The sequence below is a fragment of the Armigeres subalbatus genome, chromosome 1 (genome assembly GCF_024139115.2).
Source record: "Armigeres subalbatus isolate Guangzhou_Male chromosome 1, GZ_Asu_2, whole genome shotgun sequence".
NCBI classification, from domain to species: domain Eukaryota; kingdom Metazoa; phylum Arthropoda; class Insecta; order Diptera; family Culicidae; genus Armigeres; species Armigeres subalbatus.
This window is the reverse complement of record NC_085139.1, coordinates 182,834,156-183,893,765: the sequence shown is the minus strand read 5'-3', so window position 1 is coordinate 183,893,765 and position 1,059,610 is coordinate 182,834,156. Positions and strand designations below refer to the sequence as shown.

General features: G+C 40.4%; 12 protein-coding genes, 3 long non-coding RNA genes, 10 other non-coding genes and 3 pseudogenes across 43 annotated transcripts in view; 13 read left to right on the top strand and 15 right to left on the bottom strand.

The window, feature by feature from the left end:
* The window catches only part of LOC134205591 (uncharacterized), a 340,754-nt gene extending 302,152 nt beyond the window's left edge, over positions 1-38,602 (top strand). Inside the window, exon 4 of one of the 2 annotated variants that reach the window (XR_009978157.1) lies at positions 37,488-38,602. This is a non-coding gene — a long non-coding RNA (uncharacterized LOC134205591). The remainder of the gene's footprint in view (positions 1-37,487) is intronic. The other variant, XR_009978158.1, reaches the window with a different exon arrangement.
* On the top strand, positions 9,060-10,685 carry LOC134218458 (uncharacterized protein K02A2.6-like). Its single transcript, XM_062697471.1, is given in 3 exon segments — positions 9,060-9,069; positions 9,111-9,871; positions 9,873-10,685. Coding segments are annotated over 3 exon segments (1,584 nt in total).
* On the bottom strand, positions 32,626-32,700 carry Trnat-agu (transfer RNA threonine (anticodon AGU)). Its single transcript has one exon. It is a non-coding gene; the product is annotated as a tRNA-Thr (tRNA).
* Positions 38,603-85,004: 46,402 nt separating the features above from the next.
* Positions 85,005-777,284, top strand: LOC134205589 (sex determination protein fruitless). Of its 12 annotated transcripts, XM_062680960.1 has the most exons (8): positions 85,005-85,022; positions 643,584-643,731; positions 663,519-663,719; positions 663,796-664,293; positions 666,400-666,555; positions 711,437-711,571; positions 721,629-721,758; positions 747,887-748,612. In XM_062680960.1, exons 2-8 carry the CDS (start codon positions 643,606-643,608, stop codon positions 748,471-748,473), a joined length of 1,833 nt encoding a protein of 610 aa, XP_062536944.1. In that variant the 5' UTR covers positions 85,005-85,022; positions 643,584-643,605; the 3' UTR covers positions 748,474-748,612. The 12 variants fall into 12 exon arrangements, with proteins under 12 accessions (XP_062536944.1, XP_062536943.1, XP_062536947.1 ...); XM_062680965.1 differs by lacking the exons at positions 85,005-85,022; positions 711,437-711,571; positions 721,629-721,758; positions 747,887-748,612 and adding exons at positions 521,697-521,953; positions 540,984-542,093; positions 667,505-668,789; XM_062680964.1 differs by lacking the exons at positions 85,005-85,022; positions 711,437-711,571; positions 721,629-721,758; positions 747,887-748,612 and adding exons at positions 522,801-523,175; positions 540,984-542,093; positions 667,505-668,789.
* LOC134209018 (uncharacterized) lies at positions 96,198-97,345 on the top strand. The gene is made up of 3 exons (XR_009978713.1): positions 96,198-96,409; positions 96,483-96,825; positions 96,898-97,345. It is a non-coding gene; the product is annotated as an uncharacterized LOC134209018 (long non-coding RNA).
* LOC134209011 (uncharacterized) lies at positions 97,842-98,841 on the bottom strand (annotated as a pseudogene).
* LOC134206805 (uncharacterized) lies at positions 99,083-100,470 on the bottom strand (annotated as a pseudogene).
* On the bottom strand, positions 220,758-223,041 carry LOC134206804 (uncharacterized protein K02A2.6-like). Its single transcript, XM_062682534.1, has 5 exons — positions 222,056-223,041; positions 221,733-221,958; positions 221,502-221,680; positions 221,068-221,431; positions 220,758-220,997 (listed from the first exon to the last, which is right to left on the bottom strand). Exons 1-5 carry the CDS (start codon positions 223,039-223,041, stop codon positions 220,758-220,760), a joined length of 1,995 nt encoding a protein of 664 aa, XP_062538518.1.
* Positions 223,149-227,269, bottom strand: LOC134206802 (uncharacterized protein K02A2.6-like). Its single transcript, XM_062682533.1, has 2 exons — positions 227,121-227,269; positions 223,149-224,145 (listed from the first exon to the last, which is right to left on the bottom strand). The coding sequence occupies exons 1-2, from the start codon at positions 227,267-227,269 to the stop codon at positions 223,149-223,151; spliced, it is 1,146 nt and encodes a 381-aa protein (XP_062538517.1).
* On the bottom strand, positions 231,141-232,768 carry LOC134209001 (uncharacterized). Its single transcript, XM_062684976.1, has 2 exons — positions 232,507-232,768; positions 231,141-232,435 (listed from the first exon to the last, which is right to left on the bottom strand). The coding sequence occupies exons 1-2, from the start codon at positions 232,712-232,714 to the stop codon at positions 231,339-231,341; spliced, it is 1,305 nt and encodes a 434-aa protein (XP_062540960.1). The 5' UTR covers positions 232,715-232,768; the 3' UTR covers positions 231,141-231,338.
* LOC134206801 (uncharacterized) lies at positions 253,625-254,185 on the top strand. Its single transcript, XM_062682532.1, has one exon. The coding sequence runs from the start codon at positions 253,625-253,627 to the stop codon at positions 254,183-254,185; it is 561 nt and encodes a 186-aa protein (XP_062538516.1).
* On the top strand, positions 566,435-566,506 carry Trnad-auc (transfer RNA aspartic acid (anticodon AUC)). The gene has a single exon. It is a non-coding gene; the product is annotated as a tRNA-Asp (tRNA).
* Positions 777,285-852,833: 75,549 nt separating the features above from the next.
* On the top strand, positions 852,834-1,006,836 carry LOC134205587 (mitochondrial protein C2orf69 homolog). 3 transcript variants are annotated; one of them, XM_062680955.1, is made up of 6 exons: positions 852,834-853,062; positions 986,972-987,365; positions 987,429-987,661; positions 989,288-989,429; positions 989,490-990,369; positions 1,006,105-1,006,836. In XM_062680955.1, exons 2-5 carry the CDS (start codon positions 987,030-987,032, stop codon positions 990,288-990,290), a joined length of 1,512 nt encoding a protein of 503 aa, XP_062536939.1. In that variant the 5' UTR covers positions 852,834-853,062; positions 986,972-987,029; the 3' UTR covers positions 990,291-990,369; positions 1,006,105-1,006,836. The 3 variants fall into 3 exon arrangements, with proteins under 3 accessions (XP_062536939.1, XP_062536937.1, XP_062536938.1); XM_062680953.1 differs by having other exon boundaries at positions 1,005,968-1,006,836; XM_062680954.1 differs by lacking the exon at positions 852,834-853,062 and adding an exon at positions 891,394-891,418 and having other exon boundaries at positions 1,005,968-1,006,836.
* Positions 866,731-869,768, bottom strand: LOC134206800 (uncharacterized). The gene is made up of 2 exons (XM_062682531.1): positions 869,410-869,768; positions 866,731-869,329 (listed from the first exon to the last, which is right to left on the bottom strand). The coding sequence occupies exons 1-2, from the start codon at positions 869,766-869,768 to the stop codon at positions 866,731-866,733; spliced, it is 2,958 nt and encodes a 985-aa protein (XP_062538515.1).
* LOC134205585 (protein aubergine-like) lies at positions 871,761-875,364 on the bottom strand. Its single transcript, XM_062680952.1, has 4 exons — positions 873,445-875,364; positions 873,172-873,381; positions 872,167-873,105; positions 871,761-872,099 (listed from the first exon to the last, which is right to left on the bottom strand). Exons 1-4 carry the CDS (start codon positions 875,259-875,261, stop codon positions 871,835-871,837), a joined length of 3,231 nt encoding a protein of 1,076 aa, XP_062536936.1. The 5' UTR covers positions 875,262-875,364; the 3' UTR covers positions 871,761-871,834.
* LOC134206796 (large ribosomal subunit protein eL20-like) lies at positions 918,460-922,320 on the bottom strand (annotated as a pseudogene).
* On the bottom strand, positions 923,067-923,139 carry Trnav-aac (transfer RNA valine (anticodon AAC)). Its single transcript has one exon. It is a non-coding gene; the product is annotated as a tRNA-Val (tRNA).
* Positions 923,638-937,734, bottom strand: LOC134205588 (two pore potassium channel protein sup-9). Of its 3 annotated transcripts, none has more exons than XM_062680957.1 (2): positions 937,373-937,734; positions 923,638-925,126 (listed from the first exon to the last, which is right to left on the bottom strand). In XM_062680957.1, the coding sequence occupies exon 2, from the start codon at positions 924,828-924,830 to the stop codon at positions 923,787-923,789; it is 1,044 nt and encodes a 347-aa protein (XP_062536941.1). In that variant the 5' UTR covers positions 924,831-925,126; positions 937,373-937,734; the 3' UTR covers positions 923,638-923,786. The 3 variants fall into 3 exon arrangements, with proteins under 3 accessions (XP_062536941.1, XP_062536940.1, XP_062536942.1); XM_062680956.1 differs by having other exon boundaries at positions 923,638-925,092; XM_062680958.1 differs by having other exon boundaries at positions 923,638-925,092; positions 937,393-937,734.
* Positions 956,227-956,298, bottom strand: Trnah-gug (transfer RNA histidin (anticodon GUG)). The gene has a single exon. It is a non-coding gene; the product is annotated as a tRNA-His (tRNA).
* On the top strand, positions 956,683-956,754 carry Trnah-gug (transfer RNA histidin (anticodon GUG)). Its single transcript has one exon. It is a non-coding gene; the product is annotated as a tRNA-His (tRNA).
* Positions 959,078-959,149, bottom strand: Trnah-gug (transfer RNA histidin (anticodon GUG)). Its single transcript has one exon. It is a non-coding gene; the product is annotated as a tRNA-His (tRNA).
* On the top strand, positions 959,528-959,599 carry Trnah-gug (transfer RNA histidin (anticodon GUG)). The gene has a single exon. It is a non-coding gene; the product is annotated as a tRNA-His (tRNA).
* Trnah-gug (transfer RNA histidin (anticodon GUG)) lies at positions 964,490-964,561 on the top strand. The gene has a single exon. It is a non-coding gene; the product is annotated as a tRNA-His (tRNA).
* Positions 965,375-965,446, top strand: Trnah-gug (transfer RNA histidin (anticodon GUG)). Its single transcript has one exon. It is a non-coding gene; the product is annotated as a tRNA-His (tRNA).
* Trnat-agu (transfer RNA threonine (anticodon AGU)) lies at positions 965,643-965,716 on the bottom strand. The gene has a single exon. It is a non-coding gene; the product is annotated as a tRNA-Thr (tRNA).
* A 17,708-nt stretch (positions 1,006,837-1,024,544) lies between the features above and the next one.
* LOC134208997 (uncharacterized) lies at positions 1,024,545-1,025,145 on the top strand. Its single transcript, XR_009978712.1, has 3 exons — positions 1,024,545-1,024,609; positions 1,024,684-1,024,803; positions 1,024,891-1,025,145. It is a non-coding gene; the product is annotated as an uncharacterized LOC134208997 (long non-coding RNA).
* An 8,028-nt stretch (positions 1,025,146-1,033,173) lies between these two features.
* LOC134208982 (uncharacterized) lies at positions 1,033,174-1,034,421 on the top strand. 3 transcript variants are annotated; one of them, XM_062684964.1, is made up of 3 exons: positions 1,033,174-1,033,521; positions 1,033,588-1,033,756; positions 1,033,916-1,034,421. In XM_062684964.1, the coding sequence occupies exons 1-3, from the start codon at positions 1,033,365-1,033,367 to the stop codon at positions 1,034,253-1,034,255; spliced, it is 666 nt and encodes a 221-aa protein (XP_062540948.1). In that variant the 5' UTR covers positions 1,033,174-1,033,364; the 3' UTR covers positions 1,034,256-1,034,421. The 3 variants fall into 3 exon arrangements, with proteins under 3 accessions (XP_062540948.1, XP_062540953.1, XP_062540944.1); XM_062684969.1 differs by having other exon boundaries at positions 1,033,176-1,033,494; XM_062684960.1 differs by having other exon boundaries at positions 1,033,177-1,033,756.
* Positions 1,034,422-1,048,116: 13,695 nt separating this feature from the next.
* Positions 1,048,117-1,059,610, bottom strand: part of LOC134205584 (transmembrane emp24 domain-containing protein bai) — a 21,094-nt gene continuing 9,600 nt past the window's right edge. Inside the window, exons 4-5 of the mRNA XM_062680951.1 lie at positions 1,048,845-1,048,971; positions 1,048,117-1,048,786 (exon numbers count right to left, since the gene is read on the bottom strand). Coding sequence (XP_062536935.1) covers positions 1,048,668-1,048,786; positions 1,048,845-1,048,971 — 246 coding nt within the window. The 3' untranslated portion in view covers positions 1,048,117-1,048,667. The remainder of the gene's footprint in view (positions 1,048,787-1,048,844; positions 1,048,972-1,059,610) is intronic.

Genomic DNA, 1,059,610 nt, shown 5'->3' with positions numbered 1-1,059,610 from the left:
TCGATCCAACACCAGGATTAGGCTAATGCGCTTTGAGTGGCATACGGTCGCTTTGATAGGGCCTGCTTGAGGACACATGCAGCTTTTTATAGAAGTTCAACAGAGCCCACTGTCGAACCCCACCACATCCTAGGCAGACCATACAGGACGCACCCTCTCACTCTAGCTGATCTCAGAAAGACAACAGTGCCCAGGCTACACTACCAGCGAAGTACGCAACCCTTATCTGGCGGTCAATTGTCATCGGAAGACCCGTGGAAGCGTGAGTATTGGAACTTGTGAGGACCAGAGCTATGTTAGGCGCTCCTTCCCGGATGTCAATTCACTATTTCGTAGACCATGGACCAAATACCCTTAGAACAAATTTATATGAACTTATATTGGAAAATCATGAAGTTTTACACGAAAGACGTGTTTCCGGCTTGATCAGGCAGTAATCATTTTTCCGAACCGGGAGGTTAGCCTAGCCATTTGCAAAACGATGACCAATGTCCATGAAACTATAGGAATTTTGTGATCGATTGCAGAAAACAGAACTAAATTCCGATGCAAGACTGCTGAGAACCATCATTTTGAAAATTTAGTTTTTCGTGAAATTGGGGGTCAGGTAAGTAAGTGTTAAAAAACTATGGTTTGAAGAAATACAAAAGAGTAGACAACATCGTTAATTATCAGGAATTTAGATTTATTGTTTATAATTAGGATTTTCGGCTTTCAGTCACATGAAAATGTTGATAATTTTAATTTTAATTCATTGCCAACGTTTCGATCCAGAAGTTTGGATCATCATCAGGGCTCGAAATTATCAACATGACACTCCACTAGTCATCATACCCTTTAATAATTTCTCACACTTTCGATCGATGGACAGGGACGATTCAAATATGACGTACACTACTTTTCTAGATTGCTGGAACCCCCTTCCCCGCTGTCACGCTTTTTTGTATACCTAGTATATGCAGTGTCACAAAATCTTAGATCCGCTCCCCCTAAAACCTGTGACATCATTGTTGAATGACCCCACAACGAACGCACGAACGCTCAAAGCCGTTCGTTGACATGAATTAAGTCTCAGCAATTCTAGGCCGAGACCTCAAATTGCAATGCACACATTTTTAGTGCCACTTACTAAGTTGTGCTGGCTCCAATGGCCTTCTCTTATTACATTGGCTTTGACTGTCTCCCGAAGGTAAAACTGTATTTGAGAATGGTTAATAAAACGTTCCAACCGTTCATGAATCAACACGTTCTTGGGAATTGTTCTTGGTGACACGGGGTCCCAAACAACCACCACATGGCGACCGTGACAGGACACGAAATTGCAATATTCGAATGATGATGATCCAAACTTCCGAACAATGAATTAAAAGTATCAACATTTGTATGTGACTGAAAGCTGAAAATCCTGATTATAAGTAAACAACATCATCAGGCAATATTCAACAAGTGTTGTTTAAATATTTTTTCAAACACATTTAGGCAAGAAAAAAAGAGTAAAGGAGAGGAGTAATGTAGTGATACAATGTTATAATAAGATCATGGACTATGTGGTTATACAATGCACATTAATAGCAATGATACATGATTCTTCAAAAATTGATTAAAACATATGTTAGGGGCCCTCCTTAGCCGTGCGGTAAGACGCGTGGCTACAAAGCAAGACCATGCTGAGGGTGGCTGGGTTCGATTCCCGGTGCCGGTCTAGGCGATTTTCGGATTGGAAATTGTCTCGACTTCCCTGGGCATAAAAGTATCATCGTGTTAGCCTCATGATATACGAATACAAAAATGGTAACCTGGCTTAGAAACCTCGCAGTTAATAACTGTGGAAATGCTTAATGAACACTAAGCTGCGAGGCGGCTCTGTCCCAGTGTGGGGATGTAATGCCAATAAGAAGAAGAAGATATGTTAGAAATGTGATTAAGAAAATGATAAAAAATAAACAAAGTTACCCATGAAAATGTAAATAATAGAATAGAAGAATAGATGAAAATTATCGATCCTTCAATCACCAGTCTTACAACAAAGCTATATGAACAAAGGCCTCTTTTGAAAGATTTGTTTGTCAAGGTTACCAAGAAGATGGAAAAATATGAATTTGATTAGATACCTCCGGTCACAACAATATACAGTCGCCTCTCCACATCTTGATATTGAAGGGATCATCGAGATAGAAAGATATTGACGAATGGAAGGAAAATTGAAATGGGTACCAGATCCATAAAAGCTCGTTGCTATGAAAAACGACAACAAAACAAATGTCGTTTCCTGTTGTTTTCCAAAAGAGCATAACATGTTGTTATTGAAATACCTACCATAAAATGACTTGTTACATGTTTGATATTGTAATAACAGAGTATGTTATGCATGAAGTATTGTCTTCTGCGCGGGAAAAAACATATTGAGGAAATATTTTCAAACATTTCAAACATTAAATTAATGATTTCGTGTGTGTTACTTCTACGTGAAGTTAAACGATTTACAATGATATGGAAATGCTAATATCATCTTCCAAACTTGGACGTACATGTTCATGATAGCATTAGAGGCGAAAGTATAGAATTGATAGATAGGGAGCTTGGCAGAAGGAAGGTCGTGCGATATATGCCATCACAAATATTGCCCTCCGCTCGCTTTCAAATCGACTTCTATAAAAACATTCTTCATGCCTGCCGTATCCTAACGGAACTATCAATTCTATACTTTCGCCTCTAATGCTATCATGAACATGTACGTCCAAGTTTGGAAGATGATATTAGCATTTCCATATCATTTCAAACATCAAAATTAGTTAGTCTTATGGCAAAAGAAGACATTCCAGTGCGATTTTGTAAATAAATTTAGTTTTTCAAAAACAACTGTTTTTAAAAACTTCTACACAGTCTATTTTGCATAACTTCATTCCCGATATTTCTGAACAGCCAACATAAATCAAATTCGTCTCAGTCTAAAAAAAACTACACTCCAAAAACGGTTAACAACGTCCCTACCAAACAAAACTTTTTTATATATATCTTTATTAAGGAGACTTTCAGCCCAAGGCTGGCTCGTCTCGCAAACAAAACTTTTTTACACAGAATCAATGTTGATCAAACATGTTATTATATCTGCATTGGATGGAGGGTTATCATTCAGCAATAATCCTTTTCACTAAAAATCGGAAAGCCAATTATCATAAACCAATAGTTGCAAATCCCTTGCAAACCTGCAGAGCTTCAATCGAAAACCGATTCAATATTTTCAAACTTAATTTTCCAATCTTAATGCACGACCACACAAATAAATGTCCAGCTTCCCCACACCATCCAATTAAACGTGGGAATTTATGTACTCCATTGCTTCCGGCCACTCAGTACATTACTTAATCACGAACAAACTAACAACTGTGCTAAATCCCGTCAGCCGTAGTTTTCTAACGTCGTAACTCGTCCTGCCGCACGAAGCGAAGCAACAAGTGGTTTTCAATCCCAACCGTTCAACCGACAGATGCCCACTCGACGGAGCCCGAAATACTCCAAAGCGACACCCCGTTGATTCGATAAAACCAATTCGCCTTAAATGGAATCTTAGCCTCCGCTCTCCCAGCTCCCAATGGACTTCAATTTCCTCCAGCATTCTCATAACGAAGGGAGACTTCTACGAGGACGACGACGACGATAGAGGAAAAAACTTTCCACCAACTGGCGACCAGTGGTCGCATCAATTATCAAAACAATTCTCCACTTCGGTCGGTGCTGCCATTCCGCGAATACCGTTCCTCCTTCCGCCTCCGTGGAGTGAATTTCCCAGATTGGGTTAGTTACAAGAAAAGTCCGAGAATGTCTCGCTTCCAGCCACTTGCTCCCAAGCCGCAGTAGCGTCCAGGAAACGGAAACAGGAAATCAGTTCCCGGAACAGAAGCTCGTGCTTCAGTGCACAGCATCTCAATGAAAGCGGCCACAGTGTTGCCAGTTTCTGCGACTGGATTGTACCCATGCCATTGGGTACCGCCGTCCCTCAATGATTGGCATCATCGTCTCGCTCGTCAGCTTGCGCCAATCGAAAAGTGAAACTAACGAGAATATTGGGTTCGAGCTTTGGCGAGTGGCTTTGGCTTTTGCTTTCTCGTCTAAGTTTCATTCCGTTCTCTAGAAACGGAATACGATTGACGTTGGATTTTCGGAATTGTGAATAGAGGAGAGCATGCTATCATTGCCATTATCGGTTCCATAGTCGTCAATTTGATGTCAGGCTGAATTGGTTTTGGGAAATCGATATCTTTGAGTAAACGAAGAAATGGATCTACTTTATGGCCTCAGATATGGAAGATAATGTCCTCACTTTCGATCAAAATATGACATATGAATGCACAAAAGTAACGATCACTATGCTACACTTCTTCTTTATTTGCTTTATATTACAAATGAAACATAGATTTCAATAACAATTGAACAAATTTCCCGTGAAAAATATACAGAATCTACTGAAAAATTGCTCGTAGATATTTAAACGAAATTTACGTTTGTTTCGACCAAGATATTGTTAATAACGATCATCAGACTACTGAAAAGCAAAGAATTTTGAGAAACATAGTGATCCTTACAACAATCTTACAGATTCGATACATGAACTGCAACAAAATAATAATACCATTTTTTGTGTGACGTACTTAATCCGAAACATGAAGATCAAATTATTATGCATGCTTTCCAGCTTATCAGTTTGAGTACAAAAAGTGTAAACAATGATTCCAACATCTTTATTATACTGAAGCTGTTTGATTCATCCACCTTAATGTACTATCATCACTTCCACGTGCCCACTTCAATTATAAACCCATAAAAGAATCACCAGCAATAAGAAATCTCCCCTACAACTTCATCAACGGTGCACTGAAAGCAACGTGTGGAACGTATGATATCGCCCTGATTTCCAACCACTTTGCCTGCTGTCGACCCCATGTTGATGTTGCGCCCAATTATTCCACCATTTGCAGTCAATATTTGTCGGATAGTGATTACACAAATTAATTGCATTGCCGGGCGGGAATGGACAATTCACTCCGCCCGGTTGGTCTCTGCCTTTCCTGGTGCACTACGCCCGTGTGAATAAAGCTGAAAAAGGATTGAGTGTGGACGGGATAGATTTGTGGGTGGTTTGGGTAGGTGTCGCTCTCGCATGCTGATAATCATTGTCGAAAATTACAGCACTGGCGTTCCCACCGTTGGCGTTGTCGTCGTCGTCGTCGCCGTTGTAGTCGACGACATCAGCGCCATCATCGTTGGTCGTGGAGGATTGGTAAAAGGTACCCAATTGTTGCTTCTGGGTAAGGCACCTAGCGGGTAAGGTCGTACCTAGTAGTTATGGCAATAACCACTTTCACACTTCATCTTTGCTCGAACAACCGAACGATGGGCACCCCAACAACCCCTCCTGTAAGCTATCGCCGGTTGCGATCACGCTAATGGTTCGATGGGCGTGTTGTTTCCCGTTGCTACTCGTCGATGATTTTACAGCCACAAGCATGGGATACGATACCGTATTTTGGCAAACTTATCTAGATCAGTGCTGGTACCTGACGAGTCGCGCTGCCGGTCCCGGTTTCCGGGTTTTGTACGCTAGGAAGCTATCGCAACGAAATGCTGGTCTTGTCCTGCCGTGCATTGGGACACAAAAACGGTTACACGGTTTTTCGTTTTCGTTCTTCCTCGAAGCAGGTGTTGCATGTTGCTCGGCAATAAAGAGATTAATTCGAGTTGATAATAAAATTATATATCTGTTAAAAATTAAAAGCGCGCTAGAGCAGACCGTGCGCTCTGCTCGTGACACTGAAGGCTTAGATACGAGAATGGAAAGGAGTGATTTTAAAACCACTTAAACGATAGGAAGGAACTTATTTTGTGCATTGAGTATGTATTGTGTTCGACTTGTATTGAACATGTTTTATCATATCGTCTGGCATAACGTGGGATAATTAATTAATGCTCAGCGTAATTGAGTCAATCACACAGTGAGTATTTAACTATTTTTCTTTGAATTGACAACAAAATGATACAGAAAGGCTATTTTTCCAAGCACTGGCGGCGCCATAGTTCTGGTAATGGTGGGACACCAGCATTTTTGGCGTAATTGGTTCATTTATAATTTGGCATTAGTAGTAAGAACTATGATTGGAGGCGTTAATCTGTCAGGCAGTTTCAAGTATTACGAAATTTTAGTGCATTTTATCGTCTGTAATTGAAGTCAGAACCGGGTTTTACTTTAGACCAGAATTCTCCAGATGTTCTCAAGAATTTCTTAGGAATTAACTTCTAGCATTGGTTCATGAATATCCTAAAAAAATCTTTTGAAAATACCACTGGGATTGTTAAAAAAAACTCGAGAAAACTGCCAGAACTCTTTCGAAAATTATTTCAGTAATTCTTTCAAATAGTTTCTCCAGAATTTCCAACAAGAAATCTGAACTGAATTTCCAAAGGAACTATTTAAGGTGTTTCCAATATTCCTAAACTTTTTCCAAGAATTTCTTTGTACATTCCTCCAAGACTTCTTTCGGAATTTCATTTATAGATTTTTCTCTGGAAATAACTTCGAAGATATATCCAGAAATTCCTTTTGAAATTCGAAGAAGAAATTCCGAATATTTTGAAAATTTCTTCGGAGAATTCTTTACGAAATCTTTTAGAAATTTCTTCAGAAATTATTTTAGACATTCCTTTATGAATTCTTTTAAAATTCCTTTGAAAATTTCTTCAGAGATACCTAAGGAAAATCCTTCGGATATTCCTCCAGGAATATCTACAGAAATTGTTTTAGGAATACCTACGAAAAGTCCTTCAGGAGAAATCCTTCAGAAATTTCTATAGCAACTTTTTTGAAAACTCCTTCAGGAATTCGGAAATTGATCTAGAATTGTCTTCGGGATATGTTTTAGGAAATCCACCTGAAATTCTTTCGAGAATTTATCCAGGAATTAATTCATGGAATAATTAAGAAAATACGTCAGAAATTGGCAAATGCTGGATAAAGCGTACCATTGGTACTTCGCGTACCTGAAGGAATAAAATAGACTCAATCTCGCGGTCCTTAGCCGTAGTAAAATCGGGTAACCAACGAAATAGGGTCGTATTTTGACAGGGAAGGGGGGGTTATGCTTCTCTCCGGAGGTGCAAATCTTACCGAGCGTCTGTTCTCCATGTCAGGGACGGCTGACCATAGCAACTTAATGTGCAAATTGATTACTTTGTACCCAACCATCCTAGAATAAAGTCGTATCTAAAGTACAACATTTTGGCGACGAGGAATTTTTTTCAAGAATTCAACGCTTTGGAGGAAGAGCTGCAGTTCTCAAGATGCCTGGATCCGGCGACTTTCAAGTAATCTACCAGCAAATCCTTCGGCAGAATAAAGCGATGGCGGAGCAAAACACTCGGCTGATGGAGATGATGGAACGTTTCGGCAATCAAGAAAACGTTTCCAATCGGTCGGCGGGCAGCCCGGGGTTCATCATCGAATCTCTGGCCTCCAACATCCGGGAGTTCGTCTACGATCCAGACAACGGGCTCGTTTTCGACCGGTGGTACCGGAAGTACGAAGACCTTTTCCTCAGGGACGGAGCGAAGTTGGACGATGCGGCGAAAGTGCGGAAGCTGTTGAGAAGCCTCAGCGTGACAGTGAACGACAAGTACGTCAACTTCGTGCTCCCAAAGCACCCCCGTGAGTACTCGTTCGATGAGACGGTGAAGAAGCTGACAGAGCTGTTCAGCGTCCGAATCTCCCTGTTCAGCAAGCGGTACCAGTGCTTCCAGCTAACGAAGCACGATGCGGACGACTTTCTAACGTACGCTGGGACGGTCAACCGATGCTGTGAAGACTTCGAGCTCAGCAAGATCACGGCGGACCAATTCAAGAGCCAGATTTTCATTTTTGTGGGCTCCGATCGTCGAAGGACGCAGACATCCGAACGTGACTCCTATCCAAGCTTGAGGCTAACGCGGCGGATGAATGCACTCTGGAATCACTCATCACGGAGTGTCAACGTCTGCAAAACCTCAAGCACGACACGGCCATGGTGGAACACAAGAAATCGGTGAGTACAATCTGCGCAGTCAAGCAGAACAAGCCTCCACCGATGACACCGAGTTCCAAAGAGAAGAAGAAGACGAAGTCCGAAGGTCCAAAAAAACCCTGCTGGCAGTGTGGCGGAATGACTACGTCCGGGACTGCACCTACACGAAGCACGTTTGTCGGGACTGCAAGCAAACCGGCCACAAAGAAGGGTATTGTGGCAGCTACACATCGAAGGCGGCACTCAAGAAGAAGAAGCACGTGAACGGAATTTTCTCCATCAACCAGGTCAGCTGCACTTCTAGACGGAAGTTCCTAACGGTGGATATCAACGGGTCTCAAGTCACTCTGCAGTTGGACACCGCGTCCGACATCACCATCGTTTCGAAGAAGCAGTGGAAGAAGAACCTGGGCTCGCCAACGCTGACTCCTACAACACGGACTGCCCGGACTGCGTCGGGTGACGCTTTTCATCAACTTGGTGAACTCCGATACCCAATCAAACTTGGAGGTGTCACCAAAACCGCAACTTTCTACGTGACCAACAACAGCATCAACCTGATCGGTCTGGACTGGATCGAGCTGTTCAAGCTGTGGGTTCAAGCACCCCGCTATCTGCAATCTGCAACCAGGTCCACGTTTCCGATGGTCAAGTCAATCAAATCCAAGTGTACAAAGCTGCGTATCCCGAAGTGTTCCAGAACGGCCTCGGACACTGCAAGAAGATGAAGGTCCGACTCTATCTCAAGCCCGATGCCAAACCCGTTTTCAAGCCGAAGCGCCCATTTCCTTTCACGTCCATGGAGAAGATCGATGCGGAGCTGGACCGACTTCAATCGCTGGGCATCATCACGCATGCCGATTTCTCGCAGTGGGCGGCTCCGATCGTCGTAGTAAAGAAGCCCGGAGGAAAAGTACGAATCTGTGCCGATTACTCAACTGGAACTGAACGCTGCCCTGGAGCCCAACCATTACCCGCTACCGGTCCCTGATGACATCTTTACCAAGCTCAATGGGTGCCGGTATTTCAGCGTCATCGACCTGAGTGACGCCTAACTTCAAGTGGAAGTTGACGACGACTCGAAGCAGCTGCTCACAATCAACACGCATCGAGGTCTCTTCCGCTTCAATCGGCTCGCACCAGGAGTAAAATCCGCTCCCGGGGCCTTCCAGCAGTTGATGAACAGCGTGGTTGCCGATCTCGAAGGAGTGGACACGTTTCTGGACGACATCTTCGTGGCCAGCAAAACCGAAGAGGAGCACAACAAGATGCTCAACACACTGTTTCAACGCCTTCAAGCCTACGGTTTCGTTCTGAGGGAAGAAAAGTGCAACATTCTGCAGCCGGAGGTAAATTATTTGGCGCACATCGTAGACGAGCACGGTCTCCGTCCAGACCCATCCAAGGTGGAAGCCATTGTCAAGATGCCACTGCCCAAAGATGTCACAACTCTACGCTCGTTCCTTGGTGCGGTGAATTTCTACGCGAAGTTTGTCCCGGAGATGCACCAATTGCGGCGGCCACTCAACGCGCTGCTGAAGAAGGATGCCAAATTCGTTTGGAACAGCGAGTGCCAGAAATCTTTCAGGCGCTTCAAGGAAGTACTCCAGTCGGATTTGCTTCTGACACACTACGATCCATCACTAGACATCATAGTTGCTGCTGACGCCTCGCAGGCCGGAATCGGTGCCTGCCTTCTACACATGTTCCCCGATGGCTCACTCAAAGCTGTTGCACACGCTTCCCGCTCACTCATCCCCGCGGAGGCAAATTACGGACAGATCGAGAAGGAAGGTCTTGCACTGGTGTTTGCCGTAACGATTCGGATTCGATCGGATGCTGCTCGGACGCAAGTTCACCCTCCAGACGGATCATCAGCCACTCCTGCGGATATTCGGACAGAAGAAGGGTATTCCGGTTCACACGGCCATCCGCCTTCAACGTTGGGCCCTGACGCTTCTGTGCTACAACTTCGACATCGAGTACGTGTCCACCACGCAGTTTGGATATGCCGACGTACTGTCCCGCCTCATCAACGGTTACGTCAAACCAGAGGAGGACTTCACCATCGCATCGATTCAACTGGAAGACGACATCGAGATTCCACTCCAGGAAGCCATCAGTTCGCTGCCAGTTACGCTCAAATCGGTGCGCGACGATTCTCTCCAGTGCCCGGCTCTCCAACAAGCGATCCAGTACAACCAGCGTGGATGGCCCTCCAAAATCGATGACATCGCTAACCCTGAAGTTCACCCTTTCTTCGCTCATCGAGACGCTCTATCGGTAGTGAAGGGGTGCGTCATGATGTCCAACCGTTTGGTGATTCCGGACAGTTTTCGGCAGCGGATTCTCAAGCAACTCCACCGAGGACATTCGGGAATGGATCGGATGAAAGCTATCGCACGTAGTCACGTGTACTGGCCGAGGATCGATGACCACATTGCTGATTTTTTGAAGAGATGTGAAAGCTGTGTCACACATTCAAAGACACCGTCTAAGGTTCCGCTACAGTCGTGGCCACTCGCTAAATCTCCCTGGGAGCATATCCACATCGACTTCGCCGGCCCAATCAACGGTCTGCACTTCCTCATAGTGGTGGACGCCTTCACCAAGTGGCCGGAAATTCGCATCGTTTGATAACCGACAACATCAGCAGTGACCGAGTTCCTCGACGAGCTGTTTGCCCGTTTTGGCGTTCCCAACGTCATAGTCTCCGACAATGGAACGCAGTTCACGTCGGAACAGTTCGCGGTTTTGTGCAGGAAGAACGGCATTCAACATTTCCGGACATCGCAGTATCACCCACAGTCCAATGGCCAGGCAAAGAGATTTGCGGACACCTTCAAGAGGTCGTTGCGCAAAACCAACAAGGGGGAAAGTATCTCGGAATCGCTCCAGACGTTCCTTCAGGTCTACCGAGCTACTCCCAGTCGTGTTCTGAATGGCAGAACTCCTTTGCAGCTGATGCTTGGTCGAAACATCAAGACGGTTCTCGATCTCCTGCATCACCAACAACCGAAGCCAGTGGTTCTCAATCAACGCCAAGACGAACAGTTCAACCGGAAGCATGGCGCAACTCCTCGTGGCTTCCGAAAAGGCGACATGGTCTACGCCAAGGTCTACCGCAGCAACACCAAGTGGCAGTGGGCATCCGGCGTAATCATCGAGGTCATCGGACGGGTCAACCGGGACGGCTACTGGACGATTGGCATGGACGGAAGAAGCTCATCAGATCGCACTCCAACCAGCTCAAGCATCGTTCCAGTGAAGCAACAACCGGCGCAGCAGATTCCACACCACTGGGTATCCTGGTGGACATGTTTGGAATTCAATCTCCTGGACCAGCAGTACAGTCCGCTCAACAAGGTCAAGCCGAGCAGGAACCACTTCCTGTTCCATCAACCTCCAACGCCCGATCCCAGGTCCAGCCACGAATCGAGGTGCAAGTAGTGCCAGCGGTTTCCAACCAAGAAGTCGAAGCAGGTTCCAGTCAATTCGATGATGTTCCCGAACGCGGTCGCATCCAGACCGACCAAACAGAACCGGAACATGAAGAAGATAACCAGCCACCTATAGATCCCGTTCCAGAACCACCATCGGTCCGGCCACAGAGAGTGATCCGAATGCCGTCCTGATTCGAGCCGTACCTGTTCTGGAAATAAGAAGGGAGGAATGTTAGCCACGAACATAGTAGTCAATGATTACCACCAGTTGCGACCCTAGCGACTAGTTCAGCCATAGCAACTTAATAGTCAATAAATGTGAAAATTGAATACTTTGTACCCAACCATCCTAGAATAAAGTCGTATCTAAAGTACAACACTATTGGAAACTCGGTTCGTGGAACTGCAAATCTCTCAACTTCATCGGGAGCACACGGATACTCGCCGATGTGCTCAAGGACCGTGGATTCGGAATCGTAGCGCTGCAGGAGGTTTGTTGGAAGGGATCAATGGTGCGAACGTTTAGAGGTAATCATACCATCTATCAGAGCTGCGGCATCACACACGAGCTGGGAACAGCTTTCATAGTGATGGGCGATATGCAAAGGCGCGTGATCAAGTGGTGTCCGATCAATGAAAGAATGTGCAGGTTGAGGATCAAAGGCCGGTTCTTCAACTTCAGCATAATCAACGTCCATAGCCCACACTCCGAAAGCACTGATGATGATAAGGACGCATTCTACGCGCAGCTGGAACGTGAGTACGACAGCTGCCCAAACCACGACGTCAAAATCATCATAGGAGATTTGAACGCTCAGGTTGGCCAGAAGGAGGAGTTAAGACAGACTATTGGGTAGTTCAGCGCTCACCGACTAAGAGGGTGAGCTCGATGGGGCCTCTCTTGAATACGGCTGTAATACAGTAAAAGTAGCCACTAACGATGCAGCGGAGAACAACGTCGAGTATATGGGACGAAGTCGACGGATCGATTGGTTTGAGGAAGAGTGCAGACAGGTTCTGGAGGAGAAGGACGTAGCGCGGGCGGTCGCACTGCTGTAAGGTATCCGGCAGAACGTGGAACGTTATAGACGGAAGCGGAGACAGCAGACCCGCATTTTCCAGGAGAAGAAACGCCGCCAGAAAGAAGCGGAGTGCGAGGAGATGGAACAGCTGTGCCATTCTCAAGAAATACGCAAGTTCTATCAGAAGCTCAACGCATCCCGCAAAGGCTTCATGCCGCGAGCCGAAATGTGCCGGGATAAGGATGGGAGAATCTTGACGGACGAACGTGTGGTGATCGAAAGGTGGAATCAGTACTACGAGAAACATTTGAATGGTGCTTAGAGTACAGGCAGTGAAAGTCAAGGCAGCGGAGGAAATGACTAAATGGAAATGAAAGCCAACAAGCTCTCACCGTGTGGGAAGTTAAGGATGCCATCCAACAGCTAAAGACCAATAAAACAGCTGGTAAGCTGCCTGCACAAACTGATAGTCATAATCTGGGAAACTGAACAGCTAACGGAAGAGTGGAAGAAAGGGGTTATATGCCCCATCTACAAGAAAGGCGTTAAGCTGAAGTGTGAGAACTTTTGAGCGATCACCATCCTTAAAGCCGCCTACAAAGTGATATCCCAGATAATCTTCCGACGTCTGTCACCATTAGTGAGTTAGTTCGTGGGAAGTTATCAAGCCGGCTTCGTTGACGGCCGCTCGACAGCGGACCAGATATTTACTGTGCGGCAAATACTTCAAAACTGCCGTAAATACCGTCAACTGGGGGGGAGATGATCATTTTTAAAACAAAACATGCGATAACAATGTGTGTTTACATTTTAAATCGAAACAAATATTGATAAAACATGTACTGCTATACGTTGCAATAATCAACAACTTTAGTTTTCTGAAATGCGTTCGCATTTATAAAAATAAATTAAATCATCACACATTTTTTGAATAATTTGGTTTGGGGTGAAGTTGATCAATACAGCTCTACTAAAACCATTATGACCTAGTAGTCAAAATACACTAGGTTATTTGTATGAATGTTGAATTTACTACGTAAAGAAGTCTAAGAAGTCAATATTTGAAACGAAAATAGCGTCATTTATGACTATCTCTCTCTTTCTTCCACAAAATACATTTTCATGATTATAATCGAAAAACTCGGATTTCTACCTAGCGGTAATATTTTTTGAACGGAGCATATTGTTGACTACCGTTTCAGAAAAAAAATTGGCACTTTTGACTGATACATCAATTGATCATCTTCACCTCAATGATCATCTTCCCCCCAGTTGACGGTACCAGATCCCAACGCACCATCTGTTCATTGATTTCAAGGCGGCATACGACAGTGCACGTGGTGTGCAAAACTGTGTGAAGATTTTGGGCGAAGGTGATGGACTTTCGTGCCTGTTGTTCAACATTGCGCCATAGGTTCAGTCAATTTGTTTGTTTCGCGGATGACATGGACATTGTCGGCCGAACATTTGCAAAGGTGACCGAACTGTACACCCGCCTGAAACGTGAAGCAACAAAAGTTGGACTGGTGGTGAATGCATCGAAGACATAGTACATGCTTGTGAGTGGAACTGAGCGCGACAGGGCCCGCCTTGGAAGCAGTGTTACGATAGACGGGGATACCTTCGAAGTGCTTAAGGAATTCGTCTACTTTGGATCCTTGCTAATGGCTGATAACAATGTTGGTCGTGAAATACGATGGCGCATCATATGCGGAAGTCGGGCCTACTACGGGCTCCAGAAGAAATGGCGGTCAAAAAAAAAATCACCGCACCAAATGTGTCATGTACAAGACGTTAATAAGACCGGTAGTCCTCTACGGACATGAAACATGGACAATGCTCGAGGAGGACTTGCAAGCACTCGGAGTATTCGAGAGACGGGTGCTTAGGACCATCTTTGGCGGTGTACAAGAAGACGGTGTGTGGCGGCGAAGAATGAACCATGAGCTCGCCCAGCTCTACGGCGAACCCAGTATCCAGAAGGTAGCTAAAGCCGGTAGGGTACGATGGGCAGGGCATGTTGCAAGAATGCCGGACAGCAACCCTGCAAAGATGGTGTTCGCTTCCGATCCGGCAGGTACGAGACGACGTGGAGCGCAGCGAGCGAGATGGGCAGACCAGGTGCAGAACGACTTGGCGAGCGTGGGGCGTATTCGAGGATGGAGAGATGCGGCCTCGAACCGTGTATTGTGGCGTCAAATTGTTGATTCAGTGTTATCTGTATAGATGTAGACTAAATAAATGAAATGAATGTATATGAATTATTTGAGTGGGTAATCTAAGGAACGATGTTGATCAAGCTATTTAATTTTAATCGTAATTTTCGTTTAAATATTCGGGAATTTTTTTTATGAAAAGTCAGTAGTTACATATACTTAATGATTTCTGAATGGCAAATTTTCAACTGTGCTACCAAATGTATACATTTTGCACCGTTCAAAGTTGAATTAACAAGTTCCGGTGGTCAATTGACCTGAATCCAAATATTATCTTGGTATGCATCAAAGGAAAGAACAACACATTTTGTTAAATTATCTATATAATTCTGTACAGGATCATTACAAAATGTATACAAAAATTGGGCCATACAGAATTGCTAGATTTTTCTATGTACAAGAATGTTGGCCTATATTTTTAATGATTTTCTTCGAAATGTATAAATATTAATTTATCAAATATTCGTTGAATGAAATAATATTAGATAAATAAAATGATAATGCAATTGAAATATGAAGCAATTTGTAATGTTGCAAGAAGCAAATCTACTGAACAGAGAGATACGAAAATAAAAATAAATGAGATGGAAAGTAATCACTCACGAACTCGTGAGGATGCGAACGCAGCGTTTTGTCGATGATGGTTTTATTTAACTCTAGCGAGTTTGAGTAGTTCTGGCAAACCTACCCACGAAGCATGTAATTCACATGATTCATTCTGCTTCATACATTAATACAATAATGTTCAATTATGCAATTATAGTTAAGAAAATACGAATGTACGAAAAGAGAAGTATTTTTTTCAAATTTTCTATCGAGTGACTTCTATCCCATTTGAACGATTGATTTTGACTTTTAGTAACAAGTTTAATTTGATGAGGATTTTTTTATTACTTTTGCTAGATATAATTTTTGGCTTTCTCTTTTGGCTTACATTTGTTTAATACTTTTCTTTATCTCATTTTTTTTAAATTTATTATTCATTTGTTCGAATAGTGTTAATTAATGTTTGAATATTTGACCAGAGTTCGCGAATAAAAAATCCCAATTTTTGCTCAAGTTTTGGTGTATAAAATTCAATTGATCACATATCGTATCGTATATAATTGTTGTGCTTACTATTGAAAGTCTTAATATGCATTTAATAATTTTTGCTGTGCTAAGATTTTGTTGATAGTCATTATCCAAATTATGTAAATAAGTCACATAAACTGTTTGACAAAACAAGGTATAACTTTCTTGAGTTTTCATGGAATTCATAAGAAAATTATTTTGAGCTTTTTAGTGGAATGTTTTCACCTGTCATAAGACGAGTTTATACAATCCCATTGAATTCCACCACTTAATTGTATCTTGACAGATACGTATTTCGACCTCAACAGTAAGGCCGTCTTCAGTGTCTCGTAGTCGAGTCAAGTACGAGACACTGAAGACGGCCTTACTGTTGAAGTCGAAATACGTATCTGTCAAGATAAAATTAAGTGGTGGAATTCAATGGGATTGTATAAACTCGTCTTATGACAGATGGAATTCATGTTTTCTGATTTTCAAATAAACACCTTTATTGAATAAATTCATAAAGGGGAACTGCTCCTTGAATTCATACCATGTACCCAAATCAATACCATTCGAAAACAAAGAATCGGTGCGCAAATTGTTTTATTTCTCATTTTTGTGATTTGCTGCTGATTACAACAAAACACGATACAAATTGAGCCTAAATTGCCTGTTTCGCGAATGTTATTGATATAGGAGCATGTTATTATTAATGGAACAGATACCCTATACCTAATCACAAACATTCTGAATAATAATTATTATTAATATTTGTACCTCGTGGACGGTCATAATGCAAAGAGCATACGAGCATGTGTGTACCAAAAAAAAACAAGGGCGGACAGACAGGCAGGATGAAAACGTCAGAGAGGCAATCTACACATCTTGTTAGATTCTTCATTCTCACTGTATCGCTGTGGTGTATATGGCGTATATGATGTAAATATCAGAGAGGAGAGAAGCTTTCTCTGGTGAATTCAGGTAAAAAAATTCCACGGAGCTCGTTCACGTTCGAATGCCAAAAGCATTCTGAAAATCTGTTCACCGTGAACGACAGAGACAATGCGCAAGCATTTCAGAAGCATATCAAATGATTCAGCAGTAGCCTAATAGGCAAAACAGAAAAAGTATGCCCAAGCATTTATAACTAATATAGCTAAGACCTTGAATAAACAAATGAATCAATAAATGAATAAATAACTTGAAATTAATGGGTTGATAAATTAAAAAATTAACAATCGATTAAATTACAAAATTATTGATTTAAAAAACTAATAAATGGATACATTTTTAGATTAATAAATTCAGAAATGAATAAATTAATGAATTATTGAATCAATAAAAAATAATAAATAAAAAAATAAATAGTAAAATTATAAATAAATATTTCATAATAAATAAGTTTATAAACTTATATTAATGAATTATAAAATTAGCAAATTGATAAATAAACAAATTAATAAATTCATAAATCAATGAAATAATAAATTAATAAATTGATGAATAAAAAAATGATGAATTAATCAATTAATAATTAAAAAAATACTAAACTGCCGAAGCAAGCATAACTGTCCAATATTTACAAGATTTGCTGTCTATATGGGAAAGTTATGCTTTTATGAGCAGTAAATTAATAAATTAAAAAAAAAAAAAAACTAATAAATCAAAAATCTAATATATCAACAACAAAAAGTAATAATAATAAATATTCAAAATAATTTTGAAACCTAGTAAATCAGCTCCTCAATAAATAAGCAAATGTTCAAATTATAATTAATGAACAATAATGATGGTGTTGTAAAAAATACACGAAAAATAAATAAAATGATGTTTTTCCTTCATTGCACACAAGGTTTCAAAAGAGAAAAAAAACTTTCTTTACGGACAACTTACAGAAGAGATGAAGCGCTTATTCAAAAGGGAATTTTCCAAAGAATTTAAGAATCATGGACGTGGAATACTTCTGTATGTAGTTATGAGGCTCGTTTTGCCCCAATGTCCCATACATCACGAGTTTACATATTTTTGTCATTTTGTCTTTAGGACATTGCTCTTAATTGTGTTTATCTCTTCACTGTGGATCGACAGAAGGGCACTACATATATTTTGCTGGTAAAAGTTGAAAATTTAAGGGATTTTGTTGTTTAATAAGCGTCAATATGCATTTTATTTGAATTTTTCGGCCGCGTCGTTTTGAAATCGTCGCAAAGCAAATTGTCGCCGAAATCGTCGCCAGCAAACATGGCCATAAGATCTGTTAGATCAACTGTGAACAAAATTGTTTGAATTCAATAATCAGATTATTTCCAAAAATTGAGTACTTTTTTTGCATGTTTTAATGATTTGGCTTTGCATGATTTAAATTAAAGATATTTGCGACGATTTTAAAGGTGCAAAAAAGTGATCGATGCGTTTTGTTACCAGCGAAACTGACAATACTATTAATTCAAATGATGTTTGCCAATGATATAATAAAAATAACGAATAATCATATATTTCATTGAATGTATTGAATTATAGGGGACTTCGGGGTCATACAAGTCTAAATGATCATTAAATATATTTTTTCACAAAATAGGATAACTTTTTTCACGGACGACTCACAGAGGGGAAAGAGGGCTTATTCAAAAGGAAATTTTCAAAGAAATTCGGTGAGTGATTTTTTATAGACGCGGGATACTACTGTATGTAGTTATTGAGCTCGTTTTACTTCAATGTCCCATAAATCAAAATTTTTCATTTTTTCGTCCTTTTATCTTAAAATATTGTACTAAAATTGTATTTTCCTCTTCATCGTGGATCCTCAAAAAGTACTATGCATATTTTGTTGGTAAAAGTTGGAAATTAAAGTGATTTTGGGGTAAAATAATCATCAAAGCGCATTTTTGAGAATGTATTTGTTTGACCTCAAAAACCCCTTGGAATCAATTTTTCAATGCAATATACGAACATTTGTTATTTACATAGTATAATTGACAAATTATCATTGAATTAATATTACTCCATCATTTTTAAACTCACAATTACTGAGCTATATAATTTCATAGTGGAATTTGGGCGAAAAGCCATAAGAAAAGAATATTTCCGATCTCATCCTATCTATTGTCACATCGACTCTCAAATAATATGATAACTCTTGTCTAGTTGTGCAATCGGGTACGGTTTGGAAATGTTCGGCATCGGCTCTATTCAAAAGTTTTTAAAAATCGTGTTTTATCCAATAAATCACAAAACAAAAAGCGAAATGATTTACTTCATTAGTTATTGTTTCACAAACATTCATATTTTATAACATATTAATCTGTATAACATTTTTGGACAATTATATCAACAATTATTTGTAAATATTATTCATTTTTACAGAATACATGAAAGTTCGCAAAAATGCCTATTTGACCCCTAAATCCCTTAGATTTCTAACTTTTACCATATTTAGTGCCCCTCTATGGATCCACAGTGAAGAGATGAACACAATTTTAGAGCAATTTCCTAAAGATAAAATGACTAAAAATATGAAAATCGTGATATATGGAACATTGGGGCAAAACATGCTCAATATCTACATACAGTAGTGTTCCACATCCAATGAAACAGCACTCACTGAATTTTCTTGAGTGGCAAGTAAAATGGATACACTATACACTGGAAGGGAGCCGATAATGTTTCCAACCCGCAAACATTCTAGGCCGGACCGAGAATCGAACTCGCCATTTGGGTTGGGAATCCTACGCCTTTGCAATGGTTTTTAGTTAGCCTTGTCAGCAAAGGCGGAGTATTCTCGATTTTTGTTGCGGCCTTAAAGATTTTTTTTGGATTTTCGAGCATTCCCAACTCACTGGGCATAGCGTATCTTTGTACTTGCCACATAAGACACATATCCATGCAATTGACGGGCACAGAAATAGAAACATCAAATAATAACTGTGGAAATGTTTTTGGAACATTGAGTAAAGAAGCAGGCCAAGATTCAGTGGTAATATAGAGCCATTGAAGAGGAACTAGAAGAAGAAAAATAATGAATTTATTTTTTATGAATGAAGTAATCTATCTATCTATGAAAATATACATTTTTTGTTTGAATATACGAATGATTAAAGTATTAAAATAAAAAAAAATATTTAAAAAAATATTACCAAATCATAAAAAAAACACAATTCATTTATGAGAAACTACTGAGTTAGTTTCCTTCCGACCAAACCGATACAAGTATTAAAATGGGCGACAGCGACACACAAAGCAGGAACCCACCCGAAACCGATTCAACGAGAACAGTAAACACTCGCGGTCGATGTGAACTCCCAATCAAAATCAATCTCTTCTCCTTGTATTTTTGAATTCACCACAGCTCCACGTTCATGTTCACCGTCGCGTTTACACTTGCGGGGAGTTCACCGCAGATACGATTTCACGATGATTTCACAGGCATGACCGTGGAATGCTCATAAATCTGATATTATTGATGTTTTTCATGTTTTTATGCATCTCACTACTAAATGCAGCATCTGCCTTTCATTTGAACATGATTCCCTCACGATTTGAGTATGTATCAAGAAGTTATTATCGAAAAACAGTTTGTTCACGTTCACGTTCACGGGAGGTGTAAAATGCGCTTAACTTTCACTGCCTAATGAATTGGCAATGAGCTCTCAGAAGCCCTAGCTCACGATCGTGGGATTCTTCTTCAGCTCGAACAGCAACTCCCCATTCTGGGTACGCCTACTTTTCACCACTTTCTCACCCAAGTTCTTGAGCTCCAGGTCCTCTCTCACCTTCCTCAGGATCGCTACGTACGATGTTTTATCGCTCGCTTCGACGATCAGTGCGTCACCCTTGACTCTTGGACAGGGTGAGCGACGTTTTTCTTTTTTCTTCTGTTCCTTAATCTTTTTCACATTCTCCTTTTACTTTTCATCATCTCCCACTTGCTTTCCAAGGTCTGCCAGTCACTATCCTTGACGCGTTCCTTCAGCACGCTGGCAAAGTTTTGCACGTTCCGCTGATTTTTCGTGATTTCCTACGCTCTTTTACGTGCGCGTAATTCGCGGGTTCTTTGGTATCTGCAACTGTTGCATGCTCCGCTGCCTCTTCCAGCGCTTTTCCAGCACGTTGCGATCATCACGGGAGATCTCTGAAGCTTCTCACTTCTTGCGAAAACATTCGCCTCGCCATCTCCTTCGTTGTTTGTAGAATTTGTTTCCATGTTAAAAGACCCCCCCCACCTCCCTTCCGGGACATTACCTCTACCTTTTGTAGATAGTCGCCTATTGTGATCTCATGGGTGCCTACTACCCATCGGTATAGGTGACAGGTTTTGAGCGTGTTACCGAATGAGGTAACAATATAGTCAACTAGTGATTCCATCCTATAAAAAAACAGCTAACACACCCCTGGACATTTTCCACAACCGGTGAAATTAAATCGGGCAATTCACATTTTTTGGAGCGAAAAAGCAACAACCCGGGAACTGAACGAAAGGGGCAGCGAAGAAAGACGGAAAAAAGGGTTAATCAAGGAGTCAGTCGCAGACAGTTGAAGCGTACAGTTCTAAAAGTATTCGTATCCAACCTTCGCTCCGTGGTGAAACGTGCTTGCGAACCCGTCGGACCACAACCAAGCCAATACAACGTCTGCAAGTCCAACATCCGCTCCGGGAAATGGGCCAGCGAACCCGTTGGACGCCTAGCCAGCCACCAAAACGTCTGCGTGTCCAACCTCCCCTTCGAGGAATGGGCTATCGAACCCGTCGGACGCAATCAAGCATCATGTAAATCGTCAAGCCATCCAAGCCACGAAAATCTTTGAGTCCAAACCCCACTTCCAGGAACGGGCCAACGAACCCGTCGAAAGAACCCAGTAACGGGTATACGAACCCATCGGAAGCCTTCGGCAACCAAGCAGGTATCGTGCCGACCCTGAAAAATTGAGAGCAAAGAGAGCTAGTCAGGGAGACGTAAGGAAGCCTACTCCGCAGGCGTACGGACGTCAAAGGAGATTGTTACAAGCGTTACGGGAGACCTGCCAGGTTGTTTACCCGGACATAGACAGCCAAACTGCTACCCTGCTTGCCATTTCAAAAAGATGTTTTTTTTTTCAAAAATGGTAGCAATGCAAATCAATGCAAACACATGAAAAATGAGAAAACTCCCCTAAAGAGCTCTTTTGACCTTTCTAATGTGATTTTCTCAATATATTTCATAATGCACGAGAAAGGCATTATCACTGCTAGGTGGATTAATCTGTTTATTTTATAATTTTTGTGTGAAAATTGTTTACTTGAAATTGACCCCGCTGGTGTCAATTCATTTCAAACCCACCACTATTTTGATTTTTTTTCGCTTCTGAAAACTTACAGCTGCACCATGGTGAATGATAAACGGAAATGCAATTGAAAACACATATTTTTCTGGAGCACACACTTTTCTAAAGAATCATAAACACTTGCCACTGAAATTGATTCTACACATATTTTCCTTCTTTCTACGTACGGTTGTCTACTTACAGGCGCCCTCCAGTCGGATCAATTGTCGACTCTGGCGGGAAATTGTAAGCTATCAACCTCCATTAGAAGACCACTTCGAGCAGTTGGAATCCCTATAGTACGTATACATAAATATACAAGAAAAAGTTGAGAAAACAAGATTACAAAAGAAGCGTCCAGCATGACGTTTATTGAACGATTTTGTCGCTCATCAGCTTGTCTGGAACGATACTGGCAAGAATGTTCTCACTGCAACGGTTTCTGTAAAATATCACGTGCTTCATGTGATCTACTGGATAGCACAGATATGGCGCTTGAGACGTGACCAACAGATAGCGATGGCGCTGTAAGATAGGGGTCGTACACTTATTACGTAAGCAATTTTTCTGGGTTTTTCGACCCCCCCTCCTCCCATGTAAGATTTGTTTCATACAAACGATTTTTTATTTATATGGAGCGTAAGATATTCACCGACCCCCCCTCCCCCTATAAGTGCTTACGTAATATGTGTACGGCCCCATATAAGGGTAGATTCGCTAATTTGGTAGTAATGTGAATTTTTTCAAGCCATTTTATTCATCCATCAAACCCCCCACTGATGCAAAACGTAGATTTTCCGGCGCAGTCATAGACGGACGTCTGTAAACGAACCTTTTTAATCAATTTCTCTGTGCACTTGATTACACTGAAAATCCGTAGTAGGTCAACAGCCACTAGTCATCATCATTGACTCTTGTCCCACAAACCTTCTCTCATCTTCTTCACAGGTGAATCGCGAAGTGGAATCAAAATGATTAGTTGTTGCCAGTTCTGTTGCAGTCTGTTGACTGTACCCCTCACCGTGTATCGGTAAGAGAAACTACTCTGCAGTTCGACCCCCTGCCAAGTAAATAGAATTAGAGCGGGGGTCAGTAGTCTCAATTCGCACCCTTTCCAAACGAGCAATCAATGCATCCACCAGAGCCCTAATTATTGGCGGAGTGCAGCAATTGAGTTTAGAAATTAACACCGGCACTAGGCGACAACTCATGCGACCCCATCATATGGGGTTGCGCTAACCATTAATTAGGAGGCACGAGTTTTATTTCCCTTTTGGTGCGGTGAAGCCACCAGCCCGTGAACCACATGGTGACAGAATTACGGGACACTAAAGAGCCAGTCTGCACACTGCAGTAGTAGCTGTCCGTGAACTGAGCTGCAAATCAATGCTTCGTTAGATTAAATTGCTTAATTTATACAATTCAGATTTACGGTGTTTCCTTAGTAGTGTAATTTATATCACTTTTTTAATAGTACGTCACTGATAATTTATTTATGCTGTGCGCGTGGATAGAAGAGACCTTGCATGCAATTACATTACTTTGATATGCGTAGATGACCCATATGATGGTTCGAACGTTAAGTGGCTTATACTAATGACACACTGGTGGTATAAGTACCGTGATACAAAAATCTTGAAATGAGTGCCAGACCTATTATTGTCTTCATCAAAAATAGTCTTGGAATTATTTTACCATGGTACAAATACCACTGGTGTGTCCTTAGCATTAGATGAGACAATTCGTAGCTATTATCTGTGAAAGGGTTCAATGAGTAAGCAATGTCCCAATTGGGTGATAAAATAACAATGCTAGGAAAAATCCATTCATTGTAGCTCCAAATCAGTTTGATTTGTTGGATAGAAAGAGAGTAAACGTTTGCTCGTTCAAGCCCCTCCATTCGTTACTCACAATACCTGCTGCCAGGATCAATCGTGATGTAATCCTGAACAATCAACCATGATGTGGAGGTGGCAAACCTGGCGCATGCTGCATATTGGCTCGCAACCAGATTGATTATGCCCTATTAATTATTGAATGTGATCTGGAAATCCTGTTGGGTGTCAAGCCGTGCCCACCATTGCGCTCCCACTGACTGGTTGATTCCGATAGTGGGCAACATTCGCCTGCTGTAAAATAATAATTTCATCCATTCGTATCGACCATTCTTTCGAATTGGGAAAACAAATTGGTTTGGGATGGGGTGGACCGGTGAAAGGCGCAAAGGTGCATTGGTTGGGAATAAATTATCCTCTTTTTGCACAGTCAATGCCGAGTCAACCGCAAACCTACAAGCGGCATAGTGAGTTTGGTGGTTTATTACATGATCAGTTCGGATAATTTGTAATTTACTGCGGTTTTGGTGTAAAACGCCGATGATGATTTATGTAGTTGATGCCCTTGCGAACTGATTAGTATGACTTATCAAGCGTGACGAGTGTTGGGAAATTATAGTTGATCTGTTATAAATCATTGTGTTGACATTGCGGTCATACAAAAATTCAAAATAATTGTTTGAAAAAGATGAATCAAAAGCAATCTGTTCCTATTTGAAAAACCCAGAATGTCTGAAATGGAAATAGCGTTAATGACTGTTTAGGGAACACTCTCTATTCCAGTTCCCAATGTTTTTTATGTGCATGCAAACAGCGTTCAACATTTTGCAAGCCAATTTGGATTATGACACCCGGATATGATTTGGGGAAGCCTCAAAGGCTTCAAAATCGGTAATTTTCAAAATATCGTAAGAGATTCAGCATTTTGCAAGACAAGTTGGATTGTGACATTCAAATATGATTCTGGGGATATTGGCCACCCAAAGGACAGTCCCAAAGCCCTTGGAGGAAACCCCAAAGCACTATGGGGGATCCCCATACAAGCGAGCGGTCAAAAATAAAATTGGACTTTTAAAGTGATTTTCCACTTAGTTTTAGCTGTGTATGGTCGAAATAGCATGAATATACAATTTCCAACCCCCCCCCCTTTGGGGATCGTCTATGAATTACGTAATTATTTTTTTCATAGGTTCGATTAACGTGACAAAGCAAACCTATTTGGGAAGTTGAAATTTCAAATGCGTTTTCTTAAGGAGAAGGAAGGGGCTGTACAAAACTAAGTTCAGCAATTTATGGACATTATGGCGGCGATCATGTTAAATGACATTAATTTCATGACATTCCGTGATATTTTTTGTTCTCACTCTCATGCCTCACAATTTGTATTTAGAACAATTTGTTTGACAAAGTACTAGGATCTGAAGGATCATAAAGCATTAAATGTTAATCAAATAATCAGAATTGAAAATAACTTTTGAAAAAGGGTATTAGCAAATTAGAAATCGCAATCCCATGACATTTTTACGTGTACAAGTTATTCAAAAAATGAGATTAATATATTCTCAAAACATGTGGACATTCATTGTGGAATGTAAGAATGCTCCATTCTTCCGAAAAGCAAAATTCTTTTAATTTAAATAACAACACTATTTGAATTACTTTTGATTTGTTTTCATGATTTCTACAAGTTATATACAGCATCATTCTTTTTCTGTGTCAAGGTTTAAGTCTTCAATGATATTTTCTTCAATTCCATCAACGATGGAAGATGAGATAAATTCATCTAAAGTATTAGAAGATAAAGAACTTTTGAAAATCTTCAAATATTACAAAATTACGCATGGCATAAGAATAACTAAGTGAAAAATTTTTTCCAACGTCTCCTCGTTATCCAAATCGAGCTTAAAATGGATCTGATTCATGTAAGGCACGAAGGAAAATGTCAACATTTGCCTCTCTTGATCATTTTCTTGCATTATGAGTTCTAAATTTCTTCAACTGTTTATATTGACTTTCCGCTGGTTGTTCAGCCAGTGAACCTCAAAGTGTAGATGAGTGAATAAATATTTCCCTACCATTAGCCAGACATTCATGAACACTAGCAGGAATTTCATACGCTCCGTTCTAACTAAGATATTGTTCGTCTTTACTTTTGCAATAAACATGTCAGAATTATTGATTCCAGGAGATTTATAAATATTTACATATTATGAAATCTCATATTTAGTTCTCCATCAGTAGCTAATGAATAGCTCAGAAAATTAGGTTTAGAGAATGACTCAAACCACTCAAGCCCCAAACGCATTTCAGCGGAATGGCGACGGAAACAGTAAAATTTGACAGGAAATATATGAGCGAACTGTTAAATCCTTCCGTTACCGTTGTGCTGCATTGCATTAGGGGTTTTATTCATTTACTCCTTTGAAAAGTTAATTAAATGAGCTCAAATGGTTATAAATAAAGTCGAAGTTATTACCAATAAATGTATTTTGACCATACCCTTTGAGCGCATAGTTCAGTCTGACCCATTTTCAATAGGAAACGATGGGACTAGATTTCCCGTCGAATGAAACTTGTTGCGAGAAAATCGGACACAAATAAGTGTCTAAATGGCGATTGCGTTCTTTTGCGCACATACATACAGACGCGCATGCACACACATACAGACATCACCTCAATTCTTCGCGCTGAGTTAGTTGATATATACCACTAGGGGTCTCCGGGCCTTCTATCAAACATTCGTTTTTGGAATGAGCATTAACCTTGGAGTACGAGAGAGGCAAAACACGGTAAAAAAAAACAAATGAAAAAAAAAATCAGAGTGACTTAACTCTGTTAATTGCAAATACTGGCAAGAAATTCTTTCGGGACATTTTAGTCGAAGCTTTGTCCTTGATGTGTATCATAAAAGAACCCGGGGATTCCTGAGGAAAAAAAAGTTCTTCACTATCAAAGTTGAAAATAGCGTCGTTTTTGGAAAAAATATTGCTTCCGCATTTTTTTCAATTTTTTTTCACAGTGTAACCATTAGTTTTTGCACACCATTTAAAAGCTTATACAATAACCTTTGTATTGATGTATTAACATTGATGAAAAAACATTTAAAACATATTTCAATAAATAGTTGAAAATAAAATATTTTTTCAGAAAATTTGCTAACTTTTTTACCCATTTCTGACTTTGCCACCTTATATCTTTGGAACTAGTGCACCTAGAGACTTCAAATTCAGAATTTCTCTTAATTAGAGTATTGACAATGGAGAGAAAATATTTTAAAATAATTCGGAAGACATGACATTTTCGATTAATGACCGCCCGAAATCCTATAGTGAAAGGCATCAAGATCGGATGCCCTATTTCTCCGTGCATTACAAAATGTTGAAGTTTGATACCCATATTGTCACAGGTTGTGGTATTTTGGAAATAGGTGATGTTGATGCTTTCTAAGGCTTTTTCATGGGCCGAGGTGGCCAAAACCATTATAGGATGTCATAGTTCCACTTGCTTTGCAACATGCCACACTGTTGAAAATTCGTGAAAAACGTGATCAAAATTGTTTTGACCTCGAAAACGTCATTTTTTTGCTATGGTGTCTTCAGGACAAAAAATCTGTAAAATTTTACCTTTCTTATGGAAGTGTCACATTGGTGATTGATCCCCCTACAAATAAAAACCAAAATTGACTATTCTTATTATTTTATTTAAAAAAATTGTTATTCGCTCAAGTTGCAGATAAATTCTTTAGAAAAACTTTGCGGAAGACATGATATGTCTATCTCTTTGTTTGAATGGATTTCAGTGGAGTTTTTTTTATGGAAACCCCTTAAAAACCAGTTTTTCAGATATATTTCTACAATTTTCAAAAGAGTTGTGCGTCATGAAAAAATACACAATTTCATTAAAAACGTTTATTTTTATCTTCTAAAATGACTGAGTAATTGAGGAATTGACTTTAAAAAATGCATGACTTTGACATTGCATATCTTCCTACGCGCACGTTTGCGCAGTCTGAGATTTTCACACATAAAACTATGAAACTCTATACAATCCACATGAAACTATCTTTCCGTCGCTTTCCGTTGCATTCGAAAAAAATAAGATTGAATGAAAAACTTTTCCACTCGGATATTATTGTTTTCACAATCTGGCAACACTGCTCACGATCACGTTAATTCAACAAGCCGTTTCGTCAGACTGAAGCATCACTTACCTTGTCCATTAAGGAGTAAATCAAATGTACCAAATTTGCAATAAACATTGGAACGAATCAAATTTGTTTTTCCGAATTGTGAACTTGAACAAAATAACACGATTGTGGATAATAATTATTATAGTTTTTTTTTTGTTACCTTCAAATCGGTTACCATCAATGATTGTCAATGTCACTCAATTCGCTTTCTTCACCATCATCGTCATCTGATTTGACCAAAAGTCGCTTCGCGTCGTCGGACAAAAGATGTTCAGGTTTCTTTGGAAATCCTCTGATAGCCGTAATCAACGGATCTGATGATTCCAGCAATCGGTGCAAAAGATCGGTGTTGGTTTCGGTTCTCGAGAATTTCCTGGTATGATCCTTTCTGTATTTCCGGATGTCCTTGTTTCGCGACTCTTGTGCTTCTTCCGTCAATTGTCCAGTAGGAACAAGGAACGATGAAATCACCTTACCGCCATGAACAAGAATTTTATGAACCGATGCGGGCATCTGGTACCACCCATACAAATCAACGAATTGTTGGGCGGTGCAAAATGCATACTCCCCAAATTTCTCGCTGTCGATTTCACATCCTGTACAAAAACAACAAAGCAGTTTAATAAAAAACGAAACACTCGGAAAATTAATAATATCAGAAGCTAAGGTTTCCAGGATAATTTTGCAGCGGTAGATAGCCTTGGCATCGATTCCTGTAATCCTCGCTGAATGCTCCCACTTACGAAAAAAATACGAGCAGTGTTCCCATCGTTGCTATTGCCGCTTCCTCCTGATCGGGGCTTGTCAACAATCAGACCCATTTCCTTCTTGAATTTTCGCTGTATGTAGCATTTCCTTCTCATCACCGATTGCTTGTGCTCTGGTGTTCTTGCTTGCCATTGTCTTATTTCAAGCCGATATGATAGGTGCAGGATGTACTCAAAGAAGCGAATATAAGCATGGAGCACCGATAAGCCAAATTGAAACGCTTCCTCATTTTCGGTTCTATCTCGCAATTTTTTCAAATCATTCATTTGTGACGGTTTTGCTCCACAAATGTAGCAACACTGCGAAGACCATCTACTACCATCTACCATCGTCATCAGCATCTTGTAAACGACCTGTACGGAACGACCACAGCACCTTAGGATCAAAGGCTGAAGACCAGATATTTGATTATCCAAAATAAGTGTTTCATCTGCCATGAGATCTTTGGTTTCTTTAGCAAATTGCAAGTGTACTGGTCTACAATATTTTGTATACGAAGGACGTGGATTTTCAAAAAGAATTTTATCGTTCACCGCAATCCTGATGGGCTCCATAGATGTCGCAAAAAGCTGGCTGTCAGTTGCGGTTCCATCGTCAGCTACAAACTTTTGTTTGTACTGAGCGTGATCTCCACTACCATCACATCCGTATTTGACTGTCAAAACCAGCTCTTGATCCGAAAACTTCATCATTATTTCTTCTTTGGTGAGAAGGATACGCGTAGCTGTGTGATCCAGCAAGGCTTGAAGCTTAGTTTCCATGTCCGTTTCCGATATTTTTATTGAATCAATATCGGGCAGGCTTGTAAAATGTCATCTGCATGTCATTTGACTAATTTGCTCATAACTTTCTTTAGAAGCAAAATTTTTTCCATAATTTTGAATGTACTCATAACGCTTGAGTAGGGTTATATTTTTGTCCAAGGGTACATTGCTCTAAGTATAACATCAAAGGCTGGAGAGTGAAAACTCTCTAAAATGTCACGTGTCATTTGACATAATGTCATTTGAATGACATTTTGCCTCCCACGCCCCAGATTACATATTTACAGCAAAGTCTCGTTAGACAAAGTTGTAGGCCCATTTAACCGCTATAAGTTCGTCATACAACATGAATTGATAGCTACCTTCTGAAACAAGTTCTGGGAAAATTATACAAACGAATGCAAATGACATTTTACAACACTGATATCGGGATAGCATCTGATTTTTGCGTCCAAAACCTTTTTGTACACATTGCATTTCGAATCTTCGCTCCTTTCCGCAATTTTTCGTACTGTGCTACCGTAAGTTGTGCATCGAAAATCAAAGCCAATGTTTCGTCCGGAGAGTATGGAACACAAACAACAGGTTTGGATCTCTTCAAAGATTTCAACATACGAGTTGCTCGGGAAGGTGTTGATTGAGTTGCATTTTTAACTAGTGAAGCCGCAGCAGGTCTGCCTTCTTCACGAAGCTTCATCGCAGATGCAAAAGCCAATTCATCTGCGCTATGGTCTGACCGTAACTCAGCAATTTTGCGCCTCTTTACGCAATCAGAGCTTTCACTAAATGAAAGCTTTTTTTTGCCCCTCCTCAAACCAGAAGTTGATGGAAGATGAATAAGTACAGACTGTGGCAAAACGAAAGTTTGATTGAAATAAGCCAGCTTCAAAAGACTGTCTTCCTTGCGGCCATGCTTTTCCCACAATTTTTTGAAATATCGACTCAAATCGTAAGCACATTTTTGTACATCCGATCGAATGTCAGGAATGTCGTACAAGGAATAGCGATTAATTATTTCTTTCGTGTACATTGGGCCTTCTCTTTGAGATCGCTTTGAGCAGATCTCCACAACCGGAGCAAATCGATAAACTTATATTCACCTAAAAAATAATACATTTGTTTCAGATAACATACAGTTTGAAGTATAACCTTACCAGGGAATCAATAATCGAGCAGCGCCTTACAATATACCCTTTGTCATCACCCGAGCTGGTTAATCCCACCCGAACCTTACCTTTAACAGGAGCAGCCATGATTCGGGAGTGCTTTCAAATTTCTCTTCCTTCTTTCAAACACTGTAAATCACTTTGCGCACTGCGTCACCTTGCGTCAATGAACAAACAACAAATCGAACTGCCTAGCGATTCGTGTACATGAATGCACAGCTGACTGAACGCGAATGGGAGCAGTGTTGCCAGATATTCTGTGAAAACAATCATATCCGAGTGCAAAAGTTTTTCATTCAATCTTATTTTTTCGAATGCAACGGAAAGCGACGGAAAGATAATTTTATGTTGCTGAAGTTCTAAACCAATTTTGACATAGTTTGTAATTTGTTGGAAATTTGTCATAGTTTGCTTTATTTTGAAAATGGTCGATTTTGATGCCTCCGGAAGTCCCATTAAAAATCTAGGAACTGCTCTGGGTGATCAATATCCACATAATCATATCTGGATGTCATAACTCAACTTGTCTTGTAAAATACTAAAGTTTGATACCCATATTGCCACACACTTCTTCTTTCACCGAGATCTCAGAATGAAAAAACCTCAGATCTCAGAGATTCTTCCCGAGGTGGCCACCGTCGAGTTTCAGCATACATAATTACAACCATTTACGAGGTATTTGAGATAATAATTGACAATGAGAAATAAAATAAAAATAAGATGAGTTGACATCAAGATAATCATCAGCATGTCAATAAATTCGTAATCTGAATAGGCTTTTAGTGTGCATAGTTTGTGGTATTTTGGAAATGGCCGATTTTGATGCTCCCAGAAGCTCTCACAAGGTCCTCGGAACAGACCTCAGGTGGCCAATATCTCCAGCATCATGTTCTACCAAGCCGCACCAAGCGGTTTTTTGACTGACTTGTGATAATTTCAAAGGAGAATAGAAATCATTTTATATCAATGAATTATTGGCAGTGGCTGATTTTCTACCCACCGCTGTCACATCCAGGCGCTATAGTATATACGCAAAATAGCTAGCAAGAGTTAACCGCCAGAAATTTGTATGGCGAAAGTCATCTAACGCGGGTTTTCTCAAAATAAGAAACTTGAAAAATTATTTGGTACCGATTATGTCGATTATGTAGGAAGGTGTCCGCTACCATGCCTACCAAATATTTTTTTGGTGAAAGTGCTTAATTTTGAGAAATCGAACCTTAGATGCCTTTCGCCATACTGCTTTCAGAAAGTTAACTCCTAGTATGCCGCTGTAAGCACGCTCAAAGCAGGCGATTCATTCATTTGTTGTAGGATAGCGGTTCTCAATCTTTTCATCCAGTGGTACCCCTTCAGATCTGTACATAGCTTGAGGTACCCCCTGTTTTTTTTAAATAAAATTTATCTAGAGGCATGTAAAGCGGGTAAATGATTTTCGCTTGGCGTCTGCCAAACCGATTGAAAACTAAACAAAAAATTTGGGCTTCCGACGAATTGACGTTCAAGGATTTACGTACTTCGACTTAGCTATTAAAACAGAGATGTTTGATGTTTTCGAAAAATAAAATAGTTCCCAAAACATTAATTTTTCTGATGCAAGACCATGAGCTCCATTCCAGGTCCGCCCAAGGTTTCTTTTTGATTCCCCAGAGCATAAGAGTTTTATCGGTCTAGCAATAAAAATATCAGTTCAATCAAAGTTATTTGCCTATATACCCGGGAATATTGAACCACCCGACTTAGACATTAATTTACAATCAGATGTGAATATGTACATTATGTGGAAGATTTTGATTTGACAAGTATATTAGAGGTAACCACTTCCCTTCGATGGGACTCGAACCCACGACCCTCAGTACACTAGACTGGTGCTTTCACCAACTAAGCTACGAAGGACCTCCGTCGGCCTTTTCGCTCGTTAGCGACTACTGAATGAGCGCGAGATTCCCAAATTGGACGCATAGGCGAATCACTCACAGTCCATTTGTCAAGCTAAAGAAGGGTTGGCTTGACATATGGATCGATCCAGATGCATTATAATATGTTTATTCTTCGAAATTAAAATGTTATTCTCGACAAGGCCGACATAGAGTATGTAGAATGATTAAAACAAATTTCAATGAAAATATATCCTTTTTTGAATCAAATTCCGTTTTTCATAACAAATGAACGTGCCAAAAAAAATTCAAAAATCATATTATTTTTGCAAAGCTCATTCTACGATATCCAAACTTTTTTTTCGATTATTTGACGATGAACTGACTTTGTTTTACAGTAGTGTAAATTGATAAAAAAGGTAATTTCATTGAGTATTTATAAAGTGACTGAATCCTAATTTGTAATACAATATTGAATGTCACTGAACTACGCGGTAATTTTTTTTCAAATTAATGCTAAATTCGGTTGTCGGCACCCAAATGTGGTCGGTTGTCGGCACCACTTTTTGTGATTGAAATATCATCAGTGACGGCGTCTTATTAAACACAGGTAGCTTGTTGTTAGTTTAACCTTGTTGCTGGTTTGAAAAACTGATATATCTAGACCAACATGTGAAAAGGGCGTAACAGCAAAAGTTAGTTCTTTCCTATTTTTCGTCTACATACATAGCTATATACGTAGACAAAGAACCATAAAAAAATTTGGCTGTTACGCCCTTTTCTAATTAGATTTAGATCTAGATTTCTAGACTAACATTTGAAAAGGGCGTAAAACCAAATTTTTATCATTCCAGTTCTTTGTCTATCTACTCAATTTGCAGATGTGCCATACTAAAAGTGTGATTAAGGGAAGAGAGAGGGTTGAAAATAGTCGGTTTTGGCCTTACGTAATTAATTCATCTTTCTTTATATGGTATGGAAATACAATTATGAGCAAAAACCCTGATTAAACCACCTAGAGGTGTTTGTGCCTTTCTCGCGCGTTAGATTCACAAAAAAGAAAGAAGTGCTTTGCGTTTAAAAAAATAGTATTTTGGCCACAAATTCTGAGTCCATAGTCCGATCTGGCCAATTTCCAATAGCAAACAACTGGACAGGATTTCGCGTCGAATAAAACTTGTTGCGAGTGAATCGGTCAATGCTAAAATTCAAAAAGCGTGTTTACAAGTTTTTAACACATGCACACATACATACATTCATACATACACATATAACAGACACCACCTCAATTCGACGAACTGAGTCGATTGATATATTACACTATAGGTCTACCAGCCTCCTATAAAAAGTTCTTTTTTTTAAATTATTCTATAGCCTTTTCGTACTGTTAGTGTACAAGAAAGGCAAAATAAAAAACTTTCGGCAAGCAGCCACTTACTTTGAAATTAAGTTTAATTAAATTAATTTCATTGCCATTTGCATAGTTAATCTTGGTATTTTCAGCCATAACAACCTCAATGTATATTTTTCCGATTTTAATGTTTTTTAGGGTGCCGACAACCGAACACCTTTTTTAAAACGGCATAAAATCAACACTTAACAAAATTATTATTATTATTATTTTTACATAGAACAAATCAAATCTCTTTGCCAGCTGTTACTTATATCTGTAGGCTTCCATCGGTATGCAAATATCACCGTTTTGTGCTCCTGGACGAAAGATATGAACCGAAACCAAAAGTCATTTCTGTTATTCACGATAAATGTAGGTGCTAAATAGAATCCAACAACCATTAGCATTCTGCAAGGTTTATTCAATAAAATTCAAATGATATTCTCATAGTGAAAAACGACATTGAGCTTTGCAGAGCAAATAAAACAAATTTCTATGAAATTAATTCCGGGTTTTCACAACAGATGTAGATACGTTCTAAATGAAATTCAACAACCCATATCCATGCTATGGAACACAAACTTCATTTTCAAAGTGAGAAGCCGAAAATCAGCTTCGTAGAGGAGAGAAACCAAATTTCTATGAAAATAGGTATACCTGGATACCTGGTTGGCTACAGCGTCGATACACATATGCCTGGCGTATTGTAGAGCTCCATAATCTGCAGTCTTGGCCGATGCTTCACCAACCAGCGTGTTCGTGGCCTTCCACGAAGTCGCCGGCTTCTATCTGGTTCTCTGTTTGATATTGTTGAATATAAATTCTTTCTTCCGACAATCGCACTAAGTGACCAGCCCACTGAAGTCTGCCGTATTTTATGCGATACACTATATTTTCTTGTATACATGATACACACACCATTTTCTAGTTTCCCTCCGAGTATTGCACGCAGCACGAACACCCCGATAGCTCTCTGGTCCGCCTATTTTTTCACTTCACGGGAAAGGTTATTGACACATGTCACAATGTTCCAAGGTAAACAAATTCTTCAACAAAAACACATCCCCATCAAGCATTATCTCAGCACCAACACCACTAGGTCTTCCTTTATCTCTACCTGCCACCAATGGTTAAGCCTATCCTCACCGTCTCAAACTTCAGTGGGACAAAAACCTACACTACTGCTCTGCGATCGATTCCAATGAGGTCGATGTCGTCCGCAAAGCCCAGGAGTATATGCGACCGTGTGATGATGGTGCCGTTCCTCTGCACGCCAGATATCCTAACAGCGCCCTCGAGTGCAATGGTGAACAATAAATTCGAAAGAGCATCACACTGCTTCAATCCGCCAAAGGTCACAAACGAGGTTGACACTTCGTCTGCAATCCGAATACTTGATTTCGAGCCATCCAGCGTTGCACGTATCATATCAGTCTAATCAGTTTCGCCGAAAAACCATGTTCGGACATTATCTGCCACAACTCATTTCTTTTCACTGAATCGTACGCTGGTGAGTCTGCAAGTTGTACTCCCAGTATTTATCAAAGATCATCCGCAGGCTAAACATGTGATCCGTCGTTGATTGGCCCTCACGAAAAACCTGCCTGGTATTCGCCTACGAAAGACTCCTCAAGCGTTCTCAGTCTGTTAAACAGGATACGCAACAGAATTTTGTACGCCGAGTTCAGGAGGGTGATCCCTCTGTAATTGGCACACTCTAGTCTGTGCCCTTTCTTATAGATTGGGCATATGAGGCCATCCAACCAGCCGGCAGGCAGTTCTTCATCCTCCCATATTTTCTGGATAATATGGTGGATTGATTGATGCAGCTGCTCACTTCCGTGTTTGAGAAACTCGACCGGGATATCGTCCTTCCCAGCAAGCAAGCTGGGAAGAAAGCATTCTTAAACTCGTCCAGCGTTGGTGGTTCCACATCTTGACCGTCGCTGACTATGTCCATCCTGCTCCTTAATACACCTTCATTTTCACCGTTCAACAAATCTTCGAAGTGCTCTTTCCACCTGGCTATCACCATAGTCTTGTCTGTCAGTAAATTCCCCTCTCGACCATTGCACATGGCGGGCACTGGCGCAGTTTTATGCCGCGCGCCATTGACAGTTGCATAAAACCTCCGCATATCGTTCCTATCCATATACTCCTGCGCTTCAGCTATCACACTCTCTTCGTGTTATTTTTTTTTCTACGGTAGATTAGTTTCTCTTCTGCCCTTGCTACACTGTACCGTTCTCTGTTGAAACGGGTACGATCCACTACGACTCCTAGCAACATTTTTCTCATCCGTAACTCGCTGACACTCCTCATCAAACCAACCATTTCGTTGGCGTCGCTGTGCAGTGCCTAACATTTCCTGCGCTGTTGTAGTCACAGTGTCGTGGATACTTTCCCACAATCTGTTGACGTCGCCAGATCCGGTGGCATCTCCTATCCACTCTTCCAGCTTCTGGTGGTACTGTTCAGCAACTCCTTCAAATGACAAGCGTTGAATGCATATTATATGCAAACCAAATCAGATTCATGCAGATGATGTAGGTTCGCCTAATACACTAGTTGAGAGTTCACTAAAAATACCATTCTATATTTTTTTGTGAAACTTTAGTAAGCCGTGTTGCGTCACAGATGGTGGCGAGTGGGTATAAAGGAAATGTTACAAACAAGTCACAGAGGGACGGATAGGGGTTTAAATCTTTTTTTTGCGTTATGAAATTTGTGAATGAGCCCTATATTAACTTGTATGGACATGATGGGTTGATTTCGGACTGAATCAAGGTGTAGCTGACCTGCTGAACCAAATCATCTGAATTCCAGAACAATTTGGAGAACCTAGAACATCTGCATTAATTAATTTGAACTACTTATAATAGACAACCCGAGTAGCACGCATGTTACACATAGAACACAGTAACTTATATATGACCAGATTCTGTCATAATTAAGTTGCTACAACCAGATTTGCATGACTTGTGCTGCTTGGGAAAGGAATGAGGGACTTGTATTCATATCCATTAGCATTAGATTATCGTAACTACTTAGTATTTTATCTTATCTTAGTATTTTAACATTCAAGTGACTTCAACGCCGTCAAAGCGATGATCTCCTTCTTATGTTGTGACCAAATAATCTTTCCTAATCAAACAACAAACACCAGTAACCAGTCGATTTTGGAGGTCGTGAACTACAAATGCAACACATGAGCATCGCGAATACAAATCTATTGTTGACCAGTGTTATTATCCAAAATATCTTTCGAAACATATACATTGCCGTTAACTGTTTTGAAATGAAATGCAGTGAAAGAACAAAATCTAGCACTTGTACAAGAATATAATTCGCAGTGCCCTTATGCGATCCGCATTTCAATAATCAAACTTTTTTTTTCTCCCAACTTCTTTCAGGTCCTTCAAAATACTTCTGCAAGTACTGGACAGCATGTCTTCGCCACCTGCCATACCGCTCTATACCAGCCGGTATCCGACACTGAACGGTTACCCCCAGATCAACGGTGTCGATCCTGGCGAACCAATGGATTGCCGCAAGCTTCAGTCACACCGAAGGTATGTCCAGCGGGGGTTCCATAGAAAGAAAATCAACACGAGGAAACGCATCCTCTACCATATATGCGGATTTTAATCGTTTAACCAACTCTCTAAAATCTTGTACATTCATCATGCGAGCTTGAATCAAGGGAAACACACATATGTACTATAAAATGAAATTGAATGCTTAAACTTACCTAACATTACTCAAACAATCAAAACAAACATCAAACGAGAAACCAAATATCCTGTAAAAACGAAAAGCAGTACTAATAGGCAAATACGATAATAACTAATGATAATAATGTCAAACGTAGCAGCAATTCAGGTTAACTGTTTTATCATAATAATATATTTAAACCAATAAAACTGTAGTAAAGTGAGAAAATAATGACATATCCTTTATCTGTTTCTCATGGAGGAAGTATGTGACTGACAACTGTAAAAAGTCGTAAACAAGCGAGCTGATAAATATTGCTTTTCTACTGGAGATATACTTTATACGGATTACATAAGAAAGACTTTTTCGCTTCAGTAGAGTTTCATCGCATATAGATCCGGTAGACATGCTTTGCTTCCTGTAGTTATATGCAAGTTTATTAAAAAGTTATCCCAACTAAAATCAAAACATTATCAAGACATGTAAATGATCCGTAGAGTTTCCGAGTACAAAACGAACTTAGCTAAACAAAATCAAATGAAATGCAAACAAACAGTGAAACATAGCATCATTTAGCCCGATTAATTAACAATATAACCTACCTAGTTACGTAATTTGTACACTCAACCAAAAATATAAAATCAAAATATTTAATTCCCTTCCAACCATTAAACAAACTCCCCGCGTACAATTCGATCGAATCGAGCCAACTAAAATCCCACCGAGTAAAAATGTGACGTTTCCCTTGCAACGAAAACCGCTCAACCAAACTGGCAACGCTCCCGTGTGCGTCCACTATCGTTCCGGTTCATCGATCGACACACTCCGGGATTCGTGATCCGGCTCCATCTTCAACGAGCAATATCGAACCATCAGTCGCTCAAATGACGCACGGGAATCAGAAGCGTTTGCCAGCTCGTCTACACCGTCATCAATGTTGGGCGCACCGTGCGGTGCCCCAGCCAACGTGGAAGACCCTGGGCGGAAGTCGCTATGGTAAGTACCACGCTCTCCCCACCAAGATGAGAGAGTGAGCTTTCGACGACGATGGGTCCGCTCGTCGTTTGATGGCGGATCTGTCCCGACTCACGCCTGAGTCGGCTTTAGGGTTACGGCAGGTATTTGAGTGTGGGTTCTAATGACCGGCATACGCTCGACAATCAATAAAAGGGAATCTTTTTGGCTGTAACTTATCCGTATCAAAACGTAAGCTGATAAGGTTCTGACACAGTGGAGTTACAGAAAATTCACGTTGCTTTTATTGGTTTTAGCGCTTATAACGAGAATTAGACCATGGACAGAAACACCTGCCGAACTCCTATTACGTTTTGCTATTGTTGACACTAAGCTGTATAAGAAAGCCAACAAAAAGTTGTGCCTACCTCTCTTGCATTACCGTTTTTGATTCAATGAAAATACATATAAGAGGTGTCCCAAATCAAATTGCATCACGAAAAAACGGTATAGAAAATTACCTAATCTTCTTCAAACTTTCAGAAAATAAAAATATTACCCATTAGTAAGCTTTTGAAGTATTTATTTTATTCAACTTCTTACCATAACTAAGGTTCTGTACAACATCTGGCTGCAGCTTCTTTTGTATGGAACCCCACTTTTTGTATATGTCTTCCTCAGATTTGACTTCTTTGGGATGCTTCCGTACATGGATGCCATATACAGATGTGCTCGACTTGCGGTTAGCGGCAGCGTAGGGCCTGTGCGTTGGGTGGTTTATGTCCTTGCCCACCCAGGACAATATTTGAATAGTGACACGAAACTAGATCTGGCCAGAACATCGTAGGGCCTTCGTGTTGCTTCAATAGAGAAGGCAGACGCTTCTGTAGACACTCCTTGAGGTAGATCTCTCCGTTTACAGTCCCGGTAGTCACGAACGGCGCACTTCGTTTGCCACATGAGCAGATCGCTTGTCAAATCATGTATTTCTTGGCTGCTTAAAAGTTGCTGCTTCCTTAATTCCTCCGGAATATCTAACTTGTGCTGGGCGGTGAAGAACAGTAACCCCGGGAGATGCCGAATTTCCGCCTAACTAACTAACTAACTGACTAACCGTTGATTGCACGATTCCGAATTGTTTTCCGTTGTCCCGATAGGAGAGTTGAGAATTTTCCAGGTGCTTTTGCAAAATCAATTTGCGGCGTTGCGTTTTCGGGTAGCGCCATTTTTTTAATTATCGAAAAACTGACAGCGACAAAAAAGTGTAAACAATACGGTCTAAACTACTTTTATCCCAATTTCCAAGAGAAAATACTCAATGGCTAATTTTCTACAGCGTTTTCCGTGATGCAATTCGACGTGTGACAACCTCTACTGTGCAACTAAAGCCTAAAACTGCGCATTTTCCGATGTCTACTCAAAAGTTAGTCATTTTTCTATGTTTCATAATGTCCTAGGATAGGATGTGACAATTCAATTGAGACTGCCTTGTTGTTTTTTAGTCGGTTGCTCTGACGAGGTGGTCGCCAGCGCAGCCAAATTAATTTGGTCCAAAATCTTTCAAATATCATGTGACAAAACTTGATGTTTTTCTTTCCGTTCCATCCATCATTTATGTAAGAGAAGCGAAAGACTAGCAGATGAAAGTTTTTTGCGAATTAAAAAAGAGTTTCAAATCTAAAATGACAGAAAAGTGAATGATAATGCCTAAAATCAACAGTTTTAAGTCTATACAACCCTTGAAAATAATTTATAGGGCGTTTGCAGTTTAATATAAATTAATTTTGTGCCAAAAAACTCGAACTCAAACATTCACGTATATTGCTCAATACCAACTTTACAAACCAGCAACACGGCCAAACTAACAACATGCTGCCCTACGAAAAACGCGCCGCCGCCAATTGGCCCTGACGAAAGCGAGAAAACAAAATGGGGGCCGGCTGATGCTTTTTTATTTCACCCAGCAAGGGTTATAGGACGTCAATTTTAAAATGCTTATTAAAGCGTTAAAACAAATTTTAGCCTAAAATTGTTTACTTTTTTGGGTTAGAAATTTAATTTACTTTCATATAGGTAACACGAAAGTTGAATTATTTTGATTAAAAAAACATGTGTAGATAAGGAGCCTAACATGTAGTTTTTCAAAATTCTAATCCTACGTATTAAAAAGTTTTCAACATATCACTGTTAATAACATTTTAAAAGCATTTTAAAATATACTTCCTATGCTTCACCATGTTGAGAAACAGTGATTTCACGCACACTTCCGTCGCCGCTAGATGGCAACAGCGCGGCTGCATCAAAGCGAATCGAAGTAATCGATTGTCATTTCCAACCAATCAGTAACCGGTACGATTGTGACCGAAAATCGGTACGATTTTTAATGACTACTTGTCGCATCCTATCCTAGATAATGTCCAAATGGACGCTACGCACAATTTAGCAATTATGGTAAAGAATTTGAGTCAAATTACAATATTTCATAAACTGTTTATGAAAACGAACAGAAATGAGAACTAAGCAAAATTACACATAATTAGTAGAAAATCTGAAGTAAAGACACTTCCAAACCTTTGGGACTGTAAGGGCATCTTTAGTAGAGTTTTCATATGCATGAGAGTTAGAAAATGAAATTGAAACTGTAAAGATGCCATCTCAACAGATGTAGCAAAGACAAACAGACGTAACTCTTCATATGGATTGTTCGAAAAATTATCGTCATTCCTTTTTCAGAAAACACTAATGCCATCTATTATCAGAAACGCGAGAAACAAAGTCGACCCTGATTATTTCCCATTTGACGTGTACTCTTAATGCATACTTCTACATGAATCATCATCATCATCGTCATCAACACAGAAAACATTCAGGAGCGTATACACTAATCAAATGTCAAAGCGATTGAACACTAGCGCCTCTCTTGGCACAATCGCGTAGCACAAATGTTTTTCAAATCCACCGTTGAAAACGTGAACGATGTTGAAATGAGAAGTGTTACGTCTGTTTGTCTGTGGATGTAGTTTTAAAAATTCGAACAGATTCGTTGCAAAATTTAAAACAGGCAGACTGCTCAGTTGTATTTTTACACATACTCGAGTTTCATTTCGTTCAAAATAATAGAAGATGATCATTAGAAACAAAAAATACTGCTTCATCGACATCGTAAAACATTGACATTTGAATTGGCCTCGGAAGATTATATTTTCGTTTACCAGTATGAGAAACGTGCAGTTTAAAATTGCTACTGAAGATGTATTTCTTGTTTTATATCTTTATATCTTTGACAGTTATAAAATGTGAAACTCGTGAAAGAAATATAACTATAACTGTAACATTACTAAATATGCCCTAACAGTATTGCAGTTTGCCTTGAAACATGGATTATCGATGCACTTCGATAATCACACTTTTTTATTGCGTGTGCACAGTTGCCGACTTCTTTTTCTCGAATCTCACTAAATAATATTATTTTCTGAAGGAAATAATTATGAAAACTGCACAACTGGCAACCTTGGTCATCATTCAGAAGGAGAAAATGCAAGAAGTTGCAAAATGCGAAAATGTCAGAAGAAATTGTTCAAAACAAAAGCACGTGGTTCTCACCCCGTTTGCTTTCGTCTGACATTTATCGATGTCAAAATCCATTGTAATCGACACCGTCACACTTTTGATCACAGTTTGGAACCGTCACACTTTCAAACTGTGTTGTTCGATTTAGTGTGAACAGCGCAACAGTTGATTTTTTTTCAACGGGTAAGACATTTTCTGTAATTATATTTCGCATATACATCCGTTTGCAAGAGGAATATAATTTCCCAGAAATACAATTTGTTTTAATATACAATCACCTTCTTTGAATGTTTGATGAATGTTTGTGTCCATTTTACCATCTGGTGATCTGCTAGATATTGTGCAGCCAACACTAAAAGATCAAACTTCGGATGTCGACAGATGTTTGACAGATAACTTTTTGTTTATAGTTTTGAAGACAGAGGACGAATCGATTAAGTCACTTTTTGTTCCATTTTCAACAGATTATTGTGGTGTTTACGTATAGAAAAAAGAACGCAACTAAGAGCAATATAATTATAAAAACTGTACGACATCAAGACGCGGCTCCTAGTACCACCTCCCATTATTTACCATTATTTACTGGGAATTCTCGAAAAAAGCTCTCCTGAATCTACGGAGTAGTCGGAATCCATCATAGGCTATAGCAGCGGTTCTTAACCTTTTTCTTGGGAGGTACCTTTTCTTACTTTTGCATGCATTGAGGTACCCCTTTTCTATCGCCGTTCTTGAGCTTGAGCTTGAGCTTAATTGACTGCAAGTAGTTGCTACTCCATTGAGACCAGATCAGCTGTTCTTGCACAGAAAATTAAGAGATGTTTGCTTGGGACTAGCACTCATCTTCAATGTACAAGTACTGGTGATTCCATTTGTTATGTCACACTGGCGCCTGCTACGTCAGAATGTAAGTCAATTTAGGGAAGGGGGAGGAATTAATGATGCAATCACTCGCCCACTGCAGGCCGAATATACCTCTGCACTTGCCACGAGTTCATGCGGATTTTTTGGGTTAGGTTCAAGGGGCAGAGGTTCGTCTTGGTTCATGAGCGAGCTACTAATGTGACAGATAGGAGAAAGCAACTGATAGAATTTCTTATTGGATGTGATAAACGAGCTTTTTTTAAATTTTCAATTCTAGCAGTTTCTACTAGAATAGGCAAGTATAGAAATAGAAACGGTATGGAAGTCCATTTCCAGTTCTAGCGATTGCTAGAACATGAGAAATATAGAAAAAGATACAAAGTAGGAGAATGGAACGGACCTGAGATTGAACCCACGACCTTATGCATATGATGCAGAAGCAGTAGCCATATGACTACCAAGCCCATCCGGTGCCCCTTTTTTACGGCCATTCTTCCGCGAAAATGAGCGTTATTTCATGAAAGTTTTTTTTTAAGTTTTCTTTTGACGATTTTTAAAAAGACAAGAACACCGTCTTCGACCAGAGGTAGTACAGACTGAACACTTAACATCTAGCATGAGACAACGGACAGGACACATAACATCCAGAGGACCAGTGGAGATTTTTTCTATCACGAAAAGTTTCCTCCTTATCGCGGAGGGAATCGAACCCACACTCCCTAGCACATGCGCCTAGACGATTGACGTCGCTAACCGCACGGACACGAAGCTCACTTCTTGGAAAGATGGCTTCGAAGCGTTTGGAACGTCTGAGCCTAAAAGAAGGTGACTTCCGAGCCTCTTGAAAGGAGGCTTCCGAGCCTCTTGAAAGGAGGCTTCCGAGCCTCTTGAAAGGTGGCTTCCGAGCCTCTTGAAAAGAGGCTTCCGAGCATCTTGAAAGGAGGCTTCCGAGTCTCTTGAAAGGTGGATTCCGAGCCTCTTGAAAGGAGACTTCCGAGCCTCTTGAAAGGAGGCTTCCGAGCCTCTTGAAAGGAGGCTTCCGAGCCTCTTGAAAGGTGGCTTCCGAGCCTCTTGAAAAGAGGCTTCCGAGCATCTTGAAAGGAGGCTTCCGAGCCTCTTGAAAGGTGGATTCCGAGCCTCTTGAAAGGAGACTTCCGAGCCTCTTGAAAGGAGGCTTCCGAGCCTCTTGAAAGGAAGCTTGAGGCCTCTTGAAAGGAGGCTTCCAGACCTCTTGAAAGGAGGTTTGAGCCTCTTGAAAGGAGGCTTCCTGAGCCTCTTGAAAGGAGGCTTCCGAGCTCTTGAAAGGAGGCTTCGAGCCTCTTGAAAGGAGGCTTCCGAGCCTCTTGAAAGGAGGCTTCTGAGGCCTCTTGAAAGGAGGCTTGGAGCCTCTTGAAAGGAGGCTTCTGAGCCTCTTGAAAGGAGGCTTCTGAGCCTCTTGAAAGGAGGCTTCCTGAGCCTCTTGAAAGGAGGCTTCTGAGCCTCTTGAAAGGAGGCTTCTGAGCCTCTTGAAAGGAGGCTTCTGAGCCTCTTGAAAGGAGGCTTGAGCCTCTTGAAAGGAGGCTTCTGAGCCTCTTGAAAGGAGGCTTCCTGAGCCTCTTGAAAGGAGGCTTCCTGAGCCTCTTGAAATGAGGTTTCCGAGCATCTTGAAAGGTGGCTTCAAGTCTCTTGGAAGGAGGCTTCCTGAGCCTCTTGAAAGGAGGCTTCTGAGCCTCTTGAAAGGAGGCTTCTGAGCCTCTTGAAAGGTGGCTTCCGAGCCTCTTGAAAGGGGGGCTTCCGTGCTTCTTGAAAGGAGGCTTCTGAGACTCTTGAAAGGAGGCTTCTGAGACTCTTGAAAGGAGGCTTCCGAGCTCTTGAAAGGAGGCTTCTGAGCCTCTTGAAAGGAGGCTTCGAGCCTCTTGAAAGGAGGCTTCTGAGACTCTTGAAAGGAGGCTTCTGAGCCTCTTGAAAGGAGGCTTCCGAGCCTCTTGAAAGGAGGCTTCCGAGCCTCTTGAAAGGAGGCTTCCGAGCCTCTTGAAAGGAGGCTTCCGAGCCTCTTGAAAGGAGGCTTCCGAGCCTCTTGAAAGGAGGCTTCCGAGCCTCTTGAAAGAGGCTTCCGAGCCTCTTGAAAGGAGGCTTCCGAGCCTCTTGAAAGGAGGCTTCTGTCAATCTATTCAGGATCAACCTCTCTAACATCTTACCAAATGTGTCTAGTAGACAAATTGGTCTGTATGCCGAAGGCTCTCCCGGCTCTCCACTGGTTTGCGGTTTCCGGTTGGCATAGTCCTCCTGTCCATTGTCACGTCACATGCTCGTGTTAGGATATCGTATTACTCATCACCACTAAGGCCTAGAGCCAAATTTTTCTCACCGTAGTGATTCTTCCAGCAGATCTGGGTCGAACTGCGAGGTACGCCATCCTAGATCAGCTTTACTGACACGCCTTGTGGTTCTGTTGGGGATATAGCTGACCATAAAACGTATTTCATGATGGTCGTGCTGGTTCAGGCTCCACCGTCTATCCCGCGCTGCAGAAGTTCACATCGATGCATGACTAGCCATTCGGTCCTCTGAACGTTGCGCTTGGCCCTCGTTCAGCAGGACTACGTTCAGTATCGCTAGAGACTCTAGCAGGAAATGACCTTTAGTGTTAGTGAACCGAGAGGCCCAATCCACTGCCCACGCATTGAAGTGTTTGCTACAACTAATGGTTTAAGACCAGTTAGTCTCGCTACAAGATTATCTAACACCCTAGAATACTGCTTCATGCTCCATGTAGGAGGACAGTAGCAGCTATAAAATTAAATTCCGTTTACCTTTGCTATGACAAAATCCTCATCATCAGGAGATGACACTATCTCCTGGATGGGATACCGCCCGCAACTCCAGATGGTCACTATTTTCGATTTATCCGCAACCTAACTGCTATGTTTAGCAGTCGTGTACCGACTGTTGTAGCAGCGCTTGCGCTTCCTCGCAGTGGTTGAGATTTAGCTGAGCTACTTGCATGACCGAGCCTGTCTGGCGGCCGAACAGGCCTGCCCACCGGATGAGTGTTTGTTGTCTGTGCCAGGGCCACAGATCAAACACCTCGGTGCGGCCTGGCAGGTGTGAGCCTTGTGACCTTCAGCTCCACACCTCCTACAAAGCCAACTCCGTAATCAAAGCACTTGAAGCAGGCCTGAGGTTGTTGGTTTGCGCTCACCGAGTATACCGACCAACCCACCTTCAGCTTGACCTTATCCAGTACCTTCTTGGCTTCAGCCAGAGGTACCTGGAATGAGGCAACCTGCTTTTCAGCATAACCTTTCCGCAATTGAATCGCGGTATGCTGGATTTCAACGATACACTGATCGCTTAGTGCAGCTACCAGTTCACCGGCTTCGGTAATTTTGTCCAGGCCTCGGCATTGGATTACCTCCACTGACTGGGCATTAGGCTCTCACTTGAACCCCATCACCGAGCACCTCTTCTGACAACTTTTTATAAGCAGAACTCTTCCGCGCAGCATCCCACTTCAGGACAAAGATCATCTCGCCCTTCTGCGTTCTAAAGATGCAGTTGACACCATCCCCTAGGCCAGTGAGCTTTTTATCACCCGCAAAGCCTTCAGAACGTCAGCATAGCAGCCTTGACGATAATTGCTTCGCCTCTGTCCTTCCTGCCATGACCACTGGAAGGTGTCCTCTTTCCTCTACAAGCACTCCCCTTTCTGGCCAATGGCACCTTCACCTCCTCTGCCGCTTTTCACTTCTTTTTCGCCTTTTTGGGGTTCACAACTTCCCCCAAGGGCAGGCCTTTCTCCCGGCGAACTTCGGTAGTCCTCGGTGGGTTTGTGCATTACTACCTTATTCGACCTGATGCAAAATGCTCTTCAGGTAGTGAGAGTTGTGTCACACATAGCCTTTCGGTCAATCCGAATAAAACATCTATTGTTCTTTTCACGGAAAAACGTAATCTAATGGTATTCGTCATTACATCTTTTGTTCTGAAATCATAACGGATCAAGAAAGTACGTGGGTCTAATTTTGGATTCAAAGCTTTCCTGGACTCCTACATTGAGTTCAGAATCAAAAGTGTATGCTTTCGGCCAATGCCGACGAACCTTGGTAAAACTGGTGTCTTAAACCCAAATATATCAAATGGATTTACAAAACAGTTGTACGACCAATTTTGGCTTATGGATGTCGTGTGGTGGCAAAGGGTGAAGTGAGGACAATTCAGTCTAAATTAGGCCATTCAAGGTGATGCCTAATGGCAATGACTGGTGCGTTCTCTTCAACTCCACGGCTGCTCTCGAAGTTCTCTTCGACGTGGCCCCACTAATATCATCTCAAACAAGAAGCATTTTCTTGTACTTACTGACTATGGTACTGGTTTTATGGAGGAGAACTTAAAACCGCAGTTCTACACACACTTCGTTGTTACCGCTTATGGTTAATTGGGACAAAATTTTCCTTGCTCCAAGTGATCTCACACGTTAGTAGTTTTCCTTATGGACATTTTCAACACAATTCCTCTGCGGATGAGTGGACATCTCTATTTGGAGAGAAGTATGTCGGACAGCATTGTTTGTTACACTGACGACTCCTCCTCGAATAGTAGCAGTGCAGGCGTCTATTCGTGAGCTGAGATTGGAACAGTCACACTCACTGGGTACACTGCACTGTCTTTCAAGCGGAAATATTTGCCATCATGTGGAGTGCAATCTGCACTGCAGCAACGCATTATGGGCAAAGTATATACTTCTGTTCAAATCCGTTACGATCTTTGCAAGGACCCGTGCCTTCGTTTTACGTTGGACCCGTTTGCGGAAGTAAAATTCCGACAAGCGGTGGTAATCCTGCAGGGACACCGTTCTGGGAAAAAACCTCTTAGAAGGTCACGTCTCAACGCTCAGCAATGAGCATTAATAAAACAAGAGGAAGGGGAGTGAAATAATTCTTCTCCAATCGAACTGAGCAATCAGTTCGATTTGATTAGATGAAATTGAGCAAATCGAATATACCTCAGCCCAGGTGATTCGATTCATGCGAAAAAGCAAAGATTCCGCCAATGTGGTATCTGTTGCCGAGTTTTCTGGCTTCCGGAATGAGATTTTGAGTAACCTTCAGGGATCAAGGTTTCATTTCAGATTGCTAGGAAGGGTGACTGCCGCGTTTTGCGGATCCTTTGACGATCGCAAACGTCTTCTTCACTATTTAACTGAGAAGCGCCATAAATTCTTACATACGACGACAAACTGAGCGATTGTTCAAAGTCGTCTTAAAGGTCTCCCAGTGATGACAAATCACTGGATGAGATTAAATTGAAATTTCAATTACTTGGATTTTCACCAGTCCAAGTAATTAAGATGAAAAGAAACCCATTCTGGTTTCCCAGGGGCATTATTTTATTTAGTTCATTTTAATAAAAGTGAACTAAATAATATGAAAAGTTGAAAAGGCTGTATTATGTCCCATGTCCGTGTTACATGGGAACATTTGCAGGCCTGGAAATTCAAAACCCACCCAGTGCCGTAAGGCCAAAATGGGGTCATGGAACCAAACATTGTCACATGGATGCTAAATGCATGATTTGTGGTGGAACTCTCGCCAAGGACGCATGTCCGAGAGAAGATTCAATAAATTTAAGTGCACCATTGGGGGCAATCATAAATCCAATTTCTGGGAATGCCCTTCACGCAAAAAGTTTTGAATTGCCTGCAAAATTGATGACGGAAATTCCAATCGGATCCCAGATTCGACGGGTAGAAATTTTCAAACGCTCAAATTTTGAAACCAGTTACCGGTCGAGCAATTCATACCCACCAAATTCTAAACAAATTTTGCCGCTCGTCAACGGGAGCAAGCACTTCAGTAAATTCAATTTTTCGAATGTACCTACGTATGCAAACATCGCTGCTGGTAGACAAAATTTCTCTTCTCAAAATGAGGTTTATACCCATGTCCCAACGGAAAATATGGTCATGTTGTTCCGATTCAGGTAGCATGACGCTCTGATTGATTTTTAACTGAACAATTGCATCACAATTGATGCAATGTTCAAGCAAATACCATTCAGAAGCTGTTCAGGTGGTATAAAGTACACACAAAAATTGTTATCGGACTCCGTTTAATGGATCTAAATAATTGTGTGAAAGTTCTAAATTGGAATGCCGCTCTCTAAAGGGTAAGGAAGATGAATTATTCAGCTTCTAACAGTTCATAATGTGCATTATAACAGAAACTTATTTAAAACCTGGACTCTCCATCAAAAGAGATCCAATTTTTTTTTCCTACAGAAATGATCGTCTGGACGCCTGTGGGTCGCCATTGTCATTAATAGGCGTATCAAACATAAATTATTTCTCTTCGTTCGAAACCAAAGTTTTGAAACCTTGGGAGTTTCTGTTGAAACAAATTTTGGACAATTTTCCTTCATTGCAGCCTACTTGCCTTTTCAATGTAATGGGCAAAAGAATTTGTTGAAAGCCGATCTTCAATTGGTGTATCAGTGGAGAACACTCAACGGCTGCAGGTGTTCATTAAGATGCCTGGGTATATAATATGGCCGGGCCTGGCTACTCGGATCTCAAACAACGAGCTCCATCGTTGTCACCAGAGGCCGATAAACAACAGAAATTCGGATCGAAGTAGGGCTGGTCGCACACTCTACGTAGGGCGAAACGAAATCTGTAAGCAAGCATTAGACTGGAACCAGCGGGACATCGCAACAGAGGCAGACCCAGAGGCTCACGCGGAGAAGCCTCAATAAAGAAGAAATAAAAATCTAACTCAATAACAGGTTAAAGCGATACTGGGCATCGCTCAGGATGGAGATCTTTCAGTCGGTCCTTCACCCGGAGGTGTACAGGATCCAAAGTAAGTAAGTAAGTAAGATCTTCATTTTGACTCGCAACAAAACAAAATTCTTCGTAATTGGTTACTTCAATGCAAACACCGTTCATGGAATAATGCTCGCAATTCCAATGGTAAAATTTTATTTGAAGATTGTTCTGGATATTATACTATTCAATATCCCAATGGACCAACTTGTTTTCTTCAGTCGAAATCCTTCTACAATTGATTTAGTTTAACGGATTCAAGTCAGCTGTGGAATTGGTAACTCATGCTGACTTTGACTCTGATCACCTTCCTGTGACGTTTGAAATTTCATAAGAAGATGATAATCCAATCAGCTCTACTTTTAATTATCATAGAGCTGATTGGATTCTATAAAACGTATATCGATAGGAATTTTGATGTTGATATTCCTCTCGATACCAAAGTTTTTTTTTTTTTTATTTTTTTTTAATTTATTTTTCCCAAACTGCTAATTCCTGTTGTCTGTTAGCATTCGGGAAATCTTCATTTTTGCAAGTCGGAGAGAAATATCAACTTTTTTATAATCTATTCAATACACGAAGGTTCGCCTTAGCTGAAAGGCCCGTGTCATCTGAAACAAAGATTTTTGACACCCTGGTGGTAAATCAGTAAGTCAGAAGTAAAATGTTATCAATATGGGCCCCAGTATGCTGCCTTAGACACTATTTACAGGTAATTCATCGATTTAGTATTCTGATAGTTTACCTGCAGCGAGTTATTGATAAAATAATTTTGATCAGTTTATGACGTAATAGAGGAAAATTAAAATTCATCAATTTTACAATCAAACCTTCATGCCAAACACTGTCAAATGCTTTCTATATCAAGAAGAGCAACTCCAGTCGAATATCCTTCAGATTTGTTGAGCCGAATTAAGTTCGTAACTCTTAATAACTGATGAGTGGTTGAATGCCCATGGCGAAACCAAATTGTTTAACAGAAAAATAGAATTGTCATTATTATGAACCATCATTCATTTAAAATATCTTTTCAAACAGTTTCTTATTGAAGAAAGCAAACTGATTGAGGATAACTAGAAGCCTCAGCTGGTTTTATCACGCAAAATTAACAATTATGTTTTCATTTATCTGGAAAGTATGCCAATTGAAAACATTTGTTAAATAAATTAACCAAAAAGATAGAGCTCAGAAGTTTTATTAAGTATGTAGAAAATACCATCATCACTCCGGGCTTTTATTTTAAATTTTTGAGTGTTAGATCTACTTATCCAAATTGGTTCCTCAACGAGGTCAAAACATTCTCTTGATTGAGAATGTCTTCGAAGCTCCGTGTAACCTGATCCTCAATTGGACTAGTGAGACCTAGACTAAAATTATGGGCACTCGAACTGCTGTAAGTTTTTGAGCCTTTTCGCCATTTGTTAATAAAATTTTATTTCCTCTTTAAGCGCTGGAATTGGCTTTTGAGGTTTTTAAGAATTTTTGTTAATTTCCAAAAGGGTTTCGAACTGGGATCCAAATCAGACATTATTCTCAAAGTGGTATTTCTGATAGCAAACGTTTTTAATTTCATTTTGCAAATCTCGCCAAAACTTTCAACGCGGGATCGCGAGTTCTTTGGTATTGCCTCTTTCTCACATTTTTAAGACGGATTAGTAGCTGAAGATCGTCGTCAATAATAATGGAGTTGAATTTAACTTCAATTTTAATTGTAATGCCTCTAGCTTCGACAATTAAATTTGTCAAAGATACGAGAGCATTATCAATATCACTTTTGGTATCGAGAGGAATATCAACATCAAAATTCCTATCGATATACGTTAAGAATCCAATCAGCTCTATGATAATTAAAAGTGAGCTGATTGGATTATAAATGTCTTGTGAGATTTCAAATGTCACAGGAGGTGATCGAGTCAAAGTGCATGAGTTACCAATTGGCCACAGCTGACTTGAACTTAAAACTAAATCAATTGTAGAAGGATTTCGACTGGAAGAAAAGTTAAGTCCATTGGTATTTGATAGTATAATATCCCGCAGAACAATCTTCAAATTTTACCATTGGAATTGCTTTGAGCATTATTCCATGAACGGTGTTTGGCATTGAAGTCACCAATTACGAAGAATTTTGATTTGTTGCGAGTCAGAATTTGAAGATCAGCTTTCAACAAATTTTTGCTGCCCATTAGCATTGAAAAGGCAAGTAGGCTGCAATAGGAAAATTGTCAAAATTGTTTCAACAGAAACTCCCAAGGTTTCAAAACTTTGGTTTCAAACGAAGAAAATAATTTATGTTTGATACGTCTATTAATGCGATGACCCAGGGCTCAAGACGATCATTTCTGTAGATAAAATAGTTGGATCTCTTTATGGAGAGTCCTGGTTTTAAATACGTTTCAGTTAAGGCATATGCACATTATGAACTGAAAGGAAGTTAAATTCATCTTCCTTGCCCTTAGAGAGCGGGCATTCCAATTTAGAACTTTCACACAATTATTTGGATCCATTGAAACGGAGTCCGATAACAATTTTTTGTGTACTTTTACCAACCTGAACAGCTTCAGGAAGGTAGTTTTGAACATTGCATCAATCGGATGCAATTGTTCAGTTAAAAATCTGAAGCAGCAGCTATCAACTCGGCAAATGACCGTTATTTTCCGTTGGGACATGGGTATAAACCTCATTTAGAAGAGAAATTTTGTCTACCAGCAGCGATGTTTGCATACGTAGGTACATTCGAAAAATTGGAATTTACTGAAGTGCTTGCTACCGTTGACGAGCGGCAAAATTTGTTTGTGAATTGTGGTGGTATGAATTGCTCGACCGGTAACCGGTTTCGAAATTTGAGCGTTTGAAAATTTCTACCCGTCGAATCGGATCCGATTGAATTTCCCTTACCGGAATTAAAACTTTTTGCGTGAAGGGCATTCCAGAAATTGGATTTATGATTGCCCCACAGTTTGGCACTAAATTTATTGGAATCTTCTCTACAGGACATGCGTCCTTGTGAGAGGTTCCACCACAAATCATGCATTTAGCATCCATGTGACAATGTTTGGTTCCATGACCCACTTTTGGCACTTACGGCACTGGGTAGGGTTTTGGAAGTTTCCCCAGGCTGCGGAAATGTTCCATGTAACACGGACATGAGACATAATACAGGCCTTTTCCAACTATATTATTTAGTTACTTTTGTTAAAATGAACTAAATAAAATTCTTAGAAATGCCCTCGGGAAGTTCAGAATGGATTTTTTTCATCTTAATTACTTGGACTGAAAATCCAAGTAATTGAGAAATTTCAATTTAATCTCATCCAGTGATTTGTCATCACTGGGAGACCTTCAAGACGACTTTGAACAATCGCTCAGTTTTGTCGTCGTATGTGAAGAATTGGCGCTTCTCAGTTAAATAGTGAAGAAGACGTTTGCGATCGTCAAAGGATCCCGGCAAAACGCGGCAGTCACCCTTCCTAGCAATCTGAAAATGTCCATCCTGAAGGTTACTCAAAATCTCATTCCGAAGCCAGAAAACTCGGCAACAGATACCACAATTGGAATTTTGCTTTTGCATGAATCGAATCACCTGGGCTAGAGGTAGATTCGATTTGCTCTATTCATCATAATCAAATCGAACTGATTGCTCAGTTCGATTGGAGAAGAATTATTTCCGATATTAGAGTTAGAAGGAAATATCGAATTCTCCAGCTTCCTTCTATTTTTCCGGCTTCGGCAGGACGGTCTTGAAACTTTTTTCTTTGAAGGAAGTGGAGAATTCAGAGACTCCTTCCTCTTGTTTTATTAATGCTCATGGCTGAGCGTGGAGACGTGACCTTCTAAGAGGTTTTTCCCAGAACGGTGTCCCTGCAGGATTACCACCGCTTGTCGGAATTTTACTGCAAACGGGTCCAACGAAAACGAAGGCACGGGTCCTTGCAAAGATCGTAACGGATCAGTGGTACAAATAGCGCTAAGCACCGTTGAAATTAAAATTTCGGGTAGATAAAACTTCCTTCCGCAAAGAGAGAAAGAACCGACAGCACGAAAGCACGATGCGGTCTGACGATACCAAAAGTGATATTGATAATGCTCTCGTATCTTTGACAAATTTAATTGTAGCCAGAGGCATTGCAATTCTAAATAAATTAAATTCAACTCCATTATTATTGACGACGATCTTCAGCTACTGATCCGTCTTAAAAATGTGAGAAGAAGGCAATACAAAGAACTCGCGATCCGCGTTGAAAGTTATTTGCGAGATTTCAAATGAAATTAAAAACGTTTCGCTATTCTGAGAAATACCAACTTTGAGAATAATGTCTCGAAGTTGGATCCCAGTTCGAAACCCTTTGAAATTAAAATTCTTAAAAACCTCAAAGCCAATTCCAGCTTAAAGAGGAAATAAAATTTTATTAACAAATGGCGACAAGGCTTAAAAACTTACTCAGCAGTTCGAGAGTGCCCATATTTAGTCTAGGTCTCACTAGTCCAATTGAGGATCAGGTTCCACGGAGCTTCAAGACATTCTCAATCAAGAGAATGTTTTTGACCCTTTGTTGGGAACTAATTTGGATGAAGTGAGATCTATTACTGAAAATTTAAAATATGAAAGCCCGGTGATGATGGTATTTTCTACATACTTATCAAAAAACTTCCTGAGAGCTCTTATCCTTTTTGGTTAATTTATGTAACAATGTTTTCAATTGCATACTTCCCAGATAAATGGAAAACGCCAAAGTTGTTCCTATTTTGAAGCCGGACAAAAATCCAGCTGAGGCTTCTAGTTATGCCAATCAGTTTGCTTTCAATAAGCAAACTGTTTGAAAGATTATTTTAAATAGAATGATGGTTCATAATGACAATTCTATTTTTGCTGATGAGCAATTTGGTTTTCGCCATGCATTCAACCACCCATCAGTTATTAAGAGTAAGAATTTAATTCGGCTCAAAAATCTGAAGGATATTCGACTGGAGTTGCTCTTCTTGACATAGAGAAAGCATTTGACAGTGTTTAACATAAAGGTTGATTGTAAAGATGATGAATTTTAATTTTCCTCTGTACATCATTAACCGATCCAAAATTATTTATCAGATTGTTACTGCAGGTAAAACACTAAATTCTAAATCTGATAGATTACCAATGGGCTGGTGTCCCACAGGCATACATAGGGGCTCCATATTGTATAAATATTTTACTTGACTTACCTGATTTACGCAGAGTTGTCATTTAAACCTTCTAGTCAGATACATGTCACTATGAATGGGTTCCATAATTGGTCAGGAAGCCAAATATTTAGGACTTCATGGATCAAAATTAATTTCAAAAAATCATACTGAAGGCCTTTCAATAAATGTAGTCAAATATATTAGTGTCTATATCCACTTATAAAGAAAATCAAAACTTTCTTTAAGAACAAACTTTTGATTTACAAACAAATTTTAGACCTGCCATGTTGTATGCTGTCCAAATGGACTAGTTGCTGCAATAAGAAAGAAGGCACTCCAGAGGATTCAAAATAAAATTTTGAAAATGATTCTGAAGCTGCCTCCGTGGTATAGTACCAATGAACTCTATAGAATTTCTAATATTGAGACAATGCACTAAAGCCAACAAAATATTCACAGACAAAAATCGTTGTAATCTTCTATTGTAACGATTAGCTCCTTGACCCTTTAGTATAAATTAGGAGTTTAGTTTAAGTAGAAACATTGTAATTCCTACATGGTTTAATTCAACCAGAGGAAATATCCTAACGCTCAGAGGCAATTGAAATGTAATAATAATCAAAAGCAATAGCAAATAAGATGATATAGTGTAAAACACGGAACACCTAGTCTAAGAGATGAAACATGAGTAGATAATTAGCAAATAAAATTAGATAAAAAAAAAAAAGATGGTCCTGCAGCCGAGTTCGGTCAAAAATCTCTTGTAAGAAAAGAGATTCTCGAAGAGATTTTCAAAATTTTTCATTTTGGAATTCCGACGAAAGTGTGGAAGAAATTTTTGACAGATGAAAAGAGAAGAGAATTTAAATTTCTTCCAAACTTTTTGGGAGAAATTCGATAAGAGATTTTTCTGGGATGAAATGATTGCATAATTGAGTCTTCAATCTCATAAGTGTGTAAAATAATGTGAAAATGTTCTCGTGTCCCTGGGCATCCATTGTACTTAATAAACACTCAAAATACATACTCAAGCAATGGACATAGAAAAGCTTTCAATAAAATTGTGGAAATGCTAATATAACGCTAAGTTTAAAATCAGGCCAAGTTCCAGATGGAATATAGAGCCATTGAAGAAGATGAAGAATCACGTTTGATTGATTATTTTATTACATTTTTCAAGGCAAACACCAAAACATCCGAATTATTCAAATATCATGACACATATGTACACAATCAACTATCATAATAAAAAGTACAGATTTCAAAGCTAAATAAAGCTAAGCTAAATAAGCTAAAGTTTTGCTGTTAAAGCTGTTAAGCTAAGCTAAAGCTAATAAAGCTGCTTAAAGTGTAAATAAGCTAAAGTTAAAGCTAAGCTAAAGCTAAGCCAGTGCTGCTGAGCTAAAGCTAAGCTAAAGTTGGCTAAAGTTGCTTAAGTGTTAAAGTAATAGCTAGTTGTAAAGGTCAGTTAAGCTAAAGTGTTAAAGCTAGCGGTAAGCTAAAGCTGTTAAAGCTAACTCAGCTGCACAGCAGTAGCTGGAGTAGCAGGCAGCAGCGTAGGCAGCTGGGCAGCTGAGGCAGGCAGCTGGGTGCAGGCAGGTCAGTGGCTGCAGGCTGCGCTCAGTGCGCAGGTGGCAGACTGTGACAGGGCTGGCTCAGCGGGGCGGCGGCTGCAGCGCCTAGCTGGCTAGCAGCTGCTGGGCTAGCTGTCAGCTGGGCTAGCTGGGCGTGCTGCTCAGCTGGCCAGGGCAGCTGGGCCTAAGCTGGGCTCAGCGCTCAGCTGCTCAGCTGCTGGCCCAGCTCAGCTGGGCTGGCTGGGCTCAGCTCACGTGCTGGGCTCAGCTGGGCCAGCCTGCTCAGCCAGCTGTGCTGCTAGCTGCTCAGCTGCTCAGCTGGGCTCAGCCTGCTAAAGCGTGTGCTTAAAGCGTTAGCTGTAAGCACAGTTAGCTAAAGCTGTGCTGCTACAACTAAGCTGGTGGGGGGGCGTGTGTAAGCAGCGTAAAGCTGTAAAGCTAAACCAGTGCTTGTCAAGCTAAGCTAAAGCTGCTTGTGCTTGCTTCAAAGTTTAAAGCTGTTTAAAGCTGTTGTTCAGGCTGTGCTAGTGCGTGCTAAAGCTAGCAGTGCGTGCGAAGGTACAGCGTCGACTAAAGTGTTTAAAGCTGTGCGAAGTAGCTAAGCTAGCTAAAGCTGTTGTGTAAGCGTTAAAGCGTTAAAGCTTAAGCTAAAGCTGCTAAGCTAGAAGCTAAAGCTAAAGCTTAAGCTAAGCAGTAAGCTGTAAAGCTAAGCTAGCTAAGTGCTAGCTAGTTGCTTAAGCTAAGCTAAGCTAGCTAGCTGAAGTAGAGTTAAGCAGTAAGCTAAGCTAAGTTGCTTAAGTGCTAGCCAAAGCTGAGCCAAATGCTAATGTTCGGTGTTTTCGAGTATTGTAGAGCTTTCGTTATTTTCAGCAGTTGGAAATCACAACAATGTTGCTGTTACTGCATATTTTCATCACTAGATTGAATATATTTATCATTTCCCTATTATTTCGGTAACCATAAGCGAAAGCAAGTTTTATTTTGATGAGGATGTTGAGAATCTATGCAAATGTCAAAAGACATCTAGTGGAAAATTGAATAATATTTTCTTCGCAAGAAATTTTAGATTTTCTTCTTCAGTCTATCGGAATATGAAGAGAAGAAATTTTTGAAAGAGAAAGAGAATTTAAAAATCTCTATTTATAAAGAAATTTTAATTTTTTCTTGAGCTTCGAATTGGTGCTGAGCAGCTATTCCAATATCCAAGTGTTGGGTAGCTTTTGATCAACTCTTGCTGTCACTCAGACAAATGGATTGGAGTAGTTGATTCATGTCATCAAAAAATTGTACATCCGGAGCCATCTCCGGTAGTAGCGTATCTAGCTAATCTGTTCAAACAGAATTGCAGTGTCTTAGTCAAGGCCTTGACATCACTGTGACTGAACTATCACATGGCAAATATTCAACGCGTTGAATCATCTGTTTGTGATAGTTGTGAACTGATTAGGAACTTCTATCATCTAATATGTAACTGCCTATGCACAATTGCGCTTCCAAATTTAGTAAACACTTACTTAGTTAAATTGACTTCAGAAACCTGAACCTTCAGAGTATTTTGTTGTCTATAACCCTGTGGTAAGGAGTTATAAGCTCTTGTACGCTTATGTTATATGCCCTCTTTAGGCCCTTTTCCAAACATTCCTTTGTTCTCCCATCCACATTCCTTTCTTTTTGTTCACTTCCTTTTCCGTCAGGGGTGTGATGAAAAGGCGAAGGCGATGGCACAAATCTTCCCAAATTCAGGTGAACGCCCCTGGAGCCGACGTTCTGATACCTGATATCTTAGTATTTTAATATCTAAGTGACTTCAACGCCGCCAGCGATGATCTCCTTCTTATTTGTGACCAAATAATCTTTCCTAATCAAATAACAAACGTCAGAAACCAGTCGATTTTGGAGGTCGAGAACTACAAGCAACAATGAGCATCGCAATACAAATCTATTGTTGACAGTATTATCAAAATATCTTTCGAAACATATACATTGGGTTAACTGTTTTGAAATGAAATGCAGTGAAGAACAAAATCTAGCACTTGTACAACATATAATTGCAGTGCCCTTATGCGATCGCATTTCAATAATCAAACTTTTTTTCTCCCAACTCTTTCAGGTCCTTCAAAATACTTCTGAAGTACTGGACAGCATGTCCGCCACCGCCATACGCTCTATACCAGCCGGTATCCGACACTGAACGGTTACCCCCAGATCAACGGTGTCGATCCTGGCGAACCAATGGATTGCCGCAAGCTTCAGTCACACCGAAGGTATGTCCAGCGGGGTTCCATAGAAAGAAAATCAACAGAGGAAACGCATCTCTACCATACGGATTTTAATCGTTTAACCAACTCTCTAAATCTTGTACATTCATCATGGAGCTTGAATCAGGAAACACAATATGTACTATAAAAGAAATTGAATGCTTAAATTACCTAACATTACTCAAACAATCAAACAAACATCAAACGAGAAACCAAATATCCTGTAAAACGAAAAGCAGTACTAATAGGCAAATGATAATAACTAATGATAATAATGTCAAACGTAGCAGCAATTCAGGTTAACTGTTTTATCATAATAATATATTTAAACCAATAAATTAGTAAAAGTGGGAAAATAATGACATATCCTTTATCTGTTTCTCATGGAGGAAGTATGTGACTGATAACTGTAAAAAGTCGTAAACAAGCGAGCTGATAAATATTGCTTTTCTACTGGAGATACTTTATACGGATTACATAAGAAAGACTTTTTCGCTTCAGTAGAGTTTCATCGCATATAGATCCGGTAGACATGCTTTGCTTCCTGAGTTATATGCAAGTTTATTAAAAAGTTATCCAACTAAAATCAAAACATTATCAAGACATGTAAATGATCCGTAGAGTTTCCGAGTACAAAACGAACTTAGTAAACAAAATCAAATGAAATGCAAACAAACAGTGAAACATAGCATCATTTAGCCCGATTAATTAACAATATAACCTACCTAGTTACGTAATTTGTACACTCAACCAAAAATATAAAATCAAAATATTTAATTCCCTCCAACCATTAAACAAACTCCCCGCGTGCAATTCGATCGAATCGAGCCAACAAAATCCCACCGAGTAAAAATGTGACGTTTCCTTGCAACGAAAACCGCTCCAAACTGGCAACGCTCCGTGGCGTCACCATCGTTCCGGTTCATCATCGACACACTCGGGATCCGTGATCCGGCTCCATCTTCAACGAGCAATATCGAACCATCAATCGCTCAATGACGCACGGGAACCAAGCGTTTGCCAGCTCGTCAACCGTCATCAATGTTGGGCACCGTGCGGTGCCCCAGCCAACGTGGAAGACCCTGGCGGAAGTCGCTATGGTACCACGCTCTTCCACCAAGATGAGAGAGGAGCTGACGATGATGGGTCCGCCGTCGTTTGATGGCGGATCTGTCCTGACTCAGCCTGAGTCGGCTTTAGGGTTACGGCAGGTATTTGAGTGTGGTTCTAGACGGCATACGCTCGACAATCAATAAAGGGAATCTTTTTTTGTAACTTATCCGTATCAAAACGTAAGGAAGGTTCTGACACAGTGGAGTTACAGTAAGTTGACGTTGCCTTTATTGGTTTTAGAGCTTATGACGAGAATAGACTATGGACAGAAACATCTGCCGAGCTCCTATTACTTTTTGCTATTGTGACACTAAGATGTATAAGAAAGCCAACGAAAAGTTGTGCATACCTCTCTACATTACGTTTTGATTCAATGAAAACACATATAAGAGGTGTCCCAAATCAAATTGCATCACGAAAAAAAAAACGGTATAGAAAATAACCTAATCTTCAAACTTTCAGAAAATAAAAATATTACCCATTAGTAAGCTTTTGCAGTATTTATTTTATTCAACTTCTTACATAACTAAGGTTCTGTACAACATCTGGCTGCAGCTTCTTATGTATGGAACCCCACTTTGTGTATATGTCTTCCTCAGATTTGATCTCCTTGGGATGCTTCCGTACATGGATGCATATACAATGTGCTCTGACTTGCGGTTAGCGGCAGCGTAGGGCATGTGCGTTGGGTGGTTTATGTCCTGCCACCAGGACAATATTTGAATAGTGACACGAAACCAGATCTGGCCAGAACATTGTAGGGCCTTCGTTGTTTTTAATAGAGAAGGCAGACGCTTCTGTATCACTCCTTGAGGTAGATCTCTCTTTACTGTCCCGAAGTCACGAACGGCGCATTCGTTTGCCACATGAGAGATCGCTTGTCAAATCATGTATTTCTTGGCTGCTTAAAGTTGTTGCTTCCTTAATCTCCGGAATATTCATCTGTGCTGGGCGGTGAAGAACAGTAACCCGAGATGCGGCCGGATTTCGCCTCACTAACTGACTAATTGCACGATTCCGATTGTTTTTCGTTGTTCGATGGAGAGTTGAGGATTTTCGTGCTTTGCAAAATCAATTTGCGGCGTTGCGTTTTCGGGTAACGCCATTTTTTATTATCGAAAACTGACAGCAATAAAAGAAGTGTAAAAATACTCTAAACAACTTTGCCCAATTTCCAAGAGAAAATACTCAATGACTAATATTCTACAGCGTTTTCATCGATGCAATTCGAGTGTGACAACCTCTACTGAGCAATTAAAGCCTATAACTACGATTTTTCGATTCTACTCAAAAGTTAGTCCTTTTCTATGTTTCATAATGTCCCCAATGGACGCTATGCACAATTAATCAATTATGGTAAATAATTTGAGTATTACCTCATAAACTGTTTTGAAAACGAACAGAAATGGGAACTAAGCAAAAATACACATAATTAGTAGAAAATACGATGAAGACACTTCCAAATGTTTGGACTGTAAGGGCATCTTTAGTAGAGTTTTCAATTGCATGGGAGTTAGAAAATAAAATTGAATCTGTAAAATTCCATTTCAGTTTTCAGACGTTGTAGCTTTAACAATTCGAACAGATTTGTAGGAAATTTATAACCGAATACTGCTCAGTTGTATTTTTGCATAAATTTGCAATAGAATTTACTGAGTTTCATTTCGTTCAAAACAATAGAAGATGACGTCGTCAGATACAAAAAATACCGTTCATCGATTGACATAGTTTAACATTTGAATTGGCCTCGGAAGATAATTTTCGTTTTCCATTATGAAAAATGTGCAGTTTATATCTGCTACTAAAGATGCATTTCTTTTTTATATGTTTGACGTTTGTAAATGTGAAACTGTGAAATAAATATGACATAGGTAACTTTGGATTTTGTTTTTACACGATTTTTTTCGCTCGTATTTTGATCGTGTGACTTCAATTTGCCATCAAACTCTTTGAACATGTTTCAAAAAATCCAGAATAAATCAAAAAGAAAATCACATGCTAATTAATATACGTTAAACATTTAGGATAGAAAACAAATCGTGTAAAAACAGAATCCAATGTATTGTTGAATTTGATCCACCAAAAATTTTCTGTAATTATAATTCGCATAAAACTGTTTGCAAGAGGAATATACTTCCAGAAAAACAATTTGTTTCAATATACAATCACCTCTTTAAAATGTTTGTGTCCATTTACCATATGATCTCTAGAATTGTGCTGTCAGCACTAAGCCTCTGAGCTTTTGAAAGGGGGTTCGAGTCCCAACGAAGGGTTACCTCCAATACATTTTCCAAATAAATATCTTCCACTCAATGTACATATCCACCTATGAGTTTTCAGAACATTAGATTATCGTAACTACTTAGTATTTTATCTTATCTTAGTATTTTAACATTCAAGTGACTTCAACTAATAGGCTGTTCGGCCACATTGAGAGTTGACGTAAAGTCAATGTCAACTTCTCTCCCCGAATAGCCAAGATCGCTGTGTGGTGTCGGCAGTCAGTTATCTGGCTAAGAATAACGCCTGTTCCAGTGGGAAAAGCCCACCATACAGGTGACCCCTAATCCTCGGTGTAAAGCGGCTTTATGCTTACCGTGCCTACGAATGAATGGTTAGGGGGTCTAATAAAAACCCAACCGCTAACGGAGCCTGTGAAGCATCAGGGAACTCTTCACAGTATTGAGCCCTTACTGCGCTAATCGGAGCTATGGCGTAGTTGACTCTTTGCTTCTCCGAAATAATCGGCGACTCTTAATCAATCTCAACTTGAGGTTAAATAAGGGTGGGATTATGAGCATGTTTTTATTTAGTTTTTCAACAAATTGTCACCTATATGGATTCGCTTTATGCGTTATACACATTGTACTCTGTGTTTCGTCTTTGACTTTCTTGATAAGATACCAATTTGGTTTCATCGTTGCTGTTCATATTAATGCTGAAGTTGTGGAGTGCATTATCTTAATTTGCAATGGCTTCAGTTAAGATAGCTCAAATCAATCTTCAGCATAAAAGAACAGCAACGATTAATCTTTGTAGACTTATGCAAAATGGCAAATCCCAAGTGGCTTTGGTGCAGGAGCCCTATTTTCGCAAGGGTAGCTTCTACCTAGGTAACCTAGTGAACCCGGTTTTTGCTGCTTTCAGTAAAGAAATGGCAAACTTTCGATCAATGCCGCGTGCATGTGTGCTTGTTAACAATGCTATTGTTGCTACACTTATCTCTGAACTAACAACCAGAGATGTATGTGCTGTCACAATTGATGCAACTGGCGGAACCCCCGTCAGGAAATACGTCTATTGTTTGGTTTATTTACCACATGATGAACCATCCCCTACGGATGCTTTCAAACGAGTTGTCATATATTGCACTTCAAAAGGCCTTCCGCTAATTGTCGGCAGTGATGCTAATGCTCATCACATCATCTGGGGTAGCTCGGATATCAATCTGAGAGGCTCCAGCTTGATGGAATACTTAAGTAGTACCGACTTAACATAGGCAATCGCCCAACCTTTATGGTATCTAATAGAGCAGAGGTTTTTTTTTTTTTTTTTTATCTTTATTAAAGTGATTTTTAAGATAGTACAAAGTTCATCACTATAGAGCAGAGGTGTTAGACATAACCCTTTGCTCCAATAGAATCAGTCACGAGTTGACGAATTGGCATGTGTCAGATGAGGAATCGATATCTGACCATCGCTACATCTACTTTGATCATTTGAATGTTACTTCGCAGACCTTGCGTTTTAGAAATCCTCGTTCAACAAACTGGGATCTTTACACAGAGTTGCTCTCTACCAAATTCCATGGATATCTACCTTCTATAGAAACTCCTACCGACTTGGATGATGCAGTTAATACTACAACGTTGCACATCGTGGAAGCTTTCGAAGAAGCTTGCCCTTTACGTTCTGTAAAAACCTCAAGAGGAACCCCATGGTGGAATTTCGATTTGGCTAAGCTAAGGAAACAGTACAGAAGGAGTTGGAACAGACGCCATTCAGCTATGGGTCTTGGGCTCAAGCACGTAGAATCATAACTACTGAATCGATTCAATGGGCACTTAACAGTTTTGCTCCCTACAAATCTCCAGGGGAGGATGGGATTTATCCCGTTCTACTTCAGAGAGGTTTTGAGCATATCAAACATGTTTTGAAAAAGCTTTTAGTATGCAGTTTTGCTACTGGGTATATTCCCATATCCTGGCGGGATGTCACTGTAAAGTTTATCCCAAAAGGAGGACGTGCTTCGTATGAAGTCTGACCTCATTTCTTCTGAAATGCTTAGAACGTATTATCGATCATCACATTCGTGATGACTGTTTGGCAAACATACCTCTTCATGTTAATCAACATGCTTACCAATCTGGAAAGTCCACCGTGACTCTTCTACACAAGGTTGTGTACGATATCGAGAAAGCATTCGCTCAAAAGCAATCGTGCTTGGGTGCTTTCTTAGATATTGAAGGTGCTTTCGACAACGTGTCTTTCGATGCAATATTGGAAGCCGCACGTTATCATGGGCTACCTAATATTACTACCAAATGGATTCACCAGATGCTTAAAAACCGACATCTCTACTCGACATTACGTCAAGCAGCGATTAGGAAATTAAGTGTCTGCGGATGCCCTCAAGGGGGAGTATTATCTCCACTTTTGTGGAATCTCGTTGCAGATACGCTATTGAGGTTACTCAATAATGGCGGTTTTCCTACCTATGAATTTGCCGACGACTATCTTACATTGATAGTGGGTTTGTGCATTACTACCTTATTCGACCTGATGCAAAATGCTCTTCAGGTAGTTGAGAGTTGGTGTCGCCAATATAGCCTTTCGGTCAATCCGAATAAAACATCTATTGTTCTTTTCACGGAAAAACGTAATCGTAATGGTATTCGTCCATTACATCTTTTTGGTTCTGAAATCAATGTAACGGATCAAGTAAAGTACGTGGGTCTAATTTTGGATTCAAAGCTTTCCTGGACTCCTAACATTGAGTTCAGAATCAAAAAGGCGTGTATGGCTTTCGGCCAATGCCGACGAACCTTTGGTAAAAACTGGTGTCTTAAACCCAAATATATCAAATGGATTTACAAAACAGTTGTACGACCAATTTTGGCTTATGGATGTCTTGTGTGGTGGCAAAAGGGGGAAGTGAGGACAATTCAGTCTAAATTAGGCCATCTTCAAAGGATGTGCCTAATGGCAATGACTGGTGCGTTCTCTTCAACTCCCACGGCTGCTCTCGAAGTTCTCTTCGACGTGGCCCCACTACACATACATCTCAAACAAGAAGCATTTTCTTGTACTTACCGACTATGGGTACTCGGTTTTATGGAGGAGAATCCTATAAACCGCAGTTCTACACACACTTCGTTGTTACCGCTTATGGTTAATTGGGACAAAATTTTCCTTGCTCCAAGTGATCTCACACACGTTAGTAGTTTTCCTTATAGGACATTTTCAACACAATTCCCCTCGCGGGATGAGTGGACATCTGGCTATTTGGAGAGAAGTATGTCGGACAGCATTGTTTGTTACACTGACGACTCCCTCCTCGAAGGTAGAGCAGGTGCAGGCGTCTATTCGCGTGAGCTGAGATTGGAACAGTCACACTCACTGGGTACACACTGCACTGTCTTTCAAGCGGAAATATTTGCCATCATGTGTGGAGTGCAATCTGCACTGCAGCAACGCATTATGGGCAAAGTAATATACTTCTGTTCAAATCCCGTTACGATCTTTGCAAGGACCCGTGCCTTCGTTTTACGTTGGACCCGTTTGCGGAAGTAAAATTCCGACAAGCGGTGGTAATCCTGCAGGGACACCGTTCTGGGAAAAAACCTCTTAGAAGGTCACGTCTCAACGCTCAGCAATGAGCATTAATAAAAACAAGAGGAAGGGGGAGTCGGAAATAATTCTTCTCCAATCGAACTGAGCAATCAGTTCGATTTGATTAATGATGAAATTGAGCAAATCGAATATACCTCTAGCCCAGGTGATTCGATTCATGCGAAAAAGCAAAGGATTCCGCCAATTGTGGTATCTGTTGCCGAGTTTTCTGGCTTCCGGAATGAGATTTTGAGTAACCTTCAGGGATCAAGGTTTCATTTCAGATTGCTAGGAAGGGTGACTGCCGCGTTTTGCCGGGATCCTTTGACGATCGCAAACGTCTTCTTCACTATTTAACTGAGAAGCGCCATAAATTCTTCACATACGACGACAAAACTGAGCGATTGTTCAAAGTCGTCTTGAAGGTCTCCCCAGTGATGACAAATCACTGGATGAGATTAAAATTGAAATTTCTCAATTACTTGGATTTTCACCAGTCCAAGTAATTAAGATGAAAAGAAATCCCATTCTGGTACTTCCCAGAGGGCATTTCTCAAGAATTTTATTTAGTTCATTTTAATAAAAGTGAACTAAATAATATGAAAAGTTTCGAAAAGGCCTGTATTATGTCCCATGTCCGTGTTACATGGGAACATTTCCGCAGGCCTGGGGGAAATTTCCAAAACCCCACCCAGTGCCGTAAGTGCCAAAAATGGGGTCATGGAACCAAACATTGTCACATGGATGCTAAATGCATGATTTGTGGTGGAACCTCTCACGCCAAGGACGCATGTCCTGTGAGAGAAGATTCCAATAAATTTAAGTGCGCAAATTGTGGGGGCAATCATAAATCCAATTTCTGGGAATGCCCTTCACGCAAAAAAGTTTTGAATTGCCGTGCAAAATTGATGACGGGAAATTCCAATCGGATCCCAGATTCGACGGGTAGAAATTTTCCAAACGCTCAAATTTTGAAACCAGTTACCGGTCGAGCAATTCATACCCACCACAATTCACAAACAAATTTTGCCGCTCGTCAACGGGTAGCAAGCACTTCAGTAAATTCCAATTTTTCGAATGTACCTACGTATGCAAACATCGCTGCTGGTAGACAAAATTTCTCTTCTCAAAATGAGGTTTATACCCATGTCCCAACGGAAAATAATGGTCATGTTGCCGATTCAGGTAGCATGACTGCTTCCGATTTTGATTTTTTAACTGAACAATTGCATCACATGATTGATGCAATGTTCAAAGCAAATACCATTCCAGAAGCTGTTCAGGTTGGTATAAAGTACACACAAAAAATTGTTATCGGACTCCGTTTTAATGGATCTAAATAATTGTGTGAAAGTTCTAAATTGGAATGCCCGCTCTCTAAAGGGTAAGGAAGATGAATTATTCAGCTTCCTAACAGTTCATAATGTGCATATTGCCATTATAACAGAAACTTATTTGAAACCAGGACTCTCCATTAAAAGAGATCCAAATTATTTTATCTACAGAAATGATCGTCTCGACAGCGCCTGTGGTGGGGTCGCCATTGTCATCAATAGACGTATCAAACATAAATTATTTTCTTCGTTCGAAACCAAAGTTTTTGAAACCTTGGGAGTTTCTGTTGAAACAAATTTTGGACAATTTTCCTTCATTGCAGCCTACTTGCCTTTTCAATGTAATGGGCAGCAAAAGAATTTGTTGAAAGCCGATCTTCAATTGGTGTGTATCAGTGGAGAACACTCAACGGCTGCAGGTGTTCATTAACAGATGCCTGCGGTATATAATTCGGGCCTGGTGGCCTCACAACTGGATCTCAAACAACGAGCTCCATCGTCGTTGTCACCAGAGGCCGATAACAACAGAAATTCGGGATCGGAAGTGGGGCTGGGTCGGCCACACTCTACGTAGGGGCGGAAACGAAATCTGTAAGCAAGCATTAGACTGGAACCCAGCGGGACATCGCAACAGAGGCAGACCCAGAGGCTCACGGCGGAGAAGCCTCAATAAAGAAATAAAAGAAGTCGACCGAAATCTAACCTGGCAACAGGTTAAAGCGATAGCCGGGCATCGCTCAGGATGGAGATCTTTCAAGTCGGTCCTTTGCACCACCGGAGGTGTACAGGATCCATAAGTAAGTAAGTAAGTAAGATCTTCAATTTCTGACTCGCAACAAAACAAAATTCTTCGTAATTGGTTACTTCAATGCCAAACACCGTTCATGGAATAATGCTCAAAGCAATTCCAATGGTAAAATTTTATTTGAAGATTGTTCTGCGGGATATTATACTATTCAATATCCCAATGGACCAACTTGTTTTTCTTCCAGTCGAAATCCTTCTACAATTGATTTAGTTTTAACGGATTCAAGTCAGCTGTGTGGCCAATTGGTAACTCATGCTGACTTTGACTCTGATCACCTTCCTGTGACGTTTGAAATTTCACAAGAAGCCATTTATAATCCAATCAGCTCTACTTTTAATTATCATAGAGCTGATTGGGATTTATATAAAACGTATATCGATAGGAATTTTGATGTTGATATTCCTCTCGATACCAAAAGTTTTTTTTTTTTATTTTTTTTTTTTTTTTAACTAATTTTATTTGCTAATTATCTAATACATGCATTCATCTCTTAGACTAGGTGTTCCGTGTTTTCTTAACACTATCATCCTTATTTGCTATGTTACGCTTTTAGTTATTATTAATACATTTCAATTGCCTCTGGCAGTTAGAATTTTTTCCTCTGGTTGAATTGAACCATGTAGGAATTACAATGTTTTCTCAACTTAAACTAAACTTAACCTATTTTATACTAAGGGTACAAGGAGTTAATCGTTGCAATAGAAGATTGCAACGATTTTTGTCTAAAATTGAAATTATTGTATTGGACATATGTTACAGTGTCTCAATATTAGAAATTCAATGAAGTTCCAGATACCAGAAAGGCAACTTAGTAATCCTTTTCAAAATTTTATTTTGAATCCCTTGAAGTGCCTTCTTTCTGGTATTGCAGCAGCAACTAGTCCATATTGGCACAGCATACAACATGGCAGGTCTAAACATTTGTTTGTAAATCAAAAGTTTGTTCTTAAGACAAAGTTTTGATTTTCTGTTTATAAGTGGATATAGGCACTTAATATATTTGTTACATTTGGCTTGAAGGCCTTCAATGTGATTTTTAAAAGTTAATTTTTGATCTAGCAGAAGTCCTAAATATTTAGCTTCGCTAGACCAATTAATTGGAACCCCATTCATAGTGACAATATGTCTGCTAGAAGGTTTCAAATAAGAAGCTCTCGGCTTATGTGGGAAAATTATAAGCTGAGTTTTGAAGCATTCGGGGAAATTTTCCATTTTTGCAAGTAAGTGGAGAAAATATCCAAACTTTTTTGCAATCTACTACAAATGACACGAAGGCTTCGCCCTTTGGCTGAAAGGCCCGTGTCATCTGCAAACAAAGATTTTGACACCCTGGTGGTAAATCAGGTAAGTCAGAAGTAAAAATGTTATACAATATGGGCCCCAGTATGCTGCCTTGGGGACACCAGCCCTTACAGGTAATCTATCAGATTTAGTATTCTGATAGTTTACCTGCAGCGAGCGATCTGATAAATAATTTTGGATCAGTTTAATGATGTACAGAGGAAAATTAAAATTCATCAATTTTACAATCAAACCTTCATGCCAAACACTGTCAAATGCTTTCTCTATATCAAGAAGAGCAACTCCAGTCGAATATCCTTCAGATTTGTTGAGCCGAATTAAGTTCGTAACTCTTAATAACTGATGAGTGGTTGAATGCCCATGGCGAAAACCAAATTGCTCATCAGCAAAAATAGAATTGTCATTAATATGAACCATCATTCTATTTAAAATAATCTTTTCAAACAGTTTGCTTATTGAAGAAAGCAAACTGATTGGGCGATAACTAGAAGCCTCAGCTGGATTTTTATCCGGCTTCAAAATTGGAACAACTTTGGCGTTTTTCCATTTATCTGGAAAGTATGCCAATTGAAAACATTTGTTAAATAAATTAACCAAAAAGGATAAAGAGCTCTCAGGAAGTTTTTTGATAAGTATGTAGAAAATACCATCATCACCCGGGGCTTTCATATTTTTAAATTTTCTAGTAATAGATCTCACTTCATCCAAATTGGTTCCCAACGAAGGGTCAAAACATTCTCTTGATTGAGAATGTCTTCGAAGCTCCGTGTAACCTGATCCTCAATTGGACTAGTGAGACCTAGACTAAAATTATGGGCACTCTCGAACTGCTGTGCAAGTTTTTGAGCCTTTTCGCCATTTGTTAATAAAATTTTATTTCCCTCTTTAAGCGCTGGAATTGGCTTTTGAGGTTTTTTAAGAATTTTTGTTAATTTCCAAAAGGGTTTCGAACTGGGATCCAACTTCGAGACATTATTCTCAAAGTTGGTATTTCTCAGAATAGCGAAACGTTTTTAATTTCATTTTGCAAAATCTCGCCAAATAACTTTCAACGCGGGATCGCGAGTTCTTTGGTATTGCCTTCTTCTCACATTTTTAAGACGGATTAGTAGCTGAAGATCGTCGTCAATAATAATGGAGTTGAATTTAATTTCACATTTTGGAATTGCAATTAAATTTGTCAAAGATACGAGAGCATTATCAATATCACTTTTGGTATCGAGAGGAATATCAACATCAAAATTCCTATCGATATACGTTTTATATAATCCCAATCAGCTCTATGATAATTAAAAGTAGAGCTGATTGGATTATAAATGGCTTCTTGTGAGATTTCAAATGTCACAGGAAGGTGATCAGAGTCAAAGTCAGCATGAGTTACCAATTGGCCACACAGCTGACTTGAATCCGTTAAAACTAAATCAATTGTAGAAGGATTTCGACTGGAAGAAAAACAAGTTGGTCCATTGGGATATTGAATAGTATAATATCCCGCAGAACAATCTTCAAATAAAATTTTACCATTGGAATTGCTTTGAGCATTATTCCATGAACGGTGTTTGGCATTGAAGTCACCAATTACGAAGAATTTTGATTTGTTGCGAGTCAGAATTTGAAGATCAGCTTTCAACAAATTCTTTTGCTGCCCATTGCATTGAAAAGGCAAGTAGGCTGCAATGAAGGAAAATTGTCCAAAATTTGTTTCAACAGAAACTCCCAAGGTTTCAAAAACTTTGGTTTCAAACGAAGAAAATAATTTATGTTTGATACGTCTATTAATGACAATGGCGACCCCACCACAGGCGCTGTCAAGACGATCATTTCTGTAGATAAAATAGTTTGGATCTCTTTTAATGGAGAGTCCTGGTTTTAAATACGTTTCAGTTATAATGGCAATATGCACATTATGAACTGAAAGGAAGTTGAATAATTCATCTTCCTTACCCTTTAGAGAGCGGGCATTCCAATTTAGAACTTTCACACAATTATTTGGATCCATTGAAACGGAGTCCGATAACAATTTTTTGTGTGTACTTTATACCAACCTGAACAGCTTCAGGAATGGTATTTGCTTTGAACATTGCATCAATCATGTGATGCAATTGTTCAGTTAAAAATCAAAATCGGAAGCAGTCATGCCACCTCAATCTGCAACATCACCTTTATTTTCCGTTGGGACATGGGTATAAACCTCATTTTCAGAATAGAAATTTTGTCTACCAGCAGCGATGTTTGCATACGTAGGTACATTCGAAAATTTGAATTTACTGAAGTGCTTGCTACCCGTTGACGAGCGGCAAAATTTGTTTGTGAATTGTGGTGGGTATGAATTGCTCGACCGGTAACCGGTTTCGAAATTTGAGCGTTTGAAAAATTTCTACCCGTCGAATCTGGGATCCGATTGGAATTTCCCGTCATCAATTTTGCACGGGAATTCAAAACTTTTTTGCGTGAAGGGCATTCCCAGAAATTGGATTTATGATTGCCCCCACAGTTTGCGCACTTAAATTTATTGGAATCTTCTCTCACAGGACATGCGTCCTTGGCGTGAGAGGTTCCACCACAAATCATGCATTTAGCATCCATGTGACAATGTTTGGTTCCATGACCCCACTTTTGGCACTTACGGCACTGGGTAGGGTTTTGGAAGTTTCCCCAAGGCCTGCGGAAATGTTCCCATGTAACACGGACATGAGACATAATACAGGCCTTTTCCAACTTTTCATATTATTTAGTTCACTTTTGTTAAAATGAACTAAATAAAATTCTTGAGAAATGCCCCTCTGGGAAGTACCAGAATGGGATTTCTTTTTCATCTTAATTACTTGGACTGGTGAAAATCCAAGTAATTGAGAAATTTCAATTTTAATCTCATCCAGTGATTTGTCATCACTGGGGAGACCTTTCAAGACGACTTTGAACAATCGCTCACTTTTGTCGTCGTATGTAAAGAATTTATGGCGCTTCTCAGTTAAATAGTGAAGAAGACGTTTGCGATCGTCAAAGGATCCCGGCAAAACGCGGCAGTCACCCTTCCTAGCAATCTGAAATGAAACCTTGGTTACTCAAAATCTCATTCCGGAAGCCAGAAAACTCGGCAACAGATACCACAATTGGCGGAATCCTTTGCTTTTTCGCATGAATCGAATCACCTGGGCTAGAGGTAGATTCGATTTGCTCTATTTCATCATTAATCAAATCGAACTGATTGCTCAGTTCGATTGGAGAAGAATTATTTCCGATATTAGAGTTAGAAGGAATATCTGAATTCTCCAGCTTCCTTCTATTTTTTCCGCGCTTCGGCAGGACGGTCTTGAAACCTTGTTTCTTTGAAGGAAGTGGAGAATTCAGAGACTCCCCCTTCCTCTTGTTTTTATTAATGCTCATGGCTGAGCGTGGAGACGTGACCTTCTAAGAGGTTTTTTCCCAGAACGGTGTCCCTGCAGGATTACCACCGCTTGTCGGAATTTTACTTCCGCAAACGGGTCCAACGTAAAACGAAGGCACGGGTCCTTGCAAAGATCGTAACGGGATCAGTGGGTACAAATAGCGCTAAGAAGCACCGTTGAAATTAAAATAGCTTCGGGTAGTATTAAAAACTTCCTTCCGCAAAGAGAGAAAGAACCGCACAGCACGAAAGCACGATGCGGTCTGACGATACCAAAAGTGATATTGATAATGCTCTCGTATCTTTGACAAATTTAATTGTCGAAGCCAGAGGCATTGCAATTCCTAAATGTGAAATTAAATTCAACTCCATTATTATTGACGACGATCTTCAGCTACTGATCCGTCTTAAAAATGTGAGAAGAAGGCAATACCAAAGAACTCGCGATCCCGCGTTGAAAGTTATTTGGCGAGATTTGCAAAATGAAATTAAAAAACGTTTCGCTATTCTGAGAAATACCAACTTTGAGAATAATGTCTCGAAGTTGGATCCCAGTTCGAAACCCTTTTGGAAATTAACAAAAATTCTTAAAAAACCTCAAAAGCCAATTCCAGCGCTTAAAGAGGGAAATAAAATTTTATTAACAAATGGCGACAAGGCTTAAAAACTTACTCAGCAGTTCGAGAGTGCCCATAATTTTAGTCTAGGTCTCACTAGTCCAATTGAGGATCAGGTTCCACGGAGCTTCGAAGACATTCTCAATCAAGAGAATGTTTTTGACCCTTTGTTGGGAACTAATTTGGATGAAGTGAGATCTATTACTAGAAAATTTAAAAATATGAAAGCCCCGGGTGATGATGGTATTTTCTACATACTTATCAAAAAACTTCCTGAGAGCTCTTTATCCTTTTTGGTTAATTTATGTAACAAATGTTTTCAATTGGCATACTTCCCAGATAAATGGAAAAACGCCAAAGTTGTTCCTATTTTGAAGCCGGACAAAAATCCAGCTGAGGCTTCTAGTTATCGCCCAATCAGTTTGCTTTCTTCAATAAGCAAACTGTTTGAAAAGATTATTTTAAATAGAATGATGGTTCATATTAATGACAATTCTATTTTTGCTGATGAGCAATTTGGTTTTCGCCATGGGCATTCAACCACCCATCAGTTATTAAGAGTAACGAATTTAATTCGGCTCAACAAATCTGAAGGATATTCGACTGGAGTTGCTCTTCTTGACATAGAGAAAGCATTTGACAGTGTTTAACATAAAGGTTTGATTGTAAAGATGATGAATTTTAATTTTCCTCTGTACATCATTAAACTGATCCAAAATTATTTATCAGATCGCTTACTGCAGGTAAACTATCAGAATTCTAAATCTGATAGATTACCTGTAAGGGCTGGTGTCCCACAAGGCAGCATACTGGGGCCCATATTGTATAACATTTTTACTTCTGACTTACCTGATTTACCACCAGGGTGTCAAAAACCTTTGTTCGTAGATGACACAGGTCTCTCAGCCAAAGGGCGAAGCCTTCGTGTTATTTGTAGTAGATTGCAAAAAAGTTTGGATATTTTCTCCACTTACTTGCAAAAATGGAAAATTTCCCCGAATGCTTCCAAAACTCAGCTTATAATTTTCCCACATAAGCCGAGAGCTTCTTATTTGAAACCTTCTAGCAGACATATTGTCACTATGAATGGGGTTCCAATTAATTGGTCTAGCGAAGCTAAATATTTAGGACTTCTGCTAGATAAAAAATTAACAAATATATTAAGTGTCTATATCCACTTATAAACGGAAAATCAAAACTTTGTCTTAAGAACAAACTTTTGATTTACAAACAAATTTTTAGACCTGCCATGTTGTATGCTGTGCCAATATGGACTAGTTGCTGCAATACCAGAAAGAAGGCACTCCAGAGGATTCAAAATAAAATTTTGAAAATGATTCTGAAGCTGCCTCCGTGGTATAGTACCAATGAACTTCATAGAATTTCTAATATTGAGACAATGCATCAAATGTCCAACAAAATAATTTCCAATTTCAGACAAAAATCGTTGCAATCTTCTATTGTAACGATTAGCTCCTTGTACCCTTAGTATAAATTAGGTGAAGTTTAGTTTAAGTAGAAAACATTGTAATTCCTACATGGTTTAATTCAACCAGAGGAAATATCCTAACTGCCAGAGGCAATTGAAATGTATTAATAATAACTAAAAGCGTAACATAGCAAATAAGGATGATAGTGTTAAGAAAACACGGAACACCTAGTCTAAGAGATGAATGCATGTAGTAGATAATTAGCAAATAAAATTAGATAAAAAAAAAAAAAAAAAGATGGTCCTGCAGCCGAATTCCGGTCAAAAAATCTCTTGTAAGAAAAGAGATTCTCGAAGAGATTTTCAAAATTTTCTTATTTTGGAATTCCGACGAAAGTGTGGAAGAAATTTTTTGACAGATGAAAAAGAAAACGAGAATTTAAATTTCTTCCAACTTTTGGTGGGAGAAATTCGATAAGAGATTTTTCTGGGATGAAATTTGACGGTATAATTGAGTCTTCAATCTCATAATGTGTGTAAAATAATGTGAAAATGTTCTCGGTTCCCTGGGTATGCATCCATTGTACTTAATAAACACTCAAAATACATACTCAAGCAATGGCAAGCATAGAAAAGCTTTCAATAAATAATTGTGGAAATGCTAATAGAACGCTAAGTTTAAAATCAGGCCAAGTTCCAGATGGAATGTAGAGCCATTGAGAAAGAAGAAGAATCGTGTTTGATGGATTATTTTATTACATTTTTTCAAGGCAAACATTCCAAAACATCCGAATTATTCAAATATCATGACACATATGTACACAATCAACTATCATAATAAAAAGTACGCAGATTTCAAAAGCTAAAGCTAAAGCTAAGCTAAAGCTAAGCTAAAGCTAAGCTAAAGCTGCTAAAGCTCAGCTAAGCTAAAGCTAAGCTAAGCTAAAGCTAAGCTAAAGCTAAAGCTAAGCTCTAGCTAGCTAAGCTAAGCTGGCTAAGCTAAGTGGGCTAAGTGTTCAAACAGCTGCTAGCTGAGCTGGGGCTAAAGCTAAGCTAAAGCTAAGCTAAAGCTAACCAGCTGCTGAACAGGGCTCTGGCTGGGAACAGCTGGGGTGGTGGCTAACAGGAACAGCTTGGGGCTGCTGGGAACAGCACAGGAACAGCTGGAGCTGGGAACAGGTGGCTCAGTGGAGCTGGGGCCAGGTGGTGGGAGCTGGGCTGAACAGCAGACAGGTGGGGCTGGGGCTGGGGCTGGGCTGAACAGGCTGGTGGGGCTGGGAGCTGGGCTGGGTCAGCTGGGCTGAACAGGTGGGTGTGGTGGGCTGTGGCAGCCTGGGGAGCTGAGGTGAGGCTGAGGCTGCAGCCCGAACAGGGGTGTGGGAGTGGGAGCAGTGGGGAGCTGGGCTCAGCTCTGGGTGTGGCAGTGGGGGAGTGGTGAGCTGGAACAGCTGAACAGGTGGGAACAGGTGGGAGCTGAGCTGGTGGAACAGCCAGCTGGCCCAGTGCTCAGCTGGGAACAGCTGGGAGCTGGTGGGAACAGCTGCCTGGGGCAGCTGGGGTGGCTCAGCCTGCCTGGGGCTGCTCAGCTGAACAGGTGTGTGCTCAGAACAGGTGGGCTGGTGGGGCTGGGAGCTGGGAACAGGTGGGGCTGGGAACAGGGTGAACAGGTGGGAACAGCAGCCAGTGCTGGGGTGGGCTGGGGTGAACAGACAGTGGGGCTGAACAGGGGTGGGTGGCAGCTGAACACAGCTGGGCTAACAGCTCAGCTAAAGCTAAGCTAAGCTGGCTAAAACAGCTAAACTAAGCTAAAGCCTGCTGCTAAGCTAAAGCTGCTAAACTAAGCTAAAGTTGCTAAAAACTAAGCTAAAGCTGCTAAGCTAAAGCTTCATAAGCTAAAGCTAAGCTAAAGCTAAGCTAAAGCTAAGCTAAGCTAAAGCTAAGCTAAGCTAAAGCTAAGCTAAGCTAAAGCTAAGCTAAGCTAAAGCTAAGCTAAGCTAAAGCTAAGCTAAGCTAAAGCTAAGCTAAGCTAAAGCTAAGCTAAGCTAAAGCTAAGCTAAGCTAAAGCTGAGCCAAATGCTAATGGTTCGGTGTTTTCGAGGTATTGAAGTTAGAGCTTTCGTTATTTTCAGCCAGTTGGAAATCACAACAATGTTGCTGTTACTGCATATTTTCATCACTAGATTGAATATATTTATCATTTTTCCCCTTCATTATTTCGGTAACCATAAGCGAAAGCAAGTTTTAGTTTCGATATGAGGATGTTTTGAGCAATCGGTATGCAAATAATTGTCAAAAGACATCTAGTGGAAAATTTGTGAACTAATATTTTTCTTCGCAAGAAATTTTAGATTTTTCTTTCTCTTCAGTCTATCGGAATACGGTATGAAGAGAAGAAATTTTTGGAAAGAGAAAGAGAATTTAAAAATCTCTATTTATAAAGAAATTTTTAAATTTTTTTCTTGGAGCTTCGGAATTCGGCTGCTGAGCCAGCTATTCCAATATCCAAGTGTTGGGTGAAGCTTTTGATCAACTCTTGGGCTGTCACTCAGCACAAATGGCATTGGAGTAGTCTGGATTCATGTCATCAAACAAAATTGTACATCCGGGAGCCATCTCCGGTAGTAGCAAGCTATCTAGCTAATCTGTCTAAACAGAATTGCAGTGTCTTAGTCAAGGCCTTGACAGGTCACTGCCGACTGAACTATCACATGGCAAATATTCAACGCGTTGAATCATCTGTTTGTGATAGTTGTGAATCCGATTATGGAACTTCTTATCATCTAATATGTAACTGCCCAGTCTATGCACAATTGCGCTTCCAAATATTTAGTAAACACTTACTTAGTTAAATTGACTTCAGAAACCTGAACCTTCAGAGTATTTTGTTGTTCATAACCCGTTGTGGTAAGGAGTTATAAGCTCTTGTACGCTTATGCGTTATATGCCCTCTTTAAGGGCCCTTTTCCAAACATTCCCTTTGTTCTCCCATCCACATTCCTTTCCTTTTTGTTCACTTCCTTTTCCGTCAGGTGTGTGATGAAAAAGGCTGTGAAGGCGATGGCACAAATCTCCCAAATTCAGGTGAACGTGCCCCTGGAGCCGACGTTCTGATACCTGATATCTTAGTATTTTAACATTCAAGTGGCTTCAACGCCGCCAAAGCGATGATCTCCTTCTTACTTTGTGACCAAATAATCTTTCCTAATCAAACAACAAACACCAGTAACCAGTCGATTTTGGAGGTCGAGAACTACAAATGCAACACATGAGCATCGCGAATACAAATCTATTGTTGACCAGTGTTATTATCGAAAATATCTTTCGAAACATATACATTGGTGTTAACTGTTTTGAAATGAAATGCAGTGAAAGAACAAAATCTAGCACTTGTACAATCATATAATTCGCAGTGCCCTTATGCGATCCGCATTTCAATAATCAAACTTTTTCTTTTCTCCCAACTTCTTTCAGGTCCTTCAAAATACTTCTGAAAGTACTGGACAGCATGTCTTCGCCACCTGCCATACCGCTCTATACCAGCCGGTATCCGACACTGAACGGTTACCCCCAGATCAACGGTGTCGATCCTGGCGAACCAATGGATTGCCGCAAGCTTCAGTCACACCGAAGGTATGTCCAGCGGGGGTTCCATAGAAAGAAAATCAACACGAGGAAACGCATCCTCTACCATATACGCGGATTTTAATCGTTTAACCAACTCTCTAAATCTTGTACATTCATCATGCGAGCTTGAATCAAGGGAAACACACATATGTACTATAAAATGAAATTGAATGCTTAAATTTTACCTAACATTACTCAAACAATCAAAACAAACATCAAACGAGAAACCAAATATCCTGTAAAAACGAAAAGCAGTACTAATAGGCAAATACGATAATAACTAATGATAATAATGTCAAACGTAGCAGCAATTCAGGTTAACTGTTTTATCATAATAATATATTTAAACCAATAAATCTGTAGCAAAGTGAGAAAATAATGACATATCCTTTATCTGTTTCTCATGGAGGAAGTATGTGACTGATAACTGTAAAAAGTCGTAAACAAGCGAGCTGATAAATATTGCTTTTCTACTGGAGATATACTTTATACGGATTACATAAGAAAGACTTTTTCGCTTCAGTAGAGTTTCATCGCATATAGATCCGGTAGACATGCTTTGCTTCCTGTAGTTATATGCAAGTTTATTAAAAAAGTTATCCCAACTAAAATCAAAACATTATCAAGACATGTAAATGATCCGTAGAGTTTCCGAGTACAAAACGAACTTAGCTAAACAAAATCAAATGAAATGCAAACAAACAGTGAAACATAGCATCATTTAGCCCGATTAATTAACAATATAACCTACCTAGTTACGTAATTTGTACACTCAACCAAAAATATAAAATCAAAATATTTAATTCCTCCCAACCATTAAACGAACTCCCCGCGTACAATTCGATCGAATCGAGCCAACTAAAATCCCACCGAGTAAAAATGTGACGTTTCCCTTGCAACGAAAACCGCTCAACCAAACTGGCAACGCTCCCGTCTGCGTCAACTATCGTTCCGGTTCATCAATCGACACACTTCGGGATCCGTGATCCGGCTCCATCTTCAACGAACAATATCGAACCATCAATCGCTCAAATGACGCACGGGAACCAGAAGCGTTTGCCAGCTCGTCTACACCGTCATCAATGTTGGGCGCACCGTGCGGTGCCCCAGCCAACGTGGAAGACCCTGGGCGGAAGTCGCTATGGTAAGTACCACGCTCTCCCCACCAAGATGAGAGAGTGAGCTTTCTACGACGATGGGTCCGCTCGTCGTTTGATGGCGGATCTGTCCCGACTCACGCCTGAGTCGGCTTTAGGGTTACGGCAGGTATTTGAGTGTGGGTTCTAATGACCGGCATACGCTCGACAATCAATAAAAGGGAATCTTTTTGGCTGTAACTTATCCGTATCAAAACGTAAGCTGAGAAGGTTCTGACACAGTGGAGTTACAGTAAGTTGACGTTGCCTTTATTGGTTTTAGAGCTTATGACGAGAATTAGACTATGGACAGAAACATCTGCCGAGCTCCTATTACTTTTTGCTATTGTTGACACTAAGATGTATAAGAAAGCCAACGAAAAGTTGTGCATACCTCTCTTGCATTACCGTTTTTGATTCAATGAAAACACATATAAGAGGTGTCCCAAATCAAATTGCATCACGAAAAAACGGTAAAGAAAATTACCTAATCTTCTTCAAACTTTCAGAAAATAAAAATATTACCCATTAGTAAGCTTTTGAAGTATTTATTTTATTCAACTTCTTACCATAACTAAGGTTCTGTACAACATCTGGCTGCAGCTTCTTTTGTATGGAACCCCACTTTTTGTATATGTCTTCCTCAGATTTGACTTCCTTGGGATGCTTCCGTACATGGATGCCATATACAGATGTGCTCGACTTGCGGTTAGCGGCAGCGTAGGGCATGTGCGTAGGGAGGTTTATGTCCTTGCCCATCCAGGACAATATTTAAATAGTGACACGAAACTAGATCTGGCCAGAACATTGTAAGGCCTTCGTGTTTCTTCAATAGAGAAGGCAGACGCTTCTGTAGCCATTCCTTGAGGTAGATCTCTCCGTTTACAGTTCCGGTAGTCACGAACGGCGCACTTCGTTTGCCACATGAGCAGATCGCTTGCCAAATCATGTATTTCTTGGCAAACTTTGAAAGTTTCTGCTTCCTTACTTCCTCCGGAACATCAAACTTGTGCTGGGCGGTAAAGAGCAGTAACCCCGGGAGCGGGTGTATTTCCGCCTTGACTAACTGTTGATTGCACGATTCCGAATTGTTTTCCGTTGTATCGATGGGAGAGTTGTTGAGGATTTTCCAGGTGCTTGTTCAAAATCAATTTGCGGCGTTGCGTTTTCGGGTAACGCCATTTTTTTAATTATCGAAAAACTGACAGCGATAAAAATACAGTGTAAACAATACACTCTAAACTACTTTTACCCAAATTTCCAAGAAAAAATACTCAATGAGTAATGTTCTACAGCGTTTTCACTTGATGCAATTCGATGTGTGACAACCTCTACTGTGCAATTAAAGCCTATAACTACGTATTTTTCGATATCTACTCAAAAGTTAGTCCTTTTTCTATGTTTCATAATGTCCCAATGGACGCTACGCACAATTAAGCAGTTATGGTAAATAATTTGAGTCATATTACAATATTTCATAAACTGTTTATGAAAACGAACAGAAATGGGAACTAAGCAAAAATACACATAATTAGTAGAAAATACGATGTGAAGACACTTCCAAATGTTTGGCACTGTAAGGGCATCTTTAGTAGAGTTTTCAATTGCATGGGAGTTAGAAAATAAAATTGAATCTGTAAAAATTCCATTTCAGTTTTCAGACGTTGTAGCTTTAACAATTCGAACAGATTTGTAGGGAAATTTATAACCGGAATACTGCTCGGTTGTATTTTTGCATAAATTTGAAACAGAATTTACTCGAGTTCAAAACAATAGAAGATGACGTCGTCAGATACAAAAAAATACTGTTCATCAAGATTGACATAGTTTAACATTTGAATTGGCCTCGGAAGATAATTTTTTCGTTTTCCATTATGAAAAATGTGCAGTTTATATCTGCTACTAAAGATGCATTTCTTTTTTTATATGTTTGACCGTTTGTAAAATGTGAAACTCGTGAAATAAATATGACTATAGGTAACTTTGGATTTTGTTTTTACACGATTTTTTTTCGCTCGTATTTTTGATCGTGTGACTTCAATTTGCCATCAAACTCTTTGCAACATGTTTCAAAAAATCCAGAATAAATCAAAGAAAAATCACATGCTAATTAATATACGTTAAACATTTAGGATAGAGAAAATGTAAATCGTGTAAAAACAGAATCCAATGTATTGTTGAATTTGATCCAACGGGTAACAAATTTTCTGTAATTATAATTCGCATATAAATCCGTTTGCAAGAGGAATATAATTTCCTAGAAAAACAATTTGTTTCAATATACAATCACCTTCTTTAAATGTTTGTGTCCATTTTACCATATGATCTGCTAGATATTGTGCTGTCAGCACTAAGCCTCTTGAGCCTCTTGAAAGGAGGCTTCCAAGCCTCTTGAAAGGAGGCTTCCGAGCCTCTTGAAAGGAGGCTTCCGAGCCTCTTGAAAGGAGGCTTCCGAGCCTCTTGAAAGGAGGCTTCCGAGCCTCTTGAAAGGAGGCTGAGCCTCTTCTTGAAAGGAGGCTTCTGAGCCCTCTTGAAAGGAGGCCTGAGCCCTCTTGAAAGGAGGCTTCTGAGCCTCTTGAAAGGAGGCTTCTGAGCCTCTTGTAAGGAGGCTTCTGAGCCTCTTGAAAGGAGGCTTCTGAGCCTCTTGAAAGGAGGCTTCTGAGCCTCTTGAAAGGAGGCTTCTGAGCCTCTTGAAAGGAGGCTTCTGAGCCTCTTGAAAGGAGGCTTCCGAGCCTCTTGAAAGGAGACTTTCGAGCCTCTTGAAAGGAGGCTTCCGTGCCTCTTGGAAGGAGGCTTCCGAGCCTCTTGAAAGGAGGCTTCCGAGCCTCCTGAAAGGAGGCTTCCGAGCCTCCTGAAAGGAGGCTTCCGAGCCTCTTGAAAGGAGGCTTCCGAGCCTCTTGAAAGGAGGCTTCCGAGCTTCTTGAAAGGAGGCTTCCGTCAATCTATTCAGGATCAACCTCTCTAACATCTTACCAAATGTGTCTAGTAGACAAATTGGTCTGTATGCCGAAGGCTCTCCCTGCTCTCCACTGGTTTGCGGTTTGTCACGTCACATGCTCGTGTTAGGATATCGTATTACTCATCACCACTAAGGCCTAGAGTCAAATTTTTCTCACCGTAGTGATTCTTCCAGCAGATCTGGGTCGAACTGCGAGGTACGCCATCCTAGATCAGCTTTACTGACACGCCTTGTGGTTCTGTTGGGGATATAGCTGACCATAAAACGTATTTCGTGATGGTCGTGATGGTTCAGGCTTCACCGTCTATCCCGCGCTGCAGAAGTTCACATCGATGCATGACTCGCCATTCGGTCCTCTGAACGTTGCGCTTGGCCCTCGTTCAGCAGGACTACGTTCAGTATCGCTAGAGACTCTAGCAGGAAATGACCTTTAGTGTTAGTGAACCGAGAGGCCCAATCCACTGCCCACGCATTGAAGTGTTTGCTACAACTAATGGTTTAAGACCAGTTAGTCTCGCTACAAGATTATCTAACACCCTAGAATCCTGCTTCATGCTCCATCTAGGAGGACAGTAGCAGCTACAAAATTAAATTCCGTTTACCTTTGCTATGACAAAATCCTCATCATCAGGAGATGACACTATCTCTTGGATGGGATACCACCCGCAACTCCAGATGGTCACTATTTTCGATTTATCCGCAACCTAACTGCTATGTTTAGCAGGGAAGCGGTACGGGTCGGACAGAAAGACAACATCAGTCTTATTCTCGTGTACCGACTGTTGTAGCAGCGCTTGACATAAGATGTAGAAAGCCAACGAAAAGTTGTGCATACCTCTCTTACATTACCGTTTTTGATTCAATGAAAACACATATAAGGGTGTCCCAAATCAAATTGCATCACAAACGGTAAAAAAATTCCTAATCTTCTTCAAACTTTCAGAAAATAAAATATTACCCATAAAGCTTTTGAGTATTATTTTATTCAACTTCTTACCATAACTAAGGTTCTGTACAACATCTGGCTGCAGCTTCTTTGTAGGACCCTTTTTTATATGTCTTCCTCAGATTTGACTTCCTTGGGATGCTTCCGTACATGGATCCATATACAGATGTGCTCGACTTGCAGTTAGCGGCAGCGTAGGGCATGTGCGTTGGGTGGTTTATGTCCTTGCCCATCAGGACAATATTTAAATAGTGACACGAAACTAGATCTGCCAGAACATTGTAGTTCGTGTTGCTTTAATAGAACGAACCTTCTGTAGCCATCCTTGGTAGATCTCTCTGTTTACTGTCCGGTAGTTCACGAACGCGCACTTCGTTTGCCACATGAGTGAGATCACTTGTCTCATGTCTTGGCTGCTTAAAGTTGCTGCTTTTAATTCCTCAGAATATCTAACTGTGCTGGGCGGTGAAGACAGTAACCCGAGAGCAGCGGATTTCTGCCTTGACTAACTGCTAATTGCACGATTCCGAGTTGTTTTTCGTTGTTCCGATGGGAGAGTTGAGGATTTTCCAGGTGCTTGTGCAAAATCAATTTGCGGCGTTGCGTTTTCGGGTAACGCCATTTTTTAATTATCGGAAAACTGACAGCAATAAAGTACAGTGTAAACAATACACTCTAAACAACTTTGCCCGAATTTATAATAACTAATGATAATAATTTCAAACGTAGCAGCAATTCAGGTTAACTGTTTTATCATAATAATATATTTAAACCAATAAAACTGTAGCAAAGTGAGAAAATAATGACATATCCTTTATCTGTTTCTCATGGAGAAAGTATGTGACTGACAACTGTAAAAAGTCGTAAACAAGCGAGCTGATAAATATTGCTTTTCTACTGAGATATACTTTATACGGATTACATAAGAAAGACTTTTTTCGCTTCAGTAGAGTTTCATCGCATATAGATCCGGTAGACATGCTTTGCTTCCTGTAGTTATATGCAAGTTTATTAAAAAGTTATCCCAACTAAAATCAAAACATTATCAAGACATGTAAATGATCCGCAGAGTTTCCGAGTACAAAACGAACTTAGCTAAACAAAATCAAATGAAATGCAAACAAACAGTGAAACATAGCATCATTTAGCCCGATTAATTAACAATATAACCTACCTAGTTACGTAATTTGTACACTGAACCAAAATATAAAATCAAAATATTTAATTCCCTTCCAACCATTAAATAAACTCCCCGCGTACAATTCGATCGAATCGAGCCAACTAAAATCCCACCGAGTAAAAATGTGACGTTTCCCTTGCAACGAAAACCGCTCAACCAAACTGGCAACGCTCCCGCGTGCGTCCACTATCGTTCCGGTTCATCAATCGACACACTTCGGGATCCGAGAACCGGCTCCATCTTCAACGAGCAATATCGAACCACCAGTCGCTCAAATGACGCACGGGAATCAGAAGCGTTTGCCAGCTCGTCTACACCGTCATCAATGTTGGGCGCACCGTGCGGTGCCCCAGCCAACGTGGAAGACCCTGGGCGGAAGTCGCTATGGTAAGTACCACGCTCTCCCCACCAAGATGAGAGAGTGAGCTTTCGACGACGATAGGTCCGCTCGTCGTTTGATGGCGGGTCTGTCCCGACTCACGCCGGAGTCGGCTTTAGGGTTACGGCAGGTATTTGAGTGTGGGTTCTAATGCTTGGCGTACGCTCGACAACCAATGAAAGGGACACTTTTTGACTGTAACTTATCCGTATCAAATCGGAAGCTGAGAAGATTCTGACACAGTGGAGTTACGGAAAATTCAGGTTGCTTCTATTGGTTTTAGCGCCTATGATGAGAATTAGACCATGGACAGAAACACCTGCCGAGCTCCTATTACTTTTTGCTATTGTTAACACTAAGCTGTATTCAGTTTTCCGCGATTGGCCGTTAGCTTGCCTGCAGGTTAGTCTCTGATTTGACATTTCTGGAGGTCAATTGCACCACCGCCCCGAGCATTCTGACCAATGTGACATAAAAGATGGTCCTGATTAAGTGAATTCAAGCCTTTTTATATACCACATTGATCAAAATACTCGAACGGTGGGTGCAGTTGACCTCCAGAAAAGTCAAATCAGTGACTAACCTGCAGACAAGCTGGCGGCCATTACCGCTCGCGAAAAACTGGATAGGAAAGCCAACGAAAAGTTGTGCCTATCTCTCTTGCATTACCGTTTTTGATTCAATGAAAATACATATAAGAGTTGTCCCAAATCAAATTGCATCACGAAAAAACGGTAAAGAAAATTACCTAATCTTCTTCAAACTTTCAGAAAATAAAAATATTACTCAGTGGTAAGCTTTTGAAGTATTTATTTTATTCAACTTCTTACCATAACTAAACCATAAGGTTCTGCACAACATCTGGCTGCAGCTTATTTTGTATGGAGCCCCACTTTTTGTATACACGGAACCATGAAACAACTCACTTTTACGGTTCCTTTCACTCAAATCCGCCCTTGCGTGGAAGAAGCCAAAAATAAGTAAAATGCAAAAAAATCCGGTGAGTACTTTGCCTTTACTCCCGTGTTGAATTTTCACCCACTATGAAGTTTCACCAACTCAAATTTATGTTATTTTCACTCACTCGAAACTATGGTGAAAACAACTCAAATTTGGCTTCTTCCACGGAACAGCACACGTTGGGTCGATGCAGCTCTCTTTGTTTATAATATCATTCATGAGAGAGAGTAAGAAAACTACCTAATATTGAGTTAAAATTTGAACTGTACTCAAAGTTGAGTTCTTTAAACTTTTTTAGGTTCTTTATTTTTCTGTGTATGTCCTCAGATTTGACCTCCTTGGGATGCTTCCGTACTACCGTTAACCGCAAGTCGAGCACACACGTACATGGATGCCATATACAGATGTGCTCGACTTGCGGTTAGCGGCAGCGTAGGGCCTGTGCGTTGGGAGGTTTATGTCAGAGAAGGCAGACGTTTCTGTAGACACTTCACGTAAAAATTTAATGTTATTTATTATTAAGATTTCTAATACTTTTTTGCCAAAGCAGGCGCTTAATGATATGTATAAGAAAAAACTTATACATCGCATTAGTCACATACATCACGAAACTTATACTTTTCATTAACTTATTAATGTTATTAGCTTTTTGGTATAGGATCATTCATTAGGTGGCATAAAGAAGAGTATAAGTATTTTCGAATAGTTTTTTGCCATAACATATAAGGTTATTTTTTACGTGTTCTTGAGGTAGATCTCTCCGTTTACAGTCACGAACGGCGCACTCCGTTTACCACATGAGCAGATATCACTTGTCAAATCATGTATTTCTTGGCTGCTTAAAGTTGCTGCTTCCTTAATTCCTCCGAAACATCTAACTTGTGCTGGGCGGTGAAGAATAGTAACCACAGGAACTGCCGGATTTCCGGCTTTACTAACTGTTGATTGCACGATTCCGAGTTGTTTTCTGTTGCCCCGATAGGAGAGTTGAGGATTTTCCAGGTGCTTGTGTAAAATAAATTTGCTGCGTTGCGTTTTCGGGTAACGCTATTTTTTCAATTATCGAAAAACTGACAGTGATAAAAATACAGTGTAAACAATACACTCTTAACTACTTTTACCCAAATATCCAAGAGAAAATACTCAATGTGTAACTTTCTACAGCGTTTTCACGTGGTGCAATTCGATGTGTGACAACCTCTACTGTGCAACTAAAGCCTAAAACTGCGCAGTTTTCGATGTCTACTTAAAAGTTAGTCCTTTTTCTATGTTTCATAATGTCCCAATGGACGCTATGCACAATTAAGCAATTATGGTAAATAATTTGAGTCATATTACAATATTTCATAAACTGTTTATGAAAACGAACAGAAATCGGAACTAAGCAAAATTTCACATAATTAGTAGAAAATGTGAAGTAAAAACACTTCCAAAGCTTTGGGACTGTAAGGGCATCTTTAGTAGAGTTTTAAATTGCTCCCATTAGAAAACTAAATTGAAACTGTAAAAATGCCATCTCAACAGACATTGTAGTTTTAAAAATTCGAACAGATTCGTTGGGAAATTTAAAACCGGCATACTGCTCAGTTGTATTTTTGCACATTTTTGCAACAGAATTTACTCGAGTTCAAAACAATAGAAGTTGAAGTCATCAGATACAAAAAATACTGTTTTATTGATTTCGTAACAGTTTGACATTGGAATTGACCTCGGAAGATTATTTTTTCGCTTTCCAGTATGAAACATGTGCAGTTTAAAACTGCTACTGAAGATGCATTTTTTGTTTTATATCTTTGAATCTTTGGAAGTTATAAAATATGAAACTCGTGAAATTACTACTGTAACATAACCAAATATGCCCTAACAGTATTGTTAAATTTATTCCAACGGGTAAGACATTTTCTGTAATTATATTTCGCATATAAATCCGTTTGCAAGAGGAATATAATTTCCTAGAAATACAATTTGTTTTAATATACAATCACCTTCTTTGAATGTTTGATAAATGTTTGTGTCCATTTTACCATCTGGTGATCTGCTAGATATTGTGCAGCCAACTCTAAAAGGTCAAATTTCGGATTCTTCCGATCTTTCTTCCGAACTTTTTGTTTCACTCGTTTGACAGATAACTTTTTGTTTAACTGTACGACATCAAGACGCGGCTCCTAGTATCACCTCCCATGCGCTCTATGACTATTATTTACTGTAAATTCTCGAAAAAAGGTCTCCTGAATCTACGGAATAGTCGGAATCCATCATAGGCTATAGCAGCGGTTCTCAACCTTTTTCTTGGAAGGTATACTCTTTCTTACTTTTGCATGCATTAAGGTACCCCTTTTCTATCGCCGTTCTTGAGCTTGAGCTTAATTGATTGCCCGTAGTTGCTACTCCATTGTGACCAAATCAGCTGTTCTTGCACAGAGAAGCAAGAGATGTTTGCTTGGGACTAGTACTCATCTTCGATGTACAAGTTCTGATGATCTCATTTGTTAGGTCACAAAGAAGGAGGCTTCTGAGCTTCTTGCAAGAAGGCTTCCGAGCCTCTTGGAAGCCTCCTTCCGAGCCTCTTGGCTTTCGAGCATCCTGGAAGCAGGCTTCCGAGCCTCTTGGACAGAGGCTTCCGAGCCTCTTGGACAGAGGCTTCCGAGCCTCTTGGACAGAGGCTTCCGAGCCTCTTGGACAGAGGCTTCCGAGCCTCTTGGACAGAGGCTTCCGAGCCTCTTGGAAGAAGGCTTCTGAGCCTCTTGGAAGGAGGCTTCCGAGCCTCTTGGAAGGAGGCTTCCGAGCCTCTTGGAAGGAGGCTTCCGAGCCTCTTGGAAGGAGGCTTCCGAGCCTCTTGGAAGGAGGCCTGAGCCTCTTGGAAGGAGGCTTGAGCCTTCTTGGAAGGAGGCTTCTGAGCCTCTTGGAAGGAGGCTTCGAGCCTCTTGAAGGAGGCTTCCTGAGCCTTCTTGGAAGGAGGCTTCTGAGCCTCTTGGAAGGAGGCTTCGAGAGCCTCTTGAAGGAGGAGGCTTCTGAGCCTCTTGAAGGAGGCTCTGAGCCTCTTGGAAGGAGGCTTGAGCCTCTTGGAAGGAGGGCTTCCAGGCCTCTTGGAAGGAGGCTTCTGAGCCTCTTGAAGGAGGCTCTGAGCCTTCTTGAAAGGAGGCTTCTGAGCCTCTTGAAAGGAGGCTTCTGAGCCTCTTGAAAGGAGGCCTGGAGCCTCTTGAAAGGGAGGCCTGAGCCTCTTGAAAGGAGGCTCTGAGCCTCTTGAAAGGAGGCTCTGAGCCTCTTGAAAGGAGGCTTCTGAGCCTCTTGAAAGAAGGCTCTGAGGCCTCTTGAAAGGAGGCCTGAGCCTCTTGAAAGGAGGCTTCTGAGCCTCTTGAAAGGAGGCTTCCAGGCCTCTTGAAAGGAGGCTCTGAGGCCTCTTGAAAGGAGGCTTCTGAGCCTCTTGAAAGGAGGCTTGAGCCTCTTGAAAGGAGGCTTGAGCCTCTTGAAAGGAGGCTTCTGGAGCCTCTTGAAAGGAGGCTCTGAGCCTCTTGAAAGGAGGCTCTGAGCCTCTTGAAAGGAGGTTTGAGCTCTTGAAAGGAGGCTTCTGAGCCTCTTGAAAGGAGGCTGAGCCTCTTGAAAGGAGGCTCTGAGCCTCTTGAAAGGAGGCTTGAGCCTCTTGAAAGGTGGCTTCCAGGCCTCTTGAAAGGAGGCTTCTGAGCCTCTTGAAAGGAGGCTTCTGAGCCTCTTGAAAGGAAGCCTGAGCCTCTTGAAAGGAAGCTTCTGAGCCTCTTAAAAGGAGGCTCTGAGCCTCTTAAAGGAGGCTTGAGCCTCTTGAAAGGAGGCTGAGCTCTTGAAAGGAGGCTTTCAGGCCTCTTGAAAGGAGGCTCTGAGCCTCTTGAAAGGAGGCTTCTGAGCCTCTTGAAAGGAGGCTCTGAGCTCTCTTGAAAGGAGGCTTGAGCTCTTGAAAGGAGGCTTCCTGAGCTCTTGAAAGGAGGCTTCTGAGCCTCTTGAAAGGGAGGCCTGAGCCTCTTGAAAGGAGGCTCTGAGCCTCTTGAAAGGAGGCTCTGAGCCTCTTGAAAGGAGGCTCTGAGCCTCTTGAAAGGAGGCTTCCGAGCCTCTTGAAAGGAGGCTTCCAAGCCTCTTGAAAGGAGGCTTCCGTCAATCTATTCAGGATCACCCTCTCTAACATCTTACCAAATGTGTGTAGTAGGCAAATTGGTCTGTATGTCGAAGGCTCTCCCGGCTCTCCACTGGTTTGCGGTTGCCGGTTGGCATAGTCCTCCTGTCCATTGTCACGTCACATGCTCGTGTTAGGATATCGGATAACTCATCACCACTAAGGCCTAGAGTCCGATTTTTCTCACCGTAGTGATTCTTCCAGCAGTTCTTGGTCGAACTGCGAGGTACGCCATCCTAGATCAGCTTTACTGACACGCTTTGTGGTTCTGTTGGGGATATAGCTGACCATTAAACGTATTTCGTGATGGTCGTGATGGTTCAGGCTCCACCGTCTATCCCGCGCTGCAGAAGGTCACATCGATGCATGACTCGCCATTCGGTCCTCTGAACGTTGCGCTTGGCCCTCGTTCAGCAGGACTACGTTCAGGCTAGAGACTCTAGCAGGAAATGACCTTTAGTGTTAGTGAACCGAGAGGCCCAATCCACTGCCAACGCATTGAAGTGTTTGCTACAACTAATGGTTTAAGACCAGTTAGTCTCGCTACAAGATTATCTAACACCCTAGAATACTGCTCTATGCTCCATCTAGGAGGACAGTAGCAGCTACAAAATTAAATTCTGTTTACCTTTGCAATTACAAAACCCTCATCATAAGGAGATGACACTATCTCTTGGATGGGATACCGCCCGCAACTCCACTATTTTCGATTTATCCGCAACCTAACTGCTATGTTTAGCAGGGAAGCGGTACGGGTCGGACAGAAAGACAACATCAGTCTTATTCTCGTGTACCGACTGTTGTAGCAGCGCTTGCGCTTCCTCGCAGTGGTTGAGATTTAGCTGAGCTACTTGCATGACCGGGCCTGTCTGGCGGCCGAACAGGCCTGCCCACCGGATGAGTGTTTGTTGTATATGCCGAGGCCACAGATCAAACACCTCGGTGCGGCCTGGCAGGTGTGAGCCTTGTGACCTTCAGCTCCACACCTCCTACAAAGCCAACTCCGTAATCAAAGCCCTTGAAGCAGGCCTGAGGTTGTTGGTTTGCGCTCACCAAGCATACCGACCAACCCACCTTCAGCTTGACCTTATCCAGTACCTTTTTGACGACAGCCTGAGGTACCTGGAATGAGACAACCGACGGTCCAGCATAACCTTTCCGCAACAAAATCGCGGTTTGCTGAATTTCAACGATACACTGATTTCTCAGTGCAGCTACCAGTTCACCGGCTTCGGTAATTTTGTCCAGGCCTCGGCATTGGATTACCTCCACTGACTGGGCATATGGCTCTCACTTGAACCGCATAACCGAGCACCTCTTCTGCCAACTTTTTATACGCAGAACTCTTCCGCGCAGCATCCCACTTCAGGACGAAGATCCTCTCGCTCTTCTGCGTGCTAAGGATGCAATAGACATCATCCCCTAGGCCAGTGAGCTATTTATCGCCCGCAAAGCCTTCAGAACGTCAGCATAGCAGCCTTGACGATAATTGCTTCGCCTCTGTCCTTCCTGCCATGACCACTGGAAGGTGTCCTCTTTCCTCTACAAGCACTCCCCTTTCTGGCCAATGGCACCTTCACCTCCTCTGCCGCTTTTCACTTCTTTTTCGCCTTTTTGGGGTTCACAACTTCCCCCAAGGGCAGGCCTTCCTTCGACGAACTTCGGTAGTCCTCGTAGAAAGAGGAACAAGTTTACGTCGTTCCTTAGGGTCGGAAACCTTCTCGACCTTCTCCCGAAGGATCTCAATAGCCTTCCTCTTGTGCAGTACCGGCTTGAGGCTAGCTCCTTCAGGTCAGTTGCCATACTGACCTTACTAAACTTTGGAGTTGCTCCAGTGGCAGCCGTGCGTCTGCGAAGTTCTGCAGTCTGGCTTCTGCCAGCTGCTTTTCTTCAGTAAGAACTCGAATCTTCGAGTCGGTTTTCCTCCTGGCCTCCACCGCTTGGCTCACTGCCAACTCTTTTCTCCTCGGTAAGTTGGCAGATCTTCCGTTCCGCCTGTTCATTTGCCTGCAGCAAGGACATCAACTCCTGCTTTGCCTCTACATCCATGTTGCAGAGGGTCAGCACGGACTTCTTAAGGTCCTTGCTATACTTCCCGCCGTTTTCCATAAAGGACATGATTATTTACGTCCGTTACGTCTGTAACCACCTCCATTTTCTGGCCTCCGCTCTCCTTGTGACCCTGGTCAGGGCAGCTCCGTCCATCTTGATCTCGATGGGTGGCTCCTCCGACCTGCCATGCTCTTCTGTATCGCCTACCCCTGGCGATCGGTGTGGCGACCTGTTAAGACCACTTAGTCTGGCGAAGGGATCCTCCCTTTCGTCACACGCTTCTCCCTCTCCACTCAATTTTTTGTTTTGTTTGGTCGACATTTTGGTCCCACGAGTCGCGCGAGAAAATAGGTCTGCCTCGCTAGAGCTCCACAGTAACGCGGTAAGGGAACTTTATACTATGAGGGGTGCCTAGGTACCCCACAGGCTCCGTTAACATCCTGCTATTTATTTCACCCCTCAGACCATGCATCCTCTTGGCACGGGTCACTTGATTAGGGTTTAGGGGACGTAATATTATTAGCTGTACTGAAGTGCTCCTGATAATATGACCAGATTCATCGGATCGATGAGTTCTTCATTATCTGTTATTTATATAAATATAAATTTAACTATAAGACTACAAAATTATTAAAAATAAACAAGATACTTACTGCATTGTTCCTTTGATTATTATTGAAATTGAACGAAAAAAAAAACTTAGAATATGAGAACCTGTTTTTGTATTGATTTGAAACAGTGCGTGCGAGTGTTGCGAGAATAAATTATTTTACTCGAAATTTACATCGGAAGTGAGCAAAGTTGCCACTATGCCAGCGACCCGTTGACAATCTTCAATAATATGTGAGAACTCCTGAAACATATTTATTCATTGCTCAAAAGTGTATGAATTCATGTGTATGGATAACAAATTCAAGACCCTTCAGGCTTTTTACGTTTAGTTTCCTTTATAGTAAGGGTTCTTTCTAAAATTACGTAACACTTTTCGTATGGAAGGAAGACTAGTTGTGGTAATTCGTATTTCTAGCAGGGTTGTATGTCGGCTATAGGGATGTGCGCGCTGGTCTAATGGGATAGGCCAATAAGTATATTGGCTCCGAGAAATGTAGGAAGCGTTCCAGCGATTTGCATAAGTTTTTTTGAACTTAAGTTGCCAATTCATTTAAGTTTCTAACAAACGAGAAGTTTGCTAAAGTTTCTCAGGGAATTTCTTTAACTATTAAGAAGGAATTTCTTCGAACTCCGAGGAAAGATTCAGTTATATTTTATCAGAAAATGTATATGATTTGTCATAGGAATGAAAAGCTCTTTTAAATTGTCTCGAACAATTTGTTTTCATTTTTATGGGAAACTGCTAATAATTTACAGAAAAAATCGATACAATTTCCAGGATATATCTTTCATATTTCTGGAGAAAATCGCCGAAAATATTCAGGTGCGATTTCTTGGAGGAATTATTAATTGAGTGAGGAGTAAATTACTTTCAACCAGCATTCAACAGTGAAGAATCAGTCGGCCTGGCAGTGATCCTGCTCTCCCCCTTTATTCGTTTGTTTGTTTGGTTATATAGTACTGAATAATCTGCACTAACCATTGGAAAACCAATATTAGGATCCTTCGTAAGAATGCTTGACTGAACTCGCACCTATAAGTGGCCCGATTGGACAAAGGGTAAAGGCTCGATTGCATATGACGGTCACGTTCAATGCCCTAACCCTATTGAAACCACACAAATATCAAAACTCCCAAAGTACTAAACTCTTGAATTCCTCACTGGACCCGGAAGTTCATGATAATCCAATATATATTACTATCACACAAAGGCTTAACTTCTCTCCACAAGAAAGTAAAAATGCACTTGAAAATAGTTTCCCACACTAAGAGTGCTTCATCGCATCGTGTCCGACTATAGCAGCAAAAATCGACAAACGATGCATCTCCCTATGGTACAAAGTGTAAAACTTGTTTACCAACCCGTGTGTCCTGCCGGCCGAAAAATTTTCCGTAAACAGCAAATAACCCACTTGGTTGGCGTTCATTCGTTTTCCCCCCGCACAGACGAATTACGGTTCAGTCGAAGAAGCAGGTTGCTCTATGCCAGGTGTGCCGGACCATGTAAAGATGCATGCTTGCTGTTTTGGGCTTGATGATTTGGCGTTTCGAAAAATTCCAAACGAGCCAAGGACGAGAATAGTGGAACTTGTGTCAGTATTCTGTTACAAAATTCACATCCTAATCAGATTCATACGAAATGATAGGGGCTGAACTGGAACAAAAAAAAATTAAGGAAGGTGACATATGGATGGTCCACGTCGAAAGCCCGCCCAAGATTCTGTTCCGGATGTGGCTTTACATGTTTACGAATATGGGAACTGGATATAGAATTTACCGGTTTGTTACGGTTCCATGGCACTGGTTGGAGATAGGGGCGTACAGTTTGAGCCTTGAAATTTATTTTACGATTTTTGATTACAACGACCGGTCGTCTGCTGTACGGAGCTCAGATGTTACTGAGAACTAACCGGACAATTGAGGTATGTTAGTTATAGACCTATCATATGCAACAAGCTTGTTTTTCGGTACGAAAGGAGAGGCCGGAATAAAGCCGAGATCAACGGTATGATTGCCATAACTGGTTTATGAGGCTCGAAATCCTCCGGGTTTTGTTGCTCGACCATGCCGGAATAAAATTTTCTCCTACAACACCAAGAGCGGAACAAAAGGATGTGAGTGTTTATAGCTTCCTTTTTTATTAGGCAGGGGATAAAATTATCAGATGCCTTGGAAGAGACTACCGGTTTGTCGTTTGTCTGTTGATGTAGCAAGAGCTTTCTTTAGTAGATTTTAAGTGTGATTTTGGGCATAAATTCAGGAAGAAAACTGTAAAAGCTTGAAAGGACTTATCTGCAAAGGCCTGCAACCGTTTAAGCCCAAACAAGGAGTATAAAATCAAAAAAGGAACGATGTGTAATATGCTTGAGACATAACCACCTTTACATCAATCGATTAAAAACAATAATTTTGATAAATAAATGTCTGGAAATTATGAGATCAGTTTTCAAAATCAGTCATAGAAAATGAAACACAATGCAACACAAAAGTACACAAAACACTTTATGTTTGCGTTCGACAAAAATCCTTCGTTCGCTTCGGAAACTTTAGATATTACTTAGTACGGCCACAAAAAAAAGCCTTATGTACAACGGCTATGGGCAAAATTAATAACCGGACGAATAATTCTGTGGAAACCATAAGAATGCACTTAAACTAACAAACAAGTTAAACACATAAAATCGACATTGTTGTTTCATAAGGGCGAAAGTCGCAAATGTAAACATCGACTTCTTTTGCTGATTTAAGGAAGATTAGAGTCTTCTGGCGGTATTTTTCACTTCCGTTCGATAGAAGGCGCGGAGCGCCACCAGTTCAAAGTGGTTGTAAACTGGGAGCGGTCCTAGTTGTTGAGGAATTTGCAGGAAAAGGCATCGTTTACGTTTGCGACATTCGCCCTCATGAAACAACAGTGTCGAAATAATGTTTGTTTTGTTTTAATTATTATTGTTTTTGCATTGGTTTGACGTTTCAATCTAGGTGGCAAAAACATGGCGGCTTGGCAGCCACCTAGTTGTATGATTCTAACCCCAATGATCATAACATTGTCAGTTTTTCACCAACATACCCGCTATTCGATGCATGTTACATAAAACTGATTCGAGTTACATGGTTACTGGAATTCCGGAATCACTGGGCCAAGTCACAAAGTTTGTATAAATTGAAAATATATAGTTAACCAAATAAAGATTTTTTGCGTCATGACTGATAAACTTCGTTGGAAATTAAAAGAGTATAACTAAACTACGTTATGCAGCGTACACACCAGTAAAGCAGATTGACAAACATTGACTCCGCCCCCAAGAAAACACTTTGGTTGCTGCTTTGTTGGAACGTGTGTGAAGTTGTTCGAACAACCATTTGACAGTTGGCGGCTCGGTTGGAAAAAAAATAAAACGGTTTGTTTTTGGTTTGAGTAGAGTCCTATAAGAAGAGTAACGTCAATGTCAGAATTGGAACAATGACGATCTGTCATTGTCATTCCAAACGAGCAAATGACCTGTCAAAACCGATTTGGAAAAATGAATAAACCAGAAGTATTGTAATCGATGGGTTTCCGAAGTGAGCTAAAGGAACTGGATTTGTTTGTTTATATTCGATTATTTGAAAATACTTTCCTGATCGAAGTAGGTAAGTAATCCATTAATAATTTACGGTGTTTATACCAATTTGATTAAATACGTTGTTTTTCAAAACACTACAGGGAAATAGCGAGCAATATCACCCGCTGCTGCTGCTGCTGCTGGAATACCACGAAAGCTTGTTTCCCGTGTGAGTCCTCGGTAGGCATACTGTTCACGGACACTAGCAGCACCATAATTCGCTTCTTCCACAACCGCTTCAAAAGGATTATACGTACAGTCCAATTTATTTTCATCCGGCGAATACAGAGGGAAACAAGAGTGAACAACAACGTCATACTGTGCAGCAGGAAGCTGAAGTGCTGGAACGATTTCCCAGGTGATATGCAATTGCGCTATGACGACACAAGTGATGCCGCTTTTTCGATAAGATTTTGGACAAGGTTCGAGCGATGGAGATGGCAAGTAAGTTAGGATACACACAATTAATTACTTTTAGAAGTAAACATAATGTTATACATTTCCTTCTTTTAATAGGTCTTCGCTAGAAGGGAGTTAATTTATATTGAATCACACGGACTACAGAATAATATTCAAATCCGTCGCGAAAAGGTACAGGATGGAAAAAAGCAGCGCAAATTGGATTGAGTGGAGTGAAAACCTTTATCATTCTTGTACGATAGCGTTAGAAAAGCCGAGATGGACGAGGCGATATAATCGAAGACGTTTTGGTCCTCATATCTTTAGGATTGAAGTGAACGTAAAGTGACTGTTATGGTGCATTAGTTTAATTTATCTGCGGTTTTGAATTTATGATTATTACAAAGTAAATAGTGACCAGTGCTATAGGCAGGTGCCTTGCTAAAATAGATGATAGTAATGTCGTCATCACAAAATGAATAGTGAATGTATTGATTCTAAAGTTGGAAAGAAAATAAAATTAGTTTCTGCTGCGGATAAATAATATTGACAAAACTAATGCAATATATCTACACCTATATTGGTAATAAAATAGTTCCTCGTCTATTCAGTATTTAAGAAGACATAAAGCATCGAAAAATGTTCCTGCTCCTGGTGCAAAGGACGAAGCCCTGTCAGTTCACGTATACCGGATTCGGTTCAAGGGATGAGGGAGTCTTACCTGGTTTCAACTCTAAGAGCTCATTTACAAATTACGTAATCGAAGTGTGAAGGCATCTACAAAAAAGAGATTTGATATAACAAGTGTTTCAATACGACTGGGGGGATGGGGGTGAAAAATCATCATTTTTTGCGTCATGTAATTTGCAAATGAAACCTTAAATGAATCATGAGAAAAATTCCAGTTGTTTCTGTCTGAGTATAAGTCACATGTACAAACGCTTCGAGAGTGGTAAAGTTTGAATAAACTTTAATTAATTAGTAAATATAATCAGTATGAGTTTATATTATTTATTTTCTTATGTAGCATGAAACACCTTACAGTTGAATACCGAATATCACTATACGGCCATTGATCTGCTATCGAACCTATTTTTATGAACTTTTTCGATTCCTGAATTTTTAAACGAAAATTCAAAAGCGTCTTATGAGTTTTCGTTTTAAATCATGACAGGAGATCATGTGCGTGGCTGGAAACATACGTTGTAACAACTGTGATTCAATGTAATCAAACACGTTATTGTTTTCTAGATTCTCTAACTCGCTTCTCAACACAAGCTCTAATTTCAAAAAGAAAATGAATGTTTCTTCATTAACATAAACCAATGCCTGACCGGTAAAATCTTTTGTAATAGTGAGTTTGCTGAAATCTGATACAAAAGGTGTAGATGCTGTGCATTTTCGATACATTGGTGGCAGACTGCTCCATGTTTCGCCACTTTGTACACAATCATACCGGCAATATGGTAGATAACATTCTTTTCTGTGTCGTTCATTCTTTTTAACGCTGCCTGCTTATTTAAGCTACATAAGTTGTTCGCTACGAATGCTTTTTGTTCTACTCTCATAGTTCTGGTTTGCTTCAACTGCTTAATATTCGAAGGAAATTCTATTAGCCAATCTCTGTCATCTGTGTCATATGATGAATTACGCACCGTTGTTAGATATTGTGAAACTGACAATGATTTCAAGAAACCTTTAAATTGTAACGCAGTGGGTTTCTTTTGCCTAATTCTAATTTGAGAAAAAATATTCTCCACGCAATCTTGAGTGAAGCGTGACGTAAAAAGAAAGCTGTATCCTTTCACGTTCAAGAACATGTCTTGTAGTCTTAGTATAGAGTTTGTGGCAAGAATTATAGCTGCCTGCCAGGGTTTCCAGTACCGCTTATGTCCTACCTCTAAAGCAAAATCATTTTCCTGAAAAATTCATAGAACTCAAGCGTTTCATGATATTTCTGGATGTTAGCTGTAATGCAAAAGGAAAGAAACAATTATTTCAAATGATTTTAGTTCATTGTTTTATATGGCATAAAAACTGCTTACTTTTGCTTAAAGCCATTTTCGTCGATCTGCTTGTTGAGAGGCGAAACCATTTGGAAAGTGTTTCGATGAAGTAAGCTGTTGGGAGAAGTTCGGGTCGATTCGCAGCATTGCTGTAAAATCGAAGTGCGGCAGAAATATTCTGGTTCACGTATTTTGTGGAATTAATCACTTTCATCACATCAAAATTACTCCTCTTCTTTCCAAATTCCACATCCTCAGGCTTTAGACTGTGTGCCACTTTAAGTAAATTTTCACGTTCATAGTTTACAAGGTCTGCCAGGTGTTGCATCGTTGACTTCGTTCGTGCAAAATCCGTTAGATTTCACCACGTCTGGTGGTAGCCACAGCACTTCGTTATTTAACCACCCTTGCACTGTTGATTTGAAGACATGCACCACATCCGGAATGATTTCCAGCTTTCTGGTCGAATCCGTAGGGTGTTCAATGGGAACACTTTCCATGACGTTGTTCCTATGGAACTTCAGTTTCAGAGCATTCCACAGTTTTTTGTTATTCGGACCACAATCCGATGTGAGGAAATGGACTTTGCAACCAAAAGATTCTACTTCTCGGATAATTTTGTAGGCGACTTCTTTCAGATCATTTTCAGGTATACTATTTCCCGTCAAATGGTAACCAACAGTTTGCTTCCACCTGCCCCTGACTCCGACCAATACAAAAACTAGTGCATGACTTGCCAGTCCGGTTTGACCATCTATGGTTATATCTCCGTAGAACTTACTGTCCGAAATACAAAAACTTCTTGCTTCTTCGATAGACATTTCATCGAATACGAGTCCACAGTCGAGATCTTCTGGTAGCATTGTGCCAACTTTCAGTTTCAAAAGCTCCAATACGTCGTATAGTATTCCAGGGTTAAAATCCAAATCTTCTACCTTACGTTGTAACGTACGTTCCGATGGCAGTGGATACTTACTCCGCTGGTGCTCATATCCCTTCTTCCCACACACGAATTTCGTTTTAAGGCTTTCCGTTACCGTTTCATCACTCCATTCTCTCGGACGTTTCTTTTGGTACAAAAGCATGTCCACTTGGTCGGAGTTAAACGTCCTGTTCAGCGCGTTTAGGGCGAGCTCAGGCGTTTTTTCCTGTGCTTGAATTTTTTGCTCCTGTTCTTTGACGACGCCCTCGAGACCATTGCAGCGTTTCTTCGTTAGTTACTTCCAGGTTTAGATTGATCAAACGGTTAGAATTTTCTCAAAATTATAAGCATACATACGGACTACTTATATTATTTTTACCTCTCGAACTTCCTTTTGTTGCGGCACAAACAGCCTGATGTTCATCATGAGGGCTGCACATAACTGGGATCATGTTTTGCATAGACGCATCAGCACTAAATGCCGAAGTGTCTCCTGAATATCGTCTGTTTCAAGATCAAAGTCGGCAATTTGTGGAACGAATTCGTACACCGGATATGCCGTTCGTCGCCTCATAATTTTCCCTTGTTGGATGCAAAATATACATCTTCCTGCAGAAAATGGAACTGTTTTTCTATTTTATTTACTATGTATTCTTTGTATGCAATAATTTTGACCTACGCTGCATACTCTGCAACTAGACGTGACCTCGAAACTATCAGAAAACCCGCAAAACTTTTTCCAAATATTTTGCAGGTCATCATCCGCTGGAAACCGGAAGAACCCAATGTTCTTAAATCCTTGTGTCGTCTTATTTGTACAGAACTTGGCGAGACACTTCATTTTCGAAAAAACTCTTTCGTTTCCTCCGGGACGAACCGTAGATATTTATAGAAATAGAAACACTGAGACTTGAATTACCAGTAAGCAAAAGCACAAACGAGATATCAACAAAATTATATATTTAACAAAAGTCACTATGAGGCTGAAGCATTGTCAGTGTTGTCAGCTTTGACTATCAGTGTTGCTGAAAACATTAATTTGACAGGTGATCTCATGGCGCCACTCTCCTTATAGACACTCTAGGTTTGAGTTGTCGGGGGTGGAGTCAAGGTTCGCTGAACATGTTTGAGCATTTGTTTGGCTGCACAAACCCCCATATGTTTTTTGATGGTTGGTGCTCAAGTTGGCACTTCGGTCGTTCGTGTGTGATATTTTTGGTCGAATAAATTGATTGTTCGTGCCGCTGTTGGTAAAACTTGATGGATTGCAGGGCCATCTTTTGATTTAATCCCGGAATGGTTATTTCGGAAAAAGGTTCCCATGGGGCCTAAAGTGGCTACAAACTCATTCTGAAGAAACCCTTGCAATATGGGCAGGGTTGTAAATATTGGGAAGCACTGGATGAAGGTGTTGTTTTTTTCATATAATTTTTTTATTTTCTTCCTGCTTTCAAATCAACCACACATTCCCGGAGAGGCAGAAAAGTAAATAACAGAACTCACATCACCCACTGCCGCCGCGAAGATGAAATTTACCACAGCCACAGTGTACCACCACAGCCACAGTGTAGATTTTTCGGCTGCACTCAGTCGCACTCACCACGGTGGCGATGAAGGCGATTGCAGATTATACTGAGATCCATGTTTTTCACTGTATTAAAATATAAATATTTCTACCCTGAATATGGGCATCAAAATTCATGAAATTGTTAGGGAAGCATGATCTTACTACCTACAGTAATATCTCGATTTTATCAACCCTTTGGTGAATTTTGGGGTGATAAAATAAGGAAAGTGACAAAACCGGATTTTTTTTTTTCAATTTTTCAATCCATTTCACAAATTTGAATCAGGAAAGATAAAATGCGTGATCCAATCTTGTCAAAAATACTTAAAAAATCTCGACAGGTACTCGGAAATGATTCATAATAAACTACAGGCGCTGTAAGTTATTTCATGAACATCATTGTTGTTTGTGGAATAATTTACTAAAATAAAAAGAATGACTAAAATTTTCGTCGGCAGCGACTTATGCGACGAATAATTATTTATTTATTTATTCAGACTAAGGCCGAAGTGGCCTGTGCGGTATTTAAGAGTCTTCTCTATTCGGCTCGGTCCATGGCTACACGTCGTCAACCACCCAGTCTACGGAGGGTCCGCAAATCATCTTTCACCTGATCGGTACACCTTGCCCGCTACGCACCTCGCCTTCTCGTGCCCGTCGGTTCGTTGTCGAGAACCATTTTCACCGGATTACTGTCCGACATTCTGGCTACGTGCCCGGCCCACCGCAGTAGTCCGATTTTCGCGGTGTGAACGATGGATGTTTCTCTCAACAGCTGATGCAACTCGTGGTCTATTCGCCTGCCTCCACGTACCGCCATCTGCACCCCACCATAGATGGTACGCAACACTTTCCTTTCAAAAACTCCAAGTGCGCGTTGGTCCTCCATGAGCATCGTCCAGGTCTCGTGTCCGTAGAGGACTACCGGTCTAATGAGCATTTTGTCTAATGGAGACGCTCATTTTCTCTGCTGGTATAATTTTCGGCAGCCATCAGTGAGCTCAACATACACAAATTCTTCTACCACCTCGATTTCGTCACCACCGATGCAAACTCGCGGTGGGTGGCTCACATTGTCTTCTCTTGAACCTCTTCCGAGGCCAACGCCAGCTGGACGGACTTATTGAAAATTGTACCACTCGTGTTAATCCCTGCTCTTCGCATTACCCCTTCCAAAGCGATGTTGAATAGCAGACACGAAAGACCATCACCTTGCTGTAACCCTCTGCGGGTTTCAAAGGGTCTCGAGAATGCCCCTGAAACTCGAACTACGCACATCACCCGATCCATCGTCGCTTTGATCAACCGTGTCAGTTTATCCGGAAGCCCGTTTTCGTGCATTAGCTGCCATAGCTGGTACCCATCTATTGTATCATATGTGGCTTTGAAGTCGATGAATAGATGATGTATGGGCACGTTGTATTCGCAGCATTTCTGCAGTACTTGGCGAATGGCGAACACCTGGTCCGTGGTGGAGCGTTCGCCCATAAAACCCGCCTGGTGCTGCCCCACGAACTCCGTTGCAATTGGTGCTAGTCGACGGCATCAAATTTGGAATAGTACCTTGTAGGCGGCGTTCAACAATGTGATTTCGCGGTAGTTGCTACAATCCAGCTTATCGTCCTGTTGTAGATGGGACACATGACACCTTCCATCCACTCCTTGCGGCAAAAACTTCCTCCCTCCCAAATCTTGGTAATGACCCAGTGCAGCGCTCTAGCCAGCAGTGCCCTCACCACCATGTTTAAATAGCTCTCCTGGTAGTTGGTCAACCCTAGGGTCTTTGTTGTTCTTCAGCAGGCCAATCTCCTCCTGAATTTCCTGAGATCCGGAGCTGGTAAAATTCCTGCGCATGTTCTCCCAGGTCCATTACCATACTGCCACATCGCCATTCAGGTGTTCTTCGTAGTGCTGCCGTCACCTTTGGATCACCTCACGCTCGTTCGTAAGAAGGTACCTGTTTATGTCCTTACACATATCAGGCTGTGGCAGACGCTTGCAAATAATAATTCTCCATTTGAGAGGCATGAAGGCTTTTATTGAAAAGCTTAGTTGTTTCGTAGCAATATAAAAGAAGGATCACTCTATGCTTCTCGAAAGCCTTCTTTCAAGATGCTCGAAAACCTCCTTTCGAGAGGTTCGGAAAAGCCTTCTTTCAAGAGACTCGAAAGCCTCTTTCCAGGAGGCTTGAATTTTTCTTTCAATAGGTTTAAAGGGGTTAGGGACAAAAGGTCGAAAGACATAAGGTCGAAAAGGACAAAAGGTTGAAAGGAACAAAAGGTCGAAAGACAAAAGGTCGAACGGGACAAAAGGTCGAACGGGACAAAAGGTCGAACGGGACAAAAGGTCGAAAGGACAAAAGGTCGAAGGGGAAATGTTCATTAAGAAACAAAAGATTAATTATATCAAAATTACACAATTTTTAACAATTAATTAAAATGTATTCAGTAAGTAGACTTAATAGATGGATTTTTGGGTTTTAATTAAATGTCACAACGATCTGTCAAAATGGCGCACGCCGCACGTCAAATACAGCAATGCGTGTGCCTGCGGCGTGCCCTATTTTGACAGATCGAAGTTATGTTTAGAAAACCTTGATATCCATCTATTATTTGCACTCATTAAATGCATTTTATTTTATTGTTAAAAATAGTGAAAAATAAAAGGGCAATTTTTTAACAACTGTATAGCACAACTCTGTATCGCGCAATACAAGTTCTATTAATGTCCAAAATCAGTCTGCTTTATCTCCAACAAAACCATCTAGACATTCATAATATTGCTTCATAGTATTTCTCCTTCTTTGAAAAAGGCTCATTCTTCAACTTTGATTAATGAGATGAATATGTTATTATTTCTGCTTGAAGTTAAATGCATAGCACAAACACCCAACTTGTTCTTGATCGAAATTTTGTCCCTTTCGACGTTTTGTCCTTTTCGACCTTTTGTCCCTTTCGACCTTCTGTCTTTTTCGACCTTTTGTCCTTTTCGACCTTCTGTACCTTTCGACTTTTTGTCCTTTCGACCTTCTGACCCTTTCGACGTTTTGTCTTTTCGACCTTTTGTCTATTCGACGTTTTGTCTTTTCCATCTTTTGTCTTTCGACTTTTTTCCCTTTCGACCTTATGTCTTTTCGACCTTTTGTCATAGATTCGGTTTAAAGTCGTCCTCTTAAAGATGCTCAGAAGTGGCTTTCAAGTTGCTCGAGAGCCCCCTTCTAAGAAGATCGGACGCTTCCCTTCGAGAGGCTCGGAATTCAGGGAGTAATGAAATTTTCAGCCAACTTTGGAGAGCCATATTGCCGCCCACCACATCTCAGTCCTGTCTGTATGTGGCTTCCATAAGCATATGGAACTGACTTGCGATTAGCGGCAGCATATATCCAGTTAGTTTTCAGGTCCGTTTGTAATAAATCTTATCTACATTTATTTGCATTTATAGCAAAAAACAATAGGGGGTACCTTAAATAATGCAAAAGTTCGAAACGGTACCTCTCAAGAAAAAGGCTGATGATCCAGAAAATATAAAAACTATCTTTCGATGTATATTGACCATATATAGCTGTACTGCACATGGTAAAATACATTTAGAAACTTTGAGTGACGAAAGAGCTACTTTTGCAGATGTAGTTTTCAAGTCTCGAAATCAAGAATAGTTTGGATGACTCTTCTTCTTCTTCTTATTGGCATTACATCCGCACACTGGGACAGAGCCGCCTCACAGCTTAGTGTTCATCAAGCACTTCCACAGTTATTAACTGCGAAGTTCAATCCGCTGCCAATACACCTAATATTTTATCTTTCGTAACTTCATCGTGTTCATGGCGTTCTAAGTTGTCGTGTGGCCTTGATCGCCGAAGCCTGATATTTTTCCCTGATTGGGGAGTTAATTTCAAGCAATTTTACTGAAGATAGTGTGCACTCTTATCCATCGTGCGATTTTATGCATCTATTTTTCTGTTTGGGTCATATATGACCCCTTGGGCCTGAAAGGGTTAATATAGTCTTATTAGCCTTAGGATCAAATTATCAAAATTATGGATCATATAAAAAAAATATGGATCATATTACAGAAATTCTGGATCATCATAACGATTCAAATTGGTGCAAAGTAAGGGCTGCCCTAAGTGTATCGAAAGGCTATATGTTCGCTCCAAAAACAAGCTTTTTACAGGAGGTTCAATATTCAGTCGGGTTACATCTGTAATCCATTCTTATCGCTGAATCCGCAGCACAATCAAGTTGTTGTCGCCAATCGTGAAAAAAGCATTCTTCGCAACTCACTTCTCTTCTACGCTACCACCTTCCAGAATATCCAATACCCGAGTTTCAAGTTCTTCAACGAACAATCTCTTCACAGCTGGAGTTTCTAGTCGGAATATTTTTATTCGTCGCCAGTGCCGGTGCAATGCGTAGTCCAATCTTGCCAATAAGAAGATTATCGTCAAACGCGATGTCAGCGCTGCGTTTATTACGGACTCAATAAGGCACCGTCTCCATTACTAGTCCTGCTAACTAAATGCGGCTGTAGAGAAGTAAGCCAAACGCTGCTGGCTGCAGATGGAAGAAGCCGGTGAACTTCCAAGCCGAAGATGGGAGTAAGGCCGAAACTACCGGCGATAATCGCATCCTCCACGATATTTCAAGACGCCCGAGCGACAAGGGTCGACGACATATGTGCGACTTAATCTTGTCACATTAGAGTTGATGCAACCAAAACAGTCAGAACTGTGGTACTAGGGCGGCTGATTGGAGCAAGGACAAATCCGTGGATACCAGATAAAGTCGCAACATGTCAGTCATTCACCGATCCAACTGGTCAACTTAAACGTTGGAACGACCACTTAGAACAACTTCTTCAAGTTTTGACAACTTATCCTAATTCGGATATAGGGAAAAAATGACTGTTCTCCGACAGCAGTAGGCAGGACTCTGCCGCGGACAATAATGTGAAAACCATTCTGTCACGCTTTGCATCATCCTGGAGCAGGTCAATAAATTTCACGAAAAAGCCTTCGATCGTCTGAATCACGAAAAACTAGAGGGCGTCCCTAGAAGCAAGGGAGACAAAATCCAGAGTCCTTCACAATGGAATCGCCAGAGTGAGGCAAGGATGCATGTATTATATCTCGTATATATCACCAATCACATTGATTCGCAAGTATTAATCAACCGATGTCAACGTTCATCGAAATCCGATATCAACAGCACAGTGTAAATGGACGTAGGCCGGCCACACACCACATAAGAGCGGAGGTAAAATCTGCAAGCAAGCGCTGGACAGGAATTCGACAAGACATCGCAGCAAAGGCAAACCTAGGATCTTCAGGCGACGAAACCCTAACAGAGAAATAAACTAAATCGATAGGAATCAGACTTGGGCCGAAGTCAAGGATGGAGATTCTTTTCTGCTCTTTGATTTTATTCCATCTAAATGATTTTATAATCTTAGCTAAGTAAGTGTAGCTACTAGAAAATTATTTGAATTTTCTAAATGTCATTCTTCATCAGCAACTGTACTGATCAAGTGAGGTTGTGTGAGCTATTTGCCAGCGTACTGAGGGTCGTGGGTTCGATTCCCAACAAAGGGAAAGTGGTTACCTCCAATACATTTTTCAAATCAATATCTTCCACATAGTGTACATACTCACATATGAGTTTTCAGAACATTGTAAAATTAATGTCCAAGTCGACGAATTGAGGTGATGTCTGCATGTGTATGTATGTATGTATATGGGTGTGTGTGTGCAAAAAAATGTGAGACACACTTTTTTGTACTTAGCCTTGTCCGATTTGCTTGCCATTGGGTTCCGGAGTTACTTATTAAAACAACATTGTTGGAAGAAAATAAAAAAAAAAATTGATAATTTTAGGTTTCTGATGTATTGCTCGACATAAGCAAAAGAATAGTAATAGTTGTCAAAATTTTCTTTAGACAACGGTTGTTTGGAATGGTTGATACTTCTACTCATGCTGTTGGTAATATCGAACAAATCGTTAAAAAATACATATGTAGAAATTCGGTAGTGGCGAAACAGTCAGCACATTAAGGTTTAATTGTTCTTAGTTGCTTCAGTGCAGTAGCAACACTGTTGCTAATCACTTGGACTGCCAGAATTACATTCATTTTTTAATTCTTAAAGAAGACGTGTTGATCGCTTGATTTCGGTGCTGGCTTCAACCCAAGAACAGTTTGTTACTGATTAAGCTTCTCTATATATTCCCACTTTGCCTTCCCGTTCAATGTTAGCTACACTTTTTTGAATGTAGACTAGTGTTTCTGACGAGTTTATGCATATGAACTGGATCCAATAGAACATAAGCCTCTTGGTCAGTGAAGCTTGTCTTCGAAGATTTTGAGCTTCCTTGAACATCACATGTGTTCCATGTCCCATCGAATGTTAATGCCACGATTATCACACCAGCTGCATGTAAGCTTCCAAGGATCGTATTGACAAAATCTTTCTTTTCAGTGGCACTTAGAACTTCAACTAGGAAATAAGCGATCGGTAACCATAAGTACCGGCAACCATAATCACGAGGGCCTCTCTTGCTGCAGTTATTTGAGCTGCGGTGGGCTCATCAATTTGGATAGTTCCAGACAACTTGTTGATGTACGGCCATTTCGATCATCATTAGACAGTTTATGGCCCAAATAAATGTTTTGTACACATTCGAACATTAGCGAACCGAAGTGCTTCAACATTTATCCCTCTTTTTGCCTTTCTCGTACAACTAAGTTGTGCCGAAAGGCTATCATTTCACTCCAAATTCGAACTTTTGATAGAAGTCCCGGAGACCCATAGTGTTATATACCATTCGACTCAGCTCGATGAGGTGAACAAATGTCTGTCTGTCCGTGTGTGCGTGTGTGTGTGTGTATGTGTGTGTGTGCACAAAATGCCATAAAAACATTAGCCAAATTTTCACCTAGAAACTCTTAACCGATTTTCTTGCAACAAGTTGCATCCGACAGAGACTAAAACGCTGTTGATCACTATTGAATTTCATAATAATTGCAAATTGCAAAAATAGATAATATTAAAATAGTGATGAGACATAGTCACATAGAACAATAATGTGTTATGAAAATGCCTTGCATCTATGAATATTTTATCCGTGGCTTCCCATTAAGAGTTTCATCGCACTATAAAGATACTCGTGTTGCACGCATTTAGGCGTAAGTATGCTCTTCGTTCAGTTTCATAGTACTATGAAATTGTCCGAAAATCAAAATTCGAACATAGGAAATTCGAGAAACTTTTGGCAGCGCCATCTGTCGTCTACTAGTGTAAATTTTCTATCAACATTAGACGGTGTAACTGTTTTGCCTTTCTTGTACATCATCGAGGTGTAAGCGTAAAGGCTACATTTATTACCTTTTTGCGCGAGAAAGGCGCCATCACCGTTAGGTGGATTAATCTGTGTTTTTCAGCATAAGAAATAGTTTGAAGCCAAGAAATGCAATGCTGCCAATCCTTCAGGAATCCGTGGACCGTTTCCACCGGTTTACCAGCATATTAAATATTTAAATTTTGTATCCGTGAAAATAGCTATCACGAAAGTACACTCAACACTTAATGTTTGTGTCCGACAAAAAATCCTTCGATCGTTTTTGTTATTTCTCAGTATACGTTAGGAGAAAAGTCAAAAAAGAAAAAGTATGATTATTCATATTGTACATTAGGGTGACTCAAAAACACTTTTCGATTTTTAATGGGCCGCCTCTATTTCATTTCTATTTGATGCCCTGATGCTCTGGACAAAATTTCAGCCAAATCGGTCAACGTTGGGCAGTTAACCTGTTGAAGTTTATATGGAAAAATGTATGCAGAAACATCCAAAAACAGCGATTTGCAGTTGGTTACGATCAAGAACCATGATACTCATTCAGTTCTTGTAAAATAAAATACAGAATGTTATGCTGAAAACCGCGAGAAGATTAGAGTTTATTATGCAAAGATATTAGCATTTTACTGGAGTGTTGTAGGGGTGAATTTATTTCCTTTCAAAGGTAAAAGAAACGAAATTGGCTCCAACCCCACTGCAGAGAAATGCTAATAACTTAGCCGGGCAAACTCGAATCTTCTCGCAGTTTTCTGCATAACGTTCTGTATTAAATTCTTCAAAATCTGAATGAGTATCATAGTTCTTCATCGTAAGTTGTGTAGTTTAGCTGCAATTTACTGTTTTTGGATGTTTCTGCATACATTTTTCCATATAAACTTCCAACGAATTTAGCACCGCCCAAACGTTGGCCGATTTTGCTGAAATTTTGTCCAGAGCATCAGGGCATCAAATAGAACCGAAAAAGACGGCGGCCCATCAATAAAATTGAACAAAGTTTTTCCCATACTAATTTGAGCCACCCTATTGTACATGTATTTATTTGACCGTTAATGATACCTAATAATTTCGTTTTGTTCCAGAAAAAGATACTATTTTTGATGTTTATTGAATTTCTAATCTCGTGTAATAAACCATTAAAAAAAAACAGCTCGTAATTTTCAATAAAAAAATTTGAATTATATTGCCTATACCTTGCCGTGGTAAATTTGTGTGATTCTACTTTTTCTCTAATGATAACATTCATCCGGTTCTCCTGGCCCATTATAGTTGACTTTAGACTTGTTGCAAAAATATTGTCTATAGAGATTCACGATATATAAGGCTGTCACAGTCCGTCCACCTCGCTTACTAAGGACAAGCCTCCGGGATCCAAAACTATTGTTCGATAGCTGATGAGCGCACCACTGGTTCTTTCCTTTTCTGGACTCCGTCGGGTTTACGGCGGATAATTAATAACTTATTATCTGATCGGAAGCTTTCTTTTTTATTAGCACCTGGACTCTATCTTGATCAACTGATTACTCACAATACAGAAATAGCCAAAGTGTCATGACACCTGTTGAAAATCATTACAGTGAACTATTCATATTACGTACTAGCAAATTCAAATTATGTAGCGCGAACAACTATATTCACTCACGTTTTCAAGGGCACGCCACTCAATACGGAAGCAACGCAAAACTGTCATTTTTAATTATTTCACGCAAGCTGTGACGCAGCACAGCTGAAATAAAAGGATGACAGTTGTAGCAATTGGCTCTACCATGCAGCTACTCGACTTTTTAACTAATGCAGTGTTTCGATTTTATGTTTCAATGAGACCAAAGCAATCGTTTTTCGGGCCAAGGGAGAATATTTTCCGTTGTTTATGTTTAGGATCATCTTTCACCCATCAATCTTTTCTCTAAAATTAGCATTGGAAGATAAACGAAAATCTTGCCTATTAGATGAAAATCCTTTTTCGTTTCATCACTTTTACCTATCTCACTGATCAATCTCCAGGCTGTTTTTCTTTCCCGAAAAGCGATATCTCCCCGAAAATGTACGTGAGGGAGCATCCTGTGCCTTTGAGATTGAGTGAGCATTATGAACCCTGAATGCCAAATTTTCCAATCACCAAATTTTAATGCAACCCAAAACAGTTTTCTCGCGAAAATCAATGTTCTAGTGGGAGATACCAATAAAAAGAGGAATTCGGGGCCTTATTCATTGCAGTGGTGGCCCTAGCATTCACCGTGGTGAAATTCTATACAGAACCCTTTCCTAACGAGCGTATCTTATCCTCCTTGTAGACCTTCGAATCCTAGACTTATTTCTACTGCCGTACATTTCTGCATGAATCAAGTTCATAGAACCTGAACTCGTCACTACCTACTTGTCTCAATTTCTCAAAAGTGACGATACTCACAAAAGCTGAAGGGTGGCAGAGCGCAGAGCATGCAAACAATTGCATGTAAGAAATTGTACATGTGACCGGAACTGTGCTATGACGTGAGGACAGAAAAACCTAAACAGCTTGTTTTGGGTAGCTCGACAGGTCGAAAGGTACGGCGCGCACTAACGTAAAAGTAAGTCAAAAAGTGCAATACAAGTGCGGTCGTCGCTGGTGCAGTTTGCAATTGCAACTGTCTCTCTGTCTGCACTCATTGAACGGAGTCTTCATCATCACCTAGCATGGGGTGGCAACAATTGGATGTTGTATGTCAAATGGATTGAAAATTTATGTCAGCTTTGTTTTTTCGCCGTTTTGTTTCCCTCGTGTCATAGAGAAGAAATAAGTCTGCAGTATGGAGAGCGTGACTGTCAGCTCGATATTGTGCCTACTGTTTGGTACCATTTGATGGCAGTTGTGACTCCCAATCGAATGTGAAGACAGATTCCATGTCTTGTTCCACAGAAGAGCCCATTTCAAGCTATAAATCATACGAGCACAGATCCGCAACCTTCGTTACGTTGAACATCAATCATACTTGCTTCGCGCCCTCCGGACTATCAATAATTGGCAATTTAGCAGCCATGGTATCAAAAACTTCAAACTGCTTGAGTCATATTACCCAACAACGCAACGCACGGAGAAACTGAAACCCCCGTCCTTTTTGTCTTGCCAGAGAATTTCAATTTTGATCAGCACTAATCGCCAAGTAATCAGTTCGCTATTCATCTGACAGTTTGGCTGTCGACGATTCCTTTATGAAAACAGGATTGATAGATGATTCCTGAGCTCCTCTTCCAATAATTCGCCGCGATTTCCACTGGGAAGCTAATGAGTCCCTCGGGGCCTTCTATCGGTTGGATTCACCTCTTCCTTTCCGGGGTCCACCAGCAGCTCCAAAGCGGCACTAGGGCTCAATCTCCTATTTCACTAGAAAATCGAGACATGAAAGCGTAATCTCTATCTAATTAATTATTGAAGGGATGGTAATTGCATTGTAAATACGTAATTATATCCTCGGAATGCCAGGAAAACAATACAATCGGACACACTGGGCTGCCCTAGACACCTTTCCTGCCACCTAGCTGTGCAGTTTTGAACCGCCCCATTCTAGTTGGGAGATCCCCAACACAGCAGTAGTGTACCAGTCATTGGTTCAGCTTGAAGCATTTCACATTGCCCTTCTCAACTCAACCTTCTCAATACGGGATTAAATACTATTGAAAGGGAGAGGCACAGAGCTGACTGGCCGTATGTGCAGTCTGAGTACGTGTGTGTGCGCCCTTGCAGCCGGAGATGAGAATTATTAGATTTTGATCGTTTGTCAGCTTTTGGCATCGAACTTTCCCTTTGTAGTTGCTTCCTGGTACGTTGCTAAAGTCGTTCAAAATGCATACAGACTGGAAGTTAATCCCAAATATGTATTCGATAAGGTGGGAGTGTAATCTTCTGCAATCGATATTTTCCGTAGGGAAACGAGAAAGTTTCGCCAAACGAATGTTATTTCTGGGGTGTTGCTTGCAAACATGTGGAATACCTTTAACTGTTACAATTCAATGCTCATTTTCTGCAAATACTCTGAAGATTGGAATTGTTGGATCGTCCAACCGTCAGAATCTAGCAATTTTGCGTATGCTTAGTTCTTATACAGATTTTGGTAGATTTTCATGAGGAATTCTAAGGAAATTAACAACCATTGAGTGCACAAGTGTATTTGTGTTTAGTTCTTGAGTAATTGGTGGATTATAATTGAACAGTAATATTAAAATCATATTAAATTTTTGATTTTGAGAAAAACTTGAATAATGGAATAAATTAGGAAACTCTATTCGTTAAGGACAAGCCATCCGGAATCCAAAACACAAGAGAAATTTGTTTTGGGTTCCGCGAGGCTTGTCCTTAAAAGTGATTTCTATTATTTTGTTTTGTCATTTCTTCTCCTACGAAAAAACTTCTGCTTTCTCCTTCACCACTCGCCAGGACCCTTGAGATCTGCTTCCTCACACTTCAAATAGAGGAATCAACTGGGTGCTGAGCCGTAGCGTGGACTTCCAGTGCCATTGGCGCCCTTTTTTCACTAAGGCAAATAAAATGCGTAAATTTTACATGTATAGAATAATTTGAATCTTACCTCAACAGAAGTTAGTAGATCTGTTTAGTGGCTTAAGAATACTTTAAATAACATTCAATATTTAGTGATGTACAGGAACCTGTCATCTGAACGTTTATGGGGATTGCAGAAACCTTCTAGGAGTTTTCAAAATTTTGTGATATTTTTGCTTTTCTCGTATACAAAGTATACGTAAAGGCTATATGTTCGCTCCAAAAACAAACTTTTTTTAGAAGGTCCGGAGACCCATAGTGTTATATACCGATCAACTCAGTTCGACAAATTGAGGTGATGTCTGTGTGTGTGTATGTCTGTGCGCAAAACCCGCCATTTATCTTCAACCGATTTGCTCGCAACAAGTTGCATTCGACGCAGAGTCCTGTTCCATTGTTTTCCATTGGAAATTGGCCAGATCGGACTATGGACTCAGAAGTTATGGCTAAGTTATGGCACTTATGCTTAACCGATTTGCTCACAACATATTGCATTCGACGCAGAATCATTTCCCATTGTTTCCTATTAAAAATTGGCCACATCGGACTATGTACCCAAAAAATACTATTTTTATAAAACACGAGAAAGGCGCATTCCCCGCTAGGGTGGGTTTCATAATCTGGGTTTCTGATTATCAGATTGTGGAGTCGGGCAAATTTAAGAAAGTTCACGACTTTTTTCAGAAGCAATGCATCTTTAGATCCAGATGGGACCAACTCAAAAGTGAGTCGGTAGATGCTTGGAATCGCTATCGGAGCTATTCGGATCAACTAAAATCCTACTTAGAGTGGGTTGGTTGATGTTCGTAGGGGAACTGGGGGTTGGACGCCCACGTTAAGGAAAATGCCATTTTTATCAATGAAAACTACCATTTCAGCCAGTTTCATCAGCGCATACTAAAGAACAGCATATCTGCGACTGACTACCGATGACAGATATCTAATTGTACATTTTATTGCACAGAAATTTGATTTTTAAAAGCACCTGAAAAGAAATATTGATTTTGAAACCATGCGGGGTGAGATGCGCCAGTGGATGGGTTAAAACGCGCATGTGTTTATTGTACTGATTTTCATTTTTTTTTTTTTTTTATTTCTTTATTATAGAGGTTTGCAGCCCTTGGCTGGCTCACCTCTTAAGGTGATTTTCATTTTAATTGCCTACATTAAGGCAATTAACCGAATGTTTCAGCTGTTTCGGTCATACGAAATGAGCATGGGCGTACTGCCCCACACCGACCTCAGAAGTTTGAAGGCCCATCAAATCGTTTTAAGACCAATTTTGACGACGATTTCGTGTGGAACATAAAGAACACGAGTAAGCAGCATGGCTCATGGCTCAATTTTCAATTTACCAATGAATAACAGCGATAGAAAGACTAAATTTCACCGAGCTAGAATTGCATCAAAACACGCAAAAATATTTTTTTCTAGTTTTTCATGTGTAACTATCATGAAATATATGTATCCAATGGCAATATTTTTCATTGATTCATCGTATAGACTATTTAAAATAATCACAATGGGGGATATTTAACCTTATTCAGGGTGGCGCGTTTTAACCCCTATGGGCGTGTTACCCCCACTTCCGTAATCATCAAAAATAAAAAATCATCACTGAACTGAGTCTTCGATGGTTTAAGGACATCACTTGACCAGGCTAAGTCAATGAAATCCGGTTCTGTAGTGGGTTGATCACTGCTCGGAATCTCTATCGGATCTAGGATCAAGAAATATCCAAATCTTGGTCCGTGGTATGGAGGAACCCTATGGATTTAGTTGGGACATTTAAACCCAAATCTGGAGTTAGTTGATCGGTGGTTAGAATCGCTACTAGCCCTTGTTGGTTTAAGTGGGTTGAACAAAATCGCCATCGGAAGTACACGGGTCAAGATCTGCCGGTAGTTTGGAGGCAGTTCTGCACATAGTAGGGTTAATAAATTCCATCGCTGAAGCAGGTTGGTCGAAGGTCGCCATCCATCCGCAAGGTAAAAAAAATTCAACCCAGGACCAATCTGGATTTGATTGTTCTCCGAAGAATATAAATTAATTCCGATCTTTTCAATCAATTGATGCCCCGTTAACAAATTCAACAATGGTAATATTTACTTATCGAAATCTATCGGCGCAGATTTAGAGGTTACTCGAATACATGATTTTTTTTGTGAATATAACGAGCAAATTAATAACAAATCTACTGCTCAAGTGGTTAATTATGGATGTGATTCCTAAGGGAATCCAAATGGAAAAGCTGAATCACTCCACACATTACGATTCTGAAAGTCCCTCAGTGACCGCAAGGAACATAAAGATTTCAAAATTACTGGGGAAGGTTCTTAAGATCGCTTAGAAACACATTTATGCAAAACTCAGGAACTAATTAAGCAGATGGAACCAAATTTGACGTGCAAAGATTTTTGTTGATACGAAATGATTCTATGAAGGGTTGAAACCCCTCCTTGCTCTAGAGTGCGGCTTCTACACAAATAAATAACTAATTTCTACATAGTTCGAGAACTAATCATGTAAATATAACTCAATCTGACATCTGAAAAAAAAAAGTTTTGACGTTTGCTCTACCAAATGAAATCAAAAGGCAGGGCAAACGTTAAACTTTAATTGCGAATACTAAATAAAGGTTTGTGCTAGCTAACCAGGGTTCATACTTTTCGTTTCGGTGAGACGAAAACAAGCGATTTTCGGGCCGAGGGACCTACTTGATGAAATTCTTTTTTCGTTTCATCATTCTTACGCTTCACTCATTTTTCGCTGAAATTCTCGGTGTTATGACCGCAACGGGATTCGAGCCCAGAACACCAACAAAAATGGCACTGGGTTGCGGTCACTATACCTACCTGAATACCTGGTTGGCTACAGCGTCGATACACCTATGCCTGGCGTATTGTAGAGCTCTATAGTCGTCGGTCTTGGGCGATATTCCTCCAGTTTCCCCGAACGTTCAGGGTCCCCATGTCCGATTCCACCGCGTGCAGCCAGCGTGTTCGTGGCCTTCCACGAAGTCGCCGGCCCGTATCTGCTTCTCGGTTGAATATTGTTTTCGCTATTCTTTTTTCTGACACTCGCACTAAGTGACCAGCCCACTGAAGTCTGCCGTATTTCATACGATTCACAATATTTTCTTCTTTGTATACTTGATACAGCTCATGATTCATGCGTCTGTGCCACACACCATTTTCTAGTTTCCCTCCGAGTATTGTACGTTTGTACGCAGCACTTTTCGCTCGAAAACCACGAAAGCTCTCCGGTCCGCCTCTTTTAATGTCCATGCTTCATGTCCGTAAAGGGCCACTGGTAGAATCAGAGTTTTGTACAGAGCAAATTTCGTTTCCGTCTGAATGTTGCGGGACCTAAGCTGGTTACGTAATTCGAAGAAGGCCCTTTTCGCAGCAGAAATACATTTTTTCACTTCACGGGAAACGTCATTGTCACGAGCGTTCCAAGGTAAACAAATTATTAAACAATTTCAAACACTACTCCTGCACCAACAGCACTAGATCTTCCCCTATCTCTACCTGCCACCATGTACTTTGTCTTGGTAGAGTTAATGGTTAAGCCTTTCCTCGCCGTCTCCCTCTTCAGTGGAACAAAAGCCTCCACTACTGCTCTGCGATCGATTCCAATAAGGCCGATGTCGTCCGCAAAACCCAGGAGCATATGCAACCGTGTGATGATAGTGCCGTTCCTCTGCACGCCAGATCTCCTAATAGCACCTTCGAGTGCAATGTTGAACAATAAATTCGTCTGCAATCCGAATACTTGATTTCGAGCCATCCAGCGTTGCGCGTATCAGTCTAATCAGTTTCGCCGGAAAACCATGTTCGGACATTATCTGCCACAGCTCATTTCTTTTCACTGAATTGTACGCTGCTTTGAAATCAATGAACAGATGGTGAGTCTGCAAGTTGTACTCCCGGAATTTATCAAGGATCATTCGCAGGCTAAACATCTAATCCGTCGTTGATCGGCCCTCACGAAAACCTGCCTGGTATTCGCCGACGAAGGACTCCTCAAGCGGTCTCAGTCTGTTAAACAGGATAAGCGACAGGATTTTGTACGACGAATTCAGAATGGTGAACCCTCTGTAATTGGCACACTCTAATCTGTGCCTTTTCCTATAGATTGGGCATATGAGGCCATCCAACCAGCCGACAGGCAGTTCTGCATCCTCCCATATTTTCTGGATAATATGGTTGATTGATTGATGCAGCTGCTCACTTCCGTGTTTGAGAAGCTCGACCGGGATCTCGTCCTTCCCAGCAGCATCACTGTTTTTCAGCTCGTTTAGAGCCTTTTTTACCTCGCCCAGCGTTGGTGGTTACACAGCTTGATCGTCGCCGACTATGTCAATCCTGCTCCTTATACACCTTCATTTTCACCGTTCAACAAATCTTCGAAGTGCTCCTTCCACCTGGCTGCCACCATAGTCTTGTCTGTCAGCATATTCCCTTCTCGGTCATTGCACATGACGGGCACTGGCGCATTCTTATGCCGCGCGCCATTGACAGTTGCGTGAACCTCCGCATATCGTTTCTATCCATGTTCTCCTGCGCTTCAGCTATCACACTCTCTTCGTGTTGCCTTTTTTTCTGCGGTAGATTCGTTTCTCTTTTGCCCTTGCTATACTGTACCGCTCTCTGTTGGAACGGGTACGAGCCACTAGCATTCGACTCCTAGCACCATTTTTTCCATCCGTCACTCGCTGGCATTCCTCATCAAACCAACCATTTCGTTGGCGTCGCTGTGCAGTGCCTAACACTTCCTGCGCTGTTGTAGTCACAGCTTCGTGGATACTTTCCCACAATCTGTTGACGTCGCCAGATCCGGTGGCATCTCCAATCCGCTCGTCCAGCTTCTGATGATACTGTTCGGCAACTTCTTCAACTGACAAGCGTTGGATATTTAAACGCATCGTTCTGTTGTTTCGTGAATTCGTAACGTTGTTTCGATCAGCACGTGGTCTATCTATGAACAAGTTTCTCCACTCAGATTTTGCCAGGTGTGTTTACGGATATTCTTACGTGCAAAGTTGATACTGCTGATTGCCATCCCGCTAGCTGCAGCAAAGTTTACAAGTCGCATTATCGTTGGTATCGGAATGAAGGCTTTCCGTACCAATGACAGGGCGAAATAAATTTTCTCTTCTGATCTGCGCATTTGCATCCCCGATGACAATCTTTACATCCGTAGGCTCTAATAGAACTCATCCTTCACGTCATCAGGCTTATCGTTCGTTGGAGCATAGACGCTGATCAGGCTATAGTTGAAGAACTTGCCCTTCATTTTCAACACGCAAATGCGGTCGCTTATCGGCTTCAACCGGATAACACGCTTCATCTGCTTCCCGATCACCATGAAGCCAACTCCTCGTTCTGCTCTGTCACCGCCACTATAGTAGATGTGGTACTTGAATGACGTGTTTGCTATGGGATCCACCGCCCGGAGTTCACGTTCTCCAGTTCCGGGCCACCGTATTTCCTGGATTGCTGCCACACTCACGCCGACCGACGAGCCAGTAGCCCAACACGTGCGGGTTCATTCAAAGTTCTAACGTTCTAAAATCCTACTTTCCAATCGTTGTCCTTTATTCGTTGCCGGGTCTGTTCCCGTTGAATCAATCCGTTTACTCTACTTTTGCCTTTCTTGGTAACTGTTGAATCTTCGGTAGGTTACCTTATCAGGGTTGCGCTACCTACATCGCGTTGAAGTGGCTGCCTTCTCGATGCTGACACGATGCATGATATGCACAGTTTAGTTTAGAGTCCCTCCTCGCTGGTACTCGGACTATGTTCAGCCACCCCTAACATGGAGAACAGACGCTCGATCAGATTTGCACCTCCGGAAAGGAGCAAATCCCCCCTTCCCTGTCAGCATACGGGCATAGTTTCCACCGGGGTTGGTTACCCGATCTTCCCTAAGGTTGCTCGTATCCCGGCCAGCATGTGAAGCTACGAGGAGGTAGGGATAGGAGTTGCTGGGTAAGAGGCTAAAGACCGCGAAATGGGGTCTATGTTATTCCTTCAGGTACGCAAAATACCAATACACAGTGTTGCTTTTTGCCGATTTCGTGCGCTTTTTTAATAACATCGTTTCTGTTGATTTTTTCGCTGTAGTTTGTTTGGAGAAGACGTTAGATATGAAAAGGGCCTTTTTTTGAGAAAATCTGTAAAATGATTAATCTAAAAGTGAGATAAAAATTTTGCTTAACCATCGAAACCAGATATGAGTCTAGTGTCTTCAGGGAAGTTGTGGCGGATGATATTTCAAGCCACTTTTCCAAAGAGACCCCATACCTATGACTTATATAGTACGAGGTATGTGACATTTTCTGTGGAAGGTCCCTGAAATCAGTTTTTTGAGCATAACTTTTTTTCTATGTTTCAGGCATTTTTACCACCTTCTACAAAGTTGTTTGGCTAACAAAGATACACGTTTTTGTAGAACATTGCGAAGCTCTATCTCTTGAAATTGAAAAGTTATTTGGGAAAATGTGTTTTTTCTAGGGGTGTTTTAGAATCGTGTAACTTGTTCCGGCGCAAAATGGCGCACACAACTTTTTAGTACACTGAAACTGCTGTATGTCTACTATTATCTCGTGGTTGAAGCTTGTGTTTACACGAAATTACAAGTGAGTTATACAGATTTCAAATGTCCCACTTTTTGCTCTACGTGTACACTAAGTTTATGTAAATGCTATAGGATCACAATAAAAATTAACCTTTGATAGGTGACCAATAGGCCCATAGTATACTTGAACACTATGAATTGAGCTGATGTCTGTATGTGTGTATATTCGTGTGTAAGTGTGTATGTATAGTCATTTTATTGGAAACTATGCAAATTTCGGGTCTCCGGAAACTATACCGTGGCCCTACAAAAAAAATAAGACGTTTTCTAGATTACTCATGAGAATCTGATAAATTTGAGGTGTCGGAAGCCTAATTTGTTTTGCAGTTTTATATTGGTCTTTTTTACCGGAAATCCCGGGTTTCCGGAACCTGTTCCATGGCCATCAAATGGCCAGTTTTACCCTACCAAGAAACTAAGGCATTTTCGAAATTACTCATGAGATTCTGAGAAGTTTGAGGTGTCGGAAGCCCAATTTGTTTTGTAGTTTTATGTTGGCCGTTTTTTACCGGAAAATTCGGGTTTCCGGAATCTGTTCCATGACCATCGCATGGCCAATAACTATGGCGTTTTCTAAGTTACTTATGAGATTCAGAGAAGTTTGAGGTATCGGAAGCCCAATTTGTTTTGCAGTATTATGTTGGCCATTTTTTACCGGAAATTCCGGGTTTCCGGAACCTGTTCCATGGCCATCGCACGGCCAGTACCCTACTGAAAAACTATGGCGTTTTCTAAATTACTTATGAGATTCTGAGAAGTTTGAGGTGTCGGAAGCCTAATTTGTTTTGTTGTTTTATGTTGGCCATTTTTTACCGGAAATTTCGGGTTTCCGGAATCTGTTCCGTGGCCATCAAATGGCCAGTTTTACCCTACCAAGAAACTATGGCGTTTTCTAAGTTACCTATGAGATTCTGAGAAGTTTGAGGTGTCGGAAGACCGATATATTCGGTGATTCTATGCTGGCCTTTTATACCGGATATTCCGGGTTTCCGGAACCTATTCGGAGGTCATCCGGAGGTCAATTTATGTCTATTTGGCCATTGTTGTCAACCATTCACATTGACCATTAATTACTTATACTAAAACACCTGTTACGACGTTAAAAATTTCAAAATACTAAACATTTGCTCAAAAAATGGCTTATGCCACACTTAAAAACTCCCCCTCTAAAATAGGGAGGGCCATCCTGGGCATTTTACCCATCTACATGCTGGAACTACTATTCCCCTTGATCACAGTTGAAACCGATTGCGATTTGGTTAAAAATTGGCCGAGAACGAGCTGTTTTAAGTTGTCAAGATGCGTCCCAGCAGTTTGAGGGTTAATCAAAAAGCAAAATGGAGGCTCTCGACAGAATTGACAGTTAAAATTACACGTCATTTGGCAACATTTTTACAAAAACCCAGTTAACTCAATTATATTTAAAAATATTACCGATGTGAATTGAAGAGAGGAGCGAATTTTAAATTGCGGAACACTTCACATGCACATAAAAAGTAATGCTAGAAAGCAGTACACTGAATTAGTTTTTAAATTACTGAAATTATTTGAAATTCAGTAATCTATGTAAATGTTTCCAGTTAATGTTGTTAATATTGGGGAATATATGTCAACAATAAAGTTTTAATTATAGTTAGATAGTGGAACTATAGTTTTAATGGGCCAACTGGCTTAAAATATACCGAACAGCGAGTATGCAATTATGTGCGTAGGGGAATCGGTCCCATGGTTATCCTCCTTGAAAATAATTTCAAAAGAGAAATCTTTTGTTTTTGTTAGAGCTTAAATGTAATGTCGGGTTCTCCAGTAGCCTTGCGAGCAAAGGCGTAGGATTGCCAATCAAGAGATAGCGAGTTCGATTCTAGGTACTACTCATGCAATGGCGGGAATAGAAAAGCTTTCGATTAATAAGTGAGGAAATGCTAATAGAATACTAAATTGAAAAGCCGGCCAAGCTCCAGTAGTTCCGGTCAATAAAGAACCATAGAAGAAGAAGAAGAAGAAGAAGAAGAAGAAGAAGAAGAAGAAGAAGAAGAAGAAGAAGAAGAAGAAGAAGAAGAAGAAGAAGAAGAAGAAGAAGAAGAAAATGTAATGGCATTAATGCAAACAAATTTAAATTGATGGAAATAACGAGATCTATTTCTCTAACATGTTACTTTTTTCGAGTTTTTTTCTGCTCTAGGTTGACTCATCTCTAAAAGTGATACTTCTTAAGTGCTTATTCTCTTAATGCTTCTTACTATACACGAGAAAGTCATCCTCACCTCTAGATTGAACGCTATGGATTATTTTTCATCTCAAAGATGTGCAAACAACAAGTTTGCAATTTGATAAGTGTTCAAATTGAAAAGGTTAATTTACCGTGTGTCCCCGTTACTATTCTAATTATTCCTGTCCCGTTGGGTTGCCAAAAGTGTAATTCACGGCCACCTAAGGTGACCGCAAGCAATTTTCTAATATCATTAACAGCGTAGAACAGGAACGCTTCAGAACCAAACTCAAACCTAAGAGGCGTAAGCCATCCCACCAGAACACGACGGTGTCTAAAGTCTCAACTTTACTTCCCTTGCCGCACCAAACATTTGCGGGGCGCTAATTTTCTCGCTTGTCCTTTGCTCGGTGAAACGCAAACGGTTACAGAAACCGGTCGGCACCAAGGAACTTTGAATTCCACGTGGCAACAACGGCGGACGGTTATGACGGCACTTAAACTTCAGAGCAGCTTGTTTCTTTGTGACCACCACATGCGCGACATTCATTTGTTTTCTTGTAGTTCAACAAGGGTTTCTGAGCGCGACGAGGACGACTGCTGAAAATTACAAGTGGCTTCTGTTGGCTGTTTGTTTGCGGTTTTCCGGCATTGAAAAGTTGGTGGATGTTTGCTGCAAGAGAATATAGCCACTCCGTTCCAGCTACCATGCGTCAGCTCGATATGAGGAAATATGTGACGGATAAGCTGTTTGTATTACTCAAACAGATGAACTCGAAACGAATTCGTTTTTCGTCGAATTTAGCACAGCTAAAGCTATCCCGTGAGCAAATAGTCACTTGATCCATTCCCCTGCCAGCCGAGTCAATATCGTAAATGCAACCTGACAAATAACAGTCAAGAGCGCATTGAATGCGGGGAAAGATTTTCCGCATCACTTCAAATCTCATTCAGCTGTCTGACTATTCACAGCGTTCACTCGCCAGAATTCTGCATCCTGCCGAACCGGGAGGAGGCGGTAGTTCAACAGTGCACAAATCAACGCCTCGCAATCGATAGACAACGGAATCGGAAGAGAGTGGTTGTCAGTTGTTGGATGTTGATGCCACAGCAAATATTGGAAAGATTGACTTCCTCAATCTGATTGACGATGACACGGGGAACACTCGAAGTTCCTTTCCTCCTCTCCCGGCGAAAGCGACTATGAAAACAATGACGTTGCACAGTTGCGAGTATGGAGATGAAGAAACACAATTCACAATTCGGCTGTAATACGTGACCTGTAGAACTTTTTGAGATTTTGTTTATAAATTTATTGAGTTCAATTTGAGTTACTTCAGTAACTTCTTATTTCTTCTTCTTCATTGGCATTGCATCCCCACTGAGACATTGAGGCCTCGCAGCTTAGTGTTCATTAAGCACTTCCACAATTAATAACTGCGTGGTTTCTAAGCCAAGTTACCATTTTTGCATTCGTATATCATGAGGCTTACATGATGATACTTTTTATGCTCAGGGATGCCGAGATAATTTCCAATCCAAAATTGTCTAGACTGGCACCGGGAATTGAACCCGGCCACCCTCAGCATGGTCTTGCTTTATAGCCGCGCATCTTACCGACAGGCAAGACTTTTCACAACCTGCAGAATTCTGGAAATGAATTGCATTCAGCAGTTCTTGAAACTATTTTGGTAACAATTAATTTTGAGAAATCTTGAATTCTTAGGTATTTAAAACATCATGAAACTCATGCGGCCACCGTGTGAGTAAATGTAAAAATAAAAGAGCTCGCTTGTTATTCAACACTGGCGGTACACAATCAGCTTAGCTCGCAGGAGAGGGTATTGGTAGTCGAGCAGCCACTCTCACCGAAAAGAAGCTGCCGAAATTGACAACTTGGGGTACTTATGCTGCACCACCGCCTCGCACTCTTCCCAACTCTTTGTTGCGGAACGGAAACTGCATTTCACCACCAACAACGTCCAGGATGAACGGAGCTGAACGTGGGATGTTTCTGCTCGCTTCTCACACTTGCAAGGCAAATATTTATTATTCTATTCAGACAGCAAACGTTCGATTGTGTGTTGTGATTTCGAGCGACCCTTGTCAGCAATGGTAAACTTTTGGCGGTAAGTGGAAAACTGGATTTTTGCTTCTCGCTGGATATGATAGCGTTTTCGACGGAGTGCAGCGGGGATGATCTTCGATTCCGGTTCAACGGTATAACCCCTTGAAGACGGGACTCAGTGGGAGTGATTACTTTTCGGTATGGTTAATGTTTGAGTGGAACCATTTACTTAGCACTCTCCGACAGTGCCGTAACGGGTTTGTATTTTTCGATTCAATCAGGTTGATTGAAACTATGTTGACTCTTATTTTCCAAAATTGATTCGAAATAGACCTATCACTTTCAACAGATTAACGTGGATGAACATGAAGAAGTATAGCTCATCTAATAATTTTGTCACAGTTGTTTGGACAAATATGTATGCCATTTGGCCGAACATACTGTTATGCCAAATCCCATCTAATTGGGAAAGTTGTCACCCTTTTGGCTAAAATTCATTATAAAATGTGATTGAGCTGAAATGGACATACGACCGTAGGGCCGAACTGATGATTTAGCCGAAAATGTCGTTTGGCCGAACAGGCCATTTTTCCGAAAAACTGTTTTTCTGAATAGGTCATTTAACCAAAAATGTCGTTTGCCCGAAATGGTCGTTTTGTAGAAAGGACCATTAGGTACGACCGAATATACAATCAAACTACGGTCACCACATACACAAACTCAATTAAATTGTTTGGCTTAATGCAAATTCATCAAACCACCGCGGAGCAGATATTACAGAATTAGAATATTACAGCGTCTCAAACATCACCTGTTTCGTCCGACTCCGTATAATGTTCGATCGTAAATCATCTTGAATTATGAGTTTCTTCCAGAAAATACCACAACAACCCGATACTTCTCTAAGCAATTCTTTTCGCTAATCTAACAGTATAAACCTAGCCATCATCATTTGTATTATCCAATTTTGCAACCGAACCAGTTGAATATCAAACTAGGCTGCGTGCTGATATCAGAGCAAGCAATCTTTCCTCCGATAGCAGGTACGTCGGTATTTTGAGTTGCCGATTGATCATAGCCGGCATATCCTCTGTATATAGGAGCTCCATGTACCATTATTTATATTTCATCAATCTAAAGGACTAAGACGTCAAATTGGACACCGGTACACTTCCAGGGCACATTTTTCAACGCTGAACAGAGGACAGATGTCTGATGACGTGCGATATATCCGAACCGAAAAATAGGGAAAATGTTTTGTATGGCAAACAATTTGCTCCTGTGACTCCATATTCCACAAACAACGGTGAAAATTGAAGAAAATAATGTATCAAAAACGACTTCTAACCATCTACCGAAAGCATATGGATCCTCTATTGTTTTTGGCATCGGCTCACTACGTTTCTGCTTCGTTGGATATGCTGAAGAAGGAAAAAGTCGTTTTTGTCGAAAATGTCTAAACCACAAACTGCCCTGAACTCGTCACTCAGAAAATACTGGGCAATAATTACGCTTTCTTAAGGTAGATGGAAGAGAGGCAAGCTCTTAACTGCTCCAAGAAAATTTGGTCTCGACACAATGAAAAGTTACGGAAGAAGTTGTCAGAATCTAGAGCTGTCAAGAGAAAAGTCAGCATTCTTCAGAAAGAAAAGTAAATATCAAAATCACGTAATTTGTTCATATGTATGTTGATTGTCATTTATATAAGCAACCTTATGAATTTGTTTCATAATAAACATGTTCCTTTAAAAACAGGTGTTCACTTTCTTTAATGAACAGTCCTTACGACAATGTCAACAGAGGCGCTAGTGTGAGATGCCAAATCTAAAGTAAACGATCGCGCGTCTCAAGGTGAAACAGTACACCGATTCTGTTTTAAACGGATTTTTTTTCACGGACGTGTAAAAAACTCCTAAATTTTTGCAAAGTTGCTCCATTTTGTATGTTGTCGAGAAATCATTAAACTTATTTTACACGGATTTTGAATTTTGAACAGAAAACTTTTCACGGATCCATCCCCGTGTAAAAAAATAATCAGTTAATCGGATAAATTTAGAACGACCGTTTAGAGTTTGGACGATGGAAATATCATCAGTGTTATGTCTGTTTGTCTGTGTTTTAACGATAAAAATGCTGCTGATATTTTCCCAATCGAAAGTGTACCCACTATAGAAAAGACAGACGAGTCCTACGTCAAAGTTTACGTAAACTCTTGAAGGTGAACCCCACCTTCGTTGACAAACGTGACTTTATGGGCCCCACCCTAGAGTCTACGTGGCTTATGGTAGCCCTAATCAACAGTTCGTTTGAGAAACTCCTTTGTTACTTTTGGCAAAATGAGATTTTTATATTCTGAATCCTTGTCCAAAAATACGCATTCTGACAAAACAAGAACAAAAAATTGTTTGAAATGGAAAATTGTGTTTAGTTTGTTTGAGAAACTACAAGGGTACAAAATCTTCAACAAGCCGCTTAATTTTAGTTTTGACAAAACAGCAAAAACGACGATGAATGTCCACAATATCCCATACAAACCAAAAGGACAAAATGTTGATTCATTGTCCCCAACACGGGTCTCAGGTGAATGTTTTTCAGCCCACTTGAGACGAGTGATTGTTGATTTCGAACATAGGAAAGATAAAGATGAGTTCTCTTTATTACAAGCTATTTTGCTTGCGTTGAATAAAGGCAGCACAAACAAATGGAGAAAATCAAAACATCTTATTGAGCGTGGATTCTAATTGGCTGCATGTAAGATACCACCACACTAACTGTGAGAGTGCGCTCTAGATTCCCCCAATGGCACGTTTAACAGGGACATGCTAACAAAAATCCTATTATATGATTCGATTATTTTCCATATATTTACCATGTTGTGAACAAGTTCAGGCAAATTAAAACTATCTTAAGAACTGCAAATACAAAACAGGGGCCTGTAGCATATCAAAATTTTACTAATAATATTGCACTTCCCACTTTGGACTCCGCACTTCAAAGTGCGAGATGTCAAAATGCTTTGTTCTCCGGTTTGCGGGCTGATGAATCGGTGAATCGGGTTGGCGCCAACGAAAGTTGTTTATGTTTTCGAGTGAACACGTGGCTCAGCAGGGTTGCGTATATTTTTTCAACAAACTTAAGAAAATTAATAATGTTTTATACTGAAAGTTAATTCTTTCGCTTCTTTTAATGAGTTTGAGTTAATTGCGGAAACATAAAAATGATTGCAGTAGTGGTTCACAGAAGATTTTCCAATTTTCATACATTTAGCTCAAACTTGAAACAGTAATAAATTATGAAAATTATTTGACATCACTGCTCAAGTGCGATCTACAATATTCCAAAAATCCATCGAGAGCTGGAATTGCTATTAGTAGAGTACTGTAACTATTTTTTCCGTTGCATAATAAATCTAAGTATGCATTCACAAGACAATATTACAAGTAAACCGCACTAATATATAGTGGAATTTACAATTTATTTATTTATTCAGACTAAGGCCGAAGTGGCCTGTGCGGTATATAATAGTCTTCTCCATTCGGTCGGTCCATGACTACCGTCGCCAACCACGCAGTCACGGAGGGTCCGCAAGTCATCTTCCATCTGATCATCCACCTTGCCGCACCTCACCTTCTTGTGCCCGTCGGATCGTTGTCGAGAACATTTTACCGAGTTATTCCGACATTCTGGATCGCCCGGCCCACCGCAGTCTCCGATTTTCGAGTATGGGATGGATGGTTCTCCCAGCAGCTCAGCACCTCGTGGTTCATTCCTTCCACGACCGTCCGCCATCTGCACCCCACCATAGATGGTACGCAGCACTTTCTTTTCGAAAGTCTAAGTGCGCGTTGGTCCTTCACGAGCATCGTCCAGGTCTCGTGTTCGTGAGGACTCCGGTCTAATGAGCGTTTTGTCGGTCTAATAGGCGTCTCGAATTTCTCTGCTGGTATAATTTTCGGCAGTCACCGTGAGCCCAGTACAAATTCTTCTACCCTTCGATTACGTCACCACCGATACAAACCCGAGGTGGATGCTACTGTCTTCTCTTGAACCTCTTTCTATCATGTACTTCGGCTTCGACGTGTTGATGACTAGCCCGATCCGCTTAGCTATCCTCTTCAGTCAGGATGGCTCCATCTTCTCAAAGTTACGTGCTATAATATCTATGTCCTCGCGAAGCCAAATACCTACTGGACGGAACTTTGAAAATTGTACCACTCGTGTTAATCCCTGCTCTTCGTATTACCCTTCCAAAGCGATGTTGAGCGAACAGGTATGGGAAAAATCGGTTCATTTAGCGCTAATCTTTCACTCACACTACACACAATCGCAAATTAGGCAACTACGAGCCCTTCCACAAATTCGATTGTCTGCCGTTTGGTTTCAGTTAGTAGTATCATGCCAAAACAAACAGACAAAATTCATCCCGAACCTTTCCACAGATAGCAATGATGCATAGCCGAGTATTTGTTTACATTTGGTTCGTAAACGAATGGAATCAATTGAGTGGTGAGTGAGGATTCGGCAGAAAGAATCAGGCCAAAACAGATCATTGAGTCTAAATTGAATCAATCTTCTGAGTCCAACTCAGTGTTTTCTGCTACTCACTACATCGGTTCACCTCATCTCTCGATTTTTTTCGTACTATTTTTGGTTTCACTTCTCCCTACTGGGGGCACTCAGTAGGAAGGAATCGTTTGTTGGTTCGCTGTTGGTTTGAGTGGCATTCGTTTTGCAATCGGTGTTCGCTGATGGATAGGATTTAAAATTGGTGGTTCGTAGTGGTAGTTTTCCACAGCTGATAGCAGACACGAAATACCATCACCTTGCCGTAAACGGGTTTCGAAGGACTCGAGAATGCCCTGAAACTCGAAACGCACTTCACCCGACCCATCGTCGCTTTGATCACCGTCTCATAAAAAACCCATAAAACCCGCCTGGTACTGCCCTACGAACTCTCTTCAATTGGTGCTGTCGACGGCATAAAATTTAGGAGAGTACCTCAACTGGGAGAAGATGATCATTGAGGTGAAGATGATCAGTTGAAGTGTCAGTCATAAGTGCCAAATTTTTTATAAACGTAGATCAACAATATTCTTCGTTCAAGTAATTTACCGCTGGTAGAAATCGAGTTTTTCGATTATAATCATGAAAATGTATTTTGTGGAAGAAAGAGAGATAGTCATAAATGACGTTATTTTCGTTTCAAATATTGACTTCGTAAACTTCTTTACGTAGTAAATTCAACATTCATACAAATAACCTAGTGTATTTTGACTACTAGGTCATAAAATTTAGTGAGCTGTCTTGATCAACTTCACCAAACCAGATTACTCAAAACTGTGTGATAATTTAATTTTTTTAATAATAGCGAACGCATTTCAGAAAACTAAAGTTGTTGATTATTGCAACGTATAGCAGTACATGTTTTGAAAATATTTGTTTCGATTCAAAATGTAAACACACATTGTTTTCATGTTTTGTCTTAAAAGTCATCTTCCCCAGTTGACGGTACCTTTAGGCGGCGTTCAGCAATGTGATTGCGCGTAGTTGCTATCCAGCTTGTCGCCCTTTTGTAGATGGGACACATGACACCTTCCATCCACTCCTGCGGCAAAACTCCTCCTCCCAAATCTTGGTATGACCCATGCAGCGCTCCAGCCGTGCTCACCACCATGTTTAAACAGCTCTCCTGGTAGTTGGTCAACCCAAGGGCTTTGTTGTTCTTCAGCCGCCAATCTCCTCCTGGATTTCCTGGAGATCCGGATCCAGTAAAATCATGTCCTACGCTCGTTCTCATGGTTCATCACCATACCGCCATCTTTGTCTGCCACATCGCCATTCAGGTGTTCTTCATAGTGCTGCCGTCACCTTTGGATCACCTTACGTTCGTTCGTAAGAAGGTTTCCGTTTATGTCCTTACACTGTGGCTGTGGCACGTGGCCCTTACGTGAAAGGTTCAACTTCTCATAGAACTTTCGTGTGTTATTAGCGCGGCAGTTGCTCGTCTCTTCACAGTCTCGATCTTCCTGTTGGCACTTTAGCTCGGAAATGAGTTTTCTGCTGTTTCGCGCCCGTTTATTTCGTGCCTCGTTCGCCCTCGTGCGGTGTTGCAATCTCGCCCATGCTGCATTCTTCTCTCATCAACTAACTGCTCACATTCGCCGTCTACCAGTCGTTACTCTGATCCGGAGCCACCGTGCCTAGTGCAGCGGTTGCGGTGCCCAATGGCAAATCGAATATCTCTCAGCCATCTTTAGAGATGCCGCCTAGCTGCTCTTCCGTTGGGATGCCACTTCCAGCTGCTACGCATAGTCTTGGGCTAGTCTCCGTCAGCCGCCTAATGTTTAGCGGCGGCGATCGACTCGACGCGTGTTGTAAACCGTCGAGAGTTTTGAGCGACATCTGCAAACGAGGTAGTGGTCATTCAATATTCGCACTGCGGTAAGTGGTGCGGTAAGTGTTTTCCGTTACTTGATAAGGTGATCTCCAGTGACCTTGTGACAGTGGCGTATAGTAGGTGGTTTGGACATAACCCCCAGAGACAGCTGTGCATGGAACGCTTATTTCTCGTCGTCGGGTCTCCTTCGTGGCTGCGCACGTTGATGATGCTATTTCGAAGAACCAGCCTTTTATCCTCACGCATCCTTGCTTGATTCGCTGTCACCAATCAGCGCGTCGCATTTCTCCCATCACTTTGAAACCGGTTCCTGCTCGCTGGTGGTGCACAGCTTTGGTAGAGGTAGCCGCTCGATGCCCGCTTCCACACTTTCTGTCCTGTCCAGCAGATTTCCTGTAGCGCGCCGACGTCGCCGCCCACATTCGCCGTCACCGCTGCAACCTGCGAACCTGGCGCCTTGCAGTTCCATGTTCCAAGCTTCAATCGTGATCCTTTATTCGCCTCGGTCGTTGCCGATTCTATCGAGTCGTCTACTCTGTGGTTCGTAATGGTTGTTTTAAGGCGGCTTTGGGCCTGCGCAACTCCTATCTCGTCGGGCTTGTACGCTTTGAGCGGCACACGGTCGCTTTGGCGGACCTACTTGCGGATACATGCAGCTTTTATAGAGGTTTAACAGGGCCCTGTCAAACCCCACCACATCTAGGCAGTCGCCACAACTCGCGGATGGCATGGGAGGGATCGTCAAGCCTTGGACATAGTCTCTGCCCCCCACTCGGATGTTCCCAGGTGTGTTGCAGATATTCTTATGTGCGAAGTAGGTACTGATGATTGCCATCCCTCAGCAGCAAAGGAAGTCGCAGACCATTATCGTTGTAGCAGGAATGAAGGATTTCGTACCAATGACAGAGCAAAGAAACTTTCTCTCCGATCTGCGCATTTGCATCCTGATGACCATCTTTACATCGTATGTTGCGGCTCAGATCGCCATGATGCTGATCAGGCTATAGTAGAAGAACTTGCCTTCATTCTCAAGACGCAAATGCGTTTATCGCTCAACCGGATAACACGCTTCATCTGGTTCCATTTGCTCTACTTTTGCGCTTGGTAAGAAACTTCGGTAGGCTACCTTAGAGGTTGCGCTACATCGCGTTGAAGGGCTGCCTTCTCGATGCTGTCAAGATGCACATGGTGTCACGTTTTGTTTGAGTCTCTGCTGGCAGTCGGACGATCAGTCCTCCATGGGGAACAGGCGGTGTGGTGAGTCGATCCTAACATGGAGAACAGACGCTCGAATAGATTAACACCTCTGGAGAGGAAATCCCTATGCTCTTCAGCATAGTTCCACAGGGGTTGGTTACCCATCTTCCCTAAGGTTTTCGTATCCCGGCCACGCCACGAGGATGTTGGGATAGGAGTTGCTGGTGAGGCTGAGGACCGCAAAATGGGCCTATTTTTCCTTCGGTACGTAAAGTACCAATGGTACGCTTACCCATTATTTGCCGTGCCACAATCGGTAGCCATTACCGAGCGCAAAATACTGGTTTTGAATGCACCTCATTAATCGTTTTGAGGGGTTGTAGGTCGAAAGAACAAAAGGTCGAAAGGACAAAAGGTCGAAGGGTCAAAAGGTCGAAGGTCAAAGGTCGTAATGACAAACAGTCGAAAATCAAAAGGTCGAAATAAAAAATCTGAGCCAAAAGATCGAAGGTCAAAGGTCGAAAGGTCAAAAGGTCGAATGGTCAAAAGGTCGCAGGGAAAAAAAGTCGAAACAAAAATCTGAGTCAAAAGGTCAGTAAAAACGTCGAAGGACAAAAGATCGAAAGTAAAAGTCAAAGCACAAAAGGTAGAAATTGCGTTTGTTGGACAAACGATCAAGGAAAAACTAAAAGGTCGAAAAATTAGGAAAACGTCGAGTGCTAATCAACCTTCTTTTGCTCATTATGTTTTACCTGATAATATTTCATTGTTGATTTTTCCTTCTTTTAGTCATACGTTCTTTCGCATATTGTATTTATTTGTATTTCACCTGATTATATTTTAATGTTGAATTTTCCTTCTTTTGATCAAGGTTTGTCATTGTTTCGCACATTGATATTTATTTACCTAACCTTATTTTCATTTTGATTCTTTTATTCTTTTATCATAACCTTTTCTTGTAGTTTGCATTTTTAAACCCAAATGAAATACCAAAAACACTTGAAAACATTTCAATCCTGAATTTTCCTTTTGTTAAAACATAGGTATCTTCAAGTATTGTCAAATTAATATTTTATCAAGTATTCTAGGCTTTATCTTTATTTGTAATTCCAAAACAGTTCTTCACTCATTTTCACCAAATGATAATTCAAAATATATCATTTCAGCTTAACATAGCATCTTCTAATGCAGTAATTTTATGTTCATGCGCTCAAAAATAATACGTTTTGTTCACAAAATTTGTTTTTAAGTAACTATAAACGAATATACATTATGCATTTATTTTATTATTAGAAACCGTTACGATACGCTGTAAGTTGGGAGGGTATGGAATTCCAAAATTTGCGTTAGGAAGATCCACTAATTACGTAACGCAAAAATTGGGAATTTTCAACCTTTTGTAAGAAACATCTAAAAATTGGTATGCTTCGTCCCTTCTCAACCCCTCTAAGCGTTACGTGATTTATGGACGCTCCTTACGTGTTTGTGAACGTTTGTGTTTCATTTGAGTCAACTAGTAACCTCTAACCAAGACCGCCTTTAGACGGGAACTTTAACATTTTTTAAATTTGTAATTGCTTAGATTTCAAAATTGATTTTTGACCTTTTTTCATTTACCTTGTTATTTTTCACCTGTTTTCCTTCGACCTTTTTTATTTCAACCTTTTGTCCTTTCTATTTTTGAGTTTGGACCTTTTTCCTTTCATTTTTTAACTTTCGACCTTTTGACCTTCGACTTTTGTCCTTTCTTGTTTTGTTCTTATCATTTTATCCTTTCGACTTTTTGTTTTTTTCGATCCTTTGTCCTTTCGATCTTTTGTCCTTTCGACCTTTTATCCTTCGCCTTCGGACCTTTTGTCCTTTCGAACTTTTGCTCCTGACCTTTTGTCCTTTTGTCCTTTTGAGCTTTTGTCCTTTCGACCTTTTGCCCTTCGACCTTTTGATACAGATTCTTTTGTGGAATGTTTTTCATTGTAGACAAAGGCAAAAAAAATTCTTATTCGCGAACAATTTGAGAAACTTGAACTCGTGCAGATTAATCAAATGAAAGCAAAATGCGGATCTCGACAGAATTAACAGTTAAAATTACAGATCGTTTGACAACATTTTAACAAAACGATTCACTCAATTATATGTATTTAAAAATATTACGATGTTAATTGAAGAGGACCGAATTTTATGCAGACTTCGGTAATGCACATAAAAGTAATGCGAGAAAGCAGTACACTGACCTAGTTTAGAAATTACTGAAATTATTTGAAATTCAGTATCTATGTTGTAATATTGCGGAATATTTCAAGACAAAATTTTCAAAACGATTATCTTTTGTAAACAAAGATTCAAACGAGATTTGACGAATCTAAGCTCTCCCAAACCCCATCAACGGGTGCGGCTCCTTCTCCTACCTGTGATGGTGGGGTTTACGTAGTGAATAAATCAATCTTGTTCTAAAAACGAATAATTTGAAAATTAAAATTTTGAAATCCTTGAAAATAATTTCAAAGAGAAATCTTTTGTTTTGTTGAGACTTAAATGTATTACTGGTTCTCAGTAGCCTTGAGAAAGGCTTGGATTGTCATACTCATGCAATGGCGGGAATAGAAAAGCTTTCAATTAATATTGGTGGTCGTCTTCAGTGTCTCGTATGACTCGACTTGGAGAAACAATCATAACACTATTTATACTACGCTGGTACCTAATCTAATCTTATTTGCTACTTTTTTACCTATACTGTTAATTACCTTATTACTTAGGTAGAAACTTGAAGAGCCAAGAGCTCCGTTTCCTGATCCTTATTCAACAGCGCTGTTTGACTGTCGATAGATTTCAACTCTCAGCTACATCGCGATGTAGCAGTTTGTAATCAAAATACGTATCTGCAAAGATATTGAAATAATTGGTGGAATTAAATGGGTTACTTACTCGTCTTAGACGATTGAACTTTAAATTGATGGAAATAATGGGATCTACTTATCTAAATGTTACTTTTTCGAGTTTTTTCTGCTCTAGCCTGACTCATCTCTAAAAGTGATACAGGTATACCTCGATTATATGGACCCTCGATTATATGGACTTCGATTATATGGACTTTTTACCTCGATTATATGGACATTTTCAATTTTTCGAGTTTTGGGTTTGAAAAGCTATTAAATTTCATCATATTTACATTAATTCTATATTTATTGGTACACTGGGGCATAGGGCCAGTATGGCATGTTTTCAGATTATATATGAACGCATACTAAGATTGATTCACCATATTCACTTGCAACTTTCATTGTAATTGTATTTTCATTCATCAACAAAAGCCACGTCCTTACAAATCTGTGGGGAAAGATACGTATTTTAGGTGATCTTTATATAAGAAAACGTGAACCCGTCAGTCTGACAGTATGAGAAGCAAGTGATGAGATGATTTCGTATATAGCTGTTAACCTTTACAACCTTTCTTGCTTTTGGTGCGTGGAATTGAGTGTAGAAAAACGATGACGCATTACCATCCAGTAAATCTGAACCACTGAGACTGATTTTTAGCAGTATGTCCAGGAAACTGAAAGAGTTTTTTAATGACTGCTACTGATGATGGCTATATCTAATGCTCATATATTCATGAGCAGAAGATGCTCCACTCATCCATAAGAAATTATTTTGCGGGAAAGAAAAAAGACCTGGTGAGAGATTACTATTTTTCCCCCTCCAGTGCCGCGAAAATCTACAAGAAGACTTTCAAAAAAGTTATCAGATATCCGGTATTCGTTCTAAGCACAAAGCTTCGGATTATACTGATGCTTAAAGCCAGACAGAAATTGAATATCGGAACGAAAAATGAAGAATTACCAATGTTGCAGGCAGCAGGAATTATATCAATTTAATGAAGAATTTACATTGATAGGAAGGATTCAATTGCGACAATATAATCAAGAATATGCTCGCTAGATTTCCAATCTATAACCATGACTTCTGGTTAGGGCAGTCCAGAAACCACGTGGTCATATATGGGGAGGGGTTTGGAAAATGACCACGATAAGCCACATGGGGAGGGGGTGTTGATGTCCAACCACGTGGTTTTTTTGAAAACTTTTGTGAATACAATGGCGTGTAAAATACAAATCATTAAAATTTAATGATTTAATTATTAAACCGTCATCTTAGGGGCCGATGCTTCACGTAGCGTCTTTTCCTCAGCGTTAAAAGACGCAGGGTGCATCAAGAAAAACCAGTAACGCAGCGTCGGTCGTAACGCCGATGCATATCTGCGCTATTGAATCTTAGCCTTAGATCCGTTTTCCATAAAAAATAAACGAAAAAACTGGTTGCGATTAGTTTCAATTTCCACAACAAAAATTTGGAAAGGAAAATGGAATGGAATATATAAATAAAATTCCGCACCACCGCCAAGATGGTTTTGGTATCACGCCTCGACACTTTGCATCAACGGACTGCGCTACAAATTTGAAAAATATTCATGTTTTACAATAATCCAAGAAAAACTTCAAAAGAATTTCTTGTGGATATTCAGGAAAAATCCAGTAAAGAATTTTGCTCTAAAACTTTGACATTACTTCATATAATCCTGATAAAGTGCTGGCATTCAGAATGATTTTGAACATTCTCTCTGAACAATTTTGCTTGGAAATTTTGCACAAATTTTAATGAAAAAAAAAAAACATCTCCAGAGTAAATTACGAAAAAATTCCTTAAACTCCAAAAAATTCCATGTAATTCTGTCTGAAAATTCAAAACAGTCCGTGAAATACATATAATTTTCTGTGGAAAAAATTGTTCAAATTTTCATATATTTTTCACATTCTAATAAAATTTTCTACGACAGTTCTTTTGAATCTTCAGAAATTCTTCTTTATTTCAAAAGAAGTTTTTGAACATTTTGGAGTGAACTAAAATGTTCAGTCTCCGATTACTTTGCGAGCAAAGGCGTAGGTTGCCAACCCGGAGATGACGGTTCGATTCTCGTTCCTGTCATAGATGTGTTCGGATGAAACATTCTTGACATCCTAGTATAGTTTATCCATCGTACTAGCTACAAAAGATATATAATCGTGCAATGGCTGGCATATAAAAGCTTTCAATTTATAATGCTAATAGAATATACTAAGTTGAAAAGCAGACCAACTTCCAGTTGGAATATGGAGCCATAGAAGAAGAAGAAGACTTCTAAATTTTCTAAAACTCTTCTGAATTTCCGAAAGATATTAAACAGCCAATGCTACATGAAACACTTTGATATTTCCGTTGATTTTTGTTTTGGATTTTTTTTCAAATTGGCATTTTGAAATGAAATTTTTCAAATCTTTTTACGCTCTTTGTGAATTCTATCACATTTTAAAATTATCCAAGTATTTTTTTTCGAGGCATTATTTAGAATTTCCACGGAAGAGTCTATGGATTATCTTCAAAAATTCTTTGGATTTTCAGAAAATAAATCTTTAGAATTCTCGATTCTTGTTTTTAATTTGCTATAAATTTATTAATTTCATTCTTCTCCGGAAGTCATTTTGATTTCTTTGTAGGTTCAGCTAAACATTGCTTTTAATCTTAACCATGCAAAGATGCACAGGAAATGATTGGAAATTTTAAGGAATTTTCATAAAAATCTTTAAAATTTTGATTAATTTTTAAAGATTCCTTCAAAAGTACATTTTTTCGTTATTTTCACTTGTAAAACATCGAATTTCTCGGAAATTCATTATTATGTTTTGAATGAAGTTTTTCGATTTTCTACTGAAAATCTTAGGAATTTCCATCAAATATTATATTCAGATAATTTGTTTTGGAAATTTAAAAACTGCTGAAAATGCCTAAGAACTCTTTGGAAAACGAAAAAATCCATTGGAAATTTAGAAAATTTCCTTTGAAGTCATTAAAGTTGCCAGGATTTTGAAAAAAAATCTTTAAAGATTCTGTAAAAAAAGTAAGCTGGATTTTTTATTTAAACGAAACCTGTTAATACTTGTTAATATTGGAATGTAAACCAATTTGATGATTCTGAAACAAAACTGAATTTCTAAGAATGCTACTCAAAAGATACAACAGTAGGATGTTTTGCATCTAAGATTACATATTAACTTTGTGATTCTCTGATAAACTTTTGTTGTAAGAAGTCAGTTCAGATGCTTCGCTGAGGTTAATATATCTGATCCAGTACCTCCTGAGCCGTAGCTCCAAATACTCTTAAGATCTATAGGATATTCAGTGATGAACTTTATAATTATTTAAAAAAGTCACTAATAAAGAAATTTAAAAAATATTAATAAGGTACAGTGAGGTAAGTGAAAAAACGCAAGTATTTCACTGATGAACTACAAATTATTCAATTTAATTTCACAATCATACGGATTCAAATCAATGCGTTAAATAAGTGAAACATGAAATAATGAACCATTTCAACATGCGAGAGTAAAAGTTTATTAACCTTTTAAGTTTATCTTTTGCACAAGTTGTTTTGCGTCTCAATAAATACAAATATAATGTTGTTTTAATAACACATCAATTAGTGCATGATAGGTTGGTTTTCTTTGTAGTTTTGAATTCACCACAAAAATATTGATATGAACATCAAAAATTTGAAAAAATATTTTATTGCTTCGCCTGTTTTTTACCATGGTGGGGCAAGTGAAAATTTTCCGACACTGAATGCATTCTCTATTTTTCAAACACAAATAATTTCTAAAGCGTATATAAACAAATGATACCAATTAGACTCATTCGAAGGCTTTTGATAATTACAGTGATACGTGGTAATACTAAATCAGGAACCCAAAGTAAGCGTGTCAGTGTTTAAATAATCTATTTTGATAAACAATTCGTGAAAAATTTATTTATATAGCCTAAATACAAGAATTTCTACTATTGCAAATATATCAACAATTATGACTTATTTAGTTGAAATTTATAAAATTTATTTAATTGGTAGACTCTTACACAAATCATAAGTGGATTGTTAATGAACAATATGATTCAGGTTTGATGATTATTTCAAAGATAATTTCTCTGCATTATCGCTAAGGTTCATTATCTTACTATAAACCTGAAATAAAATGTTAGACAAATGGAGATAAGATATTAGATCTCAAAAAATCAAGTAAAGAAAACATAAAACATAAAAATCATTTAATGGGCACTCTAGTGCCTTTGACTTTCATGAAGGGTCAAAAGCATCACAACAGATCCACAGTTATGCTCTATTCAGTATAATTATCATTTGCATGAAATATATGAACAGAAAATGTGTTCTTATATTGAAAAATCCTTCTGTAAATTTTTTCACTTACCCCATATGTGGGGCAAGTGAAATTGAAACTCATTTTTTGTTTCCAAAATTTGTATCCTAAAAGTATTTTTCAAAGATCTTTTCGAGGCATATAAAAGATTGGACAGATGATTCGTTATGTCCTAATGATCAATTTCAATATTATATTCAACTTTATGACTTGATGAACATGAAATATACGATTTCCTTTACCACTTGCCCCTGTACCTTATGAGGATTTTGGAAAATTTCTAAACCATTACAATTTTTCTCGAAATTTTATACATATTCGGAGTCCACATTTTTTTATCCTCCTGATGCATCGAAGGTGTACGAGTTCTAGATATCCTAATACCCGATACACATTACAACATGATAACATCATCAAAATGTTCGAATCATGAAAATTTAAAATTTCATGCTGGCTCAGTTTGATTTTAAGCAGTTGAAATTGTCCATCTTCAAAATTGATCGTTTAACCATATGTTTGGTTACATAGGTTTTTTTAATTTTGTACTTGAGAAAACCACGTGGTCATAGGGGGAGGAAGGGTCTGCCAAATGACCACATAAGCCACATGGGGGAGGGGGTGGAAAATCTTCAAAAATATGACCACGTGGTTTCTGGATGGCCTCGGTGTCCAGCTCTTCATTCCGTTGTTCATTAGAAATTGACTGCCAATAATAAAAGCACCCAGGTACATAGTCCAAACATAAACCTCATATTCACTTTAAAGGTGTGAATGGAATTGAAATGTCACTGATAGGGGACTGAGGATCCATTTATTGCATTTAAAATAATTGTAAGAATCTCCATCAACCGCAACTTGTTGCAAGCGGATCGGTTTAAAAGTGTCAGACAAGTGTGATTGTTTATAGGCGTTTTGCATATAAAGTATTTCAGCCATAACATCAGAGCCCATGGTCCGATCGGCCAATTTCAATAGGAACTGGGAAAAAATCTCCGTCAATTCGATTTGCTGCGATCAAAACGAATATGGATAGTGCCAGTACTTCCATATAAGTTTGTTTTTGAAGCAGTATATAGCTGTTTAGATTTTTTAAACAAGTGTAATTTGTGTCACATTGAAAGCAGTAGTCTTTATTACTTCTGTTTCTCTGTACCGTGTACGAAACCTGGCTATCCGAAGATGCTCCAAACAAACCAAAATCGAGGCGGACGCCACGAAACCGTTTTCAACGTCAAACGCCCGGATGAGCATGCTTGAGAATTGTGCTTCAAATTGTCGACTGAGCCTACTAAATCAATGAACTGGTTAAAAAAGTGTTATTACTAACTTAATCTTAGAACGGTTTGAAACTAGCGACTTAAAACGGTTACGATCTTGTCTTGTGTTGTCTTGTCTTAGCACATGCACCATGTGAAAAGCATCCTGGAAATGTCGTTGTATCCCGAGCATTTTCTTGTCTGCATTAATATTTGCAGCATATCATAAATAGACAAGTATTAAAGGCCAGGCCCACCGTGCAGGACTTGAATTTGGGAAAATCCAGAACTCCCGGCAATAAGATTATTTAGTAATAAATAACATGATCAACGAAGAGTTCTGAATCTACGAAAGGAAAACGGGACAGCCATGCCAACCTTTCACATTCAGAGGGAAAGATGATTGAGTAACGTTGGGGTGACATTGCTAAGAAGATTAATGTCTCCTTGGGTCCTCAACGTCTTGGGATGGGACACAGTTTTAGTCTGGTGCCTGCTTATACACTGAGTGGCAAAGTATTCGCATAAATTCAGACAGATGACTATGAAAACTGAACAAATACTTAATGTACATCGAAGTACATATACCTAGTTTAAGCGCCATTACTCGCTCTCTGGAACGAGAAAAAGAAACAAAAAACGATGAGAAACAAGCGTCAACTCTAATCATTAAATTATATCATATTTTACTTACAACATCTCTATATTTTCCGGGCGGAATCGTTTTTAATTACCATACCATAATTAAGGCAATAAATGGATATTTTATTTTATTTATTAAAACTATTTTCATAGTTTAAAAACATTTTGAGATTTTTTTTGTTTCGATTATATGGAAAATTTGATTATATGGACTTTTTGCATCGAAAACTAAAGGTTCAGCCAATCGGTTGTACGCAAAGGTGACGTTGAACACGAGCAGTATATAATGTACAGGTTTTCGACTATTCTGTGCGATGATATCAAAGCGCGTTTTCAAGCCCAGCCTGAATTTGCTTCGATGTTTATCCTATGCTCCTGAGATTGGGTGAGCATACTGGTGATGTATATATTTTAAACCAACATTTGAAAATGAGAATAAAATAAAATTTTCAAATAATGGAGGATGAACAACACTCTCAAGCGTTCACATATCCAAATTACCAATTGATAAAACTCGCTAGAGTAAGAATCATTCGATAATTGTATCTCGATTCGAGCATTGGTTATGCCAAACATCCGATTATACTTCATTGTTGACATTAAATTGGTATTATTTAAGTTTACATTATTTATAATCGATTACACAATTTGCAAAGCACAAGCCTGGCTGATAGTATACATCTGCACCATCACCGACGCAAACTGCTACAGAGACTTACACCGTCGCAAGTCAGTCTGGTGGCTCATTAGAGGCATTCCACGGAGTTCAGTCGATCCTGAGCGACCATTTCGAAAATATTTGAAACTCTGCAGTTTTCAATTTCATCTAAATCGTCATTTTCGATATCAAATCTTCATATTGAGTAACGACTCTTTTCAAAAGGGTGTATGTGAAAATGGTTCAAAATATTTAAAAGCTGCACAGCAAAAACGGAATGATTATTTATGATTTTTCAGCAAGTTAGACAACTAATGGTGATTCTTAAGAAAATGTGCACAGTAAAAAATTTTTTGCCTTTAAAAATATCATTTGTCACAAAAACTCAAATATCTCAAAACCCTATCTTTTTTCGAACGTAATTTTTAGGAAAACGTCATTATATTAGCTATCTACCATAAAAATTTGGCGATGGTAAACTAATAAACAAAAGTTGAACATTTCAAACATTCACAATTTTCACATTTAGTAAAAAAATTTTTCTGTGTAGTTATTTCGAGTACAGTTTGATGCAGATTTTATTGTTAAGGACGTGATTTAAACAAGTTTTTTTCATGATATTTTGATTTAATTATTCATAGCATCTATAAAACTTAGACACGATCCAGTGTTGTGATCAAAAGTATTGATAGTGTCATAATTTTCATTGCGTGACTGGCGAAAAATTCTTTTAATAGTGTTGAAACCTGTTGATAATAACGTTGATAGAAACATATCAGAAATGTTATTTTTAAGACAAAAGCTGAAAATCAAAGATTTATATACCGTGTACTCTATAGTTTACCTGCAAAATATACCTCTTAGAGAATAGACTTTATGATCGGGAGACAGGTATCTTCAACAACAACAAATGCATGATAGATTTTTACCATGACAATTTACGAAAAAGCAAAAATTACTACTACTAAGGTTGTTAAAGATCTTATAGTAATTTTTTCTTCAGTCAACAAATAACACCAAACTAGTCAGTAAAAACTTAAAGTGATTTTGTTTATTGAAATATTACGAACAACATGAGTAGCCGCTTTCTCAAATGTTGTGGACCGTTGATGGAACAAAGTGTTCAAAGAGTTACGAAATCTCACCGAAAGCACCATAAACTAAAGCGACTGGTTATGCTCAATGTCCACTAGATACAATTTCGCATTTGCGTCCTGCCGTCTAAACGTTGACAAAAGAGCAATCTGTATATCATCGGTTGAGCAGAGCGCAGGAAGTTCGAAAACGCGCAACTGAGGGTCAGATGTATCGACACAACATGAGTGAAGTATTAAGTGCTGAGACCTTACCGTACCATCAGGAAATCTGTTTCAACAAATCAATCGGAAGATGAGAGTATCCAAAGGTCACATCAGCACTTTAACGAGGGCATTTGGGATAAAGATGACTCGATTAAATGGAGTAAGATGGACTACGTTTATTACCCGGAAAAAATACGTAAAGAATAAACGAAGCTGTACGAAGAAACCTCTTCAAATTAGGACCTGATGATGTGGAAAATACAGACTACGATGAGGTAATACTATATATAATAGCCCTGTTTGTCTGTCCGGTGACTAGCCAACCAGACGCAACGCGAAATTCTCAAAAAAAAAATATTTCACACTTTAATTCTTTTTACTATCAGATGCAGAAAACAAAAAGTGACACTTAGACAACCAGACACAGCATTTGATGAAAAAAATCACAGACAACAGACGTTGAAAATTTTGATTGAAAAAACACTTGCACGGGCGCTACAGCGTCCATAAATAAACTAGTTGTAAATATGAAGGAAAGGTTCTCGAATGCAGCCACGACAAGGAAGAAAAAATTGATTGTCGATGCTGCCAAGTTCTGGTCTATTCAGGATCGCCATTGATGAGTTCAAACCAAAAGAAATACAGTAAAGAGGAAAAGATTGAATAACTATCTTTCAACCAAAATACTAGGTCTAGTACTGCATTAACAGATGAGACAAAGAAATAGTAGTTCAATATTTTGAAGATGATGAATAAGTCGAGCTAGCCTGTCAAAAGATTATATCAGTAAAAAGATGGAAAGCGTCAACATCAAACTAATGATGACGACTTTGAAGAAGCGTACCACGCTCAAGGAAATTCACGATAATATAAATAGGTTTTCCTCATTGCAAAGCCTTCGGCCAAGGCAATGTAAGCTTCTTTCCAATTCAGGAACACATAATGTGTGTTGCACATGAGAATATTAATCTTATTTTACATAATTTGAAAAGAATCAATTTAACAAAGGATATTAAAATGTTAACTGGTAGTCTTTTGTGTGAAAATACAACATCAAATTGTATCTACGATCTTGTTCGGATTGTCCAGATTCTTCATCATTGGAAAATACTTTATTCCTGAGTTTGAAGAAAATATATTGATCAGTTATCATTTGACAATGGGTGACCACGGATAGGTGTGACGAAAACTATTGTAAAAAAGATGAGTTTATGTCATATTTTGGAAATTAGAAAGTTTAATCCTCACGATTTCATTAAAAGAACAATCCAGCTTTTAAAAATACGAAAATACATTTACAAAATGGTGAATTTTAGTCATTTGTGATTTTCTAGAAATTACAGCTTTGTATTGCAAGATGAAGTCAGTCCCATCACTGGAACGTACAACAACTACAATTCATCCATTCGTTTTTTATTTTAATGAAGTACAAATTGAACATTAAGTTTTATTATAATTTCCAAGATTTAGCACGATTCGAGTATCCGTAAACTTGTTCATTGAAAATGATTAACTTTTACGCGTTGATGGCATAAAAGTCAAAAGATATATTTCATGTCTGATGGAGCACGTCGCGATACAAAAATCGAGAATTTTTCGAGCCTATGTCAATTTAAATCAATGTACGAATTGATGCAGAATGGCATTTTTGCTACATCACATGCAAAGGTCCTGTGATGCTATTGGAGGAACAATAAAGCGCATAGCCACAAGAGAAGTTTAGCAAGAACGTGAGCATCCAATTAAAACTGCGAAAGAACTTTTGATTGGGCAAATCGTAGAAAAGAAAAGATTTAACCAAATTATCATTTTGTTTTACTACTACTGAAGAAGAAATAAAACTGAGCTCAGCGAGCAATTTAATAACGAAAACAGTCATAAAGGAACCCAAAATTTCACTGTTTCATTCCATTGTGAAAATAAAATTAAAGCAAAACTATACTCAAACTGTGCTGATAATAATTCAAAAGGTTTCGATATTTTAAAAATTTAAATAAAATAAATAAAAATAAGTATTAATAAACTGTTTTCATGATATCATAACCCATACCAAATTCAAACCCAAACTCTTAGAGTTTCTATAACAACATTATTAACTGCCACATTTAATTTAATCAGGATAATATTAATTCATTTTTTATTTATATATAATATTTATACATATAATATATAATATCGATGAATACATAAATATGGAATATCATACAAAGAACTTGTTTAACTCACAAGGCCTAACAATAAAATCAGCATCAAACTGCGATTCTTGAAAAAAAATACACGAATTTTTTTTGTTTTACATACGTAAATTGTGAAATGTTTGAAATGTCATAACTTTTTGTTCATTAGTTTACCATCACCAAATTTTTATGGTAGATCTAATATAATGGACCGTTCTCCAAAATTACGTTCGAAAAAGATAGGGTTTTGAGATATTTGAGTTTTTGTGACAAAAATGATATTTTAAAGGCAAAAAATTTTTTTTATTGCACCTTTTCTTAAGAATCACCATTTGTTGTCTACTTTGCTGAAAATCATAACAAACATTCCGTTTTTGCTGTGCAGCTTTTAAATATTTTTGAACCATTTTCACATACACCCTTTTGAAAAGTTATGTGACTCAATATGAAGATTTGACATCGAAAATGACGATTTAGATGAAAATTGAAAAACTGTAGCAAGTTTCACTCAATGAAAATCATGAATAAAAATTTTCTTAAATTTTGATGCTGTTGCTTGAATCTCATTACAGAAAACCCATTGCAGCTGAACTGTCAAGCGTTATTGATAATAATAATTATTCCTTCAGTGAATTGCGTCGGACTTAGCGTTTACTCCGGCAGACTACCTACGAATCAGCAAAACAGGCCAAAGAAAGTTTACTAGAACGCATTCACTGCAACAGCGAAGAAGATTCGAGCCTCACGTGCATCAACATACGAAGCCTGAATGAAACGCCCCCAAGCTTTCCAAGGAAAACGCAAGTTTGTTATAGCATACGAACTGCACCAGATAAAATTCTACAATGGTGATGAAAAAACTTTCAATGAACAACTAAAGAAATGCTAATAATATTACTAAGTTGAAAAGCAGGAAGTTCTGTTGAATGTTGCTATGGAAGAGAAGAAACTTTGCATATTACGAGATTCACTGATTCACCGAAACAAGTGCTAAACTGTTAGAAGTTTTAATAGAAAATTATTATCCATAGTATTGGAACACATAGTCGGTTTTACCGGAAGATATGGGCCGTTATAAACAACGTAAAAACCGCGTAAATCCGAAGTATGTCTGAAGGAAGCGGAAATCGAAACTCGTGAAAAAAAAATCGCATAGAATGATTCTGTAAAATCACCCACAAACGACTTCTGTACATCAGTATGAAGCGTTACTCTTCTGATCGAATGGTCCATGAAAATTGAAAATCCATCGAGAAACGGCTGAGATATAACCGATCAAGTTATCATATTTCGGACGATTTTCAATTTTTTAAATCTCAAAAGTCTTTAATAAAAAGACAGACGTAGTTCTACGTCAAAGTCCATATATTCGAGGTATCCTGTACTTCTTAAGTGCTTCTCTCAAATACTTCTTACTATGCACGAGAAAGTCACCATCATCTCTAATGCAATTATGGATTATTTCATCTCAAAGATGTACAAACAACAAGTTTGCAATTTGATATGTGTTAAATTGAAAGGTTAATTTACCGTGTCCCCGTTACTATTCTAATTATTCCTGTCCCGTGGGTTGCAAAGTGAATTCACCACCTAAGGTGACCGCAAGCAATTTTCTAATATCATTAACAGCGTAGAACAGAACGCTCAGAATCAAACTCAAACCTAAGAGGCGTAAGCCATCCCACGAGAACACGACGGTGTCTCAAGTCTCAACTTTACTTCTTGCCGCACCACATTTGCGGGGCGCTAATTTTCTCGCTTGTCCTTTGCTCGATGACGCAAACGGTTACAGAAACCGGTCGGCACCAAGGAACTTTGAATTCAGTGCAACAACGGCGGACGGTTATGACGGCCCTAAACTTAGAGCAGCTTTCTTGTGACCACCACTGCCGACATTCATTTGTTTTCTTGTAGTTCAACAAGGGTTTCAGGCGCGAGGACGACTGCTGAAAATTACAAGTGGCTTCTGTTGGCTGTTTGTTTGCGGTTTCCGGCATTGAAAAGTTGGTGGATGTTTGCTGCGAGAATATAGCCACTCCGTTCCAGCTACCATGCGTCAGCTCGATATGAGGAAATATGGACGGATAAGCTGTTTTGTATTACTCAAAGCCCTAGACACCTTTCCTGCCACCTAGCTGTGCAGTTTTGAACCCCCCCTCATTCTAGTTGGGAGATCCCCAACACAGCAGTAGTGTACCAGTCAGTGTTTCAGCTTGAAGCATTTCACATTGCCCTTCTCAACCTTCTCAATACGGGATTAAATACTATTGAAAGGGAGAGGCACAGAGCTGACTGGCCGTATGTGCAGTCTGAGTACGTGCGTGTGTGCGCACTTGCAGCCGGAGATGAGAATTATTAGATTTTGATCGTTTGTCAGCTTTTGGCATCGAACTTTCCCTTTGTAGTTGCTTCCTGGTACGTTGCTAAAGTCGTTCAAAATGCATAGACTGGAAGTTAATCCCAAATATGCATTCGATAAGGTGGGAGTGTAATCTTCTGCAATCGATATTTTCCGTAGGGAAACGAGAAAGTTTTGCCAAACGAATGTTATTTCTGGGGTGTTGCTTGCAAACATATGGAATACCTTCAACTGTTACAATTCAATGCTCTTTTGCTGCATATAATTCTACCAAAATGTGTATAATAAGAAGAACTGGGCATATGCTTGGTTTGATTTTCGGTCCGGCTATGGAAAATTTTTCAACTTCCCTGGGCATAAAATATCATCGTGTTTGCCTTTTTTTGCCTTTCTCGTACAACTAAGTTGTACCGAAAGGCTATCATTTCACTCCGAAAACGAACTTTTTATAAAAGCCTCTGAGACCCATAGTATTATATACCAATCGACTCAGCTCGACGAGCTGAGCACATGTCTGTCTGTCCGTGTGTATGTGTGTGTGTGTGTGTGTGTGTGCACAAAAGCTATGAAAAACATTAGACAACTTTTCGTATAGAAATCCTTAACCGTTTTTCTCGCAACAAGTTTCATTCGACAGGGGACAAAGCCTTGTTGATCACTATTGAATTTTATAACGATTGGTCATTGCGTTTTAAAGTTATGAAGAAAATGGTACATCGAACCATATAAACCCCATATAAGGTTGGTGTCTTAACTAAATGCGAGAAAGGCACCACCAACGCGAGGTGGATTAATTCGGGTTTTTATTAGTAGTAATGTTTTTGCTCTCGTTTGCCGTGCGGTAAGACGGGCGGCTACAAAGCAAGACCATGCTGAGGGTGGCTGGGTTCGAATCCCAGTTCCGGTTTAGGCAATTTTCGGATTGGAAATTGTCTCGACTTCCCTGGGCATAAAAGTATCATCGTGTTAGCCTCATGATATACGAATGCAAAAATGGTAACCTGGCTTAGAAACCTCGCAGTTAATAACTGTTGAAGTGCTTAATGAACACTAAGCTGCGAGGCGGCTCTGTCCCAGTGTGGGAATGTAATGCCAATAAGAAGAAGAAGAATGTTTTTGCACTGACCCAGCACACGCGCAAGCTACCACATGGCAGTGTACTGGAATGTGGGACTTTCACCTATGACTAATCCTACTCACTAAACCCAAATTTCTGCCCGCACAGGTTTTCAGCATTACTTCTCGGGGATGGGCTGTACTTAATGTACTCATTCACACAGGCACTGGCACCGTTTGAAACTTCCTTGCAAGCTCACTCCAACACTTCACTGCCATGCCTCGAGGAGTCAATAGCAGTCACTGCCCAGCTCAATAGATACTACGCTGAGACACTCCTACCTTTCGAGGAGTTATCCCATCCGCGCTAGCACGAAACACTTCTCGTCTTCCCGGATGACCAGCCCGCATCATGCCCGCAATCACGCAGGATGTGTCGTGTGTTATCGTGCGGTAGTCAGTTATCACTATGAACCATAGCAAGCGGTACGCGCTCTCCAGCTTTCTAGGATATCTGGCTACTCCCAGGGTGAGAGCTCAGGAAGGTAAGTCGTATCAAAATACGGCAACGAATGGGATTAGTTGTTTTACTATTTATAAATTGTTTGCAAACTTTCAATAATAAATAGGGGAAACCGCCAAATGTTGAACGGCTTATCTTGCCGTCTATTGTTGAACTCTCGTAAGAAATGCACGTGCGTTCAACAATAGGCGAAAAAATAGCCGTTCAACCCAAATTACCAGTTGAAATTCTGTATTTGTAAAACAATACAATGAGGCGTTGACTCATCCTTGATCGAATGGTCCAAAAATATTGGAAGTTCATCGAGAAACGGTTGAGATTTCAACCATAGACAAACAGACTTAACAGTTAGAGCAAGTTCTTGAAAAATCCATTGCCCAGTTACTTTATCACCATCTCGCGTGCATGTTGCCCGAAATGTTGTTTGGTAAGGACTGTTCATTAAAGTAAGTGGACACCTTTTTATGAATGGTTTAAGGTTAAAACTTAACGAAAAATTCGTAATTTTCGCTCTGTTTGTAAAGAAATTGTTTACTTTTGCAGCACACCTGAAAAATTTGGAAAAAACTCAGAAATTCCGAACGATAGGTCGGATCAGTTTATGAACTCGCAGATTAATTCTGCACAAATGGTATAGTGCATTTTGATGGACGACGAGATATACGTCAAATTGGACACCGGAACACTTCCAGGGCCACAATTTTCAACGCTGAACAGAGGACAGATGTGCCTGATGACGAGCAATATATCCGAACCGAAAAAAAATGGGGAAAATTTTTGATATGGCAAGCAATTTGCTCCTGTGTCTCCGTATTTCACAAACAACGGTGAAAATTGAAGAAAATAATGTATCAGAAAACGACTTCTAACCATCTACCGAAAGCATACGGATCCTCTATTGCTTTGGCCGGATCTGGCATCGGCTCACTACGTTTCTGCTACGTTGGAGATGCTGAAGAAGGAATTTTCGATTTCGTCGAAAAATGCCTAAATCCACCAAACTGCCCTGAACTGCGTCCTATCGAAAAATACTAGGCAATAATTACGCGGTTTCTTAAGGTAGATGGAAGAGAGGCAAGCTCTGTTAACTGCTCCAAGAAAATTTGGTCTGCGACACAATGAAAAGTTACGGAAGAAGTTGTGCAGAATCTAGAGCTGTCAAGAGAAAAGTCCGAGCATTCTTCAGAAAAGAAAAGTAAATATCAAAATCACGTGAATTTGTTCATATGTATGTTGATTGTCATTTATATAAAGCAACCTTATGAATTTGTTTCATAATAAACATGTTCCTTTAAAAAACAGGTGTTCACTTTCTTTAATGAACAGTCCTTACGACAATGTCAACAGAGGCGCTAGTGTGAGATGCCAAATCTAAAAGTAAACGATGCGCGCGTCTCAAGGTGTGAAACGAGTACACCCGATTCTGTTTTTAAACGGATTTTTTTTTACACGGACGTGTAAAAAAAACTCATACAAAATTTTTGCAAAGTTGCTCCATTTTGTATGATTTGTCGAGAAATCATTAAACTTATTTTACACGGATTTTCGAATTTTGAACAGAAAACTTTTTTTACACGGATCGCATCCCCCGTGTAAAAAAATAATCGGGTGTAATCGGATAAATTTAGAACGACCGTTTAGAGTTTGGACGATGGAAATATCATCAGTGTTATGTCTGTTTGTCTGTGTTTTAACGATAAAAATGGCTATGATATTTTCCCAATCGCAAAGTGTACCCCACTATAGAAAAGACAGACGTAGTCCTACGTCAAAAGTTTACGTAAACTCTTGAAGGTGAACCCCCGGCCACCTTCGTTGACAAACGTAGACTTTTATGGGCCCCCACCCCCTTAAGAGTCTACGTGGCTTATGGGTAGCCCCTAATCAAGCAGTTCGTTTGAGAAACTGCCTTTGTTACACTTTTGGCAAAAATGAGATTTTTTATATTCTGAATCCTTGTCCAAAAATACGCATTCTGACAAAACAAGAAACAAAAATTGTTTGGAAATGGAAAATTGTGTTTAGTTTGTTTGAGAAACTACAAGGGGTACAAAATCATTCAACAAGCCGGCTTGCTTAATTTTAGTTTTGACGCCAAACAGCAAAAAACGACGATGAATGTCCACAATATCCCATACAAACCAGCAAAAGGACAAAATGTTGATTCATTGTCCCCCAACACGGGTCTCAGGTGAATGTTTTTTCAGCCCACTTGAGACGAGTGATTGTTGATTTCGAACATAGGAAAGATAAAGATGTGTTGCTGTTTATATGAAAATCAGTTTTGCTTGCGTTGAATAAAGGCAGCTTGCGAACAAATGGAGAAAATCAAAACATCTTATTGAGCGTGGATTCTAATTGATTGCATGTAAGTACCACACTAACAGTGAGAGAGCGTTCTAGATTCTCACAATATCTCGCTTACCAGGGACATGCTACCAAAAATCCTATTATATGATTCGATGTTTTTTTCCAAATATTTAACATATTTGCAAGTGAACAAGTTTAGGCAAATTAAAACTATCTTAAGAACTGCATATACAAAACAGGGGCCTGTAGCATAATCAAAATTTTACTAATAATATTGCGCACTTCCCAATTGTTGGACTCCGCACTTCATAAGTGCGAGATGTCAAAATGCTTTGTTCTCCTGGTTGGCGGGCTGATGAATCGGGTGAATCGGGTTGGCGCCAACGAAAGTTGTTTATGTTTTCGAATGAACACGTGGGCTCAGCAGGGTTGCCGGTATATTTGTTTCAACAAACTCTAGAAAATTAATAATGTTTTATACTGAACCTTTCACTACTTTTTAATGAGTTATAATTTGAGTTAATAGCGGAAACATATTATGATGATTTCAGTAGTGGTTCAACAGAAGATTTTACCAACTTTCTTACATTGAGCTCAAACTTGGAACAGTAATAAATTATGAAAATCATTTGACATCGCTGCTCAAAGTGCGATATATAATATTCCCAAAAATCCATCGAGAGCTGGAATTGGCAATATTAGTAGAGTAGCTTGTAACTTGTATTTTTCCGTTGCATAATAAATCTACAAGTATGCATTCACAAGACTAATATTACAAGTAAACCGCACTAATAATATTAGTGGAATTTACAAGTATTATTATTTATTTATTCAGACTAAGGCCGAAGTGGCCTGTGCGGTATATAATAGTCTTCTCCATTCGGGTCGGTCCATGACTACACGTCGCCAACCACGCAGTCTACGGAGGGTCCGCAAGTCATCTTCCATCTGATCGATCCACCTTGCCCGCTGCGCACCTCACCTTCTTGTGCCCGTCGGATCGTTGTCGAGAACCATTTTTACCGAGTTACTGTCCGACATTCTGGATACGTGCCCGGCCCACCGCAGTCGTCCGATTTTCGAGGTATGAACGATGGATGGTTCTCCCAGCAGCTCATGCAACTCGTGGTTCATTCGCCTTCTCCACGTACCGTCCGCCATCTGCACCCCACCATAGATGGTACGCAGCACTTTCTTTTCGAAAAGTCTAAGTGCGCGTTGGTCCTTCACGAGCATCGTCCAGGTCTCGTGTTCGTAGAGGACTACCGGTCTAATGAGCGTTTTGTCGGTCTAATGAGCGTCTCCGAATTTCTCTGCTGGTATAATTTTCGGCAGTCACCAGTGAGCCCAAGTACACAAATTCTTCTACCACTTCGATTACGTCACCACCGATACAAACCCGAGGTGGATGTTTCACATTGTCTTCTCTTGAACCTCTTTCTATCATGTACTTCGGCTTCGACGTGTTGATGACTAGCCCGATCCGCTTAGCTATCCTCTTCAGTCGGATGTAGGCTTCCTCCATCTTCTCAAAGTTACGTGCTATAATATCTATGTCCTCGGCGAAGCCAAATACCTAGCTGGACGGAACTATTGAAAATTGTACCACTCGTGTTAATCCCTGCTCTTCGTATTACCCCTTCCAAAGCGATGTTGAATAGCAGACAGGTATGGGAAAAATCGGTTCATTTAGCGCTAATCTTTCACTCACAACTACACACAATCGCAAATTAGGCAACTGCACACGAGCCCTTCCAAAATTTTCAAATTCGATTGTCTGCCGTTTGGTTTCAGTTAGTAACGTATCATGCCAAAAAACAAACAGACAAAATTCATCACCGAATCTTTCCCACAGATAGCAAATGATGCATAGCCGAGTATTTGTTTACATTTGGTTCGTAAACGAATGGAATCGCAATTGAGTGGTGAGTGAGGATTCGGCAGAAAGAATCAGGCCGCAAAACGAATCATTGAGTCTAAATTGAATCAATCTTCTGAGTCCAACTCAGTGTTTTCTGCTGCACTCACTACACATCGGTTCACTCTCATCTGTCGATTTTTTTCGTACTATTTTTGGTTTCACTTCTCCCTACTGGGGGGGCACTCAGTAGGAAGGAATCGTTTGTTGGTTCGCTGTTGGTTTGAGTGGCATTCGTTTTGCAATCGCGTGTTCGCTGATGGATAGGGATTTAAAATTGGTGTGGTTCGTGTGAGTGAGTGAGTTTTCCCATAGCTGATAGCAGACACGAAATACCATCACCTTGCCGTAAACGGGTTTCGAAGGGACTCGAGAATGGCCCTGAAACTCGAACTACGCACTTCACCCGACCCATCGTCGCTTTGATCAACCGTCTCATAAAACCCAACCCATAAAACCCGCCTGGTACTGCCCTACGAACTCTCTTGCAATTGGTGCTAGTCGACGGCATAAAATTTAGGAGAGTACCGTCAACTGGGGAGAAGATGATCATTGAGGTGAAGATGATCAGTTGAAGTGTCAGTCATAAGTGCCAAATTTTTTTATGAAACGGTAGTCAACAATATTCTTCGTTCAAGTAATGTTACCGCTAGGTAGAAATCCGAGTTTTTCGATTATAATCATGAAAATGTATTTTGTGGAAGAAAGAGAGAGATAGTCATAAATGACGTTATTTTCGTTTCAAATATTGACTTCGTAAACTTCTTTACGTAGTAAATTCAACATTCATACAAATAACCTAGTGTATTTTGACTACTAGGTCATAATGATTTTAGTAGAGCTGTCTTGATCAACTTCACCCCAAACCAGATTACTCAAAAACTGTGTGATAATTTAATTTATTTTAATAAATGCGAACGCATTTCAGAAAACTAAAGTTGTTGATTATTGCAACGTATAGCAGTACATGTTTTGAAAATATTTGTTTCGATTTAAAATGTAAACACACATTGTTATTGCATGTTTTGTCTTAAAAATGATCATCTTCCCCCCAGTTGACGGTACCTTGTAGGCGGCGTTCAGCAATGTGATTGCGCGGTAGTTGCTACAATCCAGCTTATCGCCCTTTTTGTAGATGGGACACATGACACCTTCCATCCACTCCTGCGGCAAAACTCCCTCCTCCCAAATCTTGGTAATGACCCAGTGCAGCGCTCCAGCCAGTGCCTCACCACCATGTTTAAACAGCTCTCCTGGTAGTTGGTCAACCCCAAGGGCTTTGTTGTTCTTCAGCCGGCCAATCTCCTCCTGGATTTCCTGGAGATCCGGATCCAGTAAAATCATGTCCTACGCTCGTTCTCATAGGTTCATCACCATACCGCCATCTTTGTCTGCCACATCGCCATTCAGGTGTTCTTCATAGTGCTGCCGTCACCTTTGGATCACCTTACGTTCGTTCGTAAGAAGGTTTCCGTTTATGTCCTTACACTGTGGCTGTGGCACGTGGCCCTTACGTGAAAGGTTCAACTTCTCATAGAACTTTCGTGTGTTATTAGCGCGGTACAGTTGCTCCGTCTCTTCACAGTCTCGATCTTCCTGTTGGCACTTTTAGCTCCGGAAAATTGAGTTTTGTCTGTTTCGCGCCCGTTTATTTCGTGCCTCGTTCGCCCTCGTGCGGTGTTGCAGCAATCTCGCCCATGCTGCATTCTTCTCCTCATCAACTAACTGCTCACATTCGCCGTCATACCAGTCGTTACTCTGATCCGGAGCCACCGTGCCTAGTGCAGCGGTTGCGGTGCTTCCAATGGCAAATCGAATATCTCTCCAGCCATCTTTAAGAGATGCTGCGCCTAGCTGCTCTTCCGTTGGGAGTGCCACTTCCAGCTGCTACGCATAGTCTTGGGCTAGTCTACCGTCTTGTAGCCGCCTAATGTTTAGCGGCGGCGATCGACTCCGACGCGTGTTGTAAACCGTCGAGAGTTTTGAGCGCAGACATACTGCAACGAGGTAGTGGTCGGATTCAATATTCGCACTGCGGTAAGTGGTAAGCGGTAAGTGTTTTCCGTTACTTGATAAGGTGATCTCCATGTGACCTTGTGACAGTGGCGTAGCCAAGTAGGTGGTTTTGGACATAACCCCCCCCCCAGAGACAGCTGTGCATGGAACGCTTATTTCTCGTCGTCGGGTCTCCCTTCGTGTGGGCTGCGCACGTTGATGATGCTATATTCGAAGAACCAGCCTTTTATCCTCAGCATGCACATCCTTGCGTTGACTCGCTGTCACCCAATCACGCGTCGGCGCATTTCTCCCATCACTTTGAAACCGGTTCCCTGCTCGCTGGTGGTGCCACAGCTTTGGTAGAAGGTAGCCGCTCGATGCCCGCTTTTCCACACTTTCTGTCCTGTCCAGCAGATTTCCTGTAGCGCTACGACGTCGAAGTTGCCGCCCACATTCGCCGTCATACCAGCCTAGCAACCTGCGAAGCCTAGCGCCTTGCAGTTCCATGTTCCAAGCTTCCAATCGTGATCCTTTATTCGCCTCCTAGGTCGTTGCCGATTCTATCGAGTCGTATTATCTTCTATGTGGTTCGTAATGGTTGTTTTTAAAGGCGGCTTATTGGGCCTGCGCAAACCTCCTATCTCGTCGGGCTTGTACGCTTTGAGCGGCACACGGTCGCTTTGGCGGAGCCTACTTGCGGATACATGCAGCTTTTTATAGAGGTTTAACAGGGCCCACTGTCAAACCCCACCACATCGTAGGCAGTCGCCACAACTCGCGGATGGCATGGGGAGGGATCGTCAAGCCCTTGGACATAGTCTCTGCTGCCCCCACTCGGATGTTCCCAGGTGTGTTTGCAGATATTCTTATGTGCGAAGTAGGTACTGATGATTGCCATCCCTCTAGCAGCAGCAAAGGTTTCAAGTCGCAGACCATTATCGTTGGTAGCGGAATGAAGGATTTCCGTACCAATGACAGAGCGAAAGAAACTTTCTCTTCCGATCTGCGCATTTGCATCCTGATGACCATCTTTACATCGTGTGTTGGGCACCCCCGTAGGCCTTATCAAAGCTCTCATAGAACTCATCCTTCACGCCATCAGGCTTATCATTCGTTGTGGCATAGATGCTGATCAGGCTATAGTAGAAGAACTTGCCCTTCATTCTCAAGACGCAAATGCGGTCGCTTATCGGCTCCAACCGGATAACACGCTTCATCTGGTTCCATTTGCTCTACTTTTTGCCTTTCTTGGTAACTGTAGAAACTTCGGTAGGCTACCTTACCAGGGTTGCGCTACCTACATCGCGTTGAAGGGGCTGCCTTCTCGATGCTGTCAAGATGCAGCATGGTGTGCACAGTTTTGTTTGGAGTCTCTCGCTGGCAGTCGGACGATGATCAGTCGCCCCTACCATGGGGAACAGGCGGTGTGGTGAGTCGATCCTAACATGGAGAACAGACGCTCGAATAGATTAACACCTCTGGAGAGGAGCAAATCCCCTATGCATCTTCGAGCATAGTTCCCACCGGGGTTGGTTACCCGATCTTCCCTAAGGTTGCTCGTATCCCGGCCAACGCCACGAGGAGCTTGGGATAGGAGTTGCTGGGTAAGAGGCTGAGGACCGCAAAATGGGTCTATTTTATTCCTTCAGGTACGTGAAGTACCAATGGTACGCTTTACCCATTATTTGCCGTGCCAACAATCGGTAGCCATTACCAAGCGCAAAATACTGGTTTTTGAATGCACCTCATTAATCTTTTTGTGGGGTTGTAGGTCGAAAGAACAAAAGGTCGAAAGGACAAAAGGTCGAAGGGTCAAAAGGTCGAAGGTCAAAAGGTCGTAATGACAAACAGTCGAAAAATCAAAAGGTCGAAATAAAAAAAATCTGAGCCAAAAGATCGAAGGTCAAAAGGTCGAAAGGTCAAAAGGTCGAAAGGTCAAAAGGTCGAAGGGACAAAAAGTCGAAACAAAAAATCTGAGTCAAAAGGTCGAAAGTAAAAACGTCGAAGGACAAAAGATCGAAAGTAAAAAAGTCAAAGCACAAAAGGTAGAAATTGCGTTTGTTGGACAAACGATCGAAGGCCAAAAACTAAAAGGTCGAAAAATTAGGCAAAACGTCGAGTGCTAATCAACCATTCTTTTGCTCATTATGTTTTACCTGATAATATTTCATTGTTGATTTTTTCCTTCTTTTAGTCATAGGCCGTTCTTTCGCATATTTGTATTTATTTGTATTTCACCTGATTATATTTTAATGTTGAATTTTTCCTTCTTTTGATCAAAGGTTTGTCATTCGAGTTTCGCACATTGATATTTATTTACGCTTAACCTTATTTTCATTGTTGATTCTTTTTATTCTTTTATTCATAACCTTTTCTTGCGAGTTTCGCATTTTTAAACCGCAAATGAAATACCAAAAACACTTGAAAACATTTCAATCCAGAATTTTCCGTTTTGTTAAAACATAGGGTATGCTTCAGAGGTGTATTGTCAAATTAATATTTTTATCGAAGTATTGCTAGGCTTTATTAACTTTATTTGTAATTCCTGAAAACAGTTCTTCACTCATTTTCACCAAAATGATAATTCAAAATATATCATTTTAGCTTAACATAGCATCTTCTAATGACAGTAATTTTATTTTTATGTGCTCAAAAAATAATACGTTTTTGTTCACAAAATTTGTTTTTAAGTAACTATAAACGAATATACATTATACATTTATTTTTATTATTAGAAACCGTTACGTTACGCTGTAAAGTTGGGAGGGGTATGGAATTGCCAAAATTTGCGTTAGGGAAGATCCACTAATTACGTAACGCAAAAATTGGGAATTTTCAAACCCTCCCTCACTTTTTGTAAGAAACATCTAAAAAATTGGTATGCTTCGTCATACTTCGCTCAACCCCCTCTAAGCGTTACGTGATTTATGGACGCTCCCTTACGTGGTTTGTGAACGTTTGTGTTTCATTTTGAAGTCAACTAGTAACCCTCTAACGCCCAAGACCGCCTTTAGACGGGAAACTTTAACATTTTTTTTAATTTGTAATTGCTCAGATTTCAAAATTGATTTTTTGACCTGTTTTTCATTTACCCTTGTTATTTTTTCGACCCTGTTTTCCTTCGACCTTTTGTTATTTCGACCTTTTGTCCTTTCAATTTTTTGAGTTTCGACCATTTTCCTTTCATTTTTTTAACTTTCGACCTTTTGACCTTCGACTTTTTGTCCTTTCGACATTTTGTTCTTTCAACATTTTATCCTTTCGACTTTTTGTTTTCGACTATTTATCCTTTCGACCTTTTGTTCTTTCGACCTTTTATCCCTTCGGCCTTCGGACCTTTTGTCCTTTCGAACTTTTGTACTTTCGACCTTTTGTCCTTTTGTCCTTTTGAGCTTTTGTCCTTTCGACCTTTTGCCCTTCGACCATTTGATACAGATTCTTTTGTGGAATGTTTTTCATTGAACGACAAAGGCAAAAAAAAAAATTCTTATTCGCGAACAATTTGAGAAACTTGAACTCGTGCAGATTAATCAAAATGAAAGCAAAATGGCGGATCTCGACAGAATTAACAGTTAAAATTACAGATCGTTTGACAACATTTTAACAAAAACCCAGTTCACTCAATTATATGTATTTAAAAAATATTACCGATGTTAATTGAAGAGAGGACCGAATTTTAAATTGCGGAACACTTCGGTAATGCACATAAAAAGTAATGCGAGAAAGCAGTACACTGAATTAGTTTAGAAATTACTGAAATTATTTGAAATTCAGTAATCTATGTTGGTAATATTGCGGAATATTTCAAGACAAAATTTTCAAAACGACTTATCTGCTTTTGTAAACAAAGATTCAAACGACGATTTGACGAATCTGATAGCTCTCCCACGCAAACCAACACCATCAACAGGTAGCGGCATCCTTCTCCTACCTATTGATGGTGTTGGTTTGCGTGGGTGAGCTATCAGATTCGTCAAATCGTCGTTTGAATCTTTGTTTACAAAAGCAGATAAGTTTTGAAAATTAAAATTTTGAAAGTCCTTGAAAATAATTTCAAAAGAGAAATTTTTGTTTTTGTTGGAGCTTAAATGTAATGTCTGGTTCTCCAGTAGCCTTGCGAGCAAAGGCTTAGGATTGGTACATACTCATGCAATGGCGGGAATAGAAAAGCTTTCAATTAATAATGGTGGTCGTCTTCAGTGTCTCGTACTTGACTCGACTTGAAGAAAACAATCGCAGCTTACACTATTTATACTACGCTAGGTACCTAATCTAATCTTATTTGCCTACTTTATTTACCTATACAACTAATTACCTTATTGCTTAGGTAGAGCCAAGAGCTGCCGTTTCCCTGATCCTTATTCAACAGCGCTGTTTGTACCTGTCGATAGATTTCCAAACTCTCAGCTACATCGCGATGTAGCAGTTGTGGTCGAAATACGTATCTGCAAAGATATTGAAATAATTGGTGGAATTAAATGGAGTTACTTAACTCGTCTTAGACGATTGAACTTTAAATTGATGGAAATAATGGGATCTACTTATCTAAAATGTTACTTTTTTCGAGTTTTTTTTCTGCTCTAGCCTGACTCATCTCTAAAAGTGATACAGGTATACCTCGATTATATGGACCCTCGATTATATGGACTTCGATTATATGGACTTTTTACCTCGATTATATGGACATTTTTTTTTTCAACTCAATTTTTTTCGAGTTTTGGGAGTTTGAAAAGCTGTTGAATATTCCACGTCATATGTTACATTGATTCTATATTTATTAAGGTACACTGGGGCAAATTAGGGCCAGTATGGCATGTTTTCGAAGCTATATATGAAAGCGCATACTAAGATTGATTCACCATATTCACATTGCAACTTTCATTGTAATTGTGTATTTCATTCATCAACAAAAGCCACGGCCACGTCCTTACAAATCTGTGGGGGAAAGATAACACGTATTTTAGGTGATAGAAAAGAAAAGACGTGAACGAAAACGTGAACCGGCTTGTCAGTCTGACCGTATGAGAAGCAAGTGATGAGATGAGATTGCCGTATATAGCTGTTAAACCTTTACTTTCAACCTTTCTTGCTTTTGGTGCGTGGAATTGAGTGTAGAAAAACAGATGGCGCATTACCATCCAGTAAATCTGAACCACTGAGACTGATTTTTTAGCAGTATGTCCAGGAAACTGAAAGAGTTTTTTTTAATGACTGCTACCAGCGATCGTAATGCTCACATATATTCATGAGCAGAAGATGCTCACTCACATCCATATTTTCGCCGAGAAATTATTTTGCGGGAAAGAAAAAAAGACCTGGTGAGAGATTACTATTTTTCCCCCCACTGCAGTCAGTGCCGCGAAAATCTACAAGAAGACTTTCAAAAAAAGTTATCGAATATCCCGGTATTTATGTTCGTTCAGCACAAAGCTTGCGGATTATACTGATGCTTAAAGGCAGACAGAGGAATTGAATATCGGGAACGAAAAAAATGAAGAAAATTACCAATGTTGCAGGCAGCAGGAATTATATCAATTTAATGATGAATTTACATTGATAGGAAGGATTCAATTGCGACAATATAATCAAGAATATGCTCAGCTAGATTTTCCAATCATTATAACCATGACTTCTGGTTAGGGGCGGTCCAGAAACCACGTGGTCATATATGGGGGGAGGGGGGGTTTGGAAAATGACCACGATAAGCCACATGGGGGGAGGGGGTGTTGATGTCCAACCACGTGGTTTTTTTTACACGAAAAACTTTTGGTGAATAACAATAGCTGTGTAAAAAATTCAAATCATTAAAATTTGATGATTAAATCATTAAACGCAAAACGCATCTTAGGGTCGATGCCCACGTAGCGTCTTTTCAACTCAGAGTTAAAAAGACACAAGTGTGCATCAAGAAAAACCAGTAACGCAGCGTCGGTCGTAACGCCGACGCATATCTGCGCTATTTGACCATCTTAGCCTTAGATCCGTTTTCCATAAAAAAAATAAACGAAAAAACTGGTTGCGATTCAGTTTCAATTTCCACAACAAAAATTTGGAAAGGAAAAATGGAATGGAATATATAAATAAAATTCCGCCGCGCCACGCCACCGCCGCAGATGGTTTTTGGTATCACGCCGCCGACACTTTTGCATCAGCGGACTGCAGCTACAAATTTGAAAAATATTCATGTTTTTACAATAATCCAAGAAAAAAACTTCAAAAGAATTTCTTGTGGATATTCAGGAAAAATCCAATAAAGAATTTTGCTCTAAAACTTTGACATTACTTCATATAATCCTGATAAAGTGCTGGCATTCAGAATGATTTTTGAACAATTCTCTCTGAACAATTTTGCTTGGAAATTTTGCTACAAATTGTTAATGAAAAAAAAAAACCAAACATCTCCAGAGTAAATTACGAAAAAAATTCCTTAAAACTCCAAAAAAATTCCATGTGAATTCTGTCTGAAAATTCAAAACAGTCCCGTGGGAAATACATATAATTTTCTTTGGAAAAAAAAATGTTCAAATTTTCATATATTTTTTTTACATTCTAATAAAATTTTCTACGACAAGTTCGTTCGAATCTTCACCAGAAATTCTTCTTTATTTCCAAAAGAAGTTTTTTGAACATTTTAAGGAGTGAACTTCAAAATGTTCAGTCTCCAGTTAGCTTTGCGAGCAAAGGCGTAGGTTGCCAACCCGGAGATGACGAGTTCGATTCTCGTTCCTGTCTAGGATGTGTTCGGATGGGAAACATTCTTGACATCCTAGGTATAGTGTATCCATCGTACTAGCTACACAAGATATATAATCGTGCAATGGCTGGCATATAAAAGCTTTCAATTTATAACAAAGGAAATGCTAATAGAATATACTAAGTTGAAAAGCAGACCAACTTCCAGTTGGAATATGGAGCCATAGAAGAAGAAGAAGACTTCTAAATTTTTCAATAAAAACTCTTCTGAATTTCCGAAAGATATTAAACAGCCAATGCTACATGAAACACTTTGATATTTCCGTTGATTTTTTGTTTTTGGATTTTTTTTTTCAAATTTGGCATTTTGAAATGAAATTTTTTCGGAATACTTTTTTACGCTCTTTGTGAATTCTATCACATTTTTAAAAATTATCCAAGTTTTTTTTTTCGAGGCGTTATTTAGAATTTCCACGGAAGAGTCTATGGATTATCTTCAAAAAATTCTTTGGATTTTCAAAAAATAAATCTTTAGAATTTTCGGGTTCCTTGTTTTTTAATTTGTACCATAAATTCTTCCAAAATTTCATTCTTCTCCAGGAAGTCATTTTGATTTCTTTGTAGGTTCAGCTAAACATTGCTTTTAATCTTAACCATGCAAAGATGCACAGGAAATGATTTAGAAATTTTAAGGAATTTTCACATCAGAAAATCTTTAAAATTTTGATTAAATTTTTTAAGGAATTCCTTCAAAAGTACAATTTTTTCGTTATTTTCACTTGTAAAAACATCGGAATTTCCTCGGGAAATTCATTATTGGTGTTTCAGATGAACTTTTTTCGATTTTCTACTGGAAAATCTTAGGAATTTCCATCGGAAATATTATATTCCGAATAATTTGTTTTGGAAATTTAAAAAAACTGCTGAAAATGCCTAAGAATTTCTTTTGGAAAACGAAAAAAAAATCCATTGGAAATTTAGAAGAATTTCCTTTGAAGATTCATTAAAGTTGCCCAGGATTTTGAAAAAAAAATCTTTAAAGATTCTGTAAAAAAAAGTAAGCTGGATTTTTTTTTCTAATTTAAACTGAAACCTGTTAATACTTGTTAATATTGGAATGTAAACCAATTTGATGATTCTGAAAGCAAAACTGGAATTTCTACAGGAATGCTACTCAAAAGATACAACAGTAGGAGGTTTATTTGCATCTCTAAGATTACATATTAACTTTGTGATTCTCTGATAAACTTTTTGTTGTAAGAAGTCAGTTCAGATGCTTCGCTGAGGTTAATATATCTTAAGAATTTCCAGTACCTCCTGAGCCGTAGCTCCAAATACTCTTAGGAATCTATAGGGATATTCAGTGATGAACTTTATAATTATTTAAAAAAAAATCACTAATAAAAAAATTTAAAAAAAATATTAATAAGGTACAGTGGGGTAAGTGAAAAAAACGCAAGTATTTCACTGATGAACTACAGAATTATTCAATTTAATTTCACAATCATACAAGGCCATTCAAATCAATGCGTTAAATAAGTGAAACATGAAATAATGAACCATTTCAACATGCGAGAGTAAAAGTTTATTAACCTTTCAAGTTTATCTTTTGCACAAGTTGTTTTGCGTCTCAATAAATACAAATATTTTTTATGTTGGTTTTTAATAACACATCCAATTAGTGCATTGATAGGTTGGTTTTCTTTGTAGTTTTGAATTCCAGCCACAAAAATATTGATATGAACATCAAAAAATTTGGAAAAAATATTTTATTGCTTCGCCTGTTTTTTACCATGGGTGGGGCAAGTGAAAATTTTCCGACACTGAATGCATTTCTCTATTTTTCAAACACAAATAATTTCTATTAAGCGTATATAAACAAATGATACCAATTCGAACTCATTCGAAGGCTTTTGATAATTACAGTGATACGTGGTAATACTAAATCAGGAACCCAAAGTGCCAAGCGTGTCAGTGTTTTAAATAATCTATTTTTGATAAACAATTCGTGAAAAATGTTATTTATATAGCCTAAATACAAGAATTTCTACTATTGCAAATATATCAACAATTATGACTTATTTAGTTGAAATTTATAAAATTTATTTAATTGGTAATGTAGACTCTTCTACACAAATCTTAAGTGGATTGTTAATGAAACACAATATGATTCCAGGTTTGATGATTATTTCAAAGATAATTTCTCTGCATTATCGCCAAGGTTCATTATCTTACTATAAACCTGAAATAAAGTAATGTTAGACACAAATGGAGATAAGATATTATATCTCAAAAAAAATCAAGTAAAGAAAACATAAAAACATAAAAATCATTTAATGGAGGCACTCTAGTGCCCTTTGACTTTCATGAAGTGTCAAAAAGCATCACAACAGATCACAATTATGCTCTATTCAGTATAATTATCATTTGCATGAAATATATGAACAGAAAATGTGTTCTTATATTGAAAAATCCTTCTGTAAAATTATTTTTTCACTTACCCCACATGTGGGGCAAGTGAAAAATTGAAACTCATTTTTTTGTTTTCCAAATATTTTGTATCCTAAAAGTATTTTTCAAAGATCTTTTTCGCAGGCATATAAAGATTGGACAGATGATTCGTTATGTCCTAAATATGATCAATTTCAATATTATATTCAACTTTTATGACTTGATGAACATGAAATATACGATTTCCTTTACCCACTTGCCCCACTGTACCTTATAGGGATATTTTGGAAAATTTCTAAACCATTACCATTTTTCTCGAAATTTTTATAACATATTCGCGAGTCCACATTTTTTTGTATCCTCCTGATGCATCGAAGGTGTACGAGTTCTAGATATCCTAATACCCGATACACATTACAACATGATAACATCATCAAAATGTTCGAATCATGAAAATTTAAAATTTCCATGCTGGGCTCAGTTTGATTTTAAAGCAGTTGAAATTGTCCATCTTCAAAATTGATCGGTTTAACCATATGTTTTAGTTACATAAGGTTTTTTTTTTTAATTTTTGTACTTGAGAAAAAACCACGTGGTCATAGGGGGAGGGGAAGGGGGTCTGCCAAATGACCACGATAAGCCACATGGGGGGAGGGGGGTGGAAAATCTTCAAAAATATGACCACGTGGTTTCTGGATGGCCCCTTACGGTGTCCAGCTCTTCATTCCGTTGATCAGTTAGAAATTGACTGCCAATAATAAAAGCACCCAGGTACATAGTCCAAAATATAAACCTTGATATTCACTTTAAAGGTGTGAATGGAATTGAAATGTCACTGATAGGGGACTGAGGATCCATATTTATATGCATTTAAAATAATTGTAAGAATCTCCATCAACCGCAACTTGTTGCAAGCGGATCGGTTTAAAAGTGTCAGACAAGTGTGATTGTTTATAGGCGTTTTTGCATATAAAGTATTTCGGCCATAACATCAGAGCCCATAGTCCGATCCGGCCAATTTCCAATAGGAGACTATGGGAAAAAAATCTCCGTCGAATTCGATTTGCTGCGATCAAAACGAATATGGATAAGTGCCAGTACTTCCATATAAAGTTTGTTTTTGAAGCGAACATATAGCTGTATTTAGATTTTTTTAAACAAGTGTAATTTTGTGTCCACATTAAGCTTGATGAAGTCTTTATTACTTCTGTTTCTCTGTACCGTGTACCACGAAACCTGGCTATCCGAAAGATGCTCCCTAACAAACCAAAATCGAGCGTGACGCCACGCAAAACCGTTTTCAACGTCAAACGCCCGGATGAGCATGCTTGAGAATTGTGGCTCCGCAAATTGTCACACACGACTGAGCCTACTAAATCAATGAACTGGTTAAAAAAAGTGTTATTACTAACTTAATCTTAGAACGGTTTGCAAACTAGCGACTTAAAAACGGTTACGATCTTGTCTTGTGTTGTCTTGTCTTAGCACATGCACAGCCAGTATTGAAAAGCATCCTGGAAATGTCGGTTGTATCCCCGAGCATTTTCTTGTCTGCATTAATATTTGCAGCATATCATAAATATGACACAAGTATTAAAACGGCCAGGCCCACCGTGCAGGCTTGAATTTGGGAGAAAATCCAGAACTCCCCGGCAATAAGATTATTTAGTAATAAATAACATGATCAACGAAGAGTTCTGAATCTACGAAAGGAAGAAACGGGGACAGCCGTACCAACCGTTTCACATTCAGAGGGAAAGATGATTGAAGTAACGTTGGGAGTGACATTGCTAAGAAGATTAATGTACACTCCTTGGGTCCTCAACGTCTTGGGATGGGACACAGTTTTTAGTCTGGTGCCCTGGCTTATACACTGATGGGCAAAAGTATTCGCATAAATTCAGACAGATGACTATGAAAACATGACAAATACTTAATGTACATCAGTGTACATATAGGCCTAGGTTTAAGCGCCATTACTCGCTCTCTGGAACGAGAAAAAGAAAAAGAAACAAAAACGATGAGAAACAAGCGTCAACTCATAATCGATTAAATTATATCATATTTTTACTTACAACATCTCTATATTTTCCGGGCTTGGAATCGTTTTTTAATTACCATACCATAATTAAGGCAATAAATGGATATTTTATTTTATTGTATTAAAACTATTTTCATAGTTTAAAAAACATTTTGAGATTTTTTTTTTGCTTCGATTATATGGAAAATTTGATTATATGGACTTTTTTGCATCGAAAAACTAAAGGTTCAGCCCAATCGGGTTGTACGCAAAGGTGACGTTGAACTACGTAGCAGTATGTAATGTACAGGTTTTCGACTATTCTGTGCGATGATATCAAAGCAAGCGTTTTTCAAGCCCAGCCTGAATTTGCTTTCGATGTTTATCCTATGCTCCTGAGATTGGGTGAGCATAACTGGTGATGTATATAATTTTTAAACCAACATTTGAAAATGAGAATAAAAATAAAATTTTCAAATAATGGAGGATGAACAACACTCTCAAGCGTTCACGTATCCAAATTACCAATTGATAAAAACTCGCTAGAGTAAGAATCATTCGATAATTGTATCTCGATTCGAAGCATTGGTTACAATGCCAAACATCCGATTGAACTTCATTGTTGACATTAAATTGGTATTATTTAGGTTTACATTATTTTAAATGATAATCGATTACACAATTTGCAAAGCACAACCCTGGCTGATAGTATACATCTGCAACCATCACCGACGCAAACTGCTACAGAGACTTACCACCCGTCGCTAAGTCAGTCTGGTGGCTCATTAGAGGCATTCCACGGGGGGATGTCAGTCGATCCTGAGCGACCATTTCGAAAATATTTGAAACTCTGCACAGTTTTTCAATTTCATCTAAATCGTCATTTTTCTATATCAAATCTTCATATTGAGTAACGACTAACTTTTCAAAAGGGTGTATGTGAAAATGGTTCAAACATATTTAAAAAGCTGCACAGCAAAACGGAATGTTCGATTGTTATGATTTTTCAGCAAAGTTAGACAACTAAATGGTGATTCTTAAGAAAATGTGCACAGTAAAAAAATTTTTTTGCCTTTAAAAATATCATTTTGTCACAAAAACTCAAATATCTCAAAACCCTATCTTTTTCGAACGTAATTTTTTAGGAAAACGGTCCATTATATTAGCTATCTACCATAAAAATTTGGCGATGGTAAACTAATAAACAAAAAGTTATGACATTTCAAACATTTCACAATTTTCACATTTAGTAAAAAAAATTTTTCTGTGTAAGTTATTTCGAGAATTGCAGTTTGATGCAGATTTTATTGTTAAGGGACGTGATTTAAACAAGTTGTTTTCATGATATTTTGATTTAATTATTCATAGCATCTATAAGAAACTTAGACACGATCCAGTGTTGTGATCAAAAGTATTGATAGTGTCATAATTTTCATTGCACGTGACTGGCGAAAATTCTTTTAATAGTGTTGAAACCTGTTGATAATAACGTTGATAGAAACATATCAGAAATGTTATTTTTAAGACAAAAGCTGCAAAATCAAAGATTTATATACACGTGTACGTCTATAGTTTACCTGCAAAAAATATACCTCTTAGAGAATAGACTTTATGATCGGGAGGAAACGGGTATCTTCAACAACAACAAATGCATGATAGGTACATACCATGACAATGCTCACGAAAAAGCAAAAAAATTACTACTACTAAGGTTGTTAAAGATCTTATAGTAATTTTTTTCTTCAGTCAAGCAAATAACACCAAACTAGTCAGTAAAAACTTAAAAGTGATTTTGTTTATTGAAATATTACGAACAACATGAGTAGCCGCTTTCTCAAATGTTGTAGGCCGTTTGATGGAACAAAGTGTTCAAAAGAGTTACGAAATCTCACCGAAAGCACCATAGATAAACTGAAAGCGACTGGTTATGCTCCAATGTCCACATTGAATACAAATTTACGCATTTGCACGTCCTGCCGTCTAAACGTTGACAAAAGAGCAATCTGTATATCATCGGTTGAGCAGAGCGCAGGAAGTTCGAAAACGACAGCAACTGAGGAATTGCCAGATGTATCGACAACAACTGAGGAATTACCAGAAGTATTAAGTGCTGAGAGCCTTGCCACCGTACCATCAGCGAAATCTGTTTCAACAAATCAATCGGAAGATGAGAGTATCCAAAAGGTCAACATCGAACGCTTTAACGAGGGCATAGCTGGGATAAAAGTGACTCCGATTAAATGGAGTAAGATGGACTACGTTTATTACCCGGAGAAAAAATACCGTGAAATAAACGAAGCTGTACGAAGAAACCTCTTCAAATTAGGACCTGATGATGTGGAAAATACAGACTACGATGAGGTAATACTATATATAATAGCCCTGTTTGTCTGTCCGGTGACTAGCCAACCAGACGCAGCACGCGGGGAAATTCTCACAAAAAAATAAAATATTTCACACTTTAATTCTTTTTTACTATCAGATGCAGAAAACAAAACCAGTGACACCCTTAGACAACCAGACACAGCATTTGATGAAAAAAAAATCACAGACAACAGACGTTGAAAATTTTGATTGAAAAAAAACACTTGCCACGGGCGCTACAGCGTCCATAAATAAACTAGTTATAAATATGAAGGAAAGGTTCTCGAATGCAGCCACGACAAGGAAAGAAAAATTATTGATTTTGTCGATGCTGCCAAGTTCGTGGTCTATTCAGGATGCCATTGATGAGTTCAAAACCAAAAGAAATACAGTAAAAGAGGAAAAACAATTGAATAATAACTGTCTTTCAACCAAAAATACTAGGTCTAGTACTGCATTAACAGATGAGACAAAAGAAATAGTAGTTCAATATTTTGAAGATGATGAAGTAAGTCGAGCTATGCCTGGTCAAAAAGATTATGTATCAGTAAAAAAAGATGGAAAGCGTCAAGCAATCCAAAAACGATTAATGATGACGACTTTGAAAGAAGCGTACACACGCTTCAAGGAAATTCACGATAATATTAAAATAGGTTTTCCTCATTTGCAAGCCTTCGGCCAAGGCAATGTAAGCTTCTTTCCAATTCAGGAACACATAATGTGTGTGTGCACAACCCATGAGAATATTAATCTTATTTTACATAGTTTGAAAAGAATCAATTTAACAAAGGATATTAAAATGTTAACTGGTAGTCTTTTGTGTGAAAATACAACATCAAATTGCTATCTACGATCTTGTTCGGATTGTCCAGATTCTTCATCATTGGAAAATACTTTATTCGCTGAGTTTGAAGAAAATATATTGATCAGTTATCATTTGAGCAATGGGTGACCACGGATAGGTGTGACATAGAAACTATTGTAAAACCTGTAGATGAGTTTGTGTCATATTTTTGCTTGAAATTAGAAAGTTTAATCCTCACGATTTCATTAAAACAGAACAATCCAGCTTTTTAAAAATACGAAAAATACATTACAAAATGGTGAATTTTTAGTCATTTGTGATTTTTCTGAAAATTACAGCTTTGTATTGCAAGATGAAGTGCAGTCCCATCACTGGAACGTACAACAAGCTACAATTCATCCATTCGTTTTTTATTTTAATGGAAGTACGCAAATTGAACACTTAAGTTTTATTATAATTTCCGAAGATTTAAGACACGATTCAGTATCCGTAAACTTGTTCATTGAAAAAATGATTAACTTTTTACGCGTTGATAAGCATAAAGAAGTCAAAAGATATATTTCATGTCTGATGGAGCAGCGTCGCAGTACAAAAATCGTAAGAATTTTTCGAGCCTATGTCAATTTAAATCAATGTACGGAATTGATGCAGAATGGCATTTTTTGCTACATCACATGGCAAAGGTCCTTGTGATGCTATTGGAGGAACAATAAAGCGCATGGCCACAAGAGCAAGTTTAGCCAAAGAACGTGAGCATCAATTAAAACTGCGAAAGAACTTTTGATTGGGCAAATCGTAGAAAAGAAAAAGATTTAACCAAATTATCATTTTGTTTTACTACTACTGAAGAGTACGAAATAAAGGCTTCAGAGCTCAGCGAGCAATTTAATAACGCGAAAACGATCCAAGGAACCCAAAATTTCACTGTTTCATTCCATTGTCGGAAAATAAAATTAAAGCAAAACTATACTCAAACTGTGCTGATAATAATTCAAAAGTGTTCGATATTTAAAAAATTTAAATAAAAATAAATAAAAAATAAGTATTAATAAACTGTTTTCATGATATCATAACCCATACCAAAATTCAAACCCAAAACTCTTAGAGTTTCTATAACAACATTGTGTAACTGCCACATTTAATTTAATACTTAGGATAATATTAATTCATTTTTATTTATTTATACATATAATATTTATACATATAATATACATAATATCGATGAATACATAAATATGGAATATCATACAAAGAACTTGTTTAACTCACGCAAGGCCCTTAACAATAAAATCAGCATCAAACTGCGATTCTTGAAAAAAAAAATACACGGAATTTTTTTTTTGTTTACTATACGTGAAAATTGTGAAATGTTTGAAATGTCATAACTTTTTTGTTCATTAGTTTACCATCACCAAATTTTTATGGTAGATAGCTAATATAATGGACCGTTTTCCCTAAAAAAATTACGTTCGAAAAAAGATAGGGTTTTGAGATATTTGAGTTTTTGTGACAAAAATGATATTTTTAAAGGCAAAAAATTTTTTTTTATTGTGCACCTTTTCTTAAGAATCACCATTTAGTTGTCTAACTTTGCTGAAAAAATCATAACAATCGAACATTCCGTTTTGCTGTGCAGCTTTTTAAATATTTTGAACCATTTTCACATACACCCTTTTGAAAAGTTAGTCGTGACTCAATATGAAGATTTGACATCGAAAAATGACGATTTAGATGAAATTGAAAAACTGTGCAAAGTTTCAACTCAATAGAAAATCATGAATTAAAAATTTTCTTAAATTTTGATGCTGTTGCTTGGAATCGCTCATTACAGAAAAACCCATTGCGAAAGCTGGGCTGTCAACGGCGTTATTGATAATAATAATTATTCCTTCACGTGAATTGCGTCGGACTTAGCGTTTACTCCGGCAGACACCTACCTACGAATCAGCAAAAACGAGCCAAAGAAAGTTTACTAGAACGCATTCACTGCAACAGCGAAGAAGATTCCGAGCCCCTCTACGTGCATCAACATACGTAAGCCTGAAGCTACCGTCAAACGCCCCCAAGCTTTCCAAGGAAAACGCACGTTTAAGTTAGCATAAACGAACTGCACCAGCTAAAAGCCCTACAATGGCGGATATAAAAAAACTTTCAATGAATAACTAAAGAAATGCTAATAAATTTAAGTTGAAAAGCAGGCCAAGTTCTAGTTGGAATGTAGTGCTATGGAAGAAGAAGCTTGCGATGCACTTACGAGATTGACTGATTCACCGAAACCAAGTGCTAAACTGTTAGCAAGTTTTTAATAGTAAATATTATTATATATAGATATTGTAACACACTAGAGTCGGTTTTTGCGCGGAAGATATGGGCAGCGTAAATTAAAACAACGTAAAAAACCGCGTAAATCCCGAAGTATGTCTGAAGGAACCGCGGAAATCCAGAAACTCGTGTGAAAAAAAATCGCATAGAAAACGATTCCTGTAAAAACAACGACTTCAGTGTACATCAGGTATGAAGCGTTGACTCTTCCTTGATCGAATGGTCCAAGAAAATTGAAAATCCATCGAGAAACGGCTGAGATGTTAACGATCGAAGTCTATCATATTTTCGTGACGATTTTCAATTTTTTGCAATCGTAAAGTGTACCCCAATATAGAAAAGACAGACGTAGTTCTACGTCAAAAGTCCATATATTCGAGGTATGCCTGTACTTCTTAAGTGCTTCTCTCAATACTTCTTACTATGCACGAGAAAGTCACCATCACCTCTAGATGGAACGCTATGGATTATTTTTCATCTCAAAGATGTGCAAACAACAAGTTCGCAATTTGATATGTGTTTAAATTGAAATGGTTAATTTACCGTGTGTCCCCGTTACTATTCTAATTATTCCTGTCCCGTTGGGTTGCCAAAAGTGCAATTCACTGCCACCTAAGGTGACCGCAAGCAATTTTCTAATATCATTAACAGCGTAGAATAGGAACGCTCCCAAACCAAACTCAAACCTAAGAGGCGTAAGCCATCCCACCAGAACACGACGGTGTCTCAAGTCTCAACTTTACTTCCATTGCCGCACCAAACATTTTCGGGGCGCTAATTTTCTCGCTTGTCCTTTGCTCGGTGAAACGCAAACGGTTACAGAAACCGGTCGGCACCAAGGAACTTTGAATTCCACGTGGCAACAACGGCGGACGGTTATGACGGCACTTAAACTTTAGAGCAGCTTGTTTCTTGTGACCACCACATGCCGACATTCATTTGTTTTCTTGTAGTTCAACAAGGGTTTCCGAGCGCGACGAGGACGACTGCTGAAAATTACAAGTGGCTTCTGTTGGCTGTTTGTTTGCGGTTTTCCGGCATTGAAAAGTTGGTGGATGTTTGCTGCAAGAGAATATAGCCACTCCGTTCCAGCTACCATGCGTCAGCTCGATATGAGGAAATATGTGACGGATAAGCTGTTTGTATTACTCAAACAGATGAACTCGAAACGGAATTCGTTTTTCGTCGAATTTAGCACAGCTAAAGCTATCCCGTGAGCAAATAGTCACTTGATCCATTCCCCGCTAGCCGAGTCAATATCGTAAATGCAACCTGACAAATAACAGTCAAGAGCGCATTGAATGCGGGGAAAGATTTTCCGCATCACTTCAAATCTCATTCAGCTGTCTGACTATTCACAGCGTTCACTCGCCAGAATTCTGCATCCTGCCGAACCGGGAGGAGGCGGTAGTTCAACAGTGCACAAATCAACGCCTCGCAATCGATAGACAACGGAATCGGAAGAGAGTGGTTGTCAGTTGTTGGATGTTGATGCCACAGCAAATATTGGAAAGATTGACTTCCTCAATCTGATTGACGATGACACGGGGAACACTCGAAGTTCCTTTCCTCCTCTCCCGGCGAAAGCGACTATGAAAACAATGACGTTGCACAGTTGCGAGTATCGAGATGAAGAAACACAAAACATAATTCGGCTGTAATACGTGACCTGTGGAACTTTTTGAGATTTTGTTTATAAATTCATTGACTTCAATTCGAGTTACTTCAGTAACTTCTTCTTCTTCTTCTTCATTGGCATTGCATCCCCCACTGGAACATTGAGGCCTCGCAGCTTAGTGTTCATTAAGCACTTCCACAGTTATTAACTGCGTGGTTTCTAAGCCAAGTTGCCATTTTTGCATTCGTATATCATGAGGCTTACACGATGATACTTATATGCTCAGGGATGCCGCGATAATTTCCAATCCAAAAATTGTCTAGACTGGGAATTGAACCCGGCCACCCTCAGCATGGTCTTGCGTTATAGCCGCGCATCTTACCGCCAGGCTAAGGAGGACCCCAGGACCATACATCTTTCGCGAGACTTTTCACAACCTGCAGAATTCTGGAAAAGAATTGCATTCAGTAATTCCTGAAACTATGTTGGTAACAATTAATTTTGAGAAATCTTGAATTCTTATGGTATTTAAAAAAAGTCATGAAACTCATGCGGCCACCGTGTGAGTAAATGTAAAAATAAAAGAGCTCGCTTGTTATTCAACACTGGCAGTACACAATCAGCTTAGCTCGCAGGAGCGGGTATTGGTAGTCGAGCAGCCACTCTCACCGAAAAGAAGCTGCCGAAATTGACAACTTGGGGTACTTATGCTGCACCACCGCCTCGCACTCTTCCCAACTCTTTGTTGCGGAACGGAAGCTGCATTTCACCACCAACAACGTCCAGGATGAACGGAGCTGAACGTGGGATGTTTCTGCTCGCTTCTCACACTTGCAAGGCAAATATTTATTATTCTATTCAGACAGCAAACGTTCGATTGTGTGTTGTGATTTCGAGCGACCCTTGTCAGCAATGGTAAACTTTTGGCGGTAAGTGGAAAACTGGATTTTTGCTTCTCGCTGGATATGATAGCGTTTTCGACGGAGTGCACCGGGGTTGATCTTCGATTCCGGTTCAACGGTATAACCCCTTGAAGACGGTGCTACTCAGTGGGAGTGATTACTTTTCGGTATGGTTCATGTTTGAATGGAACCATTTACTTAGCACTTTCCGACAATGCCGTAACGGGTTTGTATTTTTCTATTCAATCAGGTTGACTGAAACGATGTTGACTTTTATTTTTCAAAATTGATTCGAAATAGACCCTATCACTTGCAACATATTAACGTGGATGAACATGAAGAAGTAAAGCTCATCTAATATTTTTGTCACAGTTGTTTAGACAAATATGTATGTCATTTGGCCGAACAAACTATTATGCAAAATCCCATCTAATTGGGAAAGTTGTCACCCTTTTGGCTGAAAGTCATTCAACCTAAAATGTGATTGAGCTGAAATGGACATACGACCGTAGGGTCGAACTGATGATTTAGCCGAAAATGTCGTTTGGCCGAACAGGCCATTTTTCCGAAAAACTGTTTTCCTGAATAGGTCATTTAAGCAAAAATGTCGTTTGCCCGAAATGATCGTTTTGTGAAAAGGACCATTAGGTACGATCGAATATACAATCAAACCACGGTCACCACATACACAAACTCAATTAAATACTTTGGCTCAATGCAAATTCATCAAATCACCGCGGAGCAGATATTACAGAATTTACAACACCTCGTTTGTGCCAGTTATTGTGTCGTCCATATAAGTATCCTACCGAACTGCCTTGACTGCGTGCGAAAATCTTCCTTTCTCATCGTTCGAGAGTTGCTGCAGAACCCTTGTAGCCGAAATAGGTGCTGGTTTCATGCCATGAGTTACGGTTTTCACCTCGAAAGCACAGCGTCTCAAACATCACCTGTTTCGTCCGACTCCGTATAATGATCGATCGTAAATCGTCTTGAATGATGAGTTTCTTCCAGAAAATACCACAACAACCCGATACTTCTCTAAGCAATTCTTTTCGCTAATCTAACAGTATAAAACTAGCCATCAACATTTGTATTATCCAATTTTGCAACCGAACCAGTTGAATATCAAAGTAGGCTGCGTGCTGATATCAGAGCAAGCAAACTTTCCTCCGATATCAGGTACGTCGGTATTTTGAGTTGCCGATTGATCATAGCCGACATATCCTCTGTATATAGGAGCTCCATGTACCATTATTTATATTTCATCAATCTAAAGGACTAAGAATGTTTCGAACGAAACATCTTAGAAGGGCGGAAATCCTATAGAGAATTTAAGAAAATTAGAGGATGAAAACTACTCAAGTACATTTTCAAAACTACTCAAAACTACAAAACAACAACAAACTACTTCATTACAGGCACCTAAGGATTAACATTTTCTTAATCTAAGGGGAGCATTTTAGGAGCACGGGAGTCCTGTAGACTGTAGAGGACAATTTGAGAATATTGGGGGGCGAAAGCTTCTCGACAAACCGTTCTCAGTGAGCGCAACAACTTCCAGAGATTATGTTTTAAAATGAAAAAGATTTAAATCTAAGGAGGCGCAAACAAACAGCATGAGCAGGGAATGTAAAATAACATCATTGCCAATGACAACAACATTGTCTTCTTTTGTAAATGTTGGGACAAAATCAACTCGCAATAAGCGTTTGTCCCAAACTGCAACAGAATAGGACAATGATCGCCTGCCACGTATTTTGAGAAGTAGTCGGTTTCCGATGATGTTTTTGGTTAAATAAGTATCAGTTATCATAGTTTAGACATAAACTTAACCATCTGTTGACATGTTTTACTTCTGAAATATACAAGTTATCGCAGTTTGAAAAGTTCACAACAATTACCTCTCCATGTTTGTTGCGAATAAAATGGAACGCAACAATGTCTTGTTTTTTGCATTTTCAGCGACAATTACATTTCTTGAGCATGAGAATATTAGGAGTTGGAAGCTACTCGAAAAAGCGCTAATATTGAGAGCTCTCTTCTAGAGCAGCGGTTCTCAACCTGGGGTACATGTACTCCTGGGGATACCTTTGCCGGCCCCATGGGGAACCTCGGATCAAAAAGCGTAATGGGGGATATCCTTTGAAAAGGCTTGGACGTCTTTTATCAAGAAGCACGGAAGCCTCTTCTCAAGAGGCTCGGAAGCCTATTTTAAGAAGGCTCAGAAGCCTTTTTTCAAGAGGTTTAGAAGCCTCCTTTCAAGAGGGTCGGAAATCTTTTTTTTTTTTTCAAATGGTTAGGAAGCCTCATTTTTAGAGGCTCGGAAGCCATCTATCAAGAGGTTCGGAAGCCTCCTTTCTATAGGCTCGGAAGCCTTTCTTTAAGAGACTCGGAAGCCTCCTTTTAAGAGGCTCCGAATACTATTTTCAAAAAGCTTGGAAGCCTCCTATAAAGAAGCACGGAAGCCTATTTTCAAAAGGCTCAGAAACCTATTTTCAAAAAACTCTTGCTTTTCAAGAGGCGTGAAAGCCTCCTTTCAAGAAGTACGGAAATCTTTTTTTAAAGGTTTGGAACCTCTTCCTTGAAGGCATGGAAGCTTGGAGGCCTCCTTTCAAGATGTTCGGAAGCTTGGCTTCAATAGGCTTGGAAGCCTCCTTCAAGAGGCTCGGAAGCCTCCTTTCAAGAGGCTTGGAACCTCCTTACAAATGGCATGGAAGCCTCATATCAAGAAGCACGGAAGCTTCCTTTCAAGAGGCTCGGAAGCCTTTTTCAAAGGCCCGGAAGCATCTTTTCAAGAGGCTTAAAAGCCTCCTTTCAAAAGGGTTGGAAATTTTTTTTTAATCGGTTTGGAAGCCTTCTTTCTAGAGGCTTAGAAGCATCCTTTTAAGGGGCTTGGAAGGCTTTTTTATTGAGGCTTGGAAGCCTCTTTTTAAGAGGCTTGGCAGCCTCCTTTATAAAGAGTTGGAGGCCTCCTTTCAAGAGGTTCGAAAATCTCCTTTCAAGAGTCTTGGAAGCCTCTTATCAAGAGGTTTGGAAGCCTCTTCTCAAGAGGCTTGGAAGCCTTCTTTCAAGAGAATTGGAAACCATTTTTCAAAAGGTTAGGAAGCCTCTTTTTTAGGGAATCGGAAGCCTTTCTTCAAGAGGCTTGGAAGCCTCCTATCAAAAGGCTTGGAATCCTCCTTTCTAGAGGCTCAAAAGCTTCCTTCAAGTAGCTCGGAAGCCTTTTTTCAAGAGGCTCAGAAGCCTCCTTCCAAGAGGCTCGGAAGCCTAATTTAAAGAGGCCCTCAAGCTTCCTTTCAAGAGGCTCGGAAACGGCTCGAAAGAAGCCTCTCTTCAAGAGGTTCGGAAGGCTCCATTCACGAAGCGCAGAAGCTTACATTCAATAGGCTCGGAAGCCTCCAAGGGTCATCAACATCTTATAGGAAGCTTGATACATAAACTTAATTTGAATTGCAAATGAATGTACAAGTTCGAATGACCTCAATGAATGTAAAAGTTCGAAGGGGTACCTATCAAGAAAAAGGTTGAAAACCGCTGTTCTAGAGGTTAATTTTTCTTCGTTTAAGGCGCCTGTGAATTCACATTTTATAAATCTAAGGGAGTGTATAATGTTTGCAACTTTACTATTTATGAGAGTGCAAACTCTGTACAGGACTATTTAAAAATATGACGGAGCGGAAACTACTCGAAAAAGCGCTCTTAGTGAGCTGCACATCTTCTATTTATTCTTCATTTGAGGCGCCTAAGGATTTACATTTTTTTAATCTAGGACTTAATTAGGGACAGAAGCTTGTCGAAAAAATACACGTAGGAACCATCAAATGACATTTTCGACCAAAACGATTTGGACCCAATAAACAAAGAGCAAGCAAGCAAAATCGATGGAAACGCTATCGGTGGCCTACAAAAATTTGAATCTAACATTGAAAAGGTGAACGATGAAACATCTGTTGAGTGAGACGTCTATTTCTCTGTGGTGATAACGTTGAATGTAATGGAGTAGGGAATGGCACAGGAACAACTAAAATGGTCGGTTTTTGCTATTTTTGACAAATACCGGCGTTAGGTAAAATACTGAGCGAATCATCTAATAACCCGCATCGGTTTTTTTTTGACGTAGGACTACGTCTGTGTTTTCTATATTGGGGTACACTTTAAGATTGCGAAAATCGGGGACCGTCACGAAAATATGATGGACTTTGAACTTTAATATCTAAGCCGTTTCTCGATGGATTTTCAATTTTTTTGAACCATTCGATCAAGGATGAGTCAACGCTTCTTTATATTTATTTGAAAGTACTGATTTTTAACTATTTACTATCGATATTCGATAAAAAGTTTAGAAATAGGTCAACCAACCAATCACGTACATGCATCACTAGCACAGACATCAAAAATCAATCACTTGCGGGTTTGGGTCTAATCCTCAGTTTGAACAATGTTTCACGCAGAGCAGACGCATCAAAGCGATCGCAGCGGATTGGACATAGCATCACGGAGGCGCTAATAACATTTTCAAAGGAAGTCCATCGCATTGGTGGTGGTGCTCGATGTGTTGCTGCAGATCATTCAACCTCAACGAACCAGCATTTCATATGAAGAAAGGGTTGACCATAAAAATAGCACTGTGGCGATCCCGCACCGCCAGTGCCGATGCTGAAAATTTATTACAAATTGTGGTGTCAGTTAGTTGGAAATTGGGAAAAGAAAAATTGGTTCTTCTCAGGACCAACATTTTATGAAAAGAAAGAGTGAATTGCGAAAATGGACTGTTTCGGTGGCATCGGGTTTGGCGTGGTAGCTTGGTTGCTGTTAGTGATCTCCCTCCGACGCGCTATCAAATTCGCTATTTACGATTGAGTTTTGCACTTTGAAGAAAGTTTATTTCGGATAGTCGGATCAACCTTCTTTTGCATAAAATGGTGGCTTTTGTATAAAATCAAGTAGAAACTATCTACAGCAACCACCCATCGGTGAACGTCGCTCGGACAGACAGATACCGAAAGATAATGTTTTGTAATATGAAGAAACTTCGTCTTGAGTCAAATTTCTGTTGTCATTCCTCGCAACAATACGCATCTTAGATAAACAACATCTCATAACCAAATTCAGAATCTTTCGAGAAAATTTCATAGGATTCTTAGAATTTGTCATCCTCCGAACGGTCCGTTGTCTGCGGAATCCCGATCGAAATGGGTCGCGCGCGCCGAAAAGCAGCTTTCTTATATCGAATGAAGTAATTCCATTAGCCCCGCCCCTTCATTATCTTTATGAGTGCACATTATATTTACACCCATATCAGATCACAAAGGGGCGGGGCTAAAGGGCTTAATTTATTAAATACAAGAAAGCTGCTGTTCGGCGCGCGCGAGCCATTTTAATCGGGATTCCACAGAGAGCGGTTCGACATTCGATGCAGCGGAGCGGACACAGCAGCACGAAGGAGTGGGTGACAGTGTGGCAATGCTGAAAAATTATTTCAACCTTTGGAGGCTTAGCGAAAAATCATCAAGTGGCGGTCGGACAGTTGCAACGCAAGGTGTCGACAAGCGATTGGATGCAGTTAGTTATTGGAATGGCAGTTGGGAAAAGAAAATTGGTTCTTCTCAGGACCAACATTTTATGAAAAGAAAGAGTTAATTGCGAAAATGGACTGTTTTGGTGGTATCGGGTTTGTTGTGGTAGCTTGGTTGCTGTTAGTGATTCTATCCATTAAAATTTACTACATCATCTCCCTCCGAAGCGCTATCAAATTCGCTATTTACGATTGAGTTTTGCACTTTGAAGAAAGTTTATTTCGGATAGTCGGGTCAACCTTATTTTGTATAAAATGGTAGCTTTTGTATAAAATCAATGAAGACGCCACCTCAGTGGAAACTATCTATAGCAACCACCCATCGGTGAACGTCGCTCGGACAGACAGATGTAAAGAGATAATGTTTTGTAATATGAAGAAACTTCGTCTTGAGTCAAATTTCTGTTGTTATTCCTTGCAACAATACGCATCTTAGATAACCAACATCTCATAACCAAATTCAGAATATTGCGAAAGAAATTCATAGGATTTTCAGAATCTGTTATTCTCGGAATGGTTCGTTGTCTGCGGAATCCCGATCAAAATGGCTCGCGCGCGTCGAAAAGCAGCTTTCTTATATCTAATGAAGTAATTCCATTAGCCCCGCCCCTTCGTTAATCGTTATAAGTGTACATTATATTTACACTTATATCAGATCACAAAGGGGCGGAGCTAACGGGCTTAATTTATTGAATACAAGAAAGCTGCTTTCCAGCGCGCGCGAGCTATTTTGATCGGGATTTCGTAGAGAGCGATTGAGCAAGATTTTACGCTAGGAATGGGCGTTTTTCGGAAAAATATCGATACTGCCGAATCGATGTTTTTGCCTTTCTCGTATTTATAATCGAAATATCGATGCGGCATTGAAACATCGATATTCCGATAAAATTAAAAGCACGAGCAAAAAAAGAAATAGAAAACTTTAGATTTCCCATTTTAGATCATCGAATCACACATCAAAAAATCGATAGGTCAAATGTCGAACTTAAAAAAATCGATACAAAATATCGATTAATCGGAGCGAAAATATCGATTCCCGATATATCGTATCGGTATCGCCCATTCCTATTTAACGCAGAGCGGACGCAGCGGAGCGAACACAGCAGCACGAAGGCGCTCTGGTAGCATTTTCAAAGGAAAATCATTGAATTGGTGGTGGAAGTCTGCGTTGGTGGTCGTCATTCAAGCTAAACAACAAATCAAAATCTTGTGAGGAAATTCCATTTGACTGCTACTGACGCCATCCATTTGAACAAACTCATTGCATCATCTCCCTCCGACGCGAGCTTGTGGTTGTGCTTCCAAAGGGCAACTTTCTGTTGTCGCCAAACGATGGTAACCCAGAAAAAAAATCGATATCATTTCTAATGACTAACGAAACAAAACCAAAGAATCTTGCCAGAAAATTTCACTTTCCGTCGACGACGGCCAAATCGATAAAGACGCCAGCCTAGTGAAAAATTACGTTTAGCTGCCTTAGTTTTTCAAATGGCGCATTATTAGAAACAATAAATCTTTCCAAAATCGTCATTGCACTATGGTCCAGGATACAGATTTACGCGGAAAGATGAATTTTACGCCAAAACCATATTTTCTAGAAAAACTTGTTGTTCTACAAAATTGTTCGAAGTAGTAAGGCCATCATTATGGTGCAACCAAAAAATAGGGTGGCCCATCATATAAAAAAAATTAGAAAATATTTTTTTATTTTTTGGAATATTGACATGTTATGTTCTACAAAGTTGTAGCGCAGCTTATTCCAATCAATTTTGCTAAAAAAAACTTTTTCTGTAGCTCTTAAGTTGGCTGATTTAGAGCAATTTTACCTAATTGGATTAGGGTGTACCTCAAAAAACAGTATTTTTAATCTACTTTTTTTGTTTTGGATTTCTCGAAAAAGTCGTCTTCAGGTGACTTTTAGAGCTCAAAAAAATGCAACTTTTGATGGGTAAATATGCTCAATATCTTCTACCAATCAAAAGTTATAATTGGTTTTCTGTCAAAATTACATTTTTTTCATAAGTTGATATCTCCGGTTAGGGCAGACCAAAAAAATATGTTTACACGGCATTTGAAAGAGAAATTTATATTCTTTATTATGTCAAAAAATTGGGGATATGTTATTTTTTTATCTCAAGTTTTACTAATTTTACTAAAATCATGTTTTTTTTCAAATAAATTGATATAACTCGACAATGGAAGAAGATACAGACGATATTCTTATAGCAAAATACGCGTTTTGGAAAGCCCCAAAAGTCTTCAGAAGGTGACATCCGTGAAAAATAAAAAATGAAATGAGCAGATCATAAATATTGTTTTTTGAGGGACACCCTAATTCTGGTAAGTAAAATTACTCTAAACAAGTGAGCTTAAGAGCTACATAAAAAGTTTATATAGCAAAGTTGATTGGAAAAAGCTGTGCTACAACTTTGTAGAATATTTCATGTCCAAATTCTGCAAAATAAAAAAAATAAAAATTTCGCATTTTTATAAAATGGCCCACCCTATTTTTCGGTAACCCTATAGTAAGGACCCAAGTATCCAGAACAACTGTGTAGAACAAAGTATGCTTTAGGCCGAAAATGCATCTTTTCTCGTAAATCTTGCAATACGATGATAATGATAAAACTTATAAAAAGTGTTAAAGCTGTAGATTTTTTATTTTTCATTTCTCACAAATGTCACCTTCTGAAGACTTTTAGGGCTTTCCAAAACGCGTGTTTTGCTATAAGAATATTGTCTGTATCTTCTTCCATTGTCGAGTTATATCAATTTTTTTGAAAAAACATGATTTTAGTAAAATTGGTAAAACTTGAGATAAAAAAATAATATATCTCCAATTTTTTGACGTAATAAGGAATATGAATTTCTCTTTCAAATGCCGTGTAAACATATTTTTTTGGTCTGCCCTAACCGGAGATATCGACTTATGAAAAAAATGTAATTTTGACAGAAAAACGATTATAACTTTTGATCGGAAAAAGATATTGAGCATATTTACCTATCAAACGTTGTAATTTTTAAGCTCTAAAAGTCACCTTTTTTGAGAAATCTAAAACAAAAAAATGTAGGTCAAAAATACTATTTACACCCTAATCTAATTAGGTAAAATTGCTCTGAATCAGCCAACTTAAGAGCTACAGAAAAAGTTTTTTTTGGCAAAATTGATTGGAATGAGCTGCGCTACAACTTTGTAGAACATAACATGTCAATATTCCGCGAAATAAAAAAAATATTTTATTTTTTTTTTTATATGATGGGCCACCCTATTTTTTGGTTGCACCATAATGATGGGCTTACTATTTCGAACAATTTTGTAGAATAACAGTTTTTTCTAAAAAATATGGTTTTGGCGTAAAATGCATCTTTCCGCGTAAATCTGTATCCTGGACCATAGTGCATTGTCGTTTAAACAGCCGAACAGTCTGTTTGTCTGGGTAAACAATTTTCCCCACGGTCAAAACCTCTTCTTGGATAAATAGTGTAAGCACCGACGAACCGACGTGTCACCTAATGGAAAATAATTCAAATTTGCTGCCCACGATGAAAAATGAAAAATCATCGTCTTAGCTCATTTGACAGGAGCGATCGCCCGCAAAAGCGAATGACCGTTAAAAAGTGTGAGACAATCAGAGAGCGCCAGTGACACGTCGGTTCGTCGGTGGTTTAAGTCCTGAAAAGGACTGTAATTTATTCTTCAAGTCCCGCTCACTTTGCCACCAGCGCTATAGAAAACGATGCATGTACGCTTCCATCGCCGGCGGAAGTCGAACGTTGCAAATTAATATATTTGTGTTTGGTTTCGCGCCACCTCCGATTCTGCTTATTTTTCCTTTATTCCGGACATTTTTGAGCATAATGTCTTCTAGGCTTCAGTAGCGATCCGGCCGATGAGTCGTTTCTTTTCCACGGCTGGTTCATCCAACTGGGAGCTACTTTCAGTTTCTTGATTCGGTTGACCTCCGAGCAGTTTGCACAATGCTAATAAATTTACACAAATTATGATGAAAAATACCCTCCATTTCGTATAGCTACGTAGTCCTACGTCACCTTTACGTACAACCCGATTGGGCTGCACCATTGCTTTGATCTTTTCGTAAAATTTATGGAGGAGTTAAATGATCTTTACGGGTTGTTTTGATTTGTTTTCGCCGCCTCTAAATAAACCACAGAAGAGCAAATCTCACAAAAAGTAAGAAGGATTTGCATGATTGTGACTAATGATTCATTTTTGTACGACTTTAATCCGATCATGAAGCCGCATTGAAGTGAATTGTAAAATGACGGATTTGTGCATAGGCGCGTTACCGCTTTTCCCGGTGCACATCTGCGTCTTTTCAACGCCGCTCTACGCCGCTTCAATGATTCAACTTTTTGTAGCATTTTGTATTTGTATTTGTATTCACATGAGCCAGTGCGCTTGACTTATCTCATTATACGCAAGTACTTCGACGACTGGTGGAGTTGAATTGAGAAAAATCCAGAATTCATTGGCACTAAATCCGGCATGATATAAGGTTGTATAATATGAGCTTTATGTGAAGCTCTTCCCGTTTTCTTCGTTTTTCTTCTTTTATACCACTTTGTGCATTAATTCAGGTTTCTTACTTAAAAAAACCGATACCACAATTTATTCATAATTAAGCTCGCTGTTCTATTTTTTAGAGTATTTTCAATTCCTAAGCAAAGGTAGATGCCTTCGCGTATCTAATCTTCGCGATTTATTATGTATTTAATATAATATAGTAGCATTCACATAAAACAGTATGTTCGATTGAACTGAATAGTTCATTTTTGTCCATCATAATTGATACCAATGGTGTAGATGAAGGCCCTTTGAAATGCGCTTAGAACCGGAAGTGCCATTTTTCCCTGCCGGGGTAGCCTTTTTTTCCCGGTCCGAATTCGTTGCTGATGTTGTTATTACGTTCATCCTCATGCAGCGCACCACCCCCCATCGCATTGCAGTCCAAGCTTGGCGATGGGCCTGGCCGGGTACACATGCTTTCCTGAATAAACATTATGGTGGAACATAAGGACGAAGCTCTGGACCGGCGATGTATTTACGTGTGAGTAGTTGTGGGTATGCATTTTTTTGCCCACCGCGCTGGCTGCCGGGTTCCCGTGTACTGTCGCTCAATTAAGAATGCAAAATATTTTTCCAAATGTGTTTAGCGAATGTTGCCGCTAGCTTTGTCACCGCCAAGCCACGCGTGCCACTCGACTACCCGACCAGCGCAGCAGGATTTCGAGGAGGGAGCTTTGAATGCCATTTCCGGGCGATGATGGCCAGGAGGAGGATGCAGTAAAGACACGGATATGGCAAGGGACGGCCGCGGTGGTTGGACAAAAATTGCTAGTTGGTTGGTTCGTTACGGAAATTTATTCTGCTAACTTTATTCCACCCAAGCGACTGTGCGACTGTGTTCACAAGGCGCGTACAGCCGTGGTTTGCTCTGGTTTTTTTTACTACTGCTCAGATCCTATATGGCGAATGTGCAAATGCATGGCACTAACTTAATGAACGGTCCCATATAAGTGAAGGGTACACATAAACGGTTTTACAGAGTTTTAGAAGCTAGTTTTGTAAATTTAATTCACGCCCAATCGGTTGAATGTTGGTTCACTGTTGGGTGGTGCGGTTGCGAAGGCAATTGAGAGAAACTTTTCTTCCACGTTGGTATAGCAATTGAACAGAGTTTTGTTATAATGAAGCTGTCGGCAATAATAGCTGACCAGCTTCAATAGTGGACGGAACAATATTTTAAATCGAGAGAAAAAAAATGAACAGTAGTAATGTGAAACAAGGTAATAAAAACGAATAAAAACAATAACATTATTCAAATAGATATATGTACAATAAAATGTTTGTAAATAAACGTAACTTAATTTTGAGATAAAACGTATCGTCTAGACACCAGAAATCCAAGAAGTAACTGTCAACTACTGTTGAGATCACTAATTTCATCTTACATTATTAACACTTGATGCAAAAACTGCGCTCCATAGTCAGTAGATTCTTTCGGCGTAATGTTTGAACGAATAGCTTCACAGCTCAATCAATCAACAAAGCTGTGAAAAATTCTATGAATAATTCTCTAACTTGTCAGCTCGTAGACAGCGCATCAGCCAAAGAACAACCGGGGACTTGCTGCTTCCAATGCTTTACTTAAAACAAGAAATTTGGGGGAATGGGGGCCGGAAATCTGCCATTCTATCGCGGCACTGGCACAGATGGTAGATTCGAATCTTCTTTACTTCGGGTTCGGCAGCGATCGAATTCGGCTGGGAAAAAAATAGCTGCTATCTCCATGCCTCAGCCATTTGGATGGGATGCAGAAAAAAGTACCCCGCGATGCTTTCGCATTTTGCCCCTTTTACAGAACCTGGTTGGGCTGCTTATAATTCTGCACGTTAAGAGGATTCTCCTACCAAAAGAACGCTTAACCGATTCAATACGATGTCAGAAAAAAAGCATTCCTGTCACTTCCTCACGTGCAGAGGTTGCTGCTTATGAATTTCTATTGACTGATGCATCTTTTGGCAGTGTTACCAACTGTATCGACACGTTTGGCTTCTTATATCAGCTGCCCTACTGGTCACACTTGTCGTTTGATGTATCGAAACTACTGCCGTCACTCACAGATTCTTCTTGATTACCATTTCGTTCAAGTAGTTTCCAACTACAGAAGATGTGATTGAAAAATGCCATCGAAGGATATCGAACCGCTCTACTTTTGCTTGCTAGAGACCGGAAAAAAAATTTGGCTGAGAGATGACAAAATTATCAACCCGTGATTCGGATTCGGCGTTAAGCGAATAAGATCCAACGAAAATGATTGCCATCACACCTCCCACGGTCTGTGCTCTCGCTTTTAGATACACTTTGCATAATGCTTTTAGCAGATGTATCGTTATTTAAGGTAAGCACCAGATTATTCGCACAAGTTTGATTAGGGGTCATCCATTAAGTACGACATGGTTTAAGAAAAAAATTAAAAACATTAAACGTTGTATTTCGGAGAGCGTAACAATCCACACAAAAATTATAAGACTCAGGATGTTAAATTTAAGTTTATACAAATGTTAAGTGGTTGACCGTAATTTCGAACTATTAGGACGATTATTCAAGACACGGTTTTCGTTTGGTGAAGCTCTTGAATATTCCTTTAAGCTATATAGGGTTTCTTTTCGCCTGCACATAATACTATCAGTATATTGAAAAAAATATTTCCTTATACTAATTGCCATATGCTAACTTAAAGTGGTTTGTGCTAATTTAGTGTTTTTCCAAATTAGCTCAAATTTTCGGAGGACACTAAGAATTTGAGACAGAATCAGATAAGTGCTGTGGAGCAAAATCGATTTTTTGAACTACTCTAATATTTATACTATAAATGTATTTGGTGGGCGGAAGTAATCTTGAGCACTACGGAGCAGAATTACTACTTTTTCCAGCTAATTTCAAATTGTAATACACTAAACTTTTTCTCACATCCGTAAATGTGCCGCACATTCAAGAAATTTCTGTGGTAAGGCCTTAAAGTCTACACGCTTAATTAAAAATCCGTCGGACCGTTTCAAACGTGGTACATGCGCTTTATGATACATAGGATTGAGTGTGTTCTCAGCATAGGTTCTTGTTCATTGAAAATATCCTGGAGTAAGGCCTTAAGGACAAGTCTCCCAGAATCCCAAACCAAAGGAGCACTGACTCTGATGGTGCATTTCAACTTGTTCTACACAGCTGTGCAATAACCAGCACGAAAGGAACGAAAACAAAGCAAAAATCACCATTTTTCTGTGGAGGCTGCCTATTTCACTTGTATACAAGTTTGATAAATTTGTTATCATGGCTTGTTATGATTCGGAACAGTTTTTGCCTCTCTTTTTGAGAGCGATTTCTGCAAACTCTGCACCCCATTCAAAACGAAAGCCACACACAACAGACCGCATCGTGCTTTCGTGCTGTGCGGTTTTTTCTCTCGTTTCAGAAGGAAGTGTTTCATGCTACCCGAAGGTTCCAAGACCGTCCTGCGAAAGCGCGGAAAAATAGAAGGAAGTTGGAGACTTCACATATTCCTTCTAACTCTAATATCGGGAATAATTCTTCTCCTATCGAACTGAGCAATCATTTCGATTTGATTCATGATGAAATTGAGCAAATTGAATCTACCTTTAGCCCAGGTCATTCGATCCATGCGAAAAAGTAAAAGATTCCGCTAATTGTGGTATCTTTTGCCGAGTTTTCTGGCTTTAGAAATGAGATTTTGAGTAACCTTCAGGGGATCAAGGTTTCATTTCAGATTGCTAGGAAGGGTGACAGCCGCGTTTTGCCGGGATCCTTCGACGATCGCAAACGTCTTCTTCATTATTTAACTGAGAAGCGTCATAAATTCTTCACATACGGCGACAAAACTGAGCGATTGTTCAAAGTTGTCTTGAAAGTTGTCTCCCCAGTGATGACAAATCACTGGATGAGATTAAAATTGAAATTCCTCAATTACTTGGATTTTCACCAGTCCAAGTAATTAAGATGAAAAAGAAATCTCACTCTGGTACTTCCCAGAGGGGCATTTCTCAAGAATTTTATTTAGTTCATTTTAAAAAAGTGAACTAAATAATATGAAAAGTTTGGAAAAGGCCTGTATTATGTCTCATGTCCGTGTTACATGGGAACATTTCCGCAGGCCGGGAGGAAATTTCCAAAACCCCACTCGTAGTGCCGTAATCTAATCTAATCTAATCTCATACTTGCGCAGCCAATACTTGAAAGCATCCTGGAAAATGACGGTTTCTAAATTCCGTCATTTTTCTTTTCATACGGCCAGGCCAACTACGCAGTATGTACCGCAGAGATGATTTCTAGATACTGAGCGACTTCAGAATTTGTAAACCCTTAAAGTCGATCCATACCATGAAATAGAGGGGATAGGAAGAAAGCGTGGACCTCCCGTACCAAACGCTTCCAGTTAGTATAAATAATAATCAAATATTATATTAATGAATTTTTCGTTGGGAGCGAAGCTATTTAAAAGTCATGAAATGCTCCATTCGGCAAGTGATGGTTGACGTCGTGTTCAGAATAACTACGTTCACTATAAATAAGAAAAGAAGAAGAAAATCATCATTAGTAGACGGTAACGTCAGCTTCTTTCCTCGGTAACAGATGTGATGACAATTCTGAAAATAAAAGAAGCGCTAGCACAACATTAGAAGATTGGACACTTTAATTATACTCATGTTATTTTTGAAATGCTTTTCCAGACTGCTATCAGAAATCAAGGGGGGTTAAATCCTTGATTCCAATCTAAGAAAAACAATACAGGGACATGAGTATTACTATCTGCGGTTGGGAAGCATCTAGGAAGTTGGAAGGAAGGATTAGTGTAGTATTTACTTAATGACTTAACGACAATTTCATAAGCACTACAGAATTGGAAATTGGGGAAGGTTTTCGTTGGGTCAGGATTTGCCTGTAGCTGGCAATGTGACCGTGGTAGATCTTACCCCGTAACACACCACGTAAAGGTGTCTACCCAGCATTACGGAAAAAAAACCCCACTCGTAGTGCCGTAAGTGCTAAAAGTGGGGTCACGGAACTAAACATTGTCACATGGATGATTTGTGGTTGAACCTCTCACGCCAAGGACGCCTGTCCTGTGAGAGAAGATTCCAATAAATTTAAATGTGCTAATTGTGGGAGCAATCATAAATCCATCTTCTGGGAATGCCCTTCACGCAAACAAGTTTTGAATTACCGTGCAAAATTGATGACCGGAAATTCCAATAGGATCCCAGATTCTCCGGGCAACCATTAGGCATAAACCCATCTTAGTCATTTGGCCGAATTGGTCATTTGGCTGAAAAGGTCATTTAGCCGAAAGGGTTATTCGGCCGAAAGAGTCATTTGGCTGAAAGGATCTTATGGCCGAAAGCATCATTAGGTCTAATAGGACATTTGAAAAGTTAGGAATGAGGAGTGAGAAGTGAGACGTCTTACTTCTTACTCCTCATTTTTCACTTCCTAATGTGAAAATTGAGAAGCGCGAAATGAGTAGTGAGACGTCTCGCTTCTCACTCCTCATTTCTCACTTCTCGCTCTGAAAAATGATCAGCGTGAAGTTAATAGTGAGACGTTCCACTACCTACTTCGCACTACTCACTTTTTACAAAGAGAAATGAGAAATGAGGAGTGAGAAGTTTTACGTCTCACTTCTCACTCCTCATTTCTCACTTCTCACTGTAATAAATAAAAAGCGAGAAGTGAGCAGTGAGAGGCCTCACTACCAACTTCTTATTTCTCACTGCTAACTGTAAAAAGTGAGTAGTGAGAATTTAGAGGTGAGACGTCTTCCTACTCACATCTCACATTCTTTTTCTAGTCTTTCAAATGACCTATTTGGTTAAATAACCTATTCGGCCAAATGATCTATTCGCTCAAATGACGTATGCGGCCAAATGACCCTTTCGACCAAAAGACCTTTTGGGCCAAATTACCCTTTTGACCAAATAACCCTTGCGGCCAAATGGTTTGATGGGATCGAAATTACAAAATTGATTAAAATTGAAAAGCCATAGTCTTGAGAACAATACAAAGCAAAACTATGATTTAGGTACTGTCATCGGTGGTGACAATTGGCCAAATAGGGGAGAGATTGGGTCATGTTTTCATCACCTTAAAATGTCTTTATAATGGAATTAATGTATCTGAGCACAAGGACAGTGTAGTATAAAATACCTTTTTGAGCGATTTAGATATCCGAGCTACAGACTGTTCATGAGAACAATGGCCCAATTTAGATTCGACCCACAAGCTCCAATTTCTTCAAAATTCAGCCACAAATATGCAATATGCAATCACATCCATGATTTAAACCGTTCGAGACGCGCGTATTCCTGGAACGCTCATGCAGGCTCGTTCATGTTGTGTACCATAACAGATGTGTTTTCGTTAGTGTTGTACAAAATACAACAGCACGCGTGTTTGAGTGTTAATAAACATTATTGTTCGTATGGTTGAATCACCGAATCATATGCAATTAATTGTCTTATTTTTTTCCAAGTTCGTTTATTTGGTAGGCTCAGGCGTGTATAACACTTTACGGAGCCATATTTCTTTGTGATATATACAATCAATGTCATTTTTTACAGTTAGTAAGAGAGGGATAGGAGCCAGCGTACTCGTGGTGACTCGAGGTTAGTTTACAGTATTTAAGGATGGACGAGGCTTAGGATTCGGAATCAAGGAATTTCGGCTGCTCATCCGGGCATTTGGCGTAAGGGACGATGTGGCGTGTCGTCGTGCTCGAGGATTGGTTCTACTGGGAGCGTCTTCCGGATGGCGGAGTAACGGAGATCTACGGAACATAGAGACAGAGACAGTACAAAAAAAAACTTTGACAGAAGAAAAAAAATTAGATTTTGATGTCAGAATCACAAATGAAACTATAAATGGCCTGCATATAGACCGCATCACGATCCCCCAAAACACCTCGAATTTCCCTGAAGGGTTGTTTACCTCGGGCCACTAGGGTATCCAATAGTCGCTCTCTGGAGGCGTCATTTTCCGAGCAGAACCAAACTACGTGATCGAAGTCATCATAACCGGCTCCGCACCTACATACGTTGCTATCGACAAGGTTTATTCTGTACAGATGTGCGTTTAGTGAATAGTGATTGGACATAAGTCTCGACATCACGCGAATGAAGCCTCGACTTAAGTCCTCACCTCTGAACCACGCTCGCCCAGAAACTTTTGGAACTATGGAAAATAGCCACCGTCCGAGTTCATTGTGTGTCCAATTCTTTTGCCAACTTTGAAGAGTACTCTGACGGACTAATGGGAAAAACTCGTTGCTCGAGAATTGTCTATCATAAACCTCACCTTCCTGTGCGCCCACCTTTGCAAGCGAGTCTGCCTTCTCATTGCGGTAGATTAAGCAGTGAGATGGGACCCAAACAAAGGTAATCTTGAATGATCTTTCGACCAAACCACGCATCTGCTCTCTTATGTTTGAAAGAAAGTAAGATGCGTGCTTAACAGGTTTCATCGACCGGAGTGCCTCGATAGAACTAAGACTATCCGAGAAGATGAAATAATGGTCTACGGGCTGATTGGAAATTATCCCCAAAGCGAAGTTAATTGTTGCCAGCTCAGCAACATAAACCGAACACGGTTCCTGAAGTTTTCGGAAGGTGGTTGAATTTACATTGAAGACACCGAAGCCAGTGGATCCGTTGATGCGAGAACCATCAGTGAAATATCTGTTGTTGCAATTGACATGTTCATATTTTTCAGAAAAAAGTGAGGGAATAGATATTTGTCGAAGATGATCTGGTATTCCTTGAATAGCATGTTTCATGGACAGATCATATACAATTGAGGAACTGTCGTTGGTGAAGTGAACTCGAGGTGGATTATAACACGGAAGACAAAGATCTGATGATATGTAGTTGAGATAAACTCTCAGGAATCTTGAACGACAAGTTAGTTCAAGCATATTATCGAAGTTATCTAGAACAAGTTTGTTACTTGTTCCACATTTGATGAGTATTCTAAGTGAGAGCTCCCAGTAACGGTGCTTTAAAGGAGTGACTCCAGCAAGCACCTCCAGGCTCATGTTATGCGTTGAATGCATGCAGCCAAGGGCAATACGCAAACAACGATACTGAATTCGTTCCAATTTGATCAGGTGGCAATCAGCTGCTGAGAGGAAGCAGAAGGAGCCATACTCTAAAACAGAGAGAATAGTCGTTCTATAGAGCTTGATGAGGTCTTCCGGGTGAGCACCCCACCATGTTCCGGAGATAGAACGTAGAAAATTGATCCTTTTCCGGCACTTTTGTATCAAATACTCAATGTGGAGTTTCCAGGTGCATTTGGAATCAAACACGACCCCAAGGTATTTAGAAGATAAAGATTGGTTGATGTCATCATTCAACAGCTTGAGTTTCAGTTGAGCAGGATACCGCTTCTTAGTAAACACAACCAATTGAGTTTTTTGCGGTGAAAACTCGATCCCTAAATGTCTGGCCCAAACAGTCAGATTATCTAGGGTACTTTGCAATGGTCCTTGCAAGACAGCTGCACATGGACCTCTTAGAGAGACCACGGCATCATCTGCAAGTTGTCTGAGCGTGCATTGTCCTTCCAAACAATTGTCAATATCTTTGACATAGAAATTATAAAGCAAGGGACTTAAACATGAACCTTGAGGAAGGCCCATGTAGCTAGTTCTGGAAGTTGTCAGAGTGCCGAGTGTGAAGTTCATTTGTTTTTGTGACAACAAATTGTACAAGAAATTATTCAAAATAACGGGTAATCCATTACTGTGCAGATTGTCTGACAGTACTTCTATGGAAACTGAATCAAAAGCGCCCTTAATGTCCAAGAATACTGAAGCCAATTGCTCCTTGTGCGCAAAGGCTAGTTGTATATCTGAAGAAAGCAACGCTAAGCAATCGTTTGTTTCTTTCCCTTTTCGAAATCCAAACTGAGTATTTGAAAGCAAGCAAGCAATTTTCTTCGACCCAATGGTCGACTCTTGAAAAAATCATTTTCTCCAATAATTTTCTCATGCATGATAGCATGGCAATCGGTCGGTATGAATTGTGATTAGACGCTGGTTTCCCAGGCTTTTGAATAGCTATTACTTTGACCTGTCGCCATTCAGGTGGCACAATGTTGTACTCCATGAAACAGTTGTACAGGTCAAGTAATCGTCTTTTTGCGATATCTGGGAGGTTTTTCAGAAGATTGAATTTGATGTTATCGCATCCCGGAGCAGAGTTATTCGATGAAAGAAGAGACATAGAAAGTTCCAGCATTGAGAATGGTCCACCCAAAGAACCGGGATCAGCTACTGATTCTCGAAATAACGGTTCTGCTGGTACGGAATCTGGACAGACCTTTTTTGCGAAGTTGAATATCCATCGATTGGAGTATTCTTCACTCTCGTTGGTGGAAATGCGGTTCCGCATGTTGCGAGCCGTTTTCCAAAGTGTTGTCATTGAGGTTTCTCGTGATAGTCCCTCGACAAAACGTCGCCAGTAGCTACGTTTTTTTACCTTGAGAAGAATTTTGAGTTTTCTTTCGAGCCTCAAATACTCTTCAAAAAGCTCTGACCTTCCGTGTTTACGGAAGGCCTTGAAGGCATCAGATTTCTCAGAATACAACTTAGTACATTCATCATCCCATCCAGGAGTGGCTGGTCTTCTGATGACAGATGTACTTGGAACGCGTCGTTTCTGAGCTTCTAGTGCGCTTTTTTGAATCAACTCAGTAAGGAATCGATATTCATCCAAAGGTGGAAGAGTATCAGTTGATTCAATACCAATTTTTACCGCCGATGCAAATTTTTGCCAGTCAATGTTCTTCGTGAGATCGAAAGGAACATTAACTGGCTCAGATTGTTGATAGCCACTCTTAATTGTGGTAACTATCGGCATATGATCACTACCATGGGGATCTTGAATTACCTTCCACGTGCAATCTAATGATAGTGAATTTGAACATAAAGACAGATCAATACGGCTTTGTTGACCATTTGGTCCTATTCGAGTTACTTCACCAGTGTTCAAAATATTCAAATTGAAATCGTCACACAAATCATAGAAAATAGGTGCTCTATAATCGTCATACGTTTCGCCCCATCCAATACCATGTGCGTTCATATCACCCAATATCAATACTGGAGATGATAGAAGGGAGACTGCGCTCCAAAAATGTCGACGATTAATAGAGACATTTGGAGGAATGTACACTGAAGCTATGCAAAGATCTTTATTCTTTACATTTATTTGGCAAGCGACGATCTCTAGGCCATTAACAGTCGGAATGGGAATTCTGTAGAAGGAGTAGCACTTTTTGATCCCCAAAAGAACGCCACCATAATGATCATCCCGATCTTGGCGAATAATATTAAAATCGTGGAAGTTGATTTCATCTTCAGAAGAAAGCCATGTTTCACAGAGTGCAAATATATCGCAATCGGAATTGCGAATCAAAACCTTGAACACGTCTAATTTATTTTTCAGACTATGACAGTTCCACTGCAGCACAGTGATTGTATCTTGTATGGCCGTATTATCCATCGAAAGATACAATTTCTGCAAGAAGGGGCCATGAAACAGTCAATTGCTTCAGATAACTTTCTACTGTTGGTATAAAGAGGTCAATGAGTGGCCTCAATGAATTCGGAATATTGAACAAATTCAAAAACGGTCCACGAGGTCCTTAAAGGAGATCAATCCTCGCTTGGACGGAATATTTTTTTCTGGAAGTGCGAATTGCATTTTTTCTTTCATTGACTCTCCTAACCGGATGTTTCTTGGAAACATCGGTTTTAGGCAATGGCGGGAATGTCTTGCTGCAACTAGGATCCAAAGGAGCAGTGAAGACAGATTGCTTCGGGATTTTAAATAATCCCCCATTACCTTCAGATTTTGGCAAGCTTTTATGGATGACTTTTGTTCTCTTACGGCGTGATCCCGGGGAAGACGGTTGCTTCCTCTTTTCGGGCACGTGTACCTCCGAAGAATCATCCATATCAGCTACGTCGGAGTCCAATTCATCAGTGGCAATGGAATCGTAGTAATCACTTACTCGAACGGCAGCTGAAATAGCAGCCGTGGCGGTGGTTGTGGCGGATGTGTCTTGCGACTTAACCATTTCCGCATATGACTGCTTGGAGCGCTGTACCAACGAGCGCTTCACTTTTTGGGTGCGCTTTTTTGTACACCGGGCATTCTTGCAAACCATGGGGAGGATCCATGCCACAATAAGCGCACTATGTAGCTTGTTGTTGACAGGACTCCTCCCTATGCTTTTCAAAACATTTGCCACAACGGGGCTTGTTGTCGCAAAACTCGGCAGTGTGCCCCAACTGTTTGCAGTTGGTACAATTGAACACCCTCGGCACATATTTTCAATATCTACATATTTTGGGAGAATCGAACCGGCGAACGTCACCCGAAGCGAACCTGACTTAGAATACACTCTTTTACCATCTACCATGGCAGCTGAATGCAACTCCTTGCAATCCAGAATATCCACAGTAGACTCCATTGCATTCTTTAAGCGGCCTTTTCCCGCAAGTACATCCTTGCAAGTCAGGTTCGCTGCGTTGATCACACCTTCGATTTCGACCTCCCGCGAGGGGACATAAACCAAATATTCAACATTGTAGGCCTTGTCTTTAGCGATTTCGTTTGCATCCTTGTATGTAGGTGCGGTTATGCGTAGTTTGTTCCGATTTACCTGATGGAAATCAGTTTTCGGAAAACGACGCGTCAAATCTCGCTTAATGCCGAGAAAATCTAGGCTTTTCACTTTCTGCCGAAAGTAAACAACCCAAGGCCCAGGAGAAGATGCATGGTAGAATCGTGTGCGACCACCATCTTTGGGAGGCCCACTGCCCTCCGCAGTCTCCGCCTCCATTATCACCTCGCAAGGTGTTGGAAGTATAGTTATTACAAGCTAAGAACTAATAACTATTAACTAATTAGAAAAAAAACTAATATAAAAAAACTAATTCAAACTATTATAATCAGACCCACTCTGTGGGAGCACAATACAACAATCTTTGCCACTTATCTGCGGCTGCTGCTGTAGGTAGCAGCAGTAACAATAGCCTGCTTCACTGGCGTCGCCAGAAGCAGCTACTTCCCCTCGCCGACAGTGATCGCCTTGGATCCGTAGGTAGGATACGCACCACACAATAGCACTCGCACTACCGAACACAATCCGCGATGAGACACAGCACACACGTCTGGCTCGTTCGAACTATCGGCACGAAATGATTAATTGTCTTATGTACAGCTCTGGATAACAAGGTCATTCCTACGGTACATGTTTTGGTGTTTTTTTTTCTGAAAAACAACAAAGCCCCTGGAGTTGACCAACTACCAGGAGAGTTGTTTAAACACGCTGGTGAGGCACTGGCTAGAGCGCTGCATTGGGTGATTACCAAGGTTTGGTAGGATGAGGTTCTGCTGCAGCAGTGGATGGAAGGTGTCGTGTGTCCCATCTACAAAAAGGGCGACAAGCTGGATTTTAGCAACTACCGCGCAATCACATTGCTGAACGCCGCCTATGAGGTACTCTCCCAAGTTTTATGCCGTCGACTAGCACCAAGTGCAAGGGAGTTCGTGGGGCAGTACCAGACGGGTTTTATGGGCGACGCTCCACCACGGACCAGGTGTTCGCCATTCGCCAAGTACTGCAGAAATGCCGCGAATACAACGTGCCCACGCATCATCTATTTATCGACTTCAAAGCCGCATATGACACAATCGATCGAGACCAGCTATGGCAGCTAATGCACGAAAACGGATTTCCGGATAAACTGATATGGTTAATCAAAGCGACGATGGATCGGGTGATGTGCGTAGTTCGAGTTTCAGGGGCATTCTCGAGTCCCTTCGAAACGCGTAGAGGGTTACGGCAAGGTGATGGTCTTTCGTGTCTGCTATTCAACATCGCTTTGGAGGGAGTAATATGAAGGGCAGGGATTGACACGAACACGAGTGGTACGATTTTCACGAAGTCCGTCCAGTTATTTGGTTTCGCCGATGACATTGATATCATGGCACGTAACTTTGAGAGGATGGAGGAAGCCTACATCACACTGAAAAGCGAAGCTAAACGGATTGGACTAGTCATCAACACGTCGAAGACGAAGTACATGATAGGAAGAGGCTCAAGAGAGGTCAACGTACGCACCCACCACGAGTTTCTATCGGTGGTGACGAAATCAAGGTGGTTGACGAATTCGTGTACTTGGGCTCACTGGTGACCGCCGATAACGATACCAGCAGAGAAATTCGGAGGCGCATAGTGGCTGGAAATCGTACGTACTTTAGACTCCGCAAGACGCTCCGATCGAATAGAGTTCGCCGCCGTACCAAACTGCCGATCTACAAAACGCTTATTAGACCGGAAGTTCTCTACGGACACGAGACCTGGACGATGCTCGTGGAGGACCAATGCGCACTGGGAGTTTTCGAACGGAAAGTGTTGCGTACCATCTATGGTGGGGTGAAGATGGCGGACGGTACGTGGAGGAGGCGAATGAACCACGAGTTGCATCAGCTGTTGGGAGAACCATCCATCGTTCACACCGCGAAAATCGGAAGACTGCGGTGGGCCGGGCACGTAGCCAGAATGTCGAACAGTAATCCGGTCAAAATGGTTCTCGACAACGATCCGACGGGAACAAGAAGGCGAGGTGCACAGCGGGCTAGGTGGATCGATCAGTTGGATGACGATTTGCGGACCCTCCGCAGACTGCGTGGTTGGCGAAGTGCAGCCATGGACCGAGCTGAATGAAGAAGTCTTTTATGTGCAGCACAGGCCACTCCGGCCTTAGTCTGATGATAAATATATAAATAAATAAGTATATACCTAAATTTTAGACTTATGTTAACTAGTACTATAAGCCAATAATTCCAAACTTACGACTTTGTGAATACTGGCAACGTTTTTGAGCTTCGTGAACGTTGGATATCTCATTTAACGGGTAATTCCGCTACGACTACTAAGTCAATAAATTCCAAAATAAACTTCTAAATGATAGGGTAGAGAACCATTTAGGCAGCACCTCCTATTCCCGTCAGCATCGTTCATTACTCGAGCGCATTACAACCGAATTACTTGTTTTTAGTATTACTGTTCCAGAGAAAACTTTCCCTTTTCCGGTTCAATTTATAAACTACCGCAGCTGTCACTTCATACATTTTCTCTCTCGTTTCGCATGGCATACTTCGATAACAACACCAAATATCTGGTTTTTGTTTCAGTGTTTCAAAGATTTTCAAGCCTGCGGAAGAACTTTGACAGCTGCGGAAGAACTTTACGGAATCCGCAAAATGGAAAAATTTCAAAAGATCCGCAATACATGGTTAGTTTCTGTCTATATCTAGTGATGAACAAAACAAACAAGCCATTTGTTTGAAACGCGGTTGAGTTATTAACGTTGCGGACGGGAATAGAGGGTGCTGCCAAATGGTCCCACTCCCTATTTAAGGTCACTCCTGACGGAATCTAAGTTTAAAAGTGCTCCCGTTTTCTGGGGCACACCACTCGATACGGAAACAACGCACAACTGTCATTTTTATTATTTCACGCATGCTGCGACGCAGCAAAGCTAAATCAACTAAAATGACAGTTGTGCGCCGCCTCTGAATCGAGTGATGTGCCCCCGAAAACGCGAGAACTTTGGAACTTGGATTCCGTCAGGAGTGACCTTAAGTTAACAAATTGAATTCAAATTACCTTTTGAAACAGCGTCAGGATCCAACAAATAATCTGGCAGGATTGCCAAAATGTGTGGCCCCAAATGGCCGGAGCGAATAGTTATGACAGCAGCTCTCCGTGGCGTGGGTGCGTGTGCACGCCACAGAGGTCTGACCAGAAGATGCTGCATAAAGTCTACACGAGTAACTAGAGATCAATAGGACTGTTTCGAATATGGTACATGTTTCTGTATGGTACATACAGTATTGGACAAAATATATGCAATTGGTATCTAATCAACATACAACACGCACATAATTAACAATAATTGATTTCCTGCTGTATCCTACAAAATTACTTGGTAGGATAACTTTTTATACACCTTACCTTCAAAACTCCCTCTCTAGAGGTGGTAAAACTTAGATTTCCACGTGTCTGATTCATCAAAATCTTATGTTTTCATTGTCCGATTGATCTTTTGTTACGGGTATAGATCTTGGGACCCTTTTCAATGAGTTTCTTGGATGACCATGTCATTTGGCCGAATAGTTCAGATGGAAAGTGAGAAATGAGGTGTGCAAAATGAGACGTCTCACTATTCACTTCTTATTTCACACTCCTTATTTCTCACTTCTCCCTATATAAAACGAGAAGCATGAACTGAGTAGTGAGATGTCTCACCACACACTCCGCGCTTCTCACTTTTATAGTGCGAAGTGAGAATTGAGCAGTCATTTGGCTTCTCACTCACTTCACACTGTGAAAAGTGTGAAGTGAAAAGTGAGTAGTGAGACGTCTTACTTCACACTTCTCACTGTAGAAAGTAAGAAGCGCGAAGTAAGTAGTGAGACGTCTCATCTGCGCACTACTCACTTTCTAGAGCAAGAAGTGGGAAATAAGTAGTGAGAAGTGAGGCGTCCAACTTTTCACACAGCTCATTTATCACTATCCACCTAACTTTTACCAAATGACATGTTCGGCCAAATATTCTATCCTATTGGGCCAAATGCTCTGTTTGGCCAAATGTTCTATTCAGCTAAATGTCCTATTCGGCCAAACGTCCTATTCGGCCAAATTTAGATGTAATCAAGATTCGCAAGTCGTAAGAAGTCAGCGGTAGTACGTCCAAATGCACGTTTAGCGATGGTCGTCACGAGTTTGTGAAAGGTGTATGGGACGATCCATTAATTACGTAACGCAAAAAATGACCATTTTCAACCCCCCCTCCCCCCTATGTCACAAATTTTGTATGAAGCATTTGAAAATTTTGTATGGGCTGTCACACTTTGGGCAACCCCCCTTCCCCCCTCTAAGCGTTACGTAATTTGTGGATGTTCCCTATGTTCTGCATTCGGCAAAAAGTTTGATGCATCGGAAAGAATCATTTTGAAAATGTGTTTAAATCCGGTAGTAAGCAAGTAAAAAAGTGAATGGAGAGAGTGAAATGGAAGAGTCAGAGCAATCAAACATGTTTTCTGGATACGGTAAACTGCTTGGCGTTGTTTTTTGGAAGTGGATGAGTCGATAACTTCGTCGATTCAACCACCGCGATCAGTTTCTATATCAGTTCGCGAGAAATTTGAATGAGAGTTGGAAACACTTGAACGAGATGGAATCATGCCACATGGTGGGCTGGCATCAGGAGTTCACATCTGCTTTTGGATCCGGTTTCATTGAATAAAGGCACAATTTACAATACATCACTCTGAAAGAAATACTTCCGGAGTTAGGCAAGGCGAAAGTGTTTCCGACTGTCGATGCTAAAATAAGGGTCCTCATTGTGGATCTCTTTCGACAGCCCTTTCGTATGACAGTTTGCATGGTTTGCTCGTTTCGAGTCGAGGTGGACAATGTCACCCCAGATTCTGGCATATTGTGCTCGACGAGCCAAGCAGTATGTTGACAACTTTGTGGACCGCTCAAATATAAAAAGAGCTTATTTGCCTCAAAATAAAAAGGTCCTTCAATGCAGTTGCTGATAACCTGCGTTCGACAGGGTAGGCCAGAATCCGCAGACCGAGTTCCAGATAGTGAAAAAGTTGATTTTGGTTATTTTCATGAACTATCTAACCAGGATGGCCCGATTTATCGGAGCGATCATATTTTCATAGCTCATGCGTTGAGAAAACGTCTGGTCGAAAGCTGCCATGCGTGCTAAAACAGAATGGAGGCAACGTTGAAGCTAGCTCGAGCAAAACTTTTCTAGCCTGGAATCAATTTGAAAATTTAATAAATTCAGTATTCCACTTGTGCAAAGTTACATTTAAAATCACAACATATTTTTATCTGTGTATGTAAAACAGACTTTTCGCGTCACGATTTTCTTTAGCGTGTAGTTTGTTAAAAAGGGGCAAATTTTGTAACCAATTTATGACGAAGTTTGCTTCCGCATGGGATTTCGAGGTTCACTAGTCATAAAACGATTTTGTACCATCCCTTCCACCACTTGACCTTGACAGATACGTATTTCGACCTCAACAGTAAGGTCGACTAAGTCGATTCAAGTACGAGGCATTAAAGACGACCTTACTGTTGAGGTCGAAATACGTATCTGTCAAGGTACAACCAAGTGGTGGAATTAACTCGTCTTATGACTAGTGAATACATTCCATTAAAAAGCTCAAAATAATTTTCTTAATTTCGAGGTTTTTTTACGTCCGCACCATACCATCATCGTGAAAAAGGCCAAATGTTTGACGTGAAGATCGTGAATCGCTGCCAATCCGCTCTGCATATTGAGCACCAATTTACCATTCGGATCTAAGCCATTGCAAAGGTTTTGGCCTCCAGGGCGAGAGGAAGTAGTTTAGCTTGATTGACTGTACCCATCGTAGTTGCTAGTCGTGATTGGCCGAGAAACAACAAATAATGCACAGCTCACCAATTGAATAATTTTCTCGGGACTAGAAAGCTATTCTCACTGTATATGCTTTGAAGTTTCTTCATGACGATGTAATCAACAATCCGCTGAGCTCCGGGTTGGTTCAACCGAGTGAATGTCCATTTCATCACCACAACTATGATCGCACGATAGTTTGTTATGGCCTCGAATGCGCACAGTTGAAGTTGCGACACCAGGTAATGTATTCAACTAGAATTGAAAACTTTTCATATTCAATAAAACTTCAGAATATTGGAAGAACGCTTAAAGGATTATATAATCTTGTCTATATCATTGATCTAATTCTAACTCAGCGGCGTGAGAGTAAAATTATCGTCAAATGCCTTTAATATCATAATGTTACGTAACATTTCTGTAATCGTTCTTTCATTTTCTACACTTTAAGTTTAAGAACTATTATCTGTTAGACAGAATTAAATAATCCTTCAGAAGTGGTAAAGGGGCTCCGCGATCCATGTGATTGAGTCTAGAAATAAATTAAGATGATTTTCTTATAAAAAATGAGCTCTGCTTGCGATATGCGTCAAAATTTGAGTTTGGATTAGTATCACTATTACAATATTTCGTATCCATTCAACATCTCCACACATTCGGTAAATTCGACAAATATATAAACCGGCATCGAGTGTCCCTATTGTCCAAATCCTTGTTTGTGTCGAACAGTGCATCAAATCCCCATCCAGATTATAGCATTTGCAATTGACGATTGGTTTCCTGTTCACCACGCAACTCAATCCATTTTCTAAACAACGATCCATAACTGGTCATTTCATTTCCAATCCATCTACCCATTTGGAACGCTTATCCAAAGCCCCGATATTAAAATAGATAAAACTGCGACCGCTTGTTTGAACAAAATGCATTCGATTTATGCGGTAAAAGGGGCGAATCGTGGTGGCGGAGAAGCCACAGGCCCATTCGCGGGGTGCCATCTGTTTAACCATAATAAACATGCAATTGTTCGTTTGAATAACCTATTGGAATGATATTTACCATCATCGCCCGACCCGCACCGTGGTCGCCACCGCCCCCCGCAATCATCGATTCACACCATCAACCGAGGATAGCAGCGCGGCGAGGCCAAAGTATTTGGCCATTTAACCGGATGGCGGCCACGGCGAAAAATTCCCTCCCGTGTAAAACTGGGTATTGATTAAACAAAACAAAAACCCACTCAAATTGGTGTTGATTTTCTCACCTGAATAGAAAATAACCGGTTTCAATTGTTCGAAAATGCCGGGGAAAAATCGAATGAACTAACGAATTACCTGCCAGCCACGACTACTGTCAGCACTACCGCCACCGGCTGCCTGCCATTCGCCAATGCTGCTTCTGTTGAGTGTGGCCTTCCCGTTCCACTGACTGCCCTGCAACAGCACCCCAGCAGAGCAGCGGTACCTACTTCCGATTGAGCAGTGTCAGAGTGCATTCCTCATTCTTGTTGTCTATCAAAATTCACCCCCCTTTCCGCGCCTGCTGGCGGGGTCCATCGACGAAAGGTGCAAGGATGAGCTTACTGATGTTGCACCCCGGGAAAGGCTGGCTCATCGAGTCGGTGGCAAACATGATCCTGGGTGTAATTCATATTTCGAAACAGGTTCCCATAGTCCGTCGGTGGATGGATCCAACATCGGCAAAGTGAAATGCCCCATGGCGTGAAGTGGTAGACGTTGTTTGTCTGTTTGATAGCAAATCACACATCATCACCATAGTCCTCGTCGTAGCCGGTCTCGTCTTTGTCGACATCCTGCTGAGCGTATTATCGGTGAAAGGCAGATACTCATTGCTGCTATCAAGGGTTTGATTTGGAAAACAAAACAAGCATGAACAAACGGTTTTGTAGGTTATTTGTGGAACGGGCGATGGGTTTCCGGGCGTGTATCCATGTACATACAAATGTGAGTCAAGCGGAATAAAATGGAACGAATGACTGTAATCAACAGCCCTATCACTTGTCAAAAATGATGCAGAGAGCGTTTCAACGGCCTGTTGCTTGAGGATTTCTTTTTTGATGACGAAGAAAAATGATATTTCCGGGCGAGTGGAAGGCGTGAGGTTCACATTTGATGGAATATTGAGATATTCATCCCTCAAACAGTTGCTGCGATTATATTGGGGACCATCGTGTCTGATTTATTTTGGAGATGGCTTAGGATGTGTTATAAATGGACGAACTTTTTCCATGACCAGCTTCGCTAGTGGACAAAGTGGATGTACCACAGTGAATGGTATGTCAAAATGTATTACCATCCGTTACTGTTGCGTTTCTGCAACAGGATTAATTTAAAATTCGTTGGGTGTACCTGTAAAGCCAATCGAATCACCTGGTAGAGAGAAGATATATTTCGGCAACAGTGTAGAGGTGGAACAGCTAGGGACTGAAAGCAAAAAATATTTCGGTAGTAGCTCATATTACCGTTCCGAATCAGACGCATTTTTACTAAATTTTCATGCATCTTGATACCTTTGTAAATCAATATAGGTAATTCTAAAGATACCGGGGGGGGGGGCGAAATCGGCCACCTTATGAGATATCAATGGATTAAAGGGGATTGAATGTAATTAGTTTACAAATAATTTATCTTATCCTGTTCATATACTTGACAGTAAGCTTTTAGGCCATTGAGATAGAAAGTAGGCTTTGAAATTAAAACAACACAAAACAAAAACAAATCGCCACCCACCAAACGCGGAGTTTCTGGCGCCATTTGTTTGTGTGAGAAACATAATTCCGCCAAAAATAATTGTGTTTAATAGCAAATTGCTAAGTAAGCTAAGCAGAATCTAAATCAAAGGAATGGCTTTTCAAGGTGCGTATTTAGTAAATAAGTTTGCTTGAATTTAAATATTTATTTTGAAAAATAGCTGTACGGATTTTGATACTTTGATTCAGAATCCGTCCACGGCGGACGGATTTCAGCTCAAAAGGTATTGATTTAATTCATTATTTTATTATGTTTTTAGTAGTTTCTAACGTGTAAATACATAACACTTCTTCAGTAGATCCTTTCGTGTTGCTGTATCAACGATAAACGTTTCATTTGCATTCGATTCCTATTTTCTAGACTTTTATATGACTGAGGACCTTAAGTGTACGGATTTCGATGTTCCACGGTACTACCGATGCTCTAATATTTTTTTATAATTCTGTTAGAAGAAGGCCGAATAATAATTGTTAAGGACAAAACTATTGACTATTTAAGACTGTTTCAAACCCCAGTATTGTGAATTGATCTCACTGGAGCAGATTACCGATGGTATATTTGGCCAACGCAGTGATTATACTAACAACAATAATAGTGGCAGTGTAAGAAAAGTACATTTAATTTAGTCAGGGCTTGCTTAGCCTCACTTGCATAGATCATACAAATGCGTATCTTCTTCTTCTTCTTCTTCTTCTTCTTTTTGGCATTACATCCCCCACTGGGACATTGCCGCCTCGCTACTTAGTGTTTATTCAGCATTTCCACAGTTATTAACAGCGAGGTTTCTAAGCCAAGTCACCATTTTTGCATTTGTATATCATGAGGCTAACACGATGCTACTTTTATGCCTATGCGAGACAATTTCCAAACCGAAAAAATGCCCAAACCGGCATCGGGAATGGAACCCAGCCACCCTCAGCATGGCCTTACTCTATAGCCTATAGTCCCGAAATCCAGTATCATTTTACAAATTCGTATGATAACACTGGATTTCTGAACTCATTTCTTACCGCAAGTTCCTGAACATAACGGCCACTTAGTTGGCAGTTGGAGATTGGCTTTCCAACCAAAAATTTCGTAATGTTTGACGCCAACGTATTTGAATGCATTTTATTTGTTTGATCATTTAGTAGGAGAACGGTTTGGCACTTCATCCTATAGCTCCTATTTCCATCCCATCAAAAACAGAGCAATGAAAAGGAATTTGGTTTGTTTCTTATTTTTGCTATTTTTTCAGCAGTGAGCACGTGTGTTAGCAAAAACCCCTGATTAATCCACCTAGCGGTGATGGTGCCTTTCTCGGGCATTATAAAAATAGTATTTTGGCCATTACTCTTGAGCCCAAAGTCCGATCTGACCAATTTTTAGAAAAAACACACACACATCGAAGCATAATATCAGCAAGGACCTCAAGAGGAGCTTGCAGAAACTTCGAAAGTCGATGCTGGACGCCAAGCTGGAGAGGGTGGTCGGGACGGCTAAGTGTAAACCCGTGAAATCGGTGGAGTCGAGGTCTACCCAGACTGAGGCCCAAGGATTCGTGGACTCGGGCAAGGTCGAATCGACCGAAGGCGTGCCAGCGAAGACGGTTATGCCAAAGTCTACCCAGACTGAGGCTCAAGTATTTGCGGGTACGTCGGGGGTGACTGCTCCAACGGAGCAGACACAAAAACGGGGGAGACAGTCTCCAGGGGATGAGCTCCCTGGGGGCCGCTCCAAACCTGGAAAGGTCCGTCCACTCAGGAAAGACGGTGGTAAGGGGTTACGGCAGGCTGAAAGTTCTCAGCCGCACCAGACCAGGGAAATAGAGGGGGATGACGCCTCCTGGACCCTGGTCAAGAACAAGAGGAAACCGAAGACGTCAAGGGCTGAAAAGAAGGCCCAGGCGAATGAGGGTAGCAAGAAGTCTAGGGTAGGCGCCAATTGCTCCAGGGGCGATGCCCTAGTCATCACGGCGGACGAGGCTAAGTACTTGGATGTTTTGAAGGCGATGAGGAGTGACGTCAAGCTCGGTGAACTCGGCGCCGACGTACGTCGAATAAGACGTACCCGGATGGGCGAGATAATACTCGAGCTGAAGCGGGGCGTCTCACAAAAGGGCGCCGCCTACAAGAAGTTGGCGGAGGAGGTCCTAGGCGAGACGGTCAAGGTGAGGGCACTCACGACGGAGGTGAATCTAAGGGTTAAACACCTAGACGAGATCACTGAAGTCGAAGAGCTCGTCACGGCACTGCGGCGACAGTGTGAAGTGGAGACGCCCACCGCAGCCGTTCGGCTACGGAAAGGTCCGGCAGGGACGCAGGTAGCATTGGTTCGGCTATCTGCAGCGGACGCCTCCAAGGTAGTCAAGTTAGGGAGCGTCAAGGTGGGATGGTAGGTATGCCCTGTGCGTATATACGAGCAACCAGAAGTTTGCTTCAAGTGCCTGGAACCGGGGCACAAGCAATGGGACTGCAAAGGCGCTGACAGAAGCAATCTCTGCCGACGCTGCGGATTGGAGGGACATAAGGCACAATGCTGCACGAACCCTCCCAAATGTTTGATTTGTTCCAGCAAAGCTGTGAACAGCAAGCACCCCTTGGGGGGTTCGATGTGCCCGGCGTTTAAGCGTGCTGCAAAACCAAAGTGCAGGTAACGCAGCTGACTTGCTCGGCCTCGCCCGAGTGTTTGGTGTGCGCAGGTTTAGAGGAAACGACGGAACACGTGTTGTTCGTGTGCTCACGTTTTCGCGCAATGCGTGACCACATGCTTGCCACATGTGGTCTGGACACTACCCTGGACAACCTAGTTCGGAGGATGTGTAAAGACGAAGTTGGCTGGAACGCCGTTTTATCGGCTATCGCCCAAATTGTCTCGGAGCTACACAGAAGGTGGCGCGTGGACTCAAGCATGGCTAGTTCAGGCGCAAATAAGAGGTGGTCCAAGGGATCGGAGTCGGCTTCATGGGTCATACCGGTGGTCATGCTCTGTGGTCGAAATCGATCCTTTTATAGAACAAGTGGACGCGTGAAGAACAACATGCTATCGTCGCTTTCGCGGCGTCGGTCTACCGGGCGGGTTCCGAGCCCGAGGACGGAAAGGGGTCCTCGTCAAGGCTGGGGCAGGCGTAGGCACCGCGTCGGCAAGTCCCTCTGTGTGCTGGCGAATAGGCCCTATCGCAGAATGGTCAATTTGGGATGCACGCGGCATCATCATTCTTGATACCAGTCGTGCAGAGGGAAGCAGACGCGAAGTCGACCCTGCCCACCTTCCGAGGACATAGGGCGTGGTAAGGCCACCTGGAAAGCCGGCAACGCGCTGGCACGATACCATGGTGTTCTTCTAAACAAGCGAGTTACGATGTTCGGTGCTGCAAGGACACGCAGCTAACCTCGAGGGTGCGTTGTGCACTGGCCCCCCTTTGAAGCATTACTTTCTGGTTGTACCGAAGGGACTATGGGCTTGGCGGCAATGGAAACGGTTTAGCGGGTCGGGGATGTAGTCCTGCCTCCCTCGGTGATCCCTAACCCCGCACTTCCTGGTCAACCCAGGATGTCTGTTGAGCAGATTCCCCCTCCATTGTTCAGGAAGAAAAAAAAACGCACACACACACACAGACATCACCTCAATTCGTCGAGCTGAGTCGATCGGTATATAACACTATGGGTCTCCGGGCCTTCTATAAAAAGTTTGTTTTTGGAGCGATCATATAGCCTTTACGTATACTAAGTATACGAGAAAGACAAAAAGTGACGAGATTGGTGCTGTATTTCTTTGTTTTGCGATGAGATGAATATATCGGGACCGATTTGTGATTTGGGCGTAACTTATTTTGTAAACAAACATTGTTTTGTTTAGTCCGTAGAATGCAAGCGTTTTTCTCCAAAACTAATACCCTTACCTGGTAGAAGAAAGCCTATTCTATCGGATACATGCCGTGGTTTTCTCAGGAAATGCATGCTCTAGCTGGAATTCGTCTTCCAATGTTTATTTACAAAATAAGTTACGCCCAAATCGCAAATCAGTCCCGATATGTTCGGTGAGATGGAAAACGGAACAGTTGCTAGCTCGTTATTCTTTTTGAGTTAAAATTAAACATAAAATACTTTAATTGCGTGACGCTGCGGTATACTCCCTCAATTTGATTGTGCTCAGACGATTTTTTTAAAATAAAGTTATAAGGTTTGTGAATGAGACACAATCGTATGTAGCACGTTGAATAAAGCGTCGGCCGGAAGTTCGTCAATTAGGTAATGTTGTTGGTTGTTGTTGTATTTCGTTTATTTAGGTGACCTTTTTAACTTGTCGTCATTTAAGAAACCGGAAGGTAGTATTACAATACATTCTTATAAGTTATAACTAGGCACTGCAGTTTCATTGTTTGTGTTTACCCCAGTACTGAGATTTTCATTTTCATTGAGAGAGGTCACGCGATATTTACATTTTATTCTCCCCCGCTTTCATAGAAAACATAAACAATGAAAGGAATTCCGCCAAATTTTCACAGATTTTTATTTCATGAAAGCGCATCAAACTATTGTAAACAAGCTGTTTCTTCTTAGATAATGTTACTTCTAAGTCGAAAATCAAAAACAATACAATCATTTTATCGACTAGTCATCGTTATTTGTACAGATTTTTAAAAACTATTGAGAAATTTAGATTTCAAAACAAAGCAATATTCCCATCATGACTGCTTGTGATGTGACAGGTGACCGGAAGACGGCTACATTTTCATTTGGTCTCTTGAAAATGAAAATGCAACTGTTTTCGCTTTCACATGACAGTCACGAAAACTACCAGTACTGGTTTACCCTCGATCCGGGTTCCTGTCAGGTTTGTTGTCTTGACTCCCTTATGTTGCACAGTTCGTTGGGTAGCTTATTCATCGTGTGATAGTTTTTGCTGATGTGTTAAATTTCTTGGATCAAATTCGTTTTCGCGAGGTATGTTGTTGTTTTTTTAAGTTAATTGATGTCGTTTCCTAGGGCCAAGTAGAGTGACTTGGCGATATTTCCTTCGATACGGTGTTTGGTGTATTTGGTGCATTCAAGAATGTTGTGCTTCACTGTGATTGGGGAGCCACATGTTGAGCAGCTAGGTGCGGCTTCCTTGCGGGCGTAATATCCGTGTGTAATTCTAGTTTGGCGATTCTGAGTTGGGTAGCAGGTAGCTTTACTTTCTTTTCTATTAATTGAGAAGGATGTTGACCATTTGCTTGTATCATATTTTATTTCTCCCAAGTATCCGCGGTTATTGCGCCAAACATGTAAATGATGTTGCAACATAATTGAAAATGTTTAACAACATTCATTTTAATATTTGTGTATGAAATTCATGTTTAGGGGTCACTCATAAACGATGGCTGAATTTTTTTTATATATTTAAAATCATCACCACATATCATATTTTATTTAGTTTCTTCAGTGGGTCGGGAGAAAAATATATAGAGTTTAAGAATTTTAGTAACATATTTACTAACTACTGTAAATATTGACCTACATTTAAATTACACTTATTTTAAAAAGTTATGTATAATGATGGTTTAAAATAAATGCGTATGGTGCAGTTATGACAAGAAATGAAAATGACTAGTTCCGTAGGTGACAAGCTACATGTTTACAGGAGTAAAAATGGATCACGAAAGACCAACACTAGAGAACGGATTGAATATATCTGAGAGCAAAAGAAACTTAAAATACGGTTCTTCTTTGAGCGCTATTGTTATCCGACCTGCAGGTTTTCCTTGATGACTCAATAGTACCCCCTAGACCTATTGTCACGCCCAATGATGATGAGGTATGATAAAGTTATATTCCCTGGCGCCTCGTTTTACAATACTTGACTTATATTATGCGAATGATGAGTCTAATAAAACAGAGGTATTTCGTGATTTGATGGCGGGTGTCGAATTTACCGCAACTGATACATACATACACTACATATAGGTTTCGCAGGTTGCGACAGGATGATCTACGATGAATTACATCCCCGCAATTTCGACGTCGTGGCGCTGCTGGAGATTTGCTGGACAGGACAGAAAATGTGGAAAAGCGGGCATCGAGCGGCTACCTTCTACCAAAGCTGTGGCACCACCAATGAGCTGGGAACCGGCTTCATAGTGCTGGGTAAGATGCCCCATCGTGTGATTGAGTGGAAGGGAGACCCGACGACGAGAAATAAGCGTTCCACGAACAGTCATCGGACCGGATAGCATGCACACCGTATCGAATGACAACGGCCAACGCAACGATGCATAAACTTCGCAGCCTCCCGCGGAATGGTTGTCCGAAGCACCTTCTTTCCCCGCAAAAATATCCACAAGGCCACATGGAGATCACCTAACCATGAAACGGAAAACCAAATCGACCACGTTCTAATCGACGGTAAATTCTTCTCCGACATCACGAACGTCCGCACTTACCGCAGTGCGAATATTGAATCCGACCACTACCTCGTTGCAGTATGCCTACGCTCAAAACTCTCGACGGTGTACAACATGCGTTGAAGTCGGACGCCGCGGCTTAACATTGGGCGACTACAAGACGGTAGACTAGCCCAAGAATACGCGCAGCAGCTGGAAGTGGCACTCCCAACGGAAGAGCAGTCAGGCACAGCGTCTCTTGAAGATGGCTGGAGAGATATTCGATCCGCCATTGGAAGCACCGCAACCGCTGCACTTGGCACGGTGCCCCCGGATCAGATAAACGACTGGTATGACGGCGAATGTGAGCAGTTAGTAGAAGAGAAGAATGCAGCATGGGCAAGATTGCTGCAACACCGCACGAGGGCGAACGAGGCACGATATAAACAGGCGCGGAACAGACAAAACTCGATTTTCCGGAGGAAAAAGCGCCAGCAGGAAGATCGAGACCGTGAAGAGACGGAGCAACTGTACCGCGCTAATAACACACGAAAGTTCTATGAGAAGTTAAACCATTCACGTAAGGGCCACGTGCCACAGCCTGATATGTGCAAGGACATAAACGGGAACCTTCTTACGAACGAGCGTGAGGTGATCCAAAGGTGGCGGCAGCACTACGAAGAGCACCTGAATGGCGATGTGGCAGACGAAGATGGCGGTATGGTGAAGGACCTGGAAGAACGCGTGCAGGACATAATTCTACCGGCTCCGGATCTCCAAGAAATCCAGGAGGAGATTGGCCGGCTGAAAAACAACAAAGCCCTGGGGTTGACCAACTACCAGGAGAGCTATTTAAACACGGTGGTGAGGCACTGGCTAGAGCGCTGCACTGGGTCATTACCAAGATTTTGGAGGATGAAGTTTTGCCGCAGGAGTGGATGGAAGGTGTTGTGTGTCCCATCTACAAAAAGGGCGATAAGCTGGATTGTAGCAACTATCGTGCAATCACATTGCTGAATGCCGCCTACAAGGTACTCTTCCAATTTGTATGCCGTTGACTAGCACCAATTGCAAGGGAATATGTGGGGCAGTACCAGGCGGGTTTTATGGGCGAATGCTCCACCACAGACCAGGTGTTCGCCATTCGCCAAGTACTGCAGAAATGTCGCGAATACAACGTGCCCACACATCATCTATTCATCGACTTCAAAGCCGCATATGATACAATCGATCGGGACCAGCTATGGCAGCTGATGCACGAACACGGATTTTCGGATAAACTGACACGGTTGATCAAAGCGACGATGGAATGGGGTGATGTGCGTAGTTCGAGTTTCTTCGAAACGCGCAGAGGGTTACGGCAAGGTGATGGTCTTACGTGTCTGCTATTCAACATCGCTTTGGAAGGGGTAATACGAAGAGCAGGGATTAACACGAGTGGTACAGTTTTCAATAAGTTCGTCCAGCTATTTGGCTTCGCCGACGACATAGATATTATGGCACGTAACTTTGAGAAGATGGAGGAAGCCTACATCAGACTGAAGAGGGAAGCGAAGCGGATCGGACTAGTCATCAACACGTCGAAGACGAAGTACATGATAGGAAGAGGTTCAAGAGAAGACAATGTGAGCCACCCACCGCGAGTTTGCATCGGTGGTGACGAAATCGAGGTGGTAGATGAATTTGTGTACTTGGGCTCACTGGTGACTGCCGAAAATGATACCAGCAAAGAAATTCGTAGACGCATAGTGGCTGGAAATCGTACGTACTTTGGACTCCACAAGACGCTCCGATCGTAGAGTTCGCCGCCGTACCAAACTGACAATCTACAAAACGCTTATTAGACCGGTAGTTCTCTACGGGCACGAGACCTGGACGATGCTCGTGGAGGACCAACGCGCACTTGGAGTTATCGAAAGGAAAGTTCTGCGTACCATCTATGGTGGGATGCAGATGGCGGACGGTGCGTGGAGGAGGCGAATGAGCCACGAGTTGCATGAGCTGCTGGGAGAACCATCCATCGTTCACACTGCAAAAATTGAACGAATGTGGTGGGCCGGGCACATAGCCAGAATGTCGAACAGTAACCCGGTGAAATTGGTTTTCGACAACGATCCGACGGGCACAAGAAGACGAGGTGCGCAACGTTCAAGGTGGATCGATCAAGTGGAAGATGACTTGCGGACCCTCCGTAGACTGCGTGGTTGGCGACGTGTAGCCATGGACCGAGCCGAATGGATACCGCACAGGCCACTTCGGCCTTAGTCTGAATAAATAATAAATAATAAATAATAATACGGGAGCTCCTCCGGCAGTTCCTGCAGGAATTCCTTTGGGAGATTCACTGGTAGTTTCTGTGACCATTTCTCCGGGAGCTTCACCGGCAGTTCCTCCAGGAAAAAAAATCCTGGAGGAGCTCCCGGAGGAACTCCCTCAAACACTTCCTGAGGAATTCTCAAAGGAAGCCCTGTACTAATTCTTGAAGAAGTTCATGAAGGAATTTCTGGAGAAATACCAGGAGGAATTAATGCAGAAATTCCCAGATGAAATTCTGAAAGTATTTCCAGATGAATTGCTGAAGAAATTACCGGAAGAATTCCCGGAGGTTTGTTCTGCAGACATTCCTGGAAGAACTCCTGGAAGATATCTTGGAGGAACTCTCAAATTAAATTCAGAATGAAATTCTGAAGTAAATTCCGAGTGAAGTCCGGAAAGCAGTCTTTTCTTTACTATATTCGCGGACAATTCCGCGGAAAAATTCCCGGAGAAATTCCTGAAGGAATTCCTGGAGAAGTACCTGAAGAAATTCCTGGGAAAATACCTGGAAGAATTTCCGGGGAAATACTTGGACGAACTCCTGAAGAAATTCCTATAGGAATTTCTAGAGGAATTCTTGAAGGATATTCTGAAGTAATTGCGGAAAGAATTCCAGAATGAAATCCTAGAGGATTTTACTATTGAATTTATGGAGGTATTTCCGGAAAAAATCCTGGAAGTTATCTTGTAGGAATTAAAGGAAGAGTTCCTGGAGGAATGCTCGGAGAAGTTCCTAGAAGAATTTCCGACAGAATTTCTTATAGATTTACAAATGAAATTATGGAGCGAAGTCAGAGGATTTCCGTCATAAATTTCTGTTTTTTCAGAAGTGGAATTTTGGGAGGTAATTCCGTATATATTCTTGAAGGAACTCTCGAATGTATTCCTGAAGGAAATGCCGTAGATTTTAGATTTTTCTGGAAGAATAGCCGAAGAAATGTCTAGAAGGAAAACTTGGAGAGAAGGAAACAAATCCTTAAGGAATTTCCTCATGAATTTCCTAAAAAAAGGAGAAATTACAATTACATGAGAAGGATTTTCTTACGATTTTCAGAGGAATTTGTGGATAACTTTCCGGAGGAATTTAGAAGTTGCCAGGGGAGCTTCTAGAAGGATTTCAAGGAGAATCCTAAGGCCTGAAATGTTTCGAGTTGTTTTGAACTTTCATATGTTATGGATCCTGGATACCCTAATATGCTTTTCGGAATCTTTTGAATTTAAACCACCTATTTTTGAATATGATTGGATTGTGCACATGTTTAAGGGAATTCATTTCAGTACCCGTTCAATCTTCCCACCATTTAGGGGGTGGCGACACCCCCCTCTCTCCCCTGTGGCTAAGCCCTTGGTCCAGCAAATTTCCTGCAGCGCCACGACTTCAAAGTTGCAAGGATTTGATTCATCGTACATTATCCTGTTCCAACCTGCGAAACCCAGAGACTTGCAGTTCCATGTGCCAATCTTCCAACCGTGGTCCTTTATTCGTCGCCTGGGTCTGTTTAGCGTCCCACATAACACCAGACCACGTGGGTGGTGGCGAGTCCTTGTGCTGGTGGCCGGTGTGCCCCCAAGTCATTACCGCGCCACACGTGGCGAGAGAGTGGCAGCCACAGTTTTGGTGGTGAGGGCTCTTGTGAGGTCCGGCGGGACTACCCCCGCTCACAGGCTGGCAAATCCGATGCCAAGGAACGTCATCGGAAAAAGCGGGTTTGTGCGCTTTGGACTTGGGTTTGGGCACAGGACTTGGGTTTGTGCGCTTTGAACGGCGAACGGTCGCTTTGGCGGAGCCTGCTGGCAGACACTTGCAGCTTTTTATAGAAAATTAACAGAGCCCACACAAAATGGGGCTCTCCTGAAATAACACATATTATGAGTAACTGCCATGTTACTCATTTTATTGTAACCGACGGCTGAAGATTTTCGATGAGTTCATTTCACACAGTGAGAGAGCAGTTGCGAATCGAACATATCCTCAATTATATGTTTTTAAGTTGATGCTAAAGGAAGCCAACTTTTCATACTTCATCAGAGATTTTTCCAACTGTGATGAACACTTTTAGTAATTGAAGACAATCTACTCCAGTTAATACCCTACTAACAATGTTATCCTAGATACCGAAATCCCTCAATGCAGATACTCCTTTAACAAAATAGGATGAGAGCCATTATTTAAAATACGAATCAAGGGTTTCATCCTTCTTCAGTCTCAAACTCAAATTATCACTGATAGTTACGCACGGGATGATCAAAGGCTTTGCTTTGTTTTTTCCCCATTGCACTTCAATAAATTCTGGTTTGCTGAAATGGGAAATTTCATTGGGTCAAATGAGTGTTGGGTATTACAGTTTTTTTTTGAGTACATGGTGCGGGTTAGTACCCGAGTATGTACTCCAAAGAGTAGCTTAAAACCTTCGTATGTCGTTTTAATCCATGTGCTCCTGCGTTTTAGCCATGACACCCTCTTAGCGCTGCCTTTTCTTTCTGCGGTGAATTCGTTTCTTTTCTGTTTTTGCGACACTGTTTGTACCGTTCTCCATTACATCGGGTACCAGTCGCTACCCGAGCAGGAGCGATGACCTCGATAACAGAAATTGGTATGAACTAGCCTTGCATAAGAGGTAAAATACCAAAAATAATACCAAAATTTTATATGTAAAATAATTTAAGCAAAACATATTTAGGTATATCAATACCAAACGAATAATAGTTTGTGATGCGTTTGGTATTGTAATAACAGAGTATGTTATGCCTGAAGTATTGTGCATATTAATTTTTGGTATTTTACTTCTTATGCAAGGCTAGTTCATAACAGAGTATGGTATCAATAACAGAATAAGGTATTATTGAGGTAATTTCTCCTGCTCGGGTTGCATCCAACTATTGGCAGGATGTTTCTAGTCGCTGGCATTCTTTATCTAACTAAACGTTTCGTTGGCGTCGCTGTGCAGTTTCATGGATATTTTCCCTCAATCTGTTGACATCACTATCCACTTATTCAGCTTCTGGCGGTACCGAACAACCCCTTAAACTTTGCACCGTTGGATATTAAAACGCATCGTTCTGTTATTTCACGACGTTATTTTTAGGAAATTGGTAGATAGTCGCATCCGAATTTTGCAACTAAGAAGAAGTAATCCGAGCCAACGTTAAGGCATCTTACATCTATATTCTCCGAGAAATGCCGTCCGTCAATCAGTTCGAAGTCTATCTATGAACAATTATCGTCATTGAAGTCGTTTAGAAAAAGCCCTTAATTCTAAGCTCACTCATCTTTGCATTGACATCGAGCGGCTCCGATTACAATCACTAAATATGTTCCATGGATTATTAGGATGCCCGTTTACTGACCTCGATCATCGTAAATGTAGTAAATTCACGCCGAGTTAATTTGCCACACCTCCATACTCAGTTTATGTTGTGCCCTCATAGCCTCTATGATAATCCGATATTATGGTGACACTTTCACGCGCACATTGCCGTCGATAGCTTCATTGCGGCGGCTTGTGCAATTGCCACTTCAGTGCAACGCATCCATGTCCCGTAGGTTTTATCAAAAGCCGAATTGATACCACTGGGCCGTGCGTACACACTCGTTGCGTTGTAAAAATATATACACATATTTGCTTTAAATCACAACCAACGGAACGATTTTCCACTCCTGCAGTTCCCAGGACCGCTGGGTTGGCCGGACAGCAGAAGTGCGGAAGTGAATCTCGTGTCCGCTAAAACCCATTGGTGTCGCCGTTGAAAATGTTCAACCACAAATGAACCAAACCACACTCTCCGGTTTTTTTTTCTCCCTCTCTCTCTGTCGGCTACTCGACTCACAAGCACACCGCCTGCAGTAGGGGTACCTATCTGCGTAGGACACACTGACTGTGCACGGGATGGCCGTGGATACGACGGGACGCATGACGTGAGAGAACGGCAAACCAGGATAACCATTTCCGGTTCACTCCGTGGCCACCAGTGGCCGGCGTGGACGACGACGGGTTCGGTGTGAAAAACGAAAACTGGACCAATCCAGCCGGAACTAATTTGTGAGCTCGCTTGCCAAGTGGCCAACAATCGCATGGCCCCACAAGGCCTGCGAGGTGTAGCTTTACGATTAATCGCTATAATTGGCACACGAAGGTTTACATAAGCGTCCTTTTATATGGCAGATCGGAGGGCGTATGTGCCGTGCATAACGGGAGGTTCAGCATCAGCAGAGTGCGGTTCAGTGCTTCCAATTGTAACCGCGATTCAAAAATTTTGAACCCGGTCCATTCAACACGCGCCACCAAACAAATTAAAATCCATTTCCTTGAAGTAAACCGAATTGCTGCCACTTCAGCGCACTGGAAAAGGGCTTAACTATTTTAATCAATTTCCTGTTGCTTCCGTCGTAGCCTTCGCCGTTGTCGTCGTTGTTAGCGCAGGTGTTGCCGGCGATACAAAACTTCGGAAAAAAAAAACTTTGATTAATTCTCCTAGTGGTTGGACTTAACTGAAATATGCCTTAAATGATTAATATTTGAAATATAAGTATAGGATTTCATAGTAAACAATGCAATAGCAGGTCGAAATCTATTCACAGAGTTGTGAACACAGTTGAGACATGATCACTTGTTATAAAATGCCCTAATGTCGCTTTTGGGTTGAACACCTTACTTTTCCCTGCCCTTTCGTGCATTACGAAAGACCAAACCGATTCGAAAACAGTTACGGAAGCGTGTCCCGATCGGCGGGGGCCGTCTTGCCATTGATTGCTTGGGTTCGCGCGAAAGTCGACACCGGGAATAATAAACAAAAGTCTGAAAATAGTTTTGCACTTTTCGTTTGACTTTACCTGTGTACTGTATCTACATAATACCGCCATTGAGTGGAACTCAGCGATCCCTGCTGGCGATGGGCGTTTTTTTGTGTGTTTTTCTTGCCGACACCGGTTCGGGAACAAAAGGAAGGGTGAGGAATTCGATTTTCCAGCTCGAATGGTACGGCAAAGATACGAGCGCACAATTTCGGTGTCAATTTAAGGGCGCTTTTGTTTTTATTCAAATTTGTTTCGTTTTACTGCGATTGATCAATTATCAGTTAGATTGGATGGGTTTCAATTCAATGTTTTTGGTTGGAAAGGAAAGAGCACCCTTTGTTACATTGATTAATTGCAACGGTTTGGCGGATGTAAATTTGCATTGACACTTGAAGGCGGACAGTTGTTTGTTGAAAATAGCAAAAATTCAGGACTTTTCTACTTTCTAAACTGTCCCGCTCAATTGTGATACTGATATGGTTTTCAATTTTTACCGCAACGGACTCAGTTCGACTTGTTTTTTGCATATCTTCATTAAAAAGATTTTCAGCTCAAGACTGTCTCATATCTAAGCATATGCGGTATTTCGAAAAATTTCGTTTGGTTCGAAACGAAATTCCGCGGAATTTCGCGGAATTTGAGCATGTCAGCGCGGTATTCTATGTTACCAACTATTATCATATTTAATAAAAGCAGAATCATAATACAGAGTGTAGTTACTTGTCTGTCATAGACAATATTCACACTTTGGTATGATTAGGAGATTGAAGTGCAATAATTCTGTAATTTGAATATGTACTGTATTTTGGTTGAATTATCTATTTTGCCATCGATATTTGTACAATGTTATCTCTAACATCCTTTGCTATTTTTTTCTATTATTCAAAGAATAGGTTTTAGGTTATAGTTGATTAAGGTTGCAAATTGCATATTTGATGATAATTTATTTGGATGTAATCAGGAGGAAATTCACGGTATATATGGTTGCATATTAGTGAGATATCGAACGCAAAAATCATTAAATTTGTAACTGCTATAACTTTCGATTCCCTAGATGAAAGATTTTGAAATTTTCATAGCAGACGCCTGGATATTATATCTTTCGAAAGGCGAGTTCAGAATGGATGGACATTTTTTTTCGTTAATAATGGTCACAGACACACCGTGTCTTGAACCGGGTACCTTCCCGTTGTGCAGATTGCCGCCGACCTAGACCCGTCCGCCACCCAGTTGCCATTGCCGGTAGGGATGTTGTACGGGTCGGACAGGAGGGCGACATCGGTCCTCGACTCCGAGACCGACTGCCACAGCAGTTGCTGTGCAGATGCACAGTGGTTCAGGTTCAGCTGTGTTACTTGCACGGCTTTTTCCGATTGGCTTCTCCGAAGGGACTCGCAGGCCCGCCCATAGCATGGTTCCGGGCCTGCTTCTTACTGGCGCAGATGAGGCACCTAGGTGCCTTGTCGCATTCCTGCGCCTTGTGTCCCTCCTCGCCACAGCGACGGCACATCTTGCTTCGGTCTGAGCCCTTGCAGTCATAAGACTTGTGCCCGGACTCAAGGCACCGGTAGCACCTGTCCACTGAAGGTGGCTGAAGCACGCTTACTGGGCATACTGACCAGCCGATCTTCAGCTTCCCTTTCTCAGTGACCTTTTTGGCGTCTTAAATAGGCTACCTGCGTACCAAAGAATCCCCCTCTCAGACGTACAGAGGATCGCTCAACCTCTGTGCCGCACTTCTCTTTGACGGCAGAGACGACGTCTTCCGCGGTCGTGACCTCGTCCAGTTGCTTACACTGGAGGGTCACTTCCGCACCCAGCGACCTGACCTGAGCGCCGTCACCCAAGACTTCCTGGGAAAGCTTTTTGTAAGCTACACCGCTGGATTGCGCGCCACGCTTCAGTACCAAGATCATTTCACCGTTCTTGGTACGTCTGACGCAGCGCACATCCTGGCCCTGGGCCGATAGGCTATCGGCCGCTCGCAGCGATTTGAGGACATCGGCGTATTTGTCCTTGTCGGTTTTCACTAGCAAGGCCTCGCCTCTGTCTCACACCTTCTTCGCAGGTCGAGGGGTGTTCGACTTCCGCACCCTACTGACCAGCTGCCAAGGATTTGCATCCCCTTCGGCGGATACCAATGGCTGGCTGGGGCCAGCTTGTGGCTCAGCAACTTGTGCGTGTCTAGTGCCTTTCACCTTCTTGGGCACACGCCCTTCAGGCTCCGGTGCACCATCCAGGCGACGTTTTGCCTTAATGGTAGCGCGTTTGGGTCGCTTCGAGCTTGGCGTTATCTTACCCTCACTGCCTGTAAGGGCGGTCGCCTCTTTCGCCGCAGTAACACCGCTAGGGGAGGAGAGGGGCTTGGTCTGGATACCTTTGGCTACCTTCTCTGCTGCCGCTACACGCCTGATATAAGCGTCCTGTTCTTGTCTTTGTTGTACTTTAAATACGACTTTATTCTAGGATGGTTGGGTACAAAGTAATCAATTTTCACATTTGTTGATTATCCAGTTGCTATGGCTGAACTAGTCGCTAGGGTCGCGACTGGTGGTAATCATTGACTACTATGTTCGTGGCTAACATTCCTCCCTTCTTATTTCCAGAACAGGTACGGCTCGAATCTGGACGGCATCCGGATCACTCTCTGTGGCCGGACCGATGGTGGTTCTGGAACGGGATCTATAGGTGGCTGGTTATCTTCTTCATGCTCCGGTTCTGGTTGGTCGGTCTGGATGCGACCGCGTTCGGGAACATCATCGAGTTGACTGGAACCTGCTTCGATTTCTTGGTTGGAAACCGCTTTCACTACTTGCACCTCGGTTCGTGGCTGGACCTGGAATCGGACGTTGGAGGTTGATGGAACAGGAAGTGGTTCCAGGAGATTGAATTCCAAACATGTCCACCAGGATACCCAGTGGTGTGGAATCTGCTGCGCCGGTTGTTGCTTCACTGGAACGATGCTTGAGCTGGTTGGAGTGCGATCTGATGAGCTTCTTCCGTCCATGCCAATCGTCCAGTAGCACGTTGTGATTGACCCGTCCGATGACCTCGATGATTACGCCGGATTCCCACTGCCACTTGGTGTTGCTGCGGTAGACCTTGGCGTAGACCATGTCGCCTTTTCGGAAGCCACGAGGAGTTGCGCCATGCTTCCGGTTGAACTGTTCGTCTTGGTGTTGATTGAGAACCACTGGCTTCGGTTGTTGGTGATGCAGGAGATCGAGAGCCGTCTTAATGTTTCGACCAAGCATCAGATGCGAAGGAGTTCTGCCATTCAGAACACGACTGGGAGTAGTTCGGTAGACCTGGAGGAACGTCTGGAGCGATTCCGAGATACCTTCCCCCTCGTTGCCCGAGCAGCACAAGTCGGACAAAATTGGTAGCAGTAACTTGATTGTGACTAAATCCAGCCACACATAAGTTGCGGTAGCCTATGTGAAACATGTGTGCTGCTAGGGTGATTTTGCGCAACGACCTCTTGAAGGTGTCCACAAATCTCTCCGCCTGGCCATTGGACTGTGGGTGATACGGCGATGTCCGGAAATGTTGAATGCTTCCTGCGCGAAACCGCGAACTGTTCCGACGTGAACTGCGTTCCATTGTCGGAGACTATGACGTTGGGAACGCCAAAACGGGCAAACAGCTCGTCGAGGAACTCGGTCACTGCTGATGTCGTCGGGGATCGAACGATGCGAATTTCCGGCCACTTGGTGAAGGCGTCCACCACTATGAGGAAGTGCAGACCGTTGATTGGGCCGGCGAAGCTCCCAGGGAGATTGAGCGAGTGGCCACGACTGTAGCGGAACCTTAGACGGTGTCTTCGAATGTGTGACACAGCTTTCACATCTCTTCACAAAATCAGCAATGTGGTCATCGATCCTCGGCCAGTACACGTGACTACGTGCGATAGCTTTCATCCGCTCCATTCCCGGATGTCCTCGGTGGAGTTGCTTGAGAATCCGCTGCCGAAAACTGTCCGGAATCACCAAACGGTTGGACATCATGACGCACCCCTTCACTACCGATAGAGCGTCTCGATGAGCGAAGAAAGGGCGAACTTCAGGGTTAGCGATGTCTTCGATTTTGGAGGGCCATCCACGCTGGTTGTACTGGATCATTTGTTGGAGAACCGGGCACTGAAGAGTAGCGCCGCGCCCCGATTTGAATGTAACTGGCAGCGAACTGATGGCTTCCTGGAGTGGAATCTCGATTTCGTCTTCCAGTTGAATCGATGCGATGATGAAGTCCTCCTCTGATTTGACGTAACCGTTGATGAGGCGGGACAGTACGTCAGCATATCCAAACTGTGTGGTGGACACGTACTCGATGTCGAAGTTGTAGCACAAAAGCGTCAGGGCCCAACGTTGAAGGCGGTTGGCCGTGTGAACCGGAATACCCTTCTTCTGTCCGAATATCCGCAGTAGTGGCTGATGATCCGTCTGGAGGGTGAACTTGCGTCCGAGCAGCATCCGATGGAATTTCGTTACGGCAAACACCAGTGCAAGACCTTCCTTCTCGATCTGTCCGTAATTTGCCTCCACGGGGGTGCGTGAGCGGGAAGCGTGTGCAACAGCTTTGAGTGAGCCATCGGGGAACCTGTATAGAAGGCAGCCACCGATTCCGGACTGCGAGGCGTCGGCAGCAACTATGATGTCTAGTGATGGATCGTAGTGTGTCAGAAGCAAATCCGACTGGAGTACTTCCTTGAAGCGCCTGAACGATTTCTGGCACTCGCTGTTCCAAACGAATTTGGCATCCTTCTTCAGCAGCGCGTCAAGTGGCTGCCGCAGTTGGTGCATCTCCGGGACAAACTTCGCGTAGAAATTCACCGCACCAAGGAACGAGCGTAGAGTTGTGACATCTTTGGGCGGTGGCATCTTGACAATGGCTTCCACCTTGGATGGGTCTAGACGGAGACCGTTCTCGTCTACGATGTGTGCCAAATACTTTACCTCTGGCTGCAGAATGTTGCACTTTTCTTCCCTCAGAACGAAACCGTAGGCTTGAAGGCGTTGAGCATCTTGTGGTGCTCCTCTTCGGTTTTGCTGGCCACGAAGATGTCGTCCAGAAACGTGTCCACTCCGTCGAGATCAGCAACCATGCTGTTCATCAACTGCTGGAAGGCCCCGGGAACGGATTTTACTCCTGGTGCGAGCCGGTTGAAGCGGAAGAGACCTCGATGCGTGATGATTGTGAGCAGCTGCTTCGAGTCGTCGTCAACTTCCACTTGAAGATAGGCTTCACTCAGGTCGATGACGCTGAAATACCGGCACCCATTTAGCTTGGTAAAGATGTCATAAGGAACCGGTAGCGGGTGATGGTTGGGCTCCAGGACAGCGTTCAGTCCAGTTGAGTAATCGGCACAGATTCGTACTTTTCCTCCGGGCTTCTTCACTACGACGATCGGAGCCGCCCACTGCGAGAAATCGACAGGCGTGATGATGCCCAGCGATTGAAGTCGGTCCAGCTCCGCATCGATCTTCTCCATGGACGTGAAAGGAACTGGGCGCTTCGGTTTGAAAACGGGTTTGGCATCGGGCTTGAGATAGAGTCGGACCTTCATCTTCTTGCAGTGTCCGAGGCCGTTCTTGAACACTTCGGGATACGCAGCTTTGTACACTTGGATTTGATTGTCTTGTCCGTCGGCAACGTGGACCTGGTTGCAGATTGCAGATAGCGGGGTGTCCCACAGCTTGAACAGCTCGATCCAGTCCAGACCGATCAGGTTGATGCTGTTGTTGGTCACGTAGAAAGTTGCGGTTTTGGTGACACCTCCGAGTTTGATTGGGTATCGGAGTTCACCAAGTAGATGAAAAGCGTCACCCGACGCAGTCCGGGCAGTCCGTGTTGTGGGAGTCAGCGTTGGCGAGCCCAGGTTCTTCTTCCACTGCTTCTTCGAAACGATGGTGATGTCGGACGCGGTGTCCAACTGCAGAGTGACTTGAAACCCGTTGATATCCACCGCACAGTGGTGCGTTTGGCTAAAATCGTGAACTTTTTGTTTTACCACTTTAGGGTGTTATTTTTTGGCATCGGTGTCTTCGGGAATAAATTTTAGAAAAATATGGCCCATCGAATGACGAAAAGTTGTAGTTCCAATTTTTGCCACAGGTGGCGCTGCAAAATGTAACTTCTTTAATAAACGATTTTTAAATATGGTGTCTTTGGCAAAGTTGTAGTGTAATTTATTATGAATTTTATTGCTGAAGACACCGAGTGTCCATCTATCATCGTTTTTGAAATACGGGCGTTTTTTATGGACAGACCCTAAAATAACAGTATTTAAAGATATTTTCGAAACTAACAGTTTCAGGTCAATACAATGTTCTACAAAAATGTATATATAATCAAAATAGACCACTTTCTGAAAGATACAAGGGATGGTTTTTGCAAACATGACTTGTTATCGGCGATTTAAGGTCGAAAATAGTGATATTTGAAGACTTCATATGCAACAGAGGGGCAAATTGGGGCACGGAAATCCCCACAGGATTTAAAATATCTGGTCTGTAGTTTCATATGCGTATAATTATGTCTGTCTCCACGTGTATCCAAACAAGTATTTCTAAATTTCATAAATCGGCATTTTCAACTGATATTTATATAATAATTGAGATTTCACCACACTGCATACCACGCTGTTGAATGTTAATGTCAAAAGAAGTGCAGCGTGAAGCTATTTTTCTGTTCTCTTCATCCAATCATTCCACACAATGCAAATCTGACGTCATACGCTACTAGGAATGTCGTAAAATCCCGAAAAATCGATTAGTAACTAATCGATTACTATTTATTCTTATTGAATCGATTCATCGCTGGGTAATAATCGATTTAAAATTAATAGATTATCACAACGATGAATCGATTAATCGAAGTAATCGATTAATTTGCGACATCACTATAACACTAAGCGAGAGAATGAATGAGTTGTCACCTTAACATTATACACTTACCAATGAATCCCAAGACTTCGGGTCCGAGGAAGGCAGCCAAAGCCTATTAGGGAAGTGTTGGCGGGTCTTGATCTCGAATACATGTCCTTTGTCCACCAATTTTTGAAAGTTGCTGATGTTTGACTGTAATCGTCGTCCACCCGTCCCTTTAGCTGTCGTAATTCCTTAAGAATGTATTCCTCTTGTTGTGTACCGGTAAACCTCATTCGTATGTCTTCCTCTCGTTGCTGTCTCCCAAAAAACATTTGTCTCGTTACAGAAGTGAAACATCGCCAAGGATTTCAACTGTGTGAACATCAGCATTGTAATTAATTAAGCACCTAAATTCCCTTCCTTTCCTATTGTATAATTGTATTCCCTAACCTCGACCAAACCGCGAGTCTTTCGGTTCCCCAAAACTAACATTAGTGTATAATAATCATGAAAAACTGTATTCCGGCTCCGTAACGCTTCACGGCAAATGAGCCTTCCAAATAAATGATAGTTTAAAAATGAATCCCAAGCAGTAGCTGGTTTTCTACCCACCACTGCCAGCATTCAGGCGCTATCATATGGTCGGGGTTCAGCCAAACCGCACCAAGCGGCTTTTTGACTGACTTGTGATATTTTGTTCGTACAAGGACAACGGAAATTGTTTCATAAAAATTCAAGCATGCATTTGCAGTATGATATCCTCAGTAATGGCGTTGAGGGATATGCGACACGATTTGCGATCAATTTAATTTGCTAAACGAAAGTTTGGGCAGAAAAATTAGTAATTTTTCGTTGGCGCTTGGTGTGATTTGGCTGAACCCCGACCATATATACTTTGATTAATCGATTAATCGTTGAGATAATCGAATTATTTTGAATCGATTGCTTACCAACGGTTAATCGATTCAATAATCGACAAGAATCGAGAATAATTGATAAGTTACTAATCGATTAATCGGGAATTAACGACATCTCTATTAAGTCGCAAATTAATCGATTACTTCGATTAATCGATTTATCGTTGTGATAATCGATTAATTTTAAATCGATTACTACCCAACGATGAATCGATTCAATAATCGACAAGAATAAAGAGTAATCGATTAGTTACTAATCGATTATTCGGGATTTTACGACATCTCTAGTAGCGTATGACGTCAGATTTGCATTGTGTGAAATGATTGGATGAAGAGAACAGAAAAATAGCTTCACGCTGCACTTCTTTTGACATTAACATTCAACAGCGTGGTATGCAGTGTGGTGAAATCTCAATTATTATATAAATATCAGTTGAAAATGCCGATTTATGAAATTTAGAAATACTTGTTTGGATACACGTGGAGACAGACATAATTATACGCATATGAAACTACAGACCAGATATTTTAAATCCTGTGGGGATTTCCGTGCCCCAATTTGCCCCTCTGTTGCATATGAAGTCTTCAAATATCACTGTTTTTGACCTTAAATCGCCGATAACAAGTCATGTTTGCAAAAAACATCCCTGGTATCTTCCAGAAAGTGGTCTATTTTGATTATATATACATTTTTGTAGAACATTGTATTGACCTGAAACTGTTAGTTTCGAAAATATCTTTAAATACTGTTATTTTAGGGTCTGTCCATAAAAAACGCCCGTATTTCAAAAACGATGATAGATGGACACTCGGTGTCTTCAGCAATAAAATTCATAATAAATTACACTACAACTTTGCCAAAGACACCATATTTAAAAATCGTTTATTAAAGAAGATACATTTTGCAGCGCCACCTGTGGCAAAAATTGGAACTACAACTTTTCGTCATTCGATGGGCCATATTTTCCTAAAATTTGTTCCCGAAGACACCGATGCCAAAAAATAACACCCTAAAGTGGTAAAACAAAAAGTTCACGATTTTAGCCAAACGCACCACTGTGCACCGTTAGGAACTTCCGTCTAGAAGTGCAGCTGACCTGGTTGATGGAGAAAATTCCGTCCACGTGCTTCTTCTTCTTGAGTGCCGCCTTCGATGTGTAACTGCCACAATACCCTTCTTTGTGGCCGGTTTGCTTGCAGTCCCGACAAACGTGCTTCGTGTAGGTGCAGTCCCGGACATAGTGCATTCCGCCACACTGCCAGCAGGGTGTTTTTGGACTTCCGGACTTCGTCTTCTTCTTCTCTTTGGAACTCGATGTCATCGGTGGAGGCTTGTTCTACTTGACTGCGCAGACTGTATTCACCGATTTCTTGTGTTCCACCATGGCCGTGTCGTGCTTGAGGTTTTGCAGACGTTGGCACTCCGTGATGAGTGATTCCAGAGTGCATTCATTCGCCGCGTTAGCCTCAAGCTTGGATAGGAGTCTCGTTCGGATGTCTGCGGATGTTCGGATGTCTGCGGATGTTCGGATGTCTTGAATTGGTCCGTCGTGATCTTGCTGAGCTCGAAGTCTTCACAGCATCGGTTGACCGTCCCAGCGTACGTTAGAAAGTCGTCCGCGTCGTGCTTCGTTAGCTGGAAGCACTGGTACCGCTTGCTGAACAGGGAGATTCGGACGCTGAACAGCTCTGTCAGCTTCTTCACCGTCTCATCGAACGAGTACTCACGGAGGTGCTTTGGGAGCACGAAGTAGCAAACACGTAGGAAACAAGAATAGGTCTAGAAGCCTGCTTCCATCGAAGAAATCACCAGTTTTATGAGAAGTGAGCTTTATAAAGCTGTGCGTATACGCATTTTGATTTGTTTAGTTTCCGTCTACATATTATAAATATTGAAAAAGAATAATATAGTTTAAGTTCAAAAAGCAACTAGCCATTCAATCCAACAGAAAGCCAGCAAGCAGCCTACATGAAGACTTGAGTTCATTAATTCTATTTTCTGTCAAACTGCCGTTCATGTATTGACGTTTTTTTCAACCAAAGATTCTGGCCATCATACCGGCATTCTTCATGAGGAAGGAATATTTGACCTACCCAGTTCGAGCATTTATACCGTTTTGACTCAAATCCCAAACATATTCTGAACACCGACGTTAAAGCACACTTAAACTGAAATTTCCAACAGTTTTACGTACGGGGAATCAAGATAACAAACGAATTCAATAGTTAAAATGGCCATTTACCAACGAGTGTTCGGAATATGCGTCATGTTCGGGATTTGAGTCGAAACGGTATATAATGCATAAGTTATCCCGGATTGATCCAAGAATAATCTGGTCACTTTAGTAACCCAATGTTGCAGACAATTCGCCGGAAGGATTTCCAGCTTTATCCGCCGAATAGCTGGCACTTTGCTCCATTGAGCGTCGGCGACTAGCCGAAAGTACGAAAGCACCGGCAAAATCGTCATCGGCCTACTGTGATTGAATCACACCAATCACCTCAGAAAACAGACTACAAGATGTAATTTTAAAATTTAATCAACACGTGGTGTACGCAGTGTTTGCTATGATGCCACGTGCTATTCGAATTGCAGATAAATCTTGTCCATCATATTTAATTTCTGCTGTTATATGCACAACTGTCCCCAGTGCATAGGAATTCCTGCAAATATTGAGTGACCTTAGCAACCTTGTATGGATAAATCACTCGTTCTCAGCAACTGTATTAAATATTTAACGCTCTTTGGGATTGATGGCTGCACACTCAAAGATTCCAACATAATTCAAGCTCTATCTGGTAAAAGGGCGAATGTCGCAAGACAGAATTCTCTTCTAGAGTTTCCATCCCGGGACATCCCGGGACGAAAAATCCCGGGATTTGGGAAAATTCGGGATTTCCCGATTCCCGGGATATTATTTTTGAAATCCCGAGAATCCCGGGATACCCGACAAAAAGTAATGGTTCATTTCCGGTTCGCTAACATTTAGATTTTTCTTCTTACAAAAGTTATTTGTTTTAAACGCGAAACCCAACTTAGGTGATAAACTCATATTATATTTTCATATCTCCCAACAGACAAGATTTTTCCAAGCTCGTTTATTTGGTAGGCTCAGGCATGTATACGGAGCCAAGGTTCTTTGTGATGCACAATCGATATCATCTTATTATTAAATTAGTAAGAGAGGAACAGACATGAAAATATCGGAGATAGTTAATAGAACACCTTCACAAAAAAATATTAGATTCCCCTATACCACTCAATGGAGGGCTACTGACTGATACTTTTTCCAGCAGCTACAGCTCTCTATTAATTAAACGACAAGTATCTACAGTACAAGATCAGCTACATCTATTTGGCGCCTGCTTTCTACCCATCTCCCGTCTACAGCGAGGTTGTGGACACTAGCTGATATTCGTCTTGCTAATCTCCTCGCGCCGCCCAACAATGAGACAGTCTTCCTGAGCTTATTGCCTCCAAAACAATTCTTGATCTAATTCATGTCCTTCCAATCGACGCTCGTACAACAAACTTTCCAGCACATGCGCAAGTACAAGTGGTTCGTCAACAAGCTGCAATCAATTTGTACAATTCTTATGTCTAAATTGTACACCAACTTTAATCGCGTAATCTATTAACCCCATTATCGTTAAATTATCGAACTCCGATAATAATTGAGTTGATTCATCTTTATCGCAGCAAGCGATTACGTTGAACACAATCAACTTTATCGGCGATAGCGATAAATTAACGATTAACATCAAGAGTAGGAAGCGATCTGTTCAAGATTAGGAAGAGAAGCAGCTCTTGGCAAAAGTATCAATTAGTAGCCTGCCTTGGGTTGGAGGATACTCTAGTATTGTGTTTTATTTGTGAGGGAGTTTCAATATCTTCGATAGGTTATGGGCCCAGTACGATTCTACTGCGCATCTTCCATCTTTCGTCACTAGGGTGTTGAATGCAATCCCAGCAACTGTCTAAGCTCAATCCATATTAAAACAATGCAAACAGTCAAGCCGACTTCAACCGTCAGCGAACTCTTCTTCTCGTACTCGGCGATCATATATTCCAAAAGGGTACTCTACCTTCCGAGAAAAACGTGAATATTATTTGCTTCTCGAAGTCGAAAGAATCGATTCAAATTTGAATAGAATTGAGTTCCGATTTGAAATCTGTATTATCTGGCCTTTCTAAAATATGAACTTTTCCCCTGAACATTGAATAGAATCGTTTTTAAATCAAAAAATAAGTTTCCTAAGGAAACATCGAAAAATCCCGGGATCCCGGGATTTCCCGGGATATACGAAAAAGTTCATCCCGAGTCCCGGGACAACGAAAATGGCCGGGAAATGGAAACTCTATTCTCTTCGTCAACTTCCCCTCTTTTGAATAAAAGTGACTTCCCCTGTACGAGCACCTAAAATTTCTTAGCAGTTTATCACCTCAGAATGCAAATTTGCATTGTTTTCTATCGTTCCGAGGTGATAAACCACAAAGAAATCCACTGCTTGTCACTTTTATTTAAAAGAGGGGAAGTCGACGAAGAGAATTCTCTCTTGCGACATTCGTCCTTATTCCAGATAGAGCTTGAATTGGCGCATATTAGTGGCAGTTTTTCAACGTAGTAAGTCAATAAGTTGAGCTCTTAATACATAATAATCCTATTTTACATAGAGGGTTAAAATTAAATAATTGGATTCGTTATTTTACCGAATATTAGAAGAAGAAGCGACGAAATTCGTGCTTTAATTCTTTGTTTCTTGATGAGAAGAATATATGTTCGGTGAGAAGGAAAACGGAACAGTTCCCCTTTTCCCTTATTTTTTTCTGCTCCGATTGTTTCATTTCAACTTTCATTTAAAAGGGATTATACCGTATCATCGCGATATAAATAATAAATACACATATCGCACTAACCGGTAGTGCCTGTGCGAGCTTACACAGAAGGGCGGTTTGCAAATTGTGTAACGCTGTAGGGGACTCGACGGGGTGATACCAAACGTCATGGTTCATACAAACAAATTTAACCATCCATATAAAAAGTTCCACGAGGTGGAGGGAGGGATTAAAATTGTACACTTTTGCGTTTCGTAACTTGTGAATAGTCCCAAAGGTGATAAATTTGTCCCAATGATGTGGATAATCGAAAATATGAAATTAAATCAGTCACAACACCAATCATTCTGCCATTTATTAACGATTGAATTAACCTTGACCGTCTGTGTATGTTTACCCCGAATTGACTGCTCCAGCGATTGTTCCGCTGTTACGGATGATTGCAGTTAGTTAATTCGAGCAAATTTGGTCGTGCTTTGTCAAGCCTTCTTTGAATGTAGGCTGTACAACATCCGTCAGTAGCTCTCGAAATTACAGATACTAATACCTATCCATCACACCAAACTTTCCAGCAGGTCCTTTTTCTCCTTATCCGTCGCAAAGTCGTCACTCGGTTGGCTATGGCACTCCATTTTTAACGTGTTGATGCAATACGCAATAACGACACCGTTGTCAAACAACTTGAACACCACCTTCGACACCACAATCACCAGCAGTAGAAATTTCACCACAACCGCAAATCCCGTCATGCGATGATAGATCCATCCGATATTGGCAAGTTGAAATCCAAGATGCACTATCGACTTTGCAGTCTGTTGCAGTTTACCGCCGCTGGAACACGCCGCATGGTGGCAGTTCCTCGTCATCAGGGCGCAATCAAAAACGAAAGCATTCATAAGAAGCAGCACATTCCAGATTGTCCCCAGCAGGTCGTAATCATCCTTCAAATAGCCAACCACAATCGATGTGATGACAAATTTTGCCACCAGCAACAGCACCGGAGAATTAGTGTCTCTGTTGAACAGCTTGAAAACGCAGGGTAAGTGTTCCAGCTGAGCTGCCACCAGACTGGGCTCCAAAGCGAGAAAGTAGCTGTTCATGGATCCGGAATAGTAGCAGGAAACGATTATCGGAAGTTCTGGACATTTCACCCGAATTAGGTGCTCGTACAGGGGAAGCAGGATAGTCTGATTCGCTGATGCGATATCGGATGGAAAGCATTTGAGCTCTTTAATTGCTATTAGGAACATCAATAAGATAATGGTTGATAATAAAGGCAAGGCTAGATCTTGTCCACCAAATTCAGCAGAGGTAATTTTAAGCCATATTTTAAGCATCCAAAAACTTATAAAAAGGACTTTCATGTAAATGCAGTAGCTGGGAGTCGTCCAATGAATACTACAGCAGTTAAATACTGTCAGAAGTAGGTTTGATCCTAAAGCTATAGAACGTCTCCAGTGGTGATTCGTTGCAATTATTCGAAAACGATGTTCCAACAAAATGTCCACGTATTCTACGATGATGTCGCACGCACAAAGTGTCATGTAGTGATTGCCGATCACTGATGAAAAGAATTGTATATAAACATAAGCACTCGCCAATTGAGGTCCATTCGTGGCCAGAATAAACCGAAACGATTCCACCGGATTAACTGTAAATAATTGTAAAATAATTCCAAAATCATCTCTCCACTTGGCTGCCATTTATCACTCGGTTGCTCACCTAGCTCCGAATCACGGGAACGGACGAGGTAGATGAAATGTAAAATCAACACCGTCCCATCGCTAACGAGTCGAAAATGGCTCTCTGGTGGTGCTGCTGCTGCTGCTGCTTTCAGCTGATGTTGGTCCTGCATCAGCTGGGATGCCACGCAAAGTGTGAAACTGACGGCAAACGAAGAAATCAGAAACAACCGTCCGTGTGCGTCCATTTCCGGTGGAAAACTAATTAGAGAGACGGATCCAGATTGCGCTTAAACAGTGGAACCGGCTGCAACCGCCCAAGCGCCAACCGTTTAGTCACAGACAAAAGGATATTATTTTCTGTCATTTAGAAATTAGCAACCCTATAGGGTTAACGTAACTTTTGGTAGATATCAATTGGTGCCATTCTGTATAACTAGTTTGGATTAATAACCAAAATCAAGGTACTTCAATTCTAACAAATAACATTTTTTTCCAAGTGATCTTTGATGGCAGTTGCGAAGACCACTTTGCCGTAGATTAAAAGGGGTCCGCGACGTTAGGCATGAGGACGTTAGGTATAAGTACGTTAGACATAAGTACGTTAGGCATAAGTACGTTAGGCATAATGGACGTTAGGCATAATTCTGCCTTCTTTATGTCATGGGCTGTTCTTTGGGTCATTTTATGCCAAACGTCCATTATGCCTAACGTACATTATGCCTAACGTCCGTTATGCCTAACGTACTTATGTCTAACGTACTTATGCCTAACGTACTCATGCCTAACAGGATGTACCCGATTAAAAGGGCAAACATCTCTGAAACTTGAACTACGCATATCGGGGAAGGGTCGTTTGGCCGAAACCCATTCGGTCGAAAGCCATTTGGCCGAATTCCACTAGGCCGAAAATTGTTTGGCCGAATATACCATAACAAACCGTTAGGCCGAAAGTCGTTTGGCCGAAAAAGTCGTTTGGCCGAAAGGGTCATTTGGCCGAAAGGGTCGTTTGGTTGAAAAAGTCAATTGGCCGAAAGGGTCGTTTGCCGGAGGGGTCATTTGACCGAAAGGGTCATTAGGCCGAAAGGGTCATTTGGTCGAATAGGACATTTGGCCGAATAAGACATTTGGCGAATAGGTCATTTGGCCGAATAGGTCATTTGGCCGAATAGGTAATTTGAAAAGTGAAAAATTAGGAGTAAGAAGAAAGACGTCTCAATTCTCATTCCTTATTTCTCACTTCTCACTGTTTAAAATGAGGAGCGCGTAGTGAGAAGTAAGACGTCTCACTACTCACTTTTTACAGCGAGAAGCGAGTAGTGCAAGACGTCTCTCTTCTCATTCCTATTTTCTCACTTTTCAAATGACCTATTCGGTCAAATGACCGTTTCGGCCAAATGACCCTTTCGGCCAAATGAGCCTTTTGGTCAAATGACTTTTGGCCAGATGGGTTTCGGCCTAATGATTTGTTCGTCCTAGTGCCATTCGGCCAAATGGCTTTCGGCCAAATGGGTTTTGGCCAAACGACCCTTCCCCAGTTGCTTGCAGTATCCGATGGTATTGCCCCACGAATTCTCTTGCAATTGGTGTTAGTCGATGGCATGAATTTTGGGTTGGAAGTTATCTCGACTTCTCCGGGCACAGAAATGTTAACCTCATGATACTTACTTGATACTTGATGGGCTACAGCTCTTCGATGAACCTACGCTGAATGGAGTATCCTTCTCCAGTGGACTCGATCCTCGATAGTCTCATGATATACGATTGCAAAAATGGTAACTTAGAAACCTTGCGAGTAATAACTGTGGGAGTGCTGAACGAACACTAAGCAGTGAGGAGGCAAAGTCCAAGTGGATGTAGTAGCTATAAGATGAAGAAGAAGACCTTGTAAGCGATATAACTTTGTGTTAGCTGTAGTCGATATTCGCTGTTTTTGTAGACACTTTCCATCCACCCCTTCGATAGGACCTTCTCCTTGGAAATATAGCGCACGGCTCTACTGCCCGTCTACACATAATTATCCCATGTTGAAATTGATGGAAAACCCCAAACTCGAGTAAATTTGTCCCTCAATTCCACGTCGAGCACCCGTGCGAGACAGCTGCATAGTCCGCGTACTGTCGATTATTCTTCAGGGTTTTCAAAGTCGTCAAAGTCGGGTTTTTTATTACCAAAACTGTTAACATCGTGCTATCCAGTTTCCACGAACGGTAATGGCCGCCAGTTTGCCTGCGGGTCAGTCTCTAATTTGACATTTGTGGAGGTCAACTGCACCCACCACTGTTGAATTAGTGGGACAAATTGACTCGAGTTTGAATTTTTTGATCGAAGGTAATATGGGACAATTATGCGCAGAACGGTAGTCTAGCCTCACCAACTCTCATAACACAGCAATATTTTTTGATCCAGAAACAGCTGCTATATTGCTTCACGGTTCCACTTTTTACTCCAGAAAATAGGTTTTTGTTGTGTTCACATTCGCGTCATACCAGCCATTTTTTTATTCTGATGGTTCTGACAATGGCAAATCGATTTCCTCACTAGCCATCTTCGTCAAGGCACTTACCCTAAACCGATTAGCTTGCAACAAGTTGCTATCGGCTGAGAATCCTGAACATTGACGGGATTTGTATTTGCGATCTGAAAATATGGCCAAAATATATTCATTTACACCAGAATTGCATAAAAAGCTTATCCCCAATTAATTGCATATTATTCGGCAGCACGGCCGTACGAAAATCATTTTTTGTTAAACATCTTGGCTGAGCATATGTACAGCACGTGTTTCGAAAGGGACAAATTGATATGGAATTTGCGAAAAATAATCCACGTGTCTTGGAGGGACTCGAACCCTTAACCTCCTACTCTCCAGATAGGCGTGATAACCCGTTTCGGCCAAATGATCCTTCCTGCCACGTGACCATTTCGGCACATTGAGTTATTCGGCTAACTGTTGTTTTCTTTCAGCCAAAGGAACTGTTTGACCAAATGACATTTCCGGCAAAATAATTTTAGACTAGTTGGGCTTAAGCATGGTTTTCAGCCCTTCCAACAGACGATTTTAGCTATATTTGCTGTAGAGGACTATTTTTGGTCATATAAGCGAGCTTTAGTCACCTCCAATGTTTGCTGGGTTGTGGCAAAATGGCTTTCTACCAAACGACTCTTCTCCAGAGAAATCTGACATTTCGAAAACTCGAATACCCTCCTGGTCGGACAAGAATTCTTACAATGTCCGGTTGCTTGACATAGAAAACATTGGTCCTTTAAGCCGTCATAAAACACCTTCACAATCCGGTTTCTAACTAAAATCGACGTCGAAATTACCTCATCGACAGCCAATCTGCCGTGTTTGTTGACCACCAATAACGAATATTCATCGAAAATTTCCAGTCGGAGATCAAATATCCTAACGAAGCAAATATTCTGACCTGCAGCCATCATGTACACTTGTATACGTCCGCTCGTCGTAAAATACTTTAAATATTTTGGTGCAATGAGAATTTTAGCGATTAAATTTTATTTGGCTGCTACTGATGCCAACGTCAATCACTGGATGATTTGCTGCCGACACGCTGTAGGCGCCAACCATGCTTACACATGCGCTTTCGATTCTGCTACCGACGGCAACGTTCTACCATCGGCAAGCGATTATGTTGTGCAGTTATGTTTGTATGAAAATATGGTCCTAAAAAGAAGCGATTTCTTTTCATTTTATTGCACATATTGAATCACTAATAGCAAAAAAAAAACAAAGTTATAATTTGTCGAGAAAATTCCCCTTCTTGCCGAAGGCCGCTGCTAGGACCGATACTGACGCCACGATTGTGCTACCGACACCAGGCGATTGCGTTTGGTACTTTGAAGGAGGTTCGTCTTGGGTCAATTTTCTATTGTCACTCTTCTCATTAATATGAATTTTAAATCACTTACAGCACATAACCAAACGCAGAATCTTGCTAGAAAATTTCACTGAACGAATTTGCCACAGTCACTGGTTGAACTTTGGAAAAAATCTCTCATCCTAACTTTCTTCCGAATACATTGGTGGTCCTGTCCGAATATGATGGTGATCCTGAAAAGAACGTCTCTTAATGTCTCCAATCCCTATCAGCAACCACTGCCACTCCACCATTGATGATCGCCCGCTACGCCACTGACTGTTGCGACAGCCGTTGTCGCTGGGACTGCTACCCGTCGCCTTCGTTCGCTCTCCACAAATGTGACGATGTGTGAGAGGTTTACAATAGAGAGCATATGGAGTCTGTATGATATGTGTGGTTGCGATTATACAGGGTGTGTGCATATAATTATAAATATAATTTACGAATTCATAGTGTGTAGTTCAAACTAAGTTAAGAGTGTTCTAAACATGCCGGCCGCCGTTGAAGCCGTCCGCTTCAACCATTTTCTGCAATCGTCGAAATTCGGCCAGTCACGATCTAGCAACCACGCTGTCGGTCTTGTTGTCATCTTCGGTGGATTCTGTAGGCAGGACAGCGATCTCAGTGACCGCTCGCTTGTATTGTCCGGAGGCAGTCTTGACAATGACTACCCGAACTCTTCCATCCTTGCCTGCTACAGTGTCTACAATCCGCCCCAATGGCCATTGGAGCGGGGGTACGTTCGCTTGCTTGACAAGTACTAGCTGACCAGCGCGGACATCAAACTGTGGCTGTTTCCATTTCGCTCGCTGCTAAAGTTGACTGACGTAGTCCAGTTGCCAGCAACGCCAGAGGTCTTGGACCGATTTTCGCATCTCCTGTAGACGAGACAGATGATTCGGATTGATGTCGATCAGATCGGGCTCCGGGATGGCAACGAGGGGTTCGCCAACTAGGAAGTGACCAGGAGTTAAAACGGAACAATCGTCAGGAGAATCTGTAAGCGGAGAAAGAGGACGGGAATTGAGTACCGATTCGATCTGGGCAACGACGGTTTGGAGCTGGTCCACGGAGAATGAGCGGTTGCCCATTATGCGCCGAAAGTGGTGCTTGAAGGATTTTATTCCGGCTTCCCAGATACCGCCAAAGTGTAGCGAACGAGCCGGGATAAAGCGAAATTTTATTCCACTTTCCAAGCAGAAGTTTTCCCAGTCTATGGACCGAAATTGACGACGAAACTCGTCTCGCATTGTGCGAAGTTCTCGGTCTGCTCCGACGAAAGCAGTCGCGTTGTCGCAATGTAGTTCGAGCACACGACCGCGACGACGTTTATGCAGGCAACGGAGGACAAATCTGCGACGACTTCAAGGTGCACAGCTTTAACCACGAGGCACACGAGTAGTCCGACGTACACTTTTACCGACGCGCCCCGACCACTTAACGGACGTACGAAAAACGGTCCACAGTAATCCATCCCCGAGTGTATGAACGGTCTAGCAGGTGACACGCAAACAGATGGAAGAGGTGCCATTATTTGTTGAGCTAGTCGTGGTTGACACCGGAAACAGGTAACACATTGACGTACCACTTTGCGTGCTAGTTGTCGACCCCGGACTGGCCAGAATCGCTGACGAATGGTTGCGAGTGTGAGCGTGGGACCGCCGTGAAGTGTTCGAATATGGCACGATCAGGCGATGAGCCAACTGAGTCGGTGATCAGCTGGGAGCAGTATCGGAAAGCGAGTGTCGAAGCAGGTCTTCATATTCGCAAGTCTTCCGCAAAGTCTGAGCAATCCAAACTGATCCATGAACAACTTCAGATCAGTGGTGACTTCGACATTGGCAAAACTGTAGCAGCTTGTGCACCTTGGATGTGGCTATAATGACGAACTTCCATATGGAAATTATCCAGTTGGGCTTGTTGGGACGAGGATCTTGAGTGCATGTTCATCTTCTTCAGGGTTCAGTGAACCATCGATGCGATCATTTCGAGGGAGTTTGGCATTGTTAAAGAATCGATAGCATCGTGCTACTACCCGCACTAGCTTGGCTAGGTCCCAAAAACGATCAAAGATTGTTGAGTACTGTGCATAGAATGCACTGAACAAGCTTCTTGCTGCAAATAACGAGCATCCGGCGTCGAAATCACACACTCGGACCAACTGTCGACGGGATCCTTGAGAAAACTTGGTCCATGCCACCACAAATCGTCCGTCGAGATCTGACTTGCCATCATTCCTCGAGAAATACGATCAGCTGGATTCAGTTCCGACGGGACATGCCTCCACTTGGAGCCATTGGTTAGGCACTGGATCTCTGCGAATCGGTTCGATACGAAGACTTTCCAGACATTCGACTGAGATTTCAGCCAGTGCAAAACAATATTGGAGTCCACCCAAAACGTTGGTGGTTCGACGAAATCGGTTTCCCTCCGAAGAGCGGCAGAGCGACGCACAGTTCAAGTCGAGGAATTGACTGCTTACGTAATGGAGCGACACGAGATTTAGCTGTCAGTAGATGACTATGGCATTGTCTGAATTCGTCAGTTAAGACGACGTAGATGCAGCAGCCATATTCTGCTTTCGATGCATCGCAGAAGCAGTGCAAACTGTATTGTCGATTCTTGACTGCTCTGCGTGGTACGGAGAGTGCTTGTAGCTGGTTGAGCTCCGAGCGATAGGTTGCCCACCAGGAAGCGTGTTCTTCAGACAGTTGATCGTCCCAGGACCAGTCTCAGGACTTGGACCAACATTTTAGCTTTAACAACTACAGGTTCGAGAAGACCAAGAGGGTCAAATAATTGCGACATTTCGGATACGACGAGGCGTTTAGTCGCAACTTGCAGCTGCAGATCTGGGATCTTGAACTGAAATGTGTCTGATTGGGACAACCAAAGTAGTCCTAGGGTCTTGACTGTAGGTGTGCGATCTATTTCGAGTTCTGGTTTGGTTTCCCACAATTGACGAGGTACGTTGCTGAGGACGGATGTGTCGTTTGTTGCCCATTTTCTGAGCACGAGGCCTGCTGTTTTCAGTATTTCCATTAACTGCGTTCACATCGCGTGGCGAGACTTGGTACGATGGCGAACCGATTGCTTCAGCCGATTGATCAATTACAACTGGTGTTGATTGGTTTGGTGCTGCGACAGATGTCCCAGGAACCGTAGAAGACATAAACGGTGGGAGATGCAGCAGGGAGTGGTGCTTCTTGAAGCACTGTTTACAGGAACTGCTGGAACAATCCTTCGCCATGTGCGTACCCTTCAAGCAGTTTATGCAAAGCCCATGCTTCTTGACGAACTCGAAGCGTTGTTGCGGAATCAGGCCTTGGAAACCACTGCACTGCACTGAAACAAGAGATGCGCTTGCTTGCAGTAGGTGCACATCTTCGTGTTATCTGCAGCAACATGGGCTGTAAAGCGAGATTTTGACGATTTGGGTTCATACTGGGTGTTGGTTGGGTGGGAGAGCATCAGTGATTTTATAATTCGCGATCTTTTGTGAACAAACTCAATGAGTTCTTTATAAGTGGGTCGCTCGCTATCATCCACATGGGTTTCCCACTCTCGCAGTGTGCCAGGATCTAGGCAACTGCTCAAACGCTCAACGAGAAACGAGTTCCAGTGCTCTTCAGCTGTCTCGAGTTTATTGAGTAACTGAACATGACGATCGAAACTATCGGCCAACTCTGACAGTCCCAAAGCGGATTCCCTTTTCAATGGGTTGATCGCCAATAGAGCTGACATGTGTTGCTTAAGGTCACTCCTGACGGAATCCATAGGCAGCGCACAACTGTCATTTTTGTTGATTTAGCTTTGCTGCCTCGCAGCATGCGTGAAATAATAAAAATAACAGATGTGCGTTGCTCCCGTATCGAGTGGTGTGCCCCCGAAAACGAGAGCACTTTTAATCTGGGATTCCGTCAGCTCAGGAGTAACCTTAATGAGCATATTTGGATTCTCGTAACGATATTTCAACAGATTCCACGCAACTTGATAATCGTCGGCAGAAATATCAAGTGCGGAAATCACACGAGAGGCCTCGTCTGTCAACAATGCTCGCAGATAATGCATCTTCTGTACTGCTGTCAATTGCTGATTAGAATGAGCGCGGTGACGGATTTTCAACAAAAATCGGCAAGAAAACAATTTTGTTTTTTTTTTCTCTTCGACAGTTTCTTCTACATCTACATCTAAGCACAAAATAAGAGAGAAATGTTTGTTCACATTTTTTTTTATTTTATAAATACAATCGCATTTCACGTATGCCGTGAACTGCAACTCACTGTCCCGAGTTTCGGCACCAAATAATGTTCACGATTGCAGTGCGTGTAGTGATTCACTCGCGACGAATTCGATTTCACTGTCTGTGATATGATCACGGCGAAATTCTTCGAGGGGAAAAGGTCCAAAATCACTTGCGAACCAAACCACTCGAACTGCGACAACGACGACGGGGATCTTCTTTCACCTTTAAAACGGGTTTGTTCGGATTGACCGACCGACGGAATAAATAGCAAAAGCGTGCGTTTAGTTCGAGTGCTGTATTCAACTAACTGCTGTGACGATCGTGTGAGAGGTTTACAATAGAGAGCTTATGGAGTCTGAATGATATGTGTGGTTGCGATTATACAGGGTGTGTGCATATAATTATAAATAAAACTAGTCGACCCGGCAGACGTTGTCCTGCGTAGTAGGCAAAAATGCGTGTTGTGAACTGCCCATGCGCAATTTCCATACGAATCTTTATTTTGGGTTTTCACGATTTAATCAACCCTACTCGTGATTTTCGCAAGAAGAAACATCATATAAACCCGTCGGAAACGATAACGAACATATTAGCCGAAGGAATTAAGAAAATCCGCCCAACCGTTTTCATGTTATGCGGATACGAACACAGACCATTTCATTTTTATTATATAGAAGATTTACGAATTCATAGTGTGTAGTTCAAACTAAGTTAAGAGTGTTCTAAACAAGGATATATAAATAGATATGAATATAAATGCGCTTTTAACTTCCAAAATCTTTCAAAATTTGGTAACGGTTCCCAATTTTAAAATTTTATTTTGCACCCCTTATCCGAACCTTCACATAGCTTACGTCAAAAAAATGCAAATGTCACATGACTCTCAACTGTTCGTCTACTTCACCCAACCGTGTGATAATAATGTCTTACATCTGTACGACAGATCTTCTAATCGCACCCTCGGGTGCAATGTTGAGCTGATTGAATTCATCTAAGGTCATAAATGAGGTTGACACTTCATCTGCAAAACGAATGCTTGAATTCGTGTCATCAAGCATTGCACGTATCAGGCTAATCAGTTTCGTCAGAAAACCATTTTCACAGTGCCCATTTCGTCGGAGTAAAAAAGTACACGACCTTGGCGCTCGAATCGAACAGTAAATTTCGATGCCACGTCCTCTTGTCTATGTGGTACTTCTATGTGCTAATGTCTAAACTGCATTGCTGCCGCCGCCAGTGCATCAACTAACACGTGATGCGACACACGTGGAATCGATGGTGTTGGATTATGGTGTAATAGCAATGGAAGGCCCGACAAATGGTGATGATGTTTGCAGATCGATTTCCAAAGTAAATATTTGATGCGATAGATTACAACCGCGTAATTCCGCTTGCCTTCTCACCGTTGCCGTTCGGTTTGAAACCGCATCAACACATCATTCCCTGTCGCGCGATTCATGGTTGAGCGGATTAATTTCTTGGCAGAGATGTGTTTTGTGAGTTAGTTTGTAATGGAAAGTCAATAGTAATAGATATTGTTTGAGTAGATATGATACATGCATTTATGATACCTACATCATTTATTTATACCTACTGCGGATTTCGAACGCATGATAGCTATCAACATGTAAAACTACAAGGTTAAAAGACTATTATTCTTCCATTTACTTCCACTATTAACTTTTTTATGTATCAACAAGCAGATACGTATTTCGTTTCCTACTTGGAAACTTCTTCAGTGTTTGTTATCGACTACATAAAACATACATAAAAAAGTTAATAGTGGAAGTAAATGGAAGAATAATAGTCTTTTAACCTTGTAGCATTTCCCCTAAGACGCTCTAAAATAATTAATCATAATTAATCAATGTAAAACTAATTTTATATAGAATGCCACAATCCACTATAAATATTAAAAACCATGTTTCCGTCAACTCTAAAGTATTCTGTCGCAGTTCATCTATGTGAATGTTGATACGTATTGTGTCTATATGTTCAATAAGTTTATTCGATATGAGAAAACGCATTTTCATTCAGAACATTAGAACTCTAACCCAACCAAATATTCAATAGATACGACATAACGAGCTCCACAAACTCCTGATTCGGTCATTGTTTCACTGAGCCCCCAAAAGTTAAAGCATAATTTCATAATGAACCACAAATTCCCAGGATTCACACCACGCTCGTTAATCTGTTGTTCCGCGCGAAGCTGTTGCTCCAGCGCAAGGCACCTGGAAGCTATTGTTCTTCGCTCCAGCATCCAACACTCCAACAAGCCAAACACTACTCTACCGGAGTGGAGTGGTGTCGGATGCCTGTCGCGAGCTGAATTCTGCAGGACCCCACAGGGGACAGACAAGTTTATTAGAGTTTCACTTTTTGCTGCTGCTGCTGCTGTTTCCACTCTGCACTCCTCCTGAGTTAACGGACAGAGCAACAGACTGGGGCGGCGGGTGGTGCCACGATGGCAAATCGTCCCACATCCCGTCGCGTTCGGGGGAAGTGTTTTGTTCCCCGCTGTTGTAGTGGAATTTGCGGCCAACACGGTAGCGGCAGCGGAAATAGTTGAAACATCAACAGCAACAGCGCTTCACAGAGAGCTATGTTGTCGTCATCGTCGTTGTCGTGCGCGAGAGAAGACCCTGTTGAATAGACGAGCGAAAAAAAAAATGGTTCGCATTACAACTGCGAAACTGTTTGCATAGAGTTAACAAGCACAAATAAGTTAACGATAGAGGTGGGAAACATAGCTGTAGTCGCACAACAAAAAATAGATCCTGCGAACAAATGGGAATTCCAGTGCCACTACTAACCAACAGGAGCAGTGAGACTATGGATGGCGAATGGAAAGCGTGGTTTATAATAGAGAGGAAATTGTAAAACGCTACAGCTTCCCATTGCAGCACGGTGACGGATATTTGAACAAAAATCGACAAGAATAAAAATTTTGTTTTTTTTTTTCTTTTCTCACTTCGACAGTTTCTTTATCAATTTCGTGCAATAAGTGAGCAATGTTTGTTTACATTTTTATTTAATTTTATAAATACAATCGCATTCCACGTTTGCCAAGGGGTAACAAATAGCTGTTCACTACAAAAAAAAACAAAATGGAATGGAAAAAAATGAAGTGGGTTTCGCCAACTTACAGGATGCAGAGAAGTAAGCCGGAGATATTGATTGAAGATCAGCGCAAGGTGAACTCAAGTGTTTGATTTCTAAAATTAAAAAGCTCCCTAAAGCGGGAGCTATCGTATTCTTGGATGATTTGATTTGATGTAAACCAACAGTTCGCTAGATGAGTTGTCCAGCTTTTCCGAGAAGTTGTAAAAACCAGAATGGAAGTTGATTACATGTCATTATGTTTTAATGCAAGCTTCAAGATTTTCAGTTCAAGATCATGTGAGCTGACTAACTCGGAACAAAATAAACACCCTTTCTGGGAAACAAAATTTCAGAATCATCTCGCTCGGCCCTCAGAGTGTCACCATTGTGAACTCGGGAGCACTTGTGAAATCGCCTGGGAAATACTGCACGAGGCTGGTTAATGTCGAGAACCAATACACTTTATTCCGAAGAAAAATCTTCACGGGAAGCCTGACACAAACTAACTAGATAACCGAATGATCCTGTAACCTATATAACTTGTTAACCCGCCGTTTTTCATGAGGGGCCTCAATTCCGTGCTGACATAGAGCAACGGTTAATCGTCATCGGGTACTTCTACTCAAGAACTTACTACCCCTACTTAGAGCAGTACCGTTACTATGGTGTTCGAGTAAAATGGCTTCAGCATGTGTTATTAGATTCACACATCAGCGTGTCAATCGGCGAGCAGCAAGCCATGACTTTGCCTCTTCTAGTCAGACCTCCGCGGCATGCACACGCATCCATGGAAAGTCGCTGTCCCAACTTCGTTCCGGCCATTTAGAGTCACACAGTCACGAGAACTTTATCATTTGGTGTATGTTTACCCGGGTAGAAGCCATGGCCGATTTGAAACAAATGTGGTACACATATTTTCTATCCTCAAGGAATGCTAACAAAGGGTGTGTGAGGGTCGTAGTTGAAAGGGAAGGTGGAGTGGGGAGGTTTTTTGTTCAAAAAAACGAACAATTCAGTGTAATACTCAGCCCCCTGGACCGGTTTCAGCCAAATTTTGTACACATATCAACTATAAGAAGACGTCATTTTTTCTACACCCAGGCAGGGATATTACTTAGAAAATAAAAAAATCAGCGTAACTTCTAAGCCCCTTGACCGATTTCAACCAAATCTATATAACAAAAATGAGTTGAGATTTCCTTTCTGACGATTTAGCTCTCGAACGGGTTGACCGATTTGCAAGATTTTTTCCCTAATCTATTCGTTTTGGGATCCGCAAGGTTTGTATATACAAAAAGATAGTGAATTTAATGGGGAAATGTTGAAAATCATTAGAATAAAAATTTTGGGTCACCTGTTGAGGAAACAAAACAAACGCACGGAAATTGATCTATAGTGCGTGCAGCAAATAGTTCATTTTGACATTTGCAACCCCTGGGTGAAGCTGGGTTTCTTTCGATAGTAAGAGATAAAAGAACAGGCAACAATATAAAAATTTGCACCGAAATATTATTAAAGTATCAAAATATGCTATGGGTTAGAACAAATCAATAGCACATGATATTGATCACTACTTGCAAATAATATAACTTGATACCTTCATGATATTCTGGGGCATAATATTGATATTATCGTCTGGTCTTTTATCTCTTATATCAATCATGTCCATATCTCATTTTGCTATCTTATCAAGATTTGATGTTATACAGCTATTTTCGTCGGGTCGGGTAGTCTCTGTTATGTTTCTTGTAGCTTCCTTTACAAATATAACGAGGCGCTCTATGCACCATTGAGTTTGATCGGTTTTAAAAGTAGTGGCCATATCTTATTTTTACTTCGAATTTGAAACTCTCTGAGAAGTCTAAACAAGGTAATGAGGAGTGAGAAGAGGCGTCTTTTTTGCCCAGAATACATTTTCGATATTTTTTAACCTTTGTACGGAATAATTCGGATTGATCGACCGACGGGATAAATATCAAAAAGCGTGCGTTTGGTTCGAGTGCTGCATTCAACTAGCTGCTGTGACGATTTTATGAGAGGTTTACAATCGAAAGCGTGTGGAGTCTGTATGATATGTGTGGCTGCGATTACAATACAATACAATTACAATACGGCATACGGCATACAATTTTGAAGCTAATTTACGAATTCATAGTTTGTAGTTAATGCTAAGTAAGGTGTGTTCTAAACATGCCGGCCTCCGGCATGAAGCCGTCCGCTTCAACAATTCTCTACAATTATCGGAATTCGGCCAGTCATGATCTGGCAACCACGCGGTCCGACTGGGTGCCATCTTCGATGGATTCTGCAGGCAGGACCGAGATCTTAGTGATCGTTAGCTTGCATTGTCCGGAGACAGTCTTCACAATAACTACCCGAACTGTTCCATCCTTGCCAGCTACAGTGTCGACAATCCGCCCTAGCCGAGGTACTTTCGCTTGCTTGACAAGCACTAGCTGACCAGCAGGGACATCAGACTGTGGCTGTTTGCACTTCTCTGGCAGCTGGAGCTGACTGACGTAGACCAGTTGCCAGCAACGCCAGAGGTCTTGACCCGATTTTTGCTCCTCCTGCAGACGAGATTGACGATTCGGATTGATGTCGATCAGGTCGGGCTCCGTAATGGCAACAAGGGGTTCGCCAACCAGGAAGTGGCCAGGAGTTGAAGCGGAACAATCGTCAGAAGAGTCTGTACGCTGAGAGAGAGGACGGGAATTGAGCACCGATTTGATTTGATCTGGTATGGAGCTGTTTCACGGATAATGTTGATGAGCGGTTGCTAATGATGCACCGAAAGTGGTGCTTAAAGGATTTTATTCCGGATTCCCAGATCCGCCAAAATGTGGCGAATAAGCCAGGATGAAACGAAATTAGATTCCACTTCCCAAGCAGAAGTTTTCTCAATCCGTGAACCGAAACTGACAACGAAACTCGTCTCGTATTGTGCGAAGTTGTCGGTCTGCTCCGACGAATGCAGTTGCGTTGTCGCAATGTAGTTCGAGCACACGACCGCGACGAGTCACGAAACGTTTGACGGCGTTTATGCTGGCAACGGAGCACAAATCTGCGACTTTTATCGACGCGACACGACCACTTAACGGACCTACGAAAAACGGTCCCCAGGCATCCATCCAAGAATGTATGAACGGTCTAGCAGGTGACACGCGAACAGATAGACGAAGTTCCATTACTTGTTGAGCTGGCCGTGGTTGACCTTGCGTGCTAGTTGTCGACCCCGGACTGGCCAGAATCGCTGACGGATGGTTGCGAGTGTGAGCGTGGGACCGCCGTGAAGTGTTTAAATACAATTGGGCGATGAGCCAACTGAGTCGATGATCAGCTGGGAGCAGTATCGGAAAGCATGTGTCAAAGCAGGTCCTCGTGTTCGCAAGTCTTAGCAATCCAAATTGATCCAAGGACAACAGCAGGCCCTTGAGTGGTGACTCTGACGTTGACAAAATAGTTACAGCTTGTGCACCTTGGATAATGACTATAATGGCGAACTTTCATAGGGAAATTCTCCCGTTAGGCTTGTCGTACGAGTATCTTGAGTGCATTTCCACCTTCTTCAGGGTTCAGTGAACCACCGATGCGATCACTTCGAGGGAGTTTAGCGTTGTTTATGAATCGATAGCATCGTGCTGCTACCCGAACCAGCTTGGCCAGGTCCGATCAAAGATTGTTGAGTCTATAATGGTACGAGAGCACTGGACAAGCTTCTTGCTCCAAATGATGAGCACCCGGCGTCAAAAACTCACACTTGGGCGAACTGTCGACGGGGTCCTCGAGAAAACTTAGTCCATGCCACCACAAATCGTCCGTAGAGATCTGACTTGCCATAATTCCTCGAGAAATACGATCAACTGGATTCAGTTCCGATGGGATATGTCTTCACTTGATGTCATTGGTTTGGCGCTGGATATCTGCGATTCGGTTCGATACGAGGACTTTCCAGACATTCGACTAGGATTTCAACCAGTGCAAAACAATGCTGGAGTCCACCCAAAACGTTGGTGGTTCAACGAAATCTGTTTCCCTCCGAAGAGTGTCAGCCAACTGGAGACCTAGATACCTAAATCGGCGCACAGTTCAAGGAATTGACTGCCCACGTAGTGGAGCGACACGAGATTTGGCTGTCATTAGATGGCTGTGGCATTGTCCGAATTCGTCAGTTGAGACAACGTGGATGCTGCTTTTGATACATCCCAGAAGCAGTGTAGACCTGGAGGTACTGTTGGTCCGACAAAAAGAATCTCGTTTAGCGACAAACCGGTAGAGCTACGACAGGATCTATCGGATACGATTCATTTCTTGGTAGTGAAATTCTCAGGACGAAGGATGGCATGATGGGGTAGGAAAAACTGCGGACTACACGACGCGTGTGGATTCACCTCCTGCATGTGACCTACACTTTTGTGCTCCTGCAAAAACTCATGATATGCGACGCAAAAATATTCATCAACAGCGAACCTTTTCTCCATAGACTATCATCGGCAGCATTTCCTCTCGCAGACGGCAGTATCTTCCGTCTGAGACTTGTCCAACAGTTTGTTGGAAGTGGACTTCACAGTGTTACTTGTCGGAAGTGTAGGCTTTCCCGGCGTCAAAATTGTTGATTTCCCAAAATCGTTCGAGTTGTTTGTCGAAAAGGTCGTCTGTGCAAACGTGACTAGTCTGGTCTGGACTGCTGGTAGGTCCTTGGCTGGTTCCAGCCAAGAGAAGAACAGTTCAGCACCGATGATGAGGTCGATATTTTGGCTAATAATAAACTGAGGATCGACCATTTTTGGATAACGTAGAATATTCGTGACGTCGATATGGTGACTGGGCAGTGACAGCGTTAGCTTCGGCAGTACCAGACAATGCAGAACGAAACGATGATTTCCGAAGCATGATGCAAGTGAAATGGTAACACCAAAATGAACGTTTACGGTGGACTGACCAATTCCACTAACCGGGGAATGCAGTTTGACTCGCTTCAATCAGAGTTTCTGGCAGAGTGATTCGCAAATGAAACTAGGTTGGGAGCCACTGATCATCAAGGATCTGATGAAATAGTCATTGTTGTTGGCGTAGTCTTACAGTAACCGTAGAAAACGTAAACGGTGGTAAATGTGGCAGAGAGTGATGCTTCTTGAAGCACTGTTTACAGGAACCGCTGGAGCTATCCTATGCCATGTGTGCACTATTTATGCAGTTTATACAAAGCCCGTGCTTCTTGATGCACCGAAGCGATATTGCGGAAAGAGGCCTGCACTAAAACAAGAGATGCGTTTGCTTGCAGAAGGGGTACTTTTTTGTATTATATGCAGCAGCATGCGTTTGATGTTCTGTTTTGGCAACCCTGCCCAGACCCAGCCACGTCACAACCAACATTTGGCCGATTAGGTAAATGTCAGTTCACAGCTGATATGATGGTCAGAGTGAGTGATGAAAATAAAGCGAGCGATAAGAACATGCGTCAAAGAGGTAGAGGAAAAAAAGATAAATAAATGGCCGAAGTGAGAATAGTTGATTGATAGCGAATTTATTGCAAGATTAAAGAAGTAGTTTGGAAGTTTGAAATAAAGATAGTATTAGTAGTTGGAGTGAAGTAAGTGAAGTTTGGTCAGCAGATCACAATAACGCACACTTGACGGACGACAAAGTATTGCGGACAGCCCATGGAAAAGTCTTACTCGACAATTAGACGAACGACATATAAACGAGTAGGACAGAGAGATAAGGTCAAAGAGGACGATTGAGACGGAAGTCAAAGGAGGAAAACAAACTGAAATTTTTGATCATCCTTGAGAAGCTTGATTCTCAAAAATGGTTTCGTTTAAAATCAGACCGTCCGAACAAAATCAAAAATGTTGCATCGTCTCATTTCGGAATGGGTTCCTCTCCTTCAAAAAATGTTTGTTATTTTCAATGTCGGAGGATTTCGATGGGGTCCAATGTGGGAAATGTAGGCAGTGGACTTATTTCTCCTGCGCTGGCTTAGACCAGGAGGTTGTGAAAGCCGATTGGCGCTGTCAAGTGTGTGTTTCCGCTAGTGCTCAGCAGTTGAAGGTTCCGGACACGAGAAGCAAGACGCGAGGTGGCAAGAAGACGGGACAATTTTTTTTTTAAATTTTATTAATGTGTTTTTTTAATCTATAAATTAAAGAATGATTGAAGATTAAAGAATGGGATTGTACAAACTCGTCTTATGACAAGTGACTATAGATTAAGTTCAACACTGATCGGCCAAAAAGGCGATGGAGGGTGCGATCAGGGAGTTGGTTCCGATGCAGATCCGGCTGAGAAGCAGTTGGAACTTACCAATGAGAAGGCCTTTGCAAAGCAGATGGAGGCGCGGAAGAAGCTACTTCTTCATCTTCTTCATTGGCATTACATCCCCACACTGGGACATTGCCGCCTCGCAGCTTAGTGTTCATTAAGCACTTCCACAGTTATTAACTGCGAGGTTTCTAAGCCAGGATACCATTTCTGCATTCGTATATCATGAGGCTAACACGATGATACTTTTATGCTCAGGGTAGTCGAAACAATTTCCAATCCGAAAATTGCCTAGACCGGCACCGGGAATCGAACCCAGCCACCCTCAGCATGGTCTTGCTTTGTAGCCGCGCATCTTACCGCACGGCTAAGGAGGGCCCCTGGAAGAAGCTACTCGCCAGTCAGAAAGCGTGGAAGCAGGAACAGCTGAGGCAAGAACGAGAAATGCGGGAACTGGACTGCCCATGATTTCATAGTTGACGTAACAACCAGCACCATCGATGTTGGGAAAACGCATTTTTATTAATTTTACCCAAATCATCATATCAATCAACAAAATACATGAACTAATCTGTCTAAATGGACAATATTAGTAGTTATTTGAAGGCCGCGGGGAATTAATTATCATTCCTTTGATTGAAGTGGTCAAAATATGCATACGACAGTTTATGCGATCAAACAATCGTTTTGTGAAATGTTTGTTCCCATAACATGGCGTAAAAACCAGGCTACTACGTGTGGTTATATAGCGCTAAAGAATTATTGTAGTTAGTTCCAAAGATTTATTGATCACTTCTCATAAGACGAGTTTGTACAATCCCATTTAATTCCACCACTTAATTGTACCTTGACAGATACGTATTTCGACCTCAACAGTAAGGTCGTCTTCAGTGTCTCGTACTTGACTCGAATTAAGTCAAACTCGTCTTATGACAAGTGAAGACATTCCACTAAAAAGCTCAAAATAATTTTCTTAAGATTTATTAATTGAAGAAGGGAATTTTTTTGAAAAGTTCGAGTTTCCGGGAAAGGTTTTTCGGATAGCTCTTTCCGTGAAAATTAAAATTATGTGGTAAAAATAAAATTATGTGTGGAAGAGTTCGTGTTGCAAAGAATTTAATCAATACGGCACGGGGATTTTTGCACTATTACAGCATTAGAATGGTTCTTTAACAAGTGTGCAAGCAGTAACCGTTTTCATGTATTGGCCAAAGCTCTCGTTCCAACCAAATTTTAAGCAAAAATGGTTCCAATCCCTATTTTAAAATACCCGAGTAGACGAGGATTAGAAGTAAATCAATCGTGATTAGATTGCAAAATGAGATATGGGTCTGATTTATATGTAGGATATAAAAGCACAAAATATCAGACGACAATATCCAAATTTGCTCTGAAATATCATGAGGTTATCAGTTAATGTTATTTGGAAGAAGGGATTAATATCTCGAGCTATTAGTTTGTTTGATTCAAAAGAATGTAAACGTTTATCTCCAGAGCTACACCTCGATGAATGAAAGCTTATTTTGTCGGATTATACCGTGGATTTCACAAGAAATGCTTGCTTTAGCAGGAACTTGCTTATTAATTTTTTATTATAAAATCAGTTACGCCCAAATCATAAAGTAGTCATGAAATACGACAAAGTAAAACTAAAACCTATGTTGTGCTTAATTAGTGCATTGTGAATGTCGAAAAAATATGATACAGGTTTTTGCTCCATATTGCAGCAGGTAATGGAGGTACGTCAACTTATGCGATCAAATGACCATTTTTCCAAAAACAATTATCGCCATAACTCGAATGTTTCCGAACAAAACATAAATATTTTTTCATGGAGCATATGTATAATCGTACGAAGAATCCATATCCGCAAAAAAGTGTGTTTTGGTCATTTTGGCTTATACGTCAACTATGTGATCATGGGCAGTGGAGCTCCAAGTACAACGCGAGATAGAAGAGCAGCAGTTGCAACAAGAGCAGGAAATCTTGAATGATCAACTAGCTGCGGAAAAGATTTTTTTTGGAGAACCGAGACGCGATCCGGAAGAAATTCGACAACAGCGTCAAGAGAGTGAATGCGTTCAAAAACGAAGATGTCGCTGTCGGTGGGAGGTCGAAGTGTGAACCGGACCAGGCGGTGGAGAAGTGGCTGTATTAGTCAAGGAAGACAAACACGCAGCAGTTGGTCTCGGATGCTAGGGGAGCTTTTCTGAAAGGTGGAGTTCCGCTGGGAGCAGGAGTGGTTATCAAGGCGAACAAAACGAAGTCGATGAAACCGGTAAAGGAAGTGCTTGAAATTGTCGACAACGAGCCAGAGTCCAGCGAAGACGAAAGCAGCGAGTCGTTGAACTATCCAGCGAAAAGCCGTCACAGTCAGAGCCGGTATGACAGCGTGCAGTCATGATCCCGACGGGCCGAGGCTCGGAAAGCATTGTTCCAGCACCTTCCGAAATTTCGTGGAGATCCGGAAGTCTGGCCGCTGTTTATCAGTAGCTTCGAGCACACGACGATGGCGTGCGGGTTCACGAACTTAAAGAACTTGAAGTGGCTGCAGGACTGTCTACAGGGAGACGCGCTCGAGGCAGTCAAGAGTTGGCTAGTTCTACCGGATTCGGTTCCGGATGTTATTTGCGACCTGAGGAATCTTTTCGGAAGGCCGGAAAAGTTGCTGAAGACGCTGCTGACAAAAGTGAGGAATGATTCTGCACCAAGAGGAGATCGGCTGGAGACCTTCATTAGCTTCGGGATCACGGTGAAGCAACTGTGCGATCATCTTGAAGCTGCTCAGCTTAGAGACCACCTGAACAACCCGATGCTGGTACAGGAATTGGTCGACAAGCTACCGCCAAGTTATAAGCTCGACTGGGTCCGGTTCAAGCGAGGAAAAGTGGACAGTCCGCTGATGACCGAAATCGTTCCGGATGTGTCCGTAGTTACAGAGTTCACACTGTTGTCAGTGAACAAGCGAGCGCGTCTAGGGAGAGATAATCCTAGGAAGAAGGAGTTTGTGCATGTGCATGAATATGAACAGAAGGATTGCGATTGCAGAAAGCGATATCTGACTGGCCGGTGATTTTCCGGATGATGCCGGTAACGCTACACGTCGGCAAGCGTCAATACGACACCGTCGCGTTCCTGGACGAAGGGTCTGAATGTGTCTGCGACTTTGATCGATGATGCGGTACCCAAACGATTGAAAGCTGGAGGTTCACTGGAGCCGTTGATAGTATCGTGGACCGGGACCGTGAACCGGTTGAGTTCGAAAACGAGTCCCGCGGCGTAGAGATGATGATGTCAGCAAAGGGCTCGAAGGAGAAGTTTCCGCTGTTCAACACTCGGACAGTATCGAAGTTGCAGTTACCCAAACAGAATGTTCGATACGCAAAGGTAGTGAAGCGGTACACACATTAAGGGCGTGCCAGTGAATGATTTTCCGTCCGGTGTGCCGACCATCCTCATCGGTTTGGATAACCTGTACCTTTTAACGCCGCTGGAGTCACGTTTTGGTAGACCGAACGAACCGATCGCCGTGCGATCGAAGATGGGATGGATAATATATGGGTCCAAAAAACGGAGAGCCAGCGTTCATACATACCTGAATCTTCATTCTATCGCGCCGGTGAGCAATCAGGTGCTCCATGATTTAATGCGGGAGCAGTATGTGCTGGAAGAAACAGAGGTTTCATCGTAGGGGGATCCTTGAAGTGACATCCGTGAAGACCGCTTCGAAGTTCGAGTGTTCCAAAGTCCTCCGAGGAGAAGAACGTCCCACCAAGCGGATGGTACTCAGCATAGTCATGGCACAGTTTGATCCGACCGGATTCCTAGCTCCAGTTACCATCCTGGTTAAAATGCTGGTGCAAGATCTGTGGAGAACAGGGTGCCAGTGGGATGATGCGGTGGATGACCTATCATACAAAAAGTGGACGCGGTGGACGAGCGATGATGCGGTGGATGACCTATCATACAAAAAGTGGACGCGGTGGACGAGCATGTTGGCGATTGTCCAGGCGTTTAAGTTGCCGCGCAGCTGTTTCGGCACTGCAAGGTCCGATGAAATCCGTGGCTTACAGCTGCATATTTTTGCGGACGTGGGTGAGACGGGGTACGGATGTGTGGCATATTTTCGTGCCATGGTGCGTGGAGAGGTGGAGTGCGCGCTAGTGATGTGCCGGGCGAAAGTCGCTCCCCTGAAACAAGTGTCTATTCCGCGTCTGTAGCTTCTGGTGGCGGTACTTACTGAGTGCACGGATATCACATACATACATACCAAAGTGGTATTTTGGATAGATGCAGAGGTGGTACTATCGTGGATTAGATCCGACCAGCGCCGCTATAAACAGTTTGTTGATTTACGCATCGAAGAGATCCTGAGCTTGACGAGACTAGCAGACTGGCAGTGGGTTCCGACAAGGCTAAACGTTGCAGATTCAGATCTTCATCCGAGCGGTCCGTGGACACGAGGCTCACAGTTTCTGTACCCCCGGGAGGAAGATTGGCCGAGGTAGAGTGTGCCGCCAGCGAATACGATTGAGTTCATCTGTTGCTTCACGACGTGCAGGTTCCAGCGGATCTGATGGACGCGCACCGTATCTCGAGGGGACGATACTGGTTCGCACAATGGCGTGTGTATTCCGATTCGTGTCCAACTGTAGACGGCGAGTGCGCTATATAAGCTGACCCCGCTGGTAGATGAGTATGGCTTAATTAGAATGGAGGGCCGCGTGGAGCGTTCGGAGTTTCTACCGTTCGACTTGCTTTTTCTTCTTCTTCTTATTGGCATTACATCCCCCACTGGGACAAATCCGCCTCGTAATTTAGTGTTCATTAAGCACTTCCACAGTTATTAACTGCAAGGTTTCTAAGCCAAGTTCCCATTTTTTGCATTCGTGTATCATGAGACTAACACGATGATACTTTTATGCCCAGGAAAGTCGAGACAAACCGAAAATTGCCTAGACCGGCGTCGGGAATAGAACCCAGCCACCCTCAGCATGGTCTTGCTTTGTAGCCACGCGTCGTACCGCACGGCTAAGAATGCAAGGACGAGGTGGACGTTCAATCCTCTCGCTGTGCCTCATATGGGGGGCGTCTAGGAGCGGTTGGTGCGTTCCGTGAAGGAGGCGCTAACAGCGTTGAACGATGGAAGGCGACTGACGGAGGAGATTCTGCAGAAGGTAATCGTAGAGGCTGAGGACATCGTCAACTCTCGTCCCCTCACCTACGTGTCGCAACAGAACAACGAGGCAGAAGCACTAACTCCAAAACACTTCTTGAGGGGTGGGTCACCGAATCAGCCAAGGGGTACACCGCCGCCTGTCTAGTATTTAAAATGTCTGGCGGCTACACACATTCTTCATCAGCACTTGTACTGATCAAGTAGAGGTTATGTGTGCTATTTAGTTGGTAAAAAGCAGCAGTCTAGTGAACTGAGGGTCGTGGGTTCGAGTCCCATCGGAGAGAAAGTGGTTGCCTCCAATAAATTTTTCAAATCAAAATCTTCCACATAATGTACAAATTCACATCAGAGTTTTCAGAGCATTGTAAATATTTTTTGCAAACCCAATTTGTTGTGGTTAGCTTAAAGCTGATTATAGATTTTTCTTGTTTTATAATAACCAAAAGAGGGTTGCTGTATCTATAATTTACAATTTTTGGGGAGATCCACAGGATTGAGGATCTTATCATCTTCACTATTGCATTGGCGCTCTATCTCGTACTAGGTTTCAAAATATAAATGAATTTACTGCCTTTAACAGAAATTCATAGTCATACTTACATATAAGTTTAGCTCTTTTGCTTATTTGCAACCTGAGATATATCACCATACAATCAGAGTGCCAAAACTGAACTCGATATGTTGTCTCCAGGATACTGTTAGGTTTGAATAATTAATAGTTTTCAATTATAATTGTAAGGTTAAATAAACAAAATATTCAGGGGTTTTACAATGTGGTAAGCAGCTTCGATATAATGAATAGATTGTTTTGTTTCTCGAAATGCTATCTTCAGTGTTGCCACATTTTTATCTGTACCATGGGCTCAAAAATCTTTTTCATCTGTACCGAAATCTTCAAAAATCTGTACCTGAATCTGTACCAGGCAGTATGAAACATTTGTGAGTTAATATCTAAATATTATGGATGAGACAAGTTTTTTTCTCACAACATTTAAAAGTGGATAAATAATTTGTTTAATTACTCATTTGGAATATTGTTCCAGAGATGAACCAGCTGAGGGCCGCAAGTCTCTTCAATAAAGACAATAATAATAAAAGTAAAATAATTATTTGGAGCAAATACCTCTAGAAGAATAAAGTGTTATGTAAGTCGGACTCAACTATCCGGAAATTTGAATATTATATTGCCAAAAATTTCAGAGACGAGCCAGCCTCGGGCTGAAAGTCTCCTTAATAAACAATATTGCCAAAAAAACAAATTTTATAAGAAAAACATGTTAATTTCCATCTGTTTCTGATTGTCATCCCCTCATATACAATCAAATATAAATGTAGATTTCGGAGTCTGGAATGGTTGCTTTGTAAATGTAATAAAACAAGCGATATAATTAAGCATTTTTTTTACGGATAATCGAGCCTTCGAATAATCAATACTGAAATGTCGTTGGAATTCAAATATTAACTAATTTGGAATAGGATATTCGTCTGAATAATAACGATGAGATGACATTTCATTTATTACGAATTAACTATCGAGAGGATTATCCGGTTTTCAAAAATTCCTTCTTGTCTCCATAGTGTTTATGAATATGATCTAGGTAAAAATAAAGTACGTATGACTATAATAAGAAATACGTTGTCACGATACAATTGGAACGGTAAAACAAAATAGAATACGAACTCTTCGTTTTGATTTCCATGAATTAAATATTATTTATAGCAGAAGCAACTATTTGAAGAAAAATGCAATGAAATATTCATTTCTAAGACTTGGTTTGTAAAAAATCTGTACTTATCGGAGAAAATCTGTGATCTGTACCGTACAGAATCTGTACCAAAATTTGCCAAAAAATCTGTACCTTTCCAGATAAATCTGTACATGTGGCAACACTGGCTATCTTTTCAATCCGTCGTCATCTATCTTTGCAGTATTGGTGTTGACCACAAACAATACAAATTAATCAAAATGAATTGCTGCTAACGAGAGGTTAGGTGACAGCAAATATATTATATTAACAATATGGTTCACTTCGAGCTTTTCCATACCACGAAATGGCGAACCATTTGCCGATGATAACAACATCATCTAGCGAGCAAAGAGGAATCTAAACATGTTTTCTTCTTGTTTATTCTAGCAAATCCCATGGCGACGATGGCGACAGTCATGTAGCTGAAAATAGAGTCCTATAAGAAGAGTAACGTCATGTGCCACGTTTGACAGGTCTCCTGCTCGTTTGGAACGCGCATTTGTATGGAACTGACAGACGATTCTGTTCCAATTCTGACACTTGACGACACTGTTATTATAGTCACTGTAGCTGAAAAGATGACATTCGAAGGTATAGGGATGCCCATACTTTTTTGAATAAATCGATCATCAAATGATCGATTTTCCTCGTTTTAATAAAGTATTACGATAATATAGAGAAAAACAAATTATGCTTCGTATGCTCCAATAGTAGAAACTGCTCCGACGTGGAAATGCTTGCTGCGCTGGTTTTCTATCCACAGCTGATAGCATCTGGGCTAAAAACAGATTGTCATCATAGAACAAATTACAAATTTCAAAGTAGGCTCTTTGTGTATCAACAATCGACGAACGGCGCTCCCGTATTTCCAAGGCGAAAGAAAGAGAAAGCAAAGCATGCGATGCTGCTCTGTCTAATGCGTGTTGTTCAGTAAAGCTTGACTTCCACCGCTAGGTTCGCTAGCGTTCCTAAATTATGGAAGGACCACATTCCACGGCAAAGATGCCGTGGGTGTATATGTTTATGGGTGCATATTAGAGCTCTTCATGTTTTCAAAAAGTATCAAAAATTCAACCGGTCAGCCCAGAACCACAATTCTTATGCTAAAATAAGCTCCTGTCAAATTCTCAGCTAATTCGGATAAAAGTTCTAGGTGGCTCAAGTCGATTTAGTGTTTTTGGGCTATTTTCAAATTTGAAAAAATCTAACAAGAGATATAAACACCGAAAACCACCGCAACAACCTCTATATGGAAGATTTTGGTGTGCTCTACAAGTCTTGTGAACATTGCGATTCGTTCCGTTCATGTTTTGACCATGTTGAAGTTTTTTAAGCTTATAAGTGCATAAAAACGCTGTATCCACTAACAGTCGTTGTTATACAAAATTCTTGAATTTATGACACATCATTGCTAATTTAAGACATTTATTTTCCTCCTTTTTCCCTGGACATTTGAGTAATATAACCTCTAATGTCCGATTTACCGTTAAATTCTTAAAAATCAGAAGCTGAACATTTGTCATAAATTTGCACGCTAGGATTTCCTTAAACAAGTTATTCGAACAAAACATAAATCAAATTATATGATATTTGATGCTAACAACAAACGAGTTCCAAATTTGGTTCGTTTCATCATATGTCTGTATGCATTTAACATTTAGTGCGTCGTAGTAACAAGTGAAATTAAAGCTTCTTTGTTCGAACAATTTGTTTGACGAAATCCCAACGTGCAAATTTATGACAAATGTTCATATTCTGGTTTTTAAGAATTTAACGGTAAATCGGACATTAGAGGTTATATGATATTCAATTCATTTTGGGTTGTCAAAAGAAATCTTCTCAAACAATATAATGAAGATTTTAGTATACTAATTATTGTAAGATAAGTTTTTCTGATAGGAAACCGAGCTAGAAACGCATGTGCAATGCAGAGTGAAATCCAGTAAGACTCAACTGTCAAGCACTTTGCTATCTCGTTCTCCCAGGGATTATATTCTCAAACAAGCAATTCTAAGCATGCGGTCATGCTCTCTCTGTGCATAGATGGTAGAATTCATATTTGAAGACAGAGTCTTGGAATTGTAAAGGAATTACTTAGGTTGACATTGTTCTGTAGAAAACATTTCAAGTCATATGACATAATGAAGAGGATATTCTTTCCACCAATTCAATATGAATTGATAACATTTGAATTAAATTACTACATATATAAAGTCAATGTGGCGGACCACAACAAAATATTGTTCGAATATATTACATTAACGTAGTAAATAAACAAAATGAATAACAGTCAAGTTGAGTTTTAGTTTTTAAAACTATTATCAGTTATTACAATGTTAATTAAAGAACATACCTACTGTTGTGGAATTTTCAGGTGAACCAGAATAAGTACACATAATCAAATGGTATAAATATTAGCAAAAGCATAGTCCAAACCAGTGTTTTTACGTTATTTATCTCACAATGGTGTATATTAGAATCTATTATCTCATTGACAAATTCTTTCAGAAGTACTTTAAGTATTTTCGATCTACGTTGGGTTCTTTTTGAGCCTATTGGAAAAAGCGGGTAAACAGAAAATGTACCTTCCAATTTCCATCTTGTATTTTCAATCCACCCTCGTTAGTTCTACAAACCCGTTTTTACGCAAAATTCTCAATGAGGTTTTCTACCCAACCGCCAAATCTTAGCTGGAATAATTCCTCATTTTATATAAATTTAAATGCATTCCAAATGTTATATTATGATTCCAGTTGAAAATCAAATTTCAAAATCACGAAAACCGATTTTATTCGCGTTCAACTTATAGCGCATCTGGTGCACAATGTTCGCAACCAGATGCGCTATACAGCGCACTAGATGCGCAGTAATGAAACTTGCGACTCATAGGAGAAAAATTGATTGTCATGAGTTCAAAAAATAGGTTTTGAGCTGCACATATAATATTTAAGCTATTCTTCAACATATCTTGTTAAATTTACTTTCAACCAGATTCAACCAAAAAAAAACAATTAAATCTCGGGTACTTATTCAAAAGGACGTATGTGATTTTGTAAACAAAGATTCAAATGTCGATTTGTCCAATCTGATAGCACTCCCACGCATACCATCACCACAGACAGGTAGGGGAAGCCTTCGGCTACCTGTTGGTGGTGTTGGTTTGCATGGGAGTGCCATCAGATTGGACGAATCGACGTTTGAATCTTTGTTTACAAAATCACATACGTCCTTTTGAATAAGTACCCGAGAAATACGGATTAAATAGTGGCAAAGGATATCTCAACTTATTTTATATACGTATAGTAAGCCATGCAGACAACTTGTTGTTTGTCTCAGACAATTCATTGACTTCTTTAATGTAAAATTTCCCAAAGAATCATGACGCCTCAGTGTTGCAGTCAAATGAGCAAACAGCAACATGGTGTGCGAAACAGGTGCAATGCGAGAAGAATGTAAACTTCCACAGCAACCTCGTATAGCTCTCCAACTGCTTCAGCGTGCGTCAATTTCGATATGGTGCACCGGCATGGTCCCGCCGGATACAGTTCAACGAGCTATATCAAATTTATTATACATTTCCACAAAAATATGCCTACCACACTTCTGCTACAACATTTGATTTTCCGTTTGCATTCGATTAAACATAATCGATTAAGATTGCAAAAAAAAACATCAAGCATCCCTATTTTTTTTCATGATGACATTTTGAAGTGTGTAAAACGATCGTCATATTTTGGGTAGTTCGATTTACGTGTGTATCGATCCTTTTGGACGCGAGTTGGCGCCATATGTGGTGTCGCCAAAATTTCGTGAGAGTGAATCATATTGTTAATATAGTATATTTGGTGACAGATACGATTATGTCCAGTAAATTCGTGACAATTTCGAACTCGAAATTGCCGGGACCGGAAATCAAACCCAGCCACCATCAGCATGGTCTGATAGAAAGATGTTATTCGTATTTTAAATTTTTTTTTATGTTTTTATTATCGAGACTTTCAGCAGGTAATTTTGATTTGTATTGAGCATAAGAAGAAGCGAGAAACCCTCTTTTGTCCTAAGACCTCACGTAATAACCCGATGATGGTTCCTAAATTATTGGCAACCATAATCTGCCCTCAATTACTTCAATATTTGTTCCGGGTCTCGGCCACAGTGCATCTGCCAGTCGCGTCGTTTAGTACGGGATCGATGTTGGTCTCGCGCTGGACTTCCATCGACCCTTATAGCCTTATAACATTGGGTATCAGAGCTCAACGACGAGGACGACGCGTCACGACGGGAGGAAGATTCAAACAACCGGAATGATAGCGTAACAATGGCGCTGTTGAGTGATCCCACTTGTAGGGCGGCGCCAATTCCATTCAATTCGAAGCGAGCAACCGGCCGCACCGCGCCGCGTCCATCCAAGGCCAAACGGAGGCACTCAGTGAGGTATCGGCGGGCTACGGTGTCTTCCTTTTTACAATTTACTGGCGCTTGGTGCTTGCTTTTGTTCGGAACGTATGATGGGCGAGGAAAAAAACGCTGATTTCGCTCACGGTTGGACATCAGCCGGATTGTAGCGATTGGAATTGCATTTACATTTGTGCTCTGTTTTGTTTCCGTTTTTACGTGCAGATTTTTTCATCCATTTTACGAATCCTTTGAGTCTGGCCTGGTGCAATCTCCGGAGTAGAAACAGAATTTTAGATTGATGGTGCTTCTGATCTAAGGGATATGCGGGATTTTTTCCTCGGTCGAAGGGTTAATACACTGCGCTGTTCATTCAGACCTCTTTTCATGTCAATAGAATTGGGAATAAGAATAGCATTGGAGGTTGGGTGGTTTTTAAGGGTTACAAACATTGAATTCATAGGCGTTATTAGACACAGTAGTTAGAGCCAGATATCGATCTTGATGCTGTAATCCGACTTTATGCTCAAGCAAAGGCCACAGGGATTACGACTCCTCACTACGATGGGTTTCAAATCTCTATACTTGTGTCATACTAACCCCTACCCAGATGCACTGGTCATGTCAGTGCCAACCCCACTATAGGCTCCTCATCAAAACAGCAGATATGGTTTGTTTTGGACAACTGTCCATTTGCTGGATTACAATTCGAGTCCGTGGCAAACAGCAACCAGGGATGTCCCGAACTAGTCACTCCAATACTGCATTCCAGCTATCCGCTAAACCGGTGCATCCCAACGAGGCCACCCGAATCAAACGAACGTCACCCGATTTGAGTGACTTTGGTCTAATTACACGGCAAAGTGACCTGAATTAACAAATCTCGGCTGCCGTTTTTTTCTCTCCAACACTCTCCGTGATGCAATCCATGTGGATTTGATGGACGGCTCCACACCGGGAATAGAATAGAGCCCCGATGGCGACCGGGAGATGAATGTGTTTTTGCTAAATTGACATGTAAATAGTGGTGTCTGGCCTGACTGGGCGTGGAACGTGGGACCAGCACCAGTCAGTCAGTGCAGCGAACAGTGTCAGTCGGTTGGATTAGAAAGCGATATCATTCTCGCGCTCGGCTGCAGTCGCGGGAATTCGTACACCGGAAGCCCAATGGGATACCATTTGAAGGACACATGCTGTGATTCGCGTGCAAGGATTACAATTTGTTTTGATGCAATTGGTGCAGCACAAGCACGGGTGAATGCGGGTGGGCGTTCTACCGTCCCCGCTCATTTGTGCCACTCCCGCCCGATCAAGACCAATGGGAAGTAAATTATCTGTCAATATAGCAGCAAACGGCTGTGAAAACTATCAGCACGTTCCGTGTCAGTTTTAATTACAGCACTGAAGTGTTGAGAGTATGTTGTTCAATTAAATTCTTTCCTGACATTGGAACTAAAGCATACCGATTGCTCGAACATGGCCGATGATAGTACCTTGCGTTAATAGAAATTTATTTCTACAGTTCTTCCTTTCTCCGAGCAAACCCTCTTACCATTATTAGCATGGCTCAATATCGATGGATCAAATTTGCAGCCCTTTTTACGGGTGCCTTTCACTCAAACGAAACGTCTTTCTATCACGCGATTCAACCTTCTCTTCACCTACCTACCCACATTACATATTGCCGTCAATTCAGGGAGCACTCGATGAGCTGCCAACAGCAAGGCAAGCTGTTGATAGCGAATCGTATATACCGTCATCAACATTGCGATCGTCTTGCTCGTGCCACTGCACCATATGGAAGGCGGAAAGGTGCTGTTTCGATTGAAATAAGTCCTTTGCCATTTGTCTTCCGGTCTGCAGTAGGTGGATTCCACGTGATTGGCGTTTGTGAGTAAAATGGAAGAATAATGATGGCTAGAGGTTTCATAAGTGAAAATTATGTTACTTGAAGTTATTATTGCGAATCCTTATAGGGAAGAACAGTGCACCTCACTCGTAAATTCAATAATAAATTCTTTTTTAATATTTACATAATCTTTAATATGATGTTTTCAATAAATTCATGAATATAATCTAAACCAGCGGTTCTCAACCCTTTTCTAAAGAGTTTCAAATTTTTGCATTACTTTTGCATTACTTGCGTAGATAAGATACATATATGAAAATCGAGCCTGAAAACAAACGGGATATATGGCTCTTCATAAACTTGGCTGACATTTTTATTTTCATTGTTTATATTCCGAGCTCTGCGTAAAGGACCTATGGCTATTGGAGGCTTCCAAACCTCTGGAGAAAAGGCTTCCAAACCTCCGGAAAAAGGCTTCCGATTTTGTTAAAGGGAGGCTTTCGAGCCACTTAAAATGCGGATTTCGAGCCACCTAAAAAAGGCTACTGAGCCTATTGAAAGAAAAATTTAGAGTCCTTTACAGTGAAGCTTTCAAGTCTTTTAAAAGGAGGCTTACAAGCTTCTTGAAGAGAAGTATCCGAGCCTTTTAAAGACTGACTTCCGACCCGAGCTTCTTGAATTGAGGCTTCCAAGCCTCCTGAAAGGCAGCTTTCGAGCCATTTCAAAGGAGGCCTTTAAGTATCTTGAAAAATCAATTCCGAGCCTCTAGAAAGAAGAATTCCGAGCCTTTTAGCCTCTTGATAGGAGGCTTCCGGGCCTCTTGAAAGGAGACTTCCGGGCCTCTTGAGATTGGCTTCCGGGCCTGTTGAAAGGAGGCTTCCGGGCCTGTTGCAAGGAAGCTTACGGGCCTCTTGAGAGGAGGCTTCCGGGCCTGTTGAAAGGAGGCTTCCGGGCCTCTTGAGAGGAGGCTTCCGGGCCTTTTGAGAGGAGGCTTCCGGGCCTCTTGAAAGGAGGCTTCCAGGTCTCTTGAGAGGAGGCTTCCGGGCCTGTTGAAAGGAGACTTCCGGGCCTCTTGAGAGGAGGCTTCCGGGCCTCTTGAAAGGAAGCTTTCGAGCCTCTTGAAAGGAGGCTTCTGGGCCTGTTGAAAGGATGATTCCGGGCATCTTGAAAGGAGGCTTCCGGGCCTCTTGAAAGGGGCCATCGGGCCTCTTGAAAGGGGGCTTTCGGGCCTCATGAAAGGAGGCTTCCTGGCCTCTTGAAAGGAGGCTTTCCAGCCTCTTGGAAGGAGGCTTCCCAGCCTCTTGAAAGGAGGCTTCCGAGCCTCTTGAAAGGAGGCTTCCGAGCCTCTTGAAAGGAGGCTTCCGAGCCTCTTGAAAGGAGGCTTCCCGGCCTCTTGGAAGGAGGCTTCCCGGCCTCTTGAAAGAAGGCTTCCTGGCCTCTTGAAAGGAGGCTTCTTGGCCTCTTGAAAGGAAGCTTCTTGGCCTCTTGAAAGGAGGCTTCCGAGCCTGTTGAAGAAGGCTTCCGGGCTTCTTGAAAGGGGGCCTCCGGGCCTCTTGAAAGGGGGCCTCCGGGCCTCTTGAAAGGGGCCTCCGGGCCTCTTGAAAGGGGGCCTCCGGGCCTCTTGAAAGGGGGCCTCCGGGCCTCTTGAAAGGAGGCTTCCGGGCCTCTTGAAAGGAGGCTTCCGGGCCTCTTGAAAGGAGGCTTCCGGGCCTCTTGAAAGGAGGCTTCCGGGCCTCTTGAAAGGAGGCTTCCGAGCCTCTTGAAAGGAGGCTTTCGAGCCTCTTGAAAGGAGGCTTCCGGGCCTCTTGAAAGGAGGCTTCCGGGCCTCTTGAAAGGAGGCTTTCGGGTATCTTAAAAGGAGGCTTCGGGCCTCTTGAAAGGATTCTTTCGGGTCTCTTGAAAGGAGGCTTCCGGGCCCCTTGAAAGGAGGCTTCCGGGCCTCTTGAAAGGAGGCTTCCGGGCCTCTTGAAAGGAGGCTTCCGAGCCTCTTGAAAGGAGGCTTCCGGGCCTCTTGAAAGGAGGCTTCCGGGCCTCTTGGAAGGAGGCTTCCGGGCCTCTTGAAAGGAGGCCTCCGGGCCTCTTGAAAGGAGGCCTCCGGGCCTCTTGAAAGGAGGCCTCCGGGCCTCTTGAAAGGAGGCCTCCGGGCCTCTTGAAAGGAGGCCTCCGGGCCTCTTGAAAGGAGGCCTCCGGGCCTCTTGAAAGGAGGCCTCCGGGCTTCTTGAAAGGAGGCCTCCGGGCCTCTTGAAAGGAGGCCTCCGGGCCTCTTGAAAGGAGGCCTCCGGGCCTCTTGAAAGGAGGCCTCCGGGCCTCTTGAAAGGAGGCCTCCGGGCCTCTTGAAAGGAGGCCTCCGGGCCTCTTGAAAGGAGGCCTCCGGGCCTCTTGAAAGGAGGCCTCCGGGCCTCTTGAAAGGAGGCCTCCGGGCCTCTTGAAAGGAGGCGCGCCGGCCTCTTGAAAGGAGGCCTCCGGGCCTCTTGAAAGGAGGCCTCCGGGCCTCTTGAAAGGAGGCCTCCGGGCCTCTTGAAAGGAGGCCTCCGGGCCTCTTGAAAGGAGGCCTCCGGGCCTCTTGAAAGGAGGCCTCCGGGCCTCTTGAAAGGAGGCCTCCGGGCCTCTTGAAAGGAGGCCTCCGGGCCTCTTGAAAGGAGGCCTCCGGGCCTCCGGGCCTCTTGAAAGGAGGCCTCCAGGCCTCTTGAAAGGAGGCCTCCGGGCCTCTTGAAAGGAGGCCTCCGGGCCTCTTGAAAGGAGGCCTCCGGGCCTCTTGAAAGGAGGCCTCCGGGCCTCTTGAAAGGAGGCTTCCGGGCCTCTTGAAAGGAGGCCCCAGGCCTCTTGAAAGGAGGCTTCCGGGCCTCTTGAAAGGAGGCTTCTGGGCCTCTTGAAAGGAGGCTTCGGGCCTCTTGAAAGGAGGCTTCCGGGCCTCTTGAAAGGAGGCTGGGGCCTCTTGAAAGGAGGCTTCGGGCCTCTTGAAAGGAGGCTTCCGGGCCTCTTGAAAGGAGGCTTGGGCCTCTTGAAAGGAGGCTTCCAGGGCCTCTTGAAAGGAGGCTTCTGAGCCTCTTGAAAGGAGGCTTCTGAGCCTCTTGAAAGGAGGCTTCCTGAGCCTCTTGAAAGGAGGCTTCTGAGCCTCTTGAAAGGAGGCTTCCAGGCCTCTTGAAAGGAGGCTTCCGAGCCTCTTGAAAGGAGGCCTGAGCCTCTTGAAAGGAGGCTTCTGAGCCTCTTGAAAGGAGGCTTCCAGGCCTCTTGAAAGGAGGCTCTGAGCCTCTTGAAAGGAGGCTTCTGAGCCTCTTGAAAGGAGGCTCTGAGCCTCTTGAAGGAGGCTTCCAGGCCTCTTGAAAGGAGGCCTGAGCCTCTTGAAAGGAGGCTTCCAGGCCTCTTGAAAGGAGGCTTCTGAGGCCTCTTGAAAGGAGGCTTGAGCCTCTTGAAAGGAGGCTCTGAGCCTCTTGAAAGGAGGCTTGAGGCCTCTTGAAAGGAGGCTCTGAGCCTCTTGAAAGGAGGCTTCCAGGCCTCTTGAAAGGAGGCTTGAGCCTCTTGAAAGGAGGCTCTGAGCCTCTTGAAAGGAGGCTTGAGCCTCTTGAAAGGAGGCTTCCGAGCCTCTTGAAAGGAGGCTTCTGAGCCTCTTGAAAGGAGGCTTTGAGCCTCTTGAAAGGAGGCTTCTGAGCCTCTTGAAAGGAGGCTTCTGAGCCTCTTGAAAGGAGGCCTGAGCCTCTTGAAGGAGGCTTCTGAGCCTCTTGAAAGGAGGCTGGAGGCCTCTTGAAAGGAGGCTTCCGGGCCTCTTGAAAGGAGGCTTCCAGGCCTCTTGAAAGGAGGCTTCTGAGCCTCTTGAAAGGAGGCTTCCAGGCCTCTTGAAAGGAGGCTTCTGAGCCTCTTGAAAGGAGGCTTCCGGGCCTCTTGAAAGGAGGCTTCCGGGCCTCTTGAAAGGAGGCTTCTGAGCCTCTTGAAAGGAGGCTTGGGCCTCTTGAAAGTAGGCTTCTGAGCCTCTTGAAAGTAGGCTTCCGGACCTCTTGAAAGGAGGCTGCCAGGCCTCTTGAAAGGAGGCTGCCAGGCCTCTTGAAAGGAGGCTTCCGGGCCTCTTGAAAGGAGGCTACCGGGCCTCTTGAAAGGAGGCTCTGGGCCTCTTGAAAGGAGGCTTCCGGGCCTCTTGAAAGGAGGCTTGGGCCTCTTGAAGGAGGCTCTGGGCCTCCTGAAAGGAGGCTTCCGGGCCTCTTGAAAGGAGGCTTCCGGGCCTCTTGAAAGGAGGCTTCCGGGCCTCTTGAAAGGAGGCTTCCAGGCCTCTTGGAAGGAGGGTTGCGGGCCGCTTGAAAGGAGGCCTGCGGGCCTCTTGAAATGAGGCTTCCGGGCCTCTTGAAAGGAGGCTTCCGGGCCTCTTGAAAGGAGGCTTCCGGGCCTCTTGAAAGGAGGCTTCCGGGCCTCTTGAAAGGAGGCTTCCGGGCCTCTTGAAAGGCCTCTTGAAAGGAGGCTTCCGGGCCTCTTGAAAGGAGGCTTCCGGGCCTCTTGAAAGGAGGCTTCCGGGCCTCTTGAAAGGAGGCTTCCGGGCCTCTTGAAAGGAGGCTTCCGGGCCTCTTGAAAGGAGGCTTCCGGGCCTCTTGAAAGGAGGCTTCCGGGCCTCTTGAAAGGAGGCTTCCGGGCCTCTTGAAAGGAGGCTTCCGGGCCTCTTGAAAGGAGGCCTCCGGGCCTCTTGAAAGGAGGCCTCCGGGCCTCTTGAAAGGAGGCCTCCGGGCCTCTTGAAAGGAGGCTTCCGGGCCTCTTGAAAGGAGGCCTCCGGGCCTCTTGAAAGGAGGCCTCCGGGCCTCTTGAAAGGAGGCCTCCGGGCCTCTTGAAAGGAGGCCTCCGGGCCTCTTGAAAGGAGGCCTCCGGGCCTCTTGAAAGGAGGCCTCCGGGCCTCTTGAAAGGAGGCCTCCGGGCCTCTTGAAAGGAGGCCTCCGGGCCTCTTGAAAGGAGGCCCCCGGGCCTCTTGAAAGGAGGCCTCCGGGCCTCTTGAAAGGAGGCCTCCGGGCCTCTTGAAAGGAGGCCTCCGGGCCTCTTGAAAGGAGGCCTCGGGGCCTCTTGAAAGGAGGCCTCCGGGCCTCTTGAAAGGAGGCCTCCGGGCCTCTTGAAAGGAGGCCTCCGGGCCTCTTGAAAGGAGGCCTCCGGGCCTCTTGAAAGGAGGCCTCCGGGCCTCTTGAAAGGAGGCCTTCTGCCCCTTGAAAGGAGGCCTCCGGGCCTCTTGAAAGGAGGCCTCCGGGCCTCTTGAAAGGAGGCCTCCGGGCCTCTTGAAAGGAGGCCTCCGGGCCTCTTGAAAGGAGGCCTCCGGGCCTCTTGAAAGGAGGCCTCCGGGCCTCTTGAAAGGAGGCCTCCGGGCCTCTTGAAAGGAGGCCTCCGGGCCTCTTGAAAGGAGGCCTCCGGGCCTCTTGAAAGGAGGCCTCCGGGCCTCTTGAAAGGAGGCTTCGGGCCTCTTGAAAGGAGGCCTCCGGGCCTCTTGAAAGGAGGCCTCCGGGCCTCTTGAAAGGAGGCCTCCGGGCCTCTTGAAAGGAGGCCTCCGGGCCTCTTGAAAGGAGGCCTCCGGGCCTCTTGAAAGGAGGCCTCCGGGCCTCTTGAAAGGAGGCCTCCGGGCCTCTTGAAAGGAGGCCTCCGGGCCTCTTGAAAGGAGGCCTCCGGGCCTCTTGAAAGGAGGCCTCCGGGCCTCTTGAAAGGAGGCCTCCGGGCCTCTTGAAAGGAGGCCTCCAGGCCTCTTGAAAGGAGGCCTCCGGGCCTCTTGAAAGGAGGCCTCCGGGCCTCTTGAAAGGAGGCCTCCGGGCCTCTTGAAAGGAGGCCTCCGGGCCTCTTGAAAGGAGGCCTCCGGGCCTCTTGAAAGGAGGCCTCCGGGCCTCTTGAAAGGAGGCCTCCGGGCCTCTTGAAAGGAGGCCTCCGGGCCTCTTGAAAGGAGGCCTCTGGGCCTCTTGAAAGGAGGCCCACGGGCCTCTTGAAAGGAGGCCTCCGGGCCTCTTGAAAGGAGGCCTCCGGGCCTCTTGAAAGGAGGCCTCCGGGCCTCTTGAAAGGAGGCCTCCGGGCTTCTTTAAAGGAGGCATCCGGGCCTCTTGAAAGGAGGCTTCTGAAACGCGTGAAAGGCGCATTGATTTTGATTTTGTCGATTAAAATTGGTCAAATCGGACTATGTGATCAACATTTATGGCCAAAATATTTGTTTTTTCATAGTGAACGAGAAAGACATCATCACCACTTATTAATCAGGGCCTTTTTAATGGTATAAACGTAAATCAATGGAAAAATTTAAATCTATTTGCCTAAAGTGCAATTTTAATCTTTCCTTTTGTGATTGGGAAAATATCTCCCTAATGCACGAGAAAGGCATGATCACTGCTAGGTGGATTGATCTGAGTTTTTTAGTGCCTTCTGATAAAATAGGTTTAATAAAAAATTATTCCTTTTCTTCAAATTCAGGTGGTTCAGATTCTTTCTTCTTTACTTTCTGCCGAGTTTTCAAGGGTGCCCACAACCGAACCTCCTCCCCTACTACCGTATTGGAGCTTATCTCTAACATCCCCCTGTTGAAGAACTGCAATCTCCTTTTGAAAATTGCCGGACAATGGCGTAGAAGATGTTCTGAGAAAGAAACGACATACATCATCTTGAAGTTTTCCTAACAGCTTCAAGTGATATCGGCTCGGGCAATAGCCTGTTATAAGACCTGTATGAGTACTTTAATCTTTTTTTGAAAGATCAAGAATTTTCCGAGTAGTAACTACGTGATGGGGTAATGAACCGTTTAGACTGCCACGCATTTAAGGTACTTTTCCAAATGTCCTCTATTTTCGAATGTTCCCAAGATTTAAGTTCCTATTCTAAAGTAAAAATTGCCATGGAAAACGTTACAATTGATAGATTTTCTATGTGCCAGCATTTGCTTAGCTAAGGTAGGTACGTAGCTTCCATCCTTATGACGGGCAACATTGTTAATTATCGACTCCAGGAAAAGTTCTCATAATCAATATATCGTTTTCAATAATAATCACATACCTACACATAAGCACACAGTAGATCCGGCACCCATGATCGTTACCGTCTCGAGAACGGAAACAAAATCCTCTTCCTGCGACACAACACCACTCAACACTGCACCGTAAGCTGAAACAATCTGCCCGGCAAACCACTGCACGGGAATCTGCGGATTTGTAACCAACAACCAGCACATGGAAAATTTCCTTTTCCTTGTTTTCTGCCAACAACAAACCGTCTCTGTTGAAAACGAGTGTTGTGGAGATTTTAGCGCCGTGTGCATGAATGAATGGCGTGCGGAGGAGAGGGTGTTATGAATGTAATTTGTATCCTGGTTGAGAATTGTGAATTGTGGTCGGAACATGAATAGCGGAAAAAATCTCAATTGCACACTCCCATCCACGCCGGTGGACCTTTTATTGTACCCAGCAGCGGTAGTGTTGCCATGTTTGCATACTAAAGTCAATCAATAATAGTTGTTGATATGAAAAAAGTTGAACAACACAAATTATGAAACGATTGCTCTTAAGGGCAATTGTCGGACACTGACATAGATCCTGATCTAGAATAAACGCAGTCGAACCGGTAAGAAATAGGTGGCAACACTACTCTCTAAAGAACCAGCCGAGGTTGCTAGCGGAAAAGAGATGCAATTCGTGGTTGCTGCCGCAGTAGGTCACTTTGGGAATGTTTTAATACGAACAAAGCGCTGTATAACTATTATGGGGGAAAACGTATGTCCACTGCACATTCACGTGTTGCACATGGATACAAGTTTTTTTCCTCTTGTCTGTTTTTATTCGTACTGAAAGTGAAATGTAATTTCCGTAAAATACCTGAAGCTGTTAACTTTAAACGAAATTTAATCCTATTTGTTTGCAGCATTTGGCTTCATTGTAATAAAGCTATGCGGCTTCAGCGTGGAAATGGTCGGAGATACATCAGACGGAGCTGACTGGCGAAATGGAACACAATGAGTTGATGATAACATTTTTACAAGCTCTTACTAGTGCAAGAATGACAAAGCCCCAAGTCCACCGTGATAAAAATTGTACACTTTACACATAATTAAGGATTGCTTCTTACAAATTTTGATCCTCGAAATCAGAAATAACATCCATTTGGTTCAGTCTGATGCGACACCGACCAAAAATGGTAATCAACTATGCTCTTTTTCCTGTATGAGTTATTCCGTTCGCCGCCAGTAAGAACTTATTCTGTCTCGGAAAGTTAAGAATTCTCTTATTTATTATACATTTCTCCGGTGTAATTTTACTTGACGACCACTCCCTTCCGCCGCAGTCACGAAGCCCATCGGCAGGCACCTCACGTAGTCCTAGCGGCAGCAGAAGAACATTCGTCGTACACCTCGGCCGCTAACCTACGGCATTCGCACACAGGTATTGGCGCCGTTGTGATGGCGACCTAGCGGAGGACAAGTTGGATGCTATATGGACGTATGGAAGAGCAAAAGTTGGCTGCTTATTGGAGTTTTATGACATGGCACGCAGTTTTACTGTGCTGGCAGCTTTCCCGCTTCGGCCGGAAAATGATGTAAGGGAGGTACGAGTGTGACACACTCGCAGTTCCGGCGAACTACTGTTGTTCGGCTATGGCTTTTGATGGCAATGCATCGGTCAATAATATGCATATAGAAACTCACTGGTTCGAAAGTACTGGCGATTTTGCATGGACCAAAAAAAAAGATATTTTAGTTACTAGATAAAGATTGTCGCTGTCGTCACTGTCCGGAACATCTTTTGTTGGCGAGGATAGGGGAGCTAAATGTCAAAGAAGGAAAATCCATACGATTTGACAGGTATGTACCACACATGTTTCGGACAGCAGAACAAAGGGAACAGTAGCGACAATCTTTATCTAGTAACTAAAATATCTTTTACCAAAACTCTTAAAATAAGCGGTTTATGCAAATATATATATTATTCTTACTTTTGAAATAAGTGTTTACTTTGGATTTTTTAAATAAATGATAATGTGAAGAATTTAATTTTAATTTTTCGTAGGAATGCTTTTTAGATTTTCAAGAGAAGTTCTTTTGAATTTCCAAGGAAAACTTTCCTATTTCGATATGAAATATGTACTTAAATATGTACTAAATATGCACTACTTTCCGATAATTATAAATTTTTCAGATTTTACAATGGATTTTTTTTCCTATTGTTTACGAAAATTTTCTTCGAAATTCACTTATCATAAGACGAGTTTGAACTTGTTTGGACAAGTAAATATATTCCACTAAAAGCTTAAAATAATTTTTGTATTTGAAATTTTGTTTGAACATATCATGTAACTAACAAGCTGACTCTACGACACTACCAGTAATTCCATTACCCATAATGCCATTACCTCGAAGGCCACTACCCCGAACGCCACAACCCCGAATGAGTCACTACCCCGAATGTCATTACGCCTAATGGGACACTACCCCGAATGAGCCAGCACCCCGAATTAGTCATTATTTCAAGTTAATACTTCATTTCACTTGGAACTGAAACTGTTTTAATGTAGTATGGAACTAAGTATTCTTACTCCGTAGGATCCCGTTCCACTTCGTATGGCACTCTTCAAGATTCCTGAATGGCAGGGGGAGATTATGCAGCACGTTTCCATGCACAATGCAGAGAGTTGGAGGCAGTTGCAGTCCACGTCAGCATGGCTACTAGGGCAACAAGGTAGAAGTTGTTCCTTGGTCGCTGTAGTAAAAGCAACGGATTCTGGTTGAAGCGTGGTCTAAATCTCGAAATCGACGAGGGGGTGAATGGGTGAGTAAGAGTGAGTGAGTGATTTAGTGAGTGAGTAAGAGTGAGTGTGTGAGTGAGCGAGTAAGAGTTAGTGAGTGAGCGAGTAAGAGTGAGTGAGTAAGAGTGACCGAGAAAGAGAGAGCGAATGATTGAGAGTAAATGAATGAGTAAAAGTGGATGAGTGAGTAAGAGTGGTTAAGTGAGTAAAAGTGGGTAAATGAATGAGAGTGGGTGAATGAGTAATAATTAGTGAGACAGAGGAAGTGAGTGAGTGAGAGTTTGTGTATGAGAGTGAGAGAGAGGGAGATCTTGTTTGTCTTCGGAAAAATGCGTTGACTTAAAGAAGGCATCATATTGTTCGCCTTCTATCGAGCAGACGTTCATTTTAAAAAGGCAGTATTTCCTCTGTGTGCCTTATCGAGGTATAAGCACGTTCATTAAAAGGTGGTATCATCTCCTCTGTCTGCCTTATACCGGGCAAACCCGTCCATTTAAAGAAGGCATCATCTCCTCTGTCTGTCTTATACCGGCAAACACGTCCATTTAAAGAAGGCATCCTCTCCTCTGTCAGCCTTATACCGAACAAACGTGTTTATTTAAACAAGGAATAATTTCCTCTTTGTTCCTTTATACCGGGCAAACCCGTCCATTTAAAGAAGGCATCCTCTCTTCTGTATGTCTTATACCGGGCAAACGCGTTTATTCAAAGAAGGCATCATCTCCTCTGTCTGCCTTATACCGGTTAAACGTGTTCATTTAAACAAGGAATAATTTCCTATTTGTTCCTTTATACCGGGCAAACCCGTCCATTTAAAGAAGGCATCATCTGCTCTGTCTGCCTTTTACCGGGCAAACGTGTTAATTTAAACGAGGAATAATTTCCTCTGTGTGCCTTATACCGGGCAAACCCGTCCATTTAAAGAAGGCATCATCTCCTCTGTCTGCCTTATACCGGGCAAACACGTCCATTTAAAGAAGTCATCATCTCCCCTTTTTGCCTTATACCGGGCAAACGCGTTTATTAAAAAAAAAGATCATAATTACCCTGTATGCCTTATACCGGGCAAACTCGTTCATTAAAACAAGGCATCATCTCCTCTGTACGCCTTATACCGGGAAAACGCGTTCTGTTGAAAAAAAAAAGAATCTCTTACTCCATTTCGTAGAATAATACTTTTTCAGGTAATAATTACAGGAATGACAGTTAAAGCTAATTAGAAGAAAAATCAAAACCGTTGGTTAAACTGGTTGGTTAAAAACTGTTGCGATTCATCGATATCTGTTGATGTTGAACATAATAATAGAATACTAAAGATTCTAAATGTTTTCGGGGTAATTGCCTTTCGGGGTAATGGATTTCGGGGTAGTATCCCATTCGGGGTAATGACTTTCGGGGCACTGTCCCATTCGGGGTAGTGGCCTTCGGGGTAATGGCATTCGGGGTACTGGGATTCGGGGTACTGGGGTGGAGCCAACAAGCTATAGGGGAGAGTGTTCCCAAACCGACCCGCCGGTCTATCTCATATATGGTCTCAGCTATGTTGCACGTACTTAGATAAGGTCGTTTGAGGTGGTATTGTAGAACAGCACGTCATTTTGAGAAAAAGTCGGGGTGGTCTGAAACCGACCGGCAAGCAGTGGTCCGAAACCGACCCCCCATTTTATTGCACTCTACTTTTTACTGCATGATTTGAAAGGGAGAATTCTAAATTCTAGAGGAGAATTGAAATTTTAAATGATTTCGTGATATATTAGGGAACACCCACAAATTACGTAACATTTAGAGGAGGAGGGAGTTCCTTAATGTGTGATATCTCATACAAAATTTTCAGATGTTTCATACAAAAAGTGTGACCTAGAAGGGATAGGGTGTTGAAAATGACCGATTTTTGCGTTACGTAGTTTATGGATCTTCCCTTATTTGCTGAGATGGGACAAAACGCGGAAAGAGAATTTTTATCTAGCTAGGGTAAGACGAGATAATATGCCCTACTCCGCCCCCTACCCCTAAGGCAATACTTAAATGACTTATTACTTTTCAACACAATTTCATATTGTTTCATATTGTGTTTATTTCATATAGGGGAACTGTTCCGATTTCCATCTCACTGAACATATATTCATCTCATCGTCAAACAAAGAAATACGGCACCAATTTCATCGCTTCTTTTGATAAACATGCGTGTTAACTGCTCACTAAAATTAAAAAAAAATGATAATTAAATCAAGTACCTTTTAGTTGCTTTTATGAAATGCACATCGGAACCATGAGATGAAATCCGGTAGAAGTTCCCCTATATTATATTTACCACTGAGGAAAGTTGCTTTGTTGCCCAACTGAGTGCTTCAGTGCAAGATTTGCAGACAGTATACAAGCGTCGCTCCATAATAATGAGCAAACAAACATTGAAAGCAGTGGCGTAGCCACGGGGGTGGTTTTGGGTATAAAACCCCCCCCCAGAGACAAAATTTTTAGAAGAATTTTTTTTTTCGATAAAAAAAATGTTCAGAAAACCACCCCCAAACCAATTTTCTGGCTACGCCACTGATTGAAAGTATGATGGTCTTACAAATATTTAAAGGTTTTTCTTTCCGTTCCATCCATTATTTATGTAAGAGAAGCGAAAGACTAACAGAGAGAAGTTTTCGCTAATGAAAATATTACTTTGAGATCGAAAATGACAGAAAGGTTACAACCCTTGGGAATAATTTATATGACGCCGCCACCAATCGAAGTATTCGATTGTCATTTTCAACCAATCAGCATCCGGTACGATTTTACTGACTACTTAGCACATCCTATTCTAGGTAAGGAAATACTAAACTGTTCCATAATGTGGGAACATTTTGTCGTGGTCACAGTTATGGAACACTGATCAATTTAATTTGTCTCGTGTCTGAGAAGAGCTTTAAAAAACTTTCCGTATGCTTCCCCGTGTATTTTTTTTCAAATATCATCTTTCGACTTCTTCTTCTTCATGCAACCCTTATTCCCCAATTCCTCCAAAGTACCTCGATAAATGGAAACCGAACAAAGGAACGATCATTGGATTCACCGTATGGACAATTTGGCACAATGGACTCACGATGTGATGAACTGGCAACGACAACAATAACGAATTATGTGGCTTCTATACAGCAGAATACCACAGTAGATCACGACACAGTAGCGATTAAAAAGTGTCTACCAAATAAATATATGAATAAAAAAAATGTCACCTATATGGAGTCGTTTAATGCTTTTTTCACAGTGTACTCTGTGTCTCATCTTTGACGTTCTTGATACGATACCGACTTGGTTTCATCAGTAGAAGCATAAGTACTAGAGCGCTAGTGGCGCTGTAGTCAATTATATTATTTTGCCAAATTATGCTTCAACAAGCTTCAATTGACCATAACGTATGCATCATGTTGAAGTGCATGTTTTGTTTCATCACCAACATCGATTTGACACTTGTAGTACCGGTTTTTTGGCTGCCAGATCGAAGTAACCTACATGTTAGTCACGCGAACAGTAACGACATCAGCAATATTATACTTTTGAATCAACTGTTTCATCGTTGCTGTTCACATAAATTTTGAAGTTGTGGAGTGTATTATCTTAATTCGCAATGGCTACAGTCAATCTTCAGCATAAAATAACAGCAACGATTGGTCTTTGTAGACTTATGCAAAATGGCAAATCCCAAGTGGCTTTGATGCAGGAACCCTATTTTCGCAAGGGTAGCTTCGACCTAGGTAACCTAGTGAACCCGGTTTTTGCTGTTTTCAGTAATGAAATGGCAAACTCTCGATCAATGCCGTGTGCTTATTTTTTCATTGGTTGGCTAAATTATTAAACTTGGATGTACAAGAAAGCATCATGCTTGTAGGGATACATCATTGGCATTACATCCCCCACTGGGACATTGCCGCCTCGCAGCTTAGTGTTCATTTAGCACTTCCACAGTTATTAACTGCGAGGTTTCTAAGCCAAGTTACCATTTCTGCATTCGTATATCATGAGGCTAACACGATGATACTTTTATGCCCAGGGAAGTCGAGACAATTTCCAATCCGAAAATTACCTAGACCGGCACCGGGAATCGAACCCAGCCACCCTCAGCATGGTCTTGCTTTGTAGCCGCGCGTCTTACCGCACGGCTAAGGAGGGCTCCAAACCATGCTTAATGATGCTTTAGGCGACGCGGAGCGGTGGATGGCGCAACGTGATATGTTTTCGCAGTTGTTGATAGAAACAGAAGGTACCAAATCCACATTTAATAGATCTTCTGGCAAAATTTGTCAAGTATGTGAAGGCATTCATCACCATTCCGATTTCTGAGCTCCGAAGGTTGAAAACTATGGAAGATCCAGTATGAGACAACAGCGACTGAATTCCATATCTCTACGGCACTTCTACAAGGACATGGCGAATAAATGTGGATGAAGTGATTAATCAATTTATTTCCAGAAATAGCCAGAGAATGAAATATTGTATATGTAAGCAGGGCCTACCCAAGCAACACACTTGTCTTACAAGAGTTATTGTGACCTATATACGACCAAATCCAGTCATATATGAGTTGCTGCAACCAAATCGGCCTGAATTGTGCTACTCGGGTAAGGTTATAAGAAATCGATTGTTGTAATATTTTCATGTTCCGAATTGAATAATTCCATACCTCCATGCGCACCCACCCCCTCCCCCCCTTAATTGCAAGAAGTTGGCTCCTCTGGGTGCAGGTGTATACTCGCGTAAGCTAAGATTGGAACAGTTCTCCACTTACTGGGTAGACCCTGCACTGTCTTTCAAGCTGAAATATTTGCCATTATGTGCGGAGTTCAATCCCCACTGCAACAACAACACAACACAAAGTAATATACTTCTGTTCAGATAGCCAAGCAGCTATTAAAGCTTTCGCTTCGGCGAAGTTAATTGAGAAATCTGGCCATTCTTCCATAGCTGGAAACGAAATGGCTGATGAGTTAGACTTTATTGGTTCTGAGCGAGCTATTCCAATTTATAAGTGTTGGACTTATGTCTTTCAGACCTCCTTATAGAAACGCCGATTCTTTTTGGTTACGTATCTTAGAGATTCGGTCGCCTCTACATATTCAGATCCAGTTGTTTTTTGCGCCTTTTTCAGTAAGATTATGTACTAGATAGTGCCAGTAGTAAGAATAGCTGAACCTGACCAATAATATAAGTTTCACTTCTTTAAATTCTGGGATGTCGATCTCCTACTTTTATGTTTCAAGAAAGTAGATCAAGTTCAGAAGCGAGATACCAATGAAAAATAATATTATATCTGATTATGTTTTTACACGGCTGTGTAAAAAAATCCCATGCAATTTTTTTGCAAAGTTGCTCCATTTTGAATGATTCGTTATGAAATCATAAAATTTTTTTACGCGGTAAAAAAAGAATCGGGTGTATTACGTTTATGAATTCAATTTTCAAAACTACAATATTCATATAGGAGCCACGTTCTTGAAGCATCACTTTTTTTATTCCTTTCTTTATTTGGTAGGCACTCTGTGTTACTTAACCACTACTGTGCCGTGATCTACTGTGGTATTATGCTGTACAGAATCCACACAGAATCTATTTTTAGACATCATTGTTATCATTGCCGGGTCCATCTCATCGTGAGTCCATTGTGTCCATTTGTCCGTATCGTGTATCCAATTGCTCGTTGCAGAATAGAATAGGTAGAGGAATGCCTCTGAGAAGAACAATTTGTCAGTCGTCATCGGGCAGCCGTGTCGGTAAGACGCGCACCCCCAAAACGCCACCGTTCGGGCTGCACTTCAGGCGACTGACAAAGATTTGGTGGAGGGGCTGGGAATCGAACCCATGATCATCCGCTTATAAGGCGAACGTGTAGCCAACTACGCTACGGGATCCCCCGTCCCCCAAAAGCATCACTTTGTTATCATCTTTTTTTGCTATCCCATGACATTCGGTTCACTGCTGGCGAAGTTGATGGTTGACGTTGACGGTATCCCTTTGTTGAGAGTGCCGGATTGCCGGAGGGATATCGGCCGTGCTGCCAGTGCACAATGGTCCGATTCAGTATTTTAGCAAGAAAAAACGGATTTTCTCCGTTCTCATTTAGACATTTCTTCAGAGAAGTTTTTTGTAACGAAATGAAGAATTTTTTAGTAAAATGTTGATTGAAGAAAAAATCTGGAATAAAACTTTTTATTGGAAATTTTATGTGGTTGAACTCTTCAGCAAACTTGTAGAAAACCTTATTTCGAGAAACTTTGCTGAAGACACCATTCATCTAGCGCATCGTTTTAGCTCAATAAATTGAATTTTACACTTTAAATTAGGGTGGTCCTCAAAAATCTTTTTTTTTTTCATTAACATATCACATTTATAAATCTTGTCCTTTCAAGGATATGGGCAATTTTGATTAAAAAAAACTATGCAGTCATAAAATGTTCATATCTCAGAAAGTTGGTTCAATACATTTTTTTTAAGGTGGCATATGAAAGAGCACATATGAGGTAGCATTCACTGCAAAAATTACGAGAATGTTAATTTTTAAAATTGAGTAAATTAAATTTTAAAATTCTCATGAAAATTATGAAATTTTCTGAAAATGTCATAAATAAATATAAGCTCGCAACAATAAGTATTGAGTGAAGCGCTCCCGCTAAGCACCGTTGGGCTCCCACTAAGCACAAACGGTATGAGAGTTATTTTGATTCATGCCGACAAACAAAAATGTATATCCGAGAGCTATCTCCTGTAGTAGCAAACTATTTAACTAATCTATCTAAACAGAATTGCAGTGTCTTAGTCAAGGCCTTGACAGGTCACTGCCGACCCAACAATCACATGGCAAATATTCAACGTGTTGAATAATTTGTCCGTGATAGTTGTGAATCCGATTATGAAACTTCCTATCATCCTAATCTGATATGTAACTGTCCAGTATATGCGCAACTGCGTTTCCCAATATTTGGTAAACACTTACTAAGTGAAATTGACTTCAGAAATCTGAACCTTCATAGTATTCTGTTGTTCATAAACCGTTATGGTAAAGGGATATAAGCTTTTGAATGTTTAAACGTTGTATGTCCTCTTCAAGGGTCCCTTTCCTAATCTTCCCATTTTCATCACATCCATATTTCTTTCCTTTTTGCTCACTTCCTCTTCCGTTAGGTGGGTGATAAGAAAGACTGTGAAGGTGATGGCACTTAGTCTCCCAAATTAAGATAAACGTGCCCCTGGGGCCGACATTGTGATAACTGATCTCTTATTTCGGTCGTAATTTGTGGGTTTTCAGGCGGCTTATTGGTCCTGCGCGAACCTCCTGTCTCGTTGGGGGGCCATCGGGTCAGGTTTGCGTCCCACCCAACATCAGAACCAGGGCTTGTGCGCTTTAAGCGGCACACAGTCGCTTTGGCGGAGCCCGCTTGCGGATACATGCAGATTTTTATTGAAGTTTAACATAGCCCACCGTTAAACTCCACCACATCCTAGACAGGCTCCACAAATCGTAGATGGCTTGGGGAGGGATCGTCAAGCGCTTAGATGAACTTACACAATATTAAAAAAAAACACTATATAAAAAAAGAAAAAAAAAATACTAAAAATTTGTTTGTTTTCGAATTTTCAAATGAAATTCTTTCATATCTTCTTCTATCTATATAATAAAAATAAAATGGTCTGTGTTCGTATCCGCATAACTCGAAAACGGCTGGATGGATTTTCTGCATTCCTTCAGCAGATATGTTCGTTATCGTTTCCGACGTGTTTGAATGATAATTCCTTATGGGAAAATCACGAGTAAGGCTGGGGAAATTATGAAAAACTAAAATTAGGATATTTCGCATGGCCAGTTCACAAAGCGCATTTTCGCCTACTATGCAGAACAACGTCTGCCGGGTCGACTAGTTCTCTATATAATAAAAATGAAATGGTCTGTATCAGAATTACTCGAAAACGGCTGGATGGATTATCTTCATTCCTTCAGCAGAGAAGTACGTTATCGTTTCCGACGGGTTTATATGATATTTCCTCATTCGAAAATCATGGGTATTGTTGCGTAAATCGTGAAAAACAGAACGTATGAACATTTCTAGACCAACATTTGAAAAGGGCGTAACAGCCAAAATTTATTATTACTGATTCCTTGTCTCCATACAAAGTTATATACATAGACAAAAAACTGGAAAGATTGAATTTTGGCTGTTACGCCCTTTTCAAATGTTGGTCTAGATTTTGCATGGGCATTTTCGCCTACTATGCAGGATAACGTCTGCCGGGTCGACTAGTTTCCAATACAAATTCTTTTGTCTTTACCATAGGACAAGCTTTTAAATTTCCGCAGAAATTCAAAGAAAATAAATTTAGTAAGGCTAAGTGTGCTGATTATGTGGAGAGCGTTAGAACAAATGCTACTACTCAGTATTCGCAAGTAATGTTAAATAAGTACCATGTTTTACTGAACTGTTCAATACCTAAAACCGCCTCTGCTTCACCGGTTAGCACCCAATTGGCGTGGAACTGCGCCATATGCCACCTCTTGGTAATAAGGTAAAATATCATTGCACATTTATTAAAACCGTAAAAAATACTCCCCGGCCCAACTGCATCACCGCTGCAGACCACCGCACCCGGTTCGTACTCGCGCGCGAACGGTAGTGCAAGTTACAGTGTCAAGCCCCCGAGCAGCGATTTGTTCCAACGCCCGCCGTCAAAGGTGGCACCGGGCCACGAGGCACGAGAAGATGATTCATGGCAGATAACCTTTCGGGCTGCGAGTCGGGGGCTGCCACACGCTTCCAACCTAAACTAAACGAAGCACAACACAGTAAAACTCGATTGTTATTATATCTTAGGATATGCCACAAATCCCTTGGATGCACTTTGCTCTTGATTCGATTGCAATTGTTGCCGGGTGGTTGTTTTAGGTAGATTGTGATGGCGCGGCGCATAGGCGAGGGCGAAAGTGGCGAACAACGGCAGCATGGCGATGTCAAGGATACTTGCTGGCTGCCGCTGCTGCTGCTACTCTACCGGAGGAAAAACAGAAAGATAAATAAGGTTCGTTTCGGAACAAAGCGGCACCCTGCTGTGCGAAAGAAATTGTTCGGGGATGCTGCATACCGGATGAAGTACGACCACCTGACCGGTTACATTATTGGGTACGTTGCTGCTGCAGCTGCACCGGAGAAGATGAACTGGAGCAAAAAAGTTACCGGAAATGGGATTTGGGTTTTGTATTATATCGTTCGGTGTAATGAATTACCCGATCATGCACTACGGATATGGCATTTGGGATGTAATGTTGCTCTTGTAGCTGCATTGCCTTGAAGATAGGAAGCAATTCGTTGCGGCTGTCTTACGATAATATTGTTATGTGATAAAGATCCTTTTTTATCTGCTTGTTCTGTGCTCATGCAAAAGAATTGATGCGATTCCGATATGAAGGTACTTTTGCTATAAAAAAAGTAGATACTGAAAAGAAGAGTCAATATTTTTTATTCAAATACTGTAGAATCAATGTTTTCTAAGAGCATAATTTTGTGATCTTAAATTGTCAATCTTCAATTTTCGATTTGTTTCTTTTTAGACCTTCTATATTTACGGGAAGGATATAAAGTTTTCAATTATTTCTGAATACAAAGGTTGTAAATTGGAGGCTGGATGAAAAACGGAGTAACTACAATATCTACAGGCGGGCGCTACTGCACCACGACACCTCCGACATTTTTTATAGGCGTGCCTGTCAAAAATTATTTGTAAATTCTAAAAAAAAATTTAATGTGTAGTTAAAATGTTTACAAGTTAAAATGTTTACATTTGTAGTTAAAATGTTTACATTTGGGAATGCCTCCAATGTTGGGAAATTTTGTTTCTCAGATCCATGGATATTTATATTGACTTATCCCGAAATACGTACTTCAGAACAGTTTGGTATCAGAGAGTTGGCTCAAGGGACACGTTCCACTTAATTTGGGAAATTTGTTAAAGTGTTTAACGTTATAATGTACTTGAAATAACTTTATCTCATTGATTCCATATTACCGTCCATGTCATTACATTCAATTTTGCTCACCAAGCACTATGTCTCTCGACAGATTCCAAGCTTACATAAAATTTTTGAAGCTGTAGAGAACGCATAAATACCAATACATTTATTTTGCTATTGGACGCTTTTATACCACTCAAATATTATTTTAGTTAACTACTACTGACAAGAAATATATTTCGTACATTTTTAAACTAGAAAGTCTTACTTATCATTAACGTCTAATCTTACTCGGGTTTCCAGTAACTCTTAACAAAAGGAGCTTTTACATCTTACCTCTATGCCTTCAAGCTTTTGGTAAGAAGGTAACCATTGAATAGGCTTTCCTATTCCCCTTCATTCCGAAGCTTGCAGTAATTTATTCACTGCCTACCTATTGGGCGGTCGGTCGCATGAAAAAAAAATGCTCCGATTCTCTTTCCCACCGACGAATCCGGTGCGTTACGCAGTTTTGTTCAATAACACCAACAATGCTGCTGACTCATTGGATCGACCACCTTACGCCTCACTTTGCTCCACCACTAACGGCTCGGCAGCAGCTACACCGACAAATTGCGCAACGAGTGGTCTTTTCTCGCACGTGTAATGTTTTCCCACCTTGCCCACCGCCCATCGTTCGCCGCATTGCCGCCTTCGTTTTTGATCTTTCTTTCATATGGGCTGGACTGTTCCCCCCGAACCAACCCCACAAACACAATCGAAAAAGCCTCGTTGAACCGGCCGGCTATAAATACATGGCCGCCGCTTACGCTTCTATTCGTCTTCCATGAACTGCCGTTTGCATGTATGAAGGTATATTTTGTTGCCACTGATCCCACCACTGCTCCCCAACCTATCCCAACGCAATGTAGGGCTGTCCCTTCTCATCTTTCCACGACGACATTGCTGAACTGTACCGCGCTAATGGACCACTCTACCAAAAATTATTCAAGCAAACTAGAAAAATACTAATTGGAGTTATAGGTTGACAATATTATGCAAAAAAAATCTTCTTCTTCAATGGCTTTGCATTTCAACTGGAACTTGGTCGGCTTTATAACTTGGTTGGTCTTAGCTAGCCCTATGCTCAGGGAATCGAGAATGTTTTCCACTTGGAAGCATCCTAGACTGGACTTTGGTCGCACGTTCGTTACAAATTTTATGTTATTTCTTAAAAGTAGGAAACTGGACAAAATAGGGTCCTATTTGTTTTCTATATGTTTTCAGAGGGCAAACATTCTCGACTCACTGGACATAGTGTATCCATTGCTGTACTTGCCACAGGGAATAAGTGGTAAAATGAACACTTTAAGGACTTGCGTTGAATTCAATCATAAAACGAGGGTAATTTGCTAGTTTTACGACTTAGTCCAACAATTTCACTAAGGGAAGATCTATCAATTACGTAACGCAAAAATTTGCCATTTTCTACACCCCCCTCCTCCCCCCTATGACACACTTTTTGTATGAATCATTAAAAAAATTTGTATGTATTGTCACAGTTCGGTGAACCCACTCTCCCTCCTCTAAGCGTTACGTAATTTGTGGATGTTCCCTAATATTCATTTTGCACTGAACAATGTTTTCGCTAATAAACATTTTTTTATATACCTAGTTTGTCTTCGAAATAAGCAACATCGAAATTTCGTATGTACAAAGATAGTGCGGGTGGAATGAACATCGCTTTTAAAACCCTTTTGAAATATTTATTTTTATTTTTTTTTGACTCCAGCAACGTAACCAATTAAGATTACGAGAGCCTTTTGAAAAATCTGGTATATCCTATGAAAAGCTCCCAATTATCTAAATAATAAAAAGAAGAAGAATTTTTTTAGGATGTCAGTTATGGGAAGATCCATTAATTAAGTAACGTAAAAATTGGCCATTTTTAACCTTTCCGTCCCCAACGTCAGTTTTTAAGGGCTTTGAAAAATCTAAAATGCTGTAAAAACCACATTTCTTGACCGATTATTTTGCAACAAGTTGCATTCCATCCGGATGGATCCCAATTTTCGAGGCTATCCACAGTACGGTTCCAGAATTATTCCAGATTCCGTTGGGGTCAGTTGTCCCCGGAATAAGTGACCATTTACAATTTTAAGTCAAAACAGGTCGTGCGACAAACTTCATGATTTCACAAAGCAATGATGGGAATGATATTTTTAGGGTTCTTGGCCCACTCGGATTCAATCCGGCCACATCGGTCACAATCCAGAGACCTACGAAATGGCCATTTTCTAAATTGATTCAAAACAGGTCGTGCGACAAACTTCATGATTTTACAAAGCAATGATGGGAATGATATTTTTAGGGTTCCTGACCCACTCGGATCCATTCCGGCCACAATCCGGAGGACCAACGAAATGGCCATTTTCTAAATTGATCCAAAATAGGTCGTGTGACACCTCAAACTTCATGATTTCACAAAGCAATGATGGGAATGATATTTTTAGGGTTCCTGGCCCACTTGGATCCATTCCGGCCACAATCCGGAGGACCTACGGAACGGCCATTTTCTAAATTGATTCAAAATAGGTCGTGCGACACCTCAAACTTCATGGTTTCACAAAGCAATAATGGGAATTATATTTTTAGGGTTCCTGGCCCACTCGGATTCAATCCGGCCACATCGGTCACAATCCGGGGACCTACGAAATGGCCATTTTCTAAATTGATTCAAAATGGTCGTGTGACACCTCAAACTTCATGATTTTACAAAGCAATGATGGGAATGATATTTTTAGGGTTCCCGGCCCACTCGGATTCAATCCGGCCACATCTGTCAATTATACCGTAAATGAAATCGACAATGGAATTTTCGGAAGAATTCCTAGATTATTTCGCAAAAAAATCATGAAAGATTTCTACTGGGAGATCCTCCAGGAGTTTTTTCGAAAATTCCTCCCGGATTTCCTCCGGGAATTCCACCTGCAGTTCCTCAAGGAGTTCCTGCAGGGTTTTCTCCGAAAATTATTCCGGCAGTTCTATCGGCAGATCCTACGGGGGTTCCTCTGAAAATTCTTCCGGGAGTTTCTCCAGAATTTCCCCGGGAATTCATTCAAGCTTTCTTTCTGGAATTCATTTAGGCTTCTTCAGGAATTTATGTAGAAATTCCTTCAGAAGCTCCACCGAGAATTTCTCTGGGAGCTCCTCAAGGAATTCTCCGGGAGGTCCTCTGTTGATGATGATGATCCAGCTACATACCCCTAGAAAGGTTTCAGCTAGACGAGATTTGTCTATAAGATGTATTATCCAAGAATTTTTCCGAGAATTCTTCTGGTAGTTTCACTGGCAGTTCCTTCAGGGGTTTATTTGAAAATTCTCCCGGGAGTTTTTCAGAAATTCATCCGGAAATTATTTCAAGAATTCCTCCGAGAATTCCACAGGCAATTCATCCGGTTCTTTATCCGGGAATTCCTTCGGGAGTTCCACTAGTAGCTCTTCCAGGAAATCATGCAGGCTTTTTTCAGGCAATCATTTAAGCCTTCTTCAGAAATTTAGCTGGAAATTCCTCCCAAAGTTCTTCCAATAGTTTCTCTGAGAGTTCCTCTAGGAATTCTTCTAGGAGTTCCTTCTGAAATTTCTCCGGGAGTGCTTACGGGAGCTCCTCCGGCAGTTCCTACGGGAATTCCTCCGGTAGATCCACTCACAGTTTCCATGAGCATTCCTCCGGAAGTTTCTACGGCAATTCCTCCGGGTATTCCTCTAAGCAGGAACTCCTGGAGTAATTTGCGGAAAAGCTCCCGGAGGAATTTCTGAAGGAATTTCCAGAGGAATTTTCGGAGGAACTTCCGGTGGAACTTTTGGAGGAATTTCTTAAAGTACTACAGGAAGAATTTCTAAAGTAACTCTCGTAAGAACTCTTGGATGAACTCCCAAATGATTTTCCGTAAAAATTCCAGGAGGAACTCCTGGAAGAATTCTCAAAGAATCTCCCGGAGGAGCTCCCAGAGAAATTCTCCGAGGAACTTCTGAAGGATTTTATGGATAAATTCCCAAAAAAGCCTGAATGAATTCCCGGAGGAGCTACTGCTGGAACTCCCGGAGAAATTTTCAGAGGAACAGCCGTTGGAATACCCGGAGTTGAATTTCTAGAGGAACTTCCGAAATTCCATTTCCTGTGAAATTCCTGCCATATATCCTCCAGGAATTCCCTGTGACTTGGAGGGATTCCCGGAGGAACTCTTGGAAAAACTTCTGGAGGAGCTCCCGGAGGAACTCCCACAAGCACTAACGGAAGAATTCTCACAAGGAAGTCCTGAACTAATTCTTGGAGAAGTTCATGAAGGAATTTTTGGATAAATATCTGAAGGATTTCCCGGAAAAATACCAGGAAGAATTAATGCAGAAATTTCCAGATGAAATGCTGAAGAAATTAGCGGATGAATTCCCGGAGGTTAGTTCGTTAGTTCTGAAGAAATTCTTGGAAGAATTCTTGGAAGATATCTTGGAGGAACTCTCAAATTAATATCCGAATGCTATTCTGGAGTAAATTTCTAGTGAAGTCCGGAAAGCATTCTAAGACAATTCCGTGGAAAAATTTCGGGAGAAATTCCTGGAGGAAGTCCTGGAGAAGTACCTGAAGCAATTCCCGGGAAAATACCTGGAAGAATTTCCGAGGAAATACATGGACAAATTCCTGGAAAAATTTCTAAAGAAATTTTTAGATGAAATCTTGAAGGATATTCTGAAGTAATAGCGGAAAGAATTCCAGAAAGAAATCCTAGAGGATTTCGCTATTAAATTTATGGAGGTATTCCCGGAAAAACTTCTGAAGGATATCCTGGAGGAAATAAAGGATGAGTTCCTGGAGGAATGCCCGGAGAAGTTCCTAGAAGAATTTCCGATTCTTATAGATTTACAAGTGAAATTATGGAGCGAAATCGGAGGATTTCCGTCATAAATTTCTGAAGAATTATTTATTATTTATTTATTCAGACTAAGGCCGAAGTGGCCTGTGCTGCACATAAAAGTCTTCTCCATTCGGCTCGGTCCATGGCTACACGTCGCCAGCCACGCAGTCGCTACAGAGGGTCCGCTAGTCATCTTCCACCTGATCGATCCACCTTGCCCGCTACGCACCTCGCATTCTTGTGCCCGTCGGATCGTTGTCGAGAACCATTTTCACCGGGTTATTGTCCGGCATTCTGGCTTCGTACCCGGCCCACCGCAGTCGTCCGATTTTCGCGGTGTGAACGATGGATGGTTCTCCCAACAGCTGATGCAACTCGTGGTTCATTCGCCTCCTCCACGTACCGTCCGCCATCTGCACCCCACCATAGATGGTACGAATCACTTTCCTTTCAAAAACACCAAGTGCACGTTGGTCCTCCACGAGCATCGTCCAGGTCTCGTGTCCGTAGAGGACTACCGGTCTAATGAGCGTTTTGTAGATTGTCAGTTAGGTACGGCCGCGAACTCTATTCGATCGGAGCGTCTTGCGGAGTCCAAAGTATGTACGATTTCCAGCCACTATGCGTCTCAGAATTTCTCTGCTGGTATCATTCGGCAATCACCAGTGAGCCCAAGTACACAAATGCTTCTACCACCTCGATTTCGTCACCACCAATGTAAACTCGCAGTAAGTGGCTCACATTGTCTTCTCTTGAACCTCTTCCTATCATGTACTTCGTCTTCGACGTGTTGATGACTAGTCCGATCCGCTTGGCTTCCCTCTTCAGTCTAATGTAGGCTTCCTTCATCTTCTCAAAGTTACGTGCCATAATATCTATGTCGTCGGCGAAGCCAAATAGCTGGATGGACTTATTGAAAATTATACCACTCGTGTTAATCCCTGCTCTTCGTATTACCCCTTCCAAAGCGATGTTGAATAGCAAACACGAACGACCATCACCTTGCCGTAACCCTCTGCGCGTTTCGAAGGGACTCGAGAATGCCCCTGAAACTCGAACTACGTACATCACCAGATCCATCGTCGCTTTGATCAACCGTGTCAGTTTATCCGGAAATCCGTGTTCGTGCATTAGCTGCCATAGCTGGTCCCGATCGATTGTATCATATGCGGCTCTGGAGTCGATGAATAGATGTGTGGGCACGTTGTATTCGCGGCATTTCTGCAGTACTTGGCGAATGGCGAACACCTGGTCCGTGGTGGAGCGTTCGCCCATAAAACCCGCCTGGTACTGCCCCACGAACTCCCTTGCAATTGGTGCTAGTCGACGGCATAAAATTTGGGAGAGTACCTCGTAGGCGGCGATCAGCAATGTGATTGCGCGGAAGTTGCTATAATCCAGCTTATCGCTCTTTTTGTAGATGGAACACACGACACCTTCCATCCACTTCTGCGGCAAAACTTTATCCTCCCAAATCTTGGTAATTACCCAGTGCATCGCCAGTGCCTCACCACCGTGTTTAAATAGCTCTCCTGGTGGTTGGTCAACCCCAGGGGCTTTGTTGTTCTTCAGCCGGCCAATCTCCTCCTGGATTTCCTGGAGATCCGGAGCCGGTAGAATTATGTCCTGCGCGCGTTCCCCCAGGCCCATCACCATACCGCCATCTTTGTCTGCCACATCGCCATTCAGGTGCTCTTCGTAGTGCTGCCGCCACCTTTGGATCACCTCACGCTCGTTCGTAAGAAGGTTCCCGTTTATGTCCTTACACATATCAGGCTGTGGCACGTGGCCCTTACGTGAACGGTTTAACTTCTCATAGAACTTTCGTGTGTTATTAGCGCGGTACAGATGCTCCGTCTCTTCACGGTCTCGATCTTCCTGCTGACGCTTTTTCCTCCGGAAAATCGAGTTTTGTCTTTTCCGCGCCTGTTTATATCGTGTCTCGTTCGCCCTCGTGCGGTGTTGCAGCAATCTCGCTCATGCTGCATTCTTCTCTTCTACATACTAACTGCTCACATTCGCCGTCATACCAGTCGTTTCTCTGATTCGGGGGCACCGTGCCAAGTGCAGCGGTAGCGGTGCTACCAATGGCGGATCGAATATCTCTCCAGCCATCTTCAAGAGACGCTGCGCCTAGCTGCTCTTCCGTTGGGAGTGCCACTTCCAGCTGCTGCGCGTATTCTTGGGCTAGTCTACCGTCTTGTAGCCGCCCAATGTTATACCGCGGAGTCCGACTTCGACGCGTGTTGTACACCGTCGAGAGTTTTGAGCGCAGGCATACTGCAACGAGGTAGTGGTCGGATTCAATATTCGCACTGCGGTAAGTGCGGACGTTCGTGATGTTGGAGGAGAATTTATCGTCGATTAGAACGTGGTCGATTTGGTTTTCCGTTTCTTGGTTAGGTGATCTCCATGTGGCCTTGTGGATATTTTTGCGGGGAAAGGAGGTGCTTTGGACTACCATTCCGCGGGAGGCTGCGAAGTTTATGCATCGTTGGCCGTTGTCATTCGATACGGTGTGCAGACTATCCGGTCCGATGACCGGTCTATACATTTCCTCCCTTCCTACCTGTGCGTTCATGTCACCGATGACGATTTTGACGTCCCGCAGTGGGCATCTATCGTATATCTGCTCCAGCTGTGCGTAGAACGCTTCTTTCTCGTCGTCGGGTCTCCCTTCGTTTGGGCAGTGCACGTTGATGATGCTATAGTTGAAGAAACGACCTTTAATCCTCAGCTTGCACATCCTTGCGTTGATTGGCTGCCACCCAATCACGTGTTGGCGCATCTTACCCAGCACTATGAAGCCGGTTCCCAGCTCGTTGGTGGTGCCACAGCTTTGGTAGAAGGTAGCCGCTCGATGCCCGCTTTTCCACACTTTCTGTCCTGTCCAGCAAATCTCCTGCAGCGCCACGACGTCGAAGTTGCGGGGATGTAATTCATCGTAGATCATCCTGTCGCAACCTGCGAAACCTAGCGACTTGCAGTTCCATGTTCCAAGCTTCCAATCGTGATCCTTTATTCGTCGCCTAGGTCTTTGCCGATTATATCGAGTCGCATTATCTCTTATATTGTTCGTAATGATTGGTTTTCCAGGCGGCTTATTGGGCCTGCGCAAATCTCCTGTCTCGTCGGAGGGCCGTCGTGTCAGGGCTGTTTAGCGTCCCACCTAACACCAGGACTTGGGCTTGTGTGCTTTGAGCGGCACACAGTCGCTTTGGTGGGGCCTACTTGTGGATACATGCAGCTTTTTATAGAGGTTTAACAGGGCCCACTGTCAAACCCCACCACACCTAGGCAAGCCCCACAACTCGCAGATGGCCTGGGGAGGGATCGTCAAGCCCTTGGACATAGTCCCTGCTGCCCCTTTGGTAATGATGCCTTTCTTCGATCCGAATTGCCTACATTTGGGTTTTGAAGCATTTGATGAAATATTTCAATAGAAGAAGCCCTATAGGGGACCATCCTATTTTCCGTTTGCAACATTTATTATTCAGAAACATTCCAATCATAGGCATATCTTGTTTTTCGTGCATCACAAGAAATCATAAAATGACATTCATGTACCAAAACCCAATTAATTTGGTTGTGATGCGCGCGAGTAGTAAACGTTGGGGACGGGAAAAGAGGGTGTGTGTGTGTGTTATTATGTACAGTCCATGTACATTGTACAACTCCCACTGTCTGGCAGTGTTGGTAAAATCTCTAATCTCATCGGCGATTCAAACCATGCGTGAGTCAAATCCCATCAGAATTATGGCCCAGAGATTTGCTCATGGTTCAAATCGCAATTTGGATATTGCATGATATTTACGTGTTCTTCATTGTTGAATGCATTGAATTCACTGTTTTTCGTCCAAAACAATGGCTAATAATTGCATATATAAACAAAACATACGCCTCGATTGCGATTTGACGCTTTTTAGAACGAAATCATTTTTCGGTGAGGGAGCGAAGCGATGCGATTCTGGCCGAGAAATTCAAGTGCGATGCTCCCCCTACAGAATCGCAAACGAGTTAGCTCGTGCATGAAACCCCGATGATTCAGATTTGAGTATGATTCTACCAACACTTTTTTCACCAACCCGTATCACTTTTTATAGGGTTACTGCTCCTGGACTTCATCTCATAGCTCCGATATTGGTCCTACGAAAAACAAAGCAATGAAAAGGTATTTGATTTGTTTATTATTTTTGTGATTTTTTTCAGCAGTGAGCATGCATGTTAGCAAAAAGAAGCGACGAAATTGGTGCCGTATTTCTTTGTTTCGCGATGAGATGAATACATATATGTACAGTGAGATTGAAAACGGAACAGTTCCCCTACACCATGCACTATATTACGCAGTTTTGTTACATTTGTTTCGACCGCGGTCACTGGTCCTGCTCCATTGTTCTACTTTTTGTGCGAAACACCGCACAAAAAGCAGAGTCCAAAAGCCAACCGCACTGAACGGCGATGGCCGAAACGAGACTCTTGCGGACAAGAAAAGAGGGTGCTGCCAAAATGATGCGATACCCTATTTTAACGTTCATAGCCCAAAGTTTCAATATAATTGACAAATTGGTAGAGAATTTCCGAGTCGATTGATATATAAATCTCAAAAATCCATCGGCAGATAAAGGCGCTATTAAAGTTCAAAATCTTACATGATTTCGTGACGGTCTCGAATTTGGAAATTTTCATTTGTCACCCTGTATCCGAGTCTTCCCCTTAGACGTAGTTTACGTCAAAACACAAAAACCAACCGGGAATCGAACCATGGATCATGAGATTTGCAACCTTCTACTATAACCATCACACCAACAATTCTATTTGGAGATTCTGCTATAAGTGCACTACATAAACAACATAGTCATTTGTAACTTCATTGTACCTTATACGAAACATGCAGGGGACTGTCAAAAATAAAATACTGCTCAGCTGAGCTCAAAGTGTTTTGCAACATATCAGAAACATTGTCGTAACAGTAATTAACCGAAGTATTATTAATTCTGCAACTTATCTGTTTTGTTTCTGATATGAAACACATCGAATTTTAAACCACCCAGGAAGTCAGACGGGTAGAATATTGCGACGCCACCTTAACGGAAATGAAACATTGTGTTTTTCTGAAACTGGGAAGTGGCTTTAATGTGACTCGATGTATTGCCAGTGTCTTCAATGCAATTTATTAGGAACAAACACCTATTTGAAAGATAATGCGCGTGCTGCTTGGGAAGTTAGTCATGCTTGTCGATTGTTGCTCGGCGCGCCAGATTCTCTGCAAGCTGCAGGCAATCTGAGTGGTTGCAGTCGAGACTGCGTTCCACTTCTCCACCGCTTGACACATCCTCTGGATAAGATTATCCGGAGTTGTGTCCCGGCCGCAAACGTCTAGCATTGCTCTTCTTTCGACGTCGTAACGAGGACATACGAACAGTATGTGCTCTGCAGTTTCGTCAACACCTGGGCAGTCAGGGCAGACGGGGACCTCCGCGTGCCCAAACCTGTGGTGGTACTGTCGGAAACAGCCATGGCCTGACAGGAATTGTGTCAGATGGAAGTGAACCTCCCCATGGGGTCTCCCCACCCAGCTTGATATGTTAGGAATCAGCCGGTGGGTCCACCTACCTTTCGAGGAGTTATCCCACTCGCGCTGCCATCTGGCAACCGAAGTCATCCTGGTACGCTCGCGGGCTCCTCTGGTGCCACGTAGGTCAAAACACTCCTCGTCTTCCCGGATAACCAGCCCTCTAGCCAGCCTTCCCGGATACATTCGCACTCTAGCTGATGTCAGAAGTACACAACCCTCAGCTGGCGGTCTTTTGTCATCGGACGACCCGTGGGAGCGTGAGATCGGAACTTGTGGAGACCAGAGCTCTGTTGGGCGCTCCTTCCTTGATGTCAACCCACCATTTTGCAGCCCCGGTGTCTTATTTACCACCTACAAAAATCAACCGATAAAAAGGTGAACGATGGAACATGTGTTGAGTGAGATGTCTGTTTCTCTGTGGAAATAAGATCAAATAGCGCGCTCGAGCGGTTCAATCGGTTACTTGTACATTAAGTATCCGTCTTAAGGTTGTTTTAAAAATCCAAATTATTCCGATATGATGCTCAACTTCTCCATAACAGGTCATTTTTTCTATATGTGATTTCAAAAAATATTTTTTCATAAACGGCAAACTGTTGCCATGAAAACTTTCCTATCACAATCCGAAATACCTATCTCTGTCGGGTCGTCTATTATTTGGAAAACCCAGGAAAACTCAAAGGATTTATTTCAACATGGAAATATCGGAAATCCTCAGGAAACCATTAAAATATTTGAAAATCCATTCAGATCTAATTTAAATTTTATTTTTATTATTCTTTAAACTTAGATTGAAAATATTAATGTTATCAGGCTACAATGCACTAGTGACCGATGTTTTCTTGATTCTTGATTCTCGTTTCATTGATGTTGTTGAATATATAACATACATAATTAATGAAAAAAGACAAGATGCACATAGACGCTTGAAACTGCATTTAAGAAGCATGGCCTAGAAACGCCCCCGGGGCAAAACGCTTTTTCTGTATTCTCTCATATTTACCGTTTTTGACATAGTCGTAATAAAACTAGACCAAAAATTATGTAGGTTAGGCAAAAACAGTTTCAAAATAAACGATAAGAAGGTTGGGAAACCCGAAATTTTCCACATTATGATGAAACATCTAACATTTCGTCGATGAAAAACGCCCTAGAGTGACTAACCTACAATGTACTACGCGTCTCCACGCACTGTCCATACCAGAATGCTGATACGCCGACGAGTGGTGCGTTGTTCCAAAAGAGCTGCCAGCTAGAAAGCGTTTTGCCTCATGAGTATTCCGGCAACGAAATATCACCACTTTTTTGAAATTTTAATATTATCATTATGATTGAGATTTTTTACAACTTCAAAATGCCATGCCAATGTCAAAATGCCAGCTATATTGTTTAACTGTTGCATGAGGTAAAAATACCCAAGCCATTAAAGCAGTCTTCGCTTAGCTGGGACATATTGTCCCTCCTTCTTCTACCATCTCAAATTTTGAGGCATATATGTGCAAGGTGGTAGCCGGTAAAAAACGGTTATTGAGGATTGGTAATTGTTCATCCGAAGCTAAAACTATCCGTTGATACTGATGTGAAGTCTTTACTCTCAAATTGTTCAAACTGACATTGCAGACTGGTCAAGCATGAGCATTAGAGTGATTCAAATTTTGACTTTTTCGCTCCCCTGTGCTTAAACGATTGTTTTTGCTATTTCAATAGTCCTCCCAAATTTTTAGCTGATTTGGATGTAATTTGGTTGTGCACGTGCCGTTTGAAGGTTATATGAAAATTACTATGAGTATTGCCACTTATGTAAAGGATCGTTTCGTGTAGCAGCCCAGAATCTATTTGAATATATTTAAAGCATCGCCATCACAGAATAGATCCTAAGCTGAAAGTCAGTTGTTGTTGCGAAGCAATCTGAATTTTGTGAGCAAAATTATAAAGAAAACAGAAATGCTCATTATTGATATTGATGTTATTCTTTTACGTGTTAAATTGAATTTCCCACAATTCAGTATTTCCATAATAACTTTTGTTGCCAGCATCAAATCGTTTAGCAACAACGACGATATTTTCCATTGTTAATTTCCCTATGTTGCTAACGTATTCATACATTTTTAGAGCTTAATGGACAATGATGGGGAACGGTTTTTCACAAAAGTTACTGTTTTCATAGTAATTTTCATACAAGCTTCAAACTGCTTGTGCTCAGTCAAATTACATCCAAATTAGCTAAAAATTTGGGAGGACTATTAAAATAGCAAAAACAATCGTTTAAGCACAGGGGAGCGAAAAAGTCAAAATTTGAATCACTCTAATGAGCATGAGCATGATGACCGTGCATTTCGTAGTTGCTACTCCGTGATTGACCAGAACAATCGTAATTGCACAAGGAACCAATGGATGGAAGCATGGGATTTGCTCTCCAATCTCAAGTTGCACAGTCCGAGAGCAGTCCCCTATATAAAAAATGCGAAAATTCACATAAAATGAGTATTTTTTAACTTCCATACAATTTGTATGAAGCAAAAAAATATTGAAAAACTTCGCACCCATTTTTTTTTAAATTAACTTTTTGTCACTTATTCCCCTTTGCGTTTGACCTCCTCTCAAGACAAAATTTTCAAAACGACTTATCTGCTTTTGTAAACAAAGATTCAAACGACGATTTGACGAATCTGATAGCTCTCCCACGCAAACCAACACCATCAGGTAGCGGAAACCTTCACCTACCTATTGGTGGTGTAGGTTCGCGTGGGAGAGCTATCAGATTCGTCAAATCGTCGTTTGAATCTTTTTTACAAAAGCAGATAAGTCGTTTTGAAAATTTTGTCTTGCTCTATTCATGAAGAGTTAGTATTCAAACCCCTAACTCGATTTTTTCCAGCGATTCAGGTCTTTTAAACAAATTGCTGGAAAATTGCTTCCACTGCATACAGTTTAGTCTCAAACGGAGTTCGAAAATCGAGTCCTTCACCTTCTGCAAGGTAACATCAATTAAATGTTCTGTTTCATATCATATATTGCTATTGGTAGAGACTAAATACAATGAACCCTCAATTATCACAATTTATTTCCCTAGCTCGAAATCTACCAAAGATATCTACCAAGTGTTTCGGGATTCACAGAGATATTAAAGATCATAACAATATTTGAAAATCTATTTCACTTGCTTCGTAATTCAAATATTTTTCATTTCTTAGTATTGAAAATAATATTTTACATTGAATTCTTACTTAACAAAATCTCAATGAATGATTTATAAATTCCCATTCTTATGACTATCCGAAATCAGACCCAGCGCGGTACTCTACCACACTGACACACTTTTTGCCGTCAGCTGGATGGCCGAACGCGACGACGACGGCGACACAATCGACGCGACGGTGGAGCCGTACGTGGGCAGTCATCGCCGTTCCTTTGAAGGGCGAAGGACAGATGATAGAAGGAACCATCATCCCGGGATGCATGGTTAGAGGGATGGTGGCAGTTGAGTGGAGGCCGGAATCCGCATAAGAAATCGGATGTCTTTTGCCAATGTGCCATGTTTGTGTTTGTGCTCAGTCACCACGCGGCTCGAGCTGAGTGGCGGCAACCGGCGACGACGACGACGACGACGAACGGGTAACAGGTTGGTTGGCAGGGTAATCACGTGGCAGGAAGGCATCGCAATGGGAAGGGCTCTCCATCGTCTGTCCGTCCGTTCGTTGTCGTCGGTGTGGGGATAACAGTGAACCGGTGGTAGACACGTGGTGAGGTAAACACGCTCATCGCCTTCGGTGGACTCGACGCGTGTGTGTGCTTACTTTGCCGAGTCTACCGACAGGAGAGCCGATGCGAACTCGTTGCACAGAACGGTGTTTGTTCAATCTGACTGCTTAGAATTCTTTAAAAACTGCGGTTGAATTTTCAACTATTTAATAAATCACATGCATGAGGTGTATATTTATTTCTTTCCAGCAAGCTAACACAGAGCTTGTTTTGGATTTCCGAGGTTGTTGTGGGATATGACTTGCAAAACATTTTGTAGCTTCCTTAGTTAGTATGTCAATTATTGATATTTTCAAATATTTGTTCAAAGACATGTCCTTGACGTCATTTCAAAATAATCAAAATTTTGGCCAATCAGATCGAAACAGCGCTCCACCGTGAGACGTCGTCGGCGGCCCAACGTGTACGGTACGGCTGTGTGCTGCTAAGTAAATTTAGGGGTCGGCTTACTTGATGCGATGGCAATTTTTTTTGCGAGAGAAGTTCGTGTCTGCCAGAAGCGGAGATTAGCCGCAGTTTCTACAGGGTTTCTAGGGCTCTTCGGTTGGGCCACGGTCGCAAAGCTGACCTGCGAGCGCAAGTAGACGACCTGCCGTGCGTCGTACTGTCTTCAGTGTGTCCCCGCTGTTCGATAGCTTTTTGAGTTTCGACGGAGTGGTTTTCCCAAGAATTTCCGGAATTTGAAACGAGTGTTCCGTGGAAATTAGAAGTTTCAGTGAAGTGACCATTCATCGGAATCGTTGCACGTTTAATTTCGCATTGCCACACCAGCGACAGCAGCTGACCGGAATTTCGTTAAAGATACATCCAGAAGAAACGGCCAAAATCGGGGGTGAATGGCGAATCGGACAATTAGCTATCAAAATGTAAGTCAATAGTTTTTTTTCCTTCAGAAAGTTTTCGTTCAAGTACTCCCGACGACTATTAATTGCCTGTCAAGGCCTTCTCAATCAAAAGGGCAAATTTCGGGGGAGCCCTTCGGAGAGACACCGTCTGGGACAGGGCGAAGAGCGGGCCCGGCGCAGGAAAGGTTCTACTTTTCATCTGTCCATGTTATGATTCTTTTTCCTCTTGTTTACATCCCCAAAAGTTGTCTCCCCTGCTGATCGGACCTGAGCCGACCGAGAGAGCCAACAGTGTATTGCTTGTCGGTGGATTCACGCTGTATTGGTTGTGTGAGTTTGCGACGACGGCGACGACGTCGTTCGACTGAGTGCCGATACCGTTCCACCGGCTCGGTATGGGACTGCCTTACAGCTGAAACTGTTTGGTGGTATTTCCTTTTATGTTCGCTGTAGCCATTATCATACAGCGAAGAAATATGCGTACCGATGTTTATACGTTTTGGCATAATTGTATAATTGCTACAGTGTTTACCATCGCACTGCTTTGAGGGTAGTGGAGCCAATTGCGGTTTGTTGTTTGTTTTTGTATAATCAGGTGGGTTGATAGCCATGCATGGTCATGTTCATGGTCATATTTCTGAGAATGAATTTGAATGTTGTTGTTATCATTATGGACATTACCTACAAATTATGTAAAGGACTACGATAAGATAAATGTTGGAATTTCGGTCAATAAATAAAATTTCAAATTTGCTTGTTGAATATCGTATAAAGGTGAAGGTAAACTAACATCGGGTGAAATGAGAAGTATGAGATCAGTATTAGAATTCAAATTAGAACTTTTTTTAAATATTGCACTTATTTGATAGGCTCATGTGTGTATAACACTTGACGGAGCCGATATTCTATATTACATATATGCATAAGGGAGCGTCCACAAATTACGTAACGCTTAGAGGGGGGAGGGGGGGTTGAGTGAAGTGTGACGGTCCATACAAAATTTTCAGATGTTTCATACAAAAAGTGTGACATAGGGAGGAGGGGGGGTTGAAAATGCTCAATTTTTGCGTTACGTAATTAATGGATCTTCCCTAATTGATATCATTATCCGTTAGTGAAAGAAGAGGGACATAGACAACCGTATTCGTGGTGATTAGATTTTACATTTCTCAATACCCGTAATGCTGGGTAGATACCTCTACGTGGTGTGTTACGGGGTAAGATCTTCCACGGTTACATTGCCAGCTACAGGCAAATCTTGACCCAACGAATACCTTCCTCATTATCCAACTCCGTGGTACTTATGAGGGTGTCGCTACCCGAACAGCGCAAGTCATGTGAATTTGGTTGCAGCAACTCAATTGTGACTGAATCTGGTCATATATAAGTTGCTGTGATCTATGTGGAATATGTGTGCTGCTTGGGTAAGTCGGTGGCCTCTCGTTAAGTAAGTACTGCATCAACACTTCCTTCCTCTCCCTAGTTACGGTGAAGATGGGCGTGGCCAGGAGTAGTAATCCTCATGCTTTTGTTATTTTTGTTTAAGATTGGAATCAAGGACCACCCCCCTTCTTGATTTCTGATAGCATTTCTAGATAAGGATCTCAAAAGTAAAACATGAGTATCACTAGTGTCCAATCTACGAACTACACCGTAACAATGCTAATGCTTAGATTTTACATTTCTCAAGCATGAACGTTTTTTTTTAGTTTTTATTTGAGCTGCTTTTTATTTTTAAAATCCTTCTTTTGGCTCAGCTATTTAGGTGTTAGCCGGGTCCATTATCCTCCTTGCTTTGGTCATACCGAGAGCACGGAATGTTGTGACCACTCTTTGCTCATGCACTTCTTTTCAAGTTCCGGCCTTTAGCTTACGCTAGTTCGTTGACTTGCTGGCTGGTCCGGTGCTACGTTATCTGGATCCCTCGTTGTCGATCGCACATCAATCGTCTGGCTCCTCCCGGGTGGTCCACCAGTTCCGGTGAAGCAACCTTCCGCACTGATGGTGCTCCGATTACTGGTGGCTATCGCAGGGGATGCTTTCGCGTATTCTGCCGACTTCGGGTCTTCTGGTTGCAGAGGTAGTCCGATAGTTCCGGTGGGGATGACGTCCGTGCTGATGGTGCTATTCATACTCGAAGAGCTTCCTTCTTTCTTCTTCAGTAGGTTGGCTGTTCATGTGCTGAGGTCGGTCCGACGATTCTGGTTGGCGAAAGACTTCAGGCTCATCGACGTCTCGATGACCTGAAGCCAAACATTGCTCACTGCGCTAGATTTTACTCCGAACCGATTCTTATTCGCTGATCTTTTCTTTACCTACTTAATTTCTCACTTCTAACTTCTCACTGTGAAACTAGAGTAGTACGAAGTGAGAAGTGAGATCTCTCACTATTCACTTCACACTTTTCACTTTTCACAATAAATAATGAGAAATTATGAGTGAGAAGCGGGATGAGATATGTCTTACTTCTTACTTCTCTATCATTATTACTCTTTTTTTAAAGTTAGAAGTGCTAAGCGAGAATTAAGAAATGAGAACTGAGAAGTGAGGCACTCACTTTTCACTCGTCATTTCTCGCTGTGAAAAGTGAGAAGTGAAACACCTCACTTTTCACTTATTTTTTGCACTTTCTCACGTCTCATTGCGAAAAGTGAGATGAGCAAAATGAGAAGTGGGGAATAATAAATAAGAAATGAGTAGTAAGTGAAACGTCTTACTTTTCACCCCTCATTTTTCACTTCTCACTGTTAAAAATGAGAAATGAGAACAGAGAAGTTCTAAGTTCTCACTCCTTATTTCTTACGTGACTTTTCGCAGTAAGAAGTGAGAAATGAGCTGTGAGAAGTTAGACGACTCACTGTGAAACGTGAGAAGAGCTAGATGAGAAGTTACCTCTTTTCCTAATCATTATTTCTCACTACTCATTTCTCAATGTGAAAGTGAGGAGAGCCAAGCGAGAAGCGTGACGCTTCTCATTCCACAATTCTCTCTTTTCATTTTTCACAATGTCGCTTTCCACCAAACTATTATTCCGGCCAAATGACCTATTCGGCTATATAACTTATTCGGTCATATGACCCGTTCGGTCAAATGACTTTTGGTATTTTGCAGCCAAAATCCGCACAAAATCTATTTTAAGATTTTTTCCATTATTTATTGTTGTTGTCGTTGCTGGTTCATCTCACCGTGAGTCCATTGTATCCATTTGTCCGCGTCGTGAATCCAATGATCGTTGCATTGTTCAGTTGCCATTAATCCGGGTACGTTTGAAGAATGCCTCCGAGAAGAACAATTTGTCAGTCGTCATCAGGCAGTCGTAACGGTAGCGGCAGCCACCGCATAGGCTGCGTAACCAGCGTCTGACGAGGGTTTGATTGAGGGGCTGGGAGTCGAGCCCTTGACCATTCGCTTGTAAGGCGAACGTTTATCCAGCGACCATACGGGATCTTTAATGTAATTATATTCAATAACTTTATAATAATCATCAATAACTGTTTATAATTTTTCGATTAAGTTTTAAGTTTCCTGCTAAAAACTTCAAAATTTAATATGGAAAAAAGTCGTGTAACAAATAAGAAATTACATCACTCAAAAATAAGCACATCCATGCTCTTTTTACGGTTTTTGAACCAATTTTTCTAATAATATACGAATAGGGTAATATTCCAAATCCATTCTCTCTCATGAAACGGTAATATCATTGCTGTTAAGGTACTCTCAGTAGAGACATTTTCATATTCATGGGTACCGGTGACATTTTTGAAGTTATAGAATAGAGGTGTGCGCCTGTCCGAAAATCGTCGGCGGCGGCGTTTGTCATAATTTTGGTCGGCGGCGGCGTGAATCGGCGTGGCGATTTTTTTCATTGCGTTCGTTTTTTCGTAAATATTTGTTCTGCATTTTTTTGGATATTTCTAAGCACTACCGGGAGAATTTTTGAATTTCCACATTTTTTTTTTCAAATTAATTATTTAAGAATTTGTTTTCGGATTTTCCACGGTAACCACTTTGAAATTTTCACGAGAATTTCTTTGGAATTTCAAGGGGAAGGTTTTTTGTTCTAAAGTTCTATATAAAATTGTTTAAAATATGTTCGGAAAGTTTTTCGGAATTTCTGTTGATTGTTCTTCAAAATTTACACAGAAAATTCTTCGAAGTAATTGCGAGAAAAGTTTTCATGAGAAATTCTTTGGAATTTCGACGGAAAATTCTTCAGAACTCAAAATGGGGATTTCAACAAAAAAATGGTAATGAGAACATGATTCGGAAATTCAATATGAATTTTTTTGAATTTTGCTTGCAATTTTTTTAAAACTCATTCGTTAAATTATTCGGAATTTCCACGGGGAATTTTCCGAAAATTTTACTAAAACTTTCAAATTTCTACGTGAAATCAACTTTTCGGTATTTGAACGTAAAATTTTACGTAGTTTTTGTTGTCTATAAGTGTGTTGAGCTGAAAGTCATCGACCCGAACTGAACTTTTGGACGAAACGGTTATTAAACCGAAAACGGTTTGGTTGAACATTTTATTTGGCAAAAGCGTCATTTGACCAAAATGGTAGTTTGACCGAATATGTATGGTTGATTGACAGAGAAGGCCATTTGGCAGAAAATGACATTTGTTTGAAAGAGTCATACGGTCAAAAATGTTGTTTACTGAACGGGTGTTGCTGTCAGGCCATTAGACCGAAGACCATTTGGCCGAAGTTCATAAGGCCGAATGGTCATTAGGCCAAATTAGCAAAAAGAAGCAAAAAGTGAAAATAAGAACATTACCCGTTCTTCCTTCTCCTTTCTTGCTTCTTCCTTCTTCTATCTGTCTTCTTACTTCTTCCTTTCTTCTTTCATTCATTCTTCATTCCTTTTTTTCTTCCTCCTTTCTTCCGTTATCTTCCTTCTTTCTCCCGTCTTTCTTCTTTTTTCTTTATTCTTCCTTATTCCTTCCTTCTTCGTCTTCCTTTTTCTATCTTTCTTCTCTCTTCTTTTTTCTTCCTTCTTTCTTCTTCTTTCTTCCGTTGTCTCCCTTCTTCCTTCTTCCCTTTTCCTCCTTCCTTCTTCCCTTTTCCTCCTTACTTCTTCCTTCCTCTTTCTTCCGCTTTCTTTTTTTTTCTCTCGTCTTCCTTCTTTCTACTTCCTTCTCCCTTCTTCCATTTCCAACTTTCTTCTTTCTTCCTTTCTTCTTCCCTCTTCCGTCTACCTTCTTTCTTCTTCCTTTTGCTTTCTTCTTTCTTTTGTTTTCTTCCTTCTTTCTCCCGTTTTCCTTTTTTTCTCCTTTCTTTCTTCTTCCTTCTTCTTTCTTAATTTTTCCTCCTTTTTTCTTCTTACTAATTCCGTTCTACATCTTCCTAACTTCGCACTACTCACTTCTCACGACCCAGTTCTCATTCGGTCTAATGGCTATTCGGCCTAACGACCCCTAATGACGAATCACGTTTTGTTATTATTGTTCTATTTAGTTCTGCTCAGTTTATGGTTAAAACTATCGACCCGTTTGGCCAAAGGACCATTTCGGCAAACGGCATTTTCTATTTGTCCTAACGACTTTTTCGACCAAATGACCAGTTCCAAACGATATTTTCGAACGCATGCCCATTTTTTTTAATTGGTATGCCTATTTCGGCTAAACGACATTTTCGGCCAGATAGTCTTCGGCAGAAAGATATATTCTGTCAAACATCTTTCGGCATTGTGAGCTCCGCCTAATCATCACTTCCCGTCGTTTGACCGAATGTCCCCTTGGCTGTTATTTTCGGCCAAACCATCTCCTAATAACCGTTTCAGACAAATGGAATTCGTCTAGAGGACTTTCGGCTTAACGTGAAATAATCGGTTGTTTGACCGAATAGATCATTTGGTCGAAAATGCCGTTTAGTAGAAATGATGTTTGTGCAGAAAGAGTAATTTGGTCCGAAAATGTCCTTTCTGCGAAACAATCAGTCGGCTAAACGACTTTTTCGGAAAAACGGTTAGTTTAGTCGAACGACACTTTCTGCCGAACATTCATTTCGTCCAAATGACCCTTTCCGACAAACGACCATTTCGACCATTTGACCTATTCGGTCAATCGACTTTTTGAGCCAAAGGAACTATTCAGCGTATTTTTATTTTGATCAAAGGACATTTTCGGCCAATTGAGCGAAGCCAAATTACTTGTTCCGTCAAATTACATATTTGGACAAACAACTTTTGGTCATACGTGATTCTGTCAAAACAATATTTCAAATGGGTTTCAGCCAATCAATATCGTTCAAAAATCATTAAGAATTTCCAATGGAAGTTCACCTTAGTTGTTACGGAGAGCTTCCCGAAATACCGTCAGAAATTTGTATGGAACTTCCAAAGAAACCATTTACACGTATTTTCACGAAAAAAATTCTGCAGTTGCGACGTATGTACAAAAACTAATTAGTCTTCGGTATGTATATATCAGAAAATTCTATGAAATCTCCATTGAATCTTTGGAATTTTCACGAAAAATTCTGTAGACTTATACAAATTTGAATCGGCGTGTAAATTTATAGATCAGCGGCGTGACAAATTTCAAACGGCGGCGCGCCAATGTAAAAATGTCGGCGGCGGCGCACACCTCTGCTTGGGAAGGTAAAATGCGTGAACGGTACCCATTATTTCTAGTCAAAACGCCTTGAAAATTCGTGACAGGTAGTCAGAAATGATTGTTAATAAACCACTTATGCGGTGAAAGTAATTTCATGAAAATCATTGTTCTTTCGACTTTTTGGCACAGAATTTTTGCTTCGACCATTTGTCCCTTCGAACTTTTGACCCTTCGACCTTTTGTCCTTTCGATCTTTTGACCTTCGACCTTTTGTTCTTCGGCTTATATTTTTGCATCGACCATTTCTCGCTTAACTTTTCAAAAGGACCTAAGTAACATTTTTTTCATGAGTTAATTTGAGTATTGCAATCAAAAGCTTTCATGCTGTTCTGTTAATTTCGCTATTCAAATTAATTCATGAAAAAAATGTTACTTAGGTCCTTTTGAAAAGTTAAGCGAGATTTGTCCCTTCGAACTTTTGACCCTTCGACCTTTTGTCCTTTCGATCTTTTGACCTTCGACCTATTGTTCTTCGGCTTTTTGCATCGACCTTTTATCTGCTCGACCTTTCTACCCTTCGACCTTTTGTCCTTTCGACCTTTTGTCCTTCGACCTTTTTACTCAGATTTTTTGGTTCGACCGTTTGTCCCTTCGACCTTTTGACTCGATTTTTTTGTTTCGACCTTTTGTCCCTTCGACCTTTTGTTTTTTCGACCTTTTGTACATCCAACCTTTTGTCATTCAACGGTTGTAGGACAAAAGGTCGAAGGTCAAAAGGTCAATGGACAAAAGGTCGAAGGTCAAAAGGTCGAAAGGGCAAAATGTCGAAGAGACAAAAACTCCAAACAAAAAACTGCGTCAAAAGGTCGAAGGACGAAAGGTCGAAAGGACGAAAGGTCTTAAAGAAAGTGAAAGTTTGTTTCTCGTCCGGTCGTGTTCTCCAGTAAGCGGATCGGCCGGTCGTCGAAACTTGGTTTTACTTTGTGCGGAAGGCAAAACGATCGGCCGGTCGTCGTAATTTTGTTCTGCTCTGCGCGGGTGAGTGAATAAATCAGAAAGTGAAAGTTTCAGACAGCGTGGGTGTTATTTCCCATCCCATAGATTGCATCACTTACCAAAGTGAATCCAGATAAATTATCCTTTGTAACTAAAACGATATCCTATCCCAAGACAATCGTGGAGATGCAGAGGTATACTGGGTCTCTAGTAGCAACGAGAGTCGGACTAACAATCCTTCCCTTCCTATATGATCGTAAGGACGTGGCCGGCGCCGTTATTGACTTTAAATATTTGAGCTCCCGAAACGTGTACATTGAGAATGGGTAGCTAGTCCCAAGCCCCATATATTGTGTTCTCTGTACAATTTCGCATGTTCTAGTCAATCACGGAGTAGCAACTACGAATTGTGCCGTCATAATGCTCATGCTCATTTCCTTCTTATTTCTTCTTCCTTTTGCTATCTACTCTCTTCCTTCTTCCTCTTTCCTTCTTACTTCATATGTTTCCTTCTTTCAATTCGTTTTCCTCCATTCTTACTTCTTTGTCCCTTCTGTTTTCCATATTTCTTTTTCTTTATTTCCAACTTCTTTCTTTTTTTCGTTTTTTGTTCTTTCTTTCATTCATATTTCTTCCTTCTTTTCACTTTTTTCTTCCTTGTTACTTCCTTCTTTTTTCCTTCTTTCTTCTCACTTGCTTTCTTCTTTTTTATTCTTCTTTTTTCCTCCTTTCTTCCTTCTCTCTTCCTTATTTCTTCTCAATGTCTTCTTTCTATCTCCCCCTTTTTTTCTACCTCTTTGTTTCCTGTTTTTCCTTTTTACTCTTTCTTTTTTGGTTCTCTCTTCATTTTTTTCTTTTTCCTTCCTTTCTTCTTCCTTTCTTCCGTTTCTCTTCTATTTTTTTCTTCCTTCCTTTACTTCTTTCTTTCTTCTTTCCTTTTTCGTTCTTCCTTCTTCCTTCCGTTTTTCTTCTTCCTTTTTCCGTCTTTATTCCTTCTTTTCACCTTCTTTCTTCCACCTTTTTAACTTTTTTCCTCCCTTCTTTCTTTTCTCCTTTTTTCTTCTCTCTTCCTTTTCTTTTTCTTCCTTCGTTCTCCCTTCTTTCTTTCTTCTTCCTTCTTGTTTTCTGGTCTTCTTCCTATTTTCTTTTTTCTTTCTTCTATCTCCTTTTTTTTTCTTACATCCTTCTTTCTTCCTACACTCTTCCTTCTTCCTTTCTTCTTTCTTTTATCCTTCTTTCTTCCTTTTTTCTTTCTGCTTTTTTCCTTATTTCTCTCTTTGTTTCTAATTTCTTCCATCTTTCTTCTTTTTTCTTTCTAAGGGTTAGGTAAGCATAGCATAATTTCATATGGTTGACAATGGGTCACAATATGGAATTCAAAACTCTATAACTCTAGATCGGCTCATGGTAACTCATAGTTTTGAGTTTTTCTTATGCAAAATTCTCTGGAGAACACGAATGCTGGTGTTATCTTCCAAATAAAAAATTAGACGAAAAATACAATTTTATACTTTAAACGCAAAAACAACATAGTTGATTACACTCCTTTTCAAAATAGATATTTTTCCTAATAAGTTTGAAAATTTCTCTTCATAATGTATTAAAAGAAGTGGTTTGAAGATTCAAAACTTTCCGAGATATGAGCCATTGAAAAATATGATTTTTGCAAATCGTGCTTCCATTTACAGAGGGGTATCCAACCATAAAAAATGCATTTCTACGTATAGTCGATAAATGAACAAATCCACGAAATTTGATTCAAATCGATGTGAATCGATTACAAAATGTTTCGGTTATTTTTTGCATTTTTTGATCAAAGGTTTAGAAACCGTATGTAAGTATTGAACTTTCACTCGACTGGAAATTAATTTTAATTGCTCATTGCCCAGGAAAATATCTTTAACTCGTTAATGGGTATTTTTTCGCTGCTATCTCTTTCTCTCTGAAAAATTTACCAATTCTGGGAGAATAAGTGGATCTGCTAATTTAAATGATTAGATCCATTTATTCTTCCAAAATGGGTATTTTTCTGCAGAGAGAAAAATATAGCAAAGAAAAAGTAGGGAAAGGTGATCAGTTGTCGGCACCCCGTCGTGACTTTTGGCAGAAAACAGATGTGGTCAGATGACATTTGCCATACTTGTGCTATGTAAGCACGATCTTCTTGTGCCCATTTTCGAAGCAAGAAGCTTTTGTTTCATTTTACAGATAAAAAACTTTTTTATCAAGTGAAAACCCACTCTAATTTTTTTTTTCATTTGCTTAGTGATATAAACCGTAGTAAAACGATCAAAATATAAAAATACGCATTACGTATTTACAAAGCAAATTTACTCTTTTTTGTGATTCAATATTGAATGCCACCGTAGCGGTCACAATTTAACTATTATTTTCATTTTTCAAAAGGGTTACTTATTTCGGTTGTCGGCACCCAGATGATTATCAAGGGAAATCATCAGTTTATTGCCTAATTTTAAGCTATAAGCCAAGTTGTTAGCGAAACTAAGAATTTTTGAAATCTTTATAAAATGTGTATAACGTACTAAAATGCAATAAATTTCATTGCTATTGACACAATAAATCTTGATCTTTCCAGCCATGATAGTTTTTCATTTTGAGTGGGATTTTTAGGGTGCCGACAACCGACAATTGGACGAGAGCTTTGAACAAAAAACAAAAGGGTACCGACTACCGACCACCTTCTTCTACCCATTAATGAGTAAACGAGTTGCTCCGTGTGAAGTCTATCCTACAATAATTTGTCACTTTATTGATTTTGATACAAAATAGTTGCGAAATTTGAGCACCACAGCACCAGTTGCATGGCACACCTAATTTAATCTAAAAATCATATATTTTTTATAAACAATGCTGTCCAGTATAAATTCGCAACGCCAAAAAATATATTTATATACAGATAGAAAACTGAGATTAGATCCGACAATGAGCTTATATGTCTTAAATAACAATCCCCGTAATACACTGAAGAAGACCTATAAGCGAAGGTTTGGAAAATATTCCAAAAGTTCACATTTAGTGTCAATTTCAATTGTAAAACTTTCAGTCAGTTTAAATATTTAGCCGAAATCTATTTCTACTGGCAGAACTGTCGAAATAAATTTTTAATTTTAACAATCCAACGTAACCAGTTTCCACCTCTAATTGAAATTTCAAACAGTACGGTACGACACGTGTCACTAATGGCTTCCCATAAAATCAGCATCCCGAGCGTGACGGTATCAACAACTTCTATCTGGCCAAGCCAAAGCCACACGCTGATCGATCTCGGAATTACCTGATGATGTAACAGAGAAACTCCGAACGAGCGAAGAGGAATCGACCTTTCCCTAGAATCATCCATGTTTTCCGACAGCTCCTTTCAGACACCGACCGTTTTCCCAGCCTCAGTTTTCCCCGCTTGCCGTACTTCAATTTCACTGTCCCACAGCCAGCATTGGTGGTCCATCGCATCTTCAATCGCCATTACTTTCGCTCTCGTTCTTTCGAATAACCGCGCCGCTCTGCTCCGTTCAAGGTCGTCTACAGGCGCAGAGCGGAGTGACACCCGTGCCAAAAAACGCGGAAACGAAGGGTGTTATGTGGGGGGAAACGCGGGTGTCGATGTAACGAAGAATTGGCGGTGGTTGTTTTTTTAGCGTTATTCGTTCTCGTGCCTCGTTGTAATTGTCTTGGTATTTCGCTCCCATCGTTAGCTGTGCCCTATCTTCCGTTTTGCCGGCGCCGGACACCCACCAACTAGCGACCCGAAACCATCCTAAATTCAGTTCACATTACCTCCACACTCTCCGATTAGAGCTATGCCAACACTACTAACAGCGTCTACACAGAAACACAGAATGGCAAACGAAAGCGAGAGTGAGTATCGTCGTGGTGTTGCCCTAGATTCGCCAAATGATGATGCCGCGTCGCACCGCACCGCGGCCACCCACCAGGAAGCTGCTGGCCGGACGCCGGTTACCGGCTTTCCTCCGACGAAAGTTAGTTCGCACCGGTATAGCCGCACTGCTGCTGCCACCGAACCAGCATCAGCAGCCGGCTGGTCTGTGGCGTAACAAGGGCCATATGCTACCAAATGGGAGCATATTTTCGCGCCGCTAGATACGTCTGTGGGTTCTTGCATAGCGTTAGTCGGTTTTTTATTTATTACTGCGTAAATATCACCAAGGAACTTTGAAGGTTACATCGTTACCGTTGCTCGTAGTCGAGGCTGACAGTATTTGTGCGTCTGTGTATGGATGCCCTACCCGTCGGATGTTCGTTCGAGGTTTTGTTTCTACGTGCGTGCGTGCGTGCGTGAGTGTAGGCACCACTACCAGCCCTGTTGTCGACCTCAGTCAGGTCGGAAAATCAATAGAGGAATCCCTTTTTCGGCTACCTTTGCCGGCCGGTTCGGGGGCGGAAGAGAGTGCCGAAAAATCGGACGGATCAGGTGACGGGGAGTCTGGGCTGCTCATTACTTCCCAGAACTGGTCCACTTGGTATGGAAGGGAGCCGGTTCGTTCTGCTTCAAGGACCTGTTCCCGTGTTTTATTAGATGAATATTTAGAATAAATGAAAGATGGAATTTATAATGTTGATACATTTCACTTTAAACCAGATAGAAGCAGATCATTTCGATTATTCGCACTAGTCAATTAATCATTTACTGTTCAACGGATTAATAAATCTAACGAATCGATTGGCTTATGCAGGACATTCATCGTTCGCTATGATTTGCTCAGAATCTATTTAAGTTAGGCAGCTGAATAAGATTAAAAGTTTTGGAATTGTTTAAATGCCTAGATCCGTTGCTTGTGGAATACCAAATAAAAAATACTGATATTTTTAACAGATTAAATAGGGTGGGGTCATAAGGTAGAGAGCTAGATCCCCTCGTAGTTGGTACTGCTTGTTCTTCAAATCTAATTTAAATGATAGCCCAAGTCCTGATTCCAATAAATTTGTTTGTAACATATAGTTTAGAGTGTCTATTTTCTTTTGCGGACTTTAGGCACAATAAATTAATCATGGTTTATTGAGAATTGGTCATCAAAAATACCCTTATTTTTTTAAAAATTCGTTTTATGAAAATCTGTTTTTGTCCATGAAAGCTTTCATTCGTTCATACTAATATTCGACGGTTTATTGAGGAATAAACGCGTTAGTATTAGTGTTTCGATTTCAACAAGTACTCCGAATTGTTTTTTTATGTGGTATATATGTACCGTGTTGAATGGAAACGGCCTATCGATTTGTCTCGATCATTCTATGTGCACATTTTGGTATATAGAATAGAATATGTGTATGAACAATGTTCTTGATTATCCACGAAATACCAGAGGCGAAGACCTTCAAAATCTTCTCGCGAAAACAAAGATCTGTTGGTCTATTTTAAATAAGTTATGTGTTCACATTCGGCGAAAGGAAAATTCCAGTTAAATGACCTGTTAGGGTAAACGGTAATGTCTGTCAAACGAATGGACATTCGAACATATGACTTTCCGCCGAATGCTTTTCGGCCAAACGACGAGAATGGCCAAGTTGTTTGGCCGAATACATCATTTACCCGAACGAACTGTTAGGCCGAAGAAACGGAAAATGGAAAACCGTCAGAAATGTCGTTTGGTCATTTGTCCGAAATAGTCGTTTGACCGAATAGGATATTTGCCAATAAATAAATCATTTGTTCATTTGCAAATAACCATTTTACACCATTTCACAATAGGAAAAAAGGAGGTATTTTTGGCCAAAATTATGAATCCTGCAATAAACAGTGGTATTCATCATAAAAACATAGATAGAAAAAAAAATTTCTGAGCCTTCAATGGGGTATGCGGCCAATTTTCGGCACAGTATCGATTTTTGTCATATTCTACAAAACAAACGGAATTTGGTCACTTTTAAGCCTGTTTGATGCTGGATAAAATACAGGTTATGGTTAAATCTATAATTCACTCCCATAATGTAGTAATGTCAAAATTGTAAATTTCGCACAACTTCCCTTCTCACTGCGTAACGCTTTTTATATGATAGATGATTTTTTCTTGAATTAAGCGCAACGTTAAGGCATAACCCTCCCCCTTAAAATTTTATGTAAATTGAGTTAAAATTCATTTAAAGTGGCATTATTAAGTAACTCAGATTATAATTGAAAAATAAGAAGTTTACCAAAACACCTGTTTTATCCCCCTAGCGGTATTGTTGTCTTTCTTGTACATTATAAGAAAATGTATTTTGGCCATAACTGTTGAGCCCATAGTCCGATCCAGCCTATTTTTAATAGGGAACAATGGACCAACGTTCTCTGACGAATGAAACTTGTTGCGAGAAAATCGGTTGAGAGTAAATGCTTAAATAAGAGCTAAGACCAATTTTGCTCACACACATACAGACATTCACACACACTTACACACAAACATCCCCTCAATTCTTCGAACTGAATCGATCGGTATACAACACTAAGAGTGTTTGGGCTTTTTTAAATGCTTTTAGAGCGATCATATAGCTTCTACGTATACTTAGTACACGAGAAGTGCAAAAATGGGCATTTTTTTAAATTCATGTGTCTTACAAAATGGTGAATTTGGGCAGAATTTTATTCATGGTCCTCAAAGCTTAAGAGTTCAATAGTGTAGTGCATGATATTTTACTGCGGGGTATTGCGGGGTACCAAACTGTTTTGTTCGTTAAATATTGCGTAGAATATGCTTTTACAAAACTACTAAAAACTAAATTCTGGACGGAGCTATTATTACATTATCAAGCCTATTACATAGATCTGTTTAAAAGCTTTGTAACGATACATAAATATGTTACTTTTGAGACAAAAACATGGCAAAGCTGTCCGTTTTCCCCAAAAAACGTAAAAATATCGTTTCTAGGAGGGGCTAGTTTGAACGCCCCCCACCCCTCTCTAAAAATTCAAAAAAATAAAAACCGTCCTGATTATAGAAATATAAGTTATAAGCTGTGTATTCATCACATTTTACTCGCCCAAATCAAAAATTGTTTTTTTGGTAGTTTTGGCCACACCTTTATATGGGGCTGTCCTATTGTGCATTTCGAGAAAACAACAAAACACTGTTTCTGAACAAATTGGCACCGAATTTTTCAATTTCCTCGATACAGTTCAATAGTTTTTGGCAAAACTCAACACCCTGGGGCACGTGCAAAAACTGTAAGCAGTACTCCATAATTGCTCTTCAAAGTGCGTGCACATATGTAGTTTCTCGAACAAACGAAAACAATATTATAGGGGAACCGTTCCATTTTCCATCTCACTGAACATATATTCATCTCATCGCAAAACAAAGAAATACAGCACCAATCTCGTCGCTTCTTTTTGTTAACATGCGTGCTCACTGGTGACAAAAATCACAAAAATAAGAAACAAACCAAATTCTTTTTCATTGCTTTGTTTTTGATGAGATGGAAATAGGAGCTATGGGATGAAGTGCCGAACTGTTCCCCTACATTCTTGAGCAAAAAATTTTTTTTTTTTTGTATTTTTTGCCAGAATACGTAATTTTGGACGAGCATTTAGGGTAAAAATGTTACATATGCAGTTTCTCAAACAAACGGTTCAAAGTTGTTCTGCTGAATTGATGCTTTTGTTGAAAAAGTCGTATTGCCAAAATGGTCGTTTGATGGCAAGAGCCATGTGGCAGGAAATGTCTTTTGATACGACATTTTTAGCCATATTACCCGTTCTACAAAATAATGCCCCATAAGTAATGAAATCGGTTTTAGATCGAATCATGCTTGAAAACGTTTTACATATCATCATTTTCCATACGTATATTGATTTTCATCTTAAAAATCATTAAAAAAAACAAGAATAGCATAATAAAACGTGAACATTTTTAATGCACAAATGCGATAAAACAAGCATTGAATTTATGGTGAAGTTTTGACGGCCAACACCGCTTACCAGTAAACAATATTGTTTCAAAAATCTCATGACGAATTAGTATTAGTATTTGAGAGTTCAAAAACGAAAAATAATATGGAAATATTTTGAAAAATGTTTTAAACTTGGCCAGGATTTGGGCTGAAATACTCCTTAGTGCGTTGGGTGGCTCTCCTTGTGCCACTTTTGATCTCAACAGTCAACAGTTTAGTTTAACCTAGGGATCCTGCTAAAGGATCACGATTGGAAGCTTGGAACATGGAACTGCAAGTCGCTAGGTTTCGCAGGTTGCGACAGGATAATCTACGATGAATTACATCCCCGCAACTTCGACGTCTTAGCGATGCAGGAAATCTGCTGGACAAGACAGAAAGTGTGGAAAGGCGGCATCGAGTGGCCACCTTCTACCAAAGCTGTGGCACCATCAACGTGCTGGGAAAGATGCGCCAACGCGTGATTGGGTGGCAGCTAATCAACGCAAGGATGTGCAAGCTGAGGGTAAAAGGCCGATTCTTCAACTATAGCATCGTCAACGTGCACTGCCCACACGAAGGTAGACCAAACGATGAGAAAGAAGCGTTCTATGCACAGCTGGAGCAGACATACGATGGATGCCCACTGCAGGACGTCCAAATAATCGTCATCGGTGACATGAACGCTTAGGTAGGAAGGGAGGATATGTATAGACCGGTCATCGGACCGGATAGTACTTTGCAGCCTCCCGCGGATTGGTAGTCCGAAGCACTTTCTCCCCCGCTAGAATATCCACAAGGCATGGAAATCGCCTAATCAAGTAACGAAAAACCAAATCGACCACGTTCTAATCGACGGTAAATTATTCTCCGACATCACGAACATACACACTTACTGCAGTGCGAATATTGAATCCGACCACTACCTCGTTGCAGTATGTCTCGACGGTGTACAACACGCGTCGGAGTCGTCTGCCGCGGCTGAACATAGGGCGGCTTCAAGACGGTAGACTAGCCCAAGACTACGCGCAGCAGCTGAAAGTGGCCCTCCCAACGGAAGAGCAGCTAGGGGCAGCAGGGTGGCCACTCACCCGGGAATCCGGGGAAAACCCGGGAATTTGCAATCACCGGGAAAACCCCGGGAATTTGATGAAGTCGCCGGGATTTTTTTTTTTCAAATTTATATAACATCCAAAAGTATATGTTGATTTTATAATAGCCGATAGCCGATCTGATTATAACTTTAAAACACTTGAATTTCGAGGCTGTATATACTCAATTAGGTTGAAAACCAGAATAGGAAACTAGCGAAGTTGGATTTTTCTCGCAATCCGTACGTTAAACCTAACTTCGCTAGTAGCGCGCTAGTCTAATTAGGGCCTAATTAGACTAGCGCACTACTAGCGAAGTTAGGTTTAACGTACTGTTTGCGAGAAAAATCCAACTTCGATAGTCCCCTATCAGAAAAGGGAATTATATTTAGAGGAAACGTTTGCATTCTACAGAATCGAATCGCAATCAGTCCCGATGCTTTGATTAAGTACCGTCGTCGGGGGTGACAATGGATCACTGTTTCAAATACTTAGAGCATCATTATCGGTCGCGAGCATTTTAATCACCCGCACAGCGCTTTCATTTTAGTTTCGTCACTCGTTTCCGCATCGGTCACTATTTTCGGCTCTCAATTTGGTTACTGTATTCCGTACCGGTGTCGTTTGACAGTTGACAGTTCATCAAATAGCAGCGCTCTTATCGCGCTACCAAATTTGGTCACCTGTCAGTCGCGCTACTGTTATAGCAGCGCGTTTAGTAGCGACCGGTAAAGTGTCAAGTAAATGATACTGCACTGCCAAACGGCTTAAACTCACCACCGGTAATCTTGCTCTTAAAATGCTTGTAGAATAGATTGAATGTATCTTAGGACAAGAAGACCAAAATATAAGAGACCTTTTCGCACAATTTTGCTATTCGACCTCCAGGCTGCTTGTAAGAGCGATGACTCATTCTCACCTCCAGACCCATTGTCGGGGGGATGGCGGTAAATATTGATTTGATTTAATTTTTAGTAGAATAATTTCATCAGAATTCCTTTAATTACTTTCTTATAAGTTTTCACCAACATTTAACATCTTTGGATTTTGATATTGACTTATAGTAATGCTAGGTCTTCAATCGATATTTAATAAAGTTTTGTCGCTTTTTTCAAATTTCTGCTAATATTCAAGTGTTTGTTCAAAAAGGTCATACGAGCTTTAAATAATTTTCTTAAGTTAAGCTTTTACAATAAATATTCTGATAAAATTGCGAAGATTTCATATTTTCAGGAATTTTTATGAAGTCTATTCGAATTTTTTATAATGGACAGTTCAGTTAAGAAGGTACGCCTACGAAAGATTTACCAAAGGTACACCCAATATTTTTTTACACGGTTGGTATTCTTTAATTTCCTGGTTAACCTGACCTTTCACAGCTTTTTAAATACCACCTTCATTTTCTTTGATTTTTTGTGATTTTTTTCATTGACTCATAGTTTCATTTACGCTCAAGGTCTTAAACCGCTAAACCCACCCGTGTAAAAAAAGAACTGGGTGTACTGCAAAAATATAAGATCTACCGAATACATAACAGTAGAGAACCCTTTTCAGAAGATAGGTCTACTGAAAAAAAAATTACAACAAAAGAAGATCGTTAGTTTCAATGCGAGAATGTAGAGAAAACATTAGACCATATGAACATTCTTTAGGTAATTTTTTTTTAATAACTCATCACTGAACATTACTGAACCATTTTGCAATTTTTTAAATATTGTTTCCCTATGTCAACGGTTTCGTACAATACAGGCACAACTCGAAATCTGAAAATGTTCAGAAACAACGTTAAACATTTTTTAATAAAAAAAACTTTAATGTTTTTGTAAATATTTCGAATTCCATGGATATTTTTGGATGTGTTGATACATTAGGATTACTTTCATGTGTTCCAATAAAAAAACTTTAAAAAATTAATAAATTCAAGGTATACTTTTATTGCATTATGAATTTCGACCTGGGTCTACGTCAAGTATTACTTTATATTGTTTTCTGTGCTTGCCAGTATTGCGCGAAACCGTCGATATGTGCGCTTTTCATTATTTTCCTGCTACATAGCTTCTAGAGTGCAATCAATATCTCAAAAGCTTTTCGGACAAAACAGCAGTTAGAACTTGAACTCTTTTACAGCGAGTCATAAGTCTGTTAGATAGCATTGAATTATTATCAAATAACTGAATTGATACTTAAACATAATGTTGTACATTTTGCATATTAAGAGACTATTCTCTTTGTTCAAATAAAATACATTGTTTTACATAATCCAAATCCTCCCAGGCACTTTAAAAATTTCCGGGAAAATTTTGAAAAGCCTACCGGGAAAACCGGGAAAAACCCGGGAATTTATTTTGTCGACTAAAGTGGTCACCCTGCTGGAGAGATATTCGATCCGCCATTGGAAGCACCGCAACCGCTGTTGAAGAGAAGAATGCAGCATGGGCGAGATAGCTGCAACGCCGCAAGAGGGCGAACGAGGCACCATACAAACGGACGCGGAACAGGCAAAACTCGATTTTTCGGAGGAAAAAGTGCTAGCAGGAAGATCGAGACCATGAAGAGACGGAGAAACTGTACCGCGCTAATGACGCACGAAAGTTCTATGAGAAGTTGAACCGTTCCCGTAAGGACCACGTGCCACAGCCCGATATGTGTAAGGACATAAACGGGAACCTTCTTACAAACGAGCGTGAGCTGATCTAAAGTAGGCGGCTGCACTACGAAGAGCACCTGAATGGCGATATGGCAGACAACGGTGGCGGTATGGTAATGAACCTAGGAGCACGCGCGCAGGACATGCGACTTCCGGCTCCGAATCTCCAGGACATCCAGGAGGAGATCGGCCGGCTGAAAAACAACAAGTCCCCTGGAGTTGACAAACTACCAGGAGAGCTGTTTAAACACGGTGGTGAGGCACTGGCTAGAGCGCTGCAGTGGGTGATTACCAAGATTTGGGAGGAAAAGTTTCTGCCACAGAAGTGGATGGAAGGTGTCGTTTGACTTATCTACAAAAAGGGTGATAAGCTGGATTGTAGCTACTACCGCGCAATCACATTGCTGAACGCCACCTACAAGGTACTCTCCCAAATTTTATGCCGTCGACTAGCACCAATTGCAAGGGAGCTCGTGGGGCAGTACCAGGCGGGTTTTATGGGCGAACACTCTACCACGGACCAGGTATTCGCCATTCGCCAAGTACTGCAGAAATGCCGCGAATACAACGTTCCCACTCATCATCCATTTATCGACTTCAAAGCCGCATATTATACAATCGATCGGGACCAGCTATGGCAGCTAATGCACGAAAACGGGTTTCCGGCTAAACTGATACGGTTGATCAAGGCGACGATAGATCGGGTGATGTGCGTAGTTCGAGTTTCAGGGGCATTCTCGAGTCCCTTCGAAACGCGTAGAGGGTTACGGCAAGGTGGAGATGGAGGAAGCCTACATTAAACTGAAAAGCGAAGCTAAACGGATTGGACTAGTAATCAACACGTCGAAGACGAAGTACATGATAGGAAGAGACTCAAGAGAGATCAATGTAAGCCACCCACCATGAGTTTCTATCGGTGGTGACGAAATCGAGGTGGTTAAAGAATTCGTGTACTTGGGCTCACTGGTGACCGCCGATAACGATACCAGCAGAGAAATTCGGAGACGCATCATGGCAGGAAATCGTAAGTACTTTGGACTCCGCAAAACGTTCCGATTGAATAGAGTTCGCCTCCGTACCAAACTGACTATCTACAAAACGCTTATTAGACCGGTAGTTCTCTACGGATACGAGACCTGGATGATGCTCGTGGAGGACCAACGCGCACTGGGAGTTTTCGAAAGGAAAGTGCTGCGTACCATCTATGGTGGGGTGCAGATGGCGGACGGTACGTGGAGGAGGCGAATGAACCTCGAGTTGCATCAGCTGTTGGGAGAACCATCCATCGTTCACACCGTGAAAATCGGAAAAAATGTGGTGGGCCGGGCACGTAGCTAGAATGTTGGACAATAACCTGGAGAAAATGGTTCTCGACAACGATCCGACCCGAGTAGCACACATGTTACATATAGATTATAGTAACTTATATGTGACCATATCTAGTCACAATTAGGTTACTGCAACAAGATTTACTTGACTTGTGCTGCTTGGGGACGGGCACAAGAAAGCGAGGTGCACAGCGGGCAAGGTGGATCGATCAGGTGGAATAAGATTTGCGGACCCTCCGCAGACTGCCTCGTTGGCGAAGTGCAGCCATGGACCGAGCTGAATGGAGAAGACTTTTATGTGCAGCACAGGCCACTCCGGCCTTAGCCTGGTTATAAATAAATAAAGGTATCCTATAATGAGGGAGATGAGTCATTTGGCCGAAACCCATTTCGCCGAAAGCCATTTGGCCGAACTCCACTAGGCCGAACAAACCATTAGGTCGAAACCCATTTGGCCGAAAGGGCTGTTTGGCCGAACGGGTCATTTGGCCGAAATGGTCATTTGGCTGAAAGGGTCATTTGGCCGAAGGGGTCATTTGGCCGAAAGGGTCATTTGGCTGAAAGGGTCATTTGGCCCAACGGGTCATTAATCCGAAATTTTCATTTAGCCAAAAGGGTCTTTTGGACGAAAGTGTCATTTGGCCGAAAGGGTCGTTTAGCCGAAAGTGTCATTTTTCCGAAAGTGTCATTTGGCCGAACGGGTCATTTGACCGAAATGGTCATTTAGCCAGAAGGGTCATTTGGCCGAAAGGGTCATTTGGCTGAACGGGTCATTAGGCCGAAATGGTCATTTAGCTGAAAGGGTCATTTGGCCGAAAGGGTCATTTGGCTGAAAGGGTCGTTTAGCCGAAAGGGTCATTTTGCCGAAAGGGTCATTTGGCCGAACGGGTCATTAGGCCGAAAGGATCGTTTAGCCGAAAGGGTCATTTGGCTAAATAGGACATCTGGCCGAATAGATCATTTAGCCTTCGCACTACTCACTTTCCACAGCGAGAAGTGAGAAATGGGGACTGAGAAGCGAGACGTCTCTCTTCTCACTCCTCATTTCTCACTTCTCGCTGTCAAAAGTGCGAAGCGCGAAGTGAGTAGTAAGTTGTCTCACATTGGCGTTTCGGTCAGCGGCAGATACACAGTCGCGTAGAAAACTGTTAAAACGGTTAACCGCAGAATCATTATCCAAGTCATTCAAAGCGTTCCAGTCGAATCGTGATAAAGTACGCCGGAGTAGTTGGAGATCAGTCTTGCGGAAAATCTATCCATCGACATCCAAACATTTGTCAAATCCAATATGACAGCCATTTACAATAGAAATTTTCAAAGCAGAATGATGGATATCAAGAGGAGCAATCGTATCCGATGCTTCAAAGGCCGTACAGTCAGGAATTAAATTTTTGTTCACAAACACCAAGTCGAAGAAGGGAGATTGGAAATTTGATATCAAATTAATTCCAGAAAAGCGGTTCCATCAACGAGAAGCAGCCAGCAGAAGAAGTGCATCAATCAGGTCAGCCAAAGAGGATGCATATTCGATTGCTGCTAAAGTGTTGTTGCATTAAGTTACATTCGATCCGTCTGTCTGAAGTAATATACAGTGCGCAGATAAAAACGTTTCGAGTGGAAAGACTCACTTTGACCCAAACAGTTTCATAATATTTATATATATATTATCAACTGCAGGACCGAGAGTGAGGACTGAGTTGAGGAGATTAGCCAAAAAGCTTTCTACGATGCGTCTCGGATGATGTTTTGATACATTCGCCTTGGAAAGATCGGATGAAACGGTCGAAAGATTAACATTTGATGTAGTGCTGGAAATATGACGGAATTGAACGGTCGTAGAAGCTCTTGTTTTTTCGTACTTCACTGAGTGAGCAAGTTGGAAAGCTCCCTCACCGATGCCGTACACAGGAACGGAACGACTTGGATGGCTGGAACCAGTGGCGTCAGTGGCCATGTCCTTAACCACCTATGTTATGTCCTATGTTATACCACTGACTGGCTGGAACAGACTGTAGAACTGAATTGTTCGACTGTGAAGGGTGGCTTGGGGGCTTCCAAAATTCTTTTTGATGTGCGTTCCGTCGTCGTCTGCAAACTCTGTCGATTAGCCATGTTTATCAAAGCTCTGGAGCTACGTCGCTTGGAGTAGACGGGATAACTAACGATGGTATTCCAACCTCGATTCGTGGCATTTTTGCTGGTCCCCAAAAATCGCGGCCAGTTTGCATGTCCCTGAACGTTCTAACGAGTATCCCCTTCGGCCATATGGATGGATTGAGGGCCATTTGTTTCAAATCCTTGTTAACTCCTACTTTGAACGAAATAAATGCAAACTGTTTTAAAGCGGCGTCTTTACGCACAATCGATGGGATTCTGCGTGACGTCCTATCGTCGTCATCGTATGTATCGGAGATATCGTCATCAGTAACGTGACGAGCAGTCCGAGACAAGTAAAGTCAACAACTTCACGAGTGGGTTCTCAACCATTTCCACTGTCAGGCACCCTTTTTCGACCTATTTTGTATCTCCCACGAGCTTAAGCTCGGGTGAGGTTTGGGCGTGCCTTTTTCGGCAATATCATGCGTTCGTTTCAAACTAGCATTCTGTTCGAGGTTGTCTAGGAGCAGATGATTCATTGGTTTGCTTCTCGATCAGCGACTTAGTAAGCTCTTTGGTTTCACGTAGCTCAACCTTTAGTTCGTCCAATGATACACGATGTATGTTATACGGGGAAGGGGCGTTTAGCCGAATACCGTTGCCGAATGCCATTTGGCCGAAGGCTAAAGTCCGAAAGTTCTTTGGCCGAATATACCATTTGGCTGAACAGGACATTTGGCCGACAAGGACATTAGGCCGAATAGGGCATTAGGCTGAAAAGGACATTTGGCCGAATAGGACATTTGACCGAATATGACATTTGGCCGAATGGGACATTTGACCGAATGGGACATCTGGCCGAATAAGACATTTGGCCGAATGGGACATTTGGCCGAATGGGACATTTGACCGAATAGGACATTTGGCCGAATGGGACATTTGACCGAATGGGTCATCTGGCCGAATGAGACATTTGGCCGAATAGGACATTTGGCCGAAAAGGTAATTTCACCGAATGGGACATCTGGCCGAATTGGACATTTGGCCGAATAGGACATTTGGCCGAATGGGACATTTGACCGAATGGGTTATCTGGCCGAATAAGACATTTGGCCGAATAGGACATTTGGCCGAATAGGACATTTGGCCGAATGGGTCATTTGACCGAATGGGACATCTGGCCGAATAAGACATTTGGCCGAATGGGACATCTGGCCGAATAAGACATTTGGCCGAATGGGACATCTGGCCGAATAAGACATTTGGCCGAATGGTACATTTAGCTGAATAGGACATTTAGCCAAAAGGGTCAGCGGCAGATACACAGTCGCGTAGAAATCATTTGACCGAATAGGACATCTGGCCGAATAAGACATTTGGCCGAATGGGACATCTGGCCGAATAAGACATTTGGCCGAATGGGACATTTAGCTCAATAGGACATTTGGCCGAATGAATTTTAAATTTTAAAATTAAATTTTAGTTGTGAATAAAATAGATTCAAATTACCAAAACAGAATGAAAGATAGCTGTTCCACGTTTCTATTGCTGCCAAGAGCTCATCTGAATTTGTCCGAACTCCAGAGTTATACTAGTTTGAAGTTTGAAGTTTCTTCATCTTATGGCATATACCCTTAATCAAGCTAAAAATCAAATGTCGCCAAAAATGACCGGCTCAATTTCTAACATTAGTTACACTTCATATAAGTGTCAATAACGACGATAGTGAGTTAGGGATGCTCTTTGAAAAGGAAGGGTGTGGCGGAGAGTTATTGTTTAGTTATCGATCAACTCAACCCTTAATCGAAATCATGGTTTGCCCAGTGAAAAGCAATGATTAATATGTTTTCTTCTGGATGGAAAATGTGATCCCTTCTTCAAAGATAGACGTTTGCCCGGAATAAGACATCGGTGAATACTATTCCTTCTGTAGAAATGGACGTTTGTCCGGAATAAGGCAATTATGGGTTTGATCCCTTCTTCAAAATCAGTCAATATTTTCAAATGAATGTATGGCTCAAGACGAAAATCAGCTGTCAAAAATCCATTTTAAGAGATAGAGCCTTGCTTTCTTTACCAAAAATGTTCAAAATTAACTGTTCCATCTAAGAAAAACATTGGCCAGGTCAGGTTATGTGCACTAGGATGATCTAAAGCATCCAAACTATCCTTGAGTTCTAATTTAAATGTTCTAAGGAATGAACACCATTTTTTATCACATTGTAGTTAAATAATTGAAATTAAAATGCTTTATGATAATATCCCGCGGTATAACAATATCTACGATACTCCAAAGAGTTCTTTAACTCAGGTCTTAATATTCAAATCGGACAACAAAAAGATCTACGATCTCTCCACTATTTTTATGAGTTGGAACAGCTCCACGGTTCCTCATTACACCAGTACAGACACACTAGAGAATTCGTTCAACATTTACGGCACTCCAAATCCTCCTTGAGCTCAGATCTTAATATTCAAATCGATCAACATGAAGATCTTCGATATTCCCACTAGTTTTATGAGTTGGAATAGCTCCACGATACCTCGTAACACCATGACCGACAGAATTCGTTCAATATATATGACATTTCAAACTGTCTTAGAGTACAGATCTGAATATTCAAAATGATCGACATGGAGATTATCGATGTCTCAACTATTTTTATGAGTTGTAATAGCTCCACGGGATTTCGTTAGATCATTATAAACACATCACAGAATTCGTTTGACATCTACGACACTCCAAACTGTCTTTGAGCGCAGATCCTAATATTCAAAACGATCAGCATGAAGACATCTTTGAACATGTACGACACTCCAAACTGTCCTTGAGCTCAGATCTCAATATTCAAATCTATCAACATGAAGATCTTTGAGGTGTTCACTATTTCTATGAGTTGAAATAGCTTCACGGGACTTCGTTACACCATTATAGACACATTACAGAATTCGTTGAACATCTACGACACTCCAAACTGTCCATGAGTTCAATTCTTTATATTCAAATCGATCAACAAGAAGATGTACGATGGTCTAGCATGAATTTACCGACAAAAAAATTGTATGATGAAAGACATTGAGGGAAGATCCATATAGTACGTCATGTGGAGCAATTACCATTTTCAACACCCCTCTCCCTTCGCCACACTTCTTGTACTGAACCTCTAGTTGTTTTTATTCGTCACGCTGCCCATACCCCCCCCCCCCCCCCCCGGCCCAGTAAGGATATGATGCACTTTATGAAAAACAACGATCCGTTATAAGTCTACTAACTATTTTTTCGATGAAGTAGTTTTTTATTGAGAAACTGCATGTTTGCAGCTGTGCACCAGAGCTTAACGTGTAGATTCGAAAGTTTTACTGAAGCGCCTTCTGTTGACGATCTCGCACAATCACATCAAATGATTTCAGAGAAACTGAGAGATAGATTTTGTTTAGCAACATGTTTTACCTATTACATTTAATTCATTTTGGGAAAAGTACCATACTTTGAAAAGCTTCTGAAATGAAATTTTGTGATATTATTCATACGTAAATAACTTTACTCTTAGATATAAGTGTTAGTCGTAGTAACATTCACTTCCGTGCAATACTGAAACCAACTATATTGTCGATTGAATGTGTTGCGAGCTTTATTCAGTTCAAGGTACGCAATTCTCATCTATTGATTAGATTGTCATCTCATGATACTCCTCGGGAGTTTCAATACTTATAGAAATGGTAAACATATCGTATAAAATATATAATATGTATAATAAGTATGATGCAAGTAATTATGAGAGTACCGACGCCTTCGGGGTGCTACTTACTCTAGTTCTGATTGATTATGGAGTAGCAATAATACACATGTACAGCCGTTCATCAGGAGAGGCTGTGGTACCCGTAGACCCAGCTTTATTCTATAACACTATTGACGATAAAGGAACAAAAAAATGTGGATGCGATCTTTGTGATCATAATTAAAGGTTTTTTTTTTCGCACGTACGTTTTGTGTACGTATTGATGTCCATTGAAGCAATTGCAACTAATAAGCAAATTTGGGAACCTATGCATCACTCTGTTAAAGAATTCTGGAGCTCCGTTATTGTTCTAGGAATACTGTAATGTTTATATAATGGTGTAATGATGATCCATGATGGTTCTCTAACTAACAAACAAGCTACAGAATCTATGAATCTCTCTGTTGGTCTTTTAGACCTCCAATATCTAAACTTATTTATAGTACCGTAGATATTTTGGGAATTGATTATTTGTATATACTGCTGTAATGATGTCCCATGGGGTTTCTACAACTGAAACACACGCTTAGAATCCTATGAATCACTCTATTGGCCTCCAATATCTGAACTCAAAAATCGTACCGTAGATATTCTGGGAATGTTTAAATTTTCTTACATTACGGAGAAAAAGAAAAATTTGGATAGCTTCGCGGAAATAACGCGCAGAGGGAAATCCCCGCATAGAACAAATCACACATAGTGTGCGTTGAATGGACATAACAACAAATCTGCTGCTGTGAAGTCCAATGATTTGACATACACAGATATGAAAAGATTAAATAATAATCAGTACCTGGCCGAGGAGTCAACTAACCCGAAACGCATTATACATACTTTTCTTTTGAGGTGCCCATGTACGCTGGAGTCGGATTTTACGCGTGGTTTATCTCTGTTAGTATCGGTTGGTTTTACAGGCGACTTGTTGGGCCTGCCACCTCTCATCGAGTCAGGTGCGGGCTATTGAGTCACCCAACACCAAGACTTGGGCTAGCGTACTTTAAGCGGCAGACGGTCCCTTTAGTAGAGCCTACCTGAGGATACAATGTAGGTAGTTGAACAGAGCTTATTTTCAAACCCAATCCCAACCTAAACAATCCCCACAACTTGCAGTGACCAGAGGGCGGTTTGTCAAGTACATAGTTTCTGCTGCCCCGAAATCTCACAAACTTCAAATATAATTGAATTTCCCTTTTCTATTCTGCTAGGCATCGTTTTTTGTTCATTTCGCGTCGTACGATTAAAAATGTCATAAGTATAAATAAAAACAAAACATTGCAAATTTCACAAAAGCATTTGATCATTTGCCAGGGAAATATTCACTGGAGACGCTTTGAATTATAGTGCATTCCAAATTTTTCTTGCAATGCGTAATACTGGTGTAATGATGTCTCATGGGGTTTTTACAACTAACAATAAGCGGAGTTGCATTTGAATCACTCTGTTGGTCATGTAAACCCCCATGATCTGAATTCAAGAATAATTTACTTAAGAATGATTTGGATTGCCGCAAGAGCTCTGAGAATGTTGTGATTTGCATATACTAGTGTAATGATGCCCCATGGAGTTGCTCCAACTAACATACAAGCCCAGCACCCTATGAATCACTCTGTTGATGTTGTAGAACTTCAATATCTGAACTCAAGAATGGTTTAGTGTATCGTAGCTATCCTAGGAATGTAGATTTTTTTATATATTGACATAATCATGTCCCATGGGGTTTCTACAACTAACACACAAGCTCGGGAACCTATGAATTACTTTGTTGATCTTGTAGACCTCCAAGATCTGAACTCAAGAATAGTTTAGAGTACCGTTGATGTTCTGGTAACACTGCGATTTGATTAAAATAGTTTAATTATGTCTCAAGTAGCATTGCCAACTTCAATTTAGGATTGAGGCCCCGCAAAACGCTTTGTTGTTTATGTAGATCGTCAAGATCTGAACTCATGAAAGGTTTGGAAGCCTCAGAAGACCTCAAAAAAATATTGTACCTCATATTTCTACTTTTTAATGGTTTGCATACGTTTTTGAAGCAGAATTTCCAAAATTTATGTTGAAATACGATGAAAAACAAAGCCATATTGAATCGGTTAATCAAATGATGAAGTATCAATAAGAAAACACAATTATCCTGTTGACCAATGGGTTTATTCATTTTCCGATTGTGAAAAAAAAAACTGCGAATCAAACTGGCAATTCCGAGCAAGGGCGGGTACATACAGCTAGTCAAATATATTTCTTAAGACGAAAATTGATTTCTTGATATTTGCAATTATTCATTAATTTTCTTTTCTTCTTCTTCTATGTATAAAAATATTTGGTCGAAAAAAAACAACCCGAGCGAGATCGGGCAGGTTCGACTAGTTTATTTATAAACAATTTGTTCTATGCAAAATCTTGTTTTTTGGTTGTTTTTTTTTCTTCTCAATTTATGGAAGAATTTGATAATTTTTATTGATTTGAAATACTTATCAAGAAATTGCTTCCACCCTATTTGCTTATTGTAAAACTATTGAAATACCTGATTCTCCATGAAGAATTGTTTTTCTGCTTCAGGTCATTCATTTTTTCTTGTAATGCATTATAATTAACGCGTTTTTATCTGGCAACGGATCCAGACCACCAGTGCCAACTCAACAGTTGAAAAAATTACATCCGGAAATGAGCGAAACAAAAATAAAAATACTTAATGAAATTTTTTATGAGTTTTTTAGAAAAATGCCACTAATAAAATAAAGTTGGAAGCGAGTACTAATTTCCATAGACATAAAAGAATCTTTCATTAATCAGAATCCTTATAAAAACCTACGAAAAAAATATTTTTTTCGCGATTTTGAAATACCTATGCAATGATTTGTTCAGGTTTATGAAAAAATCTGATATGTTTATGGAAATTTTAATAGAACTTCTAGGAAAATTTCACCTTTACAGTTTTTGAATTTGTCACGAAAATGTCTTGTTCTTTATGGAGCGCTTGACCTTTGAAGCAGTTTTGAGAAATATCACAAAAATGACATGGGATTGCTGTTGCTAATTTGCAAGTAACATTTTCCAAAAGTTATTCACTATTTGGGTTGTTTGTTGAACTTATAACATTTGAAGGATAACGTCGTTGGGGGTAAAAATTGGTCAAATGGGGGTGACAATGGGTCTCTGTTTCAAATACTTAGAAAGGTTGCATGATAGATTAAATGTATCTGACAACAAACAAAGTACGATTTTGTTGTCCGACCTCCAGACTGTCGGAGAGAGCGCTGGCCCATTCTCACCCCCTAGACTATAACTTTGAGTCACAAATCATTGTTTTAAATATTAAGTGTTATATCAAGTGTATATTAGCAAATTAGTCCCATGACATCGAAATGACATTTCCCAACATTGCTCAGGATTTTCGAATCACCTTGTCATACATCATAACGCGACATCTTGTTAGACATCGCGCAACGGACCCAGAGCTGTAGTCTTGTCGAACACTCATAGCAACAAATTCTGCTTTCTGATTTTGTATCATTTAAATGACTATATGAAATGAATTTGAAAGTGCAGTCAATAGTATAATTATTTAATTTTGTGAGTGTCATTCAAAACTGTCAAAATACCACACGACAAACCTCATGGAAATTCGAATTTTAATTCCACCATGGTTTTAGCATTTCGTGCAGTATTTTATCAGATTGAAATGACATTTGAAAAATTCTATCATCCTTTCATTAGTTACGCTTTTTCAATGTTAATTTTGCGAAGTCGTAAATGGTGCATACCCAAAAAGCAGATTTTTTTGGCTTAGATTGTAGGACAAGTCTGTAGACCTTCATTCTCAAAGAGAATGCTTCTAACAATCTGTAAATAATATTCCATTTACTTGAACAAAGACTTGTAGATATATTTTCAGGATTCGGATTTCTCACTCACTTTCATCCGGGAAAGCTTCGAGTAAGATTATTAACTTACAAAAGAACAGGAAAACCCATTCTCCTCTAGATGGATCAATTATCGATACTTGTTCAAATGGGTGAGATTTCTGAAGCCTCTATGTTTTTACCACATTCGAAAATGTACTAATCGTATTACCTTTCTTTTTGTGCTTTTTCAATCCCGTTGCGAATCTTGGAACATTTGGAACAACCAAAAGGTAAGTGAAATAATAAAATTTACAATCAATAATATCTGTCCCAGTTATGATCGCTGATTCAATCGAATGATCGCCACACGTTCCTAATATTAACCGATAACAAACAAACCTTTACCTGCCCACACCTGCTGATGGTGTAATAAATCCATTATTAGATCTGCATTCCCGAGATAAGGGGCCGTTTTCTTTCCAAACGCACGAGGTATGTGCATCAAACCAAAAAGAAAAGTGCTTCATTTTGTTATCGCTACCAGAGTGAACTGTGTGAGACGCACCAAATGGACAAAAAAATGATAACACGACGAAACCTAAAAAGGGAAGAGCCACTCACTTAGCTTTTACAGTTTACATGCTCGTGCGAATTATCAGTTGTGCTAAAATAAACAGCGATAGACCTCCAAAAATAATCTAATCTTCTTTCCGTGCGCGTATGCAGCGGAAACTTGTGTAAAAATATTCCTACAGTGGGTTTGATTGTGCGACTACGCTATAAGACTCTGTTTGCATCAAAAGGGAAAACACTAATCACAAAGCAAATAAAAACAAAACATGAATTGTGTTGTTGTGCTTTTTATCTTTTAAACCATACCAGCAATAACAGAAAACAAAACTGTGAACGAAATGATAACTGTTACGATACGCATTTGTTCCTATATAATAAAATAAAAAGGGATCGGTTGGACGCCCCTTGTTCATCCTAATTTATAAAGTTTTGGAAGAGTCATTTAAAAAAATAATAGTTGGCTAAGTCTAAACTTTCCAGGCACCTTATCTCAAATAGGTACAGCCTAAGGAAAAACATCTATACAGTAACAGTTTTGTTATATAATTAACAAACATGAGTAATTTGTATATTCAGAGCCAACTATCAACCTATTTTTCCGAGAGGTCATCTTCACAAAACTTATAAAAATAATAAAGAATTAATTAACACACCACACGTGTTACAGACTGCGTAACCACCTCAGAATCGTACAAACGCAATTGAGAAGAAAATTGAACCCATCATCATCATCATTCTGCTCACCCATCAGCATAAGTGGCCAACTAGCGTTAGTTGCTATATCTAGTTGCTGTTATCATCATCCACCAGCGAAATAGCATCATCGCGAAACATATGGATGAAGATTGGAGATGGAGAGACACTTCTCGGTCTCAGCTCCGGCTCCAAGCCGCACATTACACACATTACATTAGCCTCACAGCTACTGCACTGCACACACAGCACAGAGGGCGAAACAAAAATGGCAAACAAATGAAACACATCCACCACCCATTGAGTGAGGATGGATGATAATAAAGTTGACGCCTGTGGCGGTGTAACGCGCGGAATGTCGTGAGTAAGCGAGCGGGTTAAGTATCCAGCACGTGTAGCTGCTCCAATATTGTTGTAAATATGTAGCAGTATACATTGTTAGAGTTTTTCGCAGCGCATCCTGTTGAGGCGATGTGGAGCAAACCCATACTGAATTCAGCTGGATTCGAAATTTGGATATATTTTGTTATGTTTTGAAGTACGACATGATAGCAATCCTAATGGATTAGAAGGTTGGTTAACATCCCGCATCAGAATTGCAATCTCGCTAATGCTATTAGATTGTAGAATTCTACGACTTAAAATTGTTCATACAAATTTCTTTTTAAGTGGAGCAGACTAGGCTTCTATTGAAGCGTAATACCACCACAAAAAAAACAGACAAGTTGTACTAAATATCGACAACAACGGCTAAGTGACATGAACCCACCATCAAGGGTAAACCATCCTCCAAACCTCGCCGATATACCTATATTGAGCGGAGTTGAGTTGAGTGCCGGTCGTTTTTGGTGAGTGAGACGTGAACGCGAACAGGGCTTCACTGTGTAGTGCAGTGGTGGTGTGGATGGTGGTTTAATGCTTCTCAAAGCAGATAATCGCGGTCGTCACATGGCTTGCGGTTCTTACGCGAGAGCGGCGATGCGGGTGGGTGTGCGTGAGGGTTAAGTGTTTGCGAAAGCAACGCTAGGACGGGAGAAGAAAAAAATTTGGGTGGCGAAATTAGCGAACAAATATAACGGGACTGCTTTGCTATTTGGGCGTAACTTATTTTGTAAACAAACATTGCTTCATGGATTCCGGAGAATGCAAGCGTTTTCATCCCAAACTAATTCTCTTATCTGGTAGAGAAAAGCTTAATCTGTCGAATCCATACCGTGGTTTCCTCATAAAATGCTCGTTTTAGCAGGAATTCTCTCTTTTGACGTTGGACAACGTCTTACCCGAAGGTACTGGATGTTAAATCAGAATCAAAAATTGAGGACCGTCACGAAATCATGTAAGATGTTATACGTCAATAGAGCCTCTATCTTTCAATGGATTTTGGAGATTTTAACTCGGACACTCTTCAACAATTTATAAAGTTCATTGAGTCTTTTGATTATTTAAGATAAACTACTGCAATTTTTAATTCTTGTCATACCATGTGAAAATTTCAGAATCAACCAATCCCGTTCATGCATTACCAAAACGGACATCAGAATTATGTAAGTTGCGGCCTCTTTGTCCTACCGTTATATTTTCTCTGGGTATGAAAAGACCCGTGTTCCGCGTTCGCGCGTCATTTCTGTTCGAGGATCCACAGTGACTGGACACGGAGAGCGGACAGAAAGATGACGTCGGTAGCAGTCCCAGCATCGATGACGGTCATTTCTAGATCTGTAGCGTTTCAGCGGAAAACTATCGAGTGGCGTCGGCGTCCGAGGCACTTCAGAAAAAAATGTCTGCATTGTTCTTGGCCTGATTTTGTTGCAGAAATATCAGCGTCAGCTCGAGGCATAGCAAAAATTTTGTGATTACAGGGGAATTGAGGCAAAATGGTCACTTGAAAGGGGTCTGCGCATCACGAAACCCCACGCAAAAGATTCCTCGCACTTTTTCCTTTCAGGAAACATATATTTATTCAAGATATATCAGCATCAGCCTGAGGCATAGTAGAATTAATATTGTGATTTTTAGGGGAATTGGGGCAAAATGGGCACTTTCAAGTGGTCTGCCTAGCACGAAACCCCGCGCATTCGTTTCATCGCACTTTTTCTCTTCATGAAACTTATAATTATTGAAGAAATATCAGCGTCAGCTCGAGGCATAGTAGAAATATTGTGATATCAGGGTAATTGGGCCAAAATGAGCACATGAGGTCTGAATAGCACGAAACCCCGCGCAATCGATTCATCGCATTTTTTTCCTTCAGGAAACATGTACTTTCTGGAAATTTTGCAGCGTCAGCTGGAGTAATTGAATTTCGAGAAGAAAGAATTTCGGGTGGCGAAATTTGTGAATAAAAATAAGCTTGCGGATCGCAGCGAAGTTGTTCGGGCAGTACCGCTTATTTGTTCAAAAAGAAATACTCAAAAAATGCAGCTTAATGAAAAGGGAGATCAAATCTAACCACTGTTATACTCCACGCATCTAGTGGCTCAGATATGAGAACATTTGACGTTGGACAACAACCCGAATGTACTGGATGTTAAATCAGAATCAAAAATTGAGGATTGTCACGGAATCATGTAAGATTTTGCACGTTAATAGAGCCTCTATCTTCCGATGGATTTTAGAAATTTCAACTCGAAAACTCTCTAGCAATTTGAATATTTCATTGAATTTTAATTATTTACGATAAACTACTGAAAATTTCAATTCTTGTCATACCATGTGGAAATTTCAGAACCAACCAATTCCATTTATGCATTCCCAACACGGACATCAAAATGATGTAAGTTGCGGCCTCTTTGACCTACCGTTTCATTTTTTCTGGGTGTGAAAAGACCCGTGTTTCGACGTCGGTAGCAGTCCCAGCATCGATGACGGTCGTTTCTGCATCTGTAGCACTCCAGTAGAATTTTCTCGCATTGTTCTTGATCTGGTTTTGTTATAAAATAAATCTATTCTTTCAGAACCAAAATTGTATAGAAGAGAAGTTTGAGACGAGACAAATGTTCATAAAAATGCAAATCATCGTCGCTTGATTCGACAGTGTACGACCCCTTGAGAGGAAGTTCCACTTGACTGCTACTGATGCTATTCGAGCAAATTTATTTTGGCAGCCTCTTTCTCCGAAGCACACAGACAAAACTGGTTGCAGCAACTTGAATGTGACTGAATTTGGTTCCATATGAGTTACAGTAACCTATGTGGAATATATGTGCTGCTACACAGCAAATAATTTTGAAAATTCAACGACGTGTAAAACTACAGGTTACCCCATCAAACGAATTAACATTCTATATTCAATTAAATTTGATTGAATTTTACAAGCAAGCACCGTTTAAATTTATTTCGATTTAAAAGAATAGTGAGATCGATTGAATGTTACGTTTATTTGCATGCTCTAAATATGTGCATGAAAATACATTTAAAATCACAACATATTTTTATCTGTGTAGGGCTGGTTGTGATTCAGCAGCAAAACCAACATCAGAATCTTGAGAGAAAATTTCACTTGACTGGTACGGATGCCATCCATGTGAATATTTTTTTCCGACACGTATTCGTGATTCTGATACCGACAGAAACTTTCTGCCGTGACCAAGCGATTATGATTTTGACTTTGATGAAAATTCGTCTCGGCTCAACCTTCCCTTGTGTAGAATGTTGGTCCTGAGAAGAATTGATTGATTTCCAATGATGCACCTTCCGAATCACTAACAGCAACCATTAAAGAGTTTGAATTTGCAAATTTGTTGGTTGAGAGCTTGTTTCGCTGATGACTGCTAATCGATGGTACTTTAGACGCCACCGCTGCAAAAATGTACTCAACCGCGCTGCTGCCACGACTGCCATAGACGCCATCGAAGCAAAAACGGCTGCCGATAGTCCAAATGATGCGAGAAAATTTCACTTGTGTACTGCTGATGACGACGACCACACGACCAACGCCTCTCCGCGACATCTCAGATCGATAACAGCTTTCTTGTAATCAATAAAGAAGGCCCATTAGTCCCGCCTCTTTGTCAATCGGTAAGAGTGCAAATATTATATGCAACCATAACACTAATCAAAGGATTGGGACTAGAGAGTTTAATTTATCTGCTATAAGAAAGCTTCTTTTCCGCTCACTGGAGCCATTTTGTTCAAGATGTCGCACAATGGCGGAAACCGGGACAAAACCTCAATTTTTTTTTCGTTCGTTTCGTGAAACTCGTAATTTCACACATAATATATTGAATGAACATTCTGCAGATTCAAATCTGAGACCGTCACGAAAAGTGGTCATGAAGTATGGGCTAATAATTTCTGACCGATTTTAAGGATTTTGGTATTAATCGATCGACGAACTCTTAAGGATTTTGCTCAACTATCGAAAAAATGCATTCAAAGTGCTAAACTATTGAAAAATTGAATTTCACCAGGCACTGTGAAAAATCGGTAAACCAACCAACCGCGTATGTGCATCGCAAGCACAGACATTAAAATCGTGCAACTTACAGGCTGGACTCTTATCCTCAGTTTAAATAAGTTTTTTCGGAGAGCGGACAAAATGAGCAGCAGTCTCAGCAGACAGCGGATCACCGAGAGGCCGTCGCCAAAAGCAGCAATCTTCGGACTGTCGTTTAGTTACTATTAATGGCGCATTGTGAAAAGAAAATCGGTTCTTCTTAGGAGCAAAATTTTATGAGCAGAAAGGGTTCTTGGCAAAAATGGCGTCGCTCCCAGGATATCAATTGCGTTACTGAAAGTGTTTTCTTAATAGTGGCTACTGTGGGCTTCGTGGCCGTGCGGTTAGCAACGCCAATCGTCTAGACGTATGTACTAGGGAGTGTGGGTTCGATTCCCGCCCCGGTAAGGAGACAACTTTTCGTGATCGAAAAATTCTTCGCTGGTCCACTGGGTGTTATGTGTCCTGTCCGTTGTCCCTAGGTGCTAAGCGTTCAGACTGTACGACCCCTGGTCGAAGACGGTGTCCTGTCTTTTGGCAGAAAATGATCGAATGACTGTCCGACAACAGCAGCAGTCAAGTGAATTTTTTACGCAAGGTACGGACTATCGTTTGTTTGCTATCTGTGATTAGAAAGGCGCATTTTGGATCAAAATCGATTCTTGTAAAATGTTCCATTGCACCCAAGAGAAGGTAGAGCCGAAATATTTTCTTCAAAGTGCAAATCATTACCGCTTGGCGATGGTAGAAAGTTGGAATAGGTAACTGTGAAAGCGCGGGAAGTAAACGCTGCAAATTTATTTGCAATGATGACGGCTCATATCATTGAGTTGCGTTAGTAGCAGTCAAATGAAATTTTCTCTTGTATCTGATTTCAATATTTTTGCTGCTTACTATTGAAAGGCGGGTCATTGGAAACAGAATCATCATTTTACACGAGAAAAGGTTGAGCCGAGGCAATTTTTTTTTTCAAAATGCAAATCATAATCACTTGGTGACGGGCGAAATTCTCTGTCGGTAGCAGCACATGCGCTTCTTTCAGGGAGACGCTGCAAAACAATGTATTAGCATGGATGGCGTCTATCGTGTTCCAGCGGCAAATCATAAATTGGCTAACAGTGGCATCTGTAGCAGTGACTGGTACGAAAACTCCTTTCTCTTTGAGCGGGGCTGGGGCCCTGAAAAAAGGCCGTTTTAAGTGGAGCTACGTCCTCGTTCATTCACTAGGAGCTGACGTATTTGGTGACGACTTTGGCACCCTCCGAGACGGCGGGCTTGGCCAGCTCGATACGCTCGAAGATGTCGTTTACGAAGCTGTTTATGATGCTCGACGCCCTTGACGATGTTGCTCTGAGCCTTGCTGCCGCCGATCGTAGGATTTATCGTCGCTGCCGCCGCCCGTAGCAATCATCATCGATTCTGTCGAGAAAACCAGACCTCGGCTGGTCAGAATACGTTTGCATGGATACCGAGGCCCCGCCCCTTTTGGGGCCGTATCATTGACACCGGTCTGCTTGCTCCGCCTTTCGTTCGTTTGATGCCAGTGCTTTAGTACATAGCCAGGGCTAATGCATTTTCTTCTTCTTCTTTTACTTCTTCAGAGTGCAAATCATAATCCCTTGGCGTCGGCAGCAGCGCAAGCGCTCTTCGGAGGGAGATGCTGTGAAAATTGATTCGCATGGATGGTGTCTATCGCGTTTTAGCGGCAACTCAATAGACTAAGCCCAACAGTGCACAATGGGGAAAATGTTGCATGTTTCGGGCAAAATTCAATAACTTAAAAGGCCGCTGAACGAAAATTCTGACCAAGAACTTTTCTTAAACAAAATTTTCCCAGGAATCGAATGGGGGTAGTTTCGGATCCGGCACGGCATTCCTAATAGGACTTTTTGGACGTTTTCCCCCAACTTCCCCCAGAACTTTGATATTATGAACGGAATGCAGCCGTTATAAGCAGTTTACGGCATATTTCTGATTGAATCTGAATGATTAGAATATTGTTGGGTAAGCGCAGTGTTATTCTATCTGGAGGGTATGTTAGTTTATGGGGAATATGGGGTAAAATAGTCTCATATATTACATACATACAAATGAATTTCTGTCTGTCTGTCTGATCATTATAGACTCGGGAACTACTGAACCATCCGGCGTGAAAACTAGTATGCAGAGGTTTTTGGAGTTGAGAAGGTTCTTATGATACTTGGAGACCCCTCCCTCTCAGGTGGGGGGGGCTTCCACATAAATAAAAAAAGTTACAGCATAACTCGAGAACTAATCAAGCAAATGCAACCAAAGTTGGCATGTTAAGGTTTTTGAAGTCAAGAAATCTTTCTGTGGTGATTCGTGACCCCTCCCCCTCTTGGAAGGGGGGGCTCTCATACAAATGAAACATAAATGTCTGCATAATTCGGAAACTGATCAAGCAAATGGACCCGAATTTGGCATGTGGTGGATATAATAGGCAAAAAATGTTTCTGTGGTAGTTCGTGAGCCCTCCCCTCTCTGAAAGAAGGAGGGGGGGGCTCCCATACTATTGGAATCGGAATTTCCACATAACTCAGAAACTAATCATGCAAATGGAACCAAATTTGGTATGTTAAGTTTTTTGAAGTCAGGAAATGTTTCTGTGGTGGTTCGTGACCCCTCCCCCTCTTGGAAGGGGGGGCTCTCATACAAATGAAACATAAATTTCTGCATAAATCGAAAACTGATCAAGCAAATGGCATTGATGGCATGTGATGGATATAATAGGCAAAAAATGTTTCCGTGGTAGTTCATGAGCACTCCCCTCTCTGCAAGGAGGGGAGGGGCATACTAATGGAATCGAAATTTCCACATTACTCATACATTAATTAAGCAAAAAGAACCAAATTTGGTATGTTAAGTTGTTTGAAGTTTGGAAATATTTCTGTGGTGGTTCTTGACCCCTACCCCTTCTGGACGGGGAGGCTCTCATACAAATGTTATTCATTGCAGCTAAAGACTTAGAAGATGCGATTGATTACTTGAATGCAGATTTGCATTCTTCAAGTAGATGGTGGAAGTACAACTAGTTAAAATTGAATTTACTAATATAAGTATATGATTATTTCTCGAAATCATTCAATTGATGATGTCTCGGTGAAAAGTGATGACGAGACACTGCGTACGAGAAATTAAATATCTTGGCATGATTAATGATGATAAATTGAAATTTGACCAACATATTGACAATGTCATCAAGAACATAGCCCAGAAGTTTGAACTTTTCTGTCGGCTGAAAACGAATCAAATATTGCAAGTGCAATACAGTTGTTGCAATCACTCATCTCTCCTAACTTGGACTTTTGTTCTTCCATTTTGTTTTTAGCAAATCAGATACAAATATCGAGATTGCAGCGTATGCAGAATAAGATTATGAGTTTCATTATAAGATGTAGCAGATTCACTTCCTTTACTTTTTTTGGATGCTTTGCGGTGGCTCTTAGTCAAGCAATTGTGTGTTGAACAATGGTGTTCATTTTCAAAGTAACTAACAGATAACTGTCTCGATATTTGTGTGATCAAATCGAAAGAGGAAGTGACTTTCATAGATATAACACTAGGAACGCGGAAGATATAAGAACACCTTACTTTTTGCATGGAGCTTCACAAAAAAAATTGTATTTAATTAAGTTCGATGCTTGCACATATCAAACGTGCAATTACATTATCATAGTTCAAGAGAATTGTTTCACATGCAAAAGTTTTTTTTAAGCAGCTACTGAGATGACTTTTTTTAACCCTTTCAGGACGAATTTGCTAGTGTATGATAAGATATCCCAGTAGGTTTATTGAGTTGATACGACTTCAATCATTATTCGTACAAGCTATTACAGACCTTTTAGGTTCAACAAAACGTCCTGAAAACCCGTAACGATTGAACTACATTCAAACCTCCATGAGTCGATATTGAAGGGATAATTGACTCATGGAATTGACTTATTGTCATTGTGCATCTTGACTCAAGATTATTTTGGAGCACCTTGGCCATTGGATTTCATGTTCATGGAAATTTGGATCATATCCCAAGTAACATTTTAAGTTTTGTTACGCTCTTGAAGACCATAATTCATCCTACAAGAGTGTTATAAAACCAGTATAAAACCAAAATGTTACTAGGGTATGCTTATTACACCAGATTGGGTAAATACCGATAATGAGGATATTGCGAAAGTCTTGATTGATCTGGAAGATACTATGAACTAAACTCAAGAGAATTTTAGGGGTATACCGACGATAAGGACATTGTAAAAGCCTTGATCAATCCGATAGATACCGTTAGCTGAATTCCAGAACGTTTTGTAGTTCCATGAGCATCTCGTATTGTAGAAAAAAGAGTATGCATGACGCGTATATGCTTATTGAACCAGAATGGGTGAATACCGACGATGAAAACATTGCGAAAGTCTTGAGTGATCTGATAGATACCGTGGACTGAACTCCAGATCGTTTTGGAGTACCTTGAGCATCCCGTACTCAAGAAAATTGGATTTGCATTATGCGTATATGCTTATAGAACCAGATCAGATGAATACCGACGATGAGGACATTGACTAAAACCTTGATTGATCTGATAGATACCGTGGGCTGAACTCCAGAACGTTTTGGAGTACCTTGAGCATCTCGTATTCAAGAAAATTAATCTCATGCATAACGAACTATCAAACAATGTGATTTAGGATTCACACACAGATTCATTTGCATGCTCTCAGAAGCGAAATCTTCCCAAGGTTTCGGACATCAGGGTCTTCAGAGTATAGTCAAACTTTACCCCTGATATTTTTTCTTCAAAGCCAACAGTTTTGCTGAAGAAAGTGGTGACCTCTTCTGTGATTTTACACAGCCAGTTCACAGACGTTTACATACCAAAATTTATTCCATTTGCTTGATTAGTTCTCGAGTTATGCGGAAACTCCTGTTTCATTTGTATAACATCCCTTCTCCCCTTCTAGAGGTGGGAGGTGTCACAAACCACCCCAGAAACATTTCTTGCCTTCAAAAACCCTCAGACGCCAAATTTGATTTCATTTGCTTGATTAGTTTCCGAATTATGCAGACATTTATGTTTCATTTGTATGGGAGCCCCCCCTTCCATAAGAGGGAGGGGTCACGAATCACCACAGAAACATTTCTTGACTTCAAAAACCTTAACATGCCAACTTTGGTTGCATTTGCTTGATTAGTTCTCGAGTTATGCTGTATTTTTTTTTATTTATGTGGAAGCCCCCCCCCCCCACCTGAGAGGGAGGGGTCTCCAAGTATCATAAGAACCTTCTCGACTCCAAAAACCTCTGCATACTAGTTTTCACGCCGGATGGTTCAGTAGTTCCCGAGACTATAATGATCAGGCAGACAGAAAAAAATTCATTTGTATGTATGTAATATATGAGACTATTTTACCCCATATTCCCCATAAACTAACATACTTTCCAGATAGAATAATACTGCGCTTACTCAACAATATTCTAATCATTCAGATTCAATCATAAATATGCCGTAAACTGCTTATAATGGCTGCATTCCGTTCATAATATCAAAGTTCTGGGGGAAGTTGGAGGAAAACGTCCAAAAAGTCCTATTAGGAATGCCGTGCCGGATCCGAAACTACCCCCATTCGATTCCTGGGAAAATTTTGTTTAAGAAAAGTTCTTGGTCAGAATTTTCGTTCAGCGGCCTTTTGAGTTATTGAATTTTGCCCGAAACATGCAACATTTTCCCCATTGTGCAGTGCATTGATACAGCCGATAACATTCGTCGGGACCACGGTGTACATCATTTTAAAAGGCTTCAAGCCAACATAAACAAACGGCCCTTTTCAGGGCCACCAAATATTCATGGAGGAAGTTGTTGTTTACCGATCTTCTGTTTCTTTCATACTGTGCTTTTTGTTATAAACCGAAATGAGTTTATAGCAACAATCGGGTTTTCGCCTATTTATTTCCAGGATATGCGAACATGCCGAGGATATTTCAATCCAGATTGAATTTACAGCCCAACTTCGAAAATCAGCGCCAGGGAACATATTCAGAATTTCAAAATATTTTTTTTTACAATTGGTGGTCGTGTCTCGGATACAACCTTCTACTTTGTTAGGTCCCCCGAATGCATCATTAGGTGTGTCATCCATAGGCATAACGATGCTGAGTCATTAGACCGAATGGTCATTAGGCTGAGCGATCATTAGACCGAATGGTTATTAAGCCGAATGACATGTGGGATGTGAGATGTGAGGAGAGAAAAATGAGAAATGACAAGTGCGAAGTAAGAAGTGAGAAGTGAAATGTGAGATGTGATTAGTGAACCAAGAAGAATAAAATATAAAGAAAAAGAAAGAATAAATAAGGAAGAAGGAAGAAAAAATAAATAGAAAGGAAGATAAATGAAAGAAGAAGAGTGAGATGGAAGCAGGACGAAGAAAGAAGAAATAAGAAAGAAGGAAGAGAGATGTAAAAAGAAGGATAAAGAAGAAAGAAAACACAGCTCAACAAGATTTTGTCCCTAACATCAAATAATGTGTCCCTAGTAGATTTTTGCTCGCTGAATCCGAATCTGACTTCAGATTTGCTCTAACACGTCGAGATTTTGAAGTATACCTCAACAAATGTCGTAAAAACAATGATTTTGGGCATTTTGGAACAGCCATCGTTAACCCTATAGAAAGAATTACTAGTCAATCAAGGTCCAAAATGGATCACAAACATCTAATCTTTCGAAATGTGGTGCATTTTGATCAAGTTAAACATAATAAGTGTGATTTATCTGCAATTTTAGTTAGTGAAAGTTATTTAAAAATATGTTTTATGCAAGCCACCTTGTATACAAGCCTGGTTATTTTCTGTGAACGGTTTTGAGAGGAAAGTAACAAGAATTCAATATAATAGTTTGTCCAAGCAAAAAAATAATATGTTTTCATTGAAGTAACTTCTATTGAATATAAATATGATATTGTATTTCCTCTGGCGCGATAAATTTTCAATTATTGCACAAGTGATATGGTGTATTTAATTATTCAATTTATGTCAATTTATGCACCTTTATTATGTTCATTCGAATAAAGCAAGTACGAGAACTGTACGCATTTCTATATATTTTGATTATTTCTGCTACTTATAATCATTCCAATATTCCTATGATAGAAATTTGGGCGAAAAACTATCAATTAGCAAAATCAATCAACGAATCGATAAGTTGGTTTTCGATCGTTCTTGTGTATGGTTGGATGATCCGCCAATTCTGTACTCTGATATTTCTCTAATTTAACAAAACAACGGCATGAATGAGAAAAAATACGATGAAGTTACAAAATGGTTAAGTTTCAAATTATTTTCCGAGTGCTGAAATGTATTTTATTAGTCAATATGGCTTGAATGCTCTGGTAGGGGATCCAGTAGAGGATTTGAATTTGTTCAAATTGCACTCCGATCTTTTTCCTTGTTGATTAAAAGAAAGGAACTTTATGGATCATCATGTTCTCACTATATTCTAGCACAACACAATTGCAACATGTTAACAGATTACGTGTGGTTATTGGGAGTTGATCGATCGAAAAAAACAACCAGAAATCGAGCAGAATAACATTTTAGGAGGAGGAGAAATGTTGAGCATAAAATGAAAAAACGTGGATATTTTATTAAAAATCCAATGAAACATATATTTACAAACTGGCTAGTATCTCTATACTTCATTTAACATTTTCTTATCCCAGTTCCTCTGGCCTCATGTTGTGGAATTTTTGGTGGCTTCGAACTGATGGTGATGGCGTTTGCACGCAAGTTTTTGAAACAAGGAATATTTTTAAATTAAATTCACTGAACTTAAATTCAAGTAAAACCGAATCCAGTATTTTGCGCTCGGTAATGGCGGCGTGAGTTACCCTTAGTTTGTCATTCAAGAGGTAGAAAACATTGGAACTCATCTAGTTTGCCATGATGAAATAAAAATTTGTTGAGAAAATAAACAAACGTCGACGATCACATGTAATGGAAGTTGAACCATAGATATAATAATTATTATCGTTAAATTTAGTGTCTATATAATGCTATTTATGTCCATTTTGAATTTTTTAAGGAGTTCCACAGTTGAAGGCAATAAGTTGAGTTTATTCCAACATATTCCGACCTGAGAATATCAACTATATTCGAAGAGGAGAAGTTCTGATTAAAAAACGCCTTTATTTCCGACCAAGATTATGAAAGAAATACGTAGAAATACGTAGAGATGTACCAAAAATCAGCATAATTATCGTGATCCACATCTATTAATTATTCATTTTCCTTGGTTTTGTTACTGCGTTGTGGTCCTCACATTCCTAGAAAATAAAATTATTAGGAAAAAAGGAACTGAAACAATAACAAAATTCTTATAGAACGTATGTGACGTTTGCTTGTTGTTGAGAATCCCGATGAGTGCCAATATTTTTAAATTAAGCGAAGCCTACATTGATTAAAGTATGTAAATATTTTCTACCTCTTGAATGTCAAAAAGGAACTCACTAGACCGCCATTATCGAGCGCAAAATACTGGATAGAAAACAATTGTAACGTGCAAATCTGATGGAAATTCATTAGATCAGATGTACTTTTACCGTTTCGGGCAATGATTGACCTAAAATTATGTTAATATACTTCATGAAAGTCCTTCGAAAAATGCCAATTTCTTCAAATTAGCGGTATTAATTTAGCTATATCTCAAAATTTGGATGTGTTAGAGCATATCTGAGGACAGATTCTGATTCAGCGAGCCAAAATCTACTGAAGACACATCAATTGGTTCTGAGGACCCGCAAAAGGTTAAATTTTGTTCCCCTGTGAAATAGAATAAGGATTAGAGAAGAAGAAAGAAAAAGGAAGAATAAAGAAGAAATAAGGAAGAAGGTAGAATGAAGAACGAAGAACTCAGAATAAAAAAGGAGGAGGAATGAGGAATAAGAAAGAAGAAAAATGTAGGAAGCAAACAGGAAGAAAGAAGAAAAAGGAAATAGGAAAAAGAAGAAAGAAGAAGAAATATGAAAGAAAAAAGTAGAAGGATAGATGTTTAAGCAAGATGAAATAAGGAAAAGGGAAGAATGAAGAAAAAAGAAAAAAAAAAGTAAAAATGAAGAAGGAAGAAGAAATAAAGTAGAAGGAAGCACGAAGAACGGATAATTAAAAGGGAATAAGGACGAAAAAATAAAGAAGAGACAGAATGAAGAAGGATGAAGAAAGAAGCAGAAAAAAGGATGTAAAAGGAAGGAAGATGAAAAAGGGATTAGGCAAGGAAGAAAAAGGAATAAAGGAAGAATGAAGAAAAACAAAGAAAGGGGGAAGAAAAAAGAAGGAACAATAGAAAGGGAGGAAATGAAGAACAAAGAACGGAGTACGAAGAAGGAAGAAGGACGAAGGGAGAAGGAAGAAGGAAGAAAGGAGAGTGAAAGGGGAAAGAAAGAAGAAAATAAAATTAAGAATATAATGGATGAAAGCAGAAGGACAAATGAAAAAGATAAAATGCGGTAGAATAATGGAAGAAAAGTGAAAGAAGAAAGAAATAAGAAAGAGTAAATAAAAAGGATAAGGGAAAAATCAAAATGAAAATGTAACCATGCAGAAAAAAATTTAGAAGGAAAAAAGTAGATAAATAAAAAAATAAGTCAGAAGAAGGAAAGAAGAAAGGCAAAAGAAATAAGAATGACAAAAAATGGAGAAAGAAGAAAAGAGAAAAAAGGAAGAAATGAACACTCACTTCTCATTTCGCACCGTTTACTTCTTATTCGGCCTCGTTCGGCCAAATGGCCATTCGGCCTACCGGTACCATCATAACATTCATTGAACCTGCGTTCACGGCTGGGGTTCCGGTGTAGAACTTTCAGGAATTCAGAGATAGCATCGAATTGCTCGGTCCTGTCAGCACTCTATCCTCTTCTAGAACTAGATCCGTTTCACCTAGCCCTCGTTATGTCGCTCACTTGCAACCGCCTTGTCCAGCTCGAAGAGGTCGAAACTCTTTATGAATTTAACTTCCGTAAGACTAATTTTGAATCGCTGAACAACTCTATCGCACTAATGGATTGGACCTCATTATCGGATGCAACGTCGACAGCGTGGTAAATTCCTTCACTGGTACACTCAATGGAGTCGTACACTAATTACGTAAGCAATTTTTCTGGGATTTTCGACCCCCCCTCCCCAGATGTAAGATTTTTGTCAAACAAATGATTTTTTTTCATTTATATGGTGCGTAAGAAAACGACAGACCCCTCCTCCCCCCATAAGTGCTTACGTAATATATGTAAGACCCCTAAGATGTTTTACTCTCACCAACGCACTAGCAAAACGGGAAATGTAAAAAAACTTTGTGATAAAATTTAAGAGCCGTGGAAATTTCAAAATTTTCTTTGAGTTAGTTGTGGAAAAATACTAAATTACAAATATTTCACTCTTCAAAGGAACGCAGACAAGAACACGAAGGAACAGAAAATTACGCATATCCCAATATTTAAGTTTTTTTTAGGAATTTTTAAATCTTATTTTGAGCTACTGTTAGATATGCATTAAGGATTTTATCGCTGACCAATATCAAAATCTTTCCAAATCTGAAGAACGTAACATAACAAACAATAGTCAAAGTGCCCTGCCTTAAGCCAGTTTTGGGCATTAGAAGGCTACGAGGAAATAGTTCTAAGAAAAAAAAAATGTCAAAAGACAAATGCGAAAAGAGCAATACGGTGAGATTATTGATTTCCTTTGCCAAATCCATTTTTTATGAATATAAAAAAATCTGCGGATAAGAATATTTTCCATTGATTTTGTTCCCATGTGCTCCCAAGCGGGACTCACGCAATTTCGTCGTGAATAGTAAAAAATCCTGTCCAATTTATAGGCTATTTATAGCCGGATTGTATTTTAAATCGGGCCGAATTTCAAATTTCTTATAACGGAATTCCATACATTCCGTTTACATACATGGGAGCGAAATATGCAGACAAGCTTCTGATGTATAAACTAGCCTTAAAGTACGTAAGGACCTTAAACGTAGCCTTGATCCGACCAAATTTTCCTCGGTTTTAAACTCCCTTAAACTCGATTTTGTCCAGTTGTTTTATCAATTATAAATCTCGTGGAGAAGCACCTGTTGTCAATAACTGTTAAAAACCTTAAGAAAAATCGATCAATAAAACATGCAAAACGGCATAGATAACATTCTTTTAAAAGCAATACTAATAAAATAACATCTCACACTTTTCTGATGAGTTTCGTCTACTTTCTTTGTTGAGAGATGAGTCAGCCGAGGGCTGCAAATCTTTCTAATAAAGACACCAAAAAAATACATTCTCAATCCATGAAAAAACGGAACAAATTTAGGATTTTTTAAATTACGACGGGACAGCAAAATAAGGTCTAAAAAACGGGACTGTCCCGTTAAATACGGTACGTATGGTCAGCCTTAACAGAACCCGAAGCAGTTTTGGTTCATGAAGTCCAAAAGAAGAAAGTTGGTTTACCAAAAACAGTGTTTTTGACAAGGTTCTTGAGCGATGAAGTAGCAGATACAAGCAATGGAATTTGTAGACAATTCGGTAAAACGAATTCGGGAGTTTTCGAAAACGAGTCGGTGTCTGCTGATAAAAGCGATGAAGCTTTGCCTGATGTTCCTCACGATCTTTTTAACTAAAGCAGATGCATTTTTTCTCAACATGATGTTCTTAATGCTGTCAACAAATTGATATCTTCACCGACTCCTGGTCCTGGTCCTGGTCGAATTTTCCATTTTGCAGGTTCCGCAAAGTTCTTCCGCAGTTGTCAAAATTCTACCACAAGCCTGAAAATCTTCAATACACTGAAACAAAATCAATATTTGGCGTTGTCATCATAATACACCATGCCAAACAGCAGAGAAAAAGTTTGAAGTGTTAGCTGCTATATAGTTTAAAAATTGAACCGGAAAGAGGAAAGTTGTCTCTGGAACAGCAATATGCTTCCTGTATTCAAAAAAGGAGATAAAAAAAACTTGAAACTACAGAGGCATTACTTCACTCTGTGCTATATCTAAGTTGCTTAAAATTCTCGTTGGGGAAGTCCTATTCTGTGCGTCGAAGTCATACATCAGCATGGCTTTTTTTCCTGGTCGTTCGATTGTACGGTTTACGTCTCACTGTCTGAGAAATATCGAAGAGGGTAATCAAGTGGACACAGTTTACACTGATCTAAAAGCTGCATGTGATCGATTTGATCATGTTATCCTGATATCTTCTTGAACCTATTCGACCTACTTAGAGCTCCATTTAGTTCAACATGTGGCTAGACTCGTATCTGACTGGATGTCGGTTATCCGTTAAAATTGGCGCTACACAATAGGAGTACTAATTGCTCAGGAGTACCTCAAGACAGTAACCTTGGACCGCTACTATTTTCAATATTTATTATTTATTAACTCCCGGGTGGGATTGTAGAGATCTTCTCGTGAACAAGGCCGAACAAGGTGTGTGTATTGTCAGCTCCCACTTGAGTAATAAAAAACTGAAGATTTTCAATTTTCTCCAACGAGGAAGTCTTTAAATTTGATACGTAACAATAACAACAAACAAATATAATAGGTACTCATACCTAGTCTCAACCCATGACGACGCTGTCATACATTTTAGAAAATTCGCAGCGTACAACGAAATCAAACAGAATAGTTAAAAACGAGTATTACCTACAAATAACATTGTGCGTAAACATAAAAATTGACATGAAATCGTTTGATTTTACTCGCCTAAATGCTTCAATAGCAAACAACTTCTATTTAACAACAAACTCTCGCATCTTCAATTTTTGCGTTTGAATGCTTAGCACGATAGAATCATTTATATCATCAAACAATCATTTCAAGCCACACAAGTCTCAACTCAACGATGGAAGTGAGAGACTATTCAAAATGGATCTCATTCTCTAACGTTATTTCTCTTATTATCATCTCTTAATGCTTCGTTATGTTCTCCGGGGAATTATTTCGAACTTAGCTCTCAAGACTCATAGCACACAATATGTTAACTGCTGTGCCCCCATTAACTTGTCGCCTTGCCGGAGCACGTATCGCGTGATTAGCCATCAACACGTGTCAGCTTCGGCGGGAGTCCTTCGATCGGATGAAAATAAATCCCTTTTCCACCATCCGCCGACGTGGCACGTTGCTCATAATCTGGAACTGGTAACGACAGACAGGCTCACAGCTCGTTCGAGACGAATCGACATTAGGCGGATCCACACAACTTCAGGGAAAACCGTTAACGTTCAACCCGCGCACATGGCAAGTGCCAAAAAAGGGCACACAGGTTCAACATGGCTCGCTGCGTTGCTAACAGCCGTGGGGCTGTGGACTATTCCCAACACAGGAATTTATGCACTAAATTGAACCAAGCAAAAAAAAACACATTGCAAAAGACTAATGCACGAAGGTTGGTTTTGTGCTAATCCAACCGGTTTACGACCATTACAGGTGCAACAGCTCCATCGCACCACTAATATAGCCGGGCAGCCTCTACGATACGAAGCGAAGGCTCCGACTGGCGGAAGGGAAGTCGCAATAATAAAAAAGTGTATTCCTGTGGCAGCCCCGGAGGAAAGAAAAACGGCACCCTCGGCCCTTTCGCTCGGCGACGGCGAATGGTCACCACAGACATCACCGTTCGATTATAGTACAGGAATGGTCCGTTTTGTCCTGCTTGGCACATTTCTATAAACATTTTAAAATGCAATTCATGTCCTTATGAAGGACCGGAAAAACAAAATGTTGAACCAAACAAAAACATTACAACTTTCTTTACAGACAAAATTTCAGATTAGAAAAGTGCAATATCTAAATACATATTCATAAAAGTGAATTCCTCAAGAAGTCACTTTTCCTTTAAGATATATTTTGAAAAAGATATTATTGAATAAATCTTTTCAAAGTCCCTTCTGCTAATATTCGTTCCGATCTAATATTTTATGCCTTAAAAATCTGGAAACCACTGTACTTAAAATGTTTACTCGTAGCAATCTGCATCAGGTGGAAAAGAGAAAATAGCGAAGAGATAAACTTTCTGGTGGCCGGATTAGGTCAAAACCAGAATCTGAAACACTGATTTGCCGTTATAATGATTTATTTTCCTTCCCGGCAGAGGCTGCTGCTGGTGGTTCGTCGTTTCCTATCCCTTCTATTCATGTCCTCCCGAAGCAACCGAGAGTACCGGGCGGCGGGCGGGCAGTCGTACAATCGGATCACGTTGACTATCTGGCCGAGGCCAAGGGAAATGGGGATATAAAATGCAGCTTAAATGGAGGAATTTGCACGGATCAACACCTTGATTCGAGCCGGGGGAATACGGGATTGCTGTCATGCATGAGGTGGATGAGCAGCTTACGATGGCGATGGCACGGTGGCAGTTGCATGTGCTGCAATCCACTCAGATCAGTGGGATGCAGTGAAAAAGCAAATTGTTGGGAAATTATTTAATTGTTGAAATTTATTTTTTAACTTCCTGTTGGACTGGAATACCCACAATTGACTTTTTTTTCGGTTGAAATCTTGTGACGTTGAAAGCAATACTGACATCTTGGAGAATCTTCTGATTTAGGGCCGATGTCCACGTAGCGGTTTTTAAAGCTCCGCCCATGATTTCTCCCAGCAACTGCCTCCCAGCATTACTTCTGGGAGGAGATTTTTTAGAATCATTTCTGAGTACGATATTGATTTTGTGACTCTCCTACGGAATATTTATTTGAATAATTATAGAAATGGTGGGTCACCAACGCTGGGCCATGTATGATTTACAACACCAGCTCCATACCCCTAGAAAAAAATTAAAATCCTCGTGCTTACGATAAAATAAATGTTCCGGATTTTATAAAGGATCACTCGGTGGCCAAGGTTATTAATATATAAACCACAATGTCATACGCAGAATGTCGGTCCATAATCCGGTAAAAATCTTGGTAAAAATGGTTTTCGATAGCGACCCGACGGAGACAAGAAGTTGAGGTGCACACACAGCGAGAGAGATAAGTGGAAGATGATTTGCGTAGATCTACTCTGGTCTTATGGTTTGAATAATTGAAATGGAATAATTTCCATTCTCAGAATGTCTCAGCAAATGGTGCTTTGAGATCAACATTTTAAAAAAATATCGCTGAAATTTGTGACAATTTCTTGTGGAAACTATAAAGAATTTGCTTTGGAAATTTCAATACACTTCCTGTGGAAATTTCCAAGGATTTTCCAATGAAATCCAAAGAGTTGTACGTTGAAATCATTTATTTTTACGGGGAAGGTCCGTTGGGTCAATTTGGGTGAAATAGTCATATGACGATAATGTCGTTCGGCCGAAAAGGTCACTTAGCTTTAAATGCCGTTTGGCCGAAATGGTCGTTTGGCATTCAAGGTCATAAGGAGGAAAATATTATTTAGCCGAAAGTGTCGTTTGACCAAACTGCTCATATTGCCGAAAAATGGCAGAAAGGGTCATTTAGTTGAACGAGATGTCATTTTTTTGTCTATATGACCTATTTAGTAAATGGCTTTTTCAGCCGTATGGCCCCGTTCGACCAAACGACATTTTCGTCCAAACGACCATATCGACCTAACACCATTTTCGGACAAATGATCTTTTAGGGGCAAACAACGCCATTTTCGGCCAAACGGTTTTCGACCTTATAACCGTTTTACCCACATGGAAGTGGGCTATATGACTATCGCCTTAACATGTTATTCGGCCAAGTGGCATTTGCAAAAAAGGCTTTTTACCGAATAACTTTCGGTCAAACGACGGAAAGACCGAACGATCACAAGGCCGAACATGTTGTTTGGCTGAACGGATCGACATTTTTGGCCGTTCAGCAAATTAAGTTTTCGGCCAAACAGCTCTTCCTGCCAAACTACCATTTCGGTCAAACGGAATTGTCGACCACGACCGGGAAAACGACCTGTTAGGGCATTACCAGTTCGGTCGTAGCAATTTCGGCCAAGCCATTTTCGACCTAATAACCGTTTCGGCCAAATGTAGTTCGTCTAGATGGCTTTCGGCTTAACGTGTGCCAAGTGGCATTCGGCCAAATGGCGTTCTGCTAAATGACTCACGCTCCTCTAATGTTAACGTGTACTATACACATGTGGAGAGGTTGGCACGACAAATAGATTGTGAGCGATTCGACTATGCGTCCAATTTGGGAATCTCGAGTTCTTTCAGTAACCGCTAAGTTTCGAAGACCGACAGATGTCCTGCGTAGCTAATTTGGTTAAAGCACAAGTCTAGCGTACTTAGGCATCGAAGTGAAAGTGCGTACCTCCAAGACATTTTCCAAATCAAAATCTTCCACATAATGTACATATTCACATTTGAGTTTTCAGAACATTGTAAATTAATGGCAGCAAAATAAAATTTCCATTAAAAATTAGAAATTTTCCATAATCAATTAGGAAATTGCCAATGAAGAAATCAGAGTATGAGCAATAAATAAATATAAAATTTCCACAAATAAAACAAAATTTCCATAAACAATTAAGAATTTTCCACAAAACAAAAATATATAAGCACTTTTAAAAGCAAAAATAGCAATTATAAAAGAAGAATTTTCCATAAAGAAATGAAAATGTTCCACGAAAAAAATACAAAATTTCAATAAATAAATCAATATTAGCAATAAACAATTACAAAATTTTCCACAAAATAATTTTTTTTTCATGAAAAATTAAAATAATTCCACAAAATGATCAATAAAGAAAATTTTCATAAAAAAATACAAGAAAGCAATAAAGCTGATGTAATTTTACATGAACTTTAAACGCTTTTAAAGAAGGGGTGATCCATGGGAAAAAAAGCACAGTTTGATTGCTTTTTTATATTTCTTTATGAAAATTTTTTTTTTTTGCTTTTCATTGATCATTTTGTGGTGAATTTTTATTTTTTTATGGAAAAAAATATATTTATTTTGTGGAAATTTTTTTATTGCTAATATTGATTTATTTATGGAAATTTTGTTTTTTTTTTCGTGGAACATTTTTTTTTTTATGGAAACTTCTTCTATAATTTCAATTTTTGCTTTTAAAAGTGCTTTTTTTTGTTTTGTGGAAAATTTTTAATTGTTTATGGAAATTTTGTTTTATTTGTGGAAATTTTATATTAATTTATTGCTCATACCCTGATTTCTTCATTGGCAATTTTCTATTTTTTTATGGGAATTTTCTAATTGTTTAGGGGGAGTATTTATTTTAGTCTAAATTAATGTCCAAGTCGGGTGGTTTAATATCTGGAACATAGGCATTTAACTTGAACAAATTCCTGTTAATTCCGAGAAGTACTTTCTGTTGATTTCAAAGAGATTCATTTGTCGATTCGGATAGATTTTTTTTATCGAATTCAAGAGATCTTTTCAAACATTTATATCCAGAAGTTTCAAAAAATTCTCTGCGAATTTCAAGAGGAGTTTTCTGCTGATTTCGACACTCACTCATTTGTCTATTCCAAGCCATTTTCTGTCGATTATAAACGGATTTTTTTCGTCGATTCCATCAGAAACTGTCTGGTGATTCCTACAGGAGTTTTCTTCCGATTCTATTTGGAACGTCCTGCTCCTGAAGACAGAAAATTTCCGCTGATACCGACATGAATTGTCTATTGATTAGTAAGAAGTTTTCTACTGATTCCTTCAGAACTATTCTGTAGATTTTGGCACAAATTTATTGAAAATTCCGATCACAATTTTCTATCAATTCTGGTGTGAAATTTATTCGAAACGATTCCGAACGGAAACTTTACCGATTTTAAGAGATATTTTCTTCCGTTTCCAACCAAGATTTCGACAAAAATTTTCAGCTAATTCCACTCGAAATGTTTTGCAGATTCCGTAAGGAAGTTTCCACTGATTTAGATGGGAATTTTCTGCCAAATTTGACAAAAAGCCAATTCGCCTTTTTTACTGTGAATATAGATTATTATTCTAATTTTTTCGACCAATTTCATATAATTTATCTTCCGATTCTGACCGGATTTTTTGTCTGATTCAAACTGGAACTTCCTGACGATTATGACAGACATTTTCTATCATTTCTGAATTTGCCGATCCCTATAGGATTTTTTTGTCGTTTATGACGGGAATTAAATAAAATGGTAGCCGTCTCCGAGAGGAAAATCTTTCGATTCCCGCAGGAGCTTTCTGTTGATTTTGGAAAGAATTTTCAGTCAGCTTCAGCAGCAACTTTCTGCCAATTTATACAACAACCTCCTGTCAATCTTTAAAAAAAAACAGAATAATCCACCTAGCGAAAAAATAGAGATGGTCGGGTTTAACATTTTGCAAACCCGAACCCAACCCGAACCCGATTGATAAATTTATTTCAAACCCGGACCCGACCCGAACCCGAATTAATTCAGCTATTTAAACCCGAGCTGGACCCGAACTATTTTTTGCCGGAAAACTCAAACTAGATATTTAATATTTCTCTTTACATGAAAAAGGATGTAGGCCTAAATAACGAAAAAGCCTCAAATTTACCAGAAACGAATAAAAAAATATTCGATACTTTATTTCTCAAACCCGTACGAGACCCGTTTGAAAACCCGAAACCCGACTCTACGAAAAAACACAAGAGTAACACGAAAAGCACATAAGACAGGTCAACATTGCACTTTAAGGAGATAGATTCAGTTATTTCCATAAATTCACATCAATTTACGTTCATTTGAATGCACTGCAGCAGTTTAAAAAAAATCGATTTTGATTTTTTTTTCCAAGGGAGGGCCTTTAGGAAAAATGGGGAAAAACAATGTTTTTTTAATAACAATAACCAGAACTCAATTGCCGATTGGGCCAATTTTTAATAGCAAAAGAATAGGAAGGATTACGCATTGAATGCAACCTGTTGCAAGCAAATCGAATGAGGCTATAGCAAATAAGTGTGTCTTACATTTTTTTGTTCACACACATACATACACACATACGGACATCACCTCAATTTGTCGAGCTGAGTCGATTACTCTGATTTATTGCGCTGATTACTCTGCTGATTACGAGAAGTATTTGTCGATTCCGACAGGATTTTTTTAAATTTATTTTCTTTTTTTACAGAGAAAGTGAACATTTGTTTCTTGTCCAGTCGTGATTCTCCAGTAAGTGATACGGTGTTCGGTGGCTCATGAGTTTGCAGCAGCCATCGAGCAAGCGTTGAGCAGTGTGTGTTTCAGTCGTCACGAAGTAGTTAAGATATCGGATTAGTCTTCGGGAAAATACGTAAGACACGCGTTGCTTTTCCGTTTTTTTATCATCATGAATATGGCGTCGTTCAAAAGAAATAATTAGTCGCTTACCAAGGCGACTTCCAATATATTTCCTTCCCAACTAACATACTATTCCTTTCCAGTGCGCTAATAGAGAAGCAGAGGATTCTTCGGTCTCTTGTAGAAACGAGTGTCGAACTAATTTTCCTCCCCTTGTCCTAATTGACTGTGAAGACGGCATCGTTATTGGTCTTGAATTAAAGAAACTCCGAAGCATGTACAGTGAGAATAGCTTTATAGTCCCGAGAAAACTATTCAATTGGTGAGCTGTGCATTATTTGCTGTTTCTCGGCCAATCACGACTAGCAACTATGATGGGTACAGTCAATCAAGCTAAGCTAGGCTAAGCTATTCCCACAGGATTTTTTTTACAATTTCAAGCACTCCAATTTGATCATTGTTTCTACCCGAATTCCAGGTACATTATTACAGAAAGGACTTATTTGTCGATCCCTGCATGAAATTCCTATTATTATTTATTTATTCAGACTAAGGCCGAAGTGGCCTGTGCGGTATATAAGAGTCTTCTCCATTCGGCTCGGTCCATGGCTACACGTCGCCAACCACGCAGTCTACGGAGGGTCCGCAAGTCATCTTCCACCTGATCGATCCACCTTGCCCGCTGCGCACCTCGCCTTCTTGTGCCCGTCGGATCGTTGTCGAGAACCATTTTCACCGGGTTACTGTCCGACATTCTGGCTACGTGCCCGGCCCATCGCAGTCGTCCGATTTTCGCGATGTGAACGATGGATGGTTCTCCCAACAGCTGATGCAATTCGTGGTTCATTCGCCTCCTCCACGTACCGTCCGCCATCTGCACCCCACCATAGATGGTACGCAGCACTTTCCTTTCGAAAACTCCAAGTGCGCGTTGGTCCTCCACGAGCATCGTCCAGGTCTCGTGTCCGTAGAGGACTACCGGTCTAATTAGCGTTTTGGAGATTGTCAGTTTGGTACGGCGGCGAACTCTATTCGATCGGAGCGTCTTGCGGAGTCCAAAGTACGTACGATTTCCAGCCACTATGCGTCTCCGAATTTCTCTGCTGGTGTCATTTTCGGCAGTCACCAGTGAGCCCAAGTACACAAATTCTTCTACCACCTCGATTTCGTCACCACCGATGCAAACTCGCGGTGGGTGGCTCACATTGTCTTCTCTTGAACCTCTTCCTATCATGTACTTCGTCTTCGACGTGTTGATGACTAGTCCGATCCGCTTAGCTTCCCTCTTCAGTCTGATGTAGGCTTCCTCCATCTTCTCAAAGTTACGTGCCATAATATCTATGTCGTCGGCGAAACCAAATAGCTGGACGGACTTATTGAAAATTGTACCACTCGTGTTAATCCCTGCTCTTCGTATTACACCTTCCAAAGCTATGTTGAATAGCAAACACGAAAGACCATCACCTTGCCGTAACCCTCTGCGGGTTTCGAAGGGACTCGAGAATGCCCCTGAAACTCGAACTACGCACATCACCCGATCCATCGTCGCTTTGATCAACCGTGTCAGTTTATCCGGAAAACCGTGTTCGTGCATTAGCTGCCATAGCTGGTCCCGATCGATTGTATCATATGCGGCTTTGAAGTCGATGAATAGATGATGTGTGGGCACGTTGTATTCGCGGCATTTCTGCAGTACTTGGCGAATGGCAAACACCTGGTCCGTGGTGGAGCGTTCGCCCATAAATCCCGCCTGGTACTGCCCCACGAACTCCTTTGCAATTGGTGTTAGTCGACGGCATAAAATTTGGGAGAGTACCTTGTAGGCGGCGTTCAGCAATGTGATTGCGCGGTAGTTGCTACAATCCAGCTTATCGCCCTTTTTGTAGATGGGACACACGACACCTTCCATCCACTCCTGCGGCAGAACCTCATCCTCCCAAACCTTGGTAATCACCCAGTGCAGCGCTCTAGCCAGTGCTTCACCACCGTGTTTAAACAGCTCTCCTGGTAGTTGGTCAACTCCAGGGGCTTTGTTGTTTTTCAGCCGGCCGATCTCCTCCTGGATTTCCTGGAGATTCGGAGCCGGAAGTCGCATGTCCTGCGCGCGTGCTCCTGGGTTCATTACCATACCGCCACCGTTGTCTGCCAAATCGCCATTCAGGTGCTCTTCGTTGTGCTGCCGCCACCTTTGGATCACCTCACGCTCGTTCGTAAGAAGGTTCCCGTTTATGTCCTTACACATATCGGGCTGTGGCACGTGGCCCTTACGTGAACGGTTTAACTTCTCATAGAACTTTCGTGTGTTATTAGCGCGGTACAGTTGCTCCGTTTCTTCACGGTCTCGATCTTCCTGCTGGCGCTTTTTCCTCCGGAAAATCGAGTTTTGTCTGTTCCGCGCCTGTTTATATCGTGCCTCGTTCGCCCTCGTGCGGTGTTGCAGCAATCTCGCCCATGCTGCATTCTTCTCTTCCACTAACTGCTCACATTCGCCGTCATACCAGTCGTTTCTTCTGATCCGGGGCACCGTGCCAAGTGCAGCGGTTGCGGTGCTACCAATGGCGGATCGAATATCTCTCCAGCCATCTTCAAGAGATGCTGCGCCTAGCTGCTCTTCCGTTGGAAGTGCCACTTCCAGCTGCTGCGCGTATTCTTGGGCTAGTCTACCGTCTTGTAGCCGCCCAATGTTAAGCCGCGGCGTCCAACTTCGCGCGTGTTGTACACCGTCGAGAGTTTTGAGCGCAGGCATACTGCAACGAGGTAGTGGTCGGATTCAATATTCGCACTGCGGTAAGTGCGGACGTTCGTGATGTCGGAGAAGAATTTACCGTCGATTAGAACGTGGTCGATTTGGTTTTCCGTTTCTTGGTTAGGTGATCTCCATGTGACCTTGTGGATATTTTTGCGGGGAAAGAAGGTGCTTCGGACTACCATTCCGCGGGAGGCTGCGAAGTTTATGCATCGTTGGCCGTTGTCATTCGATACGGTGTGCAGACTATCCGGTCCGATGACCGGTCTATACATTTCCTCCCTTCCTACCTGTGCGTTCATGTCACCGATGACGATTTTAACGTCCCGCAGTGGGCATCCATCGTATGTCTGCTCCAGCTGTGCGTAGAACGCTTCTTTCTCGTCGTCGGGTCTCCCTTCGTGTGGGCAGTGCACGTTGATGATGCTATAGTTGAAGAAACGGCCTTTAATCCTCAGCTTGCACATCCTTGCGTTGATTGGCTGCCACCCCATCACGAGTTGGCGCATCTTACCCAGCACTATGAAGCCGGTTCCCAGCTCGTTGGTGGTGCCACAGCTTTGGTAGAAGGTAGCCGCTCGATGCCCGCTTTTCCACACTTTCTGTCCTGTCCAGCAAATCTCCTGCAGCGCCACGACGTCGAAGTTGCGGGGATGTAATTCATCGTAGATCATCCTGTCGCAACCTGCGAAACCTAGCGACTTGCAATTCCATGTTCCAAGCTTCCAATCGTGATCCTGTATTCGTCGCCTAGGTCTTTGCCGATTATATCGAGTCGCATTATCTCTTATATTGTTCGTAATGATTGGTTTTCTAGGCGGCTTATTGGGCCTGCGCAAACCTCCTGTCTCGTCGGAGGGCCGTCGTGTCAGGGCTGTTTAGCGTCCCACCTAACACCAGGACTTGGGCTTGTGCGCTTTGAGCGGCACACGTTCGCTTTGGTGGAGCCTACTTGCGGATACATGCAGCTTTTTATAGAGGTTTAACAGGGCCCACTGTCAAACCCCACCACATCCTAGGCAAGCCCCACAACTCGCAGATGGCCTGGGGAGGGATCGTCAAGCCCTTGGACATAGTCCCTGCTGCCCGTAATTCTGCTGCATGAAATTCCTACTTAATCCAAAAATAAATTTCTGCTTTTTCGACATTTTTTATTACTACAGGGATCAGTTCTTCACTTTTTTTTCGACATCAATTTCCTGCCGATTCCAGAAGAACTTTCCGAGATCGATTCCAAAATTTTTTTATCCGATTTCTACAAAAGTTTTCTGTCGATCCCATCAGTAAGTTTGTACAAAATTTGACTAGAATTGACAATCGATTGGAAAGTAATCTTTTGCCGAATCTGCCTATCCCAATAGGAATTGGTGCCATCTCCGAAAAGAATAATTTCCAAGTTTTGAAAAACAAATTCTGCCGATTCTGGCAGCAATTTTTTGTCGATTCCGATAGATTTTTTTGCCGACTCCGTCATGGATGTTTTTCTGATATCGTAATTGAACTTGCTGACAACTAATCACCTTTTCATTCAAGCGCACAGCTAGTATAGTGTTTGTTTTATTTTTTTTTTCTTTTTATTTAAGTGAGTGTTTGTTTTTATCGGCAAACGTTTCTCGATGAAAATAAACCATATCCTTGCTATGCGTTTGCAAGAGAAGGATGATTAAACGTCAGCAAGCTCTATGAGTGCCGATGCCGATAAAAAGTTTTATGCGGTTTCGTCACGAATTGCTGACTGGTTCCAACAAAACGCTAAAATGTCAGCGGCGGAACCCTTCTTCAATTTCTCCAGAAATTTGTCATTTCATCCATTTATTCGCTGATACCGTCAGTAATTTATCGATCAATATCAATATCAACAATTCCAGCAGAATTTCAATGATTCCGCCAGTAATCCGCCGATTAAACCAAAACATTTTTAATCGCGCTGATTTTGACATGATTTCGTCTAGCCAGGATTTCGCCGATTTCCCCAAAGATTTGTCGCCTATTTGAGATTTTTCAATTCCACCAGAAGAATCACTGATTTCACAAAAACAATAGTTGATCACGCTGGAAGTTCACTAGTTACGACAGAAATTTTGCATGTTCTGCCGAAAAAAAAATCCAACAGAATTTTATCGACTTTGCCAGGAATTTGCTGATTAAATTTCAAAATTTTGGATCCAAAAATCAAAATTTCTACTAAATAACCAATCGTTTTCGACTGAAATTTTGTGCCGATAACAATATATTATTTGTCGATTCCGAAAGGAATATCTTGCCAATCCTGATAAAAAAATATCTGCCGATTTCAACAAAAATTGACTTTCGGAGCTATGTCTGGTAGGAATTTTCTGCAGTTCAAACAGGATTGTTGTGCGCATCCTGACTTGAGTTTCTTGCTCACTACGGCACCCTAGCAACACAATTCTCCTTGATTTGGTAACAGTAACTTGTATGTAACCTTATTTTGTCTTATATGAGATTCTGAAACTGATTTATATGCAACATGTGTGCTGCTCGGGCAGGAATCTTTTGCGAAAGCTGAGAGAATTATTTTTCTAATGCGATAATAAATTATTTGCGATTCCGACAGTTTCCTGTATACAACCCGTAGCTCGCCCTAAAAAGGCCGTTTGGACAAAAGTCATTTGACCGTATGTAGACCACTAGGCCGAAATCCTTTTTACCAAAAATCTTTCAGAAGAAAATGTCGTAAACATATGGCCAAAAATGTTATTTATACGACCGCGAAATTTCATTTTGGAAAATGTCTTTCGCCAAACACGTCATTTGGCTAAAATGCTAAAATCGAAATGATTGTTTGGCAGAAAAGATCATTTGATCGGACGGATTGCACGGCCGAAAGTGTCGTACAGCCGAACTGAAATAAGGCCGATGACAATCAAAATTAACTCCCCCTCTCGATTTTTTGGTCAAAATTGTCAATTCGAGGAGGCAGTAATAAAATGTCAGAAAAAATTTATTATTTCCAAATACATTCTTTAACAAATTTAATTAGTTTTTTGTTATCATTTAATTGGTTTAAAACACTGTTTTTAATCTTCCACTTCTTCACCAAATGAAGCGCACTTGGGCATAATTTTTATTTTATATTTGTAACGGCTTAATGTCGTTTGTTCGAACTAGTCAGACGATCGTAAATGTGTTTTGCCGTAAAGGTTACATGATCCAAATTATCGTTTAGCCGAAAAATAGTGAATGTGAAAATGGGGTAGTGAGAAACGATAAGTATGAAGTCAGAAATGAGACGTCTCACTTTTCACTCCTCATTTTCCATTTCTCATAGAAAGTAAGTTGTTTCACTTCTCATTTCTCACATCTCATTTTTCATTTCTTATTTCTATGTCTTGCGAATGCTAGAATGAGAACTGAGAAAAAACAAACGAGAAGTAAAAAAGGAGGAAGTAGATGTGAGACATCGCCTATCACACTTCTTACTACTCATTTCCCACTTCTCATTTGTTTTTGCTCACTCCTCGCTTCTAGATTATTATTAGTTTTTATTTTCACATTCACGACATTTTCGGCCATATGACCCGTTCGGCAAACGACATTTACGGTTATACTACCCTTTCGACCAAAGAGCTTTTTCGGCCGAACGATAATTTGTCTAAACGGCCAGTTCGAACGATATTTTCAACCGTATGTCACTCGAGGGCAAATGATATTTTAGGCCGTATAGAATTTTGGGCCACAAAACCGCTAAATGTTTTCTTTTGCGAAACGTGTTATTCAACGTGCTTCCAGACGAATGACTTTCGGTAAAACGACCCCTTTCTTGCCAATTCAACTAAGAATGAGCCGATTAACCTAATTGGTGCCTGAATTCATCGAGTCCAGCAGAGGTTCGCCAACTCCTTAAGAAATTTTTGCCGTTTCCGACGGAAATATGACTCTTGTGCCGAGAACCCAACGAGTGTGCTATTCAGCCAGGCATTCTCTGAGATTTACGTCCATTATGCCTGACGTACTTATCTCTAACGTCGCGGCCTCATACCAGGTGATATCAACGTTGACCTTCTTAGTGGAGTCGCTACCCCTTAAAAATCATTTAATCCCTAGTCTTTATCCGTATTTTAACCATTACTCGACCAACGCAAAAGTAGCCCCCTAAGATCATCGAGCTTCACAAACGCAGCATCTCCTCTTTTAACTTCCATCCAAGCGAACCAGCCAGCCTATTTCAATAAGAGTGAAATATTCGTGGGTCAAGAAACCGTAAAACATGGGTTCGATTCCCTTCTTAATAAGTAGAAAATCATTCACAAAAGCGTACAATTTGTTACAGGTTCACTGGCTGTTGTGTGACTGTTTTGTCCGTTGACTAATGCTTAATGTTGAGTATCCATTCTAAGCTATGTGCTATTTGGTCGAAGACGGTAATTCTGTCTTTATTATACATTCGATGTGATTCATTGATTCTCGAAATCTATGCTTGATAACTAAAACTGTACGTGAATATAGTTTTGAAAATATCCAAATTTACATCAATAAACATTTAAAACATATAAACATATAAATAAGTATGAGGTGAACCGACCCAGGGCCGAAAACCTCTTTAATAAAGATAATAATAATAAGTAGTTATAACAGTACGAATCATCTAACTCCAACCTTTAGATACTATTTTATTCAAATCTGAAACTCTGAATCAAGAAGACAGATTCTTCTGATTTAAACAGTTTACAATAACCTCAACACAACTATTCCGAATTTTCAGATTCTATAATGAATGTTCGGAGTACGATAAGCTCCTTTTGATTCAAAATAAAACTTGTTAATAAGAATAGAAATATCAAAACCAGACATAATTGGGTTTGGATTCATACAAGTTGATCTTTTTTTGGAGATTTTCGAAGAGAACCATATTATTCTGATTGAAATTCCAACAAATTCCAATAATTCCAATAGAGCCACTAAGATAGCTTCGAACTAAACCTGAAATCGATTTTTTTTTTGTTATTACCTCTGTAAACACTAGATTAATATCAATCGCACCGGGCATGATATACATATTACAATTGGCAAGAACTAATACAGAACTCAATATCATTAGGATATTTTTTCTGAATCTGCTCTGTCGTTGATATCAAGAAATGTGGCAACCAATGTTTTCATTAGACCACTGAGGCCCTGTTGCATACGCGCAGGAATTTGTTGAATAGCTTTTTTTTGTCAAGCTTTCACCAGATGCCGTTAGCATACAATAATTTTAATAGTAATAAACCTTGATCTCCTGTTTCGTTAACGGATTTTCTTCAACCGGCCCTCGAGGCGCAAACCTGCTTCCAAATGGAACAATATAATACAAATACCTCATTACATATCTCCCATCTTAAATCAATACAATTTGAATGTCGTTTTTTTCCTCCGGATGATGCCGAGCCGAGCCTCAACGGGGCACGTGAAGGAACCGCAGAACCTGTGTGACTGCACATTCAAGACCGAGGACAGAGACCCATAATCTTGATAGCAATCACCTCACACTCGGTGGTTTTCGTCGTCGTCGTCAACGCACATACGGCCTCTATCCTGCTGCGGTTCCGTCCTTTCTTGGCGACGACCGGCGACGGCCTAAACAACTGGTTCTCGCAGGTGGACCTTTTGCCACATCAATCCGCTTGGTTGTGACCTTCGGTGAACTATTCCCGTTATGGTTTATGCCTAATGATGTCTTCTGCTAGCCAATGGCGGGATGGTAAGTGGCGCGTAAAACCAGATACAAATTGATGGGACAATCTCATAATAAGCCACATTGCATTTTCCGCTTTGTGAGATCCCGTCCAGCTCGAAAGAACCCGGTTCTTTACTGTAGATCACAGAACCAGCGAGGAATCAATTACGTCCTATTTTTATTATTATATTCATTACGGTCCTTTTCTCATCGATTTATATGGCAATCATCGAGTTTGCCATTGCTGCCGATCGAACAACATCCGTTGGTCCAGCGAGGTCTCCGCACAGTGCTTCCACCACTTTTCCAGGTGTGAACTGCTTAACTGGCTACAGATTGGTGCACGTGATGGATAATTAGCCAAGCACCTCCCTCTATGAAGAATTTTGTGAAAAACCTATCAGAAGGGGAGGAATCGAGAGTTGGGAAAATTCCCCCCTCTGTAAACAAAGCGCGCATAATGATCGAGAGGCGTAACTGATAACGCGTGAGCAAGCTTCATGTTCGCAACCGGGCAGCTACCTTTCGCACACGTGCTCACTGAGCTGCACCTATGGGGTCATGCACAAATTACGTTCGAGAGATTTTTCCAATTCTTTGCTCTAAAATGTGTTTCGAACATTTTTCAAAAATATAACACGATGCGTACGCAAGCGTCGCGTACTCACTACAACCTTACATAGTTTGAGTACGACCCCAATACGGACGCACAACTTCATCAACAGACCGGCTTCTCCGCTTCACACACAACCATTAATGATAAAGTCTGTTGGGAGTTGCTGACTCGCGAAACTGACCGATCAAAACAAAATCGAAAAGGAGATGACCAATCGCTCGCTTGTCAAGGTTTTGTGGCAACTTACGTAGCAAATATGTTCAGCCCCTGATCTCGGTACCGATTCATTCCGAAAGTGAACTGACTCTCGTTACGTTCGATTGGATACGTTATCACTTTAAACTGCTGCTGCTGGATGAATTTTAGCACCCATCGATTGACGTCATTGTAAAGCAAATATGTTGGGTACCGAAATAGTAACTTCGTTCGCTAATCAAATTTGTAACAGAGTATCAATTTGCGATATTCGAGCTCGCATGTGTTTCGTGTGAAAGGGTTTTTCGGATGAGATAAGAATTGGGCACACGTGCCCGCGGGCAGGTAGGTAGTAAACAATGCTGATATCGGCCTAGTCGAAGGTGTCCGCAATTCTGCAATGACACTCTCGTTGTGTTCCAATTTTTTACATTATTTTTTTATAATAGATGAGCAGCCTCTGCAGGGCTGCAGAGTTGTAAATCTCTAGAATAATGAAAGAAATATAAATACAAACGAATTTTTCCATAATTAACGGGATTATTGCATTTTGGGATGCTTGATTTCTTAGCTCTTGAGTTTTGAAAAAAAAATTATACAATTTGAGTTTCCAAATATTTGATGGTTAAATTTAAAGATTTTAAGATTCTCTTGTTATTAAGATTTGGAAATTTTGGCTTTTCGGAATATTTTGAATATTTTGAATTCTGCGTATTTTGAATTATGCGTATCTCGAATTTTGAATATTTTGAATTTTGGATATTTTGAATTTTAAATATTTTGAATTTTGGATATTTTGAATTTTGAATATTTTTAATATTTTGAATTATGAATATTTAAAATATTTTTATTTTGAATTTTGAATATTTTGAATTTTAAATTTTGAATAATTTGAATTTTGAATATTTTGAATTTTGAATATTTTAAATTTTGAATATATTGCATTTTGTTTATTTTGAATTTCGAATATTTCGAATATTTTGAATTTTGTATACTTTGAATTTTGAATAGGAGGAATGACGGCCTATAGGTTTTGTTCTATTATTGACAGGGTTTTTAAGACGACTTTGGCTCAAATTTGGCCTAAACATTCTTTGCATATCAAGAAAATAATTTGGCCAAATTTCATAAAATTGTGAACAAAACCCCCTGCCAATAATAGAACAAAACCTGCCAAAGCCGTCTTTCCCCTATTTTAAATTATGAACATTTGAAATTTTAAATTTTGAATATTTTGAAAATTTAGAATTTTGAATATTTTGAATTTTAAATATTTTGAATTTTGAATATTTTGAACTTTGAATATTTTGAATTCTGAATATTTTGAATTTTGAATATTTTGCATTTTGAATATTTTGAATTTTGAATATTTTAAATTATGAACATTTGAAATTTTAAATTTTGAATATTTTGAAAATTTAGAATTTTGAATATTTTGAATTTTGAACATATTGAAAATTTTGAATTTTGAATATTTGGAATTTTGAATTTTGAATATTTTGAATTTTGAATAATTTGAATATTTTAAATATTTTATATTTTGAATATTTTGAATTTTGAATATTTTGAAAATTTTGAATATTTTGAATTTTGAATATTTTGAAAATTTTGAATATTTGGAATTATTTTGAATTTTGAATATTTTGAAATTTGAATATTTTGAATCTAGAATATTTTAAATTTTGAATATTTTGAATTTTGAATATTTTAAATTTTTAAAATTTTAGATTTTGAATATGTTGAATTTTGAATATTTTAAAATTTGGATATTTTGAATTTTGAATATTTTGAAAATTTTGAATTTTGAATATTTCAAATTTTGAATAATTTGAATATTTTAAGTATTTTATATTTTGAATATTTTGAATTTTGTATATTTTGGAAATTTTGAATTTAAAATATTTGGAATTATTTGGAATTTTGAATATTTTGAAATTTGAATATTTTGAATTTTGAATATACTGAATTTTGAATATTTTAAACTTTGAATATTTAAAATTTTCAAAATTTTAGATTTTGAATATATTGAATTTTGAAAATTTTAAATTTTGAATATTTTGAATTTTGTATATTTTGAATTTTGAATATTTTGAATTTTGAATACTTTAAATTTTTAAAATTTTGAATTTTTAAAATTTTAAATTTTGAATATTTTGAATTTTGTTTATTATGAATTTTGAATATTTTGAATTTTGAATTTTTGAATTTTGAATATTTTAAATTTTAAATATTTAAATTTTTTAAAACTTTAGGTTTTGAATATATTGAATTTCGAAAATTTTAAATTTTGAACGTTTTGAATTTGGTTTATGTTGAATTTTGAATTTTGAATATTTTCAAATTTGGATATTTTAAATTTTGCATATTCTGAAAACTTTGGAACTATTTTGAATTTTGAATTTTGGATATTTTAGATTTTGAATATTTTAAATTTTTAATATTTTAAAATTTGGATATTTTGAATTTTTAATATTTTGAAAATTTTGAATTTTGAATATTTGGAATTTTGAATAATTTGAATATTTTGAATATTTTATATTTTGAATATTTTGAATTTTTAATATTTTGAAAATTTTTAATTTTGAATATTTGGAATTATTTTGAATTTTGAAATTTGAATATTTTGAATTTTGAATATTTTAAATTTTGAATATTTTAAATTTTTAAAATTTTGAATTTTGAAAATTTTAAATTTTAAATATTTTGAATTTTGTTTATTATGAATTTTGGATATTTTTAATTTTTAATATTTTGAATTTTGGATATTTTAGATTTTGAATATATTGAATTTTGAATATTTTAAATTTCTGATATTTCAAAATTTGGATATTTTGAATTTTGAATATTTTGACTATTTTGAAAATTTTGAATATTTGGAACTTCGAATAAAGAATATTTTGAATTTTGAATATTTTGAATTTTTAATATTTTGAATTTTGAATATTTTGAACTTTGAATATTTCAGAATTTGAATATTTTGAATTTTGAATGTTTTGAATTTTGAATATTTTGAATTTTGAATATTTTGAATTTTGAATATTTTGAATTTTGAATATTTTGAATTTTGAATATTTTGAATTTTGAATATTTTGAATTTTGAATATTTTGAATTTTGAATAATTTTGAATTTTGAATGTTTTGAATAGGGGGAATGACGGCTTTGGCAGGTTTTGTTCTATTATTGGCAGGGGGTTTTTTATGTCTGACTATGCTCAAATTTGGCCTGAACATTCTTTGCATATCAAAGAACATTGTGGCCAAATTTCATAAAATTTGGTCGACAAAAACCCCTTTGCCAATAATAGAACAAAACCTGCCAAAGCCGTCTTTCCCCCTATATTGAATTTTGAATATTTTAAATTTTGAATATTTTGAAAATTTTGAATTTTGAATATTTGGAATTTTAAATTAGGAATATTTTGATATTTGAATCTTTTGAATTTTGGATATTTAAATTTTTTTCAATTTTTAAAATTTTGAATTTTGGAAATTTTGAATTCGAATATTTTGAATTTTGAATATTTTGTATTTTGAATATTTTGAATTTTGAATTTTGAATATTCTGAATTGTGAATTGTGAAATATTTTGAATCATGTATATTTAAAATTATGACTATTTTAAGTTTTGAATATTTTGAAAATTTTAAAATTTTGAAGATTTTAAATATTTTGAATTTTGAATATTTTGGATTTTGAATTTCTAATATTTTGAACTTTGATGTTTTGAATATTTTGGATTTTGAATTTAGAATATTTAGATTTTGAATATTTTGAATTTTGAATATTTTGAATTCTGAATATTTTGAATTTTGAATATTTTGAATTCTGAATATTTTGAATTTTGAATATTTTGAATTTTGAATATTTTGAATTTTGAATATTTTGAATATTGAGCTTTATCTCTAAGCTAATCTAATCTTTTCAGCTAATTTTGAATATTTGAATTTTGAATATTCTTGAATTTGAATATTTGAATTCTTGAATTTTTCAATTTTGAATACAGAATATTTGGAATTTTAAATTGAGAATATTTTTAATTTTGAATATTTTGAATTTTGAATATTTTGCATTTTGAATATTTGGAAATTTTAAAATCTTGAAAATTATGAATTTCAAATGTTTTGAATTTTGAATATTTTGAATTTAGGATATTTTGAATTTTGAATATTTTAAAATTTGGATGTTTTGAAATTTGAATATTTTGAAATTTGAATATATTGAATTTTGAATAGGGGGAATGACGGCTTTGGCAGGTTTTGTTCTATTACTGGTAGGGGTTTTTTTTATGACTGACTATGCTCAAATTTGGCATAAACATTCTTTGAATATCAAAGAATATTTTGGCCAAATTTCATAAAATTTGGTCGACAAAAACCTCCCTGGCAATAATAGAACAAAACCTGCCAAATCCGTCTTTCCCCCTATTCAAAATTCAAAATATTAAAAAATTCAAAATATTCAAAATTCAAAATATACAAATTTTATATTGAATTTTAAATATTTCGAATTTTGAATATTTTGAATATTTTGAATTTTGAATATTTTGAATTATTTTGAATATTTTGAATTGAGAATATTTTGAATTTCGAATATTTTGAATATTGAATTTTGAATATTTTGAGTTTTGAATATTTTGAATTTCGAACTTTGAATATTTTGAATATTCTGAGTTTTGAATATTTCAAATTTTTCAATATTTTGAATTTTGTTTATTTGAAATTATTAATATTTTATATTTTGAATATTTTGAATTTTTAATATTTTGAATTTTTAATATTTTGAATTTTTAATATTTTGAATTTTTAATATTTCAAATTTAGAATATTTAGAATTTTGAATGTTTTGAATTTTGAATTTTCAATTTTAATTATTTTAATTTAGAATTTAGAATTTTAAATATTTTGAATATTTTGAATTTTGAATATTTTGGATTTTGAATATTTTGAATTTTGAATGTTTAAAATTATGAATATTTCAAGTTTTGAATTTGAATTTTAAATATTTTGAATTTTATTTTTAATATTTTGAATTTTGATAATTTGAATTTTGAATATTTTGAAGATTTCGAATTTTGAATTTAGAATATTTTGAATTTAGGATATCTTGAGTTTTGAATATTTTGTATTTTGAATATTTTGAATTTTTGAATAGTTCGAGATTTTAATAATTTGAATTTTGAGTTTTGAATACATATTTTAAAAATTATGAATTTTGATATTTTTGAATTTTCAATATTTTGAATTTTTAGAATTCTGAATATTTTGAATATATTGAGTTTTGAATATTTTGAATTTTGATTCATTTTGGCTTTTGAATATTTTGAAATATGAATATTTTGAATCTTGGATATTTCAATTTTGAATATTCTTGATTTTAAATTTTCAATTCAATCAATCTATCAATTTTAAATTTTTAAATTTTTCAATTTTATAATTTTATAATTCTTCAATTTTTCAATTTTTCAATTTTTCAATTTTTCAATTTTTCAATTCTTCAATTTTTCAATTTTCAATTTTTCAATTTTTCAATTTTTCAATTTTTCAATTTTTCAATTTTTCAATTTTTCAATTTTTCAATTTTTCAATTTTTCAATTTTTCAATTTTTCAATTTTTCAATTTTTCAATTTTTCAATTTTTCAATTTTCAATTTTCAATTTTTTAATTTTTCAATTTTTCAATTTTCAATTTTTAATTTTCAATTTTTCAATTTTTCAATTTTTCAATTTTTCAATTTTTCAATTTTCAATTTTCAATTTTTCAATTTTCAATTTTTCAATTGTTCAATTGATCAATTTTTCAATTTTTGATTTTTTTTTAATTTTTCAATTTTTCAATTTTCTATTTTCAATTTTTAATTTTTAATTTTCAATTTTCAATTTTCAATTTTCAATTTTTCAACTCTCTAATTTTCTAATTTTTCAATTTTTAAATTTTTAAATTTTTAAATTTTTCAATTTTTCAATTTTTTAATTTTTCAATTCACTTCACTCTTTCAATTTTTCAAAGTTTTAATTTTTCATTTTTTCAATTTTCAATTTTCAATTTTCAATTTTCAATTTTCAATTTTCAATTTTTCAATTTTTTAATTTTTTAATTTTCAATTTTCAATTTTTTAAAATTTTTCAATTTTCAAATTTTCAATTTTCAATTTTTCAATTTTCAATTTTTTAAATTTTTCAATTTTTCAATTTAAATTTAAAATTTTCAATTTAAAATTTAAAATTTTTTAAATTTAAAATTTAAAATTTAATTTTTCAATTTAAAATTTAAAATTTAAAATTTAAAATTTAAATTTAAAATTTAAATTTAAAATTAAAATTTAAAATTTAAAATTTAAAATTTAAATTTTAAATTTTAAATTTAAATTTAAATTTTCAATTTAAATTTAAATTTAATTTGAAAAATGGAACAATTTAAAAATTGAAAATTTGAAAATTTAAGAATTGAAAATTGAAAATTTAAAATTAAAATTTAAAATTAAAATTTAAAATTGAGAAATTTAAAATTGAAAATTAAAATTGAAAATTTAAAATTTAAATTTAAAATTTAAAATTGAAAATAAAATTTATTGAAATTTAAAATTTTGAAAAATTGAAAAATTGAAAATTGAAAATTGAAAATTGAAAATTTAAAATTGATAAATTGAAAACTGAAAATTTAAAAATGAAAATTGAAAATTTAAAATTGAAAATTGAAATTTAAATTGAAAAATTGAAAATTGAAAAATTAAAATTGAAAATTGAAAAATTGAAAATTGAAAAATTGAAAATTGAAAAATTGAAAAATTGAAAAATTGAAAAATTGAAAAATTGAAAATTGAAAAATTGAAAAATTGAAAATTGAAAAATTGAAAATTGAAAAAATTAAAAATAAAAACTGAAAAATTGAAAAATTGAAAATTGAAAAATTGAAAAATTGAAAATTGAAAAATTGAAAATTGAAAAATTGAAAATTGAAAATTGAAAATTGAAAATTGAAAAATTGAAAATTGAAAGGTGAAAATTGAAAAGTGAAAAATTGAAAATTGAAAGTGAAAAATTGAAAAGGTTGAAAAATGAGTGAAAATTGAAAAATTGAAAATTGAAAATTGAAAAAATGAAAAATTGAAAATTAAAAAATTAAAAAAATTAAAAATTGAAAATTGAAAGAAAATTTAAAAACTTGAAAATTGAAAATTGAAAAATTGAAAAATTGAAAAATTGAAAAATTGAAAAATTGAAAAATTGAGAAATTGAAAAATTGAAAAATTGAAAAATTGAAAAATTGAAAAATTGAAAAATTGAAGAATTGAAAATTCAAATTCAAGAATATTCAAAATTCAAATATTCAAGATTAGCTGAAAAAGATTAGATTAGCTTAGAGATAAAGCTCAATACTCAAGATATTCAAAATTCAAAACATTCAAAATTCAAAATATTCTTAATTCAAAATATTCAAAATTCAAAATATTTTAAATTCAAAATATCAAAATTCAAAATATTCAAAATTCAAAATATTCAAAATCTAAATATTCTAAATTCAAAATCCAAAATATTCAAAACATCAAAGTTCAAAATATTAGAAATAAAATTCAAAATATTCTAAATTCAAAATATTAAAAATTCAATATATTCAAAACTTAAAATAGTCATAATTTTAAATATACATGATTCAAAATATTTCACAATTCACAATTCAGAATATTCAAAATTCAAAATTCAAAATATTCAAAATACAAAATATTCAAAATTCAAAATATTCAAAACTCAAAATATTCGAATTCAAAATTTCCAAAATTCAAAATTTTAAAAATTAAAAAAAATTTAAATATCCAAAATTCAAAAGATTCAGAATTCAAAATATTCCTAATTTGAAATTCCAAATATTCAAAATTCAAAATTTTCAAAATATTCAAAATTTAAAATATTCAAAATTCAATATAGGGGGAAAGACGGCTTTGGCAGGTTTTGTTCTATTATTGGCAAAGGGGTTTTTGTCGACCAAATTTTATGAAATTTGGCCACAATGTTCTTTGATATGCAAAGAATGTTCAGGACAAATTTGAGCATAGTCAGACATAAAAAACCCCCCTGCCAATAATAGAACAAAACCTGCCAAAGCCGTCATTCCCCCTATTCAAAACATTCAAAATTCAAAATATTAAAAATTAAAAATATTTAAAATATTCAACCTATTCAAAATTCAAAATATTCAAAATTCAAAATATTCAAAATTCAAAATATTCAAAATTCAAAATATTCAAAATTCAAAATATTCAAAATTCAAAAGATTCAATTTTTCAATTTTTCAATTTTTCAATCCTTCAATTCTTCAATACTTCAATTCTTCAATACTTCAATTTTTCAATTTTTAAATTTTTCAATTTTTTAATATTTCAATTTCTTAATTTTTTAATTTTTCAGTTTTTCAATTTTAAATTTTTAAAATTTCAATTTTAAATTTTTCAATTTTTCAATTTCTCAATTTTTCAATTTTTCAATTTTTCAATTTTTCAATTTTTCAATTTTTCAATTTTTCAATTTTTCAATTTTTCAATTTTTCAATTTCTCAATATTTTAATTTTTCAATTTTTCAATTTTTTAATTTTTCAATTTTGCAATTCTTAAATTTTCAAATTTTTCAATTTTTTAATTGTTCCATTTTTCAATTTTTTTTATAAATTTAAAATTTAAAATTTAAAATTTAAAATTTAAAATTTAAAATTTAAAATTTAAAATTTAAAATTTAAAATTTAAAATTTAAAATTTAAAATTTAAAATTTAAAATTTAAAATTTAAAATTTAAAATTTAAAATTTAAAATTTAAAATTTAAAATGGTTAATGTATAATTTAAAAAATTTAAATTTAAAATTTAAAATTTAAATTTAAAATTTAAAATTTAAAATTTAAAATTTAAATTTAAAATTTAAAATTTAAAATTTAAAATTTAAATTTAAAATTTAAAATTAAATTTAAAATTTAAAATTTAAAATTTAAAATTTAAATTTTCAATTTTCAATTTAAAGTTGAAATTTTAAATCTTAAATTTTAAATTTAAATTTTAAATTTTAAATTTTTAATTTTCAATTTTGATTTTAAATTTTAAATTTTAAATTTTAGATTTTCAGATTTAAATTTTAAATTTTAAATTTTAAATTTTAAATTTTAAATTTTAAATTTTAAATTTTAAAATTTTTCAATTTTAAATTTTCAATTTAAATTTTAATTTTAAATTTTCAAATTTTCAATTTTAAATTTTAATTTATTTTTAAATTTTCAAATTTTAAATTTTAAATTTAATTTTAAATTTAAATTTTAAATTTTTAATTTTAAATTTTAAATTTTTAAATTTAATTAAAATTTTTAATTTTAATTTTAATTTTTCAAATTTTCAAATTTTTAAATTTTAAATTTTAAATTTTTCAATTTTCAAATTTTAATTTTTCAATTTTTCAATTTTAAATTTTAAATTTTAAATTTTAAATTTTAAATTTTAAATTTTAAGTTTTAAATTTTAAATTTTAAATTTTAAATTTTAAATTTTAAATTTTAAATTTTAAATTTTAAATTTTAAATTTTAAATTTTAAGTTCTCAATTTTTAATTTTTAGCTTCTAATTTTTTATTTTAAATATTAAATTTTTTATTTTAAATTTTTAATTTCAAATTTTTAAATGTAAATTTTTATTTTTAATTGCGGGATGTTTTTTGGGATGTCTGGTCACTTTACCTTAGAATGATTTTGTTCAGGATTATTGTGTCAAATGTCTGCAATAATAAGGAAATTTTCAATTTTTAATTTTCAATTTTTGATTTTCAATTTTTAATTTTTAATTTTTAACTTCTTATTTTTTATTTTAAATTTTAAATTTTGAATTTCTAATTTTTCAATTTTTTAAATTTTTAATTTTTTTTTATTTTTATTTTTCGTGATTCGCTGGTCGGGATTTTAATTCATGAGCCTTCGCTGGTTGGGCCACGATCCAATTAAAAAGTAATCATATGTCAAAATGCGTTTAGGATGCGGAAAACTGTATTTGGTAGGAAGGAACGGTAGGAACAACGCCGACACTCCAGTTGCCCGAGGTTGATTATGTTTCTGCAATTTCTATTCATATTGTACAAATGTCGCAAATGTCGAATGATCGGAAATGTCTTCGATCAAAAACCAAAATCGACTTCAAGGAAATGAAATGAAAATTGACACCAGCCGGTAAACATAAAACTACAAAACTTCAACTTTTATTCGCAAACTCTGCCAGATGCCAGATGAAGAATGTTATTGATGAACTTGCGGTGGCTGTTGATGTTTATGGATGCAACTATGGCCTTTCGAAACAACAAAAATCTCGATTAACGCTTCATCAAACAAATCATTTAAATTTTCTCACTTCCAATCTTTTCATACTTTTACGGTCTTGATTTTTAGTATGGAAACGCAACATGTAGAACCGACAGAGCGAGCCTCACGGCGTTTCGGTTGGATACTGGGCGGATTTGAATCAATGCTTCTTACCACTTATAATATCAAGTGGTAACAAGCACTAGATATTGCTCCTTCTATATAATTTAATTAGACAGTTAATTAGTGCTTGGGTATGTGAATGCGTTAATAGATTGTAGTTTATCATAACAAATGCGACAAAAGATTCTAAGCTCTAGAGCAATACACTTTTATATCGCACCAGATGGTTTTCGAATGAGTTAATAACCTCTGAATCAAATAAACTGAATGAACTAAAAATACTTAACTTAAGTTTGCTGATAAACGACATCTCCGGGTTATGCCACGGCATTTGTGAGCCGAAAATAGGAATACCATCAACCAACGGAGAAAACCATGCGACCTGCATAACAACCGTAATTTCCACCGCACTGTGCATGCTGCGTCTCCTCCTGCAATGCCATCAGCTGAATCGAAGATAGCACACACTGAAAAAATGCGCTCGAAAACTAGTTTTATTGCAAAAACCTCACCTCACAAATTCACTGGCAGGGAAATGCAAACAAGCTGGATGCTGTGATGTGATCTCCCGCGGTTGGCACATATTCAGCCCATTTCCCTTCCCACCCAGTGGGGGAGGTTGGGATAATACGTACCACAGCATTAACTATTTCTGATAATCATTAGTGAGTTTAAAAAGCTTTTTATAAGAGAAAAATATTGTTTTTATAAAAGTTTTAAAAAATGCCTAGAATAATGCTTACCTTTAGGGCGTTTTGGGCCAACTTCTCGTGCCGATCCGTGTGACGCGATGCGATCTGGTCCAGAGATAGGCAAACTATTTCACTTGTTCCTTCCATCGTCAACCGGCAGCAACCCTATCCTCAACCTTTCCTTTCCATACGGATGGAGGGACTTTGTTCTGTCTGTCACACCGCTAAATAGTGCTGCTGCTCCTCCAGCAGCTACTGTTGCTGATAACTTTAATCTAGATTTTAATTTAATGTTTCTCGCTCGTTCACTTCTTCGCAAAGTGAAATTCTTTCCCGGGCGACAGTGTTGCTGGGACATAAATCACTTTGACGAAGTGTATCAAAAGTTTACCTTCCCGAGCTTTCTTCTTTCCAAGTGGCGCTCTGATGGCTCGGTGTAAATAAATTGCACCGTTCTACAAGGTTAGAAGGAACTACCTATCGGGTCTAAGTTAAGGGGGCGCTAATGTGGCAGATGAATTTTCTGAAGTACTAACTTCAATCTTGAACATGATTGCTTTCATGTAAATTGACTGAAATGGTAAGAAACATATTTCCAGTTTCTAAATCTTTTATAAATGAATAATATTTGCTTAAAGATGATGTTTAATTTGCATCCAAAATGAAATTTTCGTGCTTTTGCCGTGATCACTGTTAACATATGGATTTCGTTGATTTCGGTTGATTTCGATTTTGAATCTGGAACTTGATACCGGTTCGTGATACTGAATGTCTGTGGTACTGACGAATGGAGATTTTACGCCAAGTTTAATAACATTGTAGAACTATCATAAAACTGAGCTACCACAATCATTCAAACGCATCATTGACCATTCCTGTCAGAAATTTACGTTCTCTCAATCGATTCTTTGGCCCATTTTAGATAAACTTTCTCGGAAATCCATTTTGTGTGTGTTGTATTCCCCGTAAATATCATCTTTCGCGAATTATGAAAACTTTTATAGTGCTAATCAGGCTTCGGAATTCTCACTCATATGAATAAAAACCCAGGATTGATCCAAACAGCGGAGTGCAATTTTTCCATATTCTCCTTTGAGCAAGTGTCACACAATATTTTATCCGGATAGAAAGACGGGCGATAAACTCGCGAGCGCCGGCTTGCCGGATAATTTAACTTTGGGCCTCCAAATTCTCCACCTCGCCACTTCTCCAGATAAGTTTTAAAAGCATATTCACAAAAATATAGGTCCACGACGGGATTCGAACCTAAAACAATTTTAAAATGTATACAGCGCCCACTATAACCACGCCACCACACGAACCGATTGAAAGCAAGTTGAAAAACTGCTGTCTTGAACCTACTACTTATCGTGGCGCATCGTCGTATGCAATCAGTTCGGAGAAACAAAGTAAGCAGCATTTGATTTTCGCGAAACACGGGAAGAGGGATAACAGTTTTTCGCACCATCGCTTGTGCCGGAGTAATGCCGCACTGTAATTTATCCGGTTAAAATGGATGATGGAGCGATCTGTTGTCGCGTGAGTGAGTGAGAAATTCGAACCCTGGTGCTAATAAAAGTCTACGCGAGACTTGAGTGAAGATCTAGTTGTCTGTGCGTAATTGAGAATCCTACAAATTATCTGTAGGAATGCTTTGTCCATTTCTCTGCGGTGCTTTTTTCAATATCATTCATGTCGAATAATTGAAGCAAATCTATCAAAAACAGCTTCTTTCTAACCTTGGTCACTTTTTTCCCACATCGCTTCGAGAACTGTTCACATCACTTCTATTGGTCACATGAGCTCTATTAATTATAAGCTTTCCACATGCTTGCGCAGGATTTTTGTAGCGATGCACTGAGGAGTATTTCAGCCCAAATCCTGGCCAAAAGTCAAAAACAAAAATTTTAGATATTTCCATATTATTTTTCGTTTTTGAACTATGAAATAGTAATACTAATTTGCCAAGGGATTTTTGAAACAATATTGTTTACTTGTAAGCAATGCTGACTGTCAAAACTTTACCATAATTTCAATGCTAGTTTAATCGCAATTGTGCATACAAAATGTTCACGTTTTCTCGTGTTTTTCTTGGTGTTTAGTGATTTTCAAGATGAAAATCAATAATGAGGGTATGTAAAACGTTTTCAAGCATGATTCGATCTGAAACCGTTTTCAGGTGATCCATAATCATGATATTATTTGCTAGCTTTTTTCTATCTTTTTTACAATAATATGTTTTACAAAATAAAACTTTTAATTAGGTTCCAAACCCAACCAAGCAACAAAATTTTCAGCGTTGGAAAGATTGGAGTTTCCTTAAAAAGCTCAACAAAATACATTTCACGCATCCACACGCAATCATGACTTATTTGTATTTTAATAAAGTGAAGTTTGCTAAAAAGCTAGTCAAAAAGATAAATAATCTTGGTTTTGAGCCACAAAGATCACATAAATTATGTTTTGCTTCCAAAAAAGAGTGAGTCCAAAAATTTTGTACGTAATGATAATCTAAGAATGAAAAATAACATAAAAAAGATCATACTCAATGACGGATACAGAGGTGGGCACCACTCGTCGCAAGCACGCTGTAGTTCTCAAAGGCAGCGTTCTTGCGCCAAGTGATGCTTTATCAAATAACAATAACTGACGGCGCCAATGGTCATACTGCACTGCTATGAATGCAAAAGCATAAAAACGATAAAATACACTTTGCTGTGTATATTGAATGCATTTACAGACAATAAAATGATTGACATAGTTTTGGCCACGCTTTTACTCTGCGTACTCCTATGTGGATGGCGAGATTCCGGCGGGTGCCAAAGACAGAGGGTTTTCCGACGGGGTGTCGAAGACGGCAACGACGTTACCAACTCAGTTGGAAGAATCATCGTCGTTCCCGACATCGTCTCCGAGATCCGTCTTCGGGGTGTCCTCCACCTTCAGCACCCTCCTGAAATCCCGCCATCGCTACAAAAGTCCTGCGCAGTTATTTGGAAACATCAAATCATGTTCTTTGTTCCAAGTCTCGTATTAGCGAATATTATTTTCGAACTTTCGGCAACTGGTGATGTGCGCTTCTCTCGTGAATCGTATGCCTCCCCTTTCAATCTTCGATGAATATTCATTAAGAGCTCCTCTTTAGAAACTCCTTCGTGCCTTGCTAGTTTCTGAATTCTGTATAGAAAATCTTTCACTTGGATTAACCTAACGTCTTCCGAAAAAGTTCAGGTCCCATTTCTCTACTCTGCTTTTTCTATTATTTTGCTTTTGAAACTCCGAACTAGCTGAAAAAATAACCTTTTACGATGTCTATGACCACTGCCTCTATGTGTGGATAGAGATTCATCCGTTGAACCACTCGAAATCAAAACCTGTTCGAGTTGTTTACTCAAGTGCAAAGAAATCGTTTCCACTTTTTATGTAATATCTAGATTTCACTTCATCTATGTAATAATGATTCCCTTGATGCTTCAATTTCTTCTCCTCCAACAATACTCTTCGCAAAAATCTTTGTTTGTCTTCCAAAGTCTCGGTCGACTACTTGACCTCTGTGATTCAGATCGAAATCGACCTCCTCCACCAATAAATGCTCCGCTTCCGGTAAAATATACGGACCACTAATTTTGAGATAGGTCCAATTTCAGGTAAACAAATATTATAAAATTTAACAAAGCCTTTTCCAATCCAAAGTTGAATTCATTATATGCACTATCCCAAGAAAAATACACTAAATTAAATTTACTAAATCTATGAAATTCACTTAACTAAAATTCAGAGATAAAATATTGTTGCGCTGTGTTTTATTGTAAGAAATTCAACTGCAGGAATAATCTTCCGCGGAAATTTTGACGTTGGGCGCCAATGTAACCATTCGCCAAAAGCGTATGAGGTTATATAACTTTAGTGGCTTTAGCGCCACTCTCGCGTGCGAGAGATCACCAGTCTATTGATTTGCTCGGCTTTCTTGAGACAATACCTCAGGAGAAATTATCGAACTGTTGTTGGCTGAATATTTCAACCCCCTGCCAAATATGCGGAAACCCAAACTCTCTCTCCTTATCCCGTGTTGCCTTTCGTATTCCCTTAAGCCCGTTCAACTCAATACCCACTTACCGACGAGGAATAGAAGTTTGAAAGAAAAAACAATCTAGCAACGAAATTATCGGAAACGTACGAGAACAATGTATTTTAAAACGGAATTGCTGACAATAAAATCAATTGGCATCCAGAACTTCTAATTCAACACTTATTCAAATAAACTATTTCATTCAGATTTGGGGGTCCTCCTTAGCCGTGTGGTAAGACGCGCAGCTACAAAGCAAGACCATGCTGAGGGTGGCTTGTATGGGCTGGAAATCGTGTGTCCGCTAAGGCCCACCTTTCGAGGTAACTAAACGGGGGGAGTGAAGTCGTCAGTCAGTCGAGCGAAATTCACCCGACAGTAGCCCAAAACTGTCGTAGAACCACCAGCACGCTACAACCCCTGATGACCAGGTTCCGAGAGCACGGTCCCCGTACGTCGTCAATTATCGTACGTTGGACCGAACCCGAACCGAGAGTTATTAGTTTTCTTTTAGTCCTCACCAGGTGAATCGTAAGAGAAATTGGGCTACAAGCTCAAGGAAACGGTATTCCGTGCAGCTGCCACACCCTCCGCACCTTTAATTCGGCCATTTTTCGCACGGGCTCAACGGAAAGCCATCCGTCTTCGACAGCCCGCCGGAATCCCACCATCGATACAGGTAGACGGAAACCTGCGCAGGTAGATGGAAAGCTTATAATCGTGGCCATGAAAGTGTACTATGGTAAGCCTAAGCCCATTTAGTATGTCGTCCAACTCGAATAAATTCGTTTGATATTAAAATGATAATAAAAAGATCTGAGAGCCAATCCATTTCATTTTCAGCAAGAACGTTCAGAATACACTGTTCTCATACGTTTTCCGTCATTTCGTTGGTAGATTGGTTACTTCAGACTTCTTTTTTATTTTTACTATTTCGTATATTTTGGAGGCTCAATTGCCGTGAAGCGTTACAGAGCCGAAATCAAGTTTAACAATTCATTTCTTAAATCTTATACATAATGTTAGTTATGTAGAAAGTTCAGACTTCTATTCCTCTCGGCTAAGTGAGTATTGAGTTGAACGAGCTTAAGCGAGTACGAATGGCATCAAGGGATAAAGATGTAATCCCTTTTTTAAAAGTAGACGCTTGTTCGAATTGAGGCAATGATGGATGTGATCCCTTATTTAAACATAAGCGCCTGCCAGAATTAAGGAAATGGTGGATGCAATCTCTTTATCAAAAGTAGGCGCTTGCTCGGATTAAGGCAATAGTGGATGTGATTTTTAAAAGGGGTTTGCCCGGCATAAGGCGATGGTGGGTAAGACCGCTTCTTCAAAATTAGGTGCTCGCATGGATTAAAGATGTGATCACTTATTTAAAAGTTGCCGCTTGCTCGGATTAAGGCAATGGTGGATGTGATACCTTCTTTGAAAATAAGCGTTTGCCTGCAATAAGGCAATGGTGGATTCAACCCCTTTTTCAAAAGTAAAAGTGATTCCTTTTATGGAAATAGAAGTTTTTCCAGAATACGGTAACGGTAGATGTGATTTGTCCTTTGGATGTAGGCCTTTTCTTGGAGTAAGGTGGTAAATTTGTGATTGTGATACCTTCTTTGAAAGTTGCCCGGGTTGAGACAATCTTGGATTTAATCCATTTTTCAAAAGGAGGTGTGTCTCCAGAATCGAGCAAGGGAAATCAAGATTTTTTTATGTGAGCCTTTTCCTGAAATAAGTCAATAACGTATGTGATCCCTTTCTCGAAAGTAGTTCTGCCGCTTCGTTTGTCCATCCTTCCGAAAAATGTCTTTCATCAGTCTAAATCTATTAGAGCATATCCTCGATCTGCTCTAACTATGTGAAAAATACATCAAATAACAGTTCCAAATTATGCCAAATGACAAACTTTTTGGTTGTAGTTCAAAATAGTGTTCAAATGTCCGTTATGCCAAAAGACCGTTTTGTCTAATGGCCTTATGCCAAATGACCCAGACTCGATTTTGGAGATTGTTTGTGTAGTAACCGAAGTCGGCTTAGCTGTTAAGATTATGGGAAAGGGCTTGTTGTTTGGCCGAACATACCATTTGGCCGAACAGACCATTAGACCTAAAGTCATTTGGCCGAAAAGGTCATATAGCCGAATAGATCATTTGGCCGAATAGGTCATCTGGCCGATTAGGTCATTTGGCCGAATAGGACATTTGGCCAAATAGGACACTTCGTCGAACAGATCATTTGGCCGAGCAGGACATTAGGTCTAATAGGTCATTTGTAAAATAAAAAATTTTGTGAAAAAAGTGAGACGTCACTTCTTACTGCTAATTTCTCACTTCTCACTGTGAAAAGTGAGGAGTGAGACGTCTCACTACTCACTTCTAATTTTTCACAGTAAGAAGTGGGAAATGAAGAGTGAGAAGTGAGACATCTAAATATTTTGAGATGTATCACCACTCACTTCCCGCTTTTCACTTTTCATAGTTAGATGTGAGAAATGAGGATTGAGATGTGAGACGTTTCACTTTTCACTCCTTATTTCTCACTTCTCTCTGTAAAAAGTAAGTAATGCCTTCTCACTTTTCACCGTCTCCCTACTCATTTTTCACAGTGAGAAGTGAGTAGTGCACAGTGGGTAGTGAGACGTCTCACTACTTACTCCACGTTTCTTACTTTTTACAGTGAGAAGTGAGAAATAAGCAGTGAAATTTGAGGTCTCACTTCTCACTTCTCATTTCTCACTTCTCACTTCTCACTGTGAAAATGAGAAGTGAGAAGTGAATAATGAGACATCTCACTTCTCACTTCGCACTACTCATTTTTCACAGTGAGAAGTGGGAAATAAGTAGTGCGAAGTGAGACGTTTAGCTGTTCACACCTCATTTTTCATTTTTCAAATCACCCATTCGGCTAACTGTCCTGCTTGGCCAAATTACATTTAAAAGACAGACAGACAGAATTTCTTATTCGGCCAAATGTCCTATTCTTCCTAATATCTCATTCGGTCAAATGTTCTGTTCGGCCAAATGTCCTGTTAGATCAAGTGTCCTATTCGGACAAACGTCCTATTAGGCCAAATGTCCTATTCGGCCAATAGTCCTATTTGGCCAAATGTCCTATTCGGCCAAATGACCTGTTCGGACAAATGTCCTATTCGTTCGGATGACCCGTTCTCCAAATGACTTTTTCAGCCTAATGGTTTGTTCGGTTTAGTGGCATTCGGACAAATGATTTTCGGTGGAATGGGTTTTTGCCAAACGACCCTACCCCCTTCTTACAGTCGACTCTAATGGAGGCAACTTTCATTTTTTTTGTTTTGGATAACCAAGTCCAAGTGTTGTCATATTGAATGACGCAGGTAGATTAAAATACAGTCCATGAATTTCGAATCAGATTCATCTCAGATTTGTTGGTCAAACACATCATTGTCAAAGCTTAGTTCGGCGCCCTTGGAGTTGATGTATATTTGCTTCGAATATGTTTGAGTTCCAAACGAATCAAGGATGGCATATTAATCGTTAAAATATTAGACCTTCTTCCTATTAAACTGCAAAAGTCTATGCGAACTGTTTTATTATTCCGAATCCTTCCAAATTGATAATGTTTTATTAATACTATCTATAGCAGGCTCATTTAAAATTCATTAACTTAAGCCATATTTCTTTCACCCGTTGAGCACTCTTCCTGAAAGCGCATTTTGCAGCCTCCGACCGAACTATCGAACAACAAACGACGACGTAATAGCTCCTTCTCAGCGACATCGTGGTCCATTAATCATCGGCTCAGGCTCGGCTGTAACCCGCACGCGTGTCGGCCATCTCGAAAGAAAAAAAAATCAGACCCTAATTTTACTTCCAGCCAAACCAACCGAGCGCAGGCAGTGCAGCATCCCGCGCGCGCGGTAGTGAGTGGGCGCAAGCGAGACGGCACTAGGTCAACACCCAAACCGAAACCCAAGGCATTAATATTAACTGTTGGGATGCGAATGTCCACCTATGCAAAAATTTAAAATTCAAATCTCCTCTAACCCAGTTGCGATACCGGTCGGTGCTGGGTGGTGGCGGGCAGCACCCGGCTGTTGTGCAAAAAGAAGGTTGACCGAAAAATAGCAAAGGTCACCAAAAGCGAAGCTTTTGGAGATCGAGTCGGTGTAACATTCGCCGAAGGTATACCAATGCCGATGACTTCACTGGTGGAACGAGTGAGACGGGAATAGCGTGACTGCAATCAACAATCCCTGCAAAACTTATACAAAATGTGTCGTGGCGGGTTTTCCTAGGGACGAAACGGCCGTGTCGTGACCAGTGATTAGTTTCGCCTTAATCCCACTCTCGGCGAGGCCTACGGTCGATCTGATGGGTACGTGTGTATGAGTGAACGTACGCATGCGGCAAGAAGCGGTTCCCCCGGGTAGGGAACCTGTTGTGACGAGTCGTTCCGCGTCGCTAAATTTGCAGTAAAATCACGCCATTTTCCGTATTAAGGAACTGCCGGAGATGACCAAGAACACGACATGTATCTATAAAAAATTGATTTTGATATCTCATCGAAGTTTAGCTTGGTCCGATGCTGCTATTAGCTTCCCGTGGCTGGCAAGCCGTCCGCCTCTGGACTGCTGGCGAGGCCTTCGGCGACGGGTTTCGTTCGATTTGCGGTGGAAATTTTCGCTGATATTGGGATATTAATAGTCGGCAAACTAATGAGCTGGACCCGGAGGACCTGCCGCATCTGTTTTCACATGTAGGTATGTGAAACGCTCACAGTTTGTAGTCTGTCATCTCGTGCCATTGCTCATGAAGATATTGATTTATTGGCTGGTTTTTCCGTAGGCAGAGGTACCAGGGAAAACAGTTAGACTGTTGTGTGGACCCTGAAGTGGCTGACTGGAAAATGATAGGGATCTTGCGCACGTAAACAATCTCCGATAGCACCTTTTTCGGGCTAATTGAAGCTAATTGGATTCCTGACCGGTTGGGTTCGTGCCAAGTTCGGACCGGGGCTGCCGGTTTTCCTAATCCATGGATTATTATTCAATTCGCTCGTTAGTCGTTCCAGACGCGCATATGAGTCCAGTACGAGTGGTATTGAATGATTTTTGATTCAAAGGGTGTCGAAGCTCTTCGAAAGATGAAATAGCGATTATTTGATTTTAGTAGGTGGAATGGAAGTGATAAATTTCTTCGCTTGGTAATAAATAATTCCTGTTTAGTTTTCGATTTCAATTCTTGTTTTCTTCCAACCTTATGAAGATATTTACAAAATTTGCAATATTTTTCATACATTTTCCATTTTTGTTTGAATTTACATAGGGGAAATGTTCCGATCTCAATCTCACTGTACATATATCCATCTCATCGCTAAACAAAGAAATACGGCACCAAATTCGTCGCTTCTTTTTGTCAACATGCGTGCTCACTGCTGAAAAAAATCATAAAAATAATAAACAAACCAAATTCCTTACCATTTCTTTGTTGTTGGTGGGATGGAAATAGGAGCTATGAGATGAAGTGGCAAACCGTTCCCCTAGATTATCCCAAAAATGGATAGAAATAATTAAAAATTATAAAAGCCAATTCAAATTCTTAACAGGATTATGGAGTAATCAAAAACAGGTTCCGTTCTGAATCAATAGCATTAGCAAGTGCTAAACAATATTTAGCGAAAATTCTGAAAAACACACAGTTTCTAAATTTAGAAATAAATTATCAAAACTTCAAGAGTGTTATATGTCTTCCCGAGTAAACGAAAATACCTCAATAATATCAAATTTTGATTAGATAGCAGAATAAGATATGGACGTGATTGATATAACAGATAACAGTTCAGGCGACAATATCAATATTTTGCACCGAAATATCATTAGAAAATCAAGTTATACTATTTGTAAGAAGTATTCAATATCATGTGCCATTATTTTGTTCTTATCCATAACATATCTTGATTTTTATATGATGTTTCCGTGCATATTTTTGATATTATTGCCTTTAATTTTATCTTTTATATCAAACATGACCATATCATGTTTTGTTTTTCTGATCATGGTTTCTGGGTGAAAGAAGAAAGGAATTCTATGTTTCATATCATTATATTGATCATTCGGACCTGTTCTGTAAGATTCCTTGGTGACAGGTGACCGTTGTAGCCAAAGGTCAAATGTCCGATAATGTTCTTTGGGCAAATAGGTCAATTGGCTGGAAAAGTCGTTTAGCGGAGCAGGTTATTTAACCGAAAATGCCGTTTGGTCAATTCGGGCATTTGGCAGCTCGGCAAAGTATTGATTATTTCGGAACAAGTTCAAAGGCATTAGTTCGAAGTGTTGATTAATTCGTTATGTCCTCGCCGGCTGCTGTTCTGAAAACTATCATGGCCAAAATTACTTCTCATACTTCTAACTTTTCAACATTTCACTACTCACTTCTCATTTCTTACTTCTCGCAAGTTACTTTTCACTTGTACATTCTAATTTCTCATTTAAGATACCTCATTACTCACTTTTTACAGCTTTGAGTGAAAAGAGAAAATGATAATGAGTTGGAAATGAAGAGTGAGCAGTCATACATCTTACTTTTAATCCCTTTATTTATCACTTATTTTCACTCATTTCTTAATTCTTAGTTCTCACTCACTGGACGTAAAACGCCTTACTTCTCACTTCTCATTTATAACTTTCTCTTCTCATTAGTCAATCGAAATATGTCTCATTTGGCAAACGACATTTGCGGCCACACGACCCGTTCGGCCAAGTGGCATCTTCGGCCAAATGGCCCTTTTCCCGAAACGATCTTGTCATGGGTAGTCGTTCTGGCAACGTTTTCGTTCTACAGTGGAACCTGCGTGGCCTCAGGGTCAACATCAGCGACATGAAGATCTCATCGCCTTGTGTCGTGGCACTCTGGTAGACTAAACCAACTGCCAACTGTCATACCTCTTCACGTAACTCCTGTATTCGAGTGCATGCTCTGCACTAACCAGATACTGATGCGGTTTCAGAGGCACGTCTTCCGCCATGGCAAGAGCTCCTACTTTGCTGGCTTGCGAAACGTCAATAGACGGTTATGGGTTTTCAGCAAAATCCTAGCTTTCATTCGGACTTTTCTCAGGATTTTTTTCTGGTTCTCAATAGAAACCAGGCTTCGAGAACCTATCAGGAGGAAACTGACGTACCCCAAGGATCTATGTTGACAATTACGCTTTTCCTCATCGCCATGAACATGTGTCCTCGCTTCCTACCACCAAACATCTATATTTCGGAGACATTCCAGCACGCACGCGGATAAAACCCCAACCCACCGTTAATGCAGTCTTCTGCTGAGCGATCTCAGTGGGATTTTCGATGACCGTCAACAAGTGTCTACAGAAGAAGACATCGACCCAAGCATAAAGTTGGGGTATTACTCATTCTCTCATTACACCTGAAAATAGTTAAGGTGCTCACAGTCTTAATCGACTGAAGTGTCACCTTCCTTCCGCATTTACGTGGAGTCATGGTCAGCTACAGAACTAAATGGTTCGTACTTTGTCTCAGCGACACAGGATCAACAACATAGCGCTTCGGCTACCTTGGTCAAGCTATCACTGGCATGGACTGATGAGCTGATGAGCACTCCTTTACAACGACAATAAACAGCTCAATTGCATTGCTAGATAACTCAGAGGCACTCATAAAGTTGGTGACCGAGCTTTTATATGGAGAGTGTTATAAGAGCTACGAACATAGGTTTACGAATGCGTCGTTTTCTGGCCGAGGAGTCGCGATCGGGATCACAGGATTAAACTTAACAATCTCGGACGGGTTAGTGACAAAAGGTCGAAATACAAAAAATCGAAAGGACAAAAGGTAGAAAAACAAAAGATATAAAGACAAAAGGTCGAAGGGACAAATGGTTGAAAAAAAAGGTCGTAAGGACAAAACGTCGAACGGGACAAAAGTCGAACGGGACAATCGGTCTAAAAGAACAAAAAGTCCAATCTAGCACAATACAAGTTTTTAAATAAACAATCTTTTTTTATATCTAACAGAACTATCTAGATATTCGTAATATTGTTTCATGGTAATTACCCCTTCTTTGAAAATTGCTCATCATTCAACTTCGATTGATGAGATGAGTGTATTACTTCTGCTTGAAGTTAAATGCATTTCACAAATTCCTTTGGAATACACTCAATTTGTTGTCAACTAGTTCTTGATCGACCTATCTTTTCTTTCCATTTCAACCTTTTGTCTCTTTCGACCTATTTTGTCCTTTTGACCTTATGTCCCTTTCGACGTTTTGTTTTGTGTTTTTATTAAGCAGACTTTCAGCCCTATGTTGACTCATCTCCGTCGACGTTTTGTGTTTTTGACCATTTCGACCTTTTGTCCTTTCGACCTTTTGTCATAGATTCATCTCGGACAGCTCCTATCTGCAACAATGGTGAAGAGGGTTCGACTGATGTTGGTATATCGGAGCTACTTCTAACGGCGTTGCAGTCTTGGATAATCAAAACGAATGTTTTAGATTTTCCCGACGTTTCGACTCTATTTCGAGTCTTCTTCAAGGGGAGACTGTAAATGGGGGGTATTTATTTTTGGACAACATACCATTATGTTTAGACTTACATTCTACGAAATCGTTTGTTCTTTAAAGGTATATATTCTGTTGGTGTTAATTTTTCGGCTGTGAACGGAGGGAGAGTGTTTCAAGGCTGTATGTCATGTTGGTCAAGCTAAGTCACTTACATATTAAACTAAGTGAAACGAAGCGATTTTTGTAACAGTTAATTTCACTTAGTTGCTTATTTGATTTTTACTAAACTTCTATCTTCCCCAAAGGCGGTAACGGTTAGTTTGAAGATGGTGGATGCATAATTGTATTATCATTTTTGAAATATTTCCCGAATTGATTGAAGTATGGCAGCGTAAATACCCCCCATTTACAGTCTCCCCTTGAAGAAGACTCGAAATAGAGTCGAAACGTCGGAAAAAATCAAAAACATTCGTTTTGATTATCCAACACTGCAACGCCGTTAGAAGTAGCTCCGACCTACCTGCAACATTTTTTACGCTGCAGCCCTAATCGCGCTAAGAATCCTTCGAGAAAACCGACGTTGACCGACTCTAGCAGCGTAATTTCCGCTCAACATAGCGAACAGTCTGAGCACCCCTGGATCTAGAATTTAACGACGGTGGTTCTCAACACCCACCCCTCTGGGGGATCCTCAAAGGTATTGTGGGAAGACTGAGACTGCAATAGGAGAGCTTCCGTCAAGACGCATCTCTGGAAAGTAAGAAGAACAACCTTTGCCTGGTCAGACTTCCATAACTTTAGGATCAGCAAGGTATTACTCGGTTTCTAACGGTCACACCAGGGTCTTTCACAGCATTGGGAGGGGCTTCCAAATACCCTCATGGGATACACACCAACATCAAATACGCTCTTGCAGACGGTTCCGCATTTTGGTACAAATGCCTTTTGGGCCTCCCAAGTATTACTCCGGGCTCTTCTTGGCCTAATCCAAGGTTAAAGGTCCTACCTTCAACATTGAAAGGAAGAAGCCTTTTCAGCATATTGGTAGGATGCTTCCGAGCCTCTTGAAAAAAGTTGTCAAGCTCCTTGAAAGAGGAATACCAAACCTTTTGAAGGGAGGCTTCCGAGCCTCTTGAAAGGAGGCTTCCGAGCCTCTTGAAAGGAGGCTTCCGAGCCTCTTGAAAGGAGGCTTCCGAGCCTCTTGAAAGGAGGCTTCCGAGCCTCCTGAAAGGAGGCTTCCGAGCCTCTTGAAAGGAGGCTCCCGAGCCTCTTGAAAGGAGGCTCCCGAGCCTCTTGAAAGGAGGCTCCCGAGCCTCTTGAAAGGAGGCTCTGAGCCTCTTGAAAGGAGGCCCTGAGCCTCTTGAAAGGAGGCCCTGAGCCTCTTGAAAGGAGGCTCCTGAGCCTCTTGAAAGGAGGCTCCTGAGCCTCTTGAAAGGAGGCTCCTGAGGCCTCTTGAAAGGAGGCCCTGAGGCCTCTTGAAAAGAGGCTCCCAGGCCTCTTGAAAGAAGGCTCCTGAGCCTCTTGAAAGGAGGGCTGAGCCTCTTGAAAGGAGGCTTCTGAGCCTCTTGAAAGGAGGCTTCTGAGCCTCTTGAAAGGAGGCTTCAAGCCTCTTGAAAGGAGGCTTCTGAGCCTCTTGAAAGGAGGCTTCTGAGCCTCTTGAAAGGAGGCTTCTGAGCCTCTTGAAAGGAGGCTTCTGAGCCTCTTGAAAGGAGGCCTGAGCCTCTTGAAAGGAGGCTCTGAGCCTCTTGAAAGGAGGCTTCCAGGCCTCTTGAAAGGAGGCTTCCAGGCCTCTTGAAAGGAGGCTTCTGAGCCTCTTGAAAGGAGGCCTGAGCCTCTTGAAAGGAGGCTTCCAGGCCTCTTGAAAGGAGGCTTCCTGGCCTCTTGAAAGGAGGCTCTGAGCCTCTTGAAAGGAGGCTTCTGAGCCTCTTGAAAGGAGGCTTCTGAGCCTCTTGAAAGGAGGCTTCCAGGCCTCTTGAAAGGAGGCTTGAGCCTCTTGAAAGGAGGCTTCTGAGCCTCTTGAAAGGAGGCTTCCAGGCCTCTTGAAAGGAGGCTTCTGAGCCTCTTGAAAGGAGGCTTTCGAGCCTCTTGAAAGGAGGCTTGGGCCTCTTGAAAGGAGGCTTCCAGGCCTCTTGAAAGGAGGGCTGAGCCTCTTGAAAGGAGGCTTCTGAGCCTCTTGAAAGGAGGCTGAGGCCTCTTGAAAGGAGGCTTCCAGGCCTCTTGAAAGGAGGCCTGAGGCCTCTTGAAAGGAGGCTTCTGAGGCCTCTTGAAAGGAGGCTTCTGAGCCTCTTGAAAGGAGGCTCTGAGCCTCTTGAAAGGAGGCTTCCGAGCCTCTTGAAAGGAGGCTTCCGAGCCTCTTGAAAGGAGGCTTCCGAGCCTCTTGAAAGGAGGCTTCCGAGCCTCTTGAAAGGAGGCTTTCGAGCCTCTTGAAAGGAGGCTTTCGAGCCTCTTGAAAGTAGGCTTCTGAGCCTCTTGAAAGGAGGCTTTTGAGCTTCTTGATGGGAAGTTTTCGAGCCACTTGGCTTCCGAGCCTCTTGAAAAGAGGTTTCCGGGCTTCTTGAAAGGAGGTTTCTGAGCTACTTGAAAGGAGGGTTCTGAGTCTCTTGAAAGGAGGCTTACGAGATGCTCGAAAGAAGGCTTTTGCAAAGAAGCTACTGAGCTTTTCATAGATTTTGATAAACTGATCGCATCGCCATACATATTATGTACAATACAAAGTTTTGGAATCAAACATAAAACAATTACCAAAACTAATAATAAGTTTTAATTTAAATGGTAATACATCCGCCATTAAGCATTTTTATCAGCGTAGGTACCCCCAGGGGTACACGTAGCCCAGGTTGAGAACCGCTGATTTACAGTTTACTATCGCATCATGGCCACGAGAAGCAACCGACATACTTCAAAATAACCTGTATAAAACGCTTTGAACTGTGATCTCGTCTCTTTGATTTTTGCATTATTGTTTTGTAATGAATTTGTTTTATTTGGTCTGAACCTAATCGGCTAAATTATTTTTCCCATCCAATTACATGCTCGACCTGTTTGGTCGAATGTTTTTCTTGGTCTTATAATTCGTTCAGCTAAATCACTTTTTAATCCAAAATGAAAGGGTCATTTAGTCGAAGCTCATTCGGCCAAAAGCCATTTGACCGAATGCCACTTGGCAGAGCAAACCATTGGACCGGAACTAATTTGGCCAAACAGATCATTTGGTAGAACAGGTCATTTAACCGAACAGGTCATTAGACCGAAAGGGTTATTTGGCCGAAAGGGTTTTTGGGCGAATAGACATTTGGCCGAAAATGCTGTTCCGCCGTAATGGTTGTTTGACGAATTGACGCATTTGGCTGAACGGGTCATATGGTCAAAAATTTTGTTTGGCCGAGGAGGTTATTCGGCTTAAAATTTCTTTGGCCGAAAAGGTCATGTGGTCGAAAACGTCACTTGTTCGTAATACGTCTCACTTCTCACTGCGAAAAGTCGAAAATTATGAGTGGGAACTGAGGCATCTCACTTTACTCTTCTGATTTTTAAAATTAAGAATTGCAAAGTGAGTAATCAAACTTCTTACTTCTCACTTCTCCCTCATCATAACACATTGTGCAAAGTGAAAAATAAGTAAGTAAGTAAGAAATGTAAGTAAGTAATGATGAGTGAGTAAGAAATGATGAGTGAGATAGGAGGCGTCTCACTCTTCATTTCTCACTATTATTTCTCACTTCTCATTCCGCACTTGTCACTTAACGCAGTGAGAAGTCACTACTCATTCGTTATTTCTAACTTCGCATTTCTCGCTTTTCACAGTGAGTCTTCCTTCTCACTTCTCACTGTGAAAATAGAAAGGTCGAAGTGAGAAGTTGGACGCCTCATTTCTCACTGTTCACAGTGGCTCTTACTGCCAAACGACCATTATTGGCTTATCTTTTCAAAAGGATTTATGTAAACAAAATTTCATGAATTAATTTAAATATTGCAATTTACATACCAATATTAAAGCTTTAGATTGCAGTACTGAAATTAAGGTGAAGCGTTGTGACACTCAAATTGCTATGTGTTTGTATCATAAAATACATCAACCATGGGTTTGTAGTGGTGGAAACTTCCAATACCAATTCAGTAAGCATACACGTGGGATTCATTTTTTGTTAACATCCGACAACAGTAAACATTGCACGCATTCGGAAGAATTCAGCCCAACTTAGAAACAGTATCAATCAATACAGTCTAAGTATGGGATTAACTGATGGAATTTGCCAGAAAAGCATCAGTTTTTCTTTGGTTTAGGTGAATATTTATGAATTATGTTTTCACGATGCTGGCTGTTTATGTTTACATCCTCAACCGTTGTTGCCAGCTGCTCAAACGCACCAGTAACAAAATCATTTTTCGCTCCGATTTTTCAATTTTTGAAACGCACCCCAAAACAGAACCAATCAGATATTATTATTGCATCAATTATATAATATCATCAATACATAATAAGAGGTTCAAGAGAAGACAATGTGAGCCACCCACCGCGAGTTTGCATCGGTGGTGACGAAATCGAGGTGGTAGAAGAATTTGTGTACTTGGGCTCACTGGTGACTGCCGAAAATGACACCAGCAGAGAAATTCGGAGACGTATAGTGGCTGGAAATCGTACGTACTTTGGACTCCGCAAGACGCTCCGATCGAATAGAGTTCGCCGCCGTACCAAACTGACAATCTACAAAACGCTAATTAGACCGGTAGTCCTCTACGGACACGAGACCTGGACGATGCTCGTGGAGGACCAACGCGCACTTGGAGTTTTCGAAAGGAAAGTGCTGCGTACCATCTATGGTGGGGTGCAGATGGCGGACGGTACGTGGAGGAGGCGAATGAACCACGAATTGCATCAGCTGTTGGTAGAACCATCCATCGTTCACATCGCGAAAATCGGACGACTGCGATGGGCCGGGCACGTAGCCAGAATGTCGGACAGTAACCCGGTGAAAATGGTTCTCGACAACGATCCGACGGGCACAAGAAGGCGATGTGCGCAGCGGGCAAGGTGGATCGATCAGGTGGAAGATGACTTGCGGACCCTCCGTAGACTGCGTGGTTGGCGACGTGCAGCCATGGACCGAGCCGAATGAAGAAGACTCTTATATACCGCACAGGCCACTTCGGCCTTAGTCTGAATAAATAAATAATAATCAATACATAATGCGTTAGGAAAAGATTGATTAATTAAATAGATATTTTACATGTTTCCGCTATGATTTCACAATAGTTCATATCGACATCACTGTCTGCTGCTGATCAATGATTGCTTGCATACGACGCTACCGACGACGTGCAGATTGTTGAAGCCGGCGACGTCGTTGGCATAGTGCGTTACTGGGGGGATTTTTTTCACTTTGTTCACTTGCTTATATATCTTCCCTAAATTAGCGCTATGTGGTAATATCATCATATCGCCGCATAGATTGAACTTAGAAGTAAGTCCAGATTTACTTTTTTAGTGAGAAGATGGTCAGGTATGTAGGCAATATATGAATTAAATTTGTCTGTGCATATCGGGGTGGGTGGGGTGGTTGATTGTTTGACTGTGTTGGTAAGCCGCAAGGCAGCCATTCTGAATGACATGTCATGAAGCCTTAACTCATGATAATTTTTTTACTTAGGTCCTTTGGAAAAGTTAAGTGAGATTTAGGCTCAACGGCGTTTTAGACCAAATGACTTATCCGGCCAAATTATTGTTTGGGAAAATTAACTGTTCGTCCAAACACGTCCAAATTTCGGCCGTATGACCAAACGACCATTTCGGCCAAACGGTGGTTTTGTCGAAATGACGTATTCTGCCAAATGACCCTTTCGGCCGAATGGTTTGTTGGGCCAAACAACTTCGAACTAGTGGTCTTCGGCCAAATGGCATCCGCCCGAATGGCTTTTGGCTAAACGGGCCTTTCCCTCATTGAATGAAAACAACATGACTTTAACTATGAAAATCCTGTTTTGCCTTTCTGCTTTGTGAGTATAAGAATCAAGTGAACGTATAGGGGAAGAGGTTCGGTTGTGGGCACCATTTTGTCTTTGGTCTATAAGTTTGGCCCTGGTTAATCTTATGCCGACATTTGTATGCTAATGGAATGCTAGACGAACAACCCTACCACTAGCGAAGAAATTATATTGATTTAGTCGATTTGAGAAATTTTATTTACAATAGCGCAAATTTGACAGTTTTGGACATTTCAATGCTAAGGTTCGGTTGTGGCCACCCTTGAAAACTCGGCTTAAAATAAAAAAGAAAAAAGGAAAACCAACTAATATTAAGTAAAAGGAATAATTTATGGAAGGAAGCAATGAAAAACTCAGATCAATCCGACTAGCAGTGATGATGCATTTCTTGTGCATTATATATTGAAAACGGGGAAGGACCGTTTGGCCGAAAATCGTTCGGTCGAATGCGATTTGGCCGAAAGTTGATTGGCTGAACAGTCCATTAGGCTGAAAGGGTCATTAGGCCGAAAGGTTCATTCGGCCGAAAGGATCATTTGCCCAAAAGGGTCATTTGGCCGAAAGGTTCATTTAGCCGAATGGTTCATTTGGCCGAAAGTGTCATTTGGCCGATAGGGTCATTTGACCGAATAGAACCTTTGGCCGAGTAAGACTTGTGGCCGAATAAGACATTTATCCAAATAAGACATTTGACCGAATAAGACATTTGGCCGCATAGGACATTTGACCGAACATGTCATTTGAAAAGTGAGAAATGAGGAGTGAGAAGTGAGACGTCTCTCTATACACTTAGCATTTCTTACTGCTCACTCCTCATTTCTCATGTTTTAAATGACATGTTCGGCCAAATGTTCTATTCAGTCAAATGTCCTATTGGACCAAATGTACTATTCGACCAAATGTCCTTTTCGGCCAAATGACCCTTTCGGCAAAATGACCCTTTCAGACGAATGACCCTTTCGGCCAAATGACCCTTTTGGCCGAATGACCCTTTCGGCGAACGAAAGATCCTTTCGGCCAAAGGACCATTTCGTTCAAACGACCCTCTCGTCCAAATGACCCTTTCGGCCAAATGACCTTTTCGGTCAAATTACCATTTCGGCCGAATGACCTTTTCGGCCAAATGACCCTTTTGGCCGAATGACCCTTTCGGCGAACGAAAGACCCTTTCGGCGAACGAAAGACCCTTTCGGCCAAAGACCCTTTCGGCCAAATGATGCTTTCGACCAAATTATTCTTTCGGCCAAACGACCTTTTTGGTCACATGACTTTCGGCCAGATGGTTTTAGGCCTAATGGTTTATTCGGCCTAGTGGCCTTCGGCCAAATGGTATTCGGTCGAATGGGTTACGACCCTTCCCCATTGAAAACAATCACATAAGAAAGGTCTGAAGTTGCACTTTAGGTAAAAAGATTTCATTTTTTCTGTAGATTTGCGTTTATTGCATTAATTTATAGGAATCACAGTAATAAAACCTTATCAATCATCATTATGGTGCCTTTCTCGTTCATTATTTTTATCCCATAGTCCGATCAGACCAGTTTTCAATAGGAAACAATGGGACAGGATTTCCCGTCGAGCGCAACTTATTGCAAGCAAATCGGTCAACGCTGCTAAATACGTGTATACAATAAATAGACATGTCCAAAAAAACAAAAGTAAATATTAAACTCATTGTTTCTATCAATATGTCTAAATATTCATAAAAATTGCATGAAAACGTTAATGAAAATAAGTTAAGGGTCAACTACAGCGATATTAATTGATTTGTCAATAGAATGAGAGGGCCCACAACCAAACCAATAAGGGTGCCCAGAATTTAATTTCGCAGCCTTTTTGGAATGTTAGGAAAAAAATTTGGCTCTAAAATTTTGATGCCAATCGTTGTTAATCCTCTTAACTTATGACACTTTGAAAAAGGATTGTTGCAGCGCCTGGCAACACTGGGAAAGTGGGTAGTAAGGACGTCGCCGGTCCGGCCCTTTGAAGAACAAACCTTAAACGTCAGTCTAAGTTGTCATCGTGACGAATCACATTTCCTAAAATCGATTGTGAGTAGCAGATTTATTTAAAGTAATTATAGTCCTAAATCCCATGATTACGTTGAAATACTACGAATTAAGGTAATATTGTGTTGAATTTTCAGTATGATTAGCTAGCAGATGTGAATTTGAACTGTATAGTTAGAGTGGCACTGGGAACAATAAATATGTAACCTCAATCGTTTATCTTCAGGACCCCACTCTGAATTTAACTGTGTGCAGTAAATTGGCATTGTCTAGTTGCTCAGGATAATTGTAAGGTAAATATGTGTAGAAGACGAGATAAATGATAAAAAAATTTACCAATTTGTCTGGGGAATACTTACCGATTCAACACCTACCTGTAGATACTGTGTATTGCATAACTGACACGTCGCTGAAGATAGTTCGGGTAGATCGTTACGAGGAAAACTAAATGTAAGATGAATGATTTCTAGAATGCCATTGAAACTAATAAAATAATTTTTTCAGCTTTGAGCTGCGTACACTGAAGAGGTGACCGCTGCAGAGAATTTTCAAATCGTATCCGAACAGGATAAAAAAAACTTTCGTGTTGTTTTTTTTTTGTAAAAAAAATTGATCTTAGTTCAAAGTAGAGATATCTATTTGGTTTGATATTGAGCACAAAATATTATGTTACTTTAGCAAACAAATGACGGTTGTCAGAATGACAGCATCTGTTATCAGTCAAAAGATACGTAGGGATGCCCACAACCGAACCTCTTCCCCTACCTAAATTATTCAAAATTATCAATGAAAACAGTCCAAATCACGGGACTGACACCCCTATTCCACCCTGTACAATTTTTCCGTACTCAACATAGCGCAAAACCGCACTGACATTTTATGCTGACACCCCCAAATATTCCACGGTGACAGTTCAATATTATTGTTTTTTTTTTGTTAGTTTGTTGATGTTGATTTCCCGCAGCAACTGTTCGCGTAAGTGATTCCAACGTAGTTTTCACGGTTTGCATCAGTTTGCATTGCAAATAAAGTGCATTAATTCATCAAGTAGCATTATCACTGCAACGATTCGCGCTAGCGTGAGCTGCTGATAAAAAACGATTGAGTCAACACAATTTCGGCTAAACCGTAGAAATTAAAACCAAGAAAACTGGCCGAATATGAGGTGAGTGATAGAATGTAATTTTTGATGCTTGATTGGTTATTTTAACATTTTCTCATTTCTCTTCAGTCCTTTCTAGGTTTCTGTAGTGGACCAACGGATTCTATCCATCATAAGGAGAAAAGCACCTATTGAATAATGCCCAGAATTAATATGGAACGACCGATGATGAAGAGTTTTTTGGAACAAGTTTGTGCATCGTGCAGTAAGTAGATCCATACTAGTATCGGAACGAATGCGCATCCTATCCGGCAGCATATCACGGAAATGAAGAGGGGAAATGGTATTGAACAGACGACGGGCAAAAAACAATTATGTCTCGACGAAGGGGTGAGCTTGTGAGTGTTTTTGTGATTTGTTGATGATTGTCAAATAAATACGTAGAAAATCAAACTTGCAATTTATTACCTTGTAGTACACTTATTCATTTAGTTTCCCTCAAAAAGGATTATTTTTGTTAGCTTTTGACGATTTGTCGGTTTGAACGGTATAATTCGCTTGCTGTACTCCGAACACTTCATATCTAGAAAGATAGCAATTATCTCTCTGATTATGGTTAGTTGGTGGTCTCCGGATATCCAATGGTTAATTGAGCTTTCGCATATTCTTTGCCATTCCACCTGTGCACTCAAAAAACTGTTTGCTGCAAGGAAGTCGTAATATTTGCCAACGTTAACATTACTTCGTTCACCAACTAGCTCCTGGAACACAAATAGTAGATTAGAGAGTTTGTATGGTTTGTATATTCAACATAAATATTTCTTGCGTCCAGTATAATAGAAACGTAACTACAGTGAGATTATTTTCTTCAATGAATATCTTTTATATATAACTACACTAATTTTAAAATTGGGATTCAATATTCAATGACCAGTTAGAGGGAGAGTTTGAAGGAATATAATAGCTGGAATAATTAGTGGAATTGATTGGCAAAGATGAATACATCGTATTTAAATGAACATCAAGACGTAATCAAGAAACATAAGAGAGTATTTACGTTTGTCATCTTGAATTTACCTGAAATTCATCATTTACTATTTTACATACAGCAGTTATGAGTAGGGTATTATCCGCAATCAATAATGTGATACATTCCGCACATGCTACTTTAGACAACATTTTTTTATGAATGTCTATGGAGTATCTGCCAACTGCTGCATTTGTGAAGCCTTCGATTGAAGACCGTCCTGTTTCATCATGAAGTGTTTCTGAATCGATTGATAAAAGATGATGTTGTGGTAGTGTTGAGCTCTTGGGGTACTTAGTAGGCATCGTGACGTGGCAAGCAAATAAAGCTTTTGTTTCCGCAAATTGACTGCAGTTAGATTTCGCAGAGCAAGTTATTTTATTATTAGAAATCAATCGTTTATAGCTAGCCTTAAATTGTGTAGAGCTAGGATTATTGTTACAGCCGCCTTTAGCTCTTACCGAGCCGAAAAAAATTTCGATATGGTCTTGACCAACACGGTACGTGAATAGTTCGTTTATAATTCCACTTTCTACGTAAGCCTTATCTCTCGAAAACTATAAATGTTTACAAGAAAGCCCAAGAAGCCTGTTTTACTTCTCGACTCGAGGATTGAGGTGCCATCTTGGAGCTTGATTCCTCTGATGAAATTCTCCAAATAATCAAAAGCATTGTGGTACAGATCAAAATTACTATCAGATAACGGACGTTTAAATCCATGGGCATCTGAATCCATACTATTGAATATATCAAACATATCATTGAACAAGCTCAGGAATTCTTCAGTCGCGAGCGTATCTGCAAAATTCTTATCCAAATTTCTCAGGATACTAAGAGCAGACGCTACGCTTTGACTTATGACCTGCACAGCTAATGAAACCTTCATTTTCGAATTTTGAAAGTTTATGTGCTTATCTGTTAGTTTAGGCGCTAGGCGAATTCCTGAACGATTTTGGAGATCATTGAGCTTCTCGATATGGCTCCACTTCACTACACCGTTAGGAGTGAGCAGTATTCGTTGGGAATGTAGTGTATTACGCACCAATTTTTGCATGTGTACCGGATCCAGTATGACAAACACATCATAATCGGCACATGGGTGCTTGAAACTGGTTTTCAGCGGCTTTGATGAGCATGGTCTTAGATTACATCCTAGGACATTGGCCGTTGATAAGTTTGTGGAAGTTCCGTCAAAGGTCAATGATACAATCGTTACTCCTGCTTCGTGAAGGCTTGTTAGAATTATTTCTATTACATTTTGTTGTTCTTGAGCATTCATTCCAGCAATAAAAAAATATGCCACGGGTATTTTCCAGCTGTCCTGAATCCCGGATACCATGAATACCATGGCCCCTTTAGCAGCAACAGAATGATCTGGAATGTCATTCCCATCTTGCTCTCCTACAACACCCTCTAAGCACTTCGTGTGATTATTCCATTCCACATGTTGGCGAATTGCCATCTCGTCCATTATCAATCCTCCAAGAAGAGGTTCTCCCTTTTCCGCTTTTTCGTCTGCCATAATTTTAAGGGCCGCTATTGTTTCATGAGTTATTCCAGGTTCACCACCGACACTTGCATACCATCGCACAATAGATCGCTCGTGGGGTAAGGTCTTTCCGAAGACCGTTCGAACATACCTATAGGCCTTAACAGAATAAAAGTGTAGGGTAGTTGCAAAAGCTCTCAACGCTTCGCTACACGGTTCTCCTTTTTTACGGAGCAGAAGTTCTTTAAACAACGAATCGCTCGAATCAAAACGCTGAAAGTATTATGTAATATTATAATAATTCGTAAGAAAACAGGTATCAACGCGAAAATAAGTGCTTATTTTTCAGATCAATAAAAATATTAAAATCAGTTGCCACCTCTAAGAAAACATTTCGGGACTGATTTGCGATTTGGGCGTAACTTATTTTGTAAACAAACATTGCTTTATGGATTACGAAGAATGCAAGCGTTTTCATCCTAAACTAATTCCCTTATCTGGTGGAGGAAAGCTTAATCTGTCGGATCCATACCGTGGTTTCTTCATGAAATGCTTGTTTTAGCAGGAATTCGCCTTCCAATGTTTGTTTACAAAATAAGTTACGCCAATATCGCAAAGCGGTCCCGATTTGATAAATTACCTGCAGAAATGAATTTGCCCTTTCCGAGAGTAGCTTCTTAGAATTCAAATTAGTCAGCAAATCATTCATACTTTTCAATTTAGTTTTAAGTCTTCTAACCGTGGATCTAAGCTGATTCACAGTTTTTTGAGAACGCTGCAGTTGATCTTGTACTTTAGGCAGAGCAATAGCCTTTTCTTGAAGAGTCAGGTCTTGTCCAATTATGTCACCGGCATAACGGATTCGTCTGTCAAATATATTTATGAATTATTTTAATATAAGCTCATGTAGGTAAATGTTATACCTTTTTCTGGTCGGCTTCACAGTAAAAGTATCGTTTGACGTAGTTTGTGAAGATTGTTTGTGGCAGTTGTTAGGCAACTCACATGTCTTTCCGGATGAGCTTGATACATCCAATGCAACTTGTACACGTTCATCGAAGGACTTATTTTTCGAACCGGATATGGAATCCGGGAAGTAAAGATGTTGCATATCAATTGAGGCATTCCACGGGGGCATGTCAGTCGATCCTGAGCGACCATTTCGAAAATATTTGAAACTCTGCACAGTTTTTCAATTTCATCTAAATCGTCATTTTTCGATATCAAATCTTCATATTGAGTCACGACTAACTTTTCAAAAGGGTGTATGTGAAAATGGTTCAAAAATATTTAAAAAGCTGCACAGCAAAAACGGAATGTTCGATTGTTATGATTTTTCAGCAAAGTTAGACAACTAAATGGTGATTCTTAAGAAAATGTGCACAGTAAAAAAAAATTTTTTTGCCTTTTAAAAATATCATTTTGTCACAAAACTCAAATATCTCAAAACCCTAACTTTTTCGAACGTAATTTTTTAGGAAAACGGTCCATTATATTAGCTATCTACCATAAAAATTTGGTGATGGTAAACTAATAAACAAAAAAGTTATGACATTTCAAACATTTCACAATTTTCACATTTAGTAAAAAAAATTTTTTTCTGTGTAAGTTATTTCGAGAATTGCAGTTTGATGCAGGTTTTATTGTCGTCCCTTTGATTTAAACAAGTTGTTTTCATGATATTTTGATTTAATTATTCATAGCATCTATAAGAAACTTAGACACGATCCAGTGTTGTGATCAAAAGTATTGATAGTGTCATAATTTTCATTGCACGTGACTGGCGAAAAATTCTTTTAATAGTGTTGAAACCTGTTGATAATAACGTTGATAGAAACATATCAGAAATGTTATTTTTAAGACAAAAGCTGCAAAATCAAAGATTTATATACACGTGTACGTCTATAGTTTACCTGCAAAAAATATACCTCTTAGAGAATAGACTTTATGATCGGGAGGAAACGGGTATCTTCAACAACAACAAATGCATGATAGGTACATACCATGACAATGCTCACGAAAAAGTAAAAAATTACTACTACTAAGATTGTTAAAGATCTTATAGTAATTTTTTCTTCAGTCAAGCAAATGACACCAAACTAGTCAGTAAAAACTTAAAAGTGATTTTGTTTATTGAAATATTACGAACAACATGAGTAGCCGCTTTCTCAACTGTTGTAGGCCGTTTGATGGAAAAAGTGTTCAAAAGAGTTACGAAATCTCACCGAAAGCACCATAGATAAACTGAAAGCGACTGGTTATGCTCCAATGTCCACATTGAATACAAATTTACGCATTTGCACGTCCTGCCGTCTAAACGTTGACAAAAGAGCAATCTGTATATCATCGGTTGAGCAGAGCGCAGGAAGTTCGAAAACGACAGCAACTGAGGAATTGCCAGATGTATCGACAACAACTGAGGAATTACCAGAAGTATTAAGTGCTGAGAGCCTTGCCACCGTACCATCAGCGAAATCTGTTTCAACAAATCAATCGGAAGATGAGTGTATCCAAAAGGTCAACATCGAACGCTTTAACGAGGGCATAGCTGGGATAAAAGTGACTCTGATTAAATGGAGTAAGATGGACTACGTTTATTACCCGGAGAAAAATACCGTGAAATAAACGAAGCTGTACGAAGAAACCTCTTCAAATTAGGACCTGATGATGTGGAAAATACAGACTACGATGAGGTAATTATAAATATGAAGGAAAGGTTCTCGAATGCAGCCACGACAAGGAAAGAAAAATTATTGATTTTGTCGATGCTGCCAAGTTCGTGGTCTATTCAGGATGCCATTGATGAGTTCAAAACCAATAGAAATACAGTAAAAGAGGCAAAACAATTGAAGAATAACTGTCTTTCAACCAAAAATACTAGGTCTAGTACTGCATTAACAGATGAGACAAAAGAAATAGTAGTTCAATATTTTGAAGATGATGAAGTAAGTCGAGCTATGCCTGGTCAAAAAGATTATGTATCAGTAAAAAAGATGGAAAGCGTCAAGCAATCCAAAAACGATTAATGATGACGACTTTGAAAGAAGCGTACACACGCTTCAAGGAAATTCACGATAATATTAAAATAGGTTTTCCTCATTTGCAAGCCTTCGGCCAAGGCAATGTAAGCTTCTTTCCAATTCAGGAACACATAATGTGTGTGTGCACAACCCATGAGAATATTAATCTTATTTTACATAGTTTGAAAAGAATCAATTTAACAAAGGATATTAAAATGTTAACTGGTAGTCTTTTGTGTGAAAATACAACATCAAATTGCTATCTACGATCTTGTTCGGATTGTCCAGATTCTTCATCATTGGAAAATACTTTATTCGCTGAGTTTGAAGAAAAATATATTGATCAGTTATCATTTGAGCAATGGGTGACCACGGATAGGTGTGACATAGAAACTATTGTAAAACCTGTAGATGAGTTTGTGTCATCCCTCACGTTTAATCCCTCACGATTTCATTAAAACAGAACAATCCAGCTTTTTAAAAAATACGAAAAATACATTACAAAATGGTGAATTTTTAGTCATTTGTGATTTTTCTGAAAATTACAGCTTTGTATTGCAAGATGAAGTGCAGTCCCATCACTGGAACGTACAACAAGCTACAATTCATCCATTCGTTATTTATTTTAATGGAAGTACGCAAATTGAACACTTAAGTTTTATTATAATTTCCGAAGATTTAAGACACGATTCAGTATCCGTAAACTTGTTCATTGAAAAATGATTAACTTTTTACGCGTTGATAAGCATAAAGAAGTCAAAAGATATATTTCATGTCTGATGGAGCAGCGTCGCAGTACAAAAATCGTAAGAATTTTTCGAGCCTATGTCAATTTAAATCAATGTACGGAATTGATGCAGAATGGCATTTTTTGCTACATCACATGGCAAAGGTCCTTGTGATGCTATTGGAGGAACAATAAAGCGCATGGCCACAAGAGCAAGTTTAGCCAAAGAACGTGAGCATCCAATTAAAACTGCGAAAGAACTTTTTGATTGGGCAAATCGTAGAAAAGAAAAAGATTTAACCAAATTATCATTTTGTTTTACTACTACTGAAGAGTACGAAATAAAGGCTTCAGAGCTCAGCGAGCAATTTAATAACGTGAAAACGATCCAAGGAACCCAAAAATTTCACTGTTTCATTCCATTGTCGGAAAATAAAATTAAAGCAAAACTATACTCAAACTGTGCTGATAATAATTCAAAAGTGTTCGATATTTTAAAAAATTTGAATAAAAATAAATAAAAAATAAGTTATAATAAACTGTTTTCATGATATCATAACCCATACCAAAATTCAAACCCAAAACTCTTAGAGTTTCTATAACAACATTGTGTAACTGCCACATTTAATTTAATACTTAGGATAATATTAATTCATTTTTATTTATTTATACATATAATATTTATACATATAATATACATAATATCGATGAATACATAAATATGGAATATCATACAAACAACTTGTTTAACTCACGCAAGGCCCTTAACAATAAAATCAGCATCAAACTGCGATTCTTGAAAAAAAATACACGGAAATTTTTTTGTTTACTATATGTGAAAATTGTGAAATGTTTGAAATGTCATAACTTTTTTGTTTATTAGTTTACCATCACCAAATTTTTATGGTAGATAGCTAATATAATGGACCGTTTTCCTAAAAAATTACGTTCGAAAAAGATAGGGTTTTGAGATATTTGAGTTTTTGTGACAAAAATGATATTTTTAAAGGCAAAAAAATTTTTTTACTGTGCACATTTTCTTAAGAATCACCATTTAGTTGTCTAACTTTGCTGAAAAAATCATAACAATCGAACATTCCGTTTTTGCTGTGCAGCTTTTTAAATATTTTTGAACCATTTTCACATACACCCTTTTGAAAAGTTAGTCGTGACTCAATATGAAGATTTGATATCGAAAAATGACGATTTAGATGAAATTGAAAAACTGTGCAAAGTTTCAACTCAATAGAAAATCATGAATTAAAAATTTTCTTAAATTTTGATGCTGTTGCTTGGAATCGCTCAATTACATTGTTGGACGTTTGGTCATAGTTATTACGAAATGTCGAGCTTTGGCTAATAGCAGTGAAGTTGTGGAGTTTGGAAGAATGATTTGATTGATCTTGAATGTGGGATGGATTGCACTCTTCGAGGTCATATTGTAAATCTGATTGATTGGGAAGATCTGTCATTTCGACGTCCAGCAGGTTAGATGATTGAAGCCTATGAGATGTATTTTTGGATTCTGAGTTATTGTTCTTTTCAAATATCTTTATTCCTGAGGAAGAGATGCTACGATAAAAAAAGCTTAGACATGTGGGGTTTTGTTGTATGTACCTAATGTTTCGATTCCATTCGATTGTTGGTCAGAAAGTTGACGAATTTGACCCTGATTACCGGGTTTCGGTAGGTAATGGATGTTTTTAAATGTGTCGGATACGAGAAACTCACTTTGTTGAGGAAAAAATGTGGGTAAAATATGTTTTTATTACATTCCATATTTCAAGTAAATATTTGTTACTCATAAATTAATTCAAGAAAACAAATACCTTTCGATGATTTCCCTGCAAATAAAAATCGTTGGTACTGCCTCATCTTTCAGCAGTTTTCTCCCTCCTCTATTGTAATAGTAAGAATCGTCGGTAAAATGTTTAGAGCAAATTCTCACAGAATTTAAGTTGATTTCATCAACGTTGATATTCCTATTCTCAGCATTCGCAATTGCCTGCAGCCAGCTGTATCGTTGACCAGAATCTTTTGGAAAACGGTGATTGGAGACACTACCGGAATTCACGGAACCACCGCAACATGATTTCACGAAACACTTCATCCCGAACAAAGACTTTCCGACTTTCTAGTCTACCGTACCATAATTATGAATTATGTTGTTTATTTGTAAACAACCCTTAAACAAAGCATAAATCTGACGTTTCGCCGTTTTAATGCATGCTACGGAAAAATGGCGGCGCATCAGTCCCCTGGTCCAAATATATTTATCACATGTAACGAAGTCATCGACTATTACACATTATAGATAACAATTGATGGTATTCAATGGTCGAGTTCTGTACGCTTGCTTTATACTTATAACTATAACAAATACATACATCGACGTACCCCTCGTTTCATTGCCGAAATAATCGAACCATGGAAGATTGCAAGAATGTTGATGGTAGAAACGTGCACCGCAATTATAATAGGCGCCAATTTTTCTACTTTACGCCTGTTAAGCATGGTTCGGATTTCTGTTTCGCCCAGCAGCACTACGATAGTCTTACAGATTTGCTCAAGGTTATGAGTTTAAGCATCGAAATTAAACTGATCATTCTTGTGCTTCTTCTTCCTAATCCCAAACATTCGCAAATTCGCACAAAACATAGAAAGCGATGATGAATACAAAGAGAAATTGCTCTATGGATGATCACCGACAAGCGGGTTTGTTGTTATTTATTATTTGATTCTTCCAAATTGCCACAAATAACTGCAAATTAGATTCCCTTGCCCATGGAAGTTAAATGAAATGAACGCATTAAACCACCTAGTGGGGATTTCACGTCTTTTGTTATTTTGAAAATATGCTTCCTTGTAGTTATCTGAAAGAAATTAGTAAATGAAAAGTGCCAAACACACGTCCCACGATGTGTTTATGCGTATATTACCTCAATCCATAGTTACTACAACAATGAAAAAATTAAACAGAAGACCATTTAAAACATTGGGATTGAGAGCAAACGCATAGGTTTTAGATTTATTTTGTGACCTACGCGAATAGCAACATTCCGCCAGCAAGAATATTGCGTGGCAATCTCCCCCCCCCCACAAAAACAGGTACCCACAATAATCGGTGAAGGATTTGAAGAAGCCTCCGGCACTGAGGCAGCCGACCGGTTCGTCACTACTGACCGTGGAAGATGTTGTTTTTGTAGTCCAGCAACAAGTGGCCTAACTGTCGCTGTCATCCATGCGGAGGGCTTACGACCGACCGACCGGTGGTTCCGGTTCTTTCGCCACCATTCGGATGTGTGCGGATTCCACCTGTTGCGTTGCGAGCCGAGTGACGTGCTAACCTTTTCGTTTGCTTCAGCCTGCAGCATGCAGCATGCTAGGGTGAAGATCTCCCACCAGGCGCGCGCGGCGCAGTGCGGCACCAATCGGTGACACTTACGCGTGACAACTTTGAAAGGTTGTAATTAATGTGCCCCATCCGGAGAGGAAATGTTGGCGTCAAACGGGAATAGTGTTGACCACGGTTGCTGGTCGGTCGAACTGCGCTGCGATGGATTATGCAGTGTCATGTAGCAATAACTGTTTCGGGGGGAGCCTCTGGACGGGTGAACGATAAATGAAATGGATTATCGTGGACCTAATGTCTGCGTTCAATCATAATAGAGAAATCCGCGTTGTAAAATACTAAGATGCGTGTAATAATATGGGATTGGAATTTAAATCTGAATTCCGCTCAATAACAGGCCAGTGATAGAAGAAGATACTGGGGGAAAATTCGCATCAACACAAATGCTTCTAATTCAGGTTTAGCATCATCAAAATCTGCTGATCACTCGTCTAAGACATGTAACATTTGAGACTATTTGGTCACAAGATTTAGACCTTCAGGCTCGTTCAATGCGTACCCTACATCAAGTTTCAAATGATTTCCTAAACCTTTCCATCGAATTCGATTAAACCGACCCCCCCAAAAGCCAGTTTCCGAAGGTCCAAACAACACCCAACGAAATAATAATTATTGCGAGATTCGCGACTCGCTTAAGGGCAACTCAAAATTGAAGATCATGACAAACAAAAATAGGCGAACTCAGCGCTAATGTTATTAAATCCAGCTCCCAATCCTCTCTGACTCCGCTAGGACGAGGAGAGCTCCCCAACTTCATCTATCAGCAGCGCAGCGCAGTTCGTTCGTTTTTTCTTCTTTTTGATGGAAGGGTTTCTCTGTATGCGTTTTATTTATTTTATTGCTCGATGCTCCACATGCTCCCCCTCCCTTTTCCACGCACCGCTCCTCCTGGGGCTGGCTGTAAGACAAGTTTTGGACTAGCTGTTCTTTTGCGATTTTTTCGCGGTTCGTGCTGACTATAAAAAATCCACTTCTTTTTAGTATTTGTTCTTTTGTTTGGGGCTTTTTGGCAATTCGCGCATTCGCGTAGGTTTGTTAGACGATAGAAGGTCTCTCTGAGCTGGGTCTTCTTCTTTGGTGCTGCTATTGTTTTTCTTTTGTATGTTTTTGTATATATTTGGCGGAGGTTCGGGTTGGCTTTGGGCAGCGAGAGCGTTATCGCCGCTGCTGTTGTAACGGCGGCCGCTCGCTGCTCAGTTGAAAGCGATGCGTTGTAGCACTATGGGATGGGCAATTGGCAATACTCAATTTGGCATCACTAATGCTTATCGATCTCTTCGTTTGACTAAAACATATTAAACTTGTCAAATTAGAATCGGCGGCAGAAGCTCTAAACCTGTCATTGACCGGAATACAATTCATCAAAGTAGGAAAAGGGAAACGGGAAAATAATGTTCCCATTGAAATAAAATATTTTGCTAATATAAGTTTTTATCGACTGCTTATTCAGAATAATTATTCGAAAAGTGTAATATTTTCGATTTTCGTTAACTTGTAATGCCATAGTGCCGTTGGTCGGTCCGCGGTGGCGCGGGAAGAAGAGGATGCACGAATGCGCGCTCGAAGGTCTTCTCGAGACTGCGACAGCGACATGTTTAGGAAAGATTGGCATTTTTTTTTTCGTTTCTTTCTTCTCGATGACTGCCTTAGATTTTGGCAATGTGTGCGAGATGTGATTCGCGCGTTTTGGGGACAGTCCTTGAAAGTCTATTAGTTGCGGTGGCATTTTAATGGATGGAAGTGAATTTGTCCTATTTGGACTTTGTTTGCGAGCGATGGTTTATGATGGCTTCCTGCGAGAAGCGAAATGTTTGTTATGGGTACGCGTGTTCTTAAACAGCAGTCAATTAAACAGGTCCATGAAATAATTTTGTTGTACAAGTACCACAAGTCAGAGTCGAGTTGACCAATGAGTGATTGTTTTCAAAACTGTGTGCCAATTATAATTTTGCCGGCAGTTACGGAATGTTAGGCGATGATGAGACGATTAGGCAATGATGACGAGATAAATTAGATAGAATCCAATCCAAATTCAAACCAAATTCAATCAAAATATAATCCAAATCCACGTCCAATCCAAATCCAATCCAGATTCAATCCAAATTCAATCCAAATCCAATCCAAATCCTATCCAAATCCAATCCAAATCCAATCCAAATCCAATCCAAATCCAATCCAAATCCAATCCAAATCCAATCCAAATCCAATCCAAATCCAATCCAAATCCAAATCCAAATCCAATCCAAATCCAATCCAAATCCAATCCAAATCCAATCCAAATCCAATCCAAATCCAATCCAAAGTCAATCCAATCAATCCAAATCGGTCCAAATCCAATCAAATCAATCCAGTCAGTCCAAATCCAGTCCAGGTCCAGTCCAAGTCAATCCAGATCAATCCAGATCAGTCCAAATCCAGTCCAGATCCAGTCCAGGTCAGTCCAGATCCAGTCAAGATCCAGTCCAGATCCAAGATCTCAGGTCAGTCCAGATCCAGTCAAGATCAGTCAGATCCAGTCCAGGTCAGGCCAGGTCAGTCAGATCCAGTCCAGTCGGTCAGTCCAGGTCAGTCAGTCAGTCAGATCAGTCCAGATCCAGTCCAGGTCCAGTCCAGATCCAGTCCAGGTCAGTCAGATCAGTCCAGGTCGGTCCAGAGTCAGTCAGGTCAGTCAGATCCAGTCAGGTCAGTCCAGATCAGTCCAGGTCAGTCCAGATCCAGTCAGATCAGATCCAGGTTCAGGTCCAGATCGGTCCAGGTCAGTCCAGGTCAGTCCAGATCCAGTCCAGATCCAGTCCAGGTCAGTCAGGTCCAGTCCAGATCCAGTCAGATCAGTCAGATCCAGTCCAGGTCAGTCCAGGAGTCAGTCCAGATCCAGTCCAGGTCCAGTCAGGTCAGTCCAGGTCAGTCCAGATCCAGTCCAGGTCAGTCAGATCCAGTCAAGTCCAGTCCAGTCGGTCAGGTCAGTCAGGTCAGTCCAGATCCAGTCAGATCCAGTCCAGATCAGTCAGATCAGTCCAGGTCCAGTCAGTCCAGTCCAGGTCAGTCCAGATCAGTCCAGGTCAGTCAAGTCAGTCAGATCCAGTCCAAGATCCAGTCCAGGTCGATCCAGTCCAGATCCAGTCAGATCCAGTCAGTCCAGTCCAGATCAGTCCAGATCCAGTCCAGATCCAGGTCAGGTCCAGTCAGTCAGTCCAGATCAGTCCAGGTCAGTCCAGATCCAGTCCAGGTCAGTCCAGATCAGTCAGGTCCAGTCCAAGTCAGTCCAAGATCCAGTCGGTCAGATCCAGTCCAGGTCAGTCCAGATCCAGTCCAGATCCAGTCCAGGTCAGTCAGATCAGTCAGATCCAGTCCAGATCCAGTCAGGTCCAGTCCAGATCCGGTCAGGTCCAGGTCCAGGTCAGATCAGGTCCAGTCCAGATCAGTCAGGTCAGTCCAGAGTCAGTCCGATCCAGTCCAGATCCAGGTCAAGATCCAGTCAGGTCAGATCGGTCCAGATCGGTCAAGTTCAGTCCAGGTCAGTCCAGATCCAGTCAGGTCAGTCCAGATCCAGTCCAGATCCAGTCCAGGTCAGTCCAGATCCAGTCCAGATCCAGTCCAGGTCAGTCCAAGTCAGTCCAGATCGGTCCCAGATCCAGTCAGATCCAGTCCAGGTCCAGTCCAGGTCAGTCAGGTCAGATCCAGTCCAGATCGGTCGATCAGTCCAGATCCAGTCCAGATCAGTCCAGGTCAGTCCAGATCGGTCAGGTCCAGTCAGATCCAGTCCAGATCAGGTCAGTCCGGTCCAGATCGATCCAGTCCAGAGTCCGGTCCAGATCCAGTCCAGATCAGTCAGGTCAGTCCAGGTCCAGTCAGGTCAGTCCAGGTCGGTCAGATCGAGTCAGTCCAGTCAGTCCAGGTCCAGTCCAGATCCAGTCAGGTCAGTCCAGATCCAGTCCAGATCCAGTCCGATCCAGTCCAGATCAGTCAGATCCAGTCCAGTCGGTCAAGATCAGTCAGATCCAGTCCAGATCAGTCCAGGTCAGTCCAGATCCAGTCAGGTCAGTCCAGATCCAGTCCAGATCCAGTCCAGATCCAGTCCAGGTCAGTCCAGATCCAGTCCAGGTCAGTCCAGGTCAGTCCAGATCAGTCCAGATCCAGTCCAGGTCAGTCAGGTCAGTCCAGTCAGTCCAGATCCAGTCAGGTCAGTCAGATCCAGGTCAGTCCAGATCGGTCCAGGTCAGTCCAGATCCAGTCCAGATCAGTCCAGGTCCAGTCCAGATCAGTCCAAGTCAGTCCAGATCAGTCAGGTCAGTCCAAGGTCAGTCCAGATCCAGTCCAGGTCAGTCCAGATCCAGTCAGATCAGTCCAGATCCAGTCCAGGTCAGTCAGATCCAGTCAGATCCAGTCCAGGTCAGTCAGATCCAGTCAGGTCAGTCCAGATCCAGTCCAGGTCAGTCCAAGTCCAGGTCAGATCCAGTCCAGGTCCAGTCAGGTCAGTCCAGATCAGTCCAGATCCAGTCCAGGTCCAGTCGATCAAGTCAGTCCAGGTCAAATTGGTCCAGATCAGTCAGGTCGATCCAGATCGAGTCAGGTCAGTCAGGTCAGTCCAGATCCAGTCCAGGTCAGTCCAGATCCAGTCCAGGTCCAGTCCAGGTCGGTCAGATCCAGTCCAGATCAGGTCAGGTCAGTCAGATCGATCAGGTCAGTCCAAGATCCGGTCCAGTCATCGGTCCAAGTCAGTCCAGTCAAATCAAGGTCATCCAGTCCAGATCAGTCCAGATCCAGTCCAGATCAGTCAGATCCAGTCCAGATCCAGTCCAGGTCAGTCCAGGTCAGTCCAGGTCCAGGTCAGATCCAGTCCAGTCAGTCGATCGGTCCAGATCCAGTCAGATCGGTCCAGATCGGTCAAGTCCAGTCCAGATCAGTCCAGATCCAGTCAGGTCAGTCCAGGTCCAGTCCAGTCGATCCAGTCCAGGTCAGTCCAGATCAGTCCAGATCCAGTCAGATCCAGTCCAGGTCGGTCCAGATCCAGTCCAGGTCCAGTCCAGATCCAGTCCAGATCCAGTCCAGTCGGTCAGGTCAGTCCAGATCCAGTCCAGGTCAGTCCAGATCGGTCCAAGATCAGTCAGGTCAGTCCAGATCCAGTCAGGTCAGTCAAATCCAGTCCAGATCCAGTCCAGATCAGTCCAGATCCAGTCAGATCGGTCCAGTCAGTCCAGATCCAGTCAGGTCAGATCAGTCCAGATCCAGTCCAGGTCAGTCCAGTCCAGTCCAAGTCCAGTCAGATCAGTCCAGATCCAGTCCAGATCCAGTCCAGTCCAGATCCAGGTCAGTCCAGATCCAGTCCAGATCAGTCCAGATCCAGTCAGATCCAGTCCAGGTCAGATCCAGTCAGTCCAGATCCAGTCCAGGTCAGTCAGATCAGTCCAGATCCAGTCAGGTCAGTCCAGATCAGTCAGGTCCAGTCAGATCAGTCAGTCAGGTCAGTCCAGGTCAGTCCAGATCCAGTCAGGTCCAGTCCAGGTCAGTCCAGATCCAGTCAGATCAGTCCAGGTCAGTCCAGATCAGTCCAGGTCGGTCCAGATCCAGTCCAGGTCAGTCCAGATCCAGTCCAGGTCAGTCCAGATCCAGTCCAGGTCCAGTCCAGTCAGTCGGTCCAGGTCAGTCCAGATCCAGTCCAGGTCAGTCCAGGTCAGTCCAGATCCAGTCCAGATCCAGTCCAGGTCAGTCCAGATCCAGTCCAGGTCAGTCCAGGTCAGTCAGCAGATCCAGTCAAGATCAGTCCAGATCCAGTCCAGGTCAGTCCAGATCCAGTCCAGATCCAGTCCAGATCCAGTCCAGGTCGGTCAGTCCAGTCAGGTCCAGTCCAGGTCAGTCAGTCCAGGTCAGATCCAGTCCAGGTCAGTCCAGGTCAGTCCAGAGTCAGTCCAGGTCAGTCAGATCAGGTCCAGTCAGGTCAGTCGGTCCAGATCAGTCAGATCCAGTCCAGATCAGTCCAAGTCGGTCAGTCCAGATCCAGTCCAGTCCAGTCCAGTCGATCCAGTCAGTCAGTCAGATCAGTCCAGATCCAGTCAGATCAGTCCAGATCCAGTCAGGTCAGTCCAGATCCAGTCAGGTCAGTCCAGATCCAGTCCAGGTCAGTCCAGATCCAGGTCAGTCCAAGTCCAGTCAGTCAGGTCAGTCCAGATCCAGTCCAGATCCAGGTCAGTCAGTCAGTCAGGTCAGATCCAGTCCAGATCCAGTCAGGTCAGTCCAGATCCAGTCCAGGTCAGTCCAGATCGGTCAGGTCCAGTCAGGTCAGTCAGATCGGTCAGATCCAGTCGATCCAGTCGATCCAGTCAGGTCAGGTCCAGTCCGGTCAGATCGGTCCAGGTCAGTCCAGATCGGTCCAGATCGGTCAGATCCAGTCAGGTCGGTCAGATCGGTCCAGGTCCAGTCCAAGGTCAGTCCAGGTCAGTCCAGATCAGTCCAGATCCAGTCAGATCCAGTCCAGATCCAGTCAGGTCAGTCCAAGTCAGGTCCAGGTCAGTCAGGTCGGTCAGATCCGGTCCAGTCAGTCCAGTCCAGATCCAGTCAGATCCAGTCCAGGTCAGTCCAGTCAGGTCAGATCCAGGTCAGTCCAGATCCAGTCCAGATCCAGTCCAGATCCAGGTCCAGATCGGTCAAGATCCAGTCCAGATCAGTCCAGATCAGTCAGGTCAGTCAGATCCAGTCCAGATCCAGTCCAGGTCAGTCAGGTCAGTCCAGTCAGGTCAGATCCAGGTCCAGATCCAGTCCAGATCAGGTCCAGATCAGGTCAGAGTCAGTCAAGATCCAGTCCAGTCAGTCCAGGTCAGTCCAGATCAGTCAGATCCAGTCCAGATCAATCAGGTCAGTCCAGATCCAGTCCAGGTCAGGTCAGATCAGTCCAGATCCAGTCAGGTCAGTCCAGGTCAGTCAGATCCAGGTCAGTCCAGTCCAGATCCAGTCAGATCCGGTCAGGTCAGTCCAGTCCAGTCCAGGTCAGTCAGGTCGGTCCAGGTCAGTCCAGTCCAGTCCAGATCAGTCCAGGTCAGTCAGGTCAGTCCAGGTCAGTCAGGTCAGTCCAGATCCAGTCCAGATCCAGTCCAAGATCAGTCAGGTCAGTCCAGATCCAGTCAGATCCAGTCCAGGTCAGTCCAGGTCAGTCAGATCGGTCCAGATCAGTCCAGATCCAGTCCAGGTCCAGTCCAGGTCCAGTCCAGGTCAGTCCAGATCGGTCAGATCCAGTCAGATCCAGTCCAGATCAGTCCAGATCAGTCCAGTCAGTCAGTCCAGGTCAGTCCAGTCCAGTCAGTCAGGTCAGTCCAGATCAGTCCAGATCCAGTCCAGATCCAGTCGGTCCAGTCCAGTCAGTCAGTCCAGATCCAGTCAGATCAGTCCAGATCCAGTCCAGATCCAGTCAGGTCAGTCCAGATCCAGTCCAGATCAGTCAGTCCAGATCCAGTCAGTCAGGTCAGTCAGATCCAGGTCAGATCAGTCCAGATCAGTCAGGTCGATCCAGGTCGGTCCAGATCGATCCAGTCAGTCAGATCCAGTCCAGGTCAGTCCAGATCAGTCAGATCGGTCAGGTCAGTCCAGATCCAGTCCAGGTCGGTCAGATCGGTCCAGTCAAGTCCAGTCCAGATCGGTCAGATCCAGTCAGATCCAGTCCAGTCAGTCAGTCAGTCCAGGTCAGTCGATCCAGATCGAGTCCAGATCAGTCAGATCAGTCCAAGATCCAGTCCAGATCAGTCCAGATCCAGTCCAGTCCAGTCCAAGTCGATCCAGATCCAGTCCAGATCAGTCAGATCAGTCCAGATCCAGTCCAGATCCAGTCAGGTCAGTCAGGTCAGTCCAGATCAGTCCAGATCCAGTCCAGATCCAGTCCAGATCGGTCCAGATCAGTCCAGATCCAGTCCAAGGTCAGTCCAGATCAGTCCAGATCGGTCAGGTCAGTCCAGATCCAGGTCAGGTCGGTCAGATCAGGTCGATCCAGTCAGTCCAGATCGGTCAGGTCGGTCAGATCCAGTCAGGTCAGTCCAGTCGATCCAGATCCAGTCCAGATCCAGTCCAGGTCAGTCCAGATCCAGTCCAGATCCAGTCCAGATCGGTCAGATCAGTCCAGATCCAGTCCAGATCCAGTCAGGTCAGTCAGATCCAGTCCAAGATCAGTCCAGATCGATCCAAGTCGGTCAGGTCCAGGTCCAGTCAGATCCAGGTCCAGATCCAGTCAGATCCAGTACAGATCGGTCAAGTCAGTCCAGGTCGGTCCAGATCCAGTCGGTCAGTCCAGATCCCAGATCCAGTCCAGATCAGTCCAGATCCAGTCCAGATCCAGTCCAGGTCAGTCCAGGTCAGTCCAGATCGGTCCAAGATCCAGTCCAGATCAGTCCAGATCAGTCCAGATCCAGTCAGATCAGTCAGGTCAGTCCAGATCCAGGTCAGATCCAGTCCAGGTCAGATCCAGATCAGTCGGTCAGATCGGTCCAGATCCAGTCCAGTCAGTCCAGATCCAGTCAGATCCAGTCCAGATCAGATCCAGTCCAGATCAGTCAGTCAGATCCAGTCCAGATCCAGTCCAGATCAGTCCAGATCCAGTCCAGATCAGTCCAGATCAGATCCAGGTCAGTCCAGATCGGTCCAGATCCAGTCAGGTCAGTCCAGTCCAGTCCAGTCAGGTCCAGTCCAGGTCAGTCCAGATCCAGTCCAGATCGGTCAGATCAGTCAGTCCAGATCCAGTACAAGATCAGTCCAGATCCAGTCCAGATCCAGTCCAGATCCAGTCCAGGTCAGTCAGATCAGTCCAGATCAGTCCAGTCAGGTCAGTCAAATCCAGTCCAGATCAGTCAGATCCAGTCAGATCAATCCAGATCCAGTCAGGTCCAGTCAGATCAGGTCAGATCCAGTCCAGGTCAGTCCAGGTCGGTCCAGGTCAGTCCAAATCGGTCCAGATCAGTCCAGATCAATCCAGGTCAGATCCAGGTCCAGATCCAGTCAAATCGGTCAAGTCAGTCCAGATCAGTCCAGATCAGTCCAGATCCAGTCCAGATCCAGGTCAGTCAGTCCAGGTCCAGTCCAGATCCAGTCCAGATCCAGTCGATCCAGTCCAGATCAGTCCAAGATCCAGTCCAGATCCAGTCCAGGTCAGTCCAGATCCAGTCAGATCGGTCCAGATCCAGTCGGTCAGGTCCAGTCAGTCCAGTCCAGATCCAGTCAGGTCCAGTCAGATCCAGTCCAGATCAGTCAGTCAGTCCAGATCCAGTACCAGTCAGTCGATCAGTCCAGATCAGTCAGATCAGATCCAGATCCAGTCCAGATCAGTCAGAGTCAGTCCAAGATCCAGTCCAGATCAGTCAGATCCAGTCCAGGTCAGTCCAGATCCAGTCCAAGTCGGTCAGATCAGTCCAGATCCAGTCCAGATCCAGTCCAGGTCAGTCCAAGTCAGTCCAGGTCCAGTCCAGATCCAGTCCAGATCCAGTCAGATCCAGTCCAGATCCAGTCGGTCAGATCAGTCCAGATCCAGTCCAGATCCAGTCCAGATCAGTCAGGTCAGTCCAGATCCAGTCAGGTCAGTCCAGATCAGTCCAAGTCGGTCCAGATCAGTCCAGATCGGTCAGGTCAGTCCAAGTCAGTCAGATCCAGTCAGGTCAGTCCAAGATCCAGTCAGATCAGGTCCAGTCCAGTCCAGGTCCAGTCCAGATCGAGTCAGGTCAGGTCAGATCCAGTCCAGGTCAGTCCAGATCCAGTCGATCCAGTCCAGATCGAATCAGGTCAGGTCAGTCAGATCCAGGTCAGTCAGTCAGATCCAGTCCAGATCCAGTCAGTCGATCCAGATCAGTCCAGTCAGTCCAGATCCAGTCCAGATCAGTCCAGATCCAGTCAGATCAGGTCAGATCGGTCCAGATCCAGTCAGATCCAGTCCAGGTCCAGTCCAGGTCAGTCCAGATCCAGTCAAGATCAGTCCAGTCCAGATCAGTCCAGTCAGTCAGATCCAGTCCAGATCCAGTCCAAGATCCAGTCAAGTCCAGTCAGGTCGATCCAAGATCCAGTCCAGATCAGTCAAGGTCAGTCCAGATCAGTCCAAGTCGATCAGGTCAGTCCGATCAGTCAGATCCAGTCCAAGTCAGTCCAGGTCCAGGTCCAAGTCCAGGTCAGGTCAGTCCAGATCCAGTCAGGTCAGTCCAGATCCAGTCCAGTCCAGATCCAGTCCAGATCCAGTCAGTCCAGTCCAGATCCAGTCCAGGTCAGTCAGGTCAGTCCAGTCAGGTCCAGTCAGTCAGTCCAGGTCCAGTCGATCAGTCAGATCAGTCCAGATCAGGTCAAGTCGGTCCAGATCCAGTCAAGTCAGTCCAGATCCAGTCAGTCCAGTCAGGTCAGTCAGATCCAGTCCAGATCCAGTCAGGTCAGTCCAGGTCAGTCCAGTCAGGTCAATCCAGATCCAGTCCAGTCCAGGTCAGTCAGGTCAGTCCAGGTCAGTCAGGTCAGTCAGGTCGATCCAGTCAGTCCAGATCAGTCCAGATCCAGTCAAGATCAGTCAGATCCAGTCAGGTCAGTCCAGATCCAGTCCAGATCCAGTCCAGGTCAGTCAGATCCAGTCCAGATCCAGTCCAAGGTCAGTCAGATCCAGTCCAGGTCCAGTCCAGATCAGTCCAGATCCAGTCCAGATCCAGTCCAGATCCAGTCAATCCAGTCCAGGTCAGTCAGATCAGTCAGATCCAGTCCAGGTCAGTCAGGTCAGTCCAGGTCAGTCCAGGTCGAGTCCAGTCGGTCAGATCCAGTCAGGTCCAGTCGATCCAGGTCAGTCCAGATCAGTCCAGGTCAGTCAGATCCAGTCCAGATCAGTCAGGTCCAGTCCAGGTCCAGTCCAGGTCCAGTCAAGTCAGTCAAAGTCCAGTCCAGATCCAGTCAGGTCAGTCAAGATCAGTCCAGATCCAGTCAAGGTCCAGATCAGTCAAGTCAGTCCAGGTCGGTCCAGATCCAGTCCAGATCCAGGTCAGTCCAGATCCAGTCGATCCAGTCCAGATCAGTCCAGATCCAGTCCAGGTCAGTCAGATCCAGTCCAGATCCAGTCAGATCCAGTCAGATCGGTCAGATCCAGTCCAGATCCAGTCCAGTCCAGATCCAGTCCAGGTCAGTCCAGATCAGTCCAGATCCAGTCCAGATCGGTCAGTCAATCGGTCAGATCCAGTCCAGGTCCAGTCCAGATCCAGTCCAGGTCAATTCCAGATCAGTCAGATCCAGTCAGTCCAGATCCAGTCCAGGTCCAGTCAGATCCAGTCCAGATCGGTCAGGTCCAGATCCAGTCCAGATCAGTCAGATCCAGTCCAGATCCAGTCCAGATCCAGTCCAGGTCAGTCCAGATCCAGTCCAGATCCGGTCAGATCAGTCCAGATCCAGTCCAGATCCAGTCCAGATCGGTCAGGTCGGTCCAGATCAGTAGTCCAGTCCAGATCCAGTCAGGTTGATCCAGTCCGGTCAGATCCAGTCCAGATCGGTCCAGATCCAGTACAGATCCAGTCAGGTCAGTACCAGGTCCAGTTCAAGATCAGGTCCAGATCGATACCAGGTCCAGTCCAGATCCAGTCCAGAGTCAGTCAGATCGGTCAGATCCAGTCCAAATCAGTCCAGATCCAGTCCAGATCAGTACAGATCAGTCCAGATCCAGTACCAGATCGGTCCAGATCCAGTACAGATCCAGTCCAGATCGGTCAAGTCCAGTCCAGATCCAAATCCTGGTCAGTCAAGTCAATCAGATCGATCCAAATCGATCCAGATCCAGTCCAGGTCAGTCAGATCCAGTCAGATCCAATCCAAATCAATACCAGATCCAGTACAAATCCAGTCAGTCCAGTCCAGATCAGTCAAATCCAATCCAAATCCAATACAAATCCAATCCAAATCCAATCCAAATCCAAATCCAAATCCAATGCCAAATTCAAAATCAATTCAAATGAAATCCAATAATAATTCCTTTAACAATCCAAACAAAGAATATCGAATGGATAAAGAACAGTTCGGCCTGATGGGCTATTGTATCGTATAGCATCCCACATACAGTCTTCAAATAAAATTCTTTAGTTGGAATTGCTGTGAGCATTATTTGATGAACGTTATTTGGAATTTTTGTCATGAATAATGGAAAAAAATAAACTTACATCTAATTCTGTTGCTGCCCAGTGCATAGTATATGCAAATCTGGTAGCTATGAAAAACAATTTCCCAAAATTTGTTCAAGTGGTTTCAAAAACTTCGAAGAACGGAGACATAAAAAGAAATTAGCCCAAATCACGAAACCTAACTTAAAACTACACGGCGACGAATAATGGGCAGGAGAAGCACACACGTGTACGAGTCTGTTGATCGGTGCGCAAATTCGATGCTTTGACACGACAAAGTTACCGAAACCGTGAGTTAGCGAATGCGTGTTAGTCGTTGGTACACCTTCAATTAGTGGCCTTCCCGGTTGGTGGGAATGTGAAAGGGAGGGATCATTTGAAGTGTCGAAACCTTTTTAGCACGTTCGCCGTTTTGGGTGTGTTTGTTGCCATTACTCTACCTTTAAATGTGCGCTGGGTGCTTTCTTTACTTTGTCGTTAACTTGAACGTGAAGGGGCGATCGAAACTTGGGGTTAGAGTGAGCTTTATTTTCGAAATGGATATCACAATTTCGTGTTAAAAAGTCGACAGAATTTGATGCTAAAGTAAATTTAATTTCTGGTGTATTAAGCTGGAACTAATCGTATGTTAAGGCTCAATTATCTACTGAATGTTGAATTTACTTCCGCCTTCGTAAAAAAATTATATAGGGGAACGGTTCGCTACTTCATCTCATAGCTCCTATTTCCATCCCATCAAAAACAAAGCAATGGAGATGAATTTGGTTTATTTATTATTTTTGTGATTTTTTGCAGCAGTGAGCACGCATGTTTACAAAAAGAAGCGACAAATTTGGTGCCGTATTTCTTTGTTTAGCGATAAGATTGATATATGTACAGTGAGATGGAGATCGGAACAGTTCCCCTATGTTTAGTTTTACGTTTTACTCTCTTGAATACAATATCTGCATAAGAATCAAAAATTTTGTTGTTCAAGTATAATGCATATGAGTTGTTTATACATAATTGTAGAAAATGTAGTTTTTATTTTGGTTGATTGAAAGAATGCATTTTCCATGCATCCAGATAATCATATCTGACCTGCGCTAGAAATAAAAGCAATCCTATAGATAGAAAGGTTCTTGGAAAGCTGTTTTTATGAAACTTAGCCATATCGAGCAGAAACAAATCCCGATAAGTGGGTACACAACGCAATAATCGACGATTGATTATATTTCGCGGAAGCACCTTACACCAGGGCAGTTTGCTGGCGTCGAATTCTTTGTAAACATCTTCACTCTATTTTGCCCATAGTTTAAAGCAGCACTCTCGCAGCAGCACGAGTCACTGAAGCGGCGGAAAAAAAAGAGCTGACTTGCAGATTTTCTTCATCATCAGCGGGGACGCGGCGCGATGGAGGCTGCCTCACTCTTGAACGCCCAACCATCCAAAACCTAAGATCAGCTTTTGCAAAGCCAGCAACTAGAAACAGGTTACAATCCTATTATGCGTCCTCATCTGTAAGGTTTTGGTGGGGAACTGCGAGGAGGGCTAAGATTTTTGGCGAAGACCTCCAACCAGTTACCGGAGGGTACTTCATTGAGTAGGGGAGATGTTCCCCGCCAGTCCTCATTGATCTCCATCAAGCAGTAGAAGGGTGATCATTATCTCTTGTGACCCGTCCTGCACTGACTTCCACCCAGCCAGCCCGACCGGCAGGGCGTACCACAGCGCAGGAGATAACCCCTGCAGGGCTTGAACGACCGTTGACGACGGACGGGCTGCTTTTTTGTTTCTCCGTCCGGCTATCTTTCTTGTGGCCTCTGTTACACCACTCGACTCCGCGGACGGATTAGATGCCAAAACATAAAACCTTGCAGTTTACGAACGGTTTTAAGGCAACTTGACTTTAACTGTCAGTTGGGTTTTGCTGATTTTTTTTTTGCTGCCCTCTCACACAGATAGGTACCGGTTTGTTTGGTACTTCGGTTGGCTGGTGCTGGCTGGAGACGCAGCTTTCATGGGCCCTGTGGCTTGTGCGAAACGAGTCCATTCGACTAGTTTGAAAGAGCATGTGCCGTTTTTCGACGGTACGATTCGTGTAGGTACTATCTGCAACAAATGGCAGATCTGAAGGGGCATGATTTTGCAGATTTTGGGAAACTTGATTCATCTATTCAGTATTTGAAACCCTAATCATAAGTATGTGTTTATAGTTGGTATTGAGTTATACTGAATAAAGTTGCTTTTTTATTTATTTGGCACAAACTTTATTGTTAAAGGGCTTCTCAGAGGAAAAAATATGAAAATCTGTTGCTTTGTTACAACTTCAATTTAATAAATTTATGTTTATAATTGCTTTGTACCTCAGAGCACAAAACACAAACAGTGCAGTGTTTCGTTTGCCCTGTTGGAAGATCGGTCCCTGTCATGGCGATACAATAACGTATTTGATGGATTACAAAATTTCTATTTCCCATTTAAATATCCCAAATTCTAATTTAGTTTTTCTAATTTAGTAATTCTAATTTTCCCATTTAGTGCTTAAAAGTAAGATTTCTTAAACTATCATGGCTACACCTACTCGGAAATAGGCTCACCGATTTGAAGGAATTTGGCAGAGTTTTGTGTCTTAATAATGTCTGGGTTTATTATTACAAATTACAATACTTTTTATTACATATATTTGGCCGAATGCCACTAGGCCGAACAAACCATTAGAACGAAACCCTTCTGGCCGAACGGGTCATCCGGCCGAATAGGACATTTGTACGAATAAGTCATTTGGCCGAAAAGGTTATTTGGCCGAATAGGACATGAATAGGACATTTGGCCGAATAGGATATTTGGCTGAATGGGACACTTTGCCTAATAGGACATTTGGCCGAATGGGACATTTGGCCGAGTAGGACAATTGAAAAGTTAGAAATGAGGAGTGAGAAGTGAGATGTCTCAATTCTCATTGCTCATTTCTCACGTCTCACTGTAAAAATTGAGAAGCAGGAAGTGCTACTCACTAGGACGTCTCACTACCAACTTTGAACCAATCGCTATTCACAATGAGAAGTGAGAAATGAGGAGTGAGAAGCGAGACGTCTCACTTCTTACTTCTCAATTCTCACTTATCACTGTAAAAAGTGAGAAGTGAGTAGTGAGATATCTCACCACTAACTACGCGCTTCTCAATTTTTACAGCGAGAAGTAAGAAATGAGAAGTTGAGAATTGAGACGTCTCACTACTCAATTCTCATTTCTCACTGCTCACTGTGAAAAGTGAGGAGTAAGAATGTCTCATTTCCCACTCCTCATTTCTCACTTTTCACTGAGGAAAGTAAGTAGTGTGAAGCGAGTTGTGAGACGTCTCACTACTCACTTCGCGCTTCTTACTTTTTACAGTGAGAAGTGAGAAATGGAGAGTGATAATTGAGATGTCTTATTTCTCATTCCTCATTTCTCACTTCTCATTGTAAAAAAATGAGAAGTGAGAAGTGAAAAGTGAGACGTCTCACTTCTCACTTAGCGCTACTCACTTTTCACACCTCATTTCTCACTTTTCAAATGACCTATGCTGCCCATGATCGCATATTTGTAACATTCGCATTTTTGTTCATTTTGTAGAAAGCATGTTAATTGTTCAGAAAGCTCAATTTACTGCATCTGTTCCCACAACAGTAAAATCGGCTTTACTATCTTGCTTATCTGTGGTGATCTGGAAATGATTGAGTTTTTGGGGATGATTGATAAACGATTTACAAAAATCAGAAAGTTTGTGTACAAGACACGACCGGTAGACGTTGGAAAACGTAAAGATATTATTGTAACCAATACGCATTATAGTTTATTATGGTTATGATTTGAGTGTTAACTAAAGTATTATTTTTTTTGTTGAAATGTGAATATGGTTAAAGTATGAGCATCTTAGACACATTTTGATCTAACACGTTGTAGATTGTGGAATATTCACGTCACAATTAAGTTGATCTTTATCTTCCATCATAAATTCCTTTTCTTCAGTAAAATTTGAATTTTGTTCCGAATGGTGTTGTACTATAAATCCATTCCGTCTTGAAAAGCCTTACTTTGAGTGGAAGGCAATAACTACCGTAACACTGAAACTAGACAGCTCCACGTGAAATGACTTTCTCCGACAGCATTGTTTTTGGTTGCTTATTCAACAGCGGTATCCCTAAATATCGCTGTTATCCAACAAGTACAACCAAGTACAATCAAATGCGCAGAGTATCAATCTCGTTAATTGAGCAGAGTAGTTCACAAAATGTGTGCAATATCAATAATGCAGTTGCTTCAAATCCATGATTTTGCACAAATGTTGTGGACGTCGCGTAACAACCCAAAACAGGATATCACTAAATAAAGTAAACCACATTCAATCGTCCACATTGTTGGTGGCCCTGCAAAGATACGTTTGTATTTGTTGGCATGAAACCGTTTTAAATGTTGTGAATCGCGTGCTGGCGAATGTTATCGACTGGATTATGTCTCTGAGGATGCTGCTCCTTCAAAGGGTCGTTTGTTGTGCTGGCGATTTGAAGGCGATGTTGACCACAGTTCTGGAGATTTTGCTCCAGCAAAGACATTGCTATACGAAAACTACGGAACTGGGACCACTATTCGCTCTCCACGACATTTCTCATGATATGCGACGCGCGCGATGGAAATCAGTTTCCTTATAATCAATAAAGAAGGCCCATTAGTTCCGCCTCTTTGTTGATCGGTATGAGGGCAAATATTGTGTGGCCGTAACACACACCAAAGAGGCGTGGCTACAGGATTAAGTTTATTGATTACAAGAAAGCAGCTTTTTCGCGCGCGCGAGCCATTTCGTTCGAAATGTCGCGAAGAGCAGACCGCGCGGTCCCACCAAAATTTAATTCCGCTGATAGTGTGGATCGTGTGATCGTCGTCGTCGTCGGCATCAGCAGCACTCGAATGAAATTGTCTTACCGGTTTCTCTACGATGGCGGCTGTGGCGGTGCAGCACGTTTCTGCAACGGTGGCGTCTGAAGTACCATCGATTGGCTTTCATCACCATCAGCTCTTAAGTCATAATTTGAGGCACGACTATTTTTGATCAAAGTACAAATGATTCGATTGGTGATGGCAGATAGTTTCCGTCGGTAGCAGAATAATGAGCGCGTGTCAGAGAGAGACGCTGCAGATTTTCTTCGCATGGATAGCAGAAGTAGCAGTGAAGTGAATTTTCCCCTCAAGATTATAATTTTAGTAGGTAGTCTGCTGCTTGTTTCAGGTTTTATTTCCATCCATGCGAATACATTTTTGCGGCTTCTCCTTCTGACGCGCACTCGTGATTTTGCTGCCGACGGCAACTTTCCGCTATCACCAAGTGATTATGATTCGCACTTTAAACAAAAACCTTCGCTTCCATAAAATTGTGATACTTAAAAGAACTGATTGGTTTCCAATAATTCGCCGTCCCAGTCACAAACAGTTAGTTATTCTGCCACGGGCGGCAAATTTCAGGCTTCGCAAAGCGATTAATTTCCACTTTGAACAAAATTCTTCACACAACAACCTTCTCTTGTATAAAATGGTGTTCCTGAAAAGAACCAATTTATTGGTCCTGCAACAAAACCAGAACCATACAAGAAAATTTCACTGCAGTGCCGCTGACGCCGATGATAGCCACTCGATAGTTTGCCACTTAACAGCTGCACATGCACAAATCACTCCCTCCGATGCTATGACCGCTACCAACGCCATCGTTCTGTCCCTAGTGTCATTTTGCTTTTATACTGATTTTATAACACTCTTGAAGAGTAAATTATGGTATTCACGGGTGTTATAAAACTTAAAATACTACTTGGGGTGCGCTCTCCATTCCCTCTCTCCGCGACCACTCAACGTGCACGCTTAAAATCAATAACATAGAGAACCTAATGCAGAACAACACCTAGATGAGCGACAGTTACACAGGCACAAAAATGCCTCGTACGGTCGTGATAACGGTCCTTTTTTAACATGTAAACGTTTGTACAGATTCCTTGTTTCATGAGGAACCAAATACTGTTGAAAATATTGAAATCCAAGCTTCAATAAAACCACACGAGCTATTTTTGTGGCTGTGTAACTGTCGCTCATCTAGGTGTTGTTCTGCATTAGGTCCGTTTTGTGTGAAGCAAACATATCTCTGTGTTATTGATTTTAAGCGTGTGGATCATCGTACAGAAATGACGAGTGAGCGCGATTCATGTGCCTTTTTATACACGATGAAAATGTACTGGGTAGTACAAGCATTGAAATGTTCAATTGTTTATAGTAAATAATCAAAAGTTTCAATAAAATTGACAAATTTCTGGAGAGTTGTGGAGTCGATTTATACATAAATCTCGAAAATCCATCAAAAGATAAAGGCACTATTAACGTTCAAAATCTTACATGAGTTCATGACGTTCCCCAATTTTAGATTCTGATTTGACACCCAATACCTTCGGGTAAGACATTGTCCAACATCAAAATCTACCAAAATTCAAATGTTACAAATATGCGATGATTGGCTGTATTCGGCCAAATGTCCTGCACGGACACATGACATGTTCGGCCAAATGTCCTATTCGGCCAAATATCCTGTTCCACCACATGACCTATTCGGCGAAATGATCTATTCGGCCAAATGACTTTCGGCTTAATAGACTGTTCGGCCAAATGGTATATTCGGCCAAACAACTTTTGGACTAGTGGCCTTCGGCCAAGTGGTGAAATCATAATTTGCTTTCAAATATGAATCATCATGACTGATTACATATTTTGATCTCATTTTGCTGTTGATTTCTAAATTGTTTGATCTGACATCAAACTGTGTACTTGTTTTGTTTTCAGAACCAATATCAATATTAGTTTTAGATTTGCTCTCATCGATAGCAGGATTAGTTTTCGATTTGATGTCACATTAAGGATTTTCTGCTATACATTTTGTTATTTTAAGTTAAAACGACCAAAAAGATATCTATCATACACACTTCAAAATATTTATGTAAATCTACATGGTATTGAATGCACATAAAAGGAGCTTCCCAGTGAACGTCTGTTCTTAAAATTACAGGACTTTGAGGACGCAAGAAAATACACGTCATAATGTAAAAATTAGTCTAACTTATTTTTACGTCATGACCTGTGAATTAAATTTTAGTACATTACGGAGAACATGTTTTCAATAAGCATATGCGGTATTTCGAAAAATTTCGTTTCAGGTGGTTCGAAACGAAATTCCGCGGAATTTCGCGGAATTTGAGCATGGCGAAATCTGATTTCTCGATTTCGTTTCGTTTCGTAAAATTACAAAAATTTCGCTAGAAAAAACTAGCTTATAACGAAATTTAACGGAATTCCGCGGAATTTCGAAACAAATTTAAACTTAAACCATACTATTATTATCGAAAATTTTGGCTGCGCCGCTGAACAAAGTCGTAAAGTTGTTTTCAAAGCTTTATTTTATACATTTTTTTCTATTAATGCTTACTACATTACCCCATTCTTAGTCGACAAATATGCATATAGTTTTCTCCTATAAAACGTCTTCAGTGTTTCCATGATTAAAATTAAAATTTTTTGATTTTTTTTTTACTATTTGCACAATATGAATGCGGAATCGATCGTGTTGCTGCTGGTCATGGGACGGCAGCTAGTCCGGAAGTGATACAAATCTATCTCGCGTAGCAGATATTCGTTTAACTAATGTGCAATCGATAGTGTTGATGCTGATCACGCCAGCTAGTGTGGGAGAACGCGAAGTGATAAAACAAATGTTTGCATCGAAGAGCACAAAATTATTCAGTGCGGAATCGATCGTGTTGTAGAAGATTAGAAGATTAGAACGTGATTAGAAGATTAAACGAAGCACATTGGTCTTGCGTTGGATTGATTCGAAAAACAGTTTTCGTCTTCTTGTTTTCAAAATAACTTCATTCACAATAAATATTTTGTCGCTTACCAAGGGGTTTCACGTGAATTACCTTCTCAACAAACCAATGATTCCTTTCCCGTAGCGCTTACGGAGATGCAGAGCATTCCCGAGTAGCACACTTGTCACATAACAGTCACTGTGACTCATATGCGACCAAATCCAGTCACATTGGAGTTGCTGCAACCAAATCGATCTAAACGGTGCTACTTGGGTTCCTCGATCTCTTATAACAATGAGTGTTAAACTAATTTTCCTCTCCTAAACCTAAATTGACTATAAGCACGTGACTAGCATCGTTACTGGTCATGAATTGGAAACTCCGAAATAAGTATACAATAAGAATAACTTTTTTTTTAAGGCAAGAATATTATTTAATTGGTGAGCTATGCATATTTGCTGTTTCTCGGCCAATCATGATTAGCAACTACGATGTGTACAGTTAATCAAGCTGATAAGCTTTTCTTTGACTATTTGCACAATTGGTAAGGACCTTGCAGATTTGTGGACATTTCTAGATCTTCGCATAGAATTTGCAAAAAAAAACATCCAGAACGGTTTGAAATATCATTAAAATTGCTGAAAGTTCTTTACTTATGATTGCTTTCAGCTTATACTGACCATAACAGCTGTTCTCATATGCCAAGGACACACAGAAAATAGCTTAGTTTGTCGAGCTGATTGTATATAAGACTATGGGTCTGTGAAATTCAATCTGAACTACATATCTTTGTGCACTTTAGAAAGGTGCACAGGATTCTTCTAGTGAGCAAATGTATGCTATATATGTAGACGAAGAATAAGAAGGAATAAATTTTGGCTGATACGCCCTTTTCAAATGTTGGACTAGTAATATCAGTTCTCTATCTACTGTTACCGAATATAGTAACAATGGACGAACCATCGGCATACTTGCATAACATTTATATACATAGGAAACAATATCGAGGCGTTTCACCTATTTCATAGTTAAAATTGGAAGAAAGACGGCAACACCATTTCCGCTATACCGAAGCCGAACGTCGAAGGATGGGTGCAGAGAAAGAGAAAATCGAGGGAGCCGAGCGAAAGATCGTGGACTAGTCGAGGAGTCGTATTTTGACTGTGATCGGGTACAGACCTATCGATTGACCGGAGAAAAGCTGTAAAAGAAGATCCTTGTAATGCGTTTATTTAGCGATGACTTAGTGTGCTGGTGAAGGGAGCCTAGAACGTCCCGAATATTGAAGAGTGTGCGCGGTGAACGGCTGCTACCCGTCCGGAGGATTATTTCCGATAGAAAAGCTCGTAGTGTGTCGTGAGTCCCACGGAGCCAGAGCAAAACCTCGACTGTTTCTCAAGCTGCGTCCACATGCTAAACACCACCATCTCGCCGACTGTCTATCCCACCGAGCTGGGAACAAACCGCGAAGAATCACCAATCGTCGCAGTTTTCAACGTCGCGGCTCATCCCGCGGAACCGAGACAGAGCTTCGACAAACCGCCCACGAGTCCAACATTTCAGCCTCGTCAGCTGAGTCTGTGAAAGTGCATTAGGAAGAATCTCAAGCCACCGTCTACGTGTCCAACGCTGCAGATCATTGTCTGCATCCCCGCGGAGTCAAGAGTGCTTCGACATACCGCCCACTTGTACAACATTTCAGCCTCGTCAGCTGCCTACCCCTTGAGGCCGTGAAAGTGTATCAAAGAATTTCAAGACCCCTCCCCCCGTCTACGTGTCCAACGCTGCAGATCACTGGCGGCATCCCCGTGAAGCCGAGAAAAATCTTCGACAAATCGCCTATGTGTTCAACGCTGCAGATCGTTGGCTGCGTTCCCCAAGAGGACTAGAAAAAAAAATCTCGAACTAACCCTCAAGCTTCCGCCCTACGACCGTGTCGGCTGCCTACCTCGCGTAGCCGGAAAGACGACACAACGAGTCATTGAGCCCTCCCCTCCCACGTGTCCAAGACTACAGCCTCGTTGGCAACCTATCCAGAGGACCTGGAGAAGCATAGTCGCTTCACACTACCAACCACTGTCAGCCCGGTCATCAATCCACTAGCGGAGCCGGGGAGGAGCTCCTTCAAACCCCGTTGCAGGTACCGTTGAGTACCCAGGTATGTCAAAACACCTGGGCATGACAATGTCGACCAACTTTGTAAGGCCGCAACCCTTCCTTTCCTCCCACTAATCCAAAACCCAGGAATATCAAATGAAAAATAAAATGTAATTTAAAATGTATCTTTAAATCTTCGGTTCTTTCAAACGCTATCCCTATGTGCATGCAATTGCGTCGAACTCTCGTTGTATTGTCCACTTCTCTTCGCTATTCCATCGTGTATCCCTTCAGCAAGTAAAGGTAAGTCTGAGAACCCCAACGGTGAGCTAGTTTGGGACGTGTGGACGTCCACTGCATAGACGGCAGACGTCACTGACAGTTACACTACGTATACGCCTGGCAGATATGGATACATAATAGAGTATCTAAATAAAAAAATAAATCTAAGCATTCATTTTCTAATTTTGACTAAGTCAATACTGTAAAACCACGCTGACAAGACAATATGAAGTATGCTTCAGCATAATTACATAATTCTTAGGTGAACTAAGGTTTTAAGCGAAATTTAAATCCGTATATGAAAAATTCCACAATTCCTTTATTTTCATATTAAGTATATAAAATTGAAATGACTTTGAACTGATATAAAATTGATCAGACACGGGAACAAACGCTCCACGATGAATTCCTTTGAAAGCGGCACAAATGCTGAGGTATTGCCTTATCGCCAATGGTATATTTGGCGAGAATGTGGCGATTTATCACAGATTGCCTCTTCTGTTATTATAACTCTTTTGGTCGTAAAACAGTTATTCGACTTCGAAAAAGTGAAATCAGTAGCGTACATAATGTAAAACCAATTTAATAAAAATTCCGCGGAAAAAAAATATTTAAATTTCGTTTCGTTTCGAAAAATTTCGAATTAAATGATTTTTGATTTCGTATCGTTTCGAAGTCTCGAAAGAAATCTATATTTCGTTTCGTTTCGATCCGAATCAACACAGACATTTAAAATTTCGTTTCGTTTCGTTTCGTTAGAAAAAGAGTGTTATCGCATACCCCTAGTTTTCAACAGCGAAATGAGTGTGCGTTTGGGAGTTTCTTTCCTGCTAGTGATTTAATATTATGTTTTATATTGTCAGATAAATAGCACTGGTTAATTTTTCTGCACACAAATTATTTTATATCCGCTACGTTGGTTCCGACTGCTACAAATCGTTTGGAATTGTTGGATTTTCTCATTGGCGATGACTTGGGGCAGATTGTTTCCAGAAATATTTTCCTTATTCGACGTCTATCAAACGGTTCAATTTCTGCGAGGAAACGATATTTTTGCTTAAATCTTTCATTCGGTGTGTGATTTGATGTTACACATGAGCTTACCTGCAACACCATTGATTAGTCAGCAGGCGAATTTTTATTTATACGTTTCCGTGAGAATAGCATCCTGGTATCAATTTGGACCTGTTGGAACCGGAACAAATGCATGATATTATGTCCTGAATAGGTTCCAGAAATCATGACTTACATTTTTGCTAGCTTTGAATACGACGATCAATCGACGATTATGACGATCGACGATTAAACTATGTATCACCACTAAAACTAAATCAAAAGAACAGCGAAACTAGTTGACCGAGTATTACGATGACGCTTCAGATTCAACAAGAATTATTGAGAATACAAGTCGCGATTCATGTGAACAAATCTGGAATTGAATAATTTGGCCAAGGAAATTTTCCGCTGGACGTTGGACGTTGGACTGGACGTTGAAGGTGCTGCATTACTGCGTTCAAGAATCGTGCGAATTTACGTCTTACTTTACACGACTTCACAGCTTGAGACAATGAAATCGAATTAAATGCTGTAAATTTCAGTCGATGCCGTAAATATAAGTTTTTTTTTTGATGCAGTAAAATTTTTGTGCAGAGTACCTCAAAATGGACATAAAATTAAGTGAGATTATTGGTTACGTCGTCAGATGATTATGTCAAGCAACGTTTCAGTCACCTGTACGTTTCATTATTTTTAAGATTATACTCGGCGATTTCACAAAATCAAAACAAGTTATCGATTTGCTCGAACGATTGAATTACCTGCTGGTATGCGATATAAATGAAAAATGATCACGCCATCAAATATTTTTTTACCACGCCTTGGGTTTCATTTTAGTTTTAAAAATGAATTACGATTGGCAAAGGGGATGGTAGCATGCTGTGACCCCGAATAAACGTACATTTTCACGGTCCTTCATTTTTAATAAAAATTAAACAAAGTTAAAGAAAAGTTCAGATTTTCCATTAAGTTACCATTCAAAATTGAAATCTATATTCGTCGCCATTCCTCCTCAAGCTATACATAGCGGAAAGGATTTCACGAACCCAGCGTTACAAATGGATAATCAAGGCGAATCGGTTCGTATCTAATTCGTATCGATCCCTATTGTGGCATTGCTCCTCCTGGATGTGCAAGTCGTACGGATGAGGAACTTGAATGTCAATATCACCGAAAATGAAGGTGGATGGTCGTGTTTTTCTCTGCTGTCAACAACTCGGATTCAAAACGGTAGATCTACATTTTTCGAAGGTGTAGCGGTCGGATAAGGACCCCACGATCAACCAAGGGTATCCAGCCAAGACGAAAAGAGTCGCAAGGAAGAACGCAATCCCTGTGCAGAAGATACTCGCCGAGGTTCTCTGGTTGAGCTTATAGGATAAGTAGGGCTCCGTCCATGATAAGATGTTAAAGAGCGGTATGTAAACACAATTGATACTACAATGACGTAAGTAGAACATACAAACATCGTGCAATTTTTCAACAAAGGCGTAGAGTTTAAGCTGACACAATATTGTCTATTGATTTAAATGAGCATGAGCATTATGACCGTATAAGTCATGTAGCGGATTGCGCCGCCACCGACATTTTGGCGAGCATCGTTGATCTATGCATAATGTCTAACGCCGATTTGTTAGAGTCTACATTATAAATTCCATATTATTACAACTTCAAGAAATACCTATGTAAGGGAACAGACGGCTTTGGCAGGTTTTGTTCTATTATTGGCAGGGAGTGTTTTTTCGACCGAAATTTATGAAATTTGGCCACAATATTCTTTGATATACAAAGAATGTTTGGGCCAAATTTGAGCATAATCAGTCATAAAAGAACCCCTGACAATAGTAGAACAAAACCTGCCAAAGCCGTCATTACCCCTATTACAATTTTTACAGAATAATATTTGAATTGAGTCATGAATATGGCCGTTCTAAATTTGTAGAATCGAATCACGAAAAAAAGTGTAATTTAAAACTCACAATTTTTGCATGATTTGTGAAATTTCAGTGAAAAATCAGTTTCAGAATATTGTTTTAAATAATTAAAAAAAAAACCGTTTTGTTTAACTGTTTCTGAATTTTAGAAAATCTTTTACAGGAAATTCTTGTAAAAAAAATCAAATTTGTCTATTTTTATTCGAAATTTATAATATTTTCCCGAGAAAAAATTAAATAATATTTGAAAATTATGGAGAATGTGATTATGGTCAATATGATTGAGATTTTCTACAATATGAAGATGGTATCAGCTAGATACTGGTATGACGGCGAATGTGAGCAGTTAGTGGAAGAGAAGAATGCAGCATGGGCGAGATTGCTGCAACACCGCACGAGGGCGAACGAGGCACGATATAAACAGGCGCGGAACAGACAAAACTCGATTTTCCGGAGGAAAAAGCGCCAGCAGGAAGACCGAGACCGTGAAGAAACGGAGCAACTGTACCGCGCTAATAACACACGAAATTTAATTTATTGAACGGCTACTCAGTCTTGCACTTATTACAACGAGTTTTTTTTATTTACCCGACGTTTCGACACGGGGATTGTGTCGAAAAGGGAAAAAAAAATGAAAATTGATAACAGTGCTTCCGAAGTCATGTACGGACAATTAGACAAACAGACGGTGCAAGTTAGACTAAACATACGACGACAAACAACAAAAATATTTTCCCCTTGAAAAAGACACAATCCCCGTGTCGAAACGTCGGGTAAATAAAAAACTCGTTGTAATAAGTGCAAGACTGAGTAGCCGTTCAATAAATTAAATTAAAACGTACAGTCGATCCATAATCAGTTAACACACGAAAGTTCTATGAGAAGTTAAACCGTTCACGTACGGGCCAAGGGATTGTAGCAACTACCGCGCAATCACATTGCTGAACGCCGCCTACAAGGTACTCTCCCAAATTTTATGCCGTCGACTAGCACTAACTGCAAGGGAGTTCGTGGGGCAGTACCAGGCGGGTTTTATGGGCGAACGCTCCACCACGGACCAGGTGTTCGCCATTCGCCAAGTACTGCAGAAATGCCGCGAATACAACGTGCCCACACATCATCTATTCATCGACTTGAAAGCCGCATATGATACAATCGATCGGGACCAGCTATGGCAGCTAATCACGAACACGGTTTTCCGGATAAACTTACACGGTTGATCAAAGCGACGATGGATCGGGTGATGTGCGTAGTTCGAGTTTCAGGGGCATTCTCGAGTCCCTTCGAAACCCGCAGAGGGTTACGGCAAGGTGATGGTCTTTCGTGTTTGCTATTCAACATCGCTTTGGAAGGGGTAATACGAAGAGCAGGGATTAACACGAGTGGTACAATTTTCAATAAGTCCGTCCAGCTATTTGGTTTCGCCGACGACATAGATATTATGGCACGTAACTTTGAGAAGATGGAGGAAGCCTACATCAGACTGAAGAGGGAAGCTAAGCGGATCGGACTAGTCATCAACACGTCGAAGACGAAGTACATGATAGGAAGAGGTTCAAGAGAAGACAATGTGAGCCACCCACCGCGAGTTTGCATCGGTGGTGACGAAATCGAGGTGGTAGAAGAATTTGTGTACTTGGGCTCACTGGTGACTGCCGAAAATGACACCAGCAGAGAAATTCGGAGACGCATAGTGGCTGGAAATCGTACGTACTTTGGACTCCGCAAGACGCTCCGATCGAATAGAGTTCGCCGCCGTACCAAACTGACAATCTACAAAACGCTAATTAGACCGGTAGTCCTCCACGGACACGAGACCTGGACGATGCTCGTGGAGGACCAACGCGCACTTGGAGTTTTCGAAAGGAAAGTGCTGCGTACAATCAATGGTGGGGTGCAGATGGCGGACGGTACGTGGAGGAGGCGAATGAACCACGAATTGCATCAGCTGTTGGGAGAACCATCCATCGTTCACACCGCGAAAATCGGACGACTGCGATGGGCCGGGCACGTAGCCAGAATGTCGGACAGTAACCCGGTGAAAATGGTTCTCGATAACGATCCGACGGGCACAAGAACAGTCCGAAAAAAATGCTTATCGAAAATATTATTTGGCCGTACAGTTGTGGTCCACCGAAGACAGTTTTACTTCACACCGGTTGAAAATATTCAGTACAAATGCCGCAGAATTCCTGGTGAAAAAATCGAGGAATAGCGAAAAAATTGCTATAGAAATTTAGAAGAACATTTCGAGGAAGTTTCCAAGAATCCCACTTCCGAACCATTTCCCTAGAAAATAAATCAATGAACACTAAGGTGGCTCAAAAAACACTTTTTCAAATTTTTTGATGGGCCGCCCTCTTATTCCGTTCTATTTGATGCCCTGATGCTCTGGACAAAATTTCAGCCAAACCGGTCAACGTTTGGGCAGTGCTAAACTCGTTGGAAGTTTATATGAAAAAATGTATGCAGAAACATCCAAAAACAGTGATTTGCAGTTGGACGGCACAATTTACGATCAAGAACCATGATACTCATTCAGTTCTTGTAAAATAAAATACAAAATGTTATGCTGAAAACCGCGAGAAGATTAGAGTTTATTAGGCAAAGATATGAGCATTTTACTGGAGTGTTGTAGGGGTGAATTTATTTCTTTTCAAAGGTAAAAGAAACGCTTTGCTCAAACCCCACTGCAGAGAAATGCTAATAACTTAGCCGGGCAAACTCGAATCTTCTCGCGGTTTTCTGCATAACATTCTGTATTAAATTCTCCATGATCTGAATGAGTATCATAGTTCTTCAACGTAAGTTGTGTAGTCTAGCTGCAATTTACTGTTTTTGGATGTTTCTGCATACATTTTTCCATATAAACTTCCAACGAGTTTAGCACTGGCCAAACGTTGACCGATTTGGCTGAAATTTTGTCCAGAGCATCAGGCCATCAAATAGAACCGAATAAGAGGGTGGCCAATCACAAAAATTGAACAAAGTTTTTCCCATACTAATTTGAGCCACCCTAATGAACACCCTGAGAAATTTGTAAAGAATTTTCAAGTGAATTTTTTCCCGAGTAAATTATGGAGAATTGTGGAAGAAATTTCGAAAAACTTCCCGAAGAAACTCCCAAAAGTTTTCTAAAAAAAAATCTGTACAACTTTCCGAGAAACTCCGAAAAAAATACGTTGGAAATGACGAATAATTCCCCGAGGATATCCCAAGGAATTTGTCAAAGAATTTTCGGACGAAGCTTCGGAGAATTTTCCGAGAGAATTCATAATAATTTTCCGAGGAATTTAGCAAAAACATAACAAAAGAAATTGGCAGAGCGAATGCCGAAAAAAAATACTGAGTGCAAATTTCAAAAAAAAAACTGATTGAAGCCCGACAAAAATCTTGAGGAATTCAGAAGAATTTTGTAAGAAAACCTCGAAGAATTCTCTGGGGAATTTACGAAGAATCTGCTAAGTCAGCGGTTCTCAACCTTTTCCTTCGGTGGTACCCCTTCTGACGTTTGCAAAGCTTGAGGTACCCCCTGGATTTTTTTTTGAAAATTTAGCTGGAATCATTTAAAAGTAATAATTTCGTATTCGATTCTCACGTGGCCTCTATCAAACCGATAGAATTTTCAAAAAATAATTTTGGGCTTCCGAAGAATTTACGTACTTCGGCTTCCCTATTTTAAACTTTGGTAACACTAATAATTGTCATATCGAATTCAGTTAACTTCAAATTGTTTTGGTTTAGGTCTCACTCTCCACATGTTTCATAGTTCATATTTTTAACGGTGGACTCAATTTTTTATAGGTGGTCGATCGGCCACCGATGACGCTTCCATCGGTTTTGCTTGTGTTTGACGTTTGCTCACTACCGCCACCTGGTTGCTGCTTGTCCACATACCAGGGGTCTGAAGAGAAGGCTAATACGCATACCCGCCATTCGTTCAATATGGCGCACAATGTTTTTGTTTTAATTTCGTTGATAACAAAGATTCGGAAGTATCGACGGGCTGGTTTTCGACATAAAAAAGACATACAAACACAAAAAGGTCGATATACCTCAACTGATTGTGAATTTTCACCAGGAAAAGTTAATTACCGATAATTAGCACCAACTGCGCACGAACCAATCACACAAATGAGCAGCTGAATTCGGGTATACCACCCAGAAACTGGGTACCATAAACAGAAGTACCAAAAACGATGTTGGGTAGAGTGTCATTATACCGTGGATGACAGGCGTTTCACCCTCCTGCCACATTCAGTGCATTTAGCATTGGGCGAGAATGTTTCCTTGACGATGATTCTGATTGCATTTTGATCTAAGTGAGACGTCTGTTACTCTGTACTAGACTTCTGATGCAATACCATAGTGAAGGAGGCTGGGTTCGATTCCCGGTTCGGTTTTTATTTTTTATCGATTTACCTGGGCATATGAGTTTCATCGTGCTAGCTTTCCAAAATAATAACTCGGCTTTGAAACATCGCAATTGATAATGTAATGCCGACGGAGATGATAAAATATATTCTGGAAGGATGTTGAAATTATGACCTCTCAATTAGTTCAAGGTTTGAATTGTTCATTAGTTTGAATATTTTAGAATATTTTTTAAATATGGGATTCTGAGTAAAACATTGCAATTCTGATCGAAATTCAGGATATTACTAGGTGTCAGCTTCTGAGAAATTTTATTTCCTGTTCTCAGAAATGTGATAGAAGTTTTTGAGGATCCTGGAATTCAAATTGAGAAACAGAAATTATAATGCTGTGGTGTGCATGCGAAGCCCTGCAGCCCATAGCTCACCAAAGTTATACATTGCTAAAAAGCAGATCATGCTGAGGTGACTGGCTTCGAGACCAGAGCCGATTTGGGCTAGTAATTTTACCTAGAGAAGTCAAGTATCTCCACGCAAAATTTGACAAATAATCCGAATTTGATAAAACCGAAACCATCGAACGTAGAAATTCTTCTATTTTTCTATCCTTTACCTAAGTCATCGATTTACGAGCATTGGAGATTTTCAAGGTTTTTCGAGGGTATGCTAGAAATGATTTTTTTTGCTTATCATTGTTTGTGACGTGAACCTTCATAGTAATTTCTGATTTATCAGGAATATAGAACTTATTTTCCGGCTAATGGTAGCTACAGGTCGAAAATGCATTCTCAAAATTGTTTCTGTAATCATCTCGCAACTTTGATACCCATATTCGGACTAGAGGAATTTCTGCGTTTGAGTATTCCGGCTTCGTGAACATCGGATTTTCAACCTTTTTGTCTTACTCCTGTAATCAATTGCTTATTGTTTTACCTCCACAAACCGATGTGGCTAGAAGAATTCGTAATTAGTGTGCAGCATCTGAAGAACTCTTGGGCTACTATGGACTTCCTGAAAACCATCATCCATGTGGCCAAATGCGACGATGTTTCAATTTTCAAGGAAACTCGCGCTGCACTCCTCTTTAACAGTGTGTTGAAATCGACGCCCAGTTTGTCACAAGCAGTCCCGTAGCTGGTTCGTTTTTGGCCATAAGGACGTGATGTATGTTATAGAATCTGTCTCAAACTCTACTGAGCTGAACTAGGTTTTGCCAATAACGAAGTAGAAATTATGATTTAGTAAACATGCATAATATGCCGAAGAAAACTTAAAGAATTCCCCGCTGAAATTCCGAGGAAGGTTCGAAGAAGCTTCCGAAAAAAAATTCCGAAGCGATTGCGAAGAATTCGCCGAAGAAACTTTCAAATAACATCCGGAGGATTACGTGAAGAATTAAACAAAATGCTGTAAAAGTTCTGAAGAGTTTACCGAGGAACCTCCAATGAAAATCTTTAAAAATTCCATGAAAATCAAATGCCGATCAAAATCATGGTCATTTGGTAGAAAACACCGTTTGTCGAAAAGGGTCATTCGACCGCAAACGTCATTTGGCCAAACGGGATCCCCTCAAGGATCTCGCTACCATAGCTTACCCTATTGAATGATTTGCTACAACAGCACATCAAATAAAGTAGCTCGAGCCATTCTCACTAGCCATTTCGTACATATGAATGTTTTTGCCAATGAAACTAATTGATATTATTATTTTTAGATATTTTTTTTATTTAAGCTGTTATTTAAAATATTTGCTCTCTCTGGTAACAAGCAAGTGGTGAGCAAGTGATTTACAAGTTTTTAGTTCGTGTGCTGTTTTCTCCAGTAATGCAATAACGTAAGAGACTTCGCAGGTACTGCTTTGGCTATTAATTCTTCAAATAATTCTAATACAAGGGAAATACGAGTAATTTGAAACCAAGCTCTTTCTTGGATGTTAATTGAGCTATAATTTCCGTGATGTACCGGTCATGCTCCGGCGTTTCTTCAACCGAAGGTTGTGGACGTCATCCCGGTATCCTTTACCCGGAAGGTTTCACTACTCAACACAGACCGTGCCCAGACACCGTATTTTACCTTAAGCTGGACTGATTTGGTGTATCTTCGTGAAAAAATAAATTATTTTGGAATAAACTCTGGAGATCAAATAAATCCGTGGGAACTGGTCCCTTGGAGCCAGTGGGGCTTACGCCAATGGTGACTTGTTTGTCTAATCAATATGGTAATCACTGTACCCAGCGAATCCCAGACTATGTTACTAGCTCGAAAAATCCAAAGATTTACCATAATAATCGGCTTATTAAAAATATTTGCAAAGGTACTCTCGGTCTTCACAAAAATATTGGAACGTGTGGAGTCAGTTACTCAATTATCTCAACAGTTATTATTGTTTTTACATATATTGATTAGTGAAACCCAAACTAACATATTTGATTGTTTTTCTTTCCATGCATTCGCTGAAAACAGGTAAGTAAATATAAGGTAAATATTGAGGAAAACTCACTCGCAGTTGAATTCATTCTAGCAGCCAAATTGCTCACCTGCTTCATAAGATACTTCATTGCTACCAGAGTTCAAACTCAAGTCACCTTTCCATAGATCTCCGATCACTTTATGCTTTAGCCGGAAACGCACCTAAACTATTTAGAGCTCCTACAACTTTCGGCCGTGTACTGGTCAAGGTCAATAAGATCCGGAGCCGGACGACTGGCCAGCTTTACGCATCCATTCATAAACCGAGGCCGAGGGTAGTTCTATTCGATCGATTCTATACTACAGCGCGGCGGCGGCGGCGTCGGCAATCGTGCAGAGGTGGATCGGCAGAGTTCAATCCAACTACTCACGGCGTCCAAATCAAACAAAAAAGGTAATGCCCACAAAGAAGAACGCGCAAAATGCAAAGCCGCTCTGCCGCCATACGTAATGCATCGATTGGTGGTGGGTAGGATATGGAGTGGAAAAGAAGGAACTTCCCACACCGACCGCAAAGAAAACACGCACACGCATCATCATCGGGTCTGTGTCGGCCGGGCTGCTGCTGCAGTGATCTAAATGGGTAGCTCTATTTCTGGGAGAAAATTAAAGGCTTTCGGTTATTGTCTGTAAATTGAATAATTTCCACCTTTGTGCGGGTGATGACTTTACTATGAACTGCTGCTGGAAGCGTGGAGAAGGTTACTGCCTGCAGGTGTAATTAAGGCGAGCTTAAGGAAGTTCCTATTACGAAGTTGAATTTCTATCGATTGTTCTTGGAAGTTGTTGGATTGTGAACAAGATATGATACTCTATAATTTATTTCGATCCAAGCTAAGAATAATTATAACTTCGTTGGTTCGACTAGGTGTGCAGTCGCTAGCAGACTGTCAGCAAACTTAATTTCATAACAGCGTTTAAATTTAAAATTGTCTCGACTTCCCTGGACATAAAAGTATCATCTTGTTAGCCTCATGATATACGAATGCAAAAATGGTAACTTGACTTAGAAACCTCGCAGTTAATAACTGTGGAAGTCCTTAATGAACACTAAGCTGCGAGGCGGCTCTGTCCCAGTGTGGGATGTAATGCCAATAAGAAGAAGAAGAAGAAGAGATGAAAATATCCAACAAGAAGATATTTTGAATTATTGTTTTTTATTAAATTGATAATTTTGGATTTATGGACAATTCTGATGATTGAGTATTTGCAACAAAAAAGCATATCTAGTATTTTTCCCTTTCCACTTGTCATAAAACGAGATTGTACTTTTCCATTTAATTCCACTACTTCACTCATTGTACCTTTGTCGAAGTGCACATAAAGTAGAGGAATTAAATAGAATAGAACAAACTCGTCTGATGACAAGTGAATACATTCCACTAAAAGCTTTAATAAATAATTTTCCATTTCCTGTATCGGTATTTTTTAAAATTTCCTACGGAAAATTTCTTAGTTAAAAAAAAAGATTTCATAATTTCTGTTCTCTTCCTTGCTTAAGTACTAAAAAGACGCTTAAAATTTGCTTGAAAAATATATGAACGTCAATCAATTGTATTCATATTTAATTAGATGGCGCTGAGCAAAGTTTGGTTCATAGAACTTCATTGAAAAATATCATCGTAGGAGCATCTCTTTTTGGCAGGAAAATGGCAAATTCTCCAGGGTGATAAGGATAAGATGCCCTCAAGAAGGTAGTTAGGTAGGTCTATTACACGATAGGAGCGAAAACATAATAAATTGAAACTCGACGAACGATATAGAAAATAGCACATAAGAGAGGTCAAAATTGCACTTTAGGGAGATAGATGCAGTTATTTCCATCAATCTACATTTATTTGCGCTCATTTAAATGCAATGCAGCAGTCTTTGATTTTTTTTTTCTATTTTAAGTACTTTTTTCTTGGGAAAAATGGGGAAAAAACATGTTTTTTCAATAAATCATGGGCTATTGGGTCAATTTTCAATAGCGAAAAATTAAGTAGAATTCTGCGTCGAATGCAACATGTTGCAAGCAAATTGGATAAGACTAAGTTCAAAAACATGTGTCATATATTTTTTGTACACAAACACATACAAACACACATACCGACATCACCTCAATTCGTCGAACTGATTCGATTGGTATATAACACTATGGGTTTCCGAGCCTTCTATCAAAAGTTCGGTTTTGGAGTGGTCCTATAGCCTTTACGTATACATAGTATACGCGAAAGGCAAAAAAGGACTGAATTATAATATTTAACTATATTTTTTAGCTCCCATTTCCAGAAATCCAAATCTGACGTCATAAATTAGTACATACTTGATTGATTTGCTCGAAAATATCATTTCTCCGAAAGTAACATTTTCCCATAAAAACGTTCCTTCGAAAATAACATTTTCTACAAGTTAACAGGAATTACTTTTCCTCAAAAATGATATTTCTCCGAAAATTGAAATTCTTTGAAAATGACAATTTCCTCAAAATGGCATCTCCCCGGAAAAAATATATTCTCGAAAATGTGGTTTCTCAAAACTAAAATTTCCTCGAAATTTTTTGTTGAAATTATCAAAATTTTACGGAGAGGCAAAATCGGGGGAAGAAAAAATCAGAGGTATTCAAAACCGGGACGTGGCAAATCGGGTCAACACTGTTTCCTCGAAATTGATATTCTTCTCAAAATGACAGCCCCTCGAGTATGACATTTTCCTGAAAGTGAAATTGTACAGAATACAGTTTACATCGCATTTGAAGAGGCACAAATCTCAACAAAGAAGCAATGAACCACTGCCAATGTTTTAATTTAGTTTTGCTGCATCGCAGCAAGCGTAGAATAAAAAGATTACAGTTGCTCGTTGCTTCAGTATTAAAAGTGGTTCCCTTGAAAACGCGAGGTGGAACAACATTGAATTCTGAAAAAGTGTGTCCTTCAATTAATTTCCCCGAAAATGGCAAGTCCCAGACAACATATTTTCTCTGGAAACAACATTACCCCCAAAAAAGGTTTCCGTAATTAGCATTTTCCAGAAAATGAAATTTTTCCAAAAATTTCATTCATTCATAAATGATATTCTCCCCTAAATAACATTTTCCCGCAATCGATGTTTCCCCGAAAATGATGTTTTCCTGAAAACCTATATTTCCCCGAGAATAAGATTTCCCTGAAAATAGCATTCTTAAAATGACTATTCGTCAGAAATAACATTTTCTTCCAAATAAAAGCCTTGACAGTAGCAACTTTCCGAAAATAACATTTGTCCGAAAGTAAATCTTGGCCCGAAAATAATACTTGACAACGACTGACATGCTAATAAAACTATTACTTCCTTTTTGGGTAGTTATTGTATTTATGGAAATGGTTCTAAGAAAATAGCTTTAAGGCCGGCAAACCGTTGATATGGAACCATTCCGATTTAAATCTGAAGCAGGCGAACTGTTTTATTTAACAGCTCACGATAACGTATTCATCTTTACCCAATATAGAGCATTAAGGTCACTCCTGACGGAATCCAAGATTAAAAGTGCTCGCGTTTTCGGGGGCACACCACTCGATACGGAAGCAACGCACAACTGACATTTTTATTATTTCACGCATGCTGCGACGCAGCAAAGCTAAATCAACAAAAATGACAGTTGTGCGCCGCCTCTGAATCGAGTGGTGTGCCCCCGAAAACGCGAGCACTTTTAATCTTGGATTCCGTCAGGAGTGACCTTAAGGCATCAATTTTATCGATTCTTTTTGTTATCGTGCGTGGATTCTTTGATCTCAGTGGGCTGGAAAGTGGTGAACCCATTCCCCATCTGCGTACACCTCTGGTAGGAGCGGAAATAGCGAACAATATAGAAAATACTTCCTTCAGATACAATCTAAGCGAGTGTGAAGTAATTTTGAAATTTCAAATTTCAACCTTAATGCTACGTTTTGACAGGGCAAGTGAATTGAACAACTCAGTTGAATTCAATTGACTTGCCAAAAGTTGAACATGTTCAACTTTCTTTTCGTTCAAGTGAATTGAATTAAGGTGTTTACACGTTCAGTTCGCGTTAGATTCAAGCGACTTGCTCAATTCACATGCCTTGTCTAAACGTAGCATAAGAGCCAGTTCGCGAGAAGCGCGACCCCCTTTCCAAGGGAGGTTGCAACGATGTTTTCCGATTTGGATGAAAATTTCAGGGTTTGTTCATATATGTAAGAGAAGGTATTTTGCAAATTTTCATATTTTTTCATTGAGGGGAAGTGGGGTAAAACGGCCCTTCAAAAATTATTGTTCAAAAATCGACAAAACCAACAAAATGCAATAACTTTGGCAATAAGTGACCGATTTTGTTCAAATTTTGCACGCTTTTTCTACTCAATTAGTACTTTATACCAAGTGGTTAATATGGTTATAAAGTTGTTTACTTTAGGAGAAAATTGACTTTTTCGATAAAAAATTGTCGCTTTTCCAAAGGGAATATTTTTCACCAACAGATCTAGGATAAAAAACTAAACCCGGAAGGCAATTAAGGAACTAAAGAGCTTTCATCTCATATATAATGCAGAAGAGCCAACTCAAGAATTTCTAAGAAAATCGCAATTTTCTGCAACACTGTTTATTCAAAAGAAAGTTCGCACAAATTTCGACCCTACTTAAGTTGATGTTTTCCGATCTGGGGAAAACTGTTCAAACTTTTTTGTCTAAGTTGAAATTAAAAATCAGAATTTTCCATTAGGGGAGTGTAGAGTAAAATAGTCCTTTAAAAATAAATGTCAAAAAATACATCATTTTTAATGTGAGTTCTAGCAGAAAATACATAAATTTTAAAAAAAAAAAGCTGTTTCTTCTTCCTTTCAATTCATCTATATTTTTCGTCTCAATAGATACGTATATCCTTCGCTGATCTATATTAGATAGTAAACTATTTGCAGAACAATTTTCAGCAGAAGTAAAATAGGAACAAAATAAGTGCCTTAAACATTAGCACGTCTTTCGTAAACTGAGACAAAAATGAACGAATTCGGCGAACGTGCTTGTTGATATTTTTGTTGAATATGCTACAATTAATGTGGGTACCGGTAGTGATGTTGCTTCTACAGCTATGCGAAAAAAATAATTATTCTTAACGACAAATGAGCAATTTCGGTAAATTGGGTAAAATAGCCTTGTAAAAATAAAATGTAAAAAATTCATAGATTTTTATATGTGAGCTCAAGCAGAATATACATCAAACCTATTGAAACTTATTTCAGTGCGCCGACTTAAGAACAATCAATCAAATTATGAGTTTCTGCACATTGCACTGTTTGTTTGCAAGCCAGTTTGTGAGAATCGCAACTCCATTTTATCGATGTTTCAGCATCTGGCTGAAACTTTCAAGGTTTATTTCTATATGTAGATGAAACTATTTGGCAAAATATTGGGATGGGGAGAGAGGGGTAAAATAGATCTCCAAATTTAAATAATGTTACGAAACAAGATAATCGTAACCACACTTCTTAGATTTGATTATTCCGACCCAACTGGCAACTAATCTAGTGATTTTGCTAGTTCGCTTCGAAATTCTTCCAAGCTTAGTATTTTTATGGTTTTTTATCTGTCAACAATTAAATCCTTCACAATCTCTCAATCTCAAAAAGTAGCGTGAACTGGTCAACTAGTCATGTCATTTCTATAATATTCCGGCGGAGGTATTGTAAACTTAGCGCCGGCTTAAACTCCCGTTCAAAAATATTGTTCCACCAAAATATATTCCCACCAGTTCCTCCATGGTGACGTCTTAATTGCAAGAACGACGTAAAGCAAAATCCAATGCTTTAGCTAGTTTCCATCCATTCGGAAGTGAGAACATTTGTTTTGGTACTTCAACACGGTAGTCTATTCCTCGGTGAAAAAGGCAATAGATAGATTTCTCAAAAAGAATTGCAAGCTGTTACTACCCAAGTACTACTTCTTAGCAAACCACACCTTATGGTTGGTTGGAAATATATTCATATAAGGTTAGTAAAGATTTGAAGAGAAAAAGGCTGATATTTAAGGCATCCTTTTTACAATCAATTACGCAGTCTTGTTGAGGTACTCAAGCACTTTCAGGTGGTGTAAATTAAGCCGAGAATAAAACAGTTTTGCTTGGTAATCTTTTAATTAATTGATTAAGTGATCTACAATTTATATACTTTATCTATGAGTGTAGAAACGTGTATCCTAAAATTTGAAGTATTTTCATGAGGGGTGTGTTTTCAAATCGTCAGACAATTGATACTAATTCTATTCAATAATATACAAATTACATTGTTACGCTCTCCGTGTAAAAAATCAACTCGTTGTAGAAAAAAAAAGGTTTTTCCCGTATTGTGCAAAATGAATGCAACTTTGTTAAACTTCGGAGTGTTTTTCACACAGTTTTCTAAACATAGAATCGAGGGTATTCCATTACCTATGAGATAAAATTGTCCAACCCTTGAAAATATATACACCCGATTAGAACCGGTATAGTCCATTCAGTCAAACATTTTGTTTAGATTGTATCTCTGTAATATTAGCTGGTAGTTTGAAGGTTAGTAATTCAAAATGTATGAATGGTACACGGTTTGACGTTTTTGCACAATAAACTTGCAGAATTTGGTTTAAATTGATAATGATGGAGGATGAAAGAGAGTTTTGAATACGGGCACAATCGTTACAAGCTACAAAAACAAGCCTATGGTAACCTGATGCAAGTAGGTACAAAAGAAAAATATAATCTGAGATGTAACTCCACCAACAAGCTATGTTTAAACGCTACGAAATAGCTCATTTGCCGTTAAGAATAATTTTTTTTCGCATAGCTGTAAAAGCAACATCAGTACCAGTACCCACAGTAGGTAATTGTAGCTGATTCAAAATAAATATCAACAAGCACTTTCTTCGAATCCGTTCATTTTTGTTTCAGTTTGCGAAAGACGTGCTAATGTTTAAGGCACTTATTTTGGTCCTATTTTACTTCTGTTGAAAATTGTTCTGCAAATAGTTTGCTATCTAATATACATCAGCGAAGGATATACGTATCTATTGAGACGAAAAATATAGATGAATTGAAAGGAAGATGAAACAGCTTTTTTATAAACTTATGTATTTTCTGCTAGAACACACATAAAAAATGATGTATTTTTTTATATTTATTTTTAAAGGACTATTTTACTCTACACTCCCCTAATAGAAAAGTCTGATTTTTAATTTCAACTTAGACAAAAAAGTTTGAACAGTTTTCCCCAGATCGGAAAACATCAACTTAAGTAGGGTCGAAATTTGTGCGAACTTTCTTTTGAATAAACAGTGTTGCAGAAAATTGCGATTTTCTTAGAAATTCTAGAGTTGGCGCTTCTGCATTATATATGAGATGAAAGCTCTTTAGTTCCTTAATTGCCTTCCGGGTTTAGTTTTTTATCCTAGATCTGTTGGTGAAAAATATTCCCTTTGGAAAAACGACCATTTTTTATCGAAAAAGTCAATTTTCTCCTAAAGTAAAAAACTTTATAACCAAATTAACCACTTGGTATAAAGTACTAATTGAGTAGAAAAAGCGTGCAAAATTTAAACAAAATCGGTCACTCATTGCCAAAGTTATTGCATTTTTTTGATTTTGGCGATTTTTGAACAATAATTTTTGAAGGGCTGTTTTATCCCACTTCCTCTCAATGAAAAAATCTGAAAATTTGCAAAATACCTTCTCTTACATATATGAACAAACAATGAAAATTTCATCCAAATCGGAGAATATCGATACAAGAGGGGGTCGCGCTTCTCGCGAACTGGCTCTTAAGTCCCCCGTTCTATTTTATTGGAGCTTCAAAATTATCCTCGGCACGCCACGTCCAGTTCGAAATCTCAAAAACTTTATTTGAATTTGTTATTCAATCTCATTTTAAAATTTTCTTCACAATTTTGATTTGTTTAAGTTTTTTAAACAAAGGGCCAACTGAACAAAATAAGCTCCGTGAGTTCTAATAATTCTTTTTCAAGAAATCAATTAGATCATTTTACGTCTTTCTGCCATTTTAAAATACAAGCTGCAGTATCATTCACGGAAACATTATTACCAATATCAATACCCAATTAGATGATTCTGATAACACTCCCATGCAGACTAAGGTGAAGACTTCCGCAACCTGTTGAAGTAAAAAAAGTCCATGGAATCGAATTTTCACAAATTTACACAATTTACACAAAATTTTCTTGAAATTTGTGTTGAACGATGAAATTAGTCTCGATGTAATACAAAATCTATTTTTTGCCTTACAGTCGAATCCGCATGTTTTGGCCCATTTTTTGATGATGATTTGATGTTGAGTTTTTATAAGAACGTAACCTTTTTCATTCGCAAGCTTGCACCAAGATGAATATTGAATACATCACTAGGTGTTCCAATCTGCCAAACTTACGATTCATCTTGGATTTTAGTATATGGGAAATCCAGCCGGTTTGTTTTCGTTTTGCCCTGAAAATTAATTTTTCATCCCCGCCTTCTTCTCTTCCACAAACTTGGCAAATTGGAGCACCTAGTATTAACGAATTTGCCCAAAGTTACACGCGGCGCTCCCCAGAGAAAACGGCGCACCGCACTTTTTGCTGCCCGTTTACTCGATTCTTATTGGGAGATAACATTGCGGCATTTTCTAGGGTGCGGTTGATCCTTTCGAATGGAAAACGCCGCGTAGAATCTTGTGCAAATGCGTTTTTGGAAACATTACAAAAGCCGCGCGGTGTATCGTATTGACAGCAGCCTACAATACTATATTCATCTTGACTTGCACAATGTTCGAAAATTAAGTCAGTAATGAAGACTTCGTCACAATAATATACTTGATCACTTGATTTTTTCGTCTCTGAAAATGTTAACTGGGAAAATCGGGTTTTTACAAGTTTAAATTTCAAGCTAAACTTTTTCGAGAGTTTACTGGTTTTTGGAAAACATTTGTTATTGGTAGTTAACTAACTGAACAATGGAATGAGCACTGGACACCGTTACCAAAATGCACGGTAATAATAATTAAGAACTCTACTGAGCATATTCTTTAATACATTTGCATCGTATTAAGTGGTGTAGTGGTGTGGTGTAAATGAGTCGGATAAGACTAACTAGTCTTATGACCAGAGAAGACATTCCAGTAAAAAGATTTAAATAATATTCTTATCAGCCATTGATTAGTTATTTAGATTTCGTAAACTAACAAATTTATATTGAATTGTATACGTTTTTGATTATTTTACCAAATACCCACATAGATCTGATCCCGACATTCAATTGAGAGGCATATTCTATGAATATGAAAACTGAGTGGTTCTATGTTTTGAATAATCATGTGACGTTTGTCAAGATTCTGGCTGAAGTTGCTCCATTAAGGTGAATATTTTATGCTCTGGTAGTGACTGGCACCAAATGGCCTCGGCACTCGGACGTGTCGTTTCGGGAAGGCACGTTACAGAATTACAATAGAGCACGTTTATCGCCATGGTCGCAAAGCTAACGATCGCAATCTATCTAACACGCACAATACTAATTGATAACAAACCAAAAACTTTTAAAGTCTCAGAAACTACTCGATGAACTAACCAATAATTATCAGCAAGAATAACTTTACCATGAAACGACAAATTTCACGAGCACTACGCTGGGAAGTTGGCTGTGCCACTCTCATGCTCCCATCCGCCGACCGACAGTTTGACAGCAGCACTAACTCTAATCAGTTATTTCGCTAATTGCATTAGATCTTAATGACCTATTGTTCGTCCAGTTAGCCATCGTCCATTGGCGATTGGAGGGCACTGTCCATCCCACCACCGCCGCTTGAGTGCGCAAAATTTTGGCTGGGAAAATAATTATATCGCCCAAATCTAGTTGTAACCACTTGGTGATGGGTGGCGGTGGTGGCGGTGTGGTTGAGCATTTTCCGATGATGCTCTCAGGTACCGTTTTCCACTGCTGCAAATTACCGACCCTCAACCAGTTTGAACCCCCAGCGGAGATTTTAGTGGAGCTAAAGCAGGTAGCACCTTGGTAATGAACGGTAAATAAGTTAATTTTTACTATAATTCATTTTCCTTTCACCCGTTCTCTTTTCCAATCCGCCGCCTTTTTGTTTGCTTGAGTACTCCTACTCGCGTAGCGAGAGGGAGAAAGGTTCTGTATGATCCGCTCAAGCTTTTTCGTTGCTGTTCACAGATTTGAAACATTTCATTGCGTGAGCAAAGCGATATCCGAGTACGAAACCCAATTCTGTACTATCAGCTATTTGAGTACTAAAATTGTAGAGCGAAATCAATCATACGTCACAGAAAACTATGAGATATGGGGTCAAAGATGGATGATAAATTCGAAATAACTATTCATGTAATAATTTAGTGAAATTTCGGGATCACTAAGGTTCGCACCACATGTGCCTTAAAATTGATGCATTTTACAACATTTCCCCCACTGTGATTTCCGTTCTTTCCTACCCTCACCTTGACCAGAAGTTGGTTACCATCGCTTCCTGAGAGATTCTTCGGCAACCGACCGGATTCACTGACTACTTCCGATGTAGAGGTAGTAAACAAAAAAAAAGGTGATTTATTCACCTACAGTTGATACTGTTTTTCTCGTTATTAATTAAACCTCCATCTGTAGTAGGTCGATACAACAACCTATTCTGATGACATTTAATAGTTAATATGGAGGTAACTTTAAAGGATTTCTGGTGCTAAGTTCGTTTGAAGTTTACGTCATCAGTGTTTTGTCATTTGTGGTGTTGCAGACTGATTGCATCTTGATTCTTCGAAATGAAAGTACAACCTTTCGGCGCAACTTTGATGCACAAAAAATGTTAAAACGGTGTTCCGTCGGCAGCCCTGCCATTGATGGCTTGCAACAGCAGCAGCAGCAGCCAGCAACGTAGGTACCACCACCGGTTGCATTAAATTAAAGGGGGTATAAATTTACGAGTAAATTGTTACAAATTGCACTCTTCGCGCGTAGCATCTTTCGCGAGCGCCTCCCATGTTATCTCCATCTTTTCTTTAACTCTTCTCCTTTCCATGCGCGTATTGCGTTCACGATGCCCATGCGGATGGTCGTTATTTCCTTCGAACCCTATACGCGCTTGATATTTTGAGGAATGCTTCAAAGCATTTGAATTATTTCAAGCATTATTATTATGCGATTTGCAGCCCAGATTGAATTTCAATGTTTCAAGTGACTTAATACTTAAGGTGATGGTTCAGAAACAGGAATCTTTTGACAAACTTGTGTAAGCTGATCGCGAAATAGTGACAATATTACGATGAACATGAGATGGGACAAGCAATGGCAACAACGACCCTGGAAGCAGTACATAACGATGAGCAATACTGGCGCAACTCAAAACCTGATTTTTTCAGCAGCACCGTTATAAATGTTGATAAAAAACTTCTATGTTTTTAGTGAATATGAATTCCATACATCCCTGAGTTCTGTGCGTGATATCTCTTGTTGCGGACCGCAGAACGATCGCGCGGTCGGACGAATTATTGTGTTCTGCATTGCGCGGCCGGTAATAAAATTAATCAGTTCTGTGCGTGATCTCTCTTGTTTCGGACCGCAGAACGATCGCGCGGTCGGACGAATTATTGTGTTCTGCATTGCGCGGCCGGTAATAAAATTAATCAGTTCAGTGCGTGATCTCTCTTGTTTCGGACAGCAGAACGATCGCGCGGTCGGACGAATTATTGTGATCTGCATTGCGCGGCCGGTAATAAAATTAATCAGTTCTGTGCGTGATCTCTCTTGTTTCGAAGCCTTCTTGGTAGTCATATGGCTACTGCTTCTGCCTCATACGCAGGAGGTCGTGGGTTCAATCCCAGGTCCGTTCCATTCTCCTACTTTGTATCTTCCTCTATATTTCTCATGTTCTAGCAATCGCTAGAACTGGAAATGGACTTTCATACCGTTTCCATTTTTATTCCTATACCTTCAACTTGAGTATTCTAACAGTAATCTGCTAGAATTGGAAATGAACTATAGAGCTCGTTTCCTACATCCAATTAGAAATTCCATCAGTTACCTTCTCCTATCTATCACATTGGCAGCTCGTTAACCAAGATGGACCTCTGCCTCTCCAACCTAACCCAGAAATTCCAACAAATTCCGCATGAACTCGTGGCAAGTGCAGAGGTATATTCGGCTTGCAGTGGGCGAGTGATTGCATCATCATTTCCTCCCCTTCCCTACATTGACTTGCATTCTGACGTGGCAGGCGCCAGTGTGACCTAACATATGAGATCACCAGTACTTGTACATTGAAGATGAGTGCTAGTCCCAAGCAAACATCTGTTGGTTCCCTGTGCAAGAACAGCTGATCTGGTCTTAATGGAGTAGCAACTACGAGCAGTCAATCAAGCTCAAGCTCAAGCTCAAGCTCAATATGAATTCCATACATCCCTGAGCATCTGTTAATACAGGCATACCTCGATAGTACGCTCACCTGTGTTTTTTAGCTGAAGCGTAAAATTTTTTTTTTGTCTTTTTGGTTTCCTTGGGAGTAGCAGAATGTTTACAAAACCACCCAGAAGTCAAAATATCGATAGTAGACTCTGTCTGTACACTAAGTGTGAATCTGATCTCTGACCAAAAAGTGCTAAATGGGAAAAGATCTTTGGCAAAATGACCACTAGATCCCTTCCAATTTAACATATTCTTGGCCAATCATAAAGACACTTTTTCAGAAAATGTGGGAATTGTTTGAAGAAATTTTCGGGGGAACTTGTAAAGGGATTTGTGTAAGAGTTTTTGAATTAATTTCCGGGGAAACTCTTGACGGAATTTTTGGGGAGAATGCATTTCTGCACGAAAAGGTTGGAGAGTTTTTAGAAGAATTTCCGGGGTTATTGTTTTAAGATATTGCTGCGATAATTTCTGAAAAAAAATCTCGGGAAATTTTGAAGTGCTTTTTGGATGATTCTTGTAGAAATTTTAGATGAAGAACCTGCAGAAGTTTTGCAAATTCCTTGAACAATTTCCAGAGTAATTTCAAGGGGATTTTTTTTGTGTTAATTCTGAAAGAGTTATGACGAAATTTTCTAAAGATTATTTGGATAAATAGGCAAAGGATTTTGCAGACGAATTTCTTAATTAATATCCGGGAGAATTCCCGAATAAAAAAAATATCCCTGAGCAAATTTCCAGGAGAGTTTTTGTAGGCATTTTCGAAAGAATTCCAGGAGCGTGAGGAGAAGGTGGCTATCGAAGGCTTCCACGTGATCTTCTGAAGATATTTTTAGGGAATTTCTGAAAAGACCTCAAAATAATAAATGAGAAGATCTTGGTGGAATTTCTGGAGTAGCTCCAGAGAGAATGTCAGGAGGAGTTTACATGAGAAATTCTAAAGGAACTTCCAGAAGAATTCCTGGAGAAACCTCCGGAAGAACTCCTGGAGGAACTTCCGGAGGAATTTCTGGAGGAACTTTTGGAGAAATTGCTGGAGGAACTTCCGGAGGAATTCCTGGAGGAACTTCCGGAGGAATTTCTGAAGGAACTTCCGGAGGAATTTCTGAAGGAACTTCCGGAGGAATTCCTGTAGGGACTTGAGGAGGAATTCCTGGAGGAACTTCCGGAGGAATTCCTGGAGGAACTTCCGGAGGAATTCCTGGAGGAACTTCCGGAGGAATTCCTGAAGGAACTTCCGGAGGAATTCCTGAAGGAACTTCCGGAGAAATTCCTGAAGGAACTTTCGGAGGAATTTCTGGAGGAACTTCTGGAGGAATTCCTGGACGGATTTGAGGAGGAATTCGTGGAGGATCTTCCGGAGGAATTCCTGGAGGAACTTCCGGAGGAATTCCTGGAGGAACTTTCGAAGAAATTCCTAGAAGATCTTCCGGAGGAATTCTTGGAGGTATTTACGAAGGAATTCCTGGAGGAACTTCCCGAAGAATACCTCGAGAAAATTGCGGAGGAATTCTTGGAGGGACTTGACGAAGAATTCCTGAAGGAACATCCGTATAAATTCCGTAACATTTCTAATGCACTAAATTGATTCAAGCCGTTTCACGCCACCGCTAATTATCGGCGGCGTGACTCAGCAACGCTACCGCTTCAACAGTAGAATCGTGATCAGTGTTTCGCAAAGTACGAAACACGAAAAACTGGACATTCTGATAAAAGACTCAAATGTGTCCATGAAACCCAAACATCGTTCCTTTCACCCAAGGCTGGACTATGCCGGAAGGGACCCCTGACTGATAGTTTTCGGGGACCCCTGAATGAACGAAAAAGATTGATTTCGGTACATAAGGTTTGAGGGGCCTGGCACCCACCGTGTTTTGTCTAGTGATTCTTTGTATATTTAATATTCCACATTGTTAAAATTCTTCTTTAGAAGCTCTTTTTCCTTGGAAATTTTGAGAATTTTGTTGATTTCTCCTCCATATTCCCCAGCTTTTACTAGTTGATGACTTCATTGGCTGCTTTACCTCAGTCGCCTGTTCAGTCTCTACTTTCCGCAACACGCCCGGGAAATCTTATTGTCCCGATGGGTTTGGGTCGTTTGGCCGAAACCCATTCGGCCGAAAGTCATTTGGCCGAATTTCACTAGGCCGAACAAACCATTCGGCCGAAACCCATCTGACTAAAAGGGTCATCCAGCCGAATAGGCCATTTGGCCGAATTGGTCATTTATCCGAAAGGGCCATTTGGCCAAAAGGGTCATTTGGCCGGAAGGGCCTGTTAAGGTCATTCAAAGAAAGCATTACCTTCATTCATTATTTAAATCATAATCCAAAAGAATTTAGTCCGGATTGTATGTAATTAAGCAGAAATCGGTCAATATTTCAATGATAATTATTCTAAATTAATTTAGAGGAGTGCGCTACCGCGCCACGCCGCCGCCGACATTTTTGCATCGGCGCGCCACCTTCCTAAAATTTGTCTCGCCGCTGATCTATAATTTTCCACGCCGATCCGAGGAATTTTCTGGAAATTCCAAAGATTCAGTGAATTTCCATAGAATTTTCTGATTGAACCATACAGCATCACGTTGCAACTCCAGAGAATGTTTCGAATTGTTTGGAACTTTTTCGAAAAGTCATTGATTTTTCTTGAAAATTCCAAGCAAATTCTGTGGCAATTTTGAAGGATATCTCGTTGAAATCCACAGATTTTTTTTTGTTGAAATGGAATTTTTGAACGGAAAAAACAGTCCTTCACTGCCGTAATCTGAAAAGGAACGTATGCGCCATTTTACACCACACATGTTTTCTATTTTTCTGTTAAAGAGTACTACTCGTTAACACCATTTTTGGAAAATGGCTTATACGTCACTTTGCCAGATTACGGCAGTTCAGCAGTAAGCCATTTCGCCAAAAACCACAAGGCTAAAAGTTGTTTGACCGAATAAACCATGTGGTAGAAGACTAAATGTCTAGCCTAAAGTTATTTGGCCATGAATGTCATTTGGTCGAACAGTTGCTGTGGCTGAAAAAAAAACCGGTTGACCGAATACCTCAATTGGCCGAATATGCCCTTTGGCCGAAATGGTCGTTGCGCCATTTGGCCTAAATGGATATTCAGGCGAAAGTGTCGTTCGGCAGAATTGGTCATTTGCTTGGTCATTTGGGATATTTTTATGGCATTAACGGAAAAAAATCTTTTGAATTTCGCCTGAAAAGTCTGACCAACTTCCTCAGATAATTCTTTTCAAATGAATATACTCTAGAAGTTTTTCTAGAGTATATTCATTTGAAAATTATTTTCAGATTTTCCACTAGAACTACTTTAAAGTTTCGATAATTCTTTGGAATTACCCAGAGGAACGCTTTGGATTTCCCAAAGAAAGTTGTTGGAAATTTCAGCGGAATATTCGTAGGATTTTACACGAGAATCTCTTCAGAATTTTCACGGGAAGTTGTTCCAAATTTCTGCAGAAAAATATTCGGAATATCCGCTAAATGTTCCTGTTAAGTTTCTGTTGAGCATTGATGCTTCAACTTTGAAGAATGGATATTCGATATCCTTTCAGAAAACTATGAAGCTAATCATCTAAAACGCGTCAGGTTTTTTCGACTTTAAAATCAAAAGGAACTTTGTTTGAAATTTAAAAGCAGATGGAAAATGCTTCCTCGACATTTTCGGTCTTGTTTGACGTACAAAATAAAGTGGTATAATATGGTTTCAAACGCACAAACGCAAAACACCGCAGGGTACTTCATTCCAACTTTTGTCAGTTAATAAAGCTTGCTAACGTTTGATTATCTGTCTCTTACACGCATACAGAAAATATAGGATTTGTTTTCATCGGGAAACGCTTTCGATTTTAAAGGAATTTCCTATATTTCCTGTATTTTCCATAAGAAGTTCTTGGGAAACTCCATTGGCCGGAAGCGACAGACGACCGAAAAGCCATTTGCCCTAACAGGTCGTCTGTCCGAAACGATCGTTCGTCCGAAGAAGTCATTAGACCGAAAATGGCGTTTGGCCATTTGGCCTAAAATTTCATTTGCCATACGGCCAAATGTCAATTACTGAACGGATGATAAGCTCAGAATAAAACTCCGATAAATAATGCAAAATTTACATAAACAATTGAGAATTTTCCACAAAACACAAATAAATTAACACTTATTAAAGCAAAAATTGAAATTATAAAAGAAAAATTTTCTAAAAAGAGATCAAAATGCTCCATTGAGAAAACACACAATTTCCATGAATAAATCAATATTACCAATACATCAATTTCCACAAAAAAATATTTTTTTTTTCCATGAAAATAAAAACTTCCCGCGAAAAAATCAAGAAAGAACAATAAAAAAAATACATTAAAAAAACAAAAAAGCAAATGGCCATTGAACAAAATTCCGTAACCTGATACTGGCCTTTAAGACAAAAATCATCTAGCCAAACTCCATTAAGCCGAGCCAAACTGAACGTTTATCTGAAACTATTATCAGATCGAAAATGGTTTGACCGAAAATGTAGTTTGGCTGAAAGCGTTATACATCCGAAAGGAACATTCGGTCGAGGTGGTTATTTGACCGAAACAGTTGTTTGCCCTAACAGGTCGTTTGACTAAAAATGTCGTTCAGCCGAAAAAGTCGTTTTACCGAATAGATCATTTGACCAAAAATGCAATCTGGTAAGGATGGTCATTTGGCAGAAAAAGCCATTTGGCCAAAAAAATTCTTTCTGCAAAACAATAATTTCGGCCAAATAGCATTTTCTGCGAAAAGAGTCGTTCGGCTGAATTGATCATTTTGCCAAAAAGTCGTTTAGTCGAATAGGTTATTTGGCAGAATAGGTCATTTGGTAGAAAATGCCATTTGGCCAAAAGGGATGTTTTGCAGAAAGGTCATTTTTGGGCCAAAAGGCTCTTTCTGCCAAATGACCATTATTGCCAAACGGCATTTTCGGTCAAATGATCTATTCGGTCTAACGATTTTTTCGGCCGAATGTCTCTTTCGGCTATATGTCGCTTTCGGCCAAACTATATGTCCAGTCAAACCATTTTCGACCTGATAACAGTTTCGGATGTACGTTCAATTCGGCTTAATTGGATTTGGTTAGATGACTTTTGGTTCAAAGGCCAGTATCGACATAAAAAGTAGAGAGGTTACGAACTTTCGTTTAATAGTCGTTTGACAAAAAGGCCGTAAATGTCATTTGGCCAAACGGATGGACATTTTTGACCATAGTATCCGTTCAGTAATTGACATTTGGCTGTATGACCCGTTCTGTCAAACGACCATTTTGACCAAGCGACATTTTTTGACTGATGACCTATTCGGCCGACCAACCATTTCGGTCAAACGACCTGTTAAAAAAAACTACTTTTTCGGCCGTATTACCAATTCGTCCGTATTTTACTGTCAGCCAATGGAATTTCCAAAGAATGTCTTATGGACAAAATAAATACTAGTCGTTAGATAACTGCAAAATGTTAACGTTTCAGTTAACGAAGTCCTTTGACAACTGCAATGCATTGCAGACGTCAAATGGTTATCAGTCGACGTCATATGCAACAGAAGTGTACCAGATTGTGCAGCGTAATGCAGCTATCATCGACTTTGACATGGTTTTCAAATTCAGCAAAACTATTGAAACTATCGAATTGCAGTTAAAAAGCATTGCAGTTATATAAATTGCAGTTATCGAACCTCTACTGTGCAAAAAAATTCCGGGCAATTTTTGTTGTGCAATCCAAAGTTTTTTTTTAAAGAAATCTACATTTTGAACAATCTTCCGCGGAAATTCTTGAGAACTTTACGTTGACATTTCAGAGAATTGCTCTTATTTTTCCCTTGAAAACTTCTCAGAGTCTCCCGCAGATATTCTGAAGAATTTCATGTTCTAACGTTTGCCATGACAAACTAGTCGTCCTTATTATTCTAGACTGCAAAAGCTAACGTTAAAATACTTATTCTACCAGCCGTATTATTTTACAATTAAGAAGAATTTTTTGTATGTATTCAAAAAAATACTCAACAGGAACTTTCCGTGGATATTCCGAACATTTTACTGTAGAAATTTGGAACAATCTCTCGTGAAAATTCTGAAGAATTTCTCATGTTGGATTCCAAAGAGCTTCTCTTGGTAATTTTCGAAACTTAAAAGTAGTCCGCTTGAAAATCCAAAAATAATTTTGTAAATTAATATTTTGGAAAACTTAAAAATAATCTGCAAAAGTTCAAAAGATTTTTTTTTATCGGAGGGAAATTCGAAAGATTCTGCTATTAATGTCATTAAAACATCCCGAAAAAAAGCAGATTTTTTTTTTCAAAGGAACGTGATAGAAAAGTCGCCACGGCGATTCACGCCGCCGCCGCCGGCTAAAATGCCTATCGGCGTGACGCAGAAAACGCCGCCGCCGCCGACCAAAATTCTAACAAACGCCGCCGCCGCTGAATATTGGACCGGCGCACACCTCTAACTGAATTCCGCGAAATGATTTTTGGTAAAAAGGTACATTCCGCGAAATGTCTTTCGGAAAAAAGGTGCATTCCGCGAAATTTGTTTCGGAGTATTGGTACATTCCGCGGAATGTTAGCACCGCGAAAAAATATTCCGCGAAGTATTTTCGGCGAATTAGTATACAACCTTATTTGATAGCTTGTAAAACACGATAAAAAGCCATGAGAAGTGAGACGTCTCACTACTCACTGCGCGTTTCTCACTTTTTAAAGTTAGAAGTGAGAAATGAGGAGTGAGAATGGAGACGCCTCACTTTTCACTCCTCACTGTGAAAAATGAGTAGTGATAAGTGAGACGTCTCACTTTTCACACCCTTTCCTTAACTTTTCAAATGTCCTATTTGGCCAAATAACCCTTCGGTCAAATTACCCTTTCGGCCAAATGACCTATTCGGTCAAATGACCTTTCCGGCCAAATGACCCTTTCGGCAAAATCACTTTCAGCCTAATGGTCTGTTTGGCCAAATGATATATAAAACAACTTTCGGCCAAATGGCATTCGGCCGAACGGTAATCGCAAAACGGCCCTTCCCCGCCGGTAAAGTTGTGCATTGATCCGAAAATCGTCAGTGGCGGTGGTGGCGGCGTTTTCGTCGTCAGTCCAAAAGCCATTCTCACCGGTGAACAGGTCATTTGGCCAGGTCAGTCGACTGGCCGAATAGGGGAACTGGGGGTAGGACGCCCACGTTAAGGAAAATGCCATTTTTATCAATGAAAACCACCATTTCAGCCAGTTTCCATCAGCGCATACTGAAGAACAGCATATCTGCGACTGACTACCGATAACAGATATCTAATTGTCCATTTTATTGCACAGAAATTTGATTTTTAAAAAGCACCCGAAAAAAAATGATTTTGAAACCATGCGGGGTGAGATGCGCCAGTGGATGGGTTAAAACGCGCATGTGCTTATCGTACTGATTTTCATTTTAATTGCCTACATTAAGGCAATTAACCGAATGTTTCAGCTGTTTCGGTCATACGAAATGAGCATGGGCGTAATGCCCCACACCGACCTCAGAAGTTTGAAGGCCCATAAAATCGTTTTAAAACCATTTTGACGACGATTTCGTGTGGAACATAAAGAACACGAGTAAGTTGCATGGCTCAAGGCTCAATTATTAATTTATCAATGTATAACAGCGACAGAAAGACTAAATTCCACCGAGCTAGAATTGCATCAAAACACGCAAAATCGTTTTCGAGTTTTTCATGTATAACTAGAGAAAAATCATGAAATATATGTATCCAATGGCAATATTTTTCATTGCTTTATCGTATAGACTATTGAAAATAATCAAAATGGGGATATTTAACCTTATTCAGGGGTGGCGCGTTTTAACCCCTATGGGCGTGCTACCCCCACTTCCCCTACGTCAACGGACCGCAAATGCCGTTTTATCGAAAAGGTTGTTCCACTGAAAGGCCACACAGAAAAGCCATTTGACCGAATACCACTTGGCCGAACAACAAGTTGAGCCAAATCTAGCCAAAATCTTTTTGGCTGAACTGAAAGAACTACCAATGATAAGACTGCATATGGATACTGCCGGACTGATAATTTGGCTAAAAAAAGCCGTTTTCCTTTTTCAGGTGAAAAACTGGTTTGGCAAAGAGGGCCATTTGGCCGAAAACGTCATATGCTGAACAGGTAATATGGGCAAGAATGTAGCTCTATCCGCCAAACGATCATTTCGGAAAATGGCATTTTTGACCAAACGTCTTTGTCGGCCAAATGGTCTAGCCATTTTCGGTCTAATGGTTTATTCGGGCCAACAACTTTCGGCCTTGTTGCAAATAGTCCATTTTGACAAAACGACATTTTCGGCTAAATGACCTATTCGACCAAACGTATTGTTCAGCAAAATGACTAGTTCGATTAAACATCTCGCTCAGCCGCATTTATTTTCGATCAAAAGGCCAGACGGCTTTTTCGACCAGATGAATTTACCGGCCGAACGACATTTTTGACCAAATATTCTTTTAGGCCTAATGGTTTGTTTTTTTTTTAATCTTTCGTTTATTTTGGAAGCTCAATTGCCGTGAAGCGTTACGGAGCCGAAATCAAGTTTAACAATTCATTTCTTAAATCTTAAACATAATGTTAGTTTTGGGGAACCGAAAGACTCGCGGTTTGGTCGAGGTTAGGGAATACAATAATATAGTAGGAAAGGAAGGGAATTTAGGGTGCTTAAGTAATTATGGTGCTGGTGTTCACATAGTTGAAATTCTTGGCGATGTTTCACATCTGTAACGGGATGAACATTTTTTGGGAGACAACAATGAGGGGAAGACATACGAAAGGGGTTAATGACAGACATTGAAATAGACAACAAGAGGAAGACATTCGATATGGGGTACGACAGACAAGGGGATGGGCAGACTAAGATCACAATCTTACATCAGCAACTTTCACAAATTGGTGGAAAAGGGACATGTATTCGAGATCAAGACCCGCCAACACTTCCCTAATAGACTTTGGTTGTTTTCCTCGGACCCGGAGATGTTCAGTTAATGCAGATCTGGGGCCGCGATTCTCCTCGCACGCCCACACGACATGATCAATGTCCTGATAATCCTCGCCGCAAACACAGAGATTGCTTTCCGAGAACCCCACTCTGAAAAGATGTGCGTTTAAAGTGTAGTGATTGGACATTAGACGGCACATGGTTCGAATGAACTCTCGTTCTATATTCAATTTTTTGAACCATGGAGCATAATGGTTTGTTCAGCCAAATGATATATTCGGATGATAAACTTGTGGCCTTTTTAATTCTCGTGAATCACTTACAAATTTTCACGGAAACTTTCTCTGAATTTCAATGGGAATATTTTTGAATTTCAACAGAAAATTGTTCGGAATTTCTACTCAAAGTTAATGTTTACAGACAAATTTTCAAAGTTTTTATGGAAAATTGTATGAACATTTTAAGGACGGTGTTGGTATTTTGACGAACAATTATTTTTAGTTTTATCGAGATTTTTTTGGAAATATCATTAGGAAGATTTTGCGTAATTTCACTGAGTAATCGAAATTTAGAATCAGCAGAATTATTTATGAAAATTTCGAAATTGGAATCAGTAGAATTATTTATGAAAACTTATTTTTCGAGTTTGTCGGATATTTCTAGTAAACATCCATTACCTAGTTTTAGATAAAATAAAAACTTTCATTTAAGGTAATCTTATCTGAACGCGTGGAGATCAATTGGAAAAATCTTCGAAATTTCCACTGAAAGTTCTGAGGACTCGCTTCTTCAAATTTGAATCAGCGTGAAAAATTATACTATTATTGGCACGCCGATGCAAACATATCGGCAACGGCGGCGTGTGGAAAACTGTCGACGGCGGCGCACACCTTTACTCCATACTCTCTGCCTAGTTTGGCAGTTGGCAGCTTGCGCAACCTTTCTCTTCTCCATTTCCTAGTCCCGTGGAAGCTTTAGTCATCTTTCTGTTCATTCCGTAGGTCTTAGAGGAACTATCCGCCTTTTAACTGTGACCTCTTCTGCCAAACGACCTATTTCGGTTAAACTACCTATTCGCAATGACCTATTCGGGGTCTCCAGTTAGCCTGCGAGCAAAGGAGTAGGTTTGCAATCCAGAGATGGAGAGTTCGATTTTCGTTCCCGCCCAGGATATTCTTGGGTGGGAAACATTCTCGGCTACCTTGCCATAGGGTATCTACTGTACTTGTCACACAAGATACACAGGGGCAGGTGAGGAGAATTGACACCCCCTGTTTTATTGAGAACAAACTACTTTGTTCTAGCTTACTTTTTAGTATCGAACCTCTAGATAAATGGTTAATATAGTAATTCTATTATTGCATGCACTATCGAATTTCATTACAAAAATCGTCCATAAATACACACAGCAAGTTGGAAAATCTACATATTTCGAAGGAAACACATTTTTCAAAAATTATCAAACCAAGTTCTTGATGAGGAACCAATTCCCCTCGAATATTTTTAATTTGGATTTTTGACAGCATATTTTTTATATTTGGTTGTAATATATCGGAAATGGAAAAAATGGATCAAGTCTTACCAGCCTGACCTACTCCTGCAATGGCAGGCATAGAAAAGCTTTCAATTATTAACTGAGGAAATGCAAATAGAACAAGTTAAAAACAGACCAAGTTTCAGTTCGAATGTTGAGTCATAGAAGAAGAAGAAGCACTATTCGGCCAAATTAACTTTTCAGCCAAATGACCTATTTGGTCTAACCCCCCGGTCGGCCAAATGGTATATTCGCTCGAAGAACTTTCGGCCAAATCGAATTCTGCCAAATGGCTTTCGTCCAAACGACCCCTAACCCAGGGCTGGATAACTCCATAAATTCAAAAAGAAGTGTTAAATATAAAAACCATTTTCTGGAATGCTTCTCTTATATAATTGACCAAATAAAAAATATTTCTGATATTCGTTTAATTAAAATTACGAAAATTCTAAAAAAACTCATTTGATTATAAAAGTTAAATATTTCCTTTTTTAAATAAATTATACAATCCATATTTAGGAGCATATCGTGGTATTTGAGACGAAATGTTCTAATAATATAGTATCGGCATCAATGACGTAAAATTTTGGCGCAGCAAAATCAAATGTCCCCATCATATCGAAATCGAATCGATAAAAAGTTCGCAGTGCTTTACCGAAAGACCTTCACCCAACAGCAACCAGTTTCGCAACGTCGTCGCCGCATCACAAAGCGATAAAACATTTGCCAAATTCCTGCGGGGCTATGCCATCATCTCATCACCACCACGCTCTCTGCTAACCGATCATCATCATCATGAACATCATTTTCGGTAGGTCCAAACCAACACCTCCGCCGCCGCGCCCGTCCATCAGATCGCCAATCGCCAACGTCGGCACATATTTTCCGCATCCAGCCCACAAGCAAGTGAGCGAACAAACCAATAAGCCAATTCCAAATAAGAGAGATCGTGTAACTTGAACAAACCTAATCATTCCATCACATGGCAGCTTGGAGAGCAGCACGAGGAGGAAAAAAAATCGTCGTCAACCCATACAATCGTGCATTTAGCGCGCCTCAACCAAACAAACTCATTTAGCCAACCAGTTTGTGTTGATGATCACATCATTTTTTGGCAAACCCCCTGTTCCTCCCTTTGACCCCTATCCGTACCGCACCACACCGCCGTCGTTCGCCCTTTTTGCAGTCTCTAACCGGACCATCTCCAACACAGAGACTTTTCGCAAACTGCGCCGCCGTGTTGGAACGCCCTGGGCTAGTTATTTCTAGCGCGAGTCGCTCCACCAAATGTTTAAAACATGTTTTATATTTTTGACCTACCGTTGTCCTTTTATATTAACGAATTCACTATCCGCGCGCTGGTGCGGCCACCAAAACGCCGATCGCGCATCTCCTTGCCTTGCCTTTACACACGCTTTACACACCCAACCCAATCGCAATCGGCTCCTCGCGCCAGCACAAAGCCCATCGTGCGTGACCTCGGGTCCTTTGCAACTCTCGCGCTGCTGCTGCTGCTGCGACTGTCGGATCCAATGCTTTCGTCTTGGTGTGCGATCGTGTTGCACTAACTGAACCACAGCCGAAAAAAAATCGCGAACCTCGCTTTTGGAGATGTGGTTGCATAACTTGGGCCGGTCTAGTCGCGAGCAATGTTCTTCTTGTTCCTCGCTTCTTGTTTGTTGCGCTACGGAACCCATCATCTTAGATCAGAGGGAGACAGATTTTGGAGATTTTTGGAGCCAGCTCCATTTGACACGTTCTCAGGGTGCGATTTTTTTCTTTTCTTTCGTGGTCAGATTTCGATCGTTCTGTGACTGGTTTTACAATGGCTGTGTGGGCTCCCTTCCATTTCCTGAAGCACGGTTGGGAGCTCAACTGTTTGGCAAACAAACGAAGCTCAATGTACTTTTGTGGATCAATGTTTATTTTCGTTGTTTACGCTTTGACAGATGTCTTCCGACCATAGCAATGGATCTTAAGTAGATGAGTGTCCCAAGTTTTGAATCTTGTTAGGGTGTATTCTTTTAATGCGCCATTGAAAAAAATCGTATATATGTGGCCTTCAGGCCTTGCCAAAATCGAGTAGCCAATATTGATCATATTCTAAGACTTCCGCAAACGGATTTAGAAATAATCATAAAATATGCGTTAGGTTGGATTATATAGAAACGGCGCAACAATAAATTACCACATCAGCTGAAAACCGGAAGCCCTAATTCGCGAAATCTATAGATTATATACAAAATAAAATCAAACGATCCATGGAGAATACTGACAAAACGAACAGTCCATGAGTGAGAGTGGGCAAGAATGAAAACCGGAAAGAAGCATTACTTTCGCCGCCAATTAAAGTAAGAACATGCTTGTGGCTTGGTATCTCGCAGAATAGCAACATGAGAGGGGTGGAATTTCAGGAAGTATTCAAATCATCTCCCGCTTCCCGCTACCGGGTATTTCTTTCGCGTTTTGCCCCCTTTGCAGCCACGGCTCAGCATCAGCTGCATGGAAAATAACAGACATCACCGACGAGGTGCGCGCTCCGAAGTTTGGTTAAATTGTTTGTGGCTGTGATGTTGTTGCTCCATTCCGAGGAATTGAATTCCACAACTGGTGCATCTTCTCGTTTTATCTTTTCACATTGATTGGATACGTATCTTCTTTATGATAATTTGATTTCATCGTTTTTGTGGAATTGACGAGGGCTGATAAGGTAAATAAAAACAAAACAGATTTGTGATAATGCAAGTACAGGATTATTTTCACGCTCTTAAACTGTGTTTACGTTCTATCATAGTACAAATCAAATCCGGCTTTTATTATCCTGAAAAGTTCCTCCGGGAATTCCTCCTGAAATTCCTCCGGAAATTCCTCCGGGAATTCCTCCGGAAGTTCCTCCGGGAATTCCTCCGAAAGTTCCTCCGGGAATTCCTCCGAAAGTTCCTCCGGGAATTCCTCCGGAAGTTCCTCCGGGAATTCCTCCGGAAGTTCCTCCGGGAATTCCTCCGGAAGTTCCTCCGGGAATTCCTCCGGAAGTTCCTCCGGGAATTCCTCCGGAAGTTCCTCGAATTCCTCCGGAAGTTCCTCCGGGAATTCCTCCGGAAGTTCCTCCACGAATTCCTCCGGAAGTTCCTCCAGAATTCCTCCGAAGTTCCTCCGGGAATTCCTCCGGAAGTTCCTCCGGAATTCCTCCGGAAGTTCCTCCGGAATTCCTCCGGAAGTTCCTCCGGGAATTCCTCCGGAAGTTCCTCCGGGAATTCCTCCGGAAGTTCCTCCGAATTCCTCCGAAGTTCCTCCGAATTCCTCCGGAAGTTCCTCCGGAATTCCTCCGGAAGTTCCTCCGGGAATTCCTCCGAAGTTCCTCCGGGAATTCCTCCGGAAGTTCCTCCGGGAATTCCTCCGGAAGTTCCTCCGAATTCCTCCGAAGTTCCTCCGGGAATTCCTCCGGAAGTTCCTCCGAATTCCTCCGGAAGTTCCTCCGGGAATTCCTCCGGAAGTTCCTCCGGGAATTCCTCCGAAGTTCCTCCGGGAATTCCTCCGGAAGTTCCTCCGGGAATTCCTCGGAAGTTCCTCCGAATTCCCCCGGAAATTCCCCCGGAAATTCTTCCTGAAATTCTTCCGGAAATTCCTCCGGGAATTTCCTCCGGAAGTTCCTCCGAATTCCTCCGAAAGTTCCTCCGGAATTCCTCCGAAGTTCCTCCGGGAATTCCTCCGGAAGTTCCTCCGGAATTCCTCCGAAGTTCCTCCGAATTCCTCGGAAGTTCCTCCGGAATTCCTCCGGAAGTTCCTCCGGAATTCCTCCGGAAGTTCCTCGAATTCCTCCGGAAGTTCCTCCGGGAATTCCTCCGGAAGTTCCTCCGGGAATTCCTCCGGAAGTTCCTCCGGGAATTCCTCGGAAGTTCCTCCGGGAATTCCTCCGAAGTTCCTCCGGAATTCCTCCGGAAGTTCCTCCAGAATTCCTCCGGAAGTTCCTCCGGGAATTCCTCCGAAGTTCCTCCGAATTCCTCCGGAAGTTCCTCCGAATTCCTCCGGAAGTTCCTCCGAATTCCTCCGGAAGTTCCTCCGGGAATTCCTCCGGAAGTTCCTCCGGGAATTCCTCCGAAGTTCCTCCGGAATTCCTCCGAAGTTCCTCCGAATTCCTCCGGAAGTTCCTCCGAATTCCTCCGGAAGTTCCTCCGAATTCCTCCGGAAGTTCCTCCGGAATTCCTCCGGAAGTTCCTCCGGGAATTCCTCCGGAAGTTCCTCCGAATTCCTCCGGAAGTTCCTCCGGAATTCCTCCGGAAGTTCCTCCGGAATTCCTCCGGAAGTTCCTCCGGAATTCCTCCGGAAGTTCCTCCGGGAATTCCTCCGAAGTTCCTCCGGGAATTCCTCCGGAAGTTCCTCCGGAATTCCTCCGGAAGTTCCTCCGGAATTCCTCCGGAAGTTCCTCCGGGAATTCCTCCGAAGTTCCTCCGGAATTCCTCCGGAAGTTCCTCCGGAATTCCTCCGAAGTTCCTCCGGGAATTCCTCCGGAAGTTCCTCCGAATTCCTCCGGAAGTTCCTCCGGGAATTCCTCCGGAAGTTCCTCCGGAATTCCTCCGGAAGTTCCTCCGAAGTTCCTCCGGGAATTCCTCCGAAGTTCCTCCGAATTCCTCCGGAAGTTCCTCCGAATTCCTCCGGAAGTTCCTCCGGGAATTCCTCCGGAAGTTCCTCCAATTCCTCCGGAAGTTCCTCCAGGAATTCCTCCGGAAGTTCCTCCGGGAATTCCTCCGGAAGTTCCTCCGGGAATTCCTCCGGAAGTTCCTCCGGAATTCCTCCGGAAGTTCCTCCGGGAATTCCTCCGGAAGTTCCTCCGAATTCCTCCGGAAGTTCCTCCGAATTCCTCCGGAAGTTCCTCCGAATTCCTCCGGAAGTTCCTCCGAATTCCTCCGGAAGTTCCTCCGGGAATTCCTCCGGAAGTTCCTCCGGAATTCCTCCGGAAGTTCCTCCGGGAATTCCTCCGGAAGTTCCTCCGGGAATTCCTCCGAAGTTCCTCCGGAATTCCTCCGGAAGTTCCTCCGGGAATTCCTCCGGAAGTTCCTCCGGGAATTCCTCCGGAAGTTCCTCCGGGAATTCCTCCGGAAGTTCCTCCGGAATTCCTCCGGAAGTTCCTCCGGGAATTCCTCCGGAAGTTCCTCCGGAATTCCTCCGGAAGTTCCTCCGGGAATTCCTCCGGAAGTTCCTCCGGGAATTCCTCCGGAAGTTCCTCCGAATTCCTCCGGAAGTTCCTCCGGAATTCCTCCGGAAGTTCCTCCGGGAATTCCTCCGAAGTTCCTCCGGGAATTCCTCCGGAAGTTCCTCCGGGAATTCCTCCGAAGTTCCTCCGGAATTCCTCCGAAGTTCCTCCGGGAATTCCTCCGAAGTTCCTCCGGGAATTCCTCCGGAAGTTCCTCCGAATTCCTCCGAAGTTCCTCCGGGAATTCCTCCGGAAGTTCCTCCGGGAATTCCTCCGGAAGTTCCTCCGGGAATTCCTCCGGAAGTTCCTCCGGAATTCCTCCGAAGTTCCTCCGGGAATTCCTCCGAAGTTCCTCCGAATTCCTCCGGAAGTTCCTCCGAATTCCTCCGGAAGTTCCTCCGGGAATTCCTCCGGAAGTTCCTCCGGAATTCCTCCGGAAGTTCCTCCGGAAGTTCCTCCGAATTCCTCCGAAGTTCCTCCGGGAATTCCTCCGACAATTCCTCCGGGAATTCCTCCGGAAGTTCCTCCGGGAATTCCTCCGGAAGTTCCTCCGGAATTCCTCCGGAAGTTCCTCTGGGAATTCCTCCGATAGTTCCTCCGGGAATTCCTCCGGAAGTTCCTCCGGGAATTCCTCCGGAAGTTCCTCCGGGAATTCCTCCGGAAGTTCCTCCGGGAATTCCTCCGGAAGTTCCTCCGGGAATTCCTCCGGAAGTTCCTCCGGGAATTCCTCCGGAAGTTCCTCCGGGAATTCCTCCGAAGTTCCTCCGGGAATTCCTCCGGAAGTTCCTCCGGGAATTCCTCCGGAAGTTCCTCCGGGAATTCCTCCGGAAGTTCCTCCGGGAATTCCTCCGGAAGTTCCTCCGAGAATTCCTCCGAAAGTTCTTCCGGAAGTTCCTCCGGGAATTCCTCCGGAAGTTCCTCCGGGAATTCCTCCGGAAGTTCCTCCGGAAGTTCCTCCAGGAAGATACTCCGGGAATTCCTCCGGAAGTTCCTCCGGGAATTCCTCCGGAAGTTCCTCCGGGAATTCCTCCGGAAGTTCCTCCGGGAATTCCTCCGGAAGTTCCTCCGGGAATTCCTCCGGAAGTTCCTCCGGGAATTCCTCCGGAAGTTCCTCCGGGAATTCCTCCGAAGTTCCTCCGGAATTCCTCCGGAAGTTCCTCCGGAAGTTCCTCCGAATTCCTCCGGAAGTTCCTCCGAATTCCTCCGAAGTTCCTCCGGAATTCCTCCGGAAGTTCCTCCGGAATTCCTCCGGAAGTTCCTCCGAATTCCTCCGGAAGTTCCTCCGGAATTCCTCCGAAGTTCCTCCGGGAATTCCTCCGGAAGTTCCTCCGGAATTCCTCCGAAGTTCCTCCGGGAATTCCTCCGAAGTTCCTCCAGTCTCCGATTCCTCCGGGAATTCCTCGGAAGTTCCTTCCGGAATTCCTCCGGAAGCTCCTCCGGGAATTCCTCCGAAGCTCCTCCGGGAATTCCTCCGGAAGCTCCTCCGAATTCCTCCGGAAGCTCCTCCGAATTCCTCCGAAAGCTCCTCCGGAATTCCTCCGAAGCTCCTCCGGGAATTCCTCCGAGCTCCTCAGGAATTCCTCCGAAGCTCCTCCGAATTCCTCCGAAGCTCCTCCGGAATTCCTCCGGAAGCTCCTCCGGGAATTCCTCCGGAAGCTCCTCCGAATTCCTCCGGAAGTTCCTCCGAATTCCTCCGAAGTTCCTCCGGAATTCCTCCGAAGTTCCTCCGGGAATTCCTCCGAAGCTCCTCAGGAATTCCTCCGGAAGCTCCTCCGAATTCCTCCGAAGCTCCTCCGGAATTCCTCCGGCTCCTCCGGGAATTCCTCCGGAAGTTCCAACGGGAATTCCTCCGGAAGCTCCTCCGGGAATTCCTCCGGAAGCTCCCCCGGGAATTCCTCCGGAAGCTCCCCCGGGAATTCCTCCGGAAGCTCCCCCGGGAATTCCTCCGGAAGCTCCCCCGGGAATTCCTCCGGAAGCTCCCCCGGGAATTCCTCCGGAAGCTCCCCCGGGAATTCCTCCGGAAGCTCCCCCGGGAATTCCTCCGGAAGTTCCCCCGGGAATTCCTCGGAAGCTCCTCCGAGTTCCTCCGGAGCTCCTCCGGGAATTCCTCCGGAAGCTCCTCCGGGAATTCCTCCGGAAGTTCCTCCGGGAATTCCTCCGGAAGTTCCTCCGGGAATTCCTCCGGAAGTTCCTCCGGGAATTCCTCCGGAAGTTCCTCCGGGAATTCCTCCGGAAGTTTCTTCGGGAATTCCTCCGGAAGTTCCTCCGGGAATTCCTCCGGAAGTTCCCCGGGGAATTCCTCCGGAAGTTCCCCGGGGAATTTCTCCGGTAGTTCCTCGGGGAATTCCTCCGGAAGTTCCTTCGGGAATTTCTCCGGAAGTTCCTTCGGGAATTTCTCCGGAAGTTCCTTCGGGAATTTCTCCGGAAGTTCCTTCGGGAATTTCTCTGGAAGTTCCTCCAGGAATTTCTATAATGAAATATTATTCCTTCATGGTATTTGCAAAAATCTCAGCAATTTTTTAATCTATTTGGATTTATTCAAATTGAATTCGAATTGGATTTGCTTTGCATTTGGAATGGATTTAGTTTCGATTTGGATTGAATTTAGATTTGATTTGAGTTTTGATCGGATTTGGATTGGATTTGGATTGGATTTGGATTGGATTTGGATTGGATTTGGATTGGATTTGGATTGGATTTGGATTGGATTTGGATTGGATTTGGATTGGATTTGGATTGGATTTGGATTGGATTTGGATTGGATTTGGATTGATTTGGATTGGATTTGGATTGATTTGGATTGGATTTGGATTGGATTGGATTCAGATTGGATTGGATTTGGATTGATTTGATTGGTTTGGATTGATTTTGGATTGATTTGGATTGATTTGGATTGGTTTGATTGATTTGGATTGGATTTGATTGATTTGGATTGGATTTGGATTGATTTGGATTGATTTGGATTGATTTGGATTGATTTGATTTGATTTGGATTGATTTGGATTGATTTGGATTGATTTGGATTGATTTGGATTGGATTTGGATTGGATTTGGATTGGATTGCATTGAATTTGGATTTAATTGGATTGGATTTGGATTGGATTTGGATTGGATTTGGATTGGATTTGGATTGGATTTGGATTGGATTTGGATTGGATTTGGATTGGATATTGATTGGATTTGGATTGGATTTGGATTGGATTTGGATTGGATTTGGATTTGGATTTGGATTTGGATTGGATTTGGATTTGATTTAGATTGGATTTGAACCTGAATTGGATTGGTTTTGAATTGGATTTGCATCAGGTTTGGATTTGCTTTGAATTGGGTTTGGGTTGGATTTGAATTTTATTTGGATTGGACTAATTTTGGATTTTTGATGAATTTGGATTAGATTTATTTCGATTTTGATTGGATTTGATTTGAATTTGGATTGGATTTGAGTTGGATTTGAATTGGATTTGGATGGGACTTAGATTTGGTTACGATATGATTTGGACTAGGACTTGGACTGGATTTGGATTGGAATTGGATATGGACTGAGTTTGGATTAGATTTAAATTCGGTTTGAATTGGATTTGGATTTGAATTGGATTTGAAATGGATTTATATTAAATTTGGATTGTTCTTAGACTGGAATTGGACTTGGATTGGATTTTAATTTGATATGGACTGGGTTGGGATTAGATTTGAACTCGGTTTAGATTTGGATTCGTATTGGATTAATTTTGGATTCGGGTTGAATATGGATTGGATTTGAAATGCCGCGAATACAACGTGCCCACACATCATCTATTCATCGACTTGAAAGCCGCATATGATACAATCGATCGGGACCAGCTATGGCAGCTAATGCACGAACAGGTAGTTCGAGTTTCAGGGGCATTCTCGAGTCCTTTCGAAACCCGCAGAAGGTTATGGCAAGGTGATGGTCTTTCGTGTGTTCTATTTAACATCGATTTGGAAGGGGTAATACTAAGAGCAGGGATTAACACGAGTGGTATAATTTTCAATAAGTCCGTCCAGCTATTTGGGTTCGCCGACGACATAGCTATTATGGCACATAACTTTGAAAAGATGGAAGAAGCCTACATCAGACTGAAGAGGGTAGCTATGCGGATCGGACTAGTTATCAACACGTCGAAGACGAAGTACATGATCGGAAGAGGCTCAAGAGAAGACAATGCGAGCCACCCACCGCGAGTTTGCATCGGTGGTGACGAAATCGAGGTGGTAGAAGAATTTGTGTACTTTGGCTCATTTGTGACGGTCGAAAAAGATACCAGCAGAGAAATTCGGATAGGGAAATCGTACGTACTTTGAACTCCACAAGACCCTCCGATCGAATAGAGTACACCGCCGTTCCAAACTGATAATCTACAAAACGGTTGTCCTCTACGTACACGAGACCTGGACGATGCTCGTGGAAGACCAACGCGCACTTGGAGTTTTCGAAAGGAAAGTGCTGCATACCATCATGGTGCGGTGCAGATGGCGGACGGTACGTGGAGGAGGCGAATGAACCACGAGTTGCATGAGCTGCTCATGCCATGTCATGGACCGAGCCGAATTGAGAAGACTCTTATATACCGCACAGGCCACTTCGGCCTTAGTCTGAATAAATAATAATAACATGGATTGGATTTGAGGTGAGATCGAAATACGTTTCTGTAAAAATAACAACGTTGTGAAATTAAATAGAATGGTACTAAACTCGACATTCCACTTAAAGAGATTAAAATTTTTCTTAATCTGTGTTGTAATCAATACGACACCAACATCGGGACAGATTACGAATGTTTTTTTTCTGCACAAATACTTTCAATGTTTTGTTTGGGTAGTCTATCAATGTTCACTTAATTTTTTACGATCTTTTTGAACGAACAACCATTAAAAAAAACTTCTATGCAGAGATTAAGAATGTGGTTTCAGAGTGCCATTGAAAACTGAAGCTTGTTAGTTCGAAAAGGGATTCTCAGCTTTGAGATGCAAATATACATTCTGACTAAGGAACTCAATTCCTAAAAATGTTGTTACTTCTCGACACATTAGGAATAAGAGTATTATACGCATCTGATGAATTTCGGCAACTTGAACTGCTGAAGTTTTTCACCGGTTGCCGAAACAAAACTAACAAGAAACCCCGAAATGTGTTGTGAATATGATTTTCCATTAATAACATCAAATCGATGAACTAAATAGAGGCATCTTTTCGGGAGTGCTTTGATTCTCCCAATAAATCTCCGCTACCACAAATTATAATGCGTTCACATTTTCACACTCCCAATCTAATAGAGGAGGTTATTAAACAAGCGCCACTCTTTGGACAGTTCTCTCTGTTGTGTACCGCCCCGCCTTTCCCAACGCATTGGCTATTGTGGACCGGCAGCGCCGACCGACTTCCATCCCACCGATGATCCCAGCAGCAGCACCAGCTGCTGCCGCCCGGTGCGGTGGCTCATTAACAACAGTTGCAATCGCATTCCGCCTCCCGATATGCTGCTTCCTCCGCTTGGGCAACAACAGCACCCCGACCCGACTACACATTCTGTTATCTTTCACGCGCCTGTGTTAGGGGTCTTTCACCTCCCTTCGCTGCGCCCGCTCGATCTTCGGCGGATCGTCGACGGGGCGCCACGGTCCGCAATGAAAAGCGTCCATTTTCCAACTTTGCAGTGCCAACGGAATTGCCACAGGAATACGCTCGAAAAGCACTAAAACTTCAAGTCCTGTTAGCAGCACTAATAAGCGGCACGCTTTCGAGTAACAATCATCTCGGAGAGGCTTAATTTGCCTATGAAACACAGCACTCTTGATCTCTTGATGTGCCCAGATGCGACGGGACTGGAGAGCCGTCGACTCGGAGGACCCATCACTGGAAACCCTCAGCTGAAAAACTAAACAACACAGTGGAACTATGGTAGCCATGGGATGCTGTAAAAATCTGATTCCAGCGTGAAATCATTTCAAATTCAATGCAAATAAATATTTTTGCTTATCTACTGAATTTCTTAATATTATAATGTGAATACTATATGAAAATAATATCCGGTCAAATCGCCATCAAATCATTATCTATTAGCCATAATTAAGTTTATTCACACACCGGCATGTGTGCCAACTTTTCATGCTAAGTAGAAGCAAAGAATGTTTGGCGTCAGAAAAAAAATCAACTGTAAATTCCTCAAAATGATAAGAAGCAAGAAAATTAGCTCGACTGCTTCTTTTCTCTGGAAACAGGTAGCCACGGTGGGTTCAAGCACACCCGCACTCCAACCAACTAGCCCATACTTATCGTCTTTGGTTATTATCATTATCTTCTTTCCTCCTTCCTACTAATGACCAGAAAATCAATCCATTCTCCGACAATTGCCGGCTGCTGACTTTGGGCTTCCACTTTATACAAAAAGGGTATGCGATTTTCAATACATCGTATTCGTTTTATACAACGGATGTAATTTGGCCTTTTACAAGCAGTTTTTTTTTCTTGATTGAAAAGGATTTCTCAGGGTTTTCTTGAGATAGCACGGCTTCTTAGAATCACTTGAGGCCAAAGACCTTACGGACATTTGATTTGAGCCACACCAGCCACTTCCTAAACTAAAGATCTCAATTCCATCGTTGATAAGTTACTTTGATACATATCAATGTTTCGTCAATTTAGCGAGAAGTTGTTCTGAATGCCACATACCCTTACGCATGAGCACTTTGAAAGGCGCTACGCATTTCCATATTGCGCGTAAGGCACCGATCGACGCCCTCACTCCTGCCGCGTGTAGCGCCGCGTGGCTCGGAAGAAAGATTTCCCTTCTTCCGATCGAGCCCCGTTCCCTCCATCACTTCTCTCAGATGCCCATCGTCTCTAGCACATTTAAGCTAGCAATTCGACTCCACTAGGCTATGCGTTGGTTGATCGAGCGGGGTGGTGAAGAACGCGCATTATCGCGCGGGTAATTTCACTACATTTGAATGTTCTACCGGGCTTTTTAACTTAATTTCCCCTTTTCAAATGCATATAGTTGCTGCTCGGCTGTGCTCTCCGTGTTGGCAGAGGAAGCCGGAACTCGGAACAACTAGTCACAGCAGCGGGGATGGGGAAGGCGAAAGAGAAAGCAATTCCGGAACTGAAAAGTGGCGGCACACGAGCGCACCTGTTCGTTTGAGATCAAATTTACATATACAGCTTTTCTTTCACTTCTGTTTCCCTTTGATCCCGACTTTTTGGCTCCAGCAAGGTTCTTGCCCCGGTTTGATATGTGCGTGCTGTATGGTTTGGTCGGTTGTATGGATCACGGAACGAGTGGAGTGGAATCTATCGAATCGAGGTCCACTTATTACATTACGAGGCTTGACCTAGGGTTGTGAAATGGGCTTTTGGCCAATTTCTGCTTGGCAAATTAACCCTAATTTGGAATGAAATTCGAGGAAAATTGTTCCCCAGTGTGATAGGTTCAATTTTGTTCTCCGAAAGTCAATTCTCAACTGCAACAGACCGAAGTATGTATTTGGATGCTCTCATAGAGCAATGCGATGCAAAAAACAAACAAAAAATGTTCGCAACAGTTGCGGGGGTATGTGTTATTTATTCCCCGCATTTGTTATGTTATGTTACAAAAACAGTTACATTTGATTTACTAATTAATGGCAAACGGAAGGGAGGAAAGGGAGGTAGGAATAAGCTCACGTTAAAAGATGAGCGCAAAAATCTAAACAAGAACACCACCAAAAATTCATGCAAAATGAAACATTCAGGGACAACAAAATATGTACAGCAAATTGTTTTTGCTGAAAAGTAGGTAAATACATTTCCTGGACAGACAATGAAGGAATGTTTTTTTTTATTCTTTATTACTGAGACTTTCAGCCCGAGGCTGGCTCGTCTCGTAGTAGGAATGTTTATCCTTAAGTCGAAATTTTTAGGCTGATGAATGACTGTATCATTTGCACGATCTCCACGAAAAATCTGCAGCCAAAATTAGCTTTTGTAATAGTGTTTCGATTGTTTGGAGAGCTTTTTTCCGTATCTCAACATGTAGGGTAAATCACAACTTGGGCACATTTTCCGGTAGACTGTATAGAAAATTCATGTTTTATGTTGTTTACGAGTCGTAGGATAATGATCGCAAACAAAAATAAAAGCCACTCCGGCATATCCATTTGCTAGCTATATCGTACTGCCAGGAGTATTTTCAATGTGATAATAAATCCTCGAATAAACACCTAATACGTTGACGTAATGTTTTTATATCTAATTGTTTTAAATTCACAAGGACTAACTATTCTGAAATGGTAATAGTAATTAAAAATATCAACGGTTAAAGTGCATTTTCATAAAAAAAGACAAGATCATGATTAATACCACTTGGCAACACGTATCCGTGAAATCATTATATCACGGTTTGTTTAGGTGAAAATATTATCATAAAAATGAGCATCGCCAAAGATTTCACTACGTCATAAACGTTCTTTGTAAAGAAAATAAATGAATAATTTGTTTGAGAAACTGCATAAGTGCATTTTACACAATTTCGAGAAAACAACAAAAACTGTTTTTGAACAAATTGGCACCGAACCTTTCGATTTCTTCGGTACAGATCATTAGTTTTTGGCAAAACTCAACACCCTGGGGCACTTCCAATGCAAAAACTGTAAGCAGTACTCCCTAATTGCTCTTCAAAGTGCATGGACACATGTAGTTTCTCAAATAAACGAAAAAAATTTCATACTCATTTCATTCCTGAACAAAAATTTTTTTCGTATTTTTTGCCAGAATACGTATTTTTGGAAGAGGATTCAGAATATATTAAAATCTTATTTTGGCCAAAAACGTTACATATGCAGTTTCTCAAACAAACGGTTCAAATGGGTTCCGAACCGAAAATTTTCGCGAAAAGTGAGTGATGCTGAAAGTGAAGAAAGGAAAAAAAATCATCAAGTAGGCACGATTTTCGCTTATCTTCTAGGTTTGCTCTAGAGAAAAGAGGGGTGGGAGATAGATGTTTTTCACTACAAACTCCGAAAAAAGATTCTCCTTCGGCCCGAAAATCGCTTGATTTCGTCTCATCGAAACAAAAGTACAAACCCTGATTATAAATGAATATACTTAGCTATAGAAGCATACCGGAGCTAAAATCATCCAAAAAGATATCTGAATATCGTAAAATATTGTTTTGCAAGGTCGACTTACCTAAATAACGTAAGAAGTGAGAAATGAGAAGTGAGAAGTAAAATAGTGAAATGATGTTGGGAAGTGAGAAATGAAGAGCGAGAAATGAGAAGTAAGATGTAAAGAGAGAGAAGTGAGAAGTGATAAGTAAGAAGTGAGACGTGAAATGCGAAAAGTTAGAAGTGAGAATTGAAGAGTGAGACGTGAGAAGTATAACCGTTCACGTTTACTGAGTTTATTCAATCGGCAGCTTTAGCACTCTCAAAGAGAGACCACCGGTCATGTTTTATCTGCCCTCAAGCTTAATCTCCTCACATTCATACACCGCAAGACCTTAGAGACTGCGAAAAGTTTCTACACAACCAAGAAATAACGTGTTTGGCTCCCGAAATTTGTGAGTCGTTTATTCAAGAAACTGACGTTAAACGTAATCACAATCACTTCATATCTAGAATAGTTTATTCGTGCTGGACGTTTTGAACGGCAATGCAAACATAAGAGCAAACATGGTCATGTACTTAGTTCTAAGCGTACCTGCGCAGGTTTTTTGATGGTCGATGGCATGGGCGCAGCCAGGATTTCGAGAAGGGGGGGGGCAACTTTTTTGGTCTTCTAATTCGTAGTTTTATAGCAGTTTTATAAAAACACATGAATATTAACACATGAAACCAAATCGAAACAATAATAATTAAAATATTAATGGATTTAAAAATGCGTGATTTATTGCTCATCAGATATTTTTAAATAAAGTGAGAAAATTTCTAATGAGCTTAGTATTCAGAAAGAATATAAAATCGGCTATAACAATTATTATAAAAATCCTGCATAAGTTTAAGACATTTATTAACATCTGAGCTTCAAAACAAATCCTCTCTGAAATAATATTTATTATAAAATAGGCAGAAAAATCAATATGCCAGCTTTATCCAGGAATTCCTTCGACAATTGCTCCTGGCATTCTAACCGAAATTCTATCAGGGATTCTTTAGGAATGCCTCCAGTAACATCTTCGGCAGTGTCTTCAGGAATTCCACCATAAATTTTGCCGGGAATTGATCCGAAAATTCCACCACTATTTACTCCAAGAAAATCTTCACGAACTTCTTTATAAGTTCGGCAGAATTCCCTGCAATTATTCAAATAATTTCGTGCTGTTTCCCATAATTTTTAGGAATAAGAATATTCCGTGGAAATTCCGCAGAATTGCCAGTAAACATTCCTGATTTTAAATTTTCCGTGAATTGTTTCGAATAATTTCTTGTGAAAATTTCAAAGAATTTCTCCAGAAATTCCACCGAAAATTTATACAGAAATTATACCGAAAATGAAATCAACAATGGAATTTTCGGAGGAATCCCTAGATTAATTCGCAATGAAATCCTGAAAGAGTTCCGGTGGAAACTTCAAGATTTCCACTAGTAGATTATCCAGGAGTTTCTCCGAAAATTCCTCCTGGAATTCTTGCAGGAGTTCCACCGGCATTTCGACCAAGAATTTCTCTAGGATTTTCTTCGAGAATAATTCCGGTAGTTCTATCGGCAGTTCCTCTGAAAATTCTTCCGGAAATTTCGGCAAAATTGGAATTTATTTAGGCTTCTTCAGGAATTTATATAGATTTTCCACCAGAAGCTCCTCCGAGAATTTCTCTGCGAGCTCCTCAGGGAATTCCTCTGATGATGATGATGGTCCACCTACAAACCCCAACAAAGGTTTCAGCTAGACGAGATTTGTCTATAAGATGAAATCTCTTGTTTCCAAGAATGCTTCTGGTAGTTTCCCCGGGGTTCCTTTGGAAATTCTCCCGGGAGTTTCTTCAGAAATTCTTCCAGAAAATTCCTTCGAGAGTTCCTCCGGGAATTCTACCAGGAATTCATCCGGGAGTTTCTCCGGAAATTCCTCCGGGAGTTCCACCAGAAGCTATTCCAGGAAATTATTCAGGATTTTTTCTGGAAATCATTTAGGCTTTCTTCAGAAATTATGCTGAAAATTCCTCCCGAAGTTCTTCCGATAGCTTCTCTGGGAGCTAATCCGGGAGGTCCTCTAGGAATTCTTCTAGGAGTTCCTCCTGAGATTCCACCGAGAGTTCTTACGGGAGATCTTACGGGAGCTCCTCCGGCAGTTCCTTCGGGAATTCCTCCAGAAGATCCACCAGCAGTTTCTACGAGAATCACTCCGGGAGTTTCACCGGCAGTTTCTCCGGGTGTTTCTCTGAAAAGGAACTCCCGGAGGAACTCCCAGAGTGATTTCCGGAGGAACTCCCGGGGGATTTTCTATAGGAATTTCCGGAGAAATTATCAGAGGAATTCTCGGAGGAACTGCCAGTGGAACTTCTGGAGGAATTTATTGAAGAACTACAGAAAGAGTTTCCGGAGGAAATCCTGGAGGAACTCTCGTAAGAATTCTAGGATGAACTCCCAAAGGAGCTTCGTAAGAATTCCAGGAGGAACTCCTGGAAGAATTTATAAAAGAACCTCCCGGAGGAATTCCCGTAAGATCTCCCAGAGAAATTCTCCGAGGAACTTCTGGAGGAATTTGTAGATAAATGCCTGAAGAAATGCTAAATGAATTCCTGGAAGAAAGCCTGATTGAATTCCCGAAGGAACTACTGGTGGAACTTCAGAGGAATATCCGGTGGAATACCCTAAAGGAAGAGAAAACATATTTCTGAAGGAACTTCCGAAATCCCATTTCCCGTAAAATTCCTGCCAAATATCGTCCAGGACTTTCCTATGAAGTTCCTGGAGGTATTACCGGAGAATTTCTTGGAAAAACTCCTGGAGGAACTCCCACAAGCACTTCCGGAGGAATTCCCACATGGAAGTCCTGAAATAATTCTTAGAGAAGTTCCTAAAGGAATTTCCGAAAAAATATCTGATGGAATTCCAGAAGAATGGTCGAAGAAAATAATGCAGGAATTCCCAGATGAAATCCTAAAAGTATTCCCAGATGAATTGCTGAAGAAAATCCCTGCGGATTGTTCCGAAGAAATTTCTGGAAGAACTCTTGGCAGATATCCGAGTAAATTCCGAGTGAAATCCGGAAGGAATTCCTGGAGAAGTAGCTGAAGAAACTCCCGAAAAAATACCTGTAAAAACTTCTGGGTTAATACTTGGACGAATTCCAGGAGAAATTCATGAAGATATTTCTAGAGGATTTCTTGAAGGATATTCTGAAGTAATTGCGAAAAAAAATTCCAGATTGGAATGCTAGATGATTTCGCTTTTGAATGTTTGGAGGTATTCCCGGAAAATTTCCTGCAAGTAATCCCGGAGGAATTAAAGGAAGAGTTCCGAGAGGAATGCCCGGAGAAGTTCCTAGAAGAATTTCCGAAGGAATTTCTTATGGATTTACAAGTGAAATTATGGAGCTAAATCGGAGGACTTCCGTCATAAATTTTTGAAGAAACTTCTGGTAGAATTTTGGGAAGAAATTCCGTATGTATTCTTGACGGAACTCTCGAATGCATGCCTGAAGGAAATGCCGGATTCTTCATGAAGAAAGAATAGCCGAAGAAATATGTAGAAGTTAATCTTGAAGAGAAGAAAAGAAATCTTCAAGGACTTGAATTTCCAAAAAAAAAATTAGTGGGTGGTTTCTAGATAAGGAGGAATTACAATTACATGAGAAGGATTTTCGAACGATTTTCAGAGGAATTTGTGTATAACTTTCCGGAGGAATTCAGAAGTTTCAGGGGAGCTTCTAGAACGATTTCAAGGAGAATTTTTGAGCCCGAAATGTTGCGAGTTGTTTTGAACTTTCATATATTATGGATCCTGGATGCCCTAATAAGTTTTGGGAATCTTTTGAATTTCAACCACCTATTTCTGTATATGATTGGATCGTAAAGTGCACAAGTTTGAGGGAATTCATTTCAGTACCCGTTCAATCTTTCCAGAATTTAGGGGGGGCGACGCCCCCCCCCTCCCCCTTTGCCCCCCCTTGGCTACGCCCTTGATCGTTGGGGCCCGACGAACTTCGACGAATCAGCAGCTTCTGGCTCGAGAAAACCTCACTGATGGCGGTGATGCGATGGCTATCACCGGAATGTCCACGCTGCAGTTTGGCGCGCAACGAACAGAGGACCCGTGTGTGTTATGGTCGAACTAGAGATGCGGCTTGAACGGAAGCTTCCGTTTTGTTCCGCGAGGGCAATGGCGGCGTAAAAAAGCCGATTATGTCTCCGGGCGATCCACACTTACGGATAAAGGTACACGTACCCAAAGCGACCCGGCTTCGCGTACCTTTCAGTTCAACCGAGCGGGGTATGCGAAACCTCTATCTTTCGGTTCGGATCGGGTTCACTGCGTGCAATGGACGACACGTGCTCTCGGATGGCTCCGGTCCACAGAAATTGAACGAACTGTCAAGCGCGCTGCCAGCCGAGACGCCAGAGAAAACTCCGGGACAGTTTTAGAAAAGCAAGCAGTATCGAATGAAGGTGGTGTGATGTCTTAAGTCGTTTGATTGTGACCAAGTGAGAATAAAAGTTAAATTTTCTATTATCCTGCAGGTCCACATGCAGTTTAGCGTTCGGTGAAAGCCCGGTGATTATTTCGATTATCCAGCAGTTTGCTACTTCAACTATACCACGTTAATGTGATTGGGCTTGTGAGGTTAGGATTTACGTAAGGAAAATTTATAGGGAGATTATTTCCAGCAATCCGTGTTCCGTGAAAAATTCGAAAATTGTTCGTCTGCCGAAGCCGAAGAAACCCTGAAAAGAACCTAAAAAGAAAGTAAGAAGAATTATTAACTATCAAAAAAACTTATCACTTATCAAAACATATCTAAGCCGTTATTACATTAGGATTAGCAACATAGCGAGGTCTACTATAGACGCATGGGTGACAGCTTCCGAAGCCCACCGAATTGTAAGTAAACTTACCTTTATATGTATACGAACTATGAACTTAGATCTCCGAAATTACAGTTGAAGCAACAATAAAAAAAAAGAACGGATACATGTTTCGAAACTCGCCCACTGCCTCGACAAACTTCAAAATTCGTGGTTAACTACTCAAGGTTAAACTCTCGGTGTGCGTGATAAGATGGAAGGAAATACGAACAAGAATGACTTCCCTGATGGTGAACCGGTGGAAGAGTCCAACTGTGCGGTTTGCCAGCGACCAGATCACGTAGAGGACATGGTCCAAAGCGACCGATGTGATGAGTGGATGCACTGTACAATGCGGCGGAGTCAACGAAAGCATCGTCGATCGACCGTGGGCGTGTGGCAAGTGTAATGCTCGACAAGGTGAAGATACGGCTTCGATAAGTAGCGGATTAAGTCGATCCAGTTCTCCATCCGAGTGTTCTATTTGCCTGAAACAGTTGGAGGAGCAGGAACAATTGGAACGCACTCGTTTAGACCTGGAGCTGCAACGTCAGCACATCGATGAGCGCCAAAACTCGTCGACAACGCAATCGGTGAGGAAGAGTCAAAAATCCGAATTAGGGGCGGTTTACCAAGCAACCCTGTCTACGCAGAAGCTTCGTCCTCATCGAATAGACAACCTACGACAAAGGCGCCTTCCGGTTACCAATCTGCATCGTCCACCTCTATTCCTGCGGGACCTGTTATGGTTTTCATTCCTCTCGCAGTACTAGAACTGAACACGGTAAAAACGTTGCGTGGAAAAAAGGACTCATAAGCTCCCCTTCTGGATTTCAGAAACCAAGTTGAGCTGTGCGAGAACGCGCCAACCCAACACCTGAGCAGCTGTCTTTTCTACAAAATCAGCTAGAATTGTGCCGGAAGCTACTGGAAGAGTTCCAGACCGGCACCGGATCAGCGCCGAAACCATTTTCGCGTAACCCTGCGAAGGGTCAGCCACCAAATGTATTAGATAGTATGCTGTGCATGGAGCAGCCATCCCGAAAGCCAATCGGGACTTATCAATGATTCCGGAAGACGAATATAATCTGGTTTACTCAGAAGATGGAGCAGTGGGAGGTATTGTCCAGCCGAAGCCTGAAGGGTTATGGAAGAAATCGATTAGCCAAACCGGTTGGCCTGTGGTAAGTGAAGCAATTCCATCGACACAACAACAACTTGCAATAAAGCAGTCCCTTGGCTAAGGAGCTCCCACGATTCGCTGGTGATCCAGCTGGATAGCCAATCTTCATTGCAAACTACCCCTACCCACGCCTGCGGTTTTCCCGGTGAAGAAAATATACTTCGTCTACAACAACGCTGCCTCGCAGGACCTGCACTAGAAACGGTGCGCAGTCGGCTGATGTTACCAGCGGCAGTGCCACAGGTGATTGAAACGCTCCGAATGCGATTTGGACTCCCAGAACTACTGATAAATGCTTTGCTATACGTAAGGTGCGAGATGTTGTAGCTCCGAGGTTCGATGGACTGGATCAACTGATCGATTTCGGGATGGCAGTACAAGCCCTATGTGACCACATTGAAGCGGCGAATGAACTTGCTCATCTAGCTGATCCGTATCGCTACTGCAGGAGCTTGTAATGCGAAACTCCCTGCAGAACAGCGAATTATGTGGGCCGGCTACAGGCGAGGATTCCAAAACGTCGATTTGATGATTTTCGGAGATTACATGACATCGGTTGTACGGGATGCAACCAGCGTAGTAACCTTTGAACCAGAATCTAAACGAATCAACGCTCGTGACCGTCCGAAGCGCACAGGGTTTGTCAACTCCCATGCAGGGGAAACTATCCACGATTATTTGCGTGATCCGAAGGAACAGAAGCAATTTGAGTCATTGTAGCAATAGTGGACATCGTGTACGCGATTGCAACGCGTTTAAACAGCTGAAAGTTGACGACCGCTGGAGAAAAATTCGTTTGTCTAGAGGAGTCCGCAACCCAGAATCTTACAACTTCTATATTTGCGGATGCTCTTGCGACGTAACACTTCATGAATCATTAAAAGACTACTTTGCAATCGGAGCGGTTGGTACCGCACCTGTGTAGCTATCACGGACCCTCGAGGATGAACGAGCGATATCCATAATGGAAGCTACAACTCGGCGGAAGGAAGATTTTGAAACAGGGCTAAGGCTAATTTTGAAACAGAGAGGGAGGATGATATTGAGTTTCCAAACAGCTACTTCATGGCGGTGCGCCGGCTAGAGTGCCTAGAACGCAGAATGGATCGCGACCCGACACTAAAGGAGAATCTCCACCGACAAATTACAGAGTACGAATTAAAAGGATATGCACACAAGGCCATGCAATCAGAGATGAAAGCGGCTGACCAGAGAAGAGTGTGGTACCTACCAGTTGGTGCGGTGATTAACCCCAAGAAACCGGGAAAAATTCGCGTCATCTGGGATGCCGCGGCTAAAGTCGATGGCGTATCGCTGAACAGCGCGCTCCTTAAAGGACCAGACCAACTCACGTCGCTTCCAGCAATTCTCTTTCGTTTCCGTCGATATGCAGTGGCGGTTAGCTCGGATATCCAAGAGATGTTCCATCAGATTCGGATTCTTGATGAGGATAATAAATCTCAACGTTACCTGTGGCGAGACCAGACTTCCGAGGAGCCAACGATCTACTTGATGAGTGTAGCTACCTCCGGAAGTACCTGCTCGCCAGCTTCAGTGCAATTCGTCAAGATCAGAAATGTTGAACAGCATCACGAGCTCTATCCAGAAGCAGCAACGGCGATTGCCCAATATCACTACGTGGACGATTACCTAGCGAGTTTCGGCTCGGAGGAAGAGGCAGCGAAAGTGGCGGACGAGATACTACACGTACACGGCAACGCAGGATTCAAGCTACATAACTGGCGGTTGAATAGTAGCAAGGTACTGGAGCGGCTGGGGGAGGTACAGCATAAATCAGAAAGCAATTATGCGTACCCGACGGAGACATTTCCGAGGATTAATTTGCACAGCCACTCGACCAACAAAATGGCAAATGTTACGGTGCCTCATTATTCTATTTGACCCTTTAGGACTGCTCTCACCGTTCATTATCCATAGAAAGGTCCTCATACAGGACATGTGGCGGAAAGGCACTGGGTGGAGCGAACAAGTTAGTGACGACGTGTACTTGAAGTGGCAGAGGTGCGTCCAAATGATCGAGTATAGTACAACCGTGCGAATTTCCAGATGATATTTTCCTCAAGCCGATAAGGAGACCTACCAACGCTCCGAATATCATGTGTTCGTCGACGTCTACGAAGTTTGCGTACTCTTTGCGCTGATATACCTACGTGCGGTGGACAAAGAGGGAGATCCAAAATGCTGTCTGATTGCCGCTAAATCAAAGGTTGCACCACTGAAACCATGGTCGATTCCCAGACTGGAACTGCAAACTTGCGTATTGGGTACACGGTGTGTGAAGTTCATCAAAGAAAATCGCGATATCCAGGATAGTTTTCTGGACGGGCTCCAGAACGGCATTGTCGTGGATTTAGTCCGATCCACGGAACTATCGACAATTTGTGTCGTTTAGAGTAGGCGAGATATTGGAATATACTACAGTCACTGACTGGCGTTGGATACCATCAAAAGGCAACCCAGTGGATGAGGCAACGAAATGGGGCAGTGGTCCAAACTTCAACCATGACAGTAAGTTGTTTCAGGGACCAAGATTCCTTTGGCTACCGGAAGGCGAATGGCCACGTTCAGAAGATCGGCCAACTGACACTACCGAAGAGATGCGTGCTTCTGTCCTACACCAATGCTCGTATAAGCCAACGATCGAGTTCGATCGGTTTTCTTCTTGGAATCAGTTGCAAAGGGCTACAGCGTACGCACTGCGGTTCTTACATAATACGGCCAAAATACAGCCGAGATACACCGGACAGCTCCAACAACCCGAGCTTCGCGCAGCGGAAATTGCGATCTTAAAGCTGGTCCAACATGAGTCGTATCCGGACGAGATTGTTGCATTATCTATCAAAGCTCCGAACGAGACAAGACAGGACGTCATTGATAGACATGGTCCCGTCTATCGGCTTCTTCCTCTGATGGATAACAATAGAATGCTACCCGAACGTGGCCGGATCGGAGCAGCCAGATAAATCAGCTACAACGTGCGCTATCCCATTATTCTTCCGCGGAAACATGTGACGTAGCTACTAATACTCCACTACCATCAGCGCTATAAACACGGCAATTCAGAAACAGTAGTCAACGAGATCCGTCAGCTGTACAACATTCCGAGACTTCGTATGGTGGTCAAGAAAATCAACCGCGACTGCGCATCCTGTAAGATTCGTCGAGCGAGACCAGCAATACCATTGATGGCACCCCTTCCACATGCGCCTTTACTTACACAGGGCTAGAATATTTTGGACCACTGCTGGTGAAGCTGGAGAGGTCCAACGTCAAACGGTGGATCGCATTGTTTACCTGCCTAACGGTGAGAGCGGTTCATCTAGAAGTAGCCTACTCTCTATCAACACAATCGTGTATCTCCTGCGTTCGTCGATTCGTCGGACGCCGTGGACCGCCCGCCGAATTCTTCAGCGACAACGGAACAAACTTCCACGGTACGGATTGCATCCTGAAGGACCAAATTAGCCGGGGATTAGCCACAACGTCCAGCATTAACACAACATGGAACTTCATCCCGCCGGGTGCGCCACACATGGGCGGAGCGTGGGAACGCCTGGTACAATCCGTAAAGGCCGCAATGACAGAAGCCTACGCGGAGGGAAAACTGGATGACGAGGGGCCGAAGACGTTGGTCGTGGAGCCAGAAAGGTTGGTAAATTCAAGGCCTCTGACGTACTTACCACTCGATTCAGAAGAAACAGAAGCGCTCACACCAAACCACTTTCTGGTTTTTTTTTTTTTTACAATGTTATGAAAACTCATATGTGAATATGTACGTTATGTGGAAGATATTGATTTGGAAAATGTATTTTAGGTAACCACTTTCCCTTCGATGGGACTCGAACCCATGACCCTACAGTACGCTAGACTGGTGCTTTAACCAACTAAGCTACGAAGAACCTCCGTCGGCCTTCGCAACCTAGCGGCTACTGAACGAGCTCGAGATTCCCAAATTGGACGCATAGTCAAATCACTCGCAATCCATTTCTCAAGCCAATACTTCCACATGTGTATTGTACACGTCCACATTAGAGGAGCGTGAGTATTTAGAATGTCTGTCTGACGCAATGCGTGCACTTTCTGGTGTTGAGCTCCAATGGGGTAAAGCGCAGGCGTGAAATAGATACTGGAGAAGCCTGGAAACAACCAACCGACTCAGTCCGCAGAGAAATCCTTGGGAGATCCTGGGAACTGATTAACCATCAGCTAGAGGTGTTCTGGAAACGGTGGCTAATAGAATACTAGGGTCATATGGCCGAAGATGTTCTTTGACCGAACAATAATGAATGAAAATTATTTCCAGGAATTCTAAAAATACTTTCATTATTTTCCATTTCTTTGGACCATCTTCCAGGAAATTTATTCCGATATTCTTTCGGAAATTCCTTTAGAAATTCATTCGAAAATATTTTTGGGAATTCCTTCAGAGATTTAGAAATTTTCTTTTTTTTAGAATTCGGGTAACGATGGTATTTTGGACATCTGAATATATTTTGGACTGGCTATATTTTGTTTATTTTGCTACATAAATGTGGTTAAGGTACACCGGGGCAAGTTGAAACGGTTTTTTCAAAGTTGAAATTCGAAGTGCTGTAAAAAAATCACCCTTTGATATATTTTGAATCTGTTTGCGGTGTTTACTAGTTCGGGCCAAATATTATTCACAAAAAATAAGCAACCTTAACAAACTTTTTAATAAATATTTTTTATATTTAAATTATTTTTTATAAGCATCGTTTCAACTTGCCCCGCGAATCGGAGCAAGTTGAAACACTGCGTTACATTCAGGCGTAAGCTAATTTTGCCGTATTAAAAACAAAATGTATGTACTCAGTGACACTCAAGAAGTACGAGGTTGTTAAGGTGACTATAATACTGCCAGGATTCGCATAAGAGTCCCATGTAAGTTTTTGACGATTTTGATATTCTTTCAGAAATTAGCTTAAAATTGTCTCATTTAATTGTTCCACAGCAATAAATACGGATAAAGAATATTATGTTAATTTTTTGGAAAGATACCAATTTTTTTCCATTTATTAGATTTTTTTTGTGTTTCTTCATGTAAAACAAGTTTGATGAATTCAACGGCAAAATACTCAAGTCGGCGAAAATGACATGGGACTCTTATGCGCATAAGGGCAGTGTACAACAAAGTCACAAGCGTATTTTCAGAGACCAAATTCTGAAGAACAGAAGATATTTTAGTTACCAGATAAATATTGTCGCTGTCGTCGGGATTTAAATGTCAATGAAGGATAAATACATACGATTTGACAGTTAGGTATCACACATGTTTCGGACAGCAGAACAAAGGGAACCGAAACGACAATCTTTATCTGGTAACTAAAATATCTTTTGAAGAACGCACTACGCTAAAAAATTATCAAATTGATTTCCTCCTACTGGTGACAACTCGGATTACTATTCAGGATGCTTCATTATTTGGTTCACTTGTATATTGCGCAGTTGATTATTTCGGTTGCGGCTTCTTCATAAATGCACATTAATTAACCAGCCATCATATCTCTCATAAACTCTTCGATTGGAGAGGCAGCTAAGGAAGTGAAAGGTGGAGTTAACGAAATGTTTACATATTCTATGTTTAATTTTTCTGAGAGTCAGTGCTCAGTAGATTAAGAATTTCAAAACTGCAGTTTAAACATGACCTCTTTTCATTCTAGTGGAGATTGTTGGAGGGTTGCATTCATGATGAAATGTGCGTAAATTTAGTAAATTTATGTTCAGCAGTTTGCATGTTTTTATAAATTTATGTTTTTTAATGTATGTATTTACGGATCATGTCGAAATCTGGAAAAAATATTACTTTTTATTGCGAGGGTGACGTTTTGAATCGTTGTTTCAACTTGCTCCGCACCACGCATTTCTTTTTGCCCCGATGAGTTGAACATGCGGATCAATATCAAACAACCAAAATACAAAAATTAAAACGTGTCTTTCATCGATTTTTCATAATCATTATGCTTATTCAACATTGAATGATTATCTACCGTGAAAATTTGATGAAAAACTCTTCCAAACATCGTTTTGAGACCTGTTTCATTGGCACGTCAAATAGTTGCTTTGGATTTTTCAAGTGCGAAAAATAAACAACGGCAGGGATTGCTTTTGAAAGCTGCAATCTTTCAGGAATGGCAGTCAGAAGGTGCGTTTAGGCGAGTAGTTTGTTGAAAAAAACTATCAGAGCTTTCGGTCATTTCCTATCTGAATTACAGCTTCCGTTTCAACTTACCCCGCATTTCAACTTGCCCTGGTGTACCTTATAAATGTGATTATGAAAGAGGCCAAAGAGACACATGATTCATTTTTTTAAGAATTCTAAGTCGAAAAACACGCAAAATATAACCAAAAGTCCAAAATATATTCAGATGTCCAAAATATATCATTTAACCTCACTCTTTAAAAAAATCTGTTAAAAGCTTGATATTCAAGGTTCGGTGAGAGCTCAGTTGCGATCTCATTTGATTACGTTTACAACAAAATTTCTAAAAAAAAATGATAGGCTGATGTCTCAAAAAGAACTTAGCACAAACGGACAAAAAAATGATATTGTCCATAATACTTGGAAGATAGACTGTGATATCCGCAATTTGTAGGTAGTGCCTGGATAAAATGCAAGGAATTTTATTAACATCTGGTGGTCATGGTCAATGATTGTGCATTGTTTGAATGCAGAATTTGCTCAACAGGGTTTGTGGATTATTCGTGTGATAAACGGTCGAACAAGTTCGCAGTCAACTATTGTGTGGAATAAGAATTTCTAAAGTAGATAAACATAAAAAAGCGGCCATTCTTCAAATTATTGAATTTGAAATGATTGTTGGGGATATACAAGATACTGTGCGTGACTCAATCTAATAACCCGGTAAGGTTGTAATTGTTTTTAGTGTGACAATGATAATCTAGGGTTTGTGCAATAAATATAGGCCTAAGACAAAAGCGTCCAGATTCCTGAGGGCAACGACGTTTGGTTATGTGCATAAGAACTTCATTAGTCAAAAGGGCTTTGGGCCAGTTCGTCGAATGACATTTCGTCGAATGACGTTTAGTCGAATGACATTTAGTCGAAAGTACATTTTGTCGAAGGGACATTTGGTCGAATGGACATTTAGTCGAAAGGACATGAAGTCGAAAGGACATTTAGTCGCATGTAAATTTAGGTGAATGTTGAAAGTGTGTAGTCGGTAATAGGTAATTAGTTAAATAGATAATTCGTCAATAGATTTGTGGTTAAATTTGAATCGATAATCCACAAGATACATTGATAAACTGATTAGAGGAATCCAGTAGACGTGAGGAAGTTCAATCAGCAGCGGAAGGAACGAATACGGATGCCAATGAGGATTTTCCCCTTGAGCTAACAGAAACTGGAGACCCTGATGGATTATAGAAAAATTGAAAACCTACAGAAATAGCAAAATATTAGGTACTGATCTATTTTTTGGCACATCTCTAATCTATGTTTTGGCACATGGTCAAAAACCAATGATATCAATGTTGTTTTGCCAATACTTCATCGTAGTCAGCTTTGGAACAGTCTAATGACATTTGGTCATAGGACGTATAGTCGAATAAATGGTTTTCATATTCTTGAAACTCATTCTTTCACTCAATAAAATTTACTTCCGACCAGATGGTGATATGACATAATCTATTCGACGCACACTGGGGCAGCCCTGGTTCAAACATGGAATAAACCTCTCAGTCATTGGAATGATTAAATTGACCATGGGTGTCTTCAGCGAAGTTTCAATATACATCAATGCCGACATTTTTGTCAAAATTCATCATTTTTAGCGACAATCGCATAAAGTCCCATACGCCAAATTGGCCAAACAGCGTTTTTTTAAAGTGTGATTTCTTCAGAGAAGTTGCTTGTCAGTTAATTTTGATGAACCTTGGTAAAAAATATCAAATTTCCAGAGACTACTGTGATGATTTATTTGGTTATTTTAAAAAGAAAGACCAAAAAATGAAATTTGATCGGTAATTGTACTTTTTCGACACTTTTACTACTGGATATTATTCAAAATCATAGATATTGGTAAAATACATTATTCGTGGCGGTTATCCAGTTAGAAAAAATGATTTTTGGCGATTAATCGTAGAAATAAGGTTAATTTATGGTATTTTTTACATAGGCCGATTATGCGACGGGGCAGAGACGGGCAGCTGTTTTAATCGGCAATGGACAGAAAAACTCATGCCCTTTCAAACAAACATTTTTCCAAAGACATGATATTCGATGATTTTTTTCAAAATTATTTTTACTGAATGCCAGTACTGATGCTATAAAAAAAACCTCCTAATAATTTTCGATTAGTTAGGAGGGTAAATAATTGAACAACATGGTACGATGAAATAAATTTAAATTCGCATCGCTTTTGTTTAACATATATTTAAGAACTGATGAAATATTATTATTGCCCGTCTGGAAGATGAAGTTTGTAAGACATATTCATATCGACTTAGAAGAAAATAAAAAAGAAATGATATGGACATTTTATTTAGTTTTTTTATACTAAACAATTGAATACCAGTACATATGTACTATTTTTACTATGCATTGTGATATTTGCAAAAAGTGTAATTTATCTGCGTTTTTCCTTTTGTTTGAATTTTTCATATTTTATTGTTACACTTCTTTATAAAATATAAGAAAACACGCAGATGCATAGGACACTTTTGCAAATATCACATTATTTGGTAAAAGTGAATACAAAAAGCTCATGAACAAAAAGTAATCCATTCAATATTTACATATCTAATATTTATCCATTTTCTTCTGGATGTATACAAATATTTTCAAATAAAATAATATCTTCCAAAGGGGAAATAACAATATTTCATTAGTTCTTATAATTATTTATTAGTTCTTATAGTTCTCATAAGTTCTTATTAATTCATTGTACCATGTTGTTCAATTATTTACCCTCCTAACTAATCGAAAATCATTAGGAGGTTTTTTTTATGGCATCAGTACTGGCATTCAGTAAAATTAATTTTGAAAAAAATCGTCGAATATCATGTCTTTGGAAAAGTGTTTATTTTAAAGGGCATGAATTTTTCTGTCCATTGCCGATTAAAACAGCTACCTGTCTCTACCCTATCGCATAATCGGCATATGTGAAAAATACCATAAATTAGCCTATTTTCCACGATTAATGGCCAAAAATCATTTTTTTTTAACTGAATCAACGCCAGGAATCGTGTATTTTACCAATATCTATGATTTTGAATAATAATAGTAAAAGTGTTGAAAAGTACAATTACTGATCAAATTTCATTTGTCTTTCTTTCAAAATAATCAAATAAATCATCACAGTAGGCTCTGGAAATTTAAAATTTTCAGCAAGGTTCATCGAAATTATGGATAAGCAACTTCTGAAGAAATCACACTTTAAAAACGCTGTTCCAATTTGTTTGGGACTTTATGCGATTATCACAAAAATGATGAATATTGACCAAAATGTCGGCATTAATGTATATTGAAACTTCGCTGTAGTAGTCTATTTCATCATTTCAACGGCTGAGAGGTTTTTCCCATGTTTGAACCAGGGCTGCCCCAGTGTGCGACGTCAAGTCTATTGACGAAACATCATTCGACTGAATTTCTTTTGACCAGATGAAATAGATTCATCGTAGTCGGTTAGCGGGGGTTCGTTCAAGTCGGGAATATTCACCGTTTTCATATTATTTATTCTGAAGGCGGCCAAATTCCGGTGCGCCAAACCACTCCTACAATGAGTGGCTAGGATGGCCCTGTGACGTTCGCTCGTTCGTTCGTAACGTTCGTGATCGAACGGGTCATTTGTATGGAAAAGTTGTTTAACTGAATTAATCATTTGGCCAAATAAGCCGTTTGGCTGAAATGGTCATTTTGCCACAAATGTCGTTTTCTGAATAATTGGTAATGTAAAAAATGAGAAGCGTTTGAGATAGGGGGAATGACGGCTTTGGCAGGTTTTGTTCTATTATTGTCAAGGGGGTTTTGTAGACCAAATTTTATGAAATTTGGCCACAATATTCTTTGTTATGCAAAGAATGTTCAAGCCAAGTTTGAGCTTAATTAGTTATAGAAAAAAAACCCATGACAATAATAGAACAAAACCTGCCAAAGCCGTCATTCCCCCTAGTTATGAATAGAAATAAAATTTAAGAAATGGGAAGTGAAAAGTGAGACATCTCACTCATATGGCTTTTTTCGGCCAAATTAAATTTTTGGTCCAAAGACTGTGTTTCGGCCAGTTTGTTCTGCCAAATGGAAGATTCAGCCGGATGACTTTCGACCAAGCGGCCTTTCCCATCATACGTTCGAAAGAATAACATTGTAGGCCAAATGGTTCTTTCTGCCGAACGACCATTTCGACCACACACCTTTTTTGACTAAATGACCTGTTCGATCGAATGATCGGTCATCTGACATTTTCGGCAAAATGAGTTTTCGGCCTAATGATTTCAATTTCAAAAGACACGAGAGAGATCAAAAATCAGACGAATATCAAGCTTAAATTTAGTAGTGCAGTCTTTCTTTAATTTTTTTTTCTACAAAATTAGTAAAATAGTTGACTTTATGAAATGTGAAAGAATCTATTCCTTGTCCTTTTTTCTCGTAACATCTTCTCATGCACAAGAAAGGTATCAACACCGCTGCGCTGATTGATCAGATTTTTTAATCGATTTTGTTGAATATATGCGTCAGTTTTATTTAAAAAAAAAGCATTTTTAATACTAATCTGATTGTTATCAGAAAGGGTGCTCTTTAACATAATTCGTTTCAGCCATTTGTCAATTGGTACCGCGGTTATCGTTTTCACATTACAGATTAAATTCGATTTTTACTTTTTATTTCCAAGGGTTGTTTTTGCTCTACATTAGTCGCAGCGACTAATCAGCGACGATCAGTTCACCATACAATATATAACGGCTGGGATCGCAACGCACTTAAGATAGCACAAAGCGCAATCTATATTTTACAACATCAATAGTGTGGCGTGGTTTCGTCGCCATAAAGATGAAAACTTCACTGAGGTGCATCAGCCGTAACGTTTGATAGCTTGATTGGTTCAATCAAGACTCAGGTTACATAAAATAGCCGACCCCAATATCTGCCACCACGGCGACGCTAACGTGGAACAAGCTCGCGAAATGTAATTCAAATACTGCGGAAAAGAAACGAAATCCTGTGCGAAATATCTCACGAGCACGCACAATCTCTCAGTTTACTGACTTTTCAGAATGCTCTAATTGAAATAGAAGCAATTTCTGAAAGCATACACCATTACCCCCGGGAAGAAGAACACTTGCTGCTGAAAGGCTGCCTTCGCAGTTCTCAGGGTTTTGAAATAACGATCCTCTAATTATTGGCAATTTCCTCCAAATGCTTTTTCCGAACTCCATTAAACAACCCGCCCCGGGCACCTATAGCTTGGAAGCTGGTCCGATAATGCGTGGAATGAATTTAGCAATCCGGATCGGAGAGCTGCGGGTTCATTGACAAACGGGCTTGGATAGCGCTTTCTCTGATAACGCCGGTTCGCCGCCGGTGATCGCGGCGCCGATAATGTACCGGGAGGCTATTAACACCTTCTGTTCTCCTCGAAAGGCCTACAGGTGCTCTGGTTGTCCAGAAACAAGAAGAAAAAAACCAACACCACCTCTTTTCTCTCAATTTAATAATGTTTTTTGGGCACTGCTCATTGCCTTATGTTACCCATTTTCGGGTCATTTGCTGTATATCGGGCAGTGCTTGCTAAAATTCGGATGAAAAGGAACATGTTATAGGCTACCTTACATATGGATTCGGGCCGAGTGTTCTACTGCGGATTATCAAGTAGCACTTGACAGTTGGCCGAATCTTCATTGGCGGCCATACGGAAGCTTTAATTATCCTCAATTAGATACCCCACCTTCGATGAGCTATTACTGGGGTTTGGGAGTGATTTTCCTGCGCAACCTCAACGATAGATAATAACCCTCTCCTCGTGGATTTAAGGAAAAGTAGTGTAGACAAGAGAAAATGGGCTTTATGGAAAGTTGTTGGCATTATCAGCGCTATCAGATAAACCCGCATATGCTTAATATTGATTCAGTTTACGTCCATCTGTTCGTCCGCTTTGTGGAATATTCTGCAATATTCGGACACATGCTATATGGCAGAGTGAAATTAGATAACGGGAACGTCAAGCACCAATTTAAAAGAAATCTTATTGAAACCAACTATCTACTTATGAAAACTTAGTATTCAATTTTATTCAATTATGTATCAATCGAAATGTTTTATTATTACAATTATATTTCAAAGCAATGCTAATTATTACATTATTTTCCTTTTCATGCATTTCCACATTGACTTACAGGTAAGTACTGCTTTGCCACATATCCCATCTGTAATAAAATAATTCAATCGGTTTCGAATTCAATTGGGCTACACCGCTTGACTGATAAACCATGATCCTGAATGCCAAAAGCGATCATGGCCATCCAACCAATGACCTGAACCCCGTACGCATAACTATTGCCCGTAACGACCCTCTCCGACGACGATGCCACGCTATATGGTGCGCTCTCTATCACCGGCCATAGATCGCACGCTGCAAACACTTGCATACCGTTTTTTACAGCCCCCCTGGTACGTGACTCGACAATCCTGATCGCCTTCCGCTGATTCGACGCGCTGCTACCGGGGATATAAATTTCACTCCAACAACCACACTGGCTGCCAAGGCTTCGGAGATTACAGAGTCCACAAATGGCACACCTCGTTAGGACGATCGTTAGGCGATCTTCATCGCCTGTGCTCCGTTTATGTACCTAGGATGGTTACAAATAGCGATCACCACGCGATGGCCATCGCCATGACTTACACGTGTTGCTCGAACAAGTCCGCCCCGTATCAGATGCTATCAACCCAAAAGCTGAAAATCTCCATTTTTCATGCTCCTCGCTACTGATCCACTTTCATAATTCCTCCCCGAGTCATCCAGACCACTGTGATGGATTAACTCAATTAGCGAGATTAGTGCAAATCTCTAATTAGGTACCATTCTTTCAGTTCAAACTTTGGTAGCATTTTACAACGACCCGATCAGCAAAAGATAACAGATTTATATATTTAAAAAATGTATTCCAATAAAACAAATCTTTTTAAAAATCGAAAACCAATTTTGATGATTTCATATCGAATCATCATGCAAAATGAAACAACTTTGTCTATAAACGCGTTAAAACAGAATCGGGTGTACATTAATTACGCCGTGTAAAAAGCTTTGGTATTTTCTTACCTACGAGAAAGTACCACAGTAGCAAACAGGGCTTCCCACCTTCTCCTGCTGACTACTTTGCGAAAATAAAAATCGCTTGGCAGTCACTCACTCTTAATTTTTGAGTTATTGTTGCCCTCTTCCGAAGTTGATTGTGAGACGCGCACCTCTCTCGTATAGTTTTGAAGAGGCATCAAATGGAAGAACAATTAAGCGATGCTCCTGTCGTCGCGCCGCTACTCGTGCCCCAACGAATGGCCACACCGTGTCTAAGTTTTGTGGCTTTTTCGCTAAATTGTGCGATTGCTGATAATAAGTTCTGCTTACTTTTTCGGCAAGTCGAGGTTGTCCAACTTTTTTTTTCACTCCACTACAACCCTCTTTCGGTCGGTGTAGGGTAGTACTTATTAAACTGAGCTGCAATATAGTTGCGGTCGTCGGGAGGGCACTTGGCTACTGGCAAACTGTGTCCGCCCGTTCGTTGTTGGCCTCAAGAGTGAAAGGTTTCGGAATTTCGCACGCTAACGGTATTCTCAATGGTTTTGAATAATTAATGGTGGGTCAAACTTGAGAGAGAAACAAAAAACGCCGAACCGCCAGTAGTGTCGGGTAATACACCTGGGTCGCATTTGAAGTTTGCAGCAAGGCCTCAGATTTCGACACGAAAATTCAAACAAATTTGAAAGGTACCAACTGCGTATATATATTTTCCCTGGGATCCAATCTTCCAAATAGGACACAATTATCACACAAGTTAATAAGCATTTGTACAACAGTTCATTGTAAAATTATCAATTATGCATATATCTTTCTTCAGTCGTGAAAATGTCAAAAACCAACAATTTTAATTACCAAACAGATATTCCAACCATATTTTGGACATGGTCTTGCTTTTCAGCTAAAGTGCTGCACAGTTACAGAAGATGTCAACAGTCCGAATTAAAAACTAAGATGTTATCGGAAAAATAAAGTGCGAAAAAGTTACCCAAATCAAGGTTTTTGATCAGACGCGGAATAGGAATGGATTTGAATCGAATTTGGATTCGATTTGTATTGGATTTTGATTGTTTTTGACTGTATCTCGATTTGGACTGGGTTTGGTAAGATTTGGATTAGTATTGGATTTAAATTAAATTTGCAATGGATTTGGATTGAATTTTGATCAGGTTTGGATTGAATTTGGATTGGCAATCCAAATTTATTCCAAATCAAATCCAAATCCAATCCAAATCCCATGCAAATCCAATTCAATCCAAATCCAATCCAAATTCAATCCAAACCAAACCAACCAATCCAAACCAATCCAAATCCAATCAAACCAATCCAAAACCAATCCAAACCAATCCAAACCAATCCAAAATCCAATCCAAACCAATCCCAAACCAATCCAAACCAACCAAACCAATCCAAACCAACCAAACCAATCCAAACCAATCCAAATCCAATCCAAATCCAATCCAAACCAACCAAACCAACCAAACCAATCCAAACCAATCCAACCAACCAAACCAATCCAAACCAACCAAACCAATCCAAATCCCAATCCAAACCAATCCAAATCCAATCCAAACCAACCAAACCAATCCAAACCAATCCAAACCAACCAAACCAACCAAACCAACCAAATCCAATCCAAACCAATCCAAACCAATCCAAACCAATCCAAACCAACCAAACCAATCCAAACCAATCCAAACCAATCCAAACCAACCAAACCAATCCAAACCAATCCAAACCCAACCAAACCAACCAAACCAATCCAAACCAATCCAAACCAATCCAAACCAACCAAACCAACCAAACCAATCCAAACCAATCCAAATCCAATCCAAACCAATCCAAACCAATCCAAACCAATCCAAACCAATCCAAACCAATCCAAACCAATCCAAACCAATCCAAACCAATCCAAACCAATCCAAACCAACCAAACCAATCCAAACCAATCCAAACCAATCCAAATCCAATCCAAACCAATCCAAACCAATCCAAACCAATCCAAACCAATCCAAACCAAACCAACCAAACCAATCCAAACCAACCAAACCAATCCAAACCAACCCAAACCAATCCAAACCAATCCAAACCAACCAAACCAATCCAAACCAATCCAAACCAATCCAAACCAACCAATCCAAACCAACCAAACCAATCCAAACCAACCAAACCAATCCAAACCAATCCAAACCAATCCAAACCAACCAAACCAATCCAAACCAATCCAAACCAATCCAAACCAATCCAAACCAACCAAACCAATCCAAACCAATCCAAACCAAACCAATCCAAACCAATCCAAACCAATCCAAACCAATCCAAACCAATCCAACCAACCAAACCAACCAAATCCAATCCAAATCCAATCCAAACCAATCCAAACCAATCCAAACCAATCCAAACCAACCAAACCAATCCAAACCAATCCAAACCAATCCAAACCAATCCAAACCAATCCAAACCAATCCAAACCAATCCAACCAACCAAACCAATCCAAACCAATCCAAATCCAAACCAAACCAATCCAAACCAATCCAAACCAATCCAAACCAATCCAAACCAATCCAAACCAATCCAAACCAATCCAAACCAATCCAAACCAATCCAAACCAATCCAAACCAATCCAAACCAACCAAACCAATCCAAACCAATCCAAACCAACCAAACCAATCCAAACCAACCAAACCAATCCAAACCAATCCAAACCAATCCAAACCAACCAAACCAATCCAACCAATCCAACCAACCAAACCAAACCAATCCAAACCAATCCAAACCAACCAAACCAATCCAAACCAATCCAAACCAACCAAACCAATCCAAACCAATCCAAACCAATCCAACCAATCCAAACCAAACCAACCAATCCAAACCAATCCAAATCCAACCAACCAAACCAATCCAAACCAATCCAACCAATCCAAACCAATCCAACCAACCAAACCAATCCAAACCAACCAAACCAATCCAAACCAATCCAAAGCCAATCCAAACCAATCCAAACCAAACCAACCAAACCAATCCAAACCAATCCAAACCAATCCAAACCAATCCAAACCAATCCAAACCAATCCAAATCCAATCCAAACCAATCCAAACCAACCAAACCAATCCAAACCAATCCAAAGCCAATCCAAACCAAACCAATCCAAACCAATCCAAACCAATCCAAACCAATCCAACCAAACCAATCCAAACCAACCAAACCAATCCAAACCAATCCAAACCAATCCAAACCAATCCCAAACCAATCCAAACCAACCAACCAATCCAAACCAATCCAAACCAACCAAACCAATCCAAACCAATCCAACCAATCCAAACCAATCCAACCAAACCAACCAACCAATCCAAATCCAATCCAAACCAATCCAAACCAATCCAAACCAATCCAATCCAAACCAATCCAAATCCAATCCAAACCAATCCAAACCAATCCAAAGCCAATCCAAAGCCAATCCAAACCAATCCAACCAATCCAAACCAATCCAAAGCCAATCCAACAAAAATCCAAACCAATACGAAGCCAATTCGAATCCAGTCCAAACCAATCCAAACCAACCCAAACCAATCCAAACCAATCCAAACCAATCCAAACCAATCCAAACCAATCCAAACCAATCCAAACCAACCAAACCAATCCAATCCAATCCAAACCAATCCAAACCAATCCAAACCAACCAAACCAATCCAAATCCAATCCGAACCAATCCAAATCAAATCAAAATCCAATCCAACAAAAATCCAAACCAATCCGGAAGCAAATCGAATCCAGTCCAAACCAATCCAAACCAACCGAATCCAATCCAAACCAATCCAACCAATCCAAACCAATCCAATTCCAATCAAAACCAATCCAACAAAACCAACCAACCAATCCAAATCTGAATCCAGTCCAAACCAATCCAAACCAATCCAAACCAATCCAAACCAATCCAAACACAACCAAACCAATCCAAACCAATCCAAACACAATCCAAATCGAACCAAACCAATCCAAACCAATCTCAATCCAATCCAAACCAATCCAAACCAATCCAAACCATCCAAACCAATCCAAACCAATCCAAACCAATCCAAACCAATCCAAACCAATCCAAACCAATCCAAACCAATCCAAACCAATCCAAACCAATCCAAACCAATCCAAACCAATCCAAACCAATCCAAACCAATCCAAATCAAACCAAATCAAACCAAACCAATCCAAACCAATCCAAACCAATCCAAACCAATCCAAACCAATCCAAACCAATCCAAAGCCAATCCAAACCAATCCAAACCAATCCAAACCAATCCAAACCAACCAATCCAAACCAACCAAACCAATCCAAACCAATCCAAACCAATCCAAACCAACCAAACCAATCCAAATCCAATCCAAACCAATCCAAACCAATCCAAACCAACCAAACCAATCCAAACCAATCCAAACCAATCCAAACCAATCCAAACCCAATCCAAACCAATCCAAACCAATCCAAACCAATCCAAAGCCAATCCAAACCAATCCAAACCAATCCAAACCAATCCAAACCAATCCAAACCAATCCAAACCAATCCAAACCAACCAAACCAATCCAAACCAATCCAAACCAATCCAAATCCAATCCAAACCAATCCAAAGCCAATCCAAAGCCAATCCAAACCAATCCAAACCAATCCAAACCAATCCAAACCAATCCAAATCCAATCCAAACCAATCCAAACCAAAACCAAACCAACACGAAGCCAATTCGAATCCAGTCCAAACCAATCCAAACCAACCCAAACCAACCAAACCAATCCAAACCAATCCAAACCAATCCAAACCAATCCAAACCAATCCAAACCAACCAAACCAATTCAAACCAACCAACCAATCCAAACCAACCAAACCAATCCAACCAATCCAAACCAATCCAAACCAATCCTAATCCAATCCAAACCAAATCAAACCAATCCAACAAAATCCAACCAATCCGGAAGCAAACTGAATCCAGTCCAAACCAATCCAAACCAATCCGAATCCAATCCAAATCCAACCAAACCAATCCAAACCAATCCAAACCAATCCAAACCAATCCAAACCAATCCAAACCAATCCAACCAACCAAACCAATCCAACAAAATCCAAACCAATCCGAAGCAAATTCGAATCCAGTCCAAACCAATCCAAATCCAATCCAAACCAATCCAAACCAATCCAAACACAATCCAACCAATCCAAACCAATCCAAACCAATCCAAACCAATCCAAACCAACCTCAACCAATCCAAACCAACCAAATCCAACCAAACCATTCCAAACCAATCCAAACCAATCCAAATCCAATCCAAACCAACCAAACCAATCCAAACCAATCCAAATCCAATCCACATCCAATCCAAACCAATCCAAACCAAACCAAACCAAATCCAAACCATCCAAACCAATCCAAACCAATCCAAACCAACCAAACCAATCCAAACCAACCAAACCAATCCAAACCAATCCAACCAATCCAAACCAATCCAAACCAACCAAACCAATCCAAACCAATCCAAACCAATCCAAACCAATCCAAACCAATCCAAACCAATCCAAACCAATCCAAACCAATCCAAACCAACCAAACCAATCCAAACCAATCCAAACCAACCAAACCAATCCAAACCAATCCAAACCAATCCAAACCAATCCAAACCAATCCAAACCAATCCAAACCAACCAAACCAATCCAAACCAATCCAAACCAACCAAACCAATCCAAACCAATCCAAACCAATCCAAACCAATCCAAACCAACCAAACCAATCCAAACCAATCCAAACCAACCAAACCAATCCAAACCAACCAAACCAATCCAAACCAATCCAAACCAACCAAACCAATCCAAACCAACCAAACCAACCAAACCAATCCAAACCAATCCAAACCAATCCAAACCAATCCAAACCAATCCAAACCAATCCAAACCAATCCAAACCAACCAAACCAATCCAAACCAATCCAAACCAATCCAAACCAATCCAAACCAACCAAACCAATCCAACCAATCCAAACCAATCCAAACCAATCCAACCAATCCAAACCAACCAACCCAAACCAATCCAAACCAATCCAAATCCAACCAATCCAATCCAAGTCCAAACCAAACCAATCCAACCAACCAATCAAACCAATCCAAACCAATCCAAACCAATCAAACCAATCCAAACCAATCCAAACCAATCCAAATCCAATCCAAATCCAATCCAAACCAATCCAAACCAATCCAAATCCAATCCAACCAATCCAAACCAATCCAAATCCAATCAAACCAATCAAAACCAACCAAATCCAATCCAATCCAATCCAAATCCAATCCAAATCCAATCCAAATTCAATCCAAATCCAATTTAAATCTAATTCAAATTCAATACAAATCCAATTTTATTCTATTCTAAATCTTATTCAAATCCAAAGTTTTTGAGTACTTTTTTTTTCTTGATATTGGCATTACATTCCCCACTGTGACATTGCCACCTCGCTGCTTAGTGTTAATTCATCACTTCCACAATTATTATCCGCGAGGTTTCTACGCCAACCATTTTTGCATTCGTATATCATGAGGCTAACACGATGGTACTTTTATGCTCAGGGAAGTCGAGACAATTTTCATACCGAAAATTGTCTAGACCGGCACCGGGATTCGAACCCAGCAAGTTGATAATGATTGCAATTTTCATGTGAAAACTTTTCACGTGAAAACAGTAGGCGAGTTGTCTCCGGCGACAACTTTTCAAATTTTGTACTCATACGATAATAAACACAGAATTTTCATTCAATCATTATTCTTTACTAATATCAGCTAATTGTCAACAGTCACGTTATATCTTCTATTTAGCGTTATGGTTTCATGGTAGTAAGGAAAAAGAGTTCAAATGTAAAGGTGAATGTTTCAAATCAAGATACGATTTTCAAACGATTCTTAATCGCTGACGAGTTTTAATCACTTGAAGCGAGGCCGAGTCCTCTCTGGAGTGGCCTCAGCCATCTCCAGCTCCTAGGGAATGTGATATTGTCGGTGGAGAGAAGAACAAGCTCTACCTTAACTCTAATTTATTATTTCTAATTACGTGCTATATATACATTAGGTAACTATCGAGAGGTAAATATTCATAATCATTTACCCGTCGATGAGCTGCCTGTTTTTATCATCCTAAACTACCTCGACGGGTAGTTGGTAAAGGACAATATAGTGGTAGATCACCACATTACTCATCCCCTATGAGAAAATAAATGATTTACTATTTAAATCATTTATTTTTTCGGATTAGCTGCTTCTTCTTCAGCAGGATGTGTCGGTGTGCAAATAATTATGCAACAATGGTGTTTTGGCAATCCTGCGCTATGAAGGTACCTCTCGAGGACCGGCAGTGATCAAAGGATTGCAATAACGCCCTCATCTCGAGAAGGATCATTACATCCTGCCAAGAATACCTACCTTTACAAACTGCTGTCAATTCGATGCGTGGACCTGGGTGCCACTTTTCACCCATCTTCTCTCGTATCCGCACTGCCGACTTCAGACTTCTTCGAACCTCAGTTCCGTTTCCTGTTCCGTTTATGCTCCTCTGATGTCCAACGCATCCCACCGCTGCCACCAATGAAGCGAGGCCGAGTCCTCTCTGGAGTGGCCTCAGCCATCTCCAGCTCCTAGGGAATGTGATATTGACGGTGGAGAGAAGAACAAGCTAGGGCTTCCATTCCCGGAAATGATTTCCCGGGAAATAATATTTCCCGGGATTCCCGATTCCCGGGATTTATGTATCAGATTCCCGAATTTCCCGGGAAATGAACATACTAATTCTTATTGTAATAATTGTCTTATTTTTTTAAATTTTATGATAACGGATTTTGGGGTATCAATTACATTTTTTTACTAGCATCATCTCACTATTTATTTAACTTTTGAAGTCTAAAAATTCAAGTTATAACTGAAAATGTTACAGAATCATAAGAACCAGTTCGTATCTATCGTTTGTTTATTCAGTAGGCTCAAACGTCGGTAAGCGTTGTGAAGTCGAATTAAAAATTTAGTGTCTGTGGTGAAACAGCAGAGCTACCAATGTTCGCAGATATTCAGGCAATAGCAGTGACCGCTTTGGTTTGGTTGGTTTGTCCTATTATTGTCAAAGGTTTTTTAAGACCTTCAATCCTTTTTGATTAAATTCCCGAACAGTCTCATATTCCGAAGACTCGTTTGTATTTTGCGATATTTCTGAAATATTTCATTTGAATATTTTATAATATTGGTGGGCTAACAGATCTTGATGGAAAACAGATGTTAGGTATGCGATCATTACAACTGTCTTACAACAAATACTCGCAAAACTTTTACAATTTGATGCGTTTTAGGTGCTGTTCGGCATTTCAAGCAAAGTTTGACTGAAAAAAAAAATATAGTCAGGATCATTACAGAACGACAATCAAGCACTCACCTGAAAGTTCTTTTTTTATTTCGAATGGAAGAACTCTCATTTCAAATATTTCATTCATCTGCTTTAAATATTAAGTTCAAGTGGACGTACATGAATAAAAATGGTTTATGCTTCAAAGTTGACCAGAAAATTCTAGCACTAAAAAACAGTCGTCGAGTATAAGAATAGTTGATGTTAGGAATATTTTGGCGATAATAGAAGAGAAGAGAATCTCTCGAAGCCGTCATTGTCCAAGATTGGATACAACCTGAAAAAGTTTTTGAAAAAACTATGGAAAAGTAGCACATAGTGGAGCTCATCAGGACACTGCAGATCTTACTCTTGAGCCAGAGCAGATTCTGATACTTATAACATGGTGAATGTTTTGTAGAAGGAGTTCACGCTTTCCGAACTGAACAAAAACGTTCTCAAGCTTTCAACAACTCTTCCATCATTAGAGGACAAAATAGCAAGCCTCTCTGATGTCGAATGTATATTTTAAAAATCTTATTTTACGACAAAATTCAAACTACGATTTTGAAATAGTTTCGAGAGTTTTTTTTATTTCCCGGGATCCCGGGAAATCCCGGGAAATTATTATTTCATTTCCCGTTTCCCGGGAAGTTGATTCCCGGGAAAAATGGAAGCCCTAGAACAAGCTCTACCTCAACTCTAATTTATTATTTCTAATTACGTGCTATATATACATTGTTAGGTAACTATCGAGAGGTAAATATTCATAATCATTTACCCGTCGATGAGCTGCTTGTTTTTATCATCCTAAACTACCTCGACGGGTAGTTGGTAAAGGACAATGTAGTGGTAGATCACCACACACTTGATTATTTAAAAGTAAGATCGCGGGTGAGTTTGATCTTTCCCGATTTTTCGAAAATTTGATTTCTCCCATCCCTACCAGCAACCCTCAGCATGGTCTTGCTTTATAGCCGCGCAGCTTACCCCTTGGCTAAGGAGGGCCCCAAGGGGTCCGCGACGTTAGACATAAGTACGTTAGGCATAAAGACGTTAGGCATAAGTACGTTAGGCATAATGGACGTTCGGCATAATTCTGCCTTCTTTATGCTATAGGCTGTTCTTTGGGTTATTTTATTATGCCTTACTTCAATAAGGAAATTTCTTGTCACGCTCCACAATCTTGTTTTCAACTTAAAAAAAACCTTTTCATTCAAAATATTATTGATTCGTTTAATATCACAAATTCATGCGCACCTTTCCTTGGTGTCAGTACTATAAAGCTTGTTCCCAGCTCATTGGTGCTGTCACAGCCTTGACAGAAGGCTTGATTTCTCGTTTAACTTTTCAAAAGGACCTAATTAACATTTTTTTCATGAATTAATTTGAATAGCGCAATCAACAGAAAAACATGATAGCTTTTGATTGCTGTACTCAAATTAATTCATGAAAAATATGTTACTTAGGTCCTTTTGATTTCTGATTTTTGCTTTTCCAAACATTCTGTCCAAAAACAAGCGACATTCAATTAAAATTTGTGCCACGAGACGATCACTTTTTGATTCTATCGTGGTTGTCCTCATGCTTTTTGACGCTTAATGGTCCTTTTTCTGAATAGGACGAGTAATTATATTACAAATCTACGCAAAATCCAAACTACTACTTATATTTCAAAAAATTCAAAAAATTAACAACTGGTTGATTATAAATCTAGTTCATGCAGAATCCACAGAACAAAAAATTAAATAACTTCACATTAATGATTTTTAGAGTAAATTGTCATCGTTGCTGTCAAACATAACGTTTCCCAAAATGAAACTAGATTTATTAGCAAAGTACATATGGGTATCAAACCCTAGGAATTTAAAAAAAAGTTTTTGATTATGATACTTTCATATTTTTGCCTTTCTCGTATTTTTTATTCAATTGGCCAGTTCCAACAGAACTATGTGCCATGTTGGTGAGAAAACAAGGAAATATATTTCGTTTGCTCAAAATATCCGTAAACATTAGGACATTGTAGTCGGTTTGATAATATTATTGGTTTAGCTGATAAAACTGTCCTATTTGCTATACCGTCGTCGAGGGTGACAATGAGTCAAATGGAGATGAGAATGGGTCACTGCTTCAACTACTTAGAATGCTTGTAGAATAGATTGAATGTATCTGAGGTAAAGAAAAATAAAATATAAGAAACCTTTTTGAACGATTTTGTTATCCGACCTCCAGATTGTCGGTGAGAGCGATGATCCTTTCACCACCGATGGCGGTAGCGTAATTCTTTATTTTGGCGTCCCCCAAACCCTGCCAACCGCACGCTACGGAGATGAGCATGAGTAAACTCTTTGCAATATGTAACATAACATAACCATAACTTTATTCAATAGGAAATGCCTAATAAATGTTTTGGGCTCCCAGCAAAATAATTTTAATTGATAAGGAGAATGTCTTCAGACAATGTTGCCACGATTGATTTTTTTTCGGTCAATTCGGGTTTTACCCTAATACAATTTTATATCACAACCTGAATATAAGAACTATTGAAAAAGGTTATTTCTACGGAGGAACTGAATCTTCTGGATAATTTCAATATTTAAGTTACCTAAAACTGACATAGTTGATAAATATTATAAGAGTCCGATATACACAACATTCAATAAAATCCTGGCGATACAAATGTAAATACAGTAAGAGAATAAAATTCTTGCAGTATAATTGAAACGATATATTATGGTTAAACAGTATGAAGACAATATCATCAATAGTTGGATAAATCTGGATTTTATTTATAACATTGTGTTGTTGACATCAAACAACTATATAATATTTCTAATTGGTAATGACAATCCTTCCGTGCAATCATTCATAGCAATACGCTAACAATATTGCATCAACTTAGAGCGCTGATCTTATTATTTTTACTCGTGAATTGGTGATAATGGCTATAACCGAATTCGCTACGTTGTCCTACCACATAGCTATCAACAACAACATTCGCATACCAGCGACACGCGAGGTGTGCGCTGTGCACGTCGGCCCACAGCAAAGTATGCACACTACCCTACCCAACGGGAACATTTTTGTCGTTATCAAACTGTGCGCCACCGACTTTACCCTTATCTGTGCAACACACCACCGCGTACCACGCACAGGACTTTTTCGTGCCCCCAAAAATTTAACGGCCGCAAAAAATAATAATACCTACGTTATCAAAGCGATAGTGCCCGAAGCGGCTGCGGCCGCTGCCGCCAATATTTGTCACATACCACCCCGCACCGGTCAGCCTTTAGCCGTCAACCACAATCGTAATATGTAAAACGGCGACGAAAACGACGATCGCTAATATTTTTAGGGAGCGCGCAGATTAGCAAACAGAGAGGGAGAGCGAGCGAACGAATGAGCAATAAACCTAGATTAAGTCACCTTGCGGTGATGGCGCTTTTCTCGTGTGCTCGAAAAAGGCAATAGCAAAATCACATCAGAAAGGTTAAAAACAGAACTTCATGGTTTATATGTACGAATAACTATGAAAGGTTTACTAAAATATTTCAATAAAAATGTTTCGATCTACTCACCCAATAATATGGATTTTTTGAAAAATTCTAATTGATGAAAAAATGATTAATGAGGCAAAACATATTGAACGGGTGAATAAAATTGAAACAATCTACAATAGCAAAATTCGTATCTTAGTGCGTTTATTTAATAGTATTCATAAGTTAGTAAATGCGCTGCTTTGGAGGTATTCAGCTTCTTTTATTTTCTTCACGTTACAACATACAATGTTTGTGTCTTAACGAAAGTTGTATAGCAAAAGCTCTCCATCATAATGTTAGGAGACCTCAGACCTAAGCGATTTCATCGTCGCAAAAGGCGACAACTAGTACCCGAAACCCTATCGTTGTTGGGTCGTCGTGGTCAATGTTCCATTTACGCTCCCATATTAAAGGCGACAGAATGGCAGTCGCCAAGCGATAGAATCGCATCCTGTGTGTTTGAGGGAACCTTCATCATCGAGTTTGCAAGCATAAGGAGACGCATGCTGGGGAATTTTTCGATCAGCTGCTTGAAACCAGCGAATGTAAAACTAACTCAAACTCAAACAAGCTCAACTCGCAAAAAGCGCTTGTCGCAAACTTTAATAAAATTTGACAATGATCACGCGTTTAGGAAATAAGTTTCAGAATTTCCGTGTAGCAATCTCCTGTGGTAATCGTCAAGAACCAAAAAGGTAACATGATACTCCCTCGGTAGTACATATTACAGGAAACTTGATGTCGTCCGCCAAAACTTTCGCCGGGGCAATGCGTCCGTCAACTCTAAGTACGCCTTGGTCGTCTATTATCGGCATTAGATTCCATAGCTGGCTTGGCTTGTCTTCTCGAGTCCCAATTGTTTATCTCCCGGTAACTTCTGTTTAGGCCACAGTTTAACCAGCGGCCTGATACCCCGGGGCTTTATCCATCACTCCATTTCGTAGCATCGCATCGTCGGCGACGTTGTGTTTACTCGGAACGTATCTCCATTCTTCGACACTGATCGCTGATAAAATTTCTACCACGCAACATGCTACAAATGGACGGTATCTTCGATGCTCCGACCGAATCCACGCCAATGCACAGTGTTGCTTTTTGTCGATTTCGTGCGCTTTTTTAATAGCATCGTTTCTGTTGATTTTTTCGCTGTAGTTTGTTTGGAGGAAACGTTAGATATCATAAAGGGCTTTTTTTGAGAAAATCTGTGAAATGATTAATCCACCTAAAAGTGAGATAAAAATTTTACTTTTTCACCTAAACCGTATATGCGCCTAGTGTCTTCGAGAAAGTTGTAGCGGATGGTATTTTTAGGCCACTTTGCCAAAAATCATGTATCTGTGACTTATACTTTACTAGATATGTGACATTTACCGTGGAAGGCCCCTTAAAATCAGTTTTTTGAGCATACCTTTTTTATATGTTTCAGGCACTTTTACACCCTTCTACAAAGTTGTTTGGCTAATAAAAATACACGTTTTTGTAGAACATTGCGAAGCTCTATCTCTTAAAATTGATAAGTTATTTGAGAAAATATGTTTTTTCTAGGGTATTTGAGAATCGTATAACAACTTGGTCCGGCGCAAAATGGCGCAGACAACTTTTTAGTTCTCTGAAGCTGCTGTATGTTGACTCTTGCCTAGCGATTGAAGCTTGTGTTTACACGAAATTACAAACGAGTTATATAGATTTTAAATTTTCTTGTTTTTGGCCTTACTCGTACACTAAGATTATGTATAGGCTATAGGATCGCACTAAAAACCAATATTTGATGGTGGCCCATAAGCCCATAGTTTTATATAGAAATTCGATAAACTGAGCTGATGTCTGTATGTGTGTATGTGTAGACATTTAAAAGACACCTTTTTTGCCTTTCTCGTACACTAAGTGCAATCTATATAACACACGTGTAATTTCGTGTAAACATAAGTTTCAATCACTAGAGAAAAGTAGCAGAACAGTAGTTTGTGAATCCTAAAAAGTTTTAGGGCCATTTTGCGCCGGAACAGGCTATTTGATTTCTGAACACCCCTAGAAAAAACACCTTTTTCATTATAACTTTTAAGCTTTAAGAGATAGCGCTTCGCAATGTTCCACAAAACGTGTAGTTTTGTTTGACAAATAACTTTGTAGAAGGTTGGAAAAGTCTTGGAAAAATAGAAAAAGTTATGATAAAAATGTGATTTTAGGGATCTTCCATTGAAAAAGTCACATATTTTTAAAGTATAATAGTTAGACATGGGGTGTCTTTGGCAATATGGCTCAAAACACTATCCGCTACAGCTTTCCTGAAGACACTATGTGTATATCTAGTCTTAATAAAAAGTCTTTTAGTTTTGCACTTAGTGTACGAGAAAGGCAAAAAGATGTCTTTTAAATGTCTACACATACACATACACTCATACACACATACAGACATCAGCTCAGTTTATCGAATTTCTATATAAAACTATGGGCTTATGGGCCACCATCAAATATTGGTTTTAGTGCGATCCTATAGCCTATACATAATCTTAGTGTACGAGTAAGGCCAAAACAAGAAAATTTAAAATCTATATAACTCGTTTGTAATTTCGTGTAAACACAAGCTTCAATCGCTAGGCAAGAGTCAACATACAGCAGCTTCAGAGAACTAAAAGTTGTCTGCGCCATTTTGCGCCGGACCAAGTTATACGATTCTCAAATACCCCTAGAAAAACATATTTTCTCAAATAACTTATCAATTTTAAGAGATAGAGCTTCGCAATGTTCTACAAAACGTGTATTTTATTAGCCAAACAACTTTGCAGAAGGGTGTAAAAGTGCCTGAAACATATAAAAAAGTTATGCTCAAAAACTGATTTTAGGGCCTTCCACGGTAAATGTCACATATCTAGTAAAGTATAAGTCACAGATACATGATTTTTGGCAAAGTGGCCTAAAATACCATCCGCTACAACTTTCTCGAAGACACTAGGCGCATATACGGTTTAGGTGAAAAAGTAAAATTTTTATCTCACTTTTAGGTGGATTAATCATTTCACAGATTTTCTCAAAAAAAGCCCTTTATGATATCTAACGTTTCCTCCAAACAAACTACAGCGAAAAATCAACAGAAACGATGCTATTAAAAAAGCGCACGAAATCGACAAAAAGCAACACTGTGCAATGTCTAACCAGAAGACGCAACGATCAACCTTGACGGTGTGATTTTCACGCACGAATGCAAGGAGTCGAACTCCCAGAACTGCAGCCATCATCTCCAAACGACGAATAGATACGTATTTCAACGTTTTTCGTTTCTGCCGATACCAAAACGCATTCGGCTTCCCCCTCCGATTCAATGACGCGAAAGTATACCAAAGCGGAGTATGCTGCTTCGCTTGCATCTACAAAAACGTGGGTATCCAATGTGTCGTAAAGATCGTCGCTCGCTTTATCAAAGTAGCATCGTGGAACTCGGACTTCGTCGACTTGTACCAGCAACTCAACCCACTTCGTCCTTTTCAGGTAGATTAGGTCGTCGATACATTCATCCCACTTGATCGCACTCCGCCAGATGTCCTGCATCATAATTTTCCCATGAAAGAGGACACCAGCCAGCAGCTCCAAAGGGTCGAAGAGACTCATGATGCACTTTAGTACTTGACGCTTCGTTGGCCTTGCACCGGTATTGATAAATGTTGCGATTTTCTCTCGAAACGTCACAGAAAACCACAAAACATCCTCTTCCGTTTGGCATAGCATTCCTAAAACGCGTTCGGTATCAGTTTTCAAGGCAAGATCTTTGATGTCCTGTTTGGGCAATTCGCCAAGGTACTCTGGAACATGTTTTTTTGTAAGAGGCCACATTTCTCAGTTCAAATCCTCCTTTTGAATGAATCCACCTAACTTCACATGCTACCGCTTTCGCCTCGTCGACAGACTCAAAACTATCTATGTATTCGTCAACACAGTGGCACTTACGAATCGCCGCCGATGCCCGTGGATACCGATCGGCGAATTCATCCGCATTGCGGCTCTTCACAAATTGTGCGGACGATGGAGAGCTTGTGGCTCCAAAGGTGAGGACGTCCATCATGAAAACACTGGGTTCATTTTTGGGATTACGGTCCCTTTCGATAACTCTTGCTTGGTGAAACATCTCTTTGATGTCACCGCTACCGGATACTGTTGGAAGCAAAACTGCACGGAAGGAAGTGGAACGAGTAGGTCAGATCCAGGTAGAAGCACGGAATCGAAACATACCGCATCGACTCTCAAGATACTCTAATTGTCGGAGAGCCATATGATAACTGTTGGGTAGTTCTATGAAGTCGGATCTCCACAGCAGGCCAGTCTTGAAGCAATTATCAATTCGACGCGTCGTTTCCTCCATAATTCGTCCTCGTTTCTTCCACAGACTCTAACATTCCCTGGGATCCAATTGGACAGTCTTCGGCGTTGAAGTTATCTTTTATCATGCGATCCAGTTTCTCCTCCGCTTCGCACTCGCACACATGGTAACTGTTTTCATCTGCATCCTTTGATTTGTCCAGGATTCCGTAGACGCAACATCTTAGGCAATTTTTCGCTGCTACGATGCCGCTGTTTCCTTCTTTGATTTTTTGCGGAATAGCCAGTTGCAATTTTTTTTTGCCGACTAACAGCTTTGGTGTGTACTCCGTACAGGCAGGCCCTTCAGATGGTGGTGATCTTCTTGTAGCTCGCCAAAGCGCAAGGTTTGTCACGGCAAATTTAGGCAGTCTACAGTGCGCACGTTCTTGAGTTGAAACCGTTTATTCCGACCCATTTCGGAGACTTCCAGTGAAACGATCTGCGACTCATCCTCTGTCCTCGTCATATTAGCGGTTCATTGGAGGCATAGTGGTCCTTCAACTTCCAGTTCTCGAACTAGACTTTGTTTTATCAATGTCGAAGAAGAACCTTTATCCAAGAAGGCGAACACGGTACGGTGACAGACTTGGACTTTCCGTGCAGCGTTACTGGAACGATTCGGAATAGGATTGATTGTCCGCAGTGAACGTGGTTTTCAGTTGACTAAACAAGCGATTTAAGCGTTACAGATTCTACCACCGTCCCCCATGAAGTCGCTGAAGGTACGCAAATTGGCTTCAGGCTCAAACATCAAATGGTGTACCCATTGTAGCTTGACGATGGCTGGTAGCTTCCTACCATCCTTGAAGAAGCGCCGGGTTCGACAGGTGTGCTTGTTGACCGCCCGCGATGAGATGTTGAGCCAGATTTCTTATCGAAATCCCAAAATCGATCAGTGACTCCAACTTCTCTGGTTTGGGGGCTGGCATATCACGCACTTTTTGTATCAACTTGTTGATGATGATTTCCGGGCGACCATACAGGGTCCGAAGAATCTCCATTACGTTCGATACTGACTCGGGCGATAGAAGATAGTACCGGAATACCTTCAGCGCATTGCCCTTCAGGCACCGCTGTAACCGTCGTGGAATTGTGGAAACTACTATAAAAAATAGGCCATCCCTCTGGATCGCCGGAAAACTCCGGCAAATCTAGGGGAATTACATGCCTAGCTGCCAATTGTTCCGGCGAGGGTCGATGTAGGTTGGGGTTTAATGCTGATCTTCCGCCAAGCCCGAAATTTCCTACATGGAGAGGAACCGGATGTTACCAGCGTTGATTACCAAACAAAACATTTGGGGAATTTCAGAAAGCGGACTGTCGTATCTTACACCTCCCTGAGCGTTTCCATATGCTCCATGTATTGTTGGGGTGGTATGTATGTTCGAACCACGATTTACATGTTGCGTAGCGGTAGAACGAGTGGAAGGGTTGCCCAAAGGAAAATTTTGTTCAGTTTCCCGAACTACGTTGAGTGCTGGGGGATTCGAGTGCGCGTACTTGATTCGCGTCTGCTCGTTCAACGTTGATTCGTCCAACGGTGGTTCCGTAGGTATATTCTGCGATGCAAAACGAATTCTTGGGCCTGGCCTAAGCATTCCTGCAGAAACATTTTCCTGAGCGTTCGCCGTTCTACGACGTCCCTGTTCCGGGCTTGTTCTTGTGTGTTTTGTTGCGGACTAGGGGATCAATAATAGGAACGCCACCTACTGCTCCCTCTCCCTGTTGCAGCAGCTGTATCCTGCACTTTCGTAACTGGGCTTCCAGGTCCATAATTTGTTCTGCTGATATGGGCTGTTGTTCAAACGGTGTCATCTGGGTTCGGAGAGACTGCAATATACAGTTGTCATCAATCGATATGTTGATGTCGCCACGGGCGACTGATGTAAGGGATCGGGGCCATCGCTTTCCCTTGTTCCCTGAACATTGATGCAGCTACTGTGAGGTAGCTGGCGGTGGAGTTGTGAAGATCCGATTGGCTATACAGGGGAAGCTAATCCGGTAGTGACGTGCTCTTCAACCCAAGCTTCAATTTGTTTCTCACGAGCCTCAATCTCGTTCACACGGCTTCTCACGCTCCGGTTGTCGCCTTCGTCTCCCACCAATGACTCCTCCAACTCGTACATTTCTCGCGAATGCTTCTTCTGCATCTCCAGCTGTCTTTTTTTTCAATTCCAACGACATCTTACTCCTGCTGCTCGGCCAAGCGTTTGCGATGCAAATCTGCTCGTTGGCTGGAAGTCGTTGACCTAATTGAAGCTGGCATCGGTAGTGGATGGCATCGCGGACAGATCTAATCTCGGCTTGAGATGGACTTACTCACGCAAGCACAGGTAAAATGCCACAAATTGTCACACTTGTCGAAAGCCACCAGATGATCATCTATTTCTTTATTGCCGCATGCGACATAAATCTCAGACGGATCGGTCGAGGAGGCATTGGAACCCTTAATGGACATGTTGTTAAATGTTACGAGAACAAAACTGAGCACTGTCTTGAAACCAAATTTTATTACAGCTTCAAGCTAAAATACAATTCAGTTCATTTAGTAGTTGGGAAGAGCGACTCAATATTGTATTACTTAAGGTACACCGGGGCAAGTTGAAATGCGGGGTAAGTTGAAACGGAAGCTGTAATTTAGATAGGAAATGACCTAATGATCTGATAATTTTTTTCAACAAACTACTCGCCTAAACTCACAATCTGACTGCCATTCCTGAAAAATTGCAGCTTTCAAATGCAATCCCTGTCATTGTTTATTTTTCGCCCTTTGCAAAAACCAAACCAACTATTTGACGTGCCCATAAAACAGGTCTCAAAACGAAGTTTGGAAGAGTTTTTCCATCAAATTTTCGCGGTAGGTAACCATTTAATGTTGAATAAGCATAATGATTATGAAAAATCTATGAAAGACCCGTTTTAATTTTTGTATTTTGGTTGTTTGATATTGCTCTGCATGTTCAACTCATCGGGGCAAATAGAAATGCGTGGTGCGGGGCAAGTTGAAACAACGATTCAAAACGTCACCCTCGCAATTAAAAGTATTTTTTCCAGAATTCAACATGATCCGTAAATATATACATTCGAAAAACATAAATTTATGGAAACATGCAAACTTCTGAAAATAAATTTAATAAATTTCCGCTAATTCCGTCATGAATGCAACCCTCCTACAATCTCCACTAGAATAAAAAGGGGTCATGTTTAAACTGCAGTTTTGATATTCTTAATCTACTGAGCACTGACTCTCACAAAAATAAAACATAGAGTACCGTCAACTGGGGGGAAGATGATCATTGAGGTGAAGATGATCATTTGATGTGTCAGTCAAAAGTGCCAAATTTTTTATTGAAACGGTAGTCAACAATATTCTCCGTTCAAGTAATGTTACCGCTAGGTAGAAATCCGAGTTTTTCGATTATAATCATGAAAATGTATTTTGTAGAAGAAAGAGAGAGATAGTCATAAATGACGCTATTTTCGTTTCAAATATTTACTTCGTAGACTTCTTTACGTAGTAAATTCAACATTCATACAAATAACCTAGTGTATTTTGACTACTAGGTCATAATTATTTTAGTAGAGCTGTCTTGATCAACTTCACCCCAAACCAGATTACTCAAAAAATGTGTGATAATTTAATTTATTTTAATAAATGCGAATGCATTTCAGAAAACTAAAGTTGTTGATTATTGCAACGTATAGCAGTACATGTTTTGAAAATATTTGTTTCGATTTACAATGTAAACACACATTGTTATTGCATGTTTTGTCTTAAAAATGATCATCTTCCCCCCAGTTGACGGTATGTAAACATTTCGTTAACTCCACCTTTCACTACCCCAGTTGCTTATTTCGATGCCAATCGAAGAGTTTATGAGAGATATGATGGCTGGTTAATGAATGTGCATTTATAAGAAGCCACAATAGAATTAATCATGTGCACAATATACAAGTGATCCAAATAATTAGCCATCATGAATAGTAATCCGAGTGGTCACCAGTAGGAGGAAATCAATTTGATAAATTTTCAGCGTATTGCGTTCCCCAGAATTTGGTCCCTGAAAATACGCTTGCGACTTTGTTGTATTTGTTGTAATTTGTCCCATGTCATTTTCGCCGACTTGAGTAATTTGTCGTTGTATTTATCAGACTTGTTTTTATGGAGAAATACAAAAAAATCCAACAAATTAAAAAAAAAATGGTATGTTTCCAAAAAATTGACATAATATTTTTTATCTGTATTTATTGCTGTGGGACAGTTAAATGGAACATATTTGAGTTTTTTTTTTGTGTAAAAGAGTACCTATCAAAATCTGGAATCTGATTTTTATGGGAGTAAATATCAAGATGAGACAACAAAAGTGGGATTTGTTTTCAAATTTCTAGAACAAAGCCTACTATTTTATCAGTTTTTCTTAAACAGGAGACAATTTTAAGCTAATTTCTGAAAGAAAATCAAAAACGTCAAAAACTTACATGGGACTCTTATGCGAATCCTGGCAGTATTATAGTCACCTTTACAACCTCGTGCTTCTTGAGTCTCACTGAGTACATACATTTTGTTATTAATACGGCAAAATTAGCTTACGTCTGAATATAACGCAGTGTTTCAACTTGCCCCGATTCGCGGGGCAAGTTGAAACGATGCATATAAAAAAATAATTTAAATATAAAAAATATTTATAAAAAAAGTTTGTTAAGGTTGCTTATTTTTTATGTATAATATTTGGCCCGAACTAGCAAACACCGCAAACGGATTCAAAATATATCAAAGGGTGATTTTTTTACAGCACTTCGAATTTCAACTTTGAAAAAACCGTTTCAACTTGCCCCGGTGTACCTTACATTTAACAGTGCATAACTTTGAAACTTTTTTAACATAACTTCTATGCTGCTTAGGATATTTCTACGACTGTTGAGATAGTTATGGAAACATAATTAGGCTTGAACAATTTATGGAACATAATTTGTAACCTACCAGATAATACCTGATAATACGAATAGTTTTCCTACTGCTATGGTCTCTTTTGAGATTTTAACGGAGAAACTTGAACGTTCCCGAAGAACAAATAACATTAGCACGTATGTTTTGTAAATTTTGATAGGAATTACTTACGAATTTATGCATAAACTAACTTATTAGTAATCGACACTAGAGGGAGCCGGTAAGGCAGTTGTGGCAACACTGATCTTATGGGCGGAACCCTGCCTGCTGCCTGTATCCTCGTCAGATATTTGTTTTTGAAAAATAACTATTTTTGAACATGTTCGAGACATTATTTGGAATAAAATATTTTTTTATAATTAAAAAATCAACTGGTCATAGTTACTATGTCTGAAACTCGATTCGTGCATATGCACAACATGTGACAGGTTTAGCTCGACTAATGTATTGGAGGGTAACCACTTCCTTCGGTGCGGTTTCATCCCACGAAACCAGTAGTTACTGAACATATTATGCCATTTAAAACACGATTTCATACCGAAAAAGCTGACGATCACGTTTTTCGGGATTTTAACCACTGTGCGTCGGCAAGTCGTGTCTATTTTTCCTGTATCTGATTTAGGATAACTTTGCACAGAACTGTAAAAATGCACAGTAACATAACTTTCATCTATTCAGTTACTGAGTAAAATTGTATTGCCGTCTTTTTTCTCAATGAAATTCTACTTAATTTCCGTCAACAGCAGGACTTTCTCATAATTAGGAGTAATTCTGCTTTTGACGAAAATTGAGTAAAATTTCGGTGGGAAGAAAAGAGATGGCAATACAATTTTACTCAGTCACTGAGTAGGTGAAAGTTAGCGTGCCCCGCTTCTATAATCTCCTACAATGATAAAGTTTCGGAGCTGACACGGGTAATGCGTCGCACCCTTGACGACTAATTCCGAGGTGTTGAAAGTTGATCGGGCGCCGAAACTTGCAGAAGTTGTTAGAAGTGCTTGATCCAACGTTTCAGCTGGTCAGTTAGGTCAGTTCCATTTATTTTGCTCCGCTCAGGCATCGTAAGGAGGCGAAATTGCCAGTTGTTGCAGCTTTCTCCAATTCGTCGGCCACGAAATCCATCCATGCTCGCTTGTCCCGTCTGCATCAGCGTTTTATTTCCTTATTTGGAGCCGAATACCGTTGACGGGACTCGTACTTGGCTACTCTTGTTCTTGCTCGCTCTATCGCGGCCGTTGCTTCTCCACGCTACTCAATTTTCCGCCAGGTTGCATATGTAATGCACTTCAACGCTGCCACCTTTCGGAGCATTCGCTGCCCGAGTTCCAAGCTCTTCAACGAACGATCGCTTCACAGCTGGACCCGCTAGTCGGCGTGTGTTGAACCGCCGTCCGAGTCTCTCCTCTTGCCACTGAATCCGAGCAATGCGTTATCGGATCTCGCCAATCAGAAAGTGATGGTCAGACGTGATGTCAGCACTGCATTTATTCCGGACATCAAGAAGGCTTCGGCTTCATTTTCGGCAGATGCTGATGAATTTCGCCATTAATCTCCCCAGGGAACCCCTCACAAGTTTTTGCCCGGAGTATCCTCCCGATTTTTTCAGCTTTTTCTCCCAGTAGCTTATCTAGTAGTCTTATTCCCGCAGAAATTGCTTCAAGAATCGTTCAAGAATCCCATCCGGCAATGTATTCTGAAATTCTTCCAGAAATTAATCAGAGTATTCTCGAGAAAATTCCAAAAACGGCCTCAGACAATTCTTTTTCCAGAATGAATAAAATAAGGGAATATTTGTGGGAATATCCGAAGGAGTTCTTCAAGGATCTTGAAGAAATTCTGGGATAAATTCGTGAATGCGTTTCTGGTTTAAATCGCTGACGACTTTTTGGATAAATTCTTGAATTAATTTCGGGTGGGTTTTTCAATAGATTTCCAAGATAAATTTTCTAAGAAATTACTAAAAGAGTTTCAGAAGAAATTTAACCTTCCTAACGTGTTTGGGCCAATATGACCCGAATCGCACTTCCAATCTGCAACAACTTTTTATCGCAATAGAAGACTAATGTGAACGTCTGTAACTTCTTGATTTCCCCTATTTTGGGGAAAACTAAGTTCCTGAACGTTGACCTACATTGTACGACGTTCCTGAAGAATTCCAAAACAAAAACTCACACTAACGGTGTTCGAGTCATATTGACTCGGATTTGACTTAACAATATCTCAGGAATTTCCCAGCCAACATGTTGAAATACCATTTAATAATCATCAGCTCATAAATTTTCCGAAACTGACCACAAATTGATGATTGGCCACACCTACATCCTGTAATCGTCGGAGGAAGGATCATCAGTTGGCCACTTTTAAATGGACAAAAATTGCACACGAGTATCGTGCATGAACGATTTTTTTTGCTGTTTTTTCTCAAGAATGTTCCCAATACTATTTCAGAGATGACGAATCATGAATTCAGACAATATTTCTACAGGTGTTCTAGGTTCTCCAAACCATTCTGGAGTTCAGACCATTGTTTAACTAGGTCAATTACGCTCGGTACAAAACCAATAGCAACCCATGGTGCCCATACAGACCCTTAGAGGCCATATGCATGATTTACGATCTAGCAGGCCTGCCCAACCTTTTCAAGCAACGGGCCGATTTTCAGATCGGCCACTTCGTGTGGGACAGACAATATTCGGTAGTTTTTTTATACATTTTCAAAATAACCAAAATAAAATACATTTTTTCCCCAAATGGCATTAAGTTTTACAGAATGGCTAAAATTATTTAAAAGAAAAACTAAACATGAATTAAATCTTGTTTGAACGCGTTTGAACAATCTTTTTTGTTTGCTTATTTTCTTTTTCTCTTTATGTGGAATTGTTGATTGCACAATCGTTGATCGAATTTCACAAGCAAGAAAATGAAGATCAACAATTAATTTTTACTACTATCATTCTTGATAAGAATTGTTCACACAGATATGTACTTCTGGAGAGAGAAAATGTCTTACGAAAGATGTGTCTTTCTGAATTTTATATTTGAGAACGTTGCTGCATTGGAGGTCAATTATCTCCGCTTCGACTGTTTTCTAGCGGAATTTGAGAAATGTATCAGTTTTCGACAATCGATTATGCCAAATTGTTTCAATTCTGTTTTCTCCTAGTTTGCATGTTGGATAACAAAAGTTCGATGTGTTGATCCTTGTTTTGCAACTTTATGTTCATGTCATTGAGATGATTGGTGACATCTACCTTCTATAAAGGCCAAGCAACTCACCCATTCAGGACCATGCAGCTTGGGTATTGGATTTGCTTTATCTTGTAAAAATGGTGTAATTTCCTTTCGAAAGAATAAAATCTTTCAAGCAAGGTACCATTGGTTAACCAACGAACATCCCAATAACACAGCAAATCAGCAAATCACTTCCATTTCCGTCAACATAATTTGAAATTAGTTTCCTCGCATAAAAAAATGTTCATTTTAATAACGAGCGTCGCTACATCATGAATATTGGTAGTTTTTGCACATATGTAGATTTCTTTTGGTAAAAAATGCAATGTGCAAAGACATATCACAAATACACTTCTGTGGCTTATTAACAATTGTATAACAAATAAGCAAATTGCTTTAATTTTCAAGTATCACAACACCCGTCATCGCGGGGAACTCCATCCGTTTTTAGGCCTTAAGTTTTCAAAGAAGAGTTGAAGCTCCTTCATACGGGTTTTAACAGCTTTCCTGAGGTCTATACCTGGAGTAGTCGTTTCTTTTATTGAGATCAAAGCTGTTAATTTCTCTGTAATCTGAAGATGATCCTCTGTCTTGGAAAGGTTTCATCAGTATTGTCAAAATCTCATTAACAGCAAAACTGGCCCGTACTGCATGCTGGCCCAGATTTAATAGTAATAACCTACAGCATCTATTATTAAACAATAAAAAGGAGCTTTTCGAGTCAGGTAGAAAAGCTTTCAGGCCGCATATGAGGTATTCTTTCTTATACGCTGCGGGCCACACAAAAAATTAAGCCAACGGTCGCATCCGGCCCGCAGGCCGTACGTTGGGCAGCCCTGAATCTAGATAAATCCAAACCAGATGTTTTAAATTCTCCAAATCATTCAGGAGTTCAAACCAATTGTAGACAAATTCGTCAATTGGGCTCATTATAAATCCAATAGCAACCCATGGTGCCTGTTGGGGAACAAAGTTTCACTTCGACAGCGCCATAGCTTGCTTCTCCAACACTCGACGATATGTGTGACCTTGAGCTAGGTCGATACGGTTCAAACAAACTATCCCAATTGCGGCTCGAACAGGGATACTAGTCCAATTTCGGGATACTTCCCTTTCCCACGGAGTATTTCTTCCGTTAAATCGAACACGAATCACATTTTCCCTGATCACAAACACGAAACTTGCTGCTTTATTACATTTATTTTCACTTACAGACTAACATTGAGTAACTAAAGCTAACACATTAAAATTTTAACCGCGTGGACTCCGTTGCCCATGTATGTATATTGCAGACCGGTCAAAAGGTAACTAATTCTGTCTCTTCCGATGTCCCGATCAAAACCCGGATCGCTCTATGCGATGATTTAATCCGTCGGTCCTGCGAGTAGTCCTCTCGTTTCCCGTATTCACCACTGTCCAAGATATACAGATGACGTCACTACTTGCAGGAGACAGGAGAGATAATCAACTCCTGTGCTCAACAGCCCTGACCAACAACTTATTGCTCCACATCATCGTTCACTGCTACCGATGCGTCGGCGCCTTGTTATATCTTTACTGATTCAGAGCGATCGCCGATCGCTATGAGGGAACAATAGCATAGACCAGACGATGGTTGATGCAACCTTACTGCTATATTAACTGCAGACTCGAGTGTGGAAACAGGGTTGTAATAGCTAGGGTGTGATATCACTCCTAGACAGTGCCCATACAGGCTTTCTGAGACCGTGCGCATGATTTACGATCTAGATATGTTCAAAGAGAATGATCTAAATTCTCCAAATCATTATGGAGTTCAGACCAATTGGTTAACCAAGGTAACTGGCCTCGATACAAAGCCAATAGCAACCCATTGTGTCCATACAATCCCTCAGAGGCCATGTGCATGACTTAATATTTCGATATATCCAAACCGAATATTCTAAGTTATCCAAATCATTCTGGTCTACAAAGTTGGTCTACAAAGTCAATTGTTCTTAGTTCTACAAATCTTTGCAGATAAGACCAATTAGTCTACCATGCCAATAACCAATAGGTACAAAATCGATAGCAAACTATAATGTCCGTTTAGGGCTATGAAGACCTTATGCATATGAACAAAAAATGTTTATTCCACTTAACATCATATCCCAGGTACTCGCTCACATGGAAATTGGAGACAATATTTTCATTATGTTAACTGTATACATTGTATTATTCACACGTGTTTTTAACAACAGCAATTTTCAATACTGATCGCGATATTCTCATGAATAGATAACCCTGCCGCTCTTCGTAAAAAATCACTCAAATAAAGAAATTAAAAAATAACCCTTCCTCAGGGAAGCTCAACCATCTATTTATTGTTTTTGTTATTAAATTTTTATAAGTTAAAATGTTATACCATTACATATCAATTATTTGTTATCTTTACTCTTTATCATACATATTACTGATACTCATTATATAATTGAGATTGAATCAATTGTATCGTGCTAATTTATTATCTCCTTCGTCTGTGAAAGCTGTTTCGGTTCGGAACGATTACTTGAATAGACTATTATAATATAAAAACATTTGTAAGTACGTGGCCAGGCGTGTGTAGAAAATCGGGTCCATCTAATTGTAGATTTTGGCAGAATGTACAACGACCGTGAATATGTTTATCTTTGCAATTCGATCTACGATTTGTGCAAGATGAACCCTTTCTATGCTATGCTAAAATATGGAATTATTTTCAAAGGAAATTGAAACAGAATTATGGAAAAAATGCCCTAAAATTTCCCTTGAAATCCTGAAATAATTTCAGACCGAAAAAGCAAATGAATACTAGTAAAAATATCCGAAGGTGTTCGAGGAGAAGTTCTTAAAATTCCTGAATAACAATTCCCACATTTTCTTGAAGAAAGTTGTGCAAGTCGAGTCAAGTACGAGACACTGAAGACGGCCTCACAGTTGAGGTCGGAATACATATCTGTAAAGATAACAAAACGTAGTGGAATTAAATTCCAAACTCGTCGTAGACAGTTGAAGACATTCCACAGAAAGAGCTTAAATATTTTTTCGGAATATCGCTTATGCCCAGTTCTTATACAGGTTTTGGGAGGTTGTTATACAGAATTGTTAGAAAATCAAACGGTCGCTGGCTAGGTGTAGATCATGCTAATACAAAATACAATCGATATTCAAGCCGTAGGACTTAAGCTAAAGAAATAGTCGAAATGGGAGTTTTCAAAATATTTTCCCTTTTAGTTCCGAGCACATTACCATTCAGTAACCAAATTACAAGAAAGGAAACAAATCGGCAAACTTTTCTGCACTGGCACAGCAGCCGCCCAGCGGTGAAGGTTTTGCACATATTTTAATGATTATTTTATTGAGCATAAGCAAACCGGTGTGTGGGGTGCGAGAGCACATCGCGAGAAGGCGAAGCACACACACGTTATGGTGCGCGGTTTGATGGTGCGATCGACTCACCGATGATGCCGAGTGAGAGAGTGAGAACGCACGCCTCGCGCCTTCCGTCGGAAAACCGCGCGCGTCTCACCGGCCAGCGTGCACCAAGGCAAGGGAGAGAGCGTGAAATCTGCTTTGATCATCAATCGAAAGGAGGCACGGCCGGCGGCATGCTAACCTTCAACAGCCGCAGAAAACTCCGCAAGATCTGCGCGCTCCAGACCAGACCAAGGCGCACTGGGGCCTAATCTGACTGCGCACAGGAACTGACCGAATCAGTCCCGAGCAGAACGTCCGCGGGCCCGGCACGGGAGTAGCAGTCCGAGGGAACCAGTTCAGTACCGTACCACTCTAATCAGATTGAGCCAGGCGAAAAACGAAATTTGAACCTTCCGTCGGTTGTAGTGCGAAATTTTTGTTTACTCGCGCAGAATATTGAATGCTTGAAGCCGCGAAGTGTTCTAATTCGGTTCGGGCGAACGGTTGCGTGACGTGCAAGGTTTCGTGTTTGCCAAATTACTGCTGAAAGGGAACGAGACTAGTGAGTGTATTTGTGTCAACTCAATTGAAAGGGAGCCGCGTTGATTAGCGAGGTTGGAGGGATAAGTGACGGATGATTAGTACATGGACACTGGCAGTGGTGGTATTTTTGCGCTTGGGTGAGAGAGCGCGCGAGCGAACTACATTGGCGGACATCGCTGACTCAAGGTTGAAGTTCGTGAACTGTTGAAGAACAATGTTGCGAATTGGGTGGCGGAATTGTAAACAATGTTAAGTGCGCGATCACGTGTGTGCTTGCGTACTTGGCAGTGTTGTTTGCGCAGAAAGACAATCCATGCACGGACACATGTGCACGTTTAGCGGAGAGCTGAGCTTGTGGTGGAAGCGACCGAAGTTTGCAAATTTTGGCATTCGTCTATCTCGTTTGTTTCATCCTTTTCTGTCTCGTTTTGTCGCTTGTATTTCGGGCGACTAATCTTAACTCTTGTCATGAAGGAGCCACAAAAAAAATCAGCAAAGTGGAGGTTTCTCATCTTTTCCTTATCTTATTCTTCGCGACATCGAGGGCGCAGCACTCTCCAGGTCCCGCGCCGAACGGTGGAGCAAGCAGGAAGGGACGATATGCGATTTTGGTCTTAGATATGTGTACATTACACAATACTCGGAGCACACGAGCAGCAGTAAAAAATCGACCAAAAACTTGTGTCTAGCTCCTGCGCGCGGCGCGGCGACGGTGCGACCTCTCCTCTTTATGCGATCGAGTCTCGTTTTTTTGGTGTGCGAAATATCTCGCGGAATCAACGGGGTTGGACCCCGTCTAGTGTGCAAAATCGACACTCTCACTTGATCACTCTCGAACAGTTTTAGTTTGCGTTGCGCGTCTCGCAGATCGTCGTTTAGTGTGCTCCCTTAGTGCTTCTCTGCCCAAGCAGCGGGGAGCCCTTTCAAACATTTCCTTCTGATAAATGTAGTGATCTATAGTGTTGTAACTTCGGTACAAGGCAGCTTATGCCAAGAAATCAACTACCTCAGGGACCTAGCATCTAAGTGAAAAAAATAAAACATTTCGTAATCAACGTACAAGTGCGTGCAAGTGAACTCTATCTACCTCTGATCGATATATGTACTAGTTAGAACGCAGTGAATCTCTCAGGGTGTGCCGTGAACATTATGAGACTATGAAGAATCTGAATACTTCGTTCCACATGGGACGTCATTCTGCCGCAGCGAACCAAATCCGGCCCAGTGACAAGTGTTAGTAGGTACAGCTCTACCCTTCATGTTGCGAAAAACCTTCTATGGCATGGCAAGGTGGCGATCGTTTGGGGCCTAAGTTACGTTCGCTAATCTCCTTCTTCTGCTTCCTCTTTGCCTCCCTGTGCCCCTGTTCCGTGCGGTTGAGTTTGCCGAAAGTTGCTCCTACAGGGCTAGTGAAGGACATTGAGTGCCGGAAAATATATTTTAGTGACTTTCAGTTATAGCAAAAACTACACAAACTTTGAAGGTAAAAGCTTTTGTTTAATTTCTAAAATATGTTGAATACAAATTTACATGGAAAATAGGAAAGTAATATCTTTTAGTCGTTATCCATAGATTATTGGTGTTATATCTTAAATTTCCACTTGAAATGGGCCATCATTTTTGCGCTGTCATAAAAGCTCTAATTTGGAAATAAAATAAAGAGATTCACTACAATAATTATTCCCGTTGAATCATGGAATGCATATGGAAGCAGCATATTTGTGTATGTTCTATGCATAATAAATCTGGTGTCGGGATGGATGTAAACTGGCTAAACCTTAAACATACATCCAGAAATGCCAATAAAACTGATCCATTACCAGCCCTGTAACTCCTGACTTACTTGGATTGGGCATGGGCACTCTGCGGAATAGCAGTTTGCTCGCGAAAAAATATAATAAAAAAGCGAAAACAAGTTTTCGCCTCTCGCACTACTCGAACCTAACGGATTTTTGCGCTTTTACAACCCCGCACTGTGAAAAGGCAAAAAAATCGTAGGGGCAGTAGCGCAACAACAACAAAAAATACGACAACACTCTGGACCCGCCGAAGCCTGATGGTCAGGCTCTTTCCACGTCGGATCTGGCAGATGCGATCCGAGGCCGTGCCGTGCCATGGCGGCACGAAGGAGCCGTGGAGAAGTTTATTTTATCTTTATCGTCCAATTTTTACCTATTCGCCCTTCTTTGGACCATCAACCTTTCCCTTTTTCCTTCGCGTCCGCTTCTCTCGCGCGGATCCGATGGGCTATCGAAATAAGTGGAAATTTAAAAGCGCAAAACCAAAGCAATTTATGCACATACATACACACACATACATACACGCATGTAGGTACACATAGCGCGCACGGGAAGCGGGGAGCATTCCTTTCGCGAACGAAAACGCAACAACAAACAGCAAGTGCCAGCAGGTTCGCGGCAGGTTAGTCGCAGTCAGGAAGAAGAGGAAATCGCAAAAAAAAATCGCGAGTACACGGGAGGAGAGATTGGCTCATGTGATGGGTTAGGACGGGATGGGGATGATGATGATGGTCGGGATAAGCAAACGAGCCGGGAGAAGATAGATCTTACAGCGCTGCGGCGGGCGTGCGGTTTGGGTTTGACCCACTAAACACGAGAGATGTGTAGCGCGTGTTAGTAAGCGCGGCAAGGATCAGGAGGAGCAGCAGCAGCCAGCCGCTGGCTGCCGCGCCGCCGGTGCGCGATGAAGAGCAACGGTCATCAACAAACCGCCTCATCTTCTACCGTTTCGTAGGGAAAAAACGGGCGCGTAGAAAAGTGTTCTGCTGAAATAGGATTTGCAACCGTCGACTTCGAGAAGTGTATTATCTCCGCGCGCGCGCTGCGCTTTAGGAACGTCATCGTTTGCTTGCGTCCGTTCGCTGCAAAAAAAAAACGCTAAAGTGTGACAAGTGTGAATGCTTGTGCGAGAACAATAACAAAAATAGCCACAACCATAACGGACTGAAATGCAACGAGCGGTGGCCAATCGTAAGAAAACTGGACAGTAATTGTTGATAAGAAGAAATTGGACTGAATCGTTTTTATGTGCGGGGTGAAGTGATTGTCAACAGCGGATGAGGTAATGTTTTTTTTTTGAAAGCGTATTTGTTGGGGATCGGAGGCTGGTATATATGGACTTTAGTCTCTCGTGTTCAGTATTGGTCCAAATACAAGTCACATTTCGAACAGTTAGGGACGCAGTTACATAACGTATTTTTTTTTATATAAAAATGTGCTCTCACTTTAGTCCTGATTATTTTTGTTTTCATTTCGAATGCGATGATTATATTTCGGACTTCACAATTAGCAACATAGATAAGTTTCAGTGCTGATATTTCCCTTTGATCTTTTATAATGACTTTCAATTTGTGATTAATTTCATGGTTACATTGAAAATCCTATATTCAACGAGTAAATGCGAGTCAATCAAGCATTAAAATTGTCGGTGCCAGATGACCATTTTTAGTGTAATATTGAACTATACTAAATAATTTTGAACAATATTATATTTTTCCATTTCTGTGGTAGAATTGCTTTATACATACATTGTGGAGGCTCTGCTGGTATATGTATAGAGAAATTCACATAACACTTTTCCCTAACAAGTCGTTGTATACCCAACACAATTTCCTTGTTTTTTGGTTAAATTACGACTAACAATATATTTTATAACTTTTTGGCTACCGGACCAATACAAGTGGAACGATCTTAAAATTGAAACTACAAAGAATTAGTTTTAAAAACAGCATTACAAAGTCCATGTTTAAACATGGGATCACTACGATAGATATATTTAAATTTGAATATTTGAAAAATTCAAAAAAGCTTAATCTAGACCAACATTTGAAAAGGGAGTAACAGCCAAAATGTATTCTTTCTGATCCTTTGTCCACATATATAGCTATATATGTAGACGAAGAATCAGAAGGAATAAATTTTGGCTGTTACGCCCTATTCAAATGTTGGTCTAGTAATCACAGGGATGTCTAACGAAATAAAAATACTGAATCCAACTTCAACATCCCTTGCGTCCTGTTATACAATAATTCGCCATAATCAGAACGTTATCGTTTTTCTGACAACAAGTCACTTAAAAGGTTATCGGCTTCGTCCGTTCTGTAACCGACGGTAACGACAGATGGCTAAAATTTAATCGGCAAGAAGATTATGCAATGCTTCTGACGGTTTATTCTTACAAAGTTTCCTATGTATCGCCCTTTTCCTAGGCGCAACGGTTTTTTTCTCGGTGTTTCATAATTCATACAGAAATCACAATACAAATTTTATGAAATTTGGCCACAATGTTCTTTGATATACATGTTTAGGCCAAATTTGAACTTAATCAGTCATAAAAAAATCCCTCTGGCAATAATAGAACAAAACCTGCCAAAGCCGTCATTCCCCCTATGTGTACTTTTATTTATTTGTTTACAAGAAGACCCGACGAACCAAGTCTAGCCTAAAATCGATTATTTATCTGATTTTTTTTTGCTTTAGCAATTTACAGACCCCATTCAATTTTGGAAACAAAGGCCATTCGATTTGGCAACAAATCCATTCCATTTTGGCCACAAATTTTTCATTTTTTTTTTAAATTCGCATAAAAACCGCGTAAAAAATGTCTAGGATAAACGTACAGATTTCAAAATTCACGTACAAAAAAAAGATTAAACCTCGAAACCAACGTAAAAAAGGGAGAAACAGATTTCAAAACCCGCATAAAAAATCGTCATAGTGTGTCTAGTGGCACAATAAGTGAAGAAATGTGAAGTATCATGAGAACGAGAACACAAAAACCATTCTCAACAAAGAAAGTGGTCGAAGCCCATTAAAAAGTTTGAGATGTTATAATATAAGTGTTGCTTTGAATGCTATCTATGTCGTTTTGAATTTTTGGCGTAGAATTACGTCCTTCGGTGAAACAGGGGGGTCATTCCAAAGTTTCGAATTGGGACCGTCACGGAAAGAGGTCAGGAAGTATGAGCCAATAACTCAATAGTTTTCAACGGATTCCGAAGATTTTGGTATGAATCGATCAGTAACCTCTCTTAGATTTTATACAACTATTGTAAACAATTGATTCAATGCTATTGAAAAATTCAATTTCGCCAACCTTAGCCATCCGGCATGAACATGCATAAAATGTTGATGATCAGATTTCGTATCCACTATCGTACTATACCTAATTCTACGTTCAATTTGCGGTCGTATCTTTGATACAACCCTCTACTTTTTATAGATCGGCTTTTCTTAAGGTTTTTAATAGTTGATGACAACAGATGCTTCTCCGGAGGCATTAAAATTTGCCCAATTTAATCAGTGGATTGAACGGAATTAGTAACTTGGTAGGCAAGTATTTCCTGAAAATCAGATCATGCCTCAACGTCAAGCGCAGGGACAGACATTCTAATTTTCAGATTAATTACATTATTGATTATTCTTTTGGAATCTTCTGAAGAAGGTAATTTTTTTTTTCAAGTCTGCTTTACCACATATTGTTTAATCATTTGATTCTTTTCGAAATATTAACAATCATTCATCTTCCTGAATAATTCTAAATATTTCGAAATCATCCACTGTAAAAAAACGACGTCATGAAAATATAATTTACAAATCAACTGAACAAAATCGAGTTTAAGGCAGGAAAAAGGGGAAAATTTTGTCGGATTAAAAGCAAGATTTAACGTCCGTAGGTAATTTAAGGCTAGTTCACACATCAGAAGCTTGTCTGGAAATTTCGCTTTCATGTTTGTGGACGAGATTTATGGAATTCCGTTATAAAAATTAGAAATTCTGCCCGATTCAAAATACAATCCGGTAAAAATCTCTACGAGTCCGAGCTGTAAACCAAGGCTACTTTGACTATTGTTTGTTATTTCTATTGTTCAGAATTGGACAAGTTTTTGATATTTGTCAATAATAAAATCCTAAGAATAGATTAAAAAAACTATTCTTTCTTGTGAATGAGAGTGAAATATTTGTAGTTCAGTATTTTTCCACAACTAACTTAATACAATAGATGGTTATGGTGATGAATGATTCACTCTGAAATATTTTTAATTTCTTACACGGAAAATGAAAATTAGGCCCATAAATTTTGAAATTTCCACAATTTCCATTTCCAATTAGGGACACGGCAGGTATTTTCGTCTGTTCGTCATAGTCTCGAAAACCAATAAAAGAGACGTTTTTTTATAAACTTTATACGTACCAAATCGTAATCTCAGGAGAAACGTTCTGCTATAGTGGAGTTCTAGCAAATGTACGTTGCTTTCGTTGGTTTTAGCCCCTACGACGATGAACGGAAATACCTGCCGTGTCCCTATCACAAGGTTTTTGACATGTCCCGTTTTGCGAGCGCGTTTGTCTCGTTTTTTAACCGAAATGATCTAGTCAGCCTATGAATAAATCGTTTCTACACGGAACCGCGAAACAACTCACTTTACGGTTCCTTTCACTCAAATCCGCCCTTGCGTGGAAGAAGCCAAAAATAAGTAAAATGCGAGAAAATCCGGTGAGTACTTTGCCTTTACTCCCGTGTTGAATTTTCACCCGCTATGAAGTTTTACCAACTCAAATTTATGTTATTTTCACTCACTCGAGACTATGGTGAAAACAACTCAAATTTGGCTTCTTCCACGGAACAGCACACGTTGGGTCGATGCAGCTCTCTTTGTTTATAATAGCATTCATGAGAGGGAGTGAGAAAATTACCTAATATTGAGTTCAAAATTTGAACTTCGTACTCAAAGTTGAGTTCTTTAAACTTTTTTTTTTTTTAGGTTCTTTATTTTTTCTGTGTACAGAAGGGAGAGGGATCTCGAGCCACCATAGAAACATTTCTTGTCTTCAACAGCCTACACATGCCAAATTTGTTTGAAAGCCCCCTTCCCCATTTCAGAAGGGGTGGGGTCTTTAACCACCACAAAAATATGTCTGGCGTTTCAAAATCTCCACATGTCAAATTTGGTTCCATTTGCTTGATAAGTTTTCGAGTTAGATAGATATTTGTGTTTTGTATGTATGGGAGCCCCCGGTTCCATAGAAGCTAGAGATCTGGAACCATTAGAAGAGGTTTTCCCGGCCCCAAAATGAAAACAGCATACACATTTTCACGCTGATGGGTTCAGTAGTTTTCGCGTCCATAAGAGTCGGGCAGACAGACAGAAATTCATTTTTAAGTACTGGAATAGGTGCAGTGAGCCAATAGGCAGTAAGTCAGTCAAATAAGTCAATAGTCAAATAAGTATTGCACTATAATTCCTGGTATCCGGAAAAATTCAACATAAAGTTGTGGTTAATTCGTTCTATGCTGAAAACAAATGTAATAATGAACGGGAGATAGTTAAATTCTTGATAAAGAGTCAATATATGTAACCGAAACGTCAGATATAAACGTAAAACCCGCTTTTGAGCATAAAAAACTGAAAGCCATAACCTTAAATACCATTATTATACTCGATCTCTTCTAGAATGTATTATACAGAGACAGTTGAATATTTCATACAATGTGTTGAGTGAGCAGGGATGGTTGTCAGTAAAGTAAATGCACATACAATAAAATAAAACTAGCTTTAAAATTATCAAACATCGATTTTAATCGAAGATTATGCATAACTATTTGTAACTTTCGGATTAAAGTGAACTATTATTTAAAGCAAAAAAAGGAACTGACACGCACTATAATGATTCCTAACATTTTTCAACATTTTTTTTCATTTAGCGTAAATCATATTGAGAGATTTACAGCTCCAGTCTATTCGATACGCTGCCGCTGGGTTATACTTTAAGTGTGTAAATGAAATCAGTTTGTATTTATGTGGTCTGAAATATTTAATACATTTTTTTTGCATTTTTTATTGAATATCCATCATTATAGTTGATTCAAAATAAAACTCTTAAAAAGTCGCCAGAATTAATTGAGTATTTCATAATTATCCAGCTTTCCGCGAGCGATTATGGCCGCCAGCTTACCTGTGATGATTTGGCGTATGTGGAAGTAAACTGTACCCACCGTTCCTAGCATTTTGATCAATGTGGTGAATAAGAAGGCGTGAATCTATTGATTCAGCACCTTTTATTTATCACATTGGTCAGAATGCTTGGAACGGTGGGTGCAGTTGACCTCCACAAACGTCAAATCAGGGACTAACCCACAGGTAATTACCGCTCGCGGAAATCTGAATACAAAAAAATATAAACGTAACTATAGAACATAAAAAAAGTTTAAAGTATTCAAACACTGAAGTGACAAGCAATCGTTGGCCCGCAGAACACATCATTGGGCTGAAAGTCAACTGGCCCTAATTGCATTTTTATAAATTGGACGAAATGTACATACGGCCGAAAGTGTTGTTTGTCTAAACTGATTACTTTGCCGAAAAAGTCATTTTACCGAACAGGTCAAACATGTCGACCTTTTTGGCCATATGACCTGTTCAACAATGGCCATAGCCCTATGTAGTTCTCAGCCAAATGATATTTTCGACGAAACTATTTTCGACCTAATAACCGTTTCAGTCAAAAGTTGAATTCAGCCTGACGGAATTCGGCTAAATGACAATCAAACAAGTGGCAATGGAACAAATGGCCTTGCGAATAGGTTTAATTTGCAAAAGAGATGCTCTCTTTATTGGAGCTCTCTTTCGCTAATCTATAAGCTATTTTAAATATTTTTGCTTCATTTTTACCTCAGCTTGTTAGTTATCAGATCAAAGTCAATTAACAAATAAAACAAAATAAGAAGTCAATTGTCATTTAATACAAATTGGTATCGAAACATGTTTTCAATATGTATTCTTCAGTTATCATAATGATAGCAGCTTTACATCAAATTATGCAGTCAATTATCTAAAGTGTGTTATTTACGAAGAATGAAAGCAATATGCAAACAAAATATGCTGTAGATGCTCATAAGAATACACCCGATTCTGTTTTTACACGGATTTTTTTACACGGCCGTACATACAAATTTTTTGCAAAGTTGCTCCATCTTGCATGATTCGTCGAGAAATCATTAAACTTTTTTTACACGGATTTTCAAATTTTGAACTGAACGCATCCCCCGTGTAAAAAAAGAATCGGGTGTAATCTAATCAAATACCCACAATATGCTCTCATTTCTGCTAAGGTAACCGTTAATCCATACAAAACAAGATCAACTGGAGTTATCAATTTAAAGTTTTCAAACCTTGCAAACTATTGTCTTTAGGCTATTGTCTTTAGATATCTGCCTAGAAATCCAAATACTAAAGAGTATAGATTCGTAATTATCAAAAAAATAAGGAAGCAAAGAGAGACTCTCTTTTGCACATAGGACCTATTCTCAAAGCACTCTAGATTTGATAAAAAAAGTCGTTTAGTCGTATGGGTCATTTGGCTTAAAATACCAGAAAATGACAGCAAGGGCCAGTTGGCTGAAATGGACATATTTGCTACTGGAAATGTCGTTCGGCCGAACTGGTCCTTTGGCCGAAAAGGTCGTTTTGCAGAAAGAAACACTGTCGTAACTGATTAGAAAGGACCATTTGACTGAAAATGTGGACACGTGGATTCTTTTTCGCAAATTTCATATCAATTTGTCCATTTCGAAACATGTGCTGTGCATATGCACAGCCAAGATATTTAACAAAAAAATGGTTTTCGTACGGCCGAGTTGCCGAATAATATGCAATTAATTGTAATCAAGTGTCGGTCTTCCACCGTCATTAGTCGTCTGAGTACACGCGACCGCTTACGTAAGGCAATCAAACTCATCAAATGCTTTAGCCAAGCAAGCCTTTGGCACAGCAGAGTGCGATTGATTCGCATTCTATACCAGCCCGCCCAGCCCGTTGTTGGGGGGCATGGAGTGCGATCCTCTCGTTTAATAAACAATGTGCACTCGCTTGGCTGTGGATATACAACAGTAAAGCACATATGGAGATTGGACAAATCAAGCATCCGAAAGATATTCAATTTGCAAAAAAGAGAGCTAACCGCGGTGGAGGTTGGTACTCGGATTCTGATGGCTTTTCCGCAAACGTGACCTTTAAGTGGTCTTGTTGTGTAGGGGTTATCACGCCTATCTAGAGAGTAGGAGGTTGAGGGTTCGATTCCCTCCAAGACACGTGGATTCTTTTTCGCAAAATTTCATATCAATTATATGTCCATTTCGAAACATGTGCTGTGCATTTGCACAGCCAAGATATTTATCAAAAAAAATATTTTCGTGCGGCCGAGTTGCCGAATAATATGCAATTAACTGAACATGTTGTTTGGCCGAATGGGTCGACATTGTTGCCCATATTATCCGTTTAGGAACTAATATTTTCGACCGTAGACTAAATGAATATTTCGGCCAAAATTTTCGGTCGAACCGTTATCGACCTTTTAACCATTTTAGCCTAACGTTAGATTGCCCGAATGACTTCCAGCTATATGATTTTGCCTCTTAATGAACAATTTCCCCTGGCATTTCCGAAGATTTATTTATGGACAATACAAATAATTTTCCGTAACTCATAAAAATTTCCCTCAAAAATAAAAAATAAAAATTTTGGACCTACTACAGTACTGCCGTAATCTGAAAAAGTGACGTATACGCCATTTTCCAAAAATGGTGTTAACGAGCACTGCTCATCGAGCTCTTTAACAGAAAAATGGAAAACATGCATGTTGTAAAATGGCGGTTACGTCACTTTTCCAGATTACGGCAGAGTAATATCCCAATTTAATCACCCCCTTGGTTGATTGTTGGGGTGATAAAATATGAAATGTGACAAAATCGAAAAAAAAATATTTCCAGTTTTTTTTATTTATTTTACGAATATGAATCAGTGTATGTGTGGCAAGCCATACTCGCGGATGGTTGCTTTTAAATGTGCTGTCACGTTTTTGTTCGTTTCTGCAATAAATAGATTCAGCTGATGTAGGATATTTTGCATATGTACTAGAAGAAAAAAGTTTTAATTTATCTGAAGTTTGAGATTTACAACTTTGGCGTCATTTACTCAAGTGTTTTCTTATTAGAGCGCGCGAAATCGTTTGTGTAGCTTGTATACGCGGATGTATTTGGTGAAAATATATTTGAATGTGTGATAATACCAGGAAAATATGGATCAATAACGAATTGCTCGGAATAGCGCTGGAAGAGTAGTGATTTTTTCGTGGACACTACTTGTGGTCTTCTATTCCTCAGTTCATTTATCCGGAACTTGATCAATTTGGTGAGATTGTTTCAATATGTTCTTATATGATTCCAGAACTAAATACACGCTGGATTTATGAATCCGGAAGTTTGTTTATGGATCCATTATCTAATTGATAATGCTACACACCTAAAAATAATAATGTAATTTTAGGTGCTGCGACAACAACATATACGAGCGTCATTTTTGACGTAAAATTAGGTGATACTTTAATTTTACATCACAACTTTATTTACAAAAACCCAGATTAATCCACCTAGCGGCGATGATGCCTTTCTCGTGCATCGTAAAATGTACTGAAAAAATCACATAGGAAAGGTCAAAAAAGCACTTTAGGGGGATAGATCGCATATTTTCTATACTTTTTCATGTTTTTGCATTAATTACTATGCATTCCCACCATTCCTGAAAAAAAAATTTTTTTTCGATTTTGAAATTTTTTTTCCAAGGGGACCCTTGGGAAAAACAATGATTTTCAATAATTCCGAAATGCAATGTCCGATCAGGCCAATTTTCAATAGCAAACAATGGGACCGCATTCCCTGTCGAATGCGACTTGTTGCGAGTAAATCGGGTAATGCTAAGTTCCAAAAAGTGTGTCTACAAAATTTGTACACATACACACATACACACACACACACATACATACATACACACAAACAGACATCACCTCAATTCGTCGAGCTGAGTCGATTGGTATATAACACTATGGGTCTCCGAGCCTTCTATCAAAAGTTTGGTTTTGGAGTGAAATTATAGCCTTTACGTATACTTAGTATACGAGAAAGGCAAAAATTGAAAGATTAGAACGAGAATCGAACATAAGCCCACTGAGTGACAGCCCAACACGTTACCACTCAGCTATCTTCGTCTCTTGAAAGAGGGTTGATCGAAGTAAAGCATGTTCCACGATTTGCACTGAACAAGTATTTCACTGCATCAAGTCATCGACTGCTAGAGCGTTAGGTGCGTCGCATCGGGTGCTGTGTTTGGGTTCCATGACATGTAATATTAAATCATCTAACATTGAAAAATATGCGATTCAGTTTATGTCATGTGGTTTTGTGTCATTTTATTCACATACGTCACCTGTAATATTCATAATTTTTTGGTGTGCACGATACACACATGAATCAGTGTATGCTTTGGGAAGGCAACATACAGAACTTATAATTTTTGTCGAAAAGGCTTACAAAAGTCTTGACAGGTACTCAGAAAGGATTAATAATAAACCACAGGCGGTGAAAGTTATTTCATGAAAATCATTGTTCGAATTCATTGTTCATGAATTCATTCATTCATCATTCATGAATTCATTGTTTGTGATATCGACAAAATCGAGGAGTGACTAAATCGGGTCGATACTGTACTACCTGAGCGTTTTCCAGTGTACATTGAACTAAGAACTCCAAGATACTCTCTTGGCTGATGTTCCGTTCTAAACGCTCTCTAGCTAGGTGGCTTAAAAACAGATAAAAAAACATTCTTTTTGCCTTTCTCTTTATTTATTTTATTGAAATATTCTTTCTTCTTTCTTCTGTATAAGAATTAACGAAGCTTTAGCGGGGGTACAGTTGTTATCATTTTTGCATTGCTAATAAACCACAAGGACATACAATTTACCTCTGCTCGAGAGAAAAAAGCGCCATTGAGCTATTCCACATACAATAGCGATTAAAATATGTAGAAGCGGACGCCTTCCTGCATAGCAGGTACCAAATCAGAATTCTGGGTTAGACCATCTGCAGAGTTTCTGGGGAATTATTTCACCTGTAATCTAGGAAAATCACTGTTTCAAGAATGGTGGAGAATTCCTCCTTTAAGGATTCTAGAAAATCAAACTCATCATCCAGGATAATATACACCAAGGATTTCGGAAAACTTCTCCTTCTTGAATTCTAACAAAATTATTCTCCGGGATATCTAGGAAATCTTTCTCTATGATTTCTATGAAATTCATTCTCCAAGAATTCTTTTTTCTTAGGAATTCTGGTGAATTCCTCCCCCAGCAGCATTTCTGTTGAATTCAATCTCATTCATTTAAACGCTGAAGAGTAAACGTAGTCAGCCATTTTTTCTCCTTATTGTTTTCAATGCCACCTCAATTCAGCAGTACAGACCGAATAGGACATTTGGCTTAGAGGGTCATTTGGCCGAATTCTTCTTCTTATTGGCATTACATCCCCACACTGGGACAGAGCCGCCTCGCAGCTTAGTGTTCATTAAGCACTTCCACAGTTATTAACTGCGAGGTTTCTAAGCCAGGTTACCATTTTTGCATTCGTATATCATGAGGCTAGAATGATGATACTTTTATGCCCAGGGAAGTCGAGACAGTTTCCAATCCGAAAATTGCCTAGACCGGCACCGGGAATCGAACCCAGCCACCCTAAGCATGGTCTTGCTTTGTAGCCGCGCGTCTTACCGCACGGCTAAGGAGGGCCCATTTGGCCGAATAGGACATTTGAAATGTGAGAAATTAGGAATGAGAAGAGAGACGTCTTATTTCTCACTCTTCATTTTTCTCTGCACACTGTAAAAAGTGAGAAGTGCGAAATGAGGAATGAGACGTCTCACTACCCACTTTTTACAGCGAGAAGTGATAAATGAGGAGTGAGAAGTGAGACGTCTCACTTCTCACTTTCATTTTTCGCTTCTAACTGTAAAAATGAGAAGCGTGAAATGAGTAGTGAGACGTCTCACTTCTCATTCCTAATTTCTCACTTTTCAAATGATCGATTCGGCCAAATCTCCTATTTGGCCAAATGACCCTTTCGCCCAAATGACCCTTTCGGCCAAATGATCCTGTCGGCAGAATGACCCTTTCGGCCAAACGACCCTTTCAGCCTAATGACCATTTCGGCCAAATGATCCATTCGGCCAAACGACCCTATCGGCCAAATGACCCATTCGGCCAAACGACCCTTTCGGCCAAACAACTCTTTCGGCCAAACAATCCTTTCGGCCAAACAATCCAATGGCTACCGAACAATGCAACGATCATTGGATACACGACATGGAGAAACAGACACAATGGACTCACGATGAGATGGACTGGCAACGACAACAATAATGGCAATGGAAATCTAAAAATAGATTTTTTGTGGATTCTGCTAAGCAGAATACCACAGTAGATCTCGGCACAGTAGCGGTTAAGTAACACAGAGTGTCTAAACAAATAAATAAAAAAAAAACTTTTTGAAAATTCCGGTGAGTGCAAATACTTATTTCCTAGAAAACAGACAGGATATTTACGTACCAGTAGTAAATGTTTCATTGTTTTACTTTTTTATGGCGGAAGGGGGCGTTCAAACTAATTCTTCCTAAAAAGAAATTTTTAAATTTTTGTTTGGTAAATTGAGCAGCAATGCCAAATTTTTGTAAGAAAAATATAATTTTTATACACAGTTAGAAAGCTCTTTAAAAGATTTTGCTAACTTTGTAATAGCTCCGTCCAGTTTTATTTCAGTAGTTTTGTAAAAGCATATATTACATATTTTACATTTAGCCAAGAAAACAATTAAGCAAAGACTGCTTAGATATCTTTGTTGTAACGATTCCCATTGCTATTTCCACCTCATGTAATAGTTAAAAATATAGCTAGCTGATACCATCTTCAAATTGTAGAAAGTTTCAATCACATTGATAATATTCACATTTCATTAATGTTGTGATGCAGTGGGAGACCGAAATCCGTACAGTACCGATATCCATCCACTTCGTGAGTTATCAATAAATTAAAAGGGGTTCAAGGGAATTAATTTATAAATCATTCAACTTATCCTGATCTTATACTTGACAATACGCTTTCAGTTATTTAAATGGAAAGTAAGCCCTGAAATTAAAATAGAATAATTGAAAGCAAATTGCCACCCAGTAAAAGCAAAGTTTCAGGTGCCATTTGTTCGCGTGTAGGACGTAGTTGTACTGAAGGTGACCTTAAATATGGTTGGAAAATACAATTATTAGAGTAAAATCAGCAGAAAAAAACAAAAGGCACGCTTCTCAAGGTGCGTATTATGATACTTACAGTGGTTGTCCGGTCAGTCTGACTGCTTAATTGTAAATATTTAATAATATAATAGCTGTATGGATTATGATTCTATGATTTGGAATCCGTATGCGGTGGACGGGTTTTGATTCCATTATTTTATCATATTTTTTAATCGTTTTCAATGTAATACAGCGAATCACTTTAAAAATAGAGACCCCCGTGCACCAGAATCAATGCCGAACGTCCTATTTGAATTTGATTCGTATTTTCTTGAGATATTATCATGCACTGATGTGCTTAGGTGTACGGAGATGCACCACTGTATTTAATGACCGGATTACTCATGAGGCACAAATCGCTTCAGCTGGCAGCTCTTAGGGCTGATCAGCAATTCTATGGACAGTGGAGGCGCGTAGTACATTGTTGACTAGTCCCACTAGGGCGTTTGGCTCGTCAAAATGTTGCCTCGTTTAAAATGGTTCACCGTGTATTCCTACGATCTTTGTTTCTCTTGAAAGAATTGTACAATGTGCGCTGCAGTGTTTTAAATAACTGAACATGTTAAAGTGTTTTCTGTGTTTTCTGAATATTCTAAAAATGTATTCACTCAATGTAATATTTCTCTGAAAGCATTAATGTTCTGATGAAAATTTATTGAAGTCATTTCCATTAGTTAATGGTCGTCCGGTAAACACATTATAGTTCGATCTCAGTCTGTCAGAGACTACCTGCTCTGGTAGGACTCCATTTTAAACTTTTCCATAGTTACAAATAGCTTTTGTAAAATGTCACATCATTTATTTGATTTTCATTTATTAAGCTTACATCTAAACAGCTGACACTGCATCAACGATTTGACGCCACACTACACGGTTCGAGGACCCATCTCTTCATCCTCGGTTGATACTCGCCAAATTGCTGTGCTTTCCGACTTCTTAAGCCTGCTGAATCGGAAGCGAATACCATATTTGCAGGAATTGCTGGCCCTCATTCTTGCAACATGCCCTGCGTATCATTCGGTTCCGCTCACTGGTATATACTTATAATAAGGATTTTCAGCTTTCAGTCACATGAAAATGTTGATAATTTTGCATCATTTGCATTTTGTTTCGATCCGAAAGTTTGGATTATCATCAGGACTCGAAATTATTTAACCTGTCTAGTGGAGTGTTGGAAATAATACTCCAGATGTTACTGACTTTCTGTATGATACATTTTTTTTTCTCACAATAATAAACAACGGGCACGAAAGTCGATCACATTTTCGTAGTCTCCGGTGGAATTCGAACGAACTGGAACGTTCGCCCAAATCTTCACACAGTTAGGCATACCATCCTTCTTCTTCTTCTTATTGGCATTACATCCCCACACTGGGACAGAGCCGCCTCGCAGCTTAGTGTTCATTAAGCACTTCCACAGTTATTAACTGCGAGGTTTCTAAGCCAAGTTACCATTTTTGCATTTGTATATCATGAGGCTAACACGATGATACTTTTATGCCCAGGGAAGTCGAGACACTTTCCAATCCGAAAATTGCCTAGACCGGCACCGGGAATCGAACCCAGCCACCCTCAGCATGGTCTTGCTTTGTAGCCGCGCGTTTTACCGCACGGCCAAGGAGGGCCCCTAAATTACCATCCATCGTTGCTTTAATAGTGTAAGCTTTCCGGGAAAGCTGTTTTCGTCCATGATTGCCATAGAACTAAGCAGTCTTTACTGCCATATGCCGCCTTGAAATCGATTAACAGATGGTACATTATGACCTGATAATCACGACATTCATTGACTATCAGCTGATGAGTACAGCTCCGACACCATCCTAACCAGCTGTTTAATTGTTCTTGGGTTGTTGGATAGCATCCTTAGCATCCTCTCAAGGTGAAAGCTGGTTGGCTTCCATCGTCCGTTAAACTGACGTAGTCGTGTCCTCCGCTGGCTTGGTCTTCACTGCCTGTATTATCAGCTCCATTTAGAAATTCCTCGAAGTGCACACCACATTCATCAGTCAAGGTGCTCCCATCCTTATTCATACACATCTCGGATCGCGGCACGGAGCCTATGCGGGATGCGTTGAGCTTCTGATAGAACTTTTTTTTTCTTTTTTTCTTTTTTTCTTTTTTTGACCCTTCACTGACCCCCGCACCAAAAAGCTCGTATTGAGAGCTCCCTGGTGTGGACTCAAACTAATAAAAAAAAACTAAAACACGGGAGACATTTAAGCGTAAACTAGGGTTCAGGCAGGTATTTTCGTCTTTTCGTCATAGTCTCGGAAACCAATAAAAGAGAAACTTTTTTGACAAACTCATCCGTATCAAATCGTAAGCTCAGGAGATACGTTCTGCTATACTGGAGTTCTAGCTAAAGGACGTTCCTTTCGATGGTTTTAGCCCCTATGGCGATGGACGGAAATACCTGCCGTGTCCCTAATTAAACTTTATGAAATCTCAGTGGAACCAGGTTCCTTTGAAGGGATTCACAAATGAAAACTAAATCTAAGTTACTACAACATACAATAGTGATAACGTTTTGTGGCTACAAGTAAATTAATATTTATACTAAATTTAATACTAGTTGAGCTACGCTGTAGGAGAAAAACCAGCAGGAGCCAGAAAAACCTACAGCAATACAAATTGAAATGGTTGACATTTTTAGAGAAGATATTCATTCACGTTCCTCATCATATCCTTCTTTAGTTTACTTTTAAATTGCGTTTTGTTCAAAATAGTTTTTAGGCTAATGGGTAAGCTATTAAACTTCTTTGGACCGTAAATTGCTATGTGCGATAGTCCTAAATTTGTGGATGCACTACTTCTCAATAGTTCATTAGTGTTTCTTGTGAGCAAGGAATTTTCTCTAATTGGAAAGGCAATATTGTGATGGAATTCTTGATTATGCAAACAATTGTGTACAAATAAAATAGATTGGAACTTGCGAGTTTCTTGAGAACGTCAAAGCTATTCCATCTACTCGCACTCTTTCCTTCGGTGCTTGAGCACATCGGTGAATATGCGTGTACTCCCGATGAAGTTGAGAGATTAGCAGTTCCACGAACCGAGTTACAATCGCTAGTCCCTAGTCGTCTCTGTGGTCTTCGCCGATTGTTATGGTCCGCATTCTCTCGCTGATTATTCTTTGCTGATTTTTTTCAAGCCCCTAAATTTCCGGAGGACCATTCCGCCTAAATTTCCGATGGACCATGGCGCACAATTTTGCTTATAGAGTATCTTGCTGAAACTCGGAAAATTATCAGCCACCCCACTGACCCCACAGTTTTTTTGTTGAACTACCATTCCATATCCAAAAACTCTAAATGTAAAGCAAAATCAAATACGATAGAAGAGTTATTGATCAAGTAAAATTTCAGTTTGTACCTTAGTGTGACTTCGGTAAGCAGTATTTTGACAGATTGAAATGAAACCAAACTTCTTATAATCTTCCTCACTGTATTAAGATTACATAATTACAATTTATATCATGAGCAATTGAAAGTCGAGTCAAGTACGAGGCACTGAAGACGGCCTCACAGTTGAGGTCAAAATACGTATCTGTAAAGATAACATAACAGATAACAAGATTTCATTTTTTCAAAAGGTGTAGGTCTTCACTGTATGTAACCATCAAAAATCCTATGTATGTAGCTATTCATCTTTCTTGCTCTCTCTCTCGCTAAGATATTCAGTGCCCTCCTCAAACGATCGTCTCGTCACGTAATGTTCTGCCACTGCCGGCTTATTATATGCGCCGCCATTTTAACGACCTTCTCCCTCCAACCCGGCCGTGCAATCACGTGTCACCGCAAATGGGCTCCGATTATTCAAAATCAATATGCATAAGAGTAAAACATTCCAATCGATTATCCCGCAGGATCTTCTACATCGTAACCAACCGACCGACTCAAGCCCCATGTGCTCACACAACCACACACACTCCATTGTGATATGTCCCTCTAGGAAGGAGCCGCTCCTCACCCCTCGAGGATCATCACCCTCTTACAGACGAGTGTAATCTAATGCATTTTAATCAGCGCAAACAACAAGACTTGAAGAACTCCAACAAGTTCTGCATTTTTTTTCTTTCGCTGACCACGCCGCCATCTCGTTTCGCCTCCCGGTCCCGTCGGCGGCCACACGCGGTTCGTGCTAGAATAGAATAAATAAAACATCACTTCGAGAGTGCGGCGATTGGCCGACTCTTGGGTACCCTCTGGGGGAAACTTCAATCCGAGGGAACCACCAACCCCGGCAGCAGTCACTCCAGAAGAAACCGACCGCATCCACAAACGCGGGGAACAGATATAGTTGGAGATGTTCTGAAAAAGTTCGCGAGTGAGTGAAATAGCGAAAAAAACGTTCTCGACCCATCGCGGAAAAGGGAAGCCAGAGCAAGCGACGCGGTGAAACGCGCTGCCGCGGACGCCAACAAACCTAAAATTTAACCTTGAGTTAAACATATCATTTTTTTTCGCTAGTGATTCGCAAATTTGCGATCTCCACACGCGAACTGCGACGAGGGACAACAGAACAACGTCGCGCCGCACCCACGTCCTCCCCTCTCGAGTGGATCGCGAATACAACCCTCGTCGTCAAACCAACCGCGTCGCGTTTCGCGCATTGCCACATCGCCGCCGCCGCCTTACTGCTCTAAACGCTAAGCCAACATCAGTTTGACTCCCCGCGAAGTTCCGACGCTCGCGATCGAATCCCGCGCCACCATTTGGCCACGGCTCTTCGGTATCATTTTCTATTCCCCGCCCCAACACAACAAACTGCGGCGACGAAGGGGGATTCTGACTGATTTTACATTCGCGACACATATTCGCTAAGCACAGTGTGACACACGAAGAAGAAGAAAAGAAGAATAGTTCGAAGAGGAAGAAGATTTGCCAAAACCATTAACGGCGGCAGCAGCATCAGCATTCGCAGCGGCAGTAAACGAGACAGCAACCGAAAGTAAAACTTTGTTGTAAAGTTGAAGGTAATTCACTGTTTTTATATCCATCGACATTTTATTTTAGTTTGTTTTTTAATTTATCTATTTCGCATTCTCACGCGCACACATGCGCGAGTTCGTTTGCCATTTTTGCGAGAAGGGGGTGGCGAAGCGCCGCCAACCGTCAGTTTCCATGATGATAATGATGACGCTGATGATGATGATGGTGATCATGACAATGGTGGCCGTTGTTGAATAATTCGCGAACTGCTAATAAACGGACTGTTTTATTGCAGCGAATCTGCACACATAAAAAGAATTCAAACTTCCTTGAGCGCCTAACGCTGCTGCTGCTCCTCCGCAACGCACCTGCTGGAGATTATCTACGAGCGAGGAGGACATTTCGAAACAATACCGCGCCAAAGTGAATTCGACGGCGTCGACGAATTATTTCGCGAATATGACGGCGCACACAGGAATTTCAATTGAAGTTTAGTTGGGATTTTAGGATTTTTTTCTTCTATTCATAGCACTTTGCAGATCTTAATGAATGAAGGCTGATTACATTTGGCCACCATATTGCGTTGCGATTGGTTGCGGAGATTTATCGATGCGCTGAGGGGTTTCATTCGGATAAAATATAAACAATATTACGAGAACCACAAAACGGACGGCATGAAAGAGACATTCTTTTATTTGTATGCTCTTTTTGACGATTCAAATCGTGAAGAATATGAGTTGCTCTTCCAAATGCCGTGTAAACATATTTTTTTGGTTTGTCTTAATCGGAGATGTCAACTTTAAAAAAACGTTATTTTAACAAAAAAAACGACATTTTTTGAGTTCTTAAATCGAGAAAAATCGAAAACAAAAAAGTAGATCAAAAATACTGTTTTTTAGGGACGGCAAAATTTGTTAGAATAAGCTGCGCTACAACTTTGTAGAACACTACATGTCAGTATACCGTGAAATAAAATTTTAAATTTTCTCACATAACCACCCTATTTCTTGATAGCACCATAATGATGGTCTTACTATTTCGAACAATTTTGTAGAGCAACATTTTTTTTTTCTTAAAAATATAATTTTGTCGTAAAATGCAAGTTACATCTTCGGGTTTATAACGATCTTTAAAGCCATTATCTGCTCTTCAAGGCTTCTACAAAACCAGCATAAAACTTAAATGTTACTAGGGATCTTTCCGCCTAAATCTGTATTCTGAACTATAGTGGAATGTTGTGCACTTGAAACGCGAGTATCACCGCCCGATTCTATAGGTACCGTCGGGCGGGGCTTCTTTTGACAAATCGGGGGCTACTTTGGACATTTTGAAACAAGAATTACAGCGTGATTTTCTATCAAATTGTCATTATCAACATTCGGATGTCTTGTTGACAGTTGAATGGCAACTTTTTGTTTCAAATTTGATATTTTTGCCTTTCTCGTATACTAAGTATACGGTAAAGGCTATATGATCGCTCCAAAAACAAACTTTTTATAGAAGGCCCGGAGACCCATAGTGTTATATACCAATCGACTCAGTTCGACGAATCGAGGTGATGTCTGTGTGTGTGTGTGTGTGTGTGTGTGTGTGTGTGTATGTGTGTGTGTATGTGTGTGTGTGTGTGCGCAAAACTACTAAAAAAATGTCACTCAATTTTCGGGCACTTATCCTCAACCGATTTGCTCACAACAAGTTGCATTCGACGCAGAATCCTGTCCCATTGTTTCCTATTTGAAATTGGCCAGATCGGACTATGGGATCAGAAGTTATGGCCAAAATACAAATTCATACGAAAAAATCGCGTTAAAAATGTCACTCATTTTTCGAGCACTTAGCCTCAACCGATTTGCTCGCAACAAGTTGCATTCGACGCAAAATCCTGTCCCATTGTTTCCTATTTGAAATTGGTCAGATCGGACTATGGGATCAGAAGTTATGGCCAAAATACAAATTCATACGAAAAAATCGCGTAAAAAATGTCACTCATTTTTCGGGCATTTATCCTCAACCGATTTGCTTGCAACAAGTTGCATTCGACGCAGAATCCTGTCCCATTGTTTCCTATTTGAAATTGGCCAGATCGGACCATGGGATCAGAAGTTATGGCCAAAATACAAATTCATACGAAAAAATCGCGTAAAAAATGTCACTCATTTTTCGAGCACTTATCCTCAACCGATTTGCTCGCAACAAGTTGCATTCGACGCAGAATCCTGTCCCATTGTTTCCTATTTGAAATTGGTCAGATCAGACTATGGGATCAGAAGTTATGGCCAAAATACAAATTCATACGAAAAATCGCGTAAAAATGTCATTCATTTTCGGGAACTTATTCTCAACCGATTTGCTCGCAACAAGTTGCATTCGATGCAGAATCCTGTCCCATTGTTTCCTATTTGAAATTGGCCAGATCGAACTATGGGATCAGAAGTTATGGCCAAAATACAAATTCATACGAAAAAATCGCGTATAAAATGTCACTCATTTTCCGGGCACTTATCCTCAATCGATTTGCTCACAACAAGTTGCATTCGACGTAGAATCCCGTCCCGTTATTTCCTATTGAAAATTGGCCATATCGGATTATGGGATCGAAAATTTTACCATTTTGCCTTTCTCGTATACTAAGCATACGGTAAAGGCTATATGATCGCTCCAAAAACAAACTTTTTATAGAAGGCCCGGAGACCCATAGTGTTATATACCAATCGACTCAGTTCGACGAATTGAGGTGATGTCTGTGTGTGTGTGTGTGTGTGTGTGTGTGTGTGTGTGTGTGTGTGTGTGTGTTTTTTTTTTTTGCAAGGGTTAAAGGCCATCAAAAATCTGCGCGACAGACACCTCGAGCATCCACACTATGCTCGAAGGCGAACAGGGATGGGCTCCTCCCGACCTGCTAAAAATGTGCCTCCCGGATAAACCGGGTCCCTTATCCTCCTTGCCTCGATCCCCTGGGACCACTGGATGCTGCGACTACTTCGGGGGGCTGTGCTCATGCACTTCTTCTTAAAATTCCGGCCCCTAAGCTTAGGCTAGTTCGCCGACTGGCTTGCTGAGATCTACTGCTACGTCCCGATCCTCGGCGGTTGTGCCGCAAACTTCCTCACTCGAATCCTCCTGACTTCCCCCGGCGTCGAGGGTTGTCCACCAGTTCCGGTGAAGGAAACTTCCGCACTGATGGTGCCCCGACTACCGGCGGCTATCGCAGGGGACGCTTTCGCGCATTGCGCCGACTTCGTCTTCGGGTTGCAGAGGTGGTCCGACAGTTCCGGTGGTGGATAACGTCCGCACTGGCGGTGCCCTACATACCCGAAGCACTTCCTTCTTCTTTCTTCTTTCTTCAGCAGGTTGACGGTTCGAGTGCCGAGGTCGGTCCGACGATTCCGGTTGGCAGAAGACTTCCGGTTCGTTGGCGCCCGACGACTCGAGACCCAACACTGCTCACTGTGCTGGATTTTGCTCCAAACCGACGCTTACTTGCTGGTCCTTCTCCATCGACGCTGCAGCTCTGACATTATTTGTGTCACGACTCTGGTTACCGCTTTCCACGTACCTTCATCGCGACACATTTGCTCTGCGATGTTGTCCGCCCTTATGGCAGGCATTCTTGTACGTGCCTCCGCAAACCTCGGGCAGTCGAATATCACGTGCTCTGGAGTCTCCTCTACGTTGATACACGCTGGGCAGAATGGCGATGACGCATGGCCACACCGGTGCAAATATTGGCGGAAACAACCGTGTCCGGACAGGAATTGTGTGTCACCTCTCCATGCTCCCTGTTCCCTGTTCACACACACATTGGGGATGAGCCGATGGGTCCACCTTCCATTATCCGCATTGTCCCGCTCCTGCTGACACTTCACCATAAAGTCCAGTCTTACCTCCTTCCTCATATTTCTGGTATCTCTCCGTTGGTAGCACCCGATATCCTCTGCTAGGGTGATGCAGATTGGAATAACGCAATAACGCATAACGCAAACTGCCTCCGACAAGTTCGGTACGCACTCGCGACTCGAATGGCCATTAGACGAAACACGCTATTCAGCTTCCTCCGGTTACGTTTCGTCTTGAGCGCAGCTCCCCAGGCTGGAACTCCGTACCTTAGTATCGAGGATGATACTGACGCAAGAAGACGCCTACTGCTGCCTTTCGGACCGCCGACGTTCGGCATGATCCTTGCTAACGCACTGATCATTTGAGCCGCCTTTTCACAGGAATAGTCCACGTGGGTGTTGAAGTTCAACCGGTCATCAATCATCACACCTAGATGTCTCAGAGTCCGCACCGACGGGATGTCGTGCCCTCCAATGGTAATCTGCATCCGCTGGATTACTTTGCAGTTGCTGACCAGCATCACTTCCGTTTTGTGATGAGCCAGCTGCAGCTTGACTCCATTCATCCAGGTTTCTACTGCGTCGGTCGCTTCCGCCACCAGCATTTCCACCTCCTCCAGTGACTCACCGGTTATCGTTAGGACGACATCATCCGCGAATCCGTAAATCTTTACACCTTTGGGCAACTTCAGCATCAGCACCCCGTTGTACATCACATTCCATAACGTCGGGCCTAGTATGGACCCTTGTGGAACGCCCGCCGTAACCCTGATCGACTTCTGCCCGAGTTCGTGTCGTAAACCAGAATCCGGTTCAGGAAGTAGCTCCTAAGGATCTTACACAGGAAGTCGGGGATTCGCATTCCATGCAGCGCTGCGGCGATGGCCTCCCAGCTGGCAATTATTGAACGCGTTTTTGACGTCAATCGTCACTACCGCGCAGAACCGATTGCCGCTCCTCTTCTTCTTGGACGCCCTCTCTGCATCTTCAATGACTGTCCTGATTGCATCCACAGTCGATCTGCCTTTGCGGAATCCGAACTGTTTTTCCGATAAGCCAGTCTCACCCTCCGTGAACTGTGTAAGCCTATTAAGGATAACCCTTTCCAGAAGCTTCCCCAGTGTATCCAGCAGACATATGGGCCTATACGATGCTGGATTCCCGGCGGTTTTCCTGGTTTCGGCAGCAGCACCAGTTTCTGGATCTTCCACGTGTCCGGAAAATTACCGTCTACTAAACACTTCTGCAGCACCATCCTGAACAGATCCGGGAACGCCAAAATCGCGGATTTTAGAGCCACATTTGGAATTCCATCCGGACCCGGAGCTTTTTTCAACTTCAAACCTTTCGCCACTGATAATAGCTCGTCATTGGTGACCTGCATACCTGCAGCGGTTACTCGGTCTTCATCTTCGTACGGCGTACGCGGCCACGTCGTAGAACCATGCTGCGGGAAAAGACCGTCCACGATGATCTTCAGCTTGTCTGGACACATTTCGGCTGGCGTCGCTGGACCCCTGATCTTCTTTGTCACAACTCGATAAGCGTTACCCCAAGGATCAGCGTCAGCTTCCTGGCACAACTCCTTGAAGCAGTTAGACTTGCTGATTTGGATCGCCCGTTTGAATGCCGCTCTAGCTTCACGGAAAACTATCTTTCGCTCCTCTCTGACCATTTCAGACCGTGCCCTCTGAACGTGTCTCCTAGCTCTGAGACAGGCAGCGCGAAGGTTAGCAAGATTTTCGTTCCACCAGTAACTTGGCCGTCGGCTATTCGTTGGCTCAATTTCCTCGGCATCGTCGCATCGCAAGCCCTCGCTAGCGTTTCCGTCAGTTGGTCTGCGTCAAGGTTTGTAGCGTCGCTGTTCACTCGAAGTGCTTCGATAAAAGATCCTTATCGAAGTCCTTCGTCTTCCATCTTCGCCAACTAGACCTTGTCTCCCGTCGTACCGTCGGCGTTCGCGTTCCAACACTATATCGGATCGCCTGGTGATCGCTATGGGTATATTCTTCACAAACTCTCCAGTTCATGTTCCTCGCCATCGACGGACTGCAGAACGTGACATCGATGATGGACTCCCTGCCATCTCTGCGGAATGTACTAACGGTACCTTCGTTGCACAATCTTACTTCCAGCTTAGCCAGCGCCTCTAGCAAACTGTAACCTCTGGCGTTGGTCAGTCTGCTTCCCCAATCCACTGCCCAAGCATTGAAATCGCCTCCGATGATCACTGGATTTCGGCCGATCAGCTTCTCCGTGAGTGAGTCCAGCATCCGGTTATACTGCTCTAAAGTCCACCTTGGGGATGCGTAACAGCTACACCCAAAGATCCCGTTAATTTTGGCGATTGCGAAACCCTCGCTTGAACTGTCTACCACCTCTTGGATAGGAAATCTGCCCATCACTTGGATAGCCGCAATCCCCGTTGCATCCGCCACCCAGTTACCGTTGACAGAAGGAATCCGGTACGGCTCAGCAATAATTGCCACGTCGCACATTGCTTCTGTTGTGCGGTGTCGCAATGGTTGAGATTCAACTGGATGATCTCCATTAATCTCGGCCCGCCATCGCCTTCTTGTAGGCAGGGCATTGAAAGCCACCCGTCATGTGGTCGTTTCCATCCTCCGGTTTGCAGAGCAGGCATCTTGGTTGCTTCGTGCAGTCCCTAGCAACGTGTCCTTCTCCACCACATTTCCTACAAAGACCGGATCTGTCTGGGCCATTGCAGTTTCGCGCCTGGTGTCCAAATGCCATACATTTGAAGCATCGCTCCATCTGTTTGGTGATTCGAGGCGTGAGTCTCAACGGACACATAGACCATCCGACCTTCACCTTGGCCACCTCCACCATTTTGTTGGCGGCATCTACCGGTAGTCGTATCGCTGCTATTTGTGTACCACCGTACGCTTTCCTCAACCGAATGGTCATCTGAACTTCGCCCAGCGTGCATTGTGAGATCAGTGCATCCCTCAGTTCGTCTATCGTGGTGATCTCGTCCAGGTCTCTGCATTCGACCACGGCCTCCTGCGTTAAAGCCCTTACGTTTCCTTCACTACCTAAGGAATTGGCAATGAGCTCCCGGAAGGCCGAGCTCTTGACCGTGGGATCCTTCTTCAGCTCGAACAGCAATTCCCCCTTCTGAGTACGCCTAGTCCTCACCACTTTTTCACCCAAGTCCTTGAGCACCGGGTCTTCTCTCACCTTCCGTAATATCGCTGCGTATGTCGTCTTGTCGCTCACTTCGACTATCAAGGCGTCCCCCTTGACCCGCTCACGAGAAGAGCGATGTTTTTCTTTCTTCTTCTGCTCTTTCTTCTTTTCCACGTACTCCTTCTGCTTCTTTCTCTTCTCTCGCTGACTTTCCACGGTTTGCCAATCACCGTTCTTGACGCCTTCCTTCAGTACGCTAGCACTATCTTGCATGTTCCGCTGCTTCTTCGGGATTTCCTGCTCTCCTGGAGAGTCCCTGCTTCGCTTCTCCGTGCGAGTATTTCGGGAGCTCATTGGTGTTTGCAGTGCCTCGACTGTTGTATGCTCCGCTGCATCTTTCAGTGCTTTTTCAGCTGCTTCCGCTCTTCTTTTGAGCGCGTTCTGTTCGTGCTCAGCAGATTTAACGGCGGACTTGATGCTCGTCACTAGAAGCTTGATCTTCGTGTGAACATTGTGCTTGTCCTTCACGAAGTCATAGAGCTCGTTGACTCGCTTCCGCACCTCCATCAGGTTGGACCTCCCAAATTGTAGATCCTCCTGAATAGCACTACTTTCCGATTTTGGGGTGGACACCCTATTTCCGGATCCTAGCTCCTGTTGGCCTGCCTGGTTCTCAGCAGCCTTGGCCATACTGCTGGTACTTGCTACTGCTGCCTGCGCCATCACTGGAGATCGCTGCAGCCTCCCACTCTTTGCGAAAACATTCGCACCGCCTGCTCCTTCGTTGATTGTAGAATTTGTTTCCATGTAAAAGGGTCCTTCTCCGGGCCGTTATCTCTTCCTGTTGTAGATAGTCGCCTCTTGTGATCCCATGGGTGCCTTTGTAACAGTGAGGTCCATGCAAGGGTTGACTCCGGTGCCTTATAACACCGTGTTCAGAGCCGGATCGGCGTAAATCAGGAATGGTGCATCTGAACCTACTACCCACCGGTATAGGTGACAAGTGTTGAGCGTTACCGGAGGCCTGCCAGGTTGTTTATCGGGACGGAGGCAGACGAACCATTAGCCTGCTTGCCATTTCAAAAAGATGTCACTCTTTTTTACTCAGGAAACAGAATAGCTCGACTGTCAGCCCATATACGCCTAATCCTATCCAAAAACCGAGAATCGTCCAATGTCGTTTGCCGTGACCAGTATACCATAATCAGGATCTTACTGGCATCAATCCTGATGTGCCGGTTGGCACACCTGTTGGGCTTGTGTGCTTTGAGCGGCGCACGGTCGCTGTGATAGGGCCTGCTTGCAAACACATGCAGCTTTTTATAGAGGTTCAACAGAGCCCACTGTCAAACCCCACCACGTTCTAGACAGGCCCCTAACTCGCAGTGGCCATGGGAGGGGTCGTCAAGCCCTTGGACAAAGTCCCTGCTGCCCCCCATTTTGAAGTGTGTATGTGTGTATGTGTGTGTGTGTGTGTGTGTGTGTGTGTGTGTGTGTGTGTGTGTGCAAAACTACTCAAAAATGTCACTCAATTTTAGGGCACTTATCCTCAACTGATTTGTTTCGCAACAAGTTGCATTCGACGCAAAATCCTGTCCCATTGTTTCCTATTTGAAATTGGCTAGATCGGACTATGGGATCAGAAGTTATGGCCAAAATACAAATTCATACAAAAAATCGCGTAAAAATGTCACTCATTTTGCAGGCACTTATCCTCAACCGATTTGCTCGCAACAAGTTGCATTCGTCGCAGAATCCTGTCGCATTGTTTCCTATTTGAAATTGGCCAGATCGGACTATGGGATCAGGAGTTATGGCCAAAATACAAATTCATACGAAAAATCACGTAAAAAATGTCACTCATTTTTCGGGCACTTATCCTCAACCGATTTGCTCACAACAAGTTGCATTCGACGTAGAATCCTGTCCCGTTGTTTCCTATTGAAAATTGGCCATATCGGACTATGGGATCGAAAATTATACCATTTTGCCTTTCTCGTATACAAAGTATACGTAAAGGCTATATGTTCGCTCCAAAAACGAACTTTTTATAGGAGTCCCGGAGACCCATAGTGTTATATACCGATCGACTCAGCTCGACGAATTGAGGTGATGTCTGTGTGTGCGTGTGTGTGTGTATGTGTGTGTGTATGTGTGTGTGTATGTGTGTGTGTATGTGTGTGTGTATGTGTGTGTGTATGTGTGTGTGTGTATGTGTGTGCGCAAAATAATCTCACTCCTTTTTCAGGCACTTATCCTTAACCTAATTTTCTAGTAATAAGTTGCATTCGACGCGGAATCTTGTCCCATTGTTTCTAATTGAAAATTGGCTTAATCGGACTATGGGCTTCGGAGTTATGGCTAAAATATATTTTTTACCAGAAAAATTCTCACTCACTCTTTAGGCACTAATTCTTAGCTAATTTACCCACAACAAGTTTCATTTAACACAGAATCATGTCCTATTGTTTAGTATTCAAAATTGGACAGATCGGACTATGGGTTTTGAAGTTATGGCCAAAATCCACTTTTTCACATGATAAACACGTACAAAATTCTCACTCATTTTTCAGGCACTTATCCTTAACCGATTTGCTCGCAACAAGTTTCGTTCGACGCGAAATCCTGTCCCATTGTTTCGTATTGAAAATTGGTCGAATTGAACTATGGGATTCGAAGTAATGGCCAAAATACATTTGTTGAAAAGAAAAATTCTCACTCATTTTTTAGGCACTTACTTTTAGCCGATTTGCCTGCAACAAGTTGCATTCGACGCAGAATCTTGTTCCATTGTTTCGTATTGAAAATTAAACAGATCGGTATTAAACAGATACGGCCAAAGTTTATTTTTTTGCCTTTTTGCCTTTCTCGTATACAAAGTATACGTAAAGGCTATATGTTCGCTCCAAAAACGAACTTTTGATAGGAGTCCCGGAGACCCATAGTGTTATATACCGATCGACTCAGCTCGACGAATTGAGGTGATGTCTGTGTGTGCGTGTGTGTATGTGTGTGTGTATGGGTGTGCGCAAAATAATCTCACCACACGCAGAAAAAAGTACGGTACAAACAAACATATTTGAGGTAAATCCAAACAAAAGTTCAGTTTGCTCTAGCACCAAAAATAAATACGTTTGAAACAAACATATTGTTACATTTGAAGCAAACGAAAACTATTTTTAAATCAAATATGCATTTTAAGTTGCTTCAACCACCGAAGTTATTGAATCAAACATGGATATTATTGTTTTGGTTCGGCCGCAAAAATATTTTCCTATCAATTATTGCAATATTTATATTCTGATAGCATTTGACTACCAGATTCCACAATTGCTAACGTTCAAATTTCATTTACTTACCTTATTGTACCTGAAAAACATTCTCATCAGCAATTTGGAAGCAAGAAAAAACTTGCTTCCATTTCTTTGCTGGAATCCAATCGGACCTGACCTGAACTGAAGTTTTTGTTTACTTTTGCAAGAGCGAGCGAGGGGCTACCCACTAGTGCACGCATGAAACAAACAGGCATTAAATTTAATTTTCAAAATAAATATGTTTGATTCAAACATATTATCATTTTATGAACAAACATGAATATTTTTGAATCAAATGGATGAAATTTCTATCCGTGCATTTTTCAGGCACTTATCTTTAACGGATTTTCTAGTTGCATTCGACGCGGAATCTTGTCTCATTGTTTCGTATTGAATATTGGCCCAATCGGACTATGGGCTTCGGAATTATGGCCAAAATATATTTTTTTACAAGAAAAATTCTCACTCACTTTTTAGGCACTTACTCTTAGCTGATTTACTCGCAACAAGTTTCATTCGACGTAGAATCTTGCCCAATTGTTTCGTATTGAAAATTGGCCCAATCGGACTATGGGTTTCGAAGTTATGGCCAAAATTCAACACGTACAAAATTCTCACTCATTTTTCAGGCACTTATCTTGAACGGATTTTCTTGCAATAAGTTGCATTCGACGCGGAATCTTGTCCCATTGTTTCGTATTGAAAATTGGCGGAATCGGACTATGGGATTCGGAGTTATGGCCAAAATATATTTTTTTATAAGAAAAATTCTCACTCACTTTTAGGCACTTACTCTTAACTGATTTACTCGCAACAAGTTTCATTCAACGTAGAATATATATTGTCCGATTGTTTCGTAGGGGCTGTCCATAAACCACGTAGACTCTTGAGGGGGGGGAGGGTTTTCGAAAAAGTCTACGATAGTCTACGAAGGGGGACGGGGTATACCGAAAGTCTACGTAGACTTTTTGATTTTATGTTTTTTAAAAGCGATTTATACAGTAGCTGCGTGCGAAGGTCACTTGTTTGATTTTTTAGGATGTTCCGGTTTTTTTTGCCTTTCTCGTATACAAAGTATACGTAAAGGCTATATGTTCGCTCCAAAAACGAACTTTTTCAAGACTTTACCGAAATAATCTCTTGTATTTCTCCTTAAAAATTTAATGAATTTCACTAAAGTAAAAGTCTGAGCTACGGCTTAAAACTATCATGGATTTCACCAGGAAATTCTTCTGTAATGAGCAGGAAAATTCTGCAAAATATTCTATTTTACTGTAGATTCTACTAGAATTTCGTTTCGGAAGCATTTTGGAATATCCAAGAAAAAGTCTTTGGAATGCCCAAAAGATATTCTTTGGAACTTGTAAAGGGAATTCTACAAAATTTCCGCGAGAAACCCTTCAGAATATTCACTATAGATTTTCTGGGAAGTCCCCGAAATTTTTTGCTTAATTTTATTAATTAATTAAAAAATTATTTTAAATGCACGTGGAAAATTCTCCTTCGTAAATTTCTTCAGCAGTTCTAATGCAAATTCTTTGGAATTATCGATGGAAAATTTTGGGAATTTCTAAATAAATTGTTGAAAACTTCCACGAGAAATTATTTGAATTTCTCACCAAAAACAGTTCGACTTTCCACTAAAAAAAATATTTGCAATTTTTGTAAAAAAGCCCTTCTAATTTTCATGAAAATTTATTCGAATTTTTACGAGCAGTTCACAAAAAGTTCAGCTAAAAATTCTCCATAATTTCCACCGAAAATTATTCAGAAAATATTTTTTGGAATGCCCATAAGATTTATTTAAATTTCCTCAAGAAATTGCTCCAAATTTGCAAGAGAAATTAAGAAATATCGTAGGAAACCATTTTAAATTTCCACGGGAAATATTTCGGAATGTCCGTTTAAACTAAAAATTATCTCGGGAAATAATTCTAAATTTTCACGGAAAATTACTAGGGTTTTTTAACGGGGAAACTTTTAGAATTTAGAAGAAATTGCATGGAATTTTCAAAAAAAAGCATCGGAATTATCACGGAGAGTTCTTGGAGTATTTCAAGGTTATCAATTGGGAAATTCTACGAAATTTCCACGAAAAATTTATTGGAATGTAGACTTGACATTCTCAAAATTTCAACTCGATTTTTTTCTAAATTACGAAAATTCACGATTTTCACAATTATGAACCGGCGTTGAGAATTATAGGTCAGATGCGTGACAGATTTTATCAGTGGCGCGCCGATGCAAAAATGTGGACGATGGTGCACCATGGTGCACACCTCTCGGAGGAATTGAATTCAACAGTATTTAAATTAATTGGCTTTGAGATTTGATTTCAGGAGTTATGCACAGAGGATTAAATTTGATTTCGTTTCAATTTGATTTTTGTTTTGTTGGATTTTGTTCAGTGTGATTTTGTTAAGTTTGAAATTCGAATTATGTTGTAATGTTTACATGGAAATGGAATTGAATAGCTGAATTGCTTAAAACGTGGTTGATTTGCATATATTTCCAATCACATATGGTGTTTTGTAAAATATGGTAAAGTCTACGTAGACATCATGGGGAGGAGGGTTTTGAAAAAGTCTACGAAAGTCTACTAGGGGACGGGGTTCGAAAAATGAAATTTCGGTCTACGTGGTTTGTGGACAGCCCTGTATTGAAAATTGGCCCAATCGGATTATGGGTTTCGAAGTTATGGCCAAAATACATTTTTCAAAATCTCACTCATTTTAGTCACATATGTACCCCCAGCCGATATACTCGCAAGAAGTTGCGTTCGATGCAGAATCCGGTCCCATTGTTTCCTGTTGAAAATTGGCCGGATCGGACTATAGGCTCAGAAGTTATGGTCAAAATACTTTTTTTTCACCAAAAGTGCGTAGAAATTACTCACTCGAAAGAAACGAGAAAGGCACCATCACCGCTAGGTGGATTAATCTGGGTTTTTCATTTAGTTTTTCTAAAAAATCAAAAATCCAAAGTAGCCCCCGGAGTCAAAAGAAGCCCCGCACGACGGTAGGTAACAAATCAGACGGGTTGATTCCAACTATAACATTAGATCGCCAACAGAACAAATGCCGAATATTCAACCAAATTTCCACGGAAAAATTCTTCAAACTCAATGTCCGACAAAAATCTCATTCATTTATATTTCTACGAGATATTCCTTCGCAAGCTCACAGAAAAATTCTTCCTAATTCTACAGGAATATCATTTCTAAACTTCAACACATTCTTTCCAATATGCACAAGAAATTCTCTCAGGTTTTATTTAGTAAATTTCATATGGAAACTCGGGAGTTTCCTGACATAATTCTTCTGATATTTCTGTGACAAAATTGCTCCAAAGAAATTCTTGTTTTTTGTTTTGAGTTTCCATAAGAAAATGAAACGGAATTTTTTTTTTTGAATTTACATTTTGTCTTGCAAAAATCTTTCAAATTTCTCGGAAAAATATTCTAAACTTTATTCGGGGTTTTCTTTCAAATCTCCTCAGAACTTATTTTTCAGGATCTAATCGGATCTGTTCATATTGAGATTTTTTTTGGAACATTCCTCAACCATTAGCCGGAAATTCTTCTAGTAAAGATATTTAGTTTTTCAAAACTCAAAACAAAATACGCATTTTTCTGGTTCGTAACATTTTTTTAATTCATTTTAAAAAAATTGTTATTACTTTTAAGTAATCAAATAAACTAACATTTACATTTATGGTATCAAGCCTTTTTGGCCGAATATGGTTTGGCCAAACGTCATTTTGTCGCACGCCATTTTGCCGAATGCCGTTTGGGTCGTTTGGCCGGATAGATGGAATATTTTCTCAGTTGCGAATAGTGAAAAGTGGGGAATGACAAGTGAGTAGGGTGTATCTTTAAGTTTAAGGTAAGGAATGATACATTTCTCGCTTCCTATTTCATTTAAGAAATTATAAGTGAGAAGTCGGGAGGGATAGATTAGTGAGAAAAAAAATAGAACTTAGAAATGAGAAATAAGATGTAAGTTATGATAAGTGAGAAGTTCCCTCATACTTCTTCCCTCCGACCTCTCACTTCTTGCCTCTCTTTTCTCACTTTTGAGTTTTCACTACCCCTTTCTCGCTATTCACTACTTACTTTAAACGTTTTATTTCTCACTTTTTGCTTCTTATTTTTCTCTACGCACTTCTTTCTTGAGTAGTGAGTAGTGATAACGTCTAACTGCTCACTATTTATTTTTCACTTCACATTTCTCAGTACCTACTTTTTTCTCACTTCTTCATTCTCGCTACTCTCTCCGAATATCTCACTTCCCACAACTTACATCTCAATCCTCAGCTTTCAATTCGCATTCCTCATCTTTATTACTGAGAATTTTCAAACGGATATCCTTTTTTTCTCTTGTAATAATGACGCCAAGGCCAGAGGGCACTTGACAATTATTATTATTTATTCAGACTAAGGCCGAAGTGGCCTGTGCGGTATATAAGAGTCTTCTCCATTCGGGTCGGTCCATGGCTAGAAGTCGCCAACCACGCAGTCTACGGAGGGTCCGCAAGTCATTTTCCACCTGATCGATTCACCTTGCCCGCTGCGCACCTCGCCTTCTTGTGCCCGTCGGATCGTTGTCAAGACCCATTTTCACCGGGTTACTGTCCGACATTCTGGCTACGTGCCCGGCCCACCGCAGTCGTCCGACAAAGGAGAGGCTTAAAACAAGGCCACTCCAAAGTCAAACCTAGGGACCTTCCAAAAGCAATATTTAAAGTAACATACAACCGATTTAAATTAAAAAGAAAGTAATATAGAAACACATTATAATCAAGCATTCGTTTCGTTCAACAATAAAACTGGTCAGATAAATCAGGATGCAAGAACAAACTGTGATAGGCTTTCCTTTTTACTAAAACCAGTAAATTTTCTACTGGAAAAATCCGATTTAACCTGCTGGATGGGTAAACAGGGTCTTGGAGAATAGCTCTCCTTCACAGTGGTTCGTTAAACTCCTACGGCAGAAACATAGGCTTGGGACTGAAGACAAATAAAGCGCTGATCTCCTGAGGTCTGCGAGCGCCGATTAACCTGTCCTTGGATTGTTTGCTCTAAGTTCTATTATTTGTTGATCGTGATATTTTAGTAAAACACGAAGCATTCTGGACTTTCTGACTGGTCCGGGAAACCAAAAGGTGAACGCCCATCCAAATTCGAGAGCATTTTAAATGCTTCTATTAAATATAAAATTGCATATTATTCAGTGGCATCAAAAGTAATATCTTTTAGAAAATGGTATTGTTGAATTCGGACTCGCGAATGTGTGGATCAAACTAAACATTTCATGTGGATGGGGAGAGGAGAGCAAGTTGAAGTAGATTGAAGACCCCCTCTCCCTTGGCTACCATAGAACTGTAGTTAATCTTTGTTCAATCACTGGTAGAGGTGGGTCCTAAAGTCCCTGTAAGAAACCGGAGGAAGCTCGTTCGGCTCCGTGGTGGGTCTTACATTCGGAAAGGCATTCCCGGGAATCCCCTGTTGGCGACCAAATTGCTTCGTTTTTTAAGAAATCATACGAGAGCTGATGAGCTAACAATATCAACAGCCAAGGCGTCTCGAATACTAAATGCGATTTCGTAGCGCCATACTTTGGACCACGGTAAATCACGTGCTCATGGAGTTCAATATCGCACAGATCTCACCAACGGGCAGGAATGGACTACCATCGAAATTATGCGAAAATCGGGTGTAACTGGTGCGAAGCCAGAAAACGATCTGTTCCAGGCTACAATACCATCCGTAGCTTAGTGGAATTGGAAACCACCCACTGGTTTCCTTAAACCTGACTTCTCTTAATCCATGTTTTGACGTCAGCCAGGAGCCCCGCCTTGGTGACCAACCCCAGTCCCCCCCCGCTATTACGTTCCCTGGTACTCCACAACGCCGCGGGATCCATTACTCGCATCACTCCAAAAATAAAGCAATTTCCTAGGGTTTTATTGGCTGTTACAGAAGATGTATCCCTTACGCTACTTCGCTGTGCGAAGTGATCGAAATTTTTTTAGTAAATATGCATTTTTCAGGGTTGGCCAAATTAGGCACTAAGGTGGCCAAAACAGGTACACTTCCCCTATTTGTTTTTGCATTCTTAATTGAATTTTAAAGCATAGTAAAACACGATTATATTCAAAATAAACCAACATATTATATTCCTGTGAAACTTTTTTTATAATATATTTGTCAGGACATTAAATTCTGCAGAATTTATCGCCGTAGCTGACTATGAGTTCAGTTCTGCATATTTTATCGTCGTGGCTGAATATGAGTCAATACTATTGTTTCTGCTCTTTCAGACTTGACACGAAAAAAATCTTTTGCAACACATTTTTTTTGGTTCATAAGGCAGAAAGCATTTTTTTTATTTAAAGGTTTTTTCCAAAAGATCATGCATTTATTTTAAAGGATTTTTGTCCACTATAGGTTGTCCCGCAAATGACGACAGCATGTTTCAAACGTGTTTTTGGAGCCAGGTGAACATGTGGGCCGTGCTGAATAGAAATCGAACTAACTGCATTCCGAACCTTGCTTTTATGCTTCGATTTCAATTTTCCTGAATTTCCTGAAACCTTTTCTTCATCAATATCGGAGCTTGGAAAATTGTGCACAATGAAAGTTTTCTTTTCCGGGTAGAGGTAAAGGACAAATTAATAACATAAAATTAATATTGCTGTGTTATTCATGAATACTATAAAATAGCATCGTAAGTACAAATGCTCATATGATGGCAAAATTGGATATTTATATTGTATTGTAAGAAAGAGCGAAACTTAAAAAAATAACGAATTTTGCAATCATTACACATTTTGTTATTTGGAATTTCAGCATATCAATAATATCTGATTTTGATATTTTTGAGTGCAAATATTTTGATTTGATATTATAATAGTAAATTTAGTTATTTACTTGAACAATGTTTGATATCTCGATGTTCTATATCTATATATTTCTCTCTGTGTCGATGGTTTGCTCGGTCCCTTCAATCTACATAAATTTTGACTTTCTATACCTCGATAACCTCCCTATCTTGATATCTCTCTATCTCGATGTGTTATAAAGGATTCACTCTCCTTTATGTCGATATGTTCAAATTTTTAGACCATCTTTGGACAATAACAAACACACCAATAATAAGAAATGACATTTGTTTTGTTGTCGTTTTTTATAGCAACGAACTATTCTGGATCTAGTAATCATTTCAATTTTCCTTCCATTCCTCGATCTCTTCCTATCTCGATGGTCCCTTCAACATCGAGATGTCGAGAGGCGACTGTATATCAAATAACCAATACCGTGGGGCATCGAAATCCGTACACTTAAGCACCTTAGTATATGAAAAAGTCATTAGAAAATAGGAATCGAATGTAAATGAAACGTTTGTCATTGACACAGACGCATGAAGGCTTCTATTTTGAAGTGTTTCACATTTACTCATTAAAAACTACGAAAAACATGATAAAATAATGATTTAAATCAACTACTCTTGACTCGAAATCCGTCCACCGTGGACGGATTTCGATTCAAAGGATCAAAATCCGTACAGCTATTTCTTAACTAAATATTTAAATTGAAACAGTCTGATTGACTAAGCTACCATTGTAAATAGTTCGATACGCACCTTGAGAAGCGATCCCTTCGATTTTATTCCGCTTCACGGTGTGCCTGTGACGGTTATTATCGAAAAAATGTCCATCCATTCTGAACTCGCATTTCGAAAGATATATTATCCAGGCGTCTGCTATGAAAATTTCAAAATATTTCATCTAGGGAATCGAAAGTTATAGTGTTACAAATTTAATGATTTTTGCGTTCGATATTTCACTAATATGCAACCATATATAATTTCCTCCTGATTCCATCCAAATAAATTATCATCAAATATGCAATTTGCAACCTCAACCAACTATAACCTAAAACCTATTCTTTGAATAATAGAAAAAATAACAAAAGAATGTTAGAGATAATATTGTTCTAATGCCAATGACAAAATATCACCACAATGACCACAATACAGTATTCAAATTACAGAATTATTGCACTTCAATCTCCTAATCATACCAAAGTGTGAATATTGTCTATGACAGACAAATAACTACACTCTGTATGATGATTCTGCTTTTATTAAATATGATAATAGTTGGTAACATAGAATACCGCGCTGAAACAATTTTGTCTTTCATGTGTTCTGGGTAGTTAGTAAGACTAGTAACCAACATTTAAACAATAATGTGCATGATTTGTTGTCAGTTATACAACCATCATCCAGTTTGATTCAAGCAGTGGTACGAAAACGAGTTGCATTTGGAAAAATATGGGAAAGGCTAGATCACACGAGGAAAACCACCTTTTCCGTGAACGGTGAACGGAAGAGCATATATGCCCCACTTCGGAACGTCTCAACAATTTAACTGACTTGTTGAACTAAGATGCATTTTCTTCATAAATTAATGCATTTACTACATACATTAACTGACACAGGAATATTAGTATCCGACTTAGAACTAGAAGAGAAAACCATCGCGTTTGCATAAAGCCTGGTAAGAAAATAAGAGATTTTATAAGACTGAAACTATTTAAGAAATATTTCACTGTCATGAGACGAGTTTACTACCATTCCATTTAATTCCACCACTTAGTATTACTTTTACATATACGTTTTTCGACCACAATGGTAAAGTCGTCTTCAGTGTCTTGTACTTGACTCGACTCAAGTTTGTTGACTTGTAAGGTCGTCTTCAGTGTCTCGACGTGAGTCGAGTCAAGTTTCTTTTCGAGACGATCTTACACACTTAATTTTTTAACCGGATCTCAGCAAAATGGTCAACATTTACCAAGATTCGCACAGCTGTGCCCCAGCAAACATGTTTTGTGCCGAGATTTCTGTCAAAAGTGCTGAAAATCAGCAAATGATTTGCCAAAAATCAGCTAGCAAACATCATTTTTGCCGAAATATTAGCTTTTTATTTTGCTGGCGTCCGGCTGTGAGCATTTTTACCGAGCTGCAGAAATAAAAACTAAGTGTGTACAGTTAAGGTCGAAATACGTATATGTAAAAGTAATACGATTTGGTGGAATTAAATGGAATTGTAGTAAACTCGTCTCATGACAGTGAAATATTTCTTAAATAGTTTCAGTCTTTTAAAATCTTATCTTACCTGGCTTTATGTAAATGGGATGGTTTCCCTCCTCTAGTTCTAAGTCTGATAACAGTATTCCCTGTGTCAGTTAATTTATGTAATAAATGCATTAATTTATGAAGTAAATGCATCGTAGCTCAACAAGTCAGTTAAATTGTTGAGACGTTCCGAAGTGGGGCATATATGCTTTTTCTTCTACCGTTCTCGGAAAAGACGGTTTTCCTCGTGTGATTTAGCCTTTCACATTTTTTTCCAAATGGAACTCGTTTTTGTACCACTGCTTGAATCGAACTGGATGATGGTTGTATAACAGACAACAAATGATGCACATTGTTGTTTAAATGTTGATTACTAGTTGGTTTACTCGTCTTACTAACTACTCAGTACCCATGAAAGACAAAATTGTTTCAGCGCGGTATTCTATATTATCAACTATTCTCATATTTAATAAAAGCAGAATCATCATACAGAGTGTAGTATATTCAAAGAATAAGTTGTAGGTTATAGTTGATTGAGGTTGCAAAATGCATATTTGATGATAATTTATTTGGATGTAATCAGGAGGAAATTCACGGTATATATGGTTGCATATTAGTGAAATATTGAACGCAAAAATCATTAAATTTGTAACAGCTATAACTTTTGATTCCTAGATGAAGAATTTTGAAATTTTCATAGCATACGTCTGGATATTATATCTTTTGAAAGGCGAGTTCAGAATGGATGGACATTTTTTCGTTAATAATGGTCACAGGCACACCGTGCGCTTATCTTATGTAATGATTTGCAATTAGCAATTAAAACACAGTCATTTTGGTGCAATTATGCTCTACCCGAAAACAAAATGGCGGCACAAACTCCGCCTTTGGTGGGTGAAGATTTGTTTTTGATTTTTGTTGTTTTAATTTCAAAGCCTTCTTTCCAATTCTATGCCTTAAAAACTTACTGTCAAGTATCTGAACAGGATAAGATTAATTAATTCTACATCAATTACCTTTAACCTCCTTTAATTTATTGATATCTCATGAGGTGGACGGATTTCGGTGCTGTACGGATTTCGGTACCGCACGGTATCAGATAATGGAATTCATATATTAATGGTAAAGATTGTTATTGCTTTGCAGTTTTCTTCTGCCCAGACTTCTTCTTCTGCCATGTAATGCTTAACAATGGGCCACATGTAGTGTACACAGGATTCTGTTTTACACGATTTTTTTGCCTTTCTCGTACACTAAGTGTACGTAAAGGCTATAATATTGTTTTCTCGTAATTTTGATCGTGTGACTTCAGTTTGCCACCAAAGTTTTTTTCATAGAAAAATCACATGTCAATTAATACGCGTTAAACATTTAGGATGAGTGCAAAGTTGAGAAAATGTAAATCGTGTAAAAACAAAATCCTATGTATTCTCTGAAATACTTCGCGGGCCGCATGCTATTTGTCAGTCGGTCGTCAAGCTCAGACCCGACCGCATTGCGTAGGCAAGGTTCTCAGGTTCAGTTCAATCAAAGTTAATTACCTATTTCCGGGGATTAAACCACCCGACTTGGACGTTAATTTACAATGTTATGAAAACTCATATGTGAATATGTACGTTATGTGGAAGGTATTGATTTGGAAAATGTATTGGAGGTAACCACTTTCCCTTCGATGGGACTCGAACCCATGATCCTACAGTACGCTAGACTGGTGCTTTAACCAACTAAGCTACGAAGGACCTCCGTCGGCCTTCGCAACCTAGCGGCTACTGAACGACCTCGAGATTCCCAAATTGAACGCTTAGTCAAATCACTCGCAATCCATTTCTCAAGCCAACACTTCCACATGTGTATAGTACACGTCCACATTAGAGGAGCGTGAGTATTTAGAATGTCTGGCGGCTATACACATTCTTCATCAGCAACTGTACTGATCAAGTGAGGTTGTGTAAGCTATTTGCCATTCGGTCGTCGGTTGATTAGTACAGTTGCTGATGTGTATAGCCGCCAGACATTCTAAATACTCACGCTCCTCTAATGTGGACGTGTACTCTCATGTCTCATCTCTCATTTCTCTTTATAACATCTCACTGCTTAAAGTGAGAAAAGCAAAGTGAGAAAGGAGATGATTCTCTTCTCATTCACCACTTTTTACTTCTTATTTCTCAATTTTCACAGTGAGAAGTGAGATGTGAGACGTCAAATTACACATTCGGCTGATCGACCTATTCGGCCGAATGATCTGTTCGGCCAAACAACCTATACAGCCAAATGACGTTTTCGGCCAAATGACCTTTTTGATCAAATGATCTTTTCGGTCAAATGACTTTATCGGCCAAATGGCCTATTTGGTCAATAGACTTTTCCAGATAAATAGCTATTCGGCCAAATGATCTTCTCGTCGAAATGACCTATTCGGCCAATTGATCTTTTCGACCAATTGATCTTTTCGGCCAAATAACCTATTCGGATATATGACCGTTCTGGCCAAATGGTATATAACTTTCGGCCTCCAAAAACAAACTTTTTATTGAATGCCCGTTGCATTTGACGCAGAATCCATATCTTCTTGTTTCCCATTGAAAAATGGCCAGGTCGGACTAGGGGCTCAAAAGTTATGGCCAAAATACTATTTTGGATAATGCACGAGAAGGTAGCATTATCGCTAGGTGGATTAAACTGAGTGTATACCTAACGATAAGATACACTGCTACAAACCAAAACCATGCAGAAGGTGGCTGAGGTCAATTCCCGATCCGGTCTAAGAAATGTTCGGGATAAATATTTTCTCTGCAATCCTATGACGGATGGTTTTATAGAGATTATTTGAAAAAAATAAAAAAAATGTCTTCGGTATTAGAAAAAAACACGCGTGTTTCGAAAAAAATTCTATGAACTTTGAAAGATTTTTGCCGTTGTTGAATTTGTCTTGCAGTGAGTAACTAAGTAACATCGGATCGGATTATACTGTGCTAAAGTATTAATATGCTTGAATAGATTTTAGCACATTGATCATAGGGTCGGCGTATTAAGCCCCGATGTTGACAGATCCACCTGTAATCACCATCCGGCAGAGTGCCGCGTTTGTCCAACAAGAGAACCATCTTACCCCAATGTGTGTGTGTGCGCACCTTTGCCAGCCCATAGAGTACAAATTCGATTCGGTTCGCGTTTATTTTATGTTTATATTATGTAAATATTTGCGAATATCTCATTTCGAATCGCCGATTTCGGGTGATTGATATCGAATCGGCCCAAACGACGACGAGGACGGAGCCGGTGAGCTTCCGCACTCCCACATGGTCACCACTGCGCGCTGCTGACTGGGCACCAGTCACGTCACGTCATTCTCTGGCATCATCATCGCGCGCGCAACCCTTTCCAAGCATACGCGCGCCCGCCGCCGTGGCCGCAGCGCCGATTGAAGAGGATTCGAAAAGAGCCGTCTTTCGTAATTGCAAACGCGTTTGTCACCGTCTATTAGGGGATCATCCACGAGCGAAGAAAAAAGCACATCAAACATGTCAAAATTTGCATTAGTCAGTAACGGCAAGCGTCGTTAAATTGGAGGCGGTTTATGACCTCGACTTTTCGATTCGCAACCTGCTTGCGCTTGATGTGGTGGTCGCAGGATTTTAACACCTTTCGTCGAAGCGGTCGCGCTGTAATGGTTCCTGCTCTGTTCGGTTTGCTCTCATCGATCGAGGTTCAAGGCACATCATCTAGGGACCGATCGTGTTGCATGTGTCGTACACCATAATAAAGGTTGAGGGGGTTGTGCAGAATTTGAAAACAGTAGAAAGTCACCGAATTTGGTGTGGTGGACAAATAATCAATCGCTGAGAGGAAGTATAAAGATAACAGCAGTAGTGCAATCGTCCTAAGCAGCGAATGCGGCCGAGCGAGTGGTATCTGCGGAGGAGTACTCGGGGATGATGATCACCGATAGGTTTGGAGTTCGATATGCTAATCACGATTGTTGATTTCGAAAGATTTTGTATGCAATTTTAAGCTGAAATCATTTGACAAGGTTTTTTTTCGGCTGAGTTTTCTGCAGTGCGGTGTTGGGTGTCACTTTCTAATCACATGATGGCGTCTCCTTGACCAGACAACCCAGGGTTTGATTTATAGGTGACCGATCGTGAGGGGACTTAAGAAATCAGCAAGAGACTAAATTAGTTGTTGCTCGAAGGCTGCTGTTCGTGAGAGCGGGTCGGGTCTCCATCCGGTTAATTGACCAATCATGAGCTGAAACAAAGGTCTTCAGCAAATGAAGTTTGTTACGAATTTGTCCACCATTAGCGGTTTCGATTACCTTTGGTTGATGCTGGTGCTTAGTACGGTTATGATGAATTTGTTGTGTATTTACCGTTCAGAACTCGCACCATTATTGTAGTCCCCAAAACTTATAATTTTAAACTAAAAATTAGAGGAGGCGAGATGTAATTTAAAAAAATATCTGCCTTATTAACATTTAACAGCTATCAGAAAACAGAGAAAATTTAATAAATAAATCAAAATAAAGCTGTGAATCGCACGCCATAGCTTACAATCCTAGGTGTAGCAAGGATTACAACTTTTAATTATGTTTTTACAAAGCAACACAAAAGCAATCGTCGATAGATATTTATTATCTACACTGAATCTCGGGTTGTATCACACTGCCAATTGACACCCGAATGGTGGCAATGTCCCAATGGGGATGTAAAGCCAATAAGAAGAAGAAGAACTTTTGTTTCTATATTTAATCTTTTCTCAACTTTTCGTACTACTTTGAACTGTCGCAGCACATTAAGAGTTTCATTTGTAAAGTTAAATAGTTTTTTTAATATTTCAATCCAGCTTTACAATACGAAGCATTTTATTTTGCTTTTGATAAGATAAATATCAAACAGGTGTTCATGTTCTCACGAACTTGCGCATTTGTCTGCACTGAACTACGGGGTCCTTCGTAGCTTAGTTGGGAAAGCACCTGTCTATCATACTGGGGTCGTGGGTTCAAACCCCATCGAAGGAAGTGGTTACCCTCCAATACATTTTCCGAACTAAATCTTTCACATGTTGTGCAATTGCACACAATTCGTGTTTCCAAACATGCTTTTTATTTTCCACTATTGTGTGCACTTTGCGTGGAACGAATTTTTCATTCCCTAACAAAATTAAACCTGAAACTTGTGAAGCCATAAGTGGTTGTATGGTAAAGGTAATTACAGATTGGAGTTTATAATAAAATTTTTTTCTTACCCTAGACCAATCATATACTTCTAAAACTACTATGAAATAGTTTTGGAGCAAAGGGACTACAGCATTAAATTCATTAATTAAAATTAGTTGTTAAAGAAAATTTTATTGGCATATCGGTCTCGATGCTTTTTTTTTATTTACGCGCCAAATCATTATTTATTAGACAGAAGCATCGAGACCGATATGCCAATAAAATTGAATTTAAACTGATTACGGTCGTACAGCTTCTGTTGTTAAAGAAAGCTGCTGTGTTTCGTTTTTGTTCAAAACTGCAAGCAATACCTGCGGGCGTCGCAAAAAATAAAACAACTGGATTCCGTAGTTTTTACAGTTCAGACGATTTTATTTGACAGCTTCCGGTAGGTAAGATTTTTCAACCGGTTGTCGGTTATAAATATTTCTAGTAAACCGAGTTTTTTCAATCAATCAAAGTTCCTTCAACAGGTTCGGTATGCTGAGAATGTTCTTTTCAGTGCTAATGCAGTCTCTGGTTCATTGTTGATTGCGCGTGTTGCCATTTCATACACACATCGCACCGCGGCTGTTGTATACTAGTTTCGAAGGCAATCAAATTTTAACAAAAATAAGGCTCTTAAGCTACAGGCTTCGTGTGCATCCAAGCTGACTGAGTACTTTACAATCCTGAATGCCACATATATTATCAAATCTACAAATCTACAAAGACCCTTTTTGAGCAGGGTTCCGAAAAATCTGGAAATTCCTCAGGGAATCATTGATTGATGAAACAATGTATTCAAACTGGGAGAACGTTGTAAATCGCAAAGATGAACGAAAAAAAAAATGAAGTTTATTTGATGAAATTGTTAATACATATCAAACTTTGATGAAATCATTATTCTGAAAACAAACATAGTTCAAAATGTAATTTAACTAAAACTTCAAAGTATTGAGAAAATGAAAAAATAATAAGAATTTCAAGAAACGCTTGTAAACTAATATTTCAGATTCCGACGGAAGAAATATGACACAAAGTGAATTAGCGTAAGAACCGTAATTTATCCAACTATCGGTAATGGTTCATTTCTCGCGCCTTTTGTAAAATAGTGTTTTAGCAATGAATTTTGAGCTCATTGTCTGATCTGTGCTTAAAGTGTGAGTGTTTTTTTTTTCGCACATACATACACACATACAGACATTACCTGAATCGATGAGCTGAGTTGAATTGTATATGAGAGCGTATTTGTGCAAAACAGCCCTCCAGGTCTCCCATCAAAAATTCGTTTTTGGATTGATTGTGCTAACTGAATGAATCACATGAAATCAAAATAATCTAACAGTTCCGATTAATTAACCAATAAACGAAAATAATAAGCACGCTCTATACATTAAATGCATTTTCTCCTAAACGACACTTCTGTCGATGGTTCTTGTTTCAACCACCAGACTTTGAAGTGATCGATGAGCTGCACTTTCGTTCATCTAGGGGATAGAATCTAATTGAACAATGTTTAGACGCGTAAATTCAATTGGCTAATGATTACTTTCTTAGTAATGATTAATTCCTACAAATATTTCTCAAAATTACACAGAACGAAAGTGTTCCCTGATTTTAAATCCTAGACAATAGTAATAGACATTCAACCAGCTTTTGTTAATTACCTTTGATTGTATTATTATTTTTCAATGAGAAGTTGGCTAATACATGCACTGACTGAGTTTGTTAAGTGTGCACAGCTCCTAACAAGTCTAGAACTTGCAGCTGACGCTCTGAAGCTATTCTAGCCCTAGCAATTATGCGGCTGTTTTGGAAAGCCCAAGAGCGTATGTTTATTATAGGGAACTGCTCCGTTTTCCATCTCACTGAACATATATTCATCTTATCGCGAAACAAAGAAATATGGCACCAATTTCGTCGCTTCTTTTTGCTAACATGCGTGCTCACTGCTGAAAAAATTCACAAAAATAATAAACAAACCAAATACCTTTTCATTTCTTTGTTTTTCGTGAGACCAATATCGGAGCTATGAGATGAAGTCCAGGAGCAGTAACCCTACTTGTGATACAAGTATTTTCATCCCTAGCAATGTTCGAACAATGCCCTGTAGACAGCTACAGACATGGATGTCTCCTTGCGTCGGCCCACATAATCTATCCTAGCTCATAAAGCTGACCGAAAGCAACACAAATGTTGCTCGACCTTGGTATTGAAGTCTTTCGCCAATTTTAACTGTTTATGGTGCAAAGCACCAAGGAATTTCGACAACCTGATTTGTTTATGTCTCCAAAATTATTTTTAGAGGTACAGAAGTCTTCGAGGAGCCAATTTTGGTAAAGATTTTAAAAAAATGTTCTTCAATCTCAAATTTCCATTGAGCTTACAAATCCTACGTTAGCAATCATCTCCTTCTCAGCCTCAGCCACGAGCTTCCCCTCTGAAGTCTAGTCACCAGCTGGCGAGCTAAAAGGTTAGCATAGACAAAACTGTGCAACGGATATTCAGGAGTAGTGACAACATAGGAATAGAGGCCTGCTTTGGAAACGCTATGCCGCATTTGAGCACTGTTAGGACTGTGTGAACTCAGCGTTAAAAAGGCGCAGGTGTGCGTCGGGAAAAAGCGGTAACGCCGCGCCGATGCACTCCTGCGTTATTTGACCGCAGCATGCACGTGGCGGTAAAAAACGCTACGTGGGCATCGGGCCTTAAACGGATGGGTCGCATTCCCAGAGAAGGCGAGCGTCGGAAACTCCAGCCCCAACCTCACAATCCAGTTTTTATTTTTTCAATTTTGGTTTTAAAAAAAATGCTCACAATATAAAAATCTGAGGGGGGATTTCTACCTACATAATCGTACGAACATAAAGAAAATCATGTGGTGAATGTCGGTCAACTTAGGGCCAATGCACATGTAGCGTTTTTTCAGCTGCGTGCACGCCGCGTCCACGCAAAGTACCCAGCATAAAATGTACTCATGTACACGGTTACGTGTGCATTACTCCATTTGATATTGGGTACCACTCGATTTTCAAGGGCGACTCGATCCGGAAGCAACGCACAACTGCAATTCTTTTTATTTCACGCATGCTGCGACACAGCGAAGTTGGAATAAAATGATGACAGTTGTGCGTTGCTTCCGTATTGAGTGGTGTGCCCATGAAAACGCGTGTGAATTTAGTTTTGGATTCCGTGAGGCTTGTCCTTAATTCGAAATATCGTCATTTCATCAATTTGTCTATTCACGAATTCATCAATTCGTCAATTTCTTGTTTCGTCTATTCGTTACTTTATTATATCGCAAATTTGTGAATACAATTGCTGCTTAATTCGCTGATTCGTCAGTCCTCACTACATCTTCTCAGAAAACTCCACAGAATCTTCAAAAAAAAAAAGAAAAATTTCTCAAAGAATTTCCCAAGTAGAGAAAATTTCAAAGAATTAATCTTCTGAATTTCCTCAGGAAATTCATCTGAATTTACTGAAGACTTTTCTAAAAATATCGAATTTTATTCGAAGTTTGATTTTCCATGGAAAACTCCTCCTAACTTCCTAGATATATTCTTTGGAAATCCCTTGGAAAAGTCTTTCAATATGTTAAGAAAATTATTTTGAGCTTTTTAGTGGAATGTCTTCACTTGCCATAAGACGAGTTTGTACAATCCCATTGAATTCAGCCACTTAATTGTATCGTGACAGATTCGTATTTCGACCTCAACAGTAAGGCCGTCTTCAGTGTCTCGTACTTGACTCGACTTAGTCGACTTGTCAAGATACAATTAAGTGGTGGAATTCAATGGGATTGTACAAACTCGTCTTATGACAAGTGAAATCTTTCAAATTTCCTCGAAAATTCATCCTTATTTCTCGGTGCATTTATCCGAATTTCTACGTGGGATTCTTCTGAATTTCTGCGGGATTCCGCTGGGAAATTTTTCGCATTTCCGTTAGAAAATTCCTCGGAATTTCTTCGATAAATGTTTCGGCTTTTCATTGGGAAATTTTTCTTGGTATTTCATTGGGACCTTCTTCAGAATTTCCTCGGAAAATTCTTTGGATCATTTTCAACCGTTTTTTTTTTCAAAACTCCTTATATTCTTGGATATGTATTTGTTTTCTTCAAAACATTCTTCGGAATCACTCAGGAAATTCTGATAAATATTCTCTGGAATTTTTTTTTCGGAATTTCATAGATTTGATTTTATTTGTCGATATTTCTTTGGGAAATCCACTAAAAAATGCTTCAGGAAATTGTTCGGATTTCTTTTCAGGGAAGTTCTCCGAAATTGAATTCTTCGGAAGTTCGACAGGAGTTTAATCCAAATTTTCAAAATTTCAGGAAATTTTAAAGAATTGATTCGGGAAATTCTTGGAAATTTCTTCAGGGTTTTTTTTCGGATTTTCCTTAAATTATTTCAAGATTTTTTTTTGGGAAATTCTTTGGAATTTACTCAGCCAAATTCTGAGGAATATCATCGAGAATATTTTAAGAATTTTATCGGGTAATATTAGGAAAATTCTTTGGAAAATTACTCGGATTTTCCTCTGGTAGTTCTTCCAAATTTTCTCGGAAATATTGCGTAAAATTCTTTTGAGCTTCCTCGGGAAAGCCAGAATTTTCTCAGAAAATTCTTCAGATTTTTAGGATTTTTTTTTCTTCGGTATATTTCTTCAGTGAAATTTTTCCTTACGGGCTTACGGGTACGGGCTTTTATAGAAAAAAATCTTTGCAATGACCTTGTCATTCTTCAGTTAAAACGGTTTTAAATTGCCTCAGATCAGTTTTCTATGAATTTTCTAGAGGAAATTAATTGAAATTTTTTTTGGATGTCCCTCAAAATTCTAAGAATTTTCCGACGAAATTCTAAAAAAAAATATTTCTCACAATTTGCTCATCAATTAGGAAAAAACGGATACGAATTTGGTGGATCTGCAGAACACTCTAACTGATATTAGCTTTGTGCAAACGTGAGATTCTTAAATACCAAACGCAGTGAAATCAGATCTCTGTACAAAAGCGAATTCGGACCTCATAAAAAGAAGCAAATATATGATTTAATTTCAGTACCGATGTATAGTCAAAATCAAAATTATATCACTTTTTCTGAAGCCGATGCTGATTAAGGTGAAACTGTCCAGAATCCAAATAAATTTTGCCTCGTATTTTCAGAGGCACCAATCTCAACAAAGAAGCGACTAATAACTGTCACCTTTTTACTATGGCTTTGTTGCGTGGCAGCAAGCATTGACTAAAAAGGTGACAGCCGCTAGTTGTTTCATTGTTGATAGTGGTGCCCTTGAAAACGCGAGGTGAAAAAAAAATGGATTTCGAAAAGTTCGTCCTTAAGAGACGCGCCTTTGAGAGTCGACATATCTGCAGTTTTCCAGCAAGGTGGGAATGTACCGCTGGATAGAGAGAGTTGGAATACCAGGAGAAGGGGTTCAAGCAGACAGGTGATATTTTGTTTAGCAACGTCGGTGGAACACCGTCTGGACCAGGCTTAGATTAAGTCTAAGCTGGCAGCGGTGGTCGCGAGTCGTGACTCACGACATCAACAGGTAGTTGTTCGTCTTCAAACACACTGGCGAATTTAGCTGAAACAGGTTGCATATACCTTGTTGGGTGCTTGCAGATTGAGTTGCAACGGACCGGAGAGCATTTGTCATCCACGGGATCGAAGAGTCAGATCTAACGGACTTTTTCCTGTCGATGATGTGCATCATGATGTGAGAAAAAGTTTCTGCAGCAGAATTAATGTCCACTGGATCAAGAATGTGTTCCCAATTCATATTTTATATCACTTCGGTAATACTGCGACGGCCCACCTTATGGAAATCATACGACACCGCGGCTGGCATTTTGAAGAAATCGCGCATAACATTTTCTTCGATGTCAATCACTAGATGGCGTTGATGAGGAACATCTTTGACTAAGAGTACAGAAGCCAAACAGAGAGAGGTGCCGTTACTGGTACGAATCACTCATGAAGCGAAGGTTCAGAGACCAATTATTCTCGTTAACCTTAACCGTTGACTTGAGATGGCGTAGTGATACTGTAACCAGCACCTGCATGGAACGTGAGGCTTTCACTATCCGGACGGAAGAAGCCGCTGTGAGTAGAAGTCCATGGTTGAAGTCGCCTAAAATCAAAACCTCACCACAAGGCTCGGAACAGAAATAGAAGACAGAAGTCCGATCCGGATGGATGATCACAGCACAGATGGACAGATACCTGTCACCAAGCTGAATAGTAACCCATACTTGCTCAACGGTGTTCTAAGAATCTTCCTCAACCATTTTTGCTTTCAATCTGGAGTCAACTGCAACAAGTACGTCATACCTTCGACAGTTCGTCGCGTTGCGATAACAGCGAAAAATTTCGCAACCGGTTCCAAAAACGAAGCTCGAAATAGTTTGAGAATCAAGTCAGGTGTCAGTAAACACTATGAGATGGAGATGTCTGAATGCATATGACGAAGAGCTATAAATCGGAACACAAAAGGCAGAGAAGGGTTCATTTTTCTGAATACTCCATTCCCTGGCGCAACCACAGGAACGTCACGTCTGCTGGTCGCTGGCGGGAATGGCTCGACTGAGTTGGGAGGATAAGGAGCTTCCTCAAGGCTTGCGGCATAAGTGCGTCCTGGTAGCGTACTGGAAGTATAAGAGGCAAGGTGTGCGATATCATATCTCGTTTGGAAGACCCTCTCCCCGCTTCTGATAGCCGACTGTGATGAACGGAGACGGCAAGAGGCTGCAGGGGTTGAGGGCTTCCATGAGGCTTTCTAAAGCACGTTCCGGATTCCCAGTAGTAGGCCATATAGCGAAATCGACACGTAGATTTGTCGAGCGCAAGATACTGAAAAGTGGATCGACATCAGTTGTCGGAGAAATGAAAACTTGATTGTACTTGCCTGTCGTCGCAGGCTGGTAGACCCCCGATCTGCAGCTAGCTTCAGGACCAGGACGACTAAGGTGAGCGCAGGCAGCGAGAAGCAGCTAACGGGACTCGGTCGAATGGTTCGGATACTCCCATAGGGCGACAAGCAGTTCTTTCTGGCGCACAGGAGCTGCAGGCTTGGATCAGTCCACAGTGCGATATTGGAGGTAACAAGTTGCGCCGGAGTCGAAAACCCGGAACAGAATTCCCTTCGACCAGGTATCGGTATTCAATGTCATTTAACGGAGCTTTGGATCGATTCCGATTTTATACGACATAAAGGTCATACTAGTCGTACCAGCGGAACGGCCTTAACAATATCTGCACCCGACAGACATTTCTTCACCATTTTTTCCGACTTGTTTAGCATCTGCACCATGGCGATGCTCTAACTGCGTCGTTTATCCATGTGAAACAGACGTACGGTCGCTCAAAACGTGCACAAAGAATACAGTAACGACTATGCAAAGATGAACGATGCACTAACAACGGGATATTACTCTCAATAATATTGTCGACGTAACACCAAACTAGATTTCGGAAGCAGAGACTTCCGAACCATACTTTCTTCCGAAGTTTTATCTGTCAAACTAAAGCATGCGTTGTTTAGCGCATCTTTAGGTAAATCCAGCGTACTACTTCCGAAGTTGGGAATTTTGCCTGTATCTCGACAAAAATCCACCTTTGAAAGAAAATAGAGAATATCGCCGCTACCTCGACCGATACACTAAGACTATAAAAAATCAACGCAACACAGGTAAAATGCGGCTTGCATCCGAGCCAAAAAAAGTAAACAGTCCGACGAAGATTGATACATAAGCATATTAATTCTTTTCAACAGCAATGGAGTAAAAATACATGTACTAAGCAAAAACCACGGGTAGGTATAGAATAAAAGTTTTTCAAATTAAAAAAAGTCCTGAGCAAAATTCGAAATATTTCCCGATACACTTCTTAAGAGCTTTCAAGGAAGTTTCACTAAAAAAATCAGAAATATGTTTCTAAACCCAACCAGCGGGTGGCAAATTTTAATACAATTCTGCATCACCTGCATCATCTGCGGTCCACCTTACAGAAACTGTATAACATGTTAGTTCAGACAATTTAGGAAGATGTCAATACAGCTAATGTACTCATATCTTGTTTTTACAGTGACCGTACAAAAAGCTTACATTTTTTGTATTAAAACCTTTAAAGTTTAAAAAAATCTGTTTGAAAACCTGACGAAATTCTGTGAAAAAATCGTTTAAGTTACTTATAAAGAAATTTCCGATGTTACTCGTATTTTTTTTCGTGGAAGCTTAGAAGAAATGTTGATGAAATTTAAAAGATTTTCCATGAAGGAGAACTTTGCTGGTGGACTAGAAACGACTTTTAAAGGAAATTAAAACCCATTTTAATTCACCGAGTAGTGATGCTGCCTTTATCGCATTTAGTCAAGACACCAACCTTATATGCGGATTATATGGTTCGATGTATCATTTTCTTCATAGCTTTCAAACACAACGGTCGATTGTTATCACATTCAATAGTGATCAACAAGGCTTTGTCCCCTGTCGAACGAAACTTGTTGCGAGAAAATCGGTTAAAGTTGTCTAATGTTTTTCTTAGCTTTTGTGCACACACATACACACGGACAGACAGACATGGGCTCAGTTCGTCGAGCTTCTATAAAAGTTTGTTTTCGGTGTGTTACGGTGTGTTGATCACCGAAGCCTCACACTATTCTGTGCTATTTGGGCTTAGTATGAGGCTTCGGTAGCGAGGCTCACAATGCTGGTGTCAAGACAATTGCTGCTACTTAATGCGATGTCAAGGGCGGCCCATGTGTCATATTGTGGTTTCACTATACTGCTATATTTCTAGCGCCGCTAACGCTGCTTTATTTGGATTTAATATGGTTCTAAATAGAATTTAAGCTATAACGCATCGGAGTGAAATGATAGCCTCTCGGTACAACTTTGTTGTACGAGAAAGGCAAAAAAAGCAATGTGGAATTTAGAAAAATGTTACAATAAAATAATAATAAGTTTTCCAGCGGAATTTTGAGAAATTTCACGGAGAAATTCCTCGTTTTTTTCCTGAAAAAGTGCAGAATCTTTAACCGATTGCCTCACAATAAGCTAATTTTAACAGGGGGCAAATCCTAGTTGATCACTATTGAATTTGATAACGATCGACCATTACGTTTAATAGTTATATAAAGAAAATTGTGTATTTATCTTACTAGGTTGGTGTCTTGGCTAAATGCGAGAAAGGTAGCAAAATAATAACCTTTTTGTTCACCTTGATGTGCGAGAAAGATAAACAATAATTGTTTACGATGAAGCAGCCGTAGCAGTTTCGGTTACTTTCATATTTTCGGGATCACTCTTCCTATGAGTAGCGGAAATAAAATTAATCGAGATAACAACGGTAAAAGGTCAAGAACCACCTCGGATCAGTGACTCAGCATGTGTGCACATTTCTCAACTTCGAAAATAAACAAATCCTGTACGGCTTTTCAAGTTCGAGTGAAAATGTATAATGTTTGACCTTTACTCGTGACCCTCAATGTCGATTATATTCTATAAAACTGTCCGTGATAGAGTAAATTTCTATTCTGGATTCTACTGCTTTTATTCTGCTATGGCAAAGCACACTGCAATCTGAAAATGGAAAAGATAATTCAGCTGAAGTTTAAATTTTGTAATCTGAGAACTTTGACACCGTTTCGCTCATTTCTATTACAAGTTTAATAATTCATTTTTATTTTATTTATACGGGCACGTGTTGATATTTACGCTAAAATGCAATGATCATTGGTCTTTGAATGTTACCATTGGCAAAGAATCATTCTTTTAGTTTACAGTTTTCATCGTGACTTGCACTACCGTTATCATGTAAATGAGTACACAAATTAAAAATCAAGTAAGCAACAATACACACAGTTTTGATCTTCTGAGTACTGCTCTGCACTTGCAAAGTCATGTAAGGATGCAAATTCTTTATAGCTTTTTTAAAGATTGACATTCTAAAACAGAATAAATAACTAACGCAATCTATTACCAACATATATGTAACACTCAAAGATTATTTGTCAATAACGGCAAAAGTTACGTAACCTAATGGAAATATGAAAATTCTGTTGTACAAGTCTTCAAAAAATCGAACAATCTCCTGCATCCCTACTAGTGCCACTGACTAGGAAATGGATCACTGATTGAAATGGTTTATTTAATGCTATGTTCACTTGTTTTGCGCAAAAAAAACTTGATTGTAGTAATCCATTACATGGACAGTTTCCGTCCATGATAATACTTTGGCAAACTGTGAATTTGAATAGCCTCTGAGCAATATATTCGATATTGAACAGTCAAAGCACACTCGCAATTATTTTAATTACGTACTGTTCGTTTCGAAAGTGATTTCCCCTCAAAACGTTTCGTATGGGAACCCTCCCACGTGGATTCACGAATCCATCCACTCGCGAAACCTTCACCGGAATGATCTCATCGACCTCTCCTGCCCACTCCCTAAACCCATAAACGAGTTCCATTACTGCGCGCCGAAGAACGATTATCGCACCTTCCCCTCCTCCGCCGCCGGGCCGGGGTGGTTCTTCTTCTGGCTGCCGGCGAGAAATTTCATTTCCCTGCTCCCGCAAGTGTAAAGATGTAAAGTTTTCGCTGGGCAAGTAGCCAGCCACCTCGGCGATTGAGTCCGATTTGGAAGCTTCAAGTGAAGAACAAGTTCTGGACGATGACGACGACGACGACGATGGCCACAGTCAGTGGCCACAGTTTGCACACGTATGTCTGTCTAGGGCGATGCACAGTGACCGAATACGGAATGCGACGTTGAATGAAATCCCGACTTTTATTCTACTTCGAATGCTATTACTGGTTCTGGTATATGGAAAATTGATTATCAATCTAAGTGTTGGGTTTTTGTCCAATTTCTGCTCAGGTGTCTACCACTGCGGTGTGGTGGTCTGGCGGCGTGGGCGAATGAAAAGGTACGGGTCAGGTTGAAGGTATCTGAAGGGGATTTTTAAAATTCTGCGCGAATGCGCTAAGCCAGAAGGGACGACACGACGACGCAGGAATAAATTGCTTGCGCCGCGGTTGAAGGACCATTAAAGTATTATTTCGCTAAATGCGCGTTATTGGTCTTTCCGCGGCTTCGCCTGGATTTGCGGTACAAAGTGACGAGGATGGATCACACCGAGACTGAGGTGGGTGCGCTGAACGGTTTGGTTAGCAATCAATATTTGGTCAAACTAACGAAAAGGTTCAAGTGTGGTGCTTTTATTTTTGGGGGGAGGTTTTCGGTCCACATGAGTTACAACGTCAATGGATATACGTCTTCGTCGTTGTCGTTGTCGTCGTCGGTCGTTAGCTGTAGGTAAAGCCATTCGCTTGGAGGGGTACGTGACCATGAAAAAGCGAAGAATAACCGTAACGACCCTCCGCGGGCGCATGGGAGTGCGCGAGTACCGTAGGCAGCAGTGGGGCGTAAAAGGGAACGGCAAATTCGCGAGTTGCGCAAATATCTTCTGCGTGAAACGCCACATGCCAGTCCATATTTACATTGAATGGTGGACTGGCGTGGCGGCGAAGATGCGAATAACAAGAAACCTCGCGGAATGATTATGTCACGAGTCACAGGACAAATATCAGCGGATTTAGAACTGCCTTCAAAACAGATCGGCGCTATTTCGGTTGTGGTTCGAAATTAGGTCAGACGATCGTCTACGGCACGTGTAAGACGAAATAGGCAAAACAACGCTACCCTTAATCATTGGAATTAATTTCGACTGAGTTCATGTGAGAGCTTGTGAGCATATCATATGGTAATTTATGGGATTTCACCTGCTGAACCGGCAATGGCAGGTTCCGTGTCATCTGTTTGCTATTGGATTTTCGAAATTAATTTCAATGATTCTGAAATATTTCATTATTATGATATACAAACTATATTGTTACTTATAATTGACCAATATTGGAAAACTGATATAGCAAAACTGTCAACATCATAAACATGATTCTGCCCAGATCGAGTTTTATTTTCACTAGCAGTTGTGGGACTTAAGATGGTTACATTATTCATAGAAAGCCCAACTTGGGGCAGCAATACGTCTTGTCTAGGTTGCCGACGTATAATGGCCAGGTGAGGCAGTTTACTGTTGTAAAACGAAATTCTTTTTTTTGTTTAAGAATGGGCTATGGATAATTGAACTCGAAACCTAAACAATTCATTTTAGCTTTCTTGATATACTAAGATATACTAACTATTGATTTATTTGTATTTCAGGTACGTACATCCAATGTGGAAAACAGCTTAAATAATGTTAATCAAAGGTATTGTATTTTAAGAAAATGAAATTTTCATGAATAATTGTAATATAGCATTATACCAAAACACAAGTTCAAAACTATAAATCATCAATGTGACGAAAAAAAAATACGTTTTTGCTGTATTGTCGAATTTATAAGTTTTATTGTGAAAAAACGATATCATAAACCCAGAAAAATAAGCAACACAAACATGCAAAGCTGAAGAATATTATTGCTACATAATCTATCAACTCCGTTTTTGCAATATTTGGTAGAATCTTTTCTTTCCAAACAAAATACATTCGCTTTTTTACTTCGCCATTCGAGTGATCAATGTTGGAGGTAATCAAAAATTCGACATTATCAAATACCCTTTTTTTTGAGAAAAAAATCGACAGGAGGAGGAAATTTGAATGAATCCAACATGGGAACTTGGATGATTTTCACGAGGAAATTCGGATGATAATTGAACAAATTTATCGAAGACATTTGGATGAATTTCCTAAAAAAAAACAATTAATTTCCGTAAGCATTTTAAATGAACATCCCAGGGGAAGTTCCCGGGAAAACTCGGATTAGTTTCCAAAGAAAAATCGAATGCATACGGAAATATGGAAAAATTTCCCGATGTAGTTCGAACGATTTTCCAGAAGTAATTCGTATGAAATTGACGAGGAAATTCGAATGAATTTTCTGTGCAAATGCGATTGAAATTTCTGTTGAAATTCGGATGAATATCCTTTGGAATTTTGGATGAATTTTTTGAGAAAATTCAAATGAATTTCCTGTGGACCACTTCACATAAAAATTCGGATGCAAATTCCATGAAAACTTTGATATTATGAAGCACTCGAGAAAATTCGTTCAACTTTCTCGAAGAAATTAAAAGGAATTTCCCGAGGAAAATGTAATAAATTTCCCGAAGAAATTCGGATGAATTTCCAGAGTAATTTTAGATGAACTTCCCTAGGAAATTCGGATGAACTACCGAGGAAATTTTGATGCATTTTCCAAGGAAATTCAGATGAACTTTCTGAGGAAATTCGGATGAATGGCCAGAGGAAATTCGGATGACTTCCCGAGGAAATGCGGATGAATTTCTCGAGTAAATGCGGATGAATTTCCCAAGGAAATTCGGATGAATTCTTGAGGGTATTTGAATGAATTTCCCGAAGAATTGTGGTGAATTTCCCAAGAAAATTCGAATGAATTTCCCAAAGAAATTCGAATGAATTTCCCAAGAAAATTCGAATGAATTTCCCAAGGAAATTCGAATGAATTTCCCAAGGAAATTCGAATGAATTTCCAAGGAAATTGGAATGAATTTCAAGGAAATTGGAATGAATTTCCCAAGGAAATTGAATGAATTTCCCAAGGAAATTGAATGAATTTCCAAGGAAATTCGAATGAATTTCCAAGGAAATTGAATGAATTTCCTGTGGAAATTGAATGAATTTCCTGTGGAAATTGAATGAATTTCCTGTGGAAATTGAATGAATTTCCTGTGAAATTCGAATGACTTTCCTGTGGAAATGCGAATGAATTATCTGTGGAAATTGAATGAATTTCCTGTAGAAATTGAATGAATTTCTGAAATTCAAATGAATTTCCCTGGAGATTCAAATGAATTTCCCTGAAATTTGAATGAATTTCTGGAAAAATGAATTTCCTGTTGAAATTCAAATGAATTTCCTGTGGAAATTTGGAATGTTTTTACTGTGGAAATTGAATGAATTTCCTGTGGAAGTTCGAATGAATTTCCAGTGGAAATTGAATGAATTTCCCGTGGAAATTTGGAAATGAATTTACCGTGGAAATTAGAATGAATTTACCGTGAAATTGGAAATGAATTTACTGTGGAAATTGAAATGAATTTCCGTGGAAATTGGAATGAATTTCCTGTGGAAATTGGAATGAATTTCCTGTGGAGATTAGAATGAATTTCCTGTGGAAATTGAAATGAATTTCCTGTAGAAATTGAATGAATTTCCGTGAAATTGGAATGAATTTCCGTGGAAATTGAATGAATTTCCTGTGAATTGAATGAATTTCCTGTGGAATTGAAATGAATTTCCTGTGGAATTGAATGAATTTCCGTGGAAATTGGAATGAATTTCCTGTGGAATTGAATGAATTTCCTGTGAAATTGAATGAATTTCCTGTGGAAATTGAATGAATTTCCTGTGGAAATTGGAATGAATTTCCTGTGGAAATTGAATGAATGTCCTGTGGAAATTCGAATGAATTACCCGTGAAATTGAATGAATTTCCGTGGAATTGAATGAATTTCCTGTGGAATTGAATGAATTTCCGTGGAATTGGAATGAATTTCCGTGAAATTCGAATGAATTTCCGTGAATTGAATGAATTTCCTGTGGAATTCGAATGAATTTCCTGTGGAAATTGGAATGAATTTCTGTGGAATTGAAATGAATTTCCTGTGGAATTGAATGAATTTCCTGTGGAAATTGAAATGAATTTCCTGTGGAATTCGAAATGAATTTCCCGTGGAATTGAATGAATTTCCGTGAAATTGAATGAATTTCCTGTGAATTGGAATGAATTTCCTGTGGAAATTGAAATGAATTTCCTGTGGAAATTGAATGAATTTCCTGTGGAATTGAATGAATTTCCGTGGAAATTGAATGAATTTCCTGTGGAAATTCGAATGAATTTCCTGTGGAAATTGAAATGAATTTCCTGTGGAATTGAATGAATTTCCTGTGGAAATTGAAATGAATTTCCCGTGAAATTGAATGAATTTCTGTGGAATTCGAATGAATTTCCTGAAATTGAATGAATTTCCTGAAATTGGAATGAATTTCCGTGGAAATTGGAATGAATTTCCGTGGAAATTGAATGAATTTCCGTGGAAGTTCGAATGAACTTGCTGTGGAAATTGAATGAATTTCTAGTGGAAATTGAATGAATTTCCTGTGAAATTGAATGAATTTCCTGTGGAAATTCGAATGAATTTTCGTGGAATTGAATGAATTTCCTGTGGAATTGAATGAATTTCCTGTGAAATTGAATGAATTTCCTGTGGAATTCGAATGAATTTCCTGTGGAAATTGAATGAATTTCAGTGGAAATTGAATGAATTTCCTGTGAAATTGAATGAATTTCCTGTGGAATTGAATGAATTTCCCTGAAATTCGAATGAATTTCCCTGAAATTGGAATGAATTTCCTGAAATTGAATGAATTTCCCTGAAATTGAAATGAATTTCCTGAAAATTCGAATGAATTTCTGAATTCGAATGAATTTCCCTGAAATTCGAATGAATTTCCCTGAAATTGGAATGAATTTCCCCTGAAATTGGAATGAATTTCCCTGAAATTGAATGAATTTCCCTGAATTGAATGAATTTCCTCTGAATTGAATGAATTTCCTCTGAAATTGAATGAATTTCTGGAAATTCGAATGAATTTCCCTGAAATTGGAATGAATTTCCTGAAATTGAATGAATTTCCTGAAATTGAAATGAATTTCCTGAAATTGAATGAATTTCCTGAATTGAATGAATTTCCCTGAAATTGAATGAATTTCCCTGAAATTCGGAATGTATTTCCTGAATTGAAATGAATTTCCTGAAATTGGAATGAATTTCCCTGGAAATTGAATGAATTCATTCCTGAATTGGAATGAATTTCCTGAATTGGAATGAATTTCCTGAATTGGAATGAATTTCCTCTGAATTGAAATGAATTTCCCTGAATTGAATGAATTTCCCTGAAATTGGAATGAATTTCCTGAATTGGAATGAATTTCCCTGAAATTGAATGAATTTCCTGAAATTGGAATGAATTTCCCTGAATTGAAATGAATTTCCCTGAATTCGAATGAATTTCCTGAATTGGAATGAATTTCTGAATTGAATGAATTTCCCTGAAATTGGAAATGAATTTCCCTGGAAATTGAATGAATTTCTGAAATTGAAATGAATTTCCTGAATTGGAATGAATTTCCTGAAATTGAAATGAATTTCCCTGAATTGAAATGAATTTCCCTGAAATTGAATGAATTTCCCCTGAATTGAATGAATTTCTGAAATTGGAATGAATTTCCCTGAATTGAATGAATTTCCCTGAAATTGGAATGAATTTCCTCTGAATTGGAATGAATTTCCTGAAATTGAATGAATTTCCCTGAATTGGAATGAATTTCCTGAAATTGAATGAATTTCCCTGAATTGAAATGAATTTCCCCTGAATTGAATGAATTTCCTGAAATTCGGATGAATTTCCCTGAAATTGGAATGAATTTCCTCTGAAATTGAATGAATTTCTGAAATTGGAATGAATTTCCCTGAAATTGAATGAATTTCCCTGAAATTGGAATGAATTTCCCTGGAAATTGAATGAATTTCCCTGAAATTGAATGAATTTCCTGAAATTGAATGAATTTCCCTGAAATACAATTGCCGTCTGAACGACAACCTCGCGTTTTATGACGGCACCAATGTCAATCACGATAATTTGCCAAATGTTGGACGGCTTAAATTTTTGGCTTTTTTATTGCCGTGCATGTATTCTTCATAAATATGCATTGCACCTAAACCTTATTTTTATGTTTGTTGCACGCTAAAAACGAATTACTCAAAAGAAATAATTTTCATTTAAAACGAGACTAAATTTGAGTAAAAGTTGCTACTTCAATAATATGATGATTTCGTAAAGCTAAGCATGGCATTCCATATTTTTTTAATACGTCTGATGGGAGACAAATTTGCCTATTTTACTGAGTGAATTTTACAGCAAACAGATCCCTAATTAAAGCGCAAGCATCTTCTTCTTATTATTATTGGCATTTTAACCCCCACTGGGACAGAGCCTCCTCGCAACTTAGTGTTCAATTAGCACTTCCACAGTTATTAACTGCAAGGTTTCTAATCCAAGTTACCATTTTTGCATTCGTTTATCATGAGGCAAACACGTTGATACTTTTATGCCCAGGGAAGTCGAGACCATTTCCAAACCGAAAATTGCTTAGACCGGCTCCGGGAATCGAACCCAGCCACCCTCAGCATCGTCAGCAGCCGTCGTACCGCACGGCTAAGGAGGGCCCCAAGCGCAAGCATCATTTTATTGAATTAGTAAACTTAACTCAAATTTTGGGTAGTCCTGTCCTTGATGAAAATTATAGATAGTGGAATATATAGATGAGCGAAGATAAATCCACTGTCTCCAAACGAACTGGGTTAAACGTGTTCTCCAAACGAGCATGACGTCACGATTTCAATGGAAACGTTAAGGGCTGTGACGTCATATGCGATAGTGTTTGCACGAGCAAAAAATCGACTCAGTCATGCTGCTCATCTATAGATTCTACTATCTATAGTGAAAATGAATAGAATTCTACTGAATTTTGATAAGTTTTTTCTTCGCGTTTGGCCGTAATGGCCGTCAACTTGCCTGTGGGTTAGTATCTGATTTGACGACCACTTCATAAGCACCTTCCTATTTACCACATTGAACGGAATGCACGGAGTGGTGGATGCAGTTGACCTCCACAAATGTCAAATCTGATACTAACCCACAGGCAAAAAGGCGGACATTACCGCTCGCGGAAAACTGGATAGAATAAAGCCTTTAGTACGCTGCTCATAAGACAAGGGTTCACGGGAAATTTGATCAAATTACCAAATAAAATTTGACAGCTGATCAAGTATGGAGGAAACGACACTTTTCGTTGTGGAATAATGGTAAGGACATAGCAGACATTATTAGCGTTACGAATTTGTCTCTTCTTGTCAGCTCCGCGTACTGCTAAAAAAATGTCTGTAGCGGAATCATTCCTTGACCATTCCGTGTCCTATCTATTTGCACAGTACATACTTATCAGTGGCGCACTTGTCTTAACCAGTTAATTGATGCCAATACTCAAACTTTCATTTTTCTTTCTCCATTTCAACGCGTAATAAAGCTTATAACCTAAATAGACTTAAACGCAATTCACCTTCAACAGAATTTTGTCGTTCTTAATTAGGCTCTACGGAAGTCATATTAGAGCCTTTCGACGTTTCATGACTTTAAACTGTAAAATCGTAATTGTGTTAGGGCTTCCTTAGGGCAATGATTTGGTGCTATAATGCATCCTTAAGCATAGGGTAGACACTAGGGTGGTCGGTATTGGCAATTTTGAAAAATACCCAAGAAACCAAAAGTTCAGATTTTACTTACATTTGTTCCTCACCGAACCAATTGGTTCATTCTTGGTTCACATTGAGTTTCAAGCACCTTAACGGAACTTCAAAGATCACTTTTGCGCTCCCACCATACAAAAATACTTAAAATGCGAGCTGATTAAGCCAAAACATTCCATCTTATCCGTACTTCTGATTGCTTGGGTACCGGTATTCGGTATTTGGTGGAGTCAATACCGGTAATACCGGTATTTGTGAAAATTTCAGAAATAAAATAAAAACTTTTGAAAAACAATATTTATTGGCAAACTTCAAAAGTTAAAATCATTGCTTGTTGAGCTGGGCAAAGTGAAACTTAAGTATAGACATAAAAAAATTAGCGTTTCATCTCCCCCAATCCGCATCATATTTTGTAGGCAGTATTGCCAGTTGATGAAGTTGGACGAACGATTTTAACGGCGATGAAAATCAGTGTCAAGTACTTGGTCTAGATCCTGGCGACAACGTAGTTGTCACCGGCAATGCAAGTGTTTTGCCCTGTTGCAGTCTCTTCACGAGTTGTTCTTTATCCGATGGGAAATCATCCATCGAGGCATCTTTTTTTGTACCGTTCGTCAGGTGTGGTCATTGTCTCTGCTTTGACGGTCGCATCAGCAATGAATAAACGCTTCAACTCATAGGCCCATTTGAGCATGGATAACATGCTGTTCCAGCGTTCCTCGGTTGAACTCCATCAAATACTGCTCCAGAAATGAAACAGAGTGCTCCGTATTCATCGATCCTATTAGGTGTCGCTGTCCAAAGATCCACGTTTTCTTATTATCGTGAACAGCCACGTTCATAAATATCCTATTTTTGTTAGAAGTCCATTCGTCAGTTGGCGCAGATTTTTCGTTGTCCTTTCTTAATGACACCGCAGTCAACTTGGTATCCCATCATAACGAAAAACTTTTTATCTAATCCCGTCATGGGATTTTGGAATCCCACTGAAACCCCGAGCGACTAAACCCAAGCGGGTGTCCTCAGATTGGGCAAGTGACCTGTACGATATGCCGTCCTTCGAAGCCATTCGGGATAGAGCAGTTTCAAGAGGGGAGAACATCGATGGAAAATATCGCATGATTTGGAGAAGCAGCATGTTCATTGTTATGCAATTCTATCAGATGTGTTTTTCTTTCGCTTGTGCTTGTATCTAATTAATTACTTTTGAGCACTTTTTTTACAAGATAGAATGCATTTGCGCACTACCCAGCACACGTGCTTAGTAGTTGCCAAGCTGCCACACAGTAGTGTACTGGAGTGTCGGACTCGACCAGTGACAGGTAATACCGACTAAACTCATCTTGGGTTCTACCATAATTTCCCCCAGGAAAGCAGCTCTCAGCATTACTTCTGGGGGGCACTTCACGCACTTGACTAAAAGTTTGTTGCACGGTGAGTCTTTAGCTGATATATGTAGCTGAAAACTTTTCAAGATTTAAACTGACAGCAAAATTTGAAATACCGAAAATACCGGTATATTTCCACATTTCTGATACCGGTATTTTCTCAAAATTGTTCGGTAATACTGGTTTCGGCACCACCGGTTAGATCACCGTTTACGTGTTGTGTTTACCGTTTTAACTCATTTTTTGAACACCCAAACCTAAAGTGACCTAAAACCAAAACTATTAATGATTTTCGGCTCTGAACATTAAGATTGTAAATAAATTCATGATCTAACGGCAAAAATTATTCATTTTTTTTAAACGACTTACAAACGCGAGTGTTCGAATATGAGTCATGTTTGTAATTTGAGTCAAAATATATATCTCAATCAGTCAGATTTTTTTTAAATATCTGATCTGTCTGTGTCAGTCTGAGCAAGATAAGATGGTTATTGTATCCTGGTCCTTACTCGTTACATACGCTGTGTAGCATCAATTGACCGATGCTTAGTCCGATGTATTACACCAATATCCAATAACATGTAACCACTTGCCACAAAAAATCATCCTATTTGCCACGAATAGGTATGTCATAAATCAATTAAACACATTATATGGGAGATATAACAAAAACACCTAATCAAATTAGCAACCCGTGAAACTTAACCAACCATGACACATGGCGACTCCACTTAGGGTCGGTTCCCGGTCTTACTAACCAGAAAAAAGACAACATTCCAAAATAACCTCCTGAAAAAGAAAAGCATACCGTTACTACAGTCAGTAGTCGGGTGAGCTACCCATGGCCATCCGCCTCAAAACCCTATCCCTTTTGGAAGAGATGGGCCGGCAAAACAAGTTCCCGCATTATTGTAGCCGTTTTGTTTCCGATGCTATCTGGCACACATGGACTTTCATGCCACGAACACGAACCGAAACGCGCGCGAAAAAAAAAACCCACCTTCATCATCACCGTCGTTGGCCCTGTTTTGGCAACAAAGATGATGATTGTGACCATAAAAGTTTTATGCGATTTTCTGTCGGCCCTCGTCGAAAAAAAGAAAGCATTTGCTAAAAAAGTAACTGAGCAGACCTTTCCCTCACATGTGTTTGATATTTTGCAGCAACTCCCACTAAAAATTAGTGCTCTAAATTTTTAATGAAAGATTTATGAACCTTTGTGGTTCGCACATGTGACGCAAGCTGCACAAAAGGACTGCAATGATATGATATGATTGTGCCGATTTGTTGGATGCAATTAATCCCGATCAACTATTTGGGTGGAGTAAAATTTTATTTGACGTCTCCGACTCCGTTCCATTGTTTCAGTTTGTCAGTCGAATCAACTTTGTTGACGGCCGCCCAACACTCGGGTTTTTCTTCTCCCGCCAGGGGGAGAAAGTGATAATTGATAGGATGGTTGCCGAACAGATCACGGCAGCGTGCGAAGTACGTGAGTGATATCTACCCCACACGGGCGACCGGCTACTACCAGCTAATCAGTTCGAAGTAATTTGCTAAATGAGTGTGCAATCACTGCCGAAAAAAAAAGTTGTACCGATTCGCATAACTTCATTATATTTGGCAGAACGCTTTGGTTTCCGCGCCAGCAGCGCCTGTATTATGTGCTGTTGTTGTTGACTTCTGTTCGGTTGTGATAATTTGATTTGACATATTAGCGAATGTTTCGTAACGTAGGGATTCCGTAAATTCGTATGCTCCTGTGAAGCGGAACAATTATATGAATTAGTTCCAGGCCAATGGGTCCTGTTGGTTTAAGCTGTTGGTATGAGGTTATTTTTCATCTGATTTCGGTTCAAAATTCGGAGATTTAGACTTTGGTTGTTTTGAAAAGTTGAACGAGGTTTCACACAAGGCTTTATATAGTGATACTTGAACACATACATTCCTAGAAAGTCTTTTACTAAACGCACAGCCGCGTGAAAGACGAGCAACAAAATGTTATTTAGGAAAAAGACTTATAGCCTTTTCAGATAACGCCATGTATTATAATAAGTATTTTGTTAAATATTAAAAAGAGAATTGAATGTATGGAAATTGGCACAAAGTTACTCTTTACAATGATATTTATTCTTATAATTGACGTAATCTGAATAGGCTATCCTTTATTTACGCAGAACTTTTCATTGTAACTAATGTGACGGTAATTTACAATGTTGTGCAAAACTCATATGTGAATATGTACATTATGTGGAAGATATTGTCTAGCGGCTATACGCTTTCTTCATCAGCAACTGTACTGATCAAGTGAGGTTGTGTAAGCTATTTGCCAGTTAGTCTTAACAATCTATGATATTCCCCTGAAAATAACATTTCCTAGAGATGGACATTTCCTCGAAATATAACATCTCCCAAACAAGAAACATTTCCCCGAGAATAAGGTGTTTCCGAAAATGACATTTCTCGGAAAATAACATCTATCTGAGAATGAAATTCTTCCGAAAATGATATTTTTTCGAGAAGAACATTTCCTTTAGAATGACATTTCTCCAACATCTACATCTCTCCAAATATGACATCTCCACGAAAACAAATGGTATAGTCCCAAGAATAACATTTTTCCGAAAATGACATTTCCCCGAAAGTGGAATTTTTCCGGAAATGACATCTTTTGTAATATGACCTTTTACGGAAAATGATATTTCATCGAATATAAAATCTCCGAAAAATGTTATTTCTTGGAAAATGACATTTCCCTATGTATAACATTCTTTCGAAAATAACATTTCCCCGAAAACAACGTTTCCCTGCAAATTACATCCTTTCTAATATGAGTTTTCATCAGGAATGACATTGTCCCAAAAATGTTATTTTTCTGAAAATCACATTTCCCCGAAAATGATTTCTCCCTGAATATGAAACCTGCCCGAAAGTAAAATTCCTGCTATAGTGCCATTGCAAATATTAATTCGCCGAAAAAGACGTTTTCTTCGAAATAACATTTTCCGAAAACGACATTTTCCTACAGTTTCTTATTTCTTCAAAAATGACATTCTCCACAAAATGACATTTCTCCGAAAATTATTGTTCTTCGAAAATTACAATTTCACGAAAATGACATCTTCCCGGGGGTACCCCATGCCGCCATCTCACAACATAGACAGTCCTCAATCAGTATGGTGTTCACCCCGTCCTGCAACAGGATGGCACCATTTGTCTACCAAGCCGGAGGCGACTCTAGGTTGGTGGCTCCTATGCCGCTCCTACCTCAGCTACGAGGCAGACCCTTTCATGTCTCCTATTTCTGAGGTGCCGCAGAAGCATCAACCCCCCGACACTCCTGCCAGTCATAGCAAGACTTTTGTGTCCCCTAAATACTTCTGAGGTGCCGCAGAGGTATCTGCCCCCCGACACTCCTGCCAGGCCTAGCAAGACTTCACTCATTCCGTCCCTGGCAGCCAGATTACACTACTGCCTAAGCAGCCACTCTGACCACACGTACCATGCGAGTCTGACTTGTGCGCTCGCTCATACATTCAGTCCCAATCGCTTGCACCACTTGTGCACCACTCTACTGACATTCAGTCACTCACTCAGTGGGGGTTGTAATACCCCCATCTCCCATTTTTATCCACTCCGTGCACCACCTGTGCATCATTTGGGCGTGCAACACCCGGCACGTCACGTGTGCCTAACACTCACCTACCCGGGCTTTGATACAGCCAATAGGTTCCGAGAACAGGTACTTCGCAGGTAGCACCTACCTATTGACATTTCGAAACCCAGATAGTCCTGAGCCAGTGTGGTGGTCTCCACATCCTGCAACGGGGGGGCACCACCTACCTTACATGTCTCCGATTTCTGAGGTGCCACAGAAGCATCAACCCCCCGACACTCCTGCCAGTCGCAGCGAGACTTTCGTGTCCCCTACTTCTGAGGTGCCGTAGAGGTATCTGCCCCCGACACTCCTGACAGGCCTCACCAGACTTCAGTCATTCTAACACAACCGATCATGCGTACCATGCGAGTCTTACTTGTGTGCTCACCCATACACTCGGTCCCTCACTCTGTGGGGGTTTTACGAGTAATACCCCCAACTCCCATTCGCTTGCACCAATTGGGGGTGTGTGGGTACCGCCCACTGCCACCCGCTTGCCGCCGAAGCAGCCCTCACTCTGTGGAACCTCCGCAGGCTCCGTTAACGACCTGGCTAATTGTTTCACCCCCCAGGTCATTCATCCCTTCGGTACGGGTCCCCTGACACCTTGGGATTCGGGGTTAGGAGCTTGTATGCTTTGAGCGGCACATGGTCGCTTGATAGCGTCTGCTTGTGGTTTTTGGGAGGGAATTAACAGAGCCCCCTGTTAACCCCACCACCTCCTAGGCAGAACCTCCTGACTCGCAGACAGCTGGGGAGGGGTCGTCAAGCCCTTGGACATAGCCCCTGCTCCCCCCTTGTCTTAACTATGCATGTGCTAAGACAAGACAAGACAAGAAAATAACATCTTCTCGAATAAATATGTTCTATTCCAGAAAATAACATTCCATCGAATATAAAATCTCTGAAAAAAAATTATCTCCTGGAAAATGACATTTCCCCGAAAACAACGTTTTCCTACAAATTACATCCTTTGCAATGTGAGTTTTTCCCGGAAATGACATTGTCCCAAAAATGTTATTTTTCTGAAATGACATTTCCCCGAAAATGACTTCTCCCTGAATATGAAACCATCCCGAAAAGGAAATTTCTCCTACAGTGCCATTCCCCTCGAAAATGACAAATCTTTGCAAATATTATTTTGCCGAAAAAGACGTTTTCTTCGAAATAACATTTTCCGAGAATGATATTTCCCCGAAAATGACATTTCCTAGAAAATGAAATTTGCACGAAAATGACATTTCTTCAAATATGACTTCTCCCCGAAAACGTTTCCTGGAAAATGAAATTTTTCCGAGAATAACATGTTATCAAAAATGAAATTTCCCCGAGAATTACGTTTTCCAGGAAATGACATCTTCTATTATATGACCTTTCTCGGAACACACATTTCAACGATTGTAAAACCTCTCAAAACATGTTATTTCTCTTTAATTTTTCCTAAAATAACATTTCTCCGTAAACATCGTTACCCTACAAATGACATCCTTTCTGATATGAACTTTCCCCGGAAATGTCATTTTTCCGAAACTGCAAAGCCTTTGAAAATATTATTTCGCCGAAAATGCCGAAATGACATTTAGCTAAAGTTGCATTTTCACCAACATTCCATTTCCCCGAAAATGTTATATCTTCGAAAATTACATCAAGCTGAGAATGACATTTTTCCAAAAATGACGTTAGTTCGAAAATGATTTTTCTTCGAAAATTATAATTTCACGAAAATGATATCCCGTGAATTCGACATTTCCCAGAGAATAACATTTTTCCAGAAACGACATATCCCCGAAAATGACGTTTATCTGAAAATAACTTCTCCCTGAATAACACCTTTCACCAAAAATGACCTTTTCTTAATGACGTTATTTCTCCATAAATAACATTTCCCCAAAAGTGACATCTTCTCAAATATAACATCTTACCCTGAAAACTACATTTCATCGCGAATAATTTTTTTCCAAAAATTCATTTTTTAGAAGAAGAAAACATATCCATACGGTACTTACGGAAAGATAAGTCCACATATAAAAGTTGCAATGCAAACCGTTAGTGCATGGAGTTATACGTTCAATCTCCTACTAAAAATTCTTGCCCATTTCATTCTCACATGTACATGTACAAATTAATAAATCAAGAAATGCTGCTCTTTTTTGAACTGAAAATCGTCAATAACTTCGTCAATATTGAAAATAAGAAGAAACTGTCTTCAGAAGTGTTCATGTTTTTTTATCGCGACGGAGATCTTTGTAGGTAACATTTGAAAAATCTAAAAATATATTGACGAAAGTATCGTTTAAAAAAACCTGTTTTTGGTGTAATCGTTCATAAATAACGACCCATATCTCGACTTCTATATAAGATAGAAATAAAATTTATACAGCAAAATTTTCCTAGAAACTTTTTCTACAACTTTCTCGAAGACACCAATGATATATCTTCATAATTGGAGGAAATAGAATTTCTATATCACTGATGAAGGGGATTATTCAAAAAATTTTTTCCAGAATATAGAGCTTAACATACTGAAACTTTTCTCCGAAGTCACTTCTAGACTCTAAAATAAACTTTTCATGGCCAAAACATTTTTGATCACGAATTCCTGGGTTAGAAAACACTGTGCGGCGTGAAAATTTTTATGGAAGGGTTTTAGGGACCGGGAAAGGATCTTATAATGATTCGAGACCCCCCTCCCCTCTTGAATTCGAGAACTAATCAAGAAAATGAAATCAAATTTGGAGGTGTTTGGCGTTATGTTGTGGTTGGAGACCCCTTTCCCTTGTGGCGTAGCAAAGCGCGGTGAATTAAAGGTATTATTGTATATAAATTTGGATTTTGTTAATTGTTGTTAGTAATATGATGTCACAAAAATAGCAGCGGCAAAATCGTTATGTAAATCAGCAGCGTGGTTTAAAAACTTGTATTAAATGTAAATTTTTCGCCAGTGTACATTTCTCCGAAAATTACATCTCTCCAAATATGACATCTACACGAAAAATAAATTTTCCCGAAAATGGCATTTCCCCGACATAACGTTTTTTCCAATGGTATATCCCCTTAGAATAACATTTTTCCGAAAATGACATACCCCGAAAGTGATTTTTTTTCGGGAATGACATTTTTCCAAAAATGACATCTTCTTTAATATGACCTTTTCCGGAAATGAGATTTCAACGAATTTCTTGGAAAATGTCATTTCCCAGTGTATAACATTTTTCCGAAAATGACATTTCCCCGAAAACAACGTTTCCCTGCAAATTACATCCTTCCTAATATCCATCAGGAATTACATTGTCCCAAAAATGTTATTTTTCTGAAAATGACATTTCCCCGAAAATGACTTCTCCCTGAATATGAAACCTGCCCGAAAATAAAATTCCTCATATAGTGCCATGGCAAATATTATTAAGACGTTTTCTTCGAAATAACATTTTCCGAAAATCATCTCTTTAAATTTGACATCTCCGCGAAAACATGTTTATTCCGAAAATGGGATTTCCCCGAAAATAACGATTTTTTCATTTTTTTTTTTTCGCAAACTACATTTCCCCGCAAGTGAGTTTTTTTTTTTCTGAAATGACATTTTTCCGAAAATGACATCTTCTCTAATATGTCCTTTTCCAGAAAATGACATTTCATCGATTATAAAATCTCCGAAAAAAAATATTTCTTGGAAAATTACATTTCCCCGAAAACAATGTTTCCCTGCAAATCACATCCTTTGCAATATGAGTTCTCCCCGGAAATGACATTGTCCCAAAAATGATATTTTCCATGGTGACATTTTCCTGAATATGCAACCTGCCCAAAAAGCAAATTTCTCCTACAGTGCCATTCCCACCGAAAATGACAAATCTTTGTAAATATTGTTTCGCCGGAAAAGACGTTTTCCTCGAATAACATTTTCCGCAAATGTTACCTCCCGAAAGTTGCATTTTCACGAGAATGCCATTTCTCCGAAAATGTCCCCAGGTAACCACTAGCACTTTAATTCGCCTTTTCGGCTATATAGGGCTATAAAAGAGCCAGTATAAAGTTTGTTAGCTCTGTGATAGCATTTTAGTCGTACGTACGACTTATTTTAATGCTTACGGTTACCTGGGATCATTCTTCGAAAATGACATAGTCCTGATAATGACGTTCTCCACAAAATGACATTTCTCCGAAAATTTTTGTTCTTCGAAAATTACAATTTCACGAAAATGACATCTATGCGACTTTTGACCGAGAACTAAATTTATAATAAATAATTAAATTTACCCGAATATGCCCTTTTCCCGAAAATGACAAATTACCAATACCATTATTTCTCTGAAAATTGCATTTTCCCGAAAATGATATTTCCTAGCAAACGAAATTTGCACGAAAATGACATTTCATCGATTGTAAAACATCTCAAAAATGTTATTTCTCTTTAATTTTTCCTAAAACAACATTTCTCCGTAAACAACGTTGCCCGACAAATGACATCCTTTCTGATATGAACTTTCCCCGGAGATGTCATTTGTCTGAAAATGACAAACCTTTGAAAATATTATTTTGCCGAAAAAGACGTTTCCCTGAAAAAAAAAATTCCTGAAATTGACATTTTGCTAAAGCTGCATTTTCACCAAAATTCCATTTCCCCGAAAATGTTATTTCTTCGAAAATTACATCAACCTGAGAATGATTTTTTTCCAAAAATGACGTTAGTCCGAAAATGATTTTTCTTCGAAAATGATAATTTCACGAAAATAGTATCCCCCGAATACGACATTTCCCAGAGAATAACATTTTTCCAGAAACGACATATCCCCGAAATTGACGTTTATCTGAAAAAAACTTTTCCCCCATTAACACCTTTCACCAGAAATGACCTTTTCATAATAACGTTATTTCTCAAAAAATGACATTTCCCGAAAAGTGACATCTCCTTAAATATAACATCTCCCCCTGAAAACTACATTTCATCGCGAATAACGGTTTATCATAAATTACGATTGGGGGATTGACATTCCCTCGATGGAGGTTGATATTTCTTGGAAATTGATTATTTGCCATAAACAAAATTTTCTTCAAAAATGACAATTCCCCTAAAGTTTGAGTTTCCCGAATAGAACTTTTAAACCAAAATTATTTCTCAGAAAATGACATTCCCTCGAGAAAAACATTTTTCCGAAAATGACATTTCCACGAAAATACCATTTCTCCCAGAATAACATTTTTCCGAAAATTACATTTCTTGAAAATGATATTTCCCGCAAAATGACGTTTCCTTGTGAATTTTCTTACCTCGAAAATGACACTTTCTCAAAAATGTCATTACCCCGAAAACATCATTCCCCAGAAAAAGACATTTTCCAGGACCCGTTATTTTTCCGAGATTATTACTTTTTCCATAATAACATTTCTCTGAAATTGCGATTCCCCAAAAATTATATTAACCGAAAAATGATATTTCCCCGGTAAGCAATTTCTCAGAAATGTACACTGCACAAAATGCAAACATTGCCAAAAATCCATTAATGGAACTTATTATATAAATTAGCGCAACCATAACCACTCTCCACGCGAAGTACAAATAGAGTGTATAATCGAAAGAAATTTTATGAAATTTATGTCTGGATTCATGTTGAATATATTTGATTCTCCAAATTGCAAAAAAAATATGTGTGCGATACATACACTCAATATGAAAAATTTTCTCAATGCAATTTTCCCAAAAATAACATTTACCCGGATATCATATCTCCCGAGAATCTTATTTCCCTGAAAATGACGTTTCCTTCAAAACAACATTTTCTAGAGAATGACATTTTCCTCGTAAATTGAGTTTCTCTGAAAATGACGTTCCTTCGAAAATAACATTTTTCCGAAAATAACATTTCCCCATAAAAGTTATTTATCCGAAAATGGCAATTTAACTCCTTTTTTTGTCTTAATTAGCGAGACTTTCAGCCCTAAGCTGGCTCGTCTCGTGATTAAACAATTTAATTCTCTCGAAAATGTTATTTCGTCGAAAATATTCCTCCAGAAATGACATTTCTCAGAAAACAAAATTTTTCCAAAATTTAAACGTTTTCGGAAATATTTTTTTTCAGTAAGTCTCATTTCTTCTAGGATGAGTATTCTTTGAAAGTGACACTTTTGAAAATATGTTATTTCTCCGCAAATGTAAAATGACATCCCCTCGGATATGGAATCTCCACAAAAATGACGTTTCCCCGAAAATATTATTTCACCCTAAATTTACGTTTTCCTCAAAATAACATTTCCCGAAAATGTAACTAACTTGGAAATGACGTTCCTCCGGAAATAAAAACGGCATTACCTCGAAAATGACATTTCCTGAAAATTACAATTAATCGAAAATGTTATTTCCTCGAAGATCATTATTTCTGAAAATGACATTACCCCGAGAATGTTATTTCCCTGAATTCTCCCGAGAGTGTGAATTCCCTGAAAGTGATATTTCCTGGAAAATGCTTTTACTCTAAAATGCCATTTCACCGAAATTTCTATTTATTCGAAAATGACATTTCCCGAAAATGTTATTCCCCCGATAATGACATTTCCCCGAAAATAAAGTTTCCCCAAAAAATGGCATTACTTCCCAAAATGACATTTTCCTGAAAATGAAATTTGCCGCAAATTGTATTCTTAAAAATAACGATTCCCTGAAATTGCCATTTCGAAGAAAACAAATTTTTCCTGAAAATTTGATATCCCCGAAATTGTCATTTCCCCAAAAGGCGAAAATGCTATCTCTCCAAAAACGACATTTCTTCGGAAATTTCATTTCTTGAAAATTTAATTTCTCCATAATTGACATTTCCCTGTAGATAGCTTTTACACTGAAAAATTCTCGAAAGTGTCTTTTCCTTGAGTATAAAATTTCCATATAAATGATACTTCTCTGGAAATGAAAATTCACCAAAAATTACCTCGAAAAAAAATGTCACCGAAAATAGCATTCTCAAAATGAAATTTCCCGAAAATAACATTTCTTCGAAAATGTAATTTATCTGAAAATGACATTATTCCGAAAACGATATTTTCCCGAAAATTTCTTTCTCCAAAATTACGTTTTCCGGCAATTTTAATTTTCCCCGGCTTTTTCTCACAAAACGATATTTCCACGAAAATAACATTTCCATAAAAAAGCCCCTTTTGATCGAAAATGTCTTTTCTCCGAAATCGACATAACCGAAAATAACACTTCCCGAAAATGTCATTTCCCCGAATATGGCATTTCCCGAAAATATGATTTCCCAGGAAATTAAATTCTTCTCCCTTCTCCGAAAAGAGTGGCTCATTTGACACAATGCTATTTGGTATAAAGGCCATTCAGCGTAACTGACATTTGGCAAAATATTGAAAAGAGTCAAAGGTGAGATTCATTTGGCATATTTTCTTGCCTGTCTTCTCTAAATTAGTTGCTTGACTAAGTGGTGCTAAAAACATAATGTAAATATAATATATAGGGGTAATGACGGCTTTGGTAGGTTTTGTTCTATTATTTGCAGGGTTTTTTTTTGTGACTGACTAGGCTCAAATTTGGCCCAAACATTCTTTGCATATCAAAGAATATTGTGGCCAAATTTCATAAAATTCGGTCGACAAAAACCCCCTGCCAATGATAGAACAAAACCTGCCAAAGCCGTCTGTTCCCCTATGCCAATTGACCGAAAAATTTATTTCCTCGACAATGACATTTCCAGAAAATGAAGTTTCCGCAAAATGTCGTTACCCCCACAATGACATTTTCCCGAGAATGAAATTTTCCGAAAATTATATTTTCCCGGATTTCCCTCAAAATGAATATTCTTTAAAAATGTTATTACCCCGAAAATGCCTTTATTCGAAAATTATAATACCGTGGATTCCCGGTAATATGACCGTTTTTAATTTGAACACTTTTCAATTTGAACGCCGTTGGTTTTTGAACATCGCTCAAATTAAAGTTTTCAAACGTCATTTAGCACTCAAGAAAATAATAATGGAACATCGTGAAACGGAACGCAGAAGCAAAACAAAACAGTAAAGAGAGCAGCTAGAAATCGGTTTGTTTGTTGTTTATACAGTAACCTGAGGTTCAAATTAAAAAGAGAACCCCGTTATTATGAATGAGGTACCGTTCAAATTATCGGGGGTCCACGATATCCAGAAAATGTCACTTCCTTAACGTTTCCCTGAAATTGTCATTTCCAAGAAAATATTTTTTTTACTGAAAATTTTATATCACCATAATCGTTATTTTCTTAGAAGCTGTTTCCCTGAAAATGCAATCTCCCAAAAAAAATGACAATTCTTCGAAAATTACATTTCCAGAAAATTTCATTTCTCCATAGGGAGCATCCATAAATAACGTAACACTTAGCGGGTGGAGGGGGGTGTGGTTGTATCTTTCGGGAAATGTCTCTTTCAGGGAATTCCCGGGAAAATATCAGTGTGACAATCCATACAAATATTTCGGCTTTGGGACAGTTCGTCGAATGACATTTCGTCGAATGACGTTTAGTCGAATGACATTTAGTCGAAAGTACATTTGGTCGAAGGGACATTTAGTCGAATGGACATTTAGTCGAATGGACATTTAGTCGAATGAAAATTTAGTCGAATGTTGAAAGTGTTTAGTCGGTAATAGGTAATTAGTTAAATGGATAATTCGTCAATAGATTTTTGGTTGAATTTGAATAAATAATCCACAAGATTTATGGATAGACTGATAAGAGGAATTCAGTCGACGTGAGGAACATCAGCGGAAGTGCGGAAGAAACGAATATAGATGTCAATGAGGATTTTTCACCTGAGCTAAAGAAACTTCTGGAGACTCTTATAGAAAAATTTAAAACCTACAGAAATAGCAAAATATTAGGTACTGATGGTGAAATACCCTCTACTTTTTTTTCGGCACATTATCAAAAACCAATGATATCAATGTTACTACTTCATCGTAGTCGGCTTTGGAACATTTCGTTGATTGACAGCTAGTCTAATGACATTTGGTCAAATGACATTTCGTCGAAAGGACGTTTAGTCGAAGGGACATTTGGTCGAATGAAAATGGTTTTCTTATTCTTCATTGAAACTCTTTCTTTCATATCCAGTTGGAAATATTCTCGGGATATTCACCGTTTTCGTATTATTTATTCTTTTTATGGACCCATCATTTTTTCAACATTGGAGCAATAATTATGTGACTTTCAGAAGACCCGAATAAATCATTTATTTTTTATTGTTATTGACTAAAGTTCTTTTCTTTCAAATAGCCATTCGATGGAACGTTGTTAGACTAAATTTACCAAGATTTTTAATTCGAAAACTCGCTTTCGACCAAACGTCATTCGACTAAATGTACGAAGATTTTTCATACTAAAATCAGATTTCGACTAAATGTCAATTCGACCAAATGTCCTGCGTATCTAGTGAATAAAAAAAAAACATTTTCGACTAAATGTCCTTTCGACCAAATATCAATTCGACGTAATGTCCTTTCGACCAAATGTCATTCGACTAAATGTCATTCGACGAAATGTCTTTCGACGAAATGGTATAGATTCAAAAATTTTAGATGCTTCATACAAAAAGTGTGACATAGTGGGAAGGGAGGTTGAAAATTGTCAATTTTTGCGTTTCGTAATTAATGGATTTTCCCATAACTGACATTTCCTCGTCAACGGCTTATTTCCGAAAATAACACGTTTTACCAAAAATTTCTCGCAAGTGTCTTTTCCCAAAAATGACACTTTCCTGAAAATCACATTTCGCCAAAAATAGCATTATAAAATGTCATTGTTCTAAAAATGTTATTTCACCGAAAATTACGATTTCCAGCAATTGTCCACAGATAATGTCTTTTCATCAAAAATGACGTTTCCCCGAAAATGACATTATCGAAAATAACACTTCCCGAGAATGTCATTGCCCCGAAAATGACATTTCCCGGTAATATCGTTTCTCAGAAAATAATTACATTCTTTTCCCTTCTCCGGAGGGAATGGGTCATTTGGCATAACGCCATTTGGAAATAAAGGCCATTTGGCATAACGGTTATTTAGCTGATATTTGGCATAATTGTGAAGAGCGTCAAAAGTGAGGGTCATTTGTCTGTCCTCACTAAACAAGTTGCTTGACTAAGTGGTGCTGAAAAAACCAGAATGGTTAATATAACACCAATCGATTATAATATTGGAAAGACAGTCTTTTGTAGAAAGCATGTATGAACCTAGTATAAAGCAATGATAATCGTTATCCCTGCATTGAACTCATGGTTTGCCCAGTGAAAAGCAATGAATGATGTGTTTTCTTCTTCAGAAATCACGCAATCATGCGTTTGCCCGGCTTGAGGCAACAATCGATGTGATTCCTTCTTTAAATGTAGGCGTTTGCCCGGATTAATCCGAAGGAGGATGTGATCTCTTCTTTAAAAGTAGGTACATGCCGGGATTAAAGAAATATCGGATGGAATCACTCCTTCAAAAGTAAGCGCTTGCCCGGTTTAAGGCATTGGTGGATCTGATCTCTTCTTTTAAAGTAGGTAGTTGATCGGTTTAACGCAATGGTGGATATGATCCCTTTTTTCAAGTAGGCGCTTGTCCGGTTTTAAGCACTTGACCGGTTGACAGCAAAGGTGGATGTGATTCTCTCTTCAAAAGTATTTGCTTGCCCGATTTAAGGTAATGGTGAATGTTATCTTTTCTAAAAAGTAGGCGCTTGCTTGAATTTAGGCAACGGTCCATTTTACCCTTTTTTTAAGTGGGCGCTTGCCCGGTTTAAGGCAATATGAGATGTAATCCTTCTTTAAAAGTAGGGTCTTGCCCGAATTAACCCAGTCAACACAAGATCGTATATGATGTCACATAAGATGCTAAAGTGCAAACCATATAGATACTTTCCCACCCAATATGGGGGGAAGGGTCGTTTGGCCGAAACCCATTCGGCCGAATGCCACTAGGCCGAATAAACCATTAGGCCGAAACCTATCTGGCCGAAAGTCATTTGGCCGAACGGGTAATTTGACCGAAAGGGTCGTTTGACCGAAAGGATTACTTGGCCGAAAGGATCATTGGGCCGAAAGGGTCGTTTGGCCAAAAGGGTAATAGGCTGAAAGAGTCATTTGGCCAAAAGGGTCATTTGGCCGAAAATTTCATTTGACCCAATAGCTCATTTGAAAAGGAGTGGTTACCATTTTTGCATTCGTCTATCATGAGGCTAACACGAGAATACTTTTATGCCCAGGGAAGTCAAGACAATTTCCAATCCGAAAATTGCCCAGACAGGCACCGGGAATCGAACCCAGCCACCCTCAGCATGGTCTTGCTTTGTAGCCGCGCGTCTTACCGCACGACTAAGGAGGGCCCTCAAGAGAAGTGAGACGTGTCTCGGCCAAATATCTTATTCGGCAAAATGACCCTTTCGGCCAAATAACCCTTTCGGCTAAATGACCCTTTCAGCCAAATGACCCTTTCGGCCAAACGACCCTTTCGGCCAAACGACGCTTTCGGGCAAATGACCCTTTCGGCCAAATGACCCTTTCGAGCAAACGACCCTTTCGGGCAAATGACCCTTTCGGTCAAATGACTTTTGGCCTAGTGGCATTCGGCTATATATATTTATATTTGGCTATATATATCACTCTAAATTTATCAGGACATTCCTCGATCATTTTTATCTATTTACTGCATTTGCTGAAGTTCAAAATTATGCCAAATGCCCGTTATGCCAAATGTCCTTTAAGCCAAATGACGTTATGCCAAATGACTTTATGTCCAGATCCCTTTCTCCGAAAATGTGATTTCCCGAATAATGTCATTCTCCCGAAAATGTTATTTAACCGAAGATTGTATTCCCCGAAAATGTCATTTCTCCCTAAACGCCATTTCCCGAAAGTGATATTTCCCCAAAAATGGCATTTCTCCGAAAATGTAATCCCTCCTCCGAAAATGAACTTTCCCCAAAAATGGCATTTCTCCGAAAATGTCTTTGCCCCGAAAATATTTCCGGGAAGCAACTTTTTCTCGATAATATCATTTCCTAGAAAAGGAAATATTTAATGGAATCAATGTATTCCAAACTGTCGTTCTCATCAAATGATGGAGAATCTATAACAAAACCCATTTACCCGAACCAGCTGTTTGACACTGGTTTTATCATTTTTCAATCGTTACAGCAACTGTGTAATCAAACCTGCAATACAGGGCAAGGCCGGGTACATACGGCTAGTCACTATATAAGATTTGTATTGAGCTACAATGCTTCAAAAGCTATATGGAAGCAAACTTCATTGCATTCCATGTGACGACGATGAATTCCAAGATAAATTAACTACGCAGGCTTCTACCATCAGCCACTTTCCACAAACTCTTGCACAAATTCGATCGATTACGATTAGCACCCGCTACAGATGCCGTCCCAGTCGTTTGTCCGATTGTCGAAAGGAAAGTGAACCGGATTATTTTTTTTTTTTTCGTACATGTTTTGGTGAAAACCGGCTAGCTGTCTGCCGCCGATGATCACGATGATGATCATTGTCACCGGAGACGACCGAAGGGGATCGTTATGGGATGCTGTACTATTGACTTCCCTTTGGTCGATCCTTCTGCGGAGTGGAGACGTTCATTTGCATTTCTGCAAGCACACGTTATTGACATTGATCGGCACTCGTGCGTTAGTGTGTGTGTGTATGTGGTGAGCTGTGCGAATTGAGTCACGGCTAAAAATAACACATTTTGATTTTTTTCATACGTTCCCTTCCATCAGTGTCCTACGCTATTCTTCTTACAGAACTTGGGATGCTTGTTTCTGGTGATTCTTTTTTCATTTGAGACCACATGGGATCACTCTTGTGAGATTGTACAAACATCATGCACAGAAGAAAAGTAACAGCAACATTTTTATTTTGTGAATGATTTTTGGTCTTTTTTGGTACTAAAGATCAAAAGATTTGAGGCTGATGTAAGAATATAGGTTGATTACGAGATATCTCTTCTCCCTACTTTAATCATTTCAGTATGATCATAATTGCATCATATTTTTCAAAATATCAGAAAAGATTTAAAAAAAATAAATATATCATGCATACACTACCAGAGATGTGTGCTGTATTTCGATTCATGATGTACATTGAATTCGAACATAAAAATTGTTCTGAAACCCTAAAAATTTTGGTCATACTTTTGTCATGATATTTCTTGGGTATAAGATTTCAGTCCTATTTGCCATCAATTTAAAATTAAGCATTCCAGTCACAAAAATATGAAATAAATTAAAAAAAACAGCAACGTTGGAGGTTTCTCCAGTGGCAGAGTATTTTTAAGCCAAACTAAAAAAACAGGAAAACTACTTCACCAGACAGAATTCTATAGATAGCTTATTCTTTGTCTCCGAATGTCCATCAATATTCACACATAATATACGTCAGAGTACATTCAACCCGTTTTTTTCTCAATGACACGATCTTGCTGATTCTACACAATATTTTCGTGACACTTGTGGTTAAAACCAGTCAAGCCAGTCAAACCACGTGTGAGCCCTTCCCTCGGCGAAGATAATACTAACCGCACCACTCTAGACACGTCAACCCACGCTACAGGCATCGACATTGTGTTTAGTTTGTTCTAACGGTTAGTGAACTTCCTAGATCGTCGTCATCGCAATCATCATCATTCGCATCGGCCGTCTAGCGCGGAGCTTAATCCACGCCGAATGGAGACGTTCAATATAATACAGTCATGATCCGCTGGTTGGATCACAGGCTCTTGCCAACTGATGAATCTGATTGTTGAATAGGTGACAGATGACATTGAACATGAATTTATGAATTAATCCTTGATTTGAGAGCCTTTTTGTTATTAATGACCACTAGGGTTATGTCTCAAACAAGTCTCAAAATTTGGGTTACGTCCGTTAATTTCCTTACACCTTTTGCCATACCGAACATAATGCTCATGAGAAAATTTGCTCTCAGAGGAATCTAACATCAGAACCATCCAACTGAATATCATTCACGACAACGACGGTGATCGTCATCGCAAAGCGTTCAGCCCATCATCCCATAAACAATATTTTGCGCGGTTTTTGGTGGTGGGTGACGTGGTCGCAGTGACAAAGGGTGAGAGAGAAAAACGCGCGTGCGGCGGAGAGTGGGGTCCACACGCGTGTCCCTAATTCGCCTTGGCCGCGCGGTTTTGTTTATTATTTATTTATTTACTTCGCTTGTGTACCTATCTATGAACGGCCCAAGACACCATCATCATAGCAAGAAAAAAAAAGCTGAACTCTAGTCCGAATGTGAGAAATAAAAACCGCTCTCGCCGTTTTAGCTTCAATACGTTCTTATTAGTTGCCTTGATTGTTTCTTCTTTGCCGTGCAGCATATTTTCGGCAAGTCAAGTTATTGTTAATATGGTTAGTGTGCTTTGCTATCTGCGCTTTTTTGCCAAACCCTTGGAACGGCTTATGATCACGGGCGGAAAAATACGCGAGTCGTGAGAGCATTAAAGAAGAGCGGAGCGTGATGTAACTCAGAGCAGCAGCCATGCACTCTAAGGTTTATTCGCAAATGGATAAGTCAAGTTTATCAGAAACTGTTGCACCTTAACAATGTTAAATCGGCGGATTCGACATCCCGAAATGGACCATTCATCGCGTCAAATTTAGTCAGTTTCTATTAATTAAATGCATGATAAAGTGATTGCAACTTCAATGAATGTACTTAGAACATAAATCAATGTGTATGAAGCTCAAACGTGCACCAAATATCTATGTTAACCATGTTGAGCGTGCAGAGAGAGCGCTCGCTTTGCTCCCTCTCTCTCTTTCTTTTATTTTTATCTCTCTGGCTCTTCCCGCGGAGTTATCGACTGTTTATTTTCGTCGTTATCCACTATTCGCGAACATGCGTCAAGTGCACGCGCTCGTTCGCGATCTCGATTCGCGGCAGTGTTTCCGCTATTCGGCGGGACGGCGCGTCGGCGACGATGGAATTTCGCATGTCGCATTTATGCACGCTAAAGTTTTTTGTTTGTTAACACACGGATGGGTTTGTTTCGGACAAAACTGTTGAAGAAAGATGCTTTTTGTGGTTTAGGATTGTTTAATTATTTATAAAACTGTTAATAAAGCGTTCGTTTTGTGAACCGCAATCTTATCCGTGTGCTGAAACACCTTAGCGTGCGAGTATGTATGCAAGCAGCGTGAAGACTCGAGTACTCTCCCGCTGGACGACTTGCCGTCACTCGAGAATGATTTTTCGGAGGTTTTGCCCTTCGCGATCGCGAAACGTGCTCATATTCGTCACAGCGCACCACCACCGCACCGGGGCCGCTTACGGTGTGCGAGCGTGTAGGCGAGGGCATCAGATCGCTTACGTGTTCGCTCTCTCTTTCATTGAGTTTTTGGCAATGCCGGTCTCCGCGGCGGTGTAGGTGGTTGTGTTTCACGCCTGATAGATGGATATGGCGACGGGGTGGACCTGTGTGTAGGCGCGTTCTTTTGTGCGATTCTCGGTCATCGTGGTATTGTTGTTCGGCTTAGTGGTGGAAAGGGACACATGGTGCTCAGAATTTCGCGACTGTGTCTTTTCTTTGCTCTTCCGCGCGGTTTCGCTGATAAATTGAAATGGCCCTCGGAAATGTGTGTCAACTAGAGCTGTCAGGCCAAAGTGTACACCCTGAGGCGCAATTGTTCGAATAATGTTTCGATAAATGCAGAGCGTTTCATGTTCTTTTTAATATCATCAATTGAAAACATAATGATGATAATTCGCTTCTCGTGAAATATAAAAGAACACCAAATGTACATCAGAAAAATAAAAAATAATAATGTTAAGTAAACAGGTCTATTAGCAGGTATTACAGCCTTTTCTCGTGCATTATAAAAAAATACTGAAAAAGGAAATAAGCAAAAAAATTGCTTTAAAAAAATATGTTCCTTTATTCTTAAAAATTGACATTTTCTGCTTACATTTTTAAACATTACCGTTTTTTTTGTGAAAACGGTACTTTAATTGGAACGGTAGCCTAAAAATAGACAGAATGCTGCGTTTACTGTTGCTAGAAATTCGGATAATGTGACGGGCTGTTTGACCGAAGGCCACTAGGCCGAAAGTTGTTTGACTGAATATACCATTTGGTCGAACAGACGATTTGGCCGAACAGACCATTGAGCCGAAAGTCATTTAGTCAATTAGGTCATTAGGCCGAATGGGTTATCTGACCGAATAGTAGGAAGGGTCATTTGGCCGAAACCCATTCGGCCGAAAGCCATTTGGCCGAATACCACTAGGCCGAACAAGCCATTAGGCCGAAACCCATCTGGCCGAATATCATTTGGCCGAAAGGGTCGTTTGGCCGAAAGGGTCATAAGGCCGAAAGGGTCATAAGGCCGAAAGGGTCGTTTGGCCGAATAGGTCATTTGGACGAATGGGTCATTTGGCCGAATGGGTCATTTAGCCGAAAGGGTTGTATACTATTTCGCCGAAAAACACTTCGCGGAATTTTTTTCGCGGTACTACATTCCGCGGAATGTACCAAATCTTCGAAACACATTTCGCGGAATGTACCTTTTTCCCGAAAGACATTTCGCGGAATGCACCTTTTCGCCGAAAATCGTTCCGCAGAATGCAATGCCATTGGGCGGAATTCAGTTCGAAAAATTATCATTGATATATTTACCGATTTCTGCTTAATTACATACAATCTTGGCTAATTTCTTTTGGATTGCGATTTAAATAATGAAAGAAAGTAATGCTTTCTTTGAATGACCGCATCCAATCGGTATAACGCAAAGTGAAAAAACAACACCTTCCTGAAATGGACACGTTTGCTCGTTTGCCGATCTCTAGTCTGCCCGGTATAAGGCAAAACAAATTTATAATGTCTTTTATAAAAGAACGCGTCTGCCCTATAAAATGCGAAGGGAGGAGTAACGCCTTCTTTGAATTGATGCATCTGCCCGCTATAAGGTGGAAGGCGTCGATAATGCCTTCTTTAAAAGAACGCGTTTTCTCGGTATAAGGCGAAGGGTAGAGTAACGCCTTCTTTAAATGGATGCATCTGCCCGGTATAAGGCGAAAGGAGTTGGTAATGCCTTCTTTGAATGGATGGGTCTGCTTGGCATAAGGCGAAAGGAATTTATAAAACCTTCTTTAAAAATGCTAATTTGCTCGGTATAAGAAGGTGTAATGCCTTCTTAAATAAAAGCGTCTGCCCAGTACATAGCGAAGCTAGGAAATAATGCCATATTTAAATGAATACGTTTTCTCGGTTTAGGGCGGCAGGAGCTGGTAATGCCTTCTTGGATCGATGCGTTTGTCCGGTACAAAGCAAAGAGAGGATATAATGCCGTATTTAAATGAATACGTTTTTTCGGTATAAGGCGAAAGGAAGAAATAAAGGATTATTCATAAAAACGTCTATCCGTAACAAAGTAAACAGAGGAGATAATCCCTTCATTATATCTGGTCCGTCTGCCAGATATTATAAAGGATTTGTGAGGGGCAATTGAAATTTTGAAAACTACTTCTACATTGTTCTGAAAAACTCAGATGTCAATAGGTACATTGTGTGGAAGATTATGATTTGAAAAATGTAGTACTGAGGGTCGTGGGTTCCAGTCCCATCGAAGGAAAGTAGTTACCTCCAATACATTTAACAAGTCATATTCTTCCACATAATGTAAATATTCACATCTGAGTTTTTCAGAACATTGTAAATTAATGTCCAAGTCGGGTGGTCGGGTCGGGTGGAAAATAGGTAAATACCCTTGATTGAATCCTACTTCCACATATTCTGGGAGGCCTTCTTTAGCCGTGCGGAAAGTTGCGTGGCTGCCGAGAAAGACTATGCTGAAGAAGGCTGGGCTCATCTTCTGGCCCGGTCTAGGAAATCCATCGAGAATAAATTCGACTTTTTTAGGTATAAAAGTTTCAACGTGTCATTCTCGTGTTATACGAAAACAAAAAAATGGTAACCTTGCTCGTAAACTTCGCAGGTAATAATTGTGGAAATGTGTTGTATATGTGTTGTATAAATAATTGTGGAAAATGTTGAATGAACACTAAGCTATTATTATTAATATTATGCGAAATGGTGCATTCCGCGAAATGGTACATTCCGCCAAAAGTCATTCGGCGAAAAGGTACAAACCGCAAAATGTCATAATGCGAAAAGTTAAAAACCGCCAAATGTTATTACGCGAAATGTTCAACCGCGAAAATGAATTCCGCGAATTTCAGCGAAATGTTATATAGTCAGCCGAAAGGGTCATTTAGCCGAAAGGCTTATTTAGCCGAAAGGATTATTTAGGCGAAAGGGTTGTTTGGCCGAAAGGGTCATTTGGCCGAAATGTCATTTTGCCAAAAGGGTCGTTTGAACAAAAGGATCGTTTGGCCGAATGGGTCGTTCGGCCGAAGGGGTCATTTAGCCGAAAGGATTGTTTGGCCTAAAGGGTCCTTTGGCCGAAGGGCCGTTTGGCCGAAAGGGTCGTTTGGCCGAAAGGGTTGTTTGGCCTAAAGGGTCATTTGGCCTAAAGGGTCGTTTGGCCAAATGACCTTTTTGGCCAAATGACCTGTTCAACCAAATGATCTATTCGGCCAAATGACCTATTCGGCCAAATGACGAATCGAATGAAAACCTATTTTCGATTCTGAACGGAATATTTTCGGGCTTCCGAAAGAAATTTCAGAAGTATTCTATTCGTAATCCCGAAAGGATTCTGTGCGGTAATCGCTGTACAGAAGCAGAAAAAGATCCATTCAGAAGCCCAGATGGTTCCACTCAGAAGTTCAAAAGTATTTCTTTCGAACGTCGAAAAGGATTTCGTTCGGAAGTCCGCAATAAGCCAGTTCGGTTCGGAAGACCAAAAGTGTTTTATTTGGAAGCCCAAAATAATTCCATTCGGGAGCCCCAAATTGTTTCGTTAAGAAGTATAAAAGATTCCTTTCTGAAGCCCAAATAATCGATCCAAAGAACGGAACGGGCTTCTTTTGGGTCTATAAACGCAACTCTGTTGAACTTTCGAATGATACTCGTTTTTTTAATTCCGAAAGAATTTTTTTGGACTTTCGAAGGAAATCCCAGAAGGATTTTGTTCGGAATCCCAAAATGATTCTGTTCGGTATACCGCGCACATAAGCAGAAAAATATTCCATTCAGAAGCCCAGACGGCACCACTTGGCAGTACAAAAGTATGCCTTCCCCGAGTAGACGAAAATAGCTCTATAATATCATATGTTGATAAGATAGCAAAATGAGATATGGACATGATTGATATAAGAGATAAAAGATCAGACGACAATATCAATATTTTGCACTAAAATATCATGAGGAGATCAAGTTTTGTTATTCTGTTCATGGTGCCCGGGATCGAAAGTTCCGGAAAGGATTCAGATGTCTGTCGGAAGCTTGAAATAATCAACCCAAAGAACATAACGGACTTCTTTTGCGTTGTCAAACGGAGATCTGTTGGACTCCCGAACGGAAATCTGTTGGTCTTTCGAACACTACTCTTCTGAGTTTTCGAACCGATTCCTTTTACGCTTCCGAGCAAAATCCTTTTAGGGCTCCCGTAAGAAAGCTCAGGAGTCGGTTTGGAATCTCAAAAGGATTCTATCCGGAACTCAAGACAACTCAAGAGGACGAATGCAGTATATTATTAGCTACTTTTCTTCTCTTATCTTCGAAAGATATAATCAGATAAGTATTTTTGTAAGAATGTTGAATCTTAAAAATAAAAATCACTCCGAAAAAGCTTGTTAGTCGCCTACTAACCGCGACCCCCCACGTCCACATATCTGGTTCGGAGTCCCCTGTCCAGAAGCAGAAAAATATTCCGTTCAGAACCCCAGACTCAGTCCAGCCCACAGTTCTTTCCGGAATCTGAAGTCCAAAGATATTCCTTTCGAAAGCCCAGAAGGATTCCGTTCAAAAGTCCAAGAGGATTCCGTTTGGAGTCCCAAAATGGTTTTGTTCGGAAGCCCAACATAATTCCGCTCGGGAGTCTAAAATAATTTCGTTCAGAAGAATTCCGTTCGTAAGCTCAGGCGAAATTGGGTTCGGAAACGAACATTAATCCGTAAGGAAATTAAAAAGAACGAAAAGGAAGACTTACATACGGAGACCTTCTTGGGCATCTAAACGGAATACTTTTAGGCTTTCGCACAGAATCCCTTTGGGCTTCCTTCTTGGAATAATTTTTGGCTTCTGAATAGAATCTTTTTGCGCTTCCGAAACGAATTACAGGATTCCGCTTGGAATCCTAAAAGGTTTCTGTTAGGGACCCAAAAGAATTCCTAAAAGGCTTCGCTCGGGACTCCAAAAGGATGGGAAACCTAAACGAATTCCGTTTGAAAATCCAGAATGGTTCCATTCTACAGCTCAAACTAAATTCTACTTGAAAGTCCAAAGTTTTCAGAAACCAATAATGTATGTGAAAAAGTGTAACTTCTATCAAAGGTCGGTATAATGTCTGTAATCCCCAACAAACAATTTAAGCTGAATAAGCAAGTTTTTTAGCTGAAGAAGGCTATTTTTGGTTGAATAAGCGCTCTATTAGTCTACAATGTTCGTTGGGTATGTACAAGATCTGCATGTTAAACCTCATTTCTGCATGAATACAGACAAGTCTGTATGTTTGTCATCACTGAAGTAAACAAAAGCATTATTGTTTGATTTTTTCCTCGTTGTTTCTATGCCCGTATGGCCGAAATTTGTTTGACCGAGCATGTCATTTGGCCAAACAAATTATTAAGCCGTTGCGCACCTGTCCAAAATGGACATACTTAACAAATGTCGTTTGGCCGAACTGCTTATTGTTTTCGAAAAGCCGTTTGGCCGAAAATGTCATTAATCTGAAATGGTCATATGACAGAAAAGTCCATTTGGCCTAAAATGTCATTGGACGAATGGGCCAGACTGCTAAACATTCCATTTGACCGAACAGATCATATGGTCGAAAATGTCATTTGGCAGAACGACCCGTAAATAGCCTGTGACGAAAGGCTGGAAAAGTCATTCAAGAAAGTAAAAAGTGTGAAGTGATTGATGTTAATTAAGAGTGAGAAGTAAGAAATAAGAAAAGAAAGGTTAGAAGGTTAGAAATGAGATGTGAGAAGTAAAAAGCGAGACATCTCACTTTTCGATTCTCACTTCTTATGAGAAGTGAGAAATGAGGCGTCTCATTTTTACATTTCATTTCTCTTTTCTCACTTCACGCTACCCATCATCCCATCTCACTTCGCAGTTTTCATTTTTTTTTTCAATGAGAAGTGAGAATTTAGAAGTGAGATATAAAAAATGAGACGCCTCACTTCTCACTTCTCATAAGAAATGAGAATCGAAAAGTGAGATGTCTCACTACTTACTTCTTACAACTCATTTCTAACATCTTACTTCTCACTTTTCACTTCTCACAGTGAATAGTGAGAATGAGAAGTGAGAAGTAGAAAATAAAAAATGAGAAATGAGACGTTGGCTAAATGGCTTCTTCGGAAAACGTATCATTCGGCCTAATAACCGTTTCAGCTAAAAGGAATTCGGCCAAACGGATTGACCCCGGAACAATTTTCTCGGTTCCAGAAGGGCCCCAAACAGACTCAAATAGATCCATGTCTCAATCAGCTGATCTTGGGCCAACGACTGCTACCGGGTGGGGAGCACCGAAGGCCTTCTTCTGTCTGGGTCCCAGGGTGGATTTCATAGGGGAGAGTTTTGGATGCAGAAGTTCTAAAGCAAAATCTGACTTACGATTTCTTTTAATAATACTCTTGGGGGCTGGAGTGGCTAGTCGATGGTGCGCCTCGATGATGTACCTGAAGATATGGCTTGCGAGGCGAGAAGTTGACGGAGACGAAAGTAGCTGCTCTCCTACACCGTGTCTAGCTGACGCATCTGATTAAGGGGGCTTGCGATGCGAGCACTTGACAGAGACAAAGGTTGCCTATCACATCTTTAGGTAGCGCCGTGTTCGTGTCAAGAACGGTGGTAACGAGGCACTTTCAGTAACAAGGTTCTCAAGCAGTGATGTCCAGCAGGACAAGTACCGAGTCTTGGTGTCGGTTTAACCAGTCGGGCCAGGATAGAGGAATTCAATTGTTGAAGCCACGAGGAAGTTGGGCTTTCTATACTGACGAAAACAATATGCTTGATCGCAAAAAGACTAGACCGAATTATGATACTTGTTTGGAAATTTCACACTGCTGACTGGTTCCAGGACGTGGTTTACCGGATTGCAACCAGTCCATCACAGTTTAGGTTCCCCCAAACACATGCGACGCGACAGTCGCGACGCGATTCTATCGTTTGGCGACAGCGATTCTGTCACCGTTGGTATGGAAGTGCAAATAGAACATTGCTTGCAGCGACCCAACGATAGAATCGCGGCTACTAGTTGTCGCCGTCGCGGCGATGAAATCGCTTAGGTCTGGGGGACCCTTTAAAGTTAGTGGCATTCGGCTAAATGGCTTTCGGCCGACTTACCATTCCCTATTTTTATGGAGCTGCCCGCATTTTGCCCTTGACACCGTTCACACAGCAAAAAAAATCTAATAATGAAACAACCATCGAAAGGCACCTTTGCAGTTCAGGAAAAACTGCATATCAATCTCCAAAACTGCACATTAATATCATTTTTGGACTATTTTCTCGAAATGTAACAGAAGCTCAGATAATGCAAAGTGAGTTATTTAGTTGTTAACATCTCGAAAGCGCTTGGTCTACCTTTATTCAATAAACCGAAATAATTTCAACCTAAAAATATCCACCCTATAGCGCGGATTGAGCAAGAGCAAGATTGTTTTGAAATCATTATATATGATGGTTCAGTTATAATTAGCATACTGTATTGCCTTTTTCGTTATTCCGCGATTCTTCCGCTGCTACACAAGCCACCATACCTGTTTGATACCAACCTACTTCAAATCTCAAATCAAGAGCACCAGCATGATGTTGAGTGTATATAGTGGCCATCATTTTCCAATCACGATGATCAGTAATCAAGTGTTGGTATGATTTATTAATTGGCACTGTTTAAACAATTTAAGACTCCCTACATTCGCGAACAGCGCCCAAACTTGATTGTTTCCATTTTTTTTCCACCGTTTGTGTTCTATGTTTCTACTCGTTTATAGATGATGGCGAATTTTTTTTCTGCAACTGCTGTTCGTGTGTAGGGGAGGGTCAATTTGGGCATTATTTAAAATCGATTACCAAATGGGAGACTGCTCGTATTCACCCAATTGCCGAAAGCTCCCATACCATCATCGATTCGCAACTCCTTCTATTCCCGCACCCGAAAAAAAAATGAAAGCATGCAACGAATCGTTTTGTTTTTGAATGTCAAATGATGGCGGAGAATTTAAATCGATCAATGAATATTTCATTTACTGTTTACATATTAGATGATGTGTGCATGTGTGCAGACTGATGATTGTTTCCCGGTCCGGGCTCGCTGTTTCGGACAGAGCGAGAGCGCGAAAGGGAGTCTCCGGCTTATTCATTCATCAAGCCATGATGGATAATACCTTCAGCTGGTCGTCCCAGCATCAGCCAGTAGTGCACGAAAATTATAGTCGGAATTTGAAATTGTCATTTTTTGCCTGATCAGCCAAATTTGAATTAAGCATGACCTCATTTTGCCCTGGAATCAATATTGCAAATGTTCAGCTCTGCGCGAATAGCTCATCATCTGCCGCACCGCCGCCGCCGGTGAGATTCGTTCCCTTAGTATCGGTGATCACACTTCACAATACCCATCAGTCACTTTCGTGAGAACCGCCACGTATTTTGTGGACCGGGATTTTATTCGACCCATCATAAATCAACAGGCACAGATTTATTCAGTCGTTCCAACCGAACCGATTAGAACAGTTAAGAGCGTGCACGTGCACGTACAAAACGCATGCATACCCAAACACTCATTTCGACACTTAACCATTCCATCAAGATCAGGCATGACAGCACAGAACAGATTACATTTTTTGAGACTATAAAAATATCGCAAAATATGACGATTTTCTTCAAACGTTTCTTATTTGTCGCTTGAAGAAATTCAACTAACTACACTGAAACAAATGAATGGTGGAAGCTCATGAAAATATGTCATAACAATCAGTCAAGCGTTTCAGATTCATACAAAATGGCATTCTCAAGACTGATCTTATGTATCAATATTTCATCAGAGATACATCACGAATATAGGAATTCCAAATTTTTGAATTATTCAGTCAATTCTTACAACAATTCGTATGAGTAGGAACATCTCTTCTCTTGCAACAGACTTGCTCATCATTGCACGATAGTGCTCTGTTTGTTGACGTCTATCCTATATGTATGCATCTGTTTTGCCAGCAGAGCGGTACAGGATGCGACGAGCATCCTTCCAACCAAGTTAGACCAACCATAGTGTAATGGCGAATGTATGTCCGCTTGGAAAGAGTGAACAGGATTCGAGATTGGTATCACCTTTCATCATGACCAGGCTTGGTGTTACAGTGCATAAATTTTGGAAAACTACTTCGTTGGAAAGAGATTCACATTCAAACGGTAGTAGTTGTGTTTATGATGAAGCTTGATTGGAAGATTTGTGAAAGGTAAGTTAATTCGATACTAGTTTTAATGGATTGTTATTCGAGTGTGAATGCTTTTCACTTTTCACTTATCACTCTGCGACTTTATGGTCTCACCACTTAGGTCCGCATTAGTTCTTGCAGTTTGACACGCGCCTGCAGACTCTATACCTGTCTCTGCAAGACATCGCGAACGTTCACTGTACTAGGCTTGGCTACGCTTAGGCTTGATTGACTGTAGACACCGTAGTTGCTAGTCGTGATTGGCCGAGGAACAACAAATATGCACAGCTCACCAATTGAATAGTCTTCTTGGGACTAGAAAGCTTTTCTCACTGTACATGCTTCGGAGTTTCTCTGATTCATGACCAATAACGATGCCGGTCACCTCCTCACAGTCAATTAGAATAAGGGGAGGAAAATTCGTTCGATAATCATTTCTTGAAAAGACCGAGCAATCCTCTGCATCTCCATGAGCACACTGGGAAGAAATAGTACGTTAGTTGGAAAGGAAATCTATCGGAAATCGCCTTGGCAAGCTACTATGTATTTCTTTTGCATACTCATGATAATATAAAAACGAAAACACACAATGTGTGCCTAACGGATTTAACTGATTCGTTATCTTAACCGTTTCGCGACGACCAAAACACGCACTGTACTGACCAAGATGAATACTGACTTGCCCGATGGCTATAGCAAACTATGGAAGATCGGGCTCGTCTCGACCGGAGCAAAGCGCAATACAAGCGCATGAGCCACTGCATACAAAATAGATGATTTTTTTCATTTTTGCGACGACTAAAACACGCTCGATGGCTACTGCAATCTATCATTATTTCTAAATTTTTATACTGAGGAAGACCAAGGAGTGAAAATGAGACGTCTCTACCAAGCGACCTTTTTGACTACCTTGACCTGTTCGGCCAAACAACAATTTCGACCAAATGAAATGTCGTCTGTATGCCCCGTTCGATCAAGCGACATTTTCGAATGTAGGTCTCTTTCAGCCAAATGCTTATCACTTCTCTTGTCATGTTCGGCCAAATGGCATTTGCGTCCAGTTGACTTATTTGGCCTAACAACATTTTCAGCAAAATTGCCCATTCCGGCCAACGACTTTTTCGGTCAATCGACCTTTCCAGCATTCCACGCTCGCCATAATGGCGGGTACCACAAATAATATTGACGGTAACTGCTTTCGACGCATATCTGATATCGACGCCCAATATACCACCGGAAATAAGTATAAAGACAAGCATGATTTTCATACATTTTCATCATGATTGAGGATCGATATCTCGATTCGTAGCGATTCGATTTGGCTGAAATTTTACTAGGCACCTGTTTTTATCTTGAACTTTCGATCTTTGAGTAAATTGTATACATCTCTGTTGATTTTGACCTCAAAATCTGGAAATAATTATAAAGACATCACTTTTTTATATGGAGCTCCATACAACGGAACTGTCTTTATAATTATTTCCAACAGAAACGCGTATAACCAGAATATATGCATAAATGTTACTATCATTGAATAAAAATTCAAGTCATTTTAGGCTTGTTGGCAAAAAATCAGCCCAATCGAATCGCTAAGAATCGAGATATTGACTTCCCAATATGGCCATTTTGTATGGTAACCGAGCTTGTCTTTATACTTATTTCCACCAGTGTAATATATTCTAGCAACCAGTGCATTAAAATGTATACTTCTTGAACTGTAAATCTAATGATGGTCACGTGTTGCATGTATGTCCGTCATAAAATACAAAATATTATTGCATGACATAGCAGAAACTCGATTTGCATATACACAGCAAGTGAAAGATTTAAGAAAGATGAAAAGATTACGATGTTTTATACGCTAATTTATCCCAGATGTGTTTTGTTCACACGAATAAGCATAAGCAATCGATTTCGTTAAATCGTTTCTTACATAAATTTTAACATTCACGAGGATTTTCGGATTTTCAATATTGATTTATTGGCGTGCTTTTACTTCAAAACCAATTAGGCCGATTTAAAAAAAAATCCAACAAATATGACCATAACCTGTGTCCTTGGAAGTTTGTATTTGCTGATATTTTTTCAAGAAATATGCAACTTGTGCAAATCAACGTCTTCAGCATATGTGATTACCAAATTATCAATGCACGGATTGCTATCCAGTGCTGGAATCAGGTTATGAATTATGCTTCAATCAATGATTCTGTTACTGCGATCTACAGTAATATAAAACAGGTCATCCAAGAAAACGCGCGGGTTAAAATATGCCGACCGTCTAAGCAATTCGTTCAACTCTGGTGAACGCTACAGCTCCAGAAGCTTCACAACGAAGAAAATTACTTTCCAGTAATGGTCAAAAATCTTATTTAAAACCCAGATTAATCCACCTAGCGGTGATGGTGCCTTTCTCGACCTTCGTGAAATGTGTGCGCTCGAAAATAGATGAGCTAGAAGCTAGGAGTAAAATAGCAAAATAGTAAAATGGGAAAAATAGCCTTTCGGTACAACTTAATTGCAAGAGAAAAAAAACAAGTATTTTGGCTAATATTTCTAAGAGGATAGTCCAATCTAGAGAAAAAAAAAAGAAAAAAATGGAACAGGATTCCGCGTCCAATGCAATTTGTTGCGAGTAAATCGATTTAGGGTAAGTGCATTTTAAGTGAGCTAGACTGTTTGCGCGTTTTTTTATAATACAAAGTATTTTGACCACAGTTTCTAAACCAATAATCCGATCTGACAAATTTTTAATAGGAAGCAATGCGACAATATTCCGAAATGAATGCAACTTATTGCGAGTAAATCGGTTAAGAATAAGTACCAAAAAATTGAGCTAGACTTTTTTACACGCTATTTTATAACACAAAGTATTTTGGCCATCAATTGCAAGCCCATAGTCCAATCTGCAAAATTTTCTATACCAAACAATAGGTCCGCGTCGAAAGCAACTTGTTGCGAATAAATCGGTTTAGAGTAAGTGCATTAAAAGTAAGCTAGCTTTTTTTACGCCCTTTTTTCATAACAAAAAGTATTTTGGCCATAATTTCTGAGCCCATGGTCTGATCTGCCAAATTTTCAATAGGAAATAATAGGAAAGGGTGCCGCGTCGAATGCAACTTGCTGCAAGTAAATCGGTGGAGGGTACGTGCATTAAAGCGAGCTTGACTTTTTAGGCGATTTTTAATAAAATAAAAGTATTTTAGCCATAATTTAAGAGCTTATAGTCCGATCAGCCAAATTTTTAATAGAAATTTTTAACAAAAAGACAGGACTCTGCGTCAAATCGAACTTGTTGCAAGTTGAGAATAAGTACCAACAAAAGTGTGCTAGACTTTTTAACGCGCTTTTTTTGTAACAAAAAGTATTTTGGCCATAACTTCCAAGCCCATAGTCCGATCTGTCAAAATTTCAATAGGGATTAATGGGACAGGATTTCGCGTCGAGTGCATTTTGTTGCGAGTAAATCGGTTGAGAGTAAGTGTTAATAGTTAGCTAGACTTTTTTACGCGCTTTTTTTATATTGAAAAGCATTTTGGCCATAATTTCTGAGCCCATAGTTCGATCTGCCGAATGTTCAATATGGTTCAGGATGGTACCAGGATTCCGCGTCGAATGGAACTTGTTGCGAGTAAATCGGTTGAGGCTAAGTGAGCTAAACTTTTTTACGCGCTTTTTTATAACACAAAGTTTTTTGGCCATAACTTCCAAGCCCATAGTCTGATGTTTCAAATTTTCGATAGGGATCAATCAACTATTTAAAAAAAATTAAAAATAAAGGCAGGGTGATGATGTTTATTATGTCAAACGAAAGGTTTCCTTTCCTGCTCCTTAGAACAAATGTTAAAAACGCATTCAAATTCGTGATAGTGCCCAAAATTGCTTAATTCATAATAGGAACGCATGTACCAGTTGTGGCACTTTTTTAATTTTGGTTCCTTTTATGACAAATTCCATTGTTTTCTTATGGGATTAACCATAATGGGACCACTAGTGCGTCAACTGGTGCAAAAGCCACATGACTTGTTTGGCCAAACGACATTTTCGGCAAAAATGTCCTTTCTGCCAAACAACATTTTCGGTAAAATACCATTTTCGGCTGAATTGCCCTTTTTGTTAAACTCCCATTCCTTTTAAACGACTTTTTCGGCAAAACGACATTTTTTGTCAAACAATCTTTACGGCTGTAGGACTGGTTCAACCAGATTATATTTCCGGTTGAATGACCGTTCGACCAAATAGGCGAACCTTTTGAAATCTCTTCATTTTGCGGACTCCGTAAAGTTCTTCAGCAGGCTTGAAAACATTTTAAACACTGAAACAAAAACCAGATGTTTAGTGTTGCAAAACGACAGAGAAAAAAGTAAAAAGTGACAGCTGCAGTAGTTTATAAAATTGAATCGGAAAAGAGAATATAGTGTTTCGACCTCAATAGTAAGGCCATCTTCAGTGCCACGTATTTGGCTCGACTTCCGATTAAAAAGCTTCAACTAATCTTCCAATCAGTTCTGAAAGTTGACAAAAATGATGAAAACCAAACTTCGTCTTATTCAACATTAGACCTAATTCCGTTTGGTCGTTAAACGATTGGCCATAAATGCTATTGGGACGAAAATTAGTAGACCGAAAAAAAACGTTTGGCTGAAAAAGCTATTTATGGTTTTTGACCGAATATGTCGTTAGGCCGAACGCAAATGTCGTTTGACCGAATGGGGCATTCGACTGAATAGAACATACGGCTGAAATGGGACATATGGCCGAAAATGCCATTTGACCATTAGTTTGATCAAACGGTTTAACCGTTTGGCCAAACAGATCGTTTGGCAGGAAGGGCCTTTGGGCTGAACGGGTCTTAGTTCTTCCTTTCCCATTCTCAATTATCATCAATTGCTCCACACTTTTCACAATTGCACATTCATTATTGCTCGATCAAAAGATATTTTCGGCCATATGATCCTTTCGGCAAACAACACTTGCGGTCATATGACATCGAAACTAACTCGGGGGTTAGCCTAGAGCTATCGGCTATCGGGGCCTGATGGGGCGGGCACCAAAGGGTCCGAGGGCGTTTTGAAAACGTGCGGAAGAATAATAAATTTTAATTGTCTCTGTTTGGAATGCAGTGTGAACTAAAGCGAGCGAAGCAAGGGATTCACCGGCGAATTGATCAGACGGCTCGTCTCCGTGATGAAGAATGCTCTCGATACTGCTTCGTTGCCAAGAAGCAAACGACCCGGTGCACTGGCGACGGCGATTGAACATCACACCGGTGAAATTTTACAGAAATCTGCGATTTAGCTTAAGTGTACAACAATAACAAGTCTTCTTCGTTGAAATATGATCAAATTTGTCTCCATAAATCTTGAAAGCCGGCACTTTCTTAACGTTTGATTACAGGGCGGGCCCGTTTTATTTGCACCGGAATGATCCTAAACATCGAGCACCGACACGGCGTGAGACTGTTCTAAATTGCTTATCGTATATGAGTAATTGGGCTTACCCAACCAACGTTGTCGACATATGCCACTCATCTTTTATTTTCGGTAAAATTGTGCTTTCTACCAAACGATGTTATTTCGGCCAAACGGCATTTTCGGTCAAATAACCTACACTGCATTCCAAACAGAGACAATTAAAATTTATTATTCTTCCGCACGTTTTCAAAACGCCCTCGAACACTCTGGTGCCCGCCCCATCAGGCCCCGATAGCCGATAGCTCGGGGTCTAGGCTAACCCCGAGTTATTTTCAATGTCATACGATCATAAGTGTTGTTTGCCGAAAGAATCATATGGCAGATGCTTTTTCGACCAAATGACCTGTTCGGCCGAAAATCATTCACTGGAAACCTCAACCCACGATAGCAATTTCGAAATCAGTCGGTGAGTTCCGTTGATAGTTAGAACATATACTTTGCAACATTAGGGGTCCTTGATTATATTTTTTCTGATTTTGATGCTTGACGGATGTTATGACCCTGGAAACCTCAACCCACGAGCGAGAAGGACTCCGAGGCATCTTTTGTAATTCCGAAGCGAGATGGACTCAAACGAATTTCTGCAGTTCCGGAGCGAGAAGGACTCCGAGGCATCTTTTGTAATTCCGTAGCGAGAGGAACTCCTATGAGTTTTTTTTATTCCGAAGGAGAAGGACTCCGAGGTATCTTTTGTAATTCCGAAGCGAGATGGACTCCAAGGCATCTTTTGTAATTCTGGAGCGAGAAGGACTCCGATTCATCTTTTGCAATTCCTTAGCAAGAAGAATTCCGACGAGTTTTTTTTATTCCGAAGGAGAAGGACTCCGAGGCATCTTTTGTAATTCCGGAGCGAGAGCGACTCCAACGAGTTTTTGTATTTTCGGAGCGAAAAGGACTCCGAGGCATCTTTTGTATTTCCGTAGCGAGATGGACTCCGACGAGTTTTTGTTCAGAAAAAATATTTTAAGCTCTTTTTAGTGGAATGTATTCAACCGTCTAAGACGAGATGGAGAATACTAAACTCGTCTTAGACGGTTGAGTTTTTGTTATTCCGAAACGAGTACTCCGAGGCATCTTCTGTAATTGCGGAGCGAGAGTGACTACAACGAATTTTTGTAATTCCAGAGCGATAAGGACTCCGGGGCATCTTTTGTAATTCCGCATCGAGAGGAACTCCGACGAGTTTTTGTTATTCCGGAGCGAGAAGGACTCCAAGGCATCTTTTGTAATTCCGTAGCTAGAGGGACTCCAACGAGTTTTTGTTATTCCGGAGCGAGTACTCCGAGACATCTTTTGTAATTCCGGAGCGAGAGGGACTCCAACGAGTTTTTTTTTATTTTGGAGGAAAATGGATTCCGAGGCATTTTAGTTTTTCCGGGGCAAGAGAGACTGCGACGAGTTTTATTATTCCGGAGAGAAATGTACTCCCAGCCATCTTTTGTAATCCCGGAGCGAGAAGGACTCCAAGGCATCTTTTGTAATTCCGGAGCGAGGCAAACTCCGGCGAGTTTATATTATTCCGGAGTGAGAAGGGCTCCAAGGCATCTTTTGTTATTCCGGAGCGAGAGCGACTCCAACGAGTTTTTTTAATTCAAGAGCGAGAAGGACACCGAGGTATCTTTTGTAATTCCGTAGCGAGATGGACTCCGACGAGTTTTTGTTATTCCGGAGCGAGTACTCTGAGGCATCTTCTGTAATTCCGGAGCGTGAGGGACTCCAACGAGTTTTTTTTTTATTTTGGAGCGAGATGGATTCCGAGCCAGTTTTGTTTTTCCGGAGCAAGAGAGACTGCGACGAGTTTCATTATTCCGTAGAGAAATATACTCCGAGGCATCTTTCGTAACTCCGGAGCGAGAAGGACTCCAAGGCATCTTTTGTAATTCCGGGGCGAGAGCGACTCCAACGAGTTTTTGTAATTTCGGAGCGAGTAAGACTCCGAGGCATCTATTGTTTTTATTATTCTCGAGAGAAATGTACTCCCAGGCATCTTTTGTAATTCCGGAACAAGACGGACTCTGAGACATCTTTTGTAATTCCGGAGCGAGAGGAACTCCGACGAGTTTTTTGGTTATTCCGGAGCCAGGACTCCGAGGCATTTTTTGTAATTCCGTAGCGAGATGAACTCCAACGAGTTTTTGTTATTCCGGAGGAGAAGGACTCCAAGGCATCTTTTGTAATTCTGGAGCGAGAAGGACTCCGATTTATCTTTTGTAATTCCGTAGCGAGAAGAACTCCGACGAGTTTTTTTTATTCCGAAGGAGAAGGACTCCGAGGCATCTTTTGTAATTCCGGAGCGAGAGCGACTCCAACGAGTTTTTGTAATTTAAGAGCGAGAAGGACTCCGAGGTATCTTTTGTAATTCCGTAGCGAGATGGACTCCGATGAGTTTTTGTTATTCCGGAGCGAGGACTCCGAGGCATTTTCTGTAATTCCGGAGCGAGAGCGACTCCAACGAGTTTTTTTATTTTGAAGCGAGATGGATTCCGAGGCATTTTTGTTTTTCCGGAGCAAGAGAGACTGCGACGAGTTTCATTATTCCGTAGAGAAATGTACTCCCAGACATCTTTTGTAATTCCGGAGCGAGAAGGACTCCAAGGCATCTTTTGTAATTCCGGAGCGAGAGGAACTCCGACGAGTTTTTGTTATTCCGGAGCGAGAAGGACTCCAAGGCATCTTTTGTAATTCCGGAGCGAGAGCGACTCCAACGAGTTTTTGTAATTCAAGAGCGAGAAGGACTCCGAGGTATCTTTTGTAATTCCGTAGCGAGATGGACTCCGACGAGTTTTTGTTATTCCGGAGCGAGTACTTCGAGGCATCTTTTATAATTCCGGAGCGAGAGGGACTCCAACGAGTTTTTTTTTTATTTTGGAGCGAAATGGATTCCGAGGCATTTTAATTTTTCCGGGGCAAGAGAGACTGTGACGAAAGGAACTCCAACGAGTTTTTGTTATTCCGGAGCGAGAAGGACTCCGAGGCATCTTTTGTAATTCCGCATCGAAAGGAACTCCGACGAGTTTTTGTTATTCCGGAGCGAGGACTCCGAGGCATTTTTTGTAATTCCGTAGCGAGATGGACTCCGACGAGTTTTTGTTATTCCGGAGGAGAAGGACTCCGAGGCATCTTTTGTAATTCCGCATCGAGAGGAATACCGACGAGTTTTTGTTATTCCAGAAGAGAAGGTCTCCGAAGCATCTTTTGTAATTCCGCATCGAAAGGAACTTCGACGAGTTTTTGTTATTCCGGAGCGAGAAGGACTCCGAGGCATCTTTTGTAATTCCGCATCGAGAGGAACTCCGACGAGTTTTTGTTATTCCGGAGCGAGAAGGACTCCGAGACAGCTTTTGTAATTCCGGAGCGAGAGTGACTCCAACGAGTTTTTGTTATTCCGGAGCGAAAAGGACTCCGAGACAGCTTTCGTAATTCCGTAGCGAGAGGAACTCCGACGAGATTTTTGTTATTCCGGAGCGAGAAGGACTCCGAGGCATCTTTTGCAATTCCGCATCGAGAGGAACTCCGACGAGTTTTTGTTATTCCAGAGGAGAAGGACTCCGATGCATCTTTTGTAATTCCGCATCGAAAGGAACTTCGACGAGTTTTTGTTATTCCGGAGCGAGGACTCCGAGACAGCAATTCCGTAGCGAGATGGACTCCGACGAGTTTTTGTTATTCCGGAGGAGAAGGACTCCGAGGCATCTTTTGTAATTCCGCATCGAGAGGAACTCCGACGAGTTTTTGTTATTCCGGAGCGAGAAGGACTCCGAGGCATCTTTTGTAATTCCGCATCGAAAGGAACTCCGACGAGTTTTTGTTATGCCGGAGCGAGGCATTTTTTGTAATTCCGTAGCGAGATGAACTCCAACGAGTTTTTGTTATTCCGGAGCGAGAGGGACTCCGAGGCATCTTTTGTAATTCCGGAGCGAGATGAACTCCGACGAGTTTTTGTTATTCCGGAGCGAGGACTCCGAGGCATCTTTTGCAATTACGGAGCGGTTTGGACTCCACGACATTATTGTTATTCCGGAGCAAGGGGAACTCCGACAAGTTTTTATTACTCCGGAGAGAAATGTACTCCCAAGCATCTTTTGTAATTCCGGAGCGAAAGGATCTCCGACGAGTTTTTGTGATTCCTTTAGTAATTTAGGAGTGAGAGAGACTCCGACGAGTTTTTGTGATTTGAAGCACGATGGACTCCGAGCAATCATTTGTAATTCAGGAGCAAGATGGGCTTCGACACATTTTTTGTTATGCCGGACAGAAATGGACAGTTTGTAATTCCGAATGGCGAATGGCAGTGAGGCAGTTTTTGTAATTCCGGAGCAAGAGAGACTCCGACGAGTTTTTGTTATTCCTAAGCGAAAAGTATGCCGAGGTATGCTTTGTAATTCTGAAGCGAGAGGGGCTCCTACGAGATTTTTTGTTATTCCGGGGCAAAGTCGACTCCCCTTCCATCAGTTCGAATGATGCTGTCAGCCAACATTTAATCAATTTTCATCAACTTTTGTGGAGTTGGGACATTCTTAATAGGCAGGAAATTTGGAGGAGTGAGGATTTTGGAACACGTAGCGAACTGTCCCCAGGTTTCGACAACGTTTCTAACTTGGAACTCAGCTATTTTCTTTCAAAATAAAAGTCAGCTAAAGTTATAAAAAATCCGAGAAACCAACATTTTCAGAAACTATCAACTCATTAGTTTTCGCTCAGTACTGCCAAAGCCTTTAGATGGGGAAGAGTCGTTTGGCCTAAGCCATCTGGCCGATTAAGACATTTGGCCGAATAGGTCATTAGGCCGAACAGATTATTTGACTGCGTAGGTCATTTTGCCGAACATGTCATTGAGCCGAATAGGTCATTTTATCGAACAAGCCATTTGGCCGAATAGGTCATTGTGAGACGTCTCACTTCTCACTCCTCGTTTCTTCTTTCTTACTGTAAAAAGTGAAAAGCGTGAAGTGAGTAGTGAGACGTCTCACTACTCACTTCGCAGTACTCACTTTTTACAGTGAGATAAGTGAGAAGTGTGAAATAAGGAGTCTTACTGCTCACTTCTCACTCCTCATCTCTCTTTTCTCACTACGTAAAGTGAGAAGGGAGACGCCTCTCTTCTCACTCATCACTCTTTACTTCTTATTTCTCACTTTTCACTGTGAGAAGTGGGATGTGGGACGTCAAATGACACATTCGGTCGAACGACCTATTCGGCCAAATGACCTATTCGGGCAAATGACGTTTTCGGCCAAATGACCTATTCGGCCAAATGCTCTATTCCGCTTGAATAACCTGTTCGGTCAAATAACCAAATCAACCAAATGACCTCTTCGGCCAAATGGTTATTCGGTCAAATGACCTTTTCGGTCAAATGGCCTATTCAGCCAAATGATCTATTCCGCCAAATGACTTATTCTGCCAAAAAGACCTGATTCGGCCGAATGATTTTTAACCAAAAAAGTCAATCAAAGCAACAACAAAGCAACGTTCGGCCTAGTCCCCACAGCCGAACGGTATTCGGCCAGCGGCCCCTCCCCGGCTTTTTATATGACCAATTAATCGCCCTATAACTGGCACGAGTCAAAAGCATCATCAGAATAAAAGAAGTTTGTGTAAACAAAACAAGCTCAAGTACAAGCTCCACACTCCACAGGTACATCCAGGTGAAAATCACTAACAGGTCGGGTGAGGACATTCAGAAAACTCAATCAACGAAATTAAAGCTTGATAAAGAAAAGACCATAACTCTTAAGCAGCTCAAATTTTAGTAGAAATCAATGAGCCCTGCCCTATAATGTGTTCCATAACCTAACTTTATTAAGCATTTTGCATTGACCGATCATATAATTCCATCACGAAATATCCGCAATGGTGGAGCTACGCATTGCAAAACTGTCACCGTCGACTGTATCCAAGGCCATCATCCGGTCGGTTTGCCAGCGAAACACACTGCCTGCCCAGCAATTAAATTAATCTAATTCACATTTTTTGAACTCTAATGGCCGGCAATTAATCTTGCTCACAACAGAACAGGCAGGCAGGCAGGCAAGCACAAACAATTGGTATGCCCTAATTCTGAATTCGCTGGTTCGCGTTGGAATGCTTGGCGGCGCGCAGCCGAAAAAAAAAATCTGCACCACTATTACCGCAATGAATGGTACTCCCGATTTCAAAAGTATCTGTGGGCCAAATCCAAAATCCTGTTTTTTTGCATGGAAAACGAACAAAATACTGTAAATCAACATTCGCAACTCCAAACGCGCGCTAGTGGTGCTCCACAAAGCTACACCATTTCATAACTAAAACGCGCGTGCAGAAGCAGTGCTGGAAGCTACGGGCGAAAAAATTCGCGCACAATTTGACCTTCAAAATATTTTAAATTCAAATTTTGCGCGGCTTCAAGTCATCATCATGGTCAGAGTGACTGGCTTGGGATGGACTAGCATAGCCGGTCGTCATAAATCCATGCTCCGATGGGCTGGTGTGAGCCGCCAATGAATACGTGTGCGGTCAGAGCATGGCCACGGCGATGATATATGTGATACGTCAATTAGCTGCTTTTGGAATCTATTATTTTTTTTATTCAAGGGCGCTTTAATGTCCCATATCATATTGCATAGATAGCCGACGATGGTATCAGAGCCAGTTTACGGTTTAGTCAGTTAGTGGCGTAAGTATTAGTTTGCTGTGTAATGTGAGTTCGATTCAGTAAACGATCAATTTTCTGTACGTGCGATTTAAAGCTGTCCAGTCTCCTTATGATGCTATTTTACACATTCCTAGTGAAAACAGTCAAATTCTTCGGGAGCACAACTCATTTGGCGGATGACAATCAGAGCGTAAAAATATGTCATCGATGTAATCCAGCGAGCAACGTTCCCCACGTTATTGGCCACTTCAAACGCGGAAATCGTCAAACCGCCCAAGGTTAATAAACTTCACCGGCTTCTGTACAAACGCCCAGGTAAAAGCACATGAACCTGACGAAAATCTACTACTTAATTAATTTCTCAATCTTGTACCATCATCGTAGCCGTTTTCAGCTTCGAGTTTCAACCCAATACAAACCTACAACAAGCCTCGTAGTAACCTTGCGGCTGGCGCACAGACGACTGTGCAAAGGACGACGGTCGTCCTCGGCTAGCAACTGCCGCTACTGGCTGGTGTGGATCATGAACAATTGCTTGTTTCCTGCTCCATGCTATGGCGATGTCTACGCTGCTGCTATGCAAACTTGGAATTGGGTGCAGCAAGTTCGCAAAAGTCCGTGCAAAAGATAACGACAATGATTCACACTTCATTGCGCATCCTAAAAGATATCCTTCGGCACCTCCCGGCCCGGCTGCGCTTTGCTATGTGGATGTACAACCAACCTTACCATGACATGAGGAACACCAAACGCAGCGCCATAGCTCCAAATGTATCACAGACAATGGTGCTGCACCACGGGCCGCAATGTGGCCAAAAATCTAAAACTAGAATAAACTCTATTTATCGGCATAACCCAGATGAGTTTGATAGTTAAAGCCGTAAATATCATAATTGAACATTGGAAAACGTTATTTATAAGTTCCTTTCACTTTATCTCAGATGTGTGATTATTCGGATTTTTAGTTGAACATTCTAGGATTAAGTCATTTGTATTAATGTCAACTGGCTCCTCGATCCGCTTCTTGCTCATAACTAACATGCGTATTTTATGGTTTGTAGACATTGATATAGGACAGTCAGCTTATGAGTTCACCACTTATGTAATCATCTTTCACCGCTCCTCTACAGATAATATGCGATTTTTCTGCCATTTTTGCCGCAAACATTTTGGTCATCAGCTCGTCCGAAAGCGCCTCACCGTGATGCATTCGGAAGTCATATCCAGCATTGTTGCCTCGCAAACGAGCCAGACTAGCAGGAAAGCAGCAACTAATTTTCCGTACTCTTGCTCTTCCAGTAGAGCTTTCTCGAATAGATCGTTGGTTGGTATTCGTTCCCTGCTTGCCTGCTAGAAGAACCAACCGATCCAGCGGACTGTATAGGAACTGTTGTTGCTGGCTTAGCCCACATTGCCCAAACGCTGGACTTCTGTCTCTACTACAATGTAGAGAGCAGTAAGCGCACAACCCAGCCATGGGCCAACAATAGTCCTTGCCTTTGCCTAGTAACGGCGGCACCCGGTGGAGTGGATATTTATTACACCATTTAACCTATTAATATTTCAAACCCTTGTTTGAAGCGTAATTTCGACTTTCATCTCCATGTAATGAAGCGGTAAAATGTTTGCGAAAGATAGCTGCTTTCGTGTGCAGGCAGGCAGATTGGTTAGGAGCGACGACGTAGGGAACGACGAAGCTGACCACCTCTTTGTTGGCGCCCGTTCTTGCATTATCGTGATAACGATGTTACAATTGGGCGAGTTTTGCCCTTGAGTCAGCTTCGTCTTTGCGCAATTACGTCGTAATATATGACAGTATCTTTTGAACAGATTGATACTTCGTTGACAGTTCATGGTTAAGTGCATTTTAAGAGAAAAACACTTTCTTTAGGGTTGTTATGTTTGCGTACATGGAAGGTAAACATAAGAATGAAAATTCTGTTCAATAAGAATGCATTACAGCGAGATTCTCAAGCTAGCGAAATAGTAGATGCATAAGTTTTCTATATATCGCTAGTGGTACTGTAAAGAGCTTCGCACAATAGATACGTTTGCGTACGTTTTGGCATTTTTTCCATGGGAAAATCTTGCGATCAACAAGTTTTGTCCAAGGCGGTACTTTATGTGTCACATGTCCTTGTTTTTCATCACATTCATCAATTTTGAGAATAAGCAAATAAAAACAATTTTTATTTTATTTTTTACAAAATATGATATTCAACGTACCGATTAAAATCTCTTGTAAAATCCGGGTTAGTATGGTAAGATCGGGGAAGGGTCATTTGGCCGAAACCCATTCGGCCGAAATCCATTTGGTTGAATGCCACTAGGAACAAACCATTAGGCCGAAACCCATCTGGCCGAAAGGGTCATTTGGTCGAACGGATCATTAGGCCGAGAGGGTCATTTAGCCGAAAGGGTCGTTTTTCCAAAAGGGTTATTTGGCCGAATAGGGAAGGCCGATTGACCGAAAGGGTCATTAGGCCGAAAGCGCCATTAGACCGAAAGGGTCATTTGGCCGAAAGGGTCATTTGGACAAAAGGGTCGTTTGGCCGAATAGGACATTTGGCCGAATATATCATTTGAAATGTGAGAAATTAGGAGTGATAAGAGAGACGTCTCAATTCTTATTCCTCCGTTCTCACTTCTCACTGTAAAAAGTAGTGCGAATTAGGTAGTGAGACGTCTCTCTTCTCACTCCTAATTTCTTACTTTTAAATAACCTATTCGATCAAATGCCATATTCGGCCAAATGTCCTATTCGGCCCAACGACTCTTTCGGCCAAAAGACCCTTTCGGCCAAATGATTCTTTCGGCCAAATAACCCTTTCAGCCAAAAGACTCTTTCGATCAAACGACCCTTTCGGCCAAACGACCCTTTCGGTCGAACGACCCTTTCGGTTGAACGGCCCTTTCGGTCGAATGGTCTGGTAGGTCAAATGGTATATTCGACCAAACAACTTTCGTCCTAATGGTATTCGGCCAAACGGCCGTTATTTGGTAAAATCATGTTGATCTACTAGCGAAATCAAGTCTTCTGAAGCCTTCATCATTTCGTTGCTTTGATTAGACAGTAGAAGCATAAGTACTAGAATGCTAATGGCGCTGTTAGCATTAAACATGTTTTTCCGATACAGGCTTCAATATACTAAATACGACCGCTAATTGTGTGTCATGTTGTAGAGAATGTTTTGTTTTATCAACTTCATTAGTTTGACACTTTAAGTACCGGTACTTTGGCTGCCAAGCCGCGGCAAACTATGGCCGAAATTGTTGTTTAGCCGAATAATGGTAAATGTAAAAAATGTGAGGCAATTAATGACAATTAAGAAATGAGAAAAAAAGACATGAGATGTGACAAGTGCAACGTCTCGATTTTCACTTCTCACTCCTCATTTCTCACTTTTTAATTTTCACTGTAAAAAATGTGAAGTTAGACTCGTTCTGCCATATGGCTTCTTCTGTTAAACAATCATTTTAACCAAACAGTGTTTTCGAAAAACTACCTGCTCAGCCAAACGACCTTTTCGGTCAAATGACTTTTTCATCCGTATGACCTATTCGGCGGTATGTCCCATTGATCCGTGAATCCCGTTCAAGCGTATGTCTTCTATCTAAAAAAACTTGCTTATTCAGATAAAATTGTTTGTTGTGTCTTTCGATCTAATACTCCACACTCTAGAAGTGGGTTTTCAAGATGAAATTATAAGATTGACCAATAAAACCCACTATTACTCTATCAATTAGCAAAAAAGTGGATTACGTGGTGAAAATGTGATAAATTTCTCTGCTTTGCAAATTCCTCTCCATTTTCAGCATGGCTATCATAAATTTTGATCAGAAATATATTATTATTTACTTCCACTATTAACTTTTTTATGTATCAACAACCACCCATATTTAAAGTTAATGAGCAATGTTTTTCTTCAGTCGATAACAAACACTGAAGAAGTTTCCAAGTAGAAAACGAAATACGTATCTGCTTGTTGATACATAAAAAAGTTAATAGTGGAAGTAAATGGAAGAATAATAGTATTTTAACCTTGTAGCATTTCCCCTAAGACGCTCTAAAATAATTAATCAGAAATATATTGTTCTTATTAAACACCGTTATAAACTTTTTGTGATGCAAAATTCTTGTTGGGGCTAGTTATTCAACCACGTTATGACCCAAAATTTTGGCTTTATTCCAGCTTTGAAAATAGGATTCATTACGCTCTTCATCACAACCTCATATGGCCGAAGCTTTTTCTGCATTTTTATGAGAGGTTTTTTGGTAGCAATAAGAACGAAAATAAAACTGAGCAACTAGCTATGCAGATTGCTATTTTAAACCCACTATAAAAAATGAATCCTCATCTATTGGGTCAATCTGGAAAACGAGGGCTACATCATAAGCGTAGCTAGCACTGATGCCTATTTTCTCTATTTTGAGCTTCTTTTCAAACATATTCAAACATTTTATTACTTTAAAAACTTTTCCTAGTGGTAATGTGATAAAACCGATTCAAACACCTGAGGCAATTGCGGATCAATCACACTCATCCATATTCTCTTTTCTCAAGCACGTGCTGTCTGCTGTAGCCCACAGGATCGAAGTGTGTTTGTTTACCTGCCGATGATTGCAACAACGACTCAAATTGAAAGCGGGTCTGGGTCATTTGGCATAAAGTCATTTGGCATAACGCCATTTGGCATAAGGTCATTTGGCATAAAAGCCATTTGGCATAATGGTCATTTGGCATAACGGACATTTGGCATAATTTAGAACTGCAAGAAAAGAGTGGGTCATTTGGCATAATTTTGAACTGTAAAAGCGAAAGGGATATTTCATATAATGTTTAGAGTAGATTAAGTAGGTCGAGGCTGTTTTCTGATAAATTTAGACTGATAGTAGAGATTTTCCGGAAGAATGAAAACAAAACGGCAGAATTGCTTCTGAGGGAGGGATCACATCCATCATAAACTTATTCCGGCCACATGCCTACTTTTAAAGAAGAGATTACATCCACCATTGCTTCAATTCGGGCATGTGCCTTAAGACCGGATCTAATCCACCGTTTCCTTAAACTGGCAAGCGCCTTACTTTAAAAACTCAAGGAATACTTTTGTCGTAGACGAGTTACTAAAACCAATCAAGTCACATATGAGTAACTGCCACCAAATCAATCTGAATTGTGCTACTCGGGGAAGAGATCACATCAACCATTGATTTATTCCCGGTAAGCGCCTACTTATAAAGAAGGAGTCACATCCACCATTTGCCACAATCCGGGCAGGGCCTACTTTCAAAGAAGGGATCACATCTACCATTGCCACAATTTGGGCCACACACCTACTTTTAAAGAAGGGATTACATCTACCATTGCTTCAATCCGGGCAAGCGCCTACTTTCAAAGAACGAATCAAACCCTCCATTGCCATAATCCGTGCAAGCGCTTATTTTTAAAGAAAGGATCACATCCACCATTGCCTCAATCCGGGCATGCGACTTCTTTTAAAGAAGGAATCACATCCACCATTTTCATAATCTGGGCAAGCGCCTACTTTTAAAGAAGGGATCATAGCAACCATTGCCTCAATCCGGGCAAGCGCCTACTTTTAAAGAAGGGATCACATCCTCCATTGCCATAATCCATGCAAGCGTTTAATTTTGAAGAAGGGATTGCATCCACCATGGCCTTAATCCGAGCATGGGCCTACTTTTAAAGAAGGGATCACATCCACCATTGTCTCAATCCGGGCAAGTGCCTACTTTTAAAGAAGGGATCACATCCGCCATTGCCACAATCCATGCAAGCGCCGTCTTTTAAAGAAGGGATCGCATCCACCATGACCTTAATCCGGACAAGCACCTACTTTTAAAGAAGAGATCATATCCTCCATTGCATAATCCGGGCAAGCATCTACTTTTAAAGAAGGGATCACATCCTTCATTGCCATAATACGGCCACACGCCTACTTTTGAAGAAGGTATCATATCCTCCTTTGCCATAATCCGGCCACACGCCTACTTCTGAAGAAGTGATTACATCCACCATTGCCCTAATCGGGGCATGGCCTACTTTTGCATTGCATTGCAAATGCATTCTTTCCACGAGAGGATAATGTCTTTTTAATATTGTTATCGACGGGTGTTAAATTTACTATTCCAGAGTGTTTCCTGCTCCACTTAGTCACCATTCAGCGAACGCAAAGAAAAGTTATGCCAAATTTCCGTTATGCCAAAAGACCCTTACTTTTGACGCTGGTCACAATTATGCCAAATGTCCGTTATGCCAAATGACCGTTATGCCAACTGGCCTATATGCCAAATGACCTTATGCCAAATGGCGTTATGCCAAATGACTTTATGCCAAATGGCCCGCTCCCATAGAAAGCGTATGGCTTTTTCGTCCAAGTGTAGTAGCCCTTGATTTTTCCCCGTACACTCAAAGGACACCTTGTGATGAATCGCCATCAGGTTCCCACCGAGGCAGTTAATATTTTAATAACTATCTCAAATGAAAAAAATAATGCAACATTCTTCCAGGCATTCCGATGGGAATCCTTTATTGATTCCGACAGAATGTTTTAGGCATTCCAACAGGAATGTTCCAGGGAGTCTGAAAGGAATGTTGCAGAAGCATTTCAAACCCTCCCGTTATTCCAACGGGAATCCTTCAGGGATTCCGACGAGAATGTTCCAAGGATTCCAGTGAGAATTTTCTAGATACCCTCCCTCCTCCAAGAATGCCGACGGAAATATTTCAGGAATTCCATTGAGAATCTGCTAAAGATTCTGAATGGAATCCTCCAGGAATTTTGACGGAAATTTCCAGGAGTTCCAATGGGAATGTACCAGAGACTCGGTCGGAAATTCTCCAGGAATTCCAACATGAATGTTCCAGGGATTTCGTAGGCAATGCTCCAGGGATACAAAAGCAAATCGTCGAAGGATCCCGAAACAAATAGTCGAAGACATCCTTACAGGGATTCCGGTAAAAACCATTCAGTGATTCCGAAGGGAATCCTCCAGGGATGTTGAAGCAAATCGTTAAGGGATTCCGAGGCAATTCTCGCTTAACTTTTCAAAAGGACCTAAGGAACATTTTTTCATGAATTAATTTAAATACAGCAATCAATAGCTTTCTTGTTGTTCTGTCGATTGCGCTATTCACATTAATTCGTAAAAAAATGGTACTTAGGTCCTTTTGAAAAGTTAAGTGAGAAATCATCGAAGGATTTCGAAGCAATTCATCGAGGGAGTCGAACTAAAGCAAACCGTCTGAAGCGAATCGTCGAATGATTCCGTGAAGAATATCCTAGTGATTCCGAGGGGAATTCTCCAGGGATGTTGAAGCAAATCATCGAAAGATTTCGAAACAATTCGTCGAGGAATTTCAAGGTAAAACGTCGAGAGACTCATAATTAGATATTCAAATAATTCCGAAGCAAACCGCCGAAGTGTTCTGATTGAAATTGTCAAGAAATTCCAAGCCAAATCTTTTAATGATTCCAAAACAAATTTTCGAACGACTCCGGAGGAATTTCGAAGCAAATCCACGGGAGATTCTGAAGCAAATACTCTATGGATTTTAAAGGGTATCCCCCACAGATTCGACATGGGTATCCCTCAACGATACCGAAAGGAATCCAGCGTGAATTCTTCTGGATTCCGGTTGGAAGTCTTCGATGATTCTGAAAGGAATTCTTTAGAGATTCCAATGAAAATTCGTTTCGCATTCTGATGGGAATTTCTCTCGTATTCTGATGAGAATCCTTCCCGAATGCTCGCGGGAATTGTGGAGATTTTCATGCTACTAGGCAAGCGGCAGTCTACTGTCAATCCAGTCCGTGATGGTTGACCACATGTCTTTGACTACTGGCGAAGTACACGATTGCTTTGATGGATATTTTGGTGGTTCTTCGTTGTTGTTCATATCAAGCTTACTTTGATGCTTTCAAATCAATTAGATATTGCCTTTTCATAATTAACACCAAGTGCAATTTTACTGCCACACAGGAATCTTTCACAGAAATGAGATTGCATTACGATAGGATGAATATGGGAGATAACTCCTTCGTCTTCAAACTTTTTCAGCAATTCATTATGCTATATGTTGAAAAGTGATATCACTGCTAACTAACTTTTCAAATCCTAGGAGGGCTAGCCCCCCTTATCGGCCGGTGCCTTGCTACAATAGATGGTAGTATCATCAAAATCATCATCACTATAAGAATTGAATCCAAGTAGCATGGAAATTGTTACTTTGGCTGTTTAAGAACAAAGCTTTCTGGCTGACTGGTTTTCGTGAATTTCTTCTAAACGTGCTTTTCGGGATTCCTCCTTTGCCTCTCGGAGGATTTGCCGACATTTTCAATGATAGCTTCGCGAGGATAGCTTCTTTAAGGTTAGCTTAGCTTACCTTAGCTTAGACTGGCTGTACATATCAATGGTTGATCCTCCCTGATTGATCAGAGCTGGTGCAAATTGCACTTGGATCCACGTGAACAGTGGTTTGGGTTAACCATCTATTATCGAAGTACACGTTTCAGCATCTCTCAAATGTCGATCAATAACGAAGCCGTCCAAGTCCTTACAGTCAGTTTGGAAAGGACACCAGTGGGTGGTCCTGCTCCCGAGGTTGGTGTGAGAGTCGCCATTTAGAAGTTCCAGATGGTAAGAAATAGTGGCACCGATAGCTATCGAATCGCATGCTTTGGTGCAGCGATTCTCAACCTGGGTTACATGTACCCCTGGGGGTACCTTCGCCGGACACAGGGGGTACCTCAGACAAAAATGCGTAATGGCGGATGTATTACAATTTTAATCAAAACCTGGAAGGGTCCTTCCAAGTGACCCGGAAGCCTTATTGTAAGAGGTTCGGAAACCTTCTTCCAAGAGGCCCGGCCCGAATAGAATGAGATTGTACAACTATTTTTCTAGTTATCGTTTTTTAATTTTAAAGAATTGTTATAGAATTTTAAACGGAATCATAAAAAAGATCGAACGGAAATTACACCACAAATAATATTTACGATAGTGTATATAATAATTCGATATTAGATGATACATTGAATGGGTTGTTAAGTATCGTTACCATTCGAAAAGGCCAGCTTTTCCATATATTTTTGTCAAGCGATTTTACCAGATATCGTTAGTTTATCATAATTTTTCGTCATGTAATGATTCGAATTATAATTGTTTTTAGCAAAGAAGATCAATAGTATGATTTTTGTTAAAACAAATGAAGATTCCATGGGTAATCCAAATTGTAAGGTGTTTAATAAACATCTAATTATACGATAGGCGTATTACAATATGTATAATACTATTTTAAGAACTACAATACAGGATATGATAGTTAAAGAACGCTATGATTCCAGCTTCGATTGCTATTAGATTTTGTGTTTTCAGTTCATGATAAAATAAATCAGCACAAAACAAGTTTAAATAACATTTTATTTATCATCTCATATAGCTTTTTTTAAAGATTTTCCTAATCAACGGACTCTTTCAAATGACATAGTCAATTATCTTTTTTGTTGTACAATCAATCAATGACTTTGCTGTTCTCCCATCAATTACTTGAATTGTACTGTATATTCCTGGACTGCATACTCCTATAAATTAAGTCAAAGAAAACAATGAATTACTGTAATATATGAAGAAAAATAAGTAAGCTTGAGCGCAACTAAATGTGAATTGATGGAAATAATGAAATCTATCTTCCTACAGTGATATTTGCACTTCTCTAATGTATTTTCTACATTATTTTTTATAATGCGTGAGGAATGCACATCGCTAGAGGTGGAATAATCCTATTGAATTTTTAATTTTGAAGAGTTTGAGGCATCAATCACTTATCAAACATATGTTTTTTTGAAAAAATGACTTCAAATAAATGAAATAATCGATTAAGCCAATAAAAGTTTTTGACGGCAAATGTCAATTAAAGGAAGGGACATGGCAGCCCTTACTTTGCACCGTTCAATGTGGAAAAACGATCCATAAAAGAATGAAAAACGATTCATAAATAACATCTGAATGTTCAATAAAACGCTACCATAAATCCATAAAATAGTTCGAGAGATTCCATAAAGAATATTTTTATGATCCATAAAACTTTGAAAAATGATCCATAAAAACTATAAATTGATCCATAAAATTTCAAATTTGCGCAATTTATATCCTGATGATGATCCATAATTTCAGCCATATGATCCATAATTTTGGTCATATGATCCATAATGCTTGGAAAGAAGGCCAATGAAACTATATTAATTGATCCACACATTTTATAAAATCTATGGATCATTTATCAAAATTTATGGATCATATCACCAAAACTATGGATCATTTGAACAAAGTTATGGATCAAATGGCCAGAATTATGGATCATATGACTGAAATTATGGATCATCATCACGATAAAAAATGCGCAAATTTGAAGATTTATGGATCAAAATATAGTTACTTATGGATCATTTTTTTCTGATTTATGGATCATTTGTTATATTTTCATGGAAAAATAGCAAGAATTGTATTGTTTTTCTTGACCATGTTGATGGAACATATTTCCCAATTATTTGCTTAATTTTAGCTTAGTTATGGATCGAAAAATTATTCTTTATGGAATCTCATTAACTATTTTATGGATTTATGGTAGCATTTTAAGGAACATTCAGATGTTATTTATGGATCGTTTTCCAGTTTTTTATGGATCCGTCTTTATCGTTTATATGCAAAAGTATGTTTTGCCAAGGGACATTGCGGGTTACTGTGCCAACATACGGAAAACCTGAATACTTAGTACTGAGAGCGACTGAGGGCATTAGTGTTTCAATAATGGTATGGCCATTGCAAGACTGTTCAATTATCGGATCAATTGTGGTTTTTGTGTTGGGTAAAAGCTCAATTTTTTTTGTTTTGGGTATTTTTGTGTTGGGTAAAAGCTAGCTAAATCATTTATGATATGATACGTTTACAATAAAATTGTATCAGGTAATCCTTACTAAAACCTGTATAATCTGTAAATCATTGTATATGATTCAGTCATTATTTTTATTAATCGTTCAAATGTACATGTATCATACAATTTATAATGATTATAAGTGAAATGGAAAGTTAATAATATCAACTATTCGGCGTACAATTTTTATTCGGGGGTACTTCCTTTTTTCTTTTCTCCCTCTTTTAAAACCCTCGGAAAGCTTTTGTTTAAAGTCTCTAAAGGCTTCTTCAACAGGCTTCAAAGCCTCCTCTTAAGAGACTGGAAGGCCTAAAAATCTTCTTTCAATGGATCTTGAAGCTCTGTTTTCAAGAGGTTTGCAAGGTTTTTCTTCAAATTTTTTTTTTCCTTCTTTTAAAAGGTTCTGAAGAGTTTTTTCAAGAGTTTCGGAAGGCTCCCATCAACAGGCTCAAAAGCATCCTTTTAAAAGGCTCGGAAATATACTTTCAGCAGGCTTGTGAGCCTCTTTTTAAAAGGCCCGGAAGTCTCATTTCAAGAGGCTCGGAAGCCTCCTTTCAAAAGGCTCGTCGGAAGCCTGCTGTCAAAAGGCTCATAAGCCTGCTGTCAAGAGGCTCGTAAGCCTCTTTTCAAGAGGCTCGTAAGCTTTTTTTCAAGAGGCTCGGAAGCCTCCTTTCAAGAGGCTCGGAAGCCTTATTTTAAGAGGCTCGGAAGCCTTCTCTTAAGAGGCTCGGAAGCCTCCTTTCAAGAGGCTCGGAAGCCTTCTTTTAAGCTTTTTTCTTTAAACTTTCTTTTTTTTAAGGATTTAAAAGGCTTGGAGGCCTCATTTCAAAAGGTTATTAAACCTCCTTTCAAGTGGTTCGGAAGTCCTTTCTCAAAGAGGCTCGGAATTCTTTTTATAAGAGGTTTGGAAACTGACTTTCAAGTTGTTAAGAGGAATCTTTTCAAGATGCCTAGAAGCCTTTTTCAAGTGGCTCGAAAACCGCCTTTCAAGAGGCTCGGAAACCTCTCTTCAAGAGGCTCGGAAGGTTGTTTTTCAAAAAGCTTTCAAGAGCCTGGAAGCCTTCAATAGTCAAAAAAGTTCTGTAGGAAGCTCGATGTATGAACTTAATTTGAATTGGGAAGTTTCATGGAAAATTAAAATATCAGGAAAATTTTTTGAGATATAGGGGAACTGTACCGGTTTTGGCCATGTTCCTAATTTGGCCAATTTTGCGAATAACTCCAAAAATAAAGCAATTCGCAAGGGTTTAATTAGTTCCAACAAGAGATATATCCCTCACGCTTCAATGCTACTTTCAACTGATCGATTATTTTGGAAAAATATGTATTTTTCAGGGTTGGCCAAATTAGGCACTAAGTTGGCCAAAACCGGTGCACTTCCCCTATTCCGTTAGTGTCCAGGTCCTTTTTCCATATATCTTATGAGTTAAGCTTATTTTTATTAACAGCAAAAAAACAAAGGGGGTACCTCAATTAATGGAAAAGTTCGAAGCGGTACCTCTCAAGGAAAAGGTTGAGAACCGCTGCTTTGGTGGAACGGCTCCCTCATGCCATTGTGCGGTTATTGGCATCTCCGAGTAGAAGAAGCAGTTTGGGGATTCACTTCAATACACCTTCAAGCGGATCGTGGAGGCTTGTGATTTTTCCTTTCGGCAGCTATAACGATATCACGGAAATAGGAAACGGCCAAGTAAGTCGCACAGCAATCATTGCGAGATCGGTGTCTAACTTCAGTTCTACTATGGGCTGGTCGGAGGATACTCTAATTGCAACCGAATGATAGGAGTTTTCTATCCATCGCCAGGATTGTTGGCTGATGATCCCGGTCCAGATCTTAAAATCCTGATCCGGTAGATCATGTAAATAAGAAATCGTCCATTGTCCATTGGATGACAAAGGCAGAAATGAGTTGAGAGAGACAGAGTCATAGTTAACATCTCAGGGGTCAAAAAAATATAAATGTGCGGAGTTATTGATTGGGCTGACAGAACCCCGCCTGTAGAAGGTGTCAGAAGGCTACCCTCCAAAGGCATTGGTTGTTTTCTTTATTATTGTCCATTTTCTCCTTTTCGTTCGCGAAAAGTCGACTTCGGTTTGGTAATCGATTATTCGCTACTGACAGAGTTGCGATGGAATCTTTTGGAGGGAATGAAGTTTTGGAGGGAATGAAGTTACTTATCTTTAGCATTTGAGTTCGTATGGAGCTTCTTGATGGCGTTTTTCAGCCCTTAAATTTAATCGTCCTTGCCAGCGTTAACGACTACGAAAAAACTTTGTATTCTCGCGGCGCTTCAGGGTATGACGCGTCATTTTCAACTCTGATCCGCTGTATGGCAACTTCTTTTTCATAGATAGAGTACCTGGTCTTACACCTAATCTATCCGTAAAAGATTCCTCGATTCTTCATGAAAGCCTCCTTGACAGCTTTCTCCTCAGACAGTCATAATAAAAACGGATATAACGGTGATGATGCGCTAGTGATATATAGGTGATGTAATGTAACTGCCCCGCAAAACATTGTGGATCCATAAAACCGGAAGGTAGTGGCCTGGTGAAATTCTCATTTAATCTGATTTCGAGACCGCTTTGACCACTCCCAGGCCCTCTTTGGGTTCCCTAGTCGGGTTGGTCGGCCATCTTGTTCAAATTAAGGATTAGTTTCAAACCCGCAAGTTGCTTGATTTTGATGTCTGTGCTAGCGATGCATGTTCAGGATTCGCCATGACAGAGCCGTGCTGCTGCCATCTAGTGGAGATGGACGTGTGCGTGAAATCACTGTATTTTGACATGGTGGAGATAGGAAGTATATTTTAAAATGCTTTCAAAATGTTTTTATCAGTGCTATACTGAAAAATAAAATTTAAATACGTAGGGTTAGAATTTTTGAAAACTACATGTTAGGCTACTTATCAACACATGTTTTTTTATTCGAAATAATTCAACTTTCGTGCCGATAATCTAAAAGTAAATGAAATTTTTAACCTGAAAAATTAAACCATTTTCGGGTAAAATGTGTTTTAACGTTTCAAAAAGTGTTTTAAAATTTACGTATTTTACCTATTTCTAAACTTTTTATCAATTCTTCTTCTTCTTCATTCGCATTACATTTCCCATTGGGACATTGCCGCCTCGCAGCTTAGTGTTCAATAAGCACCCGAAAATTTCCTAGACTGGACCGAGAATCGAACCCTGCCCCCATTAGCATGGTCTTGCTTTGACGTCGTACATCTTACCGCACCGATTCAGAATCCCATTGAGTTTATTCGTTCCAAAGTGAAAGTCCAAACAATAAAGCTCTAGTCGTAGTTATTGCATTCTCAATATTGTCTCATGGGGGTGAACTCCATGATTAATTAATTCGAGATGTCTTTCAGCCAACTTTTATTGTCTGCACTGTCAGGCACGTGTCCGCAGCGTAATCCGGCCACCAGCCTTAGCGCTAGGTTCAAATAAAGTGAGTTCAACTTTTGGGTTAAGGTCAGCAGTCGCCGCATCGCAGTCCAAAACCGAAGCCTGTGCTTAGCAAATATGGCCCTGACAAAACCAGTAACTAAACAGATAGGAAAAAAATGGCACGTTTTGGCAAGTCACTCACCAATGACCAACGGCGGATTAGTTCGGGGGCTATCATCGCGGGGGGATTGATGATACTGACGATGATGATGATGGTGTAACTGCGATCATGGAACCAAGCTGAAAATTTATGGGAATTTGCCGAACGACAGACAAACAAGCCAAAGGGAAGAATGGTCTAGAGCAGAATCTTCACTACAAAATATAAATTTTCATTTTTTCTCATGCTGGGGAATTTTTTATAATTTAGGAGCTTTCGCAATGAGTTTTTGTAATAATGCTATAAAACGGATAATTACGTTTTCATATTTAGAAAGCTGTTTTTCGTGGCATCTTCAATAATGCGTATTGTTCCACCTTGCCGCACTAATCTTTGTTACCGCGAAGGAAGAAAAGAGCTGACAAAATGCGAATAAATGACGGTCACGCGAAGATCTGCAAACCTACTCGCGGCGTGGCGTTGTCAATAGAGGCCCCGTAATGATGATAATCCGATCATTTTAGAGACAGTTTTGCGAGCATGTATGTGTTTGGTTGGGTTTATTAGATAATAGTGATACATTTGCGTGATCAGACATGATTAGCTAAATTTTGGGGGCAATCGTTCGAAGGGGTGTCAAATGACATTCAGGATCTTCTAATATATGGATTTTTACCACCGTCATAATCTGGCATCCGATTTGACGTACACTTGAATATTTACACAAAAGCTGTGTTTTTGGGAATACATCCTATGTGGCAACTCATCCAACTTGTAAGACATTGATACATACATAAGTTCCTGCCATTTGGTCGAATCGTTAGATCAAATGCTCTCTACCGTAACTCATTCTTATCCAAATAAACCAAGTACATGTGAGCAGCAGTTCTTTGATTTCTCCTTTCAAACATTCAAAAAGTAACCAAAAATCATGTTGACATACCTTCTTTTGTTCCATTAGCCCCAATGGAGACAATTACCTTCGCTCTATTCCAGCTCGGTCATCGAAACCGACAATCATCTTATAAGCTACCACCACTGCTACTGCTGGCATAATCCACCCTCATCTCTGATGGATGCCGGGACTGGCTTTTCGAGAAATAAAGTCACATCTAAACTGGCTGCCAGGTTCAGGCAAGTCGGCCGAAAAGGAGCACCCTTTTTGCTGCCGTATCACAGGGGGAGGCCAAAATGTTTACATTGCATGTCTCCGAGAACGAAGAGTGTCATATATGCAAACAATCAGATGCACGGCTGTTACCCCATCATCAGCCTGGCCCGCCAGGATGTCTACCGGAGTGCGAAAAGTGCAAGAATTGTAAAGATTCTTTACCAAAATAAAATTCAAACAAAATATATCACTCCATATTTTTGATCATTGTGTCAGAGATCAGCTTAGCAATAAAAGTATACATGACTATGAGTATTCTGCTTACAAAAGTATAGCTTTTACAAATCATGATGATTTTTAGTTGCGCCAGGAAAATAAAATACAGAAACGCTGTATTAAAACAGCCCCAAATTTACCCATCTTCCATCATCCGGATATCTTCGCTGACTGTCTGACATACACAGAGATGATGGTCTTTCGATTCACAACATGAGCCAGTTTTTCTTAGTCTGTCACTTCCCACCAGCCAACCAGCCAGTAACCTGCCCGACCGACTGACTCACTGAGCACAGTGCAGACGACTGCAACCAGCCACAATCTTCGGTCGGTAACAAATGTTTCCGGTTCCCTCCAGTTCCTGTCGTCCCCACAAACCCAACCGCTCATCATCGTCGTATATCGTCTTGAGGAGGAGCAGGCACAGTAGGAACAAATCTGCAACCGTTTTACTTTTCTTCCGAAAGTTTTCGTGGTCGAGAAGGTATATTTAATTTGTCACCGCACCCGTACATTTCTTCCCAAATTTGCGAATGTGCTACTTGCTACCTTCGTGTTCCGGGAAAACCATCAAACGAAGAAAATGATGGGATGTTTACCAAACCAACACCAACCCAGCACGACAGCCACAGCCAACAACGATTGAGGACACATGGCGGAAACAAAAAGGCAAGACATTCTACACCAGATGACGAGGGCTCAAGTGGCAAATAATGAAAAGGTTAGGTTCTTCCCGTGCTGTGGCATAAGGGTTGCTTACCCCTATTCTGAGAACAAGTACAAGTGTGACCGAAATTAGAATGAATTCAACCCCATTTTTCCTATTTTTTCTACTTTCACTATACCAAAAACGATTATGGCTAACCGATTTCTTCAACCTTGTTTTTTCCTTTTTTTTTACAGGAACAGCACTGACACAGGAACAATGGACCAGCAGTATTGCTTACGCTGGAACAACCATCAATCCAACCTGACAACCGTGCTCAGAACCCTGCTGGAAGATGAGAAACTGTGTGATGTCACGCTGGCCTGCGATAATGGAATTGTCAAAGTGAGTATCGATCTTGCATATGTTTTGAATTCTTTTCCATCAGACTTCTCGCATATTTCGCAAACCAACAGATTTCCCAACAAACTATTGACGAACCTCTGATTGAAAAATACGGCCAGATATTGTTTCATTCGCAAAAAAGGCATTTGTCTTACACTGAATGCCTCGGATTATGATTTTTGAACTCTTTAAAACTTTTACGCTACGGGTAATATTATTTTTCGAAGCTCCTCAGTCAGTACTTCCACAAATTTATCATCATTCATGAGGTACAAAGATTCTTATTATAATACTTCCCCCGTTTCTATGAGATCCTAACGTTTTTCTTAGAAGTTTGATTTTTATTGTCCATTCATTTCTATGAATCCCCTCCTCAGCTTTTAAAAATTCTAATTACAATTATGGCTTCGAATCGCTTAAAAGTTTTCAGTTTCTCTTTTTCGAGGTCTCTTCAGAAAATGACGACCATCATCGGCTTGTCGATAAATTTCCTAAACTGCGACTTGCTTATATTGTGAAAGACTCTACGCCAATTGAACCGGTGCCAGCGAAAGTGGTACATGTTACATTGAGTAAATTTTTCAGGAGACGCATTTTCCCAAAAACATTGAATAATAAATTCATATTTGCAATTTTTTGCAACTAAACTGTACCAACATGTTATGACTGATGTGCCTAAAGATAGTAGTGAAAAATAAGCGAAGTTTATGACAAACTTCAAGTTTATTGGAACAAATTGCACATGTACCACTATTAATGGGAACAAAAGGAAACAGAAACCGAAAAACGTTGACATTAAAAGTGGTACATGTACATTTTTGAAATCATTCTAAACGGCAGTAAACTATCTTGAAATTCAAAATAGGATTAAAATCTGTTGTGATAACAGTCATGTTGCCGAATATTCTTTAAAATAAGCTGATTTTAGTTGGTGGAACTTTACATGTACCACTTTTTCTGGCAACGAAATGGCCATTGTGATATATACCAGAAAATAAAATGTGCATATTTCCAAATTTTGTTGCCAAAAATCACTCTTTCGTTATTCCCTTATTAGATCTTTGGAAATAGAAGCCGTTGGTGTAAAAAAACTCAAAATTGACTAAAATGGTTTTTGTACCACTTTCGCTGGCACCGGTTCAATTACTATTGGGAAAAGTAGTGATGCTAATGTAATCTAAGTAGCTCTAAGCAATCATGATATTCCCCCCTACCTTAGTTACTAGCAGTTTGTTATTTTTTCGAACAGTAAATTCTCAAGGCTCAAGAAGCAGGACTGCATCACGGTGTTTTGTAAATTGATGACTGCTGCAACGCTTGTGAATTTGAGTCTTCCGCTTTTAATTACATTCACAATACGGTTCACAAATTTGTCCCTCACTTAGACCTGTGCGGCGTGGTACATCATTTTCAGCCAGCGGCGGCGGCATGGCGACGTCACGCCGTTGATGATCAGCGGCGGCGTGGGTCAGCGTGAACTAGTTACAAAAGTCAAAATTTATCCGTAATTTCTTCAGAAGCTCCACAACGAATTCCTCAGGAAATTCCCCAAGTTAGTTGGGAAGTACACCAAGGAATTTTTCCAGGAATTCCTACGGAACTTCCTTCGGAAGTTACTCCAGGAATTTCTGTGGAAGTTCCTCCAGAAATTTCTTCGGAAGTTCCGCCAGCAATTCCTCTGGAAGGTCCGTAAGGAATTCCTCCATAAGTTCCGCCAAGAATTCATCCGGAAGATCCACCAGGAATTCCTTCAGAAGTTCCTCCGGAAGTTCCGCCGGGAATTTCTCCGGAAGCTCCAGCAGGAACAACTTCGGAAGTGCCTTCAGGAATTCCTCTGGAAGTTCCTCCGGAAGTTCCGCCAAGAATTCCTCTAGAAGTTCCACCAAGGATTCCTACGCAAGTTCTACCAGGAATTCCTCCGGAAGTTGCACCAGGAATTCCTCCAGAAGTTCCACCAGGAATTCCTCCGGAAGTTCCACCAAGAATTCCTCCAGATGTTCCGCCAGGAACTCCTCCGGAAGCTCCGCCAGGAATTCCTCCGGAAGTTCCGCCAGGAATTCCTCCGGAAGTTCCACCAGGAATTCCTCCGGAAGTTTCACCAGGAATTCCTCCGGAAGTTCCACCAGGAATTCCTCCGGAAGTTCCGCCAGGAATTCCTCCAGAAGTTTCGCCAGGAACTCCTCCAAAAGTTCCACCAGGAATTCCTCCAGAAGTTCCGCCAAAAATTCCTCCGGAAGTTCCGCCTTGAAATCCCTTCGGAAGTTCCACCAGGAATTCCTCCGAAAGTTCCGCCAGGAATACCTTCGGAAGTTCCACCAGGAATTCTTCCGGAAGTTCCACCAGGAATTCCTCCGAACGTTAAACTAGGTATTCCTCCAAAAGTTCCGTCAGGAATTCCTTCGGAAGTTCCGCCAGGAATTCCTCCGGAAGTTTCTCCAAGAATTCCTCCGGAAGTTCCGCCAGGAATTCCTCCGGAAGTTCCGCCAGGAATTCCTCCGGAAGTTCCGCCAGGAATTCCACCGGAAGTTCCGCCAGGAATTCCTCCGGAAGTTCCGCCAGGAATTCCTCCGGAAGTTCCGCCAGGAATTCCTCCGGAAGTTCCGCCAGGAATTCCTCCGGAAGTTCCGCCAGGAATTCCTCCGGAAGTTCCGCCAGGAAATCCTCTGGAAGTTTCGCCAGGAATTCCTCCGGAAGTTCCGCCAGCAATTCCTCCGGAAGTTCTGCCAGGCATTCCTCCGGAAGTTCCACAAGGAATTCCTCCGGAAGTTCTCCTAGGAATTCCGCCAGAAGTTCCACCAGGGATTCCTCCGGAAGTTCCACCAGGGATTCCTCCGGAAGTTCCATTAGGAATTCCTCCGTTAATTCCTCCAGGAAACCCTCCAGAAGTTCCTCCTGAAATTCCTCCAGAAGTTCCTTCAGGAATTCCTACGGAAGTTTTTCAAAGAATTTCTCGGAAAGATCCTCCAGTAATTCCTCCGGAGATTCCTACAGGATTTCCTCCGAAAGTTCTTTCAGGAATTCCTCCGTAAGTTCCTTCATGAATTTTTCGGCAAGATTCTTCAGGAATTTTCCGCAAGATCCTCCAGGAATTCTGCAGGAGGCTTCTCCAGGATTTTTTCGGGAAGCTTTTCCAGGAACTCCTCTGGAAGTTTCCCCGAGAATTCTTTTCGGAATTCCTAAGAAATCCGTCCAAATTTATCCAGCAGTTCCTCACAAAGTTTCATCAAAATTCTTTTCAAATTCCTCCAGGAATTCTTCCGGAAGTTCCTACATAAATTAGAAGTTCCTCCAAGAATTACCCGGGAAGCTACTCAAGGAATTCTGCGGAAGGTTTCACCAAAAATTTCTTTCCGGAACTTCTAGCAAATTCCATCCAAATTCCTCCAGCAATTCCTCAGGAAGTTTTTTCAAACATTTCTTCAGAAGTTCTGAAAAAAAATTTAGGTTTTACTCTGTGCAAAACGATAATGAGGACAGAAAACATGTGTTTTGAGAAGAAGAGTATTCATGAAATATTCAAAAATATACACTGCCTACCGATGGGAATCAAATCCACACTTCCCAGTACGCTAGACGGGTGCTCTACCACAATTCTACAGTAAAACTTAATACTACCCTCATTAGGTTACCCTAGCGGTAATGTGTTAGATACGGTGCAGGTCCTTTCGGCAATTAGCAGATCAATCACACTCATCTATACTCTCTCTTCTCAAACAGGTGTAGGTTCGATTCCCACCGATAGGCAGTGGATATTTTTGCATATTTCATAAATATTCTTCTCCTCAAAACACATGTTTTCGGTCTTCAGTATCGTTTTCCATACAGTTCTTCTAAAAGTTCTTCGAAAGTTTTTCCAGGAATGCCACCTGAGGTTCCTTTAAGAATTCCTCCATGATTTCCTTTACAAGTTCTTGTTTTTTCTTGGAAAGGTTCCACCAGAAATTAGTTTGGATGCTCATCCAGGAATGCTTTTTAAGCTTCTCCAGGAATCCCTCGGAAAGTTTCTCAACGTTTTCCTCCCGATATTCCCGGTTCCATAAACATTCTTCAGGAAATTTCTTCAGAACCTCTTCGGGAATTTCTTCAGAATTTTTTTAGGAATTTCTTCCGGGAGTAATTCAGGTTATTTTGAGCAGACAATGTCATTGAATGCGGGATTTCGGTCCAGCTTTCGTGTACGTGCATATCTGAACGCTTTGTGAGTGGTACATACCCTGACGGAGGATGCCAAAATGATAAATGATGATAAAACTGATAAATGAATGACAAAACAAGATGTGAAAATCTTTGGCAAAAAATTTCAAGGCGGTAAGCTTTATGGCTGGTCGAGCAGGTGAACATCGAAGCTGTGACGGATATCTGTGCTTCAAGCTCGACTCCGGACCAAGCGAACACCTTGTGAACGATGCAGCAGTCTTTTCATCTTTGAGCAAGCTGTCAATTCCAATCATCATCGACGGTGGTAGACAAGATACGTTGCTATTGTTACGGCGCACCAGAAAGGCAGTCTATACGAGTTGGAATTCAAATCGTAGTTAGGAATTTATGGCATTGTAGACTAGGACATCTAAACCAACAATCGATCTCGAAGCTTATGCAACATGGTGGAGGGTATTGATACAAATCCAGAGATGATCGTATTTAGCAAACCATGTGTACAAGGAAAGCAGTGTTGTGGGCCCTTCAACGGTACACGTAAACGATCGACTCGTGTTTTGGAGAGATTTCATTCGGACGACTGTGGTCCCATTTATAAACTGCCCTCCACCCACATAGTTGGACAGATCGCGATGACAGCAACTTCTCGGTCATCTACATGCTGAAGAAGAAGAACCACATTTTCAAGCAATTCCGAGAATATGAAGCGATGGTGACAGCAGCTTTCGGCATGCAAATTTCAAAACTAACGATTAATCAAGGCACATAGTACGGATCAACCGTGCAAAAGAAATAGTATAAGAATAAAGGTATCCAGATTGAGACGGCAGTTGCTTATTCCTCGCAAGAGGAATGAAGTAGCTGAGAGATTCAACCGAACGTTTATTGAAAAGGTGATGCTGGATGCTGGGTCATTAGGCCGAAGGCCGTTAGGTCGAAGGTCATTAGGCCGAATTGTCATTAGGCCGAACGGTCATTAGGCCGAATGGTCATTAGGCCGAACGGTCATTAGGCCGAATGGCCATTAGGCCGAATGAGAACTGGGGAGTGAGAAGTGAGTAGTGCGATGTGAGGATGAAGTATAACGGAAGAAGAAAATAGCAAAAAGGAAGAAGAAGGAAGAAGGAAAAAGGAAGAAGGAAAAAGGAAGAAGGAAGAAAGGAGAAAAGAAGAAAGGAAAGGGAAAAAGGAAGAAAGAAGATGGAAGAAGGAACAGAAGAAGGAAAAGGGGAGAAAGAAGAAGGAAGAAGGAAGAGGAAGGAAGAAGAAAGAAGGAAGAAGGAAAAAGGAAAAAAAAAAGAAGGAAAAAAGAAGAAGGAAGAAGGAAGATGGAAGAAGGAAGAAGGAAGAAGGAAAAAAGAAGAAGGAAGGAGGAAGAAGGAAGAAGAAAAGATGGAAGAAGGAAGCTGGAAGAAGGAAAGAAAAAGAAGGAAGAAGGAAGAAGGAAAAAAGGAAGAAAAGAAGAAGAAGGAAGAAGGAAATAGAAAGAAGGAAGAAGGAAGAAGAAAGAAGGAAAAAGGAATAAGGAAGGAGGAAGAAGGAAGAAGGAAGAAGGAAGAAGGAAGAAGGAAAAAGGAAGAAGGAAAAAGGAAGAAGGAAGAAGGAAGAAAGAAGATGGAAGAAGGAACAAGGAAGAAGGAAGGAGGAAGAAGGAAGAAGGAAGAGGAAGAAGGAAAAAGGAAAAAGGAAGAAAGAAAAAGGAAAAGGGAAAAAAGAAGGAGGAAGTAAATAAGTAAATAGTAAGAAGTAAGAACGAAGAAGGAAGAAGGAAGAAGAAATAAGAAAGAAGGAAGTAGGAAGAATGGAGAAGAAGGAAGAAGAAAGAGAAAGTAAAGAAAAAAGAAGGAAGAAGGAAGAAGGAAGAAGGAAGAAGAAAGAAGAAAGAAGAAAGAAGTAAGAAGGAAGAAGGAAGTAAAGAAGTAAGAAGGAAGATAGAAGAAAGAAGAATAAAGAAGGAAGAAGGAAGCAGGAAGAATGAAGAAGGAAGAAGGGAGAAGGAAGAAAGAAGAAAGAAGAAGGAAGAAGACAGATAGCAGAAGGAAGATGCAAGAAGGGAGAAGGAAGAAGGGGTAAGGTGAAGAAAGAACTTCTCATTTTCACTTTTTGCTTCTTTTTGCTAATTCGGCCTAATGGCCATTCGGCCTAATGACCGTTCGGCCTAATGACCATTCGGCCTAATGACCATTCGGCCTAATGACCATTCGGCCTAATGACCTTCGGCCGGATGGCCTGGCAGCCGAAACGGTATTTATGGACTCTAAAATGCCGAAAAGGATCTAGTGTGTAACAGCGGTAACCTACTGAACCGAATGCCGACGAATGCTTTGTCGGTCCAGTTGACTCCCGCTGAGTTATGGATAGGGGTTAAGCCCAATCTGAAGAAGCTTCGCATTTTCCGATTAACTTTTTCATGGACACCTGGACAGTAGAGATAGAAACTAGATGTCAAAAGTTTTGAAGTTGTGATGGTTGGCTATGCGCAGAATGGTTATCGGCTTTGGAATCGCACCCATCGGAAGAGCATCGTGGCTCGTGACGTGAAGTTCGACGCAGTCGTTTTCCGTATGAATTTGAAGCAGAAGCTAATAAAGCTTCGCTATCGGAAGGGCAATATTCTTACGAAAAAAGGGGGATAAAGCAGTCACAACGCAAGCACATCAAGTCGCTAGGCAATTTGAGCAGGTAAACCAGCAAAACGATACCGACGATGAGGTATCAAATGAACTCGATGATGACAAGTCAAACGAAACCGATGATGAGATAGAGGAACCAACAGTATCGGCGCTCCCATCGCTTTCAGAAAACCGCGAATCCGAACGGCAACAGTTGCAACGCGTTGGTGAGGCGTTGCCATCGGGAGCGGACCTTTCCGTGTAAGTCTCTTGACTGTTTTGTTGGCCGTTGAGCAATTTCTGGGGTCCCGTTATCTACAGATGCATCAGAAACATACGGTCAAATTGCACGTAGAGATGATAAAGACGATTGGATGCGTGCTGGAGTCGCTGAGGAAGAACGATGTATGGCAAATGGTGACTTATACCAAAGATACTAAACCTCTGAAACCCAAGTAGATGTTCAATCAGAAGGAAGATGAAAAGTCCGTCTTGTAGCGAAGGGATTCCTTCAGAAGCAAGGAAGTCGTGTCCAGCACATGCACCGGTAGCTCGACTAGCTACAATCAAAACCGTATTGGCAGTTGGCGTTCAAAGGAAATATTTTTTCCACCAACTAAATGTACGTACTTGACCATTGTCATTCGATACGGTATGCAAGACTATCCGGTCTGATGACCGGTATATACATTCCCCCCCTTCCATCTGAGCGTTCATGTCACCGATGAAGTATCCATCGTATGTCTGCCCCTGCACTGCTTTATAATCGTATGGTCTCCCTTCGTGTGGGCAATACTCGTTGAAGGATGCTATGATTGGTGGTGCCATAGCTCTGGTAGAAAGTAGCTTTTCCACACTGTCATGTCCAGCACACGCAAAAAAAGCGTTCCTGAATTCGTGAATTAGCAAAAATACACCGTGATTTAATTCATGGATTCGGGAACACCAGTCACGTTTTCCAGAATGTTCCAGAAAACGTAACTGTGTTCCCGAATCCGTGACTGTTGTTCACGAAAAAATACACCGTGAACTCGTTAGTTCACGAATTCATGAACGCTTTTTTTTGCGTGCAGATTTCCTGCACCGCTACGACGTCGATTCTGCGGGGATGTAATTCATTGTGGATTATACTGTTGCAACATGCGAAACCTAACAACCTAGTCAGGTATTATAACTCGCTAATGGCCTGGGCAGGAATCGTTAAGCCCTTGGACATAGTCCTTGCTGCTCTAAATCGTTGAAGTTGCTGCCCGACGACCGTCGAAGTTGCTGTCATCGTCAATTTTTAAAATGAAAACAAGCTAGGTTAACTTGATCGACAGTTCGAACAAAACCTATAAATTTCCTTGTTTAACAACATAAATTTATATGTTGGTTCCAATTTAAACGTGCATTAATTTCATGATTCATATTCCGCCGTGGCTAATTTTCATAATATTTTACTGTTAATACTGTGTATTAACAGCCATTAATGTTGCAACCCGGCTTATCTGTTCCGGAAGCTCAGTCCCACCCTTTCTGGTTTCTGGTCAACCGAGCCTGTCCGGACGAAATCTTTCTAGCCGAGTGCCGTCGCAGCTACGTCATCCCAATATCGAAGCACAGTGTCTCATCTCGGAATATCTCTCATTATCTCGCTAACCTCTACGCGAGTAATGGAAGATTCGGGTTTCAACAGCATACCTTTTTTCTGGGTATGGAAGCGTGACTTTCGTTGTCGGTCTAGGGAACGCCCTTCAGAGCGCCTTTGATGAGGATAAACAACACCATTAGTAATGCAGCAACTCAGCGAATGGAGATTTTTGGGCAATATACTGATTCTTGCTACGAGTTTCGTCAAATGGCAATAATTTCTAGCAATCGCTAGAACTGGAAATGGACTTCCATACCGTTTCCATTACTATTCCTATACCTTCAACTTGAGTATTCTAACAGTAATCTGCTAGAATTGGAAATGAACTATAGAGCTCGTTTCCTACATCCAATTAGAAATTCCATCAGTTACTTTCTCCTATCTATCACATTGGCAGCTCGTTAACCAAGACGGACCTCTGCCTCTCGAACCTAACCCAAAAATTCCAACAAATTCCGCATGAACTCGTGGCAAGTGCAGAGGTATATTCGGCTTGCAGTGGGCGAGTGATTGCATCATCATTTCCTCCCCCCTTCCCTACATTGACTTGCATTCTGACGTGGCAGGCGCCAGTATGACCTAACAAATGAGATCACCAGTACTTGTACATTGAATATGTGTGCTAGTCCCAAGCAAACATCTGTTGGTTCCCTGTGCAAGAACAGCTGATCTGGTCATAATGGAGTAGCAACTACGAGCAGTCAATCAAGCTCAAGCTCAAGCTCAAGCTCGGATGTTTCTCAATCTAACATGCATAGGTTTAAATAAAACCGTTTAAACCTATGCATGTTAGATTGAGAAACATCCGAGCTTGAGCTTGAGCTTGGACTTGATAGAAAATTATATTAGTTATTCAAAAACATCATTGGAAGCGATTATTTTTTCATGAAAGTTATCAAAGAATCGATTTTTCCGAAAGATAGAAAATTTGACGTTTTCAAATCTTGAGGGAGACTTGATCCCTATAACGAGGAGAATTTATCCCTATTTGAGCTGAAAATGTATAAGTTGTTTCAAGTCTAATGAAAGGCCAAAATAGTTTATTTTCAAATACTACCAATTCTTTATAGTTTAACTTGACAGCAGTCGTGAAAATAACCTATTTTTTGTATTGAGTAAGGCAAGTATTTTGATCCTCGAATAGGGTACAGTGGTAGATATAATTTCTGTTTTATTAACAAAGTCTGCATGCTGGTCTCGATTTACCTGTTATGATAAATCAACTTCACTGAAAGACAGAGACCATATTACGACAACCGTTATGTTTTCATGTGGCTGATACAGTTAGGGTACTAAAACGGGTTGATTGATACATGAATAAATTTTTCATACTGGAAAGTCTCATTTTACTGTCGATAAATTAAAAAAATTGGCCGCATCGCAAATGCCATGACGAGTGGTAAATATTCCTGGTACCTTTTTTGGCCATCGTCGGAGGCACACCCGGAAGCACTCGTATTAAAGTGCAATATGCACGTCTAGCGGTGGGGACATTAACTGTTAAACATTTTTAAAGTACTCGGCGTTTCCTTCACCTTTCTGGCTAATTTCCATTCCGTTTAAGTCAACTGCTGAACCAGGGTCAACTTAATCAAACATTTTCAAAGCCTGACGGGACCAACAGCAGGAATATTCGTCCCCGTGTTGCAATACCCATTATAGACAGCCGGCTTCTGTACGGTCCTGAGCTACGCTGCATTGCATACTGCAACATCTTCATCGTCTTGTACCCGGCATTCAACAGCTCGAAAGACCTCCGTCAAATCTCCGAGAAATTAGAACTAATAAATCAGTACCTGTGGTGACTTAGCACTCTTTCAAAGCTGTGCCTGGCAGGTAAATCAATTATATTCTTACTATGTCTGAAACTTGATTATGCATATGTACAACATGTGAAAGTTCGGTATTGGAGGGTAACCGCCCTTCGGTGACTTGATCTCGCAATACATTTTTCAGAACCCCAGTTTAGTTTAGGAGTTAGTTCCCTGAAAAATGTATTGCGAGAGATCGGCTCCTGGTGCTGGGAATTTGGTTTCATCAGTACCTGCTAAGCTGTACGACGGAGGTCCTTCGTAGCTTAGTAGGGAAAGCACCTGTCATGCGAACTGGGGTCGTGGGATCAACCCCACCGAAGGGGCGGTTATCCTCCAATACCTTTTCCCAACTAAATCTATCACATGTTGTACATATGCATAATCAAGTTTCAGACATAGTAATTAATTTCCACTCCGGGTGGCTTAATACCCGGCATATAGGCAATTAACTTTGAATGTACTGAATTATATTCTGTTCTGTTTTCGTTGCGTATAAGCCGAAGCAAGAAAGTTCATGTAAATGCTTACCGCACGGATAGCACCTGATTCTCACGCAGCAGCAAACAAATAGTCTACGGATAAAGAAGAATATCAAAGCCGCCGTACATTTTTGGCAAACTGTCTCGTTTTTTTTTTGTTAAATATCTTGGCTGTGCATATGCACAGCCAAGATATTTAACAAAAAAATGGTTTTCGTACGGCCGAGTTGCCGAATAATATGCAATTAAACTGTCTCGGTTTGTTCGGTGCATGAAACTTGAACGGATAAAATGTAAACATTCGGGGAAACTCTGCCAACACGGATAGTAAGCTATAAATGTATCGGGTAGTCTTCCCAAACAATGCAGCATTTTTTCGGTCGAAACCGTGGGCCTGTTTATTGCCAACGCTACACCCTTTGTCAGACCGATCCTAGTCCTGACTGACTTCACCAGTGCAATCGCTGCGCTTCAAAGCGATCAACCAAGACACCCATGGATTCAGGCCATTCTCACCACCGTACATCAATCGACAACCTTTGTCTGGGTTCCGAGGCATTGTCGAGTTTTACCACTTCGGTTCCTTTGGCTGACGACAAAACGTGGTTTGAAGCGACATCAATAAGATTTGGGAGAACCAATTTGGGGCTTCCAATTCCATGCAGATACGGAAGATTAGTTGTCCACAGCTCACTGCAACAATATGCCGTCTTCGCACCAGTCACAACCGATTTTCGCAAAACTTCGGCGGTAGTCCATTCCGGACTGTTTGCGAAATATGTGGGGTGTGGAATTCCGTCGAACATTGTTAATTGTTTATTCGTCTTCGATTGGATCGTACAGACTACTCTTATTCTAAGTTCCTTATTCTAGATTTGAAACAATACTTGGACACATTAAAATCAAACAAATTACAAACATTATTAAAAGCTCTAAGGCAGGAGCTAAAGGGATTATTGTATCCGTACGTTGTTCGGTGGGTTGGGACAGCGAGTAAATCAGCGTGACGCAGGCTGTGGCTAGGTATGCTCAACTGTACATCCACGAGCAAGTCCGGACAGTCTATGTTACTACTGATGATGTCATACACTACAAGTCTTCTGAAGGTGAGTCGTCTTGTTGAGAGTAGTTCCAGGTTAATTAGCTGACATCGGGCTCTATAGTCAGGTAAGTGCATTGGATCGTTCCACGGTAGGTGCCGAAGTGCAAAACGGATGAACTGCTTTTGAACTCGTTCAATGCGAATCACTTGGGCCGTATGGTACGGCGTCCAAATAGGGGCAGCATATTCCAAAATACTCCTCACAAGTGCACAGTACAGAGCTTTCAAGGTGTAAACATCGGTGAAATGAGCTGCATTCCTACGAATAAATCCAAAAACTGCGAATGCCTTCGCCGTTATTGCAGAAATATGTTCGTTGAACCGCAATTTCGAGTCCATTGTAACGCCCAAGTCACGAATCGACGAAACACGCTCTAGTGCAGCATCGGCAAAAGTATAGCTGTACATTACTGGGGATATGATTCGGCAGGAGGTGATGACTTTACATTTCGCCACATTCACGCTCATTCCGTTTTCATCGCACCAACGGCGGAGTACGTCAATATCAGTTTGAAGAGCAACACAATCCAGCAAAGAGTATATTACTCTGAAAATTTTGAGGTCGCCAGCGTACAGAAGCTTTGCAGAGGTAAGGCAGTTGGTCAAGTCATTGATATACAGGATAAACAGTAAAGGTCCCAGCACGCTGCCCTGTGGCACACCCGAGGTAATGCTGAAAGTCCTAGACCGTGAGGCATCAACACGAACGAAAGCCTTTCTGCCAGTCAGGTATGACATTATCCAATCTGCTATCCATTCAGGAAACCCAAGTGCCGTAACAGCAACGGCATGTTGGTGAGGCACGGTGTCGAAAGCTTTCGAAAAATCTACGTATACGGAGTCCACCTGATTGCGCTTCTCGACTTCACGGAAGAGCGCATTAGAATAGCATAGCAGATTCGTTGTACTAGAGCGTTGAGGAAGAAAACCGTGCTGATGAATTGAAATGAGTGGTTTAACAGCGGATAACAAAACTTTATGAACTAATGATTCAAGAAGTTTTCCAACACTGGTCAGAATAACGTGGTATTAGGCAGCAGGTGTCGATATGTAACACTACCGGTGGATGGTGCTCGTCGATTGGTATGAGCGGCAGAACGGGCTGAGAGATGTCCATGTTGTCAGAAGCATTTGTGAAAACCAAGTCGAGCAGCCTATTGTTACGGTTAACGAAGGGGTTGATTTGCACCAAACCACATGTCGAGATGGCTTCGCTAAGGGAAATTTCTTGCTCGCTAGATGCGTTAGTTGTCAGATAGCCGTTGATGTCGTCATCGAAGATCCATTGAAGATGAGGGAGATTATAATCCCCAAGCAGCAGGAAAACGTCATTAACGGATGATTTATCAATTAAGCTTTGCACTGCCGTACAGTGGGTAGCATAAAGCTCGCAATCGGAATTCGGGCGAAGATAGATACCGAAAATATGCAGAGAGTTATGAGGAGTCTCAATGTGACTGCGACTTGTTCAAGTGCACAGCAGTCAGATAGGGACACTTCAGTACATTGCAATTCACGTTTGACTGCAACCAATACGCCACCGCCTCTAGAAAGACCACTGGTAAACTCGTTACGGTCGCAACGAAAATGGAGTAGTCCGATGAAAGCTCCGAATTACAAATATCGGATTTGAGCCAAGTTTCTGATAGCACAACAACATCGTAATCGCAGGATGAGAGTCGTAACTTCAAAACGGTTGTCTTAGTACGCAGACCCCTGACGTTTTGATAGTAGACGCTCAGGTAGCGGGAATCACTTGCAGCGGCGTCCTCTGCTGTGACGATCCTGTTCACGCAGACCGATGACTGAAAGCCATTGAACAATGCACTGGAAAGGGCGTTTGATTGAGGAATCGAACTGTTCGAATCTTGAAGGTACTCGCCTGATAATTGATTTTGGAAGACTCCTTCCCCAAACTCAACCTCAGGGCCAGGACGGCTGATGAACGTTGGCGGGATGGGCACGACTGAGTCGAGAGGGTTAGAGTCTTCCATGAAGCTTGTGATAAGAGCGCGTCCCGGAGTCCTAATAACTGAAGAGCTAGATGGTGTCAGTGATGGAGAGCGATTTGGTGCATCTGCGAGACCGTCTTTCGGTGAGGTGCCTCTGTTGCTTTCGATGGATGCTGACACTCGTCGGAATTTGGAAATTGAGACGAAAGGAGATTGAGAAAGCGCATTGCTCGCAGTGGAGTGGTACTTGCCTGCAGGTTGATTTCGGAAGACCCCATCTTCCAGCTCACACACAGGACCGGGACGGCTGTAGATCGCTGGCGGGAAGAGCACGACTGCGGTGAGAGGAATAGGGGCTTCCTTAATGCATGTGGCAAATCTGCGCCCCGGCATCTGCTCCACATACGTAGAACACGAATTTTGAGAGTAGCAACATCTCTGTAGCTCTTGACTTTTGTCAGGCAGGCGTCTCAGAATCCGTAGTTTTGAAGAATTTGATGGTGTTATCGACGTAAGGCGACTAAAATCTAGAAGCGAATTAAGGAGCGAATGTTTCGTAGAAGCATGATACTTGCCTGGATTAGGAGTTCGGAAGTCCCAGTTACCAAGTCACAGGACCGGGACGGCTGCAGGACGCTGACGGGATCGGCTCGACTGTGTTGAGAGGATATGAGGCTTCCTTGAGGATATTGGCAAGTTTGCGTCCCGGTGATCCGCCAACAGTAGATGGTTGATTTACTCTATCACCACCATTTCTGCCTCCACTGGGATGTTCAACAGATCGTTGGATGCAGATGGAAGTCTTGGTCGCCAAAAAAATGAATTAGAGCTGTCGCCAGAGAATTCTCGGAATACGATTCCTTTCGGCCATGTTGTTGAAGAGAGTGCTTTGGGCTTCAGGTCAGCACTCATTCCAATTTTAAAAGATATGAAGGACAATGTAGTAACGTCCCTGTTTTTAGCAACCAACCGGAAAGCTTGGATGTCGTCAGTGCCCATACGTTTTTTAGCAAGTGCTGCTACTTGATCGACGGAAACTTCTGGTGCGATGCGAGATAAATAAAGCCAAAACTTTTGTGGCGCCTTCGGAACGATTTTTATTTCAGTGGAAGGAGATAACGTACTGCCAGTTCCTTGCATAAGTTCTGGTTGAGCTTTCGGGAGAACATTCTTTGCTGGACTGAACAGACGTCGCTTTTTAGTCAGACGCGGTTCCACACCGATTTGATGAGATGTCTTCGGGGTATACGAGTTAGAGTTAAATAGAGCAGTAAAGTTTGTCCTGATTTCAGACTTCAATTCGGTCAATATTTCCGATTTGAGTTGTTTCAGAATGTCACTGTGAGAATCAAGAGCACGCTCTTGGCCAGCTTCGTAAGCTGCGCGGGTTGTGTTTCGGAAACGAGTGTCCTTCATCAAAGTAGTACAAGAAGGACAGAACCAGAAAAGTTGGTGATTCTTCATCACGTCCTCATAAACATCAACTGAAATTCCGGTACATCTTGGATGAAACTCAGCTGTGCAGAATCCACGACATCTTACATGGCTCTCAGAAGCATCTTCAGCGCAGGAATGGCAAATGATCGACATTTTCAGACCACGAAGAACGAGCGCAAATCCAGACGAGTTGGTATCGAAAAACCAACTTATAACGTCACCCCGTTTACCGTCTAACGAGACAACCGATCAATAAACAAAATATGGCAGCACCGCAGCAGAGTCAGTCGAAGCGATTCCGATCCGATGATAACTGATTTAACGATAATATCACTTCTTGTGAGTAATCCTCCTCTTGACTGTTGTACACAACACTAATGATTACAATAGGAAGCAAAACACGACTTTATAAGAGCAACGTAACACAGTAAATTTTAACACAAAGTGCCGACGCGGTGCGTAAACAATCCCGATGATACACTGCTATAGATGTGCTCGACTTGCGATTAGCGACAGTGATTTTGCAACATGTGATTTTGCAACATGTGATTTACCAGTAAATTTGGGCCTCCTGGGCATCCTAACACAGACAGGTGAAAGTCCCACCCGCGAATGGGCTCCAGCGATGTTAGGACCCACTCCTCTCAGTGATCGAACAGAAATTAACTACACCTTTATGATCAGCTAAGGGGAGCTTCAACCTCCTTCAAATTGCTCTATAATTCACATTTTCGTAAAGGCGTCATTTTTCGAAGATTATATCTTCTGACGGCACAATATGCAATACGTTTGTTCCCGAAACATTGAAAATGCTCTCGAGCTTCAATCTGCCCTATTGTTCGGACTGTAGACCAGGATGTCCTAATAGAATTGAATTGGATGAGCGTTCATCATTTCATCCAAGAATTCATTAGAGTTTTGGCCTTAAGATCTGCACGCGTATCCAAATGGCTGTTATCCTTTTTCCAAAATTGATAATGCACTTTGTAATCTATCTAATCTAATCTAATCTAATCTCATACATGCGTAGCCAATACTTGAAAGCATCCTGGAAAATGACGGTTTCTGAATTCCGTCATTTTTCTTATCATTTGGCCAGGCCAACTACGTAGTATGTACCGCAGAGATGACTCCTAGATATTGAGCGACTTCAGGAATACCTAAAGTCACTCAATAGCTTGGAATCGAGGGGAAAGGAAGAAAGCGTGGACCTCCCGTACCAAACGCTTCCAATAATATAGATACCTAATATATGATAAAAATCTTATACGTGTTTTTTGTATGATGTATATGAGCGTGTATGTGTGTATATAAGTGTGTATGTGTGTTTATATGTCTACACAGATAGACAAAAGTATTCGTCATGTTTTAATAGAACTACTATGAAAACATGACGAACACTCATGTCCACCAGTATATGTATGTATTTGTGTATATGTATGTGTGTATAATGTGAATGTGTGTGTGCGTTTGAGTGAGTGCGTGCGTGTTAAATTTACGGATCATCAAAACCTTACCTCTCATCAATAAATCTGACGCTGAACATGTTTGAGCATTTACATAGCCTTGATCGCAATATTAGCAAGGGCATTGCCCTTGATAACAATCGATCAGCCCTTGCAAGCACAAACATGCGCACGTCTTCCGGATCTGCAGCACTTTTTTATATACTACACATTTGTTTCGACCGCGGTCACTGCACTGGTTCTATTGTTCTACTTTTAGGCGAATCACCGCACAAAAGTAGAGCGCAAAAACCAACCGCACTGGAAGACGGTCGAAACGAGACTCAAGAGCCAACACGCACTGAACTAATTAACTTTATTACCGGCCGCGCAATGCAAAACACAAAATTTCGGCAAATCGCGCGATCGTTCTGCCGTCCGAAACAAGAGCCAACACGCACTGAACCAATTAACTTTATTACCGGCCGCGCAATGCAAAACACAAAATTTCGGCAAATCGCGCGATCGTTCTGCCGTCCGAAACAAGAGCCTACACGCACTCAATAATGCACTTTGTAATCTATGGAACCAAATTGGATATACCCTCAAAAATAATATTATTCCAGGTCTACCGAGAATTTTCTGGAATATACGTCCTATTGGCAGTTACATATTTCCAAAAATAGTTCATGCTATTAAATTCAAATGATTACAAATAGCGGGGCCTTCATTAGCCGTGTGGTAAGGTGCGTGGCTACAAAGTAGGACCGTGGTGAAGGTGGTTGGGATCGATTTCTGGTTTGGTGTAGGAAATTTTCGAATTGTGAACTTTCTCAATTTCCCTGGGCATAAAAGTATCATCGTGTTAGCCTCGTGATACATGAATGCGAAAATGCTAACTTGGCTTAGAAACCTCGCAGTTATATCAACTGTGGAAGAGCTTAATGATCACTAAGCTCTGAGGCAGCAATGTCCCAGTGAGGGATGTAACGCCAATAATAAGAAAGAGATCACTATTGACTTTAAGGCCAGTACTCTAATTCTTAGAATTTTTGGGTGGCTTGAAATGGAACATGCATTGAATTCAAATGATCACTAAGAGCATGTTTAATTTCTAAAAGGAACTAATAGATCTTTCGTTATGCGTATAGACCATAAGGCCTATACTTCAGGGAATTATTGGTTTTCCTGGAATAAATCACATGTTGAAGGAATGTCCGATTTGATTCCTGAATTGCTAGGAATATTGATACATGGTCCGCTGGGAGCATATATATAGGAAGGGCCGAGGAAATTTTCAAAGAAATTGCTGGAACAATCTCCTTCAGGAAATCCAGAAATAATTTCGATTGGATGAGTACCAATGTTTTTCATTGAATCATGGCCTAGATTGATTGGAAAATGTAAATATTTTCTACTACTTCTTGAATGTCAAAAAGGCACTCACCACCATTATCGAGCACAAAATACTGGATAGATGCATAAGCACTACAATGCTAGTGGCGATTATTTTCCTAGCCTAACCTGGCCGCTTGTTGTCCATCATGTTGTATGTTGGAAACGCGAACGGGAGCGACATTAGCAATCTTATACTTTTACATCAACTGTTTTTCCGAGCGAGTTTCTAAATAAAATTTTACAGGATCTCCTAAAGGAGTTTTCAAAGAAATGTCTTCAAACATTAGCAAGGAAATAGCAAAAAGAATTTATGAAGGCACCCGTAAAGGAATACTCGAAGAAATTTCCTAACTAATTGCTGGAAAATTTCTTTAAAGAAATTACCGAATTGAAATCCGAAGGAATTTCTTAAGTGTCGTAGCCAAGGAAATCCGTCTTCCGAAGTGCCTTTTACCAACGAAAACAAGCGCGGAACACCGAAGGATAATTCGCATGTTCACGCCTCAAATACATAACACTGAATGATCGTTTATTTTCACCGTTTGAATCATCTAGAATTCCTGTCAGCCTTCTGAGATTGAATTTCAAATTTCTTCTCATTAGCTTCTTAGTATGCTGGCATTTCAAATGCCAACTACGATTGAATTTCAAATTCGTTATCATTTTTTCTATTATTGTCACTTTTAAATATTTTAGTTTATTTCATTATTTTTATCATGAAATAAGAAATACGTTCCACTTTATCCATCAATGTAACCAACAAATGCAAATGCATTTTTCAGACTCACCTTATTCCCCACATTGAAAAAAAATTAAATAATTTTCCGAAGAAATTCCTAAAGGAATTCTAGAAGATGTTTCAAAAGAAAACCTGAAGAAAACTCCAAAATATTTTACGAAAATATCTCCGAGGGATTTACTTGAGGAATTTTCCCTGCAAGGGAATTACTTGAGAAGAGTTCCCAAATGAAATTCTGAATGAGGGAGTTTTGAAGTTTTGAAGAAGGGAGTTTTGAAGGCATTTCTGAGAGAAACTTCGGAGCAATTATTAGGATTCCCTATTTAAAGAATTTCTGAATTCATATCTAGAGGGAATACCTTGTAGAATTTCCGATGGAATTACTGAAGAAATTTTTAATTAAATGACTGAAGCAATTCTAGATGTACTTACGAAGGAAATGCTGGAGGTATTTCGTAAAAAAAATCCTTAAGTAATTCTTCTAGCGCTCATCTGGCCTTGGTTTCACTAGACAAGTGAAGAACTGATCCCTGTATCAAAATGTACACAATCAGAGCCTTCAAATAGGTAATAGTTCTTTGGAAAACGTGACCTCTAGTAAGTGAAATAATATCAACTAGGGCAATAAAAATGTTAACGAAAAAGATCAATTCTATTAAAGATCCTAAGGATCGATTTCTTCACCTTCGCTTAGACCTTAAACCAGGTTTAAGCGTATGAGTAAGCACCGCTTAAGAGTTAAGCGGAGGTGAAGAAATTGGCCCTAAGATGTTTTAATAGCTAAACGTTTCTATCCTACGTTGGTACAAAAGCCACAACCGCAATAGTCACTTCCAGGACAAAGAGGATTTTTTTTAATAAAATTTCTTTAGTTACATCAATCTCCTTTTGTGGAATAATTCGAACCATTCTCACACGCACTTCATAGACATTCCAGTCGCTTAAACTTATACGAATCTATTTCCAGTTTCTAGCCATTTCATGTTAATCAAATAATTCCGTTCTTTGTCTTCCACAGGCACATCAAGCGATACTGTCGGCGTGCAGTCCGTACTTTGAACAGATCTTCGTCGAGAACAAACACCCGCATCCTATCATCTACCTGCGCGATGTCGAGGTCAGTGAAATGCGCGCCCTGCTCAACTTCATGTACCAGGGCGAGGTGAACGTTGGCCAGCACAACCTGCAGAACTTCCTCAAAACGGCGGAGAGCTTAAAAGTAAGTCCCAACTCGCTGGAACCCGAGTCTCTAGAATAAAATCCAACCATCACTCGCAAACTTTCTACTATTTTAGGTACGAGGTCTCACCGAGAGCAGTGCCGACCGGTACGCATCCGAAGCCGACAAAAGCAGACCCGACCGGTCGAGGGTTGACTCGCGAGATGGACGCGACTCGGTCCCCCCAACCAGTGTCACCACCAACAACAACACCATCAACAGTAACAACAATAACAACAACAACAATAATAACAACAACAACAACAATACTCTCCACCACCCGCTGCAGCGGGACAAAGAACTACGTGAACGGGAAGAGCTGAGGGAACGGGACAGGAGGGAGGCCCATCGGGAACTGCAGAGAGAACGGGAACTGCAGGCGCGAGAACACCAGCGCAGTGCCAGTGCCGATCTGCTCACGCCGATGACCGACGACTGCCGTTACTCCCCCTCGGACGACCGGGAAATGTCGGTAGTAGACAGTAAGAAAAAACGTAAAATGTCCACCTGTGATAACTCTTTGCCCTCGACACCGAGCCTGATGAACGATCGACCGGGTGGATACGAATCGCAGGTGAGTCAGTTCGGAAGCTTTTAGAATATGTATGCAAATATCCCAAAACACTTCTCGTGCCCAACTTGTACTACTGACTGGTGCCATCAGTGCAGGTGGCGACATTTCGGGACCGATTTGCGATTTGGGCGTAACTTATTTTGTAAACAAACATTGTTTTGTTTATTCCGTAGAATACAAGCCTTTTTCTCCAAAACTTATTCCCTTACCTGGTAGAGGAAAGCCTATTCTATCGGATACATGCCGTGGTTTTCTCAGGAAATGCTTGCTGTAGCTGGAATTCGCTTTCCAATGTTTGTTTACAAAATAAGTTACGCCCAAATCGCAAATCAGTCCCGATTTGTGATGCGCCTCGTGCCTCCACGAGGATATTAAAATTCCATTTAAGCCTTTCTTGTTCTGCTTCCTCTCTGTCGCACTCGAAGAAGAAACAAATTATAAATGACAAAACGAAGAATCCCAAAGCTCTCCGTTCATAGCCGTGCGAAATGCAGGCTGTGAAAATCCAGCCTCGCACAATTTAGCCATGAGGCGGAATCTCCGAGCACTTTTCGCCACCTCGCGCCATCGTTCGTTGTTGGATTGTTGGGGCGATGATATTTACATAAACATGAATAACTTCCATCCGCTTTGGCCAGAACGGGCGCGCGCGCCGTCGTTGTGTCGTCGTGCATCAATATGCGGGTGAATGGAAAACAGGCTGTCGAAAGCTCCGGTTCGTCGCCGCCTTCGGGAAGGCTGTCTGGGAGGACGCTGGATAAAAATGCAGTCCAACCACCACCAACGACGGCGATGACGACGACGACTGACAGCAACTTTGCCCAACCAGCATAACTTCTGAAGAATTTCATGAATGGCGAATGCTCACTTAGCGACGGGCAACTTTATGAGGGGCTATTCAACTTGACAATGAAACAGTACGGGGGAAAACTTAGGATTACAAAGAAATTATGGCATTATTTTCTTCTCTTTGGAGGTAGAACATCATGAGCTTGAGAGTGAGACGGTGAGTCTCGTTTTGCTCGTACAAGTTAATTCAAGAACGGTTACAAAACAACAGCAGCTAGCAGCTATTCAGTGGTCATCCTCATCTCATATTTGTGATGGAGACGCATGGTGCAAAGTTGAGTGCGATCGAATTAAGTCATTTGGAACGGTCAATAGTTTGCGGTTTTCTATTCATGTTGATTTTATCCGCAATATTCCTGGGTTTAAGGAAAGGCTTCTGCTCCTGTTACTTTTCTATAGGATTCCAGCTCCTTCAACATTCTTGCGACGTTTTGAATTCAAAGGATCATTTGTTTAGGTTGTTATTGCTTCAAGTATAAGCAATGTCGTTGTGTGGTTGTGTATTGTTGGTGCCTGTTAGTAAGCCGCCCTTTCAGGCGAAAGTTGATAAAATAAATAAATAAATAAATAAATGTCAAAGTTTGGGCTCGACACATGGACCCTAATTGGAAGAAAATCTCAGCGGACCCTAAGTTTTCAGACACGTCTTGTGATTTTACAAACCGCAAATCATTTTCCGATGGTTTTCCAGACGTGCCTTGTGATTTTGTAAACAACAAAACTTTTGCCAACAGTCTTCAAGAAGCGTTTTGTGATATTGAATTCACCTTACGAAATTAGCATCATGATCCTAAAAATAGCCTGGCATGATCGTCAAAATGTAGAACCATAAATGGCCAGAGCGAAATGGGATGGCAGCGGCCTCCGTGTTTGCGTGTATACGCCACGGAGTTCTGACAAGTGGGTGCGAGTCATGGCTTGCTGCTTGCTGATCGACGTGACTCTATGAACACACGCTGAAGGTAACTTACTCAAGCTCCACAATGGGTATCGAACTTCAGAATTTTACAAGACAAACACGGGCGTGCTTGAATAGAGTTCGTCGTTTTTCTTCTTCCTGGAGTACGTACTTCGTTCGTTTGCTGCGTGCCTCATCTAAGGTCAGCAACGATCCTTCTTATTTAATGGAATAATGTTTATCTACGTACATGATTTTAAAACAAATGTAGCTATAAACCATAATTCAATCCTTTGTCAGCTCATATGAATGAGTATATTCAGTTGAATCTAACAAAATGTTCCTATTCCCCTTAACAGGCGTCATCACACAGTAGTATCAAGCTAAGTCCAAAGCCAGACGACGAGTTCAAAGTCAGCTCACCAGCCCCGATGCATTCGCTCGCCAGTCAGATCAAACAAGAGTACTCTGACCTGCCCAGTCGCCATCACCCACTGCATCCAGAGCTATTGCCGGTAAGTTCCGTTCAATGATTTACAGCTCTGAAAAGAAATGTCGTTGTATTTACCCTCCCTCAAAACCCGCATACTTACCTCGCATCACACCATTGACCTCCTTTTACCATTAGACATTATCGCTTGGTAACCCAAGACCCAGTAGGACACGTAGAAGATGTACGCGTTTCTCTAACAAACCCATGGTGACAGATATTTTCGAGTGTTTTTGAGTCTAGTTTGTACTAAAAACTTTTCTACTTCCTTTTTTCCCTTTTCTGTTTCATTTCTATCATTTCCTTTGTTTTTTTTTGTAAATATTTTTTTTTTCTTCATCAATTCGGAACTTTGTCTAGGTTTTTTCTTTGAGCCGGTTCTTTTGGTTCCATATATTAAACGAACAGTATTAAGCATAATTTATATGATTTCGGTTTTCAAAAAAAAAATAAACAACCCAATTTATTGCTTCTAATCAGCAAAACTCAATCAGTCAACCTGTCATCGGCAATCGGAGTGCAAAAACAAAAGAGTTGAAAATTAGTGACGTGAGTTGTTAAACAAAAATGAAATAGAAAACAAACATTTTTCTTGTCATTTCATTCGAAGGATGAAGGAATTGATGCGGATCGATCAAAATTTTTCTGAAAATGATGCTAAACCAAAATAATCATGGTACCTACCCTCTTGTTGCCCGTTTACTAAGAATCGACTGTCAAAAGAAAAAATCTAAACAATGTGTTCATTGTCCCTTTTGCGAAATAGTAATCTATTTTAAATCAAACGCATCCCGTACTGTACTGCAAGATAGCATATTTCGAAGTTGCAAAGCATTGTTCCCTCCAGTTGTTGGTAGATGTAAAAGCCTTTTTCTGGAGATCACTCTCCAAGAGAACACATAACTAGCGAGTCACACACAGACAAATGTTGTTACAATGAACATATGTTATCCTTCCCTTCCTATGTTTGACAGAAAAATGTTTGGGGAAGTGAATCCACATCAGCATCGTTGTCGGCCGGCAAAGCGATCGCTACTTCTTCCTCCACATCACAGCCATCGCCGTCGACGTCCACAGCCTGTAAGCCTTTGATGACGACACTAACCGGCCAAACGCTTATTACTGCCATAAAAGAGGAGTCCCCCTCCTCCTCGACCACTCAAGACCACCACAAACACCAGCAGTTGCTTTCCTCGCTGGCTGAACTTCAGCACCTGAAGCAGCAACAGCAGCAATCCAGTGTACAAAATCAGCTACAGCTGTCCCAAAGTACAATATCGATCATTTCGAACGCTGCGGCTGCCACTCCAAGCTTTACCAGCTGGAGCAGCCCATCGAACCTGCATCGTTACCTCCTTCAACAGCAACAGCAGCAACAACAACAGCCCCCTCGTGGATCTTCAAGTAGTGCCAGTGCAACCGCCGAGGAATCCCTCCTAGAGGAAATGATCCGTCCCTCGACGGTGCACACCAAACCTCACACACCCCGCCAAACGTCCCGCGGCGGGCGTGATCCCTCCACAACCCCGTCCTCCCGCAAAGGTGGCCGTTTTCGGCCGAACTGGCTCGAACAGTTCGACTGGCTCAAGTACGACGAGGAGAAGAACTACATGTACTGTGCCTTCTGTCGGCGGTGGAGCAACGACATACCCGACATACGCACCTCGTTCGTTGAGGGCAACTCCAACTTTCGGCTGGAGATCGTCAACCATCACGACAAGTGCAAGGCCCACCGATTGTGCAAGGAACGCGAACAGCGCGAAGTGGAACTCACCCAAATGGAAACGGACCAGGACCGGGGTGGCGGCGGTGGCGGTGTAGGTGCCGCAACTTGAGCCTCGTCCCCCTGGCCGGAAAGCAATCGCGGCGATGAGGAGGAGGAGGTGAAAGTGGAATTTTGTGATAATCCAAAACCCCGTTCCCGTGGAAGCGCCATCGCGCCAGAACTAGACCTTCTGGCGACTTTCTAAATCTATAGAGACAGAGAAATGTTTATCTTTATATTAGTTGTTAAGTGTTTTGGCTTGTATTTTGAGACATTTTAGCAGGTGTGCTAAAATCACGAATCGCGCTGGTGAAATTTTGCAGCGGATTTTCATTCTTACCAGTAGCGCGATGCAAACATGAGTAGGTTGGTAGGTTAGTTGAACTTGAGAGGACCCTTACCGCCTAGCGGATGATGAAATATATTTTGTGTCAAAAGAACTGTAAGCCCTTCAGTACCATAGAGGATTACCGAATAAATGAACAGTGATGAATTCGAAACAATGGCGATGGATGGTTTTTTGTTTTATTGAGATATCCTTTTATGTATTAAGATGGTTGTGGTGATCGGCGAAAAATAGTGTTTACGATTCTTTTCTTTGCAGAAAAAATGATTGGTCCTATGCCAATTAGACAATCGTCCCATATTGGTTCTCTAGGCCCAGCTATCGTATGACTACTGACAAATATTTTCAAATATTTAAATATTTTCCATCTAAAACCAAATCTAGATCAATACGATAAAAATATTATCAATGTGAAATATTGATCAGCAATGTTTTGGAAAACTCCGATGTGAATATGTACAATATATGGAAGATGTATTGGAGGTAACCATTTTCCTTCGATGGGACTATAACCCATTATCCTTAGCACGCTGGTGCTTTTAATCAACTAGGCTATGAATGACCTCTGTCGGCCTTCGCAACTTAGCGGCTACTGAATGAGCCTGAGATTCCCAAATCGGACGTGAGTACTTGAACTATGCGTCCGATTTGGAACTAATTTGCAACAAATTGTTTTTCAAAAGGTAATAACAATTCAGGACTGTTGATGAGTATGTAAAGTTACATAGCAACTTTCAATTCTTGAAATTTCTTAGAATATTCAAAGAAGTATCGTTCAGACATTCATTTGAAAACTCCTTCGCTATTTCCTCCAGAGACTCCTTAGGAAAATGCTAGAAATTACTTCAGAAATAAATCAAGAAATTTCTTTGGAAATTCCTCCAGATATTCCTTCGAAAAGATTCCTTTAAAAAAAATCTTAGAAAATTACTTTAGGAATTTTTCCGGAATTTTCTTTTTTTTTCGAAATTATTTACGAAATTTCTCCAAAAAATCCTTTACGAATTTGTTTTCATACGAAATTTATTTTAGGATTTATATGAAAATTTGGTTGGGAATTCCTTCGGTGACTCCTTTAAAAAATTCCTTTGGAAATTTCTTTATCAATTCCTCCGGAAATTTTGTTAAGAAATTTCATTAGGAGTTTCTTCGAAAATTGTTTAGGATCTTCTTCAATTTTTAAAGCAATGCCTTCGGAAATTAATTCGAGAATTCCTTCGAAAATTCCTCGTTCTGATATTTCATTGGCAATTATTTTATGAATCCCTTAGATCAATTCTTCCGGATATTGCATGAGAAATTCCTTCAAAATTTCGCTAAGGAATTTCTTCAAAACTTCTTCCAGCAAATTCCTTTAGAACATGCTGCGGAAATTCTCCCAGAGCTTCCTGTAGGAATTCCTTCGAAAATACCTTCATGAGTTCTTTCCGAAATTCTTTCAGTAATACCTTCGGATTTGTTTCCAAGTCTTCTAGTGTATGTCGTTCATTTTTTTTTAATTTAATTTGTAACTCCATCGGAAACTACTTCATTCTTCAATTAATTTTCAAAGGATTTCCTGAAAGAACTTCCTAAAGAATTCCTGGACAAATCTATGAAGGAATTCTCGGAGGTTTTTAGAAGATTTTTTTGAAAAAGTCCCTGGAGTATATAAGAAGAAATTCCTGAAGGATTTTGTGTAGAAATTTTCACATGATTTTTTGAAAGGATTTCCAACCTGAATGTATTTTCGAAACTTATCCTCAAGACAGTCCTCCAAAAATTTAAAGAAGGAATTCATAGAACTATTTCAGAATTTCCCTCAAGAATCCCATAAGAACTTCCAGAAATTCTTTCGGAAATTTCATAAAATCTTTTAGAAATTCATTAGACATTCCAATAGAAATCTCAAATCCCTTTGAATATAGTTCCCGAACATCTTTCGCAAATTCCTTTTGAAATATCTACGGATTACGTTCTAGGAGTTCCTTCAAAAATAGTTTTAGAATTTCTCCAAAAATTCTATGAAATTCCTTGAAAAAATCATTTACGGATTCTTTCTTTTGGGATTTTGCGTAGGAATTCCTTCGGAATTTGTCTTAGAAATTACTTTTAGCAAGTTCCTTGACGATTTTTCCTGCAAATCCTATAGGAATTCATTCAGAACTATCTTAAGCAATTCCATGGTAATTTCTCCCGATAATCCTTTGAAAATTCCTCCGGTAAATTCTCTAGTAACTTTTGGAAGAAATGAACATTTCCATCAGGAATTCCTTCACAACATTCTCCTTTTCTTTTGAATTTTCTCGGTAATCTCTTCAGAAATTCATTCAAAACTCCTTTAAAAATTTCTTCAGAATGCATTCGTAAATTCCGTTAGGAATTCATTTGAAAATTTTCGTAAGGATTTCTTCGAATTTTTTAAAAGTTTTTATTCGGAAATTCTGTCTAAATTTTTGCCGAAAATGCCTTTATAAACTCTTTTCGACATTACTTCCGTAATTAACAATTAATTGCATATTATTCGGCAACTCGGCCGTACGAAAACCATTTTTTTTTTGTTAAATATCTTGGCTGTGCATATGCACAGCATATGTTTCGAAATGGACAAATTGATATGAAATTTGCGAAAAGAATCCACGTGTCTTGGAGGGACTCAGACCTCAACCTCCTACTCTCTAGATAGGCGTGATAACCCTACACAACAAAGACCACTTAAAGGTCACGTTTGCGGAAAAGCCATCAGAATCCGAGTACCAACCTCCACCGCGGTTAGCTCTCTTTTTTGCAAATTGAATATCTTTCGGATGCTTGATGGCTTGATGCTCGGATTCTCCAAGACACGTGGATTCTTTTTCGCAAATTTCATATCAATTTGTCCATTTCGAAACATATGCTGTGCATATGCACAGCCAAGATATTTAACAAAAAAATGGTTTTCGTACGGCCGGATTACTTCCGTAATTTCCTCGGAAAGTGTTTTAGGAATCCCATCGAACATTATTTAAGGAATTTCTTTGTAAAGCCTTTCAGGAATTCCATCGGGAACAATTTCATTCCTCCATAAATTTCCAAACGGATTCCATCGTGTATGTCACATCAGGTGAACGAAGTAGCACTGCAACTTCTCTAAAGAAACTGAATATGCAGCCGCTCAAATATTGCTCAGTTGTGAATGTAACTCAAAAAATGATAGTTCGAACTTCTCTGAAATTTAGATATATTGAGAATCCTGGAAAATCCTGAATTGGAAATAACTTTTGAAAAAAAATATTAGCAAATTAGTATTATGACATCGAAATCGAATTCTCAACACTGCTCAGGGATCACGAAAAGTGAAACAGGAATATTAATAAAATTTAAATCAGCAAAATCAGAGAATAATTAAATAGTTTCAATTCAAATAACATTTTGAAATCAGGTAGTGATCAGTGTTGCCGGTAATTGACTATTGAATGTGATGTTTGTTTGATGATCGGCAAACGTAGAATATTGCAATTTTATCCCTTGAAGTTGATATTTATACATGCGATTCGCACCGTGTGAATCAAAACCGAGTGAATCCAAAAATCTACCGGTCTACCTTTGGCTATTGCTCTAAACTAAGCCGAAAATCAGCGGCGAGCGACAAATTAGGGTCACGCCATTTCTCGCCAACTTTGTATTTTTGCCCTCATGTCCCTCGGAGTTCCACACTTTATATTTCTGGAACAAACATGTGAGCATGAGCATGAGCATGCTTGACCGCCCACGGTTGCTACTCCGTTATTGCCAGGTCAGCTGTAATTACACAGAGAACCAACAGATGAAGTTTGAGACTAACATCATCTTCAATGTGTAAGAACTGGTGACCCAAAAATGAGCAATACCAGCGCCGGCCGTGTCCGAATGCTGGTCAATTGAGGAATAGGAAGGAAATTGTTGACGTGATACTCGCTTTGATAGAAGCCGACGAGTCATCTGCACTTCGACGAGAAATCACTGGGATGTTGGATATATGGGGTAGGGCGTGTAGCAGGGTTCGTTTTGGTAAACGGTCTGCTGTGTATAGCGTGTAGTTTGATTTAGAACAAAAACAATCGAATTTACTCCCCCGCACAATGCAGAACAAAATTTCGGTGACCAGCCGATCGTTTTGCTTTCCGCACAAAGCAAAACTAAATTTCGACGACCGGCCGATCGCTTTGCTTACTAGAGAAACACGACTGGACAAGAAACAAATTATCACTTTCTGATTAATTTACTCACTCACACAATGCAGAACACAATTTCGGTGACCAATATTTCTGGAACAAACATGTGTTGGACAAAGTTATATGCTCTTTTGAACGATACAAATAGATCATGATTATGAATATGCGGATTGAAATTATTGATAACTTTTCAAAAAGAAAATATAACCAATTTATAAATAGAGGGTCGACGTCTTCGAACAGACTGAATACTTAACACTTAGAATTAGACAACGGATAGACAACGAACATTTACACAGCATCCAGTGTACCAGGGATCCTTTTCCGCTTTACGAAAAGTTTTCTCCTTACTAGGGCGTGCCTCGAAGCTCACAATTAGCCCAATGGCGCAAGATAACAAATTTCAACACGGGTCTAATAGCCTGCTTAGATTACAAGCTTCCTTACGTAATAGCATATAAATTGCAAATAAGAGTAGGGTAAATGATCCAATAGAGAAGGAACTAAGCACGTTCCAATACTATTCGTTCAATGATTAACTCTATAGATATTGAGAAAAATCGCTTAAACAAAGATTCACAAAAAATACTATTCATTTTCCTAGATTTGAACGAAATTTCAATTCGCTTACCTTGAATATATTTTCGAAAGCGTTCCCCATCTATTTTATTGAAAAAATACTTCCGTCGCATTTATTCCATGTATTCCGTCCTAAGATAAAAACTCGAATTATTGGTACACTGTTCCAATAGTTGCGATATTTCTTAATTCGTGTTCCTATAGTTGCGAATCCCATTGTTTTCTTACGGGACTCGCAGCTATAGGACCACTACCGCAACTATTGGTACACAGGCGAATTTTTAGTTAGGTTTTTTTCTACATATTTACCAGTGTTTGCAGACAATTAATGCTGTTTTCGCTTGCTTCGTATATTGACATATCGTTTTATCATTGAACGTAATGGGTTGCTGCGTTCGATCCGTAGACTTAACGCACACTGTAATACCGCAACTATAGGAACACCAACGACTATCGGATCGTTTGCCCTAGTATAAAGCATTGCAGGAAAAATTTGTAATACAGGATAATTCTAGACCAACATTTGAAAAGGGCGTAACAGCCAAAATTTATTCCTTCTGATTCCTTGTCCACATATATAGCTTTATATGTAGACGAGGAATCAGAAGGAATAAATTTTGGCTGTTATGCCCTTTTCAAATGTTGGTCTAGAATTCAAAGCGTCTCCAATTAATATTTCCCTGGCAAATGATCAAAGGCAGCTATTGTGAAATTTGCAATGTTTTGTTTATATTTATACTTATGACATTTCGCCCTGAATCAATAAATAAAAATAATTCTAAACCAACATTTGAAAAGGGCGTAACAGCCAAAATTTATTCTTTCGGATTCCTTATCTACATACATAGCTAAATACATAGACAAAATACTGAAGAGATCAAATTTTGGCTGTTACGCCCTTTTCAAATGTTGGTCTAGAGTTTACTGTACAAAAAACGATGCCTTGCAGAAAAAAGGGAAATTCAGTTATATTTAAAGTACATCGGCACCTCAAAAGAAAAGTATGATGTGTTTCGGGTTAGTTGACTCCTCGGCCAGGTACTGATTATTGTTAAATCTTTTCATATCTGTGTACGTCAAATCATTGGGCTTCACGGTTGTTATGTCCATTCAACGCACACGTGTGATTTGTTCTATGCAAGGATTTCCCTCTGCGCGTTATTTCCGCGAAGCTATCCAAATTTTTCTTTTTGTCCGTAATAAACTTTGACATCAAAATACTTTTGCCTATGGCATACAGCCCGTAATATGAACAGGCTATGACGTGCAGTCCACTCAGATGGGTTTATTAATTAGAATTTGATTGATAAGGATTGGTACCCGTATGTACCATATTTCCTTGGTATGGCTCATCAGCTTATGAAATCATGTTTCTAAAACAACTTCATAACAAACTTCATAACAACTTTATACCCATATTGCCAGGATTTTTTCGAATCGAATATGTGCCTCCCACAGGCCCCACTAGAACCAGTTCTAAGATGATCGTTTCGGGGGCCAACCATTCCCTATGGGCCTACTGATTGGGATAACATGTTTCCGAAACAACTCCAAGAATTTTGATACGCATAGAGCCAGAGTTTCTCCAGAATAAATATGTGGCCGCTCTAGGCTCCAGAAAACCTGTTTCTAGGTTAGCCGTTCTGGTTTCGAACATTTCTAAGACCTGGTTACTTAGAAGAATATGCTCCCGAAACAATTTCATGAACTTTGGTACCCATATTGTCAAGTTTTCTTCTGATTAAGTTTTTGGCCACTTTATGCCTCTGGTTCCCGAGTTCCATGATAACCGTTCAAAGGGCCATCCATTCGATGATTCCAATACTTGGAAAACATGTTTCCGAAACAATTCCAAGAATTTTGAATTCCATATTGTTAGGGTTTTCTTTTTCTAAACCTTTTTGGCACGGGAACCTATTTCGGTATAACCGTTCCGAGACAAAGGGATCAAATGGTTTTATTATTTTGTGAAGGCATAACCCTCGAATTTTCTACGAAATTGATCACTCAGGAAACAAGAAATTATCATTTGGTTTCTATACTTTTAGATAATCCGATTTTTAAAACAAGGTCCGGCAATTCCGGAATTCTGGCAATCAAGAATTCCGAGAGATAGCAAACGGAATCATCCACATTGGTTAAAAAAAAATGATGAAGATATGATCATGAAGTCCGATTTTCATTTTAATTACACTTAAACCTGAATTTTGTCTAGTTTGAAGATGTCACTGACTTTCAATTTTCAGCGAACATTAAAATAATTTTACTTGAAATCGAAAAAGGTACCTGGAAACACTGTCGGTAACCTAAGGGACAATGCGATTTGGTATATTGCCAGAGTCTTCCATTCAATTTATTAGGAACAAGCTGCTTTTTGAAAGATGTTGCGCATGCTGCTTGGGTACTTTGGCCTTAGCTTGCTGCAGCCCATAAAGACGTCATATTGCAACGTCCTCGGAAGTGTCGACTGTCACCTCAATCGAGAGTCGGTGTCGTACAGCAAAACAATATTTGATTCTGAAAGTAACTTTTCAAGATCCTGCACAGACAATCGTAGATCGACTTTATCGGAAACTGATATTTTTTTGCGTTTATTTTATTTGTCGTCAATCTTTTCGTAGACCGTTACATACATACATATATGTGGCTATACTATAGTACATTAGTTTATTTTAACTATCCTTTAGTAGCCTTCAATACTTCCGATATAGTCTTCTAGCCTGTTAAGAATCACCCTCTCCTTTAACTTACCAGTGGTGAGGAGTAGGCAGATTGGCGTCTATATCAAAGGGCTTCGGCATTAGCACCAGTTTCGGCCGTTCCCAACTGTTTGGAAAGATATCACCTTCCAGGCAGCGTTGGAAGCAACTCCTTAACATGTCCGGTTCAAGCAATATCACGTGTTTGAAAACAACATTCGGGATCCCATCTGGTCTTGGTACCATGCCCAGCATGGGATTCGTAGCAGCGGTCTCAAGCAGATCATTAGTCGCTAGTGGTATATCGCCAGCCGATTTTTAGGACTTATTCGGACACGTCGTTATCTCGTGTCTCGGGAATACTCCATATACTACTATATTGAACAGCATTTCGGAGGACCTCTCCCAGTAAGAGTCTTTCCAAGAAGTATCATTCCCTGAACTGCACAGGTCTGCGAAACAGGCGCGTTTGCTACGTTCAATTGTACAGGTTAGATTTACTCTTGTGACCTCCGTTCCATTCTGGTCTCATCAGTCTCAGCACGTGCAATCTTCACAGTTCTATGAAGCCCTGCAATAATCGTGACATTCCACCAATATACCGGTTGACGTTCATCTTTATATTCGTTCTTCCTGGTCATCGACACATCGCATGTACGTGTTAGAACAGCTGACAGATCATCGCCACTCAAGTCTATTGTTGGTTTCCCATTGCAATGTCTCGAAGAATATTTCAGGATCGAACTGTGGAGTCGTCTAATTTGGATCAGCCGTACGTATTTATCGCTCTCGTGAACTCTTCAAACATTACGTCTATGTGCGACTCTCCTCTTGATGCAGCTGACGTTCTCGCCCAGGTCAGAGTGCTTTTCATCGCACCTCATGATCTCGAAGACATCGACGTAGCTCATACCGTCTGCCTTGATGATAATGAACCGCCTACTTTGAGCGGCACACTAGGAGTTAAATTTCGGAAATCAGTATAGCGAAAGGCATCTAAAGTTTGATATCTCGAAAATAATTACCTTAATCGAAAAAACATTTGGTAGCCGTAGTAGCAGACACCTTCCTACATAACTGGTACCAAATTGATTTTTGTGAAAAGTTCCTACTGTTGAGAAAATCTGCGTTAGATGTCTTTCGCCATACAAACTTCAGGCCTGATATGGCAGTGGCGGGTATGAAACCAACCACTGTATGTGATTCATTGCCTCGCCTCTGGTCATTCGATCGCGGCCATTGGAAGGTGAACCCGTTACTCTACACGGGCGTTCCCCTTCTTAGCCTTCCTCCTGACGAACTTCGGCAACCCGTAGGCAACCTGCAAGGCTTTTGCGTATTCCAGTAGCATTTCTTTTCGGGGGGGCTGGTTTAGCACTAGCTCGGACAAAAATCGTTGCAGCAACTAAATCTGGTCATATTTGAGTTGCAGTAACCTATGTGGAACATGTGTGCAGCTAGGGTAGTCAATCTTACTAAGCGTAGGGATTAATCCGGTGACGGTCATGGGTCCACGGAGCTCCGCAGTCTGACATTCTGTTAACTTATTCTCTTCACTAAGGAGACGAATTCTCGCTTAACTTTTCAAAAGGACCTAAGTAACATTTTTTTCATGAATTAATTTGAATAGCGCAATCAACAGAAAAACATGAAAGCTTTTGATTGCAATACTCAAATTAATTCATGAAAAAATTGTTACTTAGGTCCTTTTGAAAAGTTAAGCGAGAATTTAACTCACCGCCAACTCGTTTTCCTCAGCAAGTAGGCGAAACTTACAATCTGCCGCCCTACTGGCATCTTCCTTTCTTGCTTCGCCTCCAAGACCAGGAAGCAGTCCCTGCTGATTTTACGGCTGTCCAGGAAAAACATGATGACATTCATGACACTGACATTTATTATCATGTCCATTTTTTTCTGCTCGCCGCTCTCTTTATAGCTGGTCATCAACTTCTTGATGTCCGTGGTCATCTAGCTTAACGTTAATGAGTGCATCCTCCAACTTGCCATGATCCTCACTGGCGATTGGCCCACCCCTGGTGAATGCCTTCCTTCCGGCAGAGCTTGCTACTAACTCTTCTGCAATCAAGAGGCGGTTTTCCGGATATCGATTCTACATTGATCTCTCAGGACGTCGATCAGGCCATCTGCCACTGTTTTTTCATCCATTCATTTTCAGAACCCACTGGAAAAAAATAATTATAACTTCATTCTATAATCTCATATTTTTTTCCGTCTTTGTTTGGTATGCAACGCTTTTTTGTAATATTACGCTTAAAACAAGGTTCATTTTGCCCCTTTGCAATCTACAGATACGGTTTACATCCCTTCCAATGTTTGGTTTTGTTTTTCTTCGGATGAGCATTTTTTCTGTCCTTTGGGTACTAGTTTTTCTATGGGACTGGGATGCTGGGACCTTTTTGATGGTCTTTGTAAGTTGTTCCGTTCCAGGGAGCTCCTGTGATGCTCTTAATGTCCTGGGTAAAAGTTACACCATCCATTTGGCTATTCATGACCGCTTCATCTGTGTTATCTTATCCCTTTTCCGACTTCCGCCGATCAACTTCACCAGAGGTAATCTTGGTCAGACCCCCTCGCGAAAGCATTCACTTTATCGCGTTCCTCATTCTTTCCACTCTAGTTCATATTTTTAAATTTGTTTATTTCAAATCTCAAGAGTTGCTCTACAAAGATCAGCCGAGGGGATTTCGTACTGTGGAGGGCGCTCAGTTAACCATCAGGTGCCATTATCGATAGGCTTATTGATTCGTTTTATCCAATGAACTACCCGCTTCGAGCGTGCTTAAAGCGGCACACTAGGAGTTAACTTTTTGGTTTCTCGAAGTAACGCTTTTTCATAAAAAAAATGGTGGTCGTAGAACCAAATACTTTCCTAAATAACAAATAAATAAATTCAAAACTAGCGTTAGATGGCTTTCGCAATACAAACTTCTAGCGGTAGAGGCGTGCGGCGGTCCAAAAATCATCGGCGGCGGCGTTTGTCAGAACTTTGATCGGCGTCACGCCGAAAGCCATTTCAGCCTGCAGTAAAACCTTAGAAAGTTCCTTCAAGAAGTTTTCTACAAGTTCCTCCAAAAATTCCTCCGGAAGTTTCTTCGGAAATTTCTTCATGAACTCCACCGGAGATTCATTCAGTAATTCTTCAGGAAAATTCTTCGAAAAATCCTGTAGAATTTCTTTCAGATATTTCACGGTAAATTCTTCTGAATCCCTACAGAGAATTCTTCTATAAAGATATTCAGAAGAATTCCACATGGGAATACGGTTACAAATCCGTTGGAATTTTATTTAAAGATTCATAAGAAAATTCAGGGGAAAGTTATAACCCTTTCTCGTGAAAATTTAGAATAATATTCTCTTGAACTCTAACAATTTGAGTGTTAAAAAATAAACGGTTCCACATACATAAAACAAAGAGCCTCTTGGAAGGAGGCTTCCGAGCCTCTTGGAAGGAGGCTTCCGAGCCTCTTGGAAGGAGGCTTCCGAGCCTCTTCGAAGAAGGCTTCCGAGCCTCTTGGAAGGAGGTTTCCGAGCCTCTTGGAAGGAGCCTTCCGAGCCTCTTGGAAGGAGGCTTCCGAACCTCTTGGAAGGAGGCTTCCGAGCCTCTTGGAAGGAGGCTTCCGAGCCTCTTGGAAGGAGGCTTCCGAGCCTCTTGGAAGGAGGCTTCCGAGCCTCTTGGAAGGAGGCTTCCGAGCCTCTTGGAAGGAGGCTTGAGCCTCTTAGAAGGAGGCTTCCAGGCCTCTTGGAAGGAGGCTCTGAGCCTCTTGGAAGGAGGCTTCGAGCCTCTTGGAAGGAGGCTTCTGAGCCTCTTGGAAGGAGGCTTCCTGAGCCTCTTGGAAGGAGGCTTCCGAGGCCTCTTGGAAGGAGGCTCTGAGCCTCTTGGAAGGAGGCTTCCAGGCCTCTTGGAAGGAGGCTCTGAGCCTCTTGGAAGGAGGCTTCCAGGCCTCTTGGAAGGAGGCTGAGCCTCTTGGAAGGAGGCTTCTGAGCCTCTTGGAAGGAGGCCTGAGCCCTCTTGGAAGGAGGCTTCCTGAGCCTCTTGGAAGGAGGCTTCTGAGGCCTCTTGGAGGGAGGCTTGAGGCCTCTTGGAAGGAGGCTTCCGGAGCCTCTTGGAAGGAGGCTTCTGAGGCCTCTTGGAAGGAGGCTGAGCCTCTTGGAGGAGGCTTCTGAGCCTCTTGGAAGGAGGCCTGAGCCTCTTGGAAGGAGGCTTCGAGGCCTCTTGGAAGGAGGCTGAGGCCTCTTGGAAGGAGGCTTCCGAGGCCTCTTGGAAGGAGGCTCTGAGCCTCTTGGAAGGAGGCTTGAGCCTCTTGGAAGGAGGCCTGAGCCTCTTGGAAGGAGGCTTGAGCCTCTTGGAAGGAGGCTTCTGAGCCTCTTGGAAGGAGGCTTCTGAGCCTCTTGGAAGGAGGCTTCTGAGCCTCTTGGAAGGAGGCTTCCGAGCCTCTTGGAAGGAGGCTTGAGGCCTCTTGGAAGGAGGCTTCTGAGCCTCTTGGAAGGAGGCTTCCTGAGCCTCTTGGAAGGAGGCCTGAGCCTCTTGGAAGGAGGCTTCTGAGCCTCTTGGAAGGAGGCTTCCGAGCCTCTTGGAAGGAGGCTCTGAGCCTCTTGGAAGGAGGCTTCCGAGCCTCTTGGAAGGAGGCTTCCGAGCCTCTTGGAAGGAGGCTTCCGAGCCTCTTGGAAGGAGGCTTCCGAGCCTCTTGGAAGGAGGCTTCCGAGCCTCTTGGAAGGAGGCTTCCGAGCCTCTTGGAAGGAGGCTTCCGAGCCTCTTGGAAGGAGGCTTCCGAGCCTCTTGAAGGGAAGCTAACGAGCTGCTGTCTCACAGCCCTCCATGCACTGTACTGCTTGGGGTGGACAGGATTCAGAGTTCTTTGGTTTACTGATCTCCATGCATATTTTGTTCAATACAAAGTATTGATGATATTTTCGCCCTAACTGAATTACCACTTACTTTTATTTTGTACATATATCTTACTGGTGACCTAAGTGTGCGAGAAACTGCGTTTGGAGAACTCAAAAAACGGTGCGGTGGCCTTATTCAGCTGGTTAACTTGGAGATCGAAGTAAGCTATGCGCGCGATCGGTTGAGTTATGTTTTTGAGAGCAAATTTTTTATTTTTTTCTCACTTTTTTTTCTTGTTTTGATTGGTTCTACGGCTCGTACCGCTCTACTGTTTCGAGTCTCTTGTCTTCGGAGATGAGGCTCAGTATTCTACAAACGGCGCGAGTGCTTGAGACGTATTCTACACTTTTGGCCGAAATAGTTTCAGGATGGTTTGAATTTTTTTCTGTTCTGCAGGAAATGCGAGTAAGGACGTTTCGCGAGGGTGCAGAGAAAAAGAAAAAATGTGCAGATGTCAGTGCAGAATTGTCTTTTTTATACCTATCGAGAAAATAAAGTGATTGTTTTTGTAGACACCGACACTGTTTTTTCAAGTCCAGTAATGCAAACATCCTGTAATGCAAACAGATTTCTTCCATAATAACCCTGCCGGTCAGTTTATATTAGAAGGAAGGTAACAAACGAAAAACGCATCGAATTTTGTAACATAACATTTGAGTGATTTAAGAAAAAGCAAATATTTCTCAGATTATTGAAATTGTGAGATACTGAAACTACAGAGATGAGCCAGCTTAAAGCTGCAAGTCTCTTTAAGATAATAATGATAATGCTGAAACTAGACTTCATTCATCCTTTATTTCTTATTTACAAGAGTGGCTAGTACGTTTATTCGAGAGCACCTCAGTGGATATTTCTAATTCTTATTCATTTGACTCGCAGCGTAATTTACACCAGGTCCGATCAATATCTGAGCTTGAGATTTAGATTGGGATATGTACAAACTGTCGAAGGTAAGCTAATAATATTGTTTCCTTGTTTAAACGGAAATTGCCATCTTTCAGATTAAGATTTATTTTGGAATATATTGCTCAATATACCACCTAGATTACATTCCGAAATCAATTTCACCCGCAAGACGCGCGGAACACCAATGCTTCGCTCGTGTCGCCTATTTCGTCAGTCCCAGACATTGATAAACGGCTCCATTCTGTTTGACTTATTCGGTTTGTCGGTACGCGATTTTTCCCACAGAAGCGATTCAAATCCCCCATCGCACGCGAGAAAAAAAAACAATAAACAACACAAGATCTCTAGTGCTTCATTCGTATACCTTCTCGGGTAATCCTTACGCCATCCGGTTGATAAAAGCTTCAGTCAAGATCGAATCGGCATGCCACAGCGGAAGCGCACAAATTCCAAAACAGGCACTCGAACGAGCTTGAGGAGCACGAAAAAAACTACACCAGCTCATGGCATCGTGTTGCTTTTGTTTTTAATTAGTTTTTCTCTCACGATGACACAACAGACGGCACACTCCTCGGAAAACTAGCCGTGCCGTGACAATGCGCGCTGTTGTTACTTGCCCCGGAATGAAGAAGCATCCGGGCGCTTGACAGCAGTTTAGCTTCCAGCTACTGCACAGCTTCCTGCAATCCGTATACTGTTTTGGTTGGTATATGGGGTTGGGGTTGCAAATATTTCCCCTCGGTGGCAAGCCAAGAGACTTAATTCCGGCGACATCGTCGTCGTTCTCACCGCGATTGACGTACATACGTACGTACGTACATTCTTTTCCTTATGTAGCCACGGGCACTGGCTGATAGATGGCGGCTGAATTCCGGCTAGCAATGTAAGACACGTTTTACACCAGTTTCGAGTTCTCATAACATAAATTCTGCAAATCCACCCTCGGGGAACCATGAACCGGCAAATCTTGGAGGGGAAAGAATGGCAGCAAAACAGTCGCAGTCATGTTACAGCAACGCAATCCACGCTTTCGTCATACATTCGTCCTTCCTGGCTTCGATTCCAAATTTGGGAGTCCAACCCTTAACAACAAATTTGGAAGTGAATTACAGTGAGCGTCACTTTCCAGAATTTTATATATTTTGCTCGGAACCAAAATACTTCTACCTCCAATTATTAATGATTTAATTGAAAGGTTATGTATTTGACTATTTATAAGTCAATCTTCTATTTTCTTTGGTTGCTCCAGGTTGGAACTCGAATGTAACTCGCCATATTCGGATTGTAGTTCCAATGTCTTTGCGAAATAGCCTGCATTTGCAGACCCATTGTTCCGACAGCCAATCATGTAATCCGATCCGCTAATACCTTTACCCAACCCACCGCAAAATTAACTACCCAAATTTCACAAACGATTAGCACAGCCCATACATCCAAGCAAAAACTAATTATCCGTCAATCTTCGGCCATCATTTGTCACAATCTGGTGCGTGCGGCCTGACAAACAAAATCCCATAACACCCAGACGGCGACGCGTCGTCGGTTCTTTACATACTGCATTGCATCGCCCGGCACCGTCTGACTGGATGAACCCAAACCGTTGCGTTGGCACGGAGCATAGTACGGCATCGGATCGCAATCCGATAAATGACCATCCGCCACAACCACTCCACCACCGTCTCTCCACTAGCACAGTGCGCATAGCATTTACATTTTTAATTAGGTTCTTCGCCGCTACCGCTACCGGTCCGGGCCATATCGGCACTCCGGAAGAGGTAGGATCCCAGAACCAGACTGGACCCACTTCACAAAACAATAGCTAATTAAGTTTGAATTTATCAAATTACTCTGAGCTCCACGTGTGCCCCCTTCGATACAAATCCAAAAACACTAATCGATCATAGTGCATCCGTTTTGGTTGCAATCCACGTGCACACCACACACCGGTCCAACCGTTGCATCCCGTTGTGGCATCGGGCAAGAAGCGCAAACACTCGAACGCTGCTAATCGTCCTTGGTGGCTCATTATTATTGCTTGCGAGACCATCAGAAGGTCCACACGCCACACGGTCCTGCCGCCTGCCGATGCATTCCTGTTGACGTGACTGGCCGGAATGCCGTTCGTGCACGCGCCGCCGTCACCTCACCTGCCAAAAGACTAAACGACGACAATTATCATCGTAATTATAATTGCTCTGGGCGGCGAGATTTGATGTAACTATCCTTTTTCATGGAAATTAACTCCGGTGGAGTGGTGTACGTAGGTTCGTCGCGTCGGCCGGTTGCTGGGAAATGATTCGTGCACGCCGGCATATGCTGAATTTGCATCGGCAGCATGCTGCATGGGTATTGGTCGGTTTCGTTTTCAGTTGAGCACAGTGGTTTTCGTGCGTTTCACGCCCTGCTTGAGCCTGACACGGATGATTGCAGGCGAAGAGGAAGCTTTTTATTATTCATTACCACGTTACGGGTTGCGTTCTTACCTAGCCTTAGGAAGCTGTTCGAATGCATAGGAACCTTTGTTTTTCCGAATTTTCCACGGAGGTAATTCAGAAGAACGATTTCTAACTATTCTGTATTCTGATGGCAAGTCTGAGCCCTTGGACTTCTGCCTACGGTCTATCTTTCATCCAATAGTATGTACTTCAAAAGTTGAAAATCGAGAAAACCTATTATTGTCCGTTGTACGGTTTCGTTGGTTGTTCACCAGAATTGTCCTGTTTCGTGTCGATATATTCCGCGTTTTAAGATCTATGAAGCTAAAGCCCTTGCTGAGTATGTAGATGAGCTCCCACCATTGGTAAGACTTCCAACGATGACTGTGTTCGTACAACGATAATGTTCTTTTAGGCAAAGTTAGAGAGATCATGGAAAATATGGATCCGAAAAAATAATTTTCAGACACGGAAAGCCATAATCTGATTCAGACTTCACGGTGAAATGACGGAAGATCTTGATGCAGAGGAGAGTTTGTTACAACGTTCACGTCGCGTCGGTAGCAATAATCTAAGTAATGACGTTGGTGAGTGCAACCACGCAGAGGGTTTGATTGGAACAAAAATTACATGAATTATACAAATTGAAAAATTGAACATATCGGACTGTATAGGTAATTGACATAAATTAGATAATTAGGCAAATTATAAATTAGGGAAAATTTAAAAAGTTAGATAGATTGGTCAACTTAGGAAAGTTGAAGGAATAAGACAAGTTGAACAAATAAAAAATAGATGAATTAGACAAATTAGTCAAAAAAGACAAATAGGACAAATTAGAAAAAATAAGCAACTCAGATAAATTGGATACATTGGACAAATTGGGCAAATACGACAGAAAGGATAAGAGCTGAAAGCCTCTCTAATAAAGAAGAAAAAACCAATTAAAGGGCGAAACGGTCAAACATCGGACGGACACAATTAAGAGCACACTGATTTTGTTATTATATAAATCATCAAACTTAATTTCTTTTTCAAGAAAAATATTTTATTAGGCTTATGGCTTACACTTTCAGTCCACAGGTTCATATTGACTTTCAAACCAAATACTGTTTGGCGTATTTCTGCATCTTTCTGTGAACCTATGCTTGAGCAGAAAATGTGTAAAATTCTTGACCTGGGAGCTACGCCTTGACATATGTTTCGCCCTTCTAGCAATTTTGCTATGTTCGTGTGGGAAAGATTGAGATTTTACTCATGCGTGAGCAAAATTTTTATACCGTTTTCCTCTTGCTTCGACGTTACAATTGATTAGTTAATAGCAATAACAAAGTATAGCAAACATTCCGTATGCGGGGTGTTATAGTTCCTAAATACAACCAATTTAATTCATCTAATTTTTGATCTTGTCATTGTCTAGACAATTTAAACAATAGAAACAAATGAGGCAAATTAAAGGAATTTAGCTAATTAGACTAAATAATTGGGACAGAAAGAAAAATTTGACTTTTTTTTTATTTAAAAAAAATAAACGATGTACCCAAATTATAGAAATTTAATAATAAAACATAATAGGAAAATAAGACAATTTAGACAGAAAAATAAAATCAAACTAATTAGGCAAATTGAACAGATGAGACAAGTTAGGCAAAAAGACAAATGGATTATGATTTGGCTTGACAAATGGATTGTGAGTGATTCGACTCTGCGTCCAATTTGGGAATTTTGAGCCCATGCAGTAGGCGCTAAGTCGCGAAGGCCGACGAAGGTCCTTCGTAGCTTAGTTGGTTGAAGCACTGTGGGTCGTGGTCTAGCGTACTGTGGGTCGTGGGTTCGAGTCCCATCGAAGGAAAAAAGTTGCCTTCAACACATTTTTCAAATAATAATCTTCCACATAATGTACATATTCACATCTGAGTTTTCAGAACAGAAAGACAAATTAAACAAAGTAGATAAAATAGACAGGTAAGCAAATAAGACAAGTTCAATTAAAAATTATTAGATTATATTTATTAACAATGGATGAAGCACACAAATTAGGCAAATTAGACGAATAACACCAATTAGAATAATGAAACAAATAAGACAAAACAGACAAATTACACAAATTAGATGAAATAGACAAGTAAGTAAAAAGACAAATAAAACGAACGTTATGGCAAACGACACACACATACGCAACAAAATGTAGCTGTGGAAGTTCCTCCAGAAATTCCTGCGGAAGTTCCTTCAGGAATTCCTGCGGAAGTTCTTCCAGGAGTTCCTGCGGAAGTTCCTCCGAAAATTCCTGTGGAAGTTCCTCCAGGATTTCCAGCGGAAGTTCCACCAGGAATTCCTTCGAATGTTTCTCCAGGAATTCCTCCGGAAGTTCCTCGAGAAATTCCTCCAGAAGTGCCTCCAGGTATTCATGCAGAAGTTCCTCCAGGAATTCCGGCGGAAGTTCAATCATGAATTCCTGCGGAGGTTCCTTCATGAATTCCTGCGGAAGCTCCTCCGAAAGTTCCTGCGGAAGTTCCTCCGAAAATTCCTGCGGAAATTCCTCCAGGAATTTCTCCGGAAGTTCCTCCAGGAATTCCTCCGGAAGTTCCTCCAGGAATTCCTCCGGAAGTTCCTCCAGGAATTCCTCCGGAAGTTCCTCCAGGAATTCCTCCAGAAGTTCCTCCAGGAATTCCTCCAGAAGTTCCTCCAGGAATTCCTCCGGAAGTTCCTCCAGGAATTCCTCCGGAAGTTCCTCCAGGAATTCCTCCGGAAGTTCCTCCAGGAATTCCTCCGGAAGTTCCTCCAGGAATTCCTCCGGAAGTTCCTCCAGGAATTCCTCCGGAAGTTCCTCCAGGAATTCCTCCGGAAGTTCCTCCAGGAATTCCTCCGGAAGTTCCTCCAGAAATTACTCCGGAAGTGCCTCCAGAAATTCCTCCGGAAGTTCCTCCAGGAATTCCTCCGAAGTTCCTCCAGGAATTCCTCCGAAGTTCCTCCAGGAATTCCTCGGAAGTTCCTCCAGGAATTCCTCCGGAAGTTCCTCCAGGAATTCCTCCGGAAGTTCCTCCAGGAATTCCTCCGGAAGTTCCTCCAGGAATTCCTCCGGAAGTTCCTCCAGGAATTTCTCCGGAAGTTCCTCCAGGAATTCCTCCGGAAGTTCCTCCAGGAAGTTCCTCCAGGAATTCCTCCGGAAGTTCCTCCAGGAATTCCTCCGGAAGTTCCTCCAGGAATTCCTCCGGAAGTTCCTCCAGGAATTCCTCCGGAAGTTCCTCCAGGAATTCCTCCGGAAGTTCCTCCAGGAATTCCTCCGGAAGTTCCTCCAGGAATTCCTCCGGAAGTTCCTCCAGGAATTCCTCCGGAAGTTCCTCCAGGAATTCCTCCGGAAGTTCCTCCAGGAATTCCTCCGGAAGTTCCTCCAGGAGTTCCTCCGGAAGTTCCTCCAGGAGTTCCTCCGGAAGTTCCTCCAGGAGTTCCTCCGGAAGTTCCTCCAGGCAGTGTTGGGAAATGTACATTTAAACACTTTGATTATGCGAATGTTTATCTTTTTTTCAGTCAAATTTCTTGCGCCAAACAAGCCGAAACAGTTTGCCAAAAAAAATGTACGCGACATCGTCACATTTATTTTTCCGATGAAGCAAACTGTTTGCCTGCTGCTACGTTAGAGTCGTGCCGGCGCGCGATCAACATTTGCGTGAGATTTTTTGTTTCGGCTCGTGCGCAGCGCAAACAGAACAGAATCGAGCTCAATTACCTGTGGCGCAAAGCCTAGAAGGAGTGCTATCCGTAGGTACTGATTTATTCGTTCTTGTCTCTAAATCAAGCAAGTAGTAATGAAATAAATATTTCCCACCAAAAACGGTTATACGCTGTGAAATTATTGTACGAAAACATTAATTGTGGGGAGAGAAAATGGTAAAAGCATGTGCTGACTGTCGTCTGCTTGGAGTGGCTGCCGCTGTGGCTGCCGTGGTTTTGTTTTTATTTTTTTTTGCATAGAAGAAGGAATGGTAAAAGGAAATGTCAACCATTCCCGTCCCTGCCTCCAGGAATTCCTCCGGAAGTTCCTCCAGGAATTCCTCCGGAAGTTCCTCCAGGAATTCCTCCGGAAGTTCCTCCAGGAATTCCTCCGGAAGTTCCTCCAGGAATTCCTCCGGAAGTTCCTCCAGGAATTCCTCCGGAAGTTCCTCCAGGAATTCCTCCGGAAGTTCCTCCAGGAATTCCTCCGGAAGTTCCTCCAGGAATTCCTCCGGAAGTTCCTCCAGGAATTCCTCGCGAAGTTCCTCCAGGAATTCCTCCGGAAGTTCCTCCAGGAATTCCTCCGGAAGTTCCTCCAGGAATTCCTCCGGAAGTTGCTCCAGGAATTCCTCCGGAAGTTCCTTCAGGAATTCCTCCGGAAGTTCCTCCAGGAATTCCTCCGGAAATTCCTTCAGGAATTCTTCCGGAAGTTCCTCCAGGAATTCCTCCGGAAGTTCCTCCAGGAATTCCTCCGGAAGTTCCTCCAGGAATTCCTCCGGAAGTTCCTCCAGGAATTCCTCCGGAAGTTCCTCCAGGAATTCCTCCGGAAGTTCCTCCAGGAATTCCTCCGGAAGTTCCTCCAGGAATTCCTCCGGAAGTTCCTCCAGGAATTCCTCCGGAAGTTCCTCCAGGAATTCCTCCGGAAGTTCCTCCAGGAATTCCTCCGGAAGTTCCTCCAGGACTTCCTCAGGAAGTTCCTCCAGGAATTCCTCCGGAAGTTCCTCCAGGAATTCCTCCGGAAGTTCTTCCAGGAATTCCTCCGGAAGTTCCTCCAGGAATTCTTCCGGAAGTTCCTCCAGGAATTCCTTCGGAAGTTCCTCCAGGAATTCCTTCGGAAGTTCCTCCAGGAATTCCTTCGGAAGTTCCTCCAGGAATTCCTTCGGAAGTTCCTCCAGGAATTCCTTCGGAAGTTCCTCCAGGAATTCCTTCGGAAGTTCCTCTAGGAATTCCTTCGGAAGTTCCTCCAGGAATTCCTTCGGAAGTTCCTCCAGGAATTCCTTCGGAAGTTCCTCCAGGAATTCCTTCGGAAGTTCCTCCAGGAATTCCTTCGGAAGTTCCTCCAGGAATTCCTTCGGAAGTTCCTCCAGGAATTCCTTCGGAAGTTCCTCCAGGAATTCCTCCGGAAGTTCCTCCAGGAACTCCTCCGGAAGTTCCTCCAGGAATTCCTCCGGAAGTTCCTCCAGGAATTCCTCCGGAAGTTCCTCCAGGAATTCCTCCGGAAGTTCCTTCAGGAATTCCTCCGGAAGTTCCTTCAGGAATTCCTCCGGAAGTTCCTTCAGGAATTCCTCCGGAAGTTCCTTCAGGAGTTCCTCCGGAAGTTCCTCAAATTCAAAAAGCAGCATATAGAACCATTAACAAAATCGAATTTTAATAATTAGATATTTCTTCAGAATTAAGTTTTGTAATAATAAAAGATACAGCGTTGATTCGATTTTGTCTACCCCCGATTTTATCACGCTTTTGACCCGATTTTATCGCGTCCCGATTTTGTCAAATGTTTGTATTATGAATGACTTCTGAGTACTTGTGAAGGTTTCTGTAAGCATTTTCAACAATAATTAATGGGTACCGTTCACGCAGCTTGCCTTTCCAAGTTATAATTTTTTTTTTTTTATTTTGTCACTTGCCCTATTTTTATTGATTTTGATTTTTTCTTGTATTTGGCGCAAATGTTACGTAAATTGTGTTTGACGCTATATTGAATAAAAGGGACATTATTGTAGTGTAATGAACTTCCCATTATTATTTAATTAAGATGAAATTGAACAAAAGTATTTTACCAAAAAACCTGATTAATCCACCTAGCGGTATTTTTTTTTTCTCGTGCATTATATAAAAATAGTACTTTTGCCAAAACTCTTGAGCCCACAGTCCAACTCAGCCCATTTTAATCGGAAAGAGTTCCACGACGAATGATTTTTGCAAGCAAATGGGTTAAGGATAAGATCATTAAAAATGAGTTGAGTTTTTTTTTAACATGTTTAGCATACAAAAATGTATTTTGGCCATAACATCCGAACCCATAGTCCGATCTGGCCAATATTCAACAGGGAATAATGGAATAAAATTCTCTGATGAATGCAACTTGCTGCAAATAAATTGTTTTGGTTTGTGCCTGGAAAAGAGTTAGACTTTTTCGCTCACACACATACGAACATTCACACACACGCACACACAGACATCATCTTAATTCGTCGAACTGAGTCGATCGGTATATAACACTATGGGTGTTCGGGGCTTCTTTCAAGAGTTTGTTTTTGGAGCGAACATGTAGCCTCAACCAACATAAATTTAGTTTTCATAAACATACTTTCATATACCATTAGGCAAAAATGGACTAATTTTGAAATTCATGTATCTCATAAAATGGTGAATTTCAATGGCCCTTAAAGATAAGGAGTTTGACAGTCTAGTGCATGATATTTTGCAGTGACGTACAGTTTGGTACACAACTGTTTGTTCGTTCAATGTTGCGTAAAATATGCTTTTACAAAAATACTAAAAACTAAAATCTGGACGTAGCTTCTACCTATAACGTTATCAAGTTTATTGCGTGGATCGACGCTCAAATTGAAATTGACATATTGAAAGTTTTGGTCACTCATTTATATGGTGCTGTCCTATTGTGCATTGCTTTGATCAATTCCAAAGAAATTCCTCTGAAAATTCATTCGGACATCCCTCCAGATAGCTCTACAAAAAAGCTTCTGAAAATTCTTCCAACAAGTACTCCGTTAAAGCTATCAAAATTCATCCTGAAATTCAATTAAAAAAAATATTTAAGAAATTCTCCTGGAAAACTCCCATGAAAAGTTCTTTAGCTATTGTTGAACCAACCACCACCCACCCCTTACCACCTCATAAATATTTCTGCAGGTACTTCTTTCCAAATTTTGCTTAGTAATCCCCCAGAAAACCCTTAAAAATTTCCAGTCTCCTCCTTCAGGATATCCTTATAAAATTACTCTAGACATTCTTCCTTAAATTCTCTTGTCAGGACATTCTTCCATGAGCACCCCAGGAATTCTCCCAAAAAATCATACAGCCATTTCCGCTGATATTGTTTCAAGAATTGTTCTAGGGATTTCTTTGGAAACGAACTCTGAATCTTCACCAGAAATCACTCAAGGTGTTCTCCAATAACGGCTCCGGGAAGTTCCTTTTTTTTAAAAAATTTCTTGAAGAAATGCTTAAATAAATTCACGAAGGAATTCCTGGTTTAAATCCTGAAAGAAACTTTTGGATAATTTTTTGAAAGAATTTCGAGAATTTTCCGATGGACTTCCAGTAAAAAATCTCTAAGGAATTGCTAGATGAATTTCTGAAAAAAAAATCTAGAAGTAGAAACATTTTCCAAGGAAGGAATTTAAAAAAATCAAAATAGATTTTTTTTTCAATATGTGACCATAATACAAAATGAACTCTAGAAAAAAAAAATAAATTAGAATAACTGGCCAAATAAAAAAAACTTGCAACGTGTTACAAAACGTGCTTGTTGACATCACCAAAGCCTTTAGTAGGACGCCTCCGCAGAAGCAACATGCGTGGATGCCGGCATCATTGCTTTTCAATCGGATTCTTACGGCTATCTGTCACAAAACTGCCACCTTCACTGCTACACCACGTCAGGAGAGCACAGGATCCTTCTCCTCGCCGAGGCTGTCCAGATCCTGCGAAACACGACGCGAGTCCACTGGCACGGAGCGAAAAGCCGGCTATCGACAAAACCATCGCCATCAGATGGTCGGTTCTGGAGCTTGCCGCAACACGCTTCAGGAACTATGAAGTCCGATACACTGATGATGGTTCCGTTTCCGACAGAGCTGTTGGCTTTGGAGTCTTCGGTCCCAGCCTGACCAGATCAGACATCCAGCTAGTGCAACATTTTCTCGGCTGAAGCTAATAGCAAATAAACCGATTGTCATTCTCACCGACTCCACCAGCCAGTGTCGTTGCAGCTCTCCAGAGAGAGCGCTCCCCAAGCACCCCTGGATTTAGGGAATTCTTGCTAGTATGACGCCTAACAATACTGGCAACGTTGTGCCAACTCTGTTCCGAAGGCCGACGTGAAAAACTGTCGTCGTTCAGGACTGGACATAGCTCTGGAATATCAAAAGATCAGTCTTCTGAAGTAAGATAAAGGGCTCAAGTGGTTGTTGTAATCTCCAAACGCCGGACCGGTCATACAAGGGTCTCGGTGGAGCCCCTTTCCAGGCCAGGTGTGATCTCTGTTTGACTAAAACCAGCATAGAGCATTTCGTGTATCCCCAAATACGATCTTCCCAAGGAGCTTTATGGGATCCCGGTCAGAATTAGGGACGCGCTAGCAGACGACGAAGCTGCAATGGCAGCTCTAATCTGCTTTCTGGAGGATCATTTCTATCTATTATCTAGACTATCATTTCCACAAGACAAGCTGTCACACAATCGAATTTTGTCCATCCCTTTTCACAACAAGTTTTCGAGCAAAATAAGGCTCCTGTCCGCCCTTTTAAATTCTGTATACCTTGTTAGATTTTCTAACAAATCTGTATAAGAACTGGGCATATGCGAAATTGTTAGATTCTTATACAAAAAATGTAAGCTATCATACAATTATTGTTAGAAAAGCTTTCAAAATTGCTAGATTCTTATACAATACTTGTATAAGAATCTAACATTTTCGCATATGCCCAGTTCTTATACAGGTTTTGGTAGATTCTTATACATAATTGTTAGAAAATCTAACATCCGCCGGTTGGGTGTTCTGTTGTGAGAGGTGAGACGTCTTTTTTATAATTCCTTATTTATAACTTATCTCATATCACACTCTTTACATTCACTATTCTTCGGCCGAACGACATTTTAAGCCATATGATCCGTTCGGTCAAATGGCCCTTTCTGCCAAACGGCCATTTCGGCCAACTTACATTTTCGTCCAAACCGTTCTCGGCTTAGTAACCGTTTCGACCATTCGTTCGGGAAAGTGACATTCGGCCAAACGACCCTTCCCAGTATGCCATTTAGCGAGGGCCATTTAGTTAGGGGCCATTTGAAAATGACGTCCACACCATTTCGGCTAAACGATTTCAAGGCCAATTGCCTTTTTAGCCTAAATTACATTTTCTGCCCTTCTGCAAAAAAAAACATTGAGCATGAACATGAGCATGAGTATAATGACCGTACATTTTGTACTTGCTACTCCGACTAGGACTTACTAAATTTTTCAGAGAACCAAGCGAATGGAGCTTGGGATTATCATTCTCAATATACATGTTTTGGAAGTTCGAAGATATTTTAATTAAGACATTTCAATGTTATTCGGGAAAGTGACATTCGGCCAAACGACCTATCCCAGCAGGCTTGTAAATATTCGGCAGCACTGGATGAAGATGATGTTTTTTCATTTATTTTTTTTATTTTCTTCCTTTTCCTTGAAATCGATCTCACATTCCCGAAGAGGGAGAGGAGTAAACAACAGAACTCAAATCACCCAGTGGGCCACGAATATGAAATTCACCACATTAAAATGTACACATTCACCCAGCAAATGACAAAAAGTCGTGTGTTTAAAGGGGCCACTCACATTCATGCGGTAACGCACGAACTGAGCAGCCTGTCAGAGCGACTTGTGTTGGGTTGAATGCTAAATTGAATAGTTGGTGCTGGAATGATTATTTGGCTGCCCTAAAGTCGCACTCACGACGGCGGCGATGAGATTGACCTGGGATTATGCTGAAATCCATGTTTTTCACTGCATTGACTTTGACATATTTCAACCCTGCTTCCCAGAATGCCATTTATCCGGGGCCATTTAGTTAGGGGCCATTTGAAAATGACGTCCACACCATTTCGGCTAAACGATTTCAAGGCCAATTGCCTTTTTAGCCTAAATTACATTTTCTGCCCTTCTGCAAAAAAAAACATTGAGCGTGAGCATAATGACCGTACATTTCGTATTTGCTACTCCGACTAGGCTTGGGATTATCATTCTCAATATACATGTTTTGGAAGTTCAAATACATTTTAATGCCAATAATGGCGCTGATCACGTCGAAAGGATTGTTGGCTCGACTCTCGTTGCTACTAGAGACAGAGAACACCCCTTCTCATCTCCATGATTGTCTTATAATTGCACATTATAGCTTTGAAGGATTATTTATCTGGATTCACATTGGCAAGTGATGCTATAGGATGGGATTATGAGAACGCTCTAGTCACTAATTAAAGGTTTGCTCTTTGAAGCAGATCTTTTATCAATTCGCGTTCTTTTCAGCCGCAATCCGGCGAAGTGATCAATAACACTATCGATCGGGCCCTATTTAATTATCTGCTCTTCCTGGCAGATTGTTTTCACTTCGCGTTTTTCTTAGCCGAACCTGCATACTGAACAATAATACGATCGATTACTAGACGCTTTCTGCCAACCAAATGGCATTTTGGGCGAAGTGACCTTTTCGGTCAAACGGCTTTTTCTGCCAAATGACCAGTTTGACCGGCCGATCTTTTTGACCTATTGTTCCTTTCGGCCAAATGAAACTTTCGGCCTAAAACCCGTTTAGGCTAAACGTTCAAATCGGTCGAATCGAATTTGGTCAATTTTCGTCTTATTAGGCTAAATGGTTTTTGGCTAAACGATCCTTACCCATTTTTAACCATTTTGTTACTAGCAGACCCGACAAACTTAGTTTCGCCTAACATAGATTTATTCTCTGTTTGGTTCTCGAGTTATGAAGAAAATGGTGTTTCATTTGTATGGGAGGGGTTTCGAGCCATCTTAAGAACCTTCCTCGGCCCCAAACACCTCTGCATACAAATTTTCACGCTGATCGGTTCAGTGGTTTCCGAGTCCATAAGGGTCAGACAGACACAAATTCATTTTTATGTATATTGATTTTGGAGGTTTTAGTGTTCTATCTTGTTTCTCACAATATTATGTTAGTTTCGAAGGAACGAATTTTAACCTTACCTCAACCAACAGAAGCCAGGTCGCTTTTCATAGTAGGTGGATTCGAATTCCACAAAAAAATCTTTACTTCCCTGAGCACAACTAATTATGGAATGCAATCCCAACTAAGAGAGAAACAATCTCTCTCGATGTCAAACTCGTTTAATCTGGAAGCTGGTTGTTCTCTCTTCGCAGCTGTGTTTTCTACGTCACGGAAGTATTTCCCAAAATCATTATCGAATATCATTTTACCGCCCATTTCCCCAGATGTTACCAAATAATCACCCCGATTGCAACGCAATTCATTCTCCCCTTGACCGAAATAGTACGCGACAAGTCAGCCGACCATCGCGTGCAATCCTCTAATACTCGCGTAATACCCATCGAGGACCACAACCGGCGGCTGCATAATACCGAACGTGATTGCATACTATCGGGCGCGAGCGCCGATGCACCCTCCCTGGCCGTTCGCTCGGCCGGACATCATTATAAATGCATAACTCAATCCATAAACAAACAATCGAAATTACATTATTTGAAACTCTTGCCATCGTTCGTGTCTCGTTTTGTCCCCGCGGACCAAACAAACGACCGACTGCACAGTGGGTAGGAAATCGTGGAAAAAATAATACTTGCAAACCTGCAAGATTTGTATCCTGAAATTAGGCAAAGAACAGAGACCTCGGGGAGTCATGTTTTGACTCTTTGTTCGTATTCTTCAGGTGAAAAAAAATCAAAGTTGAGACTTTGTCAAATACCTACAGTTCCGTTGCATTTATCCATTTCAAAATTTCGCCAATTTTGGGCCACTGTGCGATGAACACCCATTAGAATGAATACAAATCCCAACCGTATGCATCATGTTTACTGGCTGCATTCACTTCTCATTTTCCGACCCATTCGCCACAATGACCATCGCGGCGGCGGCGGCAACGTGATTTCCTTCGACGCCTCTTAGTAGTTGATGCTTGCGACAGTGGCCCACCACCCGCCGTTGCAATAGCCACATGGCAGTGAGGGGTCGAATGGATCGATCGCGATGCATTCATGTGATGCTAATAATCGTTTGTAATTTATTATTGTGGGAATATAATCCCAAATTCTAAGCTTTTTTTAACTGTGTCGTACTTTACAGCATCTGAAATGCTAAGCTAAGAATAATGTTTTAAAATAATTTTATATTGTATTGTATACACAATAGCGGATAATTTAAATTATATTTTGGATATTGATTATTGGAATTTTTTTTAATCAATTTTATTTATTTTATTTTATTTGAGAAGATGTTGACGTAATGTGCAAATCGCAAACCTTTGTTTCTCGATTTTTCCTTTTTTCGTCTACCCAAACGATCAAACGAAAGAACAAATGCAGCCTCTTCTGCTTGGAAAATTGCAGCATTGGTGATTTCCGGTTCCGGTCCAGAGCGGAGCAGAAAAGTCAATCGAATCCCAATGCAGAAGTAGTCCTCCTCAGCCCCAAGTGGGTGAATGAAGCCTACAGGCTGCGACTGAGCATATGCGGCAAAATTTTCGTCGTCCCTGCCGTTTTTACTGCTAGCAGGAGTACGCTTCGCCCTCTTATAACGCTACGAGGGAATGATTTTCGAATTTGCGATAATAAAATTATGATGAAATGATATGCCCAGGGGCGGGTTGTTCCTCGTCGTCGTCGTCGGCAGTATCATGTGGCAGCCATGACAAAATCGAACGGTGGGAGGCTAGTGCTTTCCATGCTTTGCCCTAACTGAGAAGGGAGTCACCTTCGTTTGAAGGTGAATTAGCCAAATGAAATTTTCAAGTTCGATCGGTGTACGTTCGGCGTACTTGAATGCAGCATTTTATACCAGGATCTTCCTGAACTAATTGCTTCATGCTTGTAATCAAATTACTAACTAAACTTTGGGTTTAGTTTCAGATACTTGCATTCTCCATTTTCTTTTTGATCAGATCTTTATGTTGGTTGTCCAGTAGCATAATCTTTAAGGCTCGTGGTTAAACTTTGAAATAGCTTTGTTACATGTCGATTTGTCCAATTAAGACATTTAGGAAAGAGATGAGCCAGCATAGGGCTGAAAGTCTTTCAAATAGAGTTGAAAGTCACTGACGATATCGCTTTCTTGAAGAACTAAAAGATAGACTTATGAAAGCTTTCAAAACTATTACTGTTCGAATTTTCCGGAAATGTTGATACTATTATTGCGATCCGAATCTAAAACTTCAGTACTGAAACTTAATCTGAGGTTAATCATCCTGCTCGTTTTTCACTCGATGCTTGGTGAAAGAAAACACACCGAACAAATGAAGTTGAAGGGGATGTAATGATCCTGAAGAACGTAACTTTTTTGTTCGTGACAGCGACAACGACGGTGCGAAAAAAACTCAAGATAGAAGTGCGACCTGAAGAATGTTGCTGCCAGTGAGCTCGTTTGTTCAGGAATTCCATCATCCCTTCACTCCATCAGTTTTGCCTCTTACTTTTCAGAAGCGTACCACTTCGCACCGAGACCCCTCTCACCATAGAAAAGCGTAATTTATTATAATTAACATGAAAGAAATGTGTTTGCACACCTCGCTTCTGCCGTACCTTCCAAACCCCGCGTACTCCACATTCCGGAGAATTCCTTTCCCATCACCAGCGGGAACTCAACATCCCGACAAATTATGGTCGGACAGGTGGCGGCAATGGAGCAGAGAAACCCTCCAGACAACCGCACCAACGGAAACGACGACAACTCGAAATCGGTTGACCATGAATGAATTGGCATTTATGTTCGTACATGGCGCAGGGCAAGCGGATATGGATCGGAAGCGTTCAAATGAACAGAGGTGCCAGCCAGTAGGGCCACCACCTTCATCCAGCTAACCAGAGCCTGATTGCTGGACAGCTCAGCATTTAAAAGATTTTGCGGTTTGTTTGGCACATGCACACACACACAGGCGGGATCCGTTCTTACGGAAGAGAAGAAAGATTATAAACGTCATGTGCTTTATCATTCAACTGCATGGGGTATCGACAAGTATGTTGGAAAAGTTACATGGTGTGTTGTGGTAAAATGGAAGCTCAGGAATACTGGAATAGGAAAATAAGAATCTAGCCATATTTTTTTACAAATGCCCAATTCTTATACATATTCTAGAAGAATCTTAGGAAATTGTTGGAAAATCTACAAACGCTGGCTAGTTGTGCCTAACAGTTTGTTCTTTGAAATCTGCTCATTAAGAGATACTACTGTTCTCACTCTGTAATTATTTGAGTTCGAGTTATTGATAAATTACAAAAGTATCAAACCTATCACTGAAACTGTTGCGTAGAAATAATCCCATATCTGTAAGTCATCGTTAGCTCCCCCCAAGTCTCAAATTATAAGTTCCACTGCCAAGGATTTGGTCACTTTGTTGTCCATCGACTCATTATAAAGAAGAAATTATTCATGTTGATGCTCATCTGCCGAGACTACACCCACCACTGCATTTTATTTCGCTCTTCCGGACCTGATTTTCGCTAATAATAATTTCATCCGCCAATGCAGATATCTTCAACGCTTCCGCAAACTGCAAATTATCACTTTTGAAGCAGCGACCGCGACCTTTTAGCACTTTGTGTGCAAGTGGGAATCTAAGCTTTATTTTTATTTGCGTTTGTAATTTAGATTTTGAAGTGAACCTTGCACCAAGAAGCACGAATCTGATAATGATTTTCAAAGATTCGAGGCTTCTGAGAATACCAAACCGAATACCCATACCGGTTTCTTTTTTCTAGTTCTTTATATCCTCCGTTGAGATAGCCTCTAAAACAAATAAAATTTATTTTTGGATGCAGTTTCCAGAAACAAATATAATCGCTTTGCCATGTAGATACTGTTAAGTGAATCTGAATCGATATCAACCAATGCCACGACGACGATTTTGCTGGCGTCAGATAATCCACTTTTGAAAAGGGAAAGCCCGATCTTGAATTATTAAAAAAATAAAACAGAAATAGAAATGAAAAGCTACCTCCATTTACTTTTTTCGCTTGAGAATAACAATAAGTAAACTATTTTCTGTGACGTCGTGAATTTGTTCCCAATAAATATTCACAAATCGTATTCTATTGCAATGCATGTCAAACTTTCACACGGGCTGTCGAATGTTTATGTACATTCACGCTTTAAACTGTCAATTCTTTTATTTAAACTTGCTACGGTTCGCAAACCTTTGGCAACCTCTTTGAGCAACCGCACCGAGCAACCGAGCAACCGAGATTATGAGAGCCAGTGACCATGTATTGTGTTTTATTCGGGTATGTGACCAGGAATTGTGTTTCATTCGGGTAGTTCGTAGGAACAAAATGTTTTTCGCGTAGTTCGAGGATTTGCAAATTGGGGCAAGCGGTACCCAATTAAATAGCAGGTAAACGTTAAAATGTGATTTCAAATCCGCGTTGACGTTTCGTTTTTGGTGGGATAGATACATTTTAGCACGAAATTTTAAAAACATTCTTCAACAAATCCAAGGAGTTTTAATTTTGATCATTTTGATAGGTATTTATTTCTTACTATGAAGAAAGGGTCATTTGGCCGAAAGGGTCATTTGGCCGAATAGGTCATTTGGCCGAAAGGGTCAAATAGGTCATTTGGTAGAATAGGTCATTTGGTCGAATAGTTCATTTGAAAAATGAGAAATTATGAATGAAAAGACAGACGTCTCACATCTCACTCTTCATTTTTCTCTTCTCACTGTGAAAAGTGAGAAGCGCGAAATGAGTAGTGAGACGTCTCAATACCCATTTCGTTCTACTCACGTCTCACTTCTCATTACTCACTTCTCGCTGTCAAAAGTGAGGAGCGAGTTGTGAGTAGTGAGACGTCTCACTACTCACTTTGGGCTTCTCACTTTTTACAGCGAGGAGAGAAAAATGAAGAGTGAGGAATGAGATGTCTTTCTTCTCATTCCACATTTCAATTGAACTATTTTCTCACATTTCAAATGATTTTTTCGGCTAAATTACCCTTTCGGCCAAACAACTCTTTCGTCCAAATCACTTTCGGGCAGATGGGTTTCGGCCTAATTGCCTGTTCGGCCTAGTGGCATTCGGCCAAATGGCTTTCGGCCGAATGGGTTTCGGCCAAATGACCCTTCCCCACTTCTACAAAATTAAAAATTCACTCCAATAAAGTTTATTTTTATTTTTTTTTACGTGATGAACTCATAATATGAAATAAAAAATCACGGAAATAAAGTTCAAAAAAAAGTTTTTAAAAATAATACATTTGTACACCAATGGAAAACTAGACGAAGAAAACTAGCGAGGAAATTAGTTTGATTTTGTCGATTTTAAACATTTTATTGACAATTTCGCAAATTTGACATTTTTGGACATTTCTATTTTGTATTTCGGCTGTAAGCACTCTTGAAAATTCGGCTAATAATGGCGAATAATGAATGAAAACCGCCCAGTTTAAAATAAAAAAGGGTATTGCTTTTTGCATTGAAACTTTTCGTATCGTCGTTGAAAACATTGACACTTGCTTTCAGCGACTGCTTCCCCAATAGAATATTTGTACATGTTATTCACTCATACATAAATAATACTGTCAACACTTGCATTTGCCAATAAAAAAATTCAGCCAAAAGCTCTATTTTTTTTACGTTGGTGCACTCACACAACCAGCCGACATTAATTGTCAAAATCAGAGTTACCAACTTGATAACTTTTCCCTTGTCGCCGAGTTTGGCAATTGAGTGCTCGGCGCGGAAACCTAAAGGTGGAAATAAAATGTTGGGATTTATGCGCAATAATTTATTAATGTTGATTGTCATGAGACAATAAATTGAAGGAAGTAACGAAAACAATTGATTAAGAAAGGTCCAAAACAGCACAGTAGGTAGTAGGATTTTTTTCATTAATTCACACATATTGCATTTATTTATATACATCACAACCAATTTTTTTTAAATGTCACGTTATTCTTCTCAACGAGGGGTCCCTATGGAAATAAACGCTTGGTTCCTAAAAATGGATATCCAGTGGTTAGATTTGCGTATAAAAAAAAACAAAAAAAAATGAATAAAATTTATAATTTCAATTAATTGAAAAATACTTCAAGATAATGCAGAAAAACGTCAAATAAACTTGTTGATAAGTTTGTTGATAGCTACAGTGATGTTGAGCGATTTTCCAATAAAAGTAGGGTGCCCACAACCGAATTTAGCAACGTTTTTGGAATGTGATGGAAAGAAAATTTCTTGGTAAAATGTTGATGGCAATCGCCATTGAGCCTTTAAAAGCCGTTTTCCAGACGATTTAGCAACGCTGATACTTTTCTTAGCAAACGCTTCCAGCACTTGCCGCACCACTAAACGTTGAAGTATTGTAACAATTTGGAATGTGTTTGTCTGTCCACTAACAGTGTTTGAATTAGCATTGTCACTTAAATAGAAGTGAAATACAAATGATCGAAACACTATACATTAACTAGATTACTTCTGCTTGCGAAAGTAAAACAAATTGTTTATTTGATGAAACTTTTCTTAAAATCTATCTCATAACAATCTCAATCCTTCTCAATCTGCAACAATAACAACCCCGAGTAGCACAGTTCAGCCCGATTTAGTTGCAGCAACTCATATATGACTGGATTTGGTCGTAGATAGGTTACAGAGACTCATTTATGATAAGTGTGCTACTTGGGACCAGGGATGCCGGATGATATTTTCAAATGTCTTCAAATGTCTTCAATATTAAAATTATGATTATCAGCGAAATATTTCAAAATCCAATAGGTATGTAAATTCATTAATCTCCTTGTTTTACTGATGTGGAATATTGATTTTTTATTACATTCAAATTATTAGAATTCAAGAGAATATTCTGTAAAATTTTCACAAAACAGTGTATAATGAATTTTCCCTGGATTTTCTACTGAGTCTTTGATCAAAATTTCACCGGATTTTTAACAGAATTTCCACGTGGATTTTTTCCAAATTTCTTTTCAGAAAAATTCGTTGGAGGGGTTCAAAATTTACCGTGAAGTACTTCTAAGTGAAATACTAAGTATGTTTCTTCAACATCCAGAGAATTTTCTGAGGGAACTTCTGGATAAATTTCTGGAGCAACTTCCGGATAAACTCCTGATGGAGCTTCTTATTGCTTATACGCATTTCTTCTGGATGGAGCTTCTAATTACTTCTGGAAGACTGCTGAGGAAATTTCCGTAGGAATTCCTGTTGGTACTGCCAAAAGATTTGTTGAAGGAACTTCCGACGAAATTCTTGGAGGAACTTGAGAAGGAATTTCTGTAGAAACTTCAGGAATAATTCCGGATTGCTGAATGAATTCCTGAAGGATTTTCCTGATGAATTGCTGAAGTAAATTCCTGGGGAATTTTTGAAGGAATTTCCGGTGGAATTCCTGAAAAAAATCTGAAGAAACTTCTGGAGGAATTCTTGAAAAGAAGCTTCTTGAGGTATTGCTGCAGGAATTTCCGAAAGAAATCCTGAAGGAAACACCAGAAAAATTTTATAGTTTGCTTGGGGAGCCATTTTTGTAGAATTTTTTGACACCATTCTTGGAAAGTTTTCTAGAGAAATTCCTAAACAAGCTTCCGAAGGAATTCATGGAGTAGCTTCCGTAGGGATCCCTGGAGGAATTCCTGGGGAAACTTTTGAAAGAATTTCTGTCAGAACTTCCAGAGGAATTCGTGAAGGAATTACCGGAGGAGTTCTTGAGGAACTTCTGGAGAATCTTCCGAAGGAATTCTTGGATGTATTTTTGCAGGAATCTGAAGGAATTCCTGGAGGCTATTTGGGAGACATTCCTGAAGCGTTCGGACAAATTTCCGGCGGAGCTTCAGGAGGAATTTCAAAAAGAACAATAGAACGATTTTTAGGAGAAATTCATAGAGGAATTCTCAGAGAAAATACTGGAAGAATGTCCAAAGATTTTTCTAGAAAAATTACCAAAGAAGTTCAAGGAAGAATTTAACCAATGTGTGACAAGTTCCCTCTGAATTTTCTACTGAGTCTCTAATTGAAATTCCACCGATTTTTTGTGGAATTCAGGAATTCAGAAAAACTTGTGGAAATTAAGATAAAATATAGCTTACTGACGTTTACTCACCCTTCTCTCATAAGCGCATGGATAGGATAGGATTTGTTTTCATCGGAAAACGCTTCGGAAGTATTTTCCGATGAAAACAAAATCTTTCCTTTCTGTGCGCGTGCTCATTAGGGACGTGAGAATTCTTGTTTACAAAATCAGTTACGCTCTTTTGAAATGTTGGTGCCGAGTTTCCCGTTTTGGAGGATTTCCTTTATTTCTTCTTTACGGAAATCATTATAAATTTCCAAGATAATTTGTACTGAATTCTCGATTTCAATTCTCCGATTTTCATCGGAAATTCTCCCTATTTTACACGAAAAAATCATTTAAATTTTCACTGAAAATTCTTTTAAAAATCCATGGGAAATTCAAAGAGTTTCCCGAATGATATTCAGAGGAATGTCACATGGAAATGCCAAAAAGATTCAGAGATGAATTCAGAAGGAATTTAGAAAAAACTGTTTCCAGTTCAACGGTTGAATAGATTAAATCAAATCATAGAAGGCAGTCTGCCATTCCGATGTAATGATCAAAATACCTTTTTACAGACACGTGAAAACGCCGCCACCGCCAAGGAAAATTCAAACGAATGCTGCCATTGGGATTTTTTTTACAAGCGCACAACTTAAAGTTAAGTGCGTATGAGGACTGAAATGCGTTGCAGTCAGTGATGCGAATTTTCAGTTATAGTGACTGAGATTTGTAGGAAATTGATACCATTGCCTTTTTCATAAGCTTCAGCCCGCTGTAGGCAAACCGAGTAGGCTAAGCTATTCCTGATTTGTCTTTCTCACTGGAAGGCATCGTCATAGGCAAAAAGAAACAAAAGAATCGCAGTCAGCAGGCATTGTTGATAAATTGCACCACTGGTTACAGTTAACAACCGGCTGGTGTGAATGTATTTTTATGTTTGAGTGTCTAAGCCCGAGACAAAGACTATCATATGGCGAGATGGATCACATTGGTCAAAGCCGTCAATTTGACAACACAAACAAAAAAAAATACTATCATAAGTTTTGTTATATTTACATAATCTATAGAAGTCGTAGAACTTATAAGTAAGTAATAAAATTGTATTTTCTACATCGCGTTTCCATAGCAAATAAATGACAGCATCTATGGATAATTTCTGTCGAAAGATACGTGGGGTGCCTACAAACCGAATTACTTCCCCTGTGATAATAAAATAAATTATTTGTTTGACAAAACTTTTCGTGCAATATATTTTATTACAATCGCATTGCTTCTCAATCTACAATAATAGCAAAATAAAACTCATTTAGCCCGAATTTTGACAGTTCTCAATGCTAAATTCAAGGTGGCCGTTACAACCCGATTCAAATACGAGAGTGGGGAAATTTTTAGTGCCGATATAGCTCGAACGACTGTAAATGCTTTTTGTTATGCTAGGTGGTCAGTATTCAGTCTGTGCGACCCTCTGGTTGATGACGGCGTGGTGAATATAGTTATCCTGAAACAGCTATCGAAAATGTAAAAGCAACGTATTGATAATGAAATAACAAAATATCTTAAGTTATAGAATTTCAAGTAAAAATAATAAACAATGTTTAAATATTGGAATTCAATCGCATCTTAAGTAGAGTTAGGAAATTTATAACTGGAATACTGCTCAGCAGTATTTTTGCATAAATTTGCAACAGAATTTACTTGAGCTATATTTTGTTCAAAACAAAAGTAGATCACTTCATCAATTTCAAAAAATGCAATTTCATCGACATCACAGCAGTTTGACACTTGAATTAGCATCGGTAGATCATATTTTCGTTTTCAGTATAAAACATGTGCAGTTTGCGACTGCTACTAAGGGTGCATTTCCCGTTTTATATCTTTGACAGTTGTAAATTCTGTAAATCGAGGAAAAAGTATAACTGGAACTGTAACATTCCTAAAGATGCCCTAAGCATGCCTTACAAAGTAATGTGCACAAATTTGAAATTCAATCGTAGTGGGCTGGTATGGAATCCCAGCACTGCTGCTCACATTCACATTGAAAAAAAAACATCATTCAGTATTCGTGGAAACATGCAAGTTGAATTTCTGCGTCCGTCTCGAGTAGATTCGGATGATCATTTTGTTTGGCAACGACAGACGACAGGAACTTTCTTTTCAAAAATAGAATCAATAAAATAGACACTTTTTCGCAACAACTCATTAAGTAACAAACACAATCTCGATCAAGACAAAACAGCCTGCACATTTAAAACGAACGGTTGTCATTTGTCGAGATAGTTACTATGCAATAGATAACCAATCAAGTTAGCCACTTTTTAATTGTTTACGTAACAATTGTAATAAAAAACGTACATTAAGGACTATTTTAAATTAATTCAAAGCAAAAGAAAACATTGTGCTTTCGTTAGCTTAAAACCAAATCTTTCAGATGGTGGCTGTTTGGCTTGCCGCTTTTCATGGCATGTTGATGTAAAAATTGACTATTTTATTCTATTGATTCCTCAATAATATTGACAGGTGTTAAGATAGATCAAAGTAGTCTTCGGAACAAACATATTTTTTGTCTTTATGAACAACTTTCTAGAATAAACTAGGAATAAACCACACTGCTAAAAGGATTTTCTAAAAAGTTATGCTCAAAATATAATGTTTGAAGGTCATTCATACAAAATGTGCGCTAACCAAACAGTTATTCGAATATTGTGTCTTCAGAAAAAAATGTTCCAATTCACATTGCAGAGATTGGAGAGGTCAACCACTGGTTTTGTACAACTGCGATTTTTTTTTGTTCCATACCGCTCTTCAAGGTGGATAGATCATTATTTTTTTTCTTATCAAAAGGAAGCCAAAAAAATATCCTTCAACTCTTCTGGAGACACCATGTCTCTAAAATGTGATTTTCAGGTCGAAAACAAAAAACGCACGATTTGGGGGCCTTTGAACCAGTGTGCATTAGAAGGAAGAAATTACCCCGTGAGCAAGCCCTAGCATCCACCGTGTCATCCGCTTCCATAAATTGGATTTGGATAAAGGCTCCCTCAGATCTAAGCGATTTCAGAGCGGCGACGGTGCGAAGAAAATCCTACTTGAAACAGTATTTATAGCATGGAATAGTGGCCCTGATGGAATAAATCGGTTCGGTTTTCGTTAATGCGCCTTTCCAATCACTAACAGCAACAAAACTTTAATCTAGAGATAAATTTCATTTTACTGATGCCAACGCCATGAGTGGTTGAGAAGCTGCTGTTGATGGCAATTTTCTGTCGTCGTCGAACGATTATGATTTGCACCTTGAGGAAAACTAGTCTCGGCTCAACCTTGTCTTGAATGAATGGTGGTTCTGAAAAGGACAGATTTATTTTCAATAAAGTACCTTCCCAATCAATAACATCAACAGAACCAGGGTCTCGAAGGAAAATTTCAAATCAAACATTTTATTTTTATAAAATTCTGGCAGTTCCGGAATGTGAAATGCACTGCTGTTCCACTTATTGCAACCGCTGTCTTTCCAGTGGAAGCGCAAGCTACACAAGCGTTGCACTGCTTATTATAAACTTGGCTGTTCCAGTTTACTATCGCCATCAATGTGCGCAAAGTGAACGACCTTTATGTGACTGCTACTGACACCAGCGTCAGCCACTTCTATAATTTGAGACGACTTTCATGTAAATAAATTACCGCAACGCCTTCCTCCGACGTGTCATTGCGCTGCTACCAACAAAGGGTTTTCTGCCGTCAAAGAGCGATTATGATTTGCACTTTGAAAAATATTTGTCTTGGGTCAACTTTCTCCCGTGTAAAATGACGGTTCTGGAAAGAACCCATTTGATCTTAATAATGTGTTTTTCCAATCACAAGCAGCAATAAAACCGAAATCAGAATCTATAAAAAAAATGCACTTTATTGCTCCTGACGCCAGTGTCTGCCACTCGATGATATACAGCTGAAACGCGATAGACGCCATCCATGCAAATACATTTTTGCTACATCTCTCTCTGACGAGCGCTTACGGATTTTGGTGCTGAGTGGATTTCGGTCCCCCGCGGTACTGACGCCAATGTCAGCCAGTCGATGATTTGGCACGTTATCCATGCGAATAAATGTTTGCAGCATTAGAAAATCGAGCACTTTCACTGCTACCACCTTCAACTTTTTGCAGTTGCCAAGCGATTTTCATTTGCACTTCGAAGAAATTTTTACGGCTCTACCTTCTCTCGTGTAAAATAGTGCAAATACTGAAACATTTTCAGTAGAGTCACCGATGTCCTGGGACCGCAACTGACGCAATCATAAAATGTTGGTCCAACATTGTTGGTCCAATGGGACAGCAACCAAACGATGGCCCGAACATTGCGTAGAAATTTCTATTGAGTGCTGCTACCTTTGGCGACGGCTTCTCGATGATCCTCTTTCTGCTGGAACTGCTGCTACCGACATTTTGAAATTTTAATTAAAATAAGGATTAAAGCCCAGCCCGTAAGTTGCACGATTTTGATGCCTGTACTTGCGATGCACATTAGGGATTGATTGGTTTACCTTTTTTAAACAGTGCCTGGCGAATTCTATCTTTCAATAGATTCACGCTTTTAATCCATTGTGTTTAATATTTGGGTAAAATCTTAGTTCGTCAACCGATTGATATCCAAAACTTCAAAAACTATTGGAAAAATAAATGTTTGTTAACAATTTCGTCCGTTTCGTTATTAGATTTTCCTACGATAGCGATTGGATTTCTTTTCTAGATGTACAGATGACATAATCATCATACAAAAAAAGGCTTCTCATTTGATTATTAGTGAAAATAATATCGGCAACACTAAGTGTCCTGTTTACAAGATGAACAAACCTAACGCAGTCAGTGACGGCTGGTGATCGTCCCCGATTTGTCAATCCGATACCTGGATTAGAAGTTTGACAATATTTGTTTAAACTTCAGCCTTCAATTTGTGCATAATAGTCAGTTTAAGATTTTAAGTTAAGTTTAAGAAGACTTCAGGCCATTATAAATATTAAATAAAAAAAACACTCTTTGAAAGAAGACAGAGGTGGGAAATAAAAAAACAAATCAAATCGACAAACTAATTGGATTTGTTAAAGAGTGTATTCTTTCAAACTTGAATTGGTTTTTATCGGTGAAATAAAGAATGTATTAGGCAACCTTAAAAATTGTTGTAAAATTTTATTATTGCCTCCTCAAATTGACAATTTTGACCGCAAAAAAATCGAAAAGGAGAGGAGCCTTAATTTTCAAAAAGATTTGTATCGGCCGTATGACGTTGTGAAATTTTAGCGCATGCAATGCCCTGGGCCTTTTTTAGCCTAGAAGTAAAATGCGCCACCAGCCATCACGAAGGTGTTGTAATTCCGGGTCCAATGTTCCATGGATATAAAAGTATTTTAAGAAAACATAGAAAACAAGTCTCTTCAAAAGCGTATTCTCTTTGCTTTGCCTCGAAATAAATCACCCAGCAGTGAAATAAGGAAAGCGATTTACATTATATTGTGATATTTAAAAGATCTAATCTAAGATCCTTATTTATTAAAAATATGAAGTTAAATACGCCAGAGTTGACGATAGTCAGTTTTCTAATGTCGCACCATGCAATGGCATCTACGAAGACGACGCTGAAAAGTACCAACGACTATATGAACGATGATGAGCATTTTACGACTTTCACCAGGTGCAGCGCTCCTTCATAGCCCATCCATTTGAAGTGTGCCGTATGTGTGCTCTCGACATCGTGTGTATGTGTGCGCTGTACCTGTGTGCGAAGTGATGTAAGAATTTTTCTTATGGGGAAAAAACTTTGCTCAAGCACGGGCAGATCGCAAGCAATGCAACGGTCGGTGTGGGGCACACTTTCTCCACCATGAGCAAACGCCGGTCGAAAATCGTTGCCGGGGGCTTTCTCGATATCAGCAGCATCAGGTATTAAAGGATTATGGAGCTTAGCAGTATAGTTAAGTGCACTGTAAACGAGAGCTTCAAGTACATTAAACGGTGTACGTTCCCCCCATCAAGTTCGGTTACTCAAGTCGATTGGTCAATTAAACTGTTCCTTTTGGGGCGGCACGACGCCACTACTGACTGTCAAAGCCGGTGGAAGTGATTTAAATGCGTTACTTCTTCCGGTGCACTTTTCTTGGTTGAATCAGCTGCAAACAAATCTGCCCCTTGGGATGCTCTGACAGCTAAATTAAAAAGTTAATTTTCCACACATTTAGTTCGCTGCCCTGAACATACGTATCCACACAATAGATCGGGGTGGGTGGTGCAGAATGCCCTTTTCCAATACGGAAACAACGAGTTTGATTCTTGATACAGTCCAGCTAATAAGGATGAAAATTAATTTGATTTTTCCTAAAACGAATAAAAATTCATGAACAAAGTTTGTGCAACCATGCGTCTCCATGAGCACTATTGTCACAATTTGTTGAGTCTGACATACGAGAAGCTCTTCAACAGGCTGATGAACGGATGCAGTTACAACTATCAGCCAGTCGGAAGCATTTTGAACCGTCCTCTCGGATGTAGCGAACGAATGGCAACAAAAACATAGCACGTGCCAGACGACGTTTCCCTTTATTCACTTGCTCCATGGAACTGCTGTGTAGGGTAGCTTACCAGAAGGAAGCGAACTTTTCGTGTAAACTTGACTCACGCCGCCCGCTGGCTGTTTCACTTCAGATGAAACGGGAAACCGGGTAAAAAATAACAACCACCGCGCGCTGCTGGACTTGAGGGAGACGTTGAATAAATTGCTTGTGTTCCATGGAATCACAGTTTCACGAATGAGACCTCGTGTTTTTCTGTTTATCTTCAGTTTCGTGGTGTAGTGTGGTTGGAAAATGGATATACTGACGCGGATGAGTTCATTTATTAAAGTAAGCAATACATTCCATTGATTTGTTAGGGGCAAAATTCAACCCTTTGTAGTAACTCAAACAACATTTTCTCATAATTGTCTCCAACAATAATTGGACATATGAACACGCAATGCAACAGGTGGCCAATACTACCTCAAGATAGAATTCAACACGCCTAGTGATGTCTTCTATTCTGATTCAAACAATTTCAAACAGTACCAAAATTGTCACGTTCTATCTAGTTTGACATTGACGGCCGCCCTAATTCTGTCTGGACCCAACGACCGAACATCCGGACAACCTACCGGTCAGCACCGACAAATTGCTTATACAATTTTATGACTTCCAGTACTGCCTGGCCCGAGAACGCCAGTACAGTTTTCATCAACTTTAAATTAAGATGGATCCGACAGCTGGTGACGCCACCGTTTCCATCGTAAATTTGACCCAAGCTACGATCCATGGCCGCGCCACAAGCCCCATTTACCTGCAGAACAGTTACACCCGTCGCCACTGGCGGGTGGTTGTGTAAATTTAACGACCCCCCAACTATTCCATTATACGGCAACATCGGAAAGACCTGGGAAGGGTTATTGTAACTTTACTGCCACACACTCTGTTGGTCGTCAAACCCCCGGCACATAGATCGCTTGTCCTTGTACTTCCCTGGGATCCGGCACAGTGAGTGTCGTTACGAGTAAGATTGATGGTTTCCACATTGATTTATTTCAGGAGCAAGTTGATTGTAATAAATTTAAATGGTGGAAAATTAAAATAAAGTGCATCGAAACGAGGCCTAATTAATGGATATCAATGTCGGGATATTTTAACGTGAAGTTTTCATTAATGTAACGGCTGAACGGCAGCCTTATTAAATCGCGTGTGAGATTTATTTTGAAACTGTTTTATCCTTCACCGTTGAATGGATTAAAGTTTATTCAATAAATATTCCCGAAATCGACCACTCCTTATTATCTGTGTTTCATCTGGTTTTGTTTAATGCATCTGAATTGAGTTAGAATACGGAAGTTAGCTCTCATCACATATTATAGATAGAACTTTGTTGCAAACTATCACGCGTCTCCATGTATGTATGTAACGTCAGCCCATCCACACGCACCAACAACAACAACAACCCTCTCACAAACAACCTTCACCAACCGTCCCCCCGAATGATACGTTCGTCTCTCATTATATGTTGTGTCTTTTCTCTTTGTCTATTTCTCTTCCTCTTTTTTCTCTTTCTCTGTAGCCCCTAAAGATGTCCATGTATCCGGAGGAGATGTCCAGCTTGCTGACACCCTCCAGTCCGGGAAACGATCATCCACCTCCACCGATACACTCATCACACCCGCATCTGAACCATATCCGTTACAAGTCGAAGCATGTAAATATCCGCCGCACGGCCCCAACCCTCCCCCATGGGACATTCTAATTTCAAGTTCGGCCCTGGGGGGAGGCGTAGTTTATCCACTTGTGTATACGTAGTTGTTTTTGTTGCATTATTTTTGTTAAATTTGTTTTTCCGTTGTTTGCTGCGTTATTATTTTTGTTTGTTTTGCTTGCAGAACAAATTGATCTTCAATAGTATCAGAATCCAAATTCATTAGTTAGTTTCAAGTTAAAACGTGAATATCCGAAATACTTTAGCTACACGCAAGGGCGAATGTGAATGTGCAAACAATTAACAGATACCTATTATTGTCAGAAACTTTAAATTACTTCGGAATTGACGAAAAAAGTTTTCGGATTCATAATTCATAATTTATAACCACTGGCGCAAAAAATTGAGTTCAGGTAAATTGTATGATTTTAAAGCTTAATGGTCAATTAGCCTGAACCCATTCAGCATGATGCTAACAAATTGTTTTGTTTTTACAACTTTTCAGAATTAGGGACGCTAAATATATTTTTTAGGAATTCTGTTCCTACAACGCTTTAGCTTTGCGAGCCTAATAATTGCTTGCAGTTTTTGACACCTAAAAAGGCCAACACTTTCAGGATGGCAAATTTTGCATTAGAAAAAATATGTAAATAGTTTCGATTCCACATTCCAATGGCGAAAGTCGTCATTGGACACTCCCGGAACCGCTATGCCTTGGGGGAACCTATACGAAGGTACATTTCCGTTTGTAGACAAAAACGTGTTATGCGACAACTCTATCTACGTGGATTCACGCGAATAATCATCTGATCAGTCTATAAAAGGCAATGGACCTGATTATGGGCCAATCCCAGAACATCGTCAGCAAAGGCGTTTGCCGTGATTCTGCTCGATGGCGGTGGCGTTTTCGGTATCACTCCGGGAGTCATTTGAACTGGCGACGGCGTGGTAATATTTTATTGAATTTGAAATGTAATAAATTTTTTCTTAGATTTTATTTTCAGGAATTTGTTGATATATGAAAATACTTCCGAAACTTAATCGGAACTACTTCAGGAAACTCTTTTCAGGTTTTCCTCGGCAATTCCAGGACCCACTCAGAAAACTCTTTAGAAGTTCCTCGATTTTTTTTATAAATTTTTGGAATTCTTTGGAAATTTATCGGCATGTTCTTTGGGATTTGGGGCTTTCCTAAGCCGTAAGGGAAGATGCGCGGCTACAAAGCAAGATCATGTGGTCTAGAAAATTTTCGGGTTAGAATTTTTTTCTAAATTTTCTGAACAACTTATTGAAATTATTAAAATTAAATTTGAAATTTTTTGCAATACCTTCAGTTAACTTTTCGGAATTTATTCAGTATATTCTTGAGAAATTTCATTTGAATTTCCTTGGCATTTTTCTTTTATTCCAATCTATCGTTTATTTGGAAGGCTCATTTGCCGTGAAGCGTTACGGAGCCTAAATCATGTTTTAATACAATTTTTCATGATCCTTGTACAATAATGTTAGTTTTGGGGAACCGAAAGACTCGCGGTTTGGACGAGGTTAGGGAAAACAATAATACAGTAGGAAAAGAAGAGAATTTAGGGTGCTTAAGTAATTACGATGCTGATGTTCACAATGTGAACATTCTTGGCGATGATTAACATCTGTAACGGGACAAACAAACTTTTTCTTGGGAGACAACAACGAGAGGAAGATGTACGGAAGGGATTAACGACAGACATTGAAATGGACAATATTGGGATCTGCTCCACAAACACAGAGATTGTCCTTCGGGATTTTTCTTTAAATGGCTTGGAATATTCGTACGTAATTTCTCGGGAAATTTTTTGAGATTTATGTACCAATTTCTTCGAAAATTTCTCGGGAGATTCTTTGAGTTCTTCTCGGAAAACTAATTAAATTTCCTTGATAAATTCTATCATTAGAATTTCTTTGGCAATGTCTTCGGAATTCCCAGCACAAATTCTGCGGAAGTTCCTTAACAATTTCTTTGGATTTTTTTTTTTAAACCTTTCGGTTTCTACGGGTTTTCCTCAGCAAACTCGTCAAAATATCCTCGTCAATTTCTTCGGACTTTCTTCCGAAGGATCTCCGGGATTTCCTTAGCAAATAATTCAAAATTTCCTTGTACTTTTCTCGAATGTTTTCTCGGGAAATCCGAAATCCGCAATTCTTTGGTTAGATACTTTGAAAATTCACCAGGAAACTCTCCGGGAATTGGTTGGCAATTTGTTTTTTTTTGTCATATTCGTCGGGATTTCCTCGGAAGATTTGAAATCCTATGAAATTTTCTCAAGAATTTCTTCGGAATTTACTCTGAAATTTTTTTAAAATTTGCTCAAAAAATTACTTGATTTCTTTTCTGGAATATTCTTCGGATTCGATTCCTCGATCTTTCAACAAAAATATTTGCGTGATTCTCGAAGAATTCTTCGGATTTTCTAACGGAGGATTGTAAAGAAGAACCGCTGATTTTTTTAACTGTTTGGACAATGTGGACTCCTTAGAATTTTCACTGTCATATAAAAGTTTAGATCAGCGGCTGGACAAGACAAAGCAAACGTTTTTTTTTATTATTATTATTTATTTATTAGGGCTCAGACGTTTTCTAAAAACTTTACGGAGCTGAATTCTATTATTATTAATGAATAATTACAATAATATTTATTCATTGTTTAGGCGAGAGCTTTTTCGCCTAAGAGCGCGATCGCTTGATCCCGATGAAGCTTATTATTATTAATATCTTTATTAATGAGGTTTTCGGCCCAGGACCGGTTCGCCTCGTACAGCGATGAAGCAATTTGGGTCCGACGCTGGTTTGCTTCTAATTTCCATGTCTTCTCTGTATTACGAAATCAATTCACCAGCTGCCAGTAAATAAGGATAAAGCAAATCTTACAGGAGGAAAATTTGGCAAAATATGTTTTACTTTTTTTTAGTAGTTAACAGAGATTTGTTTGTGATTTGCTTTGCGAATCGATTTTTTATTTATTATTGCAATAACCATTCGATAACCATCATGTAACCAGGATTACAACGAAAGGCTTCGCAGAGCTGGGTTTCAATCCGTCGTAATGCATTGGAGTTTCGCGATGTGTACGCTTTAAAAATACTGTACTGTTCGCTTATCCGCCGTCCAATTATGGGCCCGTTACCAGGAAAGCCATGTACCTCGAATCGAAAAAGTCCTACGTTTGCCTTTCTCGTATTTTTGCACGTTTCGCGTTTCGGAGATTACCATGCGACGATCCCCATTTGAGTGACCCCTAAACATGAAATCCAAGCATAAATATCTAAAGGCTTGTCGATAAACATTTTCAATTCTGTTGTAACATCATTTTAAGTTGTTTTGATCTTCGAACCCTTCCCAACTTGGTGTGTCGGTTTTCAGCTTCATAGGGCCGGTTCTGCTTGAAAATGGACTGTTCCTGTTCTCTAGAAATATTGTCGTGAGAACTCATGCTTGAAGGGCCAAAGCATGCTTGTATGAAATTTCTGGTTGCTTCAAAAATTGGGAATCTGTAAAATAGCTCAAGGTTTCGGTTTAACTTACTTTTTCCCCACTAAATATTCAGTTGAATCAAAACCATTCCTATTTCCTGTTTTGTGCGATGACTCATGCATGAGTAATAAATGAACGAACTTACTTATGGAACTTAACAATTCCATAACATAACTAAACTCTTTTGCTGGCCTTGTTTTTGGTCAAAGGTATTATCGTCCCAACTATGTTCGCCCATATTGTCGAGCATTGCTCATATTCCGAGTTGTTCGAGCTCGAGTTGTTGGAAAGGTTTCTCCCGGCGTTGTATGATTTCTTAAGAATCCTTAAAACCATTTTTTTAAAGGAAGTTCCACGGTCTACAAAAATAAACTGAGCAAAAAATAAAGCCATTTAACTTTTCTTTACATTATTCTGCATTGCTATGACCGGAACGGCGAAAGAAAAATTAAGCATGCACCTAGCATGCGATGAAACTCAAAAATCGATCATCATCACGATCTTCCATTACAGATTAAATGGATTTCAAAGGATATTTCTTAATTTTTTTTTATTTTATTCATCTTGGATGTGTCCACTTTTTAACCTGTCCTGAACAACCTTCAAGGTATTATGCCTAAGAAGTGTTGCCAACCAGACACGGTGGACAAACTTGTTCGGAGCGATCTAACGCTGATGTGAATCGGAGATGGATGTGAGAAATGTTCCGTGCTTGCAATGAGGATGCAATTTCCACCGCATCCCGAGTAAGCGCCCTACGTAATGGATATGTGCAAACCTGTCTGTACTGTGACAAGGTCAATCACATGATAGTGGACAGCAGACAGTTCAAGGCGCTCGATTTCGATGGTAGATGGAAGCTGGCGAAACAGGAATATATGTGCAGACGCTGTCTAGTGCCGCACAGAAAATAGCCAAGTTGCACCAAGAATCAGTGTGGTGTAGCCGAGTGCAAATTGAATCACCATTTGTATGCCTTTTGCGTGCTACTGAAGCCCGTAGCTCAGATAATACAGTCAACGTTTTCGGAAAACTAAAGGTCAAGGTCGAGCGTATTTTTGTTTTCCAATGCCCGTAGTGATAATCCATGATAATGGTAATGAAGTAAAAATATACGCCTTCTTTGATGTTGGGTACTCTCCAACAGTGATGGCATCTAGTATCGCGTCGGTGTTAAACATCCTGCTACCTGAGTAGGAGTGACGACCTCGATAACAGATATTGGTATACACTATCCTTGCATAAGAGGAAAAATGCCAAAAAATATCAAAAGTTAGGGTGGTCCCGTAGCGTAGTTGGCTACACGTTCGCCTCATAAGCGAATGGTCATGGGTTCGATTCCCAGCCCCTCTACCAAACCCTTGCCAGTCGCCAGAAGCGCAGTCCGTACGGTGGCGTTTTGGGGAACGCGCCTCACCGACACGGCTGCCTGATGACGACTGACAAAAATTGTTCTTCTCGGAGGCATTCCTCCAACGTTCTTCGATTAATGGCAACCGAACAAAGCAACGATCACTGGATTAACCAAATGGACAAATGAACACAATGAACTGACGATGATATGGCCTGGCAACGACAACAATGACGAATTATGGACATCGAAAAATAGATTCTGTGTGGACTCTGTACAGCAGAGTACCACAGTAGATCCGGCACAGTAGCGGTTAAGAATACAGAGTGCCTACACAGAAAAAAAATCCGTGGTTAAAACTACTATTTTGTAGACTACGCTCTGTTTTTAAATCTACCATAAAATTTCAGTAAATTTTACCATGGTTTCAGAGAAATTCACCACTGTTTCAGTTCATGTGACAACATTCCGCATGGGCCACAGTTGATTTTTACTGCGCGCATGGTAAAATCAAACGGGTTTGTTATCTGCTGAAAATCGTCGGTGCATATTCTTAAAATAACCCTCGGAATGGTAGTTTCGACTGAAATATTTTTTTGTGTGTACCAAATAAATACATGAATAAAAAAAAAATATCAAAAGTTAATATGCAAAATACTTTAGGCATAACATGCTTAGGTATTGTATGAATAACATAATTAGGTATTATTGAGTTAAGTTCTCTTGCTGGGATAGAAAGGCAAAAGGTTTATACTCAATGTTTATATACAATGTGCGGACAGTTCAAGAGCTTCGCTTGCCTGCAAAATTTTTTTTTTCAAATAATTGCATTTTTTCCGAGGAAATTCGAAAGAATTTACCAAAAAAATCGAAAGAATTTTTCAAAGATATTCAGAAGGTTTTTGCCAGAAAATTTGGAAGCGTCTTTCCGAAATCTTTTGTCAAGCTTAAGTACCTTAGCTCAAGTTTAACGGGAACATCAGTATAACAACATGAAAGGCTTTCGCTGCTCTAGGATTTATTCTCCGCAACACTGGTTGTTTTACAGATATTAATGCGATCAAATCTCTTTCTTGTTTGTTCGCAGCATTTCGGATAATGTTGCCTGTGTTTGTGCGCTTTACCATTCAATCCAAATGCTTCCAATGGAAAGAGTCCAACGCTCTTTTCTCACTCTCAGACATGTTTTACAACAGATCCCATGGAATAATTCTCTGAATCTTCCTGATTGCGCTTGTTTATGCAGTCTCTTAGAACTTGAAACATTAGCGCTTAGACGTATAAAACTGCAAAGAATGATCACTCTCTTATCAATAAAAACTTAGATAGCTCTTCACTTCTCCAAAACATAAATGTGTAATATAGTGGGGCATCATTGTCACTTTTTAAAAACAATGGTTTTTCGGAACCATTCGGTGTAGAATTTGGGCCCGATTTGTTGCTTCCTCGCTTGCCACATCGCGTTTAAAGTTTGTATGGGAATTAGTATGGAAAAAGATACATTTCTGCATTTCTACTTCAAGAGGTTCATCGTAAGCCAAGTGGCACATAGCCAAAAATATCCCCCTATGCAAAATTTGAGCTAAATCGGACATGATTTAGGGGTGTTTATTTTCTCACAAAGGGGATTTTTGTTTTGTTTTGTGATGCCAAAGGATTCAAAATGCATGGGAGAATTTAACAACTTTGAGATTTTTTTTTTAAATCGACTGTTTTGGAACTTTGAGAAAATTTCTTATGGCGAAAACAATTTTTCATCGAGTTTAAAAACCGGACGTTACGGAAACATTTCCTAAGCCCTAAAATATGCCCCTATGCAAAATTTGAGCTCCATCGGACATGATTTAGGGGTGCTCAAAATCTTGCTATCAAAATTTTGATTTTTTTTGTAACTTGATCTTTACACGTTGTGTTTTGAATTCATGCGGTACCGCGTAAAAATAAACCTCAGTGTAATAAACATTGCCTAGCAATCTGATAATTTTCTCCGTAAATCTGATCTCAAAAGTTTTCAAAGTTACAAAAAATTCAAAACTTTCATAGCAAGCTTTTGAGCATCCCTAAATCATGTCCGATGGAGCTCAAATTTTGCATAGGGGCATATTTTAGGGCTTAGAAAATGTTTGCGTAACGTCCGGTTTTTAAATTCGATGAAAAATTGTTTTCGCCATAAGATTTTTTTTCGAAGTCCCAAAACAGTCGATTTAAAAAAAAAATCTCCTGGTTGCATGCATTTCGAGTCCTATGGCATCAAAAAACAAAAAAAAACTTCCTCCTTTTGAGAAAAAAAGTTTTTTTGATTTATTTTGAGCACCCCTAAAGCATGTCCGATTTAGCTCAAATTTTGCATAGGGTTTTTTTTTGGCTACGAAAACGTTTGCATCGTCCGGTATTAAAATTCGATGCAAACATGTTTCATCATCTGAAAAAAGTCCCAAAAATGTTCTAAAAGAAAAAATCGGCTTTTCAAAGAAAAAAAAAATTAATTCAGATCTCGACGTTTCATGTATTTTTAAGTCATTTGGCATCAAAAACGAAAATTTGATTTTCGACTTTTCGTCCCCGTTTGGGAAAATTTTCATGGGTAAAAATTTCACAACTTTGATGAATTTTAGGCACCACTAAATCATGTCCAAATGAGCTCAAATTTTGCATGGGGGTAAGCAAACTTGTGAACAATGTCGTTTTTTTTTTAAATTCGATGACAAATTTGTTTCCATACATTCCATTGGCACCCTAATACATTAGTTAGGGGCAGGCCATAGTAAACGCGAGTGCGATGCGACGTGACGCAATAGTGCAGTTTGACAGCCTGTTGATAATGTTTGTTATTCTTTTATGTGGGTCGCGTCGTCTTTACTCTGGCTCACACTCGCGACTCAATAGGCATGACTGACTATGAAAGTGTACGATGGCTGCTGTGATCTGTCATCTGACTGAGGAACAGAGGTATTTTAGGCATGTTCATGTTTATGGGCCTGTCTAATGCCACACTCTACCTTCTTCAGCAAAGTCTTTCGGCATCCTTCAGACTTTATACAAACGTATTGAGTGGCGTGATTGGCGATAAATTGGAGCCGATAGGAGCAAAAATGCAAAAATTCCAAAGCCTATGCATCCAATTGAGCGCATCTTTTGCATAGTTGATTTGTGTCCCAAAACGAGTCAGAAAAACCTTGATCTCACTTGATTGGATGAAGTTTGCGTTTTTCCATACAACTGCGCCCTATTTTAATGTGTATGCACCCACAGGCCAGCTTCACGACAGGCCTATTTTTTTTCGATAGACGCCACATAACCTCCTATGGGTACATACAATAATCCGTATGACAGTTGTTTAAGATGCACCTTTCGATTTTAATATACTCAAGTCAATGTTTATGAATGGGGGGGTCCTGTAGCGTAGTTGGCTACACGTTCGCCTTACAAGCGAATGGTCATGGGTTCGATTCCCAGCCCCTCCACCAAACCCTCGTCAGTCGCCGGATGCGCAGCCTATACGGTGGCGTATTGGGGAGCGCGCCCATACCGTTACGACTGCCTGATGACGACTGACAAATTGTTCTTCTCGGAGGCATTCCTCCATCGTACCTGGATAAATGGGCAACCGAACAATGCGCAACGATCATTGGATTCACGACACGGACAAATGCACACAATGGACTCACGGTGAGATGGACCAGCAACGACAACAACAATGAATAATGGAAAATCTAAAAATAGATTCTGTGTGGATTCTGGCAGCAGAATACCACAGTAGATCTCGGCACAGTAGCGGTTAAGTAACACAGAGTGCCTACCAAATAAAGAAAGGAATAAAAAAAAAAAAAAAATGTTTATGAATATGTTTAGAAACTTAGCAAACGAAGAAATAAATAAGAATTGCTCATAAAAATTAGGAAGAGTTTCTCTTGGAAATTCGGAAAAACTTTCCAAAACAAAATCGGAGGAATTTTCCAAAGAAAATTGAATGAATTTTCCAAGGAAAGTCGCAAGACTTTTCCGTAGAAATTCAAAAGAATTTCCCGCAGAAGGTTGTAAAAAATTATCGAAGAAATTTGAAAGAATTTACGGAGAAAGTTCGGAGGAATTTCGCAAGGAAATGTGGAAGATTTTCCTGATAAAATTGGAGCCAATTTCCCGAAAAAAAAATCTAAAAAAATTTCCGGTGAAATTACGAAAGAATTTGTTGAGAAGATTCAGATTATTTTCTCATGATATCTGAAAGACTTTCCCAAAAAAAATTCGACAGAACTTCTTGAAGAAATTCTTTAGGAATTTCAATCCATATTCCATAATATTTTTCCGAGTAAATTCCAGAAGAAATTATCGAAGAAATTCGGAATAATTTCCCGAATAAATCCTGAAGGGTTTTCGAAGAAATCTGAAATAAATCCCCGAGAGAATTCACAATAATTTTCCCAGAAATTCTGGAGAATCTCCGAGGAGATTTGAAAGAATTTCTGTAGGAACTTAGAAAGAACTTAGTGAGAAAATTCCGAAGAAGTTTGAAAAATTTTACCGAGGAAATTAGAGATAACTTCCGCCAATGAAATTCGGAGAAGCTTTCCGTGGGTTTTCTAAAACATTTCCTAAGAAAATCCGAAAATATTTCTCGTTCCTAGAATTCCGAAACTTTTCTGTTCAAAAGTAGGAGGAAATTGGAAAGAATTGTACGTCGAAATTCTAAAGAATTTGTAGTAGACATTCGGAAGTATTTTTTGTGGAAATATAAGAAATTTTCCTGTGGAGGTTTTAAAAAGCAATTATTATTTAGACTTAAAGCAACAACTACTATGCAGGAACTGGATGGATTTGGTTTTTTGACCCAATAGTAGTTTTAATGAAATTCACGATCGACGTTGTTTTAGAGAAGTAAGCTAATAATATGAGAGTAGAATTAACTCTTCATCGTTCGAAGGATTTTCTGGTAGGATCCTTCATTAGAAGAGTTCTCGTCGTAAACGCTCAAGTCTTTGGATGTGAAGATCAAACAAACAGTGTAACAAATGAAATATAGTTTCTGCGTTCTTGCTGCTGGTTATCATGATGAGACAGTTCTGGTTCTGTTATTTTGTTCAAATAATTTGTATTTCACATTTTATTTTGTTTCAAGCATGTGGCCACATCCAACTAATTAACCAAGCACATTTAACAAATATGATCCATCAGACTCATGGCAATCCCCTTCTCTATTGCAGCCCCTGCCAATGAACCTCAATCCGGAAGAGATGAGCAGCATGCTATCGCAGGGCAACATGCCCCCACTGAACGATAGTGGCGATAACGATGGTTCCCTCTCGCATCCAGACCACCCGGACAACATTGACGGTAAGCGAACACGATTCATCCTACTCTTACTTAGTACTGTTTACTTTCACCTTACTTCTGCTACAAACTTCTCTACTACCTATTTCTCTCTGTACTTCGACCCTTGAACCTCAGCAATGAAAAAAAATGACCCCCATTTCCCTGATTTATGCCTACTTCCTTCCTTTTATCGAGCACATTGCCCCTTCCCGTCCCATCACAAGCTAGGAGTGATCCCCCTCAAAAACACATTCTCCAGCTTCCATCCCAATACTTAAATCATCATTTTTTTTCTTCGGTTTCGTTCATCTTCAGTTGAGTTACACATTCTTCTGTTTTCATTTCCATTATCTTTTTTTTTTCATCATGACGTTTATGTTTTCATCCCAAAACTATACAAAATTATATGGATAGGTTGATTTGATTAATCGTTTTGATTTCTCAGAAAAAAAATCTTGTACAAATCTCTTTCAATTATTTGTCTTAACTTTTATTTCCTAACCCAACTTGATTCAATTTCTTTTGGGGAAAGTGACACCAACCTGTGAAGGTAACATATCGGGAAAATTTGCAGAACATTTGTTTTAATGAGTTGAAATTCTAATCTGATATGCTACCTTCGCACAATTGCAAAATATAAACACAATTGATTGCGACTTCCAATCATGTGAATAACTCGGAAAATTCCGTTCGCTTTCCCCCCACATGTACAAACAATATGTTTTTATTATTATGTACAAATTATCTATTTAAACAATCACCTTTTAACCTCTCTCTCCTCTGAACTTCCTCACCTTACCTAATTCTGACCAATCTCCGGGTTAGGAACCCGAACTTCCATATACCATTTAATGCTACTGTACAGCCAAAGCCGAACCTCAAAACAAGCAAAACCAAAAACTAACTCTAATTTCTCCAGCTCCAAATAATCAAGCCTCAGAATCTGATACGCCTCGCCACGCACATTTTTATCTTTTCCGTTACGAAATTGAGTACCATTCTTGTCCAGAATGCATCTTTCCTAAGCCTTTTTTTTCTGTTTTCGGTTCGATGAGTCACGATCCCTTGAATGTGAGCCAACTTCTTCCGAAGATCTTGTACTCCTCCGTTTTCTGTTCTCCTTCCCCACACAGTTCCTCCACGTTGTTGTTTTCAATATTTATGCAATCTTCGATTCCCCCCCATCCCAGAAAATGTCAATAATTGTGTAATATTTAATTTTAATGCTAGAGACAATACAAAATCTGATAAAACGCTGTAGTATAGAAAACACACACATTAATCAACGACAATCGAACAAAATAGAAATCCGCGGACCGAACTGTAAATCATTCCCTCGAATCCCTAAAGCAAATATTGGTCAACTTTAAATGTGGGTAATTTGGTGTTTTTATACATTTAGAGTAATTCCTCACATTATTTGATGAATAAGATACAGAAAATAGAGTTATGCATGCCTTCTTAGACAAATCACTGCTAAACCCTAGTTCAAGTTCTCCAATTAGTCGTCAATAGAGACACACACTCAACCAAGCGTCTCACCGCCGAGTAGCATAAATAAGCTCCGCAGTGCGAACCTGTACTTAATCACTGCTACCAACCTCACGAAATGAAAACGAAATTATCCACGGCCACGTCCTCGTCAACGATAGCAGACAGCCGCCACTGACTGCCGGGAGGCAGTCGTAATGAACGTCCACTAGAACGACTACTCTCAATTTTTCGCTTATTCCCCCTCAAAACCTTCCATTCCCATCACATCACTTATGATCGGACTGTCCCGGATATCCTCCGTACTGCACGTTTGCTACCACGCCGTAGTTTTGTTCGGTGCATTTTCCAGTCTCGCATGTGTCGCTTTTTTTTCCGGTAAACTCACTGTAGTCAATCGCTCGAGACTTGTGTAGTCCTTAGTTTGGTATGCGTATGTGAATGTTGCGCTGTTAGTGTTGTTGCTCTATTTATCTCTCCACTCTTACTACCTAGTTATGCAATTTGTGCAAGTTGTTTCGTTTCTAGAACTCGCATTATTTTTTTCTTCATCATTTTACCTATTTTATTCAATTTGAGTTCGTTCCTTTGCGTACATGCCGCAGTAAATCACGTTCAGTATCATCACTCCTTCGATTTTATCCGCAAAGTTTCATATTTTTTTCTCCATAGTCTTTCGTTCTTTTCCGTTGGTAGAATCGTTTTTTGTATCCTTTTAACTTTACTCTCTACCGGAATGCGGATCTGTTGCGGATTCGCTATACGACAACATACATTTGAGGAAAAGGGTGCGGGGGGACATTCTTTAGAGCGTAGATTGTTATTTCTTTCCTTCTCTCGCACGCATCCGTGTCTTTTACTGTGATCGTTTTCGCTGGATAGCGCGGAAACTCCGGGGACAAGTTAATCGACTTGTTCGAAAGTTTCAGATTAAAGAACGAGATGTGACGGCGGTCGCCGTCGGGTGGGATAAACTTTGTACCACAATTGTCAGATACGTGTGGCCACGCAATTCGACTGCACTTTGGATTCGCAACTGCAGCGGAAAATTGTGCGAGATAATTGAATCTTCGTGAAGAAGAGGCAAGTTTTTACTGGGTTGATATAAAATGTGGAGTTCTAATCAGTACAAAATAACTTTGAAATACCTAAAGGGCTACGGATGCCAAAGCCTAATTCTTGACGGTTTCCCTATCTCTAGATTTGTCATAAATGCCTAGTAATAAGAAGTTCTTGAATGAACTCCATGAATAATGATTCACTTATTAGTAAAAAAACGTGTAGTAATTAGACTTCATAGTAATGTCCTTTCTTCAGGCATTATTTTTATCAGAGTTTGAAAATTGAACAAGTTTTCGCAGCTAAAACATATCTTCTAATCGAAGTGAACTACATCTCAGAAAAAAATTCACGTTGGTACTTACTTGAATCAGCATCAAAGCGGACAATTGTTTATATTTATCTGGCATCTGAATGGCGTATCATATTGAGATACAGACTTCATTCGATTTTTGGCAACATGTTCGGAACATTTACTTTGCCAAAATCGAATCGCAGATTTTAAAATATAATCTTTTTTTCTAGACAGTTTTTAACGCAAATTTTTCTTTTAAATTTTACGTCAGTTTTGGGATCTCATCAGTTTTTTTACGCGGATTATGAGATTTACGCGGTTTATAAGCAATTTCAAAAAAAATGGGTTCTTAATGTTAATTAATTAAGCTTCTCTGCGAAAAAAATCCAATTATTATTAAAGTTTTAATAACCATTATTTTTTTTATTTTTTGAATTTGTTTTACGTTTGTTAAATCCTAAATAAAATACCCATCTAGTCATAAATAAGATATGAAAATATTCATTTTTCAACGAAAAATATTTGAGCATAGGGATCCAGGTGGTAATCCCCTAGTTCCAAACTAGGTATCGATATAACGAGTTCACACAATTTTTTGAAAAGTTTATTAGCCATTGTCCAAGTGGTACACGCAGCGAAATGGATTGAAGTTTCAACAATAATCATGTTGGCGGAAGGCTAATAATCCTCTATTATTGTTTCAAATATAAAATTATAATAAAATCAACAATAAATATTGTTGAATAAATCGAGTGATTGTTAGATTAATCAAGCAAATTGTTGGGTCAACAATATTTATTTTGGATGCAATCTATAATATTATTGAACCAATGGAAATTATTATTAGACCTCAGTCAATAATAATTTTTGTTGAGTTTTCTGTGCGTGTATGTGGACACTGAACAGCCCTTATTGTATTTCCGTATGTTACTGTAATCATTAAGTTATTTATGATCGTCAAGGGACATGTTTCTTCACCTCCACTCCGTACTTAAACCAGACAAACAAGCCATCTGGAAGCGATAGTGTGGTGACAGTCTCACTACGTTTTCGTCAGGCAGACCTATCGGGAACAGGCGGTTCAGTGTTCCAACGTACGAGTGGATGAACGCAAACTTTTGATTGAAGAGGACAAGGCAAGAATAGCAGCAGCATTTAATATTGCGCAGAAGCAGATAAAAGTTCATCACGATTAGTTTGTTTCTTTAGCTTTAAGTGAAAAGTTAATATTTTTTGTATTAATACGGAAAGGCGCTTACGGCTCCACAAAGTGTAATACACGACTGAGCCTAATAAATCAAACGGCTTAAACATATGGGAGAGCATCGCTAAGAAATAAACCGAGATAAAGAGAGTGGACCTAAGAATAAATGCTTAAGCCGTTGAGAATAAATGCTAAAAAGAACATACACACGCACAGACAGACATCAGTTCACTTAGTTGAACAGAGTTGATTGTTGTATAACCCTTTAGGAGGCCCATATACAGATGTGCTCGACTTGCGGTTAGCGGCAGTAAAAGTCTCCGAGAATTCTATAAAAAGTGTATTTGGTGTAATATTAAAAGCTTTGCCTACAACAAGTGCAGAGGCATCTAAGTTATTTTCATAAAAACAGAATAATCAATAATAGCCGCAGATAAACCATCAAACGTCGGAAAATCTACTTAAAAAAGAAAAAAAAATGTTTATTTATGGTTGAATTACTTTCTTTCAATCTTTGAAACATGACAAAACACGTAATTATTTTAATCGAAATTCGAAGAATCTGTCAGTGAAATTTCAAAAATTTCCCCAAAAGAAATTCGGATGAATTAGCGATGAAAAGTCGGAGGAAAAAAAGAAAAATCGGAGAAAAAACAATCAATGGTAAAATAATCATCGTAATTTTTTTGATTTCGAAACCGTAATTTCCATCAAAAATTCATTCGAACTTTCATGATTAGTTTTTCCGAGTTTTCCTCATTTTTTTCATTCATTTTCATCCTCATCGTCTCAAATTTCACCGAAAACTCATGCGACTTTCCACAAAGAAATGTATCCGAATATCGGAAATTCATTCCATTGGAAATTCATTCGAATTTCTATCAAGAGTTCATCCGAATTTCCATTGTAAATTCAGCCAATCTTCGGCAATTCATCCGAACTTTCGTTAAAAATTTATGCCATTTTTCATCAAGCATTCATCCAAAACCGGAAATTCATTCAAATATCGATCTAAATTTTCATCGGAAATACATCCAAACTCCGTTGGAAATTCGTCGAGAATTTATTATCGGAAATTTATCCAAATCTCCTCTATCAATCGGAAATTCATCCGATTATACATCAATTCCGGCGGAAATTCATACAAATTTCCATCCGAATTTTATTAAAATTTCTACTGGAAATTCATCCAAATTTCCATCGGATGGTCATTAATATTTCAATCGAAAATTCCTTCGAAATTCCATCAAAAATCCATCCGAATTTCATCGGAAATTCATTCAAGCTGCTATCGGAAATTATTTAGAATTTCTATAAAAATTTATTCCAATTGTCTCTACATCGAAATCACATCCGATTGTTCATCGAAAATTTATTCGGATTTCCGTCGATTTTTTTTTGTTTTCCAGAAAAAAATCATTCGAATTTCAATCGGAAATTCATCCGAGTTTCCTTCGGGAATTGTTCCAAATTCATCCAAATTTCCATTTGCAAATGTATCCGCATTTGCACCAAAAAATTATCCGGATCCGAATCCAAATTTTTCCGAATTTCCATCGGAAATTCATCCGAATCTCCATCGGAAATTCATCCGAATTTCCATCGGAAATTCATCCGAATTTCCATCGGAAATTCATCCGAATTTCCATCGGAAATTCATCCGGGTTTCCATCGGAAATTCATCAGAATTTCCATCGGAAATTCATCCGAATCTCCATCAGAAATTCATCCGAATTTCCATTGGACATTCATCCAAATTAACATCGCAAATCCATCCAAATTTCCATCAGAAATTCCTCTGAATTTCCATCGGACATTCATCTGAATTTCCATCGGAAATGCATCTAAATTTCCATCAGATATTCATCCCGATTCCATCCGAATTTCCATAGTAAATTCATCCGAATTTCCATAGGACATTCATCCGAATTTCCATCGGAAATTCATCCGAATTTCCATCGGAAATTCATCCGAATTTCCATCGGAAATTCATCCGGGTTTCCATCGGAAATTCATCCGAATTTCCATCGGAAATTCATCCGAATCTCCATGGGAAATTCATTCGAATTTCCATCGGAAATTCATCCGAATTTCGATCGGAAATTCATCCGAATTTCCATTGGAAATTCATCCGAATTTCCATCGGAAATTCATCTGAATTTCCATCGGAAATTCATCTGAATTTCCATCGGAAATTCATCCGAATTTCCATCGGAAATTCATCCGGGTTTCCATCGGAAATTCATCGGAATTTCCATCGGAAATTCATCCGAATTTCGATTGGAAATTCATCCGAATTTCCATCCGAAATTCATCCGAAATCCCGTCGGAAATTCATTCGAATTTCCATCCGAAATTCATCCGAAATCCCGTCGGAAATTCATTCGAATTTCCATCGGAGATTCATCCGAATTTCCATCGGGAATTTATCCGTATTTGATCGGAAATTCATCCGAATTTCCATCGAAAATTCATCCGAATTTCCATCAAAAATTCATCCAAATTTCCATTGGAAATTCATCCGAATTTCCATTGGAAATTCATCCGAATTTCCATCAGAAATTCATCCAAATTTCCATCGGAAATTCATCCGAATTTCTATCGGAAATTAATCCGAATTTCCATCGAAAATTCATCCGAATTTCCATCGGAAATTCATCCGAATTTCCATCGGAAATTCATCCGAATTTCCATCGGAAATTCATCCGAATTTCCATCGGAAATTCATCCGAATTTCCATCGGAAATTCATCCGAATTTCCATAGGAAATTCATCCGAATTTCCATAGGAAATTCATCCGAATTTCCATAGGAAATTCATCCGAATTTCCATAGGAAATTCATCCGAATTTCCATAGGAAATTCATCCGAATTTCCATAGGAAATTCATCCGAATTTCCATCGGAAATTCATCCGAATTTCCATCGGAAATTCATCCGAATTTCCATCGGAAATTCATCCGAATTTCCATCGGAAATTCATCCGAATTTCCATCGGAAATTCATCCGAATTTCCATCGGAAATTCATCCGAATTTCCATCGGAAATTCATCCGAATTTCCATCGGAAATTCATCCAAATTTCCATCGGAAATTCATCCGAATTTCCATCGGATATTCATCCGAATTTCCATTGGAAATTCATCCGAATTTCCATCGGAAATTCATCCGAATTTCCATAGGAGTTTAACTGAATTTCCATCGGAAATTCATCCGAATTTCCATCGGAAATTCATCCGAATTTCCATCGGAAATTCATCCGAATTTCCATCGAAAATTCATCCAAATTTCAATTGGAAATTCATCCGAATTTCGATTGGAAATTCATCCGAATTTCAATTGGAAATTCATCCGAATTTCAATTGGAAATTCATCCGAATTTCCATCGGAAATTCATCCGAATTTCCATCGGAAATTCATCCGAATTTCCATCGGAAATTCATCCGAATTTCCATCGGAAATTCATCCAAATTTCCATCGGAAATTCATTCAAATTTCCATCGGAAGTTCATCTGGTTTTACATCAATTCCATCGAAAATTTATTGAAATTTCCATAAAAAAAATCCTCCATCCAGTTTCCATCGAAATTCATTCAAATTTCTATAAAAATTTCATTCGAATTTTCATCGGGAATTCATTTGAATTGACTAAAATAAAAAGTCGGAAAAAATACAAAACTTCCATGAATAAATCAATAATAAAGCAATAAACAATAACAAAATTTTTTTCACGAAAAAATCAATAAAGACCAAGAAAAAAATATAATTTCTAATTCTTCATGGAAATTTTATTTTGCTGCCATTTGAATTTTCATAGGAAGTTCATTTGCATTTTCATCGGAAATTCATTTGAATTTGCTACAATAATTTATTAAAATTTTGATCGGAAATCCAATTTATCATCGGAAATTCAATCAAATTGAATTGAAAACTATTTCGAATTTCAATAGAAAATTCATCCGAATATACATAAGAAATTAATTCGAATTTCAATGGAAATTCATCCGGATTTCCATCAAAATTCAATCAAAAATTCATCCGAATTTCCATCAGAAATTCACCCGAGTTTCCATTGAAAATTGTTCCAACTTCATCCGAATTGCCATCGCAAATCCATCGAAAATTAATCCGAATCCGAATTTCCATTGGAAATTCATCCGAGTGTGCATCGGAAATTCATCCGAGTTTCCATTGGAAATTCGTTCGAACTTTCATCGATAATTTATTCCTATTTCAATTGAAAATTCATCCGGATTTCCATCAAAATTCGATCGAATCTCCATCGGAATAACATCCGATTGTTCATCGAAAATTCATCCGAGTTTGCATCGGAAATTTGTGCGAATTTTCATCTGAAATTCATTTGAGTTTTAATTCGAAATTGATTCCAATTTTCATCGGAAATTCATCCGACTTTTTATTGGAAAATCAACCGAAATTCATTCGAATCTTTCAAATATCGGAACATTTTGGTACCAGATGAAATTATCGACTTCGTGGAATCGGGATTATTCATCCAAAACATCAACTTTCTCCACAATTTGCGGGGAAGGGTCGTTTGGCCGAATACCGTTCGGCCGAATGCCACTAGGCGAAAGTGCGGCAACTTGATTGTGACAGCATTTAGTCACATATGAGTTGCAGTAACCTATGTGGAACATGTGTGCTACTAGGGGTTCTAATCTAATGCCACTAACCCGAACACACCATTAGACCGAAGCCCATCTGGCCGAAAGTCATTTGGCCGAACAGACCATTAGGCCGAAAGGGTCATTAGACCGAAAGGGTCATTTGGCCGAAAGGGTCATTTGGCCGAAAGGGTCATTTGGCCGAAAAGGTCGTTTGGCCGAAAGGTTCATTTGGTCGAATAAAACATTTGGCCGAATAGGACATTTGACAGAATAGGTCATTTGAAAAGTGAAAAATTAGGAGTGAGACGTGTGAGAATCGACTTCCGAACTTCAATTTGTACTTTGTGTACTTTGCACTTATTGCATCTGTTTTTCAGATGACTTTAAGATGACGTTTGTAATTAATCTTTCCAAAGCATTCGACAATTTAGGATATACATACGATGCACTCTTGAAGGATCGTTCAGCTTTGTCTAAAAGATCATTTATCTAATTACACAAATGCCACGAAATGTCATGCCATTAGTGTCATTTGACACGATTCTGGCTCTCACGCTGCCGGTTTCAGTTTGAAAGCCATCACCTGTTGGAAAGAGTTGAAGAAACCTTTAAGCGATGCAACTTCTTTATAAATCATGAATTGTTAATTACCAAATTTGTGAAAAAAACATATTAGCCAACTAACCCAAGACTCGAATCGCATTTTTGAATAGATGTGAACTGGTGTGAAAGTGTTATGCTCACGCACAAAGAACTTAAATAGTGGCCCGGAGGACTGGTTTTTTGATAAAATTGCTCGCGCACGCCGGAAAGCAGCTTTATTGTATCAAATGATGTATTCCAATTAGCCCCGCCCCTTTGTTAATCGTTATGAGTACACCTCATATTTACACCCATAACATATCACAAAAAGGCAACGCCCGTCAGCTTACTTTATTAAATACAAGAAAACTGATTTCCGACGCGCGCGTGCCGTTTTGATCATGATTCCGCAGAGAGCAATCCCGAAGCATCGGAGAGTTGTCCCAGTGTCGGCATTGGTAGTGATCGCCGGCGTGGTTGCTACAGAATGTTTTAGCTCAACGTGGGAGTCTGTTGCGGTGTTGATGTAAAACATTATGCGGCCGTCAGCAGTATCAGCAGCACGCGAATGAAATCTTCTGAAAAGTGTGGAAAAATCCTCTCAATTTTCTTCCGAAGATAATGATGTTCCTGAAAAGAACCGATTTTAGTAATGTGCCTCTCCAATCAAGAACAGCAACCACTCGACCGCATGACCGCCATCCAATGATTCGCTGTCGCTGTGAATCCATTGCCGCCTCCGACGCTGACGACGATATGGAACCGCTCGAAACAGAATCTTCAAAAATTCTGCAACAATCACGCCTGCCGAAACTGGGACTGAGGATCGCTTTCTTCGGAATGTCAAGCAAAATGGCTCGCGCGATCGGGTTACTTGTGAAGAGCAATCCCAGCTTCGGCATCGATGGTGGTCAACAGCGTGGTTGCGGCAGAAAATTCATTCCTAACGATGGCGTGGGTAGCGCGTCTAGTGAGATGGTTGCCGCAAGAGATTTTAACCTGAACGTGAGCGTCTTTTGCAGTTTTGCTGTTAATCATCGTGTGGACTTTATTAGTATCAGAAGAATGAAACTTTTCTGAAAGTTGGATGTAAAATATTCTTGCAAGATTTGAAAAATAGTTTGGTTGCTGGTAGTTATAGTGAATGCGCACCAAGCGTAAATTGGTTTTCAGTTTTCAGGACCTCCATTTTAAATGGAAGAGAGATGTTTTGAGACGAATTTTCTTGAAAGTCTCACAATGTTTCATTGCAATAAAGGCAATGAAGGCATCGATAGATGATCGAAAGCATGGTTGAGTTCGTTTTTTTGACCGTGTACCATTACAAGCCTTAATATTTTCATTGAAATCGTTGGAGACACGTTTGACAGTTCGTTTTGAGACAGAGGGTTTATCTTCGCTTATCTACAAATCAACAAACTTATCAACAAACCTAAAATCGAAATCTCACAAGAAAAGATAACTTGAGTTCCAGGATGTGTGAATTCAATACAATCATATAGAAACCGATCTGTGATGCCGTGATGCAAATAATTGACAACCCGATTGGGTTACACCTTTGAGTATTTTAGTTAAAAACTAATACCAATTAATTAAGCTCGACGAACAGAAATTATGTCTGTGTGTGTGTGTTCGGCACTTATCCTTAATTGTTTTGATCGCTACACCTTCCCATTGTTCAAGTTGGAGGTTCGTTCTCTATTTACAAGATGTTCAAATCGCTCATTGCGTAACTGAATCAGTATTTTTTTTCAAATCACTGTTTTCCCAGAAAAGGTATTTTTTAGGCGGAGAAGTTAATGCCTTCTTCCATAACTAGTACCAAAAATGTTTTCGAGAAATATTTTCTCTTTTGTGAAGCTTCACGTTAGATGCCATCTGCCATATAATTATGTAGCTGTTTACTTTTGGCTGCTTTTCGCGAGGAGGAAACCAGCCACAGGTTTGTTTTTTCAAGAATAGTTTATTTTAAGAAATTCGCTTTGGATTCAAATAAATAGCTAATCTGGAACAACTCCGATTTTAACTCAATTTTGAGAAAAATAAACAATTTTAATTAAGTATTTTTTTCAATCGTCATCCTTACAGTTTATTAATAATGATTCGCATATCAAGTGCAAATCCAGCGAACAAATTCAACGCTGGTACCTTTATTCTAAAGAGAAAGACACTCCTTCCCGAGGTCTTTTGCCTGGCCATTGTCTCGCGTCGTCGTGTGACAAGAAAGTGATTTGTGGCTGATGCCAGCCGGTGCAATTTTCCCCACACATTCTTCTCACTTTCCCAAGGTCACACCCGGATCCGAAATGTATGCCTTTAAATTAATATTTACAACATATATCGTTCATATAAGTAGTACCTTCAACCGTGTGCACAATCCATGCACCGTTACTGAACGTTCTTCCGCCCACTTGGGTCCTTCTAACTTGGCTGGATCACTACTGTAGGCAATAGCGCAGCTTACCTTCACCGGTAGCTTTTGCAGAAGTGGATTCATCGGCTTTCTTCCCGACCCGGGGAATGATTAATGGCACTTTTCTTTCATTACTGCTTGGGAATGTCATCGCCTATGGAACTGGTGGCTGCTAGGCGGTCCCTTGAATCGCACGTTCCAGCCCAGCGCAGCATTCCAGCTTTAAGATGTGTGAAATACGAGCTTCTGACTGTCAACGATCTTATCTGTACAGATGGGATTTACATATGTGAGGGTGGTTGAAGTAGCGGAACATGTATTAACGTTACAAATAGAATGCCCTATGAGAGATTTTCTAGAAATTCAAAGCTAGAACGAAACATCTACGCATTTTCAGAAAAGTGCTTTAAAATTTGTGTCCCGTTAAAATTAATTTATAACACACGAACTAAGCGAACAATGATCTCAAGGTTTCATTCTTGGCCTGTATTTCAAATCAATGGTTTTTTTTTTCAGGCATATTCAGTTTATTGAAAGCTTTTCACAATTTGGTATCTTATGTGCCACTATGATACACTTTGACTAATAAGCTGGAAATCAACTTGATGAGCCACACTTATGTAGAAGATCTTTAGGAAATATCCTTTCTTCGTCAAAAGCCTTGTCTCACCAAAGTATGATCCAATGTTCGAATGTTTCGCCAAAAAACGGGTTGATATTTTACTTTTGAGGGATTCTAAATTAATTTAAAATGAACTCGACGCAAGTGCGGAAACAATTGTAGCACCGCTCACATGTCGAACCTATCACGATAAAAATGTAATGACATTAACTTTTAATTTTTTAAATAGGGGAACTGTTCTGTTTTCCATCTTACTGAACATATATTAATCTCATCGCGAAACAAAGAAATACGGCACCAATTGCATCGCTTCTTTTTGCTAACATTCATGCTCACTGCTGAAAAAAATCACAAAAATAATAAACAAACCAGATACCTTTTCATTGCTTTGTTTTTCGTGAGACCAATATCGGAGCTATGAGATGAAGTCCAGGAGCAGTAACCCTATATCAGTGCTCATGTCTTATAATTTTGAAAATGGTGAAAGTCATGGACAATAAAGCACATGCACTTTATTCTGAACTAATGAGCACGATGTTGCTCGAAATAAGATTTTTATTCATGTGATGAGCGTAGATATCAATGAATATTAAAATGTCGTACATTATTACAAAAATATCTTTGTAATCTCCATTTCAGTTTTATTTTAATCGATACTGCCGTAGTTACATGAACTCCCCATCTGTCCTACTCGTCAAAGGAGGGAGTAGTTACCATTGGCATAATCTGTTCAACTATCGATTACGTTTGGGTGCAGATTTCGTCATCACTAAAACAGACTGCAATAAAAAAAAAGTTTTCAGCTTGTAAATAAATCAAATCAGACGTTGAATAACCGCGAGTCCAATGGTGGTTTGATTTATGTTTTTATTTCACAACAAAAACACGGAACGTTTTTATTAGTGTTTTACTTTTCACATTTTGCATTCTGTTGACAATGTTGCACAAATATTCATTTAACAAAACATAAATTTTGTTAAATCTGTTTGTCTATGCCACGGGCGCTGCTATTGAAGCGTCATAAACAGATCCCCACTCTACACACATAAGTATCACACCCAGTAGGTACCGACGCGTTCCGCCTGGAAGCCTCCTCCCAATGCATTGTAGTCATGTTTGTGAGGACATGGCGTAATCGAATTCCGGCGGATTTCTCCCGAAGGAAGGAGCGCCAATTAAATTAATCGTTCAATTACTGAAGATTACAGCAATCAAAGCACTGTGCTGGTCCGGAAATGATCGAGTGGTTCTCGGCGCCTGGGGGGTGATGGAGCTGGTGATGGTGCAATTGGGGGGGGTGTGATTGCGGAAATTGACTTGTTTGATGGCCTCATTTTGCAGTCCATGATTGAGTGGAAATTTTGATGGAAATGTGCATGGGGATATGGACATGGACTGTCTAATTCAGACAGATTTTTGTTTAATAAAATAACTTGGCCACGCTTAGGTTTTATTTTTGTAACCTAGGCATGACTGTCCTAGTATCTTTTATTTAAAGCCCACTCGAGTGTAATAACTTTACCTAGGAGATAATTTTACGCTGGATCATATAAATTGTTTAAAATGTAATTGTTTTCTCACGGATAAAACTAAATTCAAGTATGAAAGATCATAAATTTAATTCAACTTTAATAACTAATGAAATTTGAAAATATCTCGATATGGCAAACAGACAAATTGAATCCCACGTTGAACCAAGTACAACTTTCTATTTGTTTACATCTGCAAAGTAAACAGAACAGTTCCCGAAAATTGTCTACGAGCAGCTCCCACCCGGAAACCAAAATCCCTTTGGCTTGAAATTGCAAGTTTACTCGTCACTCGCTCCCCGATGCAACGGAGACAGTCAACCGGGAAGATGTAGTTCCCATTCGGTTCCGCTTCTCTGATTGCCACCCCCCGTCCCACAAAAAGATAATCACTAAATTATTCATTAAATGCATAATCCAAACCAACTTTCCATCGGGTTCTTCCCTTAGCGATTTGTTCTGTTGCTGCTCTTCTTGGCGCCAGCATCATCATCATCGTCATGACGACGACGTTTTGTCACAGAACTGGGGACAGGCCGCAGCTCGGCACACGACATGACGCCCTCAGACTCGAGGCGAGACAATTTCAATTATATAATTACATTGCCACTACCTGCACCGGCGTCGTCGTCGTCGTCGTCCCGCCGTTCATTTAGTATTTACTAGAGGGATACGGATCCCGAAGATCTGTATTCTGTACAAATACGAGGCTTGTGGGTTCTTTCATCTCTAGGAGAATCAGTCACCCGTCGAATCGTTGCGACGAATGTTTGCGGAAAATGAGATCCTAAGGAGAATGGAACTTGTCGCTTAATTGGTATGGAAAGGGTTGACTGAATTAGTTAATGATGATTTGATTCACTAGCATGGCGATGGGATATTTAGTTATCGTCGGATTTCCGAAGTATATTTGAAGTATGCAATAGATGCATTATATCAATCATATCTTGACGATGGGAGTATTGAAGGCAAGCAACGATGGGAGCATTGAATTCAAGTTGAAAGTTGTCATGTCTATCGTGGAACTTTTGCTAAAATGAACTCTTCGAAAAATAAAATTAGCTCAATATGATTTTTCCTTTGCTCGCGTAAAAAACAAACTTTCGAGCGGGGTATAGAATGAACTCATTATGCAATTTTCTTCGAACTGAAGGATTTCTCAAATGTCTCATCCATTGAGTAAATTCCATGAACCCCACGAACAAAATAGAGAAACGCGCGAATTGATTATTATGAAGTTTTAGCGAAAGTGCCGAACAAATTTAACATAAATTCATCATATGAAAAAGAAATAATTTCGAACCGTCTCAAAATAGTTTTGACATTTGACTTGCTTAACAGTAATGCGAATCCAGACTTTTTCAAACAGCCGAATTGAAAAATTCTCATCCATGCATTACCTGCTATCACCTTAACATATAGGAGCATGTAGCCAAATAAGACTACTTTCGGCTTTTTTTATTTCTCCATGGTGACTATATCGTCATGAAGACCTTCGCCCCTGCGTAGGGTTTGGCCGACCTAGCCCTGCTTCGGTTCCTGGATTTTAGTTGATATCGGCCTTCAGTGACGCTTACTTTGGAACTTAGTAATTTAGGTAAAACTGTGAGGCCATCAAGCTCGATTTATATAACGCAGAAATCCGTTAATGAACACTTGTAGAGATTTGGATGCCAAGATATTCGAAGTTTTCAACATTCCCCCCTGCTAACTGCAAGTCAGACTTATCTGGATATGGTGTCGATGGATGGGTCTGACTTGCGGTTAGCGGCAGTACTGCGAAGCTGGAAGGGGCATCAATTCCACTTCCAACATTTTGGGTGATTAAACCACTGTTGAGAAGCGTTCGGTAAGGCTGTTTAGCTTACTCTGCATTGATTCCTTCTTTCAAAAGAATGCTCCTGCACAGAAGAAAGCAATACTGCATGTGATTGCTTCTTCGAAGAAAATGCATCAGTCCAGAATTGGGCAATGGTACATAGATGAATTTGTTTTTTCTTTAAAAAGAATGCATCTACCCGGAATAAGGCAATGTTGGGTGTAATTCCTCATTTAAGGTGAATAACGACAGAATCCAAAAATGGCTGCCAGAATGGCCGTGCTAGCCCTCACCTCGCATTTCTACTCGCCCAAATGGAGGTTTTTAGGCGATTAGTACATCTACAAACCATTCTTTCGTGTATGCTGCAAGTTAGCAAAGGTGAAAACTGCCTTTTGCTTTTGCCTGTCGTATATTTTGGAGTTATGTATGCGTTATGTAGTTTTAAAATTTGACGCGATTCACCTTACAATTAATTTATTTGTACAGAATAAAGCAATAGTTGGTGTGACTCCTTCTTTAAATGAAAGCATCTGCCCAAATGTCCGTTATGTTAAACGGTGCTATGCCCTTCACCCTTCACCCTATGATCTTCACCCTTCAGTAAGATACCCTTAATTCAGTTTACAGGGAAATTAACGATGTCCGATGACACAATCGTTGTCATGCGATCAGCCTTTATGAATGTCAGCTGCAAGCAGCGTTGGTAGAATCATGCTCAAATCTCACTCACCGAAGCCTCATGCTTGAGCTGACACGCTTGCGATTCTGCATGGAGAGCATCGCGCATGAGTTTTTCACGCAGAAACGCATCGTTTCGCTCATTCGCCGAAAAATGATTTCGCTCCAAAAAGTGCCAAAACCCAATCGAAGCGTATTTTATGTTTACGTATGGATTTATTATCCATTGTTTCAAGCAAAGAAAGTTATTCCGATGAATTTAACGAAGAAGAACACGCAAAAATCACGCAATGATGCAAACTGCGAGTCAAATCATGAACGATTCTCGGGGCCATGAGTCGGGTGAGGTTTGCCTCGCGCTTGATTTGAATCGTGGATGAGATTTGAGAATTTGAGTTCTTACCAACACTGGCTGTAAGCATTTTCGCTAAACATTGTACAACTTCATGTCATGGATGGTCGCTTAAATTTTGAACCAATGATGAAGTTTGGGAATTGACCAATAAGATTTGTTCGTTTAAATGTTGCCAAATTCATTTGGAATTCACTCTTTATATGAAGTATATGAACCAGAACCCATCTGTCTGAAAGTCATTTCACCGAACATATCATTTGGCCGAAATGACCATACGATCTTATATGGCATTCGGTTGAACTGACCATTTGACCGAACTGGTCAATTGGTTGAAAAGTCGTTTGGCCGAAAATGTCATTTGGCCGAAAAGGCCATTTAGTCGGAAATTTCATTTGACGAAACAGGTCTAACGACCGTTAATTTCGTTTCGTCGAAAAATAGTGAGTTTGAAAATTCAGAAGTGAGAATCCTCCTCAATAAGTACTCATATTCCATTTCTCACTGTGAAAAGCGCAGTGAGAAATAAGGAGTAAGAAGCGAGAAGTGAACTTTTCACTCTGCATGCATCACTTCTCACTTCTCCATAGATTGAATGAATGAAGCAATAAAGATGAGAACCGATGCTTCAGCACCAGATATACTCCCGAGGAAGGTAGCTTCACGAGGAAACAATTTCAATGATTTTTCACAATTTCACCTCACTGGTGTATGAATCAGTTGGAAAACAAAATCAAGCACACGCTTGTGCCGAGAATATTTGACTCTCTTGCCTCACTCATACTGAGTTGAGCATTTCTTTCGGAATTATTGTGTGAAAGAGGTATATAATGCAATCTCTCTCTTTCTCGCCAATATGGTTTTGTACTTACACAACGAACGAAGGAAGCATTCTCATCTCAAGCTGCCGCACTGAACGATGCCTCCTCGGTACTTTCTCGGCTTGGTAAGATGCCACACTCAAAACACTCCACTTTCAATGCATAAAACGGATGCCTCTTCCCTTTTTCCTACAGCAAGCAGAACATCATCAAGCGAGCATCAATCGATGCACCGAAATTGAAACCTCACTGCGGGCTAAAAACGAAGCGTTCGCTTGTTTTTGAACGAATGTTCCAAGGCCTGCTTCTCACTATAACTACGCCGGCGCCGCTGGCTGTCAGTTTTTGCCATCAAGCCGCCACCGACATTTTTTTATCGGTGCGCTGCTATTGCAAATTCGTCTTTTCCGTTAATTTCCAAAGAATGTCCATCGAAATTTTGACAATAGGACCGTGTGAATTTGAAAGAATTTTCCATGGAAATTCCAAAGAACTTGCCATGAAAAATTTAAAAAAATCGATAAGCTTCTGAAGAACTGAATGTTGTGTGGAATATTCTTGAACAGGAAAGGGCCGTCTGGCCGAAAGTCATTCAGCCGGAATCAACTTCGAGCGAAAAAATAAATTAGCTGAAAAGATTAACACCGTTTAGCCGAAATGATCGTTAAACAGAAAGAAGCATTTGGCCGAAAACTGTTGGTCGAAAGTGTCGTTTGGCTGAACTGGTTATTTTAACAAAAAAAGTTGTTCGGCCGAATTGCTCATTTGACCGAAATGATCGTTGGCAGAAAGGGTCATTTGGCCGAAAGTGACGTTTAGCCGGACTTCTACCAAACGATCATTTCGGCCAAATGACCTGTTCGGACAAACGACATTTTCGGCCAAATAGAATTTGGGTGGATGTTTTTCGACTAACGTGTTATCCGGCATTGGCAGTGGCATTCGAATAAAAGGCTTTCTACCGGATGACTTTCGGCTAAACGACTGAAAGGGGAAGCCACAAGACCAAACGTTTTATTTTCATTTGTATCTTTATTATAGAGATCCTGCCCTGGCTACATACTAAATATATCGAAGGAAGTTGGTAATTTAGCCGAACAATTTTTTTGACCGAAAAGGGTCGTTTGGATGAATGGTTTTTTGGCTGTAAATTTGAATTGACCAAAACGGCCATGCCACCAAAAATGTCATCCTTCCAAACTTGTCGTTTGGTAAAATAAGTGGTTTTGCCGAATAGCTCATATGGCCAAAATGGTCGTTTGACAGAAGGGCCATTTGACCGAAAATGTCTTTTGGCCGAATGAGTCGATATTTTTGGCCATATTCCTGTGCAGCAAAACATATTCTCGGCTGTATGTCCGTTAGGTCAAATGATATTTCTACCCAAACGAGCTTGGTTTAGCTCTTACGGACTGTACAAGTCTATGGTAGCTACTCCGTGTTTGACCAGAATAATTGAAATTGCTTAATCAACTGGACGGCTGATTAGATTTAGTCAATCATTTTCCTGCGCAAGTTTCATTAACTCAATAAAAATATCAATAACGACGACGACTTTTTTTTTAGTCAGTCATGAAAAAAGAACATTAGAATTAGAAATTTAGAAGGTGATTAAGAAGGTGATTAAAAATTTATAAGAAATTTGGAAGGTGACAATCTATCGCGCACTAACTAATTTGCTTTCCGACCGCACAAAACATAGCAATTTCAACTAGGTCTCAGAAGTGCTCCGCGTTATATACGAAACACGATCGATTGCACAATCATTTGACTAAACAGGTACACTTGTAGGCATAATCAAGTGTCCACTTGCCGTTTTTCATACAAAATGTTCATCTTTGGAACTCTAGATTTCGGTTGCCCGAGATCTAGAGTTCTATTCGATTTTGCTGAAAATTTGACCAGAGCTCAGTTGTAAGTTTTGACCTTATTGATTTATAGGGTAAAAAATTATCGTGGTGAAGCAAGGATGATTTTGTAGACTAATGACATATTCAGCAAAAATGCGTATTCTGGCAATACAAAAAAGATTGCTGAAGATAGCTACACTACACTCTTCAAATTTTCAGCAAAATCGGCTCACGAACAATGGAGATCTAGAGCCCCAAAGTTGATCGTTTTGTATGAAAAACGGCAAGTGGACACTTTATCATGCCGGAGAGTGTATTTTGACTAAGAAAACCGTTTGGCCTAATAGGTCATTTGGCCGCTGTCATTTGGTGAATTGGCAGAAAGTTCCATTAGGCCGAAAGTATCATTGGACCAAACGGGTTATAAGATCCTTTCCTTAATGTCGTTTGGCCGAACAATAGTGAAAATGAAAAGTTTAAAATGATTGATGATAACTGAGAAATGAGAATTCTCCTCATATCTCACCTCTCACTTTTCACTGCGAAAAATGAGAAGTGCGAAATGATAAACTAAAAGTGAGAAAGGTGAATTCAGAAATGAGAAATGAGAAGTGAGACGTCCTACTTCTGACTTCTCACTTTTCGGAGAAGTGAAAAATAGACATCCCGCTTCTTATTTATCACTTCTCATGTTTTGGTTCTCTTTTTTCACAGTTTTCACAGAGAAAGGTGATGAGTAAGAAATATAGAATGTAAAGTAAGAAGTGACAAGTGAGATGTCTTACTTCTCACTTCTTATTCCCTACCCCTCATTTCTCAATTATCATTAAGGTGATACGAGAAGCACAAACAATCATCAAATCGTCATCATTTTCATCATTGAATGCTTTTTTTCTATACAACAAAATTTGGGTTTGAAAAAGAATCACCGGCGTGTGCTTACTTGCAAAATACATGCTGATACGTTTACAGTTACATCAAGCTACTGAAAACTGCTAGAAAGAGACAAAAGATAGAAAAAAAATAACACAGTGCGTAGTGCCTCCCCGAATCACCTTAAGCATTTTTCATTTTTCATATTCACAATTGTTCAGCCTGACGCCAGCCAAAATTATCGGCCACTTGGCGCATTCAACAAACTGCATTTACGGTCATATAACATGGGGCCCTGCTTAGCTGTGCGGTAAGATGCGCCTACAAGGCAAGACCATGCTGAGGGTGGCTGGGTTCGATTCCCGGTGCCGGTCTAGGAAATTTTCGGATTGAAAATTGTCTCGCCTTCCCTGGGCATAAAAGTATCATCGTGTTAGCCTCATGATATACTGGCTTAGAAACCTCGCAGTTCATAACTGTGGAAGTGCTTAATTTGAACACTAAGCTGCGAGGCGGCTCTGTCCCAGTGCGGGGATATAATGCCAATAAGCAGAAGAAGAACATGTTCAGTCGAATGACATTTTCGTCCAAATTGCCTGTACGGCCGTGTGTACCTTCCGGCAAAATGTCCCTTTCGTCCATATGATATTTTCGACCAACTGCGGTCATATGACTTGTTTAGCCTAACGACATTTTGGGCGTTTGACTTGTTCAGCCAGTTGGCTTCTTCGGCAAAACGTCTTATTTCGACAGATATGTTTCGGCCTTTCAGCCAAATGGAATTCCACTGAATGGTGTTCGATCCAACGTGCAATTTGGCTAAGTAGCATTCGGCCGATAAACTTTCAACAGAACGAGTCTACCACGTTCATTTCGGCATCTCTTAAACGTCAAATATTTAATTCGTGCATTCGTACAGACCTCACCTGATGGTTTTTAATAGGTTTTTGATCGGCGGGTTCATAAGAAGAAATGCTTATTTTGAGTTCATTTCACGCCTCACTCAAAACCAGTTCATTGTGTACTGATCCATGAATGGTAAAAGGTGAATGCTTTTTTTAACATCGTCTATGACAAGGGTTCATGCACTGACTGGTTCATGCTACAATAATCTTTTTGAAAATAAGTGGGACCTCCTTTTTATATACTCGTGCAGAAGTGTTTGGATGGATTTGGTCATATGACTGCAGAACTATAGAGCTTGCTGACGTTTTGTCATCTTTCTCTTGCACGCGCACAGAAAGAATGGGTTTCCCGATGAAAACAAATCCTATCCTCCCCATGCGCTTGAAAGAGAAGGATGAGTAAACGTTAGCAAGCTCTATGTTACAAATCTCCCACACGGGACCAATAATGTACCTAATGTGGGTTTTTACAACTAACTTTAAATGTTCTTTCTATTGTTTCCCAAAACAAAAGAGCAAAGCAACTGTTGACATGAGCCGAATGTATAATAGATTAAATATGGTGGATATGAACATATGGACAAACTTTTCCCACAAATAAAATATGTATAAAAATTAAAAAATGTAAAAAATCTGGGCCAGCTATTTTGTCGGAGGACTCCAGTTGAAATTTTTTTGATTTTCTCAAACACCATCAATTTAATAATCATCGTTTCAATGCGGGGGATTGTGCTTGTGTGCTTGATTGTGTTTTTTTTGGTTTCGGTTCACGTCCAACGCTTTGTTTGGCCGTTTGGCCGAATACCGTTCGGCAGAATGCCATTGTTGTTTGGCCGAATCTACCATTTAGCCGAACAGACCATTAGGCCGAAAGTCATTTAGCCGAAAGCCATTTGGCCGAGAGGATTAATTGGCCGAATAGGTCATTTGAACGAATAAGAGTTTTGAAAAGTCAGAAACGAGGTGTAAAAAGAGAAATGTCTCGCTTTTCGATACTTATTTCCCACTACTCACTGTGAACATTGAGTAGTGCAAAGTGAAAAGTGAGACGTTTCACTACTCACTTTTCATTTTTACAGTGAGAAGTGAGCAATTAGGAGTGCAAAGTGAGATGTCTCAACTCTCACCCTTCTCACGGTAAAAAGTGAGAAGCGCGACGTGAGTAGTGAGACATTTCACTTCTCACTCCTCATTTCTTACTTCTCGCTATAAAAAGTGAGAAGCGCGAAGTGAGTAATGAGACGTCTCGTTCAAATGTCCTATTCGGCCAAATGTCCTATTCGGAAAATGTTCTATTCGGCCAAATGTTCTTTTCGTCCAAATGTCCTTTTAGGCCAAATTTCCTATTCGGCCAAATGTCCTAGTAAACTATTCTACCGGATGACCCGTTCGGCCACACGATTTTCGGCCAGATGGGTTTCAGCCAAACGACCCTTCTCAGTTTGAATGAAACTTCATAAACTGTTTTAGACGGTGCATGCGGTTAAGGACACTACGAATCAAGGATGGAATAAATCATATCACAAGTAAAAATAGAGTGTAATTGGGTATACCAAAAATGCCACACTCGCGCGAACCTACCCGACTAACCATTTCATCAATTTTCTTCAAAATTCTTCATATTTTTTTAAAGGTTTTCATATCAACCATCGATAGCGATCGATGCAATTTCAAAAAAAAAAATAAATTTATCAAAAGTCAAAACATGAAAAATCGTTATCGATCTTTTTCAAAATATTGATATCAATTGATACCGCCAAAAAGTTATATTTTTTCCTGTTTTATATTATCTATTATCAACAAAAATTTAAAAAATAATTCTTTAGAGGTTGTTTTCACATTTTTTTAAATTTATTTACTTAATCGGGAATCGAACCTGAAAAAGTGATGTTATAAATATGCCCAGTGAACTTAACCACAATGAAGTGATGATTGTAATTAGCACTTTACAATATTTTTGTTTTGGGACTTTGAAAAAAATTCTTATAGCGAAAACAATTTTGCATCGAATTTATAAACCCGACGTTTCGCAAACATTTCCTAAGCTTCAACCCCCCCCCCTCCTCCTATGCAAAATTTGAGCTCCATTGGACATGATTTAGGGGTGCTCAAAATCTCGCTATCAAAGTTTTGAATTTTTTTGAAAACTTTTGGGATCAGATTTCCCGAGAAAATTATCAGATTGCTAGGCAATGTTTATTTTGACGCGGGTTATTATTACGGGGTACCGCATGAATTCAAATCACAACGTGTAAAGATCAAGTATCAAAAAATTCAAAATTTTGATGGCTAGATTTTGAGCACCCCTTAATCATGTCCGATGGAGCTCAAACTTTGCATAGAGGCATATTATTGGGCTTAGGAAATGTTTGCGTAACATCGGGTTTTTAAATTCGATGCAAAATTGTTTTCGCTATAAGAATTATTTTCAAAGTCCCAAAAACAGTCGATTTTAAAAAAGAAATAATTCTCAAAGTTTCATTTTGAGTCCTTTGACATCAAAAAACAAAAAAAAAGATTTCCCCCTTGTGAGAAAAAAAAAATTGGATCAATTTTGAGCACCCCTATATCATGTCCGATTTAGCTCAAATTTTGCATAGGGGGAAAGTTTTGGCTACGAAAACGTTTGCGTATCGTCTGGTGTTAAAATTCGATGAAAATAATTTTCATCATCTGAAAAAAATTCTATGTCCCAAAAATGTTCTAAGAGAAAAATAGTTTTTTTTTTCAATTTTTTCTCTAAATAACGTCAGATCTCGACGTTTCATGCATTTTTAAGTCATTTGGCGTCAAAAACAAAAATTAGATTTTCGACTTTTCCTTTAATCCCCCTTGGGAAAATTTTCATGGGTAAAAATTTCAAAACTTTGATGAATTTGAGGAACCCCTAAATCATGTCCGATTGAGCTTAAATTTTGCATGGGGTCATATTTTGAGGTAATGAAACTTGTGAGCAATGTCGTTTTTTGAAATTCGAAAATGTCATTTTTATTGACACCCTAATATTCATAATAATAAATTGTAGGATTTCGACAAATTACTCAAATGGCAGACAATAACATTTTCATTAATCCTCTAAGCTGTATATATTTTACGTGGAATTCATTTTGCTTTTGTTTCGCAATATAGATAAGTCAGAAAATTACCAGAAGTCCGTGGAAGAGGATTTCCTAGCAATCACACTAGACATGTGATACCAAGAAAAGCCCTTCGGAACTTCTCTGTCAAACGTCCTAATTGATTAGGATGTGAATAAATAATTTTCGCACTACAAAGAAAGCGTTGATGGAAGGCAACTGCACAAATCCCATGTAATCAGCGCAGTCTTCTTCACTCGTCGTCGTCGACGACGATGACGACGCCTGAACTTCCGCTGGAAGCATGCCTCCAATGGGATTAGCTTTGTTGTCGTAATTTTCCATTCGCCAGACTGGTGATGAAACGTGGGGTTTGTGATATACGAAGTGCATAAACGTGCCAATAAACCATGTAATCCGGTGAAGGAAAAAATAATGAACGAGTACGTTGTTTAATTAATTAAAGAGTACGGTTTTTGATTTCCAGTGGACTTGAGGTGAAACGCGATAGAATACATTTTCTAAATTACCCCACGGCTAAACGGTCATTTTGATTATTTGAATTATGTCGCGTTTGTTCCACACTAGTATTCGTTTCAACGAAGTAAAATTTAAACAGTTGTTGTTCTGAAATGCCGGATTTTACTTGATTGGAATTTAAGCGATATGAATAAGATGAATGTTTATTGCTGAAAACTAAAAATTTTATTGCAGGGCATAAAATGTGGTTAAAACTGGATCTAGACATGTGTTTACGGGTGAACTCAACGGTTTACTTTGTACAGATTATTGGACAATAGATCTACACCTAAGCCATTCGTGAACTAACTTTTATCAGCAAGATAAGCCAAACCTTTCCAATATTTGCTTATAGAAAGTTTCTGTTGTTTATTGAAACTCGTATGATTTTCTTTATCGTTTTCTTTCACTCATTGTTTCCACATATGTATCTTCAAGCTTGTGTTAGTTGATGAATCGAAAACCAACATAAAAACTAGTTTTCTTAGTGTTGTATTATATATGATTAGAGCCTATATACCGAAACTGAATTAGTATTCAACATGAATAAACATACATTCGTAACAAAATAGTCGAACCGATGCAAACCGATATTCAGTACTCCCATGGTCACATCTTGACGAACCTCAAGAACAAAGTGCATTTGTCGTTAACCAATTAGACAACATTAGCTGCAATATTACACGTCCTTCGCTGGCCTTTCTCCTTCCCTGAAGTCAATTTCCCATCCCCTAAAAACGCTTTCGATAGTTTCACCACTCGCGCCGTCCGTTAGATCCACACCCAATCCGTAGCCACCTTCATCGTTCCCGCCCATTAGTTCACTTAGAATGAAACTCACCGCGTTGTAAATCAACCAGCAAACTGCAACATGTCCTTGCCGACAGAACGCAATTGTCACCCTGCCCTCCAAACCACCCCACATGCCAAATGTAAATCAAATAGATATTTATGAGTTACTAGTTGAGTTCAGAATTTGTGTTTGATTTTTTATACACTTTTCAGTTTTGAAATTATTGGAAACATTTACTGTGAGTGTTAGTGCATCCGAATCCACCAAGTACTACTACATATATATATTTGCAACAATCTCCAAATATTAACGCCATAAAACAGCAACAACAACAATCAAAAAGCCATTCGATTCCCGAGCAAATCCAAACCAAACCAAAAAAATTCAAGCAAGCATTGAACTTAGTATAGTATTCGTTTTATCCACCATACCATACGTACTAAATAAGCTAAGCCAAACTAGTTGACGCCTGATCAAAACCGTATTTATATCAAAATTAGTAGTTGAAATGCCCACATATATAAAAAACCAAAATCAGAACAACAAAATCCGCCTAGCATTTCTGTTTGTCTCTGTTTGTGTGTGTGGTGAGGCGCGCCGGTGACGCCAATTCTTGTGTGCCTGTGTGCTTTCCAGGTGACCGAATGTTGCGTCTGGCGATGGCGACCCGGCACCACCCAGCGCTGCTGCATCACGACTCGAGCGGAATGCCCGGCGGAGGACCTCCGAACAACCCGGGGAGCCTCATGGAGCAGCACCACCGCATGAACGGGTTCAGCCATCAGCAGACATCCTCATCTTCGCTGCTGTCCAGCACTCCACCGGGCACCAGTTCCAGCAATGGGGCCGGCGTCGGAGGCCACTGCGGCAGCCTATCGGTACCATCGGGTGGCTCTGGTGGAAGTGGCAGCGGCGGTGGCACCGGTTGCTCTGGAAGCGACGGCGGCAGCCGCTCGTCTAGTTCCACCAGACGTGACCACAACATTGACTACTCTTCCCTGTTTATCCAGCTGACCGGCACGTTCCCCACTCTGTACAGCTGCGTCAGTTGCCATAAGACCGTCTCGAACCGCTGGCACCATGCCAACATTCACCGGCCGCAGAGCCACGAGTGCCCCGTGTGTGGCCAGAAGTTCACCCGCCGCGACAACATGAAAGCGCACTGCAAGGTCAAACATCCGGAACTTAGGGACCGCTTCTACAATCACATCGTCCACATGTGATTAAACGCTGCCAGAAACAAACAGCGGCTCAAATTTAAGAAGAACGCTTTCATCTAAAGCGGGCCCAAGCGAACTGTCGCGTCGCGTCTTCGTCGTACACACCCCCTAGATTTCTGTTTCGGATTGCCATTGGCAGGCCCCCCGCTTCGCGGTCAGCAAGGGAGCTGTCGTCACACAAATATACACATTAGACACATTAGAGGTCAAGTAAGTTATTGTGAAGGCATTGGTGGAGTACACGTCCCCGCCTTACGTTAGTGCAAAAGGGTAGATTTGTTTGAAACATAAACCAGTAGCGAATAGTTCAAAAGTGTAGATCTCTCTTATTGATATGAGTAATATTATTAACTATTAGTGTGAGTATGATGATGTTTCCGTTCCGATCCCGTTTATTTGAACCTATGATATTTGGTTTCTAGTCAAAGAAGTTTCGGTTGGCATTGATTCCTTTTTGATTGAAAATACTACGCAATATAAATGATACTCTAGGAATAGTATAAAAGCAGCCATATACACGGTAGAATAACAAAAGTAGAATGATATACATAGATATATTTTTATATAGAAAACTATATTTATATAACAGTAATATTACAGAAAAAAAAGTGAATAATAAAGATGAACAGAATAAACAATGTAACATTGCTGACATCGTACCACAAACATTGGAGGAGGTTAAGAATATGGAAGTGTAGAAAACAAATCGACATAAATGTGGAGAAACAAGGGCGTATTACACAGAGGTGCACGTTTCGAAGTAGTTTATGAAGGGACATTTTTTCTTTGATTGGGTGAGAGTGCACATCAATTCCTTTCCATCCGGAATGATTAATATTCTAAATTTCATTCGGCAAATGCGTCTTCTAGTTCATTTCTAATTCCAATGAAAAGAACGTGAAAATGTTTTCATATTTTATCTTTAATGCCAATATTTTTATAACCACTTTAAATTCAATTCGCCATAATTCATCAATTATTTAGACAAAACATGGGTCGTCATGTTTTAAGAATTCAGAATCGGCTTGTTAAGCACCGCAAGCATGGCTCATAAACATGATCGTGTCGATCATGACCAACTGTATTACATTAGCGTAAGTTGGAATCAAATCAAAATCATTTGAATCACTGAACGTCTGTCTATGGTTACAATACTAGATTACCACAAAAATGTTTTGAGTGGTATTTTTTATGCTGCTTATCCATAAACCATTTTCATGTAATTGGACTGCGAACTCTTTGATCAAACCGGCAGAAAACTAACTCTCTTTTAACTTTTATTCAGAATTAGGGAAATATTACCATAGAACATTAATTAACGGGTTCGCAGTCTCATACGATTAAAACGAATTTTGATTCGTCCGACGTTTCGACCCGAGAATAGCGTCTTCTTCAAGGAAAGACACAAATGCCGTGTCGAAATGTCAGACGAATAAAAAACTAGGTTTGAATCGTACGATATTGCGTAGCCGTTAATAATTGATCTGGGTTTTTTCGGTGGTTAAACATCACAGTCATCCCCGAAAAATGGAAATATTTCCTGAATATTATCACTCTGTATGGAGTGAATTAAATGAATATGCCGAATGTTGTTTTGAATTAATTAATATGTTACTTTATGGCAAATAATTTATGAAAAAAACTTCTTCGGTGACTACGTGTGGCGTTGTTCATCGAATGAATTATTTTGATAGATCAGAAGTATACTTTTTAGTACACTTCTTCGCACTATTTATATTTTTTGTGAGTTATTCTTCTGATATTCTAGAAGTGACACTCTAGTATGAGCAATTTTTGAGCCAATGAACTCAAACACCGGTTAACTAAATGTTTACGTAAATCTACTCATAATTACCAGTAATTGAATGGCAGAATTTCAATCTTGGCGATGACGATTTCCTTAGAATTTGTTTTCATTTAATATGTTGACGTTCGATTGCGTCTTTTTGTTTCTATTTTGTTTATACATTTTTTAATTTAATTTCACATAATGGGTTACTTGTTTTCGTTTGAGTTTTATGTAAATCAACGCTAAGTAATCAGGGATGAAAGCATGGCTGTATCAATTTTGTTGGAAAAAATCGACACCTCAATGTTGTGTACTTCAAATCTAATAACAATTGTTTGATTGAATATTCAATATAGGAAAATTGTTCAATTTTTCACCTCACTGTAGAAAACATGCCATCTTCAAACTAAATAATAAAGCAAAAATGTCGCAGAAAAACTATTGTAAAAGTTACAAAATAAGACACGTATATTCGCTTTTCATTTATTTGTTATTGTAAGGATAAAAATACGTACGATGAGGTGAAGAACTGGAACAGAAACCCTATTAAGTTTTGGTCGGAATACAAACAATGCATAATTGTCAGAATGTAAGCAACATATATTCAAACAATTATTATTGTCAGCACAAAATGCAATACGACTTTTTATAAATCTCTATGTAAAGTTCAATTAATTATAAACTGATTTATTGTCGTGGATCTTTCTTACCTCATGAAACCCAACTCTGTTCGATTCATTTGTCTCTCTCTTTCTCACACAAACACACACAATCTTTGTTGCTGGTATCATTCTTTTGTCGAACAGAAATCAAATATCAATCAGCCTATCTGTTCTCTTTCACTGTCGCTGCTGCTCCTGTTCAAATACTTCTCGTTGTTCGTAATCTCTGGTAATATCTCAGTATTTTGTTTGGAAGTCGGTATTCCGAAGCAAGATGCCATCAAAACAACAGTCATGCGTTCTTGACGAGTCTCTCCGCCGCTGTGACTTTGTTTTGTTTTTGCGATAAAAAAAATCACTAGTCTCAATGATTCAATCACAGCCATCTTTGATGCGTCATCTTCCGAAATAACAAGCAATTCCTATTCGAATCGTTTACGCCACAGTTCTAACTGTTTTTACGTGTTCGTGGTCAATTGGATTTATAAATGTTTCTCTGCTAGCCTCTATATATTCTATTTCTCTGTGTAAATAATATTTTTAACACTAATCTTATAAATGTGTATACTTTGCTTTTAACACGTTGTAAACAAGTGTTTTCTCTTTTGTGTTTTTTTCATCATCTGTCAACAATAAAATTACTCAGTTGATCACAACAAAGCGAGCGTGTGTCCCAGAGGAAACACATTTCGATTGTAGTTATTTTCTCGATTTCAATTTATAGTTGGTTGAACGTCGTTACGTTGGTGCTGGTTGGTGAATTCTTTATTTTTATCCATTTACGAGAACAAAATCAAACACACCGATTTCACGTTTCACACACATTACCACATGTTTACCCCAACAACAAAAAAAACCGAAGGGTAATCTTCCATACAAACCGTAAAATGTTCGTTTTCTTTGTACTTGAATTGGAGTTACGTTGTATTCCAGAGATAAGTGTGTTGCGCTAAAGAAGCAGTTTCCTTATTTTTCTCACGTCTTGCAAAAACTACTAAGCAAAAGCCAAAAATCTTAAATCTTCTTTTACCTTCTCTCTCTCTCTAAGTGTATTTGTATTTAATTGGATTCCACCTTTCTACACCTTTCTAATATCCTCTCTGAGAACCAAATGCCAAACACACGAATTATCTTCACATTTAACCTCCGCCTCAGCTGCAAATAAATAAAAAAAAAATATTTAAACCACATTACCAACGAATTAATACCACACTAAAACCCTTGTAATAAAACCGGCCCGCGCCACTCAAACATGCAGCCACGGATCGACGTGGCCATTATAGTTTTGATGTTCACATATTTTTGTACAGTTTTGGTTGTTTTCATTTCCTTCGTTTTTATTTTACACTTTTCTGTTTATTGTTGTTTTTTTTGTGTTCAAAGTTCTGTCATTTACAACGTTTTGGTTGTTTTTTTTTTCTGTTTGTGTTTCTTTCAATGTTTTGTTTTTCCTTTATTCAAAATTTTATGTATTTTTTTGTTTCATCTTTATAAGTTTTATTTTCATTCGGCTCGTTTTTAACCTACACACCACGGTGCTCAAAATCAATTTAAACCTCTCAATCTGAAAATCAGCCTCAGAAAATACCAAAACCAGCAATCGAACTGCGTGTGACATTTTCTCTCTCTCTTTGTTTTGCTGTCCCCGTCTCTTTGTGTGTTATTTTCCCACAGGCTCCAAGGCCTGGCATATGCGGCTAACCTTTGAACGTCTATCGGGCGGCTGTAATCTGCATCGCTGTAAACTTTGCGGCAAAGTTGTGACACACATACGGAACCACTATCACGTTCACTTTCCCGGCCGCTTCGAGTGCCCGCTGTGTCGGGCCACCTACACCCGGAGCGATAACCTGCGGACGCACTGCAAGTTCAAGCACCCGATGTTCAATCCGGACACGCGAAAATTTGACAATAGCATGATGTCTCCGGCGATGGTTTCCCAGGCGGCGGCGGCAGCAGCAGCGATATCGGCGGCTACGGCCGCAGCCAACAGTTTCAAGCCTGATTTCTCCTCCGTTGCCAACAGCTTCAAGTCAGAGCTCAATGCCGCGGCTGCTGCAGCGGCTGCCAACGCCAACTATGGTCTCAGCCCATTCAAGGCGGACTTTCCCATTCCAAATGCGACGGCTGCTGCCGCTGCGGCGGCGGCTGCTGCTGCGTCTGCCGCTTCCGCGTCGCCGGGTGTGAACTCTCAGAGTGGTACGTCCGACTGATATAGAAAATACCACTGGCCGCAACCATACGGACAGTCCAGCAGTGCTAACGGAAGCGGTAGTACCGATTACGGGTACTACTACGAGCGGCAACCACAACATCACCAACTACAATACGGCAGACGTCACAGTAGTAACAGCATTCAGTACCCTAGCGATAACGGTGTAAAACTAGATAGTTCCTCAACGGTAGTCACCAATAGCATTCATGGCAACCAATATACCAGCACGGTAGCAACAACTAATGTACCTGTTAGCGAACGGATAGTCGCCGCCCGATCGGCATCCACAACTTTGGCGGCCAATATTTCACCGTCGTACTTAGACAACCACCTCGGCGGCAACCACGGATTCGGTGGCAATTGGAAGAATCTCGAAAATGGTCATAGTTTGTACAATAGACGTAGTAGTAGCGTTGGAAACATTTACTCTGGCAACACTGGCGGTGGAATCTACGGCGGTAGGGACGATGACGTGGGAAACCGTGCTCCGCCCGATCATGGCGGCGATCGCCGGGAGAAACCTTTCGCTCACATGGACAGCAGCTGCGAGGAGCCGATGGCTCCGCACCAGCCGACAACTCCGTCACCAGTTCGGTCCGTTCCGCCGCCAGGAGTGGTGTAACGTGGTGGTCATCTTCGATAGCTAGTTTAAAAATTCAAAACACATAACCAGCCATCTAATCGTTATAGCAAACCCTGTTGAGTTCGTCTTCAACTGTTTTGTTCCCGTTTCCGAATGGGAATTGTGAAAATCTGATACAGCCAAACTTCAAACAAAAAGGTTACACTCTTGAACAAGTCATTATTATTTTTTTCTAAACAGAGGCCTTGCTTGTTTTGTAATTTTACATATGGAGAATATAGTTTCGTTTTTGTTTTAACAGATTTTATACTGACATCATTAATGCTATTGTTTATGTTACGTTAGCCCGTATTTTGTTTTAGTTTTTTTTATCGAGAAATTATGATATCGTTTACCCATCGCCAGGTTGCAGCGGTGAATATCGTTCAAATTGTACCAACTCGCAACATAAGTCACAATCATAACTGTTCCTCTTTTGTGTTGAATGATCTGAAATAACTAAAATGTCAGCCAACTGGACAAATGCTACTAATACTCAGCAAGTTTCATTTACCGACGCTATGTGTGTCGATTGTGGGTTTTGATACGAAAATGTTTCTAGAAACGTTTGTCAGAACATTTCCAATCGATGTTTTGACAGCACTGCTGTCATGTGCAGTGCGTTCGAAAGCGTGGAGCAGTTTATCGTCCAGATTTTACCATAGAAGCACCCTCATACTCTGAACGCCGGTCTCCGACTAGAAATCCATAGACATTGCCGTATTCTAACATCAATTGTCCCAACTATTTCGTTTCAAGTAAACACTTTTAGCCAAACCTGCCCGCCCAATGTAAACATATATATGAAAAAAAAATATAAGAAGAAGGGGAGCCGTTCGATTTTCCACCTTAAAGTCGATTTTTAATCTTAATTCGAAACAAAGGAACCAAGCATCCATTTCATCGATTTTTTTACTGAAATTCGAAAAAAAAAATCGATGCATCATGGTCCCTTTGGATGGAATTTGCTTGCGAGCGCTAAGATGGAGAACCGGAACAGTTCCCCTACATGTTACACCGTAGTGAAATCCCACCTAGACGTCCTAGAGTTGAACCCCTCCGTATTTCCCAGATACCCGTAGTGGAATTCTGTAGTACTAGTCCCATATCAGTTGAATGACTTTCCCAATTTATAATAGTCATAGCCACACGAAACCATAAACAACTAGTGAGATCATAGACTGTAGACTTTAAGATAAAACCAAGCAGAGCTTACGAATATGTCTATTGCGCGAATAGAGTCCATGCAATAAATAAATACCTACTTATGTTTCGACAAATATAGAGCACGAGAGCACCCCTAAAATACGCCATAATTTGCGCCGTTTGTCCGCACCCCGCTACGGCAGATTGTCGAAAACACTATAGTCGAAAGTATTACCGCAATGTATATGGATAATGGAATAAATAGATTGGCTAATGATACAAGTATTAGCTAATTTGAATATTTCAGTAACCGTACTACAAATTCATTCTTCCTAGTGTCACTCTCACTTCTTTTCCGAACAACAACATTATCAGCCAATGCACAGATGAAAAAATAAGAATAAATACATGTATTGAAGAATTAACGAGTTATTGAGCACAACCGATATCAAATTAAGAATTTCGATAGAAAATTTTTACGTTTGAGTGGGTCGTAAAATGAACGCATAATGAACATTGGAGTCATTCAAATCGTTCAAAATTCATTGGGTAAGGTAATTGGTATAAGTCCCTACAGAGGTCTATAAGGTAGAAAAGCATCATTTGTCTATCATCAATTAAAGGTTTTTTTTTGAAAAGATGCTTAATTTTGATACACATAGATATTGCGAAAAAAGATTCGGCTGCCGGTGAGACTTGAACCCACACTATTCCATTAGGTACACGGACGTATTACCAATTATACAACAGCTGCCCTTGAGAGAAGTTGTTCCATAACCAGCTAATAACGATGGGATATCTGTCAATTCCCCGTATTCCCGTTTCAAATAAATGTTGGCACCGTTCTAATCATCTAATGTTATCCTTAATACGGAGAGTTCACTCTGCACACGTTCATTACATTAATTCGGAATAAACTTCCAGTGAGTCTAAAATTTGTTCTTTATTAGAACGGTGAACAATGATTTCCGTTGAGTGAATAATGAACCTCTTGCACAGGTCTATTACTGCAGCATGGCGTTAAGGACAACCACGAAAGAGTCCAAAAGTAGTTTTCAATTGATATTCATAGGCGATTAGGACATCTGAAAATCATTTTTTCTTGCATGCTGCAGTGGAGCAAATATGAAAAGGTGGTTTACGCTGTTGCCTGACGCTTGAATTTAGTGATTTGTGTCCTTGAAAGCTGGATGTAGTTTTGAATTCGGACTTTAACGCGTTTTACGTTAACGTTTGCCTTCGACATATTTAGTAACCGAATGGACTGCCCAAATCTTTCGCCCGAGTACCTTCCGACAAAACAACCCGCGTGAGAGATTTTCAGAATTCCTTTGCAAGTTCCACGGCAAATGTTTGAGAAATTCCTCGGCAAATCCTTTTGAAGTTCCTCTGCTAACTCTCCAGATTTTCCTTTTATATTCGGGATTTTTTAAAGTTTTCTAGAGAATCTCTTTTGGATTTCTTCGTCAAATAATTAGATTTTTTCCCAGTGAAATCTTTGCAATCCGTTTGCAAATTCCTCGGTAAATTCTTCAGAATTTCCTCGGCAAATCATTCGGAGCTCTCGTCTGCGTTTGCTGTTTTGGACTGCACGCCACCGTATACCTTCCGACAAAAGAACCCGCTTGAGAGATGTTTCGTTTTTATAAACAGTTTGAGTTTACTTTCAGTGAAATTCTTCGGAAGATCCTTGAAATTTTCTCGGTAAACTGTTCACAATTCCTTTGCAAGTTCCTCGGCAAATTTTTTAAAAGTTTGCTCGGGATTTGCTCGGCAAATTTTTCGATTTTATATTAGTAAAATCTTTGCAATTCCTTTGCGAGTCCCTCGGTAAATTGTACAGAATTTCCTCGGCAAATCAAATGGAAGTTCTTCAGCAGAATATCCTGATTTTCTTCGGCGAATTTTTCATAATTCCTTCTTCTTCAGGTCAGGTCAAAGTCTTCAGGATTTACTTGGTCAATTCCTCATAATGTCGTCAGTACATTCTTAGGAATTTTCTTGGCGCATTCTTCGGAATTCCTTCAACAAACTCTTCGAAGGTTTTTCGGAAAAATCTAAGAAATTTTCTCGGCAGGTTCGTCAAAGTGTTTTTCGGCAATTTCTTCGGAATTCACTCGCAACATTTTTCGATAGTTTTGTCAGGAAATTCTGCGCAATTCCTTCGCAAGTTCCTCGGCAAACCTTTTGAAAGATCCTCGGCGAATTCTTCGTAATTTAATCGGCAGCATTTTCGGCAATTTTTCGAGAAATTCTTCGTGATTTACTCGGCAAACTCTTCGAAGTCCAGGCGGAACTTGCCAACTAAAAACTGCTGCCCAGGGATCTGCTTGACGTCCGCTTTAATGTCGTCCATCACGATGCATTTCGGCAGCACCAACCTCTCGCTGTACAGCTCCCTGGCGTGGGACCCGTGCTTTGAAGACATAAAGTCCGGTTCACTTCATTGTCTCATGGACTAGACCTTCTTGGAATTACTCGAATTTCGATTGAAGTAATCCCTCACCTTCCTTCCTTTTTTTTTTCGTTCACGGGGTTGATCATCTTTGGTTCGCTTCTTCCGCTGACAGCTGGGTCGTCCTCCTATAACTATTTTGTCATGTCGCGATCCATATGTCGGATTGTCCTGGTCTGGATTTTCTACGACCGTGCCCATATTTCTTTGTCGAAGCATTTCTTGCTGGGAAGACATCTCGATCAAAGTTTCTGATTATAAATTTGCGCAAAGAGGGTCTTCATATGGGTCAAACACAATTGATACGTTTGCGTGCGTTTTGACAAATTTGTGCGTTTTGACAAAACGCACGCAAACGTATCAATGAATTATTGGCAATGGCTGATTTTCTTCCCGCCGCAGCCACATCCAGGCATATGCTCAAAATAGCCAGTATGAGTTAACCAACAGAAATTTGTATGGCGGAAGACATTCAACGCTGTTTTTCTCAAAATTAGGAACTTTCCATGAAAAACTATGACTGGTTATGAGGGATGGTGTCCGCTACTACGCCTACCAAATATTTTTTTCGATTAAGGTGCTTAATTTTGAGAAATCGAACCTTAGATGCCTTTTGCCATACTGATTTCAGAAAGTTAACTCCTAGTGTGCCGCTGTAAGCACGCTCAAAGCAGTCGATTCATTGTGTTTGGCCTATTACACTTTTTCTGTATGGTGCTCTTGTTATTATATTGGCAACATTTATTTTTGTTCAACCCTTCAAGTGACTTCACGAAAGTGTTCACTTCTGAAGCTTTTTACTTTGATAACCAAGTCATTCACAAAGTGCGAAAACGTATGTTTCATGTTGCTACTTTATTGAAGGGGTTATTGAAGTGTTTTGAAGCTGTTTCTAGACCAAATCCAATATATTTCAATCCTTGCGTTTTAATTCGCCATAATAATCATTAGGCGATAACAATATTTCCGCCTAATACCAACAAGCATTTGTTTACATTGCTCGATAGGTATACCTATCTATACCGTCTATAGACGGTTTGACAGATAGATTTGGTTTCACTCTTTGCGCAACTCTATTTATAATAATAGACTCTGATCTCGATAACCACTTGACAGATTGTGGCAAAGTTTTGCACATGTAAACATTACATTCTAAACTAATTTCACTGAAAATCTTATCCATTTTCACTCTAGCAATAAAAAAACATACACAGAAGAAATTGTTGCAATTTTTTTTAGCACAATCCCTAATAAAGTATAAAATTAATAAAGTATAAATTGTAAAAAAGTAAACCCCCTTGATATGACCGTTCATATTATCGGGAGTCCATGGTACGTTTGCACAACAATACCTTTTGCTGCAGAGTACTTAAAGACTGCACTCGATAAAGATAATACTCACAAAAATGGTCATCAAGAATTCATTTTAGTCGGATTTTCTTCAAAATTTTAGGGAATAAACTACAACATTATGGGTAGGTTTATACTTCATTGGATCATTGGATTTCCTCTTTATCACTGAATGTCTGCACTTTGCCCTTGACACCTCTCATAAGGTTTTATGCAATCGAGAGGCTGATTTCTTTTTCGATACATTTACCCACTGTTACTTCAAATCCAGCTCTTTCCCAAATACTTTAGGTGTCTCATGAAGTTTGATCTTCATAATGGCCCAAAATTTGTTAATTGGACGAAGTTCTGGCGAGTTCGGTGGAGTGAAGTCATTTGCTACAAAAACAGCAGTAGTAGTAGTAGGATGTCAAAATAGCGTTTCGGGCCGTGAGACAGCAACAAGGGCAGCAGATGCTTCTGGAGGTACTCGTCTCAGTAGCTTTGCCCATTGATGGTTCCCGTAGTGATGTTTGGGTGGCTCATCTTTTATGCTTATATCCTCAGAAACGACCAACCTTGTTGCCGCAACGTAAAAATCCTGCAATTGCTTTGTGTCTGCCTCGATGTATGTCTCGTCGTCCATCATAGGTGCAAACGTTTCGTCGCTTTTTCGACAATCCACGTGGAAACCTCCGCTTTCTCCGTCAAATCGCAGATCGAATGATTCGATCAGCGCCTGAATAGATTCAATACCTTCCTTGCCTTCTCCGGATTAGTTGCCTTTGGTTGTTTGCCTGACCGCCGCGCCGTTGGATCGTTTGGGTCTCCTTGAATCTGCTCTTGTTTCGATCTGCGGATCTAGTCTTGTTTCGATGCCATCTCAATAACCACTTGATAGATTGTGATAAACTTCTGCCAACATTACACTCTTAACTAGTTTTAGTAATAAAATATCAATTTTTACCCTCACGGTAAATAAGCGACTCAATGTACCAGAGGGGCGACAACGGATTTTTTTCATATGGAGTTTGGCAAGTATGACAGTACCCTCTTATTTGGCGCATAAATTTATACTCCAATGTCAAAATGCTCATATACTATCATAAATTGTCGTGGTGTTTGTGAAAATTTGTATTGTTTACCGTTTTTACAAAAGAGAGTGGTGTCGAACGCACATATTAAATTAAAGATTGCAACGAACAAAAATACACCAAATCCGTTAAAATGTAATGTTTCCACTCTATTCCTTACGCGAGCTACGCTGATAAATAATTATGTTGCTAGAAGAAACTCTGTGCTACGCAGAAACAGTTGTTTCTGGCATTATCAAAACTGTGTGCGTTTCATTACATTCTCACTCACCGCAGTGTTTATTTTTCATAGACTACGGCGTACCCAAGTAATATTTTAAGTTTTATAACGCTCTTGAAGACCAGAATTTACTCTGTGTGATAAAACTAGTATAAAACCAAATTGTTACTAGGGTAGTGTTAGTGCCGTCGGCGTTCGCTAGATTGGAGGCAACAACCATTTGACAGCTTGACACCCGCCTGCAATGTACAGTCGACTCTCTACATCTCGATGCTCTATATCTCGATATCTCTCGATGATTTCCTCAGCGCCTTCAATCTACATACATTTGGGCTTTCTACATCTAAATAACGTCCCTATCTTGATGTGTTCTGACCATACTGTGTTCAGAATTCACTCTCCTTATGTTGTATTGTTCAAATTTTTAGGCTACTAGACCATCTTTGGACAAAAAGAAAAACATCAACAACAGAAAACGACATTTGTTTTGTTGTTGTTTTGCATTGCAACGAGCTTTTTTGGATCTAGTACCAATTTCAATTTTTCTTCGATTCCTCGATCTCTCCCTTCGTCGATAGTCCCTTCAATATCGAGATGTGGAATGGTGACTGTATCTTATTTCCGTCGAGTACAGTCTTTAAGCATCAAGTACAGTAAGCGAAAAATGTACTCTTGAACCTACTGTTTTCTGATTAGAACCTATTACGCTGGTCACACGGAAAGGGGTTTCAGAAAATTTGAATAAATTACCAAAGTAAGCTTATCAAGTATGGGAGAAATGTCACTTTTTCGTGCGAGAGAGAATATTTTTTCCCGCAAGGGTCAACCCTATTTACTTTACATAGTGGACGTTATTAGCGTTACGATTGAATTCTACTTGCCAGCTTCGTACTGCTCAAATAAATTCAGTAGCAGAATCATTCCTTGCCAATTCCGTGTCCTAGGGTAGAATACCCAATAGTGGACCCCCTAGTATCGGAGTTTTGTTCTTCTTGTCATAAGGAGTAGAAATTTTCAACATAATAATTCTGTTTGATATCTAATAACAAGTTCTGCATCTCCTGTTCAAGTGTTCACGATACATAAAGTAATCAAATCATAGGACTGTAAGGTTGGTTCTCCCGATGGAATTTCATAGCAAAATGTTTACATTATGCTGTAATAATGCAAAAACGGCTGGAGGGTCCACTATTGGTTGGGGGTCCACTATTGGACACTTTACCCTATCTATTTGCACAGTACTAATTTGTACGTGATCACGGGGAAGAGCAGAATTGTGTTCGCGAAAAAAAAAACTAGGGATTGATTTCATTTCAAATAGACACTATATCGATGAACATTAGTGTTTTGCTCAAACATTCGTGATGAGCAGTTCAATGCTTTTTTGCAAGTTAACTCGGACGATTCGTGAAGCTTCACCACGGTGTTTCGGTGTTTCGTTGCCTGCTTTATGAACGAGTGTGAGAGGTGTGAAGAAATCTCGCCAAAAATATGTTCTTGTGAATTTTGCTTCGTCTCCTCGTTTTGGGGAGTAGCTTTACAAATTTCCACCACTGAGTCAAAAGAAAATTTGTTTTCCATGTTCTCTTTGTTTTCATTCGCAAATCTGCAAAAAAATATTTGATTTTGGTGTCGACATTTTAGCACTCTATATGTTGAGTGTTTTACAGTTTATCAGTGCTTTTGTTCATCATGTATGTAGACCAAAGTAAAAAGTTCTTCGAATACACCCAACTATAGGATTTTGACGTTGGGAAACAGGGGTTCATCAAATTCATTTGAGCGGGCGTTCACTGGAACAAAAGTTCATTTTTTGACTCGCTCAAACATCAGAATGTTTTCGGGGAGTTCATTTTGCGTTCATCATACGACCCATAAGTGAATTTGATGAACCACTGCACATATCTATGGGGCAGTGCAAAGATTCATTATTTGACGTTTGAGCGGTGCCGAAATTCATTTAGAATTTAGAATGAATTCATTGAGAATGAATTCGATATATGAAAAGGTGTTCATTTTTAGTAAACAGCGCACCGCTCAAACGTCAAAGAGTTCATTCGGCGCACTTCCCCATAGACCTGTGCAGGAGTTCATGAAATTCACTCACCCGATGGATTTTGACATTTGAACGGGTCATCTTCTCGAACAAAAGTTTATTTTGCGTTCATTATGCGACCCGCTCAAACGTCATAATTTCTTGGGGGAGTTCATTTCGCGTTAGTCTATTGCTGCACGAGATGGAATGAACTCAATGAACGGTTCTGATAAATAAGCTTTATTTGACTGATTCTGTGATACTAGTTCTGTTTAAAAAATTTACCCTACGTTGCTCCAACTTGTTCAAGTTTGCTGGTCACACAAAGCTGTCAAGTTACAACAAATTGGTTTTCATTAAACGCCCATGGATGAATTGCTTATGGAGGACAAAAATAGACATGTGCAGGAGTTCATCAAATTCACAAACCTAATGGATTTTGACACTTGAGCGGGATATTCACTCGAACAAAAGTTGATTTGCGTTTATTATACGACCCGTCATAATTTCTTGGGGGAGCCCATTTTGCTTTAGTCTACGTGGGTATGGCTTCCTTAATCACACAGTCAAATATTGCACTAAGTTCACTAAATTTATTGGATTTATTTACTCACCTGCAATAGATAATGCCAATTCTCGTCAATTCAACATGAAGATGAAAATATTTCACTCTGCGCAAGATTTTTCGAACATTTTATCACAGACAAACAGACATAACACATTGAACATTCACTCATCAAATTCATCGTCGTTTAAACACTAACGACATTTGTTGATTTCAGTTAATTGGGCAAATCACAAACCAGATGGCGGTAGTGAGCAAACGTCAAACTAGAGCAAATCCGATGCGTGCGCCACGAGTGGTCTATTGGCCAACTAATGATTATTTAAATTGACCAGTAAATCAGTGAACGATGGAGATTTCACGAGTGTTATGTCTGTTTGTCTGTGATTTTATGCTATGATTTATCTGATCTGTGCTGTTTTCTGCTAATCAATAGTTGCTGACGTTCAGTCATCTTTCTCTTGCGCGCGCATAGAAACGATAAGTTTTGTTTTCAAATCCTATCCTTCCCATGCGCTTGAATGAGAATGTTGAGTATACGTCAGCAAGCTCTCTACAAACAACCCCATTGTTGTTTACGTTTTGATGCTGGAGACTTTTTTCACATTTGCACTATTATCACTATGGATAAAATTTGTTCAGTTAGGCTGTTACAAATATCTAAATAAAATTATGTCCTACTGGTCTCCAAAGGTCAAGGGGGAGAGGGATAATAAAAATAAATATCAAAATAAAAAAAAACTCCTCGGATTCGTTGAAGAAAGTTTTGAAAATTCTCAAAATTATCCGAATTATATTTTGTTGCACCCTTGAAATATTATATTAAATTCGAAGGGGGGGGGGACATAATTGTTTATAAATATTTGTATCAGCCTTATCAACTGACATTTGAAAACTAATAACGAGCGTGAAATTTGATTTTTCGCTTTTTTTCTAATCTATTCTGTGTATATCGAACCACTGGTTCGTTGAAGTTGTTCCACCTCTCTGTCTATAGACGGAGGGGCACTCACGCAAATATATTCGGGCGAAATGTTGTGGGTTCGATGGGGATTCACCTTAACGACCACTTACCAACTCGAAGTAGTTTGAAGTGATTAACTTAAAAGTTTGGAAAACTGCTTTGAACCTAGCTATTGAGTCGTTGTTAAGCAATGCTGACTTCTTTTTCAAAATGCAATCACTGAGTTCTTGTTCAGTGAATTTGAGTAAGCAGTTTGTTATTTAAACAAAAAGCTGAGCAGACAAGTTGCGAAATTCAATCGATGTCGTGATCTTTTTTTTTCAAATCATCGTTCAAACGTCAAAATAATCAACTCAAACATTCGTTCAAACACGTGTTTTTTATTATAGTTTAAGCTGTGCATTGGCTGATTCCTGCTGTTGGAGTTATAGAACTAGTCCACATTACTTTAAATTGACATTCTCGTTTGCTCGAGTAAGTTGTTTTTGAAAAACAAGAATCTTAGAAGACAAAAAGCAATGTAAACAGCAACTGAAATGAATACAAGCTACGAACAGGGTCATAAACGAGAGTCCTACGTTAATCCAATACCCGCTTTAGGCTGTTTGGAGAGGATGTAGAACTTAAATCAACGCTAAAACTATTATAACCCCCTTGATAACGAAAGCAGTGTGGTACATGCTGACGAATGTTCATTTGCTGGCAATAGAGAAATAAAAAAGCGAAATATTATTCCACATTTTATATTCCTAGACAAACCTTGAGTTTTTTTTCGGAATGCTGTTTCAATATACATATGTATAAGTGGTTAAAAAACTAAATAACTGACACAGAATAACTTTGCTCAACTTTTAAATAAACATTGTTGTATAGCTGAATTTCGTCTTGGAACTCATTTTCCTTTCGTGTCTCGTGTGTAAACGGTGTCATAGTTTTTCGTACCGGAAAAAAAGATTCCAATATACCGATAACAGAGCAGTTTGAGAGAAAAAAAAAACTGCTCAGCAAAACTCACAACCACCTAATTTACAGGCAAACAAATGGTCATTGTAACGCGCGGGCATATTAACTAAGTAATTAATTGAGTCAAATGATGCAACAAATACATACAAGTGTAACACGTAGGGAGCCTAATTGTAATAATTTATTCATTATTTATAACAAAAAGCAAGTAATTCAATCCTAGAATAATTAACGAAGGTTATTTTGTTTCGTTTAGGAAAAAACAATTTTTTGCTTAAAGTTAGCTGTTTATGTTGATGATGAATTGAAAACACGAGAAAAAGCGGAAAGAAAACCAGATTTACACTTCGGTTTAGCAGCTGAAAATCAGAGGCGATAATCGCGAAGGTAAAATATTTATATTTATAACAATGGAAGACACAGAAAATATGGAAAAGCAAATATTTATAAAAATAGAAAAAAATATTTACCTAAAGTCGGACCGTCGGTTCGAAAGCAAAAAATCAAAGAAATGAAAAACATTACGGAACTTTGCGTAAAACGAAGGATTTGTAAATACGGTGAGGCAAACGAAAAGAGTTGAAAACTTTCACCAGGTAAAAAAACGGAGCACTATGCGACTAAGTCACAGAGCGAAAGCATAGATGAAATACATTCTACTGCCGCAAGAAACAAAAAAAAGGACACGGCAACACGGCGAACAAGAAACAGCGAAACCATTCCTTCGTTTGCTAGCAAATAACAGTGTACACAGTTTGTAAAATTTAACAAAAAACCAGTCATAAAAATGGCCAGCTAAGACAAGAAAAGAAGGCATTTATACACATACATACTCAAAATAGACATATTGTAATAGTAGCAGAAACAGAAACAAAACGCAACTCACTCACAACATTATGAAAACATTCAGTCGTGTGTATGCGTGCGAGCGTACGAGCGGGTTGAGTGTTTGCGCAGCATAGTTAAGTCAAGGCATCAAAACCTGATTATTTTTACTAACAACGTGCAATATGATATAATTACCATTTTTTTAGCATACTTAGTTTTAAATCCAGCAACAGCGAAATGAAGCGTGTTGTGCTGTAAAAGAGTAATATTGTTAAGTTTGCTTAAGTTTGTTTTCGGTTGTTCCCAGCAGCAACTGTCAAAACAGGCAGCGCCTCCCTAGTTTTTCCCTAACTTATTGTGAAAAAAAAGCAACTACAAGACCCAACTTTGTGTGAATACTACCTCATTTAAACGGCTGTCACAAACGTGCTATTGTAAATAGTTCTGTATTCCTATTAGGTTAACTGTTTTTTTTTTGTAATTTTTGTTGTCTTATTTTTATTTAACGCTTTTGTTCGTCAGAAATTTACTTGTCCTTGAGTTACGGTAAGTGTGGAATCGATCCGACGGGAAGAAAATAAACCAGTAGCCCCTAGTTACACTTTATAACCGCGTGGAAAGTGTGTCCCCCCGTATATAAACAGCACAAACATAGGATTTTTTTTTCTTTCCAACATGAGAAACGTCAGTTTGCCAAATTCGAGTCTGACGGTCTGACGGTCGGGCTGGGCAGTAAAATGTATTTCATAACACCACCCAAATAGACTTTAAATTTTGAACCAATTGTCACGAGGAGTGTGTTTGGATCGGCACTCGCACGGATAGCAAACGCGAAGGAATATATTCGATAGCAAAAACTGCAATATGATTTGAGTTTTAAAATGACGATGTGTTCTCAAATGAAAAGTGTATAGCAATGAAGTCAAGAGGTTCGCGTTCTTTTTCCACGGTTGATTTAGTTCTGGGCCCAGAACTCACTAGACTTTTGCGGAGATCGCAGTTTCTAGATCATCAAAAATGATCAATTGTATGCTAAAATATAGTTGACATTTACACAATTGGTACGAGTTATGTACAGCTCGATTTTGTATAAACTGTTTCCAAAGCATCTCTATTTTGTGCTTTAATCAGCCCACGGCTAGACAGCTATGTGTTTAAAATTTTAGCGACAAAGAGTGCTTGGTGTCGATTGAATCTTTGACCACAAATACCGCTTTGTATAGACTCGCAGTTACCTCATTGCTTTGGTGTGTGGGTTACATACAGGCGCCCTGATTCCGACGTCCATTCGAACCCAGTCTGTCGAACTTTACATATTTTTTTATTTAAATCTTCATTCATAATACGAAAGATTCAAATTCATACCGATTTCGTTTGATTGCAATTCATACATCCAGTGTCTTAGTCATCTGAATTGGTCGATTCACGTGAGAATATCCAAACATTAATTTTATGTATCCAATGCATTCAGGCCTAATAAGTTTTGCCGGAAAGCCATTTTCTAGCATTATAAGCCACATAGTCGTACGCTGCCTTTCAATCCACAAACAGGTGATGAGTCCGCAATACAACTTGTATTCCCGGAATTTATCAAGGACTTGTTGAAGAGCAAACATCTGGTCCGTTGTAGATCTTCCCATTCGATAACCTCGTCGATCGCCGACAAAGGTCTCCGCAAACGGGCACAGTCCGCAGGAGATTACCCTGCAGGCGTAAGGTATTGAGGAGTGTTAAACGTCGATAGTTAGCACAATCGAGTCTGTGCCCTTTCTTGCAAATAGATATGACATATGAGGCCATCAAGTCAGCTCGAAGGCATTTCTTCTCTTTCTCAGACCATTTCAATTACATTGATTGTTGCTTTCGACTGTGATTAATAATTGACGACGGTATTTTTCTGCTCTTTTAGTCTTCAAGATTTTTTTGACAAGATAAAACTAGTTTTACATCTACTATCCGACGTTTCGGTGATTATTATGCCTTCTTCAGCCTCTAAATCCCTGAAGAAGGTGTAATAAACAACTAAACGTCGGATAGTAGACGCAAAACCAGTTTTAGCTTGTTATTAAGACTAAAAGAGCCGAAAAATACCGTTGTTAAAATGTCAATTACTTGGTGGATATTTTTGTTCAGCCGGTCACTCCAAACTTTTAGAAGCCTGGCCGTTCTTCCCAGCGGCCTTACCGTTCTTTAGCTCTCAGACAGCTTTTCTAACTTCGTCTAGCGTTGCTTGTCCATGGACTGCTTGTCCATCATCCTGATTCTGTTTGTGCCTTCTTCGTCCGATTGTCCATCTTTCTATAATAAATTGAAATGCTCCTTCCATCTAGCAGCCACCTCTGCTCGGTCAGTCAACAGATTTCTGTCAGTGATCGGGACTGGCACCGCCTGGTGCGCTTTTTTCGCATGTTGTTCATCGTTTTGAAGACCTTCCGGGTATCGTTTCTGGTAAAGCTTCAATCTCTCTTATGTCACGAATAAATTGGATGTCTCACCAGTCGTACAAATCAGCCTAATAAGTTTTGCCGGAAAGCCATTTTCTAGCATTATAAGCCACAGAGTCGTACGCTGCTTTTAAATCCACAAACAGGCGATGAGTCCGCAAGTTGTATTCTCGGAATTTATCAAGGATTTGTCGCAGAGTAAACATCTGGTTCGTTGTTGATCGTCCTTCTCGAAAACCGCTTTGATCGCAGGCAAAGGTCCCCGCAAATGGGCGCAGTCCGCAGCAGATTACCTTGCAGGCGTAAGGTATTGACTATTGAGGAGTGTTATACGTCGATAGTTAGCACAATCGAGTCAATTCCCTTTCTTGTAGATAGGACATAAGTCAGCTCGAATGCATTTCTTCTCCTTTTCAGTTACTTGGTGGATTTGGTGGATCTTTTCGTTCAGCCGGTCATTCCAATCTTTGAGAAGTTTGGCCGTAATTCCGTCCTTCCCAACGGCCTTATCGTTTTTTATCTCTCGTACAGCTGTTTTTACTTTGTCTGGCGGTGGTGGCTCCACTGCTTGTCCATCATCCTGAATCCTGATTCTGTTTGTGCCCTCTCCGCTCGGTCGGTCTCTGCTCGGTCGGTCAACAGATTTCTGTCATTGATGGGGACTGGCGCCGGAGCGCTTTTTTGCCGCATGTTGATGATCGTTCTGAAGACCTTCCCGGCCTCATTTCTGGCAAAGCTTCCTCTGTCTCCGAGAATACTTTTTCTTCATACCCCCGTTTCTTACGTTGGTGGAGTTTTTTTGCAGCTGTTCTTAGTTCTTTATATCGTTCTGTATTTTGGAATGTAGCCACTAAGAGCATGCGTCCCCTGGCTTGGTTTTTCTCATCGGTCGCTCTTTGGCACTCCACAACAAATCAGACGTGGTACCAAAAACATCTGTGGCTGTTGTATTGACCGCCTCGTGGAACTGTTGCCAAAATGTGTTCAAATTTTCTCCACTTGGGTCGATATTTGGGGCTCGGAAGGTCCTCATATCTATGACATCTGAGAAATGCCGACCGTCCATCAAAACATGATCGATTCGGGACTAGCTTGTTCAGCTCAAAATATTTGTTGGGTAACGACATCAAATGGGATCTTTTGATCACAGCACAAGGCGACTTTTCAAATGTGCAACTTCTGAAGTAGCTGTAAATAAAGCCTGTGAAGTCAGGGAGCAAAATCATCTTGAGATGGACATATTTTAATTCCCAAATCTTGTCACGGAACTCTTTCTTCGAACAAACAGTCCGCATTAGACCAAATCAAACTTCGTCGTCTTACCACGTAATTTTGTGTCGTAATTTTCAGTTACCGCATGGATAACAATTAAATTTTATCTGCAAAACCTCCACACATCCACAAAAAAAGGGAGGACAAAAGTGTCCCCCGAAAAAAAATCGCCACAAACAATCAAAACAAGACAAGGAATCATCGTCGCAGTGAAGTTTTTGTTTCGTGAGCTTAAGCCCCCCGTACTATTGCTAAACGAAGCAAAAGCGAGAAAAGAACTCACGTTCCGCTCACAGTTCGTTCGTTCCATGGAAAACGACAACAAAACAATTAAGTCCCCGAGAAAATCTGCAATGCTTAATCATAACCTCCAAAAACCATGCGGTGGTGTGGTGGGAAGGAACACGAGGAAGCAACCGAGAAAAACGATAATTATTGTAGCACCAGAGAGGCGGACGGAAAACTTTTCATAACCTCAAACTCCTCCCGGTCGACAAACTATCCAGCGGCAGCTGCCGATGACAATGGGCTCGCGCTAAGTCTTTGTGTCTTGTGTCGGCGGTCTGCGGAGATAGACAGAAGAATCCGGAATTAGTATTCCAAAGTTGTAATTGTGCAGCAGGTCGGAAATCAACTGTTAAAAGTAGTTTGAATTTTAATTGAAACCGATTCCGGCGCGGGTTTGCAATTGTGCGAAAATGTATTGGGATTGGGAGATCAATCAGAACCATCATTGGGGTTGATTTAAAAAGTCGACGTCATGTCGACTCATTGTTTTTTTTTTTTTTTTGAGTGGGCTCAACCGTGGAAAATGGATGCGGCGACCTCGTTCGAGCGAATTCAACCAAATTTTTTCTTCCAACATCATCTTATCGAGTTTGTAAGCGGAAAAGAGATACCTTATGTGATACTATTGAATTAACGGTGTTAGTCTGAGTTTCTGAAACGAATAGGAATGAAAGTGAACGCAAAACGCACTGTTTTGGTTTGAGTATGTCTTATCGAACAAACACATCACCGATAAATCGAGCCGATCACCAACCGTCTTGTAAATTTAGGTCCGATTGTGCGAAAGATAAGGCTTAGATGGTGCTAAAAGTAAAACATTGAAAGTTTGTACATTTTTGTGAGTTAAGTAAATGCAAAAAAAAACTAGGTTGGATTAAATGTGAAAGTTAGACACGGCAAATGGAAGCAGGTGTCGATAAAGCAAAGTGTTGCTAGACAAGCAAGCTGTGAGTGTACACAATGAAAAAATTGAAGCAAACAATGGGAAACTGTGTAAACGTATTTTTAAATAGAGGAAATAATAAAAAAAGAATCCCATTTGAAAAGAAACCGTACGTGCAATATTGACTAGTTATGATTATTTGTAATGAAGATAAAAAAAAGGCACATACACACACACTAGGGTCAGATAACAAATACTTGACGGATGCGTCAAGCTGCGGTCTACCGGTACTAACGGTAGGTAATCAAATGATTGGAATGTCATTTATGTTACCTTTCAATGTTTTCCTTCCAAAAAAAAAATGCAAAGCAAAATCGAGGACAGTAATTGATGATAAATGTCGAAAGAAATATGAAAAACAAACCATGTGAAAACCATTACAAAACTAATAAACCCAGTAAGTGAAGCAAAAGCTGCTAAACCAGATAGAAGAAACAAGTAAAGTTTAACTTAAATGAAAACAGAAAATTGAAAAAGTAATGTTTTCTTAGTCGCTGTATTTTTACGAAGTTTATTGAGTAAATTAATTGCTATTTCTTTGATATTAATCAATACTTACCTGACCTTACATTTAATTGAAATTAATGTTATCGATTTAAGGTGATTATATTGAAATTGATGATTATTTTTAATAATCATTACTAAAAATTATTTATATTACAATTAACGATGGAAAAGTATATTTTTTATTTCTATAGTTTGACAAATGTGTCGATGAAAATTTAATAAACATAGACAAAGCATCTACATTGAAAAAAAAAACATCCCCTGCATTTTGACCTATCCAATTCCGAATTTCAGTCGATTTTTGTCCCGTCGGAATAAAAAATCCGTTCGTCAACAACCACACTCACACACACGAATGACTTGAAAACTAAATAAACAGCAGCTGGTGTACGGAACAACTTTCAACGACGTCACTTTGGGAGCGGTTTCGTGAACGGAATCGGATTGACAACGGCCAACGCAGCACTTAGTGGAATAATCACAGGAGGCGATGCGGAAATCTTTTGTTCTCGGCCCACTATGCGTGAAGGTGTGAGAGAGAGAGTGCGTTTTTTTCTCATTCAGACCGTGTTGCAAGCGATGAGTGTTTTGCATGTGTGCGTGTATTTTTAATCGTGAAATTATTTAACCGATTGTGTAGAACATCTTATGGCGAATTGCTCAGCAAGAAGAAATTTTGAAATTGAATATGAGCTACCAACTACTTTGTCGAAAAATCCGATTTTTGCATGTTTCAATCAAATTCCATTCGTTCAAATCCGTTTGCATTGAACCCAACGTAATTGAAAGGGCGAATATGGGAGCGGAAAATCTGCTGTAATACCCCTCTGAAGAGCGGGCTAATTTACATATGTGAATGGGATGAGGGAATCAATTCTCCCCTGCAGTGGCTAAGTGGACAATCTACATCAGATGATGTTGCAGCAATGCATTTGGCAAAAGCGAATCCGTCCGGAAGCGGTCCTCCAGTCTGGCTGGACTGGACGATGACGACGACACTTTTGGAGGTTGGAGGGGGGGTTCCGATTCGACCGGGCCGGTGTGAACGCGGGAGAAATAATTTTATTATTTTTATTCAATTATTGACAACTGTAGTCTCGAGGGAGGAGACATTCCCCAGAATTGCCGGAACACTGCTCGATGCAGTGCATGATAAAAGTACTTCCGGGGACGGACAGCTACTTGAGTTGGAATTTGAAATCAGAACGATGGGTTATCTCGTTGGAAAACTTCGTTTCTACAAGGGGCATTGTTGTCAAACAATTGCAGGATTTGTGTCAGAAAAAAAACACAAGCTTTTTGATAAAACAATATCTTTTTTATCACATTCTTTCAAATTTCATAAATAATAAGTTGTTTGAATTACCCACAAGTAGATTGTGCCAATTTAGTCAATATTCAATAATTAGTAAATATTTGAGAATTTTTTTCCGGACAGGCAAAAATACTCGCAATAATGTTAAGAAAAGGAGTAACTGATTAGCTTAACAAATAAAAGTTTTGATAAAAATAATGAATTTACTGGGGGGTGGATTTACTCCTGCTGAATAGTCTATGAAAATTTCGCTTGATAGATGAAAATTTAATTCTTCTTTATTCTGCAACGTGTGCGACAATAAAGAAGATAGATTTCACTCTTTGTTGCATACTTTCAGGCAAATCTTGAAGGGTTCTTTTATGCATAAAACATGAGAAAGTTTTGATTACATTCTTTTTAAACGAATATCGACTATAAGTCGAACAATTTAACTATCTCAAACGTATGACCGTGTTGCATTTTGTTTCGGTATTAATTATGATTTTCCGTTTTCCTACTTTAAGTACAGCGATATAGTTGTATTTGTGCCAATATTTCATCCTTCATTCCAAAATCGTATATTGAAACAGAAACAAAACTTTGCTTGGTTTGACTTTTTTCTGCTTGCTCGATACTATTCATTTAAATTATATCAATCTCTTTCTCTCTATCTCTCGACGACATAAAAAAAATCAATTTAAATTCATCAACAGCGAATGATTGGCAAATTCTACCGTTCATAAATAGAAAAAAAAACCCTTCGATAAACTAAAAACGCACGAACTTATAAACAGAGAAACAAGATTAAACAACTCGCACAAAGATATTTTCCAACGTCTTCATCTCTTTATATTCTTATATTATTATTCTTATCACTTTTCTCTTTTTCCTAATAAAACTTTTTACTGTTTTGCCTTTCGTTTTGCGTTGATTCCAACGATATTAGATTACGATCCAGCAAAGTATCTCTTAACTGCTAGCTACGATTTTTCCCATTGATTTTCGACTTTTCATCCATCACCAACTTTCTTTCAAAGCAGAATCTTTCAGTATCTTAATTCTTAATCAATAATTATTTATATCACGTAATATATTTAATGCAATTCAGTAATTTTTCCGCTCGGTACTCTCACAATGTATAAATAAACAGTTTATCAATCTCAAAGTTTCGTTCCTTTTGGCCCTCCAGAAAAACGCTTTTCACATTAATAAGAAGAATCGCTCGACAGTTAACCAACATTTAAATATAAAAAACTATCCAGTAAAATAAATAAAAAAAAATGCGACCAAATGTCGAACACCAACCAATGTCGGGATCCTTGGCTCCTCCCCAAAACCCAAACAAAAGACAACTACAAAATCATCCTCAAACATAGCCAACAAAAAAACCCACTTGCTCCGCGTGTATGTGCGTGTCTGTCATTCTCTACTGTTACACTTCCAGAGCTGAAGACGTACCGTATTGCGCAGATATTCGAGAAAGTGAACTCCCTGGACGAACGCAAGAGGTGTCTCCTTTGCGGGAAGATTGTCTGCAACGTGCGGAACCACTACTACGTGCACTTCCCGGGCAAATACGCGTGCAGCCTCTGCACGGCGGTCTATACCCGCAGCGACACCCTGCTGATGCACTGCCGTTCCAAACATCCGGAACTGAACGTGTGAAGATGGTAGCCAGACATTGACGCACTACTGCTTCTTGAAAGAGCCTACACTTTTACGCCAGACGGCAGCAGATCATCTTCCAGTAATGGACCAATAGAACGGACAAACCACTGCTACGAACCCCTCTCGGCCCCGCCTAGCTACCCCTCTTCAATGATCGTCCGAGACGATGCTCGAACAAAACGAAACTGTTGTTACGCCCCTCTCACACATTGAACTCACATCTTCCATCGAAAACTTCGCAATAATTCCACTCTTCGTTTTGATATTTTAGTTTCCTGTTTGGTTTTGCTCATATTTCTTCTAAAGACTTATGCACAATTTTATTTAACGTTTCTATTCTTCTCGTTATAACAATCGACCTTGCTCTATTGATATCTATCTTTGAATCAAACTGAAATCTCCTTCTGGGTAGAGTGAGAGTTCAAAAGAAATACAATCAATCCACAAAACCGCCACGGTGAAGCGCCATCTATCTCTTATTAATGTGAACTAGCGTTTTTCTCAAACACAAAACACAAAATCTCAGTAAACAAACCTAATTCGAATGAGAGGAAATGCTTTTGCAACCATAGGAACAATTCGAGTCGGTTACCAATCATGCCAAGATAACAAAATCAAAACCAAATAAATCCTGAAAACTACATTGAAAGAAAGATGGCGCTAGACCAGTTCAGTTGCCTTTCAAAGTATGCAGTAAGTAAAGACACCAACCAGTCATCAATCGTCCCCAAACTTCCAACCAGCGCCGATGCAATCACAGCCGTTCGCACCAATGCGCCAAAGCTCATTTTATTCTGACCCATTTCCCCCGCAATAGTCAATCATTTATGTTTTCTTACTTTCATTTCTATATTGTTTGTCCAAATCACTGTAATCGAAATAGCAAACAAATCGTAGCATTGAGTCCTATCAGAACGGTTTCTGTTAACTAAATTGATGAACGAGAGTTCATGTTTTTTTGCTAATATTTGACTATCTTACTTACTCTCTCTCTCTATCTCGCTCTATTTATGCTCTTTCTTTCAAACTAACTTTCGATCTTTTATCTTTCTATTTAGTGCAAACCGAAACCTCAGTTTGGCTAGTATTTTCTACTTCTGATCTCCTCTTAAAAATTCCACAAATCTACCAAATCAGCTCACATTTTTATTCACAGTATATTCAATCATAAATTTGTAAAAGGATTGAATTGTTTGACACCATCTCACGTTTACCTGCTGGAGATGAAGTAAGCGCACATGACCAATGGCGTTTCCATCATATTGCATCTTTCTGAGACAACTTCCCTGTCCTTTAATTAATCTACCCGCATCAAGCATTTTGTTCGCTTCGTTTTGATTTTGTGTTCTCTTTAGTTACCAATTTCCCCACCAGTAATCAATAAGAAGGACCATCCGACACATCAATAGACCATCGAACGAGACGAGAATTAAAAATGGCGTGGCACGTATTAGTAATCATACTCCGCCCTCATCCTACCCATCAGTCCTCTATTCATAGTTCCGCAAATTTTCCCCCCTTATAATCATATCATTTGAACTGACAATGTGGCGCACGCGATTGATTGTATACTCTTTGTATCTGTCACACTCTTCACATAAAAGCTCTGTTTCTGTGCCTGGCACCCCCATTTCAGGGTGCCGTTCGATTATTTTTATTCTACATTCATCATAAGTTTAATTGAATTTTGTTTATTTTTTCCTATAATGTTCCAATCATAATCAAAGTTTCGGACGTGTTGTCACAAAAGCGAGCAACGGAAGAAACAAAAAAAAAATCAAATTACTTTTCGGTTGCTCACTTGAAAATGTCGATAATGAACTGCACTGGCCGAGCAGCGAAATTATCAGCGCATCCAATGATAGTTTTATAACACATTCGAAGCTCTGACCACTAGAGGAAAATGCAGAGATAAGCCGAATATAATCAAACGCAAAATTATTTCCCGTTCCGAGTAAGCGCCACTAGACAAATTACCATTGATGCAATTTCGCTTGAATCTCTATTCATCAGTTATTTGTTCCTTTCCTTTTCAAGCAATTTAGTGTTTCTCCCCGTTAATTTAATTTATCCGTTCGTGCATACAACCTAATCCATTTCAATCACCACTCCATATCCTCGAACCACTTCAACTCCAAAAACAACTGTCTACTTGTTCTTTAGCTTCATCTACACCGCCTACTTATGCACTTGCTCTACACCATCCATACACACATACACCCACACGAACACAAGAAACTCCTATTCTAGTAAGCTACGAGGGGCCCCTTTCACAAGTTTCTTTGCCCAATCGGTGTGTTTTTTGTTCCTCTGTTGGTTGCAGGGCCGGGGGGAGGACAGTATGAGCACCATCTGGCCCGTCACGCCAGCAGCATTCTCACGTCCTGTCTCGTAACGTCGCCTGACGGACCCAGCGGGGGCGGCGGCGGCGGCGGCGGCGGTGGTGGCGATCTGTCCCTTCATCCGCACTTTTCGCCGCACCACCAGATGTCCTATCACAACATGTTCACCCCCTCGCGGGAACCGGGAACGGCCTGGCGGTGCCGATCGTGCGGCAAGGAGGTCACCAACCGCTGGCATCACTTCCACTCGCACACTCCGCAGCGATCCGTGTGCCCGTACTGTCCGGCGTCCTACAGCCGAATAGACACGCTCCGTGCGCACCTCCGGGTGAAACATGCAGACCGGCTGACGGCACCCCCAACACCCAAGTTCGGTACGCCGCCCAACTGCAAAATGCAGATGTAAAACCTTCAGACTTTCCGGATAACTACAGGGAACAAGGCGACGCTTACTGATCATCATAGCCAGAGCACTGTCAAGCCTACTACTAGAGAACAACCTGCGGAAGCCAGCTCTATTCGTTGGTTCACTCACCCACACAATACACACTACGTAAATGTTCGACGTCAGCTAAGCTAATCAAACAGAAGAAAAAAGCAAAACACCGTATCGTTTAAATGTCCAACAGTGGAGCCTAGCTTAACGATGCCATAAGAAATTATTATTTCCAAGTCAAGTTCCTAATTAAGGCTTTTAGTTTGTAAAACAAAAAACAGACGAATATCTAAGAAACGCTGTGCTGTTCGGATCGGAGCCAGATACTAGCCGATCCTTTCCCGTTGGTTAAATGTTTGTTGTGTTACCAAATACCCAGAGCTGTGAGCGCGGTAAGTCATATCTGCAAACTACTAGGAACCGGGGCAGAGAAACAAAAACGTAAGAATCTGAATCAATAATGCCCATGAACACATCGATCGTAATATACTTTCCCGGATACTGTTGAACGGTTATATGAAATTGATTGATGATTGTAAAACATGTGAAACTAAAAACTGAAAAGCTTCTCAAAAAATTTCTAGATGTATTACATTCAAACCATATTAGTTCTACTTCAACCATTCATTCTTCCGACTTGATTTTATTTTGTTCTTACTTTTATCTTTCGAGAGCTATAGAGAGAGAGGTCTGTATCGAGCGGCAGATAATTCATATCAAAACATTGAAATTAACAAACAAGTGTTCAACCCGAATAATACAAGACACAAATGTCAAACAAGAACAACTCCGGATCATTATGCGTATTTTGACAATGTCATATTTCAGGATACGTTTGTACACTTCGTTGCAAAAATCTGTGATTGAATCAAGCATAACGTCGTAGCGTGACCACGGCGTTCTAGCCCGAGCAGAAGAAAATAATTCAACAATTTTTAAATATGTTATTGATACCTTACTCTGTTATGAACTTGCTTGGCATAAGAGATAAAATACCAAAGGATTAATGCCAAAAATTAATATGCAAAATACTTCAGGCATAACACACTCTGTTATTACAATTTCAAACGCATAACATTATTATTCGTCTGGTATTAAAATACCTTAGCATGTTATGCGTAAGGTGTTTTGCATATTAGTTTTTGTTATTATTTTTTATATTTTATTTCTTATGCAAGGCAAGTTCATACCAACTTCTGTTATCGAGCTCGTCGCTCCTGCTCGGGAGCACTCTTGATGGAACCGTCGTAAACCGCTCTTTTTATACATACAGAAGGAATTGAACAAAATGTATAATATTTTTCATGAAAAATAATTGACTGAAAGTAACCAGATTGAACAGCTTAGTGGACAGAAATACTTCAAATGGAAATTTTAAATGGGGGTGAATAGAAGGATATCTAAAAATTTATCTGGATAGCAAGAAATCTATAGAAATTTCGAATATTCGCTAAACTTGCTAGTTGGTATCCCAGGCACATGAACAGTCCTTAAAACATGTTAATCCGTTTTGGAATTTTGTGAAACTTGTTGAAACTTCTTTATGATTTCTGTAAGCCTGTAAGTACTGGATGGAAAAAAGCAGAAAAAGATTGCTGAAACTCCGTAAAAATATATCAATTCCCAATTTCGAATCCGTCGGCCAACTGCACGCTACCGCGCTTGGTTCATACCATAGAAGGTTTTATTGTGTGCTGCAAAGCAAACCATGTGTGTATTCTGATTAACAATAACGGCCTAAATTCAAAGTACTCAACAAAGTTGGCGTACATCATCAAGTATTTTTTTACAAAACAACCATAAAATAGTGAAAATAACTTACAATTATTATTATATAAAACATTGGCATGTACAATTCTTAAGGTTTTAATATGAGAAATGTGAACCTTTTCATACAAATGCTGCATTGAAGTAATACAAAATTGTTTAATTTCAATACAATGATTGTATTAAAATCTCCCAAAATTGGAAATGCCAATATTTTATACAATTTCTGTAAGGTTATTATGCAGAACTGTATTATCTGTCTGACATCTCCTGGTTGGGTAAGCTAACTTCTCTGGAGAACAGCATTCTTTTAGCTCCACTCTTAACTGTTTAACGAGCCTGACTGAATTTGTGTCGGTTTTAGTGTCAGTTAGTGTCAGGCCGAATAACCAGACAAAGAAAAAGGTCAAGGGTCTAATCAACATGATAGTAACTATCATTTTCATTGATTTCTTTCTTTCTAAATATTGATTTAACGACGGAATAACTACAGAAAATAGAGCCTGGTATAGGGGGGGATTGTATCCGTAGCTAACATTTTTGGGAACAATCAGAAGCCCCTTAAAAATGCAACGTGCCCCCACTGGGCTAGATCTGCCACTTAACACAAAATATAAATAACGAACCAATTTACCATCCTCATTTGGGTTTTTAAATTGTGAAAAACATGTTGATTTTTATTTCGTTCATTCCATAGAACACCTTTTTCTGAGCTACAATACATTTTTTTCACACTTGTAGAACCTAAATTTAATGTTTAAAATCTATTTTAAAAGTTTTTGGAAATTTGACTCACAGGTTTACAGCTCGTCCCATAGTAAAACCGAGTTAGGGGTGTTCAATACGCGAAATTATTAAAATAATTCCCGTGCACCAAAATTCATGAAATTTTGGATTAAGACTTAGTTTTTATAATAGATTCAAGATATGTTATAATCTCAATACCCCTACAGAACCCAATTATCACGATAGGCCAATTATGGTTTTGTGATTGGATCACAAAAATGCTAATGTTCAAGTTTATCACAACGAAAGTTGCTGAGGACTGAAAACAGAGGAAATTTTCATTCAAATCAATTGAATAAATGAATGTTTTAACTGTAGTTCGAACGGATCAAAAGTGAGCTCAGTTCCAACAATAACCGAAAACGACATTGCTAGTAGTTGATCCTTCAAGTTATTTTTTTCCAATGGCTGAACAGATTAGATTTCTCGCTTAACTTTTCAAAAGGACCTAAGTAACATTTTTTTCATGAATTAATTTGAATACTGCAATCAATAGCTTTCATGTTGTTCTGTTGATTACTATTCAAATTAATTCATGAAAAAAAATGTTACTTAGGTCCTTTTGAAAAGTTAAGCGAGATTCCTTCCGAAATCCAAAATTAATTTCACTCGCGTTTTCAAGGGCTCGCCATTTAATTCGAAGGTAACGAACAACTGTCATTTTCTTTATTTCACGCATACTGCGACGCAGCAGAGCTGAAATCATATTTTTTTGCAATTCCTGATCATAATACATGGTTTACAGTTGGCATTTGAGTGCTAAAACGGGCTACTTTTCCATACCAATGACATGTATGCTTTAATGAACATAAGGCAACTCAAATGGGTTGCATAAAATCCATTAAAGCACTCATTTGAGTGCTATAATGAAAAACCAGCATTAGAACAATAGTTACATGAACACATTTAGCCACATTTAGCTTGGGTGAGTGTTCAAATAATGTATTCTCTGTGTCACGTAATAAATGAAATAATTTGATGGACATGACATCAAATTCTCCAAAGGCAGGTTTATTTATCGCCTTATGGTCTGTCGAGCACACAACGAAGCACGATAACATGAAATCTGTTTGTTTTCTGCAGCAACATGATTGGTTGGCTAGATTGGTCATGTTCAGTGAATAAAATTGTAGCATTTTGGTACAAATTTATCATATTTAAGCCCATTTTTCGTCATTGCAAAAAATAGCGTGCAAGCCTCGTTGGATAAACGTACAACTCGTGCTGAAAAAATCATCCTTCTGCAACTTTGATTGACTTTGAGTGTGACTTTGAAAACGCGAGTTGATTAAAATTTGGATTCCGAGAAGCTTGCCCTTAAGTTTTTCTTTTTCGCTCTCGGCAAAATCGGCCACCGCCACAGGTCAGTTAATTTCAACAATTTAATCCTTTGAAAATGTCATTTGTTACCAATTCTCCGCTAAATGTTATCCGTTCCTTAGCAAATGATACGCCACTCCTGCCAAAATCTGGGCAAACATGTTTGCTAAAACTTGGCGGTGCCCAGCTCGGGAAAGTAAAAACCAAAGTCTGAGATTTGGGCAAGTAAAGTAAAAGCGTATGACAGAAGATCAGAGGGGACAAACAATCGAAATGATAAAATCTTGTGGAGCTGAATAGGCTTAGAGTCCAGGAAACAAAGCGAAATTGACACCACTGTCGCATATTCCCTAAATTTTGACTTTTTTTTGTTCATTTGACAGTTTGTCACTTGGGCCTTTTGCCCTTCTACTTTTTGTCTTTTCTCCTTCAACCTTTTATCTTACGGTCGAATGAACAACGACTCACCGAGTCTCAACTTGAAGAAGGTTGAAATGATAGAATGAACTATGAAAAGATAAAAAGGAAATACCGCTCTATCAAATAGCTGCTACTTGAGCTTTAGAGAGAAATATAAAAAAATTCAAACCTTATCAGAGCGTATCAGACTTTTCTTTAATACTAAATACGAAGCAATCAAAATCTTTAGAAAATCTTTGCATGTCTTTAACTGCTTTTTAAATAAATTTTGCACCAAACCCTCATTGCTGCACATTTGTCAACCAAAATTTGTGTAAGTATCTATCAGTATTTGAATATACCAAGATTCAATACAAATATTGTGAAGTTCGTAGATATAATTGTAATAAAACCGGGGACCCGTTATTCATATGTGGATGTAGAAACCATTGATACATGGTAGGGGGAGATCCCCCAGTGCCGGACACTTAAGCCATTTAACGAAAAACTCTCTAATTATCACGACTATGTTTACTTGTATGCCGTATACACAAAATATGATCATTAATGATTCATGAAAACTATATTTGATCTTTTGAACTCGTTTTTCAACGATGTATTTTAATGATGAATTTTGGTGAAAATTTTTACGGTTCAGAAAAGTGTACCCGAGTACCAGACACTATTGCATCATGTTCCTATTAAATGAGTAAGGACATCATTTAGAATAGTAATATTTTTCACTTGCTTCAAGTTGTAGATATTAACACGTGTTAGTAGAGCTTATTTGATTCTCCAGCTCAATTTCTTACATCCTACTCAAAATTCCCTCCATTTTCAATGACATCTTCAATTTTTGTTTCTGCTTATTTCTGTGGCTTTCTGATACCTCAGCAAGAAAAAACAATTGAATTGAAGTAAGTTTAACAAAACAGGTGCAAAGAATGGCTATTTGATCACATGAAAAAACTCACTGTCCAGACTAGACCTGTGCGCCGGTCATATAATCGGCGGCGGCGGCGTAGTGATAACTTTTGCCCCGGCGGCGGCGGCGTCACGGCGGCGCGCCGTTGGCTTTTATCGGTGGCGGCGGCGGCGGCGTGAACCGGCGTGGATAAAAAATCAATGGCTAAAAAAATCAATTTTAACGCGGATTTTTTAATTCACGCGGTTTTGATTCACACGGTACGAATCGCTCGTATAAAAATCTACTTCAGTGGATTGAAATTGTAATATTCGATCGATCATCAAACAGCACATTCCATAATAAATTACCAGCGACACTGATAAGTACCTCCAAATGTTATTTAAATTGAAACTATTTGATTATTCTTTGATTTTGATTAATCAAAATTTAACAACGAATTCTGCTTCACTATTCGTAACCCTTGAGCAATATTGAGAATTAGACTTCGGTGTCATAGGACTAATTTGTTAATATTTTTTTCCAAAAGCTTTCCTAATTCAGGATTTTGATAAAGTCCAGTCGATTTACTTCTCAATATATCTAAATTTCAGAAAAAAATCCAACTACTATTCTTTGAGTAACATATACAATTGGGCAATGTCTGAGCGGCTGCATATCTAGTACATTTAGAGAATTTGCAGTTCGTTCACCTGCTGTGACCCTTGGATCCTGGAAGGACATTCACGATGGAATCAACTAATGACAACCACAATGGACAGTTTACTACCCACCTCGCGTTCTTGTATGCACAAATCTCAATAGATGATCAACATAACTAAAATGAGCTCTCGCTGAGTAAGACTGGGGCACGATGACCTACCAAATTGAATATTTTCCTTAAAAGTTGGTTAAATATGCCAAAAAAAATCTTGGTGGGTTCCTGAAGAGATTTCCGGAGGAAACTACGATTTTTTTTTTACGTTTCATTAGAAATTCCTTTGAAGATTCCTTATAAGAAATTCTGTGGAAACTCATATAGGCATTTTTTCAAAAACCATTAAGGCTCTCGTTGGGAAATTACTTTAGTAAAACCACAGGTAAAACCATAGAATATTCTTTCAGGATATCATTTGAAAATTTATTAAGGAATGAAATAGTTTCCGAAAAAAATCCTAAAACAATTTCCGAAGAAATTGTTGAAAAAATCTTCGAAGGGGTTCAAAAAGGACTCTCCGAGGGAATAGCGAAAAGAGTTTATAAAGACATTTCTGGCAAAATTTTTGAAACCATTTTCAAATACTACGTCCGAACTTGGCCAACTTCACTATTGATCCCACGACGGACTTCCCACAAATCACACCAAGGAAATACAAAACCGAACTAGCTTGTTTCCTTGCTAAAAGTAGACTCGTTCATTCGTCATAAGGAACAAAGGTTTGGGTACGCAGGCCTTGCTTATTATATGTATAGGTATTTTATAATTTTGCTCAAAAGCACCGTCTTCAAAAATAGTTTACATTAGGAAACCGAAGGGATTCTCGCAGAAAAATAATAAAGAATCTTTTCAGTAAATTTCGAAAAAAAATGTCCAAGGGAATTCCTAGAAGAATTTCCGAATGGTTCCCAAAAGCAATTTCCGAAGAAATTTTCTTTGCATGAATTTCGGAAGAGATTCCCGAAAAAATCAAAAGAAATGGAGAATGTTCCCAAGTAACATTTTAAGTTTTACAACGCTCTTGAAGACCATAATTTACTCTTCAAGAGTGTTATAAAACCTGCATAAAAACAAAATGTTACTAGGTTTGAGACAGAATTACTGAGGGAAATGACCAAGAACTTCTTCCTTAAGTTACCGAATAATTTTCAAAGGATTACCCGTAGAAATTCCCAAGGAATTACGTAGGTAAGGTAGTTCTGAAAGAATTCCTATGCGAATTTCAGGAAAAGATGCCAAAGAACCATAGAGGAATTTCTTAAAAATTTCCAACGTTTTTTTTTTTAAATCCGGAGGAATTCCTAAAATAATCCTCCATATTAATTTCCGAAGAAATTCCTAAGCAAACTTTCAAAGACTAAACATATTTCCGAATCTGTAAATGAATTTCTGAAGGAATTTTTAGAGAAATTCTAAAATATTTTCAGTCGATATTTCAAAAGAGATTTGCGAATGATTTTCGGAAGGTACATCCGAAAGAATTTCTAAGGGAGTTACGAAAGAATTCCTAAAGGATTTTATGAAGAAATTCCTAAAGCCGTTTCCGGAGGAGTTTTTGTAGATCTTTTTGAGGCAATTTCCTAGAGAATTCCTGGACGAATCTTCAACGGAATCTCTGGATGAAATTGCGAATAAATTACTGGGAAAAATTCCAAAGGAATTCTTGAAGAAATCTAGAAATTACATCAGAAATACCAGTAGGCATTTTCTCTGAAATTCTATTGGGAATTTCTTCGTAATTTCTTTTAAGAATTCCTTCGGAAATTCCATCATAAAATCCTTCAAAATACCTTTATGGATTTATCTGGAAATTCCTTTAGGAATTCTTTAGGGAAGTATTTTACCTTCAAAAACTCTTTTTAAGTTTCTTTAGGATTTATTTTCGAAAATCAATTTAGGTTCTCTTTTGGGAATGCCTTCAACAATTTATTTGGAAATTCCTGCACTAATCCCAAAACAATTTTCTTAAAAAACGCCTCCAAAAATTTATTTGGGAACTCTTCCAGAATTTTATTTCTTAAATAATCAAAAAAATTCCATCGGATATTCCTCCAGGGACTTCTTTAAAAGATTATTCGAAAAACCTCCGAAATTTCCTTCGGAGATTTTTCCTGATTTTTTTTCGGTGGATCTCCCAGGAAAACCTTTGAAATTTATTGAAAAAGAAGTTGTTTGCGATGTTACTTATTGAATTTTCGAAAAAAAAATCTAAAAATAAACAACAAACACTAAAAGACTTTCGGAAAGATGAAGAAATTCCTGCAGGAAATTCCGGAAAAATTCCCGGAGAATGTTTTAAAGGAATTGCTGGAAAAAATTCTGAAGAAATTCCTTAGTCAAATTTTGAATGAATTCCTTATGGATATCTAGAAGATTTTTTTCTAGCGATTCATAAAATAAGGCCGTTACAAATATTTAATTGACATTTTGTCCTACTGGTCTCCGAAAGGTCAAGGGGGGATACTAAAAAAATAATATTAAAATGAAAAAAAAAACAAAAAACTCCTCGGATTTGTTAAAGAATGTTTTGAAAATCCTCAAAATTGTCCGAATTTTATTTTATTGCCCCCTCAAAATATTATTTTTTGGCAAAAAAATCCGACGAGGAGGCAGACCAAATTGATTTTAAATATTTGTATCTGCCTAATTGCCAAAACAATTTCAAAACGAAAAATTTCCGAAAAAATCCTCAAAAAATGTCTGAAGAAATCCTAAAAAAAACGAATGGAATTTTTTAAGGAACTCCTTAAGAAATTTCCGCAGGAATTACTAGAAAAACTTCCAAAGGAATTCCTCAAGAAGTCTCCGAAGGAGAATGTAGGAATTCGTGGAACAAAATCCGAAAGTATTCTTTAAGCAATTTCCGAAAGAAATGCGTAAAGGATTTTCTGATGAAATCCGTAATGGAAATTCTTAGGGATTTTCGGAGAAATTTTGCAACGAACCTCCAAAGGGATACCCAAATTCCTAATTTCTAAATAATCTTATAAGGTTTTTTTAAAAGAAACTTTTCGGAGGAATTGTCAAATAAATTTCTTGATTTATTTCCGAACTAATTGCGATTTGTCATCGGCGTGGCAAAATTATGATCGGCGGCGCGCCGACCCAAAATCGTCGGCGGCGGCGGCGCGAGTAAAACCACCGGCGGCGGCGGCGTGGCGCGGCGGCGCACAGGTCTAGTCCAGACCCGGGGACAGCTACCGAATACAGAAATTGATTTTACACCATAGATACATTATATATCGAACAAATCAAGATCGCTATTTGACATATAACTAATATTGAACAACTCTACATAATTATAATGCATTCGATTGATTTCAATCTTGTTGATTCAAACCTTCTAAATTAAGGCGAAAGATAAAAATTTTCGACGCTTTTGTTCATTTTAAATTTTGTACAAAGTTTGGTACATGAGGGTCTGATATTCCATGCAAATAAACGACTTTTCAATAGCTTTTTTTTGTACTACATAAGATAGTAGAGGGACCTCGGCAAGTGTTGTTTTTAGAAGTGTCCGGTATTGGGAGGTGTCCGGCGCTGGGGGATCTCCCCCTACAGGAAATGACGACTTTGGGAGATTTTGTGTATCAGATGAAATTTTCTGATATTTTTTGCATAAATATTAGACGGACAATTATTGGAGTTGGAAAATCTCCCAGCCATTGATAGTCCTACAAAGGCTGTAATTTCCCCTTTGTGTTTATAAACAATTTAAATAAAAAATCATGCACAATTTTTCAAAATAACTTATTCTACCATTACAGTGAACGTTCGCTGATTGGGGGGTTTACTTTAATTGAGACTATTTATAATAGGAGATCCGCTGATTGAAGCGAATCCCAATAACGGAAGACCCACAAAGTACGTCACGCAATTTTGCTCGATTTTAACATTTGGCCTTTGTTGTTTCATAAGGGTGAAAGTCGCAATCGTAAGCATTGTATTTTTTCGCAAATTGTTAAAACATAAGGGCTACTCCCAGCTAACCACCATCGGGAACTGAGCTCTGCGTCTTCTGCAGAATAGAAGCGGAAAATACCGTGAAGAGACCGCAATCCAGCTTTCCACGTACGCCATAATGGCGGATGCTATACAATATTTCTAGACCTACATTTGAATAGGGCGTAACAGCCAAAAGTTATTCCTTCTGATTCTTCGTCTACGTATATAGCTATATATGTGAACGAAGAATCAGAAAGAATAAATTTTGGCTGTTACGCTCTTTCCAATGTTGATCTAGATTTGACGCTAACTGTTTCCCGACACTGAACTGGAATGTTCGGCCAAGCAAGCAATGAAGTTACCGTAACCGATAACAGCCGATCTGTTGTTTGTTTTTTTTATCAACAAGAAAACTATGGAAAAGGTTTTTTATTTCAAACAATTTTTTTTTCTTCTATATTGGTAGGTTATGGGGCCCTCCTTAGCCGTGCGGTAAGACGCGCGGCTACAAAGCAAGACCATGCTGAGGGTGGCTGGGTTCGACTCCCGGTGCCGGTCTAGGCAATTTTCGGATTGAAAATTGTCTCGACTTCCCTGGGCATAAAAGTATCATCGTGTTAGCCTCATGATATACAAATGCAAAAATGGTAACTTGGCTTAGAAACCTCGCAGTTAATAACTGTGGAAGTGCTTAATGAACACTAAGCTGCGAGGCGGCTCTGTCCCAGTGTGGGGATGTAATGCCAATAAGAAGATATTGGTAGGTTTATTTTCATTTCAGAAATTTTCCAGTAAAAAGTTTTCAGAATCCATGGAGATTGAGTAGATGCATGATCAGGGTCAGAAATCGAAGTGATAATATTTGAAATCACAATGGACAAGTAAATGTTTATCGCGAAAATAAAATAGGACTTTTATAATATTTGTTTAATGAGCATGTTGAAGTCGCTTAAAGCTTCTCCCATCCTGCTCGTTCTTCTTTTTTTCAGCAGATGAAAACAAGCGGGGTGCGAATAGCTTTGAGCGACTTCAACCTGTTCATTAGACGGAACTAATTGTTACCTCAATGTTTGTCAGACATATTTCAGAAGTGAAGGTGAATAGTCCTCCTAGGTGCGTGAGCTCCGGGGCAATAGCGCACTGTTTATCTGCTTAGATTAGAACCTGCCGACACGGGCTGCTTCTACCCCATCCCTGTGGTGTTCGTAGATACAGCTATAAAGCTCTGTGAAGTGCAAATAAACAATCGTTTAAGATAATGAATCGAAAACAAATATTAAAAGGAATGCACAAGATCTCCTGTTTCTCAGAGTTTTACTGAATAATCTGAATATGTTAAGAGTCGAACGAAATACGGCCAAGGTCAAAGCTCTAAATTGAGGTATTTTATTTGTATTAGAAACTTGAAGACTATCATATGGCAATGCACTGGCAATTGTTGAGTCTAAAATGGGTTTAAAATTGAGGTAGACGATCTTCAAAAATTCAAATTATTACAACAATAACACGCAAAACAAAATTTGCTCTTTTCAGGTGGTGCTTACGTTTATTGTTTTTTCTTGCTGAAAATTTACTTGTTGCATGACGACAGTATTTATTTAATTTGATGCGTAGTATCAAGAGCTCCGTCCCCGGTCAAAACTATTGGATGACTCAAAGTATTTCAAAACTGTAATTTGATGTGTGTTGATATTATGAACTAAGATACACATGATTGAATGCATGTCGAGACTTTGGGCAACAAAAAAGCTTTTCTTGCAGCTACATAACTCAATTCCCGAACTCAACAACAGTTTTGATTACCGAGAATATCCCAGAACTATCTGGAAATATTTTTTACCTACCATCAGATGTAGTCAGCTCTGTTGAATACATTTTGAATTATTGAATGACGAAAAAGCTACTTCCGCAACTGAAGATCGTGAAATATTTCATCGGGCACTTCACACAATGCTTTTCCGGTGGTTTATGGAGAATCGCACTTCTTTCGCAAAGTGCAATGCGTGCTACCAAGGCACTATCTATCGAGTCCTCATTACCGTGGACTCCCGGTAATATGACCGTTTTTAATAAGAACACTTTTTAATTCAAGCCCCGTTGGATTGAACATCATTAAAAATGGTTCAAACGTAATTTTGCACGTGGCTTTGAGAACAAAAAGAAACATCGTGAAACGGAACGTAGAATCAAAAGAAAACAGCAACGAGAGCAGCCACAAACATATTTATCTGATACTGATACAGGACTTTAAATAAAAAAAATGAACCCCTTTAACATGAATGAGATGTCGTTCAAATTAACAGGAATCCCTGGTATTCACCTTCATCTTTTCGAGAACTGATGAGGAATCATACAATTTTCGCCTGTTGGCTGCTGCATACTCACTGTAAATTGATAAAAGAACTGGCTATGAAATAAAGAATGAGAAATATCTGAGAAATCTTATGAGCTAGATTTTGGTTTAGTAGCAAGTATTCGAACTTGTCGTACATTTTGTCTATTTCGTGTGTACACAATTGAGTATTAATTTGGGAAGATCCATTAATTTCGTAACGCAAAAATTGACAATTTTTAAAAACTCCTCCCCCCTCTGTCACACTTTTTGTATGAAGCATCTGAAATTTGTATATGGATTGTCACACTTTGGGCAACCCCTCCCCCTCTGAGCGTTACGTAATTTATGGATGCTCCATTTCATGCGTTCAATCTTTTTTCTCTCCGACCTTCTGTCTTTCGATCATCTGTCCCAAAGGCCTGAGAATTTACAGCGCATACCAAATTTAGGAACCCTCCTGCCAAAAAAAAAGTCACGAGACGTTGTTGGTGGGGGTTAATAAATGCTAACTTAAGGGTTTTACGTAATTTTTTTGAATTGTGAGAAATTATAACAAATTGGAGCAGTTCAAATAAAAAAAATGTTCTAAACTTCCAACTTCAATATGTTTACTAACCCTTGTGTGGCCGGCTGGGTACCCGGGTACCTTCTTGGAATTCAATTCGCGATATCTAAATGAATTTTCATAGTAGGAGGTTGAAACTCTGCCACATCGATTGTACGGATTAACTGAAATTTGGATGAAGGAGGGGTGGAGGGAGGTGCTCCAACATTTTTTTACCCGGGTACCCACGAAACTAAAATGATTATATCCTAGGTAACCGTTTTCAACCATTTTGGGCTCATTCGATTCAGAATTTCGTCCTTTATTTCGTCTTGTTTTAGGATTGGACTGGTCCGGTTCCTCGGATTACCGGGAAATCCGGATTTCTATGGACATGTTTTGCATAGATTATACTGATCGTGGATTTCGGTAGGTAATCAGCAATATAGGTATAAAACTTCTTGATAGTTCATCAGCAGGTTGATTTGAATTGATTTAGGTCCATCAGACGTGCAGATCTTCAATTGGCCATTCCAGAACAGGTTCCTCGAGGGGTCATATGTGTTATTGATGCTCCTGGGTTCACCAGACAAGTTTACACCGAAGTGTCCATTTTGGAACAAGTTTTCCCGGGGGGCAAAGTTGGCCAAAAACATTCCCCATTGCAACCCCAACAATATGGGCGTCAAAATTCTTGAAACTTCCACAGCACGCTGTTGTTTATTATCTTGGGTCCAACAGCTGTGTGAAAATTTGAGTGGCCATCTCGAAACAGGTCCCCAGTGGAGCCAAGAATGGTCATAAACATTTTTCAATGGAACCTCAACAATATGGGCATCAAACTTCTTGAAATTGCCTCAGCAGTTTGTTTCTGATTGTTTTAGGGCCACCAGGCGTGCTGACTTTATAGTTTCCATTCCAGGACAGGTTCCCCGTAGGGTGTTTTTTAGCCATAAATACTTTTCAATAGATCCCTAGCATAATGGGTATCAATCTTTATAAAATATAAAAAAATATAAAGCTGCAGTTTTTTGTAACCCTTGTGTTGAGAGCTAAATCATTTCAAGGACCACCCTTTGACCCCAAATAGCAAATAAGTGGTCTACCGAATGCTCCGAAACATCCGGAGAAGTTGACGATTCTTAAACTTTATCCTAGAAAGCTGAGACTTTTTAGAATTTTGGTGTTGTAGCAATAAGCGAACAAAATCAATACCAGGACTACCCATTCATCCCGGATAGCCACTAAGTGGATTTGAGAAAGTTCTGGAACATCAGAAGAAATGACCAGGTGTAGAAGATTCCCTAGCGGCACATATGTTCCATATAGGTTGTTGCAACTCATATGTGACCGGATTCAGTCACAATCAAGTTGTGGTAATCATTTTTGTCTGACTTGTGCTGCTCGGGTTATATCTTGAAGTTTCGTTTTTTTTTATAAATCTATTGTTGGCGTAATGCTAATTCTGGAAATCCGTCCTAGAAACTATTACTTCTAGACCAACATTTGAAAAGGGCATAACAGCCAAAATGTATTCCTTCTGATTCTTCGTCTACATATATAGCTATGTATGTAGACGAGGAATCAGAAGGAATGAATTTTGGCTGTTACGCCCTTTTCAAATGTTGGTCTAGACTTGTTGTAGCATTGTGAGAGTAAAATCATTATTGCCTGAACAACACATTGACCACGATTGGTCATCAAGTGGCACTGAAGGGCCGGAACTTTAAAAAATGTGCCAATTTTTCGCTTTAGAAAGTTGTGAGTTTTTAGAAATCGCTTGTTGAGAAATGTGAGAGCATAATTGATGCAATCTAAACGGAGAGCCAGAAAGTGGTCCTTCTGTGGTTCTAGAAAATCCAAAGTGGCCAATCGTTCAAATACATCCAATAATGCTGCGACTTTCAATGAATCGTTCGTTCACTTCAAGTGATGGAATAAAATGGTATAGTACGAAATCGTCTTGTGACAAGTGAAGACATTCCACTAGAAGCTCTAAATAACCTATGACTGAGCTCCATAATTGTCAATCTTGGGTAATATTCCTCCAGTTTTCCAAAACGTTTAGGGTTCCCAGATCCGATTCCACCGCGTGCAGCAGACAGATCTGGTGAATATTATTTTTACTATTCTTTCTTCCGATACTCGCACTGGAGTTTGCCGTATTTTATACGATTTACAATATTTTCTCCTTTATACACTTGATACAGCTCGTTATTTATGCGTAACACATCTTGTTCTAGTTTCCCATCGAGAATTGTACGTACCACTTTTCGCACGAAATCCCCGAAAGCTTTCCGGCCCGTCTCTTTTTACATCCTTACGAATCAGAGCAAATTTCGTTTCCAATATCCGAGGAAGCCCCTATTTGTAGCAGCATTACGTCGTTTCACTTCACAGGATACGTCATTGTCACATGTCTCAAGTGTTCAAATATAAACAAATTCTTAACAACTTCCCCATCAAGCACTACCTCAGCACTAACACTAATAGGTCTACCTTTATCTTTACCCGCAACCATGTACTCCGTATTTGTAGAGTCGATGGTTTAGCCTATCCTCGCCGGCTACATCTTTATTAGAGCAAAAACCTCCACTACTGCCCTACGATCGTTACCAATGTAGTAAATATCATCCGCAAAGATCAGGAGCATATGCGACCATGTGATGATAGTGCCATTCTTCTGCACGCCAGATCTTCTAATCCTCGAATGCAATGTTTACAATAAATTTGAAAGCGCATCACTCTGCTTCAATCTTTCCACGGTCACAAACACGGTTGATACGTCGTCTGCAACCCGAATACTTTATTTCGAGCCATCAAGCGTTGAACGTATCATCGTAATCAGCTTCGCCGGAGAACCATGTTCAGACATTATCTGCCACAGCTAATTTTTTTAACTGAACCGTACGCTGCTCTGAAATCAATAAACAGATGGAGAGTCTGCAAGTTGTTCTTCCGAAATTCATAAATGATCATCTTCAGACTCAACATCTAATCCGTCGTTGATCGGCCTTCACGGCCAGACAGGTTGATTTTGAAACTGGAACGACGAATATGATTAGACTAGCCAGTTTCTTCATCTTCTGTGGTAGCGCATCTAGTTCCAGATTGTTTTCACACACATTAACAACGCTTTTCCGGATGTTCCGGAAGTTCCGAAGGTCCACATGGGGGCTACCCGAAATTAATTAGTGGTCCTTGCACTGATTTTGCGCTCACAATATTTAAAAAAAAAACGATTAATTGAGATAAAATTATTAGACGAATATTCGGAATAGGTCTCTTCTCCTTCTTTATTTTTACTTTGTTACAAAAATGGTTCACGATTACGCAACTGTTGAAAACAAAATGCAAGGAATGACGATTGCTTCGGAAATTCCGGAATTTCAGGAGGACTTCTTGGTGGCCACTCGGGATCAATGAATGATATTCGCAATCTCGTGCTTAGAATCATAGGGGCGTAACGGTATTGATCGATTTATCTTCGACGTTGTTTTTTTTATCAATGTAGTGAATTACGGTAGTTTGCCGAAGGTTCATGATTGTAATGAAGGATGATTGCATCTTCCACCTGAAGCAAATATAAAATCAATGACGAAAAATCGATCAATACAGTTACGTCCCTAGGATTCTAAGCGCGAGCAACGACTCTGCTTCTATACTGCTATTACAAACGATTTTCTAAAGTTTCTAGAACGAACTGCTCTGGATGTACCTGTACTTCTGGAGCTCCATTTGGGGACCGCCAGGTAGCACTTGCATTAATTTTGCTTTCACAACAAATGACGAGTTTCAAGAATTGACCACTGCACTGGATGATACGGAGCTTCGCAATGATAACTTATAGTGTCTACCTGGAGTCAATTAATGGCCCTGGACATTATTTTACAACGGATTGTTCATAAAAAAGGCGCAAATTTCTAGAACAAACGTTCGTAGTATCAGATAGAGGCCACCTAGGATCGAAGAGTAGTGCCTGTATTGGTTTGATGTGACAATGTTAAAACAAACGGTTTACAAAAAGTCACGTATGTCTAGAAGAATTTCTGGAATCGATCATATCTCCGAATGTTCGGAACTTATGGTGGGTCTTCTGCTGGTCACTCGGCGTCAATAAGTGGTGCTTGCATTGATTTTGCACTCAAATGTTTATGAACACTCTTGACTCCTCTGGGAACCTGTTCCGGAATCGACAATCCGGGGTGAACTTGTTTGATGAACCAGATACAACCATTTGAGACAATTTAAAAAAATGTAATACCCACATTGCTGGAGTTACAGTGAGAAATGTTTTTGGCCAACCCCGGCTTCCGGGGAACCTGTTCCAGAATAGCCACTCCGGAGTCAACTTGTCTGGTGAGCCTAGGATCATGAAGGAAATGCGCAAGAGTTAATTTCAAGAAGTTTGATACCCATATTGTTGATGTTCCATTGAACAATGTTCATGGCCACCTATGACCCCTCGAACCTGTTCTGGAATGACTAACCGAAAGTCTACATTTCTGATGGACCCGAATCAATAAAATTCAATCTACTGATGAAATTTCAAGTAGTTATCTATATATTGCTGGAAATCCGGATATACCAGGAATCGAACTGACCGGATAGGTTTATCCTGATAACGTCTTGATAGAAGAGAAAATTATGAATCGAATGAGCCCAAAATTATTGAGACCGGTTGTGAATTTCCAGAGATATAAGCATTTTTGTTTCGTGGGTACCCGGGTACCCTACCGGCCTGTTAAGGGTCTTTTTCTGCCGGCCACAAAACGGTTTCGATAATTTGGAAGTTTTGACAATTTAATTCGATTTGTTGACAATTAAGTAGGGGAACAGACGGCTTTGGCAGGTTTTGTTCTATTATTGGCAGGGGGGGTTTTGTCGACCGAATTTTATGAAATTTTGCCACAATATTCTTTGATATGCAAAGAATGTTTGGGCCAAATTTGAGCATAATCAGTCATAAAAAACCCCCCTGCCAATAATAGAACAAAACCTGCCAAAGCCGTCATTACCCCTAGTTCGGGATTATAATGTGTGAAAAAAAAACATAAAAATTGCTTAAGCCCTTTTACAACTGTCAGTTCGTCAAATTAGTTCAAAAGTAAAACGCCAACATGACTTTCTATTGATTATCTAAAAAATACGAATGAATGCAAATAAAACGGTTGTCGTTGTTAAAGGTACATGAGAGCCTCTATTTGGTGCTCGACTTAACCGCATTTAAAATTGCGAAAAGCATGATAACATCATGAACAAAATGCGTACAGCTGTTCCATGAGCTAATATTCAAACTACAGAAGAGCAATTAAGAAGTCTACTACCAGCACTGTAAATAGCTCAATACGCACCTTGAAAAGCGATCCCTTTGATTCATATTCCGCTGAGCTTACTTTATTCATTGCGATTTGCAATCATTCAGGGACAGTCACTTTTTGTACAATTGTGGTCATTACGCGATCAAATGTCACCGGAACTTTGTGTTTGCTATGGGTGCCGGTTAGGTTTTGATTTTTGTTGTTTTAATTTCAAGGCCTACTTTTCATTTCAATTCCCAAAAAGCTCACTGTCGAGTACATAAACAGGATAAAATAAATTATTTGTAAATTTGTCACCTTAGAAGGGGACTAATTTATCAATACCTCATGAGCAGTTCGGATTTCGGTGCTGTGCAAATTTCGGTTGCCTACGGTACTGCTGATTCGCCATATGCAAGATTTCATTCAGACTTTCATACAATCCTCAACTGGCGATCGGAGTAACAGAGCGCCAACAACAGTCGCGTCACATAGATTTGGAGAATCTTTCCATCGCAGAATCGTCAGGGTAGACTTAACTGCCCATTATCGTATAATTGACAAAAGCAGCCGTGGGAAAGTTGGAATAATAAAGATTTTAATATGCATGAGTATGAAAATTTCCAAGATATTCTAAAAATTCCCAAAAATTATATAACAACTATTTCCAGTTGAATTCTTTGGTAGCAATAATTGCATTACTTAGATCAAATGCGTAAATTTTTGTTCGAGACACTAGGCTTACCGGTGACAAAATTTAGCAGTGTTACTGTTATGCCGTCACTTTGCTCAATGTTACAAAATAACCTATAATGTACCACGCGCCTCCACAAGCATTCACGCACTGTCCACGCCGAAACAATCTGAATTGCTGTCGAAAAAGATTATATGGTATGGTTATAATCGATCACAATAATTACCAATCACCATCTCTCTTCTTCTACGCTTCCAGCTTTCTACAGTTCCCCTAAAACCGTAGATTCTTCATCCATACATGATACCGCGATCCAAACTGATTGCTTTAATTCGCTTAATTTACTCCGAAGTCATCCGCAAAAATCTCATTATTACCGTTTAAATAAACACTACACGCAATTCCACCACGAATGGACAGTTGCAAACTCGATTGGAAGAAAATATGGGAAAAAATCCGGGCCCGCCCTCCAAAATTGATACGTCGACCATTATTGCGCGCCGGCAGCTAACAGAATCGTTCATGCAGCAGGACCACCTCACTGACAGGCGTCGACTTCAGCATGGCACATGATAGGCAGCGAGGTGAACTGCCTTTGGGGAATAGTCAGACGTCTACCGGTCACTCGGCTCCCATTATTATGATGATGGTCATTTACGAATTTTTAATTCAGTCACCCAGCAACAATGCATCAAATCGATCGAATAATTAGCCTCCCGCTAATCAGACATACTGAAGTGTGCACAGAACAATGGGTACGGAAAAAATGTGTTATATTGAATTAACGTTCCTGATTAGCAACAGTTTTGAAACTGAAATATGTATTAACTTTATTATAGCATCAATGTTTTTGAATGAATATTCCCTATATCATTAGCATTTATGATTTAGGAGTTGAAACTATTGTAACCGCATGCTCTCTTTTCAACCCAATTCGCGTGATTCCCAATTAAAAGATCTATATCAATAAAAACATTCCAACAAAAAACAACAACACTGGCAATAAATCGAAATGAAGAAAAATTATCCGACTGCGTGCGTCCGCAGAAAGGGTCATTTTAGCCGAAAAAAAATTACATTTCCGGTGTCTCCACATGTGCACACCCGAGGAGGAAGAACCGGACCACGGTTCGGAGGACATCCCGATACCGGAATCCAAAGGCCACCATGACGATGACGATGACAGCGGATTTTGGTTAATATATTCGTGAATTTTAATTTACTGCTCTGACTGCGTTCAAGCCGGGGCGGGGTTTCCCTTCTCGTGTTACGTTTTCTGGTTTGCAAAGTGACCCTTTGTTGGGCGTGGATAGGGTTCGATAATTTTTACAATAATATTGAAATTTATTGACATGAAATGCGGTACACATTCGGATAAGGAGGGAGATTTTGGCTGATTTGCATGCGTCCTTCGAGTTCGTGATTAATGCAACTCGGGATGTTTCCTACTTTTATTTTCGGGCTGCTGGTTCTGGGAACAAAAGCGAAATTTATGGAATGATGGATATCTGGCATTTATAATATCACACCGCATACTCAAGGATGTAGCTGATCGTATAGTCAGAGTTTGACTCATTTGTCAATAATCTATTACAAAAGTAGAATAAAAAAAAGCGGTATTGTGGACGTGAAGTGATCTTGAAGTACTATTAAGCTAATAATTGAAGATTTCTTATTTGTATCACTTCCGTGAGGAACTTTTTTAAAACGTATTGAAAATCACTACACTACTACACTACTTTTTTCCTTGTCATAAGACGAGTTTGTACAATTCCATTTAATTCCACTACTTTATTGTACTTTGACAGATACAACTCGACTAAGTCGAGTCAAGTACGAGACACTGAAGACGACCTTACTGTTGAGGTCGAAATACGTATCTGTCAAAGGTACAATAAAGTAGTGGAATTAAATGGAATTGTACAAACTCGTCTTATGACAAGTAAATACATTTCACTAAAAGCTTAAAATAATTTTCGTATCAAAATACTTTTTTTTATCATTTTATATTTTGAGTGATTCCAACAGTTCCCACTCTTTGAAAATACTCTCACTTCTGGAAAAATACTATGAGACGAAATGGTAAAAAAAAGGCCCTTATAATTTACCATACATTTCGGAATTCAGCCTTTGGAATGTGTTATTGGCAAACTAGTCAAACTTTGATTACAGTCTTACATGTACATACGACAAAGCATCTACACACATCTACGATCCAAAACGTAATAAAATCGGGTGAAGACAGAATCGGGAATAATAAAATTGGGCCCGCTATAATCGCATATCTATCCCAAGCGTTAGCTTATTTTTCTATCAGAATATCTCTACTCATTCTGGCCAGACTTTTCGAAAAACGGTTTACCTTGTCATAAATTTACAACTCTTCAGCTTTTTTGAAACTTATTTTCATCGATGAAAACAAATTGAGGAAAAAGTTGTAAACAAACAAATGCGGCAGAAAAATCCGGCCAATCAACTCAGTGCTGGGGTAGGTTGATCGAGACTGTTGAAATAAGTGTAACACATCAAATGAATTAGTGGAAAATGTTTAGAAACGAGAAAGAGGTAGAGTTTTTAATTTTTATAATTTGTAATGTTTGGGCACGTAAAAAAACTTGTCTCTTCACTTTTTAGTTTTTTTTTTTTCAATATTTCTTGGGTACTTATTCAAAAGGACGTATGTGAATTTGCAAACAAAGATTTGAACGTCGATTTGTCCAATCTGATAGCACTGTCAAGCAATCCATCAAGACACACAGGTAGGGGAAGCCTTAGGCTACCTGTTGGTGGTATTGGATTGCGTGGGAGTGCCATCAGATTGGACAAATCGACGTTTGAATCTTTGTTTACAGAACCACATACGTCCTTTTGAATAAGTACCCGAGATTTCTAGTGAACTTTTTACAAAATTTACAAAACCTGCTAAATTTCACAATGATCTCCTGTTCAAATCAACAAGGTTTTTATGACTCTCTAGCGCATTTAAAATGTGTTTTAAAAACGGGCCTGTGGCAAAATGCTCGAATTGTAGTGTAAAATGACTCAATTGGATGTAAAATAATGGTGAACGCATGGTTGTTTGTTTTTTCCTAATGTATTGAATAACAATCTCTCGGATGAGGTGGAAGAAATGCAAATATTTAAGTGTGAATGATTATGAAAGGATTTGCTATTTTTTCCCATTGCAGTTTAATAATGAGTAACTAATATCGAATTTTAATGGTAATATTCATTCATCAATGTCCTACAACAGATTATATAAGCGATTTTATGAGTGAGGCCATTTGGCCATGTGGGTGCATTATGCACTGTTCTCCCCTACCTTTAATATCATTTTCTCGAGCATTTTCTCTCCCTTCAATGCTGCTTTTATTGGGTAATAGGTCAAAATTTGTGTCGTTTGGTATTTTACTAAATTTTCAACTCAGCCAAACAGCCCACACAAAATTTTGCTAACCTACCCACTGGATGTAGGTTAGGATGACCGCAGCGTACTACGTTTATGGAAATCAGATGAATACTGATTCGTGTATCAAATACGACTTTACCTAAACATAAATTTACTCACGTGCGCAAAAATAGCAAGATGCGTGGTCCTGTGCAAACGGAAATACAAAAATACCTTATATCACACCCCACCAAATCACTATATCACTATATTGCGCCATTTTCCACAAAAGCCACTTGGCCAACCTGCCCCTTCGGCCAGCAAGCCCCGGTCTGCCCTACATAGACTAACTGTTTAAATGAACTGGTGTAAATTAAACTTCGGTCCAATTGAATAGGCAGTGTGCATTATCACCTATTTTTGAAGTGTAGTCAGTTGTGCGTAAGTTGATGGGAGAAGGGCCGAATATCGTTCGGCCGAAGGCCACTAGGCTGAAAGTTAGTTGGTCGAATATACCATTTTGCCGAACAGACCATTAGGCCGAAAGTCATTTGGCCGAATAGGTCATTAAGCCAAATAGACCATTTGGCCGAATAGCCATTTGGCCGAAAAAGTCATTTGGCCGAAAAGATCGAATAGGTCGTTCGGCCGAATGTGTCATTTGACGTCTCACATCTCATCTTACTGTGGAAACTGAGAAATAAGAAGTTATTCGTTCAAATGTCCTATTTAGTCAAATGTCCTATTCGGCCAAATACCATATTTGGTCAAATTTCATATTCGTCCAAATGTCCTATCCAACACGTGCTAATGAAAACCTCTGCTAAACAAAGCAAAAATCACTATTTCACGATCAACTATCAGCCTCTTTTTTCAACCATCAGTTTTTCTTTGCTTTGCGATGAGATGAATGTTCTATGGAATGGAAATGGGATTTTTTTCCCTTTGTGATAGTGAATTTTAATTGGGAGAATCTATTACAGAAAATTGAAAGACAAAAGGTCGAAAGACAAACAATCGAAGGACAAGAGGTTGAATGGACGAAAGGCCGAATGAACATTAGGTAGAAATTCCAAAATTTGTTGCTAAAAAGCCATAGTCTTGAGAACAATCCAAGCAAACTGTAATTTAGGTACCATCATAGAGGGTGGCAATGGACAACTTTTTAAATAACTTAGAATATCTTTGAAATGGAATTAATGAATCCAAGGACAAGAAAACTACAATATAATAAATCTTTTGGAACGATTTAGTTATCCTACAGACTGTTCATAAGAACGATGGCCCAATCTTAACTAAAACTCACAACCTCATATTTCTACACAAACTCTACCACCAATGTGTAATATACATATTAGAGTGGGGCGCAGTTATATGGAAAAACGCAAACTTCATCCAATCAAGTGAGATCAAGGTTTTTCTGAATCGTTTCGAGACCCCAATCAACCGTGCAAAATAGGGGCTCGATTAGTTGCGTCCTCGCTTTCCGCATCGCGTTTTAAATTTACATGAAGATTAGTATGGAAAAACGCACTTTTTTACATTTTTGCCTTTAGTGGCTTCAATTTATCGCCAATCGCGTGACTCAATACGTTAGCATATAGTCTGAAAGTCTGAAAAGACTTTTCCGATAAAGGTACCTAGCTGGAAGGCCTGCAAAAATGTTATTACGCTTCGAAAATTGATTGTTCAAACCATATGCAAGAAATCAATGTTTCTGCCAGCACTATCGGAGAACCTATGGTTGCCAGAGGGCGAAATCCCTCTTCCTTCTTGTGGCATTCTGTACTTTGTGAAATGATTCCGAATAACTCCCATTAGCTACAAAACCCTTTTATTTTATTATCAGACTAAGGCCGGAGTGGCCTGTACTACACATAAAAGCCTTCTCCATTCAGCTCGGTCCATGGCTGCACTTCGCCAACCATGCAGTCTGAGGGTCGTCCTCCACCTGATCGATCCACCTTTCCCGCTGTACACCTCGCCTTCTTGTTCCCGTCGGATCATTGTCGAGAACCATTTTCACCGGATTACTGTCCGACATTCTGGCTACGTGCCCGGCCCACCGCAGTCTTCCGATTTTCGCGGTGTGAACGATGGATGGTTCTCCCAACAGCTGATGCAACTCGTGGTTCATTCGCCTCCTCCACGTACCGTCCGCCATCTGCACCCCACCATAGATGGTACGCAACACTTTCCTTTCAAAAACTCCCAGTGCGCGTTGGTCCTCCACGAGCATCGTCCAGGTCTCGTGTCCGTAGAGGACTACCGGTCTAATGAGCGTTTTGTAGATTGTCAGTTTGGTACGGCGGCGAACTCTATTCGATCGGAGCGTCTTACGGAGTCCAAAGTACGTACGATTTCCAGCCACTATGCGCCTCCGAATTTCTCTGCTGGTATCGTTATCGGCGGTCACCAGTGAGCCCAAGTACACGAATTCTTCAACCACCTCGATTTCGTCACCACCGATAGAAACTCGTGGTGGGTGGCTTACATTGACCTCCCTTGAGCCTCTTCCTATCATGTACTTCGTCTTCGACGTGTTGATGACTAGTCCAATCCGTTTAGCTTCGCCTTTCAGTCTGATGTAGGCTTCCTCCATCCTCTCAAAGTTACGTGCCATGATATCAATGTCGTCGGCGAAACCAAATAATTGGACGGCTAGCTCCAAAACCCTATAAGATCAATAAATTTGTTAATTTGTTGGTCCACATAGGTCGGCAGTGCTGGCAGAATAAACGATTTTTTGCATATGGTTTGAACAATCAATCTTCGAAGCGTTATAACTTTTTTCGTGGACGTTCCAGCAACGTACCTTCTTCAGCAAAGTTTTTCGGCATCCTTCGGGTTATACTTTAGCACAATGTGCCACTTGGTTTGCGATGAACTGAAACCTCTAGAAGTAAAAATGCAAAAATATACGTTCTTCCATACTAATTTCCATACAAACTTCAAACGCGATGCGGAAAGCGAGGAAGCATCCGATCGGGCCCAAATTCTGCACAGTTGTTTGGGACCCAGAATAGTTTCGAAAAACCATTCACTTGAAAAAATTACCATGACGCCCCACTCTAATACATGTACATATGCATAACAATTAATATTAATTGACAGTGCTGTTTGTACGGTTGAATCGCCAAAAAAATATGCTCACCAATTGAATAGCCTTTGTAGAGTTAAAATGCCATTCTTACTGTAAATGATTTGAAGTTTATTTCCACAATAAAACCAATAACCCCTACATCTGATACCGGAAAAGGAGTGGAAATAAACTTGTCACTCATTGCTACAAGAGACTGACTTTCTTCAGTATCTCCGTGATCGAAATTTTGTTTAGTTGGTAAAATAATGTATAGGAAGTCGCCTTGTTAAGCGACGAAATAGTCCATTGTACGACACTACTTCGAAGACACCAAAACTAACACCGTGTCAAACGCACACTCAATGGGGATTTCAAAAGACGTGCGCCCTCAATGAACAATGCACTAATTAATACGCGATTACATATTTCATCGCACACTCCACACAATAGTCGCCGGTGGTTTCTGCACATGACGGAGGACCGCACATGCGACAAGTGCACGATCTATCGGGTGCTATTTATTCGAATTACCGTCGTGAAAACTGATAAAAATCAAACAATTCACGCCCGGTGGCTGCTGCATGTTCACTGTAAATTTGTCAAAGATCTGCCCATGAAATGAAGCAGGAGAAATCTCTGTAAAATGTGGAAGCTTGATTTTGCCTAAGAAATATGTTTCCAAACTTATTTAGTTTATTTAGTTTCTTTCTTGTGTACATAATTGAGGATTCTTAAATTTTGTACAATCGACCTTTTATCCCTTCAACCGTTTGTCCTGTCGGCCTTTTATCCGTCAACCTTTGGAAAAAAAAACTTCCGAACATTCCAGTGTTGGGAAATGTACGTTAAAATACTGTGATTGTGTGAATAGTTACATTTTATCCAGTCACATTTCATGCACCAATCAAGCCGAAACAGTTTGCAAAAAAAAAATGTACACGACATCGTGACATTTTTTTTTTTGCTGATGAAGCAAACTGTTTGTTTGCTGCTACGTTAGAGTCGTGCCGGCGTGCGGTCAGCATTTGCATGAGATTTTTTGTGTCGGCTCGTGCGCAGCGCAAACAGCACAGAATCAAATTTTATTACCTGTGACGCAAAGCCTAGAAGTAGTGCTATCCGTAGGTACTGATTTATTCGTTCTTAACTCTAAAATGAGCATTAGTAATGAAATGAATTTTTCTCACCAAAAACGGTAATCTATTTTGGTGTAATTTTTTAGTTGGAAATTTTGGAAATTCTTAAAAATAGCGTACTTTGCTAAAAAAATTATTTAAAACAACATCATAAAAGAACTTAAAAAAGTGTTTTTCCCATTACTCGATGCCTACGCATATTTTTTTCGCTATGAATAAATTCATCGTTTATGAAGAATCTGTTATTCAATTAAAAGCGAAATCAGGAACTTAACGGGACTTATATGCGTAAAAAAGAAATGTATCCACTAAGCAAATATTGTTTCTCTCGACAGAATACTCTTGCTAAACTATTTAAATGGCCATGATCTTCAATTTCATTTTTGAAATAAAAATTGGAATAATTGTAATACATTTGAGCTTTATTTATAGTCCTGTGATGTAATGTTTTCAACTAGTTGGACGTCAGCAATTCTGTTTTCCTTAGGAAATGTTTGTTTTAATGCTTGTTTAAACGAAAAAAATCAAACGCTATTCACGCTTTGTGAACTCCAAGTGAAACGTGGAGTGCTTTCACAAAGCGAGGGCGCAAAAAGAACCGTTACACGGGTTAGACAAAACGGTTGAGATAGGCAAAATTTTGTCGAAATTCAAATCAACATAACTTTGCATAAAACAATCTGATTTTGATGAAATCAAGACCATAGGACGTAGAAACTCTTCTAGATTTCTATTTTTAACTTCAAACTTAGATCGTTACACGACATCGGAGATGTTCCAAGATTTCTGAAACTATGTTTAAAATGCATTTTTTCCTTTGCTTGTTATTTTATGTGACGTTCATTTTCATCACGTTTTTGCAGATCAAGAATCCTTCCGGATTACGTAGAGATATGTCCATTTCGTTGACAAACAGAAGAAAAATGCATTTTTAACATACCCTTTAAACATTTGGAACACACCCGATGTCTGTAGACCAATCTAAGATTTGATATATAGACAGAAAACTAGCGTCCGATGGTGCTCGTTTAATCATAATCGGATTATTTTAAGCAAAGTTATGCTGATTTGAATTTTGACAAAATTGGGCTTATCTCAACCTTTTTGTCTAACGCCTGACGTACATATTGGATAAAAACACATGGGAACAAATTTTGTGGACAAGATTTCCGATGGGCAAGGTTACCTTAATCGATTTTAATTCAGGTTGCGTGGGCCTGGGCTTCTCAAAGCGCATAACTGAAATGTGCAGCGTAGTAGCCTGTTTTTGTATGTTCATCTTTCACGTCTATAACTGAGATCAGATGTGCCAGATCAGATCAGATCAGATGTCACATCTCAAAACCGGACCATTTTCGAGCCAGCTGCTGATAGTTCGATTTTGACTACTGCGCGTACGTACCCGTTCGTTTGTTGAAGCTCAGAAGGGAAGCTCTTTCTGATACTGATTACTGGCGCATCGAGATCTCCGTTCACGAAGTCTTCGTTTTTAATTGACGAGTCAAATACCAAATAACAGATAGTTCCAAGATGAATGCATACAGGTCTTGCAGGAAGCCAATTTCATGATTTTCTTGATTTTTTGTATGGGACAGCCACCGAGTTTGCTTACGTTTTGCACTGAAACTGTTTTTTTTTTCAATTGCTCTAATATCTCCCATTTTCCATTTACTGTCGAAGTGAATGAACCCTTCTGTATAGTTTGTTCAAAATTATACTCCTTCCTAAACTGGCAAACAAAATTTTCCTGTTAGATGATTAGTGTCAAAGTGACGTTGAGCGTTTGAATCTAAAATAATATATTTGTATAGAGCAGTTTTCGTAATTTCTCAACACAAGTTACAGTACACAAGTAAAATTACAATTTAACAAAGCCATTCGATGTGAATTGAAGTCTCTCGGCTTACATATGGTTCAACGCAAATAGAATAAAATAATTTCAACTAAAAATCAACATTTCTGACAACAATGACCGTTCCGGTGATGGTAATGGCTACAAAACACAACAGGGAACAAAGCAAGAATGTAGAAGAAAATCAGATCCAGTTGGCACATCTCATCTCAGGTCTAAAGCTGCAATGTTGCCAATAGGTCATTGCACGATTCTTCACTATCTCTTTCCCCCTTGATAAAAATCAGAAAACAACAGGACCACTACCTGTCAAACTTGGCAAATGCTGGTTCTGTTGTTTTCTAATTTTCAACAGGTGGAAAAGAGATAGACGATGTGATGACGTCACCGTGCAATGGAGTATTGGGTATAGTTACGCAATTACCTAGTCCCTGATTACTGATTGTTGGAACGATTGGGTGAGATGTCTTTTAAGTTGAGCGAATGCTTTTGAATGTAGATTTTAGCTGTATGGGTTCGACCTTAGTGAGAAAGTGTCACCTCTGAAACTTGGTCCGCAGATTTTTTTTTCTCTATGTGCTTTCAATGGAATTTCGGTACGGAATGTAAGAGAAAATCCGGCTGACGAGGTGTGAGGCTACCGTAAAAAAAAGATTATTTGCTCCATACAGACTTGGAGCGGCTTGTGTTCAATTTGTTTTTGTTCAAGTTGGTGATTCAAGTTTTCAGAGGACTTTCAGATCGTGGGCCAGAAATCTATGGGCGGTGTGAGCAAACTCAATATCGACTATCCTCATTGATATGAATGAAGGTAACCGCAGCCAGTGTGTGTGGCAGTGATGTTATGTAAGAAAGCTGCCTGTTTTACATAGTTTTACAATCAGATTTGGTCCCCGCATGTTTATGCTACCATTATCATTTGGGTATGGATGCATAAGCAAACTTCCAGATTGTTGAAATCCGGGGCCTGTTTAGTTTTAGAAACATAGAAAATATCGAAGCCAGAAAATTCACATCGCCTTTATTATTCGGAAATAATCATAAAAGGGAATCGATGTCTTTTTGAGGCACCTCTGTCTCATTTGAATTAATGTATAGGTATCAACAACACTGTGCCTGTTCTTTGTCATAAATAGGACTGGAATCACATCATTTCACTTCACATCACAAAACGAAAAAAGAACTGGGGTAAAGGTAAAGTATTGGTAAAATCAAGAGTAAAACCATTCTCAAATCTCCATCATTCAGTCCTCACTCGCGTGTAAACTCGTTTGCGATTTTAAAAGAAAGCATCATGACTGACTTTTTCATCCTAAATCTCATCGTTTCACTCATTTGCAGAAAAACCACACTCAAGAATATCAATTGCTGTAGGCGGCGAGTCCTACTATGATTAAAATGGATGATTTAATTCATAGTTTATTAAATGAGTTGGGTGCGTTTCAACAAAAGATATGTTAGTTACAAGATAAAGGTTGTCGCTGTCGTCAATGTCCAGAACATCTTATTTTGCTGGCGATAATAGGAGGCTAAATGTCAATGAAGAAAAAATACATACGGTTTGACAGTTCGGTACCCAACATGTTTCGGACAGCAGAAAAAAGGGAGCCGAAGCGACAATCTTTATCTTGTAACTAAAATATCTTTTGTTTCAACTCTCGATTGATTTGAATCGGTCATGAGCTTTAAGATTTTGAGTTTTTTCTAACACTGCGCACTGGCCGTAGCCCTCGGGAATTTTGTCAACGGATTTTGTTCCCATATAATTTTAAAACTGCTCAGAATCCAAATAAATTTTACTTCGCGTTTCCAGCGTTTCCAGTGGCACCAATTTCAACAAACGAGCAACGATTAACTGTCATCTTTTTATTTTAGCTTTGCAGCGTCGCAGCAAGCGTAGAAGAAAAATATGACAGCAGTTCGTTGCTTCAGTATTGAAAAAGGTGCCCTTGAAAACGCGAGGTGGAACAACATTAGGAAGCCATATGGTATCCTAAAGGAAGACATGTCCTCCTTTTTCATTAATTCATGTGTCCTCCTTTTGCACTACAATGGTCCCCTTTTATAATATTTTCAAAAAACTGTAGAATTGATAACTTCAAGACAAAATTTTCAAAACGACTTATCTGCTTTTGTAAACAAATATTCAAACGACGATTTGACGAATCTGATAGCTCTCCCACGCAAACCAACACCATCAACAGGTAGCGGAAACCTTCACCTACCTAGTGATGGTGTTGGTTTGCGTGGGAGAGCTATCATATTCGTCAAATCGTCGTTTGAATCTTTGTTTACAAAAGCAGATAAGTCGTTTTGAAAATTATGTCTTGACTTGTTCTGTAAAAAATCTAGTTTAATGAACAATACTACAACAGAGATCCATTTGCAAATTATTTGTATTGCGAATATTCGCGATTTTGGCTTTCTAATATGAAATATTTTCTTTCAAGTTTTCAAGTAAAATCAATGGTAATATCTAAAGTTAAATGCTTGAGTTACTTTGACATAGGTGTCGAATATAGCAGAAGAATCGGAATTTGGAAAAATGGATTTGAAAAAAAAATGCAGATGCTTTCCATCGAATTGCCTTTGGAACACATCGCACGGTACGTTTCTATGTGAGGCAAAGAGCAGCCTCTATACCATGCCTAGAATGGAATACAAATCTGAACTAATCTGACCAGTTAAGTATCTGAACAGTCTTGAAATTCTTCAATCGGGATCTTGGTGATACAGTTATCGATATCATTCTTATTTACATCCCTTAAATTGTGATTCTCAATGACATTCAAGAAAAAATAATCTCCACTGGTCTACTAAGCATCTTGTTGTTTGTCCTTATACAACCTAATGTTCAGTCAGATATGTAGGGTAAAAGACCCAATAGTGGAGGAACTAAGTACGTTCCACTACTTTTTGTTTCTTCACATCAAATCTGTTCTTCATTTCACTTACCTCAAGAGTGCAGCAGCATCAGTTATTGCCACCTGAAATAGTTACTGGTGCAGTGTTCCAATATTGCGTTATTTTTTAATTCGTGTTCCTATATTTCCGAATCCCATTGCTTTCAAATGGGACTCGCAACTATGGGAACATTACTGCAACTATTAGTGCAAATCCGAGAAAAAGAAAAGGTATTTTAGTGATACTTTACCGATTTTGTGCGATATCCAAACCTGTTTTCTTTTATTTCGTCAACTAACATGTCAACAAATGGATGGATTACATGGGTTGCAGCGTTTTTTGCCAAATGTTCAGAATAATATGCGATGAGCTTTCTTGTTAAAAATCTGTGGAATATCGCTGAAAATTCCAGCATGATACTATTCAATATTTGTTCACTGTTGATTCTAAAAATAGTTGAAGCCGAAAACTGACCATTACAAAGAAGGTGCTTGCAGTTTATACCTGTAAAGTGATTAATATAGACTATAACGACAGTTGAAAATATTCCATCTGGAGATGTAATGTTAATAAATTAGAAGAGAATATCGTATCTCCCGAAGCTTTGCTAACGAATAAGTGCACGAGGTGGAGGCGATATAGGCACATTCCTCTATTTGAATTCACGCAAATTGTTCGTATATGGACTCCACTTTGTGCAGTTATTCGCATAGATATACGATCTCTTGTTTTTGGTTTTAAAATAAAAAATCGATCGATATTTTTATGTCCTACTTTTTAACCAAATGTCCCCCTTTTGCGCTACGATTTGGGTGAATTGTCCTCCTATGGAAAAAATTCATATGGTCGCCCTAAACAACATTAGATTGCGAAAAGATCGGTCGAGATCCAGCGGAAATCGGTACACAAAAGTAAAAGTTTAATCCGTGGGGACCAAAGATCGGTCAAACATTATCATGAAAGAAGCATTAGATTCCGTGATCCATAGGAAAACGACATTTTTTCCGATAGGCTACTGGACTTCGGTACATTTTTCTGAAACGGAATTTTATCTTCAATCATGTTTCAACTGTCTGTCTATTTAGAGTGAGTTGAATAATATTTCCATCCTTTGTTTTATATAATGTTGTGGTTATACCACTGCAAGAACAAATCTTTCTCTCTTTAGTTCTTCATGAAGGGTATGAAAACAACAAGGCCGGTAATTGTCAACTGTTGGGCTGGGAGGGTATCTGTAAGAGCATTTCGATCTATACAAAATTTAGGATCCTTCCATACAAAAAACGTCCCGGTGGTGTGGTTAGGGGTGTTTTGTGAATTGTAAATGAACCGGAAAATATTCATGTAGGGACACGGCAGGTATTTCCGTCCATCGTCGTAGGGGCTAAAGCCAACGAAAGCAACGTACATTTGCTAGAACTCCACTATAGCAGAACGTTTCTCCTGAGCTTACGATTTGGTACGTATGAGTTTTACAAAAAAAGCGTCTCTTTTATTGGTTTTCGAGACTATGACGAACAGACGAAAATACCTGCCGTGTCCCTACTTGGCAATTTTGTCAATCTTCAGTCAGCGAAATGGTAATTAGCGTCTAACATTTCTCTCGAAACATCGATCAAAATGGATTGATACTTTCCATAAATATGAAGTTGGGTAGTTTGCTAAGACAAATAAAACACATTGGAATCAAATTGATGATTGCGCTTGGAGTTCACGCATTTGGCACACTTTGCTCTTTGAATATATTTTGACTGCATCTCAATTGTTGGATTCTTACGAATCCAATTTTTACCATACCTTTCTACAGCTTATTCAAAATCTACAAAATCGACAGACATAACACTCTGGGATTCATCTTGTTTTGTGTGTTGAATTCCAGTATCGAAACGTCACTTTCATTGAGAATATCTTCTCGATGTTTGTAAACGACTGATATGTTATTTATTTGAAGGGATTTTTCGGCTTGGAGTCTTTGAGATTAGCCGATTAATTGTTATGTGATCATTGCCGACGTTTCGGTCGGAAATCAAGGATTTTAGTCAAGCCCTGAATAAGGTGTGAACAAACACCGAAACGTCGGCGATAATTACATAACAATCAATCAGTTAATCTCAAAACAGCAAGCCGAAAAATCCCTTCAAGTTAATAACATATCAGTCGTTAACAAATATTGAGAATATCGTTAGAAATTGTTTAAATTTGCCGGTCTGAAAATAAAAGGATTTATTAAGACCAAGGAATTAATGCTTGACGACTGTGGGTATGTAACGGAACGTGTAGTTTTCCGGCTGTAGCAAAAAGGTAAAATAAATTACCGAAACCGTCGGATGCAGAAGTAAACTTGTTTTTGCTGCGTTACAAGACTGCTACAGCCGGAAGACTACACGTTCCATTAAGACCAAGATTTATGAAGAAAAAGCCAATCAAAGTTACTGAAATCAGTTAAACTGGATAAATCATTTCTAGCTTCTTCAAGAACATTGCAATGAGATATTTTGCTGTCACATTTGAATGCTGTGAAATCGACGATCTTTAATATTTAGTGTGACTCATTTAAAACGATACAAAAATTCAAAAAAAATGTAGTCTATACTTCTTGATTTAACATCAGTGATAACCTTCAATCATAAAGTCAGCTTCAAGGATGGGTGTGATCCTTGATTTCAATCTAATACGGAAATTACAAAAGAATGAGGTTTCTACCGTGAGAAGTAAGCGTTTAGTCAATACTTTCTTAGCGAGATGCCTGTGATTTACCTTCACTCATAAGTACCATGTACCATGGATTTGGATATAAGATCCCTTAAAAACTTAAAACAACACTTTGCATGAAATCGAGAGATGCGCCCAAATAGTCTAAAATTTGTACACTTGTTCGTCAGTAAATGCGACTCTGTGTGAGCTGGAGCATACGGAAGGGTTTCGTTGGGTGGAAATTTGCCAGGCAATGTGATCATGGTAAATATTACTTCGTAAAAGCGTCTACCCAGAATAGCGGGTTCCAGACAATCATCCATAAATAACGCAGAATCCCTTCACAATTGGTAGGAATTGTTTAAATTTTCTTACTTTACTTCCGACGAAATATCACATTCCTGATAGCGATAATCCCTTTTGAATATCTGAACTTCATGATTTACTCTTGCAATTGAAAACATTTTTAATCAATAGCTAAAAGACTACCGTTCATATACATCAACGATCGTTTTTAAGGAAAAACCTTGCTGTCAAAAAACACTACCAATAATACAGATAAACAGACTAAATCCTTCAGCAATTATCATCTTGACGGTAACGGCATCTATTAATTACTATGACGGCAGAAGGCGGTAGTGAGCAAACGTTGATGGTAAGATGTAATAAACTATCATAGAGAAAAATGGTTAACGCAGTGATTCAAATGTTTTTCAAATGTTAACTCTAAATGTATACGAATGACAATTGAAAAATACTACTGCAAAAATCTTCTTTTATATGTAAATTTCTCCGTTGTCGAAAGTGGTAGTTTCGCTAATTAGTGAAAATTTGATATATGAAATAAGTATACAATGAAATATTTCCCAGGCTGATTGTCTTGGATAAAACCTTGTCTTTGAATTATACTCCAATGAACAGACTTCTCCTCTCGGTCCTTTCCATCTGATCGGTTATCTTTTGGTTGAAGATAGAACTAATCCGAAACTGGCAAACGGGGCAAAATCGAATACAGTCACATTGAAGCTGTGAAAACGTCTCTTCCACAAGTGCCATATGCATAAGTGTATAACAGTAACGAAAATCATAACCAATGTGCGTATATACTCCTGTCTAAAAACTTTAAACGCACAAAAAAAACAAATTGTACGGTCAACACTCGCGTCTACTCAAGAAAGATGGAGACAACACAGGATTACTTTTATCGGAATTTAACATACTAATAGCGCAGATGCACGTCACCAATGATCTCCAGTTAATGAAACTACATATTAACATTATAGCAAACCACCACCCCCTTTTCGGTAGCCACTACCCACGAGAAAATTCCTGAAAAACGTGTTACCTATAATATCTAAGTTATTTTTTGTTTTATTTTAACAACGCCAACCAGTGAAGAATCGAAAGAAAGAAAGAACTATACGTTCGAGCAAGCAACCAACGTACAGACACAACACAGATACACAAACACTTGAAACCAGGAAACTATTGAAAATGTCGAGGTTTTAGTTTCTTCGTAAAAACCACTCACAAATAATCACTCAAGAAGCAACACAACCATACTGCGTATTAGAGCGTAAGTTTATTTTTGTCTGGTTTATATTATTGCGATTAAGTTGTCCACACCTCATGATTACACAAATAGCCAGATATAAATAGTTTTACCGTTATCTCAAAGTTTTTTTTTAGCACATTTAGTACATATCGTTTCATGCCGGCAGCGATTTGTTTGTTGAAGATTGTTACAAACTGGCAGATACCGACAAATAAACGTAATTAACCGACAAACTTACAAGAGCACGAAATGATGTAACGATAACTTCTTAAAACCATGTAAGGAATCAAACAAAAAACAAGAACGGGTGCGTAGCTGTAAGGATTTTTTTTATATCACTTGTAGGCTTTAAAAGAAAAGATACCTTTTTTTTACTTTAGGAAATAAGTTCATCCATCGCAATTTCAGAGGATAGTCACCTAAGTTTAGAACGTTTGTTGTAAATATTTTTTGCTAGGCACAATACACAGCACGCAAGAAAATCAAAATATTTTTACTCACCTTTAGTATTTTTTTTATTATTACTATTCATTAGAAAGACACCAATAAAGCAACGCAACAGACATTATTTATCAGTTGTTCTTTTTTCTTTTATTTTAAGAAGGGTTCCTGGAAACGAACGGGATTTGTTCTAACGCGTACGCAGACTCAGTAGGTTTTAGGCGCACTGAATAACGTTTTAAGGCGGATTGAACGGCAAGCCGAATCGACATCAACAAATGAGGATCAATATTGATTTGCAGCTTTATCGACTACCGAAGTTGGATTTATCACACGGTCTGTAAAGCCTAAGCAACGAGAAGGCTGTCATGTTTATACATTCTGAAAAGTTCGTCCTTAAATAGAATGCCAGAAAACTGTTTTTTTATTTGTTGCAGATTAAATTGAGCAGAATAATTTCTAACTACCATCTGATTTGAGGAATATAAACAATTCGATGACCTTGTCTGTTTTTTTCTGTTTCTCTACAAGCTTCTATAAATTGTACTCCGTCAATGACGGCATTCGTTTATTTGCCTTGACCCTTATGTTTTCTGTGGTCATATTTCAACGATAATATTTATTTCAGTACGCTGGATCAAGCTTTATCTCACTTAGCCTATTTAGTAAAGAGAATAGGCTACATTGAATCAGGGTCAGGTCTCCTTAGTCGATAGGCAAAAGTTTATCTTAAACATGAAGAAGCATCCAGACAGGTCTTTAGATCCGCCGTCCCCGGGCCAGCAGTAAGCCTCTGTCCAGTGTTTGTTGGGTGATACGACAGTCAGTCGTTAGAAAGGTAGTCGACTTACTTATTGCTTGTACCATGTGGACTCGACAACGAGTGAATCGAACCATTTTTTTTTATCTTTTTTTCCAAAGTAAACTCTGAATGAGTGCTTGTTATCTTCCCGAATACAATGTGAACCGGACACACTGAGTAAAAACGGTTTTAGGACCACTTAGGACCACATTGAGTCATTTTTTATGAGAATTTGTTTGGGGTTGGCGCACAAAGCGCTGTTTTGACTGCCTTGGGATACATATTTTGTCTGCAGAAAAACAACGGAAATTAGTTTATATCAATTAACGCGTTCAACTGTTCTCCACCACCGGGTTAGAGGTACCCCGGCTTCAGACTTGCTTGTGATTTTACGATTTTTTTTGCTGAGGATTCCAACTCTAGCCGAAATTGTGGGGCCGGGTTATTATTTCGGGGTCGTGTATTCCACAGAGTTGTCAAATTTTGTAGCAAGGTCTTCATATTTTTGAGGTCGTCAAATTTGGTTGTAGAGGTGGATGTCCTTGAAAAAGTTGTTGGTGCTTCTTTCATCCAGCTCGTTGTTGCGTAGTGCTGTGTAGGCGTTGCAGATGTTTTGATTGCCCTTGCCGATTCAACAACTGGGCAGACGTCGAAAATGTGATGTATAGAAAGTCTGCAGTTGCAGATTTCGCAGGATCGATGGAAACTGTCATTGCCCAAGTTGTAAGACACAACTTGTTCACGCCGCCGTTAGCTTTGGAACCATCCGTGTAGCGGATCTCTGATTCTGGATACTTTTCCTCGATTCGGCTGCGGAACAGGACTTGGGCTTGGTCGATCTTCGGTCCGCGCTCTTTCCAGCTTCTCGGCCCTAGACAGCGGAGGCCAGCCAGTTTGGGGAGGTTCTTGCTTCGGATTTCTTGTAAGGTTTCGGAGTGTGCAGTGGTTGTCGTCGGTTTGGTTCGTTCGTGGCAGCTGATGGATTTACAGCATAGTGCTGCCGTGGCCTTGAAAAGGAAAGGAAGTACTCCGGCTTTGGCACAAGCTGCATAGACCAGGGTGGAGGGCAGGTGGCCAGAAACCAGCCTGATTTCTCGGTTGTATACCGGGGCAAGTGTTTGGGTCAGCTCGGCAAAGTTCATCGATGTCAATTCCAGCCCGTACAGAAAGTGACTGGTGATGACTGCATCAGCTTCTCGTATTCACGTTAAGCGGTCGCTTCTGGTTCTTCTTCGGGATATCAGCTTCACCATGTTGATTCTGGCTCTACAGGCTTCACGGGTCCGCTTGAGATGTTTGTCGAAGGACAGGCGAATCCATCTGGCCCATCTGGCTACTATACTGACCACGGCTTGGATTCTTCTTAGCATTTTGGGGTGTTGGCCGTCCGCGATCAGAAGGATGTCGTCGGCATAGTCGATTATGAAGCTATCAGAAACGAGGTAACTGCAATTACCGATCCTTGGAGGACCCCGGTCTCCTCCTTCATGGTTTTAGTTTCTTGTTGTTGCTCCAAGATGTACTCGGAACGAGCGGTTCGTTAGAAAGTTCTTTATGAACTGGAGGAGGTTTCCAGTGATCACCCAAAGCGCCAACTTTTTCAAAATACAAGGGGTCCAGGTGCGGTTATACGCTTTGGAGATGTCCAGTGAAACTACTTCGGTGTGCTTACCAGAAACTTTTGCGTCTTCGAGGATTTCAGCGAGCGATGCTAGGTAAGTGCTGGTTCCTTACCAGGACGGAAGGCATGTTGGCGGTTATCGAGACGGTCTTTTTTTTTCAAATACTCCATCTATTCAAATACCCACGCTCGTGAGTGCGAAAATGTTCCGTTCGGGAAATGTTAAATTCACCCATTCTTTGTTCAGGGCATTCAGGAAGGCGATTTTTCGGTTTGGTGGAAGGGTCCAGCGGATTTCCCCTTCCCCTTCCTCACGCACCTCCACAGCTCGGTCGTTGGATAATCCATCAAGAAATTCGGTCTAAGGTTTATTCTTTGTCTCACGGATTGTTTGCCACCACTCGTTCCTGGCCATTTGGTACACCGTCCGAATGTTGGATAGGGCGGGGTCGTCCGGGGTTAGTCTTTCCATGGCTTTTTAAATTTTCTGAAATTCTTTCATCCTACGCTTGACTACCTTTTTGGTCTCCTCGTTCCATCAGTGGACTGATTTGCGGCCGGGGTTCGTACTGGTGTTTGCGATTGTTTTGGAGGATGGCCTCCGAGAGTTCAATGGCCGTTGGTGTTTGTACTTCCTGCAGCTCACGTTCCATCTCCTGTTGGTGCCTGCTACCGTCTGCTCGTTAGTAAAGCCAGCGTGGTCGTCAGGAAATTTCGGTGAATGTGCAGTCAAGCGCTACGAGGATGGATGCTTGGTTGCTGCCCCTGGGAAGATACTTACCAGCTTACTTTCGAGGTCCTTAATCTTTTGTCTTTGCATGTAAATGGAGGCGATAGTGGCCACTCCAGTCTTACTGCCACCAAAAGGAATTTGGCGTCAATGGTGATTTTGGTGGCTGGGACTTCGCTCAACCCGCCGACTGCAGCTGACTGGTAGATGTTTTGTCTCACCTCCGTAAACCAGTTGTACGAAGTACCGCGGTTTTCTTTATTCGCTTCGTCGATGGTCCATGTATGTAGGTAACCTACGACCCGCATAAACGCCGTCTCGGCAATTCACGGTAGTGCCATTATTGCCCTCCCTCTGGGTCCCCTAGGCGATTGCCGTGGCCCAAGGCCATCTCTATGTTCCCGCACTCGCGCTGCCAAACAGGCACGGGCGGAAATTGGCGTTTGCTTTGCAAAGCGATGCTCCCGGGTTTGGTCCTGAAACCATAAAAAATGACTGTCGAAACTCTCAATACTCTCACTGACGACTGTGCGTTTCCTCCGCACCGACGAAAAAGTTCGTTACACTCCAATTGCGCAATCACAGTTTTACCATCGAAAAAAGTTTCTCACTTCCACCGCGCAAGTCACTGTTTGGGTCACAATGCCGACCGTGCGTCTCTACCATCCCCAAGAAATGGTTCGTCTTACTCCCTCCACGCAAGTCACTAATTGGTCGCACTGGCGACCATGGGTCTCCACCACGTCGATGGGGTGGTTTTCACCCTTTGTCTTCACTCTCGAAACAGCCACCAATCGTCTCCATCAGACCAAATGAAAAAAAAACCACTATGCGTCTCCACCACTTTTTTCCAGACTGAAAAATAACGTCATTGAGACTCTCAATGGCAAAAAAACACAGGTTCACCGAAGATCAGGAGTGTGCCTTCTTACAGAGAGTGCACTTTACAAGCAGGCCTAATTTGTCAAAGTCAAAACTGTCCGGTGCGATTGCACTCAGCACTGGAGAGTGAAATAGGTCAAAACACCCAGTTTATGCACCTTTTTTTTCGTCTTGGAAAGTCACTATCAGGACGAGACGCACTGTCCAGATTTTCTTCGGAATGCTCGTCGCACAACTGGAGTGTCATGAGACCTCCCCACAGCACGGGCAGAGTCTGGCCCCAGTTCAATTCCACCACTATGCGAAGGAAAAAACCGACCTAGATGACCGAAAAGGAAAACGCCGTATCTCCGGATCCTGTGATCGGATCGGCTCCCGATTCGTAACAGGTTCTGACCGCACTGACCGAATTTTATACGTCAAAGTCCAAAAAAAAATAGCACGCCTCTTTTCACCGAAAATATCCAAATGTCTCGATTGACTCAACTCGTAGTGGGTAAAAACGTCCGCTCACGAAGCTAGTTTCATCTAAACTGAATGGCGCATGAAGGCTTCTACTTTTGAAGTGTTTCACATTTACGCATTAAAAACTACGAAAAATATGATAAAATAATGAATTAAATCAACTACTCCTGACTCGAAATCCGCCCACCGTGGACGGATTTCGAATCAAAGAATCAAAATCCGTACAGCTATTTCTTCACTAAATATTTAAATTGAAACAGTCTGATTGACTAAACTACCACTGTAAATAGTTCGACACGCACCTTGAGAAGCGATCCCTTCGATTTGTATTCCGCTTATCTTATGTAATGATTTGCAATTAGCAATTAAAACATAGTTACTTTTGGTGCAATTATGCTCTACCCAAAAACAAAATGGCGGCCCAAACTCCGCGTTTGGTGGGAGGAGATTTGTTTTTGATTTTTGTTGTTTTAATTTCAAAGGCTTCTTTCCAATTCTATGCCCTAAAAGCTTACTGCCAAGTATCTGAACAGGATAAGATTAATTATTTCTACATTAATTACATTTAACCTCCTTTAATTTATTGATATCTCATGAGGTGGACGAATTTCGGTGCTGCACGGATTTCGGTCCCGCACGGTAGATGGCAGCTTCAGAATCCGTCCAAGATGCTTAAATTTCGGTTCAGGAGGTATTTGATTCTGTAAATGTTTTAACAAACTTTTCGTAGTTTTTAATGCGTGAAAGGCGGAAAGGGGAATGCCATTTGCTAAATGAGGCGATTTGATAAGGGTCAATATTGTTTACTTTTTGCATTGCACAAAGGGTAATTTCACGCGCCAAAAAGTTTCGATCCCGCCAAACACAGAAACAAAATGTCAACGCGATTTTGACATCACATTTTGATGTTTAGCTACTTTTTAGTTGCGTTTCATCCCAATTAGCGAACCCTGAACTGAAAAGGGCACCAACTAAACAATAAAACAATAAGCGAACGATCACCGTACCAATAATTTCAGTGTGTAGACTCAAACAAAAAGTTTCAAAATTGAGATCATTAGAAAATTATTCTCTCTTGAAAAACGTACAATAGTGCAATAGTGTTAAAAAGCTATCTTTTTTGTACAGAACACAAGCGAGATAGAGTGATGGGACAGTGAGTCGAATGAAGTTTAGTGGAATGACATTTGGTCGAATGGACATTAAGTCAAATGGTAATTTAGTCGAATTTTGAAAGCAAATTTTAGCATAATAGATCGATAGTAGGTAATTTAGTAAACTTGATAATCAGTCAATGGATTTTTGATTATATTTTCTTATCCAAACGAAACGTGGTTCGTTTAAATCAAAGGAAATTTTGTTGATTTGTCTCCTAGTGAAAATAAGATGTGACAAACAGATTCATCGAATTCCAAAATAAAGCTCTTAATCTACAGTACATGAAAATGCATGCATAAAAGAATTTGAGTTTTTTATTCATATCTATTAAAAATCATACAAATTAAGAATTATTTATTGTGAATCTCTTCTCGGTGGTAGTAGGGTAAGACGGTATAATATGCCCCTGTATAACTTTTTACTTTTCAACGCAATTTATGCAAACTTTGTGTTATTTGATAGTCCAGGAAGTCGCAAATGCATTGCCCGTGAGTAGTCATATACAAATATTACAGATACCTAACACGTAATAAAGCTTTTTTGAAAAGTCGTGAAAAAATGGATTTTAAAAAGTGCCTGGGCAATACGCCCCACTTTAACCAAAGACGTTTCATAGCTCTTCATTAGTATTTTATCAATCCCATAATAAAAAGGTTACAAATCCTTATGTGCTTGATATTGAAAAACCAACATAAGTCCATTTTAGCAGGCTTGAATTACATTTCAATAGTTTCCATATGGGGCCCTCCTTAGCCGTGCGGTAAAACGCGCGGCTACAAAACAAGACCATGCTGAGGGTGGCTGGGTTCGATTCCCGGTGCCGGTCTAGGCAATTTTCGGGTTGGAAATTGTCTCGTCTTCCCTGGGCATAAAAGTATCATCGTGTTAGCCTCATGATATACGAATGCAGAAATGGTAACTTGGCTTAGAAACCTCGCAGTTAATAACTGTGGAAGTGCTTAATGAATACTAAGCTGCTAGGCGGCTCTGTCCCAGTGTGGGGATGTAATGCCAATAAGAAGAAGAAGAAGTTTCCATATAATTTGGAAGCAACTGCTGCAAGCTCGCCACGCTTGTGTCCAGTTGGTAAGGGCATATCGTCCTGCTTACACTGGGGCGTTTTGACCAGTGAAACATATTTTTGAAAAAACGTCACATTTTTGAAGATGGAAGCAATTTCGTATCAAATTAACCACTAAGAAAAGTTATTTTGTTGCCCAACTGAGTGTTCCAGTGCAAGTTTTGCGGACAGTATGCTAGAGTCGCTGCAGAATGTTGAGCAAACAAACATTGACAGTTACATGAAAACTGTAACTTTTTGTATGTTGCTATTATTTTCATTATGTAATACAAAAATACTTCCACATTCCCATTGTATGATGGTTTTACAAATATGTATAGGTATCAACTGATTTTGACCCTTAGTTAGTTATAGTCTTCTAGAAATCAAAGAGGGGCGTTTTGGCCAGGTGAAGCGCATTATACCTTCTTACCCTACTTGAAAAATGTTCCTTGTTCTGCTTCGTTTCGACAAATGGTCCGTATTTCAAACATCAGCCAGCCATTGAGATTCCGATATTAATTCACAAGATACATGGAACAACTGATTGGAGGGATTCATTGGACGAGAGGAAGTTCAACCAGAAGCAGAATAGCTAATGAGGGTTTTTCGCCTGAGCAAATGGAAAATTCTGAAAACTATGGTGGACTAAAGAAAAATTGAAAACCTACAGAAATAGCAAAATATGAGGTATACTGATGGGGAAATACCATCTATTCCACTTTTTTTTTTGCACGAGATCAAAGACCAATGTTATCAATGTTATTTTTCCAATACTTCATCGTAGTCGGCTATGAAATATTTCATTGACTGACATTTAGTCGGATAATGTTAGGTTGAACGACACTTCATCGAATGACACTTAGTCGAAAAGATATTAGGTCGCATTGACATTTAATCGAAAGTTATGTGCAGCATAGGTTTCTTTATTTTTTTCATGGATGCTCTTTCTTTCACTTTATATTCATAAAATAATAAATTCAGTATTGAATCCTAATTCGTTATTGTTGGGCCAAAAACTCAATTTCGACCAAATGGCCATACGAACTAATGTCTATTCGATGTACTGTCTTTTCGACTAAGTGTCATATGACTAAATGTTTTTTGATCAGGTGGTATGTATTCATTGCAGTTGGTTAACAGGTTTCGCCAAAGTCAATATCCTATCGGGAAAATTTATCATTTTCCAATTATTAATTCTATTCATGAAACCATTATTTTTGGTCATTAATTATATGATTTTTTGAATATCGCAATAAATCAATCATTTAGTGTTTAATCGTTATTGTCTAAACTTTCTTGCTTTTAAATATCCATTCGACGAAACGTCATTTGACGAATTCTTCTAAATGTCCCACGTCCCTAGTTGAAAACTCATTTTCGATTAAGAGATATAGACTCACGAGATAGTATTCGATGCTCTGGAGTGCACTCTGGCCGAAAGGTTAATGCTTTCCAGTTAACTTTGTTACGTGCTCCTGAATCCGGTTTTCAAGGCCCGATAGGCATCTAGCAACTATGAAGTCACATTTATGGATACCCGGACTGCTATGCACGTGTTGTTTTTTAATCATCGGATTTCAACCATCATCCATGTGCCAAAATGTGTCCTGGATGATGATTCCGCATTTGAAAAAGCATCTCGCGTTGTACTCCACTTTGATAGCAAATCAAAGGGAGTCCTCAAAACAAGCCCAGTCATATGAGATCTGCTGCCCTAGTGTATACAGCTCTATACTCTATCTTGGCGAACATTACAAGCTACAAAAGTAAACTCCGTTTACTTTTGCTATAGTGAACCCCACTTCATCAGAAGACGAGATTATCACCTGGATGGGGTACCGTCCGCCTCTGTTCTGGACTTATTCGCGATCCAATTCTGTCCAGCAGTGATGCGGTAAGGGTCGGACAGTCTTTTTTTCATGCGCTGCCTCGCAGTGGTTGAGATTTACTTGAGCTACCTGCCTGTTTGGAGGCCGGACGGGCCTGGCCACCGAATGGGTGTTTGTTGTCTACGCCAGGAGCGCATATCAAACAACTAGGTGCGGCCTGGCAGGTGTGAGATTTATGACCATCGGCTGCACACCTTCGGCACAGTTTACTTCGATCAGAACCTTTGCAGTCATACGAGTTTTGTCCAAAATCGAAACACTTGATACATGCCTGAGGATGTTGATTCATGATTACTGGCCAAATAGATCAACCCACCTTCAGCTTGGTCTTATCCAGCACCTTCTTAGCATCCGCCAAAGGTACTTGGAATTAAGCAAGCTGTGTTCCCGCCCTGTCTTAATAGAATAGCAGTATCCTGGCAACGACCTCTACTAGGCAAAAGGCGCTTTTCTGAACCCAGCATCTCATCGGCCAACTTTCTATACGGAGAACTTATCTTATCAACTTATAAGAATCATCTCACCCTCTGCATTCTACGGATGCAGTTGACATCCTCGCTTGGGTCAGTGAGCTTTAAATCGCCCCTCATGACCTACAGGACGTCGGCGTAGTCATTACCATCAGCTTTGACGATAAACGCTTTGCCTCTTTCCTTCCTTTTGTGAGAATTGGAAGTTGTACCCTTTCCTCTGTGGACATTCCCCTTTTTTAGCGTCGGCACCCTCGCTACCCCTGTCGCAACTTTTGCCTTTTTGGGATTCACGACCTCCACCCAGGCGAACTTTAGTATCTCTTGCCGGAGTTCTGCAGTCTGATATTCAGCCAGCTGCTTATCTTCAGTAGGTAGCCGAAACTTTGATTCCTGGTCTCCACCGCTTGACTCGTACGGCTTGTATCGATCCTTGACCTTCGAATTACCCACCTCACCTTGCCGTAAACCTTTGCACGTTTCAAAGGACCCTAAAATTCGAACTACGCACATCACCCGACCCATCGTCGCCTTGACCAACCGTATCAATTTATCCGGAAATCCATGTTCGTGCATTACCTGCAATAGCTGGCTTCAATTGGTTGTATCATATACTGCTCTGAAATCGATGAATAGATAAAATGCGGCCATGTTGTATGAACACCAGATCCGTGGTAGAGCGTTCGCCCATGAATGCCGCCGGGTACTCCTTCTGGTACCCTACGAACTCTCTTGCAATTGGGGCTAGTCGACGGCATATACAATTCGGAAAATTATCTTCTTCAATGTGACTGTGCAACTGTTGCATCAATTTAGCTTGTAGCCCTTGTTGCAAATGGGACGCACGATACCTTCCATCCGCACCTGCATCCTCATTCATCGATATGGTATGCATACTACCCAGTCCGATCAGCGGTCTGTACATTTACTTCCTTCCTACCTGAGCGTTCATGTCGCTGATGACTATATTCACGTCCCGCAGTGGGCTTACATGTCTGCACAGAACGCTAATTCCTCGTCCTCAGTTTGTTTGTAATGTTTGGTTTTACAGGCGACTTATTGTGTCTGCGTATCCTGTAAGGTGTATATCGTGAGGAATTGCTGTCGGATCGGTGTTGATGGTGTTCGACGATCCAACTGATGATGGAGGCCATAAAGACAATGCTGACAGATTAAGCAGAACATGTGATTATTGAAAAAAAAACTATTCTAGTGGATCACTAATAATCACCGCTTCCTGACCTAGTATTTTGGAAAATATGTGGAGTCCCACGGACTAGTGAACAGGATTGGCGCGGAATTCTTGGGATTTTATATAAAACTTCGTTCTTTTGCGAAATTCCACAACAAGATTGATTGTAAGAAATGGGAAATAAGGATTTCAGACATAAACCTTGGAAAGGAATTACTAACAGCGCAAACATGTCCTACATCTTAGATCAATCGAAGCCGAATTCTGGGTTGCAACGATAAGATTAAGGCGTGAGTATTTACAATGAATGCATGTTCGTGAGGATATTACATAAAGGGCCACGGTATACAGAGAACAAGGTAGGCACATACACGCTAACCTGAACAATACGACATAAGAATTACAAGACTGAATAAGACCCAGATAAGACCGAAGTGGCTACCAGGTGGAAGCAACACTTCGAGACTTTGTTGAACAGTGGAAGTGATGGTGCATAGGTGAGCAGAATAAACATAAGGGACGCTGGACAATAAGGCTGGGACCAGCTCCCGGCCTAATTTGCCCACTCTTCAAGAAAGGGCACAGACTGGAGTGCGCCAATAACGCGAGGAATAATCCTCCTTAATTCGGCGTATGAAATTATGTCCCGTATTTTGTTCAACATTGAAGCCGCTTAAAGAGTCCGTAATCCGCGAATATCAGGCAGGTTTTCATCAGGGCCAATCAACGGCGGATCAAATGTTTACCCTGAGACAAATCATTGATAAATTCCGGGAGTACAACTTCCAGACACAACATCTGTTTATTGATTTCAAATAAGCGTACGATTCAGTGAAAGGAAATGAATTATGGCAAATTATGCTAGAACATGGTTTTCCGGCTAAACTGATACGACTGATTCGTGTAACGTTGGACGGATCGAAATCAAGTATATGGGTTGCGGATGAAATTTCGACATCATTTGTAACCTTGATGGATTGAAGCAGGGTGATGCACTATCGAATTTACTGTTCAATGTAGTGGTCGTGGGAGCGATTTGAAGAGCTGGTGTGCAAAGGAGCGTACATTTTAAGAGGAAGACAACGAGGACCCCTTTGGTTCATTAGTGGTGGGAAAGAAAGGAAAACAGTAAAGTGGTGCTGGAAAATGAAACATTTGAAGTTGTTGAAGAATTTGTGTACCTTGGAACCCTAGTGCGATAATGATGTTGCCCGCGAGGTGAAAAGGCGTATTGCAACTGCGAACAACACTCAGGCAGCGTGTGCAGAAAACAGAATCGGCAATGCAGAATTATCTCAAAAAGTATTCCAAGTTCTCTGAATATTGAACCACCAAAGAAGTAAATAGTGGACTTTTCCAATAGAGGTAATAAACTGATTTTTCCTTCGTTGACATTTTGCACCCTATCCTTGCTATCAAAAGATGTTTCGCCAGTGACAACAGCGACAATCTTTTTTCTACACGTAAAAAAATAACCTTATATGTTGTGTGTGTATCTTCAATCTAACCCCCACTGTCCGGCAGTGGTATTATGGAAGAAAGCTGTCTTTAATAAAGTCAGCTTTAGCCCGGGAGTTAGAAGGTGCTAGCTCTACTGCAGCTCCAGTGACCCATTTCAGACTGCCTGGTAACTCACGTCCAGTCCGAGGTCGCTTACTAGCAATAAGCCCCGCCTGTTTATGCTACCATTATCAATTGGATTATGGATCCATAAACAAACTTCCGGATTTTTTTAATCCAGCGCGCATTTAATTTTTAAATCATATAAAAACATATTGAAACAATCTCACCAAATTGATCCAATCACTTCAATGAACAATTTACTTCACTCTTTCAAATCTATACGGAGTAATTCGATAAATAATGGATAAATAACCATCTATCTCTGGTATTATCACACAGCCACACATAATTCACCAAAAAACATCCCCGTATACACAAACGTTTTCGCGCACTCAATTAAGAAAAACACTTTATTAAACTATTAAAGGTAAATTCCAAACTTCAAAACACTTTTTTAGTACATGTAAAATATAAACTTCAGCCGAATCTGTTTCTTGCGCGAACGAACAAAAACGTGAAAGCTAAAAAAAAAAAAAATATCCTTATATGTTATGGCAAAAAACCATTCGAAAATACTTATACTCTCCATTATGCCACCTAATGAATGATCCCATATCAAAAAGCTAATAACATTCATAAGTTAATGAAAAGTATAAGTTTCGGAATGTATGTGACTAATGCGATGTATAAGTTTTTTCTTATACATATCATTAGGCGCCTGCTTTGACAAAAAAGTATTAGAAATATTAATAATAAATAACATCAATTTTTTTTACGTGTATATTGCTTTGCAGAACATGGCAAGGAGCCAGAATTTTCCTTTATGTTTTTTTGCTTTGATTCCATAAACTATATTATTCCATACACTTTTGTATGGGTGCCAAATATTTATAACTTTTCGACGGTTTCGTGCAATACTGATACAACTCAAAAATTTTGTTTTAGGCATTTCGATAGCACAGATAATGGTATAAACACAGACAAACAGACGTAACAGCTTGAACATTTTTCTAAAAATCCATCGCGTTTCATATGACATTGTCACCAGAAGGCGCTAGAATGAAATTTCAAACTCGAAGGATTACGACGATAGCGCCCCTAGTTGTGAAACGCGCAATCAATGAAATTCAAATTGATCGTTGAAGTCATGGTCGATGATAATTTCTCTAGTGTTACATCTGTTTGTCTGTCTGTGGTATAAAGTTTCACCTGACAAAGACCCATGTCGAAATTCACAATATATCAAATGTTATGCGTATTTAAAATTTTGACTTTTTTCGAACAGTTCATAAACCCATGATACGACGATTTTTTTAAGTTTTCTTGTTGAAGCACACAAAACTAACCCATTTGAATCAACACATGCACCATACATAGACCAGTAAAGTTCGAAATAATCACAATAATATAGAAGTTCCTTTTTTAAGTCCAAAACTTGTAGCCTCTTTTCACTCAGTCTTTCGCTTCACCTTCCTTTAGAACTTCTTGTCGCTCAGGGTCGTCGGCCGTAGATGACGGAGCCGACGTATCTGGCGTCCACAAAGTGCCGCTAGATGACTGTTTTCTACGCGGCGGCACTATGGGGGATCCCCATACAAGCGAGCGGTCAAAAATAAAATTGGACTTTTCAAGTGATTTTCCACTTTGCTTTAGCTGTGTATGGTCGAAATAGCATGAATATATAATTTCTAACACCCCCCCCCCCCCTTTAGGGATCGTCTATGAATTACGTAATATTTTTTTTCATAAATTCGATTAACGTGACAAAGCAATCCAATTTAGGAAGTTTAATTTTATATGTTTTCTTGAGGAGAAGGAAGGGGGTTGTACAAAAACTAAGTACAGCAATTTCTGGACATCATGCACCCTCCCCCTTCTCCATCCTCATTTGTGGACTGTCGTCTATATATTTTTGTATATTTTTTGCGGAAGGTAATCATTTTTTGTGGGAAGAAAGTAACAAAACGCCTCCCCCTACCAATAAATCTAATAACTTTTCATTGCTCTAAATCTGAAGTTGGCGGCGAGAGAACCGAATTAATGTTAAAAGACATTAATTTCATGACATTCGGTGATATTTTTTTTGTTCTTACTCTCATGCCTCACATTAAAGCATTAAATGTTAATCAAAGAATCAGAAGTCAAGAACGAGTAAAGTACGAGACACTGAAGACGTCCTAACAGGTCGAAATACGTATATGTAGAACTAATACGAGTTGGTGGAATAAAATGGAATTTTACTAAACTCGTCTTATGACAGTGAAAACATTCCACTAAAAAATAGTTAAACAATTTTCTTAAAGAATCAGAATTGGAAATAACTTTTGAAAAAGGGTATTAGCAAATTAGAAATCGCAATCCCATGACATTTGTACAAGTTATTCAAAAAATAAATGAGAATAATATATTCTCAAAAATGTGAACATTCATTCATTCCACAATGCTCCATTGTTCCGAAAAGAAGTTTTCGTCCAATTTGAATAACAACACTATCGTAAAATTATTTTTGATTTGTTTTCATGATTTCTACAAGTTATATATAGCATCATTCTTTTTCTGTGTGAAGGTTTAAATCTTTAATGATATTTTCTTCAATTCCATCAACGATGGAAGATGACATGAATTCATCTAAAGTATCAGAGGATAAAGAACTTTTAAAAATCTTCAAATATTACAAAATTACGCATGGCATAAGAATAACTAAGTGAATTTTTTTTCCAATGTCTCCTCGTTATCCAAATCGAGCTTAAAATAGATCTGATTGATTCATGTAAGGCACGAAGAAAAATGTCAACATTTGCCTCTCTTGATCATTTTCTTGCATTATGAGTTCTAAATTTCTTCTTTTTTATATTGACTTTCCGCTGGTTGTTCAGCCAGTGAACCTCAAAGTGTAGATGAGTGAATAAATATTTCCCTACCTTTAGCCAGACATTCATGAACACTAGCAAGAATTTCATACTCTCCGTACTAACTAAGATATTGTTCGTCTTTACTTTTGCAATAAACATGTCGGTAGTTATTGATTCCATGAGATTTATAAATATTTACATACTATGAAACCTCATATTTAGTTCTCCATCAGTAGCTAATGAATAGCTCAGAAAAATAGGTTTAGGAAATGACTCAAACCACTCAAGCCCCAAACGCAATTCAGCGGAATGGCGACGGAACCAGTAAAATTTGACAGGAAATATATAAATTCCGTTACCGTTACCGTTGTGCTGCATTGTATTGGGGTTTTATTCATTCACTCCTTTGAAAAGTTAAAAAATTGTTATAAATAAAGTCGAAGTTATTACCAATACATGTATTTTGACCATACCCTTTGAGCCCATAGTTCAGTCTGGCCCATTTTCAATAGGAAACGATGGGACTAGATTTCCCGTCGAATGAAACTTGTTGCGAGAAAATCGTACACAAATAAGCGTCTAAATGGCGATTTGCGCACATACATACAGACGCGCATGCACACACATACAGACATCACCTCAATTCTTCGAGCTGAGTTAGTTGATATATACCACTACGGATCTCCGGGCCTTCTATCAAACATTCGTTTTTGGAATGAGCATTAACCTTGGAGTACGAGTCAGGCAAAACACAGTAAAAAAATAAATGAAAAAAATCAAAGTGATTTAACTCTGTTAATTGCAAATACTGGCAAGAAATTATTTCGGGAAATTTTAGTCGAAGCTTCGTCCTTGATGTGCATCATAAAAGAACCCGGGGATTTCTGAGGAAAAAAAGTTCTTCACTATCAAAGTTGAAAATAGCGTCGTTTTGGAAAAAATATTGTTTCCGCATTTTTTCATTTTTTTTCACAATGTAACCATTAGTTTTTGCATACCATTTTAAAGCTTATACAATTACCTTTGTAATGATGTATTAACATTAAAGAAAAAACATTAAGAAAATATTTCAATAAATAGTTGAAAGTAAAATATTTTTCAGGAAATTTGTTAACTTTTTACCCATTTCTGACTTTGACACCTTATATCTCTGGAACTAGTGCACCTAGAGACTTCAATTTCAGAATTTCTCTTAATTAGAGTATTGAAAATGGAGAGAAAATATTTAAAAATAATTTGGAAGACATGACATTTTCGATTAATGACCGCCTGAAATCCTATAGTGGGCGGGGTGCGGTTCTTTGAATGCGCACACTTTTTAACGCAGTTGATTCACTGTTTTTGCCATCACGGTTAGAGTTCGACTGATAGAGCTGTCCAATTTTGTTTGCTGACTCATGGGTTACTATGATTGATGCTGCATGCTGCGAGTGAAGATAAACAAAAGATATTTTAGTTACTAGATAAAGATTGTCGCTTCGGTTCTCTTTGTTCTGCTGTCCGAAACATGTGTGGTACATACCTGTCAAATCGTATGGATTTTCCTTCTTTGACATTTAGCTCCCCTATCCTCGCCAGCAAAAGATGTTCCGGACAGCGACGACAGCGACAATCTTTATCTAGTAACTAAAATATCTTTTAGGTAAACCCATGAAAAAACGTCCATTTTAATGCAAAAGTTAGCCTTCAATTATTTATTCCAATATCATCCTACTGAGCTAGTGACATCCATATCAAAATCAACTGAATGTAATCGCTTCGTATGCAATACTATCCCTTGAAATCTACTGAGTCTGCCAGTTACTGTTCTTAATTTAGTTTATTGTAGACTAAAAAACGTTTTCACAAAAGTTGAAGAATACTAAAGAATTACAACCATAAAGAAGCGAGCTTAACTAGAAAATTTCACATCGAACTGTGCGGCGTACGAACACTGAACACATGGAAACATCTTGGTTGAAGCTCGGTAAATTACTTGATTGAATCGATCGACTGTCACGCGTTCCCACCATCGACCCACGTTGCTATCCGCACTCGCCCCAGCACTCTCTTACTCACGTGTATATTTGTGGACAGAGATCTAGGCATCTCTGGCACCGCACCATGAACTGGTATCATCAAAGCTCTGTGAAAAAAATTCTAGAACCGAAATGCACCCGCGGCCGGCCCTATTCGAGGGTACCAGGCCCGAAATCGCGAGAACTGAGTTAGATATCCGAGCGATTCGAACCGAGTCTCGAGCAAAGTCGATCAATTCGAATTAAATAATTGTAGAAAGCACAAGACATTTCCCATGTTTTGATACGACGACGAATCAAGTAGCCAATTTAGTTTTGAGATTGATATGTTTCGAAGTTTTCGTTACCTTGTACAAAATAGTTCACGAAAAATGAAGCTCCTAATAAAAGCATGAATCTAAAGAGTTGGAAATAGAATCAAAAAAACTCGTTCGTAATGAAGAAAACCTCTCAGACTGTAGAAATTTGATATAATTAAACAAATAGTTATTCTATGAGATCCTTGTAATATAAATTAGAAACTTTATCAATACACTTAGGAAGCCATACAACGTAGCATTTTTCTTCTTTACTCAAACAATTTTGCTCTTATTAGAAAAATGAAAATCAAAACGAGCGGAAATGAAACTCGGAATTAAGGAGAAAATAGAATTTTTATCATCATAAAACATTATATCAAATCTTTTCTCTTTTATCATATTTACTATTCAAAGCTTAGCATATATCAAAGAATTAGAACTCTTGAAAACTTTAAATATAAATATTGATCTTAAAAAATGTAAAAAGAATCAGACTTCCTTCCATTCCTTCCATGATAAATAAACATACGGAGAGAGATACCAGCTGAACGCATTTGTTCTGTTTTATTATTTTCGCTATGTTCAGTGCCATTCCTAATGCTCAACACAGGCACTATTCAGTTTCTTTTTCATTCCTTTGAAAAAAGATAGATGATCAACAAATAAATATCGATCGAAAGAAAAAAAAAAACATTATATTAAAAAAAACTAATACACGTTTTGGTGTACTGAAGAAAAATTTATGTGATATTTTTTATCGATGAGATGTACCTTACATTTTGCAGAGCTAAAATCGTGGAAGAGAATTAATGTGAAGGCTTCTTTATATATACAATAAATAACACATCTGTAGAGAAAACAAGTAAACACGTGTGATTCGTTTTTCTGCAGAAAAGGAAACGACGAACTGAACGTAGAGGATTGTACAGTTTAGAGGACCGTGAAAGGGATTTGTCATACCAAATCGATAAAGCCGAATTTAACTAAAGTTGAACAAGAAACTAATCGAATAGCATCAGTCTAAAAGAAACAAATGTGTAAAATACTTTTTTTATGATTCCCCTCCCACCAGAAAGAAGAAAAAACTGTAACTTAAAGGATTCCCCACACATGTAATGCCATCTAATGAGAAAATCAGATAAAGATAATAGTGAAGAAGCAAACAATGCAGCTTCTTTAGCCGACATTATTTAGAACGAGAGCAGAGCAACCGTTTGTGCAGATATGTTGAAATCGAATGCGTGCAACATCGAGGAAGCCGAGGAAGAGACGAGTCGAATCTCTTGCAAGTTTGCAAAAATCAACTCAAAACACATCCGTATACATAAAAGTCGCAACCGAAACAACCAATAAAAACTATTTTTGAAATTTACAATAGAGAATAAACAATAAACAGATTTTAACATAATTCATCTCGAAATGTTTTGTTGACGTACGGAACCCACCGCAGCGAGTTTTGTTTTCTTTTGTCTCTAAAATAATCATCTTTTGTGTTGCAATTACGAATGAGTGTGCTCTGAGTGGCTGATTTTGAATGGTTCATTGCAGGTTGAGACCAATAGGACTAAGGGTAAGTGTGACAGCCAGAATCAACGGTCGTAGTTTTTGCTAACGACGAGGTACCTAAATCAATACAGTCTTAAACATATAAAAAAAAAACAAACCAATAAATTCTTATTTCCGAACATTAATAACTAGTTGTATGTTTTTAGAATATCACATTCCATATTTGCTCTTCACATGAGAAAACTTATTCCATGGTAAGTATGTACTATGAAACAATTCGACGGGCGAGGTGCGCAGCGAGCGATGTTGATAAATCAGGTGTAGGACAATTTGCGGATCCTCCGTAGACTGCATGGTTGGCGACGTGCAGCCATGAACCGAGCCGAATGGAGAATACTTTTATGGACAGGTTATAGCAACCCATACTGGCCCTGGAGGTCATGTGCATGATTTACGATTTAGGAATGTCCAAACTGGATGTTCTAAATTCTCCAAATCATTCGAGAGCTCAGACGAATTAGTTTACCAAGTCAAATGGGTTCGATACAAAGACAGTAGTAACCTATGATGTCCATCCAGGCCTTTACAGGCCATGCGCATGATTTACGATCTAGATATGTCTTAACCGGATGTTCTAAGCTCTCCAAATCATTATTGAGTTCAAAACCAATGATCTACCATGTCAACTGGGGTCAATACAAAGCCAATAGCAACTCATAAAGGCCCTTAGCATGTGCATGATTTACGATTAAGATACGTGCACACCGGGTATCCTAAGTTATCCAAATCATTCTGGAGTTCAATCCAATTCATCTTTCAAGTCAACTATGCCTGGTACAAATCCTGTAGTAATCCATTGTTTCTGGCAACTGGCGCTCAGAGTCAATGTGCACGGTTTCCGATTTATATCTGTCAAAATAGAATGTTCTAATTTATCCAAATCATTCTGGAGTTCAGACAATCTGGCAACTGGGCACGATACATAGCCGCCTTGAAGCCATGCGCATAATATTCCATTTAGATATGTCCAAATCGGATATTCGAAGTTCTCCTAATTATTCTAGAATTCAGACCTATTGGTCTATCATGTTGATTGTGCACGTTACAAAATCAATAGCAACTCATGGCATCATATATATGTTCAAATCGAATGTTCTGAATATTTCAAATCACTCAAAAGTTCAGATGAATTGGTCTTGTAGACAGCTCGCTGCAAAACCGATAGCAACCCATCATACTCAGGCTACTATCGGCTATGCTTACGAATAGTGGTGTCAGAATTTTGGTCGACGGCGGCGGCGTTTTCGGCGTCACGCCAAAAGCTATTTTAGCCGGCGTCGGCGGCGTGAATCGGCGTGTCGTTTTTTTTATTACGTTTCTTAATTATTTTTTTTTGCATTTTTTTTGGAATATTTTCAAGACATTAAAGGAAGAATCTTTTGAATTTTGCATGGACAATCTAATGAACTTTTCCAGAAAATTCTAGGGGAACGGTTCGGCTTTTCATCCCATAGCTCATATTTCCATCCCATCAAAAACAAAGCAATGAAAAGGAATTTGGTTTGTTTCTTATTTTGGTGTTTTTTTTCACCAGTGAGCACGCGGGTTAGCAAAAAGAAGCGACAAGATTGGTGTTGTATTTCTTTGTTTTGCGATGAGATGAATATATGTTCAGTGAGATGGAAATTGGGCTGCAAAATGGTGGGTTGACATCAAGGAAGGAGCGCCCAACAGAGCTCTGGTCCCCATAAGTCCCTATCTCACGCTTCCACGGGTCGTCCGATGACAAAAGACCGCCAGCTAAGGGTTGTGTACTTAGCTGGTAGTGCAGTCTGGGCACTGTTGTCCTTCTGACATCAGCTAGAGTGAGAAGGTACTGTTCACCAGGAGGTGTGGCTCAAACAGCGTCTGCCTGGTACCCAGTGGCTGATTAAAGAAATGCTATATCGCGTCAGCTATACCTAACGTGGCAGACCCACCAGCGCGATGTAGGTAACGCGACTCCGGTAAGGTAGCTTACTGAAGCTTCTCAAATACCACAAAAAATGGAGATAGAAAAAAAAGAGAACGTTATTTTTGGCAACCGACCCGGCAACGAAATAAGGACTATGATTGGAAACTCGGTACCTGGAGCTGGAATGTCAGGACCCTAAATGAACCTGGACGAGTGAGCCTTCTGGCTCGTGAACTGCAGAAGGTTGGAGTGAATGTGGCTGCTATTCAGGAAGTCCGATGGCCTAGATCCGGAGAACGTGAATTCCGAGCCGTGGACCCCACGACCAATACTGCATTTAAGTATAACATCTATCACAGCGGCGGTGAAAAAGCAGAGCATGGAGTTGGTTTCGTAGTGATGGGCAAGCAGATGAAGCGAGTGATGCGGTGGAAACCCATTAGCGAACGAATCTGTGTGTTGAGGATACGGGGCAAATTCTTCAATTACAGCCTAATCAACGTTTACGCATCGACAAACGATAAATCCGACGACGTGAAGGACACGTTTTATGAATGTCTTGATAAAGCCTATGGAGAGTGCCCAAAGCATGACGTGAAAATTGTTATCGGAGACGCTAATGCTCAGGTCGGTAGAGAGGACTTTTTCCGTCCCATAATCGGTAGGGAGAGCCTTCACTCCGCTACCAATGACAACGGCCTACGGCTAGTAAATTTTGCTGCTGCCAGAGGGATGGCCATCAGTAGCACCTACTTTGCACGAAAGAACATCCGAAAGCACACCTGGAGACACCCAAATGGAGAAACTTGCAACCAGATAGACCATGTTCTGGTGGATGGGCGCCATTTCTCGGATGTTATCGATGTGCGGGCATTCAGAGGTCCGAACATTGACTCTGATCACTACCTCGTTGTCAGTAAAATTCGATCACGGTTGTCAACTGTATCGAACGAAAGATCACAGCGAACGATGCGTTACAATATCCAGCGATTGTCGGCGGAAGGAGTATCGGCTGAGTACCGCCAGAAGCTCGACGAACGGATAAGTGCAATCAACGTTAGCGACAACATCAACGATCTATGGGAGTCGATCCATGGAGTGGTGAGCACAACAGCACGAGAAGTGGTAGGCACTGCACAGAGGCGACCCAGGACGGGTTGGTTCGATGTGGAGTGCCAGAGAGTGACAGACGAGAAGAACGTTGCCAGAAGCCGGATGTTGGTGTCGGGTACCCGATCGAATTAAGATCGGTACAAGGAAGCAAGAGCAGCCGAAAAACGAACCCACCGCAGGAAGAAAAAAGAGTACGAAGAACAAGTTATTAGTGAGGCGCAGGAAAATATGGAGCAGAACTATATGCGGAGGTTTTATGAGTCTGTCAATGGCGTGCGGAGAAAGACAGCGCCATCTCCCGTCATGTGCAACGACCAACAAGGGAATTTGCTGACAGATAAAACTGAGGTGGCTGCCAGGTGGAAGCAACACTTCGAGACTTTGTTGAATGGAGGAAGTGACGGTGCATCGGTGAACAGAATAAATATTAGCGACGATGGACAAGCTGTGGAGTCACCTACACTAGATGAGGTTAAAAAAGCTGTTGAAGAGCTGAAAAACAATAAGGCTGCGGGGAAGGACCAGCTCCCGGCTGAACTTCTCAAACATGGCAGTGAGCAGCTTTATGAAGTTCTGCACCATATTATGTCGAAAATATGGGAAGACGAGGAAATGCCTGCTAGCTGGTTGGACGGCCTCATTTGCCCTCTCTTTAAGAAAGGGCACAGACTGGAGTGCGCCAATTACCGAGGAATAACCCTCCTTAATTCGGCGTACAAAATTATGTCCCGTATTCTGTTCAACAGATTGAGACCGCTTGAAGAGTTCTTCGTCGGCGAATACCAAGCAGGTTTTCGTGAGGGCCGATCAACGACGGATCAAATGTTTGCCCTGAGACAAATCCTTGATAAATTCCGGGAGTACAACTTGCACACACATCATCTGTTTATTGATTTCAAGGCGGCGTACGATTCAGTGAAACGGAATGAATTATGGCAAGTTATGCTTGAACATGGTTTTCCGGCGAAACTGATACGGCTGATTCGTATAACGTTGGACGGATCCAAAATCAAGTGTAAGGGTTGCGGATGAAATATCGACGTCATTTGTTACCTTAGATGGATTAAAGCAGGGTGATGCACTCTCGAACCTACTGTTCAATATAGCACTCGAGGGAGCAATTAGGAGAGCTGGTGTGCAAAGAAGCGGTACCATTATCACAAAATCGCACATGCTCCTGGGATTTCGGACGTTATCGATAATATCGGGATTGATCGCCGTGCCGTGGAAGAGGATTTTGTGCCTTTTAAGAGGGAAACAGCGAGGATTGGACTGACAATCAATACCAGCAAAACGAAGTACATGGTCGCTGGCAATCAACGTGGGTTCATTAGTGATGGTGGTAGCGAAATAGTGCTAGATGGTGAAAAATTTGAAGTGGTGGAAGAATTTGTGTATCTTGGAACATTAGTGACGTGCGATAATGATGTTACCCGCGAGGTGAAAAGGCGTATTGCAGCTGCAAATAGGGCTTATTACGGACTTCGTAACCAGCTTAAGTCCCGTAGTCTGCAAACGAAAACAAAACTCGCGCTATATACTACTCTGATTCTTCCGGTGGCTTTATACGGCCATGAGACATGGACGTTAAAGGAGGCTGATCGGAGAGCTCTCAGGTGTTTGACCGTAAGGTGCTGCGGACAATACTCGGCGGTAAACAGGAGAACGGTATCTGGCGGCGTCGCATGAATCACGAATTGTACCAGGTGTATAAAGGGCTGGATATTATTAAGCTTATACAACACGGCAGACTACGGTGGGCTGGTCACGTTGTTCGTATGCCGGAAGAACGTCAAGCGAAGATAATATTTAGTAGAGAACCCGGAAGAGGCCGCAGGCTTCGTGGAAGGCCGCGTACACGATGGCTTTTTGCAGTTGAAGAGGACCTGAGGGCGCTCAATGTTCAGGGTGACTGGAAGCGATTGGCCCAGCATCGAGTCCAGTGGAGAAGGATACTCCATTCGGCGTAGGTTCATCGAAGAGCTGTAGCCCATCAAGTATCAAGTAAGAGATGGAAATCGGAACAGTTCCCCTATAAGTTTTTCCAAAATTTGGGAATTATTTTCGGATTTTCCATGGAACCTTTTTTTAAAGTTTCGAGAAATATTTGGAATTTCTGAATAAAATTGTTTGAAATTTCTCCAGAAAATGGGAAACTTCAGAATTTTCACGAAAAATTGTTCTTAACTTCTACAGGAAAATCTTCGGAAATTCACGAAAAGTTTATATTGAGTATTCTTCGAAATTTGCACAAAAATCTTCATAATTGCAGGAGAGTGTGGCTGGTCGAATAATTAGGACGGCTAATTTGGCATGGCCAACGATAAAACAGTAAATTCTTAAGAGTTTAGTTTAAGGAGTTTTGAAGGAAAATTTTCTGGAATTTTCACGAGAAATTTTCCATAAGTAAACTTCTTAAGAATTTCCACGGAGGATTGTTCAAAATGTAGATTTCAAAAAAAAATCAACGGAAATTTCAACGGAAAATTGTTCGAAATGAAAATTATTTGTACAGAAGACGTTCGATAACCAAAAGTCATTTAACCGTTGTGTGTCCGGCAAAAAAAACACCTTTAACAGGCCGGCAGGGTACCCGGGTACCCACGAAACTAAAATGCTTATATCTCTGAAAATTAACAACCGATTTCAACAACTTTGGGCTTATTCGATTCAGAATTTTCTCTTCTATAAAGATGTTACCAGGATGAACCGATCCGGTCAATTCGATTCCTGGAAAATCCGGATTTCCAGGAACATGTCCTGCATAAATGATACTGATTGTGGATTTCAGTAGCTAATTAGCTATATGGGTATCAAGCTTCTTGAAATTTCATCACTAGACTGATTTTTATTGATTTGAGTCCATCAGAAGTACAGACTTTCGATTGGCCATTCCATAACAGGTTCCTCGAGGGGTCATAGGTGGCCATGAACATTGTTCAATGGAACATCAACAATATGGGTATCAAACTTCATGAAATTAATTCTTGCGTATGTCCTTCATGATCCTAGGCTCACCAGACAAGTTGACCCCGGAGTGGTCATTCTGGAACAGGTTCCCCGGGAGCCGGAGTTGACCAAAAACATTTCTCATTGGAACCCCAACAATATGGGCGTCAAACTTCTTGAAATTGTCTCAAGCGTTTATTTCTTTTCTATTTGGGTTCATCAAACAAGTTCACCCCGGATTGCCAATTCCGGAATAGATTCCCTGAGGAGTCAGGAATGTTCATAAACATTTTCAGAGCCGCATTTTGTTTTAACACGTACGTCCCCAACCCCCATTTTACGACAAAACTCAAAATTCAAAACCACGTAGCTCAGCCAATTTCCAACGGATTTTTAAGCAATCTTCTGGAATCGATCACAAAATTTCTATAGTTTTAGGAACCGAGGTCAATTTTCGTGCAAGGAAGTGGCCAATATCCGTTTAATCTAGGAACTCATCTTGCGACATGTCAAACTTCATGATTTTGCAAAACAAGCACGCTGGAGTACATTTTGGCGATTTTCGATCGAATTGGCCACCCTCCGGATACTTCCAGGGCCTGGTTCTCTTGGGGAAGTGGCCAATATCCGTTCAATCTAAGAACCCATCTTACGACATGTCAAACTCCATGATTTTGCAAAACAAGTACACTGGAGTACATTTCGGCGAGTTTCGATCGAATTGGCCACCCTCCGGGTACTTCCAGGGTCTTGTTCCCCTGGGGATGTGGCCAATTTTCGTTCAATCTTGGAACCCATCTGGCGACACGTAAAACTCCATGATTTTGATATAGCGCTGATTGAAATTTACCGCGATGAACTTATAGAAACTTCACGAAATGATGATTACGTGATGAACCTATAGAAAAATCACGAAAATAAAGCAATTAAAAAAAAAAAATTGAAATTTTACCGGTGGTGGCGTCGTCACGCCGTTGGTGATCGGCGGCGGCGTGAACCAGTTTCAAGCGCCAAAATTTCTTCAGAAGTTCCTCCAGAAATTCTTCCAGAAGTTCCTCCACGAGTTTTTTAAAAGATCGTCAAGAAATTCCTTTGGACATTCCTCCAGATATTCCTCTGTAAGTGCCTCTGGGAAGTTCCTCCAGAAACTCCTCCCGGATTTCGTCTGGAAGTTCCTTCAGGAATTCCTCCGGAAGTTTCTCCAGGAATTCCTCCGGAAGTTTCTCCAGGAATTCCTCCGGATGTTCCTCCAGGATTTCCTCGGGAAACTGGAATTCGCCACCTGGAATTCCAGGAATTCCTGGAGGAAATTCTAGAGGACTTACTGGAGGAACTTCTTGTGGAATTACTAGAGAAACTTCCGAAAGTGTTACTGGAGGAACTTCCGGAGGAATTCCTGGAGGAACTTCCAAGGTAATGATAGGAGTTCGACTGATCAGGGTAATTATGATACGTTTCGGCTATGCAGTCTCAGTAATCAAACGATAATTTTGATTTTATCCCAACGTTTCGACCACTTTTCGGGTCTTGTTCACCGACTTTCCCCTGAAGAAGACCCGAAAAGTGGTCGAAACGTTGGGATAAAATCAAAATTATCGTTTGATTACTGAGACTGCATAGCCGAAACGTATCATAACTTCCAAGGTAATTCCTGGAGAAACTTCCGGAGGAATTTCTAGAGGAACTTCCAGAGGAACTTCCAGAGGAATTCCTGGAGGAACTTCCGGAGGAATTCCTGGAGGAACTTCCGGAGGAATTCCTGGAGGAACTTCCGGAGGAATTCCTGGGGGAGCTTCGGAGATTTCTTCGGGGGATTTTCTGGAGAAATTTCCGGAGGAATGCCTGGATGAACTTCCGGAGGAATTCCTGGAGGAACTTCCAGAGGAATTCCCGGAGGTACTTCCGGAGGAATTCTTGGAGGAACTTCCGGAGGAATTCCTGGAGGAACTTCCGGAGGAATTCCTGGAGGAACTTCCGGAGGAATTCCTGGAGGAACTTCCGGAGGAATTCCTGGAGGAACTTCCGGAGGAATTCCTGGAGGAACTTCCGGATTAATTCCTGGAGGAACTTCCGGAGGAATTCCTGGAGGAACTTCCGTGACGCCGCCACGCCGCCGCCGCTGACTGAAAATTGTCTATCATGCCACCGCCGGTAAAATTTCAATCAGCGCACAGGTCTACCTGGAAGTACCCGGAAGGTGGCCAATTCGATCGATAATCACCTAAATGGACTCCAGTGTACTTGTTTTGCAAAACTATGACCACTTAGTGGCCTCTCGGGGTCAACGTTCGGTTCTTCAAATTATATTGGTCTCATTTTGGTGCCTAAATCGTTTCGTGAAACAGTACGGTTTACGAGGATGAATTTAAAAATTGGCCCTTTTCTCTGAATGTTCCGGAGTTCCCGGAGGATCATTTAGCGGAGTTTTGCTCTCACATTCATAACAAACCACTGTATTCTAGGACGATTTTCAAGATTTTTTTTTTACTACGGGTGTTCCGGACCTTCAGTGCCCAATGGTGGTCAATGCGTTGTTTATGCCAAGATTTTTTTTATGTACAGGTTATCCGACTTGTCAATATCTCCAACTCAGCCATCTTGGATTTTTGTATGGAATTTATGCTCGTTTGTTTACGTTTTGCACTGAAAATGTATGTTTCCCCCCGCGCTGGTTATTCACATCTACTGACGAAGTCGGATAACCTGTACATAAAAAAAACTTGGTTCATGCAATGATTTTACTCTCACAATGCTACAATAAGTAATAGTTCTTAGGACGGATTTCCAGAATTGGCATTACGCCAACAATAGATTTATGAAAAATCGCAACTTCAAAATATAATCTTCTACACCTGTTCTCCTGATGTTCCAGCACTTTCTAAAAACCACTTAGTGGCCATCCGGGATGAACGAGTAGTCCTTGTCTTGATTTTGCTCGCTCATTGCTAAAATACTAAAATTCTAAAAAGTCTCAGTTTTCTAGGATAAACTTTCAGAATCGGCAACTTCTCCGGATGTTTTGGAACTTTCGGTTAGTTACCTTCTGGTGTCAAAGGGTGGTTCTTGCAATGATTTTGCTCTCAACACACGGATTACAAAAAAACTGCAGCTTTCTATTTTTTATTTATATTTATTTATATTGACAAGTATTTATGGCCACTTAAGATCCTACGGGGAACCTGTCCTGGAATGGAAACTATAAAGTCAGCACGTCTGGTGGCTCTAAAACAATCAGAAACAAACTGCTGAGGCAATTTCAAGAAGTTTGATGCCCATATTGTTGAGGTTTCATTGAAAAATGTTTATGACCATTCTTGGCCCCACTGGGAACCTGTTCCGAAATGGCCACTCAAATTTTCACACATCTGTTGGAACTAAGATAATGAACAACAGTCTGTTGTGGAAGTTTCAAGAATTTTGACATGCATATTGTTGGGGATCCAATGAGAAATGTTTTTGGCCAACCTTGACCAAACACCCCCCCCTTCCCCACCCAGGAAACTTGTTCCAAAATGGCCACTCCGGAGTCAACTTGTCAAGAACTCACGCTGGAAATAATTTCAAGAAGTTTGATACCCATATTATTGATGTTTCCTTGAAAATTGTTCATGGTCACCTATGACCCCTCGAGGAACCTGTTCTGGAATGGCCAATTGAAGATCTGCACGTCTGATGGACCCAAATAAATAAAAATCAACCTGCTGATGAAATATCAAGAAGTTTGATACCCATATTGCTGATTACCTACCGAAATCCACGATCAGTATAATCTATGCAGGACATGTCCCTAGAAATCCGGATTTCCCGGTGATCCGAGGGACCGGACCGGTCCAATCCTAAAACAGCATGATAAAGGACAAAATTCTGAATCGAATGAGATCAAAACGGTTGAAAACGGTTGAAAATTGCTAAAGATATAAGCATTTTAGTTTCGTGGGTACCCGGGTACCCTGCCGGCCATTTAAAGGGTAAAAAAATGTCGGAACCCCTCCCTCCACCCCTCCTTAATCAAAATTTTAGGTAATCCGTACAATCGATTTTGGCCGTCATTATTGTGGATATGACAGAGTTTCAACCTCTTACTATGAAAATTCACTTAGATATTACGAATTGAATTCCAAAAAGGTACCCGGGTACCCAGCCGGCCACACAATTCAATAGTTACATCAGTTTGCAGTTATCGGACAGCTGAACTTCAAAACGATGTCAAAGTCTATGATCTGCATTGCGCTGCACAATCAGCACTTCTATTTCGTCGGACGTCGCCTGACAATTGTTTGACGACAAGAATGCGTCGCGGTTATCGAACGGCATTCGCTAACTGAAACGAAAACATGTTGCAGTGTATTGTCCAAAAGAAATTCTTGGGAAATTCCATTGGCCGAACTGGTAAATTGGCCGAAAAAGTTGTTTGCCCTAACAGGTCGTTTGGTCGAAATGGTCGTTTGATAGAATGGGTCATTTGGCCAAAAATATGGTTTGAGCCTACAGGTTATACGGCCAAATATCAATAAGTGTCTGTTAAAATATAACGTAACGCAATAGGGGGTGGAGGGTTGTTTAATTTTTGTTACATTTTATCATGCAATATATGGGGGGGAGGTGTGTCCTTCGGAATATTGTTACGCGTAACAAATTAATTCCCTAGAGAAAAAAGAACTTAAAATGTTGAAAAATGTTTATTTTCTTTAAAATAGCATAAAATATACTAATGCACAATAATTTATTGTTTATTGTGAAATAGTTACAGATTGCTACGAGGGGGGGGGGTGTTCTCAAAAGCAACGTTTTTCGCGTTACGTAATATTTGAACAGACCCACTGAACGGGTAATTTGCAGTTGTTGAACACCTATCATACTATCGTCTTTTTGGGAAAATGATCAATTGAGCCATACGTCACTTTTCAAAGAAGTAAGTAAGTAAGTTAGTAAGTAAGATTGCAGAAAGGGCATTCTTGGGCCAAACGGCATTTTCTGCCAAATGACAATTCTGGCACTTTTGGTCAAATGATCCATATTCGGTCAAACGGCTTTTTCAGTCGAACGTCATTTTCAGCTAAATGACCTGTTAAGGCAAATAAGTTTTTACAAGTCTGTCCAAATTTTCTTTTTGCTTGCAGCCAAACTACATTTGCGGTCAAAACAGTTTTGACCTGATAACAATTTCCGTTAGACGTTTAGTTTTGCTAAATGGTACTTGGCTAGATGTCTTTTGGCCTAATAGCCAGTATCGACTCAAAAATAGAGAGGTTACGGAATTTTGTTAAATGGTCAATTGACAAAAAGTCTAGTTAACCAAACGTGTGACCATTTTTGATCATATTACCCGTTCAGTCCGAGGGTCAGTGTCATTGATATTTGGCCGTATGACCCGTTGGACCGAATTACATTTTCGGCCAAATGGACCATTCTGTTAAGAAAACATTTCAGTTGAACCAGTTACCAGTTCGGCCGTCTGTCGCTTTCGGTCAATGGAATTTCCCAAGAATTTCTTATCAAAAATAGAAAGAATTTTCTGAAGAAATATGAAAGAAATATCTGAAGCTATGCCAAACTAGCCGTCTAGTGATGAACTTCTCCCTGTGAAAAAACACTCTTATTAAGGATTAAAAAAAAACTAGCTGTCTTAAATAATCTAGATTGACAAAGTCAACGTTAAAGCGTCCCTTTCACAAGTCACAATTTTCTGTGTAAATTTCAAAGAATACTCAACAGAAACTCAAAAAGAACTTTCCGTGGATATTCCGAATATTTTTCTGTAGAAATTTGGAACAACCTCCCGTGAAAACTCTGAAGCGATTCTCATGTAAATTCTATACAGTTTTTCTTGGTAAATACAATAAGGGCTCCTTTTGGTAATTCTGAAGAGTTGAAACTTGATGATATTTCTTGTGGAAAATCTGAAAAAAAAAATCAAATTCTGGAAAAGTTGAAAAAATTTCTTAGAAAGTTCATTATTTTTTTTAGGCGAAGCACAAAACATTCTCCTATTAATGTTTTAAAAATATCCACAATGACCAATTCAACTGAACGACACTTTCCACCGAATGTCCATTTCGACCAAAGAGCATATTCGGCTATTACACTATTCGGCCAACCGATTTTTCAGCCAAAGGAACTATTTGACGAAATGACATTCTTGGCCAAATAACATATTTGGATTTAGACATCAAATTGATTCAAGTTTGTTTACAAATATTGCTTGAGATTACTAAATTGAATGATGAAACTGTGTACTTATTTTGTTATCGGAAACCAATATCAAAAATAGTTTTCGATTTGCTCTCATCGACAGCAGGAATAGTTTTTTACTTGATTCACAGTAAGATTTTTCTGCTATACGTTTGTTATTTTAACCGTTAAAACGACCAAAAAGATATCAAATTAAGTAAACATAATCGATGATTTCACAACATTAAAACAAGTTATTGATTTGCTCTCAAGCTTTGCTCGGGTAGACTTCTACCAAATAGTCTTTTCGTTTGAACAACATATTCGGCCAAACAACTTTCAGCCTTGTGGCCTTCAGCCAAATGGATTTCTGCCGAACGACTCTTTGCCATTCAAAAATTTAATTTCAATTCAACGGGAAATCCTTCGCAATTTTTCACACGAAGTTTTGCTTAGTTTTTACGGAGAGCTTTTCGAAATTTGAACAAGAAATTGTATGGAATTTTCATGGAAATCATTGGTATCTTCACGAAACATTCTCAGTTTCAACGTGATGTTGTAAAGATCTATCAGGAAATTATACGGAAGTTCCACTGAATCTTCGGAATTTCCACTGAAAATTTTGTGGACTTCTTCAAATTTGAATCGGCGTGAAAATTATAGATCAGCGGCGTGACAAATTTTAAACGGCGGCGCGCCGATGCAATAATGTCGGCGGCAGCGACGTGCCAAAAATTGTCGGCGGCGGCGGCGCACACCTCTACTTACGAATTACAATCCATGTTCGTCCAGATATGATGTTTTGGGCTCTCAGATTATCATATGAGAACATATCTAACTTTTTGTTCATATGTATGGTCTTCAGGGCCCGTAAGGTCGCTCCTCACGGAATCCAAATTTGAAAGTACTCGCGATCATCATTTTTACACATATTTAAATCGTAATTCAAATGGCTGCTAGAGGCCTGTATGGACGCCATGGTTTGTTTTTTAGTAAACCAATGATCTGAGCTCCAGGTTGATTTGAAAAACTTAGAATATCCGATTTGGACATAATCAAAATATAAATTAAGTGCATCGCCTCTAAGGGTCTATGGGAACATATCATGGATTGCTACTGGTTTTAAACCGAGCCCAGTGAACTTGAAAGATCTATTGGTTTAAACTCCATAATGATTTGGAGAACTTCGAACAAGGGGCTGTCCACAAACCACGTAGACCAAAATTTCACATTTTCAAACCCCTCCCCCCCCCCTAGTAGACTTTTGTAGACTTTTCCGAAACCCTTCCCCCTCCCTTCAAGTTTACGTAGACTTTTCCTTATTTTACAAGACTTCATATGTGTTTGGAAAAATATGGAAATCAACCACATTTTAAATTCTCTATTCAAATGCATTTCCATGTAAACAATACAATACAACTCGAATTTCGAACATAACAAAATCAAACTGAACAAAATCCAACTAAACAAAAATCAATTCGAAACGAAATCAAATTTAATCCTCTATGCATAGCTCCTGAAAGCAAATCTCAAAGCCATTTAAATTAATTTCTGTTGAATTCTATTCCTCCTAGAGGTGTGCGCCACCACCGCCGACACTATTGCATCGGCGCACCACTGCTTAACATTCTGTCACGCATCTGACCTATAATTCTCAACGCCGGGTCAAATTTGTAAAAACCGAAGAATTTTCAGAATTTCGAGTTGAAATTCCGAGAATGTCATACATTCCAATAAGTATTGCGTGGAAATTTCGTAAAATTTCCCAATTGATAACCTTGAAAGCTTCCTCTTCCTCCAAAGAACTCTCCGTGTTAATTCCAATGCTTTTCTTGAAAATTCCATGCAATATCCCGCTGATCTGTTGAAATCCCAAGAATTTTCTTCTAAAATCGAAAAGTTTCCCCATTAAAAAATCCCGAGTAATTTTCCGTGAAAATTTAGAATTATTTCCCGAGGTAATTTCAAATTAGAATGGTTTTCTACGATATTTTTTAATTTCCCTGGCAAATCGGGACCGCTTTGCGATCTGGGCGTAACTTATTTTGTAAACAAACATTGTTTTATGAATTCCATTGAATACGGGCGTTTTTCTAGAAAACTAATTCCCTTATCTGATAGAGGGAAGCTTATTCTGTCGAATACATACCGTGATTCTGTCAGGAAACGCTTGCGTTAGCAGGAATTCGCCTTCCAAAGTTTGTTTACAAAATAAGTTACGCCCAAAGTGCAAAGCGGTCCCGAAATATGGAACAATTTCTTGAGGACATTTAAAAAAATCTTTTGGACATTCCAAAGAATTTTCTGAAAAATTTTCGGTGGAAATTAAGGATAATTTTCAATTGAAATTTTTGTGAATTTATAGTAAAAAAAATCGAATAACTTTTCATTAAATTCACAAAGGCTTTTTTATGAAAATTCGAATTTTGTTGTGGAAACTCAAAAAGTTGTTGGTGAGAAATTCAAATAATTTCTCGTGGAAGTTTTCAACAATTTATTTAGCAATTCCGAAGAGTTTCCATGGGCATTTATAAGAATTTTGCTTATTTGTCCAAAGAATTCCTCGCGAAAATTCCGAAGAATTTCCTAAATTGAGAAAAAAAATTCCCGATGACTTCCCAGAAAATCTCCAGTGGATATTCTAAAGGGTTTTCCGCGGAAATTTCGTGGAAAATTTCCTTTTACAAGTTCTAAAGAATACCTTTTGGGCATTCCAAAGACTTTTAAGTATAGATTTTGATTTTTTTTCAAAAGTTTTTATAAAATACTTTGGAGAATTTTTCTACTCAACACAGAAGAATTTCGTGTTGAAATCCATGATAGTTTTGAGCCGTAGTTCAGACTTTTACTTTAGTTAAATTCATTAGATTTTTATGGAGAAATGCGAGAGATTATATCGGTAAAGTCTTGCAAAAGAAAAAAAAAAACGGAATACCCAACTACGCAGACTCTTGTCCCCCTTCGTAGGTAGACTATTGTAGACTTTTTCAAAAAACCTCCATTCCGAGACATCTCACCAGTCTACGTGGATTATGGGCAGCCCCCAATCAATTTGGACATACTTGCTTGATACTTGATGGACTACAGCTCTTCGATGAACCTACGCCGAATGGAGTATCCTTCTCCACTGGAATCGCTTTCAATCGCCCTGAACATTGAGCGTCCTCAGGTCCTCTTCAACTGTAAAAAGTCATCGTGTACGCGGCCTTCCTCGAATCCTGCGGCCTTTTCTGGGTTCTCTACTAAATATTATCTTCGCTTGACGTTCTTCCGGCATACGAACAACGTGACGAGCCGATCGTAGTATGCCGTGTTCAATAAGCTTAATAATATCCAGCCCTTTATACAATTCGTGATTCATGCGGCGCCGCCAGATACCGTTCTCCTGTTTACCGCCGAGTATTGTCCGCAGCACCTTACGCTCAAACACTCCGAAAGCTCTCCGATCAGCCTCCTTTAACGTCCATGTTTCATGGCCATATGAAGCTACCGGAAGAATCAGAGTAGTATACAGCGCGAGTTTTGTTTTCGTTTGCAGACTACGGGACTTAACCTGGTTACGAAGTCCGTAATAAGCCCTATTTGCAGCTCGAATACGCCTTTTCACCTCGCGGGTAACATCATTATCGTACGTCACTAATCTTCCAAGATACACAAATTCTTCCACCACTTCAAATTTTTCACCATCCAGCACCATTTCACTACCACCACCACTAATGAACCCACGTTGATTGCCAGCGACCATGTACTTCGTTTTGCTGGTATTGATCGTGAGTCCAATCCTCGCTGTCTCCCTCTTAAAAGGCACAAAATCCTCTTCCACGGCACGGCGATCAATCCCGATAATATCAATATCGTCCGCAAATCCCAGGAGCATATGCGATTTTGTGATAATGGTACCGCTTCTTTGCACACCAGCTCTCCTAATCGCTCCCTCGAGCACTATATTGAACAGTAGATTCGAGAGTGCATCACCCTGCTTTAATCCATCTAAGGTAACAAATGACGTCGATATTTCATCCGCAACCCTTACACTTGATTTCGATCCGTCCAACGTTATACGAATCGTACGCCGCCTTGAAATCAATAAACAGATTATGTGTCTGCAAGTTGTACTCCCGGAATTTATCAAGGATTTATCTCAGGGAAAACATTTGATCCGTCGTTGATCGGCCCTCACGAAAACCTGCTTGGTATTTGCCGACGAAGGACTCTTCAAGCGGTCTCAATCTGTGGAACAGAATACGGGACATAATTTTGTACGCCGAATTAGGGAGGTTTATTCCTCGGTAATTGGCGCACTCCAGTCTGTGCCCTTTCTTAGAGAGAGGGCAAATGAGGCCGTCCAACCAACTAGCAGGCATTTCCTCGTCTTCCCATGTTTCCGACATAATATGGTGCAGAACTTCATAAACCTGCTCACTGCCATGTTTGAGAAGTTCAGCCGGAGCTGATCCTTCCCGCAGCCTTATTATTTTCAGCTCTTTAATATCTTTTAACCTCATCTAGTGTAGGTGACTCCACAGCTTGTCCATTGTACCTAATATTTATTCTGTTTACCAATGCACCGTCACTTCCTCTATTCTACAAAGTCTCGAAGTGTTGCTTCCACCTGGCAGCCACTTCGGTTTTATCTGTCAACAAATTCCCTTGTTGGTCGTTGCACATGACGGGAGATGACGCTGTCTTTCTCCGCACGCCATTGACAGACTCATAGAACCTCCGCATATCGTTCTGCTCCATTTTTTCCTGCGCCCCGGTAATCACTTGTTCTTCATATTCTTTCTTCTTCCTGCGGTGGGTTCGTTTTTCGGCTGCTCTTGCTTCCTTGCACCGATCTTTATTCGATCAGGAACCCGACACCAACATCCGGCTTCTGGCAACGTTCTTCTCGTCTGTCACTCTCTGACACTCCACATCGAACCAACCCGTCCTGGGACGCCTCTGTGCAGTGCCTACCACTTCTCGTGCTGTTGTGCTCACCGCTCCATGGATCGACTCCCATAGATCGTTGATGTTGTCGCTAACGTTGATTGCACTTATCCGCACGTCGAGCTTCTGGCGGTACTCTACCGATACTCCTTCCGCCGACAATCGCTGGATATTGTAACGCATCGTTTGCTGTGATTTTTCGTTCGATACAGTTGACAACCGTGATCGAATTTTACTGACAACGAGGTAGTGATCAGAGTCAATGTTCGGACCTCTGAATGTCCGCACATCGATAACATCCGAGAAATGGCGCCCATCCACCAGAACATGGTCTATCTGGTTGCAAGTTTCACCATTTGGGTGTCTCCAGGTGTGCTTTCGGATATTCTTTCGTGCAAAGTAGGTGCTACTGATGGCCATCCTTCTGGCAGCAGCGAAGTTTACTAGCCGTAGGCCGTTGTCATTGGTAGCGGAGTGAAGGCTCTCCCTACCAATTATGGGACGGAAAAAGTCCTCTCTACCGACCTGAGCGTTGGCGTCTCCGATAACAATTTTCACGTCATGCTTTGGGCACTCTCCATAGGCTTTATCAAGACATTCATAAAACGTGTCCTTCACGTCGTCAGTTTTATCGTTAGTCGGTGCATAAACGTTGATTAGGCTGTAATTGAAGAATTTGCCCCGTATCCTCAACACACAGATTCGTTCGCTAATGGTTTTCCACCGCATCACTCGCTCCATCTGCTTGCCCATCACTACGAAACCAACTCCATGCTCTGCTTTTCCGCCGCCGCTGTGATAGATGTTATACTTAAATGCAGTGTTGGTCGTGGGGTCCACGGCTCGGAATTCACGTTCTCCGGATCTAGGTCATCGGATTTCTTGAATAACGACCACATTCACTCCAACCTTCTGCAGTTCACGAGCCAGAAGGCTCACTCGTCCAGGTTCATTTAGGGTCCTGACATTCCAGGTACCGGGTTTCCAAGCATAGTCCTTATTTCATTGCCGGGTCGGTTGCCAAAAAAACGTTCTCTTATTCTTCTATCTCCATTGTTCGTGGTATTTGAGAGGCTTCAGTAAGCTACCTTACCGGGGTCGCGTTACCTACATCGCGCTGGTGGGGCTGCCACCTTAGGTATAGCTGACGCGATACAGCATTTCGTTAACCAGCCGCTGGGTACCAGGCAGACGCTGTTTGAGCCGCACCTCCTGGTGAACAGACGCTCGAGGCGTATCTTCTCACTCTAGCTGATGTCAGAAAGACAACAGTGCCCAGGCTGCACTACCAGCTAAGTACATAACCCTTAGCTGGCGGTCTTTTGTCATCGGACGACCCGTGGAAGCGTGAGATAGGAACTTGTGGGGACCAGAGCTCTGTTGGGCGCTCCTTCCTTGATGTCAACCCACCATTTTGCAGCCCAAATTGGACATAATTTAATAGCAAATAATGCGCATGGCTTCCATGGGCCTATATGGACACCATGGGTTGCTATTTATCTTGCACCGAGTCTAGTTGACTTGGTAGATCAACTGATTTGAACTCCTAGGTGATTTGGAGAATTTAGATCATCCGACTTGGACATATCTAAATCGTAAATCCTGGCCTGGGTGGAGAATATGGCTTGCTATTGATTTTATACCAACCTCAGTTTACTTCGTAGATCAATTTGTCTGAACTCCAGAATGATTTGGAGCACTCCGGATATCCGGTTTAAACAGATCTAAATCGTTAATCATGCGCATGATCTTCAAGGAAAAATGTAGGCGGAATTAATTCCACGGTCGTGGAGTACCTGATCAGTGTCTGATCAGTGCTTCGATATCATCGTTCTCGTTGAGAATTGGCTGAATGATGTCACACTTTCCAGCCAAATATTTGGTCCTGCTTACGAGGTCTTTCGCTGTGATTAAAATTCAAACAACAGTCGTAAATCCGTAAGGGGTGCAGTACTGATAGCCGTGAATTCCAGTCTTAAATCAAAAGCTGTTGTTAACACTTCGTGGGATTGCCTTGAACAGGTTTGGATAACGATCGAGCTTAGAGACCGGAAGCTGTATTTGTGCGCGCTGTATATTCCGCCCGACAAGGTTCGGGATATGGGATATGTTGAAACCCACTGCGATTCGCTTTTCTATATTCTAGAAATAGCAACTGCTCTCGATGAAATTATAGTTCTTGGGGACTACAATCTACCGAGCATAACGTGGATCACTTCACCTACTGGCTATGTCTATCCGGACACCGATCATTCTTCTTTACACAACGGAGCGGTAAAGCTTCTCGACAGCTATAGCTCAGCACCACTAGTTCAAGGTAATTCCATCGCCAACGAGAATAATCGTCGTCGTCTCGATTGGTACATTACCCGTCGCTGCTCGTCATGGTAAACCGTGGTTTGAAGCATGATTTCAACGACTCTCATGAATCCATATCCTTCAATTTTCGCAAAGCCAACCATCGTAATATCGCTGAGCTACTGTCTTCTATCGATTGGCATAACATTCTGGATCTAGAAGATGTGAATATCGCAGCGCAAACATTTTCCAACGTCTTGGCGTATGTCATTGATCAACACGTGCCGAAGAAAGTCTGTCGTAAGGTAGTCAGTCCTTCATGGTACTCGAGCTCGCTGCGACGTTTGAAAACTACTAAAAGAGTTGCTTTGAGGCAGTTTACCAAGCATCGTTCGGTCTCATTTCGGAACCATTATGTTAGGCTCAACTATGGGTGCAAGCGAGCCAGTAAGGAGTGTTACTCTCAACATCAGCATAATATCCAACGCAACCTCAAGTCGCATCCCAAGCGCTTCTGGCAATATGTCAACGAGCAACGCAAGCAATCTGGATTACCTTCATCCATGACGCTTAACGACAACACGGGCTCTACGACCCAGGACATCTGTTCGTTTTTCTTCGAAAATTTCTCGAGTGTGTTCTCAAATGAAGTATTAGTAGCCGTGGAAATCAATGACGGATCAAATGTTTACCCTGAGACAAATCCTTGATAAATTCCGGGAGTACAACTTGCACACACATCATCTGTTTATTGATTTCAAGGCGGCGTACGATTCAGTGAAACGGAATGAATTATGGCAAGTTATGCTTGAACATGGTTTTCCGGCGAAACTGATACGGCTGATTCGTATAACATTGGACGGATCGAAATCAAGTGTAAGGGTTGCGGATGAAATATCGACTACTCTGACTCTACTCTACTCTACTGACTACTCTGACTCTTCCGGAACGAACGTCACGCGCAGATAATATTTAGTAGAGAACCCGGAAGAGCCCGCAGGCTTAGTGGAAAGCAGCGTACACGATGACTTTCTGCAGTTGAAGAGGACCTGAGGGCGCTCAATGTTCAGGGCGACTGGAAGCGATTGGCCCAGGATCGAGTCCAGTGGAGAAGGATACTCCATTCGGCGTAGGTTCATCGAAGAGCTGTAGTTCATCAAGTAAGTAAGTAAGTACAGTAACAATAGCCTGCTTCACTGGCGTCGCCAGAAGCAGCTACTTCACTCGCCGGCAGCGATCACGTAGGTAGGAGCGCACCATACAATAGCAATAGCTTTTCACTACCGAACACAATGCTCGATGAGACGCAGCACACACGTCTGCCTCGTTCGAACTTTCGGCACGGAATGAAAAAACCCAGAATAATTCACCTAGCGGTGATGGCGCCTTTCTCGTGTATTATAAAACAAGAAAACACATAAGAGTAACAAGAAAGGCACATAAGAGAGGTTAAAATTGCACTTTATGGAGATAGATTTAGTTATTTTCATCAATTCACATTTATATAGCATATAGCATTAAAGCAATTTTGGAAAAAAAATTTCGGTTTTGAATTTTTTTTTCCATGGGAAAAAATGGGGAAAAAATCAATATTTTTCTAATAACTCTGGAACGCAATGGGTGATTGGCCCAATTTTCAATAGCAAAATTGGCTCAATTTTCAGTTTCAAATTAGGAAGGATTCCGCGTCGAATGCAAGCTGTTGCAAGCAAATCGGATAAGGCAAAGTACAAAAAAGTGTGTCTCATATTTTTTTATACACACGCACACATACATACATACATACATACACACATACAGACATCACCTCAATTCGTCGAGCTGAGTCGATTGGTATATAACACTATGGGTCTCCGAGCCTTCTATCAAAAGTTCGGTTTTGGAGTGATCCTATAGCCTTTTACGTATACTTAGTATACGCGAAAGGCAAAAACAGTCCACTAAAATCCTATAAGAATATGTTTTATCTAATTAGAACGTTTCAATTCAAATAATAAGTTTGCTACTTCTCACAGCCAAATAATAATGCTCATGCATAGTTTAACAGTAAATTCCATTAAACCAGTCATTTTTTGCTGCATTATTATTACGGAAATTTCCCTTTTTACATCTGTTGGAATTCTACAACATGACTGATAACTCGCTATCTATTTGGAAGCATAGTTTCAATAGTACAACGTCAATGCACATAAACTTTAGAAGGTAGATTGAAAAGATTCACATAGTAAATGAAAATAACGAACATTGTACAACCTAGTTTGGGCGTCAATAAATAAATATAATAACAAAAAAGTAACTTGTTTGAAATCAAGAAACAAATATTATCATTGTACGTGGCGATATCTGTAAATCAGTTATTCACATCTTGATATTTCCCAAATTTGAACACAATCCGTCAATATGAAAAATCATACCAGTCTTATTAGAAATAACACCCTCCATTTCTGCTTTTCAAAACTCACACAAGTTGTCAAAATCCGCCACCGGGGTTCAGTTCCCTTTGTTGCATTCGCATCTGTTCTTCCCTCTCGTTCTCGTTGCCGTTGTGTACAGACTCCCGTTTGGGTGCGCAACATCAAACACAACACCGGACGAAGCTGAAAATTCGCTGTCGCGACGAATATTTTGTTGATATCTCGGTCGAGGGAAAATTGTGCGAATCAATTAGGCGTCGAAATTCCGCTCAATTTCTGACGAAAATGTGTGTTTCCTGCTGCGGAAAGTGAGTGCTTATGATAATTGGTGTGCAATCGACGATTAATCAGCCAGGAAGCGGATAAATTTGATCAACAAATTACGGATTCTGCATCGGCGCTTGTAAGTAGAGAAAAGTCTTCGCTTCTTTTTGTTTGCGTATTTGTGAAGGAGGAAAATCTAACCTCGAAAAGCGTTCATAGCCATCTTTATTGTATGTTTGTTGTGGCGCCTTCCATGTATTTTTGCTGCGGAAGAAAGCGAAAAGCAAAAAGCCAAAACAAAATAAGAAACGAAGATGTTGTTTGTAAATAACAGAGGAAAGGCATCGTCAGTCAGTAATGCATAATTGCGTATCCTATTAATTATGTGCCAATTAGCAGGAGTTCAAGGACACATTTATGCACGGCCATTGTTATGATCAGCTCGGTTCGTGGACAGTGCGGGTGGTAAGGTTGGAATGATACGGACAAGTTGGTGATGGACCACCGCGATGATTTGTGAATGTAGTGAAAGACGATAGCGTTAAGCCGCGCAAGATCTGACGACCTGCTTTGGTTAGATGGCAGTGCAGCCAGCCAGGGGTGACTCATTCGTCAAGCATATTAGTTGTGCGTATAGTAATCATCGAATTCATATGAAAATACAGCAGAGTATTTACATGCTTTCTGACGCATCCAGCAATTTCTATCATAATGGAAAAAAAACCTCTGAATAGGAATTTTACATCTCCTTTCACGTTATGAGTAAAAATGCATTTTTCATATTTCATATGCAGTAATCGACATGGACAAACTCAATAGGCAACAACTGAATAATGTTTTCCAGCGAGGAAAGCATTTAGTGCAAAATCGGTTGAGATTTTTACTGGAAACTAACTGGCATTAAAATCTGTACAATGAAGCCAAACACGTAGTTTGAGAAAGAGAGCAACCCCTTCGATTTGTACTTATCTTCGAGAAAAAGCATGGAACTATTTTCTTTCCAGGCTTTCTAATATCTCATTACTCATGACAATTAGCCTAAAGCCGACTGTCCAGTACACTCGATCGACTCAACTGTTTTCAACTAATCACCAAAAGCATGCATTGGCATTATGTGTGGCAAGCACTATGATACTGTATTACTGTATACCTAAGCAAGTCAAGAATATTTCTAGCCAGCAAGATCCCCTCGACACTAGGCCAATCTTGATCTCTGCACATCTCAATACATTACATCGATCTTCAACTCTGGTTTACAGGAGAATGAATTCTATTTAAATCAGTCTCAACAAACTGCTCTCATTGTGACTCTGATTAGTCTAATTGACTGGCTAGTTGAATACATATTGCAGAAGTTAAAATGCAGTCCAACGAAAACTTCTGAAAAGCTTTAAAGAAATATTCAGTGTGAATTATCTTTTGGTGAGCAGGGCAGGACTTGCTTGGAAAGAACATACTGAAGAAAACCATTTTTTTTGAAAAAGCACAAAATAACATAAAAGATAAAATATCAATTTTTAAGTAGAATGCAACCTGCTCTATATTTGACAGAGAAGAAACGTACCAGCTGCACTGACTAAAATCTTCTAACGGAAAAGTATGAGGTCATCCAGAGGTGGCATCAGCGTAACAACGAACACCTGAATGACCATGTGGCAGGCATCGAGGGCTGTATGTAGACAAACGATAACGTACGCACGGCATACATTTTCCGAATCCTGTCCAACAACAACAAAGTCCTCACGATGCTGACGCATTGGCTAAAGCGATATCATATGTCCTATAGCTATCTGCAAAAAGAACGATAAGTACCTTCCCAAACTTTGAAGTCGTCAACTGATACCAACCGCAAAGAAATTCAAGGTGCGAAACCAGGAGGGTTTCTTAATTGAAAGATATACCACGGTTGAGGTGATCGACGTACACCAAATACTGCAGAAATGGCGAGAATAAAACGAGCACTCACAACATCCATCTAACGAATGCAAGCAACACGATACAATCGATCGAGATCTGCTTTATCAGTTTATGCAGCCTCCTGCATCATGCAAGATTTCAAGATTAATTGACATAATTGGATCAGGATTGGATGTATGACTCGATGTTAGGGACCTCGTTTTTCAAGAGCGTTTTGAAATGCACAGAAGACTACGGCAAAGAGCTGGTCTATGGGATTAATTCCAAGGGCTGCGATTGACACAAGCAGTACGATTACGCTGCTAGCTTCACCAACTACTTTCATATTATGGGATGCAACAATGAGAAGATGAAGAAAACATACACCATCGTGACGAATGATGGGCCCTCCTTAGCCGTGCGGTAAAACGCGCGGCTACAAAGCAAGACCACGCTGAGGGTGGCTGGGTTCGATTCCCGGTGCCGGTCTAGGCAATTTTCGGATTGGAAATTGTCTCGACTTCCATGGGCATAAAAGTATCATCGTGCTAGCCTCATGATATACGAATGCAAATGGTATCCTGGCTTAGAAACCTCGCAGTTGATAACTGCGGAAGTGCTTAATGAACACTAAGCTGCGAGGCGGCTCTGTCCCAGTGTGGGGATGTAATGCCAATAAGAAGAAGATCGTGACGAATGAAGCTAGGCGTAGTAGACTTGAAATCAACTAGTTGAAGACAAAGTAAATGATAGGAAAGATTAATGAGAAGACATTTCAAAGAGGCCCTATTAAAAGCAAATAAGTTGTTTTTGTAAAATTGTACAACGACGATTGCTCTAAATCAGCGGTTCTCAACTTGGGGTACATGTACCCTTCGCTGGCCCTAGGGGGTACCTCGGATAAAAATACATAATGGCGAACGTCTTACATTTCCAATCGGAGTTTATTAATAAAGTTTTGATAATTGTGTATTTATTATTCCAAAACTTTGTCTTGTCCATAATACGCAAGGCGATCAATAAATCAAAGCTAATTGAACCCTGCTCTCCTCAACCAGAACAGCATATGAAGGGCTGCGGAACAAAAGATCAAATGGACAAAACGTCAAATGTGCTTATTTAAAAAATCTTCAATGGCATCTACCTGATCTAAACAAAATGTTGAATAATATGTTAGGAACATGCTTTGGAATTAAAATCTAGAATCTAAAGGTTCGGAAACCTTCGTTTAAGAGGCATGTAGGCTTTTTCTTACAGTAGCTCGGTTTCTTCGTTGCTTCGAATATTTCTACGCTTCTGGGAAGCCTTCTTCAGAGCAGATCGAATACTTCCTTTCAAGATGTTCAGAAGCCTTCTTTTGAAAGGCTCGTAAGCCTTCTTTCAAGTGACCTGTGTCTCCTAGAGGACCGGATTCCATGTTTTAAGAGGGTCGAAAGCCTTTTTTTTTTTAAAAAAAACTCGGAAGCCTCCTTTCAAGAAATTTGGAAGCTTCCTTTCAAGAGGCTTGGAGGCTGTCCGATCACGGTCGGTTAGCGGGGAACTGTCGAAATATTGACCTCGACAGCGGCAACCTTCCCACTTAAGTATTGCCTGGACGAGCCACCAGTTAGCTCGGTAGGGGATGTGGACTGTATCTATGCCCTTCGGCTGAAAGGCCTCCAAGTCCTTACGATAGCGACTCTTTTTAGCCTTAAGAAAGGCTGGTTATTTTGGCTAGTCCAGAAAAGTAGCTGTTAATTTCGTTCAAAATTATATTTCACGTCAATGGTTTACAAACAACTGAATCCCTATTAGCTAATGTACACTTATTTTATACATTCCAATCTACTTTCTGATTGGTTGGCCAATCAAGGTGCTTCATGTATCCAAGTCGTCATCGCTGTCGGTACTCTCGTCTTGGACTTCTTCTTCTTCGGCATTGTTGGTGGCCGGCACTTCGCGTAAGGCACGCCAACAAGCATGTAAATCGATAATTGCCGTTCGGGTGGGTAGTAGTGCGTGTTTATTGTTTAATGGTGAAATACATAAACAAACAATCCGAAATGTTCACTCATGTTCGCCTTGTGCGCGGACAGAAGCCTCCTTTCAAGAGGTAAAGAAGCATCTTTTAAAGATGCAAAGGAAGTCCCCTTTTAAGTATCTCAAAAGTCACTATTCAATATGCTCGAAAGCCTCTCTTCAAGGAGCTCTTATCAAAGGTGCGGAAGCTAGGGATTCAGAAGCTTCTTTCAAGAGGCCTCCTTTTAAGAGGAACAGAAGTCTTCTTTCAAAAAGCTCGAAAGGCTCATTTTAAGAGACTCGAAAGCCTACTTTCAAGTGAACGGAAGCCTCCTTTCAAGAGCCTCGGAAACCTCCCTTCAAGAAGCTCGGATTTCTTCTTTCAAGAGGCTCAGAAGCGTCAATTCAAGATGCAAAGGAAGCCTCCTTTTAAGTGGCACGAAAGCCACTATTCAAGAGACTTGAAAGTTTCTCTACAAGAAGCTCAGAAGCCTCTTATTAACAGCTGCGGAACCCTACTTTCAAGAGATTCAGAAGCTCTTTTCAAGAGGCTCAGAAGCCTCCCTTCAAAGGGTACCACAATTAATGAAAAAGTTCGAAGGGGTACCTCTCAAGAAAAAGGTTGAGAACCGCTGCTCTAAATGGCCATTATGCCAAACAAAGTACAGTTATTAAATATTCCCAATAATTCATTAAGCAGCAAGGGTGCTTGGTGGCCTTGTGTCACTGCTTCTGCCTCATAAGCAGGAGATTAAGGGTTTGATCCCTGGCCCTTTCCAATTTCCTATTAGATAATTTCGTTAATCATATAACTCAATTTCTTTGCAAATCAAATTCTCATTGCTAGCAAGTATGATTCTAAATATAGAATTGTTATAAAAAGCTGCCTGTTACTTAGTAGCAGTAAATAAAATGTAAAAATAGATTGGTATTCATTTGTACCCGCATACATACGTACTATATACGGTCGCTATGCTCGTGCAGGCCTCATACAAGTAAGAATATGTGAGGTTAATGTGCGGGTAGCGATGGTGTGGTAGACGGGTGTGTGGTATTAGAATCCAATAGCATTCAAATTCTAATTGTAAAAATTAATCCCATTAGAATTCACTTTAATACTTTCTCATTACTCTAGTACTTCTAATTCTCATTCATATATTCCTATCCCACAGATCGCATTACTTACCAAAGTGAATCCAGATAATATATCCCTTCATACTAACACAATATCCTATCCTAAGATTATCGTGGAGATGCAGAGGTATACTCGGTCTCTAGTAGCAACGAGAGTTGAACTAATAATTCTTCCTTCCCTTGATGACCGTAAGGACGTGGCCGGCGCCGTAATTGACTTAGTAAAAAATGCATTGAATTTCCGAAATTTGCACATTGAGAATGATAGCTAAGCCCAAGCTCCATTTAATTGGTTCCCTGTGCAATTTCGCAAGTTCTAATCAATCACGGAGTAGCAACTACGAATTGTACGGTTATCCTGCTCATGCTCATGCTCATTCCCAATAATTCATTAAGCAGCATTAAGCATTAGGACGTTTAATCGTCCTAAACTAAAACCTTCTTCTTCTTCTTATTGGCCCCCACTGTGACATTGCAGCCTCGCAGCTTAGCAACTCCTCAGCTGTTAGGTATCTAAGCAGAGTTACCATTTTTTTGCATTCGTATATCATGAGGCTAACACGATGATATATTTGTGCCCAGGGAAGTCGAGAAAATTTCCAATCCGAAAGTTTCCTAGGCCGGACCGGAAATCTAACCCAGCCACCTTCAGGTCTTGGTCTTGCTTTGTAGCCGCGCATCTTACCGCACGGCTGAGGAAAGCCCCTAGACTAAAACTTTAAAAAAACTTAATTTAAACCATCAATAGCTTTTAGTACTGAGAGTTAAAAATGTAAATGAATTTACGATCCTACGGGAAAAAAATACGCAAATTAAGCTGAAATGGCCTTATAAACGCGAGTGTTCGGAATTTGAGTCGAAACGGTACAACTCACCAGCGAACAAAAAAAAATACTGTCTAGTAATGAAGGTCTTTTCCAACTTGAGTAAACCACCACTAACTTGACATATAATTATCAACTTGCAACATCACAGCCAACATCGATGAGCTGCACACAAGAGATGCTTGATTAGAGCAAATTATTTCATTTTTTGTACTCGGCCAAGACAAGTATGAATGATGAAACGACCCATTGGTTTATTGATTTTATAGCTTTTATGAAAATCCCATGTTCGCCAATTGTATCCTAATTTTCCGTTTGATTTCCTGCATTTGCATCATGGTTCCGAATTGTAACGATCGTTTTTTCGACGAGTGAGCCTCTCGGATTTTATCACACCCATACTGTCAAGCGAGTAGAATTCTTTCATTGCGTTGGGCAAATAGTCTTCGCACTTGTTATTGCAAGGACAAATATCTAATATGTGATGGATAACGACGCTATCCCCGGTGTAGTTTGGGATCGCATCACCCTGGTTCCTGCCTGGGGCAAAGCACTGCAAACCAAGCGAAACCGGGAAAAGCTGAAAAGTGTGTTCCGGCTGATGGCCATACGAGTTGCAAGTGCTTATAGAACGATATCGTCGGAGGCAGTATGTGCTATCGCCGGAATGGTTCCCATTTGCATCACCCTGTGGAAGACATCGAGTGTTACCAGTGTTACCGGAAACACGAGAAAGATGGTGAAAATTCGTTCGATGGCGATGTGGCAACAGGAGTGGGACAGTAAGGAGAAAGGAATGTAGACCCACCGGCTCGTTCAAAACTTCTCGACGTGAATGAACAGAAAGTATGGCGCTGTAAACTTTTACCTGACGCAGTTCCTGTCGGGCCACGGATGCTTCCGGAAGTATTACATCGGTTCGGACAATTTCCAGAATGTGAGAATGTTGAAGAGACGCCGGAGCATGTGGTGTTCTATTGTCCGTGGTTTGCGGAAATTCGTGATGAAATGCTTGTCCCAAGCGCGGATAATATCGCAGAGCGAATGTGTCACGAGGAAGACACGTGGAATTCGGTAAGCAGAGTCGTGACGCAAATACTGTCGGAGCTGCAGCGTAAATGGAGGCGAGATCAGCGAATAAGTGCCAATTCTGGGGAGTATTCGGCGCAGTGAGCAGTGTTTGGCTTCGGGTCGTCGCGGCGCCGGTGAACCGGAAGTTTTCTGCCAACCGGAATCGTCGGACCGACCTCGGCACTCGAACAGTCAACCTGCAGAAGAAAGAAGAAGAAAGCGATTTTGGTACGTAGGGCACCCGAGGACGTTGTCGAGGCAATGCGTGAAAGCGTCCCCTGCGATAGCCGCCGGTAGTCAGGGCACCACCAGTGCGGAAGTTTCCTTCACCGGAACTGGTGGACCACCCTCGACGCCGGGGGGAGTCAGGAGGATTCGAGTCAGGAAGCTCGGTGCATGGCCGTCGAGGGATCGAGACTACATTGCAGTGGAGCAGTGGATTAGCCAGCCAGTCGGCGAACTAGCCTAAGCTAGGGGCCGGAATTTTAGAAGAAGTACATGAGCACAGCCCCCCCCCTCCGAAGTAGTCGCAGCATCCCGTGGTCCCGGAGGGATCGAGGCAATGAGGATAAGGGACCCGGTTTATCCGGGAGGCACATTTTTAGCAGGTCGGGAGGAGCCCATCCCTGTTCGCCTTCGAGCATAGTGTGGATGCTCGAGGTGTCTGTCGCGCAGATTTTTGATGGCCTTTAACCCTTGTAAAAAAAAAATCTGAAGGGTTATGTACAAGACACGACCGCCCAACGTAAACTACGTAGAACAGTTTGGTGCATTGAGGAATGTAGTCATATTTTAAGATAATTCATTTGATTACTTATGTCACTGGTTTAGAACAAAATTACAATAACTTAAAATATAAAAAAGTGTTGGATACCGTAGTCAGGGGTGACGTCCGAGCCCTCACCGACAGTCTGGAGGTCGGATAACAAAACCGTTCAAAAAGGTCACTTATAATTCAGTTTTATTGTTCTCAGATACATTAAATCTATTCTACAAGCATTATATGTAGTTGAAACAGTGACCCATTCTCACCCCCATTTGACCCGTTGTCTCCCCAACGACGGTAAGATAACTTAAAATTTTAACTTTAAAACCCCAAGTGGTAATAATGCTTTTCGTAATTCCAACTGTTGCATTCGACTTAGAGTAAAATTAGTAGGGATTCAGTTTCATTCCAAATTTTCGACCACTATTCTAGTTTATTTGTAGTAATATATATGTGGAAATAGTGGAGTATGATTATTAAATAATACTATTCTGAAATAAAAATAACTCACTAGCGTTACATGGTTATGATATCCCAAGCAGCACACGAGCCAATCTTGTTGCAGTAACCATATTGTGAGAGAATTCGGGCATATATAAGTTACTGTGATCGATGTGCTATATGTTTGTTGCTGGAGGTGAATACTGGTGAGAGCGTGTACCACGATTTAGCGATTTTACGACAGATGCGAGACGATACGCATCGGCCCTGGACCTTGCAAAAAATCTCTGCTCTGGTTACGGACAAACAGGTGCCTCTGTCCAATGGTAGTCAGAGCATCGAGTCATCACTGGTGGAAGAATACGAGCCTTGGACCTTTGGCAGAATCTCCGCCTTCTGTTATTCGGAGTGACGAGGAATAGTTGGCAGAGAAGGGATAGTCATATTGTTGAGTCCGACAAAGAAGCGCGAGTCGATAAAAGCCGGTTGCGCCAACTAGAAATCAACAAATACTAGCCATGTACCGTTTTGACTCAAATTCCGAACTTTAGCTTTTAAATGCCCATTTTAACTTTATTCGCGTAATTTTCTCCACAGGAGTTAGAATTCGTTTGTTATCTTGATCCTCAGTGCGGAAAACCAATTACTGTTTTAGTTTTAGGGCGCTAAAACGCCAGTGTTCGGAGTATGAGTCATATTCGGGATTTGAGTCAGAACGGTACCAAAAACCAAGCCATTCGGTTGAGATGCGCCAGAGTAGTAAACGCTGCGGATGGGAATAGGGTATTTGTGCTATTTTATTTCAATCTAACTCCCACTATCTGGCAGTGGCATTATGGATAACATACTCGTGCAACCATATTATTAATATAATTGCAAGAATCTTATATCCGGGAGCTAGAAAGTAATAGTTCTATTGTAACCTATAGCCCGTTTCAATAAAGTATGCGTTCCGAAGCTATAGCCGTTTACAATAAGCCCCGCATGATTGTACCCACAGAGTATCTGAAGTGCATTCAAACTTCCTGAATTAAAATTGAATTCTTTTGATTTTGGCGCATATTTAATAATAAAAATATAATTAGCAATTTGCAGTTTATCATAAAATGGCTCACCATTTTCCTAAGTTATCTTTGAATCGAAAATATATGTTCATTAGTATTGCGATTATCGCATTATGACATTGCATTGCCGTTGCCAACAATCGATCATCCTATCCTTGCACAAACATGCGCTTGTATGCAGTCACTACTCACTGCTGTGGCCCTACTTTTTGTGGCAAACTGGTGCGAAGCACCGCACAAAAAGAAGAGCTCAAAAACCAACTACACTGAACGACGGCCGAATGAGACTCACGTTGCGAACGGGAAAAAGAGATGCTGCCAAAATGGTCCAATACCCTATGTAATCGCGCGGGAAACGGATCCGGTTTCGGACACTTCCAGAAGCTGTAATTAAACACTCGCTTAACTGAATCGCGACACTTTATTCCGTGCAAAAACTTCAAATTTTATTCGGATACGAGCGACGTGTATTTCCCGGCGGTCTGGTTGTAACTAACTACAATTTATTTATTGGGATCAGCTGTCTACTGAGATATCAGATAAAACTCAAATTGCCCTTATCTCTTATCTCCTGCTATGTGCATCTTAAAACGAAACAGGCTAACTGACACCGCGCGATAGACAGGGATCAATAGATTTCTGCCTCTGCGCTCTCTCGTGTTAACCCTTGCTTGACCATACCGGCCGCCTTGAAATCTCGGCGATTTCAATATAACTACCTACTTCTACTCTCTGTTGATTTTACTTAACTATATGCTCAATATATTCAACTTAAGTATATAATTTGCACAGTCGGTAGCCGGTTGACCGATGAAATTTCTATTGAAATATTACTGTTGGACGTATTGTTTCTCCACTATCGAGTTGGATGGATGCTGACCCAGTTTCGGAAGTAAATATTTGGTTGCTGCTATTCACTGCGAGACGTTCTGTTTCTGCTGCTTTGCCTGACGATGACAACGACGACGACGATACCTTGCTCCAAAACGATGAAATCATTGGACTTCTGTTGCGGCGATGAGGACGATTGACGACGGCGATGAGGACGATTCTGTTCTTGTACTTGACGATATACATAAGACGTTTGCTGCTACTAGCCGCTTCTCCGCATACTTGATCGGTTAATTAATGCTTGACTGTTTCTTCCAGGGTACCGTTGAATGTTCTACGACGAAAACGATGATATTGACGATGTCCAATCGAAACTTCCACATTGGTGAGACGGTTGGTTATTGGTTGACTGATCTGGTTCTACGGTGATGCGATGATGATTGGTGGTTTTTGTCCTGGTTGGTGACTCCGAACGGGCCTTCTGGCCCCTGCATACAGTGCTACAAAATAGATGAACGGGTGCTTTTTAAACCGAATTATTGAACCATACAGAGACTTGCCTGGCGCCCCAGGCGCTGATAACGATCCTACACATCCCGATGGCGATAATTGGTACTAGTTGACAAGTGGTGTACATACTCCCATCGAACTCTCATCGTATTGAGACCGTTGTCCGAGTTGGCCATACTCGTTAACGACCTCGTTGCGGAGTCCTAGAGGACGAATAGCGCTCTTCTCCTCCGATGTTCACTAGTGCGTCAGTACCTCAAAATACCAAGCGTGGAATTGTGTTTAGAAGGGCTCCAACAATGGAGTTTGGGGTTGCTTTGGCGACATGCGCCACAGAAAAAATGACAATGGCTGAATTGATCCCAACCATACTGCATCCATGCACCGTTCATGCAAACTGACCACCACCAGAACAAAACAGATTACCTCGAGAAATGGAGAGACAGGATCGAAATATTGCCTCCATCGTTTCTTGGGTTTGAAACGAGGGCAGGATATGGCCAAGAATAAAAAAATCCTAACTTAACTAGTGTGTGCCGGCGGAGGAGTCTTAGTTCTCCTCTGTGTTGTCACGGATTGAAAGAATGAATATTTTTTGAGATTGCTCGCTTGTAGTAGCCATCCTTCGTTCGAACAGTAACTACCCGAATATTCCTGTCTGCTCCAGTATGTATGTCGGCAATCCGACCAAGCAGCCAATTCAACGGTGGCAGGTTCTCATCATTCAGCACCACCATTATTCCAACATTCACGTTGTCTCGTTTCTTGGTCCACCAAACCGTACGGTTTTGTAGATTAGACAAGTATTAAGTTGACCACTTTCTCCACAAGTACTGGACAAAGTGTTGCACGCTCTGCCATGCCGCCAATCGGTTCTCCGGGAGAGACTCCAGATTCGGCTCCGGAATCGCTGTCAGTGGACGTTGTACAAGAAAATGTCCTGGCGTTAACACTTCGTAGTCGCTAGGATCATTGCTGATTGGTGTCAGTGGTCGCGAATTCAGAACTGCCTCGATTTGCGTGAGGAGTGTCTGGAACTCGTCGTACAATAAGCTTCTTATTCCTATCGTTCTCTTCAGCAGTGTTTTGAACGATTTCACTGCACTCTCCCACAGCCCACCGAAATTTAGAGAGCGCGCTGGTATGAACCGGAATTCAATACTGTCGTTTGAAGATTCACGGACCACGTTTTCTTGGAACTGCTGATTGATGAAAAGCTTCCGTAACTCAGCTAATTCCCTGTTTGCACCGACGAAGTTTCTGCCGTTGTCGCACATGATGATTTCCGGTTTCCCACGCCGAGACGTGAATCGCCGAAGGGATGCCAAAAAAGCTTGCGTCGATTGGTCAGCCACTAACTCCAAATGAACGGCTTTGGTGACTAGACAAACGAAGACGACGACGAAGCACTTCACCGGACGAGCTTTACGCTGGGGGTACTTAACCAGGAACGGACCACATAGATCTATGCCGACGCGTTGGAAGGGACTGCATGGTGTAACTCTCTCCGCAGGAAGATCCGCCATCAACTGCTCGTGAACTTTCGGCTTGACACGGAAACAGCGAACGCAGCTGTGGATTACCTTCCGAGCTAGGTTACGAACATTCGTCGGCCAGTATCTGCCTCGTACAGAAGAAACTAATACACTGGCCGGCATAATAAAGTGCCCACTTGCCGTTTTTCATACAAAATGGTCAACTTTGGAGCTCTAGATCTTGGGCTCCCGTGAACCGATTTGGCTGAAAATTTTACCAGAGCTCAGATATAACTTGAATTTTAACATATCTATGTTTCGAGCATATTGACTCACAGGGTTAAAATTATTGCAGTAATACCAACGTGAATTTTTTGGCAAAAATTGTTTTCAAATACCTCGAAAACTACATCTCTAAGTGTACAGGTATATATAGCAAACTTTTTGTATTGGCAAAATACGCGTTTTGCTAAACATGTCATCAGTCTACAACCTATAGAATTCAAGATATTTAAAAAATAAATTTTTGCCAAAAAATTCACTTTGGTAATACCGCAATATTTTTTTAACCTGTGAATCAATATGGTCGAAACTTAGATATGTTAAAATTCAAGTTATATCTGAGCTAGCCCTAGTTATATCTAGTTGCTGCCCGGCATGAAACAGGTTCCGATGATACTCAGTCATGACCAGCATAGTGAATGGATGGCGGTGGTCCAAAATGTACGGATGCTTCCGACTTGTAGGGATTCTAGCGTTTCGTAACCGGCCGCCAACGCAAATAATGCCATCCACCATTTCTGGGTTCAGTACAGCAATTCGAGAGGATGCTTGTACATCACGACCATGTAATAGCTCAGGTATTCTTGCGGAAACGATTCATTTTGAGCTAGACGCACTAACAGACGAAGAGCATCATCACGTTCAGTGAGCGTTAGTAATCCGTGCTTTCGATGCTCGTGGTTGTGCACTCTTGCGTTGAAGCCGAAACGTTGTGCGTATGCTACCAGCTTTACGAGCTCTGTCAATGACGACCGTAGGCTGAAAGATCTCACCAGGCTCAATGCTTGGCAATAATGCAACGACAGCTCCTTTCTCCTCCAGTATCGACGGGTGTAACTCGTTAGCGCTTAGCTCAAAGATCGACGAATTTGTCGGCTCTTGAAGAAGCCAAGGAGGTCCATGCTACCAAAGTGATTCATACTGTGGCACCCCCCATTCCCCTCGAAATTATGTCGGCCGGATTCTCCATTCCGGCAACGTGGTTCCACAAACCGCCATTGGTGACATGCTGGATTTCGGACACGCGATTGCTCACAAACTCCTTCCATCTAGACGGTACAGACGCTAGCCAGAACTTTATTATCGTAGAATCAGTCCAAAAATATGATTCCACGGTAAGATGGATGATTTCCACAACCTTCTCATATAGATGGACGAGTAATAGTGCTGAAGAAAGCTCGAGACGAGGAGTGGAGAGACAACTCGAGACTTAGCTGTGAACAACCGTACGTCAACTTCGCTATCCTCTGACACGGTTCTAACGTAAATGCATGCTTTCCTTGAGGTATCGCAGAAGCCGTGTAGTTGAACAGACTTCATTGAATTTGTGACTCCGACCCAGCGTGGAACCGTTAAACCACCCAACCCTATCATGTTTCTGCGATACTCTAGCCATTTCTCTGTCATGTCTTCAGTTAATGGTACATCCCAGCTGCACTCACGCTCCCAAAGTTCCTGGACGATCAGCTAAGCCTGAACGATGACTGAACAGATTATGCCCAATGGATCAAATAATCAAGAAATGTCCGATAACACTATGCGCTTGGTAATCGCGCCAGATTGTGTCCACCTTGGAGTACTGAAGCGATAAACATCCCTTCGTGGTTCCCACTGCAAACCTAGTGTTTTAACAGTCGAGTCTGCTGAATCAAGAGTGAGAATGGACCGATCGTCTCGTAAATGCTCTGGAACCTGACGCAAAATCTCGCCACAATTGGAATTCCACTTTCTTAGCGTGAAACCTCCGGACTGCATTAAGTCTACCATTTCTTCGACAAACTGCTTGCCCTCTTCTATGTCATCTACGCCTGACAACATATCATCGACGTAGAAGTTTTGTTTCAGGACGGCGGCGGCCGTTGGGTGGGTTTCTTTCCCCTCTTCTGCTAGCTGCATCAAACATCTGGTAGCTAGATACGGAGCAGACGCGGTTCCGTAGGTTACGGTAGTCAGCTGGAAAGTACGAATGTCTTGATCTGCCTTGCCCGTCCACACGATTCTCTGGAGTTTCTGATCTGGACTGGAGACTGCTATCATGCGATACATCTTCGCCACATCCGCAACGACAGCGTAACGATGGAGACGGAACCGGAGATTGATGTTGATCAATTCATCCTGTACGACGGGTCCGACCATTAGGGCATCGTTCAACGAGACTCCAGTTGATGTTTTGCAGGATGCATCAAATACCACTCGCAGCTTCGTGGTTGTACTCTCCGGCTTCAGTACTGCGTGATGAGGCAGGTAGTACGTAGTACCTTCACACTTTTCATCGAGAATCTCCATGTGCTCCATGTCCAGGTATTCTTGAATGAACTCGAAGTACTGGGTCCGAAGTTCAGGATTCAATGAGAGTCTTCGCTGCAAACTGCATAGTCGTCGAACTGCAGTAGACCTCGATTCGCCAAGCTTCTCGATGAGGAGGTCCTTCTTCAGAAGAGTGATAACAAACCTTCCGGAATCGTCGCGTACAGTGGTCTTCCCGAAAATCTCTTCGCAAGTAGATTCTTCAACGGAGTGTGTGCTGGTTGTACGGCAGGTTTCAACTTCCCAGAACTTGGTTAGCTGATCCTGAAGCTCCGCAGTAGAACACACATGGGCCAAGGACCGAGGTATGGTAATTGAAGAATCCGGAACACGGCCTGACACGATCCATCCAAAGACAGTATTCTGCAAAGTCGGCCCATCATCCATCACCTTCAGCTGTCCATCTGCCAGTAAATCCAAATAATGTTCCGCTCCGATGATCACATCTACTGGTCCGGCTTCGTAGAAGTTTGGATCTGCCAAAAGAGCTGTCCTGGGAAGTTTCCATTCCGAAGGATTGAAGCTGGAGGTTGGCAATGAGGAAGTCAGCTTCGGAAGGACGAAAAACTGCATCTCTTCTTCGAACGGAGAAATCTTCTGTGACCTCGGTGACACTCCTGCACTAACTAACTTTGTTGACACACACTGCCCAGAACCAATACCATGAACTGACAGATATGTGGGTGAGACTCGGAACTTGAGCTTGTTCGAGAACTCCTTAGTCATCAAGCAATGTTGGGAACAGGAATCCAACAATGCTCGAGCTAGCATGACGTTTCCAAAACGGTCTTTAACTCGAATGAGTGCCGTTGACAAAAGAATGTTTTGTGTAGGTGTCTTGGGTAATGCAATGTACGTGTGGCTTGTGCTGGCTTGACTTGTGCTTGGTTGTGGCTGTGGTGGTCTTGTGCTATGTGAGTTGGCAGTATTGGTGGGTGCATTGTTCGCTTGAGTGTGTGCTTGTTGGTTCGGTTGCTGTGGGTTGGAATGTGGTTGCCGATGAAATTGGCGTTGTGGCGGGCTAGCTTCTTGGTTTCTACTCGACGCGGGTGGAACGGAGGATCTTACCGGAATGACGTGCAGCATGCTATGGTGTTTCTGCTGACAGTGATGGCAGACACCTTTGTCACATGTTCTGGCGATATGACCAGGGTGCAGGCAGTTGCGACAAAGTTTGCCTCTCATAACCGCTTCGTTACGCTCCGCAATCTTCATTTTCTGGAACTTGAGGCAATGGAATGGGGTGTGCCAAGAATCCCCGCAAAATGGGCATTTATTCGACGTCTTCACCACAGCATGACACATTGACGCCTTCGACTGACGTTGATCTGAGCTGCTTGCCTTCAATGGGGCTATTGACTGCAACACTGAACACTGATTGCGGAGGAAATTCACCAGGTCCTTATACTTCGGAACGTCCTTGGAATTGTGGTGAGCCTCCCATAAACGTAGTGTCGCTGTGTCCAACCGACCACAAAGCATGTATGCCAGTATAGTGCTCCACTGAGCTGTCTGTTCACCAATCTTTTCCAGCATCTGCAGGTTCTTTTCAAATTCGCTGACGAGCTGATTCAGTCCGTCGTACGACTCTCTTCTGAGCGGCTCCATCGAAAAAAGTGCATCCAAGTATGCCTTGACGATCAGCTTTTTGTTCTCATAGCGCTCCTGGAGAACCTGCCATGCAACCTCGTAGTTGACGGCCGAGAGTTCAATGGTGTTGATTTCCATCAGAGCATCTCCCTTGAGTGACGTCCTCAAGTATGTGAACTTGTACATCGGGTTCAGCTTGCCGTTTTGTTGGATCAGACTGCGGAAAGTGTCCCGAAACATCACCCATTCTCCTAGTTTGCCGCTGAACGTTGGCAAACGGATTTCTGGCAATTTCACCTTAGAGTGTGGTGCGGATTGCCCACCAGAATTCCCATCAACTCGCTGAACCGAAACTTTTGCCGGTTTTCAAACTCCTCTACGGCACGTAGATTTTCCTGTTCAGCATCCTTCTTCTCTTTCTCATCCTTTTTGGAATCGCTTCCGTCTTCCTCCGTAACTTTCGCATCCTCCATCAGCAGCTCGATTTTCTCACGCAGCAAAAAGAAATCTGAATACACTTCATCTAGATTTTTCAATCGCACTTCGATTTGACACTCGTCACGATCCCTGTCGAAAGCTTCGACGAATTTCGCCACCGCAGCCACTTTTTGCTGAAGCATGCGCTCACGCTTCATCAAAGCACGTAGATCACTCATCACTGCACTGCACTGGTCAATGTAATTACAGTAATCAATCACAATCACCGATTCTTAATCCCACTGTGACAGATCTACTCGACGTTCCACGCACGCGAATCAAACAGACAGATTTAGAACTGTACAACCCAATCAACAGCAGCGAGGGGGAGATCAACCACGGGAAAGCAACAACCAGCAGAACCAAGGGAAAAATCCGAGACCAACAGAAAAGCGAACACGACTCATGCACCTTACCAAGAAATAAAGACTCACATGCATTTATAAGAATTTATTGAATTTTCATCAGTTGGCCACATGCATCAAGCCACCGTAACATGCAATCACTTTCCCTTTATGTCACTCTGCCTCCGTTGAATTTGATGGCGCCAACCTCCAATGGCGAATTGATCCTTTAGCAGGTCTTCGATGGCGCCTTCTCCTTTGTGCCCTATTGTGGCAACTCAATTCCACTCGCGATGGCGAATGATCGCGTCCACTATGGCACAGTTTTTCTCGTCGGCCTTTGTTCACCGACGGCAAGCACTTTTCTTCGTGAAATTCACAATGTTCACTTTTTGAACGGATGACACGACCGTAGTCCACTTCTCGCACCAAGATGTGCGGTCAATGCCAATGACTCCACTTCAAGTCTGCTTATAATGTCCTCACGTAGTGTCCGTAAACCGATCCTGGCCGTCCTCAATCCGGCTCTAAGGACCAAAATGTAATCGCGCGGGAAACGGATCCGGTTTCGGACACTTCCAGAAGCTGTAATTAAACACTCGCTTAACTGAATCGCGACACTTTATTCCGTGCAAAAACTTCAAATTTTATTCGGATACGAGCGACGTGTATTTCCCGGCGGTCTGGTTGTAACTAACTACAATTTATTTATTGGGATCAGCTGTCTACTGAGATATCAGATAAAACTCAAATTGCCCTTATCTCTTATCTCCTGCTATGTGCATCTTAAAACGAAACAGGCTAACTGACACCGCGTGATAGACAGGGATCAATAGATTTCTGCCTCTGCGCTCTCTCGTGTTAACCCTTGCTTGACCACCCTACTTTAACGTTGATAATCAAATGTTTCAATATAACTGGAAAATTCGTGGAGAGTTTCCGAGTCGATTGATATATAAATCTCAAAAATCTATCGAAAGATGAATGCGCTACATATTAAGGTTCAAAATCTTACATGATTTCGTGACGGTCTCGGATTTGGAAATTTTCATTTGTCACCCTGTATCCGGGTCTTCCCCTTAGACGTAGTTTACGTCAAAAGACACTAGAGGATGGCCTTGTACTATGGAACACGCAATCGTGTCCTAAATATCAGGTTCCACGATTAAATCACCGAATCTCCTTCACCATCAGAGAAATCCTAGCAGATGATGTCACCAGACCTTATCTGCCTTATGTAAAATTGAGGGCAGAATCATCACGTCTATCTCAGACAACACTTGTACTAAAACCTCGTTTACTCAAACCTGGGATGTAAGCCCATCCTCGGTGACGAACGAACATTCCTTGGATTAGCAAGGATGCAAGCCCCACGCCAAGTTACCGGGCGTCCCATAACCCTGGTTCTTGTCATACTGATGCTGTTCTTACAACTAGGTCAGCTGGAGTGTTGTCAAAGCCACCCAATCCACTCAGCTTTACCCGACACCAATGCGAAGCATTTCGGTAATTCCCACGAGTATCAACAATACTATCGATATTACTCATCCCATTGTACCTACAATGTCCTATTATAGGAAATTCTAAATTCAGATCCCGTTTGACCAAGATTGAGCTTGTCCTAGCACAGCTCCAGTTTTAGCATCATCTGTTTTTCCAGCCTAATATGATTACCCCGATTTTCCCATCCTGGTTTCAAAGCTCCTATGCTCACCTTCCAGCATTTTAGTAAAGAAAGCACTTAACACTTAAATATTATGAAGTGGTCAGTGAATTAATTTAAAATCGTTTTCTCCAAATTAAATTTATGCAAAAACTGAAAACAAATTGTTGATTTACTAGACACATATATTTATTTTACATAAATTTACATGAACATACATACAAATACATCCTGATCGTTACAAATAATACAGTTTCTTCTCCAGCATGCTACTGGGCGCTTGATGCAAGTGCTGTCCGGCCAGAGCGGCCAGCTTGTGGGCATACTGACAAACTGCCGGAACTCCCACCGTACCGGACCAGTTGTAGTACAGATGCGTTTGTTTGAATGTGTACATCTGCAGTCGGTCAGCACTGAGTCCAGATTCGTCCTTGAGAACGTTGTAGCTTGTGGGTGAAACCGTACCCTGTCGGACACTTTGCGACACGAGGTAGAAATCGTTCCTGGAAAAATAAATAAAAAGACGATTTAGTAACTGGTTACATTTTTAAAGAATTTAGTAAAACTTACCTTTCTGGAAGAGTAATAACGTCATCCACGATCGTACCCGGTGCAGGGTTCTGTTTCTGATGGAACAGCCTAGTGTTGATTCTTTTGCTGACAACGATGAATGTTAGTTTTGAAGCTTCCGGTTGTCCCTTACAGGCGAGCTGTAGTTTCTCTCTGATCGAATTCACTTCATGTTCGTAGACGTACTTCAGTTGTCCTTCCCCGACTCCATCTCGGTAGACGATGATACGATCAGGAAGTTTGTTTCCGAAGTCCGCTCTATACGAATGCAGTGCTTTAATAATATTCTGGGCCATGAAGTTTGAAAGTTCTTCTCCGCTGGAGTGGTGGTTGACCGTGGAGAAATACTTCGGATGTCTACATCCTGCTCCGTACATCGACGCCACCAATGCTCCGTACGATTTCGACTTATCTCGAGTGTCATGGCAAACGTCAAAACCAATTACCATAACGGAACTCAGGGGATTTTTCAAGATCCAAGGGATGCCACCCAATTTGCAGTTGACTTGAATAGCAACTTTCGTCGCCACGGACATCAAAGTCCGAACATTGCCGCCTTTAGGTGTAATTGTGCGTGTTTTGAGGACTTGCGTTGCCACTGCACGATCGACACAGCACTTTTTCTTGATGGCAGCGTACCGATCGGCCTTATCATTCGTAACCAGGCACATGATCAGTTGTGGGTCCCGCTGAACGACCGAGTTCAAGCTATCGATGTAGACGGCTGGAGAATCGTTGGGAATTATAACTATCTGGGGTTCTTCAATTTGGAAACGCATTCCACGAGCTGCTTGCCGAAGACATTGCATGAAGTCGGTAATCAGTCGTTCCGATCCCTTGGGAACGATTGCGAACCACTTGGTTAGTGCAACCGAGTGATACATAGGATTGTTACGGAAAGCCATTTGCCATTCGGCAGTTTCTCCTGCCATGACCGCACTGTAAAAGAAAAACAAAAAAAGTTATCAATTGAGTGATCAAGTTACAATAGTACTGAATACTTACTAGTTGGTTTGCTCTGGGTGGAAAAATATCGTCTCCGGTTGCAGAACTCTTGCGGGAACTTCAACCAATCGTCGATCGAGCTCAGTTTTCCAGAATTGGAATACCTCTGCACTCTCTTTTGAGTCCTGCAGCCGGCGATTGAACACTTCAAGGCGTTCGATACGCCTGTCGGGAGTTAGGCGTGTATGATCAGCAAGGGTGCGCATTAAACTGCAAAAAATATATACATTATGTTAGAGTTTGCAAAAATTTTGAAAATATTTGATTACTTACTTAAAATTCCGTCGCATATCATCAGTGATACCTGTAGCACGCACAAGCTCAGGCACCAAATATATCAGTTCGGGTAACCCAGCTCGGATATCTCTAGACTTGGCCCGAGACACAAGCATAGGCTGCCTTGGATCTTTGATTGCGATATTGTAGCGGTCCTTGAAGTATTGCAAAAACGTAACTTGGCCATTCGAAGTCTGGAAGCTGCTCTCAGCCGTAGTGTTGAACTCAACGTCATTGATCGTGTAGGTCCGATTCTTCCCGTAGGTGGCCATCACAACCGATCCAAGTATCATTCGCTTGAAGTTATCTTTCCAGTTACCTCCATGGTTCATGCACTGCTTCAGCAACATGTAACAAGTATCCGTTCGCATGACACGATGTGTTAGTTCAGCGCACATCAATATATCCGTCTCGTGCTGTCTGATGCTTGTCATATAACCGGGGTACAGCTCAAGTCCATATTGGCTGACAGATACCTTCGCAGCTGGATCGAAGAAGTTTCGCCCGATCAACTGCAGTTTCAATCCACCCATTGCCTTGCGATTGATCAAGTTGAAGATCATCAGTGCCATCTCACTAGTTCCGTCAATCACACCAACAAGTCTTAACTTAACGATGTACTCCTGATTCGTAGTGGTGTCCTTCGTCGTGATTTCCACTTCATCACTCCGGAATTTGTGACGTGTAAAAATCTGTGTGCCATCAAATATGTTGTCGCCCATCGTTTTCTTCAATCCAAATACCAAGGATCGCATCAACCTGCTGCTTTCGACAGTAGGATTGAAATCCACTCGGTACTGGAAAATGCTTTCATGGTCATGTCTTGCTACTCGGAAATAGTTTGTCTGCAGCATTATCTGCTTTCCACTAGTGCCTTGCTTGGAAGCCGTTTCGTCTATTGCGCGAGTACGAATGACTTCGGCAATTGCTCGATTTCCTCGCATACCACCTCTGGCAGATCCAAGAGGCATTTTTTGCGTCTGCAATCTATCATTTGATCCTATAACACATTTGTTCTGTTCGAGCTGTTGTTTCTCTTCTGAAACATCATCAGTTTGTACAGGGCTATTGCGACTGTAAGTTTTATTTTCTTGGTTCTTGGCACCTTCATCATTGACAACTTCCTTCTCCACAATACCGTTCGAGTACTCTCCCTTGTTATGTGTTGCATCTCCGTTTGAATTTTGCCAGTTCCTGTTATTTGAACCCTGCCAGTTCCTATTTCTTGCTCCCCCGTTTGAATTATCATAGTTCCTACCCCTTGTGGATCCATTCGAGTTGTCCCATTGCCTACTTCTTACGCCACCATTAGAATTCTCCCAATCACTGTGCTTCGCACTCCCGCTGGAATGCTCCCAATTCCTGTTTCTTGCACTCCCATTCGAACCATCCCAATCTCTATTCATATAACCTCTGCTCGAATTTTCCCAGGTCTTGTTCCTTACACCACCATTCGACGATTCATAATGCCTGTTATTTGAACTACCGTTGGAATTTCCCCATTCACTATTCCTTGTATTTCCGTTGGAATTTCCCCATTCACTATTCCTTGTATTTCCGTTGGACTTTCCCCATTCACTATGCCTAGCATTTCCGTTGGAATCCTCCCAGTTCCGATTACCATTTGTTTCCCTAAAATCACGACCACCCCCATTTCGCCACTGACCACCGTTTTGATAACTACTGTGTCCATTTCCACCGTTTTGATAACTACCGTTTCCATTTCGATGACCGTTACTTCCGCCGACATTACCGCGAGCACGGTGGTAACCTCCACGTCCTCCTCCTCGCTGACTGTAGTTATTTTCAGCCATATTGATCACAATTTACACACCAAAGCTATACGATCGAGTTCACAGAGTAGAAGTGGTTAGTCGCAGCTATGCGTTTGCACTGTAGCTAGAGAAAGCGACACATTGGTTTATATGGCTGGAGGGATCTGGTAGAAATTATCAGGTACGGACGATCACCATTCGGCACCAACACTGTGTGCATCAATGAGTTTGTTCTGTACCCACTTGGGTATGCACGGCGCATATGAGAAGGGAAAGAAAACAAGAAAGGATACTTTATGGCCCGGCAAGGATTTTACTGACCTGCGTCAAATGTATTCAACTTAGTTGTCATCTGTTAAACATATTTTTTTGCTATGCCTTTGGTTTGTTGGAGGAGTTTCTAAGTTGCATAGGAACATAATCACACATTCAAACATCACGTCATAAATTAGTTTTATCGTTTGAGTGCGTTAAGTGGAGTTTGACAAAATTCTTTCTCTGATGTCTCGTTGGTGGTAATATTTTTTTTTCGATAGCAAGCACATCAAACTATTTTTTTGTTCTGGTATAGAGTTTAGAAGATTAAAGTTCGAAACAACTATCCCATAGTACTTTGAGTGTAACTCTATATATATAAAAATAAGTTTGCGTTTCCTATGAGGAAATATAACTTAGGAACGGATGAACCGTTTTGCAAGATTTTGTCAGTCTTGAGATCTACTGTGTTTATGTTTACAAAGAGTTGGCAAATTTTACGGGGAAAGTTGAAAAATCATCAAAATATGGCCAGGGTTCAGCCAAATTGCCCCAAACGCCAACAAAAAATATTTCTGTACAAGCTTTCGTTTAGCATATTTAATTGCTCACAAATCGTATCCGATATCCCTTAACCCCACAACTGAGCATACCCTACAATGAATTGAATTCCGTTTTTGTTTTACGAACAAAATATCACATCAATCTGTGGAAAGAAGCTTGGTGCGGTTTGGCAGAGCCCCGACCATATAGTTATAGGGTTAGTTGTAAGGAAACCCAATACACAAAAATTGATCTAGAGTGCGGCGTTGCAAAAAAAAACTCATAAATTGACAACTAGAATTCATCAAACCACGTTCTGCTAGTAGAAAACTTTATGAGCGGCATCTCCATACCAGCTGTAAAGTTGGGAACAAATAAGCCTCTTCTATCGATTCATTGATGCTTTAAAAATCATTTCAAAACTGAGCGACAAAAATGATAGACAATGTAGAATTTTGTTTGGAATTCCTATGCCATGCATAATGAATTGGCTGACGCTTTCAAATTCGATAACCAGGCTAGCTACAGATAGGGTGACAGTTGACGGCATTATTTTAACCACATGCGTTAAATTGTGATTCATCATCTGTTCCCGAAACATCAATTTGTTCGAGAATCCAATAATGAAAGAATACGGACTGATTTTACGGCGACGACTCTTAGCGCGAAACAACGGACACGAATAGGAACATGGAACGTTTTTTTTAACCCTAGCCCAGCAGGGTAAATTGGCACAACTTGCCAATGAGGCACGCCGCATGAAGCTTGAGATCCTAGGACTGAGTGAAGTCCGTTGGCTAAACTTTGGAGAACACAGAACTCCGTCGGGACAAGTCCTGCTATACTCTGGTTTACGAGGTGAACACGCTCCCCGGCATCGCGAAGTTGGCTTCCTACTAAGCGCTCAGGCACACTCTGCGCTTATGATGTGGGAGCCTATAAGTGAAAGGATAATCGTTACCAGATTTAGAACACGGGTGCGAAACCTTACTATAATCCAATGTTATGCGCCAACCGATGCTGCCGACCTGCAAGACAAAGAGAACTTCTACAGTCAACTCAATGCCGTCGTAGATAGAATTCCGAAGGGTGATCTTCTTCATTGGCATTACATCCCCCACTGGGATATTGCCGCCTTGCAGCTTAGGGTCTGTCTCAATTGGATAATTAAACTGAAATTAAACTTGGAAGTGACATTTCCATAATTATCAAATAGCCCTGCTCGCAGAGCAAGATTACTTTTGACAGATATCGAATCATTTTCCATCGATGTCCTATTGGAATTGCTGGGTAGCACCAGCCATTCTTATAACGGGGTGATTTTTAAATTTTCGAACTGTCACTTTTAAGTTTAATTCTCCAAATGAGACAGACCCTTAGTGTTCAATTAGCACTTCCACAGTTATTAACTGCGAGGTTTCTAAGCCAAGTTACCATTTCTGCATTCGTATATCATGAGGCTTGCTTTGCTTGCTTTATAGCCGCGCATCTTACCGCACGGCTAAGGAGGGCCCCGAAGGGTAATATCAAGATCTGTTTGGGCGACTTCAATGCGAAGATCGGATCCGACAACTCAAACCATGAGCGCATTATGGGACGCCATGGTCTCGGAGAAATTAGCGAGAACGGAGAGCTGTTCGCAGAATTTTGTGGTAATAACGACATGGTGATCGGGGGATCGCTCTTCCCTCATCGACCGGTTCACAAGGTCACGTGGGTCTCCCGTGACGGCTTTACAGAAAATCAAATCGACCACATCTGCATCAGCCGAAAATGGAAACGGAGCCTTCTTGATGTACGGAATAAACGTAGTGCCGATATCGCATCTGATCATCACCTCCTCATCGGCGAAATACGCCTGCGCATTGCGCGGATTCGTCGGCAGGAGGAAAGAGTTGCACGACGATTCAACACACGCCGACTGGAAGATGCCACGGTGAAACGGTCCTTCGTTGAAGAACTGGAGACGCGTGCTGCAGATATTCCGGAAGGTGACAGCGTGGAAGACCAATGGACCGCCATAAAGAATGCCTGCATCGCCACCAGCGAGAACAATCTGGGCGAACTGCGCAGAGGAGCCAAAGTCTTAGCCCGTCAACGATACGCGGCTCTTGAGAAGGAAGTAAAACGCTCATGTCGACGGGACCAGCGAGTGTGGGCAGGCTCCCTGGCTGACGAAGGAGAGAGAGCCGCTGCACCCTGGGACATTCGCCTCCTCTAGGATATCTCACGACGCTTAAGCGGGGCGAAGAAAATGCAACGATGCCTGTGAAAGACGCGAATGAGTACACATAGTTATTGACCGACCCAACTGACCAGCTGGAACGCTGGTTCGAGCACTTCGAACAACTTTTTCAAGTGCCAGCCAGGCCATCACCACCTCGGCATGATCTGCCTAGGATCCGACGTATAACACGCGTCAATACCGAAGCTCCATCACTGCTAGAGATTCAAACAGCCATCCAAAGCATGAAATCGAATAAGCCCCAGGGGTCGACCGCATATCAGCCGAGATGCTCAAAGCTGACCCCATGACATCCGCTCAACTACTGCATCGTTTATTTCGTAATATCTGGGACACCGCAACTTTCCCGGTCGACTGGATGCAAGGTATCTTAGTGAAGGTGCCCAAAAAGGGTGACCTGACTATATGCGATAACTGGCGAGGCATTATGTTGCTGTGTACCGTTCTCAAAGTTCTATGCAAAATTATCCTTGCCCGGATTCAGGAGAAGATCGATGCGACTCTCCGGTGGCAGCAAGCCGGATTCCGTGCCGGAAGATCCTGTGTGGACCATATTGTCATGCTCCGCATCATTCTGGAGCAGGTCAACGAATTCCAAGAGTCCCTTTACTTGGTATTCATTGACTACGAAAAAGCTTTCCACCGTCTCAATCACGAGAATATGTGGGGTGCCCTGAGACGCAAGGGGATTCCTGAGAAAATCATCGGCCTCATCGAAGCACAGTACGATGCGATTGACCGTGAACCAAACCGCGGGCTGTTATGGCAGCCTATAACCATGGAGCACCTAAACGACTTCGAATTGGCGGATGACGTTGCACTCCTCGCGCAACGGCGCTCTGACATGCAGAGTAAGCTCAACGACCTTGCCGAGCGCTCCTCCTCGGCAGGTTTAGTCATCAACGTCAACAAAACCAAATCGTTGGATGTAAACACGGAGACTCCTTCCAGTTTCACAGTAGCCGGGCAACCAGTGGAGAATGTTGAAAGCTTCCAATATCTTAGTAGCAAAATGGCGTCAGACGGCGGTACCAAGATCGACATAGGCGCACGGATAAAGAAAACAAGGGCTGCCTTTGCGAGTTTAAGAAATATCTGGAAAAACAGGCAGATAAGTGAACGCACCAAAATACGAATTTTCAACTCTAACGTGAAATCTGTGCTGTTATACGCTAGCGAAACATGGTGTGTATCAGTGGAGAACACTCAACGGCTGCAGGTGTTCATTAATAGATGCCTGCGGTATATAATTCGGGCCTGGTGGCCTAACAACTGGATCTCAAACAACGAGCTCCATCGTCGTTGTCACCAGAGGCCGATAGCAACAGAAATTCGGGATCGGAAGTGGGGCTGGGTCGGCCACACTCTACGTAGGGGCGGAAACGAAATCTGTAAACAAGCATTAGACTGGAACCCAGCGGGACATCGCAGCAAAGGCAGACCCAGAGGCTCATGGCGGCGAAGCCTCAATAAAGAAATAAAAGAAGTCGACCGAAATCTAACCTGGCAACAGGTTAAAGCGATAGCCGGGGAACGCTCAGGATGGAGATCTTTCAAGTCGGCCCTTTGCACCACCGGAGGTGTACAGGATCCATAAGTAAGTAAGTAAAATGAAAAAAAAAGAAAGTGATACTGCAGTGAAACGCATTGCTCGGCTAAATCTGATTCTACTGTCGATGCTGCCGTTGCTACTGTGGATGTTACTCGGATCTGGCCAATTATATAAGAAACTGTATGGAAAAATCTCATGAAATTAATGAAATGTATGTCAAGTGAATAAATCGTCTTATGACATGGGATATTAACTTATGTAGTAAGCTTATACTTAATGTTCTATAAATCGATGCGTTATCCAACTCAATCGTCGCAGTGGCACACCCGAACAGGAAAAAAAACTCAATGCAAGTTCTCTCTACTTTGATATCCTTCCTTACTAGATGGCAAGGAAGTTTTAACTGTATATGGGAAAAATGGTTGCAGGACAAAAGGTCGAAGGTCAAAAGGTCGAAGGACAAAAGGTCGAAGGTCAAAAGGTCGAAAGGACAAAAGGTCGAAGGGTCAAAAGGTCGAAGGATCAAAAGGTCGAATGACAAAAAGTCGAAGGGTCAAAAGGTCGAAGGGACAAAAGGTCGAAAAAAAAATCTGAGTCAAAAAAGTCGAAGGGTCAAAAGGTCGAAAGGACAAAAGGTCGAAGGGACAAAAGGTTGACGGTTGTAGGACAAAAGGTCGAAGGTCAAAAGGTCGAAGGACAAAAGGTCAAAGGTCAAAAGGTCGAAAGGACAAAAGGTCAAAGGGTCAAAAGGTCGAAGGGACAAAAGGTCGAAAAAAATCTGAGTCGAAAAGTCGAAGGGTCAAAAGGTCGAAAGGACAAAAGGTCGAAAGGACAAAAGGTCGAAGGATCAAAAGGTCGAATGACAAAAGGTCGAAGGGTCAAAAGGTCGAAGGGACAAAAGGTCGAAAAAAATCTGAGTCAAAAAAGTCAAAGGGTCAAAAGGTCGAAAGGACAAAAGGTCGAAGGGACAAAAGGCTGACGGTTGTAGGACAAAAGGTCGAAGGTCAAAAGGTCGAAAGGACAAAAGGTCGAAGGATCAAAAGGTCGAAGGGACAAAAGGTCGAAAAAAAATCTGAGTCGAAAAGTCGAAGGGTCAAAAGGTCGAAAGGACAAAAGGTCGAAAGGACAAAAGGTCGAAGGATCAAAAGGTTGAATGACAAAAGGTCGAAGGGTCAAAAGGTCGAAGGGACAAAAGGTCGAACAAAAATCTGAGTCAAAAAGTCGAAGGGTCAAAAGGTCGAAAGGACAAAAGGTCGAAAGGACAAAAGTTCGAAGGATCAAACGGTCGAATGACAAAAAGTCGAAGGGTCAAAAGGTCGAAGGGACAAAAGGTCGAAAAAAATCTGAGTCAAAAAAGTCAAAGGGTCAAAAGGTCGAAAGGACAAAAGATCGAAGGGACAAAAGGTTGACGGTTGTAGGACAAAAGGTCGAAGGTCAAAAGGTCGAAGGACAAAAGGTCGAAGGTCAAAAGGTCGAAAGGACAAAAGGTCGAAGGGTCAAAAGGTCGAAGGAAAAAAAGGTCGAAATAAAATCTGAGTCGAAAAGTCGAAGGGTCAAAAGGTCGAAAGGACAAAAGGTCGAAGGATCAAAAGGTTGAATGACAAAAGGTCGAAGGGACAAAAGGTCGAAAAAAAATCTGAGTCAAAAAAGTCGAAGGGTCAAAAGGTCGAAAAACAAAAGGTCGAAGGGTCAAAAGGTCGAAGGGACAAAAGGTTGACGGGACAAAAGGTCGAAGGGACAAAAGGTCGAAAGGACAAAAGCTCGAAAGGACAAAAGGTCGAAGGGTCAAAAGGTCGAAACAAAACATCTGAGTCAAAAGGTCGAAGGATCAAAAGGTCGAAAGGACAAAAGGTCGAAGGGTCGAAAGGTCGAAACAAAAAATCTGAGTCAAAAGGTCGAAGGATCAAAAGGTCGAAAGGACAAAAGGCCGAAAGGACAAAAGGTCAAAAGGTCGAAGGTCAAAAGGACAAAAGGTCGAAGGGTCAAAAGGTCAAAACAAAAAATCTGAGCCAAAAGGTCGATGGTCAAAAGGTTGAAGGTCGAAAGGACAAAAGGTCGAAAGGTCAAAAGGTCGAAACAAAAAATCTGAGCCAAAATGTCGAAGTCAAACGGTCGACGGTCAAAAGGTAGAAAGGACAAAAGGTCGAAAGGTCAAAAGGTCGAAGGGTCAAACGGTCGAAAAAGGTTGGAGGACAAAAGGTCAAAAATGAAAACGTCGAAAGACAAAATGTCGAAAGTAAAACGGTCAAAGGACAAGTAAAAAGTGAAAAGGTCGAAAGACAAAAGGTAGAAAGAACAAAAGATAGAAATTGCGATTGTTTTTTTTAAATTCTATATTAACGTAATTTTTTCAACGATGAGAAGTTCATCACTAAATTGCGGTTGTTGGACAAAAAGTCGAAGGCCAGAAAGTCGAAGATCAAAAACTTTGCACGCAGAAGAATCTTGTAAGATTAAAACAACTATTTCGTTTGTTGTACCAAACTACGTGCATATTGTTGATTGAATCTTCAACATTGTTGTTTCAACGATTATTTATTGCTTCCTTCAATTGAACATTATTGTTGTTTCAATCCTGCATCGCATGATTGCAACAATAATAATATCGTTGTTCTTACAACCATTTCGTAATATGATAAAAACTGTAGAAACTGATCAACATAAATCATCCTGTCTACAAGAAGTAAGCATGGGGCAGAGGTAAGGTGGATGACTCTTACTCCCCTTGTAACTAATTCGATTCTGCTTCTGTCACATTTTCTTATTTTGTTGATGTCATCGTAGTGTCGATAAAGTAGTTTCGTAGCATTTTCGAATTTAAAAACAACCATAAATATTGTTGTTTTCTGATGTAATATTTGACAGTGACAGCTGAAAAGCATGGTTGAAACAAATATATCCGATAGTTGAAGCAACTATCGCGTATGGTTGATTCAAACCTATTTATGGTTGTACCAACCAAAATATTGTTATTCATAAATCAATGCAAAAATATTGTTGATTTCAAACAGAATCCGGTTGATTCTACCACATTTTTTTTCCGTGTGGGGTCAAAAGGTCGAAGGTCGAAAAAATTAGGCAAAACGTTGAGTGTTAATAAACCATTCATTTGCACATTTATGTTTCACCTGATAATATTTCATTGTTGAATTTTTCCTTCTTTTAGTCATAGGCCGTTCTTTCGAGATTCGCATATATATTTATTTGTGTTTCACCTGATTATATTTAATTGTTAAATTTTTCCTTCTTTTAATCAAATTCTTTTAAATTTAATTTCATTTTTAAACCGCATATGAAATACCATAAACAGTTGAGAACATTTCAATCTAGAATTTTCCTCATGTTAGAACATAGGTATTCTTTATAGGTGTATTGTCAAATCAATATTTTTATCAAAGTATTGCTAGGCTTTATCAACTTTAATTGTAAATGTAGAAAATAGTTCTTCACTCATTTTCATCAAAATGATTCAAAATATTTAGCTTAACATACCATCTTCTAATGACAGTAATTTTCTTTTCATGTGCTCAAAAGATAATACGTTTTTGTTTACAAAACTATAAATGAATATACACACAGGTTTTTTACACGGTCTGGTTTTAGTCGTTTAATACATTCAGCGTCAATGAAACAATAAATTAATCCCACGAAAAAAATCACAAAAAGTCAAGAAAATTCAGGTGATATTTAAAAAGCTGTGAAAGTTCGGGTTAATCAAGAAATTAATAAATACCAACCGCTTAAAAAAACCTGGGTGTAATACATTTATTTTTATTATTAGAAACCGTAAGGTAACGCTGTCAAGTTGGGAGGGGTATCGAATTGCCAAAATTTGCGTTAGAGAAGATCCATTAATTACGTAACGCAAAAATTGGGCATTTTTACCCCCCTCCCTCTATATTTCACTTTTCGTAATAAACATCTAAAAAATTTGTATTTTGTATTGCTCAACCCCCACCCCCTCTAAGCGTTACGTAATTTATGGATGCTCCCTTACGTGATTTGTAAACGTTTGTGTTTCATTTTGAAGTCAACTAGTAACACTCTAACGCCTAAGACCACCTTCAGAAGAGATTTTTTTTATTCTTAATTGTTCAGATTTCAAAATAGACCTGTTTTTCATTCAACCTTCTGTTATTTTTTCGACCTTCTTTTCCTTTCACTCTTTGTTATTTCGACCTTTTGTTCTTACAAGTTTTCGACTTTAGACCTTTTGACCTTCGACATTTTGTCCTTTAGACCTTTTATACCTCATTACTACTAGCAGACCCGACGAACTTCGTTTCGCCTGAAATTGATTTATTCTCTGATTAGTTTTCGAGTTATGCAGAAATTTCTGTTTCATTTGTATGGGGCCCCCCCCTTCCAAAGGAGGGAAGGGTCACGAACCATCTTAAGAACCTTCCATGGCCCCAAAAACCTCTGCAGACAAATTTTCACGCCGATCGGTTCAGTAGTTTCGGAGTCTATAAGGTTCAGACAGACAGAAATTCATTTTTATGTAAATAAAAGAAAAAGATAGCGGCGAATGCTATCGAATTCAATTACAAAAATCATTCATGTATACGCACAGCAATTAATTATTGGCAGTGGCTGATTTTCTAGCCGCCGCTTCCACATCCTGGCGCTATCGTATATGCGCCAATAGACAGCATGAGTTAACCGCCTGAAACTTGTATGGTGAAAGACATCTAACGCGGGTTTTCTCAAAATTAGGATTTTTTCATGAAAAACTATTTGGTACCGGTTATGTAGGAGGGTGTCCGCTACTACGCCTACCAAATATTTTTTCGATGAAGGTGTTTAATTTCGAGAAATCGAGCCTTAGATTTTAAGATGAAAGTTAACTTCTTGTGTCGCTGTAAGCACGCTCAAAGCAGGCGATTCATTCCAAAATTCCGCATATTTTGAAGGAAAAATATTTGAAAAATTTGAGGGCGCCTTTCTAAATTTATCAAAGTTCTTGGAGAGGGATGAATTCAAAACTAGAATAAGGTTGCTGTGCGTAAGATTAAATAGGAGAGGTATAAAATGATGGTTCTCAGCAGTCTTGCATCGGTCTTGGCAGTTTTGTCTTGGTTCTGCTTTCTGCAATCGATCACAAAATTCCTATAGTTCCAGAGAAGTTGGTCATCGTTTTAAAAATGAACTTGGTCCGGAGACATTGATGGGAGTTCTGATTAAGCCGGAAACACGCCTTTCGAAGTGTCAAACTTCATGATTTTGCAAAACAAGTTCATAGAAATGTGTTCTGAGGGTATTTGGCTCATCTGGTCATATTCTGGAACACCCTGAAATGCTGGTTCCCAGGGCGAAATGGCCACTTTTCGATTATTTCCGAAATCAGGCTTGCGACATGTCAAACTTCTTGATTTTGCAAAATCAGCTCGGTGAAATGTGTTATGAGGGTATGGGGTCCATCTGGTCACATTCCGGGGCGCTTTGGAATGCAGATTCCCTGAGGGAAAGACCACTTTTTGATTAATTCTGAAACCTGTCTTGCAACGTATCAGACTTCATGATTTTGCAAAACAAGTCCAGAGAGAACCAACATTCCAGAGCACTCTGGAATGGAATATTTAAGTTAAAGTTTGATACGTCGCAAGCCAGGATCCAGTATTGATTAAAAAGTGGTCACTTTCCCTAGGGAATTAGTTTTCCAGGGAGTCTCGGACTGTGACCAGATGGACCAAATAACCTCAGAGCACATTCGTATGGATTTGATTTGCAAAATCATAAAGTTTGATACGTCGCAAACCAGGTTTCGGAATTGATCAAAAAGTGCCCACTTCCCCCAGGGATAGGCTGATCATACGTACCGTATTTAACGGGACAGTCCCGTTTTTTATACCTTATTGTGATGTCCCGTCGTAATCCAAAAAATCCCCAATTTGTACCGTTTTTTCATTGATTTTTCCAAAGTGATCCAGAATATTATTCAAGCAAATTCATTATTTCAGGCAGGAATCTTAAATCAAATACATGGAAGGTGATTTTTTTGGTTTCTCGGCCCTCGACTGGCCCTAACAAATAAAGTGGACGAAACCCATCAAAAAAGTGTTACTTTCAGAAGAATGCTATCTATGCCATTTTGCAAAACCTTTGATCGACTTTTCTTGAGGATTTTAACGCTTAATGACAACATGTGCTTCTCCGGAAGGTTTTTTCATACAGTTTCATTTCAAAGATTTTTGCCTTTCGCGTATAATAAGCATACGTAAAGGCTATAGGATCACTCCAAAACCAAACTTTTGAAGAAGGCTCGGGGACCCATAGTGTTATATACCAATCGACTAAGCTCGACGAATTGAGGTGATGTGTGTATGTGCGTATGTATGTATTAGGGTGCCAATGAAAATGACATTTTCGAATTTCAAAAAACGACATTACTCACAAGTTTCATTACCCCAAAATATGACTCCATGTACATTTGAGCTCAATCGGACATGATTTAGTGGTGCCTAAAACTCATCAAAGTTTTGAAATTTTTACAAATGAAAATTTTTCCTAGACCAAAGGAAAAGTCGAAAATATTTTTTTGTGAAACATGAAACGACGAGATCTGATGTCACTTAATTTTTTTTTTTTTTTTGAGAAAAATCGAGTTTTTTCACTTAGAACATTTTTGGGACATAGAATTTTAAAATTGGAAAAAAATTCAAAGCCAAAAAATTTGTTTTTTTTTCAAATACTCAAATGAACGCAAATAAATGTGAATTGATGGAAATAACTGAATCTATCTCCCTAAAGTGCAATTTTGACCTCTCTTATGTGCTTTTCTTGTTACTCTTATGTGTTTCTTGTTTTATAATACACGAGAAAGACACCATCACCGCTAGGTGGATTATTCTGGTTTTTTTACTCTGCTTATTCCGGAGGGTCAGTGGATTGAACGGAATTAGTAACTTGGTAAGCAAATATTTCCTGAAATTCAGGTCACGCCTCAACGTAAATAAAATAAAGCGCAGGGACATACATTCTAATTTTCAGATTAAGTTCATTTTAGATTATTCTTTTTGAATCTTCCGAAGTGGGAAATTCATTGTTTGAATCTGCTTCACCACATATTTTTCAATCATTTAATTCCTTTCGAATCATTAAGAAACATTCACAATCTTTCTGAGCAATTCAGAAGATTTCGAAAACCTCCACCGTAAGAAAACGAGGACATGTAAAAATAATTTGAAAACCCACTGAAAAAATCAAGTTTAAGGCAGATTCAAACCGAGGGAAAATTCGGTCGGATTAAAGGCTAGATTTAAGGTCCTCACGTACTTTAAGGCTACACATCAGAAGCTTGTCTGCAATTTTCGCTCCCATGTCCGAGATGTAAACAAAACTATAAATTGTCCAGAATTTTATTTCTTTTCGCGACGGAAAATTTCCACAAAGAAATATAAAAAAGCAATCAAACTGTGCTTTTTTTCATAGACGACCCCTCCTTTAAAAGCGTTTAAAGTTCATGTAAAATTTCATCAGCTTTATTGCTTTCTTGTACTTTTTTTATGGAAATTTTCACATTTTTTTATTGCTCTTTATTGATTATTTTGTGGAAATCTTTTTATTGTTTATGGAAAAAATATTTATTTTGCGGAAAATTTTGTAATTGTTTATTGCTAATATTGATTTATTCATGGAAATTTTGTATTTATTTCGTGGAACATTTTCATTTCTTTATGTTTCCATTCTTCTTTTATAATTACTATTTTTGCTTTAAAAAGTGCTTATTTATTTTTGTTTTGTGGAAAACTCTTAATTGTTTATGGAAATTTTGTTCTATTTGTGGAAATTTTATATTTATTTGTTCCCACGTACGCGCGTACCCTGATTTCTTTATTGGCAATTTCCTAATTGTTTATGGAAAATTTCTAATTTTTAATGGAAATTTTATTTTGCTGCCATTTTTTCCTACGTATATTCATGAAAAAGAGATTTTCCAAAAACCGGGTTCAGACAGGGTACATTGACTATTGTTTGTTATTTTCGATTGTTCAGAATTGGAAAAGTTTTTGATATTGATCAATAATAAAATCCTTAATGCATCGTACGAGTCACAATGTATATTGATTAACCTTGAAATTCTTGAAAAAAGAAGGGAAATTGCATGTGTAACCTTGATTAATGGACTTACCGCATAACGTACCATTTTAACTCATATTCTGAATACTTAAGCACATTTTTCACTTCGGAGGTGTTTCTGTGTAAATCATTGTTGGGCAATTAATCTGTACGTCTACAGAAAAAATAAGCAAGAATAACGAAATAATTCAGATAAATCTCCATATGACGAGTGTTCAGAATATGAGTTTGTTCGAGATTTGAGTCAAAACGGTATTCATTCTGAAGATCTGTTATCGAGCCTAAATATTTTAACGAGTAAACGTTGCTTAAGATCTCGTTAGCCTTTTTAATTGAATTCATGAAGAACTTTCTACGTGAAATGAACTCCTAATGAATATCTGTAACAAATATTGTATGAGAATGGACATGTGCCCTTGAAAACGCGAGTGCATTTAGTTTTGGATTCCAAGATAATTGTCCTTAAATGCTATATGCGAACAAAACATTATCTTGCCTATTAAGCCTATTTTTCTTCGTTTTGGTAATCTACCATAAAAAAAGGAAGCGGAAAACAATCATTTTTATTCCGATTTAAAAAAATGCTGCGCAGCCTTGAAGGATTGAAACAAGATGTATATTTATCCGACCTTTCAACACGAGGATCGGATGGTGTCTTCATCAGGGGAGAAATACTGTGTTTATTCCTAGTCTATTGTTTGGTCTAACCTTAACTGTATGACAAGGATTTTGCTGGTACATGACTTCGAGAACACACAATTTAACCCTCTACAACCCAATTTTTTGTTTTCGCTCAAAATCACTATTTTGCTTTCTAAAATCGATCTAAACACGTTTTGGGCATTAAAAATGTTTTAATTAGCGATTTTATGAATTTCACACTTTGATTTCTTAGAATTTTGTTTTTCAAGTTTTTCATGCAATCAAATATTTTTTGATTTTTCAACATATTTAAAGTATGAAAATTCCTTTTCAATGCTGACTTATTGCAATTTTTTAATTTTTAGTGTTTTTTTTCGCGTAACGAGTTGGATAAATATTTTAGAGTGTAACATTCACCACTATAACCTTTTATTGAATACGGTTAGTTGTAGAAAAATACTAAACTACAAATATTTCACTCTTTAAAGGTATACGAGCGAAAACACGAAAGAACAAAATATTACTCAATTTTCAATATTTTTTTTATAAATGTGTAGAACTTTGAAAATTGACTTTAAACCACATTTAAACATGCATTCAAGTTTATATTATTGATCAACATCAAAAACTTTTCGAAATCTGATCAATTGAAAATTACAAAAAAAATAATCAAAGTACCCCGTCTAAAGGCGGTCTTGGGCACTAGAGGGTTAAAAAAATGACTCTGACAAATAGTTGTTTGTCAGCGTAGCTGTTCTTTGAACCGAAATAAAAATATACAGTCGATTTCTTAACAAATAAATCACTTTTTAAACATTGCTGTTTATGCATTTCTATGTAACGGGTGGCCACTAATAAACGGGAATTTCAATCAATACTTATCTATGAAAACATTAATGCTTTCAGCGAAATATTTTCCTATGTGAATGAAACCTTAGCATATTCAGAATTGTCGCACACACACTTTCCAATATGTTCAGTTGTGTAACGTGCCGTCAAAAAAGAAAGTACTGCAGCGCGCACTGTACAATTATTTCAAGCGAACAAATATCGTGGGAAAAGTACACGGTGGACAATTTTAAGCATGAAAATGTTTCGAAAACTGATAAAGGATTTTTGGTCTACTGAGCCCCATTGTATATAAAGGTGATTAGAAGGCCAAAGACACGAAGCAACTCATCAATAGGATCACAAGCATCATCTGGAAACGGCAGCCGTCCAGCATTCATCTGATACCTGCAAGATTAAACTACCTTGCACGGAGATCCTCGGACCACATGCTATCATTCATCTAAGTTTAAAGACTAGAGCCAACTCTTCATATAACGTATATCAAATTGAACTACACTTCTTCGTAGATTTCTTCCCGAGTCATTCCTTCCATTCCCGTTCCAGATCATGCGAGCTTAAAGATGTTTGTATTTTCTTAGATTTCAATAAATCCTTCCAGGTTTCTACAAAACTTTTTTTTGTGGACTTCTAACAATCCATTTAAACTAATAATACGTTAAACTGCCGCACCAGGATCATGGGCAGGACAATACCTTGACTGTCACACTTAGATAAATTCGTGCGTAGGACATGTCCTACTTGTCCTACCCACTCCCGGCGCCACTGGTGACTGTGAAGCCATTCGCAAACATGAGCATTGAGCATACATGTAATAAAATACTTTGATTAAATAACACACATCAAAAGGTATGATTTAACATCTTTTGTAATTGTATAATCTCCATTGAAATTGCATCAAACTACTCTCCGATACCGTTTTTCTATTTTGGCACCATCAAACGATCAAACTCTCTTCCCAGTCATACACCAGGCATCGTTCGGAAATAAAAGCTTCCCATTTGCTTTTGTACGAGCAACTTTCCAACAGATCTAAAATGATAAATTAGGCATCATGACCAGCGGCTCCTAAGAGTTGAAACAATGAAAAATTGTAAGAAATTGCAATCTTCATGCCGTCTGTCAGCAGATCTGAAGCAAATAGAATAATTATTACTTTGCTAGGAAACGAAACGGGACCAGGGGGGGTAGAGTACCCTTGGCCTATCCTAAATGCTTTGCGACGGTGGAATGACTTCAGGCAAAAGGCTTATTAAATAGAACAAATTGTTCGTTCGCCAAAAACTTCCAAGTGCGTCGTTTTCGCGACGCAAGGTTTACTCGCTGAGAGCATACTGTTTTTCGAAATTATCATAATTAATGCAAATGACTTTTTGCTCACTTCCACCGAAAACTGTCGTCTACCAGCGCACTGGATGGGGGTCCGCCGTGCGCCACTTGATGAAGGGAAACAACTTTTCCCTCAACCGTGCCGCGAAAGGCTGCACAATTCCTCAACTGACTGTCACTTTCAGTTTGTTGGGAAACTAATATTTAAAACCTTTTACGCGTGCAGTTTGAGCAACGTGCCATTTAACGTTGGATAGTTTTCTTCACGGGGTGAGGAAGGAGTCACGCTTTCTTCGGAGAAGATAAATATTTATATGTCACAAAACGATGATGCACTGAAATTCATTTCGCATTACATCATTTCACTCAGGAAGAAGTTGTCTTCTCATGTTAGAGCGCGGCAACATGTCCAATTAGCTGATTTGGGAACAAGTTTCTTAGAATTTCTGTGTTGCTTCTTCGAAATGAATTTCATTACGCATAAAAGTTGATCCTTATTTTGCCATGCTTAATTTTGTTTGTGTTGCAGTATGTATTTGAGCGCTTTTCGAGTTTCCAAATTCCATCTCATACCTACATCAGACAGAATAACATTTTCAACCGTTTTTTTTTCTATCTTTTCAGGGTAAATGTTTAAACAATTTACGTGATATAAATGCTTTAATCCATGATACGTGCAGTCAATCAACAACCAACTGTGAGGTAAAAAACTTTAAGGGAACTTGTATCACTATACTAAAGTAAATAGTTGTAAAGATTGATATTAAGTATAATTACCATACACTCATTGGTGTTAAATATTATTCAGTATATAAAAAATATGAAATCGAAAGACACAATTCACACAAAACCTTCATATTAAGACATTTTTTCGCTATCCAGAATAATCTCGAGGTCGCAAAATCGAGAGAATTCAAGTTGATTACAAATATTAATCAAATAGTGGCTATATTGTATGAACCCATCTTGAAAACATGTTTAGCATTAAGAACACAGCACTCAGTGTGTTTTGTCTAACCTTCTTTAAAGTTTCATCAATTCTGCCTGAGAAATTTACATAAATATGAACCAGGTCCACGACAACCAGTTGCACCATTAGGGTAGTGAGCTAATTCCCGTCGTAGTAGGTAGTGCTTGATTTTCAAATCTAATTTATACGCCAGCCCAACTACTTACTCTAACTAAGTTGTATGCAACACGTATTTTAGAGTTCCTAGTTTTCATTGTGTACTATTAGCGCATTGAACAAATCATAGTTTATTGAGAATCGGCAATCAAAAACACCCTTCAAAGTTTTGAAATTTGTCTTATGGAAATCTGTTTACGTCCATGAGAATTTTCATTCGTCCAGTCTGAAACTCGTTGGATTGCTGTCAAATAAATCTGTTGGTATTGGTGTGCGATTTCTACAAGTACACCAAATTAGTTTTTTATGCGGTATCATACCGTGTTAAATAAAAATAACATAAATTCAATTAATATTGGCTTGTTCTGAATATGATATGTGTACATTGTGAAACATTGAATAGAATATGTGTACGGAGGATGTTCGCGGCTATCCGAGAAATACCTGAAGTGGAGGTCTTCAGATCTACACGCGTAACCAATGATCTACAGGCCTGTTTTGTAAATGTAAAGCCTGTCCACGTTATATTTCGGACAGTTCGATAATGCCCAATCGATTTATCGCCATTTCATCAATTTGGACGTGAGCTGAACATGCTGAAAGCAGCACATAAACCGTAGAGATCCAACTGTCATGTAAATGGATTGTCTCCGTAGTTTGTAAAAATGTTTAAAAATCGCTTTAGAAGATGGGTGTCCGAAATTTACACATGATAGAATCTGTGTATGGAAGATCTTCATGGTTATCCAAGAAATCCCTGAAGTAAAGCCCTTCAGGTCTACACGCATAACGTAGATGATCTACAGGCCTGCTTTGTAAATGTAATGTACCCATTGTAGTTTATATAACAAAATCTGCGTATGGAAGACGTTCGCGGTTATCCAAGGAATACCTGAAGTGGAGGCCTTCAGATCTACACGCGTAACCAATGAACTATAGGCTTTTTTTGTAAATGTAATATACCCATTGTGGTACATATGATAGAATCTGCGTATGGAAGATCTTCAAGGTTATCCAAGAAATCTCTGAAGTGAAGGCCTGTAGGTCTACACGCGTAACCAATGATCTACAGGCCTGTTTTGTTAATGTAATATATCCATTGTGGTACATATAACAGAATATGCGTATCGAATACGTTCGCGGTTATCCAAGAAATACCAGAAGTGGAGGCCTTCAGATCTACACGCGTAACCAATGATCTACCGGCCTGTTTTGTAAATGTAATATACCCATTGTGGTACATATGATAGAATCTGCGTATGGAAGATCTTCATGGTTATCCAAGAAATCCCTGAAGTGAAGGCCTTTAGGTCTACACGCGTAACCAATGATCTACAGGCCTGTTTTGTTAATGTAATGTACCCATTGTAGTACATTTAACCGAATCTGCGTATGGAAGACGTTCGCGGTTATCCAAGAAATACCAGAAGTGGAGGCCTTCAGATCTACACGCGTAACCAATGAACTACAGGCCTGTTTTGTAAATGTAATATACCCATTGCCCGAGCAGCACAAGCCAAACAAAAATTGTTGCTGCAACTAGATTGTGACTGAATCCGGTCACATATGAGTTGCAGCAACCCATATGGAAGATGTGTGCTGCTAGGGTGTGGTACATATGATAGAATCTGCGTATGGAAGATCTTCAAGGTTATCCAAGAAATCTCTGAAGTGAAGGCCTTTAGGTTTACACGCGTAACCAATGATCTACAGGCCTGCTTTGTAAATGTAATGTACCCATTGTAGTACATATAACAAAATCTGCGTATGGAAGACGTTCGCGTTTATCCGAGAAATACCGGAAGTGAAGGCCTTCAGATCTACACGCGTAACCAATGATTTACAAGCCTGTTTTGTACATGTAATGTACCCATTGTGGTACATATAACAGAATCTGCGTATCGAAGACGTTCGCGGTTATCCAAGAAATACCTGAAGTGGAGGTCTTCAGATCTACACGCGTATCCAATGAACCAATGATCTACAGGCCTATTTTGTAAATTTAATGTACCCATTGTAGTACATATAACAGAATCTGCGTATGGAAGACGTTCGCGGTTATCCAAGAAATACCAGAAGTGGAGGCCTTCAGATCTACACGCGTAACCAATGAACTATAGGCTTTTTTTTGTAAATGTAATATACCCTTTGTGGTACATATGATAGAATCTGCGTATGGAAGATCTACAAGGTTATCCAAGAAATCTCTGAAGTGAAGGCCTGTACGTCTACACGCGTAACCAATGATCTACAGGCCTGTTTTGTTAATGTAATATACCCATTGTAGTACATTTAACCGAATCTGCGTATGGAAGACGTTCGCGGTTACCCAAGAAATACCTGAAGTGGAGGCCTTCAGATCTACACGCGTAACCAATGATCTACAGGCCTGTTTTGTTAATGTAATATATCCATTGTGGTACATATGATAAAATCTGCCTATGGAAGATCTTCACGGTTATCCAAGAAATCCCTGAAGTGAAGGCCCTTAGGTCTACACGCATAACCAATGATCTACAGGCCTGTTTTGTTAATGTAATGTACCCATTGTAGTACATTTAACCAAATCTGCATATGGAAGACGTTCGCGATTATCCAAGAAATACCTGAAGTGGAGGGATTCAGATCTACACGCGTAACCAATGATCTACAGGCCTGTTTTGTAAATGTAATATATCCATTGTGGTACATATGATAAAATCTGCGTATGGAAGATCTTCACGGTTATCCAAGAAATCCCTGAAGTAAAGGCCTTTAGGTTTACACGCGTAACCAATGATCTACAGGCCTGCTTTGTAAATGTAATGTACCCATTGTAGTACATATAACAAAATCTGCGTATGGAAGACGTTCGCGGTTATCCAAGAAATACCGGAAGTGAAGGCCTTCAGATCTACACGCGTAACCAATGATCTACAGGCCTGTTTTGTAAATGCAATATACCCATGGTGGTACCTATGATATAATCTGCGTATGGAAGATCTTCACGGTTATCCAAAAAAAAACCTGAAGTGGAGGCCTTCAGATCTACACGCGTAACCAATGATCTACAGGCCTGTTTTGTTAATGTAATGTACCCATTGTAGTACATTTAACCGAATCTGCGTATCGAAGACGTTCGCGGATATCCAAGAAATACCTGAAGTGGAGGCCTTCAGATCTACGCGCGTAACCAATGATCTACAGGCCTGTTTTGTAAATGTAATATATCCATTGTGGTACATATGATAGAATCTGATACATAAGATAGAATCTCAGATCTACATGCATAACCAATGATCTATAAGATGGTTGTGTAAATGTAAGGTCCTTTTAATATCGACTCATGGAGGTTTCACAGTAACAGAATCTGCGTATGAAAGCCGTTCGCGGATATCCAAGAAATACCTGAAGTGGATCATTTCAGATCGACACGCGTAACCAACGATCTTAAGGCCTGTTTTGAATATTTAATGTACCCATTATTTTTGCCTTTCTCGTACAACAAAGTTGTACCGAAAGGCTATCATTTCACTCCAAGAACGAACTTTTTATAGAAGGCCCGGAGATCCATAGTGTTATATACCAATCAACTCAGCTCAATGAACTGTATGCATGTGTGTATGTGTGTGTATGTGTGTGCACAAAAGCTAAAAAAACATTAGACAACTTGTCGTATAGTACAGCAACCGTTCGCTAACTGGGCTAAAACACCAGCCCAGTTAACGAACGCCGCTTTTTAACTGGGCTGACGAGGGAATTCGCGATGCATTGTTGTAATCGTGTTTTATATGAAGCTTAAAAAATATACCATTCAGAGTCCCCTCGTCACCGAGTCTTTGTTGTTGTTTTTTGACGGATAACTGCTTTTTAACTGGGCTTTGGCCCAGTTAGCGAACGCCCAGTTAAAAAACAGTCCAGTTAAAACGCGCCCAGTTAGCGAACTGTTGCTGTATACCTCAGCCGATTTTCTCACAACAAGTTCTATTCGATAGAAAGCAAAGCCTAGTTGATCGCGTTTGAAAGTTATTACGAAAATGGTACATTGAACCGAGCCATATAAGCGACATATAAGGTTGGTGTCTTGACTAAATGCGAGAAAGGCAGTATCACTATTCGGTGAACTAAGTTGGTTTTTTTTCTTTGGGGTCGTTCAACAATGATGTCACAGGTTTTAGGGGGGAGGGGTTTCTAAGATTTTGTGAGACTGCATATACAAGGTAAACAAAAAAGCGTGACAGAGGAGGGAGGGGGGAGAGAAATCTCAAAAAGTAGTGGACGTCATATTTGAATCATCCCTTTATTTGTGTGTTTTTTAAGTTTAACATCAAGTTCAACACAAATGTATTCAATATGAAGAGAGCATAAGCCATATTTGAAATCGGAACATTGATCTTCAGCTACGCGTGTAGATCAAATTGCCTTACTCCAGGGATTTCTTGGTTGACCAAGAACATATGCTGTGAACGCATTCTGTTATTTTTATTACAGAGAGCATGTACCATATTTGAAACCGGAAAATTGATCTTCAGTTACGCGTGTAGATCGAAAGGCCTTACTCCAGGGATTTCTTGGATGACCAAGAACATATGCAGTGAACGCATTCTGTTCTTTTTACTACAGAGAGCATGTACCATATTTGAAACCGGAAAATTGATCTTCAGTTACGCGTGTAGATCGGAAGGCCTTACTCCAGGGATTTTTTGGATGAGCAAGAACATATGCTGTGAACGCATTCTGTTCTTTGTACTACAGAGAGCATGTACCATATTTGAAACCGGAAAATTGATCTTTAGTTACGCGTGTGGATCGAAAGGCCTTACTCCAGGGATTTCTTGGATGACCAAGAACGTATGCAGTGAACGCATTCTATTCTTTGTACTACAGAGAGCATGTACCATATTTGAAACCGGAAAATTGACCTTCAAATACGCGTGTAGATCGAAAGGCCTTACTCCAGGGATTTATTGGATGACCAAAAACATATGCTGTGAACGCATTCTGTTCTTTGTACTACAGAAAGCATGTACCATATTTGAAACCGGAAAATTGATCTTCAGTTACGCGTGTAGATCGAAAGGCCTTACTCCAGGGATTTCTTGGATGACCAAGAACATATGCAGTGAACGCATTCTGGTCTTTGTACTACAGAGAGCATATACCATATTTGAAACCGGAAAATTGATCTCCAGTTACACGTGTAGATCGAAAAGCCTTACTCCAGGGAATTCTTGGATGACCAAGAACATATGCAGTGAACGCATCCTGTTCTTTGTACTACAGAGAGCATGTACCATATTTGAAACCGGAAAATTGATCTTCAGTTACGCGTGTAGATCGAAAGGCCTTACTCCAGGGATTTCTTGGATGACCAAAAACATATGCTGTGAACGCATTCTGTTCTTTGTACTGCAGAGAGCATGTACCATATTTGAGATCGGAAAATTGATCTTCAATTACGCGTGTAGATCGAAAGGCCTTACTCCAGGGATTTCGTGGATGACCAAAAACATATGCTGTGAACGCATTCTGTTCTTTGTAATACAGAGAGCATGTACCATATTTGAAATCGGAAAATTGATCTTCAGTTACGCGTGTAGATCGCGAGGCCTTACTCCAGGGATTTCACGGATGACCAAGAACATATGCAGGGAACGCATTCTGTTATTTTTATTACAGAGAGCATGTACCATATTTGAAACCGGAAAATTGATCTTCAGTTACGCGTGTGGATCGAAAGGCCTTACTCCAGGGATTTCTTGGATGAGCAAGAACATATGCTGTGAACGCATTCTGTTCTTTGTACTACAGAGAGCATGTACCATATTTGAAACCGGAAAATTGATCTTCAGTTACGCGTGTAGATCGAAAGGCCTTACTCCAGGGATTTCTTGGATGACCAAGAACATATGCAGTGAACGCATTCTATTCTTTGTACTACAGAGAGCATGTACCATATTTGAAACCGGAAAATTGATCTTCAATTACGCGTGTAGATCGAAAGGCCTTACTCCAGGGATTTCTTGGATGACCAAAAACATATGCTGTGAACGCATTCTGTTCTTTGTACTACAGAGAGCATGTACCATATTTGAAACCGGAAAATTGATCTTCAGTTACGCGTGTAGATCGAAAGGCCTTACTCCAGGGATTTCTTGGATGACCAAGAACATATGCAGTGAACGCATTCTGGTCTTTGTACTACAGAGAGCATATACCATATTTGAAACCGGAAAATTGATCTCCAGTTACACGTGTAGATCGAAAAGCCTTACTCCAGGGAATTCTTGGATGACCAAGAACATATGCAGTGAACGCATCCTGTTCTTTGTACTACAGAGAGCATGTACCATATTTGAAACCGGAAAATTGATCTTCAAATACGCGTGTCGATCGAAAGGCCTAACTCCAGGGATTTCTTGGATGACTAAAAACATATGCTGTGAACGCATTCTGTTCTATGTACTACAGAGAGCATGTACCATATTTGAAACCGGAAAATTGATCTTCAGTTACGCGTGTAGATCGGAAGGCCTTACTCCAGGGATTTCTTGGATGACCAAGAACAAATGCAGTGAACGCATTCTGTTCTTTGTACTACAGAGAGCATGTACCATATTTGAAACCGCAAAATTGATCTCCAGTTACGCGTGTAGATCGAAAGGCCTTACTCCAGGGATTTCTTGGATGACCAAGAACATATGCAGTGAACGCAATCTGTTCTTTGTACTACAGAGAGCATGTACCATAGTTGAAACCGGAAAAGTGATCTCCAGTTACACGTGTAGATCGAAAGGCCTTACTCCAGGGATTTCTTGGATGACCAAGAACAAATGCAGTGAACGCATTCTGTTCTTTGTACTACAGAGAGCATGTACCATATTTGAAACCGGAAAATTGATCATCTACGTATTCTTTCTCTGTACCACGAGGAGCATGTACCATACTTAAAACAGGACTGCAAATCTTTGTTCCTGAGCTCAAGCCATTTCTTGGAATCTGGACGACTTATCTGTGACTTTATGCAGAATAACTATCATTTCAGTCAATTCTGAAAGTCAAGCTTAAAAGTTTATTTTCGGTTCCAGTTAACAAAAATTTCCTATTGCAATCCCATTTCGACCGCATAAAAATGGTTTCGATTGTGCTGCCATCCAGTTAAATGCCTCAGTCTGTCAAACAACTAACACACATGCTTAACATGTACGTGGGTAGTGCTGCCAACAGATTTCTGTTATGAAATTATTTCTCCTGTTTCAAACTTTTGGAATAGTGGAAAATTTTAGTGTGAACGACGAGTGTGTATGAAAAATATTTATTTGGAAGACTTTTCTTTTATTACACTAGCGGAAAATAATTGAAAAACCCACTTTTATTGACTGCATGATGTATTATCAGATGTGTAACATAAGATTTTTTCAGTTCAAACCGCCAGTTTGGCAACGCGTTTTTCGACTATAAACAAGGCGACGAAGAAAATAAATTTCAAACGCTCTAAAGTTTGAAAAAAACAGATCATTTGAACGCCTTCCGGCAGTTATTTTGCAATTATTATTCACTTGAGCAATAAACATTGCTTTTATTTAGTGCGTAGTGATAAATTTATGTGAAAAAGTGCGGTGAAAATCAGTGAATTGCGGGGATTTTGGTGACGGTGTTGCGCGTCTTCTACAGCAGTGAACGAACTGGATTTTCCTTCGTCGCACGGATAACGTAGGAAATTGTGAAAAAGTCACTGCCGCAAAGTTAAATTTAACTGTATTTCAAGTAAGTAACACCGGAATGTAATTTAAATGAATGCAGATCGTAGTGTACACTTTTTTCTATCTCGCCAGATGCTTAGTTCATTATTTTAGTTTACGATTCGCGAGTATTTAGTGATTTAGAATTTGATATGACGAATGCTAGCGCCATGGACGAATTAGCGCATAACCCTACCTGTCCCTGTCGATGAGTTGTTGTCCGCGTGTCCTTTTTGCTGTCCTCAGAACGGTTGAGGACCGAATTCCAAAGAAACGTATAATGATGATGTGCATCCGAGTTTCACTGCTGTTGGATACTGCGCTCGATGCGATTATGAATAAATTTCCATTTTACTAAAACCCTCCCTATCCTGAACCGTGAGGTACCAGCGAGTGTATCGGCACTGGTGGCAGCATCCGGTATGTGGAAAATGTTTATGGTTTCAAGTCGGACAGACTAACTACTACTACAACTAGTCATGAGAATGCAGGCCGTCGTAAATAAATACATGGACGATGCCGTCATTCTTCATAAACTTATTGGATTTTATTTCCTCTGTCTGACTGACCAGTCGATCGCATTAATCTTATTTAAGTTCATATTGTTCTTTATAATATGATATAAAAATGAAGTGACTGGACTGAAAAGATATGACATCATGGCATGTACTTATCTTCCGTTTTCTTTCAAATCTTCCAACGTACGATAAATCCATGAAGTAAATTCGGTACAACTGTGCTCGAACAAGTTAAAATTTTAAACATAATCCACTAAATTGGCCACAACATAAGAATGAAATAGAATTACTTCCTAAAAATGTCAGATTTGAAACTTATAAAGTTCAACAAATGGTGATGATGGTACCGCTTCTTTGAACACTAACACTAACCTAATCGCTCCCTTGAGCGCTATAAATAATAAATTCAGTGCAACCCATGCTTTTTTACAAGGGAGAATACATTTACGCACGACCCAGCACACGTGCTTAGTAGTTGCCCAGCATTTCCCAGCATTACTTCTGGCGGATAGGCAGTACTTAATATACTCGCTCATTCACGCTCGCACAGGCACTTATCCCGTACTTGGGTGCTCTCTCTAACACACCCTCTGACAAACCTCTCTGACGCACCATATGAGTCTTACTTGGATGCTCACCACTTACATACCATGTGAGTCTAACTTGGGTGCTCACCATCTACGCACCATGTGAGATTAACTTGTAAGCTGTCACCTGATTCACGCTGTAATACACCAATATGAGACTTATTTGGGTGCTCACTCTAGCACTGCCACTGGTCTTGACACTCGTTAGACACACCATGTTCCCAAGCAGCACAAATTGTTTCACTACTGAACATTTCACTGTGTTGCAACTATTCGGAAAGAAACAATCTTTGCGTATGTGCCATCAAATATAACTCTCTTGCAATCTAAAAAGCGCAAGAGGTGGAGCCTACTGAAACATCCTTCGATTGCAGTAAAATTGCAGTAATGTTGCAAACTACTACAGCGGAAAAAATAAAATAAAAATTTAAAACTGGATTCGATTTATGGATCTTGTGATTCATAATCCTTCACTCTACCACAGCACCATTCAACACTTCGTAGGTGCTGATGCTGACTCACCATAAAAACTATACGATTATGAAGTTTTGTACTCGGGTTTCCTGTTACTTGATTGCACCATCACAGGAAAAAAAAATGTGAGTTGTCAAAACGTTGAACGTTGTTAAATTAAACATGAAGACACATTTAACATATCTGCAACTTAATTTAAACAAACAATTAAATTTTGACAAACGCATCTAAGTTACATGGTAAAAAACACGCAAGCTAATGCTTTTGTTTCGTGTTTGCAACATGAAGTTCAGTATTCCATGTTTGTTTATTTCCAAATGTCAAAGACGTACTGCATTGCAATTTCAATGAAACATTGATCACAATTTGAACGTTTTTGACATCTTGATGCAACTTTTTCGTGCTATGACGTTTTTCCAATGCCTTTAATGAAACTAGATAGAAACAAGGTGCTTTTAGGAAGATGTTGCGTGTGCTACTTGGGTTGAACTTACTTAGGTTCTCACTTTTGACATGCCATGTGAGGCTGACTTGGGTGCTCGCCTCTAAGGGGTCCCATGCACGCTCCAACATGTTGTACAACTTTGACTCCGCCCCCAGGAAATTAGGTTGGGTTGGAGTAAAGTCGGACCGTCTGTGGGCAAGTTGTACTGTTCAACGGCCTTACAATTTGTCCACAGACGGTTCAACTTTACTCCGACCGAACCAAATTTCTTGGAGGTGGAGACAAGGTTGTACAACATGTCGGACCGTGTATCCCAAGTAACATTTTAAGTTTTATTCCGCTCTAAGAATGGTTTTCAAGATCAATTTATAAGATCTAACAATAAAACCGAGTAATACACGGCAACCTTCTGATGACCACTATAAGAGTAAGATATTGCCAAGTGGCCCTCTCCAAATAACCGCTATAAACCTATTATAAGAGCATTTAGAAACCCTTTTTAAACCACCCGCAAAAAAGGGAATTTGGCTGCGGCAGCTGTCAAAATGTTGCATTAAAAAAAAGAAACAAATCTTTGCAGAAAAATAATAATAAAATAGATCGTTGATGAAAATTATGATGATGACAACAAAATAATATTTTATTTCAGGTTGTTTTTTCGATTCAGTACCATTGAAAAGAAGTGCGCTTCCGATTTTATGGTCAAATGTTGTGAAAAAAAAGGTTGAAAGCCACGCGCCGGCCATATAACTTAGTTCAGGGAAATAAATTGAAAATATTGATTACCACAACATCTAGGATGTCCACTAAATCGATTAGTATTTTTGCCCAAACTATTATTTTCGCTAAATCATACATTTCAGTGATATATTTCACTGACTGTGAAATGCTTTTCCGTTTTCAATATGGCCATCATGGAATTTGATCAGAAAAACTTTGCTTTTATAAAACACCGTCATAAACTCTTCGCAATATAAACATTCTTTTGGCGGTAATTCATTTGACCACATTATGACCAAAAATTGTAGCTTTATTCGAGCGTTGAAAATTGGATTTATTACGCTCTTCAACACTACCATAGATCTGTTCATATGGTCAATAGGCATTTGACGTTTGAAGCATTTTTCAGCAGATTTATGGGAGGTTTATTGATAGCAATAAGAGCGCCAATAAAACTGAGCAATAAGCTTCGTGATTGCTGTCATAAGTCCACAATAAGAATTAGATAAATCCAAGAAGTATGGAAATTGTTACTTGGGATGGGGCCCCTAATATACCATGTGAGGCTGACTTGGATACTCACTGCGCTGACACTAGTGAACATCCCCATGGGGTCTCCCCACCCAGCTCGATATGTTAGGTATCAGCAGGTGGGTCCACCTACCTTTAGAAGAATTATCCCACTCGCGCTGCCATAGGACAACCAAAGTCACCCTGATTCGTTCGCGGGCTTCTTTGGTACCACGTAGCTCGAAACACTCCACGGATGACCAGCCCGACTGGCATCATGGTCGCAATCACGCAGGCTGTGTCGTGTGATATCGTGCGGTAGGCAGATATCACTCTGAGACACATCAAGCGGTACGTGCTCTCCAGCTTCCGCTGGTAACTGGTTACCCTCAGAGCTCTCGCCTAGGCAGCCATACCTAAGAATAGATACGGCAACGCCTGTCAGTAGCCTACTTCTACTGGCACACATCTTGGAACTGTTGGACATCACCCTCGATAATGCCGCAACAGCAGTCGAAGCCCTTTTGCAAGCATAGTCGACATTGCTGGGGAAGGTCAGCTAGTCGTCTATTACGATCCCAAGGAGCTTCAAACTCCGCTTCGACTTAACCCACATGAACCACTGCATGTTGAATCGTCTGGCGGTTGTTGACGATAACTACCACCGTCTTATGTTGAGCGAGCTACAGGCCTCTAGTGCTCATCCAATTCGCCACCGTGCTGATCGCCTGTGCTGCGGTCAGTTCTACCTCGAAAATTGACTCCCCGTAGACCTCCAAGGTTACGTCATCGACGAATCCGACGATTTTAACACCAGAAGGGAACTTTAGCTTTAGAACCTTGTCATACATAAGGTTCCATAACACCAGGCCCAGTATTGAACCTTGCGGAACTACTGCGGTAAAAGGAACCCTTCTCTGACTGACATCGGTCTCGTATAACAGTACACGGTTCTGGAAATAGCTTTCCAAATCCGGTACAGGCCCACCGGCGGGCTAAGCCGCTGTAACGAGAGCGCGATGGCATCCCACCTTGCACTGTTGAATGCGTTCTTCACATCAAGTCCCAAGTAACACAGTTTGTTGTGTGAGAGTTAAAAATGCATCTTTCAAGCATATAGGTTTGTTATGTTTTGGTATAAAAGACTTGTTTCATTACTTTCACACGACCTAAACAGCGCAAAAATTATTAATATTTTCAACATCTTTCAGTCGCAATCAAGTTTTTGATTGCACATTCACACGACTAAAGTTAAGTACTTAGCAAGTTTTCAATAACCGTCTTTCAACATGGTTCTGTCAAATTGAATACCAAAACAAAAATGTTGACCAACATTTGCAACGAAAAAAACCACACACAAAAACGAATTAAAAAAGCATGCATGAACTGATGAATACCATTTTTATGAAATTAAAAAGACACAAATTAAATACAAACTTTAAATTTGTTTTGATGTCGCGCATTATATGCGACTCATGATCAGTGGTGCAATTTATCAACAATGCCTGCTGAGTGTGATTCTTTTGTTTTGTATTTTTCTCTGCTCCTCTTTGCCTATGACGGTGCCTTTCAGTCAGAAAGACAAAGCAGGAGTAGCTTAGCTAACTCGGTTTGCCAACAGCGGGCTGAAGCTGATGATCATTCGGCACAAATTTCCTGTCATAGACTTATGCAGGGGTTCATCGAATTCACTCACCCGACGGATTTTGACATTTGAGCGGGTCGTCTTCTCGAACAAAAGTTCATTTTGCGTTCATTATGCGACCCGCTCAAACGTCATAATTTCTTGGGGGAGTTCATTTTGCGTTAGTCTATTGTCTTTCAAGTGATAGTATTCACCCATGCATTTATATATAGGGCCGTCGCATTCACGCAGCAGCGAGTGAACTGAATGGACTGTCACTGGGGGCTGCGTGTGCAATGAGAAGAGAGGTCCTTTGTTTACTCTATCTTTGATTGTTGCTGCTAACCATTTTCATTTTTCACTGTTAAGAAGTGAATGTGAAGAGGCAATGGTATCAATATCCAACAAATTTCAGTCACTGAGATTAAGAATTCGCACCACTGCTCATGATTCATCGGCGAACTTTTCATTCTACTTCTCCCAAATTCATCCGCCTTTGATTGGAGAAAAAAGAGCTATGCCAAAATCATATAATTTAGGAATTTATCTGTAAACAAATTCTCAAATCTGCCAAATAACAATATGGCGAGTTCTCTAAAAAAAACAACATCGTAAACAACAAAGTCGATCGAAAACGTTCGTTGCTTTAATCCTAAAAGATGTTGAAATTACGTTCAAAATGGCGTGTTTTAACCATACTCCCATTATTAAGATGTATTTTCTAACTAAACAAATATCAAAAAATGAACATGTTATGACCATGTTTGTAATGTCATTCTGTAGGCATCCTTTGTGTTAAGAGACTGTAAAACAAAACATCTTTTTTTTTCCCCTGTTGGGTATCTTAATCACTGCGACCATTTGTTAGATCTATTGTGATATATGCCCCATTTGATCTAGCTTTGTCAAGTTGACGCATCATTACTATTTAGAGCAATTGCATTTCCTTGACTACCAGCGTTATCCCAATGCGGTATTATGGTTCTTGAAAAACCGATCAAATGTCAAAATCCAACATGTTATCAGCAAGTGGTGAGATTGTAGTAAAAAACATCTTCAATGATCAAAATTGCTGTATGTTTAGCAAAAACCTTTTGTAACCGTTCGCGAATGGTTTCGAGGTGATTTTAAACACGGTGGCTTAAGCGCCACTCTCGAAGAGAGACCACCGGTCGTGTTCCCTATTTGCCCGACTTTTACAGACCCTTTACCTCTGGGGACTCTCGAACGGTCGCTGGCTCCAACATTACTAACGCCTAATATTCTTTCCCCACTTCCCACCTACCTGCTGAACTCGCTCAACCCACTGAAAAAGAACGGAAAGCAACTTTCGAAGACAACTTTAAACTGTAGCCACGGCAAACGCAATGGGAGTGAATTTTCCCAGCCCCGTGAAACGCAATACAACTAAAACTCAAGCTAACTTCTTCAAATTACTTAACGGCATTTATTCTCTAATTCGGGTTGGACGTATCGGTACGGAATGGAAAAAGAGAGCTAATCATGGCCATGAAAATACAAGCTCACATACCTGCGCAGGGTTTTGCTTCTCGATGCACTGATGCGAATACTCCGCCGGGAAGATGGCGACGATGTCCTCCGACCAGGTTGTGGCGATGGCGGCCGATTGGCTTTGCCGCAGATGCTGCAGATTGGCGCGCAGCGACGAAGGTCGAGCTCGAATGATATGGCCGAAACTAAAGATGGAGTGGCGGCTAGACGGAAGGTCCGGAATAACCGTTCCCTCAAGCTAGTAGCTTCCTTTCCCTAACGACCCGGCTTCGCGTACCTTTCCGGTTCACCGAGCGAGGACTAAAAGGAAGACTACTAACCGTCGGTTCGGGTTCGGTCCAGCGTACGATTAATGACGACGTACGGGGACCGCACTCTCGGGACTGATCCACGGGAATTGGATTGGGGATCTTACCTTCGACGGTTGATTGGCGACCGCCGAGTTTTCGCTTTTAGACGAGCGACTTCACTCCTCCTCCGTTTAACTACCTTTACAGGCGGGCCTTAACGCACGCTCGAGCTGTCGATGTCCGTTGGACGAAATGGCGGGCCCCGTAGACGCCACACGTATTCCCGTACCCGACTTCGGTCGAATACACGAAATCCAGCCCGTACCAAAAAGCGCAATGCGCTGGAAAGTCCAACGCGAATTCGTTTCATTAACAAAAACTTTATATTAAACATTTAAATTCATTTTACCCTTTTGTACGTTTCACTAAACTAACTCGGTGTTCGCGGAATTCAAAAAACACGTCCTAATGACGTCTGCTACGTTAACTGTTAATTTTAGAAACTTGATTAAAATAGACACAGAATAATTCACTCCAATCACACTTTACCTATTAGTCAAACTAGCCAAACTCAACTTAAAATACTGAAAAACTTCGTAGCCTACTCGCAAACACTTCTGATTACCAGCCGTTCACTTAGCGAAATGATCGAGTTCTTGTCTGAATTTTATAAAGAAACTTATCCTTTGAAAAATCGCCAATTATTTTAAATTTGCGCCAAATAAATTTGAAATGGCGACCTCGGTGAGCCGATAAAAACGAGCACATGAGAACACTACAACAGTACATGGTCAATTTCTATTTGGATAATAATTTAGTCAAGACACAAACCTCGTAATCGACATACAAATAAAAATTCAAATTTCTTTTCGTCCGGTTTGCAAATTATTTACGTAATGTAATGTTTCACTATTTGATTAATTCCAAATAACTTTAATTTATGATTTTACTTAAAAAGAGAAAAACGTCATAAATTCTTATTTTGACTTAATCACAAATTGATTGCAAAAACGTAAAACGTTACACTTTTCATAACTTTCTTCGAACATAACATGTTTTGTATTTCCTTCTCCCGACCTTAATTCATCATGATTCTTAGGTCTTCGCTGATAATGATGTTTTCGGTGTTACTTGGGGTATCACTAACGCACAGTAGGGGAGACTGGGTATGCAACCAGAAGTTCGGATAAGAAGGGCTACTTTGGCTTAATCAGCTCTCATTTTAAGTAATTTTTTGTATGTAACGGAACTTTAAGTGAACTTTAAAGTTCCGTTAAGGATGCTTGGAACTTGATGTGAACCATAGTGAACCAATTAGTTCGGTTAAGAGTAAATTTAAGTAAAATCTGAACTTCTGGTTGCTTGGGAGACTTGATCCCCTTTTCTGATTTTCGGTGTATCACAACCAAAAATAAATAAACATACACGATTTCCACACAGACTCTCTAAGAAATATGGTATTTAACTTTACTGATGTATGACAGTCCTTAAATTATTGTTGTTATTGATACACAATCGATTTTTTGGAGTGCTGTCAAAAATCGACTTTTAAAATATTCGGGGGAAATTGATCCCTCTCCAAGAACTTGCTTTGATAAAATTAGAAAGGTGCCCTCAGATTTTTTAGATATTTTTCTTTCAACATACGCAAAATTATCGAATTGCTGTGCGTATACATGAACGATTTTTGTTATTGAATTCGACAGCACATGCAATTTTAAAATTTGGGGAGACTTGATCCCCTTTTTATGATATCTACGCAATAAATAATTTTTCCTGCCAACCCTTCATCAAATCTGTCAAATCTACAAAAAAAAATAGAAGCCTGAGAACAGATTTATATTTTTTTAAATTTTTTCGCCAAATTTTTGTATGGGTGACTAATGGGGGATCAAGTGTCCCCATATTGAGGCAATAACTTCAAATCCAAATATACTAAAACTTTGATGGAATGTTGACATTTTCATCAGTACAGATCAATAAGCATATTTGTTGCTGTGAAAAAACGAAAGGCTTTGGTCATTGTTATGAAAAGTTGTTCAAATTTTGCGTGGCCAATAAAAAAATCTTTAGGAAGGCCAAAACATACAAACCGCCCTGCAGAATAAATAAGGTTGTCAATCCAAAAAATACTCACCACATAAAGGTCATTTGTCTAGATCTAGAGGATCTATACTAAAAAATACGCTAGAACAAAACTACTTTAGTTCTCGATAAAACAGGGGATGATCAAGTCTCCCCGGAGATCAAGTCTACCCACCTTCCCCTATCGAATACCACGCCTTTTCTGTTGGATGGCTGTCTCGGCGGTCTTTACCACCGAGTTAATAGCGTCCAACGTGGACTTACCCTTACAAAACCCTAACTGATTGCTTGACAGGCCGTCCCTACCCTCTGCGTATGTATTCAGCCTGTTGAGGATGATTCTCTCTAGCAACTTGCCCGTCGTGTCTATAAGACAAATTGGTCTATGTGCCGATGGGTCGCCCGGCGGCTTCCCGGCCTTCGGCAACAACACCAATTTCTGCCTTTTCCATCTTTCGAGGATTCTACACTTATCAAGGCATCTCCGCAATGATTGCTGTCTTGAGAGCGCTGTTCGGAATTCCATCAGGCCCTGGGGCGTTATTCGTTACTGTTTGGCCATCGCGAGTAGCTCTTCGTTCGTCACCGGAGCCACCATTTTGGCCGCATCCATATTGCCTTGCTGAGCAGGAGGCCGAGACTTGGGACGGGAAGAGTACTTCGATAATCCTCGCTAACCTCTCCAATGACCGTTCGTGGGATAAAGAGCCCCCATTGGTCTTGGCCATCACTATCCTGTAGGTGTCACCCCGCGGATTTGCGCTGGCACCTTCGCATAGGTTATCGAAACACGCTCTCTTGTTGCTCTTGATCGCCTTGTTACAGGCCAGTTTCGCAGCTCGAAACACTTCATCCTCGGTGCGAGCTCGTTGCATCCTTCACCTATCCTTGAGGCAGGTTGATCGAAGGGCCGCAATCTCGGCACTCCACCAGTATACCGAGCTTCGGCCATTTTTCGACAGGACTTTCCTTGGCATAGTGGCGTCGCACGCGCGTGGTAGGACAGCTACCAACGTATCCCCGCTTAGACCTTTAGAGTTGGCTTACAGTCCCATGGCCGCGGCCACGGTGAAAACTTCGCTGTCGAAGTGATTGGTCATTCACCTACTGACCTGACAGGGATCCCCGGACCTCAAATGAAGCCACTCCACTGGTCAAGCGTTTAAATTTCCTACTCTGACGACCGGCTTACGACCCACTAGGTCGGACGATAGCCTATCGACCATCTTGTTGAACTGTTCTAATGTTCACCTTGGTGGAGCATAGCAGCTGCAATAGAACACACCATTGATCTTGGCTATCACGACACCCTCAGCAGAGGATTGTATCACCTTTTGATACCGCCCCGTCGTGCAAATAGCCGCCATCAAATTGCCGTTATCGACTGGGTTGTTGTACAAGTCGGACAGGGGAGGTCCCCCCATAACGTGGTAACAAGCTTGAGTTTTTCTGGCGCATATAAGGCACTTTGGTTTTTGGGCCCTTACAGTTGAATAACTTGTGTCCCCACGATAGCACCTGTCCACTGAAGACGGCTGGAGTTTACTTACTGGGCATACAGACCAGCCGATCTTCAACTTCCCTCGCTCCATTACTCTTTTGGCTTCCGCAACTGGTAACCTAATGTAGGCTACCTGCGTGCCAAAGGGACCGCCTTTTAGGCGAACAGAGGTCTTCTCGACCTCTGTACCGCACTGCTCTCTGACGGCAGAGACGACGTCGTCCGCGTTTGTGACCTCGTCCAATTGCTTGCACTGAAGGGTCACTTCCGTCCCCAACGACCTCACCTCGTCGCCGTCACCCTAGACCTCTTGAGCCAACTTCCTGTAGTCCGTCCCACTAGCTAGTGCCCCGCGTTTCAGAACCAAGATCATTTCACCGGTCTCGATGCGTCTGACGCTTCGCACGTCCTGACCCAGCGTCGTAAGCTTTTCGATCGCCCGCATCGATTTAAGGTCTGAGGGAAGCTCTCTCGCGGTAGAGCGCTATTTTTGAACTAAAATATCTATAACTCGGAATTGGGAGGGAATTTCGCTTATACCAGCTGACAATCTCTTTGAAATTCTTTAAGGAATGATCCCAGAAAATTTCGTGGACCTATTATTTTCCTAATTTGAAATAATCTTCAAATACTGAACTATTGTACAACTAATTTTTTTGCTTCTCAGTACCTCCTTTTCAGTAGAGCAGCCAGCAGCATATTTTCTCGTGGCGCACGGCAGGAAAGGAGTGATGAGTGCGATCAATTTTATATCCGGTCTGACACTAGAAAACAGAGCATCAACATTAAAAAACACGAATCTACGAATATATTAACATCAAATATAGAAAATGGCATATTCTCCCAGGAGTTCCTTCGGACATTCCTCCAGCAATTCATCCAGAAATTCCACAGGATAATTCTTTAGGATTTCCTTCGAATATTCCTCCAGGAATTTCTCCGCAGATTCATTCAGGAATTCCTCCAGATATTCCTCCAAGACTGTCTCCGGATATTCCTCCGGGAATTCCTTCGGATGTTCCTCGAAGAATTCTTCCGGATATTCTTCCAGGAATTCCTCCGAATATTCCTTCAGAAATTTCTCCGCACATTACTTCAGAAATTCCTCCGGATATTCCTCCAGGGATTCCTCCGGATATTCCTCCAGGGATTCCTCCGGATTTTCCTCCAGGAATTTCTCCGGATATTCCTCTAGAGATTCATCCGGATATTCTTCCAGGAATTCCTCCGGATATTCCTCCAGGAATTCCTTTGAATATTTCTCCAGAAATTGCTTCAGATATTCCTCCGCATATTCCTCCTGATACTTCTCCAGGAATTCATCCGGTTATTTCACCAGGAATTCTTTCGTATATTCCTCCAGGAATTCATCCGGTTATTTCTCAAGTAAATCCTTCAGATATTCCTCCAGATATTAATTCGATTCTTCTATAAATTTCTCCGGATATATCTCCAGGAACTCCTCCGAATACTCCTCCAGAAATTTCTTCAGATATTCCTCCAGGAATATTGTTATCTGTTGATATAAAAGAAGAGGAGGTTCTGCGCCCGTTTGAGAAAGATTTCATGAATAATTGTACTCAAACGGGCTTTTACCTGCTCCAAATAAAGAAAAGAAAAAGAATAAAAAAATTTCTTAAGATATTCCCTCAGGAATTTCTGCAGGAATATCCGAAAGAATTCCTGAAGGAATATCCGGAAGAATTCAAGAGAAATTCATGAAGGAAAATACGGAGGAAATCCTGAAGGGTTATCCGGAGAAACATTCAAAAAAAAATTCTGAAAGAATATCCAGATGACTTCCTAGAGGAATATATGGTGGAATTCTGGAAGTAATATCTGGAAGGATTTCCTGAATGTATATTTGACAAATATCCGGAGGAATTCCTGCAAAAATAACCAGAAGAATTCCTGAAGAAATATTCAATAATGTTTCAGACCCGAAAACATCCAGACCCACAAACACCAGACCAAGAATCGAACTCACCATCTCCAGGTTGACCTACGCATTTGCTCGCAAGGCTACTGGAGAGATATTACCTGGAGGAATATCCGGAGGAAACCCCGGATGAATAACTGGAGGAATATCTAGTGCAGAGCTTTAAATAATCGATTATTTTTTTATGACGCTCATGGACGTTGTCAGCTCACTTCTGAATTTATTCATGTTAAGCTCTGCACTGTAAATTCTCGGAATGAATATGGGTTTGTGAGTACTTATTAAAAGTTCACAAATTATTAAATTACCGTAAAACTGCACACATTTCTGATGATTCAAATAAATACACACATAGATTTAATCCCGACGTTGAATTGAGGCGCATTTTTAGCTGCAAATGTTAACATAATCAAGGCTAGTTATGTTTTTTCGTGCGCAGATACCCCTAGCAGCACACTTGTCATATATCAGTTACCAGTACCTATGTATAACTAAATCAAGTTCTATATGAGTTACTCCAACCAAATCAGTCCAAATTGTGCTGCTCGGGACCATACTCAGTGATAATCAAATGAGTGAATCTATGAAGAAGTAAACTGAGTAAGTCATTCTCTGTCATGAATATTCATGCGACGTTTGTCAAAATTCAGGGTGAAGTTGCTTCATGAAGATGAATATTTCATGCTCTGATCTAGTGGAATTCCTGAAGAAATATCCGGGTGAAGTCCTGGAGGAACATCTGGAGGATTTTATAATGTAATATCCGGATAATTTGAGAAGATTTCTTGAAGGAATATCCAGAGGAATTCCTGGCGAAACATACGGAGGAGTTGCTGAAGAAATTTGTCTTATTTCAAATATTTATCTTAATTATCTTATGTATGTCTTATTTGTTTTATTTGTCTTATTTGCCTTATTTGTCTTATTTGTCTTACTTGTCTTATTTGTCTTATTTGTCTTATTTGTCTTATTGGTCTTATTTGCCTTATTTGTCTTTATTTGTCTTATTTGTCTTATTTGTCTTATTTGTCTTATTTGACTTATTTGTCTTTATTTGTCTTTATTTGTCTTATTTGTCTTATGTGTCTTATTTGTCTTATTTGTCTTATTTGTCTTATTTGTCTCATTTGTCTTATTTGTCTTATTCGTCTTATTTGTCTTATTTGTCTTATTTGTCTTTGTCTTATTCGTCTTATTTGTCTTATTAGTCTTATTTGTCTTATTTGTCTTATTTGTGTTATTTGTCATATTTGTCTTATTTGTCTTATTTGTCTTATTTGTCTTATTTGTCTTATTTGTCTTATTTGTATTATTTGTCTAATTTGTCTTATTTGTCTTATTTGTCTTATTTGTCTTATTTGTCTTATTTGTCTTATTTGTCTTATTTGTCTTATTTGTCTTATTTGTCTTATTTGTCTTATTTGTCTTATTTGTCTTATTTGTCTTATTTGTCTTATTTGTCTTATTTGTCTTATTTGTCTTATTTGTCTTTATTTGTCTTATTTGTCTTATTTGTCTTATTTGTCTTATTTGTCTTATTTGTCTTATTTGTCTTATTTGTCTTATTTGTCTTATTTGTCTTATTTGTCTTATTTGTCTTATTTGTCTTATTTGTCTTATTTGTCTTATTTGTCTTTATTTGTCTTATTTGTCTTATTTGTCTTATTTGTCTTTATTTGTCTTATTTGTCTTATTTGTCTTATTTGTCTTTATTTGTCTTATTTGTCTTATTTGTCTTATTTGTCTTTATTTGTCTTATTTGTCTTATTTGTCTTTATTTGTCTTATTTGTCTTATTTGTCTTATTTGTCTTATTTGTCTTATTTGTCTTATTTGTCTTATTTGTCTTATTTGTCTTTATTTGTCTTATTTGTCTTATTTGTCTTATTTGTCTTATTTGTCTTTATTTGTCTTATTTGTCTTATTTGTCTTATTTGTCTTATTTGTCTTATTTGTCTTATTTGTCTTATTTGTCTTATTTGTCTTATTTGTCTTATTTGTCTTATTCGTCTTATTTTTCATCTTGGTCTTATCTATCTTATTTATCTTATTTGTTCAATTTGTCTAATTAGTCGTATTTGCCTTATTTGTTTTATTTGTCTTATTTGTCTTATTTGTCTTATTTGTCTTATTGGTCTTATTTGTCTTATTTGTCTTATTTGCATTATTTGTCCATTTGTCCCCCACTGTTCAACCACAGACAAACAGACATAACACATTGAACATTTATCCATCACATTCACCGTCGTTCAAACATTAACGACATCTGTTAATTTCAGTTAGTTGGGCAAATCACGAACCAGATGTCGGTAGTGAGCAAACGTCAAACTCGAGCAAAAACGATGCGCGCGCCACAAGTGATCGATTATTTATAACTAAAGATTATTTTAATTGACCAGTAAATCACTGAATAATGGAAATTTGACGAGTGTTATGTCTGTTTGTCTGTGGTTCAACAATGCCACGAAGTGTTGCTTCCACCTGACAGCCACCTCAGTTTAATCTGTCAGTAAATTTCCTTCCTGGTCGTTACACATGACGGGAGATGTCGCTGTCTTCTTCTGCAAGGCATTGACAGTCTGATAAAACCTCCGCATATCGTTCTGCTCCATTCTTCCATGCGCCTCAAAATGTTTTTCTTCTAGCGATCTCTATTCAACCAGGGACCCGATTTCAACATCCGGCTCCTGGCTTCCGTTCGATGCTACAAATGGTCATTCCTCTCGCAACAGCGAAATTGACTAGTGGTAGGCCGTTGTTATTGCTAGCGGAGTGAAGACTGTCCCTACCGATTACGGGACGGAAAAAAGTTATTTTGTCCGCATTACAAAAGTTGTTGCAAAAGTTACCTGAAAAACTTCGTCGAAGACGCCTGGCTCGTAATTTAATTGCTTTTAGAGATTTATTATGTGTTATGCCATCAAACTTCAAATATGTTCGAATATATGAGCCAGCCAGGACTGCAAGAATCTTAAATAAAGACCATAGTAATGAATATGTTCAACATAAGCATGTGGAGACGCATGGTGCATTGGTTCATAAGCTCCTAGTGATCCAACTTTTTGCGCAAAAATTAAAATTCTGCATACAAGTAACTGTTATTTTGTTTATTGTTTTGTTTAAAATTCATTTGACAGAACATTGTCTTAATGAATAAAATGTTATTTACTTTTTTCATTAATCCCCCGGATGAAGGATACCAAGGGAAGATTGATGTCGAGTTCAGTGTACACACTGTTGAAGGAGGCAGCCATTGTACGGATCGGTTTGTGTGAGTCGTACTGTCTATTGCCGTTTTCAAAAGAGATAAAATTCACTGTATTAAAATCTGACATCTTCTGGTTGGGTGTAATTATCTTCGAAAAAAGTGGTTTGAAAGAATTAGATTTTCCTTATACTACGTAATATAAACATAAAATTACAATTTATAATGCATAGTATACTTTATACAAATTATAAAAACAGTCCAGCCCCGTGCTTACATTTTTTGATTGAAATCCTGATTGAATTTTTCAAAACTATTTTCTATTATGTCCCGATCAAAATTTCTGAAAAGTCCGCTTTTAATTTTTAGCTTTCTCTTTCAACGAAAAATCGTTAATACACTGTCCAAAGCATAAATAGCTATTGTTCATAAAATTTGCGACCCTTCAATGCATTTAGAGGGATTATAAAAGAAACGTTAGTTAACTATACCACAGCAAAGAGACAGCTGGATCAAATGTTCCGTTCACTCTCGCCCATTCAAACCTAAACAAATGTCGAAGTTGTCTATAAAATTTTCGCTTCTTCCGAACGCCTTGCTGCACTTTCCAGAAAATCTTTCCAAACCGTCCAAACAACCGCCTAATGGAACAAAAGAGTGTCATAAGCGTCGCGCACAAAACCAGCAGCAGCCGAGCCATTTCCACATTTACATAAACATTTCCATCGCTTCCAAAGTGAATTCAGATTCAGTGTGTCGTCGCATGGTGGAAAAATCCCTCGCCCGCGCCAAGGGCCTATGAGCAGCAGCTGGGTTTAGCCACAAAAATGCACTCATCCCGTAGTATATTTATTCGGCGGATGAAAGCGCTTCGTGCAATTGCGTTATTTTGTTGCTCTGTTTTGTGGTGCGGGGAAAACTTCACTTATTCCGTCATTCCGGTTGTGCTTTTGTGACGTTCAAGAGACCGAAGTTTATTTAAAATTCTAATCCTCTTTTTCTTGATAAGTTGGACTTGTGCGCTTGCCTGTGCTGGCATGGCACGATTGTGTGGACTGCAGTTATCAGATCGGAAATAATTCCGAGGATAACGTGAGGATGCAAATAAATTCTAGGTTTGAGGCTGAGCGAGCTTATTTCAACACAATTGTAATAGTTCTTTAATGTGTTATAAGGTATTGACTGTTTAAGATACTTGAAATCGTAAAACGTAAATTGGAATGTAGTATTGCGGGTAAACAACAATAGATTTTTTTAAGTTACGACTTTCCGCTTCAATAAATGAATTATGGATAATAACATTTGCGCGCATCAACATGCGAGGAATTTAGAGCAAGTGGATGAAATCCGTTGGTGAATATGACGAATTTTCGTGCTTCAGCAACGACTTACTTTTTCGAAGAGCAGGTGTAGGCAAATATACACCAGGCGCCTCCATTGAGATTGCAAATCAAAGCACTAAAACCAGCGTTGTTTTTGCTATACCCAGGTTAAATATGACCAAAATGTCACTTACACCCCTCAGTTTTTTAACCCCTTCAAATATGAAATATATTCCAATTAAGCTTTACTTTCATATTTAAAATAGTACCCCCATAGTTTTTAGCAATTAAAACCAAAACATAAAGGAAACGAACTGTGAAACAAACAACTTGTATCCGACAAATCAACATAAGCAAGAAATAAACACAACGGAAGAACAAAAATACAACAAAAGGGATTTAGACTCGGAATGGAAGATGAAAAAACGTCAGCATCGTGTGAACTCCCAAATCCGTTCACCAACCTTAAACAGTATGAACAGTACCTCTAAACCGTTTCTCACCATTATCACCAACCAGCAACCGTATCACGAACCAGTCGTTCGCTGACAGCACGGCGGAAGCATCTTCGACAGACTCCTAATATTGCTCTACGCTGCTCCATCTCGTTTGCTGCACTCCTCTTCGCCGGAAAGATGCAAAACGCGAAATTGTATTTACACAACCGAAGATCTTGTCTCTCGCTACCGCTACAACGACGACGACGCCGGAAATGGATGATGCCGCCGCCTCCAGCCAGCAGAAAAGTGTGTACACTCACCGAAAAGGACACTAAACTAACTCTGCAGAAGCATCACCCGAGCCACCGAGCAGCGCCGGTGCGGTGGTGCACATTGCCATTCGCTTAGCTCGCCGAATTGTTGAGTTGAGTTGGCTAATTTATACCATTTACGGTGTAGCAGCCGACCGCGAGGGGATTAATCTCTCGCTGCTGCTCCTCCCTTTCGCGAAGTCATCGTCATCGTCCTTTGATTTGTGTACTCAGCTGGTGTGGCTGAGACCGAAATCCGAAGCATACCAAAACACCATCAGAAGGCAACGCGCAAATGTTTATTTAAATTTTAATTTGTAAAAACGAAGGTAGTTAATTTTTTATAATGACTATTTGCCTTCCTAAGGCGAAACGATTTGTAGCTAGCGGGGAAACATGAAGAATCAAAATTGCGACAAAGGATAAAAGCAGATACTTACCTGGTTCTTTTTGTTTGCATACTGATTTACCTTCAGCGGGTGAATTGCATGTCGAATTATTTTGCAGTTTTAATGTTGATTCCGAAAAGTTGTACCGCGATTGTTAACATTTTTGTATGAAGGAATGTGATCTGTTTCCATTTTGGTTGTAAATCTCATACACCTCTTTCATGCACCATTCCAGTACAAACTGGAACAAGTATTTTCGTTCGAGCCACCATTTTCTCCATAACTTTGGGACGCAATAGATGATCGTTATGAAATTCACTAGCATTTAATTTAGCTATGTTTTCTGTCGAATGCAACATTAGCATTAGCATTGAGCAATTCGCTCAAATTCGTAGGTGGTACAAGCCACGACTATTGTATGAGAGTAGCATCACTTTCATCCGTTATCACAGATATTAATTTGGGACTAATCACTATCTCTTAGATAGATGGCCACGTACTTGCGAATGCTGAGGAAAGGGAAGGATGGTTAGTTGGAACCCTACTTAAGAAAGATGCAGAGAACTCTACGACCACGACCTCTCATAGGTGCCACGGGAGGTTTTGGGATTGTGTGGGAGGTTATAACAGTAGGAATCGTTGTGGTAGAACGTGAAACAGAAGAAGGACTATGATAGAAATACAAAGTAGGAGAGGGACGAGCCTGGAATTGAGCCCACGGCCTCCTGCTTATAAGGCAAAAGCGGTAGCCACTAGATCACCGAGTTCGTCGTGTTTTCTGTCGAATGCAACATGTGTATCTTTTTACATACAACTTTAATTGGAGTTAAATTTAGCTAGCTGCAGGTATTTTAAGTGCACTTAGAATTTGTGTTTTTTATGTTGAAATTCTCTTAAATTACTCAACTCAAAATACTCTCAAAAATTGAAGAATGATTTATTCAGTCATCATCTAAATTGGGTGAAATCCTATTCTATATAGGGTTGCTACTCCTTATCTCATAGCTCCTACGTTCATATCTTACAATCATTTTTACTCCCTAAAAAGAGTGGAATTAACAGTACAATGAACGGCGATTCCGAATATTTACTGATAGTAGGTATCCGGCTGGCGGTAAGAGAACAGCTTCCGGTAGCGCTTGTGGTGGTATCTCTGCACCAACGGGAAGCGGATCTTCGAGTCGTGGAACTGCTTGATATGGGCACGACGGGTCGCCTCCATGGATGTAGTAGACACGGACAGGGGCACGATAGCGCGAAGCCATATCGCTGATTCCGAAATTCTTAACGCGCAGCGGGGTCTTCTCCAAAATGCGCTTTACCGAGACGCTCTTGCCTTCTTGAATTTACGAAGCTGCCGCAGGAAGTAACCAGAAACGAGACTTGGCAACGATCTGGTCCGCTGCGAAGGTGTACATCTTGAACAGCGGAGGGTTCTGATCCTTCTCCGAGGGCTGCTTACGCCCGATGGCCTGATATTCTTTCAGCACTCCTTTAGCTTTCTTTTTTGATTGCGTTTCTTGAAAGAGAAGGAAACAAAGCAATGGAGATTTATTTGATTTATTTCTTATTTATCTTATCAGTAGCAGCAAGAGCAGCAGGGACTATGTCCAAGGGCTTGACGATCCCTCCCCAGGCCATCTGCGAGTTGTGGCGCCTGCCTAGGATGTGGTGGGGTTTGACAGTGGGCCCTGTTAAACCTCTATAAAAAGCTTTTTTTTTGTCTTTATTTAAGAGACTTGCACCCCGAGGCTGACTCGTCTCCGAATATAAAAAGCTGCATTTATCCGCAAGTAGGCTCCGCCAAAGCGACCGTGTGCCGCTCAAAGCGCACAAGCCCAAGTCCTGGTGTTAGGTGGGACGCTAAACAGCCCTGACACGACGGCCCTCCGACGAGACAGGAGGTTTGCGCAGGCCCAATAAGCTGCCTTTAAAAACAACTATTATGAACGACATAGAAGATAATACGACTCGATACAATCGGCAACGACCTAGGCGACGAATAAAGGATCACGATTGGAAGCTTGGAACATGGACCTGCAAGTCGCTAGGCTTCGCAGGTTGCGACAGGATAATCTACGATGAATTACATCCCCGCAACTTCGATGTCGTAGCGCTGCAGGAAATCTGCTGGACAGGACAGAAAGTGTGGAAAAGCGGGCATCGAGCGGCTTCCTTTTACCAAAGCTGTGGCACCACCAACGAGCTGGGAACCGGCTTCATAGTGCTGGGAAAGATGCGCCAACGCGTGATTGGGTGGCAGCCAATCAACGCAAAGATGTGCAAGCTGAGGATAAAAGGCCGTTTCTTCAACTATAACATCATCAACGTGCACTACCCACACGAAGGGAGACCCGACGACGAGAAAGAAGCGTTCTATGCGCAGCTGGACCAGACATACGATGGATGCCCACGGCGGGACGTCAAAATCGTCATCGGTGACATGAACGCCCAGGTAGGAAGGGAGGAAATATATAGACCGGTCATCGGACCGGATAGTCTGCATACCGTATCGAACGACAACGGCCAACGATGCATAAACTTTGCAGCCTCCCGCGGAATGGTTGTCCGAAGCACTTTCTTCCCCCGCAAGAATATCCACAAGGCCACATGGAAATCACCTAATCAAGTAACGGAAAACCAAATCGACCACGTTCTAATCGACGGTAAATTCTTCTCCGACATCACGAACGTACGCACTTACCGCAGTGAGAATATTGAATCCGACCACTACCTCGTTGCAGTATGCCTGCGCTCAAAACTCTCGACGGTGATCAACACGCGTCGCAGTCGTCCGCCGCGGCTAAACATTGGGCGGCTACAAGACGGTAGGCTAGCCCAAGACTACGCGCAGCAGCTGGAAGTGGCACTCCCAACGGAAGAGCAGCTAGGCACAGCATCTCTTGAAGATGGCTGGAGAGATATTCGATCCGCCATTGGAAGCACCGCAACTGCTGCACTAGGCACGGTGGCTCCGGATCAGAGAAACGACTGGTATGACGGCGAATGTGAGCAGTTAGTTGAGGAGAAGAATGCAGCATGGGCGAGATTGTTGCAACACCGCACGAGGGCGAACGAGGCACGATACAAACGGGCGCGGAACAGACAAAACTCGATTTTCCGGAGGAAAAAGCGCCAGCAGGAAGATCGAAACCGTGAAGAGACGGAGCAACTGTACCGCGTTAATAACGCACGAAAATTCTATGAGAAGTTGAACCGTTCACGTAAGGGCCACGTGCCACTGCCCGATATGTGTAAGGACATAAACGGGAACCTTCTTACGAACGAGCGTGAGGTGATCCAAAGGTGGCGGCAGCACTATGAAGAGCACCTGAATGGCGATATGGCAGACAACGGTGGCGGTATGGTAATGAATCTAGGAGCACGCGCGCAGAACATGCGACTTCCGGCTCCGAATCTCCAGGAAATCCAGGAGGAGATCGGCCGGCTGAAAAACAACAAAACCCCTGGAGTTGGCCAACTACCAGGAGAGCTGTTTAAACACGGTGGTGAGGCACTGGCTAGAGCGCTGCACTGGGTAATTACCAAGGTTTGGGAGGATGAGGTTCTGCCGTTTCAGGGGCATTCTCCCTTCGAAACGCGGAGAGAATTACGGCAAGGTGATGGGCTTTCGTGTCTGCTATTCAACATCGCTTTGGAGGGAGTAATACGAAGGGCAGGGATTGGCACGAGTGGTACGATTTTCACGAAGTCCGTCCAGTTATTTGTTTTCGCCGACGACATTGATATCATGGAACGTAACTTTGAGAGGATGGAGGAAGCCTACATCAGACTGAAAAGCGAAGCTAAACGGATTGGACTAGTCATCAACACGTCGAAGACGAAGTACATGATAGGAAGAGGCTCAAGAGAGGTCAATGTAAGCCACCCACCACGAGTTTCTATCGGTGGTGACGAAATCGAGGTGGTTGAAGAATTCGTGTACTTGGGCTCACTGGTGACCGCCGATAACGATACCAGCAGAGAAATTCGGAGGTGCATAGTGGCTGGAAATCGTACGTACTTTGGACTCCGCAAGACGCTCCGATCGAATAGATTTCGCCGCCGTACCAAACTGACTATCTACAAAACGCTTATAAGACCGGTAGTCTCTCTTCTCTTCTGGACGATGCTCGTGGAGGACCAACGCGCACTGGGAGTTTTTGAAAGGAAAGTGTTGCGTACCATTTATGGTGGGGTGCAGATGGCGGACGGTACGTGGAGGAGGCGAATGAACCACGAGTTGCATCAGCTGTTGGGAGAACCATCCATCGTTCACACCGCGAAAATCGGAAGACTGCGGTGGGCCGGGCACGTAGCCAGAATGTCGGACAGTAATCCGGTGAAAATGGTTCTCGACAATGATCCGACGGAAACAAGAAGGCGAGGTGCACAGCGGGCAAGGTGGATCGATCAGGTGGAGGACGATTTGCGGACCCTCCGCAGACTGCGTGGTTGGCGAAGTGCAGCCATGGACCGAGCTAAATTGAGAAGTCTTTTATGTGCAGCACAGGCCACTCCGGCCTTAGTCTGACACTAAATAAAAAAAATTGTTTTCATTTCGTCGTTTCAGAGAAATTCTGGAAGATTGGCCTCTTACTTGATTAACCATTGTCCCTCGCTTGTTTTCGCTTCGTGATTTCTCCACTTGGTATGCCTCGTCTCTAGTGCTCGACTGAACGATGAAATTCGTTTCGTGCCCAAACGTTCTGGCTGTTCCGGCGAGTTTGCGATTGATCAAGCCTTTCAGCAACTGTGCTCGAACGAACCGTCCCTGATCGTCAGAACTTTAGTGACACGAACGCACCTTTCCCATTAGTCTTGCGTGGAGATTGACGATTGATTCTTCTTTCTCTTGTTGCCTGATGCTCAGCCGCTGTATCCATCATGGAACGAAGATGAGACTCGATATTGTTAAGGAACGTTGCATAACAGTGTTCTTCATTTAGATTTGGTCTTAGCCTAGCTGCGCGAACGATACTCTGCAATTTTCCACCCATTGAGAGGAACAATAGTTGAGCCCGACGTACCGGGTCGAAAGCGTTGGATAGCTGAAACAGCTCCCACATCTAATTCGCAGGAACGCCTTTCGGGAAAGGTTTTATCTGATCCCATCTTATGGAACTCGAATTCCCTTGCGGTGATGACGGTGTCTCCTGGAGTATCCCTAACTCTCATCGACGTCCTCTTGCTTGGAGCTCTCTTCGTGAGCCTTCTGATTTCTCGATGATAAGTCTGCGACAATTCTTTGCAGTTCAGCTACTTGCATCGGTCATATTCGTAATAATTTTTTTATTCAATTATTCAATTAGTTTTCAACAAAACAGTCATTACTAAATTTATATTTGATGTGGAAAGTGAATACCTTGAGCAATTAAATAATTGTGTGACATCGAAAATGATACCTAATGTAATGTGTTCAATTTTAACCGTATTCTAGTGTCATATTCACTAATGTCAATCCTTCAGAGATTGAGTGAAAATTACTCATGCCGGAAAGCAATCGCTGTGACAGAAATAAGTGCTACACCTCGGTGATTTAAATCATTAAAAAGCTTGATCGTTACCCTTTTTTTCTGGTCTACACAGGTTGGTCTATCCTTATGAAGATAGATATTGCAAAATATTTTCTTGTTTCCGCCCGGGATCGAACCGGGGGCCTTCCGCGTGTTAGGCGGATGTGATAACCACTACACCACGGAAACTTAGATGATTTGTTGTAGCTTCAAATTGTATACGTTTCGCTCTATCAAACCATTTACGCATTCTTACCTGTTCGAAGGAACCCCTGTGATTAACCGCTGAGCTATTACCACATTCTCCGGTGGCGTGAAAATCGAATGGGAAACGTGTATTTAATGCCCCAAACGACCGAAACCAATTTAATTTATGCTGTTTCACTGCTTCTCATTGTTTTACTCCGTTACTTTTGGCTGCTATGCGGTGAATAAAACCCAACTTCCAAAGCATTCCAACAATTTTTGTCTTTATTTGCTCCTAAAAATATGCTTTAACCTTCACACGTATGTTAATTTTTATGTTTTATTTCAATTGAAATAACTTACTTCAATATAAAAAATGTAACAATTAAAAAAGGCTTACTGTGTTTCTCTTTTTAGCTGAAGCACTGCAATACATGGGAATTAAATAACACTTCTAAATGGCTGGTCGGATATAAAAAAATAAAACTCACCTTACAAATGCAAGCACCTTGCGGTTATACCCGATATCTTTATTGGCTCTGTCTTACAAAAAAAATAGCACAAATTGGATACTTTGGTTCAAAACTGTACATTCCACTTCATTAGAAAGGTCACATTGATTGCTATCGGTTGATCTACTAAATGGAATATCAATCGTAATATTGAGACTCCTTACTATTTCCAAAACACTTTGCAAACTTAGCACTCATGTCCTCCAAACACAGTCGAGTATCTTCTTTGATTTCCTGCATTTTGATTCGCACCTCCTCGCGCATCAAAATATAACACATGGCCACCACTCCCATCCCAAGGAGCATGTATACGAAATTTATCACCAGCTTTGTTGGCTTTCCGCTTTGAGAGTCCAATATGTTGGCACCTGGGACGAGGTCTCCGATCCCGATCTTACACAAACTGGTCACACAGAAGTAAGCCGAATCAAGATAGGTCCACTTTTCCCACTCGGCAAACATGATCGTCCCGGTCGCGATGTAGATCGAAATGACCCACAGACACGCGGTCGTCGGCACAATGATTCGTTTTCTCTGCGGGACACCACTTCCGTCTTCTATGTGCATATCGTCATCTTGATTGTGGCTACACTCGTGGAGCCATGTATATAGCCATTTGAAGGTAGATGCCAGCACTTTCCCCATGTTCATGAAGTAAAGAATATACAGCGGTATTCCGAATGTGGCGTAGATGACAGTGGCCCCTTTGCCCCAAGCCGTCCGGGGAACCATATTTCCGTAACCGATCATAGTGAAAACAGCCAAACAGAACATTAGTGCCGCCGGAAAGTTCCACACCTCTTCCGGATGTCGACCATCGTATCCTTTCTTGATAGCATCTGCAAAGTCATCCTGGTATCGTTTCAGCACAATATCCGCTTCCAACTGCCAGATGGAACTGTTGAATAAGTTATGCTGCTCCGTCACGTCCCACAATTCAGCCGCACAGTTCCGTCGCAAATTCGCCACATATTCAATCAGAGGATTCGGTTCCTGGGTCTCGATGGACATGAAGCTCGCCGCACCAACCAAAGCGTACACTACAATCAGCCCGCCGACACCGACTTGGGTGCACATAAATGCGATAAACTTCCGACAGCAATCTTTCACTTTTTCGCGCGGATCGCTGGTGGTCGTCGAGGAGGATCCCCGGCTCCTCACCGACGATCTCTGGCGATTCATCTTCCCCCGTCCTGGTTAGTCAATCTCCGGTTGCGATATACTGGCTAAGCTGATTATTTTTGTTTCCTTTGCCAGCGACTCCTTCCACCAGCCAGCATGCGCTGCAGTCACGCCTCAACGCGGTTCCACTTAGCGCCACTAATTATAGACACAAACAAGCTTAGAATCGGAAAAACTCATCTTCATAATTTTCTCTTCTCTCTCCAGTGGTTTACATTCTTTCTTGGCGTTTATTCGGGCGATGCGTACGAAACATGTCTCTCTGATATATTACGATCATATTATATCGGTGTTTACTAATGTGTATAGAAACATGGAACATTCGAAATTTGATCGCTTCTTATTTCATCGAAAATACTTTTGGCTTGCCCCAACAACTAAAAGCGAACGGGTATATAAATACTTTGTATACGAGAAACGCAAAAAGAAAAGGTAAAGATAATGTGACCAGCGCAGTGTCCACATTTTGCGAGAGAATCCCGCCGTTTTACTATTTGTTCCACGCTGAAAAGTACCCCTAATATAAGAAGGGGGAACATGGTACTTCGCGAACCTGAAGAATTGAAACAGATCCCACTTTGCGGTCCTGGGCCTCATACCCAGAAACTATAATCCCTACCTCTCCGTGGCACTGTGTTCCCAAGGCAGAAAAAGTTAGATTTGAGCGTTAAGCTTCAAAAGTATCCAACAAACAATTCAAGATGAATAACCTAGTTTTTTAGCAGGATAAGACTATCTTTGCTCAATAAGCGCTTTAACAGCTTTAATGTTTGTTTTTATGGTTTTCCATGGTATTTGAACTGTTTTTCCTCCAAATTTCAAAAAGATTAAAATCATGTAGATCCAATGTCAAATCAAAGTAGTAATTTTTTATTTGATACCGCCATCAGGGGTGACAATGGGTCTGGGGGTGAGAATGGGTCATCGCTCTCACCGGCAGCCTGGAGGTCGTAGAGCAAAATCGTTCAAAAAGGTCTCTTATATTTTAGTCTTCTTGCCCTAAAGATACATTCAATCCATTCTACAAGCATTCTAAGTAGTTGAAACAATGACCCATTCTCACCCCCATTTGACCCATTGTCACCCCTAACGACGCGACGGTAGTAAAATGTATGACGAAAAAATAATGTTGTTAAATCTAATTTTTACTATTAGCACGCAACCAGACGCATACCGAATTGGATTTATTGTAACGCTTATTTCCTTATCTTTTTATCGCAAATTCCTTATTATTCTTATTAGCTAATTCTCGCAAATAGTATTTTCCTGTATATCATTCTTTGAGTTAACATTAGTACTGTGACCAGGGAGTCGGGAAATCGAGAAATGCGGGAATTGAAAGTCCATGCGGGAAATATGAAAAAAAAACTCTGAAATTTCTCGAAGTTATACAAAATTCGGGAAAAAAAGGCACCAGTTGTCATTCTGGGCTGACCGGTTGAATTTTTGATATTTTTAGAAAACATGAATAGATCTATGGTACAATCATTCTAGTGTAAAACATGAAAAAACGTTGTTTACTATTTTAAATGCATAGTCACAAGTATAATGAAAATGATATTGAAACCAGATTTCTTTAATGTCGCGTCTAGAGCTCTTCTCGGTAGTAATAATGGAAAGCAACATATCACCTACGCTTCAGAAGGTTTCTGAGACCAAGAAAATCACCGAGAGTCCCAGAAAAAGCTAATTATCATTTCGTTGCAGTTTGTGGATTCTTGAAGAAGATGCTTGATCGATATTCTCTTGAAAACTAATCGAGTTCTGTCTGGAGACTTGTCGGCCGTAGTCGAGTATATCCAATTATGTTCGATACCAGGCACACATCTCAACAATCTCTGGTCATTTTTTGTTAACATCTTGATTTTAACACATGGTAACGCTGTACATGAGAAGTGCTTTAGATTGGTGAATAGTACCTACTTGGTTGTGAATCAGTATAAGGATGAAGGAAAGACTGGCGTAAATAATAAAGTATGAAACAATAATAAGATCAAAATTTATAATAATTCCACTGATGGAGGTAAAATAAGTTTCAAGATCTGAATATAGATTTCGGAAAAAAAAATAGAGATAAGTAATAAGCAATGAAAAAAATAAAGGTTATTATTATTTTAATTAAAGAGATTTGCTGGATTGCTCATTTCTAAAAAAAAAGAAGGTGTTGGGAAAGATACATGCCAATATATTGCCAGCTGCAAAAATGTTTATTCGCTTGACGGATTCTTCATTTTATTTAAGGTCAACTCTAAACCAACATTTGTAAAGGCCGTAACCTGCCTTGTTGTTTTCCTAGTCGGTTGCTCTGACGAGGTGGTCGCCAGTGCAGCCAAAATAATTTAATACAAAATCTTCCAAACAATTTATATCAAAACTTAACGTTTCTTTCTGTTGCATCCATGTTTTATATAAGAGACGCAAAATACTCAAACGTAGAAAATTTCACTTGAGAAAATATGAGTTTCAGATAAAAAAAAATGACAAAAAAAGTGAATAATAATGCTCAAAATATGTAATCGGCTATAAATCATTACAACCCTTTTAAATGATTTATACGGCGTACGCAGTGAACTATAAATTAATTTTGTGCCAATTAATTCGAATACAAACATTAGCGTTTTTGCTAAATATTTACTTTTCTAACCAGCAACACGGCTAAACTAATAATAAACTGCCCTACGGAAAACACGCTGCCGCCAATCGAAGTAATCGATTGTCATTTTCAACCAATCAGCAATAGATACGATTGTGTCAGAAAATTGGTACGATCTTAATGACCACTTGACACATCCTATCCTAACAGCCAAAATTTATTTTTCCCGGTTCCTCGTCTAGATACAAATAACTGGAAAGAATAAATTTTGTTTGTTACACCCTTTTCAAAAGTTGGTCTATTGATTTTTAAAATATTTATAGTGAAATAATTTTGTTGGCTGCCAAGAAAGGCGCCGTAATTTCAAAGTGGATTGATCCATAGATAAAATGACGGTATAATCCACCACTAAAACAATTAAAAAATATGGTGTTTACTGTGTTAGCTTGAGAAAATGAATTGTGAGTGCTTCGACTTGGAAATCTCTGGCTCATTTAGTAACTACTAAGTTGCAAAGGCCGATTGAGGTCCTTCGTAGCTTAGTTGGTTAAAAGCATCAGCGTACTAAGGGTCATGGGTTCAAGTACCATCGAAGGAAAGTGGTTACCTCCAATACTTTTTTCAAATCAAAATTTTCCACATAATGTACATATTCACTTATGAGTTTTCAGATTATAGTAAAATAATGTCCAAGTCGGGGTCCAATTTCCGGAAAAAAGGTAATTAACTTTGATTGAACTGAATTGAAAAATATTTGAATCTCGTGATTCATTCGTGTTTGAAATCTGCAGAAAACATAACTGAGCGTTATACCAGTTTTGAGTTTTGACATTCCAAAGGAACCTAGAACAACTGTAGGGAAATTAAATGTTTCAGATTCATATTCAAAATGACAACCCCGAACAATTTGTATTAGAGTGAAATCAGTAGTGATTCAGTTTCATTCTAAATTTTCGACCACTATTCTAGTTTGAATCTGGAGCAAAAACAGCAGTGTTCCATTCACGTTTTTCAAATTTTCAATTTAATGAAATCACTATGTTGCTGCCAAGAAAGGCGCCGTAACTGCAAAGTGGATTGATCCGTAGATAAAAAGACACGTTCATACACCAAAACAATTGAAAAATATTTGAATCTCGTGATTCATTCGTGGTTCAAATCTGCAGAAAATAGAACGGAGCGTTATACCAGTTTTATTTTTTTGACAGTTGACTGGTATAAAAAATGAATCTAGAACAGCTGCTGGGAAAATTATTGTTTCAGATTCATATTCAAACTGACAGCCCCGAACGATTTGAATCACTGCTGATTTTACTCTTACTGGTGATTTTACTCTTAGAGTGAAATCAGTAGTGATTCAGTTTCATTCCAAGTTTTCGACCACTATTCTAGTTTGAATCTGGAGCAAAATAGAACAAACTTGCTGGTTTCCCCAGCAGTGTTCCATTCATGTTTTTCAAATTTACAATTAAATGAAATCATTATTTTGCTGCCAAAAAAAGGCGCCGTAATTGCAAAGTGGATTGATCTGTAGACAAAATGACGCATTCATACACCAAAACAATTGAAAAAAAATTGAATCTCGTGAATCATTCACGGTTCAATTCTGCAGAAAATAGAACTGAATGATAGAACAGTTTTAATTTTTTGACAGTTGATTGGTATAAAAAATGAATGTAGAACAGCTGCTGGGAAAATTAATGTTTCAGATTCATATTCAAACTGACAGCCCCGAACGATTTGAATCACTGCTGATTTTACTCTTAGAATCCTTAAAAAATTGAATTTAAATTAGTCAAATAATTGACTGAGACAATAAAACTAGATCATTTTTTTTACAGTTTACGTCAATTAGAAGCACTTTTGGAATAAAATATAACCATACACATTCTTTTCGAAACCTGTATATAGGGGGAAAGACGGCTTTGGCAGGTTTTGTTCTATTATTGGCAGGGGGGTTTTTGTCGACCAAATTTTATGAAATTTGGCCACAATATTCTTTGATATGCAAAGAATGCCAAATTTGAGCCTGGTCAGTCATAAAAAACCCTCTGCCAATAATAGAACAAAACCTGCCAAAGCCGTCATTCCCCCTATATTTTGGAATCTTCAAAATTGTATAGGACATTTTTTTTAATATCAGAAAAAGTCGGGAAATATGCGGGAATTTTAAAATGTTAGTTAAGTGGTCACTCTGCATTATCCTTAGGAGATTCTCACAAACTTGAGTAGGTGGTGAAGGTTTGACTATTGTACGAGAGTAGCATCATTTTCTTCCATTACCCTAACCACTACCTGGTAGCAGGACATTTAAAAATCATCTAGATCTGTTCTGATTACGTCCTTGCGAACGCTGAGGAACGGGAGGGATGGCTAGTTGGCCACATACTTATGAAAGAAGCAGTGAACTCTAATATGTCCCACGAGAGGTTTTGGGTTTGCCAGTATGAAAGTATAACATGAGGAAACGTTTGATAAAACGAGAAAACACAGATAGAACACCATTCTTGGAGTAATGAGAATAATGTGAAGTAGAAGTAGATAATTGGGGTAACTTATTTTATTTTATATCATTTCAATTGGTTTGTCAATGTTCAGTTCGATTAAGTTTAAAAAACCGTTTGATCTGGACAGTTATTTAAGTTTAATAATACATGATAGATCATGATAACCGGGTTCATGTAACTTTTGTGCTCCTGGATATTATATCATTGGATATTATTGAATGCCAATATTTTTCGATATAAAAATAGATAAGAATAATTTTGTCGAGATTTATTCGGCCGAAGCCATTTGACTGAATGTCACTTGGCCGAATAACACGTTGGACCGAAGGTCATCTATCGAATTCCCTTTGGTCGAAGTGGACATTTGGCCGAATGATTATTGGGCCAAAAACGATTCGGCCAAAAGTGTCATTTGGCTGAACGTGACATATGCCAGAAAAAGACAAACGGCCAAAATGGTCCTATGGCAGAACGGGTCATTTGGCCGAAAATGACATTTTGCCGAACGGATCATACGGCGTAAATGTCGTATGGTTGAAAACGTTGTTTGACATTAAATGTCATTTGACCGAAAATGTCATTTGACTGAAATTGTCGTTTTGCTAAACAAAAGTGAATTTGAAAAGTGTGAAGTGATTAATGATAATTGAGAAGTGAGACATAGATAATGAGAAGGAAGAAACAAGAAATGGGTAATGACGAGTGAAAAGTGAGAATCCTCACTGTGAAAGTGAGAAATGAGAAGTAAGAAAGTAAGAATTCTTGCTTCTCATTCCTTATTTGTCACTTCACACGTCTAACTGTTCACAGTGTGAAGTAAGAAATAAACAGTGAGAAGTGAGGCGTATCACACTTTTAACACTTTTCACTCCACACTTCTTCACACTTCTCTTTTCACAGTGGGAAGTGAGGAGTGAAAAGTAAGAAATAAGAAGGGTGAGATAACTGAGATAAGGAGTAAAGAAGTGGGACGTCAAACTTCTTTTTTCGCATTTCTCTCTTCGCACTTATCCCTTTTGCGCTTTTTTTATCACTTGAGAAGTGCAAAGTGCATAGTGAAAAGTGGAATGGGGGAAGTGAGAAATGAAACAGATGAAAGAGATCTTCTTCTTTATATGGCCTTATGACCTGATACCACCTATAACGTCTGCCAATTGACCAATTGACATTGCAAATCACACGTTAGAGGTTCTGGCATGGACATGTTGGTTCGCATTCGGTTTTGTAACCAGTGTTGGGAAATGTACGTTAAAACACTGGATAATTGGGGTAACTTATTATATTTTATAGAGCATGGAGTTGGTTTCGTAGTGATGGGCAAGCAGATGAAGCGAGTGATGCGGTGGAAACCCATTAGCGAACGAATCTATGTGTTGATGATACGGGACAATTTCTTCAATTACAGCCTAATAAACTTTTACGCACCGACAAAAATAAATCCGACGACGTGAAGGACACGTTTTATGAATGCCTTGATAAAACCTATGGAGAGTGCCCAAATCATGACGTGAAAATTGTTATCGGAGACGCTAACGCTCAGGTCGGTAGAGAGGACTTTTTCCGTCCCATAATCGGTAGGGAGGGCCATCAGTAGCACCTACTTTGCACGAAAGAACATCCGAAAGCACACTTGGAGACACCCAAATGGTGAAACTTGCAACCAGATAGACCATGTTCTGGTGGATGGGCGCCATTTCTCGGATGTTATCGATGTGCGGACATTCAGAGGTCCGAACATTGACTCTGATCACTACCTCGTTGTCAGTAAAATTCGATCACGGTTGTCAACTGTATCGAACGAAAGATCACAGCGAACGATGCGTTAAAATATCCAGCGATTATCGCCTTAGTACCGCCAGAAGCTCGACGAACGGATAAGTGAAATCAACGTTTGCGACAACATCAACGATATATGGGAGTCGATCCACGGAGCGGTGAGCACAACAGCACTAGAAGTTATAGGCACTGCACAGAGGCGACCCAGGACGGGTTGGTTCGATGTGGAGTGTCAGAGAGTGACAAACGAGAAGAACGTTGCTAGAAGCCGGATGTTGGTGTCGATAAGAGATCGGTACAAGGAAGCAAGAGCAGCCGAAAAACGAACCCACGAAAGGACGCAGAAAGAATATGAAGAACAAGTTATTAGTGAGGCGCAGGATGCTGACAGATAAAACTGAAGTGGCTGCCAGGTGGAATCAACACTTCGAGACTTTGTTGAATAGAGGAAGTGACGGTGCATCGGTGAATAGAATAAATCAAGACAAAATTTTCAAAACGACTTATCTGCTTTTGTAAACAAAGATTCAAACGACGATCTGACGAATCTGATAGCTCTCCCACGCAAACCAACACCATCAATAGGTAGGTGAAGGTTGCCGCTACCTGTTGATGGTGTTGGTTTGCGTGGGAGAGCTATCAGATTCGCCAAATCGTCGTTTGAATCTTTGTTTACAAAAGCAGATAAGTCGTTTTGAAAATTTTGTCTTGAAATATTAGCGACGATGGACAAGCTGTGGAGTCGCCAACATTAGATGAGGTTATAAAAGCTGTTAAAGAGCTGAAAAACAATAATGCTCCCGGCTGAACTTCTCAAATATGGCAGTGAGCAGCTATATGAAGTTCTGCACCATATTATGTCGAGAATATGGGAAGACGAAGAAATTCCTGCTAGCTGGTTGGACGGCCTCATTTGCACTCTCTTTAAGAAAAGCCTCCTTAATTCGGCGTACAAAATTATGTACCGTATTCTGTTTAATAGATTGAGACAGCTTGAGAGTCCTTCGTCGGCGAATACCAAGCAGGTTTTCGTGAGGGCCGATCAACAACGGATCAAATGTTTACCCTGAGACAAATCCTTGATAAATTCCGGGAATACAACTTGCAGACACATCATCTGTTTATTGATTTCAAGGCGGCGTACGATTCAGTGAAACGGAATGAATTATGGCAAATTATGCTTGAACATGGTTTTCCGGCGAAACTGATACGGCTGATTCGTATAACGTTGGACGGATCGAAATCAAGTGTAAGGGTTGCGGATGAAATATCGACGTCATTTGTTACCTTAGATGGATTAAAGCAGGGTGATGCACTCTCGAATCTACTGTTCAATATAGCACTCGAGGAAGCGATTAGGAGAGCTGGTGTGCAAAGAAGCGGTACCATTATCACAAGATCGCATATGCTCCTGGGATTTGCGGACGATATCGATATTATCGGGATTGATCGCCGTGCCGTGGAAGAGGTTTTTGTGCCTTTTAAGAGGGAGATAGCGAGGATTGGACTCACGATCAATACCAGCAAATGGAAGTAAATGGTCGCTGGCAATCAACGTGGGTTCATTAGTGGTGGTGGTGGTGGTAGCGAAATAGTGCTGGATGGTGAAAAATTTGAAGTGGTAGAAGAATTTGTGTATCTTGGAACATTAGTGACGTGCGATAATGATGTTACCCGCGTGGTGAGAAGGCGTATTGCAGCTGCAAATAGAGCTTAAAGCCTGTCCACGTTAAATTTCGGACACTTAGACAACGTCCAACTGATTTGTTGCCATTTTATCTCTTTGGACAAGAATGGAAACCTGCTGAAAGAATAACATAAAGCGAAGAGATTCTACTGGCGTATAAATTGATCTCCTCAGTGATTTGTGAAAATTTAAAAAAATCGCATTGGATGATGGGTGTCCGAAATTTAATGTGGACAGGCTTTATTACGGACTTCGTAACCAGCTTAAGTCCCGTAGTCTGCAAACGAAAACAAAACTCGCGCTGTATACTACTCTGATTGTTCCGGTGGCTTTGTACGGCCATGAAACATGTACGTTAAAGGAGGCTGATCGGAGAGCTTTCGGAGTATTTGAGCGTAAGGTGCTGAGGACAATACTCTGCGGTAAACAGGAAAACGGTATCTGGCGGCATCGCATGAGCCACGATTTGTACCAGGTGTATAAAGGGCTGGATATTATGAAGCTTATACAACACGGCAGACTACGGTGGGTTGGTCACGTTGTTCGTCACGTAGAACGTCAAGCGAAGATAATATTTAGTAGAGAACCCGGAAGAGGCCGCAGGCTTCGTGGAAGGCCGCGTACACGATGGCTTTTTGCAGTTGAAGAGGACCTGAGGACGCTCAATGTTCAACGCGACTGGAAGCGATTGGCCCAGGATCGAGTCCAGTGGAGAAGGATACTCCATTCGGCGTAGGTTCATTGAAGAGCTGTAGCCCATCAAGTAAGTAAGTAAGTATAGATCATACGAAGTATTCTGGGGACCATCATGCTCGTAAATCTTTCATGTATTTAAAGCAACTACAGAACGGCCTTCCATATGTATTGGAGGCCTTACACAATTCTTAGTACAATACTGGTAATTGAATCATGTTGAATAACTTCGACCATTACGACTTATCTCAGGATCATAAAATCGTAAAAAATATGTTTCCGTGGTACCTAGCTTTCTCAAGAAAAAAGGGGAGAGTGTGGACTGGAGGGTAGGCTTGCATAATAGCATAACTATACCCCCAAGCAGCACGCACAACATCTTTCAAATATGTGTTTGTTCCTAATAAATTGCATTGAAGACACTGGCAATACATCGAGTCACATTAAAGCCACTTCCCAGTTTCAGAAAATCACAATGTTTCATTTCCGTTTAAGTGGCGTCGCAATATTCTACCCATCTGACTTCTTGGGTGGTTTTAAATTCGATGTGTTTCATATCAGAAACAAAACAGATAAGTTGCAGAATTAATAACACTTCGGGTCATTGCTGTTACGAGAATGTTTCTGATAATTTGCAAAACACTTTGAGCTCAGCTGAGCAGTATTTTATTTTTGACAATCCCCTGCATGTTCCGTATAAGGTATAAGAAAGTTACAAATGACTTTGTTGTTTATGTTGTGCACTTGTAGCAGAAACTCCAAATAGAGTTGTTGGTGTGATGGTTATAGTAGAAGGTTGCAAATCTCAAGGTCCATGGTTCGATTCCCGGTTGGTTTTTGTGTTTTTATTTTCATTGTAGCCGCAAGATGTTGCAAATAGGCTCCACCTCTTGCGCTTTTTGGGTCACAAAGGAGTTCCAAATACGACGCGTTGTGCATAAGTCAGACCTTTAGTAAGTCACACCACAGTTGTTGTTACTCACTGAGAAACAAGAGGTGTTGCTTGGGCTTTGTCCCTAGTAAGGATTCGGAGCAAAAACCTTTCAAAAACCTCTGAGATAAACTAATTTTAAAATAAAAAGTTCGCCCTGGATCACCATTTCGGTCATAGTTTTGGAATTCTTCGGAAGATCTGGCTAATTTTCTATAGCATATAATGGGACAATGTGCCACTTCGCATCACTGCGCGTGGAGCCGGTTGGGATACGAGCAACCGTAGGGAAGATCGAGTAGCAGCAGTGAACACTGAACAGTTGACAAAAGAATATGGACCGGAACAATCGGCGAAGACCACAGCGACGAAAAGGGACTAGCAATTGTAGGCTCGGTTTGTGGGTCTACAAATCCCTCAACTTTATCGGGAGCAGACGCATACTTATCTATGTGCTCAAGGACCGCGGATTTGGAATCGTTAAAACTTGCAAGCACTCAGGGTCCCAAAAAATTCTTAATTTGTCCGCCAAATGGCGGGACATCATCTTATTGCGCATTTTTTTCAGCGCTGTGTTAAATCGGATACAGAAAAATATGAACGACTCTCGAGCGACAGCAGACAGCATTTCGCTCCAAAAGATCATGTGTGCACCATATTGTCACGTTTATGCTCATAAGGCTGATCGGAGACCTCTAGCAAGGTTTTAATGATGAACAAAACAAACAAATAATTGAGACGCGTGATCGATCGTGTTTCGAAGCAGACGCAGAACTTTCGCGAAATTCGAGTGATTAGCTCTGTTTTGTGCAAACGGTAAGTGAAGCGATCGATCGTGTTTCGTAGAACCTTCGCGAGATCCGGGTACTTAATTCTGTTTTGTGCGGTCGGAAAGTACAATAATCAGTGCGCGATAAATCGTGTTTCGTATCAAACGCAGAACTTTCGCGAGATTCGGGTGTGTTCTGTTTTACACGTCGGAAAGACAATATTTGATTCTGTATTGGGTGCGCGATTTTATCGTGTTTCGATTAGCACGCAAAACGCTAGCGTGTTCTGAGATATTTTGTTTTGCTTTGTCTGGTTATCATGTTTTGTTCAGATATTATATCTCATAAAACTAATACAATACCATATTCCACGACAATCGTGTGAACAATCGAGTGGAACATTAATTAATAATGATTTTTCTTTTCTCCTTTCAGGTGAGTTCAATCAGTGTTTATTTTCAAAAAGCCTGAAGGTATGTTTTATTATGTAAACTGAAATATTACTACATGAAGCAAGTTGGTGCGTATTCGAAAAATAGATCCAATTTCTGAAGTAGAATACTACTTTGTTTTCGATAGGAAATTGAAATTGAAAAAAAATGTTTTTCGAATTATGCAGCGTAAGTCGTGGCACCAGTTGAACAAAATAGAACGATCTTCTTTCACCCAAGCTTGTATTTGAAGAAGAAGGGAAGAGTATCTGTGAGATAAAAATGTAGCAATCATTTTCTGAATGTACGAACTCTTTGAATGTTTTATTAAAATGGCCTTCAATTTTACAGTAGCTTCGTATTCTACTTTTACAGTTCATAAGGCCAATCATATTGCTGTCCCTTGAAATTTTTTTTTTAAACTAAAAATCGTTATTCTAACTCATTAGGCAAAACAGATAGATTTTTAGCTAAATTTTAGTTAATTTTCTTGATTTTTATTGCCTAATCCAAGTAATGCATTCTAATACATTTTTGTTGTTTAAAAAGACAGGACAGGCCTATCATAGGCTGTCCGAACGGTAGACGTAGCATTACGTAAGGCCATTTTATTTCACGAATGTGTTCAAGACAATTCTTCCATACCCATTAAAACATGAGCTATTCAATTCGTAAATAAAATTCCAATTGATTTATGATAAATTATTTTTTTCGAAGGTGGTCGATCGGGCACTGTAACATAAAATCAAAAACTATTCCTGCTGTCGATGAAACCAAATAGAAAACTAATTTTGAAATTGATTTCCAATAACAAAATAAGTAATCAGTTTGATATCATATCATACAATGTAGCAATCCTCAGCAAAATGAGATCAAAACGGTTACATATCATTACAAACATAATGATTCATATTGAAAATCAAATTATGATTTCAATTTGATGTCAAAATCCTTATACGTTTTCAAAAGAAGAGATGAAATAAACAGATTCCAATTTACCCTGCCCCAAAATCTATGAAAATGCAAAGCGTCCAAATTAAGAATGTTCCATGTTTCTCCGCATAAACAAAGATCTCTGTTTTCCTTATGTCGAGCACGTGTTCGCTTGTGTATTGGATGAACAACTCTCCCGCCACCGTTCATATTTTTCTCACTTGACAAAATATTTTCTCACTCTCCGGGAATTTTTCTTATTGATGGAACTGTCACTTGCCAAGAAGGGGCTTCAAATCAAATTTGTTCCATTTTCGGACATTTTCGCTGCGATTTACGCGATCGCGAAATGCAGTTAATCGCTTCCTTTCCAGTAGTTCAAGCTCAACCGACAACGATGAACTCTGTGCACAATGGTTTCGCGCCGTTGGATGTCGTTCTATTTTGCGGAGTTGGATCGCGGTGACGAAGCCCGAAGTCAATTGGAATGAAAAACGCGTTTTCACCGATGTAAGTCTCGTTCTAAACTGCGCTGACAGAACTGATTTGGAAAATCTGCCATAGTGGTATTTTCCCACTTGAAATTTTGCGCGATTGTGTTGGTGCAATTGGCCCGGCGGTGGCGGCTCTCGTGCGAGATCTAAATGGATGAGAATGAAGGGGCGTCCAACTGTCGATCGAAAACACGGGAGTTGTGTTTACGATGGAGTGATCATAAATTTGGAAATTGTCGAATATAAGTTCAAATAGTATGCGGTTTTTAATGACAATCATTTTGATTTGTTATTTCTATACCAAATGCCGAAGGATCTCAGCTTGTTAACTCCCTTGTGTGGAAAGATGTTGCATAACAAATGATTGACAATGCTTAAATCATATCGCAATTCATTATGTGCCTTTAGTAATTGTGGTTAGTGTTTAAATAAGAAAATTGCAGATTTTTAATCTGTTAATTATATCCTTTTGAGGTCTGTTTATTATATCTTTTACTGTAATGCTAAAATGGAAAACTAACAGGCTACTAATTACGTAAAAGCTCAAGGTGCGAGGTGGCTTTTGTCTTTTACATACAATCCATTCAAGAAATAGTGATTAAACAGTTTGAGGTTTTGTGGCTTTTAGAGACATATATTGCTGTGAGACGTGCCGCTACAGGAAGACCATGCAAAAGATGATGTTACTACTGGGGAATACACCCGATTCTGTTTTCACACGGATTTTTTTTACACGGCCGTGTAAAAAAAAATCCCATGCAAAATTTTTGCAAAGTAGCTCCATTTTGCATTATTTGTCGAGAAATCATAAAACTTTTTTTACACGGATTTTCAAATTTTTAACTGAAAACTTTTTTTACACGGAACGCATCCCCCGTGTAAAAAAGAATCGGGTGTAATGACAAATATTTCAGATAGCACCAAAAAGCAGAAATGTTTTACTCTTATGAGCGACAATACGATTTAAACTTCCTTAATTGTCGTACATTTCAATAACACACAGATTACCTCGCCGACCTCAGTAAGATTTTCGATAAGAATCTAATAGCTGTGATACCATTCAATTTGTTTTATCAAAATTCAATCTTCCTTTCACCGAACATTTAACCGAACCTCGGCAGAAAATCGTGTTTTTTTAGATTCGTTGATAACTTAAGAACGCATAAATTAAGAATAGACATCCCAACTTTTGATTTATATTCGTTTTCTTCCTACTTTTTACGTGGAAAATGTTATTATGAAACTAGAATACTTCGAAAAACACTTTTTTCTGAGCCACTACATATTGTGTTCACACTCGTAGACTCTAAATTTGATATTTAATCCATTTTAAAGACTTTTGGAAATTTTACTGCTTGGCATTCAGCTCACAGGTTGACAGCTCAGAGTAAAATCAAGTTAGGGGTTTTCAATACGCGATATTATTATTTTTTTCGAAATTGTTTTAAAAATAATTCCCGTGCACCAACATTCGTGAAATTTTGGATTTTGGTTCAGTTCTTATTATAGATTCAAGATATGTAATAAACTCATTCCATCAAAAAACCCAATTGTAAGTATCAGATATTCAGCTAGTTATGTATAACAATTAAGCAGTTTTGTACAGTACAGTTGTGTAAGCAAATTTGGTCCTCGATGGATCTGTGTACAATCATAAAATAGGATTCTCATTCGGAGAAATCGAAGTGTCCCACGAATACAAGTTGACGTGAAAAAATTGTCCTTCGTATCTTTTCCTTTAAATGAATTATAAAAAATAAATCTTAACTCCGGTAAATTATTGTTAAGTTTAAAGGCTCTCCCAGACATAATCAATTTTACCGCGGCGACGCCGACAACTAGTCGCCACGATTCTATCGTTGGGTCGCTGCAAGCAATGTTCCATTTACGCTTCCATACCAAGGGCGACAGAATCGCAGTCGCCAAACGATAGAATCGCGTCGCGATTGTCGAATAGCGTGTGTTTTGGGGAGCCTTAAAAGTGTTTCTGGATACTAAAGTTATCCAAGAATAATTTATTGGCCATTCACTTAAAGACGATCCTCAGATAACAGGGTAGAACGAAGAACTATCTACACCAGTGTTTCCCAACTGGTGCACAATAGGACAGCCCCATATAAAGGAGTGGCCAAAACTACCAAAAGGCCAATTTCCGATTTGGGCGTGTAAAATGTGATGAATATACAGCTTATAACCTATATTTTTATAATCAGGGCGGTTTTTTTTAAATATTTTTCAGGGATGGGTGGACGGCGTTCCAACTGGTCCCTCCCAGAAATGACTTTTTTACGTTTTTTAGGAAAACGGGGAGCTTCCCAACAAACAATTTATGCTGAATAAGCTAGTTTTTTAGCTTGAGAAGACTATTTTTGGTTGAATAACCGCTCTATCAGCTTCCAATGTTTGTTGGGTTTGCCATATTTTCGTCTCAAAAGTAACATATTTATATATCGTTACAAAGCTTTTAAACAGATCTTGATAATGTTATAATAGGTCCGTCGAGAATTTGGTTTTTAGTAGTTTTGTAAAAGCATATTTTACGTAAGATTTAGAGAACAAAGCAGTTTGGTACCCCGCAATACCCCGCAGTAAAACATCATGCACTACACTGTTGAACTCTTAAGCTTTGAGGACCATGAATAAAATTCTGCCCAAATTCGCCATTTTGTTAGATACATGAATTTGAAAATTGCTCATTTTTGCCTTTCTCGTGTACAAAGTATACATATCAGCAATAAAATCGCTCCAAAAGCATTTAAAAGAAAGCCCGAACACCCATAGTGTTGTATACCGATCGACTCAGTTCGACGAATTGAGGTGATGTCTGTGTTTTTTTTCTTCCTAAGCAATGGAGGGGGAATCTGCTCAACAGACATCCTGGGTTGTCCAGGAAGTGCGGGGTTAGGGATCACCTCCAACAGCAAACGAGGGAGGCAGGACTACATCCCGACCCGCAAAACCGTTTCCATTCCCACCAAGCCTATAGTCCTTTCGGTACAACCAGAAAGTAATGCTTCAAAGGGGGCCAGTGCACAACGCACCCTCGAGGTTAGCTGCGTGTCCTTGCAGCACCGAACATCGTAACTCGCTTTTTTAGAAGAACACCATGGTATCGTGCCAGCGCGTTGCCGGCTTTCCAGGTGGCCTTACCACGCCCTATGTCCTCGGAAGGTGGGAAGGGTCGACTTCGCGCCTGCTTCCCTCTGCACGACTGGTATCAAGAATGATGATGCCGCGTGCACCCCAAATTGACCTTTCTGCGATAGGGCTTATTCGCCAGCACACAGAGGGACTTGCCGACGCGGTGCCTACGCCTGCCCCAGCCTTGACGAGGACCCCTTTCCGTCCTCGGGCTCGGAACCCGCGAAAGCGACGATACCATGTTGTTCTTCGCGCGGCCACTTGTTCGATAAATGGATCGAGTTCGACCACAGAGCATGACCACCGGTATGACCCATGAAGCCGACTGCGATCCCTTGGACCACCTCTTATTTGCGCCTGAACTAGCCATCCTTGAGTCCACGCGCCACCTTCTGTGTAGCTCCGAGACGATTTGGGCGATAGCCGATAAAACGGCGTTCCAGCCAACTTCATCTTTATTCATCCTCCGAAGTAGGTTTTCCGGGGTAGTGTCCCCAGGCTTGTAAAATGTCATCCGCATGTCATTTGTCTAATTTGTTCATAACTTTCTTCAGAAGCCAAATTTACTTCATAATTTTAGATGTACTCATAACGCTTGAGTAGGGCTATATTTTTGACTAAGGGTACATTACTCTAAATATAACATCTGAGGCTGGAAAGTCAAAACTCTCCAAAATGTCACGTGTCATTTGAATGACATTTTGCCTCCCACGTCTCAGATTATTTATTTACAGCAATGTCTTGTTAGACAAAGTTGTAGGCACATTTAAGCGCTATAAGTTCACCATACCTCAGAAGCTGATAGCTAACTCCTGAAAAATGTTCTGGGAAAAATATGCAAACGAATGAAAATGACATTTTACAACACCGGTCCCGACCACATGTGGCAAGCATGTGGTCACGCATTGCGCGAAAACGTGAGCACACGAACAACACGTGTTCCGCCGTTTCCTCTAAACCTGCGCACACCAAACACTCGGGCGAGGCCGAGCAAGCCAGTTGCGTTACCTGCACTGTGATTTTGCAGCACGCTTAAACGCCGGGCACATCGAACTCCCCATGGGGTGCTTGCTGTTCACAGCTTTGCTGGAACAAATCAAATCAAACAATTGAGAGGTTTCGTGCAGCATTTTGCCTTATGTCCCTCCAATCCGCAGCGTCGGCAGAGATTGCTTCTGTCAGGGCCTTTGCAGTCCCATTGCTTGTGCCCCGGTTCCAGGCACTTGAAGCAAACTTCGCGTTGCTCGTATATGTCCACAGGGCATACCGACCATCCCACCTTGACGCTCCCTAACTTGACTACCTTGGAGGCGTCCGCTGCAGATAGCCGAACCAATGCTACCTGCGTCCCTGCCGGACCTTTCCGTAGCCGAACGGCTGCGGTGGGCGTCTCCACTTCACACTGTCGCCGCAGTGCCGCCGTGACGAGCTCTTCGACTTCGGTGATCTCGTCCAGGTCTTTAACCCTTAGATTCACCACCGTCGTGAGTGCCCTCACCTTGACCGTCTCGCCAAGGACTTCCTCCGCCAACTTCTTGTAGGCGGCGCCCTTTTGTGAGACGCCCCGCTTCAGCTCGAGGATCATCTCGCCCATCCGGGTACGTCTTATTCGACGTACGTCGGCGCCGAGTTCACCGAGCTTGACGTCACTCCTCATCGCCTTCAAGACTTCCGAGTACTTAGCCTCGTCCGTTTTGATGACTAGGGCATCGCCCCTGGAGCGATTGGCGCCTACCCTAGACATCTTGCTACCCTCATTCACCTGGGCCTTCTTTTCGGCCCTTGACGTCTTCGGTTTCCTCTTGTTCTTGATCAGGGTCCAGGAGGGGTCATCCCCCTCTATTTCCCTGGTCTGGAGCGACTGAGAGCTCTCAGCCTGCCGTAACCCCTTACCACCGTCTTTCCTGGGTGGACGGACCTTTCCAAGTCCTTCCTTCCCCGGTTTTGGAGGTACCTGGCCGGGGCTCAGCTTCCCAGCCCCACTACCCTTGTTCGGGGTAATAACCTTCCGCGTTTTGGAGCGGCCCCCAGGGAGCTCATCCCCTGGAGACTGTCTCCCCTGTTTTTGTGTCTGCTCCGTTGGAACAGTCACCCCCGACGTGCCCGCGAATACTTGAGCCTCAGTCTGGGTAGACTTTGGCACAACCGTCTTCGCTGGCACGCCCTCGGTCGACTCGATCTTGCCCAAATCCGCAAATTCTTGGGCCTCAGTCTGGGTAGACCTCGACTCCACAGATTTCACGGGTTCGCACGTGGCCGTCCCGACCGCCGTTTCAAGCTTGGCGTCCAACATCGACTTTCGAAGTTTCAGCAAGCTCCTCTTGAGTTTCTTACTAATATTATGCTTCGATGACGCAAAGTCGATGATGGCGTCCAGCTGTTCCGTCGCCACCTCGAAGGCCGAAAGCCCATCGAGCTTACGGTTCATCGCTTTCACAAGCCATGTGCCGTCTATAACCTCTACCGGCAGAGCCTGGGAGATGGTTAAGTGACCCACGCTGGCGCTGCGCACTGAGCTGCCGACTATTGCCTCTGGCCTCCTAGGCGGAAACCTGTACAACCCACCTCTTGCGAAGGAGTTGTCGCCTACACTACTACCACTAATTGAAGAATTGACTTGGTTTTCCATTTTGGTCCCACGAGTTGCTCGGGAAAAGAGGTCCACCACGCCAGAGCCCAGCATGACGCGGTAAGGGACAATTACTGTGGAGGGTTCCCAGGTACCCAACAGGCTCCGTTGAAGGCCTAGCTTATTATTTTACCCCCCTGGCCATGCATCCCCTCGGCACGGGTCGCTTAACGCCTTGGGATTAGGGATTAGGGACGATGGTCCCTTTGGTCGCACCCCCTTACTCTAGCTGATGTCAGAAGGATAACAGTGCCCAGGCTGCACTACCAGCTAAGTACGCAACCCTTAGCTGGCGGTCAATTGTCATCGGAAGACCCGTGGAAGCGTGAGATTGGAACTTGTGAGGAACAGAGCTGTGTAGGTCGCTCCTTCCCAGATGTCAACTCACCATTTCGCAGCCCAAGGTGATGTCTGTGTGTACGTGTCTTTTTTTTTTCTTCCTAAACAATGGAGGGGGAATCTGCTCAACAGACATCGTGGGTTGACCAGGAAGTGCTGGGTTAGGGGCCACCTCCAATGAGGGAGGCAGGACCGCATCCCCGACCAGCTAAACCGTTTCCATTGCCGCCAAGCCCATCGTCCCTTCGGTACAACCAGAAAGTAATGCTTCAAAGGGGGCCAGTGCATAACGCACCCTCGAGGTTAGCTGCGTGTCCTTGCAGCATCGAACATCGTGACTCGCTTTTTAGAAGAACACCATGGTATCGTGCCAGCACATTGCCGGCTTTCCAGGTGGCCTAACCACGCCCTATGTCCTCGGAAGGTGTGTGTACGTGTGTGTATGAATGTCTGTATGTGTGTGAGCAAAAATGATCTTAACTCTCTTTAGGCACTTACCCTAAATCCATTTACTGGCAACACGTTTCATTCGTCAGAGAGTGTTATTCCATTATTCCTTATTAAAAATAGGCTAGATCGGACTATTTGCTCAAAAGTTATGACCAAAATGCATTTTCTTATAATGCACGAGAAAGACAACATTACCGTTAGGGAGAAAAATAACGTTTTTTGATATTCTTTTTTTTTTAATTTTCATCTGAGTTACTAAATAATGCCACTTGAAATATGGCGACGAACACAATTTTTATAATATTTTGAGGGGAGGGTTATGTCTTCACGTTGCGCCTAATTGAAGAAAAAAGTCATCTGTCATATATCTCCTTGCTACAATACTTACTTGGGCTACTTGATGGGCTACAGCTCTTCGATGAACCTACGCCGAATGGAGTATCCTTCTCCACTGGACTCGATCTTGGGCCAATCGCTTCCAATCGCCCTGAACATTGAGCGCCCTCAGGTCCTCTTCAACTGCAAGAAGCCATCATGTACGCGGCCTTCCACGAAGCCTGCGGCCTCTACTAAATATTATCTTTGTTTGACGTTTTTCCGGCATACGAACAACGTGACCAGCCCACCGTAGTCTGCCGTATTGAATAAGCTTAATAATATCCAGCTCTTTATACACCTGGTACAATTCGTGATTCATGCGACGCCGCCAGATACCGTTCTCCTCTTGTCATAAGACGAGTTAATATAATCCCATTGAATTCCACCAATTAATTGTATCTTGACAGATACGTATTTCGACCTCAACAGTAAGGCCGTCTTCAGTGTCTCGTACTTGACTCGACTTGAAGAAAATGATCGCAGCTTACACTAGTATATAAGTACGAGACACTGTAGACGGCCTTACTGTTGAGGTCGAAATACGTATCTGTCAAGATACAATTAAGTGGTGGAATTCAATGGGATTATATTAACTCGTCTTATGACAAGTGAAGACATTTCACTAAAAAGCTCAAAATAATTTTCTTACCGTTCTCCTGTTTACCGCAGAGTATTGTCCGCAGCACCTTACGCTCAAAAACTCCGAAAGCTCTCCGATCAGCCTCCTTAACGTCCATATTTCATGGCCGTATAAAGCCACCGGAAGAATCGAAGTAGTATACAGCGCGAATTTTGTTTTCGTTTGCAGACTACAGAACTTAAGCTGGTTACGAAGTCCGTAATAAGCCCTATTTGCAGATGCAATACGCCTTTTCATCGCGGGTAACATCATCATCGCACTTCACTAATGTTCCAAGATACACAAATTCTTCTACCACTTCAAATTTTTCACCACCCAGCACCATTTCGCTACAACCACCACTAATGAACCCACGTTGATTGCCAGCGACCAAATACTTCGTTTTGCTGGTATTGATCGTGAGTCCAATCCTCGCTGTCTCCCTCTGAGAAGGCACGGCGATCAATCCCGATAATATCGATATCGTCCGCAAATCCCAGGAGCATATGCGATCTTGTGATAATGGTACCGCTTCTTTGCACACCAACTCTCCTAATCACTCCCTCGAGCGCTATATTGAACAGTAGATTCGAGAGTGCATCACCCTGCTTTAATCCATCTAAGGTAACAAATGACGTCGATATTTCATCCGCAACCCTTAAGAGCGAAGCAGAATGGATACGTTTGCGTGCGTTTTGACAGTTTTCCCATGGCACTCCAGTCTGTGCCCTTTCTTGAAGAGAGGGAAAATGAGGCCGTCCAACCACCTAGCAGGCATTTCCTCGTTTTCCCATATTTTCGACATAATATGGTGCAGAACTTAATAAAGCTGCTCACTGCCATGTTTGAGAAGTTCAGCCGGGAGCTGATCCTTCCCCACAGCCTTTTTGTTTTTCAGCTCTTTAACAGCTTTTTTAACCTCATCTAGTGTAGGCGACTCCACAGCCTGCCCATCGTCGATAATATTTATTCTGCTCACCGATGCACCGTCACTTTCACTATTCAACAAAGTCTCGAAGTGTTGCTTCCACCTGGCAGCCACTTCGGTTTTATCTGTCAGCAAATTCCCTTGTTGGTCGTTGTACATGACGGGAGATACCGCTGTCTTTCACCGCACGCCATTGACAGACTCATAGAACCTCCGCATATCGTTCTGCTCCATGTTTTCCTGCGCTCTGCTAATCACTTGTTCTTCATATTTTTTCTTCTTTCTGCGGTGGGTTCGTTTTTCGGCTGCTCTTGCTTCCTTGTACCGATCTCTATTCGATCGGGTACCGGACACCAACATCCGGTTTCTGGCAACGTTCTCTGACACTCCACATCGAACCAACCCGTCCTGGGTCGCCTCTGTGCAGTGCCTACCACTTCTCGTGCTGTAGTGCTCACCGCTCCATGGGTCAACTCCCATAGATCATTGATGTTGTCGCTAACGTTGATTGCACTTATCCGTTCGTCGAGCTTCTGGCGGTACTCAGCCTATACTCCTTCCACCGACAATCGCTGGATATTGTAACGCATCGTTCGCTGTGATCTTTCGTTCGATACAGTTGATAACCGTGATCGAATTTTGCTGACAACGAGGTAGTGATCGGAGTCATTGTTCGGACCTCTGAATGTCCACACATCGATAACATCCGAGAAATGGCGTCCATCCACCAGAACATGGTCCATTTGGTTGCAAGTGTCACCATTTGGGTGTCTCCAGGTATGCTAATTTACCACCAGGGTGTCAAAAATCTTTGTTTGTATATGGCACGGGGCTATCCGCTACAGGGCGAAGCCTTCGTGACATTTGTAGTAGATTGCAAAAAAAAAAAAATTGGATATTTTCACCACATACTTGCGAAAATGGATAATTTCCCCGAATGCTTTCAAAACTCGGCTTATAATTTTTCCACATAAGCCGAGAGCTTCATATTTGGCCCTATAACCTTATAGCAGACATATTGCCACTTTGAATGGGATTCCAATTAATTGGTCTTGCGAAGTTAAATATTTAGGACTTCTGCTAGATCAAAAATTAACTTTTAAAAATCACATTGAAGGCATTCAAGCCAAATGTAACAAATATATTAAGTGTCAATATCCACTTATAAACAGAATATGACGAGCTCGGTGGTCTAGTGGCTACCGCTTCTGCCTTATAAGCAGGAGGTCGTGGGTTCAATTCCAGGCTCGTCCCTTTCCTACTTTGTATTTCTATCTTAGTTCTTTCTGTGTTTCACGTTCTACCAAAACGATTCCTACTGTTATAACCTTCCACACAATCCCAAAACCTCCCGTGGCACCTATGAGAGGTCGTAGAGTTCTCTGCATCTTTCTTAAGTAGGTGTCCAACTAACCATCCTTTCCCTTCCTCAGCATTCGCAAGGACGTGGCCAGGACAGATCTTAACTATTGGAAAGTGCAATGCTTCCACCTAAGAGATAGTGATTAGTCCCAAATCAATAACTGAGGTAACGGATGAAAGTAATGCTACTTTCATACAATAGTCTTGGCTTGTACCACCTACGAATTTGTGCGAATTGCTCAATGCTAATATCCACTTATAAACAGAAAATCAAAACTATATCTTAAGAACAAACTTTTGATTTACAAACAAATTTTTAGACCAGCCATGCTGTATGCTGTACCAATATGGACTAGTTGCTGCCATTCCAGAAAGAAGGCACTTCAGGGGATTCAAAATAAAATTTAGAAAATGATTCTGAAGTTGCCTTCGTGGTATAGTACCAATAAACTTCGTAGAATTTCTAATATTGAGACATTGCAACAAACGTCCAACAAAATAATTTCCAATTTTAGACAAAAATCGTTGCAATCTTCAAATGCAACCATTAGCTCCTTGTACCTTTAGTATAAATGAGGTTAAGTTTAGTTTAAGTTGAAAACATTGTAATTCCATTGTAATTCAATTCAACCAGAGGAAAAATCCTAACTGCCAGAAAAAATTGAAATGTATTAATAATTACTAAGAATGTACCACAGCAAATAAGGATGATAGTGTTAAGAAAATACGGAACACCTAGTCTAAGAGATGAATGCATGTATTAGATAATTAGCTAATAAAATTAGTTTAAAAAAAAGTTCGTCGCTAGCTCACTTTAATATTAATATGTTGCGTGCAATCTCTTATTGTTTAGAAATTACAGTGAAAACCTATATTTGTTCTCCTTAGCCGAAACACATGGCACATATGACGAATAATAATCTAAACCATTTTCCATAACCGTATGAAACCAGAAATTTGTGTATATCACTTCATGGTATATCAGAAGCAGTAAGCTTTCACCACCATCAAAGTATTCATTATGTTTAAATTTTGCGTACAAGTGTGTATTGTATACAAGTTTGTATCCAAAATGTTTAACACGCTAAAAGTTCCATTTAAGTCTTTTATGCAAAATGTTGTGAAATTCGATTGATGGATTGCTATTGGGGGATAAAAACTGACTGATAGATCACTTTTTTCATTGCTTATTTCCATATTCAGTAATGTTTTAGAAAATAATGCATTGGAAGTGTATTTTATGAAAAGTGTGTATCAAGTGTATTTTACGAAAAAATTACCTCTCCGTGACAATGACTGTTGTTAGCCATTGCCGTGACCAGGATTCGAACCTGGGTTACTACAGCCACAACGTAGGGCACGGCGTGTGTATGGGGGACCTTTATGACAAAAAATGAGCATCGCTAAAACTTTCACTACGTGAAAATATAGCTATGTATTCACATTTCATTTCGTAACTATTTGAAAAAAAATCTACCGAGGGGTCCCGAACAACTTTTTTTCTCCCTGAAACGGATCTTTGTAGTTGGAAGACCAACGATTATTATTTATCGCGTCCCATTTAAAATGAGATTCCTGGTTTTTTTTTATTCCAATAATCGTATATAAACTCAGGAGTACCGAAATTACCAAGTTATAGTCTAAATTAATAGTTTGTTGGAGCTCAAGCGTCAAAGTGCATAACGAAGCCGAACTCTATAAATTCATTTGATTCCCTGCAAACAGCTAAGGAAGGCTTGGATGGAGATTATGTTCTGCATCGTCATCTTATGCACATATACACCCAATTATTTCCCAAATATATACCAAAATTGAAACTTTGGTGGTAAATTTGATGGTAAAAAATGGTAACTTGGCTTAGAAACCTCGCAGTTAATAACTGTGGAAGTGCTGATTGAACACTCAACTGTGAGGCGGCAATGTCTTAGTGGGGAATGTAATGCCAAAACGAAGAAGGAGAAGTAATGTAGATACACATAATTCACTTTTTACACTTTTTTCTGTCGTATTTTTTATTGTGTAACTTCAATTTATCACTAAAAACTATCCAACATGCTCATTCAAATAGAAATCAGATTTCAATTGATATACGGTAAACAGATGAGCGCAAAAATGAGTCATGCTAAGTGCACAATAAAGGCAAAAACGGAAGTAAATATCTAGCTTTTAGTTTAAAATAAAATCTCTTCTGATTTAAACAAAAAGTGACATGGGTATAAATAGAAACTTAAAAATATGTACTGTATTTTGTCCTAGAGATCATATCGCTGCGATGCATAGTTGATGAGAACGAGTGATTCATCCAGACAAGCAAATTCATTTTACTACAAATGTTGTGGCAAACATGCAACTTTCTATGATATTGCACTGCGTGAGCTTGGAGAAATACTCATTCGAAACGATTATTTTCACTCGAAATTCATTACCAATTTAAAAATTAGTCCACTTTTCATTGTGTTGTCGCATTATTGCTATTTTGCTTTTGGCAATCACTTTCAATAACGTTCAATTATTTGGTCAAGCCGAATACCACCAACATAAAACGCAAACACAAAACCTGGACGATCAAAACCAGAGGTAGTTTTAAAAGTTTTGGAGAAGAGTTTGAATTTTAGACACAAAAATCGTGCTGAAGCGATGACTCTAATAAAATCTAAATTGCCTAAGAGTTCAGAAAAGTTAACCAGTAAACGAAAATCAATCTCCTGTCCTATGCATCAAATGCATCTTCTTCTAAAAAGACACTTATTTTCATGACTCTTGGTACAACCACCAGACTTTGAAGTAATCGATGAGCTTTACTTTTATTCATCTATCTAGTGGAAAAAATCTAGCTCAACAATGATCAGAAGCGTAATTTAGAAAAGCTTTACTAATTATGAGGCCCGTTATTATTTATAAAAACTCCATAGAATAAAATGTATTCCTTACTTTCAAAACCAAAAATATCTTTATAAAACCATCCCACATAGAAATGCCGAGGAAATGTCCAACCTAAACATTTCCTAGACCGAACCGGGAATACAACTCAGCCACCTGCAGCATGGTCTTGGCATGCTTATCTCGGTAGGTTAAAATAGTTTTATATTATCTTGGAAATGTTATAAAAAATCATTAGGTTTTCAGAAATCGTTATGTCTTGAATGTCGGAATCCTGTCGTTTTTGAGCTCAAACAATCAATTTGAAATTTCTCAATTATCTGGAATAATTTCTACGAATTTCGCTAATTTTCATTTAAATCCAAAAAGTATAAAATTGAAACTAAACAAACACTGTTAAAAATATTAGTGGGTTCAACCCTTGCGAAGCAGTATGTTTGCTAGCCAAATGTTGAACTTAATAATTTTGGCTCCGTCATGCTTTTCCATATTTGAGCCTTTTAAATTAGGTTCAAAATAAAAGAACATGAAGAATATTCATTCCTTGCATTTAATTCATGAAAAATAGTTTAAAAAAATAAATGACGAGTCAACTCGTGAGGGACTCGTGACTGGCAGCTGGTATTAGATTAGAATGCAGGTTCCATTTGGAAAGGAAAAAAAAAGTTGTTCGGGACCCCCCGGTAGATTTTTTTAAAATACCCAGGAAATGAAAGATAAGAAGCTATATTTTCACGTAGTTGAAATTTTAGCCATGCTCATTTTTTTGTGATAATATTGTTCTACTGAACACGCCGTGAGGGTCCTAACCACTAGACGATCACGGCTATCGAGGGTTGTTGATATAGTCTGAGTTGATGGAAATACAGTTTCTAAATTTTCAAGGTCATCGCAAAAATGAAAAAGGTGGACAATTTTTCAATGTTGATCCGGTCCAATCGACTTTATTTAATGAGCCGTGCATTACACAAGAAATCCACTATCTGGGGCTCCATTTTAAAATCATTAGTCTGTAGTGTTACACAATATGAAAATTCGTGTTACTAGAGACAAGTGATGTTGTCCATAAAAATATATTTTTCTAAAAAAGTGCGCTAAAATATAAAAGAAAATTTATAAGTTTAATCTGTAGCGTGTAAATTAACATTAAAATTCTTAATCTATTAAACAGATATGAGTTGAGGTTTCATTTGCAGTTTAATTGAATGATTTGAATTTCAAGTATTCACCCCAGAATTGTTTTGAGAAAAAACTGATTTTCCGCCAACTTTAATAAATTATGGAGAAGCTTCTAGAATGATTACTAGATAAATTTAAAAAAAAAGTGTACCCCAATATAGAAAAGACAGACGTAGTCCTACGTCAAAAACTCCTGGTGGAATTTTCGAAAGCGACACTGAACACCAAAATTGGTCGGGATTCTGCCAACATCCACCAAGCGGCTTTTTGACTGACTATAACATGTCAGTCAAAAAGTCGCTTGGTGCATTTTTGTTCGTACAAGGAAAACGGGAATCACTTCATCTCAATTTATGCATACATTTGTTACAGGACCTCAGTTATGGAGTTGAGGCATATTCGATACGATTCACGATCAACCAAATCTGCTAAACAAAAACTTGGGCAGTTTTTTGTTGGCGCTTGGTGTGATTTGACCGAACCCCAACCAATAAACTTTTCTCTATAGTTAGCTCGATGAACATAATGACTATAACAAGTGAAACCTTTCAAAAGATGTAAATCATCTATAAAAGTGCGCAAAAAGAAACATTAGAAACGTTAAAAACGAAAATAAACGCTTGTTTCGTAGCACTTTCTGGAGAAAATTCGGGAGCAATTCCTTCAGAAATCTTGGAATTTATTCGGAAAATCCATTAGGGATTCCTTCGAGAATTCGTTCAGAAATTCATTTAGGATTTTAGGTAATTTTAGGAAAATTTGGAAATTTTTAAAGGAATTTCATGTGGATTTTTCGAAAGAATTACTAAAGGAATTCTTGGCGGATTTTTTTCTAAATTATTCTTGGAGGCATGGCAAAGAAAAGTCAACGTCGCAGCCCAGAATACCACAGTAGCTACGAGTTGTAGTGTCTTCACTGCTATGTTTTTTTTTAGTATTTCTAGAGAAATTTCCGAATAAATTCCTGGAGGAAGTTCTTAAGGAATTCTTAAAACTCGTTCATTGAAGGAATTCTTGTGTTCATTTCCAAATTAATATCCAAAGAATTTTACGACAGATTTCCTGGAAGAATATCTGTGGAAGGCTTGGAAAAAATGAAGAAGGTCGAAAATCCCTTAATGTGGAAATTACTTCAGGAATTCATTAGAAATTTCATGAGAAATTCGTTCGTAAATTTCAGTGGACTACGCTTCTGGCGACTGACGAGGGTTTAGTGGAAGGACTGCTAATCGAATCCATGACCATTCGCTTATAAGACGAACGTGTAGCCAACGGGACCCCCTAGTATTTCGTACTATAATTTAAAAAGGAATAACTGGAAAAAAAATCCAAAGTGTGAGCCATGTCACGTAAGATTTTTTTTTAAGTTTGGCGATTTTGACACTGAAAAAACTCTTGTAGTCGAATGTCACCGCTACTTCACATATATCACGTTTTAGAATATAATCATACCTTCCCAGGAAGCGTTGAGAAAGTTTGCTCTTATTTGAGCTAGCATTGTACACATACATACACACAAATAGACATCACCTCAATTCGTCGAGCTGAGTCGATTGGTATAGAACACTATGGGTCTCCGACTCTTCTTCAAAAGTTTGGTTTTGAAGTGGTCTCATAGCCTTTCCGTATACTTAGTATACGAGAAAGGCAAAAAAGTTTATGAATCATTTAACGATTTTAGTGTACAAACTAAGGGCTGCCATCACCAAAACCTATACAGTACGAAAAATACATTTTTATAATACACCCGATTCTGTTTTTACACGGATTTTTTTTACACGGCCGTGTAAAAAAATCCCATACAAAATGTTTGCAAAGTTGCTCCATTTTGCATGATTCGTCGAGAAATCGTAAAACTTTTTTTACACGGATTTTCAAATTTTGAACTGAAAACTTTTTTTACACGGAACGCATCCCCCGTGTAAAAAAAGAATCTGGTGTATTATATTTCTATAATATTCTCAATTACAAACTGTTCATTTATTTTTCTTCACTGTGTACAAATTCTAACAACTTGCACAACTCATTTATTTTTCTTCACTGTGTACAAATTCTAACAACTTGCATGAACATAGGAAAATTGCACCCAATGTGTACCGTGCGGGACCGAAATCCGTACAGCACCGAAATCCGTCCACCTCATGAGATATCAATAAATTAAACGGGGTTGAAGGTGATTAATGAAGAGATAATTTATCTTATCCTGTTCAGATACTTGGCAGTAAACTTTTACGGCATAGAAATGAAAAAAAGGCTTTGAAATTGAAACAACAAAAATCAAAAACAAATCGCCACCCACCAAACGCGGAGTTTTGGCCGCCATTTTGTTTTCATGTAGAGCATAATTGCACCAAAAGTAACTGTGTTTTAATTGCTAATTGCGAATCATTACATTACATTACATGAGATAAGCGGAATACAAATAGAAGGGATCGCTTCTCAAGGTGCGTATCGAACTACTTACAGTGGTAGTTTAGTCAATCAGAATGGTCTAATTTAAAAATTTAGTTTAAAAATAGCTGTACGGATTTTGATCCTTTGATTCGAAATCCGTCCGGATTTCGAGTCAGGAGTAGTTGATTTTATTCATTATTTTATCATGTTTTTCGACGTTTTAACCTTTTGTCTGTGCTCTGGGGTCAATATGACCCCAGGCCACTTTGAGTGGCTGCCATTTTTAAATTTTCAACCGATTCTCCTAATTTTTGGTAGTTTGGTAAAAGCCGCCGAGATCTGTCTCCTAGGTGCAAATTCAGTTCAAAATCTGGAAAATATGCGCTACAGTATACTTTTTCAAAAACTTACGTTGTCTGTGCTCTGGGGTCAAATTGACCCCAAATTGAAATGCTATAACTTTTTAATGCTTGGCCAATTTTGGATTTTTGGGGCTGTTTCGAAAGATAATTTAATCATCTTTCAGGTCGTTACCAAAGATTGACTATAGGTGGACAGGTACATCGCGGGAGGGTTTTCGTAAAAAGGGTACAAAAATAGTGATTTTTCATGCTTATTTTACTTATATCTGAGAATCCTACCCATTTTGAACTGCACCTTTTCAAAAAGGTTATGCAGGAAGGCGTGTGCTTTGATATGAGGCATTGATTAGTTTAGAGCTTGGTCGCTAGGTGGCGGTATATTTGAATTCATTACTTTGGACTACTCAAGTAATTCCGATATATGGAATTTTCCTCATTGTAAATATTCTTATCGCACAAATTTGAAATTTGTAAAGATGACGTCTTTAATAAAGTTCGTCTGGTGGGAATGGACTGTCATGTGACGAAATGAATAATTAGGAAATTTACAAATAGGCGGCGCTAGCGGACTTGCAATATTCTTGCATATATGAAATATTGCTTTAGCTTGAGATCCCTCATACCTACACTCAAGTTGTATTCAGGCAACATTGTTCAGGATGTCTAGCACTACAAAGCGGTGCTCAATATAATGAGTACGTCTTCCAATTTTGAATTTGTGCGATAAGAATATTAACACTGAGGAGAATTCTATATATCGGAATATCTTAAGTAGTCCAAAATAATGAATTCAAATATACCACCACCTGGCGGCCGAGTTCTAAACTTATCAACGCCTCATGCCAGAGCACATGCCTTCCTGCATAACCTTTTAAAAAAGGTGCAGTTCAAAATGGGTAGGATTTTCGGATATAAGTAAAATAATCATGAAAAATCACTGGTTTTATACCCTTGTTCACTAAAACCCCTCCCCGCGATGTACCCGCCCACCAATAGTTAATATTTTGTAACGACCAGAAAGATGATTAAATTATCTTTCGAAACAGCCCCAAAAATCCAAAATTGGCCAAGCATTAAAAAAGTTATAGCAATTTCAATTTGGGGTCAATTTGACCCCAGAGCACAGACAACGTAAGTTTTTTTGAGCACAGACAGAAGGTTAATGAGTAAATGTGAAACACTTCAAAAGTAGAAGCCTTCATGCTCCTGTGCCAATGACAAACGTTTTATTTACGTTCGATTCCTGTTTTCTAATGACTTTTTCATGTACTAAGGTGCTTAAGTGTACGGATTTCGATGCCCCACGGTATAACACAAACTGCGAGCTTACCTGCAAACATGACCTTCCCGAACTATGTATTTCAATACACAAAGCTTAACCAGAAGTGTATGTCGACAAAAGCACTCAACCGTTTTTCCACCACTGCATGTTTCAATTTACTTCGTAATATTTTAGTCCCCCCTCTACGATAAATTACAATTAATGTTCACGAGAACCTTTATTTATTTTCTTCAGCTTGAGTATCACCCATATGGTTTCACGAAGGACAAATGATCTGAGCCGTTCTCCTTAATCGTATGAAACCAGAAAAACAGTGAGCTTTCACCACAATTCAACTCCAAAAGTTCAAATGTTGCGTACAAGTGCGTATTGCGTACAAATTTGCATTCAAAATATGTAATGACTACAAAGCTGCTTTCAAGCCACTTATTGCAAAATGTTGTGAAATTCGTTTCTCTTCTTGATTGCTATTAGGGGATAGACTGATTGCCGACTAATAATGCCTTTTTCCTTTTTCAACAGCGCACAACTTTTTCTTGTTCAAATTAAATTTCACGAATAGACGAAATGCTTTGTGAGAAACACATCAAAAGTTATGAAAAAATTACCTCTCCGTGACAATGACTGATGAGAATCATTGCCGTGACCAGGATTCGAACCTGGGTTACTACGGCCACAACGTAGGGTCCTAACCACTAGACGATCACGGCTATCGAGGGTTGGTGAAGTAGTCTGAGTTGATGGAGATACTGTTTCTAAATTTTCAAGGTCATCGTAAACAAAGTGGAATAGGTCTACGTTTTCACTTTATATCGTGTGTTTGATCATGGGACGGTGTGCATGTGTATAATTACCCTAATTTAAACTTATCACTTTCAGAAATTTTTCTAAGTTGATTTTCGTGTAATCGACTTCGTTTTAATGAGCCGTGCAAAACACAAGGAAGGCACTGTTATCATTATACGTCCAATTTGTGTGTTTTTAATACCAAATGTTTACTTACGTACAACATATCCTCCACATTACCAATTCCATGCATTAATTCTTATTATGTATAAGTGAAAATGATCAGTTCCCTTCATGCATCCTCGATAGCCGTGATCGTCTAGTGGTTAGGACCCTACGTTGTGGCCGTAGTAACCCAGGTTCGAATCCTGGTCACGGCAATGATTCTCATCAGTCATTGTCACGGAGAGGCTCAATTTTTAATTTATAAAACTGTAGGGTTGCACAATGTTACGAAACAAATAAAGTGTTGTTTCCTGCATTAAAAAAACCCAATCCACCTTGTAGTTATAATGCTCTTCTCGATATAATCGTTGTTGTTGTTGAGACGTAAGTAAAAGACTAATACTCAAAAGACAAAATTAGGTTGACACCGCGGCTGGGGACATCGTGGAAGCCTTGGTTGATTCGGTAGACCATTTGATTCAAACTCCAGGAGAACTTTTAACTCTGAAGAACTTAAAACATCTCATATACCTGGACGCGGCTGAGGACATCTTGCAAGCCTCAGTCGATTCGGTAGACCATTTGATTCAAACTTCCAGGACAATTTTGGAGATGTTACAACTCCTCATATGTCTTGTTTCGAGATGCAAGTGAAGACAAATCCTCGGAGGACATAATTGAGTTGATGATACGGCTTGGTACATCATGAAGGCTTTGGTTGATTCGAAAGACCACTTGATTTAAAAACTTCAGGACAATTTGCAGATCTTACAACATCTCATATGCCTGTATTTGAGACGTAAGTGAAAGTCTAATACTCAGAAGACAAAATTGGGTTGACACCGCGACTAAGGACATCGGTATCATTTGATTCAAACTCAAGAACAATTTGGAGATCTTATAACATATCATATGTCAGGATTTGGAGAGATCTTACAATACCTCATGTAAGACGCAAGTGAATATATTTAAAAGTATCAACTGATCAATCAATTAAGTGAAGTTCTAGAAATTTACGCAAAAATTCTTTTTACGTCACGTAAGTAAGTGACGTAAAAAGAGGGTTGAGTGTATTCTCAATTACTAAACTGTAAGAACACAATTTGCAAAAATCCTCGTGTATTCCAACATTATTTATTTTGCTTCACTGTACCTATACAAATGCTAACAACTTGCATGAACATAAGAAAATTGCACCCAATGTGTATAACACAAACTGCGAGCTTACCTGCAAGCATGACCTTTCCGACCTATGTATTTCAATACACAGAGCTCAATCAGAAGTTTATGTCGACAAATGCACTCAACCGTTTTTCCAACACTGCATGTTTTAATTTACTTCATAATATTTATATGGGGGACTACGATACATAACAATTAATGTTCACGAGAACCTTCATTTATTTTCTTCAGATTGAGTATCACCCATATGGTTTCACGAAGGACGAGTAATCTAAGCCGTTCTCCTTAATCGTATGAAATTAGAAATACGGTAGCACTTTTAGGTCACTTTAGGCCGGTCCCAATGCTGAAGTTGCAGTTTCAGTTTGGTACTGCTTGATGTTATAAAATTTATAACTGTCAAAATAGAACTACAACTTGGTGCCCGCAACGCAGAGTTGTAAACGAAATGCAACTTGGTTTTATTTTTTCATAAAACAAAAATAAAACAAACTAACATTTTTCGCGGTAGTTTTTACCTCGCATACGAACAACAATGAGTTTGTCCATCATCTCAAACAAACAAACACAATTAAATAAATTTGAAACTCAGTTTCATTCAAGTTTCAAATCAGGTTTTATTTGCAACAAACCAGTCGAGCAGTTGCAAATCAGTTTCAAAAGTGCTCGAAAATAAAACTGCAACTCTGCGTTGCGAACTGCTAGTTTCAGTTCTAGTTTGATTTCCAAATACGCCATACAAAACCCAACAGCATTGCGACCGGCCTTATAGTATAACAGAAACAGTGAGCTTTCACCACAATTGAACTCCAAAAGTTCAAATGTTGCGTACAAGTGCGTATTGCGTACAAATTTGCATTCAAAATATGTCATGACTACAAAGTTGCTTTCAAGCCACTTATTGCAAAATGTTGTGAAATTCGATTCTCTTCGTGATTGCTATTAGGGGATAGACTGATTGACGACTAAGGGTCTGTCTCAATTGGATGATTAAACTCAAATTAAACTTAAAAGTGACAGTTCAATAATTATCGAATAACCCTGCTGGATGAGCAGGATTACTTTTGACAGATATCGAATCATTCTTGATCGATGTCTTATTGGAATTGCTGGGTAGCACGCAGCCATTCTTATGGCCGGGTGATTTTTAAATTTTCGAACTGTCAGTTTTAAGTAAAATTAAATTTGATTCGGGAAATGAGACAGAGCCTAATAATGCCTTTTTCCTTTTTCAACAGCGCACAACTTTTTCATGTTCAAATTAAATTTCACAAATAAACGAAATGATTTGTGAGAAACACATCAAAAGTTATTTTAAAAAATTACCTCTCCGTGACAATGACTGATGAGAATCATTGCCGTGACCAGGATTCGAACCTGGGTTACTACGGCCACAACGTAGGGTCCTAACCACTAGACGATCACGGCTATCGAGGGTTGGTGATGTAGTCTAAGTTGATGGAGATAGAGTTTCTAAATTTTCAAGGTCATGGTAAACAAAGTGGAATAGGTCTACGTTTTCACTTTATATTGTGTGTTTGATCATGGGACAGTGTGCGTGTGTATAATTACCCTAATTAAAACTTATCACTTTCACAAAAAAATTTAAGTTGATTTTCGTTAAATCGACTTCGTTTTTAATGAGCCGTGCAGAACACAAGGAAGGCACTGTTATCATTATACGTCTAATTTATGTGTTTTTAATACCAAATGTTTACTTACGTTTACTTACGTACAACAATTCCATGCATTAATTCTTTTTATACATAAGTGAAACTGATCAGTTCTCTTCATGCATCCTCGATAGCCGTGATCGTCTAGTGGTTAGGACCCTACGTTGTGGCCGTAGTAACCCAGGTTCGAATCCTGGTCACGGCAATGATTCTCAGCAGTCATTGTCACGGAGAGGCTCAATTTTTAATTCATAAAACTGTAGTGTTGCACAATGTCACGCGAGAGATAAATAGTAATTTCTTTACAAAAACCCAGATGAATCCACCTAGCGGTGACGACGCCTTTCTCGATTCAATCGTTTGGTTTCGCCTTTCGTAACTTTCAAACGCAATGAACGCAACTTTCGAATATACCATTTGGCCGAACAGACCATTAGGCCGAACGCCACTTAGCCGAAAGGGTCGTTTGACCGAAAGGGTCGTTTGACCGAAAGGGTCGTTTGGCCGAAAGGGTTGTTTGGCCGAAAGGGTCGTTTGGCCGAATGGTTCATTTGGCCGAAAAGGTCATTTAGCCGAAAGAGTCGTGTGGCCGAAAGAGTTGTTTGGCCAAAAAGGTCGTTTGGCCGAAATGGTTGTTTGGCCTAAAGGGTCGTTTGGCCGAAAGGGTAATTTGACCGAAAGGGTCGTTTGACCGAAAGGGATGTTTGGCCGTTAAGGTCATTTAGCCGAAAGTGTCATTTGATCGAAAGGGTCATTTGGCTGAAAAGGTCGTTTGCTCGAAAGGGTTGTTTGGCCGAAAAGGACCTTTGGTCGAAAGGGTCGTTCGGCCGAAAAGGTCGATTGAACGAAAGGGTAGTTTGGCCGAATGGGTCGTTTAGTCGAAAGGGTAATTTGGCCGAAAGGGCCAATTGGCCGAATGGGTCATTTGGCCGAAAGGGTTATTTGGCCGAAAGGGTCGTTTGTCCGAAAGGGTCGTTTGGCCGAATGGGTCGTTTGGCCGAATAGGTCATTTAGCCGAATAGTTTATTGAAAAGTGAGAAATTAGGAATAAGAAGAGAGACGTCTCACTACCCACTCCGTAATACTCAATTTTCACAGTGAGAAGTGGGAAATGAGGAAAAAGAAGTGAGACGTCTCACTACTCACTTCACGCTTCCCACTTTTTACAGCGAGAAGTGATAAATGAGAAGTGAGACGTGAGATGTGAAAAATGAGGAAAGAGAAGTGAGACGTCTTAGTTCTCATTCCTCATTTATCACATCTCACTTTTTACAGCAAGAAGTGATAAATGAGAAGTGAGACATCTCACTTCGGACTTCTCATTTCTCACTTCTCACTGTTAAAAAATAGGAGCGCGAAATGAGTACTGAGACGTCTTTCTTCTCATTCCTAATTTCTCACTTTTCAATAAACTATTCGGCTAAATGACCTATTCGGCCAAATGTCCTATTCGGCCAAATGACCCATTCGTCCAAACGACCCTTTCGGCCAAACGACCCTTTCGGCCAAATGACCAAATGACCCATTCGACCAAATGACCCATTCGGTCAAATGACCTTTTCGGCCAAACGACCCTTTCGGCCAAATGACCCATTCGGCCAAACGACGCATTCGGCCAAACGACCCATTCGGCCAAATGACCCATTCGGCCAAACGACCCTTTCGACCAAATAACACTTTCGGCCAAACAACCCCTTCGGCTAAATGACCCATTCTGCCAAATGACTTTCGGCCTAATGACCCTTTCGGCCAAACGACCCTTTCGGCCAAATGACCCATTCGGCCTAATGGTCTGTTCGGTCAAATGGTATATTCGGCCAAACAACTTTCGGCCTAGTGGTACTCGGCCAAATGACCCTTCCTCTCCGTAACAGTGAGGAAGGCACTATTATCAATATGATGCCATTTAGAGTATTTTTATTTCAATGAGTTTACTTACGTCTACCATTCCTTCAACCTTACCGATTCCATGCATTAGTTTTTATTATGTATACGTGAAACAGATCAATTTCCTTCAAGAAGGCCCAATAGCCGTGATCGTCTAGTAACCCAGGTTCAAATCCTGGTCACGGCAATGACTCTCATCAGTCATTGTCACGGAGAGGCTCAATTTTTAATTTATAAAACTGTCGTGTTGCACAATTTTATGAAACAAATAGAGTGTTGTTTACTTTATAAATAACCTAGACCAATCCACCTAGTAGTTATAATGCCCTTCTTGATATAATCATTGCCACGAAACCTACCCCATCCCTCCCTCAAGTATTTAGGTGGCCACGAACAATTTGACCAACTTCTCCTAACAATGACCAAATGCTTCAACTTGTTGAAAAAGATAAAAATTTCAATATTCCATAATGTATTTAAAATATTTGAATTTTCAGTCCTTGAATATGGCGGACATTTGACTCCTCATTAGTGACGTATACAACAATTCATCGAAAAATTCAGAAAAAAAACTAATTATTTGTATGTTTAACAGATTTGATGAGGGCTCGAACGAAGAAATATTGATTGCGTAGATATCATAGAAAGATCTGCATATTTTGAGGAGTGAGGGGGGGGGGTAGGTGTTAGAACATTTGTAAAAATTGAGAGCATGTTTCCACTTTTATTAAAACAAGTTCTTAGATAGGAATCATTCATTTCATTTATTTAGTCTACATCTATACAGATAACACTGAATCAACAATTTGACGCCACAATACACGGTTCGAGGCCGCATCTCTCCATCCTCGAATACGCCCCACGCTCGCCAAGTCGTTCTGCACCTGGTCTGCCCATCTCGCTCGCTGCGCTCCACGTCGTCTCGTACCTGCCGGATCGGAAGCGAACACCATCTTTGCAGGGTTGCTGTCCGGCATTCTTGCAACATGCCCTGCCCATCGTACCTTCCGGCTTTAGCTACCTTCTGGATACTGGGTTCGCCGTAGAGCTGGGCGAGCTCATGGTTCATTCTTCGCCGCCACACACCGTCTTCTTGTACACCACCAAAGATGGTCCTAAGCACCCGTCTCTCGAATACTCCGAGTGCTTGCAAGTCCTCCTCGAGCATTGTCCATGTTTCATGTCCGTAGAGGACTACCGGTCTTATTAACGTCTTGTACATGGCACATTTGGTGCGGTGGCGAATCTTTTCGACCGCAGTTTCTTCTGGAGCCCGTAGTAGGCCCGACTTCCACAGATGATGCGCCTTCGTATTTCACGACTAACGTTGTTGTCAGCCGTTAGCAAGGATCCGAGGTAGACGAATTCCTCGACCACCTCGAAGGTATCCCCGTCTATCGTAACACTGCTTCCCAGGCGGACCCTGTCGCGCTCGGTTCCACCCACAAGCATGTACTTTGTCTTTGACGCATTCACCACCAGTCCAACTTTTGTTGCTTCACGTTTCAGGCGGGTGTACAGTTCTGCCACCTTTGCAAATGTTCGGCCGACAATGTCCATGTCATCCGCGAAGCAAATAAATTGACTGGATCTGTTGAAAATCGTACCCCGGTGTTACACCCGGCTCTCCGCATGACACCTTCTAGCGCAATGTTGAACAACAGGTACGAAAGTCCATCACTTTGTCTTAGTCCCCGGCGCGATTCGAACGAACTGGAGTGTTCGCCCGAAATCTTCACACAGTTTTGCACACCATCCACCGTTGCTTTGATCAGTCTGGTAAGCTTTCCAGGGAAGCTGTTATCGTCCATAATTTTCCATAGCTCTACGCGGTCTATACTGTCGTATGCCGCCTTGACATCAACGAACAGATGGTGCGTTGGGACCTGGTATTCACGGCATTTTTGAAGGATTTGCCGTACAGTAAAGATCTGGTCCGTTGTCGAGCGGCCGTCAACGAAGCCGGCTTGATAACTTCCCACGAACTCGTTCACTAATGGTGACAGACGACGGAAGATGATCTGGGATATCACTTTGTAGGCGGCATTAAGGATGGTGATCGCTCGAAAGTTCTCACACTCCAGTTTGTCGCCTTTCTTGTAGATGGGGCATATAACCCCTTCCTTCCACTCCTCCGGTAGCTGTTCGTTTTCCCAGATTCTGACTATCAGTTTGTGCAGGCAAGTGGCCAGCTAACGGAGAGTTCTGGAAAAAAATCCCATATGGGATTTTTGACAGCATCCTCTCGAGATTCTAAGAAGCATTCACTCAAGATTCTGAGCAAGATTCGTTTGTGATTCTGAACAGAATCCGTTTGGAATTCTAAAGAATATCCATTCGTGATTCTGAACAGAATTCCGATGAAGATTCGAAGCAATATCCTTTCGAAATTCGTTTGAAACTTTGAATAGAGTCCGATTAGAATTCTGTATGAGATTTTGAATATAATCCGTTTGAAAATAGAATCCGTTTCAAGGTTCTGAACAGAAGCTGTTTCCGATTCTGAAAATAATTCGAATGGTATTTTGAACAGAATCCATAGTCAACGTAATTGCAGGAAGTAAAAATTCAGCAAAATGTCAGTTCAATTTTGCTAAAACCTAACCTATTTTGAAAAATAAAAGCATTCTTTTTACGGAGCAGTGTATGACATTATTTTTACTTGTGGTTCAATATTTAGTTCCATTAAATCTGCGATTAAATACCAATTTGCAACTATCATAACCCGGTGTGATAACCTCGAAATATATTTGCTGTAAATCAATCTTCAACATCATAATGATGAGAACATGACAGGCTCCCGTGTACAACGAAATATTGGGAATGATTCAAATCTTTTCCTGTCGTATAATGCTTATCAATGGGCCATATATGTAGTGTATTCTCAGAAATCCTTCGCGGGCCGCAGGAATAGGCTTAAAGGGCCGCACTTTGGGGATCACTGCTTTAGCCTTTCCTTACACTAATTGTACAAGAAAAACGAAAGAATAATTGTTTTGTGCACTGCATCATAAGAGATGCTGTTACTATCACATTTAATAAAACTTTCAAACTTTAGAGACACAGTTTATTATAAAACCTTCAAGCGGTTTATATGATGGAGGCATCATAACGACGTTTTTTTAGAAATGGAAGAACCTGTTTTTAAAAACAGTCCGGATTTAAGGAATATACATTTCAATCGTAAGGAAATAACCAATCCTCTATAGCCGTGATCGTCTAGTGGTTAGGACCCTACGTTGTGGCCGTAGTAACCCAGGTTCGAATCCTGGTCACGGCAATGGCTCTCATCCTGCCATTGTCACGGAGAGGAGATTAGCTTTTTATTACCTTCAAATTTAATCTAATATCAAGTAAAGACGATTCACAACAGATTATTTCAAGCAACGGAAATAGTTTGCGTATCCCGAATCTATCAACATAATTCATGTAGTGGAGGAGATTCAATACCCAGCACTTACTTTGCTGTGCATTTGGCTACCTCGTCGGGTGCCAATGCTGCTCGACAACTAACTGTATGTGGTGTGGTGGTTGCCTTTCGTTTTGACTTTCGCTTTCGTCGAGTTGTGAAATTGCAATCAGCTGCGGTGGCTGGTTTTACCGTTGAACAAGGGGCGATTGAAATAAAACGTTGAGAATATAAATATGAGATCAATTACGCTTCACAAATCGTCAATGGAATTTGACCGAATTTAAATTATTATCAATGTTAATTGTTATTCCTTCGCATTTGTTTCTCATGCCACAGGATATAGCTGGTGAAAACGCTTTTTCGGATTTATGAGAAACGATGTTTATAGATGTTGTCTCAATGTTCGGCCCAGCTGAAATGAGTTTCATAAATTGAACGCCTGTTCAAAGTCACAACAAATGACAGTGAATTTCATTGGGACACTTGATGATCAAGCTATAAATAGCAGGCTAAACTGCATTGGGCTTCAATGCTGTACAACTGGATTATGAAATGCTTTTTCATCAGAAAACGTTACCTTCACTTTTTGTTCAATAGATTATAAGCTACATACTTGACGTTCGACGCAAGAATGAACAACCACTTTTACGCTCTTTCACTAATAAAGTACGTTTCCTTATAGCCGTGATCGTCTAGTGGTTAGGACCCTACGTTGTGGCCGTAGTAACCCAGGTTCGAATCCTGGTCACGGCAATGATCTCACTGGTCATTGTCACGGAAGGAATATCTTTTTTCAAACCAAGAAAAATAAGAACAGTTGTTCAATGCTAAGAGCTTTTTGCCTTCTGACAACAATAAAAATGCAACTTATATGCAATAAATAAATTTAAATTATACTCATGTTTCAGCATCGGACAAATGCGAATCCCGAAAAAAAAGATCTTTTTTAAGGCTCCGGCGAGATTCGAACTCACGATCTCCTGTTTACTAGACAGGCGCTTTAACCAACTAAGCCACGGCGCCGCACGGTTTCGACGGGAGAAACATACAAAACAAATATACAGCACACCGTTTCCTATATTTGCTAACCGTAGTCGCATGTCGACGATGGGGTGGCGATGAACCGTCCGCTCTGGAAGCAGGTAGCGGGGTGATCATTGCTGGCTGGTAATCTTCGCTTTGATGATGCTTTTGCGGGTAGAGGCGTACGAGAATTAGAATAACTTTCAGCAGGTAAATCGTTAGGTTGAGAAACGTCCATAAATTAAGTAACGCTGAGAGGAGGATGATGAAATGCAGTGGGTTTTGCGAGAACAATAACAATCAATACAAAATGATTTGATGCATCAAGTGTTATGCATGTTATGTGTTATGTAATAGAATTAATCAACTCGTAGAAATGTGAGAAATGAAAACCGATAGCTGAAGTAAAATGTGTATGGAAATCATTGGAAAAAAAGCTGGTTTTATTGGATCTACATTTTTCCCTATTTACAAACTCGGCATGTGGGTTTCTTGATTATTTGAGGCGCGATAGTACACATGAAGAAAGGCCAAAGTAAACTGATGTGAATGCATGATTCCAATTCAGTCAAATAGGAATTTTGCATTTTCTGCCTATATGATGACATTCTTATTGAAGGGCTGTTGCAATTTTATCCAAAATGAATCCGCGAAAATCATTATACCTCAAAATAAATCAGCGACTTCATATATGATGTTCCGCTGGAAAACATATTGTTAAAAATAAATTGAATTCAAAGCATGATTTAATCTGTCAAACAATTGTGATTCTGATATCTGGAATGAAGGTTATGAAAGTGTCTTTGTAAAATTTTAATTTTGGAACAAGAATTTTACTTTTTCATTTTTGATTATTGGTGGTTTTAAAAAATAGTTTATTATAAAAACCAGGTTTGGCTTTGTACATTGCATAGACATTTCAAAATGGCAGTAAAATAAAATTTCCATGAAGAATTAGAAACTTTCCCTTAAAAAATAGGAAATTGCCGATAAAGAAATCCAGGTATGAGCAATAAATTAATATAAAATTTCCACAAATAATGCAAAATTTCCATAAACAATTGAGACTTTTCCACGAAACAAAAATAAATTATGTGGCATTTTTAAAAGCAAAAAAAATACAATTATAAAAGAATAATTTTCTATAAAGAAATTAAAATGTTCCTAGAAAAAATAACAAGAATTTCCAAACATAAATCAATATTAGCAAAAGGGTAAACGTTCCGATAGTCGTGGGTGTTCTTATAGTTGCGGTAGTGTAGTTTTTATGGAATCTAAAGATTAAACGTAGCAACCCACATTGTTGATTAGGTGAAATGTCTTAAATACGAAACAAGCGAAAACAGCTTAGAAATATCATCGAAAACGGTAAATTATCCTCGAATAACTAGAATTTATGCTTGGCCTTTGCACCAATAGTTGCGGTAGTGTTCCTATAGTTGCGAGTCCCGTAAGAAAACTATGGAATTGGCAACTATAGGAACACAAATAAAAAAATACCGCAACTATTGGAACATTGTACCAATACAAATTGGAGGAATGATTTTAGGCAACAGTGATAGATTTCCTAGCGGTTGGAACATATTTCGCATAAAATAGTATTAATGAGCTTTTGAATGCTCCCTCAAGTTGAATGCAATATCGATCAAGTGTAAGCGATTAAATAGTGGGTCTTTTACCCTAGACAATTACAAAATTTTCCACAAAATAAATATTTTTTCCCATAAAAAAAAATAAAAATTTTCCACGAAATAATCAATAAGAGCAATGAAGGATTTTCTTTCTTTTTTTTAATTAATGAGTTATGTTAGTAATCGCACTTCCTTTAAAGAGATTACCTTCTCACTGGAAGTGCATCTGAATTGTACCAATAATTTGAAAAGAAGGGTAGGTTTTATGCCTTTGGGAGAAGTGGTTCACTTGGAACAACACTCCCATGGGCTTTTCCCAGCTCCAATAAAAAAAAAAAAAAGGAATAAGAAAATTTACATTAAAAAGTAGGGGAACTGTTCCGTTTTCCATCTCACTGAACATATACTACAAAGAAATACAGCACCAATCTAGTCGCTTCTTTTTGCTAACACGCGTACTCACTGGTGAAAAAATTCACAAAAATAAGAAACAAACCAATTTCCTCTTCATTGCTTTGTTTTTGATGGGATTGAAATAGGAGCTATGGGATAATGTGCCGAACCGTTCCCTTACAAAAAATAATAAAATTTTCTATGAACTTTAAACGCTTTTAAAGAAGGCATAATCTATGGAAAAATGCTCAGTTATATTTAGAGGTGTGTGCCGGTCCGATATTCGTCGGCGGCGGCGTTTTCGGCGTCACGCCGAAAGCCATTTTAGCCGGCGGCGGCGGCGTGAATCGGCGTGACGATTTTTTTATTATGTTTCTTAATTTGTTTTTGCATTTTGTTGGGCTATTTTCAAGACATTAAAGGAAGAATCTTTTGAATTTCGCATGAAAAATCTAATGAACTACTCAAAAAAATTTTCCAAAATTATTCTCGGATTTTCCATGGGAACTATTTTTAAGTTTCGAGAAATATTTGGAATTTCCAAATAAAATTGTTTGAAATTTCACCAGAAAATGGGAAACTTCAGAATTTTCACGAAACATTGTTCTTAACTTCTACAGGAAAATCTTCGGAAATTCACGGAAAGTTTCTGTTGAGTATTCTTCGAAATTTGCACAAAAATCTTCATAATTGATGTCGAGAGTGGCTGGTAGAATGGTTGTTCTCACGTTGACTTTCTCAGTCTAGAATAATTAGGACGGTTAGTTTGGCATGGCCAACGATAAAACAGTAAATTCTTAAGAATTTCCGCGAGAGGCTCTAAGGAGTTTTCAAGGAAAATTTTCTGGAATTTCCACGAGAAATCCACCGTAAGTTTAACGTAAACTACTTGAGAATTTCCATGGAGGATTGTTCAAAATGTAGATTTCAATAAAACAAATCTTTGGATTTCAACGGAAAATTGTTCGAAATTATTGGATTTCTACTGAAAATTATTTGTACAGTAGATGTTCGATAACCGAAAGTCATTTAACTGCAATGCTTTTAACTGCAATTCAAAAGTTACATCAGTTTGCAGTTATCGAACAGCTGAACTTCAAAACGATGTCAAAGTCTATGATCTGCATTGCGCTGCACAATCAGGTGCACTTCTATTGCGTTGGACGTCGCCTGACAATTGTTTGACGACAAGAATGCGTCGCGGTTATCAATCAATTTTTTTCTCGGTTATCAATCAATTTCTGGCAAATGACCTATTCGGTTGATCGTCTTTTTGGGAAAATGATCAATTGAGCCGAACGACACTTTTCAAAGAAGGAAGTAAGATGGCAGAAAGGACATTCTTGTGCCAAACGGCTTTTTCTGCCGACAATTCTGGCACTTTTGGTCAAATGATCCATATTCGGTCAAACGACTTTTTCAGCCGAACGTCATTTTCAGCTAAATGACCTGTTAGGGCAAATAACTTAGCAAAATAAGTCCGGTCAAATTTTATTATTGCTTTCAGCCAAACTACATTTTCGGTCAAACCAGTTTTGACCTGATAACGGTTTCCGTTAAACGTTTAGTTTTGCTAAATTGTACTTGGCTAGATGTCTTTTGGCCTAAGGGTCAGTATCGACTCAAAAATAGAGAGGCTTCGGAATTTTGTTAAATGGTCAATTGACAAAAAGTCTATTTAACCAAACGAGTGACCATTTTTTGACCATTTTTTGACCGGACCGTTCAGTCCGAGGTTCAGTGTCATTGATATTTGGCCGTGAGACCCGTTGGACCGAATTACATTTTCGGCCAAATGGACCATTCTGTCAAAAAACCGTTTCAGCTAAACGGCATTTTTGGCCAACGATCGTTTCGGCCAGATGACCTACTAGCAAACGGCGCATTCGGTCAATGGAATTTCCCAAGAATTTCTTATCGAAAATAGAAAGAATTTTCTGAGCATTTTTCCTTTATTTCAAAGTTTGCTATGCCTATCAAACTAATGATAAACTTCTCCGTGTGAAAAAATCACTCTTAATAAGGATAAAAAAATAGCCGTCTTAAGAGCAAGATTACCGGTGGTGAGTTTAAGCCTTGGCAGCGCAGTATCATAACTTGACACTTTACCGGTCGCTACTAAATGCGCTGCTATAACAGTAGCGCGACTGACAGGTGACCAAATTTGGTAGCGCGATAAGAGCGCTGCTATTTAATGAACTGTCAACTGTCAAACGTCACCGGTACGGAATACAGCAACCAAATTGAGAGCCGAAAATAGTGACCGATATGGAAACGAGTGACGAAACTAAAATGAAAGCGCTGCGCGGGTGATTAAAATGCTCGCGACCGATAATGATGCTCTAAATAATCTAGATTGACAAAGTTAACGTTAAAGCGTCCCTTTCACCAGTCACAATTTTCTTTATAAATTTCAAAGAATACTCAACAGAAACTCAATAAGAACTGTCCGTGGATATTCCGAATATTTTCCTGTAGAAATTAAGAACAACTTCCCGTGAAAACTCTGAAGAGATTCTCACGTAAATTCCAAACAGTTTTCCTTGGTAAATCCAATAAGGGCTCCTCTTGGTAATTCTAAAAAGTTCTCGAAACTTGATAGTAGTTCCTGTGGAAAATCTGAAAAAAAAAATCCAAATGAATATTCTGGAAAAACTTGAAATTTTTTTTTAAGAAAGTTCATTATTTTTTTTAGGCGAAGCACAAAAGATTCTCCCGTTAATAATTTAAAAATATCCAAAATGACCAATTCAGTCGAACGACACTTTCCACCGAATGTCCATTTCGACCAAAGAGCATATTCGGCAATTACGCTATTCTGCCAACCGATTTTTCAGCCAAAGGAACTATTCGACCAAATGACATTCTCGGCCAAATAACATGTTTTGATTTTGACATCAAATTGATTCATGATTTGTTTACAAATATCGCTGGAGATTACTAAATTGAATGATATGAAATCAAACTGTGTATTTATTTTGTTATCGAAAACCAATATAAAAATTAGTTTTCGATTTGCTCTCATCGACAGCAGGAATAGTTTTTTACTTGATTCACAGTAAGATTTTTCTGCTATACGATAGACTTCTACCAAATAAATAGTCTTTTCGTTTGAACAACATATTCGGCCAAACAACTTTCAGCCTTGTGGCCTTCAGCCAAATGGATTTCTGCCGAACGACTCTTTGCGATTTTTTTTTGATTTCAACGGGAAATCCTTCGCATTTTTTCACACGAAGTTTTGCTTAGTTTTTACGGAGAGCTTTTCGAAATTTGAACAAGAAATTGTATAGAATTTTCATGGAAATCATTGGTATCTTTACGAAACATTCTCAGTTTCAACGTGGTGTTGTAAAAATCTATCAGGAAATCATACGGAAATTCCACTGAATCTTCGGAATTTCCACTGAAAATTTTGTAAACTTCTTCAAATTTGAATCGGCGTGAAAATTAAAGATCAGCGGCGTGACAAATTTTAAACGGCGGCGCGAAATGTTCATATTTTTTATTGCTCTTTATTGTTTTTTTTTTCGTGGAAAGTTTTTGTTTTTGTTTTATTTTGTGGAAAATGTTGTTATTGTATATTGCTAATATTGATTTATTCATAGAAAACTTGTTTTTTTTTTGTGGAACATTTTGATTTCTTACTGGAAATTACTCTTTTTTATTTGCAATTTTTGCTTTTGAAAGTTATTTTTGTTTCGTGGAAAATTCTCAATTGTTTATTTGCCTGACGACCTCAAGGCCTAAACTTCAGTGAGTTCCTAAAGGAACTGAAAAACAACAATTGTGGAACGCTCATCCAATTCAGTTCTATGGATCACAATCAGCATAAACGATGAAAAAAGCCCAACAGCTCTCAAGGAGCTGAAAGCCTACTTCAGGGGATTCTTGGTTGAACTGGGATGCGACAGTCACAATAGATCTAAATACAATGGTAACAATATCCCCAACGGTTAAAGGAGAATCTTTTTTTCTGTGCATCACAATGGGAATCATCCATTTGTAAAAAGTTATTTTAGACTTGTGGTTATTCGCGAAGACATAAAATCATGTACGCCGGAGAATTCGTTGACGACTTGGAACGAAACATTTGCTGAAGGGCTAACCAATTTGACTCTTCGAATCAAAAAGGGCACAAATCATTAAAGTGAAAACTGTCCATTGATACGAGTGTGGACCTTAAGATGCATACTTTAATCTTGGATGTCCTAGAACGGAACAGTTATTGAAGGCATATGCAGGCGTATGGATTGAAAAGAGCATGAACCATTTCAAATTTTAAAAAATCTGATTATTCCACCTAGCGGTGCTAGGGGGCATCCACAAAGTACGTCTAGGGGCTTCCGAGCCTCTTGAAAGGAGGCTTCCGAGCCTCTTGAAAGGAGGCTTCCGAGCCTCTTGAAAGGAGGCTTCCGAGCCTCTTGAAAGGAGGCTTCCGAGCCTCTTGAAAGGAGGCTTCCGAGCCTCTTGAAAGGAGGTTTCTGAGCCTCTTGAAGGGAGGCTTCCGAGCCTCTTGAAGGAGGCTTGAGGCCTCTTGAAGGAGGCTTCCGAGCCTCTTGAAAGGAGGCTGGAGGCCTCTTGAAAGGAGGCTTCCAGGCCTCTTGAAGGAGGCTTCCAGGCCTCTTGAAGGGGCTTGGAGCCTCTTGAAGGAGGCTGAGGCCTCTTGGAGGAGGCTGAGGCCTCTTGAAGGGAGGCTTGAGCCTCGTGAAAGGAGGCCTGAGCCTCTTGAAAGGAGGCTTGAGCCTCTTGAAGGAGGCTTCCGGAGCCTCTTGAAGGAGGCTGAGCCCTCTTGAAAGGAGGCTTCTGAGCCTCTTGAAAGGAGGCTCTGAGCCTCTTGAAAGGAGGCTTCTGGCCTCTTGAAAGGAGGCTTCTGAGCCTTGAAAGGAGGCTGAGCCTCTTGAAGGAGGCTCTGAGCCTCTTGAAAGGGGCTTCCGAGCCTCTTGAAGGAGGCTGGGCCTCTTGAGAGGAGGCTTCCGAGCCTCTTGAAAGGAGGCTTCTGAGCCTCTTGAAAGGAGGCTCTGAGGCCTCTTGAAGGAGGCTTCGAGGCCTCTTGAAGGAGGCTTCCTGAGGCCTCTTGAAGGAGGCTGAGCCTCTTGAAAGGAGGCTGGGCCTCGTGAAAGGAGGCTTCCGAGCCTCTTGAAAGGAGGCTGAGCCTCTTGAAAGGAGGCTTCCGAGCCTCTTGAAAGGAGGCTTCCGAGCCTTCTTGAGAGGAGGCTTCTGGGCCTCTTGAAGGAGGCCTGAGCCCTCTTGAAGGAGGCTTGGGCCTCTTGAAGGAGGCTGAGGCCTCTTGAGAGGAGGCTTGAGGCCTCTTGAAGGAGGCTTGGAGCCTCTTGAAAGGAGGCTTGAGCCTCTTGAAAGGAGGGCTTCCGAGCCTTTTCAAAGGAGGGCTTCCAGGGCCCTATTGGAAGGAGGCTTCCGAGCCTCTTGGAAGGAGGCTTCCGAGCCTATTGGAAGGAGGCTTCCGAGCCTATTGGAAGGAGGCTTCCGAGCCTATTGGAAGGAGGCTTCCGAGCCTATTGGAAGGAGGCTTCCGAGCCTATTGGAAGGAGGCTTCCGAGCCTATTGGAAGGAGGCTTCCGAGCCTATTGGAAGGAGGCTTCCGAGCCTATTGGAAGGAGGCTTCCGAGCCTATTGGAAGGAGGCTTCTGAACCTCTTGAAAGGAGGCTTCCGAGCCTGTTGAAATATACAGAATTCTTTAGGTTTTCATAATATCAGCATATTATACTGATCGCCCTGCATATTATGTGCAATACTGGAATAAAATGGAATAAAAAACTACATAATTATCAAAACGATATCAATAAGTTTTTATTGGAATTGTAATACATCCGCCATTACGCATTTTTATCCGAGGTACCCCCTGGAACCAGCAAAGGTACCCCAGGTTGAGAACCGCTGTTCTAGGGCCCGTGTTTAAATCACAACATCAATTACATACTCAAAATTCAACAACAAATGGTCCGGAAAAATCACAACGCTCTACGATGAAACTACGAAATTTCCATTATACTGTTTATAGTGCGCCGGCGAAAAGAAAATAAGCAAAACTCAAAAGAATACTATTATGCAATAAAAATCCTATTCGACTAAATGCTGATGTCATATTAGAAATTTGGAGACAGTACTCGTCGATAGCAAATCCTTCCGCACGCGATGGCATATGAGCAAGTCAAACCACCTTCCGTTTGCCAGTGGAGATATATCAGCTTCCACACTGATATTCTTCCTTCCCCCTTCATACGGGAGCTTGGCAGAAGGAAGGTCGTGTGATATGTGCCATCACAAATATTGCCCTCCGCTCGCTTTCAAATCGACTTCTATAAAAACATTCTTCATGCCTGCCGTATCCTAACGGAACTATCAATTCTATACTTTCGCCTCTAATTCTATCATGAACATGTACGTCCAAGTTTGGAAGATGATATTAGCATTTCCATATCATTAAATTTCTGCAGCGCAGTGCAGCATAGTAGCCTGAATTGGTTTGTACTTTTTTTTGTGCCAGGAGCAGTAATGTTTGCCTGTTGAGTGGTTACGCAATTAGCTCCAGAAAATTACGATATACTTACATATATTAAGCACAGCATAGTTACGGTGTACGGTAGGTAGATTGGTCCAATTGGGCACTCATGTTTTTCTTTTGAAATCTCCATTCAGATTACTATCAGAAATCGAGGTGGGTGTGGTCCTAGAACAAAAATCACAAAAGCATGAGGATTACTACTCCGAGCTACGCCCATCTTCACCGTAACTTGGGAGGGGAAGAAAATGTTGATGTAGTACTTACTTTATGAGAGACCTCCGAGAACCAAGCCATCATGCCATACGTTGTTGAACGCCTTCTCGACATTGAAGTAATGCCGTGGCTGATGTTTTAGAGACAGACATGTTCCGTCTGAGGACGTTGGTAACTCTAGTCAGTTGGTGCACGGTGGATCGAGCGCGTGGTAAACCAAACTGCTCCTCGAAGTAAGATGTTGTGGTGTTCGGCAGACTCGAAGTAGCCGGCTGAAATTGCCTTTTCAAATAGCTTGGATAATCCGAGAGAGGGCTGATGGGACGATAACTTTGGGGATGACTTTGCTGACTTCCAGGACAATGAGAAGTAGCTAAGACGGGGACACTGAATATAGAGCAGCGAAAGTTGCTCGAAAAACGGAACACTCATGTGTTTGAGCTCGAGATTCAGGATGTTGTCGAAACTTGGAACCTCCATGTTTTTCGATGATTTGATATAGGCAATCAATTCGCCAGCTGAGATCTCTAACTCCTCCGAAAAGTCGTTGGGAGTCAAATGGATATTGATATCTTGCTCGTTGACGGCGGCTTCGTGCAGACTGACGAGGTGACGATGTTCTGACCAAGATTGTGCGAACTGACGAAGTGACGACCAATTCCGGTCAGGAGTTATCAATTTTCAGAATGGCTGAGCACAGTCTGAAAGAGCGCGGATCTTGATCTTAAAGAAATCACTATTCCTGAGGTCCACCATTGATTTTTGTCAAGCGATTGCTACGTGTCTTGCGCAGGCAGCCAAGTACGCTGGTACTGCCTGCGAGTGACATTTCGTAAACGGATCAAATCTTTGGTGAGTGAATCAATGGTTAGGGTGTTGCTTACCTGACGAGCTTTTGGAACATGCTGCTCCCGGGCCACCGGAATCGCCTGTTCGATTGAGCGCAACTGCAAGTCGATGTTCTTCGAAGGTACGAGATGCGCCTCATAGTTGATGTTGGAATCGACGACCTGCTGGAACCGTTCCCAGTTTGCTCGGTGGTAATTTCACAGGCATTGATGATGCCGGTTGACCAAGGAGCCCACTCCCGCCACCACTAGATAGTGGCCCGAGCTGAAGTTCTGGACCCTGGCAGACAACCGGCTGGGAAATGTGATCGTGCATATTTGTGATAAACAGGTCGAAGCATAAACTCCGGACCGGCTCAGCTGAGTGGGGGAATCCGGACTCCGGACAGTGTAGTGGCCTTCCTCCATATCGTTGCTTCAGATGGAGCCGTTTCGATTGCCGCGATTCTTGCCCCAGGCTTGATGTTTAGACCTTGTCTCCGAGTTAGCTTGACGATGTCCCTCCGCAGGGCGGCCGATGAAGCATCACCGGCTTTGGCTTTAGTTGGGCAGTACGCTGCAATGAGTGTGATTGTGCCGATAGAAGTACCTATAATAACTTCGACACCGATGACCTCGATGACACTCAGCTGAAGGCTTGGTAGCGACAGATGATGTTGTTTGTATTGAACTGCGATGGCCACACCACCTACTCTGGAGGGCCGGTCGAGTTGTATGATGCGTAAGTCCGAGAAATTGACGTTCACCTCCGGGTTCAGATGCGTTTCAGTGATGAACGCCACGTATATTTCCTTCTCTTCAAGGAATAAACCTTCAGATCGATGGTTTTGCGCCGATATTTGCGCCACCTTAGTAAAGTCTAGCCCAGACCCAACCTTGCAGCCATTTTCAATGATGAACATACCAAGAGTGAAGACCTGGTCGAAACGAGTTTACATCCGCTTGCAACCGGAGTGACGAGCTGCGCGAAGATCAGCATTAGTTGCTCCGGGCTGTACAGCAGAGCATATTCTTCCAGTGCGATATTTTCGTTCTCCTGTTGCCGGAGTCGGCGGTGCTGGAGCTTGAAACGACGCAGCTGCTGCTGCCCGTCACTTTTTTTCAGACATTTATTTAAAAGGCTCATTTATTTAATTAAAAACTCTCCTTACAAAAATTTTAGTTAGTTAGTTTTGTTACAAAAAGCGAGACGAAGGAGGAGGGGGGGTTGAAAATCTTTCATTTTGACGGATCTCCACTTATGCAAGGCTAGTTCATAACAGAGTATGGCATCAATAACAGAATGAGATAATGTTGAGTTAATTTCTCCTGCTCAGGTAAAATAATTGTCAGACGTCTCGCATTTCATGATGGAGTATCCATGGAATCCATAGAAAATGAGATGTCTAGAAAATCTGTAACAGATCCAAATAAGCAGAAGAGAAAGGACGACAAGGGCAGTCTAAAGGGTCCACTGAACTTGAAGTTGAGTTGATTTGTCAGACTATGGATAACGCAAAACACTTAGGAATCTGAAAACATATCCAACTTGATTTTACAGATTGACAAGGGCAGAGACCATTTTCAAAAAAATAACAGCGCTTTGGTTACTCGTGAAGACCTCAAGTTCTATATTCCAGGTAATTATTGGATGACCTGGAAAAATACAGCTATTTAAGGTGTATCCGATTTGGTTTACTTGATCAAACAGGGCATGCAGCATTTATAAAAAAAACAACCAGCCAACACAAAGTCGCATATGCTAGCGAATAAGTGTACAAGGTGAAGGCGATATAGGCGTATTCCTCCATTTGACTGCATGCAAAGTGCACGTATATGACCTCGACTTTGTACACTTATTCGCTATGATATACGATCTTGTGTTTGTTTGCTGGGAAGGCAGATTAATCCAGCTAGTGATGGTGATGCCTTTCTCGCGCATTATAGAAAAGAGAAAAACATAAAAGAGAGTTCAAATTAGCTTTTTAGGTGGACAGTTATTTAGGAAGCGAATCGGGATGACCGCGCTATGTAATATTGGGAGCGGATCGGAATGACCACACAATTATATTTAGGAGGCGGATCTGGAAGACCGCGAAGTAGATGTGTAGGAAGCGACTTGCGATGAAGTGCTGAGAACAAATAAAAATTATTGCGAAATAAACTTGATTGGTAATGGTTTGTTTTAAGCTGGTTGATATTTTATGTTTTATTAAAAAAGTAAAGTAAACAGTAGTGCAGAGTACAAGTACAGATTTTTTTTTGCGATTTTAAAGTGGATCCAATGCTCATTACGTTTTGCTGACCATAGTCATGTAGCAGTGAAGAGCCTTGTTTTTGGAGTTGCTGGTCGCTCTCAAGGTGAGCTGACTAGAGCTGGAGTAAGGCAGATTGTGTGAATAGAAGAGGTCTCAAATAGTTATTTCTGCGGTGTACTGCTGAGAACTAAGCAGTGATCTGATTTCAGTTTTCGAAATCAGAAAATGGTCAGATAATTCAGGTTAAATTTTGGTCGACTTTTATTTCTTTACGAAGGCCCCTGGGTCTGCCTCTACTATGATGTACAGCTGGGTCTAATGTTTGTTTAAAGATTTTGTTTCCGCCCCTTCGTAAGGTGTGGCCAACCTAGTCCCACTTCCATTCCCGAAGTTCAGTTGCTATTGGCCTCTGGTGCCAACGACGATGGAGCTCGGTGAATAAGAATGGTCAATCGTATTTACTACAATCACTTTCCGGTTTGAATGTTTCTTCCGTTATTTCGTTCGTTCTTTCGTTACCGAACAATGTTTGCGAGCGATTTAGTTTTAAGCATTGATTATGAGAGAAGAAGAAAGCTGTGTGGTATGAATCAGTCTAACATGGATCAGTCTATAGTAATACTCTTGTACACTCCTGCAAGGTGCCTGGGAGACTACTTGTACCTGAACGCATCCAAGCGCGGGTAGGTAGGTGCCAAGTATTCCACGCAGAGCATGAAATATTCACTTTCATGAAGCATATTCGTTCCGATTTTTGACAATCGTGTTTTGAATATTCAAAAACATAGAATGACTCTACTCAGTTTTACTTTCTTCATAGATTCATTCAATTGATTACCACTGAATGATATGGTAACTGCGCGCATGAAAAAAAACATATAATTAGCCTTGATTGTACTTGGGAAGATTTGCCGCTGCCAAAATGCGCCTCAATTCGAACGTCAGGATTAGATCTATGCGTGTATTTATTTAAATCATCAAACATGTGTTCAGTTTTACGATAATTTGATAAATAATGCGTATCTAATTTGGTTTCATGGATCAAACAGGAAATGACCTATTTCTAAAAAGAGATATAAACTCTTCAATTACACATGTAGACCTTATGGCCTATATTCCAGGTAATTCTTGGGTGACCTGAAACTAAACAGTTATTGAAGCCATATCCAATTTGTCTTAATGAATCAAACAAGACATGAACCAGTTTTTAAAAAAGATTTGTTGTGTGTGAGCAAAAGAGTTATGTGTGTAGATCGTAAGGTCTTGTTTACGCGTGTAGACTCCAGGGAATTCTTGGACGATTATGAATGGAACACTTGTTGATGCATTACAGCTAATTAGTTCTTTGGGTTTCTAAGAATGCCTTTTTATATGTTTACTTGTGGACAAGAAATTCTTGTTACGCCAAGCGGCGTAAAAAGAGGGACGCAAAACGAAGCGACGATGTATAAAGAAGTGCTGCAAAAAGAGAGTTGAGTGTAAAATTAATTTTTTATCCAAAAATTGTATGCTGTATGTTACGTGTTCGAACAAGCTAAGTGCTCAACCATTAGGTGCTTAATCTTCGTCTAACTTCAGATTATTTTAAATATTCTAGTAATAGTTATGGCGTAGCTTTCCCAGGTTTAAATAAAAATTACCCTTAAACTAAAAATTTGATAACCTGCTACTTTACACACTGCAAAATTGGATCACCAAGCAAGGGTGGGACCAGTACTCGCGGACCACAGGCTGATCGGATGTCCAGCAAACGATCCCGTTAAACAAGATCTTTATATTCTCAGTAACAGCGCTTGTGTGGTGCTTTCATCCCGGCCTAACGATGGACCTCGCATGTGTTCTTGCCTTGGAATGGGGGTAAGCAGAGTCATCCATGGAATCTGTTTCTGACATGTTCGAGTTTGAGGTTAGTAATGAGTTTTAGCGGAGTTCTCCCAGACCGAACATATTGTATTCCATCATACAGAAGAGGATTTATTTGCTTGTAAGTTATGCTTTTTTTCAGGGAACAATGATGACTGATGGCTGATCAGCGTGTAAGCAATTACTTCAACAAAACGTGCCCTTAGCCTCTGTTAGTGTCCTTATTACCCAAAATTGTATTGCATGTTACATGTCTGGGAGCAGGGACTATGTCCAAGAGTTTGACGATCCTCCCAGGCCATCTGCGAGTAGTGGGCTTGTCCTAGGATATGGTGGGGTTTGACAGTGGGCCCTGTTTAATTTCTATAAAAGCTGCATGTATCCGCAAGTAGGCCCCGCCAAGCGACCGTGTGCCGCCAAAGCGCACAAGCCCAAGTCCTGGTGTCAGGTGGGACACAAACAGACCTGACACGCGGCCCTCCGACGAGACAGGAAGTTTGTGCAGGCCCAGTAAGCCGCGTGTAAAACCAATCTTTACGAACAATGTAAGAGATAATGCGACTCGATAATCGGCAAAGACCTAACAAGGCCTAGGCAACGAATAAAGGATCACGATTGGAAGCTTGGAACATGGAACTGCAAGTCGCTAGGTTTCGCATAGAGCGCTGCACTGGGTCATTACCAAGATTTGGGAGGAGGAAGTTCGCAGGAGTGGATGGGGGTCGTGTGTCCCATCTACAAAAGGGCGATAAGCTGGATTGTGCAACTACCGCGCAATCACATTGCTCAACGCCGCCTCAGGTACTCTCCCAAATTTTATGCCGTCGACTTGCACCAATTGCAAGAGAGTTCGTGGGCAGCACCAGGCGGGTTTATGGGCGAACGCTCCACCACGGACCAAGTGTTCGCCATTCGCCAAATACTGCAGAAATACCGCGAATACAACGTGCCCAATCATCTATTCATCGACTTTAAAGCCGCATATGATACAATCGATCGGGACCAGCTTCGGTAGCTAATGCACGACACGAATTTCCGGATAAACTGACACGGTTGATCAAAGCGACGATGGATCGGGTGATGCGCGTAGTTCGAGTTTCAGGGGCATTCTCGAGTCCTTCGATACCCGTAGAGGGTTCGGCAAGGTGATGGTCTTTCGTCTCGATATTCAACATCGCTTTGAAGGTAATACGAAGAGCAGGTATTAACACGAGTGGTGCAATTTCATTAATCGTCCAGCTATTTGGCTCCGCCGACGACATAAATGGCCTGCTTTGAGAAGATGGAGGAAGCCTACATCAGACTGAAGAGGGAAGCCAAGCGGATCGGACTAGTCATCAACACGTCGAAGACGAAGTACATGATAGGAAGGGTCAAAAGAAGACAATGTGAGCCACCCACCTCGAGTTTCATCGGTGATGACGAAATCGAGGTGGTAGAAGAATTTGTGTATGCTCACTGGTAACCGAAAATGATACCTGCAGAGAAATTCGTAGACGCATAGTGGTGGAAATCAGCTGTACTTTGGACTCGCAAGACGCTCCGATCGAATAGAGTTTGCGCCGCACAATGGTTGATAAGTCTAAATTTCACGACATAAATCGATAACTCGAAAATCATCAGGCTATAGTTTTGACGTCTTCAGAAGAATTTTATCTCATAAAGGTAATGTTTAATGACAAAATTACTAAATGTAGATAGGGTTATCCCGAAAAAAAGTTTTTGCTTCTACTTTCACCCATTCAATTTTTTTCAAAACTTTCTTAGCATCGCTTCTTGGCCTTTGGATGGCGCATCTTTTGTTTCATAAGATGGTTGATAGTTCATATTCAAGCATATTATAAGCGTTTATCATGAAAAGGTGATATTTTTCTATTTTACTGCAGCTAGCAAATATTAGCATCAATTTCAATTGTATTCTGAAAGTATACATGCAGGCCCATCAAATCCATGGTATTTCATTTGTCCACTTTGTCCACTTTTGTGGCGGAGTACGTGGAGGAGGCGAATGAACCACGAGTTGCATGAACTGCTGGGAGAACCATCCATCGTTCACACCGCGAAAATCGGACGACTGCGGTGGGCCGGGACGTAGCCAGAATGTCGGACAAACAACGGTGAAAATGGTTTTCGACAACGATCCGACGAAGACAAGAAAATGGTTAAAATATTTACCCCGTTGGTCGATAAGATAGTGCTACTTTCTTCAGCCGAAGAAGGCGTCCTTACTTGCGAAAATTTCCGGGGGAAGGAGAGTGGTACCTCGTTGTGCTCTCCCGTAGTTGTTGCAGGCGATGTGTCCGCTCGCTGGACAGGTATTGTCGGTATGACTGTAGATCGGTTGCAGCTTCTGCTGGCCCAATTCCGTATTCCTGATGTACTTGGATGAATATTTGATGTAGATGTTCTGGTGCCGTCGGCAGTCCTTCAGATGCAAGAAGCATCCTGATGCTCGTTGGAGTCATTCCCTAGACGCATACATTAGCAGACTGGTCCTTCATGTATGCCAAAAACAACCGGACAACCTTCATAATCCTCGGGTCACGTAGTCTGGCTTTAAGGAAACGGCCGTCTCCTTCGGTGGATTGCTGAGTCAGACGGACGATGGGTGGTCTCATCGGATCTAACTCAAATTGGCTATCAGGATTCGGTAGTTGTGTTTCCTGTTGTTGTTGTTGTTGCTGATGTATTTGGTGTTGTCGATGATTTTGTTCTTGTTGTTGTCGTAGATGCTGTTGTTGTTGTTGCTGGTGCTGTTGCTGAAGGCTTTGCAGATTTCCGATATTTGGTGCACTCTGTTGGTTGTGGATTGGTGAAGGTGTGGGTTTTGTTTTTTTGCCGGGTTTATCGTTTCACCTTTTTTTTTTAAATTGATGAACGATTTTGCAGCAGGAGCAGAGAGACCTGCAATTGGGTAGTCTGTAGATACTGGGGGTCCGGAAAATTGATGCTTTGCCATTACGAGCAGCTGTTTGTCTGTAGATTTTTTGTTATTGTTGTTGTTTTTGCTGGTGTAGGAAGTTGTAACGTTGTTTTTGCTTCTTATTGGTGGAGCTTTTTGTTTATGATGTCTTTTACTGTTAGTCGCCTTTTCAGTCAATGGATTATTGGTGAAGCTGTTTCTGGAAATTCTTCCGGTATTCTTCCAGTTTTTTTCCAGTCTGGGCTCCAGCTACATTTTTTACCCGGCAGAAAGCATTTCCAACCAGCTTTATTGAGATGTCTAACACAACTTCCCTTGACTTGCGCCATTTTTGCGCGTCGCTCAGCGAAAAGCTCTGCAATGGCATCACGCGAAATTTTCTGCCTGGCAGGAGATGGGTTTGGTTGGTGCTGTTTTACGTTGATGTTGAGTGGAGATTGTGGATTGTGAGCCCCAGCAACTAAATTAATTTCGGTGGAGTTTTTGTCTTGGGATTCCTCTGCTAGTTCATCCGCCAAAGTCTTGTTTGCGAGCGTTGAGATTTTATCAGTACTGCAGTCAATATTGGAAATAGCAGCAGAAACTGACCTGACCTCCTCTAAAAGTTGCTCACTCAAAGAAATTAAGTGAGGGAAGTCTCCAGTTGTGCTTCGTTTTGCTACTGCTGATGTAATTTCAGTTATTGCCGCAGTCACAGCTGACTTGGTTAGAGTTACCAAGTCGCTCTTGACTGCATTCATGAGGTCCGGCAGCAAGTCTGTTGAGTGTTCTGCTTCCGTTGTTGTTGTTGTTGCTGTATTAGTTATTGCTTTTACAGCTGCAGCTGCTGCCGAATTGGCGGCCTTTTCCACAGTCGTACAGGTGAGTGCTGAAGGTGTGTCAAGTAGGGCTGATAATTTGTTTTTTATTTCCGTAGCACTATTTTTGCTGCTGTTGGCGACGTTTGAAATGTTTTGCTTAATAGCACCAAACATTTTTTCTACGCGTTCAAGCGTTTCGTCGTGAGTGGCAGCTAAGCTTTTGTAGTTAGAAAGCAGTTTATGGTTTGCAGACAAAGTGCGCTCAATGTCTTCTTTAATATTACAGAAGGATTCTGCTAAATGTTGCAGGTTTTGTTCAAAGGTGAACTTTTCCTGACAGTCTTGACATAGTGGGAGCATGAAAGTCCGCAATACTTCCTCGTGATTGCGCTGTACTCCTACGCATGCTGCGTGAAATGTACGTCTGAAACTGCCGTGACATCGCCAAAGAAAACGATTAGGTATCGTTTTGTGCACAGTTCACCATTCCACACTTCATTGTCACACGCGGGTACTTACTTACGAGAGAAAGAAAAAACGAACGCGGAGGTCGCGCGCGGTCAGTTAATAATATTTATAAAAAAAGTCAAAATAATAAAATTATATACACGAGCGCTAAAAAAGCGCGTCCGAACTCAAAGGTGGTTCAGAATGCAATTAGATACAAGGTACTCTCCCAAATTTTATGCCGTCGTCTTGTTTACGCGTGTAGACTCCAGGGATTTCTTGGATGATTATGAATGGAACACTTGTTGATGCATTACAGCTACTTAGTTCTTTGGGTTTCTAAGAATGCCTTTTTATAGGTTTACTTGTGAATGAGAAATTCTTTTTACGCCAAGCGCGGTAAAAAGAGGGACGCAAAACGAAGCGACGTATAAAGAAGTGCTGCAAAAAGAGAGTTGAGTGTAAAATTAATTTTATTACCCAAAAATTGTATGCTGTATGTTACATGTTCGGGGCAGCAGGGACTATGTCCAAGAGTTTGACGATCCCTCCCAGGCCATCTGCGAGTTGTGGGGCTTGCCTAGGATGTGGTGGGGTTTGACAGTGGGCCCTGTTAAATTCCTATAAAAAGCTGCATGTATCCGCAAGTAGGCCCCGCCAAAGCGACCGTGTGCCGCTCAAAGCGCACAAGCCCAAGTCCTGGTGTCAGGTGGGACACAAAACAGACCTGACACGACGGCCCTCCGACGAGACAGGAGGTTTGCGCAGGCCCAATAAGCCGCCTGGAAAACCAATAATTACGAACAATATAAGAGATAATGCGACTCGATATAATCGGCAAAGACCTAACAAGGCCTAGGCAACGAATAAAGGATCACGATTGGAAGCTTGGAACATGGAACTGCAAGTCGCTAGGTTTCGCATAGAGCGCTGCACTGGGTCATTACCAAGATTTGGGAGGAGGAAGTTTTGCCGCAGGAGTGGATGGAAGGTGTCGTGTGTCCCATCTACAAAAAGGGCGATAAGCTGGATTGTAGCAACTACCGCGCAATCACATTGCTCAACGCCGCCTACAAGGTACTCTCCCAAATTTTATGCCGTCGACTTGCACCAATTGCAAGAGAGTTCGTGGGGCAGCACCAGGCGGGTTTTATGGGCGAACGCTCCACCACGGACCAAGTGTTCGCCATTCGCCAAATACTGCAGAAATACCGCGAATACAACGTGCCCACGCATCATCTATTCATCGACTTTAAAGCCGCATATGATACAATCGATCGGGACCAGCTTCGGTAGCTAATGCACGAACACGAATTTCCGGATAAACTGACACGGTTGATCAAAGCGACGATGGATCGGGTGATGCGCGTAGTTCGAGTTTCAGGGGCATTCTCGAGTCCCTTCGATACCCGTAGAGGGTTACGGCAAGGTGATGGTCTTTCGTGTCTGATATTCAACATCGCTTTGGAAGGGGTAATACGAAGAGCAGGTATTAACACGAGTGGTACAATTTTCAATATATCCGTCCAGCTATTTGGCTCCGCCGACGACATAAATATGGCCTGCTTTGAGAAGATGGAGGAAGCCTACATCAGACTGAAGAGGGAAGCCAAGCGGATCGGACTAGTCATCAACACGTCGAAGACGAAGTACATGATAGGAAGGGGTTCAAAAGAAGACAATGTGAGCCACCCACCTCGAGTTTTCATCGGTGATGACGAAATCGAGGTGGTAGAAGAATTTGTGTACTTGGGCTCACTGGTAACCGCCGAAAATGATACCTGCAGAGAAATTCGTAGACGCATAGTGGCTGGAAATCGTACGTACTTTGGACTCCGCAAGACGCTCCGATCGAATAGAGTTTGCCGCCGCACAATGGTCGGATAAGTCAAATTTCACGACATAAATCGATAACTCGAAAATCATCAGTGCTAGAGTTTTGACGTCTTCAGAAGAATTTTATCTCATAAAGGTAATGTTTAATGACAAAATTACTAAATGTAGATAGGGTTATCCCGAAAAAAAAAGTTTTTTGCTTCTACTTTCACCCATTCAATTTTTTTTCAAAAACTGTCTTAGCATCGCTTTTTGGCCTTTGGATGGCGCATCTTTTCGTTACATAAGATGGTTGATAGCTGCATGTTCAAGCATATTATAGGCCTTTTTTCATGAAAAAGTTATATTTTTCTGTGCATTTTACTACAGCTAGTAGCAAATATTAGCATCAATTTCAATTGTATTCTGAAAGTATACATGCAGGCCCATCAAATCCATGGTATTTCATTTGTCCATCTTTGTCCACTTTTGTGGCGGACGGTACGTGGAGGAGGCGAATGAACCACGAGTTGCATGAACTGCTGGGAGAACCATCCATCGTTCACACCGCGAAAATCGGACGACTGCGGTGGGCCGGGCACGTAGCCAGAATGTCGGACAGCAACCCGGTGAAAATGGTTTTCGACAACGATCCGACGGGCACAAGAAATGTTCTAGTAATAGTTATGGGGTAGCCTTCCCAGGTTCAAATAAAAATTACCCTTAAACTAAAAATTTGATAACCTGCTACTTTACACACTGCAAAATTGGATCACCAAGCAAGGGTGGGACCAGCTCGCGGACCACAGGCTGATCGGATGTCCAGCAACGATCCCTAAACAGATCTTTATACTCAGTACAGCGCTTGTGTGGTGCTTTTATCCCGGCCTAACGATGGACCTCGCATGTTCTTGCCTTGGAATGGGTGTTAAGAGTCATCCGCGGGAATTCGTTTTGGACATGTTCGAGTTTGAGGTAATGAGTTTTAGCGGAGTTCTCCCAGACCGACATATTGTATTCCATCATGAAGAGGATTATTTGCTGGTAAGCAGCAAGCTTTTTTTTTCAGGAACAATGATGACCGATGGTTGATCAGCGTGTACAATTACTTCAACAAAACGTGCCCTTAGTCTCTGTTAGTGTGTAGTTAGTCTCTGTTGCTATTGGGGATGATTTTACAATCCTCAACTGGAACAAGCCTGGGAGATTTTGAATAAGGGACAATGATGACCTGGGTCTTCGCTTACAATGAATTCCATTTTAAGATTATCCAAGATTTTTTTTAACTTCATAGAATTCTTCTTTTCAGTTTGAGTTTTAATAAGCGGAGGAGTAGATTTTTTTATGCGCAGTACAATAAATAGTGACCTGCCTAGTTGTAAACGCTACATGCGTGATACTCTGCCAACTTATTTTGGCTCATCCTGTCTTCTCTCTCCTTATTCTCTGATGCGTGTTATCGACATCGGTCACTCACAAGTGTGCATACACATTTATGGACATATTTTGGTATCTGAATAACCACAAGATTTTTGTTCTGTATCCATCTCATGTTTAGGTAAGAACCAGGTAGCAACAAAGTTGAACTGAACTTTCGAGGCATATTTTCCTATGCAATGCATGCATTGCGGTGCAATGATACAACGACAGCCGGAGGTGGAACAACAACTGGCGCTGTCTTGGCCGGCAGCGGGACAAGTTCTGGCGGAGGCATTGCTGGTGGAGGGGGAACGAGTTTGGGAAGCACGTCAATCCTCCAGCTACCTTCTCTACCCCAACAACAAGCATCGCCCCAGCAGCAACAGGCTTCACCAATGCCCAAAGGATGTCCAGTGCGGATAAATGGTATAAAAGGATACCAGAATCGAACGAATCATATCATCTATTGTCCACCACTACTGCGATCCAAAGACGACTGTTCGGCGGTGGTATACTTCGGTGGAGATGTACAGGTAGGGTTTATACCCAGCGAATAACGATCATATTTTGTTTATCGACGCTACTTTTTATTGCAGGATATCCCAGAGAAGATGGAAACCAATAGAGACAATAAAAATTACATCAAATGGAACTTGGAGAATACGGCCTTGCTTCTGAGGGATTCGTTCCCCAGGGCCCACATCGTTGTTGTACGTCCAATGCGTATGGAGTATAGCACGTTCAGTTGCTTCGACAATTTCGTACGGGGTAACAATGCCGGAATTCCGGATCACACGCCGATGCACTTCTCGTTGCAGCATTTAGAAGAGTGAGTATAAATCAAGCAGGGTGTTTCCTACAGTCTACGGAGGCAGTAGATGGGGGTACACAACCAACATCTCTAAATAAGGTGCACATAGGGGGACAAGGGGCAATATGGACACCCTAAGGGTTTATTCAATTTTAGGTGATTTAAATTGAATATAATTCGGATTTCTAGCAATTACATGATACTATTACTCGTTAACTACCAGATCTGTTTTGAATCGTATTGAAAATAAGGCAATTTCAATCAAATAAGACGATTTTGTAATAGTTAATTTTTCACTACTCTCGGGAAGGTAGCGGGGCAGATTGGACACCCCCATAGGGCAGTATGGACACCCTTATAAAATATAAAGAAAATTATCTTACTTGTGATTATATGTCATTGTAACCTATTTTATGGATCATGCAACATACATATTACCCAATTGTTCATCTTCCTGTCAAGATTTTGTATGAGACACCTAAAATTGTGTTTGGATCATCAACATCCGAAAATCGATTTCCCTCTTCTTAATCGAGGTCATATATGGTCGTTTTCTATATTAATTCCATGACGAATAGAAGAAGATTGATTACGTAACGCAAAAATATGCCTCTTTCAGCCGGCCTCATTCTTGTATGTCGAACTTTTTGTATGAAGCATATGATTGTTTTTATATGGATCCTCACACTTATTGCAAGACCCCTTATCAATCGTCTCTACTCTAAGCATTGCATAATCTATGCATACTCTTATTCACTCTACTGGCATCGCCAATCTTTCCAATGGGTTGTACCGATCAACTTGCCAACGAGATTGCCAAATCTATACAAAACACTTACTTTTTTGTCGCACTTTCAGCGACTTTTAATGTATATATATATGCTTCTATGGTATATATGTCATGTACTGGAACTATAGCGATTTATAATTCCGCACCATAATAACACGAAAATAACACAATATGAAAGCCAAGTTCGATGAGTTTGAGGTTATGTTTTTAATTTTTAAGGTGTCAGTTCTACCCCCATATAGAGTGTTCAGTTTGCCCCAACAGGTGAACAAATTTAAAAACTGTTGGAAATTTTGTAAAAATCAAGGAAACTTGTCAGAAATGCATGTCAGAGCACTGTAAATAACAGAATTTTGCTATGGTATGACCAACAATTGAGAAATCATCTTCTGTGGTAAAGTAAAGCTTATTTTATGGGAGGTGAAACTTATAATTTTTAACCATTTGGACGACATTCTAACTTTTTTGTCAAATTTATGCGCTAAGAAAATAAAACAATGACTTCTACGCTGTAAATTAGTTGTTTATGAAAGGATTATAGAGTTCGCTGCATTGAAAGTAGATAAATGATTGAATTAACAAGAATATTGGGGGTGTCCAATCTGCCCCGGGTGTCCATAATGCCCCCTGGTCCCCTAAATATGCACTTCGAATTATCAACAGAATTATTAAATAATTAAAACACCTAAGGTCCCTAGCAATGGTAACGGGGTCTGACGTTATGGAAGCGATGTTAGGGTTAATCATATTTATCTGTAGCAAATTTTACACCAAGATCGCTTTTTCGTGGTAGTGTTCAATTATTGATCAAATATATGCTCTATTTGTGATTGTAAATTAATTTTTTCCAACAGGTTACTAATCAACTTGACGAAAAAGTTAACGAAACCCGTGCTAGAGCCAGATCTTCTACACAAGTTGATAGCTGCAACAAATTCCTCACTATGTGGAACAGGCTTGGACGGAAGTCAGGATATGGAAGTAGATGTTATTCAAGTACAGCCTTCAGATTGTACAACATGATTCATATAAGTAACACAACCTTGATTGTTTCAGTCGGATATTCAGAACAGCACAGCTAACTCAGCTTCATCGTCGGTAGCGGGTACTACGGACAACAATGCGGACATCAACGATTTATTATGGTGGCGGGAGAGCCTCAATCTGGACAAAGCTAACCTTGCCTTAATGGGTTTCAGCAAAGGTTGTGTCGTTCTCAATCAATTCATCTACGAGTTTCATTACTATAAGACCCTCACTCCCGATGACAGCACAATGATGCGATTGGTGTCTCGGATAAAGGACATGTACTGGCTTGATGGCGGTCATGGCGGAGGCAAGAACACTTGGATCACCTCGCGAAGTCTCCTGGAGACCCTTTGTCGGTTAGGGATCAACGTCCACGTGCACGTTACGCCATATCAGATCCAAGACGACCATCGGCCGTGGATTCGCAAAGAGGAGAAGGCTTTCACGGATTTGCTCAAACGCTTGGGTGCTTGCTTCGATCGTCACCTGTATCCAAGTGAAGCCAATTCCACCAACCTGTTTACTCACTTCGAAGTACTGAATCGCTTCCGGCAGTACCAGATCAACGTCTTCGCACAACAGCACCTGCAACAACAGCAGTTAACCGCCACAAACTTGTCTACCGCAATAGAAGATAATGCCCAACTCCAAAAGCAGCAGCAACACCAACACTTGCAACAATCGGATATGCACCCAACGGAGGCCGAGGAAACGGATGCCAGTGGTGTTGAGCACATGATTACCGGGCCCGAAACGGATATGGAGGACGACAAATTGGGGAGTGCCGCCGTCGAAGATGACGACGATGAGGAAAGCGGTACTAAGTAATCACAAATTCAGCCAGCGAATTTACCCACATTAAGCGACGAAAAACACTCGCAAGTCCAGTGATGAATGCTTTATGAAGGTAAGTCAAGTTTTTTTTTTTTTGAGACGCTGTTCACAAATTACCTAACGCGAACGTTTGCTTACCAGTTTGAAAATGCCAATAAGGATCAAACTCAATTTTGTGAGTAATTTATAAACATCAGGTCAGGTGTTCGATTGACCTTCACATGTGTCCCAGAACTCGTGCTGCTATTAACCAAGCTTTGTTTTACGTTTGGTGAAAATTTTCGGCTCTTCGTGTTGTACCTAGCATCCTGTGAAGATTATTCAACGATTAACAATTTTTTGAACATTCAGTGAAACTGAAATTAAGAGAAATCCGGATTAGTGTTCTTTAGGATACCTAAGAAATCCAGAACAATTTTCCTGATAACAGAATGTCTTCTTCTTCTTATTGGTATTACATTCCCCACTGGGACATTGCCGCATCGTTGCTTAGTGTTCATTCAACACTTTCACAGTTATTAACCGCGAGGTTTCTAAGCCAAGTTTTTGCATTCGTAAATCATGAGGCTAACACGATGATACTTTTATGGTAGTTATGGTAATTCGATGATTCATTCTAGAGCGAGTAAACCAGAGACCGATTCGAAGTCTAAGAAAAGGACGAGAAGTTCGAAAAATGTTCATCGGGTCACACAAATTTTGAAATTGAAAATCGAAAGGGAGAGAGAGAATGCTAGTGCTACAGCTATTGTTTAGCGGTAGAAAGAAAAAGAGACGGTTAGAGAAGGGGGAATGCGATTCTCCAAGCCGTAAAGAAAGGTCGAAGTCGTCATTCTGTTCACTAAATTCCAAACGAACGCACGCGTTTTCGACATCGTTGGAAAAAAATGGTAGGGAAGCGGCCGAAGCACGACATAACTCAATTATGCACTCTATAAATAGTTTACTCATTAATCTAGTTCTAACCCTACTCGCTACATTATTCCCGTTCTCTACTCTCGCAATAGATGTTTTTCAAAATTAATTCCGCGTTTCGATAGAAAAATATCATCTATCTGGATCAAAGTTAGAACGCTTTTGTTGGATTTTTCTCCATCTGCAGATACAGACAAATTTCACAAATTCGGAAGTAGTGCGCTGGATTCGCCTAAAGATGCGTTAAACAACGCATCAGTTAGTTTGAAAGATAAAAACTATCGGAAGAAAGTTCGGTTCGGAAGTCTAGACTTCCAAATTCTAAGTTGGTGCTACGCCAACAATATTATAGAAACACTTAGTTAGATTGATCAAAACTACTTCTGCTAAATGAATCGGTTGTATATATTTTTTGGATTGTCCGTATATAAACTTACATGCTATTAAAATCATACAAAAATTCATCCGAATAGTAAACAATGATGCAAGATCTTAATCAGAGCGTCTGTACATAGTATAATTTCACATTTTACATGTTATTTTTTTTTTTAACACATTTATTTCCGTGTACAAACGCATTTATTTTTCACAGGGGGATCAATGCAAACGTCACTTCGGTTTGTTTTGGTTTTTGTTTTCTATCTCCCATTCCCTTTTCTCGACAGTAACCCAAAAGGTTTTTTTTTCCGGAGTGAAAGTTATTAAATTAATCGATATTTTGTTCTGTTTACAACCTGTAAGTTTATTAACTCCTAGATACTAGATACTAGATACTAGACTCCATATAAAAAGGCCTTATGTTCGGCCTTTTGCTACTAATCCTGACGCACCTGATAAACAAATTTCTCATCGTATCGGATTGGTTTTTTTAGAATGGCTCTTGAGCGAAGGTTTCGTGTATTTGGCTCATGACTATTCGGGTGTAGTGCTGCTCCGGTTATTCTTGGTGGATAAATCATATCAAAAGACGAGTCTGCTTCCATCTGGTTCTGATGATCACTTATGCTGTGTTGAGTTGGAGTTATATTTTCTGCTTCATCCGTCATTGGTGCTTTTTTAAGATCGTTCACGTTTCGAGCGTATTGAACTCCGTTAGCACTCATAACAACGACTTTACAACCTTGTATCGCGACAACCGTGTATCGTTCAGAGGAAAATGTGGGGTCGGATTTTGATTTCTTTTGCTGGGTCATCAAGACAACATCCCCCACACGCATGTCAGATAATTTTGCTCCTCTCACCGCATCTGCATATTGCTTACTAATAAGTTTATTCTCACTATCCTCTTCTCGGGTGTTAGTTCTGTCTAAGCTTTTCTTTTTCTCATTCCACAGACTGGGAAACGTTCCCCTGTACTTCCAACCCACCAATAGCTCAAACGGGGTCACTTTAAGCCTGGAGTGTAGTACTAATGTGTTGTGATGGTGGACGTACCGATCAAGTGCAAAACGCCAATTTTCGTTGTCAATCTTGGAGGCCGCCAGGGCTTTTATTATACCCTGGTTCTGACGCTCCACGGCGCCATTGGATTGAGGACAGAAGGGCACTGATTTCCGCACCCTAACACCTTTGTCCTCCCAAAAGTTGCAAAACTGTGCACTTTGGAAGGGAGGGCCGTTATCGCTTTGAAGGATCCTTGGACACCCCCAAAGCTTGAAGATGTCGCATAACGCAGCATTGGTGCTATCCGCATTCAAACGATGCATTTCGGTAACCGACAGATGCCGAGAATAGGTGTCCACTACGACGAGAAATTCTCCGGACCCAAATCCTGGCACCGAGAGGAAATCTATTTGCAGGATTTCCCAGGGTCCGTCTGGAAGCTCCCTCGATGACAGTGGGACTGGAGGATTTTTCCTTCCAAGCATCGTACATGTCTCACAAGACTTAACGAAACGTTCAGCATCCTTGGCCATTCCTGGCCACCAAAAGAATTCTCGCATAACTCTTTTCATAGCCACTTCTCCTACGTGGCCGCCATGCGCTGCATTCAGTGCCTTTGGCCGAAGTGATGAGGGTAGTACGATTTTATCTGCTTTGAACACCAGGGATCCTAGATTATGAAGTTCTTTCTTTTGTGGCTCGAATGGTCGTAGGTTGCGTGGCCAAACATCGAGTTGCACCGCAGTACAAAGCTGTTGAATGTCTTCATCAATTTCTGACTGAACCTCTATTTCCGCCAAGGTAATGTCCATGCCTCCATCTAGCGCATATAACAAATGATGATCGTTTTCTTCTTCAAAGGGCTTGGCTGTCTGAGAACAACAGATTAACCGAGATAACGCATCCGCAACATTATCCTTACTAGAAACTCGTTCAACGGTAAAATCAAACGGCTGTAACCTAAGCGCCCAAGCTTCCGCCCTCGAAACTGCTCTTTTACCGATCCGATGATTGTCGTTGAAAATGAACTCATTAGCTGCAGCATCTGTTCTCACGATAAAGGTCCTTCCCGTCAGGTAAAACGAAAAACGTTCTATACCCCACAGAACCGCTAAGGCCTCTCTATGGGTCTGTGGATATTTCTGTTCCGTGGACGTAAGGGCTGTTGAAGCACATGCTATTATCCTCGGTATGCCTGCCATGGAGAATTGAGCAAGCATAGCTCCTAAACCAACTGCTGACGCGTCCACAAACAACTCCGTATGATCCGTATTACTGAAGTATCCCAAGGTTTTGATTCTTTCCAGCATGGTTTGTTGCAGGTTCACAAACTCCGCTTCTTCTGCCTCGGTCCAATAAAACTTGTCTGAACTAGACAAAGTTCGGAGGCATTGGGTTGCTGTCGCTCTATGCAGCATGAACCGATCAACGTAGGTAATCAACCCGAGAAAACTCTTAACCTCCGAGCAATTTTGTGGTCTCCGGAAATTCTTTATAGCATTCAGCTTCTCTTCTTCAATCTGCCAACCGTCTGGCGTCAAAACGAATCCCAGGAATTCAACTTCTTGGCTGCTGAAATTACATTTCGAGTGATTGATTCGAACGTTATGTTCCCGTAAGCGATCGAGTACCACCGCCAGGTTTTGATCATGTATCTCCTTCGTGGCTCCGTAAACTAATATATCGTCTTGATAATTCCTCACCCCCTCGCAACCGCCCAGTATCTTTCGTTGCAATACTTCTTGGAAGATATCTGGGGCGTTGCATAAGCCGAATGGCAACCGGACACAGCGGAACATACCAAACTCCGTAAGAAAGTTGGTTAAGTGCCGACTGTTCTCATGAAGTTCAATATGAAAATAGGCGTTACTCAAATCAATGGTGGAAAACCACCTTGCTCCATTCAATTCCGCCAGAATTTTTTCAAGGGTAGGCATGGCAAACGGTGTACGCAAAATGTGTTGATTTGGACCGCGCAGATCAATCACTAGTCGGAAGTCCTCTTTTGCCTTTGGAATAACTAACATTGATGAGCAGAATGACACGTCCATGTTATCCTCAACGCGTTCTATGATATTCGACGAAACTAGCTGTTGTAGTCTTTGTTCAACCAGAGGTTTAACTGCCAATGGTATGTTGAAAAAAATGTTACGGCAGGGCGGCTTTGTTGTGTCATACTTGATTTCAACCGGAGGAATGTTAAATTTAGGGAACACATCGCCTAGATTTACCGTTGCTATTTGATTCTCTTGACGCCCGTGATGATCAAATAAACCCTGTGGCCTTATCGGGACCTGTAGACCCAACAAGAGTACACTGTATCGAGTAGCGGTAGTTCGGCCGAGTAAAGATTGGGCCTCCCTGACGATGTAAAATTTTTCCAAAAACACTGGACGATCGTCTGTAATGAACAAGAACGCCTCAAAAGACACAACACAGCTATTTCGCCTGATGCCGCATAAGCCCTAAGAGTTCTATCTGATCCCTGCTGTATATTATGCAAACCATCTCTGTAGCTTCCTATTCCGCATAACTGCTTGAAGTAATCTTCAGAAAGGGTATTGACTTGCGCGCCGGAGTCTATTAGAAACTTACATGGCATACCGGCAACTGTAGCAACGACGATTCCGCTATCTCTACCTGTCGATAGCAGGGCGATATCATACGATACGTTTTTAAAGAACTCCGAAGCCTGTGGAGACATGAACTATTTTTGAATACTGTGGTTTTCGTATTTTACTAATAAGCGTGCAACGTCTTCAATGAAAAGGGATATTTTTTTATGCTTTATTAAACAAAATTCATATTCATCTTAGAAAATTTAGAATTAGAAATTTCCCTTTTCCTGTTTAGATATAAACGATGCTATAATATTTAGGCAACATCACTTACGCTATGTTCACTGCTTTTCTCAGGGGTGTCCTCTCCCGTCTTGACGATTGCCGCTACCTCCGACTGTCTAACCTCGGATGATCTTTCTGCTTGACGATTCTTGTCGTCCTCACGAACCATCGAACGACAAGCTCTCTGTAGGTGCCCTTTTCCACCGCATTTCAAACAGTACATATTGATCGCGCTGCAGTTGAACGACTTGTGGAATAGGCTGTGACAACGGAAGCATCTTTCCGGAGTTTCAGTTTCTCCACGCCATGCGGAAGCATTTCTACCGCGATTAACAAGAGCTCCTCGATACCCCGACTGTTGACCATGGTACCTTCCCCTACCAACTGTCTCGTTCCGTCGCTGAAGTCCACCGCGACCGGTGAACTGAGTCGCTGGTGCTGCTGCTACCCGCGCTATTGTAGCCGGCTCGGTTTTACCGTGCTTCAGATGGAAAAATTCTTCGTTCAAACGGATCGTTTCCAATTCTCGAACTTTGTCGACTAGATCCGTAAATGTGCCTTTTCGGCTCAACAGTTTCAAAGCCATAGTGCGCACATCACGATTTGAAGCGTGCTCGGCCACCGCTCTTACTATCTCCTCGAACTCTTTGTCGTCTCCGAATTCGCACATGCGAGCGACGGCTCCTATACGCATAAGGAAAGAAACGTCCGACTCATCCTGCTTCTGAGTGATGAGCGCTAGCTTCCGTCTCTGAAGCATCACATCCGAAGCGGAAGAAAAATAAGTTTTCAAGCGATACATTGCATTTGAAAACGGAAAATTGACTTCATCGGGGGCATTCTCAACGTTTCGTGTGTTCTTGAAGATATCCAATAGTTTTTTTTCCGGCTTTTACTTTAAAGATGATATACTGCGTTGCCTCATCAGCCACCCCCGCTAGCTTGAAAGATTCCGTCAGTATATCTCTCCACGATTCAAAGTCGTGTCTTCCAATTTCGTCAAGCCCTGACGAAGGTTTGCACTCTGGAACCGAAATTGATGAAACCGAAATCTGGTTCACTGATGACATAAAGCGTGTTATCTCCGCGTTTGTGTTTTCTCCCTGTCGACCAGCGCGATGTGTGCTCGACGGCCTCATGTCTGCTATAAACTCTTCGCTATTTACGTCGCTCGAAACACTTCGTGGAGCCGTCAGGCTAGTTTGTAAAGCTGCAATCGTTTCTCTGGCCTTTTCCAAATCTTCCATCAGCTGGACGTTAAGGGCTTTCGATTCTGAAAGCTCTTTTATGACAGTATCCAATTTCGCAGACTTCTTTGATTTTCTGTTTAAGTAAAAAGAGACCATTTGATATAGGAGTTAGATTCAAATCTAATCAATATTTTGACTTTTCATTCCACTTTTTTTTTGCCAATCTTTTTTTTTTAATTAATTTTTTTTTTTTTTTTGCTTTCTACACCCTTGTTTTGCCAATTCCAACATTTTTTTTTTGCTTCTTATTTTCAATCTTCTTTTTTTTGCTGATTCCAACCACCATTTTTTTTTTTGCTTGCTTTTGTTTCGAATGCTTTTTTTCACAATTATCTTCCAACTCGTTTTCCACTCTTTTCCTTTTTTTGAAAGGGATTCTTTTCACTTGCCTTTTTTTTTTTGTCCATCTCTATTTTTTTTGCCGCCTCCTTTTTTTGCCATTCCTTCGCTAAAGTTATCACGTTGTTTGCCATCTTAATTTTTCCATAAATTTTTTTTCATTCCTTTCGTCATATTTCTCATGTCATATAGCTTTCAATGCACAGTAACACTGTTCCTTCTGTAACAGTTATAGTTACAAAGGAATAAGCCTTCCTTGAATTTTACTTACCAAGGGGGAGCATCGGCTGCGCCAATGTCGTGCTTCGGCCGCTTCCCTACCATTTTTTCCAACGATGTCGAAAACGCGTGCGTTCGTTTGGAATTTAGTGAACAGAATGACGACTTCGACCTTTCTTTACGGCTTGGAGAATCGCATTCCCCCTTCTCTAACCGTCTCTTTTTCTTTCTACCGCTAAACAATAGCTGTAGCACTAGCATTCTCTCTCTCCCTTTCGATTTTCAATTTCAAAATTTGTGTGACCCGATGAACATTTTTCGAACTTCTCGTCCTTTTCTTAGACTTCGAATCGGTCTCTGGTTTACTCGCTCTAGAATGAATCATCGAATTACCATAACTCAATTATGCACTCTATGAATAGTTTACTCATTAATCTAGTTCTAACCCTACTCGCTACAGGGAAGTCGAGACAATTTTCTAACCGAAAATTGCCTAGACCGGAACCGGGAATCGAACCCAGCCACCCTCCGCATGGTCTTGTTTCATAGCCGCGCATCTTACCGCTAGGCTAAGGAGAGAATGTATCCAAAACAAAAATCGTTCTCGTTCAATTTGCATTGTGGACTAAGATTTTTTCTCACAGCTGTGTTAAACAAGTTAAAATGCATCATCAGCATCGATGTCCCCCACAATTCCTTTTTGAAGCAATTTCTTCTTCTTCTTCTTCTTCTTCTTCTTCTTCTTATTGACATTACATCCCCACACTGGGACAGAGCCGCATCGCAGCTTAGTGTTCATTCAACACTTCCACAGTTATTAACTGCGAGGTTTCTAAGCCAAGTTACCATTTTTGCATTCGTATATCATGAGGCTAGCAATGTTATGCCCAGGGAAGTCGAGACTATTTCCAATCCGAAAATTGTCTAGACCGGCACCGGGAATCGAACCCAGCCACCCTCAGCATGGTCTTGCTTTGTAGCCGCGCGTCTTACAGCACGGCAATTTGAAGCAATTTATCAAGAAGTATTTTACATATCGGATGTATACAGGGGTCTCTTTTTACGCGAATTTTCATGCGAGTCGAAATTTTGAGCGACCGTTTTTACGCGAATTTCGAGATTCACACGATTTTTTAGCGCCATTTTTCAAGAAGCTATTTCTACGCGGTTTTTCAAAAAGTTCAGAAAACGCGTAAAATTAGAAAAAAATATGTTTTATCGATTTTTTAAAAATTTGTTTTTACGCAGATTTCGGATTTTACGCAGTTTTCAAGAAAATATTCTAAGTCTAATTCAAGGGAAAACATTTAGAGTATTTATTGTAGGAATGATGGTTTCAAAGATCATTTGTATATCTCGAGGCAATATGGTGGCAGACCAAAACTTGGAATGATGGCTCTTTCTTGGAGCTCTCAGCATTGAAATCATGCAATATGGGTGTCTATCAATCGAGATCAATGAATAGAATTCGAAAATCGATATTTGACGCCATGACACCCTACAATATACAAAGCTATAACGACAACCGTGGATTTAGCGGGTCTGTTGCGGATTTGCTCGGTCAGTTGCAAAAATCGCAGTTCTTTTAAATATTGTCGCGAAAATACATTTTTGAATTTACCAAAATGGATTGATTGCTCATGGGTGATAGATTCTAGCAACTCCTACATATCCCTCTGCTCTGATATGAACTGCGCAGTAATAAAGAGACTATTTTTGATATCGTGGACAGAGCCCCATGTTGTCCAGTTGATTCGACAATCTGCAGACCTTATAGTCTGTTCTTTTTGTCTTTGCATCCTTTTACCAGAGAGTGCTCCAAGCCTCAAATTTACTTGCCGAAATGGTATTCACGTTTGACTCAAACTACTTAGAACGTATCGAATTGATGTCAGTTCGAGTGTGTAGAATCAAAATTATTCGTGCCATATACAGTTTGTACCACATTTAAAACAAATTGATGCCCAAGAAAATATGCCAAGAACACATTCTATTGTTCGTGGCGGGACTTCCACATAAGGCTGAACAGTGAACAAGAAAGGCTGAAAAAGTAAAAATCTTACATATGACTGAAATAACAAAAGGCTGAAACCCGACAGGCTGAAAAATCGCGACAAACGGTTTTTAATGGAAGAATTCACATTTGACGTAAATAGGGACGGACAAACGGAAATAAACCGAACTCTTCTTGTGATTCCTTGCTTTCTTGCAATTTTGATTCAGAATACTTTTTTTGGCCGTACCTACCTACCTGGATACCTGGTTGGCTACAGCGTCGATACACCTGTGCCTGGCGTATTGTAGAGCTCCATAATCGTCGGTCTTGGGCGATGTTCCTCCAGTTTCCCCGAACGTTCAGGATCCCCATGTCCGATTCCACCGCGTGTTCGTGGCCTTCCACAAAGTCGCCGGCCCCTGGTTCTCTGTTGAATATTGTTTTCACTATTCTTTCTTCCGACATTCGTCGTATTTTATATAATTCACAATATTTTCTTCTTTGTACACTTTATACAGCTCATGATTCATGCGTCTGCGCCAAACGCCATTTTCTAGTTTCCCTCCGAGTATTGTACGCAGCACTTTTCGCTCGAAAACCCCGAAAGCTCTCCGGTCCGCCTCTTGTAATGTCCATGCTTCATGTCCATAAAGGGCCACTGGTAGAATCAGAGTTTTGTATAGAGCAAATTTCGTTTCCGTCAGCATGTTGCGAGACCTAAGCTGGTTACGTAATCCGTAAAAGGCCCTATTCGCAGCACCAATACGTCTTTTCACTTCACGGGAAACGTCATTGTCACATATCACAAGCGTTCCTAGGTAAACTTCAAACACATCCCCATCAAGCACTACCTCTGCACCAACACCACTAGGTCTTCCTCTATCTCTACCTGCCACCATGTACTTTGTCTTGGTAGAGTTAATGGTTAAGCCTATCCTCGCCGTCTCCTTCTTCAGTGGGACAAAAGCCTCCACTACTGCTCTGCGATCGATTCCAATAAGGTCGATGTCGTCGGCAAAGCCTCGGAGCATATGCGACCGTGTGATGATATTGCCGTTCCTCTGCACGCCAGATCTCCTAATAGCGCCTTCCAGTGCAATGTTGAACAATAAATTCGAAATTGCATCACCCTGCTTCAATCCGTCTAAGGTCACAAACGAGGTTGACACTTCGTCTGCAATCCGAATACTTCACTGAAAATATCCTACACGCTAACAATATATTGTTTTTCATGTGAATCGAACGTGTTTCATCAATTCGTATTTTCACTATACATCCACGTTAAAGTCACAAACAATAAATATAAATTCACACCACTAGAAAATACTGTTCATTATTACGTGTTTTGAACATTGTTCTATATGGAAACGATATAGGTGAAGGAAATGACGGCAAAAGAAGATATCGGTTGAACGTGAGGCGTTAAAAGAAATCGCGAATGTCTTGAAATCAAAAATTAATTTATTATTAACTTGGTCATGATTATATATTTTTCAAATAAACATAAAGGTAAGTTAAAGTCTAAATTTTATACAAAATTTGTTGAAATTAAGCTCATTTTTCCAGGTTAACTTGAATTTCGAAATCAGGAATGATGGGTTCCCCTACCAAAAGCCCCATATGGAATCTTGTCCGCAGTATTTTGTTAGTGACTTATTAGATTTGGAGGATTAACATGGAGACATGAAAGATCTGCACGAGAATACAAAATATTGCTTCACTTTCTGATGAGCGTTTGTCAAAGTAAAGTTTGTTTCATGTATATTATATTATATTAATAAACGCACATGTGTATTCAAACGAGCAATATTATCGTGTTTTATTATTAGACAGCTATAATTAGGTAATTATTTCCATTTTAAAACTAATAAAAAACTTGAAGGCAAAATCCAACAATTTCTGCAAAAGCAATCCATAGAGTTTTAACGTGTTTTCCATTTCCATTTGTGGTGAAATTCCATTATATCGGTCGTTCCAATTTTTGACACTTACCACTGGATTTACACGTTATTTTGGTATGCTTCTCAAGTAGTGAGAATTCAAGTGTGGAAACAGTGGCATGAGCGTGTAGATTATTTTCAGTGTTGATTTCGAGCCATCCTGCGTTGCACGTATCAGTCTAATCAGTTTCGCCGGAAAACCATGTTCGGATATTATCTGCCACAGCTCATTTCTCTTCACTTAATCGTACGCAGCTTTGAAATCAATGAACAGATGGTGAGTCTGCAAGTTGTACTCCCGGAATTTATCAAAGATCATTCACAAGCTAAACATCTGATCCGTGTTGATCGGTCCTCACGAAAACCTGTCTGGTATTCGCCGACGAAGGACTCCTCAAGCGGTCTCAATCTGTTAAACAGGATACGCGACAGGATTTTGTACGCCGAGTTCAGAAGGGTGATCCCTCTGTAATTGGCACACTCTAGTCTGTGCCCTTTCTTATAAATTGGGCATATGAGGCCATCCAACCAGCCGGCAGGCAGTTCTTCATCCTCCCATATTTTCTGGATAATGTGGTGGATTGATTGATGCAGCTGCTCACTTCCGTGTTTGAGAAACTCGACCGGGATCTCGTCCTTCCCAGCAGCTTTACTGTTTTTCAGCTCGTTTAGAACCTTCTTAACCTCGTCCAGCGTTGGTGGTTCCACAGCTTGACCGTCGCCGACTATGTCCATCCTGCTCCTTAATACACCTTCATTTTCACAAATCTCCGTCCACCTGGCTGCCACCATAGTTTTGTCTGTCAGCAAATTCCCCTCTCGGTCATTGCACATGGCAGGCACTGGCGCAGTCTTATGCCGCGCGCCATTGACAGTTGTGTAAAACCTCCGCATATTGTTTCTATCCATCTTTTTTTCTGCGGTGGACTCGTTTCTCTTCTACCCTTGCTACACTGTACCGCTCTCTGTTGGAACGGGTACGAGCCACTAGCATTCGACTCCTAGCAACATTTTTCTCGTCTGTCACTCACTGGCTCTCCTCATCATACCAACTATTTCGTTGGCGTCGCTGTGCAGTGTCTAACACTTCCTGCGCTGTTGTATCACCTCGTGGATATTTTCCCACAATCTGTTGACGTCGCGAGATCCGGTGGCATCTCCAATCCACTAGTCCAGCTTCAGGTGGTACTGTTCAGCAACACCTTCAACTGACAAGCAGAGATGCATCCTGAACAGAACATGAGCCACGAGCGTACCTTGGTGTTCTTAGTTTTGAACTCTAAACACAGTTCAGTGTGCACTGGGTTGGTACGCAAGCAAAACGATCATGGTAACTAAGATTCCTTAGATTTGAAACTATGCAAAAACATACAAGCATGCTTGATTTCTATCCGTTAGATGCACACGTGTTCCATTACTAGCCGAAAAATGTGTAGCATGCCGTCGCTTGAATTTGTTTTCCTAGGATACATGTTGCTAAGTTAGGTCAGTTGAACAGTGTGCAGTGTTCAGAACGTTTTGAACACGAACACGTGTTCTCGTGTTCAGATGCATCTCTGCTGACAAGCGTTGGATATCGTTGGGCCTCGTTCTGTTGTTTCGTGAATTCGTGACGCTGGAAAGTCGCGCCCGAATTTTTGCAACTACAAGATGTTTGAGTCGATGTTCGGACCTCGGAAGGACCTTACATCTATAACATCCGAGAAATATCGTCCGTCGACCAGCACGTGGTCTATTTGTGAGCAAGTGTCTCCACTCGAATGTTGCCAGGTGTGTTTGCGGATATTCTTTCGTGCGAAGTAGATACTGCTTATTGCCATCCCTCTAGCAGCAGCAATGGTTACAAGTCGCAGACCATTATCGTTGGTAGCGGAATGAAGGCTTTCCGTACCAATGACAAGGAGAAAGCAACTTTCTCTTCCGATCTGCGCATTTGCATCCCCGATGACAATTTTTGCATCGTGTGTTGGGCACTCTCCGTAGGCCTTATCAAAGCTCTCATAGAACTCATCCTTCACGTCATCAGGCTTATCGTTCGTTGGAGCATAGATGCTGATCAGGCTATAGTTGAAGAATTTGCCCTTTATTCTCAACTTCACGCAAATGCGGTCGCTTATCGGCTTCCACCGGATAACACGCTTCATCTGCTTCCCAATCACCATGAAGCCAACTCCTCGTTCTGCTCTGCCACTGCCGCTATAGTAGATTCATTTTTATTTATTTATTTAGTTCACATCTAAACCGATAACACTGAATCAACAATTTGACGCCACAATACACGGTTCGAGGCCGCATCTCTCCATCCTCGAATACGCCCCACGCTCGCCAAGTCGTTCTGCACCTGGTCTGCCCATCTCGCTCGCTGCGCTCCACGTCGTCTCGTACCTGCCAGATCGGAAGAGAACACCATCTTTGCAGGGTTGCTGTCTGGCATTCTTGCAACATGCCCTGCCCATCGTACCCTTCCGGCTGGATACTGGATACTGGGTTCGCCGTAGAGCTGGGCGAGCTCATGGTTCATTCTTCGCCGCCACACACCGTCTTCTTGCACACCGCCAAAGATGGTCCTAAGCACCCGTCTCTCGAATACTCCGAGTAGTTGCAAGTCCTCCTCGAGCATTGTCCATGTTTTATGTCCGTAGAGGACAACCGGTTTTATTAGCGTCTTGTACATGACACATTTGGTGCGGTGGCGAATCTTTTTTGACCGCAGTGTCTTCTGGAGCCCGTAGTAGCCCGTTGTATCTTCTTCCACCTTTCTTCCTTCGACCTTAGTTGTTCCTTCTTTTTTCTTCTTTGTACCTTCTCCCATCTTCCTTCTTTCTTATTCCCTCTTTCTATTTTTTTCTTTCTCGTTCCTTGTTCCTTCATTCTTATTTCTTCTTCCTTCTTTCGTCCTGTTTTATTTTTCCTTCTGCCTTTCTTTTTATTTCTTGTTCCTTCGTCCCTCTGTTTTCTGTTTCTTCTTCCTTTTGCTTTTTCTTTCTTCCTTTTACTTTTTCCTTTTTTCTTGTTCCTTCTTCGTTTTTCTATTTTCCTTCTTCGTTTTTCCGTTTTCCAACTACCAACCCACTTTTTTCTGGAAGTTTAAAAAAATATTTTTAGTTAACAAGACTAATGTTTCTTTTTTTTTAACTTAGACCGATACAAATATTTAAAATCTATTTTGTCTCCCCCCCTCGGATTTTTTTGCCAAAAAATAATATTTTGAGGGGGCAACAAAATAAAATTCGGATAATTTTCAAAACATTCTTTAACAAATCCGAGGAGTTTTTTTTTATTTTTTTCATTTTAATATTTATTTTTTATTATCCCCCCCCCCCTTGACCTTTCGGTGACCAGTAGGACAAAAAGTTAATTAAATATTTATAACGGCCTTATATTTAGGTTATTTTATAATTATTATAATTATATTCAGATGTATTTCTTTTATTTTAATATGAAAACATTTGTTATGTACAATATTAAAATTAGAATGTATGGTTTAAATATTATTTATCATATAAATTCCCTTTTTATTCTTCCCTCTTTCTTCTTCCTTGTTCCTTTTTCGTTCTTCCATTTTTTCTTCCTTTTTCCAACTACCTTGTTCATTCTTCCTTGTTACTTCTTCCATCTTCCTTTTTTATTCTACCATATTTCTTTTTCTTCCTTCCTTTTACCTTCTTCCTTCCTTTTACCTCCATATTCATCGTTTTTTCCTTCTTGTATCTTCTTTCTTTCTTCCTTCTTCCATCTGCTTGCTTCCGCCTATTTTCTTCCTTCTTGCTGTTTTCTTTTTCCTTCTTTCCTCTTTCTTTTTCTTTCTTCTTTCTTTTTTGTGCTTATGATCTTTGCCCTTCTTTCTTACTTCCCCATTTTTCCTTCCTCCTCCTATTTGTTCTTTATTGTTTATTTTCAATTCCTTATTCTTTATTCTTAATTTTATATTATTTTCCTTATTCAACCACTTATCGTGTACTCCATTGTACGATTGGGATTCATTGCATTTCACCAATTTCAGCTTTTCTAAACATTTTTTCTGATGCTTTACAGCCTTGCGAGACTTTCAGCCTTCGTTATTTCAACCTTGCAATTGCACAAATCGAGTTTAAGACATAGTAATTAATTTCCACTCCGGATGGCTAATACCCGGAATATAGGCAATTAACTCCTAAGCACCGCTTAAGAATTAAGCGGAGGTGAAGAAATTGGCCCTTAGGCTGAGAAACTGATCTAACCATGTTTCGCAGCAGTGATATTTTTAATGCCGAAAGCAAAATTTATTTTACTTTTTTTGTATTTGCTGAGCCTAATTACAAAGCAAGCCCAGGGTTAATCAAGCCTTCTATACTGAAGATTCAATTTCAAGTTTTAATTAAAAATATATTTGCTGTTTGGAGATATTTGTAATCAATTTAAATTTATATTTAGCGTTGGCGCCTCACATTAGGCGCCATTATAGCCAACACCAAATGCTTTCTTAAATGTGAGACAAGATGGCCACATGGGACAAGACGACCACCCTGTTATTTGTCACAAAATCGAAGTGTGTCATCCATTTGAAGTATAGGGAATGATATATTATGTTGTAATATGCTTATATTTAAAAAACCACCACTATTATATGTAACATATGCTGAAAAATTGTTTGCTCAAAACCCGCTATTTCTTATAACATTCAGGTCAATTATTTTATGGTTTAAAGTTAAAATTGACGTAGCGTAAGGCAATTTGTGAACAGTACCACTCATATCAGTCATCGATTGTTTAATTTGAACCAACCGTTTTACAATTACATTTACAGAGAATCGTCTTTTTGGTGCAAGATATCGATAATCTTAAGTCGAAAATTTATACCAAACAGAATTCTCCTATGCATTCGGTGCAATAAAACCAACCACTAATTGAGTCCTACATTTTTCCACACATTCTGTCTAACAGAATCGTTTCTCATTTAGTTATTTATGCGGAAGGTGCCGCCATCGTGGCGTAGCACCGTGATTGCGTCTTGTATGTATGTAGGTGGAAATAGTACAGTTTTAGCCTATATCGGTGAAACCAATCATGCCATTACATTTTGCATAACATTTACTGCGTGTTAAAAAATAGGAGAAAGCACAGATTCATTATATTTCCTCGATAGTAGACTATTATTTTTTTTACAAACATTATTATTTTTGAAACTATTGTTTAGTGAGCAAAGGTACGAAAAAATATAATATATTTTATATAATTTTCTTTTGACCGTGTAATAAATAAGTTTAGCTGGCTAGGATAGGGAAGGCGAATGTATCCATTTTTTGGATACCACGGTTCACAGGGGACGTCATACTACTATTAATACTATTATTTCGGATTAGGTTAAGCGATAATAACAAAATCGACACAAAAGTATTCAATTTGGATTGATATTTAGAAATTGATGGCCACAAAGCTGTATTTTGCAGCACAATGAACGATTTCCATGCACTAAATAATAGCTGCTTTTTCGGCAATCAGTCATCAAGGAAATTTTACTCGACGGCAGAGATCATAGATTTTTAACTGTGGAAATAAAACAATCAAAAAATGTTTTGCTGTTCTGGATGAATGATAAAAATTAGTGTTTGCTATATATTGAATTAATGAATGTAAATTTGGAGCTAAAATGAGAGACTTTCACGTTTGATTCAATCAGTATGTTGTTTCAATAGCTAGAATTTGAAAGATGTTCTTGAAATTCCCAACCTTCTAATTCAGAACCTACCTCACCATAAGTGCGTGCTTATGATTTACCCTTGTTTACGTTTCCAAATTAGTAAAATTTGATTTCGTAGTGCATTCCTTTCCTACCTGTCTACATGGTTAGCGTCGTTATCCCTATGGCTGGCGTATTGAACTGTTTGTAACCGCATATGCTATGTTGGTAAGAAATGTTGCTTACTCGCGTTCTGTGTGTTTCATCCGAAATCGTGGTCGAAATCAGTCTTAAAACGATTATATAGGCTTCGCCGATGGCATTGATGTTATGGCACGTAACTTTGAGCCTACCTCAGACTGAAAAGAGAAACTAAGCGGACGTCATCAACACGAAGAAGACGGTACGTGGAGGAGGCGAATGAACTACGAGTTGCATGAGCTGCTGGGAGAACCATCCATCGTTCACACCGCGAAAATCAGACGACTGTGGTAGGCCTGGCACGTAGCCAGAATGTCGGATAGTAACCCGGTGAAAATAGTTCTCGACAACGATCCGACGGGCACAAGAAGGCGAGGTGCGCAGCGGTCAAGGTGGATCGATCAGGTGGAAGATAACATGCGGACTGACCTCCGTAAACTGCGTGGTTGGCGACGAATGGAGAAGACTCTTATGTACTGCACGGGACACTTCGGCCTTGGTCTGAATAAATAAATAAATAAACCTATACGTCTGTGTCTCTCCGTCTGCGTCCGAGAAGGTACGCATTTGTTGTAGCTGCATTGTAAGTACTTGTAGGTAGGCGTCGGATGGATTGCGCCCCGCACAAACGATACCGAATCACCAAGGCGGCAGGGAGCGGAATGTAATCGCACACGAATCATCATGAAAAGTTAATTAGGAATCAAGCAGCGATACGGTCGGCCGGAAGATTGGGGACAAGACAACAGATCGTCTTCGAGCGTCGGAGTGCGTGGTTAGTGCGCGGTGGAGGCGTGCCGCCAGAAGCGTGTGCGTGTCTCCTCGCGCAGACTCTGACAAGCAAATCGCCCGGCAGAAAACGACATCCAAGACTCGGAGACGGCTGACGACGGACGGACGCACAGTTAAAATTACTAAGAAATTACAGTCGACATCTTGAGCGGAAGAGATTTCGACTTCTTGGCAGGCGACGCGGGGAAGTGTAGATGGAGGGAAACAGATGGAACAGATGTGGGCATCGTCAAAGGGAATTCTGTTTGATTAACTAGGCACGGGGAGGAGCTGATGAGACAATTCGAGCCCGAAGGGGACAACAACCGGGAATGTTGTCCTTAAGCTCGATGGATCTCAAGTTCTTGTGATAAAATCGCATTGTGATAACCGATGAACAACAAGATCACATTTATTGCTATAGGCAATAAATAGTTATTAACTTCTTAACACCTTCTTCGGCAAAGTCTTTCTGCATCTTCCAGACTATATGCTAACGTATTGAGTCACTTGATTGATGATAAATTGAAGCCGCTAAAAGCAAAAATGTAAAAAAGTACGTTTTCCCATACTAATCTCCATGTAAATTTAAAACGCGATGCGGCATGCGAGGTTGCAACCAATCGAGCCCATATTTTTCACAGTTGATTGGGGTCCCAAAACGATTGAGAAAAACCTTGATCTCACGTGATCGGACGAAGTTTGCGTTTTTCCATACAACTGCGCCCCACTCTACTGGTTACCCACAGAGCTCTCGCCCAGGAGGGGCCGCCGTACCTAAGAGTAGATACGGCAACGCCTGCCAGTAGCTTACGTCTACTGGCTCGGCACACACCGTGGAACTGTTGGACATCATCCTCGACGCCCTCTTGCACGCATAGTCGACATGGTCGTCTATTACGACCCCAAGGAGCTTCAAACTCCGCTTTGATGCGATCGCCACTTCACCCACATGAATCACTGCATGTTGAACTGACTTGCGGTTGTTGTGCTGCGGTCACTTCTACCTCTGGAATTGACTCCCCGTAGACCTCCTAGGGTACGTCATCGACGAAGCCGACAATCTTAACACTACAGGGTGTTGAATAAGTTCGAATACACTTTCAAAAAATGTTTAAAAATTGTAATTAAATTATTTCTTTTCCCGGTCACATTACATTGAAAGTATTGTTTATAAGGAACGTTTGTAACATTTCTTCTGGAATGACCTATATTTTGTACTTCTTCACGAGCTTCAAATGTTTCTATATTCCATCGCAAGCGGCACGCATGGTCTGCATGGGCATTTCGTTCCAGATTTTGAGAATTACGTCTTGAACTGGTCCAAGTTACTAACCTTGTATTCGTACAGCTTTAATATAATAAAGGACTAAACAAGAAAGTTAAGCGGGTTTAAATCCGGGAAGCTGGGAGGTCGCAAAGTTTTGTCCAAAAGTCGATGAAATTGTCCCCATATAAGGCTTAAATCGCATTTTCTGTGTATAAATAGTTATCGTCCTATTGGAACACGTAGGGCTGATCTCCGTCTTATCACCGGGCCACTGGGGGTATCAATCTTCCCCAAAATCTCAGTTTTGTAGTACACCGCAATGATTATGACAATGCCCCAATCCATTTTCACCGCGCGTAATAAACAAACAACAAGTGACAGAATATCAACACCACACACATCCGTTAGCGTATACATACCGCTAACGCTGACACCAATACTTATACAGAATATGTACATTGGGCTTACAAACACAATGATCAAACATTTGTATTCGAACTTATTGAACACCCTGTAGGAAGGAACTTTAGCTTCAGAACCCCTGTTGCGCACGCGAATTGCCTCCTTGTGCGAAGGTCCAGGCTGAACAAGACTTTCCTCCACGCGCAACGGGATATTATAGCAAAAGACTTGTGTCGAAGCGGACCAACTCTAATAGATTTCACTCGGGATTCTCGATCCTTGCTAGTTGCCTTGTTCTGAAAGCCTATGAGCTGGAATCAAGAAGAGAGTTTCATCTACTCGAGACTGAACTACCATGTAGAAATACTTTCCTTCCTAATCATCCATCTCAACCAACAGACAGCCGTCTTTAGATTAAAACGAAAACTTCAATCTTTATTGATACTTCAGGGTATACCTATATACAGAATTTTTGCTTATTCTACATTTTCACAATTTTTGGTTATTGCCGTTCTGCCCGCGATAACCAAAACCGATTTACTACGAGAAAACAATTAAACACATTTTAGTTTTATTCACATGACTGTTGGTACAGATTAAGTAGTTTTTGTGACATCAGTGTTACCAGTTTATACAAAATATGAAAGGGGAAGATTATTAAGGTGAAGCTACGAAATAGTACAAAACGCTAACACTCCTCCTTAATCTTAGCCCGTAGTACTACAAAAGTTCTCTCCGCGCAATCCCATTTGCGTCGACAATTTCAAGTTTCTAGTTGTTCCTAAGGGCTTCGTTAGCGCGTCGACGATCATCTCTTCAGAGCAAAGGTACTGCAAAACTATCTCTCCTCTTTCACAAAGGTTCCGCACGAACATTTCCTTCGTCTCGATATGTTTAGATCGCCTATTAACCCGCTCTGACCGTACAAAAGCAATGCACGATTGATTGTCCTCGTACAATACCTCGTACAATACTCTTGACGGAATCCAAAATCAGCTAGTAGCCGTCGTAACCACAACACCTCCTGCGTAGCCTCACTAAGCGCGATATACTCCGATTCCATTGATGAGAGTGCGACGATGTTTTGTTGCTTGCTTCTCCAGGTCACAGCAGTGCCGGCCACTGTGAATACAAATCCTGATATAGACTTACGGGTCTTATGGTCTCCAGACCAGTCTGCGTCGGAGTAACCTATCAGTGTAGGAGCTAATCCACTGAAGTGGAGTTTCCAATTAATGGTACCGCGAAGATATCTGATGACGCGTTTTGCTGCCGTTCAGTCTGCCTCTGTCGGTTGTGATACTTTTCGAGCAAGGATTGAAGTAGCAACCGCAATATCAGGTCGTGCATTCACAGACACGTATAACAACGATCCAACCAAGCTTCTATAGTTGATGTTGTCAGTTAGTGGTTGACTTTGCAAGTCACCACGAGCGTAGGCTGCATCCATTGGCGTACGAGCTGATTTAGCATCTCCTAACCCAATACGTTGAATATAGCCCGACAAACATACACTGTAGTTACCAGAAACACGATCAACTTCGAGGCCCAGAAAGTATTTCAATTCTCCCAATGCTGTTGCCTCGAAATGCTTACTTATCTCTCCATGAACTTGATCTATCTCATCTTCTTCGGTACAACCAATAACAACATCATCCACGTAGAGCAGTACAAACACTTGCTTGCCGTTAACTTTCCGTATATACAAACATGGATCTGCCGAGCTTGCTGTAAATCCCATATCTCTCAACACTGTGTCCATACGCTGGTTCTAGCAACGGGCGGATTGACGTAGACCATATATGCTATTTAACAGTCGACACACTTTTCCATCGCTGCCTGGTGCCGTGAATCCCGGAGGTTGCCTCATGTAAACCTCCTCTGTCAGTCTTCCATTAAGGTAAGCAGTCTTTATATCCACATGTTTGAGAATCATCTTCTTGTAGCTCGCCACTGCCAGTAGGGTTCGGAATGTTGCCTGCGTAGCGACTGGCGCATATACTTCTTCGAAATCTACTCCTGATCTTTGGCTACAACCCTGCGCCACCAGTCTAGCTTTATATTTGACTGGATCACCGCTGGCATTACGCTTAATTTTATACACCCACCGGCTGCCTAGTATCCTCTTCACATCGGGTGCCTTAGCAAGCTGCCAAGTCTTCATTTCTCGGTGAGATGACAGCTCCTCTTCCATTGCAGTCTTCCATTGATCCTTTTGCGCACACGATACTGCTTCCGCATACGACTTGGGTTCATTCTCCTCCTGAATTCGTACCGCGTTGGCCTCTTCGATCAATCGCACCGGTGCCTTTCCTTTCGTACTACGATGCGAACGTCTTAGAATTTCTTCATGACGATATCCTTCAAAATCAGATTCTTCCGTCTCATCCGCTGTATCAAACTCAGATGTTTCCGCTTCATTCCCGAGTTCACGTTCTGGTTCACCATTAGAAATATCCGGATCTTTCGTTGTAGTCGGTAAACGGTTAACTTCAAATTCAAATTCCGTGCTAATATCCGAAACATTCGACACAGGAACAACTTCACGAATACATTCCGCTCTTGAAAACTCTTCGACGAATTTCGCATCCCGGCTTATCATCACATTATCGGTTTTCGGGTCGAAGAAACGGTACGCCTTTCGCCCATCTGCATAACCGACAAATATCATCCGCTGGCTTTTCTGATCGAGCTTCTTCCTCTTCTCTTTAGGTACGTGAACATAGGCGATAGATCCGAAAATACGTAGGTGCTTATATTCTGGCTTCTCGCCGTACCACAGCTCATACGGCGTTCTGTTAGTGGCAGAACAAGGAAGACGATTTAAAAGGTAATTGGCGGTATGAATGGCCTCTCCCCAATACCGTTTATCCAAGTTAGCATCACGTAGTAGACAGTGAGTCATTTCTATCAACGATCTGTTCATACGTTCAGCTTTGCCGTTTTACTGCGGACTGTACGGTGCGGTCTGTTGCAGCAAAATTCCTTCCTTCCGTAAAAACGATTTCAAAGATACGCTGGAGTATTCTCCTCCGCCGTCTGAACGGATAACCTTCGGAGGTCTCCCGAACTGCGTTCTAGCTAGTTGGACAAATTCTTGGATCTTCTCCTCGGTTTGAGATTTGTGTTCTAAGAGGAAAATTACACAATATCTGCTGAAGTCATCAATGAATGTCAAAACTTAACGATTTCCGCTGGGGGTGAAAACTTCCATTTGTCCACATAAGTCGGAATGGATCAATTCCAGAACAGCTCTCGACTTTGATTCAGATTTGCGAAATGGCAAACGAGAAAGCTTGCCTTCGCAGCAAGTACCGCATACCGATCGAATTGCGCAGTCAATAATGTTAAATCCCGTTCCTAGACCTTCTCGAATGATTATTGTAATGTCTTCCATGTGCCGATGTCCTAGACGCCGATGCCAGATATGCTGACATTCATCCCGATGGTTCGCCTGCACCAGCAACGATTGTTCATTCCTTCGTTTCAAATGATACAAATTTCCTTCTCGCATACCAGCAACGATGACATTTCCATTTTCCATTATTTGACACTCACTTTCGCTGAACGTAACTTGAAGTCCCTCGTCAGCAATTTTGCTTATTGATAGCAAGTTGTTCTTCAAATCCGGCACATACAGAACGTTTTTCAACTTTAGATTTACAGGGTTACCACTACCACTACAAGCGTTCACGTAACAGTCACCGACACCTTTTGATAGCACTTCATTTCCGTCTGCTAGACAAATAGTTTGCTTTCGTGAAATGTCCACTGCCGTAAGCTTTGACACATCACCAGTCATATGGGAGGTACACCCCGAATCTAAATACCAAAGTTCATCTTCTTTCTTCGGTCGAACACTAAAACAAACTTCACTTTCTTCTTGGGCTTTGTTCACTTTCTGTTTGGAGCTGCTTGCAACCCGGCCAGCCTCATCGCGACCGTTGCGAATGTCACCCTTTCGCTGCTGATCCAGGTACCATTTGCGGCAATCTCGCTTGAAGTGCCCCTCCTTGCCACAATAATGACACTTTAGTTTTGATTTAGTGCCTGTCTGCAAAGCCCGTTGTGGCATTTCTGCACGACTGCTACTATGTACTTCACCACTACTTCGCCTTCTCCACTCGTCTAAGAGTCGTCCTTTTACGAAATCCAGAGATAGTTCTTCTTCCGGCCTTGATTCGAACGACATTATTAAAGAACTGTATGATTCTGGGAGACTCGAAAGGATAATTGACACCAGCCAATGATCAGTCATAGTTTCTCCTATCCCAGCGAGGCAATTGTGCAGCATTGTTATTTCCGAAAGATGATCAGTCATACTGCCCCGATCCAGCATCCGTAGTGAAATTAACTTCCGCATCAAGAAAACTTTTCCGCACATCGATTTACGTTCATGATGCGACTGTAGCGCAACCCACATCTCCTTCGCGGTGGCTTTATCCATGACGTGACATAATTGTGTGTCTTCTAAAGCGATTCCGATGACGGACTGTGCAATTCCGTCTTTTGCTAGCCACTCATTTGACGGTTATGATGGTCTTTCTCCTTTAACAACATCGGTCAGACCCTTCTCACCGAGAATCAGGTTGACCTTGAATTTCCATAGGGGCCAGTTATGATCCCCCAATTTCTCAATCGCAACCTTCTCAGCCATTTTGTTTTGGCGACGAATCACGCGAACTTCCGACCGATTTCGCACCGCCGACAAACTACCGCGAAACTGTTTCGAAACCGTACCGAATCGAGCTAATTTCCACCTCCAACCGATACTGGGCTCATAACCTTTTGGTTAATTGGAAATTTGGTGGGGAAATTCCGTGAAATAACGTATTAAAAACCGATTTACTACGAGGAAACAATTAAACACATTTTAGTTTTATTCACATGACTGTTGGTACAGATTAAGTGGTTTTTGTGACATCAGTGTTACCAGTTTATACAAAATATGAAAGGGGAAGATTATTAAGGTGAAGCTACGAAATAGTACAAAACGCTAACAAATAGAACACGGTTCTGGAAATAGCTTGCCAAAATCCGGTACAGGCCCACCAGCAAGCTGTGCCGGTGTAACGAGAGCACGATGGCATCCCAGCTTGCGCTGTTGAATGCGTTCTTCACATCATGTGTCACTAATGCACAGTATCGAATACCTCGCCTTTTCTGCTGAACCGCTATCTCGGCGGTCTTTACCACCGAGTTAATAGTGTCCAACGCGGAAACCAAACTGATTGCTTGACAGGCCGTCCGTACTCTCTGAGTACGGGGTCTGCCTGTTGAGGATGATGCTCTCTTGCAACTTCCCAGTAAATACAAGATCGTATATGGTGCCGTATAAGATGCTAAAGTGGAGGCGATATAGGTAAGTCTTTATACAACATGTACGTATATCGCCTACACATTAGCATCTTATGTTGCATCATATACGAATTTGTGTTGACTGGGTTGCCCGTCGTGTCTATACGCCGATAGGTAACCCGGCGGCTTCCCGGCCTTCAGCATCAACACCAATTTCTGCCTTTTCCATCTTTCGGTGAATCTACACTCATCAAGGCATCTCTGCATAGCCATCCTGAGCATGTTCGGGTTCGCTATGATTGCTGCCTTGAGAGCGCTGTTCGGAACTCTATTAGGCCCTGGAGCTTTGTTCGTTACCAGCGATTAGGCAACCGCGAGTAACTCTTCGTTCGTCACCGAAGCCACCATTTCGGCCGTACCCATATAGCCTTGCGGTGCATGAGGCCAGTGACTTGTGGCTCGGGACAGGAAGAGTAGAGTAGAGTGGGGCAAGAGTACGCACTTAGTTTTCAATCGATCATGTGGCCCTTATGAAGCAAGCTTCTGCATATCAAATCAGTGTCGATGATTTATATACTCTTCCTTTATGTTGCCCAGTGGGAAAAATATTGAAATTATTGAGATTCGTTTTAGTAGAACCCTTATTGCAAGACAAGTGAAAAACGCACTCTTACCCCACCGGTGGGGTAAAAGTGCGCATCGGGTGGGGTAAGAGTACGCATTTATCCAACCATGTGCTTTAAGTATATATTAACACAAATAAGAGTTAATAACATTTAATTGATGTTTAATGAGCATATATTAGGGAATGTTTAAAGATTACGTAACTCTTAAAGGGGGAGGGGGTCCTAAAAATGTGCACTTTCATACGAAAAACCATTGTTATAATATATACAAAAAACTACAGAGGTAAAAATATATATAAGGTTTCGCGTGGCGTATACAAAGGCATTTTCCTTAAAGAAAGTCCACCAATCACGGAACGTAAAATTTTGCTATTTCATCACCCCTCCCCCCTATCTTACACTATTTGTATGAATCCTCTAAAAAATATATGGATCGTCACACATCTCACAACCCCTCCCAGCTAAACGTTGCGTAATTTATGAATGTTTCTTTTGATTAAATGAAATTATCATTTAGATGAAACTGTGTTTTCGTACTATGTTTAGGTGTACAACAAGTCCTAATACAATTTCATTATTTCGCTTCAGTGCTTTGTTCGCTAAGTCCTTTCTAACACCGAATTACTTCAACTTATCTTAAAAACTTGCGATAATTTCAAATTCTGTCCCTTTTTTCTTAGTTGTGGATCTTTACGCTTTGGAAGAAGTCTTATTTTGGCCAGAGATACGGGTTTGACATCATAACTTGAAGATTCATATGCGTACTCTTGCCCCACCGATTCCTGCGTACTTTTACCCCACATTCCCAAAAATTATTCAAGTAATGGTTTTGACTTCTTGGAAAACCAACCGGATTGGTGTTCTGTACCATAAAGTACTCTATACAATAGGTTATCGAAATGGTATAATGTTCACCTGATTGAACGTATATGTGGTAATGAAATACTAGTTGCGGAAACCCAATTATTTTTAGCAAAATGACCAAAAAGTTATCTAACTCCATATCTCCCTTGTTGTTTATTCAAATCGTTTACAATTACACATGATAATAGTTGGCCAGAATACCTGTCATACTGATGCAGTGCTGCTAGTTTATCTTTTTTTACTACTTCAAAAAATCGAAAACGTACTCTTACCCCACGCGCACTCTTGCCCCACTCTACTCTACCTCGATAATCCTCGCTAACCTATCCGGGGACCGTTCGGGGGATGAAGAGCTCCCTTTGGCCTTGGCCATCACTATCCTGTAGGCGTCACCCCACGGATTCGCGTTGGCTCCTTCGCATACACTGCTAAAAATCCACACATATTTATCGGCAAAAATCCATAGATTTAACTTATGATGTATATCAGCGCACACATAACCATTCTCCACGCAAACTACTAATAAAATATATATCCAAATAAACTTTATGTGTGGTATCGAATTAGCAATTATTTAATTTATGTGTGGTTCTATATCGATTAATATATGTGACGCCTAAACATATATTTTTTATAGATATTTTTGGCAGTGTAGGATGTCGATAGAAACACTTTTTCTTACTACTCGTGATGGCCTTCGCAGCTCGAAACACTCTTTCATCCTCGGTGCGGGAACGTAGCATCCTTCGTCTAGCCTTGTGGCAGGTTGATCGAACCTCGGCACTCCACCAGTATACCGGGCGTCTGCCATTTTTTCCATTTCTCGGCAGGGCTTTCTTCGACATGGTGGCGTCGCACGCGCATGATAGGACAGCTTCTAACGCATCCCCGCTTAGACCTTCAGTGTTGGCTTTCAGTTCCAAGGGCCGCATTGAAAACTTCACTGTCGAAGTGATTGGTCCTCCTCAAATGGACCTCCAGTCCAAATATGGTGCCAGACCAGAACTGACACACATTACGTTAATCAATGACTCGGACCCGTTCCTTCTGAACGTGTTAGCGGATCCATCATTGACTAGCACTGCGTCGAGCTTCGCTAGCGCCTCTAGTGCAGCGGCTGCCCCACTCCACTGCTCAAACGTTAAAACCTCATGCTATGCCGACCGACTTACGACCCACTAGGTCAGACGATAGCCTATCGATCATCTGGTTGAGCTGTTCTAATGGCCATCTTGGTGGGGCATAGCAGCTACAATAGAACACACCATTGATCTTGGCTATCGCGACACCCTCAGCAGACCCTCTTCTCGAACTCTGTACCGCACTGGTCTCTGACGGCAGAGACGACATCGTCCGCGTTCGTGAGCTCGTCCAGTTGCTTGCACTGGAGGGTCACTTCCGCCCCCTATGGCCTCACCTCAGCGCCGTCATCCAAGACCTCTTGGGCTAGCTTCCTATAGTCCGTCCCACTAGCTTGCGCTTCGCGTTTCAGAACAAAGATCATTTCACCGATCTTGGTGCGTCTGACGCTTCGCAAGTCCTGACCCAGCGCCGAAAGCTTTTCGGTCGACGCATCGATTTAAGGACTTCGGCGTACTTTTTCCTTATCAGCTTCCACCAACAAGGCCTCGCCTATTTCCTTAGCTTTCTTTGCAGGTCGTGATGTGTTTAACTTCCGCTTTGCCCAAATGACCAGCTGTCAGAGATTTTCGGTCCCTTGTGCCGATGGCTGGTACCCTCTTGCGACCCGACGATTTGCGTCTGGTTGGTGCCTATCGCCTTGTTGGGCCGAGAAGTCACCTTCTTGGGTCGACGCCCTTCGGGCACCTCTGTACTAGAGCTGTGCGCCGCCGCGCCGCGCCGCGGCCGCCGACGATTTTTATGCGCCGCCGCCGCCGCCATTTTTGACCGGCGCGCCGCTGCAATTTTTCTTTCGCGCCGCCGGGGATTTTTGGTCGCGCCGATGAAATAAATTCAGTGCTGTTACCGGGGAGTGGTTTTGGGAGTTCATCCTCCTCCCCCAATTTGTTAGAAGAAAAATTCCGTTCAAACCCTTACACATTTGAAAAATTTCGGCTGCGCCGCTGAAAAGAACATGTACACTCAAACCTCTTTATTGTCAATTCTTGTGAGGATGCAAAAAAAAATCAAGACTCCAGATAGGATGGTGGCTAACTACATACATACATGCTTGTTGGGAGGATGCAAAAAGATTTTTTGTTACTTGTTTTACTTGTTTTTCACTCAATATACATTCAAATATTTTCAAATTTTTAAATTCAAATATTTTTAAATATGATACATAATTATAGCAATCCAAGGACCCAAATTAAATTAATTAATTAGAAATGTAATCGCCACATGTTTTAGGTCTTCCAAGAATTTCCTGGAGTTAAGGCTTTCAGATCTCCATATAAAAATTCCGAGCGATTCATGAATCAAATTAGACATACCTTTAACATGTGTTTCATTACAGTTAACCTAAGAATTCCTTGGTGTATAGACCTGAAGGTCTATACGGGTAATGACAGATCTATTAATTCATTTTGAAAATGCTTCTCGAAATGAACATGCTGTTAGTGATCACTCGAATCAAAAAGCATTTGACTTCTTGTTAAAGGCTTATCCAATTTGGTTATGTAGATCACATAAAGCATGATCCATTTTTGGAAAGATCTAACAGTCAATAGGGCTTATACTCAAGGAAATTCTGGGAAGAGCTGGAATAAAATAATTTTGAGGGTATAACAAATTTCGTTCTATTGATTACAAAGCACATTATCCATTCTGAAAAAGAGATTACAGCCGTTTGGCAGTCGTCATTTCGAAAGGAAATTAGGTTTTTTTACCTTCTGACCCCATGTAAGATTTCTGTCATACAAATTATTTTTTATTTATATGGTGCGTAAGAAAAAGGCATACCCCTCCCTTAACCATAAGTGCTTACGTATTATGTGTACGGTCCCTTAGATATGCATGCAAAACTTCAGGCCGAAACTCCAGGGAATTCTTGGATGAACCGTTATGGAAAAAATGTTAAACGCTCATCCAATTATGGACCACAATCAGCATAAACGAATAAAAAAGCAAACAACTCTCAAGGAGCTCAAGGCCTGTACTGCAGGCAAATGTTGTATGAGCTGGGATGCATATTTTTTCTATATCGGTAGGGATGAGTATTTTCTAATTATCTTAAAAATAGGAAATCGATCTGTTGTGCTTAATATTTTACTAATATTTTACTTTATTGCTCGAAAGTCGAAAGAAGCTTTGAAAATGAAAAAAATCTTGATTATTGTATTTGAACGACGTGGAGCACTAACTCGAGCAGAACATAATTCTTAGTTGCTTAATCGAACTCAATACAGAAGTCCCTCTCTTCTCCAACAACGAAATTTTCTCGCTACACCACTAATTTGCCTGATATCTTCTTCTTCTTATTGGCATTACATCCCCACACTGAGACAGAGCCGCCTTGCAGCTTAGTGGTCATTAAGCATTTCCACAGTTATTAACTGCGAGGTTTCTAAGCCAGGTTACCATTTTTGCATCCGTATATTATGAGGCTAACACGATGATACTTTTATGCCCAGGGAAGTCGAGACAATCCGAAAATTGCCGAAAAACAGACCGACACCAGGAATTGAACCCAGCCACCCTCAGCATGGTCTTGTTTTGTAGCCGCGCGTCTTACCGCACGGCTAAGGAGGGCCCCTGATATGCTATCGTTTTTGAAGCAATCTGATTTTGTAACTCTGGACAGACATGATGTAATGTTCCATCATATGGTTCGATACGGTGATCAGCATAGCATTACTGGCAATGACAAAACCACCATTGAGCCATTTCACACATAAAAGAGCTTGTAATATTAGTGAACACCTTTTTACATAACTGTTTTCAAATCAGGAAACCCTTCTGGTACCTTTTTAGTTAACCCTTCCTGGGATTTTTTTTTCTCCAGGAGTTCTGAAAAATTCATTTCTGGGAATTCTGAAATTCTAGGAACTCTACCACCAGCGACCAGCGATTCTTTCTTCAGAAATTCTGGGGATTCAAGACTCCTCCAAGAATTCGGGAGAATTCCCACACTAAGAATTTTGATTAATTCCTCCGTTAAGAATTTTGAATTCCTTAATTCTGAGAAAATTCCATCCAAGAAATACTGCGAAATTCGGACTTTAGGGATTCTGGAAGGGAATTTTCTGTATTTCAAGAATAAAGGGTTATACTTTCTTTAGGAATTATTGGGAATTTCTGCTCATGAGTTCTGGTCATTTATCCCTTAAGAACTTATGGGAAATTCATCATCCAAGAATTTAAGGAAAATGTTGGTCATTTTTCTTAAATTCTGGGATACTGAATTATTTCACAAAAAAAAATAAAAAACTGCATCACACTCACCCCCCTCAACCCAGGTATTCCTTTTTTCAAAATTCTCTGGAAATTTCCCCCTGATATTTTGGAGAAATTCTTCTTCGGAAATTACCGTGGTGCATCGAAACTCGTACACTTAAGCACATATGATAAATTTACAATCTAAATCAACACCTCCTGAATCAAAATCCGTCCACCGTGGACGGATTTCGAATCATAAGATCATAATTCGTACAGCTATTTTATAACATAATATTTATATTAAAACAGATCAAATGATCAGACTATCACTGTAAATAGCGCAATACGCACCTTGAGAAGCAATCCCTATGGTATTTATGCTGCTGATATTACTCTATTAGTTGCGATTTCCAATTTAAACACCGCCACTTGCAATACAATTACGCCCAGCACGCGAACAAAATGCCACCCGAAATTTCGCGTTTTTAAGATGAGAATTGTTTTTTAATTATGGGGCCTTTCACAAATTATGTAACGCTGTAGGGGAGGGTAGGGGTCATGCCGAGCGTTACGATCCATACAAAAAAATAAACCTTCCATACAAAAACTATTACGTGTAAGATCAGGTTAAGATACATTATTCATAAATCAATCCCCTCAAACCCCCTTTAATTTATTGATATCTCATAAAGTGGACGATTATCGGTCCCCCACGGTATAGAAACTCGTTATACAAAAATTGTGGAATATTCTTATAAAATAAAAAAGACAGAATCACCGTCTTCGACCAGAGGTCGAACAGACTGAACACTTAACATCTAGCATGAGACAACGGACAGGACATTTACACAACACCCAGTGGACCAGTGGAGAGCTTTTCGCTTTACGAAAAGTTTCCTCCTTACCGGGGCGGGAATCGAACCCACACTCCACAGCACATGCGTCTAGACGATTGACGTCGCTAACCGCACGACCACGAAGCCCACATGTTAATTGTCGACTGGAATTAAAGTTGCTTATGGTTGTGGCTTTCTCAGTTGATTATCCTCAAAACGGCTAGATTTTGAAATTGCCCGATGTTTCGGCCGAATGTATTTGGCCTTTTCAAGGGAAATTATTTGTCAACCGTTTTTCGTTCGCGAATAAATGCATACAAGAGCCCAAAACATGCAACAGGCAATAATTCGCGAACGAAAAACGGTTGACAAATAATTTCCCCTGTAAAAGGCCAAATACATTCGACCGAAACGTCGGGTAATTTCAAAATCTAGCCGTTTTGATTATGCTTAGACTGAGAAAGCCACATACATAAATAAATATTTCTCCTACATGAATTCCTTCTATAGAAATATTCCGGAATACTCATCCAGGAATTTTTGGGAATTGCCCCTCCAAACGATCAGGGCAATTCCTCTCACACGAATTTCGTGGAATCCCTTCTTCCAAAATTAGGATGAATTCCTTCTTGAAGAATTTGAAAGAATAAATCCTCCGAGGATCCTGACAATTTTCTCACTTCATCCTAGAAATTCTAGATCATTCTCTCTCTACTAACTGTGAGGAATTTCTTCCTCACGAATAATGAGGAAATCTTCTCCTATGAATTATAGGAATTTTTTTCTCTTTGTATTCTGTATTCCTTCTATACGACTTCTAAAAAGAAATTGTGGGGGAAGGTGGTTTACACTCCCAGTTTTTCAATTCACTCCAAGAATTCCTTATCTATGAGTTTTAAGGATTCACATTCTCTTATCCAGAAGTTCTGAGGAATTAATAATACGTGTCCCAGAGTTTCTGGATGGAAAATTTCTTTCATCAGTTCCTGTAAATTTCTGTATGATTTTTACATATGTCCTGCAGGAATTCTCTCATCTGATCATGTGTTGACATTACATCTCCATTTGAAAATTGGCGTATCCCAGCTTGGTGCTCATCAAGCACTTCTACAGTTTTTATCTGCGAGGTTTCTAAGTAGATTTACTATTTTCCTGTGTCACTAACACGATGATGCTCAGAGGCACAGGGAAGTACCAAAATAAACTTACACCGTACCAGGAAATGGATCCAGTCACCTTCTGCATGGCTGTGTGGTCACCAGGTTAAGAAAGGCGTAAGTCAGGATTTTTGATAGTATTTTCACTATTACTAACCCTCCCGGACGAACTGTTGAAGAAATTTCAAGAAAAATTTCTGAAGAAATCATGGGATGAGATAGCAAAGAAATTCCTGATGAAATTTTTAAAGGAATCTTAGGTGATTTTTTTCATTGTATTCCTGGAGGATTATTCAACAGCGTATAATATAAATTATACGTATTGCCGTGTGACGAAATGATAATTTTCAATCGCGCCGGTCCGAGCCGCCGCCGCCGAGGGCAACCGCGGCGTGGCGCCGGCTAAGCCGCCGCCGCCGTTAGAAAAATGCGTTTACGCCGCCGCCGGTTCAAAGTGCATCGGCGCACAGGTCTACTCTGTACCCCGGTTTGGACACCTTGTCTTGTGACTCGAACATCCTGGGGGAGCATCCGAAGGTTCTGTTTCAGTTCCTTACTGATGTTCTGCCTTGCGCTCGCGAACTCGATGATATCATCGAGTTGCTCGGCGACTACCCGCGTCCCGGGTAGTGGCCCGCCGAGCGTTCTGATAGGGCTATACCCTACCACTGCTAGAGAGACTCCGGTGTAGCTAGCTGCACCCTCCGTCACTCCGCTCTCCGCCTCCCTGGGAGGAGACACTTCCAAACCCCCCTTGGCAAAGGGGTTTACCACCTCCATGCCTATAGGACGTTGAAAAGCAGGCCAAGTTCCAGTTGGAATGTAGAGCCACTGATTTGAAAGATGAATTGGATTTAACTCCAGAATGATTTGGAGATTTGGATTTGAATATCGTAAATCATGCGCATTCGTTCTAAGGGCCTGTATGACACCATGGGTTGGGTTACTTATTATCTTTGTATCGAGCCTAGGTCTACCAAGTCCATTTGGTTTGAATTCCAGTTTGATTTGAAGTGCTTAGATCACATCTAGGTCGTAAATCATGCGCATAGACTCTACGGGCCTGTATGGGTTGCTGTTGTCTTTGTATTGAGCCCAGAATGATTTGGATAACTAAGAACATCCGGTTTGGACATATCCAGATCGTAAATCATGCGCATGGCCTTTAAGAGCCTGTATGTGTTATTGGCTTGATGTCGAACCCAGTTGTCTTGCTAGACCAATTCGTCTAAGCTCTAGAATGATTAGGAGAAAAAAGAACATTCAGTTTGGACATATCTAGATTTTCGTAAATTATGCGCATGGCCTCTAATCGCATTTATGGACACCATGGGTTGCTATTGGTTTCAAACCAATCATAATTGACCTGGTAGATCAAGGCTCTGAAACTCAGAATGGTTTGGTGAACCTAGAACATCCGTAGAAATATTGTCTGCTTTAATGATTCGTCATCTCTGCAACAGTATTGGGTACAGTTCTGAGAAAAGCAGCAATAAAATCGTTAATACGTGATATTCATGTGCAATTTTCGTCCATATAAATGCCTGAGATATTGCTAAATCAAATCTTGGTCAATATGACCCGAACACCGTGAGTGTGAGTTTATATTTGAAACCCTTCAGGAAAATCGTACAAAGTAGGTCTACGTTCAGGAACATATATAGTTTTCCACGAAATAGGAAAAGTCAAGAAGTGTCAGATCTTCACCTTGTTGCGTTAAGAAGTTATTACAATTTGAAAGTGCGATTCGGGTTATATTAACCCGAAAACGTTAGAATCAAACCTGCAAGAGCGCAGTTCAATCAACAATCAATATGAAATTGGCGTTTTTTTGTGGTTCCTGTTTCGCATGTTATGAACGATCTTCGGTACCCAGCAATGAGATCGTCGCTTCAGTACGTAATCTATTGATGCCCCTTTAGAACAAGTTTTAGAACGGCTGTCATAGCAACATTTTTGAAAGTTTTTCTTCAAACAAAAACAAACTTCGAAAATGGAAGCGTTTGGTAAGTAATTGTTACAATTAAAAAATGTAATCCTTGTGATTTGGTCAAGCATGCTCTTTTTAAAAAACCTACAGCAGGCATGAAAACATGCCGTTTCCACAGCTGCTGTTATTTCTGAGAAAGACTGGCCAGAAATATGTGGGATTAAATTAACTATTGCGGGGCTAGCGGCTACATTGTATGACCTTACACTGGTAGGAGTACATGAATGCAAACTTCAAACAGGTACACTTTGCTTTTTCCGTTACTAATAATTAAATATTTTAATTTTTATCATACAGTTCCGGTTGTCGTGAAGATATCTCACAGGAGTTTGTCATCGCGATTGGTTTTCTGCTATAATATACCTCTCACTAGAATTTACCAGATGCAATAGTCGTATCCAAGCCTCTACGGCAGCCAGACAACGCAAGGTGAAGTGACGATTTCGATTCTTTATCGATGAGAATTCCGGAGGGAACCGTTGGGACAATGCGGTACAATCGGCAAAAAAAAACGACAAAGCCTGCACAATATATGCCGTCTTTTTCGGGATATTTGGACTTGTTTCATTCCTTCTTAACCAGCAGCGAGCATGCTGATTTCCAGTTAAAGGTAGCCTCACACCTCGGGAAAATTTTCCGCCGGATTTTGGTCCCAGTGCATTTTAAATTTTGATTTTCCGTGCCCAAATTCCCCAAAAAAACGCTTATGTAAAAATACATGGGGGGAAAATTCGAGGACCAAGTTCCCGAGGTGTGAGGCGGCCTTGCTATACCTTTAAAAGCACGGAACCAAAATCCGGCGAAAAATTTTCCGATGTGAAAGGTTGCCCTAAACTGTAATTAGCTCATGTCACAAAGGAACAGGAGGAAAACGGATGGATATACTTTGGAAATACACAAATCGCCATTACCCTCAAAGTGAAAAGCTGGATAGATATCAAACATAAATGTTATTATACATCTCGTTTTTGTTGTAAATGCCAAAAATAAATTTATGCCTAATCATAAAAGGTATAGTCCCACACATAATACCGTTTTGACTCAAATTTCCAACTTTACTCATATTCCGAACATTTGCGTATTAGCGCCCTAAAATTTAAGTTTCCATTGGGTTTGGGTACGGAGGACCAAGATTACAAACAAATTCAATATCATATGGAAAGAATAACGCAATAAATTTAAAATGCAATTTAGAAGCGAGTGTTCGGAATATGAGTGAAAATATGAATATGAGGTACTGATTTTCCAAAAATATAATGGACAGTCTCCATCAACATTTTATGAAACGTTGAACGTTCGTTCGAGGGTTTGAAGAGTGTGGCAAAAAAGCCAAATCCACCATCAAACGACTGCAAATGTATCAGAGGGTCAGATTTGTTGACCAGGGACTTCGACGTTCGAAGCTAAGACACAGAGGAACTGACCATCATTGAAGTTACGTGATTTCGAGAATTTGACTTAGAATGTGTATGCGTTGGCAGATCGGTATGATCTGATCGATATAAGATCGTTATCAGGAGTGGGAAGATGGTGGAGTTGATGATTAGGTGCGTAAGTGGATATTTGCTGCCCAGCAGAGTAATATCTGATCTGACCATCGCCTTAATGTTTAATGACGCATACGTTCGTTAAAGAGCATTGATTACTCTCATGCGGCAGTTGCATGTTGATAACAAATAGATTAGACTTGTTTTCATCGGACAACCAAATAAATAGAAATGTGATCGTTATAAATGGCATGGGAAGTAAAAAAGTCTGTGCCATTTGCCGGGACAACCAATGTGTAGCAGTATATTACGCTAATGAAGAGAAAATTCCTAGTCGATTGTCCTAAGGTGGTTTATCTGATGGCTGATACTGATATCGAGGAAGTTTTGGAAGGACAATGGACTTCTGAGCTTTCAGAAGAAATTCTATTAAATTTCCCCGGAGTCAAAATCCATATTTCTCCGGGAACACTTTTTTGATTTCCATCAAATATCGATCGAAGGCTCATCCAATCAACGATCCATGCAATCCATCAATCCACAAAATAGTTGATATGCATTAGTAAGGAACCCAAAATTTTAGGCGTTGATCTGAAAAGCAAATAAAGATATTAAAGATACAGAGAATAAAACAATCGTTTTCCTTTCACCTCCGCCAACCATAGGAAAACAGTAAATAAACAACCAAGTTGATAACCTTGACAACAGTACAAAATTAGAACAATGAAAATTTATGTTGAAGCGTTGCTTTGTTTCACTGGGTACCGACATCTTAGTACATGGAACCATAAAGGTTCCCCCAAACACACGCGATGCGACAGTCGCGACGCGATTCTGTCGCCGTTGATATGGAAGCGTAAATAGAACATTGCCTGCAGCGACCCAACGATAGAATCGCGGCGACTAGTTGTCGCCGTCGCGGCGATAAAATCACTTAGGTCTGGGGGAGCCTTAAAATGAGTACTAATTTGCTCTGACTCCAACATCTTGATAATTATATCTATGGTTCAATGTTCACCATATTAGGGGCGGACCATAACAGCGTCTAATGGGCCAAACACAATTGATACGTTTGCGTGCGTTTTGACAGTTTTCTCATGGGAAAACTGTCAAAACGCACGCAAACGTATCAATTGTGTTTGGCCCATAACTCGTAGCGGCTGGCTGAACAAGAAATGCGTTATCACGACCATCACGACGTCTGTTTATTCCTAAGATGGCAGTTCGTCACGTGGCTAGGTATCGCAACCCTGGTGAAGGCGACATACCGAAAAAAAAACTAACAATCAACCCCGAAAAAAGTACCTAATCAAAAATACAGTATTGTCGGCGTAGCACCAACTTAGAATTCGGAAGTCCGGACTTCCGAACCGAACTTTCTTCCGAAGTTTTATCTGTCAAACTAATGGATGCGTTGTTTAGCGCATCTTTAGGGGAATCCAACGCACTACTTCCGAAGTTGGGAAAATTAGAAATACTACAATAAGAGATCGGCGAAGACGCCATCTTGTTTCCAATCGAACCGTCAAAAGCGGTTCCAATTCGACTTGTTTACTTTTTGCACCCATAAGAAGCAAGCAAAAAGTTCAAGTGATGCCAGTATTATTTTCACGGTTTCATGCATTTTCATACGTTGCCATTTCGACAGTTTTTTACTCCGCCGGTCTCTGGTTATAGGGTGGCTAGGGAAAATTGCCTGTATCTGGAGAAAAATCCAACTTCGGTATAAAAAGCGGTATAAATTTATTCCGGATACACAATATTGAAAATAGGACTAATTATAAACTAATTCTCGCTTAACTTTTCAAAAGGACCTAAGTAACTTTTTTTTCATGGATTAATTTGAATAGCGCAATGAACACAACAACATGAAAGCTATTGATTGCGCTATTCAAAATAATTCATGAAAAAAATGTTACTTAGGTCCTTTTGAAAAGTTAAGCGAGAATTATAAACTCTGTCCAAACGATGTTGGTCCCGAGGTGGAAATGGATGGATGCGATTTGAGGTATACTGCCGTATCTGTCCCATCTTTGCTGGGTTTTCACGGCGATTCACGGCAGTATAGCTCATAGCCAGACGCAGGGCGACGACGGGGCAGCAGGGACTTTGTCCAAGGGCTTGACGACCCCTCCCCATGGCCACTGCGAGTTAGACCGGGACCATCGTCCCTAACCCCTAATCCCAAGGCGTCAAGCGACCCGTGCCGAGGGGATGCATGGCCAGGGGGGTGAAATAATAAGCTAGGCCTTTAACGGAGCCTGTGGGGTACCTGGGCACCCCCCACAGTAATTGTCCCTTACCGCGTCATGCTGGGCTCTGGCGTGGTGGACCTCTTTTCCCGAGCAACTCGTGGGATCAAAATGGAAAACCAAGACAATTCTTCAACTAGTGGTAGTAGTGTAGGCGACAACCCCTTCGCAAGAGGTGGGTTGTTCAGGTCTCCGCCTAGGAGGCCAGAGGCAATAGTCGGCAGCTCAGTGCGCAGCGCCAGCGTGGGTCACTTAACCTTCCTCTCGGCTAAAAAACGCCGGTAGAGGTTATTGACGGCCCATGGCTTGTGGAGGCGATGAACCGCAAACGCGATGGGCTCTCGGCCTTCGAGGTGGCGACGGAACAGCTAGACGCCATCATCGACTTTGCGTCATCGAAGCATAATATCAGTAAGGACCTCAAGAGGAGCTTGCAGAAACTTCGAAAGTCGATGTTGGACGCCAAGCTGGAAACGGCGGTCGGGACGGCCAAGTTCGAACCCGTGAAATCCATGGAGTCGAGGTCTACCCAGACAGAGGCCCAAGAATTCGCGGATTTGGGCAAGGTCGAATCGACCGAGGGCGTGCCAGCGAAGACGGTGGTGCCAAAGTCTACCAAGACTGAGGCTCAAGTATTCGCAGGCACGTCGGGGGTGGCTGCTCCAAAGGAGCAGACACAAAAACGGGGGAGACAGTATCCAGGGGATGAGCTCCCTGGGGGCCGCCCCAAAACGCGGAGGGTTACTACCCCGAACAAGGGTAGTGGGGCTGGGAAGCTGAACCCCGGCCAGGTACCTCCAAAACCCGGGGAGGAAGGACCTGGAAAGGTCCGTCCACCCAGGAAAGACGGTGGTAAGGGGTTACGGCAGGCTGAGAGCTCTCAGCCGCCCCAGACCAGGGAAATAGAGGGGGATGACGCCTCCTGGACCCTGGTCAAGAACAAGAGGAAACCGAAGACGTCAAGGGCCGAAAAGAAGGCCCAGGCGAATGAGGGTAGCAAGAAGTCTAGGGTAGGCGCCAATCGCTCCAGGGGCGATGCCCTAGTCATCAAAACGGACGAGGCTAAGTACTCGGACGTCTTGAAGGCGATGAGGAGTGACGTCAAGCTCGGTGAACTCGGCGCCGACGTACGTCGAATAAGACGTACTCGGATGGGCGAGATGATCCTCGAGCTAAAGCGGGGCGTCTCGCAAAAGGGCGCCGCCTACAAGAAGTTGGCGGAGGAAGTCCTAGGCGAGACGGTCAAGGTGAGGGCACTCACGACGGAGGTGAATCTAAGGGTTAAAGACCTGGACGAGATCACCGAAGTCGAAGAGCTCGTCACGGCACTGCGGCGACAGTGCGAAGTGGAGGCGTCCACCGCAGCCGTTCGGCTACGGAAAGGTCCGGCAGGGACACAGGTAGCATTGGTTCGGCTACCTGCAGCGGACGCCTCAAGGTAGTAGTCAAGTTAGGGAGCGTCAAGGTGGGGTGGTCGGTATGCCCTGTGGGCATATATGAGCAACCAGAAGTTTGCTTCAAGTGCCTGGAACCGGGGCACAAGCAATGGGACTGCAAAGGCCCTGACAGAAGCAAGCTCTGTCGACGCTGCGGATTGGAGGGACATAAGGCACAATGTTGCACGAACCCTCCCAACTGTTTGATCTGTTCCAGCAAAGCTGCGAACAGCAAGCACCCCATGGGGGGTTCGAAGTGCCCGGCGTTTAAGCGTGCTGCAAAATCACTCGTGCTGCGTGCTGCACCTCCAGAGATGCTGGAGAGGATCATCGCGGGGCTCTTCCCACGTCACGATCCAAGTCCCTGGCCTCCCTATGTGGAGCTGCCACGGGCCAGGGTGGCCGACGAGGGAAGAGTAACGGTGGCGGAACTTGCGGGGATTGCACAGTCCCTTAGTGTAGGTAAGGCGCCAGGACCGGATGGTATTCCGAACCTGGCCATCAAAGCGGCCATTGCCGAAGCTCCCGAGATGTTCAGATCTGTTATGCAGAGATGCCTGGACGAGGGAGTCTTCCCTGAAGCATGGAAAAGGCAGAGCTTGGTCTATTGCCAAAAACGGGAAAATCACCGGGGGATCCGTCGGCATATAGACCAATATGCCTGCTTGACACGGCGGGGAAGGTGCTCGAGAAGATCATCCTCAACAGGTTGTTGATACGCACGGAGGGTGCGGATGGTCTATCGAGTAACCAGTTTGGCTTCCGAAAGGGTAAGTCGACCGTAGACGCTATCTTGTCGGTTACCAAATCCGCGGAGATAGCTATCCAGCGTAAGAGGAGGAGAGTTCGCTATTGTGCAGACGTGACTCTCGACGTGAGGAATGCTTTCAATAGTGCCAGTTGGGCAGCTATTGCAGATGCGCTCCTGCGTCTTGGAATTCCTGAGTACCTGTACAAGATTCTCGGAAGCTACTTCCTGAATCGAGTACTGGTATATGACACGGGAGGCAGGTCGGAAGTGCGTTGACATAACCTCAGGGGTTCCGCAAGGTTCCATACTGGGTCCGGTGTTATGGAACGTCATGTACGACGGTGTCTTGAGGTTGAAGTTCCCGGTGGGCGTGGCAATCGTCGGCTTTGCTGACGATATTACGCTGGAGGTCTACGGCGAATCGATCGAAGAGGTGGAATTGACTGCAGCCCACTCGATCGCAATTGTGGAGGAGTGGATGAGTTCCAGGAAGTTAGAACTGGCTCACCACAAGACTGGAGGTGGTTGTTGTTAACAACCGAAAGTCGGAGCAACAAGCGGTGATAAGGGCAGGCAACTGCACGGTCACCTCTGAACGCTCCATCAAACTCTTGGGGTAATGATCGACGATAAGCTCACCTTTGGTAGCCACGTCAATTACGCCTGCAAGCGTGCCTCCACAGCTATAGCGGCATTGTCCCGGATGATGTCCAATAGCTCTGCGGTTTATGCCAGCAAGCGCAAGCTTCTGGCTAGCGTTGCTCTGTCCATACTGAGGTATGGGGGCCAGCTTGGGGCACGGCCCTGCGTATTAACTGCTACAGAACGAAGTTAGAAAGTACGTATAGGCTCATGTGCCTAAGAGTTGCGAGCGCGTACCGTACCGTAAGCGCCGCACGATGCACTTCTGCGTCATCACCGGTATGATGCCTATTGACATCGTTATCGGTGAAGACATAGAGTGCTTTGAAATGCGCGGCACGAGAGGCATCCGCAGGACTGTCAGGTTGGCCTCAATGGTCAAATGGCAGCGTGCGTGGGACAGTTCCACTAAGGGTAGATGGACACATAGGTTGATACCGGAGATAGGTACGTGGGTCAAGAGGCGCCATGGGGAAATCACTTTCCACCTGACCCAGGTCCTTACAGGCCATGGTTGCTTCAGACCGGTTCAGACACTCGGCCTCGCCTGAGTGTCCGGTGTGCGTAGGTTTAGAGGAAACGGCGGAACACGTGTTGTTCGTGTGCCCGCGTTTTCGCACAATGCGTGACCACATGCTTGCCACATGTGGTCTGGACACTACCCCGGACAACCTAGTCCGGAGGATGTGTAAAGATGAAGTTGGCTGGAACGCCGTTTTATCGGCTATCGTCCAAATCGTCTCGGAGCTACACAGAAGGTGGCGCGTGGACTCGAGGAATGGCTAGTTCAGGCGCAAATAAGAGGTGGTCCAAGGGTTCGGAGTCGGCTTCATGGGTCATACCGGTGCCCTGTGGTCGAACTCGATCCTTTTATCGAACAAGTGGCCGCGTGAAGAACAACATGGTATCGTCGTTTTCGCGGCGTCGGTCAACCGGGCGGGTTCCGAGCCCGAGGACGGAAAGGGGTCCTCGTCAAGGCTGGGGCAGGCGTAATTTGGGGTGCACGCGGCATCATCATTCTTGATACCAGTCGTGCAGAGGGAAGCAGGCGCGAAGTCGACCCTGCCCACCTTCCGAGGACATAGGGCGTGGTAAGGCCACATGGAAAGCCGGCAATGCGCTGGCACGACACCATGGTGTTCTTCTAAAAAAGCGAGTCACGATGTTCGATGCTGCAAGGACACGCAGCTAACCTCGAGGGTGCGTTGCACTGGCCCCCCTTTGAAGCATTACTTTCTGGTTGTACCGAAGGGACGATGGGCTTGGCGGCAATGGAAACGGTTTAGCTGGTCGGGGATGCAGTCCTGCCTCCCTCATTGGAGGTGGCCCCTAACCCAGCACTTCCTGGTCAACCCAGGATGTCTGTTGAGCAGATTCCCCCTCCATTGTTTAGGAAGAAAAAAAAAAAAAAAAGGGCGACGACGATTATAATATTATATCTTGGAATACTCGTTACATGTGATAATGACATTAGTCGCAAGGTAAAGGACGTGTTGCGGCTCCAAGTATGACTACGGTTTGGGTAGCCGCAGTAGATGTACACATCGTTGATTCGCCCAATCGCCCTACGTATGGCTATGAGGCATGCACGTTGTAAGTTCCAGACTATCGAATTTGAGCGGAAAACACTGCGTTCAATACCTGCCATGCTGGTGGTAAAGTAACAGATAGCTAGTCAAAAAGCCACTTGGTGCGGTTTGGCAGAGCCCAGACTACATGTCATGATACACATTTTGGCGGTCGCTAACAACTGTGATCGTTCATCTAATAGATTATTAATTGTAATATGGTTACTCCACTCTCTATACGTTGTTCCTCATTGTACCGGCACATCATGATACTTGAATACAAGATGACACACTGGTGATACAGCTAATAAATATCAGGTGAATAATATCATGGAATTAATAAATACCACTAGTGTGTCATTAGTATAAGAGATATATAAGAGCATTCATATTTCCGTGTAGATATAAAACGGCCCGAGTAAAGAAAACGTCAAGAACCGAAGTGACAGCGAAGCATCAAAAACACGAAGTGCATAAATACGTTGCAGTACATTGCTGCGCTAAATGAATCGAAATTTAGTCAATTGTCGAAAATCATAAATATTAGCTTTAAAGCTAACAATAGTTTATTTTTAAATTTTTAGTTTAATATTTTTGAAAGTTTTGTCTTTAAGTTTAGTGGCGTATGGAATAAAATGCGTAAAACATGGGTCAAACGAGACAATATCTACTACAAACCGTTCTACAAGCAGAAGCTGAAGATGACCTTGTTGGGAGTGCTACTGATGGCCATTGTCTTCTTCGGCTACCAGATCTTCTACATCAGTCAGTTGCAAACGGATTCATGGGCGGGTGCGCTCGTCCGCCGAGAGGATACCCAAAATCAGGCTAATAATGTCCATCGTGTTAATTCGGTAGGGAAGGAAGCAGATGCAGCCGCAAACAAGGAAAGAGATGAAGGCGGAGGAGCAGCGTTGGATAGCGTTAATGTTAGCAGTAATAGCATCACTCGATTGAGCGGGCCTACCGACGACAGCCGATACGTCTACGTTGAAAAGATCGGGAACTACGAAAAGAGGATTCTAAGGTAAGCTTGATAAAAACCGTAGATCTGGACTTTTCACAATTCTAAAATAATGTTGATGTTAAATTTACCTTCGTTCGGTGCGCGGCGATCCACTTAGTTGCTCTGCCACTTTTAATCGCAGATAGATTTAACTTATACTCAATACTCTCAATCTTTCAGAGGGATTCGATTGCGCGACATTGACTTGTATTCCGATCTCAATGGCGCTGCCGGTTTCCGTTGCCTCAACATAAAACGGGAAATAAGTTGGAGCAAGGTGAACGATGATTACTGCGACTGCCCCGAGGATGGAAGCGACGAGCCTGGAACAAATGCGTGCGAGAAGGGTCGATACTACTGTCGCTTTCAGAAACGCCACCAAACCGGTCGAGGCGGCTACGTATCAGTCCCGAGCTCGCGGGTGAATGATGGCATCTGCGATTGTTGCGATGGCTCCGATGAGTGGCTTCGGCCAGAGATTAACTGTCGGAATGTATGCAAAGAAAAGTATGCCTATTAGATTAGATTAGGGATCCGATGATATTCCAAATGCCACTCTGCTGAATCAAAGATAGAATTGCATTTTTACAGCAACGGTAAATTAAAAGATTGCATGGTTTGTGTGATAGTGGATGAACTATATATGTTGAGAATAAATTATTCTAGTTTGTATTTTCTCTACACAATTACATATATGTAAAGCAAAGTGATGACAAAATGTGTACATAATCCTGGCCGCCTTGGTGAAATGTTCTCCCGGTGTAAGGTGATGCCCGAGTAAATCTTGAGAGCAAACCGATAACTAATTTTGTTGTGAAATCGCCTAATTTTGATAACGCATGTTAAAATATTAAAATCTATAGCAGAAAAAGCTTACTGTGACATCAAATTGAAAACTAATTTTGATGTTGGTTTTTTTATCAACACAATAAGTAAACAGTTTGATGTCCTATCATACAATATAGAAATCTACAGCAAAACGTTGCCGAAATCCTGAAGCGCTGATGTCGAAATCGAATTGAACGAAAGGGCGAATCATGGCGACTAAGCAATTGTTGGCAGCGTAGTTTGTGCTTTGAACTTGCTCATATAGCAAAGCTCCTGGCCGAAGTGTTCGAGAAGGTGCGTAAAGTTAAATCCTGGCTAGTAAATCGGGCACGTCGTACTCCGATAGCAAAATTTAGGCGATTAAAACTGCTTGCGCCACATTTCTCCGTTTGCTAAAGGTATATCAGTCCCTGCAGGCGACAGCGATCAGCGTATGACAGCAAATTGTTCGGGTCCCTCCAAGGGAGATGACGCAGTGCGTTGCGGACGAACTTATGTTGAACAGCTTTCAAACAAGCTGTCCAAACGGCCTGATACGGATTCCAAACAACAGAAGCAAATTTTAAATGAGAGCGCACCAACGAGCAGTAAAGTGCTTTGAAGCACAAAGGATCACGGAATTCACTGGAAATTTCATTGAATCAATCAATTATGAAGATTATCAATAGTAGTTGATAAGTAACGGCTGAAGGTTACCCTATCATCCAACAAAACGCCAAGATCTTTGATATGATCGACACGTTGTAGAGTAGTTCCTGCAATATCATAATCGAAATCCATGGTATATACAGTGCGACGAAAGCTTATCACGTAGCATTTAGGGATGGCAAGAACCATCATATTTCGATCGCACCAATCATTGAAGACGTCCAAGAGTTTCTGCAATTCAAGGAAATTTCGCAAGGTTTCGTACAACGAGGTAGATGTTGAGATCATCCGCAAACAGCAGCAGTCCTCCACGTTGCAAGATAAAGGTCACGTCATTCACGAAGAGCGAAAACAGCAATGGATCCAACGTGCTTCCTTGGGGAACTCCGGAGCCGTTCGATAAGCAACGAGATGAGTGGTTTCCAATGTTTACGATTACTTGGCGTTGCACAAGGTAGGAACGAAGCCAGTTGCAGAACCTTGAAGAGCATCCAATTTTTTCCAATTTGGCAAGTAGTATGTCGTGATTAACTTTGTCAAAGGCTGATTTGAGATCTTGAAACTTGAAACTTTATGGACATGTAAACATACAAAACGATATGAAGCTCACGAGATTCGTTTCTACAGATCGAACAGGAAAGAAACCATGTTGGAACAGGCTGATACAATTCTTGCATGCCGATCAGATGCAGATCAACGACTCAAACACTCTCGATTCAACTCCAAGTGATGCAATGCCCCGATAGTTTCTTATGTCGTTTCTTTGTCTACTTTTTCAAATACATGGTAGAGCATTTTCAATTATAATAGGAAATTTTTGCTGACGAAGTGAAAGGTTGAATAGTATGCACAGAGGGATAGCCAAAACATCGGAGCATTTTTTTAACACTGCCGAAGGAATTTCGCTCGGGCCAGAAGAGAAGGACGATTTGATCCTATTAATAACAATTCAATGTTGAAAACGTCAAAAGGTTCTGCTGTATACGACACACGTACCGCTTGTAGAGTTGCTTGTTATAGCCTGCGATAACAATTGCTGGCAATTGAAAAGCTTCTTTTATTAATAGCACAACAACGTTTTGTAAGAGCACGGAGAGTTCTAGCGCGACCCCGTTTTAAGTTGCGTAGATTAACGTTTATCCATGGCGGCTTTCTTGGAGGTTGGCGCTTCGATAAGGAGGCAGATACACAGCCACGTTGATTACTGTTGAAACGGTTAACAGCAGTATCAATATCCAAGTCATTCAAAGCGTTCCAGTCGAATCGTGACAAACTACGTCGGAGTAGTTGGAAATCAGTCTTGCGGAAATTCAATCCATCTACATCCAAACAATCGTCAAATCCAACATGGCGGCCATTTGCGATAGAAATTTCCAAAGCAGAATGATGGATATCAAGAGCTTCAAAGACCGCACAGTCAGGAATTAAATTTTCGTTCACAAACACCAAGTCGAGGAAGCGAGATTGGAAATTTTATATCAAATTAATTTGGCTTAATCCCAGAAAAGCGGTTCCATCGACGAGAAGGCGGCTGGCAGGGGTGGTCGTCGAATTTACGGGATCAGGAAACGCAAACCGGTGGCCAGAAGGTGACCAAACAAGACCGGGTTGATTGAAATCTCCCAGCAGAAGAAGTGAATCAATCAGGTCAGCCAAACAGGATGCATATTTGATTGATGCTAAGTGTTGTTGCATTAAATTACAATCGAGCCGTCGGAGACGAGCCAGCCTCGGGCTGAAAGTCTCCTAAATAAAGACACAAAAAAAAAAAAAAAAAAAAACAATCGAGCCGTCTGTCTGGAGGAATTACAGTGCACCGATAAAAAAAACGTTTCGGGTGGAAAGACTCACTTTGACCCAAACAGTTTCAATTGAGATTGAGAAAAATCGCCCAACGCCAATCTGGCTGGAAGCAACCACGTTAGCCACGGCAATAAAGGCGCCACCACCACGTGAGCGATTGCTGTTAACAGAGCTTCGATCGACTCGGTATACGTTGAAGGAATCACCGAACAGTTGAGCTGAATAAATCCTCTCGTCGAACCAGGTTTCAGTAAGACATAAACAATGTATATTATACATCGTATTCAACGTCGAGTACAGCTAGGTAAACATCATTCAGTGGGATGCCTGCACTCAAACTAGAGGTGGGCAAAACAGCTCATTGCAGTGAGCGAATCTGATCCGCTAACTGAAAAGAGTCAACTCCTTAGATCAGCTCTTCAATTTTTAATGCTACATACATTAAAAAAAATATTTAAAAATTTGAAACATTCATGTCATTTATTAGGATCTATCAATTTGCCTCACTTTAAAAAAAGATAGAATCACCGTCTTCGACCAGAGGTCGGACCAACTGAACACTTAAAATTTAGCATGAGATAATGGACAGGACATTTACACAACACCCAGTGGACCAGTGGAGAACTTTTCGATTTACTAGAAGTTTTCTCCTTACCGGGGCGGGAATCGAACTCATCCCCCAAACCACAACACATGCATCTAGACGATTGATGTCGCCAAACGCACGGCCACGAAGCCCACATTAAAATGTTCTTAAATGTTAAGCTATAGTCAGGTAATGGGTGTCCTACGAAACACGAAACACGGCTGAAACACGTAAGGCTGAACACTCATAAGGCTGAACTCAAAAGGCTGAAATCCCGAAAGGCTGAAAGTCTCAAAAGGCTGAAAGTATTAGAAGGCTGAAATATATCGAAAGGCTGAAATTGATGGAATGAAATGAATTCCAACCATACGATATGTTGTACCAAGTATGTTGAGTAGTTGGATAGTGAATAATGAGTAAAGAATAAAGACAAACGAATGAAGAATAAAGAAAAAAGAAAAAAAAGTAGAGAATTAAGAATAAATAATAAATAATAAAGATTAAGGAATAAATAATAAATAATAAATAACAAAGAATAAAGAATAGAGAATAGAGAATAAAGAATAACATAAGAGAGAATAAGAGAGAAAGAAGGCGGAAGAATGAAGAAGGAAGAAAGATGAAAGATTGAAGAAAAAACATAGAAGAAGGAAGAGGGGAAAAGTAAGATACAGATGGAAGAAGGAATAATGATGAAGCAAGAAGAAACAAGGAGGAAGAAAATGGAAGAAGAGAGAGAGAAGACGGAAGAAGAAGGAAAAAGTAAGATAAGATGGAAGAAGGAATAATTATGAGGCAAGAAGAAACAAGCAAGATTGAAGATAGAAGAAGGAACAAGAATGAAGAAGATAAAAGAAAAAATGAAGGAAAAAAGGGAAAAGGAAGGAAAATTAAGAAATACAACAGGACGAAAGAAGTAAAAAAGAAGAAAAACAAGGGACAGGGAAGAAGAAAAAAAAAGAAAAAAGGACGAATGAAAGAAAAGAAAAAAAAGGTAAAAAGAAGTAAGTAAGAAGAAAGAAGAAGATAGAATGAATAAAGAATAGACAAAAAGGATAAAGGAAGAATAAAATTAGAAAAGGAAGAAGATAGAGGAAAGAAGTCAGAAAGGGAGGAAAAACAAGGTAATGAAAAACGGAAGAAAGAAGAAAAAGAAAAAAACAAGGAAAAGGAAGAAGGAAGAAATAAGAAAGCAAAAGGAATGAATGAAGAAGGAAGCAGAAGAACAAAGAAAAATGAATGAATGAAAAAGGAAGAAGAAGAATAAAGCAAAATGAAAGAAGAAGAAACCAGGAAAAAGAAAGAAGCAGGAAGGAACAAGGAAGGCAGAAGAATAAAGAAGGAAATAGGAACAAGAAGGAATTAAGAATTAAGAAGGAAGAACTAAGGAAGAAGAACTAAGAAGAAAGGTAGAACGAAGAAGCAAGAAAGAAACAGAAAGAAGGAACTAGGAAGGGTTTAAGAAGAAAAAAAAAGAAAAAGGAAGTAGGAAGAAAGAAGGGAGAATAAAGAAGCAAAAAGAAGAAGGGAGAAGAGAGAAGAATGAAGAATGAAAAATAAGAAAGTTATCTTGGCAAGAATCAAAAACCAAGAACAAAAAAATCTTGTTCCTTTCTATGTTACCTCAACATTTTTTGAGCTGTGTAGACTAAAAAATAAGAATTCCGTATAAAAATTGAAAGACAGCAAGAAGTTGCAAGAAGGTTGCGGATCATTTTGGTTTGTGCTCCTATTAACGTCAAATGTGAATTCTTCCACAAAAATTGGTTTCTCACGATTTTTTTTCAGCCTTTTGTTAATTCAGCCATATGTGAGATTTTTACTTTTCAGCCTTCCGTGTTCAGCCTTATGTGATTCAGCCTTTCGTGGAAGACCCCAGGTAATAATTCCTTTTGATAACCGATAATTTTAAACTAATAACATTCATTACGCTTTTTTCTATCCGTCTAGTTCTGAAGTCAAGGAGTTCATTTAGAATTATCACATTTATTTCTATACAAAAACTAACTCAACATTATTTTTTATTCATAATTCTAAGCTACATTTTGTTGATTACCCTTATTAACGTTTCACAAATCGATATTTTGAAAAACTTGCATTCTAATCCCTAGTCTCTGATATGTATATGAACCATATCACGTGTCATAAGTTTTCTCTTCATACTGAGTGCAGTGAATTAGTGCATTGTTTGCACGCGCTTCAAAGCATGTGTAGTTGAAATTTTCATACAAGCGAGCGCATTCATCTATATTGGTTCCCGAAATGCGAGACAACTAAAAACAAGAGCGTAAAAAATTCAGAGCACGGTGCTACAAACAAACATAGGACACATGTAGCAATATGTTAGCGGGAAAACTCGTCGCAAGCAAAAGATCCGCTCCGTGCAAGACACAGCTCCCAGTTCGGTTCGTTTGAACCACACGGTTCGCTAGAACAGTTCTGAATCGGTCGCGACTGATCCGAATCGAGATCCGTGTCGCACGGTTCTGAGCTGGTAGCGCAGCTCTCGCTTCCATGTCACAGCAATTTCGAGCTGGACGACGACATTCCTTTCTGCAGCAGAAATGATTTCTGTTGCTTGGTTAGGTGGTGCTGTCGCCAGTGTTGGGAAAAACTCAAAATCTCAAACTTCATGAACGATTCAAATCACTCGTGAGTTGAAACGCACCCAACTTAGCACCTAAAAAATTATGGATGAGTTGAATCATCCATTTGAATCATCGTAGGTTTCCTTTTGTTCTCCTTGGTAAAATAACAGTAAATTAACCTTCAACACATATTACAATGAATACTCTTGCGTGTGTAAACAATAAACTGCCCCAAATTGATCATAAACACTTTTTAGAGCGAAATGATGTTTTGGGAAATGAGTGAAATGATCCGTTTTAGCATGAAAAACTCAGACGTGATGCATTATTTAAAAATCGGAAACGAGCTAGTTCACGCGGGATTGCTCAATGATTGAGTTTTATGAATGATTTTACCAACACTGGCTGTAGCTTGACTTGATGGTGCTTGAGGTGCAAATAATAAACGTTCAGCACGTGCGCGGTACTGGACTGGAATGCTCATAATACAAGCTCGCTTATGTTGTGTACCGTGGGCGTAGTATTTTCGTTTGTGTTGTACAAAATACAACAGCGCGCGTACTCGAGTGCATACGCTCGAGGGAGTTTCTCTAGGCGCGTGTTTTACATTATGACAATGATTGTCATCAATTTTAGATGGGCTGCTGAGCTGGGGTTGTTTAAAAAAGATCCACGGTTCATCAGCTCAATGTAAGGAATCGAATCTTTCAAACAGCTCCTGAGCAGAGCGCCCATCTCTACTCAAAACCCGTCGCAATCGCTTGACCAAAGTGATCCAGGCCAGAATGGTGAACCTCAGAAATAGTGATTTTTTTTCAATAAGAACAGCATCCATCTTATTCCCAATGACTTCTCGGAGGAGTTGGAGATCTCAGCTGGCGAATTGGTAGCCTATATCAAATCATCGAAAAACATGAAGGCCCTAGGCTTCAACAGCATCCGAACTCAAACGCTGATTTTAAATCAAAGTCTCCGTCTCAGCTACTCCCTATCGTCCTGGAAGTCAGCCAAAGTCATCCCCATCCGAAAATTCCTCTCCGAGAAGTTATCGCTCCATTAGCCTTCTCGCAGGGTTATCGAAGCTGTTTGAAAAGGCAATTCACAGCCGGTTACTTGAGTCTTTTTTTTTTTTTTTTACAGGGAAGAATGCATTTACACACTAACCCAGTACACGTGCATTGTAGTTGCCAAACTACCACACGGAAGTGTACTGGAGTGTCGGACTCGACCATACCGGTAATACCGACTAAACTCCCTTGGCTCCACCATCGTTTCCCCAGGAACTACCTCGCAGTACTACTTCTGGGGGGACGGCAGTACTAAGCGTACTCACTCATTATCGCTCACACAGGCACTCGTCCCACGCGAGACTGACTTGGGTGCTCGCACCCCATTCACTCCATTTGAGTCTTACTTGGATGCTCTCCCGGACGCTCCGCTGCCATGCCTCGAGGTGTCAATAGCGGTAACTGCCTGGGCCTACAGATATTGCGCTACGACACTCTGACTCAGCACGAGCTGATCAATCACACCACTGCCGAAGCAGACCATACGCTACCCTGCCGAAGCAGGGACACTCCCCATGCACCACATGTGCACAACTGTAGGTGTGTGGGTACAACCCACTGCTACCCTGCCGCCGAAGCAGCTTCTCCAAAGACCATTCGCTCCATGTGACCCTTTTTCGGGTGCTCACTCTAACACTCCACTGCAATGCCTCGAGGTGTCGATGGGATACCTCGACTCCTGCCTCAGCATCCCAAGTAACAAAATTATTGCTACAGGGTTTTATGTGTATTTAATAAAGTTTTATTGTGGGAATAAATAAAGCTTATTGTTTTATGATGGTCATATACAATGCTAACTAGGAAAGGTTTTATGGCACTCTTAAGTTATCTATAAAACTGTAATAAACCATGTTTTAAAACTAAAACTTTTGTTAGCTTATACGTTTTATCAATTGTTTTATTATTGCTTTCAAATGCTCCATAAAACCAATTTTGGTCACCGCCATAAAACTACCAAACATGACTCGATCACTTCGCCATGTTGAATTTGGAATGCAGTGTTGCTGTATATTTTTATGTGTAAATCATGAAATAAGATACTTTGATGCAGATATATTTTAAGTGACATGTTGTGCTGAGTTTCAGATTTAATTATGATGCTACACATTTTGCTAATTGAAATAAAACTAATCCTAAAAGTGACAGTTAAAAATCAATAATTTAAGGGTCATAAACATTTTAGGTGCTTCCAATAACACCAACTAAACGGTTGTCAGAAACAAGTCGATGTGTGTCAAAAGAATAGAGGTAATAAACTATAGAGGAAGATTGTCGCTGTCGTCACTGGCGAAACATCTTTTGCTGGCGAGGATAGGGCACTAAATGTCAACAAAGGAAAAATCAGAACGTTTTGACAGATAGGTACCCAACATGTTTGGGGACGATAACAATGGGAACCGCAGCGACAATAGTCCTCTATAGTTTATTACCTCTATTGTCAAAAGTAATAATATTCTGCGAGCATTATATTTATACACGAGGATTTCGAGTTTCTATGAAGAAGTAAAAAAATGAAGGGTTTTTTCTTTTTTTACATGCACATTTCACATTATTGTAGATGATGTATATTACCTCTTTCTTCCACATACGTCTAATTCCTACATCTAGCAGTACATCTAGCAGAAAATACGAATGGTAAAAATTCCATATATCCATAAAAACACTAAAGCCCTTAGTACACTGTTTGTCATAATGACAAATATTTGTCAAGTTTATCCGGATATCTGTCAGACTGACCAGAAATCGACATGGATATCAGGCTGACTTGACAAATATTTGTCATTATGGCAAACAGTGTACTGATAGCTTAATTTCATCGAAAGCATCCATTTTCATAGATCTGACATCGCTGCCCGCAGTAAGAAAAAGTGTTTTTCGTTTCAGCCACTAGGCTGCATGTTATCGCACCGAACGCCATCTGTTGCAGGGAAGTGCAATCATGACAAAGTTTTATAACAAGTTTAAAACGGTCATGATGTAACCACGGAGCATTATTGAGGTTATCACGAAATCTATTAAGCTATTTATCGTCAGATTTTTTTGTTTCCATAAAATGTCTGTCGCCATATTGGTGTAATGATGAGCTTCGATAGCCGCTATTAAAAATTCATGACCTACGATCCAATTGATTATTTATTAGTGGAATTTATTCATTTCTTTAGTATTTTCATAGAAGCACGGTTACTGCATTCCATATTATTTGAAATCAAAATATTTTGATAAGTTTGGAAAATTATTTATTTTTTTATTTCATGTAAATATTTGAAATTTTCAAAGCGCGTAGATTTTAAGCTACTACAATCCCAATATTCACAATAAATCCGATTGCGCATGCTATTTTATGACATTAATTACTTAAATAATACTAAATTTTCATCATGCACAATTACAAATAAAATAAGAAGCATTATTTTTCGCACATCATGATGTCATGGAGAACTGTTTGTTATAAATCGAAATTAAAAACAAAGGGAGTGGAATGGAAATAACAATATTAGAAAACACGAAATTAAAATTGTTTTATTATTACTCTTATAATGGTCACTATAACCTCCTATAGAATATCCACAAATTATATACAATGTTTTATTGTCGTTTTATTACTACTCTTAATATGGTTTTAATAACTTCTTCTAGAGTGGTCCATTTAGCCAGAAGGCTATCTTAAAGATGTTTTGAAGAGGTTTCGGTGGAGCTGTTAGTTTTATTCGCAACTGGTCATGAAAGCCTCTTATGGAGCGTTATAAATCTTAAAATGTTACTTGGGATGTGCAGTCCATACTCAGACTTCTGCTGCGCTTTGAGGTGACAATAGCGGCGGAGACACGCTATGACACTCCTGCCTCAGCACAACCAGATCACTCACTCCCTGCCGAAGCAGCTCACGCGCTACCCTACCGAAGTAGGTACACTCCACAACTTATTCTAACACTCCACTGCCATGCCTCGAGGTGTCGATAGCGGTATGTGGGGACTAATCAACGATACTACGCTACGACACTCTTACCTTAGCATGTGCAGTCCATACTCAGACTTCTGCTGCGCTTCGAGGTGGCCATAGCGGCGGCGACTCGCTATGACACTCCTGCCTCAGCACAAACAGATCACTCACCCCCTGCCGAAGCAGCTCACGCACTACCCTACCGAAGTAGGGACACTCCACATGCCAGTTGGCACTCCCTCCCTGGGCTTGTGCTTTTGAAGCGGCACACAGTCGCTTTGATAGAGTCCGCTTACGGGCACTTGTGGTTTTTTGGGAGGGATTTTAGCAGAGCCCACTGCTAAATCCCACCACGCCCTAGGCAGTTCTCCCTGACTCGCAGACAGCTGGGGAGGGGTCGTCAAGCCCTTGGACATCATGCTGTTCCTGCTGTCCCTGCTGCCCCCAAGTCTTGAGTCTGCGGTCAATCAACCGTACACCAACTGACCCGAGTTACCAACGTCCTCAGACGGAACAAATTTGTCTCAAAAACATCCGCCATGGCCTTACTCGCTGTCGAGAAGGCGTTCGACAATGTATGGCATGATGGTCTGGTATACAATCTACAACGCTACAATCTTCTCATCTACATGGTGAAAATCATCAACAATTACCTGTCGGTAAGGACATACCGAGTCTTAATCAGCGGAGCGAGTTCCAATGCGCACAACATCGTCGCAGGCATCCCCTAGGGCAGTATCCTCGGGCCGCTGCTTTTCAAGCTGTTCACCTCTGACTTGCCACAACCTCCAGAAGGCTGCATTCTGTTATTGTTTGCAGAGGACACCTCCTCATACAGTGGTAGAGTGATCAGAGCGCTAATGGCAAAACTCCAAAGAGGCCTGGATGCCCTAACGCAGACAGAGTACCTCGCCAGCTGAAGATCTGTATCAACGCGGTGAAAATCCAGGTCATCATTTTCCCCCCTCTAAATCCATGTTTCGCCGGAGAACTGTAAAATCATCATGGCTTGACTCTCGACAGCAAGCTTATTTTCCGGCAACAGGTTGACAAGACGGCGACGAAGTGTAACGTTTTGTTGATACTACTGTACCCTTTGTCAACCGCTGGTCGCCATTGTCTCTGGGAAATAAGCTTGCTGTCGACAAGCAAATCATCCTCCCTGTGATCGAATATGACATTTCGGTCTGGGAGACCTGCGCTAAAACTCATCATCTGAAACTCCAACGAGTACAAAACAAGTTCCTGAGGATGATCCTCAACACTCCTCCCAGGACATGAAATTCTGAGGTCCACCATCTGGCCGGGATTAAAACTCTTAAAGAACGCTTTGGAGAGAGTAAGTGAAGGTTTAGGGTCCGTTGCTTGCACTCCGACCAACCCATGATCCGGGAGCTCATCTCCAACTAGGTTACCAAATTTATATCTTTTTATTGTAAATATTTAGTGTAATTAGTAGTTCGGGTATCAAATTTTAAAACACACTAGCGCCTTCTAAAGGCCGTCATGATAAATAAAATTTATATTTGAAAAATTGTCGAATAACATAGTTTGGCTTATACATGGGTTATGAGTTACATAACATGAGATTGAGTTTTTGTAATTTACTCCATTGACTTCATCCAAAAGGTGCAATTTTTGTAAATCTTTATGACCCTGTTTAATTTTATTAATGTTTAATTTTAGATTAAGTTCAACACCAAAAAGGTGCAACAGATGGATCATCTAAAAGAAAATAATAGTCGTTCCATACTCTCCAACTATCACTCATAAGCAGGGATTGAATCCTAAAGAGAATGAACAAGTCTCTCACTTATCATCACTGTATATATATTGGACCTCTTCATGTTTTCAAAAAGTATCAAAAATTTAACCGGTCAGCCCAGAATCATAATTCTTATGCTAAAATAAGCCTCCTGTCAAATTTTCATCTAATTCGGATAGAATTTCAAGATGGCTCAAGTCGATTTAGTGTTTTTGGGCTTTTTTCAATTTTGAAACAAATCTAACTAGAGATATAAATGCCAAAAACTATCGAAACAACATCTATCTAGCTTTATTATGCATATGTAAAACATGTGATAGATTTAGTTCGGAAAAGGTATTGGAGGGTAACCGCCCCTTCGGTGGGCTTTGATCCCACGACCCCAGTACGCTAGACAGGTGCTTTCCCTACTAAACTACGAAAGACCTCCGTCGTCCTCCGCAGCTTAGCGGGTACTGATGAAACCAAATTCCCAGCACCAGGTACCAGCCGAACTCTCGCATTACATTTGCAGAACTAACTCTCTCATATGTATTTTTGTACACATGCCAACCAAGTAGGATGAGTATTTAGTATTGTCCGGCTCCTAAACACTTGCTTCATCAGCAACGGCGTAACTTAGTAGGGAAACCACCTGTCTAGCGTACTGGGGTTGTGGGATCAAAGCCCACCGAAGGGGCGGTTACCCTCTCTATCAAATGTTGTGCATATGCATAATCGAGTTTCAGACATAGTAATTAATTTCCACTTTAAGTGGCTTAATACCCGGCATATAGGCAATTAACTTTGAATGTACTATATGTACTAACAATACTAGCAATTCGTACTATAGAGAAACGAAATATTTTTAAAAAAATAAGAATATGCTGAGGTATTGTGTTTTGTTATTTTATCGTGTTCATTTAATTTTTACCTAATGAAAAACTCGTGTCGTCGTGTTTCCGGAGACGAGCCAACCTAGGGCTGAAAGTCTCCTCAATAAAGACAATAAAACAATAAATTAAAAAAAATTAAAGTCGTCTAATTGCACGATTATTTTGCAAACATGTGCTGTCTAATTTCTGTTCATCGGCCACGAAGAAAATGTCGAGTCATTGTTACTTTTTGGTAGCAGATTAAAGTTTCTTCCTGCCCTGATTTTTATCAATTTGTGAAAAATTATCGAGATGAAGCCAGTTTATACTAAGTGAACCTAAATCGTTTTTTACAAACATGTCGATAAGTTTAAAGGCATAGTTTAAAATATATTATGTTTTGAAAAAAAATCAAAATATTCTTACCTTGACGATGTTAGGATGTTAGTGCGACTATGTCTTACGTGTCTACTCACTTATAAATAATCTATATTGTTTCTCACGTATTCCAATCCAATATATTACTCCAAGGCGCATGAGAATGTAAATGTTGATGTTGAAAATACATTCAATTACCAGGGCTCCTCATAATTGGTTTACGTGTTATTATGTGGAATATGAAAATAAAAGAGAAAGCATAGGTTAGCGATATTTCATGGTGATATTCTCACGACGGCCATTCAGAATGTTTCGACGGGTGCAGATGAGAGATCATTAAAGTACGCGAATCATATGTACAATCCATCAATTCATATCGATTTATTTATAACTATTACTGCTGTAAAATTGATTCTACAGTCAAAAAATATAGATGAATGATCTTTCATCACACCTTCAAGCGATCTTTACAAGCTTTTTATTTCATTCAGGTAATTTTAAATGTCCATATAAAACTTGTTTTCGCAAAAAATCTGCCTCGACAACCTGACAGAACGCGCTCATACCCCTCTTTGAACCGAAGGGCAAGGGTTTATGTTTACTAACGAATTAAAACTTCGTTGATGAACTTCCCGAACAGGAAAAAAAATCACGATAAAAAAATAATTAAGGCGATTCTATTCGAGGTGATGACATTATTCCACATTGGTTCAGGGCAGACGACGTTCATTAATCTGACGGCTGTCAGATGGTGAGCCACCGGCTGAGTGCTGGTGGGGTTTTGTTGAAGTCGTTTTTTCGCGGTATGTACAAATCCCCGCGTTAAATCTGACTCCGTTATTCTACTTAACTTTACTCACAATTTAAGCACATCTTAAAAGTGATTTTCGAATCGATGAATTTCTCAACTTTAATAAAGCATATTTGGACGTTATTTAAGTTTTTTTTTATTTCAATGCGACAAACGTATTAAGTCGATGTTCATATTAAACTAAATAAAACCTGTTTACGACAACGAAAATTAGAGAAAACTGTATATTATCAAATTTGAGCTTATATTCAACATTGCCCTTTAAACTATTCTTCGCTGGACAACCGAAACCGGATCCTAGAAAACAACGTCATATTAAGGAGGAGGGTTCGAGGTGAGTCATAACTTCCTATCAATCTCGCAACCTCGATTTTTGATGCAAGTTGTAAACTGATCAATAAAATAATAGAAATAGTACAATGGGGTGTTGAAACCAACTCACTATTACCAAAACGAAGAAAACATGAAATTTGTTCCGCTGCATTTCAGTCTGAATTCACCAGACGACATCCTTTCGATTTGCTACTAAATTGAGCCCTGCCCGGGCCAAAAACAAAGACACATTTGGGCTCACGCAAGCCCGCATGGCGATCGTACATACGCACACACACACGCAGTCACACACAACAGTCCTCAGCGCCAGATTCGTCCTTCTGTTTGCTTTTAGATCAGCTTCTTGGCGATAAAGTACCTCCTAAGGTACAGCACCTGCCACGTGGCCAGTCCGAGTAAACAGCACATACTGAAGATGCTGAAGAACAGCACGCGACTGTTGGTACTTTCTGTAAGGAGAGAATGTTAAATTTGGCTTAGTTTTCTAGCAGGAGCATCTGATTCTACCGTTGGTGTCGCGCATCTCCTCCTCGCGTTTTCGCATGAGTGCAAAGTCCTGCACAATGGCGTCGGATAGATCTTCCAAACGCTTGAGATCAACTTCAAGAGGTTTCAGCTTTGCTGCTTCACCAATCTGAAAAAAAGTTTAATTTTTGATTATTGTTACAGAGTACAGAAACTATTATGGAAATTTTATTTTTAGCACAAACAAAATATAAACAAAACTACTCTCAATTCAAATCAATCGATGTTATGCATGATAGGTTTAGTTTTACACATTCAAGAACAACTTGTTAAACACATTTTTCGGGAACTGGGAAGAAAGTCTAAATCAAGGGGGCCTTTTCAAAAGCTTTTTCGTTTGATTCCAATATTTTAATGATGTTTTGGGATATACACTTCCTGGGGCTTGATGAACCTCTTTCCTTTGTGGGCCTCCTCATGAAAGATTTTTTTTTTTTTCATTCTTATTAGGATGATTTTTTACCATGTTGAAAGCTTCATCACCCAAGCCTATGGGAGAAGTAGATAGTGGATTCTGATAAACGTCTATAAAAAAAAGCTGTTATCTGGATACGACATGCCCCACTAAAGCGTGTGGCATCCAATAACGTAACGATGTGCAGGCTGATAATCAAAACCAATTATTAATCATAAACGTGCACTGCCAACGTGCACTGGGCCCTCCTTAGCCGTGCGGTAAGACGCGCGGCTACAAAGCAAGACCATGCTGAGGGTGGCTGGGTTCGATTCCCGGTGCCGGTCTAGGCAATTTTCGGATTAGAAATTGCCTCGACTTCCCTGGGCATAAAAGTATCATCATGTTAGCCTCATGATATACGCATGCAAAAATGGTAATTTGGCTTAGAAATCTCGCAGTTAATATCTGTGGAAGTGCTCAATGAACACTAAGCTGCGATGCGGCTCTGTCCCAGTGTGGGATGTAATGCCAATAAGAAGAAGAAGAAGAAGCACTGCCAACACAGAACCCGACGACGAGAAAGATGCGTTCTTATGCAAAGTTGAATCCGTCGAAGGCGAATAGACAGTTGGCCCGCACCACGATCGGTTGAGACAAATTCAATGGATGAGGCATACTGGAATCCCCATCCATCATGATCAACTTCAGACGAATCTTGATCCAATGAATACTTTCCCAATATTAAAGTCCATAGTGTTTATCAGAGTGTCAATTTTAGTACTAAATATGTACTAAAATTTGTATTAAAATTGCCTGAAATTATGAATGAAAAGAGGGAGAAGGTCTGATGTTGGATGCAGGGTTGCCACAGATTACAGATACAGATTAGTCTGTATTTATAAAGATTTTTTACTAGTTTTAGAATACAGAATCTGTAATACAGATATACAGATTTTTTCAATCACGATCTGTATGTACAGATATTTTAAATTTGTGTTTATCAGATCCATATAAGATCCAAAATATTTTTTTAAATGTTTCATAAATTTTTTATGCGCGATTAAATATTTAATTTTTTTCATGCACAGTCTGACAGTCGCTTAATTTTAATGTGGTGAACTAAAAAGATGAATGGCGGCCTTGTTTCATACACATTAAGATAGATAGCAATGGGGTTTCGCCATAAAACTGCAGAGATGCATCATCTTCAGTGACTGTATATTATGTTTTTGCGAGGTAAGCCGATATTTTTTTGCAATTTCCTAAACTTATACAACTTATATTATATACTTATATTATATACTTATATTATATACTTAACAATATACAAAAAAATGTACTAAACATCAGTTGTTAATTCATTTTGAGAGCAAGTCCATTTTTTAAGATTTGAAATGTTACAAGTAAAAATCGCTTTGCTATTGGAACTATTCTCAAAGTACATGAAGCTAAAGGGGGAGGGAGGGGGTCAGACGTAGCGTCAATTTTACGTTATATTACTTGTGAATAGTTCTTGAGGGTAAATTTAAAATCTTTTTACCCGGCTTGTGACTTTCAGTTACATTTTTGTGATGGTTATGATTTTTTCCCCAAAGGTTAGTATCACAAGCGCCATCATACAACATTTTATATGATTTTTTTCTACTGTTAGATAGACGTAAAAAAATGGCGGTAATAACAATTCGATACAGATATTGATACAGATTTTTGGAGAAAGAAATACAGATGAAAAGATTTTTTTGGTCAAAAATACAGATTTTCATTTGGCAACCCTGGTTGGATGTCTAGAGTAAGCCAGAGTCTATTACAGCACCTCCACGGGAGTCCTCATCGCTATTCTTATAATAGCGCTTCTTCCCGAGTGCTATTTTAGGATAGCGCCCCATCTTCCCACCGGTGGTTTCTATTTTAGGTATAGCGACTTCATAAACATATTGAGTTCTCACCGGGCGTTGCTAAAAGTAGTCATCTTCTTCTTCAATGGCTCTACATTCCAACTGGAACTGGGCTAGCTGCCTAACTTAGTATTTTATTAGCATCCCAACTAACAATTTTGGTGCTAAAAGCTTCAACTTCTAGCCTTTGGCTGTATACTATTTGAATAAAAGCAGCCAATGCTGAATAAAAGAAAAGCCTCCGCAAATAATCCCTTGAACTTCAACTCGACTATTACCCAAATATCTATCAGCTAGTCAGTTTGTACCGAATATATTTCATCTTTTATCGTTTATGCAGCTTTCATATAGTCATAAAACAGCTCTGTCTGAATTAGCAACAAAGCTTATCGGTTAAGAGCTCATGTATGTAACTGAGTTGCTTGTTAGCAACTTCCCATATCACGGTGAGTTGCATTCACAATGAAAACGTTTTCGCTGTTGTTATAGCACTAACAATATAGCGTAATGGCGCTATAAATGAACTAACGAAGCTTTTAGGCAACTTCTGTATCTTTGAAGATTACACTTCTTCTTCTTCTTCTGGTTCGTGGGGGTTGTCAAATCAAACGCCCACTGTTAAGTGGCACAGCACTTTCGCTATAACGCCAGTCGGTTTTTCATAGGGAGCATATTTTGTTTTGATTTGGTTTTGGGATATTTTAGTGCATTTTATTTAGATGTTTAGATTTATTTCCTTGAGAAATTTACATATATTTTTAAGAGTATCGATACTTTTGCTTTCGTAAGCTTCTTGTATTGAGAAGAATTTGTCCAGGTTGTGTTTGTCTCGGGGTAGTAGGTATTTGATGCAGTGGAATATAATGTGTTCGGCGGTGTTTAAGCAGTCGCACATGTCGCAGTACATCTCGTCCTTTATCTTCATTTTACTGAGCCAGAAAGGCGAATAGTCGTGACCCGCCAACAGTCGATTGAGTGTCCTTGTTTCCGTGTTGCTCAGTGCTAAATTGTGATTCCAAGCCTTTGGGTTTATGCCAGTTTGGATTTTGAAAAATTTCCTTCCTTTACCCTGCTCTTGCGTGTATTCAACATACCACTTCTGGATATCGGCAGTGATTTCCTGTTTTGCCAGATTGTAGGCGTCGTGCGGCAGAATACGATTGCAAGCAATCTCGTTGGCGTTAAGTCCTGCTTTGGCCAGCCTATCAGCAGTTTCATTGCCTTCTAGGCCGACATGACCCGGGATCCATTGAATGCAGGTTTGATGTGCTGTAGCAGTTTGCACAATTTTTTGTATGACTTCATTTCTTTCAGTTTGCTCCAGTTGACTTTTGATGAATTCGCAACTCGATTTCGAATCTGTGAGGATAACAGCTCCTTCGATTTGATTCCTCTCCAAGTATTGTAGCGCAATGCATATTGCTTCCAACTCCGCAGACATTGTGCAAACCGGAGTCTCCAATTTCAGGCTGAGTTTGAAGTTACTGTTCTCGTCGAAGATGCCTACACCGCAATGTTCCTCGTCTTTCGATGCATCGGTATAAATCTTCCTATGGTTCCTGTAGTATCCGTGAATTTTTCCCAAGGCAAGTTGTTTAAGTGTTTTCCCGGAGGTATTCCGTTTTGTCCAATGCCTATCGTCTATCTCCGACTCCACGCTCAGGTTGAGTGAAGCTTTTTTTTTTTTTTTTTTTTTTTTTTTTTTTAAACTAATTTTATTTGCTAATTATCTAATACATGCATTCATCTCTTAGACTAGGTGTTCCGTGTTTTCTTAACACTATCATCCTTATTTGCTATGTTACGCTTTTAGTTATTATTAATACATTTCAATTGCCTCTGGCAGTTAGAATTTTTTCCTCTGGTTGAATTGAACCATGTAGGAATTACAATGTTTTCAACTTAAACTAAACTTAACCTATTTTATACTAAGGGTACAAGGAGTTAATCGTTGCAATAGAAGATTGCAACGATTTTGTCTAAAATTGAAATTATTTTGTTGGACATTTGTTGCAATGTCTCAATATTAGAAATTCTATGAAGTTCATTGGTACTATACCACGGAGGCAACTTCAGAATCATTTTCAAAATTTTATTTTGAATCCTCTGGAGTGCCTTCTTTCTGGTATTGCAGCAACTAGTCCATATTGGCACAGCATACAACATGGCAGGTCTAAAATTTGTTTGTAAATCAAAAGTTTGTTCTTAAGACAAAGTTTTGATTTTCTGTTTATAAGTGGATATAGACACTTAATATATTTGTTACATTTGGCTTGAAGGCCTTCAATGTGATTTTTAAAAGTTAATTTTTGATCTAGCAGAAGTCCTAAATATTTAGCTTCGCTAGACCAATTAATTGGAACCCCATTCATAGTGACAATATGTCTGCTAGAAGGTTTCAAATAAGAAGCTCTCGGCTTATGTGGGAAAATTATAAGCTGAGTTTTGGAAGCATTCGGGGAAATTTTCCATTTTGCAAGTAAGTGGAGAAAATATCCAAACTTTTTGTAATCTACTACAAATGACACGAAGGTTTCTGCCCTTTGGCTGAGAGACCTGTGTCATCTGCAAACAAAGATTTTGACACCCTGGTGGTAAATCAGGTAAGTCAGAAGTAAAAATGTTATACAAAATGGGCCCCAGTATGCTGCCTTGGGGAACACCAGTTTTACAGGTAATCTATCAGATTTAGTATTCTGATAGTTTAAATGCAGTGAGCGATCTGATAAATAATTTTGGATCAGTTTAATGAAGTACAGAGGAAAATTAAAATTCATCCATTTTACAATCAAACCTTCATGCAAAACACTGTAAAATGCTTTCTATATCAAGAAGAGCAACTCCAGTCGAATATCCTTCAGATTTGTTGAGCCGAATTAAGTTCGTAACTCTTAATAACTGATGAGTGGTTGAATGCCCATGGCGAAAACCAAATTGCTCATCAGCAAAAATAGAATTGTCATTAATATGAACCATCATTCTATTTAAAATAATTTTTTCAAACAGTTTGCTTATTGAAGAAAGCAAACTGATTGGGCGATAACTAGAAGCCTCAGCTGGATTTTTGTCCGGCTTCAAAATTGGAACAACTTTGGCGTTTTTCCATTTATCTGGGAAGTATGCCAATTGAAAACATTTGTTAAATAAATTAACCAAAAAGGATAAAGAGCTCTCAGGAAGTTTTTGATAAGTATGTAGAAAATACCATCATCACCTGGGCTTTCATATTTTTAAATTTTTAGTAATAGATCTCACTTCATCCAAATTGGTTCCCAACGAAGGGTCAAAAACATTCTCTTGATTGAGAATGTCTTCGAAGCTCCGTGTAACCTGATCCTCAATTGGACTAGTGAGACCTAGACTAAAATTATGGGCACTCTCGAACTGCTGAGCAAGTTTTTGAGCCTTTTCGCCATTTGTTAATAAAATTTTATTTCCCTGGAATTGGCTTTTGAGGTTTTTTAAGAATTTTTGTTAATTTCCAAAAGGGTTTCGAACTGGGATCCAACTTCGAGACATTATTCTCAAAGTTGGTATTTCTCAGAATAGCGAAACGTTTTTTAATTTCATTTTGCAAATCTCGCCAAATAACTTTCAACGCGGGATCGCGAGTTCTTTGGTATTGCCTTCTTCTCACATTTTTAAGACGGATCAGTAGCTGAAGATCGTCGTCAATAATAATGGAGTTGAATTTAACTTCACATTTCGGAATTGCAATGCCTCTGGCTTCGACAATTAAGTTTGTCAAAGATACGAGAGCATTATCAATATCACTTTTGGTATCCAAAGGAATATTAACATCAAAATTCCTATCGATATATGTTTTATATAAATCCCAATCAGCTCTATGATAATTAAAAGTAGAGCTGATTGGATTATAAATGGCTTCTTGTGAGATTTCAAATGTCACAGGAAGGTGATCAGAGTCAAAGTCAGCATGAGTTACCAATTGGCCACACAGCTGACTTGAATCCGTTAAAACTAAATCAATTGTAGAAGGATTTCGACTGGAAGAAAAACAAGTTGGTCCATTGGGATATTGAATAGTATAATATCCCGCAGAACAATCTTCAAATAAAATTTTACCATTGGAATTGCTTTGAGCATTATTCCATGAACGGTGTTTGGCATTGAAGTCACCAATTACGAAGAATTTTGATTTGTTGCGAGTCAGAATTTGAAGATCAGCTTTCAACAAATTCTTTTGCTGCCCATTGCATTGAAAAGGCAAGTAGGCTGCAATGAAGGAAAATTGTCCAAAATTTGTTTCAATAGAAACTCCCAAGGTTTCAAAAACTTTGGTTTCAAATGAAGAAAATAATTTATGTTTGATACGTCTATTGATGACAATGGCGACCCCACCACAGGCGCTGTCAAGACGATCATTTCTGTAGATAAAATAGTTTGGATCTCTTTTAATGGAGAGTCCTGGTTTTAAACACGTTTCAGTTATAATGGCAATATGCACATTATGAACTGAAAGGAAGTTGAATAATTCATCTTCCTTACCCTTTAGAGAGCGGGCATTCCAATTTAGAACTTTCACACAATTATTTAGATCCATTGAAACGGAGTCCGATAACATTTTTTTGTGTGTACTTTATACCAACCTGAACAGCTTCAGGAATGGTATTTACTTTGAACATTGCATCAATCATGTGATGCAATTGTTCAGTTAAAAAATCAAAATCGGAAGCAGTCATGCTACCTGAATCGGCAACATGACCGTTATTTTCCGTTGGGACATGGGTATAAACCTCATTTTGAGAAGAGAAATTTTGTCTACCAGCAGCGATGTTTGCATACGTAGGTACATTGGAAAAATTGGAATTTACTGAAGTGCTTGCTACCCGTTGACGAGCGGCAAAATTTGTTTGTGAATTGTGGTGGGTATGAATTGCTCGACCGGTAACCGGTTTCGAAATTTGAGCGTTTGAAAAATTTCTACCCGTCGAATCTGGGATCCGATTGAATTTCCGTCATCAATTTTGCACGGGAATTCAAAATTTTTTGCGTGAAGGGCATTCCCAGAAATTGGATTTATGATTGCCCCACAGTTTGCGCACTTAAATTTATTGAATCTTCTCTCACAGGACATGCGTCCTTGGCGTGAGAGGTTCCACCACAAATCATGCATTTAGCATCCATGTGACAATGTTTGGTTCCATGACCCCACTTTTGGCACTTACGGCACTGGGTAGGGTTTTGGAAATTTCCCCAGGCCTGCGGAAATGTTCCCATGTAACACGGACATGAGACATAATACAGGCCTTTTCCAAATTTTTTCATATTATTTAGTTCACTTTTGTTAAAATGAACTAAATAAAATTCTTGAGAAATGCCCTCTGGGAAGTACCAGAATGGGATTTCTTTTTCATCTTAATTACTTGGACTGGTGAAAATCCAAGTAATTGAAAAATTTCAATTTTAATCTCATCCAGTGATTTGTCATCACTGGGAGACCTTTCAAGACGACTTTGAACAATCGCTCAGTTTTGTCGTCGTATGTGAAGAATTTATGGCGCTTCTCAGTTAAATAGTGAAGAAGACGTTTGCGATCGTCAAAGGATCCCGGCAAAACGCGGCAGTCACCCTTCCTAGCAATCTGAAATGAAACCTTGATCCCCTGAAGGTTACTCAAAATCTCATTCCGGAAGCCAGAAAACTCGGCAACAGATACCACAATTGGCGGAATCCTAGAGGTAGATTCGATTTGCTCAATTTCATCATTAATCAAATCGAACTGATTGCTCAGTTCGATTGGAGAAGAATTATTTCCGATATTAGAGTTAGAAGGAATATCTGAATTCTCCAGCTTCCTTCTATTTTTTCCGCGCTTTGGCAGGACGGTCTTGAAACCTTGTTTCTTTGAAGGAAGTGGAGAATTCAGAGACTCCCCCTTCCTCTTGTTTTTATTAATGCTCATGGCTGAGCGTGGAGACGTGACCTTCTAAGAGGTTTTTTCCCAGAACGGTGTCCCTGCAGGATTACCACCGCTTGTCGGAATTTTACTTCCACAAACGGGTCCAACGTAAAACGAAGGCACGGGTCCTTGCAAAGATCGTAACGGGATCAGTGGGTACAAATAGCGCTAAGAAGCACCGTTGAAATTAAAATAGCTTCGGGTAGTATTAAAAACTTCCTTCCGCAAAGAGAGAAAGAACCGCACAGCACGAAAGCACGATGCGGTCTGGGTTGAGTGAAGCTGGTTTCACCCAAACCATATGCGTGATTTTGTCGAACATGTGTTTATACTCCAGAAAGGTTTCCTCTAGGAATGTTAATTTTTCAATGTCAATATTGTTGACGTAATTCATTTCCTGTAGTTGGCTCCAAACCGGGGATTGGTAGATAATGTGCCTTATTATTTCTTTGATTGTTGCCATCTTTCTACGGAAATCCAACGGTGGTTGACTGGCTATGGCACATAAGGTGTTGATTGGAGTTGTTCTCGTGCATCCAGTGATCTTCCTCATACACGTATTGTTGATTTTGGTGAGTTTCTCCAAGTTAGTTTTTGACGAGTTTGCATATACAGAAGCACCATAATCCAGATGGCTCCTTACAACCGCATTGTACACTAGACTTAAGGTTTGGGGGTGGCCTCCGTTTCTTGTGCTGCTGATAACTTTCATCATATTAATTCTTTCCGTAGTACTTCGAATAACGTCTCTAATGTGGGCTCCGTATCCTAGGGTACGGCCCAGTCTTAGTGCTAGATATCTATGGGTATTCACAGTTTCCAAATCAATGTCATTGATTTTCAAATTCAGCGTCTTTTTATTTCTTTGAAAAAGCATGACTTTTGTTTTGTTTTTCCGATATGTCTTCAAACTTTTTCAGGAAGTTTTGTGCCCGACTTTTCTTTTGTTCAACGGGCCGCATATTGTACCAAAGTTACTCCTTCGCCTACACCCGAATGTAACTGTGCTGTGTAAATGTTAAACAGTATGGGTGATAGAACATCTCCCTGCGGTAATCCATCACTTACGCTTCTTTCGACTATTTGTTTTCCCACCTGTATTTGGACTGTTCTATCTTGAAGGAAATTCACGATCCAACTCGTGAGTTCTCTTGGGATGCCATATCCATAGAGAATTTGGTCTAGTGTTTCTGTGTTGACCGTGTTGTAGGCGTTAGAAAGGTCAATGAAAATGGCCCCAACGACCTTGCCTTCTCTCTTGTGCGAATTTATGCTGTTAACAACGTAATTGAGACATGAGGTGGTGGAGCTATGCTTTCGAAAGCCAAATGAGGTTTCTGGTATTATATTATTGCTTTGTGTAACCTGGCTCAGCTTGCCTAATACTGCCGCATTGATAACTTTCAAAGGGCAATTCAACATGGATATTGGTCTAAGGTTCTCAATTTTGCCTGGATCTTTCCCTGGTTTAGGTATAGCGATTACTTTAATTTTGTTCATGTTTGGCGTCACTTTTCCTTGTCTCCAAATACGGTTCAGATCCTGAATGATGTTATTTCTGACTTCCAGTTTTAAGCCCTTCAGTACCTCGTAACTGATGCCATCTGGGCCTGCTGCTGACGGTTTCTTTTTCCTGTTAAGAATATCTGTCCATATCTCCTCATCCAGAATGTCATAGTCCGTTGTCGTTACACATGATCGCTGCGAATACTCATAGTTGAAGGGGAAGTTGGCGTCCAGGAACCGAGTAGCTGCTACTTCATCGTCGTGGACAATAGTCGTCTGGTTATACTTTTTATTTTTTCCTGTTAGTCCGTTGATTTTTCTCCAAAGTTCTTTGCTGTTTGTGCTGGGATCTATTTCCTCGATGTATTCCTGGAATTTTGTTTTCATCATTTCTTTTTTCTTCCTTACGAATGTGGCTTCTAGTTTCTTCATTTCCATAAGGTCCTCTAGTCTTCCACTACGATTAAACCTTGCTCTGGCCTCGTTTTTTCCTCTCCACGCATATTCAACATCCTCATTCCAACAGAACTTTGGTTCGAAACGATTCTTTTGCTTTGCCTTCTTGCTTATCCTATACATCTCCTTCTGAAGCTCCGTCAGTCCAGTTATTTGGGATGCATCCAGTTTGTCTATACCTTCTTTTAACTTCTTCTTGTTGAGGAAATGTCTATTTTCAGCATATTGCTCGCCAGAAATGACAACATGGATCACCAGATGTCTACTGCCTATTCCATATTGAAGTATTTCCATGTTCATTTTTTGAAATAGCGCTGGGGAAGCCAACACTAGATCAATCGTAGATGGTTTTTTGTTGAGTTCTGCTGGGATGAACGTTGGTTCCTCTCTGTTCACTAGGATGATGTCCTCGTCATTAATGAAGTCGAAGAGAACGGTCCCTCTTGAGTCCGCATGATGTAAATCCCACAGCCGGTGATGAGAATTGAAGTCTCCTCCGATCAGCACGTTTCGATAGTCTTTAATCTGTCTCACTAGAGTTAGAAAGATCTTGAGCTCAGCGGCTGGTGTA

Bases quoted from the DNA above. Each gene is read 5' to 3' on its own strand.
- LOC134209001 (XM_062684976.1), bottom strand. From the start codon at position 232,714: ATGGACGCACACGGACGGTTGTTTCTGATTTCTTCGTTTGCCGTCAGT. The intron at 232,436-232,506 runs GTGAGCAACCGA...AATTATTTACAG, and splicing joins TTCCCGTGATTCGGAGCTAG to TTAATCCGGTGGAATCGTTT.
- LOC134205589 (XM_062680961.1), top strand. The intron at 663,720-663,795 runs GTAAGTCCCAAC...CTACTATTTTAG, and splicing joins AAACGGCGGAGAGCTTAAAA to GTACGAGGTCTCACCGAGAG. The intron at 664,294-666,399 runs GTGAGTCAGTTC...TCCCCTTAACAG, and splicing joins CGGGTGGATACGAATCGCAG to GCGTCATCACACAGTAGTAT.
- LOC134206800 (XM_062682531.1), bottom strand. From the start codon at position 869,768: ATGAGTGATCTACGTGCTTTGATGAAGCGTGAGCGCATGCTTCAGCAA. The intron at 869,330-869,409 runs GTGAAATTGCCA...CACTTTCCGCAG, and splicing joins AATCCGCACCACACTCTAAG to TCTGATCCAACAAAACGGCA.
- LOC134205587 (XM_062680955.1), top strand. From the start codon at position 987,030: ATGCATGCATTGCGGTGCAATGATACAACGACAGCCGGAGGTGGAACA. The intron at 987,366-987,428 runs GTAGGGTTTATA...TTTTTATTGCAG, and splicing joins ACTTCGGTGGAGATGTACAG to GATATCCCAGAGAAGATGGA. The intron at 989,430-989,489 runs GTACAGCCTTCA...TGATTGTTTCAG, and splicing joins TGGAAGTAGATGTTATTCAA to TCGGATATTCAGAACAGCAC.
- LOC134206804 (XM_062682534.1), bottom strand. From the start codon at position 223,041: ATGCCACCGCCCAAAGATGTCACAACTCTACGCTCGTTCCTTGGTGCG. The intron at 221,959-222,055 runs GTACTGGCCGAG...GTTCCGCTACAG, and splicing joins GCTATCGCACGTAGTCACGT to TCGTGGCCACTCGCTCAATC. The intron at 221,432-221,501 runs GTATCTCGGAAT...TCTGAATGGCAG, and splicing joins CTCGGGCAACGAGGGGGAAG to AACTCCTTCGCATCTGATGC.
- LOC134208982 (XM_062684960.1), top strand. From the start codon at position 1,033,365: ATGCGTAAAACATGGGTCAAACGAGACAATATCTACTACAAACCGTTC. The intron at 1,033,757-1,033,915 runs GTAAGCTTGATA...TCAATCTTTCAG, and splicing joins TACGAAAAGAGGATTCTAAG to AGGGATTCGATTGCGCGACA.
- LOC134206801 (XM_062682532.1), top strand. From the start codon at position 253,625: ATGTGCTGGAAGAAACAGAGGTTTCATCGTAGGGGGATCCTTGAAGTG.
- LOC134205588 (XM_062680957.1), bottom strand. From the start codon at position 924,830: ATGAATCGCCAGAGATCGTCGGTGAGGAGCCGGGGATCCTCCTCGACG.
- LOC134205585 (XM_062680952.1), bottom strand. From the start codon at position 875,261: ATGGCTGAAAATAACTACAGTCAGCGAGGAGGAGGACGTGGAGGTTAC. The intron at 873,106-873,171 runs GTAAGTATTCAG...TTTCTTTTACAG, and splicing joins CACCCAGAGCAAACCAACTA to TGCGGTCATGGCAGGAGAAA. The intron at 872,100-872,166 runs GTAAGTTTTACT...TTATTTTTCCAG, and splicing joins GTTATTACTCTTCCAGAAAG to GAACGATTTCTACCTCGTGT.
- LOC134206802 (XM_062682533.1), bottom strand. From the start codon at position 227,269: ATGACATCGAGTTCCAAAGAGAAGAAGAAGACGAAGTCCGGAAGTCCA. The intron at 224,146-227,120 runs GTATTGTGGCAG...TCACGATTTTAG, and splicing joins CAAACCGGCCACAAAGAAGG to CCAAACGCACCACTGTGCGG.